Source organism: Pseudophryne corroboree, chromosome 11, assembly GCF_028390025.1.
Source record: "Pseudophryne corroboree isolate aPseCor3 chromosome 11, aPseCor3.hap2, whole genome shotgun sequence".
Taxonomy (NCBI): domain Eukaryota; kingdom Metazoa; phylum Chordata; class Amphibia; order Anura; family Myobatrachidae; genus Pseudophryne; species Pseudophryne corroboree.
In genome coordinates this window covers 218330255-219483687 of record NC_086454.1, presented here as the reverse complement: position 1 = coordinate 219483687, position 1153433 = coordinate 218330255, and the positions used below count along the sequence as shown (strand labels likewise).

Here is a 1153433-nt window from a genome sequence, read left to right as displayed (position 1 = left end):
CAATCCGAGAGTCCATGCCAAAAGGCTGCTACCAGCGCTTGGTTATTCCACTGAATCTCTGCGGCTAACGTCTGGAACTGGATGACGTATTGACCCATACTACGAGTACCTTGACGAAGTTGGATAAGATCTGCAGAGGCTGATGTTGCACGACCCGGTTCATCAAAGATGCGTCTGAAGGTTGACACAAATTCGGCATAGTTATTCATCAGGGGGTCAGCACGTTCCCACAGAGGAGACACCCAACTCAAGGCTGATCCAGAGAGCAGTGAAATAATGTAGGCAACCTTGGATCTTGGCATGGGGAAATTGTGTGGTAACAACTCAAACTGGATTTCACATTGATTAAGAAACCCGCGACATAGTTTCGGACTGCCATCATATTTGCTGGGCACGGGCAGGTGCAAGCGTGACACTGGAGTTGATGCAGCCAGTGAAGAAGAACCCACAGCACTTGCAGGAGCAGGGGTAACTGGAACTGAAGAAGCAAGTATACTAGGCAGAGATTGTTGTAGTGTATCGAGATGGGAGGACATTCCTTGCAGGAACTGGAACATCTGCTGCTGCGCAGCCTCTTGACCATCCAAACGGGAGACCAGATTTTGTAAGGCCCCTGACCCCACATTCTGACCACCAATCGAGTCCATCGGTCCTGGACTTACTGTCAGGTTCTGTTTGGTCTGTGTCCCCGGAGGGGGCGCTAGTGGGTCAGTGGAGGTAGGATGGAAGAAGTGAGGAGGCCGGATTAGATTCCTGCGCATGTGCGCAATGTTGTTTTATTGAACAGTATGGTACAATATGACAGCAGGAATACTTGCAATAACAGGAACAGAATGCAATGGTAAATGTGCAGCGTGGAAGCTGAGAGTCTATGGCAACAACTGTATGGTTGTACAATCGATCAGGGGATCGATATGTCGGTATGTGAACCGAAGGTAATAAGACCGTGGAGCCAGCAGAGATGGTGATGGAAGTAGCAAGTCTGGTAGCAATTGCAGGAGATAATATAAAAGTTCTCAGTGCAGTTGGGATTGACACTGGGAGCTTGCAGGCTGATGACAGGTGTAGATGATAAGATGCACCTGGAGAAGAATCTCTACTGCAGAGGGCTGGAGCACACTATAGTTGTTAAAGGTGTGGAGCTTGATAACAGATGCAGGGATTGCTGATGCTTGTGGTTCCACGGTGGTAACAGAACAAACTGGAAGGTAAGCAGGTACACTGGAGAACTGGAGAACGGAGCCAGACACACGGGTCGTAGGAATGACACGAAGTCTAGGACAAGGGACTGACTCACCCTGCTGCTCCTGATATACCCCCCAGTCTGCAGGCATTGGCTGGAAAGGAAACGAGGAGGTGCGGCCAAGCACCGAATTGGCTGATGCGGCAGTCTGAGGAAAACTGTCATGGCGGCGCCCATGCCGCGGCCTGGCGGGAACGCGGCGTGCATGCACGCCCGCTGACAACAGGAGCGTTCCTAGGCCCGGGATGGCATCCAGCGACAGGGAGACCAGCGACAGCAAGACGTAGGGACCCCGGACGGAGACCGCACCGACGGACAGATGCAGCTGTGGTAAGTCGAATCCTGACAATAGTGACTATTTGTAGCAAGTATTGACCACAAAATTTATTAGTAATCAGGACACAAGCGCTTTTTACAACAAAAATAATTTACTGCAAATGGGATTAATTTCTCTGATATTTGGTGCAATATTAGTGATATGGGTGGCCCATGAAATTATGCAGTGGATGGGAGACCTAATTTAGAACAATTTACTGTATAAATAGGTCCCGGAAATATTAATTTATAAAATTAGTCCAAGATCATATCAGGGTTACCCTACCAAACCAATTGATTCACACAATCATCAATTAAAAGTGTTTCAGAACTGTACTCTTGTATGGTATCAGTGTGTGAACTGCTTTTCGTGATTACTACACACTGTGAATAACAACTGCAGTGGATTTTTTTAATTCAATTCTCTAATCTACAAGCCTACTTATACTAATGAGGGGAGCACTAAATTCATGTATACAATCCAACAGGTTAATATTGACAAAAGGCACAATGATATAGTTGTATAATTATTACAGGACAGAATTATTCAGTAGATTTAATATATTTGACACCAGTGTGTGTTCTAATTTTTTACTTTTGATTTTTCTTTTGCACGATTTACTATTTCACACAATTTTCTCTGAATACTTCGCTAGCTATCTTTTATCAGTATTTTATACAAATAATAATAAAGGTTATGTTTTATAGGGATTTGTCTTGCACCTTGATTTAGAATCACCATTTCAGCCAGTTACAGATGAGTGCCCCAATGTGGAATACGTTTTCTTCTTTTTTTGTTTAAATGTCATTAACTTATTCCAGGGAGCACCCCCAAACTAAACGCAAATATTAAGAATTACTCTAAGAATTGTTTTGGTTATAAACAATGGGAAGTAACTGACTGATATGATTATATGACCTATATGATCTGTGCGGATTTTTTCTTTTTTTGAGATTCGTATTCTATATATGGAGCCGCGCATCGCCGCCATTTTCACTCATGCATTGGAGATTGAACGGAGAGGACGTGGCAGCGTTCTCTCCCAGAAAAGCTCCGTAATCTGTGCTCAGTGTGCTGCAAATAATCTGTGTTCAGTGTGCTGAAAATATCTACGTTCTCTGCCTGAAACCGCTCCATATCTGTGCTCAGTGTGCTGCAAATATCTGATCAGTGTGCTGCATTGTGGGGACTGGGGTCCACTAGTATAAGTATATACATGATGTGGTCATTCACTGGTACCAGGTGACAGAACGTATACTGGATTCCCCACAATGTAACTTTATATCTGTCATCTATATACATGATGTGGTCATTCACTGGTACCTGGTGTCAAAGTCAGAAAAATATCTCTATACACACTGCCATATTTGCACCTCATACACGTCCGCGCTGCGCATGCGTACGCTCTCCCGTGCGTGCGCATACTCACAGTCGCGGGCACCCGCAGGCGCACGGTATGCGTATTTACGGTAGAGTTTATGTGATCGTAGCGTGCGACTCAATCGTTACATATTTTCACTATATAATGTATGACAATGCCAAATTCCCTTGTCGTATAAACAACCCTTTATGAAGCTAAGAACACTGTACGCTGTTTGCTTAAGAAATACCGTATGGGTACGCTATCTGCGTAACGATCGCTAAGCCGTAGGCGAGACGCTCAAGCGTCACGTTCGCTCACGGCCCAGTGATCACAGGACACGTTATTGGTTATGTCTAGGGGAATGATTCGCTGTAGCGTAGCCTACGCTCGAGACCACGAGGAGGTCACCAGCGATGCAGACGCTCACAACACTATACCTTTATGTTAAAACCTTATACCAATGAAATACACTGAATACCTTAATGTGAGTACAGGGTGTAAGTGCAACCTTGTGTAACCTGACTAACTACAAAGCTGCTTGAGCGTCACCGACGCTCAAGTGAACACTTAACACTATAGAAAATACACAGATACTGGTTTAGGTTCCAAAGCCTATTAACTATGTATTATAACTAATATACTTGCAAAAAGGAATCACAGTACAAATGATACACTACAGTATAACATAAACCACCTAACCAGATAACTATACAGGAAACACACTACAATACAATACAGTTAAGTTTAAGGAGAAATAAGAGAAGATGAGAAGACAAGAGAGAGAGAGAGATTTGAGAGAGATTGGCTCACAATAACATTAAAAGACAATATGGTTGCAGCGAAGCTTACACATGTGAGGAACAATCGCTGCGCAGTTAATCAATGCTGAGAATCTTTGTTTAGAAAGTACTTGAGCTTACCCATGCTGCCTGTCCCTATATACACAACACCCAGCTACACAATCGTCCCTACAATGCCGCATGGGGCAGAAGCTAGACTCCATTTTATTCCAAAATGTCCAAGCCTCAAAACAATGCATATGTTCTGATTTTACAATTCCAAACAATCTAAATCACCTTTCACAATGTAATCCAACTTCCTAGAACCATCTCATAATTTCACATCCCAAACAACTTCAGTATCTCTATAACCAGAGCATATGAGTTATCACAAGACCAGACCACCAGGTACTCACAAGTATCAGCCTGCCATTGCTACCAGCACATATTCAAAAGTACTGCATGGTGGTATTTATGATTAACAAGATCCCAGCTACCATCACAGATTCCACAGGGCACCAACACTAACACCCAACAATCATCACAGCCAAGTTACAATATCCTATTTAAACCAGAAAGCAATATGTCTATATTTCCTTCTATAGCCATGTGATTCTATACTTAGCCTTTGGGAAGGAATTCTGTCCTGGGGATGTAGCCGCCATGCTGCTTGATGCTAGCTTAGTTCTGAGTGTCAGTCAGCCCTGTGATCTCCAGTGGGTATATCATACCTGCATTCCAGCTGTGGGGGTGTGTCAACCACAGGAAGTGTGTGTCCCTCCCAGCATGTGAGCCAGCTGCATCAGTGGCCTTGGTTATGTAACACAATGGGTGATGACCAACACATTCCTGTCTAGTGAGAAGCTATTGTTTGGCGAATACAAAACAGAATCCTGTCTGGGTTTTGTTCTATATTCATGATGTCCACTTTCAGTTGAGACAATGACATCTCAGCCCTCATTCTCCTGTATACAAATCCAGCCCCATTTGTAAACACAGGTGTTGGCCCTCCTTATTGAGTCTCAAAAGCTCAGTGTAATTAAAGGCTATTGTACTCCGTCTGCGGGAAAGATACTGATTTGGAGTACAATTGATCTTCAATTACTATTCCTGTGTTTACCTTATGCATGTGTAGATATGAGGCCCTCTTAACATGCAAACTATTGTTTGGGGGATCTCTGAGGTCAAAGAGACATTTGAGACCTACTGATGCCTGTCTCCAACTGTTCAGATGCATGACTAAGTAAGAACAAATAATAATAAATAAATGGACATAACTTCTTATGTCCATAACTATTCGCACGAGCAATTAATACGCTCCAAACCAACACTGGAATATTGCTAATTAAATACTCTTCCGATGGGTACCAAACACTGCTGTATGATTCCTGTTAGACCCTTCGTACGATGCAAAGAGGGATTCCTCAGCTCAGGGACATTCTATTTTAACCAAACTTTCAGAATCTATCAAAGGGACCATGATCTATAAACTACATTAATTGTGAACATATGTAACGTATGAATCGCACGCTATGACTACATAAACTCTACCGTAAATACGCATACCGTGCGCCTGCGGGTGCCCGCGGCTGTGAGTATGTGTACGTACGGGAGAGCGTACGCATGCGCAGCACGGACCAGTGTGCGGTGCAAATATGGCAACGTGCATAGAGACATTTTTCTGACTTCGACAGTCCACCCTTTGGCAGTCAATAATAACTGCCACAAAACGTTTAAGGAGAAAAATGTAAGTCAGGGGTTAATTGATTTCCATGGTGGGGTAAGGAAGAAGAGAGGAGTAGGTGTGAAAAGGGTATGACCTAGTGAGAGAGTAGAAGCATGTGTGTATGAGTCCATGTTTGGAGGGTCATGTATCATCGTGCCGTACGTGTGGTAAATCAAGCTTCGAGGTATTGCGAAGTATACATTTGAATTCCTTCTTATCCTGTGGTACAGGTCTGTGGATGGGCTGTCAAACTCTACCGAGCTCATTTCGGCTGTGGTTGTAACAAAATGGGGATGCACATTTTAGTTGATGATACATGAATGGGGGAGGTATGTGGTTGCTGCTATCTGTGCCTGTATTCCCTATCGTCTATGTGTGTCGTTACCTGGGGGTTGTAGAGATGAAGATAAAGAACACTTACGAAAAATGCAATGATATTCTATGTCAGGGAAATGTACATCTGTTGTTGAAGTTGTGTTCGGTATCTGTTGAGAGTCGTCTTCTTTGCACTGTATTGCTCCTTGGGCATGAGCAAATAGCTTTGTCTGAGCCATCAGATTTACAAAAATGTTGGGCTAGCGTAAGTTTAAAAATACTAGGGAAACTGGGGATCCATGGCAAAGTTCATCAAGTGTCCATATTTAAAGTTGTCAAATCTTCTTCTTTGGTGCTTGTCTGTTGTCTGTATAGCGTCTCGTCAACTTCCACGTCCAAGGGGGTCTTTGCATCTTGGAGAAAAGCAGAAAAACAGGTGAAAGAAACGGACCGTATAATCGCATTTTCATCACATTCTGGTTTCTATCATTGGGTCATAAATCAAATCCAGGTTAATTACAGTTTCCTCGCTCCTCAAGCTCATCACTTTTGTACTTTGCTTGCACCTCATTAAAGCCTGCCCGCATCTAAATATCAATCCAATTGATATAACGACACCCAAGATACATAGTAGAAACTTTCCAACATCCTTTATGACTCCTTGAGCCCATTCTCCCAAACCGGAGAACCAATTTCGCGGGTTCAACCATGACACCCAACTAGTCAGCTCATTACCTACAGCAGCAAGGGTGAGATTGTGTTTTCGACGAAATTCCCACTTCAATTGGAGAATATCGTCCATCTTTTGGTCTATGACCTCTACCGGATCCTCGGTGCTATTTGTGATATACGTGCAACACTTTATGCCGTACTGTGTTGCCAATGTAACACAGTATCCGCCTGTTACTGCTGTAAGATAATTAAGAACCATCCTATGCTGAACTAGTTCTGTTTTGTAAGCTTGAAGTTCTCTTCCAGTGTATCTAAACGTGTCATCATACATTTCAGTGATATTATCTAACAAATTGGCGAGTGCGGAAATGTATCTATAATTCATCACTCCTCGAGCGGTACGAGTGAAATCTAACGCTACCAGAACCTGAATCCCGGTGGATTCATGGATAAGATCGGAGGCCGGATGCTCTAACCTTTCTGACAGTTGTCTTTTAACTCGGTGCTCGTAATGAGTGTGAGTATAAGGAGCTTGGGCACCACGGTGTATGTCCTTCATTTTGTCATGTGTAACAGTCATCACTTCAGGCAATACTTTTCCAATATAACACAATCCTTCAGAGTTTGGGGCAAGCCACTTGTACGCCTTTCTCCCACATATGAAATATGCGTCATCGGGGAGAACATATGGGACGGAGAAGGACATGACCATGTTACAAACCTTCCAGGTGAAATCTCCTGACCCTAATTCTTCCATCTGCTTAATGCACGTATCAGTTTGTATGATATGTGCACAGTATCCTGGTGATACCTCTCCAACTCTAGTAATCCTATTTCCTAAGGTATATCGATACCGGAAAGATTTTCCTCTACTGGCTATGTGGCGTACGAGCTCTGTATCTGTAGGCATTCTATCTGCTCTGTGTGAAAAGGTCATGGTAAGGTTGCTCCATGACACTTCCCAATTTCCCGGCTTACGGGGATTGGAGATATTAAAACATATGAGGGACCTATCCACATGGTATTGGTGGAGCTTCAAACTAGGAGGGCTGGAGATGTTAAACCTCCGGTCCACCGGTCTCCCACCACTTAGCTCAAGTACCTCACCTAACGTTAAAGGAAATGGTACTAGCCCTGATTTGCTATGCCCTTGAGGTACTTGAGAACATACCCAAAAATCTGTCTCATTTAACACGCTACCCACTAAGGAGTGATAGTCACTCAATGGATGCCGGTCCCTATGGTTATTAAAACTGGATTGGCATTATTGTTACCGAGCCTACTGATACAGTTTTCTTTTTTTTTTGAGCTAACAATCCTTCAAAGAAAATGTTTACAGATAACATGGTTGTTAGATCGTGCCCGGTACTCGCCTTTGCTTGGTGATTGGGTTGCTATTGGAAATTTACACCTCCGTCTCAGTCATCAGGACCTTTCTGGATCCTTTCTCGACCTCACTGGTACTCTCACCGAAACAGACTGCTCTGGTCAACATCATGGTTAACGGGAAAAATCCATATCACAGTCTCTTGGGGCAAGTCCATCTTACAGGAGGAGAAAAGAAGAAATTTGTAAATGGGGTATAAGAAAATCAGTTTGAGGGGGAGAGAACTCGTTACGATAATAAGTTCTCTCGTCTTGTTGTTCTTCTTGTTCTGCTGTCCTCTCAAAGGTGTTGTCTCTCAGTCTTCAAAAACGATCATTCTGGTGATGCAATATTCCTTCCTAACCGACGATCTTTCTGTAAGGAGCAAAAATCTGGCATTACCATTGGTCCAACTGAGGGGTGACATAGCATCTTTAAACCATGGAAACATGAGTGAGAAGAGAGAGAAAATAAAAAAAAACAAAAGAGATAGAGAACAATTCATGTGCATATATACATTACATAACTCGACAATAACCATCAATAAGAAAAGAGAAACAAAGCATTTTTAAACATTGTAAGAAAACATTGTTAGCATTAGAAAAACATTGTCAGACTTATTAGGCTGTCATATCTATGTGTCTACTGGTCTCCTTGAGCAGTCCCTCCCCACCAGCACCTGCATTACTCCACTGTCTGTATCTGGCCAGAAATACATTGTGGCGGAGGTCATGCTGGGGTTTGGTAGACTTCTGCAAGGACCAAGTGGATATGCAATGTGTGAATTCTTACCACTACTAGTCAGAGATGGGGATAGAGAGAGGGAGAGAAAAACATTTTTCACAAATACATTTACAACTTTTCACCTGGTCATTCCTGTGTCTTTAGTGAATGACCTCCCACTTCATTAACCGTTACTTCAGGCTTGCCTCCATTCCTAATAATCACCTTTCCTGCCTATGTGATCCTTGATTATAATGGTGTGTATTGTAATTTTGCTCATTTCTTGGTCTAGGGGGTCTAACTTTATGTGGGTTATTACAGTTGCTAGCACAATGCCCTTCTCTTTTGCACAGATCACAAATCCTTAAGTTCCTCCATGTGCCAATGGCCTGGGGTTTTGGTTGATTTGATGCCTCCTCAAACGCTTGGATGCTCATCACCATCAACCGCTTTCCCTGTACCTACCTGATTCCTTGGATACCATGATTATGTCGTTGTCTAGGGAGTTGATATACCTTCTGTGAATCTTTGATCATACAGTTAGATCTTTCCTAGGATCTGGGTAATCAGACATGATTGATCTCAATTCTGTCCGGGACCAGGGATGGCGCATTGCACTGTCCTTGACGGGAATGGTTCCCTGATCGTCAGTCTTCCCATTGGGGACTGTGATCACCCTGACAGGACTAAACTCAATTACATCACCTTGTTTTGGTCTTATAATATGGGGTACATTTGTTTGTGCGTGATATAAAACATTGTACGTACCTGTGGACACGACCTCACCTGACCCTCCGTTAGGGGGTTTGATTATTGCCTTTACCAATTTGGTCGTGTCCACCTGGATGTCTTGTAGGATGGCTTCTGGAAGAGGTGCCGACATCGTTCTGGGCTCACTTTCTTGTTTGTATTCCTGAGGGAGGTTTGACATGGGGTGCAGCTTGCACAGGTTAATAGTTGTACATTCAACAGTATTACAATAATCATTGTTACATTTATTACACTTATTCTTATAATCTATATTACAGTTGCTAAGAGCGTTTTTATTGTTCACCCTTGTGTCTTTCTCTCCGCAATCAACCCCTCTCCTGATGCCACTGTCTCTCCTCTCAAGATAAGAGTCAGAAAAGTCAATAGACTCTTTTTGTAATTCACTTTCCTGTTGCCATAACTGTAAATATTCATAATGTTTATTTTGTCTCTTCGTTGGTTCAATGAGACTTATCCTCCTCCTTAAATTTTGTAACACTACTGGACTGAAGCTACCTATTCTTGGGAATTTGTCCCTGTCTTGTACAGTCATTCTCTCCCATTCATCACATAAAACCTCTGTGTGACTACCGTATTTTTCACACATTACATATCGTGCCGACCCAACTGGTCGGTTCTCTGAATCAACCCGAACCGAGGTTGATCGCCCCCTACCTGAACAAATGGCCCCCATAATCTGCAGGCGTTGCTTATTCCTCCTTGGATCTTTATCTCAAGGTTTTCAGCGAACCCTTACAAACAAACCAAGATGTCCTTGGGCAGGCCGGCGGTGGTGGTTTATCAAGTACCCCACTTACTTCTCGCCCACGTTGGCCTGTGCTGCAATCACTGTAACCAGAGCTGCTGTACCCAACCCAGGGCCCCTGTGAACCTTTATTTACTGGGGCGCGTTCCCCAGCAAGTATCGGTTGTTGGATAGTTCCTGAGTGACCAGCGAACTTCCCTTCCAAAAATAAAAAATTACACAAATCACGTCAGAATGTACAAATAGCGTTTGTGACCACTTTACTCTAATGGTATTAGGTCAGATTACTAACTACTGCACACAATTACGTGCGGTCCAATCGTTCAGTACACGAGCACTACTTGTCATGTACTGAAAGATCAATGGAATCGATGTTTCCGGCCGCGATTCCTTCAGCAAGAGCTTGTATGGCCTATATGGGTTCTGCACCAACACCCCAGGCGTTGTGCCACTGGACTTTTATAGCGGACCTCTTTGTCTATTTTACCTGTTACCTTATGACCTCCTGGTCTGTTACCTTATGACCTCCTGGTCTGTTACCTTATGACCTCCTGGTCTGTTACCTTATGACCTCCTGGTCTTGTTACCTTATGGTCCGCTATACTCTAATGCTCAAATATTATTTAACCAGGGATGCCTCCCTAGCCACCGTATATGTCACTTACACGTATGTCCCTTGACGAGTACCCGGCTTTCCTTTTGGTTCCACCTTACAGTTATATAAACTTTTGTATACAAAACACACTCACTCAACACATGTACACTTTTGTTTCTATATCTATTTCTGCGCAGAAATTTGTCTTTAGCCCAACAGTGTTACCAATTAGGAGCAGGATCTGTTAAACTAAATTTCAGATTCTCCAAAAATAGACTTGCGTTATTTTCCGCGTCGCGTTATCTACCGCTGTGCGTTACTTATCGCCTTTGCGTTACTTCACTTTATCACAACTTGAGCTACGTGGGCGTAACCGGACGCTACGTTGCGTCTGCCTTTGGATTGCGTACGCTAGTCTTTGTTAGCGACACGTGTACGCAATGCAAAGATCCACCGTAACACAATATATTTTTATCAATGTAAATGATCCCTGATCATCTACCGCAATCCACACTGACTGCCTTGTATCTCAGACAAACCGTGTGTTGTTCTATACTTTAACTATTACCTCTACTATGAAATAACAGCAAATCTCTTTTTAGCACTTTCTATCAACTATAAAATTGGCAAACAGGAATAGTGATATACGAAAATGAAACAGAAATGCAGATATATGCGTGCGTACGCAAGACAAAAGAAAAATAAACAGTTTTAAAAGGACACAAGCGTTTTGTTCTTACTTCCGGTTACCGGGTTCCTTCAGCACTCTTTATCTAAGCGAAGCAGACGCTTATCCCGCCAGCACTATGAGACAATCTCCCACCCTTTGCTGGGGGATAATGTCTGCTGATCTACCTAGTGCAGATGTGAGAAGTATAGGACGAGTTCCCAATTGACAATAACAAATTCCCTTGTCGTATAAACAACCCTTTATGAAGCTAAGAACACTGTACGCTGTTTGCTTAAGAAATACCGTATGGGTACGCTATCTGCGTAACGATCGCTAAGCCGTAGGCGAGACGCTCAAGCGTCACGTTCGCTCACGGCCCAGTGATCACAGGACACGTTATTGGTTATGTCTAGGGGAATGATTCGCTGTAGCGTAGCCTACGCTCGAGACCACGAGGAGGTCACCAGCGATGCAGACGCTCACAACACTATACCTTTATGTTAAAACCTTATACCAATGAAATACACTGAATACCTTAATGTGAGTACAGGGTGTAAGTGCAACCTTGTGTAACCTGACTAACTACAAAGCTGCTTGAGCGTCACCGACGCTCAAGTGAACACTTAACACTATAGAAAATACACAGATACTGGTTTAGGTTCCAAAGCCTATTAACTATGTATTATAACTAATATACTTGCAAAAAGGAATCACAGTACAAATGATACACTACAGTATAACATAAACCACCTAACCAGATAACTATACAGGAAACACACTACAATACAATACAGTTAAGTTTAAGGAGAAATAAGAGAAGATGAGAAGACAAGAGAGAGAGAGAGATTTGAGAGAGATTGGCTCACAATAACATTAAAAGACAATATGGTTGCAGCGAAGCTTACACATGTGAGGAACAATCGCTGCGCAGTTAATCAATGCTGAGAATCTTTGTTTAGAAAGTACTTGAGCTTACCCATGCTGCCTGTCCCTATATACACAACACCCAGCTACACAATCGTCCCTACAATGCCGCATGGGGCAGAAGCTAGACTCCATTTTATTCCAAAATGTCCAAGCCTCAAAACAATGCATATGTTCTGATTTTACAATTCCAAACAATCTAAATCACCTTTCACAATGTAATCCAACTTCCTAGAACCATCTCATAATTTCACATCCCAAACAACTTCAGTATCTCTATAACCAGAGCATATGAGTTATCACAAGACCAGACCACCAGGTACTCACAAGTATCAGCCTGCCATTGCTACCAGCACATATTCAAAAGTACTGCATGGTGGTATTTATGATTAACAAGATCCCAGCTACCATCACAGATTCCACAGGGCACCAACACTAACACCCAACAATCATCACAGCCAAGTTACAATATCCTATTTAAACCAGAAAGCAATATGTCTATATTTCCTTCTATAGCCATGTGATTCTATACTTAGCCTTTGGGAAGGAATTCTGTCCTGGGGATGTAGCCGCCATGCTGCTTGATGCTAGCTTAGTTCTGAGTGTCAGTCAGCCCTGTGATCTCCAGTGGGTATATCATACCTGCATTCCAGCTGTGGGGGTGTGTCAACCACAGGAAGTGTGTGTCCCTCCCAGCATGTGAGCCAGCTGCATCAGTGGCCTTGGTTATGTAACACAATGGGTGATGACCAACACATTCCTGTCTAGTGAGAAGCTATTGTTTGGCGAATACAAAACAGAATCCTGTCTGGGTTTTGTTCTATATTCATGATGTCCACTTTCAGTTGAGACAATGACATCTCAGCCCTCATTCTCCTGTATACAAATCCAGCCCCATTTGTAAACACAGGTGTTGGCCCTCCTTATTGAGTCTCAAAAGCTCAGTGTAATTAAAGGCTATTGTACTCCGTCTGCGGGAAAGATACTGATTTGGAGTACAATTGATCTTCAATTACTATTCCTGTGTTTACCTTATGCATGTGTAGATATGAGGCCCTCTTAACATGCAAACTATTGTTTGGGGGATCTCTGAGGTCAAAGAGACATTTGAGACCTACTGATGCCTGTCTCCAACTGTTCAGATGCATGACTAAGTAAGAACAAATAATAATAAATAAATGGACATAACTTCTTATGTCCATAACTATTCGCACGAGCAATTAATACGCTCCAAACCAACACTGGAATATTGCTAATTAAATACTCTTCCGATGGGTACCAAACACTGCTGTATGATTCCTGTTAGACCCTTCGTACGATGCAAAGAGGGATTCCTCAGCTCAGGGACATTCTATTTTAACCAAACTTTCAGAATCTATCAAAGGGACCATGATCTATAAACTACATTAATTGTGAACATATGTAACGTATGAATCGCACGCTATGACTACATAAACTCTACCGTAAATACGCATACCGTGCGCCTGCGGGTGCCCGCGGCTGTGAGTATGTGTACGTACGGGAGAGCGTACGCATGCGCAGCACGGACCAGTGTGCGGTGCAAATATGGCAACGTGCATAGAGACATTTTTCTGACTTCGACATGTATTTTGTAGATCATGGTCCCTTTGATAGATTCTGAAAGTTTAGTTAATATAGCATGTTCCTGGACAGAGAGATCCCTCTTTGTATTGTACGAAGGGTCTAACAGGAGTCATACAGTGGTGTTTAGTATCCATCGGAAGAACATTTAAAGAGCAATATTCCGGTGTTGGTTTGGAGCGGATTAATCGCTCGTGCGAATAGTTATGGACATAAGAAGTTTATGTCCATTTACTATTATTTACTCTTACTTAGCCATGCGGCGGGAAACCCAGTTTCCCTCCCACCTGAGCTGTTGGAAATCGTCACAGCCCACCTGTATGAATCAACCTATGACCTTTTGTTATAGTGCGAAGCCGAATTCCTGTGTCCAATGAACAATGAGATTGTAGGGACCATTGAATTGTATTGTGTGTGGGGCATAAATAGACAAGCCGATCACATCCAGCTCACTCTTCAACGGTTATCATTGCTGAAAATCGGGAGCTGGATGTCCAGAGGCGCATGCGATCGTTTCCCCTTGTGCGTAAGTGTTTCTCCGCAATCATATTGTTCTTACTGTTATTGTGGGCCATTTCTCTCTCTCTCTCTCTTCTCCTCTTTCTCTCTTATTTTCCCTTAAAACATAATTGTATTGTATTGTATTTCCTGTGTAGTTATCTGGTTAGGTAGTCTATGTTATATTGTAGTGTATGACTTGTATTGTGTTAATTCTTTTGCAAGTATATCATTCATAATATATATATATATTAGGCGTTGGACCCTAAGCACGGTATCTGTGTATTTCTTATAGTGCTAAGTATTCTCAGAGCGTCGGTGACGCTCAAACAGCTTTTAAGTTAATAAGGTTACACTAGGTTGCATCTACACCCTATCTCTACACAAAGGTTTTACAGCATATTACATTGTTTATGGTTTAGATATAAAGGTTTAACATTGTGAGCGTCAGCGCCGCTGGTGATCTCCTCGTGGTCCCGAGCGTCCGCTACGCTATAGCGAATCATTACGTTAGACGGCAGCCAATAGCGTGCCTGCCTGTGATCTCTTGGCCGTGAGCGAACGTGACGCTTGAGCGTCTCGACTACGGCTAAGCGATTGCTACGCAACGAGCGTACCCTTACGGTACTCCATACGTGAATAGCGTACAGTGTTCTTAGACCTCATAAAGGGTTTTATATAAGATAAATATTTAGCTTTATCACTGGTGACAGAACGTATGCTGGATTCCCCCACAATGTAACTTTATATCTGTCATCTATATAATAATTATAGTAGTACAGTACAGTAGGCCATTGCTTTATCTTGCAGCTCTGTGTCACTGCAAGTATCCATTCCATATCTGTGCGGCATTTTTGTGAGCAGTATATATAGTATTACAGTGCAGCATTTTGGTGACTAACAGTATATAGTTGTACATTAAGCTATTGCTGTATCTTGCAGCTCTGTGTCACTGCAAGTATCCATTCCATATCTGTGCGGCATTTTTGTGAGCAGTATATATAGTATTACAGTGCAGCATTTTGGTGACCAACAGTATATAAGCACATGAGGGAAGAGGGCCCTGCTTGTGAGAGCTTACAATCTAAAGGGGAGGGGTAGACAGACATGGGTGACACAGATTGGGTACATAGAGAACGTGGAACTGAGGGTTAGGAATCAGGATGAGATTTGGCTGGGTTTGGTGAAGAAGTGGACCCCCAGAAGGCACAAGTCAATACTTAACATTGCAACATTTTACTGGGCTATGCAGGAGAAAATTAAAAATAGGGGAAAATAAAAATAAAAAAAAGAATCGATAACTTCTACCGCTTTCAAAAAGGTCAATGGAAGCTGAAATAATGGACAACTACCTGATGGAAGCCAGATACAGTATACCAAACAGTACTTAGCAGAGTTAGGAATGAGTGCTTATGAAATACAGTAACATTTTGTCATAATATTTCAGAAACTGCATGGCTGTTCTCTTGCACTCTTTTGCTCTAATACCCCACCTGCTTTAGGATTTTTTATTCAAAAACATTGGGGTAAATTTACTAAAATGGGAGTTCTATTTAAGATGGGATGTTGCCCATAGCAACCAATCAGATTCTACTTCACATTTATCTAGCACCTTCTAGAAGATAATACCTGGAATCTGATTGGTTGCTATGGGCAACATCCCATCTCAAATAGAACTCCCATCTTAGTAAATTTACCCCATTATGTCTCCATAATCCCCAAAACTTCAGTCTTCTTGGAAAGTGGTTTGTTCCTTTGTACAAGGGAAAGAGAACAAACGTTCTCAAACAACGGTTTCTCAATTTCTTTTTCCTCTGGGAAGGGATTGTGGATTCGCAGGAATATCTGAGCATTTCTGTAATCAGAAAGCAGCGACTTTCTACAAATGTTTACGAATAATTCCAGTGATTTTGTCATTTTCTTCCAGTGATTTGGACCAATAATACCATTGATTAGAACGAATAATTCCAGTGATTTTGTCATTTTCTTCCAGTGATTTGGACCAATAATACCATTGATTAGAACAAATAATTCCAGTGATTTTGTCATTTTCTTCCAGTGATTTGGACCAATAATACCATTGATTGGAACAAATAATTCCAGTGATTTTGTCATTTTCTTCCAGTGATTTGGACCAATAATACCATTGATTAGAATGAATAATTCCAGTGATTTTGTCATTTTATTCCAGTGATTTGGACCAATAATACCATTGATTAGAACAAATAATTCCTGTGATATTGAGGCGTTTGTGTCGCTTAGCTTAGCCATCCAGCGACCACAGTGCACCTCTTTTTCTCCTTTCTTTGCATCATGTGCTGTTTGGGGTCAATTTTTTTAAGTGACATCCTGTCTGACACTGCAGTGCCACTCCTAGATGGGCCAGGTGTTTGTGCTGCCCTCTTGGGTCGCTTTGCTTAGTCATCCAGTGACCTCGGTGCAAATTTTAGGACTAAAAATAGTATTGTGAGGTGTTGTGGGGTGTTCAGAATAGACTGGAAATGTGTGGAAATTGTGGTTATTGAGGTGGTTGATAATACTATAGGATCAAAATTACCCCCAAATTATATGATTGAAGCTGTTTTTGAAAAAAAAACCACTCAAATCCAAAACACACCCGAATCCGACAAAACATTTTTAGGGAGGTTTTGCCAAAACGCGTCCGAATCCAAAACACGGCTGCGGAACCGAATCCAAAACCAAAAACGCAAAACCCGAAAAATGTCCGCTGTCACGATCCGGGTATCTGGACGCCATTTCTTACCTATCAGATGCCTCCTAAGGCTGGCTCAGCGCTCCAGGACCGGATCCCATTTGTTATCCTGATGTGTACATTCCTGTATCCTCTCCTGTCACTCTGGGACGCTGTCACAGTAAACGCCATATTACACCTGGCATGGCGTCTCCTGCGGCCTCCGCCGCCGTCCCTGAACTTCTGCATGCAGAGTGTCTGAGTGGCGATTACGTCAGCCGCGGCCTCCGCTGTGTCCGCGTGGTTGGATGTGCATCTGTCAGCCTGGCGCCTCCTGTCTCCGGTGGCCGGCGCCGCCATTCCTGTTTTCATTACCACATGGATTACAAACCAAACTTCCCTCCAAGTGTCTGCATGGGCGCAGCCATCTTGGATTCTGTCAGCTGATCATTTCCACCAATCTGTTGTCAGTATTGATAATCTGCATAATTGCCTAGCCAATCCCTTCCTTGCTGCAGGTATAAAAACACTGTGCCTGAGCAAGGAAGGCGTCAGTGCTTTGGTTGTCAAACCTAGTTCCTGTTTGTCTCTCTCCTGTGATTGTCTTCCAGGTTCCAGCTCCTGTCTCAAGACTTCCACCATAGAGACCCGCACCAGCATTCCACCTGCGGTGTAGCCTGACTCTCCAATCCATTGTGGATCCATCTGTTTCCAGCTACAACATTACCTGCTTCCAGCTCAGCTTCCAGCAGAGTACAGCTTCCCTTAAAGGGCCGGTGTCCTTTCTACACTTTACCACTCTCCACCGGTATTATTATTTCTCCGCTCTCAAGTTCTACATTTCAGTTCATATTTCATCGCTCCCAAGTTCATTTATTATTTAACTGGTTCCAGCCAGTATCCACTCCGTGCTAACAACAGTCTGGTTCCAGCCAGTATCCACAGCAGCTGTTTTATCTTCAGCAACCCAGCTTTTCCTGGAACACCAGCTGGCACAATCCTGGGTTATCTCCATTGCTACAGTCGGGCCTGGTAAGGACTTTCCATCTACAAGATCATAAGAACTATCTCACACTACCAGTGCCCTGTGGCTCCTGCCATCCTGTAGTACCCAGGAACTGCATTTATTCTTTGCTGACTTTTATGTTTTCTTTTACTGCTGCTGTGTTGCGGAGTTGTCATAATAAACATCATTGACTTTTATCCAAGTTGTCGTGGTCACGCCTTCGGGCAGTTATTATTCATGTTACTTACATGTCCAGGGGTCTGATACAACCTCCCAGGTTCCGGTACATCTCAGCCCCTACAACTGAGGCTGCCTCCCGTCAGCTCAGGCCCTCAGTTGTGACATCCGGTGCACATCTCTAATGCATTGCAAGCAAAATGCGATGCTTGAAGCATCCCACGCATTATGATTGACATGTTATATTAACACCCACTCCCACATCCCAAGCGTTCAAAAAAAATGTAAACAAATGTATGCACCAATTGATGCTCAAGCCACATAGTAACCCCATCCAGTGCCAGATTAATGTCCACAAGAGCCTGGAGCTGAACTTTCTGAAAGGCCTATTGTGTTCCGCCACAGTGGGTGTGACTAGTGATGTGGGCAGGCATGACCATTTCTGTGGGGGTGTGGCCTGCGTTATGGACTGTGGCTAGCGCCTTCCCTCAATCACCTCATTTGCCCTCCCCACTTTCTTTAAATCCACAGCGTAATTTGAAAGTCTACAAATGAAAAAAAGGAAACACCCCTTGTTAATGTGACAAAAAAATAAATAAAAAGAAAAAGGGCACTTAGGGCCTTATTCAGCATCAGTAGCAGTTTTTGTTAAATTGCAAAAACTGCTACTGAAAAAATCTCATGCTGGGGGCCGCCAACACAGGGCAAGGCCCCACATTAGAAACGCCACCCTGCACTGCGATCCCATATTAATTGCAATCGCATCGCAGGAATGGCAGGAATAAGGGTTGCCAGGCTGCGAAGGCAGGTGCACCACCGCCATGTTTCTGATCGCAGGAAATGCAGGCAACATTATTAGGCATTTCCTGCTTCCCTTCTCCTCAATACCGCATCGCCGGCCCTGAAGCCCACCATCTGTCAATTACATAGCGATCGCATCATTCCAGGATGTGATTACTAGGTGAATGTCCGCGCACACGCGCTGCATACTCTGCACATGCGCAGATGGCCAGAAAGCGTCCGTTTGTGATTTTGCAGCAGCAAAATCACAAACGGTCCTCCTGACCTGACGCTATCATATGTCCTCCTCCTGGCCTGATGCACGCTTCCATATCTCATACTCCCGACCTCACGCTTCCATATCTCCCCCTCCTGACCTGATGCTTCCATATCTTTCTCCCAACCTGACGCTTCCATATCTCCTCATCCCGACCTGATGCTTCCATATATCCTCCTGCAGACCTGATGCTTCCATATATCCTCCTCCAGACCTGATGTTTCCATATCTCCCCCTCCCGACCTGACTCTTCCATATCTCCTCCTCCTGATCTGATGTTTCCATATCTTCTCCTCCCGACTTGACGCTTCCATATGTTCTGCTACCGACCTGATGCTTCTATATCTCATCTTCCTTACCTGATGCTTCCGTATCTCCTCCTTCCAATCTGACGCTTCTGTATCTCCTCCTCCTGACCTGACGCTTCCATATCTCTTCCTCCCAACCTGACGCATGCTTCCATATGTCCTCTTCCTGACCGAACGCTTCCATATGTCCTCCTTTCGACCTGACACTTCCATATGTCCTCATCCCGACCTGATGCTTCTATATTTCTTTCCTCCTGACCTGACGCTTCTATATCTCCTCCTCCTGAGCTGACGCTTCCGTATCTCCTCCTCCTGACCTGATGCTTCCGTAAATCTCCTTCTCCCGATCTGATGCTTCCGTATCTCCTCCTCCTGACCCAACGCTTCTATATTTCTTCCTCCCCACCTGACGCTTCCATATGTCATCCTCCTGATTTGACGCTTCCATATCTCTACCTCCCGACCTGACGCACACGCTTCCATATGTCCTTCTCCCAACCTGACGCTTCCATATGTCCTCCTCCCGACTTGACGCTTCCATATGTTCTCCTCCCAACCTGGCACTTCTGTATGTCCTACTACCGACCTGATGCTTTTATATCTCCTCCTCCTAACCTGATGCACACTTCCATATCTCCTCCTCCCGACCTGATGCTTCCATATGTTCTCCTCCCAACCTGACACTTCTGTATGTCCTGCTACCGACCTGATGCTTTTATATCTCCTCCTCCTAACCTGATGCACACTTCCATATCTCCTCCTCCCGACCTGATGCTTCCATATGTTCTCCTCCCAACCTGACACTTCTGTATGTCCTGCTACCGACCTGATGCTTTTATATCTCCTCCTCCTAACCTGATACACACTTCCATATCTCCTCCTCCCGACCTGATGCTTCCATATGTTCTCCTCCCAACCTGACACTTCTGTATGTCCTGCTACCGACCTGATGCTTTTATATCTCCTCCTCCTAACCTGATGCACACTTCCATATCTCCTCCTCCCGACCTGATGCTTCCATATGTTCTCCTCCCAACCTGACACTTCTGTATGTCCTGCTACCGACCTGATGCTTTTATATCTCCTCCTCCTAACCTGATACACACTTCCATATCTCCTCCTCCCGACCTGACGCTTCCATATGTTCTGCTACCGACCTGATGCTTCCATATCTCCTCCTCCTGATCTGACGCTTTGCCATCTCACTGTGCATGTGCATAGAATTTAAATTTGTATAGTATTCAGTGCATCTAACCCTTCTGTCTACCTATATTTGAATGGAGCTACTGCAGCCATTGTATATAAAGTGTCACTGTTGAATTTGCTAAAAATAGCAGTATTTTCAATACTAAACAAATATACAGTATTAGTATACAGTATAAAGTAGTAGTTTGGGATTTACTAAGAAGTAAATCCCAAACTGCCCCCTTATTCTCTCCAAACATAGCAAAAACATAGTGCCTCCAATACAATCTGCTATAACAACCAGCCCCCCTCCCCAGCATCTTTTTCTTACTATCAATTTAACTGTCTCTTCTATTCAGCTCCTATTCAATTCATGTCTCTCCCAGCTCAGCTGTCTGCAGGGCTTGCTCCTGGCTCCTCCTCCCCACTGCAGGAAGTTCGGCTGGGCACCGAAAGCCGGCTCGGCACTGTAGTAGGACTAGAAAAACACGCCACGGGACCGAGGCGCTGGGTAATAGCATTAAGCATGCAGTATGCATGCTTGGGATTCACAGTGCTGGCGTCTCCACAACTGTACCAGCATGCCACGAACCGCACGGCTCTACTGTGGCGTGACTGGGTGAAGGTGCGGGGCGGGCCCTAGAGACAGTCAATTCCCTATAGTAGCCATGGTAATTACTCCACTACTCCTAGCTGCGCCCGTAGGGTGGAACCTAGATGATGTTAGCGGCACAGGGAGGGCTTGTGAACGTCTTTACTGTGTTGCTATTTTTAATGCCGGGGACCAGACTCCGTGATAATTGAGGCATTCTCCCGAGCGGGGAGGGGAGCAGTGTTTGCTTGAGGCTCTGGGAGGACGGCCGTTGGCAGCTTTTGATAGGAAAACTTTTTTCCCGTCATCGCTGGCAGTCTTCTGTGGGCCTATTTTCATGGGGAAGCCTGGAGCTGCATCTCCACCCACCCCATTGTTAATCTGGCTCTGACCGCACCCACAATATCTATAGCTCTGCCCAGGGATGCCTTGTCTATTTTGTCAGTACCGGGCAATTTCTGATGGCAGCTCTACCGCTAGCACACCAAATATCAGCAATAAAACTTGAACACTATATGGTAATTGATAATTCAGAGAATTTAGTTGCACACATTTATAGAGATATGGTTAAGCCACCAGGCCCAGTCAAGGCTTTTACGATACTGGTGATCCCTTACGCTGCCTGATAACAGCACCCACTCTGAGCCATATAATTACCTATTGTAAAGCCACACGATAATAGCACATACAAAAATATATCTAAATTGAGAGCCAACTCATCTGGAGTCACCACTAGGTCCTTCAAATGGCACTACAGAAACCAGCATGCACTCCAAATGCTGGTCCCACCAGTACCAGAGAAGCTGTGCTGAGCCTGGTAGCATAACCATATCTTTGTAAAAATAAACTAAGGTCTCAGATTTTTTTATTTACCATATAATGTTCAAGTCTTATTGCTGATATTATTTGGATACTTGTTTTTTGTTTCTTGTTTAGAATAACGCCTCCCTTTCATGCACCTGAAGAATAGTACTAAATTGATTTTGCAGCCATTTTATATTGATGTATATTTCTGCCACAAACCAACAAAATGCTATAAAATCAGAAAATATAAGTGAGGGTACTGGTAATGCATATGGGCTCTTGGGGCCATATTCAAGTGGGCAAAGCCCGCTGCACTGCAGGTGGGGCAGATGTAACATGTGCAGAAAGATTTCGATTTGGGTGGGGTGTGTTCAAATTGACATCTATAATGCAGTGTAATAATAAAGCAGCCAATATTTGCTATGCATAGAAACAATATAACCAGAGGCGTAACTAGGGTAGGGCGAGTGGGGCACGTGCCCTGGGCGCCCTGGCAGGCCCAGGAGAGGGGGGCGCCGCCGGCGTCCAGGGCATCATGCCCCACTCGCCCCCGTTAACCCTAAATGTGAGGGGAGGAGAGTGCAGCGTCTCTCCCTCCCCTCACCGCCGCTGGGAGCACTAGCAGCGCTGCCGTGTCCGGTCTCCGGCGCTAGCCAATCAGAGCTTGCGGACCGGCTCCTGATTGGCTGCCGGTCCGCGAGCTCTGATTGGCTAGCGAACCGGCGCCAGAGAGCCGCCGGAGACCTGGAGCGGCGACGAAGCCAGCGGCCGGAGAGGTAAGTGACGGGGGGGGGTTCGGCGGCACGGGGGGGCAAGTATCTGCCACCAAGTGGGGCCTGGCACTGTGGGGCATGTAACTGGCACTGTGGGGCGGCATGTAACTGGCACTGTGGGGCGGCATGTAACTGGCACTGTGGGGCATTGTATCCGGCACTGTGGGGCATTGTATCTGGCACTGTGGGGCATGTAACTGGCACTGTGGGGTATGTAACTGGCACTGAGTGGGGCAATGTAACTGGCACTGAGTGGGGCAATGTAACTGGCACTGAGTGGGGCATGTAACTGGCACTGTGGGGCATGTAACTGGCACTGTGGGGCATGTATCTGGCACTGAGTGGGGCAATGTAACTGGCACTGTGGGGCAATGTAACTGGCACTGTGGGGCATGTAACTGGCACTGTGGGGCATGTATCTGGCACTGAGTGGGGCATGTATCTGGCACTGAGTGGGGCAATATAACTGGCACTGTGGGGCAATGTAACTGGCATTGAGTGGGGCATGTAACTGGCACTGTGGGGCATGTAACTGGCACTGTGGGGCATGTATCTGGCACTGAGTGGGGCAATGTAACTGGCACTGTGGGGCAATGTAACTGGTACTGTGGGGCATGTAACTGGCACTGTGGGGCATGTATCTGGCACTGAGTGGGGCATGTATCTGGCACTGTGGGGCATTGTATCCGGCACTGTGGGGCATTGTATCTGGCACTGTGGGGCATTGTATCCGGCACTGTGGGACAATGTAACTGGCACTGAGTGGGGCAATGTATCTGGCACTGTGGGGCAATGTATCTGGCACTGTGGGGCAATGTATCTGGCACTGAGTGGGGCATGTATCCGGCACCGTGGGGCATGTATCCGGCACTGTGGGGCAATGTAACTGGCACTGTGGGGCAATGTAACTGGCACTGTGGGGCAATGTATCTGGCACTGAGTGGGGCATGTATCCGGCACCGTGGGGCATGTATCCGGCACTGTGGGGCAATGTAACTGGCACTGTGGGGCAATGTAACTGGCACTGTGGGGCAATGTATCTGGCACTGTGGGGCAATGTATCTGGCACCGTGGGGCATGTATCCGGCACTGTGGGGCAATGTAACTGGCACTGTGGGGCAATGTAACTGGCACTGTGGGGCAATGTATCTGGCACTGAGTGGGGCATGTATCCGGCACTGTGGGGCAATGTAACTGGCACTGTGGGGCAATGTATCTGGTACTGAGTGGGGCATGTATCCGGCACCGTGGGGCATGTATTCGGCAGTGTGGGGCATGTATCCGGCACTGTGGGGCAATGTAACTGGCACTGTGGTCCATTTTCAGTGGCCACACCCCTTCTGGAGCGTAGTCACACCCCTTCTGGTGTGTGGCCACGCCCATTTAGCAGCACGCGCCTTCGGCGTGCGCACATGCTTCTTTTGGTGGTTTTTTTTTTTTTTTGGGGGGGGGTGCCATTTTCCATCTTGCCCTGGGCTCCGAAAACCCTAGTTACGCCTCTGAATATAACACACCCAAATCTAAATCTCTCTGCATATGCCCCACCTGCAGTACAGCATGGTAGATTCTATTATAACTTGGTTCTCCAGAAGCCCTTTAAGGTGTTGCCTATCATTATCAAGGTCAGTCAGGGCTATCATATTAGAATGTTCATGGAAAGGTGTCTCATCCACGAGTTTGATATGATATGCTCAACTCCTTTTTCTTTCTTTTTTTTTTTTAAAGCATTTTATTCCATTTTCAAATATCACAAAACATATAAGAATCAGGAGATGCTGTACATAGATAACACCCCCCGTACATGTAAGTACAATGAGAAAGAGAAACATAACAATACAAGTAGGAGATCGGTGAATGTAATAACATTGGTAAGGGGCATCCAGCCCCCAGAATACACGACCTAACATGGTCAATAAAGGATATACATAGCAGATCAGTGGGGATGATCCACATCTGATTATAGCAACAATTAAGAAAAAGAAAATGACATGAGCAATGAATAAACAAGAAAGACAACAGTATGACAAGGACAGAGACAAACAGGGAGGACAAGGAGAAATAAGGGTAAATAGGATGGGGGGGAGGGGGGGTTAGAAGAATCTGCGGCTGTCTGTAAACATAAGCATGGCATAACATGACTCCACGGCATCAATTTCAGAAGACAGAGAGAGACATCACACATACATGGTATCCAACAGTACTATAGTATTATAGTATTCCCACTCAAAGATGTTATCAAGATTGTACAGTATCTAACTCCAACCTTCGATACAGAGCCCACTTTGTTCAAAAAGCTTAAATACGTGATTTCGTTGGGATGGTTCCAAGGATTCAAAAAACATTTTTTATAAAGCTTGATGACACCCTGTTCAATATCTGGGAGTGTGGATCGTCTATCAAAGTATAATAATTGGAACAAAGACTGTTTTACTGCTGATAGGAATGGAGGGGTTTTAACTTTCCAATTCCGCATAATGACCTTCTCTGACGTCCTAGTGGATGCTGGGAACTCCGTAAGGACCATGGGGAATAGACGGGCTCCGCAGGAGACTGGGCACTCTAAAAGAAAGATTAGGTACTATCTGTTGTGCACTGGCTCCTCCCTCTATGCCCCTCCTCCAGACCTCAGTTAGAATCTGTGCCCGGCCAGAGCTGGGTGCTCCTAGTGGGCTCTCCTGAGCTTGCTAGAAAGAAATTATTTGTTAGGTTTTTTATTTTCAGTGAGATCTGCTGGCAACAGACTCACTGCTACGTGGGACTGAGGGGAGAGAAGCAAACCTACCTGCTTGCAGCTAGCTTGTGCTTCTTAGGCTACTGGACACCATTAGCTCCAGAGGGTTCGAACACAGGGCCTGACCTCGATCGTCCGTTCCCGGAGCCGCGCCGCCGTCCCCCTTGCAGAGCCAGAAGACAGAAGAGAAGCAATGAAATCGGCGGCAGAAGACTCCTGTCTTCATTAAGGTAGCGCACAGCACCGCAGCTGTGCGCCATTGCTCCCACAGCACACCACACACTCCGGTCACTGTAGGGTGCAGGGCGCTGGGGGGGTGGGGCGCCCTGGGCAGCAATAAAAATACCTTTGGCATAAAAATACACATAATACAGTCTGTGACTGTATATGTGTAAAACCCCGCCAATTTTTAGTCAGAAAGAAGCCCGCCGCTGAGGGGGCGGGGCCTTCTTCCTCAGCACACCAGCGCCATTTTCTCTTCACAGCTACGCTGGAAGGAAGCTCCCCAGGCTCTCCCCTGCAGTATCCTGGTACACAAAGGGTGAAAAGAGGGGGGGGGGGGGGGGGGCACATAAATTTAGGCGCAAAATTTGTATATACTGCAGCTACTGGGTAAACATTGAGTTGTAGTGTAATCCCTGGGTTATATAGCGCTGGGGTGTGTGCTGGCATACTCTCTCTCTGTCTCTCCAAAGGGCCTTGTGGGGGGACTGTCTTCAAATAGAGCATCCCCTGTGTGTATGTGGTGTGTCGGTACGCGTGTGTCGACATGTCTGAGGTAAAAGGCTCCTCTAAGGAGGTGATAGAGCGGATATGTGTGTGGGAGGGTGTCTCCGTCGACAACACCAACACCTGTTTGGATATGTGTTAAGTGCTAAGGTGAATTTATTGCACAAAAGGTTAGGGAACAGACAGGAAATCTAACCATGTCTGTCCCTATGTCACAGAGACCTTCAGAGTCTCTCAATGCTCACTATCCAAAATAACAAACACTGGTATCGACATGGAGTTTAACTCCACTGTCGACTACGATAATGCAAAGTTACATCCAAGATGGCTAAAATGATTATTGCAATAAAACATGATTTGCATATCACTGATGACTCATCTGTCCCTGACACAAGAGTACACATGTTTAAGGGGAAGAATGCCGAGGTAAATTTCCCTCCTCTCATGAGGAAAAAGAGCGGGAATCTCCAGACAAGAGACGGCAGCTTCCCACAAGAGAATTCTCAGGCTGTATCCTTTCCCCACTAGGGCAAGGATGTGTTGAGAATCTTCCCCTAGTGTGTCCTGTTTGCACAGACGGTAGCACTAGCTATTCTCAGGGATCCAGATAGCGTACACATTCTAGTATACTACCCAGACCGGCGATTGTGTCGGCATGGGTTTATAGCGCTGTGGCAGCGTGGACAGGTACCTTATCAGCAGAAATTGAGACCCTAGTATGCATATAGATATAAATATATTAAAGATGCTGTCTTAAGTGATAGATATATAATTATAAAGCATGCCCAAAGAGACATGAGTATACTGGGTCCTAGAGTCAAAGCTATGTCGATTTCTGCTTGACGTGTCCTGTAGAATATGCATTGGACAGATGATGCCGACTTAAGAGGCATATAGAAGGATGAGGATTGTGTGGAGAAGGGTTCTCGGGCCTGGTCTCCACAGCTATAGCTGGTAATTCTGCTAGTTTGCCTTATATTTCTGCACAGCCTAGGAAAGCACGACATTATTAAATGCAGCTTTTCGAATAAAGAAACAAGAAAGTCTGAGGTGCGTCCTTTCTTGTCAGAGCCGGGGGCAGAGGAAAGAAGCTGCACAACACAGCTAGTTCCCAGGAACAGAAGTCCTCCCCGGCCTCTACAAAAATCCACCGCATGTCGCTGGGGCTCCACAGGCGGAGCTAGGCCCGGTGGGGACACGCCTTCGTAAGTTCAGCCACAAGTGGGTTCACTCCCTGTTAGATCCCTGGGCAATAGATATTGTGTCTCAGGGATACAAGCTGGACTGTGAGAAGATGCCCCCTCACCGACGGCCCTGCGGGCTTCCACCAAGAGAGGGAGCCAGTGTTAACTGCAATTCACAAATTGTATCTTCAACAGGTGGTGGTCAAGGGTCCCCTCCTTCAACAAGAGGGTGTTATTATTTGACCATGTTGTAATCCCGAAACCAGACGGTTCGGTCAGACCCATATTGAATTAAAAATCCCTGAACATATACCTGAGAAGGTTCAAGTTCAAGATGGAATTGCTAACAGCGGTCAGTGCAAGCCTAAAGAGGGGAGACTTTATCGTGAATTGGGACATAAGGGATGCATACCTTCATGTCCCCATTTATCCACCTCATTAGGCGTACCTCAGAATTGCGGTACGGGATTGTCATTACCAATTTCAGACGTTGCCGTTTGGTCTCTCCACGGCCCCGAGAATATTCACCAAGGTAATGGCGGATATGATGGTGCTCCTGCGGAGGCAAGGTGTCACTATTATCACGTACTTGGACGATCTCCTCATAAAAGCGAGATCAAGAGAGCAGTTGCTGAACAGCGTATCACTTTCTCTGGAAGTGTAACGGCAACACGGCTGGATTCTATATATTCCAAAGACGCAGTTGGTTCCTACAGCTCATCTGCCTCTCCTAATCTTAACGTTGTGTTGGATTTCCTGAAATCCCACTGGTTTGAGCCACTTAAGACCGTGGAGCTAAAATATCTCACGTGGAAAGTGGTCATGCTATTGGCCTTAGCTTCGGCTAGGCGTGTGTCAGAATTGGCCCCTATCTGATCTTCCATATGGACAGGGCAGAATTGAGGACTCGTCCCCAATTTCTCCCTAAGGTGGTATCATCGTTTCATTTTAACCAACCTATTGTGGTGCCTGCGGCTACTAGGGACTTGGAGGATTCCAAGTTGCTGGACGTAGTCCGAGCTTTGAAAATTTATGTTTCCAGAACGGCGGGAGTCAGAAAGTCTGACTCGCTGTTTATTCTGTATGCAGCCAACAAGGTTGGCGCTCCTGCTTCGAAGCAGACTATTGCTCGCTGGATCTGTAGCACGATTCAGCTGGCTCACTCTGCGGCTGGATTGCCGCATCCAAAATCAGTAAAAGCCCATTCCACAAGGAAGGTGGGCTCTTCTTGGGCGGCTGCCCGAGGGGTCTCGGCTTTACAGCTTTGCCGAGCTGCTACTTGGTCGGGGTCAAACACGTTTGCTAAGTTCTACAAGTTTGATACCCTGGCTGAGGAGGACCTTGAGTTTGCTCATGCGGTGCTGCAGAGTCATCCGCACTCTCCCGCCCGTTTGGGAGCTTTGGTATAATACCCATGGTCCTTACGGAGTTCCCAGCATCCACTAGGACGTCAGAGAAAATAAGAATTTACTCACCGGTAATTCTATTTCTCGTAGTCCGTAGTGGATGCTGGGCGCCCGTCCCAAGTGCGGACTCTCTGCAATACATGTATATAGTTATTGCTTAACTAAAGGGTTATTGTTATTAGAGATGAGCGCCTGAAATTTTTCGGGTTTTGTGTTTTGGTTTTGGGTTCGGTTCCGCGGCCGTGTTTTGGGTTCGAACGCGTTTTGGCAAAACCTCACCGAATTTTTTTTGTCGGATTCGGGTGTGTTTTGGATTCGGGTGTTTTTTTCAAAAAACACTAAAAAACAGCTTAAATCATAGAATTTGGGGGTCATTTTGATCCCAAAGTATTATTAACCTCAAAAACCATAATTTACACTCATTTTCAGTCTATTCTGAATACCTCACACCTCACAATATTATTTTTAGTCCTAAAATTTGCACCGAGGTCGCTGTGTGAGTAAGATAAGCGACCCTAGTGGCCGACACAAACACCGGGCCCATCTAGGAGTGGCACTGCAGTGTCACGCAGGATGTCCCTTCCAAAAAACCCTCCCCAAACAGCACATGACGCAAAGAAAAAAAGAGGCGCAATGAGGTAGCTGTGTGAGTAAGATTAGCGACCCTAGTGGCCGACACAAACACCGGGCCCATCTAGGAGTGGCACTGCAGTGTCACGCAGGATGGCCCTTCCAAAAAACCCTCCCCAAACAGCACATGACGCAAAGAAAAAAAGAGGCGCAATGAGGTAGCTGTGTGAGTAAGATTAGCGACCCTAGTGGCCGACACAAACACCGGGCCCATCTAGGAGTGGCACTGCAGTGTCACGCAGGATGTCCCTTCCAAAAAACCCTCCCCAAACAGCACATGACGCAAAGAAAAAAAGAGGCGCAATGAGGTAGCTGTGTGAGTAAGATTAGCGACCCTAGTGGCCGACACAAACACCGGGCCCATCTAGGAGTGGCACTGCAGTGTCACGCAGGATGTCCCTTCCAAAAAACCCTCCCCAATCAGCACATGATGCAAAGAAAAAGAAAAGAAAAAAGAGGTGCAAGATGGAATTGTCCTTGGGCCCTCCCACCCACCCTTATGTTGTATAAACAAAACAGGACATGCACACTTTAACCAACCCATCATTTCAGTGACAGGGTCTGCCACACGACTGTGACTGATATGACGGGTTGGTTTGGACCCCCCCCAAAAAAGAAGCAATTAATCTCTCCTTGCACAAACTGGCTCTACAGAGGCAAGATGTCCACCTCATCTTCACCCTCCGATATATCACCGTGTACATCCCCCTCCTCACAGATTATCAATTCGTCCCCACTGGAATCCACCATCTCAGCTCCCTGTGTACTTTGTGGAGGCAATTGCTGCTGGTCAATGTCTCCGCGGAGGAATTGATTATAATTCATTTTAATGAACATCATCTTCTCCACATTTTCTGGATGTAACCTCGTACGCCGATTGCTGACAAGGTGAGCGGCGGCACTAAACACTCTTTCGGAGTACACACTTGTGGGAGGGCAACTTAGGTAGAATAAAGCCAGTTTGTGCAAGGGCCTCCAAATTGCCTCTTTTTCCTGCCAGTATAAGTACGGACTGTGTGACGTGCCTACTTGGATGCGGTCACTCATATAATCCTCCACCATTCTATCAATGTTGAGAGAATCATATGCAGTGACAGTAGACGACATGTCCGTAATCGTTGTCAGGTCCTTCAGTCCGGACCAGATGTCAGCATCAGCAGTCGCTCCAGACTGCCCTGCATCACCGCCAGCGGGTGGGCTCGGAATTCTGAGCCTTTTCCTCGCACCCCCAGTTGCGGGAGAATGTGAAGGAGGAGATGTTGACAGGTCGCGTTCCGCTTGACTTGACAATTTTGTCACCAGCAGGTCTTTCAACCCCAGCAGACCTGTGTCTGCCGGAAAGAGAGATCCAAGGTAGGCTTTAAATCTAGGATCGAGCACGGTGGCCAAAATGTAGTGCTCTGATTTCAACAGATTGACCACCCGTGAATCCTTGTTAAGCGAATTAAGGGCTGCATCCACAAGTCCCACATGCCTAGCGGAATCGCTCCCTTTTAGCTCCTTCTTCAATGCCTCCAGCTTCTTCTGCAAAAGCCTGATGAGGGGAATGACCTGACTCAGGCTGGCAGTGTCTGAACTGACTTCACGTGTGGCAAGTTCAAAGGGCATCAGAACCTTGCACAACGTTGAAATCATTCTCCACTGCACTTGAGACAGGTGCATTCCACCTCCTATATCGTGCTCAATTGTATAGGCTTGAATGGCCTTTTGCTGCTCCTCCAACCTCTGAAGCATATAGAGGGTTGAATTCCACCTCGTTACCACTTCTTGCTTCAGATGATGGCAGGGCAGGTTCAGTAGTTTTTGGTGGTGCTCCAGTCTTCTGTACGTGGTGCCTGTACGCCGAAAGTGTCCCGCAATTTTTCTGGCCACCGACAGCATCTCTTGCACGCCCCTGTCGTTTTTTAAAAAATTCTGCACCACCAAATTCAAGGTATGTGCAAAACATGGGACGTGCTGGAATTTGCCCATATTTAATGCACACACAATATTGCTGGCGTTGTCCGATGCCACAAATCCACAGGAGAGTCCAATTGGGGTAAGCCATTCCGCGATGATCTTCCTCAGTTGCCGTAAGAGGTTTTCAGCTGTGTGCGTATTCTGGAAAGCGGTGATACAAAGCGTAGCCTGCCTAGGAAAGAGTTGGCGTTTGCGAGATGCTGCTACTGGTGCCGCCGCTGCTGTTCTTGCGGCGGGAGTCCATACATCTACCCAGTGGGCTGTCACAGTCATATAGTCCTGACCCTGCCCTGCTCCACTTGTCCACATGTCCGTGGTTAAGTGGACATTGGGTACAACTGCATTTTTTAGGACACTGGTGAGTCTTTTTCTGACGTCCGTGTACATTCTCGGTATCGCCTGCCTAGAGAAGTGGAACCTAGATGGTATTTGGTAACGGGGGCACACTGCCTCAATAAATTGTCTAGTTCCCTGTGAACTAACGGCGGATACCGGACGCACGTCTAACACCAACATAGTTGTCAAGGACTCAGTTATCCGCTTTGCAGTAGGATGACTGCTGTGATATTTCATCTTCCTCGCAAAGGACTGTTGAACAGTCAATTGCTTACTGGAAGTAGTACAAGTGGGCTTACGACTTCCCCTCTGGGATGACCATCGACTCCCAGCGGCAACAACAGCAGCGCCAGCAGCAGTAGGCGTTACACGCAAGGATGCATCGGAGGAATCCCAGGCAGGAGAGGACTCGTCAGAATTGCCAGTGACATGGCCTGCAGGACTATTGGCATTCCTGGGGAAGGAGGAAATTGACACTGAGGGAGTTGGTGGGGTGGTTTGCGTGAGCTTGGTTACAAGAGGAAGGGATTTACTGGTCAGTGGACTGCTTCCGCTGTCACCCAAAGTTTTTGAACTTGTCACTGACTTATTATGAATGCGCTGCAGGTGACGTATAAGGGAGGATGTTCCGAGGTGGTTAACGTCCTTACCCCTACTTATTACAGCTTGACAAAGGGAACACACGGCTTGACACCTGTTGTCCGCATTTCTGGTGAAATACCTCCACACCGAAGAGCTGATTTTTTTGGTATTTTCACCTGGCATGTCAACGGCCATATTCCTCCCACGGACAACAGGTGTCTCCCCGGGTGCCTGACTTAAACAAACCACCTCACCATCAGAATCCTCCTGGTCAATTTCCTCCCCAGCGCCAGCAACACCCATATCCTCCTCATCCTGGTGTACTTCAACACTGACATCTTCAATCTGACTATCAGGAACTGGACTGCGGGTGCTCCTTCCAGCACTTGCAGGGGGCGTGCAAATGGTGGAAGGCGCATGCTCTTCACGTCCAGTGTTGGGAAGGTCAGGCATCGCAACCGACACAATTGGACTCTCCTTGTGGATTTGGGATTTCGAAGAATGCACAGTTCTTTGCTGTGCTGCTTTTGCCAGCTTGAGTCTTTTCATTTTTCTAGCGAGAGGCTGAGTGCTTCCATCCTCATGTGAAGCTGAACCACTAGCCATGAACATAGGCCAGGGCCTCAGCCGTTCCTTGCCACTCCGTGTGGTAAATGGCATATTGGCAAGTTTACGCTTCTCCTCCGACAATTTTATTTTAGGTTTTGGAGTCCTTTTTTTACTGATATTTGGTGTTTTGGATTTGACATGCTCTGTACTATGACATTGGGCATCGGCCTTGGCAGACGACGTTGCTGGCATTTCATCATCTCGGCCATGACTAGTGGCAGCAGCTTCAGCACGAGGTGGAAGTGGATCTTGATCTTTCCCTAATTTTGGAACCTCAACATTTTTGTTCTCCATATTTTAATAGGCACAACTAAAAGGCACCTCAGGTAAACAATGGAGATGGATGGATTGGATACTAGTATACAATTATGGACGGGCTGCCGAGTGCCGACACAGAGGTAGCCACAGCCGTGAACTACCGCACTGTACTGTGTCTGCTGCTAATATATAGACTGGTTGATAAAGAGATAGTATACTCGTAACTAGTATGTATGTATAAAGAAAGAAAAAAAAACACGGTTAGGTGGTATATACAATTATGGACAGGCTGCCGAGTGCCGACACAGAGGTAGCCACAGCCGTGAACTACCGCACTGTACTGTGTCTGCTGCTAATATATAGACTGGTTGATAAAGAGATAGTATACTCGTAACTAGTATGTATGTATAAAGAAAGAAAAAAAAACCACGGTTAGGTGGTATATACAATTATGGACGGGCTGCCGAGTGCCGACACAGAGGTAGCCACAGCCGTGAACTACCGCACTGTACTGTGTCTGCTGCTAATATATAGACTGGTTGATAAAGAGATAGTATACTCGTAACTAGTATGTATGTATAAAGAAAGAAAAAAAAACCACGGTTAGGTGGTATATACAATTATGGACGGGCTGCCGAGTGCCGACACAGAGGTAGCTACAGCCGTGAACTACCGCACTGTACTGTGTCTGCTGCTAATATATAGACTGGTTGATAAAGAGATAGTATACTCGTAACTAGTATGTATGTATAAAGAAAGAAAAAAAAACCACGGTTAGGTGGTATATACAATTATGGACGGGCTGCCGAGTGCCGACACAGAGGTAGCCACAGCCGTGAACTACCGCACTGTACTGTGTCTGCTGCTAATATAGACTGGTTGATAAAGAGATAGTATACTCGTAACTAGTATGTATGTATAAAGAAAGGAAAAAAAACCACGGTTAGGTGGTATATACAATTATGGACGGGCTGCCGAGTGCCGACACAGAGGTAGCCACAGCCGTGAACTACCGCACTGTACTGTGTCTGCTGCTAATATATAGACTGGTTGATAAAGAGATAGTATACTCGTAACTAGTATGTATGTATAAAGAAAGAAAAAAAAACCACGGTTAGGTGGTATATACAATTATGGACGGGCTGCCGAGTGCCGACACAGAGGTAGCCACAGCCGTGAACTACCGCACTGTACTGTGTCTGCTGCTAATATATAGACTGGTTGATAAAGAGATAGTATACTCGTAACTAGTATGTATGTATAAAGAAAGAAAAAAAAACCACGGTTAGGTGGTATATACAATTATGGACGGGCTGCCGAGTGCCGACACAGAGGTAGCCACAGCCGTGAACTACCGCACTGTACTGTGTCTGCTGCTAATATATAGACTGGTTGATAAAGAGATAGTATACTCGTAACTAGTATGTATGTATAAAGAAAGAAAAAAAAACCACGGTTAGGTGGTATATACAATTATGGACGGGCTGCCGAGTGCCGACACAGAGGTAGCCACAGCCGTGAACTACCGCACTGTACTGTGTCTGCTGCTAATATAGACTGGTTGATAAAGAGATAGTATACTCGTAACTAGTATGTATGTATAAAGAAAGAAAAAAAAACCACGGTTAGGTGGTATATACAATTATGGACGGGCTGCCGAGTGCCGACACAGAGGTAGCCACAGCCGTGAACTACCGCACTGTACTGTGTCTGCTGCTAATATATAGACTGGTTGATAAAGAGATAGTATACTCGTAACTAGTATGTATGTATAAAGAAAGAAAAAAAAACCACGGTTAGGTGGTATATACAATTATGGACGGGCTGCCGAGTGCCGACACAGAGGTAGCCACAGCCGTGAACTACCGCACTGTACTGTGTCTGCTGCTAATATAGACTGGTTGATAAAGAGATAGTATACTCGTAACTAGTATGTATGTATAAAGAAAGAAAAAAAAACCACAGTTAGGTGGTATATACAATTATGGACGGGCTGCCGAGTGCCGACACAGAGGTAGCCACAGCCGTGAACTACCGCACTGTACTGTGTCTGCTGCTAATATATAGACTGGTTGATAAAGAGATAGTATACTCGTAACTAGTATGTATGTATAAAGAAAGAAAAAAAAAACACGGTTAGGTGGTATATACAATTATGGACGGGCTGCCGAGTGCCGACACAGAGGTAGCCACAGCCATGAACTACCGCACTGTACTGTGTCTGCTGCTAATATAGACTGGTTGATAAAGAGATAGTATACTCGTAACTAGTATGTATGTATAAAGAAAGAAAAAAAAACCACGGTTAGGTGGTATATACAATTATGGACGGGCTGCCGAGTGCCGACACAGAGGTAGCCACAGCCGTGAACTACCGCACTGTACTGTGTCTGCTGCTAATATAGACTGGTTGATAAAGAGATAGTATACTACTAATATTATATATACTGGTGGTCAGGTCACTGGTCACTAGTCACACTGGCAGTGGCACTCCTGCAGCAAAAGTGTGCACTGTTTAATTTTAATATAATATTATGTACTCCTGGCTCCTGCTATAACCTATAACTGGCACTGCAGTAGTGCTCCCCAGTCTCCCCCACAATTATAAGCTGTGTGAGCTGAGCAGTCAGACAGATATATAATATATATAGATGATGCAGCACACTGGCCTGAGCCTGAGCAGTGCACACAGATATGGTATGTGACTGACTGAGTCACTGTGTGTATCGCTTTTTTCAGGCAGAGAACGGATATATTAAATAAACTGCACTGTGTGTCTGGTGGTCACTCACTATATAATATATTATGTACTCCTGGCTCCTGCTATAACCTATAACTGGCACTGCAGTAGTGCTCCCCAGTCTCCCCCACAATTATAAGCTGTGTGAGCTGAGCAGTCAGACAGATATATATAATATTATATATAGATAATAGATGATGCAGCACACTGGCCTGAGCCTGAGCAGTGCACACAGATATGGTATGTGACTGAGTCACTGTGTGCTGTGTATCGCTTTTTTCAGGCAGAGAACGGATTATAAAGTAAACTGCACTGTCCTCACTAGTAAACTCTCTCCACTCAGTCTCTACACTTCTACAGTAACAGTACTCCTCCTAGTCAGCTCCAGTAAATCTCTCTCAGTCTCTTATAATCTAAATGGAGAGGACGCCAGCCACGTCCTCTCCCTATCAATCTCAATGCACGTGTGAAAATGGCGGCGACGCGCGGCTCCTTATATAGAATCCGAGTCTCGCGATAGAATCCGAGCCTCGCGAGAATCCGACAGCGTCATGATGACGTTCGGGCGCGCTCGGGTTAACCGAGCAAGGCGGGAATATCCGAGTCGCTCGGACCCGTGAAAAAAAACATGAAGTTCTGGCGGGTTCGGATTCAGAGAAACCGAACCCGCTCATCTCTAATTGTTATGAGCCATCCGTTAAATGAGGCTCAGTTGTTGTTCATACTGTTAACTGGGTATGGTTATCACAAGTTGTACAGTGTGATTGGTGTGGCTGGTATGAGTCTTACCCTGGATTCCAAATCCTTTCCTTGTTGTGTCAGCTCTTCCGGGCACAGTTTCCCTAACTGAGGTCTGGAGGAGGGGCATATAGGGAGGAGCCAGTGCACACCAGATAGTACCTAATCTTTCTTTTAGAGTGCCCAGTCTCCTGCGGAGCCCGTCTATTCCCCATGGTCCTTACGGAGTTCCCAGCATGCAATACGGACTACGAGAAATAGAATTACCGGTGAGTAAATTCTTATATTTTTGCCACAGTAATAATTGTGGTCAATAATGGAATAATAGCACGTTTCTCTGTGCCCAAGTCCCAATTATCAAAATTACCACATAGGCCAAAGGGTCAGGTTGTAGTCGTAAAGAAAAAATGGTGTTGATAAAGGATAAAACCTTGTACCAGAATTTGCATATTTTCCCACACTCCCATATATTATGGAACAAAGTACCCGATACATATCCACACTTAAGACATCTTCCTGTTTCATCAGCAACCATGTATTTACGGTGAGCTTGGGATATATAGATTCTCTATAGAATTTTTACATGAGTTTCTTGTAGGGAGGCTGAGGACTAGTGATGTGCACCGGACATTTTTCGGGTTTTGTGTTTTGGTTTTGGATTCGGTTCCGCAGCCGTGTTTTGGATTCGGACGCGTTTTGGCAAAACCTCCCTGAACATTTCTTGTCGGATTCGGGTGTTTTTTTTACAAAAACCCCTCAAAAACAGCTTAAATCATAGAATTTGGGGGTAATTTTGATCCCATAGTATTATTAACCTCAATAACCATAATTTCCACTCATTTCCAGTCTATTCTAAACACCTCACACTTCACAATATTATTTTTAGTCCTAAAATTTGCACCAAGGTCGCTGAATGACTAAGCTAAGCGACCCAAGTGGCCGACACAAACACCTGGCCCATCTAGGAGTGGCACTGCAGTGTCAGACAGGATGGCACTTCAAAAAATAGTCCGAAAACAGCACATGAAGCAAAGAAAAAAAGAGGTGGACCAAGGTCGCTGTGTGACTAAGCTAAACGACCCAAGTGGCTGACACAAAGACCTGGCCCATCTAGGAGTGTCACTGCAGTGTCAGACAGGATGGCAGATTTAAAAAATGGTCCCCAAACAGCACATGATGCAAAGAAAAAAGAGGTCCACCAAGGTCGCCGGATGGTTAAGCTAAGCGACCCAAGTGGCCGACACAAACAACTGGCCCATCTAGGAGTGGCACTGCAGTGTCAGACAGGATGGCAGATTTAAAAAAATAGTCCCCAAACAGCACATGATGCAAAGAAAAAAAGAGGTGCACCAAGGTCGCTGGATGGTTAAGCTAAGCGACCCAAGTGGCCGACACAAACAACTGGCCCATCTAGGAGTGGCACTGCAGTGTCAGACAGGATGGCAGATTTAAAAAATAGTCCCCAAACAGCACATGATGCAAAGATAAATTAAAGAAAAAAAGAGGTTCAAGATGGAATTGTCCTTGGGCTCTGCCCCCCAACCCTTATGTTGTATAAACAGGACATGCAAATTTTAACAAACCCATCATTTCAGCGACAGGGTCTGCCACACGACTGTGACTGAAATTACTGGTTGGTTTGGGCCCCCACCAAAAAAGAAGCAATCAATCTCTCCTTGCACAAACTGGCTCTACAGAGGCAAGATGTCCACCTCCTCCTCATCGTCTGATTCCTCACCCCTTTCACTGTGTACATCCCCCTCCTCACAGATTATTAATTCGTCCCCACTGGAATCCACCATCTCAGGTCCCTGTGTACTTTCTGGAGGCAATTGCTGGTGAATGTCTCTACGGAGGAATTGATTATAATTCATTTTGATGAACATCATCTTCTCCACATTTTCTGGAAGTAACCTCATACGCCGATTGCTGACAAGGTGAGCGGCTGCACTAAACACTCTTTCGGAGTACACACTGGAGGGGGGGGGGGGCAACTTAAGTAAAATAAAGCCAGTTTGTGCAAGGGCCTCCAAATTGCCTCTTTTTTCTGCCAGTATACGTATGGACTGTCGGACATGCCTACTTGGATGCGGTCACTCATATAATCCTCCACCATTCTTTCAATGGTGACAGAATCATATGCAGTGAAAGTAGACGACATGTCAGTAATCGTTGGGAGGTCCTTCAGTCCGGAGCAGATGTCAGCACTCGCTCCAGACTGCCCTGCATCACCGCCAGCGGGTGGGCTCGGAATTCTTAGCCTTTTCCTCGCAGCCCCAGTTGCAGGAGAATGTGAAGGAGGAGCTGTTGACGGGTCACGTTCCGCTTGACTTGACAATTTTCTCACCAGCAGGTCTTTGAACCTCTGCAGACTTGTGTCTGCCGGAAAGAGAGATCCAACTTAGGTTTTAAATCTAGGATCGAGCACGGTGGCCAAAATGTAGTGCTCTGATTTCAACAGATTGACCACCCGTGAATCCTGGTTAAGCGAATTAAGGGCTCCATCCACAAGTCCCACATGCCTAGCGGAATCGCTCTGTTTTAGCTCCTCCTTCAATCTCTCCAGCTTCTTCTGCAAAAGCCTGATGAGGGGATTGACCTGACTCAGGCTGGCAGTGTCTGAACTGACTTCACGTGTGGCAAGTTCAAAGGGTTGCAGAACCTTGTACAACGTTGAAATCATTCTCCACTGCGCTTGAGTCAGGTGCATTCCCCCTCCTTTGCCTATATTGTAGGTAGCTGTATAGGCTTGAATGGCCTTTTGCTGCTCCTCCATCCTCTGAAGCATATAGAGGGTTAAATTCCACCTCGTTACCACCTCTTGCTTCAGATGATGGCGGGGCAGGTTCAGGAGTGTTTGCTGGTGCTCCAGTCTTCGGCATGCGGTGGCTGAATGCCGAAAGTGGCCCGGAATTCTTCGGGCCACCGACAGCATCTCTTGCACGCCCCTGTTGTTTTATAAATAATTCTGCACCACCAAATTCAATGTATGTGCAAAACATGGGACGTGCTGGAATTTGCCGAGATGTAATGCACGCACAATATTGATGGCATTGTCCAATGTCACAAATCCCCAGGAGAGTCCAATTGGGGTAAGCCATTCTGCAATGATGTTCCTCAGTTTCCGGAAGAGCTTGTCAGCTGTGTGCCTCAACTGGAAAGCGGTGATACAAAGCGTAGCCTGCCTAGGAATGAGTTGGCGTTTGCGAGATGCTGCTTCTGGTTCCGCCGCTGCTGTTCTTGCTGCGGGAGGCAATACATCTATACCCAGTGGGCTGTCACAGTCATATAGTCCTTAGTCTGCCCTGCTCCACTTGTCCACATGTCCGTGGTTAAGTGGACATTGGGTACAACTGCATTTTTTAGGACACTGGTGACTCTTTTTCTGAGGTCTGTGTACATTCTCGGTATCGCCTGCCTAGAGAAATGGAACCTAGATGGTATTTGGTACCGGGGACACAGTACCTCAAGCAAATCTCTAGTTTCCTGTGAATTAACGGTGGAGACCGGAAACACGTTTAACACTGCCCAGGCTGCCAAGGCCTGAGTTATCCGCTTTGCAGCAGGATGACTGCTGTGATATTTCATCTTCCTCGCAAAGGACTGTTGGACAGTCAATTGCTTACTGGAAGTAGTACAAGTGGTCTCCCGACTTCCCCTCTGGGATGACGATTGACTCCCAGCAGCAACAAAAGCAGCGCCAGCAGCAGTAGGCGTTACACTCAAGGATGCATCGGAGGAATCCCAGGCAGGAGAGGACTCGTCAGACTTGCCAGTGACATGGCCTGCAGGGGACTTTTGGCGTTCCTGTCTAAGGAGGAAATTGACACTGAGGGAGTTCGTGGTGTGGTTTGCAGGAGCTTAGTTACAAGAGGAAGGGATTTAGTTGTCAGTGGACTGGTTCCGCTGTCACCCAAAGTTTTTGAACTTGTCACTGACTTCTGATGAATGCGGGCCAGGTGACGTATAAGGGAGGATGTTCCTAGGTGGTTAACGTCCTTACCCCTACTTATTACAGCTTGACAAAGGCAACACACAGCTTGACAAATGATGTCTGCATTTCTGTTAAAATAATTCCACACCGATGAGGTGATTTTTTTTGTAATTTGACCAGGCATGTCAATGGCAATATACGTCCCATGGACAACAGGTGCCTGACTTAAACAAACCACATCACAATCAGAATCCTCCTTGTCAATTTCCTCCTCAGCGCTAGCAACACACATATCCTCATCCTGGTGTACTTCAACAGTGACTTCTTCAATTTGACTACCAGGAACTGGACTGCGGGTGCTCCTTCCAGCACTTGCAGGGGGCGTGCAAATGGTGGAAGGCGCCACCTCTTCCTGATCAGTGTTGGGAAGGTCAGGCATCGCAACCGACACAATTGGACTCTCCTTGGGGATTTGTGGTTTAGAAGAATGCACAGTTCTTTGCTGTGCTTTTGCCAGCTTAAGTATTTTAATTTTTCTAGTGGGAGGATGAATGCTTCCTTCCTCATGTGAAGCTGACCGACTGGTCATGAGGAACATAGGAGAGGGCTTCAGCTGTTCCTTGCCACTCCGTGTCGTAAATGGCATATTGGCAAGTTTACGCTTCTCCTCAGATGCTTTTAATTTAGATTTTTGGGTCATTTTACTGAACTTTTGTTTTTTGGATTTTACATGCTCTCTACTATGACATTGGGCATCGGCCATGGCAGACGACGTTGATGGCATTTCATCATCTTGGCCATGACTAGTGGCAGCAGCTTCAGCACGAGGTGGAAGTGGATCTTGATCTTTCCCTATTTTACCCTCCACATTTTTGTTCTCCATTTTTTAATGTGTGGAATTATATGCAAATAATATATCAATAGCAATGGCCTACTGTACCGTACTGCTATATATTATATACTGGTGGTCAGAAATATTATGCACTGTCCTCCTACTACTGCGCACAACAACTTAAATGCACCACAGGTATGGATGGATAGTATACTTGACGACACAGAGGTAGGTAGAGCAGTGGACTACTGTACCGTACTGCTATATATTATATACTGGTGGTCAGCAAAATTATTCACTGTCCTCCTACTACTGCACACAACAACTAAAATGCACCACAGGTATGGATGGATAGTATACTGGACGACACAGAGGTAGGTAGAGCAGTGGACTACTGTACCATACTGCTATATATTATATACTGGTGGTCAGCAAAATTATGCACTGTCCTCCTACTACTGCGCACAACAACTAAAATGCACCATAGGTATGGATGGATAGTATACTTGACGACACAGTGGTAGGTAGAGCAGTGGACTACTGTACCGTACTACTATATATTATATACTGCTGGTCAGCAAAAGTATGCACTGTCCTTCTACTACTGCGCACAACAACTAAAATTCACCACAGGTATGGATGGATAGTATACTGGACGACACAGAGGTAGGTAGGGTAGTAGACTACTGTACCGTACTGCTATATATTATATACTGGTGGTCAGCAAAATTATGCACTGTCCTCCTACTGCGCACAACAACTAAAATGCACCACAGGTATGGATGGATAGTATACTTGACAACACGGAGGTGGTTAGAGCAGTGGACGACTGTACCGTACTGCTATATATTATATACTGGTGGTCAGCAAAATTATGCACTGTCCTCCTGCTACTGCGCACAACAACTAAAATGCACCACAGGTAGGATGGATAGTATACTGGATGACACAGAGGTAGGTAGAGCGGTAGACTACTGTACCATACTGCCTAATATTATATACTGGTGGTCAGCAAAATTTGCACTGTCCTCCTACTACTGCGCTCAACAACTAAAATGCACCACAAGTATGGATGGATAGTACACTTGACGACACAGAAGTAGGTAGAGCAGTGGACTACTGTACCGTACTGATATAATACTGGTGGTCACTGGTCAGCAAAATTCTGCACTGTCCTCCTACATTGTAGGATATCTACAATGCAGCACAGATATGGAGCGTTTTTCAGGCAGAGAACGTAGTTATTTTCAGCACACTGAGCACAGATATTTGAAAGCACACTGAGCACAGATATTTGCAGCAAACTGAGCACAGATATTTGCAGCACACTGAGCACAGATATTTGCAGCACACTGAACACAACTGAGAGAACGCTGCACACGTCCTCTCCCTATCATCTCCAATGCACGAGTGAAAATGGCGGCGACGCGCGGCTCCTTATATAAAATATGAATCTCGCGAGAATACCACATCCGAGTCTGCCTCGGACCTGTGTAAAATGGGTGAAGTTCGGGGGGGTTCGGATGCCGAGGAACCGAACCCGCTGATCTCTACTGAGGACAAGTATCTTAGGGTATTACCATAGTATATAAACAGTGGAGAATGATCTTGAAGGGAATGAATCACAGATGACCATGCTCTCGAAATCGATTGCCATAACGATATCTCAACATTATCAGAAAGTAAGGCAGTTAGATCTTTAGTCCTGTATGATAAAGAAGCATGTCAAGATATTAAATTAGTTAAGTCATCAGGGAGTCCAAGTGGAATCATAGAAGGTGGGAGGTGAGCTATGTAATGCCTGATCTGTAAAAACATATAGAAGGTGGAGCTAGAGATTTTATACTTCAGTTGCAAATCATGAAAGGTAGGCAAAAGATGTGAACCCCCTGGATCAGCTATTCCAGCTTGACGCCATGAATGATACATGACATTCTCCAGGCCTGGGTGAATAGGGGATACCCCAAAAAGTAATACATTTAGAGTGGCGTGGGTTCCGATGGAGGTGTTTGTTAATCATCCACCAGGTGCGGTATGTATCAGCAAAAATAATATTTTGTATTATTGTTGGTAGTATGGAAGTTTTGGGCATATGTAGCAGTGTGCCTGGTGAGAAAGGAGCAAACACTTTCAGCTCCAATTGCAGATTTGTATAAATGGCTCGGCAATGCAACCAGTCTAAGATATAGCGAAACAAGACAGCTTTAGTAAAATGGCTAACATTAGGTACTCCTAGCCCACCCTTTAATCTGGGTAACTGAAGCTTGGTCAGGGCTGCACATGGTTTTTTACCCCGCCAGAGGAATGTGGAAAACAGGGAGTGACAGTATTTTTGGTCCTTGATAGTAAGACTGAGGGGTAACATTTGAATGAAATATGAAAGTTTGGGAAAGATTATTCTTTTTAATATCGCCACCCTACCCAACAAGGAAAGTGGTAAATTCTGCCATTTCACCAAAAGAAGTTTAATTTTGGATAAAATGCAAGTAAAATTGTCAGCATACAATTGAGAAAAACGGGGGGGATGATATTAATACCTAAGTATTTCAAAGAGGAGGAAGCTTTAGGTAGGTTTGAAGTGGTAAAGGGTAAGGCATCAAACGAATTAAGAGAACACAATGGGAGAAATTCCGATTTATGGAAGTTAACTTTACATCCAGCACATGACCCAAAATGAGATATTGTGTCAACTACCGCCGGGACCGAGCGGGAGGGGTCCCCAAGAAACAGCAGCATATCATCGTCAAAAAGTGCTAATTTAACCTCCTGGGATCAAACATAAATCCCCCTGAAAGAGGCATTTTGCCGAAGTGCTACTGCTAAGGGCTCCAGGGCCAATGCAGATAAAAGGGGGGATAATGGGCAACCCTGCCCAGTACCGTGTGCAATCTGAATGGGGGGGGGGGATAAATATCCATTACAAGCTACTTGAGTTTGGGGTCTGTAATAGAAAGCCTGCAGGGTGCGAATAAAATCGCCGGGGAAGCCAAACTGGCCCAGCACCTCAAATAAATGATTCCAAGCGACCATGTCAAATGCTTTTTTCAGCATCTAAAGACAGAAGCTCCGAGCCAGCCTGCTCCCCAGACAACTCCAACCACTGTTGGATCATAAGGACCTTTCTCAAATTCACTACTGAGTGACGTCCCATGACAAACCTCGTTTGATCTTCATGAATAACCGATGGGAGGATCAATTTAAGCCTGTCAGCCATTATTTTGGTAAGTATTTTGTAATCGAGGTTCAGAAGGGAGATTGGTCTATAAGAAGCCGGTTGCTCCAAATCTCTACAAGGCTTTGGTAACACTTTAAGTGTTGTTGAATTAAAGTATTGAGGTATTGCCTTCCTTTCAAGAATGTCATTGTATAGTAATACCAGTGATTCCCCGATACGCGGTAAGAGTATCTTATAATATTCCCCTGAAAACCCATCAGGTCCCGGTGCCTTCAAAGGTTTCAGTGCCTTAATAACCATGGAAATCTCTGTAAGAGTGATAGGGGCGTCAGTAGGAGGGCTTGCTCTGCAGTAATTTGTGGTAAAGTTATTGCATCCCAAAAAGCAGATTTCTGGGACTCATCCACCCTGTCGGTTGCATATAAATGAGAATAAAAATCAGAAAGCACTTCAGAGATCTGTTTCCCAGAAGTCACCCGAGTACCAGTTTGTGTAACCAGGGAGGGGACCAAAGTAACCGGTTGTGACTCTTTGACCAGGTTAGTAAGTAAGAGGCCCACCTTGTTCCCCAGACGATGACATTTATAAGATCTCTAGGAAGCAAAGCTATCACCAATGTGAGACAGTATGGTATCAAAATCTGTTTTGGCCTGTGTGTATGCTAATTTCGTAATCTGGGATGGAGACTTTTAATTTTCGTAAGATTCAGAGAGCAATCTCTGTTTCAGTAAATAATTGGCAGAGGCATCTTTGCGGGACTGTGTTGCGAAAGAAATAATAGCGCCTCGGAGCACAGGTTTCGATGCTTGCTTAAACAACTGGGGGTTCTGCTGTGCATGTTCTAGATTGTCCATACAATAAGACTCCCAAGTGGCCTCAATATGTGCACGAAATTTTAAAGAGGTCGCTAGGTGAGTGGGGAACCGCCATTGACAACAAGGTCCCCTGTCTACTGTCGGGTTCAGAGTGACCCATGTTACAGCATGGTCGGAGATGCATATCGGTTCAATGCCAGAGGAGGCAATTCTGGGTAATAGGTGTGAAGAAGTCAATAGGTAATCAATACGGGACAAAGAACCATGCGCAGCAGAAAGGTAAGTAAAGTCTCTATCAGTAGGATGTTGTACATGCCAACTATCTATAAGATCCAACTGCTGTGACAAGCAGGGGATACCAAATTTAGAAAGGGGGGACCTTTTCTTATTGGAATGCTGTCTATCCAGTACAAGTGAAGCAACGATATTAAAATCACCCCCCACAATAATGTTATTAGAATGAAAACCAGAGATTTTATCTACCAAACCAGTAAATAAGTACCGGGAGTAAGCATTAGGTGCGTATAAATTACATATAGTATATCTGGTCGAGGAGATGGTAATGTCCCCAATAACAAAACGGCCATCAGGGTCTGCCAGCACTGAGTGTACAACATGTGGTATCATTTTACGTAATATAATGATTACGCCACGTGATTTGGAATTATACAGGGCTGAAGCGAGGACCGCTTTTCCACATACATTAAGTTTAGCAACCTCAGAAGCAACTAAATGTGTTTCCTGCAATAAAATAAGATCAGCACGCAATTTCGCAAGATATGTACCGGTGAATTAAACTTTTTACCGGTGAATGAATCCTTCCAATATTCCAAGAGACAATATTCAATGAAGACATTTACATTCAAAATAAGTGTAGAGTACAACAGTGAGACACTGCATGTCATATCTCATACCTGACATAGAAAGATCAGTCCGCAGAACCTGAAAGGGAAAGAGGGGGTGGAAAAAACAAAGGGAAGGTAAACATAGAAAACATGAAAAAACTGTATAAGAACAAACCTAGATAAAAATTGAGACAAACAAACAGAAAGGCATATAACCACCAGGTCCCATATCAAGAACCCAAAGATATGCAAACATCCGCAATAGACTTCACGGTTTAGAAAACAAACAGTAATAGACCCTGGACATGCCAGGAATCAGTAGTACATGGACAGATTCGGAGATCCTAGCCGCCCCAGGTCCACAGAAGAAATAAAACAAATCTGTGTCAGCAGCCAAAAAATATAATGAATATAACGAAATAACGTGATAAAACATGGAGCGCTATAAAAAGGAGAAAGCACAGCAATAAGTGCTGTGACACATATGGCAGCAAGAGTAAAGTAAAACATCTCTTCAGCAGGTGTCTCCCCAGTGCCATTCAAGCCAGGCAGTTGTTAAGGGCTGTGCAAATTTAATGTCCCCAAAGCTCTGGGAAGTAGAAGTGAGCAATAAGAGATATGTAATACATAAGGGCATGTAAGAAAGTCAACCTGGTTGATCCATAGAAGGTAATTCAGAGTCATCAGTGGAACAGTAGGGAGAGCGGGAAGCGTCCTGTAGATAAGCCGCAGCGTCATCAGCTGAGGTAAAATCAATTGGGGAGTCCCCTTCAAATATGCGGAGCTTAGCAGGGAACAGAAGAGAGAATTTCTTGCCATCTGTAATAAGCTGTGAGCAAATAGGGGAGAAGTCTCTGCGAGCCTTCTGCACTTTGGCAGAGTAATCCTGAAATATCAACAGTTTAGCATCTTCCCAGATCAAATCACGTTTTCTGCGCGACGCCATCCATATAGCCTCCTTATGCACATAATTTAGGCAACGGAATATAACCACTTTCACTCTGGTATTGCTCCGGTCATCTGCCGGTCCCAGTCTATAGGCCCTTTCAATAACTAAGTCAGAGCAGACATCTTTAATCCCCAACATAGCCGGTAATGAATGCTTCAAGAAATGATACAGTGTGGGACCTTTCAATTACTCCGAGAGCCCCACTACGTGGAGATTATTACGCGGCGAGCGATTTTTCAAATCTTGTAACTTATTCCATATCTGATATGAATCTTTCTCTAAGCTGACTTGGTAGTTTGTATATCATGGAAATTAACACCCACTTTGTTTTCAAGTGTGTTGACATCAGCACGAAGCTGTGCAGCCTGTGCAGAAACTTTCTGTATAGCCTGTGAGAGCTGAGTCACTTGCTCCTGCAGGAGCGGTTTCATGGTATCAGTGATAGCCTGCACCAGCACAGAATAAGTAATAGGAGACTCCACAGTTTTAGAGGGGGATGCCAAATCCAGAGCAGAAGACAGGGCAGTACTAGAAGGAGTACCTGAGGGGAGAAATCCACATTCCCCGCTGGCGGCCGCCATATTGGAATCTCTGGTCTTCCCTTTAGTGTTCTTATTTGTTTTAGGAGGCATTGGGGAGGAGAGATAATGCTCAATATAGGTGCCAACCACTCTCCCACACACTTAGGGAGGCTTGCAGCGGCAGATGGACGCTGTATAGACAACGATGGCAAAGGATTGTCTGAGGAGGCAGCGGAGCTCCGGGACCTCGCGGCCAGCTACATGAAACCCGGAACCGGAAGTCCGATGCTCAACTCCTTTAGCTACTTCTTAAACCCATTCTCCAGAAGAAAATGCATGTTTCCTGCATTCCAACCTTTCTATCAAAGATGTTTTTGTCCTTTCAGGTGATGTCACTTTCTTGAAAACAAATGTCAAATTTAATTTTCAAATTTGTATAGGGCATTCACAGATTGTACTATTAAAGAATAGAGCCGGCCCTAACAATATGATGCTCTAGGCAAGATTTTGGCTGCTAGTTCCACCTCTGACCCAGCAGTCATTTCCCAGCACTTTGAGCTCTCACCCATAGCAGTCCTCATTTTGGTGCTCCTACCCCCTATATTTTAAATAGGAATAGTGCAACACTTTCAGCGCATAGTCCAAAAGGGGGGGGGGGGGTGTTCTTGTTGGGAAGGGGCATGGCCACACAATAGTACCCCAATTAAAATTATGCCACACAGTAGTGCAACTTTATTCACATTTTTATCATGAAATAGTGTCCCTTATTCACATTACACCACAATGAATTGCTCCTTTTTCACATTACACAACACAGTAGTGCCTTTTCTACAAATTACGCCACACAGAACACATTATACACATAATGCCACACAGTAATTCCCCTTACACATGACACACATAATTAATGTCCTTATAAACATAAGGCGCCTTACACATTATGTCAACCTTTATGAAAAACCCCTAGCTAGCGATTAGGTTCCTGAATTAGGCCCTAATGCCCTTATATACACAATGACACACATAATGTCCCTTACATATATGCCTCACATTATTAGTGCCCTTATACCCATACTGACACACATAATGTCCCTTACACATGCCCTCATTAATAAAATCCTAGAATTAAATTATTCAAGAGCTAAACATGATATCTAGAGTAGAGAAGGGATAGATGTGCTGGTAGGAAACAATCATTATCAAGTGAATTAACAGAATTCAGAAAAACAGTGTTTTGAAAAAATAGAGGATTTCAAGAACAAGGGGTATACTTTAACATTTCATGGAGGAAGATTAAAGTAATATAAGAAATAGCTTCTAACAGAAAAAGTAAGATTCACAGAAGAATGAAAAATAACCATCTATAACAATTAAAAAAATGTTGCTTTGACAGATCTGTTGGTACATTTTGCCAAGGTCTGAGGCTGTTGCTGCTGCTTATATACTGCAGTATGTATTAAAGCCCAACTACGACCATTATATATGTATAGATTCTAAAAATAAGCAGAGTAGTAAAAACATTTTATTAGATTGGCACAAAGAAGAAACATATTTCACTGAGTTTAGCAACAAATAAACAGAACAATCATTTTTTTTATAACAAAATACATTTATTGTGAACAGTGCAAGTGGCAGAAAAACTATTTAACTATTTTTTAACTGAGTTTCAGAACAAAAGACAGATGACATTTCATAAATTTATCAGGAATCTTTTCGCACTTTTAACTCTCGAGAATAGTGAACTTTCCCAAACCATTTTACAAAATATTCACCTTTTGCATATGGTTTCAGAATTTCATGATCAGAATTTGGGATTAAACACTGCCAGTCCTATTCCAACCACATAACTGTACAAACAGTCATCGTTCTAACTCTGTGCATAGTCTAAATTCCAAAAAGATAAGTTCACAAGTACAGAGCAGAATGGTATTCTGTAAGCAAAGGCAGAACATAAAGATTACATTGTCATAAATTTACATCTTTGCAAACTGGTCTGTTCAACTGTGAGAGCTATTCACTATTTTCCCTCATCTCTACTTTAAATGTACTCAATAATTTAGAAATAAATCCATTTTTTTTTCATAGTGATGCTCAACTTTTCAAAACATAGCCCTGCATTAAATGTAACAACTACTGTAAATGTAACTTTTACATGGCTGCTACTGTGATGAGTACCTGCCACTTTATTAACGCTTAGGCAAAAGTGAAAGTGACAATGTTAGCAATATGGACCACATTTACTAAACAGCAAGGCTGGACTGGGTCTAAAAATAGGCCCTGGCATTTAAAGCACACTGGCTCGCATCAGCATCTGGCTCCTGGCATAGAACCCTCCCCTTACTATTCCTGACCCCTCCTACTTCTTAGTTTATGCTATTATAAATATAATGAATACAGTTTTAGAACAATTTACAAGCATACATCATTCGCTGTATTAAAAAACACAAAAGAGAGCTCATCCTGCAGAGGATTCAGACATTAGTTGTTTGGTTGGCTCTGTTAGGCAAAGCTGGCACTTCATTGGTGTAGGTCACACAAAGAAAAGGGAAGGCTTTTTCCCAAATGACCAAGCCCTAGCTTAGCAGTTGTAGAGGATTCACCATCAGAATTATTTAAAACAGGGTGCTGAACACAGGAGGACATATCTGTGTCTGTGCACACCAAAACAGAAAAGTAATTACACATTTTGGTGCCCTGTGTGCAAAAAGAGCATTGGTGACTGCTTCTGTAATTGAAGCAGGCGGAGCACATGCTAGACAACACAGCTTTGGTTTCACTGGGAAGGGGCATGACCACACTATTACCCCCAATTCAAATTATGCCACACAGTAGTGCCCCTTAGTCAGGGCTGCCATCAGAAATTCTGGGGCCCCGGACTGACAAAACAGACAGGCCCCCCCACCCTCAAAAAATAGTTTCTACCTCACCACTCCACCCCTGTGTGATGTCACAGATTGTGATGTTACATACAGGTGGAGTGCTGCAAACCTGCATGAATGATTAACGGAGAGCTTATACACAGGGAAGGTTTGTTTTAGTAAGAAGTCCTTCCTGGGAACCAGCCTGTTGTTGTTGCGCAGTCTGGTACAACTCTCCAGCTATTGGCGATAGAAGCCAGGGGTGGGCCCGCCTCTCTGTAAGGGCCCGGGACTCCAGTCCCTGCAGATCCCCCCTGATGGCTGCCCTACCCATAGTCATGTTATGCGACACAGTAGAGCCCATTCATGTTATGCAACACAGACCTCATCCACGTTACGTAACACAGTAGTACCCCTTATACACATTATGCCTTACAGTATTACTGTCAAGACTGAGGTTAGTGGTGAATCCGAGTTGTGAGATAAGCAATTGGTGGTGCTTTTAAACAATAGCCGAGCTGGGTATATAAAAGTCCTTTTCATAGATTTATTGATGAGAAATACAATAGCCAGGCACAACTGGAAAAGCCCCAAAGGTCGACAGGGTGGGGCACTCGTGGTGTCACAAATACCGAGATCTGGACTGCTACAGGAGTCCAGAGGGTGCACTGTAGGTCTCACAGCAGGACGGAATCCACACAGGAAGTGAGGCTGGATTAAGATCTGTGGAAGTTGTATCAGCTGCTGGGATGAGCTTTGAAGCACAGGACTGCAAAGGGACTAGGACACAGCTCCTTAGGGTAGATGATGCACTAGCACTTGCTGCTTGAGCAGCAAAAATACCCACTGATGCCTCCTGATTGGCCAATGGCAGCAGCATTCAACAGATGATTGGAGCAAACAAGTCACCTGAGGAAAATCCAAAATGGCAGCTGTGGCACTTCCGGTTTTCAAACAGACCATTGGCTTAAAACCAAGATGGCGGCCGCTGCACTTCTGGTTTTCAATACGAACCTCCTACTTAGTCCAGAGACCCCTGCCAGTGTGCCAATCACTCTCGCCCGTCACCAGTACCCCATGCCACCTCCAGATGGCTCCTGCTAGAGCGTGCAAACCAATAAGTCCAGACATGGAAGCGCCCCTGCAACCCAGACCATGACAAATACCCCTTATACACAATAGGCCACACAGTATTATTACCCTTTATAAACATTATGCCTTTTATACATTATGCTACATAGAGTACTGCCCCTTACACATTATGCCATGCAGTAGTGCCCCTTAAACATTATGCACCACAACCTCTCATCTTGCTGTGTGCTGTGTCCCTCTAGTAGTCTCTCACTTACCCCTCTACCACCAGCCATAGGTGTGAATTTGGTGCCAGACGCCCAGCTCATTAGAGCTGGTGAACCGGCATGCAGTTTAATTTTCAAATAGAAAAGAAGGAAACTCCTGTTTGGTGTACTCTTTAAATTAAATTATTAAAATTAGAGATGTGTGGCTGGCACTTTTCGGGTTTTGTGTTTTGGTTCTAATTCCACTTTTATGTTTTGGTTTTGGCTTGTTTTTGCCAAAAACCACCCTTTCATGTTTTGGTTTTGGATCTGGATAATTAAAAAAAACAACATAAAAACAGCTAAAATCACAGAATTTGGGGGTAATTTTGCTCCTACGGTATTATTAACCTCAATAACAATCATTTCCACTCCCTTCCAGTCTATTATGAACACATCACAATATTGTTTTTAGCCAAAAGGTTGCACCGAGGTTGTTGGATGACTAAGCTAAGCGACACAAGTGGACAACACAAACACCTTGCCCATCTAGGAGTGGCACTGCAGTGTCAGACAGGATGGCAGATATTTAAAAAAAAGCCCCAAACAGCACATCATGCAAATAAGAAAAAGAATTGCAATGAGGTAGTTGTATGACTAAGCCAAGCGACACAAACAATTGGCCCATCTAGGCGTGGCACTGCAGTGGCAGACAGGAGGGCAGATATTAAAAAAAGGCCCCAAACAGCACATCATGCAAAGAAGAAAAAGAATTGCAATGAGGTAGTTGTATGACTAAGCCAAGTGACACAACCACCTGGCCCATCTAGTAGTGTCACACAGTGGCTGAATGTTGAGAGTTGGCCACAATTGTTCGGTCCACTGACAGCATCTCCAGCACGCTCCAGTCACTTTTAAAAAAATCTGCAATTGGTGGACTTATAAGGCAGTAGCCCAGAACTAATACAGCAGTACCCCTGGACTCGTATGTCACACAGGATGGCACTTTTCAAAAACTAGGCCCCAAACAGAACCTCATGCAAAGATGTCGAAGAGGTGCAGTGAGGTAGCTGTATGACTAAGCCAAGCGACACAAACAATTCTAACTGGAATTATACGTCCAAATCACTGGAATTAATTGGCAAAATCACTGGAATTATATGTCCAAATCACTGGAATTAATTGGCAAGAGCACTGTAATTATACGTCAAAATCACTGGAATTAGTTGGCAAGATCAATGTAATTAATAATTATACGTCCAAATCACTAGAATTAATTAGCAAGATCACTGTAATTAATAATTATACGTCCAAATCACTGGAATTAATTGGCAAAATTACTGTAATTATACGTCCAAATCACTGGAATTAATTGGCAAGATCACTGGAATTAATAATTATACATATAAATCACTGGAATTAATTGGCAAGATCACTGTAATTAATAATTATACATCCAAATCACTGGAATTAAATGGCAAAATCTCGCTATCGCCTGCCTAGTGAAGTGGAATCTAGATGGGATTTGGTACTGGGGACACAATACCTCCATCAATTGTCTAAATCCCACTGCACTAATGGCGGATATCGGACACACGTCTAACACCAACATAAGTGTCAAGGCCTCAGTTATGAGGGCTTCCATCATCATGTGAAGCTGAACCATTAGTCATGAACATAGGCCAGGGCCTCAGCCGTTCCTTGCCACTCCGTATCGTAAATGGCATATTGGCAAATTAACGTTTCTCCTCAGACCATTTAAATTTATTTTTTTGGGGTCTTTTTACTGAACTTTGGCTTTTTGGATTTTACATGCCCTCTACTATCACAATGGGCATCGGCCTTGGTAGACGACGTTGATGGCATTTCATCATCTATGTCATGGCTAGTGGCAGCAGCTTCAGCACTAAGTGGTTCTTGATCTTTCCCTATTTTACCCTCCAAATGTTTGTTCTCCATTATTTTTCTGGAGTTATATAACACAATATGCAGCACAAGAGAGCGTACCCCTACACCTCACAGGGCAAACACTAATTATTTGGATTAAATATTAATAACGCCTTTATTTGGCGTAAATAATATACAGCACAGGACAGCACCACTGAATTTATATGGCAGCACCACTGGACTGGATTTATACGGAATTATATGGATTTATATGAAATTATACAGCAGGATAACTGGAACTATACGGCAGTATCACAGGAATTATATGGCAGTATCACAGGAATTATACGCCAGTATTCTGAGAATTATACGGCAATATCAAAGGAATTATACGGCAATGTCACAGGAATTATACGCCAGTATCACAGGAATTATACGCCAGTATCACGGGAATTATATGGCAGTATCACAGGAATTATACGCCAGTATTGCGGGAATTATATGGCAGTATCACAGGAATTATACGCCAGTATTCTGAGAATTATACGGCAATATCACAGAAATTATACGTCAGTATCACGGGAATTATACGCCACTATTCCGAGAATTATATGGCAATATCACAGGAATTGTACGGCAATGTCACAGGAATTATACGCCAGTATCACAGGAATTATACACCAGTATCACAGGAATTATATGGCAGTATCACAGGAATTATACACCAGTATTCCGAGAATTATACGGCAATATCACGAGAATTATACGCCAGTATCACGGGAATTATACAGCAGTAACACTGGATATATGGCAGCAGAGGACACCACCACCACTGTGACTGGTCACTGGACTGATGCTGCACAAGACACTACCCCTGATCTGATCCAAGACAACACAGCAAAAATGCAAGGGACTTATACAGCAGCCAGCAGCACTTGCACATATAGCAGCAGAGGACACCAACACTATGACTGGCTGGACTGATGCAGCATAAGACACTGACTACACTGGACTGGACTGAGCAGCACAACACAGCACTAGACTCGCCACCCCACTTTCCCGCCCCCACACAGACACTGAGGACGGAGACACGTCCTCTCACTACACTCTCCAAGACTGGAGTGAAAATGACCGCAACACGCGGCTCCATATATGGAATCCAAATCCCGCGAGAATCCGACAGCAGGATGATGACGTTTTGCCTCATTCAGGTTTCCGGGTCAGGCGGGAAAACCTGAGCCTGGCTCGGAACCGGACTCGAATGGTGAAGTTCGGTACAGTTCGGTTCTCTGAGAATCGAACCCGTTCAGCTCTAATTAAAATATAACTTTTAAGCTGACATCATTAAAAAAAATGGTATTATACATTGTAAATAATTTAAAACATTACTCTGACTTTCAAAGAACTTTATAGTCATGCTGCTTCTGGAAGATAGTGAAAAAAGTATTCTCCAAAGTGGGGGTTAATTGTATTTAATGAGTTAATCTCCCAGAATTACCACAAAACATTGTAGGAAAAATGATAATTTCAGAAGCAGGAGAAATATAACAATCCAAAAGGACTTGGATGAATATATTATACTGTGTAACCCTGTGTTGGGTAGGACAGAAGATTGATGGTGCTATCCCAATGCTTTGAATGCAGACACGGGGAAGGTAAGTATACTTCCTTTACCCCAATGCCCCTCTAACCCTAACCCTTCCTACCCACAGCCTAAACCTAACCCTCCCCCTGCAACCTAACCCTAACCCTCCCTGGTGGTGCCTAAACCTAACCTCTCCCCAGGGGGGCCTAAACCTAACCCCCCCTTATTGTATCCTAACCCCACAACCCTGTGGTTTACCTGCCTGGGGTCCAGTCCATGCTCATTCGGGATTCCTGTGGTCAGGATTCTGGCGCCAGAATGGTGCTTCTTTTTGGGATGCATTTCGATTAGTGTCAGGATTCCGGCATTGGTATTTCAACTGCCAGGATCCTGTAACCCTAAATAGGGTAACTATTCTATCATATATTTCCTAAATAGGGTCACGCTTATGGGCAGAACTTTGATGTGAAAATCCTACTAATGTAAGCCAATAAATGTACATATAATAAATAGCTTAACATTCAAAATAGATTGCTGCAAATAAAAGATACAGAGTCCTCAGTTTATCAAACCTCTGATACTGTATGCTGAGAAGTAGCTTTTTTTGTCACATTATGATATCATACAGTAAAAGTAGATTAAAATGCAATGTTTCCATAAAAGCAATCTATTGCAGTGTTATAGTATCCAAAACAATGGTTTATAATGTTTCTTCAGCACCAGCAACAATTTAAATTCAGGAAAAACATAGTAGCATGTTGGTATGAGCGTGAATCAAGCATTAATGCAGTGGTTCTCAAACTGTGTGCTGTGGCACCCTGACACTTGCAGGTGTGCCTTGAGTTGGTTATCCAATACCAAAAAAACAGATTTTTGATCAATGTGATAGGCAAACCAGTGCTGCATAACAATTAATTTCCACTAATTTCCAGTCAATTTTGACCACATCACAATATTGTTTTTATTCAGTGTCAGATCTTCCAGGCTTTGGATTCCATAGAAGGGAGCCGCAGCTGGGACTCCCTTTTTGACAAAATGTCTGCAATAAAGTGGAAATATGTTGAATTAATACAAAAATTAGTTGTGTATATTGGTCAAAAACATATATATTTATTTACATGGTACTACATACCTTGTGTAAAGCTGGCTGAAGCACCTTGAGTAGTTGTTGACAAACTACTCCAATGAGTGGTTGGTTGGCTAGTTATTAGTTAGTTAGTTAGTTACCTTCTCCAGGTCAAATATAACTTTTAAGAACTTATCCTACATTGAGGCTAAAGATTATCTGTACAAATGATTACAGCATCTAAAAATATATATTTTCACAATATATATTTTTAATTTTTGTACTGTGGTCAAAAATGCCTAAAAATGCATGAAGATGAATGTTATTGGGGTTAATAATACTCTAGGAACAAAAAAAGACCAAATCATGTGATTTTAGCTGTTTTAGTAAAAATCTTTAAATAAAATATGAAACCAAAATCAGCAAAAAAATGGTCTGACACAGATCTTCATCAATAACTAGATCAGGGGCCCAAGGGTGGTAGAGTATTTATGTAATGGAAAGAAGGATTGATTAGCAATTTAATTTAATTTGTTTGATTGAAAAACATTTAATTAATCATTGGGGGCATTGGTGATGGCTGTATTGCATAGACAACAATTTTTATTGGTTATTATTGCACTAATCTGACTTTACTAATCTGACTTTTTCACTGATTTTACATGCCCTGATTTAAGCCTCTCCTCTCAATTGTTCGTCCTCCTTATCTATCAACAAACACGAACCAAGTGGGGTACAGCACAATTAAGTGATGTACAAATCGCACCGTACTTCCGCTTCGACCTCAGTTATTTTTATTTGATTTTTTTCACACTTCCAGCTATCATTTAAATATTATTTTTTTTAATTAAAAATCACAAGAAAGAGTATGTTTTCATATCTGTCTTGTGTCTGAGTACAGACTGAATACACTGGTGGGTACATAGTACCGCAACATCAAAAGGTCAAGACTGCAGCATAGCCAACCAACTGGACTTACACTCGAGGATTCAGAATTACAAACCACTGATCATGTGCAGAATCTTGGCGTTGTCCTGGATGGTGGCTTAACACTTAAACTTCAGATATCAGCCACAATCAAATCCTCATTCTTTCACCTGAGAAACATAGCCAGAATCAAGCACTAAATTCCCTCAGATGATCTGCCAAAAGTCATCCATGCATTTGTATCATCTTAGAGTACTGTGATGCCCCCTACCTTGGTCTCCCAGCAAAAGAATTGCACTGCTTAGAGCTGGTACAAAACACAGCAGCAAGGCTGTTAACCGACCAGCCCTGTTCTAGCCACATAACACCCATCCTCTACTCCCTTCACTGGCTGCCTGTAAGATGGCGAATCATCTTCAAGTTTGGCTTACTGAGTTTCAAAGCCTTACATGATTAGGGACCATGGTACCTGAAGCAGCTTCTGACCCCATACTGTCCCACTCGATTACTGCGATCTGTAGATGAAGGACTTTTAGCAGTACCTAGAATCTCCCATAATTCATCTGGGGGTTGAGCTTTTAGTCATGTGGCACCGACTCTATGGAATTCACTTCCCCACACAGTGCGAGAGGCCCCAACTATAGAATCCTTCAAAAGTAGACTCAATACTTTCCTGTTTATGCAAGCATTTCCATAATGTCCCCTTAGTATCTACATGCTTCTGTATTTTATGAAAAGCTTTTCTGTACTTTATTATTTTCTGTATTATATTATGCTATGTATCTGTTAAGTGCCTTGAGTCCTATTGGAGAAAGAGCGCTATATAAATAACATTATTATTATTATTATTATTATTATTATTATTATTGTTGTTGCCTACCCTCCTGGATCCTGCAGAAGAGTCCTGTTTGAAGCTCTTATCTCCTGCTGACCTGCAGTAAAATCAAATCTCTCAATACTTTGGATTTTCACTACAGCCAGGGAATTTTTGGACAAGGACAGTTATTATATCCTGTTACTATCATGACTTTTATCCAGGCTCATCAGTCTCTGTTGTCCGCAAAATCTGGTAGGACCCCTGGAAGTAGAGAATACAGCATGACTGACCCCTGTGATCTGTGTCCTCTTATCTCAGCATCTGCTGCTACTGCTAGAGTGTGTGAGCTATGGATCAATTTATTAGTAATCTTTAGCTAAAAAACGAAATAATAAAAGTTATGGTAAAACTTACCTTGGCTAACTCTTTTTCTTCAAGGTCCATAGGATCCACAGGGATGACATTGGGTTATGATGGTGGAGACCAGAATCGGGCACAAAACAGTTAAGCTCATTAGCTCCCAAGATGCACTGGTCCTTCTTCCTCATACCCTAACCACAGATCAGGCTCAGTTTTTGTTAACAAGCCCAAGGCAGGAGCTGAGAGGAGGGAAGGAAAAACAGTACACACAGGAAACACACTCTTACACCAAGGAGATGGGAACTGGTGACCAAGAAGAGTACCCCTTTGAAGCTAGGTGTGTCAGGGTGGGTGCCCTGTGTATCCTATGGACCTCAACAAAAAATTATTAATCAAGGTTTTACCATAACTCTTATTTTCTTCTTAAGGGTCCATAGGCATCCACAGAATGTCCCAAAGCAGTGAACTAGGGAGGGGACGCTCCTAAGCTGAGAGGAGACTGTTGCATCTAAATGAAGCATCTAGAGAGGAAAACGTATCAAAGGCATAGAACCAAAGAAATGTGTGTACAGAGGACTACATGGTTGCCTTGCACAGTTTTTCATCAGACATGCCACAAAGGGCTGCCCATAAAGATCCCACAGAGTGAGTAGAGTGAACAGAGACTGTATCTGGCACCGGGAGGTCAGCCTGCGTGTAAGCCTGTGAGATAGTCATGCGATGCCATCTGGCCAAAGTCTGTTTGATAGCTGGCCAGCCCCGCTTGTGGAATCCATATAGGACAAAGAGGGAATGCATTTTCCTGATGGAACTAGTACAGTCCATGTAGATTCAAAGAGCATGGGCCACATCCAAGGAGGCCTTCCCTACAGAGATATCAGGAGATTGGAAGGCTGGAACTATGATGTCCTCAGTAAGATGGAAGCTGGATACCACTTTAGGGAGGTAACCCTATTTGGTCAGTAGGAGTGCTCTGTCATGATGAAAGATCAAAAATGGGGATCAGCAGGAAAGTGCTCCCAAATCTGATACCATTCCAGCCAAGGCTTTAGCCAAAATAAAGAGTCTGACTTTGAAACATTTGTTGCAGATTAGTGACAATACAAGCTCACCATCTGCACAATACGTTATTGACATTTTGTATTTCAGGCAGACCATTCTAGCCTGATCTAACTAGCTGCAGATTATACACTGTAGCAAGTGAAATAGGTTATCACCTGAAGTGTATACCATTGAGATTTTCTAATTTAGTAAGATTTTCATGGCCTGTTTGAGCTGTATCTGAGTAACTATATGCTGGAGATGGGAGATTGAGTTTAATTACCAACTCCTGTGTATTGTAGAATGTTATGCTCCAGCAGGATTAACCCTCAATACTGACATATGCGAATGCGTGACATATAAGAGCATTAACTACAAGCGATTCCGATTTGCATAGAGATTTGTTCAGATTATTACCATATCATTGCTCCAGCCCTCATACAAATTATATGTGGTAAGAATATGTCCTGTTGAGAATATACTCATAATTTGTAGTAAATTCTGATCACAATAATCCATTAGTAATCAGGACACAAGTGTTTTCTACAATATAGTTGTCAGGTTCTGTTTGGTCTGTGTCCCCGGAGGGGGCGCTAGTGGGTCAGTGGAGGTAGGATGGAAGAAGTGAGGAGGCCGGATTAGATTCCTGCGCATGTGCGCAATGTTGTTTTATTGAACAGTATGGTACAATATGACAGCAGGAATACTTGCAATAACAGGAACAGAATGCAATGGTAAATGTGCAGCGTGGAAGCTGAGAGTCTATGGCAACAACTGTATGGTTGTACAATCGATCAGGGGATCGATATGTCGGTATGTGAACCGAAGGTAATAAGACCGTGGAGCCAGCAGAGATGCTGATGGAAGTAGCAAGCCTGGTAGCAATTGCAGGAGATAATATAAAAGTTCTCAGTGCAGTTGGGATTGACACTGGCAGCTTGCAGGCTGATGACAGGTGTAGATGATAAGATGCACCTGTAGAAGAATCTCTACTGCAGAGGGCTGGAGCACACTATAGTTGTTAAAGGTGTGGAGCTTGATAACAGATGCAGGGATTGCTGATGCTTGTGGTTCCACGGTGGTAACAGAACAAACTGGAAGGTAAGCAGGTACACTGGAGAACTGGAGAACGGAGCCAGACACATGGGTCGTATGACACGAAGTCCAGGACAAGGGACTGACTCACCCTGCTGCTCCTGATATACCCCCAGTCTACAGGCATTGGCTGGAAAGGAAACGAGGAGGTGTGGCCAAGCACCAAATTGGCTGATGCGGCAGTCTGAGGAAAACTGTCATGGCGGCGCCCATGCCGCGGCCTGGCGGGAACGCGGCGTGCATGCACGCCCGCTGACAACAGGAGCGTTCCTAGGCCCGGGATGGCATCCAGCGACAGGGAGACCAGCGACAGAAAGACGTAGGGACCCCGGACGGAGACCGCACCGACGGACAGATGCAGCTGTGGTAAGTCGAATCCTGACAGTACCCCCTCCTTTATGGGTGGGCACCGAACACCCACGTGGCTTGGAAGGATGAGTGCTGTGGAAAACACGGACCAACCTTGGAGCATGGACATCTTTAGCATTTACCCAACTCCTCTCCTCAGGACCATAACCGGACCAGTCGATGAGATATTGCAGACGACCGTACCGGCAACGGGAATCCAGAATCTTCTCTATTTCGAACTCAATGCCCCGCTGGGTTCGTATTTTGGGACCAACTGGAAGAGCTCTTTGGAAACGATTCAGGATCAAAGGTCTGAGGAGAGAGACATGAAAGGCATTAGGTATTCGTAAAGAAGGAGGTCATTTGAGCTTGTAGGCCACAGGACTGATAACTTTATCAATGGAAAAAGGACCAATGAAGCATGGTGCAAACTTCATCGACGGTACTCTGAGACGAAGGTTCCGCGTGGAAAGCCAAACCCTATCATTGGGTTTTAGCCTGGGAACTGCACGTCTTTTGCGATCGGCAAAGAACTTGTATCGACTTGAAGCCTTTTTAAGAGAAGCATGAATTTTCCTCCAGGTTGATGAAAACTGACTCAGAACAGAGGTGGCTGCAGGAACATCAATGTTAGGAAGGTCTTGGAAATCTGGAACACGAGGATGTTGTCCATATACAGCAAAGAACGGAGTGGTTTCCGTGGCAGTATGGTAGCGAAAGTTGTGAGCGAATTCAGCCCATGGAAGCAGGTCTACCCAGTCATCTTGGGAAGATGAAACATAAAGTCTTAAGAAGGTCTCTAATTCCTGATTCACCCTTTCCGTCTGTCCATTCGTCTGAGGATGGTAAGCTGACGAAAACTTGAGGTTGACTTGCATGGCAGAACAAAGGGCTCTCCAAAATCTTGCCACGAACTGAACTCCACGGTCAGATATAATTTCAGTAGGCAGCCCATGTAAACGGAAAATCTCCCGTAGGAAGATCTGAGCAAGTTTCGGAGCAGAAGGAAGACCTTGGAGTGGAACAAAATGGGCCATTTTGGTAAACCTGTCGACAACTACCCAGATGGTATTAAATCCTTGAGAGGACGGAAGATCAGGGATGAAGTCCATGGACAGGTGTGACAAGGGACGGCTGGGTACTTATAACGGCTGTAACTGACCTGCCGGAGACTGACGGGGAGTCTTGTGTTGAGCACACTTGGGGCAGGACGCCACGAAGTCCTTGATGTTGACCTTCATTTTCAGCCACCAGTAGGTTTCAGACAGGAACTTGAAAGTCTTTAGGACACCAGGATGCCCAGTGAACTTAGACTGATGAGCCCAAGACAGCAACTTGGAATGAAGCTCCGGAGAAACAAAAATCTTGCCAGGAGGCGGAGCAGGAGTAACTTGAGATGAAGCAAACACAACTGGATTCAGAATGGAATGCGGAACTGGATCGGACGTCTCCTCTTCGGATTCCATAGCTCGGGACAGAGCATCTGCTTTGGTATTTTGAGAACCTGGGCGGAAATGAAGCTTGAAGTTGAAACGGGAGAAGAACATAGCCCACCGGGACTGGCGAGGATTAAGACACTGGGCTGCCTTTATGTAGAGCAAGTTCTTGTGATCCGTGTAGATGTTGAATGGAAACTTTGCCCCTTCCAGGAGATACCTCCACTCCTCAAGAGCCAGCTTGATCGCTAATAATTCTTGGTCACCGATGGAATAATTAGCTTCCGCAGGAAGGAATTTGCGAGAGAAGAACCCACAAGGATGAATCTTCCCATCAGCTCCTATTTGGGAGAGAACAGCTCCAACTCCCACTGTAGAAGCATCTACCTCCAACTCGAATGGCTTGTTAACATCTGGTTGCGACAGAACTGGAGCGGACATGAAAGCCTGCTTGATTTTTTGAAATGCAGCCAAGGCATCTTCTGACCAGTTGGAATGATCTGCCCCCTTTCGAGTTAAGCTGGTAATAGGAGCAATGAGAGTTGAGAATCCTCTGATGAACTTCCTAGAATAATTAGAAAATCCCAGGAATCGCTGAATGGACTTGAGAGTACTCGGAATAGACCAATTAGCAATAGCTTCTAACTATGTCGGGTCCATCTGGAGATCCGATCCAGAAATTATATACCCTAGGAAGGGTATGGAAGAAACTTCGAAGGTACATTAAGACAACTTGCCGTAGAGACGGTTCTCACGAAGACGTCGGAGGACCTCACGAACTTGTAGGCGATGTGAAGAGAGATCTTGAGAGAAGATAAGGATATCATCCAGGTAGACTACGAGATATTTATACAGAACATCACGGAAGATTTCGTTTACAAAGTGCTGGAACACTGCTGTGGCATTGCTCAACCCGAATGGCATTACTAGGTACTCGTAATGACCATCTCGGGTATTAAAGGCTGTCTTCCATTCATCACCACTTCGGATTCTGATGAGATTGTAGGCACCGCGGAGATCTAACTTGGTGAAGATGCGGGCTCCCTTGACTCTGTCAAATAATTCAGTGATGAGAGGTAATGGATAGCTGTTTTTGACGGTAATATCGTTGAGCCCCCGGTAATCAATCCATGGACGTAATCCTCCATCTTTCTTTTTAATAAAGAAAAAGGCCGCACCAGCGGGTGAAGACGAAGGGCGGATGAACCCTTTCTGTAAATTCTCCCTGATGTACTCACTCATTGCCTCGGTTTCAGGTACGGATAACGGATAAGTACGCCCTCTAGGTGGCTTCTTGCCGGAAATGAGATCAATGGGGCAATCCCACTCTCTATGGGGCGGCAGAACATCAGTGGCCTTTTCACTGAAGACGTCAGAGAAATCTTGGTAGGCCTCAGGAAGACATGACTGGGTTTTAACTTCAGAAGACCTTACAGGACAAACTTGGGCTAAGCAGGACTGGCGGCAGTGTGAACCCCAGGAAGTTAGTTGTAACGGGGACTAGTCAATCTGCGGATTATGTAGCTGGAGCCAGGGCATACCCAACACGATTTCCTGGGTTGCCTGAGGAATGACTAGAAACTTAATTCAGAATGCAAGAACCCGACTCCCAATACCACTGGCCTGGTTTGGTGAGAGCTATAACCCTTGGAAATTTGGCTACCATCTACTGCAGTGATATATACTGGATATGTGAGTTCGCAGACTGGCAAACGGAACTTATCAACTGCAGCTTGAGTAATGAAGTTTCCAGCAGCTCCACAGTCCACTAACGCGGTTGCAGATTGTAGTCCAGCCGTAGTCTCTAAAGTCACAGGAAGAATAAGGTCTTGGTTTGAAGGAGCTTGTCTAGAAGATCCCAACTTGACTCATCCTTTACAAGTCAGGATCTGGCGTTTCCCGAACGCGCTGTACAATAATTGATTTGGTGACCTGTAGCCGCACAATAAAGACACAGTCTCTCTCGAAGTCTTCTTGACCGCTCCTCAAGAGTTAAGCGGGACCTATTAATTTGCATAGGCTCATCAGAAGGAGGAGGCTGAAATTGTGCTGGAGGTACCGTTCTCGGCTTGCGAGGCTCACTACGAGCACGCTCACTGTTCCGTTCGCGAATGCGAGAGTCCAACTTGATACACAAGGAAATTAACTCTGATAATTGCTCAGGAATGTCACGGGTGGCCAGTTCATCTTTGATCCAATCCGAGAGTCCATGCTAAAAGGCTGCTACCAGCGCTTGGTTATTCCACTGAATCTCTGCGGCTAACGTCTGGAACTGGATGACGTATTGACCCATACTACGAGTACCTTGACGAAGTTGGATAAGATCTGCAGAGGCTGATGTTGCACGACCCGGTTCATCAAAGATGCGTCTGAAGGTTGACACAAATTCGGCATAGTTATTCATCAGGGGGTCAGCACGTTCCCACAGAGGAGACACCCAACTCAAGGCTGATCCAGAGAGCAGTGAAATAATGTAGGCAACCTTGGATCTTGGCATGGGGAAATTGTGTGGTAACAACTCAAACTGGATTTCACATTGATTAAGAAACCCGCGACATAGTTTCGGACTGCCATCATATTTGCTGGGCACGGGCAGGTGCAAGCGTGACACTGGAGTTGATGCAGCCAGTGAAGAAGAACCCACAGCACTTGCAGGAGCAGGGGTAACTGGAACTGAAGAAGCAAGTATACTAGGCAGAGATTGTTGTAGTGTATCGAGATGGGAGGACATTCCTTGCAGGAACTGGAACATCTGCTGCTGCGCAGCCTCTTGACCATCCAAACGGGAGACCAGATTTTGTAAGGCCCCTGACCCCACATTCTGACCACCAATCGAGTCCATCGGTCCTGGACTTACTGTCAGGTTCTGTTTGGTCTGTGTCCCCGGAGGGGGCGCTAGTGGGTCAGTGGAGGTAGGATGGAAGAAGTGAGGAGGCCGGATTAGATTCCTGCGCATGTGCGCAATGTTGTTTTATTGAACAGTATGGTACAATATGACAGCAGGAATACTTGCAATAACAGGAACAGAATGCAATGGTAAATGTGCAGCGTGGAAGCTGAGAGTCTATGGCAACAACTGTATGGTTGTACAATCGATCAGGGGATCGATATGTCGGTATGTGAACCGAAGGTAATAAGACCGTGGAGCCAGCAGAGATGGTGATGGAAGTAGCAAGTCTGGTAGCAATTGCAGGAGATAATATAAAAGTTCTCAGTGCAGTTGGGATTGACACTGGGAGCTTGCAGGCTGATGACAGGTGTAGATGATAAGATGCACCTGGAGAAGAATCTCTACTGCAGAGGGCTGGAGCACACTATAGTTGTTAAAGGTGTGGAGCTTGATAACAGATGCAGGGATTGCTGATGCTTGTGGTTCCACGGTGGTAACAGAACAAACTGGAAGGTAAGCAGGTACACTGGAGAACTGGAGAACGAAGCCAGACACACGGGTCGTAGGAATGACACGAAGTCTAGGACAAGGGACTGACTCACCCTGCTGCTCCTGATATACCCCCCAGTCTGCAGGCATTGGCTGGAAAGGAAACGAGGAGGTGCGGCCAAGCACCGAATTGGCTGATGCGGCAGTCTGAGGAAAACTGTCATGGCGGCGCCCATGCCGCGGCCTGGCGGGAACGCGGCGTGCATGCACGCCCGCTGACAACAGGAGCGTTCCTAGGCCCGGGATGGCATCCAGCGACAGGGAGACCAGCGACAGCAAGACGTAGGGACCCCGGACGGAGACCGCACCGACGGACAGATGCAGCTGTGGTAAGTCGAATCCTGACAATAGTGACTATTTGTAGCAAGTATTGACCACAAAATTTATTAGTAATCAGGACACAAGCGCTTTTTACAACAAAAATAATTTACTGCAAATGGGATTAATTTCTCTGATATTTGGTGCAATATTAGTGATATGGGTGGCCCATGAAATTATGCAGTGGATGGGAGACCTAATTTAGAACAATTTACTGTATAAATAGGTCCCGGAAATATTAATTTATAAAATTAGTCCAAGATCATATCAGGGTTACCCTACCAAACCAATTGATTCACACAATCATCAATTAAAAGTGTTTCAGAACTGTACTCTTGTATGGTATCAGTGTGTGAACTGCTTATCGTGATTACTACACACTGTGAATAACAACTGCAGTGGATTTTTTTAATTCAATTCTCTAATCTACAAGCCTACTTATACTAATGAGGGGAGCACTAAATTCATGTATACAATCCAACAGGTTAATATTGACAAAAGGCACAATGATATAGTTGTATAATTATTACAGGACAGAATTATTCAGTAGATTTAATATATTTGACACCAGTGTGTGTTCTAATTTTTTACTTTTGATTTTTCTTTTGCACGATTTACTATTTCACACAATTTTCTCTGAATACTTTGCTAGCTATCTTTTATCAGTATTTTATACAAATAATAATAAAGGTTATGTTTTATAGGGATTTGTCTTGCACCTTGATTTAGAATCACCATTTCAGCCAGTTACAGATGAGTGCCCCAATGTGGAATACGTTTTCTTCTTTTTTTGTTTAAATGTCATTAACTTATTCCAGGGAGCACCCCCAAACTAAACGCAAATATTAAGAATTACTCTAAGAATTGTTTTGGTTATAAACAATGGGAAGTAACTGACTGATATGATTATATGACCTATATGATCTGTGCGGATTTTTTCTTTTTTTGAGATTCGTATTCTATATATGGAGCCGTGCATCGCCGCCATTTTCACTCATGCATTGGAGATTGAACGGAGAGGACGTGGCAGCGTTCTCTCCCAGAAAAGCTCCGTAATCTGTGCTCAGTGTGCTGCAAATAATCTGTGTTCAGTGTGCTGAAAATATCTACGTTCTCTGCCTGAAACCGCTCCATATCTGTGCTCAGTGTGCTGCAAATATCTGATCAGTGTGCTGCATTGTGGGGACTGGGGTCCACTAGTATAAGTATATACATGATGTGGTCATTCACTGGTACCAGGTGACAGAACGTATACTGGATTCCCCACAATGTAACTTTATATCTGTCATCTATATACATGATGTGGTCATTCACTGGTACCTGGTGTCAAAGTCAGAAAAATATCTCTATACACACTGCCATATTTGCACCTCATACACGTCCGCGCTGCGCATGCGTACGCTCTCCCGTGCGTGCGCATACTCACAGTCGCGGGCACCCGCAGGCGCACGGTATGCGTATTTACGGTAGAGTTTATGTGATCGTAGCGTGCGACTCAATCGTTACATATTTTCACTATATAATGTATTTTGTAGATCATGGTCCCTTTGATAGATTCTGAAAGTTTAGTTAATATAGCATGTTCCTGGACAGAGAGATCCCTCTTTGTATTGTACGAAGGGTCTAACAGGAGTCATACAGTGGTGTTTAGTATCCATCGGAAGAACATTTAAAGAGCAATATTCCGGTGTTGGTTTGGAGCGGATTAATCGCTCGTGCGAATAGTTATGGACATAAGAAGTTTATGTCCATTTACTATTATTTACTCTTACTTAGCCATGCGGCGGGAAACCCAGTTTCCCTCCCACCTGAGCTGTTGGAAATCGTCACAGCCCACCTGTATGAATCAACCTATGACCTTTTGTTATAGTGCGAAGCCGAATTCCTGTGTCCAATGAACAATGAGATTGTAGGGACCATTGAATTGTATTGTGTGTGGGGCATAAATAGACAAGCCGATCACATCCAGCTCACTCTTCAACGGTTATCATTGCTGAAAATCGGGAGCTGGATGTCCAGAGGCGCATGCGATCGTTTCCCCTTGTGCGTAAGTGTTTCTCCGCAATCATATTGTTCTTACTGTTATTGTGGGCCATTTCTCTCTCTCTCTTCTCCTCTTTCTCTCTTATTTTCCCTTAAAACATAATTGTATTGTATTGTATTTCCTGTGTAGTTATCTGGTTAGGTAGTCTATGTTATATTGTAGTGTATGACTTGTATTGTGTTAATTCTTTTGCAAGTATATCATTCATAATATATATATATATTAGGCGTTGGACCCTAAGCACGGTATCTGTGTATTTCTTATAGTGCTAAGTATTCTCAGAGCGTCGGTGACGCTCAAACAGCTTTTAAGTTAATAAGGTTACACTAGGTTGCATCTACACCCTATCTCTACACAAAGGTTTTACAGCATATTACATTGTTTATGGTTTAGATATAAAGGTTTAACATTGTGAGCGTCAGCGCCGCTGGTGATCTCCTCGTGGTCCCGAGCGTCCGCTACGCTATAGCGAATCATTACGTTAGACGGCAGCCAATAGCGTGCCTGCCTGTGATCTCTTGGCCGTGAGCGAACGTGACGCTTGAGCGTCTCGACTACGGCTAAGCGATTGCTACGCAACGAGCGTACCCTTACGGTACTCCATACGTGAATAGCGTACAGTGTTCTTAGACCTCATAAAGGGTTTTATATAAGATAAATATTTAGCTTTATCACTGGTGACAGAACGTATGCTGGATTCCCCCACAATGTAACTTTATATCTGTCATCTATATAATAATTATAGTAGTACAGTACAGTAGGCCATTGCTTTATCTTGCAGCTCTGTGTCACTGCAAGTATCCATTCCATATCTGTGCGGCATTTTTGTGAGCAGTATATATAGTATTACAGTGCAGCATTTTGGTGACTAACAGTATATAGTTGTACAGTAAGCTATTGCTGTATCTTGCAGCTCTGTGTCACTGCAAGTATCCATTCCATATCTGTGCGGCATTTTTGTGAGCAGTATATATAGTATTACAGTGCAGCATTTTGGTGACCAACAGTATATAAGCACATGAGGGAAGAGGGCCCTGCTTGTGAGAGCTTACAATCTAAAGGGGAGGGGTAGACAGACATGGGTGACACAGATTGGGTACATAGAGAACGTGGAACTGAGGGTTAGGAATCAGGATGAGATTTGGCTGGGTTTGGTGAAGAAGTAGACCCCCAGAAGGCACAAGTCAATACTTAACATTGCAACATTTTACTGGGCTATGCAGGAGAAAATTAAAAATAGGGGAAAATAAAAATAAAAAAAAGAATCGATAACTTCTACCGCTTTCAAAAAGGTCAATGGAAGCTGAAATAATGGACAACTACCTGATGGAAGCCAGATACAGTATACCAAACAGTACTTAGCAGAGTTAGGAATGAGTGCTTATGAAATACAGTAACATTTTGTCATAATATTTCAGAAACTGCATGGCTGTTCTCTTGCACTCTTTTGCTCTAATACCCCACCTGCTTTAGGATTTTTTATTCAAAAACATTGGGGTAAATTTACTAAGATGGGAGTTCTATTTAAGATGGGATGTTGCCCATAGCAACCAATCAGATTCTACTTCACATTTATCTAGCACCTTCTAGAAGATAATACCTGGAATCTGATTGGTTGCTATGGGCAACATCCCATCTCAAATAGAACTCCCATCTTAGTAAATTTACCCCATTATGTCTCCATAATCCCCAAAACTTCAGTCTTCTTGGAAAGTGGTTTGTTCCTTTGTACAAGGGAAAGAGAACAAACGTTCTCAAACAACGGTTTCTCAATTTCTTTTTCCTCTGGGAAGGGATTGTGGATTCGCAGGAATATCTGAGCATTTCTGTAATCAGAAAGCAGCGACTTTCTACAAATGTTTACGAATAATTCCAGTGATTTTGTCATTTTCTTCCAGTGATTTGGACCAATAATACCATTGATTAGAACGAATAATTCCAGTGATTTTGTCATTTTCTTCCAGTGATTTGGACCAATAATACCATTGATTAGAACAAATAATTCCAGTGATTTTGTCATTTTCTTCCAGTGATTTGGACCAATAATACCATTGATTGGAACGAATAATTCCAGTGATTTTGTCATTTTCTTCCAGTGATTTGGACCAATAATACCATTGATTAGAATGAATAATTCCAGTGATTTTGTCATTTTATTCCAGTGATTTGGACCAATAATACCATTGATTAGAACAAATAATTCCTGTGATATTGAGGCGTTTGTGTCGCTTAGCTTAGCCATCCAGCGACCACAGTGCACCTCTTTTTCTCCTTTCTTTGCATCATGTGCTGTTTGGGGCCAATTTTTTTAAGTGACATCCTGTCTGACACTGCAGTGCCACTCCTAGATGGGCCAGGTGTTTGTGCTGCCCTCTTGGGTCGCTTTGCTTAGTCATCCAGTGACCTCGGTGCAAATTTTAGGACTAAAAATAGTATTGTGAGGTGTTGTGGGGTGTTCAGAATAGACTGGAAATGTGTGGAAATTGTGGTTATTGAGGTGGTTGATAATACTATAGGATCAAAATTACCCCCAAATTATATGATTGAAGCTGTTTTTGAAAAAAAAAACACTCAAATCCAAAACACACCCGAATCCGACAAAACATTTTTAGGGAGGTTTTGCCAAAACGCGTCCGAATCCAAAACACGGCTGCGGAACCGAATCCAAAACCAAAAACGCAAAACCCGAAAAATGTCCGGTGCACATCTCTAATGCATTGCAAGCAAAATGCGATGCTTGAAGCATCCCACGCATTATGATTGACATGTTATATTAACCTCCACTCCCACATCCCAAACGTTCAAAAAAAATGTAAACAAATGTATGCACCAATTGATGCTCAAGCCACATAGTAACCCCATCCAGTGCCAGATTAATGTCCACAAGAGCCTGGAGCTGAACTTTCTGAAAGGCCTATTGTGTTCCGCCACAGTGGGTGTGACTAGTGATATGGGCAGGCATGACCATTTCTGTGGGGGTGTGGCCTGCGTTATGGACTGTGGCTAGCGCCTTCCCTCAATCACCTCATTTGCCCTCCCCACTTTCTTTAAATCCACAGCGTAATTTGAAAGTCTACAAATGAAAAAAAGGAAACACCCCTTGTTAATGTGACAAAAAAATAAATAAAAAGAAAAAGGGCACTTAGGGCCTTATTCAGCATCAGTAGCAGTTTTTGTTAAATTGCAAAAACTGCTACTGAAAAAATCTCATGCTGGGGGCCGCCAACACAGGGCAACGCCCCACATTAGAAACGCCACCCTGCACTGCGATCCCATATTAATTGCAATCGCATCGCAGGAATGGCAGGAATAAGGGTTGCCAGGCTGCGAAGGCAGGTGCACCACCGCCATGTTTCTGATCGCAGGAAATGCAGGCAACATTATTAGGCATTTCCTGCTTCCCTTCTCCTCAATACCGCATCGCCGGCCCTGAAGCCCACCTTCTGTCAATTACATAGCGATCGCATCATTCCAGGATGTGATTACTAGGTGAATGTCCGCGCACACGCGCTGCATACTCTGCACATGCGCAGATGGCCAGAAAGCGTCCGTTTGTGATTTTGCAGCAGCAAAATCACAAACGGTCCTCCTGACCTGACACTATCATATGTCCTCCTCCTGGCCTGATGCACGCTTCCATATCTCATACTCCCGACCTCACGCTTCCATATCTCCCCCTCCTGACCTGATGCTTCCATATCTTTCTCCCAACCTGACGCTTCCATATCTCCTCATCCCGACCTGATGCTTCCATATATCCTCCTGCAGACCTGATGCTTCCATATATCCTCCTCCAGACCTGATGTTTCCATATCTCCCCCTCCCGACCTGACTCTTCCATATCTCCTCCTCCTGATCTGATGTTTCCATATCTTCTCCTCCCGACTTGACGCTTCCATATGTTCTGCTACCGACCTGATGCTTCTATATCTCATCTTCCTTACCTGATGCTTCCGTATCTCCTCCTTCCAATCTGACGCTTCTGTATCTCCTCCTCCTGACCTGACGCTTCCATATCTCTTCCTCCCAACCTGACGCATGCTTCCATATGTCCTCTTCCTGACCGAACGCTTCCATATGTCCTCATCCCGACCTGATGCTTCTATATTTCTTTCCTCCTGACCTGACGCTTCTATATCTCCTCCTCCTAAGCTGACGCTTCCGTATCTCCTCCTCCTGACCGGATGCTTCCGTAAATCTCCTTCTCCCGATCTGACGCTTCCGTATCTCCTCCTCCTGACCCAACGCTTCTATATTTCTTCCTCCCCACCTGACGCTTCCATATGTCATCCTCCTGATTTGACGCTTCCATATCTCTTCCTCCCGACCTGACGCACACGCTTCCATATGTCCTTCTCCCAACCTGACGCTTCCATATGTCCTCCTCCCGACTTGACACTTCCATATGTTCTCCTCCCAACCTGGCACTTCTGTATGTCCTACTACCGACCTGATGCTTTTATATTTCCTCCTCCTAACCTGATGCACACTTCCATATCTCCTCCTCCCGACCTGATGCTTCCATATGTTCTCCTCCCAACCTGACACTTCTGTATGTCCTGCTACCGACCTGATGCTTTTATATCTCCTCCTCCTAACCTGATGCACACTTCCATATCTCCTCCTCCCGACCTGATGCTTCCATATGTTCTCCTCTCAACCTGACACTTCTGTATGTCCTGCTACCGACCTGATGCTTTTATATCTCCTCCTCCTAACCTGATACACACTTCCATATCTCCTCCTCCCGACCTGACGCTTCCATATGTTCTGCTACCGACCTGATGCTTCCATATCTCCTCCTCCTGATCTGACGCTTTGCCATCTCACTGTGCATGTGCATAGAATTTAAATTTGTATAGTATTCAGTGCATCTAACCCTTCTGTCTACCTATATTTGAATGGAGCTACTGCAGCCATTGTATATAAAGTGTCACTGTTGAATTTGCTAAAAATAGCAGTATTTTCAATACTAAACAAATATACAGTATTAGTATACAGTATAAAGTAGTAGTTTGGGATTTACTAAGAAGTAAATCCCAAACTGCCCCCTTATTCTCTCCAAACATAGCAAAAACATAGTGCCTCCAATACAATCTGCTATAACAACCAGCCCCCCTCCCCAGCATCTTTTTCTTACTATCAATTTAACTGTCTCTTCTATTCAGCTCCTATTCAATTCATGTCTCTCCCAGCTCAGCTGTCTGCAGGGCTTGCTCCTGGCTCCTCCTCCCCACTGCAGGAAGTTCGGCTGGGCACCGAAAGCCGGCTCGGCACTGTAGTAGGACTAGAAAAACACGCCACGGGACCGAGGCGCTGGGTAATAGCATTAAGCATGCAGTATGCATGCTTGGGATTCACAGTGCTGGCGTCTCCACAACTGTACCAGCATGCCACGAACCGCACGGCTCTACTGTGGCGTGACTGGGTGAAGGTGCGGGGCGGGCCCTAGAGACAGTCAATTCCCTATAGTAGCCATGGTAATTACTCCACTACTCCTAGCTGCGCCCGTAGGGTGGAACCTAGATGATGTTAGCGGCACAGGGAGGGCTTGTGAACGTCTTTACTGTGTTGCTATTTTTAATGCCGGGGACCAGACTCCGTGATAATTGAGGCATTCTCCCGAGCGGGGAGGGGAGCAGTGTTTGCTTGAGGCTCTGGGAGGACGGCCGTTGGCAGCTTTTGATAGGAAAACTTTTTTCCCGTCATCGCTGGCAGTCTTCTGTGGGCCTATTTTCATGGGGAAGCCTGGAGCTGCATCTCCACCCACCCCATTGTTAATCTGGCTCTGACCGCACCCACAATATCTATAGCTCTGCCCAGGGATGCCTTGTCTATTTTGTCAGTACCGGGCAATTTCTGATGGCAGCTCTACCGCTAGCACACCAAATATCAGCAATAAAACTTGAACACTATATGGTAATTGATAATTCAGAGAATTTAGTTGCACACATTTATAGAGATATGGTTAAGCCACCAGGCCCAGTCAAGGCTTTTACGATACTGGTGATCCCTTACGCTGCCTGATAACAGCACCCACTCTGAGCCATATAATTACCTATTGTAAAGCCACACGATAATAGCACATACAAAAATATATCTAAATTGAGAGCCAACTCATCTGGAGTCACCACTAGGTCCTTCAAATGGCACTACAGAAACCAGCATGCTCTCCAAATGCTGGTCCCACCAGTACCAGAGAAGCTGTGCTGAGCCTGGTAGCATAACCATATCTTTGTAAAAATAAACTAAGGTCTCAGATTTTTTTATTTACCATATAATGTTCAAGTCTTATTGCTGATATTATTTGGATACTTGTTTTTTGTTTCTTGTTTAGAATAACGCCTCCCTTTCATGCACCTGAAGAATAGTACTAAATTGATTTTGCAGCCATTTTATATTGATGTATATTTCTGCCACAAACCAACAAAATGCTATAAAATCAGAAAATATAAGTGAGGGTACTGGTAATGCATATGGGCTCTTGGGGCCATATTCAAGTGGGCAAAGCCCGCTGCACTGCAGGTGGGGCAGATGTAACATGTGCAGAAAGATTTCGATTTGGGTGGGGTGTGTTCAAATTGACATCTATAATGCAGTGTAATAATAAAGCAGCCAATATTTGCTATGCATAGAAACAATATAACCAGAGGCGTAACTAGGGTAGGGCGAGTGGGGCACGTGCCCTGGGCGCCCTGGCAGGCCCAGGAGAGGGGGGCGCCGCCGGCGTCCAGGGCATCATGCCCCACTCGCCCCCGTTAACCCTAAATGTGAGGGGAGGAGAGTGCAGCGTCTCTCCCTCCCCTCACCGCCGCTGGGAGCACTAGCAGCGCTGCCGTGTCCGGTCTCCGGCGCTAGCCAATCAGAGCTTGCGGACCGGCTCCTGATTGGCTGCCGGTCCGCGAGCTCTGATTGGCTAGCGAACCGGCGCCAGAGAGCCGCCGGAGACCTGGAGCGGCGACGAAGCCAGCGGCCGGAGAGGTAAGTGACGGGGGGGGGGGGGGGTTCGGCGGCACGGGGGGGCAAGTATCTGCCACCAAGTGGGGCCTGGCACTGTGGGGCATGTAACTGGCACTGTGGGGCGGCATGTAACTGGCACTGTGGGGCGGCATGTAACTGGCACTGTGGGGCATTGTATCCGGCACTGTGGGGCATTGTATCTGGCACTGTGGGGCATGTAACTGGCACTGTGGGGTATGTAACTGGCACTGAGTGGGGCAATGTAACTGGCACTGAGTGGGGCAATGTAACTGGCACTGAGTGGGGCATGTAACTGGCACTGTGGGGCATGTATCTGGCACTGAGTGGGGCAATGTAACTGGCACTGTGGGGCAATGTAACTGGCACTGTGGGGCATGTAACTGGCACTGTGGGGCATGTATCTGGCACTGAGTGGGGCATGTATCTGGCACTGAGTGGGGCAATATAACTGGCACTGTGGGGCAATGTAACTGGCACTGAGTGGGGCATGTAACTGGCACTGTGGGGCATGTAACTGGCACTGTGGGGCATGTATCTGGCACTGAGTGGGGCAATGTAACTGGCACTGTGGGGCAATGTAACTGGCACTGTGGGGCATGTAACTGGCACTGTGGGGCATGTATCTGGCACTGAGTGGGGCATGTATCTGGCACTGTGGGGCATTGTATCCGGCACTGTGGGGCATTGTATCTGGCACTGTGGGGCATTGTATCCGGCACTGTGGGACAATGTAACTGGCACTGAGTGGGGCAATGTATCTGGCACTGTGGGGCAATGTATCTGGCACTGTGGGGCAATGTATCTGGCACTGAGTGGGGCATGTATCCGGCACCGTGGGGCATGTATCCGGCACTGTGGGGCAATGTAACTGGCACTGTGGGGCAATGTAACTGGCACTGTGGGGCAATGTATCTGGCACTGAGTGGGGCATGTATCCGGCACCGTGGGGCATGTATCCGGCACTGTGGGGCAATGTAACTGGCACTGTGGGGCAATGTAACTGGCACTGTGGGGCAATGTATCTGGCACTGTGGGGCAATGTATCTGGCACCGTGGGGCATGTGTCCGGCACTGTGGGGCAATGTAACTGGCACTGTGGGGCAATGTAACTGGCACTGTGGGGCAATGTATCTGGCACTGAGTGGGGCATGTATCCGGCACTGTGGGGCAATGTAACTGGCACTGTGGGGCAATGTAACTGGCACTGTGGGGCAATGTATCTGGTACTGAGTGGGGCATGTATCCGGCACCGTGGGGCATGTATCCGGCACTGTGGGGCAATGTAACTGGCACTGTGGGCCATTTTCAGTGGCCACACCCCTTCTGGAGCGTAGTCACACCCCTTCTGGTGTGTGGCCACGCCCATTTAGCAGCACGCGCCTTCGGCGTGCGCACATGCTTCTTTTGGTGGTTTTTTTTTTTTTTTTGGGGGGGGGTGCCATTTTCCATCTTGCCCTGGGCTCCGAAAACCCTAGTTACGCCTCTGAATATAACACACCCAAATCTAAATCTCTCTGCATATGCCCCACCTGCAGTACAGCATGGTAGATTCTATTATAACTTGGTTCTCCAGAAGCCCTTTAAGGTGTTGCCTATCATTATCAAGGTCAGTCAGGGCTATCATATTAGAATGTTCATGGAAAGGTGTCTCATCCACGAGTTTGATATGATATGCTCAACTCCTTTTTCTTTCTTTTTTTTTTTTAAAGCATTTTATTCCATTTTCAAATATCACAAAACATATAAGAATCAGGAGATGCTGTACATAGATAACACCCCCCGTACATGTAAGTACAATGAGAAAGAGAAACATAACAATACAAGTAGGAGATCGGTGAATGTAATAACATTGGTAAGGGGCATCCAGCCCCCAGAATACACGACCTAACATGGTCAATAAAGGATATACATAGCAGATCAGTGGGGATGATCAACATCTGATTATAGCAACAATTAAGAAAAAGAAAATGACATGAGCAATGAATAAACAAGAAAGACAACAGTATGACAAGGACAGAGACAAACAGGGAGGACAAGGAGAAATAAGGGTAAATAGGATGGGGGGGAGGGGGGGTTAGAAGAATCTGCGGCTGTCTGTAAACATAAGCATGGCATAACATGACTCCACGGCATCAATTTCAGAAGACAGAGAGAGACATCACACATACATGGTATCCAACAGTACTAAAGTATTATAGTATTCCCACTCAAAGATGTTATCAAGATTGTACAGTATCTAACTCCAACCTTCGATACAGAGCCCACTTTGTTCAAAAAGCTTAAATACGTGATTTCGTTGGGATGGTTCCAAGGATTCAAAAAACATTTTTTATAAAGCTTGATGACACCCTGTTCAATATCTGGGAGTGTGGATCGTCTATCAAAGTATAATAATTGGAACAAAGACTGTTTTACTGCTGATAGGAATGGAGGGGTTTTAACTTTCCAATTCCGCATAATGACCTTTCTCTGACGTCCTAGTGGATGCTGGGAACTCCGTAAGGACCATGGGGAATAGACGGGCTCCGCAGGAGACTGGGCACTCTAAAAGAAAGATTAGGTACTATCTGTTGTGCACTGGCTCCTCCCTCTATGCCCCTCCTCCAGACCTCAGTTAGAATCTGTGCCCGGCCAGAGCTGGGTGCTCCTAGTGGGCTCTCCTGAGCTTGCTAGAAAGAAATTATTTGTTAGGTTTTTTATTTTCAGTGAGATCTGCTGGCAACAGACTCACTGCTACGTGGGACTGAGGGGAGAGAAGCAAACCTACCTGCTTGCAGCTAGCTTGTGCTTCTTAGGCTACTGGACACCGTTAGCTCCAGAGGGTTCGAACACAGGGCCTGACCTCGATCGTCCGTTCCCGGAGCCGCGCCGCCGTCCCCCTTGCAGAGCCAGAAGACAGAAGAGAAGCGATGAAATCGGCGGCAGAAGACTCCTGTCTTCATTAAGGTAGCGCACAGCACCGCAGCTGTGCGCCATTGCTCCCACAGCACACCACACACTCCGGTCACTGTAGGGTGCAGGGCGCTGGGGGGGTGGGGCGCCCTGGGCAGCAATAAAAATACCTTTGGCATAAAAATACACATAATACAGTCTGTGACTGTATATGTGTAAAACCCCGCCATTTTTTAGTCAGAAAGAAGCCCGCCGCTGAGGGGGCGGGGCCTTCTTCCTCAGCACACCAGCGCCATTTTCTCTTCACAGCTACGCTGGAAGGAAGCTCCCCAGGCTCTCCCCTGCAGTATCCTGGTACACAAAGGGTGAAAAGAGGGGGGGGGGGGGCACATAAATTTAGGCGCAAAATTTGTATATACTGCAGCTACTGGGTAAACATTGAGTTGTAGTGTAATCCCTGGGTTATATAGCGCTGGGGTGTGTGCTGGCATACTCTCTCTCTGTCTCTCCAAAGGGCCTTGTGGGGGGACTGTCTTCAAATAGAGCATCCCCTGTGTGTATGTGGTGTGTCGGTACGCGTGTGTCGACATGTCTGAGGTAAAAGGCTCCTCTAAGGAGGTGATAGAGCGGATATGTGTGTGGGAGGGTGTCTCCGTCGACAACGCCAACACCTGTTTGGATATGTGTTAAGTGCTAAGGTGAATTTATTGCACAAAAGGTTAGGGAACAGACAGGAAATCTAACCATGTCTGTCCCTATGTCACAGAGACCTTCAGAGTCTCTCAATGCTCACTATCCAAAATAACAAACACTGGTATCGACATGGAGTTTAACTCCACTGTCGACTACGATAATGCAAAGTTACATCCAAGATGGCTAAAATGATTATTGCAATAAAACATGATTTGCATATCACTGATGACTCATCTGTCCCTGACACAAGAGTACACATGTTTAAGGGGAAGAATGCTGAGGTAAATTTCCCTCCTCTCATGAGGAAAAAGAGCGGGAATCTCCAGACAAGAGACGGCAGCTTCCCACAAGAGAATTCTCAGGCTGTATCCTTTCCCCACTAGGGCCAGGATGTGTTGAGAATCTTCCCCTAGTGTGTCCTGTTTGCACAGACGGTAGCACTAGCTATTCTCAGGGATCCAGATAGCGTACACATTCTAGTATACTACCCAGACCGGCGATTGTGTCGGCATGGGTTTATAGCGCTGTGGCAGCGTGGACAGGTACCTTATCAGCAGAAATTGAGACCCTAGTATGCATATAGATATAAATATATTAAAGATGCTGTCTTAAGTGATAGATATATAATTATAAAGCATGCCCAAAGAGACATGAGTATACTGGGTCCTAGAGTCAAAGCTATGTCGATTTCTGCTTGACGTGTCCTGTAGAATATGCATTGGACAGATGATGCCGACTTAAGAGGCATATGGAAGGCTGAGGATTGTGTGGAGAAGGGTTCTCGGGCCTGGTCTCCACAGCTATAGCTGGTAATTCTGCTAGTTTGCCTTATATTTCTGCACAGCCTAGGAAAGCACGACATTATTAAATGCAGCTTTTCGAATAAAGAAACAAGAAAGTCTGAGGTGCGTCCTTTCTTGTCAGAGCCGGGGGCAGAGGAAAGAAGCTGCACAACACAGCTAGTTCCCAGGAACAGAAGTCCTCCCCGGCCTCTACAAAAATCCACCGCATGTCGCTGGGGCTCCACAGGCGGAGCTAGGCCCGGTGGGGACACGCCTTCGTAAGTTCAGCCACAAGTGGGTTCACTCCCTGTTAGATCCCTGGGCAATAGATATTGTGTCTCAGGGATACAAGCTGGACTGTGAGAAGATGCCCCCTCACCGACGGCCCTGCGGGCTTCCACCAAGAGAGGGAGCCAGTGTTAACTGCAATTCACAAATTGTATCTTCAACAGGTGGTGGTCAAGGGTCCCCTCCTTCAACAAGAGGGTGTTATTATTTGACCATGTTGTAATCCCGAAACCAGACGGTTCGGTCAGACCCATATTGAATTAAAAATCCCTGAACATATACCTGAGAAGGTTCAAGTTCAAGATGGAATTGCTAACAGCGGTCAGTGCAAGCCTAAAGAGGGGAGACTTTATCGTGAATCGGGACATAAGGGATGCATACCTTCATGTCCCCATTTATCCACCTCATTAGGCGTACCTCAGAATTGCGGTACGGGATTGTCATTACCAATTTCAGACGTTGCCGCTTGGTCTCTCCACGGCCCCGAGAATATTCACCAAGGTAATGGCGGATATGATGGTGCTCCTGCGGAGGCAAGGTGTCACTATTATCACGTACTTGGACGATCTCCTCATAAAAGCGAGATCAAGAGAGCAGTTGCTGAACAGCGTATCACTTTCTCTGGAAGTGTAACGGCAACACGGCTGGATTCTATATATTCCAAAGACGCAGTTGGTTCCTACAGCTCATCTGCCTCTCCTAATCTTAACGTTGTGTTGGATTTCCTGAAATCCCACTGGTTTGAGCCACTTAAGACCGTGGAGCTAAAATATCTCACGTGGAAAGTGATCATGCTATTGGCCTTAGCTTCGGCTAGGCGTGTGTCAGAATTGGCCCCTATCTGATCTTCCATATGGACAGGGCAGAATTGAGGACTCGTCCCCAATTTCTCCCTAAGGTGGTATCATCGTTTCATTTTAACCAACCTATTGTAGTGCCTGCGGCTACTAGGGACTTGGAGGATTCCAAGTTGCTGGACGTAGTCCGAGCTTTGAAAATTTATGTTTCCAGAACGGCGGGAGTCAGAAAGTCTGACTCGCTGTTTATTCTGTATGCAGCCAACAAGGTTGGCGCTCCTGCTTCGAAGCAGACTATTGCTCGCTGGATCTGTAGCACGATTCAGCTGGCTCACTCTGCGGCTGGATTGCCGCATCCAAAATCAGTAAAAGCCCATTCCACAAGGAAGGTGGGCTCTTCTTGGGCGGCTGCCCGAGGGGTCTCGGCTTTACAGCTTTGCCGAGCTGCTACTTGGTCGGGGTCAAACACGTTTGCTAAGTTCTACAAGTTTGATACCCTGGCTGAGGAGGACCTTGAGTTTGCTCATGCGGTGCTGCAGAGTCATCCGCACTCTCCCGCCCGTTTGGGAGCTTTGGTATAATACCCATGGTCCTTACGGAGTTCCCAGCATCCACTAGGACGTCAGAGAAAATAAGAATTTACTCACCGGTAATTCTATTTCTCGTAGTCCGTAGTGGATGCTGGGCGCCCGTCCCAAGTGCGGACTCTCTGCAATACATGTATATAGTTATTGCTTAACTAAAGGGTTATTGTTATGAGCCATCCGTTAAATGAGGCTCAGTTGTTGTTCATACTGTTAACTGGGTATGGTTATCACAAGTTGTACAGTGTGATTGGTGTGGCTGGTATGAGTCTTACCCTGGATTCCAAATCCTTTCCTTGTTGTGTCAGCTCTTCCGGGCACAGTTTCCCTAACTGAGGTCTGGAGGAGGGGCATATAGGGAGGAGCCAGTGCACACCAGATAGTACCTAATCTTTCTTTTAGAGTGCCCAGTCTCCTGCGGAGCCCGTCTATTCCCCATGGTCCTTACGGAGTTCCCAGCATGCAATACGGACTACGAGAAATAGAATTACCGGTGAGTAAATTCTTATATTTTTGCCACAGTAATAATTGTGGTCAATAATGGAATAATAGCACGTTTCTCTGTGCCCAAGTCCCAATTATCAAAATTACCACATAGGCCAAAGGGTCAGGTTGTAGTCGTAAAGAAAAAATGGTGTTGATAAAGGATAAAACCTTGTACCAGAATTTGCATATTTTCCCACACTCCCATATATTATGGAACAAAGTACCCGATACATATCCACACTTAAGACATCTTCCTGTTTCATCAGCAACCATGTATTTACGGTGAGCTTGGGATATATAGATTCTCTATAGAATTTTTACATGAGTTTCTTGTAGGGAGGCTGAGGACTAGTGATGTGCACCGGACATTTTTCGGGTTTTGTGTTTTGGTTTTGGATTCGGTTCCGCAGCCGTGTTTTGGATTCGGACGCGTTTTGGCAAAACCTCCCTGAAAATTTCTTGTCGGATTCGGGTGTTTTTTTTACAAAAACCCCTCAAAAACAGCTTAAATCATAGAATTTGGGGGTAATTTTGATCCCATAGTATTATTAACCTCAATAACCATAATTTCCACTCATTTCCAGTCTATTCTAAACACCTCACACTTCACAATATTATTTTTAGTCCTAAAATTTGCACCAAGGTCGCTGAATGACTAAGCTAAGCGACCCAAGTGGCCGACACAAACACCTGGCCCATCTAGGAGTGGCACTGCAGTGTCAGACAGGATGGCACTTCAAAAAATAGTCCGAAAACAGCACATGAAGCAAAGAAAAAAAGAGGTGGACCAAGGTCGCTGTGTGACTAAGCTAAACGACCCAAGTGGCTGACACAAACACCTGGCCCATCTAGGAGTGTCACTGCAGTGTCAGACAGGATGGCAGATTTAAAAAATGGTCCCCAAACAGCACATGATGCAAAGAAAAAAGAGGTCCACCAAGGTCGCCGGATGGTTAAGCTAAGCGACCCAAGTGGCCGACACAAACAACTGGCCCATCTAGGAGTGGCACTGCAGTGTCAGACAGGATGGCAGATTTAAAAAAATAGTCCCCAAACAGCACATGATGCAAAGAAAAAAAGAGGTGCACCAAGGTCGCTGGATGGTTAAGCTAAGCGACCCAAGTGGCCGACACAAACAACTGGCCCATCTAGGAGTGGCACTGCAGTGTCAGACAGGATGGCAGATTTAAAAAATAGTCCCCAAACAGCACATGATGCAAAGATAAATTAAAGAAAAAAAGAGGTTCAAGATGGAATTGTCCTTGGGCTCTGCCCCCCAACCCTTATGTTGTATAAACAGGACATGCAAATTTTAACAAACCCATCATTTCAGCGACAGGGTCTGCCACACGACTGTGACTGAAATTACTGGTTGGTTTGGGCCCCCACCAAAAAAGAAGCAATCAATCTCTCCTTGCACAAACTGGCTCTACAGAGGCAAGATGTCCACCTCCTCCTCATCGTCTGATTCCTCACCCCTTTCACTGTGTACATCCCCCTCCTCACAGATTATTAATTCGTCCCCACTGGAATCCACCATCTCAGGTCCCTGTGTACTTTCTGGAGGCAATTGCTGGTGAATGTCTCCACGGAGGAATTGATTATAATTCATTTTGATGAACATCATCTTCTCCACATTTTCTGGAAGTAACCTCATACGCCGATTGCTGACAAGGTGAGCGGCTGCACTAAACACTCTTTCGGAGTACACACTGGAGGGGGGGGGGGCAACTTAAGTAAAATAAAGCCAGTTTGTGCAAGGGCCTCCAAATTGCCTCTTTTTTCTGCCAGTATACGTATGGACTGTCGGACATGCCTACTTGGATGCGGTCACTCATATAATCCTCCACCATTCTTTCAATGGTGACAGAATCATATGCAGTGAAAGTAGACGACATGTCAGTAATCGTTGGGAGGTCCTTCAGTCCGGAGCAGATGTCAGCACTCGCTCCAGACTGCCCTGCATCACCGCCAGCGGGTGGGCTCGTAATTCTTAGCCTTTTCCTCGCAGCCCCAGTTGCAGGAGAATGTGAAGGAGGAGCTGTTGACGGGTCACGTTCCGCTTGACTTGACAATTTTCTCACCAGCAGGTCTTTGAACCTCTGCAGACTTGTGTCTGCCGGAAAGAGAGATCCAACTTAGGTTTTAAATCTAGGATCGAGCACGGTGGCCAAAATGTAGTGCTCTGATTTCAACAGATTGACCACCCGTGAATCCTGGTTAAGCGAATTAAGGGCTCCATCCACAAGTCCCACATGCCTAGCGGAATCGCTCTGTTTTAGCTCCTCCTTCAATCTCTCCAGCTTCTTCTGCAAAAGCCTGATGAGGGGATTGACCTGACTCAGGCTGGCAGTGTCTGAACTGACTTCACGTGTGGCAAGTTCAAAGGGTTGCAGAACCTTGTACAACGTTGAAATCATTCTCCACTGCGCTTGAGTCAGGTGCATTCCCCCTCCTTTGCCTATATTGTAGGTAGCTGTATAGGCTTGAATGGCCTTTTGCTGCTCCTCCATCCTCTGAAGCATATAGAGGGTTAAATTCCACCTCGTTACCACCTCTTGCTTCAGATGATGGCGGGGCAGGTTCAGGAGTGTTTGCTGGTGCTCCAGTCTTCGGCATGCGGTGGCTGAATGCCGAAAGTGGCCCGGAATTCTTCGGGCCACCGACAGCATCTCTTGCACGCCCCTGTTGTTTTATAAATAATTCTGCACCACCAAATTCAATGTATGTGCAAAACATGGGACGTGCTGGAATTTGCCGAGATGTAATGCACGCACAATATTGATGGCGTTGTCCGATGTCACAAATCCCCAGGAGAGTCCAATTGGGGTAAGCCATTCTGCAATGATGTTCCTCAGTTTCCGGAAGAGCTTGTCAGCTGTGTGCCTCAACTGGAAAGCGGTGATACAAAGCGTAGCCTGCCTAGGAATGAGTTGGCGTTTGCGAGATGCTGCTTCTGGTGCCGCCGCTGCTGTTCTTGCTGCGGGAGGCAATACATCTATACCCAGTGGGCTGTCACAGTCATATAGTCCTTAGTCTGCCCTGCTCCACTTGTCCACATGTCCGTGGTTAAGTGGACATTGGGTACAACTGCATTGTTTAGGACACTGGTGACTCTTTTTCTGAGGTCTGTGTACATTCTCGGTATCGCCTGCCTAGAGAAATGGAACCTAGATGGTATTTGGTACCGGGGACACAGTACCTCAAGCAAATCTCTAGTTTCCTGTGAATTAACGGTGGAGACCGGAAACACGTTTAACACTGCCCAGGCTGCCAAGGCCTGAGTTATCCGCTTTGCAGCAGGATGACTGCTGTGATATTTCATCTTCCTCGCAAAGGACTGTTGGACAGTCAATTGCTTACTGGAAGTAGTACAAGTGGTCTCCCGACTTCCCCTCTGGGATGACGATTGACTCCCAGCAGCAACAAAAGCAGCGCCAGCAGCAGTAGGCGTTACACTCAAGGATGCATCGGAGGAATCCCAGGCAGGAGAGGACTCGTCAGACTTGCCAGTGACATGGCCTGCAGGACTTTTGGCGTTCCTGTCTAAGGAGGAAATTGACACTGAGGGAGTTCGTGGTGTGGTTTGCAGGAGCTTAGTTACAAGAGGAAGGGATTTAGTTGTCAGTGGACTGGTTCCGCTGTCACCCAAAGTGTCACAACTGAGGGCCTGAGCTGACGGGAGGCAGCCTCAGTTGTAGGGGCTGAGATGTACCGGAACCTGGGAGGTTGTATCAGACCCCTGGACATGTAAGTAACATGAATAATAACTGCCCGAAGGCGTGACCACGACAACTTAGATAAAAGTCAATGATGTTTATTATGACAACTCCGCATCACAGCAGCAATAAAAGAAAACGTAAAAGTCAGCAAAGAATAAATACAGTTCCTGAGTACTACAGCATGGCAGGAGCCACAGGGCACTGGTAGTGTGAGATAGTTCTTATGATCTTCTAGATGGAAAGTCCTTACCAGGCCCGGCTGTAGCAATGGAGATAACCCAGGATTATACCAGCTGGTGTTCCAGGAAGAGCTGGGTTGCTGAAGGTAAAACAGCTGCTGTGGATACTGGCTGGAACCAGACTGTTGTTAGCACGGAGTGGATACTGGCTGGAACCAGTTAAATAATAAATGAACTTTGGGAGCGATGAAATGTGAACTGAAATGTAGAACTTGAGAGCGGAGAAATAATAATTCCGGTGGAGAGTGGTAAAGTGTAGAAAGGACACCGGCCCTTTAAGGGAAGCTGTACTCTGCTGGAAGCTGAGGCTGGAAGCAGGTAGTGTTGTAGCTGGAAACAGATGAATCCACAATGGATTGGAGAGTCAGGCTACACCGCAGGTGGAATGCTGGTGCGGGTCTCTATGGTGGAAGTCTTGAGACAGGAGCTGGAACCTGGAAGACAATCATAGAAGAGAGACAAACAGGAACTAGGTTTGACAACCAAAGCACTGACGTCTTCCTTGCTCAGGTACAGCTTACTTATACCTGCAGCAAGGAAGGGGTTGGCTAGGCAATTATGCAAATCAACAACACAGACAGCAGATTGGTGGAAATGATCAGATGACAGAATCCAAGATGGCTGCGCCCATGCAGACACTTGGAGGGAAGTTTGGTTTGTAATCCATGTGGTCTGGGAAACAGTAATGGCGGCGCCGGCCACCGGAGACAGGAGACGCCAGGCTGATAGATGCACATTTAACCACGCGGGCACAGCGGAGGCCGCGGCTGATGAAAAGACCACTCTGTATGTGGAAACTCAGGAACAGCTGAATCCGGTCCTGGAACGCTGAGCCCGCCTTAGGAGGCATCTGAAGGGTAAGTAATGGCGTCCAGATACCCGGATCGTGACAGCACCCCCCCCTTTAGGAGTGGCCCCAGGACACTTCTTAGGCTTTAAAGGAAACTTTGCATGGAAATTTCGGACCAAGGCAGGAGCATGGACGTCAGAGGCATTGGTCCAAGAGCGTTCTTCAGGACCATAGCCCTTCCAGTCAATGAGATACTGAAGTTGACCGTAACGGTGACGTGAGTCCAGGATCTTGGCCACTTCATACTCAACGCCTCGTTGAGTTTGGACTTTCGGAGTTGGTGGAAGTGAGGAATGAAACCGATTCAAGATTAGCGGTTTCAACAGGGAAACATGGAATGTCCTGGGTATTTTTAAGAAGGGAGGTAACTGGAGTCTGTAAGCAACAGGATTGATGACTTGATCAATTTTGAAAGGACCGATGTAGCGAGGTGCAAACTTCATACTGGGAACTCTTAACCTCAAATTCTTCGTGGATAACCATACCCGATCACCCACCTTGAGAGCAGGAACTGCTCGACGCTTCTTATCCGCAAACTTCTTGTACCTGAACGATGCCTTGAGCAGAGCTGATCGTACGCTCTTCCAGATATTGGCAAACTGATGCAAGGTGATATCCACTGCGGGAACAGAAGTTGCTGGAAGCGGTTGGAACTCAGGGACTTTAGGGTGGAATCCAAAGTTGGTGAAGAATGGTGTTGAAGAAGATGAAGAATGATACTGGTTGTTATGACAGAACTCGGCCCAGGGAAGTAATTGAACCCAGTCATCTTGAGAGGAGGACACATAGATGCGGAGGAAGGCCTCCAAGTCCTGATTCACCCTCTCAGTTTGACCATTGGTCTGAGGATGGTAAGCCGTGGAAAACTTTAACTTGACTTGGAGGACTTGACATAAACTTCGCCAGAATTTGGCTGTGAATTGAACTCCTCGATCTGAGATAATTTCTTCTGGAAGACCGTGGAGTCGGAAGATCTCTTGTATGAATACTTGAGCCAACTTGGAAGCTGACGGAAGACCGGTGAGAGGAATGAAGTGTGCCATCTTGGTGAACCGGTCAACTACCACCCAGATGGTATTGAACTTGTTGCACATGGGCAAATCTGTAATAAAATCCATCGACAAATGGGTCCATGGTCGACGGGGAACAGATAGTGGAACCAGTTGCCCCGCAGGCGACTGGCGGGATACTTTATGTTGAGCACACTTTGGGCAAGATGCAATAAACTCCAAAACGTCCTTTTTCAGAGTTGGCCACCAATAGGACCTAGAGATAAACTCCAGGGTTTTTTGGATACCTGTATGTCCGGCAAAACGGGAAGCATGGGCCCAATGCATGAGCTTCTTCCTTAGTGTCGGCTTCACAAAACTTTTCCCTGATGGGGGCGTAGAGTCCATCCCTACCGTGGAGAATGCCAACGGATTTATAATAGGATGCTTGTCTGAAGACTCTGACTCATTTTCTTGCTCCCATGAGCGGGAAAGGGCATCGGCCTTGCGATTCTGAGAGCCCGGACAGAACTGGAGTTTAAAGTCGAACCTGGAAAAGAAAAGTGCCCATCTGGCCTGACGAGGGTTGAGACATTGTGCGCCTTTTAGATATAGAAGGTTCTTGTGGTCTGTAAGGATGGTGATTGAATGAGAAGCTCCCTCCAACAGATATCTCCACTCCTCTAGAGCGAGCTTGATGGCTAGCAACTCCTGGTCGCCAATGGCATAGTTGCGCTCCGCTGGGGAGAACTTCCGTGAGAAGAATATGCAAGGATGTAAATGACCATCTTTAGCCCTCTGAGATAACACCGCTCCTACTCCAACGGAGGAGGCATCCACCTCTAAGATGAAAGGAGAGTCGATGTCAGGCTGTTTCAGGACAGGTGCAGAGATGAACCTCTGTTTTAAAAGATGAAAAGCTTGCATGGCTTCTTCAGACCACTTGGACGGGTTAGCACCCTTCTTGGTGAAAGCAGTAATAGGCGCCACAATGGTGGAAAAGTCTCGTATAAACTTTCGGTAATAATTGGCGAACCCTAAGAACCTCTGGACCCCTTTGAGGGTTAAGGGTACCGGCCAATTCTGGATTGCTTGTAGTTTCTCAGGATCCATCTCTAGTCCGGAACCGGACACAATGTACCCTAGAAACGGAATGGACTTGACTTCAAAGACGCATTTCTCTAATTTGCAGTAGAGATGATTGACACGGAGACGGGACAGAACCTCCTTTACCCAGAAACGATGTTCCTCTAAATCGTTGGCAAAAATGAGGATATCATCTAGATAGACCACGACATGACGGTATAGAATGTCTCTGAAGATCTCATTGACGAAATGCTGGAAGACAGCTGGAGCATTGCTCAATCCGAAGGGCATGACGAGGTACTCATAATGTCCGTCACGGGTGTTAAATGCGGTCTTCCACTCGTCACCCTCACGGATCCGGATGAGATTGTATGCACCTCTCAGGTCCAGCTTTGTAAAGATGGTAGCTCCGCTAACTCTGTCAAAGAGCTCAGTAATCAGGGGTAAAGGATAGCGGTTCTTGATGGTAATGTCGTTCAAACCTCTGTAGTCGATGCACGGCCGCAGACCACCATCTTTCTTCTTTACAAAAAAGAAGCCTGCGCCGGCTGGAGAAGAAGAAGGTCGAATGAACCCCTTTGCTAGGTTCTCTTTAATGTATTCCTCCATAGAATGTGTCTCGGGGAGAGACAACGGATAAGTTCGGCCTCGAGGTGGAACCTTCCCTGGAACGAGATCAATCGGGCAGTCCCATTCTCTATGAGGAGGAAGGATATCAGCAGAAGCTTTACTGAACACATCCGTGAAATCTTGATATGGAGGAGGTGGAACATCAGACGACCTGGGGGAGGAAGAACAGACAGGCAACACTTTAAACAAACATGTCTTAGTACAGGAGGAACCCCATGCCAGGATTTGCGTAGTCGTCCAATCAATTGTAGGATTGTGAAGACGGAGCCATGGAAGGCCCAGGACCACAGGATGTGTGGCTCTTGGAATCACTAAAAATGAAATAAGTTCGGAATGAAGAACTCCCACTCTCAGACGAACTGGTAGAGTCCTTAGAGAAATAACTGTATCAAAAATTTTACTGCCATCCACAGCAGTTAAGGAAAAGGACGAAGGAAGTCTCTCGGTGGGTAGGGACCACCGTTTAACATAGGCTTCAGTAATAAAGTTCCCAGCTGCTCCGGAATCCAGGAGGGCAATGACGTTCTGATAACGTTGAGCAACTTGAAGCGAGACTGGGAGGTTACAATCTTGAGGAGATGGAGAGGAGATCATTACTCCTAGCCGGCCCTCTCCTTGGCGAGCTAGGATTTGGAGTTTCCCGGACGTTTGGGACAGGCATTAATGGTGTGAGACGGAGCTGCACAATACAGACAGAGAAACTCGGAGAGACGTCTTCGGCGCTCAGCAGGAGTTAAACGGGAACGACCAATTTGCATGGGTTCATCTGTAGTTGGTGACAGTTGGCGAGGAGGAGGAGTAGAAGATTTTGGAGCAGATGATCTTCCACGCTCAGTTGCTCTCTCTCTGAAACGCAAGTCAACTTTCGTACAAAGTGAGATTAGCTCATCTAACTTGGAGGGTAAGTCTCTGGTAGCTAACTCATCTTTAATACGCTCGGATAAACCATGCCAGAATGCAGCATACAGGGCCTCGTCGTTCCATGCCAGTTCGGATGCCAGGATCTGGAACTGTATAAGATATTGTCCTACAGTACGTGATTCCTGGCGTAAACGGAGAATCTCAGACGAAGCTGAAGTTACCCGGCCTGGCTCGTCGAAGATGCGCCTGAATGTTGACACAAATGCAGTGTAAGAAGATAGCAGGGTGTCGGACCTCTCCCATAACGGTGATGCCCAATCAAGGGCTGAGCCACTGAGAAGAGAAATAATGTAGGCAATTTTTGTACGGTCACTGGGAAAATTGCCAGGTTGTAGCTCAAACTGAATCTCACACTGGTTGAGAAATCCCCTGCAGAATCTTGGAGATCCGTCAAATTTTGCTGGCGTTGGAAGATGAAGACGTGGAGCAGAAATGGGTAAGGTGGGTGGGGTTATAGCTGGAGTCACTGTGGTTGACGCACCAGACGCGCCTGATCCACGGAGAGTTGTCTGAATCCCATCCAGCCGAGTAGAGAGATCCTGGAGACAGCGGATGATGTGGCCCTGTGCAGCCTCCTGATGTTCTAGTCGGGCTGCCAGTTCTTGCATCGGCCTGGCCGCTTGATCCTGGTCTCCGGCTGGATTCATTAGGTCAGTGCTTACTGTCACAACTGAGGGCCTGAGCTGACGGGAGGCAGCCTCAGTTGTAGGGGCTGAGATGTACCGGAACCTGGGAGGTTGTATCAGACCCCTGGACATGTAAGTAACATGAATAATAACTGCCCGAAGGCGTGACCACGACAACTTAGATAAAAGTCAATGATGTTTATTATGACAACTCCGCATCACAGCAGCAATAAAAGAAAACGTAAAAGTCAGCAAAGAATAAATACAGTTCCTGAGTACTACAGCATGGCAGGAGCCACAGGGCACTGGTAGTGTGAGATAGTTCTTATGATCTTCTAGATGGAAAGTCCTTACCAGGCCCGGCTGTAGCAATGGAGATAACCCAGGATTATACCAGCTGGTGTTCCAGGAAGAGCTGGGTTGCTGAAGGTAAAACAGCTGCTGTGGATACTGGCTGGAACCAGACTGTTGTTAGCACGGAGTGGATACTGGCTGGAACCAGTTAAATAATAAATGAACTTTGGGAGCGATGAAATGTGAACTGAAATGTAGAACTTGAGAGCGGAGAAATAATAATTCCGGTGGAGAGTGGTAAAGTGTAGAAAGGACACCGGCCCTTTAAGGGAAGCTGTACTCTGCTGGAAGCTGAGGCTGGAAGCAGGTAGTGTTGTAGCTGGAAACAGATGAATCCACAATGGATTGGAGAGTCAGGCTACACCGCAGGTGGAATGCTGGTGCGGGTCTCTATGGTGGAAGTCTTGAGACAGGAGCTGGAACCTGGAAGACAATCATAGAAGAGAGACAAACAGGAACTAGGTTTGACAACCAAAGCACTGACGTCTTCCTTGCTCAGGTACAGCTTACTTATACCTGCAGCAAGGAAGGGGTTGGCTAGGCAATTATGCAAATCAACAACACAGACAGCAGATTGGTGGAAATGATCAGATGACAGAATCCAAGATGGCTGCGCCCATGCAGACACTTGGAGGGAAGTTTGGTTTGTAATCCATGTGGTCTGGGAAACAGTAATGGCGGCGCCGGCCACCGGAGACAGGAGACGCCAGGCTGATAGATGCACATTTAACCACGCGGGCACAGCGGAGGCCGCGGCTGATGAAAAGACCACTCTGTATGTGGAAACTCAGGAACAGCTGAATCCGGTCCTGGAACGCTGAGCCCGCCTTAGGAGGCATCTGAAGGGTAAGTAATGGCGTCCAGATACCCGGATCGTGACACAAAGTTTTTGAACTTGTCACTGACTTCTGATGAATGCGGGCCAGGTGACGTATAAGGGAGGATGTTCCTAGGTGGTTAACGTCCTTACCCCTACTTATTACAGCTTGACAAAGGCAACACACAGCTTGACAAATGATGTCTGCATTTCTGTTAAAATAATTCCACACCGATGAGGTGATTTTTTTTGTAATTTGACCAGGCATGTCAATGGCAATATACGTCCCATGGACAACAGGTGCCTGACTTAAACAAACCACATCACAATCAGAATCCTCCTTGTCAATTTCCTCCTCAGCGCTAGCAACACACATATCCTCATCCTGGTGTACTTCAACAGTGACTTCTTCAATTTGACTACCAGGAACTGGACTGCGGGTGCTCCTTCCAGCACTTGCAGGGGGCGTGCAAATGGTGGAAGGCGCCACCTCTTCCTGATCAGTGTTGGGAAGGTCAGGCATCGCAACCGACACAATTGGACTCTCCTTGGGGATTTGTGGTTTAGAAGAATGCACAGTTCTTTGCTGTGCTTTTGCCAGCTTAAGTATTTTAATTTTTCTAGTGGGAGGATGAATGCTTCCTTCCTCATGTGAAGCTGACCGACTGGTCATGAGGAACATAGGAGAGGGCTTCAGCTGTTCCTTGCCACTCCGTGTCGTAAATGGCATATTGGCAAGTTTACGCTTCTCCTCAGATGCTTTTAATTTAGATTTTTGGGTCATTTTACTGAACTTTTGTTTTTTGGATTTTACATACTCTCTACTATGACATTGGGCATCGGCCATGGCAGACGACGTTGATGGCATTTCATCATCTTGGCCATGACTAGTGGCAGCAGCTTCAGCACGAGGTGGAAGTGGATCTTGATCTTTCCCTATTTTACCCTCCACATTTTTGTTCTCCATTTTTTAATGTGTGGAATTATATGCAAATAATATATCAATAGCAATGGCCTACTGTACCGTACTGCTATATATTATATACTGGTGGTCAGAAATATTATGCACTGTCCTCCTACTACTGCGCACAACAACTTAAATGCACCACAGGTATGGATGGATAGTATACTTGACGACACAGAGGTAGGTAGAGCAGTGGACTACTGTACCGTACTGCTATATATTATATACTGGTGGTCAGCAAAATTATTCACTGTCCTCCTACTACTGCACACAACAACTAAAATGCACCACAGGTATGGATGGATAGTATACTGGACGACACAGAGGTAGGTAGAGCAGTGGACTACTGTACCATACTGCTATATATTATATACTGGTGGTCAGCAAAATTATGCACTGTCCTCCTACTACTGCGCACAACAACTAAAATGCACCATAGGTATGGATGGATAGTATACTTGACGACACAGTGGTAGGTAGAGCAGTGGACTACTGTACCGTACTACTATATATTATATACTGCTGGTCAGCAAAAGTATGCACTGTCCTTCTACTACTGCGCACAACAACTAAAATTCACCACAGGTATGGATGGATAGTATACTGGACGACACAGAGGTAGGTAGGGTAGTGGACTACTGTACCGTACTGCTATATATTATATACTGGTGGTCAGCAAAATTATGCACTGTCCTCCTACTGCGCACAACAACTAAAATGCACCACAGGTATGGATGGATAGTATACTTGACAACACGGAGGTGGTTAGAGCAGTGGACGACTGTACCGTACTGCTATATATTATATACTGGTGGTCAGCAAAATTATGCACTGTCCTCCTGCTACTGCGCACAACAACTAAAATGCACCACAGGTAGGATGGATAGTATACTGGACGACACAGAGGTAGGTAGAGCGGTAGACTACTGTACCATACTGCCTAATATTATATACTGGTGGTCAGCAAAATTTGCACTGTCCTCCTACTACTGCGCTCAACAACTAAAATGCACCACAGGTATGGATGGATAGTACACTTGACGACACAGAAGTAGGTAGAGCAGTGGACTACTGTACCGTACTGATATAATACTGGTGGTCACTGGTCAGCAAAATTCTGCACTGTCCTCCTACATTGTAGGATATCTACAATGCAGCACAGATATGGAGCGTTTTTCAGGCAGAGAACGTAGTTATTTTCAGCACACTGAGCACAGATATTTGAAAGCACACTGAGCACAGATATTTGCAGCACACTGAGCACAGATATTTGCAGCACACTGAGCACAGATATTTGCAGCACACTGAACACAACTGAGAGAACGCTGCACACGTCCTCTCCCTATCATCTCCAATGCACGAGTGAAAATGGCGGCGACGCGCGGCTCCTTATATAAAATACGAATCTCGCGAGAATACCACATCCGAGTCTGCCTCGGACCTGTGTAAAATGGGTGAAGTTCGGGGGGGTTCGGATGCCGAGGAACCGAACCCGCTGATCTCTACTGAGGACAAGTATCTTAGGGTATTACCATAGTATATAAACAGTGGAGAATGATCTTGAAGGGAATGAATCACAGATGACCATGCTCTCGAAATCGATTGCCATAACGATATCTCAACATTATCAGAAAGTAAGGCAGTTAGATCTTTAGTCCTGTATGATAAAGAAGCATGTCAAGATATTAAATTAGTTAAGTCATCAGGGAGTCCAAGTGGAATCATAGAAGGTGGGAGGTGAGCTATGTAATGCCTGATCTGTAAAAACATATAGAAGGTGGAGCTAGAGATTTTATACTTCAGTTGCAAATCATGAAAGGTAGGCAAAAGATGTGAACCCCCTGGATCAGCTATTCCAGCTTGACGCCATGAATGATACATGACATTCTCCAGGCCTGGGTGAATAGGGGATACCCCAAAAAGTAATACATTTAGAGTGGCGTGGGTTCCGATGGAGGTGTTTGTTAATCATCCACCAGGTGCGGTATGTATCAGCAAAAATAATATTTTGTATTATTGTTGGTAGTATGGAAGTTTTGGGCATATGTAGCAGTGTGCCTGGTGAGAAAGGAGCAAACACTTTCAGCTCCAATTGCAGATTTGTATAAATGGCTCGGCAATGCAACCAGTCTAAGATATAGCGAAACAAGACAGCTTTAGTAAAATGGCTAACATTAGGTACTCCTAGCCCACCCTTTAATCTGGGTAACTGAAGCTTGGTCAGGGCTGCACATGGTTTTTTACCCCGCCAGAGGAATGTGGAAAACAGGGAGTGACAGTATTTTTGGTCCTTGATAGTAAGACTGAGGGGTAACATTTGAATGAAATATGAAAGTTTGGGAAAGATTATTCTTTTTAATATCGCCACCCTACCCAACAAGGAAAGTGGTAAATTCTGCCATTTCACCAAAAGAAGTTTAATTTTGGATAAAATGCAAGTAAAATTGTCAGCATACAATTGAGAAAAACGGGGGGGATGATATTAATACCTAAGTATTTCAAAGAGGAGGAAGCTTTAGGTAGGTTTGAAGTGGTAAAGGGTAAGGCATCAAACGAATTAAGAGAACACAATGGGAGAAATTCCGATTTATGGAAGTTAACTTTACATCCAGCACATGACCCAAAATGAGATATTGTGTCAACTACCGCCGGGACCGAGCGGGAGGGGTCCCCAAGAAACAGCAGCATATCATCGTCAAAAAGTGCTAATTTAACCTCCTGGGATCAAACATAAATCCCCCTGAAAGAGGCATTTTGCCGAAGTGCTACTGCTAAGGGCTCCAGGGCCAATGCAGATAAAAGGGGGGATAATGGGCAACCCTGCCCAGTACCGTGTGCAATCTGAATGGGGGGGGGGGATAAATATCCATTACAAGCTACTTGAGTTTGGGGTCTGTAATAGAAAGCCTGCAGGGTGCGAATAAAATCGCCGGGGAAGCCAAACTGGCCCAGCACCTCAAATAAATGATTCCAAGCGACCATGTCAAATGCTTTTTTCAGCATCTAAAGACAGAAGCTCCGAGCCAGCCTGCTCCCCAGACAACTCCAACCACTGTTGGATCATAAGGACCTTTCTCAAATTCACTACTGAGTGACGTCCCATGACAAACCTCGTTTGATCTTCATGAATAACCGATGGGAGGATCAATTTAAGCCTGTCAGCCATTATTTTGGTAAGTATTTTGTAATCGAGGTTCAGAAGGGAGATTGGTCTATAAGAAGCCGGTTGCTCCAAATCTCTACAAGGCTTTGGTAACACTTTAAGTGTTGTTGAATTAAAGTATTGAGGTATTGCCTTCCTTTCAAGAATGTCATTGTATAGTAATACCAGTGATTCCCCGATACGCGGTAAGAGTATCTTATAATATTCCCCTGAAAACCCATCAGGTCCCGGTGCCTTCAAAGGTTTCAGTGCCTTAATAACCATGGAAATCTCTGTAAGAGTGATAGGGGCGTCAGTAGGAGGGCTTGCTCTGCAGTAATTTGTGGTAAAGTTATTGCATCCCAAAAAGCAGATTTCTGGGACTCATCCACCCTGTCGGTTGCATATAAATGAGAATAAAAATCAGAAAGCACTTCAGAGATCTGTTTCCCAGAAGTCACCCGAGTACCAGTTTGTGTAACCAGGGAGGGGACCAAAGTAACCGGTTGTGACTCTTTGACCAGGTTAGTAAGTAAGAGGCCCACCTTGTTCCCCAGACGATGACATTTATAAGATCTCTAGGAAGCAAAGCTATCACCAATGTGAGACAGTATGGTATCAAAATCTGTTTTGGCCTGTGTGTATGCTAATTTCGTAATCTGGGATGGAGACTTTTAATTTTCGTAAGATTCAGAGAGCAATCTCTGTTTCAGTAAATAATTGGCAGAGGCATCTTTGCGGGACTGTGTTGCGAAAGAAATAATAGCGCCTCGGAGCACAGGTTTCGATGCTTGCTTAAACAACTGGGGGTTCTGCTGTGCATGTTCTAGATTGTCCATACAATAAGACTCCCAAGTGGCCTCAATATGTGCACGAAATTTTAAAGAGGTCGCTAGGTGAGTGGGGAACCGCCATTGACAACAAGGTCCCCTGTCTACTGTCGGGTTCAGAGTGACCCATGTTACAGCATGGTCGGAGATGCATATCGGTTCAATGCCAGAGGAGGCAATTCTGGGTAATAGGTGTGAAGAAGTCAATAGGTAATCAATACGGGACAAAGAACCATGCGCAGCAGAAAGGTAAGTAAAGTCTCTATCAGTAGGATGTTGTACATGCCAACTATCTATAAGATCCAACTGCTGTGACAAGCAGGGGATACCAAATTTAGAAAGGGGGGACCTTTTCTTATTGGAATGCTGTCTATCCAGTACAAGTGAAGCAACGATATTAAAATCACCCCCCACAATAATGTTATTAGAATGAAAACCAGAGATTTTATCTACCAAACCAGTAAATAAGTACCGGGAGTAAGCATTAGGTGCGTATAAATTACATATAGTATATCTGGTCGAGGAGATGGTAATGTCCCCAATAACAAAACGGCCATCAGGGTCTGCCAGCACTGAGTGTACAACATGTGGTATCATTTTACGTAATATAATGATTACGCCACGTGATTTGGAATTATACAGGGCTGAAGCGAGGACCGCTTTTCCACATACATTAAGTTTAGCAACCTCAGAAGCAACTAAATGTGTTTCCTGCAATAAAATAAGATCAGCATGCAATTTCGCAAGATATGTACCGGTGAATGAAACTTTTTACCGGTGAATGAATCCTTCCAATATTCCAAGAGACAATATTCAATGAAGACATTTACATTCAAAATAAGTGTAGAGTACAACAGTGAGACACTGCATGTCATATCTCATACCTGACATAGAAAGATCAGTCCGCAGAACCTGAAAGGGAAAGAGGGGGTGGAAAAAACAAAGGGAAGGTAAACATAGAAAACATGAAAAAACTGTATAAGAACAAACCTAGATAAAAATTGAGACAAACAAACAGAAAGGCATATAACCAGGTCCCATATCAAGAACCCAAAGATATGCAAACATCCGCAATAGACTTCACGGTTTAGAAAACAAACAGTAATAGACCCTGGACATGCCAGGAATCAGTAGTACATGGACAGATTCGGAGATCCTAGCCGCCCCAGGTCCACAGAAGAAATAAAACAAATCTGTGTCAGCAGCCAAAAAATATAATGAATATAACGAAATAACGTGATAAAACATGGAGCGCTATAAAAAGGAGAAAGCACAGCAATAAGTGCTGTGACACATATGGCAGCAAGAGTAAAGTAAAACATCTCTTTAGCAGGTGTCTCCCCAGTGCCATTCAAGCCAGGCAGTTGTTAAGGGCTGTGCAAATGTAATGTCCCCAAAGCTCTGGGAAGTAGAAGTGAGCAATAAGAGATATGTAATACATAAGGGCATGTAAGAAAGTCAACCTGGTTGATCCATAGAAGGTAATTCAGAGTCATCAGTGGAACAGTAGGGAGAGCGGGAAGCGTCCTGTAGATAAGCCGCAGCGTCATCAGCTGAGGTAAAATCAATTGGGGAGTCCCCTTCAAATATGCGGAGCTTAGCAGGGAACAGAAGAGAGAATTTCTTGCCATCTGTAATAAGCTGTGAGCAAATAGGGGAGAAGTCTCTGCGAGCCTTCTGCACTTTGGCAGAGTAATCCTGAAATATCAACAGTTTAGCATCTTCCCAGATCAAATCACGTTTTCTGCGCGACGCCATCCATATAGCCTCCTTATGCACATAATTTAGGCAACGGAATATAACCACTTTCACTCTGGTATTGCTCCGGTCATCTGCCGGTCCCAGTCTATAGGCCCTTTCAATAACTAAGTCAGAGCAGACATCTTTAATCCCCAACATAGCCGGTAATGAATGCTTCAAGAAATGATACAGTGTGGGACCTTTCAATGACTCCGAGAGCCCCACTACGTGGAGATTATTACGCGGCGAGCGATTTTTCAAATCTTGTAACTTATTCCATATCTGATATGAATCTTTCTCTAAGCTGACTTGGTAGTTTGTATATCATGGAAATTAACACCCACTTTGTTTTCAAGTGTGTTGACATCAGCACGAAGCTGTGCAGCCTGTGCAGAAACTTTCTGTATAGCCTGTGAGAGCTGAGTCACTTGCTCCTGCAGGAGCGGTTTCATGGTATCAGTGATAGCCTGCACCAGCACAGAATAAGTAATAGGAGACTCCACAGTTTTAGAGGGGGATGCCAAATCCAGAGCAGAAGACAGGGCAGTACTAGAAGGAGTACCTGAGGGGAGAAATCCACATTCCCCGCTGGTGGCCGCCATATTGGAATCTCTGGTCTTCCCTTTAGTGTTCTTATTTGTTTTAGGAGGCATTGGGGAGGAGAGATAATGCTCAATATAGGTGCCAACCACTCTCCCACACACTTAGGGAGGCTTGCAGCGGCAGATGGACGCTGTATAGACAACGATGGCAAAGGATTGTCTGAGGAGGCAGCGGAGCTCCGGGACCTCGCGGCCAGCTACATGAAACCCGGAACCGGAAGTCCGATGCTCAACTCCTTTAGCTACTTCTTAAACCCATTCTCCAGAAGAAAATGCATGTTTCCTGCATTCCAACCTTTCTATCAAAGATGTTTTTGTCCTTTCAGGTGATGTCACTTTCTTGAAAACAAATGTCAAATTTAATTTTCAAATTTGTATAGGGCATTCACAGATTGTACTATTAAAGAATAGAGCCGGCCCTAACAATATGATGCTCTAGGCAAGATTTTGGCTGCTAGTTCCACCTCTGACCCAGCAGTCATTTCCCAGCACTTTGAGCTCTCACCCATAGCAGTCCTCATTTTGGTGCTCCTACCCCCTATATTTTAAATAGGAATAGTGCAACACTTTCAGCGCATAGTCCAAAAAGGGGGGGGGGGTGTTCTTGTTGGGAAGGGGCATGGCCACACAATAGTACCCCAATTAAAATTATGCCACACAGTAGTGCAACTTTATTCACATTTTTATCATGAAATAGTGTCCCTTATTCACATTACACCACAATGAATTGCTCCTTTTTCACATTACACAACACAGTAGTGCCTTTTCTACAAATTACGCCACACAGAACACATTATACACATAATGCCACACAGTAATTCCCCTTACACATGACACACATAATTAATGTCCTTATAAACATAAGGCGCCTTACACATTATGTCAACCTTTATGAAAAACCCCTAGCTAGCGATTAGGTTCCTGAATTAGGCCCTAATGCCCTTATATACACAATGACACACATAATGTCCCTTACATATATGCCTCACATTATTAGTGCCCTTATACCCATACTGACACACATAATGTCCCTTACACATGCCCTCATTAATAAAATCCTAGAATTAAATTATTCAAGAGCTAAACATGATATCTAGAGTAGAGAAGGGATAGATGTGCTGGTAGGAAACAATCATTATCAAGTGAATTAACAGAATTCAGAAAAACAGTGTTTTGAAAAAATAGAGGATTTCAAGAACAAGGGGTATACTTTAACATTTCATGGAGGAAGATTAAAGTAATATAAGAAATAGCTTCTAACAGAAAAAGTAAGATTCACATAAGAATGAAAAATAACCATCTATAACAATTAAAAAAATGTTGCTTTGACAGATCTGTTGGTACATTTTGCCAAGGTCTGAGGCTGTTGCTGCTGCTTATATACTGCAGTATGTATTAAAGCCCAACTACGACCATTATATATGTATAGATTCTAAAAATAAGCAGAGTAGTAAAAACATTTTATTAGATTGGCACAAAGAAGAAACATATTTCACTGAGTTTAGCAACAAATAAACAGAACAATCATTTTTTTTATAACAAAATACATTTATTGTGAACAGTGCAAGTGGCAGAAAAACTATTTAACTATTTTTTAACTGAGTTTCAGAACAAAAGACAGATGACATTTCATAAATTTATCAGGAATCTTTTCGCACTTTTAACTCTCGAGAATAGTGAACTTTCCCAAACCATTTTACAAAATATTCACCTTTTGCATATGGTTTCAGAATTTCATGATCAGAATTTGGGATTAAACACTGCCAGTCCTATTCCAACCACATAACTGTACAAACAGTCATCGTTCTAACTCTGTGCATAGTCTAAATTCCAAAAAGATAAGTTCACAAGTACAGAGCAGAATGGTATTCTGTAAGCAAAGGCAGAACATAAAGATTACATTGTCATAAATTTACATCTTTGCAAACTGGTCTGTTCAACTGTGAGAGCTATTCACTATTTTCCCTCATCTCTACTTTAAATGTACTCAATAATTTAGAAATAAATCCATTTTTTTTTCATAGTGATGCTCAACTTTTCAAAACATAGCCCTGCATTAAATGTAACAACTACTGTAAATGTAACTTTTACATGGCTGCTACTGTGATGAGTACCTGCCACTTTATTAACGCTTAGGCAAAAGTGAAAGTGACAATGTTAGCAGTATGGACCACATTTACTAAACAGCAAGGCTGGACTGGGTCTAAAAATAGGCCCTGGCATTTAAAGCACACTGGCTCGCATCAGCATCTGGCTCCTGGCATAGAACCCTCCCCTTACTATTCCTGACCCCTCCTACTTCTTAGTTTATGCTATTATAAATATAATGAATACAGTTTTAGAACAATTTACAAGCATACATCATTCGCTGTATTAAAAAACACAAAAGAGAGCTCATCCTGCAGAGGATTCAGACATTAGTTGTTTGGTTGGCTCTGTTAGGCAAAGCTGGCACTTCATTGGTGTAGGTCACACAAAGAAAAGGGAAGGCTTTTTCCCAAATGACCAAGCCCTAGCTTAGCAGTTGTAGAGGATTCACCATCAGAATTATTTAAAACAGGGTGCTGAACACAGGAGGACATATCTGTGTCTGTGCACACCAAAACAGAAAAGTAATTACACATTTTGGTGCCCTGTGTGCAAAAAGAGCATTGGTGACTGCTTCTGTAATTGAAGCAGGCGGAGCACATGCTAGACAACACAGCTTTGGTTTCACTGGGAAGGGGCATGACCACACTATTACCCCCAATTCAAATTATGCCACACAGTAGTGCCCCTTAGTCAGGGCTGCCATCAGAAATTCTGGGGCCCCGGACTGACAAAACAGACAGGCCCCCCCACCCTCAAAAAATAGTTTCTACCTCACCACTCCACCCCTGTGTGATGTCACAGATTGTGATGTTACATACAGGTGGAGTGCTGCAAACCTGCATGAATGATTAACGGAGAGCTTATACACAGGGAAGGTTTGTTTTAGTAAGAAGTCCTTCCTGGGAACCAGCCTGTTGTTGTTGCGCAGTCTGGTACAACTCTCCAGCTATTGGCGATAGAAGCCAGGGGTGGGCCCGCCTCTCTGTAAGGGCCCGGGACTCCAGTCCCTGCAGATCCCCCCTGATGGCTGCCCTACCCATAGTCATGTTATGCGACACAGTAGAGCCCATTCATGTTATGCAACACAGACCTCATCCACGTTACGTAACACAGTAGTACCCCTTATACACATTATGCCTTACAGTATTACTGTCAAGACTGAGGTTAGTGGTGAATCCGAGTTGTGAGATAAGCAGTTGGTGGTGCTTTTAAACAATAGCCGAGCTGGGTATATAAAAGTCCTTTTCATAGATTTATTGATGAGAAATACAATAGCCAGGCACAACTGGAAAAGCCCCAAAGGTCGACAGGGTGGGGCACTCGTGGTGTCACAAATACCGAGATCTGGACTGCTACAGGAGTCCAGAGGGTGCACTGTAGGTCTCACAGCAGGACGGAATCCACACAGGAAGTGAGGCTGGATTAAGATCTGTGGAAGTTGTATCAGCTGCTGGGATGAGCTTTGAAGCACAGGACTGCAAAGGGACTAGGACACAGCTCCTTAGGGTAGATGATGCACTAGCACTTGCTGCTTGAGCAGCAAAAATACCCACTGATGCCTCCTGATTGACCAATGGCAGCAGCATTTAACAGATGATTGGAGCAAACAAGTCACCTGAGGAAAATCCAAAATGGCAGCTGTGGCACTTCCGGTTTTCAAACAGACCATTGGCTTAAAACCAAGATGGCGGCCGCTGCACTTCTAGTTTTCAATACGAACCTCCTACTTAGTCCAGAGACCCCTGCCAGTGTGCCAATCACTCTCGCCTGTCACCAGTACCCCATGCCACCTCCAGATGGCTCCTGCTAGAGCGTGCAAACCAATAAGTCCAGACATGGAAGCGCCCCTGCAACCCAGACCATGACAAATACCCCTTATACACAATAGGCCACACAGTATTATTACCCTTTATAAACATTATACCTTTTATACATTATGCTACATAGAGTACTGCCCCTTACACATTATGCCATGCAGTAGTGCCCCTTAAACATTATGCACCACAACCTCTCATCTTGCTGTGTGCTGTGTCCCTCTAGTAGTCTCTCACTTACCCCTCTACCACCAGCCATAGGTGTGAATTTGGTGCCAGACGCCCAGCTCATTAGAGCTGGTGAACCGGCATGCAGTTTAATTTTCAAATAGAAAAGAAGGAAACTCCTGTTTGGTGTACTCTTTAAATTAAATTATTAAAATTAGAGATGTGCGGCTGGCTCTTTTCGGGTTTTGTGTTTTGGTTCTAATTCCACTTTTATGTTTTGGTTTTGGCTTGTTTTTGCCAAAAACCACCCTTTCATGTTTTGGTTTTGGATCTGGATAATTTAAAAAAAAAACATAAAAACAGCTAAAATCACAGAATTTGGGGGTAATTTTGCTCCTACGGTATTATTAACCTCAATAACAATCATTTCCACTCCCTTCCAGTCTATTATGAACACATCACAATATTGTTTTTAGCCAAAAGGTTGCACCGAGGTTGTTGGATGACTAAGCTAAGCGACACAAGTGGACAACACAAACACCTTGCCCATCTAGGAGTGGCACTGCAGTGTCAGACAAGATGGCAGATATTAAAAAAAAGGCCCCAAACAGCACATCATGCACAGAAGAAAAAGAATTGCAATAAGGTAGTTGTATGACTAAGCCAAGCGACACAAACAATTGGCCCATCTAGGCGTGGCACTGCAGTGGCAGACAGGAGGGCAGATATTAAAAAAAGGCCCCAAACAGCAAATCATGCAAAGAAGAAAAAGAATTGCAATGAGGTAGTTGTATGACTAAGCCAAGTGACACAACCACCAGGCCCATCTAGTAGTGTCACACAGTGGCTGAATGTTGAGAGTTGGCCACAATTGTTCGGTCCACTGACAGCATCTCCAGCACGCTCCAGTCACTTTTAAAAAAATCTGCAATTGGTGGACTTATACGGCAGTAGCCCAGAACTAATACAGCAGTACCCCTGGACTCGTATGGCACACAGGATGGCACTTTTCAAAAACTAGGCCCCAAACAGAACCTCATGCAAAGATGTCGAAGAGGTGCAGTGAGGTAGCTGTATGACTAAGCCAAGCGACACAAACAATTCCAACTGGAATTATACGTCCAAATCACTGGAATTAATTGGCAAAATCACTGGAATTATATGTCCAAATCACTGGAATTAATTGGCAAGAGCACTGTAATTATACGTCAAAATCACTGGAATTAATTGGCAAGATCAATGTAATTAATAATTATACGTCCAAATCACTAGAATTAATTAGCAAGATCACTGTAATTAATAATTATACGTCCAAATCACTGGAATTAATTGGCAAAATTACTGTAATTAAACGTCCAAATCACTGGAATTAATTGGCAAGATCACTGGAATTAATAATTATACATATAAATCACTGGAATTAATTGGCAAGATCACTGTAATTAATAATTATACATCCAAATCACTGGAATTAAATGGCAAAATCTCGCTATCGCCTGCCTAGTGAAGTGGAATCTAGATGGGATTTGGTACTGGGGACACAATACCTCCATCAATTGTCTAAATCCCACTGCACTAATGGCGGATATCCAGGGCCGGCGCTACCATTAGGCAGCTTTAGGCAGCTGCCTATGAGCGCCGGCCACTGGAGGGCGGCACTATAAGATAATTAGAACATGCTTTCTTTATTCTCTCCTGCTCTTCCGTAAGAGATGAGGAGCAGGAATGTTGTAGCTGCTCAGTTGCTGCTGCCGCCGCCGCGCCCCCCCCCCCCCCAGTAATAGCACCTTGCCTTGCATAATCCTGACCTGGCCCCTGCTCCATTACAACATTCTCAAACTGATCCCTGCACCCCCTGCCCCTCCGATCTCGAGCATGATGCCTGTGCACCCATCCCTCCCCCTCCCACCAATTGCCCGGCTCTGGCATGTGTCTTGTCTCCCCCCTACCCCCCCCCCCCCCCCCCGTTTTCCCATGGCGAATTTTGGACTGGGGGGTGCAGCATATTACTTCTAGCCACCCCCCCTCCCCTCCACAGGCTCAGAGGTTATGCTCCCGCGAGTGTCCCCCCCCCCGTGATTGCGGACGGCTGTCCCCCTACCCCTGTTGCCGCGAGTGCAGGTTCAGTTCCGGCGCCCATATGCGAATTCCAGCCAGCCCCCCAGTGACATATTCCGGCAGTTTACCTGCTGCCCCCCCCTGCTACCAGTGCAGGCTACAATGTGTTACTCATCAGAGTAACCATATTACCCCCCCCCCCTCATCCTGCCGCGACTCTCTCACTGCCCCCCCCCATGCACCATACCCCGTAGCACACGCAGGGGGGGTGTTATGGGCACCCAGAAATTCCCCCTGATGGACTGCATTCCTTATTTTAGAAAGCCGCGATCGCGTACGCGATCGCAATCGCGATCGCAGCTGCCGCTGCGGGGATAAGGGATCTATTGCCGGCATAGTGGCCTGCAGATACTGGGAGCTACTGTGCAATGCTGTGGTGTGTCCTCATCATTCCAGTGGCTGTTCTGTGGCTGGCAGTGTCTCTCCTCTCCAACCCAGGTACATATATGTGCAGTACAATGTATATGTTTGTTTAAATGTACAGTATGTGTGTGTTGTGTTTGTGTTATGTATGTTTGTGTGTGGAGTGTATGTATAGTCTGTGTATTTTGCCTACAAACACACACACTGTAACTGTCGTCTCTCTCCCTGTCGTCACTGTCGTCACTCTCCCTGTCGTCACTCTCCGCGTCGTCACTCTCCGTGTCGTCCCTGTCGTCTCTCTCTCTCCCTGTTGTCACTCTCCCTGTCGTCACTGTCTCTCTCTCCCTGTCGTCACTGTCTCTCTCTCCCTGTCGTCACTCTCTCTCTCCCTGTCGTCACTCTCTCTCTCCCTGTCGTCACTGTCTCTCTCTCCCTGTCGTCACTCTGGCTGTCCCTGCTTTCACAATTTCAGCTCATTCAATGTCCTACAATGTGAATTTCGGCTCATTCAGTGTGCTACAATGTGAATTTCGGCTCATTCAGTGTGCTACAATGTGAATTTCGGCTCATTCTGTGTGCTATAATGTGAATTTCGGCTCATTCAGTGTGCTACAAGGTGAATTTCGGCTCATTCAGTGTGCTATAATGTGAATTTCGGCTCATTCAGTGTGCTACAAGGGGAATTTCGGCTCATTCAGTGTGCTATAATGTGAATTTCGGCTCATTCAGTGTGCTACAAGGGGAATTTCGGCTTATTCAGTGTGCTACAATGTGAATTTCAGCTCGTACCGTGTGCTATAATGTGAAAGGGGCACCAGTACTAGATAGTATAAGGGGTTCTACTACACGGGATACGCCCCCTTTTGGGTGACCACGCCCCCTTTTCTGGAGCGTGCGCGCCGAAGGCACGTGCATATTTACATCCTTGACTTTTGCATACCCCCACTTCCAAATTTCCAGTTCGACCATGTGTGTGTGTGTATATATATATATATATATATTGTAACACTGTAGGGGTGCAAGGTGCCTTTTCCTGGGGAATATGGCAGCCCGCAGCAGCTGAGGAACAACACAAGTCCAGTTTCTGGTACAACTGACCCCGGCCAGTTTTATTGAAACAGAAAATAAAACAAACCCCAAAATAAAAATACCTTGCCTGTCCGGCACTAACTAAACATAAGATGTTCCTAACTGTCACTAAACAAAACACAGAGTTCTTCAGTACATACTGTATAGCTTACTTGCATCAGAAAGCGTGTCTCTCACACACAGATCCTGCAGCCTTCCCAGGCAGTCTGCCCATACTAATCAGGTTAGAAGCACTATATCACTCTTACACAGCTGAAACCCTGATTAGCCCTCTGTGAGGCCAAAGACCCGAACTGGGCCCAATGTCTAGAACTCGCCTTATCTCTCTCTCAGAGCCTTTTCCCAGCTTTTACAGCAAACTGAAAAGGTTCAGACAAAACAAAAAGCATTCTTCCTAGAAGTTAACATTTTCTAAAACATGTAAGACAAGAACCTGGGACAAATATACCTGCCCTCAAACACTATCCCAGTGTTCTTGTCACATATCCCCCTCCCCTGTTTCGACCTAGGGGCCGGAACACTTGTAGCCCCCAAACAGAAGATGCGAGACAATGCATCTGCATTGGCCAATTGTGTTCCCGGTCTATGTTCGACAGTAAACTTAAAGTCCTGCAACGCTAGAAACCATCTAGTTACACGAGCATTCTTGCCTCTATTTACATACATCCATTTTAAAGGGGCATGGTCTGTCACTAGTCTGAATTGTCTACCCAAGAGGTAATATCTCAAGGTATCTAGTGCCCACTTAATGGCCAAAGCCTCCTTTTCCACAATGGCATACCTTTTTTCATGCTCATTGAGTTTCCTACTCAAATAAATGATAGGGTGTTCGTCCCCATCTCTGGTTTGGGACAGCACAGCACCTATCCCTACCTCTGAGGCATCTGTCTGTACCACAAATTCTTTTGAAAAATCTGGTGTTATCAACACCGGTTGTGAACACAAAGCCACTTTTAATGCTTGGAACGCCTTTTCTGCATCAGGGTTCCATTTCACCACATTTGACTGCTTCCCTTTGGTAAGGTCTGACAACGGCACCGCTGTGGTCGCAAAATTAGGAATAAACCGTCTATAGTACCCAGTAATTCCCAAAAAAGCCCTTACCTGTTTTTTATTCACTGGACGAGGCCAGTTTTGAATAGCATCAACTTTATTCAATTGGGGCCTAATCAGACCTCTGCCTATGGTGAAGCCCAAGTATTTGACCTCCTCCATTGCGAGGCAGCACTTCTTTGGGTTAGCAGTTAACCCTGCCTCTCTGATTGAGTCCAGTACTGCTTGTACTTTAACCAAATGGGACCCCCAGTCTGTACTGTGAATTACCACATCATCCAAATAGGCAGCTGCATATTTTCTATGGGGCCTCAAAATTTTATCCATCGCCCGTTGAAAGGTTGCTGGAGCCCCATGCAACCCAAAGGGTAACATCTTATACTGGTACAGCCCCTCCGGAACCGAAAAGGCTGTTTTTTCTTTGGCGCTATCAGATAAAGGTATTTGCCAGTAACCTTTGGTCAGGTCCAATGTGGTGAGAAACCTGGCTGTTCCCAGCCTTTCTACAAGCTCATCCACACGGGGCATGGGGTATGCGTCAAACTTGGACACCTCATTTAACTTACGAAAGTCATTACAGAAGCGTATGCTACCGTCGGGCTTCGGGATGAGCACTATGGGACTGGACCACTCACAGTTAGACTCCTCTATGACTCCAAGTTCTAACATGGTTTTAACTTCCTTAGAAATAGCTTCTCGCTGAGCTTCAGGAATCCTATATGGCTTTAAATGAACCCTGACCCCTGGTTCTGTGACAATGTCATGTTTTATTATGGTCGTTCGGCCAGGCAGCTCTGAAAATACCTCCCTATTTTGGATGAGAAATTCTTTAACCTGATTGTTCTGATCAGCTGATAATGTCTCTGACACCTTCACTGCGGGAAGCAACCGGGGTGAAGACACCGAAGGGCAAGGCTCCGCTGACAGAGACAACCTATCTTTCCAGGGTTTGATTAAGTTAACATGGTAGATCTGTTCGGGTTTTCTCTTTCCCGGCTGGTATACTTTGTAATTAACCTCATTCACTTTTTCCCTAATCTCAAATGGACCCTGCCATTTAGCTAGGAATTTGCTTTCCACAGTGGGTACCAAAACAAGAACTCTATCTCCAGGAGCAAATTCCTGTATCTTGGCACTCCGGTTATAGACCCTCTATTGAGCACTTTGGGCCTGTTCCATGTGCTCTCTGACAACAGGTACCACGGCTGCAATCCTATCCTGCATTTGTGTTACATGCTCAATAACGCTTCTATAAGGAGTGGGCTGTCCTTCCCACGTCTCTTTGGCAATATCCAACAGCCCTCTGGGGTGTCTACCATACAACAAATCAAATGGAGAAAACCCCGTAGAGGACTGAGGGACTTCTCTGATGGCCATTAACAAGTAGGGCAACAAACAATCCCAGTTTTTCCCATCTCTCTCAACAACCTTTTTTAACATACTTTTTAATGTTTTATTAAACCTTTCCACCAACCCGTCAGTTTGGGGATGGTAGATGGACGTCCTGAGGTGAGTGACCTTAAATAACTTGCACAATTCTTTCATGATCCTTGACATAAATGGAGTACCTTGGTCAGTCAAAATTTCTTTTGGTATTCCCACTCTACTAAATACCTGCACCAGCTCCCTAGCTATCGCCTTGGTTGTGATAGTGCGTAAAGGGACAGCCTCAGGATATCGAGTGGCATAGTCCATAATTACCAGGATATACTGATGGCCCCGAGCAGACTTTAACAAGGGCCCCACGAGATCCATGGCTATTCTGTCAAACGGGACCTCTATAATAGGCATGGGAACTAGTGGGCTCCTGAAATGGGGTCTAGGGGCATGATACTGGCATTCAGGACAGGAAGAACAATATTCAGACACTTCTTTATAAACCCCTGGCCAAAAGAACCTTTGTAAAACTCTTTCAGTGGTTTTTTCTGCCCCTAAATGTCCTGCGGTAACGTGACTATGAGCTAAATCTAGTACCGTTCTCCGATAAGGCTGGGGAACTACCAGCTGTTCCACCACATCCTCACCCCTTTTGACAATGTGGTACAAGAGCTCATTACAGATGGCCATGTGGGGATACGTAACCCTGTCACCTGGTACCACAGGTTCCCCATTAACAATCTTAACATTCTCTCTAGCCTTTATTAAGGTAGGATCCTTTAACTGTTCAGACGCAAACAGATCCTTCTTTACCTCCAGGTCAGGCACGCTTTCAGTTCTAACTACTATGTCTCTGTTCCCGGCAAGAGGGTCCTCACTGGACTCCCCATCTGTCACTTCCCCAGCCAAACTAGCAAAAGGCAAAGGGACAGAAAGTTCCGAAGACCCACGTACATCCGTAAAATCACCGGTATTATCAACTGGTTTTTTACTTCTCACATCTGTTGATAACCGTGATTCCCACAGTTTCCAAAAATGAGGAAAATCCCTCCCTATTATGGCCTCATGCACCAAGGTAGGGACCAGTCCCACTTTAACCCTTGCTGACCCACAACAAGTTTCTATATTCACCTCAGCAGTGGCATAATATTGGGTATCCCCGTGTATGCAAGTTACCCCAATAGGTATTTGCTGGACCTTTAAGGGGTTCACTAACCCAGCTTTCACGAGGGTAACTAAACTTCCTGAATCTAGCAAGGCCTCTACCCGGTTACTTCTAAGAACACATCACACATTTGTTTTTCCAGCTCAGGTGAAGGTACCACAGTACAGGCTAACCTAGCAAAGAAAGACATTCTGCGACATTCAAAGGCAGCATCACATTGCATGGGTTCTTGCGTGACTGGGCAATTGGCAATAACATGACCTGGCATACCACACCTAAAACATTTAACCACACGATTATCAACCCATTTGGGCAGCATAGACCGTTCTAGCCCCATTGGCCTGTTTCCAGGGCCAGTGTTTACAGTCTCTCCAGCCTTGCGTTCTCTTAACCGCCCAGCAACGTTTTCCCACGGAACAGTCTTACCAGTCTTTACTGAAGGGCGCTGTCGAGGACCTATGGGTTGCTGGGTGGTCATCAGTAGTTCCTCTGCTGCCAAATACCTCTCTACCATGTCCACTAATTGGTCAGCAGTACCCGGGTTTCCATGGCTCACCCACTTGCGCAGGACCATGGGCAAAGATCTCAAGTAGCGGTCCATGACGACTCTTTCCACCATCTGGGGACCAGTTAATGTCTCTGGCTGCAGCCATTTTTTTGTTAGCTGAATAAGGTCGTGCATCTGGGAGCGCGGAGGCTTCTCCATGGCGTACAGCCAACGGTGCACCCGTTGTGCTCGTACTGACAGCGTGACTCCCAGGCGGGTCAGGATCTCAGTCTTTAGTTTATCATAGTCCCGAGCCTCAGCAGGGCTTAAATCAAAGTAAGCTTTTTGGGGCTCACCTGACAGGAAAGGTGCCAGCAGACTGGCCCACTGTGCTTTCGGCCAGTTCTCACGCTCGGCAGTCCTTTCAAATGTGGTCAGATAGGCCTCCACATCATCAGCCTCTGTCATTTTCTGCAGGAAGTGACTGGCTCGTATAGAACTAGAGCTGGTTGGAGCACTGACGGCCACATCTCCAACCCGAGCTGCAAGTCTCTGCACCACTTCTGTTAAGGCCTCTCTATCCTGACGCTGTTGCCTGTAAAGTTCATCAACAACTGCCTGCTGTTGTCTCTTATTTTCCTCCATTGCCACCTGCTGTAGTCTCCAATTTTCCTCCATTGCCACCTGCTGCTGTCGGTTGGCCTCCTGCTGAGCCGCTGTAGCTTGCAGCAAGGCTTTAAGCAGTTCCTCCATGTCAACAGATTTTTCAGGCGGCTTTGCAGCTGCTTTCACCCAGGACATATATCAAACCCTCAGGGGTGAGTCTCAGTAACTTCACACTGGGCTGTATCTGCATAAACCACCGTTTTCTGCAGGCCTCACAAAGCTGCTGCTTTCACTTATGCGCAGAACGGCCTGCTCGCATTCTCCACCAAGTTGTAACACTGTAGGGGTGCAAGGTGCCTTTTCCTGGGGAATATGGCAGCCCGCAGCAGCTGAGGAACAACACAAGTCCAGTTTCTGGTACAACTGACCCCGGCCAGTTTTATTGAAACAGAAAATAAAACAAACCCCAAAATAAAAATACCTTGCCTGTCCGGCACTAACTAAACATAAGATGTTCCTTACTGTCACTAAACAAAACACAGAGTTCTTCAGTACATACTGTATAGCTTACTTGCATCAGAAAGCGTGTCTCTCACACACAGATCCTGCAGCCTTCCCAGGCAGTCTGCCCATACTAATCAGGTTAGAAGCACTATATCACTCTTACACAGCTGAAACCCTGATTAGCCCTCTGTGAGGCCAAAGACCCGAACTGGGCCCAATGTCTAGAACTCGCCTTATCTCTCTCTCAGAGCCTTTTCCCAGCTTTTACAGCAAACTGAAAAGGTTCAGACAAAACAAAAAGCATTTTTCCTAGAAGTTAACATTTTCTAAAACATGTAAGACAAGAACCTTGGACAAATATACCTGCCCTCAAACACTATCCCAGTGTTCTTGTCACAATATATATATATATATATATATATATATATATATATAATATGAGACTACATGCACACACATATATGTGGGGGGGGGGGGGGGGAGCTGACAATTTGCCTAGGGTGCCGAGAAACCTTGCACCGGCCCTGCGGATATCGGACACACGTCTAACACCAACATAAGTGTCAAGGCCTCAGTTATGAGGGCTTCCATCATCATGTGAAGCTGAACCATTAGTCATGAACATAGGCCAGGGCCTCAGCCGTTCCTTGCCACTCCGTATCGTAAATGGCATATTGGCAAATTAACGTTTCTCCTCAGACCATTTAAATTTTTTTTTTTGGGGTCTTTTTACTGAACTTTGGCTTTTTGGATTTTACATGCCCTCTACTATCACAATGGGCATCGGCCTTGGTAGACGACGTTGATGGCATTTCATCATCTATGTCATGGCTAGTGGCAGCAGCTTCAGCACTAAATGGTTCTTGATCTTTCCCTATTTTACCCTCCAAATGTTTGTTCTCCATTATTTTTTTGGAGTTATATAACACAATATGCAGCACAAGAGAGCGTACCCCTACACCTCACAGGGCAAACACTAATTATTTGGATTAAATATTAATAACGCCTTTATTTGGCGTAAATAATATACAGCACAGGACAGCACCACTGAATTTATATGGCAGCACCACTGGACTGGATTTATACGGAATTATATGGATTTATATGAAATTATACAGCAGGATAACTGGAACTATACGGCAGTATCACGGGAATTATATGGCAGTATCACAGGAATTATACGCCAGTATTCTGAGAATTATACGGCAATATCAAAGAAATTATACGGCAATGTCACAGGAATTATACGCCAGTATCACAGGAATTATACACCAGTATCACGGGAATTATATGGCAGTATCACAGGAATTATACGCCAGTATTGCGGGAATTATATGGCAGTATCACAGGAATGATACGCCAGTATTCTGAGAATTATACGGCAATATCACAGAAATTATACGTCAGTATCACGGGAATTATACGCCACTATTCCGAGAATTATATGGCAATATCACAGGAATTGTACGGCAATGTCACAGGAATTATACGCCAGTATCACAGGAATTATACACCAGTATCACAGGAATTATATGGCAGTATCACAGGAATTATACACCAGTATTCCGAGAATTATACGGCAATATCACGAGAATTATACGCCAGTATCACGGGAATTATACAGCAGTAACACTGGATATATGGCAGCAGAGGACACCACCACCACTGTGACTGGTCACTGGACTGATGCTGCACAAGACACTACCCCTGATCTGATGCAAGACAACACAGCAAAAATGCAAGGGACTTATACAGCAGCCAGCAGCACTTGCACATATAGCAGCAGAGGACACCAACACTATGACTGGCTGGACTGATGCAGCATAAGACACTGACTACACTGGACTGGACTGAGCAGCACAACACAGCACTAGACTCGCCACCCCACTTTCCCGCCCCCTCACAGACACTGAGGACGGAGACACGTCCTCTCACTACACTCTCCGAACTGGAGTGAAAATGACCGCAACACGCGGCTCCATATATGGAATCCAAATCCCGCGAGAATCCGACAGCAGGATGATGACGTTTTGCCTCATTCAGGTTTCCGGGTCAGGCGGGAAAACCTGAGCCTGGCTCGGAACCGGACTCGAATGGTGAAGTTCGGTACAGTTCAGTTCTCTGAGAATCGAACCCGTTCAGCTCTAATTAAAATATAACTTTTAAGCTGACATCATTAAAAAAAATGGTATTATACATTGTAAATAATTTAAAACATTACTCTGACTTTCAAAGAACTTTATAGTCATGCTGCTTCTGGAAGATAGTGAAAAAAGTATTCTCCAAAGTGGGGGTTAATTGTATTTAATGAGTTAATCTCCCAGAATTACCACAAAACATTGTAGGAAAAATGATAATTTCAGAAGCAGGAGAAATATAACAATCCAAAAGGACTTGGATGAATATATTATACTGTGTAACCCTGTGTTGGGTAGGACAGAAGATTGATGGTGCTATCCCAATGCTTTGAATGCAGACACGGGGAAGGTAAGTATACTTCCTTTACCCCAATGCCCCTCTAACCCTAACCCTTCCTACCCACAGCCTAAACCTAACCCTCCCCCTGCAACCTAACCCTAACCCTCCCTGGTGGTGCCTAAACCTAACCCCTCCCCAGGGGGGCCTAAACCTAACCCTCCCTTATTGTATCCTAACCCCACAACCCTGTGGTTTACCTGCCTGGGGTCCAGTCCATGCTCATTTGGGATTCCTGTGGTCAGGATTCTGGCGCCAGAATGGTGCTTCTTTTTGGGATGCATTTCGATCAGTGTCAGGATTCCGGCATTGGTATTTCAACTGCCAGGATCCTGTAACCCTAAATAGGGTAACTATTCTATCATATATTTCCTAAATAGGGTCACGCTTATGGGCAGAACTTTGATGTGAAAATCCTACTAATGTAAGCCAATAAATGTACATATAATAAATAGCTTAACATTCAAAATAGATTGCTGCAAATAAAAGATACAGAGTCCTCAGTTTATCAAACATCTGATACTGTATGCTGAGAAGTAGCTTTTTTTGTCACATTCTGATATCATACAGTAAAAGTAGATTAAAATGCAATGTTTCCATAAAAGCAATCTATTGCAGTGTTATAGTATCCAAAACAATGGTTTATAATGTTTCTTCAGCACCAGCAACAATTTAAATTCAGGAAAAACATAGTAGCATGTTGGTATGAGCGTGAATCAAGCATTAATGCAGTGGTTCTCAAACTGTGTGCTGTGGCACCCTGACACTTGCAGGTGTGCCTTGAGTTGGTTATCCAATACCAAAAAAACAGATTTTTGATCAATGTGATAGGCAAACCAGTGCTGCATAACAATTAATTTCCACTAATTTCCAGTCAATTTTGACCACATCACAATATTGTTTTTATTCAGTGTCAGATCTTCCAGGCTTTGGATTCCATAGAAGGGAGCAGCAGCTGGGACTCCCTTTTTGACAAAATGTCTGCAATAAAGTGGAAATATGTTGAATTAATACAAAAATTAGTTGTGTATATTGGTCAAAAACATATATATATATATTTACATGGTACTACATACCTTGTGTAAAGCTGGCTGAAGCACCTTGAGTAGTTGTTGACAAACTACTCCAATGAGTGGTTGGTTGGTTGGTTGGTTGGTTGGTTGGTTGGTTGGTTATTAGTTAGTTAGTTAGTTAGTTAGTTAGTTACCTTCTCCAGGTCAAATATAACTTTTAAGAACTTATCCTACATTGAGGCTAAAGATTATCTGTACAGATGATTACAGCATCTAAAAATATATATTTTCACAATATATATTTTTAATTTTTGTACTGTGGTCAAAAATGCCTAAAAATGCATGAAGATGAATGTTATTGGGGTTAATAATACTCTAGGAACAAAAAAAGACCAAATCATGTGATTTTAGCTGTTTTAGTAAAAATCTTTAAATAAAATATGAAACCAAAATCAGCAAAAAAATGGTCTGACACAGATCTTCATCAATAACTAGATCAGGGGCCCAAGGGTGGTAGAGTATTTATGTAATGGAAGGAAGGATTGATTAGCAATTTAATTTAATTTGTTTGATTGAAAAACATTTAATTAATCATTGGGGGCATTGGTGATGGCTGTATTGCATAGACAACAATTTTTATTGGTTATTATTGCACTAATCTGACTTTACTAATCTGACTTTTTCACTGATTTTACATGCCCTGATTTAAGCCTCTCCTCTCAATTGTTCGTCCTCCTTATCTATCAACAAACACGAACCAAGTGGGGTACAGCACAATTAAGTGATGTACAAATCGCACCGTACTTCCGCTTCGACCTCAGTTATTTTTATTTGATTTTTTTCACACTTCCAGCTATCATTTAAATATTATTTTTTTATTAAAAAGCACAAGAAAGAGTATGTTTTCATATCTGTCTTGTGTCTGAGTACAGACTGAATACACTGGTGGGTACATAGTACCGCAACATCAAAAGGTCAAGACTGCAGCATAGCCAACCAACTGGACTTACACTCGAGGATTCAGAATTACAAACCACTGATCATGTGCAGAATCTTGGCGTTGTCCTGGATGGTGGCTTAACACTTAAACTTCAGATATCAGCCACAATCAAATCCTCATTCTTTCACCTGAGAAACATAGCCAGAATCAAGCACTAAATTCCCTCAGATGATCTGCCAAAAGTCATCCATGCATTTGTATCATCTCGATTAGACTACTGTGATGCCCCCTACCTTGGTCTCCCAGCAAAAGAATTGCACCGCTTAGAGCTGGTACAAAACACAGCAGCAAGGCTGTTGACCGACCAGCCCTGTTCTAGCCACATAACACCCATACTCTACTCCCTTCACTGGCTGCCTGTAAGATGGAAAATCATCTTCAAGTTTGGCTTACTGAGTTTCAAAGCCTTACATGATTAGGGACCATGGTACCTGAAGCAGCTTCTGACCCCATACTGTCCCACTCGATTACTGCGATCTGTAGATGAAGGACTTTTAGCAGTACCTAGAATCTCCCATAATTCATCTGGGGGTTGAGCTTTTAGTCATCTGGCACCGAATCCTTCAAAAGTAGACTCAATACTTTCCTGTTTATGCAAGTATTTCCATAATGTCCCCTTAGTATCTACATGTTTCTGTATTTTATGAAAAGCTTTTCTGTACTTTATTATTTTCTGTATTATATTATGCTATGTATCTGTTAAGTGCCTTGAGTCCTATTGGAGAAAGAGCGCTATATAAATAACATTATTATTATTATTATTATTATTATTATTGTTGCCTACCCTCCAGGATCCTGCAGAAGAGTCCTGTTTGAAGCTCTTATCTCCTGCTGACCTGCAGTAAAATCAAATCTCTCAATACTTTGGATTTTCACTACAGCCAGGGAATTTTTGGACAAGGACAGTTATTATATCCTGTTACTATCATGACTTTTATCCAGGCTCATCAGTCTCTGTTGTCCGCAAAATCTGGTAGGACCCCTGGAAGTAGAGAATACAGCATGACTGACCCCTGTGATCTGTGTCCTCTTATCTCAGCATCTGCTGCTACTGCTAGAGTGTGTGAGCTATGGATCGATTTATTAGTAATCTTTAGCTAAAAAACGAAATAATAAAAGTTATGGTAAAACTTACCTTGGCTAACTCTTTTTCTTCAAGGTCCATAGGATCCACAGGGATGACATTGGGTTATGATGGTGGAGACCAGAATCGGGCACAAAACAGTTAAGCTCATTAGCTCCCAAGATGCACTGGTCCTTCTTCCTCATACCCTAACCACAGCTCAGGCTCAGTTTTTGTTAACAAGCCCAAGGCAGGAGCTGAGAGGAGGGAAGGAAAAACAGTACACACAGGAAACACACTCTTACACCAAGGAGATGGGAACTGGTGACCAAGAAGAGTACCCCATTGAAGCTAGGTGTGTCAGGGTGGGTGCCCTGTGTATCCTATGGACCTCAACAAAAAATAATTAATCAAGGTTTTACCATAACTCTTATTTTCTTCTTAAGGGTCCATAGGCATCCACAGAATGTCCCAAAGCAGTGAACTAGGGAGGGGACGCTCCTAAGCTGAGAGGAGACTGTTGCATCTAAATGAAGCATCTAGAGAGGAAAACGTATCAAAGGCATAGAACAAAAGAAATGTGTGTACAGAGGACTACATGGTTGCCTTGCACAGTTTTTCATCAGACATGCCACAAAGAGCTGCCCATAAAGATCCCACAGAGTGAGTAGAGTGAACAGAGACTGTATCTGGCACCGGGAGGTCAGCCTGCGTGTAAGCCTGTGAGATAGTCATGCGATGCCATCTGGCCAAAGTCTGTTTGATAGCTGGCCAGCCCCGCTTGTGGAATCCATATAGGACAAAGAGGGAATGCATTTTCCTGATGGAACTAGTACAGTCCATGTAGATTCAAAGAGCATGGGCCACATCCAAGGAGGCCTTCCCTACAGAGATATCAGGGGATTGGAAGGCTGGAACTATGATGTCCTCAGTAAGATGGAAGCTGGATACCACTTTAGGGAGGTAACCCTATTTGGTCAGTAGGAGTGCTCTGTCATGATGAAAGATCAAAAATGGGGATCAGCAGGAAAGTGCTCCCAAATCTGATACCATTCCAGCCAAGGCTATAGCCAAAATAAAGAGTCTTTGCTGTTAACCTTTTGAGGTCATAGAGTCCAGTTGTTCAAGCAGTGACTTCTGTAAAGCCTGGAGGACTAGAGACAAATCCCACGGAGCCACCAGTGGGACAATAGGAGGTTGAATCTGCAATACCCCCTGAATGAAGGTATGCACATCTGGCAACAGAGCAATGTTAACAGTGATACCATGGATCTCAAAGTATTCATTGCAGAATGAATGGACACATTGCAACTGTGGAGCAACCTGCGCACCCATAGTTGCAGTGCCACAATCTTGTTCATAAGTAGGAAAATTCTCTGCACATGAGTATCCAGAAGAGCTCCTAGTTATATTATCTGCTGAGAGGGGATCAGGGAAGACTTTTTCCAGTTGATTAGCCAACTGTGCCTCCACAGAAAGGCTATGGTTACCTGAAGATGGCGGCTGAGGACCTCCAGAGAGTGTTCCCAAATCAGCAGGTTGTCCAAGTAAGGGAGCATTCTGATCCTCTGACAATGAAGCTGAGCCATCATGACAGCCATGAACTTGGTAAAGACTCTCAGAGCTGTAGAAAGTCCAAAAGGCAGTGTCTGAAATTAGAAATGTTGTTGAAGGACAGCAAACCGAAGGTATTGCTGATGAATGGACACTGTAGGTAAATGTAAGTAAGCATCCTGGATGTCCAGGGAGCCCATAAAAGTCCCCAGGCTGCATAGCCAGGACAATAGAATGGAGTATTTCCATACAGAACCTGGGATATTTGTTCAACAACTTGAGATTGAGAATGGGGTGATGGGAACCATTGAGTTTCTGAACTAAGAGGAGTGTTGAGTAAAAACCCTTGCCCTGTTGGGACGCTGAGCCAGGCATTATCATGCCTGAATGTAGCAAGGAGTGAATAGCCATCTGGAGAGGCTGGGCTTTACAGAGGTCTGTGGGAGGGCTGGTGTGAAAGTACTGCCAGAGAAGTCTTCTCAGAAAAGAGAGGGCATACCCATGAGAGATCACTTCCTGCACCCAGGTGTCTGTTGTGACCTGAAACCAAAAGTGTATGAACTGAGGTCACATCCACCATGGGATCTCCCATTAGGAGGCCCATCCCATCAGGCTGAAGGTATATCCTCAGGCTTGGTAGCTGGGGCATCGGGCAGCCTAGGCCTGCTTGGTTTTGGGCTTAGAGGCCTTTGTGGAGTGCTAAAGGACCGAAAGGAGGAAGTCTGAGGCAGGGAACAGGAGGCTGAGGGCAGGAAAACCATTTTAGAGGCTGCAAGAGTAGTGACAATCTTGTCCAGCTCAATTCCATAAAGAATCTCTCTGTATAAGGGAATGCTTTCAGAATCCACATCTGCTTTCCATGAGCAAAGCCAAATAATGCAGCGGGCTACCACTGAAGTAGCTGAAGCTTTGGAGGCGGATATACAGAGCTGCTTCTCCAATATAAAATGCTGTATCTCTGATATTAGCAATGTACAGTAGGGCAGTTGTTCTGGGATATGTTCCGAGGGAAAACTGTTCTCTAGGGCATCTACCTAGCACTCTATGGCCTTAGCCACCAAGGTAGTAACTGTGGCAGGGTGAGAAATAGCTCCTGTAAGAGAATACTGTATATAGATTTTTTTTATATTCTCTTATTTAAAGATGTATATTACATTATATATATCCATTATCAATAACATGTCGAAGACATAAGCATTAAAATTCATCATACTTTTTTTTTTGCAAAGGAAAGTAGGAAACATCCCACTAAAAGAGAAGAGGGAACACAGTTAGGAGTGGATCGGTATGAGATCCCGGTGGTCAGGAGACAGACGCCGGGATCCCAGCAGGGAGAGCAGCGTGTCCCCTTGCCCTCATTCTATTTCCCCTAGGGTGATGGCGTGGACCATCACCCAAGTGGGGGAACTAGTCGGTGGTCGGGACTCCGACCGCCGGTATTGCAGATGGTGTCGGGATTCTGGCATTTGTATACTGACCACCGGGATCCCATCCAGTGGTCAATTGACTGCCTCCCATTAGGAGAAGGGAGGAAGGGGAATTTGCTCAGGTCTCCACTGAGTGAAGCAACAAAAATAACCAAACTGTAGTTTGCATATACCTGTAAAGTAGGTATATATGAGTGCCAAGACAAACCTAGGTGAGTAAGGACTTACTGTATATCTATCTGACACCTGGAATTCCCACCAGTAGAACCAGGTAGAAGTAAATAGTAGGAGGTGAGGATGAATGTCCCTTTGCTGATATTACTGCCTATGCATTGCTATACATGTGCCTTAAATGGGATTTTTTTTGTATTTTAAAATGGGCCAGGAGATAATATCAAGAATCCATAACTCTGGACCCTCTGGGACACCCTCACCTAAAATACCTTTCACAAGCTGGATAACCTGAGACCAAAAGGGAATTAAGGGGTAATTCATATCTGATTACTGCTGTGCGTTTTCGCACAGTGGGCGATCAGATCCGAACTGCGCATGCGTGTGCACGTCAATGCGCCGGGCCGTTGGACGGCTACAACGGGCTTCTCCAATCAGCGAAGGGATGGTGCGAAGAATCCATTCGCACGGGCATTCGCAAGGTGAGTGACAGGAAGAGGCTGTTTTTGGGTGTCAACTGACCGTTTTTAAAGAGTGTCCGGAAAACACAAGTGGGCTCAAGCGTTTTCAGGGAGGGTATCTTACGTCAGCTCCGGCCTCGATCAGCAGGATTCAATCGCACTGGAAGAGTAAGTCGTGGGCAGCGCAGAGAATGCACAAACTCTTTTTGTGCAGCTCTGCTACACGTGATCGCACACTTGCACAGCAAAAATACACTCCTCCTGTAGGCGGCGACTATCTGATCGCAGGGCAGCAAAAAATGCAGCCCAGCGATCAGATCTGAATTAGGCACTTAGTTTTAAGTAGAGATGAGCGGGTTCGGTTTCTTTGAATCCGAACCCGCACGAACTTCACTTTTTTTTTCACGGGTCCGAGCGACTCGGATCTTCCCGTCTTGCTCGGTTAACCCGAGCGCGCCCGAACGTCATCATGACGCTGTCGGATTCTCGCGAGACTCGGATTCTATATAAGGAGCCGCGCGTCGCCGCCATTTTCACACGTGCATTGAGATTGATAGGGAGAGGACGTGGCTGGCGTCCTCTCCATTTAGATTAGATTTAGAAGAGAGAGAGAGAGAGAGATTGCTGTGATACTGTAGATTAGAAGAGAGTGCAGACAGAGTTTAGTGACTGACGACCACAGTGACCAGTGACCACCAGAGACAGTGCAGTTGTTTGTTTTATTTAATATATCCGTTCTCTGCCTGAAAAAAACGATACACAGTCACACAGTGACTCAGTCTGTGTGCACTGCTCAGCCCAGTGTGCTGCACATCAATGTATTGTATATAAAGCTTATAATTGTGGGGGAGACTGGGGAGCACTGCAGGTTGTTATAGCAGGAGCCAGGAGTACATGATAAATAATATTATATTAAAATTAAACAGTGCACACTTTTGCTGCAGGAGTGCCACTGCCAGTGTGACTAGTGGTGACCAGTGCCTGACCACCAGTATATTAGTAGTATTGTATACTATCTCTTTATCAACCAGTCTATATTAGCAGCAGACACAGTACAGTGCGGTAGTTCACGGCTGTGGCTACCTCTGTGTCGGCACTCGGCAGGCAGTCCGTCCATCCATAATTGTATTATAATATATACCACCTAACAGTGGTTTTTTTTTCATTCTTTATACCGTCGTCATACTAGTTGTTACGAGTATACTACTATCTCTTTATCAACCAGTGTACAGTGCGGTAGTTCACGGCTGTGGCTACCTCTGTGTCGGCACTCGGCAGGCAGTCCGTCCAACCATAATTGTATTATATACCACCTAACCGTGGTTTTTTTTTCATTCTTTATACCGTCGTCATACTAGTTGTTACGAGTATACTACTATCTCTTTATCAACCAGTGTACAGTGCGGTAGTTCACGGCTGTGGCTACCTCTGTGTCGGCACTCGGCAGGCAGTCCGTCCATCCATAATTGTATTATAATATATACCACCTAACCGTGGTTTTTTTTTCATTCTTTATACCGTCGTCATACTAGTTGTTACGAGTATACTACTATCTCTTTATCAACCAGTGTACAGTGCGGTAGTTCACGGCTGTGGCTACCTCTGTGTCGGCACTCGGCAGGCAGTCCGTCCAACCATAATTGTATTATAATATATACCACCTAACCGTGGTTTTTTTTTCATTCTTTATACCGTCGTCATACTAGTTGTTACGAGTATACTACTATCTCTTTATCAACCAGTGTACAGTGCGGTAGTTCACGGCTGTGGCTACCTCTGTGTCGGCACTCGGCAGGCAGTCCGTCCATCCATAATTGTATTATAATATATACCACCTAACCGTGGTTTTTTTTTCATTCTTTATACCGTCGTCATACTAGTTGTTACGAGTATACTACTATCTCTTTATCAACCAGTGTACAGTGCGGTAGTTCACGGCTGTGGCTACCTCTGTGTCGGCACTCGGCAGGCAGTCCGTCCAACCATAATTGTATTATAATATATACCACCTAACCGTGGTTTTTTTTTCATTCTTTATACCGTCGTCATACTAGTTGTTACGAGTATACTACTATCTCTTTATCAACCAGTGTACAGTGCGGTAGTTCACGGCTGTGGCTACCTCTGTGTCGGCACTCGGCAGGCAGTCCGTCCAACCATAATTGTATTATAATATATACCACCTAACCGTGGTTTTTTTTTCATTCTTTATACCGTCGTCATACTAGTTGTTACGAGTATACTACTATCTCTTTATCAACCAGTGTACAGTGCGGTAGTTCACGGCTGTGGCTACCTCTGTGTCGGCACTCGGCAGGCAGTCCGTCCATCCATAATTGTATTATATACCACCTAACCGTGGTTTTTTTATACCACCTAACCGTGGCAGTCCGTCCATAATTGTATACTAGTATCCAATCCATCCATCTCCATTGTTTACCTGAGGTGCCTTTTAGTTCTGCCTATAAAATATGGAGAACAAAAAAGTTGAGGTTCCAAAATTAGGGAAAGATCAAGATCCACTTCCACCTCGTGCTGAAGCTGCTGCCACTAGTCATGGCCGAGACGATGAAATGCCAGCAACGTCGTCTGCCAAGGCCGATGCCCAATGTCATAGTACAGAGCATGTCAAATCCAAAACACCAAATATCAGAAAAAAAAGGACTCCAAAACCTAAAATAAAATTGTCGGAGGAGAAGCGTAAACTTGCCAATATGCCATTTACCACACGGAGTGGCAAGGAACGGCTGAGGCCCTGGCCTATGTTCATGGCTAGTGGTTCAGCTTCACATGAGGATGGAAGCACTCAGCCTCTCGCTAGAAAACTGAAAAGACTCAAGCTGGCAAAAGCACCGCAAAGAACTGTGCGTTCTTTGAAATCCCAAATCCACAAGGAGAGTCCAATTGTGTCGTTTGCGATGCCTGACCTTCCCAACACTGGACGTGAAGAGCATGCGCCTTCCACTATTTGCATGCCCCCTGCAAGTGCTGGAAGGAGCACCCGCAGTCCAGTTCCTGATAGTCAGATTGAAGATGTCAGTGTTGAAGTACACCAGGATGAGGAGGATATGGGTGTTGCTGGCGCTGGGGAGGAAATTGACCAGGAGGATTCTGATGGTGAGGTGGTTTGTTTAAGTCAGGCACCCGGGGAGACACCTGTTGTCCGTGGGAGGAATATGGCCGTTGACATGCCAGGTGAAAATACCAAAAAAATCAGCTCTTCGGTGTGGAGGTATTTCACCAGAAATGCGGACAACAGGTGTCAAGCCGTGTGTTCCCTTTGTCAAGCTGTAATAAGTAGGGGTAAGGACGTTAACCACCTCGGAACATCCTCCCTTATACGTCACCTGCAGCGCATTCATAATAAGTCAGTGACAAGTTCAAAAACTTTGGGTGACAGCGGAAGCAGTCCACTGACCAGTAAATCCCTTCCTCTTGTAACCAAGCTCACGCAAACCACCCCACCAACTCCCTCAGTGTCAATTTCCTCCTTCCCCAGGAATGCCAATAGTCCTGCAGGCCATGTCACTGGCAAGTCTGACGAGTCCTCTCCTGCCTGGGATTCCTCCGATGCATCCTTGCGTGTAACGCCTACTGCTGCTGGCGCTGCTGTTGTTGCCGCTGGGAGTTGATGGTCATCCCAGAGGGGAAGTCGTAAGCCCACTTGTACTACTTCCAGTAAGCAATTGACTGTTCAACAGTCCTTTGCGAGGAAGATGAAATATCACAGCAGTCATCCTACTGCAAAGCGGATAACTGAGTCCTTGACAACTATGTTGGTGTTAGACGTGCGTCCGGTATCCGCCGTTAGTTCACAGGGAACTAGACAATTTATTGAGGCAGTGTGCCCCCGTTACCAAATACCATCTAGGTTCCACTTCTCTAGGCAGGCGATACCGAGAATGTACACGGACGTCAGAAAAAGACTCACCAGTGTCCTAAAAAATGCAGTTGTACCCAATGTCCACTTAACCACGGACATGTGGACAAGTGGAGCAGGGCAGGGTCAGGACTATATGACTGTGACAGCCCACTGGGTAGATGTATGGACTCCCGCCGCAAGAACAGCAGCGGCGGCACCAGTAGCAGCATCTCGCAAACGCCAACTCTTTCCTAGGCAGGCTACGCTTTGTATCACCGCTTTCCAGAATGCGCACACAGCTGAAAACCTCTTACGGCAACTGAGGAAGATCATCGCGGAATGGCTTACCCCAATTGGACTCTCCTGTGGATTTGTGGCATCGGACAACGCCAGCAATATTGTGTGTGCATTAAATATGGGCAAATTCCAGCACGTCCCATGTTTTGCACATACCTTGAATTTGGTGGTGCAGAATTTTTTAAAAAACGACAGGGGCGTGCAAGAGATGCTGTCGGTGGCCAGAAAAATTGCGGGACACTTTCGGCGTACAGGCACCACGTACAGAAGACTGGAGCACCACCAAAAACTACTGAACCTGCCCTGCCATCATCTGAAGCAAGAAGTGGTAACGAGGTGGAATTCAACCCTCTATATGCTTCAGAGGTTGGAGGAGCAGCAAAAGGCCATTCAAGCCTATACAATTGAGCACGATATAGGAGATGGAATGCACCTGTCTCAAGTGCAGTGGAGAATGATTTCAACGTTGTGCAAGGTTCTGATGCCCTTTGAACTTGCCACACGTGAAGTCAGTTCAGACACTGCCAGCCTGAGTCAGGTCATTCCCCTCATCAGGCTTTTGCAGAAGAAGCTGGAGGCATTGAAGAAGGAGCTAACACGGAGCGATTCCGCTAGGCATGTGGGACTTGTGGATGCAGCCCTTAATTCGCTTAACAAGGATTCACGGGTGGTCAATCTGTTGAAATCAGAGCACTACATTTTGGCCACCGTGCTCGATCCTAGATTTAAAGCCTACCTTGGATCTCTCTTTCCGGCAGACACAGGTCTGCTGGGGTTGAAAGACCTGCTGGTGACAAAATTGTCAAGTCAAGCGGAACGCGACCTGTCAACATCTCCTCCTTCACATTCTCCCGCAACTGGGGGTGCGAGGAAAAGGCTCAGAATTCCGAGCCCACCCGCTGGCGGTGATGCAGGGCAGTCTGGAGCGACTGCTGATGCTGACATCTGGTCCGGACTGAAGGACCTGACAACGATTACGGACATATCGTCTACTGTCACTGCATATGATTCTCTCAACATTGATAGAATGGTGGAGGATTATATGAGTGACCGCATCCAAGTAGGCACGTCACACAGTCCGTACTTATACTGGCAGGAAAAAGAGGCAATTTGGAGGCCCTTGCACAAACTGGCTTTATTCTACCTAAGTTGCCCTCCCACAAGTGTGTACTCCGAAAGAGTGTTTAGTGCCGCCGCTCACCTTGTCAGCAATCGGCGTACGAGGTTACATCCAGAAAATGTGGAGAAGATGATGTTCATTAAAATGAATTATAATCAATTCCTCCGCGGAGACATTGACCAGCAGCAATTGCCTCCACAAAGTACACAGGGAGCTGAGATGGTGGATTCCAGTGGGGACGAATTGATAATCTGTGAGGAGGGGGATGTACACGGTGATATATCGGAGGGTGAAGATGAGGTGGACATCTTGCCTCTGTAGAGCCAGTTTGTGCAAGGAGAGATTAATTGCTTCTTTTTTGGGGGGGGTCCAAACCAACCCGTCATATCAGTCACAGTCGTGTGGCAGACCCTGTCACTGAAATGATGGGTTGGTTAAAGTGTGCATGTCCTGTTTTGTTTATACAACATAAGGGTGGGTGGGAGGGCCCAAGGATAATTCCATCTTGCACCTCTTTTTTCTTTTCTTTTTCTTTGCATCATGTGCTGATTGGGGAGGGTTTTTTGGAAGGGACATCCTGCGTGACACTGCAGTGCCACTCCTAGATGGGCCCGGTGTTTGTGTCGGCCACTAGGGTCGCTAATCTTACTCACACAGCTACCTCATTGCGCCTCTTTTTTTCTTTGCGTCATGTGCTGTTTGGGGAGGTTTTTTTGGAAGGGACATCCTGCGTGACACTGCAGTGCCACTCCTAGATGTGCCCGGTGTTTGTGTCGGCCACTAGGGTCGCTAATCTTACTCACACAGCTACCTCATTGCGCCTCTTTTTTTCTTTGCGTCATGTGCTGTTTGGGGAGGGTTTTTTGGAAGGGACATCCTGCGTGACACTGCAGTGCCACTCCTAGATGTGCCCGGTGTTTGTGTCGGCCACTAGGGTCGCTAATCTTACTCACACAGTCAGCTACCTCATTGCGCCTCTTTTTTTCTTTGCGTCATGTGCTGTTTGGGGAGGGTTTTTTGGAAGGGCCATCCTGCGTGACACTGCAGTGCCACTCCTAGATGGGCCCGGTGTTTGTGTCGGCCACTAGGGTCGCTAATCTTACTCACACAGCTACCTCATTGCGCCTCTTTTTTTCTTTGCGTCATGTGCTGTTTGGGGAGGGTTTTTTGGAAGGGACATCCTGCGTGACACTGCAGTGCCACTCCTAGATGGGCCCGGTGTTTGTGTCGGCCACTAGGGTCGCTTATCTTACTCACACAGCGACCTCGGTGCAAATTTTAGGACTAAAAATAATATTGTGAGGTGTGAGGTATTCAGAATAGACTGAAAATGAGTGTAAATTATGGTTTTTGAGGTTAATAATACTTTGGGATCAAAATGACCCCCAAATTCTATGATTTAAGCTGTTTTTTAGTGTTTTTGGAAAAAAACACCCGAATCCAAAACACACCCGAATCCGACAAAAATAATTCGGTGAGGTTTTGCCAAAACGCGTTCGAACCCAAAACACGGCCGCGGAACCGAACCCAAAACCAAAACACAAAACCCGAAAAATTTCAGGCGCTCATCTCTAGTTTTAAGCAGGACCACCAGATGTGAGCTGGAGATCCTTGATTTCCATTACAATGCCGACACTTGATAGGCCAGGGAACATCTCACTCAAAATACTAGGACATCTATGCCATCTGGTAACTACCTCATAGTGAGTTTCTATTACGGAGACACATTGTGAGGACACATGTAAGTATTGAAGGGCCTTAGACCATTGTCTTACGTTAAGGATGATGCTTATGTCTGCATTCCATGCCATTGTGAATTTGGGGAGAAGAGTAAAGAGACGCTAAAAGCAACTTATACATTATTAAGATAGTATGAGGAATAGATGCCTGTGGTGTGCATAATGATTCAAAGGGAGTAAGGTCCCTACATAACAAACCCTGCTTATTTAACTTCTGAACATAAGAGAGACTTATTGAATATAATGCCAATATTCCAAAACATGGAAGTTCCATTTCCTCTTGTGACTCCGGGAAGGGTGGCAACACTCCACCGCAATAAGATGGTGTGCTCTAGGAATCTCCCTAGCATTCCATAGTTTAAAGGCGTTAGCGTCCAGTACCAGGAGGAAATCGGAACTCCAGAGAGGAGAAGTCAAAGGAGAAGGAACTGAGGATACAGGAATAAGGCCTCCCAGCTTCCTCCAAATTTGAATCATAGGGGTGATGGTAGGATGATCAGTCGATGGGATGGATGACAACCTGTAAGGGAGTGGGGCAGTAAGATTACTCTACTAGAACCCATTGTTTGTCTCGAATAGATCTAGACCAAGTGATAATACAGAAAATTTGGGAGTTGTAGACCTTCGGAGGATTTAGTGCGAAAAAGAATCTCATGGCAAAATCTAGGTTTCCTACTATGCCAAATAAAATCATGCACCAATTTCTGTAAATCCTTAAAGAAAGTGTCAGGAATAATAATAGGCAGTGCTTGCAGGCAGTACAGAATTTGAGGCAGAATATTCATTTTAATGATGTTAACCCTTCCAGTCCAGGAAAAGGTCTGTGGCTGTCAGGCTTGGAGATCTTTAGCAATATTGGAGTAAAAGTTAGCTCGGAAGAGATTTTTCACCTCCTTAGTTAAGTAAATACCCAGATATTGGAGTTGAGATGGGTGCCATTGAAAAAGAAAGGCTGCTTGCAACCCTTGTATCATGTAATCCGGTGTATTCAGATTGAGAGCAACCAACTTGGAGTAGTTAATTTAACAATTTTAAAAAGTGCCACATTTTTTAAATTCCCCAGTGAGACTCAACAGTGAAATTACAGGATTAGAATCAATAGCTAGAAAGTAGTGATGAGCGGGTTCGGATCCTCGGGATCCGAACCCCCCGAACTTCAGCTTTTTTACACGGGTCCGAGGCAGGTTCGAACCTTCCCGCCTTGCTCGGTTAACCCGAGCGCGCCCGAACGTCATCATCCCGCGGTCGGATTCTCGCGAGATTCGTATTCTATATAAGGAGCCGCGCGTCGCCGCCATTTTCACTCGTGCATTGGAAATGTTAGTGAGAGGACGTGGCTGGCGTCCTCTCTGTTTTATTCATGTGGCTGCAAATATCTGTGCTTACTGCTTTATTGTGGGGACTGGGGAGCAGCAGTATTATATAGGAGGAGTACAGTGCAGAGTTTTGCTGATCAGTGACCACCAGTATTATACGTTCTCTGCCTGAAAAACGCTCCATATCTGTGCTCAGTGTGCTGCATATATCTGTGCTCACACTGCTTTATTGTGGGGACTGGGGAGCAGCAGTATTATATAGGAGGAGTACAGTGCAGAGTTTTGCTGATCAGTGACCACTAGTATTATACGTTCTCTGCCTGAAAAACGCCCCATATCTGTGCTCAGTGTGCTGCATATATCTGTGCTCACACTGCTTTATTGTGGGGACTGGGGAGCAGCAGTATTATATAGGAGGAGTACAGTGCAGAGTTTTGCTGACCAGAGACCACCAGTATTATACGTTCTCTGCCTCAAAAACGCTCCATATCTGTGCTGCATTGTAGTATATAGTAGGAGTACAGTGCATAATTTTGCTGACCACCAGTATATAATATACAGCAGTACGGTACAGAAGGCCACTACTCTACCTACCTCTGTGTCGTCAAGTATACTATCCATCCATACCTGTGGTGCATTTCAGTTTTGCACAGTTTGCTGACCACCAGTATATAATATATAGCAGTACGGTACAGAAGGCCACTGCTCTACCTACCTCTGTGTCGTCAAGTATACTATCCATCCATACCTGTGGTGCATTTCAGTTTTGCACAGTTTGCTGACCACCGGTATATAATATATAGCAGTACGGTACAGAAGGCCACTGCTCTACCTACCTCTGTGTCGTCAAGTATGCTATCCATCCATACCTGTGGTGCATTTCAGTTTTGCACAGTTTGCTGACCACCAGTATATAATATATAGCAGTACGGTACAGTAGGCCACTGCTCTACCTACCTCTGTGTCGTCAAGTATACTATCCATCCATACCTGTGGTGCATTTCAGTTGTGCGCAGTATATATAGTAGTAGGCCATTGCTATTGATACTGGCATATAATTCCACACATTAAAAAATGGAGAACAAAAATGTGGAGGGTAAAATAGGGAAAGATCAAGATCCACTTCCACCTCGTGCTGAAGCTGCTGCCACTAGTCATGGCCGAGACGATGAAATGCCATCAACGTCGTCTGCCAAGGCTGATGCCCAATGTCATAGTAGAGAGCATGTAAAATCCAGAAAACCAAAGTTCAGTAAAATGACCCAAAAATTAAAAATTAAAAGTGTCTGAGGAAAAGCGTAAACTTGCCAATATGCCATTTACGACACGGAGTGGCAAGGAACGGCTGAGGCCCTGGCCTATGTTCATGGCTAGTGGTTCAGATTCACATGAGGATGGAAGCACTCATCCTCTCGCTAGAAAACTGCAGTGCCACTCGTAGATGGGCCAGGTGTTTGTGTCAGCCACTTGGGTCGCTTAGCTTAGTCACACAGCTACCTCATTGCGCCTCTTTTTTTCTTTGCATCATGTGCTGTTTGGGGACTATTTTTTTTTTAAATTGTTTATTTAATTTTACAGGTTATAAAGGGTTACAACGGCCCCCCACCACACGCGGGGTAAGCCTTTTCGTTAAACAATATGATACTAAGAGCAGAGATGTAACCGCGGGAAGTAGCGGTGAATTATATTTTTGGAGTTACAAAAGCAATACCATCAGATGGGAACCAAACATTAAACTCGTGGTTATAGCAGTAAAGAGGAGAAGACTAAAGACAAAGCAAGGAAAGAGAGAGGAGAAGAAGAAGGGAAAGATGGGGGGAGGGATAGAGTGGGGGGAGAAGAGACAGGGTTAGAGGGAACCGCCGGTGCGTCTCCAGACGTCACCCTCTCCACTTAGAGCGCTAGTATAAAACAGAAGGTAACCCTTGAGGAACACAGAAAGGGAACACGAAAGGTAAAACCCAATCTACTCGACAGGGCAGGAGACTACCGAAATCATAGTAGGAGAGCCACCGAGCTCCCAGGGGAGCGTATTCTATTTGCGGGAGCCTGAGAAGCGAACCATAGTTCCCAGATCAGGAGAAACTGGAAAGATCTGTTATGCAGGTATGCAGTGATTTTTTCCATGCTTGCGAAGAACCATTCTTTATCGATGACCTGTTTGATAGGGGGGGCCTCTCTCTGTTTCCATTGGAGGCCAATTGAGAACCTGGCCGCGTTTAAGATCTGTGTCAGTAATTTACCGGCTTGTGGAGGGACATTAACAACGGGGAGGCCTAGTAGAAAAGACCAAGGGTCTTTGTAGATTTGGGTCTGAAGTACTGTGCTCATCAAGTGTGCGACTGAGTCCTAGAATAGCATAATCTTAGGGCACGTCCACCAGATGTGGAGGAAAGAGCCATGACCGCCGCATCCTCTCCAGCACAGGGGCGAAGAGGAGGGAAACATTTTGTGTAGTCTAGAGGGGACAAAATACCACCTATATAATATTTTGTAAGCGTTTTCCTTTACTAGAGTTGAAATGGAGGATTTCGCGGCCGCAGTAAAGACGTCCGACCAGTCATAGTCATCAGGCAGCGGTCCCAGATCCCGCTCCCACTGGAGCACAAAGGCCGGGGCCGCTGACTGGCCCCACGCCTGGAGAAGGGAGTACAGCAGGGAAATGATTCCTCGGACAAGCGGTTTGTGATAGCAGTAGAACTCCTGGGTGGTTAGAGGTTGGAACGGGGCCGAGTTCGACAAAGAAGAGACAAAGTGTCTTAATTGGTGATAGGTAAAAGGGTTTGCGTCCGGGAAGTTATATTTTGATATGATCTCCGGTAAGGGTGCACATGTACCCTTGTGTAGAACATCTAGAACAAAGCGAATATTCCTCTCCAACCATGGGCGGGAGCGGGCCAGAGAATGACCTGGAGCGAAAGAAGGGTTATCCCACAAGGGGGTAAGCACAGAGGGGGATGACAGCAGGTGAAAGTGACGAGTGCGGTAGTCCCAGAGCTGGCAAGTGAATTCCAGCACAGGGTGCAGTTGCAAATGAGGAGATCTAGCTCTAGAAGGGGATAAAAGTAAGGACGGCAAAGATGGAGTGTGGCTAAGCTCCGTTTCCAGCTGGAGCCAACGAATGGACTGTGGGGAGGCGAACCATGCCACCGCTTGGCTAAGATGTGTGGCTAGATAGTAAAGGCGAATATCTGGGAAACCTCTGCCTCCCTCTTCCACCGGTTTGCGTAGAGTAGAGAAGCCTATCCTTGGGACTTTATTTCTCCACACAAAGCGGAGCAACCAAGAGTGGATCTGTGCCAAGACGGAATCCGGAACTTTCACTGGTAGCGTCTGAAACAGATAAAGTAAGCGGGGGATAATGTTCATTTTCAGAGCTATTATACGGCCCAGCCAGGAGATAATCAGGGATTGCCATTTATGAAGATCGGCCTTAAGGTTGTTAAGCAACGGCGGGAAGTTCTCCTTATATAGGTCTCCGTATCGGCGTGTGATAAAGATCCCCAGGTATCGGATTTTAGACATGCACCAGGAGAATTTAAAGTTGGTTTGCAAGCGGGACAGTTGAGAGGGGGGAATGTGGAAGGGAAGAGCTTCCGTTTTAGACCAATTGACTTTGTAGCCCGAAACATGGCCGTAGGCAGACAGGAGTTTAAAAAGGTTCGGCAGTGAGGTATGTGGTGAAGAAAGCGAGAGGAGGACATCATCTGCGAATAGGGAAATCTTGTAAACAGAACCCCCCACCTCTAGCCCCCCGATGTCGGTCGAGGCTCGGATACGGGCTGCTAGTGGTTCTATTACTAATGCAAAGATCAGGGGCGAGAGTGGGCAGCCCTGTCTGGTGCCGTTGGAGATATCCAGAGGGTCCGACTGCACTCCATTCACGGAGACCCTGGCGGAGGGGTTCGAGTACATGGCCTGTATCCCCGTGAGGAATTCCCCCTGGAAGCCAAAGTGAGCGAGAGTTTCAAACATAAAGGGCCAGCCTATCCTGTCAAACGCTTTCTCCGCGTCCAGAGAAAGCAAAAGAGCAGGAGTATGTGTGAGGTTGATATAGTGAGCCAGGCTAATAACCCGCCTCGTGTTGTCTCGGGCTTGGCGGCCGGGGATAAATCCTACCTAGTCATTATGGATAAGATGGGGCAAGACGCTGTTCAATCGGAGGGCAAGGATTTTCGCGTAGATCTTAATATCAGAATTAAGTAGTGATATAGGTCTGTAATTAGCGCAATTGGATGCGCCCTTGCCATCCTTGGGGATAACTATGATCTTAGCCTCCAGAGCAGACTTGGAGAAAGAGGCTCCCTGTAATACAGCATTGAAGAGAGTTGAAAGGTGGGGCGCCAGCTGGGGGAGAAAAGTCTTGTAATAGGCGGCCGAGAAGCCATCTGGGCCTGGAGCCTTGTTAAGTTTTAAGGTTTTAACGACTGCGGCAATCTCTTCGTCGGAGATCTTTGCGTTCAGTTCTGCTGAGACCGATGGGCTCAGACAGGGCAAATGGCAGTGAGACAGAAAAGTGTGAATGGCTGTATGGAAGTCCGGGCTCGATTGAGTGGGCCCATGAGCATTGTACAATCTCTCGTAAAAGCGAGAGAAAGTCTCGGTGATACGCTTAGGATCACCCGTTTTCTTACCAGGGGAAAACTGGACAGAAAGAACGTTATTCCTTGCCAATCTGGTCCGGAGCCTAGAGGCTAGTAGGCGATCAGCCTTATCACCTTTTTCATAAAAAGACTGGTTGAGCCATTTCAAGCCAGTTTCTACCTTAGCCGTTAGGAGCATGTTTAATTCACCCCTGGCTGAGGACAAGGAAGAGAGGTCTGCTGCGGACCCCGACCTCTTGTGCTCCAGCGAAAGGGAAGCGACCAGGTCCGAGAGCTCACGAATACGTTTGGTTCTGACCCTCTTGTTATGGGAGGAGGCACTGATCAGGCAGCCGCGTATAACCGCCTTATGAGCGTCCCACAGTAGCATAGGAGAAACAGACGGAGAAGTGTTTGTGTCAAAGTAGTGGGATAGTTCGGCGGCTATGTGAGCTTTCGTTTGGGGGTTAAGAAGGAGTCTGTCGTTCAATCTCCACGCCGGTTGGCGAGCGGGAGGTTGCGGACCCGGGACGTCCACAGTGACCGGGCCATGGTCTGACCATGTACTCGGGTGGATGGAGGTATCAAGGATACATTGGGCAGGCTCTGTGCTCAAAAAAATCATATCCAGTCTTGTGTAAACATCGTATATAGGGGAATAGTAAGTGTAATCCTTAGCATTCGATTCTTTCACTCTCCATGCATCAAAGAGAAGGTGTCGTGATAACAAGAGATTCAAAGCAGAAGCATTACGTGCATGAGAGGCGCGCAGAGATCTGGGCAGAGGTCTGGATCTGTCTAATTCACTATCCAGGGTCACGTTAAAATTCCCCCCCAAGACCACATTACCTCGCCTGTGTAGGGCCAATAGACTGTTTAGGGAATGAAAAAAAGGGGCCTGTAGTTGGTTGGGAGCATATATGTTCAGGAATGTATAGGGGGTCCCATTTAGCAACCCCATTAACAGGAGGTATCTACCCTCAGGGTCCCTCAGTATATCGGAGGGGATGAAGTCCAAGTGGTTAGCAAAGAGTATAGAGACCCCCTTCTTCTTATGCATGGGGTCGCAAGCATGGAAAGTGTGTGGGAAGGTTTTAGACCTAAGTTCAGGGTGTGACTTGCCAGAGAAGTGGGTCTCTTGTAGGAATATAATATCGCCTCTGAGTTGCTTAAGGGACTGAAATAAGAGAGAGCGTTTGCGTGGGCTGTTCAAACCTTTCGTGTTCAGAGAGACTATTCTAAGGACCATGGAATGGGAGTGGAGAACTGTCCTTGTGGAAGCGCACCAGCGGGATCCCAGAAGAGAAGAGGAACAAAGAAGGGAAGAAGATCAGAGAAAGAAGAGGAGAAAGGGTAGGAGAACAGATGAAGAGCAAGCATATATCAGTATCAGTAACTAGAAAACAGAGAAGATCCATTCTCGTTAGTCGGACCCAAGGGAGAAGTAGGCCCGCGGATCTAGATCGTCCGACGTTGACCTGGGAGGTCGAGTGGGGGATAGGTGAACCCGGCCGCTCGGAGAGGAGCCCGGGGCCCGTGTGTGGACAGAATCAGTTAAGTGTACATATTGTGTGTAGTAAGCAAAAAGAGCTATGGGGAGGGGAGGAGGGGGGGAGGGAGGAGAACAAATCTACCGAAACAGAGAGGAAACAAGGTGTGGCGACCATATAGCCGCAGTAGTAACATTTTAACTTGGTAGAGACAAGAAGAGGAGGGCGTGACCCCACCGGGCCCGGAGCCCCCCCGGCCAGCCGTGGGAGACCCCGGCCCCGGAGGCCCGAGCAGGCCCACCCACCCCAGTTCCTATAAGGCAATAAACGGTAAACATTAGACAATCAGAGGACTCCGCTCAGTATGGAAATCTTGATGTTTAGCAGAAAGATCCTCTGAGGTCCATAGAGAACTTGTGCGGAGTAATCACGTGGATCGCCGCAGCCGTCGAATCAAGTATCCGGAGGAGTACGGGAAGCAGATCCAACGGTGTTCCAATTCGAGGATGGGGCTGTGTGGGAAGGGGAGGTGTTGACTGGGGGAGGGGGCTGTGATGTGGTCGAAGGGCCGGATATGTTCAAATGGCGAAGTAGCTGGAGGGCCTCATCGGGGGATCTGGCAGATAGGATTTTGCCGTCCGTCCTGACTTGGAGGGCAAAGGGAAAGCCCCACCTATATCTGACGTTGTTGTCCCTCAGGGTTTTGGTTATATCCTTTAGTTCCCTTCTTCTGTTCAACGTAACCGGCGACAAGTCCTGAAATATTTGAAGATCTGAGCCTTCGAAAGAGATGTTTGACGTCCTTCGGACTTTGGCGTAGATTTGATCTTTGACAGCAAAGTAGTGGAAACGAAGGATTACATCTCTCGGCGTTTTAGCGTCTTGGGTTCTAGGACGCAGGGCCCTGTGAGCTCTATCTAAAAGTAGCATATCGTCGGGAACGGAGGGAGCAAGTGAGCGGAACAGGCGGAGCAGGTAATCCGTGAGGTGGGTTTGTTCTACCGTCTCGGGAACATTACGGACTCTGAGATTGTTCCGACGGCCTCTGTTGTCCAGGTCTTCTTGTTTATCCGCTAATAGCATAACATCTGTACGCATTTGGAAAAACTCCTGCTCCGATTCTTGTTGGAAGGCGATAAGCTCCTCTTGTTTCCTTTCAATGGCGTCGACTCTGGAGCCTAGGCTGTCCACATCTGATTTCAGCCCAGATATTGCCTCCTGCACCTTCGCACGGATTGATTTTTTAATGTTGCGCATTTCGGAGAGGAGAAGAGCTACGTCTGCTTTTGTAGCGGGGGTGGAGGAAGAGTCATCATCTGAGTCTCGGTCAGACACGGCCGATGTGGGCAGGGGTGGGGATGGTTTCCGGGCGGAGGATGGGGTAGAGTTCTTGAAGTAACCCACCAGATTATGGGCATTTGACTTTTTCCCCCCTTTGGGCATGGTGACGATGAGAGATGAGGTATATTGGTAGTCAACACCTGGGCGGGAACAGGGAAGCTCCTATAGCATTAGAATCACACACGGGTCCGGGTGCGTTACATTATGAGATCACATGGTAGGCAGTTCACATAGAATGGCCGGGAGAGCCCGGTCGGGTATATTGTAGTATGGAAATATTGATCCGGGCGCAGCACAGTGGGTGTTCACCTCCCAGCTCTAGGAGATGCGGGATCTTCAGGGGGTTGGAGTTACAATACGGGGCACCACAGTGCAGTAGAGGGCACCACAGTTGCGCTTTTAGAGGCACAGGTGCGTATGTTTGCGTATCACAACCCTACCCAGATGCACCCGGAGAGAGCAGCGTCGCCCTTAATAGGGGACATCTAGGGGGGGAGAGAGCATGTGATAAAGCCGCACCGTAGTAGGGGCGAGAGCATCCACTGGGGAGGTTAGAGATTAATAGTGGTCAGCGCTTCCCGTCTTCCGTGTTTTTGTAACTGTGTGGGAGGTGCGAACAGAGATAGCGGTCGCCAGCCCCCCGCTCGTTTTCCCGGGTGATATTAACCAACATGCAGTCTCCGGTAGTGCGTCTTAGCTCACTAGCACACTACCAGTACACAGTCAGGCCAGAATATAGGTGTGTGGCACGTTACCGCAGGGGAACTGCGGGTACAGCACAGCCTCTGAGGGTGTGAGGGACTCCGCAGTCACAGGGGCCAAACTGGCGAGGGGTGGCTGCAGCAGGTAGCAGCAGGCCGGATAGGGGCGGCTGCAGCAGCTGATAGTGTTAATGTTGCCCCAGCAAGGGTAAGTATCAGACAGAGCCGGCTGGGGAACTCCCTATGGCAGGCAGCACTATGTGGGAGACAACAGAAACACCGGCTCTTAGCAGAGAACACAGCCCGGGAACCAGCTCCCCTTCTTAATGCAGGAGTGTGGGCGGCAGTATACAGCGGGGAGAGAGCAGAGAAGTCACCTCAAGATGGCCGCCGGGCGTCCCACGATCTCGTCCGCTCTGCAAGATCTCCGGCGTCCTCGGGCGGCACAGGTAGGCAGCGGGTGGATGGCAGTCACTGCTAGCCGCGGCCAGCGGCCGCGCGGGTACCGGGGATCAGGTGGAAGTCCGTGGTCAGATCCGGCGGCTCTCGGTGCTGCCGCCGGTACAGGGCGGAAATCTAGGCCCCGGCTTGAGGAGGTCCCATAGGCCGCAATCCGCGGGAGCTCAAAGTGCAGCTCCCCGACTCCGCGGCCTAGACAGGGACACTGCTGGGGGAACAGGAGGGACAGGGGAGCCGCTGGTAGCAGAGATGGAGCACGGATGTGGCAATAATAGGAGGTTTGGAGCCCCAAAACACAGGAGCTCGTATACAGTGTGACTATCTCCTCCAGCAGCCAGGCCACGCCCCTGGGGACTATTTTTTAAATCTGCCATCCTGTCTGACACTGCAGTGCCTCTCCTAGATGGGCCAGGTGTTGGTGTCGGCCACTTGGGTCGCTTAGCTTAGTCACACAGCTACTGTACCTCATTGCGCCTCTTTTTTTCTTTGCATCATGTGCTGTTTGGGGACTATTTTTTTGAAGTGCCATCCTGCCTGACACTGCAGTGCCACTCCTAGATGGGCCAGGTGTTTGTGTCGGCCACTTGTGTCGCTTAGCTTAGCCATCCAGCGACCTTGGTGCACCTCTTTTTTTCTTTGCATCATGTGCTGTTTTGGGACTACTTTTTAAATCTGCCATCCTGTCTGACACTGCAGTGCCACTCCTAGATGGGCCAGGTGTTTGTGTCGGCCACCTGGGTCGCTTAGCTTAGTCACACAGCTACCTCATTGCGCCTCTTTTTTTCTTTGCATCATGTGCTGTTTGGGGACTATTTTTTTGAAGTGCCATCCTGCCTGACACTGCAGTGCCATTCCTAGATGGGCCAGGTGTTTGTGTTGGCCACTTGTGTCGCTTAGCTTAGTCATCCAGCGACCTCGGTGCAAATTTTAGGACTAAAAATAATATTGTGAGATGTGAGGTGTTTAGAATAGACTGAAAATGAGTGTAAATTATGGTTATTGAGGTTAATAATACTATGGGATCAAAATGACCCCCAAATTCTATGATTTAAGCTGTTTTTGAGGGTTTTTTGTAAAAAAAACACCCGAATCCAAAACACCTCCGAATCCGACAAAAAATTTTCAGGGAGGTTTTGCCAAAACGCGTCCAAATCCAAAACACGGCCGCAGAACCGAATACAAAACACAAAACCCGAAAAATTTCCGGTGGACATCACTACTAGAAAGTCATCGGCAATATTTGGATTATATTGTATAGAGACAAGAGACACCCCTGCCTAGTCCCATTATTTAGAGATGGAAAAAGGTTCAGACAATGGTGGTCATTCTGAGTTGTTCGCTCGCTAGCAGTTTTTAGAAGCCATGCAAACGCATTGTCGCCGCCCACTGGGGAGTGTATTTTTGCTTTGCAGGAGTGCAAACGCTTGTGCAGCAGAGCGCCTGCAAAAACATTTTGTGCAAAAAAAGACCATCCCTAGACTTGACGTCACACTCCCGCCCAGCGTTCGCCCAGCCACGCCTGCATTTTCCCTGGCACGCCTGCGTTTTTCTAAGCACTCCCTGAAAACGGTCCGTTGACACCCAGAAACGCCCCTTTCCTGTCAATCTTCTTGCAGCCACCAGTGCGAATGAGAACGTCGCTAGAAACTGTGCAAAACCACAAAGGACTTTGTAACCGTACGTCGCGCCTGCGCATTGCGGTGCATACGCAGAAATGCTGATTTTTATACTGAACGATGCGCTGTGAACAACGGCAGCTAGCGATCAACTCGGATTGACACCCAATGTCCTATTAGAGTTAAAGTTAACACTAGGATTTCTATAAAGTCTAATATTCTAGCAAGACATGTTGGGCTCAAACCCATGTGTTCAAGTACACCCTCCATAAATTGCCAGTTCACCCTGTCAAATGCTTTTTCTGTGTCTGTGGACAATAAAATTGTAGGGGTCTGAGAGGACATAGAATGATGTATTAGGTCAATCACTTTGGTGGTATTACATAACATAGTAACATACTGTGGTTGTTGAGGTTGAAAAAAGACAATTGTCCATCGAGTTCAACCTATAGAGCTATGTATTACATCATAATTACAGATTATATCCTTGGATGCTGTTTTCGGCTAAGAATTTATCCAACCCTTTCTTAAATCCATTGATTGTGTCCAACATTACAACCTTCTCTGGCAGTGAATTCCATAATCTTACTGCACGCACTGTGAAGAAACCCTTCCTAAGCTTGGTGTTAAACTTACTCCCCTCTAACCTTAGAGGGTGACCTTGTGACCTGTGCATAGGTCTCGCGATAAGTAAATCGCCTGAAAGTTCCATGTATTGTAACTTGATGCATTTGAAGATATTGATCATGTCTCCTCTTAGACGTCTTTTTTCTAGTGTAAACATAAGTAACCTAGATAGCCTTTCCTTGTAATCCAATGACTCTAAGGTGAAAATTTACTAAGGTCCTGATTCCATTCAAGTTTGCTTTTTTTTTTTCTAAGTGTCATCACGGGAATTTAATAAACACAAATCTCAGCAGTGTTGGGGCTATTCGTACTGAGATACACTGCTGTCCACAAAAATACGAAACAATAGACCATCGGTCAAACACGGCTGTTATTTTATACAAAACGGGAATTTACTAAGAATTTGTATTCTCAATCACTGCTGACAATAGCCAAACACTGCCGGGAAAGCATAGAATTCGTACAGAAGAGGACCAATCTTCACTGGATTGTTTGTATAATATATATATATATATATATATATATATATAAAAATATATATAAACAAGCAGGGAAGAAGAAGCGGCACTCAGCGTCTTAGTCAAAAATAGAAAGTGTATTCACAACACCATCATGGTGTTGGTGTTGTGAATACACTTTTCTATTTTTGACTAAGACGCTGAGTGCCGCTTCTTCTTCCCTGCTTGTTTATCCACTGCTGCTGAGAGGGCACCAGAGCATTTTTGAACATTGAAAACGGAGTGCCGGTCCATTCCTATTCCTTGTGTATATATATATATATATATATATATATATATATGCAAATAGTGTACAAAGCGCTGCTACCTACAAGACAATTATTGTAAGTGAATATCTAAAAAACCGTGATACGCTTATATTAATTAGCAGAAAAAACATAGCATGCCCATACAAATACAAGGGGGCTGCTAGAAAGTCCTCAAGGTTGCTCAATTTCCAAATGATACAGTGATAGGACCCAGCGTCTTCCGTGCTTGCAGTACCAAATTCCCAAACAATATTTATGTGCGTACCAGATATATGATTCGTAGAAGCCTTAACGGTGGTCTTTCGTTCCTATGGTAACCTTTTCCAGCTTCTCAGGCTCATCCAGATACGCAATATATCAAAAAACAAAAGTACCAGTAATAGTGCAATACTGTAAAAAAAAATGTTTTTTCACCACATGCGCCAAGGTGAAATGGTAATATTACTTATAACCCTGTGAACTCAAACTTCACCACATTGATTGTGAATAATAGAAACTGTTGCCCGCATTCAGATAGGTATATAAATAATATATAATAATACCCTCAGCAGGCTTGTTCTTCTCATATAGCAGGACCTTTATATTTGCATCTCAGGTTATACATGGTAATTCCATACCTTGCTCTGCATGCAGTCTAAGAAATCAGTGAAATTATATATATATATATATATAGAGTATGATTGCGGGCGGCACTCTCGGCGTGAATGAAGACAGACACGTGAGTCTTTAAGTCATCAACGTTTCAATGTCCAGAGTGACATTTTCGTCAGGACATTGAAACGTTGATGACTTAAAGACTCACGTGTCTGTCTTCATTCACGCCGAGAGTGCCGCCCGCAATCATACTCTATACTATTGGATACAGGTATACTGTATATCCCGGGGAGGGCACCGGCATTACAACTATTGATACCATCGTTTAGGGGACTTGGGAGTGCCGTCGACCCTGCTTACCTATATATATATATATATATATATATAACACAGATTGGTGGGCGGCACTCCATGGATTTGTAAACAGATTCACAGCTACACAAGCTTTAAGTCATCAACGTTTCAGACGCCTTTATTTGCGCCTTTCGTCAGTATCCTGACGAAAGGCGCAAATAAAGGCGTCTGAAACGTTGATGACTTAAAGCTTGTGTAGCTGTGAATCTGTTTACAAATCCTTGGAGTGCCGCCCACCAATCCGTGTTGTCTGCTGGGCCTTGTAGTGCCACGGGAGGGCACCCAGGTATTTATGTGGTGTTGTTGGAGTGCCGGTCATATATGCATATATATATATATATATATATATATATAGTTCTAATATGGACCGGCACTCCCGCTGTTGAAAAATAGTGTGCCCTGGTGCCCTCTGGTCTGGATAAGTAAGACGAAGGCGATGAAGCAATCAGCGGCACTCAGGGTCTTTTGTGATAATCAAGTGTATTGAAAAAAATCACTACATCATGTAGTGATTATTTTCAATACACTTGATTATCACAAAAGACCCGGAGTGCCGCTGATTGCTTCATCGCCTTCGTCTTATATGTATATATATATATATATATATATATATTTTTTTTTTTTTTTACAGGTACATGATTGTATTCTTCTGGAGAAGGGGACGTGAATGGCGGTGTGGGATATAGGTAAGTATGTGTGAGTGTGTAAGTGTACATGTATGTGTATTAAAGGTGTACTTTCACGGTGTGTATCTTGAGTTTTTATTTGGGTATTTCTTTTGTTGTGGAACTACAGGTACCAGCGGGCCCGTTATTTTCCCGCATGCTGGTATTTGTGGTTCTCCAAGTACCACGGGTGAAGCTTGCTGGGACTTGTAGTTCCACAACAAAGGACAATATTCTTTTTTTTTACAATTGTAAAGGCTATCAGCCCCCTATCCATCGCCCACGGATGGGGCGGGACAGCCTCAGGCTTCACCCCTGGGTCTTGGGTGCCTGGAGGAGGTGGACCTCTTGATTTAAGGGGTTCCCACTCCCCCAGGGAACCCCGGCTAGGGGTGACTAGTTGGGGGGGTAATGCCATGGCTGCAGGGACCCACATAAACGTGTCCCCCAGCTGTGGCATTATCTCCCTGGCTAGTGAAGCCCAGTGCTGGTTGCAAAAATACGGGGGACCCCTATGTCTTTTTTCCCCCTTATTTTTGGAACCAGGACCGGCCCAAGGGCCCGGTGCTGGTTGTATAAATACTGGGGACCCCTACATCTTTTGTCCCTCGTATTTTAACAACCAGGACCAGCTCAAAGAGCCCGGGGCTGGTTATGCTTAGGAGGGTACCCCATGCATTTTTTTTTTTTACTTTTAACTATTTCAATATGGTACACAATGAAGCTCTGCATGGATCTCACTGATTAGGCCAGGCTTCATTGTGTTATGTCAGTCAGTGTTTTACTAATCTCTCCCGTAAAACACTGCCCGACAATACGAATGGCATAGATATCGATAAGTGCAAATTGAAAAAACACGGTAGTTTAGTAAATTACAGTGGGGTTTTTTTTCAAAAAGTTGCAATCTCACACTGCCGATGTCAGCTGAGATTGATCTCGGCTGAAATCGGCAGAAATACGATTTTTAGTAAATATACCCCTAAGCCTTTAATTCATTTTGTAGCTCTTCTTTCATCTTTCGCCTCTCAACCAGGAACAAATCCCACTTGATCATCATGAATTAGCATAGCCAACCAGGGTTTCAGGCGAATAGCTAATATTATGCATAAAGCTTAAGATCTACATTAAGCATCGATATAGGATGGAAACTCGAACACAGGGTTGGGTCTTTACTGCTCTTAGGAAGTACTGTAACATGAGTTTCTAACATTGAGGCAGAAAATGTTTTCTTTCCATCAATTTAATTGAATGCCTAGAGTAGCAAGGGGCAAAGGAAGACTGAAATAATCTATAATATAATATGGCAAACCAGTCAGGACCTGGACTTTTCCCAGCCATGGTAGATTTGATTGCAGATTCTAATTCATCAAAAGCAATTGGCAACTCAAGGAGAAATTGTGCCTCTTCCATAACTTTCGGGAGCCAATAGAAGCCAGTTATTTCCTGAGCCTGTAATGCCGAATGCTCTGGAGGAAGAGGGTTAGAAAGGAGGTAAAGAACAGAATAGTAATAGTAATGCTCTCACAATTTGCTCTATCAAGAAGCTGACCTTTTCTGAATCTTTAATTTTAAAAGTTATAGTCCACTGGTCTTTCAAAGAGCGCGCGATGAGCCTACCAGGTTTGTTCCCCCAGTAAAAATATTTGTGTTTAAATTTTCTAAAAGCCAATTTTTGTCTTATCAGATAGTTTATGAAAGGCTGTCCGTGCCAGGACCAATTCCCCACCTACAGACATGTCTAGGGATGACTAAAGGACAGCCTCCAAAGTTCAAATTTTAGCCACAAGCGCCTCCCTCTGGGCTTCCCTCTGTTTCTTCACTAGGGAGCCTAATTGTATTAGTTTCCCCCGAACTACGTATTTGTGGGCCTCCCAGATAGAGCATTTACTGGTTTCAAAGTTATCATTGAGCATAATATAATCCTTAATAGTTTTAACTATGATAGTTTTTATTAGTTTTATTAACTCATATAGTTTCCAAAGCCAACTGCTAGGTTTGGTCTCAGGAACCAAAACCTGCAAATATATAAGTGCATGGTCTGACCACATGGTAGAGCTTATAGAAGAATGAGGAGAGAGATGAAGATGTCTATGTGACAAGAATAAATAATCTATTCTGGAATAGACATTATGGGGTATATGCAATTGCGGTCGAAATTGCCACGAAAGTCGAAAAGCGGGGCATTTTCGACAAAGAAAACGTCGAATTGGATTCAACAATGCAATACAGTACTTTTCGGCAAAGTACCTGCAGTTTCAGATTCGACTTTTTGCAAATCGACATTTTCAAAATTCGACATGTCTGCAATGGTCAAAATGTGTCTTTTCGACAAAAGTATATTCAATTGAAGAATGTTGATTCGACAACAGTGCTTTTCGACAGTAATTTCGTCAATTTCATTTCGCCTCACTTTGCTGGCGGAATCTAATAAAAAAATTTAAAAACATGTTTTTTTTATTGCTAATAGCATATCTATTTTTATTAGAAGGGATTATGTACTTGGTTTGTCTATTTTTGACCCACAAGTATTTTTTTATAGATTTTTACAAAGAATATTTTTTTTCTTCACTCTACTGAGGGGAATGTACCCATGCTTCAACAGTTTTACCCAGGATACACTTCTGCAAAACCACTCCAGTATTGGACTAGTTTACCCCACTCTACCATGGACATCCTACTTGTGATGTGGACCTGAACCACCGCCATGTTAGAGTCACTCTTTCAGGTGAGATGTATTGGCCAAAACTCCATCTTGTCTGAGTAACCTGTGTATATGTGCAGTGTTGCTGGGATCTTTTGTTCTTTCCCAGGGTGGAGGAAACACTCTCAAATTACCTCCTTATTCTCTTCCGCAGGTCTTGTGGAGTATCCTTCCCGATTTGCAGGAACCAGCCTGGATTTGAAGGGACCAGACAGCTACCCTGCTGTACCATGGGGAACCTACTTGTGATGTGGACCTGAACCTCCGCCATGTTGCAGACACCCCCCCCCCCCTCAGGTGATATGTATTGCCCAAAACTCCCTCTTGGCTAAGTAAGCCAGGCATGTCCCAACTGCGGCCCTCCGACATTTGCAAAACTGCATATCCAATCATGCCCTGATGCAGCAATGCTTACGCTGTGTCAAGGCATGCTTGGATGTGTAGTTTCTCTAGTGCCGAAGGGTTGCATTTGGGACAAAGGCCAATGTAACCTGCTTGTACCTTGTCTTTGGATGACACAAATACCTGGAACCTCATACTATTCTCTTCCACAGGTCTTGCGGAGTATCCTTCCCAAGTTGCGTGGATGTGAAGGGACACGACTGTTCCCCTGATGTACCATGGGCGACCTACTTGTGATGTGGACCTGGAGGAAGGGCAGGAGGCATCCATGTGGCTTGTGATGGCAGATGTGGTGGTTCACCAGCGTGTTGATGAGCTGGCTCTGGGAGCTTATCGTACATCATCTGCAGTGTGGTTGCGATGATCTGGTGGCTGGATGCCGAATGTCGTTGGCTCTCCGACATGTTGTCAATGCTGTGTGCCAGGTATGATGTGTTATCCACCAGCTGGTTGATGGATGTGGCCAGAACTTGAAGGATGTCCATAGTCTCCCTGTGATCTTCTCGTCTGGTCTTTTGCGTTTCTGCCGTGCTGTCGGCAAGAGCCTTTTGCATTTCAACCAGACCGTTTGCCATCTTCTCCATTGTCTTCTCAATGGCATCCAGTCTGGTTTCAACGACATTCGTGTAGGTATCCTGGCGGGCAGTCATCTCTGCTGCCAGGGTGTGTACCCTCTGAACATTTGAGGGATCCTGCCCTTCCTGTACGTCTGCCACCAATTGCATTTGTGCAGCTGAAAAGAAAATTAGAAATTAGTATACACATTCATACATTTGTTTGAAAGCTCACAATTTGATAATTACTCACACAGGGATATAGAAACAGCGGGCTGCTGCACTTCCACCTCGTCGTCCGACGAATCCTGTAGGAGATCCGGCCTGAAAAAGGGACCAATCCCTGACACAAGTCCGCTGCTGGTCCGTGGCACCTCTGTTTGCAAAAGAAGAAAAAAATAAAATGAAGTTAATAAACTATACAAAAATGGCGACCCCCCCCCAAACAAAACCCCAAAATAAAAACCTTCTCCATCCTGTGGTGCCGCTGCTCCAGGAGCTTCACTTGTCTTCAATTCTGGAGACTTTTCAAGTGTATGGCTGGATACGTCTGCACGACTGTCTTCAAACCCAAGAAAAGTCTCGTCCGTTAACCCTGTACACTCAAACAGTTCGGGTGATGGGTCCACAAGGGTAGTGTCTTGTTGAAGCTCTTCGGTCACAGTCCCAGAGCTCCTGGAGAGATGACAAGCTGGTGATGGCCTGCGCGCAGGAGATGTAGTTTGGCGCCCAGCTGGTGGTGTGGTCGCCGACGGTGTCTGGCGCGCAGGTGATGTTCTGCGCGCTGATGTCTGGCGCGCAGGTGATGGTCTGCGCGCTGACGATGTCTGGCCTCCTTTTGGACTGCTTGTCTCCCACCATCTTCCGTCTTCTGGGCGGTTCTTCCTCCTCGGGAAAGTCAGCAGGACGGCTGGAGTCCACACCTCCGCAAACTCCTTGGACCACAACAGGGTTCATGCGCCTTTTGATAACGTTCTCCCAGGGTAGCCACTTCAGATTGAGAGCCGGACCATCTCCCGTAGCTGTCTCATGTCGGCGCTGAATCCCCATCTTCTTCTTGGTCTGTCTGCGGCAATCACTGTACCGCTTCATGCAGTTTCTGGTGCTCCGGCGGTTTCCAGATACTGCAGTGACTTGTCTCGCGATGGCATCCCAGATGTTTTGCTTGGTCTTAGCTGCTGTGGTCTGTGCCTTTGGTTCATACAGAACGTCGTAGGACCTGTCGATGCCATCCACTAGGGCACAGTTTTCCGCCTCAGTGTATCTGGGTCCACGCGGCTTCTTCTGTCCTGAGTCTTCACCAGAGGCTTCCTCCTCCGACTGATCCTCTGGCTGGCTTCTTGCCTTTAGGGATAAAAAAAAACATGCAATTAATATGATCGGTATGTACCTGTGAGTGTGTCAGTATCCCTAGCAGTGCGCAAAGATACCTGTAGGTGTGCATGGCAGTGTGCAAACTAGGGTGTGTCAAGTTGGATGCTATTGTGTCTGCAGGTGTTGTCAGTATTTACCTGTCTAGGCCTTTTCTTTTTCTTTTGCTTCTGTCTTTGGTCCCTTGACGACAGCGGCTGGTCACTGCACGCCTGGTCGGTCGTATCCTCCTCCTGGGTCGGCTCCCACTCCTCATTGCTGTGCAGGGAAAATGCTTCTGAGGGGTGGGGGGAAGGGGGGGGGGGATCGGGGCCGCTTGTCCCTGGACATCTCTGTTGTAAAAAGAAAAATATATATTTTTACAAATTTAACACACATTTCATAATTACATGCAACCACACGTCATGCTGCTGGGACCCCAGTGCTCAAGCAGGACCAAACACAACAAAAAAATGTTTTCAATTTAAAAAAACCTAAGCCAAAACCCCCGTACAAGCATCCCTGCATATGCTGAAGGTCAACCAGTGCTAAAAAAAGGAGCAAAAAAACATGTTTTGGAAACAAACAACAGCACGTCGGCCACATGGCAGATACCGACACACTCTAAAATCACCCCAAACAAGCCCAAAAGCATCCCTGCATATGCTGGAGGTCAACCTGTGCTAAAATATGAGCAAAAAAACATGTTTTGGAAACAAACGACACCACATGTCGGCCACATGGCAGATACCGACACAGTCAAAGTCAGCCCAAACAAGCCAAAAAGTACCTCCAGCATGTGCAGGGATGCACCAGTGCTTAAATAGGAGCACACATGTCGGCCACATGGCAGATACCGACACACTGAAAAGTAACCCCAAACAAGCCAAAAATACCTGCTGGCACATGCTGGAGGTACACTAATGCAAAAGCATGACCCAAAAAAACATTTTATGAAGAAAAAAAAATGTAAAAAACTACCCCCAAACACAAAACAAAAAAAAAAAAACATGCAGCAATACAAGCAGGAGCTATATACACATACCTGCACACATATACACACCCCAAACACCCCAAAGCAATGCCACATGTACACCTCATGGCACCCCCCCACTACACAAACACATACATGCAACGCCAGACACATGTGGTACTTACCTACAAATGTAGAAATCGCTCCAAAAACGACTCTCCTCCGGGGTAACAGGTATCCTCCTGTCCGTCCTGGATTAAAGCCTGCTGGGTGTCCAAACGATACCACGGCAAACAACAACCAATTTGCTAGCTCTGCAGCACCTCCACTCCACTCTGCAGGTTCACAAAATGGCTGCTGAGCACACAGCAAACAAGCCCTATAAAGGGCTCAAAACGGCGGGAAGTCGAATCCAGGATGCCCACTACTTGACGATTGGTCCGTTATTCGACAAGGGGAGTGTCGAATGCGTTTTGTATTGAATATGTTGAATTCATGGTCCCGGGTGGAGGGTTTCGGCTGTCGAGTACAGTCGAATCCTAAAACGGTCGAAAAAAAGACGCAATTCGTCCGGAATTGCATATACCCCTATGAGGTTGTGAGAAAAAGATAAAATCTTTTTCTTTGGGATGTTGCAGCCTCCAGACATCAAATAATTGATAATCAGGAAAAAGTGTCCATACCTTACGAAGATCTTTCTGTGAGAGCTTAGAGTCTGACCTAGAAGTGTCTACGTACGGATTACAAGTCCAGTTGAAATCTCTTCCAGTGACACCAATCCCTTGTTGAACTGAATCTACAAATGATAAGAACCTTAGAGAAAAATGCAGGTTGAAATTAATTTGGGGCATAAAGGTTCACAAGAGTATACATCTGCTGAAAAATGTTCTCATAACAACTAATGCCCTACCATCAACCATATTATGTGTCACCACTTCGGTAAGAGGTAAACGTCAGGAGAACAAAATGGAGACTCCCTTAGATTTCCCTTCAGGATTATCATTTGTATAAATATGTGGATAATGAAAATTTTTACTGAATAAAGGGGCAGAAACTCAATTAAAATGGGTTTCTTGTATAAATACAATGTTATTTTCCAGTACGAAAATCACGTAGGGATGAAGAACACTCTTCAGGCATATTGAGCCTTTTAGCGTTAATAGAGGAAATGTATAGTAGTTCAGACTTTGACATATTTACCAGGTGGGGGGGGGGGGGGGGGGGCGATGTATATGATAGGCCCTACACACTGGCCGATTTTTGGAAAGATATGAACGATCTCGTTCATAAATGAACGAGAACTCGTTCATATCTTTCAGTGTGGAGGCTCCAGCGATGAACGATGCGCGTCCCCGCGCTCGTTCATCGCTGGTCTCCCGTCGGCTGTGCATGCAGGCCAATATGGACGATCTCGTCCATATTTGCCTGCACTTCAATGCAGCCGCATGACGGGGGGAGTGAAGAAACTTCACTCCCCCCGTCACTGCCCCCCCGCCGCCGGGTCGTTCGTCGGCCGTATCCGCCGTCGGGCAGCTCGGCGGCGGATCGGCTAGTGTATAGGGCCCCTTAGTAACCTCATGATAATGTTAGGAACTTCACTGGAGTGTAGCAAAAATCACAGGTGACAGAAGTTTGTAGTGAATCCAAAAAATGCTTTATTGAAAAATACGGACGGCAAGGTGTTGAAGACAACTTGGGTGCATAATAACAATTGAGGCAAAGGTTCAGGAGACTTGATATGCAGATAAATTATTGTGTAGGTATTTGACAGTACAGAATGCAAAGTAGAAATGCCAGGGAGTCCAATGCTTTAAATGAATGTAGACAAAAGGAATATCCGGAATAATAAGCTGAGCAAATGGGAAAAAAATCTCTTACGGTTTGCAGGCTGATCAGGGAAGCAAGGTTTGCAGGCTGGGCTGTGGAGCATCATGAACCAGGGAACATCGAACACAAACTGGAAACAGGAGGACAAGATACAGGAATCCTAGTGACTGGCAAGAAACATTAATGTTCCAGCAAAGCATGCTGGATCTTGACAGGTTAAATAGGGCTGGATGCAAGTGTAGTTCATGCTAGAATTAGAAACCATTAACAGACACCTGAACCACAAGACAGAACACAAAACAATATCTGGTGACCCCTAGTGGTAGGTAAACATATAGCAAGGAAACACAAAACAGTTAATACTAGCATAACAGATAGGATACCCCACAGACATACATAGTAACATTCCAATGGAAAAAATAAAGTAAGTAGAAAATAAATCAGTGGAGACCTGAGGGGGAAGGGGGGGGGGGGAGAAACAGAAGAAGACAGAGCAACCACTAACAATATGAAATTGAAGACTAGACAAAATACTAAAACTAGTGGCATTACTTAGAAAAAATAAGGATAACAGTAACAAAGACTGCCCTGGAACACATGAGGAATCTGAGATACGCCCAGAAAAAGGGATTGGCGAAAAAGTCCAAAAAAGAACATAGGGTGGAGAACAACGGTCAGATCCATCCTGTTAAACATTCTATAAAGATATAACCGGTTTGATAATCAGGCTCCCATTTTAAACCCATCATGATAACTGTGAAAGGAAAGACAGATAGTATAAAAATCAATTAAGAATATGAATACATATTCTAACAGTTGCAAACAGTGCAGTTGCTTAATAAGAACCTAACAGATTCAGCAGTAATACATTGAATTAAAATATGTTGGGTCTTAACCAGCCATCACTCCTGCATGGGACATTAGAAACATTCTTCAGAAAATAATTGGAAAATATGTAGACCTCTGAAAACATACCTCTAGTGCTCGCAGAAAAGAGTAATTTGCAAAGAACATAAGAAACAACACAAATCAAGGTATGTGATTAAAAGAAACATGCAGCAGTTGAGGGCTTTTTTTTTTCTTCCCATGTGCTGTATGCCATCGCTTGAAAGCAGGAAGAGAAGGTAGCGGTGGACGATCCCGGCAGGAGAAAGAAGCCAACCATTCCGGTAGATTTACTTTGGGAATTTGGAGATTTGCACAGAACGTCGTCAGATCTCCCAGTTCTTTGAGGGAGTGCAATTTACCATTATGATGAACAAGGACACCCAGTGGGAGACCCCAGAGGTATCTAATTATATGTTTCTGCAACTCAGCTAACAGTGGACCCAGCATACAATTCTATTGCAGTGTGCTCCAGGAAAGGTCTTGGAAGATCTGTTCGGAGGGACCATTAAAATCAATGCCTTGAAGAGATCGCACCTTGTGGAGCACCAACTCTTTGTCAGTAAAATAGTGCAACCGGAAAATTATATCACGAGATTTATCTCTCTGTACTGTAACACTGTAAGGAAACAAGGTGCAGTTTCCTGGGGTAAATGGCAGCAAGCAGCAGCTGAGGAATCATACAAGTCCAGTTTGTGGTGCAACTGGCCACAACCATTTTTTTTTAAGCAGAAAATAAAACAAACATCAAAAGAAAATACCTTGCCTGTCCGGCACTAACTAAACACAGGACGTTCCTAACTATCACTAAACAAAAACACAGAGTTCTCCAGTAAACACTGTATAGCTCACTTGTATAAAGAAGCGTGTGTGTCTCTTCAGAGAGTCTCCAGTCTCCTCAGGCAGTCTGCACACACTGATCAGGCCAGCAGCCCTATAACACTCTTACACAGCTGAAACCCTGATTAGCCTTCTGTGAGGCCAAAGACCCGAACTGGGCCCAACGTCTGGAACTTGCCCTATTTCTCTTTCAGGGCCCTTATCCAGCTTTTACAATAAACTGAAAGGTTCTGACAAAACAAAACATTTTCCTAGAAGTTTTCAATTTTCTAATACATGTAAGGCAAGAACCTGGGACAAATATACCTGCCCTCAAACACTATTCCAGTGTTCTTGTCACATATCCCCCTCCCCTGTTTCGACCTAGGGGCCGGAACACTTGTAGCCCCCAAACAGAAGATGCGGGACAATGCATCTGCGTTGTCCAATTGTGTACCCGGTCTATGTTCAACAGTAAACTTAAAATCCTGCAATGCTAGAAACCATCTAGTTACCCGGGCATTCTGACCTCTATTTACAATCCATTTTAAAGGGGCGTGATCTGTCACTAGTCTGAATTGTCTACCCAAGAGGTAATATCCCAAGGTATCTAGTGCCCGCTTAATGGCCAAAGCCTCCTTTTCCACAATGGCATACCTTTTTTCATGCTCATTGAGTTTCCTACTCAAATAAATGATAGGGTGTTCGTCCCCATCTCTGGTTTGGGACAACACAGCCCCTATCCCTACCTCTCAGGCATCTGTCTGTACAACAAATTATTTTGAAAAATCTGGTGTTATCAACACAGGTTGTGAACACAAAGCCACTTTTAACGCATGGAACGCTTTTTCTGCATCAGGGTTCCATTTCACCATATTTGACTTTGGTAAGGTCTGACAACGGCACTGCTGTGGTCGCAAAATTGGCAATAAACCGTCTATAGTACCCAGTTATTCCCAAAAAAGCCCTTACCTGTTTTTTATTCACTGGATGAGGCCAGTTTTGAATAGCATACATTTTATTCAATTGGGGCCTAATCAGACCTCTACCTATGGTGAAGCCCAAGTATTTAACCTCCTCCATTGCGAGGCAGCACTTCTTTGGGTTAGCACTTAACCCTGCTTCTCTGATTGAGTCCAGCACTGCTTGTACTTTAACCAAATGGGACCCCCAGTCCGTACTGTGAATTACCACATCATCCAAATAGGCAGCTGCATATTTTCTATGGGGCCTCAAAATTTTATCCATCGCCCATTGAAAGGTTGCTGCAACCCCATGCAACCCAAAGGGTAACATCTTATACTGGTACAGCCCCTCCGGAACCGAAAAGGCTGTTTTTTCTTTTGCGCTATCAGTTAAAGGTATTTGCCAGTAACCTTTGGTCAGGTTCAACGTGGTGAGAAACCTGGCTGTTCCCAGCCTTTCTGTAAGCTCATCCACACGGGGCATGGGGTATGCATCAAATTTGGACACCTCATTTAACTTATGAAAGTCATTACAGAAGTGTATGCTACCGTCTGGCTTCGGGATGAGAACTATGGGACTGGACCACTCACTATTAGATTCCTCTATGACTCCAAGTTCTAACATGTTTTTAAGTTCTTTAGAAACAGCTTCTCGCTGAGCTTCAGGAATCCTATATGGCTTTAAATGGACCCTGACCCCTGGTTCTGTGACAATGTCATGTTTTATTATGGTCGTTCGGCCAGGCAGCTCTGAAAATATCTCCCTATTTTGGATGAGAAATTCTTTAACCTGATTGTTCTGATCAGCTGATAATGTCTCTGACACCTTTACTGTGGGAAGCAACCGAGGTGAAGACACCGAAGGCTAAGGCTCCGCTGACAGAGATAACCTATCTTTCCAGGGTTTGATTAAGTTAACATGGTAGATTTGTTCGGGTTTTCTCTTTCCCGGTTGGTATACTTTGTAATTAACCTCATTCACTTTTTCCCTAATCTCAAATGGACCCTGCCATTTAGCTAGGAACTTGCTTTCCGCAGTGGGTACCAAAACAAAAACTCTATCTCCGGGAGCAAATTCCCGTATCTTGGCACTCCGGTTATATACCCTCTGTTGAGCACTTTGGGCCTGTTCCATGTGCTCTCTGACAATAGGTACCACGGCTGCAATCCTATCCTGCATTTGTGTTACATGTTCAATAACGCTTCTATAAGGAGTGGGCTGTCCTTCCCATGTCTCTTTGGCAATGTCCAACAGCCCTCTGGGGTGTCTACCATACAACAAATCAAATGGAGAAAACCCCGTAGAGGACTGAGGAACTTCTCTGATGGCCATTAACAAGTAGGGCAACAAACAATCCCAGTTTTTCCCATCTCTATCAACAACCTTATTTAACATACTTTTTAATGTTTTATTAAACCTTTCCACCAACCCATCAGTTTGGGGATGGTAGATGGACGTCCTGAGGTGAGTGACCCTAAAAAATGTGCACAATTCTTTCATGATCCTTGACATAAATGGAGTACCTTGGTCAGTCAAAATTTCTTTTGGTATTCCCACTCTACTAAAAACCTGCACCAGCTCCCTAGCTATCGCCTTGGTTGTGATAGTGCGTAAAGGGACAGCCTCAGGATATCGAGTGGCATAGTCCATTATTACCAGGATATACTGATGGCCCCGAGCGGACTTTAACAAGGGCCCCATGAGATCTATGGCTATTCTGTCAAACGGGTCTTCTATAATAGGCATGGAAACTAGTGGGCTCCTGAAATGGGGTCTAGGGGCATGATACTGGCATTCAGGACAGGAAGAACAATACTCAGAGACTTCTTTATAAACCACTGGCCAATAGAACCTTTGTAAAACTCTTTCAGTGGTTTTTCTGCCCCTAAATGTCCTGCTGTAACGTGACTGTGAGCTAAATCTAGTACCATTCTCCGATAAGGCTGGGGAACTACCAGCTGTTCCACCACATCCTCACCCCTTTTGACAATGTGGTACAAGAGCTCATTACAGATGGCCATGTGTGGGATACGTAACCCTGTCACCTGGTACCACAGGTTCCCCATTAATCTTAACATTCTCTCTAGCCTTTATTAAGGTAGGATATTTTAACTGTTCAGACGCAAACAGATCCTTCTTTACCTCCAGGTCAGGCACGCTTTCAGTTCTAACTACTATGTCTCTGTTTCCAGCAAGAGGGCCCTCACTGGACTCCCCATCTGTCACTTCCCCAGCCAAACTAGCAAAAGGCAAAGGGTCAGAAAGTTCCGAAGACACACGTACATCCATAAAATCACCATTATTATCAACTGGCTCTTTACTTCTCACAGCTGTTGATAAACGTGATTCCCAGAGTTTCCAAAAATGAGGAAAATCCCTCCCTATTATGGCCTCATGCACCAAGGTGGGGACCAGTCCTACTTTAACAATTGCTAACCCACAACAAGTTTCTATATTCACTTCAGCAGTGACATAATGTTGGGTATCCCCATTGATAAAGTCAGTTATTACCTAAAAACATTAAGCTATATATTCTATTATGGGCTAAGTACGCTATTGGCGCACTGTGTACCGTAAGGGTACGCACCTAGCGTAGCAGATGCTAGGCCGTGGGCGCGACGCACGAGCGACACGCACGCTCACAGAATGTTACACAGTAACCCTTAGTAACAAAACACCTTAAGGGTACGCTTTACCCTTTAAACCTCGGTAATGAAATATAACGATGTAATGTTTGTTAACCTTGGTAATATGAGACGCTGATTGACCGATTGAGATGCTCAGTAAACCCTTTACAGTAACTAGTGAAAACACAAGACCTGGTTAGGATACAAAAACCACTCAGGCTCTAACACCCAGTGGATAATTCTATTTGAGTAAAAAGGGGAAAAACAGTACAGTTTATACACTACAAAACTAACATAAAAATCTAAACAGAATAACGAGAAATAATATGAACAATAGCGAACGATCGCAAACACAAGAAAACAGAATGTGTACACAATGAGAACAAATGGCAAACACAGAGGATAACAAAATGGCTACAGAGAACTTACACACGTGGGAATGATTCGCAGGCTCGTCCTGAATCCAGCCCTCAGCCTTCAATGTGAAAACCTTGCAGAGGGAGTGAGTGACTGGACAGGCAATGGTGGTCTTTATATACACAACATACAGTAACAATACAATGGTCCCTATAATCTTATGGTTCATTGGACACAGGAATGTGTCTCTGCATTATAACAAAAGGTCATAGGTGGGTTCGAACAGGTGGGCTGTGCCTTTCTCCAACTGCTCAGGTGGGAGGTATCCTTAGGATTCCCGCCGCATGGGTAATGAACAGCAAATACAGTAAATATCTATAAACTACTTTTGTACATAACTATGCGCAGGAGCGAGCAATCTCTTCCTAACCAACACAGAAATGTCACCAATAAAATACTCTACAGCTGGATACTAGACACCACCGTTCTACCTTTATCTGACCCTTCCTATCATGCAAAGAGGAATTTCTCTGTCCAAGAACCGTTTACATTAAACATACTTTCCAACATTGTTAAGGGGAATATTCACTATAAAACACACTATGTGGGTAAAATATGTTATGATCGAGTCGCCCGCTAGACGCTCAAAAACTCTACCGTAACTGCGCATACACCGCGCGTGATCGCCGGAGCGATCTTACGCAATTTGCGGATATGTGCACGCACGGCAGAGCGCATGCACGTGCAGCGGGCATGTGCATGAGGGGTTAGTACAAGGCATATGTAAGAGGATATTTTTCGACTTTGACAGTCCACCCTTTGGCAGTCAACAATAACTGCCACTATCTAAACAATTAAGCAGAAAAATATATTGCCATGAAATACCTTATTATGATTGGGAGTAGGGAGAAGAGGAGGAGGTGGGAAATGTATGACCTAGTGAGATAGTAAAAAGCATGTATGTATGAAATCCATGTCTGAGGGGTCATGTATCATCGTGCCGTACATGTTCTAAAATAAGCTTCGAGGTATTGCGAAGTATACATTGAATCCTTCTTATCCCGTATTAAGGGTCTGTATGTGGGCTAACAAACTCTACCGAGCTCTTTTCGGCTTTTAGTTCCAACAAATGGGGTGCACATTAGTTGATGATACATGAAGGGGGAAAGTATGTGAGTGCTAATATATGTGTCTATATCACCTGTCGACTATGTGTGTCACTACCTGAAGATAGAAGAGATGAAGATAAGAAACATGCGTTATAAATGCATTCGTATGAATATATATATGTGGTCGTCCTTGGGCGTCTGTTGGAGTCTTGTTGATGTCTTGTCGAAGTCTTGTCCGGATAACTGTATCTTTGCTGAGTGGCAAGCAAAGCTCTTCAAGTGTCCATAAAAATTACAGTCTCTAACAGTTCATCAAATGGCTGTGACAAAGTTCATCAATGGTCTGTATAATGGGTCGTCAAAATCTTCTTCCGAGTCGGTGTCTTCTTACCTTGGAGGAAAACAAAGGAGAAACGGGTGAAAGAAACGGACCGTGGAATCACGTTTTATCACAACATTGTCTCGATTGCTGGGTCATAAATTAAACTAGTTGTTGTTACAATGCCCTCGCTCCTCAAACTCATCAATTTGGTACTACGCTTGCAATTCATTAAAATTTGAACACATTTGAATATCAGTCCAATCATTATGACAACTCCTAGGATACATAAGAGGAATTTCCCTACAGCAACGATAAAATTTTGAGCCTATTCTCCTAAACCTGAGAACCAATTGCGTGGGTTCAACCATGATACCCAGCCGGTCAGTTCATTACCCACAGAAGCAAGGGTAAGGTTGTGTCTCATTCGGAACTCCCATTTCAATTGCAAGATATCGTCCATCTTTTGATCTATGACCTCGGTTGGGTCCTCAGTGCTGTTTGTGATATACGTACAACACTTCACTCCATACTGAGTTGCTAGGGTGACACAATACCCTCCTGTCACTGCTGTGATGTAATTGAGAACCATCCTGTGCTGGATCAGTTCCGTTTTGTAAGCTTGCAATTCTCTCCCAGTATATCTAAAGGTGTCATCATACATCTCGGTGATATTGTCTATCAGGTTCGCTAGCGCAGTAATATACCTAAAATTTATAACTCCTCTGGCGGTACGGGTGATATCTAGTGAGAGCAAGAGTTGAATCCCGGTGATTTCGTGGATCAAATCAGAGGCTGCATGCTCTGTCCTATCTATACGGTGTCTTTTTACAATGTGTTCGTAATGGGTGTGAGTGTAAGGAGCTTGAGCATTGCGGAGAACGTCTTTCATTCTATCATGGGTAATGGTCATTACTTCCGGTAACACTCTTCCAATGTAACATAACCCCTCTGAGTTTGGGGCAAGCCACTTATACGCCTTCCTCCCACATATGAAATATGCATCATCGGGGAGGACATATGGGACAGAATATGACATCACCATATTACAAACCTTCCAGGTGAAAAATCCTATCCCTAACTCTCTCATCTGACTAGTACACGTATCAGGTTGTATGATATGTGCACAGTATCCTGGTGATACTTCTTCAACTCGCATGGGCCTACTTCCTAGAGTGTACCTATATTGGAAATATCTTCCATTGTTGGTTATTTGGCGTATAAGCTCTGAGTCAATGGGCATTCTATCGGCTCTGTGTGAGAATGTCATGGTTCGGTTGTTCCATGTCACTTCCCAATTTCCCGGCTTTCAGGGATTGGAAATGTTAAAACATATTAGGGACCTATCCACATGATATTGGTGGAGCTTCAAACTAGGAGGCCTAGAAATATTAAATTTCTTGTCCACCGGTCTCCCACCCCTTAATTCAAGTACCTCATCTATCGTTAAAGAGTATGGCACTAGTCCTGACTTTCTATGACCTTGGGGTACTTGTGAGCACACCCAGCATTCCGTTTGGTTTAAAACCTTACCCACTAATGAGTGATAGTCACTCAATGGATGACGGTCCATATTGATATTAATGCTGGACTGACATCTCTGGATGCACCCGTCCTCAACTATGTTGTCACAATTCCTACATATACAATTCTCTTCAGCTAACAATCCTTCACAATGTCTGTTAGTGTCATGGCTACCAGATCGTTTTCTGATACTCGCCTTTGCTCGGTGATTGTGTTGCTCTTGAATTCTACGAATCCATCCTGATCATCAGAACCCATTCCAGATCCTTTCTCGACCTCACTGGTACTCTCACCGAAACAGACTGCTCTGGTCAACAACAGGGTCAACAGGAAAACACGGACTGCAGTCTTTTGGGGAGAGTCCATCTTAGGAGGAGAAAGAAAGAGTTGTAATGGGGGAAAGAAAACAGCTAGAAGGGAAAGAAAACTTGGCGTGACAACCGCCTATGATCTTGTAGTTCTCTGTGCTCAGGTGCCGTGACAACAGTCCTGCCTCTCAGCCTTCCCGGAACAGACACTCCAGTGATATGGTTTCCTCCACACTCTGCTCTTTGTCACGGGCTCTCTCTGGGTCAGCGACCTTCTTACAGTGGGACGAGTGGACCCAAGTCTCTCTTTCGGCAACCTTCAATGCTGTCATGCTGGTCAATAAGACTTGGTATGGTCCTTCCCAACGGTCAATCAGGCAACCTGAGCGTAGAAAATTCCGAATCATTACATAATCCCCAGGTTCAATGTCATGACAATTACTGTCTGGCAGATCAGGAATCACCAGCTTTAGATTGCTATTCTGATTCCTCAACTGCTTGCTCATCTTAACCAAATACTTTATAGTGACTTCATTGTTACATTTCAAATCATCCTGGGGGTCAATCATTACATGGGGTTGTCGACCAAAAAGAATTTCAAAGGGGGACAGATTAAGAGGGGACCTGGGAGTGGTTCTGATGCTGTACAATACAAGTGGCAAAGCTTCTGGCCACAACAATCCAGTTTCAGCCATTACTTTGCTCAACTTGTTCTTAATAGTGCTGTTTACTCTTTCCACTTTCGCACTCGCCTGAGGGCGGTATGGAGTATGCAGCTTACTATTAATTCCCATTAATTTGCACATTACCTGAAAGACTTCACCTGTAAAATGGGTACACCTATCACTTTCAAGTATCCTAGGGATACCATACCTGCACACAAATTCCTGCACTATTTTCTTTGCCGTAAACGTAGTGGTATTTGTGGCAGCGGGGAACGCTTCAACCCAATTTGAAAACACATCAATACAAACCAATACATACTTTAAATTTCTACAGGGTGGCAATTGTATGAAATCAATTTGTATTACCTGAAAAGGGCCGTCCGTTGGCGGAATATGGGATGGTTCTGTTGGTATCGCCTTTCCAATGTTCTTCCTCAAGCAGGTGAGGCATGTCATTGCCCTCTTACCCGCATGGGAAGAAAATCCTGGCGCACACCAGTAGGCTCTTACCAACTTGCACATACCTTCTTTACCAAGATGAGTCAGCCCATGTGCCGCCTCCACTAAACTTGGAAGGTATGCTCTGGGCGCCACTGGCTTACCCTGTCCATCTGTCAAGAGTCCTGAGGACTCCTGGCCACATCCTTTTGACCTCCAGAATGCCTTTTCCTGTGGAGAACACAAATCTTGCATTTCACTCAATTTCTGTGTGCTGACGGTATTGAATACCATCAATGGTGTGATGTCCGTCTGTCTGGGGGTACTGGCTGCTAATTTAGCAGCTTCGTCTGCCCGGATGTTACCAAGTGACACTGGGTCTTGGCTTTATGTGTGGGCTTTACACTTGATAACAGCCACTCTGTCAGGTTCCTGTATTGCTGCTAAGAGTCTTTTGATGTGGGTTGCATGCGTCACGGGTGTGCCAGCTGCTGTCATGAAATTTCTGAGGCGCCATAGGGCCCCGAAATCATGCACTACTCCAAAGGCATACCTAGAATCCGTGTAGATATTGGCTGACTTACCTTTAGCCAATTCACACGCTCTGGTTAGGGCAACCAGCTCAGCAACTTGTGCTGATTGAGGTGGGCCCAGGGGTTCCGCTTCTATGGTGCCTTTGTCATCTACGACTGTGTATCCAGTACACAAGTCTCCCGAGTCCGTCTGTCTGTGGCAGCTACCGTCAGTGTAGAAAGTAAAATCTACACCTTCCAGTGGGTTGTCACTGATGTCAGGCCTTGCAGTGAAATTTTGGGTCAAATATTCCATACAATCATGTGTGTCAGTGTCTGTACTAAATCCTCCTTCACCATTACTCTCATCCCCCACCCTTTGTGCCTGTCCAGGCACACCTGGGAGATACGTTGCAGGATTTAGTGTGCTGCATCTCCTTATGGTGATGTTTACAGGGGCCATTAGTGCTAATTCCCACCTTGTAAACCGTGCAGATGAGACATGTCTGGTTTGGGGAGAATTCAGTAAGGCTGACACTGCATGAGGTGTATGGATTATTCAGGTTGTGTCCTAGCACTACATCTTCGCCTTTACTAACTAGCAATGCTATTGCTGCAACACTTCGCAAGCATGTGGGGAGGGATCGTGCTACTGTGTCTAGCTGAGCGCTGTAGTAAGCTACCGGCCTGCTGGCATCACCATGCTTCTGGGTTAAGACACCTGCCGCACACCCAGCACTTTCTGTACCGTACAGTTCAAAGGGTTTCCCATAATCTGGCATACCTAAAGCTGGTGCCTGCGTTAGGCACTGTTTGAGTCTCTCAAATGCCAGTTCGGACTCATCTGTGTGCAAAATCCGATCTGGTTTGTTTGATGAGACCATCTCTTGTAAAGGTAAGGCTAGTATGGAAAACCCTGGGATCCAGTTACGGCAGTACCCACACATTCCTAGGAAAGTGCGAATCTGTTGCTGTATTTGTGGCAGAGTCATGTCGCGAATCGCCTGTACTCTATCAGCAGTGAGGTGTCTCAGTCCTTGCGTCAAGCAATGTCCCAAATATTTTACCTTGGTCTGGCATAATTGCAACTTATCCTTTGAAACCTTGTGTCCTGTATCAGAAAGATGAAGCAGAAGCTGTTTCGTGTCTCTCAAGGACCATTCGAGTGAATCAGAACACAGCAGTAAGTCGTCTACATACTGTATTAATACTGATCCGCTCTCAGGTTGAAAGGATTGTAGACAATCATGCAAAGCCTGTGATAAAATACTTGGGCTGTGTTATGCACACCAGTGCCAGCAGGAATGTACTGGTGTCTGAACGGTGAGGGATGCAAAACAAATGAACTCACAGACAGACTGGGGAATATGACATTACATACACAGAAGGTGATAGGGTAACAAAATAAACACAAAGTGAACAGAGAAGCCCAAAGGCTAAGAAACTGGGTGTCTCCCTAGTATTAGGAATGCTCAGATGAAAAGAAGCGAGATGTAGTGATTTAATACGTAGAGAACCCGAAATGCTGTTGCTAAGGGCAACAGCAAAACCCTAAAGGGTTACCAACGGGTGTGGCAGTAAACTCCTTGGTCAGAGATGGAATAATAGACACAAGGAGAGTCTCCACAATCCTAGTCCTCACTTGCAGTGCACAGGTTCAGCTTACTGCCACTAAACTGACACCTGAACACCTTGCACAGTGAGAAAGGATTTTGGCAGGCAAGTCTGAGAATACAGCCGCAAACTTGCTAGGTTCACAGAGTAGCAAAAGAACCCCAGCAGGTTAAACGACTGACTCCAGTCTTACTGCTAGGTCTGGATTGGCAGAGTGTAATACCAAATCCCAAGGCCTATTTGCAGTAAGCAACAAACAAATACAAAGTTTACACAGTACTAGCTAGCTTTCAGGAACTGACTAACCAACAAAGATTCAGCAGCATCTGCCTAACCTGAGAAGAGGGTTTATATAGCAGGTGCTGTCCACGCCCCACTCAGACCTCACAGACTGTGAGCACAAAAACCAGCACCGGATCCCCTGCCGTGCACAGAGCCTGTAACCACTGCACAGCAAAAGACCTGAACCGGAGTATCAGCTACGCTCAGGTTACTCCGCTAGCACTTGTCTCCCGGTTGCCATGACGACGTGGCAGCACAGAGCAGGAGACCCTAACAGGCTGTCAATGAAACCTTGTGGTAAACGAGTCCAGGTGTACTGTACTCCTCTGTATGTGAATGCAAACAAATATTGACTGTCAGGGTGCAGAGGTACCGAGAAGAAAGCGGAGCAGAGGTCAATCACAGTGAAAAATTTCGCAGTGGGAGGGATTTGCATAAGGATAACAGCTGGATTTGGCACTACGGGCAATTGGCTGTCAACTATTTTGTTGATCCCCCCTTAGATCCTGCACTAGCCTGTAACCCCTCCCCCCGCTCTTTTTCACAGGGAAGATGGGACTATTGGCAGTGCTGGACGTTCTAACCAAAATGCCCTGTTGTAGCAAGCGCACTATTACTGGGTAAACTCCTAACTCCACCTCTGGCTTCAGATGATACTGTGGGATTTTTGGAGCTATCCTACCATCTTTTACTTGAACTACTACAGGAGCTACATTTGCCATTAATCCAGTGTCTTGTCCATCCTTGGTCCAAAGTGACTCCGGTATCTGGGAAATCATTTTCTCTACCTTGGACGGACACCTATCTGTAACAGCAGTGTGTGACATTAACCTTTGTGGGGAGTCTAGCATATCCTGTACTTCCTGAGCGTGATTCTCGGGTATATCTAAGAACACACCTCCAGGAGCACAATATATGACACACCCCATCTTGCACAGTAAATCTCTCCCAAGTAGATTAGTCGGAGCCGATGCAGCTAGCAGAAAGGAGTGCTTGGTCTGCAAAGGCCCTATCGTAATCTCTGCTGGTTTGCTTAAAGGGTAGTGTTGTACTACTCCTGTAACTCCCATGGCTGGAATTGTTTTACCAGTGGTCTTCATACCCACTGTTGAATTTAACACTGACTTGGCCGCCCCCGTGTCTACAAGGAAAGGTAGAGATCTACCAGCTACATCAATTGTGACCTCGGGTTCACTTCCAAGGCTCGCAATTAATTTCACTGGCTGCAGACTACAGGTGTGGCCCCACCCCTATTGTATGTGGTGACATCCCCGCAGCGCGCTGGCAGCTACAACAAGTGAAGGGGGTAACTGGGAATTTTCAGAGACTTGCCAGTCTCTTTTTGGTGGGTACCTTTTTGTTTCCCCTGCATGTGGCTCATAACTCCGTCTCTGCGGTCCCTGATCCCAATTTCGTGTGTCATGTCGTTGTCTAGGGGGTTGATATACCTTATGTGGGTCGTTAAACATACAATTTCGTGCAATATGTCCTTCCCTCTGACAGTTGTAACATTTTATCACATCAGACTTACCCACAGGGGTCTGGGGCTTATGCTGAGGTGGCTTCATTGTAAGGGCTTGTATACTTACTGCCATCAGCTTATCGCCCTGTGACTCCCTGTGTCTCATGATGTTCCGATCATGTTCAATAGCGGTCTCTCTCAAAGCAGCCACCGACATACCTCTCCAGTTGGGTTGAGTGGTCTGTACCCTTGTCCTTAACACTTCCTTTAAACCATCCATTAACACAGAAACTGCTACTTCCCTATGGTGCACATTTGTCTTAATGTCTTCTATTCCAGTGTACCTAGCCATTTCCTGCAGTGCCCGATGGAAATACTCAGAAGCAGTTTCCCCTTCTTTTTGTCTTATGGAGAAGATTTTGTTCCACTTGACAACAGTTGGGAAATATACTCCTAACTGCAGGTTTATACGTTTTACATTGTCCTGATTGTACTCATCAGTGAGAGGTACTTCTTCATCTAACCTACAATCAGTGATAAACGTCGCAGAGTCGATATTGGGGGGCAAGCATGCCCTCAGCAATGTCCGCCAATCTTTGTTATTGGGTTCTGCGGAGTTACCTAATTCTCTAATGAACCTTTGGCTTGCAACTAGATCTTTCCTAAGATCAGGGAATTCAGACATGATTGTTCTTAATTCTGTCCGGGAAAAGGGACAATGCATTGCAATGTTCCTGACGGGAGTGACTCCTGTAGCGTCAGTTTTTCCATTTGGGACTGCAATTACCCTGACAGGATTAAGTTCAATCACATCACTCTGGGTTGATTCTACAATGTGTGGTGTCATTGTTTCTGCATAATGTACAGTGCTGTACTTACCTGCGGACACGACCTCACCTGTCCCTCCTCTAGGGGCCTTTGCTACTCCTCTTACTGGTTGGGCCGTGCCCACTGTAGTCTCACTTATGGTGGCTGCTAGAGAGAGTGCCGATATTGTGGTAGGCTCATCTTCCTGGTCGCAGTCCTGAGGGAAGTTTAAGACAGGATACAACTTGCACAGGTTAACATTAGCATCAATACACTTATCTACTTTACTCTTATCATTTATACATTTATTAAGTGCACTTTTATCATATACCAGTATGCCATTCTCTGTAGCCACTTCCTCTCCTGTTATGTATGGTGGTGGTGGTGCGGTAGCTATCAGTTTCCTGATAGGATTGGAACTAGCTGCTTGAGCTAATCCTCTTTGTATCTCGCCTTCCTGTTGCCATAACTGTAAATAATCATAATGTCTAATCCGTTGCTTGCCGGACTTTATTAGACATATCCTTCTCCTTAAATTTTGCAAAACCTCAGGATTAAAACTGCCTACCCTGGGGAACTTTTCCCCATCGTTCACAGTCATACATTCCCATTCATTGCATAAAACCTCAGCGTGTGATCCATATTTCTCACACATTACGTACCTCGCTGACCCGACTGGCCGCGGAATAATATCAACCTGAACCTTGGTTGATCGTCCCTTACTTGAGCAACTGGCCCCCATTCTTTGCAGGTATTGCCTTCTCAGCGAATTCCTACAAAAACCACGTTCCCAGAGGTAAGGCGACGGTGAAAGTCCAGCGAGTGCCTTCACCCACTCTCGCCAACGTCGACCAATATGCCAACACACTGCTTCAGCGCTGGCGTACTCAACCCAGGGCCCCTATGTGACCTCTACTTACTGGGGCGTGTGGGAGTATGCTACCCTCCCCAGTAGGTATCAGTTGCTGGAGAATTCCTGAGTGAACAGCGAACCTCCCTTAAAATAAAAAAAACCTACACAAATCACGTTAGAATGTACAAATAGCGTTCATGATCCCGCAAAGCGTACCCAAATTGCGTAATGGGTATCAAGGTAACAAACTAATGCACACAATTACATGCGGTACAGTCACAATGCATATAAGTAACTATTACTTATCCGCAGAATGACCAGCGGAATCGGTTGTTTAGGCTGCGAAACCTTCAGCCGGAGCGTATTCTCAAAACGGGCCTATATGGGTATTGCGCCAACCCCCAGGGCTGCGCTCACTACCTCTGACCTTTCTTAAGTCAGGGTTTTCAGAAACTGCGTATAGGTACTTTTAACGGCTTTCTGACTTTCGCGGACCTCCTGGTCTGCTGTAACACTAATTGCTCCTCTTACCTTATGGACTTTTAACGTGAGATGACCTTCTCCCACGCCACCACGTGTTCACTTCACGGGTATCCTTCTACGAGATCTCGAATTCCGGGGTTCACACCAAAAAAAACTTTACTTGCATACACACGCTCTTTCACTTTATATATACTTTGATTTTTCTGTACAGAAAATTTCTTTCATTCAGGTAACACAGGCTAATCCCAGAGGTAATGCAACGAGAGGAGGATCTTTTTTTTTTCTTTAAACTAAATTTTGGAAACTGAACAAATTTGTGCTATTATCTCGTGGCTTCCGTATCTACTACTAAAACAATGCTATTGTGTGATTTGTATTTAGTGGGCGTATCCGTACGCACGTTGCGTAATGTACGCCACGTGTGTGGGCCTTTGCGTTGCGTACGCTGTCTCGCACTCGGTCAGAGACACGTGTACACAGGCCGGATACGTCCGCAGTAACACAAATAACACTCTTCTATAAATGCAAACGATATTTAACTATAATCGTTTACCAAACACCACACAGTATCTCCTGTATAACCTTTATAACTGAGTCAGGCTGCGTGCGTGTTTTACAATTACTCCCTTAAGTATTACTTTTACTTTTATCTAAATATCCAAAAATAATCTCAGCACGTGATCAATGCTAATGGCAAACAGAAAGGTAGATATGTGAAAATACGCAAATGGAAATACAAGTGTGTGCGTGTGTTGCGTGCGCAATTTTCACCAATACAGAAATTTAAACAGATTTTAAAAAAACAATAGCTTAACGTTCTTACCTTTCGGTTCCGGATCCCACCCGCATCCCTACAAACCAAGCGGAGCAGACGCTTATCTAATCAGCACTTACCGTATCCCCAACCACCAAATGGCTAACAGGGGATACTACCTTCCCGCCCTTTGCTGATGGATAAAGTCTGCCTGGTTCCGCTTGGCTGCAGATATGAGGAGGCCCGGACGATGCCCCCAATTGATAAAGTCAGTTATTACCTAAAAACATTAAGCTATATTCTATTATGGGCTAAGTACGCTATTGGAGCACTGTGTACCGTAAGGGTACGCACCTAGCGTAGCGGACGCTAGGCCGTGGGCGCGACGCACGAGCGACACGCACGCTCACAGAATGTTACACAGTAACCCTTAGTAACAACATACCTTAAGGGCACGCTTTACCCTTTAAACCTCGGTAATGAAATATAGCGATGTAATGTTTGTTAACCTTGGTAATATGAGACGCTGATTGAGCGATTGAGACGCTCAGTAAACCCTTTACAATAACTAGTGAAAACACAAGACCTGGTTAGGATACAAAAACCACTTAGGCTCTAACACCCAGTGGATAATTCTATTTGAGTAAAAAGGGGAAAAACAGTACAGCTTATACACTACAAAACTAACATAAAAATCTAAACAGAATAACGAGAAATAATATGAACAATAGCGAACGACCGCAAACACAAGAAAACAGAATGTGTACACAATGAGAACAAATGGCAAACACAGAGGATAACAAAATGGCTACAGAGAACTTACACACGTGGGAATGATTCGCAGGCGCGTCCTGAATCCAGCCCTCAGCCTTCAATGTGAAAACCTTGCAGAGGGAGTGAGTGACTGGACAGGCAATGGTGGTCTTTATATACACAACATACAGTAACAATACAATGGTCCCTATAATCTTATGGTTCATTGGAAACAGGAATGTGTCTCTGCATTATAACAAAAGGTCACAGGTGGGTTCGAACAGGTGGGCTGTGCCTTTCTCCAACTGCTCAGGTGGGAGGTATCCTTAGGATTCCCGCCGCATGGGTAATGAACAGCAAATACAGTAAATATCTATAAACTACTTTTGTACATAACTATGCGCAGGAGCGAGCAATCTCTTCCTAACCAACACCGAAATGTCACCAATAAAATACTCTACAGCTGGATACTAGACACCACCGTTCTACCTTTATCTGACCCTTCCTATCATGCAAAGAGGAATTTCTCTGTCCAAGAACCGTTTACACTAAACATACTTTCCAACATTGTTAAGGGGAATATTCACTATAAAACACACTATGGGGTAAATTTACTAAGATTCGTATTTTCCCGTTTGAGGTCAAAGTACCATCACGAATGACATCGAAAGTGTAAAGGTGCAACTTTTTGAATTTAGTACGACTAATTTACTAAGCTGTCGTATTTGTATTTTGTTCCGATGTCGATGTCATTCGTGGTTTTGTAAGGTAGAATGCGGCCGATTTTGTGGTTTGACGGCCGTGTTTTGTGCATTTTGTTACGACTGCGTCACATGTCGGTTACGGCAGTGTTTGTCCGTTCCCGGCCGCATTTTTTTCCTAAGTTTCGTTTTTGTCACTCGTCCGTGATTGGTTGTATTCGTGATGGAGGAGTGTCTGTGCACATTACTATAAAAACGCCCCAAAACGTCCGCACCTCGTGGGTTTAGCTAGTGGAGAGGAGAGAGGAAGGTATATTAGGAGTTGGTGAGTTTGGTGGATTTTGTGCGGATTATTGCGATTGTTGAGTGCTGTACTGTGTGTGTAAGTAGTCTTGTCATACTTGTTGTGTAGTTTTTTCAAAGTTTGTATACTTTTTTGTCCTTGTTTTTTTTTCCAAAGTCTATTGTCATTGTTTGTGAGTGAGTGTGTGTGTTGGGTGTGTGGTGTGTAGTGGTAGTGGAGGAGTGTGTTTTCTGTTTTATTTTCTCTGTGTTATTTGTCATTTGTTTGGATTATGGGGGTCATTCCGAGTTGTTCGCTCGCAAGCTGCTTTTAGCAGCTTTGCACACGCTAAGCCGCCGCCTACTGGGAGTGAATCTTAGCATCTTAAAATTGCGAACGAAAGATTCGCAATATTGCGATAAGACATCTCTGTGCAGTTTCTGAGTAACTCGAGACTTACGCGGCATCTGCGATCAGTTCAGTGCTTGTCGTTCCTGGTTTGACGTCACAAACACACCCAGCGTTCGCCCAGACACTCCTCCATTTCTCCGGCCACTCCCGCGTTTTTCCCAGAAACGGTAGCGTTTTTTCACACACTCCCATAAAACGGTCAGTTTCCGCCCAGAAACACCCACTTCCTGTCAATCACATTACGATCACCAGAACGTTGAAAAAGCCGTGAGTAAAATTCCTAACTGCATAGCAAATTTACTTGGCGCAGTCGCAGTGCAAACATTGCGCATGCGCACTAAGCGGAAAAACGCTGCGATGCGAAGAAATTTACCGAGTGAACAACTCAGAATGACCCCCTATGTCTCAGTCAGAGGTCAGTGTTGTGGAGGAGGTGAGTGAAAGGGAGGAGGTGAGTGAGGTGGAGGAGGTTAGTGAGAGGGAGGAGGTGAGTGAGGTGGAGGGGGTTAGTGAGAGGGAGGAGGTGAGTGAGGTGGAGGAGGTTAGTGAGTAGGAGGAGGTGCCTGTTGTTGCGTTTTCCAGTGATAGTGATGGTGTTGTGGCTCCGCAGCCACGCACCACTACCAAGACTGGGCGCAATGTGAAGTTCAGCTATGCTGAAAACATAGCATTGGTGCGGGAGCTGATGAGGCATCATCGGCAATTGTTTGGGCAGGATGCTGCCAAGGTGTCCACACGTAGGAAGTCTGTGCTGTGGGGTAAAGTGATTACGGCAGTTAATAGTGAGGGTGTGGTGAGGCGGACTGAGGACACATGTCGCAAACGCTTTTATGACATAAAGCGCCGTGTCAAGGCCAAGATGGCCAAGGAGGCCAAATCAGCCCGCCAAACCGGGGGTGGACACCCCTTCCGTGCTTCTTATCGGGATTGGGAGGAGCCTGTGCGTTCCCTTATTCCACCCGAAGTGGTTGGTGCCACTCATGTGCGGGATTCTGACCGGCCTTCAAGGCAGGATGGTGAGTTTATTTGTTTCCTTTTTTTTGTTTTTTGTTATTTTAAATTACATTTAATCCTGCTAATTGTGATTGTCATTTTTAAAATTGTTACATTGATGTCGTGCAGGCCTGTGCAATCTGTAGCTCTAAAGGTGTTGCCAAACTACAAGTCCCATCATGCATTGCCTCAGTTTTGGAAATAGTGAATGCTACATCTGTTGCAGTGCATGCTGGTATGTGTAGTTCTAATACATAATCATAGTTCCTGCTTGTCCATATCTGTTTTTTTTGTGTAAATGTTTTTTTTTATTATTTTAAATGCTATTTAATTTTACAAAATTAAAACAGACTATTGAGCTGATTTTGGGTTTGAATATTAATTATTTAGTGCAATACAATCTTATTTTAATAATACACACCCAATTAAGTAATCCAGAATAGCTTAAACATAAAATAGTTTACTTATCATTATGTTCCAGATGTTTACATCACAATAAGGATTTTCACATAACAATGAGTATTCAAAGTATGTTCATTTGGTTTTGTCACATTTTTCAACAGTACGCCAGAGAAGCACCACAGCCAGGCCCCAGCCAACACTGCCAAGTGATGCAGATGCTGGCAAAGCAGGTAAGAAGTCACTGTAATCACATATTCAGCAAACACATAGAAGTTCCAAATATTAATGTTTCTCTTTTCACATAGGTTCTTCTTCTGCAAGCCGCCCTCCATTAAGGCACCCATCACAAGGCTCGGTGAGTGTGCCTAGGAGGCCAAGCAAGACACGTCGCGTTGAGCCTGAGTCTGCGGCTCCATCATCATCACCCCGGCGGCGCATCTCCGCAGTGTTTCCCCAGCCACCACAGGCAATTTTGGCAAGTCCACAAAGTGATGAGCCACAATCACCTCAGCTGTCTGGTGAGTATACAAAATGATAAAAAAAAATATAAGTTTTACACACTGTGGACTATGAATGAACCTGGATAAGGCATAATGCTTTTGAAATACAATTATATGTGCAAGGTGTTATATGCATAAAAAGAATAATACTAAACTTTTGAAATGTAAAACGTCTCTGTCTGTCTTGTGCCTTTATCACCTTGCACATATGATTGTCTTTTCAAAACATTAGGTCTTCTCCTGGTTATTTCTGCTGCACCACTGTTTGTGTAGTGTCAATACAATTATATTTGTGTAATTTATTATTCCTGCCCATAATGTCAAACAACAAGCACATGTGTTTTTTATTAAAAATGTGGTAAACCATTTTCAGATGTGATGTTGGCCATAGAAACCATTTTGTGCTTTAAAAATGAAATCCACAAGAAAAAATAAAAATGTAATGTTCAATACAAATGTTTGCCATGGCCAACATCTCCATTTAGAAACATAGGCTACCTTAAGACATTTGCATGGTTCATGAAGATTACTAAATTAAAATATTGTTTACTAATAATTAAAAAAAAACACTGACTGGCTTAATCAATTAATGAGTGTGTAACAAACCACATTTAATGCATTGTGTGTGTTTCTCAAAAGGAAGGGGCATACACAATCTTGAAATGCATTAATGTAAAATGGCGAAAGAAATTCGTGTTTCCCATATCATTATTGCTTAGAGTCTGTGAACAAACAAATTTAAAAAAACATTCAGTTTTGAAATTTAGTAGGCACACACGAAACTGAATTGCGGGAACCGCACAGGACTTCCCTCCCCCTCCACGGCATTATAGTGTTCTCTCACCTCCCCTGTCCTGGATAAAGACTGCTCACCTGGTCCGCACCTCTGGCCCATCCAGGTGAGCAGTCTATATCCAGGACAGGGGAGGTGAGTGAACACTATAATGCTGTGGAGGGGGTGAAGTTCGGAGCGGAACCCGTCAGTCAGTCTCTGCGCACGCCTGTGAAGGCACATATGTGTTTATATTGGAAAGATTCCTAGTTAATTTGAACACACAAAATCGGACACATTTTCAACATGAGTATTAAGTAAGCCATGTTTAGGACAAGCAAAAAACTGTTAGTTATACTAAATAGTGGCTGCTCTCAACCCCATACAGAACCACCCATCATGGTCGAGGACGCCCAGCAGGAACCTGACCAACAGCCGACCTTCACACTACACCTGCAGCCCGTTGATCCTACCCAGCCAACCCCGCAGCAGGATATACCACAAGCATCCGTTAGCCCCCAATTAATTCCAACTCCATCCCAGCAACAAATGTCCCCTGACTTTTGGAACAGTTGGGCCACACAACAGGTCCAAAACTCTGCCTACCTGAACACACACACACAACACCTTGCCAGTCTGCCCCATCATCTTCCTCGCATTAGTCGGAACTCGGGCAGACTGATTGTTCAGGTAGGCAGAATCGCAACTTCAATGGAGCAGATCAGGGCGGACAACACTCAAATGCTAGCAAACTTGACAAGAATAATCGATGAGCAACAGCGGCAGCAACAAACACTAATACAAGTAATACAGCATAACCAAGTGGTGAATTAAAGTTTGTCGCGAATTATTGCCAGCCACACTGCCACAAATATCTAACTTAACGCGAGTATACACAACCTCAGCCAAAGTATTACTGTGATGGCAGGCCAACAAGTCAGCTCAAGCTCCGGAGCGACTACCCCAAGCCAGACCCCAGTTACCTCCCCTGTTCGACGCTCAAGCAGAACACGGGCCAACGACCCTGGTCAAACCTCTGCACCCAGCACACACACAAAAAAAAATGAAGGCTGCATGAAATGTTTGGAACACAATAAATTTTAAGCAATTGTATTTCCAGAAATCCCTGTGTCCGTGCAAATAATTTTAAAAGACGCAATGTATGGTTTATTGGGGTAATGAGTGACACTGTAAGTAATTCAAATTACAGTGTAAATGTGCAGACCAGTATAAAGAACAAACAGTAACGCAAAAAAAACAAATACAATACATTTAATAAAAGTGGTTAGTCAAGGTTAGTTAAAAATAAACAATACTTACCGGAAAAATAACGCAAAATAACTTCTTGCCTTACCTGCCTCCCTACATCTGTACTCACACTGTCACCAGATGTTTCTAACTCCTCTGCTTGCTGGCTGTTTTCTTCAGCAACATGTGGAAGATGTTGGTTCAAACACAGATTATGAAGAAAACAGCAGCAGAACACAATCCTAGTCACCTTTGAGGGACTATACAACAAAAGCCCAGCAGATTTATCCAGACACCGAAACCTAGATTTCAGCACCCCAAAACATCTTTCTATCACATTCCGCGTAGACTTATGTGCATGATTGTAACTGTGTTCAGCAGGAGAATCAGGTTGGGACAATGGAGTAAGGAGCCAAGAGTAGCAGCCATAACCACCATCACCTGAAATACAGATATAGGCAACATTAGTACATGTGTATGATGATTAATTTCCTAAATAAAAAACAGGAGTTTGAAGTTAACACACATACACACAACACACTTGGAACATACCCAGCAGCCAGCCATCAGGCATTTGTCCGTCTTCAAATTTATCAAAGAGGGATGACTGACTGAGGATGAAGGAGTCATGGCAGCCGCCAGGGTAACCTGCAACCACACTCATAATTTTTAGATTTGCATCACAAACCACCTGGACATTAGTTGATTGGCTAGAATGGCGATTGGTAAATATATATTGCCTGCCCCTAGGTGGTCTCAGCTCAACGTGTGTGCAATCTATGGCACCCAGCACATTGGGCATGCCAGCAAGCTCATAGAAAGCTACCCTGACTGCATGCCACTCCGACTCCTGGGTAGGGAAGCAGATAGAGGCATCTATATGGGGCTCCAAGACATCCAAAACCTGAGTGGACATTAATAAATATAAGGTGAGTGTCATGATCTGTAATCAATACAATACTGTGTTGTAAGACCTAACAGAAGCAACACTTAGACATAGACGTGTATGTATATTTCAACTCACCTGAGTCAAATATTTGGAAAAGGTGGGCTGGGAGATACCAATGACGTCGCCTGTCACAGCCTGGAAGCTCCCAGTAGCCATAAAGTGCAACACAGCCAGGAGTTTGTGCAGGCCTGAGACAGAGCGAGAGTGTGCTGTCTCAGGGTCTAGGCCCAGTTTGACAAGGTCATACAGACGGAAAATGTTGTTTCTATTTAGCCGAAACATCTGTATGACCCTATCATCAGACACTGCGTTTAAGTTTAAACGCCCCCTAAAAAAACGTGGCTGGCGCAGCCTCCGCGGCACCTGTTCAACCTGCTGACCATGTTGACTTACCTGGCCCAGATTACTTGAAGACTCATGGAGCAGTCTCAGGTATCCACCAGCAACCAGAAAATCTGTAGCACACACAACAGCAGCCATTTCAGAGTGAGAGATTTTCAAAATGTGCTTGGGACTGTTTTATAGGGCCAAACATTCAGGTGTGACTAATGGATAATTGAATACACATGTAAACACGCTTATCAAAAGCAGGTCTACTTTTTTTTTAGCACTTTTTTACAATTTGTAATTTTTCACGACCGCAAAGGCATTTTCACGGTACACAATACAAATACGAACGGTTAGTAAATGATCGAGATTCATACCTAAACAGCCGCGTTTGACCGATGGTGTATTGATTCGTATTTTTTTACTAGAACTTCCAAAAAAATACGAATGACCTCATCACTACCGTAATTTGTGCTTAGTAAATGCCCGAGATGACACTTTGAAGAAAAAACGGCATCTCGGTCAAAATCGGGACCTTAGTAAATATACCCCTATGTGGGTAAAATATGTTATGATCGACTCGCCCGCTAGACGCTCACAAACTCTACTGTAAATGCGCATACACCGCGCGTGATCGCCGGAGCGATCTTACGCAATTTGCGGATATGTGCATGCACGGCAGAGCGCATGCACGTGCAGCGGGCATGTGCATGAGGGGTTAGTACAAGGCATATGTAAGAGGATATTTTTGACTTTGACACCATGTATGCAAGTTACCCCAATAGGTATTTGCTGGACCTTTAAGGGGTTCACTAACCCAGCTTTCACGAGGGTAACTAAACTTTCTGAATCTAGCAAGGCCTCTACCCCGTTACCCTCTAAGAACACGTCACACATTGTTTTTCCAGCTCAGGTGAAGGTACCACAGTACAGGCTAACCTAGCAAAGAAAGACATTCTGCGACATTCAAAGGCAGCATTACATTGCATGGGTTCTTGCGTAACTGGACAATTGGCAATAAGATGACCTGGCATACCACACCTAAAACATTTAACCACATGATTATCAATCCGTTTGGGCAGCATAGACCTTTTTAACCCCATTGGCCTGTCTCCAGGGCCAGTGTTTACAGTCTCTCCAGCCTTGCGTTCTCTTAACCGCCCAGCAACGTTTTCCCACGGAACAGTCTTACCATTCTTTACTGAAGGGCGCTGTCGAGGATCTATGGGTTGCTGGGTGGTCATCAGTAGTTCCTCTGTCGCCAAATACCTCTCTACCATGTCCACTAATTGGTCAGCAGTATCCGGGTTTCCATGGCTCACCCACTTGCGCAGGACCACGGGCAAAGATCTCAAATAGCGGTCCATGATGACTCTCTCAACCATCCGGGGACCAGTTAATGTCTCTGGCTGTAACCATTTTTTTGTTAGCTGAATAAGGTTGTGCATCTGGGAGCGCGGAGGCTTCTCCATGGCGTACACCCAACGGTGCACCCGTTGTGCTCGGTCTGACAGTGTGACTCCCAGGCGGGTCAGGATCTCAGTCTTTAGTTTATCATAGTCCCGAGCCTCAGCAGGGCTTAAATCAAAGTACACTTTTTGGGGCTCACCTGACAAAAAAGGTGCCAGCAGACTGGCCCATTGTGCTTTCGGCCAGTTCTCACTCTCGGCAGTCCTTTCAAACGTGGTCAGGTAAGCCTCCACATCATCAGCCTCTGTTATTTTCTGCAGGAAGTGACTGGCCCGTATAGAACTAGAGCTGGTTGAAGCACTGACGGCCACATCTCCAATCCGGGCTGCAAGGCTCTGCACCACTTCTGCTAAGGCCTCTCTATCCTGGCGCTGTTGCCTGTAAAGTTCGTCAATAGCCACCTGCTGCTGTCTGTTGGCCTCCTGCTGAGCCGCTGTAGCTTACAGCAAGGCTTTAAGCAGTTCCTCCATGTCAACAGATTTTTCAGGCGGCTTCGTAGCTGCTTTCACCCAGGACATAAATCAAATCCTCAGCGGTGAGTCTCAGCACCTTCACACTGGGCTGTATCTGCATAAACCAGTTTTCCGCAGGCCTCATAAAGCTGCTGCTTTCACTTATGCGCAGAACGGCATGCTCGCGTTCTCCACCAAGTTGTAACACTGTAAGGGAACAAGGTGCCGTTTCCTGGGGTAAATGGCAGCAATCAGCAGCTGAGGAATCATACAAGTCCAGTTTTTATTAAGCAGAAATTAAAACAAACATCAAAAGAAAATACCTTGCCTGTCCGGCACTAACTAAACATAGGACGTTCCTAACTATCACTAAACAAAAACACAGAGTTCTCCAGTAAACACTGTATAGCTCACTTGTATAAAGAAGCGTGTGTGTCTCTTCAGAGAGTCTCCAGTCTCCTCAGGCAGTCTGCATACACTGATCAGGCCAGCAGCCCTATAACACTCTTACACAGCTGAAACCCTGATTAGCCTTCTGTGAGGCCAAAGAACCGAACTGGGCCCAACGTCTGGAACTTGCCCTATTTCTCTTTCAGGGCCCTTATCCAGCTTTTACAATAAACTGAAAAGGTTCTGACAAAACAAAACATTTTCCTAGAAGTTTTCATTTTTCTAATACATGTAAGACAAGAACCTGGGACAAACATACCTGCCCTCAAACACTATTCCAGTGTTCTTGTCACAATACGTTTTTGAGATTGAGAGCCCTATGCACTCTGTCAAATACAACTGGAGTGTCTGGAGCATGCTCAAATACATCATTGAATAATTTTGTAAGAACAGCTATTATGTCCTGAGTCTGTATATCTTCGAGAATTCTTCTAATCTGCAAGCTGTTTCTTCTACCCCAATTGTCGATATCACCTAGTCTAGTTGACATGAGCCGCAGATCAGAGGCCTGTGCCGAGGCCATTGAATGTAAGGAGCAGTGATATCCATCCATCTTTTCACTCCTATCCTCTAGATCTAACAACCGCTATGCTACCTGGATGGCAGCACCATCCTTTTCAAAAGCATCATGGAGTCGTTGTTCAGACGCCAGTAGATCCTGTTTGGTAGATAGTGAATAAATGCATTCAAGAATAATAGCCAAGTTGCAAGAAAAGGCTGAGGTGGATGATCAAGGTGAAGATGCCACTGAATTTTCCATATCAGAAAGCGAGGTAGGGGGAGGAGAGGCAGACACCTCCATGGAGATGAGGAAATTTCTAAATTAGATTGGAGGATCTCGAGTCTTACCCTTACTCATACGACAAGTGGATTTCCTACCCTTCTTTATTCGACATGGTCTGATTAGGGCTAGAGTATTTAAAAAAGCATGACAGAAAAAATTGTATTATGTCAAAGATAACAGAGACAGATCCGCCCTCTAACTCTACCCAGAGATAGTTACATGTCTGCAAACATCAAAACACTTTCAAGGGGGGTGAAGAGACATAATATATGAGGGCGGTCCCTCATACAGATGTATGAGGGCGCTGAGACCCACCCGTGTCTTAGCACAGGGCTGAAAGTGGTCCTGGAGAAGTGGTGGAACTTATTTACCCCGCCACCTACCGCCCCTCATCCTTACATTAAGCAGAGCCAGGGCCAGTGCTAGTGTTTACGGTACACCTGTGCAACTATAAATTATTTCCCTGCTTACCATACTTTATAAAGGGACACTGATCTCACAAAAAAGCAGCGTGATAAGATAATAGTACCCCAAATTCAAATGACACCACACAGTAGCACAATCTTATTCACAATACACCGCATATAGTGCCCCTGATTTATATTACACAACAAAGTAATGTCCCTTATTCAGGTTATGTCACTCAGTAGTGCCCTTTATTCACATTGCACTAAATAATGGTACCCTCTATACATGTTATACCACACACTGGTGTGCTTTAAGAGAGGTGGAGGCCCGTGTGCAGCCTCCTCCTTTCGAGTCCCCTCCTCTCTTCTGGCAGTGCTAAGAGTCTGAGAAATAGAGGGCTCAGACTCTACTGCGCATTGCCATATCTTTGGGAAAATGGCACAGCGGTCATTTTCCCAGTGATTTCTCTACTGCGCATGTTCAGAACTCCGTGAAAATGTCCGCTGCACCATTTTCACATTGATTTAACAGCACTGCTGACGTCAACGCGGGACTTCGAAGGGGTGAGTATTCAAAAAAATGGGTGCAGCTGCACCCGTAATAGATAAGCCAGTGGCCACACAGTAGTGCCACTTATACACATAGGGGGTAATTCCAAGTTGATCGCAGCAGGAATTTTGTTAGCAGTTGGGCAAAACCATGTGCACTGCAGGGGAGGCAGATATAACATGTGCAGAGAGATAGATTTGGGTGTGGTGAGTTCAATCTGCAATCTAAATTGCAGTGTAAAAATAAAGCAGCCAGTATTTACCCTGCACAGAAACAAAATAACCCACCCAAATCTAACTCTCTCTGCAAATGTTATATCTGTCCCCCCTGCAGTGCACATGGTTTTGTCCAATTAAAAAATTTCCTGCTGCGATCAACTTGGAATTACCCCCATAATGCCCACAGAAGTGCCGTTTATACACAAAATGCCCAAGTATGCCTAAGTAGCACCGCTTATATACAGAATGCCCTCATTAGTAGTGCCCCTTACACATAATGCCCAAAATAGTAGTGCCACTTACACATAATGACCACAGTAGTGCTGCTTATACCCATAATGCCCACAGTAGTGCCCCTTATACACATCTCTGCCTCTGTCACTCCAGCAGCTTACTGCCTCTGTCACTTTCAGCAGCTCCATGCTCTGTATCCCTCCAGCAGCTTCCCCACCTCTCTTGTCCCTCCAGCCCCATCTCATCTTATTTTCAAGATGCACAGAGCTTGCTCCTCTTAATGTCTCCTCTTCACTTCAGCAGCAGTGACAGAATGATACCACATATGCTGTGCTGGAAAAGGAAGCCACTGGGACCTTTTGAGGGGATGAATGCTGTCCAAAAGACACAGCATGTGTCAGTACCAGGAGAGATGGGCTGTAAATGGAGAAGGACCATGGAACCACCAGAACCTGAGGAAGGGGGAGGTGGCAGCAGCTGATCAGTAACACTATCTATTGATATAGGTGAGGGGGCAGTTTTTTTTTTGGAATTACTATGCAAGGCAACAGAGGTGGTGGAACTAGTTCCCCCTACCATTACTAATTCCCCCTACCATTACTCAGTTCCACCTCATTCCCCCCCACTTTAAACCCTGTCTCAGCGGATATGGATAGTTCTTAAAATGGCCCCCTCCTCAGCTGAGAAAACTAGCATGAGCAAGACACTGAATGTGCTCTGTCCGGCTTGTGGTGTGCTCTGGTATAACACCGCTATAGTGTACTGCTGCGGAAAAGTCTCCCTGTCACTGCTCTGGCTCCAGAATCTGGCTCCAACATTGTGGGGAGACCGCAACCTGCAAGAGGGCAGGAGGCCCTCACCAGCCGCTGATAGTGACATCCTCCCGTGGGCAAGCCCCAACAGTAGAGTGGGTCTGTGAGCAAGCTGGGGATTCCAGGGCCGGTACAAGCTCTACAACCACAGGGAGCTCAGCCGCCCACGTCCTCTCACTATGGCTGCTAAGCCACGCCCCCAGAAAAAATATATATTTAAGACACACATATATGACATCTCCTACAGGGAAGATGCTGTAGGCATAGGTAAGGTTGAGCTTTTTACTAAATGTGTCAAGTGGGAATTCATTGGCGAGGGATTTTCCCACTTAGTACAATTTGCTGCTGGTAGAGGGTAAAAGGAAGTAAGCCATTTTGGGACATGGAACATTTTTTTTTAATTTGTGTACTTTTTATTGAAATGTTTTTCAAATTTACAAACAATAACAAATTTGTACATGTCCATGAGTCAGAAATAAAAATGGATACAAGCATATAGACCAGCGGTTCCCAAATTGTGTGCCGTGGCACCCTGGGGTGCCTCGGGACAATTGCAGGGGTGCCTTGGATTGGTGGTTCTGAACCAATTCAGATTATTTATGGTCAATGTAATAGGCTAAACCAGTGCTGCTGGGTGCCAATCATAATATATGTGGACAAACAGAAGCAAATCCTGTCCCTTGCCACATAACTGAACCTAAGGATAACATACTGTATAAACCCAATTTACTTAATTTCATATTTTATTTCGGAATTTCCCAATAAGAAATTTTTGGCCTAGGGGTGCCGTGAAATTTTTTTGGATACTCTAGGGCGCCGTAACTCAAAAAAGTTTGGGAATCACTGATATAGACAATTGAGTGTTGCATTTATTATGTCAAACAGATGATTCCTTAGGGATACATGTAGGGGATTAAATTTGGAACAGTGCAGTTACACGTACTGATCGTGGTAGTGCCACAAACTATCGTGAGACTCAAGCATTCACATTCAACAACAGTATTAGTTTAAAACAGACACCATATTAAAATCCGTGGCAAGTCGTGAAGTACTCCACCTATCCCATTTGGTAAAATATTGAGTGATTGTACCTCTAGCTCTATACATGAATTGTTCATGACCCGCCACCTCATTCACCAGCGCTCTCCAGTGATAAATGTTATGGGAGGACGAAGCAAGCCAATTACAGGCTATCAGCACCTTAGCTAGAGCAGTGAGGCATAGTACATACTTATAAATAATGGGCGTGTGGGATTCCGCAAGATCCAAACCAAAGATGCATAGTGCAGGTGTCATGGGTGGCAAAGTAGGTTCTGTGAGCAAAATATCCACCCATACTGCCTCCCAAAAGCTATATATTCTTGGACAGGACCATAATAAGTGCCAGAAGTCTGCCTCAAGGGCAGCACATCTAGGACAGGTGGTGTCTGATTTCAGGCCCGCTCTGCACATGGAAAGGGGAGTACGATAAACCCTATGTAGAATATAAAAACATCTGTTGATACCGTATACAAGGGGTCGAATATTTAATAGTACATAATATTTGCACCCATTGATCCTCCTCCAGCATACCTACATCTTGCTGCCAACGTTCCCGTAAGGGGTCAAAAATATGCAGGTTCATCCGGGCATTAAGAGTTACATATATGGATGATATCTGGCCCTTGGTGCCTAAGCGCATAATCAGGTCCTTAACCGGGGAGTCGGAGTGTGGGAGGGGAGGAGACAAACTGCGCCGCAACGGCATGTCTAAGTTGCAAATACCTAAAGAAGGCCGAATTAGGGACTGGGAAGTCTCGTTGAAGCTGCTGAAAGGATTTGAAAACACCCTCTTGGTATAGCTGAGCGATATCTGTGAGGCCATTTTGCAACCAGACATCATCGTCTGACAGCTGCAGTAGCTCCTTAAATGCACCATTAAACCACACCGGGGTTTCAGTATCAATGTCAGTCCAATCATAGTAGGAACAGACATGCCTCCATACAAGTAGGGTCTGAGATAGGGGGGAGACTCCCTGCTGATGATCCAGACAGGAGAAAGTGGATTAGGGAGAAGTGGGGCCCCACATGCTCGGCCAGGAACCCTGCTACCGTAGGGCCTCCCCCACCCTGTGCCCAATTCGACATATGCACCAACTGAACAGGTAGTAGATTCACAGGTTGGGCAAGCTTAGACCCCCATCCATTTTGGCTCTGACCAAGGCTCTCAATGCCACCCTAGGCAACCTACCCCCCCAAAGAAATGAGGAGATCAAACTATTAATTTTATCAAAACACTCTTTAGGAATATGAATGGGTGAATGTTGAAGGATACATAGGAATTTAGGTTGTACAACCATCTTAATTAGATTTATACGGCCTGTAACCGTCAAGGGTAGTTTTTTCCATTGATGGATCCGACATCTAAATTCATCAGTAACCGGGACTAGATTCTGCTGAACATATGTTTTAACCGTTGATAAAACAGTAACTCCTAAGTATTTAAAGGAGAGGGTCCATTGTAACGGGCTTGAGACAGTCGCGGCCCCAGGAAGGAACCCAGACAAAGGGAGGATATTGGACTTGTTCCAGTTTATGAGCAGGCCTGAGAAGGTCCCAAAAGTGTTCACCACTTCAAGTAGCTTCAATAGAGAGGCATCTGCATCATTTAAGAACAATAGCAAGTCATCCGCGTATAGTGTAATAACATCAGTATGGTCACCAATCGGAATACCTCTAATGTCAGGGGACCTCCGTATGCATGCAGCGAGGGGCTCAATGGCCAGAACAAATAGAGCAGGGGATAGTGGACAGCCCTGTCTGGTTCCTCGTTCTAGAGGAAAGGATGGTGTAACATATCCATTTAATGAAACACGGGCCCTAGGCGCGGAGTATAACAATCTAACCCATTGTATGAATTTAGGACCAAAGGCAAACTTTTGGAGTACTTCCCATAAGTATATCCATTCCACCAAGTCGAAGGCCTTGGCGGCATCCAAGGATACCACCACAGCCTCCGACTCTGCGCTATTCTCCCCCTGCAAATGGCAAAATAATCTGCGCAAGTTTTGGACTGTTGACTTCCCTGGCATAAAGCAGTCTAATCATCATGAACAATTGATGCTATAACGGCATTGAGGCGGACCGCTAACAACTTAGCTAATATCTTAAAATCCGTAGCAAATAGCGAGATTGGGTGTTACGAGTCAGGGATTGTGGGATCTAGGTAAAGATAAAGGTAAAGGCTTAGGCAGTACTATGACGATGGCTTCCTGCATTTAAAGGGGGAGATTATTGTGCTCAAATAAATCAGTAAACAGTTTTAGTAAATATGGAGCAAAGAAATCCTTAAATTGTTTATACACCTCAACTGGTATCCCATCCCCCCAAACACCTTACGGTTAGGGAATGAGGCAATAGTGGTCTCTATCTCCTCAAGGGTAATATCTGCTTTTAGAGAGTCTCTCGCCTCTTGGGATAAACAGGGCAATTCTATGAGGGCTAAATATGACCGTAGTTGTTGCAGACAATATGTTACCCTAGATGCATATAGAGACGAAAAATAAGAAAGGAAATCCTGGGCAATATCCGGTATGGTGTAATGTATAGTACCCTGAGGGTCCCTCATCTGTTGTATAGAAGAGCTCTCTCTCTCTCTCTCACCCCTGGTTAAATAAGCTAGATAACTGCCAGCAGTATCGGCTTGGGAGTACATGTTTGGAGAAGAGTAACTTGCGTCTGGACTTATCCAGCAGACAATCTGTCCATGCCTTCCTCGCCACATCCCACCTCAATCTATTTTCAGGGGTACCGGGCACCAAATATAAAGCATCAGTGTCATGACAGGTCCTTTCTAGGCTATATTCCTCCTCCCTCGCATGTTTTTTAACTTTAGCGATTTGTTGAATAAAGGATCCCCGCATTGTGGCCTTAAAGGCATTGTGTTTAATTAAAGGGTCCTCATATGAGGCATTATGATGTACAAATTCTCTTCACTCCCCAATCATGTCAGAATCCTCAGACAGTAGAGTTAATCAGAACGGGTTAAGTTTCCACATCCTGGCACCCTGTGCTGGTGCATTATCTACAATTACCATAATAGGGGAGTGATCTGAAATACCTCTCTGTAAATATTGAACTTCTTTCACTTTAGGGACTAGGTCAGGAGAAACTAAGGCCAGATCTATTCTTGAAATGGAGTGAAAACTTGGCGAGTGGCAGGAGTACTGGGCCGTGTACGGAGATCTGATTCTCCATATGTCAAGTAAACCCAATTCCTGTAGCAACCTGGCAAATGGAGTAGGACATGCAGGGGGCAACGGGGATACACTCGAGACTTTGCTCCACCTGTTCAGCGACCGGTTTAAAACATTGTTAAAGTAAGCATCAGAGACAAACATATGTAAGTCTCGCAGGGCCCCAGCACATAGTTATAGACAACCAAATCAGTACAGGAAATGTGATAGCATTACAACCTAGGAAATACCACATACTAAATATAGGAGACTCAGACATGTACATAAAGAAAACAACAAACAAACCACCCACCCTTTGCCCACTCGGTCTATCCATTTAAACTTAGATACACTTGGATCCCCGTAACAGAGAACTTATCAAAAAGAACAAATAAAAAGAAAGTAACAAATAAAAAGAAAGTAACCCAAGGGTATACAGGTGTAGAAAAAAAAGATAAAACCCCTATAAACTATTCCCTGGCACACAGGCGGATATCAGCCCGGGTTCAGCAGCCAAATGCTAATATGGCAGCGGGCAGTGCGTACCTGACTGTAAGCAATAATGAGCAATATACAAAACAAGGAAGAAGAATTAAGGAAAACACATAGTTAAGAAACATATTCACCACAGGAGTTCTTAGTTAGGAGCCCGAGGCCCGCCCCTCGCTCCAGACAAGCCTCATTCTCTCGAGCTGTGTTCAAAAAAAATGTGTAATGCCATTGTGAATCACTCTGAGCCTAGCTAGAAATAGCATGGAGTATTGAATTTGGCGGTCCCGCAACAGTTTCTTGACTTAAAGAAATTGTGCCCGAGTTTTCTGGACCTCCACTGCGAAATCCAGATACACCGACACGTCTTGATTCTCAAATTTCATAGGACCATGAACTCTGGCCAAACGGAGGACTGCATCCTGGTCTTTGTAATTGAGGAAGCGAGCAATAAACGTATGTGCAGGCGCACCCGGGGGGGAAGGCCGGAAGGGGAGACGGTGTGCTCGTTCAACAGTGAATTGCTTTATCAAACAGCTTTAAGAGCCAGTCCTCCAAGAATTTTTCAGGAGAAGCGCCCTCCGCCCGCTCCGGTAAGCCCACAAAGCGCACGTTGTTACGTCTCAAGCGTCCCTTAATGTCCAAAAGCTTCGTTTGAACCAGCATCAGTTGAGAAGACAAATCTGAGACCTTGGTTTTGAGAGGGTTAGCAAGGTCTTCTAGGTCAGAGATGCCTTGTTCTGCCTCCCCTATCCTCTCACGGACTTTTTGCATGTCATGCCTAATCAGGCAAATGTCAGACTGGACTTGGCCAAGTTTTCCGTAACTGTTCTGACACCGTAATAACCAGTAAAATCTGATGAGCAGACTGTGGCGCCAACTCAGCAGTAGGAACTTCTGATGACGATGCAGGCGGGGGAGAGCTAGCAGGCTGTTGCGACTGTGAAGCCGATTGTGAGCCTCTAGCATATTTTTCTAATTTTGCTGCAGCTGAGCTGCCTGATTTAACCATAATGGCTATAAGAAGCGGTCAATATAAGATAGAAATAGAACAGTCACTGGTAACGTACACTGACACACAGTGCCCTGCGGCACAGACACACTGGATTTATGAAAGTACTGATAGAGGCAGTGCAACGATAAGGGAGAAAAGAAGCAGTAGGTAGTCGTCAGAAGCAGGTATAAAAAGCCTCTATATGGCAGAGAACAGGATCTTTGCAAACTGGATTGCACCATTCCTTATAGAAATATCTGTGCCCAGCACTGAAATATAGGTCCCTGCGGTCTCAGGCACCCACAGCATATATTTGTGCTGGCAGCTGGAGGAGAGATGGTGGGACTGAGAGGGAGTGAGGGAAAACAAGAATGAGAGGCAAGAGCTGCTCACCGCTGCAAGCTCATATCTCTCCCGGCAGGCAGAGGACTCCAGCACACACAGCTGGGAAGACGGTGACGGCACTTCTGGTCCCCTTTCCAGCGCTTCCCCACAGCCAAAGACAGAATCTCGGTCTGTGCGGCAGTGGGAGATGTGATCCTCGGCTCCCCGCTGACAGGACACGCTCCCACAGCAGCCAGGTGATGTGCGGCCGCGAACACCCCGGGGTATCGGGAGATGAAGTCAGGATTTTAGCGGAGCTCCGGCTACCTGCATGCCCGGCCAAGCCACGCTGGAACATTTTACTAGGAGCCTTTCATGCTTCATCCATGAGCTTGGTGAAGTGATCTGAGTGGGGAAATTCAAACCAACTCTACTTTTTGCCGTTTGCAAAGAGGGTCCTTTGCTTTAGGTGCTGTTTCCCCAATCTATAATTGAAGATTTAATTTAACAGCCCTCACTAAACCAGCCACACTGAATTTAGACTGAAGGTCTTCCTCCCCAGAGGGGGATTCAACATCAGAGAGATCTGCATTTTCTGCATCATCAGAATCCGAAAGCAGCTTAGACTGGGAGGATGGCAAAGCACACTTAGCAGTGTTACTAGGCAAGTGACTTTGGCCCTGCAACAAATGGTGAAAGGCAGCAGAAGAGGTATCCAAACTCTGCACTGAGGTGGAGAACATGTCCATCCATGGGGGAGGGACAGGGGTGACCGGTATAGCCTGATGTACCTGTTGTGGTAATTGGTATGACAGTCCCACAGGGGGAGCTAGTGCCAGGGCTGTAATGCAGACCGCTATCTTTACCAGCATTTCAGAAAAAAAGCCCAAGGGGGTACTTGTGCTGGAATTGGAGGGGATGACTGGCCAAGATGTACACATGCCAGCTTGCAGCACATCCTGTGGTGATAGGTGTCAGGGCTGAGTGTTTTTGTGAATCTGTTAACCCTGGACCAATTAAAGGTGTAGGTGCTGGTGTATGATAAAAGCAGGGAGGACGAAGAAAGTTCCGTTTCATAAAGGCAACAATTCCAGTAAGGAGTTAAATGACAATTATTAGTCACCATATATATACTGACATATTGCAATGAGTTTAAACAGGCTTGTGAAGAATTGTCCAAATGAAGCAATGACTGGTGCCAAACTGTAAGGAGTGTTAACTGGATATTGCAGACATAAATTAATAACTCTAGAGACTTGTACTAAAGCTAAAAGGTTAAACTGAAAGGCTGAGAAGAATTGTACTTGATTACAGCTACAATGAAAATACAATACTGAATAGAATACTTGCAAATTGTGAAGATAACACTTGAAGCACTGTGAAACTGCAGCAGACGACAATGGTGAAGAATGAGTTAAACTGAGAGCTGATTAAACAAGCACCTGAGTTTAGTAGAATCTTCCAAAGGCTGTGTGATTGAAGCAGGCAGACAGGGTAACCTCTTACAAGACTCCGGAAATCCACTTGTTGCCACTGGGAGAGCGATTGACTGACAACACAGCAGAGAGCTGGTGGATCTTTTGCATTGAAGGCTGCAGGCAGACCTCTGGGAGCGGAGGTGATATCTGGACCACTGTAATCACACAGAAAACCACGGAGAGAGCACAGAGCTAGGGTATAGAGTAGCTACAACAAAGCACTGGCTCAGAGTAACATAATCCCAGCCTACTTAAAGGGAGCACAAGTACGGGATTGGCTAACACTTACCTACAGGTGTTTCACAAGTGCTCTCAGGTGCTCATTTGGTCTCCAACATGGCCGCCTCCTATACTGCAGACACACAGTGGTGCCTTTGGCCATTATGTCCCCACACTCCCGGCTCCCAGAACCTGCATCAACTCTGCCGCTGACCATGCCGCGTCCCCACGTGGCCTCACAGCACCGTGAGCAACCGCGCCGGCAATGGACGGACCCCAGAACCCACAGAGGTGAGTGATCGGTTCGTGACAGTACCCCCCTTTAAGGGTGGACTCTGGACACCTTTGAGCTTTGTCAGGATTCTTAGAATAGAATTTTTGTACCAGTCTTGGAGCATGAACATCTTCGGCAAAAACCCAGGACCACTCCTCCGGACCATGGAGGTCATTCCGAGTTGTTTGTTAGCTGCATTCGTTCGCTGTGCAGCGATGAGGCAAAAAAATTGCACTTCTGCGCATGCGTATGCAATGCGCACATGCAGCGTTCTTTTACAACGAACAATGTAGGTTCACACAGGGTCTAGCGATGCTTTTCAGTCGCACTGCCTGCCGCAGAGTGATTGACATGAAGTGGGCATTTCTGAGAGTCAACTGACCGTTTCCAGGAAGTGTTCGAAAAAACACAGGCGTGCTTGGAAAAACGCAGGGCGTGTTTGTGACGTCAAATCCGGAACTGAATGGTCTGAAGTGATCGCAAGCGCTGAGTAGGTTTGAAGCTACTCTGAAACTGCACAAAATTATTTTGTGGCCGCTTTGCGATCCTTTTGTTCGCACTTCTGCTAAGCTAAAATACACTCCCAGTGGGAGGCAGCATAGCGTTTGCACGGCTGCTAAAAACTGCTAGCGAGCGATCAACTGTCACGTCTAGCAAAGTTTGAGGATCCGGCAGCTGAGACTTGCCCGAGGAGGTAGATGGCTGTGGGTGAACAAGATGAGGGGGGGTTGGATATAGTTCCTTCGCATGGGACACGGAGCAATGAAGAACGTAGGCGGGGTTGAAAGTCAATAAAAAGTATTTATTATGTACAGGGCTGATGTAGAGAACTGTGGCTAGAGCACAATTGTTAAAGAACGTAGTTGTGGAAAAAGAACTGCAGGTTGTGTCTCGAAAGATGAGGTTGTGAATAATGAACTGCGGAACTGTGGATGGTGGTTAAAAGATGTGGCTGGAGGTAAAGAACTGTGGACTGTGATATGAAAGACGAGACTGTAGATGATGAACTATTGAACTGTGGATGGTAGTTGAAGACGTGGCTGGAGACAAGGACTAGGGACTGTGGTTTGGAGGATGAGGCTGAAGATAACAATCTGCAGGTTGTGGTCGGTGGTATAAAGATGTGGCTGATGACGTAGATCTGTGGAGTGTGGCTAGAAAGACGAGGCAGAAAACCCGGGGCTGACTGTGCCCAAAGAGTCTTACTGGACCGGGTTTTCCAGGAGCGCTTCCACAGGCAGTAGCAGGTTAGGAACGGCAGGACTGCAGCAGCAATAGGGAACCGACCAAGCAGGAGTAACCTGAATATGACAAGGAACCTGGGAGCGCAGGCTAAAGCACCTACAACAGGGTTGTAACTTGAAGGACTGGCATCCCTGTCCTAAACCAGCCCCCTTTTATAGGGAGAGCTTCCCCTGGATTGGCTGGAAGAAATAGGAAACAGGAACTATGCTTAAAACTTGGTCTCCAACATGGTGGCGCCCAGTAATGCAGACCTTTCTGCAAAGCCACATTGCTCACTGCCTCTGGTCTCCTAGCAACGACTCAGCAAGAGCGACCCGCTGTAGCGGCGTCCCGCCGCCATGAGCGGTCCCCCTCACCGCCGCCACTGCTGCCCACGGACCCGGCACAGCAGCCCACCTCCGCCGCTGCCCGCACACCGCCAGAGAAGCCAGCCCCGCGGCCCCAGCGTATCGGTAAGACTCCGGACGCTGACATCAACTTGGACTGACCACCCATAACCCTTCCAATCAACCAGAAACTGCAGATGTCCATATCGACGAAGTGAGTCCACAATATCCTTAACCTCAAATTCCTCATCCTACAAAGTGAACTTTAGGAGGTTTGGACAGGGCAGTACAAAACTTATTGAGAATCAAAGGTTTCAACTGTGATGTATGAAAGGCGTTAGGAATTTTCAAAGAAGGTGGCAACTTGACTTTGTATGACACAAGATTGAGTACCTTTTCAATGGGAAATGGACCAATAAACTTAGGAGCTAACTTCTTAGAAGGGACTTTGAACTTAAGATTGCGAGTAGAAATTCCAAACTTGGTCTCCTACCTTGTAGTTTGGTACAGCCTTACGTTTTCTATCTGTGAAAGATTTACAGTATAACGAGCAGAGGATTTAATCAACGATTTGTGCACACAACTCCAGATTCTAGACAAACGTTGAAGCACTTGATCTGCTGCTGGAACCTCTTGAGCTGGCAACGGATGGAACTCTGGCACACAAGGATGAAAACCAAAGATAGTATAAAACGGCGTAGATTCTGAAAACGAATGAAAGAGATTATTATGAGCGAATTCTGGCAATGGAAGGTAGTCAATCCAATCATCCTGTGAGGAAAATATGTATAACCGGAGAAAAGTTTCAAGATCTTCATTTACTCTCTCAGTTTGTACATCTGTCTGGGGATGATATGCCGAAGAAAAATTCAACTTAATGTTTAAAGATGAACAAAGCGACCTCCAAAACTTGGCTACAAACTGTTCCCCGATCAGAGATGATCGCTCAAGGAAGGCCATGCAACTTAAAGATCTCAGAAATCAACAAGCTGGCTAGTGGGCTGATGGTAATCCAGTTAATGGAATGAAATGCGCCATTTTTGAAAATCGATCCACTATCACCCAAATGGTATTCAGCCCTTTTGATGGAGGCAAATCGGTCATGAAATCCATTGAGATAGGAGTCCACGGTTGTTTGGGTATAGATAATGGATGTAACAAACCTGGAGGAGAACCCCTTGGACTCTGTTGGGCACATTTAGGACAGTGCTGCTATAAACTCTTGAACATCGGCTTTGAGACGTGGCCACCAGTAAGACTGTGAATAAATTTGAGAGTCTTTAGGACCCCAGGATGACCCATGAAAGATGAAGAGTGAGCCCAAGTAAGTAGTAATTTTTGAAGGTTTGTGGCGACAAAGGTTTTGCCAGGCGGAGGAACTGGGACCGGAGAAGTTTGAGTCATTAGAAAGAACGTAGGACTCACAATGGCTTGATTCGTGGTAGCATCATTTGATTCAGAAGAATTGAAAGACAGAGAAAGGGCATCTGCTTTTTTGTTTTGAGACCCTGGAAGATAGGTAAGCTTAAAATTAAATTGGGTGAAGAAAAGAGCCCATTGAGCTTGTCGTGGATTCAAACATTGAGCCGACTGCAGATAAAGAAGATTCTTATGATCAGTATATATATATAATGGGGTGTTGTGCTCCCTCTAAAAGGTATCTGCACCCCTGAAATGCCAATTTAATGGAAAGTAATTCCTGCTCCCCAATTGCATAATTACGTTCGGCCGGTAGGAACTTACGGGAGAAATATCCGCAGGGATGGACTTTTTTTATCTTCAAAGACTTGTGACAACACAGCTCCCACTGCTTCCGTAGATGTGTCTACCTCCACTAGAAAGGGACGGTTCAAATATGGCTGACGAAGAACGGGGGCTGACACAAAGGCTTGCTTTAAATCGGAGAAGGCTTTGATTGCTTCAGAAGACCATTCGTAGGGTTTGCTCCCTGGCGAGTCAGGGCTGGGATGGGAGTGGCCAACGTAGAGTAATTCTTAATGAATTTCCTATAAAAATTAGCAAAGCCAACGAATCGCTGAATCCCATTGAGAGTTGTAGGAGTGGACCAGTCTCAGATAGCTTGTACCTTTACAGGATCCATACATAGCTCTGATACGGAAATAATGTAACCAAGGAACGGTATAGAAGATACTTCAAATGTACACTTCTCCAACTTACAATATAGTCGATTTTTCCTGAGGCGGGTCAGTACCTCTTTAACTTGGTGACGGTGAGACTTCAGATCCTGGGAGAATATTAAGATATCATCCAAGTACACTACTAAACACTTGTAGAGAAGATCTTGAAAAAGTTAGTTCACATAGCTTTGGAAAACTGCAGGAGCATTACAAAGACCAAAAGGCATTACAAGGTATTCATAATGCCCATCCCATGTATTAAAGGCAGTCTTCCGTTCGTCCCCTGCACGGATGAAGATTAAATTGTAGGCTCCACGAAGATCTAATTTTGTAAACACAGTAGCTCCCTTTACCTGGTCAAATAATTCTGGAATTAACAGCAATGGGTACTTGTTCTTCACAGTGATCTCATTAAGTCCGCGATAATCTATGCATGGTCGTAAACCACCGTCTTTCTTCTTAACAAAGAAGAATCCAGCCCCTGCAGGTGAGGAAGATGGTCTAATAAATCTTTTGGTTAAATTCTTTTGTATATAATCAGACATAGCTTAAGTCTCTGGGATGGACAGCGGATAAATTTGCCCCCTAGGAGGTGTTTTGCCCGGCATCAAAACGAATGGGCAGTCCCATACACGATGAAGGGGTAAGGAGTCTGCTGCTTGTTTACTGAAGACATCCACAAAAGATTGATAGACCGAAAGTAACTCGCGAAGACTGACTGACCGGATGTAATTGAAGCTAAACAGTCCTTGGTACAAGATTCACCCCACGAAAGAATTTCCATGGTTTGCCAGTTGAATTGTGGATTATTTCTGCAGCCAAGGTAATCCAAGTATCACATGATGAGAGGCTTTGGGAATCACGAGGAAGGAAATATATTCGGAATGGAGCACACCAACTTTCATCTTGAGACATACGGTTCGATGAGTAATTATGCAGTCTGGAATTCGACTTCCATCCACTGCTGTAACAGCAACTGCTACTTTCAGAGGCACGGTTTGAACTTTAGATCGTATGACAAAGGCTGAGGTGATGAAGTTCTCGGCTGCACCGGAATTAAGGAGAGCTGAAACTTTAACTGTAGAACTCGGAGCTTCTAAACGAATAGGCAAAGTTGGCTCTTTCCCTGAACGTGATTCCAAGGTAAATCCTAGCTTAACAGCTCTTGAATAAGCTAGTAGCGAGAGTTTCCCAGCCGGAGTTTACAAGACTTAATGAAATGTTCGGAGGACCCGCAGTACATGCAGAGGGTACCCTGTCGACGACGAATTTGTTCCTCCTCCGTAAGGCGAGAGTGCCCAATCTGCATAGGCTCTTCTGTCATTACAGGTGACTGAGATTAAAAAAATCTTGTCGAGGTCTGGGACGATAGCACGGACTAGATCCTCTGCCTTGGATTTATCTAAACATCTCACTCTGTAGAGCAGATCAAGTTTATTGCAGATGGAAATTAATTCATCCAGCTTAGTTGGCACATCACGAATGGTTAAATCATCCTTGATTCTGAGAGTCCATTCCAAAATGCTGCGACCAGGGCCTCCTCATTCCAGTTTAACTCTGAAGACAACGTACGAAACTGAATAATATATTGACTAACAGGATGTAAACCTTGATGTAGACGGAGAATCTCCAAAGATGCAGAGGTGTTTCTACCTGGTTCCTCGAAGATTTTTCGGAAGGATGATACGAACTCTTTATAATTAAAGAGAATAGGAGCTCCCCTCTCCCACAGTGGCGATGCCCACTCCAAGGCCTGACTGGACAGGAGGGCAATAATAATGCGATCTTAGAACGGGCTGATGGAAAACTAGCAGACAACAGTTCAAACTGGATCTCGCATTGGTTCAGAAATCCTCTGCAAAGCTTTGGGGTTCTGTCAAACTTACTTGGCGAAGGTAACTGCAGATGAGACATAGGGTGTCTATGTCACTGGAGAAACCGTTGCAGAAGTCGAGACAACCGGAGCTGGAACTTGAACTTGTGGTGTCTAAGTTTATAGCCGTATAAAGAGCCGCCAAACGATCTGCCATAGTTTGCATAAACTGAACTATTTTGTGTCTGTATGGACTCCTGATTTTCCAGTCGAGAAAGGATGTTTGCCGTAGCACCGCCTCCTACGAATTGGTCAACCGACGGATCCATGTGGCCAGTGCTTACTGTCAGTGCTGAGTGTTTTTGTGAATCTGTTAACCCTGGACCAATCAAAAGTTCAGTTTCATATATTTGTTAAAGGCAACAATTCCAGTAAGTAGTTAAATGACAATTATTAGTCACCATATATATACTGATGTATTGCAATGAATGGTATAATGATAAGCAGGAACAGTCTTAAAGATGCATTAAAAAATATGTTCATGCAACTGAGTTCAAACAAGCTTGTGCAGAATTGTCCAAATGAAGCAATGACTGGTGCCAAACTGTAAGGAGTGTTAACTAGATATTGCAGACATAAATAAATAAATCTAGAGACTTGTACTGAAGCTAAAAGGTTAAACTGGAAGGCTGTGAAGAATTGTCCTTGATTGCAGCAACAATGAAAATACAATACTGAATAGAATACTTGCAAATTGTGAAGATAACACCTGAAGCACTGTAAAACTGCAGCAGACGACAATGGTGAAGAATTAGTTAAACTGAGAGCTGATTAAATGAACACCTGAGTTTAGTAGAATCTTCCAAAGGCTGTGTGATTGAAGCAGGCAGACAGGGTAACCTCTTACAAGACTCCGGAAATCCACTTGTTGCCACTGGGAGAGCGATTGACTGACAGCACAGCAGGAAGTTGGTGGATCTTTTGCAGTGAAGGCTGCAGGCAGACCTCTGGGAGCGGAGGTGATATCTGGACCACTGTAATCACACAGAAAACCACGGAGAGAGCACAGAGCTAGGGTACAGAGTAGCTACAACAAAGCACTGGCTCAGAGTAAAATAATCCCAGCCTACTTAAAGGCAGCACAAGCATGGGATTGGCTAACACTTGCCTACAGGTGTTTCACAAGTGCTCTCAGGTGCTCATTTTGTCTCCAACATGGCCGCCTCCTATACTGCAGACACACAGCTGTGCCTTTGGCCATTTGGTCCCCACACTCCTGACTCCCAGAACCTGCATCACCTCTGCCGCTGACCACGCCGCATCAACACACGGACGCACAGCACAGCAAGCAACGGACGGACCCCAGAACCCACAGAGGTGAGTGATCGGTTCGTGACAATAGGCCTGGTAAACAGGACTTACAGGACACTAGTGTATTACACTGCGTATCGCAGTGTGTATGCACCTTTATTCATGTTACGCTATATGCCTTATAAACAATATGCCACAGAATAGTGCCCCTTACACATTATGCACACATTGTAGTAGTACATACATTGTTTTCAATGGTTTTCCTGTTTTAACTCCCCCACTCCTGCTTGGCATCAGTAAATAGGCGAAGCAGGAAGAGCTATAGCGGCATGATCCATGCCGCTATAATAAATCATCCGCCAAGTGAGAACATTTCTATAACAAAAACATTTATACATGATTATATTTATAGCTGGGCAGTGAGAAGCAGTGCCATAACTAGACATTTTGTTGTCCTGTGCCAAAAAAAGAATTGGTGACCCCCTCAAATCGTCGAAATAGTGATAGCACGTCCCAAAAATAAAGGCCTGTGACTGTGTGGGGAAGGGGAGTGGCCACAGAATAGTACCAATTCATATTACACCCCACAGTAGTGTCCATTAGTCACATTACACCACACAGTTTTGTCAATTAGTCCCATTACACCCCATAGTAGTGTCCGTTAGTCGCATTACACCCTAAAGTAGTGTCCTTTCATCACATTACACCCCACAGTAGTGTACTTAGTCACATTACACCGTCCGTCATTCAACGTTCTATTTTGAAAGTGATGGTTGCTCCTATTGTACTTCTAGTTGGGTATAGAAGGGTGTATAAAAGATAGCGGCTGAGTATGTGAAGTTAAAAGATATTTAAGTGAAATAGTTTAGTTTCATGCTTTGCACATAAATTTGCATATTGACCTACCACATTATAAATAGAGCAGACACACCTAGAGACTGTAAGAAATGGTTTTTAAGAGACTCTCCACAAAAAGTGATAGCAGCATATACAACTGCTATAGGACCTGGAGCCACAACTGGCTTGGTGAGATTCAGTCCGCTTAAGCTGACAGCATATGAGCTGTTTGTAAACCCTTGCACAGTCACCAACAGAATATATTACTTTAATGATGTGTTTTAACTACATATAGCAGACAGCATAAGTGCTAAATTTGTGATACAAGCACTGATTTACTTTGTGGATGTTGCTGACTATGTTCACAGAACTAATGTGTGTCAGGAACTTACACTAAACTGCTTACTTTGTGCAGAATATAAGCATACCTGATTAGGCTCATAAAAGCTGCTGCATAAAGAACCAATATGATGATGCGCTATTCACACAGTTTGGGGAGGTGAAGATGGAAAGGGATGCCTTCAAATTGTTGCTATTGGGGAGCCATTTCTTCCTAGTTAAGCCCCTGATATCTATATAAAATTTAGTACAAATAACCTGCCTGTACAAAGGTGCATTTGTGTATTATTTTCTTTTTTCTTTCAACAACATTTCTTAACTACTTGCTTGGCATGATTGCATTTTTTGTGACCACGTCAGGCAGTGTGTTATCTGATCTGGTCACAAATGACCAGTCAGAAACAGAGTGGTCAGCTGCTGGAAGATAATCTTCTAGCAGCCGTCACTCACAGAGGGACTTCACAGCACCTCTGCCTCCATGCTTTCTCCTCCAGTGTCTGCCGTGCTGCAGATTGGTCAGCACACTAGGACCACCACCTGGCGACTGCACAAAGAAGCAGCTACCTGGGAAATGTAAATTAAACCACCTAGCCCCCCAGTGTATACCTGGTGGCTGCTCAGATGGACGGCCACTGGGGAAATCAAAGTTGCAATGGTTTCTGATGTTTCTGTGGCGATGATCAGATGTTCTCACTTTTTTTTAATAAAAACATTATGACAAATAAATGCATGTTCTTTACCTAATTCACAAAAAAAAAAACCTGACAATGGGGGTGTGTCTTGACATAGCATGGTGTAGGCAGCTTCCTCTGTTTCCCTAGTGGTCTGTGGCTGAAAATTTCTGCAAGAGTGCAGTACCCCCCTCTGCTCCTCCAGTGTGAATTTGGGGATCCTCGGTGCCAGGTGTCCTAACTTACCAGCTGGTGAAGTGTGTGACTGGATCCTGAGGCAGACTCTGCTCTCAGTGTGGCTGTTGCTCCTGCTGCAGCTCTGTCCTCACTCCTGCCTTCTGCTGTATCCGGTGTGCTCTGATGTTTTGGTGGCGGTATCCTGTGGATTTCTGTGGCCTGTCTCCAGCTTTGTCATGATGTGTGAATTCTACCACAACTCTGTAGCTGGATGGCTTTGCTTCTATGTCCTTTTATAGTGATTCAGTGCAGCAGCTCTCAGGGCCCTTTAGTGAGACTTTATCTGCACCACTTACTATTACACTACAGCAGGTGCTTACCGCAGTGGGTTCTTTTGAGCAACAAATTACTAATATACTGGAGGAGCTGAGGGAAGACGTTACGCATTCACCATGAACTACGGCTAGTGATGGCGCGTGTGGACCCTCCAGCCTCCCGTTTCTTTAGTGCTGATTCCACGGACCACCGTGAAGATTCAATCTGCAGTCACAGAGTCATTTATCATATGAAGAGGGAGAATGGTGATGTAACATCCTCCAGTTTGCTAGCAGTCCATGAGAGGAAATGGATTTTCGCTGTAATATTTATTTGGAACAGTGGTGTGACGCATGGGTGGAGGTTTTTGTCCCTAATCTGGTTTTCTTCAGCTGCTACTTGTTCCTATAAGTTTATTTTGACAAATCTGTGTGTGATGGCTGATGGCCCAGTTTATCCTTCTGCCAACTCTTGAAGAATTGTCATTTGGCTGGATTACTTTGTTCCAGGGTGGACTCCTCCTCCAGAATGATTTTGCTCAGCCTGGGACTGGGAACCATTTCACTGGCTGCTGAGACCCGAATGGGCCCTACACACTGCAGATAAAACAGAACGATATGAACGTATCATTTTGTGTGTAGGCACCAACGATTAACGATGCGCGGCCCCATGCTCGTTAATCATTGGTGCCCCGTCGCTTATGCATGCAGGCCAATATGGACGAGATAATCCATATTAGCATGCATTGCTATGGCGCCGGGGGCGCCGCCGGGCAGCTCGGCGGATCTGCCAGTGTGTAGGGCCCATTACTGTGCTCTGTTATGTATACTGATTTTTGTTAGCTACTGCATAATTTCATATTGTTTGTACATCCTTTCAAATATCCAATTGTGTTATGCTGCTATTCTTGAGCTCATTCTGGATAATTATTTACATACAACCAATTATTTTCCAGGACAATTCTGCTCTAATGTTTAAGGCTGTTTACTTAATGTTATTGTCACTTATATAGATATTAGTCTGTTTTCTGGCTCAATGTATCTAAACCTTTGTGCATTTTTCACTATTTTACAGGGGCAGCTTACCATATTTAGTTTGTGGTCATTTATTTTAATGCCACAGCCACTTCTATTTGCATACCTCCCAAATGTCCCGATTTTGGCGGGACAGTCCGATTTTTCACGGTCTGTCCCACCCGCGGGTCGCAGTGTCCTGCGGGTGGGGGGGGGGGGGCAGTTGGGAGATCCCCCCTGTCACTCGCTGCTCTGAGCAGAGCAGCGGTGTATAGATGCTGTGCACATGTGCACAGTGTCTATTCCCAGAGAGGGGCAGGGGGCATGGCCAGCAGGTCAGTGAGCGCTGTCCATGCCACCATACTGATGGAAACGGGAGGCGTGGCCTGTGATTGCGGCTTTTGTCGCGTGACCATGCCCCCATCTGCTAAGCCATGCCCCTTCTTGGCAAATTCAGAAGTTGGGAAGTATGTATTTATATTATGTCTGTTCTTAACACTCAGTTATCTTGATATTTGCATAATGCGTTACTATTCTATAGGTATAACCGGCTCTATTTAGTTTATGGCCATTTATTTAGTTCCCTGTCATTTACAGCATATTGTGTGCTTATCCTGTAGCTACAGTTTTGTTGTTCTGCTATTCTTATGATCATTATAGCTAAATATTCTGTGCAACACTTACTTTCTGAGAGAATCCTGTTCTAACTGGTGTATGGCCCTTTATTTAGTGTTACAGTACACCAGTATTATGTCTGTTTTCCGACTACTTGTATCTAAGGGGTGTAGTACGGCTGACCGCCGGTCAGCTTACCGACGCGGGATCCCGGCGGGGAGGGGCGAGTGCAGCAAGCCCCTTGCGGGCTCGCTGCGCTCGCCACGCTGCGGGCTCGGTGGCGACCTGCGGTCGCCACGGGTTCTATTCCCACTTTGTGGGTGTCTTGGACACCCACGAGTGGAAATAGTCCCTGTTGGTCGGCATGCCGATCATCGGGACAGTGACCCGTCGGGCTGGTGGAGGAGGTCATGTGACTGTCGGTCAGCTGACCGGCGGTCACATGAATACCACCCGTATCTAAGAACGTGTGCACTTTTTACCATTTTGTGGGAGAAGCTTGCCATATTTAGTCTGTGGTCGCTTGTTTTAGTTCCACAGCCATTTATATTTATATTCTGTCTTTAAGCTCAGCTACCTCAATATTTGCATACTACTTTACTAGTCTGTGGGTGTAACCTGCGCCACTTAGTTCATGGCCACTTATTTTAGCTGCCCCTGTCAACGATATGGTATACTTCTCCTGTGTTATGGGGTTAGGGGGTGGAGGGATGTTAGGCATTTAGGTGTAGTATAGTTAGGGATGGAATTCTTATGGGGATCCAAGTATGCCTAGGTTGGGGGTTAGGTTATACAAGGTAGGGGGTTCTTGGGAGGTTTGCTTTGTGTGCCTTTATTTTATTTTGTGTATCTGGTTTGTAGGTTAGGGTATATGGCAGGCATTCCCAACCACGGTCCTCAAGGCACACCAACAGTGCAGGTTTTAGTGATATCCAGGCTACAGCACAGATGGTTAAATCAAAATAACTGAGCTACTAATTAAGTCACCTGTGCTGAAGCCTGGATATCACTAAAACCTGGACTGTTAGTGTGCCTCGAGGACTGTGGTTGGGAATGCCTGGTATATGGGGTGGGGGTGTGTGTGAGGATTTTTGTTTTGATTGATATTCTGATATTTTGATTTGCTATTCTGATGGCTATGAGTTTTTTATATTTTCATTTATGGTATGTCACCTATGCCCCATTATAAATCTGGTTCTCTCACGTGTACACCCGAGTGGCGCCTTTGGGTGGCGATTAAGTTATTCGTGCATGATGTGGGGTATTCTGTATGTCATTATTTTTAATATATCCTACTATTTTTCCATTACTCATGTCCGATGGCTTGGTGGCTGATCTTTATTTTGTCATTTATACACTGTTTATGCCCTCCTGTATTATTCCTCATGTTTGCCTTACAATTTATATGACTGTTTTATGTCTGGGTGTAACTATTTAAATCTACAATAAAAAATACACAATAAAAAAAATAAAAAAAGTCAATTTCTGAAGAAGAAAAATGGCTTAAAGGATTATTTGTATCGCTCAAAAAATGTCATAATCAGATGACGGCAATACTGCATGAACATCAGACTAGTTTACTAGTACATTAAGTTATATCAGTGCAGCACTTTACATAGTATTGTAACCTGGGTTCATAATAGTGTAAGCAGGTCTTTGAGCCAAATCATTGTAGAGATCATGCCACAGGTGATCCAAGTACTCTCTAATATGCTGGTTGTTCAACAAAGATGGGCTGTAAATTTACCAAATATTGTTTAACCTAGCAGTCCCAAGACTTTCTTGTTTCATGGCACCCTTAGTGTCTCACACTTTTTTTTCCATGGCACCCCTAGGTGCAAACCAGCAAATCATAGGTACATAGGAGTCAGACTGTAGTCCCCATTCATTTATTATTATTTATTAACAGTTTCTTATATAGTGCAGTAAATTCCATTGCTCTTTACAATTGGAAATTGGATTCATAATGGGGCGTGCAATCTGCAGAGTTAATTACATGGTGACACACACTTGGTCCTGGGGGGGAACACATGGTGACACATATACTGGGGCCTGGGGGGATGGGACATGGTGACACACACAGACGCACACACACACACACACACACACACACACACACACACACACACACACACACACACACACACACACACACACACACACACACACGGTCTTAGGAGAATGACATGGTGACATACACTGGGCCTAGGGTGGGACATGGAGACACATACTGGGACCTTGAAAGGTATACTAGGTCTTTGGGGTGGACATATGCTGTGGCCTGGGGTGGACTTGGTGACAAACATGCTGGGTGGGGACTGGGGGGTATTGTGACACATACAAGGTCTTGTGGGGGACATGGTGGCACACACATTTTGGTGGGAGATAATACATACTTTAACCTGGAGGAGGGAAGGGAAACAGTTGTACATTGATTTAGTATAGGAAGCAGGGACAGAGCAGCATTAGAGACTGTAACACTCACTGGAGAAGGTGCGCATCACAGGCAAGTGAATAGCCAATAAAGGGTTCACACAACTTATATAATAAACAAATTTATTCAACTTTGGTAGAAGACAATAGTTTATAACAATACTGTAGGTATTCATCAACTTTTTTAAAAAGTTTGTCAATAACAAAACATTAGCAGTGCATCTCAAAAAGGCAACAAATACAATAAATGGGTAAGAGGAAAAAAATATGAGTTTGCATATTCTTTCTTCTTACTAACTCATGCAGACATCTGAAAACTCCAGCTTTAGATGGGCTGTGGGAAAATTTCTGGGGTTGTAAACAAACATGAGGGTAAATTTACTAAGCTGGGAGTTTTTGTAGAACTGGTGATGTTGCCCACAGCAACAATCAGATTCTGTCTATAATCTTCTAGAAGCAGCTAGATAAATGTTAAATAGAATCTGATTGGTTGCTATGAGCAACTTCATCAATTCTAAAAATACTCCCATCTTAGTAAATTGACCCCATGTTGTGTAGAGTTTTATGTAAAAATGTTACAGGCTTCCACTTCTACACTTACCAAAACCACACAAACTCACAGAAGACTTTCCTGCACTATGCTCAGAAAATTGGGATCAAAAGGCACAGAGTTGTTGTAGGGAAATTCTGCATCAAGAATAGATCGTGATTACTTCTCTTCCTCCTCCTCGAACCAGCAAAACCCTTTCCAAACCTTCTGTCAAAACTTCAAGGAACTCCATATCTTTATAGCTATATTAAGGATTAATTAATATTTTAAAATAAATAAGTAAATAAATAAATAAATAAAATAGTAACATACAGTATAATCAAGATTAATGCTGGAGTGACCGCTAATGGTTCCGACTTTACTGACGATTTCCCTTGAGCCCAGAACAAGCGATATTGGCCCTCATTCCGAGTTGATCGCTCGCTAGCTACTTTTAACAGCCGTGCAAACGCACAGTCGCCGCCCACGTTGGAGTGTATTTTTGCTTTACAAGTGTGCGAACGCCTTTGCAGCCGAGCGGTACAAAAACATTTTGTGAAAACAAGACCAGCCCTGTAGTTACTTATTCTGTGCGATGAATCCAGCGACGGAGGTCCCGGAATTGACGTCAGACACCCGCCCTGCAAATGCCTGGACATGCCTGCATTTTCCCAACCACTCCCAGTTGACACCCATAAATGCCCTCTTCCTGTCAATCTCCTTGCGATCGCCTGTGCGAATGGATTCTTCGCTAGAACCATTGCACATCAATGATGCTCTTTGTACCCATACGTCGAGCGTGCACATTGTGGCGCATACGCATGCGCAGTTTTGACATTTTTTTACCTGATCACTGTGCAGCAAAAATCGTCAGCGAGCGATCAACTCAGAATGACCCCCATTGAGCATACACACACACTGCAATCTTGCTAACGACTGAAGAATATACTGCATAGCTTGGTAGCTACCAATTTATCACTGTTCCTGTACATACTAGAAACTTCGTACCACACCTTTCTATGGAGTGGCATGAAGGAGACTTCAAGTCAGTCCGACACATCGTTTGTCATCAGGTTCACTATACACACTGCATGATAGGCAAAAATAGGATTTTAATACCTACCGGTAAATCCTTTTCTCTTAGTCCGTAGAGGATGCTGGGATGCTTCAAGAACCATGGGGTATAGATGGGATCCACAGGAGACATTGGCACACTATAAGACTTTGAATGTGTGTGAACTGGCTCCTCCCCCTATGCCCCTCCTCCAGACTCCAGTTATAGGAACTGTGCCCAGGGAGACGGACATTTCGAGGAAAAGGATTTATTTAATTATTTTAAACTAAGGTGAGATACATACCAGCTCACGCCACTAATACGCCGTACAACATGGCATTCAACAACAACGCATGCAACGGCATGACCAACAACAGTCACAGATTGACTGAACTTAACGCAACATGAGCGTAACTATAACCAACTGCAGATACAGCCCGCACTGGGACGGGCGCCCAGCATCCTCTACGGACTAAGAGAAAAGGATTTACCGGTAGGTATTAAAATCCTATTTTCTCATACGTCCTAGAGGATGCTGGGGATGCTTCAAGAACCATGGGGTTTATACCAAAGCTCTAGAACGGGCGGGAGAGTGCGGATGACTCTGCAACACCGATTGACCAAACAAGAGGTCCTCCTCAGCCAGGGTATCAAACTGGTAAAACTTTGCAAAGGTGTTTGAACCCGACCAAGTAGCAGCTTGGCGAAGTTGTAACGCCGAGACTCCCCGGGCAGCCGCCCAGGATGAGCACACCTTTCTGGTAGAATGGGCTTTCACCGATTTCGGTAACGGCAATCCAGCCGTAGAATGAGCCTGCTGAATCGTATTACAAATCCAGCGCGCAATAGTCTGCTTAGAAGCAGGAGCCCCAATCTTGTTGGGAGCCCACAGGACAAACAGAGCCTCTGTTTTCCTAATCTGCGCCGTTCTGGCAACATAGATCTTCAAAGCTCTGACCACATCGAGAGACTTTGACTCCGCCAAGGCGTCAGTAGCCACTGGCACCACAATTGGCTGGTTAACATGAAATGATGAAACCACGTTTGGCAGAAATTGCTGACGAGTTCTCAACTCCGCTCTATCAGCATGGAAAATCAAATAGGGGCTTTTGTGAGACAAAGCCGCCAACTCAGACACTCGCCTTGCAGACGCCAAGGCCAACAACATGACCACTTTCCAAGTAAGGAATTTTATCTCAACCTTGCGCAAAGGTTCAAACCAATGTGATTGCAAGAATTGCAACACCACATTAAAGGTCCCATGGTGCCACTGGGGGCACAAAGGGAGGTTGGATGTGCAGCACGCCTTTTACGAAGGTCTGAACTTCTGGAAGGGAGGCCAATTCTTTTTGAAAAAAGATCGACAAGGACGAAATCTGTACTTTAATAGAGCCTAACTTTAGGCCCGCATCCACACCTGCTTGTAGAAAATGGAGCAAACGCCCCTAGTGAAATTCTTCCGTAGGAGCCTTCTTGGATTCACACCAAGACACATATTTTCTCCAAATACGGTGGTAATGCTTTGCCGTTACTTCTTTTCTAGCCTGAAGAAGTGTAGGAATGACTTCACTGGGAATATCCTTTCGGGCTAGGATTTGGCGTTCAACCGCCACGCCGTCAAACGCAGCCGCGGTAAGTCCTGATACACGCACGGCCCCTGTTGTAACAGGTCCTCCTGAAGAGGAAGAGGCCAGGGATCTTCTATGAGCAACTCCTGAAGATCTGGATACCAGGCCCGTCTTGGCCAATCCGGAACAATGAGGATCGCCTGAACGCTTGTTCTTCTTATAATTTTTATCACCTTTGGAATGAGTGGAAGTGGAGGGAACACATAGACCGACTGAAACACCCACAGTGTCACTAGGGCGTCCACCGCTATCGCTTGAGGGTCCCTTGACCTGGAACAATATCTCTGAAGTTTCTTGTTGAGGCGGGACGCTATCATCCCCACTTGAGGAACTCCCCAACGACTTGTCACTTCTGCAAAGACCTCTTGATGAAGACCCCACTCTCCTGGATGGAGATCGTGCCTTCTGAGGAAGTCTGCTTCCCAGTTGTCCACTCCTGGAATGAAGACCGCTGGCAGAGCGCTGGCATGTCTTTCCGCCCAGCGAAGAATCTTCGTGGCCTCGGCCATCGCTGCTCTGCTCTTTGCTCCGCCTTGGCGGTTTATGTACGCCACTGCTGTCACGTTGTCTGACTGAATCAAAACCGGCAGACCTCGAAGAAGATGTTCTGCTTGCAGTATGCCATTGTAGATGGCTCTTAATTCCAGAATATTTATGTGTAGACAAGCTTCCTGGCTTGACCACTTTCCCTGAAAGTTTCTTCCCTGTGTGACTGCCCCCCAGCCTCAGAGGCTTGCATCTGTGGTCACCAGGATCCAATCCTGAATCCCGAACCTGCGTCCCTCCAGAAGGTGAGAACTGTGCAGCCACCACAGAAGGGAAATTCTGGTCCTGGGAGATAGAATTATTTTCCGGTGCATGTCCAGGTGAGACCCGGACCACTAGTCCAGCAGGTTCCACTGAAACACCCTGGCATGGAACCAGCCATACGGAATGGCCTCGTAGGCCGCCACCATCTTCCCCAGCAACCGAGTGCAGTGAAGAACTGACACCTTTGCCGGTTTCAGAATCTGTTTTACCATGTTCTGTATTTCCAGAGCTTTTTCCACTGGAAGAAAAACTCTCTGCAATTCGGTATCCAGAATCATACCCAGGAACGACAGCCGTGTCGTTGGATCCAACTGTGATTTTGGCAAATTTAGGAGCCAACCGTGTTGTTGCAGAATTGTCAGTGAAAGGGCAACATTCTTCAACAATTTCTCCTTGGACCTCGCCTTTATGAGGAGATCGTCCAAGTACGGGATAATTGTGATTCCCTGCTTGCGCAGGAGAACCATCATTTCCGCCATAACTTTGGTGAAAATCACCAAACCAAACGGCAACGTCTGAAATTGTTAATGACAATCCTGCACAGCAAACCTCAGGTAAGCCTGATGTGAAGGATATATGGGGACATGTAAGTATGCATCTTTTATGTCCACCGACACCATAAAATCCCCCTCCTCCAGACTGGAGATCACTGCTCGGAGAGACCCCATCTTCAACTTGAATTTGTTTCGAAAGAAATTGAGGGATTTTAGGTTTAGAATCGATCTGACTGAGCCATCCAGCTTCGGGACCATGAACAGGCTCGAATAAAAACCTTCCCCCTGTTGAGACGGGGGTACCGTGACAATCACTTGATTTTGACACAACTTTAGTATCGCGGTTCTTACTATCTCCCTTTCTGGAATAGAAGCTGGCAAGGCCGATTTGAAAAATCGGTGAGGGGGCTCGTCTTGAAACTCTAACTTGTACCCTTGGGTGACTTTGTCTACTATCTAAAGATCCAGGTCCGAGTGCACCCAGACATGACTGAAGAGTTTGAGACGTGCCTCCACTGGTGCGGACTCTCGCAGAGGAGCCCCAGCGTCATGCGGTGGATTTGGTAGAAGCCGGAGAGGACTTCTGCTCCTGGGAACTTGCCACAGCCTGTGACCTTTTTCCCGAACTCTCCCCCTCGCAGCAAGGAAGGAGGACCCACGTCCTTATTTGAATCTATTGGGCCGAAAGGACTGCATCTGATAGTGAGGCAATTTCTTCTGCTGTAAAGGGACATAAGGTAAAAATGAAGACTTACCCGCGGTAGCCGTAGACACCAGGTCAGTGAGGCCGTCGCCAAACAAAACCCTACCGTTAAACGGTAGAGCCTCCATCGCCTTCTTAGAGTCAGCATCAGCATTCCATTGATGTAACCACAAAGCTCACCTTGCTGAGACCGCCACGGCATTGGCCCTTGAACCCAAAAGGCCAATATCCCTTACAGCTTCTTTTAAATATGCTGCAGTGTCCCTGATGTGACCCAGAGTAAAAAGTACACTATCCCTGTCTAGGGAATCTACCTCAGATGACAAGTTATCTGCCCACTTTTCAATAGCGCTACTCACCCATGCCGAAGCAACGGCAGGCCTGAGCAGCGAACCTGTAGTGACATAAATAGATTTTAGTGTATTTTCCTGCTTACGATCTGCAGGATCCTTTAGGGCTGCCGTGTCAGGGGACGGAAGCGCCACCTTTTTGGATAGACGCGATAAAGCTTTGTCTACCGAGGGGAATGACTCCCACCTTTCCCTGTCCACAGAGGGGAACGGATAAGCCACTGGAATTCTTTTGGGAACCTGAATCTTTTTGTCAGGATTTTCCCAAGCCTTTTCAAACAGCGCGTTCAGTTCATGAGAGGGAGGAAATGTTACCTCAGGTTTCTTTCCTTTTTACATACAGACCCTAGTATCAGGGACAGCAGGGTCCTCAGTGATATGTAGTACGTCTTTTATTGCCAAAATCATGTACTGAATACTCTTTGCCAGTTTTGGATGTAATCTGGCATCACTACAGTCGACACTGGAATCAGAGTCCGTGTCGGTATCTGTATCTACTATCTGGGCAAATGCACGTTTCTGTGACCCCGAAGGGGTCTGGGTCTGTGACAAAGCATCTTCCATGGATTTCCTCCATGTTTGGTTCTTAAACTCAGATTTATCAAATCTCTTATTCAACTTAGTCACGTTTGCATTTAAAACACTCAACATATTCACCCAATCATCCGTCGGCGGTGCCGACACGGTCACTCTCACAGCCTTTTCTGTCCCCACTCCAGCCTCCTCCTGATAAGAGCATTCAGCCTCAGACATGTCGACACACACGTACCGACACCCACAACCACACTGGGGCTATAGGAGACAGACTCACAATAAAGCCTGCAAGAGGGACACAGAGAGAGTTCTGCCAGCTCACACCCAGCTCCTATCCCAGTACTGAGGCCAGTAAAGTGACTGCCCAGACCTGTTAGCGCTTTTTATATAAATCAATCAGCACCAAATTACTTGTGCCCCCCCCCCCCCCCCATTTTTCATGCCAGTCTGATTTGAGGTCTCATGCTGCCCAGGTCGCCCCCCCTGCACCCTGCAGTGCTGTGATATGTGTGGGTTAGCATGGCGCTCAGCGCGGCCGCTGCGCGGTGCCTCTTCTGCCGTCACTGAAGTCTTCTGATCTTATCATACTCACCCGGCTTCTATCTTCTGGCTTTGTGAGGGGGCTCCGAGAACAAGCAGCTAGGCGTACCGTAGTGATCGAACCCTCTGGAGCTAATGGTGTCCAGTAGCCTAAGAAGCAGAGCCCTTGAACTCTTAAGAAGTAGGTCTGCTTCTCTCCCCTCACTCCCACGATGCAGGGAGCATCTAGCCAGCAGGTCTCCCTGAAAATAACAAACCTAAATAAAGTCTTTCTCTGAGAAACTCTGGAGAGCTCCTCAGTGTGCATCCAGTCTCACTGGGCAGAATCTAACTGGAGTCTGGAGGAGGGGCATAGGGGGAGGAGCCAGTTCACACCCATTCAAAGTCTTATAGTGTGCCCATGTCTCCTGCGGATCCCGTCTATACCCCATGGTTCTTGAAGCATCCCCAGCATCCTCTAGGACGTATGAGAAAAATTGTTATTGATAATGCTAGGTTTGATGTGTAGCACGGACAACCAGCAACAGTTGCTAGCGACCAGTGGGAGCGTTTAATCATGTGTACACACTGAGCGATGTATTATTATTGCCAGTTATTTATACAGCACACACATATTCCGCAGTGCTTTACAGAGAATAGTTGGCTATTCACATTAGTATATAGTCGGGACAGTACGAAATCCCGCTGGTCGGAAATACCGACACCGGAATCCCGACCAGCACAATCCCAACTGGGTTTAGCGAGCGGAACGCAGCCCCTTGCGGGCTCGCTGCGGGCATGGTGCCTCGCTACGCTCGGCACACTAATTTATTCTCCCTCTATGGGTGTCGTGGACACTCACGGAGGGAGAATATGTCAGGATTCCGGTGTCGTTATTCCGACTGCCGGGATTCTGTCCGGCGGGATCTTTACCGCATCCCATATATTCCCTACCACATGCAAATGCGCACACATTCATGCTAGTGTTAATTTTGTTTGGAGCCAATTAACCTACCAGTGTATTTTTGGATTGTAGAAGGAAACCCACGTAAGCAAGGGGAGAATAAAAAAACCTCCGGTTAGGGCCATAGCGGGAATGGAAATTGAACCCAAGTCCTGCGAGGCAGCAAGGCTAACCATTACACCGTCTGTGTAAACCCGATAGTTTACGTACATCTCTGATGGTGGGGCGACAGTGGATGTGAACATGCAGTGCCCCCCAACTGCAGACTGATTGAAATCCTACCAGCATTTGGGGTGGGAGGTAATTGACTGGCCCCAAGCAGCTTGAACAGCCCGTCCATGCAGGTGATTCGATGCGGTATCACACAAGCAGACTGTGTCCATCTCTGAATCAGGACCAATATTGCTTTCATTTATAGTGGCTCAGTGGGAAATTTCATAGATATAACATATAGTCAAGACACTGAAAATACCCACCTTAGGACTAAATGTGAATATTAAATTATTCTGGTTGGACAGTCGCCTGTTAGCTTAATGTTAGCTAATTGCATAAGGCAGAGGTTCTCAAATGTAGTCCTCAAGGCACCCCAACAATCCAAGTTTTAGGTATATTCATGGCTCAGCACAGAATTGGGTTGTTGGGGTGCCTTGAAGACGTTTGAGAACCTCTAGCATAAGGAAACTGTCTTTATACATAAACGTTTCTTTATATATACTTCTACCTTCTCGGTTGTGCTTTGCTTCCTATTTTCTGAGTGGACATAATCCTAAAATAGATTGCAAATAGTCCAAAATTGAGGAGCATAAGTATGTATGTTTTTTACAGCCCATTTATACTACAATTTGTGCTATACCATATCGACATGGTCACAGTGTTGACAATGACAATGTCAACATGGTCACAACGTCAACATTATGCATGTTGACAGTGAGAAGGTTGACAGTATTATTTTGCCCTAACCACAGCCAAACCCTAACATTCATAATGTAGACATGCATAGTGTTGACATTTTGTCAATGTCAACACTATTTAACTTTCATTTGATCAGTGGTGGAACTAGCCCAGGTGCAGCAATATGCTTTGGGTGCCCTACCGCTCACATTGTATATTTATTATTTTATTATAACTTTGTCTAGCAGAGAAGAGAGACACTTGCACGCCGCAGGCATGCAACGGGATTCAGAGGATGTGACCTTGCGACAAGGGGCATGGCCTTGTGGGAAATAGCAAATTGTTACTTTCAATGTGGGGGCATGGCCAGTGCTCTGTGAGTTGCTGGACTGTCCCCAGTCCCACTCTCCCATGAATTGATGCTGTGCACATGTGCACAGCATCTATTCACTGCTGCGCTGCACCCCCACTATGAGACACTGCTTTCGGCAGGTGGGACAGTGCTTGAAAAATAGGTCTGTCCAAACCAGAATTAGGACAGTTGGGAGCATAGGCAAATGCAGGGGTGGGTTCTGGTTGCCCAGAAACCCCCTTCCTTATATGCAATGGCATATAATACAATTACTAGAGCTGCTAATGCATCATGCAGAGCTGCTGCACATGCCCAGTTGTGTCAGCTTTTCTACTAAGTTTGCTGTGTGTGATTCTAAGCCCTCATTCAGTGCATTGGACCAACAAGTAGCTACCAGAAAGAAGAGACAGGAGCCTTACCATGAGATTGGAGAATGTGTGCTTAGAAAGTGCAGCACTGGTTCTATAATGTTTGTGCATTAATTTATTATAGTATGTTTAATCTTTTCCTGACCACTTACAGGGCCAGATGCATCATCGCTTGGAAAGTGATAAAATGGACAGTGAAAAAGTACCAGCCAATCACCTCCTAACTGCCATTTTTCAAACACAGCCTGTGACATGGTAGTCAGGCCCTGACTGGTTGGCACCTTTTCTTTCTCCATTTTTTCACTCTCCAAGCGATGATGCATCTAGCCCACAGTATCTTATTTATATTATTTAAATGTTTGATACAGCCTAAACTATAGATGGGATACGTATTAATTGACGTCGGACGGGATCCCGGCTGTCATGATCCCTAGCAGGCGCGCTGCAGTCACCACAGGCTATATTCTCCCTCTATTGGTGTCGTGGACATCCACAGAGGGAGAATACCCTGTGTCGCTGATTATCCGGCGGCATTTCACCCCCATTCGGGATTCTGGCGTCTGTATTGTGATGGCCGGGATCCCAATTGGCAGTATTGCAACCGCTTCCCCTATAGATAATCTATAGATATTCCATGTTCCGAAGAGTGTGATATTTGCAGATTGCATTTGGAAACCCCCCTCTAGAAATCCTGCGTTTGACACTGGGGAGGAAATACAATGATACCAATTTGACAGAACAGGTAAACATTGGAAAATACTAAACTACTTTTATATACTCCCTTCTGGGAAAATTCATAATGAGGTTCAGGTAAAAGGTGCATGACTCTGCAAATTGCATCTGCGCATCCCTACCCCCATACTACTTAAGTCCAGGCAGCAGATGGTGGGGCCACAGTAGCACAACTTCAGTCACCAGACACACATGCTGCCCACTTCCCTATTGTTCAGAGTCACGTAAACATTAATCTGGTGGGAATAAGAATATTATCATATATTACAACATTAAGTTATTAATAATACCAGATTTATGTATGATTAATGTGATGGGTTTAAACTGGTCATGGGGCGGGAACTCAGATGCAAACAACAGAAATCACATCTCAAGTCTTAGCCATCGCCCACCTCTTGAGCTGACCAATGATCTCCGGTGTACAGGATATGTCCCACCCCCGAACAAATGGAAGAAGAGCACACAGTGTCTATTGTATTATGTTTTGATCCACTGTATAAAAAGCCAGCTGCATGCCAGGTCACTATCACAGACTCTGAAGGTCATCTACCTTGATGACTAAGGACCAGATTGGGAAGCGCAGGCGAAACTAAAACGTATGTACCACTGACTGTAGCCATTTTTCTATTGTATTGTATTGTTTATATTGTAACCCCCTGCAAGTAAAGAACCGTTGGTGGGTTAGACCCCAACATAGTTTTGAATTACAATTGGTGTCGTGTCCCATTTCCTTGCTAAGGTTTAAAGTGTATTTACAGCCACTTGGGCTGCTGCATTGTGCTAACAGCGTATAGGCCTGTGTATGCAAACTGTGTAGTCACTACGCCCTTTCGGTGTACGTATGCAGAGTGCGTACATTGTACGATCTTGTGTACGTAAGGTTTGTGAACAAAATAAGGGTTAAAGGTTAATTACAGAGACCGCAGCGGCTCAATATTAAAGTGTATTAAGTGTGTTTAAAGTATAGCTTTTAGTCCTGTATGTAAATTAACGTTTACAATTGTTACAGCAGCAGATTTAATTTATGATCCATCCATAGAGACTTCTCCCAGGGGTACGTCAGTAGCATGTTGTAGTGCACAACTATAGGTGAAACTCAGAAAATTCCAATATCGTGCAAAAGTTCATTTATTTCAGTAATTCAATGTAAAAGGTGAAACTCATATATATTATATAGACTCATTACATGCAAAGTGAGATATTCCAAGCCTTTATGTGTTATAATTTTGATGATGGTGGCTTACAGCTTAAGAAAACCCCAAATCCAAAATATCAGAAAATTAGATTACATAAAATCAATAAAAAAAGGTTATTAAATACAGAAATGTCGGCCCTCTGAATAATATAATCATGCATATGTACTCAGTACTTGGTTTAGGCCTCTTTTGCATGAATTACTGCCTCAATGCGGCATGGCATGGATTCTATCAGCCTGTGGCACTGCTGAGGTGTTATGGAAGACCAGGATGCTTCAATAGCGGCCTTCAGCTCTTCTGCATTGTTCGGTCTCATGTCTCTCATCTTTCTCTTGGCAATGGCCCATAGATTCTCTTTTTTCTTTAGCCCAGTTAAGACGCTTCTGACGTTGTTTGTTGTTCAGGAGCAGCTTGACAAGAGGAATACGACATTTGAAGCCCATGTCCAGGACCGTTTGTGTGTGGTGGCTCTTGATGCACTAACTCCAGCCTCACTCCACTCCTTGTGAAACTCCCACACACTTTTGAATGGCCTTTTCCGGACGAGAAAAAAAGAACTGGTCTGTTGCTCAGTGGTCCAAAGTCCTCTTTTCTGATGAGAGCAAATTTTGCATCTCATTTGGAAACCAAGGTCCCAGAGTATGGAGGAAGAATGGAGAGGCACACAATCCAAGATGCTTATAGTCTAGTGTGATATTTCCACAGTCTGTGTTGATTTGTGGAGCCATGCTGCTTTATTAAGTCCAGAGTCAACGCAGCCGTCTACCAGGACATTTTAGAGCATTTCATGCTTCCTACAGCAGACAAGCTTTATGGAGATGCTGACTTAATTTTCCAGCAGGACTTAGCACCTGCCCACACTGCCAAAAGAACCAGAACATGGTTCAATGACCGTGAGATTACTGTGCTGGATTGGCCTGACCTGAACCCCCATAGATTCTCTATGAGGCATTGGGGGTCATTCCGAGTTGATCGTAGCTGTGCTAAATTTAGCACAGCTACGATCAGGCACTCAGACATGCGGGGGGATGCCCAGCACAGGGCTCGTTCGCCCCGCATGTCAGGGCCGGCCTCCCCGCAGAAGTGCAAAAGCATCACACAGCGGCGATGCTTTTGCATTTCAGGAGTAGTCCTAGTCAGTGCAGCTCCTGCGGCTGGCCGCGAGATTGTCTTCGCTGCCTGGGTCGCAGCGGCTGCGTGTGACATCACGTAGCCACCACGGCCCGCCCCCCAATGGTCCGGCCACGCCTGCGTTGGCCGGACAGCCCCCTCCCACACACAGTGCCCGCCTCTGCCTGTCAATCACGCAGAGGCGATCGCTAGGCAACGACGGCCTTCGGCCGTCTGGCGTGCTCTGGCGCAGTTCTGACCCGATCGCACTGCTGCGATAAACTGCAGCGAGCGATCGGGTCAGAAGGACCCCCATTGTTAAGAGAAAGATGAGAGACATGAGACCGAACAATGCAGAAGAGCTGAACATATGCATGATTATACTTTTCAGAGTGCTGACATTTCTGAATTTAAAATCCTTTTTTTTACTGATTTTATGTAATAACCTAATTTTCTGAAATTTTGGATTTGGGGTTTTCTGAAGATGTAAGCCAAAATCATTAAAATTATAACAAATAAAGGCTTGAAATATCTCACTTTGCTTGTAATGAGTCTATATATTAGCAGGGCTGGTTCTAGACCTTGTGGCGCCAAGGGCGAAAGTTTCCTTTGGCGCCCGCCCAACAGGCAAAACAGGGTTTGTGCGCGCCAAGGGCGCGTGTAAAAAATAGGGGTATGGCTTCATAGGGAAGGGGTGTGGCCCCTGTAGTTGTGCCCTCAGTAGATTTGCCCCCAGAAAATGTGCCCCCAGTAGTTATGACCCCTGTAGATTTTCCCCTAGTAGATGTGCCCCCTTAGATGTGCCGGTGTAGTTATGCCCCCACTAGATGTGCCCGCTTAAATGTGCCCCCAGTAGAGATGCCTTTTGTAGATTTGCCCCAGTAGAAATGGCTGCCCCCCCCCCCCTCTCTCTATGGGAGAGATGTCTCTCCCATAGCGCCACACAGACACTAGAGGTCAATTAAGACTGCTAGCGTCTGACAATGGTGCTGGCTGCAGCAGGCGCCCACGGCGCTTTCTGCAGCCGGAGTGCGGGATGCGGGAGCCTGCAAGGTGACTGAGGCCGCACCTGCGGGCCGCAGCACCCCGGGCGCCCGTCCTGCTTGCCCGTGTCTAGATACGCTCCTGTATATTAGTTTCACCTTTTAAGTTGAATTACTGAAATAAATTAACTTTTGCACGATATTCTAATTTACTGAGTTTCACCTGTATAAACATCACAACCAAAGATCAACTGCCTTCATTAGGTGACAATCTTCCATTTTTCTCCTATATTACTGGTGTATTTACCCTAATTTATATAATAAATTCATCATGTTATCAAAGGACAGCACATGAGTAGGAGACTCACATGTGACCAATATGTGTGCCTGATAAATAATACAAATTCCACCTCCTCTCACTAACTGGGGCCACTCTCCCCCCTGCTGCAATAATTACTGTTTTGTAATCAGTGAGAAATATGGTTTTTGGGACAGAAAACTCATGTTTAGCAGCACATCCAGAGAAGAAGACTCAGCCAAAAGCATGCTGAGAGATGTAGTCCACCCATACTCCTGTATAATGAGAAAGTAAAATGGAGGGACTATAAACACAAGACACAGCAAGTGATGTCAGTCATGTGAAGTGTGTAAATCGAGCAGCTAAGACCTATCTAGCCATGGAGCTGATAATGTGAGTGATAAGTAGATGATTGTATATCTGCTAGTCCTATCTTTGGCAGGGGAACCTCATCCCTGGTAGCAGTTTGCACACAGCCGGGACTGAGGAGAGCGCAGCAGCAGGCCGGTCTTGGGTAAGTTTAGTTGCCCCAAAAAGCATAATGTCCAGTGAAGGTGTCTGCCAGAGGGGGGATTACGGTAGCCATGGGTGGGGGTGTGGGGATTGTAGGCTGGAATATCTCATCTTGGCTCTGTGTTGTGTCTCACACACACACTTTTCAGAGGTGTCTGGACTGAGGAGAACGCAGCACCCAAGTTTGGAGTATAATATATATATGTGTGTGTGTGTGTGTGTGTGTAAGAGTGATTTTGACCCCAGGTGTGCATGACCCCCCCCATGTAGTGTATCCCCACTGAGGTAGTGGCTGAAAGAACTACATCTCCCAGTAGCCCATGCACCTCCAAGCACCAGCAGAGCCTCCCAGTAGCCCCCTCCCCAGAGCAAAAATTGAGAGGAGACCACCAGGATCCTCAGAGACCAGTGGAGATGCCCGGATAGGCACCATTTTTTGTATTTAATTTTTTCATGTGCTACGGGGTTCTCAGGGCTGAAAACTCCCGCGACCACTTTGTTGAAACTGGATAGTGCACGTACCCCTGGTAATCAAAAATTGGGTGCGAGGATATTTACCTCGCTAAACCTTGCGCCCAGTTGAATTCCCCCTTAGTGATGCATTTTGACTAAAATGTACCTACTCTCTTTCAATATTTTGTTAATTACATGTACTGTATGTTTTTACATAAATTAAGTGTGGCACTCTTAGGTAAAAAACTAATATTTTCATCCTTTCTTGATGAACATTGATTCAGGCGACTATGGTACTAATGAAATTTATGAGAGATCAGCTGTAAGAAAACCTTAGAAAATGTGAGTTTGAAGTGACTAAGGAAGCATTTTTGGGTTATATTTATCACAGCAGATTCTATATCAACTTATTCAAAGTACAAACCATTAATGATTATACATTTCCCAGGTATCTCAAAGCCATACAAAGATTCTTAAGTGTTTCCAGTTATCACATACATTTCTCATACGTCCTAGAGGATGCTGGGGTTCATTTCATGACCATGGGGTATAGACGGTTCCGCAGGAGCCATGGGCACTTTAAGACTTTTCAAGGGTGTGAACTGGCTCCTCCCTCTATGCCCCTCCTCCAGTACTAAGTTTTAGAAATGTGTCCAGGCAGACTGGATGCACTCCAGAGGAGCTCTACTGAGTTTCTCTGAAAAGACTTATGTTAGGTTTTTTATTTTCAGGGAGAACTGCTGGCAACAGTCTCCCTGCTTCGTGGGACTGAGGGGGCAGAAGTAGGAACCAACTTCCTAAAGAGTTTCATGGCTCTGGTTCTGGCTGACAGGACACCATTAGCTCCTGAAGAACTGAACGCTAGCCATGCCTAGATGCACACTCCCACAGCACGCCGTCAACCCCCTCACAGAGCCAGAAATCAGAAGACAGGTGAGTGTTAGAAGACAGATCTTCAATCAAGAAAGTGACGGCTAAAGGTACCGTGTGGCTAGCGGGAGCGCAGCGCGCCATGTTGCCCACACATACACAGGCACTGCAAGGTGCAGGGCGCGGAGGGGGGCGCCGTGGGCAGCATGAAACCTATGAAAACTGGCATAAATAAGGGGCATAAGTTGCTGAGGCACAATCCTACCCCCACCAGTATAAAAAATTACCTCATAAAAGCTGAGGAGAAACACACCATTGAAGAGTGAAGCTTCCTCCTCAGTCAGCCAGCACATTGCCCAGCGCCATTTTCTCTCTCTCCTCAGGCTGCAGAGACAACGCTGGTCCTCCTCCACTACTGAACAAGTATCAGGGTGCAAAACAGGGGGGCCCACAGTGAATTTGGTGCTATATAATTGTATGATTAGCATTATAAAAGCGCTGCATGTCAGTGGGCATTTTGTGTTCACAGACATTGTGTTACTGGCACTGGGTTGTGAGCTGGCAAATCCTATCTGTGTCCCTCTGACAGATTTTACTGTGGGTCTGTTCCCTATAAGTCCCGGAGTGTCTGTGGTGTGGTTGTGCACGTGTGTGACATGTCTGTGGCAGGGAATTTCTTCCTCTGTGGGAGACATGTTAGAGACACAGAGGTGTAATATGACTCCAAGAGCCTGACTGGGTGAAAGGTTACATGATAGTGTGAATTACTACTGAATCTCATACAGAAAACTGAATATAATCTGTTGAAGATGTGATTTTTAATAGTTCTGCCTTTCATCCACAGGGACCCCTCTGGGTCATATACAAACTGATACCGACACAGACTCTGATTCCTGTGTCGACACTAGTGATTCCAGGGGAATAGGTCCTAAGTTAGCAAAAAGCATTCAAAACATGTTTTAGCTATAAAGGAGGTGTTAGAAGTTAAGAAGCCCCCTCTTTTACCACAAGGAGAGGGTTTACTTTAGCAAAGAAGTAATGTAATTTTCCCTCCACTTCAGGAGTTGAACAGTCTCTTGGAGAGAGTCTGATTTAACCTGAAAAAAAATTTCAGATTCCCAAAAGGAATTCAGGCAGCTTACCTTTTTCCAAAAAGGTGGGAGTCACCTCGCATTTTAGACAGGGCCCTGTCATAAAAGAGAAAAGGTGTTTCTCCCTGCGCCTGGAATGGCTTCACTTAAGGAGCCGACAGACTGCAAGTGAGTGAGGTGATCTATTGATGTGGCCAATGGGACACTACTCAGGCCTACCATTGTCTGTGCGTGGGTGAGTGGTGCTATTGAAAAGTGGTCAGAAAACTTGTCATTAGACATTGACACAATAGATGGTTCGGTCATATCAAAGACGCTGCTGCGTACGTACTAGAAACCATGAAATATATTGGTCTCTTGGGATCAAGAACCGCTACCATGACAGTATCGGCTCGGAGGGCGTTGTGGATTCGCCAGTGGAATGCTGATGCAGATTCCAAAAGAAATATGGAGGCTCTCCCGTATAAAGCCTTGGTTGGTGATGGGCTGGATGAGTTAGTCTCGGCGGCTACCGCAGGTAAGTCGACATTCTTGCCTTCTGCTCCTGCACCAGCAAAAAAGACACATCACTCTCATATGCAGTCCTTTCGGCCCAACAAATACAAAAAGGCCAAAGGTTCCCCCTTCTTTGCAGGTAGGGGAAGGGGAAAAGGAAAGAAGTCTGCAGCGTCTCAAGGATCCCAGGAGCAGAAGTCAACCCCTGCTCCTGCCAAATCTGCAGCATGATGCTGGGGCTCCCTTGCGGGAGTCCACTCGGGTGGGATCACGTCTGAAACTTTTCAGCCAACTCTGGATTCAATCTGGCCTGGACCTATGGGTCTCACTAATAGTGTCTCATGGTTAGTTTCAAGACGTCCCCATGCCGATTTTTCAAATCGACCTTGCCAGCTTCTCTTCCAGGAAGAGAGGCATTATGTCAGGATCGGGTCATTGTCCTGGTACCCTTGTCACAGCAAGGAGAAGGTTTTTATTCAAGCCTCTTCGTAGTTCCGAAGCCGGAATGGCTCGGTCAGACTGATTTTAAACCTGAAAAATCTGAATCTCTACCTGAAAAGGTTCAAGTTCAAGATGGAATCCCTGAGGATAGTGATTTCCAGTCTGGAGGAGGGGGACTGCATGGTGTCAGTAGACATAAAGGATGCTTACTTGCATGTTCCCATTTATCCTCCTCACCAAGCTTATGAGATTCGCAGTACAGGATTGCCATTACCAGTTCCAGATGTTGCCGTTCGGATTCTCCACGGCACCGAGGGGATTCACCAAGGTGATGGCGGAGATGATGGTCCTCCTTCGTGAAATAGGAGTCAATATAATTCCTTATCTGGACGATCTCCTGATAAAAGCGAGATCCAGGGAACAGTTGGTGCAGAACATCGCACTCTCCCTGTCAATACTCCAACAACACGGTTGGATCATAAATTTTCCAAAGTCGCAGTTAGAACAGACGACAAGATTGTCCTTTTTTTAGGGATGTTTCTGGACACAGAAGTACTGAGAGTATTTCTTCCAGTGGAAAAGGCTCTGGAAATCCAGAAAATGGTCAAACAAATATTGAAACCAACAAGCGTGTCGATCCATCAATGCATTCGGTTGTTGGGGAAAATGGTAGCGGCCTACGAGGCCATACATTTTGGCCTATTTCATGCCAGAGTATTCCAGTGGGACCTGTTGGACAAGTGGTCCCGATCCCACTTATACAAGCTCCGGAAAATAATCCTGTTCCCCAAAGCCAGGATTTTGCTCCTGTGATGGCTACACAGTTCTCACCTACTAGAGGGACGCAGGTTTGGGATTCACGACTGGGTCCTAATAACCACGGATGCAAGTTTCTGAGGCAGAGGAGCTGTCACACATGGGGAAAGCTTCCAAGGAAAATGGTCAAGTCAGGAAGCCTGCCTTCACATAAACGTTCTGGAATTGAGAGCCATTTACAACAGCCTTCTACAAGTGGTACATCTTCTTCAAGATCATCCCGTGCAGATCCAGTCGGACAATGTAATAGCAGTCGCGTACATAAACAGGCAAGGTGGAACGAAAAGCAGAGCGGCAATGGCAGAGGTGACAAAGATTCTCCTCTGGGGAGAAAGACATGTTAAAGCTCTGTCAGCAATTTTCATTCCGGGAGTGAAACACTGGGAAGCAGACTTCCTCAGCAGACACAATCTCCATTCTGGAGAGTGGGGCCTCCACCAAGAAGTCTTCGCAGAGGTGACAAGTCTTTGGGGAGTTCCTCAAGTAGACATGATGGCATCTTGTCTAAACAAGAAGCTTCAGAGATATTGTTCCAGGTCGAGAGACCCTAAAGCAATAGCAATGGATGCACTGGTGACCCAGTGGGTGTTTCGGTCAGTATATGTTTTCCCTCCACTTCCACTGATTCCAAAAGTTCTCAAAATAATAAGAACAAGAGTTTGAGCAATCGTCATTGCCCCAGACTGGCCAAGGAGTGCTTGGTATCCAGATCTTCAGGAGTTGCTCATAGAAGATCCTCGACCTCTTCCTCCTCGAGAGGACCTACTACAGCAGGCCGTGTGTTTATCAAGACTTACCGCGGCTACGTTTGACGGCATGGCTGTTGGGAATCGGATCCTAGCCCGAAAGGGTATTCCCAAGGAAGTCATCCCCACTCTTATTCAGGCCAGAAAAGGAGTAACGTCTAAACATTACCACCGTATTTGGAGAAAATATGTGTCTTGGTGTGAATCCAAGAAGGCTCCTATTGAAGAGTTTGAGTTGGGACGTTTTCTCCATTTTCTGCAGGCTGGTGTGGATGCGGGCCTTAGATTGGGGTCAATCAAGGTCCAGATTTCGGCCTTATCAGTTTTCTTTCAGAAACAATTGGCTTCTCTTACAGAAGTTCAGACCTTTGTGAAAGGGGTTTTGCACATCCAGCCTCCATTTGTGCCTCCAGTGGCACCATGGGACCTTAATGTGATGTTGCAGTTCCTTCAATCGAGTTGGTTTGGACCTCTACAGGAGATAGAGTTGAAGTTTCTCACTTGGAAAGTGATGCTTTTAGCCTTGGCATCCGCAAGGCGGGTGTCTGAGTTGGGGGCCTTGTCTCACAAGAGCCCTTACCTGATCTTCCATGAAGATAGGGCGGAGCTGAGAACTTGCCAACATTTTCTTCCAAAGGTGGTTTCATCTTTCCACATAAACCAACCTATTGTGGTGCCAGTGGCTACTGACACGTTCACTGAGTCAAAGTCTCTAGATGTGGTTAGGGCTTTGAAGATTTATGTCGCTAGAACAGCTCGTATACGGAAATCAGAGGCTCTCTTTGTCCTGTATGCTCCCAACAAGATTGGGTGTCCTACTTCCAAGCAGACTATTGCGCGCTGGATCAGAGGTACGATTCAGCACGCTTATTCTTCGGCTGGTTTGCCGTTGCCGAAGTCAGTGAAGGCCCATTCTACATGAAGGTGGGCTCGTCCTGGGCGGCTGCCCGGGGGGTCTCGGCATTACAGCTTTGCCGAGCAGCTACTTGGTCAGGGTCAAACACTTTTGCTAAATTTTATAAGTTTGACACTTTGGCCGATGAGGACCTCAAGTTTGATCAATCGGTGCTGCAGGGTCATCCGCACTATCCCGCCCGTACTGGAGCTTTGGTATAAACCCCATGGTCATGAAATGGACCCCAGCATCCTCTAGGACGTATGAGAAAACAGGATTTTAATACCTACCGGTAAATCCTTTTATCCTAGTACGTAGAGGATGCTGGGCGCCCGACCCAGTGCGTACTTTACCTGCAGTTTTGTTCAGTTAGTTACACAAGTTGTGTTACATTTGTTTTCAGCATGTTGCTGTAAATGGTTCATGCCTGTTGGCGTGTGTTATGTTGAATGCCATGTTGTGTGGCATGGTTGAGGTGTGAGCTGGTATGATTCTCACCGTTAGTATAAATGTAAATCCTTTCCTCAAAATGTCCGTCTCCCTGGGCACAGTTCCTATAACTGAGGTCTGGAGGAGGGGCATAGAGGGAGGAGCCAGTTCACACCCTTGAAAAGTCTTAAAGTGCCCATGGCTCCTGCGGAACCATCTATACCCCATGGTCATGAAATGGACCCCAGCATCCTCTACGGACTAGGAGAAAAGGATTTACCGGTAGGTATTAAAATCCTGTTTTCACCATTGTAGCATTTATCATAATCATGACTAAATAGTAAAATAATCCAAATCTTTGGTCATCTGAGGCTTTGGCATTTATTTAATGGTTAAAAGTTTTATTTCTGCACTTCTGCAACACACTGACACTAGTCTACTACGTGTGGTTGAGTGAGAGTGGGAACAGAAGTCTACTACAATCTACATACTTGTGCCTAGTCTGACAAGATCACTGCAATAATGGTGCAAGGCAGGTATATTTGTCCCAGGTTTCTTACCTATGTGTTTTAAAACCTCAGGAATATTGTGTTGATTCTGCTGAAAACCAGATAAGGGGTCCTGGGGTTGGAAGAGAGAAAAGAGAGCGGGTCTCCATCCATGGACATGGACGAACCAACCAGGTACAATAAATGGACGGTGGAAAGAGTTGTCATGTATCGCTGAGGTCCCTGCCCATAGCTTTGTACTACTCCCTGGTAAGCCCTAAACCCTGGTAAGTGTCACAAATCGTGGTCTTAGCCATCCTTATAGGGTGAAACATTCATTCATTGCTGTATCCAAACCTTCCTACAGACTTACATAGTGATTATCTTTTACCTGGCTGCACACCTGGTCAGCCAGACCAATGAGCTGACACCACTCCCTTTATTAACAAGCCTCAGGGATCGGCTCATTGCCTGAACAACTGTGTTGTTGCTCCAGTGATATGGCTTTTATGCTGCATACAGACTTGCTTCCAGTCATCTCACCGTCAGAACTGCCTTTTACCTGAAGTACACTTCATCTGCTGCTGTACTCACGGCATACCATCTGCATGGATCCCGTTCTACAGCCTTGGACTGTGCTCTCAAGTATTGCTCTGTGGTTCACTTACAGACATAGCCATGCTCATTGTGGCTTCGCCACTGCATCACATGCACGCCCAAAGCGCCTAGTCACACCCGTGCTGAGCTGCGGCAATTGCCGCTCAATATGTTCTAAATGGGCGCGGGCGCAACTAAGATGACTGCATACACCAGGTGTGCAAGCAGTTGCAGCAAACGAGGAACGAATGTGACTAGATGAAGCCACAATAAGCTTGGCTACATCTGTAAGTTAAACCGCATATCTCTTTGATACTTACTGGTTCCCAGTACTGTGTGTATTGTTTTGGGCTGGCAGAATAGGATGCTGCTTCCAGGGCTAAAGTTCAGGGTCTATGGATCAGGAAGGGGTACCAACCCAAAGAGTTGACACTGTGGGGTAAATTTACTAAGATGGGAGTTCTATTTAAGATGGGATGTTGCCCACAGCAACCAATCAGATGCCAGGTACTATCTTTTAGAAGGTGCTAGATAAATGAGAAGTAGAATCTGATTGGTTGCTATGGGCAACATCCCATCTCAAATAGAGCTCCCATCTTAGTAAATTTACCCCACAGTGTCAACTCTTTGGGTTGGTACCCCTTCCTGATCCATAGACCCTGAACTTTAGCCCTGGAACCAGCATCCTATTCTGCCAGACAGCATGCATCTGAGGCAGAAACAACTTACAGTGTGTAGGTACTGTATGTCATCCAGTAAAGGACACTTGCCTAAGAAATCTCATGGAACTACAAGGATTTAGTAGCAGTTTTCAGGCAGGGCCTATCTGATCGAACCAAGGATGAATCATGTTTCAGAGAATTACCCTCTAAACAGGATGAATATAACCAAGTGGATATACGTTTCAGAGAGAGGCATTCCAGTCTGTTCCACAAGTGTCGTCATCCTCACCTCCTAAGGACAAACCTATGCAACTTGGTAAGGCCCACCTTTCTCTTAGAACATAAAGAAAATCATTTACTGTGCTACCTCCGGACATTTCCTAAAATACTGTCCCTGCAAGTCGGGAAATGCTTCCTCCTAGTTGATGATAGAGAGGTCCATCTAGGAGTGTCTCTTTGCTGTCCCCAAAATGGATTCAGTATGATTTGCCGATGGACGGGATGCCGGCTGTCAGTATACCAACTGTGGTATCCCGTCCATCAGAATACCGACAGTCCCCCAAGTAAGCCTCCTAACCCTCACTTTTACTTTGCCCTAACCCTCCCCACTTGGTGCCTAACCCTAACCTCCCCTGCCCGTACCTAACCCTAACCCCCCTACTGACGGCTAAAACTAAACTCGCCACTTCAGCGCACAGCGTGACGCAATTGGAATTCCGTGTGTTGATATTTAGATGCCAGGATCCCGAGTCCTGTCTGGATGTCGGCGTTGGAGTTCCAGCTGTGGGCAGGATTCTGGCTTTGGTATTTCGAGCGCCAGGATACCGTCCATTGGTATCCTCACTGCACCCACCCAAAACCAAAACTGTGCTATACCCGTACAAATAAAACATCCACAAAGTTCCCACTTTTTCATACCTTGGATGGATTCAGGAGCTGCCGAAAATTCCATAATGGCAAAGGTAGTTAAGGACCTTTCTCTACCACTCCAGAAATGATTTGGTCAAATTGCTTTGACGCTGTTGATGGTAGCTATATACCTGGAGGTCATATTGAACATTGTAACAACCCTGTGATGCTGGGTGTGGGAGTATTGCATTCTGAGACTATATTATTTCTTGTTATACCAGAGTCTATTAGTCTGATTGTCCTTGGATATCCCTGGTTGCAATACCATAATCCTCACATTGATTGGTCATCACCACATATTCTCTCCTGGGGTCCCAATTGTGCCAAGACATTTCTCCAGACTGTTCCACACTGTATCACATCAGGGCAATCTACATCCAAATTACCTGCCCCCTACAGACAGTACTTGGATGTGTTCAGCAAACAGGCTGCAGAGACTTTACCAAAACATCGGACTTGAGATTGTCCTATTGATCTGATCACAGGCAAAATCCCTCTTCATGGACATATTTACTCATTATCTGTCCCTAAGAATCAAGCCATGAAAAAACTATATTAAAGAGAACTTGGAATGTGCCTCTGCGCATCCATCTTCAATTCCAGCAGGGGCAGGATTTCTTTTGTGAAAAATAACTGAATTGTTTGATTGCGTTGAAGGATCTTCTGTGTTCACAAAATTAGATCTTCATGGAGCATTTAACCTGATACACATCAGAAAGGGTGAGGAGTGGAAGACCACATTTAACACCAAGGATGGTTACTATGAGTATCTTGTCATGCCATTTGGACTGAGTAATGCACCTGCAGTATACCAAAATTATGTGAATGAAATATTTTGAAACTCGAGGTATTTCTGGATGATATATTTTTTCCTCAGACATTCAGAGTCATTATTCTCATGTCAAAGAAGTGCCTCAATTAATTAATCAGAATCAGTTATATTGTAAAATGGAGAAGTACACATTTGAGACAACCACCATTACTTTCTTGGGCTATAGTATATCTGCCACTGGTCTTTCTATGGATCCTGAAGCCAACATAAATTGGCTACAACCAGTCATCTTAAGGGACATTCCTGGGATTTGCCAACTACTACTGGAAATTTATTAGAGGTTATTCTACCATGGTTGCACCCATTGCAGCATTGACCAAGAAAGGTGCCAAACCTGCAACATTGCCTGAAGAAGCACAGCTAGCATTCCAACAACTAAAACAATTTTTAATTTCAGCTCCCATTCTTAAACAGCCTAAGGTTTACAGTCCATTCATGCACAAAGTGGATGGATCATCTGTTGTGGGTTGGAGCAGTTCTGTCTCAAAAATCATTTGAAGTTCTATGGCACACCTGTGGATTCATTTCCCATAAATTTCTCCCAGCAGTTACAAAATCCAAGCAGACAAAAAATTAAGAACTATTCCCAGCAAGAAACTTGGAGACAGAGGCTGGCTATCTGCCAGCAATCTTCATCTAAGAGTCCCTTCTATAAAGTTTGCACCCGGTTTATTGGCCCTTTTCCCATCATCCAAGTCATTAATCCTGTCTCATACAAACTCTGTTTACCTTCTTATCTCAAGATACCCAACTCGTTCCAGGTTTCACTACTCAAACCTCTGCTTCTAAATCAATTTTACTCTCCCAAATTGACCTCTCCTGCAGTACAAATGGAACAATGTTAAGTATATGAAGTTAAAGAGATTGTGGATTCTTGAATCCAGAAAAATAAGTTGTATTATCTATTGGACTGGGAGGGCTATGGACCTGAGGAGAGATCATGGGTTAAAACTTTAGACGTCCTTGCTCCAGAATAAATCAGAAAATTTCATCACAAGTACCTGGCTAAGCCCCACCTGGGGGCTATTCATTGAGGTGGGGGGTACTGTCACAAATTGTGGTCTTAGCCTCCCTTACAGGGTTAAACATACAGTACATTCATTGATGTATCCAAACCTCCCTGCCGACTTACTCAGTGATTATCTTTCACCCGTCTGCTCACCTGGTCAGCCAGACCAATGAACTGACACCACTCCCTTAATTAACTAGCCTCAGGGACCAGCTCATTGCCTGAACAACTGTGTTCCTTCCAAGGATCGTTCTAGGCTCCAGTGTATCCTGTGCTTATTCTCCAGTGACTACTCTGCTTCTCCATGTCCTGCTGTCCATTACCTGTATTACCACCTGCTACTATTTCATCTATCAGTGCTGTGCCTCTCATGCTGCTGACATTCAGTGAACTTAACATTACTGCTAAGTTACCATCCACCAGCATTGCAGCTTCCATAATGCATACAGACTTGCTCCTAGTTATCTCACGGTCAGCGCGACCTGTGTACCTGCAGTCTATTCCATCTGCTGCTGTACTCACTGCATACCATCTGTGTGGATCCAATTCTACATTTGGGCTGACTACTTTCTTGGAGTGAGCTCTCAAGCATTGCTCTCTGGTTCACTTATGTTAAACAGCATAGCTCCCTTGATACTTATTGGTTTCCCAGTATTGTTCAGGGATGAGTAGCGGACTGTGCATTCAGGGGGCCAGTACTGTTTTACCCGGTCTGCTACTCTGTTCAGAGTTCCTCATTTGGATTCCAGGGCCAGGTCTTGGGACAGAGAAGTACCAGACAAATAGCTTCCCTGGTTATATAAGACTCCGATACCTGATTTGGATTCTGGTTCAGTTTTGCCAGTACTATGCTGCTTTGAGTTCTGGGTCCCTTGTTGCTGGAGTGTCTCTCTGGTCTGGTTGGTTTTAATTGATCACCAGGTGAGAGGCTGCCCGTTGACTTGTGGTTCTGATTCTATTTCAGTATCCTTGCATATGACCAGTCCGTAGTTTCTGTGTGTCAATAGTGTGCCTAATCACCTGTAAAACTTGAGTGCAAGTAATATCAAGCCTCCCCATCTCTGTACATCTCACCTAATACCGAGGGCCCCAAGCCGGATCTAAGCAATTCCAGAACAGTGACAGTAAAACTGTTCTGTGGGAAAAGGGTCCTGGACAGTTAAGAGAACTCAAAAATGAACAGACTGTGAGCGCTCGGTCCAAAAACAGGCCAGAAAGGTCTCAGCCACCTAAAAGACTTGACAGTCATGAGATTAAATGTGTTAGGTGTGGTATGCCAGGACATGTTGTTGCTAATTGTTCAAGAACCCATATAATGTGATGATTTATTTGAATGTAGCAGAATGTCTTACTTTGCCAGATTAGCCTGTACTGTTGCACCTTTGGCTGAGCCCAAAAAACAAATGTGTGAAATTTTTATGGAAGGTAACCATTTTGAGGCATTGTTAGACTCAGGAAGCATAAGTACCCTTGTGAAAGATGGGTTGGTAAATGCTTTAAAGTGCCAGCAAACATCTGTTGGCATAACTTGCATACATGGTGACACCTGCTATTATAATAATGCTGAAGTGAATATTGAGACCCCTTGTGGTTCACCTATTTTTAAAGCGGTAGAAAGGTTCTTTAGTACATGGTGCTATAATATAGAGAGATTTCCCCATTTTTTTTTTTTAATTATGGGAACTGAATATGATCTAAGGTGTGAGCCAGCAGGCCGTCCTGGTGATATACTGGCACCTTGAAACCCTCAAACCCATGCCCTTTTGCAAGTATGGCCGGGGAAGTAGAAGATAACAAGGAATAAAATGTGGTACCTCCTCCAGGGGAAGGAGTAGCTGGAGAACGTGCTGAAAGTATGCCTCACCATGAAGCAAGAAAGGATCTGTTTGCATCTGAACAGTTAAGGGACCCCACCTTGATAAGAGTCAGAGAAAATGTTAAAGTTATTAATGGGAAACCAGATTCTACCTGCCCATGGCCATCCACAATGAGCTCTTGCACCAAGTGATAAAAAGGGGTGAGGATGTGGTAGAACAGCTTGTGGTTCCCAAGCCATATAGACGAACCATGTTGGACCTAGTGCACTGTCACATCATAGCAGGACAACTACAGGCTTAAAACAAAACACAGAGGGTTTGCCAGCATTTTGGCCCGGGGTATACAAAGAAGAGTCTGAATTTTGTTCTTCATGTCCCAAGTGTAAGTATCATGCTCCCAGACCCCATTTCAACAGTCCCCTAGTGCCCATGCCTGTTATAGAAGTCCAATTTGACAGAATAGCCATGGATCTACATCAGTATATTCTCATAATAGTGGATTATGCTACTCGATATCCGGAGGCAATCCCTTTGCGTAACATGTCAACCAAAAGAATAGCTAGGGAGCTGGTACACGTACTTAGTAGGGTTGGAATGCCAAAATACATTTTAAGTGACTAGCCCTTTACATCTAGAATTATGAAGGAATTATGCAAATTGTTTAAAAGTTACTTATCTGAGAACCTAGGTTTATAATCCCTATATGGATGGCTCGGTAGAAAGGTTCAACAAAACTTTAAAAAATATGCTGAAAAAGGTTGTTGATAAGGATGGGAAAAAATAAGATTTTACTCACCGGTAAATCTATTTCTCGTAGTCCGTAGTGGATGCTGGGGACTCCGTAAGGACCATGGGGAATAGACGGGCTCCGCAGGAGACTGGGCACTCTAAGAAAGATTTAGTACTACTGGTGTGCACTGGCTCCTCCCTCTATGCCCCTCCTCCAGACCTCAGTTAAGGAAACTGTGCCCGGAAGAGCTGACATTACAAGGAAAGCATTTTGGAACCCAGGGTAAGACTCATACCAGCCACACCAATCACACCGTATAACTTGTGATAAACTTACCCAGTTAACAGTATGAACAAACAACAGAGCATCAACCAATGGATGCCAACATAACATAACCCTTTATTAAGCAATAACTATATACACGTATTGCAGAAAGTCCGCACTTGGGACGGGCGCCCAGCATCCACTACGGACTACGAGAAATAGATTTACCGGTGAGTAAAATCTTATTTTCTCTAACGTCCTAGTGGATGCTTGGGACTCCGTAAGGACCATGGGGATTATGCCAAAGCTCCCAAACGGGCGGGAGAGCGCGGATGACTCTGCAGCACCGAATGGGCAAACACGAGGTCCTCCTCAGCCAGGGTATCAAACTTGTAGAATTTTGCAAAGGTGTTTGAACCCGACCAAGTAGCAGCTCGGCAAAGCTGTAATGCCGAGACCCCTCGGGCAGCCGCCCAAGAAGAGCCCACCTTCCTTGTGGAATGGGCTTTCACTGATTTTGGATGCGGCAATCCAGCCGCAGAATGAGCCTGCTGAATCGTGTTACAGATCCAGCGAGCAATAGTTTGCTTTGAAGCAGGAGCACCCAGCTTGTTGGATGCATACAGGATAAACAGCGAGTCAGTCTTCCTGACTCCAGTCGTTCTGGTTACCTAAATCTTCAAAGCCCGGACTACGTCAAACAGCTTGGAATCCTCCAAGTCACAAGTAGCCGCAGGCACCACAATAGGTTGGTTCAAATGAAAAGATGACACCACCTTTGGCAGAAATTGCGGACGAGTCCGCAATTCTGCCCTGTCCATATGGAAAACCAGATAGGGGCTTTTACATGACAAAGCCGCCAATTCTGACACACGCCTAGCCGAAGCTAAGGCCAACAGCATGACCACTTTCCACGTGAGATACTTTAGCTCCACAGTCTTAAGTGGCTCAAACCAGTGGGATTTCAGGAAACCCAACACCGCGTTAAGATCCCAAGGTGCCACCGGTGGCACAAAAGGGGGCTGAATATGCAGCACTCCCTTAACAAACGTCTGAACCTGAGGCAGTGAAGCCAGTTCTTTTTGAAAGAAAATGGATAGGGCCGAAATCTGGACCTTTATGGACCCTAATTTTAGGCCCATAGTCACACCTGACTGTAGGAAGTGCAGGAATCGACCCAGCTGGAATTCCTCTGTAGGGGCCTTCCTGGCCTCACACCAAGCAACATGTTTTCGCCATATACGGTGATAATGCTTTGCTGTCACGTCCTTCCTAGCCTTTATCAGCGTAGGAATAACTTCATCCGGAATGCCTAATTCCGCTAGGATCCGGCGTTCAACCGCCATGCCGTCAAACGCAGCCGCGGTAAGTCTTGAAACAGACAGGGCCCTTGTTGCAACAGCTCCTGTCTGAGAGGCAGAGGCCATGGGTCCTCTGTGAGCATTTCTTGCAGTTCCGGGTACCAAGACCTTCTTGGCCAATCCGAAACAATGAGTATTGTTCTCACTCCTCTTTTTCTTACAATTCTCAGCACCTTTGGTATGAGAGGAAGAGGAGGAAACACATAGACCGACTGGAACACCCACGGTGTTACTAGTGCGTCCACAGCTATCGCCTGAGGGTCCCTTGACCTGGCGCAATACCTTTTTAGCTTTTTGTTGAGGCGGGACGCCATCATGTCCACCTGTGGCAGTTCCCATCGATTTGCAATCTGCGTGAAGACTTCCTGATGAAGTCCCCACTCTCCCGGGTGGATGTCGTGCCTGCTGAGGAAGTCTGCTTCCCAGTTGTCCACTCCCGGAATGAACACTGCTGACAGTGCGCTTACGTGATTCTCCGCCCAGCGAAGAATTCTGGTGGCTTCTACCATCGCCACCCTGCTCCTTGTGCCGCCTTGGCGGTTTACATGAGCCACTGCGGTCTGACTGGATCAGAACCGGTTGGTCGCGAAGCAGGGTCTCCGCTTGACTTAGGGCGTTATAGATGGCCCTTAGTTCCAGGATATTGATGTGAAGGCAAGTCTCCTGCCTTGACCACAGCCCTTGGAAATTTCTTCCCTGTGTGACTGCCCCCCACCCTCGGAGGCTTGCATCCGTGGTCACCAGGACCCAGTCCTGAATGCCGAATCTGCGACCTTCGAGAAGGTGAGCACTCTGCAGTCACCACAGGAGAGACACCCTGGCTCTGGGGGATAGGGTGATTAACCGATACATCTGAAGATGTTATCCGGACCACTTGTCCAGTAAGTCCCATTGGAAGGTCCTCCTATGGAACCTGCCGAAGGGAATGGCCTCGAATGATGCCACCCTCCTTCCCAGGACTCGAGTGCAGTGATGCACTGACCCTTGTTCTGGTTTTAATAGATTCCTGACCAGTGTCACGAGCTTCTGAGCTCTCTCTATCGGGAGATAAACCCTTTTCTGGTCTGTGTCTAGGATCATGCCTAGGAGAGGCAGATGAGCTGTAAGAACCAACTGCGACTTTGGAATATATAGAATCCAGCCGTGTTGCCGTTTCACTTCCAGAGTAAGTGATACGCTGTTCAGCAACTGCTCTCTTGATCTCGCTTTTATGAGGAGATCGTCCAAGTACGTGATAATAGTGACACCTTGCTCACGCAGACGCACCATCATTTCCGCCATTACCTTGGTGAATATTCTCAAGGCCGTGGAGAGACCAAACGGCAACGTCTGAAATTGGTAATGACCATCCAGTACCGCAATTCTGAGGTATGCCTGATGAGGTGGATAAATGGGGACATGAAGGTATGCATCCTTTATGTCCCGAGTCACCATAAAATCTCCCCCTTTCAGGCTTGCAATAACCGCTCTTAGCGATTCCATCTTGAACTTGAACCCTTTCAGGTATATGTTCAGGGATTTTAAATTCAATATGGGTCCGACCGAACCGTCTGGTTTCGGGACTACAACATGGTCGAATAATAACCCCCTCCTTGTTGTAGGAGGGGGAACCTTGACCACCACCTGTTGAAGATACAATTTATGAATTGCAGTTAACACTGTTTCCCTCTCGTGGGGGGAAGCCGGCAGGGCCGTCGGTGAGGGGGCATCTTCTCAAAGTCCAGCTTGTATCCCTGAGACACAATATCTATTGCCCAGGGATCTAACAGGGAGTGAACCCACTTGTGGCTGAACTGACGAAGGCGTGCCCCCACCGGGCCTAGCTCCGCCTTGCGGTGGATTTTTGTAGAGGCCTGGGAGGACTTCTGTTCCTGGGAACTAGCTGTGTTGTGCAGCTTCTTTCCTGTGCCCCCGCCTCTGGCAAGAAAGGACGCACCTCGGACTTTCTTGTTTCTTTATTCGAAAGGCTGCATTTGATAATGTCGTGCTTTTCTAGGCTGTGCAGGAATATAAGGCAAAATATCAGAATTACCAGCTATAGCTGTGTAGACCAGGTCCGAGAACCCTTCTCCACACAATCCTCAGCCTTCCACATGCCTCTTAAGTCGGCATCATCTGTCCATTGCATATTCTACAGGACACGTCAAGCAGAAATCGACATAGCTTTGACTCTAGGACCCAGTATACTCATGTCTCTTTGGGCATGTTTTTTATATATATATATATATATATATATATATATATCACTTAAGACAGCATCTTTAATATATATATATCTCTATATATACATATAGATATATATATATATATATCTATATGCATACTAGGGTCTCAATCTCTGCTGATAAGGTACCTGTCCACGCTGCCACAGCGCTATAAACCCATGCCGACACAATCGCCGGTCTGAGTAGTATACTAGAATGTGCACGCTATCTGCAGGATCCCTGAGAATAGCTAGTGCTACCTTCTGTGCAAACACGACATCCTAGGGGAAGATTCCCAACACATCCTGGCCCTAGTGGGGAAAGGATACTGACTGAGAATTTTTTGTGGGAAGCTGCAGTCTCTTGTCTGGAGATTCCCGCTCTTTTTCCTCATGAGAGGAGGGAAATTTACCTCAGCTTTCTTCCCCTTAACATGTGTACCCTTGTGTCAGGGACAAATGAGTCATCCGTGATATGCAAATCATCTTTTATTACAATAATCATATATTGAATACCTTTCAGCCATCTTGGCTGTAACTTTGCATTATCGTAGTCGACACTGGAGTCAAACTCTGTGTCGATATCAGTGTTCATTATTGAGACTCTGAAGGTCTCTGTGACACAGGGACAGACATGGGTAGATTTCCTGTCTGTTCTCTAATCTTTTGTGCAATAAATTCACCTCAGCACTTACACATATCCAAACAGGTGTCGGCGTTGTCGACGGAGACACCCTCTCACACACATATTTGCTCTATCTCCTCCTTAGGGGAGCCTTTTACCTCAGACATGTCGACACACACGTACCGACACACCACACACACAGGGGATGCTCTATTTGAAGACAGTTCCCCCACAAGGCCCTTTGGAGAGACAGAGAGAGAGTATGCCAGCACACACCCCAGCGCTATATGACCCAGGAATCACACAGTAACTTAGTGTTAACCCAGTAGCTGCTGTATATATTGTTTTTACGCCAAATTTATGTGCCCCCCCTCTCTTTTTCACCCTCTCTATCGTGCAGGGGAGAGCCTGGGGAGCTTCCTCTCAGCGGAGCTGTGGAGAGAGAAAATGGCGCTGGTGAGTGCTGAGGAAGAAGGCCCCGCCCCCTCAGCGGCGGGCTTCTCCCGCGATTTTGTGTAAAATTAATGGCGGGGGCTCATGCATATAACAGTGTCCAACTGTATATATGCTGCTTTTGCCAGGAGGTACTTAATTGCTGCCCAGGGTGCCCCCCCCTGCGCCCTGCACCCTACAGTGACCGGAGTGTGTGGGTTAGTGTGGGAGCAATGGCGCACAGCTGCAGTGCTGTGCGCTACCTCATGTGAAGACAGGAGTCTTCTGCCGCCGATTTCGATGTCTTCTTGCTTCTGCCGGCTTCTGTCTACTGGCTCTGCGAGGGGGGGCAGCTGCGCGGCTCCGGGAACGGACAACCAAGGTTAAGATCCTGTGTTCGAACCCTCTGGAGCTAATGGTGTCCAGTAGCCTAAGAAGCGCAACCTAGCCGCAGTTAGTAGGTTTGCTTCTCTCCCCTCAGTCCCTCGCAGCAGTGAGTCTGTTGCCAGCAGAAGCTCTCTGAAAATAAAAAAACCTAACTAAAATAATTTCTTATTAGCAAGCTCAGGAGAGCCCACTAAAAGCACCCAGCTCTGGCCGGGCACAGATTCTAACTGAGGTCTGGAGGAGGGGCATAGAGGGAGGAGCCAGTGCACACCAGTAGTACTAAATCTTTCTTAGAGTGCCCAGTTTCCTGCGGAGCCCGTCTATTCCCCATGGTCCTTACGGAGTCCCCAGTATTCACTAGGACGTTAGAGAAAATAAGAATTTACTCACCGGTAATTCTATTTCTCGTAGTCTGAGCCACGGTCTGAAGTGGCTCAAACCAATGTGATTTTAGGAAATCCAACACAACGTTGAGATCCCAAGGTGCCACTGGGGGCACAAAAGGGGACTGAATATGCAGCACTCCCTTAACAAACGTCTGAACTTCAGGCAGTGAAGCCAGTTCTTTTTGAAAGAAAATAGACAGGGCCGAAATCTAGACTTTAATGAATCCCAATTTTAGGCCCATAGTCACTCCTGACTGTAGGAAGTGCAGAAATCGACCCAGCTGAAATTCTTCTGTTGGGGCCTTCATAGCCTCACACCAAGCAACATATTTTCGCCATATGCGGTGATAATGTTTTGCTGTCACATCCTTCCTAGCTTTTATCAGCGTAGGAATTACTTCAACCGGAATGCCCTTTTCCATCAGGATGCGGCGTTCAACCGCCATGCCGTCAAACGCAGCCGCGGTAAGTCTTGGAACAGACAGGGCCCCTGCTGTAGCAGGTCCTGTCTGAGAGGCAGAGGCCAAGGGTCCTCTGAGATCATTTCTTGTAGTTCCAGGTACCAAGTCCTTCTTGGCCAATCCGGAACGATGAGTATAGTTCTTACTCCTCTCTTTCTTATTATCCTCAATACCTTTGGTATGAGAGGAAGAGGAGGGAACACATAAACCGACTGGTACACCCACGGTGTCACTAGAGCGTCCACAGCTATCGCCTGAGGGTCCCTTGACCTGGCGCAATATCTTTTTAGCTTTTTGTTGAGGCGGGACGCCATCATGTCCACCTGTGGCCTTTCCCAACGATTTACAATCAGCTGGAAGACTTCTGGATGAAGTCCCCACTCTCCCGGGTGGAGGTCGTGCCTGCTGAGGAAGTCTGCTTCCCAGTTGTCCACTCCCGGAATGAACACTGCTGACAGTGCTATCACGTGATTTTCCGCCCATCGGAGAATCCTTGTGGCTTCTGCCATCGCCATCCTGCTTCTTGTGCCGCCCTGTCGGTTTACATGGGCGACCGCCGTGATGTTGTCTGACTGAATCAGCACCGGCTGGTTTTGAAGCAGGGGTCTTGCCTGACTTAGGGCATTGTAAATGTCCCTTAGTTCCAGAATATTTATGTGTAGGGAAGCTTCCTGACTCGACCATTGTCCTTGGAAGTTTCTTCCCTGAGTGACTGCCCCCCAACCTCGGAGGCTTGCATCCGTGGTCACCAGGACCCAGTCCTGTATGCCGAATCTGCGGCCCTCGAGTAGATGAGCACTCTGCAGCCACCACAGCAGAGACACCCTGGCCCTCGGGGACAGGGTGATCAGCCGATGCATCTGAAGATGCGATCCGGACCACTTGTCTAACAGATCCCACTGAAAGATCCGTGCATGTAATCTGCCGAATGGAATTGCCTCGTAAGAAGCTACCATCTTTCCCAGGACTCGCGTGCAGTGATGCACCGACACTTGTTTTGGTTTTAGGAGGTCTCTGACCAGAGATGACAACTCCTTGGCCTTCTCCTCCGGGAGAAACACCTTCTTCTGTTCTGTGTCCAGAATCATACCCAGGAACAGCAGACGCGTCGTAGGAACCAGCTGCGACTTCGGGATATTCAGAATCCAGCCGTGCTGTTGTAGCACTTCCTGAGATAGTGCTACTCCGACCAACAACTGCTCCCTGGACCTCGCCTTTATAAGGAGATCGTCCAAGTACGGGATAATTATAACTCCCTTCTTTCGAAGGAGTATCATCATTTCGGCCATTACTTTGGTAAATACCCTCGGTGCCGTGGACAGACCAAACGGCAACGTCTGGAATTGGTAATGGCAGCCCTGTACCACAAAACGGAGGTACACCTGGGCCCTCATTCCGAGTTGTTCGCTCGCAAGCGGATTTTATTAGATTTGCTCATGCTAAGCCGCCGCCTACTGGGAGTGAATCTTAGCATCTTAAAATTGCGAACGATGTATTCGCAATATTGCGATTACACACCTCGTAGCAGTTTCTGAGTAGCTCCAGACTTACTCGGCATCTGCGATCATTTCACTGCTTGTCGTTCCTGGTTTGACGTCACAAACACACCCAGCGTTCGCCCAGACACTCCTCCGTTTCTCCGGCCACTCCTGCGTTTTTTCCGGAAACGGTAGCGTTTTTTCCCACACGCCCATAAAACGGCCAGTTTCCGCCCAGTAACACCCATTTCCTGTCAATCATTACGATCGACAGAACGATGAAAAAGCCGTGAGTAAAATTCCTAAGTGCATAGCAAATTTACTTGGCGCAGTCGCAGTGCGGACATTGCGCATGCGCATTAAGCGGAAAATCGCTGCGGTGCGAAGATTTTTACAGAGCGAACAACTCGGAATGAGGGCCCTGGTGAGGTGGGTAAATGGGGACATGTAGGTAAGCATCCTTGATGTCCAGTGATACCATGTAATCCCCCTCTTCCAGGCTTGCAATAACCGCCCTGAGCGATTCCATTTTGAACTTGAACTTCCTTATATAAGTGTTCAAGGATTTCAAATTTAGAATGGGTCTCACCGAACCGTCTGGTTTCGGTACCAGAAACATTGTGGAATAGTAACCCCGTCCCTGTTGAAGGAGGGGAACTTTTATTATCACCTGCTGGAGGTACAGCTTGTGAATTGCCGCCAGTACTACCTCCCTGTCCTGGGGAGTAGCTGGCAAGGCTGATTTGAGGTAACGGCGAGGGGGAGACGTCTCGAATTCCAGCTTGTATCCCTGAGATACCACTTGTAGAACCCAGAGATCCACCTGTGAGCGAACCCACCGGTCGCTGAAGTTCCGGAGACAGGCCCCCACCGCACCTGGCTCCACCAGTGGAGCCCCAGCGTCATGCGGTGGACTTAGTGGAAGCAGGGGAGGATTTTTGTTCTTGGGAACTGGCTGTATGGTGCAGCTTTTTCCCTCTACCCCTGCCTCTGGGCAGAAAGGACGCGCCTTTAACCCGCTTGCCTTTCTGGGGCCGAAAGGACTGTACCTGATAATACGGTGCTTTCTTAGGCTGTGAGGGAACCTGAGGTAAAAATGTCGACTTCCCAGCTGTTGCTGTGGAAACGAGGTCCGAGAGACCATCCCCAAACAATTCCTCACCCTTGTAAGGCAAAACCTCCATGTGCCTTTTAGAATCCGCAACACCTGTCCACTGCCGAGTCCATAATACTCTCCTGGCAGAAATGGACATTGCATTAATTCTAGATGCCAGCCGGCAAATATCCCTCTGTGCATCTCTCATATATAAGACGACATCTTTAATATGCTCTATGGTTAGCAAAATCGTATCCCTGTCGAGGGTATCAATATTTTCTGACAGGGTATCGGACCAAGCTGCTGCAGCACTACACATCCAAGCTGAAGCAATTGCAGGTCTCAGTATAGTACCTGAGTGTGTATATACAGACTTCAGGATAGCCTCCTGCTTTCTATCCGCAGGCTCCTTTAAGGCGGCCGTATCCTGAGACGGCAGTGTCACCTTTTTTGACAAGCGTGTGAGCGCCTTATCCACCCTCGGGGATGTCTCCCAACGTAACCTGTCCTCTGGCGGGAAAGGGTACGCCATCAGTAACTTTTTAGAAATCACTAGTTTCTTATCGGGGGAAGCCCACGCTTCTTCACACACTTCATTCAACTCATCTGATGGGGGAAAAACCACTGGTTGCTTTTTCTCCCCAAACATAATACCCTTTTTAGTGGTACCTGGGTTAATGTCAGAAATGTGCAACACATTTTTCATTGCCGTAATCATGCAACGGATGGCCCTAGTGGAATGTACATTAGTCTCGTCCTCGTCGACACTGGAGTCAGACTCTGTGTCGACATCTGTGTCTGTCATCTGAGGTAGCGGGCGTTTTTGAGCCCCTGATGGCCCCTGAGACGCCGGGGCAGGCACTGGCTGAGAAGCTGGCTGTCCCACAGCTGTTATGTCATCGAACCTTTTATGCAAGGAGTTGACACTGTCGTGTAAAACCTTCCACATATCCATCCACTCTGGTGTCGACCCCGCAGGGGGTGACATCACACTTATCGGCACCTGCTCCGCCTCCACATAAGCATCCTTATCAAACATGTCGACACAGCCGTACCGACACACCGCACACACACAGGGAATGCTCTGACTGAGGACAGGACCCCACAAAGTCCTTTGGGGAGACAGAGAGAGAGTATGCCAGCACACACCACAGCGCTATATAATCAGGGATTTACACTAACATAAAGTGATTTTTCCCTATAGCTGCTTTACATATACAGTTTGCACCTAAATTTAGTGCCCCCCCTCTCTTTTTTACCCTTTGAGCCTGGAAACTGCAGGGGAGAGCCTGGGGAGCTGTCTTCCAGCGGAGCTGTGAAGAGAAAATGGCGCCAGTGTGCTGAGGGAGATAGCCCCGCCCCCTTCTCGACGGATTTCTCCCGCTCTTATATTTATATTATGGCGGGGGATTTTTGCACATATATAGTTTTTTAGACTATATTATGTGCTGTTTGCCAATGTAAGGTACTCTAATTGCAGCCCAGGGCGCCGCCCCCCCCCCCCCCCCCCAGCGCCCTGCACCCATCAGTGACCGGAGTATGTGGTGTGCATAGGGAGCAATAGCGCACAGCTGCAGTGCTGTGCGCTACCTTAATGAAGACCGAAGTCTTCAGCCGCCGATTTCCAGGATGTTCTTCTTGCTTCTGGCTCTGCAAGGGGGACGGCGGCGCGGCTCCGGGACCGGACGACCGAGGCTGGGCCTGTGTTCGATCCCTCTGGAGCTAATGGTGTCCAGTAGCCTAGAAGCCCAAGCTAGCTGCAAGCAGGTAGGTTGGCTTCTCTCCCCTAAGTCCCTCGTAGCAGTGAGTCTGTTGCCAGCAGATCTCACTGAAAATAAAAAACCTAACAAATACTTTCTTTACTAGAAGCTCAGGAGAGCCCCTAGTGTGCAACCAGCTCGAGCCGGGCACAGATTCTAACTGAGGTCTGGAGGAGGGGCATAGAGGGAGGAGCCAGTGCACACCAGATATTACCTAATCTTTCTTTTAGAGTGCCCAGTCTCCTGCGGAGCCCGTCTATTCCCCATGGTCCTTACGGAGTCCCCAGCATCCACTAGGACGTTAGAGAAATTGGGATCACTTATTGCAATATTTGATGTTGGCTATTAGAGAAGTACCTCAGTCTTCTACGGGATTCCCTTCTTTTGATCTGTTGTATAGGAGACATTGCAGGTGGTTGCTAGATGTTGCTAAAGAGATATGGAAAGGGCAGCCCACACCCTATAAAAGTATAATAGAACATGTATCGCAGATGCAGGACAGGATTGCAGTTGTGTTGCCCATTGTCAAGGAACATATGGAGCAGGTCCAACAAGCCCAACAGAGAGTACATAATAGGAATGCGTGGGTACGTACATTTGCTCCTGGGGACAGAGTGCTTATTTTGATACCCACAGCGGAAAGAAAGTTTTTGGCTAAATGGCAAGGTCCGTATGAGATTAGGAGAAAGTAAATGAGGTTAACTATAAAATGTACCAACCAGGCAAGAAAAATCCAGAACAAATTTACTAAATCAATCTAATTCAACTCTGGAAAGATAGATTAGCCCCGTCAGCTGAACCTTGCCCACCAGTAGCTATAATCCCTATGGTTCCAAATATTCAATATACAGGCTTTTTGGGGACTAGCTCTGAAGAAGATTCCTTTTTTGGAGCACTCTTTTACTATGTACATTATTTTGTCAATAGGATTATTAATGTTAAAACATAACCTTTATTTCTTATAAAAAGGACAGGGGCAAAACTGTATTCAAAAAGACACTTCTATTTCTTTGAAGGTGCACTGTATTGTTGCAACAAATTATGTTGAATGAACAATACTGAATGACGGGAGATGTTTTATTCACCACTATTTTTTAGAAAATGTACTGTATTGCTGTAATAACTTATGTTGAATGACCATTACTGAATGACGGGAGGAACTTCCACACGGTTGTGGCCTTGATGCAATGAGTTAGAACGCTACATGTATCAATACTAACTTCACAGCCTGCAGTATACATACAGTAATTTGCAACAGTGTTGCAATGTTGACTTAGTGGCTACAGATATAACCACTTATTATTCTAAGTATTAATACAGGAACTCCAGAACGGAATTGACAAATCCATTAACTGTATAAAGCTATGAGCAAAAAATTGTTTGCATAAATGATCACTGTGATTACAGGGCAGAGTTCCACTGCCGGGAATTGGAATTAATTACCATGCTATTCCTTTTTAAAAAATAAAAATCTTTTTCTGTATTTAAAAACTCTTATTATAGAGATTATTATTTGCTTAAGAAAAGCACTATAAAAAGTGTCTTTGCACGTAAATTAGGGGTGACAATTATAAAGATCACATATCGTTCTCAATTATGCCCCTGTCCTTTTTATAAGAAAGAAATAAAGGTTATGTTTTTACATTAATAATCATATTGAAAAAATCATACACGCAGTAAAAGAGTGCTCCAAAGACAGGAATCTTCTTCAGGGCTAGTCCCCAAAAATCCTGTATTTAGGAATGCCAGAGCAACAAGATGGCTTTTAGCCTTGCAAGACTCTATGTTTATTGTGGAACATTTGCACGGTGCACAACTATTCAATGCAGAATTGTCTTGCATACTCTGTTTAGGGGCTAAGAAATGGATACCCTAGGGTGCTCAGGCGCTTTAGGTAGGAGATGTTTCACCAAGCGGCAGTCTCTGGAATAAGGGAAGTCACTCCCGTTTACAGTAAAAAAAGGGTGGGGTGAGACCGCGCTAAATTTGATGGATACAACAAGTAGTGTAAATAAAACACAATTTATTCCTAAAATCAAATGCAATCGGTTTCAGTTAAAAACTAAGTACATATAAGACAAATGCATATCAGATACAGTTGGTATATGGTCTAAATTTCATAAGACAATTCTATGGGATTACCCAATACGCCAGGTATGTATTATTTGAGATTTGGAAGTTTTGAGGTGACCGTTCCGGATTGTTTTCCCCTACAAGTCTACAGTCCAGCATGAACAACAGTCTCAGAGATAAGCAATATCCAATAGATAGGTAGTTTACCGTTAGAGGGTTGTATGCTCCAGAATCTTTTTAGTGGAGATCTCCTCATGCATTACGGTTGATGCAGTCCTTTTGTGCGGTTATACAACCCTCTAACGGTAAACTACCTATCTATTGGATATTGCTTATCTCTGAGACTGTTGTTCATGCTGGACTGTAGAAAACAATCCGGAACGGTCACCTCAAAACTTCCAAATCTCAAATAATACATACCTGGCGTATTGGGTAATCCCATAGAATTGTCTTATATGTACTTAGTTTTTAACTGAAACCGATTGCATTTGATTTTAGGAATAAATTGTGTTTTATTTACACTACTTGTTGTATCCATCAAATTTAGCGCGGTCTCACCCCACTCTGTTTAGGGGCTACACGTGTTCCGCCCCCTACTTGTTGCAAATGACGTAATAGGGAGCAGGTGCCTAGATGAGTAACATCCCTACTCCTGCTAACTTTGTCCTCACAAACGGTATAGATGCCTTCACAATTCTCAGGATTTGGGCAAAAATAATTCCACACCCAAGAGGTGGGTTTTTTGGTCTTATGCCTGGGTAGGAGAATGGCCTTTTTTTATCACATATAAGAACTGCTACTACTGGTGGCTGGCTTATGTCTTTGATGCAAACATCCTCTTCCTCAACATCCTCATTAGCGTCAGATACACAAATATCACCTCATCCTTTTGCACTTCTCCCACACTAGCATCCTCAATTTCTATGTCACTATCTTCACTGTACTTGCACTGCTCATACCCACATTTGTAGAGGGTGCAGAAATGGTGGAGGGAAGCTTCTCTATGAGTACAATGTCAGAAATATCAGACTCACACACAGCTAGCGTGGACACCCCTAGGCTCTCCCTCAGGGATTTGTGAAAACCTGGTCTAATTGGGTTGGAATCAGGAGGTCACCATAATGAACCCAGGATCCTGGTTGCCAGATTGCCAGTAAGGGGGGGGGGCAAACACAAGGAAGGTCCTTGTGGGCTCGATGGCTCGCCACAGGTTCTGTTCTGTGGGTGTCGTGGACACCCACGAGTGGAATAGTCCCTGTTAGTCATCATGCTGACTGTCGAGCTGGCCAGAGATTGGGATTCTGGCGTCGGTATAGTGACATCCCACCCGCTGGTCACATGACTATATCTTGTCTAATTCATTAAGGATTGCAATTGCAATGTAAAAGGCTGTGCATACCACCTTCTTCCTGCTTTTGCGATACAATCGCATGTGGGATGAACATTGCAACCATCGGTCACGTTGTTCATCTGCGAAGGCAGGCTGAGTAAGCCTGAGCTTACTCAGACTTGCCACCACAGTGCGGTTTGCGAGGCCAAGGAAACTGCGTCTGGGACGCAGCCCTTGGCCTCGCTACTCCCGGAAAATGAGGGCAACGCCAGCCTCCACCCGGATATCTCTGTCAATCAGGCAGAGGCGTTCACATCCTTGCGACCTCTGAAGCTGTTCTGCACATGTGCAGAATGGGTCATGCACATGCACAGCTTCCCAACCATCGGGAAACTGTGATTTGGATCGCGACTGCGATCCATCAAGAATCAGGTCCACAGTTTGTTATTCAGCCTTAGCGTTCTTCTGTTTTTTGGAGCACTGATTTGTCTGTTTTAAAGGTGACACCTATTCTAGACTCCGAGCGAGAAGGTGTCGAATCATCATCATATGAGGTTGCAGAAGAAGATACCTGACTGCGTTTGGCCCTGGCTTCCATAACAAGCATTCTCCTAGTGCACAGGTTCTCAAACTCGGTCCTCAGGACCCCACACAGCGCATGTTTTGCAGGTCTCCTCACAGAATCACAAGTGAAATAATTAGCTTCACCTGTGGACCTTTTAAAATGTGTCAGTGAGTAATTAATACACCTGTGCACTTGCTGAGTGACCTGCAAAACATGCACTGTGTGGGGTTCTGAGGATCGAGTTTGAGAACCACTGTTCTAGTGCATGAAACAGAAGCAGCACTAGGAGGACCACCACTCACAAAAAAAGGCTGTGGTCTGAGCCTTTCCGTGTCACTACATGTGGGGGGTAATTCCAAGTTGATCGCAGCAGGAAATTTTTTAGCAGTTGGGCAAAACCATGTGCACTGCAGGGGGGGCAGATATAACATTTGCAGAGAGAGTTAGATTTGGGTGGGTTATTTTGTTTCTGTGCAGGGTAAATACTGGCTGCTTTCTTTTTACACTGCAATTTAGATTGCAGATTGAACTCACCACACCCAAATCTAACTCTCTCTGCAAATGTTATATCTGCCCCCCCTGCAGTGCACATGGTTTTGACCAACTGCTAAAAAATTTCCTGCTGCGATCAACTTGGAATTACCCCCGTGGTGTATGGCACAGTGGCAATTTTAAGTTTTACTGGCAGTAAATGTTCCCTTTACTAGAGGTGTTATTTAAAATATTGTGAAATAATAAGATTTTAAACCTACCGGTAAATCTTTTTCTCCTAGTCCGTAGAGGATGCTGGGGACTCCGTAAGGACCATGGGGTAAAGACGGGCTCCGCAGGAGACATGGGCACTATAAAGAACTTTTAGTATGGGTGTGTCCCTCTATGCCCCTCCTCCAGACCTCAGTTAGAGAAACTGTGCCTAGAGGAGATGGACAATATGAGGAAAGGATTTTGTAATCTAAGGGCAAGATTCATACCAGCCCACACCAACCACACCGTATAACCTGGAATATTACCAACCAGTTAACAGTATGAAAAAAACAGCATCAGTCAACGACCAATCTCAACTGTAACATAACCCTTATGTAAGCAACAACTATATACAAGCCTTGCAGACTTTGTCCGCACTGGGACGGGCGCCCAGCATCCTCTACGGACTAGGAGAAAAAGATTTACCTGTAGGTTTAAAATCTTATTTTCTCTTACGTCCTAGAGGATGCTGGGGACTCCGTAAGGACCATGGGGTTTATACCAAAGCTCCAAACCGGGCGGGAGAGTGCGGATGACTCTGCAGCACCGATTGAGCAAACGCGAGGTCCTCATCAGCCAGGGTATCAAACTTGTAGAATTTTGCAAAAGTGTTTGAACCCGACCAAGTAGCTGCTTGGCCCAACTGTAACGCCGAGACGCCTCGGGCAGCCGCCAAAGAAGAGCCCACCTTCCTAGTGGAATGGGCCTTTGCCGAATTTGGTAACGGCAATCCAGCCGTAGAATGAGCCTGCTGAATCGTGTGACAGATCCAGTGAGCAATAGTCTGCTTAGAAGCAGGCGCGCCAACCTTGTTGGCTGCATACAGGACAAACAGAGCCTCTGTCTTCCTAACCCTAGCCGTCCTGGCTACATAGATTTTTAAGGCCCTGACTACATCCAGGGACTTGGAGTCCTCCAAGTCACTCGTAGCCACAGGTACCACAATAGGTTGGTTCATATGAAATGAAGAAACCACCTTAGGCAAAAATTGAGGACGAGTCCTCAATTCCGCTCTATCCACATGAAAAATCAAGTAGGGGCTCTTGTGAAACAAGGCCGCCAACTCCGACACCTGCCTTGCAGATGCCAAGGCTAATAACATGACCACCTTCCAGGTGAGAAATTTCAATTCAACCGTTTGAAGGAGTTCAAACCAGTGCGATTTAAGGAACTGTAACACCACGTTAAGGTCCCATGGTGCCACTGGTGGCACAAAAGGAGGCTAGATGTGCAGCACTCCCTTTACAAAAGTCTGGACTTCTGGGAAAGAAGCCAATTCCTTCTGAAAGAATATAGATAGGGCCGAAATCTGTACCGTAATGGAGCCTAACTTTAGGCCCATATCCACTCCTGTCTGTAGGAAGTGGAAAAAACGGCCCAGATGGAAATCTTCCGTAGGAGCATTCCAGGTTTCACACCAAGATACATACTTCCTCCAGATACGGTGATAATGCTTCGCTGTTACCTCCTTCCTAGCCTTTATCAGAGTAGGGATAACTTCCTCCGGAATACCTGTCTCAGCTAGGATTCGGTGTTCAACCGCCATGCCGTCAAACGCAACCGCGGTAAGTCTTGGAACATGCAAGGCCCCTGCTGCAACAGGTCTTCCCTGAGAGGAAGAGGCCACGGATCTTCTGTGAGCATCTCCTGAAGATCCGAATACCAGGCCCTTCGAGGCCAATCTGGAACAAGTATTGTCTGTACTCTTTTTCGTCTTATGATTTTCAACACTTTTGAGATGAGAGGCAGAGGAGGGAACACATAGACCGACTGAAACACCCATGGTGTCACTAGGGTGTCTACCGCTACTGCCTGAGGGTCCCTTGACCTGGCACAATACCTCCGAAGCTTTTTGTTGAGGCGTGACGCCATCATGTCTATTTGAGGAAGTCCCCAAAGACTTGTTATCTCCGCAAAGACCTCTTGATGAAGTCCCCACTCTCCTGGATGGAGATCGTGTCTGCTGAGGAAGCCTGCTTCCCAGTTGTCCACTCCCGGTATGAAGACTGCAGACAGAACGCTTACGTGATTTTCCGCCCAGTGCAGAATTCTGGTGGGTCCGCCATTGCCACTCTGCTCCTTGTCCCGCCTTGGTGGTTTACATGAGCCACGGCTGTGACGTTGTCTGATTGAACCAGAACCAGTAGGTCGCGAAGAAGATATTCCACTTGTCGTAGGCCGTTGTATATGGCCCTCAATTCCAGCACGTTGATGTGTAGACAAGCCTCCTGCCTTGACCATAGACCCTGAGAAATGTCTTCCTTTTGTGACTGCTCCCCATTCTCAGAGGCTCGCGTCCGTGGTCACCAGAACCCAGTCTTGAATGCCGAACCTGCGACCCTCTAGAAGGTGAGCACTCTGCAGCCACCACAGGAGAGACACCCTGGCCCTGGGGGACAGGCTTATCTTTTGATGTAGTTGCAAATGGGACCCTGGCCACTTGTCCAGAAGGTCCCACTGAAAAGTCCTCGCATGGAACCTGCCGAAGGGGATGGCCTCGTAGGCTGCCACCATTTTTCCCAGAACTCGAGTGCATTGATGAACAGACACTCTTTTTGGTTTTAGCAGGTCCCTGACCATGTTCTGAAGATCCTGGGCTTTTTCCATTGGTAGAAAAACCCTCTTCTGTTCCGTGTCCAGAATCATGCCTACGAATGATAGCCGAGTCGTTGGAATCAACTGTGACTTTGGCAGATTGAGAATACAACCGTGTTGTTGTAACACTCTCAGGGAGAGCGACACGCTTTTCAGCAATTGATCTCTCGATCTCGCCTTTACCAGGAGATCGTCCAAGTACGGGATAATTGTGACTCCCTGCCTGCGCAGGAGCACCATCATTTCCGCCATCACTTTGGTGAAAATCCTCGGGGCCGTGGAAAGCCCAAACGGCAACATCTGAAACTGGTAATGACAGTCCTGTACTGCGAACCTCAGGTACTCCTGATGAGGAGGAAATATGGGGACATGAAGGTAGGCATCCTTCACGTCCAGCGACACCATCAAATCCCCTCCTTCCAGACTGGATATCACCGCCCGGAGTGATTCCATCTTGAATTTGAACTTTTTCAAGTACAGGTTTAGGGATTTTAGATTTAAAATGGGTCTGACCGAACCATCCGGCTTCGGGACCACGTACAGGGTTGAATAGTACCCTTTTCCCTGTTGGACCAGGGGAACCTTGACAATCACTTGCTGTTGACACAGCTTTTGAATGGCATCTAATACTACTTCCCTCTCCGGGGAAGGGGGTGGCAAGGCCGACTTGAAAATCGGCGAGGGGGCACCTCTTCGAACTCCAGTATGTAACCTTGGGATACAATTTCCAACGCCCAAGGATCCACGTCTGACCGAGCCCAGGCCTGGCTGAAGAGTCGAAGACGTGCCCCCACCGGTGCGGACTCCCTCACTGGAACCCTAGCGTCATGCGGTGGATTTAGCATTAGCCGGGGAGGACTTCTGCTCCTGGGAACTAGCCGAAGCAGGTGTTCTCTTACCTCTACCCTTACCTCTGGCGAGGAAAGAGGAGCCCCGACCTCTGCTGGACTTATGTGACCGAAAGGACTGCATCTGATATTGTGGAATTTTCTTTTGCTGTGGGGAACAAAAGGCAAAAATGTAGATTTACCCGCGGTAGCTGTGAAAACCAGGTCCGCGAGACCATCCCCAAACAAAACTTCACCCTTGTAAGGTAAAACCTCCATATGCTTCTTTGAGTCTGCATCACCCGACCATTGGCGGGTCCACAGAGCTTGTCTCGGCGAAACTGCCATGGCGTTGGCCTCTGGAACCAAGCAGCCCCACATCTCTTTGACCGTCTCTCATATATAAGACTGCGTCTTTAATGTGACCTAAAGTCAGTGAAATTGTATCCTTGTCCAGGGTATCAATGTCAGCTAATAAGGTATCTGTCCACGCTGCAACTGCGCTACACCCAAGCCGATGCTATTGCTGGCCTGAGCAAAGCATCCAAATGTGTATAAATAGATTTTAAGGTAGTTTCCTGTCTACGATCCGCAGGATCCTTGAGGGCTGCGGTGTCTGGAGACAGTATCGCCCCCTTCTTGGAGAGACGCGTTAAAGACTTATCCACCCTGGGCGAGGATTCCCACCGTACCCTGTCCTTTGCAGAAAAAGGATACGCCATAAGGATCCTCTTGGGAATCTGCAGTTTTTTGTCTGGAGTTTCCCAAGCTTTTTTAAATAATTTGTTCAGTTCATGAGATGGAGGAAAAGTTACCTCCGGTTTCTTTTCCTTATACATGCGCACCCTCGTGTCAGGGACAGAGGGTTTATCTGTGATATTCAGAACATCTTTTATTGCTATAATCACATAATGAATACTTTTGGCCACCTTTGGGTGTAACCTTGCCTCATCATAGTCGACACTGGAGTCAGAATCCGTGTCGGTATCAGTGTCTGCTATTTGGGATAGGGGATGCTTTTGAGACCCTGACGGGCCCTGTGACCCAGTCAAATCCGTTGATTGACTCCCTGCTGTTTCCCTGGACTCAGCTTTATCCATTCTCTTATGTAATAAGGTCACATTTGCATTTAAAATATTCCACATATCATACCAATCATGAGTCGGCGTTGCCGACGGAGACACCACAATCATCTGCTCCACCTCCTCCTTGGATGAGCCTTCCGCTTCAGACATGCCGACACACGCGTACCGACACCCCCCCCCCCCCCCCCCACACACACACACACACACACACAGGACACACACACACAGGGATATATCTATAAGGGGATGGTTCCCCAACAAGCCCTTCGGAGAGACAGAGAGAGAGTATGCCAGCACACACCCAGCGCCAACTGAATCTGGAACCAATTCCCAGATAAAGCGCATTTATATATATTAACCGTGATATACACTCACTGCGCCTACATGTGCCCCCCCCCCCCTCTTTTTTAGCCCTGTATCACCGTTCAGCAGGGGAGAGTCTGGGGAGCCAGCTTCTCTGCAGATCACTGTGGAGAAAATGGCGCTGGTTAGTGCTGAGACCAAGCTCCGCCCCCTCAGCGGCGGGCTTCGATCCCGCTCAAATGTACAAATAATGGCGGGGAATGTATATATCTACTGCCTCCGCAGCCCATATATTAAAAAATGCCAGTCCAGAGGTTTATATTGTTTCCCAGGGCGCCCCCCCTGCGCCCTGCACCCATCAGTACCTGTCAGTGTGTGTAATGTGTGGGAGCAATGGCGCGCAGCGGTAATGCTGCACGCTTACCTCAGGGAAGATCTGAAGTCTTCTGCCGCCTTTGAAGTCTTCTTTCTTCTTATTCTCACCCGGCTTCTATCTTCCGTCTCTGCGAGGAGGACGGCGGCGCGGCTCTGGGACGAACGGCGGGGGGAGACCTGCGTTCCGATCCCTCTGGAGCTAATGGTGTCCAGTAGCCTAAGAAGCAGTGCCTATCATTTAAGTAGGTCTGCTTCTCTCCCCTCAGTCCCACGATGCAGGCAGCCTGTTGCCAGCAGTGCTCCCTGAAAATAAAAAACCTAACAAAATTCTTTATCAGAGAAACTCAGTAGAGCTCCCCTGTAGTGCACCCATTCTCCTCTGGGCACAGAATCTAACGGAGGTCTGGAGGAGGGGAATAGAGGGAGGAGCCAGTGCACACCCATACTAAAAGTTCTTTATAGTGCCCATGTCTCCTGCGGAGCCAGTCTATACCCCATGGTCCTTACGGAGTCCCCAGCATCCTATAGGACGTAAGAGAAATTTAGATCTCATGTGCCCTTTCTTAATCTTTGTGTTCCCTTGACCACCTTTAGTAGATGTTGAAGTGCTATCAAGACTGGCAGCAGCCACAGCACTAGTACTGCTGCTCCTGCTCTTCTATTGACTGATGATATCCATTGGTTTTTTTTTTTTTTCACACTGCTGTGACTCACTGCGCTTATAGTAATGGTGGCACACTGGCACCTAATTAACATTATTTAACAATTTTATTCTAGTTTTTTTTAACATAGTGCCTGCACTGAGCAAAGTGCCTCACAATGCTGAAGCCCACAGCCCTTCACAGTCTAACACAGCCACAGTAATGCTTGCACCCTACAGCTCTTCACTGACAGCGTTCTTAGTGCTGCAGGCAGCCCACGTCCCTTTACAGTCTGCCATAGTAATGCTTTGTTGCACCCCACAGTCCTTCACTGCAAGTGTTCTTAGTGCTGCATGCCACAGCCTTTCAGTCTGACACAGCCATAGTAGTGCTCGTACATAGTAGTGCTCGTATCCCACAACTCTTCACTAATAGTCTTCTTAGCGCTGCAGGCAGCCCACAGCAGTTCACCCCACAGCCCTTCACTGGCACTGACTTAGTGCTGCAGCCCACAACCCACACTAACCCTCTGACATCCTGTGTGAAATGGCACTTGAACCACGAGGGAGGAACATGTGAGATTCAACACAGTTTTGCCTCATTTTGTATTCTGAGACTGTTGGGAAAATCCAAGCCCGGGTTTGGGATTACTCAGATATGCAAAATTCGGGTGGGTTTGGTTTTCAGAAAACCTAACTTGCACATCTCTATTAAAAACACCAATGTGGATGAAGTTTCCTGTAGTAGTTTTTTTTCTACAAGAGTATGTGGAGATTTTAGAAAATGTTCCATACCCCTTCAATTCCAGGGTCATGTATGTTACAGATGGAGCCGCGCTCATCTGAGGCGGCTCCATTGCAGATGAGAGCTCCCGGCGTGACTAGGCGATCCATCTGCCTAGTCACGCCAGGAGCACACTGAGACGCTCCCATTCAAGTAAATGGGGGGCGGGTGCATCATGGACGCATGCGCGCCCCGGACACAGCAGTAGGCACGCCTGCCCAGCACAGATGGAGCCACGATTAGCGTCTGTATCTGTATGTGACGTAAATATTTTACTAATTTATTACTATCTGAACAAGAACCAGTCCTGCAAGGAACCCCTGTATCTGAAGCTCTCAAATAGTTTTTTCTGATGATCATGATTGCAGCATTTTTAGCATCTGTAAGTATGATGACCATCTACTAGAAATAATGCTCAGTATCTGGTTACCAGCACAACATAAAATTAAATTAATAAATCACAAAGAAAAACTCCTATAAAACAGTACAATATGCCTAGAAAATAATTCAGTGTTACACTAAAAGATGTACAGTAACAGTTTGCTCATCTGCGCTTACACAGATGTCCATAGAAAAATTATACATATTTTGAGGCGTTTCATTTCATAACCTTTTGCTTTCTGAAAAGGATACAATTTTCATCTCCATCTGTGTTTTTAGGGGGCCCTGGCATGTTGAGTAATACTAATTTGGCATCATGTGATCTGGTCACTATAACCTCATTCAGCTTCACTGCGGTGTGCATCCTCCGAACATTAGAATGGTTGCTAAAAAGACAGAATAATGACATTAATTTGGAATTGAATGTGAAGATACAATTTTTAACATGTATAAATGTAACAGAAATGTCATTGTCATTTATTTTAAATCACACATTTCTTAGCATTCATAGACAGGATTAGAACCCATGACCTGTTACACGGAAAGCAGGCATCTTACTGATCAAGCTATTTGCTCCTGTGTAGAAAAGCTGCAGATTCTAATTATATGAAGCTGCTTATAACTGTTACTCCAAATTATTGCAACTAGGCAGATCTATGTAGTGTGCAGCCACACACTACATAGATCTGCTCAGTCAGTCACAATGCTGATTACATCTCTGACAATTATTTTACAAGTGTCATACCCAGGATTAGAACCCAAGCCCTGTTACACTGAAAGCAGACACCTTACTGATGAAGATATTTGCTCCTGTATAGGAAGAATGAGAATTCTAACTAAATTAAGTTACGTGTAATTGTCAGACACGTATCTTCATATAGTTAGAATTCTCATGCTTCCTATACAGGAATCAGTAAGGTGCCTGCTTCCAGTGTAATAGGTTGTTGGTTCTAATCCTGGGTGTAACACCTTTAAAGGTGTAGGGACTAGTGGGGGAGTGGAGTCGGCCACAGAAGAGATTGCGGCGGCTGTCACTTAATTTAATTGAATAGTGTTGCTGAACACTGAACGGAAAGAGGGCGCCCACATACTCTGTTTCCTCACACAGTTAAGCCTCTGATCTGCATACCCTATGGGGTGTATTCAATTGCAGTCAAAAGCTGCCGTCTGTCGGAAAGACGTCAGTTTTCGACTTTTTTAGGTAGGAAGGTGTTCCGACCTATTCAGTATACCCTAAAATTATCCGACAAGTCGGGGAATTCGACTTGTCGGAAAGCACGTGGATCAGCGGAATAGCTGCCGATCTGCGTGCTTCTGTCGGAAATGGGGCCAGATCCGACAGGGATTGAGATGAGGGACCTGAGAGGAGGAGACGGAGAGAGCCACGGGGAGACGGGGGAAAGCAATGGCTACAGCACAGCGCAGGAGGAGGATGGGGCACTGCCGCCGCTCACGACAGTATCCACCCGGCTCCAGCAAGCGAGGTCCCACTTGCTGGAGCCAGGTGGACGCTGCCGTGAGGTCTGGTGGCAGTGCCACATCCTCCTGCTACGGCGCTACGCTGCTGTAGCCGCTGCTCTCCCCCGACTCCCCGCTGCTCTCCCCCCCTCCTCCTCTCGGCTTCCTCATCTCAATACGACTTTTTTTTTAAGTTGAGATGGCCATTGAATTGTCCTTGTCGGATCCATTCCGACAAATGCATGTCGGAATGGATTCGACTTCAATTGAATATACTGTACCCCTATATCATATCTACTGTAAAAGGCTTTAAAAGTACAAAAAGCTGATCATTTAGGCCAGTATTTCCCAAACCTAAATCTCATGGCCCACTCTATCCAGGTATTAAGGATAGTCATGTGTGGTACCCCAGACCCTGGGTGTCCCTACCCATGTTGAGGCCTATGTCAAATATATCTGTAAAAATATCTATTATATAGTATTTTTGAATGCCTGCATGTTCATTTTAAATGTATTTTCAGGTTCACATATACACATGCGTCCTCATAGTTTGTTGCTGCGGAAGATTGTTTGCCGTAGCATTGCCACGATGCACATGCTGCACCTCCCGCAGTCCATTGTCTGCTAATGTTCAAGGGATTATGCACACGCTCTCTCCCACTATCGCTGGCAACCAACAATGACAAAAAGTACTGAGTAGTGGGAGCACAGCTTCCCGCGAACACATGTTGTGGGTTGCGTATGAATGTGCCCGCTATGCCGCATTTTGCCGGGCATCTGCATTTTGACTGCATACATAGCATAATAGCTGTTACCTCTAGTATATATTTATCCATTAGGGTTACACTTGCACCTGTAGTCCACTCATATTAGTTGTAATAAGATATACAAGTCTTAATTTGAGGATGACATCCAGGGATGGCTGAAATCCCCCTATACTGTAAATCATGCTTGTATGTCTACTGACTTACAGTGGATATCGCCATCTGGTAGGAGTCCCATCTTCTTTATTCCAGCACTTGATTGTTATGCTTTTTGTGTCTACCTGTGATAGTAGACATTATCTTTTGGTAGAAGTGTTTTATATGTTTGTGTTTTAATAAATGTACCTACGGTTTTACACTATGGAGAGTTTTGTTTTTAACTTACAGATGTGTCCACAATACATCTTTGCTATATCCCGCCATGTATGGCACAGTTTTGCATGCCACAGACTCAGAGATTTAGCCGTGTTTTGCATGTTGTGCCAAATTTGTAAAAAAGCAAAGATGTAAGTGGACACATCTGTACATGGCACTTGGAGCAACAGCTATCAAGATCCTTGAATAGCAGTGTATTATACATCCAAGACAGCAGGATCCACCCCTTGGGCTCTGTTTGTCTACCACCCAGTAGACTGTGCTTTCTGGTACAAGGCATTGACTTCATACATACAGTATCCAGCTGAATTATTATCAGTATTACACAATGTTCTGTGTGTTTGTTCTATTTTGGAGATATTGAGGAACACCAACAGAGGCCTTCGAAATTACTGAAGGACTGTCACCATATGGTGCGACAATTCCACACTAAAGGTAGATCCTGTAACACAGTTGGGTAATACATATGCATGAGCACAGGTGGCTTAATACAATCAACTAGATTTACTTAATTGTGGTGAAGCAAGAATATCCCTAATGTCTGCACTGCGAGTGGGCCACGAGAACTGGGTTAGTGAAACACTGATTTAGGCAAATGAGCATTGCTCCACTAAAGTCCATTGCTGATATTTAATGAAGGAAGTCATCACCTAGTGTATTTTTTTTATTGTTCTATACAGTAGTTTGAACTGACTTAAACTGATCGGACTATAGAAATATGTGTAGCCCACCTGTCCGTGGCAGATTAGCGCATTAGAGGGCCCCATAGGAACATGCTCTCAGGGCCTGGGTAATTATCAGGGTGTGACCTAATTGCGAATAATAATGGAAAAAAAGTATTTGGCACCGGGCTCCACTGCAGCCCAGCACAAATCACTGTGTGCTGGGCTGGGGAAAGGGGCTGCTGCTGACAGATAAGGGAGTGGTGTGGGATGAGGGGGGTGGGGGGGGGGCTTTCCCCAGCGAGTCTCCTCCAACAAACCAGGCATGGATAATTAGCACCAACTCCACTTTCCCTTTCGGTGGCCAGACATGTTTCCTTGTGCAGTGACTTGGGGTAAAAAAAGAAAATAATATAAAGTCTCAGAGGCAAATGAAACTAATAGTCTGTCACTGAAAACTCTTTAAATTCCTATGCTGCATTTTGGCAAGCTTCAATGCTAAAGGAATCATATACTGTACACATTTTTTGGAAAATAAAGATTTACACTTACAGAATTTTCTATTCTCTGGCAGCAAAATTGCAATAACAAAGACAAAAAGAAAACAGAATAAAATTATAGGAGAAATAATAAAGAACATAACAGAGGTTTCACCATTATCACAAATTCATAGCTCGCATTCTTACAGTATTTCAAAAAAACACTTTAAAGCAAATGTACATAACGAGTTTAACCCCACCCCCCTCCAATGCGGCTCCACCCCCAAATCCCGTTGCTCCTAAGGCTGTCCATTCCCCCTTACACAGTGGGAGCCATCAGGGAGTGCGTTCATGCTTCCACTGTGCATGCATTGTGTAGACAGATATATCTACACAATTACTGTGTACATTGTTATGTTCATTGATTTGAAAGACACCAGTGTTCTGCAATGCCAGAAAAAAAAACAAAAAAAAACAGAGCATACATAGAGGAAGTATATACAAGGAAGACAATAAAAATGCAGATATAAAAACAGGGAGATGGGAAAGAAGTCTGTATATGGTGCACATATATTCTTTTCCCTCTCTCTGTTTATGCTACAATTAAGGTCTGTGGTAGAACACCCTAACTTAGTACAAACAGTAGGTATTGAGAGAATTTGCAGTAGGGACCATAACAATCTCAATCTATAAGCTTTAAATAGCTCCCAGTGCAATGGATATCCCATCTCCAATGCAGACAAGTAATCAGAGGATATGGAAACTTGTGTGAGCTTACATTCCAGTGGAGAAAAGCTGACACAAGAGAAGAAGTACAGCTCACACTGGAGATTTGGACAACTGTGAAGGTGAAAGACGATCAATAGATATCCAGAATTATGAGTATGGAGAAGTGACCCTTACACGTTGCTACAGTATATGTAGATTGATCATTTTTGTTACGGCATTCTCAGTGGAATGTTGGGGGTGGAAGACCAATTACAGAGCATCAAGAAGGAACATAGCTACAGGGGTTCCACCAAAACTTTTAACTTTAGGAAGGCTAATTTCAGTATGCTTAGATGTGCACTTAGCGACAGAGTGGGAGGTTCTGTTTAATAACAAGAACACTTCGGAAATGTGGGATGTTTTAAAAGGGTTGCTGGATAGCAATATTCATAACTTTATTCCCATGGGCAGTAAACGCAGGAGTATTAAACTCAAACTGATGTGGCTTAACAAGAAGGTTAAGGCAAAAATGGATTAAAAAAAGCAGGCTTTCAAAGCATTTAAATCTAATGGAAAGGGGAAATCTTTCAAGTATTACAAGGAGTGTAATAAGAAATACAAAAAAGCAATAAGAGCAGCTAAAATGGAAAATGAAAAGCAAATCGCTATAAAGAGTAAAACCAATCCTAAAAAGTTTTTTCAATACATAACCGGTAAAAGGTTAAAAAAGGAGAATATAGGTCCATTAAAAGATGAATTAGGAGAATTGATAAATGATGACGAAATAAAAGCGGAAATACTGAACAAATTCTTTTCATCAGTATTCACCAGTAAAGAACTGATGGTGGGAGTAGAGCATAACAATTGTGACAGTAATGATTCATGGTTAGATACTTGTTTAAGCGAAGTAGTCCGGGAGAGACTAAGCAAAATTAAGATTAGTAAATCACCTGGTCCTGATGGACTTCACCCGAGGGTTCTTATAGAGCTTAGTTCACAACTAGCACGACCCCTATACTTGATTTTCAATAGTTCAATTAGATCAGGCACGGTACCGAAGGATTGGCGTATAGCTGAGGTAGTGCCATTATTTAAAAAGGGATCTAAAAATCTTCCGGGAAACTACAGACCAGTTAGTTTAACATCTATAGTGGGGAAAATATTGGAAGGAATTCTAAGGGACGTCATACAGGAGTATCTAAAGTCCGCTAGTATTATTAGCAAGAACCAACATGGGTTTGTGAGGGACAGGCCATGTCAGATTAACTTAATTAGCTTCTACGAGGAAGTGAGCAATAATCTTGATCAAGGAAAAGCAGTGGATGTGGTCTTCCTAGATTCTGCAAAAGCCTTCAATACAGTTCCTCACAGGAGACTGATGATCAAATTAAAGGAGATTGGCCTAGGAAAAACTATTTGCACATGGATAAGCAGCTGGTTGGATAGCAGGGTACAGCGAGTAGTGGTCAATGGGAAGTCCTCAACCTTGTCCCCAGTAGTCAGCGGAATACCACAAGGGTCCGTATTCGGACCACTACTGTTCAACGTATTTATCAATGACCTAGAAATAGGCCTGGAAAGCACAGTGTCAATCTTTGCAGATGATACTAAACTGTGTAAGGTAATTAATTCAGAATTGGATGTGGAGTCCTTGCAGAATGAGCTATCAAAACTTGAACTCTGGGCGTCTAAATGAAAAATGAGGTTCAATACAGACAAATGCAAGGTTATGCATTTTGGGACTAAAAACAAACTTGCATCCTAGATATTAAATGGGGAACGCCTAGGGGAAACAGAGTTGGAAAAAGATTTGGGGGAATTCATTGATAATAGGCTTAAAACTGGGGGTAACATGAGTTATAGTAGCTAACTAGTCATAAAACATTATTTAGCAAGTATGTAGAATCATCACAACAACTTAAAACAGGTTGAACACGATGGGCAATTTGTCTCTATTCAACCTCAAAAACTATGTTACTAAGATACTTGGTCATGGAGCCATCGCTGGCAAAAGAGCTTGGGTGAAGAGCAATTGGGTTTCTTTAGGATTGGTGAGACAAGTGCAAAAGTGACATTAGAGAAAGACATGTTAAAGAAGGGAGTGAGTGGCTGGCATACAGTGGAGTCGAATTAGCAGATTTCAGCCTGCTAAATTGAACTTTGTAATCGCATAATCTAATCTAATTAGTATATAATGTCAACGGTTTTCTAAGAAAGGTAATCAATTATAGTTTATTCCTAATCAGATTCATTATATCTTTGGATCTGATTAGCTGCGGCACAGCTACTGTGTACTCTGAATATTCCTCTGATGAAACCACAATATCTGGAGATTCATGAATACATAAGGATGTTATCCACTTGGCACTGTAATAATGGAACTTGAGGGTTGTAATCACTGTACCATTATAATTTAAAATAGTGCTGATAGAACTGCTTTGCGATATATGGGCTGATTCAGAGATGAACACAGTTCACACAGCATCAGATCACAAGAGCAACCATCGGTCGCAGCATCAGCCATCTGAGTAAACTTATGGTTACTGAAAATGGCTGCCTCATCTCCACTGCCGAAGCCAGTCATTCTGAGTCGGAAGATGCACGTACTGGCCTTGGGACTCCAACAACACTTCTTGTAGCCCCCAAATTGACAGGCTGAGGCTTAGGATCCATTGTGGATGTGATGTCATAAAATCGACCCAATCTGCAATGCAATTATTGATTACATCGCATGGATGTATCAATAATTGCATTGCAGGGACCTAGCTTGCAAGAAACCTCTGTCCCTATGATGCCACTCCGAAGCAAAATCTGAGAATTTTTCAACAAAAATACCCTGATTATGTGCTGCAAATGCGCCGCCGCTGCCACCCCGTCACGATGACCTCCACGGCACCACGATGCTCCCAACCCTGATCATACTTGCCAACACCGGAGGATCGATGGTTGGAGCTACTGGAGGGATGCCAGTGATCAGGGTCCCTGCTCTGTGACCTCCGGTGCTGTAAAGTGAGCTGCTGCTTGCAGCATCAATTTACTGCACCGGAGGTCACAGGAGCAGCAGGGAGCATCTGTGACCGGCAGCCCACACAGAACCCCTGATTACCAGTCGCTGGGTAGGTGATTATGATATAATATGTATATATTTTTTTCACAGTGATCAGCTTGTTTCCATTGGACACACATAGCTGATCACACTGCTGGCTCCCTGGACAGATTTCTCTGCCTGTGGGATGCAGCCCCTCCATTTCCGATAGCAGCCACAACCCCCATAGGGGGTAGGAAAACTGTCAGATGTACAGATTTTGGCTCTGGCAGATAATGCTATCTGGAGATGTCAGTATGCTACAATGGGCTATGTGCTACATTTCTCAAAAAGTACCAGGAGAAAGTTCATTCAGAACACTTCCCGACAATGGGCGCACACAGCGCATGCTTAGGAAACACATCGCAATGATGGGATCCTTTTGGATCCCCTATCCCTGCAGGTGTATATTGATACATTCGGGTACTATTTATTTTCTAAAACCTGATAATTAATAAATATGCCGCTGAATCAATATTTAAAGTATTCATTTATACAGTAGTTATTGCTAAATTTCAAGTCCAAGTTGAATTGATCCTTCTATCTGTCTTATGTACAAATGTGATTTGTATGTGCTTTGTAATTCATATTTTGTATTTTTCCATGTAATTTCATTAAGTAGTTACAGAATAATTTGTATCTATCTTGCAATGAGCATATTTCTCAACTCTATACATCAATGAAGTGATACAGTTCAACCAAAACCATATCACCCAACAGGGGCCACAATATATTCCTTGAAGTACTCTTTGCAAAACCTATCTTTACCCCCTATTTGTACAATTACTTTCTCCAGTATAAATAAGCCATACCCCTGCCAGTATACTGTATTTCTGAAATGTTCAAATGTAGTAGTCTCTATTGTGAACTATGCAAACTTACGGTTTTATGTTAACAAGTTCCCTGAAGTGCTCTGGTGCATTATTTTTCACCCGCTTCTCAGCATTGTACTTGTCTTTGGTCCAGGTCATGTGAATTTTCACTGGTTCTATCTCAGGCTCCTCCTCTTCATCAGAATACAAGCTGTCCAAACGAACAATAGAATGTCTGTCCTTCACTAACTGGGCCTGAGATTAAAAATGAAATGAAAAATATAAATCACCAGAAGTTATTTTGGCACACCTTGTCCACTATTGTTAACACATAAGCAGAACAAGACAAAAGGCCTTACAAAATTTACAATCCAGAGATAGTAGGATAAACGAGTCACAGGAGACTTTTGGAAACAATTAGGTAAACACAAAAAAAGCACAGTCTTAATTACTTCTTTGCAATGGTCGTTTATTTATACATTAGTACACATTTGGCAGTGTTGTGCTTTGAGAGGATAAAAGAAACATAGAGCTTGTAATGTGGTGTACTTTTTAATTATGTATAGTAATTCTATACACATTGCTTTAATGCATGTCAACTGTAACCTACAGTATACTGTACGTGTACTTGAATATGCTGGACTGTATTCCATGGGTCATCATATGATGGAAACTATGTATAGTTTATCTTGTAGGGATTGTTGTGGGTTTTTAGTTTGTTATTGATAATGTGTTGTCAGATGGATTATGGGTAATTATTTGGAGGGCCCTGATCACATTACCTGAAAAGTGTGCAGTATCCTGTCCCAACATAGAGACAGTAAGCCCAAATTAGCAGGTAGCTGAATAGCAGGGAATAAGCACATCAGGGGTTACACTGCAAGGACCAACACTAGGACCCAACCCCTTAGGTAGCTTGATTAGGTCTCCATTGTTCCAGGATTTGACCGACTAGACAACCCTGAGTCACAATTACAGGTGGATCTGGAAAGTGTCATCCAAATATCAGCCCCCTCAGAACAGCTGCAAATCACTTATGGGAGCCATATCTGAAAACCCCTCATGGCCTGGTCCCAGGAATGTGAAAATGTAACTGTCCATAAAAGTTGAAACCCAACCCCTGGGACAGGTATGTCATAGTGTGCAGAGGAGTTGTCATTATTGGGGCAGTGCATACGTTGGATTTTGTGACTCCTGCAGGACTAGTTATCTTGCTACAGCTACTGCAGATCAATACACCCCATGTATTTTTGCTGGCTAGCATGAGGTGGGGCATGATCGACTGTAATAGTATATTTACAGGCACACATAGGTGCTTATGTGCTGTGTGATCAATTTGTGATGTGCAGAGGAGGTCAACTGATTTGGAAATATCATCTCTCCCTCTTGCCTTCAGATATGTGCCTCTTCTCTTGTATCAGCTGTCCTCTGTCAGGAATCTGACTTTCAACACCCATTTCATGCACTAAGGGATTCATCACTTACCTGTCCCACATATCAGTTTGTCTAGTTGTTCTTTTATTTTGGAGCTAGTGCATGGGTGCCATCACGTTGGATCTTGTCAGCTGACTGCATCTCCTCCAGTCAGAATGCCTCCTTACCTAAGCTGACTCTCCAGCCAATACAAGACCTGCAGCTCCTATTTAAACCCTTCTTGTGCACCAGCACACTCCCAGATCAATTAGTCACATTAAGGAACTCCTGGCCCCTGGTATACAGCTTGTCTGTAGATTTCTTATGTGTTTCCAATGTCGTGTGTAAGTATTGGTGGGTTTTCTCTCTGCATTCAATAGCTAATCTTTGCTCCAAAGTACTGTATCAGTGCTGCTGTGACCTTCAGCTCCCCAAACTACAGTACAGTGATTTCCTGTGACTTCTGCGTCTCCACATTGCTTGGATCCCATTCTCCTCTCACTTACAGCTTTACCTGTGCCTCAAGCTAAGTGCTGCTGCCAGTGTGACCGTGACTGTATGCATATGAAATAATATGTTATAGTGTTTTCCTAGAATGTACAATTTTGTATGCAGTTGAAACTGCAGACACAGAGTATATAGGCATGCTGCATATAATTTTAATCAGCAGAGACAGCTTGTGCGTCCTATTTGCATAGCGTCAAAAAACGAGATTTATGGTAAGAACTTACCGTTGTTAAATCTCTTTCTGCGAGGTACACTGGGTTCCACAAGGAATAACATCAGGGTGTAGAATAGGTTCTTGATCCGAGGCACCAACAGGCTCAAAGCTTTGACCTTCTTCCCAAGATGCATAGCACCGACTCCTATAACACCCCGCCTCCATGCACAGGAGCTCAGTTTCATTAACCAGCCCAATGCAGTAGCAGGTACCAGAGACGACAATCGCTCGTAGCCAATTACACCACACACTCACCATGGGAGAGGGTGTCAGCGGCTATGCCAATACCAACCCAAAGAAGCTAAGTGCGTCAGGGTGGGCGCCTTGTGGAGTCCAGTGTACCTCGCAGAAAGAGATTTAACAATGGTAAGTTCTTAACATAAATCTTGTTTTCTGCTGCGGGGTACACTGGGCTCCACAAGGAATAACATTGGGGATGTCCTAAAGTAGTTCCTTATGGGAGGGGACGCACTGTAGCGGGCACAAGAACCCGGCGTCCAAAGGAAGCATCCTGGGAAGCGGCGGTATTGAAGGCATAGAACCTATAAACGTTGTCCCTGAGGACCACGTAGCCACCTTGCACAATTGTTCAAGGGTCACACCATGGAGGGCCGCCCAAGAAGGTCCAACCATCCGAGTAGAATGGGCTTTAATGGTAGCAGGAGCTGGTAGATCAGCCTGTACATAAGCATGTGCAATCACCATTCTAATCCATCTGGCCAAAGTCTGCTTGGAAGCAGGCCAGCAACGTTTGTGAAAACCAAACAACATAAAAAGACAATCAGATTTCCTAATGGGGGACGTTCTCTTCACAAAGATACGGAGAGCCCGTATCACATCCAAAGACCACTCTTTGGAAGACAACTCAGGAGAATTAAAGGCCGGAACCACAATTTCCTGGTGAAGGTGGCAGGAGGACACCAGCTTAGGTAAATAACCTTCCCGCGTTCTAAGAACCGCACAGTCACATGAAAAATCAAATAGGGAAACTTACCGGATAAGGCACCCAAGTCCGAAACTCTTCTAGCTGAAGCAATCGCCAGCAAGAAAAGGACCTTAAGGAAAAGCCACTTAAGATCAGCAGAGGCAAGAGGCTCAAACGGAGACTCTTGCAAGGCCTCCAAAACCACCGACAAGTCCCAAGGGGCCACAGGTGGTACATAATGAGGCTGAATCCTCAACACACCCTGAGTGAATGTATGGACATCAGGCAGGGTGGCAATTTCTCTCTGAAACCAAACTGACAAGGCAGAGATGTGAACCTTGAGGGAGTCCAGACGCAGGCCTTAGTCCAGGCCTTGTTGTAGAAAGGCCAATAGTTTGGCCGTACTATACTGGAAAACATCATGATTGTGAGACGCACACCAAGTAAAGTAAGCATTCCAAACCCCATGGTAGATCCGAGCAGAAACGGCTTACGGGCCTTCAACATAGTTTGAACAACCGCCTTAGAAAAACCCTTGGCCCTCAAGGGCCATGCCGTCAAAGCCAGATGGGCAAATCCTGGTAAACACAAGGGCCCTGAACAAGGAGGTCTGGTCGTTGTGGAAGTAGAAGGGGATGATCCCACGAGAGACCCAGTTGATCGGAGAACCAGTGCCGTCTGGGCCACACTGGAGAGACCAGAAGCAGGTTTCCACCTTCTTGCTTGAACTTCTGTATTACTCTGGGCAGGAGTGATACTGGAGGAAACACGTACGGCAGCTGAAAGTTCCATGGAATTGCCAGAGCGTCCACATATGCAGCTTGAGGATCCCTTGTCCTGCTCCGAAGACCAGAACCTTGTGATTGTGTCGAGACGCCATCAGATCCACATCTGGAAGGCCCCACGTGTCCAAGAGAAGTTGAAACACCACCGGATGGAGGCTCCATTCTCCTGCGTGTATGTCCTGATGACTGAGATAGTCCGCTTCCCAGTGCAGGACACCCGGAATGAACACTGCGGATATGGCCGTCAGATGGCGTTCTGCCCACTGAAGAATCCGTGATACTTCTCTCATTGCCATGCGGCTTCGAGTGCCGCCTTAATGAATGATGTACGCCACTGTGGTGGCGTTGTCCGATTGTACTTGAACAGGTCTGTTCTGTAGTAGATGCTGGGCCATTGTCAACGCATTGAACACTGCCCGCAGTTCCATAATATTTATCGGGAGTAGAGACTCCTTGGTCCACCAACCTTAAAGAGAGTGTTGTTCCAACACTGTGACCCAACCTCTCAGACTGGCATCCGTTCAGAAAGACCCAGTCGGATATCCAAAAGGGACGGCCTCTGCTCAATTTTTGCTCCTGCAGCCACCAGCGCAGTGACAGGCGGACCTCCGGAGACAATGAGATCATGTGAAATCTAATCCGGTGAGGAAGGCCGTCCCACTTGGCCAGAATTAACTTCTGCAGAGGGCGAGAGTGGAACTGAGCATACCCCACCATGTCGAAAGCCGACACCATGAGACCTAGCATTTGCATTGCCGAATGTATTGACACTTGCAGACGAGAAAGGAAGCATCGCATCCTGTCCTGAAGCTTCAGGACTTTCTCCTGAGACAGGGACAACCGTTGGTTGTGAGTGTCCAATAACGCTCCCAGGTGCAATATGCTCCGAGCAGGAACCAGGGAGGATTTCTTCTAGTTGATCAGCCACCCGTGGGCTTTCATGCACTGGACCGTCAGATCGAGATGACACAGGAGAAGTTCTGGGGAATTTGCCAGATCAACAAATCGTCCAAGTTCGGTAGGATCCTGACCCCTTGACGGCGGAGTGTAGCCATCATGTCCGCCATTACTTTGGTGAAAACTCGGGGAGCCGTTGTCAAACCAAAGGGTAATGCCCGAAATTGGTAATGAAGGTTGGCCACCGCAAACCTCAGGTACTGCCGATGAGATACCGCAATAGGAATATGTAGGTAGGCATCCTGTATGTCCAGGGAGACCATATAGTCCCTGGGCTCCATGGCCAGAACAATAGAGCGCAGTGGTTCCATACGAACTTGGAGATCCGCACATGCAAGTTCAAGGACTGCAGATTGAGAATGGGCCACGAGGACCCGTTCGGTTTCGGGACTAGGTACAGTGGTGAATAGTACCCCTCGCCTCTGAGCCAGAGGTACCTGGACTACCACTCCTGTGGTCAGAAGAGAATGTACCACCAAGTGCAAAGTGTTTGCTTTTGCCCGATCCAGAGGCACATCTGTCAGGCCAAATCGATGAGAGGGACGACTCTTGAAGGGTATGGCGTAACCTTGAGCGACGACATCCCTTACCCAGGTATCTGAAGTGGTCATCAACCATTCCTGGGCAAAACCTAGAAGTCGGGCCCCCCACCCTGGGATCCCCCAGAGGGTGGCCTGCCCTGTCATGCGGCAGGCTTGTCAGTTTTGGAAGCTGGCCGACGGGCGGACCAGTCATGCTTCGGTCTGGGCTTGGCAGGTCTGGAAGCAAGAGTTTGCTTTGGGTACGCCTGATCTTTTGCTTTTCCTGGAGGACTAAAGGGCCAAAGGAAAGTACTTTTAGCCTTCTGTGCGGAAGGAGCCGTACTAGGTAGGCAAGCTGTTTTAGCAGTAGCCAGATCAGCCACAATCTTATTGAGGACTTCTCCAAGGAGAATGTCTCCCTTGAAAGGAAGCACCTCCAGGGTTTTCTTGGAATCCATATCCACCGACCAGGATCTCAACCAAAGGATACGTGTGGCCAAGACGGACGTAATAGTAGCTTGGCCGCCAGCACCCCGGCATTGGAGGTCGCCTCCTTAAGGTACAGAGAAGCCGTGGTAATATACGAGAGACATTGTCAAGCATGCTCAGATGCGTTGGAAGGTTACTCCGCCGCTAGCTTCTGAGCCCACGCCTCAACAGCTTCAGCAGCCCAAGTCGCTGCAGTGGTTGGCCTATGCAGAGCCCCCGGTAGGGTGTAAATCGCTTTCAACAACCCTCCACACATCCGTCCGTCAGTCCCTTCAGAGAGGTGATGGTAGTTACTGGCAGAGCAGAGGAAACTACTATACGTGCCACATGAGAATCTACAGGGGGAGGAGTTTCCCAATTTTTTACATAGCTTCGCAGAGAGAGGACAGCGAGCCAACAGTCTCTTACGCGGTGTGAATTCCGTTCCCGGATTATCCCATGAGTTGAGAATGAGATAAAACTTGTTTAACCACCTTCTTACGTTTAAACCTATCCGGCTTTTTAGGGACAGCCTCAGGCTCAGGAACATCAGACACCTGAAGAATGAGCCTAATTGCTTCAATCACATCCGGGACATCCACCAATGATTTCCCTTCCCCATCAGAAACATCTGTGTCAGTGTCTGTGGGATCACTATATGCACAGTCCTCCTCAGGGGAAGTGTCTGGGATAGCAGTGGATTGGGAGGAGGTAATGGCCCGTTTAGAAGACGACTTAGTCTTAGGCGGACGAGAGTGACACCTTGATTTAGTCAGTGACCGGTTCAAATGCTGTAACTGAGTGGGGATTTGATCTGCCCATGGCGGATTAACAGCAGGGACCATAAACTGCTGCATCGGCACAGGTGGTCCCACAGGGGGTGCCAATTTAGTTACAAGCGTGTTTAACAGCGTGGAAAACGTAGCCCAAGGTGGGCCCTGTGAAGCCCCAGGTGCTACCGACCCACTGGGGGGCAAGGAACCCCCTGAACCAGAACTCTCAGCTGCCATATTTTCCTCCATCACGTCTGCGGCCTCACTACCATGCAGTGTGGGAGAAGCCCCAGCTTCGTTGCCACGTGTAGCAGACATATCTATGTGCACAATATTGGGCAACCAGGTACAAAGTGTAGCAGCACTATACCTATCAAGAACTCTCAGTAAAGCAAGCCTAAGGTAGTACAGACCGTGAGTTCAAGAGATATAGATTATATGGTGACTATAAAGCACAAGTAAAGTATATCTTGTGATACAATCCTATATTAAACACTTGGCCCCCTCAGGTATAGCAATATAGGAATAGCCCACTTAATAACCCTTTAATAAGGCAACCATGCAGCAGCTACATGCACACACACGTATATAGTCACAAGCGTACCACGCAGTAATTATGTACCATAAACTGCACTGGACTAGCAATACAAAGTAATACTCAGTATGGCTATATGTGATAACAATAGATATAACAAACACAGTAGGCACTGGATGTATATCACAGGGTGTTTGTACCACAAAACCCTGACAGTATGCACTCTTTCTTAACTAAACAGTCGCAGTGACAGGTAGAATACTCAAGTGTCCTGTAGGAAGCACAGCACTGGCAGTCAGGTGGTTCCACAGAGGAGGATTTGCCCCAGCAATCCCAGGAACAGCAAGGCTCTGTTTGTAATGGCTGCTGACCGGGAGTGAGGGAGAAGGAAGCAGCTCCAGGGCGGGAACATTGCAGTAATGGCGCCCTGGGGCCAGGGGGAGGAGCCTTAGCACCGGCCTGCTCCCCCTGCTGGCATCCCCACCGGGCGTGTGGGCAGTAAAGAAATCGGGGGGGGGGGGGGGGGGGTAATGGTACAACGTCCCCCCTGACCTGTGCCCATATATAATCACCCAGGTGGCTAGTGGAACATCAGCCTGGTAATTTGCGTCCACGCCAGTGCGCGCGCGGCCCGCCTCCTACGGCCGCTCGGGATCGCGGTTCAAAGTGCGGCACAGAAGCCCCCTTACCTCCCCCTTGTCAGCGTTCCCGCGTTCCGGGAGACGGCGGCATGTGTGCGACTCACGCGAGCACAGAGGAAGAAGCCGGCGCCTCCGCTGTAGTGACCCGTCAACCGCGGCGTGGGAATATACAGCGCAGCTGGGGGTGATGGAGCTGCAGCAGAGACGTCGATCAGACACAGCCTGCTGCAGCCCTTTGTATAGTCCTCTTCTGTCTTTAAAGTTTAAGCTAAGATTAGGCTGCCTGAAACAGCCCCCTGTTAAGTGACCTGCTACTGCAGGCACCAACTACAAACTGAGCTCCTGTGCATGGAGGCGGGGTGATATAGGAGGCGGCGCTATGCATCTTGGCAAGAAGGTCAAAGCTTTGAGCCTGTTGGTGCCTCGGATCAAGATCCTACTCTACACCCCAATGTTATTCCTTGTGGAGCCCAGTGTACCCCGCAGCAGAAAAAGACGCCCAACGCTAACAGACTTGCACGGGACCTATTAGCTCACTCACGCCAGGCATTTCCTGCTACACGGCGCATTGAGATAAGATGTATGAGGACACATCTGTATAACAGATGTATGAGGATATATCTGTGTAACAGACACATCTGTATAACTCAATTCCCCAGTTTCCTGCTACAGTGCAAGCACTATACATACAGTAGCAGTCATTCAAGTGTTCTCAGACTCTGCTATACTTTATCGGTCCCAGTCCGGTTCCCAGCATTACTGGCCCTAGTCCAGCTCCAGTGTTATGTATTTCTGATACCAGTTCCAGCCTAGTTGGTTCAGTGATCAGCTCTTATCAGTCTTACACAGCCGGTCCCAGCCCGGTCTCCATCATAGCCAATCCCAGTTCATTCTCCAGCATCTACCATTCCTAGCCTGGTCTTCAGTGTCCAACAGTTCCAGCCTGATCTCCAGCACCCACTGGTTCTAATCCAGTCTCCAGCATAACTGATCCTAGCCTGGTTATCTAACATACCTCTCCTTAGCATATGCAGCCTTGCCTCTGCCTCAGAGTCTTCTCCTGTGAGTAGCATCATTTGTGGTCTTAGCAATATTCATAACAGCTCTCAACAATGAACCCAGTTCCAGTGCCCACAAATAAATCCATATTCTGGCAAATTCTAATATGCGCTTTTTCAGTTAGATCTCCCTCATGAGCTGGGCACTCTGTACCCTTTCTTTTCTTCTCTACATGTATTTTGTCTACCTTGTGTGTCCATTTTTTGTGTCTGTTCTGTTTTCCACCACAAAAATTGCACAAACCACTGATGCGAAACACCAATATTAGATACAATAGTTTTGCCATCAGTGGCACATAACTCCCTGATGCCACTCCCCAACCGCATAGTTGGTGACAGGCCCAGTGAAAATCCGCCCCCAGGAACTGATTTGCCCACCAGCAAATGAGTGAAAGACCAGGGATGATTAATGATGATTAAATCATTGATGATCCTCTATTGCATAGTTTGCAACCATCTATGGTGAGCACACCAATGGTGATCCCTATGCCCCACTGTTTACCCAGCACAATAAAAATGCGTGGAGATGTACAGGGGCAGATTGAAAAGTGGCCCTGGAAAACTATGTAGAGGTGGCCTCACATGGGCAGCGCCAGAGGGGTAGCATGTAGCTATGACAGCAGCACCCCCCTACCCCGAGACTTGCCAGAGAGAGGGCATGTCCAGCATCAAGGAGGAAGTTGATAGGAAATACAATTAAACATCAGGGGCACATTATATCATACACCAGCATAATTCTTCAGAAAAATATTTTTTTTTACTTATAATACCCACCAATGGCAATCACCATTCACTCAATCCTACAGGTCAGCCAAGAAGGCAGACAGCACAAACACTAAATCATACACAATCACAAAGGCTAAGTGGCAAAGTAATTTCCATACATGCAAATTATTTTTCCAATTATTCACTACAACTATAAATGATGAACTCATCGCAAGCATAACAGCATACTGTATATGCTTGAAGAAAATCACAAAGGACAGCTCTCTCGGCAAGAGCAGACCTTTGCAATAGAAGAACTTCTAAGTTTAGGATCCAGGAGTCCTTCTGTGCACACATCAAGTGATGGAAATGCCATGAGGGGTTCTGGGAGAGATCAGATTAGCTCCTTCTCAGGAAGAAACAGAGAAAGAAGCCCATAGGCCTCTATTGGGGTTGCCCAACGCATCCAAGTTCTGCAATGTATTGCATTCCAGAGCTTGGTGCACATGCAGCCAAAATCTCCAAAAATTGCATTTTCTGATGAGGTTTAACCGCAAAATATGCATTGTTGCATCCTGTCCCAAATGAATGGTCACCAGCACACAGCAAGTACTTTAAATGAAATTTTTTTTTTTTTAAACGTATAGACTCCCTAATCCTAATTGTGTATGATATAGCGTGGTATATAAGAAGGTTATGATTCACAAATAAAACAATCTAGTAGTATCAAGTATGTGAGTGAGTAAACTTATAGTTAGGCAAAATGCTGACAGATGCTATATACACACTGATGTGAGATGATGGATGGAAGATTAGCTGTACTGTAGACAAAACACAGAGATGAATGAATGTGGGAAATGCAGTAAATGTGTAGTGTGCAGCGGTGGAATGTCTGCCACATGTTAACAATCAAAAAACAGTCCCCACAGGCACGTTGGCACAGAAGGAATCTTCCTGGTCCTCCCCAGGAAATGTAACAAACCAATGTCACTCTAAGCTTATGGACTCTTCTACTAGGTCTGGCTATCTTGTGACTTATGGTGCCCATACACTTGTGAGATAATCGGTACTAACCTTCGATTTCGACTGGATCTGTGAGAGAAATCGGGGGATTGTATGCACATTTTAGGTACCTTTGGACGCGATGCGTGGGCACGCCGGTCGAATCTCGTGTCTCAAGATAGTATGTGCTGCACTTAATATTTCTCGAATCGGGGCATGATCGCATGCTGTTTTTTTACCACTTTCGATGTATCTCACCACAATGCGCGATATGTGAAGACAGGAGACGACTTCCTGGACACTTCTCTTCCCCTCACTGCGCACATGACTGTAGAGGAGGCTGCAAGCACGCTGCTGAGCTCCCAGCACAAGGTAGGCAGGCTATACCACTGACCACCAATGATTATTCCTTTTTACCAACACTGCCCACCGTTTATGCTGCTCTAACCACGTTTATATAGGCCCCTGCCCAAAATGCTGCGCCACTGCAAGCCCCATGCGGCGCGCCCTAAAAGCCATTATACTGCTACACTGACCACCAATGATTATTATTCTTTTTTACCAACACTGCCTGCCGTTTATGCTACTTTACCCATCATTATACTGGCCCCTGCCCAAAATGGTGCACTACTGCAAGCCCCATGCGGCCGCGCCCTAAACGCCATTATACTGCGCCACTGACCACCAATGATTATTATTCTTTTTTACCACCACTGCCCACCATTTATGCTACTCTACCCATCATTATACTGGCCCCTGCCCAAAATGCTGCACTACTGCAAGCCCCATGCGGCCGCGCCCTAAGTGCCATTATACTGCACCACGCACACCAATGTATTCTCACTACATATTTCAGATAACTCACACCAGTAACTAAAAAACAAACTTTATTTAGCCAGAATAATGGAACTTTAACTAGAAAACAAACTTTATTTAACCTGAATAGTTTAACTTTTTTCATGTTTTTTAATTTTCCTTTTTTTGCATTCTGCAGATGTCCTATGAGAACCGTGACTTTCTTTCTGGCTTCATCAGCCTGTACTGTGAGGAAGAGTGTCTGTGGCTGATGTACTCACCGGACTACAGCAACAAGCAGAAGAGGGAGGCTGCTTATACACGCATGGTGGAGTACTCCAAGCCCACCTTTTCTGCTGCCTCGGTGGCCTGGGTCCGAAAGAAGATCGCCATAGTACGGACAGTCTTTGGGAAAGAAAATCGCAAGGTGGAGGAGTCCAAGAGGTCAGGGGCCAGAGCAGACAAGGTGTATGTGCCGCAGCTGTGGTACTATAAAGATCTCAACTTCCTCCTGGAGAAAAGGTCAGCTAAGGAGTCCCTGGTGGTGATGGCCGAGTTCGAGGAGGGAAGTCTGGATGCGGAGGAGGCCGAAGGGGTAAGTTGCTTTTTAAATGGTTTTTACCTAATATATTCCTCCTACCATGCCACAGCTCCTTCCCCATTGAAGAAGGCATTATATTTTTCCATGACCTCTTTTGCCCTTGCAGTGCCGCATATAGTTGCTGCAGGTGGTCCTGCATGTATACAACATGCTGTTGCTACACAGTCAATTATGTCCAGCCTCATGTTGATGGGTTTGTGGAAGATCCTGAACCGGTTGCTGAGAATGCCAAATGCATTCTCAACAACCCTGCGGGCCCTAGAAAGGGGGTAGTTAAAAATGCGCCTATCGTGGTTCAGGACTCTTTGCGGGTAGGGCTTCATTATGTGTTTGTGCAGTGCGAAGGCCTCATCTGCCACGAACACAAATCCCAGGCCATTCTTTGTTTGCTCCACAGGCGGCAGATGAATGGAGTTGGTGGTGAGCCTATCATAGAAGTGCGTATTTTTCAACGATCCACCATCCGATCAACGACCATTTTTCCCAACATCCAGGAAAATAAACTCATAGTTTGCATTGACCCCCGCCATGAGAACAATGCTAAAGTAGCCCTTGTAATTGTAGTAGTCCGACCCGCTGTTGGTGGGTTTGGTGATGCACACATGTTTCCCGTTTATTGCACCACCACAGTTTGGGTAATTCCAGCGCCTGTCAAAGTCCTCTGCAATAGCTTGTCATTCTGCTACGCTTGTAGGGAACTGTAAAAGAAAAGAAAATAGTTCGACTATCCACTAAATATGTTTATCTTTACCCTACAGACACCTGAAGAAGACCTCAGCCGTACCCCTGCCCTCATCAACACCTCCCCAGAGGAACCAACCTCTCCGCAGCGACCTACTGGCAAGAGGAAGCCACGGAAAACAAAATTTGTAGAAGACCCTCTATTAGCGGAGGCCCGGATGAGTTTAACGACTTTGCTTCATATGTGAGCAAAATTATGTGGAAGGCTCTGCGCAGCAGCAAGTAGAGTGCCAGCGCCTGGTGTCGCAGGTTTTGTACCAAACACTCTCAGGATAACTGACACCAGAGTGGAACGTTCATGAGACAGAAGCTCAAGCACCTGCTCCTCATCTCCCATTGACCTTCAGTTCACCATCACCCTACCCTACATCTACTACTCCACATCCCAGCTACCATTCCGGTTATCCACAACTGCAGGCCCAATCCAACTACCCTTCCATTTTCCATTCTCCTCAAACCCCTCCTCATCAAACCAGCCACCCTCCCCGTTTTCGTCAACCCCCATCCCCATCCACCCACCCTTCCCCCACTTTCCAATCTCCTCCTCAAACCAGCTACCCTTCCCAAGCCAGCCACACATCCACCGTCTCCCCCGCAATTATGGCCTCCTTGATGTCACAGGGGGGGCAAGAGGAGGAGGAGGAGACAAGTCTCTTTCAAATGTAGGGTGAGTCTCAATTACTGGTGCCCTTGTTATACATACCAACAGATGTGGTGCAGTCTGATACTACGGTGAGTGTCAAGGCTTTCAGGCGGACAATGCACACATGCTGCTAGGGACAGGTTGATGGTACCGGAGACCCATCTTCCTGCCCTTAGCTGCATGTGTGCATTGTGCCCCTGGCTGCGGTGCCACTCAACACCGCAGTATCAGAATGCAACACATCTGTTGGTATATATAACATTCCTGCTGACCTGGTATATACTGCGATAAATCTGGTGCACTAGGATATATGGCGTTTTAGTGGCTCCGCATTCAGGTGCACAATGCACGCATGCAGCTTGGGTCTGGTTGATGGTGCCGGGAAGCCTGAAGCCGGGCCTACCTGCATGTGTGCATTGTGCACCTGAAAGCACTGCCACTCAAAATACACTGTATATCATACTGCACTTATATATTGCAACATATGTGGTGCATTTTGATATTACGGCGTTGAGTGGCACCGCAGCGAGGGGCACAATGCACACATGTAACTTGGTGCAGGTTGATGGAACCGGGGACCCATCTTTCCACCCCAAGTTGCATGTTTGAATTGTGCCCCTGGCTGCGGTGCCACGTAACGCAGTAGTATCAAAATGCGCCACATTAGTTGTTATATATAGCATTTTTTTTATAATTTCATACATGTAATGATGCACATGTGGTGCATCATGAAAACTTTATATTATTTGCTGACGTTTAGCCATGTTGGCCACATATGTCTTGAAATAAAAAGCACATTTTTTTCAAAGCAATTTCATGTGCTTCATCATGAAAACTTTATACTGATTGAAAAAGTTCAGCCATGTTGGCTGCATATTTAAAAAAAAAGTTATAGGCATCTTTTTACGTTTCTCAAATGGAAATGCTGACCTTGATATATATAGCAACAGATGTGGTGCATTTTGATACTACGGTGTTGAGTGGCACTGCTACCAGGGGCACAATGCACACATGCAACTTGGTGCAGGTTGATGGAACCAGGGACCCATCTTCCTACCCCAAGTTGCATGTGTGCATTGTGCCCCTGGCTGCGGTGCCACTCAACGTCGTAGTATAAAAATGCACCACATTTGTTGCTATATATAGCATTGTGTTATCACGTCCTAAATGTAATGATGCATAATGACAATTTTATACTGTTTGAAAAAGTTCAGCCATGTTGCATGCATATACAATTATGTCATGAAATAAAAAGCATATTTTTTTTTTTCTACGCAATTTCAGTTTGCAAAATAAAACATTTTGTTACATGACAAGCAATGTGTGGTGTAATTTTCTTACCTTGCAGTACTTAGCCTGAAGCACTTTGATATTAGCCTTGCAGGTTTCAGGTATGATGCGTCCCAAAGCCTGCGCAGAGATACGGGTCCTATACTTCAGGTCCTCAAACGACTGTCCAGTAGCAAGGAACCACAGGGTAGCCACGAACCTCTCCTCAGCAGGGATAGGAACCCGCCATTTGGTATCCCGCTCCTGTATGAGGAGGGTCACCAGACACAGCAACTCCTGGAAGGTGTCATCATACATGCACAGGAAGTTGCGGTAGTCATCCGGGTTGTTCTCCCTGATCTCATCCAGGAGGGGCATGCCACTCCTTGGTCCAGCAGATCTCTCCCTCCGCCTTTGCTGGGCCCTCTCCCTGTCTCCCCTCACCTTCAGCACAGAGTAGCACATGAGAGCCTGATAGCGAGTAGAATCCATCTCTACACACACACAGTAGTATAGAAACACTTTGTAACGCAAGCAGAACAAAGCAGTGCATGATAGCTAGCAATGTGGAACGAGCAGCAGGTATAAACCAAACTTCTCTAGTCACAGAGCAAACAGAAGTGCACAGAGTTAAATGGCTGCTTGTTTATATATCCCCGAGATAAAAGCCTGGCCTATTTAAATTTTTCTTAATCTGGCAGATAAATCTGGTATGCTTTTCGGCAGCATGAGATGCGCTCGAATTCGATCATCCGATACCACCCGATTTCCGGTCGTAAGGCATGAGATAAATCTCAGGATTGTATGAGCATCGAATGCACTAAAAATGCACTTTCAAGGCGATTTGTCTCAAGGTGAGCTTCAAGGGAAATCGGGGCCGATATCGCGTTGAATGCAATCGCACAAGTGTATGGGTACCATTAGTGAAGATTCTATTATATTAATATTCCAGGTAGCTAGAATTTAGAAGTAGCATCTAACAACATTCTAGCCATAATGCTTATTTCTCATTGTGTAAGCTCTTGGTACAAGAGTCTCCAAATATACATCACTTACAAACCTTTGCAAATACCCCTTAAGTTACCCTGTTCTTTTTTGTTTTCCACCAATCAGCTATTCCTTTTATACCACTTTAGAAATTTCCATTAAGCTATTAGTAATGCCAATTAATTCACTTAATTTAAATAGTTTATTTTGGATTTGGTTTACAAATGTAAATGTTGTGAATGTTCTTGTTTGAATCATCTTGAAATAAAAATATTGTTAGAAAATCCCACACAAAACTACCTACAACAAAAATAATGTACATCTCTATGGCTGACCAGTGAGATATTCATAATGCTTGATTAAACTGGTCGCTCTGATCAGAGTTGCATAATTAGACGTTTGTAATCTGCCCGACTACCTGTTCGTAGTAATGTCTATTGCAGCGACAACCAGTGTTAAAGTGAGCCGAATCGGGGCAGAACTGTATTCTGCCAGTTCCATTTGGAGACAAAACCAGCTCCGCGTCCTCCAGCCCACCTAACCCAATGTCAGCCCAGCCTCAGAAGGATGCCGGACACACACTGAGATTATGGGGGTAATTCTGAGTTGATCGCAGCAGCAAGTTTGTTAGCAATTGGGCAAAACCATGTGCACTGCAGGGGGAGCAGATATATCATTTGCAGAGAGAGTTAGATTTGGGTGGGATGCAGTTATGACACCGGCGGTCAGGAGACCGTCTGCCACAGTACCGGAGCCAGCTTCCTGAACAGTGACTAGCCCGCCGGTCGGCATGCTGACCAACAGGGACTACTCTCACTCGTAGGTGTCTACGACACCCATAGAGTGGGAACAGAACCTGTGGCGAGTGCAGCGAGCCAACAAGCCCACTGCGTGGTGAGCGCAGTGAGCCCGCAAGGGGCTTAGTTGCGCTCGCTCCCGCCGGCCAGCTGACAGACGGGATCCCGGCATCGGTATGGTGACCAGCTGTCTCCCAACCGCCGGTCAACTGTTACCAACCCTTTCACAATCCTTCCTGGAACTTGGATTACCAGATTAGTCTGTCATAGCTACATAATAGATCAGGGAGACAGCTTGCCGCAGGATTGAGTCAAAGTATCTTTTTTCATAGAAAAAGAAAACACTGCTCATTACACACTTCTGCCATATACAGTATGTACTTGTTGTTTTGTGTTATTTAAAAGAACACTAATGCAGTTGCCAGTTACAGTACATTAAGTGTAGCAGAGAAAAATTTGATGTACCATCCGCTTGTTTAATTGTCTTTTTTCAACATCAGCAACTATGTTACTAGGTTGTTACTATGTTACATTTGCTATAATTCATATAAGTAATTATTCCACTTGGACTGCATCAACATATTATTAGACAAATATCAAAGTCAGCTGTTTCATAAATGTATATTATGCATTTATCAATATCTACAGTCATGTTTTTATCACAATATAGAATAATTATTATTAATATCCAATTAATGAGACTAAAACAAGAGCTTAAAACATTAGAATGTCATATATCACATACAAATTGTTGTGGTGGAGAGAGTTAATTTTTTCTATTCTCTATACTCAATGCTCAGTAATACAATATCTTTATTATTATATATATTTTGAAACAAAAATAAGACCCCGGCACTCCGGACTTACGTATGCCTTGCTCAGGAGTCTCCCCCTCAGAGTTGCCTCTGCTTAATACGATCCTTGGTATGGGCGGCACGCAGAGACTCTGATAAACCAAGTAGGTGAACAAACCCCGCAGGGCAAACTTTAATGCAACATTAAAGTTTGCCCTGTGGGGTTTGTTCACCTACTTGGTTTATCAGAGTCTCTGAGTGCCGCCCATACCAAGGATCGTATATATATATATATATATATATATATACATACATACATATATCAAACAAATACTCTCCCTCTGCGCTAATTGGATGTAACTGTGTCTTTCGAATAAAGCACAAGATATTGGGTATAGGCTGCCTGGTTCAACTAAGTCCCCTGTTAGAAGGGACTAGGAATAGGAATATACAACAATAGAAGAACTGGCGCCAAGGGGTCGTATCAACTCCCACTTTTAAACCTTAACTGGTTAATAAATTTTAAAGCATAGTAATAACATGTTCCATAATAAAACATTTATTAAAAACATATTCAAAACTAATACAGAAGAGACGTATTATTCCACAGTGAAAGATGTATAATTCTCAGTGTTGAATACAAATGAAAGTGGGTCACAACAGTCTCCTCCTTCTCCTTAAAGTTGGTTCGGAGATAATGCCACAACATAGACAATCCAACGCGTTTCGTCTTATACAAAAGACTTCATCAGGGGTACATCTCGTGGTAAGACAACTTGGATAAAAGAAATACGGAAACTCAGGTACTGAAAGGTCACTTAGATAGGAGACCTCCCATGGATCTGTAGTAGAAGCTCCGCACCTGTGTAATTACACAGGTGCCGAGCTTCTACTACAGATGGCTGATCTATGTTGTGTCATTCTGACTTTGAAACTACATTCTGTTTTTCCTACATAGTATTGTCCGCAAGGACATTTGAGTAGGTATACAACAAACTTAGAATTGCAATTGACCGATACCCGGACATTGATCTTCTTGCCAGTATATGGATGCTGGAACGAATCACCAGGTATCAGAAAATTGCATGTAGTACATCCGCATTTATAACAGCCATATCTTTGTTTTAAAAAATGCGAAGTCGTAACAGCTTTTTTCGACACGTCAGCCTTGACTAATAGGCTCCTGATGTTTCTACTCCTCGTGTAGCTTGGCATTAATCTGCTGTTTTTAAACATCCAGAGCTCAGGATCCGATTGAATGATGGGCCATAACTACTTTGCTTTTTTAGTGGTGTGTTTACTAATGGTGTTAAACTGGTTGACCCACGGGAGTATGTCACTATTGGGGCTCTTGTCTTTAATCTCAAGCTGACGGTGCCGTGGCTTACTGAGCGCCTTCCGTCGGGCTTGTGCTAACAGTTCCATAGGGTATCCTCGCTCCCAAAATTTAGAAGTCATGGCCTCAAATTGTATATCACGAGTGCCAGGATCACTGTTAATCCTGCACACACTCAGCATCTGTGAATAAGGCAAACTGTAAATGGTAGATTTAGGATGGAAACTATCAAACCTAAGTATAGTGTTACGGTCTGTAACTTTAGTGTACAGAGACGTACTGATGACCCCATCACTGATAGAAAATCTGGACATCTAGAAAATTGATCTGGTGTGCATCCATAGTCATGGTAACTTTTACCGGACTGGAGGAACCATTCTGTGTAGTGACAAGTTCCTCTAGTAAATGCCTCGGCCCATATTACCAATAAATCATCTATATACCTTGTGTATAAGATGAGATGTTGTGAAATTATTAATTGTGACAGGAACAAATCCTTGTCAAGCTCCCACATGAATGAATTAGCGAACAACGGGGTCACACAGGACCCCATCGCACACCCTGTGAGATGTAAATAAAATTTGTTATCGTGCACAAAATAATTGTGAGTAAGTGTGAATTCAAGTAGTGACAGAAAAAAATGTAGATCTGGTCCAGTACAGAGTGGATTATTGTTGATAAGAGTCTTCACCTCCTGTATTCCCTGGTGATGTGGAATACAGGTGTATAGACTGGAGACGTCAATTGTTGCCAGGATTGTTGAAGCTGAGACGGTTTTTAGCGTTTCCAGTTTCCTCAACAGTGCTGACGTGTCTTTAAGGTGTGTCTGCGTAGCTTGTATACAGGGCTGCAGAAAAGAACCTAAGTACACCGCTATAGGTTCACAAAGTGACCCCCTGGCAGAGATGATAGGTCTGCCAGGGGGATTATTGACATCCTTGTGAATTTTAGGAATCACATAAAAAAGGGGTGTCACCGGATTTATCCTAACCAATGCCCTGTGTACTGCTGCTGTTATGATACCGTCTGCAAAAGCTCCTTCTAAAACCTGTTGGTAGGGTCCTGGCTTAAACAGACATAAGTGGAGCCATCGCCTAAAAGCCTGGAACATTCGGTTTTATATTTAGCCATGTCCATGACAACTATGGCCCCTCCCTTATCTGCTCCCCGAATGACAATTTTGTCTCTGTCCTTCAGTTCTTTTAGCGCCAAGTGTTCCCCTCTGGACAGGTTAGAGTGATGTTTGTCACCAGGGTGATCAATGGAGGATTCTAACATGCGGCTGAAAGTTTTGATGGACAAATTGGTGGAAACCGGCTCAAACTGGGACTTGAGAGCGATCTTTCTTAAAGCATCTGGCAATGGGGGTTCTGTACCTGTAGCGGATGCTTTCGAGTTTTTCCCATAAAATTCTTTTAACTTCAAATTTCGTTGTAATCTGTAATTGTGAATTTTCCACTGCACCAGATCAGGCCTATGAGTTGGCATGTATGATAGACCCTTACTCCAAACCCCAACCATGTCCTGCTGTTTAAAAACAGCAGATTAATGCCAAGCTACACGAGGTGTAGAAACATCAGGAGCCTATTAGTCAAGGCTGACGTGTCCAAAAAAGCTGTTACGACCTCGCATTTTTTAAAACAAAGATATGGCTGTTATAAATGCGGATGTACTACATGCAATTTTCTGATACCTGGTGATTCGTTCCAGCATCCATATACTGGCAAGAAGATCAATGTCCGGGTATCAGTCAATTGCAATTCTAAGTTTGTTGTATACCTACTCAAATGTCCTTGCGGACAATACTATGTAAGAAAAACAGAATATAGTTTCAAAGTCAGAATGACACAACATAGGTCAGCCATCAGGGCGGCCTTAAATACAGGCACAAGTGAACAGCCTGTAGCCAGGCATTTTGCCATAGCCAGACATTTTGCCATAGCCAGACATAGTCTGGCGACATTACGATACCGATTCATAGACCAGGCCCCCTTTTCAATTAGGGGTGTAGACAGGGCCAAACACCTGCGACAACTTGAAACTAGATGGATTTTGACCCTTCACACACTCAGCCCCAGGGGTTTGAATGAATCCCTGGGGATGAGCAACTTCATTTGAGGGATTTGTTAAAGAGTGATGAATTTTTCTATTAAGTATATATTATTTGTATGTAGCCCTTAGGGATCTCAAATATGCCTCGGTCTTCTGGTTCTTAGTGACCAGTGATCGTAGGTTAATTATCGAATAGAGATTCTTTAAATGCAATATGTCTATTTCTAGTGTGTAATTGTTGAATATATACCAGGTCTATTAGGAATTTATCAGGCTGTAATTTAGACCTTTGGGTTTTCACATTAACAGGTATCTAGCCTTGCAATGTGTCATTGTGCTGCACAGTTTTACCATTTTCAGTCCAGTTTTTTAAATGTAGCACTTGGAACACTGTTATGCACTGCACTTGTGTTATGTAGTGTTTTTATGGGATTGTTCAGGCAGTGTATCGGCTAGCCTGTCTTATTGTTATACACCATTTGCACGTTATTTAGCTTCTGAAGTGATGATCATTGTTATTGTTGACAGGCGTATCCTGGCAACGAACCCCTACGCCCCCGTATGACGGCTCGGTGAGCGGGCATCCGGTCATGTGACCGCATCTGAGACCGGAAGCCTGGATCCAAGAAGCTGCATGGAGGCGCGTCGAGGACGGCCGGAGAGGCACCAGGTAAGGTATTTAAACTTTGTTTTTTCACTGTCTCACTGTGTGTGTCCTGAAGACGGGGTTACGAACCCCGAAACGTCGATAAAAGCACCAGTTGGTTTCACCTCATAAAAGTCTCCTGAGTGCCGCCTCATTTCTGTTCCTCTGTGTATATATATATATATATATATATATATATATATATATATATATATATATATATAAATATTAGTGATGAGCGGGTTCGGTTCCTCGGAAACCGAACCCCCCCGAACTTCACCCATTTTACACGGGTCCGAGGCATACTCGGATTCTCCCGTATGGCTCGGTTAACCCGAGCGCGCCCGAACGTCATCATCCCGCTGTCGGATTTTCGCGAGATTTGGATTCTATATAAGGAGCCGGGCGTCGCCGCCATTTTCACTCGAGCATTGGAAATGTTAGGGAGAGGACGTGGCTGGCGTCCTCTCCGTTTATTAATGTTGCTGCAAATATTTGTGCTTATTGCTTAATTGTAAGGGACTGGGGAGCAGCTGTATTATATAGGAGGAGTAAAGTACAGAGTTTTGCTGATCAGTGACCACCAGTTTTATCCGTTCTCTGCCTGAAAAACGCTCCATATCTGTGCTCAGTGTGCTGCATATATCTGTGCTCACACTGCTTTATTGTGGGGACTGGGGACCAGCAGTATTATATAGGAGGAGTACAGTGCAGAGTTTTGCTGACCAGTGACCACCAGTATTATACGTTGTCTGCCTGAAAAACGCTCCATATCTGTGCTCAGTGTGCTGCATATATCTGTGCTCACACTGCTTTATTGTGGGGACTGGGGACCAGCAGTATTATATAGGAGGAGTACAGTGAAGAGTTTTGCTAACCAGTGACCACCAGTATTATACGTTGTCTGCCTGAAAAATGCTCCATATCTGTGCTCAGTGTGCTGCATATATCTGTGCTCACACTGCTTTATTGTGGGGACTGGGGACCAGTAGTATTATATAGGAGGAGTACAGTGCAGAGTTTTGCTAACAGTGACCACCAGTATATATAGCATTACGGTACGGAAGGCCACTGCTCTACCTACCTCTGTGTCGTCAATTATACTATCCATCTAGATTCTATACCTGTGGTGCATTTTAGTTTTGCAGTTTGCGGACAGTGACCACCAGTATATATAGCAGTACGGTACGGTAGGCCACTGCTCTACCTACCTCTGTGTCGTCAAGTATACTATCCATCTAGATTCTATACCTGTGGTGCATTTTAGTTTTGTAGTTTGCTGACAGTGACCACCAGTATATATAGCAGTACGGTACGGAAGGCCACTGCTCTACCTACCTCTGTGTCGTCAAGTATACTATCCATCCATACCTGTGGTGCATTTCAGTTGTGCGCAGTATATATAGTAGTAGGCCATTGCTATTGATACTGGCATATAATTCCACACATTAAAAAAATGGAGAACAAAAATGTGGCGGTTAAAATACGGAAAGATCAAGATCCACTTCCACCTCGTGCTGAAGCTGTTGCCACTAGTCATGGCTGAGATGATGAAATGCCATCAACGTCGTCTGCCAAGGCCAATGCCCAATGTCATAGTAGAGAGCATGTAAAATCCAAAAAACAAAAGTTCAGTAAAATGACCCAAAAATCAAAATTGAAAGCGTCTGATGAGAAGCGTAAACTTGCCAATATGCCATTTACGACACGGAGTGGCAAGGAACGGCTGAGGCCCTGGCCTATGTTCATGGCTAGTGGTTCAGATTCACATGAGGATGGAAGCACTCATCCTCTCGCTAGAAAAATTAAAAGACTTAAGCTGGCAAAAGCACAGCAAAGAACTGTGCGTTCTTCTAAATCACAAATCCCCAAGGAGAGTCCAATTGTGTCGGTTGCGATGCCTGACCTTCCCAACACTGGACGGGAAGAGCTTGCGCCTTCCACCATTTGCACGCCCCCTGCAAGTGCTGGAAGGAGCACCCGCAGTCCAGTTCCTGATAGTCAAATTGAAGATGTCACTGTTGAAGTACACCAGGATGAGGATATGGGTGTTGCTGGCGCTGGGAAGGAAATTGACAAGGAGGATTCTGATGGTGAGGTGGTTTGTTTAAGTCAGGCACCCGGGGAGACACCTGTTGTCCGTGGGACGAATATGGCCATTGACATGCCTGGTCAAAATACAAAAAACATTACCTCTTCGGTGTGGAATTATTTCAACACAAATGCGAACAACAGGTGTCAAGCCGTGTGTTGCCTTTGTCAAGCTGTAATAAGTACGGGTAAGGACGTTAACCACCTAGGAACATCCTCCCTTATACGTCACCTGGACCGCATTCATCAGAAGTCAGTGACAAGTTCAAAAACTTTGGATGACAGCGGAAGCAGTCCACTGACCACTAAATCCCTTCCTCTTGTAATCAAGCTCCTGCAAACCACACCACCAACTCCCTCAGTGTCAATTTCCACCTCACACAGGAAAGCCAATAGTCCTGCAGGCCATGTCACTGGCAAGTCTGACAAGTTCTCTCCTGCCTGGGATTCCTCCGATGCATCCTTGAGTGTAACGCCTACTGCTGCTGGCGCTGCTGTTGTTGCTGCTGGGAGTCAATCGTCATCCCAGAGGGGAAGTCGGAAGACCACTTGTACTACTTCCAGTAAGCAATTGACTGTCCAACAGTCCTTTGCGAGGAAGATGAAACATCACAGCAGTCATCCTGCTGCAAAGCGGATAACTCAGGTCTTGTCAGCCTGGGTGGTGAGAAACGTGTGTCCGGTATCCACCGTTAATTCACAGGCAACTAGAGACTCGATTGAGGTACTGTGTACCCGGTACCAAATACCATCTAGGTTCCATTACTCTAGGCAGGTGATACCGAAAATGTACACAGACATCAGAAAAAGAGTCACCAGTGTCCTAAAAAATGCAGTTGTACCCAATGTCCACTTAACCACGGACATGTGGACAAGTGGAGCAGGGCAGACTCAGGACTATATGACTGTGACAGCCCACTGGGTAGATGTATTGCCTCCCGCAGCAAGAACAGCAGCGGTGGCACCAGTAGCAGCATCTCGCAAACGCCAACTCGTTCCTAGGCAGGCTACGCTTTGTATCACCGCTTACCATAAGAGGCACACAGCTGACAACCTCTTACGGAAACTGAGGAACATCATCGCAGAATGGCTTACCCCAATTGGACTCTCCTGGGGATTTGTGACATCGGACAACGCCACCAATATTGTGCGTGCATTACATCTGGGCAAATTCCAGCACGTCCCATGTTTTGCACATACATTGAATTTGGTGGTGCAGAATGATTTAAAAAACGACAGGGGCGTGCAAGAGATGCTGTCGGTGGCCCGAAGAATTGCGGGCCACTTTCGGCATTCAGCCACCGCGTGCCGAAGACTGGAGCACCAGCAAACAGTCCTGAACCTGCCCTGCCATCATCTGAAGCAAGAGGTGGTAACGAGGTGGAATTCAACCCTCTATATGCTTCAGAGGATGGAGGAGCAGCAAAAGGCCATTCACGCCTATACATCTGCCCACGATATAGGCAAAGGAGGGGGAATGCACCTGACTCAAGCGCAGTGGAGAATGATTTCAACGTTGTGCAAGGTTCTGCAACCCTTTGAACTTGCCACACGTGAAGTCAGTTCAGACACTGCCAGCCTGAGTCAGGTCATTCTCCTTATCAGGCTTTTGCAGAAGAAGCTGGAGACATTGAAGGAGGAGCTAAAACAGAGCGATTCCGCTAGGCATGTGGGACTTGTGGATGGAGCCCTTAATTCGATTAACCAGGATTCACGGGTGGTCAATCTGTTGAAATCAGAGCACTACATTTTGGCCACCGTGCTCGATCCTAGATTTAAAACCTACGTTGTATCTCTCTTTCCAGCAGACACAAGTCTGCAGAGGTTCAAAGACCTGCTGGTGAGAAAATTGTCAAGCCAAGCGGAACGTGACCCGTCAACAGCTCCTCCTTCACATTCTCCCGCAACTGGGGGTGCGAGGAAAAGGCTAAGAATTCCGAGCCCACCCGCTGGCGGTGATGCAGGGCAGTCTGTAGCGAGTGCTGACATCTGGTCCGGACTGAAGGACCTGCCAACGATTACTGACATGTCGTCTACTGTTACTGCATATAATTCTGTCACCATTGAAAGAATGGTGGAGGATTATATGAGTGACCGCATCCAAGTAGGCACGTCAGACAGTCCGTACGTATACTGGCAGGAAAAAGAGGCAATTTGGAGGCCCTTGCACAAACTGGCTTTTTTCTACCTAAGTTGCCCTCCCTCCAGTGTGTACTCCGAAAGAGTGTTTAGTGCAGCCGCTCACCTTGTCAGCAATCGGCGTACGAGGTTACTTCCAGAAAATGTGGAGAAGATGATGTTCATCAAAATGAATTATAATCAATTCCTCCGTGGAGACATTCACCAGCAGCAATTGCCTCCAGAAAGTACACAGGGATCTGTGATGGTGGATTCCAGTGGGGACGAATTAATAATCTGTGAGGAGGGGGATTTACACAGTGAAAGGGGTGAGGAATTGGAGGATGATGATGAGGTGCACATATTGCCTCTGTAGAGCCAGTTTGTGCAAGGAGAGATTGATTGCTTCTTTTTTGGTGGGGGCCCAAACCAACCAGTCATTTCAGTCACAGTCGTGTGGCAGACCCTGTCGCTGAAATGATGGGTTCGTTAAAGTGTGCATGTCCTGTTTATACAACATAAGGGTGGGTGGGAGGGCCCAAGGACAATTCCATCTTGCACCTCTTTTTTCTTTCATTTTTCTTTGCATCATGTGCTGTTTGGGGACTATGTTTTTAAGTGCCATCCTGTCTGACACTGCAGTGCCACTCCTAGATGGGCCAGGAGTTTGTGTCGGCCACTTGTGTCGCTTAGCTTAGTCACACAGCGACCTTGGTGCGCCTCTTTTTTTCTTTGCATCATGTGCTGTTTGGGGACTATTTTTTTGAAGTGCCATCCTGCCTGACACTGCAGTGCCACTCCTAGATGGGCCAGGTGTTTGTGTCGGCCACTTGTGTCGCTTAGTTTAGTCACACAGCGACCTTGGTGCGCCTCTTTTTTTCTTTGCATCATGTGCTGTTTGGGGACTATTTTTTTGAAGTGCCATCCTGCCTGACACTGCAGTGCCACTCCTAGATGGGCCAGGTGTTTGTGTCGGCCACTTGTGTCGCTTGGCTTAGCCATCCAGCGACCTCGGTGCAAATTTTAGGACTAAAAATAATATTGTGAGGTGTGAGGTGTTCAGAATAAACTGAAAATGAGTGTAAATTATGGTTATCGAGGTTAATAATACTATGGGATTAAAATGACCCCCAAATTCTATGATTTAAGCTGTTTTTGAGGGTTTTTTGTAAAAAAACACCCGAATCCAAAACACACCCGTATCCGACAAAAAAAATTTCAGGGAGGTTTTGGCAAAACGCGTCCGAATCCAAAACACGGCCGTGGAACCGAATCCAGAACCAAAACACAAAACCCGAAAAATGTCCGGTGCACATCACTAATATATATATATATATAGTTCCTTCAACTACAATACATGATGTAAAAAAAATACAAATAATAAATATAACAACAAATATATACTTTATATCCCACTAGATATTTTTGAAATGAGGCAAAAAGTAGCATATAGGCATATAGGAGGCAAAAAAGGATCTTTCATGAAGAGACCTATTGGATTTTATTTAACTCCACCGTGTCATTTAGACCATGTGGTATTAATGTCCCTAAACGAAAAATCCAATATGCCTCTCTTTTACAGAGGAGGCTAAACCTATTACCTCCTCTGCTGGTTTTGTTAACCTGTTCGATCCCAAACATCTGGATATTATTTACACTCCCCATTTCACAATCACTGATGTGTGTGTATATAGGCTGTGTTTTCTTGTTTTATTTACAATGTTCCTTTTATGTTCCATTAGTCTAACATAGACCGTTCTGGTCGTTTGACCAATATACTGTTTCCCACATCTACAAATCAATATATATATTACGAATGAGGATTTACAATTAATAATATCTTTTATTAAAAAAGCTTCTTTAGTGATCAGTGACATAAACCCCGTAACTTTCCGACTACTGAAAACACAGGGGAGGCAGTCAATTTACCGCCTGTTGGGATCCTGGCGGTCAGGATACCGATGCCGGAATCCCGACACCAGCTGAAATACCGGCGGTCGGACTCGGAGACCCCTCTTGGGTGGTGGTCCACGCCACCACCTGGAGGGGAATAGAACCCTGTGGTGACCGGGATCCCGACCGCCGGGATCTTGTACTGCTCCCAAACACAGGTCTGACATTTAATGTTCACACATTTATGAAACCCAACTGGTTTCTCAGGTAACCAATTAGACATATATTTCTCAGGCACTTCACTCTTCAGATGACTCAGTGCCAGTTTTAGCTTTAAATTATTTGATCTCGAAAAATGACTGTCACTACATCACACATCCATATTTAATATTTCATCCATCTTCAATAAAGAATGATGTCTGTTAATAATGTTCCTAATCTCATGTGCTTGCGAATTGTACTTAGTTGTAAGATTAGCTGATCGATCAACTTTACTTTCAATTTCATCCTTGGCTTTCATCACTCTCAATAGATCAGCCCTCTCAATATCACAGACTTCTTTATAAGCTTTTCTCACTACAGTGAGAGTATATCCTTGTTCTAAAAAGGAATCCTTCCGTTTTTCCGCCTGTGTTACAAACATCTCTATCGATGAACTATTCCTTTTGAGTCTGATAAACTGGCCTTAGTGACGTTGTCACGCCATTTCTGTATATGGCTGCTTTTATAACTCAAATAGCGGTTCTGATCCACTTCCTTTGTAAATGTATAGGTGTTCAAAATATCCTCTTTGGCCTCCAGAATGATATCTAAATATGATAGAATTTCCAAACTATAAGTGTAGGTGAATTTTAAACCAAAATATTTGTATTTAAACCCGTAAGAAAAGTAAAAAGTGTATCTTCCCTACCACCTGTTATGCGGACTACAGTGTGCTATGGGCTATCTGATGGTTCTTGGTGACGCTCACGCAATACCTTTGCCCAGCAGTCTTTTAGCCTCCTGCAGCCAAAGACTTAGTCTATAGCAGCAGCCTTTCCAGGGCAGACTAGGTCCACCCCGTACTCAGATGCCCCCAGGTTTTATGTATAGACAAGGCGGCTATTGGAGGCTGGGCAAAAGTAGGTTGCAGTACGGTGAGAAGTACACTGAACCCTATCTAGATACCGCTGCACTACACGCGGACAGAGAAAAATAACCGAAAGCACATGAGTGCAACAATGCACAGGTTGGAATATAATCTTAACACATTCAATATGTATATGCTACAATGCACAGAATGTTATTAGCAACCGTATATACATGCAACAATGCACAGGAAGATATGAATAATAAATAATTTAGCAGTGAATCCCTAAAGGAGTTAGGCAGACCAAGGCAAGGTACAGATAACATGATTACTTAGCTGAAGGAGACCCCTGGATTTCAGACAAAGCAAGACAAGGCAAGGTAGGGCTGGAGCTGTCTGAAAGTACTTCCAGGCTAGGTCTCGCATGCACAATCAGGAACTCAGGTGACAGGTAATGAACTCAGAATTCTGGCAGGACAGGGTACAAAGGATTCTAACTGGACTGGGTATCACAAGGAATGTAATAGCATGACTGTACAGATTCTAAATTCACCAAGGAATAGGGACCGGACACAGGTACTATCATGAACAATAAGCTTCAAGCTATAACCGGCATCAGATGAGGGGCAGGCTCGGTAATAAAGAAATCAAGCCCCAATCAGGATAGCTGGAAGCAAGGCACAAGGTAATGGCCTAATTATCCGACAGGTAAGACTGCACAGGCCACACATACAGTAGACAGGCTGCAATGAACCAGACACAAGGTAATGGCCTAATTATCTGACAGGTGGGACTGCACAGACCACACATACAGAAAACAGGCTGCAGTTGCACAGACTCACCAAAGGCGGCCCGCAACAGTACCCCAAACAAGTATATAAGAAAACCTGGAATGCAAACAGAATACAACAGACTCGCAACATAAAAACATACACAGGAATGAGCCACAACGGTGGCTCATGACACCACCCCAAATAAAGAACCGATCATCAATGAATCTACAATAGAGGACGAGATCCGCACCAAGCCCATCCCCCCACACACGTTCCCCCCTTTAGGAGGGCCATATACAGATTGGCGAAGCTCGATTCAAATCTTGTCCTCATAGCTGTACCTTTTACCTGTAAATAATAATTCATATCAAATATAAAAATAAGATTTTAAACCTACCGGTAAATCTTTTTCTCATAGTCCGTAGAGGATGCTTCGTAAGGACCATGGGGAAGAGACGGGCTCCGCAGGAGACATGGGCACTATAAAGAAACTTTAAAATGGGTGTGCACTGGCTCCTCCCTCTATGCCCCTCCTCCAGACCTCAGTTAGAGAAACTGTGCCCAGGGGAAACGGACAGTACGAGGAAAGGATTTTGTTAATCCAAGGGCAAGATTCACACCAGCCCACACCATCCACACCGTATAACCTGGAATATACGCAACCAGTCAATAGTATGAAACAGAACAGCATCAGTCAAAGACTGAACAAAACTGTAACTTAACCCTTATGCAAGCAATAACTATATACAAGTCTTACAGAATGTTGTCCGCACTGGTACGGGCACCCAGCATCCTCTACGGACTAGGAGAAAAAGATTTACCGGTAGGTTTAAAATCTTATTTTCTCTTACATCCTAGAGGATGCTGGGGACTCCGTAAGGACCATGGGGTTTATACCAAATCTCCAGACCGGGCGGGAGAGTGCGGACGACTCTGCAGCACCGACTGAGCAAACGCAAGGTCCTCATCAGCCAGGGTATCAAACTTATAGAACTTTGCAAAAGTGTTTGAACCTGACCAGGTAGCTGCTCGGCAAAGCTGTAAAGCCGAGACGCCTCGGGCAGCCGCCCAAAAAGAGGCCACTTTCCTAGTGGAATGGGCCTTTACCGAATTTGTTAACGGCCATCCTGCCGTAGAATGAGCCTGTTGAATCGTGTTACAGATCCAGCGAGCAATAGTCTTTGTTGGCTGCATACAGGACAAACAGTGCCTCTGTTTTCCTAACTCGAGCCGTCCTGGCTACATAGATTTTTAAGGCCCTGACTACATCCAGGGACCTGGAATCCTCCAAGTCACTCGTAGCCACAGGCACCACAATAGGTTGGTTCATATGAAATGAAGAAACCACCTTAGGCAAAAATTGAGGACGAGTCCTCAATTCCGCTCTATCCACATGGAAGCTCTTGTGAGACAAGTCCGCCAATTCGGACACCCGCCTTGCGGATGCCAAGGCCAACAACATAACCACTTTCCAAGTGAGATACTTTAATTCCAGGGTTTGAAGAGGCTCAAACCAGTGAGACTTAAGGAACTGTAACACCACGTTAAGGTCCCATGGTGCCACTGGGGGCACAAAAGGAGGCTGGATATGCAGCACTCCCCTCACAAAAGTCTGGACTTCTGGGAGAGATTCCAATTCCTTTTGAAAGAAAATGGATAGGGCCGAAATCTGTACCTTAATGGAAACCAATTTCAGACCCAAATTCACTCCAGTGTGTAGGAAGTGGAGAAAACGGCCCAGATGGAATTCTTTCGAAGGAGCATTCTTGGTCTCACACCAAGACACATACTTCCTCCAGATACGGTGATAATGTTTCGCTGTCACCTCCTTCCTAGCCCTTATCAGAGTAGGAATGACCTCATCCGGAATGCCCTTTTCAGCTAGGATCCGGCGTTCAACCGCCATGCCGTCAAACGCAGCCGCAGTAAGTCTTGGAACAGACAGGGCCCCTGTTGCAACAGGTCCTCTCTGAGAGGAAGAGGCCACATATCTTCTATGAGCATTTCCTGCAGCTCCGGATACCAGGCCCTCGAGGCCATCTGGAACAATGAGAATTGACTGTACTCCTTTTCGTCTTATGATTCTCAATATTTTTGAGATGAGAGGAAGAGGCAACACATAGACCGACTGAAACACGGAGTCACCAGGGCGTCCACTGCTACCGCCTGAGGGTCCCTTGACCTGGCACAATACCTCGGGAGCTTTTTGCTGAGGCATGACGCCATCATATCTATTTGAGGCAGTCCCCACTGACTTGCAATCTCTGCAAAGACTTCTTGATGAAGTCCCCACTCTCCTGGATGGAGATCGTGTCTGCTGAGGAAGTCTGCGTCCCAGTTGTCCACTCCCGGAATGAAGACTGCTGTCAGAGCGCTTACATGATTTTCCGCCCAGCGAAGAATTCTGGTGGCTTCTGCCATTGCCACTCTGCTCCTTGTTCCGCCTTGGCGGTTTACGTGAGCCACAGCCGTGACGTTGTCTGACTGAATCAGAACCGGTAGGTCACGAAGCAAATTTTCCGCTTGACGTAGGCCGTTGTATATGGCCCTCAATTCCAGTACATTGATGTGTAGACAAGCCTCCTGGCTTGACCACAGACCCTGGAAGTTTCTTCCCTGTGTGACTGCTCCCCATCCTCGGAGGCTCGCGTCCGTGGTCACCAGAACCCAGTCCTGAATGCCAAACCTGCGACCCTCTAGAAGGTGAGCACTCTGCAGCCACCACAAGAGAGATACCCTGGCCCTGGGGGACAGGCTGATCATCTGATGAATATGTAGATGTGACCCGGACCACTTGTCCAGAAGGTCCCACTGAAAGGTCCTCGCATGGAACCTGCCGAATGGAATGGCCTCGTAAGACGCCACCATCTTTCCCAGAACTCGAGTGCATTGATGGACCGACACCCTTTTTGGCTTTAACAGGTCCCTGACCACGTTCCGGAGTTCCTGGGCCTTTTCCATCGGGAGAAAAACCCTTTTTCGTTCCGTATCCAGAATCATGCCTAAGAAAGGCAAACGGGTCGTTGGAACTAACTGTGACTTTGGCAGATTAAGAATCCAGCCGTGCTGTTGGAACACCCTCAGGGAGAGTGATACGCTGTTCAGCAACTGTTCTCTCGATCTCGCTTTTATTAGGAGATTGTCCAATCTTTGGCTGTGAGGAAACGTAAGATAAAATAGTGGATTTACCTGCAGTAGCTGTGGAAACCAGGTCCGTGAGGCCTTCCCCAAATAATTCCTCACCCTTGTAAGGCAAAACCTCCATATGCTTCTTTGAGTCGGCATCACCCGTCCATTGTCGGGTCCACAGGGCTCGTCTAGCAGAAATCGCCATGGCGTTGGCTCTGGAACCCAGTAGGCCAACGTCTCTCTGAGCATCTCTCATATATAGGACAGCATCCTTAATATGACCCAAGGTCAATAAAACGGTATCCTTATCCAGTGTATCAATTTCAGCAGACAAGGTATCTGTCCACGCTGCTACCGCGCTACAAACCCAAGCCGACGCTATCGCCGGTCTGAGTAATGTACCAGTATGTGTGTAGATTGACTTCAAGGTAGTCTCTTGCCTGCGATCCGCAGGATCCTTGAGGGTTGCGGCATCTTGAGACGGCAGCGCCACCTTTTTGGATAAGCGCGTCAACGCTTTGTCCACCCTGGGAGAGGATTCCCACCGTATCCTGTCCTTAGCCGGGAAAGGATACGCCATAAGAATCCTTTTGGGAATCTGCAGTTTCTTGTCTGGAGTTTCCCAAGCCCTTTCAAACAACTCATTTAGCTCATGCGAAGGGGGGAAAGTAACCTCAGGTTTCTTTTCCTTATACATGCGCACCCTCGTGTCCAGGACCGAGGGATAATCTGTGATATGCAAAACATCATTTATTGCAATAATCATATAATGAATACTTTTTGCCAATCTCGGCTGCAACCTCGCATCATCATAGTCGACACTGGAGTCAGAATCCGTGTCTGCTACTTGGGATAGTGGGCGATTTTGAGACCCAGAAGGGCCCTGTGACATAGTGAAAGGCAGGGATTGACTCCTTGTATTTCCCCTGGATTCCGCTTTGTCCAAACTTTTGTGTAATAAATTCACATTTGCATTTAAAACATTCCACATATCCAACCAATCAGGTATCGGCGTTGCCGACGGAGACACCACACTCATTTGCTCCACCTCCTCCCTAGAAGAGCCTTCCGCTTCAGAAATGCCGACACACACGTACCGACACCCCACACACTCAGGGAAATCTCTAATCTGGAGATAGTTTCCCCAAAAAGGCCCTTTGTAGAGACAGAGAGAGAGTATGCCAGCACACACCCAGCGCCAATGACCCTGGAAACACAAGTCCCAGATATATATATAGCGCTTTTTTGTTTTTTATATATATATATATATCCTCCACAATCAGCCGGCACTCGGGTACTCAATATATATATATTTACTGCGCCCAAATTATGTGCCCCCCTTCAAAGCCCTCTGTCACCATGTTCAGCAGGGGAGAGTCCGGGGAGCCAGCTTCTCAGCAGCGTGTTGTCGAGAAAATGGCGCTGGTTAGTGCTGTGAGATCAAGCTCCACCCCCTCAGCGGCGGGCTTCGGTCCCGCTCAAAATACAAAAAAAAACCTGGCGAGGGATGTACATTATAATGCCATAGCTGAATATACTGTTTATGCCAGCCAAAAGGATTATTGCTGCCCAGGGCGCCCCCCCTGCGCCCTGCACCCATCCGTGCCTGTGTGTGTGTGGGAGCAATGAAGATCCGAAGTCTTCTGCCGCCTGTGAAGTCTACTTTCTTCGTATACTCACCCGGCTTCTATCTTCCGGCTCTGCAAGGAGGACGGCGGCGCGGCTCTGGGACGAACGGCAAGGGTGAGACCTGCGTTCCGATCCCTCTGGAGCTAATGGTGTCCAGTAGCCTAAGAAGCAGAGCCTATCACAGAAGTAGGTCTGCTTCTCTCTCCTCAGTCCCACGGCGCAGGGAGCCTGGTGCCAGCAGGACTCCCTGAAAATAAAAAACCTAACAAAATTCTTTATTACAGAGAAACTCAGGAGAGCTCCCCTGAAAGCACCCAGTCTCCTCTGGGCACAGGATCTAACTGAGGTCTGGAGGAGGGGCATAGAGGGAGGAGCCAGTGCACACCCATTCTAAAGTTTCTTTATAGTGCCCATATCTCCTGCGGAGCCTGTCTATTCCCCATGGTCCTTACGGAGTCCCCAGCATCCTCTAGGACGTAAGAGAAATTATGATGTAGTATGAATTTTATAGAGTCCAATATAAATTCACATAGTTCATCTAACACTAACTGATGTGCTCTTAAAATAGGATTTTAATACCTACCGGTAAATCCTTTTCTCTTAGTCCGTAGAGGATGCTGGGGATGCTTCAAGAACCATGGGGTATAGACGGGATCCGCAGGAGACATGGGCACACTATAAGACTTTGAATGGGTGTGAACTGGCTCCTCCCTCTATGCCCCTCCTCCAGACTCCAGTTATAGGAACTGTGCCTAGTCAGATGGACATTTCGAGGAAAGGATTTATTTAACTACTTTAAACTAAGGTGAGATACATACCAGCTCACACCACTAACACGCCGTACAACATGGCATTCAACAAAAAATGCATGCAACGGCATGACCAACAACAGTCACAGAGTGACTAAACTCAACGCAACATGAGCGTAACTACAGCAAACTGCAGATACAGCCCGCACTGGGACGGGCGCCCAGCATCCTCTACGGACTAAGGGCCTAATTCTGAGTTGATCGCAGCAGCAAGTTTGTTAGCAATTGGGCAAAACCATGTGCACTGCAGGTGTGGCAGATATAACATGTGCAGTGAGAGTAAGATTTGGGTGGGGTGTGTTCAAACTGAAATATAAATTGCAGTGTAAAAATAAAGCAGACAGTATTTACCCTGCACAGAAACGAAAAAACCCACCCAAATCTAACTCTCTCTGCAAATGTTATATCTGCCCCCCCCCCCTGCAGTGCACATGGTTTTGCCCAATTGCTAACAAACTTGATGCTGCGATCAACTCAGAATTACCCCCTAAGAGAAAAGGATTTACCGGTAGGTATTAAAATCCTATTTTCTCATACATCCTAGAGGATGCTGGGGATGCTTCAAGAACCATGGGGTTTATACCAAAGCTCTAGAACGGGCGGGAGAGTGCAGATGACTCTGCAGCACCGATTGACCAAACAAGAGGTCCTCCTCCGCCAGGGTATCAAACTTGTAAAACTTCGCAAAGGTGTTTGAACCCGACCAAGTAGCAGCTCGGCAAAGTTGCAACGCCGAGACTCCCTGGAAAGCCGCCCAGGATGAGCCCACCTTTCTGGTAGAATGGGCTTTCACCGATTTCGATAACGGCAATCCTGCCGTAGAATGAGCCTGCTGAATCGTATTACAAATCCAGCATGCAATAGTCTGCTTAGAAGCAGGAGCCCCAATCTTGTTGGGAACCCACAGGACAAACAGAGCTTCTGTTTTCCTAATCTGCGCTGTTCTGGCGACATAAATCTTCAAAGCTCTGACCACATCGAGAGACTTTGACTCCGCCAAGGCGTCAGTAGCCACTGGCACCACAATTGGCTGGTTAACATGAAATGATGAAACCACTTTTGGCAGAAATTGCTGACAAGTTCTCAACTCCGCTCTATCAGCAAGGAAAATCAAATAGGGGCTTTTGTGAGATAAAGCCGCCAACTCAGATACTCGCCTTGCAGACGCCAAGGACAACAACATGACCACTTTCCAAGTAAGGAATTTTTAACTCAACCTTGCGCAAATGTTCAAACCAATGTGATTGCAAGAATTGCAACACCACATTAAGATCCCATGGTGCCACTGGGGGTACAAAGGGAGGTTGGATGTGCAGCACGCCCTTCACGAAGGTCTGAACTTCTGCAAGGGAGGCCAATTATTTTTGAAAAAAGATCGATAAGGCCGAAATCTGTACCTTAATAGAGCCTAACTTTACGCTCGCATCCACACCTGCTTGTAGGAAATGGAGCAACCGCCCCAGGTGAAATTCTTCCGTAGGAGCCTTCTTGGATTCACACCAAGACACATATTTTCTCCAAATACGGTGGTAATGCTTTGCCGTTACTTCTTTTCTAGTCTGAAGAAGTGTAGGAATGACTTCACTGGGAATACCCTTTTGGGCTAGGATTTGGCGTTCAACCGCCACGCCGTCAAACGCAGCCGCGGTAAGTCCAGGTACACGCACGGCCCCTATTGTAACAGGTCCTCCCGAAGAGGAAGAGGCCAGGGATCTTCTATGAGCAACTCCTGAAGATCTGGATACCAGGCCCTTTTGGCCAATCCGGAACAATGAGGATCGCCGGAACCCTTGTTCTTCTTATAATTTTTATCACCCTTGGAATGAGTGGAAGTGGAGGGAACATATAGACCGACTGAAACACCCACTGTGTCACCAGGGCGTCCACCGCTATCGCTTGAGGGTCCCTTGACCTGGAACAATATTTCTGAAGTTTCTTGTTGAGGCGGGACGCCATCATGTTCACTTGAGGAACTCCCCAACGATGTCACTTCTGCAAAGACCTCTTGATGAAGACCCCACTCTCCTGGATGGAGATCGTGTCTGCTGAGGAAATCTGCTTCCCAGTTGTCCACTCCTGGAATGAAGACCGCTGCCAGAGCGCTGGCATGTCTTTCCGTCCAGCGAAGAATCTTCGTGGCCTCGGTCATCGCCGCTCTGCTCTTTGTTCCGCCTTGGCAGTTTATGTACGCCACTGCTGTCACATTGTCTGACTGAATCAAGACCGGCAGACCTCGAAGAAGATGGTCTGCTTGCAGTATGCAGTTGTCGATGGCTCTTAATTCCAGAATGTTTATGTGTAGACAAGCTTCCTGACTTGACCACTTTCCCTGAAAGTTTCTTCCCTGTGTGACTGCTCCCCAGCCTCGGAGGCTTGCAACCGTGGTCACCAGGATCCAATCCTGAATCCCGTACCTGCGTCCCTCCAGAAGGTGAGAACTGTGCAGCCACCACAGAAGGGAAATTCTTGTCCTGGGAGATAGAATAATTTTCTGGTGCATGTCCAGGTGAGACCCGGACCACTCGTCCAGCAGGTTCCACTGAAACACCCTGGCATGGAACCTGCCATACGGAATGGCCCGTAGGCCGCCACCATCTTCCCCAGCAACCGAGTGCAGTGAAGAACGGACACCTTTGCCGGTTTCAGAATCCGTTTTACCATGTTCTGTATTTCCAAAGCTTTTTCCACTGGAAGAAAAACTCTCTGTAACTCTGTATCCAGAATCATACCCAGGAACGAAAGCCGTGTCGTGGGATCCAACTGTGATTTTGGCAAATTTAGGAGCCAACCGTATAGTTGCAGAATCGTCAGTGAAAGAGGAACATCCTTCAACAATTTCTCCTTGGACCTTGCCTTTATGAGGAGATCGTCCAAGTACGGGATAATTGTGATTCCCTGCTTGCGCAGGAGAACCATAATTTCCGCCATTACTTTGGTGAAAATCCTCGGAGCTGTGGACAGACCAAACGGCAACGTCTGAAATTGGTAATGACAATCCTGCACAGCAAATCTCAGGTAAGCCTGATGTGGAGGATATATGGGGACATGTAAGTAGGCATCTTTTATGTCGACCGACACCATAAAATCCCCCTTCTCCAGACTGGAGATCACTGCTCGTAGAGACTCCATCTTGAACTTGAATCTTTTTAGAAAGAAATTGAGGGATTTCAGATTTAGAATCGGTCTGACTGAGCTATCCGGCTTCGGGACCATGAACAGGCTTGAATAAAAACCTTCCCCCCATTGAGACGGGGGTACCGTGACAATCACTTGATTTTGACACAACTTTAGTATTACAGCGCTTACTATCTCCCTTTCTGGCAGAGAAGCTGGCAAGGCCGATTTGAAAAATCGGTGAGGGGGCACGTCTTGAAACTCTAGCTTGTACCCTTGGGTTACTATTTCTACTATCCAAGGATCCAGGTCCCAGTGCATCCAGACCTGACTGAAGAGTTTGAGATGTGCCCCCACCGGAGCGGACTCCCGGCAGAGGAGCCCCAGCGTCATGTGGTGGATTTGGTAGTAGCCGGAGAGGACTTCTGCTCCTGGGAACTAGCCACAGCCTGTGACCTTTTTCTCCTTCCTCTCCCCCTCGCAGCAAGGAAGGAGGACCCACGTCCTTTTTTGAATTTGTTGGGCCGAAAGGACTGCATCTGATAGTGAGGCAATTTCTTCTGCTGTGCAGGAACATAAGGTAAAAAAGATGACTTACCCGCGGTAGCCGTAGAGACCAGGTCAGTGAGGCCGTCACCAAACAAGACCTTACCGTTAAACAGTAAAGATTCCATCGCCTTCTTAGAATTAGCATCAGTATTCCATTGATGAATCCACAATGCTCTCCTAGCAGAGACTGCCATGGCATTGGCCCTTGATCCCACAAGGCCAATATCCCTTACCGCTTCTTTTAAATACGCTGCAGCGTCCTTGATATGACCAAAGGTCAAAAGCACACTATCCCTGTCTAGGGAATCTACCTCAGATGACACGTTATCTGCCCACTTTTCAATAGCGCTACTCACCCATGCCGCAGCAACAGCGGGCCTGAGTAGCGACCCTGTAGTGACATCAATGGATTTCAGGGTATTTTCCTGCTTACGATCCGCAGGATCCTTCAGGGCTGCCGTGTCAGGGGACGGAAGCGCCACCTTTTTGGACAGACGCGACAAAGCTTTGTCTACCGTGGGGATTGACTCCCAGCTATCCCTGTCCCCAGAGGGAAACGGATATGCCATTGGAATTCTTTTAAGAACATGTATCTTTTTGTCGGGATTTTCCTAAGCTTTTTCAAAAAGTGCATTCAGTTCATGAGAGGGAGGAAATGTTACCTCAGGTTTCTTGCCTTTAAACATACAGACCCTCATATCAGGAACAGCAGGGTCCTCAGTGATACGTAAAACATCTTTTATCGCCACAATCATGTACTGAATACTCTTAGTCAGTTTTGGATGTAATCTGGCATCACTATAGGCGACACTGGAATCAGAGTCTGTGTCGGTATCTGTATCTGCTATTTGGGCAAATGCACGCTTCTGCGACCGTAAAGCGGTCTGGGCCTGTGACAAAGCATCTTCCATGGATTTCCTCCATGTCTGGTTCTTAGACTCCGATTTATCAAACCTGTTAGCCAACTTAGTTACATTTGTATTTAAAAAACTCAGCATATTGACCCAATCATCCATCGGCGGTGCCGACACTGTCACTCTCATAGAACTGTCAGTCCCCACGCCAGCCTCCTCCTGGGAAGAGCATTCAGCCTCAGACATGTCAACACACACACATACCAACAGCCACAAATGCACTGGGCTATAGGGGACAGACCCACAGCAGAGCATGTTAGAAAGACACAGAGAGAGTTCAGCCAGATCACACCCAGCGCCTATCCCGGTTCTGAAGTCAGTAACAATACTGCCCAGACCTGCAAGCGCTTTTATCAAACAATATAATTCACCAATTACTAGTGCGCCCCCCCCCCCCCCCCATTTTGCACCCTGTTACTTGCACAGCAGTGTGGAGGATCAGGGCCAGCGTCTCTGCAGCCTTCTGTGAAGAGAGAAATGGCGCTGGTGAGAGCTATGCGGCTAATCCCCACCCCCGAACATGGCGCGCTTCAGTCCAGCTCAAAATTCTTTATACTGGCGGGGGTCCCTTAACAAGTGCCTGGGCACTGTTATATTGCATGCCAGTGGTATTTGCGGCCCCCCATGCTGCCCAGGGCACCCCCCCCCCCCTGCGCCCTGCAGTGCCGTGATCAGTGTGGCACTGCGCGGTGCCTCAAGCCGTCTTCTGCCGTCACTGAAGTCTTCTGATCTTCTCATACTCACCCGGCTTCTATCTTCTGGCTTTGTGAGGGGGGGTGACTGCGCGGCTCCGGGAACAAGCAGCTAGGCGTACCGTAGTGATCGAACCCTCTGGAGCTAATGGTGTCCAGTAGCCTAAGAAGCAGAGCCCTTGAACTCTTAAGAAGTAGGTCTGCTTCTCTCCCCTCACTCCCACGTAGCAGGGAGCCTGTAGCCAGCAGGTCTCCCTGAAAATAAAAAACCTAAATTAAGTATTTTTCTGAGAAACTCAGGAGAGCTCCTCAGTGTGCATCTAGTCTTGCTGGGCACAGAATCTAACTGGAGTCTGGAGGAGGGGCATAGAGGGAGGAGCCAGTTCACACCCATTCAAAGTCTTATAGTGTGCCCATGTCTCCTGCGGATCCCGTCTATACCCCATGGTTCTTGAAGCATCCCCAGCATCCTCTAGGACGTATGAGAAATAGTGTTCAACAGCCTTCACTTCCAAATCCTGGGGAATATTAGAGTAAAGAGACTCTACATTATAGGTGACAAGATAGTAACCTTTTCTCCATTGTGTATTGTGAATTACATTTAGAAATTGTGTGGTGTCTTTAATAAATGATTAAAGATTCCTAGTATGTCATAGGCAAACGCACGGGGGGGGGGGGGGGGTGTTCCGGTTGCCTGGAAACCCCCTCCTCTTTGGCAAGTGGCTCAAATTATCAATTACATATAATACGATTACAGAGCTGCCACTACAACATGCAGTTTAAGGGACAGAACAGAAAATAGGATTTTGGTACTTACCAGGTAAATCCTTTTCTTTGAATCCATAGGGGGCACTGGAGTACTCTAGGGATATGGACGGTTCCACAGGAACTAGGCACTGAATGAATTAAAATTTGAGAGTACTTCCCCCCTCCATATCCCAGAGTACCTCAGTGTTTTTTTACTGAGCCGAATAGGAGCTATAGAGGTTAATGGAGAATTACATATAACAAACGGACAACAATAAAGTTGACACATAACATTACTGACAACTATCAGTTGACACCAACCCGATAAACTTGCTAATTTGAACCAGTCGGTGAGAGTGTGTTACCATAAGATCCCCTGAACTTACCACAAGCCAGGTAAAACTGCTCTGGGTGGGCGTCCAGTGCCCCCTATGGATTCAAAGAAAAGGATTTACCTGGTAAGTACCAAAATCCTATTTTCTTTTTTATCCACTAGGGGTCACTGGAGTACTCTAGGGACGTACCAAAGTTTCCCCCCTGGGCGGGAGAGCTGTTTGGCACCTGTAACACTAGACGGCCAAAGCTAGATGCTGATGCCGCAAAAGTATCAAACCTGTAAAAGCGCACAAACATGTGCACTGAAGACCATGTAGCCGCACTGCAAAGCTGTGTCGTAGAACTCCACGACCAGCTGCCCATGACATTCCCGGAGAACGTGTGGAATGAGCGGTTACTGATGTAGGCAGCTGTAACCTAACATGAAGGTAAGCCTGACGTATGGTCAGTTTTATCCATCTGGATTAGGTCTGCTTAGAAGGTGGCCAAACCATCTTGGCCGCATCATAGAGAATAACAACGTATCCGTCTTAGGAACTGTAGACGTTCGGAATACATAAACGCGTAATGCGTGTACCACAACCAAAGTTCCAGAATCTCCTGTTAACACAGGAACTACTATTGGATGATTGATGTGAAAAAAGGACCCTACTTTTGGCAGGAAAGCGGGATTCGTCTAAAGTTCCGCTCTGTCATTATGAAACACTAAATACAGTGGCTTGCATGACAAGGCACCCAAAACTGAAACCCGCCCTGCCGAAGCTAAGGCTAGGAGAGAAATTGTTTCCCAAGTGAGAAACTTAATATCCACTTGTTGTAAGGGTTCGAAACAAAGAGACTATAAGAAATCTAAAACCAGATTCAAGTCCCATGGCGCAGTAAGTGGAGTGAAAAGGAGGCTGCACTTTGAGGACACCCTGCATAAAGGTGTGTACCGACGGCAGTAGAGCCAATCTTCTTTGAAAATAAATTGACAACGCAGATATCTGCACCTTTAGTGTGGATAAACGCCGACCTCCATCTAACCCCATCTGTAGACATAACAAAAGACGGGATAACTTGAAAGATGTTGTCGGAAACTTCCGAACTTCACACCAACCTATATAGGCACGCCAAATTCTATAATAATGAGCTGCCGTAACCGGCTTCCTAGCTCGTAACATGGTTGGTATAACCTATTCTGGAATGCCCTCTCATTTTAAGAGGGCTGTCTCAACAGCCACTCCGTCAAATGCAGCCGCACTAAATCGGAGAAAAAGAACGGACCCTGTTGTAACAGGTCCGGACGCAGTGGGAGCGGCCAAAGAACGTCCGCGAGTAGACCTCAAAAATCCGAAAACCAAGCTCTCCGAGGCCAATGAGGCGCCACTAGTATGACTGTGACGGACTCTCTTTTGATCCGTTTTAGCAACAGAGGGAGCAGCGGAAAACGGTGGAAACAGATACACGAGACTGTATGGCCACGTGATTGTGAGAGCATCCACCGCCACTGCCTTTGGATCTCTCGTTCTGGAAACGTACTGGGGCGTTTGATAATTGTGGCGAGATGCCATCAGGTCCACTTGCGGGTACCCTACTTCTGGACCAGCATGTGAAACACTTCTGGATTTAATGCACATCCTGGATAAAAATCCCGGCAGCTGAGATAATCCACCTCCCAGTTGTCCACTCCCGGAATGAATACTGCCGACAAAATCACGTCGGCCAAATTGAGGACTCGAGCTACTTCCCGCATTGCCATGCGGCTTTTCATTCCTCCATGTTTATTGATGTATGCGACCACCGTCGCATTGTCTGACTGCACCTGAACAGCCTGAGCCTGCAGCATGTGCACTGCTTGTCGTAGCGCATTGTAAATTGCCCGGAGTTCCAGGACATTTATAGACAGCACTCTTTCGTGATCCGCCCAGAGACCCTGGAGCTGAAAATTTTGAACTACAACTCCCCAACCTCTGAGACTCGCGTCCGCCGTGAGAATTATCCAATTCCAGGCACCGAACCGTTTCCCTGCGGTTAGATTCTGTACTTTGAGCCACCAGAGTACAGACACCCTGGCCCTTGGAGACCACCTCACGCAGGCCCTGAGGACGGGGTTTGGTCCCCGAAACATGTTGGCCCAATAAAGTATCTTCTTGCTACGCTGTGAAGTCTGCCTTGAGTGCCGCCCATATCACCAAATTTTGTCTATCCGGGACTTTGTTCACCCGACCGGGAGGGCACCGCAGCAGTTGTTATACTTTAGAGTGGAGTGCCGGGCTGTCTCTATTTTGTTTTATATATATATATACATATATATAGATCCAGCAGCAGCCGGCACTCCAGTTAAGCAGATAATGCTGCTCCGGTGCCAGAACCAAAGATACACAACTGTCCAACAATGAACGGCACTCAGAGACGAAATAATGCAAAAAGATTTGTATTCCAAGGTCAACGTTTCGGGGGACGGACCCCCGTCGTCAGGACACAACAGACACACAAACAAATAAAACACTTACCCTCCTAAATACCACAGTAGTCCCGCCGCCATCGTCCGTCATGTGCGCGCCCGCTACTCACTCTGCTTCCGCTCACGTCAGACACCCACTTCCGGAAACAGCCGTCTTCATGGAAACCAGCAGCTTGCGGTTCACACAGAACCCGGCTGCAATCCATCGGCGGGAGGGAGCGCAGGCATAATCCACAGGGGAGGCTGGGCTGTCATCACTGCGGGCAGGCAGGGACATACACTGAAATAAAAACAAGAAGTAAGCAGCAATACATAATGAAAAAAGCAGCTTATCCAATACACATAAATCAATGAAAAAAAGAAGATCACATAAATCTATGAAAAGAATCCAAAATATAGTATAACACAAAAGCAACATAAAAAAACAAAACACAAAACCCCCCACACTACACAAGCGTATTCCAATTAATCTTTTCGTTAAGCCCCCCAGGGGCGCAGGTACCCAATCTCAGTATCCACTTAGTTTCTTTGACTAAAAGAGATTTTGCCCGATCACCCCCCCTCAAGCTCAGGGGAACGTGATCTATAATAAAGTACCGGAGTGACTCTAATGTGTGACCAGCATTTTTAAAGTGTTTAGCTACTGGTTGATCGATCAATTTTCCTTCAAGCGTAAGTTTTATGGCCGATCTATGTGCCGCCATCCTCTCCGAAAACTTCCGAGTAGTCTGGCCCACATACATGAGCCCACACGGGCAGACAATAATATACACGACAAATGCAGTCGAACAGGTTAAAACAAACCTGATGTCGTATATTTTAGAGCAATGGGGGTGTTTGAACGATCTACAGTTCAGCATCAATTTACACGTGGCACACCCACTGCAACGATAGCAACCTGAAGGTTTATAAGATACATTAGGGGGCCTAGCGATACCCATCCCAGTGATGTCTGTTCTAACTATTCTATCTTTGATGTTACGGCCACGACGAAACGACATCAGAGGAGTAGTGTGATTAAACACTTTGAGCTCTGGATCCGAAGACACAATGGGCCACAGTGCCCTGGTGGCTCTACTCACCCCTCCACTGGATGAGGTGAAATTACAGGGGAAGGGAATCCTATTCTTAAGGTGTCGATCAGTCGGTGCCAAAAGAGATTGCCTAGACATGCCTAGAACCTCCTGTTTCTGCCTCTCAAGCAAATCAGGATCATAACCCCTGGTTATGAAGTTATGAATTAGAGCATCAAGCTCATCAGGAACTCTCGAGGGGTCTGATGCTATTCTAGCTATTCGCATCATCTGTGAGCGAGGGAGCCCTTTCTTAAGGGGCTCGGGATGGTGACTAGATGCTAATAAAAGCGTATTCCGATCAGTAGGTTTGTGGAAAACCTCCGTAGTCAAGCAGCCATTTTCAAGATGAATATTAACATCCAGAAAATGGATGTCTGTCATGCTGCACATAAGTGTAAATTTAATAGGAGAATCGGAATCATTAACCTCAGCAACAAATTTGACAAGAGCATCCCGTCCCCCCCTCCACAACAGGAAGATATCGTCTATGTAGCGACAATAAAGAAGGATATTGTCGCCAATAGACGAATTGGAGAAAAAAATGCGCTTCTCGTGTTCAAACATGAAGATGTTTGCGTACGAAGGGGCCACTGGGGACCCCATCGCACATCCCCTTAGTTGAAGAAAAAAAGAACCATCAAATAAAAAATAATTGCGCTTAAGGGTTAGCTCCAAGAGGGACAAGAATAGCTCATGATCAAATAGCTGCTCAGGAAGTTCAACCTGCAAAAAGTTCCTCATAGCACAGAGTCCTGCATCGTGTGGAATGGCCGTATAGAGGCTGCAGACATCGAGACAGCAAAGTAGAGTTCCTGGAGGAATGTCCTGGACAGACTGTAATTTTTTAAGGAAGGAGGTAGTGTCCTTCAGAAAAGAATCTCTATGTAGTAACAGAGGCTGTAGGATGGAATCAAGTAACTGAGCAACTGGTCTATAGAGCGAGTCCGGAGCCGAGATAATGGGGCGTCCCGGGGGTTTCAGGGCGTCCTTGTGCAATTTGGGGAGTGTGTAAAGCAAAGGGACCCTAGGGTGACCGACATCCAGGGCTTTGACTATTTTCTTTGGTAGTTGTCCAGATAATAGGGCTGTATTTAGAATCCCAGAGAGTTCTTTCTTGAACCGGGCAGTTGGGTCTGATGGTAATTTGCGATAAACATCAATATCGTCCAACTGAGCATAAATCTCCTCTCTGTAAAATTTTAAATCTAGGACCACAATCCCACCGCCTTTATCGGCGGGTCTAATAATGATGTCGTCGTAAGACGCCAAAGTTGCAAGTGCTTCAGTTTCAACCTTGGAAAGATTAAATTTGATTTTGGCTGGTGCTGCCGCAAATTTAGTGATGGAATCATCGAGCAGCCTGTGGAAAGATTTTAAAGAAGCATTGGACGAGACAGGGTCAAAGGATGTTATCACAGATCGTTTAATAAAGCTGGAAAAAATGGAGGAATCACTGGTATCTGTAGAATGCTGAAAAAATTCTTTAAGTCTCAACTTTCTAGAAAAGGCATGTATATCTTTGGACCAGTTGTATACATCATGGAGGTTAGTCGGCACAAAACTGAGGCCTTTACAGAGCACCGAAATTTCCGCCGGCTCCAGGGTACGGTGCGAAAGATTGAAAATCAGCGATTCTGGCGCTGCGCGACTGCCCGCACCCCTTTTGTTCTGGCCACCCCGTCGGGTGGCAGTGATGTTATAGGCTTTTTGATAGTGCGGGTGTCCTTCACTAAAGGGGCTCCCTGGTCTGCGGGTACCTCATCACATTCAGATGCAGCAAATTCGCTATCCAAGCTGGAGCGTGGTCCTTGTCTATCCTTCTGCGAGGATTTTTTGTGCCAAGGTCTCCTTGATCTTTGAAACTTTTGGGGAACCTTAGTTGGTTCATTGCCAACTAACCACCTGTATACCTGGTAGTCCTCATAGTCTGCATCCACAGCCAGTTTTTTGTTGCGTTTAAATTTCAACAGGTCTTTCTGATATTGCTGACACTGTGTCTCCAATTTCCTTAGCCAATCTTGTGTGGTGTCTTCCTCCAACACTTTAAAAGAAGCAGATTCAAATGCCCTGATCTTAGAACGAGTGGCTATCAGTTCTTTATTAGCTTCGTCAATAACCAAAATCATAAGGTCGAAGGCGCATTTATTTAAAATAGCGATCCACTTACGCACAAAGTCCGGGTTATTCCGTCCTATGGTTGGGACGTTTCTCACCCGGAAGCCCCTAGGAATTTTGTGTTCTCTGAAATATTCCGAAAGGGAACTACTGTGGAGCATGTAGTCGATCTCTCTGCGCTTCAACCTCCAGATTTGGTGAAAGAGTGTCTCTGCATTCATAGACTTATCAGTATTAGAAACCACCTCCTGACAGAGGATGGAATCAATCTCAGCCTGAGAAAAGCTAAATGTCTCTCCCATGTCGGTAATCCTAGAGTTCCTAAACCCAGGAACATCCTGGGAGGAAGGTGCTGCAGAATCCATCTGTAAGCTGTGGCTTAAAAACAAATAGCAGAGTATGTGCTGAAAACAAATAGAGTGGGTGCCATGCAACGTGTGCACCACAAAGAGGGGCACTAATATATAGATCCAGCAGCAGCCGGCACTCCAGTTAAGCAGATAATGCTGCTCCGGTGCCAGAACCAAAGATACACAACTGTCCAACAATGAACGGCACTCAGAGACGAAATAATGCAAAAAGATTTGTATTCCAAGGTCAACGTTTCGGGGGACGGACCCCCGTCGTCAGGACACAACAGACACACAAACAAATAAAACACTTACCCTCCTAAATACCACAGTAGTCCCGCCGCCATCGTCCGTCATGTGCGCGCCCGCTACTCACTCTGCTTCCGCTCACGTCAGACACCCACTTCCGGAAACAGCCGTCTTCATGGAAACCAGCAGCTTGCGGTTCACACAGAACCCGGCTGCAATCCATCGGCGGGAGGGAGCGCAGGCATAATCCACAGGGGAGGCTGGGCTGTCATCACTGCGGGCAGGCAGGGACATACACTGAAATAAAAACAAGAAGTAAGCAGCAATACATAATGAAAAAAGCAGCTTATCCAATACACATAAATCAATGAAAAAAAGAAGATCACATAAATCTATGAAAAGAATCCAAAATATAGTATAACACAAAAGCAACATAAAAAAACAAAACACAAAACCCCCCACACTACACAAGCGTATTCCAATTAATCTTTTCGTTAAGCCCCCCAGGGGCGCAGGTACCCAATCTCAGTATCCACTTAGTTTCTTTGACTAAAAGAGATTTTGCCCGATCACCCCCCCTCAAGCTCAGGGGAACGTGATCTATAATAAAGTACCGGAGTGACTCTAATGTGTGACCAGCATTTTTAAAGTGTTTAGCTACTGGTTGATCGATCAATTTTCCTTCAAGCGTAAGTTTTATGGCCGATCTATGTGCCGCCATCCTCTCCGAAAACTTCCGAGTAGTCTGGCCCACATACATGAGCCCACACGGGCAGACAATAATATACACGACAAATGCAGTCGAACAGGTTAAAACAAACCTGATGTCGTATATTTTAGAGCAATGGGGGTGTTTGAACGATCTACAGTTCAGCATCAATTTACACGTGGCACACCCACTGCAACGATAGCAACCTGAAGGTTTATAAGATACATTAGGGGGCCTAGCGATACCCATCCCAGTGATGTCTGTTCTAACTATTCTATCTTTGATGTTACGGCCACGACGAAACGACATCAGAGGAGTAGTGTGATTAAACACTTTGAGCTCTGGATCCGAAGACACAATGGGCCACAGTGCCCTGGTGGCTCTACTCACCCCTCCACTGGATGAGGTGAAATTACAGGGGAAGGGAATCCTATTCTTAAGGTGTCGATCAGTCGGTGCCAAAAGAGATTGCCTAGACATGCCTAGAACCTCCTGTTTCTGCCTCTCAAGCAAATCAGGATCATAACCCCTGGTTATGAAGTTATGAATTAGAGCATCAAGCTCATCAGGAACTCTCGAGGGGTCTGATGCTATTCTAGCTATTCGCATCATCTGTGAGCGAGGGAGCCCTTTCTTAAGGGGCTCGGGATGGTGACTAGATGCTAATAAAAGCGTATTCCGATCAGTAGGTTTGTGGAAAACCTCCGTAGTCAAGCAGCCATTTTCAAGATGAATATTAACATCCAGAAAATGGATGTCTGTCATGCTGCACATAAGTGCTTGACTACGGAGGTTTTCCACAAACCTACTGATCGGAATACGCTTTTATTAGCATCTAGTCACCATCCCGAGCCCCTTAAGAAAGGGCTCCCTCGCTCACAGATGATGCGAATAGCTAGAATAGCATCAGACCCCTCGAGAGTTCCTGATGAGCTTGATGCTCTAATTCATAACTTCATAACCAGGGGTTATGATCCTGATTTGCTTGAGAGGCAGAAACAGGAGGTTCTAGGCATGTCTAGGCAATCTCTTTTGGCACCGACTGATCGACACCTTAAGAATAGGATTCCCTTCCCCTGTAATTTCACCTCATCCAGTGGAGGGGTGAGTAGAGCCACCAGGGCACTGTGGCCCATTGTGTCTTCGGATCCAGAGCTCAAAGTGTTTAATCACACTACTCCTCTGATGTCGTTTCGTCGTGGCCGTAACATCAAAGATAGAATAGTTAGAACAGACATCACTGGGATGGGTATCGCTAGGCCCCCTAATGTATCTTATAAACCTTCAGGTTGCTATCGTTGCAGTGGGTGTGCCACGTGTAAATTGATGCTGAACTGTAGATCGTTCAAACACCCCCATTGCTCTAAAATATACGACATCAGGTTTGTTTTAACCTGTTCGACTGCATTTGTCGTGTATATTATTGTCTGCCCGTGTGGGCTCATGTATGTGGGCCAGACTACTCGGAAGTTTTCGGAGAGGATGGCGGCACATAGATCGGCCATAAAACTTACGCTTGAAGGAAAATTGATCGATCAACCAGTAGCTAAACACTTTAAAAATGCTGGTCACACATTAGAGTCACTCCGGTACTTTATTATAGATCACGTTCCCCTGAGCTTGAGGGGGGGTGATCGGGCAAAATCTCTTTTAGTCAAAGAAACTAAGTGGATACTGAGATTGGGTACCTGCGCCCCTGGGGGGCTTAACGAAAAGATTAATTGGAATACGCTTGTGTAGTGTGGGGGGTTTTGTGTTTTGTTTTTTTATGTTGCTTTTGTGTTATACTATATTTTGGATTCTTTTCATAGATTTATGTGATCTTCTTTTTTTCATTGATTTATGTGTATTGGATAAGCTGCTTTTTTCATTATGTATTGCTGCTTACTTCTTGTTTTTATTTCAGTGTATGTCCCTGCCTGCCCGCAGTGATGACAGCCCAGCCTCCCCTGTGGATTATGCCTGCGCTCCCTCCCGCCGATGGATTGCAGCCGGGTTCTGTGTGAACCGCAAGCTGCTGGTTTCCATGAAGACGGCTGTTTCCGGAAGTGGGTGTCTGACGTGAGCGGAAGCAGAGTGAGTAGCGGGCGCGCACATGACGGACGATGGCGGCGGGGCTACTGTGGTATTTAGGAGGGTAAGTGTTTTATTTGTTTGTGTGTCTGTTGTGTCCTGACGACGGGGGTCCGTCCCCCGAAACGTTGACCTTGGAATACAAATCTTTTTGCATTATTTCGTCTCTGAGTGCCGTTCATTGTTGGACAGTTATATACATATATATATATATACACACACACACACACATATACAACAATGTATATTCACACATACTCAGACCTTATAAATATATATATATATATTTCATATATGCATACATACACATATATATTATATACCCATATACATATATCCAGATATATCCTGATTCAGAGGTATAATTCTTAGAAGTCTGAAACTAAATGTGACCACTCACAGGCTTAAAAACCTGAGAAGTATGCTGCTTAACCGCAGCTTAGTTAATGGGTCTCCCAACACTGCTTAGCTTCCAAGATCAGATGAGATCGGGCGTATCCAATTGTGGTGTGGCTAAGTGAATTAAGCAAAGCTGCTGCAGGTGAGCCTGAACTCACAATGCTTGCAGTGCTCCACAGATACGGTTTTATAATCACCATGTGCTGACAAATTGTATAACACATCTTACTTTACAACAGTGAACAAAGCCAGTATTTGGCTGACCACAGCCATGATTCAGATTTGCAGTCTTTGGGATAATATCATTATAAACAGTTATGATAAAAATAATAATAAGAGAAGTGAGTGTAGATCCATGTAATACACTGTTACAGCATGGTAGGGAAACTGCTTTTTAGTCTTTGCTGGTGTCTTACTCATTATGCAGACAGACGATACAAAATACAACTTGAGCCGACTCAGTAAATAGCACTAAGGTGTCTCTATAAATATATATCTGGCCAAGTGCAGTGCACGCCAGCAATATGCCTGATCCCAAATTCCGCTTAACACCCCTGCGCCTTCAATGGAGGAGAGATGTAATACAGGAAATTCTGGAAATACAACAGGAAAAACAACAGGAAGCATGGTTAAATATGTCCTCATGCTCACAGTATAACACAAAGTGCAGACTTATAATTATGTAAGCAGATTTAATAAACATACTATGTTGCATTCAAACCTGCACATATAACATGTATCCTGTTTAACAAAGACTTAATAGCCTATTGTAACACATATGCAGCGCAGCTGTATTCTAGAAACATACTTCTTTTATCAACAAGAGTTGAACATGAGATTTTATCCAGTGACCCTGACATTTCTGTGTGCAGGGAACATCACTGTGGCAGCAGTTACTCACTAGGCTATGGAGCCTGCCTTTTACAAAAACTCTCATTTGTGTGCCCCCCCCCCCCCCCCCCCCTCCCCGTGCTCCGTGTACCGTTCTCTATACACGGAGCCGGGCTATGGTGGAGAGGGAGCCGGAAGCGGCATTGAGGACCGGGGAGCGCGCCGCATAGAGCCGTGGAGGGGCTATGCATAAATCAACGTGGCCGGCGCGGCTCAGAGCGGCGGGGGACACAGCATAAACAGCAGCGCTGGAAGCGGCGGCGGGCGGATGAAGGGAGTGGCCGGCGGCCACACACACACACAGTTTCCCACACAGCGGGGCGGCAGCGTGAGCTGACCGCCCCGTTCAACATACCTGGACCCTGTGGTGAGGGCTATGACGGGGCTTCTCTGTAAGTTCCGTCCAGCCTTTACTGCAGGTTTTAGTCCTGCACGAGGTGGTGAGGGAGCTCTTTCAGAGAGGTCCGACACCCACAGCTGCTTCAGCAGCTTCCACTATCCCGGACCCTCGCCTTTCTGGAAGGGGGGAAGGGATGTGGAACATTGAAAAATCAAAAATAAATCCAATAATTGTGGAGAAACTCCACAGGCCTAGTTGCTCGGTGAGCACCGAAAAAACACTGAGGTACTCTGGGATATGGAGGGGGGAAGAACTCTCAAATTTTAATTTATTCAGTGCCTAGTTCCTGTGGAACCGTCCATATCCCTAGAGTACTCCAGTGACCCCTAGTGGATGAAAAAGAAATACTGCTCATTCCCAGTGATAGCAACTTCCTTTACCAAGTTTGCTGTGTGTTTGGATCTGTGTCCTCAATCAATGCACTGGACCAGAGAGTAGCTACCAGGAGGAAGAGACAGGAGCCCTACCATGAGGTGGGAGAATGTGTGCTAAGAAAGTGCAAAACTGATTCTATTGCTGTATGTTTGTGTTTTTATTTATTATTTAAATATGTTTGATACAGCCTATACTATAGAACAGTGGTTCTCAAACCCAGTCCTCAGGACCCCACACGGTTCACGTTTTCCATGTCACTCAGCAGGTGCACTGTGTATAACCAACTGTCACATTTAAAAAATCTACAGGTGACCTGCAAAGCATGAACCGTGTGGGGTCCTAAGGACCGAGTTTGAGAACCTGTGCTATAGAACATCTATAGTGTGTTAAATATTAATACTGTATTCCATACAGTATCCAGTGTATACAAAGACCAATGTTTACATTAATATCAAGGGTCGTTACTAGGTTCCTCTACTGCTCACCCAGACTCCCGCACATGCACCAATGTTCTGCAAAGTGGTAGATTGTGCATTTGGAAACCCCCCTCTAGAAATCCAGCGTTTGCCACTGTATGTCCCTGTAAAAACGAATCAACATAATGTGAAAGGTTATTGGTAAGTGAATTTACGTTGAGATGATCGGGCAACCAGGGCGGGAAGTAAGGGATTTATGTTATTTAGGTAAATGGTAGTAGTGTTTGCCACTGTATGTCCCTGTAAAAACGAATCAACATAATGTGAAAGGTTATTGGTAAGTGAATTTACGTTGAAATGATCGGGCAACCAGGGAGGGAAGTAAGGGATTTATGTTATTTAGGTAAATGGTAGTTTGTGGACACCACCGGGTGAACAGTGAACAGAAAATTAAAAGTGTCTTTCGATATCACTCTAGAGGTCAGCGCCTGGGATAACATAAATTTCAACTTAGCTTAAATGTCATCTGTACGGTTACAGGGGAGTTTTTTTATAGGTTGTCTCATTCTCCAATTGTCTATAAGCCTCCAAGAGATTATAAGCCTCCAAGAGATAATCAGTTCTGTCTTGAAAGAATATTCCCTCCCATATCAGCCGACTTAATAACCAAATCATGATCAGAACTGAGACTCTTAATGACCAATCTCTCTCCCTTGGTAAAAGTGTCCTTGAAGGAACTTCTCTCTTCTTTATTACATAGAATCCTAAATGAAATGAAATATTAAATATGGATGTGGGATGTAGTGACAGAGTCATTTTTCGGAGATCAAATAATTTATCCAGATGATTGTGATCAAACAGGTTAACCAAACCAGCAGAGGAGGTAATAGGTTTGGCCTCCTTTGTAAAAGAGAGGCTTATTGGATTTTTCATTTAGGGACATTAATACCACATGGTCTAAATGACACAGTGGAGTTAAATAACACCCAATAGTTCCCTTCATGAAAGATCCCTTTTTGCCTCCTATTTGCTTATTTTTGTCTCTTTTCGAAAATATCTAGTGGGATATAAAGTATATATTTGTTATTATTTGTGTTTTTGATGTCATGTATTGTAGTTGAGGGAACTTTTTATATATATAATAAATATATTGTATTATTAAATATTGAGTAGAGAGAATAGAAAAATTGAACTCTCTGCACTACAACAATTTGTATATGATATATAACATTCTAATGTTTTAAGCTCTTGTTTTAGCCACACGAATTGGATATTAATATTATACTATTTTGTGAAAAAACCATGACTGTAGATATTGATAAATGTGACTGTGCTTGCATTAACAGCTCATTTGTACAGCACAAAGCAAGGACAAATGGACATTGCAATGACTGCATACTAAACAACTAAACTGCTGCTTGACCATATACAGTGTAACTGTGTCTTTGGGAAAAGTAACAAACAGATGTCCAATATAATATAAGTGGAAACTAATGGACTTTGCATTAATTGCATACTAACCACCTGCCTAAACACTGACTGTGATTGAGAAGGTTCTTTTGGTGCACTGTGTGATTGTTCTATGGTCATTAATTGCTTAAATTGTGTTTTTAATCAATATATAGTCTAGTTTAATTTAACACCGGCTGTGTGTACAGATGTGTCCACTTACATCTATGCTATTTTGCTAAATTTTGCACAACATGCAAAACACTGCTAAGCTGTTTTTCACGAGTAGTGAGTGGGTGTATTTTAAAATTTTTGCTTGCCATAATAGAATATGTGTAAGGTAACATATTAAAGAAGCAAATTAGGAAAAATCACAAGACATGGCTAAATCTCTAAGTATATCGCATGCAAAACTGTGATATACATGTTGGGATATAGCAAAGATGTATGTGGACACATCTTGTACGTGTGTTTTTATGTGTTTCAGTGGGATTAAAAAATCTCATAAAATTATTCCGGTATGATGGCGCTTCATTAGTCGTTTTTTTACCCTAGTTATGGCCCCACTAGGAGGGTCAAATAATAACACAACAATAATAAGGGGTAGATTTAAAAAAAAGGCACAATTTGTCAATTGCTGATCATCGGCAACTCTGACAACTAAGCTTTTTAAGCATTACTTCCTACTGCCATTTTAAAACCATTGGTAAAACCTACTGTTGATCAGTAGCTTTGACAAACTGCGCCTTAGAAAATCTACCTCTAGATCAGAAACCTACCTCACGATCTCTTTCAGTCTTGGTGAGACGCATCTGTCTCAGCATCTGAGAGCGCTGCTCCATCATTAGCGTTCTCTCATATGTATATGCAGAGATGTCACTATTGTTCTGCAAATATTTGAAAAAGATCATAAATGAATGTACAACACAGTGTAGTGCTTTATTTATAATGCATTGTATACTTAAAAGACAAAGTACATAGTATCCATTACTTATTTTCCATAAAATGCATACTGTATTTGGGAGCACACTATGTAGCCTAATACCCCCATGATACTGGCACATATAATGGAAACCTTGTTTGAAAGAGGGATGAACCTCTTTCAAATAATGTGGCCCTCCAGTAGGTATTGTCTGGTGATTCCCAAACAATTCCACCAAACTCTATGGAAACATAACATTTTCCCCATACTTAACTTCATACACACGTGGCACCTTTGTTTGAAGGCATTTTCTATTTCCAATAATGTGCTCATATAGGGGGGAAGTCAATTAGCCATGGGAAATGATCTCCGGGGGTAATTCAGTTGATTATGATAGCCAGCATTATCTGGGATTTTCTTTTAACTGCCCAGATCCCTGTGTTTCGCACCCTGTGTTTTCATACATTTTACCACGAAAAAAGGGCATTAATTGAATTGCCTGAAAAAACATTGGGCAAAAAATCCAGAAAAAGCCAGTTTTTTGTGGCAAAATTTACAGTGTCTAAATGAATCTTCCCTCTTAGTAGTTATTGTCTGGTGATCACCACACAATGTCATAAACAGTACACACAAAATTTTTTTTTCCACACATTGGGTCTGGAGATCCTATGTCCACATGCTGTTCCAAATAAAAATCACGTACTCATATTTAATGCAATTTTTTTTTTTTTACTAAAACTGAATGTAGAATTATGCTGGTTGCAATTTTAATGTCAAAACAAGAACCACAAAGTATGTATTTGTGGCTTTATACAGTATATAACACTTGAAATCTTAATAAAAATGACTTACAATATATGGCCACTTTAGTTACATCTTATTTAACGTGTAACAATAAGCAGAATGACTAAACTTCACATAAGTCTCTGAAACAAACAAGGTATAATTTGTATGGGTACTATGTTATAACAATGATATTGATGTTGGAAGGTAACAAGAAAAAATGAGGAAAATGGTCACAACAAAGGGGTGAAAAAAACCCTCAGCAGCAAAGACGTTAAACTCCTGCATCAATTTTAGGATGGTGTCCATATAGGAGTACTCAACATGTGGCCCTCTAACTACTGTGAGCTTATTACCACTGTGAAAAACCTTTATCCATCGAAGGAAAAAAAGAAACCTAGGTAAGCTTAACCCTGCCACATATTATGTAAGCAAGGTATATTTATCCAAACCATAACGTCATCTTAAAACTATAATACAGAAAAAGAAAAAAACAAATAGAAACATACTGGAGGAATCAACCCACTTATTTCCTAGAAAAGAGGATAGATTATAGACAGACCTGTAGAGAACTAACATCAGTGTCTAATACACGTATTGTTTTTTTTTTTACATTTCATTACATGTACCAAAAACACCATCTGGAGGGAATATTCTAAAAAGACAAACAAACCAAAAGGAAGAGCCATTCCTCATTTTCAACATCTATGGATAAGTATTAAACCATTCTCAAACTTTCAACCTAAGTGTTTTTTTCTTATACTATCAATACACTTTTCTAAGACTCTCCATATAGTATCAGCGCTAACTTAACTAACCACATCACCCCTTTTCAGTTTTTCTTATATATTAATTTCAAATACTTTTCTTTTATTAATTTTCCTACCATTTCTACTACTTCCACTTCTGCTTCAATCCTAAGATGATAAAGGAAGGTTGCAAGGTCTTTCTTCATTTGGATGCTGTTGTCGTCCATTTGTGCTACTGTAAAAATCCTCATTTGGCACTTTTTCCACACCTGCAAATAAGCAAGTACTCACTCTCAAAATAAAAAAAAACAACTAAAAACAAAACCAGTTATTATATGTGATTTGCATCTACATTTTTGACATGACTACTGCATATGTAAGTAACCAGAAGCATAGGTGCTGAAACAGGGGAGTACTGTGTAACGGAGCGCAGTGTGGCCACCATCTACAGTTAATATGGGCAGTGTCGGTATGGAGATAATACCCTTTTTGGCTACTACACTTCCTATCTCGCCACAGTGCTCCTCAGTACTCCCACCCCTTTCCCTCATGGCACCCCCTGACCTCCCCGCATTTTCAACCAGGTTCAGCTGAAAATGTACCTGTAAAGTCTCATTATCTACCATGCACAGCCTCAGCCAGGGTGTGAACTATGAGTGGATCCTGTCACTTCGTCTTCTTCATAAAGGGGCAAATTCAGTATGAATTGCAAGTAGCGATTCGTACGGAATTTTTGCTGAGGGGCCGCGGGCGCATGCGCAGCAGGCCCTACTGCACATGCGCCCGCAATTTCTGCGGGGGGCCGCAGAAATTGCGATCGCCTCTGCCTGTCCATCAGGCAGAGGCAGGTGCAGGGCGGGAGGGGGGCGGCAATGCTCCGTTTTCCGGGTGGAAACGGAGCGTTGCGGGGGCGTGACAGCCCAAACGGTGGGCTGGTATGCGTGAACGGGGGCGTGTCGGGAGTGCGGCCGCAGCGGCTGCATGACGTCACACGCAGCCGCTGCGACAACAAAATTGGCACCTGGACTCCTGCGGCCGCAGCTAAGCTGCGCCAGCAGGAGTCATACTTAATTTCTGCTAACAATTTCTGCTTGAAGCAGGGGGAAGGCACCGGTCAGCATGCCTGGCGGCCTTGCCCAGCGCTGGGCGGCCTCCAGTATGCGTGCTAATGGTTAGCAAAATCTGCTGATTAGCAGAATTTGCTAACCTTACTGAATTGGCCCCAAAGTCACTAACATGTAACAGTTATGTTTTTGGTCTGTATTTATTATACGTATTTTGTGGGAAATCACCCGAAAAAATCAAGATATACTTAAAATGCAAGACATCTGCTACACTTTCCCTGTTTCCCATCTCTATCATCAGGTAGGTGGTATGGCGGGTAAGTCCAGCTGTCCTTGAGGCGGCGACATTCAGCAATTTAGGTGTGCCATAAATAATATTTTGCCCCTCCAACCAAAAAGGTTGTGGCGCCCCTGACCAGAAGGTAATAAATTACTTGATAAACACAGTTATTAGCCTAGCCGTGCCGAAATTTGATGTGTACATTTCATTAGAGTAGTGACAATGTATGGGAGGTTTGAAAGGAGAATAATAAGGGCCAGCCTAGTGCTTTTCATTGTAAGCAAGAAAATGAAAAGCACTAGGACGTAGCTACAGTGGCATTGCTATGGGGTACAGAAGTCATATACACTGAAGTGCCAAAAGTCAAGGATAGGTGCCTACTATCTTGTATGACCCCTCTAGCCTGGTGAAGTGCAGCAACTCGATGTGGCATCGATTACACCAGTGAATGAAGTCCATCAGAGAGATGTTGACCCATGCCATATGGATAGCTTCCAACAGCTTCCTGATGTTTGTAGGTGCCGAAACCTGGGGGCTGAGTGGACCTCTTTAAATCACTAAAGTTACTAGTCAATGATGTGTTCAGGTGTACCAGCAAACCCAACACATGACACGTGAACACACCTCACGCCATTATGGAACCACCATCAGCCTGCACTGTGCCTTGTTGACAACAATGGGGTTTGCACCACACCCAAACCCTACTTTCAGACAAATACAACTCTAACTATGACTCATAGGACCACGCAACATGTCAGTGACCCAGGATCCAATTATCAATGTCAAGAGCCCAGGTGACGCCCTGTGTCCGGTGTCTTAGTGTTAACAGGGCCACTCTGGTGAGTCTTCTGATACCATATCGCATGGAAGCTAAAGAACGCTGCACTGACTTGCTGGCAGAAATCAGGTTGACATGTAAGATTCAAAAACTGACAAGAGGGGAAGGGGGGGGGGGTGAGTACTAGAAAACACATTATCTGGTAAAATTATATTTCCAGTTAGAGGTGTGTAAAGGGGATGTTAATCAGAGTGAGCATAATGGATGTTATCCAAGGACACTATAATGGTGCGTAATATGAATTAGGGAACTGTAATGTGGCATAATATGAACTGGAAGCACCATAATGTGGCATAGTATGAACTGGTAGCACTACAATGTGACATCATATGAACTTGTGACACTGTTTAGCATGATGTGATCTAGAGACACATTATGTCATAACATGAACTGAAGCCACTGTTTGGTATAATGTGAAAGATGGCACTACAACAGGGCATAAATTAACTAGGCCACCACTACAGGGCATAAAATGAACAACTGCTGCAGTTAGAGGTTTCAATCCATAAACATTAGGGTAGGGCCTCTTCAAAATGTTGCTATGGGGCTCTCAAAATTCTACCTATGCTCCTGACAACACCCCATTTTGACATGGCCACACCCCATGTCCCTATTTATGGATATAAAATGTTGACTTTTGAGCACCTTTCTCATGGAGTCTTATGCACATTATTTACTGTTTTATCCTCAGGTTTATTTTCATGAGAGTAAACCATCAGAGACTATTTAGCAAAAGCATTTTCTTATGCTGCCCTGTAAGAATGTTTTTCTCCGCTTGTTATCATTTCAGTATTGTCACGATCACGACTGTATTTCTCATATTCTGGGGCTTACCTCAGCGTATCCTGTAACTCACCAGGAAGACTGCAAATCTGCGTTTGCTTACCTTGATTAGCCACCTGAGTAGGAATTCCTCTAAGTAATCAGCTGTTTGCAGCATTTTGATTCTTCACGGTGTTCATTCTGGAGTTTAGGCCTAAAAGTTAACATCCTCTGTTCATTTGCAGAAATTTAAGCTTCAGTGTTTTTTTCGGCCTGCTAGGCCTCACTCCAGATTGGAGCCTAACCTGGAGTACTGACATGACAGGATCTGATCACCTGACCCGGAGCTATCCAATCCTGTGACAGCCTGAGACTCTCTGAATCACCTGACTCTGTTTACCATTGACCAGGAAGTATAAGTACAGAGACTTGTGCTACAGAATCTGCCAGCTCTGTGTGAGCTTCGTAGCTGAGCTCCCTAAAAGGTAACACTTTTACATTGGTTCCTGTAAAACTCTGCTCTTTTGTTACCCAGTCTGGATTACAGTTGTGTTACCAGTTATATCCAGTTTCAGTCTTGTCTTAAAGTCACATCCACAGTATTCTTCAGTCTCGTCTTAAAGCCACCGCCGCAGTATTAATCAGTCTCATCTTAAAGCAACAGCCACAGCATTCTTAGTCTCATCTTAAAGACACAGCCGCAGTATTCTTCAATCTCGTTTTAAAGACACAGCCACAGTCAATGTTCTACATACAGTTGCATTTCCAGTTATACCGGTACCCAGCCCGGTTCACAGTGTGGTTCTCAGTCACCGGTAACCAGCCCAGTTCTCAGTCTCACCAGTAACCACTCCGGTTCAACGTCTTTAGCTCTTCCCCAAGATATGTGTAACTCCAGAGAACCTGTTTCATAGTAACCTTGGGTAAACAAACACTTACTCCTGTGACAGATTATCCAGTAAATTCTCACCAATACATTCACCATCCTGCTATCAACACCAAGTCCCTGGTGATCCAGTGGTCAGGATACGGCTCCCTCTGCCGAAGCCCGGGTTCAACTCCCGGTCAGGGATTACTCCTTACTACTTCATCTCACTGATTCCCACAGACCAACCAAATATACACAGTCCTCCAGTTACCCGCACGGACTTCACATACACGCTGGGTTCACAAAAACCACAGTCAGGACAAGTATTCTGCTAATTAAAACTAGAAATAGCTCTAAAGAGCTTCATATTATTTTTACTGCCTTAGTGTAGCCTCTGATACTGCAATTAGGGAAGACCGATCAGAGGCCCCATATTGATCTTTTGGATTGATACGAAATTGGCATCTGTGTATTTATTACACTAACAAATTATGTCAATGTGCGCGGACCCCTGTGTTTTGATTTTGTTTTTAAGTACATACTCGTGTTTTGACTTTGCAAAACCACACTCAAGTGTTTTGGTTTGGATTCCGAGTTCGGTTCAGTTAAAAATTGATTTAAAAAAAATCAACAATTTTTTTTATAAAAATCTATAAAAACAACTGAAATCATGTAATTTTTGGAATCCAAACCCAAAATTCAAACTGAAAATTTGAGTTCCGAACCGCAGGAAGTTCTGAACAGGAACTCCGGTTCGGATCCACAAAATCCGAGGACATTCGATTCGAAAGGAGTCTGGCTCAAATCTTCCTGCGTTTCAGAATTCAGATTTTAAATCTGAATTTTGGATTGCAAAAGTTGCATGATTTTAGGTGTTTTTAATAAAAAATTTTAAACAATTTTTTTAATTGAAGCATCGCATCAAATAAAACTTGTCAACAAATACGTTCACAATTATTAACACACACAGAAGTCGAATATAAAATGATATTGTTACACCCAGTTTGTCTTTTCTATATAAATTCTTGATAGAAACATTACACACCAGGACCAGGTCCACCTGTCACTAAATACAATGTAAGAGTATTGAGGATCACTGCAATCTAAGCAGTGCTTAAAGTGTTCCTAGAGAGGTGGTGGAACTCATCCCCTTCATCCTCCACACCCGTAGCCTTTGCAAAAAAGGGAATGCCTCAAAAAGGGTTGTGGACTCAAAAAGAAAGGGGTGTGGTCACCCAATACTATCCCCAATTCAAATTACGCCGCACAGTAGCAATCTTATTCAAATTACACCACATAGCAGTGTCCCTTATTCATGTTATGACACATGTTAGTGCCCCTTAATCACAAAGCCCACAGTAGTAGCACACCAAATACACATAATGCCCACAGCAGTAGTACCGCTTATGCAATGCCCACAGCAGTAGTACCCCTTATGCAATGCCCACTGTAGTGCCCACAGTGGTAGCGCTCCTTATGTAGAGACCATAGTATTGGTGCTCCGTATGCAGTGCCCCCAGTAGTAGTGCCCCTTATGTCCCCAGAAGTGATGCCCCCTATGAAGTGCCCTCATTAGTAGTGCCCCCAATAGCAATGCCCCCATGTAGTATTGCCCCAGTAGTAATGCCCCATGTAGTAATGCCCCCTCTAGTAGCATACTTACACACACAAAGCTCCTGCGTCCGACCGCTGCCATCCTTCCATGCCACCCGCTCCTTGGAACTATGGGAGAGACGTCATGAAGACATCCCGTACTTGCGTGGGTTCCCTCCGGGTACTCCGGTTTCCTCCCACAATCCAAAAATATACTGGTAGGTTAATTGGATCCCAACAAAAATTAACCCTAGCGTGAATGTGTGTGCGTGCACATGTGGTAGGGAATATAGATTGTAAGCTCCACTGGGGCAGGGACTGATGTGAAAGGCCAAATATTCTCTGGAAAGCGCTGCGGAATATGTGTGCGCTATATAAATAAATAAATAATCTCTTTGACATAGTCAACTTCCTTCTCTGCCCACCCCTGCCTCGTCTACCCTTTTCACTCCCTGCCCATGATTTTGACTACTACTTCACATCCAAAATTGACTACACATGTCAAGACATTAAATCCCAACAGACCCTAAGCAATCCACCCCTTCCTTTACCTGACCACCCTTCCCCATCCATTTTACCAACTCTGACTTTTTTGCCCCCATTGTTTTCATTGTTTTTGGAGATGAAGTCAGGTCTCTCATCCACTCTCCACTAGACCCTGTCTCCTCCATCACTCCTCCATTATCTTACTCATGCTTGTTCCCATCTTGCCAACCTCTTCAATCTCTCCCTCTCATCAGGCACTGTCCCCGCTGCCTTCAAGCGTGACCATTTCTCTCATTTTAAAAACCTATCCTTGATCCTAACACTCTTTCCAACTACCGACGCATCTCTCTTTCCTGTCCTTATACCTAAAACACCTTTGTCTACAACGTTCTTACCTCCCATTCCCAGCTTAACCAGTTTAAGTCTGGCTTCCTTCCTCTCCACTGAGGCAACTTTAAAAAAAGCTTGCAATAACCTCCATGCTGCCAAATTCAAGGACCACTACTCTGCTTATTTTCTTTGACCTCTCTGCTGCTTGTGACATTGTGGACCACCCTCTCCTTCTGCAACTCCTTAACTTCATTGGTCTGTGTCACAAAACGGAGGCATTCAGCACTGCCAGACGCACTCTGTCTTACCACCGCCACAAACCTTTGCGCGGTCCCTCATCTGTGCAATCTACTGGTGTCCTGTGCGGTCATCCTCTATGCTGTGGCTTACAGTCAGCACCGATGGACCCGGCGGCCATTGCAAATCTCCTAGGCCGCATCACGCCAGTGTTTCCGCCAAAGTTCTCCATGGACAGTGCCATGACAGTTCCTGGTCAGCTGACTGTCCAAAGCCCAATCCAGAATAACTTCCTTGTCATGTGAGTCGCTCATCCAGTCAGCAGTGAGTACAGGGTATAAGTTCCAAGTCCCAGCACTGGCATGCTGTCAGTGCTTTGTAGTTTGTAATGAGCTCCTACATCTCCAGCTGTATTAGACTAAGGGGCAGATTTATTAAGCTTGGTGAAGTGATAAAGTGGAAGGTGATAAAGCACCAGCCAGTCAGCTCTTAACTGTTACTTTTCAAATCCAGCCTGTGACATGGTAGATAGGAGCTGATTGACTGGTACTTTATCACTTCACCAGGCTTAATAAATCTGCCCCTCAGTGCTTTATCCATCACAGCACCACTTGACTACCTGGCAGATATTAAAGGGCCATGCCGCTATTTCCATTTCAGCGTATCCAAGTGCACTGGTAAGCCATCCCAGTGCACCTAAAGACTGTTCTGCATTCCATCACGGCATCTGTGCTCTGCTGGTTCCGTCCAGCACTCCAGAAAACTTGCATTGCTGACTCCATTCAGCATTCACAGAAAACCTGCTCTGCTGGTTCCGTCCAGCACTCAAGAAAACCTTCATTGCTGACTCCATTCAGCATTCACAGAGAACCTGCTCTGCTGGTTCCATCCAGCACTCCGGGAAACCTGCATTGCTGTTCTCATCCAGTACCCGTATAGCTGGTCACCTCCACTCTTACGATCCTCAGCCAACTGACACTTCTGATGAGGAGATCACACCTAAAGCCTGCAAAAATACGTCCACATCTCCCAAGCCCAGACCAAGCAATCCAAACTAGTCCGGTTTCACAAATACCCACAGCCGTGACAGTATACATGGCACTGGCCTCTTCTGGATTACCTACTACCTCTATAACTGCTCCTACTCGGCCTCCTTTCATGACTTCATGACTCCACATCCCTCACACGTCCCCAAACAGTAGGTGTTCCCCTAGGTTTTGTGCTTGGACCTTGCCCTTTCTCTCTCTATACTGTACATCCTCTTTAGGTGAGCTTATTAGTTCTTTTGACTTTCAATATCATTTCTATGCTGATGATACTCACATCTGCCTTTCCTCCCCTGACATCTCTCCCTCGCACCTCACTCATATCTCCAACTGTTTCTCTGCTACCTCTTCTTGAATGTTCCAGCACTATCTTAAACTTAACATATCTAATGCTTGCCATACAGAGGAGCAACTATCCTCCAACCACCCGACATATCTGTCCAACTAAAACATTGCCTTACCAAACTGCCAACTTTTTCATCAGACCACCAACTTCTCTCCAACTCGTGATATCACAGAAGTAGACAGACAGTGCAATGTGTGATGCATTGTGTGAGTGAGCCGACAGGTCAACTCTGCTAGCATTTTAGATGCAATGCAATGCAACTAAGATGCACCAGTAAACTGTGCAGATTCATTTGATATATGTTTGTGATTGAGTCTGTATATGAAGCACAACAGAACTTGGAATGGAAAAAAAGCTGTGGCCACTGCATTGTATATGTATGCAGATTCAGGGACTCAGTCGCACACTTATATACAGGTGTTGCATATCAAATTAATCAGCACAATCTTTAAGATGCCCTTTCAGCAAAAGAGACACCTGATGCTAGCAGAATCTCAGAGTACCTGTCATGCCAAAAGGATCGGTTCAGCGCGACTGTAGCAAAGATGTAGAATTAATAAAAAATACAGAGTAACTGCCACCTGAACAGGTTTATTCTTTTACACATATGCTTCAAAATCAATAAAGATTCTATTATAGTATCTCCTTTAAATCAGTTTTTAGCTTAAGTACAATTGAACCAATACCCTATGGAATTTCTGACATACCTTATGCTGTTTTAACAGAAATGGCAGCAGCATAAGCATCCCACCATCATGCACAATCCACCAGACATCAATATTTCCTTCCAGATAACGCTCATAGTTGCTTGGATAGAAAGAGACATTTTTAGGGACCATAAGTGCCAAATGAGCTGCGGTTGTGCATCGTACAGTTTCTGGAGAAGAAAAGAGGGCTGTTACAAAATGACCTGTTTTGGTTTCTCAGTCACAGTTAGGCTAAATAATTTAGGTTAATACCTGATGAGGAACTGTGCTTTTAAAAATCAAAACACCACATCTGATATGGCAGATATACTAAAGATATCAGGAGATACTATATACAGATGTGTCCACTTATATCTAGCCTACAGTACCTGTATGTTAAACAGACATTCAAGTCACGCCATGGCTCGGTAGTGTTGAGCGTCTTTACATGCAACTTTTCCCATTAAAATGCATCCTATTCACAACATGATGAAAATAGGACGCACAAACAGCTTATGCTGATTAAAATGACCACTGCTGTATCTACATATGAAATAATGCATTACAGTGTCTTATAGGAAAACACTAACGCACCATTTTGTATGCAAATGCTAAGAGAATATAGGCATGCCACATATAATTTTAATCAGCAGAGTCTGCTTGTGCATCTTATTCGCATGACAATGTAAATAAGATAAATTTTCAGAAAAAAAAAAAAAAAACGCCCAATGCTAACGGAGTTTCACTGGACTTGTCAGCTCACTCACACCAGGCATCTCCTGCTACGTGGCATATTGAGGCAAGATGTACAGTAGGCGGACACACAGATACATATAGAGTATATAAGAGAATTAGCAGCACCTCTTAGAGCAGGGATAGGGAACCTTTGGCCCTCCAGCTGTTGTTGAACATCATTCCAGCAAGCCCTACAACAGTTTTAGCATGGCCAATTAGCAAAACTGTAGCAAGTCATGCTGGTATGTGTAGTTCAACAACAGCTGGTGGGCCGAAGGTTCCCCATCCCTGTCTTAGAGGAACCCCTATTAGTGGGACCAAGACAAAACACAAACCAAAAAGATATTCCAGGCGGCATTAGTCAGTTATAGAGTTATATCACATTGACAGATTAATAGTCCTTATGTAGAGGAGTGTGCTATTAATCTGCCAATGGGCTATAACTCCATAACTGACTAGCGCCCTTTGGAAAATCTTTTTTGTGTATATCTGTGTATATATATATATATATATAGGAACATATGTGAGCGGCACTCTGCGGTTTTTCAACAAGAACAGGACATCACCCCGTTACTAGCAGCAACGTTTTGGTTTTTATTAAACCGTCATCAGGATTACATAGATGTTTAATAAAAAACGAAACGTTGCTGCTAGTAACGGGGTGATGTCCTGTTCTTGTTGAAAAACCGCAGAGTGCCGCTCACGTATGTTCCTATTTGAAACAAACAGCTTTGTATGAGAAGGCACCAAGTACTATCTACAAATTATTACCGGAGTGCCGAGTATATATATGATATATATATATATATATATATATATATATGTGTGTATGTACTGTATATCTATCTATCTATCTATCTATCTACATATGGCAGTCCAGTATGGATGCCACCATGGGTGTTTGCAGGACAGGGCACAACAGTTCGGGTGCACCAGGCCAAAGCGACCTGGGTTTAGGACTGGACCAAGAGGAAGGCCTAGGAGGTGTTGGGACACAGCAAGTTATCTTAGTGCGGCCGGCTTTGGGTCCCTGGGGTTTGGATAGGAGAGAGAGAGTGGGCAGGCTCCCATCCATGCAGGTCCAGTCCAGGTTTTGGAGCAAGTGCTATCAGAAATCAGGCACACCTGTGCCACACTTTTATAAAGCTCGTTAGGGCAACGGCTCAAGGCTCCTGATGCCAACAAGTGGCCAGGCGATAGAGGGCGGGCCATTGGGTTAGAGACAGGGAGCCTGATATTTGTATACATGCTGTTTGTGAACTGGTCCTGGTTAAGGTACTTTGTAAATTTGCAGTGTTAAAGACCTGTTTACTGTGCTGTGGAAGTAAACAGACTGCTTTTCCCGTACAACGGTGTCAGCATCTTGTCTGGTGGAAGGTCGCTTTCTTACAAGTGGCGACCTAACAGGGACCTGACACACTAAGCACAGTAAAAACCCAGCGACTGCAGGATCCGCTGGAGCCATGACAGTCTCCACAGACTCAGCAAACTTCCTCTGGTCAGGTTAGTAACCAGCCAGGGTGTGTGTGTAAATTGTTTTGTTTATTTTTTTATTTCATTTTTTTTAAAGTGTTTTTTTTGTGTATTGTAGTTTGGTGGTGTATGTTAAGTGACTAATTCATATATCGTGCATCCATCCTGTCTACCATGGAGGAGTTGTTAAGGGCCCTAACTAATGTGGCTGCGGGGCAACAATCCCAGATGCAGCATCTCCAAACACAAGTACAGGATCAGCAGGAAACCCTGCACTTGATTCGTGATGAAGTAGGTCGCCTGCGACAGTATCACCAGGAGCCTAGGTCGTTGCAAAAGATGTGTCCCTCAGACAATGTTGAAGCCTATCTGGGGACCTTTGAGCATGCAGCTGCATGCCTGGGATGGCCAGAGGATAGCTGGGCGAATAAGCTGGCCTCATATTTGACGGTGGATCCCCAGAAAACGTACCATGACCTCCTGGTGGACCAGGCATCCACCTATTCACAGCTTTAAGCCGGCATATTGGGTCGCATCGGCGTAACCAAGGCCTGCAAAGCCCAGCGGTTCAAGGACTGGGATTGGACCATGATATAGAATTCTCAAATCCAACTGGATGAACTTCTAAAGATGGCGAGGTCTTGGCTTCAGTCAGAGAGTAATACGGCAACCCAAGTGGTGGAGACCGTAGCCGTAAACCACTGTATACGGGTCTTAGACAGAGGCACGCAGAGTTGGGTTCTCCAGGCTGACCCCCAAAATATGGAGGACCTAGCCGCCGTAATGGAGAGATATGCTGCGTTGGGCAAAATGGATAAGCCCTTAGACCGAGAGACTCGACCAGTTCCAAGACCCTGGACCTGTCAACCTCCAGAAACGGGGGCCTGGACCAATCCAGTCACCTGCTATGAGTGCAGGGAACAGGGCCACATCCAAAAGGACTGTACCAAACAGCATGAGCCTATGTAGTGCGGAGCAGGGAAATCGGGGCAACCAGCCTACAGCTGTGTCAGAAGTAAGGGTTCGTTTGTGCCCTCCCAGTTCCAGGTGACCCTTCAGATCGCAGCACGGCCAATCCAGACACTTGTCGATACAGGGAGTGAGTTGTCAATTATCTCTGCAGGGTCGGTCCCTGAAGGCATTGACAAGGTCTTAACTGCAGTTGAGGTGCTCTGCGTCCATGGTGCCACTCGCAAGTACCCCAGAGTGCGGTTTCCAGTGTAACATCAGGGGCAGATATTCCAGCTGGTAGCAGGTCGCCCCGCACTCGCCCTACCCTTTGATCCTGGAGCGAGATTTCCCTAACCTGTCGGAACTGCTGGCATTTCAACTCAAGGAACTTCCTTCCTCTCCCAGCTCCGTGGCACGAAGGTCGAGTAATTCTTCAGGAGCCGACTGCCTGTGTGGAGTTGGTACATCTACTCCAGAAGAGCCGACCAACCCAGAGGAGGCGAGTGACGAAAGGACATTAAGAACTGTCATGTCGCTTCAGGATTTTGGACGAGGCAAGCGAGAAGACCTGAACCTCGCGAATGCTTTCCAGAACATTTGTAGTTATAATGAGAAAATGAATTCGTCCTTACCCAGGGGGGGCGGACCTTATTTCATAGTAGAGAAGGAATTACTATATAGGGTTGTCGAGGAATGGGTTAAGAAAGTTGAGCAGCTTATAGTGCCACGGGTCCATCAGCCTCTGGTCCTGGAAACTGACCATTCACAGTTGTGGGGTGGACATTTAGGGGAGGAGAAAACTCTGCAGAGGGTACAGCAGTGATTTTTCTGGCCGGGAATCCGTGAGTTAGTAGCAAAGTACTGTCAGGAGTGTCCCATGTGCCAGCGTACCGCACCAAGTCCTAGTAAAGAACTCCCTTCATACCTCTTCCGGTAATCTCCGTTCTCTTTGAAAGGATTGGGATGGATATTGTGGGGCCGGTGGAAAAATTAGCAAGGGGACACCAGCATATTGTAGTCCTCCTTGATTATACCACACGATACCTTGAAGCCATCTCTCTACGGAATATGAAGACAGCAACCATTGCCAAGGAACAATTGCTGATCTTCTCCTGCCTGGGCATACCCAAGGAGGTCCTCATTGACCAGGGAACCCCCTTTATGTCCTGGCTGATGAGCGATTTGTATCGGATACTGGGGGTTAAAAAGATTCGCACCTCAGAGTATCATCCCCAGACCAATGGCTTGGTGGAGCGTTTTAACTGCACACTCAAGCAGATGCTCAGGAGGGCAGTGTCGCCCAGGACAAAAGGGACTGGGACCAGATCTTACCTTTTCTGATGTTCGCCATCTGAGAGGTTCCCCAGTCCTCTACTGGCTTCAGCACTTTTGAGCTGTTGTACGGCAGACAGCCAATGGGAATCCTGGACCTCCTAAAAGAGGTGAACAACAGACATCCTCGGAGCCAAATGTAGTACAGTTTGTCCACCAGCTCTACAGGCAGTTTCAGCAGATAGCCCCATTGGAAAGTGACCATATGACTGAGGCTCAGTCTAGACAGAAATGTCATTATGATGTCCAGCCTGAGAAACGGAGTTTTAACCCTGGGGACAAGGTCTTGGTCCTGGTACCCACAGTGTCGGGCAAGCTGTATGCCCATTGGCAAGGGCCTTATACAGTGCTCAAAGCTGTGGGGCCAGTGACTTATTGTGTAAGCCAACCAGGAAAGCGGAAGCTTACACAGATCTATCATATAAATCTGCTGAAGCATTGGAAGGAAAGCTCAGAGACAGCAACTGCAAGAGTGGCTAGGATCTTAGCATGTGTGATCCCAATTGACAGATTTCTCGACGAGGTCAAGACACATCAAGCTCAAGACATGGTCAGGAGAAATTTAGATGTCTTTTCGACGATTCTAGGGAGGACTAAGATCATCGACCATGACATTGTTACTCCTCCGCGGTAGTGCTCAATCTGCGGCCGTACCGGATACCCGAGGCGAAGAGGGACACAGGGTGGTAATTCAGAGTTGATCGCAGCAGCAAATTTGTTAGCAGTTGGGCAAAACCATGTGCACTGCAGGTGTGGCAGATATAACATGTGCAGAGAAAGTTAGATTTGGGTGGGTTATATTGTTTCTGTGAAGAGTAAATACTGGCTGCTTTATTTTTATACTGCATTTAGATTTCAGTTTTAACACACCCCACCCAAATCTAACTCTCTCTGCACGTTATATCTGCTCCCCCTGCAGTGCACATGGTTTTCCCCAACTGCTAACAAAGTTGCTGTTGCGATCACTCTGAATTAGGCCCCAAGTATGCAGGGAAGTAGAGGACATGTTATGCCTGGGGGTTATTGAAGATTCTACCAGCGGATGGAATAACCCCATAGTGCTGGTTCCCAAGCCGTCCGGAGCACTGCGGTTCTGCAACGACTTCTGCAGGTTAAACCAGGTGTCTAAATTTGATGCATATCCCATGCCACGATTGATGAGATGATCGAGCAACTAGCCCAAAGCCAATACTTCACTAATCTTGACCTTACCAAAGGATATTGGCAGAATCCCCTCACCGAGGCTGCCAAGGCGAAAACAGCATTTTCCATCCCAGATAGTCTATTTCAGTATCGAGTTTTGCCATTTGGTCTTCACAGGGCCTCGGCCACATTCCAGCAGGCTATGAATAAGCTTCTCCAGCCCCATCTAGATGACACTGTTAACTTCAGCGACGACTGGGAGTCTCACATGGCCAAAGTGGAAGCCTTATTAAAAACTCTGCACTTCCATGGCTTCACGGCCATCCCAGAGAAGTGTGTGGTAGGTATGCCAGAGGGTAAGTACTTGAGGTACGTGGTGGGCCAGTGGCCAAATCATACATCAGGTCAATAAGGTGGAGGCCGTTGCTACCTGGTCAAGGCCTGAGAGGAAGACCCAACTCAGGGCCTGGTGGGATATTAACCGCAGGTTTGTCCCGTACTTTGCCACCAGAGCAGCTCCGCTCACTGATTGCTTGCAAAAAGCAAAGTCCAGACAAGCTTGTGTGGACATGCCAGGTACATAAGACCTGGAAGGACTTAAACAGTGTCCCGTGTAAAGCACCAGTGTTGATAGCCCCGGACTTCGGTAAAAGGTTCATTCTGCAGACAGATGCCACAGAAACAGGCTTCAAAGCAGTGTTGTCTGAGGAGGTAGGTGGAGAGGAGAACCAGTCCTCTACCTCAGCAAGAAACTACTGCCTAAGGAACAGCGATATGCCACAGTAGAGCAGGAACGCCTGGCTATCAAGAGGGCAGTAGAGACTCTGAGGTACTATCTCCTGGATGGGAGTTCACTTTAATCACCGATCACGCTCCGGTCCAATGGATGTGCCTAAATAAGGAGACCAACGTCCAGGTAACACAGTGGTTCCTTGCCCTCCAGCCGTACCGCTTCAAGGTCCAGCACAGGGCAGAATGATTACAGGGCAAAGCGGATGTCCTTTCGAGGAAGTTCCTCTCCTCAGAAGGTGCAGAGCACTGTGAGGTGAAGCTAGAGGGGGGAAGGAAAACCTTTTGACCATGTCGACCTTTTGTACTGTCTACTTTTTTCAGGTCTACCTTTTGACCATATCGACATTTTGACTGTCTAACATGTGGTGTCTATCTATTGACTGTATAACTAGACACTGTCTATCTGTTATACCATACTCTTTAGATCCAGAATAAATGCAAAAAGGGGTGATCAGGGGAAAAGGTCAAGGACGAGTTGGCAGACCCACTCTCACCAAAAGAAAACAAACAATGTTCAACCTTTCCTCCCACCCTGTAACTATAATGGAGAATTCAATCTTAGGCAGAGGCTTGTCTTTTGTGCTGACAATGGCCTTAAAAGGGAAATTGAGAAATATTGTCTTAAACGTCAACTAAACTTGTATGAGTCCTTTAATGATGTGAAAAGCTTAACCCATGCCTCCTTCTGAGAATCTTGTCCCAGCGCAACTTCAGAAACTATAGAAAAAACCATGACTGTTTCATGTAATTCGGCTATTAAGACCTTTATTCGCTTATTGGAGCATGATGTTGACAGTGATTGACAGTGCAGAAGGCTTCCTCACAAAAATGTAAAGGTCCTAACTTGTCTCATGAGGAATTTTCAGCTTTAAAGGAATGGTCATCCTATACATAGTATTTCGCCCAGCAGAATTATTGTCCAGGACTAATCTGCCTATAAGTGTGAAAGTGAGCGACAATTGGCAGATTCTCATATTTACAAATTATTGCCTCAGGATCCGACTAATGTATTCTGCAAGGAATTGTATGATAAACTTCAGTTTGCTATAACTGAGGGTATTCTATCTTAATCAGTATATGATACTTATTTCTTCTCTCCCAGTGTCAGCATTGTTATACACACAGCTTAAAATGCACAAATCCATGGTATCGCTGCCTGGTAGACCAATCATTGCTGAGCATGGCTCACTGTTCCAGCCATTGTCAGTGTGCAGTACCTCGATAGCTTGCTACATCCTTGCCTAGCTGGTTATCCTAATTATCTTCTTGACACTACCACATTATTTCAGGTTGAATGTGATCTCTGAGTATTCCCGTTAGCTTTTTTGCATTGTTGATATTGCAAGTTTGTACACTGTCATTCCAAATGCTGATGGTCTTTGTGCGGTATGAACTGATTTCTGATATGGTACCCTATAGAGTGCCTGATGTGAGGTTTGTATTTGAGGTAGAGGTGACACTCATAATTACTTTATGTATGATGATAGTTCCTTCAACTGGCAGGCTGTGTGACAGGGTTGAATGTGGCCCCATTGTATGCTAATTCATATATGTTCAGGCTGAGTAAGAGATCATTTTTGAAAATGAGGGAGAGTCTAGTCTATAGCCTTCTATGAATGATATATTGATGGTTTACTGCTGATATGGTTCGGTACGAGGGACAAACTTATCATATTTATTGATAAACATAATTCATCTGACAGTCCCATTAAATTCACCTATACTATTGATGCCAGTACAGTAAACTTTTTAGACATACAAATTTCATTGAACGAGGGTACTAGCCTCTATTAAAAACCTACAGAGAGAAACACTATCTCACATGTGGGTACTGTAGCTTCTATCCTAAACTGCTGAAATATGGTCTTTCATATTCTCAGTTTATCAGTGCATAGAGAATTTGCAGTGATTTGGGGATGGCTGAGTGTCATATTGATGATATGAGTAAAAAAATCTTGATTAAGGGATATGAAATTCGGTGTCTACAGAAAGCTAAAGCTAAGGTGATGTCAATAACTAGTGAACAACTACTTAAACAGAAGGTCAGAAATGTTCATCCTAATCGTATGCCATGGGTAAATCACTATAATGTAATCAGTGATATCAGGACAGCTACTAAATAACTGTGGCCTATGTCGAAATTTGATAATGACTTTAATTTGGCTACCACTGATGTTATGCCCTGCTATTCCCATGGTAAAAATACACTGCTCAAAAAAATAAAGGGAACACTAAAATAACACATCCTAGATCTGAATGATGAAATATTCTTATTAAATAATTTGTTCTTTACATAGTTGAATGTGCTGACAACAAAATCACACAAAAATTATCAATGGAAATCAAATTTATTAACCCGTGGAGCTCTGGATTTGGAATCACACTCAAAATTAAAGTGGAAAACACACTACAGGCTGATCCAACTTTGATGTAATGTCCTTAAAACAAGTCAAAATGAGGCTCAGTAGTGTGTGTGGCCTCCACGTGCCTGTATGACCTCCCTACAATGCCTGGGCATGCTCCTGATGAGGTGGCGGATGGTCTCCTGAGGGATCTCCTCCCAGACCTGGACTAAAGCATCCACCAACTCCTGGACAGTCTGTGGTGGATGGAGCGAGGCATGATGTCCCAGATGTGCTCAATTGGATTCAGGTCTGGGGAACGGGCGGGCCAGTCCATAGCATCAATGCCTTCGTCTTGCAGAAACTGCTGACACACTCCAGCCACATGAGGTCTAGCAATGTCTTGCATTAGGAGGAACCCAGGGCCAACTGCACCAGCATATGGTCTCACAAGGGGTCTGAGGATCTCATCTCGGTACCTAATGGCAGTCAGGCTACCTCTGGCGAGCACATGGAGGGCTGTGCGGCCCCCGAAAGAAATGCCACCCCACACCATTACTGACCCACTGCCAAATCGGTCATGCTGGAGGATGTTGCAGGCAGCAGAACGTTCTCCTTGGCGTCTCCAGACTCTGTCACATGTGCTCAGTGAGAACCTGCTTTCATCTGTAAAGAGCACAGGGCGCCAGTGGCGAATTTGCAAATCTTGGTGTTCTCTGGCAAATGCCAAATGTCCTGCATGGTTTTGGGCTGTGAGCATAACCCCCACCTGCGGACGTCGGGCCCTCATACCACCCTCATGGAGTCTGTTTCTGATCATTCAAGTAGACACATGCACATTTGTGGCTTGCTGGAGGTCATTTTGCAGGGCTCTGGCAGTGCTCCTCCTGTTCCTCCTTGCACAAAGGTGGAGGCAGCGGTCCTGCTGCTGGGTTGTTGCTCTCCTACTGCCTCCTCCATGTCTCCTGATGTACTGGCCTGTCTCCTGGTAGCGCCTCCATGCTCTGGACACTACGCTGACAGAGACAGCAAACCTTCTTGCCACAGCTCGCATTGATGTGCCATCCTGGATGAGCTGCACTACCTGAGCCACTTGTGTGGGTTGTAGGGAGGTCATACAGGCACGTGGAGGCCACACACACTACTGAGCCTCATTTTGACTTGTTTTAAGGACATTACATCAAAGTTGGATCAGCCTGTAGTGTGTTTTTCCACTTTAATTTTGAGTGCGACTCCAAATCCAGACCTCAATGAGTTAATAAATTTGATTTCCATTGATAATTTTTGTGTGATTTTGTTGTCAGCACATTCAACTATGTAAAGAACAAAGTATTTAATAAGAATATTTCATTCATTCAGATCTAGGATGTGTTATTTTAGTGTTCCCTTTATTTTTTTGAGCAGTGTATAATAGGGGCAAATGTAAGAACACTTATTATGTGGGAGATGCGGACCAGCGCACTTTATGTATGAAGGAGGAGAAGTGTGCTAAATGACAGGGACCTTATATGCCCTTGTCATTATCGGTGAGGCTTTCTTTTAGATAGCACTCCGATACGCAGGTCAATGTATGAACGGTCAGTAGTGCTGACTGTTCCGACACCTACAGCTATCGATTTCGACAGCTGCAGGTATCGTTGCCCATACACCACAGCCAGGGACAGCACTGTCCTTGTCTGCTGCAGCTGCTGGCTCCGAGCTGCATGTGAGATCCCGGGAGACTTGCGAGATCTTGAACAAGCGCAATAGAGCAAGCCAGGGGAGAGAGACAGTGCATCAGCACTAGGCTGATGCGCAGTGTACTCTATCAGTGATCACCGGAGAGGGGGAGCTTTCACTCACCCACTTCGGCATCTAAAATGTTAATAAATCTCAGCGATGCTGCTTCCTGCTTCACCTCGGTAAAGAGGTGAAGCAGGAAACATTATAACTGCACAATACGTGCAGATATAATACAATCCCCCCTCAGACATTACGAATCATACTCAGAGTAAGTATACTAATTTTCCATGGCTGTTTTAAGTGTCTTAACTTTACCACATGACCGCTGTTACTAGTTTCTGCCATACCTCTAGAGGTAAACATTATTTGATTAGACACAGAGTAAGTAGTTCAACTAAATATGGTGTCTATATGATAACCTGCCACTGCAGTGAGAGTTAGGTAGGGAAAACTGATAGGGCTATTAAAGAACAGATGGACATGCACAGTTCATTGATTATAATTTTAAATTAGAATGTAAGCTCTCAAGAGCAGGGTCCTCTTCCCTCATGTGCTTTTACGTCTCTTACTTAACCTATCATCTTTTCAATACTCCCTATGTTGGCACCAAATCCTTTGGTTTTCTGCCACCATGATACTTATTTCAGTACTGTTTACTGACGCAGCTAGGTTTATATACCCTGTACTTGTCCTATATTGTATTGAACTGTAAGTCACGGTCTTCATGTTTTGCTTATTTGTTAACTCTGTAATTGGGCACTGCGGATCCCATGTGGCGCTATATAAATAAAGGATAACAATAATAATAATAATAATAATAGATCTGCATTGCAAAATTATGGCAGGGGCCAACCTGTGACACGCCATTTCCAACAGACAGGCCATGGTATGCCTACTCTTAGATACACGATCATTGATCATTTAAATTGCTCAGATTTGAAGCATTTTAGAATTATACATTGGGGACCATGGCCCCTCAGGGGTTAAATGAGACAATGGGGCTCGATTGCTTTGGCGTGATCTCCTGTCTCCATATTGAATACATCTGATGCTTATATAGTGAGAGCTGCTAGGTCATTTGTGATTTGGTGCATATCACTTTACATTTTTGCATGGTGTAGTTTGTTGTTTAACTTGCAGCAATTATTGTCTTATTAAAATAAAGTACTAAATTGTGCTAAAAATGGGATTTATGAGCAGCTCAGTTAAAGGTTCTCATATAATGTAAAATAAAAAGAGCGCTTGATATATGTAAGTATGTGTATGCGCAAAACCTGTGAAAGAAAAAAATTAATAAAGATGTTTACAGCCCTTTTTGGACTAGTTAAGGATTGGATTACAGTTCAGCCAAAAAGATGAGGATACCTATCTAACCCTATCTGAATACTCGTCAGTCCATTAGTTGTTAGTAAACGAGTATATTCAGGAGTATCTTACCCCTGTAATCCTTGCTTTGACCAGCGGCTCCGGCACCCGTAGCACACGGTGCTCACTCTCCGCTGCTTCAGTTGTGTATACGGCTGACCGCTTCTGATTAGCGGCTTAACGGCTGGCTGGCGGCTGTAATTAGCGGCTAACAGCCGGCTTGTTCCCCGTCCGTGTCACAGTATGATTTTACAAGTTCAGTGCACAGTAAGGGCTCCTTAATACGAAATCCAACGCGTTTCAGGCATAAGCCCTACATCTAGGATAACTGATGGACGTCCTCAATCCCTTTTTATAGGATAAAACTTTATTAAAAAAAACGGAAATTCAATTAAAAACAGGCGGTTACCATGTGTCCTAATTTTTGTTAGGAACACAAAAGAGAGCTGTCCATGATATTCTTTTTTCTTTTGATGTTTATATGGTTTTGCGCAGTTCTAATAATATAATGTGTACATAATAAGCTCTATATCTATATTAATTTATGAAAAAGCATTAAGTTCTGTATCAATATTTAACCCCTTGGGTGTGAACGTATCCATGAAATAAATCCATTTAGTTTCTTTTTGCCTCAAGATTTGTGATATGTCACCTCCTCTCCAATTATTTTCCACACTTTGTATGCCCATAAATTTTAACTTTGATGCATCTTTATTATGACAATCTAAAAAATGCTTGGACACGCTATGAGTTTCCAAGCCTTTTTTAATGTTCAATATGTGCTCAGATATACGGATCTTTAGTTTTCTTTTAGTCTGTCCTATATATTGGTGTCCACAAGGGCACTCTAACATATATATTACTCTTTCGGTGTCACAAGTAATTTTATCTTTTAAAAAGAATTTGATGTAAAAGATAGAATTACTTGTGACACCGAAAGAGTAATATATATGTTAGAGTGCCCTTGTGGACACCAATATATAGGACAGGCTAAAAGAATACTAAAGATCTGTATATCTGAGCACATATTGAACATTAAAAAAGGCTTGGAAACTCATAGCGTGTCCAAGCATTTTTTAGATTGTCATAATAAAGATGCATCAAAGTTAAAATTTATGGGCATACGAAGTGTGGAAAATAATTGGAGAGGAGGTGACATATCACAAATCTTGAGGCAAAAAGAAACAAAATGGATTTATTTCATGGATACGTTCACACCCAAGGGGTTAAATATTGATATAGAACTTAATGCTTTTTTATAAATATAGATATAGAGCTTATTATGTACACATTATATTATTAGAACTGCGCAAAACCATATAAACATCAAAAGAAAAAAGAATATCATGGACGGCTCTCTTTTGTGTTCCTAACAAAAATTAGGACACATGGTAACCGCCTGTTTTTAATTGAATTTCCATTTTTTTAAATAAAGTTTTATCCTATAAAAAGGGATTGAGGACGTCCATCAGTTATCCTAGATGAAGGGCTTATGCCTGAAACGCGTTGGATTTCGTATTAAGGAGCCCTTACTGTGCACTGAACTTGTAAAATCATACTGTGACACGGACGGGGAACAAGCCGGCTGTTAGCCGCTAATTACAGCCGCCAGCCAGCCGTTAAGCCGCTAATCAGAATCGGTCAGCCGTATACACAACTGAAGCAGCGGAGAGTGAGCACCGTGTGCTACGGGTGCCGGAGCCGCTGGTCAAAGCAAGGATTACAGGGGAAAGATACTCCTGAATATACTCGTTTACTAACAACTAACGGACTGACAAGTATTCAGATAGGGTTAGATAGGTATCCTCATCTTTTTGGCTGAACTGTAATCCAATCCTTAACTAGTCCAAAAAGGGCTGTAAACATCTTTATTAATCTTTTTCTTTCACAGGTTTTGCGCATACACATACTTACATATATCAAGCGCTCTTTTTATTTTAAATTATTGTCTTATACTTTGCTCAACTATAATAAGTAACATTTTGGCTGTATTTGTGCCCTGTGATAATATATATAGTGCTGCTAATTATGCAATTTGTAATGTCAAGTATGCAACTAGATATTATTGCTACAATTTGATTTATGTATATATTAGCCATTTATATGCATTGTATCTATTTATGCTCCCCTGTTCCAGGCTGTTGTAGTTTCATGTGCGCATTTTTGTATGTAAGATATAGTGTTGGCATGGTTACAGTCTCCCAGTGATGCTGTCATCAGTGGGCGACTATTTCCTGGACTGGAATGCACAGGGTGGTGGTGGCTTATAAGGTGAGTCAGTTTGTATTGTTCTCGTTATTCCCGATATGAATAAATCATCAAAATGTTAGTGATATACCTACCTGTTCAGCTTGTTATTACCAGAGTGCCGCCAATTGTGCTGTATGTTGGTCTCCCCTGAGTACCAGTCTGCAGCAGAAATGTCTTCTACACTGTAGCTTCTGGTAACTCAAATGAATCCCCTGCATCTTGCGCTTGATTTGTGGGAACACAAAGAAGTTGCAGGGGGCCAGGTCTGGACTGTGCAGCAGAAGACCAAGCTCCTGGATGCATTCATGGGCTAGAAATTCTATTTTCCTGGACTGGTGGACAGGTGCATTGTCATGATGGAGAAGGGCACCCCAAGCACGAGTTCTTTGATGGTGCCCGGAAATAGCATCCAGCACTTGCAGCAGGCACTGGTTGGCTTATCAGTCCCCTGTGACAGTGTGCTGCTGCATGAGTGGTACGGTAGCTACATGACCAGTCTTGGCCATAAAAAAAACAACCACCATCTGCATGCATATGCTGCACTCACATCAGAACTTCTATGGCAGTGTATGTCCAATGGGCGTCCCCTGTGCCGACTGTTGTTTGGTGTCAAAACTGTAGATCCAGGATTCATCGCTACTGGTGATCTTTCAGAGTAAACTTCATCAAACCTGGCCAGCATGTAGCGGCACCAAGTCACCCAAGCCTCTTTCTGCTCTCAAGTTAGCTGATGGGGCACCCAGCGTGCAGAAAACTTGCTAAGGCCAAGCTTTTCGTGAGGTATCAAGAGGATGTATCCCGATAACGGGGGTTATTCCGACCCGTTCGCTCGCTGCGTTTTCACACCGCAGAGCGAACGGGTTCCTGCTGCGCATGCGCGGCGCCTTTGTGCGCCTGCGCGACGGCCGTGGCAGGACAGCGATCGCCTCTGCCTGATTGACAGCTACGATCAACTCAGAATGACCCCCAATGTGCCTATCTCCTCTAACCAGTCCACAGTCACACTGGTGTCCACCTCAATTATGACAAGCATGGCAGCAATGCTGTCCTCGGTGATGTTGGACACAGCGCTCCTAGTCCTCCAGCGACCATCTCTCCTGCCGAAATTCTGCAAAACACTCAAACACAGTGGTTCAGGATAGTGCTTACTCCCGAAAAGCAGATCACTGTTGGTCAAAACTCTCCTGCTGCCGCAGACCACTCTTGACAGTATATTAACTAAAGGTTAATTTTAATCTGTTTAAATCGATTTCAGATTGAATAAAATCGATCAATTGATGTTGGGCTTCCAGGGCTAAAACACACATTTGCTAACATACACATTATATATATTTTTTTATAATTACAAATTAATATAAAAACTCACTGCCTAGTAAATGTGTGTTCTAGCTCTGGAAGCCCAACATATATTAAGATCAATTTTAATCGATCTTAAATCAATTAAAAGATCAAAATTGACCTTTAGTAGATATACTCAGGGCCGTTACTAGGTGTGTGCAGAGTGTGCACTGCTCATAGCACTGCAGGGTAGAGGATGCTGTTGGCACTTGCAGCTTTCCCCCTTTTTGATGCCCAGCAACTCCTGAATGCCCCTGTCTCCTACCCCCCACCACTTCCATCACTAATTCCTATACAACATTCATGACCTTAACTTGATAGCTCTTTGTTATTCAGTCAAACTGTCCTTTTTTACATTTCAGGATTCTAACCAATTGCCTATTGCATCAGACACTCTACTCATTGAGCTATCTGCCCTTGCATAGAAAACTAGAGAATTCTATATATCACGGGTCATTTGTGCTATGTGAAAGGGGTATACTAACTGACTGACTCATCATTAAGGGGTCTATTCATGAAGCAGTGAAAAGTGTGGAGAAGTGAGCCAGTGGAGAAGTTGCCAATGGCAACCAATCGGCATTGAAGTAACCTTTATAATTTGCATACTTTACAATTGTACGGAGCTATAGATGTACCAATTTTTTTGTGAAGAACGAGTATAACAGCTAGTTCTATATATATATAGCGAAACTAGGTTCGGCACTCCCAGCATGAAAAGGTAAATGGCTGCGCGTCCTTGCAGAAATACTGCAGTACAGAATCCATCCATTTGTTCCAACTTCAAGACATAACAGCTTTCAATGGGAACTGGACATGCAACGGATGAATCTCAAACTGTGTCTTAAGGAATTCTTTCAGCATAAATCTACTGGGAACGAGGAGAACCCTATTGCTCATGTTTGCCGGTCACATATTAAATCCCGATTTGATCCTCCTACATGAAACGCTTCCATTAAAACATACATTAGATTACTGGATGATTCCATGAAGAAATATTCAAAAGCGTCAGATGAGATCCACCATAATCTTTCTCGAGCTAAATGGCAAGCATTAAACCAATTGGGCAATTGCCATCCGCCTGGCTGATAAGGGTGGTGGCATCGTCATTCAAGATCTAGCAAAATACAAACAAGAAATTTACTCCCAGTTGCAGGATAACAAAACTTATCAACAGCTGCGATTGGATCCTACTCAAAATTCAAACAGGAATTGACTTGTGTATTGATCAGAAAGTATTTGATGCATTAAATCAGAAACATCCTATTACTCCCATACTGTATACGCTGCCAAAAATACATGAAGACTCCATTAATCCACCAGGCCGACCTCTAATCTCCACAAGAGGGTCATTGTTACAAGCCGACTCAGTATTTTTGGCCAACATAATTGAAGGACACTACATCTTTTTTTAACTTATTGAAAACCATACACACTTGCCACCAAATACTGCATCCTCATGTTTTTTTTAAACGTCAGAAGCCTGTACACCTGTATTCCCCATTCATTAGGAGTGACAGCCATGCAAGAGTTTTTGGACACTGCATGCCACAATTTCTGTTTGGACAAGACTCTGGTCATGCTTCTTCTGGAACTCATCCTCACTAAGAACTATTTCCTGTTTAATGGTAAATATTATCTACAAGTCGCAGGATGCGCTATGGGATCGACAGTAGCACCGGCCTTCGCTAATACCTTCATGTTCAAGCAAGATAGAATACTATTTTTTTAAGAATCCAACATTCTCTTAATGTATCGCTATGTATACAAGGTACATAGATGATTTGATTATCTTATGGAATAGCAGTAGCTAGGACTTTAAAGAAGCTATACAATTCATCAACGACTCTCCATTTTCCATTAAATTTACATACCATTGGAGTTATTCACAAGTGGACTTTTTGGATGTTTCAGTACAACTGTCAGACGGCCCCTTGTCTACATCACTTTTTCAAAAGGAGACAGACCGTAACACCTTACTATTGGTGAGCAGCCACCATCCTCCTCTTTTGAAATGTGTCCTCCCATTTTCAAAGATATACAAACAATAAGTTGGCGCTACTTAGGGTGTAAATAGGTTAATCTAATAGCAGCCCACACAAGGTGGATCTGGATAACCACCAACAATAGAGATAAAAGAAAATTAAAATAATGTGGCCGCTCTATGTAGAATATAGATTCATCTTCTGGTTTTACAAATAACCTTTTTATTCTTAATATTCTCAAGAATAAAAAGGTTATTTGTAAAACCAGTAGCTTAATCTATAGTCTATATAGAGTGCCCACATTATTTTTATTTTCATTTTCAAAGATGCTAAGAGCTGCACGAATTACTAGCAATCCAAACACACTCCCACAGCAACTAGATAACATCATTTTGAAATTTAGAGCATGAGCATATTGATTGAGAGACTTACAAAAGCACAAAATCAAAGTACTATCCATGAATCACGAAGAGCTTCTTAAACCCATATCACGTATTGAAGACACCAATACTTTTACATGGACTACCACTTATTGACTCCCCCAGCTCTGTTATTTCCAGGGCTAATCGGGTTCTTTGGCCAATTGTTTCCAGTGATAAAGATCTTCCTACATTCAATAAGTCTCGTTTTATGACATGTTACAAACAGAGCCGCAAACTTACGTGACATCTTGGTCCATGCGGATATTACCGATTACACCCCATATAACATAGCCACTAAGGCTGTAATAAGTGCCCTTCTTGCACAACCTGCAGTTATTTGATGACAGGGCCCTATTTTCATCATCTACATTCTGGCCAAAGATTCAATATTAAACATTAGCTTGTAGTCTAGCTGAAACAGCGTAGCTGATTCAGTGTGGGGTGAAAGCTTTCAAAGGGAGAAACTTTCTAAGGGTGTCATCTGTGACTTTTACTGGAAAATTAGTGATCAATTTGCAAGGACTATGAAGTAACCTCATATCTCATTGTTCTCTTAACAGGTATGTCTAGTGGGACTACAAGCGCCAGCAAGCTACACTGCATCTGTTAATTATCATATATGACTTTCATGAATGCTTAGCAATAGGTATGTCTAGTGGGACTACAAGCGCCAGCAAGCTACACTGCATCTGTTAATTATCATATATGACTTTCATGAATGCTTAGCAATAGGTATGTCTAGTGGGACTACAAGCGCCAGCAAGCTACACTGCATCTGTTAATTATCATATATGACTTTCATGAATGCTTAGCAATAGGTATGTCTAGTGGGACTACAAGCGCCAGCAAGCTACACTGCATCTGTTAATTATCATATATGACTTTCATGAATGCTTAGCAATAGGTATGTCTAGTGGGACTACAAGCGCCAGCAAGCTACACTGCATCTGTTAATTATCATATATGACTTTCATGAATGCTTAGCAATAGGTATGTTTAGCTTATTAATCATTAGCAGATTTAAGCAAACTTTATTTTTTGCATTTGGGGAATGTGTGATGGTTTCATACCCCCACACCATTTGTCTGTGTAAGTTTTATTGCTTTAAATGGGTGATGGGCTAGGGGTGGGTCCAATCAATCAATGTGCTTACATACACGTTTGTTGCTCTTTATATTAGCTTGTAGTCTAGCTGAAACAGCGTAGCTGATTCAGTGTGGGGTGAAAGCTTTCAAAGGGAGAAACTTTCTAAGGGTGTCATCTGTGACTTTTACTGGACGGAAACTGAAAGGAAGCACCATCAATTGCACACAAAAATACAACACAAACCCCCAATACTTGGACTGCAGCTACAAATGTTTGTTTACTCCTAATATTCTCCAAACCTCACTTATTTGGAAAACTATACATTCACTTTCTGCACAAACACCTGCATTGCAACTTCTACTCTGACCCTGCAAACACCTGGACAACAAATGGGTCACTGAGAAGCATATTTAATGAAGTAACACTGACTTGCAGTTTGCCAACACTGTGTAATTTTCCAACTAACATCAGCAAATATTTGATTTACTGTTACCTGTAGATAATAACGACAGTTTAACATTGAATTTATTTCTGCAAACTTCACTGCTCTCTTATTCAGCCACCATTCCTCCTCCTACTCTCATTTTGCGACCACTATTTACCCCATCCACACTATGGCCAGGCTGGCAACATCCCTCATTAATCCTCGTCTTCCTATTCCTTTTTTCTGTCCCCTGTTACCACCTCTATCCCTCTCTCCCAGTCTCCTACATCTCATGCTGTCTCCTCTCCTCTGTCTGCCTCCCTTCCCCTCCTCTTCTGTTTCCCCACTGCAATTCACTTCTGCCCCTTCACACCATTTATACCCCAGCACTCAACCCTGCTCTCTCCCTCCTCTGCCTGTCTCCTCACCTCTCCTCCACCAGTATCATACTGCAGTCCCTCCCTGCCTCACTCCTGCAGTCTCCCTTCCTAGCCAAGGCCCCAGCACCATCAATTCACCATCTTTATCCCTTCCTTCCCCATCAAGCTTACCTCAACGCCATAGCAATCCAGATAATCTCATTCACATCTCTCCAACAAACTCATACCCCCTATCCTGTGCACTCTGGAATGCCAGATCTGTTTGCAACAAATTGACCCCCACTCACGACCTCTTCATATCCAACTCCCTGCACCTCCTGGCCATTACTGAAACCTGGATTACACCCTATGACACCGCTTCTCCTGCTTCTCTCTCGGCTGGGGGCCTTACATTCTCACACACACCCCGACCTGGCGGTCGTCATGGGGGTGGTGTTCGGATCCTTTTACCCTCAAGCTACACATACCAACTTATACCTCCAGAACCATCTCTTACATTCTCTACATTTGAGGTCCATGCAATTCGCCTCTACCAACCCACTAATCTTCGAGTTGCTGTCATTTACCGTCCACCTGGCATTTCCTCTAAATTCCTCGACAACTTTGCTTCCTGGCTACCTCACTTCCTCTCTTCTGACATTCCCACCATTATCCTAGGTGATTTCAACATCCCTATCGATAACCCCACAAAACCACCTGCCTCTAAACTCCTTAACCTCACATCTTCACTTGGTCTCTCCCAGTGGACCAGCTCACCCTCCCATGTGAACGGGAGCTCACTGGATCTGGTTTTCACTCACCGCTGTGTTATTTCTGATTTTTCCAATTCCCCTTTTCCCCTCTCTGACCACCACTTGCTCTCATTCAACTTATCTATCTCTGCTCCCCCATCTCTCCCTCCTAAGGCTACCATCACTAAGCGTAATATTGAGGCTATTGACACCTCATCCCTATCCTCCCTGTTTGACTCGCTTCTCTCTCCTCTTCTCTCTCTCACATGCCCTGAACAAGCCACATCTCTATACAATGCATCTCTTACTTCAGCCCTTGACTCTGTTGCTCCGCCAACCACTATTCACCCTCGCAGATCAACACCTCAACCCTGGCACACCAAATGCACCAGATATCTACAAAAATGCTCACGTACTGCCGAGCGACACTGGAGGAAATCACGCTCTCAAGCAGACTTCCTCCATTTCAAATTCATGCTCTCATCCTTCAGTGCTGCCCTTTCCCTTGCTAAACAATCATACTTCAAAATCCTCATCTCTACCCACTCTTCCAACCCCCGGCGCCTCTTTGCCACTGTTAACTCCCTCCTCTGCCCACCACCACCTCCTCTCCCTTCCTCATTGTCTGCTCTTGACTTTGCCACTTACTTCACATCCAAGATTGACTCCATACGTCAGGACATCACATCCCACCAGTCCAGCAACCAGCCACCACCCATCCTTTACCACCCCTCCCCTACCCTCTTACCAACTCTGACATCTTTCTCCCTAGTATCTGGTGAGGAAGTCATGGCCCTCATACACTCCTCCCCCCCCACAACCTCCCCACTCGACCCTATCCCCTCCCACCTCCTTCGCTACCTCTCCCCTTCTGCCTGTTCCCATCTTGCCCACCTTCTCAATCTCTCCCTCTCATCAGGCACTGTCCCCTCTGCCTTCAAGCATGCTCGTCTCCCCTATTCTTAAAAAACCTACCCTTGATCCTAACACTCTCTCCAATTATCGACCGATCTCTCTCCTCCCCTTTGCCTCCAAACTTCTTGAGCGTATTGTCTATAATCGCCTTACTGCCTTTCTTTCCTCTCACTCACTGCTTGACCCATACCAGTCTGGTTTCCGCTCTCTCCACTCCACTGAAACTGCCCTCACAAAAGTCTGCAATGACCTCCATGCCGCCAAATCTAAGGGCCACTACTCTCTGCTTATTCTTCTTGACCTCTCTGCTGCTTTTGACACTGTGGACCACCCTCTTCTTCTGCAAATCCTTCACTCTCTTGGTCTACGTGATACTGCCCTCTCCTGGCTGTCCTCCTACCTCTCCGATCGTTCCTTCTCTGTCTCCTCTCATGATGCTACCTCGCCCCCACTTCCACTAACTGTTGGTGTCCCCCAAGGTTCTGTTCTTGGGCCTCTCCTTTTCTCGCTCTATACGTCCTCTTTAGGTGAACTCATTAGTTCTTTTAATTTCCAGTATCACCTCTATGCTGATGACACTCAAATCTACCTCTCCTCCCCTGATCTCTCCACGGCTCTCCTCACTCGTGCCTCTAACTGTCTTTCTGCTATCTCTTCCTGGATGTCCCAGCGCTTTCTTAAACTCAACATATCTAAGACTGAGCTGATCATCTTCCCACCCTCCCGCACAACCTCACCTCCCACAATCTCATTATCCATTGATGGCACGACTATCTCCTCTAGCCCCCAAGTACGCTGTCTTGGTGTAATCCTTGACTCCTCCCTCTCCTTCAAACCACACATTCAGCACCTCTCACAAACCTGTCATTTTCATCTCAAAAACATTTCCAGGATCAGACCTTTTCTCACCCAGGATGCCACTAAGATCATTATTCACTCACTGATTATTTCCAGACTGGACTACTGTAATCTCCTCCTTACTGGCCTCCCTGACAATTACCTCTCTCCACTCCAGTCTATCCTCAATGCTGCTGCTCGGCTCATCTTCCTCACCAAACGCACTACATCCACCTCCCCTCTCCTACTAGCCCTTCACTGGCTTCCCTTCCCCTTCAGAATCCAATTCAAACTTCTCACTCTCACTTACAAAGCTCTCACCCAATCCTCTCCCATTTACATCTCTGACCTTATCTCCCTTTACTCTCCCACCCGTCCTCTTCGCTCTGCTAATGCACGCCGCCTCTCCTGTCTCCTGATTACTTCCTCCCACTCCTATCTCCAAGATTTTTCACGTGCTGCTCCCTTCCTTTGGAATTCTTTACCTCTCCCCCTCAGACTCTCCACCTCTCTACAAAACTTCAAACGGGCTCTCAAGACCCATTTCTTTACCAAACCCAGCCAAATCTCATCCTAACCCCCTGTTCCATGCTCTCTATGTACCCCATCTGTGTCACCCCTGTCTGTCTACCCCTACCCCTAGAATGTAAGCTCTCACGAGTAGGGCCCTCTTCCCTCATGTGCTCACCCTTTTCTTCTTTAATAATTCTCAACTGCCCAAATCACAGTTTTTGGGCCACCTGGAACTTATCTCTGTCATTTACTGGTGTAGTTATGCTTAGTTACCCTGTACTTGTCCAAAATTGATTTCAACTGTAAGTCACTGTTTTGATTATGTGCATATGTACTCTGTAATTTGGCGCTGCGGAACCCTTGTGGCGCCATATAAATAAATGATAATAATAATAATAATAATAATGTCCTCACCTGTAGTTCTTGCTACGTAATATATATTATAATTTTCCCTTGTGAGCTACTGTATATTACGGCAGGATGAGCTCTAAATGATTCAAAGAACAGATGGCTCTACACCGCTCTACCATCAAAGCCGCATTAGAGGGCAAGTCAATGGAACAACCAGTGGTGGTACACTTCAAGCATATGGGACATCAACTGGTCTCTAAAATCAGTGACCAAACACCCAATTTCCATCATGGGGGAGATCAAATTAAAGCACCGGCCAGGTTGGAAGCATTTTGGATTCATCGTTTGGACACAGTAGCCCCACGAGGGCTCAACGAACGCATCACCTGGAACTCTTTTATATGATTAGGCTTTTGTGTATTTTAGGTGACCAATATTACTATGGATACTTACTGTAAATCTTTTAATTTTGTGATTCAGTATGCCTTTACGCTATGTACTGTATGTCCATATGCTCTATACATTTATTATCTTCGCTATATTTACTATTTGTTACTATGTTCCTATATAGCCCAGTTACAGTAGGTCATATGTGCTTATATGTTTATATTTATATTATCATGTGCATCAGTTTTCATTCTTCTGCAGTGCTCAGCTATCTTTGTTTATTCCTTGCAGCAGCCAGAGCTGGGGGAGCGTCTAACGGTTTCCATGGTGACCGCTGGGCACATGACATCATCGGGACTCGTGGCTCACTTCCCCAGTCACGTGGTCCCGGCGTCTGGCACGGGGACATGGTGATGGTGTGTGTGTGTTTATACCATATGTCTTCCTGATGACAGGATGTTGGCCCCGAAACGCTGAAGGAATAAACTTTTATCTATTTATATGTGTTGCAATGCCGTGCAGGGCCGGCTATATAAGAGACTGTTATATATACATATATATTTATTTCTACATACACATAAATAAGTATATCTCTCCTTCCTCTCCCACACACCACAGAGTCTGTCTCTCCCCAATGACTCCATGCTGCATTACCAGCTCCCCCACCCCATCCCAAAGCCCTGTATCCCCCCTCACCAATCCACTCTTAGCCCAGGTGGAGACTCATCTAAGCTGTACACCCTAGTATCCAGATCCGAACACAGTTCAGCAGGAACCATGCGATCCTCACACCCTACCAGAACAGGTCAGTGCAGGGCACAGGAATCCTGCAACAGAGCTGGACCCGGAAGAGTGGGTGCACACTCGTGCCACACAGTCACTGATTGTGAGAGGCTCCTGTCACTCTGAGGCTGTGCCCAGACCACCTACCGCTCACTGCCCTATTTGGACAAGATGGCTGAAATCCCTGCCAGGTGCTAAGCGGCGTATCCTTGAAGCCAGGTACAGTTGTCCCTTTTGGCCGGCCCTGGTGCCGTGCTGCGTGTAGAGTATCAAAGTCGAAAAATATCATGATGCATAACCTATGTACTAACCCCTCATGCACATGCACGCTGCTCGTGCACCTGTTCCCCCGTGCGTACACATACCCGCAAGTTGCGTAGGGGACGCTCCAGCATCTCGTGCGCATAAGATGTGTATTTACGGCGGAGTTTGTGAGCGTGTAGCATGCGACTCGATCGTAGCATATTTAACCCAAATAGTGCATTTCGTAGTTAATATTCCCCTAGACCATGTCAGCGAGTATGATTAGTTTAAACTGTTCCTGGACAGAGAGATTCCTCTTTGCATGATAGGAAGGGTCAGATATAGGTTGAAAGGTGGTGTCTAGTATCCAGCTGTAGGGTATTTTAAGGGTAACATTCCGATGTTAGTTAGGAAAGGATCGCTCGCTCCTGCGTATAGTTATGTACAGAAGTAGATTATGAACATTAACTGTATTTGCTGTAAATTACACATGCAGCGGGAATCCTGAGGATACCTCCCACCAGAGCAGTTGGGGAAAGACACAGCCCACCTGTTCAAATCCACCTATGACCTTTGCTGTAATGTAGAGACACATCCCTGTGTCCAGTGAACAATGAGATTACAGGTACCATTGTATTGTGAATGTATGTTGTGTATATAAAGACCACTGTTGCCTGGCCAGCCTCATGTCTCTGAAGGCTTTCTACCTGAATAGCTGAGGACTGGATTCCAGGTCGCGCTTGCGAAAGATTCCCCACATATGTATATTCTCTGTAGCCATTGTTCGTCTTATTCTCTGTTATTCTGTTAGATTTCTGTATTAGCTTGTAGTGTATAACTTGTACTGTTTTCCCCTTTTTCTCTGAATAATCCACGGCAGTGTTAGAGCTGCTGTGGTTGTAAACAAACCCGGTGTTGTGTTTTCACTTTCCTGCAAAGGGCTCACTTAGCGTCTCAATCGCTCAAACAGCATACACATTGTTAAGGTTTTTAAGCGTTACATCATTACAGTATTTGACTACTAAGGTTTAGAGTATAAGCATATTCTTACTGTGTTTTATTAACAAGGTTTAAAGGTTATCAACTGTGTGTATTCCGTACACTCAGTGCAGCGTGTGTACGCCAAGTGCGTACCACGTGCGGGACTCTGTACGCAAATAGCGTACAAAGTGCGTAGCACGTGCACGTGGTCTAGCGGCCATAGCGGCTCCACGGAAATAGTGTATAGCTTTATGTTTGAAGATAATAATTGACATTATCAATTGGGAGATCGTCCGGTTCTCCTCATATCCGCAGCCTAGCAGGACAAGGCAGACTTTTATCTATCAGCAAAGGGCAGGAAGGTAGTATCCCCTGTTAGCCGTTTTGTGGTCGGGGATACATTAGTGCTGATTAGATAAGCGTCTGCTCCGCTTGGTTTGAAGGGATGCTGGTGGGATCCGGAAGGTAAGAACGTAAAGCTATTGTTTTTTTTTAAAATCTGTTTAATTTCTGTTTGGTGCCAACTGCGCACGCAACACACGTAACACACACCTGTATTTTATTTGTGTATTTTCGCATATCTACCCTCTTGTTTGCCATTAGCATTGATCACGTGCTGAGAAATTTGTTGCTATTTAGTTAAAAGTAAAGAGTAATATTTAAGGGAGTAAGTGTAAAACACACACGCAGCCTGACCCAGTTATAAAGGTTTATACAGGAGATACTGTGTGGTGTTGGTAAGCGATTATAGTTAAATATCGTTTACATTTATAGAAGCGTGTTATTTGTGTTACTGCGGGCGTATCCGGCCTTTGTACACGTGTCTCGGACAGCGTGCGAGACTGCGTACGCAACGAAAAGGCCTATACACGTGGCGTATATTACGCAACGTGCGTACAGATACGCCTACTAAATACAAATCACACGATAGCATTATTTTAGTTTAGGCGATACGGTAGCCACGCGATAATAGCACAAATTGATCAGTGTCCAAAATTTAGTTTAAAAGATCCTTCGCTTATTGCATCATCTCTGGCATTAGGCTGTTTCACCTGAATGAAAGTTAATTTCATGGACAGAAAAATCAAAGTGTATATCAGTGAACGAGCGTGTGTATGCAAATAAAGGTTTTGGACCCAAGGGGATCCGGGATCCCAGAGGACACCAGTGAAGTGAACACTTGGTGGCGTGAGATTGGCTTGCTCACGTTAACGTTGATAAGGTATAAAGGAGCAGAGTAGCAAGTAACAGCAGACCAAGAGGTCGGCGAAGTCAGAAATCCGCTGACTAGGTCAAGCGAAGCTCTGAAAACCGTGGCCTGAGAAAAGTCAGCGGTGAGAGCGCATCCCCGGGGGTTTGCGTAGTACCCATATAGGCCCGTTAATACGCTCCGGCTGAGGTTTCGCAGCCTAAACAACCGATTCCGTTGGTCGTGCAGCGGATAAGTAATAGTTACTTATACGCAGTGCGACTGTACCGCACGTTACTGTGTGCATTAGTTAGTTCACCTTGATACCCATTACGCAATTTGCGTACAATCGTGGGGTCATAGACGCTAATTGTACACGTAACGTGATTTGTGTAACAGGTTTTTTTTATTTTAAGGGAGTTTCGCTGTTCACTCAGGAAATCTCCAGCAACTGATATTTACTGGGAGGGGTAGCATACTCTCACACGCTCTCAGTAAATAGAGGTTACACAGGGGCCCTAGGTTGGGTACGACCAACGCTGCAGACAGTGTGTAGGTGTATTGGCCGACGTGGGCGAAACTGAGTGAGAGCACTTGTTGGACTTTCACCGTTGCCTTACCTCTGAGTAACTTGGTTTTTGTAGGAATTCGCTGAGAAGGCAATACCTGCAAAGAATGGGGGCCAGTTGCTCAAGTAAGGGAAGATCAACCAGGGTTCAGGTTGATATCATTCCGCGGCCCAAAGGGTCGGCGAGGTACATAATGTGTGAAAAATCACACGCAGAGGTCAATGAATGGGAACGAATGACTGTGGATGATAGGGAACCGTTCCCTAGGGTAGGCAGTTTTAATCATGAGGTGTTGCAAAATCTAAGGAGAAGGATATGTCTGATAAAATCCATGACACAAAGGATTAGACATTATGATTATTTACAGTTATGGCAACAGGAATGTGAGATACAACGGGGATTAGCTCAAGCAGCTGGTTCCAACCCTAGCAGGAAACTGATAGCAACAGCACCACCACCACCATACATAACAGGAGAGAAAATGGCTACAGAGAATGGCATACTGGTATACGATAAAAGTGCACTTAATAAATGTATTAATGATGATAAGAGTAAAGTAGATAAATGTATTAATGCAAATGCTAACCCGTGCAAGTTGTATCCCATCTTAAACTTCCCTCAGGACTGCGACCAAGAAGATGAGCCCAGCACGATATCGGCACTCTCTTTAGCAGCCACCATACAAGATACTCAAGTGGGCACGGCCCAACCAGTAAGAGCAGTAGCAAAGGCCCCTGGTGGAGGGACAGGTGAGGTCGTGTCCACAGGTAAGTATGGTACTGTACATTATGCACAGACAATTGCACCTCACATTGTAGAGTAAGGATAATGTATGTCATAGAGAGGTAGCGGTGTCCGTATTAATGGACGGGTTAAAGGAAGTGTTGAGAACCAGGGTACAAACCACTCAACCTAGCTGGAGAGGTATCTCGGTGGCTGCCTTGAGAGTCCGCTATTGAGCATGATCGGAACATCATTAGGCACAGGGAGTCACAGGGGGGACAAGCTGATGACAGTAAGTATACAGGCCCTTACAAGGCCTCATCAGCCTAAACCCCAGACCCCTGATGGTAAGTCGTATGTAGTAAAATGTTATAACTGCCATAAGGAAGGACATATTGCACGGAATTGCAGATTAAGAGACCCACATAAGGTATATTGACCCCCTAGACAAGAAAACGACCAAAGTTATGACGCATGTAATTGGAATCAGGGATCACATAGGGAAAATTTTGGGCCGCACCTGTAGTCTTCAGCCAGTGAAATTAATTGCGAGCCTTGGAAGTAAACCTGAGGTCCCAAGTTGATGTAATTGGTAGGTCATTCCTTGTGGATACATGGGCGGCCAGGTAAACTCTGTGATTTATCTTTAAATGTTTCCTCTTCATCGCTGACGTTCACCAGCAGAACTATAGCACAAACGTCACATGTCTACTTGGTCTTTTCAGAGGTCTGCCCAACCCCAGTATATCTTACCAGCATCATTGTGCCTGGCCATGCACAGAGGGTGGAGAGTGGAAATACTCTATCTGTGCAGAGATACCGATAGACATGTTGGTGTGACAGCCTGATGGTGAACGGAAATCTGACAATTTTTCTCTTTTCTATTATTCTCTTTTTTTTTTTTTCATGTTCTACGGATGGTATGTCACACAACAGTTAAACAAATGGTAATGCAAGATTTATGCTCCCTACAGAAAGGTCGCTGACCCGGAGAGAACATCGTGTCACTGGAGTGTCTGTTCCGGGAGGACTGGGAGACAGCACTGTTGAGACGGCATCTGAGCACAGAGAACAAAAAGACTAGAGGCGGTTATCGCACCAGTTTTCTTTCCCCTTCTAATTATTTTCTTTACCTTCCATTACCACTCTTTCTTTCTCCTCCTGCAAGATGGACTTACCCCAAGAGACTGCGTTCCGGGTTTTCCTGTTGACCCTGTTGTTGACCAGAACAGTCTGTTTCGGTGAGAGTACCAGAGAGGTCGAGAAAGGATCTGGAATGGGTTCTGATGACAAGGACGGATTAGTAGAATTCCAAGAGCAACACATTCACCGAGCAAAGGCGAGTATCAGAAAACGATCTGGTAGTCATGACACTAGGAGACATTGTGAAGGATTGTTAGCTGAGGAGAATTGTATCTGTAGGAATTGTGAAAACATAGTTGAGGACGGGTGCATCCAGAGATGTCAGTCCAGCCTTAATATCAACATGGACCGTCATCCATTGAGTGACTATCACTCATTAGTGGGAAAGGTTTTAAACCAAACGGAATGCTGGGTGTGCTTACAAGTACCTCAAGGTCATAGCAAGTCAGGACTAGTGCCATACTCTTTAACAATAGGTGAGGTACTTGAATTAAGGGGTGGGAGACCGGTGGACAAGAAATGTAATATTTCTAGGCCTCCTAGTTTGAAGCTCCACCAATATCATGTGGATAGGTCCTTAGTATGTTTTAACATTTCCAATCCCCGAAAGCCGGGAAATTGGGAAGTGACATGGAACAACCAAACCATGGCATTTTCACACAGAGCCGATAGAATGCCCGTAGACTCAGCACTTATACGCCAAATAGCCAACGGTGGGAGATATTTTCAGTATAGGTATACTCTAGGAAGTAGGACCATGCGGGTTGGAGAAGTATCACCAGGATACTGTGCGCATATCATACAGCCTGATACGTGTACTGAACAGATGAGAAAGTTAGGGATAGGATTTTTCACCTGGAAGGTTTGCAATATGGTGATGTCATATTCTGTCCCATATGTCCTCCCCGATGATGCATATTTCATATGTGGGAGGAAGGCGTATAAGTGGCTTGCCCCAAACTCAGAGGGATTGTGTTACATTGGAAGAGTGTTGCCAGAAGTAATGACCATTATCCATGATAAGATGAAAGACGTTCACCGCAATGCTCAAGCTCCTTACACTCACACTCACTACGAACACATTGTTAAGAGACACCTTATAGATAGGACAGAGCACGCAGCCTCTGATTTGATCCACGAATCCACAGGGATTCAATTCCTACTCACGTTAGATATCACCCGTACCGCCAGAGGAGTTATAAATTTTAGGTATATTAATGCGCTAGCGAACCTGATAGACAATATCACCGAGATGTATGATGACACCTTCAGGTATACTGGGAGGGAATTGCAAGCTTACAAAACGGAACTGATCCAGCACAGGATGGTTCTCAATTACATCACAGCGGTGACAGGCGGGTATTGTGTCACCCTAGCAACTCAGTATGGCGTGAAGTGCTGTACATATATCACAAACAGCACCGATGACCCAACCGAGGTCATAGATCAAAAGATGGACGATATCTTGCAATTGAAGTGGGAGTTCCGAAGGAGACACAACCTTACCCTTACTGCTGTGAGTAATGAACTGACCGGCTGGGTTTCATGGTTGAACCCACGCAATTGGTTCTCAGGTTTAGGAGAATGGGCTCAAAATGTTATCGTGAATGTAGGAAAATTTCTCCTTTGTATCCTGGGAGTTGTCATAATGATTGGTTTGATATTTAGATGTGTTCGGATTTTAATGCATTGCAAGCGCAGTACCAAATTGATGAGTTTAAGGAGCAAGGGCATTGTTACAATAACTGGTTTAATTTATGACCCATCAATCGAGACAATGTTGTGATAAGACGTGATTCCACGGTCCGTTTCTTTCACCAGTTTCTCCTTTGTTTTTCTCCAAGGTAAAAAGACATCCACTCGGAAGAAGATTTTGATGAACATTTCTACAGACCTTTGATGAACTTTTTCACAGACTTTGCGAGACACTTTAGAGACTTTAACTTTCTATGGACACTTGAAAAACTTTGCTTATCACCCACAGCAAAGATACACCTATCCGGACAAGACTTCGACAGACATCCAAGGACAATTACACACATTATCATATGAATGTATTTATAACACATGTTTCTTATCTTCATCTCTACGATCTTCAGGTAGTGACACACATAGTCGACAGGTGATATAGGTACATATATTAGCACTCACATATTTTCCCCCTCCATGTATCATCAACTAATGTGCACCCCATTTGTTGGAACAAGAAGCCGAAAAGAGCTCGGTAGTGTTTGTTAGCCCAATTACAGACCCTTAATACGGGATAAGCAGGATTTAATGTATACTTCGCAATACCTCGAAGCTTATCTAGAACATGTACGGCACAATGATACATGACCCCTCAGACATGAATTTCATACATACATGCTTTACTATCCCACTAGGTCATACATTTCACACCTTCTCCTCTCCTCCCTCCACCCAATCATTTATAGGTATTTCATTGTATTGTATATTTTTCTGCTTAATTGTTTAGATAGTGGCAGTTATTGTTGACTGCCAAAGGGTGGACTGTCAAAGTCGAAAAATATCATGATGCATAACCCATGTACTAACCCCCTCATGCACATGCACGCTGCTCGTGCACCTGTTCCCCCGTGCGTACACATACCCGCAAGTTGCGTAGGGGACGCTCCAGCGTCTCGTGCGCATAAGATGTGTATTTACGGCGGAGTTTGTGAGCGTGTGACTCGATCGTAGCATATTTAACCCAAATAGTGCATTTCGTAGTTAATATTCCCCTAGACCATGTCAGCGAGTATGATTAGTTTAAACTGTTCCTGGACAGAGATTCCTCTTTGCATGATAGGAAGGGTCAGATATAGGTTGAAAGGTGGTGTCTAGTATCCAGCTGTAGGGTATTTTAAGGGTAACATTCCGATGTTAGTTAGGAAAGCATCGCTCGCTCCTGCGTATAGTTATGTACAGAAGTAGATTATGAACATTAACTGTATTTGCTGTAAATTACACATGCGGCGGGAATCCTGAGGATACCTCCCACCAGAGCAGTTGGGGAAAGACACAGCCCACCTGTTCAAATCCACCTATGACCTTTGCTGTAATGTAGAGACACATCCCTGTGTCCAATGAACAATGAGATTACAGGTAACATTGTATTGTGAATGTATGTTGTGTATATAAAGACCACTGTTGCCTGGCCAGCCTCATGTCTCTGAAGGCTTTCCACCTGAATAGCCGAGGACTGGATTCCAGGTCGCGCTTGCGAAAGATTCCCCACATATGTATATTCTCTGTAGCCATTGTTCGTCTTATTCTCTGTTATTCTGTTAGATTTCTGTATTAGCTTGTAGTGTATAACTTGTACTGTTTTCCCCTTTTTCTCTGAATAATCCACGGCAGTGTTAGAGCTGCTGTGGTTGTAAACAAACCCGGTGTTGTGTTTTCACTTTCCTGCAAAGGGCTCACTTAGCGTCTCAATCGCTCAAACAGCATACACATTGTTAAGGTTTTTAAGCGTTACATCATTACAGTATTTGACTACTAAGGTTTAGAGTATAAGCATATTCTTACTGTGTTTTATTAACAAGGTTTAAAGGTTATCAACTGTGTGTATTCCGTACACTCAGCGCAGCGTGTGTACGCCAAGTGCGTACCACGTGTGGGACTCTGTACGCAAATAGCGTACAAAGTGCGTAGCACGTGCACGTGGTCTAGCGGCCATAGCGGCTCCACGGAAATAGTGTATAGCTTTATGTTTGAAGATAATAATTGACATTATCAAGAGGCTCATCACACATGCATACCTGGATTCTATTAATTATATATACATATACTGTATCTATTTATCTAGTTTATATATATATATATATATATATATATATATAAATATATATATATATATACACACATAAATATATACCTGCATTATATAATTTTTTATTAGTGCATTGGGTCCCTTTATGGTTATTAATTAAGGATGATTGATTAAATTCTTCAATATACTATAGCTCACCAATAAAAGTTTTCCATGATCGAGGGTCTTCACTTTGTCTCCAGCCATAAGGCCATCCTAGCATCACAGTGTTATGCTTCATCCCCCCAAGTCCACATGACTGGATTAGATGTGAGATTCCTTCTCTGACTTTACTGGAAACAACAACCTGACAGAATCCTTTTACTTTCTCTATCTCCATCATGTTTTTAATGGTCTGAAATGGTCAGAAAACATAAAAAATGTCAATATGAAGATCATGATTGAAAAGAAACAAAATAAAAATATTTTTTACTACCGTACACATTAAATTTCTACTACCACCAAGGTAAGATATTTTACTAAAAGCAGACAAATTCTGCATAGGAATGAGTACTGTATGTATAAGAATCCTAGGTTTTTTGCTATTTGTTGAGTATGACAGCCTGGTTGCTGGGTAGAATTAGAGTCTGGGTTGACCAGGCTTTTTCAACCAGTGTGCCGTGGCACACTAGTGTGCCGCGACCAGTTGCAAGGTGTGCCGCGGAGCCAGAGCAGCTTCCTGCACCTTCAGAGTGAACTGTCGGCCCGGGCTCTTCTTAGGGGATTAGTCGTGCTCCGGCCTTGACCTATGCCTTCAAGACGCGGCGGTGTGATATCATAGGTCACGGACGCCGCATATCACCACCCAGCCAGCCCACCCGCCTGCATACACATCTTCCAGTTTCTGCCTGCATACACAGCTTTCCTTGCCCACCCACATCCACTCCTGCCCGACCGCCCACTGCTCAGTATTCGCAGCACTTCACTATGAACAACCCCGCCACTGAGGGACAGAGAGGAGGACAGCTGACCGGTAGGGGCTAATATTTGTTATTTTATTTCTCCTGTGGGGAACAATAGGATTTATATGGGGAGAATAAGGATTTATGGGGGGAACAATGTGAATAATTCATGTGGGGAGCAATAGGATTTATGTGGGGAGAAATGTGATTGATTTATGTGTGAGCAACATGATTTTGTGGGGAGCAATGTAATTGATTTATGTGGGGAGCAATAGGATTTATGCATTGAGCAACATGATTTATGTGGGGAGCAGTGTCATTGTTTTTTCTGTGTAGGCCAATGTGTGTGTGGATTTTTTTTTACTGTGAGGGACAATGTGTGTTTTGTTTTTTTCTGTGGGGAACTGATGGTGTGCCTTGGCAATTTTAAAATATAGTTCGGTGTGCCGCGAGTAAAAAAAGGCTGAAAATCACTGGGGTTGACTGTCAGTCAAAAGTTGTCAGCCTATTCGGTTCTAAAAGGAGGTGTTTCTGTTTAGGGTTATTGAAAGGGGGTGGCCTTTCAGGGCAGCCTCTTTTCCTGCATTCAGAGTACGGTTGAGACTAGATCCAAGTGGCCTAAGGGACCTTTTCCGTCAGGGGGAGTAGCCACGACACAAGGGGGAGGAGCTAGGCCAGCTCTACTATCCCCGTCACCAACTATTACCTTTAGTAATTAGGTGGCGAGCGAAGCGAGCCAACGAGCCCGCGAGGGCACTTTTCGGGTACCATGTTCGGCCATAGCTCCTCCCCCTGGTGACGTGTCTCCTCCCCTAAGTACATCAGAAGGTCCCTTCTCCCACTCTGATATAGAATCAACCTTCAGAGTACAGTGCAGCTGCCAGGCTGATAAGTGTTTCTCATTGCTCTGGTTTCACTTTCCCTTTCTTCACTTGTATATATTCCTTTTTTTCCTCCTTTTGCTATATATTGTTCCATGTCATTCTTTTTTTACAGCCCTCTTGTGTGCCCTTTGTGCACATTATTCCTATGAGCCCCGGATTCAGCCCCTCCGCCTCCACGCACCTCCCAGCATGGCGCGTCCCCGATGCTCATCCTTTTTTTGCTCAGGGACCAGCGGCCGATCCAGTGTATGGCTCCCCCTCCCGCGGCAGTCTCGGGCAGCGGGAGCTCAGCTGCGGCTTCTGCGCCACCCAGCTGCTCTCTCTCCGGCAGGGAGCCTCGTGGATGTTGCTCCCGTGGCCGCTGCTTCCTTGCCACCCACCGCACTGCCTTTAATGTGGATGGCGGGCGGCCCTCTCCCACTGCTGGGGTCTGGACTGGGGTCTTCAGGGGTAGTTGATGCCGGGTCTTCAGTGCCAGTTAGTGCAGCGGGTGCCCCCCATCATTGCAGGTATCTGGTCTGGGGTCTCGGGGCGACTCCCCCCCCCCCCACGCAATAGGGGTCTGGTCTGGAGTCTCTGGGGGGATATTTTCCTGTATCACCCGCTCCCATTAGTGCAGGGTGCATGACGCCAGTCTGGACACAGGGTGTGGTGGGTACTTGCAGTCTGGGGCAGGATGCTTCCCCTTGGTATCCTGCTGCGGGCCCCCCTAGCTATTGGGTCCCCTGTTTACCCCCCATGTGTCGGGTGCCCCGGCTGGGGTCCCCTCCCTCCTTTTTCTGCACCGCCGGCTATGTCTTTTGCTGGAGGGATGGGCCCCGGGCCGTCCTTTAGTTTTGCTCCTGCTGGGCCCATGCTGGCCTCGCCGCAGTCGGCCAGGAGCTTTGGGTATGCGCCGGCGGTTTATACTACTGCTTCGGTGGCGCCCTCCTCATCATTGGCCCCTCCGTATGCTGCTCCCTTTGGGTTCCCTTACTGGGTCCTCGCCTTATGCTGGGGCCCTTGCATGGTCACAACCCCTCCCTGTGTTGGCGCACCGCTCCTGTCCCCGGGTCTGGCAGGTGCTCCCTCTATGTCGCCGCCCCTGTCCCAGCCAATCCTGTTGTTCTGCCTCCTCCACTCGCTCGCTGCACCCGTCCCCCCACTGCCTACACCCCTCCTTCGACGCCCCCCCCCCCACGGCTCATGGTCCTGCTCCTGCCGTTTCATTGCCTGCTGATGCTTCTTCTTCAGTTACAGCTCCTGTTTCCTTGGTGGGTGCTCCAGTGGTTCCTGGGACGTCTTTGGCTGCGGTGTCTGCGCCCAGTGAGGTGGCTTCTCCCACGGTTTCGGTGTCCTGAGTTCCGTTGTCATCTGGAACCGGTGAGTTGGATTTCTTTGCTGCATTAGGTGATGGTTCTGTATCTAGTTCTTCTTCCAGCTCGAGTTCTCATTCATCGGGGTTGCGCCCACATCCACGTTAGCTGGCTAAGTTGATTGAGCGCAGGCTTGTTAAGAGGGTAGCTGCTGCGGCTGTTCTGGTCTTGTAGGCTTCGGGGGGTACGGATGCAGTGTATTGAGTTAACACCGCTATACTGCGCGGTCTGCGTGAGAGTGTGTGAGATAAGATTCATAGGGGTAAGCTCACATAGGAGATGAAGAAGTGTTTTGACAAGGCTAAGAAGCCGGGTGGTGTTGGTGAGTAGGCGTATTGTAGCTTCCAGTTGTGGTTGAAGAGTGCGTTGGTTTTTGGTGCATGTTACACTGAGACGCGTCCAGCAGAACATTTGAATATGCTTAAATATAAATATTTTTTAGTCAGGATATGTTTTTGCAACATAAGTGGGTTGCATAGCGGGAGTATGATTTGCAGTTTCGGACGAAACATGATGGTTCTGTGATTATGCTGTTTGGTGCCAAGGATGTTGAGATTTGGCTTTAGGTTTCCCAGTCCCGTAAGACACCCGTTGCTCGTGCGGTGGTGTCAGGGGTGGCGAAGGGGAAATGTTTTGCTTTCAATAACACCCGTTGTACAGGGAGTCTGCATATCGTTTTCGCCACTCCTGCTGCATTTGTGGAAGTGAGCATCCCGCTAAGGACTGCCGCTATGCACAGGGTGCCGCGGCTGCAAAGAAGGGGGACACTCATGCCTCCCCTATTTGTGTTACGCAGTTGGTGCGGTGGTTGGATCACTAAGGTGGATGCTGAGGTCCGGTTGGGCAGGATGGCTGGCCATTTTTCTATTGAACCTTTGCCTGATTTGTGCGTTTCCCCTCTGGGGATCATCCCTAAGAAGACCCTGGGGAAATACCGGCTTATTCAGCATTTATCCTATCTCAGGGCACCCCCATCAATGACGCCATTCTGGCTTCAGCTTGTCGTGTTGTTTACCATGCGTTTGATGATGCCCTTGTTCTGATTCGTAGTTTTGGGAGCGACGCTCTGCTTGCTAAGTTGGATGCTGAGTCTGCTTTTCATTTGTTGCCGTTGCATCCTGATTCCTTTCATTATATGGGTTTCCGGATTGGTTGATGGTTCTATGTAGATAAGTGTTTGCCCATGGGATGTGCGGTGTTTTGTGCCTACTTTAATAAGTTTGGTTCGTTTTTGCATTGGTGTGTTGCTGTAGGTACTGGTCATGTTGGTATTGCGCACTATTTGGATGACTTTATTTTTGTGAGGCCAGGTGAGAGTGATGTCTGTGTGGATGTCCTTTTTTCAGCTCGGGCTTTGTTCAGGGTCTTAGGTGTGCCGGTGGAGAGTGACAAGACGGAAGGCCCTACTACGTGCTTATCGTATTTAAGTATTGAGGTCGATACGGTGGCCGGATGCTGTCACTTGCTTGCTGATAAGGTCTTGAAGCAGTAAGGCCATATTGAAGGTTGCTTGGAGGTGCGGAAGATTCGCCTGCGTGAGGTCCAGTCTTTGTTGGGTTCCCTGAATTTTGCCTGTCGGGTCATTCCTATGGATCATGTTTTCTGTCGGAAGATGGAGAGGGCCACAGTCGAGGCGGCCCTGCTGCATCCTAGGGTCAGGTTGTGTGCTGAGATCATGGAGGATCTCAGGGTCTTACAAACGGATTTGGCCAAAGTTGCCGGTGTCCAATTCTACGTTGCAGCTATTTACTGATGCGGCTGGGGTGTCGGGATTTGGGGCCTTTTTCAATGGGCAGTGGTGTGTGGCGCCTTTGCTGGCAGATTTGTATGCGGTGGGTCTCACTGTAAATATGTTGCTTTTGGAACTTTTTCCCATTATTTTTACGGTTGAATTGTGGTATCTCTCTCTGGTCAACCAACATATTGTGTTTCGGTGCGATAACCTTGGGCTGGTTCATGCCTTTAATAATTAGCGATCTTCATCTCCTCTGGCTTTGTGGCTCTTGAGACATTTGATTTTGCGTTGTTTGGAGGCTAATATCAGATTTCAGGTGAGGCATGTTCCGGGAGTTGCTAATGATATCGCTAACGCGCTCTCGTGGTTTAATTTTGCTAGGTTTCAGGAGCTTGCTCCTGGGGCTTCTGTTGAGGGGTTACCATGCCCCCCTTTTGTATAGCAGATTATTAGGCAGGCATAGAGGCCCTAGCACAGTGGTCGTTGGCTCCTTCTACCCTGAGGACATACTCGGTCGCCTGGCATAATTGGGAGGTTTATCTTGTAAGTAATACAGTGGAGGGTAAGTCTCTTCAGGACTTGTTGTTAGCTTTTGTGTGGGAGCAGTATCTGCAGGGTCATTCTAAGGCTTCTATGTCCTCAGCGCTGGTGGGTATTTCCTTTTTCAGTAGGATGCAAGGGGGTCAGGATCCCACTAAAACGTTTGTACTTTCCCAGGCTATTAGGGGCTGGGCGCGGATTGTTCTGGCTCGGGTGGATTCGCGCAAGCCTATTGATTTACAGCTTCTGGGTAATTTGGTTGGTGTGGTGGCTACGGTGGCATCAGATCCATATGAGGTTGCACTTTTTTGCTTGGCTTTCTCGGCTGCTTTCTTTGGGGCTTTCCGGGTTTGGGAGCTGGTTGCTTCTAGTCATGCATCGGATTCTTCTGGTTTGCTGCTTGGCGATGCTTGCATCAGGGATGCTTCCTTCTTACGAGGTTGCGTTCTTCCAAGATGGACCAAGTTGGGAGGGACCGCTGGGTTACCCTTCCTGCGCAGGCAGATGAGTCAGTTTGCCTGGTTGCCCTTGCTGTTACCTTCTGGCGGCAAGCAATGGCTGGTTCATGCCTCTTTATTGCCCCTTTCCAAGTTCCAGTTTGCCGCGGTGCTTAAGCGATGTTTGGAGGCCTGGGAGCTGGATGGTAGGTGCTATAGGATCCACTCCTTTCGTTTTGGGGCCGCGACTTCTGTCGCAGCTGCTGGGGCCCCGGCTTTGGCCATCCAGGCCTGGAGTACATGGCACTCTTCTACTTATAAATCCTAAGTGCGCTGCGATAGGTTGTAGTGGCACTTCCTGCGACAACCCAAAAACTTTGTTTACCACCCATTTGCGGAATGGTTAGCATCCGCCAATTGGAGGTGTGAGGGGTGTTTTTTATTTTTCTTCCCGGGGATCATGATTTGACCCCTTTGGTTCACGGGAGGTCATTTTGTTTTGCTCCTTCATTCGGGTTACTTGTTTTCCCTTTCCCTGGCTAGGTTTTGTTATATTGAATGTTGTTTCAATTTTGTTGTGCATTGTTCAGTTAACGGGAGGTGCGGTGACTGATGTGTTAGGTTTTTTTTCTCTCCAGCTGAAGAGGATTCTCTTGGGCAGGTCTTGCTGGTTGGCCAGTCTTACATTTATTGGGCCGAGCGTCATGGGCTGGCACAGAGGGCCCAGCTTTTGCTGGGTGGGCGCAAAGTGCGCTGGATTGGTGTTAGGGGTCTTCATTGTAAAGCCCTGCTGGCTTTGTTGCTGTCCTCAGTTGAGCAATGGGGTGTTCCGGAGTGGTTAGTTTTGCATATTGGCGGCAACAATTTATGTCATTAGAAAGGTTTGGAGTTGATTGTCAGGTTGCGTGAGCTCTTGTAAAACGTCAGGGCTCATTGGCCGGCTTTGTGGATTGTGTGGTCAGATTGTTCCGAGGTTGGTGTGGAGGGGTGGCCGTAAGCCTAAGGCTTTTCAGAGGGTGCTTTGCAACGTTAATGTAGTGGTTTCTTGATTTGTTCTGTCCATTGGGTTATTGGTTCATCGCGTTTTTTTGGGGCCTGATGCTGCTCATTTTTTTCAGTCTGATGGTGTACATCTTAATGCTTTGGGGTTTGATTTGTCTGTTAAGGACTTGTAATCGTTTTTGGATTGAGGTTTCGGTTTGGTGGCGGGCCAAGGCCTTTCGTACATGGCTGTGGCGGGAGAACGCTGAAGTCTCGGGGCCTTTTGTGGCGCAAAATGTCATTGTGGGCCACCTATCCTCCGACTGCTTGGCAAGATTGTCCTGCTTTGTGCGGGGGACCTGGGCGCTCCTTGTGCGGGAGCGTTCAGTCTTGGTCCAGGAGGCGTGGTGAGTCCTCATGACGCTAGTGCATCTCTACAGTTCTCCCGTTCTCTTAGTCATCCCCTAGGGCATGATACAATAATTAAGGCTGGTACAGAGATTGCAGCATCTCCTGGCCACCGTTTCCTCATTAGGTTAATCACAATTGGAATAAATAGCTGTGAGCTTTAAGCCAAGCAGTTTATGGGCCTAATTCAGACCTGATCGTAGCAGCAAATTAGTTAGCAGATGGGCAAAACCATGTGCACTGCAGGGGGTGGCAGGTATAACATGTGCAGAGAGAGTTAGATTTTGGGAGGGTTATATTGTTTCTGTGCAAAGTAAATACTGGCTGATTTATTCTTACACTGCAATTTAGATTTCAGTTTTAACACAACCCACCCATATCTAACTCTCTCTGCACATTATATCTGCCCCCCCCTGCAGTGCACATGGTTTTGCCCATCTGCTAACAAATTTGCTGCTACAATCAGGTCTGAATTAGGCCTGATCGTGTCCGTCTCAATTATTGTGTCGGTGTCGTTACTCATAGTGTTAAGATTTATCTTAAGTATCTGTGATTAAAGGGGGGGGGGGGGGGGGAGGTTAATGTTTAGAGTGTCTGTATAAGTTATATCTGGTTCAGTTAGATAATGATAGATCAGTCATTAAGGCGTTAATGTTATTTTAGGAATAAATCAATGGAGCTCTCATGTGCCCCTATCCTTAGCCCTGGTGGCTCTGTTAATGCATTATTCCATTAATGTAATAGTTCATCACTTAGCTACCCCCAGTACACAGTGATTTTTTTGCTATAAATTGATGTTTAGCTGGGATATATAATTAGGGCTCTCTGAAATAAGGGAATACCAGTATTAAAAAAAATGTAATTAAAAAAATCCTGTGATTACAGAGATCTTGAACTACAAAGGAAGGCCATATATCCCAGAAGATCACCATTTTGAAAACATGAGCTCTGAGCTTTGAAATCCTGCTTGTTGTGTGATAAAAAAGTTTACATTATAAGTTAGTAGGTAAATTTAGATTTTGTATATCTACAGTATGTATCTTTCCAATGTTGCATGCATCGAAGGGGATCAAAAGTCTCTTTTCCACTTTTCTATATAGTTTAATCTCAATACTAGGGGAGGGGGATCTCATCATTATACATCATTTTGATAACAGATAGATTTATAATCTGTGTACCATTTAACCTTGTACTGGGTCAACTGGTAGACTAGAAACTTAGGGCCTTATTCGGATTGTTAGCAACCCAAAAAAGCACACTAATTGGCAAAACCATGTTGAACTGCAGGTGGGGCAGATGTAACATGTGCAGAGAGATTTAGTCATGCCATGCCGTGGAATAACTTGGTAGTGTCCAGCATTTTTTTGTGCGACTTTTCCATTAAAATGTGTCTTTTTCACATTGCTAGAGTTTTCCTAGTAAACACTGTAACGTAGCATTTCATATGCAGATACAGTTGTAAATGTACACAAAATATTTATAGGCATGCCGCATATCATTTTAATTAGCATAATCTGCGTGTACATCATATTCGCACAGCAATGCAAATAAGACATTTTTCAGCAAACAAAGATGCCTGGCGCCAACGGAGTTGCACAGGACCTGTCAGCTCACTCATGCCAGGCATTGCCCGCTGTGTGGCGTATTGAGGCAAGATATACGAGTACACATCTGTAATATATAAAATAGTAAATAATATAAATTTAACAAATACTGCAGAGAAGTCCCAAATAATCAATTATTAACAATCAACTACACCAAGTAAATAAATAACTAAATAGAACACAATAAATATATATAACTGTTAAATTACTCTGTGTTTTTAGTATGTAAGTTTTTTGGGGGGAGATGAACTAGAAGGACTAGAAGCTGTCATCAATTTGTTTCCATTTAATTTTTACTCAGCTCCTTTGGTCTTTGTATTTTTTTGTTCATTTTTATTATAGTTTATGAAGAAAGATACATTGTTTGTATGCCTTTCATTAATTACAGTATGCAAACTCACCAGCATCAAGAACAGTCGCTGTATTCCTAAATCCTCTCAATAAATCTGCAATTGTCAGCTTGCTTCCTAATGTATCAAAGATGATTACTGTAAACTTGGTTTGGAAGGGCCATATTAACCATCTGTTTCATGCCATTGTAGCATAATGCCCTCAATGCAAAGCACTGCATAACATGTTCATGATTTACAAAAAGGGGATTTTTGTGTACTCACCATTGACTCATTTTCTCTTAATCCATCTGGTGGGCACTGCTACCATGGGTTGCTGGTGAGAACCACAGGAGCAGGCACGTAAACAAAGAGCTATAAACAGAAGCTTCTCCCCTCTGCAACCCCAGAAGGCAGTACACTTGAAAAGAAGATCTATGGGGGGTATTCAATTGTAGTTGGAAACTGGTGTCTTGTCGGACAGACGGCAGTTTCCGACTTTTTTAGGACGGAAACTGTTCCGACCTATTCAATCCTTTCCGACAAGTCAGCAATTCTGACTTGTTGGAAAACACGTGGATCAGAGGAATAGCCGCGGATACACATGTTTTTTCAGATTCCGCGGCCAAATCCGTCAGGTATTGGCCCTGTTTTTGACAATGTCAATCCGACTTAAAAAAAAAAAGCCGAATCGGCATTGTCGGGAATGGCCAAATCCGACAGGATTTAAATTGAATACTGAGATGTCGGATCCTTTCCGTCGGAAAGGATCCAATATCTATTGAATATACCCCTAAGTGAGGATCAGTACCACTAAAGGCCCATACACATTAGACGATGTCGCTCTGTGAGCGACATCGTCTAACGCTTCCCCCTCCCGGGCCGGTCGGCGGCCGCCTGTACGCACTGAGCGATATGACCGCTCATATCGCTCAGTGACGTCACGCCCCCGCCAGCCCTGCATGAAGGTCGTGGACGACAGTCCACATCCTTCATGCATGCCCTACCGACAGCGACGATCGTTGCCGACCCGCGGGGCCGCGCATCGGCCGTCGCTGGAGGCATACACACTTGACGATAAAATGAGCGACGTCGCTCAAGGAGGGGGAAAATGAGCGACGTCGCTCATTATATCGTTAAGTGTGTATGGACCTTAAGAAAGATCTATAACAAAACAAACAAACAAATAAACAAACAAACACAGGGAAACCAAAGAATAACAGGAAAAGATGGCAAACCCCAATAAAGCTGAGCGTATGGGAGGGAACACAGTTTCCCCAGACAGATTAACAGAAAAGGATTTATCTGTAAGTACACAAAAATGCCCTTTTCTTCTGCATTCACTCTGGGGGACATAGGACATTTAACAGCCACCTCAAGGGGAGGGAATGTTCAGACAACTTGAATGAAGAATTTTCTGCCCAAATCTGGAGTCACCACAAACAAACACCTGAAAACAATACATTTTAGTGAATGTGTAGACAGAGGACAAGGTAGTGGTCTGGCACAGCTGTTCCACTGAGTCTCCATGCCGCAAGGCACAAAAGGCACCCACTGCCCTAGTGGAATGTGCCGAAACTTGCTCCAGAGCCGGTCATCCCACACTGGAATAACCTGAAGGATTACTAAACTAATCCACCGTGCAAAAGTCGGCTTAATAGATGGCCAACCCGGGTCTTTAAGCATCATAAGGGACCAGAAAAGAATATGAGTGCATGATAGACAAAATTCTGTCCAAGTACAAACGAAGAGCTTGGACTACATCAAAGACAACTAAACTGTCCCGGATAAATGACGATAAACAGGAAATACTGTACAAACTCCTGGTTCAGTTGATCTACCAGACCTTATATGAAACCGGATTCCTAGCACGTAAGATAGTCTGCACCACCGAAAAGAAAAAACAACAACTTTGTTTTCAGGCGACCATCTTCAATCGCCATTATTTAGCTAATAAAGGTGAAGAAACTGACCCTGTACGTACGTACGGAAGGAAGGAAGGAAGGAAGGAAGGAAGGAAGGAAGGAAGGAAACTAATTTGGGTGCAAAATGTATATCAATGCACTGATACATAATTGCACTGATAGGATCAAAAATACCCTATTGAGCTCCCTTGTGGTAACTTAGTATGTTTCCTTCCCATGCGGTAAATTATAATAGATAACACAGGTATATGACACAAGTGTTATAAAAGAGTGCATAAACATACTGTATACAAATAAACTTTATCTCAATTAATACATTTCAATACATTATAATTAATAAATAAAACATTCCCTTACAATAGATGTTTGACTTAATGTACTTAATAGCAGGTAGCACTTATGATTAGACTGCTTTTGTCATGCTCAACCTCCCATGGCAATATATTTATAACAGCTCACCATCCTGTGTCAAAGTGCAGCTTATTTGTATAGGCAGGTACATCAGCCGAGCTCCGGTGCTTTGTCCCAGACACAAAGGATTTAGCAATCTGTGAGAGCCCCAAGAAAGGATCCTATACCTGATAGGGAATCCGGCACTAGCGCTCCAGTCTGCAATGAGTGCTGGCGGGAGGGATAGTGCTGAAGTTTCGAATGTAGTGCAGTTAGCCGAAGTTTCAAGTAAATGACAGTCAAACAGGTGTCCTTAACGTGTTTCGCTGCCGTCCACAAATGGCAGTTTCATCAGAAGGCAGTACTAGGTGTGCATATCCAGGTGGGATATTTAAATCCTTGAGCATGACACAAACAATCTAATTATAAGTGCTACCCGCTATTAAGGACATTGGGGGTAATTCAGATCTGATCGCTGGGCTGCTAATTTTGCTGTCCTGCGATCAGATAGTTGTTGGCTCCAGGGGGAGTGTAAATTCGCTGTGCAAGTGTGCGATCGAATGTGTACGCTGAACTGTGAAAATTCACTTTTTGCAGTCTGTGCGCATCTCAAGCTTACTCCTCCAGTGCAATAAGAACAGACTTATCGGGGCCGGAGCTGACATCAGACACCTTTCCTGAAAATGCTTGGGCATGCCTGCGTTTTTCTGGACACTCCCTGTAAACGCTCAGTTGCCACCCACAAACAGCTCTTCCTGTCAATCACCTTGCGAACAACCATACGATCGGATTTTTCGCACCATCCCGTTGCGGACCAGCGATGCCTGTTGTTGTTGTCTGACGCACGTGCGCATTGCGTGCATACGCAAGTGCAGTTAGGATCTGATCGCCCACTGTGCGAAAACGCACAGCAGCGATCGGATCGAAATTACCCCTATTGAGTCAAGCTTCTACTATAAGGGTATGTTTTGTACATGTATCAGTTATAATATATTTTAATTTATTTATTGATATTAAATTAACTTTTATACAGTATCTTTATGTGCTCTCTTTTATAATACGTGTTCAGAATGCCAGAACCCTGTACTAACACCACATAGGACCTACTGGCAGCTTCAGAATGCCAGCATACCCAGACCACTGGGGCTAATCCGGTGCCAAAAGGAAGACTGGCTCCACTTGCTCTTTGATCCTCCTGATAACACGGGGTACCATCCCACAGGACTGCATTAGCATTCACTTTGAATAACATTGGATCCCTGGGCTGTTGGTACTCTGAAGTTTTGTGATGAGAGGCCATGAGATCCAATTATGGGTGACCACAATGTTACTTAGAGGATCTGGAAGGACCAATGAATCTGCTAGCGAACTTCATGGTGGGTACCTTCAAGTGCAAATGTCTAGTTGATAACCAGACTGTATCACCAGGTCTCAGCAAAGGAACCTTCTTCCTCTTCTAATCGGCAAAAAGTTTGTACCGCAAGGAAGCTTTGCACAGATTCCTTTTCATCTCTTTCCAAATGTTGAGAAAGCGGTTCACTGTACCACGGACAGCTGGAAGTGATAACAACTGGTAGGTTGTCAATTCTAGCAAAACTGGATTTGGACCATACTGAATGAAGAACAGACAGTGACCAGAAGAGTCTTGTGGAAAAAATTATTATGGGCAAATTCAGCCCATGGTAATGGAGAAATTTTTCAAAATCTTGATTTATTTGCTCCATCTGTCCATTACTGGTATGCTGAAGAGAAGCTCAGTTTGATACCAAAGCACTTACATAGTGTTCTTCAGAATTTAGTAGTAGATTGTACCCCTCGGTTGGAAAGAATGTCATTGGGGAACCTATGCAACCTGAAAATTGGGGGAGCCCATGTGTTGATTCAGGGGTATAGGATTGCTGAGAGTCTCCATATGACAATACAATAATAATTTTCTTGATGTATTATATTCTCACATAAAATGAAAGGTAAAATTTACACATATATGCATATGTGATATCTGTACATACAGGTGTCTACCAGGGACAAAGCGTCCCTTAAATTTACTTCTACGTTGCTAAAAATTTACATTACAAAAGGTTACATTTTATTATATATGTATTTACTTTCACTAATGATGCATTGGATACTTTACTACCTATCAATTTCATGATTATATGACTTACATAAAAGAGTGCTCCTGGAAGAGACTTTTTTTGTCCTTTTCTTTCCCTGAATTGAAAGGTCTAGATCTACTAAAAAATTCCAGGAGCACCACCAATATTACACTGTACAGAATTGAAAATTACAGTTAAGTACATTGGCTCTTTAGCTGTATCAAGTACATCTTCCACTACCTGTGCAGACTAATCCCTAGAATACTAGCTTTCAAATTAGCCCAGATCCACAGGTGGAAAGCTCAATAAGGAGAGATACTACAGCAGCACTAAGATGCAGGCACATGAATAACTCTGTAGAATTGAAAAATAGCTTTTAGCAGAGCTCTGGAGCACAGGAAAGTCTCTAATCAGTAAAGTGCAACGGACAGCAGCTCTGAGCTTGAGGCACAGGTAAAGTTATATTTGTAAGGAGACTGGAGTCCAAGCAATGTAGAGAAATAGGAATTACAAGGAATAACTTGTAGTTTGGAGAGCTAAAGCTCAGCAATGTAAAGGCACAGGAATTACAGGAAATAACTTGTAGTTTAGATAGGTGAAGATCAACAAAGTAAAATAATAGGAATCACGGGTAATAACTTGTAGTTGGAGGGCTGAAGCTCACAGCAGTGCTGGAATTTGGGAGCACATTTTAGCTGCAGAGAGGAATCCCAGCAATACTGAAACACAGGTATCACACGTGGTGACTGCAGACTTGCTATGGACCAAGAACCAGGAACTCAGCAATGTGACTGGCTGATCTGGAGAGGATGGGTTTAAATAGCTGCAATTGAGAGACCCTGACAGGTGCTAGCCTTCTCAGGATCCTTGGTTTGCAAGTGCAATATTTGCTGGCCCTGCAAATCTATAGTCTTCACACTTGGCTGTTTTAGCTAAAACATCCTGCCCAGTGTTGTACTGCCGCTGAATAAATTGATGCTGTGCACATGCACATGGCATCTATACACATAAGGGGAGAGCTTGGGGGAAGCCCAGTACTTTTTAAGTGCTGGGCATTCCCCCAAGATGTGATGCTGTGGCAGGGTATGCCCCTAAGATGTAACGCCGATGGGGCTACACCATCCCCAAAAGTGACATCAGCAGGTCTGTGCCCCCTCTTTGCTAACCACATCCCCTATTTGGGCACATGCGGTGATATTATGCCTGTACCATAGTGCCCTGCCCGCATTCTGGTGAAAACACTAGATAAACCTAATGGCGCTGATCCCCGGCCAGTAAAGAACCTACCTCTGGTGGTTTGTCCCCTAACACCCATACCTCAATGAAAGGAAAAGAAAGAGTAGCAAACCTGTGAGCCTTCTACTTAAAAGCAGCCACCAGAAGAGGAGTGGAAGAGGAGTGCTTTAACCACCTGTAGCCTGGGCAATGAGCACATTTTACTTGGGCTGAAGAGAACACCCCCTCCAAAGGAAAGAGCTTTCAGAGAGTGTTTGTATTCTAAATCTGCTTCCCAGGAATGCAGCCATAGGGTCCGCCAAGCCTAAAAAGCTGTATCCAAAATTCTGGATGCCACCTGGACTCCACCCTGCACTGCCTCACAAACAAATTCTGCTACACCGCAGAGTTGTTCCGCTAAATCCATTAAAGTGTCTCTAGAGGCATCAGCCTATAATAGCCCCACGTTCCATATTCTGTGCCACACCCCCCGAGACCAACACAGACTGGATAGCTACCCCAGGTCCATAAAAATAGCCTGGAGACAACCCTCAAGTTTTTTGTCCAATGTGTCCAGATCCTGAACTAGCAGAGCAGTCGTTTTATATCAGGTGCGCTACCAGTGCATATACAGTACCAAGGAAGACTGTACCCACTTTAACATGTGATCTGCCAGAAACAGATAAAAGGAACGCAAACCTCTGAAGGACTGAAAAGGACAGAAGACTGTAACCACCCTCTTACATTTATGTTCAACCGTAGTAATGAGGTCCTTAAGAGGAAAAATCCAAATCCTTACTATCAAGGGGAACTACCTCATCCTGAACTCACCCTCTTCTTTATCCGAATCCTTGAAAAAGAATTCAGGAAAAAGCAAGATGCTTATGGACCTCCCACAGGATTGGTTCATCAAATAAACATTCTAAATAGGAGGAGCCTTCACAAATGGACTGCTGAAGCTGTGCACTCCATGGTCTGCTGCCAGGGTGGGTCATACATAGGCGGACAATCGCCATAGTACCACTTTAAGACTTAGTAGATTTTTCTGTGTCAGCCATAAATCACACAGAAAAATTCATTTCTGTCTGCAGAGTGCCCCGTAAAAAACAGCACTAAGAACCCAACTCACTAGTAACAAGGTAGTTGTCAGGAAAAAAACATAAAGACATATTCAATTTGTAACTGAAACCAGTAATATAAATATATAGGATTTTAAATACCTACCAGTAAATCCTTTTCTTGTAGTCCATAAGGGATACTGGGCCAAATTAGTATGATGGGTATAGATGGGGTCCAAAGAAGCCATGGCACTTTAAAACTTCAATAGTGTGTGCTGGCTCCTCCCCTCTATGCCACTTCCCACAGCCCAGTCTAGGAAAACTGTGCCCGATGGAGACGAACATACTTGAAGAGGAAAACATGACACAGATAATAAAGAGGTGAGGAAACGAACCAGCACACAACAGAACAAGAAGGTCAGCAATGGCTAAATCAAACAGGATAGCAACAGCTGATCCAAACGGTCACACAAAAACTAAATGTGCAGGAATTAAGTTGAAGCAAAGAGGCGGGCGCCCAGTATCCCTTATGGACTACGAGAAAAGGATTTACCGGTAGGTATTTAAAATCATATTTTCTATTACATCCATCCATAAGGGATACTGGGGTCACATTAGTATAATGGGAACGTCCCTAAGCTCCCAGAATGGGCGGGAGTGTGCGGAGATGCCTGCAAGACTGAGTGACCAAATTGCATAACTACTGAAGCCAGGGTATCAAACTTGTAGAATTTGACAAACGTGTTTGTCCCTGACCAGGTAGCAGCTCGGCATAGTTGTAAAGCAGGGACTCCACGGGCAGCCGTCCAGGATGAGCCCACCGACCTTGTAGAGTGGGCTTTGACAGACTGTGGAACCGGCAAAGCTGCCGAAGTATAGGCCTGCTGGATAGTGAGTCTAATCCAGCGAGCAATAGGCTGCTTTGAAGCAAGACAACCCCTTTTGTGAGCGTCATACAGCACAAAGAGAGAATCTGATTTCCTGACATGAGCCTCTTGACCTAAATCTCCAAGGCTCGAACTACATCCAATGATTTAGGAGTAGAAGAGGTGTCAGAACCAACTGGAACTACTATCGGTTGACTGATATTAAAAGCAGATACCAATTTTGGCAAAAACTGTTGACGAGTTCTGAGTTCCGCTCTGTCCTCGTGAAAGTAAAGTAGGGGCTCCTGCATGACAACGCCCCTAGTTCCGAGACACACCTAGCCAATGCAAAGACCAACAGCATTACCGTCTTACACGCAAGATACTTTTCTTCTAAAGACTCCAAGGGCTCAAACCAAGAGGATTGTAGAAAATCCAAACCCACAGTCAGATCCCAAGGCGCCGTGGGTGGCACAAAGGGAGGTTGCATGTGAAGGACACCCTTCAATAATATCTGGACTTCCGGAAGCGTAGCCAATATGACTTTGGAAAAAGATAGATAAGGCTGAAATCTGAACCTTGATGGAGCCCAGGCGTAGGTTCATGTCCAACCTGTAGGAAACGACCCTGATTGAAATCTGCTATGGGGTACTGCCAACACTCACACCAGGACCATATCTCTTCCAAATGTGGTGGTAATGACTTGACGTTACCCCCTTCCTGGCCTGGATCATGGTTGAAACGACCTTGTCAGGAATTTCCTTCTTGGTTATAATCTCCCTTTCAACCACCATGCCGTTAAATGGAGCCTTTGTAAGTCCGGGTAGACGAACAGTCCTTGCTGAAGAAGATCCACCCACAATGGCAGAGGCCATGGGTCTTCCACTGACAAAGCCAGAAAGTTTGCGTACCAAGCCCTTCTTTGCCAATCAGGATTGCCTGAACCCTTTCCTTTTTTATTCTTTTCAGAACTCTTGGAAGTAATGTAAGAGGAGGGAACAGATACACCGACTGGTAAATCCATGGCGCCGTCAGTGAGGGTCCATCCTTCGTGAGCAATACCGATGAAGCTTCTTGTTGAGACGAGAGGCCACCAGGTCTATCTGTAGACAGCCCCACTGGTCCGTTATCTGCTGAAATACCTGTGGGTGTAGACCCCACTCTCCCGGGTGCAGGTCGTGTCTGCTTAGGAAGTCCGCTTCCAAGTTGTCTACTCCTGGAATAAAAATGTCCGATATTGCCTTTGTATTCCTTTCTGCCCAGAGAATGATCTTGGATACTTCTCGCATGCACGCTATGCATTTTGTCCCTCCTTGTAGGTTTATGTAGGCTACCACCATGGCAATGTCCGACTGGACCTGTACGGCCCGATCCTGAAGAAGATGGGAGGCCTGAAGCAGAGCATTGTAGAGTGTCCTGAGTTCCAGGATGTTTTTCGGAAGAATGGCCTCAAGGCTGGACCACCTGCCCTGGAATTGAGCACCTTGGGTTAGAGCTCCCCAACCCTAAATTCCGAAGCTTCGACTTTCTACCAGATGGGAGGACTGCAGTCACCACAAGAGGGAAATCCTGGCCTACAGTGATAGGCGTATGATCTGGTGCATCTGCAGTTGTGAACCTGACCATTTGTCCAGGATATTCAGCTGGAATGTGCGCACATGGAATCTTCCGTACCGAACTGCCTCGTAGGAAGACACCATCTTTCCTAGCAGATGTATGCAAAGATGTACCTATACCCTGTTCAACTTCAATAGAGAGCGAACCATCTCCTGGAGTGTCTTTGCTTTGTCCAGGGGTAGGAAAACTTTCTGAGCTACCATGTCCAGGACCATGCCCAGAAACTGATGTCTTTGTGTCGGCTCGAGGTGAAATTTCTGTAAATTGAGAATCCACCCGTGGTGTGTTAGTAGTCGTGTTGTGAGGCTGATGCTGTCCATCAGCTGTTCTGTGGACACTGCTTTTATCAGCAGATCGTCCAGGTATGGAACAACGTTTACGCCCTGAAGACGGAGTTGGGACATCATTTCCGCCATGACCTTTATGAATACCCTTGGTGCCGTAGAGAGGCCGAAGGTAAAGCCTGAAATTAGTAGTGGTTGTCTAGGAGCACAAACCGTAGATAAGCCTGATGAGGTGGCCATATATATGGAGGTAGGCATCCTTCATATCCAGGGATACTAAGAACTCCCCCTCTTTCAGACCTGAAATCACCATTTTCAGAGATTCCATCTTGAATTTGAAAAACTTCAGATGTGGGTTTAAGGATTTGAGATTCAAAATTGGTGTTACCGAACAATCCGGTTTCTGTACCACAAACAGATTGGAGTAATATCCCCTGTTCCTCTAATAAAGTGGAACTGGAACAATGACCTGAGTGTGAACCAATTTTCGAATAGCCTCTTGTAAGGTTTCCCATATTTCTTTGGAAACTAGTAATCTTGATATGAAGAATCTATGAGGTAGAGCAAGGTCAAACTGTATTTTGTAGCCCTGGGAGATTAGAGCTTTTACCCATGCATCTTGGCAGGAGCGGCTCCAAATATGTCTGAAATACTTTAGCCAAGCTCCCACCCTGAAACCCACCAGGAATAGAGGGACACCGTCATGCTGAAGCCTTTGTGGAGGCGGAGTTAGTGTTCTGCTCCTGCGAACTTGAGGCAGCTGGTCTGCGTGACTTTCCTCTATTTTCCCTGGCAGCGTTTGAGGCACCTCTGGCCCTATCTCTAAACCTCATCGAATGAAAGGCATGCAGAGATGGGCCCAAATATATATGCCTAGCAGGTGGAGCCCAAGATGGTAGGTATGTGGATTTCCCGGCAGTGGCCTGTGAAATCTATTTGTCCAATTCACCTCCAAATAAGACATCACCTGTAAAGGGCAAATCCTCTATGCCCTTCTTTGATTCAGCGTCCGCTACCCACTTACGTAACCACAAAGCTCTGCGAGCAGATTGCCATAGTAGTAGACCTGGCATTTATGATGCTGATCTCTTTGATAGATTCGCATAAAAAAAAGGGCAGATTCCAGAATATGGAAAAGGAATAGAGGTAATGATGGCGCTGGGCAGACCTGTGTGTTTGTGCACCCTGGAATTAGCTGCCACCTGGTGGGGAGGTAGCCAGCCTCCTCAAACAACAAAGCAATTATAAAAGATTACCAGGTGAGCGCTCAATGCCAATGATGGACACAGCAATAAAAATAAAAGTAAACTAATTTATTACATGAACTGACAACATATAGCACATTAAAATAGACAAGACCACACTAGAGTAATCATATAAAACTGAGGTTCCGGAGACGTCTAGAATAAACAATGGTATGAACTATTTGCATGTACTCGGAAGGCAGTCATAATACCTAGAATAAGAGATAATTCTCTAATAACTTCTATCTGTAGTTAATTGCTCGCCCAAATGTAAAAACACAAGAATTTTTAGCACAACCGTGCATATGGGTGTCCTCAAGGTAATGTAAGTTCGATTCCAATAGGAAAGAGTTCATCAGTTTCCAGATTTACTAGATGTATGAGCGGTGCAAATAATTGGGAGTTGTAGAATAACTGTTACTCACAGTCTTGGACGGTTTTTCCTCGCTGCACCACAGTAATGTGTTTGTAGCCGCTCTTTATCACCCTGTGCACGGGTGAGACATCCGTCAGCGGCGGGACTCGTCAGCGGCGTAGTCCATCTGCAGCGTAAGCGGGGAGCCGCTCTCTACTCCGACAGAGTGTGGATGCACCAGTGCACCGTTCTCCACCCCCAGCACCGGTGGAATAGTGCTCACCAGGGTAGGACACAAGGCGTTCCCGGTGTGATCCAGGGGATTGAATAGTGCAGTCTCGCTGGAGATTGAACAATTGCCGGCAAATGTTAGAATCAGCTGCTAGGAGGACACGCTCCAATTCTTGTGGGCAATGGGGTATAATGACTCCTTCTCTCTGTACCCTCAACGCGTTTCTCCGCACCCCAGGCGGCTTCTTCAAGAGGCAGAGTGTTCTACTCTGAACATTGCTTCTCATTCTTTTATACCTTGTCAATTCTAATTAGTGAGAACAGGTGTGTGTAGGATCTCAACAGGTGCATTCTCATTTGCACTTTCATATAGCAATGTTTAGCTTAGAGTACTAAAAGTGGTCTGTATTAAATAATAACAACAATAATTAACATTTAAAAATGCTTAATAGTATTATACTAATGCATATGCAAATTTGATCGTGTAGAGTTACAGGCTTATTGCGATGCGGACAGAATTGGAGACTCTAAGTTTATAAATATCATTACTCCAAACTATTATAATGTCTAATAGTAGAAATATATAATTACTCAATTTGATGAAAGGTAGAATCATGTTAATATATTCTTTATCTAATGTTACTTTCTAAATTACACAAATATCTCATAATTAAATTAATTTTGTTTTTACATTTGGGCGAGCAATTAACTACAGATAGAAGTTATTAGAGAATTATCTCTTATTCTAGGTATTATGACTGCCTTCCGAGTACATGCAAATAGTTCATACCATTGTTTATTCTAGAGGTCTCCAGAACCTCAGTTTTATATGATTACTCTAGTGTGGTCTTGTCTATTTTAATGTGCTATATGTTGTCAGTTCATGTAATAAATTAGTTTACTTTTATTTTTATTGCTGTGTCCATCATTGGCATTGAGCGCTCACCTGGTAATCTTTTATAACAGATTCCAGAATATGTTGTATATGTTTCATCATATCAGACAGTGTTGCGTCACCCGCAAGACCCTCTTGAAAGTGACCCGCCCATGTGTGAATGGCCTGTGTAATCCAACAGCCTGCAATAATGGGTCTCTGAGTCGCCCATGTAGCTATATAAATAGATTTCAATGTGCCTTCTATTTTCCTGTCAGCCGCCTCTTTTAGTGTCATAGTTCCCGGCACCGGTACCACAGTCTTTTTTGACAGACGTGATACCGAGGCATCAACAATAGGGGGATTTTCCCAGAGCTTTCTCCCCTCATGTGAAAAGGGGAAAACAGTCAAAAGTTTTTTAGACACTTGAAACCTCGTGTCAGGATTAACCCATGGCTCTCTGAAAAGGTCATCTAATTCTTTAGAATCAGGAAAAGTTGCAGTTACTTTTTTCTGTGCAGAGAAAAAAGACTTTGGTACATCTACTTCTGTATCTGGGATATTCAGCACTTCCCTTATAGAATGGATAAGTGATTTGACGCCCTGTGTTGCGGTTCCCTCTTCTACCTCTTGAGCCTCAATTTCCTCCCACTCCTCAAGAATCTCCTCATCAGATTCTGAAAGTAGATAATGTAACCCACGTTTTTGTGGTAATTGTCTCATGGAGGGAGGCTTCTTTCTGCTCTCTGAATGTTCTTTTGCCAAATCAGGGACAGACTATTGCAGCAGCTGTCTTTCACTTTTTGCAGCAGCCATTTCATTAGACATACTAGACATCATCGACCTAATGGACTCCACCCAGGGTCACTCTTATAACTCTCCCCCTGTTGCCCCACTGTTCTGGGAGGGCTGGCTACATAGCTCACATACAAGTGAGTCTGCAGGGGAAGGAGAAAACTTGGTGTTACATGAAGTACACACTGCTCTTTTACCATTCATGCTGACAGTGGTCACACACACAGAGGAAACAAGTAAAAGCAAGTTTACCCACAGTGAAGCCGAGAGACAGGCACACAGAGAGTGAGGAACCAGAACACAAGCCCTTGTGCAATAGTTATATACTTGATGGGCTTTTTATATAATTTATATGTACCAGGAGCACATTAAAGGTTTCTGCAGCGGCTCTTCCCTTTGACTAACCCCTGGTACCAATGCTCAGGCAAATGGGGTATCCCAAGAGGAGCTGAATTTACCTGCAGCGTCTTCTTCCTCAGTGAAATGGCGCCAGGAAGACACTGGTCCTGCTCAGTTTAAGCTCCGCCCCTCAATGGCACCAGAGCTCAGCTTAATCATTTATACTGGCTATGTCTCCCTCTAGTGTAAAAATGAGGATAAATCCCCTTTTTTACAGTCAGCACCAGTGTCCCTGCGTGAGAGAGCTTGAGGCCTTCCCGCAGAGAGTCTGCATGCCGAACTCTGAAGTGGGGACTCGCTAGTTTGATCCCCAGTTCAACACTCACCACTCTTCAGGCTTTAGGGGTGTGCGGCTTGCTGCGGGAGGGGGGTGCGCCTGAGCGCCGTGCCCTGCGGTACACTGATAATTCCAGGTCTGTGTCCTGTCAGCGGGGATCTGGTTCTGCGCCTTCCAGAGGCCGCTGCCGGTCCCCCTACCTATTTCCCACGAGGCAGGTGACTGTTACCCCAAATAAATAAAAGTTTAAATAAAATTGAATAAAAATCTCTGGAGCTCCAGAGTAGTGCATCCGGCCCTGTGGGGAGGGGCCAGCACACACTATTGAAGTTAAAAAAGTGCCATGGCTCCTTTGGACTTGATCTATACCCCATCGAACTATACCCCAGCAGTCTCAAAGCACAGCAGAGGATTGCTGTCTGTCAGCTTCTCCTGTAGCACCGCATAGACAGTGAGCTTCCCCCTCCCTAGGAAAATGACAGATCTCACCAGACTGCCTGAAGTGGTTACGCACCCCCTACTTCCAGGAATAGGGGACCCGCCACAGAGAACTGGCACAATGGTGGCCGCCATCGAAACAGCAGTACATCTGGCACCCTCTAAAAAGGTGACAGAGCTTGGTTGTCCCCTGACCCAGGCAGTCTTCAGCAGGAGACCCGGAGTGCATACAGGAGAGTGAACTATTGAGGACTGCGACAGCAGCCACATCAGAATAAACCCAATGACTAAGGTAACTTAAACACGGCATTCTAGGGGGTTGCAGAGGAGAGGAGCTTCTGTTTAAAGCTATAGGTATTTTTGATTAAGCACCAGCTCCACCAGGACCAGACCACCAGCAACCCATGATAGTAGTGTCCCCCAGAGTGGATGCAGTAGAAATAAAGAATATTAATACAGTATGTGTTAGTATAGTTGTCAGACCTATGGTTGAGTTATAACAAAATTTAAAAAAGATCTATCTATCTATACAGACTCCAAATGTGCAACTGAAGAATATACTCTTTCTGGATACCTGTTCAGCAGCTTGAACCTCCCCATAGCTGTCCAAAAAGTTTCCTTGTATAGCTGTGCCTATAATGGTTAATCCTTTCCCAGCTTTCAGTTGAGAGGCAAAAGTGAGTAGTCGTGGGTACTTAACATGCAAGTCCTCATCCAATTTTAGGAGAACTAGCAACTGTGGCCTAAAAGGAAACAAAATTAGCAACTAGCATTAATGTGTCAGAGGCAAAAAGTGAACATGAAATTACAGAAAAGCAAGCTAACAAAGGTCTTATGTAAAAAAAAAATATATTTTTATATATATATATATATATATATATATATATAAACACACACACACACACACACACACACACACACACACACACACACACACACACAGGTTGAGTATCCCATATCCAAATATTCCGAAATACGGAATATTCCAAAATACGGACTTCTTTTGAGTGAGAGTGAAATAGTGAAACCTTTGTTTTTTGATGGCTCAATGTACACAAACTTTGTTTAATACACAAATTTATTAAAAATATTGTATTAAATGACCTTCAGGCTTTGTGTATAAGGTGTATATGAAACATAAATGAATTGTGTGAATGTACACACACTTTGTTTAATGCACAAAGTTATAAAAAAATATTGGCTAAAATTACCTTCAGGCTGTGTGTATAAGGTGTATATGTAACATAAATGTATCCTGTGCTTAGATTTAGGTCCCATCACCATGATATCTCATTGTGGTATGCAATTATTCCAAAATACGGAAAAATCCGATATCCAAAATACCTCTGGTCCCAAGCATTTTGGATAAGGGAGACTAAACCTGTATATATATATATATATATATATAGAGAGAGAGAGAGAGAAAGAGAGAGAGAGAGGTTTATGGCAGACTTACCATGGTTAAAGCTTTCTGCGAGGTACACTCGGTTCCACAGGGAATTCATCGGGGTGTAGGAGTTGGATCTTGATCCGGGGCACCAACAGGCTAAAGCTTTGACTGTTCCCAGGATGCATTGCGGGGCCTACTCTATAACCCTGCCTCCGTGCACAGGAGCTCAGTTTTGTTCACCAGTCCAATGCAGTAGCATGTAAAAGAGAAGGCAGATGTTACTCACATAGAACCACGTTCTCACAACATGAGAAGGAACCAGCGGCTAATGCCATACAAACCCAAAGAAGCTAAGTGCATCAGGGTGGGCGCCCTCTGGAACCCAGCGTACCTCGCAGAAAGAGATATAACCATTTTATCTTTTTCTGCAGTGGGGTACACTGTGTTGGACAGGGAATACATCGGGAATGTCCTAAAGCAGTTCCTCATGGGAGGGTACACAATGTTGTGGGTACAAGAACCCGGCGTCCAAAGGAAGCATCCTGGGAGGTGGAAGTATCAAAGGCATAGAACCTAATGAACATGTTCACTGAGGACCACGTAGCAGCCTTGCACAAATGTTCAGCGGATGCGCCTCGGCGGACTGCCCAAGAAGGTCCAACAGACAGAGTAGAATGGGCTTTAATCGCAGCAGGAGCTGGAAGACCAGCCTGTGCATAAGCTTGTGCAATCACCATTCTAATCCATCTGGCCAAGGTATGCTTATTCGCAGGCCAGCCACATTTGTGAAAACCAAACAGTATAAAGAGGGTACCTGACCTCCTGATAGAGGCAGTCCTCTCCACGTATATATGGAGAGCCCTTACCACATCCAAAGACCGCTCTCTGGAGGACAAACCAGACGATACAAAGGCCAGAACTACAATCTCTTGGTTAAGGTAAAAAGATGACACCACCTTAGGTAAATAACCTGGGTGAGTTCTAAGAACTGCCCAGTCACAATGAAATATCAGAAAGGGTGGACGACAGGGCAAAGCACCTAAGTCCGACACACGTCTAGCAGTGGCAATAGCCAGCAGAAACAAGACCTTAAGCGTAAGTCATTGAAGGTCCACCGACTCAAGAGGTTCAAATGGAGGCTCTTACAGAGCATTCAAGACAACAAACAAATCCCATGGAGCCACAGTAGGGACATAGGGAGGCTGAATCCGCAGTACGCCCTGAGTGAATGTATGAACGTCTGGCATGGACGCAATTATTCTCTGAAACCACACCGACAAGGCAGATATGTAAACCTTGAGGTAGGCCAGACGAAGTCCTAAGTCCTTGTTGCAAAAAAGCCAGAAGTCTGGAAGTACTAAACTTGTAAGCATTGTAATTCTTAGCAGCACACCAGGTGAAGTAAGAATTACAGACCCTATAATAAATCTGTGCAGAAGCCGGATTGCGTGCCTTCAGCATAGTTTGGATAACCGCCTCGGAGAATCCCTTAGCTCTCAGGAGGGAAGCTTCAAGAGCCACGCCATCAAAGCCAGTCTTGCCAGGTCTGGGTAGACACACGGGGTGTAGTATGGTTTGCCGGCAATCAAGGTCTCGGCAACCAGCATACCGGCACCAGAATCCCAACTGCCGGCATACCGACAGTTGGGCAAGCGCAAATGAGCCCCTTGCGGGCTCGCTGACCTCACCACGCTGCGGGCACGTTGGTGCGCTACGCTATCTATTTTCCCCCTAGGGGGGTCATAACCCCCAAGAGGGAGAAAAGATGTCGGTATGCCGGCGCCGGTATGGTGGTCGCCGGGAGTCCGGCCGCTGGCAACCTGAAGACCACAAGGGCGGAGGGCCCTGCACAAGGAGGTCTGGACGTTAAGGAAGTAGAAGGGGGCATTCTATCAATAAACCCTGCAGGTCTGAGAACTAATGCCATCTGGGTCACCCTGGAGCGACTAGAAGTAGTATTCCTCCTTCTTGCTTGAACTTCCGTAGTACCCTGGGCAGGAGTGACACCGGAGGGAACACGTAGGGCAGGCGAAAGTTCCATGGGACAGCAAGTGCATCCACGAACGTGGCATGAGGATCCCTTGTCCTTGATCCGAAGACCGGAACCTTGTGATTGTGTCGAGACGCCATCAGGTCTACATCTGGTAGGCCCCACTTGTCCACTAGCAGTTGAAAGCCTTCCGGATGAAGACTCCACTCACTGGCATACACGTCCATATGACTGAGAAAATCCGCTTCCCAGTTGAGGACTCCCGGAATGAACACTGCCAATATTGCTGGCAGATGGCGTTCCACCCAACAAAGGATTTTTGACACCTCCATCATTGCTTTGCGGCTTCGAGTGCCGCCTTGATGATTTATGTACGCCACCGTGGTGGCGTTGTCTGACCATACTTGAACAGGCCTGCCCTGTAGTAGAGGCAGGGCAAGAGTCAACGATTTGAAACCTGCCTGCAGTTCCAGAATGTTGATGGGGAGGAGAGATTCCTCCTTGGTCCACTGACCCTAGAGAGTGTGTTGCTCTAGGACCGTGCCCCAACCCCTCAGACTGGCGTACATAGTCAGTAGGACTCAGTCGGGGATCCAGAAGGGATGGCCTCTGCTCAACTGCTGGTCCTGGAGCCACCAAGACAGAGACAGACGGACCTCCGGAGTCAGAGAGATCAACTGATGAGACAGACCAACCCATTTCGAAAGGATTAACCATTGCAGAGGGCGGGAATGGAATTGAGCATACTCCACCATGTCGAAAGCCGACACCATCAGGCCTAGTACTTGCATCGCTGAGTGTATCAACACTCTTGGCCAAGAGCGGAAGTATCTGATCCTGTCCTGGAGCTTCAGGACTTTCTCGGGAGACAGAAACAGTCTTTGGCTGTGTGTGTGTCCAGCAGCGCCCCCAGGTGCAGGGACCAGTGAGGACTTCTTCCAGTTGATTTGCCACCCGTGGGCTTGTAGGAATTGTACTGTCAGTTGCAGATGACTGAAGAGGACATCTTGGGAGTTTGCCAGGATCAACAAGTCGTCTAGATATGGCATCATCACGGCCATAATCTTGGTGAAGATCCGAGGGGCCGTGGTCAGTCCAAATGGTAGAGCCCGGAACGGATAGTGCATGGTTGCCAATAGCAAACCGTAGATATTGCTGAAGCAATATGGCAGTAGGTATATGCAGGTAAGCATCTTGTATGTTCAGGAATACCATGTAATCTCCAGGTTCCATGGCCAGTACAATCGAGCACAGTATTTCCATACGGAATTTGGACACTCTCACAAATTTGTTCAGTGACTTGAGGTTGAGTATAGGCCCGAAAAGACCCATTGGGTTTCGATACTAGAAACAGGGTCGAATAGTATCCTCTGCCTCTCTGGGACAGAGGCACCGGCACCACCACTCCAGTATCTAGCAGGGACTTGACAACCAAGTGGAGAGCCTGCGCCTTTAATGGATCTGAGGGGATAGTCGTTGTGCAGAACTGGTGAGGGGGACATCTCTTGAAGGAGACTGTGTACCCGTGAGAGACAACGTCTCGCACCCACGCATCTGAAGTGATTTTAACCAGACCTGGGTGAACTGCAGAAGTCGGCCTCCCACCCTGGTTTCCCCCAGGGGGAGGCCTGCCCCATCATGCAGCAGGCTTTTCTTGCTTGGAAGCAGGCTGACAGGCAGCCCATGGCTGTTTAGCCTTGGGCTTAGTGGTTTTGGAAGCATGAGCATGTCTCGGGTATGCTTGACCCTTTGCTTTTCCTGGAGGTCGAAATGAACGAAAGGTGGTACTCTTTGCCTTCGGAGCAGAAAGATTATTGTTAGGGAGAAAAGCAGCCTTAGCAGCCGCTAAGTCAGTCACAATCTTATTAAGATCTTCCCCAAACAGGATGTCTCCCTTAAAAGGGAGTCTTTTTGGAGTCCAGACCCACTATACATGACCTCAGCCACAGAATATGGCGAGCCAGGATGGAAGTAGTCGACGCCTTAGCCGCCATGACACCTGCCTCGGAGGACGCCTCCTGAATATAATGGGAGGCGGTGGTAATATGAGACAGATATTGTCTGGCGGTATTAGATATATTCTGAGGCAGCTCTTCCTCCATTGTCTGAACCCATGCATCAACCTGAGTTGTAGATTCCTCATCAGAAGCAGCTGTATCAGTGTCTGACGGGTCAGTATATTCCCCATCTTCATCAGACGAATCATCTGAGATAATTGTGGATTGTGAGGAGGAAGTGGCCCGCTTAGATGACCCCTTGACAAGAGCGACGCAAGCACTGCATGATGCAGGAGTGTCCGCGGATTTCCCGCCCTTTGTGGCAGACATTATAGTGAATGTAGCCGTTGAGCGTAACAATACAATACAGCCAGACAAATACAATACCCGCAAAACACTCCCTTATTTATGTGACAGTAAATACAGGACACCAAAAAGGGAATAAATGCAAAATAATAAATGCAGTAAAATAAACTCAGCAGTATATACTGCGCTGCACTATAGATGATACCCTGATGCACCTAGCCTCCTAGGGTACAGAATATAGTGATAGCTATAGCTGGAATACACAGAGAGTGAAATCCATATAGCACATGCAGGCAAACACAGTCACAATAGTATTTCAATGCAGAAATTATTTGAACACACAATAAAACTGCACTGGACTAGTAAATAGGTAAATAGACTAGATGGATATATCAGAATACGTGTACTATATATTCTGGTAAAGAGACACTTGTTCTTAACTAACGATGTCTTAAAATGACATGTAGAATACTTAAGTGACTGTAGAATCACAGCGCTGAGCAAGCAGGCGGATTTACAGAAGGAGACTTAGCCCTGCAGTCCCGGAGACCAGACACAGCTACTTGTAGAAGATGGCACCTAAATCTCAGCCAGGGAGTGAGGGAGAGTGAAATGCAGCTCCAGGGCGGGAACACCAGCAGTAGATGGCGGCCGGAAATGGGGAAGGGGCTGCAGGTCAGCGCCTTATTCCCTATGCTGGTCCTCACCACTGGGTACTGTGGAGCCTATGCCAAACGGATTTATTAAAATCCGATCTGTGCTCCCTGCCCTGGTGGATATAGTGGGGTCCCTGTGCAGTACAGTGTCCAGGCCAGCGGCATGGTCCATCACCTGGGACCGTGACCGGAACGCGATTTACCAGCGGGACCCGCCTGGGGGACCTTCTTACCTCCTCCCTGATGTGCCATGCGATCCTCAAGAGCGTCAGCGATGGTGTGCCTGTGGACCGGTGCGCCTCCGCTGCAAGTACCTGGAAACCGGCCGCGGGAGTATGCAGTGCTGCTGGGGAAGTGATGGAGCCACAGCACAGCATGTCATAATGACATAGAAAGTGCTGCGGCCCTTGAAGCCTTCTAAAAAGCTCTTTTCAGGGCTGCCTAGCGCAGCTCACCCTGTTAACTGACCTGTTATGCAGGAACCAACTTACAAACTGAGCTCCTGTGCACGGAGGCGGGGTTATAGAGGAGGCCTCGCAATGCAGCCTGGGAATTGTCAAAGCTTTAGCCTGTTGGTGCCTCGGATCAAGATCCAACTCTACACCCCAATGTATTCCCTGTGGAACACAGTGTACCCTCTGCAGAAATATATACAGTATATTAAATATTGTGACTAGCTTGTAGGTTTCTACTTGTTCATATAATTATTGGTTCTTCCTCTACAATATATTGTGCAGAATTAGCATTTAATGATCTTCTGTAAGAGTCTGCTCATAAGCCTAACAACCATAGAATTTATGCAAAAACACTTAAGGGCCCCATACACTACCGCGAGATGTCAGACGGACATGTCGTGGGCAATCACCCCCGGCAGCGGATCGCCCAAGATACATTGTATGCTGTCCTTTTGCATACAATGTATCTTGGGTGATCCCAGCCATCCCTGCGGGGTCGGACCAGATTGAATGTGCAGCACATTCAATCTGGAGGATCCAATCCGATGCTCACGGGCAGGGGTGTATCTTCCTATTGGCCAGGATGGAACTTGCCAGGGGCGCCGGCCAAGAAGGAGGCGCTGCCCGGCACTGCCACCCAGGCCAGGGGGTAGAATGACATAGTAATTCTTACTACATCCCTCAGCAGTGCTCATCCACTACCGGACTCTCAGAAGCGTATTGCACTCTGGCACTCTCTGTGGCTATAGTCACAATGATGGTGAATATAGCCGGGGAGTGGGGCACTTCCAGGTATGGGGAGGGGCGAGGCACTTCCTCTTCCTCATCCGCTCCCCTTCTCATTGGTCCCACGTGGTCTGTCACCAAACACCAGCCACTACAATCCGCACCAGACAGCAGTGCAGCATAAGCATACCTGTACATTTTCTGTGGTACCGTAGCTGCACTGCATGGTCTATCTTGGCAGTCTGGATCACAGGTTACAAAGAGCTCTGTATGGAGTGACTGCCTGTCCAGCTGTGTTGAGACTACAAGTCCCAGCACACCTTGTCAACTGGATTTGCTTAGACATGTAGTGCCATCACACCTAGAGAGGGTTTTTTTAACTGTATGTATGTGTGCATATATCCCCTCGGTGTCCCTGTCCGCACCCTCCTTGTAATTCCCACTCAGTGTTCCTGCCCGCACCATCCCTGTAAGGGCCCTCTCAGTGACCCTGCCCATACACTCCTGTAATTTCCTCTGTGTCCCTGCCCGCACACTTCCCATAAATCCCCCTCAGTGTCCCTACCTGCACCCTCCCCGTAATTCCCTGTCAGTGTCCCTGACCTCAGCCTATCTGTAACTTCCCCCTCTGTGTCCCTGGTTGGGGGAGGTGGGGGGCGCCAGTTCCTTGCTTTGCCAGGGGCGCTCAGACCCCTAGATACACCCCTGCTCACAGGAACACGCATCGGATCGGAAATGCCTCAAAAATGCCCGATTTCATCCAATATATCGAACCGAATGCCCGAAATCGGATGAAATCGGGCATTATCGTCCTAGTGTATGGAGCCCATTAGTTTAGGATGCAGTTATTTGTCCCTGGCAAACTGGCAATACACGCCTAGCTTAAGCCATACCTCTCAACCACTAGCACCCTCTAACTCTACCTTTACTGCTGATCCAACAGTAAAGCTCAGTGTAGGGCAGCACAACAGCAGCAAAAAATATTTCATAAAATAAGGAAGGCTTTGTACAATCCATTCACGTTATTCGGTCAAACACTTGCAGAGCTACAGTAAATGTGACAGAGGTAGTGCCTGAGTGTGAGATAGGCACAGGAGGTATGCTGGAAGCCATAGCCTGTGATGTTCCTGAAATAACTTCCAGTTATTATGGTATTTAAAACCTCAATCATTGTTTGTCGCACCTCTATGGGACAATGTGTTATAATTTCTTTGTTACACCAGTTCATTGAATCTACCAGTATTAGTGTAAACAAGAAGGTCACTAGCAAAGCAAATTAGTGATGTGAAGCTCCTGTCAAATGGATTGATATAAGCAGATATAGGTGTAATATCACTCCTCTAGGTTAGGTTTTGTTACCTGTTATGTGTGTTACATTTTTATTTTTAACTTTATATTGTCACTAGCCAGACAGGGGTAAATTCCCATTCATTTATTATGATCAGGATAAGTTTTTTATTTCCATGTGATTTTCCTATATTTAAAGGAGCAGATTGCTAATTGTCAGCCCGGAGCTATTCGCTACCCCACATGTTAGGCCCCAGATGATGCACTTAGAGCCTTATTCAGGTCGCATCGCAATCGCAGTTTTTGCGACTGACCATTTTCAGGGCGGAGTCGGGGAAATGGGGGCATGCCGGCAGCATTTTAGGGGTGGCTGCGTGTCATCACAATGGCGGCAGGACTCCTGTCATGACAGCCAGGCTGCACCGGCAGGAGGCATCCACAATTTTGGCGACCATGTTGTAATTGCAGTGTGATTGCAATTACAGTGTATTCGCAGTGGGTGGGCGGCGGTTTGCATGCTGGGTGGCCTTGCCCTGTGAAGGACGGCCCCAACATGCGATTGCAAGGATTGCAGATTCTGCTAAAATGTAGAATATGCAATCCTTACTAAATAAGGTCCTTAATGAGGATTTTTCCTCACAGCTTCAGGTACTGTTCTGAAAAATGCATTAAATGCTTTCTCTAGGGCTTAACGCAGGGATAACCCAGGGATTCTTGCACTTAAAGTGTAATCTATGGGTTAATGCATGTTTCCCGTGAGATTACCGTATGGCAAAATTTACTACAAACCAAGAGCTTTACCTGGTACGGTAAACATAGTGGGTCATTGAATCTTGGGTTGACTATTACTGAAACCTTGCTACTTGGCTCGTATTTAGGTAAACCTTTACTGCAGCTTGATACTTGTTTGCCTATACACTGATATTTCTGTATGATTCTTTCATTAAACATATTTTAACATAATTTGCATAATTTAGATAAAAACTAATTTTATGCAGTTAATGGGCCAGATGTAAGAAAGTCCGAGTTGGCCGGAGGTGCAGGTTTCTGGCAGAACTGGGGCGTGTTTTTAAAGCAGTAATCATTTACAAGGCATGACTTTGCCTTGTAAATGATTGTTGCTTTGAAAAAAAAATTCCGAGTCCGAGTCTAAGTTCGGCCGGACACCCGCACCTCTGGCCAACTCGGACTTCATAAAATCCGTCCCAATATCTCAGAGATACTAACTTTTAAATAAAAAGACAATACTATAATCCATGTAGACAACATGTTACAATGTATACTGTATGACATGCTTATGCATACATTGCATTTTCTAAATCACTACAAACGGTCACATTATTAGTAAATCTCATGACAACAAAATATTTGCAATTGTATGAATAGAGAGACAATATAATTTAATAAAGTATTAAGAGCTGTGGAAAGTAGGTTTTAAATATATATGTGGCATTACTGACATTCCATGACAGATTCTAAAGCATTAACGTATGATATAATATAATTTAGATGCATCAGGAATTGATATATTGATAACATTTTTGTTCTTCAACAAATATATTTTTACATTTTTATCCACACACATTTTCAATTGTTACTCAGGAAGATTATGATTGCTTTTGTTATTCATAGGTAAGTGTATCTATTTAATTAATGGATATTAAATGATGGGAGGAAGAGAGACTATAATATCAGTAAAAATTATTCAAACCATTACCTTATGTTATGTAGTAGTTGCCAAAATGTAAAAGGGTGCAAAATAAATGTACTTTATTGGATGTTTGGTCTATATTTTGTGACAACTATGTACAGTATGTATAAATTGTGTAGCCACACAAGTTTTTACCCTGGTCCTACTTTTGGGCCTCAGGATTCTTGTCACAACTCCCAAAGACATCATGCATTATCTCCAAACACCAGCAGGCACTGAAAGCTTTATCACACATAAATAAGACTGACAGAGAGCACTGGACTAGAGTAATGAAATATGGGGCAGAAAGCAAAATAATTGCACTTACATAGAAACATAGAAGTTGACGGCAGATAAGAATCACTTGGTCCATCTAGTCTGCCCCTTTGAACCTAGTTGCAAAACTGGTCATTTGCTAAAGTTATATAAGAAGTATATTATGTGTTCATCGATAAAGGTTTCCATTATGAAATATAACTGTGGTATAAAACATTTAGAGCATTTGTTTAAACATGGGCAAGACCTTTAATAAACAAATTAGTATCATGTAAATTTAATCATATACTGCATTGAGGTTAAAGGTGACTCATACTCATCATTAAATATATACAAACTAATTGTATGTCCATGTGAAGAATGCACATATTTCAGAAATAAAACAGAAAAAAAGGATAAAAGATACAACTGACTTTCTACCTCCAATTTTTGGTGTGCGGTGGTCCTTCTTCCAGTCTCAACAAGGCATATCTAGCGGCACTGAGAGAGAGACCTCTGATTCCATCTCCCCATTCTTTTTCAGCTCTGTTAATTTACAGGTATGTACAGTGAGAATTATATACATAAACAAATAGTAAAATGTATTGGGCATGATGCAGAGTGTGTGAGCACTACATTTGTACAACAAATGGTTTGTTCCGCATCAGGTAAGTATATCAGACTACGCCACCAGTGAACAAGCCTTAAAGAGGTGAAACGGTCCATCTGCTCAGCGTGGGCATAGGGCAGCCCAGACCCACTGAGGGGTAAGCCGGGTCCAGTAAGCGCCCATATGGGCTTAATGTTTTTACATACTGCAGTCATTTTTTGTATCATCATTTCACGTGCAGGTATTTCTTTGATCAGCAATTTGATGATTGATGAATATTCATTTTCTGATGCTTATGTTTTTTGCTCAGAACTGTGTTTTCATCTGTAGCTGAATCCCAAGTAGGGATTATTGATATACAGATAAATTGCGTGTGTAAACTGGAATAACTATATGGGAGGACAATATCTTTCATATTGCTAACAAGTTGAAAGACTCTGGAATTTTAGTAATTGTTAGCCATATATAACAGTTCATTAAGCTACTATTTAGGATTTTGTCTGGCACAAATAATATAGATACAATCACCATATTTTGAATGGATATTATATTCACAGGATAATTCTGGCTTTTGTTGTGAGATATTACCAATTTTTTTGATTTATCATTGTACTCATCCCTGCAGATCTTACTGCATATCTATTTATCTATATGCTTTTTATTCTTTAACTATGCTTAAACTTTTTTTTCTTCTATCAATGTGCTCTCTCATCCAGAAATAGTCCCTTTTTGGAACCAGAAATATATAATTATCTTTTTTTGGACAGCAGAAGCACTATTCTTATTCCCAGATATCAGTACTCTCTCATTCAGCAGATTACTGCCATACTCCATAGGGTACGCCCAATCTAGTCCGATCTTGGAAGCAATTCTATGGCAGGCCTGGTTAGTAATTGTTTGGGAGACCGTCAATGAATACCAGGAGCAGTAAACGTATGAGCTGAAAAGCAGGAGGAAGTTATCTCTTTATTTTTCCACTGCTTACCTTTCTGACTCCTGTGTGACATCTATGCTATGAAGCATCTCATCCCGCGGTTGGGCTAAAATTGATTAAGTCAGCCAAAACAGTGATGTAACAATTTTGGCTTTAACAATAGTAATAGACGTCTGGTATTTTTTTCTAAATAGCAGCCGTAGTAACATGACTTATGGTAACACCATTGCCTAACACTAGAGCAGAGGGTGTTTTAACCTACATAGGCAACAGTTTTTCTCCAAACAAAAAATTACATGCAGCTTTAAGGACCAATAATAGGGCACCTCCTGGAGGGATTATTAAACAGTCAAATAATTGTATTAAGATAGATTGGTTGTTACCTACTATATTTTGAGTATATTTTCACCAAGGCGCTTAGTAGTTCAACTTTCCATGCACTATAATAAATTAAGTTGGTGCATCAGTAAAAGTAATCTGAATTACTCACTTGTTGTTTTTTAAAGTCACATTTATTTTATAAAAATATATTAAAAGTTAAGTCTTAACGTCTATCAATTTTCATATAAGAGTGCCCAACACAGAGTCTTTCTTTTTCTCTTCCTTTTCAATGTGTGAGCACTACGCAAGATAGTGTAGTGTTTTTTTTATTTTTTTGCACTTCACTTGCCTAGACAGCTAACAAGGACAAACACACGATTCCAAAGTTAAAGGCAATCTGCATGAATCAACGTGAATGACAAGAGAGGTAATTTTCACTTAGGCTGAGTACAGTAGTAGGCATGTAGCGTGGGAGTCCTCCACACCATGTCTCCATCAGCCAACTAAAAATGCATTTGTGAATGTCTCCCTTAAATATATACCTCTTCATCTCAATGATGCTATGGCGCATGTGGCTTCCAAACTGACTTGTTAGGCAATATCCTCCCATATTTTCAGCTTTGCTCCATCTGTGAGCTGCCTGCTGGTACGGTCTAGGTTTTCTACCACAAGCAGCACCAAAAGCTCAAGTTCTCTGTAACTGAAGTTGGACTGTCAAAGCCTTTTAAAGGACAAACCTGGATAGGGTTACCACCTTGTTATTTTCAGATTTCTGGACAGGGGTTATATCTAAAACCACAGTAGGATTACAAATATATTGTTTGTCAGAGCCACCTCATACAACTAACATGCCATCATGATCCCCACACACCCCTTAATATGTATCACGTCTCCCTCATAGACCTTGGGTGTTATAAACAACCCGATATGCCCATTTACATACCTCTCATATACAGTTGCTGTAGCAGAAAGTACACAGTGATTAGTCACTGTGTGGAATACTTTCTTTTCTACAGTATGTCAAATATAGATGTTATGGTAAGAACTTACCGTTGATAACGTGATTTCTCCTATGTCCACAGGTATCCACAGGATAACATTGGGATATGCCGGAGCGACAGCGGAAATGGCACCAAACGGTCACGAGCTTTCTGGCCTCCCAGGATGCATCGGGGCTTCTCCATATAATCCCGCCCACTGACTCAGTCAAATCAGTTATTTCCACAGCAATTAGGCAGGAGCATCAGGTAGAAACCTATTCAGGTGAAAAGAACACACATGCACACCCTTCCATGCAAGAGGGAAGAGGTTTAGTGATTGTAAAGATCCTCAAATCAGGTGAGTCAGGGTGGGACCCCTGTGGATACCTGTGGACATAGGAGAAATCACGTTATCAACGGTAAGTTCTTACCATAACGTCTATTTCTCCGGCTGGGTCCACAGGTTATCCACAGGATAACATTGGGATTCCCAAAGCCAGTTTTAGTGGTGGGGACACTCCTGATTAGACAGGAGAACATTTTGCCCGAATTCAGCATCATGAGGGGCAAAAGTATCCATGGCATAATGTCTAACGAATATGTTAATGGAAGACCATGTGGCTGCCTTACAAATCTGTTCTGCTGAACCACCATGTTGTGCTGCCCATGAAGGACCTACCTTACGTGTAGAGTGAGCAGAGACATTAGCCGGAGTAGGGAGATCAGCACGAGAATAAGCTTCTGAAATTACCATTCGGAGCTATCTTGCCAGCGTCTGTTTACTAGCAGGCCATCCTCTTCTATGAAATCCGTAGAGGATGAAGAGAGAATCTGTCTTTTTTGATGGCATTAGTACGATCTATGTAGATTCTTAACGCTCGGACCACGTCCAGCGACGCATCTCCCGCAGAAAGTCCCGATACCTGAAATGCTGGGACTACAATCTCTTCGTTAAGGTGAAACTCTGAAACCACCTTCGGAAGATAACCAGATCTAGTTCTGAGAACCGCTTTATCTGGAAAAAAACTTACACGACAGTGCTCCTAAATCTGACACTCTTCTATCTGACGCCATTGCCAGTAGAAAGAGCACTTTAGCCGTCAACCATTTAAGATCTGCTCTCTTGAGTGGTTCAAACGGAGGTCCCTGAAGGATTTTAAGAACCAGATTCAAATCCCAGGGAGCTGCAGGAGGAACAAACAAAGGTTGAATGTGTAAAACTCCCTGAAAGAAAGTACGCACATCCTGTAAGTCAGCAATCTTTCTCTGAAACCATACAGTTAATGCTGATACTTGAACCCTCAAGGAAGCTACTTTCAACCCCTTATCCAATCCTGCTTGAAGAAAATCCAAAATCCTGGATACTTTAAAAGATCTTGGATTCAAACTTTTTTCACTACACCAATGAATATAGGCTTGCCATATTCGATGATAAATACGAGCTGAAGAAGGTTTTCTTGCTCTAATCATAGTTTGAATTACTTGTTTTGAAAATCCTCTAGCTTCTAGGATAGAGGTTTCAACAGCCACGCCGTCAAAGCCAGACGATCCAGATGGCTGTGATAACAAGGACCCTGCATTAGCAGATCTGGACATTGAGGGAGCAGTATTGGTGCTTCCATGGACATCCTTAGTAGATCTGTGTACCAATGCCTTCTGGGCCAAGCTGGAGCTATTAGAATTATGGCTCCCTTTGCTTGCTTTATTTTCCTCACTACTCTGGGTAACAGAGAGATTGGAGGAAACAGATATGCCAGATGAAATTTCCATTTTACTGACAGTGCGTCTACAAGGATCGCTCCGGGATCCTTTGTTCTCAACCCGTACATTGGAACTTTGTTGTTCAGACGAGACGCCATGAGATCTATCTCTGGCTGACCCCATCTGTTCACTATAGTCTGAAACACTTCTGGGTGTAATGCCCACTCGGTTTCCTGAATGGTGTGTCGACTGAGAAAATCCGCTTCCCAGTTCAGTACACCTGGAACAAACACTGCTGACAATGCTGGAAGATGGAGCTCTGCCCACCTTAGTATGGGAGTTACTTCCTCCATCAATCTTTTGCTGTGAGTTCCTCCCTGATGATTGAGGTACGCTACCGCTGTTGCATTGTCTGAACGGATCTGGACTGGTCTTCCTTGCAGACTGTCCTTTGCCTGAACTAGAGTCATATAAATGGCCCTTATTTCCAACAGATTTATTGGCAGGCGACTTTCCCTTATGGTCCATTTTCCCTGGAACGAAAGGCTTTCGAGCACTGCTCCCCAGCCCTGAAGACTGGCATCTGTTGTCAGGACTTGCCATTCCTTTATCCAAAAGGGTCTCCCCTTGTTTAAATGGTCCCACTGTAGCCACCAAGCTAGAGACCTTCTTACGTTTACCGGAAACTTTATTATCTGTCTTTTTATTGTCTGATGATTTCCGTTCCATTTGGTCAGAATAAGGTGCTGTAGTGGTCTGGAGTGGAATTGTGCATATTCCACCATGTCGAAGGTTGACACCATCAGACCCAACAGTCGCACTGCTGCATGGACTGACATTGTCTGAGTGTGCAACGACTCCTGAGTCATTACCTGCACCTTGGCTATCTTTTTCTCTGGTAAGAAAATTCTCTGTAGACCTGAATCCAATACGGCCCCCAAATGAACCATCCGCTGTGACGGATTCAGAGACGACTTTTCCCAGTTTATGAGCCACCCGTGTCTTTGTAGACAAACTACTGTCTGTTGAAGATGGCTCAAAAGTATTTCCTGCGAATGTGCTAGGATTAAAAGGTCGTCAAGGTATGGAAATATTCTTAAGCCCTGCTTGCGGAGATAAGCTGCCATAACCACCATAATTTTGGTAAACACCCTGGGTGCTGTTGCTAGCCCGAAGGGCAAGGCTTGGAACTGAAAATGTTGCTGGAGGATGGCAAACCTGTGGTAACATTGATGAGACCGTGCTATGGGCACATGTAGGTAAGCATCCTGTATATCCAGAGATACCATGTAATCTCTCGGTTCCATAGCCAACACTATGGAGCGTTACGCTCCATCCAAATGTATTTGTTTAACATTCTGAGATTGAGAATTTGTCGGAATGACCCATTTGGCTTCTGAATCAAAAATAGATTGGAGTAAAAACCCTGTCCCCATTGTGATGGGGGTACTGGGATAATCACTCCAGACTGAAGCAATTTCTGAACTGCTTCTTGCAGGGCATTGGCCTTCGACTCTATACGAGACAGGCTAGTGCAAAAAAACCTTTGAGGAGGCTGCCTCCTGAATGGGAAACCATAACCAAGAGATACCACCTTCTGCACCCAAGCATCTGCCGTTGACTGTTGCCATATGTGTGCAAAATGAAGGAGTCAGCCCCCAACCCTGGAATCCTCCAGGCGGAGGCCCGTATCCTCAGGCTGATGGATTCTGTTCAGGCTTGGAAGCTGGCCTTCTACTAGCCCATTGCTTCCTACCCCCCCTGGCTGATCTATTGAACTGGGGTTGCTTAGGCTCCTCTTTAGCTTTTGCTTTGCCTTGCCATTGAAATGGCCAAAATTTTGAACCCCTAGTCTTAGGGTTATAACTAGCCGGAAATCTGACCTTTTTGGATTCAGCTTCCGTTTCTAGAATATCTGACAATTGTTTTCCAAACAATATATTACCAGTGAAAGGCAATGCTTCCAGAGCTTTCTTGGATTCTGCATCTGCTTTCCAAGTGCGTAGCCAAACTGCTCTACGAGCGGCTACTGTCAAGGCTGATGCTTTAGAAGCAACTGTACCCATATCAATTGCTGCTTCTTCCAAATATTGGGCAGCTTGTCTTATATGGCCTAGATGAGACTCCTGCTCCTTATTAGGAGGGGAGAGGACATTCTCTAGTTCCTCCACCCATTCTACCATTGCCCTTGCCATCCAGGCTGAAGCCATAGCAGGCCTTGTCACCGCTCCTGAGAGAGAAAATATATTTTTCAAGAAGCTATCTACCCTTCTGTCTGTGACATCATTTAGTGAGGTAGATGATAATGGCAAAGCAGATTTATGCACAAGTCGCAGTACATGTGCATCTACTTTAGGAGGAACTTCTATTTTTGAACAATCCGCAGCTGGAAATGGATAATAAGAACCCCATTTTTTTGGAATCTTATATTTTTTACTGGGCGTAGCCAAGGGTTCTTCTATTATTTCCATCAGATCCTCTGACCCTGGGAATTCAGTTTTAACTGTTTTTGTTCATTTAAACAACGGTGCTTTAGATTTTGACACTGTTTTGGCTGATTCCTCCAAAGAGAGAATAGCCTTCATTGCATCAATAAGTTCAGTTACATCCTCTGAGCTGAATCCCTGCGACTGATCATCATACGGAGTATTTGAATATACTGTATCATCATCTATTGTATCATCTTGTGTAGTCTGCAACATAGACGTATCTATATTAGTATTACCTGTACCTTGGTTAATAGTCTGGTTACTTGTAGAAGCTACTGGAACCAAACCATAAGGAGGAAGCTGCATGTATGGGTTAATAGTGTAACCTATTCCCTGGGGTGGAACTGCAGGAGTTAATCTGTCCGCTATTAAAGACAAAGTCTGCGCGAACATACTCCATGGTGGCTCTGCTGGTTGTTGAACCAAATCATGCTTTTTATTTTGCCGATAAGCAAAACAGTTTGCACATAACCCCTCATAAGTGACCAACTGGCCTATTCCAATTAACCCTGTTTTACAAGATAAATATGTTAAGGATGTAGGAGTGCCTGATAAATTCTCATCGTCACTTTTGCCGCTCACAGACATAGTAATATTCTGTTTTTATAACTACACAATTTGTGACTGGAAATCACCTATATACAGATATATAGACGTAAGATCAATCTGACCACAACCGTGCACTGGAATTGATGTTCAGAACAGAACCGACAACACATAAAAGTCAGCACACATACTAGCAGTCAATCACATGTTAAAATATTAGACATTGTCATATGAGAATACAATCAACCATCAAAAATTACTTACAAGTAAATGGGACAATTGTATTTCTGTTTTTAACCAGTTTTTTCAGACATATCATGCAGAAAACAACTGTAATGTACAGTCCTCATATGCAATATGTACCAAAAATTTACAATTCATACTATCAAGTAGAGATAATATTTAGTACTGTATAACCCTTTCTCCATAGAGTGGGATACAGGGAGACTCACCACACTTCCATATCCATCAATACGCTCAATAGACGCTGAGTGGATTCAGACGCTACTAGTGTATACTGCCGCTCTTGATAACTGATGAGAGACACAGATGCTCTTTAATGGACACAGACACTCATTGAACGATAAGTGTATGCAGACGTTCCTGTCTGCGACCGGGTCTCGGTGGAAAGTCTAGTGTACACCATCGCAGCGTCTAAGCTGCGACCAAGTACCCTCGTGGTAGCGTCTGAGACAGAAGTGAGGTCATTAGTTCATAAACGGGAGACGCAAGGAAACTGGTCATGAATTTGGTGGAGGGGCGACCAGGAGAGCCTCTAACTCCCCCCGTTGACTTAAACTCTAAGAATCGCGGCCTCACCTAGTCCTGGCGCCTATGATTCCTAAAGCATAGCGCTGTTGCACTTAAGAGTGGCGGTGCATCAACCACTGTTTGTAGTCTCCTCCAATACAGTGTCCGGACCCCCTAGTAAGAAGAAACCAATTGACTTACCTTCTCCCCATGCTCCGGCCACAGCCTGGTAACGTCTGCTGGACCTGCTAGAATCATCCGACACAGACGCCCATCGAGACAGCACTGTACCGCAAAGGTAAGCGTTGTTGCGACCCGGTGGAGAGTTGCTGGAGCGACTCTTTCTAGTATGCGTTTAAGACGCTGTTAAGAAAAGTCACTAAAAAAAAACCATAGTAAGACTATAAAAATAAAATAATAAAAAGCTTCAGGCTGTTATTTAATCGCAGCCCTGTGACCATGGTCCGGCTCCTGCCACACCAAACAAAAAACTGATTTGACTGAGTCAGTGGGTGGGATTATATGGAGAAGCCCGATGCATCCTGGGAGGCCAGAAAGCTTGTGACCGTTTGGTGCCATTTCCGCCGTCGCTCCGGCATATCCCAATGTTATCCTGTGGATAACCTGTGGACCCAGCCGGAGAAATCTAAAATAAGTTAATGGATTCTGCAGTGCTAGGTAATTTGTTTTTAAACACATTTATTTACAGTATTTCATACAGTTAAAAATGTGCACTAGTAATACTGACAGGACAATAAAACAAGTCTGTATTACAAAACAGAAAGATAAATGAAAAAAGACGTATATTTGTTGTAAATTTACTATATAATTTGAGATTTAAAACGGGGGTGAATTTACTAAGTGTCAGTTTTGTCTTGTTCGTCGGTTTTCAGTCGGTTTAGCAATCTAACCATTTTGCTAAAGGGAAAATTGACTGAATTACTAACTTTAGAACACTGGTCCAACTATGGATTATTTTACATAGACAAGTATACGAACTACTAATTTACTAGTGATGAGCGGGTTCGGTTCCTCGGAAACCGAACACCCCCGAACTTCACCCATTTTACACGGATCCGAGGCATATTCGGATTCTCCCGTATGGCTCGGTTAACCCGAGCGCGCCCGAACGTCATCATCCCGCTATCGGATTCTCGCGAGATTCGGATTCTATATAAGCAGCCGCGCGTCGCCGCCATTTTCACTCGTGCATTGGAAATGTTAGGGAGAGGACGTGGCTGGCGTCCTCTCCGTTTATTGTTGAACTTGATTGTGCTTTATTGCTTAATTGTGGGGAGGACTGGGGAGCAGCTGTATAATATAGGAGGAGTACAGTGCAGAGTTTTGCTGATCAGTGACCACCAGTTTTATCCGTTCTCTGCCTGAAAAAAACGCTCCTTATCTGTGCTCAGTGTGCTGCATATATCTGTGCTCACACTGCTTAATTGTGGGGACTGGGGAGCAGCTGTATTATATAGGAGGAGTACAGTGCAGAGTTTTGCTGACAGTGACCACCAGTATACGTTGTCTGCCTGAAAAAAACGCTCCTTATCTGTGCTCAGTGTGCTGCATATATCTGTGCTCACACTGCTTAATTGTGGGGACTGGGGAGCAGCTGTATTATATAGGAGGAGTACAGTGCAGAGTTTTGCTGACAGTGACCACCAGTATACGTTGTCTGCCTGAAAAACACTCCATATCTGTGCTGCATTGTTGTATATAGTAGGAGTACAGTGCATAATTTTGCTGACCACCGGTATATAATATATAGGAGTACGGTACAGAAGGCCACTGCTGTACCTACCTCTGTGTCATCAAGTATACTATCCATCCATACCTGTGGTGCATTTCAGTTTTGCACAGTTTGCTGACCACCAGTATATAATATATATAGCAGTACGGTACAGTAGGCCACTGCTGTACCTACCTCTGTGTCGTCAAGTATACTATCCATCCATACCTGTGGTGCATTTCAGTTTTGCACAGTTTGCTGACCACCAGTATATAATATATATAGCAGTTCGGTACAGTAGGCCACTGCTGTACCTACCTCTGTGTCGTCAAGTATACTATCCATCCATACCTGTGGTGCATTTCAGTTTTGCACAGTTTGCTGACCACCAGTATATAATATATATAGCAGTATGGTACAGTAGGCCACTGCTGTACCTACCTCTGTGTCGTCAAGTATACTATCCATCCATACCTGTGGTGCATTTCAGTTTTGCACAGTTTGCTGACCACCAGTATATAATATATATAGCAGTACGGTACAGTAGGCCACTGCTGTACCTACCTCTGTGTCGTCAAGTATACTATCCATCCATACCTGTGGTGCATTTCAGTTTTGCACAGTTTGCTGACCACCAGTATATAATATATATAGCAGTACGGTACAGTAGGCCACTGCTGTACCTACCTCTGTGTCGTCAAGTATACTATCCATCCATACCTGTGGTGCATTTCAGTTTTGCACAGTTTGCTGACCACCAGTATATAATATATATAGCAGTATGGTACAGTAGGCCACTGCTGTACCTACCTCTGTGTCGTCAAGTATACTATCCATAAATACCTGTGGTGCATTTCAGTTTTGCACAGATTGCTGACCACCAATATATAATATATATAGCAGTACGGTACAGTAGGCCACTGCTGTACCTACCTCTGTGTCGTCAAGTATACTATCCATCCATACCTGTGGTGCATTTCAGTTTTGCACAGTTTGCCGACACCCAGTATATAATATATATAGCAGTACGGTACAGTAGGCCACTGCTGTACCTACCTCTGTGTCGTCAAGTATACTATCCATCCATACCTGTGGTGCATTTCAGTTTTGCACAGTTTGCTGACCACCAGTATATAACATATATAGCAGTACGGTACAGTAGGCCACTGCTGTACCTACCTCTGTGTCGTCAAGTATACTATCCATCCATACCTGTGGTGCATTTCAGTTTTGCACAGTTTGCTGACCACCAGTATATAATATATATAGCAGTACGGTACAGTAGGCCACTGCTGTGCCTACCTCTGTGTCGTCAAGTATACTATCCATCCATACCTGTGGTGCATTTCAGTTTTGCACAGTTTGCTGACCACCAGTATATAATGTATATAGCAGTACGGTACAGTAGGCCACTGCTGTACCTACCTCTGTGTCATCAAGTATACTATCCATCCATACCTGTGGTGCATTTCAGTTTTGCACAGTTTGCTGACCACCAGTATATAATATATATAGCAGTACGGTACAGTAGGCCACTGCTGTACCTACCTCTGTGTCGTCAAGTATACTATCCATCCATACCTGTGGTGCATTTCAGTTGTGCGCAGTATATATAGTAGTAGGCCATTGCTATTGATACTGGCATATAATTCCACACATTAAAAAATGGAGAACAAAAATGTGGAGGTTAAAATAGGGAAAGATCAAGATCCACTCCCACCTCGTGCTGAAGCTGCTGCCACTAGTCATGGCCGAGACGATGAAATGCCATCAACGTCGTCTGCCAAGGCCGATGCCCAATGTCATAGTAGAGAGCATGTAAAATCCAAAAAACAAAAGTTCAGTAAAATGACCCAAAAATCAAAATTGAAAGCGTCTGATGAGAAGCGTAAACTTGCCAATATGCCATTTACAACACGGAGTGGCAAGGAACGGCTGAGGCCCTGGCCTATGTTCATTGCTAGTGGTTCAGATTCACATGAGGATGGAAGCACTCATCCTCTCGCTAGAAAAATTAAAAGACTTAAGCTGGCAAAAGCACAGCAAAGAACTGTGCGTTCTTCTAAATCACAAATCCCCAAGGAGAGTCCAATTGTGTCGGTTGCGATGCCTGACCTTCCCAACACTGGACGGGAAGAGCTTGCGCCTTCCACCATTTGCACGCCCCCTGCAAGTGCTGGAAGGAGCACCCGCAGTCCAGTTCCTGATAGTCAAATTGAAGATGTCACTGTTGAAGTACACCAGGATGAGGATATGGGTGTTGCTGGCACTGGGGAGGAAATTGACAAGGAGTATTCTGATGGTGAGGTGGTTTGTTTAAGTCAGGCACCCGGGGAGACACCTGTTGTCCGGGGACGAATATGGCCATTGACATGCCTGGTCAAAATACAAAAAAAATCAGCTCTTCGGTGTGGAATTATTTCAACACAAATGCGGACAACAGGTGTCAAGCCGTGTGTTGCCTTTGTCAAGCTGTAATAAGTAGGGGTAAGGACGTTAACCACCTAGGAACATCCTCCCTTATACGTCACCTGGACCGCATTCATCAGAAGTCAGTGACAAGTTCAAAAACTTTGGGTGACAGTGGAAGGAGTCCACTGACAACTAAATCCCTTCCTCTTGTAACCAAGCTCCTGCAAACCACACCACCAACTCCCTCAGTATCAATTTCCTCCTTACCCAGGAAAGCCAATAGTCCTGGTGGCCATGTCACTGTCAAGTCTGACGAGTCCTCTCCTGCCTGGGATTCCTCCGATGCATCCTTGAGTGTAACGCCTGGCGCTGCTGTTGTTGCTGCTGGGAGTCGATAGTCATCCCAGAGGGGAAGTCGGAAGACTACTTGTACTACTTCCAGTAAGCAATTGACTGTCCAACAGTCCTTTGCGAGGAAGATGAAATATCACAGCAGTCATCCTGCTGCAAAGCAGATAACTCAGGCCTTGGCAGCCTGGGCGGTGAGAAACGTGGCTCCGGTATCCACCGTTAATTCAGAGGCAACTAGAGACTTGATTGAGGTACTGTGTCCCCGGTACCAAATACCATCTAGGTTCCATTTCTCTAGGCAGGCGATAACGAAAATGTACACAGACCTCAGAAAAAGAGTCACCAGTGTCCTAAAAAATGCAGTTGTACCCAATGTCCACTTAATCACCGACATGTGGACAAGTGGAGCAGGGCAGACTCAGGACTATATGACTGTGACAGCCCACTGGGTAGATGTATTGCCTCCCGCAGCAAGAACAGCAGCGGCGGCACCAGTAGCAGCATCTCGCAAATGCCAACTCATTCCTAGGCAGGCTACGCTTTGTATCACCGCTTTCCAGAAGAGGCACACAGCTGACAACCTCTTACGGAAACTGAGGAAGATCATCGCAGAATGGCTTACCCCAATTGGACTCTCTTGGGTATTTGTGACATCGGACAACGCCAGCAATATTGTGCGTGCATTACATCTGGGCAAATTCCAGCACGTCCCATGTTTTGCACATACATTGAATTTGGTGGTGCAGAATTATTTAAAAAACGACAGGGGCGTGCAAGAGATGCTGTCGGTGGCCCGAAGAATTGTGGGCCACTTTCGGCATTCAGCCACCGCGTGCCAAAGACTGGAGCACCACCAAACATTCCTGTACCTGCCCTGCCATCATCTGAAGCAAGAGGTGGTAACGAGGTGGAATTCAACCCTCTATATGCTTCAGAGGATGGAGGAGCAGCAAAAGGCCATTCAAGCATATACATCTGCCCACGATATAGGCAAAGGAGGAGGAATGCACCTGACTCAAGTGCAGTGGAGAATGATTTCAACGTTGTGCAAGGTTCTGCAACCCTTTGAACTTGCCACACGTGAAGTCAGTTCAGACACTGCCAGCCTGAGTCAGGTCATTCCCCTCATCAGGCTTTTGCAGAAGAAGTTGGAGACATTGAAGGAGGAGCTAAAACAGAGCGATTCCGCTAGGCATGTGGGACTTGTGGATGGAGCCCTTAATTCGCTTAACCAGGATTCACTGGTAGTCAATCTGTTGAAATCAGAGCACTACATTTTGGCCACCGTGCTCGATCCTAGATTTAAAACCTACGTTGTATCTCTCTTTCCGGCAGACACAAGTCTGCAGAGGTTCAAAGACCTGCTGGTGAGAAAATTGTCAAGTCAAGCGGAACGTGACCCGTCAACAGCTCCTCCTTCACATTCTCCCGCAACTGGGGGTGTGAGGAAAAGGCTAAGAATTCCGAGCCCACCCGCTGGCAGTGATGCAGGGCAGTCTGGAGCGAGTGCTGACATCTGGTTCGGACTGAAGGACCTGCCAACGATTACTGACATGTCGTCTACTGTCACTGCATACGATTCTCTCACCATTGAAAGAATGGTGGAGGATTATATGAGTGACCGCATCCAAGTAGGCACGTCAGACAGTCTGTACGTATACTGGCAGGAAAAAGAGGCAATTTGGAGGCCCTTGCACAAACTGGCTTTATTTTACCTAAGTTGCCCTCCCTCCAGTGTGTACTCCGAAAGAGTGTTTAGTGCAACCGCTCTCCTTGTCAGCAACCGGCGTACGAGGTTACTTCCAGAAAATGTGGAGAAGATGATGTTCATCAAAATGAATTATAATCAATTCCTCCATGGAGACATTCACCAGCAACAATTGCCTCCAGAAAGTACACAGGGACCTGAGATGGTGGATTCCAGTGGGGACGAATTAATAATCTGTGAGGAGGGGGATTTACACAGTGAAAGGGGTGAGGAATCGGAGGATGATAATGAGGTGGACATCTTGCCTCTGTAGAGCCAGTATGTGCAAGGAGAGATTGATTGCTTCTTTTTTTGGTGGGGGCCCAAACCAACCAGTCATTTCAGTCACAATCGTGTGGCAGACCCTGTCGCTGAAATGATGGGTTCGTTAAAGTGTGCATGTCCTGTTTATACAACATAAGGGTGGGTGGGAGGGCCCAAGGACAATTCCATCTTGCACCTCTTTTTTTTTTTTTTTCATTTTTCTTTGTATCATGTGCTATTTGGGGACAATTTTTTTTGAAGTGCCATCCTGCCTGACACTGCAGTGCCACTCCTAGATGGGCCAGGTGTTTGTGTCGGCCACTTGTGTCGCTTAGCTTAGCCATCCAGCGACCTCGGTGCAAATTTTAGGACTAAAAATAATATTGTGAGGTGTTCAGAATAGACTGAAAATGAGTGGAAATTATGGTTATTGAGGTTAATAATACTATGGGATCAAAATGACCCCCATATTCTATGATTTAAGCTGTTTTTGAGGGTTTTTTGTAAAAAAAAAACGAATCCAAAACACACCCGAATCCGACAAAAAATTTTCAGGGAGGTTTTGCCAAAACGCGTCCTAATCCAAAACACGGCCGCGGAACCGAATCCAAAACCAAAACACAAAACCCGAAAAATGTCCGGTGCACATCACTATAATTTACTAAGTGAGAATGCAGGCATGTTTCAATTCTAAAACACATTCTATTGGACAAAGTACTTACAGATGTAGCCACGCTAATCCATGCTGAAATGCATATGCATCGTGGGATGGAGGGTGCAACTAGTGTGCCCACAAATGAGATCCGCATGTGTGCACGCCATTCATTCCTATGGGAGGCCTAGTCGCAGCCCAGCGAGTAATGCAGCATGCCACCATGTGTATGTCCATGCATATGCATCGCAGCAACAATGGGGCTGATTCCGAGTTGTTCGTTTGTTGCTGATTTTCGCTATGCTGCGATTAGTTGCTTACTGCGCATGCGCAAGGTTCGCCGAGCGCATGCGCTTAGTTATTTTACACAACAGTTAGGTATTTTACTCATGGCATAACGATGCTTTTTCATCGCTGTGCTGATCGTAGTGTGATTGACAGGAAGTGGGTGTTTCTAGGCGGAAACTGGCCGTTTTATGGGAGTGTGCGGAAAAACGCAGGCGTTCGAGTTGCAAAACGCAGGAGTGGCTGGAGAAACGGGGAAGTGGTTGGGCAAACGCTGGGTGTGTTTGTGACGTCAAACCAGGAACAAAAAGGACTGAGCTGGTCGCAATGGCTGAGTAAGTCTGGAGCTACTCGGAAACTGCTAAGAAATTTCTATTCGCAATTCTGCTAATCTTTCGTTCGCACTTCTGCTAAGCTAAGATACATTCCCAGAGGGCGGCGGCTTAGCGTGTGCAATGCTGCTAAAAGCAGCTAGCAAGCGAACAACTCGGAATCACCCCCAATGAGCGTGACTACATCTGTATTAACAAGTTTTTCATATATAAGTATACCCTTTCCTTTCTACTTTGTTTTGTTATTTCAAAAGTAAAAATATAGTAATGTTCCCTCATATCAGATAGGTGCTTGATGGATAGCTACACGGTCAATTGTTTAAAAATAAAAACACAATAGGATTTTTGGTCACTTACCATTTTTCTGAAGCAGGCTGTGGGACACTGGACCATGGGGATAGTAGGTTGGAGTTGGAGCTGGCACCTAAAGTAACTTGTTCTGCAGACCCATAATGCCAGTACTTCTTTAAAAGAGTCCAGAAAGGAGTAGCAGAAATCCAGTGAAACAGTTAGAATATAACAAATCAGTAGGGAAAAGATGGTCAAGAACCAAAAACCTCATACAGCCTTCTTCAGAGAAATGGATTCAACGTTAAGTGACCAAAAATCCTATTTTCTGTCAGCAAGCTTTGTGGGTCACTGGACCATGGGATGTTCAACAGCTGCCCCTAAGGGAGGCAATGCCTGGCTGGAGAACTGTACAGTGGGTGTTACCAGAGGCAAAAATGTGAAAACAAGCAAACATGTGGACCGAGGACCAGGTAGCTGCACAAAAGACTTGTTCTGCCAAAGATCTGTGTCACAATACCCAGAAAGTCGCCACCACCCTAGTAGAATGTGTTGACAATCACCCCACCTTAGTATAGGCTTGATTGAAGGCTGAGAGGATCCAATGCGCAATGTTTTACTTTGTATCTGGCCAACCTCGTTTATGTGTGTCGTAAAGAACAAGCAGAGAATCTGTGCTGACAGAACAAGTCTTGTCCATGTAAATTCACAGAGCTCGGACTACATCTAGCAATGCTAGCTTATCCTGATCTTGGGTAGTCATTGAAGAAGTAAAACTCGGAAAAACAAATTTCCATGTTTAAGTGGAAAGCCAAACAAACTTTTGGCTGGAACATAGGAACCATATGGAAAACCGCTCTATGGTCATGAAAAAACAAGAAAAAAAGTGGCTTGTAAGACAAAGCTTGTAACTCGAAAAAACACGCTGAGCTGAGGCAGTAGCCATATGGAAGACCAGCTTCCATGTAACAAATTGAAGATCCTCTAAAAGTAAAGGCTCAAATAAAGACTGTTTGAGAGTTTATAGGACCAGATTAAGATCCCATGGCAGACAAAATGGTGTGTGAATAAGCCCCACATCCTGTAAAAAGTTTTGGACCTCTGGAGCAAGGGCCAAATGCCATTGGAAATAAATTGACTGTGCCAAAATCTGTACTTTCAAAGGAACGAAGCTTCAATCCAGCTTCCAAATCCCCTTAAGGAAAGGCCAAGAAATGAGAGGCAAAACTTTGATGTATGAACCCTTTTCTATTACCCTGTGATAACTGCGCAAGAAAAAACGGTAACTGGGCTCGCAGCATAGTACAGACTACAGAGGGAGAAAACCATTTTGCTTTCAGAAGATTGGACTCATAAGCCAGGCCAAGCCAACCAAGGAACGTCCTCATGTAGAAATGGACTTTGATATAACAGGTCTGGACGAAGTGGAAGACGCCACCTGGGACCTACCCACATGATGAGAATGTAGGCAAACTATGACCTGCATGGCTAGTCACTCATTGCTCTTCGAAGCACTTGAGTACCTGAGGCAACATTTCTGTTGGAAGAAACAGATAGACTAGATGAAAGTCCAATGGAAGTGTCATGGCATCCATTGTGAAAGCCAGCGGATATCTGGATCTCGCACAAAATTGTGGAGCTTTGAAGATGGGCCAAAAGGCCATGAGATCAACTTCTGGAAAGCACCGCTTATGTACAAACTGTTGAAAAACCTCCGGAATGAGAGACCACTCCCCTGGGAGAAACGTGGTTCTGCTGAGGAAGTCTGCTTCCAAATTTTTTGCTCCCGGTATGTGAAAGTGGCGGAACAAAAGTCTCTGCAAATGAAAGGAGTTGGGCTGCCTTTGCCATTATTGCAATGTTCGTTTTGCTTACCTGATGATTCACGTACGCCACCGTCACAAAGTTGTCTAACTGAATATGAACTGGCCGGCCAGGATGCACCGGGCCTCCAAGACTTCCAGAAACAGGGCTCGGAGCTCAAGCACAATAATTGTCAGAGCAGTCTTCGACGGTGAGATGTAATGTCACAGCAATCCACTGTAGTAGACTGGCATGCGTGGTCACAATGAACCAATGCGGAGTGACCAAGTATCATCCCTGGAGAAATTGACAAGTGCTGTTGGGCAGATTGCTAAACTAAGATGAGAAGAATGCTGAGCATCCCATCTAATTTATAATTTTCCACTGGAATTCTGGCTAGTGGAACCTGGTATACTGAACGGTCTGGAAGGTACAGACCATTGTGCCCAGCAACTTTATGCACAACAAGATCGATGGACGAGACAGTACCTTAACGAACAGGTTCTGCAAGTTCCGTGCTTTGGACTCTTACAAAAAAACTTGCTGAAGAGATGTGCAGAAGACCACTCCCAGAAACTGAAGGCATTGATAAGGTATCAGGTGTGACTTCTCAAAATGAGAGATTCATATGTGATTTTGAAGAACTTGGCCCCCCAGGCATTTACTGGCAAAAGAAAATCTGCCCTTAGAAGCCGAACCCCCACCGGGGAAGAAGCACCCTCTGGAGGAATGACCCCCACCCAGGGTACACACCACCATGAAAAAGGAGGAGCAAAAAGCTTGGAAACGTGTGCCTCGCCGTATCAGTGCAGCCACCATTAGAAAAGAGATTTTGCCTCCAGTAGCCTGAGCAATGATAGTATTTAGTTTTGTCCCAAAACTATTTCAAGGAATGTTTTGTTACAGAATCCGCATTCCAAACACAGAGCTAAAGAGCCTTTCAAGCAGGGACAGCCATAGCTGAAAACCAGAAAGCCACTTGAGCATCGACTTGCATAGCCTAATATATGCAGCTACACCACATAGTTGTTCTGCCCATAGCAGCAGACAATCAGTGGACAAATCTTTGTGCAGAAAAAAATGTGTTTACAAGTGTACGGTCAGCAACAGCTGGAATGGGGATGGTCACAGTCCTCAGTGGTATACAGAGTAGAATAAAGATGCATACACACTGGGCATTTTTGCCTAGCGTGTATGCACAGCTATGATCACTGACATCGCTGGGCTGAAAAGCGCTCAGTGCATACACACTGAGCGCTTTTCCCCCTGCCCAGCGATGTCAGCGGGGGTGAATGGCTTTCCATAGCAGGACGCTATGGAAAGCCGTTCACCCCGCCGCTAATCTGCTGGTAACACCAGCAGATGAACGGCGGCCGCCGGCGATGTAGCGGGAGCGCGCATCAGCGCTCATCGCCAGGGCATACACACTGGGCGGTTTTGAGCTGAAAGCAGCTCAGAACACCAAAAGTGAGCAGCTTTCAGCTCAAAATCGTCCAGTGTGTATGGGCCTTAAGAAAGAGTATACCAGTGCATGCTGTATGACTTAATAGACGTTAAAAACGGCTTGTTAATATTCACATATTATTCACAAACAAAGAATGTAAAATTAAATAATAAAATTATTTTAAGAAAACAATAAAAACCACATATATATTGAGTTATATTGTGCCAATAGAGTATTCAGCCACTATAGGTACAAGGTGATTCAATTTGTCTGTCTAGGACTCTCCCCTAACAGTACTTGCACTGTCACTATATTAAGCAGCATATTTTACCGGATGTGATTGCAGAGCCGATGGTACAGATGGAGCCACGCTAAGCGGGCGTGCCTATCGCTGCGTCTGAGGTGTGAAATACCTACTATCAAAATCCCGACGGTCGAAATCCCGACAGCAATTGACCGACGGCCAAAATCCCAACAAGGGGGTATATTTACTAAGCTCCCGGTTTTGACCAATTTTTTTTTTTTTCAAAGTGTCATCTCAGGAATTTACTAAACTCAAATCTCAGCAGTGATGAGGGGATTCATACTTTTTTTGAAGTCAGAGATAAAAAATACGAATGAATACACCATCGGTCAAACACGCCTGTTATTTGATACAACTCAGTAATTTACTAAAAAATCGTATTCACAATCACTGCCGGCAATAGCCAAACACTGACGTGAAAAAGTACAAATCGTTAAAAAAAGCAGTTTTCAAATAGACCTGCTTCCCCCCCCCCCCCGTATTCTGATAGGCATGCACGGATCAGTGAGATCCGTGAATGCTTATCAGTGGGAAGGGGTGTGAAATGGTTAAAAATCCAAAAAATTTTTTTGCGTGGGGTCCCCCCTCCTAAGCATAACCAGCATCGGGCTCTTTGAGCTGGTCCTGGTTGTAAAAATACAGGGAAAAAACTGACTGGGGTTCCCCATATTTAAACAACCAGCACCGGGCTCTGCGCCTAGAGTAAAAAATACGGGGGACAAAAAACGTAGGGGTCCCCCGTATTTTTTACACCAGGACCGGGCTCCACTAGTCAGAGAGACAATGCCACAGGCGGGGGACACTTTTATATTGGTCCCTGCGGCCCTGGCATTAAATCTCCAACTAGTCACCTCTGGCCAGGTAATGCACACAATGAAGCCCTGCATGGATCTCACAGATCCGGCCGGGATTCATTGTGTTAAGTCTGGCAGTGTTTTACTAATCACTCCCGTAAAACACTGCCTGACATTATGAATGACATCGGCATCGGAAAAAACGAAAATGCGACAGCATATTAAATGAGACGTAAAAAAACAAAAGTTGCAAATTCACACTACCGATGTCATTCGTGTTTAATCTCCCACCAAATTCCGACAATTACGAATCTTAGTAAATATACCCCAAGGTCAAAATCCCGACATGGACAAAATACAGACATTTAAAATACAGACAAGGTCAAAATACAGACATGTAAAATGTCGACAGGTCGAAATACCGACATGAGCTTTTAATTGTTTATTGTGTGTCTGTCGACATAGGTCGACATGGACACCATATAAGTGTACCGCTGCGCTCGCCATTCTTCGGGTACGGTATTCCCCCTACAGGTCCACTGGGATGGTAATGTATGAACAAATCATGAAAAACTCATGTCGGCATTTTGGCCTGTCGACATTATACATGTCTGTATTCTGACCTGGTCGGTATTTTAAATGTTGGTATTTTGTCCATGTCGGGATTTTGACCTTGTCAGGATTTTGACCATCGGTCAATTGCTGTTGGGATTTTGATTGTCTGTAAATTGACTGAATCCCGTCTCCACAAAATCAACCACTCTTCGCCAGTACATAACAAGGGGAGTAAAATTTGAATAACCATATAACTTGAGAGAGCAACATAATAGGCAAAAGGAAAGGGTCAATTTTTTTCCTGTTTTTTTAAAGGGGCAATCATTTACAAGGCATGGTTTTGACTTGTAAGTAGCATAGTAACATAGTTAATGAGGTTGAAAAGAGGCAAAATGCCCATCGGGTTCAACCTGTATTCTGTTTTAAGCTGAGCTCACTATCATGTCCCTGCTGAAGTAAAGTTTTTAGGATTAATTAACAACTATAATTCATGTAACTCCCAGTTTATCAATGTCAATTTTTTTTTTGTAAATGATGTAACCTTGGATATCATTTGTAGCTAAAAATTTATCTAATCCGTTTATTAATGTATTCACCGAGTCCGCCATAACCACCTTCTCTGGCAGGGAGTTCCAAATCTTTATTGCTCTAACTGTGAAGAACCCTTTCCTACGTTTCCTAAGTGTTTGCCCCTTTTAAAAAAGTCTGAGATCGGCCGGGATCCTGCACCGCCGGCGATCTTGGACTCCATTACATCTTGACGTATGTTTTTGTCTGCAGAGAATCTAATCACCCCTCAAGCAATTCATCTGTGTTCTCCAAATCTGCTACAAGGAAACCTGGTCTACTGCTGTTAACCCTTGTAATCCCTGAATTTCAGCATTTTCATTACCTTTGCTTCTGTCAAGACGTCAGCACCAAGCAGCACAGTACATCATTGTTTGTCTAACCTCAGTTCCTACTGAGCTGGCTATCCTGAGTTTCTGACCTGCTTCCTTAAACAGAGAAGTATTTCCAGCAAGGTGCAGTTTTGCTGATAGCTGCACTACCAGTTCCAATCTGGTTTCAGCACATGTGCAGTCCTTCCATCTGGCTGCACAGCCGTTTCAGCCCGGTCCATTACCTAGTTCCATCTGGTCCAGTATCATTCCAGAGTGTTCAGAATCCAGTTCCAATTTAATTCAAGTGTCTAATTCCAGTCCATTCATAGGGCAGAATGCACGAAGGTGTTACACTGCATTCTTACCACATCGATGTCTCCTCTCCCGCTCTAATCATCTTCACCCTCCCGGCGATATCATCGTTTCTTTTCAGTTTCCGCATTATGTGACCTTTTTCATCAGGTCACCTCTCCCCATAGGCTGCCCACTGGTCCACCACAGGCTCCGTATGAACCAACGGAGCTGTAACCCCTGTTTTCCTCAGTAACGGATAATAACTCTGGCTGCTGCGATCACTCATACTTGTGTTTATTATTGGTTGGTGCATACGGAGCCTAACGAAAAATGTCACATGATACGGAAACTGAAAAGAAGCGATGACTTTGGAACTTTGGCCGTCTAAATAGAGAATGAGATTTAATATATATATAAATGTAAAGTCATGCACCTCGGAACTAAAAATAACCATGCATCCTACAAATAAAATAGAGAGATTTAGGAGAAATGGTTTTAGAAAAAGATTTGGGGGTGCTCATTGATAATAAATTTAACAACAGTCTACAATGTTAGATTGCAGCAGCATAAGCAAATAAGGTTTTAGCCTGCATAAAACAGGGAATTGAGACAAGGGATGAAAGTGTAATCGTACCATTATATAAATCACTGGTACGGTCACATCTTGAATATTGTGTACAGTTCTGGGCACCACAATATAAAAAAAGATATCTTAGAGCTTGAAAGGGTTGAAAGATGAGCAACTACATTGATAAGGGGGTTGGAGACGCTGAAATAAGAGGAGAGGCTTACCGTGTTAAATCTGTTCTCACCTGAAAAAAGGCGTCTAAGAGGAGACATTATCAATATATATATAAATACATAAAGGGACAATACATGGAGCTGTCAGGCAATTCGTTTATTAGAAAACCTATACAAAGGACACGCAGACACTCTCTGAGGTTAGAAGAGAATTTTTTTTTTAATACCCAACAAAGGAGGCGGGGGGGGGTTTCTTCACAATAAGGGCAGTAAGGATCTGGAATACCTTGCTAGAGTAGGTAGTAATGGTGGATTGAGTTTAAAAATGGGTTGGATAGATTTCTAACTGATAAAGATATCCAGGCATATAACATTTAAAAAGACAGTGTTGAGCTACTATGGGTATGCTTTGGTTACTTTCATAACAGTATAGGATCAAAACAAAGATTGAACTCGATGGACAACTTGTCTTTTTTCAAGACGGTTGTGCACCTGGAGCAACCGTCCCAATGTAAATACATCTTCGCAAGGTGTGTGTGAATAGTTGCCCTGGAAGCCCAGGTAACTGATCTAAAGCAAACAGTTACAAGACTGAGGGATATTTCCAATCTCGAGCTGAGCTTAGATAGAACGGTGGAGGAGTTTCAGGGGGGGGGGGGGGGGACACCAGTAGAGGAGGATGAGGAAAATCAGGTAGCAAGCTGGTTCACGGTTAGAAGGAAGAAAAAGAGGGGGAGGAAGGACATCTCTGAACTGGCAAACGCCAATAAATTCGCCCAATTGGATGAAGAGTCTGGGGATGGCAGTGAAGAAATTACGGAGCTGCCGGAGGAGAGGTCCCTCCGGCGCAAAGGGGATAAGAGAAAGCAAGGTACCTAGTCAAATTGTGGTGGTAGGGGATTCTATTATCAGGAAGAAAGACAGGGCAATCTGCTGCAGGGACCGTGGTCACCGTACAGTTCGCCGTCTCCCGGGAGCTCGGGTATGGCACATTGCGGACCGGGTAAAAAGATTGTTGGGAGGGGCTGGGAATGCCCCGGGGCTTGGTGCACGTTGGTACCAACAACAACGTTAGTGGTAGGTGGGATGTCCTTAAGAAAGATTATAGGGACCTAGGCCAGAAACTAAAGGCAAGGACATCTAAGGTAATATTCTCTGAAATATTACCCGTGCACACGCTAGTCTAGGGAGGCAGAGGGAGATTAGGGAGGTAAATGTGTGGCTTAGAGACTGGTGTAGGAAAGAGGGGTTTGTGTTCTTGGAACACTGGGTGGACTTCTCAGTCAGGCGCTTTTTGTTGCTATGGATTGCACCTGAATGAGGAGGGGGCAACAGTGCTGGGGGGAGAGATGGTTAGAAGGTTGGAGATTTTTAACTAGGTGCCTGAGGGGAGGGATTAGAAAGAATTAGAGGGACAACTAGAGAGTGAAGAAAAGAGGGATGTATAAAGTATAATGGGGGTGGAGAAGGGGGTAAGGAGAAAAATAATCAGCGGTGGTAAATTAAGGAAAACTCAAGTTCCTAAGGAAATGTTATCTACAACAAAACTTGCAGATCAGGAAATTACTAACTTAAGTGTATGCTTGCAAATGCAAGAAGCCAAACAAGTAAAATGGGGGAATTAGAAATGACTGCAAACATGGAGGAGTACACCCTCTTCAGGTGAGATAGAACTAATAAAATGGGAGGGGGTGTTTGTCTTTATGTTAAGCCATTCTTAAAACTGTATTTGAAGGAGGTGATTTACGAGGGTACTGGAGTCATTATGGGTTGAGATTTTGAGTGGGGGTAAAGATACAAAAAAGCTTTTAATAGGGACATGCTACAACCCGCCAGATATTAGTGTGTCTGACGAATTACAACTCTGCAGCAAATCAAAAAAGCTGCAGGAATGGGGGAGGTCATTATCATTGGGGACTTTAATTACCCGGACATAAATTGGAACACCGAAACAGTAAATACAGCTAGGGGTAAAAGGTTCTTAAACATGCTAAAAGATCAATACTTGTCCCAGGTAATCGAGAAACTAACTAGGCATAGGACTATACTAGACCTAGTACGAACTAATAATGAGGAGATAATATCAAATACTAAAGTAGGGGAGACCTTGGGAAATAGCGATCATAATATGATCACATTTGATATCAGCTTCCAAAAACAACACTATAAGGGTCTAACTAAGACTTTAAACATTAGAAAACATTAGAAAAGCTAACTTCAACTTGCTGAACCAAGCAATGAAGGACATAAATTGTGAAATTGTATTTTATGGTAAGAATACGGCTGAAATGTGGGATGTTTTTACAACTGTGCTCAGTAAGTACACTCATCTGTTCATTCCCAAGGTCAACAAAAACAGGAGTAGTAAATTCAAACCGATGTGGCTTAATAAGAAGATAAAGGAACAAAAGGATAAAAAGAGCATTTAAGTCTGACAGGAAGGCAGAATCATTCCAGTTCTAGAAGTAATGTAACAAAAAAATGCAAAAAAAGTAATCAGAGCAGCTAAAATAGAAAACGAAAAACGAATCGCAAAGGAGAGTAAAACAAACCCCAAAAAGTTATTTAAGTATAAAAACGGTATAAGGTTAAAAAAAGGAGAATAATGGACTACTAAAGGGCGAGTTGGATGTCTTGATTAATGATGATAGGGAAAAAGCAGAGTTATTAAATAAATTATTTTCATCAGTATTCACGAGAGAGGACCGGTTGACGAGAGTAGAGCACAACATAAGCTATAATAACGACCCGTTGCTAAGTACTTGGTTAAACGAGGAAGTAGTCCAGACTTAGTAAAATTAAGATAAATAAATCTCCTGGACCGGATGAACTTCACCCCAGGGTTCTTATGGAACTTAACTCAGAGCTATCGAGACCCCTATATTTGATTTACAGTGAGTCAATTACATCAGGAATGATACCGAAGGACTGGTGTATACCAGAGCTAGTCACAATATTTAAAAAGGGAATTAAAACTCATCCCGGTAACATAGACCGGTAAGTCTGACATCTGTAGTGGGGAAAATACTGGAAGGTATATTAAGGGATAGCATACTAGAGTACTTGGATACCTCCAAGGTTATTACTAGGAATCAGCATGGTTTTGTGAAGGACAGGTCATGTCAAACTAACTTAATAAGCTTCTACGAGAAAGTGAGCGATAAAATTGATCAGGGTAAAACAATGGATGTGGTCTTTTTGGACTTTGCTAAGGCCTTTGACAAAGTCCCATATAAGAGATTAATTTTCAAATTAAGAGAGCTTGAGGTAGGAAACACTACTTGTACTTGGGTGAGTAATTGGCTGTATAACAGGAAACAGTGAGTGGTGATTAATGGGATGTTCTCTGAATGGGGCTCAGTGGAATACTGCAGGGTTCAGTACTTGGGCCATTGCGATTTAACATATTCATTAATGACCTAGGAGTGGGCCTAGAAAGCACAGTGTCAATTTTCGCAGACGATTCTAAACTATGTAGAGTAAATAATTGAGACAAGGATGTTGAGTCTCTACGGAATGATTTATCTAGACTGGAGGTCAGGGCAGACAAATGGAAAATGAGGTTCAATATAGACAAATGTAAAGTTATGCACTTTGGGACTAAGAACAATAGGGCAGCCTATAAACTAAATAGGGAAAATGTAGGGATAACGATAGTTGAAAAAGATTTGGGGGTGCTCATCGATAATAGACTTAGTAGCAGTATGCAAGTCAAAATGCAGCAACAAAAGCAAATAAGGTGTTACCATGCATAAAACGGGGAATGGAGACTAGGGATGAGAGTGTAATCTTACCACTGTATAAATCATTGGTGCGACCACACCTGGAATATTGTGTACAATTCTGGGCACCTCAATATAAATAAATATATCTTGGAACTCGAAAGGTTTCAGAGGTGAGCCACCAAACTGGTTAAGGGGTTAGAGGCACTGAATTATGAGGAAAGACTTAAAAGGTTAGATTTGTTTATACTGGAAAAGAGGCAAATGAGAGGGGACATTATTAATATTTATAAATACATAAAGAGACAATACAAGGATTTATCAGATGATCCGTTTATCAAAAAAACGCTACACAGGACACGGAGACACCCCCTGAGGTTAGAAGAAAAATAATTTCATACACAACAGAGAAAAGGGTTCTTCACAGTAAGAGCAGTAAGGATTTGGAATTCTCTGTCAGAGAAGGTAGTAATGGTGGACTCAATCAATAAGTTTAAAAATGGAGTAGATACATTTCTAATTGAAAGAAATATCCAAGGATACAACATTTAAATGATATAAAATTTTATAATACAGGTTGAACTGGATGGACATTTGTCTTTTTTCAACCTCAACAACTATGTAACCTCACTAACTATGTTACTATGTTACTGATCAGCATGTGGTAAGAGTGCAGTTAGCGCAGCGTAACACCTTAGTACATCCCACCCCAAGTCCGGTTACGTTCTGGGACTCGATAATCCTCATCCGTGTGCTTCAGGATCATCTGGTTCCCATCAAGATGCCTCTGCATTATCAGTGCCTACGTTGGCCAACAGCTCCATCTTGCCAACCAGCTACACACAGGTCCTGCTTATTCATCTCCATATCCGATCCATAACCCATGCAGGAATTACATAAGGTCTTCCGATTTTCACAATACTCTCACAGACTCCAGTCCAGCCCAGAACCAGAATCCGGATCCACAGACAAATCCGTTTGTGACAAAAGGACTGTATTAATAATTGTCGGTCGACCAGATTTATATAAAATTTATAATCTACATACCCTGCCTGTTTAATCACTAAATGGACAATCCCAGCACCCCCCCCCCCCCATACCCCAAAATAGAAATTGTGTTTATATTTTTATTTAATAAAGTATTTTTTTTAACATATACTTAAAAAATATATACCTAGGGGGTCTTTTGCACCACACCCCCAACACTGTGTCCATAGGCCAATGTAATTTTACATCCAACCCCACCACAAATATTCCCACTAGTGACATAAGATCCCCTGAACTGTCAACTACCACACCCCCTGGTGGTAACAGAGCCCCTGGCAGAACCCTGACCCACTTCCCCCAGTGTCAATGGACCCCAATTAAGTATTCTTCCCATGTGTCACTAGATGTTTTCTTTATATATATTATTAAAATATACCCCCCCACCCCCACCCAAACACACCCAATATATATATATATATTTTTATGTGGCAGCATAACACCCCTAGTCCAGATGACACCCCCCATTTATAGCCTTGCCTCTCATCTTTTTGCAGAGATAGCACAGCAGAGTGTACCACAGGGGGGACTGATCATCACTTTCAGGGGACTGCTAAAGCAGGGGGAAGTCTGTTCTGCACTCCATACAAAGTGCTTGACTACCATACAGTAGGTGATGCGACACCGACCTTAACCCGACCTGGCAAAGTAATGCACTCCTGGCTGCAGCTGCATCACATACAGTAGTGCCAGGAAAGTGGTTAAGGAACTGGACATTTAAATGAGGGATGTAAGTAGCAAAGCTAGCACTTGTTACATAAATGGAAAACGTATGAATTAACAGCATGTGAAATTAACCAACTGACTACTAACATAATACTTTCCAAGCCGCTTATCTAACCATCCTGCCTCAAATATCTATACTCAAGCATCCTGTGCATAGGCAGTCAAGTTAATTTATTGTTGTAATGGTTTGATTATTATTATTATTTATTATTATCCTTTATTTATATGGCGCCACAAGGGTTCCGCAGCACCCAATTACAGAGTACATAAACAAATAATCAAACAGGAAAACAGCAACTTACAGTTGATGACAGTATAGGACAAGTACGAGGTAAATAAACATAGTTACATCAGCAGATGACACTGGAATAAGTATCAGGTGGCAGAAGACTGCTGGATTTGGTGCAGTTGAAGATTATTAAAGTAAGAAAGGATAAGCACATGAGGGAAGAGGGCCCTGCTCGTGAGAGCTTACATTCTAAAGGGGAGGGGTAGACAGACAGGGGTGACACAGATGGGGTACATAGAGAGCGTGGAACATAGGGTTAGGATGAGATTTTGCTGGGTTTGGTGAAGAAGTGGGTCTTGAGAGCCCGTTTGAAGTTTTGTAGAGAGGTGGAGAGTCTGAGGGCGAGAGGTAGGGAATTTCAGAGAAGTGGTGCAGCACGTGAAAAATCTTGGAGGTAGGAGTGGGAGGAAGTAATCCGTGGGCAGGAGAGTCGGCGTACATTAGCAGAGCGAAGAGGACGGGTGGGAGTGTAAAGGGAGATAAGGTGATGGGAGAGGAGTGGGTGAGGGCTTTGTAAGCGAGTGTGAGAAGCTTGAAATGGATTCTGAAAGGGAAGGGGAGCCAGTGAAGGTCTAGTAAGAGAGGAGAGGTGGACATAGTGCGTTTGGTGAGGAAGATGAGCCGGGCAGCAGCATTGAGGATAGATTGGAGTGCAGAAAGGTATTTGTCAGGAATGCCAGTCAGGAGGAGATTACAGTAGTGCAGTCTGGAGATGACCAGTGAGTGGATAAGAGTCTTAGTAGCATCCTGGGTCAGAAAGGGTCTGATCCTGGAAATATTTTTTAGATGAAAACGGCAGGTTTGTGAGAGGTGCTGAATATGTGGTTTGAAGGAGAGGGAGGAGTCAAGGATTACTCCAAGACAGCGCACTTGGGGGCTAGAGGAGATAGTAGTGCCATCAATAGATGAGATTGTAGGAGGAGAAATTAAGCGGGAGGGAGGGAAGCCGATCAGCTCGGTCTTAGACATGTTAAGTTTAAGAAAGCGCTGGGACATCCAGGAAGAGGTAGCAGAGAGACAGTTGGAGATACGAGTGAGGAGAGTAGGGGAGAGGTCTGGAGAGGAAAGATAGATTTGGGTGTCATCAGCATAGAGATGATATTGGAAACCAAAAGAACTAATGAACTTACCTAGTGAGGACGTATAGAGAGAGAAGAGAAGAGGACCAAGGACAGAACCTTGGGGTACCCCTACAGTTAGTGGAAGTGAGGGGGAGGCGGAGTCATGAGAGGAGACAGAGAATGAACGGTCAGAAAGGTAGGAGGACAGCCAAGAGAGGGCAGTGTCACGCAGACCAATGGAGTGAAGGATTTGCAGTAGGAGAGGATGGTCCACAGTGTCAAAAGCAGCAGAGAGATCAAGTAGAATAAGTAGAGAGTAGTGTCCCTTAGATTTAGCAGCATGGAGGTTATTGCATACTTTTGTAAGGGCAGTTTCAGTGGAGTGGAGAGGACGGTAGCCAGACTGGAATGGGTCAAGCAGTGAGTGTGAGGAAAGAAAGGAAGTAAGGCGGTTGTAGACAATACGCTCAAGGAGTTTGGAGGCAAAAGGGAGGAGAGAGATGGGTCGGTGGGTGGAGTGAGTGTTTGGATCAATGGTAAGTTTTTTAAGAATAGGAGAGATGAGTGCATGCTTGAAGGCAGAGGGGACAGTTCCTGATGAGAGGGAGAGATTGAGAAGGTAGAAAAGATGGGAACAAGCAGAAGGAGAGAGGTAGCGGAGGAGGCGGGAGGGGATAGGATCAAGTGGGGAGGTGGTGAGGGGACAGGAACGGAGGAGGGCCATTACTTCCTCTCCAGATTCATGGGAGAAAGATGTCAGAGTAGGTGCGAGGGATGGGGAGGGTTGGTAAGGGATGGGAGTAGGCTGGTTACTGATGGTCTGGTGTGATGTGATGTCCTGACGTATGGAGTCAATTTTGGATGTGAAGTAAGTGGCAAAGTCAAGAGCAGAGAGTGAGGAAGGGAGACAAGGTGGAGGTGGGCAGAGGAGTGAGTTGAGAGAGGCAAAGAGGCGCCGGGGGTTGGAAGACTGGGAGGAGATGAGGTTCTTGAAGTATGACTGTTTAGCAAGAGAAAGGGCAGCACTGAAGGATGAGAGCATAAGTTTGAAATGGAGGAAGTCTGCCTTAGAGCGAGTCAAGAGCAGAAGTAAGGGATGCATTGTATGTGGAAGTGGCTTGTTCAGGGCATGAGAGAGAGAGAGAGAATAGGAGAGAGAACTGAGTCAAACAGGGAGGAAAGGAATGTGGTGTCAATAGCTTCAATGTTACGCTTAGTGATGGTAGCCTTAGGAGGTAGAGATGGGGAAGTTGAGATAGATAGGTTAAAGTAGAGCAGGTGGTGGTCAGAGAGGAGAAATGGGGAGTTGGAAAAATCAGCAATATCACAGCGGTGAGTGAAGACCAGATCCAGTGAGATCCCATTCACATGGGAGGGTGAGGAGGTCCACTGGGAGAGACCAAGTGAAGAGGTGAGGTTAAGGAGTTTAGAGGCAGGGGATTGTGTGGGGATGTCAATAGGGATGTTGAAATTGCCTAGGATAATGGAGGGAATGTCAGAAGAGAGGAAGTGAGGTAGCCAGGGAGCAAAGTTGTCGATTAATTTGGAAGCAGTGCCAGGGGAGCGGTAAATGACAGCTACTCTAAGATGGACTGGTTGGAAGAGGCGTATGGCATGGACCTCAAATGTAGAGAATGTAAGGGATGGTTCTGGTGGTATGAGTTGTAGGAGTAACTAGAAGGTAAAAGGACCCAAACACCACCCCCATGGCGACCCCCAGGTTGGGGTGTGTGTGTGAATGTGAGGCCCCCAGCAGACAGAGCAGCAGGAAAAGTAGTGTCAGCGGGCGTAATCCAAGTTTCAGTAATGGCTAGTAGGTGTAGGGAGTTGGAAATGAAAAGGTCATGAGTGGGGACCAGTTTGTTACAAACAGATCTGGCATTCCAGAGGGCACAGGGTAGGGGGTATAAGTTTGAGGGAGAGATGTGAATGAGATTATCAGGGTTGCTGTAGGGATGAGGTGAGATTAACTTTGGGGGCAGGGATGATGAGAGAGTAGTGATGGTACGGGTGCCAGAGCTAGGAGGGGAAACTGCAGGAGGTGGGCAGGGAGGGAGGTCAGTGTGATGTGGATGGGGGTGTGGGGAGGTGACAGGGAGGGGAGAGAGGGAGCAGGGCTGAGTTGTGGGGTAGCAGGACCATGGGGCAAAGGTGAATGAAAGTGGGGTAACAGGAAAGGAGGGGGAAGGAAACAGAGGGATGGAGGGGAGACAGAGGAGGAGGTGTAGGAGACTAGGGTGGAAGGATAAAGATACATTATTAGGCAGACACTGTTTGATATTGATATAAGCCATTATTTTATTGAATTGGATATATTCTGTTTTTATTACACCACCCATGTGTTGTACTATTGTTAATTTACTTATTTTACGTAATTAATTATCTATTTCTGACAACCAGTCATCATTCTTTTTACATTGCTGTTTCACTATTTGGAGGGTTGAGTAATACTGTACCTCTATTAAAAGCTGCAAGCTATCAGATACAATTATACAGTGAATAGCAACTTCTTTTTATTTTATTTTTTATGGTACTCTTATTTGTTAAATGTGCTAATATTTTTAATATGGCTACATAAACATATAATTAGACATTTATAGATTTTATCAACTAAGCACTGTTCAAATCTCTTTCTTTTTAAGTCCCCTCTTTTAAATGATGTATCTCCTTAGTACTTATTGTCTGGTGATAACTTATGATCACCAGAAAATGTTACAATGACCTACAGAAATCATATGACCTATCACCCTCATAATGATACCAGCAAATATTGGGGAATCCATATTTGAAAAAAGGATTTTGGTTACCTACCGGTAAAAACTCTTCTTGTAGTCCGTAGAGGATGCTGGGGTCCACATTAGTACCATGCGGTATAAACGGGTCCACCAGGAGCCATTGGCACTTTAACAATTTGAGAGTGTGGGCTGGCTCCTTCCTCTATGTCCCCCTACCAGACTCAGTCTAGAAACTGTTCCAGAGGAGATGGACATCTTCGAGAGAAGGATTTACCACAGATAGTGGCGAGATTCATACCAGCTCACACATACAAGGCACACCAAGCTAACTAGCTTGAAAAACTCAGCAACTGCTGAAACATTACTTACCAAGTAACAATGCAGTACATAACTAAACAAAGTTGTACTGAACGAGATAACAGTTGCAGGAAAACGAAGCGCTGGGCGAGTGCCCAGCATCCACTATGGACTACGAGAAAAGGATTTACCGGTAGGTAACCAAAATCCTATTTTCTCTTACGTCCTAGAGGATGCTGGGGTCCACATTAGTACCATGGGGATGTACCAAAGCTCCCAGAATGGGAGGGAGAGCACGGAGGCTCCTGCAGAACTGATTGACTGAACTTAAGATCATCAGAGGCCAAAGTATCGAACTTGTAGAACTTAGCAAACGTGTTCGACCCAGACCAAGTTGCAGCTCGGCAAAGTTGTAACGCCGAGACACCCCGGGCAGCCGCCCAGGAAGACCCCACCTTACGAGTAGAGTGGGCCTTAACAGATTTTGGACACGGCAATCCAGCCGTAGAATAAGCATGCTGGATAGTGAACCTAATCCAGCGACAGATCGTCTGCTTAGAAGCAGGGCACCTAATTTTCTTGGGATCATACAGGACAAACAGAGCGTCCGATATTCTGTGACGAGCAGTCCTCATCACATAGATCTTCGGAGCCCTTACAACATCCAAGGACTTTGAAGAATTTGAGTAGTCAGTAGCAACTGGCACCACGATAGGTTGGTTGATATGAAATGCCGACACAACCTTCGGAAGAAACTGCTGACGTGTCCGAAGCTCAGCTCTATCTTCATGGAGGATCAAGTATGGGCTTTTACATGACAAAGCCCCCAACTCCGACACACATCTAGCAGAAGCTAAGGCCAACAAAGTGACAGCCTTCCACGTAACTGCAACACCACGTTAAGATCCCATGGCGCCATAGGTACAAAGGGATGTTGGATGTGCAGGACTCCTATCAAAAAGGTCTGAACCTCAGGGAGGTCAGCCAATTGTTCCTGGAATAAAATGGATAGGGACGAAATTTGGACCTTTACGGATCCCAACCTCAGGCCCATATCCACACCTGCTTGCAGGAAGAGGAGAAACCGTCCCACCATATGATACTTCTTGGACTCACACCAAGACACATTTTTTCCAAATACGATGGTAATGTTTAGACGATAGTCCTTTCCTAGCCTGTATCAGGGTAGGAATTACCTTGTTCGGAATGCCCTTCCGAGCTAGTATCAGGCGTTCAACCTCCATGCCATCAAACGTAGCCGCTGTAAGTCTTGATAGGCGAACGGCCCCTGCTGCAGCAGGTCCTCTCAAAGAGGAAGAGGCCTTGGCTCTTCTCGTAGTAGATCCAGAAGGTCCGTGTACCAAGCCCTTCTCAGCCAGTCTAGAGCAACGAGGATCGCTTGAACCCTTGTTCTCCTTATGAGCTTTAGGATTCTTGGGATGAGTGGGAGTGGTGGAAACACGTACACTGACTAGAACACCCACGGAGACACCAGGGCGTCCACTGCCACTGCCTGTGGGTCCCTCAACCTGGAACAAGAACACCGAAGCTTCTTGTTGAAACGAGAGGCCATCATGTCTATTTGGGGTAATATCCAAAGGTCTGTTATTTCCTTGAACACCTCTGGATGGAGACCCAACTCCCGTGGACGAAGATCGTTGTCTGCTGAGGAAGTCTGCTTCCCAGTTGTCTACTCCCAGAATGAAGATTGCTGACAGCGCCAACGTGTGTTTTTCTGTCCAGAGGAGGATTCTTGCCACCTCTAACATTGCAGCTCCACTCTTCGTTCCGCCCTGTCGGTTTATGTAAGCCACTGTTGTTACATTGTCCGACTGCACTTGAATGGCCCAATTTTTTAGAAGATGGGTCGCCTGAAGAAGACCGTTGTAAACAGTTCTTAATTCCAGAATGTTGATCGGTAGGCTGACTTCCAGAATTGACCACCTTCCTTGGAAGGTCTCCCCTTGAGTGACTACACCCCAGCCCCGGAGGCTTGCATTCATGGTTAGAAGGATCCAGTCCTGAATCCCGAACATGCGGCCCTCCAGAAGGTGAGTTAATCGGAGCCACCAGAGGAGTGAAATCCTAGCTTTTGGTGACAGACAAATTCTCAGGTGCATGCAGATGAAATCCTGACCACTTGTCTAGGAGATCCAGCAGGAAAAACCTAGCATGAAACCTTCCGTACTGGAGGGCCTCGTAAAAGGCCACCATCCTCCCCAGAAGGCAATTGCAGTCACGAATCGACACCCGGGCAGTCTTCAGGACATCCCGGACCGATGTTTGCATCACCAACGCTGTTTCTCGTGGAAGAAACACCCTCAACACTTCCGTGTCGAGGATCAATTCCAGAAAGGACAACCTCCTGGATGGTTCCAAAGTGATTTTGGAATGTTCAGAATCCAAATGTGGACTCTGAGTAGATGGGTCGTGAGAGCCATGGACCGCAACAGCTTCTCCTTGGACGATGCCTTTATCAGCAGAATGTCCAGATATGGAATCCTGTTCACCCCTTGCGTGCGGAGAACCATTATCTTTGCCATCACCTTGGTGAATACCCTCGGTGCTGTGGAGAGGCCGAATGGCAGGTCCTGGAACTGGAAATGACAGTTCAACAGAGCGAATCGGTGAATTGCTTGACGCGGTGGCAAAAACGGAATGTGGGGGTTATGCATCCTCGATATCCAGGGATACCAGGAAAACCCCTTCTCCCGATATTACCGCCCTTAGAGACTCCATTTTTAACTTTCACTCCCTCAGAAAAGGGTTTTTTAAGTTTAGAATGGGACTGACCGAACCATCCGGTTTCGGGGTATGAAAAGGTTCGAATAGAAACCTTTGTTTTGCATATGAGGTGGTACTGGCAGAAGAACCTGTGCCTCCACCAACGTCTGGACGGCGTCCTGCCGGACAGTCCTGTCTGCCAGCAGAGATGGCAGGCCTGAATTGAAAATCGGTGGAGAGAAATGAAATACTAGCCTGTATCCCTGTGACACAGTATATTGCACCCAGGGATCCAGGCCGGACGACACCCAGACATGACTGAAACATCTGAGCTGCGCTCCCACCAGCTCCACCACCAGGGCGTGTAGTCCACCGTCATGCGGAGGACTTTAGTGCACCTGAAGCAGGCTTCTGTTCCCGGGAACCTGCAGCAGCAGGTTTTCTGGACTTGGGCCTACCTCCCCAAAAGGAGGCGTTGGATGGCCTGGCTTCTCTGGTTTGGCAGCCCCACAGGGCTGTGACGCAGTTGAAGAAAAGGGTTTCTTCGGAGCAGGCGTAGCTGAGGAAAGAAAAGGTGTCTTACCCTCTGTAGCCATGGAGATCCACGCATCTAGCGCTTCCCCAAAGATAGCCTGACCTGAGTCCACGACGAGCTGAAACAGACATGGAAGAAATTCCTGCAGACATGGAACCCAGATCATTCATGGATTCAGCCAGAAAACCTGCCGAATCCTGAATATTACACAAAAACAATTTAACATAATTTTTGTCCATTTTGTCCAAATCTTCAAGTAACGTGCCTGACCACTTTACTAAGGACTTGTCAATGCATGTACTGGCAATAGTGGGACTTGACATTGCCCCTGAAGCCGTGCACACTGATCTGAGCGTATTATCAATCTTACGATCAGCCAGCTGCAATACCGGTCGGGTTTCCCACTCAGTCCTATCCTCCACAGGGAAAGGAAAAACCACCTGGATCCTCTAAGGGATCTGGAATTTTTCGCAGGATTAACCCATGCTTTTTCAAACATAGCATATAAAGCCTTTGACGCAGGGAAGGTTAGCGAGGTTCCCTTATCAGTGAAGGAAGCCTCCTCAACCTGCTCAGGCGTTGTATCAGAAATATTAAACATATCTCTAATGGCCTCTATCATTAACTACACTTGTGTAAGATATGCAGTCCCCCCAAACATATCCCCATCACCGCCTGCAGTGTCAGAAATGGTACCCGTGTCAACCTGCCTAATCTGTGTGCAAGAACACATGTTTGGGAACATACAGAGGAGGGACCTGAGGTGACAGAACTGGGCCAGACTGCCATAAAGTCCTGTAAAGCCTGAGGTGCAAGTTCAGACTGTGCAGCTCTATTAGAAGTCTGAGAAATCACAGATTCGATAGAAGAAAAACACTCAGGTTCCCTTGCCGGTATCTGTGCTAAACCAGTGCTATCCTGATTACATGGAATGGGATCATCCTGAGAGGACATATCCTTTGCAGCATATGACACAGAGACCCTGGACATTGCTTAATGGAGACTACAGACACTCCACACACACACACACACACACACACACACACACACACACACACACACACACACACACACACACACACACACACACACGGCAGACAGAGTTTCCTCCCCAAGAATGGCAAGAGAGACAGAGATTGGAGCCAACCCACACACAGCGCTTTTAACACAAAGGGAGACCCCTTATCAGCGCTGACTGTGCACCTTAATAGGTTACACAGTCGTTTTGCAGCCTCCCCCGCCTTCTACAACCCCCTGGTACCGTGAGAGATAGCTGGAGTTGTTCTGGAGGGACTTGTTTCTTCCTGGACAGCGCTGTGCAGGCAGGAAGACGGCGCTGAACGCTGCTGGGTCCGCTCTGAGGAGAAACTTCCGACCCCATAATGGCGCTGTCTTCCCGCTCTTCATAAGATTATACTGGCTTGAGGTTTGATGCTGGCTGAGATCCTGGGATCCCGACAGGCTGTGTGGCCAGTGTAGGGTGCAGGCATTGGCTCAGGGTGCCCCTCACAGCGGCGCACAGTGTACCGCTGAGCCTCCTGGAGCACAGTTAAAACTGCGCTCCTACCCTGATGCCGCCACCTTCACACCAGCCCCCCGCTTGCTAGGGGGTCGGTGTCTGATTCGCCACAATCTTCAGCTCTGCAAGGGGGTGGCGGCATGCTGCTGGGGTGAGCGATCCCCTGTGGCGGGGAACGATCTATCCCCTCTGGAGCTCAGTGTCCAGTCAGCGGAGACAGTGGCTTAGACCCCGGAGGGGCTCTTGCCCACTTACAGAAAATGTATGCACCCGGACATCTGTACAGCCACTCGGAGCGTCTGCTGAACTTCCCGATGGTGATGGCCATGCCCCATCACTGCAACATCATGAAATAATGTGCTTAGTGGGCAGGGCCGGTACATTGCGCTCAGGAGCCTTGTTACGGCACTGCTCCTCCATAGACCCACACAGTCAGAAATGGGATACAAATGTTTCATGGAGACGAGTCTACTCTTTGAAATGATGTGGCCCCTCAGTAGCTATTTTCTGTTTTGTGTTTTTTTACAGGAACCCAATGCAGACAGGGCATAGTGGAGGGAGTGTGGGCAGGGGGATTGTCCAATGTAGGAAGGACAAACACAGAAATAGGCAAGCAGGGATTTCCTGAGGTTGCTGTTGAAGGATCATAAATGTGTAAATTTCTCTTCTTATATTTTATAAGTTATTCCTGTTTATAAAAAAAAATGTCTTTAGTTATAATAATATAGTCCTTAAATTAGTCCCATGCTGGCCAACAACAGTCATGGTATGCAGTTGCATTAATTACACTGTATAATCTCATGTTTTCTTTTTTTTTTAAATGGCCTCAATAGCATACTACAGTATGAGAGCCTATACAAATATCCAAATGACATGGCTACCAACATACTTACAGTAAGGCAGGGTGTGGTATGATATGCTGATAGTCAAAATCGACCTGCATAATGTCGACATTGACCTTGTTGACATTCATAATGTGTGCAGTAATGAAATGTTGACATTTTAGAATGTCAATATATCTTCCCTGGTGGCCAAGCAGATTTACCTGATCATGCAGCTGCACAGCTGTCGGGACTGGTGTCAAGTGTCCGTCATGTCAGAGTGAGGCCTCTAATCTTCCAGCATTTTGTTGAGTATTTCTCCCTTATCTGTAACCCTCCCTTCTAGTGCTTACCCTTCACCTCCGTAGCCTAACCCTAATCTTTGCACCCACAGTCTAACCCAAATGTTGACATTGTCAATCTGTTGATTACATCCTCTGAACCACATGATGCACAGTATGTAGTATGTAATTCTGCAATGATGTATTAACTAATCATGAATGTTTTACAAATATGTTCTGTTTGTGACTTCTCCATGTTTTCACCACAACGTTGCTAATGCTACTAATTTTGGGGAACTGTCAAAGAGGCTATGGGGTACATTTACTAAGCAGTGATAAGAGCGGAGAAGTGAGCCAGTGGAGATATTTCCCCATCAACCAATCAGCACTGAAGTAAAATCTATAATTTGCATACTATAAAATGATACAGAGCTGCTGATTGGTTGATGGGGAAATATCTCCGCTGGCTCACTTCTCCGCTCTTATCACTGCTTAGTAAATGTACCCCAATGTGCCAAAATACAGAGAAGCCTGATCACCACCAGCCAGTATTTTTATATACAGTACATACACTGTATATTTTTTTTTCTATATATACATCTGGCAGTTTCTATCCAACATTTAAGTTTGAGGAAAAAGGAATGTACATTTTGTTTCCACTGTTAGTATTGCAAGGACAGTAGAAAATATTGTAAATATAGTAGTGATAGAAAATTTGTGAAGCCTTTAAAATTTTCAATATTTTTGCTGAAATTTGGCATAAAACTACCTCAGCTTTTCACACAAGTTCTAAAAGTAGATAAAGAGAACCAAATCAAAGAAATGAGGCAAAAACATTAGATGTGCTAATTTTTTTATTGTGGGAAATGAGGCAATATCAGATATCTGTAAATGGCAAAAGTATGTGAACCTTTAGGCTTAGCAGATATTTTGAAGGTATTTTCAATCTATTGGATGACAATCAGGTGTAAGTGCACAACCTGTATTTTAAAAAAAAACAGGGACCTATCAAAGTCTGATGTTCACAACACGTTTGTGGAAGTATATCATGCCATGAACAAAGATTTCTGAGGACCTCAGAAGAAGAGTTGTTGATGCTCATCAGACTGAAAAAGGTTACAAAACCATCTCTATAGAGTTTTGACTCTACCAATAAACAGTCAGACAGATTGTGTACAAATGGAAGAGATTCCAGACCATTATTACCCTCCCCAGGAGTAGTCGACAAACAAAGATCATGCAAAGAGCAAAGCATCTAATACTTTACATGGTCACAAAGAAACCCAAGGTAACCTCTAAGCAACTGAAGGCCTTTCTCACATTAGCTAATGTTAATGTTCATGAGTCCACCGGTATCCGGAACTGGGTCGTCAGTGTCTATGTTGACACCTATAGGTCAACAGTGAGTAGGTCAACACAGGAAATAGGATGAAATGGACATTAAGGTTGACATGGAAAAAGGTTGACATGAGTTTTTCACTTTTTCATTTTTTTTTACTTTTTCATACTGTACGATCCATGTGAACTACAATTGGGAATGATAACCTGTGCCGAGCCAGCAGCGCACCTTGACCAAAGCATGGTGAGTGAAGCGAGCCATGCAAGGGGACACGGTGCACTAATTGGGGTTCCCGGTCACTTATGAAAACTACTGTCGAAGTCAAAAATATTACAGCCATACACATCACATACAAACACCACACAGATGGCCTCCGTGCGCGTACTTGTTCTGCCGTGCATGCGCATACTCACAGGTTGCGTATAACTGCTCACGTGGTAGTGCGTATTAGCGCGTGGTATGAGTAATTACGGTAGCATTTGTATTCGCATGGAAAAGCCACAAAGACATATTTCATATTTAATCCACATAGTGCACAATTTACACATAGCCTGCATGCACCACATTAACGAGTTATACTTGTTTAAAAGGAACAACAACAAAGGGATTCACCTTTACAGGATATGAGGGGACAGCATTAGGTTAGGAGGTGGTGTTTGGTATCCAACTGTAGGGTATTTTAAAGACAACATTCGGGTAGCAGTTTGCAGAAGATAGCACGCTCCAGCGCATATCTATGCTCAGGAACAGGATATTATTATTATACTGTATTTACTGTACTCTGATATTCGGCAGGAACCCAGTGGAGACCAACTGCAAATGCACCTGGACCAGGCATCGCCCACCTACTCAAACCAACCTATGACCCCTCCTGTACTGTAAATGACCAGCCCTTTGACCTATAGGTGAAGAGATTACAGTTTCTATTATATTATGTTTTGGCCAAATGTATAAAAGCCAAGCTGCCTAGCCGGTCACTCTCTCTCTCTGAAGGTCATCTAACTTGATTGACTGAGCACCGGGACGCTGGCAAAACAAAATGTATGTATCATTGATTGTAGCCTTTTCTCATATTGTGTCTGTATTACTGTTGTAACCCCCTTTTAGCAAATATATGTTGATGGGTCGGATCCCAGCATTTAAATACAATTGGTGTCGTGTCTCTTTCCTGCTAAGGTTTAACGTGTATTTCAGCCACACGTGTAGCTGCATTGTGCTTACAGCGTGTCGGTGTGTGTGTACTCTAAGTGAGTAAAAAGTACGTAGGTTAAGGATTACATCCAGCAGCCGCAGAGGCTCGAATTTCAGTGTAAAAGGTATTGCTTTTCTGTCCTGTATGTTAATCAGCATTAACAACTGGGAGCTCGGCCGGTCTTTCACACATTCATAGACTTGCAGACCATAGCAGACTTTGATCTATCAGCAAAGGTGGAGACGCATCTTTAAGTAAAACATTTTCCTGATTGCTTGGGTGTTTTAAAACCCTCTTTTGTGCTGATTAGATCACATCTGCTCTGTCTAGTCTACAGAAGTACTGATAGAACCTGGAGGAAACAGGAAAAAAGCTATTTAAAAATCTGTGTGTAAAAAAAGGAAAAAAGCTATTTAAAATTTGTGTGAAAAAAAATTTTTGGCGCCAAAAGTGTACACAGTGTACTGATACTTTACATACTCTCTCACATATTGTTGCCATAGGTTGTTAGTCATTATAGATCTGTGTGAAATCAGATACATTTGTTTGCATTATAGATATATTTGAAATAAATGTATTAATGGAGTAATTATAAAACACAAAACGCAGTTCTGGCCTGGTCGGTAAGGTTTATACAGAACAAGTGTGGGGTGTGTTAGTGAGGGATAATACTTTGTATTGCTCACATTTATAGAGATTGTGTGGTTTTATTGCGGACGCAAGTTTGTACACGTGGTACGGACAAAGTACAGGAGCGCACACGTGGCGTAAAGGCACGCACGGTCGCGTGTTTACGCAAGGTTGCGAAGGATAGTGGACGCTAAGTACAAATCACACGACAGTTGTTCAAGTAAAGGCGGGGTAATATACTTTAATACAATAGCACATAACTATCCTATTTCAAAAGCAGATTACCTCAATATTTTGTTTAAACTGTGGTACCTCTGAGGGTAAGGTAGCCAACCTAAGGGAGTGGTATTTTCTGTATAGAAAAGAAAAAAACTGTGTACAGATGTATCCACCGTTATCTTGAGTAGCTTTCTGTGCCTAGTCACAACATGATTTATTAGCATAAACCCTTCAGCTATTGTTCTCAACAGCAATACAACACAGAGAACAATACAGCAGGGGATTAAGTCATTACAGCAGGGGATTAAGTCTGACTGGCCAGTCACAGTTAATCCTATTAACCGTCAAGATAAATGTGGATACATCTGTATATGAGTAAGTGAGAGAAGGAGTGAACGGTTAACGAACCCCGGAATTCGGGTTCCCGTAGGTGACACTAAGTAAGCGGAGGCTTGGTGGCGTGAGGCGGCTGACTTACGTTAATACAAATAGAGAAATACGCAAATCGTGAGGAGATTTGCAGAGGAGCGTGATATAGAATTGTGCATTGAGAAGTATAGAAATTGTGAATTGAAGTAAAGGTTTTGTGTTACGCTCCGGCTGAGGACGCAGCTTGTGTATTCGACTCCAGTGGTCGTAGGGCGGATAGGTAACAAGTACCTATACGCTGTGCAATTGGACCGCATGTTTGTGGGTGCGATACGTGGCGCAACTTGATACCCCTTTGCGAGCTTTTGCATAAACCGCGGTATCATTAGCGCCGTGTAGAGCATACGCAAGCGTGATTTGTGTATAGCAAAAAGGGAAGTTTTCGCTGGTCTCTCTTTTAGGTAAATCTTCAACGGTGGATATTCACTGGAAAAGGTAAGTTACTCCTAAAACTTCCAGTGAATAGAAGCCAGGTAGGGTCCTCACTGGGTACGCGGTGGTCACTATTGGAGTGAGTCGTGGTACGTCAGCGGAGGAGCGAGTGAAAGCGCTAGGTGTCTTTCACCGTCTATTGTGTTGTGCATTGGGGATTACAATAACAAGGCAAAAAGTTCGCGATGGGATCCAATTGCACAAGCAGTTGACGTTTGGTAGCCAGGGTTCAGGCTGATGAGCCGCGGCCCAGGGGGTCAGCGAGGTTAATTATGTGTGAGAAATATGGTCCACACACGGATGCTTTTTGCAAAGAATGGGTGCATATGACTGCTGAAGATAGGGCATCATTCCCTAGGGTGGGCAGATTTGAATCAGAGGTGTTACAGAACATAAGGATTAGAATATGTCTGATCAAATCTAGAAAACAAAGGATCAGACATATCGATTGTTTAAATCTGTGGCAACAAGAGGGAGAGGTGCAAAAGGAACTGGCTCGCATAGCTGGTTCCAAACCTGGGGGGAAAGCGATTGCACCACCACCACCACCATATGTCGATGGAGAGAAACCATATGTCGATGGGGAGAAACAACCAATGGTGCATTGGTAAAGGATAAGAAAGTGATTGACCACATTAACCCTAACCCTTGCCAGTTGTATCCCATTTTAAATTTTCCCCAGGATTGTGAGGAGGATGATGAGCCCAGCACGATATCGGCACTCTCTCTAGCAGCCACCATACAGAACACGCAGGTGGGCACGGCCCAAACACCAAGAGTAGTAGCAATACTCCCCAGCGGAGGGGTGAGTGAGGTTGTGTCCACCGGTAAGTACGGCACCATAGACTATGCAGAGACGATAACTCCCCGTATTATAGAATCAAACCAAAATTATATAGTTGAATTAAATCCTGTCAGGGTGATTACAGTTCCCAATGGGAGAACTGATAGTCATGGAGTAACTCCCATCAGAAACATTGTCATGCATTTTCCTTGGTCCCAAGCAGAGTTAAGGTCAATTATGTCAGAATTCCCCGATCCCAGAAAAGATCTAGTCGGATGCCAGAAATTCGTTAAAGAATTAGGTAACGCCCATGAGCCCACAAATACAGATTGTCGAACAGTGCTACGGATGTGTTTACCCTCAAATATTGACATCTCAAAATTCATAACGGATTGTAAATTAGATGCAGAGGTACCTCTCACTGATGAGTACAATCAGGAGAATGTACGGCAAATCAACCTGCAATTAGGAGTGTTTTTCCCTACTGTTGTTAAATGGAATAAAATCTTCTCCATAAGACAAAAGGAAGGTGAAATGGCATCTGAATATTTCCATAGAGCACTGCAGGAAATAGCTAGATACACTGGGATCGAGGATATTGAGGAGAATGCACACCACAGGGAGGTAGCTGTCTCTGTGTTAATGGACGGATTAAAGGAGGCACTGAGGACAAGAGTGCAAACCTCTCTACCTAATTGGAGAGGTATCTCGGTGGCTGCGTTGAGAGAGTCCGCTATCGAGCACGATCATAACATCAGTAAACACAGGGAGTCGCAAGGGGATAAGCGGATGACGGTAAGTATACAGGCACTTACAGGAAAGCCTTACCAGCCAAAACCCCAGACCCCTGATGGTAAGTCACGGTGAATAGTGTGTTTCTATTGCCAGAATGGAGGACATTTTGCAAGGGATTATAGGAGTAAAAGGACACATAACGTATACAGACCCCCTAGACCTGAATACGAACCACACTACAATTCACATAATTGGGATCAGGGACCACATAGAAGAGATTACGAGCCACATAGAGGGGAAACAAGGAGGTACCCAGCCAGGAGAGACTGGCAGGCCTCCGAAAACTCACAGCTACCCTCACTACCACTACCATCACTAAGCGTAACATTGAGGCTACTGACACCTCATCCCTATCCTCCCTGTTTGACTCACTTCTCTCTCCTCTTCTCTCTCTCACATGCCCTGAACAAGCCACATCCCTATACAATGCATCTCTTACTTCAGCCCTCGATTCTGTTGCTCCGCCAACCACTAATCACCCTCGCAGATCAACACCTCAACCCTGGCACACCAAATGCACCAGATATCTACAAAAATGCTCACGTACTGCCGAGCGACAGTGGAGGAAATCACGCTCTAAAGCAGACTTCCTCCATTTCAAATTCATGCTCTCATCCTTCAGTGCTGCCCTTTCCCTCGCTAAACAATCATACTTCAAAATCCTCATCTTTACCCAGTTTTCAAACCCCCGGCGCCTCTTTGCCACTGTTAACTCCCTCCTCTGCCCACCAGCACCTCCTCTCCCTTCCTCATTGTCTGCTCTTGACTTTGCCACTTACTTCACATCCAAGATTGACTCCCTACGTCAGGACATCACATCCCACCAGACCAGCAACCAGCCACCACCCATCCCTTCCCTCTTACTAACTCTGACATCTTTCTCCCATGTATCTGGCGAGGAAGTCATGGCCCTCATACATTCCTCCGCCCCACAACCTCCCCACTTGACCCTATCCACTCCCACCTCCTCCGCTACCTCTCTCCTTCTGCCTGTTCCCATCTTGCCCACCTTCTCAATCTCTCCCTCTCATCAGGCACTGTCCCCTCTGCCTTCAAGCATGCTCTTGTCTCCCCTATTCCTAAAAAACCTACCCTTGATCCTAACACTCTCTCCAACTATCGACCCATCTCTCTCCTCCCCTTTGCCTCCAAACTTCTTGAGCGTATTGTCTATAATCGCCTCACTGCCTTTCTTTCCTCTCACTCACTGCTTGACCCATTGCAGTCTGGTTTCCGCTCTCCACTCCACTGAAACTGCCCTCACAAAAGTCTGCAATGACCTCCATGCAGCCAAATCTAAGGGCCACTACTCTCTGCTTTTTCTTCTTGACCTCTCTGCTGCTTTTGACACTGTGGACCACCCTCTCCTTCTGCAAATCCTTCACTCTCTTGGTCTACGTGATACTGTCCTCTCCTGGCTGTCCTCCTACCTCTCTGATCGTTCCTTCTCTGTCTCCTCTCATGATGCTACCTCGCCCCCACTTCCACTAACTGTTGGTGTGCCCCAAGGTTCTGTTCTTGGTCCTCGCCTTTTCTCTCTCTATACGTCCTCTTTAGGTGAACTCATTAGTTCTTTTAACTTCCAGTATCACCTCTATGCTGATGACACTCAAATCTACCTCTCCTCCCCTGATCTCTCCACGGCTCTCCACACTCGTACCTCCAACTGTCTTTCTGCTATCTCTTCCTGGATGTCCCAGCGCTTTCTTAAACTCAACATGTCTAAGACTGAGCTGATCATCTTCCCACCCTCCCGCACAACCTCACCTCCCACAATCTCATTATCCATTGATGGCACGACTATCTCCTCTAGCCCCCAAGTACGCTGTCTTGGTGTAATCCTTAACTCCTCCCTCTCCTTCAAACCACACATTCAGTACCTCTCACAAACCTGTCATTTTCATCTCAAAAACATTTCCAGGATCAAACCTTTTCTCACCCAGGATGCCACTAAGATCATTATTCACTCACTGATTATTTCCAGACTGGACTACTGTAATCTCCTCCTAACTGGCCTCCCTGACAATTACCTCTCTCCACTCCAATCTATCCTCAATGCTGCTGCCCGGCTTATCTTCCTCACCAAACGCACTACGTCCACCTCTCCTCTCCTACAAGCCCTTCACTGGCTTCCCTTCCCTTTTAGAATCCAATTCAAACTTCTCACACTCACTTACAAAGCACTCACCCACTCCTCTCCCATTCACATCTCTGACCTTATCTCCCTTTACTCTCCCACCCGTCCTCTTCGCTCTGCTAATGCACGCCGACTCGCCTGTCTTCTGATTACTTCCTCCCACTCCTATCTCCAAGATTTTCACGTGCTGCTCCCTTCCTGTGGAATTTTTTAAATCTCCACCTCAGACTCGCCACCTCTCTACAAAACTTTAAACGGGCTCTTAAGACCCATTTCTTTACCAAACCCAGCCAAATCTCATCCTAACCCTCTGTTCCACGCTCTCTATGTACCCCATCTGTGTCACCCCTGTCTGTCTACCCCTCCCCTTAGAATGTAAGCTCTCACGAGTAGGGCCCTCTTCCCTCATATGCTTATCCTTTTCTTACTTTAATAATCCTCAACTGCCCAAATCAGGCAGTTTTTTGGCCACCTGGAACATATCTCTGTCATTTACTGGTGTAGTTATGCTTAGTTACCCTGTACTTGTCCTATATTGTCAACTGTAAGTCACTGTTTTCCTGTTTTGATTATGTGCATATGTACTCTGAAATTGGGCGCTGCGGAACCCTTGTGGTGCCATATAAATAAAGGATAATAATAAAAATACCCCCTCACATATTGTAGCTGCCAATGCGCTGCAGGAGGGTCTCACTACACAATAGGGGTTGGGCCACACCTGTAGTCTGCAGCCAGTGAAGTTGATTGCTAGACTTGGTAGTGAACCTGAGGTCATGGCTGATGTAGCTGGTGTACCATTACCTTTTCTTGTAGATACAGGGGCAGCCAGGTTAGTGTTGAATTCCACAACAGGTGTAAAAACCACGGGTAAAACGATTTTGGCAATGGGAGTAACAGGAATGGTGCAACAATACCCTTTGAGTAGACCTGCAGAGATTACAATAGTGCCCTTGCAGACAAAACATTCCTTTCTGCTGGCTGCATCTGCTCCGACTAATCTACTTGGCAGAGACTTATTGTGTAAAATGCGGTGTGTCATATACTGTACTCCTGAGGGTGTGTTCTTAGATATACCTGAGAGCCATGCACAAGAAGTGCAAGATATATTAGACACCCCTCAAAGATTAATGTTGCACTCTACTGTTATAGACACGTGTCCATCGCAGGTAGAGGAAATTATCTCACAAATACCGGGATCCCTATGGACCAAAGATGGACAGGACACTGGATTGATGGCGAATGTAGCTCCAGTAGCAGTACAAGTAAAAGATGGCAGGATAGCTCCAAAAATCCCTCAGTATCCTCTGAAGCCAGAGGTAGAATTAGGAGTGCACCCCGTCATAGAGCGGCTGCTACAGCAGGGCATCCTAGTCAGGACGTCCAGCACCGCCAATAGTTCCATCTTCCCTGTGAAAAAGAGTGGGGGGTGGGGTTACAGGCTAGTGAAGGATCTAAGGGGGATAAACAAGATAGCTGAGAGTCAATTCCCCGTAGTGCCCAATCCAGCAGTCATCCTCATGCGGATTCCCTCTACCGCAAAATTCTTCACTGTCATTGACCTCTGCTCCGCTTTCTTTTCTGTCCCTCTTCACCCTGACAGCCAATACCTCTTTGCCTTCACGCACAGGGGAGTACAGGACACCTGGACTCGTCTCCCCCAAGGTTTCATTGACAGCCCGAGTATTTTCTCCCAGGCCTTGCATGACTGCTTGCAATCCTTTCAACCTGAGAGTGGATCAGTGCTAATACAATATGTTGATGACTTCTTGTTGTGTTCTGACTCACTCTAATCGTCCTTGGCAGATACTAAACAGCTTCTGTTTCATCTTTCCAAGACAGGACACAAGGTTTCAAAGGATAAGCTACAGTTGTGCCGGACCAGGGTTAAATACTTGGGACACTGCTTGACGCAAGGACTTAGGCACCTGACTGCTGATAGAATACAGGCGATTCGCGACATGACTCTGCCACAAACTCAGCAACAGATCTGCACTTTCCTCGGAATGTGTGGGAACTGTCGGAACTGGATTCCAGGGTTCTCTATACTGGCACTACCTTTGCAAGAAATGGTCTCTTCGAACAAACCGGAACGGGTCTCTCACACAGATGAGTCCGAACTGACGTTTGAGAGACTAAAACAGTGTTTATCACAAGCACCTGCGTTGGGTATGCCAGATTATGAGAAGCCCTTTGAATTGTACGGTACTGAAAGTGCTGGGTGTGCGGCAGGAGTCTTAACACAGAAACATGGTGATGCCAGCAGACCGGTAGCCTACTACAGCGCACAATTGGACACTGTAGCACGGTCTCTCCCCACTTGCTTGTGAAGTGTAGCAGCGATAGCTTTGCTGGTAAGTAAAAGCGAGGACGTAGTGTTAGGACACGACTTGACCATTCATACACCCCATGCAGTATCAGCCTTGCTGAACTCCGCCCAAACTAGACATGTCTCATCTGCTCGGTTTACAAAGTGGGAATTATCACTGACGACCCCACGGAGATCATCGATCAAAAGATGGATGAGATCTTGCAGTTGAAGTGGGAGTTCAGGAGGAAACACAACCTTACCTTGACGGCTGTGGGTAATGAACTGACCGGCTGGGGCTCATGGTTAAACCCACGCAAATGGTTCTCAGGGTTAGGAGAGTGGGCACAGAATGTAATTATGAGTGTGGGAAAGTTTCTCCTTTGTATCCTGGGAGTCATCATAATTATTGGTTTGATATTCAGGTGTGTTCAAATCTTGATGCAGAGCAAGAACGGCACAAATTTGAGGAGTCTAAGGAGCGAGGGCGTCGTTACAGCAGCAGATTTGATTTATGACCCATATGTAGAAACAGTGTTATGATAAGGATTGCAAATGAATTTCATGGCCTGTTTCTTTCACCATTTTTTTCTGTCTGTGTGGCGCTGGCGAAACAAAACGTATGTATCATTGATTGTAGCCTGTTCTCATATTGTGTCTGTATTACTGTTGTAACCCCCTTTTAGCAAATATATGTTGGTGGGTCGGATCCCAGCATTTGAAATACAATTGGCGTCGTGTCTCTTTGCTGCTAAGGTTTAAAGTGTATTTCAGCCACACGTGTAGCTGCATTGTGCTTACAGCGTGTCTGTGTGTGTGTACTCTAAGTGAGTAAAAAGTACGTAGGTTAAGGATTACATCCAGCAGCCGCAGCGGCTCGAATTTCAGTGTAATAGGGATTGCCTTTCTGTCCTGTATGTTAATCAGCATTAACACTACAACACAAAAAAACATTAAAAACTTATGTCAACCTTTTTCCACGTCGACTTTGTCCATGTCGACCTTATGGCTGATTCGACCTATTTTCCTGTGTCGACCTTCTCGCTGTCAACCAAAAGGTGACAACCTAGACACTGTCGACCCTGAGTCCCAGATCCGAGTCCACCATCAGGAGGACATTGAACAGCAATGGTATGCATGGCAGGATTGCAAGGAAAAATTTGCTGCTCTCCAAAAAGAAAATCGCTGCACATCTGCAGTTTGCTATAAAACACCTGGACAAGCCAGATGGCTATTGGAACAATGTTTTGCAGACAAATGAGCTCAAAATAGAGCTTTTTGGTTTAAATGAGAAGCGTTATGTTTGGAGAAAGGAGAAGACTGCATTCCAGCATAAAAACCTCATACTGTGAAATACGGTGGTGGTGGTATCATGGTTTGGGCCTGTTATGATGCATCTGGCCCAGGACGACTTGCCTCATTGATGGGACAATGAATTCTGAATTATATCAGAATATTCTAAAGAAAAATGTCAGGACATTTGCCTATGAGTTGCATCTCAAGAGAATGCCAGTCATGCAGCAAGACAACAACCCAAAGCACACAATCCATTCCACCAAAGTATGGTTACAGAAGAATAAATGTAAAGTTTTGGAATGGCCAATTCAAAGTCCTGACCTTAATCCAATCAAATTGTTGTGGAAGGGCCTGAAGCGAGAAGTTCATGGGAGGAAACCCAAAAATATAACAGAGTTAAAGCTGTTTTGTACAGAGGAATGGAGTAAAATTCCTAAAAGCTAATGTTCAGGACTAATCAACAATAACCAGAAATGTCTGAATGCACGAGGGGGTCATACCAGATACTGAAAGCAAAGGTTCACAATTCATTTGCCACTCACAGATATGTGATAATTTTCCTCAATAAAATAAGCACGTCTAATTTTTTGTCTCATTTGTTTGATTTTATTCTCTTTACCTACTTTTAGGACCTGTGTGAAAATCTGAGGTAGTTTTAGGACAAATTTCAGCAGAAATATAGAAAATTCTGAACGGTTCACAAATTTTCAAGCATCACTGTATACTATACAACTATATAGATATACAGTATCTATATTTCTCTATATATCTAAATACAGCATATACAAACCATGAATGTAACATAATCAAAGCAATACCATGTACAAGTTATATTTTTTGAATATAATTTAATCTAAAAGTTGAAAATTCTGGCATAAATTCTACTATTGTAGTGTTCAAACTTAATAGCTAATAATGTTTCTATATGACTTGCAGTGAGTGTAAAAGTAATAAATGTTGGTATTTGAATAATTTAATTTTCCCAAAGTAAACATGTTTGAAGTGGTTATAAACTCTCATAAGTCACAAATGGCGAAATGTGATTGTGAGATATACCTAGAGCTCATGGAAAAAAAAAATGTACATGATCAGCAATGTTTTTAATGAGCAAAACGGAATATGATCATAACTGCATATAGATTTCTGTGAGGTGTAAATACACGTCAGAAAAAATGGTGTATACATTGCCTATGTCGCTTTCCGGCTGTGTGTTCTATTTGGCGTAATTGTTTTGACTAAACAACCTAGACCATATCCAGGGGCATAGCGAGAACTTTGTGGGCCCCATAGCAACATTTAAAAGGGGCCCCCGTCCCAGTGCTTCTAGAGAGACAGTTCTCTGCAGCAATTGGTAATTTTATGCTCTATAGTAGTGTCCTAGTTCATTTTCTGAACCATAGTAGAGCCTTATTTAATGTTATGCCCCATAGTAGTGCCCTAATTTCTTTTATGAATCACAGTAGTGCTTAAGTTCACCCTATGTCACATTTCAGAGCTGCCAGTACACATTATGCTGCACAGTACCCCCAATTCACATTATGATATATAGTGCTCCCTGTTAATATTGCGTCTCATTACAGTGACCCGGTTCATATTATATAACATTAAAATGCCCTCCAGTTCATTTTATACCACACTACAATGAGCAGGTCAAGGGGCATACCTAGATATATTGCAGGCCCCGAGGACATAGTTTGAAAGGACCCCTACGTACAACCCAATGGCGAAAAATGTATATAACACATGTAACTTTGACAGGGAAGGTGGGCCCCTTTCAGCTCTGGGCCCCATAGCAGCTGCACTGCCTGCACCTATGGTAGCTACGTCCTTGACTATATCTCAAGGTTGTGCTTCACTCTGCACGTGTGCAAAAAAACACTTTTACATTTGCTTTTTTTTTACGCAAATTTTGCTATCAACTCTGCATCAGCCCATTATTAGTACATCACAAATAAGTATATGGTATATAAGTATATGGTGACGATCACGTATTATTAGAGTTAGTAATACTAGATATTACGTGTTGTTTTTGTCAATAAACCACCTTTTAAATTATAATGCATATTTAACAACTTGCATAAACAATGTTCCAAGTGGTAACATGTGTCTCTTAAAAACATTTAAAAAAATAATTTAAAATAAAAACACTTACCCTTGGTATTCTATGTATTTGTAAATCATTCCAGCAATGAGCATAGCCACAAGAGCATAATACCAAGAGGAAACGAACATCAGGGCCAAGCATATACTCATACCCAGGAAGGAAAGAGCCCTATCAGTGCATAAAACATGTAATAAAATACTGTTTAACAATGTAATATGACAAGTTCCCAATGCAGTGGTGTAAATATAAAATATTTATTGAATCATGAAAAATGTTTAAGCACAGTCTGTAACTTCACTAATGTGAGTGAGCATCTAATTTCTGTGATTATTCCTTATTATTTACTATTCAAGTGATGGAATAAAATCTCACTGATTATAATAGCGGACATCAGAAGTCACTATTTATAACAACAATTGAAGGGAGTAATGAGTAGATAGCCTTTAGTTTCTCACCAGTGATAATATTTGAACCTTGGTCTCCAGTTTGGTGTTCTCAGTAGAGTTTGAACAGCACATGCTAAGTTAACAAAGAGGTAACACATCAAGAAGAACCTGGAAACAATAACAAAAAACTATTTTAGTTACAGGTTTACCAGCATGTTTACACTTATACTTCCGACACTACAGTATTACAGTATAGGGGATCAATATTACAGTATATGAGAACACTAACAGGTTGAACTCAATGGGCAAATTGTCCTTTTTCCAATCTCAAAAACTATGTTACTATGAAAATGCATTAAGCTCCATTTTAACTTTGGCGGGATAGTGCAGCCGACATACTCCTGCCAATGTCATGCTTGTCAACATAACAACTGTCAATCAAGCATAAGTATTCTATGTAATTACAGTATATACATCAATACTAGTGTAATACATATAAGATTACCAGTACCTAGCGAATATCATAGTTATTATTTATAACTATTGTATAATGCGCAGGCTGCTGTTCACAGTTGAAAATAAAGATTAAATCCACTTGGCATCCCCTATTCACCAGCACTGTATACATTACTGAGGATTAGCATATTATGGTATATATATTTTGGGAATGTTTTGTTCATTGATTTTCCTTTTAGGCACTGCTAGATTAGCTACTGGTGCTCAAAAGCAACTACCATCAACTGTGGTTACTGGTACACCCGACCGCCGTCACCCAGAGAACTTGGATATATACTGTAGCTAGTAATATAAGCTGTGGTACTTGTCTTCAGGGTTCAGCAGTGCATGGAGTAGAAACACTCCTTGTAAGCGCCGATGCCCGTTGCCTTATAGCCTGCTTACGGCACCGCTTGGGTGTTCCCACCGGCACCTCAACTGTGCCACAGCCACCCGGTCGTCTCCCTCTGAGTTTATGGAGAGGTTTCTGGCCGGAGGCATGTCTGGAAATCCTCCCCGCTCCAAACAAGACAGTGACTGCAGCGCCGCACCTAAGATGGCCACCGTAGCAGCACCAGGTCCCGGAGCTTCAGAGCCCACAGCTCATATGGAGACGCAGGTACACAAGCGGCCCCCTAAATCCTCCGGTCCTGACACTATCCCCCTCACACCTGCTGGGTCTGCTCTCTCATATCGGGACATTGTTAAGGCTGTTAAAGAGACAGTCCAGCCATTACTGCAGGAACAAGATCAGGCTCAGGCTGCAACATTGCAGCAAGTGGTGCTGGATATTAAAAGTCAATAAAAACAATTAACAAAGCATGTGGTTCACATAGAGCAAACAATGGGCTCAAATTTTCAAGATATTGCAGATTTGAAGGAGTCTACTGTGAAACTCCCAAAATCAGATTCATTAGTCTGGGCAAAGCTTGACGACCTAGAAAATAGGTTGCACAGAAACAACTTGCGTCTGACTGGCTTACCTGAATCGGTCCGTGGTACATCTTTATCTCAGTTTCTCCACATTACCCTCCCTGAGTTATTGTATATACTAGAAGTCTGTATGGACTTAGTTATTGAACAGGCCCACAGAACTGGCCCTAACAGGTCCTCCAACTCCGACACCAGGCTGCGTGCAGTGTTGTTTAAATGCCTGAACTTCCTCCACAAAGAGGCCCTGTGGTCAGCGTCTTGCTGTATCAAAGATCTGAAGTGGGAAGGGGCTAAATTGCTTCTGTTTCAACATTACTCCCCAGAGTTGACAAGATTGAGGAAGGCCTTTTCACCAACCTCTTCTAAACTAGTTGCCGCAGGCCAGAAATTCGCCCTCCTTTACCCGGGCACAACTGCGGATCTTTGACGGTAACTTGTTTAAAGACTTCAACACTCCAGAAGATGCGGAGGCCTTCCTCATCGATAAAGATTCCTCGGCTAATACAGATTTGGACTGATTATTTGTCTTTACCCTATTTACATTAACCCTATATCTCAGATGCCATTCTTGCTTCCATATTTGTTACAGCCGGTTTAATTCCCCTGATGTGATATGTGATGGGTATTGTCTGCTGCTGATTGACGATATATATGACTTTTATGGCTTTGAGCCTCTCTAGCTCCCTGCTATTATATGTTTTTTCATAGTTGCGGGACTCCTTTGGATCGGTTCCTGTAACTACTGTACCAATACCTTTGTTTGGTGGCTTATTTTGTTTGAAGTGTTTATTACAGTTGAGGTTACAGTGTTTGTTTCCACTGTTCTGTATGTGAGGGGTTCGTGGCTAGGGGCTCCTAGACTCCTAGCCTCTTCTGTTCTATTTGTCACGCCGTGAAGTCATTGGGGGAGATTCAAATGTTTGAAATGTCAGTTGGGAGTCTGTTTTTTCCTATCTAATAGACAGGAAAAAACAGACATTAAACAATGTGTTTGTTGCAAAGGGGCAACAGAAGAAGTAGATTGCTTTTTAGAGCACTCTTTTGTAACAAAATTTAATGTGTAAATAGATATGATATGATTCTGATAGTTTAAAACGTAACCTTTAATTATTCTTCCTAAAATAAAAGGGGTACTTTGAGTGGCATAAATCTATATGTATATGCCGCTCTATGAATGCATAAATTCTATTGCATCCCCTGTGAAAAATATCTATGTCTTAAATTAGACCAATAATATATACATGGTGAAAATATCAATCAATATAATCATCCCTGAGGAGGAATATAATTATCAGCTGGTTTCTGTTTCCAATGTAATATTACTATCGTAATTGAATAATTTGTGTCTGGTGCGGGATAAAAAATACAATACCAGGAAAAACAGACACCCAACCGACTTTTCAAACATTTGAATTCCACCCATTACGTATGTTCTGATAGAAGACACTCTGCTTCAGAGTTTCTTCTTTTGTTTTTATATGTCTTGTGTTCCCTATCCCCTACCCTCCTTTTGTGTCGCCTTTTCTTAGTTTTGGGTTATGATATTTCTATGTTATTAGGGGCCTGGCTGATTGTGATTCTCCTGGCGGGGTGAAAGCGGGACTTCACCCTGACGGTGGGATCCTATAATGTTTTGAATGTACTATAATGTCTGTATTCAAGGTTGGTTCATGGAATGTAGGGGACATCCACTCACCAGTCAAAAGGAGAACATTTTTTGTTGTATCTTAAATTGCGCCTTGATGTGATTTTTATGTAGGAGACTCGCCTTCTCTACCCTGAGGCTCAAAAACTAGGTATGTTGGGTTTGACAGTAGTGGCAGATGCCTCTTTTTCATCCAAAGCCCAAGGAATATTAATTTTGTCTAAAAGTGCTCTGGGACTGGAGGTGATTTTATCCATAAAAGATTCTGAGGGTAGATTTATAATACTAGAGGTTGACATATTGTCCACTCGTTATGTTTTATGTTCAGTATATGCTTTTAATGTATATTCAAAGAAATTCTTTCAATTGCTATTAGCAAAGCTTTATCCTTTTTCCTCTCTCCCTCTGATAGTCGGGAGGAGGGGGATTTTAATATTATAGCCTCACATTATATGGACTCTTCCTTCTCTTCCCACACTTGCTCTCCCCCTACATTGGGTATCCCGTATATAGAACAGCAGCTTAACATAACAGATATATGGAGATTTTTTCACCCCATTGACAAGGAGTACACCTGCCTCTCTGCAGCTCACCACACTCTCTCCAGAATAGATTTTTTGTTATTGTCGGATTCCCTGGTTGTCAGTGCTATTGATTCTGCTATAGAGCCAATTGCGCTATCGGATCATTCTGTTGTTTGGGTTTCTATGTCTTCATGTTAGATGTGGGCTCCTATAAACGCTGGTGCTTCCTACCGACTTCTACTCCTCTGTAGATTTCCATAAAGAGTTGGAAGTGTTTTGGGATGAATATAGTAATGATAATGCTCATATGGCTCAGACTGACCCACTGACTTTCTGGCAGGCCTCTAAAGCAGTGTTACGAGTGCGTATCATAGAATATGTATATCATTGAAAGAAAATGTTTGCTGATGACTTCAAACACTCCCAACAGCAACTGACAGAGGCCTTCAAGAAATTTAAGCAGTCACCCTCTCCTCTTTCCAAACGTTGTTACCTTGATGCCAAGGTTGCATTTGATGTGGTTATGACTTCTCTAGGTGAAAAACACACTTTTTATAAACCTATAAATTGGAGGGTTCTGCGCACTGAGTGTCTTTATTCTATAGCTAGCCGGGGTGTGCTGCTCGTTCTGATGGGTGTTCCAACCCACCTATACGTAAATGGAAAAGCTTAGTGGATATACCACAATAGAACTGCGCTCAACCCCTAAGGTGTGTGTGTTTAGCTAACGAATGCACATCAGATGTGATAAAGGATAATGTATTAACAGACCCAAATATGAGTTTGCCCTTGGATATAGAAATCACAAAAATAACAATATGATGCAAATTAATTGTTGTGAGCCACTGTATTTATTGTATACTGGCCAATCTAAAGGTGTGCGGTTAATGCCCAGGGTGGGCGATATTGTCTCTTATAAAGTTCATGCAGGTTATAATACAGACTGCGGCATCCCGCACATCTGCTGTTGAAAAGTCTTTAGGAAAAAAATAATAATAATAACAAATGCTGGTGTTGGTAAAAAATCTTTAAAACCTTCACGATGCCCTGAGCTTACGGTGGTGGCATAAGTGGGGTAAAAAAGGGGTCTCCGGACTGGTTTCCCCTCTCTGCCCCTGCTGCCCGTGGTGCGTCCTTGTTCAGACGCCCCCCGGGTGCAGGTCGGTCAGAGAGGTGGACCTCCTCCTGGGAAGAGCCTTCAGCCTCAGACATGTCGACACACTCGTACCGACACACTGGGCTATAGGGGACAGACCCACAATGAGGACTATTAGAGAAACACAGAGGGAGTTTGCCAGCTCACACCCAGCGCCTATTCCAGTCTGAAAGCACACATATATATATATATATATATATATATAATGCTGCTGTAGCGCTGCTCTCCCCCGTCTGCCCGCAGCTCTCCCCAGTCTATCCCCCCGCATCTCAATTCAACTTTTTTTAAAAGTCGAATTGAAATATCATTTGCGACTGAGTTTGTGATGGCTCTGGTGGGCGTCTCTTTTCATTCCTGGACGGCAGCTTCACTTGCTATCATTAGCTGATCGGTAGCCTACAGAATTGCAATTGCCTTTGTTTACAAACATGAATTAGGCCCATTGTGTGGCAAAACCACTAGCTTTTGTTACTTGTATTACTGTGGTCTTGTGTATTTTAAAGAAAATAGGATTTTGGTACCTACCGGTAAATCCTTTTCTCGTAGTCCATAGAAGATGCTGGGGTCGACATTAGTACCATGGGGTATAGATGGGTCCGCCAGGAGCCATTGGCACTTTAAGACTTTGAGTGTGGGCTGGCTCCTCCCTCTATGCCCCTCCTACCAGACTCAGTCTAGAAACTGTGCCCGAGGAGACGGACATCTTCGAGAGAAGGATTATACACAGATAGTGGTGAGATTTGTACCAGCTCACACATACAAGGCACGCCAAGCCAACATATCTTGAACACTCAGCAACTGCTGAAACATTACTTACCAAGTAACAATGCAGTACACAACTAAACGAAGTTGTACTGAACCAAATAATATTTTGCAGGAAAACAAAGTGCAGGGCGGGTGCCCAGCATCCTCTACGGACTACGAGAAAAGGATTTACCAGTAGGTACCAAAATCCTATTTTCTCTTACGTCCTAGAAGATGCTGGCGTCCACATTAATACCATGGCAATGTACCAAAGCTCCCAGAACGGGAGGGAGAGCGCGGAGGCTCCTGCAGAACTGATTGACTGAACTTCAGATCATCAGAGGCCAAAGCATCGAACTTGTAAAACTTAGTAAACGTGTTCGACCCAGACCAACTTGCAGCTCGACAAAGTTGTACTGCCGAGACACCCCGGGCACCCGCCCAGGAAGACCCCACCTTACGAGTATAGTGAGCCTTACAGATTTTTGACACTGCATTCCTGCCGTAGAATAAGCATGCTGAATAGTGAACCTAATCCAGCGAGAAATAACCTGCTCAGAAGCAGGACACCCAATTTCCTTGGGATCATATAGGGGGATCATATAGGACAAACAGAGAGTCCTACTTTTTGTGACGAGAAGTTCTCTTCACATATCTCTTCAGAGCCCTTACAACATCCAAGGACTTTGATGTAATTGAGGAGTCAGTAGTCACTGGCACCACAATAGGTTGATTGATATGAAATGCTGACATAACCTTCAGAAGAAACTGCTGACGTGTCCTGAGCACAGCTCCATCTTCGTGGAAGATCAAGTAAGGGCTTTTACAGGACAATGCTCCCAATTCAAACACACGTCTAGCAGAAACTAAGGCCAACAATGTGACCGCCTTCCATGTAAGACCTTTGGCCTCAACCTCCTGTAGAGGCAGCCAATTGTTTCTGAAAGAAAATAGATAGGGCCAAAATCTGGACCTTCACAGATCCTAACCTCAGGCCCATATCCACTCCTGCTTGCAGGAAGAGGAGAAAATGTCCGAGTTGAAACTCCACCGTAGGAAACTTCTTGCACTCACACCAAGAGACATATTTCTTCCAAATACGATGGTAATGTTTAGATGTTACCCCTTTCCTAGCCTGTATCAGGGTAGGAAAGACCTTCTTCGGAATTCCCTTCCGAGCAAGTATCATGCGCTCAACTTCCATGTCGTCAAACCTAGCCACGTAAGTCTTGATAGGCGAACGGCCCCTGCTGCAGCAGGTCCTCCCGAAGAGGAAGAGGCCTCGTTCTTCTTGCAGTAGATTCAGAAGATCCGCGTACCAAACTCATCTTTGCCAGTCTGAGGCAATGAGGAACGCTTGAACCCTGTTCTCCCTATGAGCTTTAGGATTCTTGGGATAAGTGAGAGTGGTGGAAACACGTACACTGACTGGAACACCTAAGGAGACACCAGGGCATCCACTGCCACTGCCTGTGGGTCCATCGACCTGGAACAATAATGCCGAAGCTTCTTGTTGAGACGAGAGGCCATCATGTCTATTTGGGGAAATCCCCCAAAGGTCTGTTATTTCCATGAACACCGCCGGATGGAAACTCCACTCCCCTGGATGGAGATCGTGTCTGCTGAGGAATTTTGCTTCCCAGTTGTCCCGGAATGAAGATGGCTGACAGCGTCAACGCGTGCTTTTTTGTCCAGAGGAGTATTCTTGTGACCTCTGACTTTGCTGCTCTGCTCTTCGTTCCGCCTTGTCGGTTTATGTAAGCCACTGTTGTTACGTTGTCCAACAGCACTTGAATGGCTTGATTTATTAGAAGAGGGGACGCCTGAAGAAGACCGTTGCAGACGGCTCTCAATTCCAGGATGTTGATGGTCAGGCTGGCTTCCAGGCTTGACCACCTTCCTTGGAAGGTTACTCCCTGAGCGACGGATACCCTGCCCCGAAGGCTCGCATCTTTGGTTAGAAGTACCCAGTCCTGAATCCCGAACCTGCGGCCCACCAGAAGTTGAGGCAATTGGAGCCACCAGAGGAGTGAAATCCTGGCCTTTGGCGACAGACAAATTCTCTGGTGCATGTGGGGATGAGATCCCGACCACTTGTCCACGAGATCCAGTTGGAAGGTCAGAGCGTGGAACCTCCCGTACTGGAGAGCCTCGTAAGAGGCCACCATCTTTCCCAATAGGCGAATGCATTGATGAACCGACACCCGGGCTGGCTTCAGGACATACCGGACCATAGCTTGTATCACCAACGCTTTTTCCTGTGGAAGAAACACCTTCTGCACTTCCGTATCCAGGATCATTCCCAGAAAGGACAACCTCTGGGCCGGTTCCAAATGTGACTTTGGAAGGTCCAGAATCCAACCATGATTCTTGAGGAGGCGTGTTGTGAGAACAATGGACTGCAGCAGCTTATCATTGGACGATGCCTTTATCAGCAGATCGTCCAGATATGGAATGATGTTCACACCCTGTTTGCGGAGGAGAATCATCATTTCTGCCATTACCTTGGTAAACACCCTCGGTGCTGTGGAGAGGCCGAATGGCAGGGCCTGGAACTGGAAAGACAGTCCAGCAATGCGAAACGGAGATAAGCCTGATGCGGCAACCAGATCGGAATGTGGAGGTACGCATCCTTGATATCCAGAGATACCAGAAACTCCCCCTCTGCCAGACCTGATATCACCGCCCTGAGAGACTACATCTTGAACTTGAACTCCGTTACAAAGGGGTTCAATGATTTTAGGTTCAGAATGGGCCTAACCGAACCATCCGGTTTCGGTACCACAAAAAGTTTTGAATAGTAACCTTTGTTCTGCATGTGAGGTGGTACTGGTATAATTACCTGTGCCTCCACCAGTTTTTGGACAGCGTCTTGTAGTACAGAACTGTCTGCCAACAGAGTTGGCAAGCCTGATTTGAAAAAAGCGATGAGGAGGGAGGCTTTGAAATTCCAGCCTGTATCCCTGGTATATCAATATCTATCACCCAGGGATCCAGGCCGGACGATACACAGACGTGACTGAAGTGTCTGAGTCTGTCTCCCACTGGCCCCATCTCCAGGCCGCGCGGTCCACCGTCATGTGGAGGACTTTGGCGTACCTGAAGCAGGCTTTTGTTCCTGGGAACCTGCAGTTACAGGTTTCTTGGACTTAACTCGACCTCCCCTAAAGAAGGTATTGGACGCTCTGGCCTTTCTAGTCCTGTTAGGCCGAAAGGACTGCGTTGCAGATGAAGAGGACTTCTTCAGAGCAGGTGCTGCTGAGGGAAGAAACGGAGACTTACCTGCTGTAGCCATGGATATCAACGCATCTAGAGCTTCCCCAAAGAGAGCCTGACTTGTATAGGTTAGGACCTCCATACTTTTCCTGGATTCCGCGTCGGCCGACCACTGGCGCAGCCACAGTCCCCGACGAGCTGAAACAGACATGAAAGATATTCAGGCAGCCATGAATCCAGGTCTTTCATGGATTCTACCATAAAACCTTCTGAATCATGTATGTTGCGTAAATATAAAGCAACGTCATCCCTATCCATCGTATCCAAATCCTCAAGTAAGGTAGCCGACCACTTTACTAAGGTCTTTGCAAACCATGCAGTAGCAATAGTGGGACGTAATTTTAGCGTGTTATCAATTTTTCTATCAGCCGGCTCCTTTAAGGCGGTAGATCCTGGAACAGGCAAAACCACTTTCTTTGAGAGTCTGGACACAGATGCGTCAACAATCGGCGGGTTTTCCCATTTATTCCTATCTTCCTCAGGGAAAGGAAACGCCACCAGCACCCTTTTAGGGACCTGGAATCTTTTCTCGGGGTTTACCCATGCCTTTTCAAATATAGCATTCAATTCCTTTGACGCAGGAAAGGTTAGCGAGGCTTTTTTATTTTCAGTGAAAAAAGCCTCCTCAACCAGCTCAGGTGTGGTATCATTCACATTCAACACATCCCTGATAGCCTCTATCAACAATTGCACCCCCTTTGCAAGAGATGCGGACCCCCGCAACACATCCCCCATCACCGTCTGTGGTGTCAGAATCGATATCCGTGTCGTCTTGTATGACATGCACAAGCGCACGTTTGTGGGGGTATGTAGCGGGGCGTCCTGAGGTACCAGAAACCGGCCATACTGCAATAGAGCTCTGTAATACCTGGGTTGCAGATTCATTACTTGCAACCCTGTCAGAAATCTGAGAAATCCAAGATTTGATAGAGGAAAACCACTCTGGTTCCCTTGCTGGTATCTGTGCTAAACCAGTGCTATCCTGATTACATGGAATGGGATCATCCTGGGAGGATAAATCCTCTGCAGCATATGACACAGTGTCCCTGGACATAGCTAAAGGAGACCACCAAACACTCACACACACACACACACACACACACACACACACACACACACACACACACGTGAGGGCAGACAGAGTTTCCCCCCCAAGAATGGCAAAAGAGACACAGAGATTGGAGCCAACCCACACACAGCGCTTTTAGCTAAGGGAGACCCTTTGTCAGCGCTGACTGTGCACCTTAATAGGACATACAGTCTTATTACAGCCTCCCCTCCCTTCTACAACCCCCTGGTACCGTGTACAGATAGCTGGAGTTGCTGCGGAGGGACCTGTTCTTCCTCTCAGCGTTGTGCAAGCAGGAAAATGGCACTGGAACGCGGCTGGGTCCGCTCTGAGGAGAAGCTCCGCCCCCTTAATGGCGCTGTCTTCCCGCTCTTCAAGGATTATACTGGCCTGAGGAAAAATGTGCTGGCTGAGATCCGCGGACACCGACAGACTTGTGGACCAGTGTGGGGGCAAGCGCTGGCCCAGGGCGCCCCTCACAGCACCGCACCATGTGCCTCTGAGCCTTCCCAGGAGCGCAGTTAATACTGTGCTCCCTCCCCTTTGCCGCCATCTTCACACCGGCCCCCCGCTTGCTAGGGGAGTCGGTGTCTCACTCACATCTTCAGCTCTGTAAGGGGTTGGCGGCATGCTGCTGGGGCGAGCGGTCCACTGTGGTGGAGAACGATCCGACCCCTCTGGAGCTCAGTGTTCAGTCAGCGGAGACAGTGGCTCAGACCTCGCAGGGCGGACACTGCTCCCCCCCCTAGTCCCTCGCTGCAGGGAGGCTGTTGCCAGCAGCCTCCCTGTAAAATAATAAACTCTAAAAATAAACTTTTCTAGAAAAGCTCTGTAGAGCTCCCCTAGCTGTGACCAGCTCTCCGTGCACATTTTCTAAACTGAGTCTGGTAGGAGGGGCATAGAGAGAGGAGCCAGCCCACACTCAAACTCTTAAAGTGCCAATGGTTCCTGGTGGACCCGTCTATACCCCATGGTACTAATGTGGACCCCAGCATCCTCTAGGACGTAAGAGAAAATAAAATTATAGTACATTTGTACTTTCCGAACCCATGACTGTACTGACTGGGTAGTTCAGCCAGCACATACTGTAAGTCAGTCGTTGGCCTGGACAGCAAGTACCGAGAACTAAAAGAGTAAAAACTAAAAACTGTAAAGTTAAACCGAAAACTAAAACCGAAAACTAAAACTGTAAAGTTACAGCAGAAAGATTAGAGAGCTATATTAAGCAACAAACTTGAAATTAATACGACAACACTGCTGCTTTTACGTATGCTTACTAATATTAGCTGAAATTAATATGACAATACTGTTGCTATCATACATGCAAATACTTACATTGACAAGATGGGTGCTACCATGTCCAAGGAGGCAATGAGAATTCCCAGCTCAGCAATCAGAGCCGTGAGGAGCAGAGCCCAGGTTGGCTCACCATTTGCTTTACCATGTCCAAATACCTGTAAAAAGAAAATTTACTACACATTATTAATCAATTCTTTGGAACTGTAGAGGATTTTCAAATCAGGCGTCACTCTTTATGAATGTTATGTAGCCCAATAATTACTGTAGCAAATTAAACATTTTGGTGTATTTTGTATTTATAGCTTGCAGTATGCATGCAGATGTGTTAACACCACAATCTTGCCACAATTGCGAACTCAAAAGTCATGCAGGTGTAAATTATTTGAAGGCGGTGATGGTGCTGCTGCTGTTAACATGATAAATGCATGGTTGGCTTTAAAATGTGATAACCCAGCCCATATTACCAATTGCACTTCTGTGTGTCCCTTTTAAAGGATTACAAAATGTGCTTTAACCATAGCCAAATACACCAAAAAAATAATAAATCCTCCGACTTTTAATTAGTCATAGGGGGGTGTATTCAATTCGTTCCGGGTTTTCCGACTGTCGGAAAAAAACTTCACTTTTCAACAGTTTTTAGATCGAATATGCATTCGACCTATTCAATGAAAGTTGTTTTTTCGACTGTCGAAAAAAACAGCACTTGTCAGAAAACACGTGGATCAGTGAGTTACTCATCTATCCACGTGTTTCTGTCGAAAATGCAGCTGTTTTTGACAGTTTGCCGCTGATGGAGATTCGACTTCTAATCAAGTCGAATCTGCATTGTCGGAATGCTGCCCGGAAACGGCTGGCATTGAATAGTGCCGTGTTGGATCCTCCAACTTCAATTTAATATACCCCTTTATCTTATGGAATTTGTATTTACTCAACAGATTTAGGATGAACAAAGAAAACAAAATATTTGATGGTGCTTGCTCAGACCAAAGGATTGCATGTACATAATACCCCTTTCACATCACACTGAAAACCCGGTATCGACACGGCATATTGCCGTGTCGAAACGGGTCCGTGTGTGATGTGAAAGGTCCTTTGGTGAATTAGCGGGTCTCGTGTGACCCGGTAATTTAACCCGGTAAAAAAGAAGGGTTATTACCGGGTCAGGCGCAGTGTGAATGGGAGCCGTTCCGATGCGACACGGCTCCCATTCACAGTATAGGCAGATGCGGCGCAGGAGATGAGCTCATCTCCCGGCGCCGCCTCCACCCCCGCCCCTGCTGCGCCCTCCGCTGCTATGGCAACCGACCCGGTATATTGCCGGGTCGGAAAGCCTGCAACGGAGCGCAAATGCCGGATCCCACCCGGTAAGTACACGTTTCTCTTACCGGGTAGGATCCGGCATTTGCGATGTGAAAGCAGCATAAGTGTAATGTTGATCATTGATTTTTTTTTTTCTTTAAAGATATGTAAAATCCACTAGTTTAAAATGTTGGCACAGTTAGCTTGGTCTCATTCCCTTTAGTCCAGAAGCACCCGACTAAATAAATTTTCTACCACCATAATCCAAATGTCAGCCTGATTTTTTAAGCAGACTTGTATATACAGCAGATTTGCAGACAGAGCAATAACAACAAAAAAACACATGATGCTCTAGCTTCCCAAGCTAATCACTGTTTTTGGCCCTGTAAATATAAAAAAGAAGAATGCTTATTTTCCTTAAGTCAAACTCATGACTAGGCTTCATTAAAAGATTTCTACAAATAACCACATTACTGTTTTATTGTTGGTTCCATGTAAACAAAGGTAAAACATTACAGTTAAAGAAAAGCTCCAATTACAGTTTCCTGCACATAGATTAGAAAAAATAAACAATATTCCAGTTTTGATTTCCACCACCTGTTTAAAAAAATAATAAGAAAAAAATACATCAATGGTATCATAGCCCCCAGAGTTCACTTACTCGCAGAAATGGGACTATATTGTCCTTAGCAATTGCTTGCAGCAATCGAGGTGCTCCAGTTAGACTTTGCAACCCAGCTCCACAAGTAGAAAAGAAAGATCCAATAACTATAACCCATGGAGAAGGCCACGAAAGGGTCCCAACCACCAAATTCTTGTTCACTGCCTCACCATACCTATAAAGAAATCATTAGTTACCAAACTAAACACGTTAAGAAATGAAGTGAAAACATTAATAATATTAGACTGATCAAGCACAATGCAAGTAACTGGAGGCAATGACACTACGACCTATACAGTGCTTAGTTTATATGATATTTAGAACGAAGTAACAAAAGAATAGCAAGGACATTGCTAAGTTTTCACATACAATTATGGTTTTATATATATATATATATATATATACACACACTGCTCAAAAAAATAAAGGGGACACTTAAACAACACATCCTAGATCTGAATGAATGACATATTCTTATTAAATACTTTGTTCTTTACATAGCTGAATGTGCTGACAACAAAATCACACAAAAATTATCAATGGAAATCAAAATTATTAACCCATGGAGGTCTGGATTTGGAGTCACCCTCAAAATTAAAGTGGAAAAACACACTACAGGCTGATCCAACTTTGATGTAATGTCCTTAAAACAAGTCAAAATGAGGCTCAGTAGTGTGTGTGGCCTCCACGTGCCTTTATTGATTTCCATTGATAATTTTTGTGTGATTTTGTTGTCAGCACATTCAACTATGTAAAGAACAAAGTATTTAATAAGAATATTTCATTCATTCATTCATATCTAGGATGTGTTATTTTAGTGTTCCCTTTATTTTTTTGAGCAGTGTATATATACCTATAATCTTGAAATTCGGCAGGTAGCTTCTCCTTAGGTCCCAGGTGGTTACTAAAAACCGGTTTTACAAATGTCACTGCCCATCCACGCCAAAAATGGTTATATGTATGTATGTATATATGTATGTATGTATGTATGTATGTATATGTATTGTATGTTCCAGCGTAACTCCGGAATGCCTACAGCAATTTACAACAAACTTAGTACACATATGACTTACAATCTGGGAACAAATACTATGGGGGTTATACACCCATGGCACCCCTAGGGGTGAGGCAGCAGCACTGAGTATTTCTGCAGACAGCATAACTCCGGAATCCTGAAACAATTTACAACAATCGGGGAACAAACACTGCGTGGGTAAGACATGCCTAGCACCCCTAGGGGTGACACAGCAGCACAGAGTATTTCAGCAGATAGCATAACTCTGGAATGCCTGGTGCAACCTACACCAAATTTGGTACACATATGACTTACAATCTGGGAACAAACACTGTGGGGTTAACACACCCCTAGTGGTGGGCCAGCAGCACAGACTATATCAGGACATGCATGATATGTCAGTGACGGCAGGGTTTCATGTGACAGTGGCAGTGACCTGATGTGAGGAGGGGAATGGAGGTAGCAGGAAGCCACACGCTGAGAGTCATATAGTGGGAGAAGCAGGGTCACCCAGCAGCACTGAGTATATTAGGAGATGCATATGTCAGGCAGGACAGGGCTGCATGCGACAGGGGTGATGACATGATGTCAGGAGGGGAATGGAGGTAGAACGAACCCACATTCTGAGAGTTACTGTATATAGTGGAAGTAGCAGGGTCCCCCCAGCAGCACAGAGTATATCAGGAGATGCATAATGTGCTGCGCTATATAAGAAACTGTAAATAAATTGATCATTTCACAGGAGCACTGACATGATGTGAGGAGGGGAATGGAGATGAAGAGCAGGGTTCCTTGGGGGACCAAAAAGGGGTTGAACCACTACACAAAGGGGTCAGGGAAGCAAGATATGCCTATATACTAGATCTCCAACCAATGTCAATTAACAAACAACTATAATTCTAATTTACCATCTTCATCCCGTAGCGACGCACGGGTATTAAGCTAGTACAGTATATGTCTGCTATTTTTTTTAAGTGTTTTTTTTATCAAGGCTCCTAACCGCCGACAGTCAGGACATATAAAAAAGGTTATTTTTCCCAGTAGTGACTAAACCATAAATGATAAAAGGCCACATAAAAAAGTATAGTATGAATTTGGATTTTCCTCCAGCAGTATTGTTCCTCCACCACTTAGAATTTGCACTTAATTTGATAGATATGTATAATCAGGGTTGCATAGAAACTGGACTCAGGTAGTGCTGCAGCGCAGTCTGAATTTCAAACAGGGAAGCCATACTGACTGCCACTCCAAACCATGCCAAACATCACCGGCTGGGACTCACTGGCAGTTGTGCGGCTCCACTATTTGAATTTTGTACTGCACTGCATATCCATTTCTGGAGTCACCACTGCGAGTCCCGCCAATTAGTATTCTTGATTGAAAACACATGTAAAGATGTTTTTCCCATAAGTGTTAAATGTTTTTTTTTAATTAGCAGGCATACTGTATATTGCCCATCTTATATATTGCCTAAACGAAAACATTTATTGATACTATTTTTTTCTTTGTTACTTTCTTCTAAATATCAAACAATCTTTTCTCTATATCACTAAAATAAGAATCGTCTTCAAACACTTCTCTCTAGGCTGTCAGTGGCCTATTTTCCTTAAAGAGTTGCAGAAGTTTTTTTGTTTTGTTTTTGGAGTGCCATAAAAGCAAGAGTGCACCATTGTAAGATCATCATTTGGCAATTTCTGAAGTTGCAAGAATATAGGTTTTAAGACTTATATGTTCGTTGTCAATGAGCTCTAGTGCAATCCTTTATTCAGGTGCATTTACATTTAAGTAACTAAGCGCTAGAAGAAAATAGTGTTAGTCAGTGCCTAGAACTACATACTGTATTGCAATTTTTTTTTAAGTCAAGAAAAAGAAGAAAATAAAAAGGCATGGTTGGATTGCAATCAAACGAAACACAAATATAAAGAAAAAAAATTACTAAGCAGTATCATGATGATTATTTACAAGGTACCAAAATGACTTACTTGTCTCGTAAAACGACACCCTCAATGCATGCACCAAAAAGTACCACAGTGCTGAAATCTGACGGAAGTGTTAAGTAAACAAAGAAACATTTTTTTTTAAAATCAGATTAATGTAGGTCTTCTGGAAGTGTGTACTACAATATCCCAGCTGTCGGGATCCCGACCACCGGAATGCCGGAAGTGGGGCGAGTACAAAAGAGCCCCTTGAAGGTTTGCAGTGCTTGCCACACTGTACTCACCATGCTGTGGGCATGGTGGCATGCTACACGCACCACACTATTTTTTCTCCCTCCAGGGGTGTCATGGACACCTTAAGAGGGAGAATAGTTGTCGGTATCCCGGCGCCGGTATGCTGCGCCTCGGGATCCCGAATGCTTCCCTTTCTGGAATAGCTGGACTGTATTATTATTATCCTTTATTTATATGGTGTCACAAGGGTTCTGCAGCGCCCATTTACAGAGTACATAAATAGTGTTCACTCTAGGCTGTTTTAGCAGGGCGCCACGCCCTGCCCGTTTTTTAACAGGCAAAACCCGCCCTGCCCCTTTTGCGGCGCCCTGCTAGAACAGCCGCCCGCTCCCTGCCCTCCCGGCGTGTATAGATGCCGTGCGCATGCGCGCGGCATCCATTCACGCATTAGGAGAGGGCTGGGGGAAGCCCAGCACCGACGGAGGTGCTGGGCACGCCCCCAACAGTGACGTCGCCGGCCACAGACGCTCTCTATAGTAGCGTCTGTGGGCCGCACCGCCCCCTAAAATGACGGAGGCGTGGCCACGCCCCCTAATTTGCGTGGCCGCGCCCCCATTTCGGGCGCGCGTGCACATGTGCCCCCGGAGTCCGGCGCCCTGCCCCTTTTCACTCCTAGAGTGAACACTACATAAACAAATAATCAAACAGGAAAACAGCAACTTACAGTTGATGACAGTATAGGACAAGTACAGGGTAAATAAACATAGTTACATCAGCAGATGACACTGAAATAAGTATAAGGTGGCAGAGGACTGCTGGAGTTGGTGCAGTTGAAGATTATTAAAGTAAGAAAGGATAAGCACATGAGGGAAGAAGGCCCTGCTCATGAGAGCGGTATTACTATGCTAACTGAAAGTGTAAACAAATTAGAGAACACTAATACTCCAGTTTTTAGTTTTGTGTACCCAAAACCTATGCCTATAATTACAATTCACTCTTAGGCATTCCCAGTAGGATACAGACCAATGAAGTGGTGATTATGGCTAAAATGGTGCCTACAGGAATTGATTTTTGAGCATCTTTCAGGTCCCCAGATCGGTTACTTCCAGCCATAATTCCTGTGGAAAGCAAAAAAAATAATTATGTTCGCATTCCTATAAAGCAGGGTGAATACTTGTAGTTTATTTGTATTGCATTCTGAACTTTGGTGCATATGAGAAATGTAGCCAAAACTCCCCCCAAATTTTTTTTGCGAGTGTTCAGAATCAGAATCTGCTTTATTGGCCAGGTATACTTGCGTATATACTAGGAATTTGTCTTCGGTTTGCTATACAACAGCCAAGTAGGTAACAGATAAGCAGGTGTGTGTGTGTGTGTGTGTGTGTGTGGGGCGCGAGTAAAGTCACACAGATAGGCATACCTTAGGGACACATGTTAGTTACATATACGTCTAGTCAGTCAATGTTCAGGAGTTCAACAGGCGGACCGCTTGGGGAAAGAAGCTTTTGAGGCTTCTGGTGGACCTGACGGGGATGGCCATGTAACGCCTGCCTGAAGGAAGTGGAGTAGAAGAGGAGCAGAAGCTTCTGTAGGATGTTGAACTTGCCTGAGGAAGAACAACCTCTGCTGCGCTTTCCCAACAGTGGTATCAGCATTGTACCCCCATTTAAGGTCCCGGGAGATTGTGATCCCTAGAAACTTGAAGGAGTCCACTAGCGATACCACACTGTCAGCAATCGTTAGCGGAGGTGCACTAGATGACTTCTTCCTTAAGTCCTCTATCATCCCGACAGTTTTGAGGGGGTTGAGCTCAAGGTTGTTGTGGATGCACCATTGGGCCAACTGGTCTACTTCCCATTTATAGGCCGATTCGTCCCCGTCCTTGATGAGGCCGATGCCTTATTGCAGGTTCGCAAAAGAAGTCCCCTACAACCCAAACAATCACTTCTACGATGCCCCAAACACCGACGGCCAAAGAGGTGGAGGCATTGTATAAAAGGGCCAAACCCAGGAAAGCTCCGGGTCCTGTCACCATCTGCCCTAAGAGCATGTGCGGGTCAGCTCGCCCCCATATTCACCAAGATCTTCAACAAATCTCTGGAGCTACAGAAAGTCCCTTCTGGTCTCAAAAGGTCTACTATCGTCCCAGTACCCAAGAAACCCTCTATCACGAACCTGAATGACTACAGGCTGATAGCACTGACATCTGTTGTCATGAAAAAGTTCGAGCGTCTGGTTTTGAATCACCTGAAAACTGTGACTGGCCCCCAACTGGACCCCCTACAGATCGCCTATCGATTGAATCGGTGTGTCGAGGATGCAGTCAACCTGGGCCTGCGCTACATTCTACAGCACCTAGACATTCCCAGTACCTACGCGAGGGTCCTGTTTGTCGCTTTTTCAGCTCGGCCTTCAATTCAATCGTCCCCAGCATCCTCCATCCCAAATTACTTTGCCTAGGGGTTGACCGTATGTTTACCTTTAATGCATCCAGCCCTATGAATGTTGACTTATGTCCATGTCGACATTCTAGTGTCTACATTTTAATTGCATACAGCATGACTGTGGGCCTGATTCATAGATGGATGGAATGTTGTATACAGACTGATTGTTTTTGCTACATGTGCATAGGTACCATAATGGTCGCAGTGTGGGTTTATTTGCTAAGTGAATGACAGTCAGGGAGGACTTGTGGGTGTTAATGGGGATAGCAACTCAAATGCAGACACACTGAGACCGATTTGAGGGGTGTGTCCCGCAGGCAGTTAAGGTTACACATAAGGTCAGTTATCAACTGATGTGCATTTAATGGTTTTTTCCTTGTACACAAGTGGCCAATCTCAGATGCCACCAGTGGTCATCTTAATACTAATCTCAGCAGCTGTGATATTGGCATATTTTCACAGAGTAGATACATACAGTAACGCAGATGTGAAGGTATTACTCATACATCTCTGAATCAAGCCCTATGTGCATGAACTGGCTAAAAGCTTTTTTTATGTGAGGAACAATACTTGGCTTGGGACAGGAATGATTTATTAGTTTTTATGCAGTTCCAATGGTTGGATATATATCAGAGAGACAGTCACAAAAAGTCAGTTTTGGATATCAGTGGGTAATGGGTCTTGAGGTTTTTACATTAATATTTTTTAAGTTGTCAAAATAATTTAAATCCACCACCTTAAATTTTACAAATATGTTTTCAACTGTTTTTTTTTATATGGTTACATATTCAAATAGACACACGGCCATCTCTTTTAATAAAGCGGTAATTTAAGTGGAATTTATTTATTTCATACCTGAATCAGAAAACTCCTATATTTCGAATATATCTAGCATGTCATTTACTTGTAAAGTGAAATGGGCCAAGCCTTGTACTGTCCTTGTCACCATTGCTCTACTCAGCTCCCTTATCCTACCCGGATGTGTGATATTTGGTATTTTTGCAATTATTATTCTTTGACCTTCTATTGCAATCAATCAGCTCCTAATTGTTAGTTTTCAAACACAGCCTGTAAAATGACAGGAGCTGTTTGGATGGTATCTTAACTCTCTCCACTTTATTTCTCTCCCGTATTGTTATGGTTGAAGTGCAGTGATGTAATTTGTGTCAGTTTAGGAATGGATGTATAATTAGTGAATTAGAAGGTAATCTTATAGAAACATCTTGCTTACTCTTAATTTCAAAAAGCATACCTCTCATAATTAATTTATGTTTAAGAATCATCACATGGCCTCTTTCCAAAAAGGATGTGCAGTCAAGTCACACTGAAAGTGTGGTCACTTGCCCAGTGCTATGCCATGTACTCAAACATGCTAGGCTGCCCCCAAACTCCACTAATAAATATACTCCTACATTTTCAGTGTGCAGCTATGGCAGACCAGAAATGAGCAAGGTATACCTCCCAACATTCCAGATATCAGTATTTAAGTCCTGCCCAGAGGGATGGCATAATAGTCTGACCCAGACCTAAATCAGGACAGTGGGGAGGTATGGTTTTACACAGTGAAATAAAAATATTACGATTAGTCACTGGTTTATGTTTTGCTACCTACAAGACGAAAAATAAACAAAATAGTCCTTGTATCAATGTAATTTGTATAACAATAGCACTCCCATTATTGCAAAAGGGGGGATGCTTGAAGTCCTCAAATATGACTCTATTTCCAAAAAGCCAAATGTTCAGTATATAGAAGTGGTAGTACCCAGCGTCTTTCGTGCGAACAGTGTTAACCACTTAACTGACGATTTTCCCCTTCAAAACTGTTAACATTGTTAACATTTATTTTATTTAAGAAAGTTTAAAAAATATTTTTTTAAATATTTAAACATTATATTATGCACATCTGCAGAATGGATCTCCTCATCAAAAACGGGGGGACAGGGTGGGATGGCGCAGTCGCATGAGATCTGACCATGCTAGTTAAGTGGTTTTAATAGCTCAATAAGCATTTATGTACACTTGTCGCCTTGATATGGAATACATCTTCTTCGCTTTTTTCATCTAAATCGTGAGTGCTGGCTTGTTTTGCTTTTTCCAATGAGCTGGAAAAGCGAGTGCCTTTATGTTATTTTACTGCCTTGCACCATCTATTCATTCTGTACTATGGTTTTGAGTGCTGTCACTTTTGCTCTTATATATATATATATATATATATATATATATTTATTCACACATACAGGTTGAGTATCCCATATCCAAAATGCTTGGGACCAGAAATAGTTTGGATATCGGATTTTTCCATATTTTGAAATAACTGCATACCATAATGAGATATCATGGTGATGGGACCCAAGTTCAAGCACACAATTCATTTATGTTTCATATACACCTTATACACACAGCATGAAGGTCATTTAATACAATATTTTTAATAACCTTGTGTATTACAAAGTTTGTGTACATTGAGCCATCAGAACACAAAAGTTTCAAAATCTACCTCAGTCCTACTCAAAAAATTCTGTATATTTCGGAATATTCTGTATATAGGAACATTAGTATATGCATTCTCAACACACACACACACACACACACACACACACACACACACACACACACATATATGCACTGCTCAAAAAATAAAGGGAACATCAAAATAACACATCCTAGATCTGAATGAATTAAATATTCTTATTAAATACTTTGTTCTTTACATAGTTGAATGTGCTGACAACAAAAACACACAAAAATTATCAAAGGAAATCAAATTTATTAACCCATGGAGGTCTGGATTTGGAGTCACACTCAAAATTAAAGTGAAAAAACACACTACAGGCTGATCCAACTTTTATGTAATGTCCTTAAAACAAGTCAAAATGAGGCTCAGTAGTGTGTATGGCTTCCACGTGCCTGTATGACCTCCCTACAACGCACACAAGTAGCTCAGGTAGTGCAGCTCATCCAGGATGGCACATCAATGCGAGCTGTGGCAAGAAGGTTTGCTGTGTCTGTCAGCGCATTGTCCAGAGCATGGAGACGCTACCAGGAGACAGGCCAGTACATCAGGAGACGTGGAGGAGGGCAACAACCCAGCAGGAGGACCGCTAACTCCGCCTTTGTGCAAGGAGGAACAGGAGGAGCACTGCCAGAGCCCTGCAAAATGACCTCCAGCAAGCCACAAATGTGCATGTGTCTACTCAAACGATCAGAAACAGACTCCATGAGGGTGGTATGGGGGCCCAACGTCCACAGGTGGTTGTGCTAACAGCCCAACACCGTGCAGGACGTTTGGAATTTGCCAGAGAACACTGTAAACGTTGATTTACATACAGGACTAAAAGCAACACTTTAAAAAGACATTCAATACACTTTAAATGGAGCCGCTGCGGCCGCTGTAATCAATCCTTAGCCTACGTACTTTTTTTACACCATTAGCGCACAAAGCCCCGTACCATGTACGTACTTTGCGTACTAACGCCGCGATGGCCGTACAAAGTACACGCAGTACGTACACACCCAAATATAAGCCGTGAGCTACACGTGTGACTGAAAATACACTTATAACCTTAGCAGGGAAAAGAGACACGACACCAGATTGTATTTTAGATGCCGGGTTCCGACACACCAACATATAATTACTGAAAGGGGGTTACAATCACAATGCAATGCAATAGAAAATGGCTACAGTCAATGGTACACACGTTTTGGTTTCGCCTGCGCTTCCTGTCCGGTCCTCAGTCATCAAGGTAGATGACCTTCAGAGTCTGTGTGGGACCAGGCATGCAGCTGGCTTTTTATACAATAGATCAAAACATAATACAATACACTCTGTGTGCTCTTCTTCCATTGGTTTGGGGGTGGGACATATCCTGTGCACTGGGGATCATTGGTCAGCTCAAGAGGTGGGCGATGGCTAAGACTAGAGATGTGATTTCTGTTGTTTACATCTGAGTTCCCGCCCCATGACCAGTTAAAATCATCACATAAATCATACATAAATCTGGTATTATTAATAACTTAATGTTGCAATATGTGACAATATTCTTATACCCACCAGATTAATGCTTATGTGACTCTGAACAATATGATCCCACACATGATATGATTATCTATTTCCATCCTCAAGATATACATATATCCATATATATCTATCAATATATATATATATATCTATCTATATCTATATATCTATCTATCTATATCTATATATATATATATACATACACACACACACACACACACACACACACACACACACACACACACACACACACACACTCCTGCTATTACACTTTGTTAGGAAATATATATAGACTATGAATGTTATTACCTCAGATTTCTAAATGTCTGGTTTGTAATTTGTTAGCTATTGCTAATTGAGTCTCTCTTCAGTCAACCTAGGTTCCTGGATATTGTCTTTCTGTTTGTCCTGTCTTCAGATAAGACAATGACAATCCAGTATTTATTGTCTTTGACAGACACTGGACAACTCTAGAACAATGGGTTTAACCAAAGGTATTTGCCTTCTTCATAGGATTTCAAAGTTTTGCGTAAATAAGGCCATCTGGTATATTGTATTTGAGTTTCTGGGAGGATAATTTATGTGCGAACCATCTTCATGCTATTAGAAGGATGAGCAGACAGTGGGTGATTTATGCAATATATGGATTAAATATATATGTCTTTGTGGCTTTTCCATGCGAGTACAAATGCCTCCATAATTACTCATACCATGCGCTAACACGCACGACCGCATGAGCGATCATACGCAATTTGCGAATATGTGCACGCACGGCCGAATAAGTATGCACACCATCTATGTGGTGTTTGTACGTGATGTGTGTACTGTAATATTTTCCGACTTCGACAGTCCACCCTTTGGCAGTCACCAATAACTGCCACTAACTAATCAATAAACAGAAATATATCTATACATTATATACAGAAGCTTGGTTGATCGGGGAAGAGTTGTAGGTGGGAAATGTATAGCCTAGTGGGATAGTAAAAAGCATGTATGTATGAATCAATGTCTGAGGGGCATGTATCATCGTGCCGGATATGTTCTAAATAAGCTTCGAGGTATTGCGAAGTATACATTAAATCCTTCTCATCCTGTATTAAGGGTCTGTAAATGGGCCAACAAACACTACCGAGCTCTTTTCGGCTTCTTGTTCCAACAAATGGGGTGCACATTTAGTTGATGATACATGGAGGGGGAACATATGTGAGTGCTAGTATATGTGGATATCACCTGTCGACTATGTGTGCTATTAACTGGAGGTTGCAGAGATGAAGATAAGACATATATATAAAAATACATTCACAAACACTTTGGGTAGGGCTGACGTCTTCTCCAGTTGGATGTATCTGGGCAGAGGGGGAGACAAAGAAAAACGGGTGAAAGAAACAGGCCATGATATTCATTTGCAATCCTTATCATAACGCTGTCTCTATGGATGGATCATAAATTAAATCTGCTGCTGTAACAGCGCCCTCACTCCTTAGACTCATCAAATTTGTGCTGTGCTTGCGCCGCGTTAGAATTTGAACACACCTAAATATCAAACCAATAATTATGATGACTCCCAGGATACAAAGGAGAAACTTCCCCACACTCATAATGACATTTTGTGCCCATCCTCCTTACCCTGAGAACCATTTGCGTGGGTTCAACCATGAGACCCAGCTGGTCAGTTCATTACCCACAGTCGCTAAGGTAAGGTTGTGATTCCTCCTAAACTCCCACTTCAACATCTCATCCATCTTCTGATCGATGATCTCCGTGGGGTCGTCAGTGCTGTTCGTAATATATGTACATCACTTCACACCATATTGAGTTGTCAGAGTAACAGTACCCACCTGTCACGGCTGTAACATAATTAAGGATCATCCTGTGCTGGATCAGTTCCTTCTTGCAGGCTTGTAACTCCCTTCCCGTATACCTGAAGGTGTCATCATACATCTCAGTGATATTATCTATCAAGTTCGCTAGCGCATGGATATACCTTTAATTTATAGTTCCTCTGGCAGTACGGGTGATGTCTAATGCGAGAAGGAACTGAATCCCGGTGGATTCGTGGATCAAATCAGAGGCTGCGTGCTCTGCCCTATCTTGAGGTGTCTCTTGATGATGTGTTCATAGTGAGTATGAGTATAAGGAGTCTGAGCACTGCGGTGAACGTCTTTCATTTTATCGTGGGTTATGGTCATGACCTCCGGTAGTACTCTCCCAATATAACACAATCCCTCAGAGCTCAGAGCAAGCCACTTGTACGCTTTCCTCCCACATATGAAATAGGCATCATCTGGGAGAACATAGAGGACAAAATGTAACATCACCATATTGCAAACTTTCCATTTAAAGAAACCAATCCCTAGTTCTCTCATTTGCTCAGTACAAGTATTGGGCTGGATGATATGGGCACAATACCCTGACAATACTTTTCCAACCCACATGGTCTTGCTTCCACGTGTATACCTATACCGAAAGTACCTCCCACTGTTAGCTATCTGGCGTACAAGTTCAGAGTCGATAGTTATCTTATCAGCTGTGTGTGTGAAGGTCATTGTCTGGTTATTCCACGTCACTTCCCAATTTCCTGGTTTTCGGTAATTGGAAATATTAACACACAATAAGGACCTGGTGGAGTTTCAAGCTAGGGGGCCTGGAGATATTGAATTTCTTGTCCACCGGTCTCCCACCCCGTAATTCGAGTACCTCATCTATTGCTAAAGGGTATGGTACTAATCCTGACTTACTCTGACCTTGAGGTACCTGTGAGCACACCCAGCATTCTGTCTGGTTTAAGACCTTACCCACTAGTGAGTGGTAATCATTCAACGGATGTCGGTCCATGTCGATATTAATGTTGGACTGACATCTCTGGATGTACCCATCTTTGACTATGTTCTCACAATTCCTACAAATACAATATTCATCAGACAATAACCCTTCACATTGCCTCCGAGCTCCGTGACTACCAGAGCGCTTACTGATACCAGCCTTTACTCGAGTGATGTGCTGCTCCTGAGATCCTACAAATTCGTACGCGCCATCAGAACCCATTCCAGATCCTTGCTCGACCTCTCTGGGACCCTAACCAAAACAAATTGTCCTGATCAAAAACAGAATTACTAGCAGTACCCGAAACACAGTCTCTTGTGATAGATCCATTTCGTTAGGGGAAAGAAGGAAAATAAGAAGGAGAAAAAGAAAGGAAAATGCAGGGGAGGTGAAAATAGAAAATGGTGCGACAACCGTCCTAGATCTTGTTGCTCTCCGTGCTCAGGTGCCTTTTTACAGTCCTGTCTCTCAACTTTCCCGGAACAAGCACTCTAGTGATACGAGGTTCTCTACACCCTGCTCTTTGTCACGAGTTCTCTCCGGGTCAGCGACCTTCTTGCAGTGGGACGAGTGAACCCAAGTCTCTCTTTCGGCGACCTTCAATGCTGTCGTGCTGGTTAACAAGACTTGGTATGGTCCTTCCCACCTGTCTATGAGGCAACCTGAGCGCAAGAAATTTTGAATCATCACATAATCCCCAGGCTCAATGTCATGACAATAACTGTCCGGTAGGTCAGGAATCACCAGCTTTAGATTTCTTTGTTAATTTCTCAGCTGCTGGCTCATCAAAACCAAATATTTCACAGTCACTTCATTATTGCATTTCAAATCATCCTGGGGGTCTATCATTACATGAGGTTGTCGACCAAAAATAATTTCAAAGGGTGATAAGTTAAGTGGAGACCTGGGAGTGGTTCTGATGCTGTAGAACACTAGTGGCAAAGTTTCTGGCCACAGCAATCCAGTTTCAGCCATCACTTTGCTCAGCTTGTTCTTAATAGTGCTGTTCACTCTCTCTACCTTTGCACTCGCCTGTGGCCGGTACGGAGTATGCAGCTTGCTATTAATTCCCATCAGTTTGCACATGACCTGAAAGACTTCACCTGTAAAATGGGTACCCCTATCACTTTCAATCATTCTAGGGATACCATATCTACACACAAATTCCTGCATAATTTTCTTTGCAGTGAACGTAGCAGTATTTGTGGCAGCAGGGAACGCTTCTACCCAGTTGGAAAATACATCAATACATACTAACACATATTTCAAATTCCTACAGGGTGGTAACTGTATGAAGTCGATTTGTATTACCTGAAAAGGTCCGTCTGTCGGAGGGATATGGGATGGCTCTGTTGGTATTGTCTTTCCAATATTCTTCCTCAAGCAAGTAAAACATGTCATTGCTCTCTTACCTGCATGAGAAGAGAATCCTGGCGCACACCAGTAGGCTCTTACCAACTTGCACATACCCTCTTTGCCCAGATGAGTCGACCGTGTGCCGCCTCAGCTAGACTTGGAAGATATGATCTGGGGGCCACCGGCTTACCGTGTCCACCTGTCCAAAGTCCTGAGGACTCCTGACCATACCCCTTCGACTTCCAGACTGCCTTTTCCAGTAGGGAACACAAATTTTGCATTTCAATTTTAACTGTTGTGTGTTATCAGTTGTGTGAAGTAAACCATCTCTGGATGAGAGAAGAGAGGGGAATAATAGTAAATAAAAAAGAAAATGTCAGGTTTGGCCTTCACCAACAGGCTGTCACACCATCATGCATATCGGTGTCGTACACAGTCTCCCTTCACCAATATTCTCATTCTCCACCCTTTGTGCATGACCAGGCACACTGCATTAATACTGGCGTCCTTGTTCTAGTGAGATATACTGGATTTTGGCAGAATTCTGACGACCGAGTAGGCATGTGGCATTTGAACTGTAATTGGGTCCATGTAGTGTACCCTCCTGTCGGTGAACGTAAGAGATGAGGAGGAAACTTTGAAGACAAATCACATATAGGTTAGTAACATAAGTTTGCAGAGGCAAAGAGGATTTTATAAAATTTGACAACTGGATTGGGCACTATGGGGAATCACTTTTCCAGTAGGTCTACACCCCAAAAAAAAATCTGTGTGTGTCGTATCTCTACTGGGACTATCCCAGCCATCAATCCAGTGTCCTGTCCATCCTAAGTTCATAGGGAACCCGGTATCTGTGAGATAATTTCCTCTACCTGTGATGGACATGAATTTAGAACAGTGAAATGCAATATTAGTCTTCGTGGGTATCCAACATACTTTGTACTTCAAGGGCGGGAGCACGCTATATGTATACTATATCTAACAAAACTCCTGTTAAGTTAATCAGGGGCCATTTCTGCTAGAGAAAGAAGCAAAAGTTTAGAGGCCTCATATTAACCCCAGCAAGTTTTGTCAAAAGGGTAAAGTTGCATTTATTCCGTTCTTCCCATTAACCGAATCAGTGTTTTCTATATGGCTCGTGATTCCTTACTATATGTTCCTTGATCCCGTCTGTGTGTTTAATAATGTGGCTTGTTTTCTCTGTCTAGGGGTCTATATTGACTATGTGTTCTGCTACTGCTACAATCTCTGGCAAAATGCCCTTCCTTCCTACAAGTGTAACATATTCTCTTTCTTTTCTTATCACCAGGGTTTTGGGGTTTAGGGTGATGAGGCTTTGCTGCAAGAGCCTGTATATTTTCAGTCCTCAGCCTCTCCTCCTGTTGTTCTCTGCGCCTAAAACAATATTCTTGTGGTGTTCAATTGCGCACTCTCTAAGACAAGCTACTGTGACCCCTCTCCAATTAGGCAAAGATGTTAGTACCCTGTCCCTTACTGTCTTATTGAGCCCGTCCATTAGCACAGAGACAGCCACCTCCCTGTAATCCGCATTGTTCCCTATATCCGCTATCCCAACGTATCTATCCATTATTTGCAGAGCCCGATGGAAATATTCAGATGCCATTTCATTTTCCTCTGTTTTATGGAGAAAATTCTTCTCACTTAACAGTAGTGGGGAAATACAACTCTAGTTGCCTGTTAATTTGTTCCACATTCTCCTGATTGTTTCCGTCAGTCATAGGACTATCCGACTCTAATCTACAATCAGTGATTAATTTTTGGTTGTCAATATTAGGGGGTAGGCACACTTTCAAAAATATCCGCCAATCTTTGTTAGCTGGTTCATGAGCATTACTCAGATCTCTGATAAACTTCAGACATCTGGCTAAATGCTTATGGGGATCGGGGAATTCTGAAATGATTGACCGTAGTTCAGCTATGGACCACGGGCAATACATTGCATTATTCCTGGTGAGGATTTCTGCCTGACTATCGGTTCCCGCATTGGGAGTTACTATTTCCAAGACAGGATGTAATCCTACCAATCCGTTCTTAATCTGTTTGCTGTAAGGTGTTGTTGTCTCTGTGCAATGACCCGTCTCACACTTACCGGTAGCTGTGACCTCACCAGTTCTTTCAGTGGGGAATATTGTTACTGCTCTAACTGGATGGACAGGCCCCATACCTGAGTTTCCTGCAAGGTGACTGCCTGAATGAGAGCTGCGATTTGGCTGGGTCCTTCATCTTCCTGTGACCTATAACCTTGGAGAGACTTCAAAATAGGATACAACTTGCAATAGTTAGGGTTAACACATTTCTCTTGTATTCTACTATCATTTACAGATATACCATTGACTGAAGCCATCTCTTCCCTTTCGACCTGTGTCGATAATGGTGTGTCCGTTCCCTCATTCCTGCTAGGTTTGGAACTTGCTTTGCGAGTTTGTTCCCTTTGCACCTCCCCCTCTTGTTGCCACAGGTTTAAACAATCGTTATGTCTAATCCTTTGTTTTCTGGATTTAATCAGACATATTTTACTACCTACAATCTGCAGTACCTCTGGTTCAAAGCTGCCCACTGCCCACCCTAGGGAATGATACCCTATCTTTGTCAGTCATACGTACCCATTCGTCACAATAAACTTCAGTGTGTGGACCATATTTCCCACACATTATAAACCTCGCGGACCCCTTGGGCCGCGGCTCTCCTGCCTGAACCCTGGCTACCATACGTCTCTTAGTTGAGCAACTGGCTCCGATAATTGTGGGCCTTTTCCCACAAACACCAAAATACTCAATATAAGCAGACAGTGAAAGTTCTTAGAGCGCTTTCACCCACTCCCACCTACGTTGGCCGGTACTGCAATACACTGTTGATAGCGGAAGGCAATGTACCCAACTTAGGGCCCCTAATTGACCTATATTTACTGGAAGTTTTTAGGAGTGACTTACCTTTTCCAGTAAATATCTGCCGTTGGAGATTTTCCTTAGAAAGACCAGCGAAAATTCCCTTATGCACTTGTACACAAATCACGCTTGCGTATGCTCTATACAGCGATGATACCGCGATTTTACGCAAAAGCTCGTAAAGGGGTATCAAGTTGCGCTATGTATCGCACCCACAAACATGCGGTCCAATCGCACAGCGTATAGGTACTTGTTACCTATCCGCCCTACGACCACTGGAATCGAATCACAAGCTGCGAAACCTCAGCAGGAGCGTATAAAAAAAACTATATGGGTCACAATTCACAATTCCCTACCACGCTCCTGTGTAAGTCTCCTCTCGACTTACGTATTCCAAAACCTATACTAACTTGAGTCAGCCGCCTCACGCCGCCAAGCCTCCACTCACTTGGTGTACCGAACGACGGGATCCCAAATTCACAGGGTTCAATACGTTCACTCATACTTTCACTCACTCAAATACACTTTGTTTTTCTGTATAGGAAATTTCCACTCGTTCTGATCGGCAGATTTTCCCACAGAAGCAATACAGTTTAAACAAAAGGATTATACTAATCTGCTTTTGAAACTGGATAGTTATGTGCTATTGTAGTATGGCTACTATCCCACCTTTTAATTGAACTAAACTATTGTGTAATTTGTACTTAGCGTCCGCACTCTTACGCACTTTGCGTAAACACGCGACCATGCGTGTCTTTTATGCTGCTACGCCAAAAAAATTACACAGATTTTTAAATAGCTTTTTTCCTGTTTACCTACGGGTTCTATCAGCACCTCTGCAGACCAGACAGAGCAGACGCAATCTAACAGCACACAAATAGGGTTTTTAGAACATCCACCAACCAGGAAAAGGTTACGTGGATAACTTTCCATCCTTTGCTGATAGATTAAGACTGCTATGACCTGCGAGCATGTGAAAAACCGGAGGAGCCCCCAATTGTAAACGTCGATTTACATACAGGACTAAAAGCAACACTTTAAAAAGACATTCAATACACTTTAAATGGAGCCGCTGCGGCCGCTGTAATCAATCCTTAGCCTACGTACTTTTTTTACACCATTAGCGTACAAAGCCTGTACCATGTACGTACTTTGTGTACTAACGCCGCGCTGGCCGTACAAAGTACACGCAGTGCGTACACACCCATAGACACGCCATGAGCACTCTGCAGCTACACGTGTGACTGAAAATACACTTATAACCTTAACAGGGAAAAGAGACACGATACCAGATTGTATTTAAGATGCCGGGTTCTGACACACCAACATATAATTACTGAAAGGGGGTTACAATCACAATATAATACAATAGAAAAATGGCTACAGTCAATGGTACATACGTTTTGGTTTCGCCTGCGCTTCCCGTCCGGTCCTCAGTCAACAAGGAAGATGACTTTCAGAGTCTGTGTGGGACCAGGCATGCAGCTGGCTTTTTATACAATAGATCAAAACATAATACAATACACTCTGTGTGCTCTTCTTCCATTGGTTCGGGGGTGGGACGTATCCTGTGCACCGGGGATCATTGGTCAGCTCAAGAGGTGGGCGATGGCTAAGACTAGAGATGTGATTTCTGTTTACATCTGAGTTCCCGCCGCATGACCAGTTAAAATCATCACATAAATCATACATAAATCTGGTATTATTAACTTAATGTTGCAATATGTGACAATATTCTTATACCCACCAGATTAATGCTTATGTGACTCTGAACAATATGATCCCACACATGATATGATTATCTATTTCCATCCTCAAGATATACATATATCCAAATATATCTATATATATATATATATATCTATCAATATATATATATATATATATATATATATATATATATATTGATAATGCTGATTTTGATTACCTTATAACCTTCACAATAATGGGTAAGAGACACAGTGCGCAATTGGCGTATGGGGTACCGTAAGGGTACGCACTTAGCGTAGCATACGCTCGGCCGTGATCGAGACGCACATGCGGCACGCTCGCTCACAGCTTAATGCGTGGTGTCGAGCACGCTATAGGCGAGCGACTACCGTAATGCTACGCTACCAGCGTAGCGGACGCTCGAGACCACGAGGAGATCACGAGCGGCGCAGACGCTTACAAGATGACAATCAGTAAACCTTGAATGTAACACACAGAAAGGACACTCTTATACTGTAAACCTTGTACTGAAACACTGTAGCGATATAACGCTGCTTAACCTGAATAACACTAAAGCTGTTTGAGCGATCGAGACGTTCCTATAACCCACTGCAATGTAATGAACACACGATACCGTGCTAAGGATCCAACACCTTTACTAACAAGCTTTTAGTTATATCGAAAAGGGGAAACAGTTACAAGTCATACACTACAGACTAACATAATTCTAACAGATTATCTAGACAGAAATATACAATAACATTACAATCTTATACTAAATAGAGAGAGAATGTGGCCAATACAAACAAAGAGCGAGATGATTACAGAGAATTACTTACACACACTGGGAATGATCGCTGCGCAGCCTGGTACCAGCTCCGAGTTAGTCAATATGAAAACCGTTTGTGGAGTGAGAGCGAGCTGCCCAGGCTGGCTGATCTTATATACACTGAGTACAGTATACTACAAAGGGACCTATAATCTCATTGTTCATTGGACACAGGAATGTCTCCTCGCATCATAACAAAAGGTCATAGGTTAGTTTGAACAGGTGGGCTGTGACTATATCAAACTGCTCAAGTGGGATGGAATCTGAAGATTCCCGCCGCATGGGTAATGAATCGCAAATATATGAAATGTCCAGAATCTACTAATGGCCATAACTATACGCAGGAGCGATTAATCTTTACCTAACCAACACCGGATTGTTGCTATTAAAATGTTCTTTAGTTAGGTACCAGACACAGCTGTTCAAACCCTGTCTGACCCTTCGTACCATACAAAGAGGAATTCCTCTGTCCAGCGACCATTTACATTAAACAAACTTACAGTCATTATTAAGGGGAACATTTTCTATAAAACATGCTATTTGGTTCTATTATTAAATGATTGAGTCGCCCGCTAGACGCACACAAACTCTACCGTAAATGCACATACCACGTGCTCGAGCGCATGGCCGAGGCGCCATCACGCGGCTGCGTATATCCGCACGCACGGGAGAGAATGTGCACGTGCAGCAGGCACGCGCATGAGGTGAATATATGGCAACGTGTAGCATGATATTTTTCTGACTTTGACAGTATATATATACACACACACACACATACACTCCTGCTATTACACTTTGTTAGGAAATATATATAGACTATGAATGTTATTACCTCAGATTTCTAAATGTCTGGTTTGTAATTTGTTAGCTATTGCTAATTGAGTTTCTCTTCAGTCAACCTAGGTTCCTGGATACTGTCTTTCTGTTTGTCCTGTCTTCAGATAAGACGATGACAATCCAGTATTTATTGTCTTTGACAGATACTGGACAACTCTAGAGCAATGGGTTTAAGCAAAGGTATTTGCCTTCTTCATAGGATTTCAAAGTTTTGCATATATAAGGCCATCTGGTACATTGTATTTGAGTTTCTGGGAGGAAAATTTATGTGCGAACCATCTTCATGCTATTAGAAGGATGAGCAGATAGTGGGCGATTTATGCAATATATGGATTAAATATATGATATGTCTTTGTGGCTTTTCCATGCGAGTACAAATGCCTCCGTAATTACTCATACCATGCGCTAACACGCACGACCGCGTGAGCGATCATACACAATTTGCGAATATGTGCACGCACGGCCGAATAAGTACGCGCACGGAGGCCATCTATGTGGTGTTTGTACGTGATGTGTGTACTGTAATATTTTCCGACTTCGATAACACCAAGAATGGCAAATTTGCCACTGGCGCCCTGTGCTCTTCACAGATGAAAGCAGGTTCTCACTGAGCACATGTGACAGACGTGACAGAGTCTGGAGACGCCAAGGAGAACGTTCTGCTGCCTGCAACATCCTCCAGCATGACCGATTTGGCAGTGGGTCAGTAATGGTGTGGGGTGGCATATCTTTGGGGGGCCGCACAGCCCCCCATGTGCTCGCCAGAGGTAGCCTGACTGCCATTAGGTACCGAGATGAGATCCTCAGACACCTTGTGAGACCATATGCTGGTGCGGTTGGCCCTGGGTTCCTCCTAATGCAAGACAATGCTAGACCTCATGCGGCTGGAGTGTGTCAGCAGTTCCTGCAAGACGAAGGCATTGATGCTATGGACAGGCCTGCCCGTTCCCCAGACCTGAATCCAATTGAGCACATCTGGGACATCATGTCTCGCTCCATCCACCAACGCCATGTTGCACCACAGACTGTCCGGGAATTGGCGGATGCTTTAGTCCAGGTCTGGGAGGAGATCCCTCAGAAGACCATTCGCCACCTCATCTGGAGCATGCCCAGGCGTTGTAGGGAGGTCATACAGGCACGTGGAAGCCACACACACTACTGAGCCTCATTTTGACTTGTTTTAAGGACATTACATCAAAGTTGGATCAGCCTGTCGTGTGTTTTTCCACTTTAATTTTGAATGTGACTTCAAATCCAGACCTCCATGGGTTAATAAATCTGATTTCCATTGATAATTTTTATGTGATTTTGTTGTCAGCACATTCAACTATGTAAAGAACAAAGTATTTAATAAGAATATTTAATTCGTTCAGATCTAGGATGTGTTATTTTTAGTGTTCCCTTTATTTTTTTGAGCAGTGTGTGTGTATATATATATATATATATATATATATATATCTATCCTTGGTTGTCCTGCCCTCACATCCATACTTGATCAATGGTGGGGGTGCACCCAGTGGAATCCACCAGAATTGATAGGTCCACAATCATATGCACAGTTCCAGTCTCCTGGGGGGCACTCTCCTTGATAAATGAGTCCAATCACAATTTCAAAGCTTCATAATAGGCTTTTAATGGGTCAACGTTTCAAGACAAGCCTCAAAAATTTTTATAAAATGGAATTCGGTTCCATAGACATATACTGCTCCCATACACAAAACAGAAAATAAAATAAAGTACGATCAGTCTCATGGGCCCGATAAAGGATACAACCACCAAAGGGTAAGTAAACAACACAATTATTATTATAAATGTGAATTAAAGATGATAATATGGGGACACCGGTAATAAACAGTGTAAAGATGTCCAAGGGGCAGACATCAAGAAGTAGACCAATCACCTCTAACACCAGACTGAATTGGACTCAAACTCACTAAATGTAAAGATCATACAGCTCCACAGCATAATCTGTGATAGACAACCATTTCAGTCAATAAGTCCTAAAGGAAGAGTTAATACATCCAGTATTTACACATCCAATATTTACACATTGTCAAACATATACTCTCCAAAGGTCAACGGGATGGTACCATACCGTACTCATTTGAGGTTGATGACCATAGAAACATGATCCTTCTACAGAGTAAAAAACAAAACCAGTCCAGTGGTCTCCCTGTAACATAAATAACATGCCTTCCTCAGTGTGTTAAGAAAAGAAACACAAGCCTTTAACTATGTCAAACCAAAAGGGAACATAAAATACCATGGGTAACAATCATATATCATAACTCACCGCAAGACCGTGTGTACCAGAGTCCACTTTATAAGGCTGTATGATCAAAGTGCATAAGGCCACCCTTAAATAGGAAGTGGACCGGAAGTGGATGCAATCCCATAAAATCAATAAACCATATAGTCAAAACGAGGGAGGTGACTGAAAAGACAACTGGTGTATCACTCCTAAATTAATCTACCCATCAATAGCAAAATAAACTGTATACAGAACTTGTCAGGAACACACAACCGCTGCGGCAAGCGGCGTGCGTTCCACCTACCTGAAGTGGAATCGCGTCATACGTTCCACTCACCGGAAGTGGACATAATCCTCAGAACCAGATGCGGACTAGTATGCGATCAACTGGAGTTACCGTGGTAATCACAAAGGAACACCCCTTGGACGTAGCCGCTTGCTATCACCGACTAGTGATAGCGCAGTGCCATATAAACATGTGTGAGACATAAAAGAGTAATATCCCACCACGTGGAAAAAAAAATATTATACTCCCCCAAACAAAAGGGGTAGGAATATGTCAATACTAATAGGATGCACGGGATAGAAATAAGTACAGGGACTAGTACATAAGTCCATAGTGCCAGATTCAACATAAGTGATGTCAGGACAAAAAGCACACTACAGGTTGAGTATCCCTTATCCAAAATGCTTGGGACCAGAGGTATTTTGGATATGGGATTTTTCCGTATTTTGGAATAATTGCATACCATAATGAGATATCATGGTGATGGGACCCAAGTCTAAGCACAGAATGTATTTATGTTTCATATACACCTTATACACACAGCCTGAATGTCATTTTAGCCAATATTTTGTACAACTTTGTGCATTAAACAAAGTGTGTGTACATTCACACAATTCATTTATGTTTCTTATACACCTTATACACACAGCCTGAAGGTCATTTAATACAATATTTTTAATAACTTTGTGTATTAAACAAGGTTTGTGTACATTGAGCCATCAAAAAACAAAAGTTTCACTATCTCACTCTCCCTCAAAAAAGTCCGTATTTCGGAATATTCCGTATTTCGGATATTTGGATATGGGATACTCAACCTGTATAAGTATTATCCTAGTGTCCCAAGCTGATCATAAACGAATAAACATATAATTATAAGGGCACGGTCGTGCCCTTATATTAAGGCTGAATCGAACAAACGGAATTCTCCCATAGGGAACTTCTGAGATGGGGGCATGGTGTTTGAGGGGCTACACCTCAAAACTGATTGGATGTACTGAGCTGAAATTTGGCATGGGCGTGTAGAATCGTCACCCGGTGCTGCATGCCAAATTTCAGGGCAAAATAATAAAAAATGAGGAATTGGGAGTAACCTAAAGTTCCAACTGTCAGTTTTTTTCTGTGACTTCCTTTGTGGCTTTTTGACACCGTTTTCCTATAGAGTGAATTAGATATTTTTTGGGAAGGCATAACTCCGGTTAGAGGACGAATTACTAGATAGAGTATGCCCCAGTGTAGTGCCTTTTGGGGTTGTGGTTTTTCAGAAAGTTATAGGGTTTTTTTAATTAAGAGAAATATGCCCCATTATAGAGATAGGGCTTTTCAATTTGTTGCGGCTGCGCAGTGGCCGCCAGGAGAGCGAGAGTGAGCGAGGGAAGGGGTCTCGTGCAGGCTGAGGTTATAAAAGTAGCTGCTGGCAGCGGGAGGAGAGCCAGCGGTTCCTGGGTGTGTGCACCTGCGGTCCCTTACAGACTGCAGCGACCCATTAGGACTGTGGAGGAGAGGGGTAGCGGCATAGCAGCCGCAGGCTTACCGAAAGTGCTCACTACTGAGCAATATGGTCCCCTTACCCGAAGTGGGAGCCGCAGCGGGAGGAATAGCTGGAGCTGCGCCGCAGGAGAAAGTCAGAGGACATCCAGAAGAGACATCCGGTGCAGCGCTGACTCCTGACTGAGAGCGCTTGCCTACTGAGCGGTGTGGTACCCCCACACCTGAAGCGGGAGCGGCAGCCGGAGAAGACAGCTGTGCTGCACGGAAGAAGTCAGGCAGCAGCAGCAGCACCAGCGGGCTGAGGTGGGGAGGATCAGTATGGTCCCTTACGTGCGGCTCACATTCAGATCCATCCGGCTCCCTTCCCCTCCTCCCCTGCACCCTTAGCAGCCTGCCCCCACCATGTATTCCATCCTGGGGACGGGGGGGGGAGACTGGCAACAGTAGCAGTGGCATCGGAGCATACATACTCTGCGGTCGTTACCGGCAGCGGGACGTGCGGCTCATGTTCAGATCCCTCCGGCTCCCTCCCCCTCCTTCCCTGCAACTTTAGCAGCCTGCCCCCACATCTCATTCACCCACCGCCGCAGACTCCTCCCCCACACGGTTATTATAATAAGGCCACCCCCCTACCCCCTTCCCTCCCTGCTGTGTGTCCAGCCACCCCCCCCCCCATACCTGCTGTGTGTCCGGCCTACCACCCCCCTCACCTGCTGTGTGTCCAGCCCCCCCCCCTCACCTGCTGTGTGTTCAGCCCCCCCCCTCACCTGCTGTGTGTCCAGCCCCCCCATCCTCACCTGCTGTGTTGTCCGGCCTACCCCCCCCTCCCTGCTGTTTGTCCGGCCACCCTCCCCTCCCCTGCTGTGTGTCCTGCCTACCCCCCCTCCCTGCTGTGTGTCCAGCCACCCCCCCTCCCTGCTGTGTGCCCAGCCACCCCCCCCCTCACCTGCTGTGTGTCCGGCCTACCCTCCCCCCCCCCTCCCTGCTGTTTGTCTGGCCACCATCCCCTCCCCTCCCCTGCTGTGTGTTCGGCAACTCCCCCCTCTTCCCGCTGTGTTCGGCCACCCCCTACCCCCTCTTCTCCCTGCCGTGTGTCCGGTCACCCTCCCCTCTCTGCTGTGTGTCCAGCCACCCCCCCCCCTCTCTGCTGTGTGTCCGGCCACCCCCCCCCAGACACGCAGCGCCTGACACACACAGACATGCAACGCCTGACACACGCACACGCATATGCAGCGCCTGACACACACGCACACACACAGCACCTGACACACACACACACAGCACCTGACACACACGCACACACACAGCACCTGACACACACACACACACACACAGCACCTGACACTCACACGGACCTGACACACGCGCACACACTCACACGCAGCACCTGACACACATGCAGCACCTGACACACGCACACACAGACGCAGCACCTGACACTCACACGGACCTGACACACACGCACACACTCACACGCGGCGCCTGACGCACACAGACACGCGGCGCCTGACGCACATAGACACGCGGCGCCTGAAGCACACACGGCGCCTGACGCACACGCGGCGCCTGACAGACACTCGGCGTCTGACAGACACGCAGCGCCTGACACACACGCACAGGCAGCGCTTGACACACACGCACAGGCAGCGCCTGGCACACACGCACAGGCAGCGCCTGACACACACGCACATGCAGCGCCTGACACACGCAGCGCCTGACACACAGACACAGCGCCTGACACACAGACACGCAGCGCCTGACACACACAGACACGCAGCGCCTGACACACACAGACACGCAGCGCCTGACACACAGGCAGCGCCTGACACACACGCACATGCAGCGCCTGACACACGCACACGCAGCGCCTGACACACGCACACACAGCACCTGACACACGCACACACAGCGCCTGACACACACACACACCTGACACTCACATGCACCTGACACACGCACTCACACGCAGCACCTGACATACTCACACGCAGCACCTGACACACACGCAGACACGCAGCATCTGACACACACACACGCAGCACCTGACACACAAACACGCAGACACGCAGCGCCTGAAACACACGCAGACACGCAGCGCCTGACACTCACGCAGACACGCAGCGCCTGACACACACGCAGACACGCAGCGCCTGGCACACACGCAGACACGCAGCGCCTGACACACGCAGACACGTAGCGCCTGACACACACGCAGACACGCAGCGCCTGACACACACGCAGACACGCAGCGCCTGGCACACACGCAGACACGCAGCACCTGACACACACGCAGACACGCAGCGCCTGACACACACGCAGACACGCAGCGCCTGACACACACACAGACACGCAGCGCCTGACACACACGCAGCGCCTGACACACACGCAGCGCCTGACACACACGCAGACACGCAGCGCCTCACACACACGCAGCGCCTGACACACACACACAGCCTGACACACACGCAGCGCCTGACACACGCAGCGCCTGACACACACGCAGCGCCTGACACACACACAGACACGCAGTGCCTGACACACACGCAGACACACAGCGCCTGACACACACGCAGACACGCAGCGCCTGACACACACGCAGACACGCAGCACCTGACACACACGCAGACACGCAGCACCTGACACACGCAGACACGCAGCACCTGACAGACACACACACACACACACAGCACCTGACACAGATATGCAGCGCATGACACACACACGCACCTGACACACACACGCACCTGACACTCACATGCACCTGACACACGCACTCACACGCAGCACCTGACATACTCACACGCAGCACCTGACACACACGCAGACACGCAGCATCTGACACACACACGCAGCACCTGACACACACACACGCAGCACCTGACACACAAACACGCAGACACGCAGCGCCTGACACACACGCAGACACGCAGTGCCTGACACTCACGCAGACACGCAGCGCCTGACACACACGCAGACACGCAGCGCCTGACACACACGCAGACACGCAGCACCTGACACAGCGCCTGACACACACAGACACGCAGCGCCTGACACACACAGACACGCAGCGTCTGACGCACAGGCAGCGCCTGACACACACGCACACGCAGCGCCTGACACACGCACACGCAGCACCTGACACACGCACACGCAGCGCCTGACACACACACGCACCTGGCACTCACATGCACCTGACACACGCACTCACACGCAGCACCTGACATACTCACACGCAGCACCTGACACACATGCAGACACGCAGCACCTGACACACAAACACGCAGCGCCTGACACACATATGCAGACACGCAGCGCCTGACACACACGCAGACACGCAGCGCCTGACACACACGCAGACACGCAGCGCCTGACACACGCAGACACGCAGCGCCTGACACACACGCAGACACGCAGCGCCTGACACACGCAGACACGCAGCGCCTGACACACACGCAGACACGCAGCGCCTGACACACACGCAGACACGCAGCGCCTGACACACACGCAGAGCCTGACACACACGCAGAGCCTGACACACACGCAGACACGCAGCGCCTGACACACACGCAGACACGCAGCGCCTGACACACACGCAGACACGCAGCGCCTGACACACACGCAGACACGCAGCGCCTGACACACACACAGCGCCTGTCACACACGCAGCACCTGACACACACGCAGCGCCTAACACACACGCAGACACGCAGCGCCTGACACACACGCAGCGCCTGACACACACGCAGCGCCTGACACACACGCAGCGCCTGACACACACGCAGACACGCAGCGCCTGACACACACGCAGACACGCAGCGCCTGACACACACGCAGACACGCAGCGCCTGACACACACGCAGACACGCAGCGCCTGACACACGCAGACACGCAGCGCCTGACACACACGCAAACACGCAGCACCTGACACACACGCAGACACGCAGCACCTGACATACACGCACACACACACACACACACACAGCACCTGACACAGATATGCAGCGCCTGACACACACACGCAGACATACAACGCCTGACACACACACACACACACACACGCAGACATGCAGCACCTGACACACACATGCAGCACCTGACAGACACACACACACACCCAGACACACAGACATGCAGCACCTGACACCCCCACACACACACACATGCATCACCTGACACACCCACACACATACAGACATGCAGCACCTGACATACACACACACATACAGACATGCAGCGCCTGACACACACACACACACACATACAAACATGCAGCACCTGACACACACACACACACACGCAGCACCCGACACACATATATACATGTGGCATTTAACGCACACACGCACAGCACCTGACACACAATCATATACACTCAGAGCACCTAACACACACATACACTCGCAGCACCTCACACACACTCGTATACACACGCAGCACCTGCCACTCACACATATATACACATGCAGCACCTGCCACTCCCACATACATGAACAGCACCTGACACACACATACACGCGCAGCACCTGACAGTCCCACACATACAGATGCGACAGCTGACACAAACACATACACACTCAACACCTGACACCCACGTGGCAGCTGACGCATACAAATGCAGCACCTGAAATACACACATATACACGTGCAGCACCTGAGACACACACATACACGTACAGCACCTGAGACACACACACACACACATACACACACACATGTATGTACACGCGCGGCTCCAGGCACACACATACGTACGTACACACGCGGCACTTGACACACACACACGTACACGCGCGGCACCTGACACACACACACAAACACACGTACGTACATACACATGTGGCACCTGACACACACACGTATGCACACGTGTGGCTCCTGACACACACACACATGTACGTACACGCTCGGCTCCTGACACACACACGTATGTATATGCGCGGCACCTGACACCTACACGTATGTACGTATACGCGCGGCTCCTGACACCCTCACGCATGTACACGCGTGGCTCCTGGCACACACACACACGGCACCTGACACATACACGCGTGTACGTACACACATGCACAGCACCTGACATACACACATGTAGGTACGCGCCACCTGACACACACACACACACACACACACGACACCTGACACACACGTACGTACGTACGTACGTACGTACGCGCACGGCACCTGACACACACGTACATACTAGTGATGAGTGGGTTCGGTTCGTCGGAATCTGGCCCCCCGAACTTCACCCATTTTACATGGGTCCGAGGCAGGTTCGAACCTTCCCGCCTTGCTCGGCTAACCCGAGCGCGCCCGAACGTCATCATCCCGCTGTCGGATTCCCGCGAGATTCGGATGTCTGCATTCGTGGAAAGGGGTCCCATGTGTAAACATGGGACCCCTTTCAGTCCGTCTGGTCCGGGTGTTCGGTTTGTTGTTTTGCCAAGTACGTGGATTTAATCTGGAACCTGGATCAGGTGAGTATAATTATCTTTTATTTTCAGGTACCCGTGGATTCTACTTGGAGAAGAGGACCGACTGCTTCGTGTCAACATAGGTAAGTATGTGTGTGTCGGCAGGTGTGAAATAAAGTTATACTTTCACGGTGTCTGTGTCCTGTTTTTATTTGGGTATTTTTTCCCCAGTAGAACTACAGGTACCAGCGGGCCCGTTTTTCTCCCGCATGCTGGTACTTGTGGTTCTCAAAGTACCAGCTTGCGGGGGTGGCTTGCTGGGACTTGTAGTACTACTGGAAAAAACAATATTCTTTCAATTTTCTCAAGGCTATCAGCCTCCCATCCGCATGGGGGGGACAGCCTCGGGCTTCACCCCTGGCCCTTGGGTGGCTGGGGGGGGGACCCCTTGATTGAAGGGGTCCCCACTCCCCCAGGGTACCCCGGCCAGGGGTGACTAGTTGGATATTTAATGCCACGGCCGCAGGGCACTGTATAAAAGTGACCCCCGGCTGTGGCATTATCTGTCCAGCTAGTGGAGCCAGATGCTGGTGTAAAAATAATGGGGGACCCTACTCTTTTTGTCCCCCGTATTTTTTGCACCAGCACCAGGCGCAGAGCCCGGAGCTGGTTTTAAAAATACGGGGGATCCCCTGTCCGTTTTCCCCCCGGATTTTTAGAACCAGGACCGGCTCGAAGAGCCCGAGGCTGGTTATGCTTTGGAGGGGGGACCCCACGCAATTTTTCTTTTCCGGGTTTTTCACATTCCATTTAAAATAATAATAATAATAATAATAATAATAATCTTTTAAAAAATATATAAATAATACTTGTGCCTCCAAAAAAGACAAACCAAGTACCTAATCCCTTCTAATATAAATAGATATGCTATTACCCCAAAAAAAAACATGTTTTAAATTTTTTTTATTAGATTCCGCCTGCAAAGTGTGGCGGATTGAAAATGACGTATTTACTGTTTAAAAGCACTGTTGTCGAATTTACAAACTTCAATTGAATATACTTTTGTTGAATTGCCGCATTTGTACCATTGCAGAAAAGTCGAATTTGTCAAATGTCGAATTTTAAAAAGTCAAATTTTGAAAGGATGCAAGAATAGGCCCCGCCCCCTTCTTCACATCAGCCGTCCCCTTCTACCCCTGTACCTTGCTCTCTCCTGTCTGTGCTCTCTCCCGTCTGTAGGACTAGGCCCCGCCCCCTTCTTACCCTCCAGTGACTGCTCTCTCCTGACAAGTGGACCAGGCCTGCCCCCTACACGCTGCTGGTGTCTCACATTGTTACTTGGTCTGGAGCTCCGTTGGGGAGAGAACTCACGTGAGCTCATTAAGAATGAGGAACTGGGATGTTTTAATTTTATTGTGAGTAGTGTAGTGTGGTGATGTAGTATGTTGTATGGGGGGTATAGTGTAACTATGAAGTGCAGCATATGGGAGGGCTATAGCACAGTGATGTAGTGTGGCATATGGGGGGTGGTAGCGCATAGGCGTGCGTACAGGGGGTGCCTGGTGCGCACAGGCACTCCCTAATGTCCAGCACCGCTGCACGCCACGCTTGCTGTAGCACAGTGATCGCTGAGTGTGTGATCGGTGGAGCCTAGCCTGTAGCTCATTTCCGTACCTCCCACCACCGCTGCGCCCGCCCCCCCTCTGCCTGCTGCTAATACTATGCTGAGTGCATTAGTTGGCGGCCTCACTGGGGGGACTGGTGTCACCTTGCAATGTGACGTGGTGATGTCCGCCTATGCTCTCCTCCCGCCCACCCGTGCTTTCCTCCCGCTGCGGTCTCTCAGTCCTAGTGTGCTGCGGCTGCCACACCACTGGCAGTGTTCCTCTAGGAGGGACTGGGAGCCGCCGGCAGACACATTCTGCTGAGACTTACTTGTCAGTGCGGGTTCCGGATGGCAGGCGGCGGGTGGGAGGGCAGACGGGGAGCAGGTGTCACAAGGAGTGTGTGGGTAACTAATTCACAATACTTCCGCTCAACGTGGCACTGCTGGTCCTTCATCTCCCATGTCTCTTCACCAGGTGGCGGGCGGCCCGGAAATTAAGTGATGTGTTGTGCAGCAGTCAGTGTGAATTGACTGTGAGTAACACTGATGGTGCTGATGATGCTGCTGCAGAATCTGGAAGCAATTAATTCATAAATATAATGTACTCTATCAGTGTATTATACATACATAAACATGTACATACGTGTATTTGTGTATACATGTATATACATGAGTGTGTGTGTGTGCATATATATATATATATATATATATACACAGCCAGTTCCCAGGAACAAAAGTACTCCCCCGCTTCCGCTAAGTCCACAGCATGACGCTGGGGCTCCACTGGTGGAGCCAGGTGCGGTGGGGGCCCGTCTCAAGTGCTTCAGCGATCAGTGGGCTTGCTCACAGGTGGATCCCTGGATTCTACAAGTAGTGTCTCAGGGATACAAGCTGGAATTCGAGACGTCTCCCCCTCGCCGTTTCCTAAAATCTGCCTTGCCAACATCTCCCTTGGACAGGGAGGCTGTGATAGAGGCAAATTCACAAGCTGTATTCGCAGCAGGTGATAGTCAAGGTACCCCTCCTTCAACAAGGAAGGGGTTACTATTCCACAATGTTTGTGGTACCGAAACCGGACGGTTCGGTGAGACCCATTTTAAATTTTAAATCTTTGAACACGTATATAAAACGGTTCAAGTTCAAGATGGAATCGCTCAGGGCGGTTATCTCAAGCCTGGAGGAAGGGGATTACATGGTATCACTGGACATCAAGGATGCTTACCTGCATGTCCCCATTTACTCTCCTCACCAGGAGTACCTCAGATTTGTGGTACAGGACTGTCATTACCAATTCCAGACGCTGCCGTTTGGTCTGTCCACGGCACCGAGGGTGTTTACCAAGGTAATGGCCGAGATGATGATACTCCTGCGAAAAAAGGGAGTTATAATTATCCCGTACTTGGACGATCTCCTGATAAAGGCGAGGTCCAAGGAACAGTTGTTGATCGGAGTAGCACTTGCTCGGCAGGTGCTACAACAGCACGGCTGGATCCTGAATATTCCAAAGTCGCAGCTGGTTCCTGCAACACGTCTATTGTTCCTGGGGATGGTTCTGGACACAGAACAGAAAAGGGTGTTTCTCCCGGAGGAGAAGGACAAGGAGTTGTCATCGCTAGTCAGAGACCTCCTAAGACCAAAACAGGTGTCGGTGCACCACTGCACGCGAGTCCTGGGAAAGATGGTAGCTTCTTACGAAGCAATTCCGTTCGGAAGGTTCCATGCACGGATCTTTCAGTGGGATCTGTTGGACAAGTGGTCCGGATCGCATCTTCAGATGCATCAGAGGATAACCCTGTCTGCAAGGACCAGGGTGTCTCTACTGTGGTGGCTGCAGAGTGCTCATCTTCTGGAGGGCCGCAGATTCGGCATACAGGACTGGGTCCTGGTAACCACGGACGCCAGCCTTCGAGGCTGGGGAGCAGTCACAAAGGGAAGAAATTTCCAGGGACTATGGTCAAGCCAGGAAATGTCCCTACCCATAAATATTCTGTAACTAAGAGCTATTTACAATGCCCTAAGTCAGGCAAGACCCCTGCTTCAAAGTCAGCCAGTACTGATTCAGTCAGACAACATCACGGCGGTCGCCCATGTAAACCGACAGGGCGGCACGAGAAGCAGGATGGCGATGGCAGAAGCCACGAAGATTCTCCGATGGGCGGAAAATCACGTGTTAGCACTGTCGGCAGTGTTTATTCCGGGAGTGGACAACTGAGAAGCAGACTTCCTCAGCAGATACGACCTCCACCCGGGAGAGTGGGGACTTCATCCAGAAGTCTTCCGGCTGATTACAAACCGATGGGAATGGCCACAGGTGGACATGATGGAGTCCCGCCTCAACAAAAAGCTAGAAAACTATTGCGCCAGGTCAAGGGACCCTCAGGCGATAGCGGTGGACGCTCTAGTGACACCGTGGGTGTACCGGTCGGTTTATGTGTTTCCTCCTCTTCCTCTCATACCAAGGGTGCTGAGGATAATAAGAAGGAGAAGAGTAAGAACTATACTCATTATTCCGGATTGGCCAAGAAGAGCTTGGTACCCAGAACTTCAAGAAATGATCTCGGAGGACCCATGACCTCTACCGCTCAGACAAGACCTGCTGCAGCAGGGGCCTTGTCTGTTCCAAGACTTACCGCGGCTGCGTTTGACGGCATGGCTGTTGAACACCGGATCCTGAAGGAAAAGGGCATTCCGGAGGAAGTCATTCCTACGCTGATCAAAGCCAGGAAGGACGTGACCGCAAAACATTATCACCACATATGGCGAAAATATGTTGCTTGGTGTGAGGACAGGAAGGCCCCAACGGAGGAATTTCAACTGGGTCGATTCCTGCACTTCCTACAGTCAGGGGTGAATATGGGCCTCAAATTGGGGTCCATTAAGGTCCAGATTTCGGCTCTGTCGATTTTCTTCCAAAAAGAACTGGCTTCCCTGCCGGAAGTTCAGACTTTTGTTAAAGGAGTGCTGCATATTCAGCCTCCTTTTGTGCCTCCAGTAGCACCTTGGGATCTCAACGTGGTGTTGGATTTCCTTAAATCACATTGGTTTGAGCCACTTAAAACCGTGGAGTTAAAATATCTCACGTCGAAAGTGGTCATGCTATTGGCCCTGGCTTCGGCCAGGCGTGTGTCAGAGTTGGCGGCTTTGTCATGTAAAAGAACTTATGTGATTTTCCATATGGATAGGGCGGAATTGAGGACTCATCCCCAATTTCTGCCTAAGGTGGTTTCAGCGTTTCATTTGAACCAACCTATTGTGGTGCCTGCGGCTACTCGGAACTTGGAGGATTCCAAGTTGCTGGATGTAGTCAGGGCCCTGAAAATTTATGTTTCCAGAATGGCTGGAGTCAGGAAAACTGACTCGCTGTTTATCCTCTACGCACCAAACAAGATGGGTGCTCCTGCTTCAAAGCAGACTATTGCTCGCTGGATATGTAGCACAATTCAGCTTGCACATTCTGCGGCGGGACTGCCGCATTCTAGATCAGTAAAAGCCCATTCCACGAGGAAGGTGGGCTCTTCTTGGGCGGCTGCCCGAGGGGTCTCTGCTTTACAACTTTGCCGAGCTGCTACTTGGTCGGGGTCAAACACATTTGCAAGATTTTACAAGTTTGACACCCTGGCTGAGGAGGACCTGGAGTTCGCTCATTCGGTGCTGCAGAGTCATCCACACTCTCCCTCCCGTTTGGGAGCTTTGATATAATCCCCATGGTCCTTACGGAGTCCCAGCATCCACTTAGGACGTCAGAGAAAATAAGATTTTACTCACCGGTAAATCTATTTCTCGTAGTCCGTAGTGGATGCTGGGCGCCCATCCCAAGTACTTGTACATAGTTATTGTTAACAAAAGGGTTATTGTTGAGCCATCTGTGCAGAGGCTCCATTGTTGTCATACTGTTAACTGGGTATAATATCACGAGTTGTACGGTGTGATTGGTGTGGCTGGTATGAGTCTTACCCGGGATTCAAAATCCTTCCTTAGTGTCAGCTCTTCCGGGCACAGTATCCTAACTGAGGTCTGGAGGAGGGTCATAGGGGGAGGAGCCAGTGCACACCAGGTAGTCCTAAAGCTCTCTTTAGTTGTGCCAAGTCTCCTGCGGAGCCGCTATTCCCCATGGTCCTTACGGAGTCCCAGCATCCACTACGGACTACGAGAAATAGATTTACCGGTGAGTAAAATCTTATTTTATATATATATATATATATATATATATATATGACTTGGGGTTTGTTTTATTAGATAGAGCATGTCCCTGTGAAGTGCCTTTTGGGGTTGTGGTTTTTCAGAAAGTTACAGGTTTTTTTTAATTAAGAGAAATATGCCCCATTATAGAGATCGGGCATTTCAATTTGTTGCGCCTGCGCAGTGGCCGCCAGCAGGGGGTGTACTAGAGTGCCTTCTCTTGAGAGCCGCAATATGGCCGCCTTCTCCCCGGTTATTCTGTAAATAGGAAAATAACCTCACAGGTTCACATAGGGCAGAGTTGCCACTACTAGTGCAGGGCTGTAACTTACAGTACTAAGGAAAAGCCATATACTAAAGCGGCACGGTGACCTCACCCCTCTCAGAGACACCAGGGCGCAGCACACTGGTACACACACCTGTTAGCTCAGGGCAGCACTATAGGACCCTCCTGTAATGCTGTGCTGGCGGCGTGTAGTGATCAGGGCACTGGGAGACTGGCTGGCTGGTCTCCGTCTCTGCTGCCTATAGAACTTCCACCTCTGTTATATATCAGGGCTGCTCTCCTGTTATGATTCCAATACTCTGGTCTGGGGATATCTTATAGCAAGGACCTGAGTACTGGAACGTAATGCTTGGAAAGGGAGTGGGAACGGGAATAGCCCCTGGCGCCCTATCTCCGTTGTCTCGCCCGTGCTGTCAGAAATCTCTTGCGAGACTATGGTTGCTTGGGCCCATGGCAGCCGCGTTTGAAGGGCGGATTACGTCTGCCCAACTCCGATGCCCCCTCAGGTCTTAATGGGAGACAAAGAGAAATCTGAGACAGGGTGATAACAAGGGGCCCTCTACTAAACAACAAAGCCAGGGGCTCAAAACTAACTTTAAACTAGAGTATGTGCGGAAAACCGCCAGGGAAAAGGACAACCAAAATACCCACTTGTCCACTCTTCTACCCGGCACCGGCGAGTTCCGGAGAGGACTGTGGGAGCGGAAACGTCCGCAAATGCACCAACACAGAATACAAAATAAAGCGGCCTAGGCCGCAGCACGCGGCAGAGCCGTCACTCACGAAAACCACACGAGATCCTCTAGCGACTGTGGCGGGTAAATGAGGACTGGAAGACTCCTTGGGAAGAGATGACAACACTAAGATTCGGGAACTCTGAGGACAGGAATGACCGGGCACAGCAGAACTGGAACAGACGTCAGCAAACCAAAGCAGCATGCAGGAAGCTATTACCGGCGTCTGTGTGAAGCACTGAGAAGGTATTTAGCAGGGAGTCCTCCAATCAGAAGTTCAGAGCCTGATTAGCACAATGCCGTGCAGCTGCCTTGCTGCACGACCAGAAGACAAGTGTGTGTGTGTAGTTCACTTGATTGACCCTGCAAGGGGAGCGCAGTCCGTCCGTGGCGTCCCCGTTGCTAGGGTCCAGGCGGCTCAGCGCGCCCGGCGTCCTAGCGTTGCTAGGGAGCCGGCGGCTAGCACGCTCGGCGTCCCTAGTTGCTAGGCGCCGGGCCGCGAGGACATCGCGGACCACGGCGCCTAACACCTGTGTGTTATTTTCCTCTCCTACCTCACACTGGAACTGGCCGCCCAGAGAACGAGAGGGCAGCGGCTGACATCAGAGAGGGTGCAGCAATCTGTGTGGGCAGAGCCCCTCACAGCAAGGTGTCCTTATGCTGTGCCCCGTGTAATCACTGTGATCCATACAGACTCTCACCCTGGTATGCTCTCTATTTATTATTTATTTTTTTACACTGCGGCATGCTCGAGGGAAGGGAGCAGGCACCACCCCACCGCCACTACTCCTCCGCCAGCATCACTGCCGAGCCGGTCAGTGTTCCGGCGGCAATGAGCAGTAGGCAGCCACCAGCAACAACAGTCAGGAAGCTGTTACTCCCGGCAGCAGTAGCGTCAAGCTGCAATTCAGCCAGCAGCACGATGATCCGGGAGACAGTGGCAGCACAGGGAAGCAGTACCCCCTCCAATCGCAGCACCAACTAGGAGACTGAGGCAGCAACCTGCCCCCAAGCAGCAGCACCACCCTGATGATAGGTAAGATGCATTTTGGTGTCACAAGAAGGTGGCCGGAGTAGTGGCTGGCTGTGGTCACACCCCGGGGAAAAGTGATAGTGATTTCAGTGTTCCCTTGGGCGGGGATTGGATGTGTAGATGTATGGAGGCTATGTATGTATAGATGTGAGCGGCAGTGTGCGGATGTATGAGAGCGGCAGTGTGCGGATGTATGAGAGCGGCAATGTACGGCTGTATAACTGCGTCAGTGTGCGGCTGTATGAGTGCGATGGTGTGCGGCTGTATGCGTGCGGCGGTGTGCGGCTGTAAGAGTGCGGCAGTGTGCGGCTGTAAGAGTACGGGGTTGTACGGATGTATGAGAGCGGGGTTGTACGGATGTATGAGAGCGGGGTTGTACGGATGTATGAGAGCGGCAGTGTATGGATGTATGAGAGCAACAGTGTACAGTTGTGTGAGAGCGGCAGTGTACGGATGTATGAGAGCGGCAGTGTATGGATGGCAGCGTCATAGGGAGGGATGTCGGAATGCTGTTATAGGGTTTCTAATACAAAATGCCACGTTGGGCTTGATGGGCAGGTAGTGCGGCAAGCACACCCAAATTGGCATCTGACGTCGCCCGCAGTTCACACTGTTGTGAGGAGTCAGAGTTAATTTTGACTGTGTAGTGTACTCACAGAGGACCTACCGCCCGTCCCCTCCTCGCATCTGAGCAGCAGGTCAGGCTCTTATTTTCTTTTTAATCAGGAGAGGCCGAGTGAACTGTGAGCAGGGGGGCAGAGCTACATGGGACCCAGAGGGGCTGCTGTGCTGTCAGAGAGGGAGAGGAAGAGAGAGATGAAGCTACTGCAGATCCCCAGCTGATTGTGAGGTGCCGGGTTGAAGGGTGATGTGATCACCCTTCTCCCTCGCTGCCGCTGGGGACCGCATCTAGGCTTCCTCCATCGAGGGCATGCGGCGCAGCAGTGGGCAGCGTGTAATGAGTTTGTCTGACTCATTATACTGCTGCCTGTTGTGGACACCTCCGTCCGTACGGACTGGTGTACATGCCCAGCACAGAGGTGACAGTGTTGGTGGAAGTGCTGCCCAGTTCTGACCCTGCAGGCCTCCCTGATCTGACTGCGGCCGCTGCTGCTGCTGCGGCCCGAAACCCCTGCCGGTCCCCTCCATAGACTTCTGCCTGTCCAGCGCTGAGGTACTAGGGGTAGCCCAGCTGCGGGAAGGGTATGTCTCTGACTTTCTCTCCGGCAGGGGAAGGTGACAGCGGCGGAGGAAGTGCTGCCCACCTCAGACACTGCAGGCCTCCCCGATCCAGCTGCGGCCACAGCTGATGCTGCCAGAACCCCCTGCTGGTCTCCTTTGTTGACTGCCGCATGGCCAGTGCTGAAGTACTGGGGGTAGGCCAGCTACGGGAAGAGTGTCTCTGCCTCGGGCTCTCTCTCTCTGTCAGGGGAAGGAAGGGCTGATTCTCTGGCACAACAGGGAGGGCTAGGCTGCAGGAACACAGCACTGGAAGAAACAGGAGGCCGAACTCATGACCAAAAAGTGAGCAGTGCAGTGATCAGCCCCCTAGTCTTTCCCTCTCTCTGGGTGCAGAGCTGTATTCTACAGAGAGAGCTGGGATGGGAAGAAGGGGAACGGCACCTGACACACACATACACGCGCAACACCTGACACACACACATACACGTGCGGCACCTGACACACACACACGTAGCATCAGACACAATAAAATAAACATGCAGCACCTGACCCACACATACACGCGCAACACCTGACACACACACATATACACGTGCGGCACCTGACACACACACACGTACCATCAGACACAATAAAATAAACATGCAGCACCTGACACATGCATATACACGCAGCACCTGACACATGCATATACACGCAGCACCTGACACATACATATACACGCAGCACCTGACACATGCATATACACGCAGCACCTGACACATGCATATACACGCAGCACCTGACACATACATATACACGCACACCATCAGACACACACATACACACGCAGTGCCTTACTCACACACACAGACACGTGCAGCACCTGAGGCACACACATGTACACGCGCAGCACCTGACGCACACACATGTACACGCGCAGCACCTGACGCACACTCATGTACACACGCAGCACCTGACGCACACTCATGTACACGCGCAGCACCTGACGCACACTCATGTACACGCGCATCACCTGACACAGACATACAGTCTGCACAGCACCAGACATACACTTGTACACACGCGGAGCACCTGATACTCACACACATATACACCCGCAACACCTGACACACACACACACGTGCGGCAGCTGACTCATACACACGCACCATCAGACACACTCATATATACACGCAGCACCTGACACACACATACACACAGGAGCTGACACACACATACACAGGCAGCACCTGACACACACACACATATACACGCGCAGCACCTGACACCACGCACTCACACGTACAAGCAATGCATTTCACGCTGTCAAAGTCAGAAAAATGTCTCAATGCACGTTGCCATATTTGCACCGCACACTGGTCCGCGCTGCGCGTGCGTACGCTCTCCCGTGGAAGCGCATACCCGCAATAGCGTGCACTCGCAGGCGCGGTATGCGTATTTACGGTAGAGTTTATGTGGTCGTAGCGTGCGACTCATTCGTTACATATTTTCACAATTAATGTAGTTTATAGATCATGGTCCCTTTGATAGATTCTGAAAGTTTGGTTAAAATACAATGTCCCAGAGCTGAGGAATCCCTCTTTATATCGTACGAAGGGTCTAACAGGAATCATACAGCAGTGTTTGGTACCCATCGGAAGAGTATTTAATTAGCAATATTCCGGTGTTGGTTTGGAGCGTATTAATCGCTCGTGCGAATAGTTATGGACATAAGAAGTTTATGTCCATTTCTATTATTTACTCATACTCAGGTATGCGGCGGGAAACCCAGTTTCCCACCCACCTGAGCTGTTGGAAATCGTCACAGCCCACCTGTATGAATCACCCTATGACCTTTTGTTATGATGCAGGGCCGAATTCCTTCGGCCAATGGACAATGGGATTGTAGGACTATGAGATTGCATTGTGTGTGGGGTATAAATAGGCAGGCCGACCACATCCAGCTCTCACTCTCTCATCAACGGTTATCTGCTGATAGCCGGGAGCTGGATATCGAGGCGCAGGCGATCATACCCTTTGTGCGTAAGTTTCTCTCCGTAATCATTGTCTTTCTGTGAGCCAATTTCTCTCCATCTCTCTCTCTCTCTCCCTCTCCCTCTCTGTTCTGTTCTCTCATATCTCCCCTAGACTAGGCTAGTATTGTATTGTATTAGATAGTATTGTATTGTATTGCATTTAGGTCAGTGTAGTATTGTCTTCTTGTATTTATTGTTTAGTTCTGTGGTTAGGAAGTTTCTGTTATATTGTAGTGTATCATTTGTACTGTTATCCCCTTTTTCAAGTATATTAGATATAATACAGTTAATAGGCTTTGGAACCTAAACCAGTATCTGTGCATTTTCTATAGTGTTAAGTGTTCACTTGAGCGTCGGTGACGCTCAAGCAGCTTTGTAGTTAGTCAGGTTACACAAGGTTGCATTTACACCCTGTACTCACATTAAGGTATTCAGTGTATTTCAATGGTATAAGGTTTTAACATAAAGGTATAGTGTTGTGAGCGTCTGCATCGCTGGTGACCTCCTCGTGGTCTCGAGCGTACGCTACGCTACAGCGAATCATTCCCCTAGACATAGCCAATAACGTGTCCTGTGATCACTGGGCCGTGAGCGAACGTGACGCTTGAGCGTCTCGCCTACGGCTGAGCGATCGCTACGCCAATAGCGTACCATTACGGTACTTCTTAAGTAAACAGCGTACAGTGTTCTTAGCTTCATAAAGGGTTGTTTATACGACAAGGAATTTAGCATTGTCAATTGGGGACTCGTCCTATACTTCTCACATCTGCACTAGGTAGATCAGCAGACATTATCCCCCAGCAAAGGGTGGGAGATTGTCTCATAGTGCTGGCGGGATAAGCGTCTGCTTCGCTTAGATAAAGAGTGCTGAAGGAACCCGGTAACCGGAAGTAAGAACAAAACGCTTGTGTCTTTTAAAACTGTTTTATTTCTCTTCTGTCTTGCGTATACACGCACGCATACATTTATCTGCATTTCTTTTTCAAATTTCGTATATCACTATTCCTGTTTGCCAATTTTTATAGTTGATAGAAAGTGCTAAAAAGAGATTTGCTGTTATTTCATAGTAGAGGTAATAGTTAAAGTATAGACCAACACACGGCTTGTCTGGGAGATAAGACAGTCAGTGTGGTGTGCGGTAGATGATCAGGGATCATTTACATTGATAAAAGTATATATTGTGTTACGGTGGATCCTTTGCATTGCGTACACGTGTCGCTAACAAAGACTAGCGTACGCAATCCAAAAGGCAGACGCACGCAGCGTTCATTACGCAACGTAGCGTCCGGTTACGCCCACGTAGCTCGTCACGAAAAGTTGAATTAACGCAAAGGCGATAAGTAACGCACAGCGGTAGATAACGCGACGCGGTAAATAACGCAAATCTATTTTTGGAAAAATCTGAAATTTAGTTTAACAGATCCTGCTCCTAATTGGTAACACTTTTGGCCTAAAGACAATTTCTGCGCAGAAATAGATATAGAAACAAAAGTGTACATGTGTTGAGTGAGTGTGTTTTGTATACAAAAGTTTATATAACTTTAAGGTGGAACCAAAAGGAAAGCCGGGTACTCGTCAAGGGACATACGTGTAAGTGACATATACGGTGGCTAGGGAGGCATCCCTGGTTAAATAATATTTGAGCATTAGAGTATAGCGGACCATAAGGTAACAAGACCAGGAGGTCATAAGGTAACAAGACCAGGAGGTCATAAGGTAACAGGTAAAATAGACAAAGAGGTCCGCTATAAAAGTCCAGTGGCACAACGCCTGGGGTGTTGGTGCAGAACCCATATAGGCCATAAGCTCTTGCTGAAGGAATCGCGGCCGGAAACATCGATTCCATTGATCTTTCAGTACATGACAAGTAGTGCTCGTGTACTGAACGATTGGACCGCACGTAATTGTGTGCAGTAGTTAGTAATCTGACCTAATACCATTAGAGTAAAGTGGTCACAAACGCTATTTGTACATTCTGACGTGATTTGTGTAATTTTTTATTTTTGGAAGGGAAGTTCGCTGGTCACTCAGGAACTATCCAACAACCGATACTTGCTGGGGAACGCGCCCCAGTAAATAAAGGTTCACAGGGGCCCTGGGTTGGGTACCGCAGCTCTGGTTACAGTGATTGCAGTACTGGCCAACGTGGGCGAGAAGTAAGTGGGGTACTTGATAAACCACCACCGCCGGCCTGCCCAAGGACATCTTGGTTTGTTTGTAAGGGTCGCTGAAAACCTTGAGATAAAGATCCAAGGAGGAATAAGCAACGCCTGCAGATTATGGGGGCCATTTGTTCCGGTAGGGGGCGATCAACCTCGGTTCGGGTTGATTCAGAGAACCGACCAGTTGGGTCGGCACGATATGTAATGTGTGAAAAATACGGTAGTCACACAGAGGTTTTATGTGATGAATGGGAGAGAATGACTGTACAAGACAGGGACAAATTCCCAAGAATAGGTAGCTTCAGTCCAGAAGTGTTACAAAATTTAAGGAGGAGGATATGTCTCGTAAAATCAACAAAGAGACGAATTCAGCATCATGATTGTTTACAGTTATGGCACCAGGAAGGTGAGATACAGAGAGGTTTGGCTCTGGCGGCAGGATCTGGGGCAGTCAGGAAGTTGATTGCCACAGCTCCTCCTCCACCATACATTGCAGGAGAGAAGTTGATTGCGGAGAGAAACGCACTGGGTTGTAAAACACAAACTCTTAGTAACACTGTAAATGTTAATGATGTTAACCAAATAACTCATGCAAGTATTAACCCGTGCAAGTTGTACCCTGTTTTGAACCTTCCTCAGGAGTGTGATCAAGAAGAAGATTCGGCAACAATTTCAGCTCTCTCTCTTGCGGCCACCATAGCAGAGACCACAGTAGGCACAGCGACACCCACGAGATTAGTGAAAGCCCCTAGCGGAGGGATAGGTGAGGTCGTGTCAACGGGTAAGTACGGCACCATGCACTACACTGAAACAATTGTACCACAACAAGCAGTAGAATCTACACAGGAAGAGGCTGTTAGAATTGCTCCTGTAAGGGTAATAGCAGTTCCCAATGGAAAAACAGATGTGTCTGGAGCCACTCCCATAAGGAACATTGCCATGTACACTCCATTTTCCCGAATGGAATTAAGAACAATAGTGTCCGAATTTCCTGACCCCAGGAAGGATTTAGTTGCTAGCCAAAAATACATCAGGGATTTAGGTAACACTGTAGAACCCAACAACAAGGATTGGCAGATACTGCTAAGAGCTTGTTTACCTTCCAATGTTGATGCAACTCAGTTTTTAGCTGATTGTGCATTGGATAAAGATGTACCGCTTACAGACGTGTACAACAAGGATAATGTAAAAAGGATAAATTTACAGCTAAAAGAGTATTTCCCAGCCGTTGTTAAATGGAATAAAATATTTTCCATTAAGCAAAAGGAGTCCGAAACGGCAACAGAATATTTTCACCGGGCACTATTAGAAATGGCAAAGTACACTGGTATAGAAGACATTAAGACCAACCCAAACCATCGAGAAGTAGCAGTATCTGTACTGATGGATGGTTTAAAGGAAACATTAAAGACTAGGGTTCAGACCACGCAACCATGCTGGCGAGGTCTGTCAGTGTCCGGCTTGAGAGAGGCTGCTATTGATCACGACAGAAATATCACTAGGCACAGGGAGTCGCAAAGTGATAAGTTGATGTCCGTAAGTATACAGGCGCTGACCACAAGGCAGCCTGCGTATGTACCACCGAATCCTGTGGGTAAGGCAAGTGTAATAACATGTTTTTCTTGTAACAGACCGGGACACTATGCACGAGAATGTAGAACAAAGAATGTACAAAGATCTTTTCAACCCCCTAGACAACAACACAACACACGACATTGGGAGCAGGGTCCACAGTAAAGCACATACATATAGTCAAGACCCAGTATCCCTTGGTAACAGCCGAGCAGACGAAGCCGCAAAGCTTGCAGCTGCTACCCCCACACGGACAGACACCACACAGTTGATGGTATTTAATACCATCAACACACAGAAGTTGTGTGAGATGCAGAATTTGTGTTCCACACAGGAAAGAGCAGTCTGGAAGGCAAAGGGATATGGCCAGGAGTCCTCAGGGCTCTGGACGGATGGACATGGTAAACCAGTGGCCCCCAGGGCATACCTTCCATGTCTGGCTGAAGCAGCTCACGGGCTGACTCATCTAGGCAAGGAGGGGATGTGCAAATTGGTAAGAGCATACTGGTGCGCCCCAGGATTCTCCTCTCATGCGAGTAAAAGAGCAATGTCATGCCTTACCTGTCTGAGAAAGAATATTGGAAAGGCAATACCTACAGAACCATCCCATATCCCACCTGCCGGCGGCCCTTTCCAAGTAATACAAATTGACTTCATTCAATTACCCCCATGTCGAAATTTGAAATATGTACTTGTCTGTATAGATGTTTTCTCGAATTGGGTCGAAGCTTTTCCAGCAGCTACAAATACCGCTATGTTTACAGCTAAGAAAATTGTGCAGGAATTTGTATGTAGATATGGTATCCCTAGAATCATTGAAAGTGATAGGGGTACCCATTTTACAGGTGATGTCTTTCAAGGAATGTGTAAGTTGATGGGAATTGATAGCAAGCTGCACACTCCGTACCGTCCACAGGCGAGTGCGAAGGTCGAAAGAGTGAACAGCACTATTAAAAATAAATTGAGTAAAGTAATGGCAGAGACAGGATTGACGTGGCCAGAAGCTTTACCCATTGTTTTGTATAGCATCAGAACCACTCCCAGGTCCCCTCTTAATCTGTCTCCTTTTGAAATTCTGTTTGGTCGACAACCGCATGTCATGATTAACCCTCAGGATGATTTGAAATGTAACAATGAAGTAACTGTAAAATACTTGATTAACATGAGTAAGCAGTTGAGGAATCAAAATGATAATCTGAAGTTGGTGATTCCTGATTTACCAGGTAGTAATTGTCATGACATTGAACCTGGGGATTATGTAATGATACGAAATTTTCTACGCTCAGGTTGTCTTATTGATAGATGGGAAGGACCATACCAGGTCTTATTGACTAGCACCACAGCATTGAAGGTTGCTGAGAGAGAGACTTGGGTCCATTCATCCCACTGCAAAAAGGCTGCTGATCCAGAGAAGTCCCGTGATAAGGAACAGACGGTAGAGGTTGTATCACTAGAGTGTCTGTTCCAGGAGGACTGAGGCGGCACCTGAGCCTTGAAGATCGAAAGCAGCTGTCGACTCCCCTCCCCCTTTTTTTGTTTTCTCCACTTCCCATCCCCTCTCCCTTAAAATTTCTTTTTCCCCCTTCTCATTCTTCTCTATTTCCTCCTCAAAGATGGACTTGCCCCAAGAGACTGTGATCCGGATTTTGATGTTAACCATGATGTTGACCAGAGCAGTCTGTTCCGGCGAGAGTACCATAGAGGTCGAGAGAGGTTCTGGAATGGGTTCCGATTATGATGATGGAGGCGTAGTTTTCCAAGATCAACCAAACCAACAAGCAAAGGCGAGTATCAGAAAACGATCCGATAGAAGAAATTGTGATGGATTGTTAGCTGAAGAAAATTGTATCTGTAGGCTCTGTGATAATCTGGTTGAAGATGGATGCATAAAGAAATGCCAATCTAGTTTTAATATCCATATGGACCGGCATCCATTGAGTGGCTATCACTCTCTAGTGGGTAATGTGTTGAACAAGACCGATTGTTGGGTATGCTCTCAAGTACCTCAGGGTCACAGTAAATCAGGGCTAGTACCATTTCCTTTAACGTTAGGGGAGGTACTTGAGCTAAGTGGTGGGAGACCGGTGGACCGGAGGTTTAACATCTCCAGCCCTCCTAGTTTGAAGCTCCACCAATACCATGTGGATAGGTCCCTCTTATGTTTTAACATCTCCAATCCCAGAAAACCGGGAAATTGGGAAGTGTCATGGAGTAACCACACCATGACCTTCTCACACAGAGCAGATAGAATGCCTACAGATACAGAGCTCGTACGCCACATAGCCAGTAGAGGAAAATCTTTCCGATATCGATATACCCTAGGAAATAGGATTACTAGAGTTGGAGAGGTATCACCAGGATACTGTGCACATATCGTACAAACCGATACGTGCATTAGGCAGATGGAAGAATTAGGGTCAGGAGATTTCACCTGGAAGGTTTGTAACATGGTCATGTCCTTCTCCGTCCCATATGTTCTCCCCGATGATGCATATTTCATATGCGGGAGAAAGGCGTACAAGTGGCTTGCCCCAAACTCTGAAGGATTGTGTTATATTGGAAAAGTATTGCCTGAAGTGATGACTGTTACACATGACAAAATGAAGGACATACACCGTGGTGCCCAAGCTCCTTATACTCACACTCATTACGAGCACCGAGTTAAAAGACAACTGTCAGAAAGGTTAGAGCATCCGGCCTCTGATCTTATCCATGAATCCACCGGGATTCAGGTTCTGGTAGCGTTAGATTTCACTCGCACCGCTCGAGGTGTGATGAATTATAGATACATTTCCGCACTCGCCAATTTGTTAGATAATATCACTGAAATGTATGATGACACGTTTAGATACACTGGAAGAGAACTTCAAGCTTACAAAACAGAACTAGTTCAGCATAGGATGGTTCTTAATTATCTTACAGCAGTAACAGGCGGATATTGTGTTACATTGGCAACACAGTACGGCATAAAGTGTTGCACGTATATCACAAATAGCACCGAGGATCCGGTAGAGGTCATAGACCAAAAGATGGACGATATTCTGCAATTAAAGTGGGAATTTCGTCGAAAACACAATCTCACCCTTGCTGCTGTAGGTAATGAGCTGACTGGTTGGGTGTCATGGTTGAACCCGCGAAATTGGTTCTCCGGTTTAGGAGACTGGGCTCAAGGAGTCATAATGGATGTTGGAAAGTTTCTCCTATGTATCTTGGGTGTCGTTATATCGATTGGATTGATATTTAGATGCGGGCAGGCTTTAATGAGGTGCAAACAAAGTACAAAAGTGATGAGCTTGAGGAGTGAGGAAACCGTAATTAACCTGGATTTGATTTATGACCCAATGATAGAAACCAGAATGTGATGAAAATGCGATTATACGGTCCGTTTCTTTCACCTGTTTTTCTGCTTTTCTCCAAGATACAAAGACCCCCTTGGACGAGGAAGTTGACGAGACGCTATACAGACAACAGACAAGCACCAAAGAAGAAGATTTGACAACTTTAAATATGGACACTTGATGAACTTTGCCATGGATCCCCAGTTTCCCTAGTATTTTTAAACTCACGCTAGCCCAACATTTTTTGTAAATCTGATGGCTCAGACAAAGCTATTTGCTCATGCCCAAGGAGCAATACAGCGCAAAGAAGACGACTCTCAACAGATACCGAACACAACTTCAACAACAGATGTACATTTCCCTGACATAGAATATCATTGCATTTTTCGTAAGTGTTCTTTATCTTCATCTCTACAACCCTCAGGTAATAACACACATAGTCGATAGGGAATACAGGCACAGATATCAGCAACCACATACCTCCCCCATTCATGTATCATCAACTAAAATGTGCATCCCCATTTTGTTACAACCACAGCCGAAATGAGCTCGGTAGAGTTTGACAGCCCATCCACAGACCTGTACCACAGGACAAGAAGGAATTCAAATGTATACTTCGCAATACCTCGAAGCTTGATTTACCACACGTACGGCACGATGATACATGACCCTCCAAACATGGACTCATACACACATGCTTCTACTTTCTCACTAGGTCATACCCTCTTCACACCTACTCCACTCTTCTCCCCTACCCAACCATGGAAATCAATTAACCCCTGACTTACATTTTTCTCCTTAAATGTTTTGTGGCAGTTATTATTGACTGCCAAAGGGTGGACTGTCAAAGTCAGAAAAATGTCTCAATGCACGTTGCCATATTTGCACCGCACACTGGTCCGCGCTGCGCGTGCGTACGCTCTCCCGTGGAAGCGCATACCCGCAATAGCGTGCACTCGCAGGCGCGGTATGCGTATTTACGGTAGAGTTTATGTGGTCGTAGCGTGCGACTCATTCGTTACATATTTTCACAATTAATGTAGTTTATAGATCATGGTCCCTTTGATAGATTCTGAAAGTTTGGTTAAAATACAATGTCCCAGAGCTGAGGAATCCCTCTTTATATCGTACGAAGGGTCTAACAGGAATCATACAGCAGTGTTTGGTACCCATCGGAAGAGTATTTAATTAGCAATATTCCGGTGTTGGTTTGGAGCGTATTAATCGCTCGTGCGAATAGTTATGGACATAAGAAGTTTATGTCCATTTCTATTATTTACTCATACTCAGGTATGCGGCGGGAAACCCAGTTTCCCACCCACCTGAGCTGTTGGAAATCGTCACAGCCCACCTGTATGAATCACCCTATGACCTTTTGTTATGATGCAGGGCCGAATTCCTTCGGCCAATGGACAATGGGATTGTAGGACTATGAGATTGCATTGTGTGTGGGGTATAAATAGGCAGGCCGACCACATCCAGCTCTCACTCTCTCATCAACGGTTATCTGCTGATAGCCGGGAGCTGGATATCGAGGCGCAGGCGATCATACCCTTTGTGCGTAAGTTTCTCTCCGTAATCATTGTCTTTCTGTGAGCCAATTTCTCTCCATCTCTCTCTCTCTCTCTCCCTCTCCCTCTCTGTTCTGTTCTCTCATATCTCCCCTAGACTAGGCTAGTATTGTATTGTATTAGATAGTATTGTATTGTATTGCATTTAGGTCAGTGTAGTATTGTCTTCTTGTATTTATTGTTTAGTTCTGTGGTTAGGAAGTTTCTGTTATATTGTAGTGTATCATTTGTACTGTTATCCCCTTTTTCAAGTATATTAGATATAATACAGTTAATAGGCTTTGGAACCTAAACCAGTATCTGTGCATTTTCTATAGTGTTAAGTGTTCACTTGAGCGTCGGTGACGCTCAAGCAGCTTTGTAGTTAGTCAGGTTACACAAGGTTGCATTTACACCCTGTACTCACATTAAGGTATTCAGTGTATTTCAATGGTATAAGGTTTTAACATAAAGGTATAGTGTTGTGAGCGTCTGCATCGCTGGTGACCTCCTCGTGGTCTCGAGCGTACGCTACGCTACAGCGAATCATTCCCCTAGACATAGCCAATAACGTGTCCTGTGATCACTGGGCCGTGAGCGAACGTGACGCTTGAGCGTCTCGCCTACGGCTGAGCGATCGCTACGCCAATAGCGTACCATTACGGTACTTCTTAAGTAAACAGCGTACAGTGTTCTTAGCTTCATAAAGGGTTGTTTATACGACAAGGAATTTAGCATTGTCAACGCCTACCTCCAGCCTCAGTTACAGGCTGCTGCCGCCTACCCCCCTCCCGGCATCAGCTGCAAAAGCAGCAAAATATTTTGACCAAAGTCTAAAGGCCCATACACATTAAACGATGTCGCTCTGTGAGCGACATCGTCTAATGTTTCCCCTCCCGGGCCGGCCGGCGGCCGACTGTACACACTGAGCGATATGACCGCTCATATCGCTCAGTGACGTCACGCCCCCGCCAGCCCTGCATGAAGGTCCTGGACGACAGTCCACATCCTTCCTGCATGCCCTACCGACAGCGACAATTGTTGCCGACCCGCGGGGCCGCACATCGTTTGTCGCTGGCTGCATACACACTTAACGATAAAATGAGCGACGTCGCTCATTAAATCGTTAAGTGTGTACGGACCTTAAACAATTCGGTTTGGTTAATAAAATAATTTTGCACAGAACAGTGATGTTATACGAACATTTTCATTAAACATTTAAAACATCAAATGTTTATTCTTACAGTGAAATTTTACATTTCTGAATAAAAAAAAATAAATTTAAAAAAAGCGATGAAATTCCATAGACAAAAAACCTTACGGTTTCACATGTCCCATTAAGGCTTCTTAGACATGTTCGAAATTTCAGAAACCTGTTGTAACTCTTCCACTCAAACTCCAAAAAGCAATGAAATTCCGATCATTAAGGCTGACGCCTTAATGGACGTATTCCTTGCGCAATACAGATATGGTATGCCATCACAGCCTGTGGGTAAGTGCAGATTCAGCACTCTCACAGAGTGAGATTGCTGTCACTCACACAATGGTGGAGCTGCTAATTCACAGATTTGTGTGCTCATTGGAATACACACATGCAGTCTATGCAACTGAAGGTCTGAGCGGAAGACAAAGCTGCTCAGATGAGGTAAGAGTGTTGTTGATTGGAGGGAGGAGAGCGGTGTGGATGGGGGAACAGAAGTGTGTGGATAGAGGGAACACTAAGCAGCACTAATGGGGGGGACAGAGAAACACAGGGGGTAATTCAGACCGCAGCAGCAGCAGCGATTGCAGTCTGAATTAGTTTGTGAGGTGCGCACGTGCAATGGCCGCACTGCGCGTGCGTACCCCAGGAGCCCAGTGAGATGCTATCACCCTGCCTGATTGATAGGCAGAGGTGGTTGCGGGGAAGGAGGGGGGCGTGCAAACAGCGTTAGAATGCCATTGGCAGGGCATGGTCTGCACAACAGAAGCGTTTCCGGACCACTGGGGGGTGGGCTGTGGCGGTTATCCCCCTGCCAAGAGCGCAGGATCCACTAAATTTACCTTCAGGATGTCAGCTACATGAATGGGGTAAGAGTGGTGTGGATAGGGGGTAGATTAAGCAGCAAGTATGGGAAGGGAGACAGAGCGGTGCAGATGGGGGAAATGGTGCAGATGGGTTGAAAACACTGGCATGGATGGGTAGAAAACTGGTGCAGATGGGAGAGAAGACAGTGTGCCATGTACTGGAGGAGGCAGAGTGACGTTGAAGAAGGAAACACTGAGCAGCACAGAGAGAAGGAAACGGTGGTACAGACAAGGCACAGATGGGGAAAGACAGATGGTACAGATAAGTTAGTACAGACTAGCACAGATGGGAGAACACAGCAGTAGGGATTGGGGAAGACCGGGCAGCATGGGGGTGTATAGGGGAAGTAAGTGTAGATGCATAGACCGTAGATGGGGTATTATAGTTTAGCAATTAACCAAGATGTTTGAGGGAGCTAAATGTGTATACTAAGTGAGATGGATGTATGGAGTTAGAAGGATGTTGTAACAAGGTGGCATTGTTGTGGTGACTGAATGGGATGGTTGTGGGCACTGTGTGGGATGGGAGCACCACAAAACTGCTCAGACCTTCAGTTGCATAGACTGCATGTGTGTATTCCAATGAGCACACGAATCTGTGAATTAGCAGCTCCACCATTGTGTGAGTGACAGCAATCTCACTCTGTGAGAGTGCTGAATCTGCACTTACCCACAGGCTGTGATGGCATACCATATCTGTATTGCGCATGGAACACGTCCATTAAGGCGTCAGCCTTAATGATCGGAATTTCATTGCTTTTTGGAGTTTGAGTGGAAGAGTTACAACAGGTTTCTGAAATTTCGATCATGTCTAAGAAGCCTTAATGGGACATGTGAAACCGTAAGGTTTTTTGTCTATGGAATATTCCTCAGATCATGCCTGATCTCATCAAGGATCCAAAGGCATGCTGATCATATATGTATCCAATCAGGCTCGTGAGAATGAGACACAGCATATAATAATATGAAATGAAAAATATATACATAAATAAATGAAGTAAAAATACATGAAAAACAAATAAACATTAAACAGACATAAACAAATGTAATAAAATCATCATATTGTATCAGATACATATAATATCCAGCAAATACATTTGTTCATATAATAATATAGCCCCTATGAAAAATCAATTACAGAAAGACATTCATGGTGTTATATTCATTAAGGCCTCTAGGTGCCACCGTATCGAGAGAATATATCCAGAAACTCTCCCTTTTCTTCAAAGCTAGCATCCTGTCACCTAGGTTAGGCAAAGGGGGTACCCAATCTATAAGCATACACTTGGGATTGGCTACTTGGTGTCTATTTTCAAGATAATGCCGTGCTACCGGCTTGTCAGAGGATCCAGTTTGGATAGTCGCTCGGATGGAGGTCCGGTGGTTCCCCATGCGTTCTCTAAAACACCTGGACGTGAATCCTATGTAATAGAGACCACAGGGACAAATAAAAAAATAGATCAGATGATCCAATTTACAATGAAGGTGATATTTAATCTTAATATTTTTACCAGTATGGGGATGAGAAAAACTCTTACCGACCCTCATAGATCTACATGTGGTACAGTTACCGCATGAATAGCATCCAGGTTTCAGATGCATCATTTGGGACGTGTTCATCTGGTGTGAGAGTAGGTCGCATAAGTAATTGCTTCAGATTCGCCCCCCTGCCATAAGCCATCATGGGTGGCCCCATGTGTGAAAATGGCAGGAATGGGTCTGAAGTCAAAATGGGCCAATGTTTACGTAAAGCTTTACAAGTAGACTGTGCATGATTGTAATATTCTCCTTGTGAGAACAATGGAACACTTCCCTGAAAAAATAAGATTTTAAACCTACCGGTAAATCTTTTTCTCCTAGTCCGTAGAGGATGCTGGGGACTCCGTAAGGACTATGGGGATAGACGGGCTACACAGGAGACATAGGCACTAAAAATAACTTTAGATATGGGTGTGCACTGGCTCCTCCCTCTATGGCCCTCCTCCAGACCTCAGTTAGAGAAACTGTGCCCAGAGGAGACGGACAGTACGAGGAAAGGATTTTTGTTAATCTAAGGGCAAGATTCATACCAGCCCACACCATCCACACCGTATAACATGGAGTTTACAAACCTGTTAACAGTATGAAACAAACAGCATCAGCCCGAGACTGAGCAAAACTGTAAAATAACCCTTAAGTAAGCAAAAACTATATACAAGTCTTGCAGATGTAGTCCGCACTGGGACGGGCGCCCAGCATCATCTACGGACTAGGAGAAATTTTTTTACCGGTAGGTTTAAAATCTTATTTTCTCTTACGTCCTAGAGGATGCTGGGGACTCCGTAAGGACCATGGGGATTATACCAAAGCTCCAAAACGGGCGGGAGAGTGCGGATGACTCTGCAGCACCGATTGAGCAAACATGAGGTCCTCATTAGCCAGGGTATAAAACTTGTAGAACGTCGCAAAGGTGTTTGAACCCGACCAAGTAGCCGCTTGGCGCAGCTGTAACGCCGAGACACCTCGGGGAGCCGCCCAAGAAGAGCCCACCTTCCTAGTGGAATGGGTCTTTACAGAATTTGGTAACGGCAATCCAGCCGTAGAATGAGCCTGCTGAATCGTGTTACAGATCCAGCGAGCAATGGTCTGCTTCGAAGCAGGAGCGCCAACCTTGTCAGCTGCACACAGGACAAACAGTGCCTCTGTTTTCCTAACCCGAGCCATTCTGGCCATATAAATTTTCAATGCCCTGACCACATCAAGGGACTCGGAATCCTCCAAGTTCCGTGTAGCCACAGGCACCACAATAGGTTGGTTCATATGAAACGAAGAAACCACCTTGGGCAAAAATTGAGGACGAGTCCACAACTCTGCTCTATCCACATGGAAAATCAGATAGGGGCTTTTGCGAGATAAAGCCGCCAACTCCGACACTTGCCCTGCCGATGCCAAGGCCAACAACATGACCACTTTCCAAGTGAGATATTTTAATTCCACCGTTTTAAGTGGTTCAAACCACTGAGACTTAAGGAACCGCAACACCACGTTAAGGTCCCAGGGTGCCACTGGAGGTACAAAAGGAGGCTGGATATGCAGCACTCCCTTCACAAAAGTCTGGACTTCTGGGAGAGAAGCCAATTCCTTCTGAAAGAAAATAGATAGGGACGAAATCTGAACCTTAATGGAGCCTAATTTAAGGCCCAAATTCACTCCCGTCTGTAGGAAGTGAAGGAAACGTCCCAAATGGAATTCTTCCGGAGAAGCATTCCTGGACTCACACCAAGATACGTACTTTCGCCATATACGGTGATAATGTTTCGCTGTCACGTCTTTCCTAGCCTTTATCAGAGTAGGAATGACCTCATCCGGAATGCCCTTTTCCGCTATGATCCGGCGTTCAACCGCCATGCCGTCAGACGCAGCCGCGGTAAGTCTTGGAACAGACAGGGTCCCTGTTGTAACAGGTCCTCTCTGAGAGGAAGAGGCCACGGATCTTCTGTGAGCATTTCCTGCAGATCCGGATACCAGGCCCTTCGCGGCCAATCTGGAACAACGAGAATTGTCTGTACTCCTCTTCGTCTTATGATTCTCAATATCTTTGAGATGAGCGGAAGAGGAGGGAACACATAGACCGACTGAAACACCCATGGTGTCACCAGGACGTCCACCGCCACTGCCTGAGGGTCACTCGACCTGGCGCAATACTTCGGTAGTTTCTTGTTTAGGCGTGACGCCATCATGTCTATCTGGGGCAGTCCCCACCAACTTGCAATCTCTGCAAAGACTTCCTGATGAAGTCCCCATCTCCTGGATGTAGATGGTGTCTGCTGAGGAAGTCTGCTTCCCAGCTGTCCACTCCCGGAATGAAAACTGCTGTCAGGGCGCTTACATGATTTTCCGCCCAGCGAAGAATTCCTGGTGGCTTCTGCCATTGCCACTCTGCACTTTGTTCCGCCTTGGCGGTTTACATGCGCCACTGCGGTCATGTTGTCTGACTGGATCAGAACCGGTAGGTCGCGAAGTAGATTTTCCGCTTGTCGAAGTGCGTTGTATATGGCCCTCAACTCCAGTACGTTGATGTGAAGACAAGCCTCCTGGCTTGACCAGAGACCCTGGAAGTTTCTTCCCTGCGTGACTGCACCCCAACCTCGGAGGCTCGCGTCCGTAGTTACCAGAACCCAGTCCTGAATGCCGAACCTGCGACCCTCCAGAAGGTGAGCACTCTGTAGCCACCACAGGAGAGATACCCGCCCCCTGGGGGACAGGGTGATCATCTGATGAATCTGTAAATACGACCCGGACCACTTGTCCAGAAGGTCCCACTGAAAAGTTCTCGCATGGAACCTGCCGAATGGAATGGCCTCGTAAGTCGCCACCATCTTTCCCAGAACTCGAGTGCAGTGATGCGCCAACACCCTTTTTGGCTTCAATAGGTCCCTGACCAAAGACATGAGTTCTTGGGCCTTTTCCATCGGAAGATAAACCCTTTTCTGGTCTGTATCCAGAATCATGCCTAAGAAAGGCAAATGAGTCGTTGGAATCAACTGTGACTTCGGGATATTGAGAATCCAGCCGGGCTGTTGCAACACCCTCAGGGAGAGTGATACGCTGTTCAGCAACTGTTCTCTCGATCTCGCTTTTATTAGGAGATCGTCCAAGTACAGGATAATTGTGACACCATGCTTGCGCAGGAGCACCATCATTTCCGCCATTACCTTGGTGAAAATCCTCGGGGCCGTGGAAAGCCCAAATGGCAACGTCTGAAATTGGTAATGACAATCCTGTACAGCAAACCTCAGGAACGCCTGATGAGGAGGATATATGGGGACATGAAGGTATGCATTCTTTATGTCCAGGGACACCATATAATCCCCCCCCCTTTCCTTCCAGGCTGGCGATGACCACTCTGAGCGACTCCATCTTGAACTTGAACCTTTTTAAGTACAGGTTTAAGGATTTTAAATTTAAAATGGGCCTGACCAAACCGTCCGGTTTCGGGACTACAAACAGGGTTGAGTAATACCCCATCCCCTGCTGCAGCAGGGGGACTTTGACCACCACTTGTTGAAGACACAATTTTTGAATTGCATTTAACACTATCACCCTCTCTGGGGGAGAAGCCGGTAGGGCCAATTTGAAAAACCGGCGAGGAGGCACCTCTTCGAATTCCAGCTTGTAACCCTGGGAAATAATTTCTATTGCCCAGGAATCCACCTACGAGTGAACCCAGACGTGGCTGAAAAGTCGAAGACGTGCCCTCACTGGGGCGGACTCCCTCAGCGGAGCCCCAGCGTCATGCGGTGGATTTTGTAGAGGCCGGGGAGGACTTCTGCTCCTGCGAACTAGCTGTGGCTGGCAGCTTTTTCCCTTTGCCCTTACCTCTGGCAAGAAAGGAAGATCCCCGCACTCTCTTGGGTTTATGCGACCGAAAGGACTGCATTTGATAATGTGGCGTTTTCTTAGGCTGTGAGGAAACATAAGGCAAAAAAGTTGATTTACCAGCCGTAGCCGTGGAAACTAGGTCCGTGAGACATTCCCCAAACAATTCCTCACCCTTGTAAGGTAAAACCTCTAAATGCCTCTTCGAGTCAGCATCGCCCATCCATTGTTGGGTCCATAGGGCCCGTCTAGCCGAAATCGCCATAGCGTTGGCTCTGGAACCCAGTAGGCCAATGTCTCTCTGAGCATCTCTCATATATCTGACAGCATCCTTAATATGACCTAGGGTCAATAAAATGGTCTCCTTATCCAGCGTATCTATATCAGCAGATAAGTTATCTGTCCACGCTGCTACAGCGCTACAAACCCAAGCCGACGCTATCGCCGGTCTGCATAAGGTACCCGTATGTGTGTAAATAGACTTCAAGGTAGTCTCATGCCTGCGATCCGCCGGATCCCTGAGGGTAGCTGTATCTTGAGATGGCAGCGCTACCTTTTTGGATAAGCGTGTCAACGCTTTGCCCACCCTCGGTGAGGATTCCCACCGTATCCTGTCCTTAGTCGGAAAAGGATACACCATAAGAATCCTTTTGGGAATCTGCAGTTTTTTGTCTGGAGATTCCCAAGCCTTTTCAAATAATTCGTTCAGCTCATGAGATGGGGGAAAGGTTACCTCAGGTTTCTTTTCTTTAAACATGTGGACCCTCGTGTCAGGGACAGAGGGTTCATCCGTGATATGCAACACCTCTTTTATAGCAATAATCATATAATGAATACTTTTTGCCAATTTTGGCTGCAACTTTGCATCATCATAGTCGACAATGGAGTCAGAATCTGTGTCGGTATCCGTGTCTACTATTTGGGATAGTGGGCGCTTTTGAGACCCAGAAGGTCCCTGTGACATAGTGAAAGGCAGAGCTAATCTCCCTGTACATTCCCTGGACTCCGCTTTGTCCAACCTTTTGTGCAATAAATTCACATTTGCATTTAAAACATTCCACATATCCAACCAGTCAGGTGTCGGCGTTGCCGACGGAGACACCAAACTCATTTGCTCCACTTCCTCCCTAGAAGAGCCTTCCGCTTCAGACATGCCGACACACGCGTACCGACACACCACACACTCAGGGAATTCTCTATCTGGAGACAGTTCCCCCACAAGGCCCTTTGGAGAGACAGAGAGAGAGAGTATGCCAGCACACACCCAGCGCTAATGACCCAGGGAAAAAAATTACCCAGATAGCGCTTTTAATACCAATATATATAACACTGCTGCAATTATGTGCCCCCCCCCCCACTTCTTTCAAACCCTCTGTCATCGTGTTCAGCAGGGGAGAGTCCGGGGAGCCAGCTTCTTAGCGGTGTGCTGTGGAGAAAATGGCGCTGGTGAGTGCTGAGGATCAAGCTCCGCCCCCTCAGCGGCGGGCTTCGGTCCCGCTTGATTATTTTGAAAAATTAGCGGGGGATCTCAGATATACCGTGCAAAGCCCATATATGTCCTGATTTGCCAGACCAGAGGTTTAAATTGCTGCCCAGGGCGCCCCCCTGTGCCTAGCACCCTTACAGTGCCTGCCGTGTGTGTGTTGTGTGGGAGCCATGGCGCGCAGCGTTACCTCAGTGAAGATCCGCAGTCTTCTGCCGCCTTTGAAGTCTTCTTTCTTCAAATACTCACCCGGCTTCTATCTTCCGGCTCTGTAAGGACGGCGGCGCGGCTCCAGGACGAACAGCTAGGAGAGACCTGCGTTCCGACTCCCTCTGGAGCTAATGGTGTCTAGTAGCCTAAGAAGTAGAGCCTAGCAGTTAAGTAGGTCTGCTGCTCTCTCCTCAGTCCCTCGATGCAGGGAGCCTGTTGCCAGCAGGCTCCCTGAAAATAAAAAACCTAACAAAAATTATTTCTTTCAGGAAACTCAGGAGAGCTCCCTGTAATGCACCCAGTCTCCTCTGGGCACAGTATCAAACTGAGGTCTGGAGGAGGGGCATAGAGGGAGGAGCCAGTGCACACCCATATCTAAAGTTCTTTTTAGTACCCATATCTCCTGCAGAGCCTGTCTATCCCCATGGTCCTTACGGAGTCCCCAGCATCCTCTAGGACGTAAGAGACAAACTCTTTAAGGCGTAAATTCCTCCCAAAGCGGGATTGATCAACTATTCCCTCAAAGGGTTGATGATGAAAAAAGGGAACAAATGAAAGTCCACGGGATAGGAGACGTATCTCCGCTTGGTCTAATACTGTATTGGAGAGATTAAACACAGAATTTAGGTCAGTTTCCTGCGGCCCCACGGACCTAAATTCTGTGTTTAATCTCTCCAAAACAGTATCAGACCAAGCGGACAGGAATACCACTCTGCTGACGAGTAGCTTTCATCCACCAGCATTAAAAGACAATCTTCCTATATCACAACTAGTGATGTGCACCGGAAATTTTTCGGGTTTTGTGTTTTGGTTTTGGATTCGGTTCCGCGCCCGTGTTTTGGATTTGGACGCGTTTTGGCAAAACCTCCCTGAAATTTTTTTGTCGGATTCGGGTGTTTTTTTTGCAAAAAACCCTCAAAAACAGCTTAAATCATAGAATTTGGGGGTCATTTTGATCCCATAGTATTACTAAACCTCAATAACTATAATTTCCACTCATTTTCAGTCTATTCTGAACACCTCACAATATTATTTTTAGTCCTAAAATTTGCACCGAGGTCGCTGGATGACTAAGTTAAGCGACCCAAGTGGCCGACACAAACACCTGGCCCATCTAGGAGTGTCACTGCAGTGTCAGACAGGATGGCAGATTTAAAAAATAGTCCCCAAACAGCACATGATGCAAAGAAAAAAAGAGGTGCACCAAGGTCGCTGGATGGCTAAGCTAAGCGACCCAAGTGGCCGACACAAACACCTGGCCCATCTAGGAGTGGCACTGCAGTGTCAGACAGGATGGCAGATTTAAAAAATAGTCCCCAAACAGCACATGATGCAAAGAAAAAAAAGAGGTGCACCAAGGTCGCTGGATGGCTAAGCTAAGCGACACAAGTGGCCGACACAAACACCTGGCCCATCTAGGAGTGGCACTGCAGTGTCAGGCAGGATGGCACTTCAAAAAAATAGTCCCCAAACAGCACATGATGCAAAGAAAAATGAAAGAAAAAAAGAGGTGCATGATGGAATTGTCCTTGGGCCCTCCCACCCACCCTTATGTTGTATAAACAGGACATGCACACTTTAACAAACCCATCATTTCAGCGACAGGGTCTGCCACACAACTGTGACTGAAATGACTTGTTGGTTTGGGCCCCCACCGAAAAAGAAGCAATCTCTCCTTGCACAAACTGGCTCTACAGAGGCAAGATGTCCACCTCCTCCTCATCGATTCCTCACCCCTTTCACTGTGTACATCCCCCTCCTCACAGATTATTAATTCGTCCCCACTGGAACCCACCATCTCAGGTCCCTGTGTACTTTCTGGAGGCAATTGCTGGAGAATGTCTCCACGGAGGAATTGATTGTAATTCATTTTGATGAACATCATCTTCTCCACATTTTCTGGAAGTAACCTCGTACGCCGATTGCTGACAAGGTGAGCGGCTGCTCTAAACACTCTTTCGGAGTATACACTGGAGGGGGGGCAACTTAGGTAAAATAAAGCCAGTTTGTGCAAGGGCCTCCAAATTGCCTCTTTTTCCTGCCAGTATACGTACGGACTGTCTAACGTGCCTACTTGGATGCGGTCACTCATATAATCCTCCACCATTCTTTCAATGGAGACAGAATCATATGCAGTGACAGTAGACGACATGTCAGCAATCGTTGGCAGGTCCTTCAGTATGGACCAGATGTCAGCACTCGCTCCAGACTGCCCTGCATCACCGCCAGCGGGTTGGCTCGGAATTCTTAGCCTTTTCCTCGCAGCCCCAGTTGCGGGAGAATGTGAAGGAGGAGCTGTTACGGGTCACGTTCCGCTTGACTTAACAATTTTCTCACCAGCAGGTCTTTGATCCTCTGCAGACTTGTGTCTGCCGGAAAGAGAGATACAATGTAGGTTTTAAATCTAGGATCGAGCACGGTGGCCAACATGTAGTGCTCTGATTTCAACAGATTGACCACCCGTGAATCCTGGTTAAGCGAATTAAGGGCTCCATCCACAAGTACCACATGCCTAGCGGAATCACTGTTTTAGCTCCTCCTTCAATGTCTCCAGCTTCTTCTGCAAAAGCCTGATGAGGGGAATGACCTGACTCAGGCTGGCAGTGTCTGAACTGACTTCACGTGTGGCAAGTTCAAAGGGTTGCAGAACCATGCACAACGTTGAAATCATTCTCCACTGCGCTTGAGTCAGGTGCATTCCCCCTCCTTTGCCTATATCGTGGGCAGATGTATAGGCTTGCATGGCCTTTTGCTGCTCCTCCATCCTCTGAAGCATATAGAGGGTTGAATTCCACCTCGTTACCACCTCTTGCTTCAGATGATGGCAGGGCAGGTTCAGGAACGTTTGGTGGTGTTCCAGTCTTCGGCACGCAGTGGCTGAATGCCGAAAGTGGCCCGCAATTCTTCGGGCCACCGACAGCATCTCTTGCACGCCCCTGTCGTTTTTAAAATAATTCTGCACCACCAAATTCAATGTATGTGCAAAACATGGGACGTGCTGGAATTTGCCCAGATGTAATGCACGCACAATATTGCTGGCATTGTCCGATGTCACAAATACCCAGGAGAGTCCAATTGGGGTAAGCCATTCTGCGATGATCTTCCTCAGTTTCCGTAAGAGGTTGTCAGCTGTGTGCCTCTTCTGGAAAGCGGTGATACAAAGCGTAGCCTGCCTAGGAACGAGTTGGCGTTTGCGAGATGCTGCTACTGGTGCCGCCGCTGCTGTTCTTGCTGCGGGAGGCAATACATCTACCCAGTGGGCTGTCACAGTCATATAGTCCTGAGTCTGCCCTGCTCCACTTGTCCACATGTCCGTGGTTAGGTGAACATTGGGTACAACTGCATTTTTTAGGACACTGGTGACTCTTTTTCTGAGGTCTGTGTACATTTTCGGTATCGCCTGCCTAGAGAAATGGAACCTAGATGGTATTTAGTACCGGGGACACAGTACCTCAATCAAATCTTTAGTTGCCTGTGAATTAACGGTGGAAACCGGAAAACATGTTTCTCACCACCCAGGCTGCCAAGGCCTGAGTTATCCGCTTTGCAGCAGGATGACTGCTGTGATATTTCATCTTCCTCGCAAAGCACTATTGGACAGTCCATTGCTTACTGGAAGTAGTACAAGTGGTCTACAGACTTCCCCCTCTGGGATGACGATCGACTCCCAGCAGCAACAACAGCAGCGCCAGCAGCAGAAGGCGTTACACTCAAGGATGCATCGGATGAATCCCAGGCAGGAGAGGACTCGTCAGACTTGACAGTGACATGGCCTCCAGGACTATTGGCTTTCCTGTGTAAGGAGGAAATTGACACTGAGGGAGTTGGTGGTGTGGTTTGCAGGAGCTTGGTTACAAGAGGAAGGGATTTAGTGGTCAGTGAACTGCTTCCGCTGTCATCCAAAGTTTTTGAACTTGTCACTGACTTCTGATGAATGCGGTCCAGGTGACGTATAAGGGAGGATGTTCCTAGGTGGTTAACGTCCTTACCCCTACTTATTACAGCTTGACAAAGGCAACACACGGCTTGACACCAGTTGTCCGCATTTCTGTTGAAATAATTCCACACCGAAGAGGTGATTTTTTTTGTATTTTGTCCAGGCATGTCAATGGCCATATTCGTCCCACGGACAACAGGTGTCTCCCCGGGTGCCTGACTTAAACAAACCTCCTCACCATCAGAATCCTCCTGGTCAATTTCCTCCCCAGCGCCAGCAACACCCATATCCTCATCCTGGTGTACTTCAACAGTGACATCTTCAATTTGACTATCAGGAACTGGACTGCGGGTGCTCCTTCCAGCACTTGCAGGGGGCGTGCAAATTGTGGAAGGCGCAACCTCTTCCCGTCCAGTGTTGGGAAGGTCAGGCATCGCAACCGACACAATTGGACTCTCCTTGGGGGATTTGTGATTTAGAAGAACGCACAGTTCTTTGCTGTGCTTTTGCCATCTTAACTCTTTTAAGTTTTCTAACAGGAGGATGAGTGCTTCCATCCTCAGGTGAAGCTGAACCACTAGCCTTGAACATAGGCCAGGGCCATTAGCCGTTCCTTGCTACTCCGTGTCGTAAATGGCACATTGGCAAGTTTACGCTTCTCCTCAGACTATTTTGATTTAGATTTTTGGGTCATTTTACTGAGCTTTATTTTTTGGGATTTTACATGCTCTCTACTATGACATTGGGCATCGGCCTTGGCAGACGACGTTGATGGCATTTCATCGTCTCGGCGATGACTAGTGGCAGCAGCTTCAGCACGAGGTGGAAGTGGATCTTGATCTTTCCCTATTTTACCCTCCACATTTTTGTTATCCATTTTTTAATGTGTGGAATTATATGCCAGTAATATATCAATAGCAATGGCCTACTACTATATATATACTGCGCACAACTGAAATGCACCACAGGTATGGATGGATAGTATACTTGACGACACAGAGGTATGTAGAGCAGTGGCCTACTGTACCGTACTGCTATATAGTATATATACTGGTGGTCAGCAAACTGTGCAAAACTGAAATGCACCACAGGTATGGATGGATGGTATACTTGACGACACAGAGGTAGGTAGAGCAGTGGCCTACTGTACCGTACTGCTATATATTATATATACTGGTGGTCAGCAAACTGTGCAAAACTGAAATGCACCACAGGTATGGATGGATGGTATACTTGACGACACAGAGGTAGGTAGAGCAGTGGCCTACTGTACCGTACTGCTATATATTATATATACTGGTGGTCAGCAAACTGTGCAAAACTGAAATGCACCACAGGTATGGATGGATGGTATACTTGACGACACAGAGGTAGGTAGAGCAGTGGCCTACTGTACCGTACTGCTATATATTATATATACTGGTGGTCAGCAAACTGTGCAAAACAGAAATGCACCACAGGTATGGATGGATAGTATACTTGACGACACAGAGGTAGGTAGAGCAGTGGCCTACTGTACCGTACTGCTATATATTATATATACTGGTGGTCAGCAAACTGTGCAAAACGGATATACACCACAGGTATGGATGGTATAGTATACTTGACGACACAGAGGTAGAGCAGTGGACTACTGTACCGTACTGCTATATATACAGTTATACTGGTGGTCAGCAAAATTCTGCACTGTCCTCCTACTATATACTACAATGCAGCACAGATATGGAGCGTTTTTCAGGCAGAGAACGTATAATACTGGTGGTCACTGGTCAGCAAAACTCTGCACTGTCCTCCTACTATATAATACTGCTGGTCCCCAGTCCCCACAATAAAGCAATTAGCACACTGAGCTCAGATATTTGTAGCACACTGAGCACAGATATGGAGCATTTTTCAGGCAGAGAACGTAGATATTTGCACTTGCAGCACACTGAGCACAGATATTTGCAGCACACCGAGCACAGATATTTGCAGCCCACTGAACATAGAAACTGAGAGGACGCCAGTCACGTCCTCTCACGATCATCTCCAATGCACGAGTGAAAAATGGCGGCAACGCGCGGCTCCTTATATAGAATACGAATCTCGCGAGAATCCGACCGCAGGATGATGACGTTCGGGCGCGCTCAGGTTAACCGAGCAAGGCGGGAGGATCCGAGTTGCTCGGACCCGTGGAAAAAAAGGTGAAGTTCGGGCAGGTTCGGATCCCGAGTATCCGAACCCGCTCATCACTAATCACAACTATTAAGAGTGATGAGGAATAACGCTGATGAACACACAAGGGAGTTATAACTCACAGACATGATGCATATATTCCTAGAACGTGGGTATACCCCACGGATCTTAGAAAAATGATTGAAAAAAGCCCGTGAAATTTTCACTAATACGACTGTGAAGGGTTCCATTGTTCCCACAAGGATGATTTATACTACTAAACATGACAATCATGAAAGGTCTACTTGTAAAGCTTTACGTAAACATTGGCCCATTTTGACTTCAGACCCATCCCTGCCATTTTCACACATGGGGCCACCCATGATGGCTAATGGCAGGAGGACGAATCTGAAGCAATTACTTATGCGAACTACTCTCACATTCAGATGCATCTGAAACCTGGATGCTATTCATGCGGTAACTGTACCACATGTAGATCTATGAGGGTCGGTAAGAGTTTCTCTTATCCCCATACTGGTAAAAATATTAAAATTAAATATCACCTTCATTGTAAATTGGATCATGTGATCTATTGTTTGATTTGTCCCTGTGGTCTCTATTACATAGGATTAACGCCCAGATGTTTTAGAGATCGCATGGCGAACCACCGGACCTCCATCCGAGCGGCTATCCAAACTGGATCCTCGGACAAGCCGGTGGCACGGCATTAACTTGAAAATAGGCACCAAGTAGCCAATCTCAAGTGTATGCTTATAGATTGGATACCCCTTTGCCTAACGGATCTGACAGGGTGCTAGCTTTGAAGAAAAGGGAGTTTCTGGATATATTCTCTTGATACGGTGGCGCCTAGAGGCCTTAATTAATATAACACCATGAAGTCTTTCTGTAATTGATTTTTCATAGGGGCTATATTATTATATGAACAAATGTATTTGCTGGATATTATATGTATCTGATACAATATGATGATTTTATTACATTTGTTTATGTCTGTTTAAATTAATGTTTATTTGTTTTTCATGTATTTTTTCTTCATGTATTATTTCTTCATTTATGTATATATTTTTCATTTCATATTCTTATATGCTGTGTTTCATTCTCACGGGCCTGATTGGATACATATATGATCAGCATGCCTTTGGATCCTTGATGAGATCAGGCATGATCTGAGGAATATTATATGTTTATTCGTTTATGATCAGCTTGGGACACTAGGATAATACTTATAGTGTGCTTTTTGTCCTGACATCACTTATGTTGAATCTGGCACTATGGACTTATGTACTAGTCCCTGTACTTATTTCTATCCCGTGCATTCTATTAGTATTGACATATTCCTACCCCTTTTGTTTGGGGGAGTATAATATTTTTTTTTCCACGTGGTGGGATATTACTCTTTTATGTCTCACACATGTTGATATGTCACTGCGCTATCACTAGTCGGTGATAGCATGCGGCTACGCCCAGGGGGTGTTCCTTTGTGATTACCACGGTAACTCCAGTTGATCGCATACTAGTCCGCGTCTGGTTCTGAGGATTACGTCCACTTCCGATGAGTGGAACGTATGATGCGATTCCACTTCAGGTAGGTGGAACGCACACCGCTCGCCGCAGCGGTTGTGTGTTCCTGACAAGTTCTGTATAGTTTCTTTTGCTATTGATGGGTAGATTCTATTTAGGAGTGATACGCCAGTTGTCTTTTCAGTCACCTCCCTCGTTTTGACTATATGGTTTATTGATTTTATGGGATTGCATCCACTTCCGGTCCACTTCCTATTTAAGGGTGGCCTTATGCACTGTGATCATACAGCCTTATAAAATGGACTTTGGTACACACGGTCTTGCGGTGAGTTATGATATATGATTGTTACCCATGGTGTTTTATGTTCCCTTTGGGTTTGACATAGTTAAAGGCTTGTGTTTCTTTTCTTAACACACTGAGGAAGGCATGTTATTTATGTTACAGGGAGACCCCTGGACTGGTTTTGTTTTTTACTCTGTAGAAGGATCATGTTTCTATAGTCATCAACCTCAAGTGAGTACTATATGGTACCATCCCGTTGACCTTTGGGGAGTATATGTTTGACAATGTGTAAATATTGGATGTGTAAATACTGGATGTATTAACTTTTCCTTTAGGACTTATTGACTGAAATGGTTGTCCACTCTATCACAGTATTATGCTGTGGAGCTGTATGATCTTTACATTTAGTGAGTATGAGACCTATTAAGTCTGGTGTTAGAGGTGATTGGTCTACTTTTTGATGTCTGCCCCTTGGACATCTTTACACTGTTTATTACCAGTGTCCCCATATTATCATCTTTAATTCACATTTATAATAATAATTGTGTTGTTTACTTACCCTTTGGTGGTGATATCCTTTATCGGGCCCATGAGACTGATCGTACTTTATTTTATTTTCTGTTTTGTTTATGGGAGCAGTATATGTGTGCTGAACCGAATTCCATTTTATGAAAATTTGTGAGGCTTGTCTTGAAAAAGGCTATGGTTGTTGAGCCGAAACGTCGACCCATTAAAAGCCTATTATGAAGCTTTGAAATTGTGATTGGACTCATTTATGAAGGAGAGTGCCCCCCAGGAGACTAGAAATGTGCATATATATATATATATATATATATATTTGATAGAAAATGGATAAGATCTAAGCGACCACTGATGGCATCAAATGCTAGGGACTGCGTATTTTCATTCCAAAAATATGTGATTTATTACAGAACAGATTTTTACAAATTCTACACAAAGGTTGTAAGATAAGGTTGTAAAACTCTCATGCTAAGGGGTGATGAAGTCAGACCAGACGAAACGCGTTGGGTGAATCCTGATATCACTATTGAATCCTCAGTTAAGCTGCTTTATCTATTTTATCCTTGACCTATAGCATACCGTGATTTTTATTTTTTATGCATTTCATGTTTTTACAACTTTTAGCATATGAGTTTTACAGTCCCCCCTTCCCCCATATTGTTGTGCTACATTTTTCTATGTGTTTTTTTATATGCTCTTTCACGTGTCTCTTAAATAGCGTTCCCGCTAAAACACATTGCTGTATGGATGAATAGTGGTTCATCTTGCTGCTATACCCCTTTTTTTTATCCTCTGTGCCTTTTTGTTTTTTTATCTTACAACCTTTGTGTAGAATATGTAAAAATCTGTTCTGTAATAAATCCCATATTTTTGGAATGAAAACACGCAGTCCCTAGCATTTGATGCCATCAGTGGTCGCTTAGATCTTATCCATTTTCTATCAATTTTACCTCCTATCCTGCACACGTACTAGTGTAGGCTGTATTTAAGATATAGCGGACGCCCTTTACATATAAGGGAGTGGCACACAGTGACTGTAACTTTCTGCTGACATACTGTGAAAAATTACTCTACTGTATTTTTGGCGCTGTTAGTTCACCCCATATACATTATATATATATATATATATATACACATACACACACACACACACACATAAATATTCAGATATCCAAGGTTTAGCACCGTAAAAGCAGGACTGAAGGGTCCAGTTTAGGTGTTGCCTCAATTAGTTGTCAGCCTGAAGCTAGGCTAATTAATTAAACTGTACCTGTAATCAGCCATTAAGAATGCACAGAATGGAGCTTCTGATGGTAAATAGCATCCAGAAGGGGGTGTGGGATGTCAGGGCCACTGATCCTGTGATATAATTCCATGCTGATATGAGCTGATGTGAACCTGTACTGCTGTAACTTATGCTGTTTGGAGAACTGCCAATAACCTGAACTGAAAGCCGTGTGTTTCAAGGTGTAACTTGCCTGTGATGGTAATAAAAAGGGTTGGAATTTTATATGTGATTTCTTGACATATATATATATACATATACACACACACGAACATATACACAGTGCATCCGTAAAGTATTCACAGTGCTTCCCTTTTTCCACATTTTGTTATGTTACAGCCTTATTCCTAAATGGAATAAATTCATTTTTCCCTCAAAATTCTGCACATAATACCCCATAATGACAATGTGAACAAAGGTTTTTTTTTTTTAGATTATTGCAAATGTATTAAAAATAAAAACCTAAAAAGATCACATGTACATAAGTATTCACAACCTTTGCACAATACTTTGTTGATGCACCTTTGGCAGCAATTACAGCCTCAAGTCTTTTGAAGATGATGCCACAAGCTTGGCACATCTATCTTTGTGCAGTTTTGCTCATTCCGCTTTGCAGCACCTCTCAAGCTCCATCAGGTTGGATGAGAAGCGTCGGTGCACAGCCATTTTCAGATCTCTCCAGAGATGTTTAATTGGATTCAAATCTGGGCTCTGGTTGGACCACTCAAGAACATTCACAGAGTTGTCCTGAAGCGCCTCCTTTGATGTGCTTAGGGACGTTCGCCCCAGTCTGAGGTCAAGAGCGCTCTGGAACAGGTTTTAATCCAGGATGTCTCAGTTCATTGCTGCATTGATCTTTCCCTCTATCTGTTTTGTTCATATGTTTGGAAATCCAGTCATAAGGACACAGAGACATGCGAGTTCACTGCTATGCTGTTTTATTCCATCACCACCTCCAGGCACACTGCACACTGGATCACCCACTTCCCAGTATCCCTCTGGTCCTAGGGACCATCAGTGAAGATTCAGGCTTACACATATTAGTAAGGGAGTGTCTACAAATATTAAGCATTCTAATACAATAACATCACATCCTCTTTTCTTTAAAGATAAGCCCTGCACGCTTCAATGCAACAATTAACAACGTCATATTAAGAACATCATCTAACACGTTTCAATGAGTCTCTCAGGTCTGTGTATTTCCCTTTTGAGTCTTTCATACACAGTCTGTGTTTCATCTACCATGTTGGACCTTTCTAGAATCGTGGTTTGTTCACCATTATGAGGATCATCATACATGTCAGATGAAGGGTATTCTTCAGTCATGTTGTCTTCATTATGGTTAGGTTGAGATCTTAAATCCTCATTTCTTCTTACTTCCGTTCCACGCTCTGTACGTATAGTATAAGATCTTGGTGCTACTTGTGCTTGTACAATACCTTTCTGCACCCAAATACCTTTCTCATGATCTCTGAGACGGACTTGGTCACCCGATTTTAGATCAGATAAGCTTTTTGTTCGCCTGTCATGGAACAGTTTCTGTTTCACCTGTTGACGTTCCTTACTCAGTCAACGCTGAGTTATGTGTATTAAGCAATTCATCATGTATCGGGAGATTTGCTCTAATCCTCCTTCCCATCAGCATTTGTGCAGGAGAAAGTCCATTCTGTAAAGGTGTACTGCGGTAGATTAAAAGACTTTTGTAGAAATCTTCTTTACCTTCTTGAGCTTTTTTCATGAGACTCTTTACAGTTTTTACTGAACTTTCCACCAACCCATTTGAGCGTAGATAGTGGGGATTTGACGTAGCATGGACAAATTCCCACTCATCAGCAAATTGTCTAAATTCAGCACTGGAAAACTGAGGACCATTGTGCGTGAACACTTCCATAAGAACACCATGCCTTGCAAAGATTGACTTCATGCAATTGATTACCGCTTTACTAGTAGTTGTATGTAGTGTCTTCACCTCAGGGTAGTTAGAGTAATAATCAGTCACAACAATTTACGTTTTCCCATTACAATCAAACAAATCTGCGTCAACTTTCTGGTATGGTCTCTCTGGCACTGCGTGAGGACTCAGTGGCTCAACTTGTTGTTTCGGTCTATACGTAAGAAATAATTCACATGTAGCTGTAGTCTGTGCTATGTCTTGGTTCATTCTTGGCCAATACATAACTTCACGCGCTCTCCGCTTACATTTTTCTTCTCCTAAGTGGCCTTCATGTATCTTGCACAGCATAGTTTTTCTTAGTCGTGCAGGTATAACAAACCTATTGCCTTTGTAAATAATACCATCGACAACTGTAAGGTCACTGCGGTACATCCAATAATCATGGATAGACAGCGGGCACGCATGTGTTTCTGCTGGCCAACCTTTCAGAATGATATCTTTCAACACTTTCATTGTGTCTTCTGTCTCAGTTTCTTTCCTAATCTGTTCTTGTCTTGCAAGAGACACTGGTAGAGAAGCTACAATCAAATTAACATAGGCTTCTATCTCTTCATACATCAGACTTTTGGAACCTTCACTTTTGTCCACAGCACGAGAAATTGTATCAGCAATGTACATGTATTTACCAGGACAGTACAGCAAGTGTACATCATATTTCTGTAGTCTGATAAGCATTTGCTGAATTCTCATGGGACTGTCATGTAATGATTTAGTCATGATAGCTACCAATGGCTTGTGGTCAGTTTCCACTGTAACTGTTTGACCATACACAAACTGATGAAATCGCTCACATGCATATGTGATCGCTAGAAGTTCTTGTTCTATCTGAGCATACCTTGTTTCAGCACTTGTCAGTGCTCTTGATGTATAGATTACTGGTTGCCATGTATCCTCATGTTCTTGTAACAGCACTGAGCCTAGGCCAAATTGTGTAGCAGTGAAGCATCTGCTGAAATTCTTATTAATTTCACAGGATCAAAGAATTTTAGCACTGTTTGCTCTGTAATGATCTGTTTCAAGTTTTGCCATAAGCAGGGCACATTTTAGGATTGTGAGCATTTCCACATCTACTACAAATTTCCTTATTAGACTGTGGCTTAGACGGCTTCATTCTTGAGAATGGAGGTTTGCTTGGCTCTGTCTTCTGCACTACATGTATAGCAGCATCAACTTCCTTGTGTAACGTTTTGGCTTGAAATCGAGTTATTTCTGCAGATCTGCACATAGTCACTGCCTTTTCTAGTGTTATGTCTTGCTCTCTCAGCAATCTCTCTCTGAGTCCATTATCAGGTATTCCACAGACAATACGATCTCTAATCAGTGAATCCTTTAAATCACCAAACTCACAGGTTTTACTGAGTGATTGCTGCTCTGTAACATACTGATCAAATCCATCTCCAGACTTCTGATCACATGTGAAAAACATATCTTTCATATGTCACATTTTTCCTTGGCACAAAGTAATCTTCAAACTTTTGCATTATAGAAGATAGCACCATATTCTGCCCCTCTTTAAACTGAAAACTATTATAAATGTCCAGCACATCCTCTCCTATCACATGGAGGAAAATGGATGCCTTAGTTTTGTCAGCCTCTGTATCAGCTCCACATGCAGCAAGATATATATTAGACCTTTGCTTAAATCTTTTCCAGTTTTCAGACAAGTTACCAGACATCAGCATGCCAGTTGGAGGAGCCAGTTTATCCATGGTTACTTACTGTTTGAAGAGAGGAGCACACGGCAGGCTTTGCAGACACTGAGTATCACAGCCTAACAGACTGCTGCAGGATTCTTTCACACTCTGAGAGCACTAGCAATCCAAGTTAAACTTCTTCTGACACCATATTTTGTTCATATGTTTGGAAATCCAGTCATAAGGACACAGAGACATGTGAGTTCACTGCTGTGCTGTTTTATTCCATCACCACCTCCAGGCACACTGCACACTGGACCACCTACTTCCCAGCATCCCTCTGGTCCTAGGGACCATCACTGAAGATTCAGGCTTACACATATTAGTAAGGAAGTGTCTACAAATATTAAGCATTCTAATACACTAACCTCACGCTATCCTGACAAGTCTCCCAGTTCCTGCCGCTGAAAAACATCCCCACAGCCTGATGCTGCTACCACCATGCTTCACTGTAGGGATGGTATTGGTGTGGTGATGAGCGGTGCCTGGTTTCCTCCAAAACATGATGCCTGGCATTCACACCAAAGAGTACAATCTTTGTCTCATCAGACCAGAGAATTTTATTTCTCATGGTCTGAGAGTCAGTCAAGTGCATTTTGGCAAACTCCAGGCAGGCTGCCATGTGCTTTTTACTAAGGAGTGGCTTCCGTCTGGCCACTCCACCATGCATGACTGATTGGTGGATTGCTGCAGAGATGGTTGTCCTTCTGAAAGGTTCTCCTCTCTCCACAGAGGAATGCTGTAGCTCTGACAGAATGCTGTAGCACTGACATTGGGTTCTTAGTCACCTCCCTGACTAGGGCCCTTCTCCCCCAATCGCTCAGTTCAGACGGCCGGCCAGCTCTAGGAAGAGTCTTGGTGGTTCCGAACGTCTTCCATTTACGGATGATGGAGGCCACTGTGCTCATAGGGACCTTCAAAGCAGCAGATATTTTTCTGTACCCTTCTCCAGATTTGTGCCTCGAGACAATCCTGTCTTAGAGGTCTACAGACAATTCCTTTGACTTCATGCTTGGTTTGTGCCAGACATGCACTGTCAAGTGTGGGACCTTATATAAACAGGTGTGTGCCTTTCCAAATCATGTCCAATCAGCTGACAGGTCCCACTCGACACTAGCACGGGACCTGTCACCTCACTCATACCAGGCATCTTTTGCTGCGTGGTGTATTGAGGCAAGATGTATGAGAACACATCTGTAACCACAGATATTCTGTGGATGTAGGCTTGCTCAAATCCTTCTGTCACTTCATGTAATCCCAGACAGAATTGATGATGTTCAGATCAGGGCTCTGCTCTATCGTCACTTCCAGAACTCCTTGTTCTTCTTTACGCTGAAGATAGTTCTTAATAACAGTGGCTGTATGTTTAGGGTCTTTGTTCTGCTGGAGAATATATATGGAGTCAATCAGCAGCCTCCCTGAAGGTATTGCATTATGGATAAGAACCTGTCTGTATTTCTCAGCATTGAAGACACCATTAATCCTGACTAAATCCCCAACTCCATTTGCTAAAATGCAGCCCAAAACTTGCAAAGAACCTCTAAAATGCTTCAATGTTGCCTGCAGACACTCATTATTGTACTGTTCTCCAACCCTTTGGCAAACAAACTGCCTTTTTTACACATATTTCAAATGTTGACTCATCAGTACAGAGCACCTGCTGCCATTTTCCTGCACCCTCAGTTCCTATGTTTTTGTGCATAGTTGAGTTGCTTGGCCTTGTTTCCACGTCGAAGGTATGGCTTTTTGTTTGTTTTTCTTCCAAAAAATAAGATTTTACTTACCAGTAAATCTATTTCTCGTAGTCCGTAGTGGATGCTGGGGACTCCGTAAGGACCATGGGGAATAGACGGGCTCCGCAGGAGATAGGGCACTTTAAGAAAGCTTTGGATTCTGGGTGTGCACTGGCTCCTCCCTCTATGTCCCTCCTCTAGACCTTAGTTAGAGAAACTGTGCCCAGAGGATATGAACAGTACGAGGAAAGGATTTTTGTAATCTAAGGGCGAGATCCATACCAGCCACACCAATCACACCGTATAACTTGTGATAAACTACCCAGTTAACAGTATGAACAATTAACATAGCCTCGGTTCAAGACCGACCAACTATAATATAACCCTTATTGAAGCAATAACTATATACAAGTCTTGCAGAAGAAGTCCGCACTTGGGACGGGCGCCCAGCATCCACTACGGACTACGAGAAATAGATTTACCGGTAAGTAAAATCTTATTTTCTCTAACGTCCAAGTGGATTGCTGGGGACTCTGTAAGGACCATGGGGATTATACCAAAGCTCCCAAATGGGCGGGAGAGTGCGGATGACTCTGCAGCACCGATTGAGCTAACACAAGGTCTTCCTCAGCCAGGGTATCAAACTTATAGAACTTTGCAAAAGTGTTGGAACCTGACCAAGTAGCCGCTCGGCAAAGCTGTAATGCCGAGAACCCCTCGGGCAGCCGCCCAAGAAGAGCCCACCTTCCTAGTGGAATGGGCCTTAACCGATTTAGGTAATGGCAATCCTGTCGTAGAATGCGCCTGCTGAATCGTGTTACAGATCCAGCGAGCAATAGTCTGCTTTGAAGCAGGAGCGCCAACCTTGTTGGCCGCACACAGAACAAACAGAGCTTCCGTCTTCCTGATCCTAGCTGTTCTGGTCACATAAATCTTTAAAGCTCTGACCACATCCAGGGACTCCGAATCCTCCAAGTCCCGTGTAGCCACAGGCACGACAATAGGTTGGTTCATATGAAAAGATGAGACCACCTTGGGCAGAAATTGAGGCCGAGTCCTCAACTCTGCCCTATCCACGTGAAAAATCAGGTATGGGCTTTTATATGATAAAGCCGCTAATTCCGAAACACGCCTTGCCGAAGCTAAGGCCAACAACATGACCACTTTCCAAGTGAGATATTTCAACTCCACTGTTTTGAGTGGTTCAAACCAAGGTGACTTGAGGAAACTTAATACCACGTTAAGATCCCAAGGCACCACCGAAGGCACAAAGGGAAGCTGAATATGCAGCACGCCCTTCACAAAAGTCTGTACTTCAGAAAGAGAAGCCAATTCTCTTTGAAAGAAAATGGATAAGGCCGAAATTTGGACCTTTATGGACCCTAATTTTAGGCCCAAATTCACTCCCGTTTGAAGGAAGTGAAGCAAACGGCCCAATTGGAACTCCTCCGTAGGAGCAGCTCTGGCCTCACACCAAGAAACATATTTCCGCCATATATGGTGATAATGTTTCGATGTCACATCCTTCCTAGCCTTGATCAGGGTAGGAATGACCTCCTCCGGAATCCCTTTTTCCGCTAGGATCCGGCGTTCAACCACCATGCCGTCAAACGCAGCCGCGGTAAGTCTTGGAACAGACAGGGCCCCTGCTGCAGCAGGTCCTGCCTTAGAGGAAGAGGCCACAGATCTTCTGTGAGCAACTCTTGCAGATCTGGATACCAAGTCCTCCTTGGCCAATCTGGAACAATGAGAATTGCTCTGACCGTTCTTAGTCTTATTAATCTCAACACCTTGGGTATGAGAGGCAGAGGAGGAAACACATAGACCGATCTGAACACCCATGGTGTCACCAGAGCGTCTACCGCTACCGCCTGAGGGTCTCTTGACCTGGCGCAATACCTCTTTAGCTTTTTGATGAGACGGGACGCCATCATGTCTATTTCAGGCAGTTCCCACCGATCCACGATCTGTGTGAAGACTTCTTGATGAAGTCCCCACTCTCCCGGATGCAGGTCGTGCCTGCTGAGGAAGTCCGCCTCCCAGTTGTCCACCCCCAAGATGAACACTGCTGATAGCGCGCTTACATGGCCTTCCGCCCAGCGCAGAATCCTGGACGCCTCTGCCATGGCCACTCTGCTCCTTGTGCCGCCCTGGCAGTTTACATGAGCCACTACCGTGACATTGTCCGACGGAATCAGAACCGGTTTGTTCTGAAGCCATTCCTCCGCCTGGCGTAGGGCGTTGTAAATGGCCTTTAACTCCAGGACACTGATGTGGAGACAAGTCTCTAGGCTTGACCAGAGACCTTGGAAATTTCTTCCCAGTGCGACAGCTCCCCAACCTCGGAGGCTCACGTCCGTGGTCACCAGGATCCAGTCCTGAATGCCGAACCTGCGACCCTCTAGGAGGTGAGCACTGTGCAGCCACCACAGGAGAGATACCCTGGCCCTGGGAGACAGGGTGATCCGTTTCTGCAAATGCAGATGGGACCCGGACCATTTGTCCAATAGGTCCCATTGGAAGGTCCTCGCATGGAACCTGCCGAAGGGGATGGCCTCGTATGAAGCCACCATCTTCCCCAGAACTTTTGTGCAATGATGCACAGAAACCTTTTTTGGCTTTAAAAGGTTCCTGACCAGGGCTATGAGCTCCTGAGCCTTCTACACCGGAAGAAAAACTCTTTTTTGGTCTGTGTCTAGAATCAGGCCCAAAAAGGCCAGACGCGTTGCAGTTACTAGCTGGGATTTCGGTAAATTGAGAATCCAACCGTGCCTCTGCAACGTCTTCACGGACAGAGACACGCTGTCCAGCAACTTCTCCCGAGATCTCGCCTTTATAAGAAGATCGTCCAAGTACGGGATAATTGTGACTCCCTGCTTGCGCAGGAGCACCATCATTTCCGCCATTACCTTGGTGAAAATTCTCGGGGCCATGGAAAGACCAAACTGCAACGTCTGAAATTGGTAGTGACAATCATGTACTGCAAATCTCAGAAACTCCTGGTGAGGGGGGAAAATCGGAACATGAAGGTACGCATCCTTTGTGTCCAGGGACACCATCCAATCCCCTCCCTCCAGGCTGGCGATGACCATTCTGAGCGATTCCATCTTGAACTTGAACCTCTTCAAGTACAGGTTCAGGGATTTTAGATTTAGAATGGGTCTGACCGAACTGTCCGGTTTCGCTACCACAAACAGGGATGAATAATAACCCTCTCCTTGCTGGAGATGAGGAACCTTGATTATCACCTGTTGAATGTACAATTTGTGAATTGCCGCTAACACTAGCTCCCTCTCTGACGGGGAAGCTGGCAGAGCCAATTTGAAAAACCTGCGAGGGGGCATGTCTTCGAATTCAAGTCTGTATCCCTGGGAAACAATCTCTACTGCCCAGGGATCCACCTGTAATTGAACCCAGACGTGGCTGAAAAGACGAAGACATGCCCCCACTTGATCTGAACTCCCCCGGAAAGCCCCAGCGTCATGCTGTGGACTTTGCAGAAGCAGGGGAGGACTTCTGCTCCTGGGAACTAGCTGAGTGCAGCCGTTTTCCCTTGCCTTTACCTCTGGCAACGGAGGACGATCCTCGTACCTTCTTGTTTTTATTGGAACAAAAGGACTGCATTTGATAATGCGGTACCTTCTTAGAATGCTGCGGGGGAACATAAAGTAAAAAATTCGATTTACCGGCCGTAGCAGTAGAGACTAGGTCCGAGAGGCCTTCTCCAAACAATTCCTCCCCCTTGTATGGCAATGACTCCATATGCCGCTTCGAGTCGGCGTCTCCCGTCCACTGTCGGGTCCACAAGAGACGCCTAGCAGAAATAGACATAGCGTTTATTCTAGAGCTTAGTAAACAAATGTCTGAGCATCCCTCATATACAAGGCAGCATCTCTGATATGCTCCATGGTCATTTGGATGGTATCCCTATCTAAGGTACTAGGATATAGAAAGGAGATAAAATCCCCAGTGGTATGCCAATCCCACTCTCCTGGCGCTGTTAATAAACTTATTTATGTAAAGAGGTTTTTTTGTGTATAAATACAACCAGTATAAACAGCAACGTATGTTTTGAGACTTGGTTAGGGTCTCTAGCATAAACAAAATTAAAAAAATCTAAAAAACATCGCGCTATAGAATATATAAATGTAAATATATCAATACAACAATAAAAATATGGTTTGAAAAAATGGCTGTGAAGTTGTCAGAAATGAGGTCGGGAGACTGTTTATAAACAATAATAAAATACCTTTTATTTTATACCAAATAATCCACCATGTGGAAAGTAAAAATAAAACATATATATAATTTTCAGAAAGCATCAATTGGTTAATATATTCCAGAGTACATAATTGACTGTTATAACAACTCTAATGTAAAAGCTGTAATATAATTAAATAGATACTAGAGTGTCCTTTTAAGAAACAATGTGTATCAATAGTTGCAATCATTTGCACGATCCACACAAGTATAGCTATTGGCTTTAAATGCCGGCGTCCCGGCCACAATAATTAGTTCAAAGTTGGCTGGAGATAACCGCCTGTAACTTTCACAAATGTGATTGAAGTCGTCCCTCCTTTCCCGGTGGTGAGGCTATCACCGCCCCGGGCGCGATGTAGCGTATGTCGGTATAACGGATAAGGTCAAGGGACTCGCCAATCTCTCCCGCTGAGGTATTTCTGCCGTCTCCCCTCTCCCGGTGGTGAGGCCGTCACCACCCCGGGCGATGTGATCCGTTATACGGACATACGCTACATCACGCCCGGGGCGGTGATAGCCTCACCACCGGGAAAGGAGGGACGACTTCAATCACATTTGTGAAAGTTACAGGCGGTTATCTCCAGCCCACTTTGAACTAATTATTGTGGCCGGGACGCCGGCATTTAAAGCCAATAGCTATACTTGTGTGGATCGTGCAAAGGATTGCAACTATTGATACACATTGTTTCTTAAAAGGACACTCTAGTATCTATTTAATTATATTACAGCTTTTACATTAGAGTTGTTATAACAGTCAATTATGTACTCTGGAATATATTAACCAATTGATGCTTTCTGAAAATTATATATATGTTTTATTTTTACTTTCCACATGGTGGATTATTTGGTATAAAATAAAAGGTATTTTATTATTGTTTATAAACAGTATCCCGACCTCATCCCTATCTAAGGTGTCAATCTCCGTAGATAAGGAGTCTGCCCATGCCACGACAGCACTACAAACCCAGGCCAACGCCATGGCCGGCCTAACTATAGTTCCTGAATGTGTGTAAATGTGCTTCAGGGTGATTTCCTGCTTGCGATCAGCAGGATCCTTGAGGGAAGCAGTATCCGGAGAAGGCAGTGCCACCTTCTTGGATAAGCGTGTCAGCGCCTTGTCTACTTTAGGCGCAGATTCCCATCGTATCCGATCCTTCTGTGGAAAAGGATACGCCATGAGAATCCTTTTGGGAACATGAAGTCTCCTATCTGGAGATTCCCAAGCCTTTTCGCATAATTCGCTTAGCTCAAATGAGGACGGAAACGTGACCTCAGGCCTTTTCCCTTTATACATGTGAACCCTCGTGTCAGGGACAGGGGGTTCCTCCGTGATATGCAAAACCTCCTTTATGGCAATAATCATGTACCTAATACCTTTTGCCACCTTCGGCTGTAATTTTGCATCCTCATAGTCGACACTAGAGTCAGTATCTGTGTTGGTATTTCTGTCAGCGACCTGGGATATGGGGCGCTTTTGAGACCCTGAAGGTCCTGGCTCCCCAGGGACAGGCACGGGCTGGCTACCTGACTGATCCCTAGCTTCAGCCTTGTCTAATCTTTAATGCAGAAGATTTACATTTGCATTCAAGACATTTAGCATATCCACCCAGTCCGGTGTTGGCGTTGCCAGCGGCGACATGACATTCAAGCACTCCCCCTCCACATTTAGCGAGCCTTCCTCATCAAACATGTCGACACACCCGTGCCGACACACTGCACACACCCAGGGAAACTTTTTCTGAAGACAGTATCCCCTGAAAGGCCCTTTGGAGAGACAGAGAGAGAGTATGCCAGCACACACCCCAGCGCAACAACCTGGAGACCAACACAGAATGTTTCCCCCCCAGCAGCGCTGTATTATATTGTATCCGCCAATTATGTGTCCCCCCCCCCTATCTTTTTAAACCCCCTTCACCGTGTGTAAGCAGGGGAGAGTCCGGGGAGCTTCCTCTCAGCGTTCTGTAGAGAGAAACGGCACTGGTGAGTGCTGAGGGAGAAGCCCCGCCCCCTCGGCGGCGGGCTTCTATCCCGCTCCAAACGTGAAAAAATGGCGGGGGCTCAATTATATACATGTACAGTGCCCAGCTGTACATGTATATACCTATTTGCCATCCAAGAGGTGTTACTATTGCTGCCCAGGGCGCCCCCCCTGCGCCCTGCACCCATACAGTGACCGGAGTGTGTGAGGTGATGTGGAGCAATGACGCACAGCTGCAGTGCTGTGCGTTACCTCTGTGAAGCTGAAGGCTTCTGCCGCCTGAGACGTCTTCTTGCTTCTGCTCTTCTGGCTCTGTGAGGAGAACGGCGGCGCGGCTCCGGGGGTGGACGCCAGGACGAACCTGTGTTCACCCCCTCTGAAGCTAATGGTGTTCAGTAGCCGAGGCAGCAGATCCTATCACTTAAGTAGGTCTGCCCCTCTCTCCTCAGTCCCTCGATGCAGGGAGCCTGTTGCCAGCAGTGCTCCCTGTAAAAAAGTAAAAATCCAAAACAAAAATGCTTTCTGTAGCAAAGAACTCAAGAGAGCTCCCTGCAGTGCGCCCTTCATCCTCTGGGCACAGGATCTAACTGAGGTCTAGAGGAGGGACATAGAGGGAGGAGCAAGTGCACACCCAGAATCCAAAGCTTTCTTAAAGTGCCCTATCTCCTGCGGAGCCCGTCTATTCCCCATGGTCCTTACGGAGTCCCCAGCATGCACTAGGACGTTAGAGAAAGACCAATTAAGGTCAGACTTCTCCGATCAGTAAATGGGTGTACCTGGGTCTTATTGGTGTCTGCCAGTTCTGAGCTGAAGTCACTAATGGCCATCTTCCAATTTTGAAGTAAAGTAAAGCATGATGAGTCATTTGATTCTCTATGTTTGCTTGGCCTACCACTGAGTCTACAGTCCTCAACATTGCCCATTTCTTTGTGCTTCTTCAAAAGAGCTTGAACGGAACATCTTGAAATCCCAATCTGCTTTGAAAACTTTACCGGTGAGAGACCTTGCTGATGCAGTATAACTACAGTGTTGCTTGGTACTGTGCTCAGTCTTGCCATGGTGTATTACCTGTGACATGAAACTGTCTTATACAACTTGACTTTTGTAGAGTTTGGCTATTCCTCACCCAGTTTTAAGCCTCCTACACAGCTGTCTCTGTTTCAGTCACTGACTATGTTTCAACCGACATTTGAAAATGATGACCATTATCACCTGTTTGGTATGTTTGATTAAACATACAACTGACTACAATCCTACAAAATCCCTAATTTTGTGCAAGTAAGAATTGATAAGAACTGATGCGGGTTCAAAGGCAAACTGCAAAAAATACAGACTAATGTTCCTCAAAATCCAGTCAAAAAAACATGACCAAAAAGAAACATATCTCACATATGAAAATAATCAACAATGGTAATAAAGTAGAACAGACAAAGAGATGAACAATAAAATAAAAACTACTGAATGAGAAATAACAAAAATGACTCCAGGAAGCATGAAACAGAGATGGTTTCATTCAGTCCAAACAGGACTAAAGCATTCATGGAATGTATCCAGGAAGACTCTACTTATAGTTTGCTGGCAGTGACATGGTTGATTATTTTGTAGGACAGCAAGGCTAGAAAATATTTAAATTTCTGATGGCTGAACGATGTGGAGTCATACATTCACAAAACGTGCACACAGTATTCCCTATATATATATATATATATATATATATCTCTATCTCGGCAGGGACACTTTATATAATACACCACATATTTACTGGCGCAAGACATCCCATGACGTATTCGTTAACCCAAGTGCGAAAGTGCAACCAAGCTCCTGGTTTCAAGGTACCTACAAGGATGCATCCTGTGCACTTGTAGCACACCGGTTTTCTACTCAGAAACTATTGATAATTTTTGGGAGATGGCCTCGCAATAACATTGCGGCCAACAAGTCCTATACATTTTTGCCCCTCTTGTAGCACCTCATCACTTTTGAATCAAGCAACAGTATAATATTCTGATTAATATTTACAATTGGCCACAAGCTTAGGGGTAGAACTGATGTGATTGCAGGTGGTGTTATAACTGAGGGCAAGGATATTTTTTTTCTTTTTCATATTGGATTTCCAACTACTAGGTCTGCATGCGGGCACTCCAGAACTTTTTTCTTTGTACTCTTAAGGTCGTTCAAGAGGTATCTTCTCTGTAAAGATTTTTTTTTACATGATATCTATCTCCGCATCAGCACAGCTGTCATGCCTGGTGATTATTTATATTCTAAAAAAACTGGGAATACGGAAGCCCCTTCTTCAGGGGTGTGAGGCGATGGTTCTGGGCAATGAAGTATGGTGTTAGAGTCAGTGCATTTGTGATAAATTTTCATGTCAAACATGTTCCCATCCCATCTGTTGGATACATCCAAGAAATTAATACCCTCTTTACTACATGTGAACTTGATAGCAGATGTATTCGATTGATCCTTGTCATTACTTGTTCGAATATTTGGGCAGAGCCAGACATAAGAACCAGGATATTGTTGATGTATCAACAGAAGGTGGTGGCATACTGTTAGAATTCTGCATTGTCTAAAAGAGGCTTCCTTCTCCACTTGGAACATGGAAATGTTCGCAAAAGAGGCGGCTATGAGCGAACCCATCGCACACTCCTTCTTTTGTACAAAAAAATGGTAATTAAACAAAAAGTTATGGACCAATGTTTTTTCCAATAGATTGATGAAAGAAAAAAATTCTGGTCCTAATTACTCTGGAGAGAAAGGATCTTATGCTCTCTAAGTCCTGCTGTTGCAGGATACTCGTGTATAACAAGACTACTGTACATCGATGGTGTACAGTAGTCTTACCTAAGTAGTTCCTCAGGTAAATCATGTAGACCATAGATTTTTTCAAGAAGCATATTGGAATATTGCAAAAAGGTAGGCTCTTTGACAATAATTGGCTGCAAAAAATGTTCAAGATATTTAGGTATACTGCTGTACAGGAAGGAACGGATATAGATTATTGGACAACTCGGGGGAAATACCAAGGACTTGTGTAACTTGGAAAGAGTATAAATGACAGGGACTAGTGGTTTATCAATCTACAATTTTTTTCTGGTTGACTAAAAAATCTACTTTATGCTCTCCGCTTCATAGAGTAATGTATCTAGATCTCATTTGAAGTCTGCTGTAGGGTCTTTTTCAAGTAATTTATAGACATTTTCATCACTTGTATTTACAGTTCATCTTTGGCTTGCAATATCTTGTATAATCAATACCTCACCTTTGTCTGCGTATTACTATACTGTCATCTTTACTTAGATTTCAACACTACAAATTTGTCCAGTGACAAATTGTGTTGCATATCACATGGCTCCTTTTGGTGAGTCACCACTTTCTGACCAGCAGTTGTGTAAAACTCTTTATTGATGAACGGGATGGAGGTTCAAATTGCTACCATTCACATTTAATATGTCACCAATGGGGAGTTAAAGATTCAAAAACCCATTTACATTAAAGGAATTAGAGCAGGCATTCCCAACCGCGATCCTCAAGGCACACCAGCAGTGCAGGTATTAGTGATATCCAGGCTTCAGCACAGACGGTTAAATCAAAAGAACTGAGGTACTAATTAAGTCACCTGTGTTCAAGCCTGGATATCACTAAAGCCAGGACTGTTAGTGTGCCTTGAGGACCGAAGTTGGGAAACACTGGATTAGAGGATTCTTTGGTGACACCTGTAGCTATTCTAAGATTTTTTTCAGTACACTAAAGTGCAATGCACTTCGTGCAAAAGTGAATCTTAAAGTGCAACCATGCTATCACAAAGTAATGTTCAGTAACTGTTCGTGAGTCACAACCAAACAACCTTAATACTAATAATCTAAGCTATCAATTAGGACACAGGATGAACAATTCTTATCAATCAAATAAGTGCATGTTCTATTGCTTTAATAATACTGCATGGACTTCCAGTGGGCAGGGCACCAAGAGTGGCCGCATTTTAGCTGAGCTTCAGCATCCGTCTTCTATTAAAAGCCAAGTAACAGACTTTTCTCCTAGGAGTGTTCCTCAATTTTAGCTGGGGATACGTAGGGGGACATTCCTGGTACGGTTGTGGATCTGGAACTGCAATCTCCACCGGAGTTAAGCCTGAAAAGGACTCAGGCATTTATGACTGCCTGCCGCTGCCATCTTTGGGCGCGAACATAGCGGGAGCTCAGTTGCATCTCCCGCAGCATTCCCTGTTCTAAGTGTTTTCTGAAGAGGGAATCCAGCTACCTACAGCACTCTGGCAGTGTGTGAAGAGTTACCTGACCGTGCTTCTGCCTGCAAGGCCCTCTTGAAATTGAGAAGCCCATGTATGAATGGTATGTGTCATCCAGCCACCTGCAAGCACTTGCCTTTGTGCTACGCCAGCCGCTGTGTAAATAGACTTTAGTGTAGTTTCTATTATACTATCCCCAGGGTCCTTTAGTGTAAAGGAGCCCGGAACCTGGTAGTACCAGCTTCTTATTGAGGCAGGAGACCGATTTGTCCACGGCTGTGGGTTCTTCCCAATTTTTCCTACCTTTTGGGGCAAATGGGGAAGTGTGCAAAAACCATTTTTGTCACCTGATATTTTATTTATCAGGAACTTTCCAGGCTTGCTTAGACATGCCATCTAATTCCGAGGAATCAGGGAAAGTGACACCGAGATTTACCTGTGCTAAGAGAAATGACTGCGTTCTTGCAGCGTCTTCTAAAGGAATTTTTAACACATCCCTGATAGCCAGTATGAGGGGCTCAATTCTCTGTGCAGAAGTTAAATCCTCCATAGCATGATCCAATTCATCTACCTCCTCCTGTACCTCTTCCTCAGAATCTGAGAGTAAATCAGGCAGCCCACGTTTATGTGGTCCTGAGCTAGAGAGGGGGGTTGTTTATCATTTGCCTTTTCAGCCAGGTCTGCGTCAGCCTACTGAAGCTGTTGTGTCTTCTGAATATTTGCAGTGAGCTGAGATTACATATCTGCCATCACAGTTTTTATGGCACCAAGCCAGGATGGCTCCTGACCCTACCTCCCAGACTCATCACTAGCTTGGGGGGACTGACTGTATTGTTCACATGATAGGGAACCAGTCGTACAGGGAGGGAATCTGGTGCGACATACACTGCATAATTCGTGTTATACCATGTTTACAGTAGACAACACTCACACACAGACAAGTATTACAATAGCAAGCCTGCCTTACTGTATGTGAGGAGACATAGAATGAGAGTGGATCAGCACGCCCAAGCTTGTAAGACTATATATATATATATATATCACGGTGAAACACCAGAGTTTTTGTCCTTTTCAGGACACTATATAGTGTACAATAACGTCTCTCCTCCGATTTACAACCCTGTATTGAGTGTCTGGAGGAGCTGTGTGTCCTTGCTGCTGCAGCTGTAAGCAGAGGAAGGTGCCAAAACGCTGCTGTCCCGCTCTGAGCAAGCTCCACCCCCTGTAATGGCACCAGAGCTATGTAGTTATTTATACTGACAAAGTCTCCTATTCTGTGTAAAAATAGGTATTTATTCATTTTCTCCTAGTCCGTAGTGGATACTGGGGTACTTTAGTACCTTGGGGTATAGATCGGGTCCACTGGAACCTGGCACTTTAAAACTTTTAGTGTGTATTTGTGTGCTGGCTCCTCCCCTCTATGCCCCTCCTGCCTCACTCTGTCTAGGAAAACTGTGCCCGAGGAGATGGACATAATCTGAGAGAAGAAACAATATAACCGCGGTGAGGCAACAAGCCAACACACAACCATAAACGAAAGGACCGCGCTAACCTGAATAGAGGATAGCAACACCAACCTAACCCAGATAGCAAAACTATCCCAACAACAGAATGGGACGTCGGTCCACTTACACAGGTAAACAGGAACGTAGCACTGAAGCAAGCGCCCAATATCCACTACAGACTAGGAGAGAAGGAATTACCAGTAGGTATTAAATTCCTATTTTCTCTTATGTCCTAGTGGATACTGGGGTCTTGTACTTTAGTACCATGGGGAATTCCCAAAGCTCCCAAACAGGTGGGTGAGTGCTGAAACCCCTGTAAAACAGCCTGACCAAACTGAAGGTCATCCCTGGCCAGGGTATTGAACCGACAGAATTTTACAAACGTTTCCGAACCAGTCTAGGTTGCAGCTCGGCACAACTGTAGGGCCGATACACCTCGGGTAGCCACCCAGGTGTACCAACCTCGTTGAGGGGGCCTGAATATACATCGGCAAGGGCAGAGCTGCCGAAGTATAAGCCTGCTGAATGGTCAACCGGAGCCAACAAGCAATAGATTGCTTAGAAGCTGGCCGACCAATCCTGGAGGCATCATAAAGGACAAACAGTGAGTCAGATTTCTGATGACAGGCCATCCTTTTGACATAAATCTTCAGAGCCTTGACCACATCCAAGGACTCAGGACCAATGGAAGCATCAGACAACACTTGAACCACAATAGGTTGAGTCACATGAAAGGCTGACACCATTTTAGGCAAAAACTGATGGCAGGTCCTAAGTTCCGCCCTTTCTGCATGAAAAATCAAATAAGGGCTCTTACAGGATAAGGCCTCTAATTCAGAGACACGTCTGGCAGACGGTAATGCTATCAACATCACTGTCTTCCAGGTGAGAAATTTTAACTCCACACTAGTCCGATTGGAGAAAGGACAAAACCACATTGAGGGCTCACGGAGCCGTGGGAGGTATAAAAGGTGGTTGCATATGAAGAACACCCTTAAAGAAAGTCTGTACTTCTGGTAACATGGCAAGCTGTTTCTGGAAGACAATAGAGAGCGCCAAAATCTGGACTTTGATTGAGCCTAAACGTAGGTCCATATCCACTCCCGCTTGCCAGAAAAGTAGAAAATTACCAATTCTAAATTCCACGAGAGACACCTTCCTACTTTCAAACCAGGAAACATACTTTTTCCAGATACAATGATAATGTCTTGACGTAACCATCTTCCTGGCCTGGACTGTGGTGAAAATAACCCTGGAGGGAAGACCTTTTCTAGCTAGAATCTCCCTCTCAACTTGCTGTCATACGTAACCACTGTAAGTTTCGATAGAAGAACAGACCTTGCTGCAGAAGATCGTCGTGGAGCGGCAGAGGACAGGGATCCTCCAGAGACATAGTCAGGAGGTTCGAGTACCACACACATCGGGGCCAATCCGGGGCAATAAGAATGCTTTTCCTTCTTAGCTTTTTTAGTACCCTTGGGATAAGTGGTAGAGGAGGGTACTAGTACACAAACTGGTACATCCATTTTGTCATCAGCGAGTCCACTGCTACAGCCTGCAGATCTCTCATCCTGGAACAGTAACGGCATAGCTTCTTGTTGAGTCGAGAAGCCATCAGATCGATCTGCGAACAGCTCCACCGGTGAACTAACTGTTGAAACACCTGGGGATGTAGGACCCATTTGCCCGGATGGAGGTCATGCCTGCTGAGGAAGTCCGCTTCCTAGTTGTCCACTCCTGGAATGAATATGGCTGAGATGGCCCTTGTGTTGTCCTCCGCCCAGAGATGGATTTTTGAGACCTCTCGCATCGCCGCTCTGCTTCTTGTTCCCCCTTGTTGGTTTATGTACGCCACCGCTGTGGCGTTGTCCGACTGAACCTGGATCGCCTGATCCTTCAGAAGAGCACTGTAAATTGCCCTGAGTTCCAGGATGTTTATCGGCAAAGCCGATTCCGGTCTCGACCATATCCCCTGGAACTGGGCTCCTTGGGTCACAGCCCCCCAACCTTGGAGGCTGGCATCCATCGTCAGTAGAATCCACGAGGGGATATTGAAACTCCAGCCCCCTACCAGGTGAGGAACTTGTAGCCACCATAAGAGAGAGATCCGGGCTCTTGAGATGATGTCACTTCCTGATGCATGCAAAGTTGAGACCCCGACCATTTGTCCAGCAGATCCAGCTGAAAGGGTCGGGCGTGAAATCTGCCATTTTGGATTGACTCATAAGCAGCTACCATCTTGTCCAGTAATCGGATGCAAAGATGAATGTATCTCTTGCGAGGACTGAGCACCGAACCATAGCCTGGATAGTCAAGGCCTTTTCCATTGGGAGAAACACCTTTTGAGACACTGCATCCAGTATCATTCCCAGGAACTGAAGACGCTGTGTCGGTTCCAGGTGAGATTTCTGAAAATTTAGGATCCACCCATGATCCGTAAGTAGGCGGGTCGTTCGATCGATGCTGTGATGCAGACACTCCCTGGACACAGTCTTTATTAGGAGGTCGTCCAAGTATGGGACTGTGGGGGTAATTCCAAGTTGATCGCAGCAGGATTTTTGATAGCAATTGGGCAAAACCATGTGCACTGCAGGGGAGGCAGATATAACATGTGCAGAGAGAGTAAGATTTGGGTGGGTTATTTTATTTCTGTGCAGGGTAAATACTGGCTGCTTTGTTTTTACACTGCAAATTAGATTGCAGATTGAACACACCCCACCCAAATCTAACTCTCTCTGCACATGATATATCTGCCTCCCCTGCAGTGCACATGGTTTTGCCCAATTGCTAACAAATATCCTGCTGCGATCAACTTGGAATTACCCCCTATGTTCACTCCCATCATGCGTAGTTGCAGCATCATCTCTGCCATAACTTTGGTGAAGACCCTCGGAGCTGTGGATAAACTGAAGGATAAAGCCTTAAACCGGAAGTGGTCTTCCAAAATGGTGAACCTGAGGTAAGCCTGTTGTGGTGGCAACATGGGAATGTGTAGGTAAGCATCCTTGATGTCCAAAGACACCAGGAACTCCCCCTCCTCCAGAGCTGACACCACCGCCCTCAGGGATTCCATCTTGAATTTGAACACCCAAAGATACGGTTTTAGAAGATGGGGCGCACCGAACCATCTGTTTTGGGAACGACAAAAAGACTGGAGTAAAAACCCCTGTTGTGTAACGGAGGTGGTATAGGAACTACCACCCCTATCTGCAAAAGCTTTTGAATAGCCTTGAGCAAGGTAACTTTTGCTGCCGGTAAAGCTGGTAAGTCAGACTTGAAAAACTTCTGAGGAGGGAGTGCTTGAAATTCCAGCCGGTATCCGTGGGAAATGAGGTCCCTCCCTCCCTCACCTTCACACGTGGGCGAAGTGTTGAAGGCGAGCACCTACCTGAAAGTCACCTTGTCGCTGGGGCCAACAGTCACGCGGAAGGCTTTGCGGCAGGGGATCCGGCGGTCTGGTCAAGGGAGACAGCAGGTGCAAGTTTACGGGACTTACCACAAGATACTCTGGAAGTGGTGGAGACCCCTCGGCCCTTGCCTCTGAACCTTGCCACACGAAAGCACTGCAAGAAGGGTCCTGTGTAAGGACGTCTAGCAGGCCGCATAGCCGACGGTAGATAAGTAGACTTACCCGCCGTTGCTTGGGAGATTCATTTATTTAGTTCGTCACCAAAGAAAGCATCACCTGTAAAGAGAAATATTTTCTACACCATTGTTGGAATTAGCGTCTGCCGACCACTGACGCAACCACAGAGCTCGGCGTGGCGAAACGGCTATAGCAGTAGTGCGCCCATTAATCTTACAAAACTTCTTAATAGCCTTGCTCATAAAATTTGCAGCATCCTGTATATGCTGCAGCAGAGTAACCATCTCATCTTGGGGCAGAGTCCAAACCGTCAATAACGTTATCAGACCACTTGACTATTGCCCTGGAAATCCACCCACAAACAATTGTGGGGCGTTGAGCTGCGCCTGCCACCGTATATACTGCCTTGAGCGTGATCTCAATCTTACGGTCAGCTGGCTCTTTTAGGGATATAGCCCCTGGCACCGGCAGTACCAATTTCTTAGACAGTCTGGACACAGACATATCGACTGACGGGTTTTTTTTCCCATACCTTCCTGTCCTAAACGGGAAAGGGAAAAGTAGTTAAAAACCTCTGAGGAAATTTACAGGGTTTAACTATGCCTCCCTGGCCAGGGAGTTCAACTCTTTAGACACAGGAAAAGTCGCTGAGGCCTTCGGTTTAACATTAGATTGGAACTCCTCATCTGGATCTGACTCTTATTCCGCTTTGTGAAGGGCCTCTCTCAGAGCGAAGATGAGGGCCTCCACCCCTGGGGACAGAAAGCTGTCCTCATCCATATCATAATCATTATCTACATAAGGCTGATCAGAATCAGAATAAGACTGGAGCACTTATGGCAGTGAGCATTTCTGTGAAACCACTAGATGGGGCTGAGAAGCCTTCTTTGTATCTGCTGCCTTGGCCACAGAATCAAAAGAATGCTTCAACATCTGTCTCTCCCTTTTAGCAGCAGCCAATTCAGAATTAACATGCTGGATCATGCTAGTTAAGCTGTCCAGCCAGGCAGGTGCTTGTGAACTGTGTACCTGTGGAGACAAGGAACATTGTTCACACATGAGTGACCCCGCTGAAGACAGGGATGAATTATAGGCAGAACACATAACCATGTCTACAGACATCCTTCACCCTGTAAAACAGCGCATCCCACTGACCAAACACCTCCATACAGACCCTAGAGAGCGACACTTGAGGAGTGGACACCAGCACCCAGAAACACAGCAATATAAGAGTAACTAAATGTATGACCTAATAGGAGTGCAGCTGTGCTGTCGCTAGTGTGCTTCCCCCTGTCTAAGCCCCCTGGTACCAGTACAGAGTCCTGTAGCAGCGTGGGTCTCTGGAGTAGCAGCATGGTTTGCAGCTTGATCCGCAGCAGCAGGAATAAGGGGCCTTCCCGCCTCAAGTCCAGCTCCGAGAAGCCGCGCCCCCTGTAATAGCACGCGGTCCCCATTAATAGATTATACTGGCTATGTCAAAAATAGATATATACAGTACTCCCAAAGCCTTTCTGTGACAGTGAGCACCGAGGGGCATCTGCCTCTGTACTCACCACTCTTCTCACCTTCTGTACCACAATCTGTACTCACCACTCTTCTCACCTTCAGGCTATGTTAGGGGTGTGCGGCGTGCTGCGACTGCGTTTGCCAAGGCGCAATGCCCTGCAGTACCAACAACCTCTCAGGACGGTGGTCCTGCAGCGGGGAAGTGGTTCTGACACCTTAAGAGGCCGGTAACTGCACTCCCAACTAGTGATGAGCGGGTTCGGTTTCTCAGAAACCGAACCCCCCCCGAACTTCACCCTTTTTACACGGGTCCGAGCCATACTCGGATTCTCCCGTATGGCTCGGGTAACCCGAGCGCGCCCGAACGTCATCATCCCGCTGTCGGATTCTCGCGAGATTCGGATTCTATATAAGCAGCCGCGCGTCGCCGCCATTTTCACTCGTGCATTGGAAATGTTAGGGAGAGGACGTGGCTGGCGTCCTCTCCGTTTATGTTGATGCATTGCAAATATTTTGTGCTTGCTTATTACTTAATTGTGGGGACTGGGGAGCAGCTGTATATAGGAGGAGTAGAGTGCAGAGTTTTGCTGACAGTGACCATCAGTAATACGTTGTCTGCCTGAAAAACACTCCATATCTGTGCTCAGTGTGCTGCATATATCTGTGCTCACACTGCTTAATTGTGGGGACTGGGGAGCAGCTGTATTATATAGCAGGAGTAGAGTGCAGAGTTTTGCTGACAGTGACCACCAGTATACGTTGTCTGCCTGAAAAACACTCCATATCTGTGCTCAGTGTGCTGCTTTATTGTGGGGACTGGGGACCACCAGTATATTATATAGGAGGAGTACAGTGCAGAGTTTTGCTGACCAGTGACCACCAGTATATAATATATAGCATTACGGTACAGTAGGCCACTGCTGTACCTACCTCTGTGTCATCATTAAGTATACTAGTATCCATCTACATTCTATACCTGTGGTGCATTTTAGTTTTGCAGTTTGCTGACACAGTGACCACCAGTATATATAGCAGTACGGTACGGAAGGCCACTGCTGTACCTACCTCTGTGTCGTCATTAAGTATACTATCCATCTACATTCTATACCTGTGGTGCATTTTAGTTTTGCAGTTTGCTGACACAGTGACCACCAGTATATATAGCAGTACGGTACGGTAGGCCACTGCTGTACCTACCTCTGTGTCGTCATTAAGTATACTATCCATCTACATTCTATACCTGTGGTGCATTTTAGTTTTGCAGTTTGCTGACAGTGACCACCAGTATATATAGCAGTACGGTACGGAAGGCCACTGCTGTACCTACCTCTGTGTCGTCAAGTATACTATCCATCCATACCTGTGGTGCATTTCAGTTTTGCACAGTTTGCTGACCACCAGTATATAATATATAGCATTACGGTACAGTAGGCCACTGCTCTACCTACCTCTGTGTCGTCAAGTATACTAGCTTAGTCACACAGCGACCTTGGTGCGCCTCTTTTTTTCTTTGCATCATGTGCTGTTTGGGGACTATTTTTTTGAAGTGCCATCCTGCCTGACACTGCAGTGCTACTCCTAGATGAGCCAGGTGTTTGTGTCGGCCACTTGTGTCGCTTATCTTAGTCACACAGCGACCTTGGTGCACCTCTTTTTTTCTTTGCATCATGTGCTGTTTGGGGACAATTTTTTTGAAGTGCCATCCTGCCTGACACTGCAGTGCCACTCCTAGATGGGCCAGGTGTTCGTGTCGGCCACTTGTGTCGCTTATCTTAGTCACACAGTGACCTTGGTGCGCCTCTTTTTTTCTTTGCATCATGTGCTGTTTGGGGACATTTTTTTTGAAGTGCCATCCTGCCTGACACTGCAGTGCCACTCCTAGATGGGCCAGGTGTTTGTGTCGGCCACTTGTGTCGCTTATCTTGATCACACAGCGACCTTGGTGCGCCTCTTTTTTTCTTTGCATCATGTGCTGTTTGGGGACATTTTTTTTTGAAGTGCCATCCTGTCTGACACTGCAGTGCCACTCCTAGATGGGCCAGGTGTTCGTGTCGGCCACTTGTGTCGCTTAGCTTAGTCACACAGCGACCTTGGTGCGCCTCTTTTTTTCTTTGCATCATGTGCTGTTTGGGGACTATTTTTTTTGAAGTGCCATCCTGCCTGACACTGCAGTGCCACTCCTAGATGGGCCAGGTGTTTGTGTCGGCCACTTGTGTCGCTTAGCTTAGCCATCCAGCGACCTCGGTGCAAATTTTAGGACTAAAAATAATATTGTGAGGTGTGAAGTGTTCAGAATAGACTGGAAATGAGTGGAAATTATGGTTATTGTGGTTAATAATACTATGGGATCAAAATGACCCCCACATTCTATGATTTAAGCTGTTTTTTAGGGTTTTTTGAAAAAAACACCCAAATCCAAAACACACCCGAATCCGACAAAAAATTTTCGGTGAGGTTTTGCCAAAACGCGTCCGAATCCAAAACACGGCCGCGGAACCGAATCCAAAACCAAGACACAAAACCCGAAAAATGTCCGGTGCACATCACTACTCCCAACTCCCATGGTGCAGGTATACTATTACCCAAACAGTATACGGAAAATAATAAAGTTCAAAATAAACAGAAGAAAAAATACTCTGGAGCTCCAGAGTGTGCATCCTCTCCCGAGGACACATTTTTCTAAACTGGCTGTAGGAAGGGAATAGAGGGTAGGAGCCAGCACACCCAGTTGAAGAAATGTAAGGTGCACAGGCTCCTTTGGACCCCATCTATACCCCATAGTACTAAGTGAACCCCAGTATCCCTTATGGATGTTAGAGAAAATGGAATGCGGTAACTTATATAGAAACCACTGTGTTTTTTTTCTCGAACACTCAGAGCAAGATTGAATTTTCCCAAGAACATTTACTTTAGAAAAATCACCAGGACTTGTCCTGGCACCCTGGCGGCAATGAGGACTAATTAAGCAATTGGAAGTTTTCAATTTGCTTAATTAATCAGTAATTAGTATTACTCACCTTCCAAGTGGGTTCTTCTCCAGCGTCAGAAGCCGGGTCTTCTGCAGCAGTGTGAGAATGTTAGGTATGTGTAGTGCCTGTGAGTGTGTGTAAGTAAGTAAGTGTGTGTGTGTGTGTGTGTGTGTGTGTGTGTGTGTGAGAGTGACCCCCGCCATGAAGTGTACCCCCCTCCCCCCATCCTAGAGCTGGCCGCTGGCAGAACTACATTCCTTGCAACTTCCAGAATCCTCGGAACCTCTCAGCAGCCACCGGGACTCCAAGCAGCCCCCTTCTTAGATGAAAGATGGAGGGTAGACAATTGGGGGTCGCAGGAACCATTGGATACTCCGGCAGAGGTATGAGCATTTGACCATTTTTTTTTTTTAAATTGGATTCCGCAGGTATCGGGAGCACGCTTACCAGTGGTAATTCAAAATTGGACACAAGGTAAGCAAGACTTTTTACCTCACTCCCAGTCAAATTCCCCTCACCATCTCTGGCATTCCAAATCTCTTATGACTTACTCCAGTAACAGTTCATCCTTTTATCTTACAATACTGCACTTTCACTTACCAAACTAACATATTTTACTACTATCAAATCAGGTTTTTTTTTACACCAGTTCTCTGCCTACCTCCTCCCAATTTCTTACTGGAAGCACATGATATTGCCATCTGTTTCAAGGACAAAATTGACACCATTCAATAATCCTTCTGCCAGATCCAAACCACCCAATTCTAAATCCAACTTAAACTGAAAGACCACTCAAATGTAATACATGATCAATTTACAGCATAGTCTAAGGGTCTCATCTCCATACTTAAACTTTGTTGCTTTCAACATTGTTGATAGCTATATTGTCCTGCACAATTGGTAGGTAAGTGAAGCAGAAAACAAGGGTGATGCAATGGCTAATGAAGCGAACTTTATTAGCCATTGCTTCACACTTGTTTTTCTGCTTCACTTCCTACCTATACACAAGTGGTTGCGTATCTGTACACTTACATAGGTTTTATACACAGTGAAGCGAAGTATAGTTCCCCTAAACTCAAAGGAATGGTTCAATGTCTTTTGTTACTATCTTTTAAATTCCAATAGGGGGTGCTGCCAATTACAGAAAGGTTACAGGCATTGAACAAGAAGAAAGAAAGTTAATGTATACTGGGTGCACAAACAAAATACATTGATAAAAGTTAACTTTTAAAATCCTCACATGGATAAAATATTGTCATATTTAGTCACAGTATGACAATCAAATATGAAAGTGAAATTTAGAGGTTAAAAGTGATTTACAAGAACAAACAAATCTGTGTTTATGAAAATAAAGAATGTGATCAACTGAATGTGCTATTGGTATGTATTCAAGTACCTAATATTATTAAAAGGTGGATTACATATAATCAGTTTAACAGTCGTTCTATTCAAGAGTTAGCTATTTGTATTTAGGTAGCACTAAACAAATGGCTACTGTCGGTACAAATGCAATAAAACCTGCAATACAACAATACCAGCTATATTGGATTATACACCAGTGACACTAAAATGTGTCACTATTATATAGCGAATATATAATACTGCTGCTTGGTAAATATCAAACAGACACTATAACAGTTCCTCTATTCAGAGCTAATTGTCTGTATTCAAGCGGCATAGAATAAAAAGCTGTTTGCACAAACGTATCGGGCACTGTTACACAATGATATGCTCTAGTGGGAACTAGCTGTCTATATTCAATAAGCACTGAATAAATGGTTTCTATTGGTATAATTAAATAGCACTAGAATTATATAAGCTGTATACAATATCATTGAAAAATAAATTGGTCACCAGTACACAACAGATCTCTCAATACTTCTGTCTGGTTAATTATAAACAGACCGCTTAATAATTTTTAAGAACTGACTGTATAAAGCACAGAATCAATAACTGTTACTTATATAAACGTTTTAGGAGTTGTAACTCAATAACATGCTCTATTGAGAGATAGCTATCTTTATTTGAGGAATATTTAATAAAGGACTCTGGTTAATATAAGCTGCAATTATATCAGTTATATTTGAGTATATATTAGTGACAATTCAATTGGTCACAATTACACTTCAGAACACCAAATTTTGCTGTTTGAAGGATTCTAAATAGACTACAACAACTGTTCTTGCAAGAACAAACTATGTGTATCTAAAAAGCACGTACTTGATAGCTTCTATTTGTACAAATACAATAAAGTTGTTATTTAACCACTTGCCTGGCATGGTCGCATCAGATGTGTCCATGCCTTTAAGTGATTTTTATGACCTGGTCGCACAGGATGCGACGAGTCGGATAAACTGAGTTAGCAGCGACAGGGAAGAGAAACTTCCCTCCGCTGCTGCTGTCAAAGGGACCGGAAGGTCCATCTGCCTTCCAGCACCCAGCTCCCAGTGTTGCCGATCATTGCTGATCGGTCAGCATGGCAGGATCCCCCAGCGACTGCAGGCAATAGCAGCCGCTGGTAAGTGTAAATCATCGCCACCAAGGCCCCCTCCCTGTGTACATGGCAGCTGTCCGGGCTCTAAAAACTAAAGACGCGATGGTCGTGATGTTCCCGATCGATGTTCCAATGTTTGATATATATATATATCCTTCAGACTATCAATAATTGCCAATATTTTTTGTTGTTGTTAATATATATATATGGGGGAAATTGAACATAAATATGTACTAATGAAAGAAATTATATATCAAAATAATATACAGTATTGAAGATAGAAACCTCATAGTGTGGGATACACTTTTATTACTTGTACTTCTTGTAAAGCATTGCAAATTTTGATTAGCAAAGGGTGGCTGACGACCAAGCACTGGAGATAATTGATGTTTTCAATTAGAGAGAAAGGTCAAATGTTTGTATGTTTTCTTCTTCTGTATCTTCTTGTCTACCGCTTTCTTCCTTGATTCCATTCTATTTGGTTCGGTTTAATGTTCCTGAGTCCCATAATTATAACAAATAAATGTTGCAACTATAGAGAAACTAAATGCTGAAAGATACTTGCATTAGTTATTCATCATATGAACCTGAAGACCTATGCTAAATATAAGTTAAAACGTATGGATTATATAAAGTAAGAATTTGTGACGGTTGTAATAAGTCTTGATTTTTCTTCCTCTTTGAGGGCACCCCTGATGAAGTCAGCATTGACTAAATGCATTGGATGATATGCGGGTTGCTAGATACGATGTTAACGAAAAAATTTGGATCTACAAGATAGACTGTCAACTAAAGAAAGTATTCTGCTAATGTATTGTATAGATTTAAAAACTATTTTTAATGTTTTAAAATCATGTATTAAATAAATTGTTTGCAAGGTCAGTGGTTGTATGAAGATACCGGTTGTATTGAAGCAAATAGATTACCAACAAAATTTGCATGTACAATAGGCGCCCCTGAAGAAATTTGTACTATATTTCTAGTATCACAGGGTCCCCATCTGGCAGAGGACCATCCTCAGGGATTTAGCAGCCAAATTTATTATATCATCCATAAAAAGAGTAATTGCAGTAAGAGGCACAAGCGCAGTATTGGTAACACACATATATTGGTAAAATAAATTGCCAGATACCGATACTAGGCAGCTATATTATGCCCCAATTTAGGGATAGGTCCAAACGGACCCAAAACAGTAGAAACATCTTTTTCGATGAAGACACTGATATTTGTATCGATGATGACAATTTCTTCAATCTTTTAAATGGTATAGAAAAATTGTCAGTAAAGGAACTAAAATGCAGGTATGATGTGGTTACATTAGAAAAATATTTAGAAATGGGTAGAATACCAAAAGGACTCATTTTACAAAAAAACCCTACTATAGGAGGTAATAACGTTTATGTTAAATTGGAATAAAATATTAGAAGACTGTTCTTTAAAATTAATTAATTTATTGGTAATAGAGAGGAAGAAAGAACTGAAAATTTTTTAGGAAGATTTAACAAAATTAGAGACAAATATGTCTAAAATCGACAACGACGACGAGTATAGTAATGAAATTGACGTTGTTCAAAAAAGGTTAGATAACCTGGAGAATTATATTATAGAAAGAAAACACAAAAAGTACATTAGGGACAAACATGATTATGAGAACAATCAAATTTTTAATTGGGCGGAGAATAACGTAAATACATTCAATTATCAGTATGGAGGATCAAGGACAAGAAACTATAGAGAAAGATCCATAGACAATTCCAGAGGAACTACAGGCACAACAACAGATGGCAACAAGTAAGAAGAGATGAAAGAAGATCTCCACCAAACAAATATGTCCGACAGCAGTATCAGAAATGGAATAAAAGAAACTAACAATAGGTAAAAATACAGCGCTAAACACAAGATACTACAAATGAATTAGCGGTCATGTGACAAACAAGAGTCACATGATCGGGCACACAATCATATATATTTCATATATTAACCCGGATTAACAATTCTTAATTAATAAAAAACATTAGAACATATAATTTACCTCATAAGACCGTGACCAAAGTCACATAATCAGAGACGTTTTGTTCAAATACAATGATCAAATTGGGCATAATGTCATACCAGTCCTGATTTTGGCAATAGACTCTGTGTCCTATCTATCACATGGACTTTATTGCTATATATGAAGTTGCCATAAGGAGTGTACTGTACGTCCAATTGGTCTTTAATTGACTAAGTGAGATAGTAATACCATCTTTTCTCATTTATTGCTCAGAATTTTAAATGTTTTTTGGTTATTAAATTTATTCATTTGTAGTATCTTGTGTTTAGCGCTGTATTTTTACCTATTGTTTATCTTCACCAAGGAGAGTGACTCTCTTCTTTTTACAGCAGCTTAGAAAAACCACTTATTTCAGCTCCTGTCAAATATATACTTGTTAAATAAAAGAAACTACCCTGATACCAGAAATAGATTGGAAACATTCAGCTCACCCCCACAACAAGAAAGAAGGGATTTTTTAGATGGGGAAAAAATAATACCAATTTTCTCCATTCTCAAAGGAAAGAAGATTTATTCCAGAGATTAGATTCCCCACAAAGGGTGAAGAGAGGTTTTCACAACGGAAAAGAGGAAAGAGGGGCAGTGAAAGGATTTCCAAAAAATAGAACAGCGGTCTTGAACAGACAGGAATCTACAACGTTTCAGACAAACAGCTATCTGAACCACAGAAAAAGATATTGAATAAAGGATTGAAATTTGCCCCAGATGCACATGTAGACAAATTTGAGTTAATTATAGAGTTAAATAAATATGTGCGTAATCTTACGTTAAAAAGACACTTTTTGAAAAACCTGGTCTCTAAGGTAACGTGTGAACCAAAACAAAAACCTATAGTATCCCTACCATCAAAATATTATCATATAGAGTCTAAAGGGATCCATTTAGATATATTCTATGAATCAGTAAACAAAGACTTTAGAAAAATAAAAAGAGAGAAAACCATGCATAATAGAAATCTTAAACCTCAAGAACATCAAGCAATCAAACAATTAAAAGAGGATACTTCAGTGGTAATCAGACAAGCAGACAACGGGGGTACAGTAGTGGTACAAAGCAGGGAAGGTTATCTTGAAGAAGCCTATAGGATCATTGGTGATGAGTCTACGTATAAAAAAACTAGATAAAAATCCCACAGAAGAGTGTCAGAAAGAATTGTACCTACTACTCAATGAAGAAAAGGCTGAAGGAATTATTATTGAGAAAGAATTTAACTACCTGTATACAAAAAATCCACGTTCAGACGTACAGCGATGTTCTACCATATACCCAAGATTCACAAAGATAGGAACTCTCCTCCAGGAAGGCCGATCATTTCCGGCATTGATTCATTAAGTGCCAATTTATCGCACTATCTAGATCTTAAACTTCAGAAATATGTGAAGCAACAAAAATCATTCCTCAAGGACTCCACAAGTCTACTTAATGAATTAAAAGGAAAAAAATGGGAAAGAGATTTCAACTGGCTCACTGTGGATGTTCAAGCCCTTTATTCCTAAATTCCACACGAGAAAGGTTTAGAAGCCATCAATAGAACATTATCGCAAGATGAAAGCCTCAGTAAAAAAGAGAGAACTTTTATATCTAAGAGTATTCGTTACATATTGGAACATAACTATTTCAAATTTGAGGATGGTTATTATGTACAGTGTCAAGGGACAGCAATGAGCACTAAATTTGCACCAGAGTATGCTAGCATTTTGATGAGCCTGTGGGAAGACGAATATATCTATGGGAAACCATATGAAAACAACATTATATTCTTCCAAAGATACATAGACGATTTGATATTCATTTGGGTGAACAATGGAGCAGCCATTGAAGATTTCATGAAGTACATCAATGTAAACAGGTACAATCTTAAATTTACTTATAAGGAGGATGAGAAAGTAATAGACTATCTCGACTTAAATTTGAAAGGTCTTGTCTCTGGGAACATCAAAACAACAATGTTTTTTAAAGAAACTGATGCAAACAGTTATATCCCAGCCCAAAGTTGCCATCTGTCAAGTTGGAAGTCAAATGTACTGTACTGACAATTCTTAAGGATAAGGAAAAATTGTAGCAACGATGAGGATTATGAAGCCCAATCAAAAGTATTGGTCGACAAGTTTACATCAAGAGGATACGAGACATTTAGAATTGAACAAGACAGAAAAGTAGCTTTTGAGAAGAACAGAAATGCACTTGTAATCCAACAGTCCCGAAATAAAACAGAAAACTTAAGGGCCAAACCATTTATAGCTCAATATAACAAAGAAAATGGTAAAATAAGGAAGGTCATCAATAAGCATTGGGAATTATTATTGAAAGTTCCGATCCTGGGCCCGCATCTTCCAGAAAAATCGTTCATAGTATATCAGAAAGCCACGAATTTGAAAAACATTTTGGCTTCAAGTACAAGATAAAGGAAACAACAAAAAAAAGAAGGAAGCAATTTTGTACACATTAAACCAGGTTGCTACCTGTGCAATAAATGTAAGATCTGCAAACATATGGAGAAGAACCCACTGATAAAGATCCCTGAAACTGGAAAAATATGCAAATGCAAAGAACGTTTGAATTGTAATTCAACATATGTTATTTACAGAATCACCTGTGGATGTGGCATGTACTATATAGGGAAAACAAAGAGAGCCCTGAAAATACGTATTTTAGAACATTTGAGGAATATCAAAAATAAAGTACTGACACAGTCTTCCAAGGAATTTCATAACTCAGATGTGAGTGATTTGAAATGTACTATATTAGAGCATGTCAAAGAAGACCCTAGAGGAGGGGATAGAGAATTACAACTGTCTAAACGAGAGTCCTTTTGGATTTTTTCCACTGGATTCTTTAACACCTAGAGGCCCTAATGTAGGGATAGATATAGATAGATATAGTTTCCTTCATTTAAGTTCTAGAGTGGGGCTTTAATACTAACAGCAATGAGATATCTATAGAAAGGTGAAGTTTGATAGACAGTTACAGTTAATAAGGAACAACTAGTAAGGGTTTTAGGGGATTAAGGACGTAAGTGGCTAATCAAATTACGTTATCTTAAACTGTTTAGGATTACCATCATTACAAATTTTGGAAACAGGACCTTGATAACTGGCTATATTAATACCCCCCCCCCTCTCTTTTTTTACTGCTTGATAGTCAAAATATTATTTAAGGCACAACACATAAATACATTTATTATGAAATCAATTTCTTTTGGAAGCAAATAACTGTATGTTGTTGGTGTTGTGTATGCATGTATCATTTAGTTGGTAAATTAAGGAGGGTATCATGTCTTATACAAAACAAAGGTCTATAAAGACATCTATATAAGGGTGTCTATTTACAAGAAATGTATTGCCATTATTGTAATGATACTGTGACGGACATTTATGGTAATTATTAGTAGAATCCCATATGGTGAACATATATAATTTTCTGTTATCTATTGCACTAAAATGAACTTAGCTATTTGTGACTAGAAGAGTAAAAATATTTAAAGTATAGATGCTAGATCGCCCATTTAGTTAAATATACGTTTTTTTTTATTTCATTTTTTATATAAGAATGTAAGCGCCAAGGAACAACACATACTGCACTAAAAGCTACCAGGGAAACCCGCTGCTGGCCAAAGAATGCAGCGCTAATGTATCCTGGAACTCAACCAGGAAGCAGAGGCTGCTGATACAAGCGGCTTCCAGCAGGGGCGCCAGAAGCGGGCAGAGTCAAAGGACTTAGTCCGCAGCTGGAAAAGATGTATTTTGGGTAATACTAATGCCACTAGACCACCAGGGTACCCATTAGATCATCAGGGAAAATAGATTACCACTACAAAAAAGCGGCGATATAAAGAAGCATTTAAAAGGGGGGAAAAAGTGCTACTCTTTGCACTGATGTCACTTTGAATAAAAGTTTTGCCTTGTAATTGGAAGAGACTGGTGAGTGCTCCTAACTTTTATGGCTCTCTTTATATATATATATATATATATATATATATATATATATAGTCCATACAGCAGTCCGGCACTCTGACTCCCCCTTGGGGTATCCGCTCTGGTGCCCCCCTAGGGGTGTGAGCCCCAAATATAAATGGAGGATGCAGGTGGCACTCAGAGACTTGCACAATATGGTGAAAAACCAACCAGGTGAGTTTAATGTCGTCAACGTTTCGGGGGACGCACCCCCTTCCTCAGGATACAACACAGGTGTCGAAATGTTGATGACATTAAACTTGCCTGGTTGGTTTTTCACCATATTGTGCAAATCTCCGAGTGCCACCTGCATCCTCCATTTATATATTTATATATATATATATATATATATATATATATATATATATATTTTTTTTAAAGCTTAAATGCATAAAATTCATGCTCTTCACCTAATTCACTCATAAACAAACCAACAATTTCTGAGCGGTTTTTGGGGAAAGAAGTCATCAGTTAAGTGGTTAAACAACTATATAATTATACTGGGTGTGGTATTGAAGGTCGACCACACGTAGGTCGACAGTGTCTAGGTCGACCACTAGTGGTCAACAGTAACTAGGTCGACAGGTCAAAAGGTCAACATTAGGTTTTTAATATTTTTTGGTGTCGTTTTCGAGGTCGACATGAGGTTTTTAAACTTTTTTGGGTTTAGTTTTCGCCGTACCGTGACCGGGAAACCCCAATTAGTGCACCGCTTCGCTCACCATACTTCGGGCAAGGTGCCTCGCTCCACTACCGCTGCACTTAGCACAGGTTACCGTTACCAATCATAGTCCATGTGGATCTTAAAGTATGAAAAAGTAAAAAAAAAAGAATAAAGAAAATAAGAATTTACTTACCGATAATTCTATTTCTCATAGTCCGTAGTGGATGCTGGGAACTCCGTAAGGACCATGGGGAATAGCGGCTCCGCAGGAGACTGGGCACAAAAAGTAAAAGCTTTAGACTAGCTGGTGTGCACTGGCTCCTCCCCCTATGACCCTCCTCCAAGCCTCAGTTAAGATACTGTGCCCGGACGAGCGTACATAATAAGGAAGGATCTTGAATCCCGGGTAAGACTCATACCAGCCACACCAATCACACCGTACAACTCGTGATCTGAACCCAGTTAACAGTATGATAACCGTAGGAGCCTCTGAAAAGATGGCTTCCAACAATAAACAACCCGATTTGTTTGTAACAATAACTATATACAAGTATTGCAGACAATCCGCACTTGGGATGGGCGCCCAGCATCCACTACGGACTATGAGAAATAGAATTATCGGTAAGTAAATTCTTATTTTCTCTGACGTCCTAGTGGATGCTGGGAACTCCGTAAGGACCATGGGGATTATACCAAAGCTCCCAAACGGGCGGGAGAGTGCGGATGACTCTGCAGCACCGAATGAGAGAACTCCAGGTCCTCCTCAGCCAGGGTATCAAATTTGTAGAATTTAGCAAAAGTGTTTGCCCCTGACCAAGTAGCTGCTCGGCAAAGTTGTAAAGCCGAGACCCCTCGGGCAGCCGCCCAAGATGAGCCCACCTTCCTTGTGGAATGGGCTTTTACAGATTTTGGCTGTGGCAGGCCTGCCACAGAATGTGCAAGTTGAATTGTACTACAAATCCAACGAGCAATCGTCTGCTTAGAAGCAGGAGCACCCAGCTTGTTGGGTGCATACAGTATAAACAGCGAGTCAGATTTTCTGACTCCAGCCGTCCTGGAAACATATATTTTCAGGGCCCTGACTACGTCCAGCAACTTGGAGTCCTCCAAGTCCCTAGTAGCCACAGGTACCACAATAGGTTGATTCATGTGAAACGCTGAAACCACCTTAGGGAGAAATTGAGGACGAGTCCTCAATTCCGCCCTATCCGAATGAAATATCAGGTAAGGGCTTTTATAGGATAAAGCCGCCAATTCTGATACGCGCCTGGCTGAAGCCAGGGCCAACAGCATTACCACTTTCCATGTGAGATATTTCAAATCCACTGTGGCAAGTGGTTCAAACCAATGTGATTTTAGGAACCCTAAAACTACATTGAGATCCCAAGGTGCCACTGGAGGCACAAAAGGAGGCTGTATATGCAGTACCCCTTTGACAAACGTCTGAACTTCAGGCACTGAAGCTAGTTCTTTCTGGAAGAAGATCGACAGGGCCGAAATTTGAACCTTAATGGATCCTAATTTTAGGCCCATAGACAATCCTGCTTGCAGGAAATGTAGGAAACGACCCAGTTGAAATTCCTCCGTAGGGGCCTTCTTGGCCTCACACCACGCAACATATTTTCGCCAAATGCGATGATAATGTTTTGCAGTTACATCCTTCCTGGCCTTGATCAGGGTAGGGATGAATTTATCTGGAATGCCTTTTTCCTTCAGGATCCGGCGTTCAACCGCCATGCCGTCAAACGCAGCCGCGGTAAGTCTTGGAACAGACAAGGTCCCTGCTGGAGCAGGTCCTTCCTTAGAGGTAGAGGCCACGGGTCCTCCGTGAGCATCTCTTGCAGCTCTGGGTACCAAGTTCTTCTTGGCCAATCCAGAGCCACGAGTATCGTTCTTACTCCTCTCCTTCTTATGATTCTCAGTACTTTTGGTATGAGAGGAAGAGGAGGGAACACATATACCGACTGGAACACCCACGGAGTTACCAGAGCGTCCACCGCTATTGTTCTTGCATGGAATCTTCCGAATGGAATCGCTTCGTAAGAAGCCACCATTTTTCCCAGGACTCTCGTGCACTGATGCACTGACACTTGTCCTGGTTTTAGGAGGTTCCTGACTAGCTCGGATAACTCCCTGGCCTTCTCCTCCGGGAGAAAGACCTTTTTCTGGACTGTGTCCAGAATCATCCCTAGGAACAGTAGACGTGTTGTTGGAATCAGCTGTGATTTTGGGATATTTAGAATCCACCCGTGCTGACGTAGCACTACCTGAGATAGTGCTACTCCGACCTCTAACTGTTCCCTGGACCTTGCCCTTATCAGGAGATCGTCCAAGTAAGGGATAATTAATACGCCTTTTCTTCGAAGAAGAATCATCATTTCGGCCATTACCTTGGTAAAGACCCGTGGTGCCGTGGACAATCCAAACGGCAGCGTCTGAAACTGATAATGACAGTTTTGTATCACAAACCTGAGGTACCCTTGGTGAGAAGGGTAGATTGGGACATGGAGATAAGCATCCTTGATGTCTAGAGATACCATATAGTCCCCTTCTTCCAGGTTCGCTATCACTGCTCTGAGTGACTCCATCTTGAATTTGAACCTTTTTATGTAAGTGTTCAAAGATTTTAGATTTAAAATTGGTCTCACCGAGCCGTCCGGCTTCGGTACCACAAACAGCGTGGAATAATACCCCTTTCCCTGTTGTAGGAGGGGTACCTTGATTATCACCTGCTGGGAATACAGCTTGTGAATAGCTTCCAATACTGCCTCCCTGTCGGAGGGAGACGTTGGTAGAGCAGACTTCAGGAACCGGCGAGGGGGACACGTCTCGAATTCCAATTTGTACCCCTGTGATACTACCTGCAGGATCCAGGGGTCCACTTGCGAGTGAGCCCACTGCGTGCTGAAATTCTTGAGACGGCCCCCCACCGTGCCCGAGTCTGCTTGCAGAGCCCCAGCGTCATGCTGAGGACTTGGCAGAAGCGAGGGAGGGCTTCTGCTCCTGGGAAGAGGCTGCATGGTGCAGTCTTTTTCCCCTTCCTCTGCCCCGGGGCAGGAACGAGCGGCCTTTTTCCCTCTTGCCCTTATAGGGACGAAAGGACTGGGTTTGAAAAGACGGTGTCTTTTTCTGCTGAGAGGTGACCTGGGGTAAAAAGGAGGATTTTCCAGCCGTTGCTGTGGCCACCAGGTCCGATAGACCGACCCCAAATAACTCCTCCCCTTTATACGGCAATACTTCCATATGTCGTTTGGAATCCACATCACCTGACCACTGTCGCGTCCATAACGTTCTTCTGGCAGAAATGGACATCGCACTTACTCTAGATGCCAGGGTGCAAATATCCCTCTGTGCATCTCGCATATATAGTAATGCATCCTTCAAATGCTCTATAGTTAATAATATACTGTCCCTATCCAGGGTATCAATATTTTCAGTCAGGGAATCCGACCAAGCCACTCCAGCGCTGCACATCCAGGCTGAGGCGATCGCTGGTCGCAGTATAACACCGGTATGTGTGTATATACCTTTTAAGATATTTTCCAGCCTTCTATCAGCTGGTTCCTTGAGAGCGGCCGTATCAGGAGACGGTAACGCCACTTGTTTTGATAAGCGTGTGAGCGCCTTATCTACCCTAGGGGGTGTTTCCCAACGTGCCCTGACCTCTGGCGGGAAAGGGTATAGTGCCAATAATTTATTAGAAATCAGCAGTTTTTTATCGGGGGAAACCCACGCTTTATCACACACCTCATTTAATTCATCTGACTCAGGAAAAACCACTGGTAGTTTTTTCACACCCCACATAATACCCTTTTTTGTGGTACTTGTAGTGTCAGAAATGTTCAATGCCTCCTTCATTGCCGTGATCATGTAACGTGTGGCCCTACTGGACATTACGTTTGTCTCGTCACCGTCGACACTGGATTCAGTATCCGTGTCAGGGTCTGTGTCGACCATCTGAGGTAACGGGCGTTTTAGCGCCCCTGACGGTGTCTGAGACGCCTGAACAGGCACTAATTGATTTGTCAGCTGTCTCATGTCGTCAACAGTTTTTTGCAAAGTGCTGACATTGTCACGTAATTCTTTAATTACTACCATCCAGTCAGGTGTCGACTCCCTAGGGGGTGACATCACTAACACAGGCAATTGCTCTGCTTCCACATCATTTTCCTCCTCATACATGTCGACACAATCGTACCGACACCCAGCACACACACAGGGAATGCTCTGATAGAGGACAGGACCCCACTAGCCCTTTGGGGAGACAGAGGGAGAGTTTGCCAGCACACACCAGAGCGCTATATATATACAGGGATTCAGTGGCGTAAGTTCGTCCCAGTTGCCCGGAGGCAAGATAAATTTTGGTGCCCCCCTATTTACTATATTAAGATAAACATATGTATGTAGATGTGTGGTGTGTATATATATATATATATATATACTGTATATATATACACACACATATATGTGCGCAGGGCCGGATCAAGGCTCCAGGGGGCCCGGGGTATTTTAGAAAAGGGGGGCCCCTGAGGGCTAAATATAGTGTATATACTGTAGGAAGGGGAGGTTCCTTACAAATATATATATATATATACACACTGCTCAAAAACATAAAGTAATGTCCTTAAAACAAGTCAAAATGAGGCTCAGTAGTGTGTGTGGCCTCCACGTGCCTCTGTATGTGTGTGTCTGTATTTATACATTTAATTGTCTTTTATATTAAGTCACACATTTCTTAGCAGTCATACCCAGGATTAGAACCCATGACCTATTACACTGACAGCAGACACTTTACTGATGGAGCTATTTGCTCCTGTAGAGGAAGCATGACAATTCTAAATATATGAAGTTACGTGTAATTGTCAGAGAAGTATCTTCATATAGTTAAAATTCTCATATTTCCTATACAGGAGCAAACAGCTTCATCAGTAAGGTGTTTGCTTCCAGTGTAATAGGTTGTGGTTTCTAATACTGGGTGTGACACTTGTAAAATGTGTATATTCAGTATATTAAAGAGGGTGTGATTTGTAAGGTGCAGGGAACAGTGAGGAAGTGGCAGCTATTAATTAACTTAATTCACTGGTGTCACAGAATGGGAGGAGAGGTGCCCCCTTCAGAGCAGGAGCCCGGCGGCAGATGACTCCGTTGCCTCCCAGAGTTCTGCCTCTGCAGGGATAACCTTATATAAGTGTTACTCCCTGTTATAGCTGCTGTATTTATATATTAGCTGCCAATAGTGCCCCCCTCTCTGTTTTACCCTGTTTCTGTAGTGCAGGACTGCAGGGGAGAATCAGGGAGCCGTCCTTCCAGCGGAGCTGTGAAAGAAAATGGCGCTTGTGTGCTGAGGAGAAAGGCTCCGCCCCCTTCACGGCGGCCTTTTCTCCTGCTTTTTTCAGGAAACTGGCAGGGGATAAATGCATCCATATAGCCCAGGAGCTATATGTGATGCATTTTTTTTTAGCCATATAAGGTTTATATATCGTTTTTATTGCGTCTCAGGGCGCTCCCCCCCAGCGCCCTGCACCCTCAGTGACCGGAGTGTGAAGTGTGCTGAGAGCAATGGCGCACAGCTGCAGTGCTGTGCGCTACCTTATTTGAAGACAGGAACGTCTTCTGCCGCCGCTTTCTCCGGACCTCTTCGCTCTTCTGGCTCTGTAAGGGGGGCGGCGGCGCGGCTCCGGGACCCATCCAGGCTGAACCTGTGATCGTCCCTCTGGAGCTAATGTCCAGTAGCCAAGAAGCCCAATCCACTCTGCAGTCAGGTGAGTTCGCTTCTTCTCCCCTTAGTCCCACGATGCAGTGAGCCTGTTGCCAGCAGGACTCACTGAAAATAAAAAACCTATTTAAACTTTTACTTCTAAGCAGCTCAGGAGAGCCACCTAGCTTGCACCCTTCTCGTTCGGGCACAAAAATCTAACTGAGGCTTGGAGGAGGGTCATAGGGGGAGGAGCCAGTGCACACCAGCTAGTCTAAAGCTTTTACTTTTTGTGCCCAGTCTCCTGCGGAGCCGCTATTCCCCATGGTCCTTACGGAGTTCCCAGCATCCACTAGGACGTCAGAGAAATGTGGAAAACTCATGTCGACCTTTTGATCTGTCGACCTACGACATGTCGACCTAGAGACCCTGACGACCAATAGTGGTCGACCAAGACACTGTCGACCTAAGTCTTGTTGACCTAGAGACAGGATACCAATTATACTAGCTATATCTGATATCACTGCTATATAGAAGAATATTGTATACTACAGCAGTACACAAGAACAATACAGATTCATTTTGTTACAATGTTTAACAGTTAAGATTGTTTCAATTTTAAGCACATTAGTAGTGTGCACAATTGATACAAATATATACTACAGTATATTTCAATGCATAAGGCAAGAACAACACTCATACAGAATTTAATGTTGAGTGAGAATAACACTCATACAGAATTCAATGTTGAGTGACTGAAATCCAAATGAGAACTATACCCATATTTATAATAAGGTGTGTGTTTTTTTGTCCTATATGGTAAATGACATGATTAATGTGTAACATCAATTTTGAGAAATGTAACATAATTACAGTAGGCATTCAAGCCACGCAGTCATTGTCTAACGTACTGAGCTAATTACTCTAATGACAGAGTGTTAACAGTTCAATAACTTACCATTCAGGTGCCTTCTTGGAGCAATATAGATAGAAAACTGTAGATACTGGGCTGTATTGCTATTTGATAACAACCTCTAGATAACCGTGGTATTAAAAATAATGAATTTACCAGTGTGTATCCAACGAGAACAATTGGGATATTCACATATGTTGTATTAAATAACTAATAACATTTAAGTGTGTGAAATAGGTAACTTAGGCTGTGTGGTCAATAAGCAGGACAGAAACAATCAATGGACACTGCCCTCTCCTTTTTAATCTTTATCTCGTGTTTATTTTCATAAACACATATTTGTTTGTTCTTGTCTGTCAGATTTTAACCTCTAAATTTCACTGTCATAATTGACTGTCATACTGTGACTAAATATCACAAGATATTATCCATAAGAGGATATTAAAAATTAAGTTTTATCTATTTATTTTGTTTGTGCGCCCAGTATACAGTACCTTTCTTTCTTCTTGCTCACTTCCTACATATCCAACTGTTCCTTTAGTGTCTCTAGAACTGGCACATCCTTCCCAGTACTCCAGTTGTGACACAACAATACTCTATTCTCTGATTTTCTCACTGTACTTATTTAATTTTGGGAACTAATTAGTTCACCTGGCCTCCAGCAACTAATATACTGTGACAACAACCTCTTTTTTAATAAACTGTTCCCTTCTGTACATTCTTTACTCTTTTTCTGCTACAGACATGTCCTTATACATCTAGCCTCAATACACCATGCACCGCAAGAAGCTTTGTGTGAGTGAACCATTCCGGTCCAACTGTGCTAATGTTGGGTGTCTTTTTTTTCTTGCTGAAAATGCATCTTATTTGCATCGCTATGCAAATAAGATGCACAGGCAGACTCTGCTGATTAAAATAAGAATTTACTCACCGGTAATTCTATTTCTCGTAGTCCGTAGTGAATGCTGGGTACTGCGTAAGGACCATGGGGAATAGACGGGCTCCGCAGGAGACTGGGCACTCTTTAAAGAAAGATTAGGTACTACATCTGGTGTGCACTGGCTCCTCCCTCTATGCCCCTCCTCCAGACCTCAGTTAGGGAAACTGTGCCCGGAAGAGCTGACATTACTAGGAAAGGATTTGGAATCCAGGGTAAGACTCATACCAGCCACACCAATCACACCGTACAACGTGTGATAACTATACCCAGTTAACAGTATGAACAACAGCTGTGCCTCATTAAACAGATGGCTCAGAACAATAACCCTATAGTTAAGCAATAACTATATACAAGTATTGCAGAAGTCCGCACTTGGGACGGGCTCCCAGCATCCACTACGGACTACGAGAAATAGAATTACCAGTGAGTAAATTCTTATTTTCTCTGACGTCCTAGTGGATGCTGGGTACTTCGTAAGGACCATGGGGATTATACCAAAGCTCCCAAACGGGCGGGAGAGTGTGGATGACTCTGCAGCACCGAATGAGCAAACTCAAGGTCCTCCTCAGCCATGGTATCAAACTTGTAGAATTTTGCAAACGTGTTTGATCCCAACCAGGTAGCAGCTCGGCAAAGTTGTAAAGCCGAGACCCCTCGGGCAGCCGCCCAAGAAGAGCCCACCTTCCTCGTGGAATGGGCTTTGACTGATTTAGGATGCGGCAGTCCAGCCGCAGAATGTGCAAGTTGAATCGTGCAACAGATCCAGCGAGCAATAGTCTGCTTAGAAGCAGGAGCACCCAGCTTGTTGGGTGCATGCAGGATAAACAGCGAGTCAGTTTTTCTGACTCTAGCCGTCATGGAAACATAGATTTTCAGGGCCCGGACTACGTCCAGCAACTTGGAAGCCTCCAAGTCCCGAGTAGCCGCAGGCACCACAATAGGTTGGTTCAAATGAAACGCTGATACCACCTTAGGGAGAAATTGGGGACGAGTCCTCAATTCAGCCCTGTCCATATGGAAGATCAGATAGGGGCTTTTACATGACAAAGCCGCCAATTCTGACACACGCCTAGCCGAAGCCAAGGCCAAAAGCATGACCACTTTCCATGTGAGATATTTCAACTCCACGGTCTGAAGTGGCTCAAACCAATGAGATTTTAGGAACTCCAACACAACGTTGAGATCCCAAGGTGCCACTGGAGGCACAAAAGGGGGCTGAATATGCAGCACTCCCTTAACAAACTTCTGAACTTCAGGCAGTGAAGCCAGTTCTTTTTGAAAGAAAATAGACAGGGCCGAAATCTGGACTTTTATGGATCCCAACTTTAGGCCCATAGTCACTCCTGACTGTAGGAAGTGCAGAAATCGACCCAGCTGAAATTCCTCTGTTGGGGCCTTCATAGCCTCACACCAAGCAACATATTTTCGCCATATGCGGTGATAATGTTTTGCTGTCACATCCTTCCTAGCTTTTATCAGCGTAGGAATGACTTCAACCGGAATGCCCTTTTCCATCAGGATCCGGCGTACAACCGCCATGCCGTCAAACGCAGCCGCGGTAAGTCTTGGAACAGACAGGGCCCCTGCTGTAGCAGGTCCTGTCGGAGCGGCAGAGGCCAAGGGTCCTCTGAGATCATTTCTTGTAGTTCCGGGTACCAAGTTCTTCTTGGCCAATCCGGAACGATGAGTATAGTTCTTACTCCTCTCTTTCTTATTATCCTCAGTACCTTTGGTATGAGAGGAAGAGGAGGGAACACATAAACCGACTGGTACACCCACGGTGTCACTAGAGCGTCCACAGCTATCGCCTGAGGGTCCCTTGACCTGGCGCAATATCTTTTTAGCTTTTTGTTGAGGCGGGACGCTATCATGTCCACCTGTGGCCTTTCCCAACAATTTACAATCAGCTGGAAGACTGCTGGATGAAGTCCCCACTCTCCCGGGTGGAGGTCGTGCCTGCTGAGGAAGTCTGCTTCCCAGTTGTCCATTCCCGGAATGAACACTGCTGACAGTGCTATCACGTGATTTTCCGCCCATCGGAGAATCCTTGTGGCTTCTGCCATTGCCATCCTGCTTCTTGTGCCGCCCTGTCGGTTTACATGGGCGACCGCCGTGATGTTGTCTGACTGAATCAGCACCGGCTGGTTTTGAAGCAGGGGTTTTGCTTGACTTAGGGCATTGTAAATGGCCCTTAGTTCCAGAATATTTATGTGTAGGGAAGTCTCCTGACTCGACCATTGTCCTTGGAAGTTTCTTCCCTGAGTGACTGCCCACAACCTCTGAGGCTTGCATCCGTGGTCACCAGGACCCAGTCCTGTATGCCAAATCTGCGGCCCTCGAGAAGATGAGCACTCTGCAGCCACCACAGCAGAGACACCCTGGCCCTCGGGGACAGGGTGATCAGCCGATGCATCTGAAGATGCGATCCGGACCACTTATCTAACAGATCCCACTGAAAGATCCCTGCATAGAACCTGCCGAAGGGAATTGCTTCGTAAGAAGCTACCATCTTTCCCAGGACTCGCGTGCAGTGATGCATTGACACCTGTTTTGGTTTCAGGAGGTCTCTGACCAGAGATGACAACTCCTTGGCCTTCTCCTCCGGGAGAAACACCTTCTTCTGTTCTGTGTCCAGAATCATACCCAAGAACAGCAGACGCGTCGTAGGAACCAGCTGCAACTTTGGGATATTCAGAATCCAGCCGTGCTGTTGCAGCACTTCCTGAGATAGTGCTACTCTGACCAACAACTGCTCCATGGACCTCGCCTTTATAAGGAGATCGTCCAAGTACGAGATAATTATAACTCCCTTCTTTCGAAGGAGTATCATCATTTCGGCCATTACCTTGGTAAATACCCTCGGTGCCGTGGACAGACCAAACGGCAACGTCTGGAATTGGTAATGGCAGTCATGTACCACGAATCGGAGGTACTCCTGGTGAGGTGGGTAAATGGGGACATGTAGGTAAGCATCCTTGATGTCCAGTGATACCATATAATCCCCCTCTTCCAGGCTTGCAATAACCGCCCTGAGCGATTCCATTTTGAACTTGAACTTCCTTATATAAGTGTCCAAGGATTTCAAATTTAGAATGGGTCTCACCGAACCGTCTGGTTTCGGTACCACAAACATTGTGGAATAGTAACCCCGTCCCTGTTGAAGGAGGGGAACTTTGATTATCACCTGCTGGAGGTAGAGCTTGTGAATTGCCGCCAGTACTACCTCCCTGTCTTTGGGAGTAGCTGGCAAGGCTGATTTGAGGTAACGGCGAGGGGGAGACGTCTCGAACTCCAGCTTGTATCCCTGAGATACCACTTGTAGAACACAGAGATCCACCTGTGAGCGAACCCACTGGTCGCTGAAGTTCCAGAGACGGGCCCCCACCGCACCTGGCTCCACCTGTGGAGCCCCAGCGTCATGCGGTGGACTTAGTGGAAGCAGGGGAGGATTTTTGTTCCTGGGAACTGGCTGTCTGGTGCAGCTTTTTCCCTCTACCCCTGCCTCTGGGCAGAAAGGACGCGCCTCTAACCCGCTTGCCTTTCTGAGGCCGAAAGGACTGTACTTGATAAAACAGTGCTTTCTTAGGCTGTGAGGGAACCCGAGGTAAAAAAGTCGACTTCCCAGCTGTTGCTGTGGCTACGAGGTCCGAGAGACCGTCCCCAAACAATTCCTCACCCTTATAAGGCAAAATTTCCATGTGCCTTTTAGAATCAGCATCACCTGTCCACTGCCGAGTCCATAATACTCTCCTGGCAGAAATGGACATTGCATTAATTCTAGATGCCAGCCGGCAAATGTCCCTCTGTGCATCCCTCATATATAAGACTATGTCTTTAATATGCTCTATGGTTAGCAAAATAGTGTCCCTGTCAAGGGAATCAATGTTATCAGACAGGGAATCAGACCACGCTGCTGCAGCACTACACATCCACGCTGAAGCAATAGCAGGTCTCAGTATAGTACCTGAGTGTGTATACACAGACTTCAGGATAGCCTCCTGCTTTCTATCTGCAGGCTCCTTTAAGGCGGCCGTATCCTGAGAAGGCAGTGCCACCTTTTTTGATAAGCGTGTGAGCGCCTTGTCCACCTTAGGGGATGTCTCCCAGCGTAACCTATCCGTTGGCGGGAAAGGGTACGCCATTAGTAACCGCTTAGAAATCACTAGTTTCTTATCTGGGGAACCCCACGCTTCTTCACACAATTCATTTAACTCATCAGATGGGGGAAAAGTCACTGGCTGCTTTTTCTCCCCAAACATAATACCCTTTTTTGTGGTAACCGGGTTAATGTCAGAAATGTGCAACACATTTTTCATTGCCGTAATCATGCATCGGATGGCCCTAGTGGATTGTACATTTGTCTCATCCTCGTCGACACTGGAGTCAGACTCCGTGTCGACATCTGTGTCTGCCATCTGAGGTAGCGGGCGTTTTTGAGCCCCTGATGGCCTCTGAGATGCCTGGGCAGGCGCGGGCTGAGATGCCGGCTGTCCCAAAGCTGCGTCATCGAACATTTTATGCAAGGAGTTGACACTGTCGGTTAATACCTTCCACATATCCATCCACTCTGGTGTCGGCCCCGCAGGGGGCGACATCACACTTATCGGCACCTGCTCCGCCTCCACGTAAGCGTCCTCATCAAACATGTCGACACAGCCGTACCGACACACCGCACACACACACAGGGAATGCTCTGACTGAGGACAGGACCCCACAAAGTCCTTTGGGGAGACAGAGAGAGAGTATGCCAGCACACACCAGAGCGCCATATAACAGAGGGATTTACACTATACACAAAGTGAATTTTCCCCCAATAGCTGCTTATATCACAATTTGCGCCTAAATTTATGTGCCCCCCCTCTCTTTTTTACCCTTTCTGTAGTGTATACTGCAGGGGAGAGCCTGGGGAGCGTCCTTCCAGCGGAGCTGTGAAAAGAAAATGGCGCTGGCTGTGCTGAGGAAGATAGCCCCGCCCCTTCAGCGGCGGGCTTCTCCCGCTTTTTTAATGATAATTATGGCGGGGGATTAGGCACATATACAGTTTAGAACTGTATTATGTGCATTTTGCCACTTAAGGTATACTAATTGCAGCCCAGGGCGCCCCCCCCCCCCCCCCCCAGCACCCACCAGTGACCGGAGCGTGTGGTGTGCTGTGGGAGCAATGGCGCACAGCTGCAGTGCTGTGAGCTACCTTATTGAAGACCGGAGTCTTCAGCCGCCGATTTTCTCCGGAATCTTCCGTCTTCTGGCTCTGCAAGGGGGACGGCGGCGCGGCTACGGGAACGGACGATCGAGGTCGGGCCCTGTGTTCGATCCCTCTGGAGCTAATGGTGTCCAGTAGCCTTAGAAGCACAAGCTAGCTGCAAGCAGGTAGGTTTGCTTCTCTCCCCTAATGCCCACGTAGCAGTGAGTTTGTTGCCAGCAGATCTCACTGAAAATAAAAAACCTAACAAATACTTTCTTTATAGTGAACTCAGGAGAGCCCACTAAGTGCATCAGCTCTGGCCGGGCACAGATTCTAACTGAGGTCTGGAGGAGGGGCATAGAGGGAGGAGCCAGTGCACACCAGATGTAGTACCTAATCTTTCTTTAAAGAGTGCCCAGTCTCCTGCGGAGCTCGTCTATTCCCCATGGTCCTTACGGAGTACCCAGCATCCACTAGGACGTCAGAGAAAATATGCAGCATGCATATATTCTGTTTGAGACTGCAGCTGTATTTGCAAAAGAAATGTGTTGTTACAGTGTTTTCCAGGAAAACATTGTAATGTAGCATTTCATATGCAGATAGAGCTGCAGTTGCACACAGAATATAGGCATGCCACATATAATTTTAATCAACAGAGTCTGGGAGTGGTCTTATTAACATAGCAGAGCGAATAAGATGCATTTTCGGGGGGAAAGTGCACAAAAAGATCCCCGTTGTTATTAGGCCTGGTGACGGGGGGAGGGTGAAAGGGTACAGTAGTAGTAAAGGGGCCACTAGGTTCAGAGGCAGAATAACAGTGCGCCTAATAGTACATTGTGAGTGTAAATGACTGCAAATGCTGAGCACAACTTCGGTGATACAATTTGCTCCCCCCCCCCCACCCTCATCACCAACGTTACTGTTTTCACGTTTGGTCCAGCTCCAGCCATTGTTCTGCACATAATATTAATGATGTTGTGATGTCATTATCCTGTGCCGGCCCTTCACTGTCCCTGTCGCATAGGCCCACCCGCCTAAGAAGAGGAGCAGCCATGAACAGTATCGCAGGCACAGAGTCTATGAGGTGGCCGCAGCAGACACCCCCATACACACAAACTATCACACTCCCTGGATGGCACTTCAGAAGAGTGACTGGCGGCTTGTGTTACATCAAGTGAGAATAGAACTCAACTCCGCAATCACAGCTCTGCTGGTCATGTTTTCTGCATCTGTCTATATTGTAGATGAGTGTAGCACAGACTCCCTACTCATCTGTCTTTGTGTGTGCCAGTCTCTCTTATTATGCCGGTCTCTGTCACTTTGCCAGTATATCTCTCTCTCTCTCTCTGTGTGCCTCTCTCTGTCTCTCTGTGTGTGCCATTTTCTGTCTCTGTGACAGTCTTGGTGTGTTTGTGTGTCAGCCTGGCCTCTGTTTGGCTTCTCTCCACTATCTCCGGGGGGTAAAAGGAGAGTGGCACACTGATGTACCCTGGTGTGCACCATCACTGACATTACCGAGCAGTATGCCAGGGTATTACAAGTGTGTGGGTGCTGTGAGGCTGTTGTGCATGTAGAGAATAGTATGACACGTGTGGACTGGAGAACGTGTGCCTGCACCTGGGTGATCTCAGGGGCTCTCAGACTGTAGATGACACTCTCTGTGATATATAACAGCGATAGTGATGGCCTGCTGTATAGGCTCTGGTGGGTGAGAGCCTGCATCCAGCATTACAGGCTGGGCATGTCTCTGGCCTGTAGCCTAGCAGTGAGTACGCAGTCTACAAATGACCACTATGTGCATGTCCGGGCTCTACGATGACAGCTCCGGAAGGATCTGGGGCATTCCATGTCTTAATGGTCCCTGATCCCCTCATGTCCCTTCTAATGCCCACTATAGGGATTATTACACGGTGGCAGAACTGCAGGAACTTATGGATACGCTGGGACTGGCTGTACAGCACAGAGGTGTCTGTCTGCCCCGAATAACTATTATGGGGGGCATACGAGCTGGAGAATTGTGCATCTCCGCTCCCAGTGCACCTTCCTATGGGTTCAGTTTTTACTATGCAGGAACTTGGAACATGCAGCAAGCCTCATAAGTTGGCATCCCAGAGTGAAGTTGTGCGGGCCCTGGACCACACACTATTCCTGGAGATACGTCTAGGCTGGGATCTGGTGGTTCTCCCTCATATACCAAATTATCCTTATTATACCTAATGAGTGTCAGGCATACTATACACTCTAACCAAAATTGTGTGGGGAGCAGGATGTTCATTGTACATACCTCCCAACATGAGCCTTTCCAGGAGGGACAGAATGCTCTACTCCTAGACTTCCCTCTTAATGTATCCATTAACCTGTTCAAAACAGGTGCCGGCAATCATACATTAAAAGAAAAGTCAAGGAATAGGGCATTTTGTCCCTCCTGGAGAGGGTCATGTTGGGAGGTAAGCTTGTATGACCGAGCACCCCCCCCCCCCCCTTCCCCTTCCCCACAATATAGGACAGTGCACCTGTTATCTAACAGTGGGCTGCCTCCTTATATAACTATGCTATCCTAAGTGTGGGGTTGAGGGGTGGGGTCCCACGTGATATCAGTGTACAGTTGTAAACTGTTCACTCTGCGCTTATTTATTCAGGCTTACGAGATGATTGAAAACACATGCAACAATAATGTTAGTTTCATTTAATATATAAGTTGTACCAAAGGTGCATATTTCAGACAAAAATGTAAATTTAAAAGTAATAAAATTCAATATTTAAAAATACATATTACACCACATCCAAAAATCCTATTCCTATACGTATATTACTATATGCTGTATATGCAATCGAATTTTCATTCAAGCTAATCTGGCCGCTAATTAGAGGTGGTTCAATAACTAAAACTAAATCAGTGCACTGTCATAGACACAATACGGTATTAAAAATAAGAATTTACTTACCGATAATTCTATTTCTCATAGTCCGTAGTGGATGCTGGGACTCCGTCAGGACCATGGGGAATAGCGGGCTCCGCAGGAGACAGGGCACATCTAAAAAAGCTTTTAAATCACATGGTGCGTACTGGCTCCTCCCCCTATGACCCTCCTCCAAGCCTCAGTTAGGTACTGTGCCCGGACGAGCGTACACAATAAGGAAGGATCTTGAATCCCGGGTAAGACTCATACCAGCCACACCAATCACACCGTACAACTTGTGATCTGAACCCAGTTAACAGTATGATAACACAAACGAAGTAGCCTCTGAACAGATGGCTCACAACAACAGTAATAACCCGATTTTTGTAACAATAACTATGTACAAGCATTGCAGACAATCCGCACTTGGGATGGGCGCCCAGCATCCACTACGGACTATGAGAAATAGAATTATCGGTAAGTAAATTCTTATTTTCTCTAACGTCCTAGTGGATGCTGGGACTCCGTCAGGACCATGGGGATTATACCAAAGCTCCCAAACGGGCGGGAGAGTGCGGATGACTCTGCAGCACCGAATGAGAGAACTCCAGGTCCTCTTTAGCCAGAGTATCAAATTTGTAAAATTTTACAAACGTGTTCTCCCCTGACCACGTAGCTGCTCGGCAAAGTTGTAATGCCGAGACTCCTCGGGCAGCCGCCCAGGATGAGCCCACTTTCCTTGTGGAATGGGCCTTTACAGATTTAGGCTGTGGCAGGCCTGCCACAGAATGTGCAAGTTGGATTGTACTACATATCCAACGTGCAATCGTCTGTTTAGACGCAGGAGCACCCAACTTGTTGGGTGCATACAATGTAAACAACGAGTCAGATTTTCTGACTCCAGCTGTCCTTGAAATATATATTTTTAATGCTCTGACAACGTCCAGTAACTTGGAGTCCTCCAAGTCGCTAGTAGCCGCAGGCACCACAATAGGCTGGTTCAAGTGAAATGCCGAAACCACCTTAGGGAGAAATTGAGGACGTGTCCTCAATTCTGCCCTGTCCGAATGGAATATCAGATATGGGCTTTTGTATGACAAAGCTGCCAACTCCGAAACTCTCCTGGCTGAAGCCAGGGCCAACAGCATGGTTACCTTCCATGTAAGGTATTTTAAATCTACCGATTTTAAAGGCTCAAACCAATGAGATTTGAGAAAATTTAGAACCACGTTCAAATCCCACGGTGCCACTGGAGGCACTATTGGGGGTTGTATATGTAGTACACCTTTGACAAAAGTTTGTACTTCAGGCACTGACGCCAATTCCTTCTGGAAGAAAATTGATAAGGCCGAAATTTGAACTTTAATGGACCCCAATTTGAGGCCCATAGACAATCCTGCTTGCAGGAAATGTAAGAATCGACCCAATTGAAATTCTTCCGTTGGAGCCTTCTTGGCCTCACACCACGCAACATATTTTCTCCAAATGCGGTGATAATGTTGTGCGGTCACTTCTTTCCTGGCTTTAATTAAAGTAGGAATAACTTCCTCAGGAATGCCCTTCTCTTTTAGAATCCGGCGTTCAACCGCCATGCCGTCAAACGCAGCCGCGGTAAGTCTTGGAACATACAAGGTCCCTGCTGAAGCAGATCCCTTCTTAGAGGTAGAGGCCACGGATCCTCCGTGAGCATCTCTTGAAGTTCCGGATACCAAGTTCTTCTTGGCCAGTCCGGAGCTACCAGTATTGTTCTTACTCCTCTTTTCCGTATAATTCTCAGTACCTTTGGTATGAGAGGCAGAGGAGGGAACACATACACTGACTGGTACACCCACGGTGTTACCAGAGCGTCCACAGCTATTGCCTGAGGGTCTCTTGACCTGGCGCAATACCTGTCCCATTTTTTGTTGAGGCGAGACGCCATCATGTCCACCTTTGGTTTTTCCCAACGGTTCACAATCATGTGGAAAACTTCTGGATGAAGTCCCCACTCTCCCGGGTGAAGGTCGTGTCTGCTGAGGAAATCTGCTTCCCAGTTGTCCACTCCCGGGATGAACACTGCTGACAGTGCTACGACATGATTCTCCGCCCAGCGCAGAATCCTTGCAGCTTCTGCCATTGCACTCCTGCTTCTCGTGCCGCCTTGTCGGTTTACGTGGGCGACTGCCGTGATGTTGTCGGACTGGATCAACACCGGCTGACCCTGAAGCAGCGATTTTGCCAAGCTTAGAGCATTGTAGATCGCTCTTAGCTCCAGTATATTTATGTGAAGAGACGTCTCCAGGTTTGACCACACGCCCTGGAAGTTTCTTCCCTTTGTGACTGCTCCCCAACCTCGTAGGCTGGCATCCGTAGTCACCAGGACCCAGTCCTGTATGCCGAATCTGCGGCCCACTAACAGATGGGCAGTCTGCAACCACCACAGGAGAGACAACCTTGTTCTCGGTGACAGTGTTATCCGCTGATGCATGTGCAGATGCGATCCGGACCATTTGTCCAGCAGATCCCACTGAAATGTTCGTGCATGGAATCTGCCGAATGGAATCGCTTCGTACGAAGCCACCATCTTTCCCAGGACTCTTGTGCATTGATGTACTGACACAGTTCCTGGTTTTAGGAGGTTCTTGACAAGTTCGGATAACTCCCTTGCTTTCTCTTCCGGGAGAAATACCTTTTTCTGAACCGTGTCCAGAATCATGCCCAGGAACAGCAGATGTGTTGTCGGGGTCAATTGAGATTTTGGAAGATTTAGAATCCACCCGTGTTGCTGAAGCACTACTTGTGTTAGCGCTACACCGACTTCCAGCTGTTCTCTGGACTTTGCCCTTATCAGGAGATCGTCCAAGTAAGGGATAATTAATACGCCTTTTCTTCGTAGAAGAACCATCATTTCGGTCATTACCTTGGTAAAGACCCGAGGGGCCGTGGACAACCCAAACGGCAGCGTTTGAAACTGATAATGACAGTCTTGTATCACGAACCTGAGATACCCTTGGTGTGAGGGGTAAATCGGGACATGTAGATAAGCATCTTTTATGTCCAAGGACACCATGAAGTCTCCTTCTTCCAGATTCGCTATCACTGCTCTGAGTGACTCCATCTTGAACTTGAATTTCTTTATGTACAGGTTCAAGGATTTCAGATTTAGAATAGGCCTTACCGAACCGTCCGGTTTCGGTACCACAAATAGTGTGGAATAATACCCCTTTCCCTGTTGTAGGAGGGGTACCTTGACTATCACCTGCTGAGAATACAGCTTGTGAATGGCTTCCAAAACCGACGTCCTTTCCGAGGGAGACGTTGGTAAAGCAGACTTTAGGAACCGGCGAGGGGGAGACCTTTCGAACTCCAGCATGTAACCCTGAGATACTATCTGCAGGACCCACGGGTCCACTTGTGAGTGAACCCATTGATTGCTGAAAATCTTGAGTCGACCCCCCACCGTTCCTGAGTCCGCTTGTAAAGCCCCAGCGTCATGCTGATGGCTTTGTAGAAGCCGGGGCGGGCTTCTGTTCCTGGGCAGGGGCTGCTTGCTGCCCTTTCTTACCCTTTCCTCTGCCTCGCGGCAGATAAGACTGTCCTTTTGGTCGCTTTTTATAGGAGCGAAAGGACTGCGGCTGAAAAGACGGTGTCTTTTTCTGTTGGGAGGGGGTCTGAGGTAAAAAAGTGGATTTGCCGGCAGTTGCCGTGGCCACCAGGTCCGAAAGACCGACCCCAAACAATTCCTCTCCTTTATATGGCAATACTTCCATATGCCTCTTGGAATCCGCATCACCTGACCACTGTCGCGTCCATAAACTTCTTCTGGCAGATATGGACATCGCGCTTACTCTTGATGCTAGAGTACAAACATCCCTCTGAGCATCTCGCATATAAAGGAAAGCATCCTTTAATTGCTCTAGAGTCAATAAAATACTGTCCCTATCCAGGGTATCAATATTTTCAGTCAGAGAATCCAACCACACTACCCCAGCACTGCACATCCAGGCTGAGGCTATTGCCGGTCGCAGTATAACACCAGTATGTGTGTATATACTCTTCAGTGTAGTTTCCAGCCTCCTATCTGCTGGATCCTTGAGGGCGGCCGTATCAGGAGACGGCAACGCCACTTGCTTTGATAAACGTGTGAGCGCCTTATCCACCCTAGGGGGTGTTTCCCAGCGCGCCCTAACCTCTGGTGGGAAAGGGTATAATGCCAATAACTTCTTGGAAATTAGCAGTTTTCTATCGGGGTTAACCCACGCTTCATCACACACGTCATTCAATTCCTCTGATTCTGGAAAAAATACAGGTAGTTTTTTCACCCCCCACATAATACCCCTTTTTGAGGTACCAGCAGTATCAGAGATCTGCAAAGCCTCCTTCATTGCCGTGATCATATAACGTGTGGCCCTATTGGAAAATACGTTTGTTTCTTCACCGTCGACACTAGATTCATCTGTGTCGGTACCCGTGTCGACTGACTGAGGTAAAGGACGTTTTACAGCCCCTGACGGTGTCTGAGACGCCTGAACCGGTACTAACTGGTTTGCCGGGCGTCTTATTTCGTCAACTGACTTTTGTAATGTGCTGACATTATCACGTAATTCCATAACTAAAGCCATCCATTCCGGTGTCGACTCCCTAGGGGGTGACATTACCATCATCGGCAATTGCTCTGCCTCCACACCAACATCGTCCTCATACATGTCGACACACACGTACCGACACACAGCAGCCACATAGGGAATGCTCTAATCGAAGACAGGACCCCCTAGCCCTTTGGGGAGACAGAGGGAGAGTTTGCCAGCACACACCAAAAGCGCTATAAATGTATATAAACAACCCTAGAAGGTGTTGTTTACTATATATGCGCTCTTAATATATAAATATCGCCAATTTATGCCCCCCTTCTCTTTGTTACCCTGTTTCTGTAGTGCAGTGCAGGGGAGAGACCTGGGAGCCTTCCTCACCAGCGGAGCTGAGCAGGAAAATGGCGCTGAGTGCTGAGGAGAATAAGCTCCGCCCCTTTTTCGGCGGGCTTTTCCCCGGTTTTTAAGAAACTGGCCTGGGTTAAAATACATACATATAGCCTTAATGGCTATATGTGATGTATTTATTTTGCCACTAAAGGTAATTATATTGCTGCCCAGGGCGCCCCCAGCAGCGCCCTGCACCCTCCGTGACTGAGTCAGTGAGCCGTGTGACAACAATGGCGCACAGCTGCCGTGCTGTGCGCTACCTTCAAGAAGACTGAGGAGTCTTCTGCCGCCTGCTTTCCGGACCTCCGTTCTGCCGTCTCTTCAGCGTCTGTAAGGGGGATCGGCGGCGCGGCTCCGGGACGAACCCCAGGCTGACCTGTGTTCCGACTCCCTCTGGAGCTAAGTGTCCAGTAGCCTAAGACTCCAATCCATCCTGCACGCAGGTGAGTTGGAAATCTCTCCCCTAAGTCCCTCGATGCAGTGATCCTGTTGCCAGCAGGAATCACTGAGATTGAAACCTAAAAAAAAAACTTTTCTAAACCGCTCTTTAGGAGAGCCACCTAGATTGCACCCTCTCGGACGGGCACAAAAACCTAACTGAGGCTTGGAGGAGGGTCATAGGGGGAGGAGCCAGTACGCACCATGTGACCTAAAAGCTTTTTTAGATGTGCCCTGTCTCCTGCGGAGCCCGCTATTCCCCATGGTCCTGACGGAGTCCCAGCATCCACTAGGACGTTAGAGAAAATTGTATTTAGGTGAACTGGAACCTTAGTTCCTGTCAGTCCCACAAGGAATATATAAAAAATTGTCCCAATAGAAGTGCTTTTCCAAGCAATAAATAGCAATTATATAAATGCGCTGTTGGTAATTTGTACCCCAACTACTTCTGAATCGGGCCCATTGAGTGCTAGGCTGCATTGGAACCTCCATGTTAAAATGCAGATGTGACCTCCTTCATTGCTGCAGTTACTTTAAACAGTCGCTCCTTGTTATGAGTGCGTTTACTAACACCCAGGGCTGGCAACAGAAATCATGGGAATATTCCAATATGTCTCTTGGCGCTTAATACCACAATCAATCAAGTAACAAATATCTTATGTGGACTATAGTTTTTATTAACAATCAGCTGCAGGGTGTATTATTATGCCTGTGTACGCATAAAAAAGTAGCAATCTCCTGTTACTACAGGAGATTGCATCTAAAATTGTAAACTGTTCACTCTGCGCTTATTTATTCAGGCTTACGAGATGATTGAAAACATATGCAACAATAATGTTAGTTTAGTCTAATATATAAGTTGTACCAAAGGTGCATATTTCTGACAAAAATGTAAAAAATAAAAAGTAATAAAATTCAATATTTAAAAATACATATTACACCACATCCAAAAATCCTATTTCTATACGTATATTACTATATGCTGTATATGCAATCAAATTTTCATTCCAGCTAATCTGGCCGCTAATTAGAGGTGGATCAATAACCAAAACTAAATCAGTGCACTGTCATAGACACAAGACTCCGTGGTATTAAAAATTGTATTTAGGAGAACTTGAATCTTAGTTCCTTTCAGTCCCACAAGGAATATATAAAAAATTGTCCCAATAGAAGTGCTTTTCCAAAAAATAAATAGCAATTATACAAATACGCTGTTGGTAATATGTAGACAAATGCAATGAAGGAGGTCACATCTGCATTTTAACATGGAGGTTCCAATGCAGCCTAGCACTCAATGGGCCCGATTCAGAAGTAGTTGGGGTTGATAACCTAGGACTCATCTGAACAGATAGGGATTGATTGATTGATACTGCTGTAAAATAATCTGACAATTCTTACCTGTCACAGAAGGGAAAAATATGCCAACAAGTACTGTAAATGTGGTTGTTATGTCTGCAAGGACATACAGATGAAGATTGCTCTTAGATCCCAGAACATCTACAGAGAGGTTTTGGAATTTCTCAAGGATTGAACCTTTTTCTAGGTAATTACTCCACAGGTTATCTGTGTATGTCAGAAAAGAGGCAAACATATTGAATTGTTAAAATATATAACAGAAAAAAAACCTGAAGGAGACATGAAACCCAGAAGAAAGAATTTTGGGGGGTGACAAGTTTCACCAATGGATTTTGATCAATGAATAGTACAAAACTATAGGATTTACTCCATAAAGCTAGTTTAAGTAAGCAATAAAGGGATTAGATGGAATAGAAAAATAAAAGTCTGATTAGAACAAACATAAAATAATCTGAGTAAATTTCTTCCTTGAAAACACAATCATTTATTTTATATGAAAGAACAGATATTGCTTATACACAATGTGCAGAGTCAACAAATTCTACGAATACCTGTAGGTTTTGCAAAAAATATATTTTAATATTCTATTAGAATATTATAAAAATGTACATTGTGAAAGGCATTTTTCATAAATTTTGTTGGATCTCATTTTTACCATAACAGTGAAAACTAAGTATCTTCATTTCAAATGAAATAATAAGAATTTACTTACCGGTAATTCTATTTCTCGTAGTCCGTAGTGGATGCTGGGGACTCCGTAAGGACCATGGGGAATAGCGGCTCCGCAGGAGACTGGGCACAAAAGTAAAGCTTTAGAACTACCTGGTGTGCACTGGCTCCTCCCCCTATGACCCTCCTCCAAGCCTCAGTTAGGATACTGTGCCCGGACGAGCGTACACAATAAGGAAGGATTTTGAATCCCGGGTAAGACTCATACCAGCCACACCACTCACACCATATAACTTGTGATCTAAACCCAGTTAACAGCATGATAACAGAGGAGCCTCTAGAAAAGATGGCTCACTACAGCAATAACCCGATTTTTTGGTAACAATAACTATGTACCAGTATTGCAGACAATCCGCACTTGGGATGGGCGCCCAGCATCCACTACGGACTACGAGAAATAGAATTATCGGTAAGTAAATTCTTATTTTCTCTAACGTCCTAAGTGGATGCTGGGGACTCCGTAAGGACCATGGGGATTATACCAAAGCTCCCAAACGGGCGGGAGAGTGCGGATGACTCTGCAGCACCAAATGAGAGAACTCCCGGTCCTCCTCAGCCAGGGTATCAAATTTGTAGAATTTTACAAACGTATTTGCTCCTGACCAAGTAGCTGCTCGGCAAAGTTGTAAAGCAGAGACCCCTCGGGCAGCTGCCCAAGATGAGCCCACCTTCCTTGTGGAATGGGCTTTTACAGATTTTGGCTGTGGCAGGCCTGCCACAGAATGTGCAAGCTGAATTGTACTACAAATCCAACGAGCAATAGTCTGCTTAGAAGCAGGAGCACCCAGCTTGTTGGGTGCATACAGAATAAACAACGAGTCAGATTTTCTGACTCCAGCCGTCCTGGAAACCTATATTTCCAGGGCTCTGACAACGTCTAGCAACTTGGAGTCCTCCAAGTCCCTAGTAGCCGCAGGCACCACAATAGGTTGATTCAGGTGAAACGCTGAAAACCACCTTAGGGAGAAACTGAGGACAAGTCCTCAATTCCGCCCTGTCCGAATGGAAAATCAGATGAGGGCTTTTACAGGATAAAGCCGCCAATTCTGACACGCACCTGGCCCAGGCCAGGGCCAACAGCATGACCACTTTCCATGTGAGATATTTTAACTCCACATATTTAAGTGGTTCAAACCAATGTGACTTTTGGAACCCAAAAACTACATTTAGATCCCAAGGTGCCACTGTAGGCACAAAAGGAGGCTGTATATACAGTACCCCTTTCACAAACGTCTGAACTTCAGGGACTGAACCTAGTTCTTTTTGGAAGAAAATTGACAGGGCCGAAATTTGAACCTTAATGGACCCCCATTTCAGGCCCATAGACACTCCTGTTTGCAGGAAATGTAGGAATCGACCTAGTTGAAAATTCCTCCGTCGGGGCCTTACTGGCCTCGCACCACGCAACATATTTTCGCCAAATGCGGTGATAATGTTTTGCGGTTATATCTTTCCTGGCTTTGATCAGGATAGGGATGACTTCATCCGGAATACCTTTTTCCTTCAGGATCCGGCGTTCAACCGCCCTGCCGTTAAACGCAGCCGCGGTAAGTCTTGGAACAGACAGGGTCCTTGCTGGAGCAGGTCCCTTCTTAGAGGTAGAGGCCACGGATCCTCCGTGAGCATCTCTTGAAGTTCCGGTTACCAAGTCCTTCTTGGCCAATCCGGAGCCACAAATATAGTGCTTACTCCTCTCCATCTTATAATTCTCAGTACCTTGGTTATGAGAGGCAGAGGAGGGAACACATACACTGACTGGTACACCCACTGTGTTACCAGAGCGTCTACAGCTATTGCCTGAGGGTCCCTTGACCTGGCGCAATACTTGTCGAGTTTTATAAACATGTGGAAGACTTCTGGGTGAAGTCCCCACTCTCCCGGGTGGAGGTCGTGTCTGCTGAGGAAGTCTGCTTCCCAGTTGTCCACTCCCGGAATGAATACTGCTGACAGTGCTATCACATGATTTTCCGCCCAGCGAAGAATCCTTGCAGCTTCTGCCATTGCCCTTCTGCTTCTTGTGTCACCCTGTCTGTTTACGTGGGTGACTGCCGTGATGTTGTCCGAATGGATCAACTCCGGGTGACCTTGAAGCAGAGGTCTTGCTGAGCTTAGAGCATTGTAAATGGCCCTTAGCTTCAGGATATTTATGTGAAGTGATGTCTCCAGGCTTGACCATAAGCTCTGGAAATTCCTTCCCTGTGTGACTGCTCCCCAGCCTCGAAGGCTGGCATCCGTGGTCACCAGGACCCAGTCCTGAATGTGCGGCCCTCTAGAAAATGAGCACTCTGCAACCACCACAGGAGAGACACCCTTGTGCTTGGTGACAGGGTTATCCGCTGATGCATCTGAAGATGTGACCCAGACCATTTGTCCAGCAGGTCCCACTGGAAAGTTCTTGCGTGGAATCTGCCGCATGGGATTGCTTCATAGGAAGCCACCATTTTTTTCAGAACCATCTTAATGATGTACTGAGACTTGGCTCGGTTATAGGAGGTTCCCGACTAGCTCGGATAACTCCCTGACTTTCTCCTCCGGGAGAAACACCTTTTTCTGAACTGTGTCCAGGATCATCCCTAAGAAAAGAAGACGAGTCGTCGGAATCTTTTAGCTGCGATTTTGGAATATTGAGAATCCAATCGTGCTGCCGCAACACTACCTGAGATAGTGCTACACCGACCTCCAACTGTTCCCTGGATCTTACCCTTATCAGGGAATCGTCCAAGTAAGGGATAACTAAAATTCCCTTCCTTTGAAGGAGTATCATCATTTCGGCCATTACCTTGGTAAAGACCCGGGGTGCCGTGGACCATCCATACGGCAGCGTCTGAAACTGATAGTGACAGTTCTGTACCATAAACCTGAGGTACCCTTGGTGAGAAGGGTAAATTGGGACATGAAGGTAAGCATCCTTGATGTACCGAGACATCATGTAGTCCTCTTCTTCCAGGTTCGCAATCACTGCTCTGAGTGACTCAATCTTGAATTTGAACCTCTGTATGTAAGTGTTCAAAGATTTTAGATTTAGAATCGGTCTCACCGAGCCGTCCGGCTTCGGTACCACAACAGTGTGGAATAATACCCCGTTCCCTGTTGCAGGAGGGGTACCTTGATTATCACCTGCTGGGAATACAGCTTGTGAATGGCTTCCAAAACTGTCTCCCTGTCAGAAGGAGACATTGGTAAAGCCGACTTTAGGAAACGGCGAGGGGGAGACGTCTCGAATTCCAATTTGTACCCCTGAGATATCACCTGAAGGATCCAGGGGTCTACTTGCTAGTGAGCCCACTGCGCGCTGAAATTCATTGAGACGGGCCCCCACCGTGCCTGATTCTGCTTGTAAAGCCCCAGCGTCATACTGACGGCTTGGCAGAGGCGGGAGAGGGTTTCTGTTCCTGGGAACTGGCTGATTTCTGCAGCCTTTTTCCTCTCCCTCTGTCACGGGGCAGAAATGAGGAACCTTTTGCCCGCTTGCCCACGAAAAGACTGCGCCTGATAATATGGCGTCTTCTCATGTTGAGAGGCGACCTGGGGTACAAACGTGGATTTCCCAGCTGTTGCCGTGGCCACCAGGTCTGAAAGACCGACCCCAAATAACTCCTCCCCTTAATAAGGCAATACTTCCAAATGCCGTTTGGAATCCGCATCACCTGACCACTGTCGTGTCCATAGCCCTCTACTGGTAGAAATGGACAACGCACTTAGACTTGATGCCAGTCGGCAAATATTCCGCTGTGCATCACGCATATATAGAAATGCATCTTTTAAATGCTCTATAGGCAATAACATACTGTCCCTATCTAGGGTATCAATATTTTCAGTCAGGGAATCCGACCACGCCAACCCAGCACTGCACATCCAGGCTGAGGCGATTGCTGGTCGCAGTATAACACCAGTATGTGTGTAAATACCTTTTAGGATGCCCTCCTGCTTTCTATCAGCAGGATCCTTAAGGGCGGCCATCTCAGGAGAGGGTAGAGCCCTTGTTCTTACAAGCGTGTGAGCGCTTTATCCACCCTAGGGGGTGTTTCCCAACGCACCCTAACCTCTGGCGGGAAAGGATATAATGCCAATAACATTTTAGAAATTATCAGTTGTTATCGGGGGAAAACCACGCATCATCACACACCTCATTTAATTTCTCAGATTCAGGAAAACTACAGGTAGTTTTTCCTCACCGAACATAATACCCCTTTTTGGTGGTACTCGTATTATCAGAAATGTGTAAAACATTTTTCATTGCCTCAATCATGTAACGTGTGGCCCTACTGGAAGTCACATTTGTCTCTTCACCGTCGACACTGGAGTCAGTATCCGTGTCGGCGTCTATATCTGCCATCTGAGGTAACGGGCGCTTTAGAGCCCCTGACGGCCTATGAGACGTCTGGACAGGCACAAGCTGAGTAGCCGGCTGTCTCATGTCAACCACTGTCTTTTATACAGAGCTGACACTGTTACGTAATTCCTTCCAACAGTTCATCCACTCAGGTGTCGACCCCCTAGGGGGTGACATCACTATTACAGGCAATCTGCTCCGTCTCCACATCATTTTTCTCCTCATACATGTCGACACAAACGTACCGACATACAGCACACACACAGGGAATGCTCTGATAGAGGACAGGACCCCACTAGCCCTTTGGGGAGACAGAGGGAGAGTTTGCCAGCACACACCAGAGCGCTATATATATACAGGGATAACCTTATATAAGTGTTTTTCCCCTTATAGCTGCTGTATCTTTAATACTGCGCGTAATTAGTGCCCCCCTTCTCTTTTTTAACCCTTTCTGTAGTGTAGTGACTGCAGGGGAGAGCCAGGGAGCTTCCCTCCAACGGAGCTGTGAGGGAAAATGGCGCCAGTGTGCTGAGGAGATAGGCTCCGCCCCCTTATTGGCGGCCTTATCTCCCGTTTTTCTATGCATTCTGGCAGGGGTTAAATTCATCCATATAGCCCAGGAGCTATATGTGATGCATTTTTTGCCATCCAAGGTGTTTTTATTGCGTCTCAGGGCGCCCCCCCCCAGCGCCCTGCACCCTCAGTGACCGGAGTGTGAAGTGTGCTGAGAGCAATGGCGCACAGCTGCAGTGCTGTGCGCTACCTTGTTAAAGACAGGACGTCTTCTGCCGCCGATTTTCCGGAACTCTTCTGTCTTCTGGCTCTGTAAGGGGGCCGGCGGCGCGGCTCTGGGACCCATCCATGGCTGGGCCTGTGATCATCCCTCTGGAGCTAATGTCCAGTAGCCTAAGAAGCCCAATCCACTCTGCACGCAGGTGAGTTCGCTTCTTCTCCCCTTAGTCCCTCGATGCAGTGAGCCTGTTGCCAGCAGGTCTCACTGAAAATAAAAAACCTAAAACTAAACTTTTCACTAAGCAGCTCAGGAGAGCCACCTAGTGTGCACCCTTCTCGTTCGGGCACAAAAATCTAACTGAGGCTTGGAGGAGGGTCATAGGGGGAGGAGCCAGTGCACACCAGGTAGTTCTAAAGCTTTACTTTTGTGCCCAGTCTCCTGCGGAGCCGCTATTCCCCATGGTCCTTACGGAGTCCCCAGCATCCACTTAGGACGTTAGAGAAATTCTAAAAGTGTTTACACATGGAATACACAATGAACTTACTAATGGGCACTACACACTGGCAGATAATACTGAAAGATATGGATGATGTGCGGCCTTGCGTTTGTATATTGCTGGTGCCCCGTCGCTTGTGCATGCAGGCCAATATGGACGATCTCGTCCATATTTGTCTGCACTGCTATGGAGCCGAGTGACGGGGGGGGGATAAAACTTCACTCTCCCAGTCAGTGACCCCCCCCCCCCATAACGGGTCACCCATATCCGCAGTTGGGCAGCTCGGCGGCGGATCGCAAAGTGTGTAGGGGCCATAAGTGTTAAATAAACAAGGTAAGTTTATTATTATATTGCTTGGGATAAATATCCTGGAATACTCCAGAGTTTTGGGGAGTTCTCCTGGTTCGCTGTAGAGAAAACCACCCACCAGATCCTGTCCAATTAGCTAGTTAAGCGAACAGATAAGGGCTGTAAATCACTGAATGTTTTGCAGGTGGAGGAGCCATGCAAACCATATTTTCTTGACACTTGCATGTAATCCTCAGACCTCCCCTTCTGGAGTGTAAAAAGAAAGCATTTATGCTTCATTTAGAGTTAAAGGCCCCATATATCAGTGATGGATTGAGGTAATTACCCGATATACAACATGTTGAATTTGAAAAGAAGAAAGAGGGAGATGCCCAAAGGGGGCAAACACTAGAACTCTATAGGTGGTCAAGCACTCATTTTTTGGAGAGAAAAGATAAAACTTCGCTCTTAATAATACCAATCTTAAAATTCCCTAAAATAGGGTGTATGACATAACAATAGGCGAAATATAGACAATTGACATAGACAAACATGTATACAATGTGACATTACAATAGGCAAAATATAGACAATTGACATAGACACACATGTATACAATGTGACATTACAATAGGCAAAATATAGACAATTGACATAGACAAACAGGTCCTGATTATATACGATTGCCAACGATCAAGGTGATTTTAAAGAGAGTAATGAAAGAGATAGCATACACAGGACCACTCGGGTACGTTCGGAATTCTGCTTCCCACCATTTGCCTAGGCATTGAATGAGGGGTAAGAGATCCCTACTGATACCAGTCCTTAGAAAAATTAGTTAAGGTAAGAAAGAGGGGGACGTTTCCTCTCTGCTTTTGGCTGATAAATATAATAATCAGTGCAGCCAATGAGAGAATTACTAAATCACCCCTCGTTTCCTACTGAAATTAGAATAACGGCAAGACAGTCGGGTAAACAGGTTCTGGATATTCTCAAAATGCACATAGCTTTTTTCATACATTTATACAATAATCATGTATGATTTACTTCTGGTTAATAGACTTAATAATTGTATCCAAATATCTCCATTTAAGGCATACATTTTCAATTAAATAAAACAAACATAACAGAGGGTTTTGTAAATGTCTCAATATGTTCTATAATCTTATTGCCAGTTGCAAGCATGTAGCGACCAGACATTAGAGAAGTCATATACGTACAAATTTGTTGTAGTGTAATAAGCTTGCTAATTTGTATCACAGTATTTTCAAAGTAACATATCAAATACACTTCCAAAATTACAAGTAAAACGAAGATTCCTAAGTTATGTGGACACCATAGTATATAATGTAGTCTTCTTATCAGCTATAATCATATAGTGCCCAGACACATTATAGAGCAAGCAACACCAATTTCTTTTGTAGGGATAGAATAACTCCATCTGATATGTTAATCAGTGCCCTGACCCACAAGGAATTAACCCGCTGTTGCCAATAGATCTGGCTATTAGTAAATACTGAAAGTCAGTTTGAAATGGCTTAAATTAGCGGTGGCATACAGGACTTAAGGCTGAGGTAGTACGCTATGCGCAGATCACGAACATACCCGTTCCTGGACGTACGTTTCGCCGAGTGACAGGGCTTTAGAAAAAAAAAATCACCTTTTTTCGTTGTATACATGTTTGTCTATGTCAATTGTCTATAGTTCGCCTACTGTTATGTCATACACCCTATTTTAGGGAATTGTAAGATTGGTATTATTAAAAGCTAAGTTTTATCTTACTCCTTTCTCTCAAAAAAAAATGAGTGCTTGATCACCTATAGAGTTCTAGCGTTTGCCCCCTTTGGGCATCCCCCTATTTCTTCTTTTCAGTATATTGTCTACTCTGTGGAAGCACCACCACCAATTTAATGAATAATTGTGTATTTTAGAATTGGTATGGTATTTATCTCTAAGTCACTTTATAAGTCACTGCCTGTGCAGTGTAAATTTATTTTGTCAACATGTTGAATTTCCCTGATTTGCTGTTCCTGACCAAAAAAATATTGGGATCTGCAAATCAGGAAATTTTTTTACATTCGGAATTTACCCAATTTCTCGGTGGATCTGGGAATTGGTGCCTTGATGCATGGACATCATTTGACACCGAATATCAATACTTCACTTTTTATACAGTATGTAGAATTAGCACACTATGTGTGACTTGACATGGAATGAACATAACTTGCACATACAGTAATTTACATGGAAATAATTTAGCTGTCCCTCATTATAGATTGTAAACTCAACCAAGTTTGGCCCTATTCTATCATGTATGGGTACAGGTTAAGTTGATGTTATAACGACTATCTTTGCATAGATGTATATGTGACAACACCACTGGAATAGTGTTGGAAGGCAGGTCTACAGTATTTGCCCAAGGTTTCTAACCTATGCATTTTAAGAACCCCAGGAATGTTGTGTCTGTTCGGCGGAGAACTTTTTAGTTTATTTTAAAAGCCGGTTAAGTGGTCCTGGGGTAAGGATGTGAGAGAAAAGGGTGGGCTCCATTCATTAGTCCCAGCTCAGGTCTTAGGGCCTGTTGGACTCACAGAAGGCTATTTAGTAATTTCAGCTGCATGAGATTGTTATAAGACTGTCAGTATGATCACTTGGGCTCTAACATTGCCTGGGGAATAGGGAGACTGCAGAGATTCTGTGAGAGAACACTGCTACTGAAAACAAGTTGGCTATGCTTGGTAATACTTCTTGTGCTTTTGTAGTAAATTAAGAATGACTTGTATTTAGTTTCGTGCCAGACAGCAAGATACTTACTTTGTTGTTTTACTTTGTTTTGCTCCTTAATAAAACTGGTCGAGGCCAGTTTCACCAGAAACCTTGGGCTTGTGTGATCTCTCTGCTGCTGTGCTTTGCAATCTACCCCAGAAGATGGTACCTGTTTCTCCAACCCTGTTACATATAGCTATTGACAGTTATGTCTATATTTAATGGGCCTGCTACGTTTGTACTGTACTGCTGTATGCACTTTATATGGCACTGCCGACCCCTTATTGCACCATAAAAATAAGATATATAATATATTGTAATTGTGTTAGGTGTTAAATATGGTTTGGGCATATATTTTTTTTTACATTTCGTAATGTCGACATAAGAGTATGTACATCTGTTTAGAATGTCAATATGCACTTCAACATTCATTGTGTTGATAAAATGTTGACAAAACATTCTTGGCAGTCCAGTGTTAAGGGGGAAACGTGTGTGTTTCTTGCAAGTGAGCCCTGTGATTGCTGGGTTAGGATCAGGGTAACTCTCTTGGGTAAATTTACTGAGAATTCCATTTCACCTGTGTTTTTCCTAGATCAAAGAAAGGTAATATCGAGCTTTCGCTTAACTAAAACACAGGAATTTAATATGTTCTAGTATTTCAATTAATCATATTTTCCGATGGTGTATATCTGTGTTACGTTTTGTTCACTAACCACAAGGTTAATAGAGGTTAACCTTGCAGATCCCATAATAGGATACAATGTAGTGGTTATCACCATAGACTTCAATGGCGCTTTCCCACTATAATACATACACTTCCTGATGTCTGCTTGCGTTTTGTTATTTTTTTTTTTTTAACACCTGGGATGTCTACATGAATTGAAGAGGACCTAATTTACGCTAAGAGGAGGCGAGTATGGCTAAAAAAAATTTTATTACTATTTTTTTTACAATTTACATGGACACCTACTTGGACAAGATGATGTAAAATGCAACAGGGATTGGAGGTGTATGGATGTGTGTGTGCAAGGTAAGTGTGTAGATAAGTGAGTGTGTGCAAGAGTGATTATTAAAGTTTACTTTCACGGTGTGTAAATACTGTTTTTAAAAAAAATAAAATTTATTTTACAGGTGTACTATAGGTACCAACAGACCATTATTGCCCCACATACTGGTACTTGTGGTTGTCCAAGTACCAGCATAAGGGGAAGACTTGCTGGGACCTGTATTCCCTCCTGTAAAAGACAATATTTCTTTTTTCACAACTAAACTAATGGATTATCAACTCGGCAACCACCACCTAGGGGTGCCAGGGATAGTCCCACTGTTCAGCCCTGGCCTTGGATGCTTGGAGAGGGGCACTTTATTGGGGGGTGGACCCTACTCCCACAGGAAACCCCGGCCAGGGCTGACTAGTTATGGGGGGGTTAATGTTATGACCAGGGGACCAATTTAAGCATGTCCCCTGGCTGTGGCATTACTTCACTGGATAGTGGAGCCCAGTCCTGGTTTAAAAAATACAGGTGACCCCTATGTGTTCCCCCCTGTATTTTTGTAACCAGGACCAGTCCAAGAGCCTGGTTCTGGTTCTTAAAATACAGGGGGCACATTTTTCCCCCTGTTTTTTTAGAACCAGGACCAGCTCACATTAGCTCATGAGTAGTGTTAGTTATGGTGGGGCATAGTGAGCTGCAGTGTAAACAGTAAGGCATGATAGGGCAGTGTTAACTATGGGAGAGGTAGTGAGCTTTGGATATGAAGTTATGTGAAGCGCGAGGATAGCAGTGTGAGGCATGGGAGGGGTATTAAGCTGCGGAACACAGCAGTGGGATTGGATGCGGGCAGTGTGTTTGGGGGGGGGGGTAGAATGAGCTGCAGGATGAATAGTGGGGTGTGACAGGGACAGTGTGATGGGAACAGTGTGTGTTATGTGTGCATATGTATTAGGGGCAGGGAGATATGGAGAATTCACCCATGCAGTGCTGGTCTCGAACATGTCGACATGTTCATGATGTTTTACACTGACAAAGTTGACAATGATATTATTTAAACATTGCTAGAATTGCAACATGCTAAGATTTTTTGTAATTCTGTCACTAACCGTATACCTAACGGTAACACTCATGGAAGTGTTGACATTGGGTTGCCGATATTTCCAATATTGACATTTTGAAGGTGTTGACACTATGATGACATTTTCACCTTGTTCACATCAATGTCAACCTACTGCTGACGACATTAGGAATGTTAACATGGCAAACAGCAACATAGTGACTGCATATCATAGAAAGGGAAGTAACTTTGAAACAATACTTGTAATACATGTATTTGATTTATAAGAACATTAATAGCTTGTTGTATAACAGGTAACACAAATAAATGAAAACCAAAATACACTGCAATTGCAAAAATACGTAGTTATAGTAGACTTACCGTCGATAACTCTATTTCTCCTAAGTCCATAGTATTCAAAGAATAAACATTGGGATATGAGGTAGCATCAGCGGATTGGCACCAACGCTCAAAATCTTTCAGGTTTTAAGCATGCAACGAGCCAGTCCCCTATATCCCCACCTCCTGGATCAGGCAATTCAGTTTTTTTCCAAAGCTCAATGCAGGAGCATCATAGAGAGCCCTAATCATGCGAAAAGAACACACATGCACACACTTCCATACAAGAAGGAAGAAGTCAGTAGGTGTAAGGATCCTCAAAATCATGTGCGTCAGGGTGGAATCCCTGTGGATACTAAGGACTTAGGAGACAGAGTTATTGACGGTTAGTCTACCATAACTATGTATTTCTTCTGCAGGGTCCACAGATTATCCACAAGACATACATTGGGATGTCCCAAAGCAATTGTAGTGGAGGGGGCGCTCCTGATTGGACAGGAGGATCCTTCGCCTGAATGCAGCGTCCTGAGAGGCAAAGGTATCAAAGGCATAATGTCTAATGAATGTGTTAATGGAAGACCATGTGGCTGCCTTACATATCTGTTCAGCTGAAGTACCACGTTGTGTTGCCCAGTGAAAGACCTATCTTAGAGTGAGCAGAGACATTAGCTGGTATAGGGAGATCAGTTTGAGAATATGCTTCTGAAATAGTCGTCCGAATCCACCTCGCCTGTTGCTGCTCATAAGCAGGCCACCCTCTCTTGTGAAATCCGTAGAGAACAAAGAGAGTGTCTGTCTTTCTGATGGCACTGGTACAATCCACAATAGATCCTTAAAGCACGGACTATGTCCAATGATGCATCTCCCGCAGAAAGGTTCGGCCCTTGGAAAGCCGGGACTACAATTTCTTCGTTAAGGTGGAATTTATACCGCTCTATCTCAATGAAATATCAGAAAAGGAGGCACTATAACAATGCCCCTATGCCTGAAACTCTTCTAGCTGAAGCAATAGCCAGTAGAAAGAGAACTTTAGCTGTCAACTATTTAAGATCCACTTGCTTCAGTCGTTCAAATTGGGCAACATGAAGTGCCTTTAGGACTAAACTTAGATCCCAAGAAGCTGTAGGAGGAACAAAAGAAGGTTGGATGTGAAGCATTTCTTGGAAAAAAAAGTGTGAACATCCTGTACATTACCAATTTTCTTTTGAAACCATACAGTCAATGCGGACACCTGAACTATCAAAAAAGCCACCCGTAGACCTTTATATATTCCTGTCTGAAGGAATGCTAGGACTCTGGAAACTCTGAAAGACCAGGGGTCAAATTTCCTGTGGTGCACTGAATATAGGCCTGACATATTTGGTAATAAATGCGAGCCGAGGATGGTTTCCTTGCTCTAAGCATTGTCTGAATTACTTATTGTGAAAATCCTCGTTTTCAGAATGGAAGTCTCAAGAGCTACACCGTCAGAGAGCCAATCTAGGTGATTGTAATAACAAGGACCCTGAGACAGTAGATCTGGACGTTGAGGGAGTAGGAACGGAGTATCCACCGACAGCCTATGCAGATCTGTGTACCAATGTCTTCTGGGCCAAGCCGGAGGTAGTAGCATCAGGGAACCCTTCCCTGTTTTACCATTCGCATCATCCTGGGCAATAGGGTGATCGGTGGAAACACATAGGCCAGACGAAAGTCCCACCTTACTGACAGGGCATCCACAAAGGTTACTTAGGGATTCTTTGTCCTTGACCCGTATGCGGTAACTTTGTTGTTCTGACGGGAAGCCATGAGTTCTATCCCAGGTAATCCCCACTTGTGTACCAGAGTTTGGAAGACCTTGGGGTGTAAAGCCCATTCATTTGCATGCATGGCATGTCGACTGAGAAAATCCGCTTCCCAGTTTAGGACTACCGGAATGAACACTGCAGACAAGGCTGGATGATGAAGTTCTGCCCACCTTAACGTGCGGCTTACCTCCTTCATTGCTTTTTGGCTGTAAGTTCCTTCCCGATGATTGAGGTTCACTACTGCTGATGCATTGTTTGAGCGAATTTAAACTGGTTTCCCCTGTAGAATGTTCTTTGCCTGAATGAGTGCCATATATACGGCCCGAAGTTCCAATATATTTATTGGCAGGCAACTTTCTTCCTTGGACCACTGCCCTTGGAAGCTACTTCTTTCTGACACTGCTCCCCAGCCCTGAAGACTGGCATCCGTTGTCAGAACCTCATATCTGAGATACAAAAGGATCTCTCTTTGTCCAGATATCATGTCTGTAGCCACCAGGCTAATGACCTCCATACTTCCAGAGGAAGGACCATAGTCTGAATTTTTATTGTCTGATGTAACTCACTACATTTGGAAAGGATCAGATGTTGTAGAGGCCTCGAATGGTACCGAGCATACTCCACCATGTCGAATGTCGACACCACAGATCCAATCACATGCATGGATACCCTTTGACTGTATAGCAGCTCCTGAATCCTCGACTGTAATGTGGATATTTTGTTCAGAGGTAAAATGACTCTCTGAAGACCCGAATCCAATACAGCCCCCAAATGCGTCATCCGTTGTGATGGAACCACTTTGCCCAATTGATGAGCCAATCAGGGTGTGTCATGACTGAGGTTTTGTGAACCCAGTGTTAGTGAAGTCTGTGCGGGCGACTGGAGGATTATACGAATACTACCACTGACCTGGTTTGGGAGTGTTGTGGACTCGGGACCTCCCCCGGCGACTGGGAAGAGGAACCGCAGCAGAGATGGCCGAATCAAGGTTCTCCTCATGCAGGATTAGGTCGGCAGACAGGAGGCACGTGTGGATGCTGAAGGTCTCCTGAAAGACAGAACTGGAAAGGCACTGATGAATCAGTGAAGAATACCAGGTACAACTGTGCTAAAGGGCACGGGGTGCTTGGAGACACTGAGATGCTTGGGGACACTGAGGTGCTTGGAGACACTGAGGTGCTTGGAGACACTGAGGTGCTTGGAGACACTGAGGTGCTTGGAGACACTGAGGTGCTTGGAGACACTGAGGTGCTTGGGGACACTGAGGTGCTTGGAGACACTGAGGTGCTTGGAGGCACTGAGGTGCGTAGAGACACTGGGGTGCTGAGGCACGGAGGTGCTGGAAGCACGGAGATGCTGAGGCACGGAGGTGCTGAGGCACGGAGGTGCTGAGGCACGGAGGTGCTGGAAGCACGGAGGTACTGAGGCACGGAGGTGCTGGAAGCACGGAGGTGCTGAGGCACGGGGGTGCTGAGGCACGGAGGTGCTGGAAGCACGGAGGTACTGAGGCACGGAGGTGCTGGAAGCACGGAGGTGCTGAGGCACGGAGGTGCTGAGGCACGGAGGTGCTGGAAGCACGGAGGTACTGAGGCACGGAGGTGCTGGAAGCACGGAGGTGCTGAGGCACGGAGATGCTGAGGCACGGAGATGCTGAGGCACGGAGATGCTGAGGCACGGAGGTACTGAGGCACGGAGGTACCGAGGCACGGAGGTGCCGAGGCACGGAGGTACTGGAAGCACGGAGATGCTGAGGCACGGAGGTACTGAGGCACGGAAGTGCTGGAAGCACGGAGGTACCGAGGCACGGAGGTACTAGAAGCACGGAGGTACTGAGGCACGGAGGTACTGAGGCACGGAGGTGCGGGAAGCACGGAGGTACTGAGGCACGGAGGTGCTGGAAGCACGGGGGTGCTGAGGCACGGAGGTGCTGGAAGCACGGAGGTACTGAGGCACGGAGGTGCTGGAAGCACGGAGGTGCTGAGGCACGGAGATGATGAGGCACGGAGGTGCTGGAAGCACGGAGGTACTGAGGCACGGAGGTGCTGGAAGCACGGAGGTGCTGAGGCACGGAGATGCTGAGGCACGGAGGTACTGAGGCACAGAGGTACCGAGGGATGGAGGTGCCGAGGCACGGAGGTACTGGAAGCACGGAGATGCTGAGGCACGAAGGTGCTGGAAGCACGGAAGTACTGGAAGCACAGAGGTACTGAGGCACGGAGGTGCTGGAAGCACGGAGGTACTGAGGCACGGAGGTACCGAGGCACGGAGGTACCGAGGCACGGAGGTATTGAGGCACGGAGGTACTGAGGCACGGAGTTGCTGGAAGCATGGAGGTACTGAGGCACGGAGGTGCTGGAAGCACGGAGGTGCTGAGGCACGGAGGTGCTGAGGCACGGAGGTGCTGGAAGCACGGAGGTACTGAGGCACGGAGGTGCTGGAAGCACGGAGGTGCTGAGGCACGGAGATGCTGAGGCACGGAGATGCTGAGGCACGGAGATGCTGAGGCACGGAGGTACTGAGGCACGGAGGTACCGAGGCACGGAGGTGCCGAGGCACGGAGATGCTGAGGCACGGAGGTACTGAGGCACGGAAGTGCTGGAAGCACGGAGGTACCGAGGCACGGAGGTACTAGAAGCACGGAGGTACTGAGGCACGGAGGTACTGAGGCACGGAGGTACTGAGGCACGGAGGTGCGGGAAGCACGGAGGTACTGAGGCACGGAGGTGCTGGAAGCACGGGGGTGCTGAGGCACGGAGGTGCTGGAAGCACGGAGGTACTGAGGCACGGAGGTGCTGGAAGCACGGAGGTGCTGAGGCACGGAGATGATGAGGCACGGAGGTGCTGGAAGCACGGAGGTACTGAGGCACGGAGGTGCTGGAAGCACGGAGGTGCTGAGGCACGGAGATGCTGAGGCACGGAGGTACTGAGGCACAGAGGTACCGAGGGATGGAGGTGCCGAGGCACGGAGGTACTGGAAGCACGGAGATGCTGAGGCACGAAGGTGCTGGAAGCACGGAAGTACTGGAAGCACAGAGGTACTGAGGCACGGAGGTGCTGGAAGCACGGAGGTACTGAGGCACGGAGGTACCGAGGCACGGAGGTACCGAGGCACGGAGGTATTGAGGCACGGAGGTACTGAGGCACGGAGTTGCTGGAAGCATGGAGGTACTGAGGCACGGAGGTGCTGGAAGCACGGAGGTGCTGGAAGCACGGAGGTGCTGAGGCACGGAGATGCTGAGGCACGGAGGTACTGAGGCACGGAGATGCTGAGGAACGGAGGTACTGAGGCACGGAGGTACCGAGGCACGGAGGTGCCGAGGCAGGGAGGTACTGGAAGCACGGAGGTGCTGAGGCACGGAGGTACTGAGGCACGGAGGTGCCGAGGCACGGAGGTACTGAGGCACGGAGGTGCCGAGGCACGGAGGCACGGGGATACGGGAGCTCTGGAGATCACAACTTTAGGGAGCTCAGCTTGAATGCTCATACATAGCTGTGTGTGACACAAGGAACTGGCCCAGTTTCTAACTCAGCCTCCTGATTTATACTTCCTGGTCCTTGGTGATTGGTGAGCAGGATTAGGTGATGCAGAGAGTCTCAGGCTGGCAGAGGATTGAACAACTCTGGGTCAGGTGAACAGTCACTGTCATATGACTACTCTAGCCAAGGCTGTGATGTAGAATGAGGCCTAGCAGGCCGAGAGAACACTGAAGCCTGAACTTCTGCAAAACACAGGATGCTTGCTTTTAGACCTAAAGTTCAGATTACTGAATTCAGCCTCACACAGGAGATCACCACAGGTGGAGCTAATTAACTATTACCTCTCAGGCAGAGAACTCAGGAAAACTCATAGTGCTGACAAGCTGTTTAACTCCGTGAGTGAAAAGACACAGGATCCAGGACAGATGGCAGGGGTAAGTCACCAAATATAAACCTACAGTCAGGATTGTGACAGGGTGGTCATTCTGAGTTGATCGCTAGCTGCATTCGTTCGATGTGCAGCGATGAGGCAAAAAATGGCATTTCTGCGCATGCGGCGCAATGCGCACGCACAAAGTAATATTACAGAGAACGATGTAGTTTCACACAAGGTCTAGCGAAACTTTTCAGTGGCACTTCTGGCTGCAGAGTGATTGACATGAAGTGGGCGTTTCTGGGTGTCAACCCACCGTTTTCAGGGAGTGTTCGTAAAAACGCAGACGTGCCAGGAAAACCACAGGCGTGGCTGGCTGAATGCAGGGCATGTTTGTGATGTCAAAACAGGAAGTGAACAGTCTGAAGTCATCCCAAGCGCTAAGTAGAAATTGAGCTACTCTAAAACTGCACAAAAAAATTATGCCGCCGCACTGCGATCCTTTCGTTCGCACTTCTGCTACGCTAAAATACACTCCCAGTGGGAGGTGGCATAGCGTTTGCACAGCTGCTAAAAACTGCTAGCAAGCGAACAACTCGGAATGACCACCCATGTCTCTGCAAACAAGCTATTGTCTGTTGCAGATGACACTGAAAAAATTATTGAGATTGTGCCAGGATTCAAGTCGTCGAGGTATGGAAAAATACTTATCCCCTGTTGATGGAGATAAGCTGCCATTACCACCATCATTTTGGTGAACACTCTTGCAGGCCAGTCCAAATGGTAGGGCCTGAAACTGAAAGTGTTGCTGGAGGATAGCAAACCTGAGGTAGCACTGATGAGACTGTGCTATAGGAATATGCAGGTAAGCATCCTGGATATTCAGGGATACCATAAAATCCGCCGGCTCCATAGCCAAAATAATGGAATGTAAAGTCTCCATATGAAAACGAGGCACCCAAATGTACTTGTTCAGCACTTTGAGATTGAGTATGGGCAGGAATGACCCATTTGGCTTCTGAACTAGAAACAGGTTGGAATAAAAACCTTGTCCTCGTTGCGCAGGATTAACTGGAATGATCATTCCTGTTAAAGCAAATTCTGAATTGCCTCTTGCAAAGCCCTGGCCTTCTTTTCTACTGAAGACGGGCTGGTACAAAATAACCTTTGTGGAGAGTGTTTCTTGAAGGCATAACCATGAGATGCCACTTCTTGCACCCACACATCTGTGGTGGACTTCTACCAGATTTGTGCAAAATGAAGATGTCGGCCTCCCACCCTGGGATCCCCCAGGTGTAGGCCCGCACCATCAGCCTGATGGCTTATCTTCTGGCTTGGAAGCAGGCCCTTTAGTAGCTAAATGCTTTTTAGTCTTACCAGACTTGTCAGATTGAGACTGTTTGCCATAACCCTTTCTTTTTGCTTTTCCCTGGGCCCGAAAAGGCCAAAAAGCTGGAAACCTAGGTTTGGATTTGTGTGTTGAAGGAAACTTCACTTTTTTGGAGTCTGCTTCTGACTCAAAATGCTGTTTAATTCTTTACCAAAGAGAATATCTCCAGTAAAAGGCAAAGACTCTAGAACTTTCTTGGACTCTGAGTCAGCTTTCCATGTACGTAGCCAAACAGCTCTGTGAGCTGCTACTGTTGAGGCTGATGTTTGAGGAGGAAATAGTATCCATATCCAAGGCTGCTTCTTCCATAAAAATAGCCACCTGTTTAATATGTGCAATATGGGATTTTTACTCTCTAGATGTCAATGAAAGATCATTCTCCAATGCATCAGCCCAGGCTGCCACTACTTTTGTAATCCAGTCTGAAGCCATGGCTGGTCTTACAATTGCCTCAGACAAGGAGAAAATGGATTTAAAAAAAACATCTATTTTCCTATTTGTAACATCAATTAATGGTGTTGACGGCAGAGGCAATGTAGATTTTCACACCAATCAATTACATGCGTATCTACTTTGAGAGACACCTCCCTTTTGAAACAGTCCCCAGCTGGAAGAGGATAATGGGAAGTCTATTTTTTTGGAATTCTAAGTTTCTTACTGGGTGTTACCCAAACCTCTTGCATAATCTACGTCAGCTGTTCTGACTCCGGAAATTAAGGCCTGACTCTTTTGGGATGTATAAACACAAATTACTTGGATTTTAACAAAGGCTCTGCTGCCTCTTCTAATGATAGAAAGGCTTTTATAGCACTAATTAGCTCAGGTATATCCACTGAGCTGGGACCTTCATCCTCATCTCTGTATGCAGACCCGGCATGCGAGGAGTCCTCATCCTCTGAAGAGTCACCATCTGAAACATGTGTAGACTGTGTAGATGTTGTTTCATGTCTGTGTGATTTACTTTCCACAGGCCTTTCAGCCTGCTTTTGTTGATAGGCTGCAGATTCCTGGACTGGATGTGATAAACCCCAGGGGGAATATTGCATGTAAGGGTTAACAGGGTAACCTATCCCTGGTATAGGAGCTGGCATTATCCGCTCAGCTATATTGGATAATGTCTGTGCTAAAGAAGCCCATGGGGGTTCAATTTGAACCTGTGCCTGCCTTGTATTATTCAGGAGGCCTTGGTGAAAGCTAAAACAATTAGCACATAATCCATTTTGAACCAGAGAGGTTAAACCCAGCTTTGCAAGACAAACATGAAATCAGTGTTGGTGCTGCAGTGGAGAGTATATCCTCCTCACCCTTGACTTTCTTAGACATGATAAACAAATCACACACCTGTACAGTGTTAACTACACAATTTGTGACTGAAATAACTTAAAATTTTGTTAAAGTGACATACAATACAATCCCTCCCTGCCTTGCACCAGCATTGAGGTTCGGAACACAGAAACTGACAGCAATAGTAAGGTCAGCAATCACACTAGCAAGCAGTCACAAGTTATACATTAGTATAATAAGTAATATGAGCACATATTCGACTACACATATATGTCAAGTATGTAGGAGAAAATAAGATTTTACTCACCGGTAAATCTATTTCTCGTAGTCCGTAGTGGATGCTGGGGACTCCGTAAGGACCATGGGGAACAGCGGGCTCCGCAGGAGACTGGGCACTCCAAAGAAAGATTTAGTACTATCTGGTGTGCACTGGCTCCTCCCTCTATGCCCCTCCTCCAGACCCCAGCCAAGGAAACTGTGCCCGGAAGAGCAGACATTATAAGGAAAGGATTTTGGAATCTCGGGTAAGACTCATACCAGCCACACCAATCACACCGTATAACTTGTGATACACTTATCCAGTCAACAGTATGAACAACAACAGGGCATCAACAATGGATGCCAACATCACATAACCCATTATTAAGCAATAACTATGTACACGTATTGCAGAAAGTCCGCACTTGGGACGGGCGCCCAGCATCCACTACGGACTACGAGAAATAGATTTACCGGTGAGTAAAATCTTATTTTCTCTGACGTCCTAGTGGATGCTGGGGACTCCGTAAGGACCATGGGGATTATACCAAAGCTCCCAAACGGGCGGGAGAGTGCGGATGACTCTGCAGCACCGAATGGGCAAACTCAAGGTCCTCCTCAGCCAGGGTATCAAACTTGTAGAATTTTGCAAATGTGTTTGAACCCGACCAAGTAGCAGCTCGGCAAAGCTGTAATGCCGAGACCCCTCGGGCAGCCGCCCAAGAAGAGCCCACCTTCCTTGTGGAATGGGCTTTCACTGATTTTGGATGCGGCAATCCAGCCGCAGAATGAGCCTGCTGAATCGTGTTACAGATCCAGCGGGCAACGGTTTGCTTTGAAGCAGGAGCACCCAACTTGTTGGGGGCATATAGGATAAACAGCGAGTCAGTTTTCCTGACTCCAGCCGTTCTGGCTACATACACCTTCAGAGCCCTGACTACATCTAGTAACCTGGAATCCTCCAAGTCACGAGTAGCCGTAGGCACTACAATAGGTTGGTTCAAATGAAAAGATGACACCACCTTTGGCAGAAATTAGGGACAAGTCCGCAATTCTGCCCTGTCCATATGAAAAAACAGATAGGGGCTTTTACATGACAAAGCCGCCAATTCTGACACACGCCTAGCCGAAGCTAAGGCCAATAGCATGACCACCTTCCACGTGAGATACTTTAGCTCCACGGTCTTAAGTGGTTCAAACCAGTGAGATTTTAGGAAACCCAACACCACGTTGAGATCCCAAGGTGCCACTGGTGGCACAAAAGGGGGTTGAATATGCAGCACTCCCTTAACAAACGTCTGTACTTCAGGTAGAGATGCCAGTTCCTTTTGAAAGAAAATGGATAGGGCCGAAATCTGGACCTTTATGGATCCCAACTTCAAGCCCATAGTCACTCCAGACTGTAGAAAGTGCAGAAATCTGCCCAGTTGGAATTCCTCTGTAGGGGCCTTCCTGGCCTCACACCAAGCAACATATTTTCGCCATATGCGGTGATAATGCTATGCTGTCACGTCCTTCCTAGCCTTTATCAGCGTAGGAATAACTTCCTCCGGAATGCCTTTTTCCGCTAGGATCCGCCATGCCATCAAACGCAGCCGCTGTAAGTCTTGGAACAGGCAGGGCCCCTGTTGCAACAGGTCCTGTCTGAGAGGCAGAGGCCATGGGTCCTCTGTGAGCATTTCTTGCAGTTCCGGGTACCAAGGCCTTCTTGGCCAATCCGGAACAATGAGTATTGTTCTCACTCCTCTTCTTCTTACGATTCTCAGCACCTTGGGTATGAGAGGAAGAGGAGGGAACACATTGTCAGGAATCTGCATTTTCCATCACATCACTGCTGTGGAACTACAGGTTCCAGCAGTTCAGTTCTGTTCCAGTTCTCGTTTTCAGTCCTCTGCAGCCTGGAGTACATAGTGCTTCAACTAACTCACAGCTGATCTGGACACCCAATCCAGCTAGTATCTCCGCCTGCAGTTTGTGTCCAATCACTGCTGGGCAGGTGGTATAACTTCCAGTTTGTGGCTCTCTCACATCGCCTTGGACAACACGTCACATCCCGTGAACAGACCGCTCCTGTTTGCAATCCTCTGTCTACAGAGATTTCCTTGTGTATTAGACCTGTGGAACAACAGGTCCCAGCTGTTCCAGTTCCCAGTTGTTCCTGTGTTCCCGTGGAACTACAAGTTCCAGAAACCCCTCCAGCTCTCCTGCGACATTCCGTGTGCAAGTTCCTGTGTTCCTGTGGAACTACAAGTTCCAGCAACCCCTCCAGCGACATTCAGTGTGCAAGTTCCTGTGTTCCTGTGGAACTACAAGTTCCAGCAACCACTCCAGCTCTCCTACTGCATCCAGTGGTTCCCTGTGTTCCAGTCTCCAGATCCCCTGTGTTCCTGGTTATCCTCCTGCATCTCTGTGGAACTACAAGTTCCAGCAACCACTCCAGCTCTCCTGCTGCATCCAGTGGTTCCCTGTGTTCCAGTCTCCAGATCCCCTGTGTTCCTGGTTATCCTCCTGCATCTCCGTGGAACTACAAGCATCAGCAATTCCTGCATTCATTTACAGGCTTCACACCAATCTCCAACAGTGTGCTTCAGCCTCAGCTGTAGAGACTCCATCTCCAGGTGCAGCTCATCACCTCACCTGTGAATCAGCTTGCAAGCTGCCTGTGCTTTCCAATAGCACTGTGAACCCTGCATCAAGTCTTCTGCATCTGCTACCAGGTTTGCTACCATTATCATCACCTCTGCTGGCTCCACGTGTTTATCATCTCTGGTTCCCATACCAGCATATTGCCATAGACTCTCACTGTATTGCCATAGACTCTCACTGCATTGCCATAGACTCTCACTGTTTTGCCATAGACTCTCAGCTTCCACGCTGCATCATACCCATTGCATTTATTATTGTTTATTTCTCCAAGTATTCCTGCTGCCATATTGTTTTATCTTTCTGCTTAATAAACAACATTGCGCACATGCGCAGGAATCCAATCCAGTATCCTCACTTCTTCCATCCTACCTCCACTGACCCACTAGCGCCCCCTCCGGGGACACAAACCAGACCGAACCCGACAGTTTGTCCAAGGCCCATGGACTCGGATGGTGGTCAGAATGTGGGGTCAGGGGCCTTACAAAATCTGGTCTCCCGTTTGGATGGTCAAGAGGCTGCGCAGCAGCAGATGTTCCAGTTCCTACAGGGAATGTCTATCCGTTTGGATACCTTGCAGCAATCCCTTCCAAGTTCTGTTGTTTCTCCAGTTCCTGTTCAAGTCACTCCTGCTCCAGTCATTTCAACTTTCCCTGCACAATCCGTTCCTGTGGATGGATCTTGCTCAAGTCAGTCCTATGGCAGTCCCTTCACAGCTAATTCTCCTGAGAGAGCGACTTCCTCCTTTGAAAGCTTCAAGACTCCTTTGTTGTCTGCTGTGAACTCTGAACCAATAAGCACTCTTTATCATCTATTGGAACAACTTCAAAGGTAGAGCACTGGACTGGGCGAATCCTCTCATTGAATCTAAAGATCCGCTACTGAGTGATCTTCCCGCTTTCTGCGAAGCCGTAAAACAGGAGTTTGCTCCAAAGTTTATGCATTCAGAGTCATCTGGGCATTCTGGCCAATTTGTCAACAGTTTGTCTACTGCTAAATCCTCTCCAACATCTCTGTCTGTGCAAGATCAGGATACATTAGACCAAGCTATTAAAGATTTCCAAGCTGTAAAGTCAAGACAAGGTTCTCAGACTTCAGATTTGAAAGTTGCATATACTCCCGTGTCTCCATCCTACAGCAACACTTCTGAAAGTATTGACTCCCCGGATTCAACATCTGATCAGTCTTCCAGTTCTCAGTTTTTCGACTCAACTCCTTCCAAACATGAACAGGTTCTGTTGCATCAATGTATCAGAGATTTCAAGAATTACAAGAATTGGAGAGCTCAAAAACCAGCTCAAAGTCTACCATCTGTTGATGTAAGTGTTGGCTATGCTGCCGTTACCCCTAGTCCTGGTGTCTCATATAGCTTCAAATTCACTGGTCCACAGGTTGTCTCAGATAATGTTATTCCTAAACAAAAGGCTCCCATGACCACACTAGACCTGGACTTTGACTCTGAAAGTGAGTTTGTTGATAAAGACTCAAGTTACATTATGGGAGGTTCTATCCTTCCTAGCTATGCCTTTTCCCAGGAAGTAAATTCTGTCTCAAATGACCATGAATGGTCTACTTGTTCTGACGGGGAAATTCTGTCTTCTGAAGATGAAAGTTGGGAAGACTTTTGAGGACCTCTGCTTTTGTGTATTTCTAAGTTCTTTTTCAAGGTTCCTCCAAGTTCCAGCGTGGGTGTTCGGTGCCCACCCATAAAAGGGGGGGTACTGTCAGGAATCTGCATTTTCCATCACATCACTGCTGTGGAACTACAGGTTCCAGCAGTTCAGTTCTGTTCCAGTTCTCGTTTTCAGTCCTCTGCAGCCTGGAGTACATAGTGCTTCAACTAACTCACAGCTGATCTGGACACCCAATCCAGCTAGTATCTCCGCCTGCAGTTTGTGTCCAATCACTGCTGGGCAGGTGGTATAACTTCCAGTTTGTGGCTCTCTCACATCGCCTTGGACAACACGTCACATCCCGTGAACAGACCGCTCCTGTTTGCAATCCTCTGTCTACAGAGATTTCCTTGTGTATTAGACCTGTGGAACAACAGGTCCCAGCTGTTCCAGTTCCCAGTTGTTCCTGTGTTCCCGTGGAACTACAAGTTCCAGAAACCCCTCCAGCTCTCCTGCGACATTCCGTGTGCAAGTTCCTGTGTTCCTGTGGAACTACAAGTTCCAGCAACCCCTCCAGCGACATTCAGTGTGCAAGTTCCTGTGTTCCTGTGGAACTACAAGTTCCAGCAACCACTCCAGCTCTCCTACTGCATCCAGTGGTTCCCTGTGTTCCAGTCTCCAGATCCCCTGTGTTCCTGGTTATCCTCCTGCATCTCTGTGGAACTACAAGTTCCAGCAACCACTCCAGCTCTCCTGCTGCATCCAGTGGTTCCCTGTGTTCCAGTCTCCAGATCCCCTGTGTTCCTGGTTATCCTCCTGCATCTCCGTGGAACTACAAGCATCAGCAATTCCTGCATTCATTTACAGGCTTCACACCAATCTCCAACAGTGTGCTTCAGCCTCAGCTGTAGAGACTCCATCTCCAGGTGCAGCTCATCACCTCACCTGTGAATCAGCTTGCAAGCTGCCTGTGCTTTCCAATAGCACTGTGAACCCTGCATCAAGTCTTCTGCATCTGCTACCAGGTTTGCTACCATTATCATCACCTCTGCTGGCTCCACGTGTTTATCATCTCTGGTTCCCATACCAGCATATTGCCATAGACTCTCACTGTATTGCCATAGACTCTCACTGCATTGCCATAGACTCTCACTGTTTTGCCATAGACTCTCAGCTTCCACGCTGCATCATACCCATTGCATTTATTATTGTTTATTTCTCCAAGTATTCCTGCTGCCATATTGTTTTATCTTTCTGCTTAATAAACAACATTGCGCACATGCGCAGGAATCCAATCCAGTATCCTCACTTCTTCCATCCTACCTCCACTGACCCACTAGCGCCCCCTCCGGGGACACAAACCAGACCGAACCTGACACACATAGACCGACTGGAACACCCACGGTGTTACCAGGGCGTCCACAGCTATCGCATGAGGGTCTCTTGACCTGGCGCAATACCGTTGTAGCTTTTTGTTGAGACGGGACGCCATCATGTCTACCTGTGGCAGTTCCCATCGATTTGTAATCTGAATGAAGACTTTGTGATGAAGTCCCCACTCTCCCGGGTGAAGGTCGTGCCTGCTGAGGAAGTCTGCTTCCCAGTTGTCCACCCCCGGAATGAACACTGCTGACAGTGCTTGTACGTGATTCTCCGCCCACCGAAGAATCCTGGTGGCTTCCGCCATCGCGACTCTGCTTCTTGTGCCGCCCTGGTGGTTTACATGAGCCACCGTGGTGATGTTGTCTGACTGAATCAGCACCGGTTGGTTGCGAAGCAGGGGCTCCACTTGACTCAGGGCGTTGAATATGGCCCTTAGTTCCAGGATATTTATGTGCAGACAAGCCTCCTGACTTGACCACAACCTTTGGAAGTTTCTTCCCTGAGTGACTGCCCCCCCACCCTCGGAGGCTCGTATCCGTGGTCACCAGGACCCAGTCCTGTATGCCGAACCTGCGGCCCTCGAGAAGGTGAGCACTCTGTAGCCACCACAGAAGAGACACCCTGGCCCTGGGGGACAGGGTGATCAGCCGATACATCTGAAGATGCGATCCGGACCATTTGTCCAACAGATCCCATTGAAAGATCCTCGCATGGAACCTGCCGAAGGGAATAGCTTTGTACGATGCCACCATCTTTCCCAGGACTCGCGTGCAGTGATGCACCGACACCTGTTTTGGTTTTGACTAGAGTCACAAGCTCTTGAGCCTTCTCCGTCGGGAGAAACACCTTCTTCTGGTCTGTGTCCAGAATCATGCCCAGAAAGGGCAGACGCGTCGTAGGAATCAGCTGCGACTTTGGGATATTCAGAATCCAGCCATGCTGTTGCAACACTTCCTGAGAGTGCGCTACGCTGATCTGCAACTGCTCCCTCGACCTCGCCTTTATGAGGAGATCGTCCAAGTATGGGATACCTGTGACTCCTTGCTTTCTCAGGATCACCATCATTTCTGCCATTACCTTGGTAAATATTCTCGGTGCCGTGGAGAGCCCAAACGGCAACGTCCGGAATTGGTAATGACAGTCCTGTACCACAAATCTGAGGTACTCCTGATGAGGCGGATACATGGGGACATGCAAGTAAGCATCCTTGATGTCCAGAGACACCATAAAATCCCCCTCTTCCAGGCTTGCAATGACCGTTCTGAGCGATTCCATTTTGAACTTGAATCTTTTCAGATAAATGTCCAGGGACTTTAAATTTAATATAGGTCTGACCGAACCGTCCGGTTTCGGTACCCCAAACATTGTGGAATAGTATCCCTTCCCCTGTTGAAGAAGGGGGACCTTTACCACCACCTGCTGGAGAAATAGCTTGTGAATTGCCGCTACCACTACTTCCCTTTCTATGGGGGAAGCTGGCAGGGCCGATTTTAGGTAACGTTGAGGGGGCATCACCTCGAATTCCAGCTTGTATCCCTGAGACACAATCTGTATAGCCCAGGGATCCACCTGTGAGCGAACCCACTGGTGGCTGAAATGTCAGAGACGCGCCCCCACCGCTCCTGGCTCCACCCGTGGAGCCCCAGCGTCATGCGGTGGATTCAGTGGAAGCCGGGGAGGACTTCTGTTCCTGGGAACCAGCTTCTTCCCTCTACCCCTGCCCCTAGCAAGAAAGGAAGCACCTCTGACCTTCTTGCTTCTTTGTGCGCGAAAGGACTGCATTTGGTAATACGGTGCTTTCTTCGGTTGTGAGGGAATATATGGCAAAAAGTTTGACTTCCCAGCAGTAGCTGTGGAAACCAGGTCCGAGAGACCGTCCCCAAACAATTCCTCACCCTTGTAAGGTAACACCTCCATGTGTTTTTTGGAGTCTGCATCACCTGTCCACTGCCGAGTCCACAGAAATTGACATTGCATTAATTCTAGAGCCCAGTAGGCAAATGTCCCTCTGGGCATCCCTCATATATAGGACATGCCCCAAGGGTCAGCATAATGGTATCCCTGTCTAAGGTATCCATTTCCTCAGACAGATTATCTGTCCACGCTGCTACAGCACTACACATCCATGCCGACGCAATCGCCGGCCTCAGTAAAGTCCCTGATTGTGTATAAACAGATTTCAGGATACTTTCCTGCTTTCTATCTGCAGGATCCTTTAGGGTGGCCGTATCCTGCGACGGCAGGGCCACATTCTTAGATAAGCGTTTGAGAGCTTTATCTACCCTAGGGGAGGATTCCCAGCGCACCCTGTCCTCTGGCGGGAAAGGGTACGCCATAAGTAACCTTTTGGAAATCGGGACTTTCTTATCTGGGGAATCCCACGCTCTTTCACATAACTCATTTAACTCATGTGAAGGGGGAAAAGTCACCTCTTGCTTTTTCTCCCCATACATATAAACCCTCTTGTCAGGGACAGGGTGTACCTCTGATATGTGTAAAACATCCTTCATCGCTATAATCATGTAATGTATAGCTTTTGTAATTTTTGGTTGCAATTATGCATCATCGACGTCGACACTGGAGTCAGAATCCGTGTCGACATCTGTGTCAACTATTTTGGATAGTGGGCGCTTTTGAGACCCTGAGGGCCTCTGCGCTGTAGGATCAGGCATGGGTTGAGACCCTGACTGGCCCGAGGTATCAGCTTTATCCAACCTTTTATGTAATGAGTTTACATTATAATTTAACACCTTCCACATATCCATCCAATCAGGTGTCGGCACCGTCGGCGGCGACACGTCAGTCAACTGCACTTGCTCTGCCTCCACATAGCCCTCTTCGTCAAACATGTCGACACACGCGTACCGACACACCACACACACAGGGGAAGCTCTAAATGAGGACAGGACCCCCACAAGGCCTTTTGGAGAGACAGAGAGAGAGTATGCCAGCACACACCCCAGCACTATATAACCCAGGGATTACACAGTAACTTAGTGTTTACCCAGTAGCTGCTGTATTATGATTAATGCGCCTAAATTTATGTGCCCCCCCTCTCTTTTGTACCCTTCTACCGTGATTCTGCAGGGGAGAGCCTGGGGAGCTTCCTCTCAGCGGAGCTGTGGAAGGAAAATGGCGCTGGTGAGTGCTGAGGAAGAAGGCCCCACCCCCTCAGCGGCGGGCTTCTGTCCCGCGATTTCTTGTAAAATAAATGGCGGGGGCTCATACATATAACAGTGTGCCACTGTCTATATGCAGCTTTCGCCAGGAGGTATCAATTGCTGCCCAGGTCGCCCCCCCCCTGCGCCCTGCACCCTACAGTGACCGGAGTGTGTGGGTTAGTGTGGGCGCAATGGCGCACAGCTGCAGTGCTGTGCGCTACCTCATGTGAAGACAGGAGTCTTCTGCCGCCGATTTCGATGTCTTCTTGCTTCTGACGGCTTCTGTCTTCTGGCTCTGCGAGGGGGGCGGCGGAGCGGCTCCGGGAACGGACGACAAGGTCAGGTCCTGTGTTCGATCCCTCTGGAGCTAATGGTGTCCAGTAGCCTAAGAAGCGCAACCTAGCCGCAGTTAGTAGGTTTGCTTCTCTCCCCTCAGTCCCACGTAGCAGAGAGTCTGTTGCCAGCAGAAGCTCTCTGAAAATAAAAAAACCTAACTGAAATACTTTCTTATTAGCAAGCTCAGGAGAGCTCACTAAAAGCACCCAGCTCTGTCCGGGTACAGATTCTAACTGGAGGAGGGGCATAGAGGGAGGAGCCAGTGCACACCAGATAGTACTAAATCTTTCTTTGGAGTGCCCAGTCTCCTGCGGAGCCCGCTGTTCCCCATGGTCCTTACGGAGTCCCCAGCATCCACTAGGACGTCAGAGAAACATATTACTGCATTACCTTATATAGGACTTTAAACGTATTCAGTCGCACAGCGAAACAAAACAGCAGCAATAGTTTTCATACTCATATGCATCAGTCACTTATCCAACTACTCGTACTAAATGGTAAGTAAAGACTTAGGGAGTAATTCAGACCTGATCATAGCAGCAAATCTGTTAGCAGTTGGGCAAAACCATGTGCACTGCAGGTGTGGAAGATATAACATTTGCAGAGATAGTTAGATTAGGGTGGGTTATATTGTTTCTGTGCAGAATAAATACTGTCTGCATTTGTTTTTACCCTGCAATTTAGATTTCAGTGTGAACACACCCCACCCAAATCTAACTCTCTCTGCACGTTATATCTGCCCCCTCTCCAGTGCACATGGTTTTGGCCAACTGCTAATAAATTTGCTGCTACGATCAGGTCTGAATTACCCCCTTAGTTGTGTATCACCTGGCTCAGGAGAGTGGGATACAGGAGACTTCACTCCGCTTCCAGGATCGATCAATACGTTAGTGAACGCTGAGTGGATCCAGAAACCAATAGTGTACACAAACGCCCAAGATAACACCGGCGCACCAGTCACACAGCCGGCTATGCTGCGACTGGGTCCTTTAGATACACAGCGTCTCAGACGTAAGCAGGAAATCAGTTCATGGCAGGAAACTGGTCACTAACCGTGGGGAGGGGCGGCCATGGGTGGTTTTACTCCGCACTGCTGACATCAACACCAGGGATTGAGGTCTCTCACTAATCCCTGGAGCCTATGATCCCTGGGGTCTAGCGCTGGGGTACCCGAGGTGGCAGCCGCGTCAGCGACTGTTCGGTAGTTTCCTTCCCGAAAACAGTGTGGCTGTGTCTTGCGTCTCCCCCGCTAAGCGGAACTGACACATTACCTTCTCCCTGTGCTCCGGCCACAGCCTGGTAATGTGCTGGACTTGCTCGTACATCCTAAACAGACGACCGCCGAAACAGTACTGTACACGTCGGCAAGCATTGTTACGACCCGGCGGAGAGTTGTTGCAGTGACTATTTCTAAGGTGCGTGTAAGACGGTTTTTAGAAAACTTGTTCAAAAGACGTAAAACTATAAAAATATTTTAAAAAAACAAGCGTATGACTGCCAAAATGAGCAGCCCAAAGATCGCGTTCCGGCTCCTGCCGCATCAACAAAAACCTGAATTGCCTGAGTCAGGAGGCGGGGATATAGGGGACTGGCCCATTGCATTCTGGGAGGCCGAAAGCTTTTAATCGTTTGGTGCCAATCCGCTGACGCTACCTCATATACCAATGTTTATCCTGTGAATAATCTGTGGAGCCTGCAGGAGAAAATATATACTGTATTATATTAAAGAGTTATAGATCATTTAGATCAGTGGTTCTCAAACTGTGTGCTGTGGCACCCGGGGATGCCTCGAGAAACTTGCAGGGGTGCCTCAGGTTGCTGGTCCAGCATTAATTCAAATTATTTATGGTCAATGTAATAGGCAAAACCAGTGCTGGTAGCTTCCAATCATAAAATATGTGGACAAACAGAGGCAAATCTTGTCCCTCATCATATAACAAGGATGACATATAAACACAGTTTACTTATTTTAATATTTATTTCTAAATTTCTCAATAAGAAATTTTTGGCTAGGAGTGACGTGATAAAAAAGTTCTGGTGCCATGACTTAAAAAAGTTGTGAACCACTGATTTAAATTATTATAAAACATTAGTTATCCATTTTGTTGAATCTTTCTTGCTTTTCCTTTTAGAGACTATTACTTTGCGGGGTTTTTTTTTATCAACACAGTTAAAAAAAAAAAAATTAACATCATTATTACTCCTCACCTCTTAAAATCCCACTGGCAGCTCCAGGAATGCCAGAAATTTCACTGACATTATTATGAAGAAAATATTCATCACACAAGTTACTGGAAAAATTTGACGATCCACAGAATAGTAATGACAAATTTGTAGCAACTGTCAGATTATCTATCGTTGTTGTCTTGGCGCATATGTCAAATTGGTCTCTAGAAAGGGTTCTGTTGCCTAGCACACAAATTCTAGAAAAAAAGAATTAACATTAGTATCGGTTTACATTGTATTATTAACTTATTCTAAAGTACACTGTATCTTCCCATAAAGTAAATCCATTCTTGATCCAAAGACCACACAAAGATTTTGAAGTACCCTATGGTGGGTTATAGTGTTCACTCTTTTTAGCAGGCAAAACCCGCCCTGCCCCTTTTGCGGCGCCCTGCTAGAACAGCCGCCCGCTTCCTGCCCTCCCGGCGTGTATAGATGCCGTGCGCATGCGTGCGGCATCCATTCACGCATTGGGAGAGGGCTGGGGGAAGCACGCCCCCAACAGTGACGTCGCCGGCCACAGACGCTCTCTATAGTAGCGTCTGTAGGCCGCCCCGCCCCCTAAAATGACGTAGGTATGGCCACGCCCCCTAATTTGCGTGGCCGCACCCCCCCCCCCCCTGTTTCGGGCGCGCGCGCATGTGCCCCCGGAGTCCGGCGCCCTGCCCCTTTTCACTCCTAGAGTGAACACTAGGGTTACATGTATAATTTCTTTATAAAGACATTTTCATTCTCTCTTGGAGTCATTCTCCAACCCTAATGTCATATAATTCTATGTCTCAAGAGTAAATAGCGGACTGCACAGAGACTCTGAAGTGAGTGACATTGGCAGTGCTGAAAGTAGGGTGGTACGGGGTGGTACGGCGTACTATTAAGAAATATGGTGCCTGTAAGCCGTACTACCAGCCCACTGCTGGCGCCGCAGGGCACAGGGTCTCTGTCTGCATAGACAGAGACCCTGCGCCCCTCCAAAAATGGCCGCCACCTTGGAGGAGACAGAAACTGGAGGTACTATTTCACCTCTAGCGTATGTCAGGGGCGCGCAGTGCACCCAGTGCAACTCGAGAGTGTGGATTCTAGAAGCACTGGCACACTGTGCTCCTACACCTTGGCAATGAGCATGTAACACCTGGGCAACGAGCATAGAAACATCTGGCAAGGAGCATGTAACCTCCGGCAATGAGCATGTAACACCTGGCAATGAGCAAGAAACCTCAGTGATCGCGCTGAGCTGAAAAAAAAGTGGGTCCCAGGGACCCCTCCCTTTTCAAAATTGGGGTCCTACCTGTCCTTTTCTGGGTCCCATCGGGATGAAGGTTCTTATTAATCTTATTAATGATTCAAATATAAAAACACACAGACTTGATTTGGACACTAAAAAGTGCTGCATGGGTGGGAGAGGGGGGGGGGGGGGGAGGGGTGACAATGCTGCGGGACTGTATAGCACACAGGACACACTGCACCAGAGCTGTAACTAGACATTTTGGCGCCCTCCAGCAGAAAGTGAATAGGTGCTCCCCTTCCCATATTCCAAAGCATGGAAGCATGGACGGTGCGCGCCGAAGGCACGCCGCCCAAATTAGGGGCGTGGGTTCACGAGGAAGGGGCGTGGCCACATAATTGTGCCAATTCACGTTGCACCACACAGTAATGCCGCTTATACAAATTGCGCCAGGTAGAACCTCCTATACACACTGCGCCAGGCAGAGCACGTTATACACATTGTGCCAGGCAGAGCACGTTATACAGGTTGAGTATCCCTTATCCAAAATGCTTGGGACCAGAGGTATTTTGGATATCGGATTTTTCCGTATTTTGAAATAAATGCATACCATAAGGAGATATCATGGCGATGGGACCTAAGTCAAAGCACAGAATGCATTTATGTTTCATATACACCTTATACACACAGCCTGAAGGTAATTTTAGCCAATATTTTTAATAACTTTGTACATTAAACAAAGTGTGTCTACATTCACACAATTCATTTATGTTTCATATACACCTTATACATACAGCCTGAAGGTCATTTAATACAATATTTTTAATAACTTTGTGTATTAAACAAAGTTTGTGTACATTGAAACATCAGAAAACAAAGTTTCCACTATCTCACTCTCGCTCAAAAAATTCCGTATGTCGGAATATTCCGTATTTCGGAATATTTGGATATGGGATACTCAACCTGTACACACTGCGCCAGGCAGAGCACGTTATACACACTGCGCCAGGCAGAGCACGTTATACACACTGCGCCAGGCAGAGCACGTTATACACTTTGCGCCAGGCAGAGCACGTTATATAGTTTGTGCCAGGTAAAATACTTTGTGCCAGGTAAAATACTGGTCTGGATGGGAAGGGGGCAGAGAGATGGTGGTGGGATGCAGGATCACTAAGCAGTAGAAGGGAGTACACTGGAATGAATGAGGGGGCAGTAATGGGACTGGCTGGTGGGGTTCTTGCTGAGGGGGCAGTGAGATGGGGGCAGGGGGCTGGTTGGGGAAGGGAAGAGGGGAGACTGGGCTGAGGGCGTTCATGAGATGGTGGGGGACACTGGGCTTTATGGGGGGACACTATGAATGTGGAGGCACTGAGCAGGTTGGGAAGGGGCAGTGAGATAGGGGTGTGACACTGGGTTGGGGGGGATCAGTGTGTCTGGACTGATTGGGGGGTTCTAGATGGGAGGGCAGTGAGATGGCACAGTGGACTGGTTGGGGAGGGAAGGAGGAAACGCTCTGATGGCAGGGTCAGTAATGCTGGGGGACACTAGGCTGGAGAGGGGGCAGACACTGAAAAGGGAGCATTGGCATGCTGCTGTTTCTGCCTGGCCCTGCACACTGGCTCCAGCACCACACACTTACACCCCTTCCTCAGTGTCCCAGCACCCTACCTGCATCCTCAATATCTGCACTGCATTGATCTGTCCCCCGGTGGTGGGTCCGGCAAACTTCATCACTGCCGGGTAATGTCACCCGGCGCCGGCTCTGACACAGACTCCGGCTCTCACGAACCCCCCCTCCCCGGAGAGCCGCGCTGCGGCTTCCTCTGGTCGGCGGCATGAGTATGCAAGCTCCCTCACTACTCTTAGCGGGAGCGTGTTACTCTGCCCGCCCAGCAGCAGCCGCCTGGCGCGCACATCTGACAAGTAACGTCAGAGCAAACGCCAGAGTGTATCCTAGCGGAGCGCGTCCCCGGGGACCCTCTCATTCTTAAAAAGTGAGTCCCCACTCTTCATTTTGGGGTAAAATACGCGCTATAGCACGTTTTTGCGATCACTGAACCCCTCGCAACGATCATGTAGGGCAGAAAGTCCTACTAGGGACATTGTGTAAGCGGCACTGCAGGGGGCATTATGCATGTAAGCAGTATTACAAAAGGCATTATGCGTGTAAGCGGCACTTAAATGCCATGGGGGATCGCAAAATATATAATAGATAATTATAATTACGCCACTGCATGTATAACGTTACACGGAAGTGCCAGGAACACTGGTGCCACCAGGAAAAGATGCAGAAAGCTGCATCTTTTGCCATGCAACCCCTACAAGCAAGTAAATAGAAGCCTTTCTGTGGGGCATAACTTGTAAGGGGCATTTTTGTGTGTGGGACATAAAATGGCGTCAGCGGCATAACTGTGTGTGGCATAATATGTAATAGGCATTACGGTGTGTGGTATAATATATAATAGGCATTACGGTGTGCGGTATAATGTGTATTACAGTGTTTTGCATAATCTGTAATGGGCATTACGGTATGTGGCATAATCTGTAATGGGCATTATGGTGTGTGGTATAATATGTAATGAGCATTACCGTGTGTGGCATAATATGTAAAGTATTACGATGTGTGGCATAATGTGTAATAAGCATTACAGTGTGTGGCATAATGTGTAATAAGCATTACAGTGTGTGGCATAATCTGTAATGGGCATTAGGGTGCTTGGCATAATGTGTAAGGGGCATTATGATGTGTGGTATAATGTGGCCATGCCCCTATTGTCATGCAGCCTCTCACCTAGTTTTGTGTGACCATGCCCCCTCATGACACATGACCACACCCATTTTTGGTGCGCACTATAAGAACCACTAAGAAAAAAATTCTATTTGCACCACAGGATTGGTAGAATGGTGGATTGAAGAACACTACTCATGCATTGCATTGCAGTTATCAACATAGCTGAAAATAAAATAATTTGTCGAATTAGGTTAATAGTAGGCATTTACAGTATGAGGGTATTCTTTTGTACTTTACCACAATGCACTGTTACCTCATCAGCATTTGCATTAATTTAGACTAACAATGCTCTATACTGAAGACTCATTATTTTTATGCTTTCGATACTGGGATATCATCAAATGCTGACGGGATGCAATTTAAAAATGAATGAAGATAATAACTTTCCGAGGGGATGAAAAAAATGTGGCCTTTATTGCGAGTACCACTGATTTAAATAAAGCACTGATGAAATAGGAATGTGGCACTGGGTCAAAAAGCAAAGGACTAAAAAATAAGGCAAAACTGGCAGAGGGGGGATTAAACTACTAGGATATACCCTAGTGTCCAAGAAAAATATAAACCATAAATCATTTAAAAAAAAAATGAAACCTTTAGTGGTACGTAGGAATTATAATGCTGTTGCAACATTGTACACATTAATTTAAAGGCTATATAATTGGACACAATGAACAACACTTTATATATAGAATTTTAAAACTTTGCAAAAACGTTTCTAATATTTACTTTTCTATGTGAAATGAAGTAAGTGTGTGCAAGATTATTTACTTACGGAAACCAATGTGGGTCAAAAATTGATTTGATACCACCTGCATAGATGGACAGGATGGAAATGATGACACAAACAAGGAAGAGTGATGCAAATTTGTTCACGTATTTGACCCCCACAAACACAACAAATGTCATCAGGGTAAGAAAGATTGTGCCGTAAACTCGCATGTTGTTCAGCTTGGCACTGGAGTCATCATGAGAGTTAGGAGAATGAAATATGGCAGCCGAAGGAGCAATGTAAACCTGCCAGGAAAGAAAAATGGTATTCAAGAACTGTACCTAAATTTCATCTTAAAGAATTCAATGTAGGTTTGCAAACCAGTAAATTGCATCCAACAAAGGTATAGTTCATCCAACATAGGCTGTGGGAGGAGGGTTAGGGTGTGGGGAAGGAAGGGTTAGAGTTAGGCTGTGTGGAAGGGGTGTTAGGGATAGGCACCCTTGGGGAGGGTTAGGGTTATGATGCGGGGGGAGGGATGGTTAGGTTAATGCTGAGGGAAGGGGGGGGGTAGGTTTAGGATCCGGGAAGTGTGTGTTAGGGGGGGTAAGGGGGAGGGTAACCATACTTTTTCTCTGCATCAGGATGCGGGTGTCGGTCATATGACTGCTGGCATCCCGTCAGCCGGGATATGTGTCCCGTGTGTTTTTGCGCATGAAAATTCAACAAGCCATTGTCCCAACCTATAAAATTTCCAAAACCTGCTACCATGCATTATATAATCATGTCTTTATGTGGATGTTACGCTCACACATATCCCACATGGGTGTCACAGAAAAGGATGGCTAGACTAGAACTTCACAAATAGTACAAATCTCACAATACATCCACCCATTCAATTTTTCGGATGAATGCACACATTTAAACCTAAACCAGAGGTTCTCAAACACGGTCCTCAAGGCACCCCAACAGACAAGGTTTTTTGGGTTTTTTTTCAAACTTTTTATTGAGATTTTTAAGTATACACGTTACCAAGGTACAATGCAAAAGGTAAACATGAGCAAGTCGCATTGGCAGTAACCATACAGAGAGCAAGACAGAGGCATAAGAAAACATACTTCCTAACCAACAAACAAACAAACAAACAAACAGACATGACGCACACAAAAAAGGGGGAAAGAAGGGGGGGGGAAAGAATGGGAGGGGGACAGGGTTGAGGGGTGTAAAAGATTAGCAAGGTCATTCTTAAAGGTCAGAGGGAGAGATAAATATTAGAGTCACATTGATAGGTATATCTTAACAACCCAATATCTAGCATACTTTTTGAAGGTACCATATATAATATAGTTATGTCATTAAGGAACAATGAATTCTTCCAATAATACAGGAAACATAAATCCCTGACATTAGGAGGTATAATCCATGGAAAGGTTACTAACATGAGAGTTTGTACCGCAGTGGAAGTCAGAGTTCACTTACACAGGTGTCAATATAAATAACCTGGCTCTAGACCAATCTTGGAATCTAAAAAATTTTGAAACAGTAGATCTGGAATCTTCATCCAAGGAGCATATAAAAAGGTCCCATTTTTTGTGAAAGGTTGCAGTGGAAGAGGTGTCATTTAATAATATAGTTTGCATATCGAAATACAGAAGAAGAAGCAGTCGTGACGTTAGTTCATGAATTGTCGGTGCAGATTTCTTGATCCAATGTATCAGTATCAATTTTTTAGCCAGCGTCAATACTGATACAACAAAAGGAGTACGGCAGGAAGTATGAGTACCTAAGTTCCAGTAGTTAAAGTAGTTAAAGTCAAGTAATAGACAAGTTTCAGGTGTAGGTAACAATGAGACTTTTAGTGTCGTATTTAAATAACATACCGTTTTAGACCAGAACCTATGAACCTTGGAGCACTCCCAGACACAATGAAACAACTTAGCATTTGACATGGAACATTTCACATATTTTCCTGAATCATCCGAATCTAGATATTTTCTCTGGGCTGGAGAAATATATGCCCTGTGCATGAAGCGAAAATGTGTTGCCTGCAAATAAGCTGATTGTAAATGTCTAGAGTATTTACAATAGTTCTGAAGCATAGTCACTTCTGAACATGTCCAATGTGGGATATCGACAGCCCATCTGGCAAGACGTTTATGGGAGTGTTGAGGGAGTTTAACCTTCGATGCAATCAAAAAGGGATACAGATGCTGTATCCTATACGTCTTAGTAGATCTTAATTATAACAACTTGAGTATGATGTATGGCTCATTAGATAAAGAGAAGGTTATCAGGAGAGCCTGTACATAATGTCTAACCTGAAGATATAAATAAAAAAGGCTATTTGAATGGAATACTGTTGCTGTAGGTCTCTGAAAGGAAGGATAAAAACTCCTGAGTTGAAAACTGTTCACAAGAGCATAGTCCTTTCTGTCTCCAAACCTGAAAAGAAGGATTGTGGAGGGACGGCGTGAAGTTTGGATTGCCCCAGAGGGGTAGGTAAGGGGAGACTTATCCAGTTAATGTAAGTATCATGAAAAATTACATGAGAATAGAGATTTTTTGGAATGGAACTAGACTGAAGGTGTAGTAAAGCAGAGGGTGAATATGGATAGAATATAGCCTGATCCAATTTAACATCAGTATACGTGGATGTTTCCAACAGCCAGTCACTGGCGTACTTGAAAAATACAGCTATGGCATAAGATTTAAAATCCGGTAAGCCAAGTCCTCCCTGGGGTTTAGGGAGCATTAACTTAGAGAGAGCAATTCTAGACCTTTTACCTTTCCATAAAATAATTGAAATAGAAGCATTTACAGTGAGAATGTCCCTACTGAGCAATGCAATAGGGAGCATCTGAATTGCGTAGAATAACTTTGGAAAGATTACCGTCTTTACTGCAGCAGTTCTACCGAGTAGTGAGAGGGGGAGGAGTTCCATGAAGACATTAATGTTATCACTTTATTCACAAGGGGGGAAAAGTTAGCTTTATATAATTTCTCATACGTCCTAGAGGATGCTGGGGATGCTTCAAGAACCATGGGGTATAGACGGGATCCGCAAGAGACATGGGCACACTATACGACTTTAAATGGGTGTGAACTGGCTCCCTCCTCCAGACTCCAGTTAGATTCTGTGCCCAGTGAGACTGGATCCACACTGAGGAGCACTCCAGAGTTTCTCAGAAAGAGACTTAGGTTTTTTATTTTCAGAGAGACCTGTTGGCTACAGGCTCCCTGCATCGTGGGACCGAGGGGGGAGAAGCAGACCTACTTCTCTGAGTTTCAGGACTCTGCTTCTCCGGCTACTGGGCACCATTAGATCCAGAGGGTCCGATCACTACGGGACGACTAGCTGCTCGGTCCCGGAGCCGCGCTGTCATTCCCCTTGGAGCCAGAAGTCAGAAGCCGGGTGAGTATATGAAGTATATATCCGAAGACTTCAGTGACGGCAGAAGACGGCTAGTTGAGGTACCGCGCAGCGGGCGCGCTGCGCGCCATGCTCCCACACACAGAACGGCACTGAAGGGTGCAGGGCGCAGGGGGGGGGGGGGGGCGCCCTGGGCAGCAAAACAGCCTCAATTCAGCACTGGCAGAGATACATAAAGTGCCTAGGCACTAATCAAAGACCCCCACCAGTATAAATATTTAATTTAAGCGGGACTGAAGCGCGCCAGTAAGGGGGCGTGGCTTAGCCCTCACAGTTATGACCAGCACCATTTTCTCTTCACAGAAGCTGCAGAGACACTGAACCTGGCCTCTCACACAACTGTACAAGTAACAGGGTGCAAAACAGGGGTGGGGCACAAGAGATTTAGTGCTAATTATTTAAGTATAAAAGCGCTAGCAGGTCTGAGCAGTATTGTACTCGCTTCAGAACCGGGATAGGCGCTGGGTGTGAGCTGGCAGAACTTCCTGTGTCTCTCTAACAGGCTTTGTTGTGGGTCTGTCTCCTATAGCTCCAGTGTGGTTGTCGGTGTCGGTACGTGTGTGTCGACATGTCTGAGGCTGAGTGCTCTTCCCAGGAGGAGGCTGGAGTGGGGACAGAAAAGACTGAGAGTGACCGTGTCAGCTCCACCGACGGATGATTGGGTAAATATGTTGAGTGTGCTGAATGCAAATGTGGAGCGGTTGACTAAAAGATAGGATAAATCTGAGTCTAAGAACCAGACATGGAGAATGTCCATGGAGGATGCATTGTCACAAGCTCAGACCCCTCCGGGGTCAGAGAAGCGTACATTTACCCAGATAGCAGATACTGATACCGACACGGACTCTGATTCGAGTGTCAACTATAGTGATGTCAGACTGAATCCTAAACTGGCTAAGAGCATTCAATACATGATTGTGGCAATAAAGGAAGTATTGCATATAACAGAGGACCCTGCTGTTCCTGATACAAGGGTCTGTATGTTTAAAGGAAAGAAACCTGAGGTAACGTTTCCTCCCTCTCATGAACTGAACGCTCTTTTTGAAAAGGCTTGGGAAAATCCTGACAAGAAGGTACAGGTACCCAAAATAATTCCAGGCATGCCCGTTTCCTTTTGGGGATAGGGAAAATGGGAGTCAACCCCCACGGTAGACAAGGATTTATCGCGTTTATCCAAAAAGGTGGCGCTCCCGTCTCCTGACACGGCAACCCTAAAGGATCCTGCAGATCATAAGCAGGAAAATACACTAAAATCATTTATGTCACTACGGGTTCGCTACTCAGGCCTGCCGTTGCATCGGCATGGGTGAGTAGCGCTATAGAAAAGTGGGCAGATAACTTGTCATCTGAAATGGATACCCTAGACAGGGATAGCGTGCTTTTGACACTGGGTCATATCAGGGACGCTGCAGCATATTTAAAAAAAAGAAGCTGCAAGGGATATTGGCGTTTTGGGATCAAGGACCAATGCCATGGCAGTCTCAGCTAGGAGAGCATTGTGGATTCATCAATGGAATGCTGATACTGACTCTAAGAGGGAGATGGCGTCATTACCGTTTAACGGTAGTGTCTTGTTTGGTGACAGCCTCACTGACCTGGTATCTACGGCTACCGCGGGTAAGTCGTCATTTTTACCTTATGTGCCTGCGCAACAGAAGAAAACGCCCCACTATCAGATGCGGTCCTTTCGGCCCAATAAATACAAAAAAGGACGAGGATCCTCCTTCCTTGCGGCCAGGGGAAGAGGAAGGGGAAAGAGGTCACAGGCTGTGGCAAGTTCCCAAGAGCAGAAGTCCTCTTCGGCTTCTACCAAATCCACCGCATGACGCTGGGGCTCCTCTGCAGGAGTCTGGGGGCATGTCTCAAACTTTTCAGTCAGGTCTGGGTGCACTCGGACCTGGATCCTTGGATATTAGATATAGTAACCCAAGGGTACAAATTAGAGTTTCAAGACGTGCCCCCTCACCGATTTTTCAAATCGGCCTTGCCAGCTTCTCTTCTAGAAAGGGAGGTAGTATGCGCTGCAATACTGAAGCTGTGTCAAAATCAAGTCATTGTCACGTTACCCCCGTCACAACAGGGGGAAGGCTTTTATTCGAGTCTGTTCGTGGTATCGAAGCCGGATGGCTCAGTCAGACTGAACCTAAAATCCCTCAATTTCCTTCTAAAAAAAAATACAAATTCAAGATGAAATATCTCCGAGCAGTGATCTCCAGTCTGGAGGAGGGGGAGTTTATGGTGTCGGTCGACATAAAGGATGCCTACTTGCACGTTCCCATATATCCTCCACATCAGGCATTCCTGAGGTTTGCTGTTCAGGATTGTCATTACCAATTTCAGACGTTGCCGTTTGGTCTGTCCACGGCTCCGAGGATTTTCACCAAGGTTATGGCGGAAATGATGGTTCTCCTGCGCAAGCAGGGAATCACAATTATCCCGTACTTGGACGATCTCCTCTTAAAGGCGAGATCCAAGGAACAATTGCTGAAAAATGTTGCGCTTTCGCTGACGATTCTGCAACAACATGGTTGGCTCCTAAACTCGCCAAAATCACAGTTGGTGCCGTCGACACGGCTGTCGTTCCTGGGTATGATTCTGGATACAGAATTACAGAGAGTGTTTCTTCCAGTGGAAAAGGCTCTGGAAATACAGAACATGGTAAAACAGATTCTGAAACCAGCAAAAGTGTCAGTTCTTCAATGCACTCGGTTGCTGGGGAAGATGGTGGCGGCCTACGAGGCCATCCCGTATGACAGGTTTCATGCCAGGGTGTTTCAGTGGGACCTGTTGGACAAGTGGTCCGGGTCTCACCTGGACATGCACCGGAAAATAATCCTATCTTCCAGGACCAGGATCTCCCTTCTGTGGTGGCTGCACAGTTCTCACCTTCTAGAGGGACGCAGGTTCGGGATTCAGGATTGGATCCGGGTGACCACAGATGCAAGCCTCCGAGGCTGGGGAGCAGTCACACGGGGGAGAAATTTTCAGGGAAAATGGTCAAGCCAGGAAGCTTGTCTGCACATAAACATGCTGGAATTAAGGGCCATTTACAATGGCATTCTGCAGGCAGAACATTTTCTTCACGGTCTGCCCATCTTGATTCAATCAGACAACATAACAGTAGTGGCGTACATAAACCGCCAGGGCAGAACAAGGAGCAGAGCGGCGATGGCCGAGGCCACGAAAGTTCTTAGCTGGGCGGAAAGACATGCAAGCGCTCTGTCAGCAGTCTTCATTCCGGAAGTGGAAAACTGGGAAGCAGACTTCCTCAGCAGACACAATCTCCATCCAGGAGAGTGGGGTCTTCATCAAGAGGTATTTGCAGAAGTGACAAGTCGTTGGGGAATGCCTCAAATAGACATGATGGTGTCCCGCCTCAACAAGAAACTTCAGAGATATTGTTCCAGGTCGAGGGACCCTCAAGCAATAGCGGTGGACGCCCTAGTGACATCGTGGGTGTTTCCGTCGGTCTATGAGTTCCCTCCACTTCCACTCATTCCAAAGGTGATAAAGATTATAAGAAGAACAAGGGTTCAGGCGATACTCATTGTCCCGGATTGGCCAAAAAGGGCCTGGTATCCAGATCTTCAGGAGTTGCTCATAGAAGATTCCTGGCCTCTTCCTCTACGGGAGGACCTGTTACAACAGGGGCCGTGTGTGTATCAAGACTTACCGTGGCTGCGTTTGACGGCATGGCGGTTGAACACCAGATCCTAGCTCGGAAGGGTATTCCTAGTGAAGTCATTCCCACACTTCTTCAGGCTAGAAAAAGTAACGGCAAAGCATTACCACCGTATTTGGAGGAAATGTGTCTCTTGGTGTGAATCCAAGAAGGCTCCTACGGAAGAATTTCAACTGGGGCGTTTGCTCCATTTTTAGCAGGCAAGTGTGGATGCGGGCCTGAAGTTAGGCTCCATTAAAGTACAAATTTCGGCCTTGTCAATCTTCTTTCAGAAAGAATTGGCCTCCCTTCCAGAAGTTCAAACCTTCGTGAAGGGCGTGCTGCACATCCAACCTACATTTGTGCCTCCTGTGGCACCGTGGGATCTTAATGTGGTATTGCAGTTCCTACAATCTCATTGGTTTGAACCTTTGCGTATGGTTGAATTAAAATTCCTTACTTGGAAAGTAGTCATGTTGTTGGCCTTGGCGTCCGCAAGGCGGGTGTCTGAGTTGGCAGCTTTGTCTCACAAAAGCCCCTTTCTAATCTTACATGCTGATAGAGCGGAGTTGAGAACTCGTCAGCAATTTCTGCCAAAGGTGGTTTCATCATTTCACGTGAACCAGCCTATTGTGGTACCAGTGGCTACTGACGCCTTGGCGGAATCGAAGTCTCACAATGTGGTCAGAGCTTTGAAAATCTATGTCACCAGAACGGCTCAGATTAGGAAAACAGAGGCTCTGTTTGTCCTGTGGGCTCCCAACAAGATTGGGGCTCCTGCTTCTAAGCAGACTATTGCACGTTGGATCTGTAATACGATTCAGCAGGCTCATTCTACGGCAGGATTGCAGTTACCGAAATCGGTGAAAGCCCATTCTACCAGAAAGGTGGGTTCATCCTGGGCGGCTGCCCGAGGGGTCTCGGCATTACAGTTTTGCCGAGCTGCGACTTGGTCGGGATCAAACACCTTTGCAAAGTTTTAAAAGTTTGATACCCTGGCTGGGGAGGACCTCGTTTGGTCAATCGGTGCTGCAGAGTCGTCTGCAGTCTCCCGCCCGTTCTAGAGCTTTGGTATATACCCAATGGTTCTTGAAGCATCCCCAGCATCCTCTAGGACGTATGAGAAAATAGGATTTTAATACCTACCGGTAAATCATTTTCTCTTAATCCGTAGAGGATGCTGGGCGCCCGTCCCAGTGCGGGCTGTATCTGCAGTTATTGGTTATAGTTACACAAATGTTGTGTTGAGTTAAGAAAGTCTGTGACTGCTGTTGTTCATGCCGTTGCATGCGTTGTTGTTGAATGCCATGTTGTACGGCGTGTTTGAGGTGTGAGCTGGTATGTATCTCACCTTAGTTTAAAAAAAGTTAAATAAATCATTTTCCTCTAAATGTCCGTCTCCCTGGGCACAGTTCCTATAACTGGAGTCTGGAGGAGGGGCATAGAGGGAGGAGCCAGTTCACACCCATTCAAAGTCTTATAGTGTGCCCATGTCTCCAGCGGATCCCGTCTATACCCCATGGTTCTTGAAGCATCCCCAGCATCCTCTACGGACTAAGAGAAAAGGATTTACCGGTAGGTATTAAAATCCTATTTTATCTACTGTCCTAGTAATGTAAACTCCTAGGTATTTCAAGTGAGTGGTATTCATTTTAAAGTTTGCAAATGCTGGGGAGGAGAGAAGGTCTAGGGAATACGCGCCTAAGGGTAGTATCTCTAATTTTTCTATATTCACCTTGTAGCCAGAAAATTTACCAAAGCTATCAATCACGGCCATGATTGCTGGGATTGATTTCAGAGGATCAGAAATAAAAAGCAGCATGTCATCTGCAAATAGTGAGACTTTAAGCTCAAAAGTAGAAATGGTTATACCTCGAAAATCAGATGAATCACGAAGCATGATGGCCAGGGGTTCGACTGCGATTGCAAATAAGAGGGGAGACGGGGCAACCCTGCCTCGTGCCTCTATGTAAAGTAAAACGGTCAGAAAATTGGCCATTACACATAATCTGGGAAACTGGGCTCGCATATAGCATTTTAATATAGGAAAGAAAAATGAGAGGGCCAAAGGACAAAGGTCAAAGGCTTTTTCCGCATCCAATGACATAATCACACCTGGGGGAGCAGAACCAGAGGCATGTTGTAGATGTTGGATAGCCGAGATGACCTTTCTGACATGAAGGACCGAATGCCTGCCTGCTATAAATCCGGTTTGATCCGGGTGTATAATTGCAGGCAGAACAGTTTTGAGTCTATCTGCCAATATTTTTGCCAATATCTTATCATTTGAATCAAGTAATGATATGGGCCTATAGGAGCCAGGGAGAGTAAAGTCCTGGTTTGGTTTGGGTAAGATTTTTTATATATGCTGCATTAAAATACAGTGGAGTTGATCCAGAATTCAGCATATGGTTAAAGGCAAGAACTAGTGAGTCCAGAATGCATCACTTTATAAAAACTCCCTCCAAATCCATCCGAGCCCGCTTCGCTTAGTTGCCTGTAAAGATTTAATTATTTTCGAAACTTCCCCAGGTGTGACAGGATTCACAAGAGCACTTTTAATTTCTTCAGTTAAAGAAGGAAATGAAATATTATGCCAGGGAGGAGCGGGTATTGAGGGAGACGTGTGCGAAATCTCAGTCTCAATGATTTGCGGTGTATACAGCTTGGAATGGAATTCTTTCATATAATGCGCAATCTGTTTATTAAAGGTTGTGAAAGATCCATCTGGACATTGAAGGGGATGAACCACTGCAGCAGATCTGTCACAGTTTAAAATGTAGGTAAGCAAATTTACCAGATTTGTTTCCAAATCTATGGTATTTATAATTAACACTGTATAGATGTTTGTTACTTTGTTTATTAAGGTATTCATTAAAGTGAGCTTTGTCCGTGGTATATTTCAGTTTATTAGCTAGATTTGGCACGCAGCGAAAGACAGCGTAGGCCCTAGACAGAGTCTGTTGTAAGTGGAGATAAGTAGTGGCATAGGCTTTGTTAAGCTTGGCTACATAAGAAATATCTCCTCTTATTACCGATTTGACCGTTTGCCAAAATAGGCCGGGGGGGGGGAAGGGGTCTAAGGTGACCTGTGACTGATTGTTGGAGCAGTAATCCTACCAGCTGGCAGTCAGCATAGTTTTAAAATCGTATGAGGCTAGAAGGTGAGAAGGGAAACGCCAAGAGATCTGTGATGAACGCTCTTCAGAAAGATGCAAAACAAACCATTGTAATTAATGGTCTGAGACGGAAATTGATTCAGTATCTACAGAGGACACTTTTGTGAACAGAGTTTGAGAGAGCAGCATATAGTCTATCCTCGACAAGGTCTGGTGAGCGGCTGACAGACAGGTAAATTCCTTTACAGTAGGATTAAAAGCGCTCCATATATCTACCAATGCTAATTGGGAGGCAAATTGGGGTACTTCAAATTTAGGTAACAAAAAGGATTGGTGAGGAGTGGAGGATCTGTCCAAGAAATTATCCGAAATAAGGTTAAAATCTCCGCAAACCACTAATGACTCAAACATATATGGCGTAAGCTCAGTAATCAGTTTTATAAAGAATTGTTTATTATAAACTGTAGGGGCATATACATTGTATAAAGGTACAGGGTTTGGAGTATAATGATATATGTGCAACATCAAAACGTCCTTCAGGGTCCAAAGTAATTTTAGTTATTTCAAGGGGTATTGTACGTTTTATTAACATTACCACTCCTCTCGCTTTGGAGGTAAAGGGTGAACAGGCTAGTAACTTCCACCCTAGCGTTTGAAGTTTTAACATTTCTGAATGTACTAAGTAGAAAAACTAACTCTAGCTTCAGCTTATTACAGTAAACCAATATTTTCCTGAGTTTTGCGGGGGAATTGAATCCTCCCACATTCAGGGATCCTACCTCAAGCGATGACATAACTTATGAGGAGATAAGAGTCTGAAGTGGTCCAGGTACCAGTGAAGAGGTATACTGTGAAAGAAGGAAAGAAATAGGAGGGGGAGGAGAGAACACTGAGGTAGGGGGGAGACACAAAGACATCATATACTAACATAAATGAAAAAAGGTGTGACACGCGCAGCATGTCTAAAGCAAATAGTGAACATTCACATAACATCTGGAAAACTACAAAATTTTCTAAAACAAACAGGCATAGGAATAATCCGATTATAAACCCGGGGCATAACTCCCACCATCCCCGGCTAAAGAGTCATACCTTCTCTATAAAAAAAAGGAATAAAAAACTGTGTGGACATGAGAAAGGGGGTGCATAACTCCCAGAGATGAGTTGGCAACAATTTTGAGGCAAAATGTTTATCTGTTGGGTCCAAAGGCTCCAGAACAGAAACAACGTAGGTGTAGAACAGGAAACTTGTTAAGCGCGGTCAGTAGGCATTACTCTTTGGAAAGAAGCAGACTCACTGTGGAAGAAATAGTGTCCACTAGATCCCCATATGGCAGCGGGGATTCACGAAGTCACTGTGGAGAAGCAGCGTCTGTGTCCGGATTGTCAGTAGCCTGTTTCTTTGAAACAGGGGAGGCTGCAAGCGTCTCTGTGTCCGGCGCCATGACAGGATCCGGGCTTCTCAACCTGGAGCAGCGTTTGCGGTGGCTGTGAGGATGTGATATATTTATCCATCCTCAGGTGAGGGGGTATTTGGTGGAGTTCCGGGGAGAATGGAGGCTATTAAAAGCCTTGTAATAGTGACGATTTAGCCGGAGACGGAGAGGAGCTGTGAGACGCGCTGCTCACTCCATGCACCCGGAACCGGAAGTCCACAGACAAGGCTTAAAGTATACCCATGCTTGGCCACAGGTGATATAATTAATAGCTCAGTCAATTTGATTTAACAATCTGTGCTGAGCCATGGATATACTTAAAACCTGGACTGTTGGGGTCCATTGAGGACAGTGGAAGAAATTGACCTAAACATTCTGGAGTTCTATTAAGACTTAAAAAGAACACTGCTTATTTAGCACCACAATATCAAATAGCTGCTCCATAGTGGAAACAAACACAAAGGGGGATGTGGGTGCCCACACATAAATAGAGCCTTAGCTATGCCCCCATCCCCCCTCCAGTACATGGTCCCATCTGATATCTTGGTGGTTGTGAGGAAATGAGAGGTCTTTGACAATTAACATTTTTACTTTTTCTCCCCATATCCCTGTACATTCAGTTTGTCTGTTTATTCATTCTCCATAGCATGTTCCTGCTCACCCCATACTGTGTTTGAATCAGCCTTAATATTATAATATTTGCACTTGTTATGTTATCTGTTACATTCTAGGTAATGTATTCATGTTAGCCATAGTTTTCTATTGTTTATGTACACCATAATGAACACTCAAAGGTTGGATCATTTAAAGCAGTGGTTCTCAACCGCGGTCCTCAAGTACCCCCAACAGTTCATGTTTTCCAGGTCTCCTCACAGGATTGCAAGTGAAATAATTAGCTCCACCTGTGGGTCATTTAAAATGTGTCAGTGAATGAATACACCTGTGCACCTGTTAGGTGACCTGGAAAACATGAACTGTTGGGGGTACTTGAGGACCAAAGCTGAGAATCACTAATTTAAGACACTTGTGTCCCTTTTGTTTATCCATATTGACCAACAGTAAGCTGGCCAGATAGGGTGGCTCACTGGCTGATGTAATCACCTTGAATAGAATGTGTACTTTATTCCAATGCCTTAAGATCCTAAGACAAAGAAGAAAATAAAACACACCTCTCCAATATGAAGCTTTTGTGGTTTAAGTAGAGCTACCTAGAGAGCTGAGAGAAGATTCTCTACTCCTTGGCAAAGAAGTAATGTTCTGTCAGTGTGGTGGGAATTGACATGTGGAATTGGATAAAAGAAGTGTGCTGACCTGTTTATAACCCATTCTGTTCAATAACCCACTGTTGGTTTTTAATCTGCTACCATGGCAGAGGGATTTGGAACCCTACATCTTTACAGTGGAAATGAGAGGAACTTGGAGATATCTGGATATAGGGCAGCACAGACAGTGTAATGGATAGCATTACTGCCTCACAGCACTGAGGTCACAATTTCGAAGGGAATATAGATTGTAAGATCCAATGGGGCAGTGACTGATGCGAATGGCCAAATATTCTCTGTAAGCACGGCGAAATACATATGTGATAACAAGAGTTATGGTACACTTAACATGGTTAATTCTGTTTCTCCGAGCTCCACAGGATATACATTGGGTTGAAGGTGGCGTGAGGGGATCGGGCACCAAACAGTTAAACTTTTAAGCTCCTAGGATGCCTCGGTTCAGCCTCCCTATAATCCCGCATCCTGGCCCAGGGAATTCAGTTTTGTCACAAAGCCCACGCCAGGTGCAGGATTAAGAGAGGGAAGGAAAACCTGTTCCAGCTAGAAAAACACACACACACACACACACACACACACACACACACACTTCCATACCAGAAGGAAGGGATAAGAAAGGGTAAAGATTCTCAAATCAGGTGCGTTAGGGTGGGTTTCCTGTGAATCCTGTGGACCTCAGAGAAACAGAATTGCCCATGGTAAGTCTACCATAACTCTTGGTTTCTCCTTCAGGGCCCACAGTAGATCCATAGGATATACATTGGGATGTCCCAAAGCAGAAATTAAGGGAGGGATGCTCCCGAGTAGACAGGAGAATCCTAAGCACAAAACGCAGCATCCAAAGAGGCAAAGGTATCACAGGCATAATGTCTGACAAATATATTTATGGATGACAATGTGGCTGCCTTACAGAGTTGTTCAGCTAAGGCACCATGGAGGGTGCCCATGAAGGACCGACTGAATGGGTAGAATGGGCAGAGACATTAACCAGGATAGGGAGATTGGCTTGAGAGTAGGCTTCTGAGATAGTCATCCGATGCCATCTAATCAATGTTTGCTTATTGGCAGGCCATCCTCTCTTGTGGATTCCATTTAGGACAAAGGAAGTGTCTGTTCTTCTGATGGCACTGGTATGATCCACGTCGATCCTTAGTGCACAAACTATGCCCAATGATACTTCTCCCACAGAGAGAACTAGCAATTGGAAGGCCGGAACTACTATTTCTTTATTAAGATGGAATTTTGAGACCATCTTAGGAAGATATCCAGACTTCTAAATCTGATACTCTTCTAGCTGAAGCAATTGCCAGTAGAAAGAAAACTTTAGCTGTCAACCATTTGATGTCCACCCTTTGCAAGGCTTCAAATGGGGCAACTTGAAGTGCCCTGAGAACCAGTCCTAGCTCCCCAGGGGCTGTAGGAGGTATAAATGGAGGATGAATGTGAAGCATTCCATGGAAAAATGTGCGAACATCAAGTAGATTTGCAATTTCCCTTTGGAACCATATGGTTAATGCTGACATCTGTACCTTTAGGGATGTTAGGCGGAGACCTTGGTCCATTCCAGCTTGTAATAACGCTAAGATTCTTGAAACTCTGAAGAATCTTGGGTCTTAGTTACTGGCAGAGCACCATTGAAAATAAGCATGCCATATTCGATAACAGATGGGAGCTGAGGATGGTTTCCTTGCTTTAAGTATTGTTTGAATCGCCATCTATGAAATGCCTTTCGCTTTTAGGATGGATGTTTCAAGTGCCATACCGTCAAAGACAGTCAATACAGGTGTGCCCTGAATCAGTAGATCTAATCGTTGAGGAAGTAGGAACGGAGTGTCCATGGATAGGCTCTGCAGATCCGTGCACCAATTTCATCTGGGCCTCACCGAAGCTATTAATATCACACCCCCCCCCTTCCTGTTTTAATTTTTAAATCACCCTGGGCAACAGGAAGATTGGTGGGAAAACATATGCCAGATGAAATTTCCATCTCACTGACAGGGCATCCACGAAGATTGCTTTGGGATCCCTTGTTCTTGACTCATATACTGGTACCTTGTTGTTCTGACGTGAAGCCATAAGGTCCACTTCCGGCAATCACTATTTCTTTACCAGAATCTGGAAGACTTCTGGATGCAGTGCCCATTCACATGCATGAATGTCGTGCCAACTGAGGAAGTCTGCTTCTCAATTTAGGACTTCGGGTATGAATACTAGGGACATGGCTGGATAATGAAGTTCTGCCTACTTTAATGTGTGGCTTACCTCCTTCATTGCCATCCGACTGCTTGTACCTCCTTGGTGATTGAGGTAAGCTACTGCAGTGGCATTGTCCGTATGAATCTGAACCGGTTTGACGTGAAGCTCTTCTTTTGCCTGGGCGAGTGCCATGTAGATGGTCCAAAGTTCCAGGACATTAATTGGCAGACAACTTTATTCCTTGGTCCAACAACCCTGGAGAGAGTATTGCACTGTTACGGCTCCCCAACCTTGGAGACTGATGTCCGTTGTCAGAAGCACCCAGTCTGGTATCCAAAAGGGTCGACCTTTGTCCAAGTGTAACATCTGTAGCCACCAGGCTAATGACTGATGTACTTCCAGAAAAAGTGTCATTGTCTGATTTTACATCGTCTGATGCTGTCCATTCCACCTGGAGAGAATCAGATGTTGTAGGTATCTTGAATGGAACTGGGCATATTCTACCATGTCGAATGCTGAGACCACTGATCCCAGTATCTGCATTGCTGCATGTATGGATACTCTCAGAATGTGTAGTAATCCACAAATTCTCATCTGTATTGTGGATATTGTGTCCAGAGGTAGAAATATTTTCTGATAACTGGTATCAAATACAGACCCTAGATACGTCATCCATTGGGATTGGACTATGGAAGACTTTGCCCACTTTACATGCCAGCCATGAGCCTGTAGGCAGGCTATTGTCATTTGTAAATGGCAGTAGACGGTTTCCTGAGGTTGTGCCAAGATTAGCAGATCATCCAGGTATGGCAAAATCCTTATTCCCTGATGACGTAGGTAGGCTGCCATTACCACCATAATTTTTGAGAACACCCATGGAGCTGTAGCTAGTCCAAAGGGTAGTGCCTGAAACTAAAATGTTGCTGGAGGATAGCGAACCTGAGAAAGCACTGATGAGAGAGTGCTATTGGTACATGTAGGCAAGCATCTTGAAAGTCCAGGGACACCATGAAATCCCTTGGCTTCATTGCCAGGATAATGGTCCGATATGTTTCCATATGGAACCGATGCACCCAAATATATTTGTTCAGAACTTTGAGATTGAGAATGGGCTGATGGGACCCATTTGGCTTTTTAACCAGGAACAGAGTAGAATAGAAACCCAGTCCCCGTTGTTCTGAAGGAACTGGTACTATCACTCCTGATTGTAATAAATTCTGTATTGCATTTTGTAAAGTCCTGGCCTTCCGTGCTACTAACATCGGGCTGGTATAAAAGTACTGTTGAGGGGGCTGCTTCTTGAAGGAGAAGGCGTACCCGTGAGAGACCACTTTTTGCATCCAGGTATCTGTGGTGGACTGCTGCCACACCTGTGCAAATTGAAGTTGTCGGCCTCCACGCATGGTATCATTTAGATGGAGGCCTGTGCCCTCAGGCAGAGATATCTTCTGTTTTAGAAGCTGAGGTGTCTGGCTGACCAAGTCTGTTTGGCCTTAGTCTTAACAGCTTTCTTTGATTGAGACTGTTTGACATAAGCCTTTCCCTTTGCTTTACCTTGGGGCTTAAAGGACCAAAAAGTAGATAATTTAGGATTTAATGGTGATGTTGAAGTAAACCCTGCTGATTTAGAGTTTGCTTAAGCTAATATAATGTTGTTCAATTCTGTTCCAAACAGAATATTTCCGACAAAAGGTAAGGATTCAAATACCATTTTGGATTTCATGTCAGCCTTTCATGAATGAAGCCTAACTGCTTTGCTGGCTGCTACCGAGGAAACTTAAGCTTGATAAGTTAATATACCCATATCTAGGGCTGCTTCTTCCACATGGGCAGCTGGTTGCTTTATATTAGCTACTGTATATGGGACAATTGTTCTCTTATTCCATGAGCTGAGATATCATTCTCCAAAGGTTCCGCCCAGCATGTCATGGCTTTAGCCACCCATGTTGTGGCCACAGTTGGTCTTGTACTTGCCCCTGTTAAGGAAAATACAGTCTTAAGACAGCAATCAATTTTTCTGTTTGTTGCATCATTCAAATATGTTGAAGGCAGAGGTAATGCAGATATGCGCACCAGTCGTACTACGTGAGCATCTACCTTGGGAGGCACTTCCCTTTTTATGCATCCCCAGGTGGAAGAGGACAGTAAGAGACCATTTTTTTTTTTGGTACTTTAAACTTCTTCCTGGGTGCTTCCCAAGCCTCTTGTATAATAGCAGTCAACTGATCTGAGTCTGGAAATTCAACCTTTACTGTTTTTGGACGTTTAAAGATTGGAGCCTTAGAGCTTAGCATAGGCTCTTCTATTTCTTCCATTGACAATGTGGATTTCACTGCATAAATTAACTCAGATTCTGCTTCATCTTCTGAAGTATCCTCGAATTCTAACAACTGCATTTTCAGATTCATAGGCCTGTCTGCCTGTAACAATTGCTGAAAGGCAACGGAGGTCTGAGCCAAATTCTGGACAAAATGTGACAGCACATTCATCCATCGGGGTTGTTGCATAAATGCAGAAGGGTTTTGTGGACAACCCATAACCGGAGATATAGCCAGAACAGCCAAGCGATCTGCTATATTCGATAGAACCTGTGCAAAAGATGCCCACGGCGGTTCTTGTGCTTGTACATGTTCATGGCCTAAAGCTGGTTGGTAAACATGCTTAAGGTGTGTGAACCTATGACAGTTTGCATACAACCCATCCTGCATAAAGTCCTGAGGGCCTAACCCAGCTTTAAAGGACAAACATGATATCAATGTCCTGTAGTTGCAGGTGCTGCATCATTACCCTTGCCTCGTGGGGACATAGCAACAATATTATTTACAGATCAGTGTAAACATACTCAACAATGTGACAGCCTTCGCTTCGGTATAATTCAAGTGAAGTACAATCAGAACTCACCCTGTTTACACCAGCATTGAGGGTTTGAAAATTAAAGGGATAGAGACAAGCTGACAGAAAAAATATAAGAATTTACTTACCGATAATTCTATTTCTCATAGTCCGTAGTGGATGCTGGGGACTCCGTAAGGACCATGGGGGAATAGCGGCTCCGCAGGAGACTGGGCACATCTAAAGAAAGCTTTAGGACTAACTGGTGTGCACTGGCTCCTCCCCCTATGACCCTCCTCCAAGCCTCAGTTAGGATACTGTGCCCGGACGAGCGTACACAATAAGGAAGGATTTTGAATCCCGGGTAAGACTCATACCAGCCACACCAATCACACCGTATAACTTGTGATCTGAACCCAGTTAACAGTATGATAACAGAGGAGCCTCTGAAAAGATGGCTCCCAACAATAATAACCCGATTTTTGTAACAATAACTATGTACAAGTATTGCAGACAATCCGCACTTGGGATGGGCGCCCAGCATCCACTACGGACTATGAGAAATAGAATTATCGGTAAGTAAATTCTTATTTTCTCTAACGTCCTAAGTGGATGCTGGGGACTCCGTAAGGACCATGGGGATTATACCAAAGCTCCCAAACGGGCGGGAGAGTGCGGATGACTCTGCAGCACCGAATGAGAGAACTCCAGGTCCTCCTCAGCCAGGGTATCAAATTTGTAGAATTTAGCAAACGTGTTTGCCCCTGACCAAGTAGCTGCTCGGCAAAGTTGTAAAGCAGAGACCCCTCGGGCAGCCGCCCAAGATGAGCCCACTTTCCTTGTGGAACGGGCTTTTACAGATTTTAGCTGTGGCAGGCCTGCCACAGAATGTGCAAGCTGAATTGTACTACAAATCCAACGAGCAATAGTCTGCTTAGAAGCAGGAGCACCCAGCTTGTTGGGTGCATACAGGATAAACAGCGAGTCAGATTTCCTGACTCCAGCCGTCCTGGAAACATATTTTCAGGGCCCTGACAACATCCAGCAACTTGGATTCCTCCAAGTCCCTAGTAGCCGCAGGCACCACAATAGGTTGGTTCAGGTGAAAACGCTGGAACCACCTTAGGGAGAAACTGAGGACGAGTCCTCAATTCCGCCCTGTCCGAATGGAAAATCAGATAAGGGCTTTTACAGGATAAAGCCGCCAATTCTGACACGCGCCTGGCCCAGGCCAGGGCCAACAGCATGACCACTTTCCATGTGAGATATTTTAACTCCACAGATTTAAGTGGTTCAAACCAATGTGACTTTTGGAACCCAAAAACGACATTGAGATTTTAAAGTGCCACTGAAGGCACAAAAGGAGGCTGTATATGCAGTACCCCTTTTACAAACGTCTAAACTTCAGGGACTGAAGCTAGTTCTTTTTTGGAAGAAAATTGACAGGGCCGAAAACTGAACCTTAATGGACCCCAATTTCAGGCCCATAGACACTCCTGTTTGCAGGAAATGTAGGAATCGACCCAGTTGAATTTCCTCCGTCGGGCCTTACTGGCCTCGCACTACGCAACATATTTTCGCCAATTGCGGTGATAATGTTTTTGCGGTTACATCCTTCCTGGCTTTAGATCAGGATATGGATGACTTCATCCGGAATGCCTTTTTTCCTTCAGGATCCGGTGTTCAACCGGCATGCCGTCAAACGCAGTCGCGGTAAGTCTTGGAACAGACAGGGTCCTTGCTGGAGCAGGTCCCTTCTTAGAGGTAGAGGCCACGGATCCTCCGTGAGCATCTCTTGAAGTTCCGGTTACCAAGTCCTTCTTGGCCAATCCGGAGCCACGAATATAGTGCTTTCTCCTCTCCATCTTATCAATCTCAGTACCTTGGGTATGAGAGGCAGAGGAGGGAACACATACACTGACTGGTACACCCACGGTGATACCAGAGAGTCTACAACTATTGCCTGAGGGTCTCTTGACCTGGCGCAATACCTGTCAAGTTTTTTAATCATGTGGACGACTTCTGGGTGAAGTCCCCACTCTCCCGGGTGGAGGTCGTGCTGAGGAAGTCTGCTTCCCAGTTGTCCACTCCCGGAATGAATACTGTTGACAGTGCTATCACATGATTTTCCGCCCAGCGAAGAATCCCTGCAGCTTCTGCCATTGCCCTCCTGCTTCTTGTGCCACCCTGTCTGTTTACGTGGGTGACTGCCATGATGTTGTCCGACTGGATCAACACCGGCTGACCTTGAAGCAGAGGTCTTGCTAAGCTTAGAGCATTGTAAATGGCCCTTAGCTTCAGGATATTTATGTGAAGTGATGTATCCAGGCTTGACCCTAAGCCCTGGATATTCCTTCCCTGTGTGACTGCTCCCCAGCCTCGCAGGCTGGCATCCGTGGTCACCAGGACCCAGTCCTGAATGCCGAATCTGCGGCCCTCTAGAAGATGAGCACTCTGCAATCACCACAGGATGGACACCCTTGTCCTTGGTGACAGGGTTATCCGCTGATGCATCTGAAAATGCGACCCGGACCATTTGTCCAGTAGGTTCCACTGGAAAGTTCTTGCGTGGAATCTAACGAATGGGATTGCTTCGTAGGAAGCCACCATTTTTACCCAGAACCCTTGTGCATTGATGCACTGAGACTTGGTTCGGTTTTAGGAGGTTCCTGACTAGCTCGGATAACTCCCTGGCTTTCTCTTCCGGGAGAAACACCTTTTTTCTGGACTGTGTCCAGGATCATCCCTAGGAAACAGAAGACAAGTCGTCGGAACCAGCTGCGATTTTGGAATATTGAGAATCCAATCGTGCTGCCGCAACACTACCTGAGATAGTGCTACACCGACTTCCAACTGTTCCCTGGATCTTACCGTTATCAGGGAATCGTCCAAGTAAGGGATAACTAAAATTCCCTTCCTTCGAAGGGATATCATTTCGGCCATTACCTTGGTAAAGACCCGGGGTGCCGTGGACCATCCCTACGGCAGCGTCTGAACTGATAGTGACAGTTCTGTACCATAACCTGAGGTACCCTTGGTGAGAAGGGTAAATTTTGACATGAAGGTAAGCATCCTTGATGTCCCGAGACATCATGTAGTCCCCTTCTTCCAGGTTCGCAATCACTGCTCTGAGTGACTCAATCTTGAATTTGAACCTCTGTATGTAAGTGTTCAAAGATTTTTGATTTTAGAATCGGTCTCACCGAGCCGTCTGGCTTCGGTACCACAATAGTGTGGAATAATACCCCGTTCCCTGTTGCAGGAGGGGTACCTTGATTATCACCTGCTGGGAATACAGCTTGTGAATGGCCTCCAAAACTGCCTCCCTGTCAGAGGGAGACGTCGGTAAAGCCGACTTTTGGAAACGGCGAGGGGGAGACGTCTCGAATTCCAATATGTACCCCTGAGATATTACCTGAAGGATCCAGGGGTCTACTTGCGAGTGAGCCCACTGCGCACTGAAATTCATTGAGAACGGGCCCCCACCGTGCCTGAGCTTGTAAGGCCCTAGCGTCATACTGAGGGCTTGGCAGAGGCGGGAAAGGGTTTCTGTTCCTGGGAACTGGCTAATCTCTTCAGCCTTTTTCCTCTCCCTCTGTCACGAGCAGAAAAGAGGAACCTTTTGTCCGCTTGCCAACAAAGGACTGCGCCTGATAATACGGCGTCTTATTTTGAGAGGCGACCTGGGGTACAAACGTGGATTTCCCAGTTGTTGCCGTGGCCACCAGGTCTAAAAGACCGACCCCAAATGTCCCCTTTCAAAGGCAATACTTCCAAATGCCGTTTGGAATCCGCATCACCTGACCATTTTACTGGTAGAATTGGACAACGCACTTATACTTGATGCCAGTCGGCAAATATTCCGCTGTGCATCATGCATATATAGAAATGCATCTTTTAAATGCTCTATAGGCAATAATATACTATCCTTATCTAGGATATCAATATTTCCAGTCAGGGAATCCGACCATGCCAACCCCACACTGCACCTCCAGGCTGAGGAGATTGCTGGTCGCAGTATAACACCAGTATGTGTGTGAATACATTTTGGGTACCCTCCTGCTTTCTATCAGCAGGATCCTTAAGGGCGGCCATCTCATGAGAGGGTAGAGCCCTTGTTCTTACAAGCGTGTGAGCGCCTTATCCCCCCTAGGGGGTGTTTCCCAACGCACCCTAACCTCTGGCGGGAAAGGGTATACAGCCAATACTTTTTTAAGAAATTATCGATTGTTATCGGGGGGAAACCCACGCATCATCACACACCTCATTTTATTTCTCAGGTAGTTTTTCCCTCACCGAACATAATACCCCTTTTTGGTGGTACTCGTATTATCAGAAATGTATAAAACATTTTCCATTGTAACGTGTGGCCCTACTGGAAATCACGGTTGTCTCTTCACCGTCGACACATGAGTCAGTATCCGTGTCGGCGTCTGTATCTGCCATCTGAGGTAACGGGCGCTTTAGAGCCCCTGACGGCCTATGAGACGTCTGGACAGGCCCAAGCTGAGTAGCCGGCTGTCTCATGTCAACCACAGTTTTTTTATACAGAGCTGACACTGTCACGTAATTTTCAACAGTACATCAACTCAGGTGTCGACCCCCTAGGGGGTGACATCACTGTTACAGACACTCTGCTCCGTCTCCACATCATTTTTCTCCTCATACATGTCGACACAAACGTACCGACACACAGCACACACACAGGGAATGCTCTGATAGAGGACAGGACCCCACTAGCCCTTTGGGGAGACAGAGGGAGAGTATGCCAGCACACACCAGAGCGCTATATATATATATATATACAGGGATAACCTTATATAAGTGTTTTTCCCCTTATAGCTGCTGTATGTTTTAATACTGCGCCTAATTAGTGCCCCCCTCTCTTTTTTTTAACCCTTTCTGTAGTGTAGTGACTGCAGGGAAGAGCCAGGGAGCTTCCCTCCAACTGAGCTGTGAGGGAAAATGGCGCCAGTGTGCTGAGGAGATAGGCTCTGCCCCCTTTTCGGCGGCCTTATCTCCCGTTTTTCTGTATATTCTGGCAGGGGTTAAATGCATCCATATAGCCCAGGAGCTATATGTGATGTATTTTTTGCCATGTAAGGTATTTTTATCATGTTTTATTGCGTCTCAGGGCGCCCCCCCCCCAGCGCCCTGCACCCTCAGTGACCGGAGTATGAAGTGTGCTGAGAGCAATGGCGCACAGCTGCAGTGCTGTGCGCTACCTTATTGAAGACAGGAACGTCTTCTGCCGCCGATTTTTCCGGACCTCTTCGCTCTTCTGGCTCTGTAAGGGGGCCGGCGGCGCGGCTCCGGGACCCATCCAGGCTGGGCCTGTGATCGTCCCTCTGGAGCTAATGTCCAGTAGCCAAGAAGCCCAATCCACTCTGCACGCAGGTGAGTTCGCTTCTTCTCCCCTTAGTCCCTCGATGCAGTGAGCCTGTTGCCAGCAGGTCTCACTGAAAATAACAAACCTAAACTAAAACTTTCACTAAGAAGCTCAGGAGAGCCCCTAGTGTGCACCCTTCTCGTCGGGCACAGAAATCTAACTGAGGCTTGGAGGAGGGTCATAGGGGGAGGAGCCAGTGCACACCAGTTAGTCCTAAAGCTTTCTTTAGATGTGCCCAGTCTCTGCGGAGCCGCTATTCCCCCATGGTCCTTACGGAGTCCCCAGCATCCACTTAGGACGTTAGAGAAAGAGAAATTCTCTGCTGGGTCCACAGGTTATCCACAGGATAACAATGGGATATGATGGAGCGACAGCGGATTTGCACCAATCAGTCAAAGCTTTCCGGCTTCCCAGTATGCACCGGGCCCGTCCATATATACCACGCCCCCTGGCTCAGGCAAATCAGTTTTTTGCTTGGTGCGGCAGGAGCCGGGCCATGGTCAGAGGGCTGCTGTTTCTTAAGCAGCCCCAAACTTTCTTATATTATTTTTATAGTCTTACTATTTTTTGAGTGATCCTTCTAAACAGCGTATTATACGCATATTGGAAAAAGTCGCTCCAACAACTCTCCGCCAGGTTGTGACAACGCTTACCCACAAGTACAGTGCTGTTTCAGCGGGCGTCTGTGTCGGATATACTAGCAGGTCCATCAGACGTTACCAGGCTGTGGCTGGAGCACGGAGAGAAGGTAAGCGTATCATGCATGGAATATGGACACAGCCGCACTGTTTTGGGAGGAGACTACCAAACAGTAGCTGACTAGCCGCCACCTAAGGCACCAGGAATAACATGAGGCCGCGATCCCTAGGGTTGATGTCAGCAGTGGGGAGTCAGACGCTCTCGTGCTCGCCCCTCCCCCCAGTTCATGACCAGTTTCTGACGAGTCTAACGCCATGAACTGTTTCCTCACTTCCATCTCACACGCTACTAGCTGCACTAGGAGACGAGGGGACCCGGTCGCAGCAAAGGCGTCTGTGTGACCGGGACATCTGTGTTCACTGACTGCTACCACGAGGGGACCCGGTCGCAGCATAGGCTGCTGTGTGACCAGTGTGTCTGTGTTCGCTGAGCACTACCACGAGGGGCCCCGGCCGCAGAATAGGCTGCTCCGTGACAGGTGCGTCGGTGTTTACTGAGCGCTCCCCCGAGGAAACCTGGTTGCAGCATAGGCAGCTGTGTGACCAGAGCGTCTGTACTCACTAAGCGCTATCACGAGGGGATCCGGTCGCAGCATAGGTGGCTGTGTGACCGGAGCGTCTGTGATCACTGGGTCAGAAAGCGGCAGTGTACACGGGTGGTCTTCAGTTTGCCGGCTGTCGGGATCCCGGCGCACAGTATACCGGCGCCGGAATCCCGACAGCCGACATACCAACACTTTTTATCCCTCTTGGGGGTCCACGATCCCCCTGGAAGGAGAAAAAAATATTGTGGCGCGTTACGCAGCGAGCCCGCAAGGGGCTCATTTGTGCTCACCATGCTGTCGGTATGCCGGCGGTAAGGGTACCGGCGCCGGTATGCTGGTCGCTGGGAGCCCGGCCGCCGGCATACCATACTACACCCGTGTACACTACTAGCGTCTGGATCCACTCAGCGCTCGTTAACGTATGATCGATCTTGGAAGCGGGGTGAGTCTCCCTATATCCCAATCTCCTTAGTACGGGTAATACAGCACTTAGGTGGTCATTTCAAGTTGTTTGCTCGCTAGCAGTTTTTAGCAGCCGTACAAACATTATGCCGCCTCCCACTGGGAGTGTAATTTAGCTTAGCAGATGTAATAACGAAAGGATCGCAGAGCGGCTGCAAAGTTTTTTTGTGCAGTTTCAGAGTAGCTCAAAACCTACTCAGCGCTTGCGATCACTTCACATTGTTCAATTCCTGTTTTGACGTCACGAACATGCCCTGCGTTCGCCCAGCCACGCCTGCGTTTTTCCTGGCACGCCTGCGTTTTTTAGAAAACTACCTGAAAATGGTCAGTTGACACCCAAAAATGCCCACATCATGTCAATCACTCTGCGGCCACCATTACGACTGAAAAGCTTCGCTAGACCCTGTGTGAAACTACATCGTTTGATGTAATAGTACGTCGCGCGTGCGCATTGCGTTGCATGCACAGAAGTGCCGTTTTTTTGCCTCATCGCCGCACAGTGAATGAATGCAGCTAGCGATCAACTCGGAATGACCACCTTAGTCTCTATCTACCTTTTGAGTACGAATAGTTAAAGTGTCTATTGCATATGAGTCTGTACCATTACTGTTGTTTCTTTCGCATTGCGTCTGAATACGTTAGATCTGTTTAAACATGATTCAGTAAATGTGTTCTCCTACATAAATAAAATGTTATTTGTAGTTGATAATATACTCATATTGCTTATTATGCTAATGTGACTGCTAGTATTTAGGCTGACTTTACTATATGTCTGTTTAGTCTGTCTTGCAGATCCTCAGTGCTGATGCATGGAGGGTCGGATGAATATCATTTAAAGATTGCAGTCACAAAATTGTGTAGTATACTGTGGAAGTGCTGATTATTTATCATGTATAAGAGCAGCAAATGAGGCTCCACAAGGATTAACATCGGGGTGTAGAGTAGGAGCTTGATCCGAGGGACCAACAGGCTCACAGCTTTGATTGTTCCCAAGATGCACAGCGCCGCCTCATCTATAACCCCGCCTCGTGCACAGGAGCTCAGTTTCAATAACCAGTCCAATGCAGTAGCAGAACCAGAGATGACAATCGCTCGTAGCCAAATACACCACACTCACTACAAAAAAGGGTGTCAGCGGCTAATGCCATACCAACCCAAAGAAGCCAAGTGCGTCAGGGTGGGCGCCTTGTGGAGCCCAGTGTACCTCGCAGAAAGAGATTTAACAATGGTAAGAACTTACCATAAATCTCATTTTCTGCTGCGGGGTACACTGGGCTCCACAAGGATTAACATTGGGGTGTAGAGTAGGAGCTTGATCCGAGGCACCAACAGGCTCACAGCTTTGACTGTTCCCAAGATGCACAGCGCCGCCTCATCTATAACCCCGCCTCGTGCGCAGGAGAACAGTTTCAATAACCAGTCCAATGCAGTAGCAGAACCAGAGATGACAATCGCTCGTAGCCAAATACACCACACTCACTACAAAAAAGGGTGTCAGCGGCTAATGCCATACCAACCCAAAGAAGCCAAGTGCGTCAGGGTGGGCGCCTTGTGGAGCCCAGTGTACCTCGCAGAAAGAGATTTAACAACGGTAAGTTCTTACCATAAATCTCGTTTTCTGCTGCGGGGTACACTGGGCTCCACAAGGATTAACATCGGGGATGTCCTAAAGCAGTTCCTTATCGGAGGGGATGCACTGTAGCGGGCACAAGAACTCAGCGTCCAAAGGAAGCATCCTGAGAGGCGGAAGTATCGAAGGCAGAGAACCTTATGAATGTGTTCACTGAGGACCACATAGCCACCTTGCACAATTGTTCAAGGGTCGTACCATGGCGGGCCGCCCAAGACGGTCCAACAGACATAGTTGAATGGGCTTTAATGGTAGCAGGAGCTGGAAGGCCAGCCTGTACATAAGCATGTGCAATCACCATTCTAATCCATCTGGACAAGGTCTGCTTATTAGCAGGCCAGCCACGTTTGTGAAAACTAAACAGTAAAAAGAGAGAATCAGATTTCCGAATGGAGGAGGTTCTCTTCACATATATACAGAGACCACTCTTAAGATGACTCCCCAGGAGAAGTAAAGGCCGGAACCACAATCTCCTGATTAAAGTAGAAGGAAGACACCACCTTAGGTAAATAACCCGAACGTGTTCTAAGAACCGCCCGGTCACAGTGAAAAATCAGATAGGGGGACTTACAGGATAAGGCACCCAAGTCCGAGACCCTTCTAGCTGAAGTGATAGCTAGCAAAAACAAAACCTTAAAGGGAAAGCCACTTAAGGTCTGCAGACGCAAGAGGTTCAAATGGAGACTCTTGCAAGGCCTCCAGAACCACAGACAGATCAAAAGGGGCCACAGGTGACACATAAGGAGGCTGAATCCGCAACACGCCCTGAGTGAAGGTATGAACATCAGGAAGGGCAGCAATCTTTCTCTGAAACTAAACCGATAAGGCAGAAATGTGAACCTTGAGGGAGGCCAGAAGAAGGCCTAAATCCAGGCCCTGTTGTAGGAAGGCCAACAGTTTGGCCGTAATAAATTTGAAAATGTCATGATTGTGAGATGCGCACCAAGTAAAGTAAGCATTCCAGGCCCTATGGTAAATTCGAGCAGAAGCCAGCTTACGGGCCTTCAATATAGTTTGAACGACCGCCTTAGAAAAACCCTTGGCCCTCAAGACGGAAGCTTCAAGAGCCACACCGTCAAAGTCAGACGGGCCAAGTCCTGGTAAACACAAGGGCCCTGAACAAGGAGGTCTGGTCATTGTGGAAGTAGAAGGGGACGATCTAGCGAGGGGCCCTGTAGATCGGAGAACCAGTGCCATCTGGGCCACGCTGGAGCGATTAGAAGTAGGTTTGCTCCTTCTTGCTTGAACTTCCTCATTATTCTGGGCAGGAGTGACACTGGAGGGAACACGTACGGCAGCCGAAAGTTCCATGGAATAGCCAGAGCAACCACGAATGCTGTCTGAGGATCCCTTGTCCTTGCTTCTAAGACCGGAACTTTGTGATTGTGTCGAGACGCCATCAGGTCCACATCTGGAAGGCCCCACTTGTCCACAAGAAGTTGAAACACCTCTGGATGGAGGATCCATTCTCCGGCGTGTACATCCTGACGACTGAGAAAGTCTGCTCCCAGTTTAGGACTCCCGGAATGAACACTGCGGATATGGCCGTCAGATGGCATTCTGCCCTATGAAGAATCCTTGATACTTCCCTCATTGCCATGTGGCTTCGAGTGCTGCCTTGATGACTGATGTACGCAACCATGGTGGCGTTGTCAGATTGTATTTGAACAGGTCGGTTCTGTATCAAATGCTGGGCCATTGTCAACGCATTGAACACTGCCCGCAGTTCCAGAATATTTATCAGGAGTAGAGACTCTTTCTCGGTCCACCGACCCTGAAGGTAGTATTGTTCCAACACCGCGCCCCAACCTCTCCGACTGGCATCCGTCGTCAGCAGGACCCATTTGAATATCCAGAAGGGTCGGCCCCTGCTCAATCGATGGTCCTGAAGCCATTATCTCAGTGACAGGCGGACCTCCAGAGACAAGAGGATCATATGAGATCTGATCCGGTGAGGCAAGCCGTCCCACTTGGTCAGAATTAATTTCTGCAGAGGGTGAGAATGAAAATGAGCATACTCCACCATGTCGAAAGCCGACACCATGAGACCTAGCACTTGCATTGCCGAATAAATCGACACTTGCGGACGAGATAGGAAGCATCGAATCCTGTGCTGAAGTTTCAGGACCTTCTCCTGAGACAAGAACAACCGCTGGTTGTGAGTGTCCAATAGCGCTCGCAGGTGTACCATGCTCCGAGCAGGAACCAGGGATAATTTCTTCCAATTGACAAGCCACCCATGGGCTATCATGACCTGGACAGTCAGATCTAAACGACACCGGAGAATTTCTGGGGAATTTGCCAGGATCAACGAATCGTCTAGGTACGATAGGATCCTGACCCCTTGACGGCAGAGTGTAGCTATCATGACCGCCATTACTTTGGTGAAAACTCGGGAAGCCGTTGTCAAACCAAAGGGTAACGCCCGAAATTGGTAATGAAGGTTGCCCACCACAAACCTCAGGTACTGCTGATGAGACACTGCAATAGGAATATGCAAAAAGGCATCCTGTATGTCCAGGGAGACCATATAGTCCCCAGATTCCAAGGTCATAACAATAGAGCGTAGCATTTCCATACGAAACATGGAGACCCTCACATGCTTGTTCAAGGACTTGAGATTGAGAATGGACCGCGAGGACCCGTTCGGTTTCGGGACTAGAAACAGCGGTGAACAGAACCCTTTGCCTCGCTGAGCAAGAGACACCCGTACTACCAATCCTGTGGTCAGGAGGGATTGTACCACCAAATGAAGAGTGTTTGCCTTCATCCGGTCAGGCAAAATCAATGAGGGGGACGGTTCTTGAAGGGTACGGCGTAACCTCGAGTGATGACTTCCCTTACCCAGGTATCGGAAGTGGTCTTCAACCATTCCTGAGCAAAACCTAGAAGTCGGCCCCACCACCCTGGGATCCCCCAGAGGGAGGCCTGCCCCATCATGCGGCAGGCTTGTTAGTTTTGGAAGCAGGCTGATGGGCAGCCCAGGCCCGCTTCGGTCTGGGCTTGGCAGGTTTGGAAGCACAAGCTTGCTTCGGATACGCCTGACCTTTTTACCTGGAGGACGAAAGGGCCGAGGGAAAGTACTTTTAGCCTTCTGCGCGGAAGGAGCCGTGCTAGGTAGGCAAGCTGTTTTAGCAGTAGCCAGATCAGCCACAATCTTATTTAGGTCTTCACCAAAAAGAATGTCTCCTTTAAAAGGAAGCACCTCCCGGGTTTTCTTAGAATCCATATCCACTGACCAGGATCTCAAACAAAGGATATGGCGAGCCAAGATGGACATAGTGGCAGCCTTGGCCGCCAGCACCCCGGCATCGGAAGCCGCCTCCTTAAGGTACAGAGAAGCCATGGCAATATATGAGAGACATTGTCTAGCATGATCTGAAGTGTTGGAAGGCAGCTCCGCCTCCAGCTCCATGCTTCAACAGCTTCAGCAGTCCAAGTTGCTGCAATGGTTGGTCTATGCACAGCCCCCGTTAGGGTGTAAATCGCTTTCAAACAACCCTCCACACGTCTATCCGTCGGTTCCTTCAGAGAGGTGACGGTAGTTACTGGCAGAGCTGAGGAAACTACCATGCGTGCCACATGAGAATCTACAGGCGGAGGAGTTTCCCTAATTTTACAAAGCTCTGCAGAGAGAGGATAGCGAGCCAACAGTCTCTTATGCGGTGTGAATTTCATTCCCGGATTTTCCCAGGATTCCTGATGTATGTCAGCCAGGTGTTGAGAATGAGGTAAAACTTGTTTAACCACCTTCTTACGTTGAAATCTGTCTGGATTTTTAGAGACAGCTGCTCAGGTTCATCAGAGACCTAAAGAATGAGCCTGATAGCCTCAATCAAATCAGGGACATCCACCAACGACTTACCTTCCCCATCAAAAGCAACAGAGTCAGTGTCTGTGGGGTCAGTATATGCACCATCCTTCCCAGAGGATGTGTCCGGGACAGCGGTGGATTGAGAGGATGTAGCGGCCCATTTAGAAGATGTCTTAGTCTTCGGTGGGCGAGAGTGAGACTTAGTTTTAGTCAGCGATCGGTTCAAGTGCTATAACTGTGTTGAGATTTGATCTGCCCATTGCTGCAATGGCATAGGAGGTCCCACAGGGGGCGTAAGTTATGGGACTTCTGGTTTGTAGTTATACCAGTCCTCCCATGGCGGGATTTTTCTGGTTATTGATGTTTTACTTTCTGTGATTTTTCTTTTTCCTCTTACCGTTTCTGATTTTTTTTTTCTTTTCTTTATTGACCTATCCGAGATCCTAGCTACAATGCACTGTTATATGGGCACAATATAAACTAGTAACATTCGGAAAACAGAAACTGTCAGTAACTACAAGTTCCACAATGGCATAAATACCATAAAAAGTCCAGGCAGAAGGATGAACGTTGAAACTGGAGGGGGGGGGCAAATGAGACGGGGCAATAGCTAAATAGAGTAGTGCAAGGCGCATCTCACCCGTCATACGACACCCGGAAAGTTCAAGACCACTGCAAACATGAGGAAAAAGTAAAATTTTCAGGTCAACTGGGAAAAAAGAAATCAGGTAACGGAGTCCTGGTTAGCAGCGGGAGCTGTAGAGATCTTCCCCTTGGATTTGTGCACAACTTGCCAGGATGTACTGTTTCCAGAAGGTTGTGGCGATCAGGAGAAGTGAATTCCCAATCAGGAATTTTGATAGACAGGAGACCGAGACCAGAGCAAAACATGGGGAAGTCGGAGGGGGTATGTAAGGTGTGGATTTTCCCGGAAGATGAGACCTGAAGATTAATGGGGTAGCCCCATCTGTATTTCAGCTGACGTTTACGGAGTTCCTCCGTGAGGGGCCGAAGAGCTTTCCTTTGTTGGAGGTTGTGTCAGGAGAGATTCTGGTAGATGGCAATTGGCTCACCGTTAAAGTCCGCTCCATCAAGTAGACGCACTTGGTGGACGTCCTGACAAAAATCTTTAACGAAGTTCTGGAAAAGGGCCCAGCTAACATTATTACATTTGATAGGGCTCATTGTGCCCTTAAACCAAGGGGGCTCCCTACATCCCGCCCACGTGACGTTGCATGCCGTTTGCACTACTACTCTCAAAAAGAAGAGATTATGAATCTGTCTTTCTGATGGCACTGGTACGATCCAGGTAGATCCTTAATGCATGGACCACGTCCAGCGATACATCTCCTGCAGAAAGGCCCGGTACCTGGGAAGCCGGGACTACAATTTCTTCCTTAAGGTGGAATTTAGACACAACTTTCGGAAGATACCCAGATCTAGTTCTGAGAACTCCTTTATCTGGATTAAAAAAAAATCAGAAATGGGGAATGCCATGATAAGGCCCCTAAATCTGATACTCTTATAGCTGATGCCATCGCCAGTAGAAAGAGAACTTTAGCTGTCAACCATTTAAGATCCACTTTATTAAGTGGGTCAAACGGGGCAACTTGAAGGGCTTTCAGGACTTGACTTAAGTCCCAAGGCACTGTAGGAGGAACAAAAGAAGATTGAATGCGCAGCATTCCCTGGAAAAAAGTATGCACCTCATGTAAATTTTCTTTTGGAACCATACAGTCAATGCAGACACGTACACTCACAAGGAAGCCACCTTCAAACCTTTATCCATTCCTGCTTGAAGGAATGCTAACACCCTGGAAACTCTGAAAGACTTAGGGTCCATTTTCCTTTCACTGCACCAATGAATATAGGTTTGCCATAGTCGGTGATAAATGCGAGCTGAGGAAGGTTTCCTTGCTCTGAGCATAGTTTGAATTACCTGTTGTGAGAATCTACTTGACTTCAGGATAGAGGTTTCAAGAGCCACGCCATCAAAGACAGTCGATCCAGATGTCTGTGATAACAAGGACTCTGCATCAGTAGATCTGGATGTTGAGGGAGCAGAAGTGGAACATCCATCGACATCCTCTGCAAATCTGTGTATCAATGTCTTCTGGGCCAAGCCGGAGCTATTCGTATCACGGCACCTTTTCCTTGCTTTATCTTTCTCACCACCCTGGGTAATAGGGTGATTGGAGGAAACACATAAGCCAGATGAAAATCCCATCTCACTGACAGGGCATCCACAAATATAGCTCTGGGATCCTTTTTTCTTGACCCGTATGCAAGCACTTTGTTGTTCAGCCGGGACGCCATGAGATCTATCTCTGGCAATCCCCACTTGTCTACTAGAGTCTGGAAGACCTCCGGGTGTAGAGCCCATTCGCTTGCCTGAATGGCGTGTCGACTGAGAATGTCTGCTTCACAGTTTCGGACTCCCGGAACGAACACTGCGGACAAGTCTGGATGATGATGTTCTGCCCACTTTACTATGTGACTTACCTCCTTCATCGCTTTTCGGCTGCAAGTTCCTCCCTGATGGTTGAGGTACGCTACTGCCGTTGCATTGCTCGAGCGGATCTGGACTGGTTTTCCCTGAAGAATGTCATTTGCCTGAATTAGTGCCATGTATATGGCCCGAAGTTCCAATATATTTATTGGCAGGCAACTTTTGTCCTTGGTCCATTGCCCCTGAAAACACAACCTTCCTGACACTGCTCCCCAGCCCTGGAGACTGGCGTCTATCGTCAGAATTTCCCAATCTGATATCCATCCTTGTCCAGATGGGCTGTCTGTAGCCACCAGGATAATGACCTCACTTCTATCGTAAGAACCATAGTCTGTGTTTTTATTGTCTGATGCAACCCATTCATTTTGGCAAGAATCAGACGCTGCAGAGGCCTTGAGTGGAATTGTGCATACTGCACCATGTAGAATGTTGACACCATCAAACTCATCACGCGCATTGCTGCGTAAATGGATACCTTTTGACTGTGTAACAAGTCCTAAATCCTTGACAGAACCTTGGATACAGTATCTTGTTCAGAGGTAAAATTACTCTCTGATGACTTGAATCCAGTACAGCCCCCAAGTGAGTCATCCGTTGTGACAGAACCAGAGAAGATTTTGCCAGGTTTATGAGCCACCTGTGGTTCTGCAGACACGTTATCGTCTGTTGCAGATGACAATAGGGCAATTCCTGCGTCTGTGCCAGGATTAAAAGATCGTCGAGGTATGGAAATATTCTTATCCCCTGCTGGCGGAGATAAGCTGCCATTATCCCAATATTCTTGGTAAATACTCTGGGAGCTGTGGCTAACCCAAAAGGTAGGGCCTGGAACTGAAAATGCTGTTGGAGGATAGCGAACCTGAGATAGCACTGATGGGACAGTGCTATATGAACATGTAGGTAAGCATCCTGTATATCCCGGGATACCATATAATCCCCTGGCTCAATGGCCAAAATGATGGAACGTAACGTCTCCATGTAAAAACGAGGTACCCAAATGTATTTGTTCAGTACTTTGAGATTGAGATTGAGAATGGGCCGAAATGACGCATTCGGCTTCTAAACTAAAAACAGGTTGGAGGAAAAACCCTGTCCTCACTGTGCAGGAGGAACTGGAATGACTACTTCTGAGTGAAGCAATTTCTGAACTGCCTCTAACAAATGCTTTTTAGTCTTACCAAACTTCTTGTATTGGGCTGCTTTCCATCACTTTTTCCTTTAGTTTTTCCTTGAGACCGAAAGGGTCGAAAAGTCGGAACTTTAGGTTTGAAATTATATGTGGAAGGAATGTGACCTTCTTGGAGTCAGCTTTCCACGTACGTATCCAAACTGCTCTGCGAGCAGCTATTGTTGAAGACTGTTTTATATGAGCAATATGGGATTTTTGCTCTGTAGAGGCTATTGAAAAATCCCCCTGTAATGCATAAGCCCAGGCAGCTATTGCCTTTGCCATCCAAGCTGAAGCCAAGGCTGGCCTTATGACTGCCCCAGACAGGGAAAAAATGTTTTTTAGAAAACCATCCATGACAACGTTTAATGATGTTGAAGGCAAAGGTAATGTAGATTTTCGCACTAATCGAATCACATGCATATCTACTTTAGGAACCTCCCTTTTTAAACAATGCTCAGCTGGAAGAGGATAATTGGAATTCCATTTCTTAGGCATTCTAAACTTCGTATTAGGTGTAGCCCAAGCCTCTTCCATAACTGCCGTCAGCTGATCTGACCCTGGGAACTCGATCTTAACTGTTTTGGGACGTTTAAACACAGGTGCCTTGGTTTTTAACACAGGCTCTGCTGAATCCTCTAAGGATAGAATGGCGTTCATTGCTTTCATTAACTCAGCTATATCCACTGAGCTAAGACCTTCCTCCTTCTCTTCGTATGCCGAAGTAGAATTTATTGAGCTTTCATCTTCCGATGAATCCTCATCTGAATCATGTGTAGCCTGTGAGGGTGAAGATTTAGTTATTATCAGCTTGTTTCTTTTGGGAGGCTGCTGCTGGAAGTGATACAGCATAGGTGAGGTTCTGCATGTAAGGGTTAATAGTGTAACCTATCCCTGGTACAGGAGTTTGAGGAATTATCCGTTCAGCTATACTGGATAAAGTCTGTGCAAACATAGCCCAAGGTGGATCCATCTGCACCTGAATCTGCCTTGTATTTTTCATTAACCCCTGGTGAAAGCGAAAACAATTTGCACACAAACCATCCTGAACCAGATCCTGAGAGGATAACACAGCTTTGCAAGACAAACATGAATATATGAGTGTTGGTATTGCTGTGAGTGTACCTTCCTCACCTTTGCCGCTCTTAAGGTGCATACACAGGGAGAGATTTTGACTATGAGAGATTTCCCTTGAACTGGCTGTAGGAGATTTTGACTAACTTTTCCAGCGATTTTGACTAACTTTACCAGCGATTTTGACTATGAGCGATTTTGGCTAACTCATTTAAGTAAGGGGATGCTTTTTCTTTTCCATCGACCTAGCCAAAATTGACTTGCCTGCACAGTCTATTTTTAGCAGCGATAACGACCTGGTGGGGATGCGCATCGCTATCGCTGGCTGTGTACACACAGAGCGATATGCACTAACTTTCTGAGCGATTTTGACTATATAGTCAAAATCTCTCAGCTATATCGCTCCGTGTGTATGGACCTTTAGACATGATAAATAATCAACACTTCCACAGTGTACTACACAATTGGTGACTGTAATCACTTTAAACTTCTTAAAGTGACATACAATCCGACCCTACCCATGCACCAGCATTGAGGATCGGAATAATCAAACTGATAGAAATATAGTAAAGTCAGCAATCACACTAGCAGTCAGTCACATGTTATACATTAGTATAATAAGCAATATGAGCATAGCATCAACTACAACTACATTTTAAGTATGTAGGACAACATATTACTGCATCATGTTTAAACAGATCTAACGCATTCAGACGCAATTGCGAAAGAAACAACAGTAAATGTATGAAGACTCATATGCAATAGGCACTTATCTAACTATTCGTACTCAAAAGGGTAGACAGAGACTTAGTGCTGTATTACCCGTACTTAGTAGAGTGGGATACAGGGAGATTCACTTCGCTTCTAGGACTATCAATATGTTAGCGAATGTTGAGTGGATCCAGACGCTACTAGTGTACACTGCCGCTCCATGAACCTACAGTGAACACAGATGCTCAGTGAACACCGAAGCACCAGTCACACAGGCGCCTATGCTGCGACTGGGTCCCGTTCGTGTACAGCGTCTGAGATGGAAGCGGGAAAAAAGTTCATGGCGGGAGACTCGGAGGAAACTGGTCATGAACCGGGGGAAGGGGCGACCAGGAGAGCGTCTGACTCCCCACTGCTGACATCAACCCTAGGGATCGCGGCATCATACTATTTCTGGAGCCTCTGATGCCTAAAGCCTAGCGCTGGTGCACCCGTGGTGGCAGCCGCATCAGCAACAGTTTGGTAGTCTCCTCCCAAAACAGTGCGGCTGTGTCCGTATTCCCCTACTACCTGGTAACGTCTGCTGGACCTGCTAGTATATCCGACACAGACGCCCGCCGAAAGAGCACTGTATGCATGAGTAAGCATTGTCGCAACCCGATGGAGAGTTGTTGGAGTGACTCTTTCTAAGGTAAGTATAAGACGCTGTTTAGAAAGATCACTCAAGAAAAAATAGAAAGACTATAAAAATAAAATAAGAAAAACAGCAGCCCTCTGACCATGGCCCGGCTCCTGCCGCACCAAACAAAAAACTGATTTGCCTGAGTAAGGAGGCGGGGATATATGGACGGGCTCGTTGCATGCTGGGAGGCCAGAATAGCTTTGACCGATCGGTGCAAATCCGCTGTCGCTTCATCACATCCCATTGTAATCCTGTGGATAACCTGTGGACCCTGCCGGAGAAAATATGTTATTTTTTGACACTGAGAATCCTGATTTTTAGAATTACATATAGTGTTGCCTCATCCATTGTTAATTTGTTAGGACAGCACTAATTTAGCACATTCAGTATTCAAGATTAACCAATATTAATAGTATCCTGTAGACTTCTGTAGTGGTAGCATTATGTTTCTATGGTGATGGGATTTCAATATTTGAATGACATCAATGTATCCCCAGTACTTGCGGTCTTTTGGCATTTTGGTTCACATAGTGTATGCTATAAAGGTAAGATCTGTTACTGTGGGTTTTATATACTGATGAAAGAACTTAAATAAATGTTCTGAAATGTAACTATAATTTTTGGGGTCAAGGGTAATTTGTATGATTTGTTTTAAGTGCCACCCATGTGGTCTTTGATGTAAAAAGTATTAGTGCTGATGGCGACCCCATGACCTGTCCCCCCTTGCCTACAATGCACTCAGATGCTGCAAGGATACAATGGGAATAGTGTGTAATATCTGCTGCAGTTTATTAACAAAGACATTTAACCCATAGACAGTGACTCCCTGCAGGTAATTTCTCCTGCTCTGGACTGTACACCATTGGCAAATTAGTATGCAAATGATGCCCCTTCCCTACAGAGTACTATAACCTTGGCACAGCTGCACTGTACACTTGGAGAGGGCATGCACTGTGTCAGCAGTTGGTAGATTACTGTTGGCTCTAGAGTGAGGCGCTAATTTAGCAGAATCTGAACACGGACTACTATTTGAGGCATGACTTCTTGCAGCTGCTTCTGCCTGATGAAGATACTGCCAGATCCCGCTTTCACATTGATACCCCTTCCCGGATGTGACATCAATGTGAAAGTGGTAAATCTATCACCATGGACAGTGTAAGAGAGCAGTTTAACAGGACTCCTCCTCCCAGCTTCCACCACATTGGCAGCTGTTGCCTGGTAGCTGAAAGCAGGCGCTCTCAGCTAGGAATGGCCATCAGTGTGGTTTCCATCGATGATGAAATGGCAAGTGACTATCAATGGTTGCCAAAATATGCAATGGATGACCATCAATGTTCTTTGGCTGACTGGCCCATAACATGGAGGTGGGGCTCCGTGTCCCGGCACCTTGTTTAAAAATAATAAAAAAAATGAGTTTTATGGTAAGAGCTTACCTTTGTTAAAACTCTTTCTGCGAGGTACACTGGGCTCCACAAGGATTGGACAATGTGGTGTAGAATAGGATCTTGATCCGAGGCACCAAAAGGCTCAAAGCTTTGACTGTTCCCAGAATGCACAGCGCCGCCTCCTATATCACCCCGCCTCCCAGCACAGGAGCTCAGTTTTTAGTTAACCAGCCCAATGCAGTAGCAGGAAAAGAGACGACAATGGTTAGTAGCCACATACACTACACTCTCACGACAGGAGAAGTGTCAGCGGCTAATGCCATACCAACCCAAAGAAGCTAAGTGCGTCAGGGTGGGCGCCTTGTGGAGCCAGTGTACCTCGCAGAAAGAGTTAACAAAGGTAAGTTCTTACCATAAAACTTGTTTTCTGCTGCGGGGTACACTGGGCTCCACAAGGATTGGACAATGGGGATGTCCTAAAGCAGTTCCTTATGGGAGGGGACGCACTGTAGCGGGCACAAGAACCCGGCGTCCAAAGGAAGCATCCTGGGAAGCGTCAGTGTCGAAGGCATAGAACCTTATCAACGTGTTCCCCGAGGACCACGTAGCCGCCTTGCTCAATTATGATCAAGGGTCGCACCACGTTGGGCCGCCCAAGAAGGTCCAACAGACCGAGTAGAATGGGCCATAATGTGAGCAGGAGCTGACAGACCAGCCCTCACATAAGCATGTGCAATCACCATTCTAAACCATCTGGCCAGGGTCTGCTTGTGAGCAGGCAAGCCACGTTTGTGAAATCCAAACAATACAAAGAGAGAATCAGATTTCCTAACAGAAGCAGTTCTCTTCACATAGATACGGAGAGCCCGTACCACATCCAAAGACCGCTCTTTGGAAGACAAATCAGGAGAGACAAAGGCCGGAACCACAATCTCCTGATTAAGGTGGAACGAAGAAACCACCTTAGGTAAATATCCGGGACGAGTCCTAAGAACCGCCCGGTCACGGTGAAAAATCAGATATGGGGAACTACAAGACAAGGCACCCAGATCCGACACTCTTCTAGCAGAGGCAATAGCCAGCAAGAACACCACCTTAAGGGAAAGCCACTTAAGGTCAGCTGAACCAAGGGGTTCAAATGGAGGCTCCTGCAACGCCTCCAAAACCACCGACAAGTCCCAAGGAGCCACAGGCGGGACATAGGGAGGTTGGATACGCAACACACCCCGAGTGAAAGTATGAACATCAGGTAAAGTCGCAATTTTTCTCTGAAACCACACCGACAAGGCAGAAATATGAAACTTGAGGGAGGCCAGACGCAGGCCTAAATCTAGGCCTTGCTGCAGAAAAGCCAAAAGTTTGGCTGTACTAAACTTGGAAGAGTCATAATTGTTAGATGTGCACCAAACAAAGTAGAAATGCCAAACCCTATGATAAATCCGAGCAGAAGCCAGTTTCCGGGCCAGCAACATAGTTTTAATGACCTCTTCAGAAAAACCCTCAGCCCTCAAGACAGAAGCTTCAAGAGCCATGCCGTCAAAGATAGCCGGGCCAGGTCCTGGTAGACACAGGGGCCCTGAACGAGGAGGTCTGGGCGTTGTGGAAGTAGAAGTGGACGCTCCGACGATAGGCCTTGCAGGTCTGAGAACCAGTGCCGTCTGGGCCAGGCCGGAGCTATGAGAAGCAGATTTCCTCTTTCTTGCTTGAACTTCCGAATTACCCTGGGCAGGAGTGACACCGGAGGGAACACGTACGACAGCCGAAACCTCCAAGGCACCGCCAGCGCATCCACGAATGCTGCTTGAGGATCACTTGTCCTTGCTCCGAAGACCGGAACCTTGTGATTGTGTCGAGACGCCATCAGATCTACATCTGGAAGACCCCACTTTTCCACTAGGAGTTGAAACACTTCTGGATGGAGGCCCCACTCGCCGGCATGTACGTCCTGACGACTGAGAAAGTCTGCTTCCCAATTCAGGACTCCCGGAATGAATATTGCCGATATGGCCGGTAGATGGCGTTCCGCCCAACGTAGAATCCGTGAGACTTCCTTCATTGCCAAACGGCTTCGAGTGCCGCCTTGATGATTTATGTAAGCCACTGTGGTGGCGTCCGACTATACTTGAACAGGACGGTTCTGAATTAAATGCTGGGCCAGGTTCAACGCAATGAAGACCGCCCGCAATTCCAGAATGTTGATCGAGAGGAGAGATTCCTCCTTGGTCCACCGACCCTGAAGGGAGTGCTGCTCCAGCACCGCGCGCCAACCTCTTAGACTGGCATCTGTCGTCAACAGGACCCAGTTGGATATCCAGAAGGGACGACCCCTGCACAATTGTTGGTCCTGGAGCCAACAAAGCAGCGACAGACGGACCACCGGAGTCAATAAGATCATTTGAGATCTGAACCGGTGAGGCAGGCCGTCCCACTTGGCTAGAATCAGCCTCTGGAGGGGGCGAGAGTGGAATTGATCATACTCCACCATGTCGAATGCTGATACCATGAGGCCCAGCACCTGCATTGCCGAATGTATCGACACTTGCGGACGAGAAAGGAAACATCGAATCCTGTCCTGAAGCTTCAGGACTTTTTCCTGAGACAATAACAACCTCTGGTTGTGAGTGTCCAACAGCGCTCCCAGGTGCACCATGCTCTGAGCAGGGACCAGGGAGGATTTCTTCCAGTTGATGAGCCACCCGTGGGCTTGTAGAAACCGGACAGTCATATCCAGATGACACAGGAGAAGATCTGGGGAATTTGCCAGGATTAACAAGTCGTCCAGATACGGCAGTATCCTGACCCCTTGGCGGCGGAGTACCACCGTCATCACCGCCATAACTTTGGTGAAGACTCGCGGAGCCGTTGTTAAACCAAAAGGTAATGCCCGAAACTGGTAATGGATGTTGCCAATAGCAAACCTCAGGTATAGTTAATGTGACACTGCTATAGGAATATGCAGGTAAGCATCCTGTATGTCTAGGGAGACCATGTAGTCCCCAGGTTCCAAGGCCAGAACTACAGAGCGAAGAGTTTCCATACGGAACTTGGAAATCTTCACAAACCTGTTCAATGCCTTGAGTTTGAGAATGGGTCGGGAGGACCCATTCGGTTTCGGGACTAGAAACAGCGGATAATAGTACCCCCGGCTCCTCTGAGCAAGAGGCACTTGTACTACGACTCCTGTATCCAGGAGGGTCTGTACCACCGAGTGAAGAGTTTTTGCCTTTGTCTGGTCCAAAGGGACGTCTGTCTGGCAAAATCGATGAGGGGGTCGGTTTTTGAAGGCTACGGCGTAACCTCGAGTGATGACTTCCCGTACCCAGGCATCTGAAGTGGTCTTCAAAAATTCCTGGGTATACCCTAGAAGCCGGACCCCCACCCTGGGATCCCCCAGGGGGAGGCCCGCACCGTCATGCGGCAGGCTTATTGGTCTTGGCAGCTGGTTGACGGGCAGCGCAGGCTCTTTTGGGCTTCGGCTTACCATGTTTGGAAGTGCGGGCATGCTTATGGTACGCCTGACCGTTTGCTTTACCTGAAGGACGAAAGGGGCGAAAGGACGTACCTTTAGCCTTTGACACAGAAGGAGCGGTATTAGGCAGACAGGCAGTTTTGGCAGTAGCCAGGTCAGCCACTATCTTATTTAAGTCCTCCCCAAACAGAATAACTCCCTTGAAAGGGAGTACCTCCAGGGTTTTTCTAGAGTCCAGATCCACAGACCAGGATCTCAGCCACAATATCCGGCGAGCCAGGACTGACGTAGTAGAGGCCTTGGCTGCTAGGATACCGGCATCAGAAGCTGCCTCTTTAATATATCGAGAAGCTGTGACAATATATGACAAGCATTGTCTAGCATGGTCAGAGGAGATTTCAGCTTCTAACTCCAAGGCCCATGCTTCAATAGCCTCTGCAGCCCATGTAGCTGCAACAGTGGGCCTTTGTGCAGCACCCGTGAGGGTGTAAATCGCTTTCATACAACCCTCCACACGTTTATCCGTAGGCTCTTTTAGAGACTTGACGGTAGTGACAGGTAGAGCTGAGGAAACCACCATCCTAGCCACATGTGAGTTCACTGGAGGAGGCGTTTCCCAATTCTTAGACAGCTCTGGCGCGAGGGGATAGCAAGCCAGCATCTTCTTTTGAGGCACAAACTTCGTACCCAGGCTTTCCCAGGGTTCCTGACGTATATCCACTAGGTGACCAGAGAGAGGTAAAACTTGTTTAACCACCTTCTGACGCTTGAACCTATCTGGTTTCTTAGGAGGGATGGATGGCTCGGGATCATCCATAATCTGCAGAATTAACTTAATAGCCTCCAAAAGATCAGGAACATCCACATGTGAACTACCCTCCCCATCAGCCGTATGTGAGTCAGAACCTGTGGGGTCAGTATATGTGCCATCTTCATCAGACGAGGTGTCAGTGAGAGACGAGGTGTCAGTGACGGCAGTGGATTGTGAGGAGACAAGCGCTCGCTTAGAGGACCTCTTGGACTTAGGCGAGCGTTGGTCAGACTTTTTAGTAGTCAAGGACTGGTTCAACTTCTTTAACTGAGCAGATAAATCGTCCGCCCACGGCGGGTTAGCTGCAGGGACCACATACGGTTGTACCGGCATTGGGGGTCCCATAGGGGGTGTTAGTTTATGAACTAGCGTATGCAGAAGCGTGGAAAAAGCGGCCCACGGTGGGTCAGTATGTGCCTCCGTTGCCACAGTCCCACTGGGTGGCTAGGAGCCCCCAGAACCAGAGCCCACAGCTGCTATATTCTCCTCATATTTGTCTGTGGCTTCAGCAACACCAGCAGTGTGTTCCGCCCAAGAACCGTTACCCTCAGAAGCAGACATGATATAACTTGCAGTATGAGGTAACACAGTACAATTATCAGCAGCACAATATCCCAAACCCCTGCGCAGTGTAGTCAGCACTAGCAGAGATAAAGGAGAGATATGGTGACTAAATCACAGAGAAAAATACGTAATACAGTATATCTTTGTGAAAATCCTATATTAGATAACACCTGACGCACCAAGCCCCCTCAGGTTATGGAATATAGGGATAGCAAGATGAGTGAAAGACACGGAATGGACACCACTCAGCTATCAATGCACACACAAATAGTCACAGTTTGTACAATGCAGAGGTTATTACAGACAATAATACTGCACTGGACTAGCTTACACAGCTATATAACAATAGATATAACAGTACACAGTAAGAACTGGATGTATATCACAGGGTAATTGTACTATAAAACCCTGACTAAATGCACTCTTTCTTAACTATCACTGTCTAAAAAGGCAGGTAAAATACTTAAGTGTCATGTAAAGTCACAGCGCTGACAACCAGGCGGCTTTACATAGGAGGATTTTCCCAAGCAGTCCCAGGAACAGTGAGCTGAGGGATAATGGCGCCGCAGACACTGACAGGGAGTGAGGAAAAGACAGATATGCAGCTACAGGGCGGGAACACTTGCTAGAAATGGCGCCTTGGGGCTGGGGGCGGGGCTTCAGGTCTAATCCTTATCCCCTCTGCTGGCAAAACCACCGGGTACTGTGGGCGATATAAAAATTAGTTTAGAGAGAAAACCTGACCTGCACCCATGCCCTGGTGATCTAGTGGGATCGCCTGTACTGCCTCCCGCTGACCACGCCGGATCGCGATAAAGACCGGGTCTCACTTACCACCTCCCAAAGCGCGGCCACGCGATCCTGGAGAGCCCCAGCCGTGTGTGTCTTACGTGAAGAAAACCGGAGCCTTCGCTGTAGGTACACGGCAACCAGGGCTCGGGAGTGTACAGCGCCGGTGGGGAGAGCTGGAGCTGCAGCAGTGAATGTCACAAGACATTTACCACAGCTGCTGCCCTTGAAGTCTTCACTTTTTACCTCATAAAAATCTTTTCTCAGGGCTGCTTGGAGCAGCCCCTCTATTAAGTGCCTGCTTACTGCAGCACCCGCTGACAAACTGAGCTCCTGTGCTGGGAGGCGGGGTGATATAGGAGGCGGCGCTGTGCATTCTGGGAACAGTCAAAGCTTTGAGCCTGTTGGTGCCTCGGATCAAGATCCTATTCTACACCCCACTGTCCAATCCTTGTGGAGCCCAGTGTACCCCGCAGCAGAAATTTGGTTATGCTGTGCCATAGATGGAAGGGAAATCCTTTTGTTTTTCCTCATCGATGGCAAAAGCATTCAACAACGTCCATAAACCAATGATAACTATGAATCACTGATGGTTGATGGCCATCCCTACTCTCAGCTGAAGGATGGATGGGAGATGGAACAGGCTCTGCTGCTGGACTGGGCCAAGGTGAAAACAGTAGTGGAACTACATGTAAAAAAAAAACACTTGGCCTGCTGGATTCCCCCACACTACCTACCCTCTCTCCCCCTGGAAAGTCTACGCTCGATCTGCTAATTAATGTAGTGCCAGGCAGGGTGATACAGTTATTGGCTCTATTGTAGTCCAAGTGAAACAGGGATACCTATAAGGGGTTCACAGACCAGAAGCAGCAGCTCACTTAAACTGTTAATGTTTAAAAAGGAGTGATCCTCAAGTATTCTGACAAAAGGAGACATTCTGATTTTTTCACAATAAATAGTTACAACACTCTCCTTTCCCATTTTTCTTTTCTCAGTCTTGTCATGTCTCTTCTTTTGATGCAAACTTGCCTTGCCCAGACTCCAACATGTTTCTTCTATTTCTGTATTATATTATTTACAATTGAAAATGTAGATAACAGAATAAAAATGTTTATGTATATTACCGTTACCCCCTTTTGAATATTGGAATTTTGAATAAGGAGTGTGGACAAGAGGCTGGCCAGAGATGTGCCTCTGTGCCACCTATTTTTGAAAGGTTTAAAGCCATTTTCTTCTAAGGGGTATATTCAATAATAGTCGGGTCCATTCCGACATGCAGTTGTCGGAATGGACCCGACAACCCCTATTCAACAGAGCGGCCAAATCAGACGGTCAGATTTTGGCTGTTCCCTGTTTCCTCACCTGCTGCTGCTGTCAGCGCTGCGGGTGCACTGACAGCAGCGGCAGAGGGAGCTGTCAGCGACGCCGGGGGTGTAGGGGGAACGGTCAGCAGTGCCAGGGGTGAGGGGGGAACGGTAAGCGGTGCCGGAGCTGAGGGGGAAGCGGTCAGCGGCACCAGAGCGGAGGGGGAAGCAGTCAGCGGAGGTGAAGAGATGTCTGTGGCGCCGGGGGCGGGGGAGAGCAGCGGAGGAGATGGAGCGGACGGGGGAGGAGAGGAGGAGACGGGGGGAGCAGCGGCTGCAGGAGTGGAGGCTCACGGCAGCGTCCATCCGGCTCCAGCAAGTGGGTCGTCCCTGCTCTCCTGTCTCCTGCTCTCAGTTAACTTATCTCAATACGACTTTTTTTAAAGTCAGATTGAGATTGTCGGAAACGGTATTGAAGTGTGGAATCTTATATAATATATATTTATTATATCATATATTGATTTATGCTTTATGTATCTTACCTCTGCAAATATATTATAATAGGCTTACAAATTAGGTTGGCTCATAGCTAAAGGGGCAGAGATTAGCACTAGTCCAATCACACAGCAATGTACATTATATGAACATTCCTATACATATGCATGTGATTGGCTCATTTGGGTTTAGGAATTATATATCTACTTGTCCAAGAGATATGTCAAGGTAAAGTGTAATTATACTTTACAGAGATATATAATCCTGGCTCATTGACTATGTGGGTATGAATATAGCTACTGAAAACAATTACTGTCCAAGCAATACATCTGTGCACATGGTAAATATACTTTATGCAGGGATGTATCCTTCTGGCTCATTTGATATATCAATGCTCTATACCTTAGGGGTATACATATATTGTCCAACTTTGCAGAGCCTTATATAATATATGCAGATTTGTATGATTTAGAGATTCCAAAAAATGAGTTTGAACCATGGAATAATAGCTCTATTTCAATAACACTTTATTCTAGGTATACAAAATACAAGATATGAAAAACACAATGATAATAAATCCTATAATTATTATTAACTGCAGTACATATTAAACAAACACAAACAATATTACAAACTTAAACAATTAACACACATACTGTACACTTGCAAGAATTATTGAGGGTTAAATGCATAGCTACCTTCTTCTGATGTCTTAGGATCCTTCCTTGTCTCTTTCCCTCTGCACTAACTAAAGACTGCTCCAAACCCTGTCTTATATCCCAACTTTAACAATCCCAATTTACATATTCAAAGGTGTTGTAAAACATATCAGATAATTTGTTCAACAGTGACGAGCAGGGGGTGAATTCTGGAGTCATAGCGTCTGATATTTGTTTATCTATCAAGGTTTTCCTTTGGTTATTTTGGAGTGTAAATACTGCTAGTGTTCATCAACATTTGAGACTTCGTTAATTCAATTGATCCTAGGAGTCATTGTCTCAAAGCAGAAGGCCGAATAACATACATTGCTCAGGATATGCAGATTCCTGATTGTAGTCTTAGGCACTTCCTTGCGCATGCCATTACCTGTGTGCCTTTGAAGTGACCTAAACCAAGTGGCTTGCTGATTTTATCTATCAGAATCAAATTATTCATTTGCTACAGACATATATCTGTATGTAGACATTGCATTACATTATTCCCTACTATGCCTATACACACAAAAGCATACACATTACCTCATACATTCAAACTTATTTCATATCTATTCCTTACTATATATATCCAGTATACTGTTCATTATGGTTACATCGCCTATTTATAATGAATTATATTTTGATTCAGACAACATCCATTGCCCTAATATTATATTGAGTGCGGACAATTACCTATATGTCAACAGTCGCCCCCTTGTGGCCATGAGAAATTATTTTGATTGGCCACACATTAAACTAGCGTAATTGCTTCCAAATACATTTCAAAATTTCTTCAAAACATAACTTTTGTTGTAACCATAATATATACCATAAGTGTAATAATAATAACCATTGTGATTTTAAAAATCTATAAAAATTCTTAGCTTACCTAACCTTATTCTACTTTTACTTTTAACTAAAGCAGACAAGACTGAGGTTTTTATTCAGTATTCATGAGGAAAACTAATTTCTACAGACATTTGGAATACCATAGCCCAATTGTAGACCTTTTTTTTCTGTATCTGGATCAGTACGTTTGGACATTTTTGCTGTTCTTGGCTGTAGCAATTTACTGGGAGAGTAATGTCATCTGCGTGGTTTGCTTGCCATTGGAGACGTATTACGTTTGCATCATGAAGGCAGTTGAAGTAGAATTCTTCATAGCAGCTGCTCCTTTGCTTGCCATTTCGCTGTTTGAGGCAGAGGGCTGTGTACGTCGAGTGCTGTGTCTTGAACATTCAGTACTTGTGACGACCCTCAGTAATGGTCTTTATACAGTCCTTAGCAGTTCTGTTTCCTTTGCGTTTATCCAATGCCGCAGTTGTGACCAGTGTCCATATTGCTTTGCACAAAACAGGTTGTGATTTTGAATAGAACAGGCATATATGAAACAGTCTTTTTTTTTTTTTTTTTTCTCTTTCTTTCTTTCTTTCTTTCTTTCTTTCTTTCTTTCTTTCTTTCTTTCTTTCTTTCTTTCTTTCTTTCTTTCTTTCTTTCTTTCTTTCTTTCCTTGTTAATAGTAGGTCTTAATTGTCTTCGGGCAATAGTACCACAAATGGCTGTGAGTAGTACACCTACTCTGTTCTGTATTTCCTCACTGAATAAATTACCATGCAGTCTTAAGTCTCCTTATTCTACCTTGAACCTATTTATACATCTCAATCTTAAATAACCCTATACCAGTTTAACCCATATAAAGGCGTTTTCTATCCTACCTATATTTTAACTAATAATTATTTAAAATGCTTTTGATGTGTATATAGTAACATCCTATCAATACAATAAATGAATACAATTTTGCTTCAAACAGATATTAAAGATCATTTAGGAATGGCTTTGACTAAATCTAATTCCATCCAGTATTAGATATTTAATTACTTTTGAAGCTTTTACGAAGGAAGCATAGGTAGTATCTACTGTGTAATATAAAAAAAAACATAAAATATTTACAAGGTATATAATACAATGATATAAAATATATATATATATATATATATATATATATATCAGACAAATGTTTACATATATATTTGATTAAGGTATATGAAGGGATGAGACAGTTCTGTATAATCACAGTGATGAGATGTGCTGTACACTGTTGTGGGAGTGTACATGTAGTAAGTAATGATTACTTGTGATGAAAGGGTTAATGAAAACCTTCCCCTTTCTTGTGAAACTGGAAAACTCCTTGAGGATTTGTCCATATATCAGTCTTTAGGGATGCTATGTAGATTTTGCTGGATAGCAGCGATGAAAGGGTTAATGAAGACCTTTTCCCTTGTAAATTGGAGTCTTTTTGGAGTCTTGCACCATTCTGTATACAGGTTGCCAGGATTACTATGAATCAAACAAAAATACATACAATGAATATCACAGATATTTATACAGTGATTTAACATAGCTTGCTATGCATTCTGTCCTATCTGCTGCATGTTATCAGGTACAGAATTTACAAATGTGTCTTTAAAGATTGAAGAACAAACAAACAAACAATTGTTTCTGGCCTGTGCCAATCTTTCCTGTCACATTGTGTGTCAATGACAGCACAATTGTCGCTGCAGATATGATGCTGGTTTAATTTGGAAACTGTGGCTGTTTGAACATCAAAGCAAACAATGGCTACATTGGATCTAACAAGTAAAGGAATGATACTACCGTATTCACTTGTGACCATACTCCCTTGTGACGTAGCCTGGGCCCAGACTGTCTTCAACCATAGCGTTTGCTGCTTGGCATGGCTCCTTAGTCTGGAAGAATCTTGGAGCTTCTGAAAAAACCTACTTTTGTGGGGAGAGAAACTTGTTAGACTTTGCCAAATATGTATTGCAGGTCCCAGGGCTTTCTGTCTTTCCACACCTGTAATAAAATGGTTATGGCACCAGGGCATAAAAACATTTTCATCCTGGTGATCCTTTTTGTCATTGTTAATTGGTGTGTGGTTTGCAGAATGACACTCTGCATGTGGTCTCTCTGAGAGCATGCAAACATTTGCACCATCACTAGATGTCTCTGAGTGTTGTGTGGGGGTTACAAAAGTTTGGGAACCTTGTTTGTAAACATGCATTCCTGAATTAATTTCATGGATTTCCCCTTTAAACATGTTTCCAGGTAAATACATTTCAAGGTTTGCAACTCTGGTTGCCATGGGAGTTTTCACCATGGGGAACTTCTCCACCCCTGTGTGCACTGTACTGCTGCTATCAGTGTTTAAATCTGCTGACAATTCACCTTTGCCTAAGGGCATAACAAATTCTTCATTTACATTGGGAACTCTGAGAGTGTATTCAGCAGAATACTCATAATCTGAGTTACAATAATCTTCCCCTTTAGTAGAAACAGTATAGGGGACATCTCCTATTGCTGCTACCTCCTTTACATTAATGTGCTGTCTGATGATAGACACATCCTGCACATTGCTACTTTCTTCCTTTACCAAAGAGGCTGTTCTGCTGGTGGTCTGTGTGACCATAGCAGACTCTGTGTGCTGCACATGGACAATGCTGTCCTGAGTCTCACCTACATCTACAATGTTCTCCCTTGTACTTTCTTTTATCTCCTCCTGAGAGGTCATGACAGTTTGCTTACAATCTGCCAGGCTTTTTGCTTCTGCCCCAAACTTTTTCTGTTTATTTTTCTGTTTAAGGGACTTAAATAATGAATGCATTTTTGCATTAATGGTCAGGCACGCCTTACGAAGACGTGAACCTGATTCTTCTTTACATTTCTGTTTGGCTTCTAAAGCCGCAGTTCTGCGCATTTTTCTTAATGCTACAGAAAACTTTTGCATTTTTAACATTGCAATCATTCACAATGCTAAATTTTTATATTCTTTGTTTTTAGTACCCACGGTATCCTCTCCTTAAGATTGACCGGTGTCTTAAGGTTAAACTCTAATACCTGGTACATTTATTTGGAAATACTCATTTCCACTGTGCACATTTTCTATTCTAGGCCTTTAAATTCTTTATTCTCATTTGTAACCTATTCCACTGTGATCTTGTACTTTGCCAGCAGGCTTATAGCCATTGGTGCTGCTTCCTAATAGATATTATGTTAGTTTAAAATAGATACCAAATTATTCCATGGTCCCATCTGGGGTGCCAATTATTGAAGTGTGGAATCTTATATAATATATATTTATTATATCATATATTGATTTATGCTTTATGTATCTTACCTCTGCAAATATATTATAATAGGCTTACAAATTAGGTTGGCTCATAGCTAAAGGGGCAGAGATTAGCACTAGTCCAATCACACAGCAATGTACATTATATGAACATTCCTATACATATGCATGTGATTGGCTCATTTGGGTTTAGGAATTATATATCTACTTGTCCAAGAGATATGTCAAGGTAAAGTGTAATTATACTTTACAGAGATATATAATCCTGGCTCATTGACTATGTGGGTATGAATATAGCTACTGAAAACAATTACTGTCCAAGCAATACATCTGTGCACATGGTAAATATACTTTATGCAGGGATGTATCCTTCTGGCTCATTTGATATATCAATGCTCTATACCTTAGGGGTATACATATATTGTCCAACTTTGCAGAGCCTTATATAATATATGCAGATTTGTATGATTTAGAGATTCCAAAAAATGAGTTTGAACCATGGAATAATAGCTCTATTTCAATAACACTTTATTCTAGGTATACAAAATACAAGATATGAAAAACACAATGATAATAAATCCTATAATTATTATTAACTGCAGTACATATTAAACAAACACAAACAATATTACAAACTTAAACAATTAACACACATACTGTACACTTGCAAGAATTATTGAGGGTTAAATGCATAGCTACCTTCTTCTGATGTCTTAGGATCCTTCCTTGTCTCTTTCCCTCTGCACTAACTAAAGACTGCTCCAAACCCTGTCTTATATCCCAACTTTAACAATCCCAATTTACATATTCAAAGGTGTTGTAAAACATATCAGATAATTTGTTCAACAGTGACGAGCAGGGGGTGAATTCTGGAGTCATAGCGTCTGATATTTGTTTATCTATCAAGGTTTTCCTTTGGTTATTTTGGAGTGTAAATACTGCTAGTGTTCATCAACATTTGAGACTTCGTTAATTCAATTGATCCTAGGAGTCATTGTCTCAAAGCAGAAGGCCGAATAACATACATTGCTCAGGATATGCAGATTCCTGATTGTAGTCTTAGGCACTTCCTTGCGCATGCCATTACCTGTGTGCCTTTGAAGTGACCTAAACCAAGTGGCTTGCTGATTTTATCTATCAGAATCAAATTATTCATTTGCTACAGACATATATCTGTATGTAGACATTGCATTACATTATTCCCTACTATGCCTATACACACAAAAGCATACACATTACCTCATACATTCAAACTTATTTCATATCTATTCCTTACTATATATATCCAGTATACTGTTCATTATGGTTACATCGCCTATTTATAATGAATTATATTTTGATTCAGACAACATCCATTGCCCTAATATTATATTGAGTGCGGACAATTACCTATATGTCAACAACGGGGCTAAAAACTGTCGGGTTTGGCCCCGCTTCCGACAATGCACGCTGATCGGCGGCTGAAGCCGCCGATCAGCGTGCATTCCGACAAGTCGGGTTTTCCGACTTGTCGGAATAAATGGGGCCGTAATTAATAGGTCGGAACCCCTTCCGACCTAAAACTGTCGGAAACTGCTGTCTTTCCGACAAGACGGAAGCTTCCGACAGTAATTGAATATACACATAAGTCTAATAATGTCGGGAGAATGGTTATATGTCATCAGATTTGCAGATATAATTTATCTACCACCTATTTATCTTTGCCCAGCACCATACTCTGTCTGACATGGTAGAAATACCTTTTGGAGGAACCACTTGAAATCCCAGTAATTGGGATCAAAACCCAGTCTTGGTAGAGGAAAGTCAGTCTACAGTGACCTCACAGCTGTAAATGCAATCTTAGAACAGCGTAATCTTTGCCTTTCCACTCTCCAGACTCATAATTCACGCCCCTTATGTTGCATTGGGTGGTTTTTAATGACAAGATGCACCCAGCCAACTGCTATACATAAAAAAAAAAAAAAAAAAGACAGACACTGGTCTCTTACCAAGAGGATTTCAATTGCTCCCAGTATATACATGGCTCCGGCAAATGTCGTGCCTAAATAAAAGCAGAGACCCACAGCTCCTCCAAATTCTGGACCAAGGGATCGAGAAATCATGAAGTATGAACCACCAGCTGCAAATGAGAAGCAATTTCACTAGATTTGTTTTGGTTTGTCTGTTTATAATACGAATTTACTCACCGGTAATTCTATTTCTCGTAGTCCGTAGTGGATGCTGGGAACTCCGTAAGGACCATGGGGAATAGCGGGCTCCGAAGGAGGCTGGGCACTCTAGAAAGATCTTAGACTACCTGGTGTGCACTGGCTCCTCCCACTATGACCCTCCTCCAAGCCTCAGTTAGGTACTATGCCCGGACGAGCGTACACAATAAGGAAGGATTTTGAATCCCGGGTAAGACTCATACCAGCCACACCAATCACACCGTACAACTCGTGATATGAAACACAGTTAACAGTATGAAACAATAGAGCCTCTCAACAGATGGCTCAACAATAACCCGATTTAGTTAACAATAACTATGTACAAGTATTGCAGACAATCCGCACTTGGGATGGGCGCCCAGCATCCACTACGGACTACGAGAAATAGAATTACCGGTGAGTAAATTCTTATTTTCTCTGACGTCCTAGTGGATGCTGGGAACTCCGTAAGGACCATGGGGATTATACCAAAGCTCCCAAACGGGCGGGAGAGTGCGGATGACTCTGCAGCACCGAATGAGAGAACTCCAGGTCCTCCTCAGCCAGGGTATCAAATTTGTAGAATTTAGCAAACGTATTTGCCCCTGACCAAGTAGCTGCTCGGCAAAGTTGTAGAGCTGAGACCCCTCGGGCAGCCGCCCAAGAAGAGCCCCCTTCCGTGTGGAATGGGCTTTTACAGATTTTGGCTGTGGCAGGCCTGCCACAGAATGTGCAAGCTGAATTGTACTACAAATCCAACGAGCAATAGTCTGCTTAGAAGCAGGAGCACCCAGCTTGTTGGGTGCATACAGGATAAACAGCGAGTCAGATTTTCTGACTCCAGCCGTCCTGGAAACATATATTTTCAGGGCCCTGACAACGTCTAGCAACTTGGAGTCCTCCAAATCCTTAGTAGCCGCAGGCACCACAATAGGCTGGTTCAGGTGAAACGCTGACACCACCTTAGGGAGAAACTGGGGACGAGTCCTCAATTCTGCCCTATCCATATGGAAAATCAGATAAGGGCTTTTACATGATAAAGCCGCCAATTCTGACACTCGCTTGGCTGAAGCCAAGGCCAATAACATGACCACTTTCCACGTGAGATATTTCAGATCCACGGTTTTTAGTGGCTCAAACCAATGTGATTTTAAGAAACTCAACATCACGTTGAGATCCCAAGGTGCCACAGGAGGCACAAATGGGAGCTGAATATGCAGCACTCCTTTCACAAATGTCTGAACTTCAGGTACTGAAGCTAGTTCTTTTTGAAAGAAAATTGACAGAGCCGAGATCTGTACCTTAATGGAGCCCAGTTTTAGGCCCATATTCACTCCTGCTTGCAGGAAATGCAGAAATCGACCTAGTTGAAATTCCTCTGTTGGGGCCTTTTTGGCCTCACACCATGCAACATATTTCCGCCATATGCGGTGATAATGCTTTGCTGTAACTAGAGATGAGCGGGTTCGGTTTCTTTGAATCCGAACCCGCACGAACTTCACTTTTTTTTCCACGGGTCCGAGCGACTCGGATCTTCCCGCCTTGCTCGGTTAACCCGAGCGCGCCCGAACGTCATCATGACGCTGTCGGATTCTCGCGAGACTCGGATTCTATATAAGGAGCCGCGCGTCGCCGCCATTTTCACTCGTGCATTGAGATTGATAGGGAGAGGACGTGTCTGGCGTCCTCTCCATTAGAATAGAGATAGATAGATTAGATAGAGAGAGATTGTGCAGAGTCGCAGACAGAGTTAGTTTACCACAGTCAGTGACCAGTGCAGTTGCTAGTTAACTTTTATTTAATATAATATATCCGTTCACTTCTCTCTGCTATATCCGTTCTCTGCCTGAAAAAAAAAACGATACACAGCACAGTCAGTCACACAGTGTGACTCAGTCTGTGTGCACTCAGCTCAGCCCAGTGTGCTGCACAGTCATCAATGTATAAATTAAAAGCTTATAATTAATTGTGGGGGAGACTGGGGAGCACTGCAGGTTGTTAGCAGGAGCCAGGAGTACAATTATATTAATTAACAGTGCACACTTTTGCTGCAGGAGTGGTGACCAGTGCCTGACCACCAGTATAGTATTGTTGTATACTACTAATATCTCTTTAAATATCAACCAGTCTATATTAGCAGCAGACACAGTACAGTGCGGTAGTTCACGGCTGTGGCTACCTCTGTGTCGGCACACGGCAGGCAGTCCGTCCGACCAGAATTGTATTATTTATTATTATATACCTACCACCTAACCGTGGTTTTTTTTTCATTCTTTATACCGTCATAGTGTCATCCTAATTGTTACGAGTATACTACTATCTCTTTATCAACCAGTGTACAGTGCGGTAGTTCACGGCTGTGGCTACCTCTGTGTCGGCACACGGCAGGCAGTCCGTCCGACCAGAATTGTATTATTTATTATTATATACCTACCACCTAACCGTGGTTTTTTTTTCATTCTTTATACCGTCATAGTGTCATCCTAATTGTTACGAGTATACTACTATCTCTTTATCAACCAGTGTACAGTGCGGTAGTTCACGGCTGTGGCTACCTCTGTGTCGGCACACGGCAGGCAGTCCGTCCGACCAGAATTGTATTATTTATTATTATATACCTACCACCTAACCGTGGTTTTTTTTTCATTCTTTATACCGTCATAGTGTCATCCTAATTGTTACGAGTATACTACTATCTCTTTATCAACCAGTGTACAGTGCGGTAGTTCACGGCTGTGGCTACCTCTGTGTCGGCACACGGCAGGCAGTCCGTCCGACCAGAATTGTATTATTTATTATTATATACCTACCACCTAACCGTGGTTTTTTTTTCATTCTTTATACCGTCATAGTGTCATCCTAATTGTTACGAGTATACTACTATCTCTTTATCAACCAGTGTACAGTGCGGTAGTTCACGGCTGTGGCTACCTCTGTGTCGGCACACGGCAGGCAGTCCGTCCGACCAGAATTGTATTATTTATTATTATATACCTACCACCTAACCGTGGTTTTTTTTTCATTCTTTATACCGTCATAGTGTCATCCTAATTGTTACGAGTATACTACTATCTCTTTATCAACCAGTGTACAGTGCGGTAGTTCACGGCTGTGGCTACCTCTGTGTCGGCACACGGCAGGCAGTCCGTCCGACCAGAATTGTATTATTTATTATTATATACCTACCACCTAACCGTGGTTTTTTTTTCATTCTTTATACCGTCATAGTGTCATCCTAATTGTTACGAGTATACTACTATCTCTTTATCAACCAGTGTACAGTGCGGTAGTTCACGGCTGTGGCTACCTCTGTGTCGGCACACGGCAGGCAGTCCGTCCGACCAGAATTGTATTATTTATTATTATATACCTACCACCTAACCGTGGTTTTTTTTTCATTCTTTATACCGTCATAGTGTCATCCTAGTTGTTACGAGTATACTACTATCTCTTTATCAACCAGTGTACAGTGCGGTAGTTCACGGCTGTGGCTACCTCTGTGTCGGCAGTCGGCAGGCAGTCCGTCCATCCATAATTGTATTATTATTATAATATATACCACCTAACCGTGGTTTTTTTTTCATTCTTTATACCGTCGTCATAGTGTCATACTAGTTGTTACGAGTATACTACTATCTCTTTATCAACCAGTGTACAGTGCGGTAGTTCACGGCTGTGGCTACCTCTGTGTCGGCAGTCGGCAGGCAGTCCGTCCATCCATAATTGTATTATTATTATAATATATACCACCTAACCGTGGTTTTTTTTGCATTCTTTATACCGTCGTCATAGTGTCATACTAGTTGTTACGAGTATACTACTATCTCTTTATCAACCAGTGTACAGTGCGGTAGTTCACGGCTGTGGCTACCTCTGTGTCGGCAGTCGGCAGGCAGTCCGTCCATCCATAATTGTATTATTATTATAATATATACCACCTAACCGTGGTTTTTTTTTGCATTCTTTATACCGTCGTCATAGTGTCATACTAGTTGTTACGAGTATACTACTATCTCTTTATCAACCAGTGTACAGTGCGGTAGTTCACGGCTGTGGCTACCTCTGTGTCGGCAGTCGGCAGGCAGTCCGTCCATCCATAATTGTATTATTATTATAATATATACCACCTAACTGTGGTTTTTTTTGCATTCTTTATACCGTCGTCATAGTGTCATACTAGTTGTTACGAGTATACTACTATCTCTTTATCAACCAGTGTACAGTGCGGTAGTTCACGGCTGTGGCTACCTCTGTGTCGGCAGTCGGCAGGCAGTCCGTCCATCCATAATTGTATTATTATTATAATATATACCACCTAACCGTGGTTTTTTTTTCATTCTTTATACCGTCGTCATAGTGTCATACTAGTTGTTACGAGTATACTACTATCTCTTTATCAACCAGTGTACAGTGCGGTAGTTCACGGCTGTGGCTACCTCTGTGTCGGCAGTCGGCAGGCAGTCCGTCCATCCATAATTGTATTATTATTATAATATATACCACCTAACCGTGGTTTTTTTTTCATTCTTTATACCGTCGTCATAGTGTCATACTAGTTGTTACGAGTATACTACTATCTCTTTATCAACCAGTGTACAGTGCGGTAGTTCACGGCTGTGGCTACCTCTGTGTCGGCAGTCGGCAGGCAGTCCGTCCATCCATAATTGTATTATTATTATAATATATACCACCTAACCGTGGTTTTTTTTTCATTCTTTATACCGTCGTCATAGTGTCATACTAGTTGTTACGAGTATACTACTATCTCTTTATCAACCAGTGTACAGTGCGGTAGTTCACGGCTGTGGCTACCTCTGTGTCGGCAGTCGGCAGGCAGTCCGTCCATCCATAATTGTATTATTATTATAATATATACCACCTAACCGTGGTTTTTTTATACCACCTAACCGTGGCAGTCCGTCCATAATTGTATACTAGTATCCAATCCATCCATCTCCATTGTTTACCTGAGGTGCCTTTTAGTTCTGCCTATAAAATATGGAGAACAAAAAAGTTGAGGTTCCAAAATTAGGGAAAGATCAAGATCCACTTCCACCTCGTGCTGAAGCTGCTGCCACTAGTCATGGCCGAGACGATGAAATGCCAGCAACGTCGTCTGCCAAGGCCGATGCCCAATGTCATAGTACAGAGCATGTCAAATCCAAAACACCAAATATCAGAAAAAAAAGGACTCCAAAACCTAAAATAAAATTGTCGGAGGAGAAGCGTAAACTTGCCAATATGCCATTTACCACACGGAGTGGCAAGGAACGGCTGAGGCCCTGGCCTATGTTCATGGCTAGTGGTTCAGCTTCACATGAGGATGGAAGCACTCAGCCTCTCGCTAGAAAACTGAAAAGACTCAAGCTGGCAAAAGCACCGCAAAGAACTGTGCGTTCTTTGAAATCCCAAATCCACAAGGAGAGTCCAATTGTGTCGTTTGCGATGCCTGACCTTCCCAACACTGGACGTGAAGAGCATGCGCCTTCCACTATTTGCATGCCCCCTGCAAGTGCTGGAAGGAGCACCCGCAGTCCAGTTCCTGATAGTCAGATTGAAGATGTCAGTGTTGAAGTACACCAGGATGAGGAGGATATGGGTGTTGCTGGCGCTGGGGAGGAAATTGACCAGGAGGATTCTGATGGTGAGGTGGTTTGTTTAAGTCAGGCACCCGGGGAGACACCTGTTGTCCGTGGGAGGAATATGGCCGTTGACATGCCAGGTGAAAATACCAAAAAAATCAGCTCTTCGGTGTGGAGGTATTTCACCAGAAATGCGGACAACAGGTGTCAAGCCGTGTGTTCCCTTTGTCAAGCTGTAATAAGTAGGGGTAAGGACGTTAACCACCTCGGAACATCCTCCCTTATACGTCACCTGCAGCGCATTCATAATAAGTCAGTGACAAGTTCAAAAACTTTGGGTGACAGCGGAAGCAGTCCACTGACCAGTAAATCCCTTCCTCTTGTAACCAAGCTCACGCAAACCACCCCACCAACTCCCTCAGTGTCAATTTCCTCCTTCCCCAGGAATGCCAATAGTCCTGCAGGCCATGTCACTGGCAAGTCTGACGAGTCCTCTCCTGCCTGGGATTCCTCCGATGCATCCTTGCGTGTAACGCCTACTGCTGCTGGCGCTGCTGTTGTTGCCGCTGGGAGTCGATGGTCATCCCAGAGGGGAAGTCGTAAGCCCACTTGTACTACTTCCAGTAAGCAATTGACTGTTCAACAGTCCTTTGCGAGGAAGATGAAATATCACAGCAGTCATCCTACTGCAAAGCGGATAACTGAGTCCTTGACAACTATGTTGGTGTTAGACGTGCGTCCGGTATCCGCCGTTAGTTCACAGGGAACTAGACAATTTATTGAGGCAGTGTGCCCCCGTTACCAAATACCATCTAGGTTCCACTTCTCTAGGCAGGCGATACCGAGAATGTACACGGACGTCAGAAAAAGACTCACCAGTGTCCTAAAAAATGCAGTTGTACCCAATGTCCACTTAACCACGGACATGTGGACAAGTGGAGCAGGGCAGGGTCAGGACTATATGACTGTGACAGCCCACTGGGTAGATGTATGGACTCCCGCCGCAAGAACAGCAGCGGCGGCACCAGTAGCAGCATCTCGCAAACGCCAACTCTTTCCTAGGCAGGCTACGCTTTGTATCACCGCTTTCCAGAATACGCACACAGCTGAAAACCTCTTACGGCAACTGAGGAAGATCATCGCGGAATGGCTTACCCCAATTGGACTCTCCTGTGGATTTGTGGCATCGGACAACGCCAGCAATATTGTGTGTGCATTAAATATGGGCAAATTCCAGCACGTCCCATGTTTTGCACATACCTTGAATTTGGTGGTGCAGAATTTTTTAAAAAACGACAGGGGCGTGCAAGAGATGCTGTCGGTGGCCAGAAAAATTGCGGGACACTTTCGGCGTACAGGCACCACGTACAGAAGACTGGAGCACCACCAAAAACTACTGAACCTGCCCTGCCATCATCTGAAGCAAGAAGTGGTAACGAGGTGGAATTCAACCCTCTATATGCTTCAGAGGTTGGAGGAGCAGCAAAAGGCCATTCAAGCCTATACAATTGAGCACGATATAGGAGATGGAATGCACCTGTCTCAAGTGCAGTGGAGAATGATTTCAACGTTGTGCAAGGTTCTGATGCCCTTTGAACTTGCCACACGTGAAGTCAGTTCAGACACTGCCAGCCTGAGTCAGGTCATTCCCCTCATCAGGCTTTTGCAGAAGAAGCTGGAGGCATTGAAGAAGGAGCTAACACGGAGCGATTCCGCTAGGCATGTGGGACTTGTGGATGCAGCCCTTAATTCGCTTAACAAGGATTCACGGGTGGTCAATCTGTTGAAATCAGAGCACTACATTTTGGCCACCGTGCTCGATCCTAGATTTAAAGCCTACCTTGGATCTCTCTTTCCGGCAGACACAGGTCTGCTGGGGTTGAAAGACCTGCTGGTGACAAAATTGTCAAGTCAAGCGGAACGCGACCTGTCAACATCTCCTCCTTCACATTCTCCCGCAACTGGGGGTGCGAGGAAAAGGCTCAGAATTCCGAGCCCACCCGCTGGCGGTGATGCAGGGCAGTCTGGAGCGACTGCTGATGCTGACATCTGGTCCGGACTGAAGGACCTGACAACGATTACGGACATGTCGTCTACTGTCACTGCATATGATTCTCTCAACATTGATAGAATGGTGGAGGATTATATGAGTGACCGCATCCAAGTAGGCACGTCACACAGTCCGTACTTATACTGGCAGGAAAAAGAGGCAATTTGGAGGCCCTTGCACAAACTGGCTTTATTCTACCTAAGTTGCCCTCCCACAAGTGTGTACTCCGAAAGAGTGTTTAGTGCCGCCGCTCACCTTGTCAGCAATCGGCGTACGAGGTTACATCCAGAAAATGTGGAGAAGATGATGTTCATTAAAATGAATTATAATCAATTCCTCCGCGGAGACATTGACCAGCAGCAATTGCCTCCACAAAGTACACAGGGAGCTGAGATGGTGGATTCCAGTGGGGACGAATTGATAATCTGTGAGGAGGGGGATGTACACGGTGATATATCGGAGGGTGAAGATGAGGTGGACATCTTGCCTCTGTAGAGCCAGTTTGTGCAAGGAGAGATTAATTGCTTCTTTTTTGGGGGGGGTCCAAACCAACCCGTCATATCAGTCACAGTCGTGTGGCAGACCCTGTCACTGAAATGATGGGTTGGTTAAAGTGTGCATGTCCTGTTTTGTTTATACAACATAAGGGTGGGTGGGAGGGCCCAAGGATAATTCCATCTTGCACCTCTTTTTTCTTTTCTTTTTCTTTGCATCATGTGCTGATTGGGGAGGGTTTTTTGGAAGGGACATCCTGCGTGACACTGCAGTGCCACTCCTAGATGGGCCCGGTGTTTGTGTCGGCCACTAGGGTCGCTAATCTTACTCACACAGCTACCTCATTGCGCCTCTTTTTTTCTTTGCGTCATGTGCTGTTTGGGGAGGGTTTTTTGGAAGGGACATCCTGCGTGACACTGCAGTGCCACTCCTAGATGTGCCCGGTGTTTGTGTCGGCCACTAGGGTCGCTAATCTTACTCACACAGTCAGCTACCTCATTGCGCCTCTTTTTTTCTTTGCGTCATGTGCTGTTTGGGGAGGGTTTTTTGGAAGGGCCATCCTGCGTGACACTGCAGTGCCACTCCTAGATGGGCCCGGTGTTTGTGTCGGCCACTAGGGTCGCTTATCTTACTCACACAGCGACCTCGGTGCAAATTTTAGGACTAAAAATAATATTGTGAGGTGTGATGTGTTCAGAATAGGCTGAAAATGAGTGTAAATTATGTTTTTTGAGGTTAATAATACTTTGGGATCAAAATTACCCCCAAATTCTATGATTTAAGCTGTTTTTTAGGGTTTTTTAAAAAAAACACCCGAATCCAAAACACACCCGAATCCGACAAAAAAAATTCGGTGAGGTTTTGCCAAAACGCGGTCGAACCCAAAACACGGCCGCGGAACCGAACCCAAAACCAAAACACAAAACCCGAAAAATTTCCGGCGCTCATCTCTAGCTGTAACATCTTTCCTGGCTTTAATAAGCGTAGGAATGACTTCCTCCGGAATGCCCTTTTCCTTCAGGATCCGGCGTTCAACCGCCATGCCGTCAACGCAGCCGCGGTAAGTCTTGGAACAGACAGGGGCCCTGCTGCAACAGGTCTTGTCTGAGCGGCAGAGACCACGGGTCCTCTGAGATCATCTCTTGAAGTTCCGGGTACCACGCTCTTCTCGGTCAATCCGGAACCACGAGAATTGTGCTTACTCCTCGCTTTCTTATTATTCTCAATACCTTTGGTATGAGAGGTAGAGGAGGGAACACAAACTGACCGGTACACCCACGGTGTCACTAGAGCGTCCACAGCTATCGCCTGAGGGTCTCTTGACCTGGCGCAATACTTCTCTAGTTTTTTGTTTAGGCGGGACGCCATCATGTCCACCTGTGGACGACCCTATTGATTTACAATCATTTGGAAAACTTCTGGATGAAGTCCCCACTCTCCCGGGTGGAGGTCGTGCCTGCTGAGAAAGTCTGCTTCCCAGTTGTCCACTCCCGGGATGAACACTGCTGACAGTGCTAGTACATGATTCTCCGCCCATCGGAGAATTTTTGTGGCTTCTGCCATCGCCGTCCTGCTTCTTGTGCCGCCCTGTCGATTCACATGGGCGACTGCCGTGATGTTGTCTGACTGGATCAGCACCGGCTGGTGTAGGAGCAGGGATTTTGCTTGACTTAGGGCATTGTAAATGGCCCTTAGTTCCAGAATATTTATGTGAAGGGCAGTCTCCTGACTTGACCATAGTCCTTGGAAATTTCTTCCCTTTGTGACTGCCCCCCAGCCTCGTAGGCTGGCATCCGTGGTCACCAGGACCCAGTCCTGTATGCCGAATCTGCGGCCCTCCAGAAGATGAGCACTGTGCAGCCACCACAGAAGAGACACCCTGGTTCGTGGAGACAGGGTTATTAAACGATGCATCTGAAGATGCGATCTGGACCACTTGTCCAACAGGTCCCACTGAAAAATTCTGGCATGGAACCTGCCGAATGGAATTGCTTCGTAAGAAGCTACCATCTTTCCCAGGACCCGCGTGCAGTGATGCACCGATACCTGTTTTGGTTTTAGGAGGTCTCTGACTAGAGAAGACAACTCCCTGGCTTTCTCCTCCGGGAGAAACACTTTTTTCTGGGCCGTGTCCAGAATCATTCCCAGGAACATCAGACGTGTCGTGGGGACCAGCTGTGACTTTGGGATATTCAGAATCCAACCGTGCTGGCTCAGCACTTCCTGAGATAGTGCTACTCCCACTAACAACTGTTCCTTGGATCGTGCCTTTATTAGGAGATCGTTCCAGTATAGGATAATTAAAACTCCCTTTTTTCGAAGGAGTATCATCATTTCCGCCATAACCTTGGTAAATACCCTCGGTGCCGTGGAGAGTCCAAACGGCAGCGTCTGGAATTGGTAATGGCAATCCTGTACCACAAATCTGAGGTACTCCTGGTGAGGATGGTAAATGGGGACATGCAGGTAAGCATCCTTGATGTCCAGGGATACCATGTAATCGCCCTCGTCCAGGCTTGCAATAACCGCCCTGAGAGATTCCATCTTGAACTTGAATTTTTTTATGTGTGTGTTCAAGGATTTCAAATTTAAAATGGGTCTCACCGAACCGTCCGGTTTCGGCACCACAAAAAGTGTGGAATAGTAACCCCGGCCTTGTTGAAGTAGGGGTACCTTGATTATCACTTGCTGGGAATACAGCTTGTGAATCGCTGTTAGCACCGCCTCCCTGTCTGAGGGAGCAATCGGCAAGGCGGATTTTAGGAAACGGCGGGGTGGAGTCGCCTCGAATTCCAGCCTGTATCCCTGAGATACTATTTGAAGGATCCAGGAATCCACCTGTGAGCAAGCCCACTGATTGCTGAAATTCCTGAGGTGGGCCCCCACCGTACCTGGCTCCGCCTGTGAAGCCCCACCGTCATGCGGCGGACTTGGAAGAGGAAGCGGGGGAGGACTTTTGTTCCTGGGAACCTGCTGTTTGCTGCAGCCATTTTCCCCTGCCTCTGCCTTTTGGAATCTGCATCTCCAGTCCACTGGCGAGTCCATAAGCATCTCCTAGCAGAGATGGATAATGCACTTACTTTAGATGCCAGCCGGCAGATTTCCCTCTGTGCATCTCTCATGTATAAGACTGAGTCTTTGATATGGTCAATTGTTAACAGGATCGTGTCTCTGTCTAACGTGTCAATATTTTCTGACAGTTTATCTGACCACGCAGCGGCAGCACTGCACATCCATGCTGACGCAATAGCTGGTCTGAGTATAATGCCTGAGTGTGTATATACAGACTTCAGGATCGCCTCCTGCTTTCTATCAGCAGGTTCCTTAAGGGCAGCCGTATCCTGGGACGGTAGTGCCACCTTTTTAGACAAACGTGTGAGCGCTTTATCCACCCTCGGGGGTGTTTCCCAACGTAACCTATCCTCTGGCGGGAAAGGGAACGCCATTAGTAGCTTCTTAGGAATTACCAATTTCTTATCAGGGGAAGCCCACGCTTCTTCACACACTTCATTTAATTCATCTGACGGGGGAAAAACTACAGGTAGTTTTTTCTCCCTAAACATAATACCCTTTTTTGTGGTACCTGGATGTAAATCAGAAATATTTAACACCTCTTTCATTGCCTCAATCATGCAGTGAATGGACTTAACTGGCATTAAATTTGACTCATCGTCGTCGACACTGGTGTCAGTATCCGTGTCGACATCTACTTGTGCCACCTGAGATAGCGGGCGTTTCAGAGCCCCTGATGACTTTTGAGACACCTGGACAGGCACGAGCTTTAGACTCGGCTGTCCCACAGTCGGCATGTCGTCAAATTTTTTATGTAAGGAGTCTATACGTGCACTCATTTCCTGCCATAATACCATCCACTCAGGTGTCTGACCCCCAGGGGGTGACATCCCTGCTAAAGGCATCTGCTCCTCCTCCACATCATTATCCTCCTCAAACATGTCGACACAGCCGTACCGACACACTCCACACACACAGGGAATGCTCAAACAGAGGACAGGACCCACAAAAGCCCTTTGGGGGGACAGAGTAAGAGTATGCCAGCACACACCAGAGCGCTATGTATATATACAGGGACTAACTGAGTTATGTCACTAATAACTGCTTTTCAATATAATATACTGTATACAGTGCCAATTTTAATGCCCCCCCTCTCTTTTCCCTCTTACTGTACTGTAGAATTGCAGGGAAGAGCCAGGGAGCTTCCTTCCAGCCAAGCTGTGAGGGAAAAATGGCGCCAGTGTGCTGAGGAGATAGGCTCCGCCCCTTTTTCGCGGCGTATTCTCCCGCTTTTTATGTGATTCTGGCAGGGGTATTTACCTCATATATAGCCCCAGGGGCTATATATTGAGGTATTTTAGCCAGCCAAGGTGTTTTTATTGCTGCCTCAGGGCGCCCCCCCCAGCGCCCTGCACCCTCAGTGACCGGAGTGTGAAGTGTGTATGAGGAGCAATGGCGCACAGCTGCAGTGCTGTGCGCTACCTTGGTGAAGACAGGATGTCTTCATGCCGCCGATTTTCCGGACCATCTTCTTGCTTCTGGCTCTGTAAGGGGGACGGCGGCGCGGCTCCGGGACCGAACATCAAGGCTGGGCCTGCGGTCGATCCCTCTGGAGCTAATGGTGTCCAGTAGCCTAAGAAGCCCAATCCGGCTGCAAGCAGGCGAGTTCGCTTCTTCTCCCCTTAGTCCCTCGCTGCAGTGAGCCTGTTGCCAGCAGGTCTCACTGAAAATAACAAATTCTAAGACTATAACTTTCTAAGAGCTCAGGAGAGCCCCTAGTGTGCATCCAACCTCGGCCGGGCACGAAATCTAACTAAGGCTTGGAGGAGGGTCATAGTGGGAGGAGCCAGTGCACACCAGGTAGTGTAAGATCTTTCTAGAGTGCCCAGCCTCCTTCGGAGCCTGCTATTCCCCATGGTCCTTACGGAGTTCCCAGCATCCACTAGGACGTCAGAGAAATAATGAAATACTGTAAAATTTTGTTTGAACATAATACACATTTGTCCAACATTAGGATTGTTGCTGTATTATATCAAAGATCAAAAGATACATCATCTACCAGGGGCATTTTAAGAGAGGAGGGGGCCCTTGTGCACATTCCATGTGGACCCCCTCCTCTCTGCAGCACTGTAGATTATGTGCATGTCTCCGGAAACATCTCTACTGCACATTCCCAAATCACTTTGCATATGGGCACCACACCATTTTCGGAATGTTTTCTTCAGCAGCAGCAGATTCAACACAAAATTCTGTACAGGTAAGAAATGCAGGGTATGCACCCATTGTTCACACTCCTATGGCATCTACTCATTCATCTCAATATACAGTAGTGTGCAGCAAAAGTATGTTTTAATGGGATGTAGTTATGTAGTTATGTTACCGCCAGTCACATTACCTCCCCCTACATCCCGACACCTCGCTATCCTGATGGTCGGCATGCCAACCAACAGGGACTATTTCCACTCGTGGGTGTCCACGACACCCATAGAGCGGTCACCACCGAGCCCGAAAGGGGCTTGTTGCGCTCGCCCCTCCCCTCCCCCCGTCGGCATTCCGCTGCCAGGATACTGGGGTTGGTATGCTGACCGACAGACTCCTGACTGCCTGTCATGCAATACAAATAAATTTTAACTTACAATTAGAAATAAAATGATGTCACTGTATATAGTATACTGTATTTAAATTGGGTATACATTTTATTTAAGGATTTTGTATGTGTCAGCTTGTTTTCTCAACCTAGCAATTCAATCTGGAGCTCCCATGTTAGTAAATAGATAATATATGTATATGTAAATTCCATTTAAACCTTTCTAAAAAAAAAATAAAAAAAAATATGGACTACCCAGGCACCAGCTCAGAATCCTGTGCTCGCCACATTTCAGACCACAGGTTCTATTCCCACTCAGTTGGTGGCGTGGATCCACCAAGCGAGTGGGAATGGGGGAGGGGGGTGTCGGAATTTTCGACCGCCAGTAAAATGTTGAATGCATGGATTCCAGCGTCAGTCTCCTGAACGCAAGGTTCCCGACCACTGGCATTTGAATACATCCCACACATACACCTCTGTTATTTCCTAGGTCAATCACTTTATAACTTAATACCACTTCTACAGACAGGGATACCATCATTACTGTATATTATGATTTTAACCATATCAATATTTTGAATCTTAACATTGTCACGGTTTACATTATGACTGCATCCCATAATATATTTATATTGATATACGGTAATAGGATTTTGATACCTACCGGTAAATCCTTTTCTCCTAGTACGTAGGGGATGCTGGGGAAGACATCAAGACCATGGGGTATAGACGGGATCCGCAGGAGACATGGGCACTCTAAAGACTTTTCATTGGGTGTGAACTGGCTCCTCTCTCTATGCCCCTCCTCCAGACTTCAGTTGAAGGAACTGTGCCCAGGGAGACTGACATTCCGAGGAAAGGAATTACTTAACTAGCGGTGAGATATCTACCAACTCACACCCTCAACCATGCCGCACACATGGCATTCAACATAACACACGCCAACAGGCATGAACCAATTGCAGCAACATGCTGAACTAAAATAACACAACTTGTGTAACTGTAATGATTAAACTGCATGTAAAATACGCACTGGGATGGGCGCCCAGCATCCTCTACGGACTAGGAGAAAAGGATTAACCGGTATGTATCAAAATCCTATTTTCTCATACGTCCTAGAGGAGGCTGGGGACGACATCAAGACCATGGGGACTATACCAAAGCTCCAGTAAGGGCGGGAGAGTGCAGATGACCCTGCAGCACCGATTGACCAAACTTGAAGGTCATCATCGGCCAAGGTGTCAAACTTGTAGAACTTAGCAAATGTGTTTGACCCTGACCAAGTAGCTGCTTGGCAAAGTTGTAGTGCCAAGACCCCCCGGGCAGCAGCCCAGGATTAGCCCACTTTCCTAGTGAAGTGGGCCTTTACCGACGTCGGTAACGGCAATACAGCCGTAGTATGAGCTTGATGAATTGTATTTCTAATCCAACGTGCAATAGTCTGCTTGGAAGCAGGACAGCCAATCTTGTTGCGAGCATACAGGACAAACAGAGCCTCTGTTTTCCCTTTACGAGCCGTTCTAGCGACATAGATTTTCAAAGCACTAACCACATATAGAGATTTTGAATCAGTGAATGTGTCAGTAATTAAGGGGCACTACAATAGGATCGTTTATGTGGAAAGAAGAAACCACCTTCGAAAGAAAATGTTGCCGAGTCCTCAACTCTGTCCTATCCTCATGGAAGATCAGGTAAGGGCTCTTGTGAGACAAGGCCCCCAATTCAGACACCCGCCTTGCGGATGCCAAAGCCAAAAGCATCACCACTTTCCAAGTGAGAAACGAGAAACGTCAACTCTATCTTTTGTAGAGGCTCAAACCAATCCAACTGAAGGAACTGCAATACCACGTTAAGGTCCCATGGTGCCACTGGAGGTACGAATGGAGGCTGGATGTGCAGAACTCCTTTCACAAAGGTCTGAACCTCTGAAAGAGAGGCCAATTGTTTCTGGAAAAACACTGACAAGGCCGAAATCTGGACCTTGATTGATGCCAATCGGAGGCCCGCCTCCACACCATCCTGCAAAAAGTTGAGAAAATGTCCTAAGTGAAACTCTTCCATAGGAGCTTTCATGGATTCACACCAAGATACATATTTTCTCCAAATACGGTGGTAATGTTTTGACGTTACTCCCTTTCTGGCCTGAATAAGGGTGGGGATGACCTCCTCGGGAATACCCTTCCTGGCTAGGATACGGCGCTCAACAGCCATGCCGTCAAACGTAGCCGCGGTAAGTCTTGGTACACGCACGGCCCCTGCTGCAGCAGGTCCTCTCGAGGAGGAAGAGGCCGAGGATCTCCTATGAGTAACTACTGAAGATCTGGGTACCAAGCCCTCCTTGGCCAGTCTGGGGCAATGAAGATTGCTCGTACCCTTGTTTTTCTTATGATCCTGAGTACTTTTGGGATCAGCGGAAGTGGAGGGAAGACATACACTGACGGAAACACCCACTGGGTCACCAGTGCATCCACTGCTACTGCTTGAGGGTCTCTCGACCTGGAACAGTATCTCTGAAGCTTCTTGTTGAGACGAGACACCATCATATCTATTTGAGGAACTCCCCAAAGACTTGTCACCTCTGCGAAGACTTCTTGGTGGAGGCCCCACTCTCCTGGATGGAGATCGTATCGTGTCTGCTGAGGAAGTCTGCTTCCCAGTTGTCTACTCCCGGAATGAATATTGCCGACAGAGCTTGTAGATGTTTTTCTGCCCAGCGGAGGATTTTTGTCGCCTCTGCCATTGCTGCTCTGCTTTTCGTTCCGCCCTGCCTGTTTATGTATGTCACTGCTGTTACATTGTCCACCTGGATCTGCACGGGACGGTCTTGAAGAAGATGTAACGCTTGTTGAAGGCCATTGTAAATGGCTCTTAGCTCCAAAACGTTTATGTGAAGGCAGGCTTCCTGTTGTGACCAACGTCCCTGGAAGTTATCTCCCTGAGAGACTGCTCCCCAGCCTCGGAGACTTGCATCCGTGGTTACCAGGACCCAGTCGTGAATCCCGAACCTGCGTCCCTCTAGTAGGTGAGATCTGTGTAACCACCACAGGAGCGAAATCCTGGTTTTTGACGACAGGATTATCTTTCTGTGCATGTGTATGTGTGACCCGACCACTTGTCCAACAGGTCCCACTGGAATACTCTGGCATGGAACCTGGCAAACTGTATGGCCTCGTAGGCCGCCACCATCTTCCCCACCAACCAAATGCACTGATGGATCGACACACTTGATGGTTTCAATATCTGTTTTACAATTTTCTGGATTTCCAGAGCCTTTTCCAGCGGAAGAAATACTCTGAACTTCTGTGTCCAGAATCATCCCGAGGAAAGACAACCTTGTCGTCGGTTCCAACTGTGACTTTGGGTAATTTATGATCCACCCGTGTTGTTGGAGTATTGACAGAGAGAGTGATATGTTTTGTAACAACTGCTCCCTGGATCTCGCCTTTATCATGAGGTCATCCAGATAAGTAATTATATTGCCTCCTTTCTGACGGAGAACCATCATCTCCGCCATTACCTTGGTGAATACCCTTGGCGCCATGGAGAGCCCGAAAAGGTAACGTCTGGAATTGGTAATGGCAATCCTGAACCGCGAATCTCAGATAAGCCTGGTGAGGAGGATAAATGGGAACATGCAGGTAAGCATCCTTTATGTCCACCGACACCAAGTAGTTCCCCTCCTCCAGACTGGCAATCACTGCCCGAAGTGATTCCATCTTGAACTTGAACCTTTTTAGGTAACAATTCAGATCCTTTAGATTTAGGACCGTTCTAACTGAGCCGTCCGGCTTTGGAACCACAAAGAGGCTTGAATAACAACCCCTCCCTTGTTTTGACAACAGTACCAGGACTATGACCTGGTCTTGACATAATTTTTGGATTGCCGCTGTTACTGCTTCTCTTTCTGACGGAGAAACTGGCAAGGGAGCTCCAGCGTCATGCTGGGGATTTGGCAGAAGTAGGGGGGGACTTCTGCTCTTGGGAACCTGGAGCCGCTGTGGGCTTCTTTCCCCTTCCACTTCCCCTTCCACTACCTGCAAAGAAGGGGGAACCTCTCATCTTTTTGTATATATTGGGACGAAAGGACTGCATTTGCGGGTGATAGGTCTTTTTTGCTGGTGCAGAGGGCAAAAATGTCGACTTACCTGCGGTAGCTGCCGAGACTAACGCATCCAGGCGATCGCCAAATAAGGCCTCACCTTTATATGGGAGAGCCTCCATGTTTCTTTTGGAATCTGCACCCGCGTTCCACTGGCGAATCCACAACGCCCGCCTAGCCGATACTGTCATGGTAGCGGCCTGTGAACTCAATAGCCCAATATACTTAATTGCTTCCAGCATGTAGGCGGCAGCGTCCTTGATATTCCCTAACTTAAGGAGTATCTCATCTTTATCGATCGTGTCAATTTCTGATGACACGCTTTCTGACCATTTTTCAATAGCGCGACTCACCCATGCGCAGGCAATAGTGGGCCTGATCAGTGAACCATTGGTAACATAAATGGATTTCAATGTCGTTTCCATTTTGCGGTCTGCCGGCTCTTTAAGAGAAGCCGTGCCAGGAGCAGGGAGAATTACCTTCTTTGTCAACCTGGAAAGTGCACTGTCTAACACAGAGGGTGACTCCCACTTTTTCCTGTCCTCAGACGGGAAAGGGTAAGCTATGTGAATCCTTTTGGGAATATGAAATCTTTTATCAGGATTCACCCACATCCCTTCAAACAGAGCATTTAGTTTGTATGAAGGAGGGAACGTGACTTTGGACTTCTTTTCCTTACATAAATATGCCTTCTCCTGAGGTACAGGAGTGGATTCTGTAACCTCCGACACGTGCCTTAGAGCCACAATCATATATTGTATATTTTTTGCCAATTTATGGTCTATCTCTCTGGATTCACTATCGTCGACACAAGAGTCAGAATCCATGTCGGTATCAGTGTTTACAACATTTGCAAATGGTCACTTATGTGACCCAGAGGGGCCGCCCGCATAAGGAATAACATCATCCTGAAAAATCACATCTTCCACAGATTTTCTCCAGCATGCAGCCTTAGATTCAGACTTATCTAATCTACGGTTAATCAGATGCATACTGTCACGTATCTCTTTCACCCATGCAGGCTCTTGGTGTGCCGGTAGCGCCACCACATTACAACTCTGCGTCCCTAAAATGGCTTCCTCCGGGGAGGTACTCCCTGCCTCAGACATGCCTCACACGTGTACAGCACACCAACAGACACACTAGGACTTATTTTGGGGACAGACCCACAGTAAAATCTGTCAGAGGGACACAGGATAGGAGCAGCCAGTTCACAATCCCAGCGCCAGTATTTCCTGTGAACACAGTATGTCCACAGCCCAACAGTGCTTTTTAAATAGTAATATACACTATCAAATGCAGCACAATCGCCCTGTGCCCCCCTTAATAGCACCCTGTACTTGTCAGAAGTGGAGGAGAGGACAAGCGTGTTCCCTGCAGTCTGAGGAGAGAGAGAAAATGGCGCTGAGTAGTGTGCTGGCTGCCCGAGGAAGAAGCTCCGCCCCGCAATGGCACGTCCTTACACTACTAAAAACACTAATATTTATACTGGCGGGGGGTAGGGCTGTGCCAGCGGCAACTTATGCCCCCTTTTAGCCAATTTAAGGTATTTTTCTTGCTGCCCAGGGCCCCCCCACGCCCTGCACCCTGTAGTGCCTGTGTGTGTGGGCGGCAATGGCGCGATGCGCTCCCGCCAGCCGCGCCGCACCTCAGCCGTCACTAACTTGATAGAAGATCATTCTTCTTATACTCACCTGTCTTCTGGCTCTGTGAGGGGGGTGATGGCGTGCTGTGGGAGTGAGCATCTAGACACGGCTAGCGTTCAGTACCCTTCAGGAGCTAATGGTGTCCTGTCAGCCAGAAGCAGAGCCATAAAACTCTTAGGAAGTTGGTTCTGCTTCTGTCCCCTCAGTCCCACGAAGCAGGGAGTCTGATGCCAGCAGATCTCCCTGAAAATAAAAAATCTAACATAAGTCTTTTCAGAGAAACTCAGTAGAGCTCCTCAGAATGCATCCAGTCTGCCTGGGCACATTTCTACAACTGGAGTCTGGAGGAGGAGCATAGAGGAAGGAGCCAGTTCACACCCAATGAAAAGTCTTTAGAGTGCCCATGTCTCCTGCGGATCCCGTCTATACCCCATGGTCTTGATGTCGTCCCCAGCATCCTCTAGGACGTATGAGAAATTTAATATTTTACATTTATTCATCTATAGAAATTAGATTGTGATTGATTTATTAAGTTGCTTGCATTTTTAATTTAGGTTTTGAAATAAAAGCTATGCAATTGATGTGTTTAATGTTATTGGAGGCAGTAGGTTTTTTATACAGTTTACAGATGTGGATTGTAATTACCTGGTACTACACCATTTGTGGCGATGGCACTCATCGATATAGCTGTGAGTAGGGTCTAAATGAAAATAAAAGAGTGAGATAACGAAAGGGGGGGGGGGGAACAAAGGGCAGATGTAGGACTTATAAAGAAAGGGAAGAAGCATATAGATAAAATTTTACAGCAAGGAGTAATAACTTTTCAAACATAAATTTAATTATTCAACATAAGATAAAAATTACAATTGCTTGCATATGTTTAACATACTGTATGTAGCACCCATGTAAAGATAAAAGCATGTTAGGCAACAAAATGCGTAATTAAGTGATTCAGGTCCAGTATATTCTCTTTGCTTTCTGGATTTCCAGGATAAACAAAGAGAGTGACTTAGACTGGCTCCATGTGTATTTTTGACCAAGCAACCCAGTCCTATTGTACACATATTGTTATAAGACACTACTTAGAAATACTATTCTGACACAGAGTGAGTGCTGTTAAAAAGACACTGAAATGGGACACTTACTGTATGTATTGTCGATCTTCATGCTTTCATCAGTCAATACAGATGTGTCCTCATGCATCTTGCCTCAATATGTCATGCAGCGGGAGAAGCCTGGCATGAGTGAGCTGACAGGTCCTGTGTGACTCCATTAGAGTTTGGTGTCTTTTTATTTTGAGGAAAGCAGCTTTTGCCGATTAAAATGATGTGCGGCATGCCTATAGTTTGTGTGTGATCGCACCTGTATCTGCATGCGAAATGCTACGTTACAGTGATTTCTAGGAAAACTATATAGCATAGCACTTAATATGCAGATACAACAGCACACATATATCATTTTAATCAGCATAAACTGCTTGTGCATCCTATTCACATCGTTTTGTGAATAAGACACATTGTAATGGAAAAATGTCACATAAAAAGACGCTCAGTGCTACCAAGACATGTTACGGCATGGCGTGACTAGAAGGACTGTTTAACATGCACGGAGGTTAGATGTAAGTGGACACATCTGTATGACAACAATATGAACAGGACAATACAGATACTGTCCTGAACCATGCTAAATTATGTAGAGCTATTTTACTAAGTGGGTTCTCTGTTAGTGAAACCCAAACATTGAGAATATTCCAGAAAGATCTTAAGAGAGTGCTAACTGACAAAACCAGACTAAATAAACGTAAAGGAATTGCTAGAATGTGTTCTTCTATATGGATTACATGCAATAAAACAATAAAAATTATTATAAAAAGCCTTTAAAAACTGTTGTATATATATCTTCATTTGCTTGAATTGCCAGCCTATTATATGTGTGTTGATTTACTGATCCAATGAATATGAAAATAAACTCACTAACAAAATGCACTTAACAATTCATAAAACAATACATAAATGAAAAAAATGTTTATGGCTTACACTTGGTGTTTACATATGGTGTTTACGAAACCGCAACTATAGAAGAGATGGAATATATTCCGTTTATACCCCTCTCGGCATGAGCTCAAAGGTGAGATGCTTCCAATGTGACAATTAAATGAGGCACCTGCACTCTACACGTTTCATCCTACACAGGACTTCTTCAGGGGTATACATCTTAAAGGTGATCCAAATAAAGGTAAATGGGTTACAATATTTTGTCACCGTTTTAAACATAAACAACACAACAATTCTGAATGACATACAATTTGTACATTGATAAAGGATGGTACCATTAAAATTAAGCTTGCGAGCAGGGCCTTCCTACCTCTATGTCTGTCTGATTTTACTCAGTTTTGTTCTATTACTGTTGTTATAATTGTAAAGCGCAACGGAATATGCTGCGCTCTATAAGAAACTGATAATAATAATAATAATAATAGGATTTTAATACCTACCGGTAAATCATTTTCTCTTAGTCCGTAGAAGATGCTGGGGTCATCATAGAACCATGGGCTATAGACGGGATCCGCAGGAGACATGGGCACTTTAAGACTTTGAAAGGGTGTGAACTGTCTCCTCCCTCTATGCCCCTCCACCAGACTCCAGTTATCGGGAGACCGACATTTCGAGGAAAGGATTTATTGTTAAACTAAGGTGAGATTCATACCAGCTCACACCTCAAGCATGCCGCACAACGTGGCATTCAACAGAACACAAGCCAACGGCATGAATACTTGCAGCAACATGCTGACAATAACGTAACACAACATGTGTGTAACCACAACTAATAACTGCAGATGCAGTACGCACTGCGATGGGCGCCCAGCATCCTCTACGGACTAAGAGAAAAGGATTTACAGGTAGGTATTAAAATCCTATTTTCTCATATGTCCTAGAGGATGCTGGGAACCATGGGGTTATACCAAAGCTCTAGAACGGGCGGGAGAGTGCGGATGACTCTGCAGCACCGATTGACCAAACTTAAGGTCTTCATCGGCCAAGGTGTCCAACTTGTAGAACTTTGCAAATGTGTTTGACCCTGACCAAGTAGCTGCTCGGCAAAGTTGCAATGCAAAAACCCACCGGGCAGCCGCCCAGGACGAGCCCACCTTTCTAGTAGAATGGGCTTTCACTGATTCCGGTAACGCCAATCCAGCCGTGGAATGAGCGTGCTGAATCGTGTTACAGATCCAGCGTGAAATGATCTGCTTGGAAGCAGGACACCCAACCTTGTTGGGAGCATACAGGACAAACAGAGCCTCTGTTTTCCTAATCAATCTGAGCCGTTCTGGCGACATAAATCTTCAAAGCTCTGACCACATCCAGAGATTTTGACTCAGCGAAGGCGTCAGTAGCCACAGGCACCACAAAAGGTTGGTTCATGTGGAAAGAGGAAACCACCTTCGGTAGAAATTGTTGACGTGTCCTCAATTCAGCTCTATCTTCATGGAAGATCAAATAAGGGCTCTTGTGAGACAAGGCCGCTAAGTCAGACACCCGCCTGGCAGATGCCAAGGCCAACAGGATGACCACTTTCCAAGTGAGGAATTTCAACTCTACCTTCTGTAAAGGTTCAAACCAATGTGATTGAAGGAACTGCAACACCACATTAAGATCCCATGGTGCCACTGGGGGCACAAATGGAGGTTGGATGTGCAACACACCTTTCACGAAAGTCTGAACTTCTGGAAGGGAGGCCAATTGTTTCTGAAAGAAAACCGATAAGGACGAAATCTGTACCTTAATTGAGCCCAATTTTAGGCCCACATCCACACCTGCTTGTAGAAAATGGAGAAAACGTCCTAGTCGAAACTCTTCCGTAGGAGCCCCCCTGGATGCACACCAAGAAACATATTTTCTCCAAATATGGTGGTAATGTTTAGACGTTACCCCTTTTCTGACCTGAATAAGTGTGGGAATGACTTCACTGGGAATACCCTTACGGGCTAGGATTTTGCGCTCAACCACCATGCCGTCAAACGCAGCAGCGGTAAGTCCTGATACACGAATGGCCCCTGTTGTAAAAGGTCATCGCACAGGGGAAGAGAACAGGGATCTCCTATGAGTAATTCCTGTAGATCTGGATACCAAGCCCTCCTTGGCAAGTCTGGGACAATGAGGATCGCCCGGATCTTTGTTCTTCTTATGATCTTTAGAACCTTTGGAATGAGAGGAAGTGGAGGGAATACATACACCGACTGAAACACCCACGGTGTCACCAGTGCATCCACTGCAATTGCTTGAGGGTCCCTTGACCTGGAACAATATCTCTGAAGCTTCTTGTTGAGACGAGATGCCATCATGTCTACTTGAGGAACTCCCCAATGACTTGTCACCTCTGCGAATACTTCTTGGTGGAGGCCCCACTCTCCTGGATGGAGATCGTGTCTGCTGAGGAAGTCTGCTTCCCAGTTGTCCACTCCTGGAATGAAGATCGCTGACAGAGCGCTTGTATGCTTTTCCGCCCAGCAGAAAATCCTTGTGGCTTCTGCCATTGCCGCTCTGCTTTTCGTTCCGCCCTGACGGTTTATGTACGCTACTGCTGTTACATTGTCTGACTGGATCAGTACCGGCAGATCTCGAAGAAGATGTTCCACTTGCAGAAGGCCGTTGTAAATGGCCTTTAACTCCAGAACATTTATGTGGAGACAAGTTTCCCGACTTGACCATCTTCCTTGGAAGTTTTCTCCCATTGTGACTGCCCCCCAGCCTCGGAGGCTTGCATCCGTGGTCACTAGGATCCAGTCCTGTATCCCGAACCTGCGCCCCATTAGGAGGTGAGAGCTGTGCAGCCACCACAGGAGTGATTTCCTGGGCTTGGAAGACAGGATTATCCTCCGGTGCATGTGTAGGTGGGACCCGGACCACTTGTCCAACAGGTCCCACTGGAACACTCTGGCATGGAACCTGCCAAACTGAATGGCCTCGTAGGCCGCAACCATCTTCCCCAGCAACCGAATGCATTGATGGATTGACACTCTTGCTGGTTTCAGAATTTGTTTGACCCGACTCTGAAGTTCCAGAGCCTTGTCCACTGGAAGAAAGACTCTCTGTAGTTCTGTGTCCAATATCATTCCCAAAAACGACAACTGCGTCGTCGGAATCAACTGTTGCTGAAGAACTGTGAGGGAGAGTTTAACATTTTGCACCAACTGTTACCTGGATCTTGCCTTTATCAGGAGATCGTCCAAGTATGGGATAATCGTGACTCCTTCCTTGCGAAGGAGAACCATCATCTCCGCCATCACTTTGGTGAAAATCCTCGGAGCCGTGGACAGACCAAACGGCAACGTTTTAAATTGGTACTGACAATCTTGAATTGCAAACCTCAGGTAAGCCTGATACGGAGGATAAATGGGAACATGTAGGTAGGCATCTTTTATGTCCACTGACACCATAAAATCCCCTTCCTCCAGACTGGAGATCACTGCTCGGAGAGACTCCATCTTGAATTTGAATTTCTTTAGGTAGAACTTTAGGGATTTCAGGTTTAGGATTGGTCTGACCGAGCCATCTGGCTTCGGGACCACAAACAGGCTCAAATAAAAGCCTTCTCCCTGTTGTGACTGGGGAAACGATAACTTGATTTTGACACAACTTTTGTATTGCACGCAAACTACCTCCCTGTCCGAAAGAGAAGCTGGTAAGGCCGATTTGAAAAAACGGCGAGGGGGAACGTCTTAAAACTCCAGCTTGTACCCTTGGGATACTATTTGTAAAAACCATAGGTCTAGGTCCGAACAAACCCAAAACTGACTGAAGAGTTTGAGACGTGCCCCCACCGGTGCGGACTCCCGCATAGGAGCCCCAACGTCATGCGGTGGAATTGGCAGAAGCCTGGGAGGACTTCTGCTCCTGGGAGCCTGACAAGGCTGGTGATCATTTACCTCTTCCCCTTCCTCTAGTAGCAAGGAAGGAAAAACCTTGGCCCTTTCTGTATTTATTGGGCCGGAAGGACTGCATCTGATAGTGATGGGTTTTCTTTTGTTGTGGAGGAACATAAGGTAAAAAGGATGACTTACCCGCGGTAGCTGTAGACACCAAATCATCAAGGCTGTCACCCAATAAGGCCTTACCTTTATATGGTAGAGATTCCATACTTTTCTTGGAATCAGCATCAGCATTCCATTGGTGTATCCACAACGCTCGTCTAGCTGAGACTGCCATGGCATTGGCCTTAGATCCCAAAAGACCAATATCTCTCGCAGCTTCCTTAAGGTATGCTGCAGCGTCCTTGATATAACCCAGCGTCAAGAGGACGCAATCCCTATCTAGGGTATCTATTTCAGAAGACAAGTTGTCTGCCCACTTTTCGATAGCACTACTTACCCACGCAGACGCAATGACAGGTCTGAGTAGCGTACCTGTGGTCGCATAAATGGACTTTAACGTAGTTTCCTGTTTACGATCCGCGGGATCCTTAAGGGCCGCAGTATCAGGTGACGGGAGAGCCACCTTTTTAGACAAACGTGACAGGGCCTTGTCCATGGTGGGGGTGACTCCCACTTTTCCCTATCCGCCGAGGGAAAAAGGATAAGCTGCCGTAATTTTTTTGGGAATCTTAACTTTTTGTCAGGAGCTTCCCAGAGTTTTTCAAATAGTGTGTTCAGCTCATGAGAGGGAGGAAACGTTACCTCAGGTTTCCTTTCTTTATACATACAGACCCTTTTATCAGGGACAGCCGAGTCCTCAGTGATATGTAGTACCTCTTTAACCGTTACAATCATGTACTGAATGCTTTTTGCCAATTTTGGATCTAATTCTGGAATCAGAATCCGTGTCGGTATCAGTGTCTGCCAATTGGACCAGCGTACGTTTCTGTGACCCTGAGGGGACCTGACTTTGCAATAACATATCTTCTACAGATTTCTTTCATGCCTGGGTCTGAGACTCAGATTTATCTAGCATCTCACTAATAAGAGCCACATTAGCATTCAAGGCGTTAAAATAAGAATTTACTCACCGGTAATTCTATTTCTCGTAGTCCGTAGTGGATGCTGGGACTCCGTAAGGACCATGGGGAATAGCGGCTCCGCAGGAGACTGGGCACAACTAAAAGAAAGCTTTAGACTACTGGTGTGCACTGGCTCCTCCCACTATGACCCTCCTCCAGACTTCAGTTAGGATACTGTGCCCGGAAGAGCTGACACAATAAGGAAGGATTTTGAATCCCGGGTAAGACTCATACCAGCCACACCAATCACACCGTGTAACTCGTGATACAATACCCAGTTAACAGTATGATAACAACTGAGCCTCTCAACAGATGGCTCAACAATAACCCTTTAGTTAAACAATAACTATATACAAGTATTGCAGACAATCCGCACTTGGGATGGGCGCCCAGCATCCACTACGGACTACGAGAAATAGAATTACCGGTGAGTAAATTCTTATTTTCTCTGACGTCCCAAGTGGATGCTGGGACTCCGTAAGGTCCATGGGGATTATACCAAAGCTCCCAAACGGGCGGGAGAGTGCGGATGACTCTGCAGCACCGAATGGGCAAACTCTAGGTCCTCCTCAGCCAGGATGTCAAACTTGTAGAATTTAGCAAATGTGTTTGACCCCGACCAAGTAGCTGCTCGGCAAAGTTGTAGAGCCGAGACCCCTCGGGCAGCCGCCCCAGAAGAGCCCACCTTCCTTGTGGAATGGGCATTCACTGATTTAGGATGCGGCAGTCCAGCCGCAGAATGTGCAAGCTGAATCGTACTACAGATCCAGCGAGCAATAGTCTGCTTTGAAGCAGGTGCACCCAACTTGTTGGGCGCATACAGGATAAATAGTCTAAATAGATAGACAGTCTAGATAGATAGACAGTCATAGATAAATAGTCTTTCTGACTCCAGCTGTCCTGGAAACATAAATTTTCAGGGCCCTGACTACGTCCAACAACTTGGAAGCCTCCAAGTCTTTAGTAGCCGCAGGCACCACGATAGGTTGGTTCAGATGAAAGGCTGATACCACCTTAGGGAGAAATTGGGGACGAGTCCTCAATTCTGCCCTATCCATATGGAAAATCAGATAAGGGCTTTTACATGACAAAGCCGCCAATTCTGATACACGCCTGGCCGAAGCCAAGGCCAACAACATGACCACTTTCCACGTGAGATACTTCAATTCCACGGTTTTAAGTGGCTCAAACCAATGTGACTTTAGGAAATACAACACCACGTTGAGATCCCAAGGTGCCACTGGAGGCACAAAAGGGGGCTGAATATGCAGCACTCCCTTAACAAAAGTTTGAACTTCAGGTAGTGAAGCCAGTTCTCTCTGGAAGAAAATCGATAGAGCCGAAATCTGGACATTAATGGAACCCAATTTTAGGCCCATAGTCACCCCTGACTGTAGGAAGTGCAGGAAACGGCCCAGCTGAAATTCTTACGTTGGGGCCTTCCTGGCCTCACACCACGCAACATATTTTCGCCATATGCGGTGATAATGGTTTGCGGTTACTTCTTTCCTAGCTTTAATCAGCGTAGGAATGACTTCCTCCGGAATGCCCTTTTCCTTCAGGATCCGGTGTTCAACCGCCATGCCGTCAAACGCAGCCGCGGTAACTCTTGGAACAGACAGGGCCCCTGCTGCAGCAGGTCCTGTCTGAGCGGCAGAGGCCATGGGTCCTCTGAGATCATTTCTTGAAGTTCCGGGTACCAAGCTCTTCTTGGCCAATCCGGAACAATGAGTATAGTTCTTACTCCTCTTCTCCATATTATCCTCAGCACCTTTGGTATGAGAGGAAGAGGAGGGAACACATAAACCGACCGGTACACCCATGGTGTCACTAGAGCGTCCACAGCTATCGCCTGCGGGTCCCTTGACCTGGCGCAATATCTTTCTAGCTTTTTGTTTAGGCGGGACGCCATCATGTCCACCTGTGGCCTTTCCCAACGGTTTACAATCAGTTGGAAGACTTCTGGATGAAGTCCCCACTCTCCCGGGTGGAGGTCGTGCCTGCTGAGGAAGTCTGCTTCCCAGTTGTCCACTCCCGGAATGAACACTGCTGACAGTGCTAACATGTGATTTTCCGCCCATCGGAGAATCCTTGTGGCTTCTGCCATCGCCGTCCTGCTTCTCGTGCCGCCCTGTCGGTTTACATGGGCGACCGCCGTGATGTTGTCTGACTGGATCAGTACCGGCTGGTTTTAAAGCAGGGGTTTTGCCTGACTTAGAGCATTGTAAATGGCCCTCAGTTCCAGAATATTTATGTGTAGGGAAGTCTCCTGACTTGACCATAGTCCTTGGAAGTTTCTTCCCTGTGTGACTGCCCCCCAGCCTCGAAGGCTGGCATCCGTGGTCACCAGGACCCAGTCCTGTATGCCGAATCTGCGGCCCTCTTGAAGATGAGCACTCTGCAGCCACCACAGCAGAGACACCCTGGTCCTTGGAGACAGGGTTATCAGTTGATGCATCTGAAGATGCGATCCGGACCACTTGTCCAACAGGTCCCACTGAAAGGTTCTTGCATGAAACCTGCCGAATGGAATTGCTTCGTAGGAAGCTACCATCTTTCCCAGGATCCGCGTGCAGTGATGCACCGTCACCTGTTTTGGTTTTAGGAGGCCTCTGACTAGAGATGACAGCTCCTTGGCCTTCTCCTCCGGGAGAAACACTTTTTTCTGTTCTGTGTCCAGAACCATCCCCAGGAACAGTAGACGTGTCGTAGGGACCAGCTGTGACTTTGGAATATTTAGAATCCAGCCATGCTGTTGTAGCACCTCCCGAGACAACTGCTCCCTGGACCTCGCCTTTATCAGAAGATCGTCCAAGTACGGGATAATTAAAACTCCCTTCTTTCGAAGGAGTATCATCATTTCGGCCATTACCTTGGTAAAGACCCTCGGAGCCGTGGATAGACCGAACGGCAACGTCTGGAATTGGTAATGACAATCCTGTACCACAAATCTGAGGTACTCCTGGTGAGGATGGTAAATGGGGACATGCAGGTAAGCATCCTTGATGTCCAGTGATACCATGTAATCCCCCTCGTCCAGGCTTGCAATAACCGCCCTGAGCGATTCCATCTTGAACTTGAATTTTTTTATATATGTGTTCAAGGATTTCAAATTTAAAATGGGTCTCACCGAACCGTCCAGTTTCGGTACCACAAACATTGTGGAATAGTAATCCCGTCCTTGTTGAAGAAGGGGCACCTTTACTATCACCTGCTGGGAATACAGCTTGTGAATTGCCTCTATCACTGCCTCCCTGCCTGAGGGAGTTGTTGGCAAGGCAGATTTGAGGAAACGGCGGGGGGGAGACGTCTCGAATTCCAGCTTGTACCCCTGAGATACTACTTGAAAGATCCAGGGATCCACCCGTGAGCGAGCCCACTGATCGCTGAAATTTTTGAGACGGGCCCCCACCGTACCTGGCTCCGCCTGTGGAGCCCCAGCGTCATGCGGCGGACTTAGAGGAAGCGGGGGAGGACTTTTGCTCCTGGGAACTGGCTGTATGCTGCAGCTTTTTCCCTCTACCTCTGCCTCTGGGCAGAAAGGACGTGCCTTTAACCCGCTTGCCCTTATGGGGCCGAAAGGACTGTACCTGATAATACGGTGCTTTCTTTGACTGTGAGGGAACATGGGGTAAAAATGCAGATTTCCCAGCAGTTGCTGTGGAAACTAGGTCCGAGAGACCATCCCCGAACAACTCCTCACCTTTATAAGGCAAAACTTCCATGTGCCTTTTTGAGTCTGCATCACCTGTCCACTGCCGAGTCCATAACCCTCTCCTGGCAGAAATGGACATTGCACTTATTTTAGATGCCAGCCGGCAAATATCCCTCTGTGCATCTCTCATGTATAAGACTGCGTCTTTAATATGCTCTACGGTTAGCAATATAGTGTCCCTGTCTAGGGTATCAATATTTTCCGACAGGGAATTTGACCACGCAGCTGCAGCACTGCACATCCATGCTGAAGCAATAGCTGGTCTTAGTATAATACCTGTGTGTGTATATACAGACTTCAGGATAGCCTCCTGCTTTCTATCAGCAGGTTCCTTTAAGGCGGCCGTATCCGGAGACGGTAGTGCCACCTTCTTTGACAAGCGTGTGAGCGCTTTATCCACCCTAGGGGATGTTTCCCAACGTGACCTATCCTCTGGCGGGAAAGGGTACGCCATTAGTAACCTTTTAGAAATTATTAGTTTCTTATCGGGGGAAGACCACGCTTCTTCACACACTTCATTTAATTCCTCAGATGGAGGAAAAACTACTGGTAGTTTTTTCTCTCCAAACATAATACCCTTTTTTGTGGTACCGGGGGTAACATCAGAAATGTGCAACACATTTTTCATTGCCTCAATCATGTAACGTGTGGCCCTATTGGAAGTTACATTAGTCTCATCGTCGTCGACACTGGAGTCAGTATCCGTGTCGACATCTGTGTCTGCCATCTGAGGTAGCGGGCGTTTTAGAGCCCCTGATGGCTTTTGAGACGCCTGGGCAGGCACAGGCTGATAAGCCGGCTGTCCCATATTTGGTATGTCGTCAAACCTTTTATGTAAGGAGTCGACACTGTCACGTAGTTCCTTCCACATAACCATCCACTCAGGTGTCGGCCCCGCAGGGGGTGACATCACATTTATCGGCATCTGCTCCGCCTCCACATAAGCCTCCTCATCAAACATGTCTACACAGCCGTACCGACACACCGCATACACACAGGGAATGCTCTGACAGAGGACAGGACCCCACAAAGCCCTTTGGGGAGACAGAGAGAGAGTATGCCAGCACACACCAGAGCGCTATTTAACACAGGGATCCCACTATAAATGAGTGTTTTTTCCCTTATAGCTGCTTATATTATATATACTGCGCCTAAATTTAGTGCCCCCCCTCTCTTTTTTACCCTTATGTAGCTTGACACTGCAGGGGAGAGCCAGGGAGCGTCCTTCCAGCGGAGCTGTGAGGGAAAAATGACGCCAGTGTGCTGAGGGAGGTAGCCCCGCCCCTTTTCCGGCGGACTTCTCCAGCTTTTTCTGGAATTCTGGCAGGGGTATTTTTACACCTATATAGCCTTCCTGACTATATATGGTGTAGATTTGCCAGCCAAGGTGTATTATATTGCCCTCAGGGCGCCCCCCCCCCCAGCGCCCTGCACCCATCAGTGACCGGAGTGTGAGGTGTGCATGAGGAGCAATGGCGCACAGCTGCAGTGCGCTACCTTGTTGAAGACAGAATTCTTCTGCCGCCGATTTTCCGGAACACTTCTTGCTTCTGGCTCTGTAAGGGGGCCGGTGGCGCGGCTCCGTGACCGAACGATCGAGGTCGGGTCCTGTGTTCGATCCCTCTGGAGCTAATGGTGTCCAGTAACCTAAGAAGCCCAAGCTACCTCCAGTCAGGTAGGTTCGCTTCTTCTCCCCTTAGTCCCTCGCTGCAATGAGTCTGTTGCCAGCAGATCTCATTGTAAAATAAAAAACCTAAATATACTTTCTTTCTAGGAGCTCAGGAGAGCCCCTAGTGTGCATCCAGCTCAGCCGGGCACAAGATTCTAACTGAAGTCTGGAGGAGGGTCATAGTGGGAGGAGCCAGTGCACACCAGTAGTCTAAAGCTTTCTTTTAGTTGTGCCCAGTCTCCTGCGGAGCCGCTATTCCCCATGGTCCTTACTGAGTCCCAGCATCCACTTAGGACGTCAGAGAAACACATTTACCCAATCCGGTGTCGGCAGTGCCGACAGGGTCACCCCCACAGCCGTTTGTGTCCTTAATACAGCCTGCTCCTGGGAAGAGCCTTCAGCCTCAGACATGTCGACACACGTGCACCAAACACCCACAGACACACAGGGCATATAGGAGACAGACCCACAGTAAAGTCTGTCAGAGACACAGAGGGGATTTGCCAGCTCACACCCCAGCGCCGAATCAGCAGTTCCGAAGGCGCCCAATAAACGCCCCAGACCTATAGCGCTTTTATATAAAGTATATTGCACCAAATTTAGCCAGTGCCGCAACCCCTCCCCCCCCACCCCCCCCCCCCCCGTTTTGCACCCTGATACTTGTCAGTGTGAAGGAAGGACCAGCGTCTCTGCAGCCTGATGGAGATAAAATGGCGCCGAGTGAGCAGTGAGGATGATGCTCCGCCCCTTTAATGGAGCGCTTCCATCCCGCTTCTTGTATGATTATACTGGCGGGGGTTTTGGGACATTGCCTCGGCACTAATGTACCCTCTTGCCAGTCCACTGAGGATTTATTAGCTGCCCAGGGCGCCGCCCCCTGCGCCCGGCACCATGCAGTGCTGCATGTATGTGGGAGCTTGGCGCGCAGCGTCCGCGCGCTGCACGACCTCAGATAAATGCCGTCACTGAAGTCTTCTTTTCTTCATCTACTCACCTATCTTCTGACTTCTGGCTCTGTAAGGGGGTGACGGCAGGCTTCTGGAGTGAGCATCTAGGCGTACCCAGCGATCAGAACCCTCAGGAGCTAATGGTGTCCTGTAGCCAGAAGCAGAGCCCTTGAACTCACTGGAAGTGGGTCATACTCCTCTCCCCTAAGTCCCACGAAGCAGGGAGACTGTTGCCAGCAGCCTCCCTGAACATAAAAAACCTAACAAAAAGTATTTTTTTTTCAGAGAAACTCAATAGAGCTCCCTGCAGTGCGTCCAGTCTCACTGGGCACAATTCTAAAACTGGAGTCTGGAAGAGGGGCATAGAGGGAGGAGCCAGTTCACACCCTTTCAAAGTCTTAAAGTGCCCATGTCTCCTACGGATCCCGTCTATACCCCATGGTTCTATGATGATCCCAGCATCCTCTAGGACGTATGAGAAAATAATAATAATAAAAAAAAACAATGTATTTTAAATATGTTCATACCAATTATAGTATAAACACCAGTGTTCTCAGAGTTTGGAGTAAAATTAGAATCTTGGGTTTTTCATAGTGAAGTTCCCAGAATAAGAACAGGTTTGTTCCCAAAAGAGCCTAGTAAATTTAATTAATAAATATTATTTAAATGCACTCCACTATTTAATATAACAATTACGTAGTGAGCTGGCTATGTGCTAGATATACATACCAATGCTGACCGTAACACTAACACTAAAGGCCCATACAAACTTGCACATAAAATGAGTGACGTTGCTCATTATCCCCCTCCCTGAGTGAGGTTGCTCATTTTATTTGTAAGTGTGTATGCCGCCAGCGACGAACGATGCGCAGCCCGCGGGTCAGCAATGATCGCCGCTGTCGGAAGTGTATGCATGCAAGATCTGGACTGTCGTCCAGGACCTGCATGCTCAGCTGGCGGAGGCGTGACGTCACTGAGCGATAATATCGCTCAGTGTGTACAGTTGGCCGCCGACAGGCCGGCCCGGGAGGGGAAACATTAGACGACGTCGCTCATAGAGCGACATCGTCTAATGTGTATGGGCCTTAAGTGCATTCGACAACCCACAGCTGGGTTAAGATTGTAGTCCTTAAATGGATTTCCACAATATTGGACGAGAACAAGTTGTACACCAGTGTTTCCTATTGAAATTAATATCAACTTTAAAAACTTTGGTCAAGCCATTTATTAATCAATTATATGATAATTGTAATGATGTCTACCAAAATATTACATTTTAAACTATAATTAATTTCTCTCCCTTTTTTTAATAGCATAAATAAAAAGTAAAATGTAAATATGTCTCCCAATTTTCACTGTTATAATACTGTAAATCCACATATACTGGCAGTGCTAAAGAATATTAGCAATTAAACATACTTGCGGTGCCATTAGTAAAATACAAATGAGTTACACAAATTAATATAATTTGCATAATATAGTTGCACTCTAATTTAAACATAATTTAAATACATGTCAATGGCCTATACTGGCCGTGCAACTGAAAAAATACATTTAAACATGGTTTTAAACAGAGAGAAAAGCTAAACTGGGTGGGCAACCTTTAAATACCTTACTAGAGCTCTTGGGGGTATGCACCCCCTAAATTTGTAATTTAGATAACCTATATTTTTAATATATAGTGGTGGCTTTAACGTCAATCATTTATTTAAAAAAAAAAAACATATTGTGGTTATTTTAGTGATTGATTGTGGTCAGCACTTTAAAGCTTTTTCTAAATTGTATGGACTAAGTTTTATTTAATTGGACTTGCGACTAATATAATTCACCTGACGGTACAGGGGGTACAGGCAAAGCAATAGCACGGGTCCGTGCTTTCTGCTTGCGTCACCACAGCGTACATTTCAGCGCATTAACCTGGCTTTCTGGCTTCTACCTCACCCATGGTGCTGGAAACACCGCCCACACTTCAGACGTCATGACGCCATGAAGTAAATTTCCAGCTGGCGTTCCGATCTGCATTAAGAGAAACGACAGCTCAGGGACTGCCTGAAGTGGAATGTGAGTTGGAATGCAAAACCACTTCCTATTTGCATTCTAAATACCTCTGATCTGGGTGTACAGTTAGAGGAGCTGATGAAAGTTATCAATATCTACATAAAAGTGATGATACCCAAAATAAGTGAATATTGAAAAATAAGTGAGATACAAGTGGAATGCAAGCCATTTACTGTCTGCTCTCCAAATTCTACGATCTAAAAATAATAAAAGGAATTATTGGTATTGGAGTGCTACATAAATTTAGTGACTTAACAGTGAAAACTAAATATTGTCTTGGGACTACATGTGATACTAAGTTGTATAAATAATTGTTGGTGTGTGCATGTATCATTGAACTTTAATAATCAATTTGTTTGTTATCCAAGAACTATGTGTCAGATATTTTATACTCACGTGCTTCATAGTGTTAACATTATTCATAGATGTGTGTCCCTGTTATCAAAATCTTGGACCTTTATTCAAGTATTGGGCACTCGCGTGAAAATACTATGATGTGCTCTAAAACTTGATATTTTATAATGATATGTCTAAAGCACCTTGCGGGCTCGCTACGCTCACCATGCAGCAGGCTCGGTGGCTCGCCACAGGTTCTATTCTCACTCTATGGGTGTCGTGGAAACCCACGAGTGGGAATAGTCCCTGTTAGTCGGCATGTCGACCATCGGGATTGTGAGCGGGCGGGATTTAGGGGCAAGTATTCAGACCGCTGGTCACATAACTGCAACCCTTATTTATATATTACATATATATTATGACATATAAAATCTTCAGCTTTCACAAGTTTATCTTATGTCAAATTATGACACTTTTAATGAACATAGGTATTACATTTTCTACAAATGTTATAACAATAACCTTTACAGACAATCTTTACCAAATTGAAATAAACATGGAATACAGGTTGTTCGTAAAAATGATACAACATCTAAGTTCTCATTGAGGCCCTTTGGAACAAGTGTATCTAAAGTGAAGATTCAAAAAGATTCCCTTCTATAAAGGGCTAGTTCTCTATTACCGCCTCTTGGATTATTTTTAATGTATTCCAGTATAGCAAAAGATAAATCTTTTGGATTTGAGTCATGTTTTTCAACAAACTATCTCTGTAAAGCTGTCCATACACCTAAAGATTGTCTAGTCTGGGTGGTTAGAATGAAAATCTGGTAATGTATGGGAGCAAATGACAATTGACCATTTTCTCCCAAACACTGAAAAACAGGCAAAAATGGTCAATCAGCAATTTGTCTAAATGACTGTTTTTGTCAGTTTTCCTGCATTTAGGAGTAAATGGTCAATTGTCATTTGCTCCCATACATTACCAGATTTTCATTCCAACCAGCGAGATGGGACAATAAATCTTTAGTTGTGAGGCCAGTCTATGGCTCATTAATCTGATTTTAATATTTCACAGATGCTCCTGAATCCTAATTTTTACGCATATTTTAGTCTTCCCTACATACTGTATGACCGGCTACACTTGCAAGTTATTCTGTTGACTACAAATTGTGTGTTGCATGTGACATGGGGATCTATTTACTAAGCCTTGGATGTAGATAAAGTGGACGGAGATAAAGTACCAGCCAATCAGTTTCTAACTGCCATGTCACAAGCTGAGTTTGAAAAATGAGTTAGGAGCTGATTGGCTGGTACTTTATCTCTGTATGCTTTATCTCCATCCAGGGCTTAGTAAATAGACCCCTAGGTCTCTCAGAGTGTATTTGGTAGTTCCGTCTTGTTGCCAACTAAAAGTTATTTGTTTCCATAATGTGAAGCATATGCACTAGTTACATGAATATCATATTTTTTTAAATAAGAAGTTGTCTTTTTTTCTCTTTTTCCACTTCTGGATTTAAGGGTTTTAGCTTGTTAGGGGCTAAGATCCTCTCAAGGTTTGTGGCTCTTCTAAAGACTAAATGAGGCTTAATTGGAAGTTGAGGGCCTAAAATGGGGTCCTTAAGTAAATACCCCAATGTTTTTTTGAGTCTCTTCATAATCTTATCATTTTCCCTATTGAATTGGGCGATAAAGGGCCTGCCCTGATTGAATATGTTTTCCTGAAGTTTAGAATTTATTGCTAAAAGATCTTCTCTTACTTTAACCAGAAGCTCTCTGGCATCTTCAATCATATGTGTTTTATATCCTCTCTCTAGAAAATGTTCCTTTAGTATATTACATTGTTGCCAAAATGTTGTCACATCACTACAATTTTTTATTAACCTTAAAAATTTGTCAAACGGAATACTGTTCTTTCATACAGGATGATGGCAACTATTTGAAGGGATAAAGCGATTTGCATCGACTTCCTTGAAAAAGTTACTTTTGATAATGTTATCATTTCCACTCAATATCCAGATAGTCTATAGAGCACTCATGTTGTTTATAAGCAAATAGTAAATTATAATCATTATTGTGGATATCTACAATGAAGTTGTCTATGCTGGAAATGTTGATTTGCCAAACACAGATCAGATCATTGATAGAACGGCAATATTAAGTGGCTTCTCCTAATGCAGATCAGGATGCTGGCTGGAAAATTGTGTCATGACGTCAGTGGGCGTGATAACGTCTGGAGTGTGGGCGGAGTTCCCAGCGCATTGGTGAGGTAGAAGCTGGAAGGCCGTGTTAATGCGCTAGAACGCACGCCATGGTGACACACAAGCAAGAAGCACAGACCCATGCTACTGCTTTGCCTTCCAGGTGAATTAAATTATTTGTAAGTCCAGTTAAATAAAACATAGTCCCTACAACAAAAAAAGTACTGACCCCAATCAATCACTAAACCTACCACAATATGTCTCTGTTTTTATAAATGATTGATGTTAAAGCCACCACTACAGTATATATTAAAAAATAGGATTTAATTACCTACCGGTAAATCTTTTTCTCGTAGTCCGTAGAGGATGCTGGGGTCCACATTAGTACCAGGGGGTATAGATGGGTCCACTAGGAGCAACTGGCACTTTAAGAGTGTGGGCAGGCTCCTCCCTCTATGCCCCTCCTACCAGACGCAGTCTAGAAACTGTGCCTGAGGAGACGGACAACTTTGAGAGAAGGATTTTACACAGTGGCGAGATTCACACCAGCTCACACATACAAGGCAACCAAAGCTAACCAGCTTGAAACATCAGCAACGGCTGAACAATATTACTTAACCAAGTAACAAAAGAGTACTAAACCAAGAACAAAGCAGTACTGAACAAATTTACCACTGCAGGATCACGAAGCACTGGGCAGGCGCCCAGCATCCCCTACAGACTACGAGAAAAGGATTTACCGGTAGGTAACTAAAATCCTATTTTCTCTTACGTCCTAGAGGATGCTGGGGTCCATATGAGTACCATGGGGATGTACCAAAGCTCCCAGAACGGGAGGGAGAGCGCTGAGGCTCCTGCAGAACTGATTGACCAAACGTCAGGTCCTCAGCAGCGAAGGTATCGAACTTGTAGAACTTTGCAAACGTGTGCGACCCCGACCAAGTAGCCGTTCGGCAAAGCTGTAAAGCCGAGACACCCCGGGCAGCCGCCCAGAAAGAAACCACCTTACGAGTAGAGTGGGCCTTAACAGACATAGGACACGGCAATCCTCCGTAGAATACGCACGCTGGATAGAGAACCTGATCTAGCAAGAGATCGTCTGCTTAAAAAAAGCAGGACACCCATGTTTCTTGGGATCATACAGGACGAACAGAGCGTCCGATTTTCTGTGACGAGCAGTCCTCTTCACATAGATTTTCAAAGCCCTTACAACATCCAAGGACTTGGATGAAATTGAGGAGTCAGTAGCAACTGGCACCACAATAGTTTGGTTGATATGAAATGCCGACACAACCTTCCGAAGGAACTGCTGACGTGTCCAGAGCTCAGCTCTATCTTCATGGAAGATTACTTACAAGACAAAGCCCCCAGCTCCGACACACATCTAGCAGAAGCTAAGGCCAACAAAGTGACAGCCTTCCATGTGAGAAACTTGACCTCAACCTCCTGTAGAGGCTCGAACCAATCCGATTGGAGAAACTGCAGCACTACGTTAAGATCCCATGGTGCCGTAGGCGGAAAAAAGGGAGGCTGGATGTACAGAATTCCTTTCAAAAAGGTCTGAACTTCCGGGAGGGAAGCCAACTGTTTCTGGAAGAAAATGGATAGGGCCGAAATCTGGACCTTTACGGATCCCAACCTCAGGCCCATATCCACATCTGCTTGCAGGAAGAGGAGAAACCATCCCAGTTGAAACTCCACCGTAAGAAACTTCTTGGACTCACACCAAGATACATATTTTTTTCCAAATACGATGGTAATGTTTAGACGTTACGCCTTTCCAAGCCTGTATCAGGGTAAGAATAACCTTGTTTGGAATGCCCTTCCGAGCTAATATCTGGGGTTCAACCTCAATGCTGTCAAACGTAGCCGCAGTAAGTCTTGATAAGCAAACGGCCCCTGCTGCAGCAGGTCCTCCCGAAGAGGAAGAGGCCTCGGCTTGTCTAGCAGTAGATCCAAAAGAACCGTGTACCAAGCCCTTCTTGGCTAATCCGGAGCAATGAGCCTGAACTCCTGCTCTCCTTATGAGATTTAGAACTCTTGTGAATGAGTGGAAGTGGAGGAAACACGTACAAAGACTAGAACACCCACAGAGACACCAGGGTGTCCACTGCCACGGCTTGCGGGTCCCTTGAACTGGAACAATACCTCCGAAGCTTCTTGTTGAGACGGGAGTCCATCATGTCAATTTGAGGGACCCCCCAAAGATCTGTCACTTCCGTGAACACCTCCGGGTGGAGGCCCCACTCTCCTGGATGGAGGTCGTGTCTACTGAGGAAGTCCCCTTCACAGTTGTCTACTCGCGGAATGAAGATTGCTGACAGTGCCAATGCGTGTTTCTCTGCCCAGAGGATGATTCTTGTTACCTCTGACATTGCAGCTCTGCTCTTCGTTCCGCCCTGTCGGTTTATGTAAGCCACCGTCGTTACATTGTCCGACTGCACTTGAATGGCTCAATCTCGCAGAAGATGGGCCGATTGGAGAAGACCATTGCAGACATCTCTTAGTTCCAGAATGTTTATTGTTAGGCTGGATTCAAGGCTTGACCACCTTATTTGGAAGGTTTCCCCCTGAGTGACTGCTCTCCAGCCCCGGAGACTTGCATCTGTGGTTAGAAGAATCCAGTCCTGAATTCCGAACCTGCGGCCATCCAGAAGGTGAGGTAGTTGTAGCCACCAGAGGAGTGAAATCCTGGCTTTTGGCGACAGACGTATTCTCTGGTGCCTGTGTAGATAAGATCCCGACCACTTGTCCAGGATATCCAGTGGGAAGGGATGAGCATGAAACCATCCGTAATGTAGAGCCTCGTAAGAAGCCACCATCTTCCCCAGTAGGCGAATGCACTGATGGATTGAAACCCGGGCTGGCTTCAGGACATCCCGGACCATTGTTTGTATCACCAACGCTTTCTCCATCGGAAGAAACACCTTCTGTACTTCTGTGTCGAGGATCATTCCCAGAAAAGACAACCTTCTGGTCGCCTCCAAATGCGATTTTGGAAGATTCAGGATCCAACCGTGTTCCCTGAGAAGATGAGTCATGAGAACCATGGACTATAACAACCTCTTCCTGGACGATGCCTTTATCAGCAGATCGTCCAGATATGGGATTATGTTCACCCCCAGTTTGCGGTGGAGAACCATCATCTCTGCCATCACCTTGGTGAACACCCTCCATGCTGTGGAGAGGCCAAATGGTAGTGCCTGGAATTGATAGTGACTGTCTAACAGTGCAAATCTGAGATGAGCCTGGTGAGGCGGCCAAATCGGAATGTGGAGATATGCATCCTTGATATCCAGGGAAACCAGAAACTCTCCCTCCTCCAGACATGAAATCACTGCTCTGAGAGAGACTCCATTTTGAGTTTGAACACCCTCAGGTAAGGGTTCAACGATTTCAAGTTCAAAATTGGTATGACCGAACCATCCGATTTCGGTACCACGAAAAAGTTTGAATAATAACCCTTGTTTTGCATATGAGGTGGAACTGGGCCTGTGATTTGTCCAATTTTAGGATAGCAATGACCTGTGATTTTTCCAATTTTAGGATGGCTTCCTGTAGGATAGCCTTGTCTGTCAGCAAAGCTGGCAAGCCTGATTTGAAGAACGCGGGAGTTCTTGAAACTCTAGTCTGTACCCCTGGGACACAATATCCTGTACTCAGGAATCCAGGCCGGATGACACCCAGACGTGGCTGAAACGTCTGAGTCTCGCACCCACCATCCCGTCCTCCAGGCTTTGAGGTCCACTGTCATGCTGAGGATTTTGAGGAATCAGAAGCAGGTCTCTGGTCCTGGGAGCCTGCGAGTGCAGGCTTTTTAGATTTTGCCCGACCACCTCTAAAGAAAATGGTAGAAAGCTTGGGCTTTTTTGTCTTAGCGGTCCGAAAGGACTGCTGCACAGCTGCAGAAAATGGTTTCTTCGTAGAAGGAGTAGCAGAGGGAAGGATAGGTGACTTACCCGCGGTTGCCGTGAAAATCCACGCATCCAACGCTTCCTCAAATAAAGCCTGACCTGTGTAGGGTAGGTTCTCCACACTTCTCCTGGATTCCGCGTCTGCAGATCATTGGCATAGCCAGAGTTCCCTGCAAGCGGTACCAACATGCAGGATATCCGTGCAGTCAGCATACCGAGGTCTTTCATGGACTCCACCATGAACCCCGCAGAATCCTGTATGTTACATAAAAACAATTCAATGTCGCTTCTATCCATTGTATCCACATCCTCTAGTAATGTGCCTGACCACTTTACTATGGCTTTAGAAATCCATGCACAGGTAATAGTGGGCCTTAAGGCCACTCCTGAAGCAGTGTATATGGATTTGAGCGTAGTGTCAATCTTATGATCAGCTGGTTCTTTCAACATGGTAGAACCAGGGACAGGTAGTACCACCTTTTTAGGCAGTCTGGAGACAGATGCGTCAGCTATGGGTAGGTTTTCCCATTTTTTCCTATCTTCCTCAGAGATGGGAAAAGCAACCAGAACTCTTTTGGGGATCTGGAATTTTTTCTCCGGGTTTTCCCAGGATTTTTCAAATATAGCGTTTAATTCTTTAGACGCAGGAAAGGTTAGCGAGGATTTCTTATTATCAGTGAAGTAAGCCTCCTGAACCTGCTCAGGTGTAGTGTCGTTAATGTTTAACACATCTCTAATGGCCTCAATCATGAGCTGCACCCCCTTTGCAAGGGATGCCACCCCCCTCAGCACATCCCCATCACCGTCTGCAGTATCAGAATCGGTATCTGTGTCATCTTGCATAATTTGGGCAAGTGCCCGTTTCTGTGGGAACATGCTAGGGTATTTTGCAGGAATAGGGACAGGGCCTGACCAAACTGCCATAGACTTCTTCAACACCTGAGTTTCAGTCTCAGTATTAGCTACTCTAGTAGAGAACTGAGAGATCATTCCTTTGATAGAAGTTAATCACTCAGGTTCAACAATAGGGATCTGAGACAAAGCATTACAATCCTGTGTACATGGAATGGATGCCTCCTGAGAGGAAACATCTTCTGCAGCATTTGTCCCTAAGACATGGCTATGTGAGATAGTAAACACCCCCACACACAGGGAAATGTCAGACACAGTTTCCCCCCAAGTATGCCACAGGGAGAGACAGAGATTGGAGACAACCCACACACACAGCGCTTTTTAAGGTAGAACTAATGAAACTACCAGCGCTGTCTGTGTACCATATTAGACTACACAGACTTTACACAGCCTCCTCCTCCCTTCTACATCCCCCTGGTACCGCACAGGATAGCTGGAGTTGCTTTGAGGGACAGCTCTCCCAGTCAGTGTCTGTTACACAGGAACTGCAGGCAGGAAAATGGCGCTGAACGCTGCTGGGTCCGCTCTGAGGAGAAGCTCCGCCCCCTGAACATGGCGCTGCTTCCCGCTCTTCGTTGTATTATACTGGCCTGAGGATTTCTGCTGGCAGCAATCCGAGGACCCTGACAGGCTTGCTGACCAGTTTAGGGTATAGGCGCTGGCTCAGGGTGCCGCACTATGTACCGCTGAGCCCCGAAGCGCGGTTAGTACAGCGCTCCCTACCCTGTTTCCGCCATCTTCACACAGGCTCCCCGCTAGCAAGGGGGGCCGGTGACTCACTCGCCACAACATCTTCTGGCTCCGTTAGGGTGTGGCGGCATGCTGCTGTGGAGAGCGGTCGCCTAGTGCGGCTAACGATCTATCCCCTCAGGAGTTTAGTGTCCTGTCAGCAGAGATAATGTCTCTCATCCCGTAGGGTAGGACACTACTACCCGCCTAAGTCCCACGAAGCAGGGAGGCTGTTGCCAGCAGACTCCATGTAAAATAATGAACTCTATAAAAAAAACTTTTACTAGAGAAATTCTGGAGAGCTCCCCTAGCTGTGACCGGCTCCTCTGGGCACATTTTCTAAACTGAGTCTGGTAGGAGGGGCATAGAGGGAGGAGCAAGCCCACACTCTCAAACTCTTAAAGTGCCAGTGGCTCCTAGTGGACCCATCTATACCCCATGGTACTAATGTGGACCCCAGCATCCTCTAGGACGTAAGAGAAATATAGGTTACTATCTAAATTACTAATTTAGGAGTGTATACTCCCAAGAACCCTAGTAAGGTATTTAAAGGTTGCCCACCAAGTTTGATTAATCACTAAGGCAGACATTGAGCATTTTGGAGAAGTGATTTCAAAGTAGGTAAGATGACCAATTCTTTATATGAATCTCATTTCAATTATTGCTTTTCTCTCTGTTTAAAACCATGTTTACATTTCTTTTTGCAGTTGCACTGCCAATAAAGGCCATTGACATGTATTTGAATTATGTTTAAAGTATAATGCCACTATGTTCTGTAAATTATATTGTTACTATGTGTAACTCATTTGTATTTTATTAATGGCACTGCAAGTATGTTTAATTGCTAATATTTTTAGCACTGCTATTGTATGTGGATATATTCTCATAATGCAAATTGGGAAATATACAGTACTAAAACAGGATCTGGCCAGGATCACAACGGTCAGGATCTCGGCAGCCAAAATACTGATCCCAAATGAGTGATTGCCAGGCAGCTGGAGAGGTACACTGTGAGGGGTGTGGGGTGGTTTAGGTTTAGGCTTTGGGGAGGAGGGTTAGGTTTAGGTTGTGGAAGGGAGGGATTAGGTTTAGACTGCAGGAAGGGGGTGTTAGGTTTAGGCACCACTGGGGAGGGTTAGGGTTAAGCTGCAGGTGAGTGTTAGGTTTAGGCTGTGGGGAGGGCATATCGTATCCAACCCATTAAAACATAGAAACACAAAATTTAAGGCAGATAAGAACCACTTGGCTCATCTAGTCGGCACCTTTTTTAACCATTTTGTTACCTCAAATCCTATTTGAACTTTATTTATTTGTAATGATATCCTTATGGCTATCCAATTTGTGTTTAAATTGCTCTAGTCTTAGCCTCTACAACCTCTGATGTGAGGCTATTCCACTTGTCCACTACTCTTTCTGTGAAGTAATTCTTCCTCAGATTTCTCCTGAACCTACCCCTGTCCAATGTCAGCGCATGCCCTTGTGTTCTAATACTTCTCTTCATTTGAAGAATGTTTCCTCCCTGGACCTTGTTAAAACCCTTGATATATTTGAAAGTTTCTATCATGTCCCCCCTTTCCCTTCTCTGCTCCAAACTATACATATTGAGATTTGTTAGTTTTTCCGAGTAAGTTTTGCGATGTAGGCCATGCACCATTTTATTAGCCCTTCTTTGTATGGTCTCTCACGTAATAATATCCTTCTGAAGATATGGCATCCAGAATTGTGCACAGTATTCTAGATAAGTCATACCAATGACCTATAAAATGGCATTATTACTTCTTTCTTTTCTTTGTCTTTCTTTCCATGATTCCTATCCCTATGCAACCAAGTATCTGACTAGCCTCCCTCATTGCTTTGTTTTATATTGCTTACCTTTAAGTTACCTGAAATGGTGACTTCTATATCCCTTTCTTCAGTAATTTTCAATATAGTGCCATTTATGTTATATTTAGCTTTTAGATTTTTGAGACCCAAGTTCCTTTTTTTTGTATTTTTTTGGAATTAAACTGAATCTGACACTACTTTTTTGTTTCTGTTGTTATTTAATTAAAAACGGGAGATAAATTCATTATTGTTTAAAAGGTTAAATTTTGGTAGACTATTATAATTATATCATGTCAATGATTAATAAATGGCTTGACTAAAGTTATTAAAGTTAATATTAATTTTAATAGGAAACACTGGTGTACAACTTGTTCTGGTCCAATATTGTGAATATATACGTTATGGTAAGAACTTACCGTTGATAATGTGATTTCTCTTATGTCCACAGGTATCCACAGGATAACATTGGGATATTGTCGAACGACAACGAAAATGGCACCAACACGGTCACAAGCTTTGTGGCCTCCCAGGATGCATTAAGGCCTTCACCATATAGTCCCACCCACTGACTCAGTCAAATCAGTTCTTTCCACAGCGATTTTAGGCAGGAACATCAGGCAGAGACCTGTTTAGGCGATAAGAACACACATGCACACCCTTCCATACAAGAAGGAAGAAGTTTTAGTGATTGTCTATAACCTCAAATCAGATGCGTCAGGGTGGGATCCCTGTGGATACCTGTGGACATAAGAGAAATCACGTTATCAATGGTAAGTTCTTACCATAACGTATATTTCTCTGGCTGGGTCCACAGGATTATCCACAGGATAACATTGGGATTCCAAAAGCCATTTTAGTGGTGGGGACGCTCCTGATTGCACAGGAGGACCTTTCGCCCGAAGTCTGCGTCATGAGAGGCAAAAGTATCCAAGGCATAATGTCTAATGAATGTGTTTATGGAAGACCATGTGGCTGCCCTACATATCTGTTCTGCTGAAGCACCCTGTTGTGCTGCCCAAGAAGGACCTACCTTACGTGTAGAGTGTGCAGAGACATTAGCCGGAATAGGGAGATCTGCATGAGAATAAGCTTCTGATATTACCATTCGGAGCCATCTCGCCAGCGTCTGTTTACTAGCAGGCCATCCTCTTCTATGGAATCCGTAGAGGATGAAGAGAGAATATGTTTTCCTGATGGCACTAGTACGATATACGTAGATTCTTAAAGCCAGGACCACGTCCAGCGACGCTTCTCCCGCAGATAGTACCGATACCTGAAAAGCTGGGACTACAATCTCTTCATTCAGGTGAAACTTTGATACCACCTTTTGAAGATAGTTAGATCTCGTTCTGAGAACTGTTCTGTCTGGAAAAAAAACTTAGGAAAGGAGACTTACATGATAATGCTCCTAAATCTGACACTCTTCTGGCTGACGCCATTGCCAGTAAACCGTTAACCACTTAAGATCTGCTCTCTCAAGTGGTTCAAACAGAGGACCCTGGAGAAATTTTAGAACTAAATTCAAATCCCAGGGAGCTGCAGGAGGAACAAAATAAGATTTTACTTACCGGTAAATCTATTTCTCGTAGTCCGTAGAGGATGCTGGGACTCCGTAAGGACCATGGGGAATAGACGGGCTCCGCAGGAGATAGGGCACTTTAAGAAAGCTTTGGATTCTGGGTGTGCACTGGCTCCTCCCTCTATGCCCCTCCTCCAGACCTCAGTTAGGGAAACTGTGCCCAGAGAAGATGGACAGTACGAGGAAGGATTTTTGTAAATCTAAGGGCGAGATCCATACCAGCCACACCGTATAACTTGTGATAAACTACCCAGTTAACAGTATGAACAACAACATAGCCTCGGTTCAACCGATAAACTATAACATAACCCTTATGTAAGCAATAACTATATACAAGTCTTGCAGAAGAAGTCCGCACTTGGGACGGGCGTCCAGCATCCTCTACGGACTACGAGAAATAGATTTACCGGTAAGTAAAATCTTATTTTCTCTAACGTCCTTGAGGATGCTGGGACCATGGGGATTATACCAAAGCTCCCAAACGGGCGGGAGAGTGCGGATGACTCTGCAGCACCGAATTGAGCAAACAGGAGGTCCTCCTCAGCCAGGGTATCAAACTAACAGAACTTTGCAAAGGTATTTGACCCCGACCAAGTAGCAGCTCGGCACAGCTGTAGTGCCGAGACCCCTCGGGCAGCCGCCCAAGAAGAGCCCACCTTCCTAGTGGAATGGGCCTAAACCGATTTAGGTAACGGCAATCCTGCCGTAGAATGCGCCAGCTGAATCGTGTTACAGATCCAGCGAGCAATAGTCTGCTTTGAAGCAGGGCCGCCAACCTTGTTGGCTGTATACAGGACAAACAGTGCTTCTGTTTTGCAGATCCTAGCCGTTCTGGCCACGTAAATTTTCAAAGCCCTGACCACATCAAGGGACTCGGAATCCTCCAAGTCACGCGTAGCCACAGGCACGACAATAGGTTGGTTCATATGAAAGGATGAGACCACCTTTGGCAGGAATTGAGGACAGGTCTGCAATTTCGCTCTATCCATATGCACAATCAGATAGGGCTTTTAGTGAGAAAAGCCACCAATTCCGAACTCGCCTAGCCGAAGCCAAGGCTAACAACATGACCACATTCCAGGTGAAATATTTCAACACCACTGACTTAAGTGGTTCAAACCAATGTGACTTAAGGAACCGTAACACCACGGTAAGGTCCCAAGGCGCCACCGGCGATACAAAAGGAGGCTAAAAATGCAGTACTCCCTACACAAACGTTTGTACTTCAGGAAGAGAAGCCAATTCTTTTTAGAAGAAAATGTATAAGGCCAAAATTTTAACCTTTATCGATCCTAATTTCAGGCCCAAGTTCGCTCCAGTTTGAAGGAGGCGAAACAGACGGCGCAAAAGGAATTCCTCCATAGGAGCATTCCTGGCCTCACATCAGGAAACATATTTTCGCCATATTCAGTGATGATGTTTCAACGTCACTTCCTTCCTAGCCTTAATTAGGGTAGGAATGACCTCCACCGGAATACCCATTACCGCTAGGATCCTGCGTTGAACCGCCATGCCGTCAAACGCAGCCGCGGTAAGTCTTGGAACAGACAGGGCCCCTGCTGCAGCAGGTCCTGTCTTAGAGGAAGAGGCCACGGATTCTCTGTGAGCATTTCCTGCAGATCTGGATACCAGGTCCTCCGTGTCCAATCTGGAACAATGAGAATTGGTCTCACTCCTCTTTTTCTTATTATCCTCAACACCATGGGTATGAGAGGAAGAGGAGTAAACACAGAGACCGACCGGAACACCCACGGTGTCACTAGGGCGTCCACAGCTTACTGCCTGAGGGTCACCTGACCTGGCGCAATAACTCTGCGGCTTTGGGTTGAGGCGGGACGCCATCATGTCTATCAGTGGCAGTCTCCACCGAATTGCAATATGTGCTAAGACTTCCTGATGAAGTCCCCACTCTCCAGGACGTATGTCGTGTCCGCTGAGGAAGTCTGCTTCCCAGTCGTCCACTCCCGGAATGAACACTGCTGACAGTGCGCTTACATGATTCTCCGCCCAGCGAAGAATTCTGGTGGCTTCCGCCATCGCCTCTCTGCTCCTTGTGCCGCCTTGGTGGTTTACACGAGCTACTGCGGTGACGTTGTCTGACTGGATCAGAACCGGTTGGTCGCGAAGTAGGGTCTCCGCCTGACGTAGGGCGTTGTATGTGGCCCTTAGTTCCAAGAAGTGAAGACAAGTCTATAGACTCGACCAAAGATCTTCGACATTTTATTTTTCCCTGTGTGACTGCTCCCCAACCTCGGAGGCTCGGGTCCGTGGTCACCAGGATCCAGTCCTGAATGCCGAACCTGCGGCCCTATAGAAGGTGAGCACCCTGCAACCACCACAGGAGAGATACCCTGGCCCTGGGGGAGAGGGTGATCAACTGATGAATCTGTAGATGTGACCCGGACCACTTGTCCAGTAAGTCCCATTTGAAAGACCTCGCATGGAACCTGCCGAAGGGAATGATTTTCCCCGGACTCGGGTGCAGTGATGCCGACACCTGTCTTGGTTTCAATAAGTTCCTGACCAGAGTCATGAGTTCCTGGGCCTTCTCTATCTGAAGGTAAACCCCTTTCTGGTCCGTATCCAGAATCATACCCAAGAAGGGCAGACTAGTCATAGGAACCAACTGTGACTTCGGGATATTGAGAAACTAGCCGTGTTGCTGTAACACCTTCAGCGAAAGTGACACGCTGTTCAACAACTGCTCTTTTGATCTCGCCTTATAGGAGATCGTCTAAGTATGGGATAACTGTGACTCCTAGCTTGCGTAGGAGCACCATCATTTCCGCCCATTACCCTGAAATTGGTAATGACAATACTGTACCGCAATTCTCAGGTACGCCTGATGGGGTGGATAAATGGGAACATGAAGGTATGCAGCCTTTATGTCTAGATACACCATCAAATACCCCCTTTCCAGGCTGGCCATGATCGCTCTGAGCGATTCCACTCTAAATTTGAACCTTTTCCAGTATAGGTTCAGAGGTGTTAATTTTAAATAGGTCTGACTGAACCGTACATATTCGGGACTACAGCCAAGGTTGAGTAAAAGCCCCTTCCTTGTTGCAGGAGGAGAACCTTGAGCACCACCTGTTGGAGATACAATGTGTGAATTGTATTTAATATAACTCCCCTGCTGGGGGAGAAGCCGGTAGGTCCGATAAGGAAAACCGGCGAGGAGGCACCTTTCGAATTACTTTGTAACCCTGAGAACAATTTTTATTGCCCCGGGATCCACCTGTGAGTGAACTCAGATGTGGCTGAAGAGTCGAAAACGTGCTCCCCCTGGGACGGACTCCCTTAGTGGAGCTCCCGCATCCTGCGGTGGATGTAGTAGAGGACGGGGAGGACTTCTGTTCCTGGGAACTAGCTGTGCCCCGTACCCTTACCTCTGGTAAGAAAGGACGCTCCTCATACTTTCTTGTTATTTTGCGACCGAAAGGACTGCATTTGATAATGTCGTGCCTTCTTAGTCTGTGAGGGAATATAAGGCAAAAGATCAGAATTACCAGCTATAGCTGTGGAGACCAGGTCCGAGAGCCCTTCTCCACACAATTCCTCAGCCTTGTGAGGTAAACCCTCCATATGCCTCTTTTAGTCGGCATCACCAGTCCATTGCATGTTCCACAGGACAAGTCTAGCAGAAATCGACATAGCGTTGACTCTAGAACCCAGTAGACTAACGTCCCTTTGGGCATGTCTTATATATATATATATATATATAAATATATATATATAAGACAACATCTTTTACATATATATGCAAAACCACCTCAAAGATGTACCCACAGCCAAACATAATTGACGAACATTGACATATGCAAACTGCAGCAGATTAATATCGCTGACATCAGCTCTTCATTCCGTCCTCTGACAACCCAAAAAATGGCCGCCGCCCATCAAAGGGACAGTACACTGAAGATGGTCCCCGCAGCAGCACTACAACCAAGCTTGGATAACCAAAAAGATGGCCGCCGACTACAACCAAGCTTGGATAACCAAAAAGATGGCCGCCGTCTACAGAAGTGAAAGCACACCAGCTATCCGCATCGCACGGCGCCGAGCCGACGCATGCGCACAACGGACACAATCCAAACCGGAAGAGGGGCGGAAGTGGGGCGGAGATGACGTTCCACCCAGCCCGGACCGGAAGTTGACGGACTTTGTTGTCCTTTATGTTACAAACGTTATTATGACTACATGCAATATCGTTTTCACAATTGAATATACTATTTGGCCCCCTTACTCCATTCACTACATGTCTAGGTGTTTATTCATGTACTTTAATACCTCCACAGCAACTCACCAATTAACAAACAGGAAGTGATGTTGCTAACACCTCCCACAGCTAGGAGGTATAAATATGCTCTGTCTCTAGCCTCTCATTACCCCTTGATGAAGTCCATGAGGGACGAAACGCGTTGGGTACCACTCTGAACATACCTCCACTATTGAAGTTAAGCTACCTCTCTTTCATTTTTACCTATTTTTTATTCCTTTTTCATGCCCATCCTGCATTTTTTGTACTTGTTTTTATACTTATTGCTCTTGTTTCTATGGACCTTTCATTGATTTTTGGTATATGTGTTACAACTTTTTAGCCTCAACTCTGCTGCTTTTATACCAGATTTTATTGATTAGGTTGCATTTTTTAAAATTGTTTACAAGTTTTAAAATAACTATATACCCTATATATAACACCCCCCCCCTTTTTTTAGTGCATTGTATTCTGAGAATAAATTTAATTTTTATTTTTTATTGAACACCTGGCTTTTACATTATTATTTCGACACCTTTGGTCGCTTGTAAGTACCTCATCCTTCCGTACCCATTTCTAACCCTCTAGGCATATGTACCAGTGCCTATATATTTTTTGAGGTCCATAAGCTGACGCCCTAATAGCCTATAGGGAGTGTCCTCCAGGTAACATATATATATATCCCTTGACAATTAACTCAGAATACTCTCCTTCCTAATACTGTTGTTTACAAACTTTGACACTACTTCTGTGGCGCTACCAGCTTCCTTTGTACACATCCTTTTCTCTTGGTATTATTGCTTCCAGCTGCCTGGAGGGAACCAGTATCGAACACAGTATGTTTGGAATTAACGAACGCACTAATAAAAGGAGTAATGTGTGCCAAAAGATTTTCAATGAGACTACCATCCCCGAGACTGAACCAACCAATACCGACTTGGATGACATGTTTTGGAATATCGAAAGACTGTTAACCAAGGAAGTAAAAGCATGGTGGGACATCAGGGGTTTAGAACATTATGTCAGTGTCAGTAGGGTCCCGAGGGGCTTAAGGATAATGAAACAGCCTACTTTTGGAAAAGAGAATCAGGAATTCATGCAAGAATGGGATAAAACCCTGCATAATTGTTCAATCAATCTCATGAAATTACTTGTCACGGAGAAAAAACGCATTATCTCAGACCTAGAAGTAGAAATAAAAGAGGCTGAGAGTAAAATGGAAGTACACAAAGATAAAGAGGATTTTAGGATAAATGAGAAGGTACTGAATAAAAAACTGGAACGTATAGAAGATGAGGTTATCAGAAACAAAGAAAGGAAATTCGCTAGAGACAGACATGACTATGAAAATAACCAGGTTAAGAATTGGAGTCGCTTCTCTGAAGGAGGACAGGCAGCTCCAAAAGTGAGGAGGGAGTATTGGAAAACTGTACCTAGCAAATTCAGAGGTCCCAGACCGACTACCAAAGAGAGCCAGGAATCACCTAACTTCAAAACAACTAATCGCTTTGCAGCACTACAGAGACTTGACTCCACTACACAGGAGTCTTTTTTATCACCAGGTACAAACCACCACCACCCCCGAGGTACAACAAAGACACCTGCAAGAATGAAAAACATCTCACCTCGCAAAAGAAGATTCGTAGACGAAGAGGATGTCGCGGGGGTAGAAGGGAGAAGACTATACAAGAGACGAAATCTCGTGTAGAACCCCCTGTACCCAAAGGTATCTTCAATCTTTCAAACCACACCTTGACGAACTATGAAACTACACTCCTTAACAAAGGTCTTTCCTTTGCACCCACAAAGGGCATGAATAAGTTCGATGTTTTCATCGACTTGAATAAATTCATAAGAAAAATCACTCTAAAACGTCACTTTATAAAGAAAGAGGATGCAGTGATACAGAATTATGAACAATCCAAATCAGGTTTGAAGCCCACATCTAAATTTTACCCTTTGGAATCAAAGGGTCATAATGTGGGCCTCTTCTATGAGCTAGTCAAGAAGGATCTACTTGATGCTGACATCTCATCTATCAAAGAAAAAAATCTCTCAAACAGAGAGACGGAAGCTATTAAACACCTACAAGAGAATAAAAATATTGTTATAAAACCGGCTGATAAAGGGGGGGGGTTAGTTATTATGGACAGAGAAGCCTATGTCGCAGAAGCTCTCAGACTGCTAGGAGATCGGACATCCTACACCCCACTGTCGAACGACCCTAAGGAACCTTTCGTGGAAGAACTGAGACTCATGCTTCTAAAGGCTTTTAGAAAGGAGATACTGATGAAAGATGAATTCCAGTATCTCCTAAACTCTAACCCCACCACCCCCATTTTTTACTTTCTCCCAAAGGTACACAAATCCCTGGACAACCCCCCTGGTAGGCCAATTGTGGCAGGCATTGATTCTCTGACTTCACATCTGTCAGAATACGTTGACATATTCCTGAGGAAATATGTGATGGAACTGCCGGCCTTCCTTAAGGATACTACATCGGTTCTGAATCTTTTGGAACCATTAAAATGGAAAGATACCTACAGGTGGGCCACAATTGATGTGCAATCTTTATATACCTGCATAGAACACGAAAAGGGCATCGAGGCATGTAACAACTTCCTAATTCTGGACCCTCAAATTACAGAAGATCATAGACTATTTTTATGCGAGCTCATGAATTTTATACTCAAACATAATTATTTTACATTTTTAGACGGATTTTATCTTCAAATTTGTGGTACAGCTATGGGCACTATCTTCGCGCCTAGCTTTGCTAATTTGTTCATGGGTAAATGGGAGAATGACTACATTTACACTAATCACCCATACCAACGGAATATCATCTTTTACAAACGCTATATAGATGATATTTTATTAATTTGGGAGGGAGACCAGTTGAGTTTTAAAGAATTTTTAACCTACATTTCGGACAATAGCATGAATCTCAAATTCACGGCCAATGAAGATACAGAACGGATCGAGTTCCTAGATCTTGTTCTAACACATTCAGGAGAGGAAATCATCACAAGCAATTTCATTAAGAAGGTGGACATGAATAGTTACGTCCACTATAGAAGCAATCACCGTCAACAATGGAAGGACAATACCCCCTTTTCCCAATTTAATAGAATAGCGAGGAATTGCAAGAAGGAAGATGACAGAGATCAACAACTTGAAGTGTACAAAGGAAGATTCAAGGAAAAAGGGTACCCGTCCCGACTCCTAGAAGAAGCCACTACCAAGACTAAAGGTTTAGAAAGAAGGGAACTTCTTAAGTATAAACCTAAGGACATCAAGGAGGACACAGTTAAGTTTATTACGACGTACAGCAGACATGAAAAACTGATTAAGAATGTCCTTAAAAAGCACTGGAACATTTTGCTTATGGACCCTGTTCTTAAAGACTACCTCACTAAAGAGCCTAAAATGGTCTTTCGAAAATCTAGGAGTTTGAAAGATCTTGTAGCCCCTAGCATGCTGAGGAACCCAGAAGTCGTAAGCAGAATGCCTAAATGTGTGGGAAGTTTTAAATGTGGTAGGTGTAACATTTGCAGATACCTCCATCCAAATAGGAAATCATTCCACAATGACAAAACTAACAAGGAATATCGGATCAAACAATTCATCAACTGTAACACCCTATCGGTGATCTACCTTCTGGAATGTTCCTGTAAATTAAAGTACATTGGGAAAACTAAGAGACCCCTTAAAATACGTATCCAGGAACATGTCAGGAATATCAAGAACAAAGTCCTCACCCATGCAGTATCCAAACATTTCAATCTTTGCCACAACTCGGATCCTGAGGCATTAACGTACAAAGGAATTGAACTGGTCGCACTGGGAGATAGAGGCGGTGACCTTTCGAACCTCCTTTCAAGAAGAGAGATGTTCTGGATATACGAACTGAACACGCTCCAGCCGGATGGCTTCAACGAAGGGTACGAAATAGCCCCGTTCCTGTGATACAAACCTTCCGCTTTCTACGCTTCCCACTCCTGTCTCCCCCTAAAGAAACCCCCTCCTTTGCGACATGTATTGCACTTGCTCACTATTTCCTGGGCTTTTTTTACAAAGCTTATTTAGCTGTACCTGGTTATCACCAGGTAGCATCGCAAGTACGATGCATTAGTGCCAATTAGCCAACTTGGCACCAATACGTTTACCCTCACTCTCTTGCACTATTAATGTATAAACTTCCTTTCCGCCCACTCTCCTTGGCAGTAGTGAGTTCATCATGGTATCCATTGCTTATATGAGACCCCGTCTCCTACTCAGCCCTATACATTACAACCATACCTCCTTGGGGACGCCCAACACCGTCCGATCTTGGAAGCTAAGCAAGGTTGGGCCCGGTCAGTACAAGGATGGGAGACCCCCTTGGGAGACCGGGTGTTGTAAATCCGGAGGCGCTGAGGTAGTTTTCGCCTTTTGGGATATCTCTTAAAATCATGGATAATGCTCTGCTCACATCACCATGGGCACTTCCTCCGTGATGTCGACCTAGTTGTTATCTACATTACTTCAGCCTCCTGCGCAATTTCTACCCGCCTTCTGCGTAATTTCTACTCGCTCCTCTATCGCTCTTATTTAAACTACATTACACATTTTATGTATCTGTATCTCTTCTAGTTAATTCATAGCCCATCTATTCTGAGTATGATCCTTCTTAAATGCCATTTTCAGCTATTCAGACGCCTTATTTATTTATTTATTTACATGCCTTTTATCATTTTCGTTTTTATGTACCCCCCGGGGAGATGCATCACCTATGCAAAACCACCTCAAAGATGTACCCACAGCCAAACATAATTGACGAACATTGACATATGCAAACTGCAGCAGATTAATATCGCTGACATCAGCTCTTCATTCCGTCCTCTGACAACCCAAAAAATGGCCGCCGCCCATCAAAGGGACAGTACACTGAAGATGGTCCCCGCAGCAGCACTACAACCAAGCTTGGATAACCAAAAAGATGGCCGCCGACTACAACCAAGCTTGGATAACCAAAAAGATGGCCGCCGTCTACAGAAGTGAAAGCACACCAGATATCCGCATCGCACGGCGCCGAGCCGACGCATGCGCACAACGGACACAATCCAAACCGGAAGAGGGGCGGAAGTGGGGCGGAGATGACGTTCCACCCAGCCCGGACCGGAAGTTGACGGACTTTGTTGTCCTTTATGTTACAAACGTTATTATGACTACATGCAATATCGTTTTCACAATTGAATATACTATTTGGCCCCCTTACTCCATTCACTACATGTCTAGGTGTTTATTCATGTACTTTAATACCTCCACAGCAACTCACCAATTAACAAACAGGAAGTGATGTTGCTAACACCTCCCACAGCTAGGAGGTATAAATATGCTCTGTCTCTAGCCTCTCATTACCCCTTGATGAAGTCCATGAGGGACGAAACGCGTTGGGTACCACTCTGAACATACCTCCACTATTGAAGTTAAGCTACCTCTCTTTCATTTTTACCTATTTTTTATTCCTTTTTCATGCCCATCCTGCATTTTTTGTACTTGTTTTTATACTTATTGCTCTTGTTTCTATGGACCTTTCATTGATTTTTGGTATATGTGTTACAACTTTTTAGCCTCAACTCTGCTGCTTTTATACCAGATTTTATTGATTAGGTTGCATTTTTTAAAATTGTTTACAAGTTTTAAAATAACTATATACCCTATATATAACACCCCCCCCCTTTTTTTAGTGCATTGTATTCTGAGAATAAATTTAATTTTTATTTTTTATTGAACACCTGGCTTTTACATTATTATTTCGACACCTTTGGTCGCTTGTAAGTACCTCATCCTTCCGTACCCATATATATATATATATATATACTAGGGACAATAACATGGCATCCTTATCTAGGGTTTCAATCTCCGCTGATAAGGTATCTGTCTACGCTGCTACAGCGCTATAAACCCATGCCGACACAATCGCCCGTCTGAGTAGTGTACCAGAATGTGTGTAAATGGACTTCAAAGTACTTTTACTGCATGCTATCTGCAGGATCCCTGAGGATAGCTGTTAAGTCAGCGCTACCTTTTTGGGTAAACGTGTCAATGCCTTGTACACCCTAGGGGAAGATTCCCATCTTATCCTGGCCCCATTAGGGAAAGGATATTCCCTGAGAATTCTTTTTGGGAAGCTGCAGCTTCTTGTCTGGAGATTTCCGTTCTTTTTCTTCATGAGAGGAGGGAAATTTACCTCAGCTTTCTTCCCCTTAAACATGTGTAGCCTCGTGTCAGGGACAGATGAGTCATCAGTGATTTGCAAAACATCTTTTATTACTATAATCATATATTGAATACTTTTCTGCCAGTCTTGGCTGTACTTTGCATTATCGTAGTCGACACTGGAGTCAGACTCCGTGTCGATAACAGTGTCTATTATTTTGGATCGTGAGCGTAGTGAGACTCTGAAGATCTCTGTGACATAGGGGCAGACATGGGTAGATTCCCTGTCTGTTCTCTAATCTTTTGTAATAAGTTCATCTTAGCACTTAATTTCACATATCCAATCAGGTGTCGGCGTTGTCTTTTACCGCAGACATGTCGACACACACGTACCGACACACTCCACACACATAGGGAATCTCTTATCTGAAGACAGGTTCCCCACTAGGCCCTTTGGAGAGACAGAGAGAGAGTATGCCAGCACACACCCCAGCACTATATGACCCAGGAAAAAACACAGAATGTTTACCCAGTAGCGCTGCTGTAATGTATAATCGCCAAATATGTGCCCCCCCCCTCTACTTTAAAACCCTCTTCACCGTGTGTCAAGCAGGGGAGAGTCCGGGGAGCTTCCTCTCAGCGGAAGAAAATGGCGCTGGTGAGTGCTGAGGGAGAAGCCCCCTCAGCGGCGGGCTTCTGTCCCGCTCAAACTTACTAAAATATGGCGGGGGCTCTTTTATATACATACACAGTGCCCACCTGTACATGTATATTGGCTTTTGCCATAAGAGGGGTGTTACATTGCTGCCCAGGGCGCGCGCCCCCCCCCCCCCCCCCCCCCCCGCGCGCCCTGCACCCTTACAGTGACCGGAGTGTGTGAGGTGTATGGGAGCAATGACGCACAGCTGCAGTGCTGTGCGTTACCTCAGTGAAGCTATGAAGGCTTCTGCCGCCTGAGACGTCTTCTGACTTCGTTTCTTCTGGCTCTGTGAGGAGAACGGCGGCGCGGCTCTGGGGGTGGACGCCCAGTAAGAACCTGCGTTCACCCCCTCTGAAGCTAATGGTGTCCAGTAGCCGAGGAAGCAGAGCCTATCTTAGACAAGAAGGTCTGCCCCTCTCTCCTCAGTCCCTCGATGCAGGGAGCCTGTTGCCAGCAGTGCTCCCTGTAAAAATGTAGAAAAAATCCAAACAAAAATGCTTTCTAGGCAGAGAACTTAGGGAGCTCCCTGCAGTGCACCCATCTCGCTCTGGGCACAGTGTAAAACTGAGGTCTGGAGGAGGGGCATAGAGGGAGGAGCCAGTGCACACCCAGAATCCAAAGCTTTCTTAAAGTGCCCCATCTCCTGCGGAGCCCGTCTATTCCCCATGGTCCTTACGGAGTCCCAGCATCCTCAAGGACGTTAGAGAAATGGAGGTTGAATATGTACTACTCCTTGAAAAAATGTACGTACATCCTGTAAATCAGCAATCTTCTGCTGAAACCATACAGTTAACGCTGAAACTTGAACCCTCAAGGAAGCAATTTTTAACCCTTTATCCAATCCTGCCTGAAGGAAATCCAAAATCCTAGCTACTTTAAAAGATCTCGGATTGAAATTTTTTCCAGTACACCAGTGAATATAGGCTTGCCATATTCTATGATACACACGGGCCGAAGAAGGCTTTCTTGCTCTAAGCATAGTTTGGATTACTTGTTTCGAAAAACCTTTAGCCTCTAAGATAGAGGTTTCAACAGCCACGCCGTCAAAGACGGGCGATCCAGATGACTGTGACAACAAAGACCCTGCATTAGCAGATCTGGACGTTGAGGGAGCAGTATCGGTGCTTCCATGGACATTCTCAACAGATCTGTGTACCAATGCCTTCTTGGCCAAGCTGGAGCTATTAGAATGATTGCTCCTTTTGCCTGTTTTATCTTTCTCACTACTCTGGGTAACAGAGATATTGGCGGGAACAGATACGCCAGCTGAAACCTCCATTCTACTGACAGTGCGTCTACAAGGACCGCTCCTGGGTCCCTTGTTCTCGATCCATACCTTGGAACTTTGTTGTTCAGACGAGACGCCATAAGGTCTATCTCTGGTAGACCCCATCTGTTCACCAGTGTCTGAAACATTTCTGGGTGTAGTGCCCATTCGGTTTCCTGAATGGTGTGCCGACTGAGAAAGTCCGCTTCCCAGTTTAGTACACCAGGGACAAATACTGCTGACAATGCCGGGAGATGGAGTTCTGCCCATTTTAGAATGGGAGTTACTTCCTCCATCAATCTCTTGCTGTGAGTTCCTCCTTGATTATTAAGGTATGCTACTGCCGTCGCATTGTCTGAGCGGATCTGGACTGGTCTTCCTTGTAGATTGTCCCTTGCCTGAACCAGAGCCAAGTAAATGGCTCTTATTTCTAACAGATTTATTGGCAGGCGACTTTCCCTTGCGGTCCATTTTCCTTGGAACCACAGGCTTCCGAGTACCGCCCCCCAGCCCTGCAGGCTGGCATCTGTTGTCAGGACTTGCCACTCCTTTATCCAAAAGAATTTTTTGTTTTGGGGATGCGCTACACCACTGGCAAAGGAATAAAAATTCTCATAAACACGTATATATAATACTATGTATTCCTGTATATAGAAAAAAGGGTTTTAATACTCGTCACACCATTCCAAAAAATAAAAATGTATAATTTATTTTTAAAGAGTTTCATATATAAACAAAAACATTTTTCATTAAATAAAACTTATAAAAACATATATTACTAAACATAAGTTTAAAGTATACTTTTTCTTTTTTTTAAAAAAACACGTGTGAAGATTGGTTGTAAAGCTGATATAGCCTTGTTTTTGAAAAGGACAGTCCTCAGGATTTGAAACAATGTTATTCTGTGTGAATGTCCTATTGTCTGAGGAAGCCGCTGAGAGTGACGGAACAAGGCGGAGAAACGCGTTACATGTCTAAAGGAACCCACTCATCATCACCACAGTGACAGCCACGGACCCCAAAGAAATCGGAACCAGCAGCAAATACCTGAATCCCGGCAGAGTTTAAACATGGCAACCTAATTGAGGTACTTTAAGTCTGGAGGGATCAAGCTGTTACATTTGGAACCAGGGGAAAATAACGTGGATACAAGGTGGAGTGGCATATTAATTTATAATGCATGCTTAATAATCAACATCATAAGCTGTGCACAGCAGGGACTTAGGGAACTTCGTCCAATAAATAAAGCTAAATTGTAGCAAAGATCGCTACAATAGGACATTCACACAGAATAACATTGTTTCAAATCCTGAGGACTGTCCTTTTCAAAAACAAGGCTATATCAGCTTTACAACCAATCTTCACACGTGTTTTTTTAAAAAAAAGAAAAAGTATACTTTAAACTTATGTTTAGTAATATATGTTTTTATAAGTTTTATTTAATGAAAAATGTTTTTGTTTATATATGAAACTCTTTAAAAATAAATTATACATTTTTATTTTTTGGAATTGTGTGACGAGTATTAAAACCCTTTTTTCTATATACAGGAATACATAGTATTATATATACGTGTTTATGAGAATTTTTATTCCTTTGCCAGTGGTGTAGCGCATCCCCAAAACAAAAAATTCTTCTGCAGTTCACTATATTGAGGTTGGCAATTGCCTCATTAGGGGGAAGCAGCAGCACACACTGACAAACCTATGAAAAACTAACTAAACCTGAACTCCACCCAAATCAGCGCACCTGTTTTCGTTTGTGTTTTGTTTAACTTTATCCAAAAGGGTCTCCCCTTGTTTAAACGGTCTGTCTATAGCCACCACGCTAGAGAAATTTTTACATTTACTGGAATCTTTATCATCTGCTTCTTTATCGTCTGATGATTTCCGTTCCATTTGGTCAGAATAAGGTGCTGCAACGGTCTGGAGTGGAACTGCGCATATTGCACCATGTCGAAGGTTGATACTATCAGACCCAACAGTCGCATTGCTGCATGGACTGACATTGTCTGGGCTTGCAACGCTTCCTGAGCCATGACCTGCACCTTGACTATCTTTTTCTCTGGTAAGAGAACCTTCTGTAGGTTTTAATCCAATATGGCTCCCAAATGAACCATCCGCTGTGACGGATTCAGGGACGACTTTTCCCAGTTTATGAGCCACCCGTGTCTCTGTAAACAAACTATCGTTTGTTGAAGATGGCTCAACAGTAAATCTTGCGACTGCGCTAAGATTAACAGGTCGTCTAGGTATGGGAATATTCTTATCCCCTGTTTGCGCAGACAAGCTGCCATAACCACCATGATCTTGGTAAACACCCTGGGTGCTGTAGCTAGCCCGAAAGGCAGAGCTTGGAATTGGAAATGTTCCTGGAGGATGGCAAACCTGAGGTAACACTGATGCGACAGTGCTATAGGCACATGTAGGTAAGCATCCTGTACATCCAGAGATACCATGTAATCTCCCGGTTCCATAGCCAACATTATGGAGCGTAACGTCTCCATGTGGAACTTCGGGATCCATATATATTTGTTCAACATTTTCAGATTTAGAATTGGTCGATATGACCCATTTGGTTTCTGGATTAGAAATAGATTGGAGTAAAACCCCTGTCCCCTTTGTGATGGAGGTACTGGGACAATCACACCTGACTGCAGTAATTTTTGGACTGCTTCTTGCAGGGCATTCCTTCGACTCTATACGAGACGGGCTGGTGCAAAAAAAATCTTTGTGGAGGCTGCCTCCTGAATGGGAACCCATACCCCTGAGATACTACCTTCTGCACCCAAGCATCTGCTGTTGACTGTTGCTATATGTGTGCAAAATGAAGGAGTCGGCCCCCAACCCTGGAATCCTCCAGGCGGAAGCCCGTCTCTTCAGGCTGAGGGTTTCTGTTCAGGTTTGGAAGCTGGCTTTTTGCTAGCCCACTGCTTCCTACCCCTGGATTTAAACTGGGGTTGCTTAGGCTCCTCTTTAGCTTTCGCTTCGCTTTGCCAACGAAATTAGCTAAATTTTAAACCCTTGGACTTAGGGTTATAAGTAGCCGGAAATCTGACCTTTTTCGATTCAGCCTCTGATTCTAGGATATCCAATAAAGGTTTTCCAAATAATATATTACCGACAAAAGGCAATGCTTCCAATTCTTTCTTGGACTCCGCATCTGCCTTCCAGGTCCGTAGCCAAACTGCTCTGCGAGCGACTACTGTCAAGGCTGAAGCTTTAGAAGCAACTGTACCTACATCAATTGCTGCTTCTTCCAAATACTGGGCAGATTGTCTTAAAACGCAAAAACAATCCTCTTGCTCCCTAGTAGGAGAAGGGATGTCATTCTCTAGTTCCTCATTCCATTCGCCCATTGCCTTTGCTGCCCAAGCCGAAGCCATAGCAGGTCTTACCACTGCTCCTACTAGAAAAAAAATATTTTTCAAAAGGCTCTCTACCCTTCTGTCTGTGACATCATTCAATGAGGTAGATGACAGTGGTAAAGCAGATTTATGCACGAGTCGCAGAACATGTGCATCTACCTTTGGAGGAACTTCTCTTTTCGAACAATCTACAGCAGGAAATGGATAATAAGAATCCCATCTCTTAGGAATCTTATACTTTTTACTGGGCGCTTCCCAAGACTCATCCATCATTTCTATCAGCTCATCTGACGCTGGGAATTCAGCTTTCACTGATTTTGTTCGTTTAAATAAAGGTGCTTTAGCTTTTAACACTGTCTTGGCTGGCTCTTCCAACGAGAGAACAGCCTTCACAGCATTAATAAGTTCAGCTACATCTTCTGAACTAAAGCTCTGCAACTGATCATCATACGGAGTTGAATCTATTGTATCATCATCATCCGATGTATCATCTTGTGTAGTCTGCCACACAGACGTATCTGCTGTTGACTACAAAATTTTGTGACTGAAAATCACTTTATATGTCAGTATATGGAGGTGAGATCAATCTGACCACAGTGCACCTAATTAGAGGGTCAGAACATGACTGACATTACACAGAAAAGTCAGCACACATACTAGCAGTCAGTCACATGTTAAAGCATTAGACATTGCAATATGAGAATACAACCTCCATAACAACTTACAAATAAGTAGGAAAATTGTACTTCTGTTTTAAACTGGTTCTTTTTTCAACATAGCATGCAGAAACACAGTAATATACAGGTCTCATATGCAATAGGTACTAAAAATTAACAATGCATACTAAGAAGTAGAGAGAATTTTTAGTACTGTATAACCTGCCTCCGTAGAGCGGGATACAGGGAGACTCACCACACTTCCATATCCAAGCAAATATGCTCGTAAGACGCTGAGTGGATTCAGACGCTACTGGTGTACACTGCCGCTCTTGATAACTGATAACGGACACGGACGCTCACCAACGGACACGGACGCTGAGCGACTTCCACGTGTATGCAGACGCTAAGGCCTGCGACTCGGTCTGGGCAAGTTTATCTCCAGTGTACACAACCGCAGCGTCTAAGCTGCGACCGAGTACCCTCGTGGTAGCGTCTGAGCCGGAAGTGAGGTCATTCAGTTCATGAAACGAGAAACCCGCAGGAACTGGCCATGAACTCGGAGGAGGTACGGCCAGGAGAGCATCTGAATCCCCCTGTTGACTTAAACTCCCCGGATCGCGGCCTCTGCCTAGTCCTGGCGCCTATGATCCCTGGAGCGTAGCCCTGCCGCACTCTAGATGTTTGGCGCATCAACACACTGTTTGTAGTCTCCACCAAATCAGTGTAGCTGTGTCCTGACCCCTCTAGTAAGAGGAAGTCCATAGACTCACAGTCTCCCCATGCTCCGGCCACAGCCTGGTTACGTCTGCTGGACCTGCTAGAACATCCGACACAGACGCCCGTCGAGACAGCACTGATACCCGAAGGTAAGCGTTGTTGCGACCCGGTGGGGAGTTGTTGGAGCGACTCTTTCTAGTATGCGTTTAAGACGCTGTTAAGAGCAGTTGCTCAAAAAAACAATATAGTATGTCTATAAAAATAAAATAATAAAAAGCTTGATGCTGCTTCCACAGCAGCCCTGCAACCATGCGGCTAACTGCCGCACCAAGCAAAAAACTGATTTGACTGAGTCAGTGGGCGGGACTATATGGTGAAGGCCCCAATGCATCCTGGGAGGCCAGAATGCTCGTGACCGTATTGGTGCCATTTTCGCTGTCACTCGACAATATCCCAATGTTATCCTGTGGACCCAGCCAGAGAAATACCTTTAAGGACTACTATCTTAAATGTGCTGTGGTTTGTTGAATGTACTATGTGTTCGTGTTACGGCCAGCATTGGTATGTATATCTAGCACACTGCAAGCTCACTGCGTGTTATATTGAATAGCAGTGTGCATTTAAATAATATTTATTTATCAACTTTTCTAAGCTCTATTGGGGAAAAAAAATTCTTATTCTGAGAACTTCCTTTATGAAAAACCTCAGACTCTAATCTTACTCCAAACTTTTGAGATCACTGGTGTTTAGGCTATAATTAGTACAGGTATGTACATCTTTAAAATACATTGTTTATCCAATTTTAATTGTATCATCCTTTATAAATGTACAAAGGGTATGTACTGTATCAATCTGAATTGTTATTTATGTTTGAAACAGTGACATAATATAGTAACCCATTTACCTTTATTTGCATCACCTTTAAGATGTATACTCCTGAAGAAGCCCTGTGTAGGATGAAATGCATATCATGCAGGTGCTTCATTTAATTGCCACTTTGGAAGTCTCCACTCGGAGTGGTATAGATGGAAAAGATTCCATCTATTCTACATAGTGGCAGTTTCATAGACACCATATTAAAAGTGTAAGCATTTTTTTATGTATTGAAAATTTTTTGAATAATTTTTTTTTTTTTTTTTTTTTTTTCAATTAATGTGTGGGCATTTGCCCATTTTTTTGGTGGTTGCATTTGCCATGGAAGAAATATACAACAGTTTTTAAGGGCTTTTTATAATATGTTATTGTTTATTGCATGCAATTCATATAAAGGCACACATATTACAGCAATCCCTTTAAGTATGTTTAGTCTGGTGTGGTGTATTAGCACTCTCTCAGAGATATTTGGACTGTTGTACTGTTAGTATTTTAACATGATCATAAAACATCAAAAAATCATAATGCAGATTTAGGATTTTCACATTTTACACCACATGAAAAATCTAAGTATATTTTTTGCCTGGTCTGACAAAATGAAGATTCAACTTTGGCCTATTATTAATGCATCTGGATTCACACACAAAATTTACTACAACCAGGGTACCTTTTAACATGTATGTTTCCTGAATTTCTAGGTTCAAGAAATATTGGGTTCTGTGCATGTTTTAGAAAAAGGTTGTGCTCGCTTGGACCTACTCTTTCAGACAGACCACGCCTATTTTTTTATGATGAAATTACAGACTGCACTCCCTATGGATAGAGATGTGGTACTGTTGATCTGCTGCTTGGGAGTAACAAGGGGATCCTCTACCCCTGGGATGAAGTATTGTGTAGTAATGTGGGGTTCCAGCACACGCCTTATAGTAATAAGAAAAAAGGGGCAATCTTATGGTAAAATAAATTAAACAATTTGTTTATTGAAGTATAATGATGTGTATAAAAAACAACAAAGAATAAGTGTACTTTAGTTAAAATTCTAAATCTTTTATACAATAAATGAGGCTAATACCGGTATATAGAGGGGAGGGTGGGGGTGTGAAGGGGGGGGGATTGGAGGGAGAGAGAAAAAAAAAAGAAGAAAAAAATAGTAATTTCAAAAATTTTTACAAAAAATTTATTATCTGGAGAGGACACCTGTTCCTCAGGTACTGATGCGATGTATGAGGTAAGTACAATAGTAAATCCCAAATGGTATGTCCTTATCAGAAATCTATAATGGTAGGTTATGTTTCCAATAAGGAGTTATTTCCCTTTAGGTATAATGGGTAAGTGGAGATGGGTTTTGCCGGCATAAGACGGGTAGGGTTACCTTCTGCTTCCTGTAGTAACTTCTCAGAGGAGACATCATTTCCGGATCCTCCCGCTACATAGCAGTGATATTGGGGGCTGGCGTCACTAAAGTCTTCACGACTGGGTAGCACTCCTAGGCACTAGTGTATGACATCGTCTGGTGACTTTAAATCCATAGCTATTAGTAGTAGTGCAGCATTGGTGTGGCTTGATATTGCACTCAATTGGTGGACTTTCAATGCTGGGTAGGTGTGGGATTAGTCAATGAATGTTGAATAATAATTCCATAAAGTCCATCCATATAAATATAATTATAGAAAAGTGTAATTATAACTCCAATTAGTATCTATATAGATATATATAGATAATAAAAATAAATATAAAAAATAAAGATAATAAATATAAAGATTAAAATGAAGATAAAAATAAATATAAAATTAGAGGATAGGAATAAAACATTATCATAAGAATTAGAGTAGATAAAAAAAGGAGGAAAAGACAGACACATTAAGACACGAATGTAGCTAAATATATAGAGAGAAGCAGTGTTGTAGAAATACTGGGTGGGGCAGGTAAGGAGATGGGGGTATGTTGGGGTGAAAATTCAGTTTGAGTAAAACAATACAGATATTCATTAAAATATTTGTGATCTAGATAACACACTTCTTATTGATATACGAGGGGTGATTGATAAGTACCCATGTTAAGCAAGAAAAAAAAATTATTGGGAAAATTATGATTTATTTTTCAACATAGTCCCCTTTTAGCTCGATACACTTGGCCCAACGATATTCCAACCTTTTCAAGCCCTCCAAAAAAATAGGATTTGTCGAACTCTGCGAAATAGGCTTCAGTTTCGAGGATTACCTCCTCGTTCGATGCAAATCTCTTTCCGCCAAGCCATTTTTTCATGTTTGGAAACTGGAAGACGTCGCAGGGGGCCAAATATGGAGAATACGGCAGATGTGGCAGCAATTCGTAGCCCAATTCCATCAATTTCACTGTGGTGACGTGGTACGAGTATGCTGGCACATTGTCATGGTGGAACAGCACTTTTTTCTTTGCCAAGTGGGACCGTTTTCTCTTCAATACGTCATTGAATCTGCCCAGTAATTGAGCATAATACTGCCCTGGGTTCGTTCTTCCCTTTTCCAAATAGTAGATGAAAATTATGCCTTTCGAATCCCAGAAAACGGTGTCCATGACCTTTCCGGCTGATGGAACCATATTCACCTTCTTTAGTGCATGTTCGACGTGTCCACTGTTTTGACTGTTTCTTCATTTCTGGCGTGTAGTGATGGATCCATGTTTCATCAACAGTCACGAAACGGCGCAGAAACTCCTTTGGATTGCGTTTAAACAGGTACAAACACTGCTTCGAAGTAGAGATGAGCGGGTTCGGTTTCTTTGAATCCGAACCCGCACGAACTTCACTTTTTTTTTCACGGGTCCGAGCGACTCGGATCTTCCCGCCTTGCTCGGTTAACCCGAGCGCGCCCGAACGTCATCATGACGCTGTCGGATTCTCGCGAGACTCGGATTCTATATAAGGAGCCGCGCGTCGCCGCCATTTTCACACGTGCATTGAGATTGATAGGGAGAGGACGTGGCTGGCGTCCTCTCCATTTAGATTAGATTTAGAAGAGAGAGAGAGAGAGAGATTGCTGTGATACTGTAGATTAGAAGAGAGTGCAGACAGAGTTTAGTGACTGACGACCACAGTGACCAGTGACCACCAGAGACAGTGCAGTTGTTTGTTTTATTTAATATATCCGTTCTCTGCCTGAAAAAAACGATACACAGTCACACAGTGACTCAGTCTGTGTGCACTGCTCAGCCCAGTGTGCTGCACATCAATGTATTGTATATAAAGCTTATAATTGTGGGGGAGACTGGGGAGCACTGCAGGTTGTTATAGCAGGAGCCAGGAGTACATGATAAATAATATTATATTAAAATTAAACAGTGCACACTTTTGCTGCAGGAGTGCCACTGCCAGTGTGACTAGTGGTGACCAGTGCCTGACCACCAGTATATTAGTAGTATTGTATACTATCTCTTTATCAACCAGTCTATATTAGCAGCAGACACAGTACAGTGCGGTAGTTCACGGCTGTGGCTACCTCTGTGTCGGCACTCGGCAGGCAGTCCGTCCATCCATAATTGTATTATAATATATACCACCTAACCGTGTTTTTTTTTTCATTCTTTATACCGTCGTCATACTAGTTGTTACGAGTATACTACTATCTCTTTATCAACCAGTGTACAGTGCGGTAGTTCACGGCTGTGGCTACCTCTGTGTCGGCTCTCGGCAGGCAGTCCGTCCAACCATAATTGTATTATATACCACCTAACCGTGGTTTTTTTTTTCATTCTTTATACCGTCGTCATACTAGTTGTTACGAGTATACTACTATCTCTTTATCAACCAGTGTACAGTGCGGTAGTTCACGGCTGTGGCTACCTCTGTGTCGGCACTCGGCAGGCAGTCCGTCCATCCATAATTGTATTATAATATATACCACCTAACCGTGGTTTTTTTTTCATTCTTTATACCGTCGTCATACTAGTTGTTACGAGTATACTACTATCTCTTTATCAACCAGTGTACAGTGCGGTAGTTCACGGCTGTGGCTACCTCTGTGTCGGCACTCGGCAGGCAGTCCGTCCAACCATAATTGTATTATATACCACCTAACCGTGGTTTTTTTTTCATTCTTTATACCGTCGTCATACTAGTTGTTACGAGTATACTACTATCTCTTTATCAACCAGTGTACAGTGCGGTAGTTCACGGCTGTGGCTACCTCTGTGTCGGCACTCGGCAGGCAGTCCGTCCAACCATAATTGTATTATAATATATACCAACTAACCGTGGGTTTTTTTTCATTCTTTATACCGTCGTCATACTAGTTGTTACGAGTATACTACTATCTCTTTATCAACCAGTGTACAGTGCGGTAGTTCACGGCTGTGGCTACCTCTGTGTCGGCACTCGGCAGGCAGTCCGTCCATCCATAATTGTATTATAATATATACCACCTAACCGTGGTTTTTTTTTCATTCTTTATACCGTCGTCATACTAGTTGTTACGAGTATACTACTATCTCTTTATCAACCAGTGTACAGTGCGGTAGTTCACGGCTGTGGCTACCTCTGTGTCGGCACTCGGCAGGCAGTCCGTCCAACCATAATTGTATTATAATATATACCACCTAACCGTGGTTTTTTTTTCATTCTTTATACCGTCGTCATACTAGTTGTTACGAGTATACTACTATCTCTTTATCAACCAGTGTACAGTGCGGTAGTTCACGGCTGTGGCTACCTCTGTGTCGGCACTCGGCAGGCAGTCCGTCCAACCATAATTGTATTATATACCACCTAACCGTGGTTTTTTTTTCATTCTTTATACCGTCGTCATACTAGTTGTTACGAGTATACTACTATCTCTTTATCAACCAGTGTACAGTGCGGTAGTTCACGGCTGTGGCTACCTCTGTGTCGGCACTCGGCAGGCAGTCCGTCCAACCATAATTGTATTATAATATATACCACCTAACCGTGGTTTTTTTTTCATTCTTTATACCGTCGTCATACTAGTTGTTACGAGTATACTACTATCTCTTTATCAACCAGTGTACAGTGCGGTAGTTCACGGCTGTGGCTACCTCTGTGTCGGCACTCGGCAGGCAGTCCGTCCATCCATAATTGTATTATATACCACCTAACCGTGGTTTTTTTATACCACCTAACCGTGGCAGTCCGTCCATAATTGTATACTAGTATCCAATCCATCCATCTCCATTGTTTACCTGAGGTGCCTTTTAGTTCTGCCTATAAAATATGGAGAACAAAAAAGTTGAGGTTCCAAAATTAGGGAAAGATCAAGATCCACTTCCACCTCGTGCTGAAGCTGCTGCCACTAGTCATGGCCGAGACGATGAAATGCCAGCAACGTCGTCTGCCAAGGCCGATGCCCAATGTCATAGTACAGAGCATGTCAAATCCAAAACACCAAATATCAGAAAAAAAAGGACTCCAAAACCTAAAATAAAATTGTCGGAGGAGAAGCGTAAACTTGCCAATATGCCATTTACCACACGGAGTGGCAAGGAACGGCTGAGGCCCTGGCCTATGTTCATGGCTAGTGGTTCAGCTTCACATGAGGATGGAAGCACTCAGCCTCTCGCTAGAAAACTGAAAAGACTCAAGCTGGCAAAAGCACCGCAAAGAACTGTGCGTTCTTTGAAATCCCAAATCCACAAGGAGAGTCCAATTGTGTCGGTTGCGATGCCTGACCTTCCCAACACTGGACGTGAAGAGCATGCGCCTTCCACCATTTGCACGCCCCCTGCAAGTGCTGGAAGGAGCACCCGCAGTCCAGTTCCTGATAGTCAGATTGAAGATGTCAGTGTTGAAGTACACCAGGATGAGGAGGATATGGGTGTTGCTGGCGCTGGGGAGGAAATTGACCAGGAGGATTCGGATGGTGAGGTGGTTTGTTTAAGTCAGGCACCCGGGGAGACACCTGTTGTCCGTGGGAGGAATATGGCCGTTGACATGCCAGGTGAAAATACCAAAAAAATCAGCTCTTCGGTGTGGAGGTATTTCACCAGAAATGCGGACAACAGGTGTCAAGCCGTGTGTTCCCTTTGTCAAGCTGTAATAAGTAGGGGTAAGGACGTTAACCACCTCGGAACATCCTCCCTTATACGTCACCTGCAGCGCATTCATAATAAGTCAGTGACAAGTTCAAAAACTTTGGGTGACAGCGGAAGCAGTCCACTGACCAGTAAATCCCTTCCTCTTGTAACCAAGCTCACGCAAACCACCCCACCAACTCCCTCAGTGTCAATTTCCTCCTTCCCCAGGAATGCCAATAGTCCTGCAGGCCATGTCACTGGCAAGTCTGACGAGTCCTCTCCTGCCTGGGATTCCTCCGATGCATCCTTGCGTGTAACGCCTACTGCTGCTGGCGCTGCTGTTGCCGCTGGGAGTCGATGGTCATCCCAGAGGGGAAGTCGTAAGCCCACTTGTACTACTTCCAGTAAGCAATTGACTGTTCAACAGTCCTTTGCGAGGAAGATGAAATATCACAGCAGTCATCCTACTGCAAAGCGGATAACTGAGTCCTTGACAACTATGTTGGTGTTAGACGTGCGTCCGGTATCCGCCGTTAGTTCACAGGGAACTAGACAATTTATTGAGGCAGTGTGCCCCCGTTACCAAATACCATCTAGGTTCCACTTCTCTAGGCAGGCGATACCGAGAATGTACACGGACGTCAGAAAAAGACTCACCAGTGTCCTAAAAAATGCAGTTGTACCCAATGTCCACTTAACCACGGACATGTGGACAAGTGGAGCAGGGCAGGGTCAGGACTATATGACTGTGACAGCCCACTGGGTAGATGTATGGACTCCCGCCGCAAGAACAGCAGCGGCGGCACCAGTAGCAGCATCTCGCAAACGCCAACTCTTTCCTAGGCAGGCTACGCTTTGTATCACCGCTTTCCAGAATACGCACACAGCTGAAAACCTCTTACGGCAACTGAGGAAGATCATCGCGGAATGGCTTACCCCAATTGGACTCTCCTGTGGATTTGTGGCATCGGACAACGCCAGCAATATTGTGTGTGCATTAAATATGGGCAAATTCCAGCACGTCCCATGTTTTGCACATACCTTGAATTTGGTGGTGCAGAATTTTTTAAAAAACGACAGGGGCGTGCAAGAGATGCTGTCGGTGGCCAGAAAAATTGCGGGACACTTTCGGCGTACAGGCACCACGTACAGAAGACTGGAGCACCACCAAAAACTACTGAACCTGCCCTGCCATCATCTGAAGCAAGAAGTGGTAACGAGGTGGAATTCAACCCTCTATATGCTTCAGAGGTTGGAGGAGCAGCAAAAGGCCATTCAAGCCTATACAATTGAGCACGATATAGGAGATGGAATGCACCTGTCTCAAGTGCAGTGGAGAATGATTTCAACGTTGTGCAAGGTTCTGATGCCCTTTGAACTTGCCACACGTGAAATCAGTTCAGACACTGCCAGCCTGAGTCAGGTCATTCCCCTCATCAGGCTTTTGCAGAAGAAGCTGGAGGCATTGAAGAAGGAGCTAACACGGAGCGATTCCGCTAGGCATGTGGGACTTGTGGATGCAGCCCTTAATTCGCTTAACAAGGATTCACGGGTGGTCAATCTGTTGAAATCAGAGCACTACATTTTGGCCACCGTGCTCGATCCTAGATTTAAAGCCTACCTTGGATCTCTCTTTCCGGCAGACACAGGTCTGCTGGGGTTGAAAGACCTGCTGGTGACAAAATTGTCAAGTCAAGCGGAACGCGACCTGTCAACATCTCCTCCTTCACATTCTCCCGCAACTGGGGGTGCGAGGAAAAGGCTCAGAATTCCGAGCCCACCCGCTGGCGGTGATGCAGGGCAGTCTGGAGCGACTGCTGATGCTGACATCTGGTCCGGACTGAAGGACCTGACAACGATTACGGACATGTCGTCTACTGTCACTGCATATGATTCTCTCAACATTGATAGAATGGTGGAGGATTATATGAGTGACCGCATCCAAGTAGGCACGTCACACAGTCCGTACTTATACTGGCAGGAAAAAGAGGCAATTTGGAGGCCCTTGCACAAACTGGCTTTATTCTACCTAAGTTGCCCTCCCACAAGTGTGTACTCCGAAAGAGTGTTTAGTGCCGCCGCTCACCTTGTCAGCAATCGGCGTACGAGGTTACATCCAGAAAATGTGGAGAAGATGATGTTCATTAAAATGAATTATAATCAATTCCTCCGCGGAGACATTGACCAGCAGCAATTGCCTCCACAAAGTACACAGGGAGCTGAGATGGTGGATTCCAGTGGGGACGAATTGATAATCTGTGAGGAGGGGGATGTACACGGTGATATATCGGAGGGTGAAGATGAGGTGGACATCTTGCCTCTGTAGAGCCAGTTTGTGCAAGGAGAGATTAATTGCTTCTTTTTTGGGGGGGGTCCAAACCAACCCGTCATATCAGTCACAGTCGTGTGGCAGACCCTGTCACTGAAATGATGGGTTGGTTAAAGTGTGCATGTCCTGTTTTGTTTATACAACATAAGGGTGGGTGGGAGGGCCCAAGGATAATTCCATCTTGCACCTCTTTTTTCTTTTCTTTTTCTTTGCATCATGTGCTGATTGGGGAGGGTTTTTTGGAAGGGACATCCTGCGTGACACTGCAGTGCCACTCCTAGATGGGCCCGGTGTTTGTGTCGGCCACTAGGGTCGCTAATCTTACTCACACAGCTACCTCATTGCGCCTCTTTTTTTCTTTGCGTCATGTGCTGTTTGGGGAGGGTTTTTTGGAAGGGACATCCTGCGTGACACTGCAGTGCCACTCCTAGATGTGCCCGGTGTTTGTGTCGGCCACTAGGGTCGCTAATCTTACTCACACAGCTACCTCATTGCGCCTCTTTTTTTCTTTGCGTCATGTGCTGTTTGGGGAGGGTTTTTTGGAAGGGACATCCTGCGTGACACTGCAGTGCCACTCCTAGATGTGCCCGGTGTTTGTGTCGGCCACTAGGGTCGCTAATCTTACTCACACAGTCAGCTACCTCATTGCGCCTCTTTTTTTCTTTGCGTCATGTGCTGTTTGGGGAGGGTTTTTTGGAAGGGCCATCCTGCGTGACACTGCAGTGCCACTCCTAGATGGGCCCGGTGTTTGTGTCGGCCACTAGGGTCGCTAATCTTACTCACACAGCTACCTCATTGCGCCTCTTTTTTTCTTTGCGTCATGTGCTGTTTGGGGAGGGTTTTTTGGAAGGGACATCCTGCGTGACACTGCAGTGCCACTCCTAGATGGGCCCGGTGTTTGTGTCGGCCACTAGGGTCGCTTATCTTACTCACACAGCGACCTCGGTGCAAATTTTAGGACTAAAAATAATATTGTGAGGTGTGAGGTATTCAGAATAGACTGAAAATGAGTGTAAATTATGGTTTTTGAGGTTAATAATACTTTGGGATCAAAATGACCCCCAAATTCTATGATTTAAGCTGTTTTTTAGTGTTTTTGGAAAAAAACACCCGAATCCAAAACACACCCGAATCCGACAAAAATAATTCGGTGAGGTTTTGCCAAAACGCGTTCGAACCCAAAACACGGCCGCGGAACCGAACCCAAAACCAAAACACAAAACCCGAAAAATTTCAGGCGCTCATCTCTACTTCGAAGTGGTCATTCGATTACGCTTGTTGTCCACAGTGAGCAAAAGTGGCACCCATCTTGCCGATAGCTTTGTCATACCCAAATGTTCATGTAGGATATTCTGCACATGTTCAAATGAGATTACTATTATCTCAACAATCTCTCTGATCTTCACTCGCCGGTCTGCCAATACATGGATTTTGTTAATATTTGATCTGTAGTCACCTCAATTGGGCTACCTGAACGATCTTCATCGAGGACACATGTAAGACCACGCTTGAATTCTTTGAACCAATATCTGATGGTTGTCATCGAAGGTGAAAGGTCCCCATAAACAGCTTCTAACTTTTCTTTGATTTCCTCACACGTCTTCCCATTCAAAAACAAGAATCTAATCACCGATCGGCACTGCACTTTCTCCATAGTTAGAAAGACTCAAACTTGCTCACTTCCAACAGCTACTAAAACAAAAGTACACAATGAATTTATTTGAAATTCTAACAGTCGTTGTTTGACAGACGATATATGATGATATACAAGTTTGACGTCAGAGGCGCCATCTGTCTTCAAACACGGGTACTTATCAATAAACCCTCGTATGCGGTAGTAGTAAGGAGATCATCCTTAATGCTACTCAGTTCGAAGAATACCAAAGGGTTTATTAGGAAATAAATGTAATAATTCTGGTTATAATAAATTGTTCATCTCAAAGTCTTCGGGGGCAATGTGTCAATTTCAAAGATTAGTCTAAATGTTTTCTTTGAGAAGGATGTGTCGTAGTCCCCACCTCTCCAATGTTTTATCACTAGTTTACTTCCAACGAAATCCAGTTCTATTCTTTTGCCATGTTTCTCTGTGAAGTGTTCTGGTACGCTGTGATCTTCTTTCGGATATTACACAGATGTTTGTTGATTCTTATACTTAATTTCCGTTTTGTTTTCCCTATGTACTGTAGGCCGTTGGGGCATTGGAGTAAGTACATATATCACCCCTTTTGTGTCACACATAATTTTATCCTTTTTTTTTTTATAAATCTGTTTTATTGAAGTTTTACAATACAACAAAATAAGAAGACATCAGGTGTAAAGGGTATATCAGGCATGAAAGGCAGGTGTCATGCAATCTAAAGGAGTAGCAGGAACAGTAATAACAAGCAATAAAATTGTATACAGTGTGGAGGCGATTAAACCAGGTACCTTGTCTAGGAAAAAATAAAGGCAGGTGACCGATCATATTTTAAGACTCCTAGGGTGAGGTCCTCCCTGCTTGCCGTGGGCAAGTCTGCCAGTACAATTCCAATTAGCAATAAACCTGATATCTCAGTCAAACTTAACTAAACGAATCCTGTGGATGGGGGGGGGGGTTTCCACACAGAAGGGGTAGGAAAAAAGGGAGGGGAGGGTAGGGGTAGTATAAGGTCAGATGTTCAGCTATGACGGTGGAAACTGTAATGAGATTTGTCGGAACAGGTACCATTCAGTCGATTCAAAGACCGTGGATATGTGGGCTTGCGTGGAACGAGCGAGTCAATATACGTTTCCCATCTAGCATAGAATTTAACAACATCTGTTTCTTTATGTACCAATGCAGATCTATGATCAAAATATAGTATTTGTAACATTTTCCTATGTACTTCCGATAATGAAGGTTTAGATCTGGAGATCCAATGGGTGAGAATGATCTTTTTAGACACTGTGACCAATATGGTCCGCAACGGTATGTGCCTTTGTCCATGAATACCCAAGTCCCACTGAGAGAAATTCGCACATAAACAAGCTAAAGGATCGGGTGTGACTCGGGTGTGGAGCAGAGTGTTAATACAGGTGAGTACCTTACCCCAGAATTTCCTAATGTGGCCACATTCCCAGAAATTGTGATAGAAAGTTGCTGAGTGGTACCCACATTTAGGGCATACTCCTGAAATCAGGGGGTTGTAACGGGCATGGTGGATTTGGGGGACATAAGCCCTTTGTAGGGTTCGGAGATGGACTTCTTGTAAATAAGCAGAGGACAGGGTTTTCATAGTCAAGCAGTAAAAAGTGCTTAGAGTGGCAGAGTCAGTAAGGGAGGGAATGTCTTTCTGCCATAGGGACAGTAGCATGGACCATCTACGGGGAGAGGTTATGTCAGTGAGGAGGTTGTACAGCATCCTAATGCGAAAGGGTACACGTTCACACAGGGTGATCACTGATTGTAGTGGATCCGGGGAGCCAGAGGGGGGTGAGGTGTGATCCCTGGAATGAAGTATGGAGGTAAGATAGTGTCGAGCCTGTAAATACATGTAGAAGTGTGATTGTGGATACTTATCCTGGAGGAAAGAGAATAGGGCAAAATTTCCTCCCCGGTCGTAGACTTTGGAGGAGCATGATAATCCTTTAGACCTCCAGAGTTTAAAGGTAGAGTTTGTGAGAGATGGAGGGAATGCAGGATTACCCCAGAGAGGAACTCGCCGTGTGGACATATGATTCCTGTGGAACAGTTTATTTTGATCCATGCATAATATATATCATGGAATAGCGGGGAGCCAAGGATGTGAGGAGGGATAGATTTCGGGGTAGAGTGGAGGAGTGCGCTGGGAGAAAAGGGAGAAAACATGGCCTCATCTAAAGCGGGGTCTGTGTAAGCGTGGCCGTCCGTCAGCCAATCAGTAGCCCAACGAAAAAGGGCCGATAGGGAATATGAGAGGAAGTCAGGTAGGCAGACTCCCCCCGCGGTACGGGGAGCAGTCAGTTTTTTGAAAGCTATGAGGGGTCTCTTGCCTTTCCAGAGAAACTTGGTAAGGATTTTGCAAATGTAGGCCAGATCTCTTGTGGAAAGGCGTATGGGTAACATCTGCATGAGATAATATAGGCGTGGAAAAAACACACTCGGCCTAAGAGTGAAAGGGGTAAAAGTTTCCGAGAGTCAAGGGTAGTGGTAAGCTTATGTAGCATGGGCGTGAAGTTGGCGTCATATAAGGTGGATAAGTCTGATGGGATTTGTATTCCCAAGTAGGTGATCTTATCTAGAACAGTTTTAAACGTCAACGTAGGGACAGGTTGGGTGATGGGTGCATGAGGGGTCCCCAGGGGTAGTATTTCCGACTTAGAAACATTGATACGGTAGCCTGAGGTTTTCCCGAAAGACGATATGAGGGATGGAGACGTCAGGTTCAGAAATAAAAAGAAGCACTTCGTCTGCAAATAATGCCACCTTGAGTTCCACATCACCAATCCGGACCCCCTGGAATTTCCTGGACGCTCGCAAGGCTATCGCCAGAGGTTCCAGAGCAATATCAAGCAATAAGGGAGACAGTGGGCATCCCTGCCGTGTACCTCTACCTATTGGGAAGGGAGGAGACAAAACACCATTGCAGGATACCTGGGTTTGGGGATGAGTATATAGAAGTCTAATCCAGTCTATGAAAACCGATGGGAAGCCAAAGCGTGCTAGGGAGTGGTATAGATGGGGCCATTCAACCAGATCAAACGCCTTTTCCGCGTCGAGGGAGAAAATATAAGCGGGGTCAGAGGTGGCGGAGGATGCCTGAATCGCTGATAACACGCGTCTGACATCGACTTCCGAATGTCTGCCCCATATAAAGCCCGTTTGATCTGGATGGATGATGCAGGGAAGGAGTAGTTTTAATCGATCAGCCAGAATCTTGGTCAGCAATTTATAATCAAGGTTTAGTAGGGATATGGGGCGATAGGATCCCGGGAGGGCGAGGTCTCTGCCCGGCTTGGGTAAAACTTTAAGGATGGCTGAGTTGAAGTGTGAAGGGAGAGTTTGAGATGTAAGCATAGAATTAAGCGCATGCAATAATAGGGACTCTAGTTTTGGCAAGAGCAGTTTGTAAAAATCAGCAGAAAAGCCATCGGGACCTGGGGCTTTGTCACGTTTGAAATGACCAATAGTCTGGCGGATCTCCTCCAAGGTAATCGGGGATGTTAGTGACTGGCTAAGCTCCGGAGGCAATTCAGGTACCGGCAGGGAATCCCAATTATTGGGAGAAGCAGAATCTGTAATCAAGTCTGGGGGGGATGGGCGGGGAACTTTGGGGGAGTAAAGATCAGTATAAAAGGAGCGCATGACTGCAGAGATCTCAGCATTAGTGGTAGTCAGTTTGCCCGTTTCTGTCATCAGAGGACGTGTAGTCAGGCGAGGATGAGAGCCACGCAAGGGGTTGGAAAGTAATTTACCCGCCTTGTTTCCAAATTTGTGGAACCGATAGCTAACATTGAACATATATTTATCTCCGAGTGTCAACAGGAATTCGTCAAAGTGTGTTTTTGTTAAGAGATAATTATGTTTAGTGGCATCGTTTGGTATGGACTTGAACTGCTGAAAGGCTGAGGTCAGGGCTGTCTGGAACTTCAAATAGTGTTCTGTGTGCTTTCTGCGTAAACCAGCCACATAAGACATTATCTCCCCCCGCAGTACAGATTTGGCTGTCAACCAAAAGAGCATGGGATCAGAATCTGCATGTGATGCATTATCAGAGGCATATGTTTCCCAGGCAGCTTCAAGTCTATTCCGAAATTTCAGCGATTTGGATAGATAGGAGGGGAATTTCCAAAGTCTGGGGGAGTCCTGCAATTCCGAGATTTGGATAGAGGCCGTCACGAGGGCATGGTCAGAGAGGGATATTGGGGCTATGAAAGCATCCACTATGTTAGGAAAGAGGGTGTGGGATGTGAATATGTAATCAATTCGGGATAGGGTGTGATGGGCTGAGGATAGGCAGGTATACTCTCTGTCAGTGGGATGGAGAGCCCTTCAGACATCCACCAATGAGAGTCTATCTGCGAGTGAAGGTATGCCTAGTTTTGGGAGGGTCAGGCCTTTAGGAGGAGTGGAAGATCTATCTAACAGTAGAGACGTCACCATGTTAAAGTCCCCGCACAGTATGATAGAGGAGGAAAGGTGTGGGGTCAGCAAGGCAATAAGTGATAGGAGAAATTTTTGGGTATAGGTAGATGGTGCATATACATTACAAAGTGTCAGGGGCTGTCCATAAATCTTAAGGGTCAGCAGCACTGTCCTACCTGATGCATCAGAGCAAGTTGTTAAATCTTCATAGGGAATATGTTTTTTGATTAGGATGATTACACCTCTAGCTTTTGAGTTATAAGAACTAAAACCTAGGACAGACCAACCTAAGGTGTTTAATTTTGCTACTTCCTCGGGAACTAGATGGGATTCTTGTAGGAAAGCTAAGTCAACGTTTTGTTTGTTCAGATAAATGAGTATTTTCCTTCGTTTCGCTGGTGAATTGAACCCGCCTATATTCCACGAGCCAAGCGTCAAAGTAGGCATGGCACGAGGAAGGGGGTCGAAGTACTGTATTGTCACAGCTTTCATCATCTAAATAATTCAGGAAGACATAGACTAATGTTGCGAAGGAGGGGAGGGGGGTTACGAGGAAAGAGGGGGAGGGAAGGAGGGGGGAAGACAAACAAAAAATACAACATGTTAGTTCTAAATGACGAGTCCAAAGAGTCAGTGGTATGGGCAGTAAGAGTTCTATACAGCAGTAGGACTCAGGACTTCCCATAAAACATATCCGCAGAAAAAGAGATATAAACCATATTAACATAACAACTGGTAGTGGAGCATGAGGGAGGAGCTCCGCCCACCCAGCCATCTCCGCTAGGAGTGGGGAAATAGTGGCTTTGCCCTGCATTTATATAAAACTTGCATGATAAGTATGATTGATAAGTAGGGGGTGAAGTTGGCCCTAAGTTATACTAGAGCAAGCAAAGATAAACAGGTAAGAATTAAACTGATGCTCCGTAGTAATAAGAGAACCAGGGTCCCTAATACTCTAGGTCCTATCCGCAGTATAATATGTCGGGGATATCAGCAGCTGAGACTAGGAAGCCACACATTGTAACAAAACATATCAACATTGAAAAAGAACAATAAAATATGAAATATGAAGATGCAGTGTGGACCTGTGGCGGAAGCATAACGCATCATGACAAAGCATAACAATGGCATGTGAGACAACGTAATAGTGGAAAACAGTGTTGCACAATTATGGTAGAGAAAGGTAACCTTCAGGTTGATGCGGTAGATGGTGAATCGCTGATGTCAGTATCTGGGGGTCGAGAAAGTTCGCTTAGGAAGGCATGAGCGTCTGCTGGGGAAAGGAAGTCCTTATAGGATGAGCCATCATAAATGCGTAAACGGGCTGGATAGAGCAAGCCAAACTTGCGGCCCTCTGCTACGAGTTGGGAGCAAATGGGTGAGAATGCTTTCCGGGCCCTCGTCAATTCCACAGAGTAGTCCTGGAAAATAAAAAGCCTATGACCCTCCCATTGCAGGTCCTTGATACGTCGTGATGCCAACCAGAAAGCAGTCTTATGTAGAAAGTTCAGGCATCGGAACAGCGTGACCCTCGGGCAAGGCTTATTCGGGGTGGGGGCCGGGCCCACACGATGCACTCTCTCAATCACCAGATCCCGACAGTCGTGTTCAATTCCTAGAAGGGTGGGAAGCGTGGTCCGGACAAAGTGAGCAAGTGCTGGGCCTTTTACAGATTCAGGTAGGCCCACAAGCCTGATATTATTTTCTCCTCGATCTGTTTTCGATATCATCGAGCTTGTTCCATATATGGTAGTTTTCAGAAGTCAGAGATTTCAAAGCCTGCTGTAATTCATCCACATTATGCATGGCAGCTCCCAATTGATGTTCAGTGCGGGATACACGGTTCTGCAGCTGCTGCAGTTGCTGCATAATATCAGCCACAGCCTGGGTGAGGAGGGGGGTCATGGTGGACCGGATGGCGTCCACCACGTCGGCATATGATACCGGGGTGTCAGCAGCGCGGTCCGACGGAGGCACTATCACTGCTGCCACCTTCTTTGGTGCTGGGGAGACAGGGTCAGGGCCAACCTCGGGAGTCATTGTCCCCGCCGCGAGGCATTTTTCTTGGCGCTGCGCGCCGGCCGCGGCTACGGGCGTCGCAAAACGGTCCATCAGGGCTGCGGGTGTGAGAGGGGTGCTGAGCAGGGTAAGTGGAGGCCGTCAGAGGCCTTTAGAAGGTGTTTGCTGGCGGGTTGTGGCGGAGCTCCGGGAACTGCTGCCTCACACCATTAACCCGGAACCGGAAGTCAATTTTATCCTTTATAATGAATTGTATTGGTTGGTTAAAGAGATTAGGGTTTTTTTTTGGTTTGTTGCTCCTTTGGCATGTTTTTTTGCATGCCGCACATCTTTCACTTTAGTAGAAGTCTGGCGTGTCGGATCCTAGCCAGGAATCTCCTTTGTTTTTGGTGTAGGGATTTAGTATTACATCTAATGAGTTATTCCTTATAGTGGGTGCCCTTCTGTATACAATTCTGGGTCTTTTGGGTAGGAGTGATTTTAGTTCCTAGTTCGCCTGAAGGATACGCCAATGTTTGTTAATACTCTGCTCTATATATTGTCTCTGTCCAGAGAAGTCTGTGATAAAAAAGTAGGTCATCTTTCTTTCCCTCTGTATTATTGGTTCCATATTTCAGAAGGTCTTTCCTGTCTAGGTTTCCTATTCTTGTTATTTCTTTATCTAGTACTGTAGTTAGGAAGAATATGCTTTTTCTTTGAAGTCAGAAATCAGGTTGGATGATTAAATCTTGAAGTCACAATTTCTGGAGCAGTTGTGTTTGATTCATTGTAATTGTCCTCCTGGAATGTTATGGATTACATTTTTGTGATGATTACTGGCTGCATGTAAGAAGCAATTGCAATCTACTGGTTTGGTATGATTCTTAGTTTCTATCTTGTATTTATGTATGAAGATCGTAAGATGGAGGAAGTTGATTTCTGTTTCGTTGATTTCGCTGGTTAATTCTAGGTTGATATTGTTCAAATTTATGGTCTTAATAAAGTCTTCAAGAGTACCTTTGGCACCTCTCCATATAATAAGGACGTTGTCTATATACTGGTGCCTATAGGATCAGATCATCTGCATACTTGTTGTTCGTTTGGATGGATTCGTCCTTCCACTGTGCCAAAAAGAGGTTAGCATATGACGGGGCAAATTTAGTGCCCATCACTGTGCCGGTGTATTGTCAGTAGTACACTCCTTTAAATATAAATTAGTTACATGTGAGAATGAACATGATCTCTTCCATGATGAAATCAATCTGGATTTGTTGCATCCATGTCGATTCTTCTAGGATTTTCTTTTAGCATCCTACAGTGTGTTGGATGCACGTATACAGGGATTTAATATTGCAGATAACTAGGAGATAATTATCCTTCCATTCTATTTCCTAATATACACTTTGATATTCCTCAAACTGAGTAGCATTAAGGATGATCTCCCAACTCCAACTGCATATATTAATAAGTGTGCCATTGTGTGTTATCTAGATCACAAATATTATTAACAGTTTCTTATATAGTGCAGCAAATTCCATTGCGCTTTACAACTGGACACAATTAGAAGACAAAACTAGGAAATAACAAACAGTCAAAAAGGTAGTAGGGACTTGCTTGCAAGCTTACAATCTATATATTTTAATGAATATCTAGATTGTTTTACTGAATTTTCACCCCAACATACCCCTATATCCTTACCTGCCCCAGGTACAGCAGCGACACCACTGCTTCTCTCTATATATTTAGCTACATTCTTGTCTTACTATATCTCTTTTCTTCCGTTTTTTATCTACTCTAATTTTTACGATAGTATTTTTCATCTAATTTTATATTTATGTTTATCTTCATTTTAATCTTTATATTTATTAGTATATTTTTTATATTTATTTTTATTATATATATATATACACAGTGTGTATATATATATATATATATATATATATATATACACACATACACAGTATATCTATATAGATACTAATTGGAGTTATGATTACACTTATCTATAATTGTATTTATACGGATGGACTTTATGGAATTATAATTCAACATTCATTGACTAATCCCACACCTACCCAGCATTGAAAGTCCACCAATTGAGCACAATATTGAGGCCACACACATGTTGCGCTATTACTAATAGCCATGGATTTAGAGCCACAAGACAATGTCATACACTAGGCGGGAAAACTTTGATGACGTCAGCACCTAATATCAACGCTATGTAGCGGGAGGATCCAGAAATGACACAGCCTCCGAGAAGTTACTACAGGAAGCGGAAGTGATGCAGTCACGGGTGGTAGTGACGCGGTGTTATGCACACCAGTGCCAGCAGGAATGTACTGGTGTCTGAACGGTGAGGGATGCAAAACAAATGAACTCACAGACAGACTGGGGAATATGACATTACATACACAGAAGGTGATAGGGTAACAAAATAAACACAAAGTGAACAGAGAAGCCCAAAGGCTAAGAAACTGGGTGTCTCCCTAGTATTAGGAATGCTCAGATGGAAAGAAGCGAGATGTAGTGATTTAATACGTAGAGAACCCGAAATGCTGTTGCTAAGGGCAACAGCAAAACCCTAAAGGGTTACCAACGGGTGTGGCAGTAAACTCCTTGGTCAGAGATGGAATAATAGACACAAGGAGAGTCTCCACAATCCTAGTCCTCACTTGCAGTGCACTGGTTCAGCTTACTGCCACTAAACTGACACCTGAACACCTTGCACAGTGAGAAAGGATTTTGGCAGGCAAGTCTGAGAATACAGCCGCAAACTTGCTAGGTTCACAAAGTAGCAAAAGAACCCCAGCAGGTTAAACGACTGACTCCAGTCTTACTGCTAGGTCTGGATTGGCAGAGTGTAATACCAAATCCCAAGGCCTATTTGCAGTAAGCAACAAACAAATACAAAGTTTACACAGTACTAGCTAGCTTTCAGGAACTGACTAACCAACAAAGATTCAGCAGCATCTGCCTAACCTGAGAAGAGGGTTTATATAGCAGGTGCTGTCCACGCCCCACTCAGACCTCACAGACTGTGAGCACAAAAACCAGCACCGAATCCCCTGCCGTGCACAGAGCCTGTAACCACTGCACAGCAAAAGACCCGAACCGGAGTATCAGCTACGCTCAGGTTACTCCGCTAGCACTTGTCTCCCGGTTGCCATGACGACGTGGCAGCACAGAGCAGGAGACCCTAACACGCGGTGACTGGCTGAAATGATGTAGACTCTGGGAAATAACCATAGGAAGCAGATATGATGCGGCTACTGGCAGGGATGATTGCCGGTGTATGATTGGACATACACATATATAAGGGAGACCAAGAGAGAGGGTCAGCACATCTCCATTTCACTGAGGAAGCCTCTATTCAGGACTTACCCATTATACCTTAAGAAAGATACTTACCCATTGGAAACAGGACATACCACTTGGAGTTTACTATTGTACTTACCTCATACATCACATCAGTACCTGAGGGACAGGTGTCCTCTCCAGATAATACATTTTTTGTACATTTTTTGGAAATTACTATTATATATTTTTTTTCTTCTTCTTTCTTTCCCTCTCCCTCTTATTTCCACCCTTCCCATCACCCCACCCCCATACCCTTCCCTCTGTATACCGTTATTAGCCTCATTTATTGTATAAATGAGTTAGAAATTTAACTAATTAATACTAATTCTTTTTTTTTTATATAACAATTTTTATTAATGGTATACATCCATATTACAACATTTGTATTCAATAAGACATGGAGCATGAGTTACTCAAAGAATTAAAATGTAGGCTAGTCTTGTCGTCCTTGGTTTGAAATTGTGCCTTGATAGCAATATATAATGAAGGAACAGATCAATATATATTATACTGAAGACATATCCAAATGACAAAGTAGTATCATGTCAACTTAAACTGGAGCCCGTCTAATAATATTATGTAACAAAGGGTAAAATATAACAGTGTTAAGAACTATTCAATTATCACTATTAATAGCCGGCATGTCTAAGTATTACCGTCTATTACTGATAAAAAGCCAGTGATGTATTAAAATAGAAGGAAGTGAACGCCAAATAGCAGATGGCGTTTGTATAGCATAATAGCCATAAAATGTTGCTCCATAGTACTAAATGGAGAGTAGTATACCAATATAGAAGGGATGAAAGAGGAAAGGATAGAGAGAAAGAGAGGGTGAGATAAGGAATAATGGAGGTAAAGAAAGGAGCGGAAAGAAGGGAGAGAAGGAAAAGAAAGAAAAGGAAGAGAGAGAAGAAAGAGTGATATGGAAAGATAAAACAAAGATCAAAAAAATACAGCTCTACCTAAGTGTATTTGCGCGTGAGGATATTCTTAATGATATCACAGTATAAGCGCATTATACTAAACTATCTCTGTCAGAACAAATACTTCAAATGATGGTAAATGGGAGTATGAGAGAAAAGTGAAGTAGTGGGGGTGGACTCTCTGAACCCGGGCGACACTATAGGGGTGAGGAGGGATACTGTGTAGAGGGTGATGAGCCCTCAAGTGTACAATGGATTCTGTCAGTCGAAGAGAGAAAGAAAAAAAAAAGAGAAAATATATGCAATACTTTAATGGAGAGACCATTGAGCGATATCAAACATTTTGGTTAGCGAGATTCTCTCTTCGTCTGGTAGGGACAGAAGATAGTAGTGCCATTTGTTCAGAAACTTAGAAAGGTTCTCTCCTCTGGCCAGAATCATAGATCTTCTGTCGAAGAGAAATAGCTGTCTAAGTTTCTGCAATACCTCATTAAGGGATGGTGTGGATTTGGTGGTCCAATGGATGAGGATTATCTTTTTTGCAATCGTCACTACGATAGTAAGTAGGGGGTTGATCTGAGATGTGTGCGGACCAATTCTCCAATTAGTGAAATTTGCGCATAGGCATGCTAGAATGTCAGGTTGTACCCTGGTATGAAATAGTCTATTAATGTAAGCTATAACTTTGTGCCAGAATTTTTTGATCTTTCCACACGACCAAAAGGAATGTAAAAATTTGGCTTGGTGTGCTGAGCATTTTGGACAGTCTCCTGATTCCTCCAAAACCATATGGCTTCTCTGTGCAGGGGAAATATAGGCCCTATGGATAGTTCTGAAGTGAACCTCTTGTAAATAGGCGGAGTTAAGCCAACACATAGATAAATTAAGAGTAGGGCATAAATCAGTGATTTTAGATATTGTGGGTATATCTTGTGACCAGCTAGTAGCATTTGATGATGAGGAGGCAGGGCGCCTAGCGAGCATTAGTTTGGGATATAGAAGATTGGTCTTGTACGGTCTGTGTATTAGAGATTGGAGTAATAATAGTATGGGATCCTGTTTGTCGGGATGGAAAGTGTGTGTGTGTAGAGATATTGCGAAATGGCGGGCTTGTAGAAACATAATGAATTGGTTGTTAGGAAGTTGGTAAATCTGTTGGAGGGCAGAGAAAGAGAGTGGTATTCCCCCTGGGTCAAATACTTTTGCAGTTGTCGATAGTCCCTTAGCCTTCCATTCAAGGTACAGGTTATTGGTTAAGGATGGTGGGAACCCTGGATTGCCCCACAGCGGAATGTATATGGACGAGGAGTGGTCTCGGTGTAAGATTTTGTTAATGGAGATCCAGGTTGTGTACGTATCTGTGAAAATGATGTTGTTGTAAATATGTGTTGGGATTTCCTGCTTTCTGGAGTGGAGTAATGCACATGGGGAACATGGCCGCGTCAAGATTTACATCTGTGTATGTGGAGGACTCTAAAATCCAGTCTGAGATGTAACGGAACATGACAGAGTGTGTGTACATGCGGAGATTGGGGGATTTGAGACCTCCATGTTTAATGGGATTTTGCAATTTGTTCAGAGAAATTCTGGATTTTTTATGTTTCCATAGAAATCTAGAGGTCAATTTATCAAAGGTGGCAAAGTCAGAGGTTTTCAAAGAGAGTGGCAAAATTTGAATGAGGTAAAAAATTGTGGGGAATATAATACTCTTTACAGCAGCTAGGCGACCCAAAAGTGACAGTGGGAGATCCTTCCAGTTATCATATAGGGTGGCTATTTTTGTTAATAAGGGGGTGTAGTTAAGTTTATAGATGTTGGCGGTGGACGGTGGGATTTTGATCCCTAAGTATTTTATGCCTTCCTTAGCTAGATGAAAAGTAGAGAGGGATGGGATGTTTTGAGTGGTGGGGGGAGGGCCATTAATGGGTAAGATTTCGGATTTGGATATGTTTATTTTGAGGCCTGCAATTTGGCCAAAAGCTGAGATAAGGGACATAACTTGAGGGACTGAGGAAGAGGGGTCAGAAAGAAATAGAATCATGTCGTCTGCGAACAGAGAAATCTTTAATTCCATTGACCCAATAACAATTCCAGATATATTGGTCGAGTTGCGAATGGCTATTGCGAGAGGTTCAATGGCTATGTTGAATAGTAAGGGTGATAGTGGACACCCTTGTCTGGTGCCGCTAGCTATAGGGAAGGGGGAGGAGAGAAACCCATTACAGGAGATTTGGGAGGTGGAATTGGAGTATAAGGCTGTTATTATATCAATAAATGACTTAGGGAAACCAAATTTATGTAGCGTGTGGTATAAGTGAGGCCATAGCACTAAATCGAAGGCCTTCTCGGCATCCAGTGATAGAATGATAGCTGGTTTGATGGGAGGAGAAGCGTTCATACACTGGATGGCCGAGAAGACCTTCCTTAAGTTTATCACAGAGTGGCGGCCGGAAATAAAGCCAGTATGATCTTGGTGTATTATTTGAGGTAATATCGGTTGGAGGCGATTGGATAGAATTTTAGTCAAAATTTTGTAATCAAGATTGAGTAAAGATATAGGCCTATAAGAACTAGGGAGAGACATGTCGCGGTTTGGTTTGGGTAGAGTTTTTATTATTGCTGAGGTGAAGTAGAGTGGGGGATTAAGGTTTGTAAGGAGGTGATTATATTGTAAAACTAAAGTGTCTATAATTTTGGGGGCTAGTAGTTTGTAGAATTCACCTGAAAATCAGTCAGGGCCCGGGGCTTTGTCTCGTTGGAGGTGCTGGATAACTGAAAGGATCTCCTTGGCCGTGATGGGAGCCGTTAGAGTGTCAGAGAGGGATTGCGGAATGGTACGGAGTGAGGGGTATTCCCATATAGGCGAGGGAGGGGGTGTATTCTGGGATGGGGTATCTGTATGAGAAGAGGAAGAAGGAACAGAGTATAGAGATTCATAAAATGATCTCATCACCTCCGTAACTTGTTGGTTAGAGGTTGTTATTTTGCCATCATGTGTTTTTAGAGGGTGTATGAGCGAAGGAGAGCGGGAACCATGGAGTAAGTTGGTCAAGAGCTTGCCAGTCTTGTTGCCAAATTTGTGGTATCTATAGTTTATATTAATGAGATGTTTATCGCCTAAGGATTGGAGATGATCTTCAAAAATTTTTTTGCTTTTGTGTACAAATCTTTGTTTGCAGGTGAGGGTGATGTCCTGAACTGTTGGAATGAGGACGTTAATTCTGACTGTAGTTGTAGGTAGGATGAGGCTAGATGTTTTTTAGATTTAGATGCATATGAGATGATCATGCCCCGTAAAACTGATTTGGCTGTTTGCCAAAATATTGGGGGGTTAGCAGTGAGGTGAGATATATTGTTAGATGAAAATTCATCCCATTTTGCCATTATTGCTTCACAAAACAATTGTGAGCGTGATAAATGAGTGGGGAATCTCCAGATTTTTGTGACAGAAGGATCATGTGAAAATTGAAGATCAAACCAGATGAGGGCATGGTCTGAGAGAGAGATGGTTTCTATATTAGTAGAAATGATATCGGGAATCAAGATATGGGAAATTAAAAAATAATCTATTCGGGACAGGGTGCCATGTGCAGCAGAGAGGCATGTGTATTCTCTGTCAATGGGATTGAAGGCCCTCCAGACATCAGTGGTTTGGAGGGAGGAGGCAAAGTGGGGTATACCAAATTTTGGTAGAGAAATGGGTTTGGAGGTAGTGTTAGAGCGGTCAAGGAGCGAGGAGGAAATTAGATTAAGATCGCCACCAATAATTAGTCTTTCTTGGAGGATAGGGGATAATTTAGCTATCAGTGTGGAAAAAAATTATTTTTTGTAGTTGTTGGGTGCGTATATATTACACAGTACATATGATATGTCTTGTAAGGTAACATGTGCTATGATAAATCTGCCATTAGGGTCAGGTGTAACCCTGGTCACCTTTAGAGGTAGAGATGATCTGGCTAAAATTATAACTCCACGAGCCTTGGAGGAAAAAGGAGCTACCGCTATAACTGTCCAGCCCATGGTTCCTAGTTTTTTCGACTCCAGATCTGTTAGGTGAGTTTCTTGTAGGTATGCTAAGTCTAAGTGTTGTTTAGTTAGGTATTGCAAGATTCTACGACGCTTGGCTGGGGAATTTATGCCACCCACGTTCAGAGAGCCCACCTTATGGTGGGAGGGTGTCATATGTAAAAGTTACCATGTAAAGAGGGGACAGAGAGAGGGAGCTATGTAGGCCATATTTTGAGTAGGGAGAGGTGGATAGGTAGAAGGAGAGAAGATAGATTCGAGAGAAGAGAGATAACATAATTGTGATAAACAAAACACATTGCAATAATGTCCTGCATAGGACTACACTAGGGGGTAACCTAGGTGATTTGCAGCATGGCCAGCACACCAACTTCCGATTCATCAGTATAAAGGAAGGCATAACCTCGGGGGGACCCTAGCTGCCCTGGGCAAACCCACCAGGCTATAACGAAGAGTAGGAAACAAACCATTTGTAGTCATAAAAAATAATGGAGTTAAAAGGAGGAGTGGGGGGGGGGGGGGGTGGAAGGGTAAGGGGAGGTGGAAGGGGGGGATGCTGAGAGGAAATTATGAATGTATGCTGCATCTGAAAACTGTATGTCATTAGTGACATCAATAGACAGCACATCAACCTATAACAGAGGTTCTCAAACTCGGTCCTCGGGGGCACACACAGTGCATGTTTTGCAGGTCTCCTCACAGAATCGCAAGTGAAATAATTAGCTCCACCTGTGGACCTTTTAAAATGTGTCAGTGAGTAATTAATACACCTGTGCACCTGCTGGGTTACCTGCAAAACATGCACTGTGTGTGCCCCCGAGGACCGAGTTTGAGAACCTCTGACCTATAAGATACATAGTAACGCATATAATAATGTCATAAAAGCTAATGGAACAAGGAAGTGCTTATACCTAAGTGTATTTTAGTACTATAGCTAAGAAAGACCTGCAAGCACTAGTTGTATGTTTGAAGCAACGGTGACAGTTAATAATGATGAATATCAACAGAGCTGTTATTCGGAGTCTGAGCTCGGGAGGTAAATAGCAGACCATGATAACTATCTAGATTGCTATGTGGCGTCAGAAATGTCCTCATGGTGTCCTTGAGCTTCATCTTTGAGGAATGCATCAGCATCGCCAGGGGTGGAGAAATCATAAAATGAATCTCCAATAAAATAAGAATTTACTTACCGATAATTCTATTTCTCGGAGTCCGTAGTGGATGCTGGGGTTCCTGAAAGGACCATGGGGAATAGCGGCTCCGCAGGAGACAGGGCACAAAAGTAAAGCTTTCCGATCAGGTGGTGTGCACTGGCTCCTCCCCCTATGACCCTCCTCCAAGCCAGTTAGGTACTGTGCCCGGACGAGCGTACACAATAAGGGAGGAATTTTGAATCCCGGGTAAGACTCATACCAGCCACACCAATCACACCGTACAACTTGTGATCTAAACCCAGTTAACAGTATGATAACAGCGGAGCCTCTGAAAAGATGGCTCACAACAATAATAACCCGATTTTTGTAACTATGTACAAGTATTGCAGATAATCCGCACTTGGGATGGGCGCCCAGCATCCACTACGGACTCCGAGAAATAGAATTATCGGTAAGTAAATTCTTATTTTCTCTATCGTCCTAGTGGATGCTGGGGTTCCTGAAAGGACCATGGGGATTATACCAAAGCTCCCAAACGGGCGGGAGAGTGCGGATGACTCTGCAGCACCGAATGAGAGAACTCCAGGTCCTCCTTAGCCAGGGTATCAAATTTGTAGAATTTAGCAAACGTGTTTGCCCCTGACCAAGTAGCTGCTCGGCAAAGTTGTAAAGCCGAGACCCCTCGGGCAGCCGCCCAAGATGAGCCCACCTTCCTTGTGGAATGGGCATTTACATATTTTGGCTGTGGCAGGCCTGCCACAGAATGTGCAAGCTGAATTGTATTACACATCCAACTAGCAATAGTCTGCTTAGAAGCAAGAGCACCCAGTTTGTTGGGTGCATACAGGATAACAGCAAGTCAGTTTTCCTGACTCCAGCCGTCCTGGAACATATTTTCAGGGCCCTGACAACATCTAGCAACTTGGAGTCCTCCAAGTCCCTAGTAGGTGAAAGGCACCACAATAAGCTGGTTCAGGTGAAACACTGACACCACCTTAGGGAGAGAACTGGGGACGAGTCCGCAGCTCTGCCCTGTCCGAAAGGACAAACAGATATGGGCTTTTTTGAGAAAAACCACCAATTTGACACTCGCCTGGTCCAGGCCAGGGCCAAGAGCATGGTCACTTTTCATGTGAGATGCTTCAAATCCACAGATTTGACTGGTTTTAAACCAATGTGATTTGAGGAATCCCAGAACTACGTTGAGATCCCACAGTGCCACTGGAGGCACAAAAGGGGGTTGTATATGCAATACTCCCTTGACAAACTTCTGGACTTCAGGAACTGAAGCCAATTCTTTCTGGAAGAAAATCGACAGGGCCGAAATTTGAACCTTAATGGACCCCAATTTGAGGCCCATAGACACTCCTGTTTGCAGGAAATGCAGGAAACGACCGAGTTGAAATTTCTTTGTGGGGCCTTCCTGGCCTCACACCACGCAACATATTTTCGCCACATGTGGTGATAATGTTGTGCGGTCACCTCCTTTCTGGCTTTGACCAGGGTAGGAATGACCTCTTCCGGAATGCCTTTTTCCCTTAGGATCCGGCTTTCCACCGCCATGCCGACAAACGCAGCTGCGGTAAGTCTTGGAACAGACATGGTACTTGCTGAAGCAAGTCCCTTCTTAGCGGCAGAGGCCATAAGACCTCTGTAAGCATCTCTTGAAGTTCCGGGTACCAAGTCCTTCTTGGCCAATCCGGAGCCATGAGTATAGTTCTTACTCCTCTACGTCTTATAATTCTCAGCACCTTAGGTATGAGAAGCAGAGGAGGGAACACATACACCGACTGGTACACCCACGGTGTTACCAGAACGTCCACAGCTATTGCCTGAGGGTCTCTTGACCTGGCGCAATACCTGTCCCGTTTTTTGTTCAGACGGGACGCCATCATGTCCACCTTTGGTATTTCCCAACGGTTTACAATCATGTGGAAAAAACTTCCCGATGAAGTTTCCACTCTCCCGGGTGGAGGTCGTGCTGAGGAAGTCTGCTTCCCAGTTTCCATTCCCGGGATGAAACACTGCTGACAGTGCTATCACATGATTTTCCGCCCAGCGAAAAGTCCTTGCAGTTTTTGCCATTGCCCTCCTGCTTCTTGTGTCGCCCTGTCTGTTTACGTGGGCGACTGCCGTGATGTTTTTCCCACTGGATCAATACCGGCTGACCTTGAAGCAGAGGTCTTGCTAAGCTTAGAGCATTATAAATTTACCCTTAGCTCCAGTATATTTATGTGGAGAAAAGTCTCCAGACTTGATCACACTCCCTGGAAATTTTTTCCTTGTGTGACTGCTCCCCAGCCTCTCGGGATGGGCTCCGTGGTCACCAGCATCCAATCCTGAATGCCGAATCTGCGGCCCTCTAGAAGATGAGCACTCTATAACCACCACAGGAGAGACACCCTTGTCCTTGGATATAGGGTTATCCGCTGATGCATCTGAAGATGCGATCCGGACCATTTGTCCAGCAGATCCCACTGAAAAGTTCTTGCGTGAAATCTGCCGAATGGAATTGCTTCGTAGGAAGCCACCATTTTTACCAGGACCCTTGTGCAATGATGCACTGTTTTTAGGAGGTTCCTGATTAGCTCGGATAACTCCCTGGCTTTCTCTTCCGGGAGAAACACCTTTTTCTGGACTGTGTCCAGAATCATCCCTAGGCACAGCAGACGTGTCGTCGGGATCAGCTGCGATTTTGGAATATTTAGAATCCACCCGTGCTGTTGTAGCAGTATCCTAGATAGTGCTACTCCGACCTCCAACTGCTCCCTGGACTATGCCCCCATCAGGAGATCGTCCAAGTAAGGGATAATTAAGACGCCTTTTCTTCGAAGAAGAATCATCATTTCGGCCATTACCTTGGTAAAGACCCGGGGTGCCGTGGACAATCCAAACGGCAGCGTCTGAAACTGATAGTGACAGTTCTGCACCACGAACCTGAGGTACCCTTAGTGAGAAGGGCAAATTTGGGACATAGAGGTAAGCATCCCTGATGTCCCGGGACACTATATAGTCCCCTTCTTCCTGGTTCGTTATCACTGCTCTGAGTGACTCCATCTTGATTTGAACCCTTGTAAGTGTTCAAAAAATTTTTTAGAATAAGTCTCACCTAGCCTTCTGGCTTCAGTACCACAATATAGTGTGGAATAATACCCCTTTTCTTGTAGTAGGAGGGGTAATTTAATTATCACCTGCTGGGAATACAGCTTGTGAATTTTTTCCCATACTGCCTCCTTGTCGGAGGGAGACCTTGGTAAAGCAGACTTCAGGAGCCTGCGAAGGGGAAACGTCTCGACATTCCAATCTGTACCCCTGGGATACTACTTGTAGGATCCAGGGGTCCTGTACGGTCTCAGCGCCATGCTGAGAACTTGTCAGAAGCGGTGGAACGCTTCTGTTCCTGGGAATGGGCTGCCTGCTGCAGTCTTCTTCCCTTTCCTCTATCCCTGGGCAGATATGATCTTATAGGGACGAAAGGACTGAGGCTGAAAAGACGGTGTCTTTTTCTGCAGAGATGTGACTTAGGGTAAAAAACGGTGGATTTTCCAGCAGTTGCCGTGGCCACCAGGTCCGATGGACCGACCCCAAATAACTCCTCTTCCTTTATACGGCAATACACCCTTGTGCCGTTTGGAATCTGCATCACCTGACCACTGTCGTGTCCATAACATCTTCTGGCAGTTATGGACATCGCATTTACTCTTGATGCCAGAGTGCAATATATCCCTCTGTGCATCTCGCATATATAGAAATGCATCCTTTAAATGCTCTATAGTCAATAAAATACTGTCCCTTTCAAGGGTATCAATATTTTTTAGTCAGGGAATCCGACCAAGCCACCCCAGCTCTGCACATCCAGGCTGAGGCGATCGCTGGTCGCAGTATAACACCAGTATGTGTGTATATACTTTTTATGATATTTTCCAGCCTCCTGTCAGCTGGTCCTTGAGGACGGCCCTATCTATAGACAGTACCGCCACTTGTTTTGATAAGCGTGTGAGCGCCTTATCCACCCTAAGGGGTGTTTCCCAACGCGCCCTAACTTCTGGCGGGAAAGTGTATACCGCCCATAATTTTCTATCGGGGGGAACCCACGCATCATCACACACTTTATTTAATTTATCTGATTCAGGAAAAACTATGGTAGTTTTTTCACATCCCACATAATACCCTCTTTTGTGGTACTTGTAGTATCAGAAATATGTAACACCTCCTTCATTGCCTTTAACGTGTGGCCCTAATAAGGAATACGTTTGTTTATTCACCGTCGACACTGGATTCAGTGTCCCTGTCTGTGTCTGTGTCGACCGACTAAAGTAAACGGGCGTTTTAAAAACCCCTGACGGTGTTTTTGAGACGTCTGGACCGGTACTAATTGTTTGTCGGCCGTCTCATGTCGTCAACCGACCTTGCAGCGTGTTGACATTATCACGTAATTCCCTAAATAAGCCATCCATTCCGGTGTCGACTCCCTAGAGAGTGACATCACCATTACAGGCAATTGCTCCGCCTCCTCACCAACATCGTCCTCCTACATGTCGACACACACGTACCGACACACAGCACACACACAGGGAATGCTCTGATAGAGGACAGGACCCACTAGCCCTTTGGAGAGACAGAGGGAGAGTTTGCCAGCACACACCAAAAACGCTATAATTATATAGGGACAACCTTATATAAGTGTTTTCCCTTATAGCATCTTTTTTATATATTTCTAACGCCAAATTAGTGCCCCCCCTCTCTGTTTTAACCCTGTTTCTGTAGTGCAGTGCAGGGGAGAGCCTGGGAGCCTTCCCTCCAGCCTTTCTGTGAGGGAAAATGGCGCTGTGTACTGAGGAGATAGGCCCCGCCCCTTTTTCGGCGGCCTCGTCTCCCGCTCTTAACGGATTCTGGCAGGGGTTAAATATCTCCATATAGCCTCCGGAGGCTATATGTGAGGTATTTTTAGCCAAAATAGGTATTCATTTGCCTCCCAGGGCGCCCCCCTCCCAGCGCCCTGCACCCTCAGTGACTGCCGTGTGAAGTGTGCTGAGAGGAAAATGGCGCACAGCTGCAGTGCTGTGCGCTACCTTTAGAAGACTGAGGAGTCTTCTGCCGCCGATTCTGGACCTCTTCTTACTTCAGCATCTGCAAGGGGGCCGGCGGCAAGGCTCCGGTGACCATCCAGGCTGTACCTGTGATCGTCCCTCTGGAGCTGATGTCCAGTAGCCAAGAAGCCAATCCATCCTGCACGCAGGTGAGTTCACTTCTTCTCCCCTAAGTCCCTCGTTGCAGTGATCCTGTTGCCGGGCACAAAAATCTAACAGGCTTGGAGGAGGGTCATAGGGGGAGGAGCCAGTGCACACCACCTGATCGGAAAGCTTTACTTTTGTGCCGTCTCCTGCGGAGCCGCTATTCCCCATGGTCCTTTCAGGAACCCCAGCATCCACTAGGACGATAGAGAAATATGCGTAGTTTTGCTGGATATTGGAGGGCGAATTTCCGTTTCATCTGTACCAGCTGAGCACAAATAGGTGAGAAGGCCTTCCTGGCCCGTGTTAGTTCAGGAGAAAAGTCTTGGAAAATCAGCAGCTTATTTTTTTTCCCATATCAGTGGGCGTACTTGTCTAGAAGCAGTCCAAGGGGCTTGCTTGTGAAGGTAATTTAAGCAGCGGAAAATTACCACTCTGGGACGGGTGTCTGGAGGACGCAGGTTGGGGCCGATTCTATGTACCCTTTCTATGACAATGTCTTTGCAAGCGTCGGAGACATGTAGCAGCTGCGGTAGCGTGTTACTAACAAAGCGCTCCAGGGCTATATCTTTCACTGATTCAGGAATACCAATTATTCTCAAATTGTTTCTCCTGGATCTATTTTCAATATTATCAAGCTTATTTAAAAGATGATAATTTTCCTTTTGCAGGCGGATAATGTCGTGCTGCATGTCTGCCATGTCATGAGCTATTTTCCCCATTTGTGTCTCAGTTGTGGTCACTCTATGAGTGAGATTTTTAAGCTGTGTGGAAATGTCAGTGACAGTCTGTGTCAAAAGAGGCCCCATCGTGGCCGTTATAGCTTGGGCCAAATCAGAGTGTGTAATGGGAGAATCAGGGTGTCTCTGTGTGACAGACTTATCTGTTTCAGAAGCGGCTTTCTTGTGTGCCGGAGACGCTGGCGGCGAGTCTGTGTCCGGCGCCATCTTTGATTCTGCTCGGCGCTTCTCCTGCCGAAATAACTGTGTGCGGGCGGAGGTGGACGGAGCCAGAAACTTCTCCATGCACTGGGGGAGGGGGGGGGGGGGTTTCGTCCCTGGTCGGTGGAGGCTCCAGGGAGCTGTTAAAAGCTGATTGAGGTGGGGGCGTGGCCTGACTGGAGAAGCGGCTGGATGCAGGAGTTCAGAGCTCCTGCTTATTATAATACAAATAACATCTGCCGCTGGACACATTAGCCCTTTATTGCCCCTACTGTGCCTCCTGTGGCTCTAGGTGCCTGTGTGCCTGGTCGCGGAGCCGGGAGACCGTTTTTTCGGTCTTTGCAGGTTGTGGTCTGCGCCGGGAACCGGAGCAGCGGGCTAAATTTCCACATCCGGCCCGCCGGGATGCTCCGTGAGACGCGCTGACATCGGAGCTGCCCGCGATTACTGGAGCCACCTCGTCCACCTCAAGGCCTGCTGAGAGGTCTCTGGGACCCCCCTGCATCATCGCTGGTACCCCGTGAAGCGGGAATCGGGACCCGGCGCTCGCAGCCGGGGAAAGCCGCGGGGCCGCACTTCCGGCGCTGCACCAGCACAGCTCTGCCTCTGCCTGTCACGGATTCCCTCTGAAACGGCTGCACCTTCCCTGCACCTCTCTCCCCCTGAACATATCATATACTGGAGCTGGGAGAAGTGGGAGAGGGCCCTGGAGGTGAGGAAGAATACAGGTACCATATTTACATGAGGGACTGAGGGTGATCACCTGACACTCCTGGTATATTGCATGAAATCAGCTACAGGGGCTCCACAGACGTACTGAACCCTTCCTCTCTTTATCCACTGATGAATAATTCTTTGCCCTACACTGGATATTTCCTGGACCGTATTATAGTGGGACTGGGCACCCCCAATACCCTCACTGTTGATCCTCAAAACCAGTGCTTTTTCTCCAGTCCGTTGCCACAAAGTGAATTGTAACTCCTACCCCCCCTCCCCGTCACCACATGTGTGGGAGGTGAGTGCGATTATCTCAATACCTATTAATTTGTCTTCAGTTGGCGTGCTCGCACTGCGATGCCGCTGGTCGGTTTGCCGTTGTCATTGAAATACTACATTACCGATACTATTTACCACACTCTCTAAATCTCACTGCTTATTCTCCCATATATACTGGCGGTATTATTATTATACCTGGTGAACACAGTTGCATTTTTTTTTTTGACGACTTGGTGGACTACACCTGCTCTCAGTTTCCCCTAAATAAACACTTTTGACAGCGCTATGTGAATTCGCACCACCCGCAGCTGTGATGTAAAGTTCTTCCTGCTTCTATAACTAATGGCATACCATCTCATCTGTCCGACCCTCATGAGCTCATAATTATTATTATTATTATGGACAAATTCTTAAGTTCTTCAACACCAAAACCCCAAAGATATAGAAGTGGTAGTAAATGTGGTGAACCAAGCCCCGACTCCCCGCCACCATCATCTAATCCTGACTGCCTGGATATCGCGGTTGACTCATTGCCTGCCATGCCTCCAAAGGCTCCTCCCGCCCCTCCTTCCTATTCGGAAATAGTGAAAGCGATTAAGGAAACTGTGGAACCTTTGTTACAAGCTCAGGCGGATAAATTCATGACTGCAATATCGGACCTGAAATCGGAACTTGGGTCTATGACACGCAGAATCTCGGTGAATGAGAATAGGATTGGAGTAAACTTCAAGGAAATTGAGGATCTTAAAGAACAGGTCGTATCCTTAACGTCTTCACGCCAACATAGGATGATGAAGATGGACGACCTTAAAATCGTTCGAGGCGTAACAACCTGAGAATTGTGGGTTTTAAAGAATCGCTGAAAGACCCGACCTTCTAAAATTTATCCTCTCCGATTTGCCAGACCTCCTGGATATCCCTGAAGAGCTCTCTTCGTTGGAAATTGAGCGGGCTCATAGACTGGGTCCGCCACGTGACTCTAACCAATCTAGACCCCGCCCAGTTATCTTCAAATGCTTAAACTTCAGACACAAAGAACTGATATGGTCTGCGGCTCGGAACAAAGGTCCTCTTCAATGGGATGGCCAACAGCTGTTCCTCTTCCAAGATTATTCCGCAGAAGTCTCTAGAGCCAGAAGGGAAATGTCTCCAATATGCTCCCAGTTGGTGAAAAGCGGTACCCGATTTGCTCTCCTTTACCTTACGCGGCTGCGCATCTTCACCCCACTAGGCCCGAAGGATTTCACTTCAGTGGACTCTGCTAAGGACTTTGTAACGGGGCTAGGGGGACCAATGCGGTCGCCCTCGGCTTCGCATCCACCCTCTCCGACCAGGGCTGATAATGATTGACACCTGATACCGGGACTTAGCCCTTATTCTTATGCTGGTTGATATAGCGAATATCTCTCCTCTATTGCGGGGTGGGATTGGTTTAACTCCTACCATGATAATTTAGAAGTCACTTCATTCTTTTTATGTAAGGGTCATTGTGTTGTTTTCTTGAGTTCATTATCTTGGTATTGCCTGTTAGTTGTTTCGTTTTCTTTTGCTCTACATTGCAGCTGGTCCACGCTGAAAGTCTATATTGATGTATACTGTTACAGATGTTCTCATATATTGTTTTTGTCTTTGCCTTTGTTTCTACTTTCCTTTCTTTTTTCTGACTTTCTCTGCTTTCTTCTCTATTCCTTCTTACTTGCAGATGCCTAACCGGATGGGGTGGGGATTGTTTATGTTTCTGATACCCTGGATTATTTATCTAATGATGTTTCCCATTTCGAGACCTGTTACTGTCCTTTTGTATTCCCCTGCTGATGGTATAGATGTCACAACTTAATATAATTTCGTGGAATCTTAGGGGTATCAATTCTCCTATCAAACGAAGACGTCTCCTTACCTACTTAAATAAAATAAAAGCGGATGTCTCTATGCTCCAGGAGACACACCTGACCCCTGCTGAACATGCTAAACTTACCATGCTTAAACAAGAGGTTGTAGCTTTTTCTTCATTTTCTTTTAAGGCGAAGGGGGTTGTAATCCTTATCCGTAAAGGGGTTGAGTTTGACATTCATCATCAGATTATTGATCCTTTAGGTAGATATGAAAAAAGAAAGAGTGGGAGCGCAGAATGAATCCAATATATTGTTTTATTTAAAATATTAATATGTCATCCACATAAAAATGCAGTACATGAACTAGCCTAAGAATAAACAATTGATATTATATAAATGTAAACGAGACTGCCATATCTCCTGAACAAATATAAATAAAAAACCTTTAATAAACCCTAGTTAGGGCTGCATTAATGCTTCATGAAAATCAGCCGTGCGTCCACGAGCTGAAATAATTGTAAAAAGGAGACTGATGAAAAGTGCCTCTGTTATAAGTCACTGTCCTCCTTATACACAACAGAATCTCATTGGTAGAGAGTGTCCCAGTACTGGACTTGCGGACAACCGTGCTGTAGTATTATGTGGCAAATGGATAGTGATGGTCAAATTCACTTTGTGGTATATCACCTGATGTAGAAGCCTCTCCGTCAAAGGCGCTGTACTGAGCCTGGTTTGCAGCGGCTCTGTGCAGTGAACGTACAGCTGGTCTCATCACCGGTGAACCATCCAGATGAACACGGTTGTTTAATTCTGCTGAAAGATGCTGTACCAGTCTGGATATGCAACAGTGTAAAAAGACTGGAGCAGCAGATTCTCCGGCCGCTGGTGGAAAAGTCCGTATTAATTGCGGCTACGGTCCACTCGATGCATGCGGCTCACAGGGTGTCAGGAGAATATAGCAGTCCAAATGAGGTCCTTCAAAGGAGTACCTTAACGCGTTTCTCGGCCCACAACGCTGGCCGTTTCATCAGAAGGAAATGAATGAATAAAATTTTTATTCATTTCCTTCTGATGAAACGGCCAGCGTTGTGGGCCGAGAAACGCGTTAAGGTACTCCTTTGAAGGACCTCATTTGGACTGCTATATTCTCCTGACACCCTGTGAGCCGCATGCATCGAGTGGACCGTAGCCGCAATTAATACGGACTTTTCCACCAGCGGCCGGAGAATCTGCTGCTCCAGTCTTTTTACACTGTTGCATATCCAGACTGGTACAGCATCTTTCAGCAGAATTAAACAACCGTGTTCATCTGGATGGTTCACCGGTGATGAGACCAGCTGTACGTTCACTGCACAGAGCCGCTGCAAACCCGGCTCAGTACAGCGCCTTTGACGGAGAGGCTTCTACATCAGGTGATATACCACAAAGTGAATTTGACCATCACTATCCATTTGCCACATAATACTACAGCACGGTTGTCCGCAAGTCCAGTACTGGGACACTCTCTACCAATGAGATTCTATTGTGTATAAGGAGGACAGTGACTTATAACAGAGGCACTTTTCATCAGTCTCCTTTTTACAATTATTTTAGCTCGTGGACGCACGGCTGATTTTCATGAAGCATTAATGCAGCCCTAACTAGGGTTTATTAAAGGTTTTTTATTTATATTTGTTCAGGAGATATGGCAGTCTCGTTTACATTTATATAATATCAATTGTTTATTCTTAGGCTAGTTCATGTACTGCATTTTTATGTGGATGACATATTAATATTTTAAATAAAACAATATATTGGATTCATTCTGCGCTCCCACTCTTTCTTTTTTCACACTTACTTTGATCCATTGTTGGGGCAGCCCGCCCACAACTGGTGAGCAGCCGTCTGAATCCAACCACATATAGTGTGTGTATTGTAGAGCGCCAATCTTTTGTGTATACTTTAGGTAGATACATTGTCTTAGATATCACCTTGGAGGGCACCAGATTAACCTTATGCAATGTCTATGCCCCGGCTGTTTATGATAAATCGTTTTATTTGGAGATAACGAATATTCTCCGACCTTATTCGCATACCTCTCTTATTGTTGGAGGGGATATGAATATGGTGCCCTCTTTGGTCTTGGATAGGAAGGGTAGTTCGTCTCAGAGGACCCGACTTCCCAAGATCAATCTGGATTACGTGTCTACACAGCTGGGACTGGTAGATGTATGGCGTCTTCATAACCCTGTGGAGTTGGAATATACTTACTACTCTTCAACTCATAATTCTTTCTCACGTATTGATTATTTTTTTGTATCCACCGATCTGTCCCCCAGGATCATTGAGGCAGCTATTAACCCCATAACTATTTCAGACCATGCCCCTATATCGATTGTGCTACAGGGTAAATTCACTTTGGGCGCCAGTTCACATTGGAGATTCCCTGCCAAAATGGCGGCTTCTCCAGACTTTAAGTCTATGCTGATGGCTTCCTGGGACTCTTATGTTCTTAACAACTCTGACCATGCATCTGACCCTGCCTTGTTTTGGCAGACTGCTAAAGCTGTTTTGCGAGGGGATATAATTGCATACATGTCGAAATATAGACAAGACCAAGATGTCGCATATAGGGCGACACAATCTACACTCACCTCATTTCAAAACTTTAAATCCCCACCTACGTTAGCTAACAAGCAGAAATATAGGGATGCTAGGACCCAGTTTGAACATACTCTGACACATATGGATAATAGATTCCTTATTGCGGGTAAATATAAATTCTTTCAATACGGAGATAAGCCTAGCCGAATGCTTTCCAATCTACTTAAATCCGATAAGGGCCCCACAACATGTGACGGCTCTGAGGGACTCTACCTCTGCCGTACAGTCTGAAAGGAAGGCGGTAACTGATATTTTTTACTCCTTTTTTAGCGATCTTTACTCACATAGCGATGTTGACCAACTTAACAAAAGCTCCTTCTGGGAGACATTACAGATGCCTCAGATCTCCCCTGCTCAATCGGATTCCCTTACTGCTCCTTTTACTGTCACTGAAGTGACAGAGGCTATTAAAGCCCTTAAACCACTGAAGACCTCGGGCCCTGATGGCTTATCTGGGGAATTCTTTAAATTGCTCTCCCCTAAAATAGTAGACTCTGACTGCCTATTTTAATTCTATTTTTTATAATCTTACTATCCCACACTACTTTAACTCGGCCCTGATTCGGGTTATACCCAAACCTGGTAAAGACCCACTCCTCCCATCCTCTTACCGCCCTATCTCCTTACTTAATGTGGACTACAAATTGTTTACTAAACTGCTGGCGGACCGGCTGAAATTTATCTTACCTGAAATAATCCACGAGGATCAAACCGGTTTTATCTCAGGCAGACACTCGGTGACTAATATCCGCAAAGTTCTGACAGTCCTGCAGTCCTTGAGGGGTGTGGGGACGGGTGATCCCACTTTCCTATTGTCATTAGATGCTGAAAAGGCGTTTGATTTGGTGACGTGGGACCACCTGTTTGAGACACTCCGACGCTTTGGATTCCCTGACCGATTTGTGACCATAATACACACCATATATCATAATGCGTCTACACAAATTTTCACTAATCCATTTCTATCTCAAACCTTAATGATTCATAGGGGGACTAGACAGGGCTGCCCCTTATCCCCTTTGCTTTTTGCAGAAGCTTTAGAGCCACTGGCTATAGCGCTAAGACAATTACCGGCGTTTTCAGGCATCTCAGTAGGGGGGAGGGAGGTTAAGCTTGGGCTATTTGCAGATGATATGATTTTATTTGTCTCCAATCCCCGTACATCGATTCCGGCTATTTTTGACACTATACACTGTTTTAGCACCTTCGCTGGTTATCGCACAAATACCCATAAATCTGAATTACTCCCTTTGACTAACATAAAGGACCCCCTTCTCTATGCTGATTTATCTTCCCAATTCATGCTGACTCCTACTAAACTAAAATATTTAGGTATTTATATTCCTTCGGAACTCTCCCGGTTATATCTATTTAATTATAAACCCATTATTCAACAAATTAAAACTCGTTTAGAAACCTGGAAAGACCTCAAACTTTCTCTGTTAGGCAGGATAGTGGTGATAAAGGCTGTCATCATCCCAAAACTGGCTTATCTGCTTCAAATGCTCCCCGTCACGATCACTAAACAGGACTCCCTACTCTGCTTGCAATTATTTTCAAAATTTATCTGGAAAAATGCAAAGCCTCGCATGCCCAAAGCCCGAACTTATGTTAATAAGTGAAAGGGTGGACTGAGTATGCCCAATGTGACGATGTTTGCTAAATCAGCATTATTTAAGTTTGCCTCAGACTGGCTGCTTAGGTCAGATCTATTTACGAACCTGGAACTGGAGGAGGCACTATTTTTCCCTTACTCCCCAGCAGCATTGCTTCACACCCCATTGTCTAAACTTCCCCAGGAATTTAGGACTAATATTTTATTTTGGGATACTTATAGGGCCTGGATCTCCATTCATAAGATATTTCGTACTGATCCTTCTGAATCACCATACATACCCTTGTGGGGCAACCCCAATTTCCCCTCTTCTTTAGATAATCGTCATTTTTACACATGGAAATGTAAGGGAATACACACTATCAAGGACGTCTTTGATCCTGGTGGACAGATGCTCTCCTTCATGCAACTTCGGGACAGGTTTTCTTTGCCCCACTCCAATTTCTTTATGTACCTCCAAGCGCGCCATTATATTAACTCCCTTGGTGACCCCTTGGGTAAAACGGCCTCTACTCGAGCAATACTCGACACTCTCACGTTTTGTAGACATAATCCGTTCAAGATTCGTTATCTTTACAATGACCTGATTGAGATGTCAGCCCCCTCTTGGTCCCCTCTCTCTGCTTCTTGGCAGCGGGAGCTCCCGGAGGCACCCGCGATGGGCGAGATTTCTGCGAACACCGAATTGGTCTTGAAGGCTCTAAAATCCGCTACATTACAAGAAATACATTTAAGGATTGTGAACAGGATGTATGTATCCCCCTCCCAAAGACAACATTTCCGTCCTGGTGAATCGGGAATTTGTCCTAAATGTGGAGTTCTCTTGCACACAATCTTTGGTTCTGTGAGAAAATTAAACGGTTCTGTTGTAAGATCCTCCAGTATTTATCCCGTTTACTCGAATTAACTCTCCCTAGAGTAGTGGGCCCGTTGCTGTTCGCGGACTTCTCGCCCTGGATGTTGCGGTTTGACCTCGCTCCTGTGATCCCTCTGCTGACTGTGATGGTCACGGTGGCGAAGCAGGTGATACTGCGACATTGGATATATAAAACAGCTCCATCGGTAGGAGAGTGGGAATCAGCTTTATTGGACGTACTATTTTGTGAGAGACGAATGGCCACTTTCCAAATTGAAACTGGGGTGATGCTTTTCCATAAAAAATGGGGAACCTATATAGATAGTTTACCCTTGGACAGACGCGATTGTATCTGGAAAGTATTTCGGGATACAACGTGGTACTTGACTAACCGTATAATGGGAACTATTACTTGACCTTCCGTGATCTGAGGTGTAGGTTTGCTTGGTAGACCTTACTTATAACATCGACTCTCCACTTTCTGACACTGCATAATACAGCGTTCACTCCAAAACCACGATTTAATCTCCTCATCCAGAATATATGTTTGACACCCCCCCCCCCACCCCCGGCAATATATTCCATCTATTTATGGTATCTCTATACTACTTCTTTCTCTTTACTTTCTATCTCTATTTATTTCTTTTCCTGTCCCCCCTTTTCTCTAACAGCTGTGATGTCTGGTTTATTTTTTATGATTGTTGTTTTATTGTTTGGGGTAGAGATGCACCTAGGTGACTTATGCCCCCTTCTATTGTTACTAGACAGCTGTGTTTGTATTACTTGATGTGAAATATTTCTATTTTTCTTCTCTTCCTAAAAAAAAAGGAAAAATGTTGTACAGCCTTCAATATTCTGCATTCTATGCATTTAGAACTTGATTATCTGTCACTGCTGAATGTTCTTGTAAGTTGATCCCTGGTAACTTATGTTGTGACTTTATGACTGTCTAATAAAGAGAATTATAAAAAAAAAAAAAGCTGATTGAGGTGGGTGAGTCCCGGGAGCTGCACGGACACGCTGCTCACAGCATGAACCCGGAACCGGAAGTCAATTAATACTAATTCTTTGTTGTTTTTAATATATACCATTTTACTTCAATAAACAAATTGTTTAATTTATTTTACCGTAAGATTGCCCCTTTTTTTTCTTATTACTTTAAGTCGTACGCTGGGACCCCACATTACGACACTCCTATTTTTCTCCATATTAATATATTAAGTGTAATGTATCCATGTATGTACTGTTACTATGTATTTAAAAAAATCTGTTGTTACCCTCAAGAAAGACTGATCCAAATGGAGTCCACTCAAATAAATCATAGCAATAAAGAATAATAAAACTAATAATAACAACATCAACAAATAACAACGTGTTTGCTCGGACTAGACATGCAGAGGGCTAACCTAGATGGATGGAAGCTACCATAATCTAAGTCAATCAATCATCCGCAATTAGACTGATTTTTTGACAACCACTTTATAAGCCTGACCTTGAGGGGCCAGGCTGGCAGGGGTTTCAGAAGTTAGATGGACAGTTGCTAGTCCATCTGCAGCCACTGGGAGTTAACAACTGCCAATCAAATAGCCAGCAGACTTTGATCCCTCCCTGTACTAGAAGACAAACTTAGGAACCACAGCCTGGATAAAGGGTATTGATGACAGATAAGCTTTTCAACAAGAAGGAGCACCACTAACACCACATTGAACCTGGAATGAACAAACCATGCTTTTTGCAGTATACATGCTACCACTGGTTGAAATAATTAGATGTCATGGCCTGGTCAACCATTGTTATGCAGATGATACACAATTGTACCAGTCCTTTGCTCCAGGTAATGAGCACCCAATAACAACCATAAATGGCTGATATAACAGAGATCGTTATTATAGGTCAAAGGACAAGACAGCAATACAGCCAACCAACGGATTTACACTTGGGGATTCAGGGGGACATTTACTAAGCAGTTATAAAAGCTGAGAAGTGAGCCAGTGGAGAAGTTGCCCCATCAACCAATCAGCAGCTCTGTATTAATTTATAGTATGCAAATTATAGATGTTACTTCAGTGCTGATTGGTTGCCATGGGCACTTCTCCACTGGCTCACTTCTCCGCTCTTATCACTGTTAAGTAAATGTCACCATCACTCTTGGTGTTGTCCTGAACAGTAGCTTGACACTTAAACATCAGTTAACAGCCACAATCAAATCCTAATTATTTCATCTGAGAAACATAGCCAGTATCAAGCACCTAATTCAATCAGAAGAACTGTCTAAAGTCATACATGCATTTTTATCATCACACCTGGACTACTGCAATGCCTTCTATCTAGGTCTCCAAGCCAAAAAAAAAAAAAAAAAACTGCACAGCTTGCAGCTGGTGTAAAATGCAGCTGCCAGGCTACTAACTAACCATCCCTGTTCGGGCAACATATCACCCATTTTACACTAATTTCAATGGCTGCCTGTAAGATGGCAAATCTATTTCAAGATTGAATTACTGACTTTGAAAGTCCTACATGATCAGGGCACAAGATAACTTAAGGAGCTTCTGACACCTTAATGCCACTCTTCATTATTGCAATAAGGACTATTAATAGTACCTAGAATCTACATGAATTCATCAGGGGGTCAAGCTTTCAGCTTTGTGGCTTTGACTCTAAGGAACTTGCTTCCCCGCACAGTTAGAGAGACCTCCAATATAGAATCCTTCCAAACAGACTCAAGACTTAGCTCTTTACTTTCAGTAATGTCCCTTTAATTACTAAAAAAAATATAACCCAAATGCTTAGCTCTCTTTCCTGTTGAGTTTATTTTGTATTTTTTGCTGTAAATACAAACATAAAGCACTTTGAGTCATTTTGGGACAAAAGTGCTATAAATTATTATTATTATTATTATTATTATTATTATTATTTACTAGCTACCTGCGCTGGCTTCGCACGGGAGAAATTTTGAATGGACAGTGATATAGTAGGCTTTTTTAACCAAGGTCTTATAAGATTTATATGAAGTCGTTTTTCCGCCTGAAGTCAACATGAAAAGATTTTATTTTGATGTGACACACAAAAAGGCCATGTAAAGTTATCTATGACAAAAACATGTAGGTCAACTACAGCCACGTTAAGTGCCTGTCCCTGTGCTTTATTTACTGTCATGCCATAGCAGGCTTTTACCAGGAATTGGACTCTTGAAACTAAAAGGTAAATCTGATGGAATCATTGTGATTCTCTGTATTAATCGTTTCCTCAGTGCCACAGACAGTTAAAGTAGTGGCTTTAATCAAAAAGTTTTTGAAAGTTTTTATTTGCAATCATATACCATTGCATTACGTTGATGGTTTAGTTTATATAATAATACATGAACCACCACTTTCAAAATCAGTTTGTGTGGTGCAGTTGCCGAACTAGCGAGTGGTGGGCCCAGGTGCAACAAAATGCTTTGCCCCCCCCCCCCCCTCATCCCGTCCAAGTCCACCCCCTCACCCCTGGAGAGGATCTGGTGAGAGGGACCTGCTCAGGGCCAGGGAAATGGATACCTAGCAACAGTGCGATAGCTAGACATTTTAGCGCTGTGTGCAAGAAATGGAATCACCGCCCCCTTCCCCTTTATGTAAAATCAGGGCAGTGCTAAACTATTTTCACAGCTTCATGAATAGACCACATAATATTTAAATTAAAGAGCTCCTCAAACAAATACATGTTGACGCACCAAGAGATGCATTTACTATGAGTGAGAGCAGTGTATAATCTCATACTGGCCAGCCGCACATGCGCCTACTATCGCCCCTCCCACGTCCAGTTTGTCCCTCACGTTTTGACTTCCATTCCTATTAACTTGAGCCGAAATATATAAAAAAGTAGAAAAAAAATCTAAAAACATTCAAAATGTAATGTTACCTTGTGAAAAAAGGATATTTTCTCACATACAGTAAATTAAATAGGAACAAGAAATAAAGGGAATAACTGAAATTTAGTATCAGTAAACATACATAGTTGTTTTCTGGAGAAACAGGATAATACATATCAATCTCTACATAGTATAAAATAAAAGTCCATGGCTGTGATACTGTACATCTTTAATGGTTTAGCCAGTGTAAGCCAAGAAAGCGCTTGGATTGACGTTTTTTTCTTTCACATGCTTAACTAAAATCATTGCTGCTCGGCCTCCTTTTGTTATAGATTAATATTTCATACACCAAAACTTTCCTTGACAAATGCTCTATAGAATTGTGAAACCCGTATTATTTGACTTAACAGTCAGACACCTTTTGAGGACTTTACTTTATACTATAGAAACATAGAATTTGACAGCAGATAAGAACCACTAGGCCAATCTAGTCTGCCCCTTTTTCTAACAATATTGTTACCTCAAATCCTATTTGATCCTTATTTCTTTGTAAGGATATCCACATGTCTATCCCATGCATGTTTAAATTGCTTTACTGTATTAGCCTCTAACACCTCTGATGGGAGGCTATTCCACTTGTCCACTACCCTTTCTGTGAAGTATTTTTCTTTGATTTTCCTCTGAACCTACCTCCCCCCTCGAATGTATTTATAACATTCTGACTATATATGGTCTCCAGAATTGAACACAGTATTCTAAATGAGGCTGTACCAATGACATATACAATGGCATTATTACTTTTTTTTTTCTTTCTTTCTACTGCTGTTTTCTCTCCATATGCAACCAAGCATATGACTTGCCTTCCTCGTTTGCTTTGGTACATTGATTACCTGCCTTTAAGTCAGTGACTCCTAGATCCCTTTCTGTCAGGTCAGACTAGAATATAAAGTGGCATCTGATGAATGGCTTTTGCGGAGGTGGCAGAGGCCACTGATGGAAGGAGATGTGGAGGCCTGATATAGCTCCTTCTCATGGACTACCAGGGTAGAAGGATAAGCACACTATGACAACTGGATATGAGATAACTGGGCTAGGAAACTTGCTGTGAAGTTAAGGAACGTGGTTACTGTAGCAAGAAGATAATAACTGCAAAGACTGGTACTTGATTAATGCGGCTTGAAGATAATGTGTGTGAAGATGAGAATTGGATAACTGTAACTTGAGGACAATAACTGTGAAGACAGGATGCTAGATGACATGGAGACAACTGTAAAGACTGGATACTGGAAGACTGTGACTTGAAGGCGGCACCTGTATAGACTGGATCCTGAATGATCGTGACTTGGAGACTGTAACTGTAAAAACAGGTTACTCAGTGGCTGGGACTTGTAGACAATAACTGTGAAGACTGGAGATTGGTCTGCTGCGGGTCAAAGACAAGAATTTAGAAAAATGGATACTTTGAAAACGTGACTGTCACGATCCGGGTATCTGGACGCCATTACTTACCCTTCAGATGCCTCCTAAGGCTGGCTCAGCGTTCCAGGACCGGATCCCATCTGTTATACTGATGTCCACATTCCTGCCTCCTCTCCTGTGACTCTGAGACGCGGTCACCGCAACGCCTGTTACATCCGGAATGGCGTCACACGCCGCTGTTCCTGAGTTTCTACATGCAGAATGTCAGAGTGGTGATTACGTCAGCCGCGGCCTCCGCTGTGCCTGCGTGGTTAAATGTGCACTTATCAGTCTGGCGTCTCCTGTCTCCTGTGGCCGGCGCCGCCATTACTGTTTTAATTCCCACATGGATTACAAACCAAACTTCCCTCCAAGTGTCTGCATGGGCGCAGCCATCTTGGATTCTGTCATCTGTTCATTTCCACCAATCTGCTGTTTGCAATGTTAATCTGCATAATTGCCTAGCCAATCCCTTCCTTGCTGCAGGTATAAGTAATCTGTGCCTGAGCAAGGAAGGCGTCAGTGCTTTGGTTGTCAAACCTAGTTCCAGTTTGTCTCTCTCCTGTGGTTGTTTTCCAGGTTCCAGTTCCTATCTCCAAACCTCCACTAAAGAGACCCGCACCAGCATTCCACCTGCGGTGTAGCCTGACTCTCCTATCCATTTGAATTCATCTGCTTCCAGCTACAGATCCACCTGCTTTCAGCATCCAGCTTCCAGCAGAGGTCAGCTCTTCTTAAAGTGCCGGTACCCTTTTCTGCAGATTATCATTTATCACCGGCATTATTATTTCACCGCTCTCAAGCTCCAAACATCACTTTCATATTTCATCGCTCTCAAGCTACATTTATTATTTAACTGGTTCCAGCCAGTATTCACTCCGTGTCAACATCAGTCTGGTTTCAGCCAGTATCCACAGCAGCCGTTTTACCCACAGCAGCCCAGCTTTTCCTGGAACACCAGCTGGTACGATCCTGGTCTATTTCCATTGCTACAGTCGGGCCTGGTAAGGACTTTCCACCTAGAAGATTATTAAGAACTATCTCATACTACCAGAGCCCTGTGGTCCATGCCACCCTGTAGTACCCAGGAACTGTATTATTTCCCTGCTGAGTTTTATGTTTTCTTATTTGCTGCTGTGTTACGGAGTATGTCATAATAAACATCATTGACTTTTATCCTGGTTGTCGTGGTCACGCCTTCGGGCAGTTATTCTACATGTTACTTACATGTCTAGGGGTCTGATACAACCTCCCAGGTTCCGTTACATCTCAGCCCCTACAACTGAGGCTGCCTACCGTCAGCTCAGGCCCTCAGTTGTGACAGTAAGCACTGACCATATGAATCCAGCCGGAGACCAGGATCAAGCGGCCAGGCCGATGCAAGAACTGGCAGCCCGACTTGAACATCAGGAGGCTGCACAGGGCCACATCGTCCGCTGTCTCCAGGATCTCTCTACTCGGCTGGATGGGATTCAGACAACTCTCCGTGGATCAGGCGCGTCCAGTGCGTCAACCACAGTGACTCCAGCTATAACCCCACCCACCTTACCCATTTCTGCTCCCCGTCTTCATCTTCCAACGCCAGCAAAATTTGACGGATCTCAAAGATTCTGCAGGGGATTTCTCAACCAGTGTGAAATTAATTTTGAGCTACAACCTGGCAATTTTCCCAGTGACCGTACTAAAATTGCCTACATTATCTCTCTTCTCAGTGGCTCAGCCCTTGATTGGGCATCACCGTTATGGGAGAGGTCCGACACCCTGCTATCCTCCTACACTGCATTCGTGTCAAAATTCAGGCGTATCTTCGACGAGCCAGGCCGGGTAACTTCAGCTTCATTTGAGATTCTCCGTTTACGCCAGGGATCACGTACTGTAGGACAACATCTTATACAGTTCCAGATCCTGGCATCCGAACTGGCATGGAACGACGAGGCCCTGTATGCTGCATTTTGGCATGGCTTATCTGAGCGTATTAAAGATAAGTTAGCTACCAGAGACTTACCTTCCAAGTTAGATGAGCTAATCTCACTCTGCACGAAAGTTGATTTACGTTTCAGAGAGAGAGCAACTGAGCGTGGAAGATCATCTGCTCCAAAATCTTCTGCTCCTCCTCCTCGCCAACTGTCACCATCTAAAGACGAGCCCATGCAAATTGGCCGTTCCCGTCTAACTCCTGCTGAGCGCCGAAGACGTCTCTCTGAGTCTCTTTGTCTTTATTGTGCAGCTCCGTCTCACACCATTAATGCCTGTCCCAAACGTCCGGGAAACTCCAAATCCTAGCTCGCCAAGGAGAGGGCCGGCTAGGAGTAATGATCTCCTCTCCATCTCCTCATGATTGTAATCTCCCAGTCTCGCTTCAAGTTGCTCAACGTTATCGGAACGTCATTGCCCTCCTTGATTCCGGAGCAGCTGGGAACTTTATTACCGAAGCCTATGTTAAACGGTGGTCCCTACCCACCGAGAGACTTCCTTCGTCCATCTCCTTAACTGCCGTGGATGGCAGCAAGATTTTTGATGCAGTTATTTCTCTAAGGACTCTACCAGTTCGTCTGAGAGTGGGAGTTCTTCATTCCGAATTTATTTCTTTTTTAGTGATTGCAAGAGCCACACATCCTGTGGTCCTGGGCCTTCCATGGCTCCGTCTTCACAATCCATCTATTGATTGGACGACTACGCAGATTCTGGCATGGGGTCCCTCCTGTGCTGAGACATGTTTGTTTAAAGTATTGCCTGTCTGTTCTTCCTCCCCCAGGTCGTCTGATGTTCCACCTCCTCCATATCAAGATTTCACGGATGTGTTCAGTAAGGCTTCTGCTGATATCCTTCCTCCTCATAGAGAATGGGACTGCCCTATTGATCTCGTTCCAGGGAAGGTTCCACCTCGAGGCCGAACTTACCCGTTGTCTCTGCCTGAGACGCATTCTATGGAGGAATACATTAAAGAGAACCTAGCAAAAGGGTTCATTCGACCTTCCTCTTCTCCAGCCGGCGCAGGCTTCTTTTTCGCAAAGAAAAAAGATGGTGGTCTGCGTCCGTGCATCGACTACAGAGGTCTGAACGACATTACCATCAAGAACCGCTATCCACTACCCCTGATTACTGAGCTCTTTGATAGAGTTAGCGGAGCTACCATCTGCACAAAGCTGGACTTGAGAGGTGCATACAATCTCATCCGGATCCGTGAGGGTGACGAGTGGAAGACCACCTTTAACACCCGTGACGGACATTACGAGTACCTCGTCATGCCCTTCGGATTGAGCAATGCTCCAGCTGTCTTCCAGCATTTTGTCAATGAGATCTTCAGAGACATTTTATACCGTCATGTCGTGGTCTATCTAGATGATATCCTCATTTTTGCCAACAATTTAGAGGAACATCGTTTTTGGGTAAAAGAGGTTCTGTCCCGTCTCCGTGTCAATCATCTCTATTGCAAATTAGAGAAATGCGTCTTTGAAGTCAAGTCCATTCCGTTTCTAGGTTACATTGTGTCCGGTTCCGGACTAGAGATGGATCCTGAGAAACTACAAGCAATCCAGAATTGGCCGATACCCTTAACACTCAAAGGGGTCCAGAGGTTCTTAGGGTTCGCCAATTATTACAGAAAGTTTATACGAGACTTTTCCACCATTGTGGCGCCTATTACTGCTTTAACTAAGAAGGGTGCTAACCCGTCCAAGTGGTCTGAAGAAGCTACGCAAGCTTTTCATCTCTTAAAACAACGGTTCATCTCTGCACCAGTTCTGAAACAGCCCGACATCGACTCTCCTTTCATCTTAGAGGTGGATGCCTCCTCCGTTGGAGTAGGAGCGGTGTGATCTCAGAGGGCTAAAGATGGCCATTTACATCCTTGCAGTTTCTTCTCTCGGAAGTTCTCCCCAGCGGAGCGCAACTATGCCATTGGCGACCAGGAGTTGCTAGCCATCAAGCTCGCTCTAGAGGAGTGGAGATATCTGTTGGAGGGAGCTTCTCATTCAATCACCATACTTACAGACCACAAGAACCTTTTATATCTGAAAGGCGCACAATGTCTCAACCCTCGTCAGGCCAGATGGGCACTTTTCTTTTCCAGGTTTGACTTTAAACTCCAGTTCTGTCCGGGCTCTCAGAATCGCAAGGCCGATGCCCTTTCCCGCTCATGGGAGCAAGAAAATGAGTCAGAGTCTTCAGACAAGCATCCTATTATCAATCCGTTGGCATTCTCCACGGTAGGGATGGACTCTACGCCCCCACTAGGGAAAAGTTTTGTGAAGCCGGTACTGAGGAAGAAGCTCATGCATTGGGCCCATGCTTCCCGTTTTACCGGACATACAGGTATCCAAAAAACCCTGGAGTTATCTCTAGGTCCTATTGGTGGCCAACTCTGAGAAAGGATGTCTTGGAGTTTATTGCATCTTGCCCAAAGTGTGCCCAACATAAAGTATCCCGCCAGTCGCCTGCGGGGCAACTGGTTCCACTATCTGTTCCCCGTCGACCATGGACCCATTTGTCGATGGATTTCATTACAGACTTACCCATGTGCAACAAGTTCAATACCATCTGGGTGGTAGTTGACCGGTTCACCAAGATGGCACACTTCATTCCTCTCACCGGTCTTCCGTCAGCTTCCAAGTTGGCTCAAGTGTTCATACAAGAGATCTTCCGACTCCACGGTCTGCCTGAAGAAATTATCTCAGATCGAGGAGTTCAATTCACAGCCAAATTCTGGCGAAGTTTATGTCAAGTCCTCCAAGTCAAACTAAAGTTTTCCATTGCTTACCATCCTCAGACCAATGGTCAAACTGAGAGGGTGAATCAGGACTTGGAGGCCTTCCTCCGCATCTATGTGTCTTCCTCTCAAGATGACTGGGTTCAATTACTTCCCTGGGCCGAGTTCTGTCATAACAATCAGTATCATTCCTCATCTTCTTCAACACCATTCTTCACCAACTTTGGATTCCACACTAAAGTCCCTGAATTCCAACCGCTCCCAGCAACTTCTGTTCCAGCAGTGGATATCACCTTGCATCAGTTTGCAAACAACTGGAAGAGTGTACGAGCAGCTCTGCTCAAGGCATCATTCAGGTATAAGAAGTTTGCGGACAAGAAGCGTAGAGCGGTTCCTGCTCTCAAGGTGGGTGATCGGGTATGGTTATCCACGAAGAATTTGAGGTTAAGAGTTCCCAGTATGAAGTTTGCACCTCGCTACATTGGTCCTTTCAAAATTGAGCAAGTCATCAATCCTGTTGCTTACAGACTTCAGTTACCTCCCTTCTTAAAAATACCCAGGACATTCCATGTTTCCCTGTTGAAACCGCTGATCCTGAATCGGTTTCATTCCTCACTTCCTCCAACTCCGAAAGTCCAAACTCAACGAGGCGTTGAGTATGAAGTGGCCAAGATCCTGGACTCACGTCACCGTTACGGTCAACTACAGTATCTTATTGACTGGAAGGGTTACGGCCCTGAGGAACGCTCATGGACCAATGCTTCTGATGTCCATGCTCCTGCCTTGGTCCGGAGATTCCATTCCAAGTTTCCTCAAAAGCCAAAGAAGTGTCCTGGGGCCACTCCTAAAGGGGGGGGTGCTGTCACGATCCGGGTATCTGGACGCCATTACTTACCCTTCAGATGCCTCCTAAGGCTGGCTCAGCGTTCCAGGACCGGATCCCATCTGTTATACTGATGTCCACATTCCTGCCTCCTCTCCTGTCACTCTGAGACGCGGTCACCGCAACGCCTGTTACATCCGGAATGGCGTCTCCCGCGGCCTCCGCCGCTGTTCCTGAGTTTCTACATGCAGAATGTCAGAGTGGTGATTACGTCAGCCGCGGCCTCCGCTGTGCCCGCGTGGTTAAATGTGCACTTATCAGTCTGGCGTCTCCTGTGGCCGGCGCCGCTATTACTGTTTTAATTCCCACATGGATTACAAACCAAACTTCCCTCCAAGTGTCTGCATGGGCGCAGCCATCTTGGATTCTGTCATCTGTTCATTTCCACCAATCTGCTGTTTGCAATGTTAATCTGCATAATTGCCTAGCCAATCCCTTCCTTGCTGCAGGTATAAGTAATCTGTGCCTGAGCAAGGAAGGCGTCAGTGCTTTGGTTGTCAAACCTAGTTCGTTTGTCTCTCTCCTGTGGTTGTTTTCCAGGTTCCAGTTCCTATCTCCAAACCTCCACTAAAGAGAACCGCACCAGCATTCCACCTGCGGTGTAGCCTGACTCTCCTATCCATTTGAATTCATCTGCTTCCAGCTACAGATCCACCTGCTTTCAGCATCCAGCTTCCAGCAGAGGTCAGCTCTTCTTAAAGTGCCGGTACCCTTTTCTGCAGATTATCATTTATCACCGGTATTATTATTTCACCGCTCTCAAGCTCCAAACATTACTTTCATATTTCATCGCTCTCAAGCTACATTTATTATTTAACTGGTTCCAGCCAGTATTCACTCCGTGTCAACATCAGTCTGGTTTCAGCCAGTATCCACAGCAGCCGTTTTACCCACAGCAGCCCAGCTTTTCCTGGAACACCAGCTGGTACGATCCTGGGCTATTTCCATTGCTACAGTCGGGCCTGGTAAGGACTTTCCACCTAGAAGATTATTAAGAACTATCTCATACTACCAGAGCCCTGTGGTCCTTGCCACCCTGTAGTACCCAGGAACTGTATTATTTCCCTGCTGAGTTTTATGTTTTCTTATTTGCTGCTGTGTTACGGAGTATGTCATAATAAACATCATTGACTTTTATCCTGGTTGTCGTGGTCACGCCTTCGGGCAGTTATTCTACATGTTACTTACATGTCTAGGGGTCTGATACAACCTCCCAGGTTCCGTTACATCTCAGCCCCTACAACTGAGGCTGCCTCCCGTCAGCTCAGGCCCTCAGTTGTGACAGTGACTGGAGAACCCAGACTCTGGAAACAGGATTCTTGGAAAACATCATTGAGGGACTTGGACTATGAACTCTGAATATTTGGTAAACGTAACTGAAAGACTTAAACTGTGGACTCTGGATACTTGGTAACTGAGCAGAGATCCGAAGGAATCACCTACAGCTCCGGATAACCCATGGCTTTTACCTGGCGAGCTGGCAGACGCAGGAAGCGGTGCCGGTACGAAACTTGGAACCAGAGTTCAGAGGACAGTGGAGTATCGTGCTGGAGAGTGAAGCAGGAGATTTCCAGAGCACCAAGCAACAAGGACATCTGCGGGAGCACAGAGCTGAAGCATCTTCTAGGAAGAGCAACATAAAGAACTGGCAGTGTTTGATTCAAATCCAACCCCTTTTCAAAGAGGAATCAGACTGGTATTGGCTAAGAAACCACAGAGAGCACTGCTTTTGGTTACACTGCATACATTGGTCTCCAATATGGAGGCTCCCATAACTGCAGACACACAAGGAAGCACTCCCTTTTCCTGCTGAGTCTCTAATTACTTAACTCACACCAGCTGACCCTGCCAGACACACTGCAAACTCCTACCACGAGTGGAACCCAGCCACATACCACTGCAGCACAGCAATGACCTTAACAGGGAGCCCCCGTGACCCAGGACTGATGTTAAGACTCCGGACCCTGACACTTTCCTGCTCAGTAGTTTCCAATGTAATTGAAGCTATATATAGCCTTTGGGTTTTAGATACACAAGTGCATGCTTTTGCATTTTACGGCATTAAACTGTAGTTGCCACGCTCTTGACCATTCCTCTAGTCTACCTAGATCATCAATCATATGTTTTAACCCTCCTGGTGTGTCTACCCTGTTGCATACCTTTGTGTCATCTGCAAAAAGGCATATTTTGCTTTCAATATAATTAGCAACAAAGATATTAAAAAGCACTGGTCTAAGTACAGGTCCCTGGGGCACTCCACTGGTAATCTTTCCCTCCTAGGAATGCACTCCATTTACTACATATCTCCCCCTTCCCTTTTATCTATTAATTTAGTCATGCAGTCAAAAAAGTCAATAAGATTTTGTTATGGAACTCCAGCACAATTGCGTTAGACCTGTAGAGCCCTAGTGAGGGTCTTCCTTCTACAGCAGCCACCGGTTGTTCCCTTAGTGTACAACACAAACACACACACACTGGAACTTATGATGCTGCCAGGTCTTACACCACTGACAGTAGAGGCTTACACAATTGGCTGGAAATCACGGGATAGGAGGCTGGAGTAATATACGAAAGTAAGTATCTAGCTAGACTGGAACATGCAGGGTTAAGGACAAGACTAGGTCAGGACCTCAGTTACGGCAGAAGAGGCATAGTGAGGTGGAATATGAGCACCATGCAGTTGGTATATGTTGCAGGCTGAGAACTTGGTAAACACTGGCCATGGAAACAACAAGTTAACAAACACTGGAACAGGACAAGGGTTCAGACAAGGCAAAGCTAGATTTCTGACAAGCATGCGGCAGACAAGCAGACTATCCACAGGACAGGCAAAAGGTGCAAGCACCAGGAATACGGACCAGCAGACTATACCACAGCATAAACTATAAATGTCAGGGAGGAGCTGGCCTGGCTGCCTCATAACAGGGAAACCCACACATAACATAGCCAAAATAATAAGAATTTACTCACCGGTAATTCTATTTCTCGTAGTCCGTAGTGGATGCTGGGGACTCCGTAAGGACCATGGGGAATAGACGGGCTCCGCAGGAGACTGGGCACTCTATAGAAAGATTTAGGACTATCTGGTGTGCACTGGCTCCTCCCCCTATGACCCTCCTCCAAGCCTCAGTTAGGAACTGTGCCCGGAAGAGCTGACACAATAAGGAAGGATTTTTGAATCCCGGGTAAGACTCATACCAGCCACACCAATCACACCATGTAACACGTGATAGGAACCCCGGTTAACAGTATGATAACAAATGGAGCCTCTGAAGAGATGGCTCACAACAAAACCCGATATTTGTAACAATAACTATGAGGTTTGGAGAGAAAAAAGAAACAGAAGAATCTGTAATATTGACGCACTAACTAAAGCTATTATTAAAATATAACCTTTATTAGATATACATTAAATAAGAGTTGTATTATGAATAATTGGTCCAGACTACAGTGAAACATAGAATTAAAAAATGACAATGACTAACATGTATGTGAGTTAAAGAGATGAAAGAATGTGAATAAAGATTTTTAAAAAAATGTGTCCACGTGTGTGTTAATATAAGGCAGCTGTATGGGCATATGTATTGCCAAAATCTATGATCTTTATTGTCCCAAATGATCTATCCCCACTGAATCCGTATTCCTAGATCATGAATCACTGAATTACCATTTAAGAATATAGTAATCCGATTTTTACACACATATATATATATATATATATAGTAGTAGATGAAAATTAGGATCCTAAGATTAGAGTGATGTTACTTCACTTTGAGCTGATGGGAATATGGCAGTTCCCGTTTTCAAATCTCACAGCTCACAATTATATCTATACTTGGCTAATATTCCATTATGCTGGGAGTATCAGCACTATATATTGCTTTCATTAGAGGTATGCCAACCCCAATTTTATTAGAAAGCCAACTGTCTGTCAGCACAGAGCATCACTTGTATGGCCCACACTGTTAAAGGAAGTAACCCTTATTTTTTACAGTGTGATTGGACTACCCTGTAGGGATATAGTAATCCTACTTCTTATATATATATATATATATATATATATATATATATAGTAGTAATGATCTTTGTTCAGTGGTTAATAGTGTGGATAGAATCATTCATTTGATGGCGACATATGCCCTCCCACTAATGTAAATGAGGAGAATTTTATTTAGATTATAAGGCTAGGCAATTCAAATCTATACATATTGAATATAATAATATATGAAGAGATGGATCTAATCTATCAAAAAGGATTTAGTGATACGTAGATGGGAGCATTACACAGGGTCTATCAACTTCTGACTTTATTATGGCACATAAATTAGACTGTGCTGTCTCACTGACGGTTTGTGTAATTTTATAACACTTCTGCTACTAACTGGCTCATTAATGTTGCCAGTGAGATTGCTACAATGTGCTGAGTTAAATGTGCCTGTGGAGTATGTTGCAATTTCCTAGTTCTCATATATTATCAGTTGTGTTTGTTACAAAGTGTGACATTCCACTAGAACAAGAAACTGCTCATATCACACTGATTGAATAGTGCAGATATTGTGACTTTCACAGATACTTAAGTAACTGGTACTGTTCCAGTATGTTATACCATATAAAGCACTTTACAGCTATCAGTCATGCCATTTACATATTATATATTGTATATGTTCCATCCAAAGCTGTTATGGCATACACATTCATTCATTTTTAATATGTAGCCTAAAATCCAGTCAGGTTCTGCTGGGTAGAGATTAATAGTCTCTCCGCTATCCACTGGCACTATTAGCATGCACTGATCATTATATGCCTTCTCATCCATTCACTAATAATAAAGCCTGGTCTCTCTCATAAGTGGAAACAGTTTTTAGCATTCATATATATTAAACATTCATGTATTATATGTGTACACACGTGGACACACTGTGCCCAACACGCGTGTTTCACTGCGCTATAGCACCTTCGTCAGGGAGCAACACGAGCGTCTCCCGAGGACGGAAATAAGACTGATCTGTATGCTCCAATCAGCAGCCTGTTTCGTGACCACGTGGGTCTGTTATCCTATCATTGCCCAATCCGTGCCTTATACGTCACTGATGACTACCACCACTGTGGTTTGATTTTTAGGCCCACGTGATCGCTCAGGAAGTATCCTGTGCGGTACTTACAGGGAAGGGGATTTGGGCCCACGTGATCGGGGCTTTATAGTGATAATCAGGAAGTATCCTGTGTGGTACTCATAGGGAAGGGGATTATATCATCACTGTGTCCCCGTCTCTGCATACATTAGTAGGTCTATTTAGTAATTGAAATAGTATTCCAACATGAACTTAATTATTTATGATTTCATGAATCCCTGTCACCTTGTTATTATTGTGACTCATCAATGATCGTGTCACACATATCTCAGTACAAGTACCGTTATCACCCACCCGATAGTAATATAATTGCATGCATGTTCCGGGGCCCTCTCCTTCTTTCAAAGCTCAACATATGGCTTGTCAGTGTGGGTATCATTTGTTTAGACAATATTCATCTTGAGAGATGTGTGAATAATACAAATGGGTGATATCTTCTTAAAATTACTGAATATAATTTTACAGTATATTCCAATTGTCAAATGAATTGAGTATCTTATCCTATCCAATTGTCAAATGAATTGTGTATCCTATCATTCAGCATCTAATGATGCTTATCTCATATATGACAGTATGAACATATGAGTTTATGTCCAGTGGGTGGTTCATAAGCAGATCAGTATTACATTAAAAGTAATATCTAAATATGTTCCAGTCATAGATGGATTTGACATCATATAATCCAGCGTCTAATGACATAGATCTTAAGGGGGAGGTAAGTATCTTCAAGGTAAGTATATTAAGTAGATAGGTAGGTGAATATTTATTAAATATTAAACCTACAGTCATCTGACTGTAGGTTTAATATTTAATAAATATTCACCTACCTATCTACTGGCTTTCTAATAAAATTGGGGTTGGCATACCTCTAATGAAAGCAATATATAGTGCTGATACTCCCAGCATAATGGAATATTAGCCAAGTATAGATATAATTGTGAGCTGTGAGATTTGAAAACGGGAACTGCCATATTCCCATCAGCTTAAAGTGAAGTAACATCACTCTAATCTTAGGATCCTAATTTTCATCTACTACTATATATATATATATATGTAAAAATCGGATTACTATATTCTTAAATGGCAGTTCAGTGATTCATGATCTAGGAATATGGATTCAGTGGGGATAGATCATTTGGGACAATAAAGATCATAGATTTTGGCAATACATATGCCCATACAGCTACCTTATATTAACACACACGTGGACACATTTTTAAAAAAATCTTTATTCACATTCTTTCATCTCTTTAACTCACATACATGTTAGTCATTGTCATTTTTTAATTCTATGTTTCACTGTAGTCTGGACCAATTATTCATAATACAACTCTTATTTAATGTATATCTAATATAGGTTATATTTTAATAATAGCTTTAGTTAGTGCGTCAATATTACAGATTCTTCTGTTTCTTTTTTCTCTCCAAACCTCAATGAATGTACACTGTAGTTGACAGCACCCCCTGTAAATATAGGATATTATCCACTATTTGGAAAAAAGGGGCTTCCTCCCAATGGATGTGTGGTGATGAATCTCACACATCTATAAAATCTTGATACAGGTTGAGTATCCCATATCCAAATATCCGAAATACGGAATATTCCGAAATACGGACTTTTTTGAGTGAGAGTGAGATAGTGAAACCTTTGTTTTCTGATGGCTCAATGTACACAAACTTTGTTTAATACTCACAGTTATTAAAAATATTGTATTAAATGACCTTCAGACTGTGTATATAAGGTGTATATGAAACATAAATGAATTGTGTGAATGTAGACACACTTTGTTTAATGCACAAAGTTATAAAAAATATTGGCTAAAATGACCTTCAGGCTGTGTGTATAAGGTGCATATAAAACATAAATGCATTCTGTGCTTAGATTTAGGTCCCATTGCCATGATATCTCATTATGGTATGCAATTATTCCAAAATACGGAAAAATCCGATATCCAAAATACCTCTGGTCCCAAGCATTTTGGATAAGGGATACTCAACCTGTATTGTATTGAGTGTGCAGATACCAAACCCATTTTAACAATAACTATGTACAGGTATTGCAGACAATCCGCACTTGGGATGGGCGCCCAGCATCCACTACGGACTACGAGAAATAGAATTACCGGTGAGTAAATTCTTATTTTCTCTGACGTCCTAGTGGATGCTGGGGACTCCGTAAGGACCATGGGGATTATACCAAAGCTCCCAAACGGGCGGGAGAGTGCGGATGACTCTGCAGCACCGAATGAGAGAATTTCAGGTCCTCCTCAGCCAGGGTATCAAATTTGTAGAATTTTGCAAACGTATTTGCCCCTGACCAAGTAGCTGCTCGGCAAAGTTGTAATGCCGAGACCCCTCGGGCAGCCGCCCAAGATGAGCCCACCTTCCGTGTGGAATGGGCTTTTACAGATTTAGGCTGCGGTAAGCCTACCGCAGAATGTGCCAGCTGAATAGTGCTACAAATCCAGCGCGCAATAGACTGCTTAGAAGCAGGAGCACCCAGCTTGGTGGGTGCATACAGGATAAACAGCGAGTCAGTCTTTCTGACTCCAGCCGTCCTGGAAATTTAAATTTTTAGGGCCCTGACTACGTCCAGCAACTTGGAATCCTCCAAGTCCCTAGTAGCCGCAGGCACCACAATAGGTTGGTTCAAGTGAAAAGCGGAGACCACCTTTGGGAGAAACTGAGGACGAGTCCTCAATTCTGCCCTATCCATATGGAAAATCAGATAAGAGCTTTTACAAGACAAAGCCGCCAATTCTGAAACCCGCCTGGCCGACGCCAGGGCCAACAGCATGACCACTTTCCACGTGAGATATTTTAAATCCACAGTCTTAAGTGGTTCGAACCAATGTGATTTCAGGAAAGCCAAAACCACATTGAGATCCCAAGGTGCCACTGGGGGCACAAAAGGAGGCTGAATATGCAGTATTCCTTTGACAAAAGTCTGAACTTCGGGCAGTGAAGCCAGTTCTTTTTGGAAGAAAATCGACAGAGCCGAAATCTGGACCGTTATGGACCCCAATTTGAGGCCCAACGTCACCCCTGCTTGCAGGATGTGCAGGAATCGACCCAGTTGAAATTCCTCTGTCGGGGCCTTCATGGGCTCACACCAAGCAACATATTTTCGCCAAATGCGGTGATAATGTCTTGCGGTGACATCCTTCCTGGCTTTGATCAGGGTAGGGATGACTTCCTCCGGAATACCCTTTTCCTTCAGGATCCGGTATTCAACCACCATGCCGTCAAACGCAGCCGCGGTAAGTCTTGGAACAGACAGGGTCCCTGCTGCAGCAGGTCTTGTCTGAGCGGCAGAGGCCAAGGGTCCTCTGTAAGCATCTCTTGAAGTTCCGGGTACCAAGCTCTTCTTGGCCAATCCGGAACCACGAGTATGGTTTTCACTCCTCGCCTTCTTATTATTCTCAGTACCTTGGGTATGAGAGGTAGAGGAGGAAACACATAAACCGACTGGTACACCCATGGTGTCACTAGAGCGTCCACCGTTATAGCCTGAGGGTCTCTTGACCGGGCGCAATATCTTTTCAACTTCTTGTTGAGGCGGGACGCCACCATGTCTACCTGTGATTTTTCCCACCGGTTGACCAGCATTTGGAAGACTTCTGGATGAAGTCCCCATTCTCCCGGGTGGAGGTCGTGCCTGCTGAGGAAGTCTGCTTCCCAGTTGTCCACTCCCGGAATGAACACTGCCGTCAGTGCTAACACATGATTCTCTGCCCATCTGAGAATCCTTGTGGCTTCTGCCATCGCCATCCTGCTTCTCGCGCCGCCCTGTCTGTTTACATGGGCGACCGCCGTGATGTTGTCTGACTGGATCAGTACCGGCTGGTTTTGAAGCAGGAGTCTTGCCTGGCTTAGGGCATTGTAAATGGCCCTTAGCTCCAGGATATTTATGTGAAGAGAAATCTCCTGATTTGACCACAGTCCTTGGAAATTTCTTCCCTTTGTGACTGCCCCCCAGCCCCGAAGGCTGGCATCCGTGGTCACCAGGACCCAGTCCTGTATTCCGAATCTGCGGCCCTCTAGTAGATGAGCCCTCTGCAGCCACCACAGCAGCGACACCCTGGTTCTGGCCGATAGGGTTATCCGCTGTTGCATTTGGAGATGGGACCCGGACCATTAGTCCAACAGGTGCCACTGGAACGTCCTTGCGTGGAACCTTCCGAATGGAATTGCTTCGTATGAAGCTACCATTTTTCCCAGGACTCGTGTGCATTGATGTACCGACACTTTTCCTGGTTTTAGGCTGTCTCTGACCAGAGATGACAATTCCTCGGCTTTTTCCAGTGGAAGAAACACTCTTTTCTGGTCTGTGTCCAGAATCATTCCCAGGAACAGAAGATGTGTCGTCGGGACCAGCTGTGACTTTGGAATGTTTAGAATACAGCCGTGCTGTTGTAGCACTTCCTGAGAAAGTGCCACCCCCACTATCAACTGTTCTTTGGACCTCGCCTTTATCAGGAGATCGTCCAAGTATGGGATAATTAAAACTCCCTTCTTGCGAAGGAGTATCATCATTTCGGCCATTACCTTGGTAAAGACCCTCGGTGCCGTGGATAACCCAAACGGCAGCGTCTGGAACTGATAGTGACAGTCATGTACCACAAATCTAAGGTACTCCTGGTGCGGAGGGTAAATGGGGACATGCAGGTACGCATCCTTGATGTCCAGGGATACCATGTAATCCCCCTCCTCCAGGCTCGCAATAACCGCCCTGAGCGATTCCATCTTGAACTTGAACCTTTTGATATAAGTGTTCAAGGCTTTTAAATTTAAGATGGGTCTCACCGAAACGTCCGGTTTCGGTACCACAAACATTGTGGAGTAGTAACCCTTTCCTTGCTGAAGGATGGGTACCTTGACAATCACTTTCTGTGAATACAGTTTTTGAATAGCCACTAACACTGCCTCCCTGGCAGAGGGAGTTGCCGGCAAGGCAGATTTTAGGAAACGGCGGGGGGGAGACGTCTCGAATTCCAGCCTGTACCCCTGAGATACTACTTGAAGGACCCAGGGATCCACTTGTGAGAGAGCCCACTGTGTGCTGAAAAACCTGAGACGTGCCCCCACCGTTCCCGATTCCGCCTGAGCAGCCCCAGCGTCATGCTGTGGACTTACCGGACGCAGGGGAGGACTTCTGCTCCTGGGAACTAGCTGTGTGCTGCAGCTTTTTCCCCCTTCCTCTGCCCCTCGGCAGAAAGGATGAGCCTCTAGCCCGCTTATTTTTCTGGGGCCGAAAGGACTATACTTGATAATACGGTGCCTTCTTTTGCTGTGGGGTAGCCTGTGGCAAAAAGGTCGATTTCCCAGCAGTAGCTGTGGAAACGAGGTCTGAAAGACCTTCCCCAAAAAGTTCCACCCCTTTATAGGGTAAAACTTCCATGTGCCGCTTGGAGTCGGCATCACCTGACCATTGCCTAGTCCATAACCCCCGTCTGGCGGCAATGGACATAGCGCTTATTTTTGATGCCAGCCGGCAAATATCCCTCTGTGCATCACGCATGTATAAGACCGCGTCTTTTATATGGTCAATCGTTAGCAAAATATTGTCCCTATCCATGGTATCAATGTTTTCCGACAGGGAGTCTGACCACGCAGCAGCAGCACTGCACATCCAAGCTGATGCAATAGCGGGTCTCAATATAATGCCAGTGTGTGTGTATATAGCTTTTAGGGTACTTTCCTGCTTTCTATCAGCAGGTTCTTTTAGGGCGGCCGTATCCGGAGACGGTAGTGCCACTTTCTTTGATAAGCGTGTCAGCGCTTTATCTACCCTAGGGGGTGTTTCCCAGCGTGACCTATCCTCTGGCGGGAAAGGGTACGCAGCCATTAACCGTTTAGAAATGATCAATTTCTTATCTGGGGAAGTCCACGCTTCCTCACACACCTCATTTAGTTCGTCAGATGCAGGAAAAACTACTGGTAGTTTTTTCTCACCAAACATAATTCCCTTTTTTGTGGTACCTGGGGTATCATCAGAAATGTGTAATACATTTTTCATAGCCTCAATCATATAACGGGTGGATCTATTGGAGGGTACACTCGTCTCATCATTGTCGACACTGGAGTCGGTATCCGTGTCGACATCTGTATCTGTCATCTGAGGTAGCGGGCGTTTTACAGCCACTGATGACATTTGAGACGCTTGGACAGGCACAAGCTGAGTAGCCGGCTGTCCTATGTCGTCAAACCTTTTATGTAAGGAGCTGACACTGTCACGTAATTCCTTCCATAAGCCCATCCACACTGGTGTCGACCCCACAGGGGGTGACATCACATTCACAGGCATTTGCTCCGCCTCCACATCATTATCCTCATCATACATGTCGACACAGCAGTACCGACACACAGCAGACACACAGGGAATGCTCTTACAGAGGACAGGACCCCACAAAGCCCTTTGAGGAGACAGAGGGAGAGTATGCCAGCACACACCAGGGCGCTATATAACACAGGGATATCACTATACAGAGTGTTTTCCCCTATAGCTGTCTATATATATATATATATATATATATATATATATATATATATATACACTGCGCCTAAATTGTGCCCCCCTCTCTTTTTTACCCGTTCTGTAGTGCAGGACTGCAGGGGAGAGCCAGGGAGCTTCCTTCCAGCGGAACTGTGAGGGAATAATGGCGCCAGTGTGCTGAGGGAGTTGGCTCCGCCCCTTTTTCGGCGGGCTTTCTCCCGCTATTTTATCGTTTCTGGCAGGGGTTAATATACACCTATATAGCCTCTGGGGCTATATATGGTGTTAGTTTTGCCAGCCAAGGTGTTATTATTGCTGCTCAGGGCGCCCCCCCCAGCGCCATGCACCCATCAGCGACCGCAGTGTGTGGTGTGCATGAGGAGCAATGGCGCACAGATGCAGTGCTGTGCGCTACCTTGGAGAAGACAGAAGTCTTCAGCCGCCGATTTTCCGGACCACCTTCTTGTTTCTGGCTCTGTAAGGGGGGCGGCGGCGCGGCTCCGGGAACGGACGACGAGGTCGGGTCCTGTGTTCGATCCCTCTGGAGCTAATGGTGTCCAGTAGCCTAAGAAGCCCAAGCTACCACCACTTAGGTAGGTTCGCTTCTTCTCCCCTTAGTCCCTCGTTGCAGTGAGCCTGTTGCCAGCAGGTCTCACTGAAAATAAAAAACCTAAACTATACTTTCTGCTAGGAGCTCAGGAGAGCCCCTAGTGTGCATCCAGCTCAGCCGGGCACAGAAATCTAACTGAGGCTTGGAGGAGGGTATAGGGGGAGGAGCCAGTACACACCAGATAGTCCTAAATCTTTCTATAGAGTCCCCAGTCTCCTGCGGAGCCCGTCTATTCCCCATGGTCCTTACGGAGTCCCCAGCATCCACTAGGACGTCAGAGAAAAATGAATTCAGCTGCAGTGCTGCACGTACACCAGCAGCTCCACTGTCAGCCACTTCCATCTGGAATTGTAGACAACCAGGGACACAGTTTATGTACGGTGTACTGGTTAGCTCAGTGACAAGCGGGGACCACCGGCCCTTGGCCGGAAAACATCACATCCTGGTTGCTAAGCAACAGCCAGGACTCATAGGAGCAAAACCACGATGGGAGCAAGTCCTGCTGCTTGTAACACATTTGTTTGACAGGATCTCCCCCAGAGTAAATCAATGCGGTTTGTGATCCTGTAAATTGCTGGAATTGAGATAATCTATAATTTTCTTTTAAGAGTGTTTCCATCAATTTCCCTACTACTGATGTAAGGCTCACTGGTCGGTAGTTGCTTGCTTGTTTGTTTCCACTTTTGTGTAGTAAAACTATGGGCCTAATTCAGACCTGATCGCTAGCAAGCGATTTTTGCAGTGCAGCGTTCAGATAGTCGCCAAGTGTGCGAACGCAAATGTAGCAGAGCTGTATAGATTTTGTGCAGGCTCTACGCAGCCCAGGACTTACTCAGCCACTGCGATCACATCAGCCTGTCCGGGACCGGAATTGACGTCACTAACCCTCCCTGAAAACGCATGGACACACCTGCATGTTTTCAGACACTCCCTGAAAACGGTCAGTTGACACCCACAAACGCCTTCTACCTGTCAATCTCCTTGCGACCGCCCGTGCGAATGGATCCATTGCATAAACCCATTGCTGAGTGGCGATCCGCTTTGTACCTATGCGATGCACCTGTGCATTGCGGTGCATACGCATGCGTAGTTTGGACCTAATCGCCCGCTGTGCGAAAATGCACCCCTATGTTTGCTCTTTATGTTACTCCAGTAGCGAGTGACTGGTTGAATAATTCTGTTAATGGTGATACCAGCACCCCATTAAGCTCTTTTAGTATCCTTGGATGTATTGTATCCCAAAAGTGGTTCAATTTGGTACCGCACAGAAATATTTTAGTAGTCTTCGTAATGGGCTCTTATAAAATATGTCCCTTGTAAATCAACAGTTCATGTACATGAGAGATGCCTGAAATAGGTATCCAAGGAATTAGTGTTGTTGGTGGTGCACCCAGAGTCAATGGTACGTGTCGCCAAAAGAAAAAAGAAAGACTCTGTGTTGGGGCACTCTTTTTAAATAAAACTTAACTTTTAATTAATTTATGATAAAAGTATAGTACACAGACAAACACACATACACTATGATACACTAAGGAAAGTTACAGAGATTACCCTTCCACATCTGATGTTGTAAATCTGTAATCAAAAACTGGAAGTAAAAAATTCTCCAATATCTGATATCGTAAGTTTGTAATCAAAACTGGAAGTAAAAACTGTCCAAGAATTTTATGTTTTAGGTGACAGTAGCACCTGAGGTGAAAATATCACAAATAGAAATTTCAGATAACAGAAAATTCAAGTATATAACACAGTGGCATATATTGAAATAATTATGACTGTAGAAATAGTCCAATATTAAATACCAACTGTAATAATGTATCCTGGTATGGGCTAATTTGCTATTTATAGATCTATATTTAAAAATGTGCGATCTAGAAGCTGATTTATTATATATAAATCTATGGTCAGATAGTCTATAATCAAGATAGATAGATAGATGGATGAGATAGGTAAGGGTCAAATGTTGCTCCAACACTTCTACTTTTCACATTGAATACGGAGTGTTTTTTACTGCACCCAATATTCCCTAGCGGTCTCCCATCTAGGTGCTAATTGGGCTTCTCACTGCTTTGCTTCCAAGAACAGGTGAGATTGGGCGTAGCCAGTGAAATATGGCAGTAATATCTCAAGGGTTGTAAATGAGAGTGTGTTTGGTTATTGGCGTATACCAAGAAAAGAGGTACTTCTGCAGTCCAATATTTATGCACAGATTCTCTGTTACCTTAGCATTGCAGAGAGATAGTTGGCTGGCATTTAGATGAGAGAGTACTGAAAAGATTTGATACAAACAAATGTAAAGGTTCAGGGTCCGTCTTCTGCTGTCCACTGTCATATAATAATATAGTGGACAGTGGATGAGAGAGGCGGGTTGCCTAAGCCTATTGAAAATGGATACGTTGGAAAATATGAAAGTAATGGGTGAGACTGGCACTTTTACAATATTCCAAGTATTAGTGAAACAATCAGTGCCCAGTGCCGTATATTAAATTCAAATATAGAATATCTACTAAAAGGAGTGGATATGAAATGAAGCAGTAGATAGAGACAAAATTAAGTTGAGAAAAAGTAAATAATTAATCAAATGCCCAAATAATAAGGTAAATTTATAGCTTTGCTATTTGGAGGAGTGAGTGTACATGGTATAACTTGGGAGCAAGAATTTGATGCTAAAGATATTCAGAAGTGTTGGAGCAATATTTGACCCTTACCTATCTCATCCATCTATCTATCTTGATTATAGACTCTGACCACTAGAACGCACATTTTTAAATATAGATCTATAAATAGCAAATTAGCCCATACCAGGAGACATTATTACAGTTGGTATTTAATACTGGACTATAGTGTTCATTCTAGGATATTTTTAGGGCAGGGTGCTGATCATTGAGGAGGGCACATTTTCATTTTGAAGGGCACATTTTTTAGGTGACGCTTTGCGCAAAAAGCATAGCGCATGTTTATAGTTTTTAGACATATATTTTCCCCTTAATGTATCGTTTACCCCTACATACATATAGGACACCCAACATCTGTACTGAGAAAAATACTATATTTGTACAGTCTTCTTGAAAGAACGGCTACAGTATATACATAATAAGTAGATAATAATAAAGGTCTCCTCCACTGCTGAAGTAGGTATAATCCTTATGTGTTATAATACAGAAAGTTAAGCAGTTAAGCAGAGGGTTAAAATATACAGTATAGGTATAACATAAAAGTCTGTTCTTCTACTAAGGAAATAGTGTAAGCAGTACATGCTCACTGCTTACCCTGTTCTTTCCCTCTTTATCGGAGTTCTGTGTTATGCCGGCAGCCACTGCAGTGATGCCATTTACTGTCCCTCCTCTGCCATCCATTTCATGAAGTATAGAAATTGTTTCCAATTTCAGAGGTAGGAAAGGAGTAGACAACTACATTGTAACATGCACTCTGACTGTTGCATTCTGTATAAAAGGGGGCAATTTATGATCCTGCAGGGTGCACTGAAAAAGGGCAGGGTGCTTTTTCACATTTCAAAAATGGGCAGGGTGCAGCACCCTGCTGAAACAGCCTAGAAGGAACATTAGACTATTTCTACAGTCATAATTATTTCAATATATGCTACTGTGTTATATGCTTGAATTTTCTGTTATCTGAAATTTCTATTTGTGATATTTTCACCTCAGGTGCTAGTGTCACCTAAAACATTAAATTCTTGGAGAGTTTTTACTTCCAGTTTTGATTACAAACTTACGATATCAGATATTGGAGAATTTTTTTACTTCCAGTTTTTGATTACAGATTTACGACATCAGATGTGGAAGGGTAAACTCTGTAACCTTCCTTAGTGTATCATATGTGTGTTTGTCTGTGTACTATACTTTTATCATAAATTAATAAAAAGTTAAGTTTTATTTAAAAAGAGTGCCCCAACACAGAGTCTTTCTTTTTTCTTTTGACACATCGACATGTACTGTATCCCATCTGGCCCCATTGATTTATCCACTTTCAGTTTTGAGAGTTCTGTTAGGACCTGTAAATGTACTTGTTTCAACCTCATTTTTCTGAAAACACCTGCAACTTAACTGTGGCCCTTTCATCCCTCTTTCAGTTGTGAATACTGAGAAAAAATAATGATTAAGGTGATCTGCTATTATATTGTCTCCCTCAACAAGACTCCCAGTCTCTCTCTTTAGTCTTATTATTCCGCCTTTGGTTTATCTACTTTCGTTTATATACAAAAAAAAAAAAAAAAGTTTTTCCACCTTTACCCATTGACTGGGCCATTTTCTCCTCTACTTGTGCCTTTGCACATCTGATTACTTTCTTAGCCACCTTCTGTCTAACAAGATATACCTCTTTGTCTTCATTATTCTGCATTTGCTTATATTTCCTAAAAGCCATCTTTTTTTTTATTTCACAGTTCTTGCTGCTTTTTTCACAAACCACACTGGCTTCCTCTTCCTTGTGTTTTTCCTAACCCTTTAGATGCTGAGCTCTGTTGCCTTTAGTACTATACTGTATATAGGAGTTAATTATTATTATTCTTCTTCTTATTATTATTATTATTATTATGTGGTTGGCTATAAGGAGAACTGTATTGTATTGTGTTGTGTTATACAGATATGTCCTCATACAGTATTTACCATGTTCAACTGTTAAAATGTGATTGACTTAACTCTTTCTAAAATGTGTTATAGCTATGCTGTTGATTTACATTCTTTATTAAGGTATTTGCCTGAGTGTTAAAATATGATGTCACATCCATGGCACTGAAAAGTGTGAGTCTTTGCTAGATAACTCCCATTATACTCTCTACCAGGCATGTCATGGCAGTCTATATGAAAATATAGTATTCAAATGCTTATCTCCCAACATATTGAAAAATACAGTGGGCAGGGCCAGATTAAGGGAGGGACGACAGGGGCAGTCATTTTGGGGCCCCCACATATTAGCGGACCCCACACACAGCTGTGTGCAGCTGGAGTAGTACTCATCGGATGGTTGTGCTGTTAATTAACAGCAGCTGTCGAGTATGTCACCCATGTCCAGTGAGTCTCACTGGATAGTGAGGTAAAATCTTGCAAGACAGTGTCCGTGAGCCAGCAGTGTGTGCTATCCTAGTGCGCTGGCATACCTCCCAACATGACCCTCTCCAGGAGGGACAAAATGCTCTGCTCCTGGACTTTTCTCTTAATTTGTGATTGCCATCACCTGTGTTGATCAGGTTAGTGGATAAGAAAAGTGTTTCAGCACAGGTGATGGCAATCATAAATTAAGAGGGAATTCCAGGAGCAGAGCATTCTGTCCCTCCTGGAGAGGGTCACGTTGGGAGGTATGCACTGGTCCTAACTCGGCTGCTGGTCTGTGACTGTCAAGTGTGTGTGTGTGTGTGTGTGTGTGTGTGTGTGTGTGTATGTATGTTTTTTGTACACACGGCAGTGGGCGTTTATGAGCAATTTTACTACTAGGGGCCGCCACAACTTTTGGGCCCCCATCCACTTTAATCTGGCCCTCTCAGTGGGCTATTGCAAGTAGAAGATGTTATAAATTGCATTACTTCGCATCTCCTTTGTATAAGACATAATTGTACCTAAAATAAAAAGCAAGAATAATACTGAAAATGTACTCACACAGCAGCAACATATCAGAACAATGACCAGCGTCTGCAACACTCCAGCCGTTCCCACTATCCATGTTAGTCGAAGGAACAGTATTACTCCAAAGATATTTTGCAGACAGGGAAGATAGACACCCATCAAAGTGCCCATACTAGGCGACTGTGAAAAATAAAACAAAAGTTAACATTTTCTTTCATTAACACTACCAACTGGTATTGTAATGCTGTTAATGTTATTAACATAATAAATGGCAAATGATCAGGCAATTTCATTATTATCAGGGCCAAGGCAATTTTATTAGTAGGAAAATACATAATTTCCGTACATGTCTTTAATTTCAGGGGTGGTTTAAAAGGTATGTTGTCATACATAAAAGGAGAAAAACGTTATATAGCCCAATAGCACTTTAAACTCTTCTATTTGTTGACATCCTCAGACGTGGTTTTCAGTATTTTATACTTAAAAGTACACTGAAATTTCTGTAACAAAAAATACAGATCAATTATACCTTAGACATTACCTGATTCCCTTGTAGAAATACACCAAAACACAAATAATTCTTTAAAAAACAATTTGTGCTAAGGAAATACAGAAAATATAGGGTGAATGGGAGTGGTGCCAATACCGGCAAGAAGGAGCGGGTATGGGTCAATAGGTCGACCACACTTAGGTCGACAGTCACCAGGTCGACCACACTTAGGTCGACAGTCACCAGGTCGACACCTGAAATAGGTTGATACAGTCGACATGGAAAAAGGTCGATATGAGTTTATTTATTTTTTTGTGTCGTTTTCTTCGTAAAGTGATAGGGAATCCCAATTAGTGCACCGTGTCCACTCACATGGCTCGCTTCGCGATCCAATCGTAGTTCACGTGGATCGTAAAGTATGAAAAAGTACAAAAAATGAAAAAATTTGAAAAACACGTCAACCATGTCGACCTAGTGACCATGTTGACCTAGGGACCATGTCGACCAACAGTAGTCGACCTAATGACTGTCGACCCAAGTGTGGTCGACCTAAAGACCGTACCCCGAAGGAGCCTGACTTGACCTGACCTGGAATTGGCACCCCTCCCACTCATCCTCAGGTGTTTTAATTACAATTTCAGATCACACATTGGTAAGGGCTCTATTTAAGGGTAAAACCTGGATAAATTATATAATGTGATAGTATGTATACATAAGCAGGTCTCTGTGCATGAGATAATAGCACTTAGGCTTGACCAAGCACTGTGTATGTTGTGATTGATTGTGTGCTAATGGGAGGAAAATGCTGTATTAAATAAATAAAACAAGAAAAAAATTCAGAAGAAAATGCAAAAAAGAAAGGAGAAAATGCAGCTGGAGGAGAAATTGGGGAGAAAGAAAAGAGCAAGTTTGTATGTATAACAACGAGAACAAAAATTAAAAATAACATTAAAAATTTGAAAAACAAAGGTCAAATGATCAATAATGTTTACAGCCCCTTCTGGGTGCTTTGGAGCTAAAGACACAGCCAGCTGAGTGCAAGATAAAGTTCTGGTCCGCTTGCCGCTTTGCCTGCTGCAGCACGCTGTCCCTATCTTACCCTGTGCTTTGCAGGTGAAGGGTTCCAGTCGCCATTCATGGTGGCGTGTGCTTTAACGGAAGTTGGTGCATAAAAAAATAAATATAAAAATAATAATAATAATAAATGAATTAAAATAAGAATTTACTTACCGATAATTCTATTTCTCGTAGTCCGTAGTGGATGCTGGGGACTCCGTCAGGACCATGAGGAATAGCGGCTCCGCAGGAGACAGGGCACAAAAGTAAAAGCTTTAGGATCAGGTGGTGTGCACTGGCTCCTCCCCCTATGACCCTCCTCCAAGCCTCAGTTAGGATACTGTGCCCGGACGAGCGTACACAATAAGGAAGGATTTTGAATCCCGGGTAAGACTCATACCAGCCACACCAATCACACTGTACAACCTGTGATCTGAACCCAGTTAACAGCATGATAACAGCGGAGCCTCTGAAAAGATGGCTCACAACAATAATAACCCGATTTTTGTAACATTAACTATGTACAAGTATTGCAGACAATCCGCACTTGGGATGGGCGCCCAGCATCCACTACGGACTACGAGAAATAGAATTATCGGTAAGTAAATTCTTATTTTCTCTGACGTCCTAAGTGGATGCTGGGGACTCCGTCAGGACCATGGGGATTATACCAAAGCTCCCAAACGGGCGGGAGAGTGCGGATGACTCTGCAGCACCGAGTGAGAGAACTCCAGGTCCTCCTCAGCCAGGGTGTGCCCCTGACCAAGTAGCAGCTCGGCAAAGTTGTAAAGCCGAGACCCCTCGGGCAGCCGCCCAAGATGAGCCCACCTTCCTTGTGGAATGGGCATTTACATATTTTGGCTGTGGCAGGCCTGCCACAGAATGTGCAAGCTGAATTGTACTACACATCCAACTAGCAATCGTCTGCTTAGAAGCAAGAGCACCCAGTTTGTTGGGTGCATACAGGATAACAGCAAGTGAGTTTTCCTGACTCCAGCCGTCCTGGAAACCTATATTTTCAGGGCCCTGACAACATCTAGCAACTTGGAGTCCTCCAAGTCCCTAGTAGCCGCAGGTACCACAATAAGCTGGTTCAGGTGAAACGCTGACACCACCTTAGGGAGAAACTGGGGACGAGTCCGCAGCTCTGCCCTGTCCGAATGGACAATCAGATATGGGCTTTTGTGAGACAAAGCCGCCAATTCTGACACTCGCCTGGCCGAGGCCAGGGCCAACATCATGGTCACTTTCCATGTGAGATATTTCAAATCCACAGATTTGAGCGGTTTAAACTAATGTGATTTGAGGAATCCCAGAACTACGTTGAGATCCCACAGTGCCACTGGAGGCACAAAAGGGGGTTGTATATGCAGTACTCCCTTGACAAACTTCTGGACTTCAGGAACTGAAGCCAATTCTTTCTGGAAGAAAATCGACAGGGCCGAAATTTGAACCTTAATGGACCCCAATTTGAGGCCCATAGACACTCCTGTTTGCAGGAAATGCAGGAATCGACCGAGTTGAAATTTCTTCGTGGGGCCTTCCTGGCCTCACACCACGCAACATATTTTCGCCACATGTGGTGATAATGTTGTGCGGTCACCTCCTTCCTGGCTTTGACCAGGGTAGGAATGACCTCTTCCGGAATGCCTTTTTCCCTTAGGATCCGGCGTTCAACCGCCATGCCGTCAAACGCAGCCGCGGTAAGTCTTGGAACAGACATGGTACTTGCTGAAGCAAGTCCCTTCTTAGCGGCAGAGGCCATGAGTCCTCTGTGAGCATCTCTTGAAGTTCCGGGTACCAAGTCCTTCTTGGCCAATCCGGAGCCACGAGTATAGTTCTTACTCCTCTACGTCTTATAATTCTCAGTACCTTAGGTATGAGAAGCAGAGGAGGGAACACATACACCGACTGGTACACCCACGGTGTTACCAGAACGTCCACAGCTATTGCCTGAGGGTCTCTTGACCTGTCGCAATACCTGTCCAGTTTTTTGTTCAGGCGGGACGCCATCATGTCCACCTTTGGTCTTTCCCAACGGTTCACAATCATGTGGAAGACTTCCCGATGAAATCCCCACTCTCCCGGGTGGAGGTCGTGCTGAGGAAGTCTGCTTCCCAGTTGTCCACTCCCGGAATGAACACTGCTGACAGTGCTATCACATGATTTTCCGCCGAGCGAAGAATCCTTGCAGTTTCTGCCATTGCCCTCCTGCTTCTTGTGCCGCCCTGTCTGTTTACGTGGGCGACTGCCGTGATGTTGTCCCACTGGATCAATACCGGCTGACCTTGAAGCAGAGGTCTTGCTAAGCTTAGAGCATTGTAAATTGCTCTTAGCTCCAGTATATTTATGTGGAGAGAAGTCTCCAGACTTGATCACACTCCCTGGAAATTTTTTCCTTGTGTGACTGCTCCCCAGCCTTTCAGGCTGGCATCCGTGGTCACCAGGACCCAGTCCTGAATGCCGAATCTGTGGCCCTTTAGTAGATGAGCACTCTGCAGCCACCACAGAAGAGACACCCTTGTCCTTGGAGACAGGGTTATCCGCTGATGCATCTGAAGATGCGATCCGGACCATTTTTCCAGCAGATCCCACTGAAAAGTTCTTGCGTGAAATCTGCCGAATGGAATCGCTTCGTAAGAAGCCACCATTTTTCCCAGGACCTTTGTGCAATGATGCACTGACACTTTTCCTGGTTTTAGGAGGTTCCTGACTAGCTCGGATAACTCCCTGGCTTTCTCCTCCGGGAGAAACACCTTTTTCTGGACTGTGTCCAGAATCATCCCTAGGAACAGCAGACGTGTCGTCGGAGACAGCTGCGATTTTGGAATATTTAGAATCCACCCGTGCTGTCGTAGAACTACTTGAGATAGTGCTACTCCGACCTCCAACTGTTCTCTGGACCTTGCCCTTATCAGGAGATCGTCCAAGTAAGGGATAATTAAGACGCCTTTTCTTTGAAGAAGAATCATCATTTCGGCCATTACCTTGGTAAAGACCCGGGGTGCCGTGGACAATCCAAACGGCAGCGTCTGAAACTGATAGTGACAGTTTTGTACCACGAACCTGAGGTACCCTTGGTGAGAAGGGCAAATTGGGACATGGAGGTAAGCATCCTTGATGTCCAGGGACACCATATAGTCCCCTTCTTCCTGGTTCGCTATCACTGCTCTGAGTGACTCCATCTTGATTTGAACCTTTGTATGTAAGTGTTCAAATATTTCAGATTTAGAATAGGTCTCACCGAGCCGTCTGGCTTCAGTACCACAATATAGTGTGGAATAATACCCCTTTCCTTGTTGTAGGAGGGGTACTTTGATTATCACCTGCTGGGAATACAGCTTGTGAATTGTTTCCAATACTGCCTCCCTGTCGTAGGGAGACGTTGGTAAAGCAGACTTCAGGAACCTGCGAGGGGGAGACGTCTCGAATTTCCAATCTGTACCCCTGGGATACTACTTGTAGGATCCAGGGGTCCACTTGCGAGTGAGCCCACTGCGCGCTGAAACTTTTGAGACGACCCCCCACCGCACCTGAGCCCGCTTGTACGGCCCCAGCGTCATGCTAAGGACTTGGCAAAAGTGGTGGAGGGCTTCTGTTCCTGGGAATGGGCTGCCTGCTGCAGTCTTCTTCCCTTTCCTCTATCCCTGGGCAGATATGACTGGCCTTTTGCCTGCTTGCCCTTATGGGGATGAAAGGACTGAGGCTGAAAAGACAGTGTCTTTTTCTGCTGAGATGTGACTTGGGGTAAAAAAGGTGGATTTTCCAGCTGTTGCCGTGGCCACCAGGTCCGATGGACCGACCCCAAATAACTCCTCCCCTTTATACGGCAATACTTCCATGTGCCGTTTGGAATCTGCATCACCTGACCACTGTCGTGTCCATAAACATCTTCTGGCAGATATGGACATCGCACTTACTCTTGATGCCAGAGTGCAAATATCCCTCTGTGCATCTTGCATATATAGAAATGCATCCTTTAAATGCTCTATAGTCAATAAAATACTGTCCCTGTCAAGGGTATCAATATTTTCAGTCAGGGAATCCGACCAAGCCACCCCAGCGCTGCACATCCAGGCTGAGGCGATCGCTGGTCGCAGTATAACACCAGTATGTGTGTATATACTTTTTAGGATATTTTCCAGCCTCCTATCAGCTGGCTCCTTGAGGGCGGCCGTATCTGGAGATGGTAACGCCACTTGTTTTGATAAGCGTGTGAGCGCCTTATCCACCCTAAGGGGTGTTTCCCAACGCGCCCTAACTTCTGGCGGGAAAGGGTATAACGCCAATAATTTTCTATCGGGGGAAACCCACGCATCATCACACACTTCATTTAATTTATCTGATTCAGGAAAAACTACAGGTAGTTTTTTCACACCCCACATAATACCCTCTTTTGTGGTACTTGTAGTATCAGAAATATGTAACACCTCCTTCATTGCCCTTAACATGTAACGTGTGGCCCAAATGGAAAATACGTTTGTTTCTTCACCGTCGACACTGGAGTCAGTGTCCGTGTCTGTGTCGACCGACTGAGGTAAATGGGCGTTTTAAAGCCCCTGACGGTGTTTGAGACGCCTGGACAGGTACTAATTGGTTTGCCGGCCGTCTCATGTCGTCAACCGACCTTGCAGCGTGTTGACATTATCACGTAATTCCCTAAATAAGCCATCCATTCCGGTGTTGACTCCCTAGAGAGTGACATCACCATTACAGGCAATTGCTCCGCCTCCTCACCAACATCGTCCTCATACATGTCGACACACACGTACCGACACACAGCACACACACAGGGAATGCTCTGATAGAGGACAGGACCCCACTAGCCCTTTGGGGAGACAGAGGGAGAGTTTGCCAGCACACACCAAAACGCTATATTATACAGGGACAACCTTATATAAGTGTTTTCCCTTATAGCATCTTAATATATAATAATATCGCCAAATAAGTGCCCCCCCTCTCTGTTTTAACCCTGTTTCTGTAGTGCAGTGCAGGGGAGAGCCTGGGAGCCTTCCTAGCAGCGGAGCTGTGTAGGAAAATGGCGCTGTGTGCTGAGGAGAATAGGCCCCGCCCCCTTTTCGGCGGGCTTCTTCTCCCGTTTTTCTGACAACCTGGCAGGGGTTAAATACATCCATATAGCCCCAGGGGCTATATGTGATGTATTTTTAGCCAGCATAGGTACTTTCATTGCTGCCCAGGGCGCCCCCCCAAGCGCCCTGCACCCTCAGTGACCGTTGGTGTGAAGTGTGCTGAGAGCAATGGCGCACAGCTGCAGTGCTGTGCGCTACCTCATGAAGACTGAGAAGTCTTCAGCCGCCGATTTCTGGACCTCTTCTCTCTTCAGCATCTGCAAGGGGGTCGGCGGCGCGGCTCCGGTGACCCATCCAGGCTGTACCTGTGATCGTCCCTCTGGAGCTAGTGTCCAGTAGCCTAAGAAGCCAATCCATCCTGCACGCAGGTGAGTTCACTTCTTCTCCCCTAAGTCCCTCGTTGCAGTGAGCCTGTTGCCAGCAGGACTCACTGAAAATAAAAAACCTAACAAAACTTTTACTCTAAGCAGCTCTTTAGGAGAGCCACCTAGATTGCACCCTTCTCGGCCGGGCACAAAAACCTAACTGAGGCTTGGAGGAGGGTCATAGGGGGAGGAGCCAGTGCACACCACCTGATCCTAAAGCTTTTACTTTTGTGCCCTGTCTCCTGCGGAGCCGCTATTCCTCATGGTCCTGACGGAGTCCCCAGCATCCACTTAGGACGTCAGAGAAAAATAAAGTATTTTATTATATGCGTGATTGTGTTAATAAGTATCTTTGTGGTGTAACAATTATGCTCAGAGGAAGACATTAAGTTCAATGTCTGTATTTAGACCATGAGGTTCTAGTCTTATCCTATAAACCCATTCAGTTTCTTTTTTCTTTAATGAGTTTACGATGTCGTCACCTCTCCAGTGAGCTGTGACAATATGGATTCCAATTAATTTTAAACTTTTTTGATCCTTGTGCTTGTTCAGGAAATGGGCAGACAGACTAGAATATGACAGTATAACTAATTTTGTTGAATTAATGCATACTTGGAGCTTGGATAAATAAAGTAAAATTGGAATATACGGTCTATAAATACTGCATATTACATGTTAAGATTATATTAAAATATGTATGAGATAAAAATCGTATTTTAGAAAGGAACAAATAGATAATAATAAAAAAGCCTTTTTATACACAGTCGCCAGCGCTTTCTATTATTTATTTTAGACTATGGGGTATATTCAATTAGGGTCAGATCCATTCTGACATGCATTTGTTGGATTGGATCCGACAACCCCTATTCAATCTCATTTTAATTCGACTTTTAAAAAGTCGAATTGAGATGAGGGACCCAGGAGGAGGAGACGGAAGGGGGGAGACGCGGGGAGACCAGCAGGGACAGCCGCGGGCAGTCGGAGAGCAGCGTTACAGTAGCGCTGCCGAAGGACGTCTCACAGCCGCCCGACCTCACGACAGTGTCCACCCGGCTCCAGCAAGCGTGACCTCACTTGCTGGAGCCGGGTGGACGCTGCCGTGAGCGGCGCGGCTGTAAGACATTCTGCTGCAGCGCTGTGCTGTAGCGCTTCTGTCCTCTGTATGCCCTGCGGCTGTCCCCGTTTTCCCCCACTCCTCCTCTGGGTCCCACATCTCAGTCCGATATTTTTTTATGTCGGACTGAGATGGACGGAAATCCTGTAGAATTTGGCCCCGTTTCACTCAAAAGTACATGAATCGGCAGCTATACCGCCGATACACGAATTCCATGACTTGACGAATAAAAACTGATGGGACTGAATAGGTTGAATCACTATTTGACCTTAAAAAGTTGAAAACTGACGTCTTTTCGGCAGACGGCAGTTTTCGATCCTAATTGAATATACCCCTATGTGTTTTAAAGCCCTTTTTTGTTGTGCACATGCTCAGCAATACTTGTTCTTAATTTACATTTGCCCTGTCCTATATACTATACTCTACACAGGTACTTCAGGTTATATTTGACTTGAATTGCGTTATTGGCTTTGTTGTTGTGTACAGTTTTTACAGCCAGGGCAATTTGTGGAATGGTGGAATTCTATTGCCTTATTGGTTGTTTCAGATGCTTATGGTGTTAGAAGATAACTACTTTTTAATTGATGTTTTAGGTTTTTTGTATATCACTCACGGTTTTCTTGGTATTGTTTTCTTTAATACTTCATCCAGTAGTAGGATGTGGCAGTGTCTCCCTAGAATTCTTTCAATTCTAGGGACAGACACCCACTTACCACCTAACCCTCACTTGCTGTAGCCTAAACCTAACCCTAACACCTGCAGACTAACCCTAAACCCCCATCCCCACAGCTTAAATCTAGCCCTCCCCCTGCAGCCTAACCTTAACCCTATTTGGGGTTGCCTAATCCTAACCCCCCTCCCCACATCTTAAACCTAACCCCCCTCCTTTTCGCAGCCTTACCCTAACCCTCCCCCCGCAGCATAAACCTAACCTCTCCCCCGCCCCCACCCGGCTTACCTCTCCAAAGTCCTGGCAGTCACTTGATCGGAATCCCATCTGTCGGAAAGCCAGCATCGGGATCCAAGCTATTTGGGATGCCGGCGCCGGAATTCCGATCACTGGGTCCTGCGCTTGTGGCGCAGATATGCAAACACCTCTGCCTGATTGACAAGCAGAGGTGATCGCGGCGAGGGATGGAGGTGGAGTCGGCCAGCATTCGGGAATAGAGGGGGCAGGGCGTCCCCGTTTTTAAGGAGTGGTGAGGCCAAGCTGCACTGCAAAAGCAAGGCTCAGTAAGCTCAAGCTTACTCAGCCTACCATCGCAAGCAATGTTCATCTGATATACTATTGCATCGCAAATGCAAGGGGGAGGTAATATGCACCTCCTCCTTCATTTGCATTGCTAAGGACTGCAAATGCAATGCTGCTGCAAGCAGCTTTGCATGTGCAATCCTTAATAAATCAGGAACACTGTCGGGATTCCGGCATGTGTCTTTCGGCAGCCGGGATCCCAATTATTATACGTCATTGTGATTAAGCAGAGAGCCCCCTGCATATTTTATAAGTGGAAAAATATGTAGTTATGGTAGACTTACCGTCAATAACTCTATTTCTCCAAAGTCCACAATATCCATAGGATAACATTAGGATATGAGGTAGCGTCAGCGGATTAGCACCAATCAAAAGTTTCCGGCCTCCCAGAATGCAACGGGTCTGTCTCATATATCCCTGCCTCCTGGCTCAGGCAATTCCATTTTCCAAAGCTCAAGGCAAGAGCATCATACAGAACCTTAATCAGGCATGAAGAACATACAAACACACTTCCATACAAGAAGGAAGAGGTTAGTAAGTATAAGGATCCTCAAATCAGGTCCATCAAGGTGGGAACCCTGTGGAACCTGTGAACTTCGGAGAAATAGAGTTATCAACAGTGAGACTACCATAACTACACATTTCTCCTGCAGGGTCCACAGGTTATAAACAGGATAACATTGGGATGTCCCAAAGCAATATTAGTGGAGGGGACGCTCTTGATTGGACAGGAGAATCCTTCGCCCGAATGCAGCGTCCTGAGAGGCAAAGGTATCAAAGGCATAATGTCTAATGAATGTGTTAATGGAAGACCATGTGGCTAATTTAGATATCTGTTCAGCTGAGGCACCACATTGTGCTGCACATGAAGGACCTACTTTACAAGTAGAGTGAGTAGACATTAGCCGGAATAGCGAGATCAGCTTTGATAATATGCTTCTGAAATAGTCATCTGAAGCCACCTAGCAAGTGTCTGCTTGTCAGCAGGACATCATCTCTTGTGAAATCCGTAGAAAACAAAGAGAGTATCTGTCTTTCAGATGGCACTGGTCCAATCCACATAGATCCCTAACGCATGGACTATGTCTAATGATGCATCTTCCGTAGAAAGGTCCGGTCCTTGGAAAGCAGGAACTACAATTTCTTCGTTAAGGTGGAACTTGGAGACCACCTTAGGAAGTTATCCATATTTGGTTCTGAGAAACCGCTCTATATGGGTGAAAAATCAAAAAAGGAGGGCGACATAATAACGCCCTTAAATCTGAGACTCTTCTAGCTGAAGCAATAGACAGTAGAAAGAGAACCTTAGCTGTCAACCATTTAAGATTCACTTGACTCAGTGGTTCAAATATGCAACATGAAGCACCTTTAGGACTATATTTAGATTCCAAGGAGCTGTAGGAAAAAAAAAAAAGGAGGTTGGATGTGAAGTATTCCTTGGAAAAAAAGTGTGAACATCCTGTAAGTTAGCAATTTTCTTTTGAAAGCATACAGTCAATGCTGACACCTGGACTCTCAAAGAAGCCACCCGTAGACCTTTATCCATTCAGCCTGAAGGAATGCTAGGACTCTGGAAACTCTAAAAGATCTAGGGTCAAGCTTCCTGGCACTGCACCACTGAATATAAGCATGCCATATCCGGTAATAAATGCGAGCAGAGGATGCTTTACTTGCTCTAAGCATTGTTTGAATTACTTGTTGTGAAAATCCTTTTGCTTTCACGATGGAAGTCTCAAGAGCAACGCCGTCAAAGACAGCCAATAAAGGAGCTTGTAATAACAAGGACCCTGAGACAGTAGATCTGGATGTTGAGGGATTAGAAACGGAGTATCCACCAACAGCCTCTGCAGATCTGTGTACCAATGTCTTCTTGTCCAAGCCAGAGCTATTAGTATCACAGCGCCCTTTCCCTGTTTGACTTTTCGCATCACCCTGGGCAACAGGGCGATTGGTGGAAACACATAGGCTAGACGAAAGTCCTATCTCACTGACAGAGCATGCAGGAAGGTTGCTTTTGAATCCTTTGTTCTTGACCCCTATGTGGGAAGTTTGTTGTTCTGACAAGAAGCCATTAGGTCCATCTGTGGCAGCCTCCACTTGTTTACCAGAATCTGGAAAACCTCTGGGTGTAAAGCCCATTTGTTTGCATGAATGGTGTGTCTACTGAGAAAATCTGCTTCCCAGTTTAGGACTTCCGGAACGAACATTGTGGACAAGGCCTGATGTTGAAGTTCTGCCCACCTTAACGTGAGGCTAACCTACTTCATTGCCTTTTGGCTGCGAGTTGCTCCCTGATAATTAAGGTATGCTACTGCTGTTGCATTATACAAGCGAATCTGCACTGGTTTTCCTTGTAATATGTCCTTTGCCTGAGTGAGTGCCATATAAATGGCCCGAAGTTCCAACATATTTATTGTCAGGCAACTTTCTTCCTTGGTCCACTACCACTGGGAAAAACACTTTCCTGACACTGCTCCCCAGCCCTGAAGACTGGCGTCCGTTGCCAGAATCTCCCACTCTAATATCCAAAAGGGTCGCCCTTTGTCCAGATGGGATGTCTGTAGCCACCAGGCTAACGACCTCCGTACTTCCAGAAAAAGGACTATAGTCTGATATAGACCATTCCATCTACAAAGAATTAGACGTTGAAGGGGCCTCCAGTGGAATTGAGCAGTGTCGAACGCGGACACCAGAGATCAAATAACTCGCATTGCTGCATGAATTAATACTTTTTGACTGTGCAGTAGCTCCTGAATCCTTGTCTGTATTGTGGATATTTTGTTCAGAGGTAGAAAAACTCTCTGAAGCCTGGAAGCCAATACAGCCCTCAGCTGTGTCATGCGTTGTGATGGAACCAAGGATAACTTTGCCCAATTTATGAGCCAGCCGTGGTTTTGTAAACAGGCTATTGTCCATTGCAGATGGCCCTGGAGAGTTCCTTGGGAATGAGCCAGGATTAACAGTTCGTCAAGGTATGGGAAAATTCTTATTCCCTGATGATGGAGATAAGCCGCCATCACCACCATAATTTTGGTGAACACTCTTGGAGCTGTAGCCAGTCCAAATGGTAGGGCCCGAAACTCAAAATGTTGCTGGAGGATAGCAAACCTGAGATAGCACTGATGGGATGTGCTATAGGTACATGCAGGTAAGCATCCTGGATATATAGGGATAACATAAAATCCCCCGGCTCCATTGCTAAGATAATGGAACATAAAGTATCCATATGAAAACGAGACACCCAAATGTATTTGTTCAGAGCTTTGAGATTGAGAATGGTCTGGTATGACCCATTTGGTTTCTGTACTAGAAACAGGTTGCAATAGAAACCTTGTCCCTGCTGAGCAGAGGGACCAGTACTATCATGCCTGATTGCAGCAACTTCTGAACTGCCTCCTGTAAAGCCCTGGCCTTCGTTTCCACAGATGATGTGCTGGTACAAACAAAATCTTTCCGGAGGGTGTTTCTTGAAGGCAAACGCATAACCACGAGATACCGCTTCTTGCACCCAGGCTTCTGTGGTGAACTTCTGCCAGGACTGTGCAAATAGAAGAAGTCGGCCTCCCACCCTGGGGTAACCAAGGTGGAGGCCAATGTCATCAGGCTGATGGCTTATCCATTGGTTTGTAAGCAGGCCTTCTGGTAGCCCAATGCTTTTTAATCTTTCCAGACTTATCTGATTGGGACTGTTTGCTGTAACCCTTTCCTTTCACTTTTCCTTGGATCTGAAAGGACAGAAAAGCTAGAAAATTAGGTGTAGACTTGTAAGTAGAAGGAAACTTCACTTTCTTAGAGTCTGCTTCTGACTCCGTAATATTGCTTAACTCTTTACCAAATATCTCCAGCAAAAGGCAGAATCTAGTACCTTTTTGGACTGTGAGTCAGCCTTCCATGTACGAAGCCAGACAGCTGTGCGTGCTGCTACTGCGGAGGCTGATGCCTGAGAAGCTACTATACCCATATCCAAGGCTGCTTCTTCCATAAAATTGCTGTTTGTTTAATACATGTTTAATACATGCAATATGGGACTTTTGTTCTCTAGACGCCAATGAAAGGCCATCTTCCAATGCAGCAGCCCAGGCTTAAGCCATTGTCGGCCTAACAACTGCTCCTGATATGGAAAAAACAGTTTTCAGAAAACCATCTATCTTTCTATCCGTTACATCATTTAATGATGCTGAAGGCAGAGGTAATGTAGATTTACACACAAACCGAATGACATGTGTATCTACCTTGGGAGCAACCTCCCGTTGCAAACAATTCCCAGCTGGAAGAAGATAATGAGAATCCCATTTTTTCGGAATTATGAACTTTTTACAGAGTGTAACCCAAGCCTCTTCCATGATTTCTGTCAGCTGTTCTGACTCCGGGAATTCAATTCTGACTCTTTTGGGACGTTTAAACACAGGTGCCTTGGATTTTAACAAAGGCTCTGCTGTCTCCTCTAAGGATAGAATGGCCTTCATAGCATTAATTAGCTCAGGTGCATCTACTGAGCTGAGACCTTCACCCTCAGACTCAGAATGCGAGAAACCATCCTCATCCTCTGACGAGTACCCTTCTGAAACATGTGTAGACTGTGAAAATGTTGTTTCATGTCTGTGTTAGTTAACTTTTCACAGGTCTTTCAGCCTGTTTTTGTTGAATGGCTGCAGATTCCTGGACTGGATGTGATAAAACCCAAGGGGATTGTTGTATGTCAGGGTTAACTGGGTAACCAATCCCTGGTATGGGAGCTGGTATTATCTGCTCGGCTATACTGGATAATGTTTGTGCAAATGAAGCCCATGGAGGTTCTGATTGAACAATTCGCATATAGGGGGTAATTCAGCGTTGATCGCAGAAGCATATTTATTAGCAGTTGGGCAAAACCATGTGCACTGCAGGTGGGGCAGATATAACATTTGCAGAGAGAGCTAGATTTGGGTAGGTTATTTTGTTTCTGTGCAGGGTAAATATTGGCTGCTTAATTATTACACTGTAATTTAGATTTCAGTTTTAACACACTCCACCCAAATCTATCTCTCTCTGCACATGTTATATCTGCCCCCCCAGAAGTGCACATGGTTTTGCCCAACTGCTAACAAATTTGCTGCTGCGATCAACTCTGAATTAGGTCCCTAATCTATTTTGTACCAGATCCTGAGAGGTTAACCCTGCAACCCTTTGCATGACAAACATGATATCAATGTTGGTGCTGCTGCGAAGAGTGTAACCTCCTCAACCTTGCCTCTCTTAGTCATGGTAAACAAATCACACACTTGTATGGTGTTAACTACACAATGTGTGACTGTATTCACTTTAAGCTAGCTAAAATGATATACAATCCGATCCTTCCCTGCCTTGCACCAGCATTGAGGATCGGTATATACAAAGACAGCAGAACTGACAAAAATATAGTACAGAAAAAAGTCAGCAGCTGCACTAGCAATCAGTCACAAGTTATACATTAGTATAATAAGCAATATGAGCATATATTTAACAACAGATACATTTCAGATATGTAGGAAAACAAATTACTGCATTACGTTATATAGGACTTTTAACGTATTCAGTCGCACAGTGAAAGAAACAGCAGTAACAGTTTATCAGACTCATATGCAACAGGCACTTATACAACTACTCGTACCCCAATTGTAGGCAGAGACTTAGTGCTGCATCACCTGCCCCAGGAGAGCGGGATAAAGGGAGACTTAACCCCGCTTCCAGGATGGATCAATAGTTATCCAATGCTGAGTGGATCCAGATGCAAATAGTGAACACGAACGCCCAAGTGAACACAGACGTACCAGTGACACAGCCGCCTATGCTGCGAATGGGTCAGTTAAATATCTAGCGTCTCAGACGGAAGCGAGAAATCAGTTCACGGCAGGAAACTCTGAAGAAATTGGTCATGAACCGGGGGCAGGGGCAACCAGGGGAATGTTTTACTCCCCACTGCTGACATCAATCTCAGGGATTGCGGCCGCACACTAACCCCTAGAGCCTATGAACCCTGAGGTCTAGCGCTGGTGCACCTGAGGTGGCAGCCGCATCAGTGACTGTTAGGTAGTCTCTTCCCGAAAACAGTGTGGCTGTGTCTCGCGTCTCCCCCGCTAAGCGGAACAGACGCCCTACCTTCTCCACGTGCTCCGGCCACAGCCTGGTAACATCAGCTGGACTTGCTAGTACATCCTACACAGACGCCCACCAAAACAGCACTGTATAAGTAGGTAAGCGTTGTCGTGACCCGGAGGCGAGTTGTTGAAGCGACTCTACCTAAGGTACGTATAAGATGCTTTTTGGAAAGATTGTTCAAAATGAATAAGGCTATAAAAATAAAATAATAAATGACCATAACCGGCTCCTGCTGCACCAAACAAAAAATAGGATTTTAGTACCTACCGGTAAATCCTTTTCTCCTAGTCCGTAGAGGATGCTGGGGACTCCAAAAGGACCATGGGGTATAGACGGGATACACAGGAGCTTGGGCACACTGAAAAGACTTAAACTGGGTGTGAACTGGCTCCTCCCTCTATGCCCCTCCTCCAGACCTCAGTTATGGGATCTGTGCCCAGGGGAGACGGACATTTCGAGGAAAGGATTTTTGATTAAACTTTGGGCTACAAACATACCAGCCCACACCACAAACATACCGTTCAACCGGAGTAACAGTAAACCAGATAACAGTATGATTTAACAACAGCAACAAGCTGAAAACAATAAATACACCACCCGTGTATAAACTAATTTAGCCAGCAAGAAAACACTGCAAGCAACAGTCCGCACTGGGATGGGCGCCCAGCATCCTCTACGGACTAGGAGAAGAGGATTTACCGGTAGGTACTAAAATCCTATTTTCTCTTATGTCCTAGAGGATGCTGGGGACTCCAAAAGGACCATGGGGTTTATACCAAAGCTCCAGACCGGGCGGGAGAGTGCGGACGACTCTGCAGCAACGACTGAGCAAACGCAAGGTCCTCATCAGCCAGGGTATCAAACTTATAGAACTTAGCAAAAGTGTTTGATCCCGACCAAGCAGCTGCTCGGCAAAGCTGTAACAGCGAGACGCCTCGGGCAGCCGCCCAAGATGAGCCCACTTTCCTGGTAGAATGGGCTTTTACTGACTACGGCACTGGTAGCCCGGCCGATAAATGAGCCTGCTGAATCGTACTACAAATCCAGCGTGCAATAGTCTGTTTTGAAGCAGGATGACCAATCTTGTTGGAAGCATACAGGACAAACAGCGCCTCAGTTTTCCTGGCAACAGCCGTTCTGGTGACGTAGATCTTAAAAGCTCTCACAACATCCAGAGACTTTGGAACCGCCACAGCATCCGTAGCCACCGGCACCACAATAGGTTGGTTAATGTGAAATGAAGAAACCACCTTCGGCAGAAATTGTTGACAAGTCCTCAATTCCGCCCTATCCGAATGAAAAATCAAGTACGGGCTCTTATGAGATAAGGCCGCCAACTCTGACAGTCGCCTGGCAGATGCCAGCGCCAACAGCATGACTACCTTCCAAGTGAGAAATTTCAACTCAACCTTACGCAAAGGTTCAAACCAGGAAGACATGAGAAACTGTAAGACCACATCAAGATCCCATGGCGCTACAGGAGGCACAAACGGAGGATTGATATGCATTACTCCTTTCACAAAAGTCTGCACCTCTGGGAGGACAGCTAATTCTTTTTGAAAGAAAATAGACAAAGCCGAAATCTGTACTTTGATGGAGCCTAATTTCAGGCCTGCATCTACACCTGCCTGCAAAAAGTGGAGAAAGCGACCCAAGTGAAAATCTTCTGCAGGAGCCATTTTAGACTCACACCAGGAAACATACGTTCTCCAAATACGGTGATAATGTTTCGCCGTAACTTCCTTCCTAGCCTTAATGAGAGTGGGAATGACCTCCCCGGGAATACCCTTACGAGCTAAGATCTGGCGCTCAACTTCCATGCCATCAAACGCAGCCGCGGTAAGTCTGGAAACACGCATGGATCCTGCAACAACAGGTCCTCTCTTAGAGGAAGCGGCCAAGGATCTTCCACCAGTAATTCCTGAAGATCTGGGTACCAGGCCCTTCTTGGCCAATCTGGAACGACGAGAATCGCCTGAACCCTTGCTCGTCGAATGATCCCCAGTACCTTTGGAATGAGAGGAAGTGGAGGGAACACATACACCGACTGGAACACCGACGGAGACACCAGGGCATCCACTGCACTGGCTTGGGGGTCCCTTGACCTGGAACAATACCTCGGGAGCTTCTTGTTGAGACGAGACGCCATCATGTCGATCAACGGAATTCCCCAACGCTTTGTCGCCTCTGCAAATACCTCTTGGTGAAGAGCCCACTCTCCCGGATGGAGATCGTGTCTGCTAAGGAAATATGCTTCCCAGTTGTCCACTCCCGGTAGGAAGACTGCTGACAGGGTGCTCGCGTGTTGTTTCCGCCCAGCGAAGGATTCTTGTGGCCTCCGCCATTGCCGCTCTGCTCCGTGTTCCTCCTTGACGGTTTATATGCGCCACCGCTGTGATGTTGTCTGACTGTACCAGGACAGGTCGACCCTGAAGAAGGCTTCTTGCTTGTATCAGGCTGTTGTAAATGACTCTTAACTCGAGAACATTTATGTGGAGACAAGCTTCCTGGAGCGACCATTTCCCCAGGAAGTTTCTTCCTTGGGTGACTGCGCCCCAGCCCCGGAGACTAGCATCTGTTGTCAGAAGTACCCAATCCTGGATACCGAACCGGCGTCCCCCTAGGAGGTGAGAACTTTGTAGCCACCACAGGAGAGAAATTCTGGCTCTGGGAGATTGACTTAGTTTCCGGTGCATGTGCAGGTGAGACCCGGACCATTTGCTCAGCAAGTCCCACTGAAACACCCGTGCATGAAACCTGCCAAACGGAATGGCTTCGTACGCCGCAACCATTTTCCCCAGAGCCCGAGTACAGTGATGGATTGACACACTCGTCGGCCTCAGAAGTTCCCTTACCATCGTCTGCAGTTCCAGAGCTTTTTCTTCTGGAAGAAATACTATCCATAATTCCGTGTCCACAATCATGCCCAGAAAAGGCAGCCGAGTGGTCGGAATCAACTGAGATTTTGGCAAATTGAGCACCCAACCGTGCTGTCGCAGAACCGACAGTGACAAATTTACACTTCTCAGCAACCGCTCCTTGGACCTCGCCTTTATTAGGAGATCGTCCAAGTACGGGATAATTGTAACCCCTTGCTTGCGAAGGAGAATCATCATTTCTGCCATGACCTTGGTGAAAATCCTCGGGGCCGTGGAAAGCCCAAACGGCAACGTCTGAAATTGGTAATGAGAATCCTGTATCGCAAACCTGAGGAAGGCCTGATGCGAAGGCTATATCGGGCCGTGTAAGTAGGCATCCTTTATGTCGACTGACGCCATAAAATCCCCCCCTTCAAGGCTGGCAATCACAGTTCGAAGAGATTCCATCTTGAACTTGAAAACTTTCAAGTATGGATTGAGGGATTTTAGATTCAGAATCGGTCTGACCGAACCGTCCGGTTTGGCACAACAAAGAGGCTCAAGTAGAACCCCTCCCCCCGTTGGGACGGGGGAACGGGAACAATGACCCTCTGTTGACACAATTTTTGTATCGCTGCCAGCACCACCTCCCTGTCCGGAAGAGACACTGGTAAGGCCGAAATGAAAAATCGGTGAGGGGGCACCTCCCGAAACTCCAGCTTGTATCCCTGAGACACAATCTCTAGGACCCAAGGATCCAGGTCTGATTGAATCCAGACCTGACTGAAGATTCGCAGACGGCCCCCCACCGGTCCGGACTCCCCCAGGGAAGCCCCTACGTCATGCGGTGGACTTGGTAGAGGCAGGGGATGACTTTTGGTCCTGGGCGCCTGACACGGCAGGCGACTTCCTTCCCCTTCCTCTACCCTTTGAAGCGAGAAAGGACGAACCTTTTCCACGCCTGTATTTATTGGGACGAAAGGACTGCATCTGCTGATGTGGTGCCTTTTTTTTGTTGTGTGCAAACATAGGGACGTAAAGAGGACTTACCCGCAGTCGCAGTAGAGACCAGGAATAATGACAGACGTGTTTCCCCGCCTGTGATTACGTCGGTGGCTTCCTCAGTGTCGACACTGAGGAAGCCGCCGACATAATCAAAGGTGGGGAAACGCATCTGTCATTCCCTATACAGGATACAGCAGCAAAGACATCAGCCGGCCACAGGTGTGAAAACCCCATCGGCTTTTGGGGAGGAGAGTGCACTTTGAAAATACCCGGAGGCTCCAGATAAGGCTAAATCAGCCAGGAGGGGTTTTCTTAAGGACACTGCACAGGCACAGTATATTATACATTTGATCATATGAATGCTACGAACTGCTATATAAAAGGCTACAATCACGCATGATCTGCCTAGCTAAACGGCAGGAGCCTTTTTATAGAAAAAGTGTTTCTAATTGATGAAAGGTTGTGGTTGCTATTAACCTGAGGAGAAAGGAAAGTTTCATCTGGTAATAAGGATCTGCATTAACGCATCCTTTGTTGAAATACTAACGTCTGGAGTGTGAGACTTTTGCATGTTTGCATGCCATTAACCAAAAATGCTGAATAATCCACTCTTGCTTGGTTTTTCTAATTGATTAAAGCGCTGTTACCAATATTGCTTATTATATATATATATACAAGAGAAATACAAATAGCTCATTTAGAATATAGGTGCTAAGGGTATGAATATATTAGCTTCCTGAATTGGAGTTGAATGTTATATTAGATATTATTAAGCTCATTTATTGGTTTTATGTATTAATATTTTATGTGATGCTGGCCGTTATCAAGTACTGTATGTATGTGTGTAGAAACTAATTTTATGAGAAAATAAATATCCACATCAGATTGGTTTGCGCAGTTCCTGTATTTTGTTTTCTTAAGACTGGAAGCAGTAGGACTCTTGCGTGGTTGGCAGGAGGAAGTAGGAACTGGAGTGACTGCAGCAAAGAACCAGTGCCTCTGCATAAACCCGCTGATCCCCCTGCTTCTTCCATGTTCCGGCAGTCTGCATAGCCCCTCTTTGGTGACCAGTTTTTTTCTCCCTGTCTGTTCGAATACTGCAGAGAGGTCTGTCCAGTTAAGTTGTGAGGCATTACAGGGGCATGAATTGTTGTCTGATGGTGTGCAGAGAAACTGATACACGCTGAATGGGCATGTCTGATGGGCAGTGGAGCATGTGGGGTGGTCTGATGGCATGTGGTGAGGACTGAGGAGCATTTAAAGAATTTGGGGGATGAATGGTAAAGATTTTAAAAATTTCTTATAAATATGGGTTTGATATGTTACAGTATGTCGACATTTATCATGTTGACACTGATGATATGTTGACATGATTAAAACATTCCCAGTGGGGCAAGAACATGGTCTGGCAGCTCCAGCGGTGTCGCTGCTGTCTTAAGAATGTCAGCTGATGCGAAATTTTGGCGGTGAGTCACTTACCCAGATCTTCCCCCTGCAACCTAACCCTAATGTTGGCATTCTTCTGAACGTTGACTTTTCATATGCCTTCATTGTGAACATATAGCCATTTTGCATGTTCCATGTCGACATTCAACAATGTTGACATCATAACTGTTGACAATGGAACTGTAAACATGGTGACTGCATCCCATAAATACTATACCACACTCAGGCCCGGTGACAGGGGGGTACAAAGGGTATACCTGTCCCGAGCCCGAAGTTAAGGAGGGACTTGAGGTTCAGGGGGCATGAACAAAACAGTGTTGCAGTGGGAGAAACTGACCACGCCGCCAGTCCAGCGCAAGTAAGCAAAAAGGAAATATATCAAGCTGGTCAGGGTACCCCCCATCACCTCCCCTGGTTATCCCGGTCACCTGATCTGGTCTGTGCGGCACATTGTATGAGGCCAAGACCTCATGACACTGTGCCTGCTCTGGTCCTTCCCCTGCCTCACCACTGCCGCAGCAGCCACTAAGAGAAGCAGGAACAGGCAGCAATGCGAGTGAACGGAACCGCTAGGCACAACTTCAAGCAGCACCACACTCCAACACCATTGCAGACACTCTCCCAGCTCCCACCAATGAGGAAACAGTCACTACTTGACTTGAAGTCTGACTGTCGGAATACCGACACGGGGATCCCGACCGGCACAATCCCGACATATTCTCCCTCCGTGGGTGTCCACGACACCCATAGAGGGAGAATAAATTAGTGTCCCCGCAGCATGGCATTTTTCACTCTTCCTACGGTTCGTATACCGGACTACTGAGAAAACCAGAAAACTGACCAGTAGAAGGAAAGGTCTACACTACAGGCTGGAATACACACTGGATGTGGTACGCATATTATTTTGCACTTGGAAACCACTAACACAGAAGGCGCTGAGTCCTACCATTATATATATGTATATATATATATATATATATATATATATATACATACACATATACACACACCCCAGTATGTGCATAGGTACACACAAGGGAGGGATGTGTGGGTGGGGGTCGAGGGTAGCAGGGTCAAGTTGGGGGGCCCCCGGAAATCTGTGCCCCGGAATTTCTGTTGCCGGCCCTGACCACACTGTATAACGCCACAATTCATAATTCGCCACACAGTTGTAGCAATGCGTTGCAACCAAAATGTTGCCCTTCAAAATTAAAATGTGCCCTCAACAGTAATCAGCACTGTCTTCAAAAAAATCCTACAGCGAACATTAATATTGTGTTAAGATGTAATATATTCTCACTATGGTGCCTATTTATTAACCAATTCTGCCCTTCTGTTGAAACTGCTATTTCCAGATGGTTAAAGGCAGAATTAAGTGTCCTTCAGATGTACTAAAGAGGAGGCTTCTGCAGCAACTGTCCCCATAGCGTGCTGCATGGGCTAATGCCGTGTTAGCCCAGTATCGGCTTTGGGGCTGCTCTGCCAGAGAGGATCTTGCGATCCCTCTCTGTAGGGTTGCAGGGTGTCCAAAGAGATTTGTTACTTTTGATGCATTGCACAGCTGGATAGATGTGTATGCACAGGAGACACAAGGGGGTCTGCAAATAAAAGTCAAGTGATCGAAGATGCAATGTCTTATTTCTTCATGATATCTGGGACACACTCTCATGGAGTCCTTATCCTGGTGATTAAGAGTGATACACTTGAGCGGAAGAAGAATCCTTATAGCCTTAATATACAGCAATAAGGATTGTTAATTTTTGATAGCAGACTGCATATTTTAATATATACCCATATAGCTATACATATATACACACACAGATTTAACATTCATGACAACACTAAATTACACGTATGCTCATTACTAGGGGGGTTTCACATTTGCATCATATTTAGTGCCATCTTACAGTCACGTTAGCATTTCACTTCTATCCAATGAATCCAAATCCTCTAGTAACGTGCCTGACCACTTTACTATAGCTTTAGAGATCCATGTACAGGCAACAGTAGGCCTCGGCGCCACCTCTGAAGCAGTGTATATGGATTTGAGCGTAGTGTCAATCTTACGATCAGCCGGTTCTTTTAACGCGGTAGATCCAGGGACAGGTAAAACCACCTTTTTCGACAGTCTGGAAACAGATGCGTCAACTTTGGGTGGGTTTTCCCATTTTTTTTCTATCTACCTCAGGGAAGGGAAAAGCAACCAGAATCCTTTTGGGAATCTGGAATTTTTCTCCGGGTTTTCCCAGGATTTTTCAAACAAAGCGTTTAATTCTTTAGACGCAGGGAAGGTTAGCGAGGCTTTCTCATTGTCTGTGAAGTAAGCTTCCTCAACCTGCTCAGGTGTTGTGTCAGCAATATTTAACACATCTCTAATGGCCTCAATCATTATCTGCACCTTTTGCAAGGGATGCCGCGCCCCTCAGCACCTCCCCATCACCGTCTGCCATGTCAGAGTCGGTATCCGTGTCATCTTACATAATCTGGGCAAGTGCACGTTTCTATGGGTGTATTGCTAGGGGATTTTGAAGGCATAGTAACAAAACCTGACAAAACTGCCATAGACTTCTTTAAAACCTGAGTTTCAATCTCAGTATGAGCTACCCTAGTAGAAATCTGAGAGATCATACCCTTAATAGAGGTTAACCACTCAGGCTCATTAATAGGGATCTGAGACAAGACATTACATTCCTGTGTACATGGAATGGATTCCTCCTGAGAGGAAATGTCCTCTGCAGCATAAAACACAGAGGGGGTCATTCCGACCCGTTCGCACGCAGCGGTTTATCGCTGCGGTGCGAACGGGTGCGGAATACGTATGCGCGGCGGGAGCAGTTCACGACATTGCCCGGCGACAGGGGTCGACGGGTTACATCGCGACTTTCAAAGGAAGCAGTCGCAGAGCCGACCGCTAAGAAGATTGGCAGGAAGGAGGCGTGCCAGGACGGATCCGGACCGTTTGGAGCCGTTTTCGGGGAGTGGTGAGTATAACGCAGGCATGCCCAGAAGAGCGGAGGAGTGACGTCAAAGCCGGGCGCATCATCGCTGGACCCAGCGCACAGGTTAAGTAGGTATAGGCCTTGTCTACTTGTGCTTGAAATTTTTTTAGCTTAGCAGGGCTGCACAAGCGACCGCAGTCCCTGCTAAGCTAAAATACAAAAAGTTGCTGGCTGCGATCAAGTCGGAATGACCACCAGAGTCACTAGACATGGCTATGTGAGACAACAAACGCCCACACACACACAGGGAAATATCACAGTTTCCCCCAAGTATGCCACAGAGAAACACAGAGATTGGAGCCAACCCACACACAACGCTTCCTAGGTACATATAATACAACCACATGGCGCTTACTGTGTACCTTTATAGACTACACAGTATATACACAGCCTCCCCCCCCCCCCTTCTACAACCCCTTGGTACCTCACAGGATAGCTGGAGTTGCTTGGAGGGACAGCTCTCCCTGTCAGCATCTCTGTACAGGATCTGCAGGCAGGAAAATGGCGCTGAACGCTGCTGATGAGCTCCGCCCCCTGAACATGGCGCTGCTTCCCGCTCTTCATTTCTTTATACTGGCCTAAGGAATTGTGCTGGCAGCGTTACCGAGCTCCTCGACAGCCTTGGTGACCAGTGTAGGGTATAGGCGCTGGCTCAGGGCGCCCCTCACAGAGCCACACTATGTACCGCTGAACCTCCGGAGCGCAGTTAATACTGCGCTCCCACCCTGTTGCCGCCATCTTCACACCGGCTCCACGCTTGCCAGGGGGGCCGGTGACTCACTCGCCACCGGAATCTTCTGGCTCTGTTAGGTGGTGGCGGCAGTGCTGTGGGAGTGAGCGGTCGCCTGGGGTGGCTAACGATCATCACCCTCAGGAGCTCAGTGTCCTGTCAGCGGAGATAGTGGCTCGATCCCCGCAGGGCGGACACTACTCCCCCCCCTAAGTCCCACGAAGCAGGGAGCCTGTTGCCAGCAGCCTCCCTGTGCCTAACTCTATAAAAAAACAATAAAACTAGAAAAACTCCTATGGAGCTCCCCTAGCTGTGACCGGCTCCTCCGGGCACATTTTCTAAACTGAGTCTGGTAGGAGGGGCATAGAGGAAGGAGCCAGCCCACTCTCAAACTCTTAATTAAAGTGCCAATGGCTCCTAGTGGACCTGTCTATACCCCATGGTACTAATGTGGACCCCAGCATCCTCTATGACGTAAGAGAAATGCCCATTGCCCTACATTATGCCCCATACAGTAATGCCCAATGCACCATATTATGCCCCACACAGTAATCTTCCTTATGCCCCACACAGTAATGCCCATTGTGCCACATTATGCCCTACATAGTAATTGTCAGACAACACCAACCTATCCATGTACAGATAGTCTGAAGCTGGCGTTCATCCAGGGATTCCCCGCCACCATTGTAGCTGGCATATGTCCAGGGTCCCAACTCCTCATCACAAGCCACTTCAGCGTATCCTTGCGAGCTAGTATTTCATAGAATGTGCTGCTCTTTCATGACATCACATCACACATTTCTGAAACTTCTCCCTCTGAACACAGTGGTGCAGTGCGGGGAGTGTGTGTGGGGGGGGGGGGGGGGTTGTGGATGGTCAGACAAGTCTTGATTGTGGCGGAATGAGGGCCTCATGTCATCACATACACCCCCCTATGCCCACAATCACTGCCCAGCATTGCACATGGTACAGGTTAATGCCCAGCACATACATTCTCCCCTTTCCACAGTCACTGCCCAGCACATACACCCCCCCTACTACCCCCCCCCCCCCCCATGGCTACAGTCACTGGCCGGGACATACACCCCCCATGCCCACAGTCCGTGCCTGGCACATACACCCCCCCATGCCTACAGTCACTGCCCGGCACATACAACCCCCATGCCAACAGTCACTGTCCAGCATGTACACCCTCCCATGCCCAGTCACTGCCCAGCAAATACCCCCCAATGCCCAGTCACTGCCCCCCCCCCCCATGCCCAGTCACTGCCTGGTACATATAATCCCACCATGGCCAGTCACTGGCCAGCACATACACCCCACTCATGCTCAGTCACTGCCCAGCACATACACCCCCCCATGCCCAGTCGCTATTCAGCACATACACCCCCCCATGCCCAGTCACTATTCAGCACATACAACCCCCCATGTCCACAGTCACTGCCTAGCACATACACCGTGCCCAGTCACTATCCAGCACATACACCCCCCACCATGCCCAGTCACTGCCCAGCACATAAATCATCACCCTTCCCCCCCATGCCCACAGTCACGGTAACGCATTTCATCCTTACAGCAAGGTGCAGCCACCACACACAGCAGTATGCCGGGAAACAGTCTATACGGCTGCCGGCGGATGAGGAAAGAGCTCCCAGCAGCGCAGCCGCACTCAGTGATTTGAGACAGGTAGCCAGCTGGGCTGTACCACAGTGCGCCGCGTGCTCGCCCGAAGATCCACCCACTGGAAGCCTCAAGTGCGACGCGGTCATTCAGTCTGATCGGGGCAGGGGAGATTTGGGAGGGTGGCAATTAATTTTAAAGAAAAAACAGATGCAGCAGCCAGACAGGGAGCAGGGCGGGGCACCACCGGCACCTCGAGATCCATAGCAGCTGCATCCCCTGCACCTATGATAGCTAAGCCATTGGGTGGCGCTGACTGACTGAGGGCCGCCATCCTCCTCCTCCTATTGGCCTAGCTCTGTGACTCTATGACTGTGACTTCGCCCAATGTTAGTGACAGATCTGGACAATTATATAGGACATACATACAAATACAGGATACAAAATTACAGAATTGATCACAATATGTCACTTAGAGCCAGATACTATAACATAAACATAATATCTGGCAGGACTGCTGTCAAAAATTGTGGGGCTCAGATCTAACAAAATAGGCATGGCCCCCATGGGAGTGGAGCGGTGAATAATGTGGGTCGAGTCAAAGTTTGGGCTGTGGTCATAGCGGTGGGGGTGTTAATATAACAGTCTAACACATAAATGGTAAGGGGATTTATGGTAAGAACTTACCTTTGTTAAATCTCTTTCTGCGAGGTACACTGGATTCCACAGGGAATAAAATCGGTGTGTAGAGTTGGATCTTGATCTGAGGCACCAACAGGTTAAAAGCTTTGACTGTTCCTAGGATGCTTAGCGCCACTTCCTCTATACCCCCGCCTCCAGGCACTGGAGGTCAGTTTTGTTAACCAGTCCAATGCAAAGAGACGACAACAGTTAGTAGCCACATACAAAACATTCTCACGACAGGAGAAGGTACCAGCAGCTAATGCCGTACAAACCCAAAGAAGCTAAGTGCGTCAGGATGGGCGCCCTGTGGAATCCACTGTACCTCGCAGAAAGAGATTTAACAAAGGTAAGTTCTTACCATAAATCTCCTTTTCTTCAGCGGGGTACACTGTGATTCCACAGGGAATTACATTGGGGATGTCCTAAAGCAGTTCCTCATGGTAGGGAACGCACTAGAACCCGGCGTCCAAAGGAGACATCCTGGGAGGCGGAAGTATCGAAGGCATAGAACCTTATGAACGTGTTATCTGGGGACAACGTAGCCGCCTTGCAGAATTGTTCAAGAGTCGCACCACGGCGGGCCGCCAAAGAAGGTCCAACAGACAGAGTAGAATGGGCTTTGATGGTAGCAGGAGCTGGCAGGCCAGCCTGTAAATAAGCATGTGCAATAACCATTCTAATCCATCTGGCCAAAGTCTGCTTATTAGCAGGCCAGCCACGTTTGTGAAAACCAAAAAGGACAAATAGAGAATAAGATCTCCTAAGCGAAGCTGTTCTCTTCATATAAATATGGAGAGCCCATACCACATCCAAAGACCGCTCTTTGGAGGTTAGAACTGGAGAACCACAATCTCTTGGTTAAGGTGGAAAGAAGACACCACCTTAGGCAGACAACCAGGGCAAGTTCAAAGAACTGCCCAGTCACAGTGAAAAATCAGAAAGGGTGACTGACAGGACAAGGCACCCAAATCTGAAACCCGTCTAGCAGAGGCAATAGCCAGCAAAAACAAGACCTTAAGAGTAAGCCACTTAAGGTCCACAGACTCAAGAGGTTTAAACGGAGACTCTTGTAAGGCATCCAGAACAACCAACAAATCCCAAGGAGCCACAGTAGAAACGTAGGGAGGTTGAATCCGTAAAACACCCTGAGTGAATGTATAAACATCAGGCAGAGTAGCAATTTTTCTCTGAAACCATATCGACAAGGCAGAAATATGAACCTTGAGGGAGGCAAGACGAAGGCTTAAGTCCAGGCCCTGTTGCAGGAAAGCCAAAAGCATGGCAGTTCTGAACTTGTATGCATCATAATTGTTAGTAGCACACCAGGTGAAGTAAGAATTCCAGACCCTACGATAAATCTGAGCAGAAGCCGGTTTACAGGCCTTCAACATAGCTTGAATGACCGCCTTAGAAAAACCTTTGGCCATCAGTACTGAAGCTTCAACAGCCACGCCGTCAAAGCCAGCCGGGCAAAATCCTGGTAGACACAAGGGCCCTGAACGAGGAGGTCTGGGCGCTGCAGAAGTAGAAGAGGACGCTCTATCGAGAGACCCTGCAGGTCTGAGAACCAATGCAGTCTGGGCCACGCTGGAGCAATTAGAAGTAGTATTCCTCCTTCCTGCTTAAACTTCTGTATTACCCTGACAGAAGTGACACCGGAGAGAACACGTACGGTAGCCGAAATTTCCATGGAATTGCCAGTGCGTCCACAAACGCAGCTTGAGGATCCCTTGTCCTTCCTCCGAATACCAGAACCTTGTGATTGTGTCGAGACGCCATCAGGTCTACATCTGGTAGGCCCCAGTTGTCCACATGGAGTTGAAAGACTTCCGGATGAAAACTCCACTCCCCAGCGTGTACGTCCCGACGACTGAGGAAGACTGCTTCCCAGTTGAGGAATTCCGGAATGAACACTGCCGATATGGTTGGCAGAAGGCGTTCTGCCCATTGAAGGATTTTGACACTTCCAACATTGCCATGCGGCTTCGAGTGCCGCCATGATGATTTATGTACGCCACCATGGTGGCATTGACGGACTGTACTTGAACAGGCCTGTTCTGTACCAGAGGCAGGGCTAGCGTCAACGCATTGAACACTGCCCGCAATTCCAGAATGTTTATCGGGAGGAGACTCCTCCCTGGTCCACTAACCCTGAAGAGAGTGTTGCTCCAACGCCACGCCCCAACCCTGCAGACTGGCATCCGTCGTTAGAAGGACCCAGTTGGAGATCCAGAAGTGACAACCCCTGCTCAGTTGCTGGTCCTGTAGCCACCAGGTCAGTGACAGGCGGACCTCTGGAGTCAAGGAGATCATGCGAGTCCTGATCTGGTGAGGCAGGCCGTCCCATTTGGAAAGGAATAACCTCTGTAGAGGGCTGGAGTGAAATTGAGCGTACTCTACCATGTCGAAAGCCGAAACCACGAGACCTAGTACTTGCATCGCCGAGTGTATCGACACACGTGGGCGGGATAGGAAGCATATTAACTTGTCCTGAAGTTTCAGGACATTCTCTGGAGACAAAAACAACCGCTGGTTGTGGGTGTCCAAATAGTGCCCCCAGGTGCACCATGCTCTGAGCAGGGACCAGGGAAGATTTCTTCCAGTTGATGAGCCACCCGTGGGCTTGCAGGAATTGGACCGTCAGCTCCAGATGACGAAGGAGAACCTCTGGGGAGTTCACCATGATCTACAAGTCGTCCAGATACGGTAGTATCCTGATACCCTGAAGGTAGAGCAGAGCCGTCATGACCGCCATGACCTTAGTGAAAATTCTTGGAGCCGTGGTCAGACCAAAAGGTTAAGGCCTGGAATTGAAAATGTAGGTTGCCAATAGCAAACAGCAGGTATTGCTGATGCGACACCACAATAGGTATATGCAGGTAAGCATCCTGTATGTCCAGGGATATCATATAGTCCTTGGGCTCCAAAGCCAGAACAATAGAGCGAAGAGTTTCCATACGGAATTTGGCAACTTTTACAAATTTGTTCAAAGACTTGAGGTTGAGAATGGTCCAGGAAGACCCATTCGGTTTTCGGAAATAGGAACAGCGTTGAATAATACCCGCTGCCTCTCTGAGTCAGAGGCACCGGCACTATCACTCCTGAGTTCAGGAGGGATTGTACCACCAGATGGAGTTTTTGCTTTTATCGGATCCGAAGGGATGTTTGTTGAGCAAAATTGGCGAGGGGGACGTTTCTTGAAAAAGATGGCGTATCCGTGAGCGACGACTTCCCTTACACAGGCGTCCAAAGTGGTCTGTAACCATACCTGGGCAAACCGTAGAAGTCAGCCTCCCACCCTGGGATCCCCCAGGGGGAGGCCCGCCCCGTCATGCAGCAGGCTTGTCTGTTTTGGAAGCAGGCTGACGGGCAGCCCAAGAACGTTTAGGTTAGAGCTTAGTGGATTTGGAAGTGTGAGCCTATTTCAGGTACGCCTGACCCTTTGCTTTACCTGGAGGTAGAAAAGAACAAAAGGAAGTACTCTTAGCCTTCGGAGCCGAAGGAGAAGTACTAGGGAGACATGCAGTCTTAGCGGATGCTAAGTCAGCAACAATCTTATTGAGGTCGTCCCCAAAAAGAATATTTCCCTTAAAAGGGATCACCTCCAAGGTATTTTTAGAGTCCAGATCAACAGAACAGGACCGCAGCAAGAGAATCCTGCGAGCCAGAATGGACGTAGTAGACGCTTTGGCCGCCAGGACACCTGCATCAGATAACACCTCCTGAATATAATGAGAGGCTGTAATAATATATGAAAGACACTGTCTAGCATTATCAGGAAAATCAGACGGTATCTCCGCTTCAACATCCTGAACCCAAGCTTCAATAGCTTTTGCAACCCAAGAAGCTGCAATAGTGGGCCGATGCACAGCTCAAGCCAGAGTGTAAATGGACTTCAATCAACCCTCCACACGCTTATCCGTTGGTTCCTTCAGCGAGGTGACAGTAGTGACAGGCAGAGCAGATGACACCACCAGACGCGCGATTTGTGAGTCCACTGGCAGCGGTGTTTCCCAATTTTTACTTAACTCTGTAGCAAGGGGATAACGAGCTAGCATTTTTTTAGACAGGGAGAATTTCTTTCCTGGATATTTCCAGGATTCCTGACGTATGTCAATTAAGTGGTCAGAATGAGGTAAAACTAATTTAGTGACCTTCTGACGCTTGAATTTATCAGATTTCTTCGAGGTAGCTGGAGGTTCTTCGTCATCATCAATTTGAAGAATCAGCCTGATAGCCTCCAAGAGGTCAGGAACATCCACTTGTGTCATAGATTCCCCATCAGAAGCATCTGCATCAGTGTCTGAGGGGTCAGTATATGCAAAAGAGGGTGATAGAGTCTGCACAGGATCTCTCAATCTGTAAACTTACTGATTTAATTACTATAGGATAAACCTATAACTATAACGTTAACCAACATCTGGCAATGAGTAATTAAATAATTAGTATCTGGCACTAGGTTGGCGGTGCTCCCAGAGGTAGTTCAGTGAACTAGTATAAGGAAAATGTATGGTTCCTGTATAGTACAGGAGCCAAAGAGAAAAAGAAGAAAGACTACAAGTCTCTTCTGGGGCACACTTTTGTTGTGAATTATGTAATATTGTAATATTAAAATATAACTTTTATTAGTATTCCTCAAAAATAGGGGCTCTAAGGCAAAAAGGAACTGAAAAATGATAAGGATATTTTCAATTATATCAAAAGGTTAATCTATCCGATTTAAGCATAGTTGATTGTATCAGGTGATACAAATCAAACTGACTGGCTCCGTTTGGCAAAAATATATATATATATATCTCTCTAGTGTTAGAAAAACTGCAATTATGGTATGCACCCTATATTGGTTATCCTCTTCCGAAAAAATGAAGTGTACTTATAATAAAGATAACAATGACAATATACCGGAAGAGAGGGGTATTTCTCTATCTAACAAACCGGGCTCACCCTGATAATTAGTAAGAGTCTACTTCCACAATCTGAGGTGGATATAGTAAATAATAACAGTACTTTGGCTCCGGGTCCTATGTTCTAAATTAGGATATAAATACCTGCAGTACCAAGTATTCTCTGGTGGTCTCCCAACCAGGTACTGACCTGGCCCACAGTGCTTGGCTTCCAAGATCAGACGAGGTTGGGCATACTTAGTGTGGTTTGACCGCAGGTGGATATATCCTGCTTAATAATGCCCGGAACCAAATATTAAGTACTGCGAGATCCAAATTTTAGGTGAAATACCTGGGAGCTCTTTAAGTCCAGATCATAGTAGCATCAAAATAAATAATGATGAAGGTAATAAATTGAGGATGAGTCCTGGACCAGAGTGCGGCTTACTGACCAGCCTGATGCTGTCCCATTGTTGCCATGTTTAACATGTATTTTGAGTTAATATATTGTGCATAGGTGAAAAGTCACATCAGTATCTGAAAAACTTATTTCAACAAAAATTGCATGCAGTTTTGTGTAAGTGTTAAATCCGATGGAGCATCAAACAGAAAGATTTATCCTACTGTTAGGTGATGGGGTGAAATACCCCCCTTGGTCATTAGAAACCGCCGCTAGAGGTCCGTAGTAGAGGGTGAGTCCAGCAGAGAGACGCCAGTGTCCGTGGTCCGCCGACCGGAAGTTTGGAAACTGGAACCGGAAGTGACAACCGGAAGTGACGACGTACGTTTCGCTCGGGGAGCTTGTTCACGGAGTGCCTGCTCCCTGGCTCTCTGATGCTGATTTTTAAGGACCTGGTGGGTCCTGATGATTGATGAATTGATTGCTTGTGATCATTGATTAAATAATTGATTAATTACTCAGAGTTATATAGACGCAGATTTATTATGACTGAATATATGTTCCCTGTGCGGTCATATGACCATAATGTGATTAGAGCTAAATTATATGAAGATTATAATGTTTGGGAAGATGTTTACCAACATGATTAGAAAAAAACAATAATAGGACTTGTTAAATATTAAAGTGCTTAATTACACTGTATTATTAGCACTATTAGAAACGGTTAATTGTGCTGTATGCAGCACGACATTTATTAACACAGTATATCTGTATGTTGGATACATGGTGCGATTGCAATCTATTGGGATAGAGGGTTGAAAGTGGCAAAATATATAGAATATATAATAAAGAGGGAGGAAAATAAATAATGAGAACTATAATATATAGGTTTTTATGTTATAGATGTAGAAAATTTAGAAGATATAAATTAGGCTGCGAGTGGAAATGAAAATGAATACTAAACTCATAAATGTGAAAGTAAACATTAATATGCAATGAAAATAAATAAGAATGAAAATGAAAATAAAAATAAAAAATAAATAAATATAAAAATAAAAATAAATATAAAAATAAAATAAAAATAAAAATATAATTAAAAATAAAAATAAAATTAAAATGAAAATAAAAATAAATATAAAAATAAAAATAAATAAAACTAAAATAAAAATAAATAAAAATAAAAATAAATGTAAATAAATATGAAAATGAAAATAAATATAAATGTAAAAATAAAATAAATAAAAATAAATATAAAAATGACAAAAAGATATATAAGTGGCTATATTCATAAAAAAAGGATTGAAAATGGTGTATTACATGAGAAGAGCCTGGATGGACAGTGTAAAATGGGCTGTGAGAAACGTGTTAAGAATGATAGTTGAGAAGCTCAGTCCGGATAGTTGTGTGTATAAACGGAGGGCAAGCATAGTGGGCTGTGGAGTGAAATAAAAGGGGGGAGAAAGGGGGGGGGAAGTATAGTTGGAAATGATGTGATTGAGAACTGAGTTGATGCACAACTGTTGTGATGGTGAAATCTTTAAAGTATGGGGACAGGTGAGAGAAGAAGAATGGACGTTAGTGGGGCAATGTGTGTGAGGTGATGTGAAGGATGGGGTGAGGGAGTGGGATTGGACGTGAGATTGAGAATAGAAATGGGGGAGCTGGTGCAAGTGAAAAAGAGTGAGGGGAGAGGGTTAGTGTGTATGTGGGGCGGAAATGAGTGATGGTGAAAGAAGGGCAAAGGGGAGGAAGGGACTGGATGATGGTGAATATTAGGTGTAGAAAAGTAAAGATGTGGCAGGTGATATGGAAAGAAGCAGTTGTGAAATGTACTGACTGAGAAGAATGGAGGAATGGCTAGGGTGTCGAATAATAGATGTGAAAGAAGAAAAGGGAAGAAGAAGAGAGAGAAGAGAAGAAGTGAGGAAAATCAGTGGCGCTATCTATAAACATGAAAACATTATTGAATTTGATTTGCTGGAAAGAGGAATATGATAAAAAAAAAAGTTACAGAAAAACACTGTAGTTGATATACTCATTGAGACCATTGGGAGCTAGAGTATTCAAACGGAAAGTCCATTCACTTTCTTTTTTCAGGAGTGTGGTCATAACATCTCCACCTCTAATTCTAACAGAGACCAACAAAGGATGAAGCAACTAACCACAGTCTCCAGACACTTTCTGCAACAACACTCCTGTTCTCCGCAGGATTTAAAAATATGTGGCCTAGAACAAGTTAAAATGGGAATTAGAGGTGGAGATGTTATGACCACACTCCTGAAAAAAGAAAGTGAATGGACTTTCCGTTTGAATACTCTAGCTCCCAATGGTCTCAATGAGTATATCAACTACAGTGTTTTTCTGTAACTTTTTTTTTTATCATATTCCTCTTTCCAGCAAATCAAATTCAATAATGTTTTCATGTTTATAGATAGCTCCACTGATTTTCCACACTTCTTCTCTTCTCTCTCTTCTTCTTCCCTTTTCTTCTTTCACACCTATTATTCGACACCCTAGCCGTTCCTCCATTCTTCTCAGTCAGTACATTTCACAACTGCTTCTTTCCATATCACCTGCCACATCTTTACTTTTTTACACCTAATATTCACCATCACCCAGTCCCTTCCTCCCCTTTGCCCTTCTTTCACCATCACTCATTTCCGCCCCACATACACACTAACCCTCTCCCCTCACTCTTTTTCACTTGCACCAGCTCCCCCATTTCTATTCTCCATCTCACGTCCAATCCCACTCCCTCACCCCATCCTTCACATCACCTCACACACATTGCCCCACTAACGTCCATTCTTCTTCTCTCACCTGTCCCCATACTTTAAAGATTTCACCATCACAACAGTTGTGCATCAACTCAGTTCTCAATCACATCATTTCCAACTATACTTCCCCCCCCACCCTTTCTCCCCCCTTTTTTTTCACTCCACAGCCCACTACGCTTGCCCTCCGTTTATACACACAACTATCCGGACTGAGCTTCTCAACTATCATTCTTAACACGTTTCTCACAGCCCATTTTACACTGTCCATCCAGGCTCTTCTCATGTAATACACCATTTTCAATCCTTTTTTATGAATATAGCCACTTATATATCTTAATTGTCATTTTTATATTCATTTTTATTTTTATTTATTTTATTTTTACATTTATATTTATTTTTATTTTCATATTTACTTACATTAATTTTTATTTTCATTTTTATTTTTATTTTTATTTTATATTTATAGTTATATTTATTTTTATATTTATTTTTATTTTTATTTATTTTTTATTTTTATATTTATTTTTATTATTAATTTTATTTTTATTTTCATTTTCATTCTTATTTATTTTCATTGCATATTAATGTTTACTTTCACATTTGAGTTTAGTATTCATTTTCATTTCCACTCGCAGCCTAATTTATATCTTCTAAATTTTCTACATCTATAACATAAAAACCTATAGATTATAGTTATTATTTATTTCCCTCCCTCTTTATTATATATTATATATATTTTGCCACTTTCAACCCTCTATCCCAATAGATTGCAATCGCACCATTTATCCAACATACAGATATACTGTGTTAATAAATGTCGTGCTGCATACAGCACAATTGACCGTTTCTAATAGTGCTAATAATACAGTGTAATTAAGCACTTTAATATTTAACAAGTCCTATTATTGTTTTTTTCTAATCATGTTGGTAAACATCTTCCCAAACATTATAATCTTCATATAATTTAGCTCTAATCACATTATGGTCATATGACCGCACAGGGAACATATATTCAGTCATAATAAATCTGCGTCTATATAACTCTGAGTAATTAATCAATTATTTAATCAATGATCACAAGCAATCAATTCATCAATCATCAGGACCCACCAGGTCCTTAAAAATCAGCATCAGAGAGCCAGGGAGCAGGCACTCCGTGAACAAGCTCCCCGAGCGAAACGTACGTCGTCACTTCCGGTTCCGGTATCCAAACTTCCGGTTGGCGGACCGCGGACACCGGCGTCTCTCTGCTGGACTCACCCTCTACTACGGACCTCTAGCGGCGGTCTCTAATGACCAAGGGGGGTATTTCACCCCTCCACCTAACAGTAGGATAAATCTTTCTGTTTGATGCTCCATCGGATTTAACACTTACACAAAACTGCATGCAATTTTTGTTGAAATAAGTTTTTCAGATACTGATGTGACTTTTCACCTATGCACAATATATTAACTCAAAATACATGTTAAACATGGCAACAATGGGACAGCATCAGGCTGGTCAGTAAGCCGCACTCTGGTCCAGGACTCATCCTCAATTTATTACCTTCATCATTATTTATTTTGATGCTACTATGATCTGGACTTAAAGAGCTCCCAGGTTTTCACCTAAAATTTCGATCTAGCAGTACTTAATATTTGGTTCCGGGCATTATTAAGCAGGATATATCCACCTGCGGTCAAACCACACTAAGTATGCCCAACCTCGTCTGATCTTGGAAGCCAAGCACTGTGGGCCAGGTCAGTACCTGGTTGGGAGACCACCAGAGAATACTTGGTACTGCAGGTATTTATATCCTAATTTAGAACATAGGACCCGGAGCCAAAGTACTGTTATTATTTACTATATCCACCTCAGATTGTGGAAGTAGACTCTTACTAATTATCAGGGTGAGCCCGGTTTGTTAGATAGAGAAATACCCCTCTCTTCCGGTATATTGTCATTGTTATCTTTATTATAAGTACACTTCATTTTTTCGGAAGAGGATAACCAATATAGCGTGCATACCATAATTGCAGTTTTTCTAACACTAGAGAGATATATACATATTTTTGCCAAACGGAGCCAGTCAGTTTGATTTGTATCACCTGATACAATCAACTATGCTTAAATCGGATAGATTAACCTTTTGATATAATTGAAAATATCCTTATCATTTTTCAGTTCCTTTTTGCCTTAGAGCCCCTATTTTTGAGGAATACTAATACAAGTTATATTTTAATATTACAATATTACATAATTCACAACAAAAGTGTGCCCCAGAAGAGACCTGTAGTCTTTCTTCTTTTTCTCTTTGGCTCCTGTACTATACAGGAACCATACATTTTCCTTATACTTGGGTCAGTATATGCGCCATCTTCATCGGATAAAGTATCCAAAACATGTGTGGATTTGTAAGGAAGTAATGACCCGCTTAAGATGAGCCCTTCGTTTCTTGGCGTACGAGGGTTAGAATTTTGCTTAGTCAAAGACTGATTTAATTGCTGTAACTGAAAGGACAGAGTATCTGCACATGGCGGATTAACTGCAGTGACGATATTGTGGCTGTAATATCGTCACTGCAGTGGTGGCGCAAGTCTAGTAACTAGCTTAGTCAGTAAATTAGAGAAAGTATAGAAACCCCAGCAGAGGAATCCTCAGCTGCTATGTTTTCCTCAGAGCAATCCGTGGCATCAGCACTTTATGGTGCAGGATCAGCCATGGATCGATCGTCCCGTTCAGCCGACATTATAGAAAAGCGTAACCTTAGGGCGTAAAAATACAATGTAAGCAGACAAATTACCTGACAAAAACCCGCTGTATAGTGTGACTGCAAGCAGAGCACAAATAGAAGATTTCAGAGGTATATGGTGACTGTAATACACAGAGAAAAAATAGGATTTTAATACCTACCGGTAAATCCTTTTCTCCTAGTCCGTAGAGGATGCTGGGGACTCCAAAATGATCATGGGGTATATACGGGATCCGCAGGAGACATGGGCACACTAAAAAGACTTTAACTGGGTGTGAACTGGCTCCTCCCTCTATGCCCCTCCCCCAGACCTCAGTTATAGGAACTGTGCCCAGGAGAGACGGACATTTCGAGAAAAAGATTTTTGTGAAACTAAAAGCGAGAAACATACCAGCCCACACCACAAACATACCGTACAACTGGATCAGCAGGAAACCAGATAACAGCATGAACTAACAACAGCAACAAGCTGAATATAACTGATACACAAACCTCGTGTAACCGAAAATAACCAGTATCAATACAACTGCAAAGAACAGTCCGCACTGGGATGGGCGCCCAGCATCCTCTACGGACTAGGAGAAAAGGATTTACCGGTAGGTATTAAAATCCTATTTTCTCTTACGTCCTAGAGGATGCTGGGGACTCCAAAAGGACCATGGGGTCTATACCAAAGCTCCAGACCGGGCGGGAGAGTGCGGACGACTCTGCAGCACCGATTGAGCAAACATGAGGTCCTCATCAGCCAGGGTATCAAACTTGTAGAACTTAGCAAAAGTGTTTGAACCCGACCATGTAGCTGCTCGGCAAAGTTGAAGTGCCGAGACCCCTTGGGCAGCTGCCCAAGACGAGCCCACCTTCCTGGTAGAATGGGCCTTTACTGACTTCGGCAACCGTAGCCCAGCCGAAGAATGAGCGTGCTGAATCGTATTACAAATCCAGCGTGCGATAGTCTGCTTAGAAGCAGGATTTCCAATCTTGTTGGAAGCATACAGGACAAACAGAGCCTCTGTTTTCCTAGTAAGAGCCGTTCTGGCGACATAAATTTTCAAAGCTCTTACAACATCAAGAGATTTTGGGACTGCCACAGCATCCGTAGCTACTGGTACCACAATAGGTTGATTTATGTGAAACGAAGAAACCACCTTCAGCAGAAATTGTGGACGAGTCCTCAATTCCGCTCTATCCACATGAAAAATCAAATATGGGCTCTTGCGAGACAAAGCCACCAATTCTGACACTCGTCTGGCAGACGCCAAAGCCAAAAGCATGACCACTTTCCAAGTGAGAAACTTTAACTCAACCTTACGCAAAGGTTCAAACCAGTGAGACATAAGAAACTTCAACACCACTTCAAGATCCCACGGTGCCACGGGTAGCACAAATGGAGGATGGATATGCAGCACTCCCTTCACGAAAGTCTGAACTTCTGGAAGGCCGGACAATTCTTTTTGAAAGGAAATAGATAAAGCCGAAATCTGCACTTTGATGGCACCCAATTTCAGGCCTGCATCCACGCCTGCCTGCAAAATATGGAGGAAACGACCCAAGTGAAACTCCTCCGCAGGAGCTGCTTTGGTTTCACACCACAACACATACTTTCTCCAAATACGGTGATAATGTTTCGCCGTGACCTCCTTCCTAGCCTTAAGGAGAGTGGGGATGACCTCCCCGGGAATACCCTTCCGAGCTAGGATTTTGCGTTCAACTTCCACGCCGTCAAACGCAGCAAGTCCAGAAACACGCAGGGCTACTGCATTAACAGGTCCTCTCTTAGAGGAAGCGGCCAGGGATCTTCCACTAGTAATTCCTGAAGATCCGGATACCAGGCCCCCCCGTGGCCAATCTGGAGCGATGGGTATAGCCTGAACCCTTGTTCATCTTATGATCCTCAACACCTTTGGAATGAGAGGAAGCGGAGGGAACACATACACCGACTGAAGCACCCACGGAGTTACCAGGGCGTCCACCGCCCAGGCTTGGTGGTCCCTCGACCTGGAACAATACTTCGAAAGCTTCATGTTGAGGCGAGACACCATCATGTCTATCAGAGGAATTCCCCAATGCCTTGTCACTTCTGCAAATACCTCTTTATGAAGAGCCCACTCTCCTGGATGGAGATTGTGTCCGCTGAGGAAGTCTGCTTCCCAGTTGTCCACGCCCGGGAGGAAGACTGCTGACAGAGCGCTCACGTGCTGTTCCGCCCAGCGGAGAATTCTCGTGGCTTCCGCCATTGCCGCCCTGCTCCTTGTTCCGCCTTGGCGGTTTATGTACGCCATCGCTATTATGTTGTCCGACTGGATCAGGACAGGGAGACCCTGAAGAAGGTTCTTCGCTTGCAGAAGGCCGTTGTAAATGGCTCTTAACTCGAGAACATTTATGTGGAGATAAGATTCTTGGCTTGACCATTTTCCCTGGAAACTTCTTCCCTGCGTGACTGCGCCCCAGCCTCGGAGACTTGCATCTGTGGTCAGCCGGACCTAGTCCTGGATTCCGAACCGGCATCCCTCAAGAAGGTGAGAGCCTTGCAGCCACCACAGGAGAGAAATCCTGGCCCTAGAAGATAGACTTATTTTCCGGTGCATGTGGTGAGACCGGGACCATTTGTTCAGCAGATCCCACTGAAAGACCCGGGCATTAAACCTGCCAAACGGAATGGCTTAGTAAGCCGCAACCATCTTCCCTAGCACTCGAGTGTATTGATGAATTGACACTCTTGTCGGTCTCAGAAGCTCCTTGACCATGGTCTGTATTTCCAGAGCTTTGTCCTCCGGAAGAAACACTCTCTGTAGCTCCGTGTCTAGGATAATGCCCAGGAAGGGCAGCCGAGTTGTCGGAATCAACTGAGACTTTGGCAAATTTAGAATCCAACCGTGATGTCGCAGAACAGACAGGCAGAGTTCCACATTTCTTAGCAATTGTTCTTTTGATCTCGCCTTTATCAGGAGATCGTCCAAGTACGGTAAAATTGTGACCCCTTGCTTGCGAAGGAGTACCATCATTTCTGCCATAACCTTGGTGAAAACCCTCGGGGCCGTGAAAAGCCCAAACGGCAACGTCTGAAATTGGTAATGACAATCCTGCACCACAAATCTCAGGAAGGCCTGATGAGTAGGATATATCGGGACGTGTAAGTAGGCATCCTTTATGTCGACTGACGCCATAAAATCCCCCCCTTCTAAACTGGAAATCACAGCTCGAAGAGATTCCATCTTGACCTTGAAAGTTTTCAAGTATGGATTGAGGAATTTTAGGTTCAGAATCGGTCTGACCGAGCTTCGGGACCACAAAGAGGCTCGAATAGAACCCTTCCCCCCCCCCGCTGGGACGGGGGAACCGGCACAATGACCCTCTGTTGACACAGCTTTTGTATCGCAGCATTTACCATGACTCTTTCCGGAAGAGAAACTGGAAAAGCCGACTTGAAAAAGCGGCGGGGCGGGGGGGGCATCTCCTGAAACTCCAGTTTGTACCCTTGGGACACTATGTCTAGGATCCAAGGATCCAGGGCAGATTGAAACCAGACCTGACTGAAGAATCGGAGACGGCCCCCCACCAGCACGGACTGCCGCAGGGGAGCCCCAGCCTCATGCGGTGGACTTGGTAGAGGCAGGGGAGGACTTTTGGTCTTGGGCGCCTGACACTGCAGGCGACCTCTTTCCCCTTCCTCTACCCTTTGAAGCGAGGAAGGACAAACCCCTACCTCTTTTGTATTTATTAGGCCGAAAGGACTGCATCTGCTGATGGGGCGCCTTTTTCTGTTGTGTGGGAACATAAGGAAGAAAAGATGACTTACCCGCAGTAGCGGTAGACACCAGGTCAGCAAGGCCGTCACCAAACAAGACACTACCTTTAAAGGGGAGAGCTTCCATATTTTTCTTGGAGTCGGCATCAGCATTCCATTGATGAGTCCACAGCGCCCTCCTGGCCGAGACCACCATGGCATTGGCTCTGGATCCCAAGAGGCCAACATCCCTCGACGCATCCTAGAGGTAATCTGCAGCGTCCTTGATATAACCAAGAGTAAAAAGAATGTTATCCTTATCAAGGGTATCCATATCAGAAGCCAAATTATCAGCCCACTTAGCAATAGCACTACTCACCCATACCGACTCCACAGCAGGTCTGAGCAATGCACCAGTATTAACGAAAATGGGCTTCAATGTCGTCTCCAGCTTGCGATCCGCCGGATCCTTGAGAGCAGCCGTGTCAGGGGACGGAAGCGCCATCTTCTTGGACAATCGGGATAGAGCCTTGTCGACATTGGGAGACGACTTCCATTTCTCCCTGTCATCAGAGGGGAAAGGATATGCCATAAAAATTCTCTTGGGAATCTGCCACCTCTTGTCCGGCGACTCCCAAGCCTTTTCACAAAGAGCATTCATTTCATGAGAGGGGGGAAACTTCACCTCAGGCTTTTTCCCTTTAAATAAGCAAACCCTTGTGTCTGGAATGGCAGGTTCCTCAGAGATATGTAAAACATCTTTAATAGCCACAATCATGTACTGAATACACCTAACTACACTTGGGTGTAAAGTAGCCTCATTGAAATCGACATCGGAATCAGAGTCTGTGTCGGTATCTTTATCTACCATCTGGGTAAATTAACGTTTCTGTGACCCCGAGGGGGTCTGTACCTGAGACAAAGCGTCCTCCATGGATTTCCTCCATGTTTGTGTCTGAGAATCAGATTTATACAGCCTTTTAGACAATAAAGCCACATTTGCATTCAGTGTACTCAACATATTCACCCAATCAGCAGTCGGCTGTGCTGACAGTCATTCCCAAATCCTTTTCTGCGCCCCCAGTAACTTCCTCCGGGGAGGAACCCTCAGCCTCAGACATGTCGACACGTAGTACCGACACACCTACACTCACACTGGCCAAATCAAGGGGACAGACCCACAGGGAAGCCTGGAGAGAGATACACAGAGGAAGTATGCCAGCTCACACCCCAGCGCCCATATACTACAAAGCAAGAATATATGTTGTTAGCGCTGCTATATAATAATCAAAAAGCACCAAATAGCATGTGCCCCCCCCAACTGTTTAGCTCCCTTTTACTTGGAAGGAGCTTGGAGGTCCGGGCCAGCGTCTCTGCAGCGGTTGTGGAGAGAGAAAATGGCGCTGGTGAGCTGTGCAGCTAAGCCCAGCCCCTTCCCGGCGCGCTGTAGTCCCGCTAAAATTAGATTTTTTTTTTATCCTGGCGGAGGTATCGTATACGGTGCCCGGGCACTGAATATGCCTTCTGCCAGCTAAATTTGACCCCAGTAACTGCTGCCCAGGGCGCTCCCCACCAACGCCCTGCACCCTGTAAGTGCCGTTGGTGAAGTGTGTGGGAGCATGGAGCGCAGCGCTGTACCGTTACTGAAGTCTTCTGCCATCTGACGTCTTCTGATCTTCTAATACTCATCCGGCTTCTTTCTTCTGGCTTCTGTGAGGGGGGTGACGGTGCGGCTCCGGGAACAAGCAGCTAGGCGAACCAAGTGATCGAACCCTCTGGAGCTAATGGTGTCCAGTAGCCTAAGAAGCAAAGCCCTTAACTAAGAAGAAGTAGGTCTGACATCTCTCCCCTCAGTCCCTCGATGCAGGGAGCCTGTAGCCAGCAGGTCTCCCTGAAAATAAAAAACCTAACAAAGTATTTTCCAGAGAAACTCAGTAGAGCTCCCCTAGTGTGTGTCCAGTCAATCCTGGGCACAGAGTCTAACTGAGGTCTGGGGGAGGGGCATAGAGGGAGGAGCCAGTTCACACCCAGTTAAAGTCTTTTTAGTGTGCCCATGTCTCCTGCGGATCCCGTCTATACCCCATGGTCCTTTTGGAGTCCCCAGCATCCTCTAGGACGTAAGAGAAATACCAAAATAGTATATCCTGTGAAACACTATATTATATGAGAACCCTGATGCACTTAGCCCCCTTCAGGGTACAGAATATAGGGATAGCAAAATGTGTGAGATACACGGGATAGAGACCACACAGCAGCTATTGGCACACACAGTCACATTTACAATGCAGAAATTATTACAAACAACAATAAAACGGCACTGGACTAGCTAGCTGTTAGCTGCCTGCACTGCAGGCACCAACTTACAAACTGAGCTCCAGTGCCTGGAGGCGGGGATATAGAGGAGGCGGCACTAAGCATCCTGGGAAAAGTCAAAGCTTTTAGCCTGTTGGTGCCTCGGATCAAGATCCAACTCTACACCTTGATGTAATTCCCTGTGGAATCACAGTGTACCCTGCTGCAGAAATGATATCATAGCCCTGCCTCAGGCTCCTCGGCATAATACATAAATACCCTCATGGCAATTCCACCCCAACACAATCGCATATACCCCAACCACTCCCCTCTCTCACATATATCCAGCCCTAGCCACATCCCTCTCAAACATATATCTCAGCTCAACATATACCTCACACACACATACATCAAGGTCAGCCCCGGATACTGCACCCTTACATACACGCACCCAAGTCAACTAACTCTCACACACATATACTCAGCCCTGTCCCATCCACCTTCTTTTCACACATATATACTCCATACACCTGACTCTCACACATAAGCTCAGCCAGAGATCCCACTAGTTTGCTATTGTCCTGCAGATATAATGTTGCCTTCTACAAGACCAACAATTGACTCCGCACTAAAAGCCTGATTCATACCCGATCGTTTTCGTTCAGCGGGCGATCAGGTCATACCTGTGCATGTGTATGCACCGCAATACGAATGTGTGTCGGCAAAAAACGGGTATCGCCGGTCAACAACAGAATGGTGCGAAACTTCCGATCACACGGGTGTTCACAAGGTGATTGACAGGAAGAGGCCATTTGTGGGTGGCAGCTGACCGTTTACTGGGAGTGTTTGGAAAAACGCAGGCGTGCCTAAGTGTTTTCAGGAATAGTGTCTGAGGCCCCAATCAGCCCTTTGTGATCGCGCTGTAGGAGGAAGTTCTGTGCTGTTTAGAGACTGCACACAGTGGATTTTTGCAGCTCGGCGTACACATGCAATCGCACAATTCCACAGCGAATTTAGACTCCCCCTGGGTGCGCCAACTATCTGAACGCAGGACAGCAAAGTTAGCAGCCCAGTGATCAGGTCTGCATCACCCCCTATGCTTAAAGTATAATGTGATATAGTTACAGAGACCAACACTATAAATAGGAAAATCCCTCAGGAAAAATTAACTGAATGTGTTGGTGATACTCCCTAGAGTCAGTACGTTATAGCAATGTGAAAGACAGACAGAAGACTCTGTAGGACACTCTTAAGAATGTTTTATGTATTGGTTAAAACTTAACATAAATATCAAACAATAAATATAGGTTTGGGACACACAGATTATCTAAGAACTTATGGACATGAGTAATGCTCTTCTCAGAGAGAAAAAATAGGAATTTTAATACCTACCGGTAATTCCTTTTCTACTAGTCCGTAGTGGATACTGGGGTCTTGAACTTTAGTTCCATGGGGTATAGATTGGGTCCATTGGAGCCTGGCACTTTAAAACTTTATGTGTGTGTTGGCTTCACCCCTCTATGCCCCCCTATCAGACTCAGTATGGGAAAACTGTGCCCAAGGAGACAAACATAATATCAGAGAACAATACAACAGCGGTCAGGCAACAAGTCAACACACAACCATGAACAAAAGGAGGGTGCTAGCCAGGACAGAGGATAGCAACACCAACCTAACCCGGATAGCACGGCTATCCCAACAACATAATTGGACTGCAACGTTGGTCAAACCAAATACTTACGTAAGTAAGCAGGAATGAAGCACTGAGGCAGGTGTTACGTTCACTGTACTTGGTACCCAAGACACAGGGTGGATGAGCTCAGAATAGAGGAACGTGATGCTGCAGTATGAGCCGAGTTCAGCAGCAACCGCTATGGTAACCCTGACTCCTTTGTCTTCCCCACGTGGTCGGTCTACGCCTGCGAGACTATGGTTTCTTGGGCCCACGGCAGCCGCGTTTGACGGACGGATTACGTCTGCCTGACTCTGATGCCCCCCGGTCTTAGTCGGTGACAAGGCGTAAACCGAGACAGAGAGAGAACAAGGGGAAACCCTAACTAAGACAGAAACACAAAGAAAGGGGAAACTACTGAACACTACAACAAATGTATGTGCGGCGCAGCCGCCAAGATAAACCGTAACAAAAGCAACGTTGCCCAAACGCCAAACACAATACCATCGTATTTCGGCGAGGATAGCAATGGCGAAAACCTAAGCAGAAAACACCAAAGCAAGAAAGAGAGAATAATACGGCCACGGCCGTATGGTGCGGCAGAGCCGCTACTCACGACACCGGTAAAGGAGCACGCAGATGAACAGGAACCCCAAGGCTGCAGATACTGGGACACAAGACTGGAAAGCTGGACAGACTCCAACGAACAGGCTCTGGACACCAGTACTCAGGACACAGGATCACAGGACAGGAACGCTCCATGGCAGGAAGCAGCTCCACAAGAAGCTATCACCGGCGGGGCTGCCTTGGTCTGGCTCCATTAAAAAGCCTTACAGACCAATCAGGCAGCCCAGCCCCTGGGTCTTGATTGCGCCAGCTGCCCCTGGGCGTGCGGCGCACAGCGTCCCGGCTGCTTAGCAACCGCCCGTACCGATGTGTAGGGCGGCCCTGGTTGCCATGCAACCAGCCGGGGAGCCAGGGGCGGAAGTGACGCGCCTGCCCGTTGCCTAGCAACGGCTGGGCGCCGGCGCAACCCGCCGCTGACAGCGGGCACCCAGTATCCACTATGGACTAGGAAAAAAGGAATTACCAGTAGGTATTAAAATTAATATTTTCTCTTACAAGACTGGGGTCTTGTACTACCATGGGGAAGTCCCAAAGCTTCCAAATGGGTGGGAGATTGCTGAGACCCCTGTATAACCGCCTGACCAAACTGAAGGTCATCCTTGGCCAAGGTATCGAACCTATAGAATTTAACTAACGTGATCGAACCAGACCAAGTAGCAGCTCGGCACAATTGTAGGGCTGATATACTCCAGGCAGCCGCCCAGGAAGAGCCCACCGACCTCGTTGAGAGCCGCTGAAGTATAGGTCTGTTGAATGGTCAAACGGAGCTAACAGGCAATAGATTGCTTAGAAGCTGGCCAACCAATCTTGGAGGCATCATAAAGGACAAACAGCAAGTCAGATTTCCGATGACGGGTGGTCCTTTAGACATAAACCTTCAGAGCCCTGACCACATCCAAGGACTCAGGACCAACGGAAGCGTCAGATAACACCGGAACCACAATAGGCTGATTCACATGAAAAGCTGACACCACTTTAGGCAAAACTGAGGACGAGTACCAAGTTCCACGCTGTCTTCATGAAAAATCAAATAAGGGCTCTTACAGCATAAAGCCGCTAACAGAGACACGTCTGGCAGACGCCAATGTCAATAACATTACCATCTTCCAGGTGAGAAATTTTAACTCCACCCTATGTAAGGGTTCAAACCAATCCGATTGGAGAAAGGACAGAACCACACTGAGGTCCCACAGAGCCATGGGAGGTACAAAGAGCAGTTGCATATGAAGAAGATCCTTCAGAAAAGTCTGTACTTCTGGTAACATGGCAAGTTGTTTCTGGAAGAAAATAGAGCGCGCCGAAATCTGAACTTTGATGGATCCGAAAAGTAAGCCCATATCCACTTCCGCTTGCAGGAAAAGTAGAAACAACCAATTCTAAGTTCCACAGGAGAAACATTTCTACTTTCACACCAGGAAACATAATTTTTCCAGATACAATGATAATGTTTTGACGTAACCATCTTCCTGGCCAGAACCATGGTGGAAATAACCCTGGAGGGAAGACCCTTTCTCACTAGAATCTCCCTCTCAACTTTCAAGCTGTCAAACGTAGCTGCTGTAAGTCTGGATAGATTAATGGACCTTCCTGATGATCGTCTTGAAATGGCAGAGGCCAGGGATCCTCCAGAGACATGGCCGAGAGGTTCAAGTACCACGTCCGTCGAGGCCAATCTGGGGCAATTAGAATTGCCTGAACGCTTTCTCTTCTTAGCCTTTTTAGCACCCTTGGGATCAGCGGAAGAGGAGGGAACAGGTACACAAACTGGTACGTCCACGGTGTCGTCAGCGCGTCTATTGCTACAGCCTGTGGATCCCTCGTTCTGGAACAGTAACGGAATAGCTTCTTGTTGAGACGAGAAGCCATCAGATCTATCTGCGAATAGCCCCACCAGCGAGCTAACTGTTGAAACACCAGGGGATGTAGGCCCCATTCCCACGGATAGAGGTCATGCCTGCTGATGAAGTCTGCTTCCCAGTTGTCCACTCCTGAAATGAATATGGCCAAGATTGCCCTTGCGTTGGCCTCCACCCAGAGGAGGATTTTTGATACCTCTCGCATCGCCACTCTGCTTCTTATTCCTCCTTGTCGGTTTATGTACCCCACCGCCGTGGCGTTGTCCGATTGAAACTGGATTGCCTGACCCTTCAGGAGATGGGAGGCTTGTAGAAGAGCATTGTAAATTGCCCTGAGTTCCAGGATGTTTAAAGAGGAGAGGAATTTGAAGCCACCATAATAGAGAAATACTGGCATTCGGAGATAGGGTCACTTCCTGATGCATGAGAAGGTGAGACCCCGACCATTTGTCTAGCAGATCCAGATCCAGCTGAAATGGCCGGGCAGAAAACCTTCTGTATTGGATTGCCTCATTTAGCAGCCACCATCTTGCCCAGTATTCAGATGCAAAAGATGTATGGACACCCTGCGAGGACTGAGCAACAAGTGGACCATAGCCTGGATAGGCAAGGCTTTGTCCATTGGGAGAAACACCGTTTAAGATACCATATCCAGTATCATTCCCAGGAACTGAAGATGCTGGGTCGGTTCCAGGTGAGATTTCTGACAATTTAGGATCCACCCATGATCCGTGAGTAGGCGAGTAGTCAGATCGATGCTGTGCAGTAGATGCTCCCTGGACACAGCCTTTATTAGAAGATCATCCAAATAGGGACCTATGTTCACTCCCATCCTGCGCAGCTGCAGCATCATCTCCACCATGACCTTGGTGAAGACCCTCGGAGCTGTGGATAATCCAAAGGGTAAGGCCTGAAACTGGAAATGGTCGTCAAAGATGGCAAACCTGTGGTAAGCCTGATGAGGGGGCCACATGGGAATGTGTAGGTAAGCATCCTTGACATCCAGAGACACCAGGAACTCCCCCTCCTCCAGAGTGGACACCACCTCCCGCAGGAACTCCATCTTAAATTTGAACACCCGCAAATACCCGCAGAGACTTCAGGTTCAAGATGGGGCGCACCGAACCGTCTGGGTCGGGAATGACAAAAAGACAGGAGTAAAAACCCCTGTTGCGTAATGGAGGAGGTACAGGAACTAACACTCCTGTTTTCTAAAGTTTTTGAATAGCCTCTTGCAAGGTAACTATTGCTGCAGTAAAAGCTGGTTAGCCCGACTTGAAAAACCTGTGAGGAGGGAGTGATTGCAATTCCAGCCGGTATCCATGGGAATGAGTTCCCTCACCCAAGGATCCCGGCAGGACTCCGCACATACGTGGGTGAAGTGTTGAAGGCGAGCACCTACCTGTAAGTCAGAAATATTGGATCAATTCCGCACAAGTATCCAAAGAGCAAATAACATTCAGATATTCTTGGGTTCCTTTTTATTTATGTATATATCATAATATTTTTTATGTCTGGGCTGTATTGCATATACGGTCTGTGCCATTTCTGTTACAATCACTCTATTGCTCAGTCTCCTCATGTTGCAACAATTGATCAGTTGTTTAAATATTAAGTTACTATTTGAAGAATACTCTCTTTCAACAAGAACTTATTTTTCATTTATTAATCTCATATGTAATTTCTACTGTCCTATAGCAGTGTCAGCTCTAATAGTCCTATTTCTATTGGGAGGATGATTCACCAGTATGGTTTTTAGTCTATATATAGGTGTATCCACAGTTTATTCCCAATAGCCTTTGTTTATGATCTTTTTATGATCACTAAATGAGGCTGGTCATACCCATGTATATTTCAACCATATTATGACCAGGCTGTACAGTGTTATGTGTGGTCTGATGTGATTGTGGTATGATTATTATTTAACATTTATTCTCCCGCCCGTTTGGAAGCTTTAGGACTTCCCCATGGTACTAAAGTACAAGACCCCAGTCTTGTAAGAGAAAATAGGAATTTTAATACCTACGGGTAATTCCTTTTCTCCTAGTCCATAGTGGATACTGGGCGCCTGCTGTAAGTGACGGGACGCGCCAGCTCCCAGCCATTGCTAGGCAACAGGCCGGCGCATCACTTCCACCTCTGGGTCCCCGTCTGGTTGCATGGCATCCAGGGACGCCAGGCGGCCACCCTGCCCAGCGGTCCCCGGAGGTTGCTAAGCAGCCGGGACGCTGTGCGCCGCGCATCCAGGGGTAGCTGGCGCAATCAAGACCCAGGGGCTGGGCTGCCTGATTGGTCTGTAAGGCTTTTTAATGGAGCCAGACCAAGGCAGCCCCGCCGGTGATAGCTTCTTGTGGAGCTGCCTCCTGCCATGGAGTGTTCCTGTCCTATGATCCTGTATCCTGAGTCCTGGTGTCCGGAGCCTGTTCGTTGGAATCTGTCCAGCTTTCCAGTCCTGTGTCCCAGTATCTGCAGCCTTGGGGTACCTGTTCATCTGCGTACACCTTTACCGGTGTCGTGAGTAGCAGCTCTGACGCACCATACGGCCTTGGCCGTATTATTCTCTCTGTCTTGCTTTGGTGTTTTCTGCTTTAGTTTTCGTCACTGCTATCCTACCGAAATACGACGGTGTCGTGTTTGGCGTTTGGGTAACGTTGCTTTTGTTATGTTTTTTCTTGGCGGCCGCGCCGCACATACATTTGTTGTAGTGTTCAGTAGTTTCCCCTTTCTTTGTGTTTCTGTCTTAGTTAGGGTTTCCCCTTGTTCTCTCTCGGTCTCGGTTTACGACTTGTCACCTACTAAGACCGGGGGGCATCGGAGTCAGGCAGACCTAATCCGTCCGTCAAACGCGGCTGCCGTGGGCCCAAGAAACCATAGTCTCGCTGGCGTAGACTGACCACGTGGGGGAGACAACGGAGTCAGGGTTTACCATGGTTCAATCTCTTTCTGCAAGGTACACTGGATTTCACAGGGAATACATTGGGGGTGTACAGTTGGATCTTGATCCAAGGCACCAACAGGGTAAAGCTTTTGACTGTTCCCAGGATGCACTGCACCGTCTCCTCTATATCCCCACCTCCAGGCACTGGAGCTCAGTTTCGTTAACCAGTCCAATGCAGCAACAGGTAAAATAGAGATGGTAGATGTTAGCCACATAGAACCACATTCTCACGACAGGAGAAGGTACCAGTGGCTAATGCCATACAAACCCAAAGAAGCTAAGTGCGTCTGGGTTGGCGCCCTGTGGAATCCAGTGAACCTCGCAGAAAGAGGTTACCATAAATCTCCTTTTCTGCAGTGGGTTACACTGGGATTCCACAGGGAATACATCGGGGATGTCCTAAAGCAGTTCCTCATGGGAGGGGACACACTGTAGCGGGCACAAGAACCCAGCGTCCAAAGGAAGCATCCTGGGAGGCAGAAGTATCAAAGGCATAGAACCTTATGAACAAGTTCACTGAGGACCACGTAGCCGCCTTGCACAATTTTTTGGGGGGAATAGCAGCAGGGGCTGGGAGCCACGCCTGCGCATAAGCTTGTGCAATCACCATTCTAATCCATCTGGCCAAAGTTTGCTTATTCGCAGGCCAGCCACGTTTGTGAAAACCAAAAAGGACAAAAAGAGAGTCAGACCTCCTGATAGAGGCAGACCTCTCCACACAGATACAGAGAGCCCGTACTACATCCAAAGACCGCTATTTGGAGGACAAACCAGGAAAGATAAAGGCCGGAATCACAATCTCCTTATTAAGGTGTAAAGATGACACCACCTTAGGCAGATAACCAGGGCAAGTTCTAAGAACTGCACGGTCACGGTGAAAAATCAAAAAGGGTGAATGACAAGACAAAGCACTTAAGTCCGACACCCTCCTAGCAGAGGCAATAACCAACAGAAAAACAACCTTAAGCGTAAGACATTTAAGGTCCACAGACTCAAGAGGTTCAAATGGAGACTCTTGCAGGGCATTAATAACTACCAACAGATCCCATGGAGCCACAGGAGGGACATTGGGAGGCTGAATCCATAGAACACCCTTAGTGAAAGTGTGAACGTCAGGAAGAGATGCAATCTTTCCCTGAAACCACACCGACAAGGCAGATATATGAACCTTGAGGGAGGCCAAGCGAATGCCTAAATCCAGGCCTTGTTGCAGAAAAGCCAAAAGTCTGGCAGTTCTGAACTTATATGCATCATAATTCTTATTAGCACACCAGGTGAAGTAAGAATTCCAGACCCTATAATAGATCTGAGTCAAAGCCGGTTTACAGGTTTTCAACATAGTTTGAATGACCGCCTCAGAGAATCCTTTGGCCCTCAGGAGTGAAGCTTCAACAGCCACGCCGTCAAAGACAGTCTGGCCAGGTCCAGGTAGACACAAGGGCCCAGAACGAGGAGGTCTGGGCGGTGAGGAAGTAGAAGAGGACGCTCTATCGAGAGACCCTGCAGGTCTGAAAACCAATGCCGTCTGGGCCACGCTTGAGCGATCAGAAGTAGTAGTCCTCCTTCTTGCTTGAACAACCGAATTACCCTGGGCAGGAGAGACAAAGGAGGGAACAGGTATGGCAGACGAAAGTTCCATGGAATTGCTAGTGCGTCCACAAACGCTGCTTAAGAATCTCTTGTCCTTGCTCCGAAGACCGGAAGCTTGCGATTGTGTCGAGACGCCATCAGGTCTACATCTGGTAGGCCCCACTTGTCCACTAGGAGTTGAAAGACTTCCAGATGAAGACTCCACTCTCTAGCGTGTACGTCCTGACTTAGGAAGTCCTCTTCCCAGTTGAGGACCCCCGGAATGAACACTGCCGATATGGCTAGCAGATGGCGTTCCGCCCATTGGAGGATCTTTGACACTTCCATTATTGACATGCGACTTCGAGTGCCGCCTTGTTGATTTATGTACACCACCGTGGTGGCGTTGTCTGACTGTACTTGAATAGAACAAGAAAAAGGGACAGAGAAGATTGTCTCTTAGTTGGCGCACAAAGAGAAAAAAGGGTTTTGATTAATTTTAATAAATATAAAATATAACTTTTATTATCAACCAATAAAAAAGGGTGATGTGAAATATATGAAAAAGTTTTGACTAATGAAATATATCTTTATTAATTATAATAAATAAAATTGTATTAAATTGTATTCACTGTGTGTGATTAATCCTTATACTCTATATAGAAAAAATAGGATTTTGGTACTTACCAGGTAAATCCTTTTCTTTGAATCCATAGGGGGCACTGGAGTACTCTTGGGATATGGACGGCTTCCACAGGAAGTAGGCACTGAATAAATTAATTTTGGAACTATACCTCACCTCCATATCCCTGAGTACCTCAGTGTTTTTTACTGAGCCGAACAGGTGCGATAGAGAGGTTGACAATGGAGCATTACATATAACATAACGGACAACAATAAAGTTGACCCAACATTACTGAGAACTAAACAGTTGACACCATAACTTGTTAATCTGAACCAGTCGGTGAAAGTGTGTTACCATAAGATCTACTGAACCTACCCCAAACCAGGTAAACTGCTCTGGGTGGGCGTCCAGTGCCCCCTATGGATTCAAAGAAAAGGATTTATCTGGTAAGTACCAAAATCCTATTTTCTTTTTCATCCACTAGGGGTCACTGGAGTACTCTTGGGACGTACCAAAGTTTCCCCCGCGGGCGGGAGAGCTGTTTGGCACCTGTAACACTAGGCGGCCAAAGCTAGATGCTGATGCCGCAAACGTATCAAACTTGTAGAGGCGCACAAACGTGTGCACCGAAGACCATGTAGCCGCCCGGCAAAGCTGTGTCGTAGAAGCTCCACGACTCGCTGACCATGATGTTCCCACAGCACGTGTGGAATGAGCGGTTATCGATGCAGGCGGCTGTAACCTAGCATGAAGGTAAGTCTGACGTATGGTCACTTTAATCCAACTGGATAAGGTTTGCCTAGAAGCTGGCCAACCCATCTTGGCAGCATCATAGAGAGCAAACAACGTATCCGTCTTACGAACGGTCGACGTTCGGGATACATAAATGCGTAATGCGCGTACCACATCCAACCTACCAGAGTCTCCTGTTAACATAGGAACTACTATTGGTTGATTGATGTGAAAAGATGACACAACCTTTGGTAGAAAAGCAGAATTCGCTCGGAATTCCGCTCTGTCATCATGAAACACTAAATACGGTGGTTTGCACGACAAAGCACCCAATCTGAAACACGCCTTGTTGACGCTAAGGCTAAAAGAAACATTATTTTCCCAAGTGAGAAATTTAATATCCACTTGTTGTAAGGGTTCATAATAAAAAGACTAACAAATCTAAAAACCAGATTCAAGTCTTATGGCGCAGTAGGTAGAGTGAATGGAGGCTGAACTCTGAGGACACCCTGCATAAAAGGTGTAAACCGACGGCAATAGGGCCAATCTACTATGAAAATAAATGGACAACGCCGATATCCGCACTTTTAGTGTGGATAAACTCAGACCTCTATCTAACCTAGGCACGCCAAATTCTGTAATAATGAGCTGCCGTAACCGGCTTCCTAGCTCGTAACATGGTTGGAATACCCGATTCTGGAATGCCCTCTCTTCTTAAGAGGGCTGTCTCAACAGCCACCCCGTCAAACGCGGCCGCGCTAAATCGGGTAAAAGGAACGGACCCTGCTGTAACAGGTCAGAACGTAGTGGGAGCGGCCAAAGACCGACTGCGAGTAGACCGCGGAGATCCGAGAACCAAGCTCTCCGAGGCCAAAGAGGCGCCACTAGTATAACTGTGACGGACTCTCCTTTGATCCGTTTTAGCCACAGAGGGAGCAGCGGAAACGGTGGAAATAGATACGCGAGGCTGTATGGCCACGCGATTGTGAGAGCATCCACCGCCACTGCCTTTGGATCTCTCGTTCTGGACACGACCTAGGGCGTTTGATGATTGTGGCGAGATGCCATCAGGTCCACCTGCGGGTAACTCCACTTCTGGACCAGCATGTGAAATACTTCTGGATTTAATGCCCATTCTCCTGGATGAAAATTCAGACGGCTGAGATAATCCGCCTCCCAGTTGTCCACTCCCGGAATGACTACTGCCGATAATATCATTTGGTGATACTCGGCCCAATAGAGGATTCAAGCTACAGATGTGACTGCTTACATCTTTGCTTTTTTTTTTTTTTTTTTTACAAATTTGGCACAACATGCAAAACACAGCTAAACTGTTTTTCATGAGAAGTGAGTGGATGAATTTTAAAATTTTTGTTTGCCATAAAAGAATATGTATAAAGTAACATATTAAGGCAGCAAATTAAGAAAAAAACCACAAGACATGACTAAATCTCTGAGTATATAGCATGCAAAACCGTGCCATACATGACGGGACACAGCAAAGATGCACGTGGACACATCTGTACCTCCCGCATTGCCATACGGTTTTTCGTTCCTCCTTGTTTGTTGATGTATGCGACTGCTGTCGCATTGTCTGACTGCACCTGAACAGCCTGAGCCTGCAGCCTGTGCACTGCTTATAGTAGCGCATTGTAAATTGCCCGGAGTTCCAGGACATTTATAGACAGCAATCTTTCGTGATCCGCCCAGAGACCCTGGAGCTGATAATTTTGAACTACAGCTCCCCAACCTCTGAGACTTGCATCCGCCGTGAGAATTATCCAATTCCAGGCACCGAACCGTTTCCTGCGGTTAGATTCTGTACTTTGAGCCACCAGAGTAGAGACTCTCTGGCCCTTGGAGACAACCTCACTTCTGCAGTAAATCTGCAGATGCGAGCCCGACCACTGTGCGAACACATCCAATTGAAAAGGACGTGAGTGAAGTCCTCCGAACTGAAGCGCTTCGAAAGCCGCCACCATTGTCTAATAGGTGAATGCACAAGTGAACCGAGACTGTGCGTGGCTTGAGCACTAATTGTACCAGATGACGAATGACCTGTACTTTCTGTTCGGGTATGTAAATTCTTTGATTTACCGTATTGAGAATCATACCTAGGAATTGAAGTCTTTGAGACGGAATCATTCAGGAATTCGCGTAGACAATGGTAGGAAATCAGATTTTCCTCCCCACTTGGTCTGCGATCTATCTCGTTTGGAATCCGACTCCGCCTGTTAGGAACGTAGCCAAAGTGGACGTTATGCGCTACTAGCGAAGCTGAAAACGCAAGAACCAACTGCCAACGTCCAAAGAAGCTGTAGGCAGCAAGAAGTGTAAGGTGGTCTTTATTTAGGGCATACCTGAACTGGAATGCCCTGCCACTACAGCCTTGTTACCTCAAACCCTTACCAAAGCAGGGCGAAGCAACAGCCCTACTGCTGTGTAGGGTATACTCCGATATGTAGTAAAACACCCAATAAATGCAATTGTCTCTGATTGGAAATTGTTCAGCCTTCGCTGAGAACCTGACGTACTGGCCTGGTGCTATGAGGGCTGGCGGCAAATCGACCGCAACAATGTAACTGAAACTGTCTGTGCAGTCTTTACGCAGAGTACTAACCACTATACGATCACGGCAACTTAAACGAGCCAGGTAGGAGACGAACCTACAATCTTGTTATGCATAGTCAGATGCGTTATACATTGCGCCACTGGCCCAGATTCGTATTTGTGCGACACACTGTGTGACCGACTTTGCAGCGAAGCTGCTTGTTTGATTATGCATAAATGCATATAGCAGAGGATAGTTTCAATCTGCCTACCTCTGGGTTATGGGCCCAGCATGCTTCCATTGCAGTACTCTGCTGCACATGTAAGTGCAAGAGATCATGTACTCCAACCAGTAAGTACACCACGGAAGTAACGTGTGTATAAACCTGCATTATCGTGCATGTGGTTACCAGCAATAGTGAATCTTCCTGTAGAGTCATGCTGTACAAAAACAATTAATAAATTAAACTCCTAACAACACCCCGCTCCTCCAGAGTCTAAGTGTTGTAGGGCAGCAACTTCCGAGAAAGAACCAGGAAGTAACATTAAAAGAAAAAATTGTCCTACCATGGATTTTTTTTTTTTTTTTTTTTTTTTTAAACACCTGTTAAACCAGGATCTGAACCAGTGTCCATGCAAACACAATGTTCACTGTGGCTGGAAAGCCTAACCACTTGGCTACAGAGCCACCTGTAAAAACAATAAGCAAAGCTGCTGCGGTGTGGCCATGTTTTGCAGTGCTCAACAGATAGTGTTAATAAGCACTGAGTGCTGACCAATTATTCTTGCTTACTGCAAAATAGACTTTTAATGTCAGCATATATTATATATATATATATATATATATATATATATACACATACACACACACACATATATACATATATACACACACATACATTTTTTTATAATAATATCAAACACAGTGCAACATCCAATTGAGGATACAACCATCATCCACAAACACATGTATGCTAAGCCATATGGAAGCATTTCCAATGTACTCACTGAGGAAACCCATGGCCAATTATGTACTGAGACTGTTAACACTATCTGGTGTATAGACAGTAGTTGAACCCAGGATTCGAACCAATGACCCTGCAAGCAGCATCTACACTGTTGGCGGGAAGGCTAACCAGTAGGCTACAGAGTCTCCCTGATACACAGGTATAACACATTTTTATAAGTCTGAAACTAAATGTGACCTCGCACAGGCTTAAAACCTGAGATGACTGCTGCTTGACCACAGCTTAGTTAATGGGCCCTTCTAGTGGCCGGCGCCGGGAGCGCGCTCTGGAAAGCTATCCTGACTGTAAAACCTATGGTAGGTTTATATTGATAGTGTAAGGCCAAACTGAGCTATTTTTAACAGTTTAAACCAGCATGTATTAGTATGCAATCTAGTTGGATCACCAGTTTCCCCCAGATGGCAAAACAGTATGCAACCCTGCTTAGCTTCCAAGCTCAGATGAGTTTGGGCGTATCCAGTGTGGTGTGGCTGTAGATTAAAAATATCTACAGCACCTTGTACTCCCAGGTGGCTAATCAGGCCCAGCACTGCTTAGCTTCCAAAATCAGATGAGATTGGGCGTATCCAGTGTGGTGTGGCCAAGTGAATTAAGCCAAAGCTGCTGCAGGTGAGTGAACTCACACGGCTCCACTGATACTGTTTTATAAGCACCATGTGATGACCAATTGTTATAACATATCTTACTTTACAACAAATGAACAAAGCCAGTATTTGGCTGCCACAACCATGATTCAGATTTGCAGTCTTTAGGATAATATCATTATAAACAGTTATGATATAAATAATTATGTATATCCATGTTTTAGACATGGCAGGGAAACTGCTTATTAGTAATTGCTGGTGTCTTACTCATGCAGACGGACAATACTCAAAACAAAAACAAAGACAGACAACTTGCACGACTCAGTAAATAGCACTAAGGTGTCTCTATAAATATATATCTGGCCAAGTGCAGTGCACGCCAGCCATATGCCTGCTCCCAAATTCCCCTTAACACCCCTGCGCCTTCAATGGAGGAGAGATGTAACACAGGAAATTCTGGAAATACAACAGGAAACATGGTTAATCTTGTTTTAACAAAGACTTCATAGCCTTTTGTAATACATATGCAGCGCTGCTGTATTCCCTTATCAATAAGAGTTGAATCATGAGATTTTATCCAGTGACCCTGACATTTCTGTGTGCAGGGAACATCACTGTGGCAGCAAAGTTACTCACTAGGCTAAGAAACCTGCCTTTTGACTCTCATTTGTGTGTCCCCCCATGCTCCGTATACCGTTCTCTCTACACGGAGCCGGGCTATGGTGGAGAGGGAGCCCGAAGCGGCATCGAGGGCCTGGGCCACACACACACACACAGACAGTATCACAGTGGGGCGGCAGCGTGAGCTGACCGCCCCGTTCAACATACCTGGACCCTGTGGTGAGGGCTATGACGGGGCTTCTCTGTAAGTTCCGTCCAGCCTTTACTGCAGGTTTTAGTCCTGCAGGTGGTAGTGAGGGAGCTCTTTTTAGAGAGGTCCGACACCCACAGCTGCTAAAGCAGCCTTCACTTATCCCGGACCCACGCCTATTGGAAGGGGGGAAGGGATGTGGTAAATCGTTGAAAAAAGAAAAACTTAGAAAAAAATCCAATGAAATGTGGACCTCTGTGGCAGCAAAGCCACAAGCCTACTAACTGTGTCGAGCACAGAAAAAACACTGAGGTACTCAGGGATATGGAGGGGAGGTATAGTTCCAAAATTAATTTATTCAGTGCCTACTTCCTGTGGAAGCCGTCCATATCCCAAGAGTACTCCAGTGACCCCTAGTGGATGAAAAAGAAATTACTGTATTCACTATATGTGATTAATCATTGTACTCTATATAGAATTAATACATTTTTGTAAGAACCAGGATCTGTCTCTCAAATTATCTTGCTAGGCTTATGAGGGTGAGATATGATGTGTCTAAACAGGTCTAGCAGTGTTATGATTATTTTGAAAACTGGTATCACTGTCTAATCAATTCTGACAGTGTTACAATTCTCTTAACACCGCTGTATTGTGACCACTGAGGACAAATTAGATATAAGTTTTACTATTTACTGGAGCATGTTAATTTGTTGCATCATCCAAGATTTGATAATATACAGCATACATAACACAGACAGACCGGAATATCCGCAGATATCTGTTATTGACACCTGAGCTGCTTATAATATAGCGTTGTTCCAAATGCAAACTGTCTGTGTGTGTGCACTAAAAATGTCCACAGGTATCTTTACAACACATTATTTTCTTATGCTAACAGATCTGCTGGTAATCAACATAAGAGACACAAACACACCAAAGTGTCCGCGAGCATCTATTGCGGACCTCTAAGCCGCTCGTTATTAGCTTTATTCAGTGTGTGAGCTATCCATTTACACTCACTGAAATTATCCTCAAGTACTGCAATTGGAGCAAATTGATTTATTAAATCACCTGGAATCTAATGATATATCACAGGCAGGACCCAAATAGACTTAAATATCCGCAGACGCCTGTTATTAACAGTTGAACCACTTGTAATTTAACGTGGTTCAGTATATGAGCTGTTCATATGTATGCGTCGGAACAGGTACTTATAATTAAGGCCCATTAATTTATTATGCCGTCTTAAGTCTAATAATAGTCAGCCTGCGGGACACAAAACAGACCCGAGTATCCACGGGCGTCAGCTATTAACAGCTGGGCTGCTTATAATTAGCGTGATCCAGTATACAAGCTGTCCATATACACACGCTACAATTGTCCTCAAAACCCTATAATTGGGATATATTGATTTATTAAATCGTCTGAGATTTTAATAATACATGCAGGACACAAACAAACCAGAGTGTCCTCAGATATCTGTTGCTGATAGCTGAAACACTTATGATTTAGCGTAATTAAGTATATGAGCTGTCCTTGTGTCTACGAGAAAAAAATTTGTCCACAGATACTATTAATTAAATCACTTAGATTTATGGTGCCGTCTAGGGTCTAATAATAGTCGGCATGCAGGACACAGACAAACTTGGGTGTTAGCGAGCGTCTGTTATTAACAACTGAGCCGCTTGTGATTGTCATGATTCAGTATGTAAGCTATCCACATTGAGATTGTCCTCAGATACTTTTAGATAGAAAACAAGATATATTGTCTAGATACTTTCTAAATAGCTTTCCATTCTGGTGTACTGATCCTGGTTCTATTATAAATATTGTTACTATTTTTTTAAAATTGATTTATAGCATTTTTTCACAGTGAGAACAGCAGGCACATCCGTGCCGCTTTGAAACGACAAAGCGGTGTCGTTTCAAAGCGGCACGGATGTGCCTGCTGTTCTCACTGTGAAAAAATGCTATAAATCAATTTTAAAAAAATAGTAACAATATTTATAATAGAACCAGGATCAGTACACCAGAATGGAAAGCTATTTAGAAAGTATCTAGACAATATATCTTGTTTTCTATCTAAAAGTATCTGAGGACAATCTCAATGTGGATAGCTTACATACTGAATCATGACAATCACAAGCGGCTCAGTTGTTAATAACAGACGCTCGCTAACACCCAAGTTTGTCTGTGTCCTGCATGCCGACTATTATTAGACCCTAGACGGCACCATAAATCTAAGTGATTTAATTAATAGTATCTGTGGACAAATTTTTTTCTCGTAGACACAAGGACAGCTCATATACTTAATTACGCTAAATCATAAGTGTTTCAGCTATCAGCAACAGATATCTGAGGACACTCTGGTTTGTTTGTGTCCTGCATGTATTATTAAAATCTCAGACGATTTAATAAATCAATATATCCCAATTATAGGGTTTTGAGGACAATTGTAGCGTGTGTATATGGACAGCTTGTATACTGGATCACGCTAATTATAAGCAGCCCAGCTGTTAATAGCTGACGCCCGTGGATACTCGGGTCTGTTTTGTGTCCCGCAGGCTGACTATTATTAGACTTAAGACGGCATAATAAATTAATGGGCCTTAATTATAAGTACCTGTTCCGACGCATATATATGAACAGCTCATATACTGAACCACGTTAAATTACAAGTGGTTCAGCTGTTAATAACAGGCGTCTGCGGATATTTAAGTCTATTTGGGTCCTGCCTGTGATATATCATTAGATTCCAGGTGATTTAATAAATCAATTTGCTCCAATTGCAGTACTTGAGGATAATTTCAGTGAGTGTAAATGGATAGCTCACACACTGAATAAAGCTAATAACGAGCGGCTTAGAGGTCCGCAATAGATGCTCGCGGACACTTTGGTGTGTTTGTGTCTCTTATGTTGATTACCAGCAGATCTGTTAGCATAAGAAAATAATGTGTTGTAAAGATACCTGTGGACATTTTTAGTGCACACACACAGACAGTTTGCATTTGGAACAACGCTATATTATAAGCAGCTCAGGTGTCAATAACAGATATCTGCGGATATTCCGGTCTGTCTGTGTTATGTATGCTGTATATTATCAAATCTTGGATGATGCAACAAATTAACATGCTCCAGTAAATAGTAAAACTTATATCAAATTTGTCCTCAGTGGTCACAATACAGCGGTGTTAAGAGAATTGTAACACTGTCAGAATTGATTAGACAGTGATACCAGTTTTCAAAATAATCATAACACTGCTAGACCTGTTTAGACACATCATATCTCACCCTCATAAGCCTAGCAAGATAATTTGAGACACAGATCCTGGTTCTTACAAAAATGTATTAATTCTATATAGAGTACAATGATTAATCACATATAGTGAATACAGTAATTTTTCTATATAGAGTATAAGGATTAATCACACACAGTGAATACAATTTAATACAATTTTATTTATTATAATTAATAAAGATATATTTCATTAGTCAAGACTTTTTCATATATTTCACATCACCCTTTTTTATTGGTTGATAATAAAAGTTATATTTTATATTTATTAAAATTAATCAAAACCCTTTTTTCTCTTTGTGCGCCAACTAAGAGACAATCTTCTCTGTCCCTTTTTCTTGTTCTCAATCTTATTGTCTGTGGCAGCACCCCCAATACAGTATTAGGTATAGTAACCAGAGCATGTGTATATTTTTTGGGGTCCTTATTATATTTAAAAAGAAAACATATTGACATTTTACTTGTGCAGAGGGTATTCCCCTCCCCCTTTTTCCCTATTGATTATCTGTACTTGAATAGGCCTGTTCTGCACCAGAGGCAGGGCCAGTTTCAGAGTATTGAACACTGCCCACAACTCCAGAATATTTATCGGGAGGAGAGATTCCTCCTTGGTCCACCGACCCTGTAGAGAGAGTGTTGTTCATACACCGCGCCCCAACCCCGCAGACTGGCATCTGTCGTTAAGAGGACCCAGATGGAGATCCAGAAGGGACGACCCCTGCTCAATTTTTGGTTCTGTAGCCACCTGAACAGTGACTGACGGACTTCCAGAGACAAGGGGATAATTTGAGACCTCATCCAGTGAGGAAGGCCGCCCCATTTGGAAAGGATTAACCTCTGCAGAGGGCGAGAGTGAAATTGAGCGTACTCTACCATGTCGAAAGCCGACACCATGAGGCCTAGTACTTGCATCGCCGAGTGTATCGACACTCTGGGACGAGAGAGGGAGCATTTTATCCTGTCCTGAATTTCAGGACTTTCTTTGGAGACAAAAACAATTGTTGGTTGTGTGTCCAGTAGTGACCCCAGATGCACCATGCTCTGAGCAGGTACCAGCGAGGATTTCTTCCTATTGACGAGCCATCCGCGGGCTTGTAGGAAATGGACTGTCTATTCCAGATGACGGATGAGAACCTCTATGGAGTTCGCCAGGATCAGCAAGACGTGCAGATACGGCAGGATTGTAATGCCTTGACAACGGAGAATGGCCGTCATTACTGCCATGACCTTGGTAAATATCCGAGGAGCTGTAGTCAGTCCAAAAGGCAAGGCTTGGAATTGATAATGTAGGTTGCCAATAGCAAACCACAAATACTGCTGATGCGACACGGCAATAGGTATGTGTAGGTAAGCATCATGTATGCCCAGGGGCTCCAAAGCCAGAACAATAGAGCAAAGCGTTTCCATGAGGAACTTGGATACTTTCACAAATTTGTTCAATGATTTGAGGTTGAGAATGAACCGGGAGGATCCATATGGCTTTGGAACTAGGAACACCGGCACTATCACTCCAGTGTCAAGGAAGGATTGCACAACCAAATGTAGAGTCTTTGTTTTTAATGGATTCAAAGGGCTAACCGGCGAGCAAAACCAGCGAGTGTCATGTTTCTTGAAAGAGATGGCGTATCCGTGAGAGACAACTTCCTGCACCCAGGCGTCCTAAGTGGTCTGCTACCATGCCTGGGCGAACTGTAGAAGTCGGCCTCCCACCCTGGGGTCCCCCAGGGGGAGGCCCGTCCCATCGTGCAGCAGTCTTGTCAGGTTTGGAAGCAGGTTGATGGGCGGCCCAAGAACATTTAGGTTTGGGCTTAGAGGTTTTGAAAGCACAAGCTTGTCTCGGGTACGCCTGACCCTTTGCTTTACCTGGAGGTCACAAGGAACGAAAGGTGGTACTCCTAGCCTTCGGAGCCGAAGGATTAGTACTTGGAAGACAAGCAGTCTTAGCAGAAGCCAAGTCAGTCACAATCTTGTTAAGATCTTCCCCAAATAGTATATTTTCCTTAAAGGGGAGTACCTCCAAGGTCTTTTTAGAGTCCAGGTCCACTGACCAGGACTGCAACCACAGAATCTGGCGAGTCAGAATTGACGTAGTAGACGGTTTGGCCGCCATAACACTGACAACAGAGGCCGCCTATTGAATGCAATGGGAGGCTGTGGTAAAATAGGATAGACAATGTCTGGCAATATCAGGAAAATTCAGAGGTAGCTCTGCTTCAACTGCTTGAACCCATGCTTCAATACCTTTTTCAGCCCAAGAGGCTGCCATAGTGGTTCTATGTACAGCATCCGCAAGCGTGTAAACAGACTTCAAGCATCCTTCCACACGCTTATCCATCGGTTCCTTCAGAGAGGTGACAGTGGTGACAAGCAGAGTAGACAACACCACAAGACCGGCTACATGTGAGTCCACTGGTGGCGGGGGTTTCCCACTTTTTACTTAACTCTGTGAGATAGAATAACGAGCTAGCATCTTTTTAGACAGGGAAAATTTCTTTCCTGTAGACTTCCAGGATTCCTGACATATGTCAATTAAATGGTCAGAATGTGGTAAAACTAATTTAGTAACCTTCTGACGTTTGAACTTATCAGGTTTCTTAGATATATCAGGAGGGTCTATCTCATCATCCATGTGAAGAATCAGTTTGATAGCCCCCACTAAGTCAGGAACATCAATCTGTGTTGCAGATTCCTCATCAGAAACAGCTGAATCAGTGTCTGAGGTATCAGTATATTCCCCATCCTCATCGGAAGAAGTATCCGAAACATGAGTGGATTGCGAGGAAGAAATGGCCCGTTTAGATGACCCTTTGGTCCTAGGAGGGTGAGGGTTAGGCTATTGTTTAAAAAAAGACTGGTTTAATTGCTGTAACTGAGATGACACAGTATCTACCTATGGCGGATTAACTACAGGGACGATATGTGGCTGTAATGGCACAGGAGGTCCCACAGGGGGTGTAAGTCTTGTTACCAGCGTAGTCAGCATATCAGAAAATGCAGCCCAAGGTGGGTCTTGGTGTGCCACCGGTGCTGCAGGCTGACTGGGAAGTGCAAAGCACCCAATACCTGGACCCTCAGCTGAAATATTTTCCTCAGATAACTCCATGGCGTCAGCACTGCATGAAGCAGGAGTGTCCACGGATTTCCCACCATGTGCAGCAGACATTATTGGGAACATAGCCGTATGGCGTAACAGTACAATATAGCCAGACAAACACAGTACCAAACAAAGAACCTGTGAAAAGTGACTGCAAATGCAGAGCACAAACAGAGTTTTTCAGCGGTATAGGGTGACAAACACACAAAATAGTATATCCTGTGGGACACTATATAATATATGGGACCCTGATGCACTTAGCCCCTCTCAGGGTACAGAATATAGTGATAGCAATATGTGTGGATACACAGAATGGAAAACACACAGCAGCTATAGGTACACACAGTCACAAGTACAATGCAGAGATTATCACATAAAACAATAAGACTGCACTGGACTAATAATACTACCTATAGTTACTGTATGTATGTACAGTATGTATACAGATATAACAATGCACAGTAAACACTGGATTGTATAGCACAGAATACTTGTACTAAATATTCATATAGGTATAAACTTGTTCTTAACAAACACTGTCTAAATGACATGTAGAATACGTAAGTGTCCTATAAATGCACAGCATTGATTAGGCAGGCGGCTTTACAGAGGAGACAGTGCCCAGTAGTCTCAGAATCAGCGCAGCTCTGTGTAATGGCGCCCAAACACTGACAGGAAGTGAGATAGAGAGAGATGAAGCTCCAGGGCAGGAACATCTGCTGTAGATGGCACCTGGGGCTGGGGGAGGGGCTACAGGTCAGCGCCTTATCCCCTCTGCTGGACTTCACCACTGGGTACTATGGAGCCTATGTGAAACGGATTTTAGTAAATCCGACCTGTGCTCATTGCCCTGGTGGATATAGTGGGGTCCCTGCACGACCACAGTGTCAATGCCTGCGGTGCAGTGCGTCTCCGGGGACAGCGACCGGATCGCGATTTCGGCGGGTCCCTCCTGGGGGACCCTCTTACCTCCTTCCTAGCTTGCGACCACGCAATCCAGGAGAGCAACAGCGGTGTGTTTGTGACTGAGAAGACCGGAGCGCCTCCAATGCAAGTACCCGGCAACCAGGGCGCGGGAGTATACAGTGCCGCTGGAGGAGGTGAAGGAGCTGCAGCACGATATGTTAGTATGACATATAGCATCTAGTGCCTATGCTGCGGCTCTTGAAGCCTTCTTTTATCTCAAGAAAAGCTCTTATTAGGGCTGCCTAGCGCAGCCCTCCCTGTTAGCTGCCTGCATTGCAGGCACCAAATTACAAACTGAGCTCCAGTGCCTAGAGGTGGGGATATAGAGGAGGCGGTGCAGTGCATCCTGGAAACAGTCAAAGCTTTAGCCTGTTGGTTCCTCGGATCAAGATCCAACTCTACACCCCCAATGTTATTCCCTGTGGAATCCCAGTGTACCCAGCTGCAGAAAACTGGTTTAACCATGGCATAATGTGTCTAAGGGACTCTTCTGTGTAATATGTATAAGTGGCACTACTATGTCGTGTGATTTGAATAACGGACACTATTGTGCAGTGTAATGTGAATTGGTACTATTCTGTCGCCACACCCCTATATTTTTGGCATGCACTGTTGTTCCTATTTTAAATATGGGGAAGGGGGCAGTGTGAATATGTATAGTCAGTCTCTGTGAAACCTCTTCAAATTTGCAGCTATGGTGATGAATATACCCCCAGAGGTATACCTGCACTGCAACGGTTTCCAACTCCAGCTTCTATGGCTCCAGTTAGGTGCTGACTATCTGGCGCGTTATCACCGTACACTTATCACTGCCCTATCACTTCTTTATCCCTTCTCTTGGCTTAATACATCTGCCCTGATGTTTTCAGTATTGTGCCAGATGCACGGACTGTCCCCAGTATAGTGCCAGGTGCACGTAATGTCCCCAGTATAGTGTCAGATGCACATATTCCCCCAGGGTTCACTACGGCTGGCCGGCGGTCGGGCTCCCGGCGACCAGCATCCCGGCGCCGGGAGCCCGACCGCCGGCTTACCGACAGCTTGGCGAGCGCAAGTGAGCCCCTTGCGGGCACGGTGGCGCGCTACGCGCGCCACACTATTTTATTCTCCCTCTATGGGGGTCGTGGACCCCCACGAGGGAAAATAATTGTCGGTATTCCGGCTGTCGGGCTCCCGGCGCCGGTATACTGAGCGCCGGGAGCCCGACCGCCGGCAAACAGAAGACCACCCATTCCCCCATAGTGCCAGATGCACATATGCCCCTATAGTGCCAGATGCGCATATGCCCCCATAGTGCCAGATACACATAATGCCCCCATTAGTGCCAGATAGTTATACCCCCCAGTAGCGCAACTCAACGGCGCCAGGCTCCTCAGATGCTCTCACCACCACCGGTTCTGCTAGCTGCTCACTACAGCCAGGCTTCTCTGTTGCTCCACCGCTGCTGGGCTCTGCTGGCTGCTCACCGCCACCGGGCTCTGTGCTTACTGCTGCTGGGCTCTTTTGCTGCTGATGTCTGAGGGGAGGAGAGCGCAGGGCGCGCCTCTCCTGCCCCTCAGTCCAATCTCACATCTTCAAGTTTGGCAGCAGCCTTCTCAAATATGGTGCCGGTTCATGACCCAATCAAAGCTCGCAAACCAGCAGCCTATCAGGAGCCACTGCTTCTAGTCCACGAGCTCAGATTGGCTGACGAACTAGCCCCTGATTTGAGTTGTCTGAAGGCTGATGGCTGCCCTTAGGAGTTGGGCGTCCCGCGTGGCTGCTCCTAAGGACTGTGCCTCAAGCCAGCCTTGGTGCTCTACCTGGTGTAATGTGTAAAAAAAAATGGTTCTACCATGGCATAATGTGTGTAAGGAACTCTTCTGTGTAATATGAATGAGTGGCACTACTATGTGGTGTGATTTGAAAAACTGAGACTACTGTGCAGTGTAATGTAAATTGGTACTATTGGCCACACCCCTTTCCTATAATGCCACACCCCTATATTTTTGGTACGCACTGTTCCTATTTTAAATATGGGGAAGGGGGCAGTGTGAGTATGTATAGCCAGTCTCTATGAAACCTCTTCAAACTTGCAGCTATGGTAATGAATATACCCCCAGAGGTATACCTGCACTTCATCGGTTTCCAACTCCAGCTTCTATGGCTCACATGGATGGACATTGTAGTGACATTAGCATAAAGTCTTAGATGCAACTGCAGAAAATGCGCAAAGAAGGAAGCAACTGTGTGCAACTCAGAATAAAGCCCTTTAAGGAGGAATCCCACCCCCTCGACAGACCACACACTAAACAGAACCAGTCCACATTAGGGCTGCTTCCATAAATTACCAGGTACTGGTTTTCCATCCCACTCCGCTACAATGTGTGGTTGTATAAAGCATAGCTGCTGCTTCCTTTATGACAATGCAGCAGGAGGTGTCTGATTTAAGTAGACGCCTCCAACATGCGTGAATCTATGCTGCGTCTGATGATGCAGCATCAGATCACCTGTGACACCATTAGCCCACTGAGTAACCCTAAGGCTAGGCAGACCAGCCACTGCAGCACTGTCGCTAAGGCCAGGAAATCTCAGTTTGAAGATGGAGACCCTGGTCTTTGAACTCCCACAAAACAGATGCGATGTGCCTTCATTTTGTGAAACAGACAAACGCCACACCCTCCCCACCTTTAAACATCCGCAGACTGTCAATCAACTGACGTCTGCAACCGCTTTACAAGCTACATCACAGGACCCATACTGCAGAGTACGGGTCCTGCACATCAGTACATTGCTTACTTTATTTCATTGTGACAGGACCTGAATGAGGCCCAATATTAAAAAAAAAGTTGCATGGATGAAACCTTGAGCCATATAATAGTAAAGCCCTAGTTATACATTTTGCAAGGTGGCCAGGAATCAATGGTCACATTGAACTAATAAATACTGTGAAAGGATGTCAAGAGAATCAAAATTGGCATGACATGGAGAAGCTGCTGTGGTGAAATTCTTAGCTTGATAAGTCCCTTCACCATGTTGGCTTCCACAGATATGTTCCATCAGAGTTAGCAAATCCAATTTAGATATGTCAGATTTCGACCCTCTACTCTGACCACCTCTCCATTGCCTTTTTGACCTAGCCGTGGCAAAGCCGAGTCTAAAAAAGGCCATATTTAAGTATTACCTCAATTTTACTATACATGCTATCTTGTTAGGTAGCATTGTATAACTGGAATTGTGATGTTCTTGAATAGGCAAGCTATAGGAGCTTCCCTTTAGGCAGAGATCAGTAATAACAGATAAACGTACTATTAACATCTGTTCTACATAGTGTCTCCGTACTATCTCTTGTAATGTATATACATTATAATTAAGACACATCATTGATCGCCAAACACTAGGAAATATGCAAGTATACAGCACCACCTATTAATTGTCAAAAACAGTATTATCCATTTCTTTAAGCCTAAAAAAACTCTACATTTGAAAATAATCTAATCTAATTTTCTCTGTAAAAATAAAATTGTTAATCTTTGTATACATTTTCATTAATCTACCAAACATTTCTGCTATATAATATACGAACACTGGGTGCATTTTGAACATTTTTAACAACCAACAAGTTTATTTTTTAACCAAAATTATTCTTATTAGCAAACTCGATACAATTTCTGAAGTACTACAGTATCTTTTACATTTTTACTTCTATTTAAAAAAACAAAACAAAAAAAAACATGGAGTTAGCCACTGGGCTAAAACTCTTAGGGGTAAATATACTAGGTTTATATCAGCAGATCATCTAGATAAGGTATCATCGTGTCCCCTACCAGTCTCAAACTTGCGACCCTTATCACCCTGATTCTTGTAAAATTTATCAGGGCTGAAGAAAGATTGAATGGGAAGATCCCAACTGGCAATGATCTTTCACCAGTACAAATCCTAAGTATGCTTGGTGGGGAGTCCAATTTGGGATATGAAGGAATGCATCCTTTATGTCCAAAGACACTATGAATCCCCTGGGTCTAGGCCTGCAGAAACTGGGTCAAAACACTTTAAATTGAGCATCAGTGTGACCATCTGTGGGCACGACAAACAAGATTCGAAGAGAATCCCTATTCTCCTTGAGAGTAGGGATGTTAAAAAGAATTGTGCGCCCTGCTGACGAACCCAGTGGTTCACGCATTTTGGGCGGACACCGTATTCGTTAGGCCACAGCCAACTGTTGTGTAGCAATTTCCAAATTGTAGCCGGTACTGCCTTCGCTTTTGAACGGAATTACAGCCTAGGCATTGTCAATATCTATCTTTAATATAGGGAGAGCAACCCTGTTGATACAAGATTCTCTTCTCAAGCCTTGGACCCGGTCTCCCTAGACCTTTACAACCCTTACCCCCCATAGGAGGTCCAAGGTGAGCTTGTGTAGAGACCTGAGCATTGGCTAATGGCAATAGTCTCCCTTATCAGAGACTCCACCAGCACGAAACTGAGAACCAAACTAGTTGAATAATGAATCAGGATAACTGCTACTGCCAAATTGTATAGTTCTATGATATCCGGCAGGCAGAAGATCTGATTCTTCTCCACTTGTCTGAATTTTTTTGGACCAAGGAACGCTTCCCCTCCCAGGGAAATCGCCTTCCAACCCGGTAATTATAGTCTCTTTACCGAAACACGAAACTCCTAGGTTCGTGTGAGAAGGTCTTGCAACTAGAAGGTGGAGTTCCATGTCAATTCATACCTACATACAACCCTTTTTATTCAGTGGGACTGCAATATTAAGAATGTCCCGTTAACAGATTAGGCAGGTGTGAGCCCACCATCGTTATGGGATCCTTGTCCCTTCTGTGGAATACGAAAACCTGTTAGTCACAGAAACCATTGAGAGATATAGCTAAGATCGGGATGCTAACCTCCCTAGTAGCCTGATAAGTATATGTGGTTAATTATCAGATATGCTCTGCTAGGCAAAAATATTATTTGGGAATTTGTAAGCATTTACTGGCCGCCTTCGTTATTTACGCCTGTAATGATTTTACCTCTGTTACGAGAGCCCGCACCCTTTTCCCACTCCAACTCTAGGGTAGGAAGGAGTCTCATTACTGTTTTCGGCCATTTTGTTATACCCATGCGGATGGAGTCATTTTAACTATGAATTCCTCCCTGTTACGGATGGGCTCGCAGCCCATACTCAATGTTGAAATATATGTCAGGTTATGTTTTCCTAACCTTGACGGATTTCTGCCCCCTGGTTGTGTGCCCAGTCTCAACTGTCGCGCACCCCAGGGCTGTTAACCTTAGTGCCCATTTATTTGAGCAACCAAAGTAATCCTTGGGGTCCCATTTACCTTAGATAAACATATACATACCAACTCAGCCGGACTTTCACCTATTAGAATAGGAGGAGAAAGGCCGTAGGAATATTGGGAGCTCTGAAGAGTATTTTCAAACAGCTGGAAATCTTTCTTTCTTTCTAGCAAAAAATAAATAATTAATATAAATACTCGATCAACTATCACCCACAAGACCATCCACTGTTGATACAGATAAAGTTGAAATGGGTGACACTATCCAATGCTCCCTTCTCCACCGTACCGGTCATCAGCATCTGTTGGAGGCACTATGTGTATATAATTATATAATTAGATGGACTGTTCTTGGTTTGTACATTTGATGTTGAATTTGCAACCCCACAAAACACATTTCATCTTTATAATAGGCAACGGAATACCGTAACGGATGATGGGAACAAATGTTCAATGGATTCAAACAATAGCCTCGCTGCAACCCTCACACGCCCAACTGTGATTCAGTGCCGAGGTCGGGGTTGATATTCAGTTGTTCCCTTTATTTTCACGGGATCTTTGTATTAGAAGTCCTTTGAAAAATAGGATTTTAATACCTACTGGTAAATCCTTTTCTCTTAGTCCGTAGAGGATGCTGGGGACTCCGTAAGGACCATGGGGTATAGACAGGATCCGCAGGAGACAAGGGCACACTATAAGACCTTGAATGGGTGTTTACTGGCTCCTCCCTCTATGCCCCTCCTCCAGACCTCAGTTAGAAAACTGTGCCCAGGGAGACGGACATTTCGAGGAAAGAATTTATTGTTTAAACACGGTGAGTGTCATACCAGCTCACACCCCGAACATACCGCAGAACGTGGCTTTCAATAGAATACCAGCCAACGGCATGAAAAATACACAGCCACATGCTGAGAGAATATGCAACACAACCAGTGTGTCAACACAACCAATAATAAGACACCGCCTGCCATGGCAAGCACCACGTCAGCAACAGACTGACAGAAAGAAACACCACAAGAGTGTAACCATAACCAATTACTGCAGACACAGTACGCATTGGGACGGGCGCCCAGCATCCTCTACGGACTAAGAGAAAAGGATTTACTGGTAGGTATTAAAATCCTATTTTCTCATACGTCCTAGAGGATTCTGGGGACTCCATAAGGACCATGGGGTTTATACCAAAGCTCCAGACCGGGCGGGAGAGTGCGGACGACTCTGCAGCACCGATTGAGCAAACATGAGGTCCCCAGCAGCCAGGGTATCAAATTCGTAGAGCTTAGCAAAAGAGTTTGAACCCGGCCAAGTAGCCGCTCGGCAAAGTTGAACCGCCGAGACTCCTTGGGCATCCGCCCAACAAGAGCCCATCTTCCTAGCAGAATGGGTCTCCACCAAAAACGGTAACTGCAATCCAGCCGTAGAACGTGCACGCTGAATCGTATCACAGATCCAGCGTATAACAGACTGCAGAGATGCAGGTGCACCAATCATGCTGAGAGCATACCGGACAAACAGAGCCTCTGTTTCCCCAACCTGAGCCAAAGTGGCGACAAAAATATTCAAAGCCCCGACTACATCGAGAGCCTTTGAATCAGCCAATGATTAAGTAACCACAGGCATCACAATAGGCTGGTTTCTGCGAAACACAAAACCACCTTCTTTGCATTACTATTATCCGAGTTCTCAATTCCGCTCTATCCACATGGAAGATCCAACAGGGGCTCTTGTGAGACAAAGCCGCTACTTCAGACACCCGCCTTGCGGACGCCAAAGCCAGTAGCATGACCAGTCTTCAAGAGAGAAATTTTAACACAACCTTTCATAAAGGTTCCAAACAGTGTGACACAAGAAAACACAACACCACGTCAAGGTCTCACGGTGCCAATGGGGGCAAAAACGGAGGTCGGATGTGCAATACTCCTTTCACGAAAGTCCGAACTTCCAGAAAGGTGGCCAATTCTTTTTTTTTTTTTTAAGAAAATTTATAAGGCCAAAACTGCACTGAAAAGCAGCCTAACTTTAGGCCTGCATCCACGACTGCTTGCAAGGAATGGAGAAGAACGACCCAGCTGAAAATCTTCCGTAGGAGCATTCTTGGATTCACACCAAGACACATCTTTACGCCAACTACGGTGGTAAGGATTTGCCGTTACTTCTTTCTAGCCTGAAGAAGTGTGGAAACGACTTCACTGGGAATTCCCTTATGGGCTAGGATATGGCATTCAACCACCATGCCGCCAAACGCAGCCGCGGTAAGTCTTGATACACGCCCGGATCTTTGTAACAGTTCCTCACGTAGAGGAAGCGGCCAGGAATCTTCTATGAGTAATCATGAAAACCTGGAAACCAAGCTCTCCTTGGCTAGACCGGAACAATGAGGATCTCCTGAACCTTTGTTCTTCTTACGGTTATCACCTTCAGAAAAAGTGAAAACGGAAGGGACACATAGACCGACTGAAAACACCCAAGGTATCACGAGGGCGTCCACTGCCATAGCTTGAGTGTCCCTTGATCTGGAACAATATCCCTGAGGCCTCTCGTTGAGGCGAGACACCAACATGTCCAATTGAGGTACTCCTCAAAGACTTGTCACTTCTGTGAAAACTTCTCGATGACGACTGTATTTCTCCAGGAAGGAGATCGCGTCTGCAGAGGAAATCTAATTCTCCGTTGTTTACCTCCAGAGCGAAGACTGCTAATATAGCGTTTACCAGTCTTTTCCACCCAGCGGCAAACCTTTGCATCTTCTGCCATTGCCGCTTTGCTCCTTGTTCCGCCCTAGCGGCTTACTTACGCCACTGCTGTCAAGTCGTCCGACAGAACTAACACGAGCAGACCACGAATAATATGTTCGTCAAAAATAGATCTTAATTCAAGAAAGCATATTACAGACAAGCTTCCCAGCTTGACCTTTTCTTCCGGAAATACATTCCTTGCAAGGACTAATCCCCAGCCTCGGAGATCTGCATGCATGGACACCAGGATCTAATCTTGGATCCTGAACCTTCGTCCCTCTAGAAGGTGAAAACCGAGCAGACACCACAGGAGCAATGTCCTGGCCATTAGGATATTCCGGTGCATGTGCAGGTGAGACCCGGACCACATGTCCAACTGGTCCCTTGAAACCACTCTGGCATTTGACCTGCTCACTGAAAAGGCCTCTTAGGCCGCACCCATCCGCTTCAGAACGGAACATAGTGATGGATTGTCACTGCAAATCTGATCCGACTCCGGATCCTCAGACCTCTTTCCACAGGAAAAACAGAGAACCTCAGCCGTTCAGTATCTACTCTGATACCCACCCCCGACATCTGCGTCGTTGGGAACAACAGCCATTCCCTGTGTTGAAGAACAGTCAGAGAGAAACAACGCTTTGCACCACTTGTTTCTTGACCTCGCCTTAATCAGGAGAGCATCTCAGTACAGAATGACAATGGCTCTTATTATTGAAAGAAAACCATCATACTGCCATCACTCCGGTGAAATGGCAAATACAATCCTGGATATCCAGCCAGGTGATCTGAATGCGGAAAACAACGCATTTCAACCTCTTAGTTGTTTTTTTTGTTTTGTTTTGCTTTTTTTGTTTTTTTATTTATTTTTAAACAGGGGACAGCAGGACAATGCCCTGAACCTGACGCACCTCTGGTATGGCGTCGCGTACTACCTCCCCTTCCAGAGGGGAAACGGCAAGATCTATTAGAAAATCAGTGAGGGGAAACATCTGGAACTCCAGAATGTCCCCCTTTGGATTCTATAATTAACTCACAGGTCCTGGTCTATTCCCGGATTAACTGAAAAGTAGTAGACGAGTCCCCACCGGAGTGGGGTCCCGCCAGATAGACTCAGCTCCATGTGGTGGATGTGGTAGAAACAGAAATTGACATCCGCTTCTGCGCACCTAACAAGGCTGCAGAACACTTACCTTTTCACCTTCCACTGTCTGCACAGAAAAGGAAAAAAGAACGGTATCGAACCAGTTAAAGCGACTGCATCCCACAAAAGAATGCGTCACCAACCGTTGTGAGGGAATCTAACTCACGAAGTTAGATTTACCAGCAGTATCCGCCAAAATTGACTGAACTGAGGCATCCCCAAACAGCGGTACGCCGTCCCAGGGAAAAACTCCAGTATCTCTCGGAGTCAGCCTCAGCATTCCCCCGGCCACACCTCCGCACGGCAGCAACTCTCTGTTTTACAAATGCAAGTAGCAGACGTACACGGATATAATTAAAATAGGAAGTTCATCTGTGCTTAAGTATAGGTAGCACACGTACAGGATTGAAAAATCAAAACAGCTTATCTGTCCATATGTGGGGAGTCCAAGGGGAAAGTAGCAGGTCCCTGTCCCAACACGTACCGTCCTATTGTTTGGACTTCATCAAGGGGATAATGGTAGTGGGGACAAGCAGGAAATTTATAGTACTGGTGAGTGGTCACATGTCAAACATGTGGGTGTGACATCACTTCCTGATAGTGATGTATATAGCCTAGGTAGTGTGAGCCAGGATCACTGAGTGTATAGAGGAGAGATATCACCAGGGCTATATCTCTCCTCTATACACTCAGTGATCCTGGCTCACACTACCTAGGCTATGTACATCACTATCCGTGTACGTCTGCTACTTGCATTTGTAAAACAGAGAGTTGCTGCCCACTCTCTGGACTCTCTTCATGTGGACAGATAAGCCGCTTTTATTTTTCAATCTTGTACGTGCGCTACCTGCATTTACGGATATATGAATTGTTTTTATATAGACTTTTGTATGTTGGTTACCTGCATCTGTTGCAGGATTTTGTTTATTAAAATTGTTGTTGCTTGTTTTTTAACTCGCTCTCTTGAAAATTATTGGAATGAGCAAAAATTCCTAATTCTTGAGCTGCTGTAAAAATTATTGGTTTATTTTTAAAAAACAGTACACACTATGTTGCTTTCATTTTTTCTCCACATGTCCTGCCTCTAAGAGTCATCAGCCTGAAATTATTCGAAGCTAAGTTGTTACTTATTGTTATAACTTATTACACCTGAATGCACATACTTTCTCACCAACACTATTAGGCGCTTTTATATACTTCATTTTTTATCTTTATCCACATACTGTACTATAGCTGCCACTCATTCCATTGATGAGGTGTGTTGTATAAAAGGTTTCTAAAAAGAAAATCTTTCCTACCTTCGTGTTCTATTAGTTTTACCCAGGTGCTTTCCTTTATTATTCCTATATATTTACAGGTATAAGTTAGTTACAGCATGTCAATTTTACACCCGGTAATAACAGTTGGTGCCGACAGGGTCACCCACATACTACTGTGTCTCCCATACAGTGTTTACTTTTAACAAGCATACCACTACCGACCTGTTGACTCAGCATCTACTGTATCAAGTACGAAACAGGCGTCGGAGATGCCGACAATAACCCCCATAGGTGTTTGTGACAGAACACTCACGCATGTCGACACAAATGAACTATAGAGGTTATATCTGACAGGGAGCACACAGAGACTATACACAACAATGATTACATGCCCATTTCTAAAAGCAAATAGTGTTATATATCCCTCAACATAACACTAAAAGTATGTGCCCCCCCTTGTTTGTGATGTACACATATTTTGGTGTGGACAGCGAGAAAATGGTGCTGAACACTGTGTGTGAGGGCTAAGCCCCGCCCCTCATCGGCACGCTTCAGCCCCGTTATATGATCCTTCTATAAGCAGGCAGGGGGCCGTCTATAGTGTATATACACTATACACCTCCTAAAACAATATACAAAATGCTGTCCAGGGTGCCCCCCCTGCGCCCTGCACCCAAGTAAAACCGTTGGTGTGTGGGAGCACTGGCGCGCAGCGCGACCGCTGCTATGTACTGGCGAGGGTGTAGTACGCGGTGCCCGGGGCCCGACTCTGCTCTTTTACCAGTCGCATCAAGACCTCAGTAACTGCTGCCCGGGGCGCTCCCCCCCAGCGCCCTGCACCCTGTGAGTGCCGTTGGTGTGTGGGAGCATGGAGAGCTGCGCTTACCTCCGTTACTGAAGTCTTCTGCCACCTTCTGTTCTTCTCATACTCACACGGCTTCTTTCTTCTGGCTTCTGTGAGGGGGGTGACGGCGCGGCTCCGGGAACAAGCAGCTAGGCGAACCAAGTGTCGAACCCTCTGGAGCTAATGGTGTCCAGTAGCCTAAGAAGCAGAGCCCTTGAACTACGAAGAAGTAGGTCTGCCTTCTCTCCCCTCAGTCCCACGATGCAGGGTGCCTGTAGCCAGCAGGTCTCCCTGAAAATAAAAAATCTAACAAAGTCTTTAGAGAAACTCTGTAGAGCTCCCCTAGTGTGTGTCCAGTCACTCCCGGGCACAAAGTCTAACTGAGGTCTGGAGGAGGGGCATAGAGGGAGGAGCCAGTTCACACCCATTCAAAGTCTTATAGTGTGCCCATGTCTCCTGCGGATCCCGTCTATACCCCATGGTCCTTACGGAGTCCCCAGCATCCTCTAGGACGTATGAGAAATATAAACCATAAATATGCTTGATTTAAAAACCACATGGAAAATCCTCTGCATCAGAGATCTACTTACAAGTATATGCTAAACTAAAACCCCTCCCCCTGTTTCAACTGGTCAAGAAACATGGCTCCTCTACAGGGGGTGTATAGCTTCCCCTGCTCAGCATTTTGGCGCTTGTGAATTTTTTTTTTTTTTTATTTGATAGAGATTATATTCCCTCTTATAGCTACCAGCGCCCTATTGGAGAACTGGACTGCTTTGTGCTACCAGTACTGTTTGAAGCCCACACAACAAACACGGAGCCAGAGGAGAGGAAGGGGGAGCGGGGGATGCTGCGCTATCAGTCTGCCCGGCCACAAGAGTCAGTGCAGCCGCGCGTTCTCTAGAAAGCTGAGCTGGAAATCTTCTTTCCGGCCACATGATTCCTCTGCACTTAATTTCAATATTATATCTATGGTCTTTTTCCACCAGTACTCACAGTATGATGCCTTTCGGATTTCCATTTAGAGAGATACAGATCTCTTTAGCAGGGATCCTGGTCTCTACTCTTAATTCTTGTCCCCCTTTTACTAGGCGGACGTAGCCTGTCTTTCTGGTAAAGCCTGCACCCTCCTTTCATTTTGGAGGGATTGGGCATTTCTCTCTCTCTCTACAGCCTGCACCCTCCCTTTGGTTAGGAGGGATTGGGCCAATCCTTAAATGTAAAAATAAAAATCTTTATGGAGCAGAGCTCCCGTCTTGTGCTTCTTTCCTCCTAGCACAATTTTTCAAACTGAGGGACAAGGGCGTGAAGGGGGAGGAGCCAGCTGTGCAGACAATGTTAATTTTAGATTGTGCCACACCTCCGGTTGCAAGCTTCACACCCCTACTGTATACGATGTTCCAGTGTCCCCTAGTGGATGAAAGAGAAATACCAAGTCTCCCTTTGCATAACATGCCGTTTGTTAATAATGTCAGCGTTCCATTTAGATACATTTGAAAAAAGAACTAGGGTAAAACTATTTTTTTCTATTTCAAAAGGACATTCCCTCCCACATACATGGAAATAGGAAGTTATATTATGCAAGTAAGAAATGTTTTAACACCAGTTTTTTTTATAAAACTCAGGCTGTTTGCATTCTAAAATAGGTGGGGGAAACAGGAATAGAAAATCATCACTGTGACATTGACAAGGTTAATTAGTGGCACAGATTATTAAACAAGGCTGACAGCAGGTGATTTCATTTGTCACAACAAATCCAATCTGTAGTTAGAAGTGAAAGAACACCATATGGACAAAGGCTTTAAAGAGTAAAAGGATTTCGTGAAGAAAGGGTCACAAAGTGATATAATCGCAGTACACTTCATGTTGACTAATACAGTTATTTCACATAAATTACACAACTGGCAGGTGCTGTTACTGGAGAAGTAGGACTAGCAACATTAAGATTGTTGTTAGGTATATTGCTTATTGGAACAGAGCACCGCATATGCCTACTAACTAACCCTGCTCCGTAGCCACAATACACAAGATCCTGGCAGCACAGCAACCAAGTACAGATGTGTTCTCACTAGTGATGAGCGGGTTCGGATCCTCGGAAACCGAACCCCCCCGAACTTCACCCATTTTACACGGGTCCGAATCATACTCGGATTATCCCATATGGCTCGGTTAAGCCGAGCGCGCCCGAAGGTCATCATCCCGCTGTCGTATTCTCGCAAGATTCAGATTCTATATAAGCAGCCGCGCGTCGCCGCCATTTTCACTCGTGCATTGGAAATGTTAGGGACAGGACGTGGCTGGCGTCCTCTCCGTTTATTAATAATATTTGTGCTTATTGCTTAATTGTGGGGACTGGGGAGCAGCTGTATTATATAGGAGGAGTACAGTGTAGAGTTTTGCTGACAGTGACCACCAGTATACGTTGTCTGCCTGAAAAACACTCCATATCTGTGCTCAGTGTGCTGCATATATCTGTGCTCACACTGCTGTATTGTGGGCACTGGGGACCACCAGTATATTATATAGGAGGAGTACAGTGCAGAGTTTTGCTGACCAGTGACCACCAGTATACGTTGTCTGCCTGAAAAACACTCCATATCTGTGCTCAGTGTGCTGAATATATCTGTGCTCATACTGCTTAATTGTGGGGACTGGGGAGCAGCTGTATTATATAGGAGGAGTACAGTGCAGAGTTTTGCTGACAGTGACCACCAGTATACGTTGTCTGCCTGAAAAACACTCCATATCTGTGCTCAGTGTGCTGCATATATCTGTGCTCACACTGCTTTATTGTGGGCACTGGGGACCACCAGTATATTATATAGGAGGAGTACAATGCAGAGTTTTGCTGACCAGTGACCACCAGTATACGTTGTCTGCCTGAAAAACACTCCATATCTGTGCTCAGTGTGCTGCATATATCTGTGCTCACACTGCTTTATTGTGGGGACTGTGGAGCAGCTGAATTATATAGGAGGAGTACAGTGCAGAGTTTTGCTGACAGTGACCACCAGTATACGTTGTCTGCCTGAAAAACACTCCATATCTGTTCTCAGTGTGCTGCATATATCTGTGCTCACACTGCTTTATTGTGGGCACTGGGGACCACCAGTATATTATATAGGAGGAGTACAATGCAGAGTTTTGCTGACAAGTGACCACCAGTATACGTTGTCTGCCTGAAAAATATTCCATATCTGTGCTCAGTGTGCTGCATATATCTGTGCTCACACTGCTTAATTGTGGGGACTGGGGAGCAGCTGTATTATATAGGAGTACAGTGCAGAGTTTTGCTGACAGTGACCACCAGTATACGTTGTTTGCCTGAAAAACACTCCAGATCTGTGCTCAGTGTGCTGCATATATCTGTGCTCACACTGCTTTATTGTGGGCACTGGGGACCACCAGTATATTATATAGGAGGAGTACAGTGCAGAGTTTTGCTGACCAGTGACCACCAGTATACGTTGTCTGCCTGAAAAATATTCCATATCTGTGCTCAGTGTGCTGCATATATCTGTGCTCACACTGCTTAATTGTGGGGACTGGGGAGCAGCTGTATTATATAGGAGTACAGTGCAGAGTTTTGCGGACAGTGACCACCAGTATATGTTGTCTGACTGAAAAACACTCCATATCTGTGCTCACTGTGCTGCATATATCTGTGCTCACACTGCTTTATTGTGGGCACTGGGGACCACCAGTATATTATATAGGAGGAGTACAGTGCAGAGTTTTGCTGACCAGTGACCACCAGTATACGTTGTCTGCCTGAAAAACACTCCATATCTGTGCTCAGTGTGCTGCATATATCTGTGCTCACACTGCTTAATTGTGGGGACTGGGGAGCAGCTGTATTATATAGGAGGAGTACAGTGCAGAGTTTTCCTGACAGTGATCACCAGTATACGTTGTCTGCCTGAAAAACACTCCATATCTGTGCTCAGTGTGCTGCATATATCTGTGCTCACACTGCTTTATTGTGGGCACTGGGGACCACCAGTATATTATATAGGAGGAGTACAATGCAGAGTTTTGCTGACCAGTGACCACCAGTATACGTTGTCTGCCTGAAAAACAATCCATATCTGTGCTCAGTGTGCTGCATATATCTGTGCTCACTGCTTAATTGTGGGGACTGGGGAGCAGCTGTATTATATAGGAGGAGTACAGTGCAGAGTTCTGCTGACAGTGATCACCAGTATACGTTGTCTGCCTGAAAAACACTCCATATCTGTGCTCAGTGTGCTGCATATATCTGTGCTCACACTGCTTAATTGTGGGGACTGGGGAGCAGCTGTATTATATAGGAGGAGTACAGTGCAGAGTTCTGCTGACAGTGATCACCAGTATACGTTGTCTGCCTGAAAAACACTCCATATCTGTGCTCAGTGTGCTCCATACATCTGTGCTCACACTGCTTTATTGTGGACACTGGGGACCACCAGTATATTATATAGGAGGAGTACAGTGCAGAGTTTTGCTCACCAGTGACCACCAGTATATGTTGTCTGCCTGAAAAACACTCCATATCTGTGCTCAGTGTGCTGCATATATCTGTGCTCACACTGCTTAATTGTGGGGACTGGGGAGCAGCTGTATTATATAGGAGGAGTACAGTGCAGAGTTTTGCTGACAGTGACCACCAGTATACGTTGTCTGACTGAAAAACACTCCATATCTGTTCTCAGTGTGCTGCATATATCTGTGCTCACACTGCTTTATTGTGGGCACTGGGGACCACCAGTATATTATATAGGAGGAGTACAGTGCAGAGTTTTGCTGACCAGTGACCACCAGTATACGTTGTCTGCCTGAAAAATATTCCATATCTGTGCTCAGTGTGCTGCATATATCTGTGCTCACACTGCTTAATTGTGGGGACTGGGGAGCAGCTGTATTATTATAGGAGTACAGTGCAGAGTTTTGCGGACAGTGACCACCAGTATACGTTGTCTGCCTGAAAAACACTCCATATCTGTGCTCACTGTGCTGCATATTTCTGTGCTCACACTGCTTTATTGTGGGCACTGGGGACCACCAGTATATTATATAGGAGGAGTACAGTGCAGAGTTTTGCTGACCAGTGACCACCAGTATACGTTGTCTGCCTGAAAAACACTCCATATCTGTGCTCAGTGTGCTGCATATATCTGTGCTCACACTGCTTAATTGTGGGGACTGGGGAGCAGCTGTATTATATAGGAGGAGTACAGTGCAGAGTTTTCCTGACAGTGATCACCAGTATACGTTGTCTGCCTGAAAAACACTCCATATCTGTGCTCAGTGTGCTGCATATATCTGTGCTCACACTGCTTTATTGTGGGCACTGGGGACCACCAGTATATTATATAGGAGGAGTACATGGCAGAGTTTTGCTGACCAGTGACTACCAGTATACGTTGTCTGCAAGGTTTTATTGCTGCCCAGGGCTCCCCCCCTGTGCCCTGCACCCGTGTAGTGCCGTTGGTGTGTGGGAGCAATGGCGCGCAGCGCGACCGCTGCGTGGTACCTCCAAGACTGACGTCTTCTGCCTCCTTGCAAGGAAAAGAAAAAAGAAAGACTCTGTGTTGGGGCACACTTTGAAATTTGTAATTAATTTATTAAGACTTAGCTTTTACACTGAAGTCTTCTTTACCTCTGTTACTCACCCGGCTTCTCTGTTCTGGCTCTGTGAGGGGGGCGGCGGCACGGCTCCGGGAACGAGCAGCTAGGCTATACCAAGTGATCAGACCCTCTGGAGCTAATGGTGTCCAGTATCCTAAGAAGCAGAGCCTTTAACTCACAGAAGTAGGTCTGCTTCTCTCCCCTCAGTCCCACGAATCAGGGAGCCTGTTGCCAGCAGTGCTCCCTGAAAACAATAAACCTAACAGAAAGTCTTTTCTAGAGAAACTCTGTAGAGCTCCCCTAGTGTGTGTCCAGTCTCTCTGGGCACAGAATCTAACTGAGGTCTGGAGGAGGGACATAGAGGGAGGAGCCAGTTCACACCCATTTAAAGTCTTAAAGTGCCCATGTCTCCTGCGGATTCCGTCTATAGCCCATGGTCCTTTTGGAGTCCCCAGCATCCTCTAGGACGAAGGAGAAAAATGTTTACTCTTCTGCGCTTCTTTTTATGGGATTACGTGATCGCGAAATATTCACACACTAGCTAGCAAGTTTGATCTATGCATACCTGTATACAAATGTTCAGACCTTCTTTGGATTTTTGAATCATCTAACGAAGCAGCAGACAAACCCTTCCCCATGGACATCCAACAGCACCCTGCCTCAGCTGTCTTTTCAGTTCCAAATCATCCTACAGGTTGAGCCAGAACTGCTGCTCATCTATCAGGGCAGAGGGGAACACAGCCAGATATCATGCGCTGCAGACATACCAACACCACACAGCAGGTAGTCTGACGGCTGTACTCCTGGTCTCAGTGACTGGTTGAGATGGCACTATTCAAGCAATCTGCCATCAGGCACAGCAGATGTTGCCACAATATCTACCTTCTGGGGATACAGGCCCATTTCTCCATACTAGACAACCAGCCCTACTAGTGACTTGCAAGTCACAACCCTCCTGCTTAATTTAGGACTCGAATTGTCCAACATCAAAGATACAGGTAAACTGGAGACATCAGCCCTCATTATTTAGGCTGAGGGCTTTATTGCTACAGTACATTATATCTGTTATTTCAATATGTAACAATTGTATTCATTTTCAATATCAAAATGTGTTTTTTTACTTAAAGTATCCACAGTGTTAGACCTGATTATGATCACTGTTCAATTTTTATTAGTTTATATTCCTTATCTACTGTACCTCAGCGCTGATCCTTGTTTTAATAAAATAACAGCAGATATAAAGTCTTGTAATTATAGTAGAAAATAGTCAATAAAAATAAGAATTTACTCACCGGTAATTCTATTTCTCGTAGTCCGTAGTGGATGCTGGGTACTCCGTAAGGACTATGGGGTATAGACGGGCTCCGCAGGAGACTGGGCACTCTTAAAAGAAAGATTAGGTACTATATCTGGTGTGCACTGGCTCCTCCCTCTATGCCCCTCCTCCAGACCTCAGTTAGGGAAACTGTGCCCGAAAGAGCTGACATTACTAGGAAAGGATTTGGAATCCAGGGTAAGACTCATACCAGCCACACCGTACAACTCGTGATAACTATACCCAGTTAACAGTATGAACAATAACTGAGCCTCTCTCAACAGATGGCTCATACAATAACCCTTTAGTTAAGCAATAACTATACACATGTATTGCAGAGAGTCCGCACTTGGGACGGGCTCCCAGCATCCACTACGGACTACGAGAAATAGAATTACCGGTGAGTAAATTCTTATTTTCTCTGACGTCCTAGTGGATGCTGGGTACTCCGTGAGGACCATGGGGATTATACCAAAGCTCCCAAACGGGCGGGAGAGTGCGGATGACTCTGCAGCACCGAATGAGCAAACTCAAGGTCCTCCTCAGCCAGGGTATCAAACTTGTAGAATTTTGCAAAAGTGTTTGAACCCGACCAAGTAGCAGCTCGGCAAAGTTGTAAAGCCGAGACCCCTCGGGCAGCCGCCCAAGAAGAGCCCACCTTCCTCGTGGAATGGGCTTTAACTAATTTTGGATGCGGCAGTCCAGCCGCAGAATGTGCAAGCTGAATCGTGCTACAGATCCAGCGAGCAATAGTCTGCTTTGAAGCAGGAGCACCCAGCTTGTTGGGTGCATGCAGGATAAATAGCGAGTCAGTTTTTCTGACTCTAGCCGTCCTGGAAACATAAAGTTTCAGGGCCCGGACTACGTCAAGCAACTTGGAATCCTCCAAGTCCCTAGTAGCCGCAGGCACCACAATAGGTTGGTTCAAATGAAACTATGATACCACCTTAGGGAGAAAATGGGGACGAGTCCTCTATTCTGCCCTTTCCATATGGAAGATCAGATATGGGCTTTTACATGACAAAGCCGCCAATTCTGACACACGCCTAGTCCAAGCTAAGGCCAAAAGCATGACCACTTTCCACGTGAGATATTTTAGCTCCACAGTCTTAAGTGGCTCAAACCAGTGGGATTTTAGGAATACAACACACGTTAAGATCCCAAGGTGCCACTGGAGGCACAAAAGGGGCTGAATATGCAGCACCCCTGTAACAACATCCGAACTTCAGGCAGTGAAGCCAGTTCTTTTTGAGAGAAAAAGGGATAGGGCCGAAATCTTGGCCTTTACGGATCCTAATTTTAGGCCCATAGTCACTCCTGACTGTAGGAAGTGCAGGAATCGACCCCCCTGGAATTCCTCTGTAGGGCCTTCCCGGCCTCACACCAAGCAACCTATTTTCGCCATATACAGTGAAAAAGTCTTGCTGTCACGTCTTTCCTAGCCTTTATCAGCGTAGGAATAACTGCATCCGGAATGCCCTTTTCCGCTAGGATCCGGCGTTCAACCGCCATGCCGTCCAACGCAGCCGCGGTAAGTCTTGGATCAGACAGGGTCCCTGTTGCAACATGTCCTGACTGTGAGGCAGAGGCCATGGGTCCTCTGAGAGCATTTCTTGCAGTTCCGGGTACCGAGTCCTTCTTGGCCAATCCGGAGCAAAGAATATTGTTCACACTCCTCCGTTTATTACAATTCTCAGCCCTTGGGTCTGAGAGGAAGAGGAGGGAATATATAGACCGACTGGAACACCCACGGTGTTACTAGTGCGACCACAGCTATCGCCTGAGAGTCCTTTGACCCAGCCTAAAACCTTTTTTATCTTTTTATTGAGGTGGGACGCCATGTAGTCCACCTGAGGCAGTTTCCATCAATTTGCAAAACTGCGTGAAGACTTCCTAATGAAGTCACCACTTTCCCGGGTGGAGGTCGTGTCCACTCCCGGAATGAACACTGCTGACAGTGCGCTTACTTGATTCTCCGCCCAGCGAAGAATTCTAGTGGCTTCTACCCTCGCCACCCTGCTCCTTGTGCCGCTCTGGCGGTTTACATGAGCCCCTGCGGTCTGACTGGATCAGAACCGGTTGGTCGCGAAGCAGGAACTCCGCTTGACTTAGGGCGTTGTATATGGCCCTTAGTTCCAGGATATTGATGTGAAGGCAAGTCTGTTGGCTTGACCACAACCTTGGAATTTTCTTCCCTGTGTAACTGCGCCCCACCCTCGGAGGCTTGCATCCGTGGTCACCAGGACCCAGTCCTGAATGCCGAATCTGCGGCCCTCGAGAAGGTGAGCACTCCGCAGCCACCACAGGAGAGACACCCTGGCCCTGGGGGATAGGGTGATTAACCGATGCATCTGAAGATGTGATCCGGACCACTTGTCCAGTAAGTTCCATTGTCCTTGCATGGAACCAGCCGAAGGGGATGGCCTCGTATGATGCCATCATCCTTCCCAGGACTCGAGTGCAGTGATGCACTGACACCTGTTTTGGTTTTCAATGGATTCCTGACCAGTGTCATGAGCTCCTGAACTCTCTCTATCGGGAGATAAACCCTCTTCTGGTCTGTGTCTAGGATCATGCCTAGTAGAGGCAGATGAGCTGTAGGAACCAACTGCGACTTCGGAATATATAGAATCCAGTCGTGTTGCCGTTTCACTTCCAGAGAAGGTGATACACTGTCCAGCAACTGCTCTCTTGATCTCGCTTTTATGAGATCATCCAAGTATGTGATAATAGTGACACCTTGCTTCCGCAGGAGCACCATCATATCCACCATTACCTTGGTGAAATTGGTAATGACAATCCCGTACCGCAATTCTGAGGTACGCCTGATGAGGTGGATAAATGGGGACACGAAGGTATGCATCCCTTATGTCCAGATTAATTTCAGGCTTGCAATGACCGCTCTTAGCGATTCCATCTTGAAACTGAACCTTTTCAGGTATATGTTCAGGGATTTTAATACAATATGGGTCTAACCGAACCGTCTGGTTTCGGGATTATAACATGGTCGAATAATAATACCCTCTTGTTGAATGAGGGGACCCTTGACCACCACCTGTTGAAGATACAATTTACGAATTGCAGTTAACACTGGCTCCCTCTCTTGGGGGGAAGCCCGCCGGGTCCTCGGTGAGGAGGCATCTTCTCACAGTCCAGCCTGTATCCCTGCGATACAATTTCTATTGCCCAGGGATCTAACAGGGAGTGAACCCACTTGTGGCTGAACTTACGAAGGCGTGTCCCCACCGGGCCTAGCTCCGCCTGTGGAGCCCCAGCGACATGCGGTGGATTTTTGTAGAGGCCGGGGAGGACTTCTGTTCCTGGGGACTAGCTGTGTTGTACAGCTTCTTTCCTCTGCCCCCGGCTCTGACAAGAAAGGACGCACCTCAGACTTTCTTGTTTCTTTATTCGAAAAGCTGCATTTAATAATGTCGTGCTTTCCTAGGCTGTGCAGGAATATAAGGCAAAATATCAGAATTACCAGCTATAGCTGTGGAGACCAGGCCAGAGAACCTTTCTCCACACAATCCTCAGCCTTCCATATGCCTCTTAAGTCGGCATCATCTGTCCAATGTATATTCTACAGGACACGTCAAGCAGAAATCGACATAGCTTTTGTCTCTAGGACCCAGTATACTCATGTCCCTTTGGGCATGCTTTATAATTATATATCTAGCACTTAAGACAGCATCTTAAAATATTTATATGCATACTAGGGTCTCAATCTCTGCTGATAAGGTACCTGTCCACGCTGCCACAGCGCTATAAACCCATGCCGACACAATCGCCGGTCTGGGTAGTATACTAGAATGTGCACACTATCTGCAGGATCCCTGAGAATAGCTAGTGCAAACAGGACACCCAAGGGGAAGATTCTCAACACATCCTGGCCCTAGTGGGGAAAGGATACAGCCTGAGAATTCTCTTGTGGGAAGCTGCCGTCTCTTGTCTGGAGATTCCCGCTCTTTTTCCTCATGAGAGGAGGGAAATTTACCTCAGCATTCTTCCCCTTAACATATGTAATCTCGTGTCAGGGACAGATGAGTCATCAGTGATATGCAAATCATCTTTTATTCCAATGATCATATATTGAATATCTTTTAGCCCTCTTGGCTGTAACTTTGCATTATCGTAGTCGACAGTGGAGTTAAACTCCGTGTCGATACTTTGTTATTTTGGATAGTGAACATAGAGAGACTCTGAAGTACTCTGTGACATAGGGACAGACCAGGGTAGATTTCCTTTCTGTTCCCTAACCTTTTGTGCAATAATTTTATCCAAACAGGTGTCGGCGTTGTCGACGGAGACACCCTCCCACACACATATCCGCTCTATCACCTCCTTAGAGGAGCCTTTTACCTCAGACATGTCGACACACGCATACCGACACACCACACACACAGGGGATGCTCTATTTGAAGACCGTTCCCCCACCAGGCCCTTTGGAGAGACAGAGAGAGAGTATGCCAGCACACACCACAGCGCTATATAATACAGGGATGTACACTATACTGAGTGATTTTTCCCCTATAGCAGCTTATATACACAGTTTTGCGCCTAAATTTATGTGCCCCCCCTCTCTTTTTTACCCTTTGTGTACCAGGATACTGCAGGGGAGAGCCTGGGGAGCTTCCTTCCAGCTGAGCTGTGAAGAGAAAATGGCGCCGGTGTGCTGAGGAAGAAGGCCCGGCCCCCACAGCGGCGAGCTTCTGTCCTTTTATGTACTTTAATGGCGGGGGTTAATGCACATATACAGTTTATCAGACTGTATTATGTGCTTTTCGCCAAGTAAGGTAATCTAATTGCTGCCCAGGGCGCCCCCCAGCGCCCTGCACCCATCAGTGACCGGAGTGTGTGGTGTGTTAAGGGAGCAATGGCGCACAGCTGTAGTGCTGTGCGCTACCTTAATGAAGACCGGAGTCTTCAGCTGCCGATTTTCAACTTCTCTTCGTTCTTCTGGCTCTGCAAGGGGGACGGCGGCGCGGCTCCGGGACCGGACGACCGAGGACTGGGCCTGTGTTCGATTCCTCTGGAGCTAATGGTGTCCAGTAGCCTTAGAAGCCCAAGCTAGCTGCAAGCAGGTAGGTTCGCTTCTCTCCCCTCAGTCCCACGTAGCAGTGAGTCTGTTGCCAGCAGATCTCACTGAAAATAAAAAACCTAACAAATACTTTCTTTTCTAGGAAGCTCAGGAGAGCCCCTAGGGTGCATCCAGCTCTGGCCGGGCACAGATACTAACTGAGGTCTGGAGGAGGGGCATAGAGGGAGGAGCCAGTGCACACCAGATATAGTACCTAATCTTTCTTTTAAGAGTGCCCAGTCTCCTGCGGAGCCTGTCTATACCCCCATGGTCCTTACGGAGTACCCAGCATCCACTAGGACGTCAGAGAAATAAGCATTAAATAGCCAGCAGATTTAAATTACTTAAAAAAAATATAAGAAACTTAAACATCCTAAGAATAACTATACCGATGTGTCCAAATACACCTATATTGAAATGGCGCCAAATAGCCTGGTTTAGTGTGCTATGGACTTGCAACTTGGCAGCGCCAAAACACTAATCCCATTTACCTAAAAAACTGAGGAAAAAGCAACAAAATATAGGAAAAAGTGCTAAGTACTGTAGTCACGCCATACAGCAGAAAAAGGTTTATGAGGACACATTTGTAGGTCTATTATGTGAGAAAATTCTATATTGATGTTGTATAGAATTGACATTTTGCAGGCCAGGTAAGATACAGTATTTTGCTTGAAATTTTTCTGTTTCATTGATTATTTTTGGTTGAACAAGATATAGGTGCATCAAGTTCAACCTTCATGACATTACTTCTATGTTTTTGTTTTTTTCAAAAGTTTATTTTATTTGAAGCATGACAAATTTTCAATCAATATGTATTTGTGTATATCCAGTTTAACATGCATCATAAACATTTATGAATTGTACAATAAAAGCAATCCAACAACCTTTACCAATTTGTTGTCTAGTTCACTATGCAGATTGTACACATCATAGAGAAGTAAAAAAAAAAAAATAAGAGTCTACATATACATGTAATACAAAACAAGGTGAGCCCAGATCCATACTTCTATGTTTTTTTTTAAACTACTGACTATGTAAAACAAATGATCAGTGGTACTGAAACTAATACTGAGAATCTACCAGTTGTCCAGGAATTCGAGATTAACATGCAGTGTTAAAACATGGTAATTTATAAATACCAGACCATTACTGGTCCACATATCCTAAATCACAATATATATACTTTTGACTCTGTAGCCAATATACAGTTAACATACCCTAGCAGAATTTGTGATTTTCTGGACATTTGTCAGAGAATATGAATGATAACTCACAAACTTTTCTTTCACTCATGGTTAGTGGTTGGGTGAAGCCATTTATTGTCAAACAACTGTGTTTACTCTTTTTAAATCATAATGACAACAGAAACTACCAAAATGACCCTGATCAAAAGTTTACATATCCCAGTTCTTAATACCCTGTATTGCCCCCTTTAACATCACTGACAGCTTGAAGTCTTTTGTGGTAGTTGTGGATGAGGCTCTTTATTTTTTCAGATGGTAAAGCTGCCCATTCTTCTTGGCAAAAAGCCTCCAGTTCCTGTAAATTCTTGGGCTGTCTTGCATGAACTGCACGTTTGAGATCTCCCCAGAGTGGCTCAATGATATTGAGGTCAGGAGACTGAGATGGCCACTCCAGAACCTTCACTTTATTCTGCTGAAGCCAATGACAAGTCAACTTGGCCTTGTGTTTTGGATCATTGTCATGTTGGAACGTCCAAGTACGTCCCATGCGCAGCTTCCGGGCTGATGAGTGCAAATTTTCCTCCAGTATTTTCTGATAACATGCTGCATTCATCTTGCCATCAATTTTGACCAAGTTTCCAGTGCCTTTGTAGCTCACACATTCCCAAAACATCAGCGATCCACCTCCGTGTTTCACGGTAGGAATGGTGTACCTTTCATCATAGGCCTTGTTGACTCCACTCCAAATGTAACATTTATGGTTGTGGCCAAAAGGTTCAATTTTGGTCTCATCACTCCAAATGACTTTGTTCCAGAAGTTTTGAGGCTTGTCTCTGTGCTGTTTGGAGTATTGTAAGCGGGATGCTTTGTGGCATTTGCGTAGTAATGGCTTTCTTCTGGCGACTCGACCATGCAGCCCATTTTTCTTCAAATGCCTCCTTATTGTGCATATTGAAACAACCACACCACTTTTTTTCAGAGAGTCCTGTATTTCAGGTGAAGTTATTTGTGGATTTTTCTTCATTCTGAACAATTTTCCTGGCATTTGTGGCTGAAATTTTCGTTGGTCTACCTGACCGTGATTTGGTTTCCACAGAATCCCTCATTTTCCAGTTCTTAATTAGAGTTTGAACACTGCTGATTGGCATTCTCAATTGCTTGGATATCTTTTTAAATCCCTTTCCTGTTTTATACAGTTCAATTACCTTTTCCCGCAGATCCTTTGACAATACTTTTACTTTCTCCATAACTCAGAATCTAGACACGTCAGTGCAGCACTGGATGAAAGATGCAAGGGTCTTTCAGGAGTCCAGAAACTCACTGACCTTTTATACACACACACACTGATTACAAGAAAACAGATCACAGGTGAGGATGGTTACCTTTAGTAGCCATTCAAACCCATTTGTGTAAACTTGTGTGCATGTTATCAGGCCAAAATCTCCAGGATATGTAAACTTTTGATCAGGGTCATTTAGGTAGTTTCTGTTGTCATTATGATTTAAAAAGAGTAAACACAGTTGTTTGACAATAAATGGCTTCATCCAACCAATAACCATGACTGAAAGAAAAGTTTGTGAGTTATCATTCATATTCTCTGACAAATGGCCAGAAAAATAGGATTTTTGTTACCTACCGGTAAATCCTTATCTCGTAGTCCGTAGAGGATGCTGGGGTCCATATCAGTACCATGGGGTATAGACGGGTCCACCAGGAGCCATTGGCACTTTAAGAGTTTAATAGTGTGGGCTGGCTCCTCCCTCTATGTCCCTCCTAACAGACTCAGTCTAGAAACTGTGCTTGAGGAGACAACATACTTCGAGAGAAGGAATTACACAGATAGTGGCGAAATTCATACCAGCTCACACAACATGCAAATCCGGCCAACATGCCGGAACAACTCAGCAACAGCTGAAACAGTAAATAACACAGAACTTTCCTAGGAACCAGGTAGCACTGAACTATAAAAAACAACGCAGGAAAACGAAGCGCTGGGCGGGCGCCAAGCATCCTCTATGGCCTACGAGAAAAGGATTTACCGGTAGGTAACCAAAATCCTATTATTTCTTACGTCCTATAGGATGCTGGGGTCCATATCAGTAACATGGGGATGTACCAAGCTCCCAGTACGGGAGGGAGGGCGCAGAAGCTCCTGCAACACTGCTTGACCAAACTTGGTCATCAGAGGCCAATGTATCGAACCTGTAAAACTTGGCAAACGTGTTCGACCCAGACCAAGTAGCTGCTTGGCAGAGTTGTACCGCTGAGACACCCCGGGCAGCCGCCCAGGAAGAGCCCACTTTACGAGTAGAGTGGGCCTTTATGGATTTCGGACACGGCAATCCTGCCGAGTAATAGGCACGCTGGATAGTGAACCTGATCCAGCGGGAAATCGACTGCTTAAAAGCAGGACATCCAATTTTCTTTGGATCATAAAGGACATTTGGACAGCCTGGAGACCGAGGCGTCTACGATCGGCGGGGACTCCCATCTCTTCCTATCTTCCTCTGGGAAGGGAAAAGCCACCGAGACCCTCTTGGGAATTTGGAATTTCTTCTCCGGAGTTTCCCAGGCCTTTCCAAAGATAGCATTAAATTCTTTGGATGCCGGGAAAGTGAGGGGGGGGCTTCTTAATATCTGTGAAGAAGGCCTCCTCCACCTGTTCCGGAGCTGTGTCCGAAATGTGTAAAACATCCCTAACAGCCTCAATCATCAACTGCACCCCCTTGGCAAGTGATGCTGTCCCCCTCAACACATCCCCGTCACCGTCTGCAGCATCAGAGTCGGTGTCCGTGTCCGTGTCATCCTGCTAAATTGCAAGTGCACGTTTGTGAGAATGTACCGCAGGGGACCCCAAGGATGCAGTATCACACCATACAACAATAGAGGACTGGAGGACCTGAGTGGCATGCTCAGTCCTAGCAACTCTATCAGAAATCTGAGAAATAGTCCCCCTCAGAGAGACTAACCATTCTGGCTCTCTAGCTGGGATCTGTGCTAAGACAGTGCAATCCTGATTACATGGAATGGAGTCTTCCTGGGAAGACAAATCCTCTGCAGCATATGAAACAATGCCCCTAGACATGTTGCACACACACTCAAACACCCCACAAACACACAGGGTATTATGAAAACAGAGTTTCCCCCCCAAGAATGGCAGAGAAACACAGAGATTGGAGCCAACCCTCACACAGCGCTATCAAAGGTATAGGAAGTCCCTAACCAGCGCTGACCGTGTCCCTTAATGGGTGGCACAGCCAGTATATACAGCCCCCCCTTCTACAAGCCCCTTGGTACCGTACAGATAGCTGGAGATTGCTCTGGAGGGACCTGGTTCCACTTGTAGTAAGTGCAGGCAGGAGAAAATAGCGCTGAACGCTGCTGGGTCCGCTCTGAGGAGAAGCTCCGCCCCCTCAATGGTGCTGTCTTCCCGCTCACCAAAAGATTATACTGGCCGGAGGAGTTGCGCTGTCCTGGATCCGCAGACCCCGACAGACTTCAGTGGACAGTGTAGGGTCCGGCGCTGGCCCAGGGCGCCACTCCCAGCGCCGCACCACCGCTGAGACATCACGGAGCGCAGGCGAGACCGCACTCCATACCCTAAGGCCGCCTTCTTCACACTGTGCCCCCGCTTGCAAGGGGGGGCAGTGACTCACTCGCCATCTTCAGCTCCCGAGGGGGTGGCGGCCGGCTGCCGGGGCGAGCGTTTCCCTGCGGCAGGGCGCGATCAGACCCCTCTGAAGCCTAACGTTCAGTCAGCGGGAGCAGTGACTCAAGACCCCGCAGGGCGGACTCGCTGCAGGAAGGCTGTCGCCAGCAGCCTCCCTGTAAAACTAAAAACTCTGAAAAGAAAGAAAATAAACTTTTTCTAAAGAAGCTCTGTAGAGCTCCCCTAGCTGTGACCGGCTCCTACGGGCACATTTTCTAAACTGAGTCTGGTAGGAGGGGCATAGAGGGAGGAGCCAGCCCACACGATTAAACTCTTAAAGTGCCAATGGCTCCTGGTGGACCCGTCTATACCCCATGGTACTGATATGGACCCCAGCATCCTCTAGGACGTATGAGAAATCACAAATTCTGCTAGGGTATGTAAACTTAAGAGCACAACTGTATGTAGCTAAATATTCTAACTGTGCATTTACAGGTCGAAATTGATTGGCTCAATTTTGACTACCTCTCACACTACACTCAAACCACTCTTGGCCAACTGTAAGGCTGGGTACACACTTGCCGTTGTGCACCCGATATATCGTCCAAACCAGCGGATCGGACGATATATCGTATACATCAGAAAGTGTGTATACCCTATATTGTTAACAATGCGTGCTCTCGCGGGTCATTAACGAGGTACAATATCTTTAGTTTTCAACTTGAAATCTAAAGATATTGTACAAGACAGCATGCACCTGGATGTGGGTGCATGGCATCACTGACGAGACGCAAACAATATCGTTCAGTGTGTATGAATTATATTGTTTGTGGTGGATCTTGCACTATGTCAGGGACATTGGCAAGTGTGTACCCAGCCTGGGATAAGTATCTTGTGCAGATTCCATCCCCTTCTGCTTTTCTTCAGAAAATTGTACACAGTAAGAAAACAGATGATGATATTGTGGTTAGAAATATTAATATAAATATTAATATGTAATAATAAGTTTCAAAAAATGTGAAAATACAGTATAATAAAATTGTTATGCATCAAATTTTTCTATTTTTCGGTCTAGTAAAAATGTGGCATCTTAAAAGTTCAATATTTGACTTTTACTTGCAAACTTGGACCAAGCATTCATTTATCAAAACCATTACCTTAGATACCTTTTTATGTGCTCCCTCTGCGCTTTCAGCCTCATCATGCTCCTTCACTCCCTGTGTCAGATTGGTATAGCTCACCAGGCGACTGAGAAGTGAAGAGACTTTAGGTCGGATATCCAGTTCCTCCTTAACATACAACACCAAAAGACCAGAGTCACCAAGAGAACAAATAGAATTTTTTCTTCAGTTTATGACGCATTTAACATAATTTATTTACCTTATTCTTTAACACTCAAATTAAATCTACCAAAAGAATGAGAGGGAAGATGACATTATATAAATTCATTTTTCCAACATACGCTATATTTACTAATTCAAGATAGTCAGTCAAGCACCAAACTGCAAGAGTTCAAGACACCAATAAAAATAGGGTTAAATATCTCTTAAGGGGGTACACACGGAGCGATAATCTAAGCAATCTGACTAGATTGCTTAGATTTTCAGCAAGATCGCTCCGTGTGTAGCCCTAACAGCGATAGCGATGCGCAGCCCCGCGCATCGCTATCGCTGGTGCTAGATCTAGTGGGTCGCTCACTTCACCCGCTGGGTGAAATGAGTGCCCCCCCCCCCCTGTCTCCCCCCGCACGCTCAGCACAGATCGCGCTGTGCTGAGCACCGGGAGAGATGTGTGCTGAGCGGTTCTCTCAGCACACATCTCTCCAGCATCGGGCCGTGAGTACTGGTCTTTATTCACTGAATCTTCAATTGTGTGGGTCAGGAGGCAGGCACATCTAGCAGACCAAACAATTCATCGACCTAGACACTGTGGACCTAAGTGTGGTCGACCTTGCATACCACACCCGTTGAATAGATACATAAGAGAAACATTGTGTCTGCTTGTGATTTATTGAGTCTGCTTGTAATATATAATATTTTCAATGCTGCAAAATAGTTGTATTTAGAGCATACAAATCAATTTGACTTACCTTTTTTAACCCACTGTGAAAGAGGTGGTCAAATATTCAATCACATTCTGCATGGTGGTTGTGGTATGCAAGGTCGACCACAATTAGGTCGACCACTATTGGTCGACAGTAGTAGGTTGACAGAGGACTCTAGGTAGACATGAGTTTTTTCACTTTTTTTGGTGTTGTTTTCTCCGTACAGTGACCGGGAACCCCAATTAGTGCACTGTGTCCCCTCGCATGGCTTGCTTCACTCGCAATGCTTCGGGCAAGGTTACCGTTCTCAATTGTAGTTCACGTGGATGGTAAAGTAGGAAAAAGTTTTAAAAAATGAAATAAAAAGTGAAAAACTAATTTCGACCTTTTTTCATGTCGACCTAGAGTCCCTGTCGACCTAAAAACCATGTCGACCTATAGTGGTCAACCTAGACATTGTCGACCTAAGTGTGGTCGACCTAGAGACCTGATACCCTTTTCAACATAACCAGGCACCTGAGCATGCACACTGGTAGTTGCAAGAATGCATGCAGAGACAAAGCGGCAGGGTACTACAGTTACCAGATGCCTGCTGTAAGAGAAGCATCCTGAAGACAAAGCCACACATGACCCTGAGAAAACCCCTTACAGGGTGAAACGTGTAGGTTTAACCAACCCTTAACACATATACACCAGGAAACAGCTGGACACCGCTGTATACCCAGAACAGCTGCCGTGTCCTCCCCCACCCTGGGAACAGTCAGTCATTGGAGCCAAACACCATGGAGCTTTGGGGGAGATGTGGTTTTTGAATAAGAAAACAACAAAACTCACTTAGCTGAGGAAGAAGGTTTGAGCTGCCACAGGAGAAAATAACACACCGCTAAGGTATCTTATGCATAAAAACTCATGTTTTTACCACACTGTTTCAAGACTTCAAGGACTGCCACACTGCATGCTTACATAAACACTCAGCAGCTGCTGCAACCCTGTACAGCTTCTGGCACCTGTCCACCTTCTGAATTTTAAAATAGCGCCATACAGTAAGAATACGCAAGTCTGTTTTATAAGAAATGTTATTTGAATTTTTCATGTTTTATATTTCTCACCCAATTTTTTTATATGAATTATTACATACATTGCATTTTTCCTTGATTTTAATGCAGTTTTTGGTTAATTTTTTGGTTTAAATATTTAGACTCAGAAATGTATGTGTTTATTTAGCTTTTTTTTTTTTTTAGGGATGGCAGAGGGTAGCACAACAGGGATGAGAGAATACACGTAGACAAAAAAAAAGTGCTAGGGGGGAGGGGAGGTAGAGAAGAGCATCCCATGGACACATTTCGGTACATAAAATCACAGAGAAAATATCAATGAGGAATCAGATAAAACATTGGTTACGACAGTTGTTTCAGGTAATACCAACTAGTAGATTCAAAGATCTTCTGTATTCTCAATTGCTCCACATGAGGAAGATGTTCAATATATATTTCCCACTTATTATAAAAACGGATCACTCCCCTTTCAATATCAGGAAATGAACAATGTCGTTCATAATATAAAACCTGCAGAATCTACTGTTTGACTTCTAAAAGCATTAGGGGGGGCAGATGAAATCCAATGATTCAGTAGGACTTTTTTCGCCAGTGTGAGAATAACAATAATTACAGGTCTAATATGCTTCGAGTTGGGTCCAAGATCCCAACCTGCAAAATTAAGTAGCAAACAAGGCCCAATTGTAGAGAGAAGACAGTATTAATGAATAGTACAACCTTATTCCAAAAACGTAGCACCTTTCCACAACTCCAAAAATTGTGGAAAAAGGTAGCAAATTGTGAATGGCATTTAGGGCATTGACCTGATTCATTAGGAACCATATATTTCCTCTGGGATTGGGAAATGAAGGCTCTATTTACTACTTTAAGATGCACCTCCTGTAGAACTGCTGAGGTAAGAAATTTTATGGAGGTCGCTATCGGGGAGAGTAAATCCTCTTGAGACTGAATCAAAGGTATGTCAGAAGACAAGGCATCTATTGTGCGTGCCCAAGCTTTATAAGCAGTGGGTGCAATTAGGTAAGTATACAGGTACCTCAATGTGTATGGTTTAGATCAGGGGTGGCTAACCAGAGACAAAGAGCCAACAAATCTTGTTAGGTACGTCAAAGAGCCGACATCAAGCCGAAGGCGCATGTACAAAAATGGGCTGTGACCTTGTGCCTGCTAGGCCACACCCCTGGTATAAAATACAATGAAAATGCCAGATCCATATAAAATACATTTTAAAAGCCAGAATGAACGTAAAATACAATGAAAAAACGAGTTTTATGGTAAGAACTTACCCTTGTTAAAACTCTTTCTGCGAGGTACACTGGGCTCCACAAGTCTGGACAATGGGGTGTAGAGTAGGATCTTGATCCGAGGCACCAACAGGCTCAAAGCTTTGACTGTTCCCAGAATGCACAGCGTCGCCTCCTATATCACCCCACATCCCAGCACAGGAGCTCAGTTTAGTTAACCAGCCCAATGCAGTAGCAGGAAAAGAGACGACAACGGTTAGTAGCCACATACACCACACTCTCACGACAAGAAAAGTGTCAGCGGCTAATGCCATATCAACCCAAAGAAGCTAAGTGCGTCAGGGTGGGTGCTTTGTGGAGCCCAGGGTACCTCGCAGAAAGAGTTTTAACAAGGGTAAGTTCTTACCATAAAACTCGTTTTCTGCTGCGGGGTACACTGGGCTCCACAAGTCTGGACAATGGGGATGTCCTAAAGCAGTTCCTTATGGGAAGGGACGCACTGTAGCGGGAACAAGAACCCGGCGTCCAAAGGAAGCATCCTGGGAAGCGGCAGTATCGAAGGCATAGAACCTTATGAACGTGTTCCCGGAGGACCACGTAGCCGCCTTGCACAATTGATCAAAGGTCGCACCACGTTGGGCCACCCAAGAAGGTCCAACAGGACGAGTAGAATGGGCCGTAATGTGAACAGGAGCTGACAGACCAGCCTTCACATAAGCATGCGCAATCACCATTCTAATCCACCTGGCCAGGGTCTGCTTGTGAGCAGGCCAGCCACGTTTGTGAAATCCAAACAAAACAAAGAGAGAATCAGACTTTCGAATAGAAGCAGTTATCTTCACATAGATACGGAGAGCCCGTACCACATCCAAAGACCGCTCTTTGGGAAACAAATCAGGAGAGACAAAAGCTGGAACTACAACCTCCTGATTAAGGTGGAACGAAGAAACCACCTTAGGTAAATATCCTGGACGAGTCCTAAGAACCGCCCGGTCATGGTGAAAAATCAGATATGGGGAACTACAAGACAAGGCACCTAAATCCGACACTCTTCTAGCTGAGGCAATAGCCAGTGATAAAGATGGAAACCATCTTTGTTCATAGACTCCATATTGCTAAGCTGTTTATAATTGTTTATCATATCAGAGTTGATATAGGAAAGAACTGCAAGGCGTTGCACTTTGAGTTTACTATATTGAAACCTTCTTATGATCTATTTTTATTACTTTTCTGAGTAAAATGTAAATGTCAGCAGCTAGACATATATGCTTCACAGGTGTCCAGTGGTTTGCGGTAAGGGAGGTGTGAAAAACATAATTAGACATAGCATGTCTCACTGTTAGCAAAATTCCCCTAACTAACCCATTTAAAAGCACATACAGTATAAAAAAATATAGGCGTTGGCAAATATATTACGTATAAGATAGGAGTTTTATTAGCCAATAGGATTGAGCTTCGTGTCAGGAATCGACGACACAATATGTTAATTTGTATCACTTTATAATGTACTGCTGGTAGGAAATAAAGCTCTCTCTCTGCTCTATTACTTTCCACTTAATACACGTGTGGCTAGTTATTACAAAGGTTATTTTGTTGACTGGTCACTGGCTGCAGCCGTGTATGAACCTGATGTTGACTGACTGAATGCGTGCTTGAACTTGGTTAAGCAAAGGGTGCCCTTTCCTGGGGATCCCTTTATCACCAGCAAGAACACTACCTTAAGGGAAAGCCACTTAAGGTCAGCTGAACCAAGAGGTTCAAATGGAGGCTCCTGCAACGCCTCCAAAACCACCGACAAGTCCCAAGGAGCCACAGGCGGGACATAGGGAGGTTGGATACGCAACACACCCTGAGTGAAAGTATGAACATCAGGTAAAGTCGCAATTTTTCTCTGAAACCACACGACAAGGCAGAAATATGAACCTAGAGGGAGGCTAGACGCAGGCCTAAATCTAGGCCCAATGCAAAAACCACAAATTGAGGGCGCTGTCTAAAATATAAATCATCTATAAACCTCCCATAGAGGACCAAGCTCGCACCGAACCCGCCACCCCAAATGAGGCGCTCCTCAAAGAGTCCCATATAGAGGTTGGCGAAGCTCGGCGCGAACCTGGTCCCCATGGCGGTCCCATGTGTCTGTAAATAATATTTTGTGTCAAACAAAAAATAATTGTGAGTTAATATAAATTTAATTGATGTTAAAATGAACTCCCGTGATAAATCAGAACGTGCTGTATCTTGCTTCAAATAATAATCTACTGCAGACAGTCCAGTGGAGTGCGGGATATTCGTATATAATGCCTCAACATCACAGGTGAGGAGTTTGTACGTACTCTTCCATTCAACACTTTCCAATTTTTGTAGGAAGTGTGTAGTATCCTTAATGTAGGATTTCAAGGATATCACATGCCTCTGTATTTGAGTATCTATATAGGCTGACAGGTTAGATGTCATTGAGTTTATACCCGAAATTATCGGGCGTCCTGGTGGATGTTCTAAGCATTTATGGATTTTTGGCAAATGGTAGTAAATCGGTGTAACTGGATATTGATTGAAAAGAAATTGCCATTCTTCTTTGGATATAACATCCTTTTCTAATGCTTTATCTAACAAATCTTTTATTTCTTTTTGAAATTGCAGAGTCGGGTTGGAACCCAGTTTCTTATAATACCTTTCATTATTTAATTGTCTCAATGCTTCTTCTAGATAGTCTTGTAAGTTTTGGATAACAAGCCCCCCCCCCCCCCTTTGTCTGCTTGCTTAATAATTAGCTCTCTGTCCCCCATTAGTCTCTTTAGTGCCTGTCTTTCTTTCTTTGATAAATTATCCTTACTTTTAAATGAAACCGGATTTTGACACATGTTTCTAAAATCTTCTAATGTTGATGAGTAGAAACTTTCAACAAAAGGTCCTTGATATTGCAGGGGGTAATAACTATTAAAAGATCCGTTTCTAACAGCACTGTGAATATTATCATCTACCAGCGGGAGGATACAAGTATTTAAATACCACTGCGTGTGGAATTTTAATCCTCTGGATAAGTCTGGACATATACTTCACAGGAGGCTGGATCCAAAAGAATATCTCACTGTGATACAATTGTTTCAGATGGTATGATCAGTTTATATGTATCCATAAGTAGAAATATTGCATATGGCTGTGCCAGCAGTCAATTTCCAATGTATATTATATATATTTTTATTTCATTTTATTTCAATTGATACATTTGAGGAAAAGTAGTTGAATGGTACATTGTTTTTTATGTATAATTATAAGGTTTAAATATATCAATAAATCTCTTTTTTTGAGGGCTGCAGTCTATATTGGTGCCAATTAATTGTGACAACCGATTCATATTCCAGTATAGCGCTTTTTATATATTTTTTGTATAGTTTTCTAAATCTAGGCCCTGCTGTAGAAAAGCCAAAAGTTTGGCTGTACTAAACTTGGAAGCGTCATAATGGTTAGATGCACACCAAAGTAGAAATGCCAGACCCGATGGTAAATCCGAGCAAAGGCCGGTTTCCGGGCCCGCAACATAGTTTTAATGACCTCTTCAGAAAAACCCTTAGCTCTTAAGACGGAAGCTTCAAGAGCCACGCCGTCAAAGACAGCCAGGCTAGGTCCTGGTAGTTACAGGGGCCCTGAACGAGGAGGTCTGGGCATTGTGGAAGTAGAAGTGGACGCTCTGACCATAGGCCTTGCAGGTCTGAGAACCAGTGCCGTCTGGGCCACACCGGAGCTATGAGAAGCAGATTTCCCTTTTTCTTGCTTGAACTTCTGAATTACCCTGGGCAGGAGTGACACCGGAGGGAACACGTACGGCAGCCGAAACCTCCTCGGCACTGCCAGCGCATCCACGAATGCTGCTTGAGGATCCCTTGTCCTTGCTCCGAAGACCGGAACCTTGTGATTGTGTCGAGACGCCATCAGATCCACATCTGGAAGACCCCACCTTTCCACGAGGAGTTGAAACACTTCTGGATGGAGGCCCCACTCGCCGGCATGCACGTCCTGACAACTGAGAAAGTCCGCTTCCCAATTCAGGACTCCCGGAATGAATATTGCCGATATTGCCGGTAGATGGCGTTCTGCCCAACGTAGAATCTGTGAGGCTTCCTTCATTGCCAAACGGCTTCGAGTGCCGCCTTGAGGATTTATGTAAGCCACTGTGGTGGCGTTGTCCGACTGTACTTGAACAGGACGGTTCTGAATCAAATGCTGGGCTAGGTTCAACGCATTGAAGACCGCCCGCAATTCCAGAATGTTGATCGAGAGGAGAGATTCCTCCTTGGTCCACCGACCCTGCAAGGAGTGCTGCTCCAGCACCGCGCCCCAACCTCTTACACTGGCATCTGTCGTCAACAGGACCCAGTTGGATATCCAGAAGGGACGGCCACTGCACAATTGTCGGTCCTGCAGCCACCAGAGCAGCGACAGACGGACCTCCGGAGTTAAAGAGATAATTTGAGACCTGATCCGGTGAGGCAGGCCTTCCCACTTGGCTAAAATCAGCTTCTGGAAGGGGCGAGAATTGAGCATACTCCACCATGTCGAATGCTGACACCATGAGGCCCAGCACCTGCATTGCCGAATGCATCGACACTTGCGGACGAGAAAGGAAGCAACGAATCCTGTCCTGAAGTTTCAGGACTTTCTCCTGAGACAAGAACAACCTCTGGTTGTGAGTGTCCAACAGTGCTCCCAGATGCACCATGCTCTGAGCAGGGACAAGGGAGGATTTCTTGCAGTTGATGAGCCACCCGTGGGCTTGTAGAAACCGGACCGTCATATCCAGATGACGCAGGAAAAGATCTGGGGAATTTGCCAGGATTAACAAGTTGTCTAGATACGGCAGTATCCTGACCCCTTGATGGAGGAGTACCACCGTCATCACCGCCATAACTTTGGTGAAGACTCGCGGAGCCGTTGTTAAACCAAAAGGTAACGCCTGAAACTGTTAATGGAGGTTGCCAATAGCGAACCTCAGGTATTGTTGATGTGACACTGCTATAGGAATATGCAGGTAAGCATCCTGTATGTCCAGGGAGACCATGTAGTCCCCAGGTTCCAAGGCTAGAACTATAGAGTGAAGGGTTTCCATACGAAACTTGGAAACCTTCACAAACTTGTTCAGTGCCTTGAGGTTGAGTATGGGCCGGGAGGACCCATTCGGTTTCGGGACTAGAAACAGCGGAGAATAGTACCCCCGGCCCCTCTGAGCAAGAGGCACCTGTACTACGACTCCTGTATCCAGGAGGGTCTGTACCACCGAATGCAGAGTGTTTGCCTTTGTCTGGTCCGACGGGACGTCTGTCTGGCAAAATCGATGAGGGGGTTGGTTTTTGAAGGCTATGGCGTAACCTCAAGTGATGACTTCCCGTACCCAGGCATCTGAAGTGATCATCAACCATTCCTGGGTATACCCTAGAAGCCGGCCCCCCACCCTGGGATCCCCCAGGGGTAGGCCTGCACCGTCATGCGGCGCGCTTTTCGGTCTTGGCTGCTGGCTGACGGGCAGCCCAGGCTCTTTTGGCTTCGGCTTACCAGGTTTGGAAGTGCGGGCCTGCTTATGGTACGCCTGACCTTTTGCTTTATCTGAAGGACAAAAGGGGCGAAAGGACGTGCCTTTGGCCTTCAAAACAGAAAGAGCTGTATTAGACAGACAGGCAGTTTTAGCAGTAGCCAAGTCAGCCACTATCTTATTTAAGTCCTCCCCAAACAGAATATCCCCCTTGAAAGGGAGTACCTCCAGGGTTTTTCTAGAGTCCAGATCCACAGACCAGGATCTCAGCCACAATATCCTGCGAGCCAGGACTGACGTAGTAGAGGCCTTGGCTGCTAGGATACCGGCATCAGAAGCCGCCTCTTTAATATAGCGAGAAGCTGTGACAATATATGACAAGCATTGTCTAGCATGGTCAGAGGAGATTTCAGCTTCCAACTCTAGGGCCCATGCTTCAATAGCCTCTGCCGCCTATGTAGCTGCAATAGTGGGCCTTTGTGCAGCACCCGTGAGGGTGTAAATCGCTTTTAGACAACCCTCGACACGTTTATCCGTAGGCTCTTTTAGAGACGTGACGGTAGAGACAGGTAGAGCTGAGGAAACCACCATCCTAGCCACATGTGAGTCTACTGGAGGAGGTGTTTCCCAATTCTTAAACAGCTCTGGCGCGAGGGGATAGCGAGCCAGCATCTTCTGTTGAGGCACAAACTTCGTACCCGGGCTTTGCCAGGGTTCCTGACGTATATCCACTAGGTGGTCAGAGTGAGGTAAAACTTGTTTAATCACCCTCTGACGCTTGAACCTATCTGGTTTCTTAGGAGGAACGGATGGCTCGAGATCATCCGTAATCTGCAGAATTAACTTAATAGTCTCCAAAAGATCAGGAACATCCACATGTGAACTACCCTCCCCATCAGCCGTATCTGAGTCAGAACCTGTGGGGTCAGTGTATGTGCTGTCTTCATCAGACGAGGTGTCAGTGACAGCAGTGGATTGTGAGGAGACGAGCACTCGCTTAGAGGACCTCTTGGACTTAGGCGAGCGTTGGTCAGACTTTTTAGTAGTCAGGGACTGGTTCAACTTATTTAATTGAGCAGATAAATCGTCCGCCCACGGCGGGATAGCTGCAGGGACCACATACGGTTGTACCGGCATTGGGGGTCCCATAGGAGGTGTTAGTTTATGAACTAGCGTATGCAGAAGCGTGGAAAAAGCGGCCCACGGAGGGTCAGTATGTGCCTCCGTTGCCACCGTCCCACTGGGGGGCAAGGAGCCCCCAGAACCAGAGCCCACAGCTGCTATATTCTCCCCATATGTGCCTGTGGCTTCAGCAACACCAGCAGTGTATTCCGCCCCAGAACCATTACCCTCAGAAGCAGACATGATATAACTTGCAGTATGAGGTAACACAGTACAATTATTAGCAGCACTATATCCCTAAACCCAAACCCCTGCGCAGTGTAGTCAGCACCAGCAGAGATAAAGGAGAGATATGGTGACTAAATCACAGAGAAAAATACGTAATACAGTATATCTTTGTGAAAATCCTATATTAAATAACACCTGACGCACCAAGGCCCCTCAGGTTATAGAATATAGGGATAGCAAGTTGAGTGAAAGACACGAGATGGACACCACTCAGCTATTAATGCACACACAAATAGTCACAGTTTGTACAATGCAGAGGTTATTACAGACAATACTGCACTGGTCTAGCTTACACAGCTATATAGTCAATAGATATAACACTACACAGTAAGAAACTGGATGTATATCACAGGGTAATTGTACTATAAAACCCTGACTAAATGCACTCTTTCTTAACTAACACTGACTAAAAAGGCAGGTAGAATACTTAAGTGTCATGTAAAGGCACAGCGCTGACAACCAGGCGGCTTTACATAGGAGGATTTGCCCAAGCAGTCCCAGGAACAGTGAGCTGAGGAGTAATGGCACCGCAGACACTGACAGGGAGTGAGGAAAGACAGAGATGCAGCTCCAGGGCGGGAACACTTGCTAGAAATGGCGCCCTGGGTCTGGGGGAGGGGCTACAGGTCTAAGCCTTATCCCCCTTGCTGGCAAAACCACCGGGTACTGTGGGCGATATTAAAATCGGTTTTAAGAGAAAACCTGACCTGCGCCCATGCCCTGGTGATCTAGTGGGATCGCCTGTACTGCCAGTGTCCACCGCACGTGGCCCGCCTACAACTGACTGCGCCGGATCGCGATAAAGACCGGGTCCCGCGAGCGGAACCCACTTACCACCTCCCAAAGCGCGGCCACGCGATCCTAGAGAGCCCCATCCGTGTGTGCCTAACATGAAGTAAACCGGAGCCTCCGCTGTAGGTACCCGGCAACCAGGGCTTGGGAGTGTACAGCGCCGCTGGAGGGAGCTGGAGCTGCAGCAGTGAATGTCACAAAACATTTACCACCGCTGCTGCCCTTGAAGTCTTCACTTTTTTCCTCATAAAAATCTTTTCTCAGGGCTGCTTGGAGCAGTCCCTCTGTTAAGTGCCTGCTTACTGCAGCACCAACTGACAAACTGAGCTCCTGTGCTGGGAGGCGGGGTGATATAGGAGGCGACGCTGTGCATTCTGGGAACAGTCAAAGCTTTGAGCCTGTTGGTGCCTCGGATCAAGATCCTACTCTACACCCCATTGTCCAGACTTGTGGAGCCCAATGTACCCAGCAGCAGAAAGACACTTCTACATAAAATAATTTAAAAATCCAGATCCACATAAAATATATTGAAAAAATAAGATTGTACTCACCGGTAAATCTATTTCTCGTAGTCCGTAGTGGATGCTGGGGACTCCGTAAGGACCATGGGGATTAGCGGCTCCGCAGGAGACTGGGCACAACTAAAGAAAGCTTTAGTACTACCTGGTGTGCACTGGCTCCTCCCACTAAGACCCTCCTCCAGACCTCAGTTAGGATACTGTGCCCGGAAGAGCTGACACAATAAGGAAGGATTTTGAATCCCGGGTAAGACTCATACCAGCCACACCAATCACACCGTATAACTCGTGATCCTATACCCAGTTAACAGTATGATAACAAACTGAGCCTCTCAACAGATGGCTCAACAATAACCCTTTAGTTAGGCAATAACTATAAACAAGTATTGCAGACAATCCGCACTTGGGATGGGCGCCCAGCATCCACTACGGACTACGAGAAATAGATTTACCGGTGAGTAAAATCTTATTTTCTCTAACGTCCTAAGTGGATGCTGGGGACTCCGTAAGGACCATGGGGATTATACCAAAGCTCCCAAACGGGCGGGAGAGTGCGGATGACTCTGCAGCACCGAATGAGCAAACTCTAGGTCCTCCTCAGTAAGTGTATCAAACTTGTAGACTCTTGCAAGAGTGTTTGAACCCGACTAAGTAACAGCTCGGCAAATTTGTAAAGCCGAGACTCCTCGGGCAGCCGCCCAAGAAGAGCCCACTTTCCTCGTGGAATGGTCTTTCACAGATTTAGGGTGCGGCAGTCCAGCCGCAGAATGTGCAAGTTGAATCGTGCTACAGATCCAGCGAGCAATAGTCTGCTTAGAAGCAGGAGCACCCAGCTTATTGGGTGCATACAGGATAAATAGCGAGTCAGTTTTCCTGACTCCAGCCGTCCTGGAAACATGTACTTTTCAGGGCCCTGACTACGTCCAGAACCTTGGAATCCTCCAAGTCCCAAGTAGCCGCAGGCACCACCATAGGTTGGTTCACATGAAAAACTGCTACCACCTTAGGAAGGAATTGGGAACGAGTCCTCAATTCCGCCTTATCCAAATAAAATACAGATAAGGGCTTTTGACAAAGCCGCCAATTCTGATACACGCCTGGCCGACGCCAAGGCCCACAGCATGACCACTTTCCACGTGAGGTATTGTAGCTCCACGGATTTAAGTGGCTCAACTCAATGCGATTTCAGGAAATCCAACACTACGTTGAGATCCCACGGTGCCATTGGAGGCACAAACGGGGGCTGACTATGCAGCACTCCCTTAACAAAAGTCTGAACTTCAGGCAGTGAAGCCAGTTCTATTTTGGAAGAAAATCGATAGAGCCGAAATCTGGACCTTAATGGAATCCAATTTTAGGCCCATAGTCACCTCTGACTTGTAGGAAGTGCAGAAATCGACCTAGCTGAAATTCCCCCTTTGGGGCCTTACTGGCCTCACAGCACGCAACATATTTCCGCCATATGAGGTTATAATGGTTTGCGTTCACTTCTTTCCTAGCTTAAAATAGCGTAGGGATAACTTCCTCCGTAATGCCCTTTTCCTTCAGGATCCGGCGTTCAACCGCCATACCGTCAAACGCAGCCGCGGTAAGTCTTGGAACAGACAGGGCCCCTGCTGCAGCAGGTCCTGTCTGAGCGGCAGAGGCCATGGGTCCTCTGAGATCCTTTCTTGGAGTTCTGGGTACCAAGCTCTTCTTGGCCACCCGAAACAATGAGTATAGGTCTTACTCCTCTCCTTCTTATTATTCTCATTACCCTGGGTATGAGAGGCAGAGAAGGGAACACATACACCGACTGGTACACCCACGGTGTTACCAGAGCATCCACAGCTATCGCCTGAGGGTCCCTTGACCTGGCGCAATATCTTTGTAGCTTTTTGTTGAGGCGGGACGCCATCCTGTCCACCTGTGGCCTTTCCCCACGGTGTACAATCATTTGGAAGACTTCTGGATGAAGTCCCCACTCTCCCGGGTGGAGGTCGTGTCTGCTAAGAAAGTCTGCTTCTCAGTTGTCCACTCCGGGAATGAACACTGCTGACAGTGCTAACACATGATTTTCCGCCCATCGGAGAATCCTTGTGGCTTCTGCCATCGCCATCCTGCTTCTTGTGCCGACCTGTCGGTTTACATGAGCGACCGCCGTGATGTTGTCTGACAGGATCAGCACCGGCCGGTGTTGAAGCAGGGGTCTAGCCTGACTTAGGGCATTGTAAATGGCCCTTAGTTCCAGAATATTTATGTGTAGGGAAGTCTCCTGACTTTTCCATAGCCTTGGAAGTTCCTTCCCTGTGTGACTGCCCCCCAGCCTCGAAGGCTGGCATCCGTGGTCACCAGGACCCAGTCCTGTATGCCGAATCTGCGGCCCCCTAGAAGATGAGCACTCTGCAGCCACCACAACAGCAACACCCTGACCCTTGGAGACAGGGTTATCCGCCGATGCATCTGAAGATGCGACCCGGACCACTTGTCCAACAGATCCCACTGGAAAATCCTTGCATGGGACCTGGCGAATGGAATTTCTTCGTAAGAAGCTACCATCTTTCCCAGGGCTCGCGTGCATTGATGCACCGACACCTGTATACTTATTAGGAGGTCTCTGTCTAGAGACAACAACTCCTTGGACTTCTCCTCCGGGAGAAACCCTTTTTATCCTGTTCTGTGTCCAGAACCATACCCAGGAAATGTAGACGCGTCGTAGGAACCTGCTGCAACTTTGGAATATTCAGAATCCAGCCGTGCTGTTGTAGCACTTCCCGAGATAGTGCTACTCCGACGAACAACTGCTCCCTGGACCTCGCCTTTATAAGGAGATCGTCCAAGTACGGGATAATTATTTCGGCCATTACCTTGGTAAATACCTCGGTGCCGGGGACAGACCAACGGCAACGTCTGGAATTGGTAATGACAATCCTGTACCACAATTTTGAGGTACTCCTGGTGAAGAGGGTAAATAGGGACATGCAGGTAATCATCCTTGATGTCCAGTGATACCATGAAATTCTCCAGGCTTGCAATAATCGCCCTGAGCGATTCCATTTTGAACTTGAACCTTCGTATATAAGTGTTCAAGGCTTTCAATTTTAGAATGGGTCTCACCGAACCGTCTGGTTTCGGTACCACAACATTTTGGAATAGTAACCCCGGCCTTGTTGAAGGAGGGGTACCTTGCTTTCACCTGCTGGAAGTACAGCTTGTGAATTGCCGCCAGTACTACCTCCCTTTCTCCGAGGGCAGCCGGCAAGGCTGATGTGTGGTAACGGCGAGGGGGAGTCGCCTCGAACTCCAGCCCGTATCCCTGTGATACTATTTGCAGAACCTAGAGATCCACCTGTGGGCAAGCCCACTGGACCCTGAAGTTCCCGAGACGCGCCCCTACCGCACCTGTCTCCACCTGTGGAGCCCCAGCGTCATGCGGTGGACTCAGAGGAAGCGGGGGAAGATTTTTGATCCTGGGAACTGGCTGCTGGTGCAGCTTTTTTCCTTCTTCCCTTGTCTCTGTGCAGTAAGGAAGCGCCTTTGACCCGCTTGCTTTTCTGAAGCCGAAAGGACTGTACCTGAAAATACGGTGCTTTCTTAGGCTGTGAGGAAACCTGGAGGTAAAAAATTTTCTTCCCAGCTGTTGCTGTGGATACGAGGTCCCAGAGACCATCCCCAAACAATTCCTCTCCCTTATAAGGCAGAATCTCCATGTGCCTTTTACAGGCAGCATCACCTGTCCACTGCCGGGTTTCTAATACCCTCCTGGCAGAATGGACATTGCATTAATTCTGGATGCCAGCCGGCAAATATCCCTCTGTGCATCCTTTATATATAAGACAACGTCTTAAATATGCTCAATGTTAGCAAAATATTATCCCTGTCTTAGCGTATTAATATTATCTGACAGGGTATCAGACCACGCTGCAGCAGCCCTATTTATGCTGAGGCAATTGCAGGTCTCAGTATATAACCTGAGTGTGTAAATACAGACTTCAGGATCGCCTCCTGCTTTTTATCAGCAGGTTCCTTCAAGGTGGCCGTATCCTAAGACGGCAGTGCCACCTTTTGACAAACGTGTGAGCGCCTTATCCACCCTAAGGGATATCTCCCAACGTGACCTATCCTCTGGCGGGAAAGGGTACGCCATCAGTAACTTTTTAGAAATTACCAGTTTCTTATCGGGGGAAACCACGCTTCTTTACACACTTCATTCATTTATCTGATGGGGGAACAAAACACTGGCTGCTTTTTCTCCCCAAAAATAAAACCCCTTTTATGTGGTACTTGGGTTCATGTCAGAAAATGCGTAACACATTTTTCATTGCCGAGATCATGTAACGGATGTTCCTAGTGGATTGTGTATATGTCTCAACCTCGTCGCCACTGGAGTCAGACTCCGTGTCGACATCTGTGTCTGCCATCTGAGGTAACGGGCGTTTTTTGAGCCCCTGATGGCCTTTGAGACTCCTGGGCAGGCACGGGCTGAGAAGCCGGCTGTCCCACAGCTGTTACGTCATCCAGCCTTTTATGTAAGGAGTTGACACTGTCGGTTAATACCTGTCGGACAGGACCCCACAAAGTCCTTTGGGGAGACAGAGAGAGAGTATGCCAGCACACACCAGAGCGCTATATAATGCAGGGATTAACACTATAACTGAGTGATTTTTCCCCAAATAGCTGCTTGTATACATATATTGCGCCTAAATTTAGTGCCCCCCCTCTCTTTTTAACCCTTTGAGCCTGAAAACTACAGGGGAGAGCCTTGGGAGCTGTCTTCCAGCTGCACTGTGAAGAGAAAATGGCGCCAGTGTGCTGAGGGAGAAGCCCCGCCCCTTTTTCAACTGACTTTCTCCCGCTTTTTCTGGAATACTGGCAGGGGTAATTTTACATCTATATAGCCTCTAGGACTATATATGATGTAGATTTGCCAGCCAAGGTGTCATATATTGCCCTCAGGGTGCCCCCCCCAGCGCCCTGCACCCATCAGTGACCGGAGTGTGAGGTGTACATGAGGAGCAATGGCGCACAGCTGCAGTGCTGTGCACTACCTTGGTGAAGACCGAAGTCTTCTGCCGCCGATTTTCCGGACTCTTCATGCTTCTGGCTCTGTAAGGGGGACGGCGGCGCGGCTCCGGGAACGAACACCAAGGTCGGGTCCTGCGGTCGATCCCTCTGGAGCTAATGGTGTCCAGTAGCCTAAGAAGCCCAAACTACCACCTGTTAGGTAGGTTCGCTTCTTCTCCCCTTAGTCCCTCGCTGCAGTGAGTCTGTTGCCAGCAGATCTCACTGTAAAATAAAAAACCTAAATATACTTTCTTTCTAGGAGCTCAGGAGAGCCCCTAGTGTGCATCCAGCTCAGCCGGGCACAAGATACTAACTGAGGTCTGGAGGAGGGTCTTAGTGGGAGGAGCCAGTGCACACCAGGTAGTCCTAAAGCTTTCTTTAGTTGTGCCCAGTCTCCTGCGGAGCCGCTAATCCCCATGGTCCTTACAGAGTCCCCAGCATCCACTTAGGACGTTAGAGAAAGCCATATTCACATAATACACTTCAGCTCCTCCATGTGTCACTCCAGCCAGCACCCTCCTGTGTCACTCCAGCCTGCTCTCCTATGTGTCAATGTGTCATTCCAGCCAGCACCCTCCTGTGTCACTCCAGTCAGCTCCCCATTGTGTCTCTCCTGCCAGGATTCTCCTTTGTCACTCCAGCCTGCTCCCCATTGTGTCACTCCAGCCAGCACCCGCCTGTATCACTCCAGTCAGCTCCCCCATTATGTCCCTCCTGCCAGGATCCTTCTGTGTCACTCCAGCCCACCATCATATGTCACTACAGCCCAGTATCTAGCTCCCTCAGTTTTCAGTTGCCGTAGTGCTGCTGTGTGTCTGGTTAGAGTGCACCAGTTTCAAGGATCCGTTGTGGTCAGGTGACTGAGTGTCGGGAGCCACATTTGCATAAAGAAAGAGCTGCATGCGGCTCAAGAGCCACAGGTTGGCCACGGCGGGTTTAGATGATATAAAAGGACATAACAGCCATTATTTGATCTACATCACTGCAATCCTCCAGGGCTTTAGGTCTAGTTTGGATAAATAGCCTGACTTGAAGATACATAAAGAAGCATTTATGACCTATCTGCCATGTTTCTTGAAAATAAGCAAATGGGCGCAAGTTGCCTCCAGGGTCAAACACATATTTAATAGCAGATATACCTCTGTCTCTCCATTGTACATAAGTAACATTATCCAAATCAGAGGGGAAGGCAGCATTACCCCAAAATGTGATATACGGAGAATACGTAAAATTTCTATTCAGTTTATTGTTGATAGTGCGCCAAGCCTTATAAATGTATGTGAAAAGAATATTTGAGAGTATGCCCGGGGGAAGTTGTTTCAAAGGGATATGTAGAAGTGCACTAGGTGAGTAGGGATGGAATAGGGCTTTTTCTAAGGTGTAGTTGGAAAAAAGTGATTGTTGGAGAAACCAATCTATAACATGTCTAAATAAAGCGGCCTGCGAGAAAACCGTTGCATCTGGAAGACTAAGGCCCCCCAGAGACTTAGGTAGTATCAATTTCATGTAGGATATGCGTGCTTTCTTCTCATTCCAGATAAAAGTGGAAAACTGTTTTCTAAGGGAGAAAGCATCTTCAATAGACAGCATCAAAGGGAGCATTTGCAGGAGGTAAGAAAGTTTTGGGAAAATAATACTTTTAATAACAGTTATCCTGCCTGACATAGACAATGGTAGCTTCATCCAATTAGTTATAGATTTTTGAATAGAGAGCAAAATTGGTTTGAAATTAGCTGAGTAGAACAGAGATAGTTGCCTTGGGATGAGAACCCCTAAATACTTCAGGGGGGTCTGGCAAATAGTAAATTCAGATAAAATCTGGTCTGGTCTAATGTTACATCGGCAATAACATATCTGCCTTGAGGATCAATGCTAGAGGAATGTAAGGTAGTAGCAATAGCTTGTCTAACTAAAATAACAACACCCCTAGCCTTGGAGGAATAGGGTGCTGAAACTAATACCTTCCAACGTAATGCATTTAACTTTTCAACCTCAGGAGGGAGCAGGTGCGTCTCTTGTAAGTAAACCACATCTAAATGCAATTTGTTAAGGTATATTAAAATCTTCTTTCGTTTAATGGGGGAATGGAAGCCCCCGACATTAAATATACCTAATTTTAGACTCGTCATAATGATGTAATGGGAAAACAGGAATGTCGGTCTGAAACCCTTAGTCTATTTGAAAACGAGTTTTATGGTAAGAACTTACCTTTGTTAAAACTCTTTCTGCGAGGTACACTGGGCTCCACAAGGATTGACATTGGGGTGTAGAGTAGGATCTTGATCCGAGGCACCAACTGGCTCAAAAGCTTTGACTGTTCCCAAGATGCATAGCACCGCCTCCTCTATAACCCCGCCTCCCTGCACAGGAGCTCAGTTTTTACTTAACCAGCCCAATGCAGTAGCAGGAAAAGAGACAACAACAGTTAGTAGCCACAAAACCACACTCTCACGACAGGAGAAGTGTCAGCGGCTAATGCCATACCAACCTAAAGAAGCTAAGTGTGTCAGGTTGGGCGCCTTGTGGAGCCCAGTGTACCTTGCAGAAAGAGTTTTAACAAAGGTAAGGTAAGTTCTTACCATAAAACTCGTATTCTGCTGCGGGGTACACTGGGCTCCACAAGGATAGACATTGGGGATGTCCTAAAGCAGTTCCTTATGGGAGGGGACGCACTGTAGCGGGCACAAGAACCCGGTGTCCAAAGCAAGCATCCTGGGAAGCGGCAGTATCGAAGGCATAGAACCTTATGAACGTGTCCACGTAGCCGCCTTGCACAATCGTTCAAAGGTCGCACCACGGCGGGCGGCCCAAGAAGGTCCAACGGACCGAATAGAATGGGCCGTAATGTGAGCAGGAGCTGACAGACCAGCCTTCACATATGCATGTGCAATCACCATTCTAATCCATCTGGCCAAAGTCTGCTTGTGAAACCCAAACAGAACAAAGAGAGAATCAGATTTCCTAATAGAAGCAGTTCTCTTCACATAGATATGGAGAGCCCATACCACATCCAAAGACCGCTCTTTGGGAGACAGATCAGGAGAAACAAGTGCCGGAACCACAATCTCCTGATTAAGGTGGAACGAAGAAACCACCTTAGGTAAATATCCGGGACGAGTCCTAAGAACCGCCCGGTCACGGTGAAATATCAGATATGGGGGAACTACACGACTAGGCACCCAAATCCGACACTCTCCTAGCTGAGGCAATAGCCAGCAGAAACACCACCTTAAGGGAAAGGCGCTTAAGATCAGCTGAACCAAGAGGTTCAAACGGAGACTCTTGTAATGCCTCCAAAACCACCGACAAGTCCCAAGGAGCCACAGGCGGGACATAAGGAGGGTGGATACGAAACACACCCTGAGTAAAGGTATGCACATCAGGTAAGGTCACAATTTTTCTCTGAAACCACACCGACAAGGCAGAAATTTGAACCTTGAGGGAGGCCAGACGCAGGCCTAAGTCCAGGCCCTGCTGAAGAAAAGCCAACAAAAAGAAAGAGCCAAGAGCTGAAGAAAAGCCAAGCTGTACTAAACTTGGAAGCGTCATAATCGTTAGATGCTCACCAAAGTAAGAATGCCAGACCCTATGGTAAATCCGAGCAGAAGCCGGTTTTCGGGTCCGCAACATAGTTTGAATGACCGCCTCAGAAAACCCTTTAGCCCTCAAGACGGAAGCTTCAAGAGCCACGCTGTCAAAGACAGCCGGGCTAGGTCCTAGTAGACACAGGGGCCCTGAACGAGGAGGTCTGGGCGTTGTGAAAGTAGAATTGGACGCTCTGATGATAGGCCTTACAGGTCTGAGAACCAGTGCCGTCTGGGCCATGCTGGAGCTATGAGAAGCAGGATTCCTCTTTCCTGCTTGAACTTCCGAATTACCCTGGGCAGGAGTGACACCGGAGGGAACACGTACGGCAGCCGAAACCTCCACGGCACTGCCAGCGCATCCACGAATCCTGCTTGAGGATCCCTTGTCCTTGCTTCGAAGACCGGAACCTTGTGGTTAGGTCGAGACGCCATCAGATCCACGTCTGAAAGACCCCACCTTTCCACTAGGAGTTGAAACACTTCTGGATGGAGGCCCCACTCTCCGGCGTGTACGTCCTGACGACTGAGAAAGTCCGCTTCCCAATTCAGGACTCCCGGAATGAATATCGCCGATATGGCCGGTAGATGGCGTTCCGCCCATTGCAGAATCCGTGAGACTTCCTTCATTGCCAAACGGCTTCGAGTGCCGCCTTGATGATTTATGTAAGCCACTGTGGTGGCGTTGTCCAACTGTACTTGAACAGGATGGTGCTGAATCAAATGCTGGGCTAGGTTCAATGCATTGAAGACCGCCCGCAATTCCAGATTGTTGATTGGGAGGAGAGACTACTCCCTGGTCCACCGACCCTGAAGGGAGTGTTGCTCCAGCACCGCGCCCCAACCCCTTAGACTGGCATCTGTCGTCAACAGGACCCAGTTGGATATCCAGAAGGGATGGGCCCTGCACAATCTTTGGTCCTGGAGCCACCAGAACAGTGACAGACGTACCTCCGGAGTCAATGAGATCATGTGAGACCTGATCCGGTGGGGGGCGAGAATGGAATTGAGCATACTCCACCATGTTGAATGCTGACACCATGAGGCCCAGCACCTGCATCGCCGAATGTATCGACACTTGCGGACGAGAAAGGAAGCAACGAATCCTGTCCTGAAGCTTCAGGACTTTCACCTGAGACAAGAACAACCGCTGGTTGTGAGTGTCCAATAGCGCTCCCAGGAGCACCATGCTCTGAGCAGGGTCCAGGGAGGATTTCTTGCAGTTGATGAGCCACCCGTGGGCTTGCAGAAACCGGACAGTCATATCGAGATGACGTAGGAGAATTCTGGGGAATTTGCCAGGATCAACAAGTCGTCCAGATACGGTAGGATCCTGACCCCTTGACGGCGGAGTACAACCGTCATCACCGCCATAACTTTGGTGAAGACTCGCGGAGCCGTAGTTAAACCAAAAGGTAACGCCCGAAACTGGTAATGGAGGTTGCCAATCGCAAACCTCAGGTATTGCTGATGCGACACTGCTATAGGAATGTGCAGGTAAGCATCCTGCATATCCAGGGAGACCATGTAATCCCCAGGTTCCAAGGCCAGAACTATAGAACGAAAGATTTCCATACGAAACTTGGAGACTTTCACAAACTTGTTAAATGCCTTGAGTTTGAGAATGGGCCGGGAGGACCCATTCGGTTTAGGGACTAGAAATAGCGGAGAATAGTACCCCCGGCCTCTCTGAGCTTGTGGTACCTGTTCTACCACTCCTGTGTCCAGGAGGGTCTGTAACACTAAATGTAGAGTTTTTGCCTTTGTCTGGTCCAAAGGGACATCTGTCAGGCAAAATCGATGAGGGGGACGGTTTTTGAAGGCTATGGCGTAACCTTGAGTGACGACTTCCCATACCCAGGCATCTGAAGTGGTCTGCAACCATTCCTGGGTATACCCTAGAAGCCGGCCCCCCACCCTGGGATCCCACAGGGGGAGGCCTGTCCCATCATGCGGCAGGCTTATCGGTCTTGGAAGCTGGCCGACGGGGCAGCCCAGGATCTTTTGGCTTTGGCTTACCAGGTTTGGAAGTGCGGGCCTGCTTGTGGTACGCCTGACCTTTTGCTTTACCTGAAGGACGAAAGGGACAAAAGGAAGTACCTTTATCCTTCGACACAGAAGGAGCGGTACTTGGCAGACAGGCAGTTTTGGCAGTAGCCAAGTCAGCCACAATCTTATTTAAGTCCTCCTCAAACAGAATATCTCCCTTGAAAGGGAGTACCTCCAGGGTTTTTCTAGAATCCAGATACACGGACCAGGATCTAAGCCACAATATCCTGCGAGCCAGGACTGACATAGTAGAGGCCTTGGCTGCTAGAATACCGGCATCAGAAGCCACCTCTTTAATATAGTGAGTAGCTGTGACAATATATGACAAGCATTGTCTGGCATGGTCAGAAGAGATTTCAGCTTCCAACTCTGGGGCCCATGCTTCAATAGCCTCTGCAGCCCATGTTGCTGCAATAGTGGGCCTTTGTGCAGCACCCGTGAGGGTGTAAATCGCTTTCAGATAACCCTCCACACGTTTATCCGTAGGCTCTTTCAGAGACGTGACAGTAGTGACAGGTAGAGCTGAGGAAACCACCATCCTAGCCACATGCGAGTCCACTGGAGGAGGCGTTTCCCAATTTTTAGACAGCTCTGGCGCGAGGGAATAGCGAGCCAGCATATTCTTTTGAGGCACAAACTTCTTCCCAAAAGATCAGGAACATCCACATGTGAACTACCCTTCCCCATCAGCAGTATTTGTGTCAGAATCTCTGGGGTCAGTGTAAGCACCATCTTCAGCAGACGAGGTGTCAGTGACAGCAGTGGATTGTGAGGAGGTAAGAGCTCGCTTAGAGGACCCCTTGGTCTTAGGCGAGCGAGGGTCAGACTTTTTAGTAGTCAAGGACTGGTTCAATTTCTTCAATTGAGCAGACAAGTTATCTGCCTACGGCGGGTTAGCCGCGGGGACCACATACGGTTGAACCGGCATAGGAGGTCCCATAGGGGGCTTTAGTTCAGTAACTAGCGTATTCAGAAGTGTGGAGAAAGTAGCCCACGGCAGGTCATTATGAACCCCCGTTGCCACAGACACACTGCAAGGAGCCCTCAGAACCAGAGCCCGCAGCTGCTATATTCTCCTCATAGGGATCTGTGGCGTCAGCAACACCGGTAGTGTGTTCAGCCCCAGAACCGTTACCCTCAGAAGCAGACATGATATAACTTGCAATATCAGGTAACACAGTACAATTGTCAGCAGAACAATACCTCTTGCCCAAACTCCTGCGCAGTGTAGTTAGCACAGGCAGGGACACAGGAGAGATATGGTGACTAAAATCACAGAGAAAAATACAATTAGAGTATATCTTGTGAATATCCTATATTACAGTATTATAAACCTGACGCACCAAGCCCCCTCAGGTTATAGAATATAGGGATAGCAAGTTAAGTGAGAGACACGAAATGAAAATCACCCAGCAAGCTAATGCACACACATATAGTCACAGTTATACAATGCAGAGGTTATTACCAACAATAATACTGCACTGGACTAGCTTATATATATAGCTATGTAGTCAATAGATATAACACTGCACAGTAACAACTGGATGTATATCACAGGGTACTTGTACCAGAGAACCCTGACTAAATGCACTCTTTCTTAACTATCACTGTCTAAATGACATGTAGAATACTTAAGTGTCTTGTAAAGTCACAGCGCTGACAACCAGGCGGCTTTACAAAGGAGGATTTGCCCAAGCAGTCCCAGGAACAGTGTAGCTGAGAGAAATAGCGCCCAAACACTGACTGGGAGTGAGGGAGAGACAGATATGCAGCTCCAGGGCGGGAACATTAACTGGAAATGGCGCCCTGGGGCTGGGGGAGGGGCTCCAGGTCTAAGCCTTATCCCCTCTGCTGGCAAAACCACCTGGTACTGCGGGCTACAAATCAAAAGGTTTAAAGAGAAAACCTGACCTGCACCCATGCCCTGGTGATCTAGTGGGATCGCCTGTACTGCCAAAGTGTCCACCGCGAGCGCGTGCGGCCCGCCTCCCACGCCGGATCGCGATACAGCGGGACCCACTCACCACCTCCCGAAGCGTGGCCACACGATCCCGGAGAGCCCCAGTCGTGTGTGCCTGACCAGAAGAAAACCGGAGCCTCACGCTGTAGTTACCCGGCAACCAGGGCGCGGGAGTGTACAGCGCCGCTAGAGAGAGATGGAGCTGCAGCAGTGAATGTCTTCCTGACATCTACACACTGCTGTAGCCCTTGAAGTCTTCACTTTTCTTCACAAAAAGCTCTTCTTAGGGCTGCCTGGAGCAGCTCCTCTGTTACGTGCCTGCTATCTGCGGCACCAACTACAAAACTGAGCTCCTGTGCAGGGAGGCGGCGCTATGCATCTTATGAACAGTCAAAGCTTTTGAGCCTGTTGGTGCCTCGGATCAAGATCCTACTCTACACCTTAATGTCTATCCTTGTGGAGCCCAGTGTACCCCGCAGCAGAAATAACATTAGGATCGAAATGAGATACCATGGAGATACACAGCACAGGACACAGTAGAGAGGAGAGAAAAGGAGAAAGCGGGAAGGAGGGGGGGGGGGGGGGGGGGTAAACAAACACAAAAACCACATAGGAAGGAATGCATGACCAGAAATGGACACACATTCCTACACCATAGGCGTATAACAACAACCGGTATCAATAATGCACACAGTAACTAATCCGTGTACAAATCAGAAGAGTACCAATATGGGGTGCTCTAGGCATTCCTCGGCAATAAAAGAAAATAATACAGTGAAAACAATAAAGTGGACAATCCTAAAGCAGCAGTATACTGCAAGCAAGCAGCATTGCAGTGATTTAATAAATGGGCGCAAAGCCTATAGCATGGTGAGCTGATTGATACAACACCCAGTAAAGAAATGAGCAGAGTACCACTAACAGCAGAGATTCCAACAGGGCTAGCTGCAGTAATATACAGAGAGGTAGATAGAACGGAAAGCAGACCCATAAAAAATACAAAAAACATAATATAGAGGCTTCATCCTCAATCAGACATATACGAGAGGCAAAAATAGTTAGCGTTGAGAATGACAACAGGGAAGATTAAATGTCAGCAAATACTTGCAGTGCAAGAGCTATAAATCATGGTTAGGAGAGCAAGCAGCAGGTGTAGCATACGGATCCTCCCCAGAGGACTCCAGTAGGTATCCTTCCACGTCCGCCACAGTGGAGAAGTCTTTGAAAGAAGAACTGTCTAATAAGCCAGGCATGTCCAAACTGCGGCCCTCCAGCTGTTGAGAAACTACACATCCCAGCATGCCCTGACACAGCTTAAGCATTCTCTGACAGCAAAACTGTGTCGGGGCATGCTGGGATATGTAGTTTCACAACATCTGGAGGGCCGCAGTTTGGACATGCCTGGAATAAGCAGAGGCATGCTGGAAATAGTAGTGCAAATTTTCTATTTGCTTTGGCTAGCCTGGAGCAAAGTGGGGAGAACTCTCTCCTAGCTCTGGACACTTAAGATGAGTAATCCTGAAATATGGAGATGCGGGAACCCTCCCCACTGCAAGTCCCTATGGCGTCTGGACGCTGTCCATATAAGTTCCTTATGCACAAAGCTGAGGCACTTGAAAATCACAACACGTGGGTGACTGTTAGGTGCAGTGCGGGGAGGACCCAATCTATGTGCCCGCTCAATCACAATCCCAGTGCAAAAATCAGTAATGTCCAGCAAATCTAAAAGCGATGTTTGTAAAAATGTAAATAATGTAGGATCTTTCATGTCTTCAGAAAGACCAAGGATACGTAAATTACATCTCCTTGAGCGATTTTCCAAGTCAGCGACCTTAGTAATCAACTGGTAGTGTGATTTTTGCAAAGATGCATAATCGGATTTCAAAACTGACACATCTTGAAAAGTTTCTCCTAAGCGCTGTTCCGTGGCCCCCACTGACTTAGACAACTGTTTCATTTATGACTTAATGTCCAGCAACGCCTGTTGCCATTTAGCAGTATGCGCCTCCATTATAGGCCCCATGGCGTCCTGCATCGCGCGGACCACATCCGTATATGTAACTGGAGACCCAGTTAACTGACCTGGGCAATCTGCTGACTCCAGTGATATCGAGGGCGCCGCAGTGGTGTAGCTGGGAGAGGCCACAGACACATGCTGCGGAGGAGCGGCGGCCATCTTGGGTTCTGGGACCCGCTTCTCAGCCTTGTTGCGCTGCACTTTTGGGGGCATAGAGGCAGACAAAAATCTGTCCATATAGCTCCCTGGGTGTTCCCCTTCAATTTAAGGCCAGAAGCGCCGCTGTCAGTTCCGGGATGCTGGCTCTAGGAGGTCCGGTAGCCAGGGGTGCAGGAGAGCCCTAGTGAGAAGCGTCTCCTCACATAGACGCCGGAACCAGAAGCCCCCAAAGCAAACTTTTAGTGGTGGGGACGCTCCGGATTGGGCAGGAGAACCTTTCGCCCAAATTCAGCGTCATGAGAGGCAAAGGTATCCAAGGCATAATGTCTAATGAATGTGTTAATGGAAGAACATGTGGCTGCCTTACATATCTGTTCTGCCGAGAGTATGTTTCTGAAATCGTCATTCGAAGCCATCTTGCTAGCGTCTGTTTAGTAGCAGTCCATCCCCTCTTATGAAATCCGTAGAGAATGAAGAGAGAATCTGTCTTTCTGACGGCACTGGTACGATCTACGTAGATTCTTAATGCACACACTACGTCCAGCGACGCTTCTCCAGCAGACAGTCCCACTACCTGAAAAGCCAGGACCACAATTTCTTCATTCAGGTGAAACTTATAGACCACCTTTGGAAGATAACCAGACTTCGTTCTAAGAACTGCTTTATCTGGATAAAAAAATCAGAAAAGGAGACTTACACGACAGTGCTGCTAAATCTGATACTCTTCTAGCTGATGCCATAATCAGAAGAAAGAGTACTTTAGCTGCCAACCATTTAAGATCCACTTTCTTAAGTGGTTCAAACGGAGCCCCCTGAAGGGCTTTGAGAACCAGACTTAAATCCCAAGGTACTGCAGGAGGAACAAAAGGTGGTTGAATGTGCAGCATTCCCTGTAAAAAAGTACGCACATCCTGTAAAGTGGCAATATTCTTTTCAAACCATACAGTTAATGCTGAAACTTGAACTCTCAAGGAAGCCACCTTCAAACCCTTATCCATTCCTGCTTGAAGGAAATCTAAGATTCTGGATACTCTGAAAGGTTTTGGATCCATATTTCTTTCACTGCACCATTGAATATAGGCTTGCCATATTCGGTGATAAATGCGAGCAGAGGAAGGTTTCCTTGCTCTAAGCATTGTTTGAATTACCTGTTGTGAAAAACCTCTTGATCTTAGGATAGAGGTTTCAACAGCCATGCCGTCAAAGACCGCCGATCCAGATGCTTGTGACAACAAGGACCCTGCATTAGGAGATCTGGACGTTGAGGGACCAGAATTGGTGCATCCAACAAAATCCTCTGCAGATCTATGTACCAATGCCTCCTTGGCCAAGCCGGAGCTATTAGAATCACGGCACCCTTTGCTTGCTTTAATTTTCCTCACCACCCTGGGTAGCAGGGAGATTGGAGGAAACAGATATGCCAGATGAAATTCCCATTTCACTGACAGTGCGTCCACCAGGGTTGCTCCGGGGTCCTTTGCGGAACTTTGTGATTCAGATCTATCTCTGGCAACCCCCACTTGTCTACTAGAGTCTGAAAGACCTCCGAGTGTAGAGCCCATTCGGTTTCCTGTATGGTGTGCCGACTGAGAAAGTCCGCTTCCCAGTTTAGGACTCCTGGAACGTACACTGCGGACAATGCTGGATGATGGAGTTCTACCCACTTTAGTATGTGACTTATCTCCTCCATTGCTCTTTGGCTGCGAGTTCCTCCCTGATGGTTGAGGTACGCTACTGCCGTTGCATTGTCCGAGCAGATCTGGACTGGTTTGCATTGCAGAATGTCCTTTGCCTGAATCAGTGCCATGTATATGGCTAGTAGTTCCAAAAAATGTATTGGCAGGCAACTTTCTTTTTTGGTCCATTGTCCCTGGAACCATAATTTTCCGGACAATGCTCCCCAGCCCTGAAGACTGGCATCCGTTGTCAGGATCACCCAATCTGATATCCAAAAGGGTCTCCCCTTGTCTAGATGGGATGTCCGTAGCCACCAGGCTAACAACCTTTTTACCTTTACCGGAAGTACCATCAATTGTTTCTTTATCGTCTGATGTACTCCATGCCTTCTGGTTAGGATCAGATGTTGCAAAGGTCTTGAGTGGAATTGTGCATATTCCACCATGTCGAATGTCAACACCATCAACCCCATCACTCGCATAGCCGTGTGAACTGATATTGTTTGACTGTGCAACAATTCCTGAGTCATCAACTGCACCTTGGATATTTTTCCCACAGGTAGAATTATCCTCTGCAGACCTGAATCCAATACAGCCCCTAAGTGAATCATCCGTTGTGACAGAATTAGAGACGACTTTGCCCAATTTATGAGCCATCCATGTTTTTGTAGACAAGTTATGTTCGTTGGAGATGGCTCAAGAGCAATTCCTGGGACTGTGCCAGGATTAAAAGATCGTCGAGGTATGGAAAAATTCTTATCCCCTGTTTGCGGAGATAAGCTGCCATAACCACCATAATCTTGGTGAATACTCTTGGGGCTGTAGCCAACCCAAAGTGTAAAGCTTGGAAATGAAAATGTTGCTGGAGGATAGCAAACCTGAGATAACACTGATGGGACAATGCTATCGGCACATGCAGGTAACCATCTTGTATATCCAGAGATACCATGTAATCCCCTGTTTCCATGGCCAAAATTATGGAACGTAATGTTTCCATATGGAACCTCAGTACCCAAATGTATTTGTTCAACATTTTGAGTATGAGAATGGGTCGAAACGACCCATTTCATTTCTGGACCAAGAATAGGTTGGAGTAAAACCCCTTCCCCCGTTGTTCCGGAGGTACTGGGACTATTACTCCTGACTGAAGCAATTTGTGCACTGCTTCTTGTAGTGCCCTGGCCCTCATCTCTATGTGAGACGGGCTGCTACATAAAAATCTTCGAGGGGGCTGGTACATAAAAACCTTCGAGGAGGCTGTTTTTTGAATGAGAAAATATAACCTCGAGATACCACTTCTTGCACCCAAGAGTCTGTTGTCGACTGCTGCCATATGTGTGCAAACTGAAGAAGACGGCCCCCTACCTTGAAGTCCCCCCAAGTGGAGGCCCGCACCCTCAGGCTGATGGTTTCTGTTCTGGTTTGGAAGCTGGCCCACTAGTGGCCCACTGCTTCCTCGTTTTACCAGACTTATTGTACTGGGTTTGCTTAGGTTCATTCTTACCTTTTGTTTTACCATGCCACCGAAATGGCCTAAAACCTGAACCCCTAGGTTTAGGAGTATAACTGGCAGGGAATTTAACCTTCCTGGATTCGGCTTCTGACTCCAGAATCTGTCAATTCCTTACCAAAAAGAATGTTCCCAACAAAAGGCAAAGCTTCCAGAACCTTTTTGGATTCGGAATCAGCTTTCCATGTACGTAGCCAAATTGCTCTGTAAGCGGCTACCATTAAGGCTGTAGCTCTCTTCTAGAAATAGAGCAGCCTGTTCCATATGGGCTATACGAGACTCCTGCTCCCTAGTAGGTGCTAAAAGCCCATTCTCTAATTCTTCAGTTCATTCAACTACCGCTTTTGCCATCCAAGCCGAGGCCACAGCCGGCCTTATGACTGCCCCTGACAGGGAAAAAATGTTTTCAAAAAACCATCCACTCTCCTGTCTGTGACATTTAATGATGTTGAAGGCAAGGGTAAAACAGATTTTTGCACCAGTCGAATGACGTGCGTATCTACTTTAGGAGGCACTTCTCTTTTTAAACAGTCACCAGTTGGAAAAGGGTAGTACGAATCCCATTTCCTTGGGATTTTATATTTCTTATTGGGCGTAGCCCAAGGTTCCTCCATAATTTCCATCAGTTCCTCTGACCCTGGAAATGCTATCCTCACTGTTCTGGGACGTTTAAACACAGGTGTTTTAGTTTTTACTACTGGCTCAACTGAATCTTCAAGAGACAGAATAGCCTTCATTGCTCCAATTAACTCAGCTATATCTTCTGAGCTGAAGCCCTTTATTTGTTCTTCATAAGGTGAAGTAGAGTATATGGAGTCATCATCTGTTGTATCCTCCTGTGCAGCTTGTGAATTGGATGATATATTTACCTTCGGTTTATTAGCTTGCTGACTTGTAGAAGCTGTAGGATCTATACCATAAGATGGGAGCTGCATGTAAGGGTTAATCGTGTAACCTATTCCTGCGATAGGAGCTGCAGGGGCCAACCTGTCAGCTATACTGGATAGAGTCTGTGCAAATATGGCCCAAGGTGGACCTATTTGTTGTTGAACAGGGATCTGCCTAGTAGTCTGCTGAAATGAAAAGCAATTTGCACACAACCCATTATTTCCCATGGATTGAGTTATTAACCCAACCTTACAGGATAAACATGTTTTAAGTGCTGGCATTACTGTAGTAACCTCGTCACCTTTGCCGCTCTTAGACATGATAAATAATCAACTCATCCACAGTACTACACAATCAGTGACTGAACACACTTTATATTGCATAAAAAGTGATATCAATCTGATCCCCAACCCAAGCACCAGCATTGAGGTTCAGAAATAGAAACACTGACAAACATATATAAAGTCAGCAATCACACTAGCAGTCAGCCACATGATATTATTAGTCATATGAGCATATTATCAACTACAAACACATTTCAAGTATGTAGGCGTACATTTACGGTTTTCTATATTATACAGTTATTTTAATGTATTCAGACGCAATTGCGTACAAAAACTCATATGCAATAGGCACTAAACTTAACTATTCATACTAACATAGTAGATAGAATTTTAGTGCTGTATAACCCTTACTCTGTAGAGTGGGATACAGGGAGACTCACCCCAATTCAGGGATCGATCAATACGTTAGCAAACTGCTGAGTGGATCCAGACGCTACTAGTGTACATTGCAGCTCCAGTATTTTTATTGGACACAGACGCTCAGTGAACGTTAGTGCATGCAGACGCTCCTGTCTGCGACCCAGACCCTAAGCGGTCAAACCTTAGTGTATACAGACGCAGCGCCATGCTGCGACAGAATTCACTCGTGGTAGCGTCTGAGACGGAAGTGAGGCAATCAGTTCATGGCAGGAGACGCTCGGAAACTGGTCATGAACTGGGGGGAGGGGCGACCAGGAGAGCGTCTGACTCCCCACTGCTGGCATCAACCCTAGGGATCGGACCCTCAAACTACTCCTGGCACCTTCTGATCCCTAAAGCCTAGCGCTAGAGCACCCGTAGTGGTGGCGCACCAGCTACTGTTTGGTAGTCTCCTCCCAAATCAGTGCGGCTGTGTCCGAATTCCCCCTCTAAGTGGAACCGATGCCTTACCTTCTCCCTGTGCTCCGGCCACAGCCTGGTAACGTCTGCTGGACCTGCTAGCAACATCCGACACAGACACCCGTCGAGACAGCACTTGTACCGTGGGTAAGCGCTGTTGCGACCCGGCGGAGAGTTGTTGGAGCGACTCTTTCCAATATGCGTGTAGGACGCTGTTAGGAAAGTTCACTCAAAAAAAGGTAAGACTATAAAAATAAATCAAAAAAAGCTCTTAGGGTTGCCAAACACAGCAGCCCTGTGACCATGGTCCGACTCCTGCCGCACCAAACAAAAAACTGATTTGACTGAGTCGGTGGGCGGGATTATATGGACGAGCCCGATGCATCCTCGGAGGCCTCAAAGCTCGTGATCGATTTGGTGCTAATCCGCTGACGCTCAAGCATATCCCAAAGCTATCCTGTGGATAACCTGTGGACCCAGCCGGAGAAAGATTGGTTCTGGGGTGCAGACTATGTAAACATCTCAAAACAAACAGTGATATATATATATATATAAATACAATCAATAAAGCATAAGCGATTACCACCATAAAGTAGACTTGATTAGAATAGAATCCTAATAAAAGGTAACTAGCAATATATGAATAACCTCAGTATCAGTAGTTAGACCAATAGACATCTAACCTATATTTATATGTGTTGGCAATATCATCAACCATAATGACCCAATAAGGATTTCTAATAGAAGTATCCAATTTTGTCTCAATGGTAGATATCGCTAAAAACCCAAAAAATATACACAACAAATACATATACAAATAATTTACATACATAACCATAGTGAAGGATCTGTAGGCAGCAAACTGATCCAAGCACAATACAAGTCAATATACCCATGAATCTAGGTTAACATGTACCTACAAAAAAATAGAAAAACATTCAAGAACAGTCACAAAAGCAACACTATATTAACAAGAATGGTGTGAATGAGAAATAATCATTTAGTCCCATAGGAGCCAGAGTCCAAGCGACGAATCTAGCGGCACTCTTGCTGCAAAAGTAAACTGTGCCGACTGCCCCCTCTTTTCAAAGGTGGTATATAGTCAATGGACATGAAATTGAGGTCCTTCAGACCATGTCCAAACTGAATGAAGTTCTTAGCAACAGGTGGTGTTGAATTCTCCACTTTAATAAATGCCTTCTTAATGGAGGAGGGGTGTAAGGCTATCAGCTCCTTCAGCATCCTTTTTGTCTTGCCAACATATACTTTATTACAGGGACAAAAAAAATCAGATAGATCACATATCTCGTTTCACATGTCATACCATAACGCAGGTGAATGATGTTCCCCTTAGATGGATGAAGAAAGCGGTTACCTGTTCGCATGTGCCTACAGTTTACACAGGAGCCACATTTATGCACCCACACCTGTAGTTGGAGCCAACTATTGCCATGTTCTTGAAATTGACTAATAGCCAAAAAAGTGATTTGGTCATTTAGTTTTGAACTTCTTTTAATGCAAAACAAAGGCAAGCTCTTACAAAATTTGCTCAAAGTTGGGTCTGACTGCAAGATGTGCCAATGCTTGGTGATCACTCTCTTAGTCACACCTGACGTGATGGCATCCTACACCTCCTTAGGGTCATATTCCCTTTCAACAAATTTGGTGCCCATATCTTCAAGTGCCCCTGGTAATGAGTGTTCATTAGAGGTAATCCTTGCTATCCTTACTGAGAAAAGGTTAGTCCTTTCTTTTAAGGTTGAGGGTGGAAGACAGAGGCCAACAAAAGAGTATTTTTATCAGTTGGTTTTCTAAAAAATTCCATACAAAAGTGAATATTCTGTAGTTTGACAGTAACATCAAGAAAACTAATTAAATTGAAATTGTAAGTACATGTGAACCTAATCGACCCCCGGTAGGTGATTTAATTTATCAACAAATTGTAAAAGTTTGGCCTCGCCTCCAGTCCACAGTTTGAAGAGGTCATCAATAAAACGAACATAGAACTTGATATACTGTATAAAGAAAAATCTGGATCTGCCATAATATGGACCTTTTCAAACTGAAACAAAGATGTGCATACAATGGGGCCACACTGGACCCTATCTCGGTCCCTTGTAGCTGTAAAGAAAAATAATTTTCAAATAAGAAATATTTGTGTGTAAAATGAAATCCAAAAGCGGCATCAAAAATTCTATAGGCGGACCCTCATACCGTGGACTGGTGCTGACCGCATCCCTTGTAGCCTGAATGCCTTCTGTATGTCCAATGCAGGTGTTTAGACTGGTGACAGCTAAGGTAACCAGTATACAACTACCAGGTGGTTGTCCTGTCTGCTTCAACTTATTTAAAAAATCTGAGGTATCTTTGATAAAGAAAGGTATCGACTGAACAACTGGTGGTAGGTAAAAATCTATATATTGTGAGAGAGTCTGGCATAAAGATCCCCCTTGAGGATATAATGGGCCTCCCAAGAGGCTTGGTTAAACTTTGATGCACTTTTGGCAAGATATAAATCAATGGGGAATTGTTGTGAGAGAAATCTAGCTGTAGATTCGTCTATCCAATTGTTCATGAGCCCTAAGTTGATAACAGAGTCAGCCTCACGCTTGTAGTTCTCAGCAGGGTCAAAATGCAGCTGTTTATAACAAATTTTATCCGACAGTTGGCGCCTGACTTCATTCACATAGTCAGTGCGATTTAGAATCACCACTCACCCACCCTTATCGGCAGGGCGAATGATGATTCCAGGATTATCCCTAAGGACATTAATAGCTTCCCTCTCCATACTAGTCATGTTAGAATGTTTGAATCTAGCCTTATGAGCACAGGGCAAAGTGTCCCATTTAACGAAGCGCATAAAAATGTCTATGGCCGCATTCAAAGAAGGTGGATCAAACACACTGGGGGATTTAAATTGGCTGCGAGGCGGCGTATCATTACCTTTCTTAGAAAAAAAGTCTTCTAATTTAAGCTCTCTATAAAACTTGTAAAGCTCAACTTCACTGTCAAAATCATTCTGTCTATTGGTTTGCACATAAGACAACCCCTTTGACAAAACCATAATTTCTAAATTAAAAACTGGCAGTTCCTGTCTCCCCTGTAATTCCTTTCTCGTCCGTTTTTGGTGTTTGACCCCTTTCTGCTCCTGGTATGTGTCTTTGGGGGTAATTCAGACCTGATCGCTAGGATGCGTTTTTTGCAGCCCTGTGTTCAGGTAGTCGCCGCCTACAGGGGGAGGGGAAAAGTGTTATGCAGGTGTGCAATCGCTTTTCTAGCAGTTTGTGCAGTCTCTGCTCAGCCCAGATCTTACTCTGCCGCTGCGATGGACTGCTGGTGATCGGGGCCGGAGCTGATGTCAGACACCCTCCCTCCAAACGCCTAAGCCAATCTGCAGTTTTCCGGACTCTCCTGCAAAACGGTCAGTTGCCACCCACAAATGGCCTCTTCCTGATAATCACCTTGCGAACGCGCAAGCGATCATTTTTTTCTCACCATCCCATCGCTAGGCACTGATGCCCGGTGCAGTCAACCAACACGCCAGCGCATTGCGGTGCATACGCATGCGCAGTTCAGAAATGATCGTCCGCTGAGCGAAAACGCACAGCAGCGATCAGGTCTGAAATACCCCCTTTGTTCCTAAACATGACGATCCTATACTGTTACTGGAATGATCCGAATCACTCAGAGGTGTGGGATTCAATGTCAGTGAATTGGACTTCAGTTCTTTTACGGAATCATTGACCTACGCTCCACGGCCGCCTAGATGATTGTGTTTAAAAACATGTATATACTCGTAAATCTCTGTAATCGTCTCTAACTTTGCTATATTTTGATTTTTTTACAAATCAACTACACAGTTTTGAAATTAGCAACAGATTACTCTAGTTTTGCCAACCAGCCATTGGTAGTGTCAGCTTTAAGAGCCTCCAAACCTGTTGATTTTTTAATAACCTCAATTTCTAGATTCACCTCTTGTACCACTGATACCATTAAGTCAAAACTGCATTGATTATTTGACACCACTGCCGACAAACATCCTTGTTGTTGTAACCTATCGTGGGCTGATTCTTAATTCTGAACCCACATGGAATTAAATTATCCTTATGGTATTGCGATATTGTGAGCCCATGTAACTCTAATTCTGTATGTATCTTTCGCAGTCTCAACATATCGGAATGTATTTCGGCAGGGATGCCAGTGTCGAAGGCTAACTGGTCTATCGCCCAGGAAGAACCCACCGACCTAGTAGAGTGTGCCTGTACTTTAGGAACAGGCAATCCTGCTGTGGAATAAGCATGCTTGATAGTAAGTCTGATCCGGCAAGCAATAGACTGCTTTGAAGCAGGACACCCAAGTTTCTTGGGATCATAGAGAACAAACAGCGAGTCAGATTTTCTGTGACGAGCTGTCCTCTTCACGTAGATCTTCAAAGCCCTCACAACATCCAGGGACTTTGAGGTAGCAGAGGTGTCAGTAAGCACCGGAACCATAATAAATTGGTTGATATGAAACGCAGACACCACCTTAGGAAGAAACTGCTGACGAGTTCTGAGTTCAGTTCTATCCTCATGAAAATTCAAATAGGAGCTTTTGTGAGACAACGCCCCCAAGTTTGGACACACGCCTTGCGGAAGCCAAGGCCAACAGTGTAACAGTCTTCCATGTAAGAAACTTAACATCAACCGCCTGTAAAGATTCAAACCAGTTTTATTGAAGAAACTACAACACCACATTAAGATCCCAAGGTGGGAAGCACAAAGGGCGGTTGGATGTGCAGAACACCCTTCAAGAATGTCTGAACCTCAGGGAGGGAAGCTAAATGTTTCTGGAAGAAAATGGACAAGATCGAAATCTGGACTTTTAAGGAGCCCAAACGTAGGCCCACATCCACACCTGACTATAGAAAAAAAGAGAAAACGTCCCAGTTGAAATTCCACTGCAGGAAATTTACTATTTTCACACCACGAGACATATTTGTTCCAAATACGGTGGTAATGTTTAGACGTTACCCCCTTCCTAGCTTGGATCAGGGTTGGAATAACCTTGTTCAGAATGCCCTTCCGGGCTAAAATCTGACGCTCAACTTCCATGCCATCAAACGTAGCCACAGTGAGTATTGATAGACGAACGGCCCCTATTGCAGACGATCCTCTCATAGAGGCAGGGGCCACGGGTCCTCGAGGAGCAACTCCTGTAGATCCGCGTACCAGGCCCTTCTCGGCCAATCTGGAGCTTGAGAAATGCTTGAACATTTTCCCTTTTTATTCTTTTGAGAATTCTTGGGATCAGAGGAAGAGGTGGGAACACGTAAATCATCTGGTAGACCCACGGAGTCACCAGAGCGTCTACCGACACTGCTTGAGGGTCCCTCGACCTGGAACAATAGCGGTTTAGCTTCTTGATGAGATGAGAGGCCATCTACCTATCCTCCCCTGATTTGTCACCATCTGTATTGGGCCGTGTCACTGAATGCCTTTCTGCCATTTCATCTTGGATGACATCTCGCCACCTCAAACTTAATATTTCCAAAACAGAATTAATTATATTTCCACCGGCCAATAGTAGTTTCCAACCTGATATCTCTATCACTGTTGAGAACTCTGCAATCACCCCAACCCCACAAGCTCGCTGCCTAGGTGTCATTCTTGACTCTGAACTGTCCTTTGTTACCCACATTCAATCTGTCTCAAGATCATGTTACATACATCTAAGAAACATATCCAAAATATGCCCTTATCTTACACAAGACACAGCAAAAACTGTAATCCATGCTCTCATTATCTCCCGCATTGATTATTGTAATAGTCTCCTGACCGGTCTTCCCAAACATAGGCTCTCACCACTACAATCCATTTTGAATGCAGCTGCGAGGCTAATCTTCCTTGCCAGACGTTCATCGTCTGCAGATCCGCTCTGTCAGTCCCTCCATTGGTTACCGGTATTCTACCGTATTAAATATAAAATACTTTTACTCACATACAAGGCTATTAACCAAACTGCACCAACATACATCTCTTCACTCATCTCAAAATATCTCCCTACCCGACCTCTCCGCTCTGCACAAGATCTACGTCTCTCATCCACACGCATTACTTGTTCACACTCAAAATTACAGGACTTTATCCGGGCTTCACCCACTCTGTGGAATGCCCTCCCACGCACAGTAAGACTCGCCTCTAGTCTCCAAACCTTTAAATGTTCCCTGAAAACTCACCTCTTCAGACAAGCCTATCAAATTCCAGACCCACCCACATAACCTTCAGTGCTTCCCTATCTAATTACATCCTCTGTAGAGTATTCATAACATCACATATATTGTCTTTCTTTAGTCTCACACCCTCCTGACACTTGGATAACTTTGTGGGGTATCATCATACAACCCATTAAGAACCTAGCAATCTGGTGGACCATTATGCAATAGTTAGCATCAATCCTTGTGTATCTATGCCTATTTCCCTATAGATTGTAAGCTTGCGAGCAGGGCCTTCCTACCTCTGTCTGTCTGTTTTTACCCAGTTTTGTTCTATTACTGTTGTTCTAATTGTAAAGCGCAACGGAATATGCTGCGCTATATAAGAAACGGTTAATAAATAAATAAATAATCTTGTCTATATGTGGAATTCCCCACCGACTTGTTAAGGACTCGAACACCAGTGGGTGAAGGTCGTGTCTGCTGAGGAAGTCCGCTTCCCAATTGTCTACTCCCGGAATGAAGATTACCGACAGCGCCACTGTGTGTCTTTCTGCCCAGAGGAGAATTTTTGTTACCTCTGACATTGCAGCTCTGCTCTTCGTTCTGCCCTGTCGGTTTATGTACGTTACTGCAGTAACATAGTAACATAATATCTGAGGTTGAAAAAAGACAATTGTCCATCGAGTTCAACCTATTTGTGGTGTCCTATGCATGATGATTTGACTAAAATTTCTGACTGATGCTGCTGTCAGCCATTGCATTTTATCCCTATTTATAGTAACTATAATGCATGACTATGCACCATACCCCTGGATATCCTTATCCAATAGGAATTTATCTAACCCATTCTTAAAGGTGTTGACAGATTCCGCCATTACAACTCCCTCGGGCAGGGAATTCCAAACACGTATTGTCCTTACCGTGAAAAAGCCTTTACGCCGTACTGTGCGGAATCTCCTCTCACCTGAGCGAGTGTCCACGAGTCCTGTGTGTTGATCTAACCAAAAACAGGTCCCGCGCAAGCTCTGTGTATTGTCCCCTTATATATTTGTAGATGTTGATCATATCCCCTCTTAGTCTCTGCTTTTCCAATGTAAACATGCCTAGTCTTTCAAGCCTTTCCTTGTATTCCATCGTCTCCATGCCCTTAATTAGTTTGGTCGCCCTCCTCTGTACCTTTTCAAGCTCCAGGATATCCTTTTTGTAGTACGGTGCCCAGAATTGGAACTGTTCCCCTTGGGTGGCTACTCCCCAACCTCTGAGGCTTGCATCCGTAGTTAGCAGAAACCAATTTTGAATCCCGAACCTCCGACCCTCGGTCAGGTGAGAAGTCTGGAGCCACCACAGAAGAGAAATCCTGGGTTTTGGCAACAGATGTATCCTCTGGTACATGTGAAGATCCGATCTGGACCATTTGTCCAACAGATCCAGCTGGAATGGCCTTGCATCAAACCTACCGTACTGCAGAGCCCAGAAGGCGAATGCATAGATGCACCGATATCTGGGTTGGTTTTAGGACATCCCGCACCATTGACTGGATTACTAATGCCTTTTCCAATGGAAGGAACACCCTTTGTTCCTCCGCATCCAGGATCATTCCTAGGAACGGAAGCCTCCGTGTTGGTTCCAGGTGGGATTATTACAGGTTCAGAATCCACCCGTGATCCTGGAGAAGTTGGGTTGAGAAGGCAATGCTGTCCAACAACCTCTCTTTGGAAGGCACTTTTATCAGCAGGTCGTCCAGGTATGGTATTATGTTCACTTCCTGCTTGTGGAGGAGAAACATCAGCCATTACCTTGGTGAATACTCTCGGTGCCGTGGAGAGGCCAAAAGGCAGGGCCTGAAACTGGTAGTGACAGTCCTGCAGTGCAAACCTTAGATACGCCTAATGAGGTGGCAAAATTGGAATGTGAAGGTATGCATCCTTGATGTCCAGAGACACCAGGAATTCCCCCTCCTCCAGACCTGAGATCACTGCTCCCCTGAGACTCAATCTTGAATTTGAACACCCTTAAATACAGGTTCAGAGATTTGAGGTTGGGAATGGGCCTCACCGGTTTCGGAACCACAAACAGGTTGGTGTAATAACCCTTGTTTTGTAGTTGAAGTGGAACTGAGACAATGACCTCATTCTGAACCAGTTTTTGAATTGCTGCCTGTAAAGTCACACTTGCTTCCGGAGAAGCTGGTAAGCCTGATTTGAAGAAACTGTGAGGTGGGAGTTCCTGAAACTCCAGTCTGTATTCCTGGGCCATAAGATCTATGACCCAGGGATCCTGGCAAGATGTTGCCCAAACGTGACTGAAATAACGTAACCGATCTCCCACCTGCCTGTCTTCCAGGCAGTGTGGACCACCGTCATGCTGAAGGCATTGAGGAAGCAGATCCGGGGGTTCTGTTTCGGAGAACCTGCATCGGCCGGTTTTCTGGGTTTACCTTTACTACCCTTGAAGGCTGTAGAAGAACCCTTGGATCTGCCTTTGAATTTCGCTGTCCGAAAGGACTGCAGAGTCGGAGCAGAGTAGGTTTTTCTAGCTGGGGGTGCTGCGGAAGGAAGGTATGTAGACGTATCCGCCGTCCCAGGAACAGGTAAGACTTACTTACGTGACAGCCTAGATACCGATGCGTCCACCATCGTCGGGTTTTCCCATTTCTTTCTATCATCCAGAGGAAAGGGAAATGATGTAATTAATCTTTTCGGAATCTGAAATTTTATGTCAGGATTAGCCCAAGATTGTTCAGACAAAGTATTAAATTCCTTTGATGTCGGAAAAGTAGCTGAGGATTTCTTTTTTGTATTAAAATAAGATTCCTCCTCAATCTCAGCCGTCTTATCAGGAATGTGCAGGACATTTCTGACAGCTTCTATCATGGCCTGTATGCACTGTGACAGGACAGCATCCTCCCAACTCGCATCTACTTCACCCTCCTTTGGATCTGATGTATCGTCATCAGTATCACCCTGCATGAGTTGGGCCAGAGTGCGCTTTTCCGGGCAAATGGCGAGGGTGTAAGACGCTGGTATGGGGACTGAATCTTTATTCATTAGGTCATCCATAGACTGTCCTAAAAATTGCGTCTCTTTCTCACTATGGGATAATTTTGTGGAAATATTAGATATCATATCTTTAATGGAAGCTAACCATGGGGGTTCTGCCCCACTAGTCCGAGAAAGGACACTATCCTGAGTACAGGGTGGTGAGTCCCCAGGGCAGGAAAGACACTCCGCTGTGCATGACACGCAGTTCTTGGACATGGTTGTGAAGGGACACCCACACACACAATGGAAACACAGATTTTCTATACAGAGTCTAAGGGAGACACAGAAGTCAGAGCCAGACACAGCACCCCTTTAGCAAAAGCAATTTTTTTTAAGCTGGGTCGCGATAATAGTACCTTAATAGGGCTTAGTATACTATCACTGCTTACCCCCCCCTCCCCCCTCCCTCCCTCAGTAAGACCCCTTGGTATCGCTGAGGAGACTAGGAGTCCAAGTGGAGGAGCTGCGCTTCCCTGTATATGCTGCTTGTACAATCTGCAGAGGGAAAATGGCGCTGGTTCTGCTCAGTAAGAAGCCCCACCCCTTTAATGGTGCACGGCTTCCCGCACTTTATTGAAACTGACCTGAGATCATTTATATGAAAAACAGTGGGTTAAAACCCCTGTTATGTCTGTAGTCAGTGTGGGTAACAGTGGTGGCTCAGCGCGCCCCTCAGCAGCGGGACACCTTTATGAAAATGTCCTTCTGAGCCCCCGGAAAGCCTGTACTCAGAGCTGCGCTCCTACCCTTGTGCCGCCATTCCCGACGGCGGCCCGCTAACCGAGACGCTGGCGCTGTACTCACCACTCTTCAGTCTTCTGGCTCTGTTATGGGTTGGCGGCGTGCTGCGGGAGGGTACGTTTCGCGCGTGGTGTGGCTCACAAATGGCTCCCTCAGGAGTTCAGTGTCGTGTCAGCAGAGAAACGGGACCATTAACTCCTTATGAAATTGATCCGTTCTCCCCCCTAAGTCCCACAAAGCAGTCAGGCTGTTGCCAAACAGCCCTAACTTAAAATAACAAATTGGAAGAAAAAAAAATAATTTAGAAAAAACTCTTCAGGAGCTCTCCAAAGCATGGCCGGCTCCTCTGGGCAAATTTTCTAAACTGAGTCTGGTAGGAGGGGCATATAGGGAGGGGCCAGTGCACACCATTGATTTCTTAAAGTGCCCAAGGCTCCTAGTGGACCCTAGGACGTAAAAGAAATAATCATGGAGAAATCATTGGTGGTCCAGTAATGAATTCAAAAGACAGATGAGTCCTTGGTGTATACAAAGTCCCAGAGAGAACCGCACTGCACTCCTGCACATATAATGGCACAGGTGCTCAATCCAATAATCTAATATATAAAAATTAAAATTTGTCCTTCTGTCTTTCTATACAAATCCACAGTTTACAAGTGAAGATCATGAAATTTTACATATGAGCGTATTAAAACACGTCAGAGGCAACTAAAACAATTTGAAACAATAAAAATGTATACCAGGAGACAGAATAACTCCGGAATTGCTGGAGCAATGTACTGAAAAAATGGTACACATATGCCTTATAATCTGGCAACAAACACTGTGGGGGTCACACACCCCTAGGGGTGGGACAGCAGCACAGAGTATGTTAGCAGACAGCATAACTGTGGAAGGCCTGGAGCAATTTACACCAAACTTGGTACACATCTGACTTACAATCTGGGAACAAACTCTGTGGGGGTTAAACACACCTAGCACCCCTAGGGGTGGGACAGCAGCACAGAGTATTTCAGTAGACAGCATTACTCCCGAATTCCTGGACCAATTTACAACAAACTTCGTACATGTATGACTTACAAGCTGGGAGCAAACACTGTGGGGGTAAGACACCAATAGCACCCCTAGGGGTAAGACAGCAGCACAGAGTTTTTCAGCAGACAGCATAACTCTGGAATGCCTGAAGCAATTCACACCAAACTTGCTACACATATGACTTACACTCTGGGAACAAACACTGTGGGGCAACACACCACTAGCACACCTAGGGGTGGGCCAGCAGCACAGACTATATCAGGACATGCATGATATGTCAGTGATGACAGGGTTGCATGTGACAGGGCCAGTGACATGATGTGAGGAGGGGAATGCAGGTAGCACAAACCCACACACAGAGTTATATAGTAGAAGTAGCACGGTCCCCCAGCCGCACAGAGTATATCAGGAGATACAGAATGTGCTACGCTATATAAGAAACTGTAAAAAAAATCTATAATTTCACAGGGGCACTGACATAATGTGACAAGGGGAATGGGGGCAGCAGGCAGCCACAGGCGTAAGTTAACAAACTACTATCATTTTAATTTATCATCCTCATCCCGTAGCGAAGCACGGGTATTCAGCTATCTACAATGTTATTTATACTGTGTGTTTAATATTTACATTTATTTTTGTACAAAGACATTCTTAAAATCCCGGGCAATGCCGGGTACTCCAGCTAGTGATTACATAAAAGTTCATCCAAAGCCAAAAAACCAGCAAGGGCTCAAGGTTCACACCAAATCAGCACACTGTAGTTAAAGGATTGAGAAACATTTAATACCATATCAGCAAAAAATAAGATTTTACTCACCGGTAAATCTATTTCTCGTAGTCCGTAGTGGATGCTGGGACTCAGTAAGGACCATGGGGAATAGCGGCTCCGCAGGAGACTGGGCACAACTAAGAAAGCTTTAGGACTACCTGGTGTGCACTGGCTCCTCCCACTATGACCCTCCTCCAGACCTCAGTTAGGATACTGTGCCCGGAAGAGCTGACACAATAAGGACGGATTTTGAATCCCGGGTAAGACTCATACCAGCCACACCAATCACACCGTATAACTCGTGATACTATACCCAGTTAACAGTATGAATATAACAGAGCCTCTCAACAGATGGCTCAACAATAACCCTTTAGTTAACAATAACTATATACAAGTATTGCAGACAGTCCGCACTTGGGACGGGCGCCCAGCATCCACTACGGAATACGAGAAATAGATTTACCGGTGAGTAAAATCTTATTTTCTCTGACATCCTAAGTGGATGCTGGGACTCCGTAAGGACCATGGGGATTATACCAAAGCTCCAAAACGGGCGGTGAGAGTGCGGATGACTCTGCAGCACCGAATGAGAGAACTCAAGGTCCTCCTCAGCCAGGGTATCAAATTTGTAGAATTTTGCAAACGTGTTTGCCCCTGACCAAGTAGCAGCTCGGCAAAGTTGTAAAGCCAAGACCCCTCGGGCAGCCGCCCAAGAAGAGCCCACTTTCCTCGTGGAATGGACTTTTACAGTTTTAGGCTGCAGGAGACCAGCCGCAGAATGCGCAAGCTGAATTGTGCTACAAATCCAGCGAGCAATAGTCTGCTTCGAAGCAGGAGCACCCAGCTTGTTGGGTGCATACAGGATAAATAGCGAGTCAGTCTTCCTGACTCCAGCCGTCCTGGAAACATACATTTTCAAGGCCCTAACTACGTCCAGTAACTTGGAGTCCTCCAAGTCCCTAGTAGCCGCAGGCACAACAATAGGTTGGTTCAAGTGAAAAGCTGATACCACCTTAGGGAGAAACTGGGGACGAGTCCTCAATTCTGCCCTATCCATAAGGAAAATCAAATAGGGGCTTTTACATGACAAAGCCGCCAATTCTGACACTCGCCTAGCCGAAGCCAAGGCCAAAAGCATGACCACTTTCCACGTGAGATATTTTAAATCCACGGTTTTAAGTGGCTCAAACCAATGTGACTTTAGGAAACCCAACACCACGTTGAGGTCCCACGGTGCCACTGGAGGCACAAAAGGAGGCTGAATATGCAGCACTCCCTTAACAAATGTCTGAACTTCAGGCAGTGAAGCCAGTTCTTTTTGGAAGAAAATCGACCGAGCCGAAATCTGGACCTTAATGGAACCCAGTTTAAGGCCCATAGTCACCCCTGACTGTAGGAAGTGCAGAAATCGACCCAGCTGAAATTTCTCCATTGGGGCCTTCCTGGCCTCACACCACGCAACATATTTTCGCCATATGCGGTGATAATGTTGTACGGTTACATCTTTTCTAGCTTTAATGAGCGTAGGAATGACTTCCTCCGGAATACCCTTTTCTTTTAGGATCCGGTGTTCAACCGCCATGCCGTCAAACGCAGCCACGGTAAGTCTTGGAACAGACAGGGCCCCTGCAGCAGCAGGTCCTGTCTGAGCGGCAGAGGCCATGGGTCCTCTGAGATCAATTCTTGAAGTTCCGGGTACCAAGCTCTTCTTGGCCAATCCGGAACAATGAGTATAGTTCTTACTCCTCTTTTCCTTATTATCCTCAGTACCTTGGGTATGAGAGGAAGAGGGGGGAACACATAAACCGACCGGTACACCCACGGCGTCACTAGAGCGTCCACAGCTATCGCCTGAGGGTCCCTTGACCTGGCGCAATATTTTTCTAGCTTTTTGTTTAGGCGGGATGCCATCATGTCCACCTGTGGCCTTTCCCAACGGTTTACAATCAGTTGGAAGACTTCTGGATGAAGTCCCCACTCTCCCGGGTGGAGGTCGTGCCTGCTGAGGAAGTCTGCTTCCCAGTTGTCCACTCCCGGAATAAACACTGCTGACAGTGCTAACACGTGACTTTCCGCCCATCGGAGAATCCTTGTGGCTTCTGCCATCGCCGTCCTGCTTCTTGTGCCGCCCTGTCGGTTTACATGGGCGACTGCCGTGATGTTGTCTGACTGGATCAGAACCGGCTGGTTTTGAAGCAGGGGTTTTGCCTGACTTAGGGCATTGTAAATGGCCCTCAGTTCCAGAACATTTATGTGTAGGGAAGTCTCCTGACTTGACCAAAGTCCTTGGAAGTTTCTTCCCTGTGTGACTGCCCCCAGCCTCGAAGGCTGGCATCCGTGGTCACCAGGACCCAGTCCTGTATGCCGAATCTGCGGCCCTCTTGAAGATGAGCACTTTGCAGCCACCACAGCAGAGATACCCTGGTCCTTGGAGACAGGGTTATCAACCGATGCATCTGAAGATGCGATCCGGACCACTTGTCCAACAGGTCCCACTGAAAAGTTCTGGCATGGAACCTGCCGAATGGAATTGCTTCGTAGGAAGCTACCATCTTTCCCAGGACTCGTGTGCAGTGATGCACCGACACCTGTTTTGGTTTCAGGAGGCCTCTGACTAGAGATGACAGCTCCTTGGCTTTCTCCTATGGGAGAAACACTTTTTTCTGGACTGTGTCCAGAATCATCCCCAGGAACAGTAGACGTGTCGCAGGAACCAGCTGTGACTTTGGAATATTTAGAATCCAACCGTGCTGGTGTAGCACCTCCTGAGATAGTGCTACGCCGACCAACAACTGCTCCCTGGACCTCGCCTTTATCAGGAGATCGTCCAAGTATGGGATAATTAAAACTCCCTTTTTTCGAAGGAGTATCATCATTTCGGCCATTACCTTGGTAAATACCCTCGGTGCCGTGGACAGGCCGAACGGCAACGTCTGGAATTGGTAATGACAATCCTGTACCACAAATCTGAGGTACTCCTGGTGAGGATGGTAAATAGGGACATGCAGGTAAGCATCCTTGATGTCCAGTGATACCATGTAATCCCCCTCTTCCAGGCTTGCAATAACCGCCCTGAGCGATTCCATCTTGAACTTGAATTTTTTTATATATGTGTTCAAGGATTTCAAATTTAAAATGGGTCCCACCGAACTGTCCGGTTTCGGTACCACAAACATTGTGGAATAGTAACCCCGTCCTTGTTGAAGTAGGGGCACCTTGACTATCACCTGCTGGGAATACAGCTTGTGAATTGCCTCTATCACAGCCTCCCTGCCTGAGGGAGTTGTTGGCAAGGCAGATTTGAGGAAACGGCGGGGGGGAAAATGTCTCGAATTCCAGCCTGTACCCCTGAGATACCACTTGAAGGATCCAGGGATCTACTTGTGAGCGAGCCCACTGATTGCTGAAGTTTTTGAGACAGGCCCCCACCGTACCTGGCTCTGCCTGTTGAGCCCCAGCGTCATGCGGCGGAATTAGAAGAAGAAGCGGGGGAGGACTTTTGTTCCTGGGAACTGGCTGTATGCTGCAGCTTTTTTCCCCTACCTCTGCCTCTGGGCAGAAAGGACGCGCCTCTACCCCGCCTGCTCTTTTGGGGACGAAAGGACTGTACCTGATAATACGGTGCTTTCTTTGGTTGTGAGGGGACATGTGGTAAAAATGCTGACTTCCCAGACGTTGCTGTGGACACTAGGTCTGAAGGACCATCCCCGAACAACTCCTCACCCTTATAAGGCAAAACTTCCATGTGCCTTTTAGAATCTGCATCACCTGTCCACTGCCGAGTCCATAACCCTCTCCTGGCAGAAATGGACAGTGCACTTATTTTAGATGCCAGCCGGCAAATATCCCGCTGTGCATCTCTCATGTATAAGACAGCGTCTTTAATATGCTCTATGTTTAGCAATATAGTGTTCCTGTCTAGGGTATCAATATTTTCTGACAGGGAATCTGACCAAGCAGCTGCAGCACTGCACATCCATGCTGAAGCAATAGCTGGTCTCAGTATAATACCAGTGTGTGTATATATATAGCCTTCAGGAGAGCCTCCTGCTTTCTATCAGCAGGTTCCTTTAGGGCGGCCGTATCTGGAGACGGTAGTGCCACCTTTTTTGATAAGCGTGTAAGCGCTTTATCCACCCTAGGGGGTGTTTCCCAACGTGACCTATCCTCTGGCGGGAAAGGGTACGCCATTAGTAACTTTTTAGAAATTACCAATTTTTTATCTGGGCAAGCCCACGCTACTTCACACACTTCATTTAATTCTTCAGAAGGGGGAAAAACTACTGGTAATTTTTTCTCTCCAAACATAATACTCTTTTTTGTGGTACCTGGGGTCACATCAGAAATGTGTAAAAAAAATGTCATTGCCTCAATCATGTAACGAGTGGCCCTATTGGACATTACATTAGTCTCTTCGTCGTCGACACTGGTATCAGTATCCGTGTCGACATCTGTGTCTGCCATCTGAGGTAGCGGGCGTTTTAGAGCCCCTGATGGCCTTTGAGACGTCTGGGCAGGCACGAGCTGAGAAGCCGGCTGTCCCGCATTTGGCATGTCATCAAATTTTTTATGTAAGGAGTCGACACTTTCACGTAATTCCTTCCACAAGTCCATCCACTCAGGTGTCTGCCCCGCAGGGGGTGACAACACATTTATAGGCATCTGCTCCGCCTCCACATAAGCCTCCTCATCAAACATGTCGACACAGCCGTACCGACACATCGCACACACACAGGGAATGCTCTGACAGGAGACAGGACCCCACAAAGCCCTTTGGGGAGACAGAGAGAGAGTATGCCAGCACACACCAGAGCGCTATATAATACAGGGATTAACTAAATTATATCCCCTTATAGCTGCTATATATGTATATTGCGCCTAAATTTAGTGCCCCCCCTCTCTTTTTTACCCTTCTGTAGTGTAGACTGCAAGGGAGAGCCAGGGAGCTTCCTTCCAGCGGAGCTGTGAGGTAGAAATGGCGCCAGTGTGCTGAGGGAGATAGCTCCGCCCCTTTTTCACGGACTTCTCCCGCTTTTTTCAGGAATTCTGGCAGGGGTAATTTATCACATATATAGCCTCTGGGGCTATATATTGTGATGATTTTGCCATGCAAGGTGTTTATATTGCTGCTCAGGGCGCCCCCCCCCCCCCAACCAGCGCCCTGCACCCATCAGTGACCGCAGTGTGAGGTGTGCATGAGGAGCAATGGCGCACAGCTGCAGTGCTGTGCGCTACCTTGTTGAAGACAGGAGTCTTCTGCCGCCGATTTTCCGGATCACTTCTTGCTTCTGGCTCTGTAAGGGGGCCAGCGGCGCGGCTCCGGGACCGAACATCAAGGCCGGTTCCATGCGGTCGATCCCTCTGGAGCTAATGGTGTCCAGTAGCCTAAGAAGCCCAAGCTACCACCAGTTAGGTAGGTTCGCTTCTTCTCCCCTTAGTCCCTCGCTGCAGTGAGTCTGTTGCCAGCAGATCTCACTGTAAAATAAAAAACCTAAAATATACTTTCTCTCTAGGAGCTCAGGAGAGCCCCTAGTGTGCATCCAGCTCAGCCGGGCACAAGATTCTAACTGAGGTCTGGAGGAGGGTCATAGTGGGAGGAGCCAGTGCACACCAGGTAGTCCTAAAGCTTTCTTAGTTGTGCCCAGTCTCCTGCGGAGCCGCTATTCCCCATGGTCCTTACGGAGTCCCAGCATCCACTTAGGACGTCAGAGAAAAGTAGGTATGTAAAGCTAGGCACAATAGCACATGTGAACAGCAGCTTAATACTTACCATCCCAACAGTCGGCAGAAAACTTCCGGTTTCGGCTGCACATGGAATAGGACACTCCTGTCTCCTGCTCCGGTGCACAACCGCTGCTACCCTGCTAAAAGCCCGCTGTGGCTTTCCATCCGCTCCATAACCTTACCTGCCCTTGTCCTATATGGACAAGTTTCTCACCCCTGGAATGGCAGCAAAACCCCCCAAGCTCTGGGCTGATGCTGATCCACAGACACAGAAACGACTGCTGAGAAATGCTTCTCCTGAAAAGTCAGATAGTGTTGCTCCTTCCTCCCACTCTGCCCCTGCTATGCTGTTCTATGCTGATGTGGTAAAAGATGTGAGGGAGACTGTACAACCATTGCTAGCAGATCAAGCCCAGGCACACGCAGCAGCGCTACAGCAAGCTGTCTTAGATATAAAAATCTAATGCAAACAATTGGCTAAAAGGGTCTCTGCTGTGGAAAACACTGTGGGTGAAAACTTCCATGATTTAGCCGAACTAAAAGATGTCACCAGGGGCGTAAGACAAAACATTCTCTTGGTACACATATACCCCAGTGCCAAATATGCCCCCCCAGTGCCATCTACATATATACCCCCCCCCCCTGAGTGCCAAATATGCCCCCCCCCCCCAGAGCCAGGTACACATATACCCCCCCAGTGCCAAATATGCCCCCCAGTGCCAGGTACATATATACCCCCCAAGTGCTAAATATACTCCCCCAGTGCCAGGTACATATATACCCTCCCCCCCCCCCCCCCCCAGTGCCAGATATGATTCCCCCGTGCCAGGTACATATATACCCCACCAGTGCCAAATATGCTCCCCCAGTGCCAGGTACATATATACCCCCCCCCCCCCCCCAGTGCCAAATATGCTCCCCCAGGGCCAGGTACATATATCCCTCCCCCAGTTCCAAATATACTCCCCCAGTGCCAGGTACATATCTACCCCCCAGGTGACAAATATGCTTCCCTGGTGCCAGGTACATATATACCCCACCCCCCAGCGCCAAATATGCTCCCCCAGTGCCAGGTACATATATACCCCCCCAGTGCCAAATATGCTCCCCCAGTGGCAGGTACATATATTTCCCCCCCCCCCCCAGTGACAAATATGCTACCCCAGTGTCAGGTACATATAATACCTTTCCCCCCCCCCTTCCCAGTGCCAAATATGCTCCCCCAGTGCCAGGTACATAAATCCCCCCCCTCCCCAGTGCCAAATATGCTTCCCCAGTGCCAAGCACATATATTCCCCCCCAGTGTCAGGTACACCCCATCCTCACACACACACACACCCAGCTCCCCCAATGCTGTGCTGTTTTGGGAAGGACACGCAAGGGCACAGTGCGCGCCTCTCCTGTGTGTCCATCCTGGGTCTACGGCGGCAGCGGCTTGTCTGTTAAATGAACTGCCGGATCGTGAGCCAATCAGAGCTCACGAACGGGCACTTCATTTAACAGACACGTCGCTGCCGCCGGAGACCCTGGAGGGACACACAGGAGAGGCGCGCACTGTGCCCTCCCGTGTCCTTCACAAAACAGCACAATCAGTGGCGGTGGCGACGGCGCCCCTGCAGCTGTGCACCTCCAAGCGATCGCAATGGCTGCGGGACCCTAGTTACGCCACTGGATGTTGCAGAAATCTAATGCGCAGGTTTGGAAGAAGCTTGACGACCTAGAAAATAGGTTACACAGAAACAATCTGAGAGTGGTGGGGTCCCCGAGTCTTTACGTGGCCCTGCCCTGTATCACTTTCTAAAAAAACACCCTCCCTGAAATATTGGAAATTCAAGACACCTGTGCTGACCTGATTATTGAGGGGGCCCACAGAACCCCCCCCCACTCCCACCCCCTCAGATATACGCCGCCCTCAGCGTTGTGGGCGGCTTCACGCCGCAAGCATGATCTTGAATGGAATAATAATAAGAATTTACTTACCGATAATTCTATTTCTCATAGTCCGTAGTGGATGCTGGGGACTCCGTCAGGACCATGGGGAATAGCGGCTCCGCAGGAGACAGGGCACAAAAAGTAAGCTTTTAGGATCACATGGTGTGTACTGGCTCCTCCCCCTATGACCCTCCTCCAAGCCTCAGTTAGATACTGTGCCCGGACGAGCGTACACAATAAGGAAGGATCTTGAATCCCGGGTAAGACTCATACCAGCCACACCAATCACACCGTACAACTTGTGATTTGAATCCAGTTAACAGTATGATAACAACGAAGAAGCCTCTGAAAAGATGGCTCACAACAATAATAACCCGATTTTTGTAACAATAACTATGTACAAGTATTGCAGACAATCCGCACTTGGGATGGGCGCCCAGCATCCACTACGGACTATGAGAAATAGAATTATCGGTAAGTAAATTCTTATTTTCTCTAACGTCCTAGTGGATGCTGGGGACTCCGTCAGGACCATGGGGATTATACCAAAGCTCCCAAACGGGCGGGAGAGTGCGGATGACTCTGCAGCACCGAATGAGAGAACTCCAGGTCCTCCTTAGCCAGAGTATCAAATTTGTAAAATTTTACAAACGTGTTCTCCCCTGACCACGTAGCTGCTCGGCAAAGTTGTAATGCCGAGACCCCTCGGGCAGCCGCCCAAGATGAGCCCACCTTCCTTGTGGAGTGGGCATTTACAGATTTAGGCTGTGGCAGGCCTGCCACAGAATGTGCAAGTTGGATTGTACTACAGATCCAACGAGCAATCGTCTGCTTAGACGCAGGAGCACCCATCTTGTTGGGTGCATACAGGATAAACAGCGAGTCAGATTTTCTGACTCCAGCCGTCCTTGAAATATATATTTTCAATGCTCTGACAACGTCCAGCAACTTGGAGTCCTCCAAGTCGCTAGTAGCCGCAGGCACCACAATAGGCTGGTTCAAGTGAAAAGCCGAAACCACCTTAGGCAGAAACCGAGGACGCGTCCGCAGTTCTGCCCTGTCCGAATGGAAAATCAGATATGGGCTTTTGTACGATAAAGCCGCCAATTCTGACACTCTCCTGGCTGAAGCCAGGGCCAGTAGCATGGTTACTTTCCATGTAAGATACTTCAAATCTACCGATTTGAGCGGCTCAAACCAATGGGATTTGAGAAAATCCAAAACTACGTTGAGATCCCACGGTGCCACTGGAGGCACAATCGGGGGCTGTATATGTAGTACACCTTTGACAAAGGTTTGTACTTCAGGCACTGAAGCCAATTCTTTCTGGAAGAAAATCGATAAGGCCGAAATTTGAACCTTAATAGACCCCAATTTGAGGCCCATAGACAATCCTGCCTGCAGGAAATGTAGGAATCGACCCAATTGAAATTCCTCCGTTGGGGCCTTCTTGGCCTCACACCACGCAACATATTTTCTCCAAATGCGGTGATAATGTTGTGCGGTCACTTCCTTCCTGGCTTTAATCAAGGTAGGAATAACTTCCTCTGGAATGCCCTTTTCTTTTAGAATCCGGCGTTCAACCGCCATGCCGTCAAACGCAGTCGCGGTAAGTCTTGGAACATACAAGGTCCCTGCTGAAGCAGATCCCTTCTTAACGGTAGAGGCCACAGCTCTTCCGTGAGCATCTCTTGAAGTTCCGGGTACCAAGTCCTTCTCGGCCAATCCGGAGCCACGAGTATTGTTCTTACTCCCCGTAGCCGTATAATTCTCAGTACCTTTGGTATGAGAGGCAGAGGAGGAAACACATACACGGACTGGTACACCCACGGTGTTACCAGAGCGTCCACAGCTATTGCCTGAGGGTCTCTTGACCTGGCGCAATATCTGTCCAGTTTCTTGTTGAGGCGGGACGCCATCATGTCCACCTTTGGTTTTTCCCAACGGTTCACAATCATGTGGAAGACTTCTGGATGAAGTCCCCACTCTCCCGGGTGGAGGTCGTGTCTGCTGAGGAAGTCTGCTTCCCAGTTGTCCACTCCCGGAATGAACACTGCTGACAGTGCTATGACATGATTTTCCGCCCAGTGAAGAATCCTTGCAGCTTCTGTCATTGCTCTTCTGCTTCTCGTGCCGCCCTGTCTGTTTACGTGGGCGACTGCCGTGATGTTGTCCGACTGGATCAACACCGGCTGACCCTGAAGCAGCGGTTTTGCCAGGCTTAGAGCATTGTAAATCGCTCTTAGCTCCAGTATATTTATGTGAAGAGACGTCTCCAGGTTTGACCACACGCCCTGGAAGTTTCTTCCCTGTGTGACTGCTCCCCAGCCTCGTAGGCTGGCATCCGTAGTCACCAGGACCCAGTCCTGTATGCCGAATCTGCGGCCCTCTAACAGATGGGCACTCTGCAACCACCACAGAAGAGACACCCTTGTTCTTGGTGACCGTGTTATCCGCTGATGCATGTGCAGATGCGATCCGGACCATTTGTCCAGCAGATCCCACTGAAATATTCGTGCGTGGAATCTGCCGAATGGAATTGCTTCGTAAGAAGCCACCATCTTTCCCAGGACTCTTGTGCATTGATGTACTGACACATTTCCTGGTTTTAGGAGGTTCCTGACAAGTTCGGATAACTCCCTTGCTTTCTCCTCCGGGAGAAACACCTTTTTCTGAACAGTGTCCAGAATCATTCCCAGGAACAGCAGACGTGTCGTCGGGGTCAATTGAGATTTTGGAAGATTCAGAATCCACCCGTGTTGTTGAAGCACTACTTGGGTTAGTGCTACTCCGACTTCCAGCTGTTCTCTGGACCTTGCCCTTATCAGGAGATCGTCCAAGTAAGGGATAATTAATACGCCTTTTCTTCGTAGAAGAACCATCATTTCGGCCATTACCTTGGTAAAGACCCGAGGTGCCGTGGACAAACCAAACGGCAGCGTTTGAAACTGATAATGACAGTTTTGTATCACGAACCTGAGATACCCTTGGTGTGAAGGGTAAATTGGGACATGCAGATAAGCATCTTTTATGTCCAGGGATACCATGAAGTCCCCTTCTTCCAGATTCGCTATCACTGCTCTGAGTGACTCCATCTTGAACTTGAATTTCTGTATGTACAGGTTCATGGATTTCAGATTTAGAATAGGTCTTACCGAACCGTCCGGCTTCGGTACCACAATTAGTGTGGAATAATACCCCTTTCCCTGTTGTAGGAGGGGTACCTTGACTATCACCTGCTGAGAATACAGCTTGTGAATGGCTTCCAATACCGTCGCCCTTTCTGAGGGAGACGTTGGTAAAGCAGACTTTAGGAACCGGCGAGGGGGAGACTTTTCGAATTCCAACTTGTAACCCTGAGATACTACCTGCAGGATCCAAGGGTCCACCTGTGAGCGCGCCCACTGTGTGCTGAAAATCTTTAGTCGACCGCCCGAGTCCGCTTGCACAGCCCCAGCGTCATGCTGAGGGCTTTGTAGAAGCCGGGGAGGGCTTCTGTTCGTGGGAAGTAGTTGCTTGCTGCAACCTCTTACCCCTTCCTTTGCCTCTGGGCAAATATGACTGTCCTTTTGCCCGCTTGTTCTTATAGGAACGAAAGGACTGCGGCTGAAAAGACGGTGTCTTTTTCTGTTGGGAGGTGACCTGAGGTAAAAAAGTGGATTTTCCGGCTGTTGCCGTGGCCACCAGATCCGATAGACCGACCCCAAATAATTCCTCTCCTTTATACGGCAATACTTCCATATGCCGTTTGGAATCCGCATCACCTGACCACTGTCGCGTCCATAAACTTCTTCTGGCAGATATGGACATCGCACTTACTCTCGATGCCAGAGTGCAAATATCCCTCTGAGCATCTCGCATATAAAGAAAAGCATCCTTTAATTGCTCTATAGTCAATAAAATACTGTCCCTATCCAGGGTATCAATATTTTCAGTCAGGGAATCCGACCACACCACCCCAGCACTGCATATCCAGGCTGAGGCTATTGCTGGTCGCAGTATAACACCAGTATGTGTGTATATACTCTTCAGGGTAGTTTCCAGCTTCCTATCAGCTGGATCCTTGAGGGCGGCAGTATCAGGAGACGGTAACGCCACTTGTTTTGATAAGCGTGTGAGCGCCTTATCCACCCTAGGGGGTGTTTCCCAGCGCGCCCTAACCTCTGGTGGGAAAGGGTATAATGCCAATAACTTCTTTGAAATTAGCAGTTTTCTATCGGGGTTAACCCACGCTTCATCACACACGTCATTCAATTCCTCTGATTCTGGAAAAGCTACAGGTAGTTTTTTCACACCCCACATAATACCCCCCTATGAGGTACCTGCAGTATCAGAGATATGCAAAGCCTCCTTCATTGCCGTGATCATATAACGTGTGGCCCTATTGGAAAATACGTTTATTTCTTCACCGTCGACACTAGATTCATCTGTGTCGGTACCTGTGTCGACTGACTGAGGTAAGGGACGTTTTACAGCCCCTGACGGTGCCTGAGACGCCTGGACAGGTACTAACTGGTTTTCCGGCCGTCTCATGTCGTCAACTGACTTTTGCAGCGTGCTAACATTATCACGTAATTCCATAATTAAAGCCATCCATTCCGGTGTCGACTCCCTAGGGGGTGACATCACCATTACCGGCAATTGCTCCGCCTCCACACCAACATCGTCCTCATACATGTCGACACACACGTACCGACACACAGCAGACACACAGGGAATGCTCTTATCGAAGACAGGACCCCACTAGCCCTTTGGGGAGACAGAGGGAGAGTTTGCCAGCACACACCAAAGCGCTATAAAAATGTATATAAACAACCCTAAAAGGTGTTGTTTCTGTTATATGCGCTTAATATATAAAAATATCGCCAAAATATGCCCCCCTTCTCTGTTTTACCCTGTTTCTGTAGTGCAGTGCAGGGGAGAGTCCTGGGAGCCTTCCTCACAGCGGAGCTGAGCAGGAAAATGGCGCTGTGTGCTGAGGAGAATAGGCCCCGCCCCCTAAAACGGCGGGCTCTTCTCCCGGAGTTTGCGATATATGGCAGGGGTTAAATACATCCATATAGCCTCAAGGGCTATATGTGATGTATTTTAGCCATAGAAAAAGGTATTATACATTGCTGCCCAGGGCGCCCCCCCAGCGCCCTGCACCCTCCGTGACCGCTGGTGTGAAGTGTGCCGACAACAATGGCGCACAGCTGCAGTGCTGTGCGCTACCTTATGAAGACTGAAAGTCTTCTGCCGCCTGTTTCCGGACCTCTGGACCTCTTCAACTTCGGCATCTGCAAGGGGGGTCGGCGGCACGGCTCCGGGACCGGACTCCATGGCTGGGCCTGTGTTCGATCCCTCTGGAGCTAATGGTGTCCAGTAGCCTAAAAAGCAAATCCATCCTGCACGCAGGTGAGTTCACTTCTCTCCCCTAAGTCCCTCGTAGCAGTGAGCCTGTTGCCAGCAGGACTCACTGAAAATAAGAAACCTAAAAAAAACTTTTTCTAAGCAGCTCTTTATGAGAGCCACCTAGATTGCACCCTGCTCGGACGGGCACAAAAACCTAACTGAGGCTTGGAGGAGGGTCATAGGGGGAGGAGCCAGTACACACCATGTGATCCTAAAAGCTTACTTTTTGTGCCCTGTGTCCTGCGGAGCCGCTATTCCCCATGGTCCTGACGGAGTCCCCAGCATCCACTAGGACGTTAGAGAAAATATAATAATAAGCTCCATATTTTTCAAAACTACTCAGCAGAACTGACCAGGGTTCGGAAAGCCTTCTCCCCTATGTGCACTAAATTGGTCCAAGCCGGACGCAAGTTTGTCCTCTCGTATCCGGCCCGCCTCAGAGTCTTTGATGGCAAGTCTTTCAAAGATATTACCACCCTGGCTAATGCTGATTTATTTCTCTCAGATGAGTCTTCCACTGTAGCTTTGCAGTACTGATTGCATATATAATGCCTTTGTATCTTTCTTGCTTTATCCACATGCTCTCAGCCTACAACTGCATTGCCTGTTTTCTATCTGACTTTTTATGTTGGTCCAACATGGGCCCTCATTCCGAGTTGTTCGCTCGCAAGCTGCTTTTAGCAGCTTTGCACACGCTAAGCCGCCGCCTACTGGGAGTGAATCTTAGCTTATCAAAATTGCGAACGAAAGATTAGCAAAATTGCGAATAGACACTTCTTAGCAGTTTCTGAGTAGCTCCACACTTACTCGGCAACTGCGATCAGTTCAGTCAGTTTCGTTCCTGGTTTGACGTCACAAACACACCCAGCGTTCGCCCAGACACTCCTCCGTTTCTCCAGCCACTCCCGCGTTTTTCCCAGAAACGGTAGTGTTTTTTCGCACACACCCATAAAATGGCCAGTTTCCGCCCAGAAACACCAACTTCCTGTCAATCACATTACGATCACCAGAACCAAGAAAAAACCACGTAATGCCGTGAGTAAAATACCTAACTGCATAGCAAAGTTACTTGGCGCAGTCGCACTGCGGACATTGCGCATGCGCATTAGCGACTAATCGCTCCGTTGCGGAAAAAAAATAACGAGCGAACAACTCGGAATGACCCCCATGGTTCCAACTTTGTCCCTGAAAGATAGTTCTGCTATACAAATTTTCCACGCCAGACTGACGTTATGTTATGTTCTTGATGTGCTGGGATTTTTTGTCATACCTTTTCTTGGGACTCACGTTATATCCTCCTACTTAGAGGATTGCCTGTGTCTGTCTTATGTGCCTTAATATTTTATAATGTTTTGTTTGCTCACATTATTTTATTTCTTTGTCAACATTGCAGCGATGTAGGGCTAGGGGCCTGTCTACTCGTTATTCGCTACTGCTTTTATTGTTGATACCCGTGAAGTTCGATCTTTCACTACTGTACTGAGGTATCCTCCTGATACCTCTTTATGTATGACTATTTGTTATTTGTCTGTCTAGTCCCCCCCCACTCTTCCCTTTCCTTCATACTGCCCCCCCCCCCCACTCCCTTTAACTCATGACATTCTTTGTTTATTGCTTGTACTAGCCAACCTATCTCAGAATTCTGTGACCCACTGGCTGGCCGTGGGTCTGGTTTTACATTTAATTTATTTATTGTACTATGACTTCTTATAAGATTGGCTCGTGGAATTCCAGAGGAATTCATTCTCCAATAAAGCATAAAAAACTTCTGGATTTGGTCTTTATACAGGAGACTCACTTGCTTCTCTCTGAATCAGAAAAATTAAATATGCTGGGTTGGGTGGTGGCAGTTGTAGCCACCTATAATTCCAAAGCACGTGGTGTCCTAATTCTGGAAAAGTGCACACTCCAGCTGAATGTTGTTTCAACTTGTATTGACCCTGATGGTCACTTTATTAAAGCTGATGTAACTATCGCTGATGTACGCTATGTGCTATGTACTGTCTATGCACCTAACGCTTATTCTAAGCTATTTTTTTATTCCTTAATGTCAAAATTGTATCCTGATGTAGCTTTGCCTATTTTTTGGGGGGGAGACTTCAATACAGGTTGAGTATCCCTTATCCAAAATGCTTGGGACCAGAGGAATTTTGGATATTGGATTTTTCCGTATTTTAGAATAATTGCATACCATAATGAGATATCAAGGTGATGGGACCTAAATCTAAGCACAGAATGCATTTATGTTACAAATACACCTTATACACCCAGCCTGATGGTAATTTTAGCCAATATTTTTTATAACTTTGTGCATTAAGCAAAGTGTGTGTACATTCACACAATTCATTTATGTTTCATATACACCTTATGCATACAGCCTGAAGGTCATTTAATACAATATTTTTAATAACTTTGAGTATTAAACAAAGTTTGTGTACATTGAGCCATCAAAAAACAAAGGTTTCACTATCTCAGTCTCACTCAAAAAAGTCTGTATTTCGGAATATTCCGTATTTCTGAATATTTGGATATGGGATACTCAACCTGTATTATCGAATCCAGATATATGGATACAAATTTGGCTACTTGAAACAGGACCCCGCCTAAATTGGTAATCCCCATTTTGGCTTAACAACTTCTACTAACTGATATCTGGAGGGCCTTTCACCCCACAGACAAGAGTTTACCTGTCTCTCTGATGCCCATGGTACCCTATCCAGAATAGATTATTTATTGCTGTCTGATATGATGATCCCGCATGTTATTGATTCAGGTATTGAACCTATGTGTCTGTCTGATCACTCTTTAATCTGGCTTTCCTTTCTTCTACGCTAGATGTAGATTCTTTCAAACTTTGGCGCTTTCCCACTGACTTTGCTTCTTCTCTAGGCTTTTGCAATAAGCTTGAATGCTTTTTGGAGAAGATCAGATTAGATAATATTGACTCTGCACAAACTGACCTGTTGCTGTTTTGGCAGGGCGCGAAAGCTGTTCTTAGAGGCAGTATCATTGACTATGTTTCTCGCAGAAAGAAAGAATTTGCTTGCAAATATAAACTTGCTCAGGCACAGCTGACCGCGGCCTATGAGGACTTTAAATGATGCCCCTCTACTACTTTGTAGCGTCTGTATTGTGATTCTAAACTTAAGATTGACACTGTTATGTCTGCCTTAGGGGATAAACACACTTTTTATAGACACCATAGATTCCATAGGTTTGGAAACAAAACGAGTTGCTTACTGTCACACCTTCTTAAAGGTGCTAACCCCTCTTCCTTTACCAAATCTTTACACCGCCCTGATAACGCTTTAACTGCCAATTCCAAAGAAATTGCCCAGGTTTTACATCATTTTTATTCTGAGATCTACGCCCAACCCACCATTGATGAGGACGCCAAACACACATTTTGGTCCCATCTTACACTTCCTGCATTGGATACTGACGTGATGGCCTCTCTCTGCTCTCCCATTACTTTACAAGAAGTAGAGTGTGCTAAAAAAGCCCTAAAGCCTCTGAAATCTCCTGGCCCAGATGGTTTCTATGAAGAATTGCATAAAATACTGGCTCCCAGGTTGATTGAGTCTCTTATGTCAGTGTTCAATGCTATTTTATCCTCCCATACAGTACTTCGACATTTCACTGATGCTCTTCTTCAATTAATCCCTAAACCAGATAGAGACCCCCATTTACCAGGCTCCTATAGACCTATTTCACTCCTGAATGTCGACTATAAGCTTTTCACGAAGATTATCGCAGACAGACTTAAAATATTCCTTCCGTCCATCACACACCCTGACCAATCGGGATTTATCTTAGGCCGTCACTCCACTAGTAATATCCATAAAATTATTGCTGCAACACATTGGTTGGCCACTGTGGTAGACCCAGGTCCGAATTTTGTTCTCTCATTAGACACCGAAAAGGCTTTTGACCTTGTCACGTGGGACCACTTAATCTAAATTTGGGTTTCCAGAGTGTCTGATCACTTTGCTGAGGACTGTTTATACCTCCTCCAATTCCGGTATTCTGTGCAATGGGTTCTTATCTGACCCAGTTTTGTTCCATAGGCATACCAGACAGGAATGCTCCCTATCCCCTTTACCATTGCCATCGAGAAACTAGCAGTAGCTCTGCATAACCACTCTCCATGTAAAGGAATTAAGATAGACTCACATGAACTTAAAGTATCTTTATTTGCCGATGATATGCTACTATTTCTTCTACAACCACTTTTAGCTGTCCCCCCCCCCCCCCCCTATAATGCAGACCATATCAACATTCGTATCCTTTGCTGGCTACCGTATTAACACCACTAAATCTGAACTCCTCCCTCTAACTACTCCTGCTTGCTCTCTCTCTCGACTTCTCCCGTTCTCTCCAAATTTTATTTCTCTTAAGTCCTTAGGGATACTGGGAATCCAATTAGTACCATGGGGTATAGATGGGTCCACTAGAAACCTTGGGCACTTTAAGAATTTGATAAAAGTGCACTGGCTCCTTCCTCTATGCCACTCCTACCAGACTCAGTTTAGAAAATGTGCCCGGAGGAGCCAGTCACGTCGCTGTAAGCTCCTGAAGTGTTTTCTGCATTTATTTTATCTGTTTGGTATTTTCAGGCAGGACTGGATGGCACCAGCCTGCATGCTTCGTGGGAGTTAGGAGGGGGGGTGGCGGCGTCCCAACCTCTTAAAGGGTTAATGTTCCCGTTCCCCTTTGACAGAACACTAGTGTCACAACTGAGGGCTGGTGTTGACTTAAAACAGCCTCAGTTGTAGGGGCTGGTGTAAATGTAAATCTGGGTGGAAGAATAGGACTCCTAGACATACCGATGACTTGTACCACCAGTGCCCGAAGGTGTGACCACGACAACAAGGATAAAATGAATGTATGTTTATTGAACACAGTTCAGATGGTACATCGGCAGTTGTAAAGATATGATGTGAGAAATTATTAAAAACAGTACACAGTTCCACAAGAAATGGCAAAGCTGGCATTCCCTTAGGTGTGGTATCCGCACAAGACCAGCTTGGGAGATTTAGTAGATGGAGAGTCCTTTTACCATCACCTAGATGTTATATGGTAGATGAGAACTGGAACTGGTCAGCAGATGTTGTACAGAGGCGTGAGTGAGTAGTACAGGTAGACTGCCGGTTTTGCCGGATGGAACCGGTAACAAAGAACTGTGGATGAAGTGCAGATGAACAAGTGTTAGCAAAGGATTTGAATGACACTGGTGACGCTAGAGATTGATGAATATGAAGAACAGATGACTTGAGCACTGAAGATATTAAGGAATCCGATGACGGAGCACCAATGACATCAGGAAGCTGAACACCGCTGAGAGCCCAACGCTGGAAGCCGGTGTTTTTAGAGCATTGCCAATAGCAGAAGGCAATGAGGATCACCGCCGGGTGGTGATTGGTGCGGATCTCTGAAGAACTGAAGACACAGGAGCTGGAATACCTGGAACACAGTTAGTAATCACGTAGAGCAGAGACAGGATACACTGGTAATGACAACCAAAGCACTGACAACTTCCCGGTTTAGGATCAGTCCCTTTATACCCTCAGCAGTGTAGGTATTGGATCAGCAATTAGGCAGAACTCAGCGAGGCTGTAGATTGGAGGAAATTGCGTCATGTGATCAGAACCAACATGGCTGCGCCTATACTGGTCTTTGGAGGAAACCTGGTTTGTAATCCCATATGGAGACTTTGCAGTAATGGCGGCCGCAGGGGACAGCGGATGCCAAGCTGTACAACAAACCCCCAGAGCCGGCGGCAGAGGCCACAGCGGGCGAGAGGCACCGCACCGACGAGTTAGTGCTTTGAACTATAATAATAGCGGCAAAGGCCGCGGCTGCCAGGGGACACCAGACTGATCCATCCAGGCGCGGGGAGCGCAGCAATAGCGGCGGAGGCCGCGGCTGACCGGGGACGCTATGAAGAGCCGTCCTAGTGCTGAGAGTGCAGTAATGGTGGCAGAGGCTGCAATGGGCTAGAAACGCCATTCCACCTATAAGAGTTCCTTGTGACAGCATCTGCGGACTGGCAGAGAGGAGGTATGAAGTAAGGATGTTTAGCAGAATGATTGAAACCGGGCCCTGGAACGCTGCGCCAGCCTCAGGAGACACCTGAAAGGTAAATAATAATGTCCTGTAACCCGGATCGTGACAGCACCCACCACCCCCCTTTAGGAGTGGCCCTAGGACACTTCTTTGGCTTCTGAGGGAACTTGGAATGAAAGTTCCGAACCAATGTAGGAGCATGGACATCTGAAGCATTGTTCCAGGAGTGTTCCTCAGGACCATAGCCCTTCCAATCGATCAGGTATTGAAGTTGACAATAACAAAAGCGTGAATCCAGAATCTTGGCAACTTCATACTCAACACCTCGTTGAGTCTGGACTTTAGGAGCTGAAGGAAGTGCTGAATGGAACTGATTCAGGATCAGCGGTTTCAGAAGGGAAACGTGAAACGTCCTGGGAATTTTAAAAAATGGGTGGTAGCTGAAGTTTGTAAGCCACTGGGTTGATGACCTGTTCAATTCGAAAAGGACCGCTATATCGAGGAGCAAACTTCATGCTTGGAACTCATAACCTCAAATTCTTCGTAGATAGCCAAACACGATCACCCACTTTAAGGGCAGCAATTGCCCTACGCTTCTTATCTGCAAACTTCTTATATCTAAAAGATGCCTTGAGTAGAGCCGCTCGGACATTCTTCCAGTTATTTGAAAATGGACGAAGAGAGATATCAGCTGCTGGCACAGAAATAGCTGGAAGCGGTTGAAATTCTGGAACTTTAAAGTGGAATCCATAGTTGGTGAAGAATGGCGTAGAAGAGGATGACGAGTGGTATTGGTTGTTATGGCAGAACTCGGCCCAGGGAAGGAGTTGAACCCAGTCACCTTGTGTGGAGGATACATAAATCCGGAGAAAGGCCTCCAAGTCCTGATTCACCCTCTCAGTTTGACCATTAGTCTGGGGGTGATATGCTGTAGAGAATTTTAATTTGACTTGGAGGGTCAAACACAAACTTCGCCAAAACTTGGCTACAAACTGTACTCCTCTGTCAGATATGATCTCCTTGGGGGGGGGGGCATGCAATCTAAAGAACTCCTGAATGAACACTTGAGCCAACTTGGAAGCTGACGGAAGACCGGTAAGAGGAATGAAATGAGCCATCTTGGTGAACCGGTCAACTACAACCCAGATGGTATTAAACTTGTTACATATAGGAAGGTCCGTAATAAAGTCCATTGACAAATGACCCATTTGTCAATGGACTTTATTACGGACCTTCCTATATGTAACAAGTTTAATACCATCTGGGTTGTAGTTGACCGGTTCACCAAGATGGCTCATTTCATTCCTCTTACCGGTCTTCCGTCAGCTTCCAAGTTGGCTCAAGTGTTCATTCAGGAGATCTTTAGACTGGTTCAGTTATCTGTTCCTCACCGTCCGTGGACCCCACGGACGGTGAGGAACAGATAACGGAACCAGTTGCCCAGCGGGTGACTGGCGAGGCACTTTATGTTGAGCACATTTTGGGCAGGAAGCAATAAACTCAGTAACGTCCTTCTTCAGGTTCAGCCACCAGTAGGACCTGTAGATGAATTCAAGGGTTTTCTGGATGCCTGCATGTCTGGTAAAACGGGAAGCATGTGCCCAATGCATGAGCTTCTTCCTTAGTGCCGGTTTTACAAAACTTTTCCCAGATGGGGGCATAGAGTCCATCCTTACCGTGGAGAATGCCACTGGATTGATGATAGGATGCTTGTCCATAGACTCAGACTCATTTTCTTGCTCCCAGGAGTGTGGGAAAGGGCATCAGCCTTGCGATTCTGTGATCCCGGACAGAACTGAAGTATAAAGTCGAACCTAGAAAAAAAAAAAGTGCCCATCTGGCCTGACGGGGGTTGAGACATTGTGCACCTTTCAAATACAGGAGATTTTTGTGGTCTGTAAGAATTGTGATGGTATGGGAAGCTCCTTCTAACAAATACCTCCACTCTTCCAGAGCGAGCTTGATAGCCAACAATTCCTGATTGCCAATGGTGTAATTGCGCTCAGCAGGGGCAAACTTCCGGGAGAAGAAGCCAAAGGGATGCAGATGACCATCTTTGGCTCTTTGAGACAGGACCGCGCCCACTTCAACGGAGGAGGCATCCACTTCAAGGGTAAACGGCGAGTTGATATCTGGCTGTTTCAACACCGGAGCTGAGATGAATCTTTGCTTTAATAGATGGAAGGCTTGAACAGCTTCTTTGAACCACTTGGAGGGATTAGCACCCTTTTTGGTAAAGGCAGCGATAGGTGGCACAATAGTGGAAAAGTCTTGAATACATTTTCTGTACTAATTGGCGAATCCTAAAAATCTCTGACCACTCTTGAGGGTTGTAGGTATTGGCCAATCCTGGATGGCTTGTAGTTTTTCAGGATCCATCTCTAGTCTGGAACCGGACACAATGTAGCCTAGAAAGGGAATGGACTTGACTTCAAAGACGCATTTATCCAATTTACAATAAAGATGATTGGCACGGAGACGAGACAAAACTTCTTTCACCCAAAAGCGATGTTCCTCCAAATCGTTGGCAAAAATAAGGATGTCATCGAGGTACACCACAACATGACGATAGAGGATATCTCTAAAGATCTCGTTCACGAAGTGTTGGAAAACAGCTGGAGCATTACTGAGTCCGAAAGGCATGACGAGGTACTCTTAATGTCCGTCACGGGTGTTAAATGAGGTCTTCCACTCGTCACCCTTCCGGATCTGAATGAGGTTATAGGCACCCCTCAAATCTAATTTCGTGAAGATGGTTGCTCCGGTAACCTGATCAAAGAGTTCGGTAATCAGAGGCAGAGGATACTGTTTTTTTACAGTGATGTCGTTCAAACCTCTATAGTCGATGCATGGCCGCAGGCCACCGTCTTTCTTCTTAACGAAGAAGAAACCTGCGCCAGCTGGAGAAGAAGGTCAGATGAAACCCTTTGCCAAGTTCTCTTTAATATATTCCTCCATGGAATGAGTCTCTGGTACAGACAACGGATACGTTCAGCCTGGGGTGAAACCTTCCCTGGGATAAGGTCAATAGGACAATCCCACTCCCTGTGTGGAGAAAGGACATCAGCAGAAGCTTTACTGAAGACATCTATATAGTCTTCATACTGAAGAGGTGGAACATCAGAAGACTTGGTATGAAGAACATACAGGAAGCACTTTGGAAAGGCAGGTCTCGGAGCAGGACGGACCCCATGCTAGGATATGGGTCGTCCTCCAATCAATCAGAGGATTATGTAAGCAAAGCCATGGGAGGCCCAGAACCACTGGATGAGTGGCCAAAAGAAATTAATTCTGAATAAAGAGCTCCTACTTTCAGACAAACTGGTAGAGTCCTAGTGCGCTGATCCACCTGGAGCGATACTGGGCGATTACAATCACTTAAAGCTGGAGAGGAATGCATTGCTCCTAGCCGACCCTCTCCTTGGCGGGCTAGGACTTGAAGTTTCCCGGAAGCTTGGGACAGGCATTAATAACATAAGATGGTGCAGAACAATAGAGACAGAGATGCTCAGAGAGACATCTTCTACAATCTGCCGGAGATGGACGAGAATTACCTAACTGCATGGAATCGTCCTTGGGCGTAGATGGTTGAAGAGGAGGTGGAGTAGACTTGGGAAATGATAACCTCCCTCACTTGATTGCCCTCTCTCTAAACCGTAGATCGACTTTGGTACACAGAGATATAAGTTCATTCAACTTTGGAGGCAAGTTCCTGGTAGCCAATTTGTACTTGATACGCTCAGATAGGCCATGCCAGAAGGCTGCATACAAGGCATCATCGTTCCATGCCAGTTCTGATGCTAGAATCTGGAAATGTATAAGATACTGTCCGACAGTTCGTGTCCCCTGGCGTAAACGGAGAATCTCAGAAGAGGCTGAAGATACACAAACTGGCTCGTCGAAGATACGCCTGAATGTTGCCACAAAGTCTGTATAAGAAGACAGCAGAGTATCAGATCTCTCCCATAACGGTGATGCCCAATCCAGGGCGGAGCCACTGAGGAGGGAAATAATGTACGCAACCTTTGTGCGATCAGTTGGAAAACTGCCAGGCTGTACTTCGAAGTGAATTTCGCACTGGTTGATGAATCCCCTACAGGCTTTGGGGACCTGTCAAATTTCGCTGGAGTCGGTAAATGAAGTTGTGGAACAGAAGTGGGTATGGTGGGTGGGGTTACCACTATAGGTACTGTTGTCGGTATACCAGATGCCACGCAACCACGGAGGGTCATTTGGATTCCATCCAGCCAAGAGGAGAGATCTTGAAGACAGCGGATAACATGGCCTTGTGCAGCCTCCTGATGTTCAAGTCGGGTTGCCAGTTCTTGCATCGGCCTGGCTTTGTCTCCAGCCGGATTCATTAGGTCAGTGCTTACTGTCACAACTGAGGGCTGGTGTTGACTTAAAACAGCCTCAGTTGTAGGAGCTGGTGTAAATGCAAATCTGGGTGGAAGAATAGGACTCCTAGACATACCGATGACTTGTACCACCAGTACCCGAAGGTGTGACCATGATAACAAGGATAAAATGAATGTATGTTTATTGAACACAGTTCAGATGGTACATCGGCAGTTGTAAAGATATGATGTGAGAAATGATTAAAAACAGTTTACAGTTCCACAAGAAATGGCAAAGCTGGTATTCCCTTAGGTGTGGTATCCGCACAAGACTAGTTTGGGAGATTTAGGAGATGGAGAGTCCTTTTACCATCACCTAGATGTTATATGTTACATGAGAACTGGAACTGGTCAGCAGATGTTGTACAGAGGCTGAGCGTACTGTAGAGTGAGTAGTACAGGTAGACTGCCGGTTTTGACGGATGGAATCGGTAACAAAGAACTGTGGATTAAGTGCAGATGAACCAGTGTTAGCCGAGGAGTTGAATGACACTGGTGACGCTAGAGATCGATGAATATGAAGAACAGATGACTTGAGCACTGAAGATATTACGGAATCCGATGACAGAGCACCAATGACATCAGGAAGCTGAACACCGCTGAGAGCCCAACGCTGGAAGCCGGTGTTTTTAGAGCACTGCCAATATCAGAAGGCAATGAGGAGACTATGGAGTCAGGCAGGCACCGCAAGGTGGTGATTGGTGCGGGTCTCTGAAGAATTGAAAACACAGGAGCTGAAATACCTGGAACACAGTTAGTAATCACAGAGAGCAGAGACAGGATACACTGGTAATAACAACCAAAGCACTGCCAACTTCCTGGTTTAGGATCAAGTCCCTTTATACCCTCAGCAGTGCAGGGATTGGATCAGCAATTAGGCAGAACTCAGCGATGCTGTAGATTGGAGGAAATAGCGTCATATGATCAGAACCAACATGGCTGCGCCCATACTGGTCTTTGGAGGAAACCTGGTTTGTAATCCCATATGGAGACTTTGCAGTAATGGCGGCCGCAGAGAACAGTGGACGCCAAGCTGTACTGCAAACCCCCAGAGCCGGCGGCAGAGGCCACACCGACCCGTTAGTGCTTTGAACTATAATAATAGCGGCAAAGGCCGCGGCTGACAGGGGACGCAAGACTGATCCATCCAGGCGCTGAGAGCGCAGCAATGGCGGCGGAGGCCGCGATGGGCTAGAAACACCATTCCACCTATAAGAGCTCCTTGTGACAGCATCTGCGGTCTGGCAGAGAGGAGACATGAAGTAAGGATGTTTAGCAGCATGATTGAGACCCGGCCCTGGAATGCTGAGCCAGCCTCAGGAGACACCTGAAAGGTAAATAATAATGTCCTGTAACCCGGATCGTGACAAATAGCTCCTGAGGGGAACTATTCGCAAACCCCACCACGGCAAGCGTACATTTCCGCAGCATGCCGCCACCCCTAACAAGCCAGAAGAAAGAAGAGTGGTAAGTACTAAGCCGGCATCCCAGCTAGTGCGTCGCTGGCCATTATGGCGGCATGAGGGTACAGAGACGCGCGGCTTTTATATGAGGCGGATGAGTCTCCAGACTCAGAACACAGTGCAGACGCGCGGCTTCTGAGGGGGCGAACGGAGTCTCAGTACACAATGTGTACACAGTACCCAGACTGGCATTACAAACTTAAAAGGGGGCTGACTCCATTTTAAGCACAAAAATACCTCAGCCAGTATAAAAAAAGAGCAGGAAGACCGCGCGCCATTGAAGGGGCGGGGTTTCACTATGAGCGGATCCAGCAGCTCATTAGCGCCATTTTCCCTCTGCAGTGGACACAGACGCTGACTAACATGGACGCGCAGCTCCTCCAGGGAGACTCCAGATTACCTCAGCGGTACCAGGGGGTTATAGCAGGGGGGTGCGGTTATTAGTGTTCTGAGTCCCTAATCTAGGTACTTAGTCTGCGACCCAGCTAAGCTTGGCATTAGCAGTAAGGGCGCCGTAAGGTGGCTCCATACTATCTCTGTGTCTCCCAGTGAGGCCGGAGAGACTAACCAGCCACACGTGTAATGGCGGTCGCGGCACTGAAGGGGTTAATCCTCAGCTGCCAGTCACCATTTGGACAATAGGCGCTTGGCGTCGCTGTTAAACGTACTTACGGCGCTGGGCTCGGACTGTTTAAAAGTATGTTTAATGATGTGTTTTAACATGTCATAGGTAATGCTCTGTGCACAATTGTAGGATTGCACGTTTAACTGTATTTATATTCAAGATATGGTCACCTGTATTTTAAAGGGGAAAATGCACTTACTATATCTGCTTTGAATAAGGATCTCCTATCCACTGGAAATAGGAAGTGGCATGCTAATCGCCTCTGCTAGCAGAGAGGTGTGAATGACAAAACCTTTTGATGTGCAAGTTCCTTAGAGAAAGATGCTAATCACGGGGGATCTCCTTATCCCATATATAAAGTCTATGGGCTTGGAACCTGTTTCATGTAGCTGATTTAATTGATATAAGAGTCCTGAATGGCAGATGCAGGAAGGAAGACTGTTTGTGTTGCACCCTTTCCTGTTGTAATCCCAAACACTGGGTTTGCCTGGAGATGTGAATGACCAGAAACATTTGTATTTTGAAGCTATGTGATAAATTTATCAATAGTGAATGTTAAACTGATACCAAATGTTGTCTGTGTGACAGGAAGGAGGATATTGTTTTATTGCACTTATCTCCTTTTGAAATGTAATTTATTTATTTATATTTTGTAAGATATCGTGATTGGATAGAAAGGGCTCAGGGAGGACATGACCCCCTGTTGTACTGTGTGGAAAATTGACATAAAAAGGATGCCTGTGAGCATCCAGTGTGTATTGTACCATCTTTATTCTGCTGTAAACATCTCGCTGTATTGCTGAAGTTCTTTTCAGAACTATTTGTTGGCATTAAAACATCATCTGCCTAAAGAAGATTGCGTCATCTTGTGATCTACAGGGCTATGCGAAACATAGCCCCGTTCACCGACTGTCTAGGGTGAATCAGCGTCTCCAAGTTCCGCCTTCCACCAGCTCCGGGGAGAGGACTAGTGGGGATTCGTCAATACCACACAGGTGTGGTAACGCAGTGTGTCGGCACATACAGAGCAGAACCGTGGTTCCAAACGCCACGGCAGGTTAGGAGTTTGGTGGTGGCAGCATAAACCGGTTACTGACAGTAAGCGGGAATCCCCTATGTGGTCAGGTTCCATGTGACCTAAGCATCCATTCTGTGTACTGGGGACGAGACCGTCCGATCACACCCAGTAAGGGCTATTTGTGGGTTAATCGTGCATTTTTCCTTTTCCTTTGTGCGTGTTGTGACTGTCACAGTATGTCAGACAAAGAGTGTTTCATGTAAGGTACAGTGTTCCTCTTCTCCAGGTGGTTCACTACTGTGTACTCAGTGCAGTGTACCTTCCCAGATTAGCAGGGCAGGGCCAGCTTGGCTGGACTCCATTAGGGGAATGTTTTCCAATATTTCTACTAACTTATCCTGCAATGAGAAAGAGACGCAATACTTTAGACAATCTATGACTGAGTTTATGAAAAGAGACTCCGTATCCAAACCAGTGTCTCAGTCCCCTGCCATCTGTCAGCAAAAACGTACTTTGGCCCATATCCTGCACTCTGACTCTGATGATGATGGGTCAGACATGGAGGAGGGGGAGTTGGACTCGGAGGTGGGGGAGGCTACTCTGTCACAGGGAATAGAGGTTCTCCTAGAAGCTATTAGAGAAGATCTGCATATCCCTGATAAGGTGACAGAAGAGACTGAAAAATCTTATTTTAATGTAAAAAAGAAATCCTCCGCCACTTTTCCTGTGTCAAAGGAACTAAATACCCTGTTTGAAGAACCGTGGGTTAATCCTAATAGAAAATTTCAAATCCCTAAAAGGTTGCTATCATCTTTTTATTTTCCTCCTGAAGATAGGATAAAATGGAAAATCCACCGATAGTGGATGCATTAGTATTCAGGCTGACACGAAAAATTGTAATCCGTTCCAGGTGCAGCCTCCCTAAAAGACACTATCAAGAGGGAAAAAGATGCAGTTGCACTATCTCACACTAGCTCAACCTGTAACAACCAGAGGCACTTAGCATAATCCTGGCCTGGGCTATGAGCTTACCCACAGCACCAAGGTAGCCTCTCATTGGGTAAGTCCCTAACACTAACTACAGGGCACCACAAGAGTAATACAAGTAAAGCATTAGATAGTTATGAACAGCTAGTGCTTCATGGGGGAATAATGTGAAGAGTGAAAAAGAATGGTGTGAAAGTGTTACACATATATAAAACAAACTATAAGTGCCATAGTGTATTTAAATAAATGTTAGATTGCGATGCCCCGAGGGTGTCCAGGACATGCCGTGGCTGGACAGACTCAGGGCATCGCAATCATATGGACAGGTTCATGCCAGGATCCCTGGGTCATAGATCTTATTTCCCAGGGCTACAGACTGGAGTTTTAGGAGCTCCCACCTCACAGATTCTTCAAATCAGGCTTACCAGTTTCGCAAGAGGCAAGTATAACCTTACAGGATGCCATTCAAAAACTGGTACAGACTCAGGACATTGTTCCAGTTTCACCTCATCTGCAGAACAAGGAATATTGGTGGTCATTCCGAGTTGATCGCAGCTGTGCTAAATTTATCACAGCTACGATCAGGCACTCAGACATGCGGGGGGACGCCCAGCACAGGGCTAGTCCACCGCGCATGTCAGTGCAGGCCCCCCCCCAACCTCAGAAATGCATAAGCATCGCACAGCGGCAATGCTTTTGCATCTCAGAGTTACTGCCGGCCAGCGCAGCTCCTGCGGCTGGCTGGGAGAACCTCTTCGTCACGCAGCAGCAGCGGCCCGCCCTCCCCCCTTCCAACGGTCCGGCTACACCTGCGTTGGCTGGACCCTGCCCCCTAAACAGCGGCTTAATGCCGCCTTCCAGCCCCCTCCCGACCAGCGACCGACAATGCGGAGCTGGCGCCTGCGCAGTTCCGACCCCATCGCTGCGCTGCGATAAACTGCAGCGAGCGATCGGTTCAGAATGAACCCCATAATTCCAACTTGTTTGTAGTACCGAAACCGGATGGTTCGGTAAGACCGATTTTGAACCTCAAGTCGTTGAACCTGTACTTACAAGTGTTCAAATTCAAGATGGAGTCTCTTAGAGTGGTGATCTAAGGTCTGGAGGAGGGGGAATTCCTAGTGTCTCTGGACATCAAGGATGCGTACATTCACATTCCGATCTGGCCGCCTCATCAGGCTCATCTACGTTTGCACTGCAGAACTGTCACTACCACTTCCAGGCCCTGCCATTTGGTCTCTCCACGGCACCGAGAGTGTTCACTAAAGTGATGGCAGAGATGATGTTTTTTTTCCACAAACAGGGAGTGCATATAAATCTGTACCTGGACGATTTTCTGATAAAGACACCGTCCAGGGAGTGGTTGTTGAACAGCATTGGCCTCTCAACCAGACAACTCCTGGATCACGGGTGGATTCTGAACTTACCAAAATCTTACCTGGAACCGACACAGAGGCTTCCATTCCTGGGAATGATACTGGACACATAATCAGTTAGTGTTCCTTCCCTTGGAGAAGGCTATGGTAATTCAGTCTCTGGTTTGGGCTGTCCTGAAGCCAACCCAGATCTTGATGCATCTGTGCATTCGCCTTCTGGAGAAAATTGAGGCCTCTTACGAGGCGCTTCAGTACGGAAGGTTTCATGTGAAGCCCTTCCAGCTGGATCTGATGGACAAATGGTCCAGATCGCATCTTCACATGCACCAGAGGATCTGTCTGTCGTCAAGAACCAGAATCTCCCTTCTGTGGTGGTTTGAGACTTCTAACCTCGTTGAGGGTCGGAGGTTCAGGAATCAGAATTGGATTCTGCTAACCACAGACGCAAGCCTCACAGGTTGGGGAGCAGTCACCCAGGGGGTGCAGTTTTAAGGAAGATGGTCAAGTCGGGAAGTCGTCCTTCCAATAAACATCTTGGACCTCAGGGCGATCTACAATGTCCTTCTGCAGGCCTCATCTCTACTTCGGAATCAGGCCTTTCAAGTCCAGTTAGACAATGTAACGGCGGTAACGTACATAAACCGACCAGGCGGAACGAAAAGCAGAGCAGCAATGTCAGAGGTGTCAAGAGTTCTCTTTTGGGTGGAAAAACACGCCGTGGTGTTGTTGGCGGACTTCATTCTGGGAGTAGACAACTTCCTCAATAGACACAACCTGCACCCGGGGGAGTGGGGCCTCCACCCGGAGGTGCTCCGGTGGTTGACACAAAGGTGGGGATATCCAAAGATCGACATGACGGCCTCTCGACTCAACAAGAAGCTCAAGCGATATTGTTCCAGGTCGTAAGACCCACAGGCAGTAGCGGTAGATGCTCTGACAACTCCGTGCGTCTACCAGCTGGTGTACGTGTTTCCTCCTCTACCTCTGATCCCAAGAATTCTAAAGAGAATAAAACAGGAAAAGGTTCAAGCAATACTCATTGCTCCAGACTGGCCACGAAGGGCCTGGTACGTGGATCTTCTCGAGATGCTGATCGAAGACCCGTGTCCTCTACCTCTTCGAGAGGATCTTCTGCAACAGGGCCCGTTCGTCTATCAAGACTTACCGTGGCTTCGTTTAACGGCATGGAAGTTGAACGGCTGATCCTAGCCAGGAAAGGGATTCCTGACAAGATCATCCCGACTGTGATCAAAAGCCAGGAAGGGGGTAACGTCTAAACATTACCACCATATAGGGAATAAGTATGTCTCTTGGTGTGAGAGCAGACAATATTCTGTGGAGGAATTTCATCTGGGACGTCTCCTGCTTTTCCTGCAGTCGGGAGTGGATGTGGGCATATGCCTAGGCTCCATTAAAGTCTGGATGTCGGCCTTCTCTATTTTCTTTCAGAAACAATTGGCTTTTTTCCCTGAGGTCCACACGTTCTTGAAAAGGTGTTCTGCACATCCAACATCCCTTTGTGCCTCCCACGGCACCTAGGGATCTCAATTTGGTGCTGCAGTTCATCCAATCATACCGGTTTGAACCGTTACAAAATGTTGATGTAAAGTACCTTATGTGGAAGTCCGTCACACTGTTGGCCTTGGATTCAGCAAGACATGTGTCGGAACTAGGGGCGTTGTCTCACAAGAGCCCCTACTTAATTTTCCACGAGGACAGAGCTGAACTCAGAACTCGACAGCAATTTCATCCTAAGGTGGCGTCCGCGTTTCACATCAACCAACCTATTGTGGTTCCGGCTGTTACGGACACCTCTGCTACTTCAAAGTCTTTGGATGTTGTGAGGGCTTTGAAGGTGTACGTAAAGAGGACAGCTCGTCACAGGAGATCAGGCTCTCTGTTCGTTCTCTATGATCCCAATAAAATTGGGTGTCCTGCTTCAAAGCAGTCAATTGCACGTTGGATCAGGCTCACTATCCAGCATGCTTATTCCACGGCAGGTTTGCCAGTTCCAAAATCTGTACAGGCCCACTCTACTAGGTTGGTGGGTTCTGCTAGGGAGGCTGCCTGGGGTGTTTCGGCTTTACAGCTTTGTCGAGCAGGTACTTGGTCAGGTTCGAACACGTTTGCAAAGTTTTACAAGTTCGATACTTTGGCCTCTGAGGACCTTCAGTTTGGTCAATCAGTTCTGCAGGAACCTCTGCACTCTCACACCCGGTTTGGGAGCTTTGGTACTTCCCCATGGTACTAAATGGATTCCCAGTATCCCCAAGGACATGAGAAAATTGCATTTTAATTACCTACCCAGTAAATTCTTTTCTTGTAGTCCGTAGGGGATACTGGGCGCTCGCCCAGTGCTTCGTTCTTCCTGAACGGTTACTTAGTTAAGTATTCTGGTTGGTTCAGCTGTTGCGGTTTATGTTTCAAGTTTGGTTAGCATGGATTTCCTATTGTTCTGTGTGCGCTGGTTCGGAATCTCACCACTTTCCTTATCTATCCTTCTCTCAAAGTATGTCAGTCTCCTCGGGCACAGTTTCCTAGACTGAGTCTGGTAGGAGAGGCATAGAGGGAGGAGCCAGCGCACACTATCAAATTCTTAAAGTGCCGAAGGCTCCTAGTGGACCAGTCTATACTCCATGATACTAAATGGATTCCCAGTATCCGCTACAGACTACGAGAAAAGGATTTACTGGTAGGTAATTAAAATTCTATTTCTAATTCTACTAAATTCAAATATCTTGGTATTTTTATACCTACTCATCTATCTGTTTTATATTCAGTTAATGTGTACCTGGTGATCTCTAAGATCACTCAACTTCTCACTTCCTGGTCTTCCTTACCGCTGTCTTTGCTTGGACGTGTAGCTATTTTGAAAAGTTAAATTTTTCCTAAGTTGTCCTATATAATGCAAATGATACCTCTGAAATGATCTAAAACTGATTTATCGCTGTGATAAATTGTTTACAAGGTTTCTTTGGAACGCAAAGAAATCTCGTATAGCACTGCATAACCTTATGCTCCAGCATGAAGAAGGTGGCCTGGCGGTCCCTGATCTCTTGGCTTTCTCCCGAGCCGTGGCTTTTCGATATATCTCTGATTGGCTTTTATCTAGGTCAACTTATGTTAACTATAATATTGAACAAACGCTGGTAGCTCCTTATGATTTAAAGGCTTTGCTTCATTCTCCTAAATCACTTCTTCCACTGTCTATTCGTTCTAACATTTTATTCTGGGATACATACCTTGCTTGGTGGGCTGTGAATACAGTTATGCGTAGGAATCCCCTCCACTCTGCCTTCATTACCTTTTGTGGCAACCCCTGTTTTTTACCCTCCCGAGACAACATTAAATTCTCCCTCTGGAAAAATAAAGGCATTGCGACAATTCAAGGCGTTTTTGACTCTGGTGGACATGTGTGGTCTTTAAGGGGGCTGGAACTTAAATATGGCTTACATAAAACTGAATTTTACATGCATTCCAAGTTAGCCATTAAATACAATTATTGCCTGCACCATTTGAGGAGTCTTTGGATATTGATCCTCTTACGCCTCTAATGTCTTTGATTGCTTTTAGGCCCTTTAAGACCAACATGTTATATTGCGACTTCGTCCCATCGAAACGAGATAAATGGTGGTTACCCCATACGCAATCTTTGGTCTTGTGATAGGTTTATCTCCATTTCCTCTACTAACCTTTTAAGCAACATACCAAACATTTTAAAGGCTCTTCACTCTGCACAATTACAGGAGATTCATATAAAGTTTTTGCATCGAGCTTATATATCCCCTGACCAGAGGAAATATATGGTGTCCACTGAGACTGGCTGTTGCCCTAAGTTTAAACTCCCCAATGGCTTGCTATATCATAATTGGTGGCAATGCCCAAAAATGCGTAATTTTTGGAATAAAGTGTTGTGTTGGGGTTTATTAATACCACCTTCAAACTTCACTTGGGTCTTTTTCCTGAAGCACTTCTGGGACTCTAGTTTCAGAGGTGGGGCTTACTCCCACGTCATAGAAATCTCACCTCTTTGCTGTATGTACTTTTAACTATTGCTAAAAAGTTGCTCTTTACTAACTGGATCAAAAGGTATCGTCCCAGTTGATAAAGATGGAAACCATCTTTGTTCATAGACTCCATATTGCTAAGCTGTTTATAATTGTTTATCAGATCAGAGTTGATATTGGAAAGAACTGCAAGGCGTTGCACTTTGAGTGAACTATATTGAAACCTTCTTATGATCTATTTTTATTACTTTTCTGAGTAAAATATAAATGTCAGCAGCTAGACATATAGGCTTCACAGGTGTCCAGTAGTTTGCGGTATGGAAGGTGTGAAAACATAACTAGACATAGCATGTCTCACTTTTAGCAAAATTCCCCTAACTAACCCATTTAAAAGCACATACAGTATAAAAAATATAGACGTTGGCAAATATATTACGTATAAGATAGGAGTTTTATTAGCCAATAGGATTAAGCTTCGTGTCAGGAATCGACGACACCATATGTTAATTTGTATTACTGTATAATGTACTGCTTGTAGGAAATAAAGCTCTCTCTCTGCTCTATTACTTTCCACTTTATACACGTGTGGCTAATTATTACAAAGGTTATTTTGTTGACTGGTCACTGGCTGCAGCCGTGTATGAACCTGATGCTGACTGACTGACTGAATGCATGCTTGAACTTGGTTAAGCAAAGGGTGCCCTTTCCTGGGGTTACCTTTAACAATATGGAGGTTCCGAATCCGAGATCCACATCACCTGTCGAACAGCGGACGACTGGGCGGACGGTTCCTGGACTGAGACTCAAAACCCATGCATGGTACGTAGAGATATTTCTCTGTAGACTCTCATTCCGTTAACTATCCAATCTGTTCTGCTGCAAGACAGGGATCGGGGATCGTACGCACAAAGTTCACTCAGTAAACAGGTTGATTTTTTCATTTTCCTTCTATTCTCTTGCTTATGTGCTTATATGTGTTATAAAGGCGTAAGACTGAATGAATGTGGAAGTAAATGGATTCTGAGTATTTAGAGTGTGTCTGCATATAACCAACTGACGGGTTGTTAAAACTGGACATTGCTGCGACCACTGTCTTGTTTTGTCTTATATTGAAAATTAGAACGTAGGTTAAGTTTGTGTTACTGCAGTCTATATGTGTAGGATATTGTAGAAAGACTTTAAAAAAATAAGTCAGAGTTATGAAATAGACATGTCCCCTTTTGTAAGTGTGTAGTACTTTTAGTAAAGGCACACCACGATCATTTTATTTACATTATATTTGTAGTCCAGGAGAATCTCCCCTATTTTCTGAACCTTGGGAAGAAGAATTTGACATTTTTGCACCAATTTGTTGCCATTTCATTCCTACAGTAAGAGACATTGGAAGGAAGTGGTCAGATATACTTACTGAATTAAAAGATTCAGAGCAGTATATTGCACACAATATAAGAGTCTAAGTTGTACTCACAGTAAAATATCATTGCATCTGACTTGCATACCTTGTTAGTACCATAAAGCACGTCCTGTCGCTTTAAAAATGATAGCGTACATAGTTAAGAAAAAAAAAATCAGGAACGGAAGCCGTTTAAAACTTTTTTTTTTTTTCTCTCTCTTCCGTGAGCTGTAACCACAGACTGGTGCGAGCAATAAATGCAAGTTAAATGTCCTGTCAGGATTGTGTCTGCATAGCAATCATACACAAGTTAGGGGAGGGACATCCATTTGTGTTAAAAGCAGTAGTGTACTCTGCAGAAGAAGGGGTTTGGAAAAATAGAGAAAACCCAGATGATGTGTTCATATTGATGGGATGTCATTTCATTCCAAAGGATAGTGACATAGGTAAAAATTGGTTACAAATCACCTGTTTCAGGCAATTTTCCTCACAGTTATATCTCTGAGGATCCGTTAGATCCAGGTTACTGATATTTCCCGGATTTTATTGAATACTTACTGGCCATAAGTATGGGAAATACAAATACTTATCCTTCGGATGAAGCACCTCGGAGTGCCATGGACATTATGAAGAATGTACATGGTGAGCAATGCTTGAAGGGTATGAGACGATTGTTTCAATGGGCAAAAGTGACTACTAATGGCACTCTAGACCCGGATAGGTTGAAACAAATTAGAGTAACCTATGGGAGATATGTGAAGGATAATAATCTGGAACAGAGTCTTGATTTGTGGATTAAAACAGGTAAATTACTTCAGTATAAGAAAAAGTTAGAAGAGTTAGGACAAACTCAAGAACAAATGGCTCTAATTAATATGGATGATTTTAAAGATGCAGACATATCTGGACAGGAAACAATGATACATAGAGGTCCCAAGAAAACCAAATGGTATCCTTACTGGGCATGTCCAAATTGTGGACATTGTAACCCACCAGATGACACAATATGCCCAGTTTGTCAGACACCCTGGTCTTACAAATGTAAGCCCTGTGAAGGACCAAATGTTAGAAAATCCGTTAGGTTTAGGAAATCTATCAGTGAATGGCTGCCATTACTTAAAAATAAGAAACCTACAAAATATACTTGGAGATGCGGATGCCCTAAACTTATACATTGGCAAACTAAAGAGTGCACAGCATGTAATGTCAAAAGACCAGGAGTGCATCCTAAACAAACTGGATGTGTGGTCTCTAGTCTGGCATCTGCTCCTCCAGCATATATTGTACTCGAGGGACCAGTCCCCTATGGATTGTATTCGGTATGTACACAAGATTCAATCACACCTGCTGTAGCAGCTGTGGATGGTAACGCAGCGCAGGAAGAGCGGCGCAGAAGCACAACATGGTACAAGCCGTAAACAAATTCAGAACTGTTAACATAACAGTTACAGAACTCCCTGATGTTAAACAACAATTTATGAAGTTCATTAGACATGTAAAAAAATTAAAAATAATTTAAACCTAGAAATAGAATCCAAAAAGGGTTATAAGTTTTCTGGATCCTGCTTAGTGATGGACAATTGGACTCAGGTGGCATGGAAATGCAAACATAAATCCAGCTGGTGGAGTAATCTATTCTTTACTCCTTTTTGCCTTCCCATGTGGGCTGGTCTGGTCCGTCATTAGGTAAAACTGGGGTCCAAAAGTCTCAGTTTCAGGCTGCTTTTGTCTCTGAAACTGCATGCTTATCAAATTGTGTAAAGAGATTATTCATAAATTGTAATCAGTGTGTTTGCACTTTTCTGTCATTTTGTGCCACAGAATAGCAAAATATAGTCTGTAAATTACATTGGTAAATATGTATTGAATCAGTGGCTACAAATGACTTGTAGACTTCAATGGAAGTGTGTAATATAATGTATTATGTAAGTTCTAATGGTTTATCATTAAACTCCAGCTAACCCCTGTTCGGAGTTGGGAGAGTGCTGGCTCACTCTCAGTGTTTTATTTGTGTGTGTAAAATAGTATTCTCTTAATATAAAGTTTTGGATAAGTATAATGAAATGTGTTGTGGCCAAATGAATATTGCCCCAGCCAATAGCAAAGGGCTGTCATAAAACTAAAAATATAACATGTATTTGTATTAAAAATATCTCCACAGTAAAATTAATATCTCTGTGTCTAAAACAGTAACAGTTCACAGGTAAATAATTAGGAACATGTTACAAATGTAAGAAAATATTTTCTTTAATGTACAGCTCGTTACTGTTCCAGTTACAGAGTGTAATGAAATGCCAGAGAATCAGAAAGTGTTTGGGTAACTATTACAAGGGGTGGGGCCAAGTGATGAGGTAAACTAGGTATGAGAAGTGGGCAGAACTGTAGTCATAGTCCATACCCCTAAGATAGAAGTCAGCCCTCATGATACAATTACATTTACATGGTATAAAATCAAAATTGTAACTGTAAACTGTAACAATGCATAAATGATACCTCTGAAAGATGTTAGGTGAACATACATTAACATTGCATTACTGCTGATGCTCGGCATATAACAGTAAAGGAGGGAGGTTTATTTTAAAAATATCTCTGACGCACCTTACAACAGCTTAAGTAATTTCTAGAATTAATCACCTATTGTACAAAATACATTCCAAGGGCATCACAGAAAACTAAGTTTTATATGATGCCATCAAAAGAACAACAAGTGAAAGGTATTTTTAAATAGAACCCAAATGTCAACCCTTATTGCTATTCCTATATAAAAAAGGAAATGTAGGGTACATAGAAATAAGTTATAATATGCACAAAACAAAGTACACTGCATTTCTGCTTATAGTAAGCATATCACTACAAAAAGGAAAAAATTATTTCAGAAGTTAAACCTCCTCAAACATGTAAACAACTCATATCCTTTTTAAGACTGATCACTTATTGCAGAGAGTAAATTGTAGGCGCATCACAAAAACTACAAGTGTTATATGATGCCCTAAAGGGACAAAATGCACAAGGTGCATTACTCATGATACAAGAACAGCTAGATGCTTTTTGTCAGCTAAAAACAGACATAATATCAGCACCAGCATTAGGACTTCCTGATTATGCAAGGCCTTTCAATTTGTTTTGTTGTGAAATTTCAGGCCATGCGCAAGGAATATTAACGCAGGTATATGGTGACAAACAGCGACCCCTAGCGTATTACTCAGTACAGTTAGACCCAGTCATACGGGCACCACCAACATGTGTCAAGTTAGTAGCAGCAGCAGCGTTACTGTTAGACAAGGCTGCTGATATTGTTCTGGGTCATCCCTTAACTGTACAGGTGCCTCACTCAGTGACTGAAATTCTGAACCAAGCGCAGACTAAACATTTATCTGCTGCTAAACTAACCAAATATGAAGTAGCATTGCTTACACCATCCAATGTCACTATCAAACGTTGTACTTCTTTGAACCCAGCTACATTATTGCCACTGGTTTCAAAAGAGGGGAATGGTGCGAGCGATGATGAAATGACAGGCAGGAATGGTGCGAGTGATGATGAAATAACAGGCACAGAAAACCAATCAAATTTTTCAATTTCTACACACGATCAAGAACATGATTGTATAGAATTAATGAATCTTGAACCCGCAAGTACACCAGACATACAGGAACATCCTCTACTAAATGCAGATTTACATTTATTTGTGGATGGCTCCAGGTACTATGTGGATGGGGAACCGCATACAGGTTTTGCAGTTACCACAGAAAGAGACATCTTAATACAGGAACCCTTGCCATCAGGTAGTTCAGCTCAGGAGGCAGAACTTAGGGCACTGATAGCAGCCTGTATTTATGCTGAAGGTCAAACAGTTAACGTTTATACAGACTCAAGGTACTGCTTTGGTATTGCCCATGACTATGCAGTTATCTGGAAGAGCAGGGATTTTATAGGCTCTTCAGGAAAACCAATAAAACATGCAGACTGTATTAGGGCATTATTTGCTGCCTTTCAATTGCCAAAGAAATTAGCAGTCATAAAGGTCAAAGCGCACACTAAAGAGGATACTGCAGAGGTCAGAGGAAACGCTCTAGCTGATCAGGCTGCAAAAGCTGCAGCAGTCCAGCCTCTGCCAGACACTCAGGTGATGTTAACTGTCACACCAGAGTCATTAGACTTACAGTTATTGTGCAAATTACAAGTACAGGCCTTAGGCAAGGAGAAAAAGGATTGGGAAAAATTAGGTGGGTGAATACACGGTGACAGATGGATGGTGGAAAACCGTATCCGTTTACCACGCTCACTTTACCCAGTCTTAGCACAAATATTGCATGGGAAAACTCACCAATCCAGAGATGCAATGGTGAGGATTTTAAACCAGCATTGGGTAGCACCAGGTTTCACACAAGCAGCACAGGCTTATGTTGCAGGGTGTGTAACTTGTGCTTTACATAACCCAGGAAAGGTTGTAAAGGTACCAGCAAAAAGTACCCCACAAACTTGCTACCCCTTTCAGAGATTACAAATAGACTTTATCCAGTTACCCAAATGTTCTGGGTATGAAAATGTACTTGTGTGCAAAGACCTATTCTCAAATTGGGTTGAAGCTTGGCCTTGTAGAGCAGCAAACGCCAAAACAGTTGCAAATAAGTTAATGCAAGAAGTAATAAGTAGATATGGAGTACCTTAAGTTATTGAAAGCAACAGAGGTACTCATTTCACAGGAGAAGTATTAGGCAAAATTTTGTCATATCTGGGTGTTACTCAGGCCTTTTACACTCCCTATAGGCAGAGTAGTAGACATGTAAAAAAAAAAATGTATCTATTACCTTAAACCTAAAGCTATAAAAATAAGTTACAGAAACAGGCAAAACATGGCTAGAAGGTTTACCCATTGCTTTGTTCTCACAAATACTTCAAGTGAAAAGCATGGGTTAATACCATATGAAATCTTATTTTGGTATTGTTGCTAGAACAGTAAGTTATTTTCCCAGCAGCTTCTGCATGAGCATGGTGACTTAACTTATTATGTAATGCATATACAACAGCAACTAACCAAATTGCATGGCAAAGTTTTTGATTCTATTCCAGACACCAACTGTTCCCAAGACTTCCATGAACTAAAGCAAGGTGATTGGGTGGTCACTAAGAAAGAGAAGGTCTCTTGAACCCAAATTCAAAGGACCGTTTTAAGTTCTGTTTACTACCGCCACTTCAGTCACGTTGAGTGAAAGAAACTCGTAAATAAACGCATCTCATTGCAAGAAAGTGACAAAGGAAGTATTATCCAATCACGATACATAATCAAATTATACAAATACAATTTAGCATGGTTATTCTTATATTAACAGTAATAATTGACCCTTACTTATATGAGAAGTTAAGTGATAGTGCAATGATCAGTAACTATGCCAAAAATAACAGAACAAAAGGGAATACACATAGGATGTCAACAATTACCCAGGTAAAGACAAATAGGCATAAAAGATGCTGGTCATTAAATGTAAAACAGGACCAATATAAACAGTTGTCACCAATTGTTTACTGTATCTGCAGGCTAGTATGTCACTTTGCAGACCATGTATGGAGTAAAATGTTGTACTTGTTTAATAAATTATACTAGCCCAAAAGATATTATTGATGAAAAGATGAATGAAGTAATACAGTTGAAAAATCAGTTCGCTACTAATCATAATAATACCAGTGTATTTCCAAATTCTTTCTTTTCTTGGTTTTATAAACACTATACAACCAATTGCTTTTCAGGAATATTATCTATTGTTGCTAAGGGACTTGTTTTGCTGTTAATTGCATATTAAGGCTTATTATGTGGATACTGACACTAAAATGTTTTTCTACCTAAGGCATTGCTGAAACTGCTAAACCGCAACCAATTTATATGAAACTTATTGGAGGAGCTATAATATACAATTCCACATTCTTCTACTGTGAAACCTGCCATACCAGATACACAGAAGCTTCCAGCTGTCCCTACTGTTATGATGACGTAATCTAATGAACTTTGCTGTCACAATATTGAGTCAACAAGACTTTCAAAGACTATTGAGCAAGGACTATGGACATTATGATGATTCCATCTTCAGAAGATACCTCTGATTTATGAACTCTTACAATAATTTAGAAATTAGGGATAAAAGAATAGGGAACATTGATTCTGCATAAGTATAGGGGTGTTGAATGGATTAGCCCATGTCTCGAGTGCCCTTAAGGCACACTTGATGTGAAAGTAGGTGTCCTTATAGAATCAATGGCCAGGTAAAGGAAGGGTAGAATAGAGGTAAAAATTGTAAACAAAGAGGGGAAATTGATAAAGATGGAAACCATCTTTGTTCATAGACTCCATATTGCTAAGCTGTTTATAATTGTGTATCAGATCAGAGTTGATATTGGAAAGAACTGCAAGGCGTCGCACTTTGAGTGAACTATATTAAAACCTTCTTATGATCTATTTTTATTACTTTTCAGAGTAAAATATAAATGTCAGCAGCTAGACATATAGGCTTCACAGGTGTCCAGTAGTTTGCGGTATGGAAGGTGTTGTCACAACTGAGGGCCTGAGCTGACGGGAGGCAGCCTCAGTTGTAGGGGCTGAGATGTACCGGAACCTGGGAGGTTGTATCAGACCCCTGGACATGTAAGTAACATGAATAATAACTGCCCGAAGGCGTGACCACGACAACTTGGATAAAAGTCAATGATGTTTATTATGACAACTCCGCAACACAGCAGCAGTAAAAGAAAACGTAAAAGTCAGCAAATAATAAATACAGTTCCTGGGTACTACAGGATGGCAGGAGCCACAGGGCACTGGTAGTGTGAGATAGTTCTTATGATCTTCTAGATGGAAAGTCCTTACCAGGCCCGACTGTAGCAATGGAGATAACCCAGGATTGTGCCAGCTGGTGTTCCAGGAAAAGCTGGGTTGCTGAAGGTAAAACAGCTGCTGTGGATACTGGCTGGAACCAGACTGTTGTTAGCACGGAGTGGATACTGGCTGGAACCAGTTAAATAATAAATGAACTTGGGAGCGATGAAATATGAACTGAAATGTAGAACTTGAGAGCGGAGAAATAATAATACCGGTGGAGAGTGGTAAAGTGTAGAAAGGACACCGGCCCTTTAAGGGAAGCTGTACTCTGCTGAAAGCTGAGCTGGAAGCAGGTAATGTTGTAGCTGGAAACAGATGAATCCACAATGGATTGGAGAGTCAGGCTACACCGCAGGTGGAATGCTGGTGCGGGTCTCTATGGTGGAAGTCTTGAGACAGGAGCTGGAACCTGGAAGACAATCACAGGAGAGAGACAAACAGGAACTAGGTTTGACAACCAAAGCACTGACGCCTTCCTTGCTCAGGCACAGTGTATTTATACCTGCAGCAAGGAAGGGATTGGCTAGGCAATTATGCAGATTAACAATACTGACAACAGATTGGAGGAAATAATCAGCTGACAGAATCCAAGATGGCTGCGCCCATGCAGACACTTGGAGGGAAGTTTGGTTTGTAATCCATGTGGTAATGAAAACAGTAATGGCGGCGCCGGCCACTGGAGACAGGAGACGCCAGGCTGACAAGTGCACATCCAACCACGCGGACACAGCGGAGGCCGCGGCTGACGTAATCGCCACTCTGACACTCTGCATGCAGAAGCTCAGGGACGGCGGCGGAGGCCGCGGGAGACGCCATGCCAGATGTAATATGGCGTTACTGTGACAGCGTCTCAGAGAGACAGGAGAGGATACAGGAATGTACACATCAGGATAACAGATGGGATCCGGTCCTGGAGCGCTGAGCCAGCCTTAGGAGACATCTGATGGGTAAGAAATGGCGTCCAGATACCCGGATCGTGACAGGTGTGAAAACATAACTAGACATAGCATGTCTCACTTTTAGCAAAATTCCCCTAACTAACCCATTTAAAAGCACATACAGTATAAAAAATATAGACGTTGGCAAATATATTACGTATAAGATAGGAGTTTTATTAGCCAATAGGATTAAGCTTCGTGTCAGGAATCGACGACACCATATGTTCATTTGTATTACTTTATAATGTACTGCTTGTAGGAAATAAAGCTCTCTCTCTGCTCTATTACTTTCCACTTTATACACGTGTGGCTAGTTATTACAAAGGTTATTTTGTTTACTGGTCACTGGCTGCAGCCGTGTATGAACCTGATGCTGACTGACTGAATGCGTGCTTGAACTTGGTTAAGCAAAGGGTGCCCTTTCCTGGGGTTACCTTAATCACAGTCTTCGGGACTTAGGGGGTCATTCCGAGTTGTTCGCTCGCTAGCAGTTTTTATCAGTCGTGCAAACGCTAAGCCGCTGCCCTCTGGGAGTGTATTTTAGCTTAGAAGAAGTGCGAACGAAAGGGTCGCAGAACGGCTACAAAAAAAAATTGTGCAGTTTTAGTTTTAGAGTAGCTCCAGACCTATTCAGCGCTTGCGATCACTTCAGACTTTTATTTCCGGATTTGTCGTCATAAACAAGCCCTGCGTTCGGCCAGCCACGCCTGCGTTTTTCCTGGCACGCCTGCGTTTTTCCGAACACTCTCTGAAAACGGTCAGTTGACACCCAGAAACGACCACTTCATGTCAATCACTCTGCGGCGGACATTGCGACTGAAAAGCTTCGCTAGACCTTGTGTAAAAATACATCGGCCATTGTGAAAGTACGTTGCCGATTTTTAACTTAATCGCAGCGCAGCGAACATTTTCAACTAGCAATCAACTCGAAATGACCTCCTTAGTCGCACAATGTATTTTGAACGGGTTCACTACGATCTGACGGCGGCTGGCCTCCCGACGACCAGCGCGCCGGCTGCCGGCTTACCGACAGTGTGGCGAGCGCAAATGAGCCCCTTGCGGGCTCGCTGCGCTCGCCACGCTACGGGCAAGGTGGTGCGCATTTATTCTCCCTCCAAGGGGGTCGTGGACCCCCACGAGGGAGAATAAGTGTCGGTATGCCGGCTGTCGGGCTCCCGGCGCCGGTATGCTGGTCGCCGGGAGAACGACCGCCGGCATACTGAAGACCACCCATTTTGAACATCTGTCTACTCTACCTGATAATGAAAGAAATGTACCTCATTTTTATACTAAATGGGGTCCTTACATAGAGACCCTAGATGACTCAACAACAACATATCCTGAGTCTTTTTGAATCACCCAACTGGTTCCTGTATAGAAGACTTCATTCCTCATAATGGCCTCCATTGGTTGCTTAAACATTATAGAAGTCTTTTGTATATTAATATTATTATTGTTATTATTATTAGCTTTGGTCTTATTTATTGCATACTGTATGTGTAGGCGATTATTTCCTGCAGCGCCAGATGATTTAAAATTGTTTCTGTTTGTGGCAATTGGCCTTTGTCCGATTGCTTCTGGAGAACCCCCCCCACCCCACCCCTCCTTCTATATATCTGTATGTACCAAATGACCCAGAGGCAATGTCTGTTTGTTTCTTTATTGTGTTTTTTGTACTTCTCTTTGCAAAAGCCAATAAATATATAAAAAAAAAACACCCCAACAGCCATTTTGTAAGCTTTCCTCAGGGGACAAAGTGTCCGGTGCAAGGGCATAGTTCAGCCCTCTATGAGCAGCATTCTGTAAAGTGCTGAGTGCTAGATCACACACCCATCCAAAGACGCTTTGGCTCCTATGGGACTAAATGAGGATTTCTCATTTATACCATTCTTGTAAATATAGAGTGTTGCTTTTGTGACTGTTCTTGGATGTTTTTCAAATTTCTTTGTAGGTACATGTAAACCTAGATCCATGGGTATATTGACTTATATTGTCATTGGTTCAGTTTGTTGCCTACAGATCCATCACTATGGTTATGTATGTTAATTATTTGTATATGTATTTGTTGTGTATATTTTTTTGGTTTTTAGCGACACCTAACATTGAGACAAAAAAATGTGATATGATCCCCAGTTCTAGTCCTTCATCCAGAAGTTCTTTTAATTCTCTTTGGTATTGCTTTGTGGGGTCAGCTTCTAGTTTTACATACGTTGAAGTGTCTGACAGAAGATTCATTACTTCTTTTTCATAATGATCCTTGTCCATGATCACCAGACCAACGCCTTTGTCGGTTGGCTTTATAATGATCAATTCTTCTTTTTTTAAGCTCTGTTAAGGCTTTCTTTTTCATATTTTGTTATATTGTACTTCTTTATTTCTGTCCTGTTATGTTCCGGATGTTGTTTAATTAATTAAATTTCAATTAATTTTTGAAATGTTTCTTATATGTGGACCTTTTACGTGTGCTGGAAAAAAGGTTGAAGTAGGTTTGAAGTTACTGTGAGTGTATGGGTCTTCTGTTGTGTTTTCAGTGGTTTCCGTATGCTCTATTGCAAAAAATTTCTTGACAGTTTTCTAATGAACCTGTGTCGATATATAAATTTAATTGGTTTGCTGTTGAATGTGCCACAAATTTCAACCCCTTATACAGATAGGAGATTTGGTGGCTGGTTAAACAAACTGCTGAGATTAAAGATTCCTTCACTTTCATGGTTTATTGATTGATTGCATGTCTTGTTATTCTATCGCCTCTGACAACCCTTCTCCTAGTGATTGTATCATTCTTTTCATTTTTTTTCTGTGTTTGTGGCATTCTGTCCCAGTCTGGGGGGTTTTCGCCTTCCATGAGTGATCCTAAAAAATCTTCTTCCTTGTACGTATTCGTTTTCTTCTACTGTATAGACACATTTATTTTGTTTAGTGCCAATTCTCTCTTCTTCTTTAGTGTTTCTGAATTCAAAACTTTTCATCAATGTTTGATATTCTTGATGTTCCTCCTCCCTTGCTGTTTCTCATCCCATTCGGTATGAGTCTTTAATAATGGCCGCAGTGGTGTTTGCTTGATATTGGAAATTCTTTGAATTATATGGTAAATATTGTTTTCTTTGTCCTGTTGTGGTTGGATGGTGTTTTCTGAAATTTAGTCTTTTTATTGTTTTCTTTATGTTGATATCTTTTTGTGTTTGTATTTTGGGCAACATGATCGTTCCTTCGTTCTGTCGCTTGGGGTCGAAATGTTTGGTCTTCTCTCATTCAACTGAAAGTGTTGTTTTTCTATATAATCTCTAAGAAACTTTCTTTGTTTTTGTTCCATTTACTTATTTTTTTTCCATCTTTGTGTTTGTCATTGTCTTTAGATTTACAGTATGTAGTGAGTCATGTTCTTTAATGGTTGAAAAAAAATTTTTTATGGTTTCTGTCTTTTCGTTCAGGATATTCAATGATTTTTCTAGGTCCTGAATGATCAAAGAAATTAGTTCTCTGGAGCATTTGTCCAGATTTTGGTTCCATTTGGTGAAGAAATCAGGTTGTACTAGTTCAAATGTTAAATTAATATCAAAAAAGGGATTATTAACACAATGTTTCTAAACACTTTAAAGAAGTTCATACACAGAACCCTACAGAACTAAAAATCCTGGGCATCCAAAAAATATCCCCCAACTGGAGAGGGTGTGATCTCTCAAAGGAACTTCGTTAAAGAGAAACTAAATGGATGTATTTCTTGCAAAAGCTACAACCAGCAGGTCTGAATATTGACTTTGAATTTAATTAATTCCTATAAATGTACTCAATTAGCACCCTATCTACTCATTAGTGGAATTTACATTACTTTTTACACACTGTCATATAACGTGATACTGTTTTTAAATGAGCGTGTTTGTACCATGACAGCTATTTATGCTAGAAACCAGTTTTTTAACCTTTTTCAAAACCTTTTTACCAATTATATAATCAATTTGTTTTTTAATAATCAATTAAAGACTACTATAAATATGAGGCCTCAGTAGTTGTCTGCGGATGAAGAAGACGTGGGGGCTGGATATAGTTCCTTCTCATGGGACAGAGATCAATGGAGGACGTAGGCGGAGCAATGAGTCAGTGGGTAGTAGTTCTTGAGAACGTGACTGAGGGAAAAGAACTGTGGTTCATGAACGTTGACTTGAACACGAGGTTTGAAGACAAAGAACTGTGGATTGTGACTTGAAAAGACGTGGCTGTAGATAAGGAACTGCGGACTGTGAATGGTAGTTTAAAGACGTGGCTGGAGACAAAGAACTGCGGACTGTGGCTTGGAAGATGAGACTGTAGATAATGAACTGTGGACTGTGGATGGTGGATTAAAGACGTGGCTGGAGACAAAGAACTGCGGACTGTGGCTTGGAAGATGAGGCTGTAGATAATAAACTGCAGACTGTGGATGGTGGTTTAAAGACGTGGCTGGAGACTAAGAACTGCGGACTGTGGCTTGGAAGATGAGGCAGAAAGCCCAGGACCGTCCGTGCCCTAAGGCACTTACTGGACCGGGGTTTCCAGGAGTGCTTCCACAGGCAGCAGTAGGTTAGGAACAGCAGGGCTGCAGCAGCAACTGAGACACGGCTAAGCGGAGTTAGGAGTAACCAGAACACGGCAAGAATCCTGAGAGCACAGGGCTAAAGCACCTGCAACAGGGTTGTAACTTGAAGCACTGGCCTCCCTGTCATAAACCAGCCCCCTTTTATAAGGAGAACTCATTCTGGATTGGCTGGAAGAAACAGGTAGCCTGCACTATGCTTCCAAACTTGGTCTCCAACATGGCGGCACCCAGTAAGGCAGACCTCCCTGCATAGCCACACAGCTCACTGCCCCAGGTCTCCTAGCAACCGCCCAGGCAATAGAGACCCATTGTAGCGGCGTCCCGCCGCCACGAGCGGACCCCCACTGCCGCTTACCGCTGCACATGGACCCGGCGCGGAAGCCCTCCTCCGCCACTGCCCACACGCAGCATGTACAGCATGCCCCGCGGCCCCGGCGTACCGGTAAGACCCCGGACGCTGGCAATCTTACAGTTAATATATTGACAATACAAATTTATAGGATTTAGGTTACAACCCAGTTGACATTTTGGCTGTCAACATTTTTTCAGTGTCGACATTATGGTGACCATAATGGGCAGGGTGCATCAAGTATCTCCTTCCTGCATACATAAGCAGCATGTAAAGCCATATGCATGAATATTATCAAAGGACAGCTTTCCCGATAAGAGCGGTCCTTTGAGGTGTGGGGACTTCCAGGTTTGTAGTTTTGCTTATCGGGTACAAGCTCTGGAAAGTTTAATTTCTGTAGCTTGGGTGCATATGGGGAATGCGGTCCAACCTCAGAAAACTGAATTTTGCAGGTTTAACCACATTTTTGTAATTGATGTATCCCAGCCAATGACGATCAACAAAACATACCAAATCCGTGGACTACTATAGATTTCTCGCATACCATTTATGAATTTATGATTAAAATATCCTATATAATAAAAGGCTTACGCTGCTCCTCACCTCTGTTATGTGTGACGGCGGCCACTAGAGGAAGCCCGATCGACCAAATAACTTTTTTATGCTGCAAGCTGTCACAGGTGAAAGTGATACTGCAGGGTGATGTTACAGCAGGGGTGGGGAACCTCCGGCCCGCGGGCCGTATAAGGCCCGCGAAGCCGTTTGCTCTGGCCCACCCGCTTCTCTGTGAGACACACCGCCGCTCAGTCCGACGGCAGCGTGTCTCAGCTGTCTGGACAGGGACTCAGGAGGAGAGCGCGGCTGTCGGGTGGGAGCGGCGGCGTGTAGAACTTAAAACCAGCCGCCGGTCCGTGAGCCAATCAGAGCTCGCGGACCGGCAGCCAATCAGGAGCCGCGGCTGCCGTTCCGCGAGCTCTAAATTGGCTCTCAAACCGGCGGCTGGTTTCAAGTCTTACACGCCGCCGCCCAACATAGCTGCGCTCTCCTCCGTGTCCCGCCGAAAGAAGCAGCGGTAAGCAGCACGGGGGGCACGGGGGGGGGGGAGGGGGGGGGGGGCATCTGTATACCTGGCACTGTGGGGACATCTGTATACCTGGCACTGTGAGGGGCTTTTGTATACCTGGCACTGTGGGGGGCATCTGTATACCTGGCACTGTGGGGGCATCTGTATACCTGGAACTGTGGGGGCCATCTGTATACCTGGCACTGTGGGGACATCTGTATACCTGGCACTGTGGGGGGCATCTGTATACCTGGCACTGTGGGGGCACCTGCTGCTGCTAATTTTAATAATACTGATTTGACTCTTTCACACTTGCTGTATGCAGAGAGGGAGCTTGTGAGAAAGAGAGTGGGGGTTGGGGCAGATAGGGACAGTGGGGAGAGAGTTGCAGATATTTTGAATATAGTTATATATATATATATATATATATATATATATATATATACACACACACACACACACACACACATATATAAAATAAGATTTTACTCACCGGTAAATCTATTTCTCGTAGTCCGTAGTGGATGCTGGGAACTCCGAAAGGACCATGGGGAATAGCGGCTCTGCAGGAGTCTGGGCACAACTAAAAGAAAGCTTTTAGACTACCTGGTGTGCACTGGCTCCTCCCACTATGACCCTCCTCAGTTAGGATACTGTGCCCGGAAGAGCTGACACAATAAGGAAGGATTTTGAATCCCGGGTAAGACTCATACCAGCCACACCTATCACACCGTACAACACGTGATACCATATCCAGTTAACAGTATGAAACAAAACTGAGCCTCTCAACAGATGGCTCATAACAATAACCCGTTATTAAACAATAACTATGTACAATTATTGCAGACAATCCGCACTAGGGACGGACGCCCAGCATCCACTACGGACTACGAGAAATAGATTTACCGGTGAGTAAAATCTTATTTTCTCTAACGTCCTAGTGGATGCTGGGAACTCCGAAAGGACCATGGGGATTATACCAAAGCTCCCAAACGGGCGGGAGAGTGCGGATGACTCTGCAGCACCGAATGAGAGAACTCAAGGTCCTCCTCAGCCAGGGTATCAAATTTGTAGAATTTTGCAAACGTGTTTGCCCCTGACCAAGTAGCAGCTCGGCAAAGTTGTAAAGCCGAGACCCCTCGGGCAGCCGCCCAAGATGAGCCCACCTTCCTTGTAGAATGGGCTTTAACTGATTTAGGACGCGGCAGTCCAACCGCAGAATGCGCCAGCTGAATTGTGCTACAAATCCAGCGAGCAATAGTCTGCTTAGAAGCAGGAGCACCCAGTTTGTTGGATGCATACAGGATAAATAGCGAGTCAGTTTTCCTGACTCCAGCCGTCCTGGAAACATAAATTTTCAAGGCCCTGACTACGTCCAGCAACTTGGAATCCTCCACGTTACTAGTAGCCGCAGGCACTACAATAGGTTGGTTCAAGTGAAAAGCGGATACCACCTTAGGGAGAAACTGGGGACGAGTCCTCAATTCTGCCCTATCCATATGGAAAATCAGATAAGGGCTTTTGCATGACAAAGCCGCCATTTCTGAAACACGCCTGGCCGAAGCCAAGGCCAATAACATGACCGCTTTCCACGTGAGATATTTAAGATCCACGGTCTTCAGTGGTTTAAACCAATGTGATTTTAGGAAATTCAACACCACGTTGAGATCCCAGGGTGCCACTGGAGGCACAAAAGGGCGCTGAATATGCAGCACTCCTTTTACAAATGTCTGAACTTCAGGTAGTGAAGCTAGTTCTATTTTGGAAGAAAATCGACAGAGCCGATATCTGCACCTTAATGGAGCCTAATTTAAGGCCCATAGACACTCCTGTCTGTAGGAAGTGCAGAAATCGACCCAGCTGAAATTCCTCTGTTGGGGCCTTATTGGCCTCACACCAAGCAACATATTTCCGCCATATGCGGTGATAATGTTTTACAGTTACATCTTTACTGGCTTTAATCAGCATAGGAATGACATCCTCCGGAATGCCTTTCTCCTTTAGGATCCGGTGTTCAACCGCCATGCCGTCAAACGCAGCCGCGGTAAGTCTTGGAACAGACAGGGCCCCTGCTGCAGCAGGTCCTGTCTGAGCGGCAGAGGCCATGGGTCCTCTGAGATCATCTCTTGAAGTTCCGGGTACCACGCTCTTCTTGGCCAATCCGGAACCACGAGTATTGTCCTTACTCCTCGTTTTCTTATTATTCTCAGTACCTTTGGTATGAGAGGCAGAGGAGGGAACACATAAACCGACTGGTACACCCACGGTGTCACTAGAGCGTCCACCGCTATCGCCTGAGGGTCCCTTGACCTGGCGCAATATCTCTCTAGTTTTTTGTTTAGGCGGGACGCCTTCATGTCCACCTGTGGCCGTTCCCAACGATTTACAATCAGTGTGAAGACTTCTGGATGAAGTCCCCACTCTCCCGGGTGGAGATCGTGTCTGCTGAGGAAGTCTGCTTCCCAGTTGTCCACTCCCGGAATGAACACTGCTGACAGTGCTAACACGTGATTTTCCGCCCATCGGAGAATCCTTGTGGCTTCTGCCATCGCCGTCCTGCTTCTTGTGCCGCCCTGTCGGTTTACATGGGCGACTGCCGTGATGTTGTCTGATTGGATCAGTACCGGCTGGTTTTGAAGCAGGGATTTTGCCTGACTTAGGGCATTGTAAATGGCCCTCAGTTCTAGAATATTTATGTGTAGGGAAGTCTCCTGACTCGACCATTGTCCTTGGAAGTTTCTTCCCTGTGTGACTGCCCCCCAGCCTCGAAGGCTGGCATCCGTGGTCACCAGGACCCAGTCCTGTATGCCGAATCTGCGGCCCTCTAGAAGATGAGCACTCTGCAGCCACCACAGTAGAGACACCCTGGTTCTTGGAGACAGGGTTATTAGCCGACGCATCTGAAGATGCGATCCGGACCATTGGTCCAACAGGTCCCACTAAAATATTCTGGCATGGAACCTGCCGAAAGGAATTGCTTCGTAAGAAACCACCATCTTTCCCAAGACTCGCGTGCAGTGATGCACCGACACCTGTTTTGGTTTCAGGAGGTTTCTGACTAGAGACGACAGCTCCATGGCTTTTTCCTCTGGGAGAAACACTTTTTTTCTGGACTGTGTCCAGAATCATTCCCAGGAACAGTAGACGTGTCGACGGAACCAGCTGTGACTTTAGAATATTTAGAATCCAACCGTGCTGGTGTAGCACCTCCTGAGATAGTGCTACTCCTACCAACAACTGCTCCTTGTATCTCGCCCTTATTAGGAGATCGTCCAAGTATGGGATAATTAAAACTCCCTTTTTTCAAAGGAGTATCATCATTTCCGCCATTACCTTGGTAAACACCCTCGGTGCCGTGGACAGACCAAACGGCAGCGTCTGGAATTGGTAATGGCAATTCTGTACCGCAAATCTGAGGTACTCCTGGTGAGGATGGTAAATGGGGACATGCAGGTAAGCATCCTTGATGTCCAGGGATACCATGTAATCCCCCTTGTCTAGACTTGCAATAACCGCCCTGAGCGATTCCATCTTTAACTTGAATTTTTTTATGTATGTGTTCAAGGATTTCAAATTTAAAAGGGGTCTCACCGAACCGTCCGGTTTCGGTACCACAAACAGTGTGGAATAGTAACCCCGTCCTTGTTGAAGTAGTGGCACCTTGACTATCACGCGCTGGGAATACAGCTTGTGAATTGCCTCTAGCACAGCCTCCCTGTCCGAGGGAGTTGCTGGCAAGGCTGATTTGAGGAAACGGCGGGGGGAGACGCCTCGAATTCCAGCTTGTACCCCTGAGATACTACTTGAAAGATCCAGGGTTCCACCTGTGAGTGAGCCCACTGATCGCTGAAATTTTTGAGGCGGCCCCCCACCGTACCTGGCTCCGCCTGTGGAGCCCCACCGTCATGCGGCGGACTTGGAAGAAGCGGGGGAGGACTTTTGCTCCTGGGAACTAGCTGTTTGTTGCAGCCTTTTTCCCCTACCTCTGCCTCTGGACAGAAAAGACCCGCCTTTTCCTCGCCTGTTTTTCTGGGTCCGAAAGGACTGTACCTGATAAAACGGCGCTTTTTTAGGCTGTGAGGGAACATGGGGTAAAAATGCTGACTTCCCAACTGTCGCTGTGGAAACGAGGTCCGAGAGACCATCCCCGAATAACTCCTCACCCTTATAAGGCAAAACTTCCATGTGCCTTTTGGAATCTGCATCCCCTGTCCACTGCCGGGTCCATAAGCCTCTCCTAGCAGAAATGGACAATGCACTTATTTTAGATGCCAGCCGGCAGATCTCCCTCTGTGCATCTCTCATGTATAAGACTGAGTCTTTTATATGCTCTATGGTTAGCAGAATAGTGTCCCTGTCTAGGGTGTCAATATTTTCTGACAGGGAATCTGACCACGCAGCGGCAGCACTGCACATCCATGCTGACGCAATAGCTGGTCTAAGTATAATGCCTGTGTGTGTATATATAGACTTCAGGATTGCCTCCTGTTTTCTATCCGCAGGCTCCTTCAGGGCGGCCGTATCCGGAGACGAAAGTGCCACCTTTTTAGACAAACGTGTGAGCGCTTTATCCACCCTAGGAGGCGTTTCCCAACGTGCCCTATCCTCTGGCGGGAAAGGGAACGCCATTAGTAATTTTTTTGAGATTATCAATCTTTTATCAGGGAAAGCCCACGCTTCTTCACACACTTCATTTAATTCTTCAGATGGGGGAAAAACTACGGGTAGTTTTTTCTCCCCAAACATAATACCCTTTTTTGTGGTACCTGGGTTTAAATCTGAAATGTGTAACACCTCTTTCATTGCCTCAATCATGCAGCGAATGGCCTTAGTGGACATTAGATTAGACTCATCGTCGTCGACACTGGTATCAGTATCCGTGTCGACATCTGGGTCTGCCATCTGAGGTAGCGGGCGTTTTAGAGCCCCTGATGGCCTTTGAGACACCTGGGCAGGCACAAGCTGAGAAGCCGGCTGTCCCGCATTTGGCATGTCGTCAAATTTTTTGTGTAAGGAGTCGACACTTGCACGTAATTCCTTCCATAAAACCATCCACTCAGGTGTCTGCCCCGCAGGGGGTGACATCACTTCTACAGGCATCTGCTCCGCCTCCACATAATTTTCCTCCTCAAACATGTCGACACAGCCGTACCGACACACCGCACACACACCGGGAATGCTCTAAACAGAGGACAGGACCCCACAGAAGCCCTTTGGGGAGACAGAGAGAGAGTATGCCAGCACACACCAGAGCGCTATATACTGCAGGGACTAACTGAATTATGTCCCCTATAGCTGCTATAATATTTACTGCGCCTAAATTTAGTGCCCCCCCTCTCTTTTTTACCCTTTTTCTGTAGTGTAGACTGCAGGGGAGAGCCAGGGAGCTTCCTTCCAGCGGAACTGTGAGGGAAAAATGGCACCAGTGTGCTGAGGGGGATAGCTCCGCCCCTTTTTCGCGGACTATTCTCCCGCTTTTTTAATGATTCTGGCAGGGGTAATTATCACATATATAGCCTCTGGGGCTATATATTGTGATTGTTTTGCCAGCCAAGGTGTTTTTATTGCTGCTCAGGGCGCCCCCCCCCCCAGCGCCCTGCACCCTCAGTGACCGGAGTGTGAAGTGTGTATGAGAAGCAATGGCGCACAGCTGCAGTGCTGTGCGCTACCTTGGAGAAGACAGAAGTCTTCATGCCGCCGATTTTCCGGACTTCTTCTTGCTTCTGGCTCTGTAAGGGGGACGGCGGCGCGGCTCCGGGACCGAACACCAAGGCCAGTTCCATGCGGTCGGTCCCTCTGGAGCTAATGGTGTCCAGTAGCCTAAGAAGCCCAAGCTAGCTGCAAGCAGGTAGGTTCGCTTCTTCTCCCCTTAGTCCCTCGTTGCAGTGAGCCTGTTGCCAGCAGGTCTCACTGTAAAATAAAAAACCTAAAATATACTTTCTTCTAAGAGCTCAGGAGAGCCCCTAGTGTGCATCCAGCTCGGCCGGGCACAAAAATCTAACTGAGGCTTGGAGGAGGGTCATAGTGGGAGGAGCCAGTGCACACTAGGTAGTCTAAAAACTTTCTTTTAGTTGTGCCCAGACTCCTGCGGAGCCGCTATTCCCCATGGTCCTTTCGGAGTTCCCAGCATCCACTAGGACGTTAGAGAAATAAAAGGGTCCTTCGGATTGACATTCTGTTATACTGTCGAAGTCACAGCAACAAGGAATTACATCCATAATAGCTGTTAAGGTGTTGAATTCACCATGTCATTGAGCATTTTCAAAATGAATCAATCTGTTCTGAGTTTGTTAATACATTTTTAAATTATCTGTTTGTCTAGATAATGATTAATGGTGTTCATTAATATTTCCTATATTTAGCGCCCTCAGATCTTGTTTTGTATTTGTCATTCATTTGGACTTTAGCTAACAGAAAGTCCTTCTAGAGGTGCTGCTTGTGTCACTCTTTAGCGCGATTTGAGAATCTTGTCTGTGTATATATATATATATATATATATATATATATATATATATACACACGCACATATATAAATAAAAGGCTTACGCTGCTCCTCCTCGGTTCTGTGGTGTGCCGGCAGCCACTGGAGGGCACCTAAATGGAGCTCTGTTTGGGACGGATAGAAACGCACACATCTTATACACATTGCAGCCACCACCATATACTTCCCCTATATACACTGCACCCCCACCCTCTTCCATATTCTGTCCCCCCAACATATACTGCCCCTATGTAAACACACTGCACCCCCACACCCCTTCATATAGTGTTCATACATACAGGGCTCACCCCTTTTCTATATACTACTCCCACTATATACCACATACTCTGTACCCCCTCCTCCATATACTATGCTGCTGCCCCAGGTTACTTGCCATATCAGGACTCACCAACAAGTGGCAGTGGTAACCAGGAAATGTATGCAAGAACCACCAGACAGTACCACAGCACTCAGAGTGGAGACACTGGGGACATGTGTGGCCACTTATCAGCAGGGGGAGAAGGTGAATCAGTCCGGCAGGAAACGGTAAGAGCCTGTGTGGGGTAAGCAGTGCGGTGACTGGGAAAAGGATGGGTCGGTGCTTGGGCTGCAGATGATGTGGGTGAGGAGGAGGCGGGTAACCACCTCAGCTGCTTTACATATACTGCACACCGGTGTAGGGGGGGGGGGGGAGGGAGTCCTCTGCCCGCCCCTCCCACACCGGCCATGTCCAGACCCCTCCGGCCAGCTAATGGTGTCCTCCACACCCAGACAGGACAGGAGCTGTGCGAGGACTGGTGAGCTTACAGGAGCCAGTACTGGTGTATGTATAGTGCAGCATCATTATATCCATTAAAGATACGCAGCATGTATATATTAAAGATGCTAACGCTACACACACTCTCTCTCTCACACACACACTCAGCGTGACAGAAACCTGGCTTCCAGCAGCAAGACTTCCAGAAACATAGCAGCTGCTGTGTTAGTAGCGACTACTGCCCCTGCTATAATCTGGACATGGGGTGGGATATAATGGAGTTTGAGTTTGTCCAATGTGCGGGATGCCAGACGAACTCTGATTTTTTTTTTATTTTTTTTTTAAGGGGCGTTATTTAGAAGGCATGGTTTTGCCTTGTAAATGATTGCCCCCTTAAAAAAAAGTCCCAGTTTGTCCGGCATCCTGCACGTCGGGCAAACTCAGACTCCATTACATCCCGCCCCTGGTGTCCATTATTTTGACAGGCTTTTAACTAGTGTAACAATACTGCTACTCTTGCATGTTTGTATGCAGCTGCTGTGTGTAAATATGCTAATATTGCAGGAGGTGTCTTGGGTATATAGATGCCTTCTACGTGCTTCTTTGATCCACTGCTGCGTCCAAAGATGCAGCATCGGATCATCTGCAAAAACAACAGCCATCTGAGTAACCCTCCCTATTACGTAGGATACCAGTGTTTTCACTCAGCCGGGGCCAGGAAATCTGCACCGGAAGACACAGTCCAGTGCCCACTGCCAAACTGCAGCTTGTCAATCAGGCTGTGGCTTACGGATACTGCGTGCCAACAAGTCCTGCACATATGCAGTCATCCCACCATTGGAACTGTATGCAAACTATCGGGTTTGTGTACAACTCTGCATCAGGTCCAAAATTCCTTATTTACATTGTATTTCTCAATTATCTATAAATGTTGTAAACATGCTATATCACAAAAAATAATTTATACATATAATGAAATAAATAAAATTATTAAAAACTGCCTAGAACTGACAGAAATGATTTAAATTAAAGAAATAAAGTGGCCACTATTTCATTTATTATTTTTATTACCAGTTATTTCTATAGCGCACACATTCTGCAGCGCTTTACAGAGAATATTTGGCTATTCACATCAGTCCCTGCCCCAGTGAAGCTTACAATCTATATTTCCTACGTTGGGAGCCAATTAGCCTACCAGTATATTTTTGGAGTGTGGGAGGAAACCAGAGTACTCGGAGGAAACACACGCAAGTACGGGGAGAATATACAAACTCCACACAGTTAGGGCCATGGTGGGAATTGAACCCATGTGAGGCAGTAATGTTAACCACTACACCATTCGTACTGCCCTATCATATACTTTTCTAGTTCTATACAGTAAGCTCTGATCTGAAAAGACTAGCTTCTTGATTAACTGTATACAATATGATTCAGAGCAAAGAAAAAACAACAGTGCACATTCATTTTACTATAACACATTAAATCTCACCTCAAATAAGGCCAAATTCCGGTCATAGAAATCAATGCCCTTGTTTCGCTCTGAGCTTTTGAGAAATGGGCTATTTTCTTTGTGGCTCCCATGACCTGCAAATAATTAAAATATATAAATATTTACAACATATAACGACACTGTGACTATCCAACACAAAAAGTTGCATTTCTCACAGCTTTTATTAACAGTTTACTACATAATACCTACTGTGTTATAGGAAAAGTATTTTGAGGAATCCACCTTTACCAAAGCAGCAAAATCCCCATTTGCCTGATTGGTAAGTTTCTATAACAGAGCAATTAGTGGTTCTTTTACAAACCTATGTATATAAGCTTTATGATAACCTTTACAAAACTTCACCACCTTCGGAAGGGGTGTGGTATAGCTCATAGACAGTTAAAAGATAGACAGTTATTAGTTAAACACTATATGGTCGACAGTCAAACAGGGTCATAAGTCAGACAGTGTCATAAATCAGACACACAAAAAAAATGTGTTTTTAAACATTTTTAACCCAAATTTGGTGAAAGTTGTCCGCTCGCCATGCTTCGCACTCGGTGTCTCGCTTCGCTCGCCACAACTTTACTTAAAGGTAATAGTTTGTGACATGGATAGTAAATGAGGCAAAAGATTTAAAAAAAACACAGAAAAACAAACAAAAAAAATATATATTTTTTTACCCTGTCTGACTTTTGACTGTCGACCATATAGTGTCTAACTAATGACTGTCTATCTTTTAACTGTCTGTCTATAAACAGGAACCCCTTCAGAAGCACCTACCGTAAATCGCAGGGGGGTCTACAAATGTGCACATTTGGGATTGCGATTCAATGCATGTACACAAATTAACAAGCCAGGTTCTATGGAATGCATCGCCTACAGGTACTAGAGGAATCAAGGGCATAGCTACCATAGGTGCAGGCAGTGCATCTGTTATGGGGCCAGAGCTGTGAGGGGCCCACCTTCCCTGTCAAAGTTACATGTGTTATATACATTTTTAGCTACTGAGTAGTACTTAGGGGTCCTTTAAAAAATGTTCCTTGGGGCCTGCAATATATATAGGTATGCCCCTGGGCCTGCTCATTGTAGTATGGTATAAAATGAACTGGAAGGCATTTTAATGTTATGTAATATGAACCTGGGCACTGTAATGGGGCACAATATGAACAGAGAGCACTATATATCGTAATGTGATTTGGGGATACTGTGCGGCAAAATGTGTACTGGCAGCTCTGAAATGTGACATAGGGTAAACTTAAACACTACAGCGATTCATAAAAGGAACTAGGGCATTACTATGGGGCATAACATTAAATAAGGCTGTACTATGGTTCAGAAAATGAACTAGGGCACTATTACAGGACATAAAATTAACAACTGTTGCAGAGAAGTGTCTCTCTAGAAGCAATGGGATGGGGGCCCCTTCAAAATGTTGCTATGGGACAAACAGGTTCTGGCAACGCCCCTGAAAAGAATGATAGGGCTGGCATAATAGCAGAGGAGTGGCTTACTATTGGAAGAGCTGTATGCTATCATAATGCAGATGGCCCGATCCAGGAAGAGAAAAACACCCCTCTCTGGGAGTATGTGGCAGGCATGTGATTTGCATAAAATGCTTCATATAGAATGCTGCCACTGCCAGGAAGTCACTGGGGGTAGCCCATTTTACTGGGGAAGTCCCCCCAGCTGTAGCCCTTAAGTAAAATCAACCACTGTCACCATACATATTACAACCAAAATTTATAGGTACAGACATCTATATACACATGTATACATACAGTACACACACATCTATGTGAGGTGCTTTTTTATATCTCTAGATTTCTTTATGTATAATGAAATTATATTTCTGACTTTAAGATAATTAACAATTACTTACTGGCACTTTTCTAGATGCAGTGTTTTAAGGAATTATCTAACTTTAATATGTTACTTCAGTTTTTATTATACAATATTTTTAAATAACATTGCAACATGTTTCCTATTTTGGCAATGGGTCTAATTATGAACTGCAAGCAATAGGGCAAAACCATGTTGCACTGCAGGTGAAGAAGATGTAACACGTGCAGAGAGATTTAGATTTGAATGGCGTGTATTCAAACTGAAATAAAAAACTGCAGTGTAAAAATAAATAAATAGCAACATTTGTGGTCTACATGTAAACTCAGTCAGTATTTACCCTACAAAGAAAAAAAATTAATGTATTTGCTCCCCCTGTATGGCAACGTGGTATGTTCCAGACACAAAGTAACTTGCTTTTTTTTGCTTTACCTACAAATCTGAATCAGGCTCAATGTTTTGCTCACCCTCGCTGTATTGCAAGGATGAGCTGTTTGTTCACACTCCTCCATGTAAGTATACAATTTAACATGTGGGAATCAAAGACTAATTATCCAAATGTATTTCAAATATGAAATAAGTCAAGGCACTTAACATATAGGACGGTATTCAATTCTTTTCACCCCCTTCCACACCCGTTCTGTTTTTGCTGACGGGCATGGTATAAACATTTCAGCTCGCTACTCCCGCGATAGTAAGGGCACCCAACCCGTTACGCAGCTAAACCTGATTACTATGGGTGCAATATGCGCAATATCGGGGATCACTTTAGAAAGGAGGTTGGGTGTGATATATCATTTGAATACTGCCCATAGTATCAGCATAATATAGAGGTTTAAATGTAAAAAAACACAGAAACCAAGAGGGTAATACAAATATGTGACTGTCATTTTGGGCCATCAGTCAACAAGGATTATTCATACTGCAGATAGAGATGTGTGTGTGTGTGTGTGTGTGTGTGTGTGTGTGTGTGTGTGTGTGTGTGTGTGTGTGTGTGTGTGTGTGTGTACACAAAGGAAGCCAACAGCGTCAAGATGCAGTATCCACTAAAAACTAGTAGTTGGACCACAGAATATAATATTATCTCCTTGTTGACACTCCCTTTGTAACAGAGGGTGTCCGCTATACCTTAAATTAACCATGCACTGGTACGGGTGCTTAAAACAGATTTTGGAATTATATATTATTTTTTCACATCCTTTTACCTCACCCATACTATGTCCAGGTTTACATCAGCCCTCCCCATCACCCCTTGTATACCTATTTCTTTATTCTGTAACTTCCTTCCACATCTATCCCTCCCCCTAGTCTCCTACATCTCCTACTCTCTCCCCTCCTCTGTTTCCCATCCACCCCTCCTCTCCCTCCCTTCCCCTACTCTCTTCCTGTCACCCCACTTTCAGTCACTTCTGCCCCACCATCATCCTACTACCCCACCACTCACCCCAGTTCCCTCCTTCCATTCCCTGTTACCTCACCTCATCTCCATCCCTGCCCTCCTTCTGCAGTTTCCCCTCCTAGCTCAGAAGCCGGCACTAACATTATGCTCGCTTTATCCCTTTCATCCAAATCAATATCACCTCAACGCTACAGCAACCCTGATAATCTAATTTGCATCTCTCTCTCAAACTCACACCAACTATCCTGTGCTCTATGGAATGAAAGATCTGTTTGTAACAAACTGGTGCCCACCCATGACCTTTTCATCTCCAAATCCCTGCATATCCCGGCCATTACAGAAACCTGGATTACTCCCACCGACAGTTTCTCCAGCTGCTCTCTGCTGGGGAACTCACATTCTCACATACACCCCGACCTGGGGGTCGCCTAGGCAGTGGAGTTGGGTTCCTTTTACCCTCTAGCTACTCCTACCAAGTCATACCCCCAGAACCACCACTTACATTCTCTACATTTGAGGTCCATGCTATACGCCTCTTTCAACCTGTCCATCTACGAGTACCTGTCACTTATCGCCCCCCCCCCCCCCCCCCCCTGGCATGCCCTCCAAATTCCTTGACAACTTTGCTTCCTGGTTTCCTCTCTTCTGACATTCCCTTCATAAACTTAGGCAACTTCAACATCCCAATTGATATGCCCACAAAATCCTCTGCCTCTAAACTCCTTAACCTTACATCTTCAATCAGTTTCTCGAGTGGACTCCCCCCCCCTCATGTGAATGGGAGCTCACTCGATCTGGTTTTCACTCACCGCTGTGATATTTCTGATTTCTTCAACTCTCCATTTCCCCCCTCAGACCACCACCTGCTCTCTTTTAACTTATCTCTCTGCGCTACTCCATCTCTACCTCCTAAGGCTACCATCACTAAACGCAACATTGAGGCTATCGACACCACTTCCCTATCCTCCCTACTCGACACACTTCTCTCTTCTATACTGTATTTCTCATGCCCTGAACAAGCCACATCCCTATACAATGCTTCCCTTACTTCTGCTCTTGACTCTGTCGCTCCATCAACAACTATTCACCCTCGCAGATCAACACCTCAACCCTGGCACACCAAATGCACCAGATATTTGCTCACATACTGCTGAACAACAGTGGAGGAAATCGCCCTCTCAGACAAACTTCCTCAATTTCAAACTTATGCTTTCATCATTCAGTGCTGCCCTTTCCCTCGCTAAACAGTCATACTTCAAGAACCTCATCTCCTCCCAGTCTTCCAACCCTCGACACTTCTTTGCCACTCTCAACTCCCTCGTCTGCCCACCCCCACCTCGTCCCCCCCCCTCACTCTCTGCTCTTGACTTTGCCACTTACTTCACATCCAAAATTGACTCCATACGTCAGGACATCACATCCCACCAAAAAAATCAGCAACCAGCCCTCTACTTCCCTCTTATCAACTCTGACATCTTTCTCCCATGTATCTGGTGAGGAACGAATGGCCTTCAATCTTTCCTCACCCCCCCACCTCCCCACTTGACCCTATCCCCTCCCGCCTTCTCCGCTACCTCTCTCTCTCTCTCTGCCTGTTCCCATCTTGCCCACCTCCTCAATTTTTCCATCTCATCAGGCACTGTCCCCTCTTCATTCAAGCATGTACTCGTCTCCCCTATTCTTAAAAAACCTACCCTTGATCCACACACTCTCTCCAACTATCGACCCATCGCTCTCATTCCTTTTGCCTCCAAACTTCTTGAGCGTATGGTCTATAACCGCCTGACTGCCTTTCTTTCCTCACACTACTTGACCCATTCCAGTCTGGCTTCCATCCTCTCCACTTCACTGAAAGTGCCCTCATGAAAGTCTGCAATGACCTCCTATCTGCTAAATCCAAGGGTCACTACTCTTTGCTTATTCTTTTTGACCTCTCTGCTGCTTTTGACACTGTGGACCAACCTCTCTTTCTGCAAATTCCTCTTTCCCTTGGTCTGCGTGATAATAATTCATTTTTTAGATATGTGCTTTGAGTCCTATTGGAAAAAGCGCACTAACAGATACATAGCATAACATAGTACAGAAAATAATGAAGTACAGAAAAGCTTTTCATAAAATACAGTAGCATGTACATACAAAAGGGACATTATGGAAATGCTTGAGTAAACAGGAAAGTCTTGAGTCTACTTTTGAAATATTCTATAGTTGAGGCCTCTAGCACTGTGTGGGGAAGTTAGTTCCATAGAGTCGGAGCCGCATGACTAAAAACTAGACCCCCAGATGAATTACGGGAGATTCTAGGTACTGCTAAAAGTCCTTCATATATAGATCGCAGTAATCGAGTGGGGCAGTATCGGATCAGAAGCTGCTTCAGGTACCCTGAGCCCTGGTCATGTAGTGCTTTGAAACTCAGTAAGCCAATCTTGAAGATGATTCGCCATCTTACAGGCAGCCAGTGAAGGGAGCAGAGGATGGGTTTTATGTGGCTAGAGCGGGGCTGGTTGATACTGACCTCTCTTCTGCTCTCCTCACTCGTGTATCCAACTGTCTCTCTGCTATCTTCCTGGATGTCCCAGCGCTTTCTTAAACTTAACATGTCTAAAACTGAGCTGATCATCTTCCCACCCACCCACCCAACCTCACCTCCCACAATTTCACTATCTATAGATGGCACTACTATCTCCTCTAACCCCCAAGTGCGCTGTCTTGGAGTAATCCTCGACTTCTCCCTCTCCATCAAACCACACATTCAGCACCTATCACAAACATGTCATTTTCATAGCAAAAATATTTCCTGGATCAGACCCTTTATCACCCAGGATGCTACTAAGACCCTTATCCGCTCACTGGTCATTTCCAGACTGGACTACTGTAATCTCCTCCTGAATGGCATCCCCAACATATACATCTCTCCACTTCAATCTATCCTTAATGCTGCTGCCTGGATCATCTTCCTCACCAAACGCACTACATCCACCTCACCTCTCTTACTAGCCCTTCACTGGCTCCCCTTACCCTTCAGAAACCATTTCAAGCTTCTCACACTCACTACAAAGCCCTCACTCCTCTCCAAGTTACATCTCTGACTTTTTCTCCCTTTACACTCCTCCCCGTCCTCTTCACTCTGCTAATGCACGCCGCCTCTCCTGCCTTCTGACTACCTCCTCCCACTCCTACCTCCGAGATGTTTCCTTTTTCTGGAATTCTCTACTTCTTCCCCTCAGACTATCCACTTCTCTGCAAAACTTCAAGCGGGCTCTCAAGACACACTTCTTCACCAAACCAAGACATCTCTCAACCTAAGCCTTCTGTGGCCAACGCTCACTTTCTATCCCATCTGTGTCACCCCTGACTGTATGCCCCTCCCCTTTAGAATGTAAGCTCTCACGAGCAGGGTCCTCTTCCCTCGTGTGCTTTTACGTCTCTTACTTAACTTATCTTCTTTTCAACTCTCCCTTTGATGGCACCAAATCCTTCGGTTTTCTGCCACCCTGATACTTATTTCAGTGCTGTTTACTGACTCAGCTATGTTTGTATACCCTGTACTTGCCTATATTGTAATGAAATGTAAGTCTTCATGTTTTGCTTACTCTGTAATTGGGCGCTGCGGATCCAATGTGGCGCCATATAAATAAAGGATAATAATAATAATAATAATAATTCATCCAACACACGAAAAATCCAGATGAGGCAGCCATTTTAGGCGCATTAGATAGGATTACACTAGGAAGAATAGGAAATGTCTGAAATTGATATCACATAATGGTGGATATAAAAATATTAGGTGAGATCTTAGAAAAATAAACAGAAACATGCATTATTCATTCTACAAAACATAATACCAGGAGAGGCAGCCATGTTGACTGCACTACACTGGGCACGATGAGCTAGTCATAGAAGTGTAACATTCATTAGGAAATTACAGAGAAGGAGAAAAAGGACAGTAGGTTAAAGTGGGTGTAGATACTTGGTAAGTGGAACTGGGAAGAAGGGGGACAGGCAGCGGCGTAGCAATAGCCACCGCAGACCATACGGTGGCTTACGGGTGCCGACACCTGTGCTATGCAGATTCCATGCGGTCTGGCTGTTCACAGTGAAATCTGCTGAAAATGTCCCTCCAAAACTGGCTGTCACCCAGGAGGAGACAGATTATAGAGGACCTCTAGCATCTGTCAGGGAAGCACAGTATGTACAGGTTTACCCAGAAGTGCCAGGATTTGGGGAACGCTGGTACCTTGAGCATGAAACCCCTGGCAATGGGCATTAAACCACTGGCAACGAGCATTAAACCCCAAGCATAAAACTCCTGGCAATGGTATTTAAACCGTGCGCATGAAGCCCCTGGCAATGAGCATGAAACCCTGAGCATGACAGCCCTGGAAACAAGAATGGGGGGTAGCTGGAAACTTTTTTGGTAGGGGGGCACAAAATTTATATTTATGCCACTGGGGACAGGGGAGGCATGGAAGAGTAGGCATTAATAAATATATTAGTAAAAGAGATGCCATACTTCAAAATGTGTGAAGACAAAATGTAATACATAGCATGTTGCAATGCAAGGGGGGGGAAAGTCCTTTTTTTTTGTATGCAGTTGAAAGAGACAATATTATGCTAAAGCAGCTATCAGACATTTTGTATAATGGCAGCCATTCTAAATGTATTTCAAGCTATTTTTTATAGGTTTATAAGTAATGCTGACATTTATATGATATATGCATGAGACCCTTAGCCCTAGCAACCTGTATAAGAAATATGCACTTCAACTTATTGATAATGGTCAAGGATCAGGTCAGATGCATATATGAGTTATTAATCCTACCTACACCTTTAAGAGTTTTAAGTGAGTGCTTGTACTATAGAAAAACAAAATTTATTGATAAGAAATAATAGCTTGTTAAATATAATGACCTAATAGGGAAGAGACTCCTTATTATCTTGATTGTTTAAAAAATTTACACCTGCAGATATATAATTGCTATTTAGAAGTTTTTTGGCAAGATTCCCAGATTTTGGCAAGACGCCCAAAAAATGACCTTCTAGTATTTTTAAAGGAATTAAAAGGAATTTTAAATGTAAAATCATCTTTATGATTGCTTTAAGCTTTGTATTTAACAACCAAAAGAATGCATAATGTTATATATAATAAGTTTCAGCCCAATAAGCAGTTATGCAATTCCATGTTTCAGAATTTGGTATTGATTAGAATGTTCATTGCAATAATCAATTAACATAGCCAGCTAGTACATGTAATTCCCCTAAATGAATTACATAGATATTTCTATGAGAAACTATTTTGTTGAGAGCAATGATTTCTCCAGCTGCAGTCACAAGGACATCTAGTTAACTGGCAGGTTGAGATAAAACTATAATTGCATATGAGCACATTAAAGGAGTATGTTTTGGAATGTCCAGGTGACAATCGAAAGAAGGCTTTCAAGATTAATGTCCAGATGGCGATAATGAACAGGCATTCTCATTAAATTAATGAAAAGGTATTGATAAGAATATACATACAGGAATGTTAATTGGTTTAATGAAATCATTGTTTATCTTTACACATGCTGTACTTTGATTGGTTAACAAACTGCCATATCTTTGCACACGGTGTGCTTTGATTGGTTAACACACTGTCATACCTTTATTCCTTTGTTCATTTGTGTATAAATAACGGCTCCTAAAATAAACGAGTGAGATTAGGAATGACCTGCTGAGCTTCTACATATCTCCGGTGTGTATTCTCATTATTTCTGGTCTCCAGCCAGCTGCTAAGGACAGAACCATTGACTGATGTTCAAGGGTATTTAAACAGATGACTGAAGGGCGTTGATATACGGAGTCTATCTCCAACAGTTACATGAGGGCTTGTGTCCTGGATCACTAATGCTCCTGCCAGCAGATGACAAGGCGGCTGATGCTCGTATACAACCACTGACAAAACCCCGGGTGAGTAATCTAAAGATTGATTTTTCAACTTGATTACTCTCTCAGTGTTTGTATACTATCTACCAGTCTGTTCATCTATGTACAGGTAGTTTACGTGATATAGAACCCGTTTGTCTGTTTAAAAAGTGCACAATTTGTTGTTTTTCTGTGTTATCTGATAAAGTACGTAAATAAGTTTCAGTTTCAGTTTTTACATTTACAAGAAAAAAAAAAATTTCTTTCTCAAATGACATGTCAGTATTGTAAATGTTTATTATTATTATTATTATGGCATAATCTTAAACCTGAACCAAAATATTGTGAAGTTAAGGGAATATTGCCACAAAGTAATTTCAGTTTTGTAACCACTGTCTAAATTGTTGTACACACATTATAATATATATATAGTATATTGTAATTCAGACTTAAGGGTAAAATGGACGCAATAGAAATGGACTTGTGGGATCATTTCCCTAAGGGCATGCTGGAGTCAATAGAGAGGGAGCTCAGGTATGATTGCCCAGGGTGTACAGGACACATAATTTTTCAAACTCAAGGGGACCGTATTCCAAGAATAGTGGGGGGTATTCCAAGAATACCAGGGGCAACAGAATACATGATACAGGGAGGAATTTATGAGGGACGAGGTACGGATCCCTGGTGTAATTTAACAATAATCATAGGGACACACCTCAGCAGTCCAGAAGAAGTAGTCTATTATACAGGGCTCACTTGGGAAGCATTGGTGATTGATTTTCCACCATCACAGGGAGGAACAGGCAATGCCACAACACCAGTCATCTGTCCACAGACGGATTTAAGAAACTCTTTGGCCACAAGAATACAGGGGTTTATTTTGAGTCCCCTACTGGAGAATATACATATGCAATTACAGACAGATAGAAGAGACGTATCACTCAGTGGTTGAGGAAGTCTTTGTGGACTAGATAATACCAAGTTTGAATCTTTGTCCTTTGTTCAAATAAAGAATACGGAAATAGCCAGACTGTTTAAACACTCTCTGGTCTATATTGTCTCTTAAATTGAGGTATCTTCACATAAAAGTAATATAAGCATTGACATTTAGATTACTACGCAGTGCAAGCAACGTTTGCAGCCCATAAGGATATTGCAAGGAGACCTGATCATTCACACAATGGGTGCACATGGTAGTAAATCCAGGGATAAGACTCCCATGGAAGGTGTCAGTGAAAGAGAAGGAAGGAAAGCACTTAAAGGTATAAGTGTGATTTTGAAGAGAAACAGGTTTCCCAGAAGAAGGGATCCTAGAATCTGAACATTGGCAAAGATTTAAAACTAATAACAAACACAGGATTAGTAAACAAAGTTTTTAGGACACTGTAAAAAAAAAATTAAAAATAATGGCACACTGTCTCAGGAAATTGAGGTTCAATACATCACCCTGTATATATGAGAAATAATAATGCCCCTAGAAGAAAACAGACTTTGTACATGCATTGATTTATTAGAAGAAAAATGTCTAACCCTCTGTTATCATTTTTATATTACATGCACACCACTGTAGATTATAGGGAAACAGCAATGTGTGCATGTAGTGGGAATTGCAGTTTTGCTGCCCCCTCGTTTATAAGCTGAAAGGTCTTAATGTGGCTCAGAAAAAAAGTTAAAGAAACAGTATGTATAAATAATGCTTCTGCGTGAAAGAACATACTGTAATATGCACATACATACGGATGTAAAATGTTTATGACTGCCAATTATATTAATGGGTAATCACGCATACTTATGTAAATGTATGTATATATATATATATATATATATATTCCCATGGATCATTTTACAAATAAGCAATGTGTATTTTAGTTTTGGTTTAAGGAAAAAAACTGTTCTCAGTTGTTAGGTATTTGGAGACAGTAGTATAGTGACTCATTACTACTGTACTTTGTTATTATCTGAAATACTAGAAGTTTCTGTAATGAAGTTTTAATGCAGGGGGAAATAAATCAGAAATTACAACCCCAGATATATTGATCAGGAACATTACACACCATGGTTTCAGTCTGATATGTTAAGAATTGTAAATTAAGTACCAGATAAATAAAAATCATCAGGATTTTTTCTTATATTTATTTTTTAAGCAATTGTCACAAGTATGTGGAATATACAGATGTTGCTGAATAAATTTAGAGCAAATTATTAGAACAGCAGTAGGCCTCTGGAAAAATATTCCCATATAAAACAAATGGCTGCCCGAGATGCTGCAGGTGGTAGAAAAAGAAAAATTGCAGACAGGCCAGCAGCAAACAAAAGATATTCTAGAGCAAGTGGAATAAATCTCTTAGAAAGAGTACAGTGAAGATGTTTTCAAATACAGGAAAACCGCACCCATGACACCAGATATTGTACAGAAAACAGACAATGTACGCCAGTACTATGATAAACTTGTGGCAAGACAAGAGGATGAAGGATATCCAGTATGTGACGCTGCAAGAGCAAGAATGTTAATGACAACGTTTTTTAAATGGTTTAAAGAATGAATTAAGATCTCAGCTTCTCCAGATACAAGTGCTGAAAGGCATTGAGGATATGGAAAAGGAAAAGAAGGACAAACGCATGTCTACAACTCTTGCAGTGACTGTTCATCTGATACAGGGTCCTCAAAAGACATGGACCCCAAAAACCCAGGAGTGAACAAGAAGGAAAGCCACACCAAGCAAGGAAACAAATGGATGCACAAAGTAATGACATGACTGGCAAATTTTTTACACAGATAATATATTCCACTTTAGCGCTCTCCGGATTTAACACGTCACTTTTGCATGCAAAATTCTTCCAAAGGCCACAACCTGTATAATATGTGTCTCTGATGGCAAATACCAATCAGAGTACACACAGAAAGAGACAAAAGGCACACAATAGTGTAGAGTCTTTTTGTCAGGCAGAGATAATTCTTATTTCAATACATCACACTCACAAGGATCCATAAGATCTTAGGCATATCTTGGTTTCTTTATATCACATAGTTTGTCCCATTCCACAGAAATGGAGGAGGAGGAGGGCCACTTCGTCTGGAGATTCAAACTCCTATCACTCCAGTTCTCATATAACGAGAAAAAGAATGTTTTTGGTGTAAGCTCCCAGGACATCAGAAGGATTGCAGAAAATATCTTAAATTCATGCAAAGACAACAGCAAACTTCTGACCAGCCATATGTAAAACAGCACACACAAGACAATGAAGCATGAAGGTGCGCAACCCCTGTGTCAGCGACAGTATCTGTGTATCTTGCGGCAACTGACATTTCAATAAAAGATACCACTTCAGTGACTTTACCCAAAGGGCAAGAACTTGATTGTTTAATAGACACAGGGGCTTCAAGAACTGTTTTTGTGTACAACCAGATTCCTCCACATTTACTTACAGATCAGGACATCGAAGCAAATGGATTAAGAGGTCAAGCCCTACCCCTGCAAGAAAGCAAAGTGATGCCGTTACTCATCAATAATAAAGCCACACCAGTCCCAGCGGCATTCCTGACCTCACCCACCTGTACAGTCAACCTCTTGGGAGTGGACATCCAAGCCCTAATGCAAGCAACGATCCAGTACACCTCAAAAAGGCATGGAGTATACCAGCAACATTCCAGCAAAGGTACAACCTCAGGTAGAAGCTGCTATAAAAGTCTACCTCTAACAAAAAAAAAAAAAATGAAGAGGAACAACAACTCCCAGCACGGACATCACAAGTACCGGACAGATTATGGTCCAAAGAAAAAACAGATGTAGAACTCCTTAAAGTACAGCCAGTACAACTGCAACTAAAAAGAGAAACAGTACCAGTGTCCGTCAAACAGTATTCCCTAACCCCCAGAACGGGATTCTTGCTTTCACACATAAGGGGAAGCAATACTACTGAACAAGACTGCTACAAAACAGAGCTATTGCAGTGCATATAGATTGGAAAAAATATTTATTATTATCATTAATTCCTTTCAATAAAAGTACCAATAAAAATACAACATTCAAACTTCCATAACCACCGGCCAGTAGTATTTACCCCTAAATGTTTTGTCTATAAACATGCAATATGTTCTGCTTGCTATATAAACACTGCTCTATGCAGCTCTAAAAAAATCCCTCTCATCAAATGTAGATGGGGAATATTTAAAAATTCATTCCACAATTAATCTTATTAGGTCACTAAATTTCATATATCCATATAGTACCCTTATGTGCCGATCTTATAGCTGATTGTTAGCACTAGGTTTAAAAATCACACCGTTTAACAAACAGTATATCTATGTAGTAGTTCATTTAGCAATAGGCAACACTGTATCACTGTGAGTCTATGTAGCAGTGTGAAGTGCTGACATAAATTAGTCCAGCAGAGCAGTAGTTACTAATATCCACAGTTAGCGGTACTAACGTAGCCACAAAAGGTTGAGATGTCCTTTCAGCAGATAAAGTCCATGATAGAGTTCTAAGGGTAGCTAGATGCTCTCCTTGCTTATTTATTTATATTAACAATGGAATTTATTGCATATTGTTTTTATTTATATATTTCTTATCTTTATTTAAAAGTTATTTTTATTTTGATGAATATATATGTGATTTATATCTTGATGGATCTCACAATTAGTGATTACCACACATGAAAGCCGTTTGTGCTTATTTCATTATGATGACATGTCTCTAGGAAAAAGGAAAAAAGGGTAAAATGCTGTCTAATTATTCAATTGGTTATTCTAATATTTTTATTTTTCCTTTAAAGCTCCCATTTGTTCTTACCAAGCACCCTGCTAATGAGGTTATACGAATTGATGCTGTGTAATAGTTTTATATATAAAGGTGATTATCAATGTAATTGACACAGGTGTGATAATTGCAGCCACCGTTACACACCCCCAAGCCGCTATGCGGGCCATAATCAGAGAGAGGCTTGACACGCCAAGGAAATTAGTGGGGTGACGTCATCGCGGTATTTAGCCGCGAGGTTTAAATAGAGCGAGAGGGAGCAATGAATTTATTTCTGATGAAGCTGCTGAATCCGGAGGGAGGCAGGGAAACGCGTTAACGGACTCACTAAACCATATTTCAACCACCACTACCATCGTTACTGCTCACCGCTAGCCGCAGCTCCAGCTATTATTCTGTGATCGATATGAATCCTATCCTCCAGAGATGACTGCGTTGAAAGGTTGAAAGCACCAGCAGCCGGGAGGATCTTCCTGTCATTCTAATGCTGGAAGGAGCGGTGAGATAAATTGTTTTGTCTGGCCAGACGGTTTCTTAAAGTCACTCAGCTATAATGGACTTTATCTGCTGAAAGGACATCTCAACCTTTTGTGGCTACGTTAGTACCGCTAACTGTGGATATTAGTAACTACTGCTCTGCTGGACTAATTTATGTCAGCACTTCACACTGCTACATAGACTCACAGTGATACAGTGTTGCCTATTGCTAAATGAACTACTACATTGATATACTGTTTGTTAAACGGTGTGATTTTTAAACCTAGTGCTAACAATCAGCTATAAGATCAGCAAATAAGGGTGCTATATGGATATATGAAATTTAGTGACCTAATAAGATTAATGGTGGAATGAATTTTTAAATATTCCCCATTTACATTTGATGAGAGGGATTTTTTTTAGAGCTGCATAGAGCAGTGCTTATATAGCAAGCAGAACATATTGCATGTTTATAGACAAAACATTTAGGGGTTAATACTACCGGCCGGTGGTTATGGAAGTTTGAATGTTGTATTTTTACTGGTACTTTTATTGAAAGGAATTAATGATAATAATAAATATTTTTTCCAATCTATATGCGCTGCAATAGTTCGGTTTTGTATTTGATTTTTTTCTTTTGAATAAGGTTGAGTAGCCTTATATTGCTGGCAGCACATATGGAGTGACTGAGCGCTTGGCTACCTGTTTGTGTCTTTGTAATATTTTTTATCTAATTACTTACAGCCGAGCAGCCAGTCACAATTTATAGGTTAAAATTTCCTTTTTTGGAGACAGATCGTCATTAAAATGTATATCTGAAAGGATGGAGAGGAGGAACTTGTATCTTAAGGGAGTAACCTCTACACAGGCGGTTACCTCCAGGAGTAATGGGTCTGACATGCACAGACTCTTCAATGCTTTGGAGGATCTCTGCATGTCAGAGACCAAACACTGGTGGGATCAAATTACATTACAAAAATATCTAGACCAGAACCTAATACCGAGAGGTTTAAGGATTTTAAAGACATCCACATTTAAAAATGATTTGGATTTTACTAAAGAATGGAATGAGGTATTGGATTCTTGTTCTAGACAACTTATGAAATTTTTGGTAAAATATAGGGAGGAGAAGGTAAGGAGCACACAGGAAGAGATAGAGAAGGTACAAGCCCAATTGAAGACTTTCGAAGGTAGTCCAGAATATAAGGAGAGGGATATAAAAGTTAATCATAAGGTAGAGGAATTTGAGAGAAGTTTGATCCTAAGAAAGGAGAATAAACTGAATAGAGACATTCGGGACTACGATAAAGGGGAGATCTATAGCTATAGGAGTAGCCAGAATAAGAATGAGATGTGATCTGAGGAATCTTTACCAAAAAGAAAATCTTATGTAAATCGAAATTTTCAGGAACCTAAGAAAGGTGTTAATGTATATGGTGGGAGGAACAATAGATTTCAGAATGATCACTCTAACCAATATAAATTTAGACAGAGAGGTGTCCTGAGAAATCAATCTAATCAGAAAGCTAATGGCTATCAGGTACCAATTCAGAATAGATTTGAAGCCCTAGATGACTCTTATTCACCAAGAAGGAATAGATTCAGAGGACGTTTTTATAGCGGACCCTCAGAGACAGAGGAAGAATGGGAGGCGTCACCTCAAACATCTCATCATCATTTTTTGGGGAAACGCCAAGCATTTAGGGGAACTTTAAGAGACAATCGGGAATTACCCCTGAAAAGGCCAAGAGAACAGGGAGAGGCAATAGAGGGAGACGAAGGAGGGGAAATAAACAAAAAGAAACCTCTCCATATGAATTAAAAGGGGAGAATAGAGGAGTATATAACCTATCATCTAAAACACTCTCAATTAATGAAATAAAACTTTTGGAGAGGGGTTTAAACTTTGCCCCAGTCTTGAAACCGAATATATTTGTTTTATTTGTAGACCTGAACCGTTATGTGAGAAATCTCAGTAGAAAGAGATATTTTGCTCTAAAAGCTATAAAATCGAGAAAAGAAGTTGGTGTTCCGGTATTATTGGATACTGAGGAACTAGAGGCTTTAAAAAATTTAGAAGAGTTGGAACAAGAGTCTGGAGTTGTAGGGAATGCATCTAGTCAATTTGTTAAAGTATATGATAGCAAACGAGAGGGGACATAAAGGAATAAGTCAGAATTTTATCCACTACAATTTAAAGGTCCGTTTATAGAGTGTTTTTATAAGAGCACCCTACAGCAGTTCCGTGAGCTGTGTGAACGTGCAGAAAGAAAATCTCTGAGAGATAATTTGAGTATTGGGGAACGGAAGTCAATAAGACTTCTATGTGAGGATAAAACCATAACTATCGAGCCTGCCGATAAGGGGGGTGGGATAGTTATCCTTGACACCACAGACTATGTGTCGGAGTCCCTGAGACAATTAGGGTATGACAGATTCTATAAAAGTCTGGAAGGGGATCCCACCTCCCTGTATCAAAGAGATCTGGGGGCTCTGCTGGATCGTGCCTTTGCTGGGGGCGTGATATCCAAATAAACGTTTTGGTTTTTGTTTAATAAATATCCCATCACACCCACCTTTTATTATTTACCCAAAATTCACAAAGCACTTCACCATCCACCTGGGTGTCCCATTATTTCAGGTGTACGGTCCCTCGCTAATAATTTGTCTGCTTATGTTGATTTTTATCTACAGAGTCACGTAGAGAGTCTGAAGTCGTATATCAAAGACACTAAGCATTTTCTAAATAAAATTAACTCTGTATCATGGAGAGAAGGTTATCATCTATTAACTCTTGATGTATAGTCTCTTTATTCCAATATACCCCATGATTTGGGACTAAGAACAATACAGGACCATCTCCAGAAAGGAAACCCTTCATCAGACTCTCTCTGTGATTTTTTGATTTCATCTATTAAAATAAGATTTTACTCACCGGTAAATCTATTTCTCGTAGTCCGTAGTGGATGCTGGGACTCCGTAAGGACCATGGGGAATAGCGGCTCCGCAGGAGACTGGGCACAACTAAAGAAAGCTTTAGGACTACCTGGTGTGCACTGGCTCCTCCCTCTATGACCCTCCCCCAGACCTCAGTTAGGATACTGTGCCCGGAAGAGCTGACACAATAAGGAAGGATTTTGAATCCCGGGTAAGACTCATACCAGCCACACCAATCACACCGTATAACTCGTGATACTATACCCAGTCAATAGTATGAAATATAACTGAGCCTCTCAACAGATGGCTCAACAATAACCCTTTAGTTAAACAATAACTATATACAAGTATTGCAGACAATCCGCACTTGGGATGGGCGCCCAGCATCCACTACGGACTACGAGAAATAGATTTACCGGTGAGTAAAATCTTATTTTCTCTGACGTCCTAAGCGGATGCTGGGACTCCGTAAGGACCATGGGGATTATACCAAAGCTCCCAAACGGGCGGGAGAGTGCGGATGACTCTGCAGCACCGAATGAGCAAACTCTAGGTCCTCCTCAGCCAGGGTATCAAACTTGTAGACTCTTGCAAAAGTGTTTGAACCCGACCAAGTAACAGCTCGGCAAAGATGTAAAGCCGAGACCCCTCGGGCAGCCGCCCAAGAAGAGTCCCTTTCCTCGTGGAATGGGCTTCTACAGATTTAGGGTGCGGCAGTCCAGCCGCAGAATGTGCAAGTTGAATCGTGCTACAGATCCAGCGAGCAATAGTCTGCTTAGAAGCAGGAGCACCCAGCTTGTTGGGTGCATACAGGATAAATAGCGAGACAGTTTTCCTGACTCCAGCCGTCCTGGAAACATATTTTCAGGGCCCTGACTACTTCCAGTAACTTGGAGTCCTCCAATTCCCAAGTAGCCGCAGGCACCACAATAGGTTGGTTCACATGAAAAGCTGATACCACCTTAGGAAGGAATTGGGAGCGAGTCCTCAATTCCGCCCTATCCATATAAAAAAATCAGATAAGGGCTTTTGCATGACAAAGCCGCCAATTCTGATACACGCCTGGCCGACGCCAAGGCCAACAGCATGACCACTTCCCACGTGAGGTATTTTAGCTCCACGGATTTAAGTGGCTCAACCCAATGCGACTTCAGGAAATCCAACACCACGTTGAGATCCCACGGTGCCACTGGAGGCACAAACGGGGGCTGAATATGCAGCACTCCCTTAACAAAAGTCTGAACTTCAGGCAGTGAAGCCAGTTCTTTTTTGGAAGAAAATGTACAGAGCCGAAATCTGGACCTTAATGGAACCCAATTTTAGGCCCATAGTCACTCCTGACTGTAGGAAGTGCAGAAATCGACCCAGTTGAAATTCCTCCGTTGGGGCATTCCTGGCCTCACACCAAGCAACATATTTTCGCCATATGCGGTGATAATGTTTTGCGATCACATCTTTCCTAGCCTTAATCAGCGTAGGAATGACTTCCTCCGGAATGCCTTTTTCCTTTAGGATCCGGTGTTCAACCGTCATGCCGTCAAACGCAGCCGCGGTAAGTCTTGGAACAGACAGGGCCCCTGCTGCAGCAGGTCCTGTCTGAGCGGCAGAGGCCATGGGTCCTCTGAGATCATTTCTTGAAGTTCTGGGTACCAAGCTCTTCTTGGCCAATCCGGAACCACGAGTATAGTTCGTACTCCTCTCCTTCTTTTATTCTCAGTACCTTCGATATGAGAGGCAGAGGAGGGAACACATACACCGACTGGTACACGCACGGTGTTACCAGAGCGTCCACAGCTATCGCCTGAGGGTCCCTTGACCTGGCGCAATATATTTTTAGCTTTTTGTTGAGGCGGGACGCCGACATGTCCACCTGTGGCCTTTCCCAATGGTGTACAATCATTTGGAAGACTTCTGGATGAAGTCCCCAATCTCCCGGGTGGAGGTCGTGCCTGCTGAGAAAGTCTGTTTCCCAGTTGTCCACTCCGGGAATGAACACTGCTGACAGTGCTAACACATGATTTTCCGCCCATCGGAAAATCCTTGTGGCTTCTGCCATCGCCATCCTGCTTCTTGTGCCGCCCTGTTGGTTTACATGGGCGACCGCCGTGATGTTGTCTGACTGGATCAGCACCGGCTGGTGTTGAAGCAGGGTTCTAGCCTGACTTAGGGCATTGTAAATGGCCCTTAGTTCCCGAATATTTATGAGTAGGGAAGTCTCCTGACTCGACCATAGTCCTTGGAAGTTTCTTCCCTGTGTGACTGCCCCCCAGCCTCGAAGGCTGGCATCCGTGGTCACCAGTACCCAGTCCTGTATGCCGAATCTGCGGCCCTCTAGAAGATGAGCACTCTGCAGCCACCACAACAGCGACACCCTGGCCCTTGGAGACGGGGTTATCAGCCGATGCATCTGAAGATGCGACCCGGACCACTTGTCCAACAGATCCCACTGGAAGATCCTTGCCGAACGGATTTTCTTCGTAAGAAGCTACCATCTTTCCCAGGACTCGCGTGCATTGATGCACCGACACCTGTATTTGTTTTAGGAGGTCTCTGACTAGAGATGACAACTCCTTGGCCTTCTCCTCCGGGAGAAACACTTTTTCCTGTTCTGCGTCCAGAACCATATCCAGGAACAGTAGACGCATCGTAGGAACCAGCTGCGACTTTGGACTATTCAGAATCCAGCCGTGCTGTTGTAGCACTTCCCGAGATAGTGCTACTCCGACCAACAACTGCTCCCTGGACCTCGTCTTTATAAGGAGATCGTCCAAGTACGGGATAATTATAACTCCCTTTTTTCGAAGGAGTATCATCATTTCGGCCATTACCTTGGTAAATACCCTCAGTGCCGAGAACAGACCAACGGCAACGTCTGGAATTGGTAATGACAGTCCTGTACCACAATTTTGAGGTACTCCTGGTGAGGAGGGTAAATGGGGACATGCAGGTAAGCATCCTTGATGTCCAGTGATACCATGTAATCTCCTTCGTCCAGGCTTGCAATAACCGACCTGAGCGATTCCATTTTGAACTTGAACCTTCGTATATAAATGTTTAAAGATTTCAATTTTAGAATGGGTCTCACCGAACCGTCTGGTTTCGGTACCACAAACATTGTGGAATAGTAACCCCGGCCTTGTTGAAGGAGGGGTACCTTGATTATCACCTGCTGGAAGTACAGCTTGTGAATTGCCGCCAGTACTACCTCCCCTTTCTCCGAGGGCAGCAGGCAAGGCTGATTTGAGGTAACGGCGAGGGGGAGTCGCCTCGAACTCCAGCTTGTATCCCTGTGATACTACTTGCAGAACCCAGGGATCCACCTGTGAGCGAGCCCACTGGTCGCTGAAGTTCCCGAGACGCGCCCCCACCGCACCTGGCTCCACCTGTGGAGCCCCAGCGTCATGCGGTGGACTCAGATGAAGCGGGGGAAGATTTTTGATCCTGTGAACTGGCTGTCTGGTGCAGCTTTTTCCCTCTTCCCTTGTCTCTGTGCAGAAAGGAAGCGCCTTTGACCCGCTCGCTTTTCTGAAGCCGAAAGGACTGTACCTGATAATACGGTGCTTTCTTAGGCTGTGAGGAACCTGAGGTAAAAAAAATTATTCCCAGCTGTTGCTGTGGATACGAGGTCCCAGAGACCATCCCCAAACAATTCCTCACCCTCATAAGGCAGAATCTCCATGTGCCTTTTAAAGTCAGCATCACCTATCCATTGCCGGGTCCCTAATACCCTCCTGGCAGAATGGACATTGCATTAACTTTTGGATGCCAGCCGGCAAATATCCCTCTGTGCATCCCTCATATATAAGACAACGTCTTTAATATGCTCTATGGTTAGCAAAATAGTATCCCTGTATAGGGTATCAATATTATCTGACAGGGTATCAGAACACGCTGCAGCAGCACTATCCATGCTGAGGCAATTGCAGGTCTCAGTATAGTACCTGAGTGTGTATATACAGACTTCAGGATAGCCTTCTGCTTTTTAACAGCAGGCTCCTTCAAAGTGGCCGTATCCTAAGACGGCAGTGCCACCTTTTTTGACAAACGTGTGAGCGCCTTATCAACCCTAGGGGATATCTCCCAACGTGACCTATCCTCTGGCGGGAAAGGGTACGCCATCAGTAACTTTTTAGAAATTACCAGTTTCTTGTCGGGGGAACCCACGCTTCATTCACTCATCTGATAGGGGAACAAAACACTGGCTGCTTTTTCTCCCCAAACATAAAACCCCTTTTTTGTGGTATTTGGGTTAATGTCAGAAATGTGTAACACATTTTTCATTGCCGAGTGCAACGGATGTTCCTAGTGGATTGTGTATATGTCTCAACCTCGTCGACACTGGAGTCAGACTCCGTGTCGACATCTGTATCTGCCATCTGAGGTAGCGGGCGTTTTTGAGCCCCTGATGGCCTTTGAGACGCCTGGGCAGGCGCGGGCTGAGAAGCCGGCTGTCCCATAGCTGTTACGTCATCCAGCCCTTTACATAAGGAGTTGACACTGTCGGTTAATACCTTCCACTTATCCATCCACTCTGGTGTCGGCCCCACAGGGGGCGACATCACATTTATCGGCATCTGCTCCGCCTCCACGTAACCTTCCTCCTCAAACATGTCGACACAGCCGTACCGACACACCGCACACACACAGGGAATGCTCTGACTGAGGACAGGACCCCACAAAGTCCTTTGGGGAGACAGAGAGAGAGTATGCCAGCACACACCAGAGCGCTATATAATGCAGGGATTAACACTATAACTGAGTGATTTTTCCCCCAATAGCTGCTTGTATACACAATATTGCGCCTAAATTTGGTGCCCTCCCTCTCTTTTTAACCCTTTTAGCCTGAAAACTACAGGGGAGAGCCTGGGGAGCTGTCTTCCAGCTGCACTGTGAAGAAAAAATGGTGCCAGTGTGCCGAGGGAGATAGCCCCGCCCCTTTTTTGGCTGACTTTTCTCCCGCTTTTTTTATGGATTCTGGCAGGGGTATTTATCACATATATAGCCTCTGGGACTATATATTGTGATTTTTTGCCAGCCAAGGTATTCATATATTGCTGCTCAGGGCGCCCCCCCCCAGCGCCCTGCACCCATCAGTGACCGGAGTGTGAGGTGTGCATGAGGAGCAATGGCGCACAGCTGCAGTGCTGTGCGCTACCTTGTTGAAGACCGAAATCTTCTGCCGCCGATTTCCAGGACCATCTTCATGCTTCTGGCTCTGTAAGGGGGACGGCGGCGCGGCTCCGGGACCGAACGATCGAGGTCGGGTCCTGTGTTCGATCCCTCTGGAGCTAATGGTGTCCAGTAGCCTAAGAAGCCCAAACTATCTCCAGTCAGGTAGGTTTGCTTCTTCTCCCCTTAGTCCCTCGTAGCAGTGAGTCTGTTGCCAGCAGATCTCACTGAAAATAAAAAACCTAAAATATACTTTCTTTTCTAGGAGCTCAGGAGAGCCCCTAGTGTGCATCCAGCTCAGCCGGGCACAAGATTCTAACTGAGGTCTGGAGGAGGGTCATAGAGAGAGAAGCCAGTGCACACCAGGTAGTCCTAAAGCTTTCTTTAGTTGTGCCCAGTCTCCTGCGGAACCGCTATTCCTTATGGTCCTTACGGAGTCCCAGCATCCACTTAGGACGTCAGAGAAATTTATTTTAGAGCACAATTATTTCACGTTTAATTCACGCTATTATTTACAGACACGGGGGACCGCAATGGGGACCAGGTTCGCCCCGAGCTATGCGAATCTATACATGGGTGCATTTGAGGACGAGCATGTGTGGGACGCTGGCTACGGGGCGAACCTGGTCCTCTATGTGAGATTTATTGATGATTTATTCATTATTTGGGATGGGGATGTAGAATCCATACAAAGGTTTATCACTAGTCTTAATGATGATAATTTTGGTTTAAAACTCACTGCCACTTTTAGTTTGACACAGATTAATTATTTGGATATCATGCTCTCGGTAATAGGTAATAAACTGGTTACAGAAACATATAGAAAACCAGTAGATAAAAATAAATATCTTAGTTATGATAGCTCACATTTAGACTCTTGGAAAAACAATATTCCCAAAGGACAGTTAATAAGTATGAAACGGAACTGTACTTTGGAAAGCACATACCAACAACAAGCTGATAAACTGATAAGGGTTTTTGCTGGACAAGGATATCCTGAAAGGATCATCAAAAAAGCATATGAGAAAGTTAATCTAATGGATAGACAATTATTACTACAATCAGGACAATCAAAATTGGTAAAAGAACAGAATTATAATACAAGAAACCTCAATTTTGTCACTCAGTTCAATGGCTGTGCTAGGGAAATTAAGAAATTAAGAATATTATAAAAAAGAATACGTCCATTTTACTACAGGATGACCTGCTGAGGAATGAAATTAAACCACAGGGGAGAGTTACTTTCAGGAGGTATGAAAATCTAAAATCTAAATTGGTTCATAGCCACTTTAAAATGGCAAAAGAACCAGCCGTTAATAATAACCTTTTGTGGCTCCCTAAAAAGCCTGCAGGTTATCACAGATGTGGGAATAGTAAATGTTTTATGTGCAATAATTCACCACGGAAAGTAGCAGAATTTTTCTCTTTCACTTCTGAGGAGAGATTTGAAATTAATGATTTCCTTAACTGTCAGTCATCATATGTTATTTATATGTTAAGTAAATGCGGGAAACAAAATATAGGACGGACAACTCGCACCCTTCATATCAGGTATATGGAACATAAGAGAAATATACAGAATGGAATCAAAACACACCCCCTGTCAAATCACATTGCATTGTGTCAAAATCGTGACTTGAAGAATGTTTCAGTTGTGGCAATTAAATATGTAAAAGCCACATATAGAAGGGGGGATAGATTTGGACGTCTATGTAGACGTGAGGCGTTCTGGATATTTAAGATGGATTCAATGGTGCCAAATGGTCTTAATGACACCATTGAGTTGAATAACATATGATTATCTATGGGCCATGTGCTTGTTATGGTCATAGATGTATTGTGCTTTCTATGGTGTTTGGCTGGAGGACACATGCATATATATAGTTATATATTTATAAATGCATGTGTATATGTGTATGTCTATATGCATATATATGCTATGTGTTCTTTTAGAAGTTTCTCTGATAAAATTAGATTTTGCTTACCGGTAAATCTATTTCTCGTAGTCCGTAGTGGATGCTGGGGACTCCGTAAAGGACCATGGGGAATAGACGGGCTCCGCAGGAGACATGGGTACTTTAAGAAAGAATTTAGACTCTGGTGTGCTCTGGCTCCTCCCTCTATGTCCCTCCTCCAGACCTCAGTTAGAGAAACTGTGCCCGGAAGAGCTGACAGTACAAGGAAAGGATTTTGGTAATCCAGGGCAAGATACATACCAGCCACACCAATCACACCGTATAACTTGTGATAAACTTACCCAGTCAACAGTATGAACAACAACAGAGCATCCGTTCAACCCTGATGCAACTATAACATAACCCTTATTGCAGCAATAACTATATACAAGTATTGCAGAAGAAGTCCGCACTTGGGACGGGCGCCCAGCATCCACTACGGACTACGAGAAATAGATTTACCGGTAAGTAAAATCTTATTTTCTCTAACGTCCTAGTGGATGCTGGGGACTCCGTAAGGACCATGGGTATTATACCAAAGCTCCCAAACGGGCGGGAGAGTGCGGATGACTCCGCAGCACCGATTGAGCAAACACAAGGTCCTCCTCAGCCAGGGTATAAAACTTGTAGAACTTTGCAAAAGTGTTTGAACCTGACCAAGTAGCCGCTCGGCACAGCTGTAATGCCGAGACCCCTCGGGCAGCCGCCCAAGAAGAGCCCACCTTCCTAGTGGAATGGGCCTTAACTGAGTTTGGCAGCGGTAATCCAGCCGCAGAATGAGCCTGCTGAATCGTGTTACAGATCCAGCGAGCAATAGTTTGCTTTGAAGCGGGAGCACCAAGCTTGTTGGAAGCATACAGGATAAACAAAGACTCTGTTTTCCTGACCCTAGCCGTTCTGGCTACATAAACCTTCAAAGCCCTGACCACATCAAGCAACTCTGAATCCTCCAAGTCAGTAGTAGCCACAGGCACCACAATAGGTTGGTTTATATGAAAAGATGAAACCAATTTCGGCAGGAATTGTGGACGGGCCCTCAATTCTGCTCTATCCGCATGGAAAACCAGATAGGGGCTTTGATGTGACAAAGCCGCCAATTCTGACACATGCCTAGTCGAAGCCAAGGCTAGTAGCATGACCACCTTCCACGTGAGATATTTAAATTCCACCGTTTTGAGTGGTTCAAACCAGTGGGATTTCAGGAAACTCAACACAACGGTAAGATCCCAAGGTGCCACTGGAGGCACAAAAGGGGTCTGAATAGGCAGCACTCCCTTTACAAACGTCTGAACTTCAGGTAGAGAAGCCAGCTATTTTTGAAAGAAAATGGATAGGGCCGAAATCTGGACCTTAATGGAACCCAATTTTAGGCCCAAAGTCATTCCTGACTGTAGGAAGTGAAGGAAACGGCCCAGCTGGAATTCCTCCGTAGGGCATTCCTGGCCTCACACCAAGCAACATATTTTCGCCATATACGGTGATAATGTTGAGCTGTCACGTCCTTCCTAGCCATTATCAGTGTAGGAATAACCTCATCCGGAATGCCTCTCTCTGCAAGGATCCGGCGTTCAACCGCCATGCCGTCAAACGCAGCCACGGTAAGTCTTGGAACAGACAGGGCCCCTGTTGCAACAAGTCCTGTCTTAGAGGAAGAGGCCACGGGTCCTCTGTGAGCATTTCTTGCAGATCTGGATACCAAGTCCTTCTTGGCCAATCCAGAACAATGAGAATTGGGGGTCATTCAGAGTTGTTCGCTCTGTATTTTTTTCTCGCAACGGAGCGATTAGTCGCTAATGCGCAATGTCCGCAGTGCGACTGTGCCAAGTAAATTTGCTATGCAGTTAGGTATTTTACTCACGGCATTACGAGGTTTTTTCTTCGTTCTGGTGATCGTAATGTGATTGACAGGAAGTGGGTGTTTCTGGGCGGAAACAGGCCGTTTTATGGGTGTGTGCGAAAAAACGCTACAGTTTCTGTGGAAAACGCGGGAGTGGCTGGAGAAACGGAGGAGTGTCTGGGCGAACGCTGGGTGTGTTTGTGACGTCAAACCAGGAACGACAAACACTGAACTGATCGCAGATGCCGAGTAAGTGTGGAGCTACTCAGAAACTGCTAAGAAGTGTCTATTCGCTATTTTGCTAATCTTTCGTTCGCACTTTTGATAAGCTAAGATTCACTCCCAGTAGGCGGCAGCTTAGCGTGTGCAAAGCTGCTAAAAGCAGCTTGCGAGCGAACAACTCGGAATGACCCCCATTGTTCTCACTACTCTTTTTCTTATGATTCTCAGCACCTTGGGTATGAGAGGAAATACATAGACTGACCGGAACACCTACGGTGTCACCAGTGCGTCCACAGCTATCGCCTGAGGGTCTCTTGACCTGGCGCAATACCTCTGTAGCTTTTTGTTGAGGCGGGATGCCATCATGTCCACCTGTGGCAGTTCCCACCGACTTGCAATCTGCGTGAAGACTTCTTGATGAAGTCCCCACTCTCTTGGGTGGAGGTCGTGCCTGCTGAGGAAGTCTGCTTCCCAGTTGTCCACTCCCGGGATGAACACTGCTGACAGTGCGCTTACGTGATTCTCCGCCAAGAGAAGAATTCTGGTGGCTTCCGCCATTGCCACCCTGCTCCTTGTGCCGCCTTGTCGGTTTACATGAGCCACAGCGGTGATGTTGTCTGACTGAATCAGAACCGGTTGGTCGCGAAGCAGGGTCTCCACTTGACGTAGGGCGTTGTATATGGCCCTTAGTTCCAGGATGTTGATATGAAGGCAAGTCTCCTGACTTGACCTCAGACCTTGGAAATTTCTTCCGGGTGTGACTGCTCCCCACCCTCGGAGGCTTGCATCCGTGGTCACCAGGACCCAGTCCTGAATTCCGAATCTGCGGCCCTCGAGAAGGTGAGCACTCTGCAGCAACCACAGGAGAGACACCCTGGCCCTGGGGGATAGCGCTGGGAGATATTTTATTTCTTTTTTTGATAGAGTGATTGACCGATGCATCTGAAGATGTGATCCGGACCATTTGTCCAGTAAGTCCCATTGAAAGGTCCTCGCATGGAACCTGCCGAAGGGAATGGCCTCGTATGATGCCACCATCTTTCCCAGGACTCGAGTGCAGTGATGCACTGACACCTGTTTTGGTTTTAATAGGTTTCTGAGCAGTGTCATGACTTCCTGAGCTCTCTCTATCGGGAGATAAACCCTTTTCTTGTCTGTGTCCAGAATCATGCCCAGGAAAGGAAGACGGGTCGTAGGAATCAACTGCGACTTTGGAATATTTAGAATCCAGCTGTGTTGCCGTAACACTTCCAGAGAACGTGCTATGCTGATCAGCAACTGCTCTCTTGACCTCGCTTTTATGAGGAGATCGTTCAAGTATGGGATAATTGTGACCCCTTGCTTCCGCAGGAGTACCATCATTTCCGCCATTACCTTGGTAAATATTCTCGGAGCCGTGGAGAGACCAAACAGCAACGTCTGAAATTGGTAATGACAATCCTGTACCACAAATCTGAGGTACGCCTGATGAGGTGGATAAATGGGGACATGAAGGTATGCATCCTTTATGTCCAGAGACACCATAAAATCCCTCCCTTCCAGGCTTGCGATGACCGCTCTCAGCGATTCTATCTTGAACCGGAACCTTTTCAGGTACATGTTAAGGGATTTTAAATTCAATATGGGTCTGACCGAACCGTCCGGTTTCGGTTCCACAAACATGGTCGAATAATAACCCCTTCCTTGTTGAAGGAAGGGAACCTTGACCCCCACCTGTTGAAGATACAATTTGTGAATTGCAGTTAACACTATTTCCCTCTCGAGGGGGGAAGCTGGCAGGGCCGATTTGAGGTATAGGTGAGGGGGCATCTCTTCGAATTCCAGCTTGTATCCCTGTGACACAATATCTATTGCCCAGGGATCCAACTGGGAGTGAACCCACTTGTGGCTGAAATTTCGGAGACGCGCCCCCACCGGGCCTAGTTCCGCCTGAGGAACCCCAGCGTCATGCGGTGGATTTTGTGGAAGCCGGGGAGGACTTCTGTTCCTGGGAACCAGCTGTGTTGTGCAGCTTCTTTCCTCTGCCCCTGCCAAGAAAGGACGCACCTCGGACTTTCTTGTTTTTCTGTGATCGAAAGGACTGCATTTGGTAATACGGTGCTTTCTTAGGCTGTGAGGAAACATATGGCAAAAAAATTGACTTTCCAGCAGTAGCTGTGGAGACCAGGTCCGAGAGACCCTCCCCAAACAATTCCTCACCCTTGTAAGGTAAAACCTCCATGTGCCTTTTTGAGTCGACATCACCTGTCCATTGCCGAGTCCACAGGACCCTTCTGGCAGAAATCGACATAGCATTTATTCTAGAACACAGTAGACTAATGTCTCTTTGAGCATCTCTCATATATAGGACAGCGTCTTTTATATGCCCCAGGGTCAATAATATAGTATCCTTGTCTAAGGTATCAAGTTCCTCAGACAGGGTGTCCGTCCATGCTGCTACAGCACTACACACCCAGGCCGACGCGATCGCCGGCCTCAGTAAGGTACCTGAATGTATATAAATGGACTTCAGGGTACCCTCCTGCTTTCTATTCGCAGCATCTTTGAGGGTAGCCGTATCCTGTGACGGTAGGGCTACCTTCTTGGATAAGCGTGTTAAAGCTTTGTTCACCCTAGGGGAGGATTCCCAGCGTAACCTGTCCGTTGGCGGGAAAGGATACGCCATAAGAATCCGTTTGGAAATCTGCAGATTCCCAACCCTTTTCACATAACTCATTTAGCTCGTGTGAAGGGGGAAAGGTCACCACCTGCCTCTTTTGCCCATACATATGAACCCTCTCGTCAGGGACTGGGGTCTCCTCTGTGATGTGCAACACATCCTTAATTGCTATAATCATATAATGGATGGATTTACCCAATTTTGGCTGTAACTTTGCATCATCGTAATCGACACTGGAATCAGAATCCATGTCGGTATCTGTGTCAACAATTTGGGATAGTGGGCGCTTCTGAGACCCTGACGGCCTCTGCGACATAGGATCAGGCACGGGCTGAGACCCTCACTGTCCTGAGGCTTCAGCTTTTTTCAACCTTTTATGCAAGGAATTAACATTATCACTTAAAACCTTCCACATATCCATCTAATCAGGTGTCGGTGCCGCCGGCGGAGACACCACATTCATTTGCTCCCGCTCTGCTTCCACATAGCCTTCCTCGTCAAACATGTCGACACAAGCGTACCGACACACCACACACAGGGAATGCCCTTTTTGAAGACAGTTCCCCCACAAGGCCCTTTGGAGAGACAGAGAGAGAGTATGCCAGCAGACACCCCAGCGCTATAAACCCAGGAATTACACAGTAACTTAGTGTTTACCCAGTAGCTGCTGTTATATTGATTTTTGCACCTAATTATGTGCCCCCCCCCCCCTCTCTTTTTACCCTCTTCTACCATGTATCTGCAGGGGAGAGCCTGGGGAGCTTCCTCTCAGCGGAGCTGTGGAGAAAAAATGGCGCTGGTGAGTGCTGAGGAAGAAGCCCCGCCCCCTCGACGTCGGGCTTCTGTCCTGCTTAAATATGTATTTTCTTGGCGGGGGCTCATACATATATACAGTGCCTAACTGTATATATGTTCACTTTTGCCAAAAAGAGGTCCAAATGCTGCCCAGGGCGCCCCCCCTGCGCCCTGCACCCTTACAGTGACCGGAGTATGTGAGGTGTGTGGGAGCAATGGCGCACAGCTGCAGTGCTGTGCGTTACCTCAGTGAAGACCGGAGTCTTCTGCCGCCGATTTCGAAGTCTTCTTGCTTCTCATACTCACCCGGCTTCTGTCTTCCGGCTCTGCGAGGGGGACGGCGTCGCGGCTCTGGGATCGGACGACGAGGGTGAGATCCTGTGTACGATCCCTCTGGAGCTAATGGTGTCCAGTAGCCTAAGAAGCAGGACCTAGCATCAGAGAGTAGGCTGCTTTTCTCCCCTCTGTCCCACGATGCAGGGAGTCTGTTGCCAGCAGAGCTCCCTGAAAATAAAAAAACTAACAAAATACTTTCTCACAGCAAGCTCAGGAGAGCTCACTGAAAAGCACCCAGCTCGTCCGGGCACAGATTCAAACTGAGGTCTGGAGGAGGGACGAGCCAGAGCACACCAGAATCTAAATTCTTTCTTAAAGTGCCCATGTCTCCTGCGGAGCCCGTCTATTCCCCATGGTCCTTACGGAGTCCCCAGCATCCACTAGGACGTTAGAGAAATATGTTCGGGTCTTTTATGGACATTTTAGAGATGTTCTGTATATTTGGATGTGTATTAACATAGATACATGTACTCATGCTGTTATGCATGGGTAGACATGTATAGATGTAAACATAGTCATACCCATATTTATATGGGTCTATTAGAGCTGTTTCTTTATTTTCTCTCCTCTCTCTCTCTTTTTTCTTCTTTTTCCTTCTTTTTTTCCTCTCAGTTCTCTTTACGGTGGACGGTTTTGGGAGGGCATAGTATGCGGTCGGCGCTTGGTTTTTTGCCGTCTGCATACATGCCACCCCCATGGCTGTCTTATTATATATATAAAAATTTCTTGAAGAATGTGGTTCTTCTATTTTTCCTTGTATATGGATACTTTGCCCTCTTCATATATGCTCCTGTGTGAATTATATTCAATTTACAGATATGTACTTCTATGTGCGCCCTCTTTTTGAAAACAAAGCTTTCTCTGTTGATTTCTGCTTTATATCTATGCAGGAGATGTATTTTGATATGTCCCGAGATGTGAGAGGTGTATGCCTATATAATGCAATTACTAATAATATATAGAGTTCTAAGGGTAGCTAGATGCTCTCCTTGCTTATTTATTTATATTAACAATGGAATTAATAGCATATTGTTTTTATTTACCGTATATACTCGAGTATAAGCCGAGTTTTTCAGCACATTTTTTGTGCTGAAAAAGCACCCCTCGGCTTATACTCGAGTGATGCGCCCGGAGCCCTGTGCAGGAGCAGAGCACAGGAAGCAGCCGTGAGAGAAGGAGGAGGAGGAGAGAGGGGGACTCGGGAGCCGCAGCAGCGCACTGTAATTGGTGCATCGACCAGTGACGCTGCTGCAGCCATCCCTCTCCCTCTCCATGCTCACCGAAGTACTGCCGCGCCGCCCGCCTCCTCAGCCGCTGCGCTCTGTCCCAAGGCCGGCCACCGCTGCCCGCACCGCCTGCTGCTGCCTGCACTCGTGCCCCGTCATTGAAGGTTAGTAGAGACAGGCTGCGGGGTGGGGAGCGCGGGTGTGTCGGGGGGAGCGCGGGTGTGTCGTGGGGGGGGGGGGGTAGTTGGGGGCTGGGCATATCTGGCACTGTGAGGGCATATGGTATCTGGCACTGTGGGGGCATATGATGCACTGTGGAGGCATATCTGGCACTATGAGGGCAAATATCTGGCACCATGGGGGCATATCTAGCACTGTGGGGGCATATCTGGCACTATGAGGGCATATCTGGCACTGGGGGCATATGTAGCACTGTGGGGGCATATCTGGCACTATGAGGGCAAATATCTGGCACCATGGGGGCATATCTAGCACTGTGGGGGCATATCTGGCACTATGAGGGCATATCTGGCACTGGGGGCATATGTAGCACTGTGGGGGCATATCTGGCACTATGAGGGCATATCTGGCACTGTGGGAGCATATCTGGCACTATGAGGGCAAATATCTGGCACCATGAGGGCATATCTCTAGCACTGTGGGGGTATATCTGGCACTGGGGGGCATATCTGGCAGTATGAGGGCCGTGTCCAGCTATAGCTGCATTTACCACCCTAGGCTTATACTCGAGTCAATAAGTTTTCCCAGTTTTTTGGGGGAAAATTAGGTGCCTCGGCTTATATTCGGGTCGACTTATACTCGAGTATATACGGTATATATTTATTATCTTTATTTAAAAGTTATTTTTATTTTTATGAATATATATGTGATTTATATCTTGATGGATCTCACAATTAGGGATTACCACACATGAAAGCCGTTTGTGCTCCTTTCATTATGATGACATGTCTCTAGGAAAAAGGAAAAAAGGGTAAAATGCTGTCTAATTATTCAATTGGTTATTCTAATATTTTTATTTTTCCTTTAAAGCTCCCATTTGTTCTTACCAAGCACCCTGCTAATGAGGTTATACTAATTGATGCTGTGTAATAGTTTTATATATAAAGGTGATTATCAATGTAATTGACACAGGTGTGATAATTGCAGCTGCCGTTACACACCCCCAAGCCGCTATGCGGGCCATAATCAGAGAGAGGCTTGACACGCCAAGGAAATTAGTGGGGTGATGTCATCACGGTATTTAGCCGTGAGGTTTAAATAGAGCGAGAGGGAGCAATGAATTTATTTCTGATGAAGCAGCTGAATCCGGAGGGAGGCGGGGAAACGCGTTAACGGACTCACTAAACCATATTTCAACCACCGCTACCATCGTTACTGCTCACCGCTAGCCGCAGCTCCAGCTATTATTCTGTGATCGATATGAGTCCTATCCTCCAGAGATGACTGCGTTGAAAGGTTGAAAGCACCAGCAGCCGGGAGGATCTTTCTGTCATTCTAATGCTGGAAGGAGCGGTGAGATAAATTGTTTTGTCTGGCCAGGCGGTTTCTTAAAGTCACTCAGGTATAATGGACTTTATCTGCTGAAAGGACATCTCAACCTTTTTTGGCTACGTTAGTACCGCTAACTGTGGATATTAGTAACTACTGCTCTGCTGGACTAATTTATGTCAACACTTCACACTGCTACATAGACTCACAGTGATACAGTGTTGCCTATTGCTAAATGAACTACTACATTGATATACTGTTAGTTAAAAGGTGTGATTTTTAAACCTAGTGCTAACAATCAGCTATAAGATCGGCACATAAAGGTGCTATATGGATATATGAAATTTAGTGACCTATTAGATTAATTGTGGAATGAATTTTTAAATATTCCCCATCTACATTTGATGAGAGGGATTTTTTTAGAGCTGCATAGAGCAGTGTTATATAGCAAGCAGAACATATTGCATGTTTATAGACAAAACATTTAGGGGTTAATACTACCGGCCGGTGGTTATGGAAGTTTGAATGTTGTATTTTTATTGGTACTTTTATTGAAAGGAATTAATGGTAATAATAAATATTTTTACCAATCTATATGCGCTGCAATAGTTCTGTTTTGTATTTGATTTTTTTCTTTCGAATAAGGTTGAGTAGCCTTATATTGCTGGCAGCACATAGATTGGAGTGACTGAGCGCTTGGCTACCTGTTTGTGTCTTTGTAATAAGACTGCTACAAGGAGGGGCCACCTCACCAAGTGACTTCACTGAAGCCATGTCTACAATATAACAAGCATGGAAACCCCTCTATCCAGAAAACATACAGCTAATACAGTATGTAGATGACCTGCTGATTGCCACCCCTACTAAAAGAAGTACCAAGAAGAAACAGTGTCCGTATTAAAGTTTCTGGAAGAGCAAGACTGCAGAGCCTCAAAGGGAGAAATTGCAGCTAGCCAAGCAAAAGGTAATCTTCCTAGGACACTCAAGGTACCCGACATCTAACAAAAGTAAGAAGAAAAAAAATTCATACTGCAAGCTAAGATGCCAACTAGTGTTCAAGCAAGTCAAATGATCATTCCTGGGCCTAGTAGGAAACTGCAGAAAATGGATACCTCTAACATCAGTCTACATGCAAGAATTGTATGACAACACTAAAAGGGAGGAGGGTCCGCATCCTACACACAGCAACAGATGAATGAAGCAATTGAACAATTGAAAACAGCAGTTGCCTCATATCAAGCCCTAGAACTACCTAACTATTGAAGAAGGAGGCCATACATAAAAGTCCTTATGCAAAATTATGGACTAAGGCGAAAACCAGTGGCCTACCACTCAAGCAAGCTTGACAGGAGTACTCAAGGAGCACCTACCAGAATCAGAGCAGTGGCAGCAGCAACAGTCCTAGAAGAGAACAAGAGCACAGACAAAGTGCTGAATCAAGAATCCTAGACAAGGACAAGAGCACAGACACAGTGCTAAATCAGCAGTCCTAGAAGAGGACAAGAGCACAGGCATAGTGCTGAATCATGAGCTTATCCAGGTACCGCATGCAGGTACAAAGAAGCTTCAACAAGCAAAATAAACAAACACCTGCCAGCAGCAAGGCTGACCAAGTATGAAGTAGCACTGCTAAGTGCAACAAATGTGACCATCCAAAGATGTATTACCCTCAACCCAGCAACCCTTTTACCAGCATTAATAAAGGTGTTGAATCTCAAGATTCAAAAGGAGGGAGAAGCAGATCATCTTCCCTAGTGATGGATCAGCAAGACGACGATGATGATGATGAGGACCAGGAAGGTGGTCCAGAAGAAGAAGAAGAAGATAGAGACAGATAATCATGGATGCAGGACCAGAGGGATGGTCCAGAAGAGGAAGGAAATAATTCTAATAATACATTTTTTTCTCTCTCTCATGATTGGCTTTATTGGAACAAGAAACTCACCTTTTGCCACGTTACAGATACAGCCCTACTCAATGCTCACCATGAGCTATATGTGAATGGTTGAAGGTACTGGGAGGATGGGATTCCTTATACAGGATATGCAGTAACCACTGAAAATGAAGTTGTGGACTCAGGATCCTTACCATCTCAGCACAGGATTGTGGGCCAGATATGGAAAAGCAGAGGCTTCAAGACGGCAAGTGGCGAAGACATGCAACATGCTTCACCGATCAAATACCGTTTCAGAGCTCTGCAAGGGCCACAAAAGAGTTGCAATGATGAAGATCCAGGCACACGCAAGAAACAACACTCCTGAAACAAGAGGCAAATATCTGGCAAGATGCTGAAGCCAAGAGGGCAGCAAAATGCCCCCAGCAGAAAAGGCAAGCCTATACAGTAAAGTAACTATTCCAGCGCCAGACCAAATGCCTGATAATGCTACACTGATTGAACTTCAGAAAAAAGCAGGAGAAAATGAGAGAGTAGCCCGTGAATAAAGAAAGCAACCAAGCAACCAACCAGTGAAGGTAGTAATCTACACTACAAAGACAGAAGAAACAGAAGAAACAAAGCCTTAAATGCCTGATCTACAGGATTTGAAGAAATTTCAGCAACAAGCAAGTCCTGAAGAAAAAGCAGCATGGCAGTGAAGAGGAGCCGGACAAGAAGAAAAAGAAACTGGCATATGGAAATTAGAAAAGAAGTTATGCTTACCCAAAAGCTTATATCCACTTATGTGTTAAGTCAGCCATGGACTCACAAATAGGAAATTTAGTTAAAGAAAGATGGATAGCTCCAGAATTTTATCCAGATGCAACAAAGTTTGTACAAGCCTGCTGGATATGTGGAAATGTCCAATCCAGGACAGAAGGTCAAGACAACCCTTGGAGCAATCCCCAAAAGTTATTGTCCATTTAGAAGACTGCAAATTGACTATAACTAACTGCCAAAGATGTATTGGTAGTCACAGACATTTTCAGTTATTGGCCAATGGCAAAAGCTACAGCAAGATCAATAGATAGAAAATTAAGTTCAGAAGATATTTGCAGATAAGGAGTACCAGAAGTTACAGTATCAGATTAGTGTGTGTCACAGAAACCAGAAAGGGATGCTAAAGTGTTTATTTTTTGTACTGGTTATAGTAGTAGAACCATACTCCGTAAAACGCCTGGTTATTCACCTTATGAAATATTGTTTGATAGCATACCTAAGATAGGATGTTATTACCCACAAAAGTTACAGCATAAATATGGTAATTTGACTGCATATTTTAAAAAGTCTTTCTGAAGGAACTGACACCTGTGTATTCTCTAGTTTTTTGCCTATCTCCCAGATTCAGGAGCAGATCTGAATCCCCACAAGCTCTAACCAGGAGATTGGGTGTATCTGAAAAGGCACGTGAGAAAGTCACTTGAGCCCAGATTTGATGATCCATATCAAGTGTTGCTAACTATGCCCACTTCTGTGAAAATTAAGGAGCGAGAGAGACTTGGGTCCCACTACAAACATGCCCAAGTCAAGTTTGAACAATGAAATACACAAACATGCAGAGACTAATTGGGCCTAAACTAGACCGGCCACTATGGGTCATTAAATTGGGAACTTCAGTTCTTATTGCATGACATTATATACCCAGACATGTACAATGTGTTGTACATTTATCACTAATGAAACAGATAATGCACAAGAAGTGATTCAATGGCATGTCCAAGAAATAGAAAATTAAAAACAAGCATATGCCAATAAAAACAAGATCCCTGACACTCTAGAGAGTGACTGGGAATGGTGATCATGGCTAAATCCTACTAAGTGGTTTGGTGGATACAAAGAATGAATTGTTGAAATTTTTATGTTTTTGTTAAGGATTGTCGGCTTAGCAATTATAATATATCTGTGTTTTAAGATACTGCTTTGCTGTTTTTCAGTTTGCAAGAAACAAGTCAAGAAAGGTTTTGATATTTCCAAGTTTAAGGACTTACAGAAAAATCTGGCAAGAAAGAGCTGTGAACAGTCGACCTTGATGGATATGAGTGAACGGTCATCAACCCTCCGTCAGAAAGCACCATCTTTCGGGGATATAGTCTTTAGCACCATCATAGCTAGACTGTCTGCTTAGACTCGTTAGGCAGAGAAATTGTAATGCCAGGTATACTGTAATGTCAGATTATTATAAAAAGGAGGGACTGAAAGAGACAATATTATGCTAAAGCAGCTATCAGACATTTTGTATAATGGCAGCCATTCTAAATGTATTTCAAGCTATTTTTTATAGGTTTATAAGTAATGCTGACATTTATATGATATATGCATGAAACCCTTAGCCCTAGCAACCTGTATAAGAAATATGCACTTCAACTTATGCTGCTTTCACATCGCAAAACCTGCTTTTGAAATGGTATTTGAAACGGTTCTTAAAACGGGTCTGAGCAGTTAAACCCCTTTCACATCTCATGTTGTAACCAGTAAATTACCATTTCATTCCCGTTTTGGTACCTTTCACACTGAACCCGTTTCACCCATAGAAAACAGTGGTTGTCATTATAAATGGACTTTTCTGGCCCACACATTATTATTAATCACTAATTAATTCATTATTAATAATTTGGATAGACGTACGATGGAACCCAGCAGCTTGAAGCATATCTATTTTTATTAGATGGGATTAGGTACTTGGTTTGTCTTTTTTGGAGGCACAAGTATTATTTATATATTTTTTTAAATTATTATTATTTTTTTTAGATGGAATGGTTAAATACAGGAAAAAAATGGCGTGGGGTCCCCCCTCCAAAGCATAACCAGCCTCGGGCTCTTCGAGCTGGTCCTGGTTCTAAAAATGCGGGGAAAAAATTGACAGGGGATCCCCCGTATTTTTAAAACCAGCACCGGGCTCTGCGCCTGGTGCTGGTGCAAAAAATACGGGGGACAAAACGAGTAGGGGTCCCCCGTATTTTTCACACCAGCATCGGGCTCCACTAGCTGGACAGATAATGCCACAGCCGGGGGTCACTTTTATGCCGTGCCCTGCGGCCGTGGCATTAAATATCCAACTAGTCACCCCTGGCCGGGGTACCCTGGGGGAGTGGGGACCTCTTCAATCAAGGGGTCCCCCCCCCCCAGCCACCCAAGGGCCAGGGGTGAAGCCCGAGGCTGTCCCCCCCCATCCAATGGGCTGCGGATGGGGGGGCTGATAGCCTTTGTTGTAAATGAAAAGATATTGTTTTTTCCAGTAGTACTACAAGTCCCAGCAAGCCTCCCCCGCAAGCTGGTACTTGGAGAACCACAAGTACCAGCATGCGGGAGAAAAACGGGCCCGCTGGTACCTGTAGTTCTACTGGAAAAAAAATACCCAAATAAAAACAGGACACACACACCTTGATAGTAAAACTTTATTTCATACGTCGACACACACATACTTACCTATGTTCACACGCCGACATCGGTCCTCTTCTCCATGTAGAATCCAGGGGTACCTGAAAATAAAAGATCAATATACTCACCTCAACCAGGCTCCAGAGATAAATCCACGTACTTGGAGAAAAAAACAAACCGGACAACCGACCACACGGACTGAAAGGGGTCCCATGCTGACACATCAGACCCCTTTCCACGAATGAGACCTGTCAGTGACAGCTGTCACAGAAAGGTCTCTTAAGCCAATCAGGAAGCGCTACTTCCGTGGCGCTCACCTGATTGGCTGTGCGCTGTCTGTGCTGTGACAGCGCATCGCACAGCTCCGTCCATTATATTCAATGGTGGGAACTTAGCGGCTAGCGGTGAGGTCACCCGCCGGTCAGCGGCTGACCGCGGGTGACCCCACCGCTAGCCGCAAAGTTCCCACCATTGAAAGTAATGGAGCGGCTTTGCGATGCGCTGTCTGACAGCTCAGAGAGTGCACAGCCAATCAGGTGAGCGCCACGGAAGTAGCGCTTCCTGATTGGCTGAAGGGACTTCAGTGACAGGAGTCACGTGATGTCCCGGCATTCGGGGAGAGGGGTCTCATGTGTCAGCATGGGACCCCTTTCGGTCCGCAGGTCCGGGTGTTCATTTTCTTTTTTTGCCAAGTCCGTGGATTTATCTCTGGACCATGGCTGAGGTGAGTATATTGATCTTTTATTTTCAGGTACCCCTGGATTCTACATGGAGAAGAGGACCGATGTCGGCGTGTGAACATAGGTAAGTATGTGTGTGTCGGCAGTGTGTAATAAAGTTTTACTGTCGACGGTGTCTGTGTCCTGTTTTTATTTGGGTATTTTTTTCCATTAGAACTACAGGTACCAGCGGGCCCGTTTTTCTCCCGCATGCTGGTACTTGTGGTTCTCCAAGTACCAGCTTGCGGGGGAGGCTTGCTGGGACTTGTAGTACTACTGGAAAAAACAATATCTTTTCATTTACAACAAAGGCTATCAGCCCCCCCATCCGCAGCCCATTGGATGGGGGGGACAGCCTCGGGCTTCACCCCTGGCCCTTGGGTGGCTGGGGGGGGGGGGACCCCTTGATTGAAGGGGTCCCCACTCCCCCAGGGTACCCCGGCCAGGGGTGACTAGTTGGATATTTAATGCCACGGCCGCAGGGCACGGCATAAAAGTGACCCCCGGCTGTGGCATTATCTGTCCAGCTAGTGGAGCCTGATGCTGGTGTGAAAAATACGAGGGACCCCTACTCGTTTTGTCCCCCGTATTTTTTGCACCAGCACCAGGCGCAGAGCCCGGTGCTGGTTTTAAAAATACGGGGGATCCCCTGTCAATTTTTTCCCCGCATTTTTAGAACCAGGACCAGCTCGAAGAGCCCGAGGCTGGTTATGCTTTGGAGGGGGGACCCCACGCCATTTTTTCCCGTGTTTTTCACATTTAAACGTGTATAAAGCCACTCTCTCATGTGTCTCCTATGTTTTCCAAGCTGTTTCCTGGTTGTGGCTGGTGACATCACACATGGAGACAGCCTATCATCTTCTGGGGCTTGCAAATACCGTTTCAGACCCTTTCACACTGCACAGTGAAATGGGACTGAAACGGGTAGGACCCTGCTTTTTTACCGTTTCAAAATACCGGTATTTTGAAAACGGTAAATTGAAGGGGACCCTTTCACATCGCAGCTTGACCCGTTTAGGAAGCCAGTTAAAACGGCAAAATACCGGGTATAAGCTGCGGTGTGAAAGGGGTATTATTGATAATGGTCAAGTATCAGGTCAGATGAATATATGAGTTATTAATCCTACCTACACCTTTAAGAGTTTTAAGTGAGTGCTTGTACTATAGAAAAACAAAATTTATTGATAAGAAATAATAGCTTGTTAAATATAATGACCTAATAGGGAAGAGACTCCTTATTAGCTTGATTGTTTAAGAAATTTACACCTGCAGATATATAATTGCTATTTAGAAGTTTTTTGGCAAGATTCCCAGATTTTGGCAAGACGCCCAGAAAATGACCTTCTAGTATTTTTAAAGGAATTAAAAGGAATTTTAAATGTAAAATCATCTTTATGATTGCTTTAAGCTTTGTATTTAACAACCAAAAGCATGCATAATGTTATATATAAAAGTTTCAGCCCCATAAGCAGTTATGTGATTCCATGTTTCAGAATTTGGTATTGATTAGAATGTTCATTGCAATAATCAATGAACATAGCCAGCTAGTACATGTAATTCCCCTAAATGAATTACATAGATATTTCTATGAGAAACTATTTTGTTGTGAGCAATGATTTCTCCAGCTGCAGTCACAAGGACATCTAGTTAACTGCCAGGTTGAGATAAAACTATAATTGCATATGAGCACATTAAAGGAGTATGTTTTGGAAAGTCCAGGTGACAATAGAAAGAAGTCTTTCAAGATTAATGTCCAGATAGCGATAATGAACAGGCCTTCTCATTAAATTAATGAGAAGGTATTGATAAGAATATACATACAGGAATGTTAATTGGTTTAATGAAATCATTGTTTATCTTTACACATGCTGTACTTTGATTGGTTAACAAACTGCCATATCTTTCCACACTGTGTGCTTTGATTGGCTAACACACTGTTATACCTTTATTCCTTTGTTCATTTATGTATAAAATAAGATTTTACTCACCGGTAAATCTATTTCTCGTAGTCCGTAGTGGATGCTAGGACTCCGTAAGGACCATGGGGAATAGCGGCTCCGCAGGAGACTGGGCACAACTAAAGAAAGCTTTAGGACTACCTGGTGTGCACTGGCTCCTCCCACTATGACCCTCCTCCAGACCTCAGTTAGGATACTGTGCCCGGAAGAGCTGACACAATAAGAAAGGATTTTGAATCCCGGGTAAGACTCATACCAGCCACACCAATCACACCGTATAACTCGTGATACTATACCCAGTTAACAGTATGAAATATAACTGAGCCTCTCAACAGATGGCTCAACAATAACCCTTTAGTTAGGCAATAACTATAAACAAGTATTGCAGACAATCCGCACTTGGGATGGGCGCCCAGCATCCACTACGGACTACGAGAAATAGATTTACCGGTGAGTAAAATCTTATTTTCTCTGACGTCCTAAGTGGATGCTGGGACTCCGTAAGGACCATGGGGATTATACCAAAGCTCCCAAACGGGCGGGAGAGTGCGGATTACTCTGCAGCACCGAATGAGCAAACTCTAGGTCCTCCTCAGCCAGGGTATCAAACTTGTAGACTCTTGCAAAAATGTTTGAACCCGACCAAGTAACAGCTCGGCAAATTTGTAAAGCCGAGACCCCTCGGGCAGCCACCCAAGAAGAGCCCACTTTCCTCGTGGAATGGGCTTGTACAGATTTAGGGTGCGGCAGTCCAGCCGCAGAATGTGCAAGTTGAATCGTGCTACAGATCCAGCGAGCAATAGTCTGCTTAGAAGCAGGAGCACCCAGCTTATTGGGTGCATACAGGATAAATAGCGAGTCAGTTTTCCTGACTCCAGCCGTCCTGGAAACATATACTTTTCAGGGCCCTGACTACGTCCAGTAACTTGGAATCCTCCAAGTCCCAAGTAGCCGCAGGCACCACAATAGGTTGGTTCACATGAAAAACTGATACCACCTTAGGAAGGAATTGGGAACGAGTCCTCAATTCCGCCTTGTCCATATAAAAAATCAGATAAGGGCTTTTGCATGACAAAGCCGCCAATTCTGATACACGCCCGGCCGACGCCAAGGCCAACAGCATGACCACTTTCCACGTGAGGTATCGTAGCTCCACGGATTTAAGTGGCTCAACCCAATGCGACTTCAGGAAATCCAACACCACGTTGAGATCCCACGGTGCCACTGGAGGCACAAACGGGGGCTGACTATGCAGCACTCCCTTAACAAAAGTCTGAACTTCAGGCAGTGAAGCCAGTTCTATTTTGGAAGAAAATCGATAGAGCCGAAATCTGGACCTTAATGGAACCCAATTTTAGGCCCATAGTCACCCTGACTGTAGGAAGTGCAGAAATCGACCTAGCTGAAATTCCTCCGTTGGGGCCTTCCTGGCCTCACAGCACGCAACATATTTCCGCCATATGCGGTGATAATGGTTTGCGTTCACTTCTTTACTAGCTTTAATTAGCGTAGGGATAACTTCCTCCGGAATGCCCTTTTCCTTCAGGATCCGGCGTTCAACCGCCATGCCGTCAAACGCAGCCACGGTACGTCTTGGAACAGACAGGGCCCCTGCTGCAGCAGGTCCTGTCTGAGCGGCAGAGGCCATGGGTCCTCTGAGATCATTTCTTGGAGTTCTGGGTACCAAGCTCTTCTTGGCCAATCCGGAACAATGAGTATAGTTCTTACTCCTCTCCTTCTTATTATTCTCATTACCCTGGGTAAGAGAGGCAGAGAAGGGAACACATACACCGACTGGTACACCCACGGTGTTACCAGAGCGTCCACAGCTATCGCCTGAGGGTCCCTTGACCTGGCGAAATATCTTTTTCGCTTTTTGTTGAGGCGGGACGCCATCATGTCCACCTGTGGCCTTTCCCAACGGTGTACAATCATTTGGAAGACTTCTGGATGAAGTCCCCACTCTCCCGGGTGGAGGTCGTGTCTGCTGAGAAAGTCTGCTTCCCAGTTGTCCACTCCGGGAATGAACACTGCTGACAGTGCTAACACATGATTTTCCGCCCATCGGAGAATCCTTGTGGCTTCTGCCATCGCCATCCTGCTTCTTGTGCCGCCCTGTCGGTTTACATGAGCGACCGCCGCGATGTTGTCTGACTAGATCAGCACCGGCCGGTGTTGAAGCAGGAGACTAGCCTGACTTAGGGCATTGTAAATGGCCCTTAGTTCCAGAATATTTATGTGTAGGGAAGTCTCCTGACTTTTCCATAGTCCTTGGAAGTTTCTTCCCTGTGTGACTGCCCCCCAGCCTCGAAGGCTGGCATCCGTGGTCACCAGGACCCAGTCCTGTATGCCGAATCTGCGGCCCCCTAGAAGATGAGCACTCTGCAGCCACCACAACAGCGACACCCTGGCCCTTGGAGACAGGGTTATCCGCCGATGCATCTGAAGATGCGACCCGAACCACTTGTCCAACAGATCCCACTGGAAGATCCTTGCATGGGACCTGGCGAATGGAATTTCTTCGTAAGAAGCTACCATCTTTCCCAGGGCTCACGTGCATTGATGCACCGACACCTGTATTTGTATTAGGAGGTCTCTGTCTAGAGACGACAACTCCTAGGACTTCTCCTCGGGGAGAAACCCTGTTTATCCTGTTCTGTGTCCAGAACCATACCCAGGAACAGTAGACGCGTCGTAGGAACCAGCTGCGACTTTGGAATATTCAGAATCCAGCCGTGCTGTTGTAGCACTTCCCGAGATAGTGCTACTCCGACGAACAACTGCTCCCTGGACCTCGCCTTTATAAGGAGATCGTCCAAGCACGGGATAATTATTTCGGCCATTACCTTGGTAAATACCCTCGGTGCCGGGGACAGACCAACGGCAACGGCTGGAATTGGTAATGACCATCCTGTACCACAATTTTGAGGTACTCCTGGTGAAGAGGGTAAATGGGGACATGCAGGTAAGCATCCTTGATGTCCAGTGATACCATGAAATTCTCCAGGCTTGCAATAATCGCCCTGAGCGATTCCATTTTGAACTTGAACCTTCGTATATAAGTGTTCAAGGATTTCAATATTAGAATGGGTCTCACCGAACCGTCTGGTTTCGGTACCACAACATTTTGGAATAGTAACCCCGGCCTTGTTGAAGGAGGGGTACCTTGATTTCACCTGCTGGAAGTACAGCTTGTGAATTGCCGCCAGTACTACCTCCCTTTCTCCGAGGGCAGCAGGCAAGGCTGATGTGAGGTAACGGCGAGGGGGAGTCGCCTCGAACTCCAGCCTGTATCCCTGTGATACTACTTGCAGAACCTAGGGATCCACCTGTGGGCAAGCCCACTGGTCCCTGAAGTTCCCGAGACGCGCCCCCACAGCACCTGTCTCCACCTGTGGAGCCCCAGCGTCATGCGGTGGACTCAGAGGAAGCGGGGGAACTGGCTGTCTGGTGCAGCTTTTTCCTTCTTCCCTTGTCTCTGTGCAGAAAGGAAGCGCCTTTGACCCGCTTGCTTTTCTGAAGCCGAAAGGACTGTACCTGAAAATACGGTGCTTTCTTAGGCTGTGAGGAAACCTGAGGTAAAAAATTTTCTTCCCAGCTGTTGCTGTGGATATGAGGTCCCAGAGACCATCCCCAAACAATTCCTCACCCTTATAAGGCAGAATCTCCATGTGCCTTTTAAAGGCAGCATCACCTGTCCACTGCCGGGTCTCTAATACCCTCCTGGCAGAATGGACATTGCATTAATTCTGGATGCCAGCCGGCAAATATCCCTCTGTGCATCCTTCATATATAAGACGACGTCTTTAATATGCTCTATGTTAACAAAATATTATCCCTGTCTAGGGTATTAATATTATCTGACAGGGTATCAGACCACGCTGCAGCAGCACTATTTATGCTGAGGCAAATGCAGGTCTCAGTATAGTACCTGAGTGTGTATATACAGACTTCAGGATAGTCTCCTGCTTTTTATCAGCAGGCTCCTTCAAAGTGGCCGTATCCCAAGACGGCAGTGCCACCTTTTTTGACAAACGTGTGAGCGCCTTATCCACCCTAGGGGATATCTCCCAACGTGACTTATCCTCTGGCGGGAAAGGGTACGCCAGCAGTAACTTTTTAGAAATTACCATTTTCTTATCGGGGGAACCCACGCTTCTTTACACACTTCATTCACTCATCTGATGGGGGAACAAAACACTGGCTGCTTTTTCTCCCCAAACATAAAACCCCTTTTATGTGTGTAACCCAATGTGTAGTGATAATATCTTAAATATTTATATTTAATGTAGTTAGATATAGGATGTATAGACATTGTATATATATATATGTGATCAGAACTGGGAAAATTGTGTTTCAATGTGTTAAAACATGTGCAGTTTATAACATAGGGTTAATGTCTTCAATGCCCAAGTGCAGTGAGGGATATGTAGAGTGTGCAGCAGTGGACTGAGCGGGAGACATACGGGGAACTAACAGTAAAAGCTATAAATAGCACAGCTCCGTTCTGAGAGGGAGAGACTCCTCTGAGGTAATCAGACTGAAAACAGCTGTGCTCCTGTCCTGTCACCTCAGCAGGGAGCAGGGTGCTGTGGTTACCTGATTTACAGCATGGAAGGATCAAGAGCCTGCCCCTTGTTAAGTCCTGTCTGAGTGAACTGCTCTGAGAAGGGAAGTCGACAGTGATCAGCTGAATGGGCAGTGCTATGTCTGGGGGAGCAGCAGAGCTGTAAATACAGACATCCAGGTAAAGGAATAGTGGGTAGCAGTAAACTAGCCACAGAAAGCTGGATCAGAAGGCAGATTTAGAAGTGACAGCTACCCAGAAACAGGAGAGGAGGTCAGGCTGAAGAGACATTGAACACAGGCTGCAGTTCCTGGATGTTTTCAGCCCACACAGAGGATCCAGCTAGTAAGTTAAAGCAGACACAACAACACTGTATAAAATTGCAGCCACAGTTAGTTACACAGTAAGCAAAGCTGTAACTTAACCCTGCATCACTAATTAAGGTGGTAACACCAGGAAAAGTGATTTATTAAAGGAGCTACATCAATGACAGCTGAAGTGAGTCCGTATTACACACTGGAGAGGAGATAACTTTAGCTCTATTACTAGTAGTGGACTTGCAGCATTCCAGTCATATATTGTATAGCCTGAATGAGGTATCAACGACTACGGGCTAAATAACTTCAAGTACCAGACTGGTATTTCATATTTGCAGGAGCACAGCCATAACTCATAGACCAATAGAATATATATCACCGTTTCAGTAAACTCGTTTCAGTAAACTCTTAGGATCTTCTAAGAGCTGCCCTCTAGACTAAGTCAAATTCTGAGCACTTTTTAGACAGCTAGACAGCAAGTGGGATATATAAAAACAGAACAGTGGTTACCCTGAAACTGAGATTTTGTTTAAAGAAGGGATTAATACCCTTGGATACTACTATATAAAGATCTAGGAGCACGTCACTGACTACAAATGTTGGATATTAACTGATATACAGAGATTATAGTAGAACATCAACTAATTGTAACTTTATTTAATTCAACTCAGCAAGGGAGAACTACAGTGTAATTGAACCCGGGTTCATCAAACAATAAAGAACCATCCATAATAAACAAATTTGTGCACCAACGAGAGTATGGCCAACAACGAAACTTACAAATGATTTAATTCTTAATATTTTAATTATTTCTGTATTTTAGAGTTTCATAGACTACAAGAGTAGTAACGTTGGTACAGCGCGTGAGTGTGGGTTTGTGTGAGGTAGTATATCTTATTGGGTCCAGGACCGTTTTAACTTGTGAAATAAGGGTACAAACTCAAGGGTGCTGGAGGGAGTTATAGCAAATAAATGTATTATTATTTATTCAAGCTTTTATATCAAACAAGTTTCTGTACTCTATATATTTATTGAAATGTGACTGCATCCAAATGTAATATATCAATAGCTTTTGTGGTCATTTTTATATGCTGGCCATGGGAGTTCATTAGCTAATAATTGTTTACAAGTTAATGCTTTATTTTTATTCTGTGCCAGTCTATGGAGGATGTCGGTCGAAGAGCAAGTTCCAGCTTAATAAATTCTTCATATTTATTTTTTCCTTGTGTCAATTTAATTGACTGAGTGTACTTATTTGCTAATGGTATTAGGGTTTCCCAAGACTGCCCTATTATTAGAAATAACACAAAACTTGGGTGGAGGCATAGCCACAATCAACTGAAAAATAAAATTGTGAGTGTAGTTTTGTTTACCACGTCCCATCTTACAGGTGAGCAAGTGTTACATGTGGTACTTGGGTTAATGTCAGAAATGTGTAACACATTTTTCATTGCCGAGATCATGCAACGGATGTTCCTAGTGGATTGTGTATATGTCTCAACCTCGTCGACACTGGAGTCAGACTCCGTGCCGACATCTGTGTCTGCCATCTGAGGTAACGGGCGTTTTTTGAGCCCCTGATGGCCTTTGAGACGCCTGGGCAGGCGCGGGCTGAGAAGCCGGCTGTCCCACAGCTGTTACGTCATCCAGCCTTTTATGTAAGGAGTTGACATTGTCGGTTAATACCTTCCACCTATCCATCCACTCAGGGGGCGATATCCCATGTATCGGCCTCTGCTCCGCCTCCACGTAACCTTCCTCATCCAGCATGTCGACACAGCCGTACCGACACACCGCACACACACAGGGAATGCTCTGACTGAGGACAGGACCCCACAAAGTCCTTTGGGGAGACAGAGAGAGAGTATGCCAGCACACACCAGAGCGCTATATAATGCAGGGATTAACACTATAACTGAGTGATTTTTCCCCCAATAGCTGCTTGTATACACATATTGCGCCTAAATTTAGTGCCCCCCCTCTCTTTTTAACCCTTTGAGCCTGAAAACTACAGGGGAGAGCCTGGGGAGCTGTCTTCCAGCTGCACTGTGAAGAAAAAATGGCGCCAGTGTGCTGAGGGAGATAGCCCCGCCCCTTTTTCGGCTGACTTTTCTCCCGCTTTTTTCATGGATTCTGGCAGGGGTAATTTATCACATATATAGCCCTGGGACTATATATTGTGATGATTTGCCAACCAAGGTGTATTATATTGCCCTCAGGGCGCCCCCCCCCCAGCGCCCTGCACCCATCAGTGACCGGAGTGTGAGGTGTGCATGAGGAGCAATGGCGCACAGCTGCAGTGCTGTGCGCTACCTTGTTGAAGACAGAAGTCTTCTGCCGCCGATTTTCCGGAACACTTCTTGCTTCTGGCTCTGTAAGGGGGCCGGCGGCGCGGCTCCGGGACCGAACATCGAGGTCGGGTCCTGTGGTCGATCCCTCTGGAGCTAATGGTGTCCAGTAGCCTAAGAAGCCCAAGCTACCACCAGTTAGGTAGGTTCGCTTCTTCTCCCCTTAGTCCCTCGCTGCAGTGAGTCTGCTGCCAGCAGATCTCACTGTAAAATAAAAAACCTAAAATATACTTTCTTTCTAGAAGCTCAGGAGAGCCCCTAGTGTGCATCCAGCTCAGCCGGGCACAAGATTCTAACTGAGGTCTGGAGGAGGGTCATAGTGGGAGGAGCCAGTGCACACCAGGTAGTCCTAAAGCTTTCTTTAGTTGTGCCCAGTCTCCTGCGGAGCCGCTATTCCCCATGGCCCTTACGGAGTCCCAGCATCCACTTAGGACGTCAGAGAAATAACTGCTCCTAAAATAACAAAAGTGACATCAGAAATAACCTGCTGAGCTTCTACATATCTCCTGTGTGTTGTCTCATTATTTCTGGTCTCCAGCCGGCTGCAAAGTACAGAACCATTGACTGATGTTCAAGGGTATTTAAACAGATGACCGAAGGGCGTTGATATATACGGAGTCTATCTCCAACACAGTTAAAGTTTTGGCTAAATGATGGAAGCTTTATTTTTGCACTGCAATTTAGATTTGAGATTGAACACACCCATCTCTAATCTAAATCTCTGCACATTTCGGGGTATATTTACTAAACTGCGGGTTTACAAAACTGGAGATGTTACCCATAGCAACCATTCAATATCTGGCTATTATCTTCTAGAAGGTGCTAGATAAATGATAAGAAGAATCTGGCTGGTTGCTGTGGGCAACATCTACACATTTGAAAACCCGCACTTTAGTAAATATACCCCAAATCTGCCCCACTTTGGTGCAGTTATTTGCTTCTTTTTGTTTTACTCCCACCTCAGGGCCCAAGCCACATGCCAAAGATAGCCACCAATGCACAGTAAAAGCTAAACTTTCATGTTGCGGTGCCCACAACTGTGAGCACTATGTGCCTAATATGGACTCAAAGGGGGTAATTCAGAGTTGATCGCAGCAGCAATTTCATTAGCAGTTGGGCAAAACCATGTGCACTGCAGGTGTGGCAGATACAACATTTGCAGAGACAGTTAGATTTGGGTGGGTTATTTTGTTTCTGTGCAGGGAAAATACTTTCTGCTTTATTTTTACACTGCAATTTAGATTTAAGTTTGAACACACCCCACTCAAATCTAACTCTCTCTGTACATGTTATATCTGCCGCCCCTGCAGTCCACATGGTTTTGCCCAATTGCTAACAAATTTGCTGCTGCAATCAACTCTGAATTAGGCCCAATATGTAGATAATTTTATACAAAGTTTGTGCAACTTTAATAACATGCTCTTTTTAATAAGTGGCACTGCCTGCTGGAATAGCAGCAGAGCCAAAGCACTGTGAACCAACTGTACAAATGTATTGTTAATGTACAGTATTTCATTTATAAGTTTCTGCCATTTTGATGAACAGATTGATGCTGGGTTATAGTTAGGCATTCACTATTGTTCTTAAATCCAAAATGAGAACTTAATTTGATTCCTATTGACTACTGTAATGTTATTCTATGGGCAAGATTTATCAAAATCACTGAAAAATTTAGTTTTCTTACGTTTTACGCATCACTTTAGGTTCTCAAAAAAGTATTATAGGGTCCAAAGCAGTCCCCATAAATTTTTATGGGGCTGCCATCTGGCGAAATAAATCAAACTCCAAAAAAAGGCACTCTATGGAACTTGGCTCAGACAGCTACATAGTGTTTGTAATACAGGTTGAGTCTCCCTTATCCAAAATGCTTGGGACCAGAGGTATTTTGGATATGGGATTTTTCCGTATTTTGGAATAATTGCATACCATAATGAGATATCATGGTGATGGGACCTAAATCTAAGCACAGAATGCATTTATGTTACATATACACCTTATACACACAGCCTGAAGGTAATTTTAGCCAATATTTTTTATAACTTTGTGCATTAAACAAAGTGTGTCTACATTCACACAATTCATTTATGTTTCATATACACCTTATACACACAGCCTAAAGGTCATTTAATACAATATTTATAATAACTTTGTGTATTAAACAAAGTTTGTGTACATTGAGCCATCAAAAAACAAAGGTTTCACTATCTCACTCTCCCTCAAAAAAGTCTGTATTTCGGAATATTTGGATATGGGATACTCAACCTGCATTAAGATAGAATGGCTAAGTGGCCCAGAGAGTGTTCTGAAGGATCCCTATACAATACTGGTTACTAGCAAATGTGCAGCCTAGTGGCAGTGCATACAGCCTGTAACTATTGGGTCATAAACCTAGAAGTAAAGATATCGCTGAGACAGCTGGATATGGGGAGCATTCCTGACAATACTTTAACAAACCAACAGCTAAATAGGCGTAGATGAATGTTAAATTACATAATTAGATTAAAAAAAAACACCTACCTTCTTCCAACGAGCCCTGCATTTTTTTATTATTTTTTTTGAAAATGTATTTATTGAATTTTCTCATTTTACAACAAAAGAAGCACAATCCAGTATAGACATCCATGAAATTCACAGTGAATATATACCAGAATTAGGTTAACTGTCAAATAACAAATACTTCAAAACACAAAAAGAAAACAGACAGGACACAGACAAGGAAGGGAGAAAATAAATAAAAACAAGGACAAGAGTGGATAATATCAGAGCAGGGAGAAAAGCACAACATAGAAGGACCATGTGAAATCGTCAGACGGCCATGAACCTAAACTTGAGTACTCTCATCACCTAAAGAGAACTGATCTGCTTGAAAGAATTCCAACTTAAAGAGTCGAAGATACTTAAGAGATGGGTCTGGAGTGATTCCTCCAAAATTTCAATATAAGGGCCCCACTTTCTATAGAAGGAAGGAACATTTTTAACTAAGTCAGGGAGGGTGGATTGACGTTCAAAGTACAGAGTATTATTTACCAAAGTTACCAAATGTTCCAGTCTAGGGGCAGTTTTGTAAATCCATTGAGTTAAAACAGTTGTTGTTGTTTTTTTTGCTAATGTGAGAAAGATATATAGAAAGGAGCAGAGGTGCAGGGATCCCAAGGGCAAACCCCAGTCAGTAAACTGGATACCTAACAAAGCTGCAGGTGTCAGAGGTAGTCTAAGATTGAATTTTGAGTTTATAAAACCACAGATCATTGTTCCAGAATTTTTTCACTTTAGGGCAATGCCAGAAAACGGGCATTAAGAGCCTTAGGCGTTGAACATTTAGAGCAACACCCAGATTCTGATGCCACCATATGGCTTCTCTGCCCTGGTGATATATATCACGATGTAAATATGTAACATGTATTTCTTGAAGGTTAGAAGAGTGAAGAGTTTTCAGAATCTGAGGCAAACGGCCATTTATCAAACATAGAATGCCACACTTTCTCTGCCTTCACTGGGATCAAATCCCAATATGGCCATTGAGTTTTAAATGACAATTTAGAGAGAGATGATTAATAAGAGATAATAAAGGGTCAAAAGGCAGGGGAGACACCAACGCTGGAGGCAAAGACTGTATATAATGCCGTACTCAGAGATACATAAAGAAGTCTGAATGGAGCACACCATACCTCTCTACAAGCCCAGCAAAGGAGAATAAAATACCCCCCTGGATCGAATACATCCTTAATACAGCCTTTTCCTTTAGTTCGCCATAGTGTGAATTTGGAGTGATCCATAGCAGGTAAAAAACATGGATTCCCACCGAAGGGGATATATGTAGAATATTCAGGGTTTCTATCAAGAGCTTTATTAAATAGCTTTCCAAGCTAGATGTGTGTCCCAAAACAGCAAGTTATCTCTTACTTGTGATGGTAATGATGGGGCTGGTGTATGCAGGAGTGCTCGCAAATCATAAGGGCGCACTAAGGCCTGTTCAATTAGGTCACTTGAGTATACTGATTTCATCAGCAGCCAATCTGAAATATATCTAAAGGCAATAGCCCGACAGAACGATAGTAAATCTGGGACCGCCAGTCCCCCGTCTACCCGCTTCAGTTTCAATTTGGCAAGAGCTATTCTCGTTTTTTTATTTGCCCACAAGAATTTTGTAAATAATTAGTCACAAAGGGATAAATCGGATTAAGTGAGTTTAAAAGGAAGCATTTGAAGTATATATGAAATCTTCGGGAATATAATACTTTTGAGAACTGCAGTGCAGACTAACAAGGGCAAAAGTAAAGTGGTCCAAGATGTTAGGAGGAGAGAAATGTTCTGCAATAACGGTACAAAATTTACTTTGTAGAGGTCAGATAATTTAGCCGGTATAAACACTACTAGATATTTCAACTTTGTAGTATTGAGGGAAAACAGAGAGAAGGGAGTGAGCGAAAGAAATTCAGATTTAGCAGTGTTGAGTCGATATCCTGCAAATAAGCTAAACAGACGAATTGTATCCATAACAGCGAGGACCAAAATCTCAGGTTTAGATATAAAAAGCAGCATGTAATCTGAAACAGACTGACTTTCAATTCATGATCCGCTATTGTAATACCAGAGAATGATGGCAGGTTACGTAAGGCAATTGCCAGGGGATCAATCACTATTGCAAACAGTAAGGGAGATAGGGGGCACCCATGCCTAGTACCCCTCCCTAACAATACAGGGCTGGAGAGAAAACCATTGCTTAAAATATGAAAGCTGGGGGTTAAATATAAAGCCTGCAGAACACTGGTCAGACCCAGCGGGAACCCAAACCTCACCAGAGTGGTGTATAAATGATCCCAGCTCACTAAATCAAAAGCGTTTTCGGCATCTGAAGATAAAAGAAAGTGTGGGTCTGGGTTCCCGGTGGAGTCCAACCAATGCGCCACAGCCAAAACCTTACGAATATTACTTATAGAATGTCTCCCTGTAATAAAGCCGGATTGATCCAGGTGGACCACCATAGGGGGCAAGATTTTCAATCTATCCACGATAATCTTTGTGAACAATTTATAGTCCACATTTAATAAGGGATATTGGCCTGTAGGATCCAGGCAGGTGGGGATCCTTACCAGGCTTGGGAAGGAGACCGATAATGGCGTCATTGAAATACAATGGGACTTTATTGGAGAAAAGGATAGTATTAAATACTGATGTCAAAGGGATCGTTAGTTTAGGCAATAATAATTTATAATAATCCCCCGATAGGCCATCTGATCCTGGAGATTTAAGGGATTTAAGATGCATAATTGTCTTCTCCACTTCTAGGGTGGCAATAGGTGAGCAAATATTCGCTGCTAGAGATGGTAACAAATGTGGGGGGGTGATTGAATCCCAGAAAAATGATTTAGCAGCCTCATCAGTGGGAGGTGGGCTATACAAATCCATATAAAACTCAGTAAGAACCTGTGCTATATCCTTAGATATGACTGGCGAGGCACATTTTAACAAGTTGGATAGGAGTCTGCCCGTTTTATTTCCAAAACCGTAAACCCTGTGATTTTTATAAAAAGTATGTTTTTCACCAAGAGAGGTCATAACCACATCAAATGCAACCTTAGCATCAAGGTAGAAACGTTTATGAAATGGGAGAGGGCGACTGTTTGAATTTCTGATAGGCTTTAGTTAGTTGCTGTTGAGAGTGTTTGAATTCAGCTGTAAATTTTTTCTTCCTGCGGGATTCATATTCTATTATACGTCCTCGTAAAACCGCTTTAGAAGCCTGCCAGAAAGTCAATGGATCAGTCTAAGCCATATGATTATCATTAATATATTCATCCCAGAGCAACTCTAATTATTTATGGAAAGCAATAGAGGAGGAGAAGTCAGTGGGAAAGCGCCAGCGTTTATATGCGCCCACATCTAGTTTGGAGGACATAGAAACTGTTGAAGTCGGAAAAATTAGACATACAAACTACACACAGAGTGGCTCTTCTCGTGGTGGCGTTAAAACGCAATTGACATATATGGACGCACCATGCTTCTGTACTGCGCATCGTGCATATAGTCGCACAGCGTGCGTGTTGCCGCGTGGTGGGTGTGTACACGGTAAAAGGCACAATCACTGAGAAATGTCATAAAGACGTATACAAACACATTCACATAAAACAAATTACACATAGCTAAAAAACGTCCTAAACAAGACTTATATTACATTGTATTTATATAATAGAGTGTAAAACCAGATATATATGTATTATTGGGACAAAACAAGCTAGTTATGTCATGTTTAGTGTCAAAATGGTCAGGAGAATGTGTGGATTAATTTGATAGCTTTGGGAAAAATTGTAGCACATTGCGACAATTAGTTATGTTTGATGTTAGTATATAAAGTCACTTTTACGAGAACAAAGGACTTCCTGCAAAAGCATGTGGACAGAAACCCAGTGGTTAACACCTGTACCTGCATCTTAAAACTGGACATTGCTTACATACAGATGGGTCCACGTTTATCTTGACCTTTAATAGGATTCAACTAAGACTGGCCAGTCGGACTTAATCCCCTGCTGTTAATGACTTAATCCCCTGCTGTATTGTTCTCTGTATTGTATTGCAGCTGAGAACAATAGATGAAGGGTTTATGCTAATAAATCATGTTGTGCCTAGGCGCAGAAAACTAGTTAAGATAACCGTGGACCTATCTGTATGAACTGACCAATAACACACAATGAATGAGAAACCTCCCTCTCCTGGACCAATGGAAGGAGACCAAAACCAACAAATTGTTAACTCCCACTGATTGATATATGTAGTTTCTAAGCATAGAGAGCAGTTGCTGAGATGCAGACATGCTGAGTCTATCTAGCGATGACTGTCCTTTGGGATAAGGGTGATGTATACTGGCTGTAACTATTTCTTATGTAACGGTCTCTTATGTAAGTGTAACTCTGTACCACTTACTTGGGCTTATATATATGTTATACTGAATGATATACTGTACATGTTATTTTGTATGCATACCTTTTAATATATATATATATATATATATATATATATATATATATATATATATATATATATATATATATATATATATATATATATATATATAGTTACTGCGGACTGGCACTCCCTCCTCAAAAGACAGCGTTGCTCCGGTGCCTTCCCAATGCAAGTAGAACAATGTTACAAAGAAGAGGCGGCACTCAGAGACTGTATTGGTCAAAATTGTATTCCACACAAACGGTCCAACGTTTCGGGGGGACTTACGCCCCCTTTGTCAAGGTGAACAATAGATGAATAAAGTGAATTAACATACCTTAAGTACCCATAAGAAGCCCGCCAAGTGAAACAGCGTCCGCCGGCCCGACCGCGCGCTCCGTCATATCGTCCGTCTCTCTGCTGATGATGTCATCAGGCTGCGTCCTGTAGTCATGGTGACTCCCGATGCTTAAGCGGCCGGGCTGCGGCGCTGTGTGTCAAAACGAAAGGGTGCACATAAACTACAAGTACCATACACCAACGTGGAGAGAAAACATGGCATGCATATGACTTGGTTATACACATTAGGGTGGTAGCAGGACACACTTAAAAGCGCAGCTAAAGAAAACCAAAGTTGGTTTAGAAAATTGATATCCGTTCGGATAGCTAAAGTAGCATCATGTCCTGCGTTTATTGTGTCCAGCTGGCACCCCCAAAGGAAACAACAGAAAGGACAAATAACTGGTAGTATTATTTAAAGATATTCCAGCTCATTTTCTCATTAAGGCCGTTTGGGTTAGTGGTGTTAAGTTCAAAAATCCATTTGGCTTCCAGTTGTAAAAGTCTGCCATCCCTGTCGCCTCCCCTTATATGTTTGGGGACATGGTCTATAATTAAATGACGGAGATCCCTAATGGAATGCTTAGCCGTGGCAAAGTGTCTCGCCACAGGCTGTTCTGAATCCTTGCCTGCCAATGCCTGTTTAATGGCAGACCGGTGAAGGGCCATCCGCTCCCTCAAGGTCCTAACCGACTTGCCCACGTAATGTAGCCCGCATGGGCAACTGATCAAATAAATAATGTGCGTTGTGGTACATGTGAGAACAGAATTGATTTTATAGATTTTGTCTCGATGTGGATTCTTGAAGCTTGACCCTGTGATCATGTTCTCGCAGGTTGTGCATTTAATGCACTTATAGCATCCCGTTCCTCTTCCAAAAAACTTAGTATTAGATGTTTTAGATTTGATTGCTTCTGCCTGGAATCCAGTAATGTCCGCATGGACAACGCGGTCCTTGATGTTGCTGCCTCGTGAGTAGCACATCATGGGTCTTTTATCTTTGAGCGCATGAAGTGTTTTATCCGAAGATACTATAGGCCACAAGGCTCTAGTGGCTCTCTGTATGACCGGGCTAGCCGTGTTGTACCTTGAGATGAAAGGGATGACTGGCTTTTGTTGTCGTGTCGTTGGGATAAGGAGAGTTTCCCTGGGTAACCGGAGGACTTCTGCTTTGTGTTTTAAAAGGAGTTGACGGTCATACCATCTTTCCTGAAATTTGATGACCATGGCATCCAGCTCCCTATCCAATGTATCACGGTCACTGATGATGCGTGATATTCTGATCATTTGAGAACGAGGAAGCCCTTCCTTGAGTGACTTAGGGTGATGGCTGTTGGCTCTGAGTAGGGTGTTCCTGTCAGTGGGCTTGCGGTAAGGGCCAGTGTGAGTCATCCCTTTCATCTCAAGGTACAACACGGCTAGCCCGGTCATACAGAGAGCCACTAGAGCCTTGTGGCTTATAGTATCTTCGGATAAAACACTTCATGCGCTCAAAGATAAAAGACCCATGATGTGCTACTCACGAGGCAGCAACATCAAGGACCGTGTTGTCCATGCGGACATTACTGGATTCCAGGCAGAAGCAATCAAATCTAAAACATCTAATACTAAGTTTCTTGGAAGAGGAACGGGATGCTATAAGTGCATTAAATGCACAACCTGCGAGAACATGATCACAGGGTCAAGCTTCAAGAATCCACATCGAGACAAAATCTATAAAATCAATTTTGTCCTCACATGTACCACAACGCACATTATTTATTTGATCAGTTGCCCATGCGGGCTACATTACGTGGGCAAGTCGGTTAGGACCTTGAGGGAGCGGATGGCCCTTCACCGGTCTGCCATTAAACAGGCATTGGCAGGCAAGGATTCAGAACAGCCTGTGGCGAGACACTTTGCCACGGCTAAGCATTCCATTAGGGATCTTCGTCATTTAATTATAGACCATGTCCCCAAACATATAAGGGGAGGCGACAGGGATGGCAGACTTTTACAACTGGAAGCCAAATGGATTTTTGAACTTAACACCACTAACCCAAACGGCCTTAATGAGAAAATGAGCTGGAATATCTTTAAATAATACTACCAGTTATTTGTCCTTTCTGTTGTTTCCTTTGGGGGTGCCAGCTGGACACAATAAACGCAGGACATGATGCTACTTTAGCTATCCGAACGGATATCAATTTTCTAAACCAACTTTGGTTTTCTTTAGCTGCGCTTTAAGTGTGTCCTGCTACCACCCTAATGTGCATAACCAAGTCATATGCATGCCATGTTTTCTCTCCACTTTGGTGTATGGTACTTGTAGTTTATGTGCACCCTTTCGTTTTGACACACAGCGCCGCAGCCCGGCCACTTAGGCATCGGGAGTCACCATGACTACAGGACGCAGCCTGATGACATCATCAGCAGAGAGACGGACGATATGACGGAGCGCGCGGTCGGGCCGGCGGACGCTGTTTCACTTGGCGGGCTTCTTATGGGTACTTAAGGTATGTTAATTCACTTTATTCATCTATTGTTCACCTTGACAAAGGGGGCGTAAGTACCCCCGAAACGTTGGACCGTTTGTGTGGAATACAATTTTGACCACTACAGTCTCTGAGTGCCGCCTCTTCTTTGTAACATTATATATATATATATATATATATATATATATAAAATCTATCTAGCTCTGAGCGTTGGACCTCAGTAAACCATGTGTGCGACTACTTGCTTTCTCTTAAGGGACACAGTGCTGCGACATACAGCGCACTATTATTGTATATGGTAATTACTGTATGTCATATTGAAAAGTAGAATGCTTAAATATTCTCATAAACAGCATCCATGCTGGGGACATGTATCCAACCCAGCTGCGGCTCCCAGCTGGGGTGGATACATGTCCCCAGCATGGATGCTGTTTGTGAGAATATTTAAACATTCTACTTTCCAATATGCCATATTCTGATTTTGCAATATTTATGTCTTGGATGACATTAAACAACTTTATGAATGGAGTGCTGGTCTTGTCTGCAGCATAGCCCCTGTTGGTGCCTCTGTGTGTGGATAGAAGTATATTACAATTCATTGACCTGGCACCCTCATAACTATGATTCTGGTATATATATATATATATATATTTATTTATTACACACACACACACACACACACACACAGTACACACACACAAACTTGTAGAATTCACACAGGCTTTATAGAAAAATATGTTGCAGGGTGCAAGTCCAATTTCCTCAAATCAGAGCATTAATCTTTTTTTCGCACAACTGAAAATACTTCCTTGCAGGGACAAATTGTTAACCAAACTACAGTACCTGTATGGAAAAAATAGGATTTTAATTACCTACCAATAAATCCTTTTCTCGTAGTCCGTAGAGGATGCTGGGGTCCATATTAGTACCATGGGGTATAGACGGGTCCAACAGGAGCCATTGGCACTTTGTGGGCTGGCTCCTCCCTCTATGCCCCTCCTACCAGACTCAGTCTAGAAAGTGTGCCTGAGGAGACGACATACTTCGAGAGAAGGAATTACACAGATAGTGGCAAGATCCATACCAGCTCACACAACAGGCAAATCCGGCTAACATGCCGGAAAACTTCAGCAACAGCTGAAACAATACTGAAGCAGTAAATAATGCAGAACTTACCTAGGAACCAGGCAGTACTGAACTATAAAACCAATGCAGGAAAACAAAGTGCTGGGCAGGTGCCCAGCATCCTCTACGGACTATGAGAAAAGGATTTACCGGTAGGTAATTAAAATCCTATTTTCTCTTACGTCCTAGAGCAGTGGTGGCCAACCAGTGTCTCTTGAGCCGCATGTGGCTCTCTCTTTATTCAAATGTGGCTCCCAACACTCTAAATCATGTGACCACAACCGATACAGAAACCGCTGCACTCCAGCCAGACACGCAGCAGCACTACAGGGACTGAAAACTGAAGGAGCCAGATACTAGAGGTGAGACACCCATCAGCAAACAGAGGACACCTTAGGGGCTGCTGCAATGGCACGAGTTGGTGGGTGGGCTGTAGTGAGAGTGGGCTAGAGTGACACATGGCAGAGCTGGCTGGAGAGACAAAGGAGGGTCCTGGCAGGAGTGACGTGGGAGGGTGCTGGAAGTAGTGACACATGGGAGAGCTGGCTGGAGTGACATAGGAGGTTGGTAGCAAGAGTGACACATGAGAGAGCTGGCTGGAGTAACACAGCAGGGTCCTGGCAGTAATGACACATGGGAGAGCTGGCTGGAGTGACACAGCAGAGTCCTGGCAGTAATGACACATGGGAGAGCTGGCTAGAGTGACATAGGAGAGTAGTAGCAAGAGTGACACATGGGAGAGCTGGCTAGAGTGACATAGGAGAGTAGTAGCAAGAGTGACACATGGGAGAGCTGGCTGGAGCGACACAGCGGAGTCCTGGCAGTAATGACACATGGGAGAGCTGGCTGGAGTGACATAAGAGGTTGATAGCAAGAGTGACACATGAGAGAACTGGCTGGAGTAACACAGCAGGGTCCTGGCAGTAATGACACATGGGAGAGCTTGCTGGAGCGACACAGCGGAGTCCTGGCAGTAATGACACATGGAAGAGCTGGCTGGAGTGACATAGGGGGTTGGTAGCAAGAGTGACACATGATAGAGCTGACTGGAGTAACACAGCAGGGTCCTGGCAGTAATGACAAATGGGAGAGCTGGCTGTAGTGACAGGAGGGTGTTGGCTGGAGTGACACATGGGAGAGCTGACTGGAGTGACACTGGGGGGTGCTGGCAGAAGTGACTCATGGGAAGCTGGCTGGAGTGACATAGGAGCATTCTAGAAGGAGTGACACATGGGGAGCTAGCTGGAGTGACAGCCGGGTGTTGGTTGGAGTGACACATGGGGGAGCTGAAGTTTATTTTGTGAATCTGGCTTTTTCAATTATTTTTATGTGAAAGTGGCTTTTTTAATGGACATGGCTTTACAAAATTTATTTTATGTCTTTCTGGCTTTTTCAATGTATTTTATACCAGAGGCGTGGTCTAGCAAGCACAAAGCCACATTCCATTTTTACATGCGCGCCGTCGGCTCGATGTCGGCTCTTTGACGTACCTAACAAGGTTTATTGGCTCTTTGTCACTGACTGGTTGGCCACCCCTGTCCTAGAGGATGCTGGGGTCCATATTAGTACCATGGGAATTTACCAAAATTTCCAGAATGGGAGGGAGAGCGCGGAGGCTCCTGCAAGACCACTTGACCAAACTTGAGGTCATCAGAGGCCAAAGTATCGAACTTGTAAAACTTAGCAAATGTGATCGACCTAGACCAAGTAGCTGCTCGGCAAAGCTGTACAGCCGAGACACCCCGGGCAGCCGCCCAGGAAGAGCCCACCTTACGAGTAGAGTGGGCCTTCACAGATTTTGGACACGCCAATCCTGCCGGAGAATAAGCATGTTGAATGGTGAACCTGATCCAGCGTGAATTCGACTGTTTAGAAGCAGGACACCCAACTTTCTTGGGATCATAGAGGACAAACAGAGAGTCAGATTTTTTATGACGAGCCGTCCTCTTCACATAAATCTTCAAAGCCCTCACAGCATCCAAGGCCTTTGAAGCAATTGAGGAGTCAGTAGCCACTGGCACCACAATAGGTTGGTTGATATGAAAATCCGATACAACCTTAGGCAGGAACTGCGGACGAATCCTAAGTTCCACCCTATCTTCATGGAAGATCAGATAGGGACTTTTACAAGACAAAGCCTCCAATTCCGACATGCGTCGAGCAGAAGCTAAGGCCAACAAAGTGACCACCTTCCTTGTGAGAAACTTGATGTCAGCCTCCAGAAGAGGCTCAAACCAAGCTGAATGCAGAAACTGCAACACCACATCAAGATCCCAGGGTGCCGTTGGCGCCACAAAGGGAGGCTGGATTTGCAGAACCCCTTTCAAAAAGGTCTAAACCTCTGGGAGGACAGCCAATTGTTTTTGGAAGAAGTTGGACAAAGAAGAGATTTTGGACCTTGATGGCACCCAATCTCAGGCCCATATCCACACCTGCTTGCAGGAAAAGGAGAATACGTCCAAGTTGAAATAACACCGTAGGAAATTTCTTGGATTCACACTAAGAAATATATTTCTTCCAAATTCGGTGGTAATGTTTAGACGTTACCCCCTTCCTAGCCTGTATCAGGGTAGGAATAACCTCACTCGGGATACCCTTACGAGATACCCTTCCGAGCTAGGATCTGGCGTTCAACCGCCATGCCGTCATACGTAGCCGTGGTAAGTCTTGATAGGCGAACGGCGCCTGCAGTAGCAGATCCTCCCGAAGAGGTAAGGGCTTTGGGTCTTCCAGCAGAAGATCCAGCAGATCCGCGTACCAAGCTCTCCTTGGCCAGTCCAGAGCAATGAGGATTGCCAGAACCTTTGTCCTTCTTACTAGATGAAGAACCTTAGGTATCAGAGGAAGTGGAGGGAACACATACACTGACCACTGCATGCGGGCCTCTCGACCTGGAACAGTACCTTCGCAGCATCTTGTTGAGACGGGAGGACATAATGTCTATGTGAGGAACACCCCCCCCACACACACACACACACACACAAACAGGTTACCTCCTCGAACACCTCCGGATGGAGGCCCCACTCTCCTGGATGGAGATCGTGTCTGCTGAGGAAGTCTGCTTCCCAGTTGTCTACTCCGGAATGAAGATTGCTGACATCGCCACCGCGTGTCTTTCTGCCCAGAGGAGGATTCTTGACACCTCTGACATTGCAGCCCTGCTCTTTGTTCCGCCTTGTCGGTTAATGTAGGCCACTGTGTAGGGAGGCCAATCCCGTGATCGGGATCGGCGGGATCCCGGGATTCAGGCCCAAAAACACCGGTATTTGAATCCTGGGATTGGAGCTTCCAATCCCGGAATTCACGGGATTACACTGCGCATGCGCAGTTCCCCACCTCGCTTCCCTCGGCAGCCTCTCTACCCGGGAAGCGCTGAGCACTTGTCTCAGACGCTGCCTTTTGAACTAAAAGCGCGGCATCATTGCCTCCTTCCCCCCTCACTGCAGTCTGTTCCTGGGCAGCGCTGAGCACTCGGCTCAGATGCTGCCTTTTGAAACGTGGCAGCATCGCCTTCCCCCCCCCCACACACACACAGTCTCTCTCACCTGGGCAGCGCTGAACACCCAGCTCAGAAGCTGCCTTCTGAAGCCGGCAGCAATGTCTCCTTGACCCCATGCAGTCTCTCTCACCCGGGCAGCCCTGATCACCTGGCTCAGAAGCTGCCTTTTGAAGCCGAGCAGCATCACCACCTCTCCCCCAGCAGTCTCCCTCCTGGGCAGCGCTGAGCATCCGGCTCAGATGCTGCCTTCTAAAGCCGGGCAGTAAGGGATCCTCACTACCAGACACCTGCGTTTACCTCTCCTCTGGACCTTGGACCGCTCTACTCATTTGTGAGTATGTTTTTTTCTTCTTAACTTGTAACCAACCTGACCCCCTCCCCCACATACATAAATTAAAGGACGACAGTTCAATCCTGGAATCCTGGGAATCCCGGGATTGAGATTTTTTCAATCCCAATACCCGGGATTGAAAAAACGTCCCGGGATTGGCCTCCCTATCACTGTGGTCACGTTGTCCGACTGCACCTTAACAGCCCGATTCAGTAGAATATGTGCTGCTTGCAGAAGGCCGTTGTACATGGCTCTTAGCTCCAGGATGTTTATTGGGAGAAGGGATTCCTGATTCGACCACCTTCCTTGGAAGGTGTCCCCCTGAGCAACTGCTCCCCAACCTCTTAGACTTGCATATGTGCTTAGAAGGATCCAGTCCTGAACTCCGAACCTTCGGCCTTCCAGAAGGTGTGGTAGTTGAAGCCACCAGAAGAGCAAAATCCTGGCTTTCGGTGACAGACGTATCCTCTGGTGCATATGTAGGTGAGGATCGAGCATGAAACCTTCCATACTGCAGAGCCTCGTAGGAGGAAACCATCTTCCTCAGAAAGCTGATGCACTAATGAACCAATACCCGGGCAGGCGTCAAGAAATCCCGGAGCATTGATTGGATCACCAATGCTTTCTCCACTGGTAGAAACACCCTCTGCACTTCCGTGTATAGGATCATCCCCAGGAAAGACAGCCTCCTTGTCGGCTCCAGATGAGACTTAGGAAGGTTCAGGATCCAACCGTGCTCCTTGAGCAGTTGTGTCGTAAGAGCAATGGATCTTAACAACTTCTCCCTGGATGACGCCTTGATCAGGAGATCGTCCAGATATGGAATTATGTTCACTCACTGCATGCCAATGAGAACCATCATCTCTGCTATCACCCTGGTGAAGACCCTCGGTGCTGTGGAGAGGCCAAACTGCAGTGCCTGAAACGGATAGTGATCGTCTAACAGTGCAAACCTGAGATAGGCCTGATGCGGTGACCAAATGGGAATGTGGAGGTACGCATCCTTGATGTCCAGGGACACCAGGAACTCCCCCTCCATCAGTCCTGATATGACAGCTCTCAGAGACTCCATCTGAATTTGAAGTCCCTGAGATAAAGGTTCAAAGATTTTAAGTTCAGAATTGGCCGTACCGAACCATCCGGCTTTGATACCACGAAAAGGTTCGAATAGTAACCTTTGTTCCACTGATGAGGCGGAACTGGAACAATGACCTCTGACACCACAAATTTTCGGATAGCCTCCGGAAGAATTGTTCTGTCTGCCGGCAGAGCTGGCAAGCCTGATTTGAAGAAACGGTGAGGTGGGAGAGTTTGTAACTCCAGCCTGTACCCTCTGGACACTATATCCTGTACCCAAGGGTCCAGGCCAGACAACATCCAGACGCGGCTGAAATGCCGGAGTCTTGCCCCCACCTAACCTTCCTCCAGGCTTAGCTGTCCACCATCATGCGGAGGACTTTGGGGTACCAGAATCAGGCTTCTGGTCTTGGGAACCTGCGGGAGCAGGCTTCTTTACTTTAGCACGACCACCTCTGAAGAAGGTGTTTGAGGGCTTGTTGTTTCTAGGCCTCGCGGGCCGAAAGGACTGTAACGTGGCTGGTGTAAAAGGCTTCTTTGTATCCGGTGCAGCTGAGGGGAGAAAAGGAGACTTACCCGCGGTAGCCGTGGCAATCCACGCATCCAGTGCATCCCCAAAGAGAGCCTGACCTGTATATGGTAGGCCCTCCAAATTCTTCCTGGATTCCGCGTCCGCAGATCATTGGTACAGCCAGAGACCCCTGCGAACCGAGACGGACATGGAGGAGATCCTCACAGCCATGGAACCCAGGTCCTTCATGGACTCTACCAGGAACCCTGCAGAATCCTGAATATTACGTAAAAATAAATCAATGTCACCTTTATCCATCGTAGTCAAGTCCTCCTGCAGGGTGATTGACCACATGGCAATAGCTTTAGAAATCCAAGCACAGGCAATAGCAGGCCGCAGTATAGCCCCTGAAGCCGAGAAAATGGATTTTAGTGTAGCATCCACCTTGTGATCTGCCGGGTCCTTCAACGTGGTAGATCCCGGGACTGGTAAAACCACCTGTTTTGACAGCCTGGAGACAGAGGCGTCAACTATCGGCGGACACTCCCACTTTTTTCTATCTTCCTCTGAGAAGGGAAAAGCAACCAAGACCCTCTTAGGGATCTGGATTTTTTTCTCTGGATTTTCCCAGGCTTTTTCAAAGATAGCATTTAATTCCTTAGATGCTGGGAAGGTGAGGGGTGCTTTATACTGTCCATGAAAAAGGTCTCCTAAACCTGCTCAGGAGTTGTGTCAGAAATGTGCAACACATCTCGTACGGCCTCAATCATCAACTACACTCCCTTAGCATGTGATGTCGCCCCCCTCGACACATCACCGTCACCATCTGCAGTGTAAGAATTGGTGTCTGTGTGATCCTGCATAATCTTGGCAAGTGCACGTTTGTACCGCAGGGGACCCTGAGGAAACAGTATCAGACCATACAACCATAGAGGATTGCAATACCTGAGTTGCATGCTCAGTTCTTGTAACCCTTTCAGAAATCTGAGAAATAGTCCCCCTGAGAGAGGCTAACCACTCCGGTTCTCTAGCTGGGATCTGCGCTACAACAGTGCAATCCTGATTACATGGGATGGGATCTTCCTGAGAAGATAAATCCTCTGCAGCATATGAAATAGAGTCTCATGTTTGCAAATACACACCACTCACCCCACATATACACAGGGTACTGGGCAGACAGAGTTTACCCCCCAAGAACGGCAGAGAAACACAGAGATTGGAGACAACCCACACACAACACTATTTTAGGTATAGGGAGACCCTAAACCAGCGCTGACTGTGTCCCTTAATAGGTGACACAGCCTCCCCATCCCTTCTACAGATACCGTACAGATAGCTGGAGTTGCACTGGAGGCACTGATCTTACACTTGCATCCGACTGCAGGAAGGAAAATGTCGCTGAAACGCAGTAAGGTCCGCTCTGAGAAGCTCCACCCCCTTAATGGCGCTGTCTTCCCGCTCTTCAAGATTATACTGGCCTGAGGTAATTTTGTGTTGGCTGAGATCCGCAGACCCCGACAGGCTGGAATGGTCAGTGTAGGGTCAGGCGCTGGCTCAGGGTGCCCCTCACAGCGCCGCACCTATGTACCGCTGAGCCGTCCAGGAGCGCAGTTAATACTGCGCTCCTACCCTGTAGCCACCACCTTCACACCGACCCCCCGCTTGTTAGGGGGGGCGGTGACTCACTCGCCACACTTCAGCTCTGCAAGGGGGTGGCGGCCTCCTGCTGGGGTGAGCGTTCCCCTGTGGCGGGGCGCGATCTATCCCCTCTGGAGCTCAATGTCCAGTCAGCGGATACAGTGGCTCAGACCCCGCAGGGCAGACACTGCACCCCCCATCAGTCCCTCGCTGCAGGCAGAATGTTGGCAACAGCGTCCTGTAAAAAAAAAAAACTCTAAAATAAACTTTACTAGAAAAGCTCTGTAGAGCTCCCCTAGCTGTGACCGGCTCCTCCGGGCACATTTTCTAAACTGAGTCTGGTAGGAGGGGCATAGAGGGAGGAGCCAGCCCACACTATTAAACTCTTAAAGTGCGAATGGCTCCCGGTGGACCAGTCTATACCACACGGTACTAATATGGACCTCAGCATCCTCTAGGACGTAAGAGAAACTGGTAGTAATCACAACAATATTGGATTAAAAAATTCAAGCCAACATCGCGATTAGTGTTAAATAGTCTACTTGCTGTTTAATATCAAAAGGGTTAAACTTGGTTACTTGGCACCCAGGCTGATGTATCACTGGCATGTGTGTGAACTGCATTGTAAGGAGCTAGGCTGGCAGTACATCTGTTTCTCTGCTTTTCCAGTCACTAATGTGTTACCTTGTAGTAATATTATATACATATTAAACTTCTCAGTGCTGCATGAATTCATTATTGCCATGGCAGTACACAGCTTGGCACGTCGCCTATTTTCCAGTATCATTGTATGGTTACTGCGTTGATTTGGGTTTGCAGTATTAACATCAGTAACATTTATTTATATAACGCAAGCCAATTCTGTTGTGCATTTCAATTGCACATGGCTGTGTTATCAGCAGGTGTACTAACACAGCTGCTTATATAGAAAATTCCAGCTGACAAATATAGTCTACTAAACAGATTGAAGACTTGCAAGATAAGTTTACATTTAATATACTGGATGGTTGCAGGTGTTCTGGCAGGCTGAACTGGAATGCTGCGTGCCCTTTATGAGTTGTGGATGCATGGAAGACTTTGCTACATTTATATAAACATGCCAAATTAGAATATAGGAGGAGTCACATATGAAACCCAAAAACTATAGGTCTATCGACACAATATACAGTATGTCTTTGAAAAATGTCTGTACTCAGGCCGAAATGTATTAATTACACACTCAGGAGCTGGGCCCTTTTCCCTCATTTGCGTTTCCTTGTCTTACTTAAACTATCTCTAGTATTACTTCATACTTCCTTCGACAGCACCATATGTAATCTGCTGATGTAGCTACAGTATGTTTATATACCCTGTACTTGTCCTATAATGTCTTCAACTGTAATGCAGGGTACACACTGGCAGATATATTGGCCAATCAGTTGGTTATACAATATATCTTTTGCTGATCTGCAGGTGTGTACAAGCAATATGTCTGTGAAAGACGTCTTTCACAGATAGATTGCATCTGCTGTGCAACACAGCAGATGGCCAATATAGCTGCAGATATATTAGTGCATCTTTCAGTGTGTATGAACAATCTCCATCTGCATATATAGCTGCAGATAGATTTAACAGCAGATATAGCGTTAAGATATATTGGTGCATCTTTCTGTGTATATGAACAACCACCATATCGATTGAACTGCAGATATATCTGCCAGTGTGTACCCAGCTTAAGTCACTGTTTTCTTGATTTGTTAATGTACTCAGTTGACTTTTAATTAGGTAACCTGTTAGATGCTTTAAGAGGAGTTACTATTTAAATATTGGGTAATTCCAAATATAAAACAAATGTAAAAATGACAAAAATAGTTAACCAGTAAATGTAATTAGAATTTATAAATGCAGAACAGTTATACACCTCAAATTGTCATGAAAAAATCTATATGTAAAAAGGGCACATATAGTATCTGTAATGAAATGCAAATAAAAAGTCAGAAAAAAAACATGGTCGTCATGATGAAATCCAAGCACATCTAATGGTTTACAAAACAAAATATTTGCTATATTTAGAAACAATATTACTTTTACTTAAGGCCCATACACATTAGACGATGTCGCTCTGTGAGCGACATCGTCTAATGTTTCCCCATCCCGGGCCGGCCGGTCGGCGGCCGACTGTACACACTGAGCGTTATGACCGCTCATATCGCTCAGTGACATCACGCCTCCGCCAGCCCTGCATGAAGGTCGTGGACGACAGTCCACATCCTTCATGCATGCCCTACCGACAGCGACGATCGTTGCAGACCCGCGGGGCCGCGCATCGGTCGTCGCTGGCGGCATGCACACTTCACAATAAAATGAGCGACGACGCTCAAGGAGGGGGAAAATGAGCGATGTCGCTCATTTTATCGTTAAGTGTGTATGGACCTTTACAGTTAAACCTAGTAGAATTGCTATTTAGAGAAGCTTGATTTATCATTCTGTATCCTTAGCACCAAGTAAATGTCATTTGGAATCTCTCAGTTTTAAATCTGTAGCAATGAAAGTGAACAGGAGAGCTGCATGTATCCGATACACCAGTGTTTTTCAACCACTGTGCCGTGGCACACTAGTGTGCCCTGAGCAGTCTTCAGGTGTGCCGCCATAGAAGCACAACCAGGCCCATCAGTGTTTACTGCTACTGAGGCCCTGGAACGATCAATACTGGTCGGTTTAGTGGTTGCAGGGCCAGTTCTTATTTTGGACCTGGGCAGTGTTGGGCTCTTCTGGCTTTCTCAGATGTGGCTCAGGCGTTACCTATGGAGAAGCTGCAACATGACATCCTAGGACACGCAACTGCACCATGCATCACCATTATATTTGAGTGTGCCTTGGCAATATTTAAATCTTGTTCAGTGTGCCGCGAGTTGTAAAAGGTTGAAAATCTCTGCGATACACCATGAAATGCAACATAATAAACTCAAGTGCTCACTTATGGAAACTGGGGCATTAGACACAGACGTCAGCAACAATGATTTCAAACAGACCCCAATGTTAGTTTGCATTCCTGATTACTGTTCTTCATTAACCATTGCGTTCTTAGGAACCTCCCTGTTACAAACTTAGCCTTTTTATATTACTAAAATATTACTGTTACAAGCCTCAACAGCTTTCAGTTAAAAGCACATGGTTCTTTCCATGACTATCAACTGTGATGTTCAGAAGCTTAATGTCACAAACTAGTAACATGGGCCCTCATTCCGAGTTGTTCGCTCGCTAGCTGCTTTTAGCAGCATTGCACACGCTAAGCCGCCGCCCTCTGGGAGTGTATCTTAGCATAGCAGAATTGCGAACGAAAGATTCGCAGAATTGCGAATAGAAATTTCTTAGCAGTTTCTGAGTAGCTCGAGACTTACTCAGCCATTGCGATCAGTTCAGTCAGTTTCGTTCCTGGTTTGACGTCACAAACACACCCAGCGTTCGTCCAGACACTCCCCCGTTTCTTCAGACACTCCCGCGTTTTCCCCAGAAACGCCAGCGGTTTTTTGCACACTCCCAGAAAACGGCCAGTTTCCTCCCAGAAACACCCACTTCCTGTCAATCACAGTACGATCACCAGAACGATGAAAAATCCTCCTTATGCCGTGAGTAAAATACCTAACTTTCGTGTGAAATTACTAACCGCATGCGCTCTGCGAACCTTGCGCATGCGCAGTAAGCGACTAATCGCAATATAGCGAAAATCGTCAACGATGATTATAATGTACCTGCTCAACTGTTTGTTGTTGTTTTTTTCACATTTTTGCATCAACACTCAAGGTCATTAAGCACATTTCAATAAAAGCACAATTCAAAACTATTGTTTATCACAAACATAGGAAAATAATTTAAAAATGACTACACATATCCAAAGTTAAAAGAGGGTCACAAGTAAAGCAGGTGCAGGTATTTTTTTTTATTATTATTTTAGTTCTGCCCAACACAATGCCACTGTTTTCAAAGCACACCTCATTTTCACTGTAACATTACAAGCTGGGTGGGGACCGGCGGGGTCACATAACTACATCCCCTATAACTACTGTACATTCCCTTGTTTTCACACTGGTATTCTTTGATTGTCTACCCACTGGACAATCAGAAGGAGCCGTACTAGGTAGGCAAGCTGTTTTAGCAGTAGCCAGGTCAGTCACAATCTTATTGAGGTCTTCTCCAAAGAGAATGTCTCCTTTGAAAGGAAGTACCTCCAGGGTTTTTCAGGAATCCAAATCCACCGACCAGGATCTCAAGCAAAGGATACGTCTGGCCAAAACGGACGCAGTAGCAGCCTTGGTCGCGAGCACGCCGGCATCGGAGGCCACCTCCTTAAGGTACAGAGAAGCCATGGCAATATATGAGAGACATTGTCAAGCATGTTTAGAAGCATCAGAAGGCAGTTCCGCCTCGAGTTCCTGAGTCCACGCCTCAACAGCAACAGCAGCCCAAGTCGCTGCAATAGTTGGCCTTTGAAAAGCCCCAGACAGGGTAAAAATCGCTTTTAAACAGCCCTCCACCCGACGATCCGTCGGATCCTTCAGAGAGGTGACGGTAGTTACTGGCAGGACAGAGGAAACAACCATACGCGCCAAATGAGAATCTACAGGCGGAGGGGTTTCCCAATTTTTACACACAGAGAGAGGATAGCGAGCCAACAGTCTCTTATTCGGTGTAAACTTTTTCCCTGGATTTTCCCAGGTTTCTTGGAGACCGTCTCAGGCTCAGAATCATCAGCCACCTGAAGAATGAGCCGTATCGCCTCAATCAAATCCGAGACATCCACGGACGATTTCCCCGCCCCATCTGAAACATCGTCAGCGTCCGTGTCCGAGGGGTCAGTATAAGCACCGTCCTCCTCGAAGGACGTGTTAGTTAAGGCCGTGGATCGGGAGGAGGTAATGGCCCTTTTAGAGGATGACTTAGTCTTATGCGGGCGAGAGTGACCCTTAGATTTGGACATGGATCGGTTCAAATGCTGTAACTGAGTGGAAAGCTGATCCGCCTAAGGCCGGTTCACAGCGGGGACCACAATCTGTGGTAGCGGCACAGGTGGTCCTACAGGGGACATCAATTTAGTTACAAGCGTGTTTAACAATGTGGAAAATGTAGCCCAAGGTGGTTCTTGTGATGCCCCGAGTGCTACCGACCCACTGGGGGGCAAGGAAGCCCCTGAACCTGAACTCTCAGCTGCTAAATTATCCTCCATTCCGTCAGTGGCCCCAACGTTGTTGCCACGTGTAGCAGACATAATGCGCACAGTAATGGGCAACCCGGTACAAAAAGATATTTATTATTTTGTAGCAGCACTATACCCAATAAGAACTCGCAGAGAAACAGCCGAAGCTGGCACAGACCGAGGGTTCAATAGGAATAGAACATATGGTGACTATAATTCACAAGTAAAAAATACTCCAGTAGCATATCTTGTGAAACAAACCTATATTATCAGAGAAAACCTGAAACACTCAGCCCCCACAGGTATAGTAATATAGGAAGAGCACGCTGAGTGAAATACCCTGCAATAAGGCAACCACGCAGCAGCTACAAGCACACAAGCATATAGTCACAAACGTACAGGCCCAGATTAACAATGGGGTGGATGGAGCTCCAGCTCCAGGCCTCCACATAAATATAGGCCTATCATCATGGCCTATCTGCTGGTCACATGGTCAGTTATAAATCATAACAATTAAGATTGCATTTCTGTTTTTCTCAAAAAAGTATGCAATTTTTTAATATTTTTACATATTTAGGGAGACAGTGGAGCTGATAGTGTAGGGTTGTACATGCCCACATGGCTCTGGACACACCCATATAGCACTAATCACACCTGCCCCATTTCTCACAATAGGCCCTTGAATATTTTCAGCTCCAGGCCCATGTGGCCCTTAATCCGGCCCTGCAAACGTACCATGCAGAAAATAAGAATTTACTCACCGGTAATTCTATTTCTCGTAGTCCGTAGTGGATGCTGGGGACTCCGTCAGGACCATGGGGAATAGCGGCTCCGCAGGAGACAGGGCACAAAATTTAAAAGTTTGACCACTAGGTGGTGTGCACTGGCTCCTCCCCCTATGACCCTCCTCCAAGCCTCAGTTAGGATACTGTGCCCGGACGAGCGTACACAATAAGGAAGGATTTTGAATCCCGGGTAAGACTCATACCAGCCACACCAATCACACTGTACAACTTGTGATCTGAACCCAGTTAACAGTATGATAACCGAAAAGAGCCTCTTAAACGAAGGCTCCCAACAATAATAACCCGATTTTTGTAACAATAACTATGTACAAGTATTGCAGACAATCCGCACTTGGGATGGGCGCCCAGCATCCACTACGGACTACGAGAAATAGAATTACCGGTGAGTAAATTCTTATTTTCTCTGACGTCCTAAGTGGATGCTGGGGACTCCGTCAGGACCATGGGGATTATACCAAAGCTCCCAAACGGGCGGGAGAGTGCGGATGACTCTGCCGCACCGAATGAGAGAACTCCAGGTCCTCCTTAGCCAGGGTATCAAATTTGTAGAATTTTACAAACGTGTTCTCCCCTGACCACGTAGCTGCTCGGCAGAGTTGTAATGCCGAGACCCCTCGGGCAGCCGCCCAAGATGAGCCCACCTTCCTCGTGGAGTGGGCATTGACAGATTTAGGCTGTGGCAGGCCTGCCACAGAATGTGCAAGTTGAATTGTGCTACAAATCCAACGAGCAATCGTCTGCTTAGACGCAGGAGCACCCAGCTTGTTGGGTGCATACAGTATAAACAGCGAGTCAGACTTCCTGACTCCAGCCGTCCTTGAAATATATATTTTTAATGCTCTGACAACGTCCAGCAACTTGGAGTCCTCCAAATCGCTAGTAGCCGCAGGCACCACAATAGGCTGGTTCAGGTGAAACGCTGATACCACCTTAGGGAGAAACGGAGGACGCGTCCGCAGTTCTGCCCTGTCCGAATGGAAAATCAGATATGGGCTTTTGTACGATAAAGCCGCCAATTCTGACACTCTCCTGGCCGAAGCCAGGGCCAGTAGCATGGTTACTTTCCATGTAAGATATTTCAAATCCACCGATTTGAGTGGCTCAAACCAATGGGATTTGAGAAAATCCAAAACTACATTGAGATCCCACGGTGCCACTGGAGGCACAATCGGGGGCTGTATATGTAGTACTCCTTTTACAAAAGTCTGGACTTCAGGAACTGAAGCCAATTCTTTCTGGAAGAAAATCGACAGGGCCGAAATTTGAACCTTAATGGACCCCAATTTGAGGCCCATAGACAATCCTGTTTGCAGGAAATGTAGGAATCGACCCAGTTGAAATTCCTCCGTCGGGGCCCTCCTGGCCTCACACCACGCAACATATTTTCTCCAAATGCGGTGATAATGTTGTGCAGTCACCTCCTCCCTGGCTTTGACCAGGGTAGGGATGACCTCTTCCGGAATGCCTTTTTCCCTTAGGATCCGGCGTTCAACCGCCATGCCGTCAAACGCAGCCGCGGTAAGTCTTGGAATAGACACGGTCCCTGCTGGAGCAGGTCCCTTCTTAGAGGTAGAGGCCACGGATCTTCCGTGAGCATCTCCTGAAGTTCCGGGTACCAAGTCCTTCTTGGCCAGTCCGGAGCCACGAGTATCGTTCTTACTCCCCTTTGCCGTATAATTCTCAGTACCTTGGGTATGAGAGGCAGAGGAGGGAACACATACACTGACTGGTACACCCATGGTGTTACCAGAGCGTCCACAGCTATTGCCTGAGGGTCTCTTGACCTGGCGCAATACCTGTCCAGTTTTTTGTTGAGGCGGGACGCCATCATGTCCACCATTGGTCTTTCCCAATGGACCACAATCATGTGGAAGACTTCTGGATGAAGTCCCCACTCTCCCGGGTGAAGATCGTGTCTGCTGAGGAAGTCTGCTTCCCAGTTGTCCACTCCCGGGATGAACACTGCTGACAGTGCTATCACATGATTTTCTGCCCAGCGAAGAATCCTTGCAGCTTCTGCCATTGCCCTCCTGCTTCTTGTGCCGCCCTGTCTGTTTACGTGGGCGACTGCCGTGATGTTGTCCGACTGCATCAACACCGGCTGACCCTGAAGCAGAGGTTTTGCCAGGCTTAGAGCATTGTAAATTGCTCTTAGTTCCAGTATATTTATGTGAAGAGACGTTTCCAGGCTTGACCACAAGCCCTGGAAGTTTCTTCCCTGTGTGACCGCTCCCCAGCCTCTCAGGCTGGCATCCGTGGTCACTAGGACCCAGTTCTGTATGCCGAATCTGCGGCCCTCTAACAGATGAGCACTCTGCAACCACCATAGCAGAGACACCCTTGTCCTTGTCGACAAATTTATCCGCTGATGCATCTGCAGATGCGATCCGGACCATTTGTCCAGTAGATCCCACTGACAAATTCGTGCATGGAATCTGCCGAATGGAATCGCTTCGTAAGAAGCCACCATTTTTCCCAGGACTCTTGTGCATTGATGCACAGACACTTTCCCTGGTTTTAGGAGGTTCCTGACGAGTTCGGATAACTCCCTGGCTTTCTCCTCCGGAAGAAATACCTTTTTCTGAACAGTGTCCAGAATCATCCCTAGGAACAGCAGACGTGTCGTCGGGATCAGTTGGGATTTTGGAAAATTCAGAATCCACCCGTGGTGTCGGAGCACTACTTGGGTTAGTGCTACTCCGACCTCCAGCTGTTCTCTGGACCTTGCCCTTATCAGGAGATCGTCCAAGTAAGGGATAATTAATACGCCTTTTCTTCGAAGAAGGATCATCATTTCGGCCATTACCTTGGTAAAGACCCGGGGTGCCGTGGACAATCCAAACGGCAGCGTCTGAAACGGATAATGACAGTTTTGTACCACGAACCTGAGGTACCCTTGGTGTGAAGGGCAAATTGGGACATGAAGGTAAGCATCCTTGATGTCCAAGGACACCATAAAATCCCCTTCTTCCAGATTCGCTATCACTGCTCTGAGTGACTCCATCTTGAACTTGAATTTTTGTATGTACAGGTTCAGAGATTTCAGATTTAGAATAGGTCTTACCGAGCCGTCCGGCTTCGGTACCACAAATAGCGTGGAGTAATACCCCTTTCCCTGTTGTAAAAGGGGTACCTTGACTATCACCTGCTGAGAATACAGCTTGTGAATGGCTTCCAATACCGTCGCCCTGTCGGAGGGAGACGTTGGCAAAGCAGACTTTAGGAACCGGCGAGGGGGAGACTTCTCGAATTCCAACCTGTAACCCTGAGATACTACCTGCAGGATCCAGGGGTCCACCTTCGAGTGAGCCCACTGTGCGCTGAAATTCTTGAGGCGACCCCCCACCGCCCCTGAGTCCGCTTGTAAGGTCCCAGCGTCATGCTGAGGCCTTTGCAGAAGCCGGGGAGGGCTTCTGCTCCTGGGAAGGAGCTGCTTGCTGCAGTCTCTTACCCTTTCCTTTGCCTCGGGGCAAATATGAATGTCCTTTTGCCCGCTTGTTCTTATAGGAACGAAAGGACTGCGGCTGAAAAGACTGTGTCTTTTTCTGCTGGGAGGTGACCTGAGGTAAAAAGGTGGATTTCCCGGCTGTTGCCGTGGCCACCAAATCCGATAGACCGACCCCAAATAATTCCTCCCCCTTATACGGCAATACTTCCATATGCCGTTTGGAATACGCATCACCTGACCACTGTCGCGTCCATAAACTTCTTCTGGCAGATATGGACATCGCACTTACTCTTGATGCCAGAGTGCAAATATCTCTCTGTGCATCTCGCATATAAAGAAATGCATCCTTTAAATGCTCTATAGTCAATAAAATACTGTCCCTATCCAGGGTATCAATATTTTCAGTCAGTGACTCCGACCAAGCCACCCCAGCACTGCACATCCAGGCTGAGGCGATTGCTGGTCGCAGTATAACACCCGTATGTGTGTATATACTTTTTAGTGTATTCTCCAGCCTCCTATCAGCTGGATCCTTGAGGGCGGCCGTCTCTGGAGACGGTAACGCCACTTGTTTTGATAAGCGTGTGAGCGCCTTATCTACTCTAGGGGGTGTTTCCCAGCGCGCCCTAACCTCTGGCGGGAAAGGGTATAATGCCAATAACTTCTTTGAAATTAGCAGTTTTCTATCGGGGGTAACCCACGCTTCATCACACACTTCATTCAACTCCTCTGATTCAGGAAAAACTACAGGTAGTTTTTTCACACCCCACATAATACCCCTTTTTGTGGTACTTGCAGTATCAGAGATATGCAAAGCCTCCTTCATTGCCGTGATCATATAACGTGTGGCCCTACTGGAAAATACGTTTGTTTCTTCACCGTCGACACTGGATTCGGTGTCCGTGTCTGTGTCTGTGTCGACCGACTGAGGTAAAGGGCGTTTTACAGCCCCTGACGGTGTTTGAGACGCCTGGACAGGTACTAACTGGTTTGCCGGCCGTCTCATGTCGTCAACCGACTTTTGCAGCGTGCTGACACTATCACGTAATTCCATAAACAAAGCCATCCATTCCGGTGTCGACTCCCTAGGGGGTGACATCACCATTACAGGCAATTGCTCCGCCTCCACGCCAACATCGTCCTCATACATGTCGACACACGCGTACCGACACACAGCAGACACACAGGGAATGCTCTGATAGAAGACAGGACCCCACTAGCCCTTTGGGGAGACAGAGGGAGAGTTTGCCAGCACACACCCAAGCGCTATAAATATATAGGGACAACCTTAAATAAGTGTGTTCCCCTTATAGCAGCTTAAATATTATTAATATCGCCAAATAAGTGCCCCCCCTCTCTGTTTTTACCCTGTTTCTGTAGTGCAGTGCAGGGGAGAGCCTGGGAGCCTTCCTAGCAGCGGAGTTGTGTAGGAAAATGGCGCTGTGTGCTGAGGAGAATAGGCCCCGCCCCCTTTTCGGCGGGCTTCTTCTCCCGGTTTTTCTGAAAACCTGGCAGGGGTTAAATACATCCATATAGCCCCAGGGGCTATATGTGATGTATTTTAGCCAGAATAGGTACTTTTCATTGCTGCCCAGGGCGCCCCCCCCAGCGCCCTGCACCCTCAGTGACCGTTGGTGTGAAGTGTGCTGAGAGCAATGGCGCACAGCTGCAGTGCTGTGCGCTACCTCATGAAGACTGAGAAGTCTTCAGCCGCCGGTTTCTGGACCTCTTCTCTTTTCAGCATCTGCAAGGGGGTCGGCGGCGCGGCTCCGGTGACCCATCCAGGCTGTCCCTCTGGAGCTAGTGTCCAGTAGCCTAAGAAGCCAATCCATCCTGCACGCAGGTGAGTTCACTTCTTCTCCCCTAAGTCCCTCGTTGCAGTGAGCCTGTTGCCAGCAGGACTCACTGAAAATAAAAAACCTAACAAAACTTTTTCTAAGCAGCTCTTTAGGAGAGCCACCTAGATTGCACCCTGCTCGGACGGGCACAAAAACCTAACTGAGGCTTGGAGGAGGGTCATAGGGGGAGGAGCCAGTGCACACCACCTAGTGGTCAAACTTTTACATTTTGTGCCCTGTCTCCTGCGGAGCCGCTATTCCCCATGGTCCTGACGGAGTCCCCAGCATCCACTTAGGACGTCAGAGAAATTATGTACCATAAACTGCACTGGACTAGCAATACAAAGTAATACAGGTTTAGTCTCCCTTATCCAAAATGCTTGGGACCAGAGGAATTTTGGATATGGGATTTTTCCGTATTTTGGAATAATTGCCTACCATAATGAGATATCATGGTGATGGGACCCAAGTCTGAGCACAGAATGCATTTATGTTACTTACACACCTTATACACACAGCCTGAAGGTAATTTTAGCCAATATTTTTTATAACTTTGTGCATTAAACAAAGTGTGTCTACATTCACACAATTCATTTATGTTTCATATACACCTTATACACACAGCCTAAAGGTCATTTAATACAATATTTATAATAACTTTGTGTATTAAACAAAGTTTGTGTACATTGAGCCATCAAAAAACAAAGGTTTCACTATCTCACTCTCCCTCAAAAAAGTCTGTATTTCGGAATATTCAGTATTTCGGAATATTTGGATATGGGATACTCAACCTGTACTCAGTATGGCTATATGTGATAATAATAGATATAACAAACACAGTAGGCACTGGATGTATATCACAGGGTGTTTGTACAACACAACCCTGACAGTATGCACTCTTTCTTAACACAGTCGCAGTGACAGGTAGAATACTCAAGTGTCCTGTAGGAAGCACAGCACTGGCAGTCAGGTGGTACCACAGAGGAGGATTTGCCCCAGCAGTCCTAGAAACAGCTCAGCTCAATCTGTGATGGCAGCTGGTCAGGAGTGAGGAACATTGTAGAAATGGCGCCCTGGGGATGGAGGGAGGGGCCTCAGGTCCGGCCTGCCCCCCCCCCTCCCCGGCATCCCCACCGGGCAGTAAAGAAAGCAGGGGGGTAATGGTACAACGTCCCCCCCTGACCTGTGCCCATATAGAATCACTCTGGTGGCTAGTGGAACATCAGCCCAGTAATCTGTGTCCACGCCAGTGCACGCGCGGCCCGCCTTCTACGGCCGCGCGGGATCGCGGTGCAAAGTGCGACACAGAAGCCCTTTACCTCCCCCTTGTCAGCGGTCCCGCAATCCGGGAGTCGGCGGAGTGTGTGTGACTCACGTGAGGACAGAGGAAGAAGCCGGCGCCTCCGCAGCAGTGACCCGGCAACCGCGGGAGTATACAGCGCCGCTGGGGGTGATGGAGCTGCAGCAGAGACGTCGATCAGACACAGCCTGCTGCAGCCCTTTGTAGAGTCCTCTTCTGTTCTTTAAAGTTTAAGCTAAAAATAGGCTGCCTGAAGCAGCCCCCTGTTAAGTGACCTGCTACTGCAGGCACCAACTACAACCTGAGCTCACTGGCATGGAGGCGGGGTTATAGAGGAGGCGGCGCTGTGAATCTTGGGAACAATCTAAAGCTTTGAGCCTATTGGTGCCTCGGATCAAGATCATACTCTACACCCCGATGTTATTCCTTGTGGAGCCCAGTGTACCCCGCAGCAGAAATTAAGATGTAGCTCTTCTTCAATAGCTTGAACTTATGCTTCAATGCCTTTTGCAGCCCAAGAGGCTGCCATAGTGGGTCTATGTACAGCACCTGTAAGGGTGTAAATAAACTTCTAGCAACCTTCCACATGTTTAGCCGTCGGTTCCTTCAAAGAGGTGACGGTGGTGACAGGCAGAGTAGATGACACCACAAGACGGGCTACATGCGAGTCCACTGGTGGCGGGGTTTCCCATTTGTTACTCAACTCCGCAGAAATAGGACAACGAGCTAGCATCTTTTTAGACAGGGAAAAATTATTTCCTGGAGAAGACCAGGATTCTTGACGTAATTAAATGGTCAGAATGTGGTAAAACTAATTTAGTAACCTTTGAAAGGTTTGAAATTATCAGGTTTCTTAGACGTGTCAGGAGCGTCAACGTCATCATCAATCTGAAGAATCAGCTCAATAGGTCAGGAACATCAACCTGTGTTGTAGAATCATCATCAGAAGCAACAGTATCAGCATTTGATGGATCAGTATATTCCCTATCTGAATCGGAAGAATCATCCAAAATATTAGAAGATTGTGAGGAAGAAATGGCCCACTTAAGATGACCCCAGAAGGGCGAGGGTTAGGTTTTTGTTTAACCAAGGACTGATTTAATTGCTGTAACTGGGTTGACAAAGTATCCGCCCATGGTGGATTAACGACAGGGACAATATGTTATTGTAATGGCATAGGGGGCGTAAGCCTTGTTACAAGCGTAGTCAGCATATTGGAAAATGCAGCCCAAGGTGGGTCTTGATTTGCCACAGGTGCTGCGGGCTGACTAGAGGGGGCAGAACACCCACTACCTGAACCCTCAGCAGAAATCTTTTCCTCGGATTAATCCCGTGACGTCAGCACAGCATGATGCAGGAGCGTCTGCGGATTTCCCGCCCTGTGTAGCAGACATTGAGAATGTAGCCCAGGGCAGTACAATATAGCCAAACACAATACCTGACAAAAACCCTGTGTTATGTGGCCACAAATTCCCAGCACAACAGAGGATTTAAGCAGTATCAAGTAGGGAAGCCAATCCCGGGCATCGGGATTGAAAAATGGCCAATCCCGGGATTCCCGGGATTGGCTTTTAGCTATGTGGCCGCCCCCTCGCCCCACCCCGCCCCTCCCACATAACTCACTATATACTGGGGACGGGCGGGTGGGGAACAACCTCTGATCACTGCTGGTGGCTCTCAGCAGTGGCTGACGGTGCAGCGTGACCTCTCACGCTGCGCTGGGGAGCCGGAACAAGGAAACTGGGCAGCGTCTGAGCGTCCTGTGGACGCTCAACGCTGGTCCCTCAATCCCCGGGATTGGAGCTTTCAATCCCGGGATTGAATCCCGGCCATTTTTGGCCGTAAATCCCGGGATCCCGCCGATCCCGAGATTGGCCACCATAGTATCAAGTGACTGAAACACAGTGAAAAATACTAAACAGTATATCCTGTGGAAAACTATATGGTATATGAGACCCTGATGCAATTCGATCCCCAGGGTACAGAATATAGTGATAAAAGTGTGTGATACACACAAATGAATCCACATAGCAGCTATAGGCACACACAGTCACAGGTACAATGCAGAAATGATTCCATATAATCAATAAAACTGCACTGGACTAGTAATACTACATATAGCTATGTATGTATACAGATATAATAATGCGGGATGCAGTCAATTTACCTCCAATCAAAATCCTGACGGTCAAAATCCCGACAGCAATTGAGCGACGGTCAAAATCCCGACAAGATCAAAATCCCGACATGCACAAAATACCGACATTTAAAATACCGGCAAGGTCAAAATATCGACATGTGAAATGTTGACAGGTCAAAATACCGACATGAGTTTTTCCTGATTTTTTTTAATTGAAACCGACTTGTGCATACTTTACCATCCAGTGGACCTGGAGGTGGAATATAATAGTGTGCCGAGCGCAGTGAGGCACCGTGCCCGAAGTATGGCGAGCGCAGCGAGCCATGCGAGGGGCCGCGATCCACTTATATGGTGTCCATGTCGACCTACACACAAAAACCAATAAAAACGCATGTCAGTATTTTGACCTGTCGACATTTTACATGTCGGTATTTTGACCTTGTCGGTATTTTAAATGTCGGTATTTTGTCCATGTCGGGATTTTGACCTTGTCGGGATTTAGACCATTGGTCAATTGCTGTCGTGATTTTGATTGGAGGTATTTCATACCGATCCCAATAATGCATAGTAAACACTGGATGTATATCACAGAATACTTGTACTAAATATTCATATAGTAGTGCACTTGTTCTTAACTAATGCTGTCTAAACAACATGTAGAATACTTAAGTATTAAGTAAATGCACAGCACTGATGAGACAGGCGGCTTTACAGAGGACACAGTGCCCAGCATTCCCACGATCAGCGCAGCTCTGTGAAATGGTGCCCAAATGCTGACAGGGAGTGAGGGAGAGAGATGCAGCTCCAGGGAGGGAACACCTGCTGTAGATGGCACCTGGAGCTGGGGGACGGGCTACAGCTCAGCGCCTTATCCCCTCTGCTGTACTTCACCACCGGGTACTACGGAGCCTATGTTAAACGGATTTTAGTAAATCCTACCTTGCCCTCTGCCCTGGTGGATATAGTGGAGTCCCTGCATGGCCAAAGTGTCCATGCCAGCGGCGCGGTCCGTCTCATGGGACTGCGACCAGATCGCGATTTACCGGCGGGTCCCAGCTAGCGGACCCTCTTACCTCTACCCTGAAGTGCGGCCAGGCGATCCAGGAGAGAAGCAGCGGTGATGTGTGCCTTATGGGAACCGGAGAGCCTCCGCTGCAAGTGCCCGGCAACCAGGGCACAGGAGTATGCAGCACCGCTGAGGGAGGTGATGGAGCCGTAGCACTGAATGTCAGAATGACATGCCTGTGCTGCAGCCCTTGAAGTCTTCTTTTTTCTTTAAATAAGCTCTTTTCAAGGCTGCCTAGCGCAGCCCCACCTGTTAGCTGCCTGCACTGCAGGCACCAACTTACAAACTGAGCTCCAGTACCTTGAGGCAGGGCTATAGGAGAGGCGGTGTAGGTCATCCTGGGAACAGTCAAAGCTTTAGCCTGTTGGTGCCACGGATCAAGATCCAACTCTACACCCCGATGTTATTACCTAAAATTAAAAAATGGGTGTTTTAAAAGAAAGGGGGGGGGGGGGGGTCAGAGTGCAAAAATACCCCCCAAAAAAATCTAGAGAGTCCTGTTAAGAATTGCAGTCTTTCTTAATTTGATGGGTTCGAACCATATGTGGTTTAAAGTCAAGAACCCAACTGCAGGTCCAGATTACTTCTGACATGGTGCTTGGGAGATGGTCACACTGTGGCTCAGCAGTAAAAACAGAAACATTTCTGCAGTTACAGCCCTCCTGGCAAGGTGGTAATGCTGCACTCTGTGTCCTGGACCCAGAAAGGCTAAGTGGGTAACCAGAGTGAGCTTCAAATGTGAAGCTACCAGGTGGTGGTCTGGCACACTCACAGGGATTCAGATTGAACAAATGGAGCAGTAGCAGTATTGCCACCATCTGCCCCAATGTTTACACAGCAGTCACCAGTGAGGGACGTCTGGTAACCTGATGGGGATAACAGGTAGCCCTGGATCCAGCTGGAATGACAGAGGCTTCAGGTGGTTTGTTGTTGACCTCAACTTGGGGCCAGGGGTAAACAGTAGGGTGTATCTGTTACATCCAACTCAGGTGCTATATGCAGTCGTGATATTTGCCGGCTACATTTAAAAATGGCACCGTGACATGAGGGTTAAGCCCTTCAGTGCTGTGGACACCAACTCGGTTACATGGGGGAGTTTATGGGGAGCTGGCTCAAGACTCAACTTGTTCAACTGCACATATATTAGAGATATGTTACATATATTACAAATATCGTAATAACCTCATATAATGCTTGGAAATAACAATCTTGGACAAATTAAGTCATCCACTGACTCTCATGGTATTTATTCATTAAGGCTTAAAGGAGTATCCGCTTGGATGGTTGACCATGTTAAGGTCGACAGTCATTAGGTTGACCATTATTGGTCGATATTGACATGGTCGACATGGACATATGGTCGAAACATGAAAAAGGTCGACACATGAAAAGGTCGACGTGGCTTTTTTTTCCGAATTTTAACTTTCATACTTTGCCATCCACGTGGACTATGATTGGGAACGGTAACCTGTGCTGAGCGCAGCGGTAGCAGAGGGAGGCACCTTGCCCGAAGCATGGTTAGCTAAGCAAGCCATGAAAGAGGACGCGGTACACTAATTGGGGTTCCTGGTCATATTATGGAAAAAATGACACCAAAAACAGTTAAAAAATCCATGTCGACGTTTTTATGTGTAGACCTGTCCCGTGTCGACCATTTTCATGTGTTGATTATTAGTCCATATCGACCATGTCTATGTCGACCAATAGTGGATGACCTAATGAATGTCGACCATTCATACCAGAACCGCTTAAAGGAATACTAGTGGAAACCAGTCGAAATCAACAGTTAATTGAGACACTCTGTTAAGGGTAAATATGCAATAAATAAGATTTTACTCACCGGTAAATCTATTTCTCGTAGTCCGTAGTGGATGCTGGGAACTCCGTAAGGACCATGGGGAATAGACGGGCTCCGCAGGAGACTGGGCACTCTAAAAGAAAGATTAGGTACTATCTGGTGTGCACTGGCTCCTCCCACTATGACCCTCCTCCAGACCTCAGTTAGGATACTGTGCCCGGAAGAGCTGACACAATAAGGAAGGATTTTGAATCCCGGGTAAGACTCATACCAGCCACACCAATCACACCGTATAACTCGTGATACTACACCCAGTTAACAGTATGAAATATAACAGAGCCTCTCAACAGATGGCTCAACAATAACCCTTAGTTAGGCAATAACTACATACAAGTATTGCAGACAATCCGCACTTGGGATGGGCGCCCAGCATCCACTACGGACTACGAGAAATAGATTTACCGGTGAGTAAAATCTTATTTTCTCTGACGTCCTAGTGGATGCTGGGAACTCCGTAAGGACCATGGGGATTATACCAAAGCTCCCAAACGGGCGGGAGAGTGCGGATGACTCTGGAGCACCGAATGAGAGATCTCAAGGTCCTCCACAGCCAGGGTATCAATTTTGTAGAATTTAGCAAACGTGTTTGCCCTTGACCAAGTTGCAGCTCGGCAAAATTGTAAAGCCGAGACCCCTCGGGCAGCCGCCCAAGATGAGCCCACTTTCCTCGTGGAATGGGCTTTTACTGATTTAGGATGCGGCAATCCAGCCGCAGAATGCTCCAGCTGAATTGTGCTACAAATTCAGCGAGCAATAGTCTACTTAGAAGCAGGAGCACCTATTTTGTTGGGTGCCTACAGGATAAAAAGCGAGTCAGTTTTCCTGACTCCAGCCGTCCTGGAAATATAAATTTTTAAGGCCCTGACTACGTCCAGTAACTTGGAATCTTCCAAGTCCCTAGTAGCCGCAGGCACTACAATAGGTTGGTTCAAGTGAAAAGCTGATACCACCTTAGGGAGAAACTGGGGACGAGTCCTCAATTCTGCCCTATCCATATGGAAAATCAGATAAGGGCTTTTACATGACAAAGCCGCCAATTCTGACACACGCCTGGCCGAAGCCAAGGCCAATAACATGACCACTTTCCACGTGAGATATTTCAAATCCACAGTTTTAAGTGGCTCAAACCAATGTGATTTTAATAAACTCAACACCACGTTGAGATCCCAAGGTGCCACAGGAGGCACAAAAGGGGGCTGAATATGTAGCACTCCCTTTACAAATGTCTGAACTCCAGGCAGTGAAGCCAGTTTTTTCTGGAAGAAAATCGACAGACGAAATCTGGACCTTAATGGAACCCAATTTTAGGCCCATAGTCACCCCTGACTGTAGGAAGTGCAGAAAACGACCCAGCTGAAATTCCTCTGTTGGGGCCTTCCTGGCCTCACACCACGCAACATATTTTCGCCAAATACGGTGATAATGGTTTGCGGTTACTTCTTTCCTGGCTTTTATCAGCGTAGGAATGACTTCTTCCGGAATGCCCTTTTCCTTTAGGATCCGGAATTCAACCGCCATGCCGTCAAACGCAGCCACGGTAAGTCTTGGAACAGACAGGGCCCCTGCTGTAGCAGATCCTGTCTGAGCGGTAGAGGCCATGGGTCCTCTGATATCATTTCTTGAAGTTCTGGGTACCAAGCTCTTCTTGGCCCATCCGGAACCACGAGTATCGTTCTTACTCCTCGTTTTCTTATTATTCTCAGTACCTTTGGTATGAGAGGCAGAGGAGGGAATACATAAACCGACTGGTACACCCACGGTGTCACTAGAGCGTCCACAGCTATTGCCTGAGGGTCCCTTGACCAGGCGCAATATCTAGTTTTTTGTTTAGGCGGGACGCCATCATGTCCACCTGTGGCCTTTCCCAACGGTTTACCAACAGTTGGAAGACTTCTGGATGAAGTCCCCACTCTCCCGGGTGTAGGTCGTGTCTGCTGAGGAAGTCTGCTTCCCAGTTGTCCACTCCCGGAATGAACACTGCTGACAGTGCTAAGACGTGATTTTCCGCCCATCGGAGAATCCTTGTGGCTTCTGCCATCGCCATCCTGCTTCTTGTGCCGCCCTGTCGGTTTACATGGGCGACTGCCGTGATGTTGTCTGATTGGATCAGTACCGGCTGGTTTTGAAGCAGAGGCCTTGCCAGACTTAGGGCATTGTAAATGGCCCTCAGTTCCAGAATATTTATGTGTAGGGACGACTCCTGACTTGACCAAAGTCCTTGGAAATTTCTTCCCTGTGTGACTGACCCCCAGCCTCGAAGGCTGGCATCCGTGGTTACCAGGACCCAGTCCTGTATGCCGAATCTGCGGCCCTCTTGAAGATGAGCACTCTGCAGCCACCACAGTAGAGATACCCTGGTCCTTGGAGACAGGGTTATCAGCCGATGCATCTGAAGATGCGATCCCGACCACTTGTCCAAGAGGTCCCACTGAAAGGTTCTTGCATGGAACCTGCCGAATGGAATTTTGCTTCGTAAGAAGCTACCATTTTTCCCAGGACTCGTGTGCAGTGATGCACCGATACCTGTTTTGGTTTCAGGAGGTCTCTGACTAGAGATGACAGCTCCTTGGCTTTCTCCTGCGGGAGAAATACTTTTTTCTGTTCTGTGTCCAGAACCATCCCCAGGAACAGTAGGCGTGTGGTAGGAACCAGCTGTGACTTTGGAATGTATAGAATCCATCCGTGCTGTTGTAGCACTTCCCGAGATAGTGCTACTCCGACCAACAACTGCTCCTTGGACCTCGCCTTTATAAGGAGGTCGTCCAAGTACAGGATAATTAAAACTCCCTTTTTTCGAAGGAGTATCATCATTTCTGCCATTACCTTGGTAAAGACCCTCGGTGCCGTGGACAGTCCAAACGGCAGTGTTTGGAATTGGTAATGGCAATCCTGTACCACAAATCTGAGGTACTCCTGGTGAGGATGGTAAATGGGGACATGTAGGTAAGCATCCTTGATGTCCAGGGATACCATGTAATCCCCCTCCTCCAGGCTTGCAATAACTGCCCTGAGCGATTCCATCTTGAACTTGAATTTTTTTATGTATGTGTTCAAGGATTTCAAATTTAAAATGGGTCTCACCGAACCGTACGGTTTCGGTACCACAAACAGTGTGGAATAGTAACCAAGTCCTTGTTGAAGTAGGGGCACCTTGACTATTACCTGCTGGGAATACAGCTTGTGAATTGCCTCTAGCACAGCCTCCCTGCCTGAGGGAGTTGTCGGCAAGGCAGATTTGAGGAAATGGCGGGGGGGAGACGCCTCGAATTCCAGCTTGTACCCCTGAGATACTACTTGAAGGATCCAGGGATCCACCTGTGAGCGAGCCCACTGATCGCTGAAATTTTTGAGGCGGCCCCCCACCGTACCTGGCTACGCCTGTGGAGCCCCCGCGTCATGCGGTGGACTCAGAGGAAGCGGGGGAAGAATTTTGATTCTGGGAACTGGCTGACTGGTGCAGCTTTTTCCCTCTTCCCTTGTCTCTGAGCAGAAAGGAAGCGCCTTTGACCCGCTTGCTTTTCTGAAGCCGAAAGGACTGTACCTGATAATACAGTGCTTTCTTAGGCTGTGAGGAAACCTGAGGTAAAAAATTTTCTTCCCAGCTGTTGCTGTGGATATGAGGTCCCAGAGACCATCCCCAAACAATTCCTCACCCTTATAAGGCTCTATGTGCCTTTTAAAGTCAGCATCACCTGTCCAGTGTCGGGTCTCTAATACCCTCCTGACAGAATGGACATTGCATTAATTCTGGATGCCAGCCGGCAAAATATCCCTCTGTGCATCCCTCATATATAAGACAACGTCTTATGTTCGCAAAATAGTATCCCTGTTTGACAGGGTTACAGACCACGCTGCAGCAGCACTATCTGCAGGTCTCAGTCTAGTACCCGAGTGTGTAAATACAGACTTCAGGATAGCCTCCTGCTTTTTATCAGCAGGTACCTTCAAAGTGGCCGTATCCTAAGACGGCAGTGCCACCTTTTTTGACAAACGTGTGAGCGCCTTATCCACCCTAGGGAATATCTCCTAGCGTAACTTATCCTCTGGCGGGAAAGGGTACGCCATCAGTAACTTTTTAGAAATTACCAGTTTCTTATCGGGGGAACCCACGCTTTTTCACACTTCATTCACTCATTTAATGGGGGAACAAAACACTGCCTGCTTTTTCTCCCCACACATAAAACCCTTTTTTAGTGGTACTTGGGTTAATGTCAGAAATGTGTAACACATTTTTTATTGCCGGGATCATGTAACGGATGTTCCTAGTGGATTGTGTATATGTCTCAACCTCGTCGACACTGGAGTCAGACTCCGTGTCGACATCTGTGTCTGCCATCTGAGGGAGCGGGCGTTTTTGAGCCCCTGATGGCCTTTGAGACGCCTGGGCAGGCGTGGGCTGAGAAGCCGGCTGTCCCATAGCTGTTACGTCATCCAGCCTTTTATGTAAGGAGTTGACACTGTCGGTTTATACCTTCCACCTATCCATCCACTCTGGTGTCGGCCCCACAGGGGGCGACATCACATTTATCGGCATCTGCTCTGCCATCACATAAGCCTCCTCATCAAACGTGTCGACACAGCCGTACCGACACACCGCACACACACACAGGGAATGCTCTGACTGAGGATAGAACCCCACACAGCCCTTTGGGGAGACAGAGAGAGAGTATGCCAGCACACACCAGAGCGCTATATAATTTTGGGATTAACACTATATTGAGTGAATTTTTCCCAATAGCTGCTTGTATATACAATTTCTCTATCGTCCTAGTGGATGCTGGGGTTCCTGAAAGGACCATGGGGAATAGCGGCTCCGCAGGAGACAGGGCACAAAAAGTAAAGCTTTAGGATCAGGTGGTGTGCACTGGCTCCTCCCCCTATGACCCTCCTCCAAGCCAGTTAGATTTTTGTGCCCGGCCGAGAAGGGTGCAATCTAGGTGGCTCTCCTAAAGAGCTGCTTAGGAAAGTTTAGCTTAGGTTTTTTATTTTACAGTGAGTCCTGCTGGCAACAGGATCACTGCAACGAGGGACTTAGGGGAGAAGAAGTGAACTCACCTGCGTGCAGGATGGATTGGCTTCTTGGCTACTGGACATCAGCTCCAGAGGGACGATCACAGGTACAGCCTGGATGGTCACCGGAGCCTTGCCGCCGGCCCCCTTGCAGATGCTGAAGTAAGAAGAGGTCCAGAATCGGCGGCAGAAGACTCCTCAGTCTTCTAAAGGTAGCGCACAGCACTGCAGCTGTGCGCCATTTTCCTCTCAGCACACTTCACACGGCAGTCACTGAGGGTGCAGGGCGCTGGGAGGGGGGCGCCCTGGGAGGCAAATGAATACCTATTTTGGCTAAAAATACCTCACATATAGCCTCCGGAGGCTATATGGAGATATTTAACCCCTGCCAGAATCCGTTAAGAGCGGGAGACGAGGCCGCCGAAAAAGGGGCGGGGCCTATCTCCTCAGCACACAGCGCCATTTTCCCTCACAGAAAGGCTGGAGGGAAGGCTCCCAGGCTCTCCCCTGCACTGCACTACAGAAACAGGGTTAAAACAGAGAGGGGGGGCACTAATTTGGCGATATGCTTATATATATATTAAAATGCTATAAGGGAAAACACTTATATAAGGTTGTCCCTATATAATTATAGCGTTTTTGGTGTGTGCTGGCAAACTCTCCCTCTGTCTCTCCAAAGGGCTAGTGGGTCCTGTCCTCTATCAGAGCATTCCCTGTGTGTGTGCTGTGTGTCGGTACGTGTGTGTCGACAGGTAGGAGGACGATGTTGGTGAGGAGGCGGAGCAATTGCCTGTAATGGTGATGTCACTCTCTAGGGAGTCGACACCGGAATGGATGGCTTATTTAGGAAATTACGTGATAATGTCAACACGCTGCAAAGTCGGTTGACGACATGAGACGGCCGACAAACAATTAGTACGGTCCAGACGTCTCAAAAACACCGTCAAGGGTTTTAAAACGCCCGTTTACTTTAGTCGGTCGACACAGACACAGACAGGGACACTGAATCCAGTGTCGACGGTGAATAAACAAACGTATTCCTTATTAGGGCCACACGTTAAAGGCAATGAAGGAGGTGTTACGTATTTCTGATACTACAAGTACCACAAAAGAGGGTATTATGTGGGATGTGAAAAAACTACCATAGTTTTTCCTGAATCAGATAAATTAAATAAAGTGTGTGATGATGCGTGGGTTCCCCCCGATAGAAAATTATGGGCGGTATACCCTTTCCCGCCAGAAGTTAGGGCGCGTTGGGAAACACCCCTTAAGGTGGATAAGGCGCTCACACGCTTATCAAAACAAGTGGCGGTACCGTCTATAGATAGGGCCGTCCTCAAGGACCAGCTGACAAGGCTGGAAAATATAATAAAAAGTATATACACACATACTGGTGTTATACTGCGGCCAGCGATCGCCTCAGCCTGGATGTGCAGAGCTAGGGTGGCTTGGTCGGATTCCCTGACTAAAAATATTGATACCCTTGACAGGGACAGTATTTTATTGACTATAGAGCATTTCTATATATGCGAGATGCACAGAGGGATATTTGCACTCTGGCATCATGAATAAACGCGATGTCCATAACTGCCAGAAGATGTTATGGACACGACAGTGGTCAGGTGATGCAGATTCCAAACGGCACAGTATGGCCGTATAAAGGAAGAGGACTTGTTTGGGGTCGGTCCATCGGACCTGGTGGTCACGGCAACTGCTGGAAAATCCACCGTTTTTTACCCTAAGTCACATCTCTGCAGAAAAAGACACCGTCTTTTCAGCCTCAGTCCTCTCGTCCCTATAAGATCATATCTGCCCAGGGATAGAGGAAAGGGAAGAAGACTGCAGCAGGCAGCCCATTCCCAGGAACAGAAGCGTTCCACCGCGTCTGACAAGTTCTCAGCATGGCGCTGAGACCGTACAGGACCCCTGGATCCTACAAGTAGTATCCCGGGGGTACAGATGGGAATGTCGAGACGTTTCCCCTTCGCAGGCTCCTGAAGTCTGCTTTACCAAGTCTCCCTCCGACAAGGAGGTAGTATGGGAAAAAATTCACAAGCTGTATTCCCAGCAGGTGATAATTAAATTACCCCTCCTACTACAGAAAAGGGGTATTATTCCACACTATATTGTGGTACTGAAGCCAGAAGGCTAGGTGAGACTTATTCTAAAAAAAATTTTTTGAACACTTACAAAGGTTCAAATTAAGATGAAGTCACTCAGAGCAGTGATAACGAACCAGGAAGAAGGGGACTATATAGTGTCCCGGGACATCAGGGATGCTTACCTCTATGTCCCAAATTTGCCCTTCTCACTAAGGGTACCTCAGGTTCGTGGTGCAGAACTGTCACTATCAGTTTCAGACGCTGCCGTTTGGATTGTCCACGGCACCCCGGGGTCTTTACCAAGGTAATGGCCGAATTGATGATTCTTCTTCGAAGAAAAGGCGTCTTAATTATCCCTTACTTGGACGATCTCCTGATAGGGGCATAGTCCAGGGAACAGTTGGAGGTCGGAGTAGCACTATCTCGGATACTGCTACAATCAGCACGGGTGGATTCTAAATATTCCAAAATCGCAGCTGATCCCGACGACACGTCTGCTGTGCCTAGGGATGATTCTGGACACAGTCCAGAAAAAGGTGTTTCTCCCGGAAGAGAAAGCCAGGGAGTTATCCGAGCAAGTCAGGAACCTCCTAAAAACAGTGCATCATTGCACAAGGGTCCTGGTAAAAATGGTGGCTTCCTACGAAGCAATTCCATTCGGCAGATTTCACGTAAGAACTTTTCAGTGGGATCTGCTGGACAAATGGTCCGGATCGCATCTTCAGATGCATCAGCGGATAACCCAATATCCAAGGACAAGGGTCTCTCTCCTGTGGTGGTTATAGAGTGCTCATCTTCTAGAGGGCCGCAGATTCGGCATTCAGGATTGGATGCTGGTAACCACGGAGCCCAGCCTGAGAGGCTGGGGAGCAGTCACACAAGGGAAAAATTTCCAGGGAGTGTGATCAAGTATGGAGACTTTTCTCCACATAAATATACTGGAGCTAAGGGTAAATTTATAATGCTCTAAGCTTAGCAAGACCTCTGCTTCAAGGTCAGCCGGTATTGATCCAGTGGGAAAAACATCACGGCAGTCGCCCACGTAAACAGACAGGGCGACACAAGAAGCAGGAGGGCAATGGCAGAAACTGCAAGGACTTTTCGCTGGGCGGAAAATCATGTGATAACACTGTCAGCAGTTTTTCATCCCGGGAATGGAAACTGGGAAGCAGACTTCCTCAGCACGACCTCCACCCGGGAGAGTGGAAACTTCATTGAGAAGTTTTTTCCACATGATTGTAAACCGTTGGGAAATACCAAAGGTGGACATGATGGCGTCCCGTCTGAACAAAAAACGGGACAGGTATTGCGCCAGGTCAAGAGACCCTCAGGCAATAGATGTGGACGTTCTGGTAACACCGTGGGTGTACCAGTCGGTGTATGTGTTCCCTCCTCTGCTTCTCATACCTAAGGTGCTGAGAATTATAAGACGTAGAGGAGTAAGAACTATACTCATGGCTCCGGATTGGCCAAGAAGGACTTGGTACCCGGAACTTCAAGAGATGCTTACAGAGGTCTTATGGCCTCTGCCGCTAAGAAGGGACTTGCTTCAGCAAGTACCATGTCTGTTCCAAGACTTACCGCAGCTGCGTTTGTCGGCATGGCGATGGAAAGCCGGATCCTAAGGGAAAAAAGGCATTCCGGAAGAGGTCATTCCTACCCTGGTCAAAGCCAGAAAGGAGGTGACCGCACAACATTATCACCACGTGTGGCAAAAATATGTTGCGTGGTGTGAGGCCAGGAAGGCCCTACAAAGAAATTTCAACTCGGTCGTTTCCTGCATTTCCTGCAAACAGGAGTGTCTATGGGCCTCAAATTGGGGTCCATTAAGGTTCAAATTCGGCCCTGTAAATTTTCTTCCAGAAAGAATTGGCTTCAGTTCCTGAAGTCCAGAAGTTTGTCAAGGGAGTATTGCATATACAAACCCCTTTTTTGTGCCTCCAGTGGCACTGTGGGATCTCAACGTAGTTCTGGGATTCCTCAAATCACATTGGTTTAAAACCAGTCAAATATGTGGATTTGAAGCATCTCACATAAAAAGTGACCATGCTCTTGGCCCTGGCCTGGACCAGGCGAGTGTCAAATTGGTGGTTTTTTCTCAAAAAAGCCCATATCTGTTTGTCCATTCGGACAGGGCAGAGCTGCGGACTCGTCCCCAGTTCTCTCCCTAAGGTGGTGTCAGTGTTTCACCTGAACCAGCTTATTGTGGTGCCTTGCACCTACTAGGGACTTGGAGGACTCCAAGTTGCTAGAAGTTGTCAGGGCCCTGAAAATATGTTCCAGGACAGCTGGAGTCAGAAAATCTGACTCGCTGTTTATACTGTATGCACCCAACAAGTTGGGTGCGCCTGCTTCTAAGCAGTCGATTGCTCGTTGGATTTGTAACACAATTCAACTTGCACATTCTGAGGCAGGCCTGCCACAGTCTAAATCGGTTAAGGCCCATTCCACAAGGAAGGTGGGCTCATCTTGGGCGGCTGCCCGAGAGGTCTCGGCATTACAACTCTGCCGAGCAGCTACGTGGTCAGGGGAGAACACGTTTGTAAAATTCTACAAATTTGATATCCTGGCAAAAGAGGACCTGGAGTTCTCTCATTCGGTGCTGCAGAGTCATCCGCACTCAACCGCCCGTTTGGGAGCTTTGGTATAATCCCCATGGTCCTATCAGGAACCCCAGCATCCACTAGGACGATAGAGAAAATAAGAATTTACTTACCGATAATTCTATTTCTCGGAGTCCGTAGTGGATGCTGGGCGCCCATCCCAAGTGCGGATTATCTGCAATACTTGTACATAGTTACAAAAATCGGGTTATTATTGTTGTGAGCCATCTTTTCAGAGGCTCCGCTGTTATCATACTGTTAACTGGGTTTAGATCACAAGTTGTACGGTGTGATTGGTGTGGCTGGTATGAGTCTTACCCGGGATTCAAAATTCCTCCCTTATTGTGTACGCTCGTCCGGGCACAGTACCTAACTGGCTTGGAGGAGGGTCATAGGGGGAGGAGCCAGTGCACACCACCTGATCCTAAAGCTTTACTTTTTGTGCCCTGTCTCCTGCGGAGCCGCTATTCCCCATGGTCCTTTCAGGAACCCCAGCATCCACCACGGACTCCGAGAAATAGAATTATCGGTAAGTAAATTCTTATTATTGCGCCTAAATTTTGTGCCCCCCCTCTCTTTTTAACCCTTTGAGCCTGAAAACTACAGGGGAGAGCCTGGGGAGCTGTCTTCCAGCTGCACTGTGAAGAGAAAAATAAGAATTTACTTACCGATAATTCTATTTCTCATAGTCCGTAGTGGATGCTGGGGACTCCGTAAGGACCATGGGGAATAGCGGCTCCGCAGGAGACTGGGCACATCTAAAGAAAGCTTTAGGACTATCTGGTGTGCACTGGCTCCTCCCCCTATGACCCTCCTCCAAGCCTCAGTTAGGATACTGTGCCCGGACGAGCGTACACAATAAGGAAGGATTTTGAATCCCGGGTAAGACTCATACCAGCCACACCAATCACACCGTATAACCTGTGATCTGAACCCAGTTAACAGCATGATAACAGAGGAGCCTCTGAAAGATGGCTCACAACAATAATAACCCGATTTTTGTAACAATAACTATGTACAAGTATTGCAGACAATCCGCACTTGGGATGGGCGCCCAGCATCCACTACGGACTATGAGAAATAGAATTATCGGTAAGTAAATTCTTATTTTCTCTAACGTCCTAAGTGGATGCTGGGGACTCCGTAAGGACCATGGGGATTATACCAAAGCTCCCAAACGGGCGGGAGAGTGCGGATGACTCTGCAGCACCAAATGAGAGAATTCCAGGTCCTCCTCAGCCAGGATATCAATTTTGTAGAATTTTACAAACGTATTTGCTCCTGACCAAGTAGCTGCTCGGCAAAGTTGTAAAGCCGAGACCCCTCGGGCAGCCGCCCAAGATGAGCCCACCTTCCTTGTGGAGTGGGCATTTACAGATTTTTGGCTGTGGCAGGCCTGCCACAGAATGTTCAAGCTGAATTGTACTACAAATCCAACGAGCAATAGTCTGCTTAGAAGCAGGAGCACCCAGCTTGTTGGGTGCATACAGGATAAACAGCGAGTCAGATTTCCTGACTCCAGCCCTCCTGGAAACATATATTTTCAGGGCCCTGACAACGTCTAGCAACTTGGAGTCCTCCAAGTCCCTAGTAGCCGCAGGCACCACAAATAGGTTGGTTCAGGTGAAACGCTGAAACCACCTTAGGGAGAAACTGAGGACGAGTCCTCAATTTCGCCCTGTCCGAATGGAACATCAGATAAGGGCTTTTTCAAGATAAAGCCGCCAATTCTGACACGCGCCTGGCCCAGGCCAGGGCCAACAGCATGACCATTTTCCATGTGAGATATTTTAACTTCACAGATTTAAGTGGTTCAAACCAATGTGACTTTTGGAACCCAAAACTACATTGAGATCCCAAAGTGCCACTGGAGTCACAAAAGGAGGCTGTATATGCAGTACCCCTTTTACAAACGTCTGAACTTCAGGGACTGAAGCTAGTTCTTTTTGGAAGAAAATTGACAGGGCCGAAATTTGAACCTTAATGGACCCCAATTTCAGTCCCATAGACACTCCTGTTTGCAGGAAATGTAGGAATCGACCCAGTTGAATTTCCACCGTCGGGCCTTACTGGCCTCGCACCACGCAACATATTTTCGCCAATTGCGGTGATAATGTTTTTTGCGGTTACATCCTTCCTGGCTTTGATCAGGATAGGGATGACTTCATCCGGAATGCCCTTTTTCCTTCAGGATCCGGCGTTCAACCGCCATGCCGTCAAACGCAGCCGCGGTAAGTCTTGGAACAGACAGGGTCCTTGCTGGAGCAGGTCCCTTCTTAGAGGTAGAGGCCACGGATCCTCCGTGAGCATCTCTTGAAGTTCCGGTTACCAAGTCCTTCTTGGCCAATCCGGAGCCACGAATATAGTGCTTACTCCTCACCATCTTATCAATCTCAGTACCTTGGGTATGAGAGGCAGAGGAGGGAACACATACCCTGACTGGTACACCCACGGTGTTACCAGAGCGACTACAGCTATTGCCTGAGGGTCCCTGGACCTGGCGCAATACCGGTCGAGTTTTTCCCAACGGTTTATAATCATGTGGAAGACTTCTGGGTGAAGTCCCCACTCTCCCGGGTGGAGGTCGTGCTGAGGAAGTCTGCTTCCCAGTTGTCCACTCCCGGAATGAATACTGCTGAGTGCTATCCCATGATTTTCCGCCCAGCGAAGAATCCTTGCAGCTTCTGCCATTGCCCTCCTGCTTCTTGTGCCACCCTGTCTGTTTACGTGGGTGACTGCCGTGATGTTGTCCGACTGGATCAACACCGGCTGACCTTGAAGCAGAGGTCTTGCTAAGCTTAGAGCATTGTAAATGTCCCTTAGCTTCAGGATATTTATGTGAAGTGATGTCTCCAGGCTTGACCATAAGTCCTGGATATTCCTTCCCTGTGTGACTGCTCCCCAGCCTCGCAGGCTGGCATCCGTGGTTACCAGGACCCAGTCCTGAATGCCGAATCTGCGGCCCTCTAGAAGATGAGCACTCTGCAACCACCACAGGAGGGACACCCTTGTCCTTGGTGACAGGGTTATCCGCTGATGCATCTGAAGATGCGACCCGGACCATTTGTCCAGCAGGTCCCACTGGAAAGTTCTTGCGTGGAATCTGCCGAATGGGATTGCTTCGTAGGAAGCCACCATTTTACCCAGAACCCTTGTGCATTGATGCACTGAGACTTGGCTCGGTTTTAGGAGGTTCCTGACTAGCTCGGATAACTCCCTGGCTTTCTCCTCCGGGAGAAACACCTTTTTCTGGACTGTGTCCAGGATCATCCCTAGGAACAGAAAACAAGTCGTCGGAACCAGCTGCGATTTTCGAATATTGAGAATCCAACCGTGCTGCAGCAACACTACCTGAGATAGTGCTACACCGACCTCCAACTGTTCCCTGGATCTTACCCTTATCAGGGAATTGTCCAAGTAAGGGATAACTAAAATTCCCTTCCTTTGAAGGAATATCATCATTTCGGCCATTACCTTGGTAAAGACCCGGGGTGCCGTGGACCATCCATACGGCAGCGTCTGAACTGATAGTGACAGTTCTGTACCATAAACCTGAGGTACCCTTGGTGAGAAGGGTAAATTTTGACATGAAGGTAAGCATCCTTGATGTCCCGAGACATCATGTAGTCCCCTTCTTCCAGGTTCGCAATCACTGCTCTGAGTGACTCAATCTTGAATTTGAACCTCTGTATGTAAGTGTTCAAAGATTTTAGATTTAGAATCGGTCTCACCGAGCCGTCCGGCTTCGGTACCACAACAGTGTGGAATAATACCCCGTTCCCTGTTGCAGGAGGGGTACCTTGATTATCACCTGCTGGGAATACAGCTTGTGAATGGCTTCCAAAACTGTCTCCCTGTCAGAAGGAGACATCGGTAAAGCCGACTTTAGGAAACGGCGAGGGGGAGACGTCTCGAATTCTAATTTGTACCCCTGAGATATCACCTGAAGGATCCAGGGGTCTACTTGCGAGTGAGCCCACTGCGCGCTGAAATTCATTGAGACGGGCCCCCCCACCGTGCCTGATTCTGCTTGTAAAGCCCCAGCGTATACTGAGGGCTTGGCAGAGGCGGGAGAGGGTTTCTGTTCCTGGGAACTGGCTGATTTCTGCAGCCTTTTTCCTCTCCCTCTGTCACGGGGCAGAAATGAGGAACCTTTTGCCCGCTTATCCACGAAAAGACTGCGCCTGATAATACGGCGTCTTCTCATGTTGAGAGGCGACCTGGGGTACAAACGTGGATTTCCCAGCTGTTGCCGTGGCCACCAGGTCTGAAAGACCGACCCCAAATAACTCCTCCCCTTAATAAGGCAATACTTCCAAATGCCGTTTGGAATACGCATCACCTGACCACTGACGTGTCCATAACCCTCTACTGGTAGAAATGGACAACGCACTTAGACTTGATGCCAGTCGGCAAATATTCCGCTGTGCATCACGCATATATAGAAATGCATCTTTCAAATGCTCTATAGGCAAAAATATACTGTCCCTATCTAGGGTATCAATATTTTCAGTCAGGGAATCCGACCACGCCAACCCAGCACTGCACATCCAGGCTGAGGCGATTGCTGGTCGCAGTATAACACCAGTATGTGTGTAAATACATTTTAGGATACCCTCCTGCTTTCTATCACCAGGATCCTTAAGGGCGGCCATCTCAGGAGAGGATAGAGCCCTTACAAGCGTGTGAGCGCTTTATCCACCCTAGGGGGTGTTTCCCAACGCACCCTAACCTCTGGCGGGAAAGGATATAATGCCAATAACATTTTAGAAATTGTTATCGGGGGAAACCCACGCATCATCACACACCTTATTTAATTTCTCAGATTTAGGAAAACTACAGGTAGTTTTTCCTCACCGAACATAATACCCCTTTTTTTTTTTGGTGGTACTCGTATTATCAGAAATGTGTAAAACATTTTTCATTGCCTCAATCATGTAATGTGTGGCCCTACTGGAAGTCACATTTGTCTCTTCACCGTCGACACTGGAGTCAGTATCCGTGTCGGCGTCTATATCTGCCATCTGAGGTAACGGGCGCTTTATAGCCCCTGACGGCCTATGAGACGTCTGGACAGGCACAAGCTGAGTAGCCGGCTGTCTCATGTCAACCACTGTCTTTTATACAGAGCTGACACTGTCACGTAATTTCTTCCAACAGTTCATCCACTCAGGTGTCGACCTCCTAGGGGGTGACATCACTATTACAGGCAATCTGCTCCGTCTCCACATCATTTTTCTCCTCATACATGTCGACACAAAAGTACCGACATACAGCACACACACAGGGAATGCTCTGATAGAGGACAGGACCCCACTAGCCCTTTGGGGAGACAGAGGGAGAGTTTGCCAGCACACACCAGAGCGCTATATATATATACAGGGATAACCTTATATAAGTGTTTTTCCCCTTATAGCTGCTGTATAGTTAATACTGCGCCTAATTTGTGCCCCCCTCTCTTTTTTAACCCTTTCTGTAGTGTAGTGACTGCAGGGGAGAGCCAGGGAGCTTCCCTCCAACGGAGCTGTGAGGGAAAATGGCGCCAGTGTGCTGAGGAGATAAGGCCGCCGATAAGGGGGCGGAGCCTATCTCCATTTTTTTTATGTATTTTGGCAGGGGTTAAATGCATCCATATAGCCCAGGAGCTATATGTGATGCATTTTTTGCCATCCAAGGTGTTTATTATTGCGTCTCAGGGCGCCCCCCCCAGCGCCCTGCACCCTCATTGACCGGAGTGTGAAGTGTGCTGAGAGCAATGGCGCACAGCTGCAGTGCTGTGCGCTACCTTGTTGAAGACAGGACGTCTTCTGCCGCCGATTTTCCGGACCTCTTCTGCCTTCTGGCTCTGTAAGGGGGCCGGCGGCGCGGCTCTGGGACCCATCCAAGCTGGGCCTGTGATCGTCCCTCTGGAGCTAATGTCCAGTAGCCTAAGAAGCCCAATCCACTCTGCACGCAGGTGAGTTCGCTTCTTCTCCCCTTAGTCCCTCGATGCAGTGAGCCTGTTGCCAGCAGGTCTCACTGAAAATAAAAAACCTAAACTAAAACTTTCACTAAGAAGCTCAGGAGAGCCCCTAGTGTGCACCCTTCTCGTTCGGGCACAGAGATCTAACTGAGGCTTGGAGGAGGGTCATAGGGGGAGGAGCCAGTGCACACCAGATAGTCCTAAAGCTTTCTTTAGATGTGCCCAGTCTCCTGCGGAGCCGCTCTATTCCCCATGGTCCTTACGGAGTCCCCAGCATCCACTTAGGACGTTAGAGAAATGGTGCCAGTGTGCTGAGGGAGAAGCCCCGCCCCTTTTTCAACTGACTTTCTCCCGCTTTTTCTGGAATACTGGCAGGGGTAATTTTACATCTATATAGCCTCTAGGACTATATATGATGTAGATTTGCCAGCCAAGGTGTCATATATTGCCCTCAGGGCGCCCCCCCCAGCGCCCTGCACCCTCAGTGACCGGAGTGTGAAGTGTGCATGAGGAGCAATGGCGCACAGCTGCAGTGCTGTGCGCTACCTTGGTGAAGACCGAAGTCTTCTGCTGCCGATTTTCCGGACCTCTTCTTGCTTCTGGCTCTGTAAGGGGGACGGCGGCGCGGCTCCGGGAACGAACACCAAGGCCAGTTCCATGCGGTCGATCCCTCTGGAGCTAATGGTGTCCAGTAGCCTAAGAAGCCCAAGCTAGCTGCAAGCAGGTAGGTTCGCTTCTTCTCCCCTTAGTCCCTCGATGCAGTGAGCCTGTTGCCAGCAGGTCTCACTGTAAAATAAAAAACCTAAAATAAACTTTCTTTCTAGGAGCTCAGGAGAGCCCCTAGTGCAGGCCTGGCCAACCTGTGGCTCTCCAGCTGCTGTGAAACTACATGTCCCAGAATGAACTGCCATAGTTTCAGCATTCCCTAATAGCAATGCTGTGGCAGGGCATGCTGGGACTTGTAGTTTCACAACAGCTGGAGAGCCACAGGTTGGCCAGGCCTGCCCTAGTGTGCATCCAGCTCGGCCGTCACAGAAATCTAACTGAGGTCTGGAGGAGGGTCATAGTGGGAGGAGCCAGTGCACACCAGATAGTACCTAATCTTTCTTTTAGAGTGCCCAGTCTCCTGCGGAGCCCGTCTATTTCCCATGGTCCTTACGGAGTTCCCAGCATCCACTAGGACGTCAGAGAAAAGTATTTACTTTAGGAATGATCATAAAATACCATACACACACACACCTTGCCTGACATTGAGGAGAGAAATAAATGTAATAACACTTGTTATGGGGCAGAAGTGGTATCAGCAGATACGGCACTCCCCCATGTATGAAGGAGTAGAAGTATGCTGAATGTGTCCCTGTCTATATCGGCGCTGCTATCTAACAAATAGCATGCCAATGAGCAGGACCGTTCCAACACCTGCAGCTATCAATTTCTACAACTCCAGGTGTTGTTGCCCATACAACCCAGGCAGGGACAGCGCTGTCCCTAGCTGCAATGGCTGCTGACTTTGTGTATGATCTTGCGATAGTAGTGAGATCTTGCACATGCGTAGTGGAGCCAGCCGGGCAGGGGATGGCCAGATGGAAGAGTTTTCACTCTGCCGCTTCATCAGATGTTTATCCATCGTGTCTATGTTCCTTCCTGCTTTGCCTTGGTAATGAGGTAAAACAGGAAGTGTTATAGCGGCACAATCCATTCCGCTATAGGGGGTAATTCAGAGTTGATCGCAGCAGCAAATTTGTTAGTAGTTGGACAAAACCATTTGCACTGCAGGTGTAGCAGATATAACATTTGCAGAGAGAGTTAGATTTGGGTGGGGTGTGTTCAAACTGAAATCTAAATTGCAGTGTAAAAATAAAGCAGCAAGTATTTAACCAGCACAGAAACAAAATAACCCACCCAAATCTAACCATCTCTTCAAATGTTACATCTGCCCCCCCTGAAGTGCACATGGTTTTGCCCAACTGCTAACAAAGTTAATGCTGCGATCAACTCGGAATTACCCCCATAATACATCTCTCCCTTAGCGCCTTATGAAGATAATGGCAATGATCCCGTTTGCAAGGTAAACAAAGCGGAGGTGTGTATTACAGTGCACTGGTGTTAATATCAGACCTGCTCCTCTGATTGCCCACTTATGGTTAGCTGGGTCTGGCTGTCAGAACAGGGCCACACCTCCCAGTGAGGGCTGCTCTTAAAACTGCATATTGCTATTTTTCTCCTCGGTAGGAGGTCAAATTTAAGACCCGAAACCCCGCTGGAGGCTCTGTCCACCTGTCTGGACCTGTCAGCATGCTCTGGAGGTAGTCAGCTTATACTAAGCAACTCTCTGCAGCCGCTCCTTCTGGCCCCCGGTTGACAGGCAACTGTCAACAAGCCCAACCACCAGGCTTCAGACTGGCCGGCTGCTGCTGCGGATCTTTCCTTAGATAGCTCTCTTCTCTTTAACAGATCACTGCGACACTTAGCTCTACTTTAGCAGTTACTCCCTTCTGTCACTGGCATGTGGGGCTTCCAGAAATGCAATTGTTTATTTGCTCCTGATCTCCCGTCTAAAGTGATGGGAAATCACGGGGCGATATTCAATTGTCCTCCATTTTCACGCTGATCACGGCCATTTCAGTCGGGTTTAGCTGCGTAAAGCAGCAAAACCCAACTAAATGAAAGGGAGCGATGCAGAGAGTCACGTCTGGGCCCCCAGGGGTAGCGAGCTAAAATTAAGGGCTCGCGCCCACCAGCAACAACATTTGTACAGCTGCTGACGGGCACGGGAACCTGCGATAACATTTTAATTTCCCCCATAGAAGGATGATGGCTCATACATGGTTCTCCCATAACTTTACATGGGAACTCTGTCGCTACGCATCTTACTATGTAGATGTAACTGGCAACATCTGCATAGTAAGACCTTTATTTTGATACCTCAGCCATATTTTTACGTTCAGTCGTTCTCTCAAAGTACAGTCAGGTCCATAAATATTGGGACATCGACACAATTCTCATATTTTGGGCTCTATACACCACCACAATGGATTTGAAATGAAACAAACAAGATGTGTTTTAACTGCATACTTTCCGCTTTAATTTGAGGGTATTTACATCCAAAACAGGTGAACGGTATAGGAATTACAACGGTTTCTATATGTCCTAACACTTGACAATTGTAGATCTCTATATTTATCAAATCAGGCGTTCCGTTAAAATAGCAAATACATATTAATGCAAATTATTGGTCACCTAAAAAATAGGATTTTAATACCTACCGGTAAATCCTTTTCTCTTAGTCCGTAGAGGATGCTGGGGATGCTTCAAGAACCATGGGGTATAGACGGGATCAGCAGGAGACATGGGCAATTTAAGACTTTAAAAGGGGTGTGAACTGGCTCCTCCCTCTATGCCCCTCCTCCAGACTCCAGTCATAGGAACTGTGCCCAGGGAGACGGACATTTCGAGGAAAAGGATTTATTTAATTTTTAAAACTAAGGTGAGATACATACCAACTCGCACCTCAAACACGCCGTACAACATGGCATTCAACAACGCATACAACGGCATGACCAAAATCAGCCACAGACAGACTGAACTTAACTCAACATGAGTGTAACCATAACCAAACTGCAGATACAGCCCGCACTGGGACGGGCGCCCAGCATCCTCTACGGACTAAGAGAAAAGGATTTACCGGTAGGTATTAAAATCCTATTTCCTCATACGTCCTAAAGGATGCTGGGGATGCTTCAAGAACCATGGGGTTTATACCAAAGCTCTAGAACGGGCGGGAGAGTGCGGATGACTCTGCAGCACCGATTGACCAAACAAGAGGTCCTCCTCAGCTAGGGTATCAAACTTGAAAAACTTTGCAAAGTTATTTGATCCCGACCAAGTCGCAGCTCGGCAAAGCTGTAATGCCGAGACCCCTCGGGCAGCCGCCCAGGATGAGCCCATCTTTCTGGTAGAATGGGCTTTCACCTATTTCGGTAACGGCAATCCTGCCGTAGAATGAGCCTGCTGAATCGTATTACAGATCCAGCGCGCAATAGTCTGCTTGGAAGCAGGAGCCCCAATCTTGTTGGGAGCCCACAGGACAAACAGAGCCTCTGTTTTCCTAATCTGAGCCATTCTGGCGACATATTTTCAAAGCTCTGACCACATCGAGAGACTTCGATTCCGCCAAGGTGTCAGTAGCCACTGGCACCACAATAGGCTGGTTTACGTGAAATGATGAAACCACTTTTGGCAGAAATTGCCGACGAGTTCTCAACTCCGCTCTATCAGCATGGAAGAATAAATAGGGGCTTTTGTGAAACAAAGTCGCCAATTCAGATACCCGCCTTGCGGATGCCAAGGCCAACAACATGACTACTTTCCAAGTAAGGAATTTTAACTCAACCTTACGTAAAGGTTTAAACCAATGAGATTGCAGGAACTGCAATACCACATTAAGATCCCACGGTGCCACTGGGGGCACAAATGGAGGTTGGATGTGCAGCACGCCTTTCACGAAGGTCTGAACTTCTGGAAGGGAGGCCAATTCGTTCTGAAAGATGATTGATAAGGCCGAAATTTGTACTTTAATGGAGCCCAACTTTAGGCCCGCATCCACACCTGCTTGCAAAAAATGGAGCAAACGCCCCAGCTGAAAATCCTCCGTAGGAGCCTTCTTGGATTCACACCAAGACACATATTTCCTCCAAATACGGTGGTAATGCTTTGCCGTTACTTCTTTTCTAGCCTGAAGAAGTGTGGGAATGACTTCACTGGGAATACCCTTTCGGGCTAGGATTTGGCGTTCAACCGTCATGCCGTCAAAATGAAGCCGCTGTAAGTCTTGATACACGCACGGTCCTTGTTGTAACAGGTCCTTCCGCAGAGGAAGAGGTCAGGGATCTTCTATGAGCAACTCCTGAAGATCTGGATACCAGGACCTCTTTGGCCAGTCTGGAACAATGAGTATCGCCTGAACCCTTGTTCTTCTTATAATCTTTATCACCTTTGGAATGAGTGGAAGTGGAGGGAACACATAGACCGACGGAAACACCCACAGTGTCACTAGGGCATCCACCGCTATTGCTTGAGGGTCCCTCGACCTGGAACAATATCTCTGAAGTCTCTTGTTGAGGCGAGACGCCATCATGTCTATTCGAGGAATTCCCCAACGACTTGTCACTTCTGCAAAGACCTCTTGATGAAGACCCCGCTCTCCTGGATGGAGATCGTGTCTGCTGACGAAGTCTGCTTCCCAGTTGTCCACTCCTGGAATGAAGACTGCTGACAGAGCGCTTTCATGTCTCTCCGCCCAGCGAAGAGCTTTCGTGGCCTCCGCCATCGCCGCTCTGCTCTTTGTTCCGCCCTGGCGGTTTATGTACGCCACTGCTGTTATGTTGTCTGACTGAATCAAGACGGACAGACCGCGAAGATGATGTTCCGCTTGCAGAATGCCGTTGTAAATGGCCCTTAATTCCAGAATGTTCATGTGCAGACAAGCTTCCTGGCTTGACCATTTTCCCTGAAAATTTCTCCCCTGTGTGACTGCTCCCCAGCCTCGGAGACTTGCATCTGTGGTCACCAGGATCCAATCCCGAACCTGCATCCCTCCAGGAGGTGAGAACCGTGAAGCCACCACCGAAGGGAGATTTTGGTCCTGGAAGATAGGATTATTTTCCGGTGCATGTCCAGGTGAGACCCAGACCACTTGTCCAACAGGTCCCACTGAAACACTCTGGCATGGAACCTGCCAAACTGAATGACCTCGTAGGCCGCCACCATCTTCCCCAGCAACCGAGTGCATTGAAGAATCAACACTCTTGCCAGTTTCAGAATCTGTTTCACCATGTTCTGTATTTCCAGAGCTGTTTCCTCTGGAAGAAAAACTCTCTGTAATTCTGTATCCAGAATCATACCCAGGAATGACAGCCGTGTTGTCGGAACCAACTGTGATTTTGGCAAGTTTAGGAGCCAACCATGTTGTTGCAGAATAGTCAGTGAGAGCGCAACGTTTTTCAGCAATTGCTCCTTGAATCTCGCCTTTATGAGGAGATCGTCCAAGTACGGGATAATTGTGATACCCTGCTTGCACAGGAGAACCATCATTTCCGCCATAACCTTGGTGAAAATCCTCGGAGCCGTGGACAGACCAAATGGCAACGTCTGAAATTGGTAATGACAATCCTGAAAAGCAAACCTCAGGTAAGCCTGATGTGGAGGATATATGGGGACGTGTAAGTAGGCATCCTTTATGTCGACCGACACCATAAAATCCCCTTCCTCCAGACTGGAGATCACTGCTCGGAGAGATTCCATCTTGAATTTGATTTTTTTTTTAGATAGAAATTGAGGGATTTTAGGTTCAGAATCGGTCTGACTGAGCCATCCGGCTTCGGGACCACGAACAGGCTCGAATAAAAGCCTTCCCCCTGTTGTGACGGGGGTACTGTGACAATGTCTTGAATTTAACACAGCTTTAGGATTGCAGCGCATACTACCTCCCTTTCTGGAAGAGAAGCTGGCAAGGCCGATTTGAAAAATCGGTGAGGGGGCACGTCTTGAAACTCTAATTTGTAGCCCTGGGTTACTATTTCTAATATCCAAGGATCCAGGGCCGAGTGAATCCAGACCTGACTGAAGAGTTTGAGACGTGCCCCCACCGGTGCGGACTCCCGCAGAGGAGCCCCAGCGTCATGCAGTGGATTTGGTAGAAGCCGGAGAGGACTTCTGTTCTTGGGAACTTGCCACAGACTGTGACCTTTTTCCCCTTCTTCTTCCTCTCGTAGCAAGGAAGGAGGACCCTCGTCCTTTTTTGTATTTATTAGGCCGAAAGGACTGCATCTGATAGTGGGGCGTTTTCTTTTGTTGTGCAGGAACATAATGACTTACCCGCGGTAGCCGTAGATACCAGGCCAGTGAGGCCGTCACCAAACAAGACACTACCGTTAAACGGTAGAGACTCCATAGTCTTCTTAGAGTCAGCATCAGAATTCCATTGATGAATTCACAATGCCCTCCTAGCCGAGACTGCCATGGCATTGGCCCTTGAACCCAAAAGGCCAATATCCCTTGCAGCTTCTTTTAAATATGCTGCAGCGTCCCTGATATGACACAGAGTCAAAAGCACGCTATCCCTGTCCAGGGTATCTATCTCAGATTACAAGTTATCTGCCCACTTTTCAATAGCGTTACTCACCCACGTCTGAACAGCGAACCTGTAGTGACATAAATGGATTTTAGTGTATTTTCCTGCTTACGATCCGCAGGATCCTTTAGGGCTGCCGTATCAGGAGACGGAAGCACTACCTTTTTGGACAGACGCGATAGAGCTTTGTTCACCGTGGGGGTTGACTCCCACTTTTCCCTGTCCCCAGAGGGGAACGGATATGCCACCGGAATTCTTTTGGGAACCTGTACCTTCTTGTCAGGATTTTCCCAAGCCTTTTCAAAAAGAGCGTTCAGTTCATGAGAGGGAGGAAACGTTACCTCAGGTTTCTTTCCTTTAAATATACAGACCCTTGTATCAGGAACAGCAGGGTCCTCCGTGATATGTAATACGTCTTTTATCGCCACAATCATGTACTGAATGCTCTTAGCCAGTTTAAGATTCAATCTGGCATCACTATAGTCGACACTGGAATCAGAGTCCGTGTCGGTATCTGTATCTGCTATCTGGGTAAATGCACGTTTCTGTGACCCCCGAAGGGGTCTGAGCTTGCGACAATGCATCCTCCATGGATTTTCTCCATGTCTGGTTCTTAGACTCAGATTTATCTAATCTCTTAGTCAACCGAGCCACATTTGCATTCAAAACACTCAACATATTTACGCAATCAGCCGTTGGCGGTGCCGACACGGTCACTCCCACAGCCTTTTCTGTCCCCACTCCAGCCTCCTCCTGAGAAGAGCACTCAGCCTCAGACATGTCGACACACGCGTACCGACACCCACAACCACATTGGGGCTATAGGGGACAGACCCATAGCAAAGCCTGTTAGAGAAACAGAGGGAGTTCTGTCATCTCACAACCCAGCACCTATCCCGGTACTGAAACGATTAAAATAATGCCTCAGACCTGCTAGCGCTTTTAAATTCAATAAAATAGCACCAAATCACTTGTGCCGCCCCCCCCCCCCCCCCCCCCCCCGTTTTGCACCCTGTTACTTGTACAGTAGTGTGGGAGGACAGGCTCAGCGTCTCTGCAGCTGTGAAGAGAAAATGGCGCTGGTCAGAGCTGTGAGGGCTAAGCCACGCCCCCTTAATGGTGAACTTCAGTCCCGCTTATTTTTATATATTTATACTGGCAGGGGTCTGTATTTACTGCCCAGGCACTGTATACTCTTGTGCCAGTTGCTATTGAGGTTTTTATGCTGCCCAGGGCGCCCCCCCTGCGCCCTACACCCTGCAGTGCCGTTTTGTATGTGGGAGCAGGACGCGCAGCGCGGCCGCTGCGCGTTACCTCAAATGCAGTCACTGAAGTCTTCTGATCTTCTTCTACTCACCCGGCTTCTGACTTCTGGCTCTGCAAGGGGATTGACGGCACGGCTCCGGGAACGAGCATCTAGGCGTACCTAGCGATCAGACCCTCTGGAGCTAATGGTGTCCAGTAGCCTAAGAAGCAGAGCCCTGAAACTCACAGAAGTAGGTCTGCTTCTCTCCCCTCAGTCCCACGATGCAGGGAGCCTGTTGCCAGCAGGTCTCCCTGAAAATAATAAACCTAACAAAAAGTATTTTTTCTGAGAAACTCTGGAGAGCTCCTCAGTGTGCATCCAGTCTCACTGGGCACAGAATCTAACTGGAGTCTGGAGGAGGGGCATAGAGGGAGAAGCCAGTTCACACCCCTTTTAAAGTCTTAAAGTGCCCATGTCTCCTGCGGATCCCGTCTATACCCCATGGTTCTTGAAGCATCCCCAGCATCCTCTAGGACGTATGAGAAAATATATATGATAAGAAAGCAGTTTCCATATGAGTATTCTGTGGTACTCAGATGGAAAACAAAAAATAAGAATTTACTCACCGGTAATTCTATTTCTCGTAGTCCGTAGTAGATGCTGGGTACTCCATAAGGACCATGGGGAATAGACGGGCTCCGCAGGAGACTGGGCACTCTTTAAAGAAAGATTAGGTACTATATCTGGTGTGCACTGGCTCCTCCCTCTATGCCCCTCCTCCAGACCTCAGTTAGGGAAACTGTGCCCGGAAGAGCTGACACTACAAGGAAAGGATTTGGAATCCAGGGTAAGACTCATACCAGCCACACCAATCACAACGTACAACTCGTGATAACTATACCCAGTTAACAGTATGAATAACAACTGAGCCTCACTGAACAGATGGCTCATAACAATAACCCTTTAGTTAAGCAATAACTATATACAAGTATTGCAGACAATCCGCACTTGGGACGGGCTCCCAGCATCCACTACGGACTACGAGAAATAGAATTACCGGTGAGTAAATTCTTATTTTCTCTGACGTCCTAGTGGATGCTGGGTACTCCGTAAGGACCATGGGGATTATACCAAAGCTCCCAAACGGGCGGGAGAGTGCGGATGACTCTGCAGCACCGAATGAGCAAACTCAAGGTCCTCCTCAGCCAGGGTATCAAACTTGTAGAATTTTGCAAACGTGTTTGATCCCGACCAGGTAGCAGCTCGGCAAAGTTGTAAAGCCGAGACCCCTCGGGCAGCCGCCCAAGAAGAGCCCACCTTCCTCGTGGAATGGGCTTTTACTGATTTAGGATGCGGCAGTCCAGCCGCAGAATGTGCAAGTTGAATCGTGCAACAGATCCAGCGAGCAATAGTCTGCTTAGAAGCAGGAGCACCCAGCTTGTTGGGTGCATGCAGGATAAACAGCGAGTCAGTCTTTCTGACTCTAGCCGTCCTGGAAACATAGATTTTCAGGGCCCTGACTACGTCCAGCAACTTGGAAGCCTCCAAGTCCCGAGTAGCCGCAGGCACCACAATAGGTTGGTTCAAATGAAACGCTGATACCACCTTAGGGAGAAATTGGGGACGAGTCCTCAATTCTGCCCTGTCCATATGGAAGATCAGATAGACATGACATGACAAAGCCGCCAATTCTGACACCCGCCTAGCCGAAGCCAAGGCCAAAAGCATGACCACTTTCCACGTGAGATATTTCAACTCCACGGTCTGAAGTGGCTCAAACCAATGTGATTTTAGGAAATCCAACACAACGTTGAGATCCCAAGGTGCCACTGGGGGCACAAAAGGGGGCTGAATATGCAGCACTCCCTTAACAAACGTCTGAACTTCAGGCAGTGAAGCCAGTTCTTTTTGAAAGAAAATAGACAGGGCCGAAATCTGGACTTTAATGGATCCCAATTTTAGGCCCATAGTCACTCCTGACTGCAGGAAGTGCAGAAATCGACCCAGCTGAAATTCTTCTGTTGGGGCCTTCATAGCCTCACACCAAGCAACATATTTTCGCCATATGCGGTGATAATGTTTTGCTGTCACATCCTTCCTAGCTTTTATCAGCGTAGGAATGACTTCAACCGGAATGCCCTTTTCCATCAGGATCCGGCGTTCAACCGCCATGCCGTCAAACGCAGCCGCGGTAAGTCTTGGAACAGACAGGGCCCCTGCTGTAGCAGGTCCTGTCTGAGAGGCAGAGGGTCCTCTGAGATCATTTCTTGTAGTTCCGGGTACCAAGTCCTTCTTGGCCAATCCGGAACGACGAGTATAGTTCTTACTCCTCTCTTTCTTATTATCCTCAGTACCTTTGGTATGAGAGGAAGAGGAGGGAACACATAAACCGACTGGTACACCCACGGTGTCACTAGAGCGTCCACAGCTATCGCCTGAGGGTCCCTTGACCTGGCGCAATATCTTTTTAGCTTTTTGTTGAGGCGGGACGCCATCATGTCCACCTGTGGCCTTTCCCAACGATTTACAATCAGCTGGAAGACTTCTGGATGAAGTCCCCACTCTCCCGGGTGGAGGTCGTGCCTGCTGAGGAAGTCTGCTTCCCAGTTGTCCACTCCCGGAATGAACACTGCTGACAGTGCTATCACGTGATTTTCCGCCCATCGGAGAATCCTTGTGGCTTCTGCCATCGCCATCCTGCTTCTTGTGCCGCCCTGTCGGTTTACATGGGCGACCGCCGTGATGTTGTCTGACTGAATCAGCACCGGCTGGTTTTGAAGCAGGGGTTTTGCCTGACTTAGGGCATTGTAAATGGCCCTTAGTTCCAGAATATTTATGTGTAGGGAAGCCTCCTGACTCGACCATTGTCCTTGGAAGTTTCTTCCCTGAGTGACTGCCCCCCAACCTCGGAGGCTTGCATCCGTGGTCACCAGGACCCAGTCCTGTATGCCGAATCTCCGGCCCTCGAGAAGATGAGCACTCTGCAGCCACCACAGCAGAGACACCCTGGCCCTCGGGGACAGGGTGATCAGCCGATGCATCTGAAGATGCGATCCGGACCACTTGTCTAACAGATCCCACTGAAAGATCCTTGCATGGAACCTGCCGAATGGAATTGCCTCGTAAGAAGCTACCATCTTTCCCAGGACTCGCGTGCAGTGATGCACCAACACCTGTTTTGGTTTCAGGAGGTCACTGACCAGAGATGACAACTCCTTGGCCTTCTCCTCCGGGAGAAACACCTTCTTCTGTTCTGTGTCCAGAATCATACCCAGGAACAGCAGACGCGTCGTAGGAACCAGCTGCGACTTTGGAATATTCAGAATCCAGCCGTGCTGTTGTAGCACTTCCTGAGATAGTGCTACTCCGACCAACAACTGCTCCCTGGACCTCGCCTTTATAAGGTGATCGTCCAAGTACGGGATAATTATAACTCCCTTCTTTCGAAGGAGTATCATCATTTCGGCCATTACTTTGGTAAATACCCTCGGTGCCGTGGACAGACCAAACGGCAACGTCTGGAATTGGTAATGGCAGTCCTGTACCACAAAACGGAGGTACACCTGGTGAGGTGGGTAAATGGGGACATGTAGGTAAGCATCCTTGATGTCCAGTGATACCATGTAATCCCCCTCTTCCAGGCTTGCAATAGCCGCCCTGAGCGATTCCATTTTGAACTTGAACTTCCTTATATAAAAGAGTGTTCAAGGATTGCAAATTTAGAATGGGTCTCACCGAACCGTCTGGTTTCGGTACCACAAACATTGTGGAATAGTAACCCCGTCCCTGTTGAAGGAGGGGAACTTTTATTATCACCTGCTGGAGGTACAGCTTGTGAATTGCCGCCAGCACTACCTCCCTGTCCTGGGGAGTAGCTGGCAAGGCTGATTTGAGGTAACGGCGAGGGGGAGACATCTCGAATTCCAGCTTGTATCCCTGAGATACCACTTGTAGAACCCAGGGATCCACCTGTGAGCGAACCTACCGGTCGCTGAAGTTCCGGAGACGGGCCCCCACCGCACCTGGCTCCACCAGTGGAGCCCCAGCGTCATGCGGTGGATTTAGTGGAAGCAGGGGAGGATTTTTGTTCTTGGGAACTGGCTGTATGGTACAGCTTTTTCCCTCTACCCCTGCCTCTGGGCAGAAAGGACGTGCCTTTAACCCGCTTGCCTTTCTGGGGCCGAAAGGACTGTACCTGATAATACGGTGCTTTCTTAGGCTGTGAGGGAACCTGAGGTAAAAATGTCGACTTCCCAGCTGTTGCTGTGGAAACGAGGTCCGAGAGACCATCCCCAAACAATTCCTCACCCTTGTAAGGTAAACCTCCATGTGTCTTTTAGAATCCGCATCACCTGTCCACTGCCGAGTCCATAATACTCTCCTGGCAGAAATGGACATTGTATTAATTCTAGATGCCAGCCGGCAAATATCCCTCTGTGCATCTCTCATATATAAGACTAAGTCTTTAATATGCTCTATGGTTAGCAAAATCGTATCCCTGTCGAGGGTATCAATATTTTCAGACAGGGTATCGGACCAAGCTGCTGCAGCACTACACATCCAAGCTGAAGCAATAGCAGGTCTCAGTATAGTACCTGAGTGTGTATATACAGACTTCAGGATAGCCTCCTGCTTTCTATCCGCAGGCTCCTTTAAGGCGGCCGTATCCTGAGACGGTAGTGCCACCTTTTTTGACAAGCGTGTGAGCGCCTTATCCACCCTCGGGGATGTCTCCCAACGTAACCTGTCCTCTGGCGGGAAAGGGTACGCCATCAGTAACTTTTTAGAAATCACTAGTTTCTTATCGGGGGAAGCCCACGCTTCTTCACACACTTCATTCAACTCATCTGATGGGGGAAAAACCACTGGTTGCTTTTTCTCCCCAAACATAATACCCTTTTTAGTGGTACCTGGGTTAATGTCAGAAATGTGCAACACATTTTTCATTGCCGTAATCATGCAACGGATGGCCCTAGTGGAATGTACATTAGTCTCGTCCTCGTCGACACTGGAGTCAGACTCTGTGTCGACATCTGTGTCTGCCATCTGAGGTAGCGGGCGTTTTTGAGCCCCTGATGGCCTTTGAGACGCCTGGGCAGGCACTGGCTGAGAAGCCGGCTGTCCCACAGCTGTTATGTCATCGAACCTTTTATGCAAGGAGTTGACACTGTCGTGTAAAACCTTCCACATATCCATCCACTCTGGTGTCGACCCCGCAGGGGATGACATCACATTTATCGGCACCTGCTCCGCCTCCACATAAGCCTCCTCATCAAACATGTCGACACAGCCGTACCGACACACCACACACACACACAGGGAATGCTCTGACTGAGGATAGGACCCCACAAAGTCATTTGGGGAGACAGAGAGAGAGTATGCCAGCACACACCACAGCGCTATATAATCAGGGATTTACACTAACACAAAGTGATTTTCCCTATAGCTGCTTTACAAATACAGTTTGCGCCTAAATTTAGTGCCCCCCCTCTCTTTTTTACTCTTTGAGCCTGGAAACTGCAGGGGAGAGCCTGGGGAGCTGTCTTCCAGCGGAGCTGTTAAGAGGAAATGGCGCCAGTGTGCCGAGGGAGATAGCCCCGCCCCCTTCTCGGCGGACTTCTCCCGCTCTTATATTTATATTATGGCGGGGGATTTTTGCACATATATAGTTTATTAGACTATATTATGTGCTGTTCGCCATGTAAGGTACTCTAATTGCAGCCCAGGGCGCCACCCCCCACCCCCAGCGCCCTGCGCCCATCAGTGACCGGAGTATGTGGTGTGCATAGGGAGCAATGGCGCACAGCTGCAGTGCTGTGCGCTACCTTAATGAAGACCGGAGTCTTCAGCCGCCGATTTCCAGGATGTTCTTCTTGCTTCTGGCTCTGCAAGGGGGACGGTGGCGCGGCTCCGGGACCGGACGACCGAGGCTGGGCCTGTGTTCAATCCCTCTGGAGCTAATGGTGTCCAGTAGCCTAGAAGCCCAAGCTAGCTGCAAGCAGGTAGGTTGGCTTCTCTCCCCTAAGTCCCTCGTAGCAGTGAGTCTGTTGCCAGCAGATCTCACTGAAAATAAAAAACCTAACAAATACTTTCTTTACTAGAAGCTCAGGAGAGCCCCTAGTGTGCAACCAGCTCGAGCCGGGCACAGATTCTAACTGAGGTCTGGAGGAGGGGCATAGAGGGAGGAGCCAGTGCACACCAGATATAGTACCTAATCTTTCTTTAAAGAGTGCCCAGTCTCCTGCGGAGCCCGTCTATTCCCCATGGTCCTTACGGAGTACCCAGCATCCACTAGGACGTCAGAGAAATATAGGATATACACTATCACAAGGAAGCGCTTATATATAAAAAATATTTGTCAAAGTCAAGAATATTACAAACAGAGTGGCCTCTGTACGTTCGTGTTTTCGCCGTTGTACGCATACCTGCACGCTACGTACACTGGTTCACGAGCCTTGCGTATTGGCGCGTGGTATGAGTATATACAGTAGCATACGCATTCGCACAGAAAAGCCACAAAGACATATTCAATATTCTATACATATACAGATGTATCCACATTTATAATGACGGTTAATAGGATTAACTGTGACTGGTCAGTCAGACTTAATCCCCTGCTGTAATGACTTAATCACCTGCTGTATTGTTCTCTGTATTGTATTGCAGTTGAGCACAATAGCTGAAGGGTTTATGCTAATAAATCATGTTGTGACAAGGCACAGAAAACTACTCAAGATAACGGTGGATACATCTGTAGTGCATAATTTACACATAGTCTCCACACACTTTGTCAGCAACTTACACACACTTAAAACATAAAACAGTTATTCAGCTTTACAGGATGTGAGGGGATGGAGCAATGTCAGGACTTAATGTTTGGTATCCAGATGTGCAGTATTTTGAGATCTACATTCCGGTTGCTATTTGCAGTTTATCGCATGTTTCTGAACATAGATATACACAGAATTGTAATACAGGTTGAGTATCCCATATCCATATATTCCGAAATACGGAATATTCCGAAATACGGACTTTTTTGAGTGAGAGTGAAATAGTGAAACCTTTGTTTTTTGATGTCTCAATGTACACAAACTTTGCTGTATTCACAAACTACTGTAAATACTGTACTGATAATATTCGGCAGGAACCCAGTGGCGAACACCTGCAAATACACCTGGACCAAGCATCGCCCATTCATTCAAACCGACCTATGACCCCTCATGTACTGTAAATGACTTGCCCCTTGACCTATGAAAGAAGAGCTTACATTTCCTATTGTACTGTATTTGGACACATTGTATAAAAGAGAGGCCTACTGAATAGGCTCAGTCTATTCTCTGAAGGTCATCTTGCTAAGACTGAGTCCTGGATCCGGGAGCGCTTCCGAACAAACGTATGTATTATTGGTTGTAGCTCTTCTCTGTAATATTATTGTACCTTTTACCTGTATCTTTTAAGTAAATATATTGTTGATGCGTTGGACCACAACATTACATTTAACTACTGGTGTCGCATTCCATTCTTGTTTGGGAGAAAGTGTATTCAGACAGACGTGTCGCTACATTGTGCGCATAAAGTGACGGTGTGTATACGCAACTTTTATACATACTTTAGCGGTTGTGTACACAATAGCGGCCCGAACCCTAGTGTAATAAGATACTGCTTTTCCCTGTAATTTAAACGAACTTCACGTTATCGACAATTATAAAATTAAACATATAATAATACAGTGTATAAAATACAATAATTATTTGTTAATCACTGCTGATGATAACTGTTGATAGCGTATATCCTAAATTTTTGGTTTCTATATGTGCCTCCCACTTTTTAAGGGACCAAAAGTAATGGGATAATAGACTCGAAAGCTATTTCATGGACAGGAGTGGGCTAATCCCTCATTATTTCATCCTAAATTAAGCAGGTAAAAGGTCTGGAGTAGAGTCCAGGTGTGACATTTGCATTTGGAATATGTTGCTGTCGGCTCTCAATATGACATCCAAAGAGCTGCCACTAACAGTGAATCAAGCCATCATTAGGCTGAAAAATCAAAACAACCCCATCAGAGAGATAGCAAAAACATTAGGTGTGGTCAAATCAACTGTTTGGAACATTCTTAAAAAGAAAGAACGCACCGGAGAGCTCAGCAACACCAACAACTGTGGTGGATGACAGTAGAATTATTTCCCTGGTGAAGAAAAACCCCTTCACAACAGTTGCCCAGATGAAGGACACTCTCCAGGAGGTAGGTGTATATATGTCAAAGTGAACAATCAATAGAAGACTTCACAAGAGTGAATATAGACGGTTCACCACAAGATGTAAACCATTGGTGAGCCACAAAAACAGGAAGGCCAGATTAGAGTTAGCCAAATAACATCTAAAAAAGCCTTTACAGCTCTGGAACAACATCCTATGGACAGATGAGACAAAGATCAACTTGTACCAGAGTGATAGGAAGAGAAGAGTATGGAGAAGGAAAGGAACTGCTCATGATCCAAAACATACCACCTCATCAGTGAAGCATGGTGGTGGTAGTGTCATGTTGTGGGCATGTATGGCTGCCAATGGAACTGGTTCCCTTGTATTTATTGATAATGTGACTGCTGACAATAGCAGCAGGATAAATTCTGAAGTTTTCGGGCAATATTATCTGCTCATATAAAGTCAAATGCTTCACAACTCATTGGACGGCGCTTCACAGCGCAGAGGGACAGTGATCCGAACCACACTGCAAAAGCAACAAGAGGTTTTTTTTAATGCAAATAAGTGGAAAGTTACGCAATGGCAAAGTTAATCACCTGACCTGACCCATTGAGCATGCATTTCACTTGATGAAGACAAAACTGAAGGGAAAATGCCCCAAGAACAAGCAGGAACTGAAGACATTTGCAGTAGAGGCCTGGCAGAGCATCACCAGGGATGAAACCCAGCGTCTGGTGATGTCTATGCGTTCCAGACTTCAGGCTGTAATTGACTGCAAAGGATTTGAAACAAAGTATTAAAAAGTGAAAGTTTTATTTAAGATTGTTTAGTTTGTCCCATTACTTTTGGTCCCTTAAAAAGTAGGAGGCACATATAGAAACCGTTGTAATTCCTACACCGTTCACCTGATTTGGATATAAATACCCTCAAATTAAAACAGAAAGTCTGCAGGTAAAGCACATCTTGTTTGTTTCACTTTAAATCCATTGTGGTGGTGTATGGAGCCCAAAATATGAGAATTATTTAGACGTCCCAATATTTATGGACCTGACTGTATGTCTCAATGTAAAACACCTTATAGATTTAATATAAAGATGTCCAGAACCTTCTTTGTAAAGCTATTCAGTAACATGCAGTACTGGCCTCTTTTATTTCTTATATCATGTCAGGCTTGGTCTGATTTGTGGATCCGGACTAGGTGTTTCCATAGAAGTGGAGCGTGCAAGTTTGAGTAGAGAACTAGGCGGCTTAATGTAATTACTTGATGGTGGGATGTAGAACAAGAACAGCTAAACAGGAATACTGAATCAAGACCAGCGACTTAGAATCTGGGATGCAGAGCAGTACCAGCTATGCAGGTGTGCCGGGTTTACAACCAGCTTCTCAAACTCCGATGCTGGAATGCGGAGCAGTACCAGCAATATGGGATTGCTGGGTTATGTCCAGCTACTTAGACTTTGATACCGGAATGCGTAGTAGGACCAGCTATGCAGGAATGTCGGGATGGGGAGAAGTACCGGCTACTTAGACATTGGTGCTGGAATGTGGAGCAGAACCAGCTATGCAGGGTTACTGGGATAATGCAATACCAGATAAGCAGGAGCACTGGAATATTACAGTACCAGTTATGCAGAGTTACTGGGATTATGCAGCTCCAGATAAGGAGCAGCACTGGGATATTGCAGTACCAGCTGTGCAGAATTACTGTGATTATGCAATTCCAGATAAGCAGGATTTCTGGAGGGAGTCAGTGAGTACTGCGACAGGCGCAAAGTATTCAACAGCTACTGGCTGTTCTCCAGTGATGCAACTAACTTCCTACCTACTCCATTGGTGTTCCTGCAGTAACATGACATGAACTAAAATGGCGACCAGTGCCTAGAATGGTGGGAACTTAGTGGGGTACATGCTGGGGAGCATGAGGTGCAGCGATGGCAGTGACAGCATCACAGTACTGTACACAGGAGAGCTGTCATTACCTCTGCAAACAAGCACACAAGTAGTAACCAGCTAGTCTGATCATTGCTGCAATCTGGAGTCTACACATGTGCAAAATCAACCTGGGGAAAGTGCTGCAGCAGTAACACAGTCTTGAGCTGTGTACACACAATGCAATATTTATTTAGCTTTCTATTATACAGTCAAAATCGTAAGAAAATATAGTGCGTATCGCACCATGGAGGTAATTCAGAGTTGATTGCAGCAGAAAATTTGTTAGCAGTTGTGCAAAACCATGGCCCTCATTACGAATTGTTCGCTCGCTAGCTGCTTTTAGCAGCATTGCACACGCTAGGCCACCGCCTACTGGGAGTGTATCTTATCTTAGCAGAATAGCGAACGAAAGAGTAGCAGTTCTACTATTAAATATTTCCCTGCAGTTTCTGAGTAGCTCCAGACCTACTCCTAGATTGCGATCAGCTCAGTCCGTTTAGTTCCTGGTTTGACGTCACAAACACGCCCTGCGTTTGGCCAGTCACGCCCCCGTTTCTGCAGACACTCCCGCATTTTTCCCTGACACGCCTGCGTTTTTAGCACACTCACAGAAAACGCTCAGTTACCACCCAGAAACGCCCCTTTCCTGTCAATCATTCACCGATGAGCAGTGCGAATGAAAAGCGCCGCAGGATCCACAGCAAATCTACTAAGTTTTTAGTTAAATAACTAAACTCATGCGTCCTGCGTGCCTTAGCAACAAATCGCAGCATAGCGAAAATCGGCAATGAGCGAACAACTCGGTATGACCCCCCCATGTGCACTGCAGGTGAGGCAGATAATAAGAATTTACTTACCGATAATTCTATTTCTCATAGTCCGTAGTGGATGCTGGGGACTCCGAAAGGACCATGGGGAATAGCGGCTCCGCAGGAGACTGGGCACAAAGTAAAAGCTTTAGGACTAGCTGGTGTGCACTGGCTCCTCCCCCTATGACCCTCCTCCAAGCCTCAGTTAGGATACTGTGCCCGGACGAGCGTACACAATAAGGGCTGTAACACACACTCCGGTTTTTCCCGGATGGCAAAAAGCCGGACAAACTTTGTCCGGCTTTTTGCCATCCGGGAGAAACCGGCAGTGTCTGTCACACAGGACGGCTTTTAGCCGTGTGTGATGCTGTGCGCATGCGCAGCATCATACACGGCTACAGTAAAAACCGTTGTGTGTGAAAGCTCCCCTTCACACACACGGTTTACTGGCTCCAAAGACGGCCCGGCGGCCGGACCTTCCAGTGGTGAGACCCGGCTGCAACCCGGCAGCCGGGCTGGGGCCGTGCAGTGTGAAGGCACCCTAGCCCTCACACTGTTAACTACAATGCCGGCACGGGAAAAAACCGTCCGGCTTTTTCCCGGCCGGCAAAAACCGTGTAGTGTGTTTCAGCCCTAAGGAAGGATTTTGAATCCCGGGTAAGACTCATACCAGCCACACCAATCACACCGTACAACTTGTGATCTGAACCCAGTTAACAGCATGATAACAGAAGGAGCCTCTGAAAAGATGGCTCACAACAACAATAACCCGATTTTTGTAACAATAACTATGTACAAGTAATGCAGACAATCCGCACTTGGGATGGGCGCCCAGCATCCACTACGGACTATGAGAAATAGAATTATCGGTAAGTAAATTCTTATTTTCTCTAACGTCCTAGTGGATGCTGGGGACTCCGAAAGGACCATGGGGATTATACCAAAGCTCCCAAACGGGCGGGAGAGTGCGGATGACTCTGCAGCACCGAATGAGGGAACTCCAGGTCCTCCTCAGCCAGGGTATCAAATTTGTAGAATTTAGCAAACGTGTTTGCCCCTGACCAAGTAGCTGCTCGGCAAAGTTGTAAAGCCGAGACCCCTCGGGCAGCCGCCCAAGATGAGCCCACTTTCCGTGTGGAATGGGCTTTTACAGATTTTGGCTGTGGCAGGCCTGCCACAGAATGTGCAAGCTGAATTGTACTACAAATCCAACGAGCAATCGTCTGCTTAGAAGCAGGAGCACCCAGCTTGTTGGGTGCATACAGGATAAACAGCGAGTCAGATTTTCTGACTCCAGCCGTCCTGGAAACATATATTTTCAGGGCCCTGACTACGTCCAGACACTTGGAATCCTCCAAGTCCCTAGTAGCCGCAGGCACCACAATAGGTTGGTTTAAATGAAATGCTGAAACCACCTTAGGGAGAAATTGAGGACGAGTCCTCAATTCTGCCCTGTCCGTATGAAAAATTAGGTAAGGGCTTTTATAGGATAAAGCCGCCAATTCTGATACACGCCTGGCTGAAGCCAGGGCTAACAGCATTACCACTTTCCATGTGAGATATTTCAAGTCCACAGTGGTGAGTGGTTCAAACCAATGTGATTTTAGGAATCCCAACACTACATTGAGATCCCAAGGTGCCACTGGAGGCACAAAAGGAGGCTGTATATGCAGTACTCCCTTGACAAACGTCTGAACTTCAGGAACAGAAGCTAGTTCTTTTTGGAAGAATATCGACAGGGCCGAAATTTGAACCTTAATGGACCCTAATTTGAGGCCCATAGACAGTCCTGTTTGCAGGAAATGCAGGAATCGACCCAGTTGAAATTCCTCTGTAGGGGCCTTCCTGGCCTCGCACCACGCAACATATTTACGCCAAATACGGTGATAATGTTGTACGGTTACATCCTTCCTGGCTTTGATCAGGGTAGGGATGACTTCATCCGGAATGCCTTTTTCCTTCAGGATCCGGCGTTCAACCGCCATGCCGTCAAACGCAGCCGCGGTAAGTCTTGGAACAGACATGGTCCCTGCTGGAGCAGGTCCTGTCTTAGAGGTAGAGGCCACGGGTCTTCCGTGAGCATCTCTTGAATTTCCGGGTACCAAGTCCTTCTTGGCCAAACCGGAGCCACGAGTATAGTCTTTACTCCTCTCCTTCTTATGATTCTCAGTACTTTTGGTATGAGAGGAAGAGGAGGGAACACATACACTGACCGGTACACCCACGGTGTTACCAGAGCGTCCACAGCTACTGCCTGAGGGTCCCTTGACCTGGAGCAATATCTGTCCAGTTTTTTGTTGAGGCGAGACGCCATCATGTCCACCTTTGGTTTTTCCCAACGGTTTACAATCATGTGGAAGACTTCTGGGTGAAGTCCCCACTCCCCCGGGTGAAGATCGTGTCTGCTGAGGAAGTCTGCTTCCCAGTTGTCCACTCCCGGAATGAACACTGCTGACAGTGCTATCACATGATTTTCCGCCCAGCGAAGAATCCTTGCCACTTCCGTCATTGCCCTCCTGCTTCTTGTGCCGCCCTGTCTGTTTACGTGGGCGACTGCCGTGATGTTGTCCGACTGGATCAATACTGGCTGACCCTGAAGCAGAGGCCTTGCCTGACTTAGGGCATTGTAAATGGCCCTTAGTTCCAGGATATTTATGTGAAGTGACGTTTCCATGCTTGACCACAAGCCCTGGAAATTTTTTCCCTGTGTGACTGCTCCCCAGCCTCTCAGGCTGGCATCCGTGGTCACCAGGACCCAATCCTGAATGCCGAATCTGCGGCCCTCTAGGAGATGAGCACTCTGTAACCACCACAGGAGAGACACCCTTGTCCTTGGAGACAGGGTTATCCGCTGATGCATTTGAAGATGCGATCCGGACCATTTGTCTAGCAGATCCAACTGAAAAGTTCTTGCGTGGAATCTGCCGAATGGAATCGCTTCGTAAGAAGCCACCATCTTTCCCAGGACCCTTGTGCACTGATGCACTGACACCTGGCCTGGTCTTAGGAGTTTCCTGACTAGGTCGGATAACTCCCTGGCTTTCTCTTCCGGAAGAAACACCTTTTTCTGTGTCCAGAATCATCCCTAGGAACAGCAGACGTGTCGTCGGAATCAGCTGCGATTTTGGAATATTTAGAATCCATCCGTGCTGTCGTAGTACTATTTGAGATAGTGCTACTCCGACCTCTAACTGTTCTCTGGACCTTGCCCTTATCAGGAGATCGTCCAAGTAAGGGATAATTAAGACGCCTTTTCTTCGAAGAATCATCATCATTTCGGCCATTACCTTGGTAAAGACCCGGGGTGCCGTGGACAATCCAAACGGCAGCGTCTGAAACTGATAGTGACAGTTCTGTACCACAAACCTGAGGTACCCTTGGTGAGAAGGGCAAATTGGGACATGGAGGTAAGCATCCTTGATGTCCAGAGACACCATGTAGTCCCCTTCTTCCAGGTTCGCTATCACTGCTCTGAGTGACTCCATCTTGAACTTGAACCTTTTTATGTAAGTGTTCAAGGCTTTCAGATTTAAAATGGGTCTCACCGAGCCGTCCGGCTTCGGTACCACAAACAGCGTGGAGTAATACCCCTTTCCCTGTTGTAGGAGGGGTACCTTGATTATCACTTGCTGGGAATACAGCTTGTGAATGGCTTCCAATACCGCCTCCCTGTCGGGGGTAGACGTTGGTAAAGCAGACTTCAGGAACCGGCGAGGGGGAGACGTCTCGAATTCCAATTTGTACCCCTGAGATACTACCTGCAGGATCCAGGGGTCCACTTGCGAGTGAGCCCACTGCGCGCTGAAAATCTTGAGACGGGCCCCCACCGTGCCTGAGTCCGCTTGTAAGGCCCCAGCGTCATGCTGAGGACTTGGCAGAAGCGGGGGAGGGCTTCTGTTCGTGGGAAGAAGCTGTCTGTTGCAGTCTTTTTCCCCTTCCTCTGCCCCGGGGCAGATATGAGTGGCCTTTTGCCCGCTTGCCCTTATGGGGACGAAAGGACTGAGCCTGAAAAGACGGTATCTTTTTCTGCTGCGAGGTGACTTGGGGTAAAAAGGTGGATTTCCCAGCCGTTGCCGTGGCCACCAGGTCCGATAGACCGCCCCCAAATAACTCCTCCCCTTTATACGGCAATACTTCCATATGCCGTTTGGAATCCGCATCCCCTGACCACTGTCGCGTCCATAATCCTCTTCTGGCAGAAATGGACATCGCACTTACTCTTGATGCCAGAGTGCAAATGTCTCTCTGTGCATCTCGCATATATAGGAATGCATCCTTTAAATGCTCTATAGTCAATAATATATTGTCCCTGTCCAGGGTATCAATATTTTCAGTCAGGGAATCCGACCAAGCCACCCCAGCACTGCACATCCACGCTGAGGCGATTGCTGGTCGTAGTATAATACCAGTATGTGTGTATATACTCTTAAGGATATTTTCCAGCTTTCTATCAGCTGGTTCCTTTAGGGCGGCCGTATCAGGAGACGGTAACGCCACTTGTTTTGATAAGCGTGTGAGCGCCTTATCCACTCTAGGGGGTGTTTCCCAACACGCCCTAACCTCTGGCGGGAAAGGGTATAATGCCAATAATTTTTTAGAAATTAGCAGTTTCTTATCGGGGGAAACCCACGCTTCATCACACACCTCATTCAATTCATCTGATTCGGGAAAAACTACGGGTAGTTTTTTCACACCCCACATAATACCCTTTTTTGTGGTACTTGTAGTATCAGAAATGTTCAAAACCTCCTTCATTGCCGTGATCATGTAACGTGTGGCCCTACTGGAAAATACGTTTGTTTCCTCACCGTCGACACTGGAGTCAGTGTCCGTGTCAGTGTCTGTATCGACCTGAGGTAACGGGCGTTTTATAGCCCCTGACGGTGTTTGAGACGCCTGTACAGGTATCAACTAATTTGCCGGCTGTCTCATGTCGTCAACAGTCTTTTGTAAAGTGCCGACACTATCACGTAATTCTTTCCATAAGACCATCCAGTCAGGTGTCGACTCCCTAGGGGGTGACATCACTAACACAGGCAATTGCTCCGCCTCCACACCATTTTCCTCCTCATACATGTCGACACAGCGTACCGACACACAGCACACACACAGGGAATGCTCTGATAGAGGACAGGACCCCACTAGCCCTTTGGGGAGACAGAGGGAGAGTTTGCCAGCACACACCAGAGCGCTAGCTATATATTATATATATATATATGGATAACCTTATATAAGTGTTTTTCCCTAATATAGCTGCTGTATATATTAATATGCCAATTTAGTGCCCCCCCTCTCTTGTTTTACCCTGTTTCTGTTGTCAGGACTGCAGGGGAGAGTCAGGGAGCCTTCCTCCAACGGAGCTGTGAGGAAAAAAATGGCGCTTGTGTGCTGAGGAGATAGGCCCCGCCCCTTTTTCGGCGGCCTTTCTCCCGCTTTTTTGTGAAAAACTGGCAGGGGTTAAATACATCCATATAGCCCAGGAGCTATATGTGATGTATTTTTAGCCATTTAAGGTATTTTCATTGCGTCCCAGGGCGCCCCCCCCCCAGCGCCCTGCACCCTCAGTGACCGGAGTGTGAAGTGTGCTGAGAGCAATGGCGCACAGCTGCGGTGCTGTGCTCTACCTTATTGAAGACAGGACGTCTTCTGCCGCCGATTTTCCGGACCTCTTCACTCTTCTGGCTCTGTAAGGGGGCCGGCGGCGCGGCTCCGGGACCCATCCATGGCTGGGCCTGTGATCGTCCCTCTGGAGCTAATGTCCAGTAGCCTAAGAAGCCCAATCCACTCTGCACGCAGGTGAGTTCGCTTCTTCTCCCCTTAGTCCCTCGATGCAGTGAGCCTGTTGCCAGCAGGTCTCACTGAAAATAAAAAAACCTATTTAAACTTTTACTCTAAGCAGCTCAGGAGAGCCACCTAGATTGCACCCTTCTCGTTCGGGCACAAAATCTTAACTGAGGCTTGGAGGAGGGTCATAGGGGGAGGAGCCAGTGCACACCAGCTAGTCCTAAAGCTTTTACTTTGTGCCCAGTCTCCTGCGGAGCCGCTATTCCCCATGGTCCTTTCGGAGTCCCCAGCATCCACTAGGACGTTAGAGAAATAACATTTGCAGAGAGAGTTAGATTTGGGTGGGTTATTTTTTTTTTCTGTGCAGGGCAAATACTGGCTGCTTTATTTTTACACTGCAATTTAGATTTCAGTTTGAACTCACCCCACCCAAATATAACTCTCTCTGCACATGTTATATCTGCCCCCCTGCAGTGCAAATGATTTTGCCCAACTGCTAACAAATTTGCTGCTGCGATCACCTCTGAATTAGGCCCTGTGTGTTTAGTCCTTGCGATGCCGATGTACGGTCCCGCGTGATCAGCATTGCAAGGAAAAATAGACCGTGCAGACACCCCAACATTGACTATATCGGCCAGCCCCGTCGCATAGTCAATGTCGGGCTGTACGGCGCATTGCGCCGTGTGTACATAGCATTACATTAAAGGTATAGTAGCTTGGAAGCTGAAGTCTGCATGGAGCTTAAAGCAAGACTGAAAGAAATCCTGAAAACACTGCAGGACAAGAGGTAAGACACAAGGGATCACAAATACCCCATTTCCACTGCAACCTGGGAAATTGCCGGATCAACCTGGCAATTTACGTTTACACTGACCAAAATCCCTGGTTTTGCACATTCACGTGCAAAAACCTGGGATTTTGAAGTCAGTGAAAATAGTCCGAAGAGGATGCTGGGGTCCACATTAGTACCATGGGGTATAGACGGGTCCACCAGGAGCCACTGGCACTTTAAAAGTTTGAGAGTGTGGGTTGGCTCCTCCCTCTATGCCCCGCCTACCAGATTCAGTTTAGAAACTGTGCCCGAGGAGACAACATACTTCAAGAGAAGGATTATACACAGATAGTGGTGAGATTCATACCAGCTCACACATACAAGGCACGTCAAGCCAACTAAGCTTGAACACTCAGCAACAGCTGAAACATTACTTACAAAGTAACAATGCAGTACTCAACTAAACAAAGTGTTACTGAACCAAATAACATTTGCAGGAAAACTAAGCGCTGGACGGGCGCCCAGCATCCTCTACGGACGAGAAAAGGATTTACCGGTAGGTACCAAAATCCTATTTTCTCTTACGTCCTAGAGGATGCTGGGGTCCACATTAGTACCATGGGGATGTACCAAAGCTCCCAAAACAGGAGGGAGAGCGCGGAGGCTCCTGCAGAACTGATTGGCCTCTGATGATCTGAAGTTCAGTCAAAGTATCGAACTTGTAAAACTTTGCAAACGTATTCGACACAGACCAAGTTGCAAAGGCAATAGTAAAGTGGTCAGCTACCTTACTTGAGGATTTGGATACTATGGATAGGGATGAGGTTGCTTTGTATTTACGCAACATACATGATTCTGCAGGTTTTATGGTAGAATCCATGAAAGACCTGGGTTCCATGGCTGCGGGAATTTCTTCCATGTCTGTTTCAGCTCGTCGGGGACTGTGGCTGCGCCAGTGGTCGGCCGACGCGGAATGCAGAAGGAGTGTGTAGTCCCTACACTATACAGGTCAGGCTCTCTTTGGGGTAGCTCTAGACGCGTGGATATCCACCGCTACAGTGGGTAAGTCTCCGTTTCTTCCCTCAGCAGCACCTGCTCCGAAGAAATCTCTCTCTTCATCTGCACCGCAGTCCTTTCGGCCTAACAAGCCCAGAACATCCAATACCTTCTTTAGGGTAGGTCGGGTTAAGTCCAAGAAACCTGCCGCTGCAGGTTCCCAGGAACAAAAGCCTACAGTACTTCGGGTACGCCAAAGTCCTCCGCATGACTGTGGACTGCACGCCCCGGTGGTGGGGCCAGTGGGAGAGAGACTCAGACACTTCAGTCATGTCTGGGTATTGTCCGGACTGGATCCCTGGGTTATAGATATTGTGTCTCAGGGATACAGGCTGGAATTTCGAAGTCTCCCTCCTCATCGCTTTTTCAAGTCAGGCTTACCAACTCTGTTGGAGGACAGCACGGTACTACAAGAAGCTGTCAAAAGCTGGTGGAGGCACAGGTCATTGTGTCAGTGCCACCTCACATGCTGACCAAAGGTTACTATTCGAACCTTTCCGTGGCACCGAAGCCGGATGGTTCGGTCAGGCCCATTCTGAACCTAAAATCATTGAACCCCTTTCTAAAGGAGTTCGAGTTCAAGATGGAGTCTCTCAGGGCGGTGATATCAGGTCTGGAAGAGGGGGGTTTCCTGGTATCACTGGATATCAAGGATGCATACCTCCACATTCCGATCTGGCTGCCGCATCAGGCTTATCTCCGCTTCGCATTGCTGGACTGCCATTTCCAGTTCCAGGCCCTGCCATTTGGCCTCTCCACAGTACCGAGGGTGTTTATGTTTTTGTTTCATATACACCTTATAAACACAGACTGAAAATCTTATAATACAATATTTTTAATAACTTTGTGAATTAAACAAAGTTTGTGTACATTGAGCCATCAGAAAACAAAGGTTTCACTATCTCACTCTCACTTAAAAAATTCCGTATTTCGGAATATTTGGATATGGGATACTCAACCTGTATTAAAGGATTCACTGTAAATGTACATGGTAGAAAAAAAAACAGAAACAAGTCCTCTTTATTACAATTTTATGATAACTACCTTTTATTAAATATTAACCTTTTGTTTTGCTGCTAAAATACATATTGCTTCTTTTAGGGCCGAATTCAATTAGCCACAAACCGCAAATTTAACACGAATTTCACCAACTCTGAGCAGGTGATAAACTTGTGGAAGATCCTTGTTTACAGTCCCCTAAGGTTACCTAAATTTATACTTATTATATCCATTTTTATGTATGCCAAATTAATGAAAGCACTTATTTTGCCAAAAAAAAATAGCTTTCAATCATTTTTATACATAAAAAAATGTTTCATACTGTATAACAGCCATTTGACCCAATTTAAGAACCAGAAATACTTTTATTTTAACAAATAATAAACTTCTCTACAGTTATCCGATGTTAGCTTAGCTTTTTATTTCTTTTTACTTATTTTTTGGGGGAGGGGTGTTTGCATGCTAATTTTAAAAAAAATCACTTTCGCACCAGTTTTTGCGGTAATCCCATTTTCGCAATTTTGTAATTGAATAAGCATTTTGCGGGAGCGTGCATGCAGTGTTTTCCCGCCAAAAAATATGTGAATGCAGCATGAATGGCAATCACAGTAAATTACAGTGATTTCGCTGTTAATTGAAATTGCAAATCAATATTTTATTTTTGCACGGATGTACAAAACTATGGGCCTAATTCAGATCTGATCGCAGCAGCAAATTTGTTAGCTAATGGGCAAAACCATGTGTACTGCAGGGGGGGGGGGGGGGTAAATATAACGTGCAGATTTGGGTGGGGTGTGTTCAAACTGAATTCTAAATTGCAGAGTAAAAATAAATCAGAAAGCATTTAACCTGCACAGAAACAAAATAACCCACCCAAACCTAACTCTCTCTGCACGTTATATCTGTCTGTCCCCCCCCCCAGAGCACATGGTTTTGCCAATTAGCTAACAAATTTGCTGCCGCGATCAAATCTGAATTACCCCCTATATACATTTATTTAGCCAACCCACCCATTTCCCTCAGTCAGAGTATACAAAACTGTGCAATCCCACAGATGCCATTATTTTGCACCACAAATCCATGCAGGCAAGTAAATCATACTTGCCTACTTTTGAAAAAGCATTTCAGGCAGATGTTAAAGTAACACCTATCAGTGCGGACGTGTACTGCTACATCTGAGAGGCGTGTCATAAAAATAACTTACATTCATATGTAAATGAGCCCCAAAGTTAGTAAGATCTACTTGTTGAAGAAAACAGGATTTTAATACCTACCGGTAAATCCTTTTCTCCTAGTCCGTAGAGGATGCTGGGGTCCACTAAAGTACCATGGGGTATAGACGGTTCCGCAGGAGCCATGGGCACTTTAAGACTTGTTCAGAGTGTGAACTGGCTCCTCCCTCTATGCCCCTCCTCCAGACCTCAGTATAGGAATTGTGCCCAGGGAGACGGACATTTCGAGGAAAGGATTTACTTTTAAGTTAATGGTGAGATTCCTACCAGTTCACACTTCAACCATGCCGCACAACATGGCATTCAACAAAACACATGCCAACGGGCATGAACATTACAGCAACGTGCTGAAAATAGGATTTTAATACCTACCGGTAAATCCTTTTCTCCTAGTCCGTAGAGGATGCTGGGATCACATTCAGAAACATGGGGTATAGACGGGATCCGCAGGAGACATGGGCACTTTAAGACTTTCAAAGGGTGTGAACTGGCTCCTCCCTCTATGCCCCTCCTCCAGACTCCAGTTATAGGAACTGTGCCCAGGGAGACGGACATTTAGAGGAAAGGATTTATTGTTAAACCACGGTGAGCATCTTACCAGCTCACACCTCAAGTATGCAGCAGAACGTGGCATTCAACAGAATACAAGCCAACGGCATGAACGACTTCAGCAACATGCTGACAAGAACCGTAACACCATATGTGTGTAACCACAAATAATAACTGCAGATACAGTACTAAGAGGAAAGGATTTACCGGTAGGTATTAAAATCCTATTTTCTCATACGTCCTAGAGGAAGATGGGGTCACATTCAGAACCATGGGATTATACCAAAGCTTTAAAACAGGCGGGAGAGTGCGAATGACTCTGCAGTCCCGAATGACCAAACCTGAGTTCATCATCGGCCAAGGTATCAAACTTGTAAAACTTAGTCAAAGTGTTCGAACCCGACCAAGTAGCTGCTCAGCAACGCTGTAACGCCGAGACCCCCCGGGCATCCGCCAAGGACGTGCTCACCTCTCTAGCCGTATACAACGCCCTGCGTCAAGCGGAGAACTTGCTTCGCGACCAACCGGTTCTGATTCAGTCAGACATCACCGAAGTGGCTCATGTAAACCGACAAGGCGGCACAAGGAAGCCACCAGAATTCTTCGCTGGGCGGAGAATCACGTAAGCGCACTGTCAGCAGTGTTCATCCCGGGAGTGGACAACTGGGAAGCAGACTTCCTCAGCAGACACGACCTCCACCCGGGAGAGGGGGGACTTCATCAGGAAGTCTTCGCACAGATTACAAGTCGGTGGGGACTGCCACAGGTGGACATGATGGCATCCCGCTTCAACAAAAAGCTAGGAGGTATTGCGCCAGGTCAAGAGACCCTTAGGCGGTAGCGGTAGACGCCCTGGTGACACCGTGGGTGTTCCAGTCGGTCTATGTATTTCCTCCTCTTCCTCTCATACCCAAGGTGCTGAGAATAATAAGAAAAAGAGGAGTGAGAACAATACTCATTGTTCCAGATTGGCCACGAAGGACTTGGTATCCAGATCTGCAAGAAATGCTCACAGAGGACCCGTGGCCTATTCCTCTAAGACAGGACTTGTTGCAACAGGGGCCCTGTCTGTTCCAAGACTTGCCGCGGCTGCGTTTGACGGCATGGCGGTTGAACGCCGGATCCTAGCAGAGAAAGGCATTCCGGATGAGGTCATTCCTACGCTGATAAAGGCTAGGAAGGACGTGACAGCTCAACATTATCACCGTATATGGCGAAAATATGTTGCTTGGTGTGAGGCCAGGAATGCCCCTACGGAGGAATTCCAGCTGGGCCGTTTCCTTCACTTCCTACAGTCAGGAGTGAATTTGGGCCTAAAATTGGGTTCCATTAAGGTCCAGATTTCGGCCCTATCCATTTTCTTTCAAAAGGAGTTGACTTCTCTACCTGAAGTTCAGACGTTTGTAAAGGGAGTGCTGCATATTCAGCCCCCTTTTGTGCCTCCAGTGGCACCTTGGGATCTTAACGTGGTGTTGAGTTTCCTGAAATCCCACTGCTTTGGACCACTCAAAACGGTGGAGTTGAAATATCTCACGTGGAAGGTGGTCATGCTATTAGCCTTGGCTTCGGCTAGGCGTGTGTCAGAGTTGGCGGCTTTGTCACCTAAAAGCCCCTATCTGGTTTTCCATGCGGATAGAGCAGAATTGCGGACCCGTCCATAATTTCTGCCGAAAGTGGTTTCATCCTTTCATATAAACCAGCCTATTGTGGTGCCTGTGGCTACTACTGACTTGGAGGATTCCGAGTTGCTTGATGTGGTCAGGGCTTTGAAGGTTTATGTAGCCAGAACGGCTAGGGTCAGGTAAACAGAGTCTTTGTTTCTCCTGTATGCTTCCAACAAGCTTGGTGCTCCTGCTAAGCAAACTATTGCTCGCTGGATCTGTAACACGATTCAGCAGGCTCATTCTGCGGCTGGATTGCCGCTGCCAAAATCAGTTAAGGCCCATTCCACTAGGAAGGTGGGCTCTTCTTGGGCGGCTGCCCGAGGGGTCTCGGCATTACAGCTTTGCCGAGCGGCTACTTGGTCAGGTTCAAACACTTTTGCGAAGTTCTACAAATTTGATACCCTGGCTGAGGAGGACCTTGTGTTTACTCAATCGGTGCTGCAGAGTCATCCGCACTCTCCCGCCCGTTTGGGAGCTTTGGTATAATCCCCATGGTCCTTACGGAGTCCCCAGCATCCACTAGGACGTTAGAGAAAATAAGATTTTACTTACCGGTAAATCTATTTCTCGTAGTCCGTAGTGGATGCTGGGCGCCCGTCCCAAGTGCGGACTTCTTCTGCAATGCTTGTATATAGTTATTGCTTCAATAAGGGTTATGTTATGGTTGCATCAGGGCTGGACTCGATGCTCTGTTGTTGTCATACTGTTGACTGGTTGTTATAAACTCATGTTATACGGTGTGATTGGTGTGGCTGGTATGAATCTTGCCCTGGATTACCAAAATCCTTTCCTTGTACTGTCAGCTCTTCTGGGCACAGTTTCTCTAACTGAGGTCTGGAGTAGGGGCATAGAGGGAGGAGCCAGAGCACACCAGAAACTAAATTCTTTCTTAAAGTGCCCATGTCTCCTGCGGAGCCCGTCTATCCCCATGGTCCTTACAGAGTCCCCAGCATCCACTACGGACTACGAGAAATAGATTTACCGGTAAGTAAAATATTATTTTTTGCATAATATTATGTATCAGCACTATGTACCAATAGCATAATGCTGGAGATTTCAAATAAATCTCCTGCAGAGGCCTAATAATACCCATTTCACATCGACAAATAACCCGATATCGACCCGGTACAATGTCGGGTCGAGGTGCAGTGTGAAAAGAGTAAGGTTCGATTTCCCAGTTCGCCTCACCTGGTATTTCAACCTGGGTTAACAAGACGGGTTTAACACGGGTTATTACCGGGCCAGATGCAGTGTGATTGGGTTACCTGGGTCGATTCATAAAAACAGAGTTTGACGGCAGATAAGAACCACTTGGCCATCTAGTCTGTCCCTTCAACCCGAGACCCGTTCACACTATAGATGAAGCGGCACTATCAGTTATAGACCAGTTAGTATTACATCTATAGTGGGAAAAGCATTAGAAAGCATTATAAGGGATAGTGTACAGCAGATCCTTGAAGCCAAAAAGATTATTATTAGGAACCAACATGGATTTGTGAAGGATAGATCATGTCAAACAAACTTACTAGGCTTTTATGAAACAGTTAGTGAGAACCTTGATCAGGGTAAGGTGGTGGATGTAATCTTTTTAGACTTTGCTAAAGCTTTTGACACAATGCCACACATGAGACTTATCTATAAGTTACAAGAACTGGGGCTAGGGAACACAATATACACTTGGGTTAGTAATTGATTAGATAATAGGGAGCAGCGCGTTGTGGTAAATGGAACTTGTTCAAATTGGACTGAAGTACTAAGTGGTGTGCCACAAGGATCTGTACTTGGACCACTATTGTTCAACATTTTCATTATTGATCTAACAGAAGGTCTAGAGAGCATGGTGTCAATTTTTGCAGACGATACCAAACTATGTAAGGTTATAAATTTAGTGGGAGATGCTGAGTCCCTCCAGAACGATCTATTTAAACTGGAATCACGGGAAGCAAAATGGAGAATGAGTATCAATACAGACAAGTGCAAGGTAATGCACTTTGGTAGCAAGAACAAAAATAACACCTACATACTAAATGGGGTGGTGTTAGGGGACTCTGTACTGGAAAAAGACTTAGGTGTTCAAATAGATAACAAACTTAGTAGCAGCACCCAATGTAGGATAGCAGCAAAAAAGGCAAACAAGGTACTAGCATGCATAAAGAGGGGTATTGATGCAAGGGATGAGAGTGTTATACTCCCACTATATAAAGCCCTAGTGAGGCCCCATCTGGAAACCTGCGCACAATTTTGGGCACCTTACTACAAAAAGGATATCCTGGAACTAGAAAAGGCTCAGAGGCGGGCAACCAAACTAATTAAGGGGATGGAGACGCTGGAATACCAGGGAAGACTTGCAAGGCTTGACATGTTCACACTGGAATAGAGGAGATTAAGAGGGGACATGATCAACATTTATAAATATTTAAGGGGACAATACACTGAGTTTGCAGGGATCTGTTTTTGTTAAGATCAACACAGAAGACATGTGGACACCCACTTAGGTTAGAGGAGAGGAGATTCCGCAAACAGAGGCGAAAAGGTTTTTTCACAGTAAGGACAATACGAGTTTGGAATTCCCTGCCTGAGAGTGTAGTAATGGCAGACTCAGTAAATACTTTTAAGAATAGGCTAGATAAATTCCTAATGGATAAGGATATACAGGGTTATAGAGGATATTTCACGTACTATAGTTATAATAAAATTAGGAAATACAACACAACGGCCGACTTTATCAAACAGATAAAACTAGTCCTGAAAATAATACAGAGTAGGAGAACACAAATAGGTTGAACTCGAAGGACAAATTGTCTTTTTTCAACCTCAAACTATGTAACTTGTAGATGATCTGATCTCCAGGCGCCACCTCCGCTGCGACCTGATGTCGTAAGCGCCGCTACTTCCCCCACCCGTGATGGCAACCCAACCCAGGTCAGGAAGCCAATGAGAAAGGGTCCAATGTCGGGTCGCAACCGGGAAGGACTCGTTTCCAAATCCTGACTGCGACCCAGCACTGCAATCTGAAAGCGATATTAGTGATGCAGATCACAGTCCCCATTTAGATCTACGGGGACTACAATTTGGCCACTCTGTACCAAACTATAAAAAGCTTCACTTTTCAGAGTTTGGTCCCGCTAGTTTATGCTATTTTCAAGTGGGAGTAAATCACTTTAGGTCTATGGAGGCATTGTCACAGGAGAGGGCTCTTCTAATCCCTCTCCTTCAGCCTCCATCTGGCTCCTGAATCTGACACTATAGGGGGTGTCCTATTAGCCCAATGGTCATTACCGGGCAATCCAATTATAGACCCTCTGTTTTTGGGCCGAAAAATTTCCAATTTTCTACTGAAAACACATGCATAAGTTCCCGGACCAATGTGTTAATGCGACTCCCAATAAGTGCTAGGTATTGGGGCTAATTAGATAGGCCACGGAGAAACCATTAGCCATAAAAAAACAATGTGGCTATTTGGATACTGCCCTATGGGTGTGCAGTATCAGATTCCCCCAGAGAAGTCTTTCACAAATAAGAAAGACTCCTCCAAATTACCAGGGATGTAACACGTAACGACAGCATCTATAGTTACCACTGTCACTGTGAGCTCATTTTAATACATAATGGGGATAAACATGTAAAAAATAATTATCCCTGCTGTGAAAGAATTGTGGCACTTCCTCGATTCTTTGTACATAGGCCCCTATCTAAGAACAATATCTTGTATGCTGCAAAAATTTTGTGGTGCCTTATATAGATAATAACAGTGAGGCTGACGCAGATTTGTTAGTAAATAAATCAGTATATTAAAAAAAAAAAAAAAAAAAACAGTAGTATACATTTTTCAGTCGTACACATTTTGAGATGCCCATGTCTCAGAATGATTGTATATGTATTTGCATTCATTTTCTCCAACAGTCTAAAAACGGAACTGGGTAGCGTTTCAGATAACAGGGGTCTCGCCCCCATTTTCTTGGGTTGCATACCTCCCAACATGACCCTCTCCAGGAGGGACACAATGCTCTGCTTCTGGACTTTTCTCTTAATGTATGATTGCCAGTACCTGTGTTGAATAGGTTAATGGATAAGAAAGGTGTTTCGGCACAAGTGATGGCAATCATACATTAAGAGAAAAGTCCAGAAGCAGAGCATTTTGTCCCTCCTGGAGAGGGTCATGTTGGGAGGTATGGGGTTGGCAAACCGAACGTCTGACTTCTGATGCACAATTCCTGTCCCCAGCAGCATGAACTGCCCGGCCATCTTGAGAAACCTAAATGGGTTACTTGTATGGCCGTTGTTCATGCAAGTGATCTGATGCTGTGTCTTTGGTGTAGCAGCAGATCACATGAGCAGCATGAAGGAGGTTCTATTTTGCAGCTCGTGTACAGAAGCTCTAAAAATGCAGCTCCTGTACAAACTGCGTACATCTCTAAATCAGGCCCTGAATTTAAAAATCACTAACTGGGGTAATATTTCCCAAACTCGGTCCTCAGGGCCCACTAATGGTCCAGGTTTCAAGGATGGCTACATTAAAGCTAGGTACACACAATACAATTATTGGGCTGATTTGCCAATAATTGGAAAAACTACCAAAGTTATTGTATAGTGTGTACGAACGATCGTGTCGGTGTTTCGCCGATAATTTGGGAAAATCTTGCCCACACACACACTAACAATCGACTTACCGGTCTATCGTTCCAAACCAAAAATATCTACAACAAATCTCCAGATATTGAGCAGTGTGTGTGCGTTCTCAATAATCTGCCCATATTTCCTATGTTTTCCTGTCACTATATCATCCTACTTGTGTAAACTACTATGAACAGCTTAACATTCTTCACCATGCTACATACATAGAAAAAAAAAATAGGATTTTGATTACCTACCAGTGAATCCTTTTCTCGTAGTCCGTAGAGAATGCTGGGGTCCACATTAGTACCATGGGGTATAAACTGGTCCACCAGGAGCCATTGGCACTTTAAGAGTTTGAGTGCGGGCTCGCTCCTCCCTCTATGCCCCTCCTACAAGACTCAGTTTAGAAAATGTGCCAGAGGAGACGGACATCTTCGAGAGAAGGATTATACACAGATAGTGGCGAGATTCACACCAGCTCACACATATAAGGCACATCAAGCTAACTAGCTTGAAAACTCAGCAACTGCTAAAACATTACTTACCAAGTAACAATGCAGTACATAACCAAAACAAAGTTGTACTGAACTAGATAACAATTGCAGGAAAATTAAGCGCTGGGCGAGCGCCCAGCATCCTCTATGCACTACGAGTAAAGGATTTACCAGTAAGGTAACCAAAATCCTATTTTCTATTACGTCCTAGAGGATGCTGGGGTCCACATTAGTGCCATGGGGATGTACTAAAGCTCCAGAACGGGAGGAAGAGTGCGGAGGCTCCTGCAAAACTGATTGGCCTCTGAGGACCTGAAGTTTGGTCTAAGTATCGAACTTGTAGAACTTTGCAAACGTGTTCGACCCAGACCAAGTTGCTGCCCGGCAAAGTTGTAACGCCGAGACACCCCGGGTGGCCGCCCTGGAAGACCCCCACCATACCAGTTGAGTGGGCCTTAACAGACATAGGACACGGCAATCCTGCCGTAGAAAACGCATGCTGGATAATGAACCTGATCCAGCGAGAGATAATCTGCTTAGAAGCAGGACACCCAATTTTCTTGGGATCATATAGGACAAACAGTCTGATTTTCTGTGACGAGCAGTCCTCTTCACTTAGATTTTCAGAGCCCTTACAACATCCAAGGACTATGATGAAATTGAGGAGTCCGTATCAACTGGCACCACAATAGGTTGGTTGATATGAAATGCCGACACAACCTGTACCAGGGTAGGAATAACCTTGTTCGGAATGCCCTTCCGTGCTAGAATCAGGCGTTCAACTTCCTATCCGTCAAACAAAGCCGTGGTAAGTCTTGATAGGCGAACGGCCCCTGCTGCAGCAGGTCCTCTCGAAGAGGAATAGGCCTTGGTTCAATTTGCAGAAGATCCAGAAGGTCCACGTACCAAGCCCTTCTTGGCTAATCTGGAGCAATGAGGATCGCTTGAACCCTTGTCCTCCTTATGAGCTTTAGAACTCTTGGGATAAGTGGAAGAGGTGGAAACATGTACACCGACTGGAACACCCACGGAGACACTAGGGCGTCCACTGCCACTGCTTGTGTGTCCCTCGACCTGGAACAATAACGCCAAAGCTTCTTGTTGAGACGAGAGGCCATCATGTCTATTTGGGGTACCCCCCAAAGGTCTGTTATTTCCTCGAACACCTCCGGATGGAGGCCCCACTCCCCTGGATGGAGGCGGTCTCTGCTGAGGGAGTCTGCTTTCCAGTTGTCCACTCCCGGAATGAAGATAGCGCCAACGTGTGTTTTTCTGCCCAGAGGATGACTCTTGTCACCTCTAACATTGCAGCTCTGCTCTTCGTTCCGCCCTGTCGGTTTATGTAAGCCACTGTAGATTTCTTAGAAGATCTGCCTTCTTCAGGTGGCCCTTGTATACAGCTCTTAGTTCCAGAATGTTGATCGGTAGGCCGGCTTCCAGATTTGACCACCGTCCTTGGAAGGTTTTCCCTTGAGTGACTGCACCCCAGCCCCAGAGGCTTGCATCCGTGGTCAGAAGGATCCAGTCCCGAATCCCAAACCTGTGGCCCTCCAGAAGGTGAGGTAATTGGAGCCACCAGAGGAGTGAAACCCTGGCCTTTGGCAACAGACGTATTCTCAGGTGCATGTGTAGATAAGATCCCGACCATTTGTCCAGGAGGTCCAGCTGAAAGAACAGAGCATGAAACCTCGCATACTGGAGAGCCTCGTAAGAGGACACCATCTTTCCCAGTTTTCAAATGCATTGATGAACCGACACCCGGGCTGGATTCAGGACCTCCAGGGCCACTGTTTGTATCACCAACGCTTTTTCCTATAGAAGAAACACCCTCTGCACTTCCATGTCGAGGATCATTCCCAGAAAGGACAACCTCCTGGTCGGTTCCAAATGTGATTTTGGAAGATTCAGAATCCAACCGTGGACTCCGAGTAGGTGGGTCGTGAGAACAATGGACTGCAACAGCTTCTCCTTGGACGATGCCTTTATCAGCAGATCGTCCAGATATGGAATAATGTTCACCCCCTGCTTGCGGAGGAGAAACATCATCTCCGCCATCACCTTGGTGAATACCCTCGGTGCTGTGGAGAGGCCGAATGGCAGGGCCTGGAACTGGAAATGACAGTCCAACAATGCGAAGCGGAGATAAGCCTGATGCGGCAGTCAAGTCGGAATGTGGAGGTACGTATCCTTAATATCCAGGGATACCAGGAATTCCCCCTCTTCCAGACATGATATCACCGCCCTTAGAGACTCCATTTTGAACTTGAACTCCTTCAGAAAGGGGTTTAGTGATTTTAGGTTCAGAATGGGTGTGACCGAACCATCCTGTTTCGGTACCACGAAAAGGTTCGAATAGTAACCTTTGTTTTGCATGAGATGGTACCGACACAATGACCTGTGCCTCCACCAACTTCTGGAAGGCTTCTTTGCAGGACAGTCCTGTCTGCCAGCAGAGCTGGCAAGCCTGATTTGAAAAATCGGTGAGGAGGGAGATTTTGAAATTCCAGCCTGTACCCCTGGGACACAATATCTTGTATCCAGGGGTACAGACCGGATGACACCCAGACGTGACTGAAATGCCTGAGTCTCGCTCCCACCGGCCCCACCTCCGGGGCGTGCAGTCCACTGTCATGCGGAGGACTTTGGTTTAACTGAAGTAGGTTTCTGTTCCTGGGAAACTGCAGCAGCAGGTTTCCTGCAGCCATGGAACCCAGGTCTTTGATGGATTCCACCAGAAATCCTGCCAAATCCTGAATGTGACGCAAAAACAATTCAACATCACATTTATCCATAGTATCCAAATCTTCAAGTAACGTGCCTGACCACTTTACTATAGCTTTGGCAATCCAAGCACTGGCAATAGTGGGACATAGTATTGCCCCTGAAGCCGTGTACATGGATTTGAGCGTATTAATTTTAGGATCGGACGGCTTTTTCAAGGCGGTAGATCCTGTAACAGGTAAAACCACCTTTTTTGAGAGTCTGGATACAGACGCGTCAACAATGGGTGGGTTTTCCCAGTTTTCCTATCAACCTCAGGGAAAGGAAATGCCACCTGTACCCTTTTAGGGATCTGAAATTTTTTCTCAGGGTTTTCCCAAGCCTTTTCAAAAATAGCATTTCATTCTTTTGACGCAGGGAAGGTTAGCGAGGCTTTCTTATTTTCCGTGAAATAAGCCTCCTCAACCTGCTCAGGTGGTGTATCAGCAATATTCAACACATCCCTAATGGCCTCTATCATCAGCTGCACCCATTTTGTAAGAGATGCTGCCCCCCGCAATATATCCCTGTCACCTTCCGCAGTGTCAGAATCGGTATCCGTGTCGTCTTGCATGATCTGTCCAACAGCACGTTTTTGGGAATATACAGCGGGGAGCCCTGAGGTACCAGAACTGGGCCAGACTGCCATAGAGTTCTGTAAAGCCTGAGTTGCAGATTCATTTTGTGCAACCCTATTAGAAATCATAGTTTTGATAGAGGATAACCACTCAGGCTCCCTTGCTGGTATCTGTTCTAAACCAGTGCAATCCTGATTACATGGAATGGGATCATCCTGAGAGGACATATCCTCTGCAGCATATGACACAGTGCCCCTGGACATAGCTTAATGGAGACCACAGACAATCCACACACACAAAGGAGAGGACAGACAGAGTTTCACCCCCAAGAATGGCAAGAGAGACAGAGATTGGAGCCAACCCACACAGCGCTGAATGTGCACTTTAATAGGTTACACAGTCTTTATGCAGCCCCCCCCCTTCTACAACCCCCTGGTACCATGAGTTGCTGTGGACAGCGCTGTGCAGGAAGGAAAATGGTGCAGAACGCTGCTGGGTCCGCTCTGAGGAAAAGCTCTGCCCCCAAAATGGCGCTGTCTTCCCGCTCTTCACAAGGATTATTCTGGCCTGAGGTAAATGCTGGCTGAGATCCACGGACCCCAACAGGCTTGCTGACCAGTGCAGGGTTCAGGCGCTGGCTCAGGGCGCCCCTCACTAAGTACCGCTGAGCCTCCGGAGCGCAGTTAGTACTGCGCTCCCACCCTGTTGCCGCCATCTTCACACCGGCACCCCGCTTGCTAGGAGGGTCAGTGACTCACTCGCCACTGATCTTCTGGCTCTGTAAGAGGGTGGCGGCTTGCTTGCTGGGGTGAGCGATCCCCTGTGGCGGGGAATGATCTATCCCCACAGGAGCTCAGTGTCCTGTCAGCGGAGATCCCCCCTTAGTCCCACGAAGCAGGGAGGCTGTTGCCAGCAGACTCCCTATAAAATAATAAACTCTAAAAAAACTTTTTCTAAAGAAGCTCTGTAGAGCTCCCCTAGCTGTGACCGGCTCCTACGAAAACAATTTCTAAACTCAGTCTGGTAGGAGGGGCATAGAGGGAGGAGCTAGCCCACACTCTCAAACTCTTAAAGTGCCAATGGCTCCTGGTGGACCCATCTATACCCCATGGTACTAATGTGGACCCCAGCATCCTCTAGGACGTAAGTGAAATAAAACACTATTAGGGCAAAGCATTTCGGTCATGGTGGCCCCTGCTAGCTAAGTGGAGACTGTAATACTTTTTGAACATATTATAAGACTCCCACTTGTCAATTTCAAACGCATGATCATGTTGATAAAGTAAAAATAAGAGTTTCAAGGTGGCCGACAGTGCCCTGCGTGACGTTACCAAAGTAGCTAATATAAAGCACAAAACAGACTTTATTGACATGCATCTAATCCACAGATCCAGTAAAGAGCTACTGAGTCTATATCTCCTATGAAGCATGTAGCCGTGGATTGTGCTTCGACTCCTAGAGAACATTACTTTTAGAGGCAGTCATCCCACACGTCATAATGATATACAGTACTTTCTATGACCCAAGGGTGCTTCTTTATACATGAACTAAGTCCAAAAGCTCCCACAGCCGATGATGGCAGACATTCTACCTTAAATAACTTAACGTTGTCCCTGGAAAAACATACAAGACGTCCGCGCTGCGGTTCAGCGGTTCCCACATTTTGCCACTTACCATCCGAACTAACAGTATCATACGGATCCCGCAAGTCTTGACTTGTGTGCCGATAATTCACACTGTTAAAGCCTTCCACGTAGTCATATTCCACCTTTTCTTTGTCATCTACTGGAACTACTGTAAAATGGAACATTGCTTTATACTAGTAAATGACTGCTTAAAATTCCAGTTGCCAACCAGCCAACGTAGCTTTACCGCACTTCCAAATACATTCCAAACGCATGTTCTCACTTCCTCTAAGGACATTACCATATTCCCTCACATCCCTCCCAGACCCACCCCCAAACGTCTGACAGAGCTGTGAGACAAACGGCAATATTATTATATATACTTTATGATACAAAATGGTATTGATCATTTTATAGCATTAAAGTGTAGGTGCCAGTGCTGGAGAAAAAAAATAGAAATAAATAAAATATATATATATATATATATATATATATATATATATATATATACATACATATATACATATATATATATATATATATATATATATATATATATGTATGTATGCACACTGAAAGGCAGCACTCGCAAGACTTGAACAAACAAATAATTCTTATTCGTTTGTTCAAGTCTTGTGAGTGCCGCCTTTCAGTGAGTATATGTGATGGAGTCTGGTCAGATTCAAGGAGGGCACCCGAGCATCATTCTATATATATATACACACAGGACAGTCGAGAGCCTGGCTGGGCCCAGGTACTTTTCAGGGGGTGTGGCCTAATCACACGAGGTGTGGCCATGCATCCTTAGAGAAAATACAGAAAAAATGGTATTTTAACTGCCACGATGGCCACACACTAGCCCAGCACACACAGCGTGTGCCAGGCTGAGGAGAAAAGCTGCAGCTGCTGTCGCAAGTTAAGGGGGAGGAAGCCCGGGGGCCCCCACTGGGCCTCTATTAGACCTGGGCCCAGGTAATTTGTACCCTCTCCCCCCTCTCTCAGCGTCACTGTATATACACACACACACACACACACACACACACACACACACACACACACACACACACATATTTAAAAGAGATGTGCGGCTGGCACTTTTCATGTTTTTGGTTTTGTTTCTGGTTCCATGCTCATGTTTTGGATCTGGACTGGTTTTGCCAAAACCACCCATTCGTGTTTTGGTTTTGGTTTTGGATCTATATGATTTTTGAAAAAAACAGCTAAAATCACAGAATTTGGGGGTAATTTTGATCCTACTGTATTATTAACCTCAATAACTTACATTTCCACTCATTTCCTGTCACCTTAGAACACCCCACACCTCACAATATTGTTTTTAGGCCAAAAGGTTGCACAGAGGTGGCTGTATGACTAAGCTAAGCGACACAAGTGGGCGGCACAAACACCTGGCGCATCTAGGAGTGGCACTGCAGTGTCAGACAGGATGGCAGATTTAAAAAATAGGCCCCAAACAGCACATGATGCAAAGAAGAAAAAGAGGTGCAACATACCTCCCAACATGACCCTCTCCAGGAGGGACAGAATGCTCTGCTTCTGGACTTCCCTCCTAATTGATGATTGCCATCACCTGTGCTGGAACACCTTTCTTATCCATTAACCTGTTCAACACAGGTGACGGCAATCACAAATTAAGAGAAAAGTCCTGGAGCAGAGCATTGTGTCCCTCCTGGAGAGGGTCATGTTGGGAGGTATGGTGCAATGAGGTAGCTGGATGGCTAAGCTAAGCAACACAAGTGTGCGGCACAAACAACATGGGACGTGCTGGAATTTTCCCAGATGTAATACACGCACAATATTGGTGACACAGGAGAGCGTACCCCTAAACCACACACACACACACGGCAAAGCCTGTAAAATTTATTTGGATAATAATAACCCTTTTATTTGGAGCTATTATAATAATATAAAACTAGGAAATTAATTGAGCTTGATGTACTGACAGTATTGCCAGTATTACTCTATGTATAAAATTATATATAATAAAATATGTTTGGATTCATTAAATAAACCAGAAACTTGCTTTGAATAAAAAGGTTTTTACTGTATTCTCATAAATGCACTTTGAAATAACAATTATAACAACTATTATAATGACATAAAATCACACATAGAATATGTTATAAAATCTGAAAAATGCTGGATGATAGTTGTCAGATCTGGACACAAAGCCAACAATTAGATAGGCTCTGCACGTTGATTGATGATTAATAACAATATGTTTCCTTTCAATAGAGATAGATACGCATTAGTAAATAGAAACTGTTTCAAATTATGTGCACACACAGTGAGAAGCTGGAATCCTGCGATCTATTTAGTAAATAGCAGTAACAGTTCACCTGTCACCGGCGTCCCGGTGCAAGGGATAATTCTGTATGATGTTTACCCGATCCAGCAGGATTATAAGTAATATCAGAGATGATGACACAATTGTCCGGTATATGATCACCGTGTGTGTGTACTCCACAGAATCTGCTGATATGGTTTGATTATCAAAATCCAATGCGGGATGGATGGCACACCTTTCTCCCGTTGGAGACACCCACAGTGATGGCATTAGCTGCAATCAGCCATCGCTTTCAGCATGCTGAAACCCAAATAGGTGCGGTATTGTGGAACCTGATTCCCACTAACGGCTGTTGCACATGTATCCCATCTCAGCATACAGCGGCCCGTCTCAGCATGCAGCTGTCCATTTCAGCATGTAGCGGTCTGTCTCAGCATACAGTGGTCACATCCTAGCACACAGCGGTCCACCTCAGTACAAAATGGTCCTTCTCTGTGTGTAGGGAATAGTCGCACCTGTGTTCAGTTAGATTAGCCGCAAATTAGCTCAGCACTGAAGTGGTCCGTGACAGAATGTCCAGCTCAATCAATAGGGATAACGTCAACGCGTTTCGTCCCGTACAAACTTGGGACTTCCTCAAGACTCTTGAGTCCCTCACTGTACATATACGACAGTATCATTGGAATTATATGGCAGTACCACTGGACATATACGGCAGTACCACTGGACTTACACGGCAGTATTAGTGGACTGGATTAATACACCAGTACGACTGGACATATACGGCAGTACCACTGGACTGGATTTATACGCCAGTACCACTGGATTTATACTGTAGTATCATATGGCAGTATCACTGGAATTATATGGCAGTACCACTGGACATATATGGCAGTATCACTGGATTTATACGGCGGTACCACTGAACTTATACGGCAGTACCACTGGACTGGATTTATACGCCAGTGCCACTGGATTTATATGGCATGACCACTGGACATATACGGCAGTATCACTGGATATATATGGCAGTACCACTGTACATATACGGCAGTATCACTGTACTGGAATAATACGTAAGTACCACTGGAATTATACGGCAGTACGACTGGAATTATACGACAGTATCACTGGAATTATACGGCAGTACCACTGGACTTATATGGCAGTACCACTGGACTGGATTTATACAGCAATATAACTGGGCTTATACGCCAGTACCACTGGAATCATACGGCAGTATCACTGGAATTATATGCACGGGCAAAATCCTGAACTCGTGCATGGGAAGCAGTGACCAAGGCAGAGGAGAGGAGATGGTCATCAGCCAACCGTAGTGGGCGGGAGGGAGTATAAATGGGAGAGGAGGTTGGAGATGTAGGGAGCAGTGGAATTAGAGATGGCCTTGTATGTGAGGGTGAGGAGTTTGAAGAGGATTCTGTAGGGGAATGGGAGCCAGTGTAGATTTTGTCGAACGGGAGTGGCAGAAGTGGAGCGGCGGGAGAGGAAGATGAGCCTAGCTGCGGAGTTGAGGACAGATTGGAGGGGAGCGAGGTGGGAGGAAGTGAGGCCAGTGAGGAGAACATTGCAGTAGTCGAGTCGTGAGATGACCAGTGAGTGGGTAAGTTTAGTTGCACTCTGGGAGAGAAATGGCCTGATGTGAGCAATGTTGCATAGCTGGAACTGACAAGTGTTAAAGTCGAAAAATATTGTAATACATATTCCTTGTGCTAGCCCCATGCACATGCCCGCTGCTCGTGCACTCAGTCCGCCGTGCATGCACATATCCGCAATTTGCGTAGGATCTCTCCAGCGATCATGCGCGTGATATGGGTATTTACGGCGGAGTTTGTGAGCGCGTGGAGGGTTATTAGAACATTACATATTTAACCCAAATAGTGTGTTTTGTACCCATAGTTCCCTTACACCACATCAGCGAGTATTAATAGTTTAAACAGTTCCTGGACAGAGAGATTCGCCTTTGCATGATAGGAAGGGTCAGATAAAGGTTGGAAGGTGATGTCTAGTATCCAGCTGTAGGGTATTTTGAGGGTAACATTCCGGTTTTAGTTAGAGAAAGATTGCATGTTCCTGTGTATAGTTATGTACAGAAGTAGAATATAGATACAGGTTGAGTATCCCTTATCCAAAATGCTTGGGACCAGAGGAATTTTGGATATCGGATTTTTCCGTATTTTGGAATAATTACATACCATAATGAGATATCATGGTGATGGGACCTAAGACTAAGCACAGAATGCATTTATGTTACATATACACCTTATACACACAGCCTGAAGGTCATTTTAGACAATATTTTTTTATAACTTTGTGCATTAAACAAAATGCGTGTACATTCACACAATTAATTTATGTTTCATATTCACCTAATACACACAGCCTGAAGGTCATTTAATACAATATTTTTAATAACTTTGTGTATTAAACAAAGTTTGTGTACATTGAGCCATCAAAAAACAAAGGTTTCACTATCTCATTCCCACTCAAAAAAGTCCGTATTTCGGAATATTCCGTATTTCGGAATATTTGGATATGGGATACTCAACCTGTATTAACTTTATTTACTGTATATTATGATGCGGCGGGAATCCAGAGGATACCACCCACAAGAGCAGTTGGGAAAAGACATCGCCATTCTATTCAAATCCACCTATGACCTCTTCTGTAATGTAAAGACACATCCCTGTGTCCAATGGACAATGAGATTACAGTGACCATTGTATTGTGTATGCATGTTGTGTATAAAAAGACCATTGGTGCCTGGCCGGTTAGAAGACTCTGAACGCTATCTGTATGACCAGCGGAGGACCGGCCGGGTTGCGCTTGCGAACATTCTCACGTATGTACATTCTCTGTAGCCATTATTCTGTTTAGATTTACTTGTTAGCCTGTAGTGTATGATTTGTATTGTTTTACCTTTTGGAATTAATCCACTGTGGCCTTAGAACCCTGTGGTTGCAACTACAAATCGGTGTTGTGTTTTCACTTTCCTGCAAGGGCTTTATAGTGTATTAATCTGTATAAGGTATATAAGCATTGCTAAGGTGTACGCACTGCGGGTACTTTGTACCGTTAGCGCTACTTAAGGTTTAAAGGTATTACATCATTGCAGTTCTTTGCTGTTAAGGGTTTAAAGTGTGATCTCATTATTACATTGTATCATTAACAAGGTTTAAAGGTTATCCATTGGGTGTGCGCACACTGTGTGTACTCTGTACACTCAACGCGGCGTGTGTACGCCAAGTACGTACCACGTGCGGGACTCTGTACGCAAATAGCGTACAAAGTGCGTTGTACGTGCATTCCGTCTAGCGGCCATTGCGGCTGCACGGTAATAGTGTATTTAGAGGTATAGCTTTGCGGTCTAAGATAATAAGGACATTATCAATTGGGAGCTCGTCCGGTTCTTCCTCATACCCGCAGCCTAGCAAGTTTACGCAGACTTTATCTATCACCAAAGGGCGGAAAGGTATCCCCTGTAAGCCTTCTCTTGGTCGGGGGATACAATAAGTGTTGATTAGATAAGCGTCTGCCTGCATGGTTTGAAGGGATGCTGGAGGGATCCGTAAGGTAAGAACGCAAAAGCAATTTTTAAAATCTGCAAATTTCTGTTTGGCGCCAAATGCGCACACATCACACGCACACACCTGTATTTTGTACTTTGCATATCTGCTCGCATTATTGCCATAATTACTGATTACTAGATTCATTTTGACCTGTACTGAGAAAATTTGTTGCTATTTAGTTAAAATATAGAGTTAATAGTTAAGGAAGTAAGTGTAAGATGCACACACAGCCTGGCCTAGTTGTAAAGGTTGATACAGTGGAAACTGTGTGTAGTGTTAAGTGAGCGATTATAGTTAAATATCGCTTACATTTATAGAGGTGTGGGATTTGTAGTACTGCGGACGTACGGCCTTTGTACACGTGTCTCGGACAACGTTCGGGACTGCGTACGGAACGTAAAGGCCTACACACGTGGTGTGTTTACGCAACGTGCGTACAGGTATGCCCACTAAGTACAAATCACACAATAGCATTGTTTCAGTTTAGGCGATACGGTAGCCACGCGATAATAGCACAAATTGATCAGTGTCCAATATTTAGTTTAAATACCTTTCTTACTGTATCACCTCTGGAATTGGGGCTGTTTTCCTGAATGAAAGTTAATTTTCTGTACAGAAAAACCAAAGTGTATATGAGTGAACGAGCGTGAGTGTGCAAACAATAAATGTTTTGTGGTCCCAGGGAATCCCGTCGGAGACCACACCAGGTGAGTGGACACTTGGTGGCGTGAGATTGGCTTGCTCACGTTAACAATGATTAAGGTATAAAGGAGCAATTAGTATAACAGCAGACCAAGAGGTCAGCGAAGTCAGAAAACCGCTGACAAAGTCAAGCGAAGCTCTGAATACCTCGGCCTAAAAGGTCAGCAAGGTTTTGTGTAGAGAGCGCAGCCCCGGGGGTTGGCGTAGTACCCATATAGGCCCGTTCTGAAAAGCTCCGGCTGAGGTTTCGCAGCCTGAAAAACGATTCCATTGGTCGTACAGCGGATAAGTAACAGTTACCTATACGCCGTGCGATTGTACCGCGCATTAGTGTGTGCAATACTTAGCCCACCGTGATACCCTGTTATGACATTTGCGTAAAATCGCGGGATCATTGGCGCTAGGTGTAGTACACGCAACGTGATTTGTGTAACAGTTTTTTTAATTTAAGGGAGTTTCGCTGGTCACTCAGGAAATCTCCAATGACCAATATTTACTGGGAAGGGTAAGTCACTCCCACACACTCTCAGTAAATAGAGGTTACACAGGGCCCTAGGTTGGGTATGACCGGCGCTGACGACAGTGTTTAGGTGTATTGGCCAACGTGGGCGTGAGTGGGTGAGAGCGCTCTGAGAACTTTCACCGTTGCCTTACCACTGAGTATTTTGTTTTTTTTGTAGGAATTTGCTGAGAAGGCAATACCTGCAAAAGATGGGGGCCAGTTGCTCAAGTAAGGGACGATCAACCACTGTTCAGGTTGATATTCCGCGGCCCAAAGGGTCGGCGAGGTACATAATGTGTGAGAAATATGGCTCACACACAGAGGTTTTATGCAATGAATGGGAACGTATGACTGCGGAAGATAGGGAACCATTCCCTAAGGTAGGCAGTTTTAATCCAGAGGTGTTGCAGAATTTAAGGATTAGGATATGTCTGTTAAAATCCCGAAAAGAAAGGATCAGACACTCAAACTGTTTACATTTATGGCAACGAGAGAGTGATATGCAAAGGGATCTAGCTCACGCAGCTGGTTCCAACCCTGGCAGGAAACTGATTGCAACTGCACCACCATCACCGTATATTACAGGGGAGAAAGTGGCTACAAACAATAACATACTGATATATGCTAAGAGTAAAATTGATAAATGTAGTAATGATAATAAGAATGAACTTAATAAATGTATTAATGCTAACCCGTGCAAGTTGTATCCCATCTTAAACTTCCCTCAGGAATACGAGCAAAAAGATGAACCCAGCACGATATCGGCACTTTCTCCAGCAGCCACCGTACAGGACACCCAGGTGGGCATGGCCCAACCGGTCGCTGACTTGGAAAGAATATCGTATCACTGGAGCGTCTGTTCCGGGAAGACTGAGAGGCAGCACTGTTGAGACGGTATCTGAGCACGGAGAACTACAAGACCAGAGGCGGTTGTCGTACCAAATTTCTTTTTCCTTTTTATTATTTTCCTTTTTATTATTTTCTCCATCTCCCATTACCCTTCTTCCCCCCCCTTCCTTGCTCCTTTTTCTCTCCCCTTAACAAGATGGACTTACCCCAAGAGACTGCATTCCGGGTTTTCCTGTTGACCCTGTTGTTGACCAGAGCAGTCTGTTTCGGTGAGAGTACCAGAGAGGTCGAGAAAGGATCTGGAATGGGTTCTGATGACAAGGACGGATTTGTAGAATTCCAAGAGCAACACATCCACCGAGCAAAGGCGAGTATTAGAAAACGATCTGGTAGTCAAGAAACTAGGAGACACTGTGAAGGGTTATTGGCTGAGGAAAATTGTATCTGTAGAAATTGTGAAAACATAGTTGAGGACAGGTGCATCCAGAGATGTCAGTCCAGCCTTAATATCAACATGGACCGTCATCCATTGAGTGATTATCACTCATTAGTGGGTAAGGTTTTAAACCAAACAGAATGCTGAGTGTGCTCACAAGTACCTCAAGGTCAGAGCAAGTCAGGACTAGTACCGTATCCTTTAACAATAGATGAGGTACTTGAATTACGGTGTGGGAGACCGGTGGACAAGAAATGTAATATTTCTAAACCCCCTAGTCTGAAGCTCCACCAATACCATGTGGATAGATCCTTAGTATGTTTTAACATTTCCAATTCCCGAAAGCCGGGAAATTGGGAAGTGACATGGAATAACCAAACCATGGCATTTTCACACAGAGCCGACAGAATGCCCGTAGACCAGGGGTGGGCAATTATTTCAGCTGGGGGGCCGCTTAACACTTCCAGCGAATATTTGAGTTCCGCACACAAAATATCGGCAATGGGGGGCGTGGCTTCGTACAGGGGGCATGGTCATTTACGCCTCCTGTACAGACTACTGTAGCGCTCTGAAATGTGCCCCCCGCTGCCGCTGGCCGCTGTGAAGCCCTTCGTGGAGAGGTCCTTTACTGTGCGGTGCGCGATGACGTCATCGCCCACCGCACATTAAAGGACCTCTCCACGAAGGGCTTCACAGCGGCCAGCGGCAGCGGGGGGCACATTTCAGAGCGCTACAGTAGTCTGTACAGGGGGCGTAAATGACCATGCCCCCTGTACGAAGCAACGCCCCCCATTGCCGGCTGGGGCGCGCAAAGCCCCAGAACCGGCCATGCACCCTGTGTAATGCTGCACCCTGTGTAATGCTGCAACCTCTACCCCCCCCTCCCCCCTCTCCCCTGGACCCATATAGCAGTTTATCCTCCCCTCTCTCCTGAACCTATATGGCAGTCCCTACCCCCTTTTCCCCACCCTCCCCTAAACCTATATAGCAGTCCCTACCTACCCCCCCCCCCCTCCTCCCTAAACCCATATAACCGTTTTTAACTCCCCTCCCCTGAACCTATATGGCAGCTTTAGCTTTATCCAGGGGCTGGCTGAACAGGGGGTTTACCTGTTTGTCAGTGGCAGACGATCCCCGCTGTCTGAAGATCCGCGCTGCTGCTGCCGCCGCTTCTCCTCACTGGCCGCTGCTTCTTCTTCCCACTGGCCGACGTTTCTTCTCCCCACTGGCCTCCGCTTGTGCTCCCCACTGGCCGCCGCTTGTGCTCCCCACTGGCCGCCGCTTGTGCTCCCCACTGCAGTGCCCGCCCAGCGCCGCCCCCCGTGCCGCCCAGCGCATGATAGAGGAAATCCCGGTCAGCTGACCCTGTGACGTGACCGGGATTTCCTCAGCGGCGCCGCGTCTGAGAGCAGTGCAATGACAAGCGGCTCAGCCTGTCGGGCCACTTGTCATTCCACTCTGGTGGGGCACAGCGGGCCAGGCAGGATCGGTCCGCGGGCCGCATGTTGCCCACCCCTAATCTAGTGTGTATGCACTATATATCGTGTACGATGTGCACTTCTGCGGGAAATACATGGCATTGCCCGTTGGACCAACATGCAGGTCTGACAGGTGACATAGTTAACGACAGCCATGCTGCCAAAGTCGCTCCCGACATTGGCAAGTGTATATGCACTTGCCAATGCCAGGTCCCGTCGCTAGTGAGGGGCTTATGGGGGCAGTATTTGTGTATGCCGCTATGGGGGGCGGTGTGTGTGTGTGTATATGAAATTGTATGCAGTTGACGGAGTGGGGCCCCATACTGTTATCTTGCTTAGGGCCCCATGATGTCTAAATCCGACTTCGCTACGCATTGCCTTACAGATGGAAGATACTGAAGGCACACAGCGCACAGATGCCAGATGCAGGGAGCGTATTACAGTCTATTTAGGTTGATGGGAAACAAATGCGAAATTAGCGAATATCTCAAGCCAAATCACATCACAGAATAACCCAGGTGCCATGTTTAGCAGAACGTGAACTTTATTCTGAAAACAATATAAACACAGTTCTCTAGAAACTAGCACAGGAGGCGTGCTACACTGACTGGCAGCTAGGCCAACTGGGGACACTAGCCCCCCCCCTTCCCTGTGTGCGCAGTGACATGCAGCCTATGTGCTAGAAAGGATGAAACGCAACGTATTTGGGACGTTTTACCATCACACGCACAGGGCAGCCGCAGCAGCCAATCAGCTGCCAGACCGCCGCATCACGTGACATCGCCGGCGCGTTCCCCACGCTGTGTCTGCCCGCGGCTTCCGTACGTACAGGAAGTGTACAGTGCTCCCCACTGCAGTGCCCGCCCAGCACCGCCCCCCATGCCGCCCAGCGCATGATAGAGGAAATCCCGGTCAGCAGACCCTGTGACGTGACCGGGATTTCCTCAGCGGCGCCGCGTATGAGAGCAGTGCAATGACAAGCAGCTCAGCCTGTCGGCCCGCTTGTCATTCCACTCTGGTGGGGCACAGCGGGCCAGGCAGGATCGGTCCGCATGTTGCCCACCCCTACCGTAGACCCTGAACTTATACGCCAAATAGCCGACGGTGGGAGGTATTTTTGGTATAGGTATACTCTAGGAAGTGGGACCATGCGGGTTGGAGAAGTATCTCCAGGGTACTGTGCGCATATCATACAGCCTGATACGTGTACTGATCAGATGAGAGAGTTAGGGATAGGATTTTTCACTTGGAAGGTTTGCAATATGGTAATGTCATATTCTGTCCCATATGTTCTCCCCGATGATGCATATTTCATATGCGGGAAGAAGGCGTATAAGTGGCTTGCCCAAACTCAGAGGGATTGTGTTACATTGGAAGAGTGTTGCCAGAAGTAATGACCATAACCCATAATAAGATGAAAGACGTTCACCGCAATGCTCAAGCACCTTACACTCACGCTCACTATGAACACATCGTTAAGAGACACCTTATAGATAGGACAGAGCACGCGGCCTCTGATTTGATCCACGAATCCACCGGGATTCAATTCCTACTCGCACTAGATATCACCCGTACCGCCAGAGGAATTATAAATTATAGGTATATTCGCTAGTGAACCTGATAGATAATATCACAGAGATGTATGATGACACCTTCAGGTATACAGGGAGGGAGTTGCAAGCTTACAAAACGGAACTGATCCAGCACAGGATGGTTCTCAATTACATCACAGCGGTGACAGGCGGGTACTGCGTCACTTTAGCAACTCAGTATGGTGTGAAGTGCTTCACGTATATTACAAACAGCACTGATGACCCATCAGAGGTCATAGATCAAAAGATGGACGATATCTTGCAATTGAAGTGGGAGTTCCGAAGGAAACACAACCTTACCCTTACTGCTGTGAGTAATTAACTGACCGGCTGGGTCTCATGGTTGAACCCACGCAATTGGTTCTCAGGTTTAGGAGAATGGGCTCAAAATGTTATCGTGAGTGTAGGAAAGTTTCTCCTTTGTATCCTGGGAGTTGTCATAATGATTGGCTTGATATTTAGGTGTGTTCGAGTTTTAACGCGGCGCAAGCGCAGTACCAAAATGATGAGTTTGAGGAGCGGGGGCATTGTTACAACAACTGATTTAATTTATGACCCATCAATAGAGACAATGTTGTGATAAGACGTGATTCCACGGTCCGTTTCTTTCACCCGTTTCTCCTTTGTTTTCCCTCAAGCAAAAATACATCCATTCGGAAAAGACTTTGATGGACACTCTAAAGACTTTTATGGACATTCAAAAGACTTTGATTAACACTTCCAGCAAGGATACACCCATCCGGACAAGACTTCAATCAACACCCAAGAACGATTGCACAAATGTTATGTGAATGTATTTGTGATACGTGTCTTATCTTCATCTCTACAACCTTCAGGTAGTGTCACACATAGTCGATAGGTAATACCCATATATTAGCATTCACATATGTTCCCTATCCATGTATCATCAACTAAATGTGCACCCCATTTGTTGGAACAAGAAGCCGAAAAGAGCTCGGTAGTGTTTGTTGGCCCAATTACAGACCCTTGATACGGGATAAGAAGGATTTAATGTATACTTCGCAATAACTCGAAGCTTATTTAGAACACGTACAGCACGATGATACATGCCCCTGAGACACGGATTTCATACATACATGCTTCTACTATCTCACTAGGTCATACATTTCCCACCTACACCTCTCCTACTACCATTCAATCATCTGTAGATATTGTATTGTATATTTTTCTGTTTAATGTTTAGATAGTGGCAGTTATTGTTGACTGCCAAAGGGTGGACTGTTAAAGTCGAAAAATATTGTAATACATATGCCTTGTACTAGCCCCATGCACATGCCCGCTGCTCGTGCACTCAGTCCGCCGTGCGTGCACATATCCGCAATTTGCGTAGGATCGCTCCGGCGATCATGCGCGTGATATGGGTATTTACGGCGGAGTTTGTGAGCGCGTGGAGGGTTATTAGAACATTACA

The 1153433-nt window shown here is 45.5% G+C and overlaps 1 protein-coding gene and 4 pseudogenes across 2 annotated transcripts; 2 read left to right on the top strand and 3 right to left on the bottom strand.

Annotated features, from left to right (window-relative positions):
- Positions 1 to 201555: 201555 nt before the first annotated feature.
- On the bottom strand, positions 201556 to 1140844 carry SLC12A4 (solute carrier family 12 member 4). 2 transcript variants are annotated; one of them, XM_063945258.1, is made up of 24 exons: positions 1140600 to 1140844; positions 999614 to 999708; positions 899450 to 899581; positions 804252 to 804398; positions 691242 to 691296; positions 670928 to 671058; positions 618726 to 618967; positions 613923 to 614137; positions 582316 to 582480; positions 461447 to 461545; positions 460239 to 460296; positions 457242 to 457416; positions 455318 to 455436; positions 444210 to 444308; positions 443803 to 443922; positions 391570 to 391674; positions 380951 to 381119; positions 357297 to 357492; positions 324243 to 324412; positions 315823 to 315954; positions 314011 to 314118; positions 259326 to 259510; positions 251165 to 251298; positions 201556 to 202233 (listed from the first exon to the last, which is right to left on the bottom strand). In XM_063945258.1, the coding sequence occupies exons 1-24, from the start codon at positions 1140733 to 1140735 to the stop codon at positions 202142 to 202144; spliced, it is 3279 nt and encodes a 1092-aa protein (XP_063801328.1). In that variant the 5' UTR covers positions 1140736 to 1140844; the 3' UTR covers positions 201556 to 202141. The 2 variants fall into 2 exon arrangements, with proteins under 2 accessions (XP_063801328.1, XP_063801329.1); XM_063945259.1 differs by having other exon boundaries at positions 899459 to 899581.
- On the top strand, positions 726017 to 726135 carry LOC134971247 (5S ribosomal RNA; annotated as a pseudogene).
- LOC134971452 (5S ribosomal RNA) lies at positions 800644 to 800762 on the bottom strand (annotated as a pseudogene).
- On the bottom strand, positions 836090 to 836207 carry LOC134971546 (5S ribosomal RNA; annotated as a pseudogene).
- Positions 840776 to 840893, top strand: LOC134971545 (5S ribosomal RNA; annotated as a pseudogene).
- Positions 1140845 to 1153433: the final 12589 nt, after the last annotated feature.

Coding starts and splice junctions, on each gene's coding strand:
- SLC12A4 (XM_063945258.1), bottom strand. CDS start 1,140,735: ATGTTCCATTTTACAGTAGTTCCAGTAGATGACAAAGAAAAGGTGGAA. Junction 671,059..691,241: donor CACAAATGGTGTAGTACCAG/GTAATTACAATC, acceptor TCTCATTTGCAG/CTGGTGGTTCATACTTCATG. Junction 324,413..357,296: donor ATCATGGAAAACTTTTATTG/GTGAGCTATAGT, acceptor TTTCTTCTCCAG/AAACTGTACGATGCACAACC.